This window comes from Orcinus orca, chromosome 10 (assembly GCF_937001465.1).
Source record: "Orcinus orca chromosome 10, mOrcOrc1.1, whole genome shotgun sequence".
NCBI classification, from domain to species: domain Eukaryota; kingdom Metazoa; phylum Chordata; class Mammalia; order Artiodactyla; family Delphinidae; genus Orcinus; species Orcinus orca.
Window position 1 is genome coordinate 73,016,210 of NC_064568.1, and position 1,036,307 is coordinate 74,052,516.

The 1,036,307-nt window shown below is 45.8% G+C and overlaps 28 protein-coding genes, 4 long non-coding RNA genes and 5 pseudogenes across 94 annotated transcripts; 19 read left to right on the top strand and 18 right to left on the bottom strand.

Moving 5' to 3' along the window:
* Positions 1-708: 708 nt before the first annotated feature.
* On the bottom strand, positions 709-43,612 carry MED20 (mediator complex subunit 20). Of its 3 annotated transcripts, none has more exons than XR_004482216.2 (5): positions 43,485-43,612; positions 40,269-40,423; positions 36,239-36,492; positions 34,179-34,449; positions 709-822 (listed from the first exon to the last, which is right to left on the bottom strand). XR_004482216.2 is itself a non-coding variant. In XM_033424042.2 (5 exons), exons 1-5 carry the CDS (start codon positions 43,496-43,498, stop codon positions 793-795), a joined length of 645 nt encoding a protein of 214 aa, XP_033279933.1. In that variant the 5' UTR covers positions 43,499-43,612; the 3' UTR covers positions 749-792. The 3 variants fall into 3 exon arrangements, 2 of the variants coding, with proteins under 2 accessions (XP_033279933.1, XP_004267660.1); XM_033424042.2 differs by having other exon boundaries at positions 749-822; positions 34,258-34,449; XM_004267612.3 differs by lacking the exon at positions 709-822 and having other exon boundaries at positions 32,491-34,449.
* A 120-nt stretch (positions 43,613-43,732) lies between these two features.
* On the top strand, positions 43,733-53,713 carry BYSL (bystin like). Its single transcript, XM_012532289.3, has 7 exons — positions 43,733-44,307; positions 47,508-47,658; positions 50,253-50,391; positions 50,717-50,850; positions 51,441-51,601; positions 51,707-51,809; positions 52,306-53,713. The coding sequence occupies exons 1-7, from the start codon at positions 44,040-44,042 to the stop codon at positions 52,649-52,651; spliced, it is 1,302 nt and encodes a 433-aa protein (XP_012387743.1). The 5' UTR covers positions 43,733-44,039; the 3' UTR covers positions 52,652-53,713.
* A 599-nt stretch (positions 53,714-54,312) lies between these two features.
* Positions 54,313-135,602, bottom strand: CCND3 (cyclin D3). Of its 3 annotated transcripts, none has more exons than XM_012532288.3 (5): positions 135,410-135,602; positions 60,196-60,411; positions 56,720-56,879; positions 55,985-56,121; positions 54,313-55,522 (listed from the first exon to the last, which is right to left on the bottom strand). In XM_012532288.3, the coding sequence occupies exons 2-5, from the start codon at positions 60,364-60,366 to the stop codon at positions 55,355-55,357; spliced, it is 636 nt and encodes a 211-aa protein (XP_012387742.1). In that variant the 5' UTR covers positions 60,367-60,411; positions 135,410-135,602; the 3' UTR covers positions 54,313-55,354. The 3 variants fall into 3 exon arrangements, with proteins under 3 accessions (XP_012387742.1, XP_004267656.1, XP_033279929.1); XM_004267608.3 differs by lacking the exon at positions 135,410-135,602 and adding an exon at positions 61,278-62,092; XM_033424038.2 differs by lacking the exon at positions 60,196-60,411 and having other exon boundaries at positions 135,410-135,601.
* Positions 135,603-136,715: 1,113 nt separating this feature from the next.
* On the top strand, positions 136,716-159,392 carry TAF8 (TATA-box binding protein associated factor 8). 4 transcript variants are annotated; one of them, XM_049716118.1, is made up of 9 exons: positions 136,716-136,841; positions 137,621-137,777; positions 140,105-140,203; positions 140,543-140,605; positions 141,981-142,105; positions 144,363-144,510; positions 145,963-146,105; positions 153,010-153,149; positions 159,148-159,392. In XM_049716118.1, the coding sequence occupies exons 1-9, from the start codon at positions 136,797-136,799 to the stop codon at positions 159,149-159,151; spliced, it is 924 nt and encodes a 307-aa protein (XP_049572075.1). In that variant the 5' UTR covers positions 136,716-136,796; the 3' UTR covers positions 159,152-159,392. The 4 variants fall into 4 exon arrangements, with proteins under 4 accessions (XP_049572075.1, XP_033279928.1, XP_004267654.1 ...); XM_033424037.2 differs by lacking the exon at positions 159,148-159,392 and adding an exon at positions 153,909-157,100; XM_004267606.4 differs by lacking the exon at positions 159,148-159,392 and adding an exon at positions 153,454-154,053 and having other exon boundaries at positions 136,717-136,841.
* An 11,082-nt stretch (positions 159,393-170,474) lies between these two features.
* Positions 170,475-196,100, bottom strand: C10H6orf132 (chromosome 10 C6orf132 homolog). 2 transcript variants are annotated; one of them, XM_049716104.1, is made up of 6 exons: positions 195,766-196,100; positions 185,778-185,884; positions 178,225-178,300; positions 174,606-176,164; positions 172,978-174,485; positions 170,475-172,346 (listed from the first exon to the last, which is right to left on the bottom strand). In XM_049716104.1, exons 1-6 carry the CDS (start codon positions 195,908-195,910, stop codon positions 172,229-172,231), a joined length of 3,513 nt encoding a protein of 1,170 aa, XP_049572061.1. In that variant the 5' UTR covers positions 195,911-196,100; the 3' UTR covers positions 170,475-172,228. The 2 variants fall into 2 exon arrangements, with proteins under 2 accessions (XP_049572061.1, XP_049572060.1); XM_049716103.1 differs by having other exon boundaries at positions 172,978-174,418; positions 174,509-176,164.
* On the top strand, positions 195,976-213,413 carry GUCA1ANB (GUCA1A neighbor). 4 transcript variants are annotated; one of them, XM_033424032.2, is made up of 2 exons: positions 195,976-196,102; positions 212,896-213,413. In XM_033424032.2, exons 1-2 carry the CDS (start codon positions 196,013-196,015, stop codon positions 213,223-213,225), a joined length of 420 nt encoding a protein of 139 aa, XP_033279923.1. In that variant the 5' UTR covers positions 195,976-196,012; the 3' UTR covers positions 213,226-213,413. The 4 variants fall into 4 exon arrangements, with proteins under 4 accessions (XP_033279923.1, XP_049572079.1, XP_049572077.1 ...); XM_049716122.1 differs by lacking the exon at positions 195,976-196,102 and adding an exon at positions 206,561-206,640; XM_049716120.1 differs by lacking the exon at positions 195,976-196,102 and adding an exon at positions 211,748-212,029.
* A 6,681-nt stretch (positions 213,414-220,094) lies between these two features.
* Positions 220,095-227,327, top strand: GUCA1A (guanylate cyclase activator 1A). Its single transcript, XM_004267604.3, has 4 exons — positions 220,095-220,919; positions 225,645-225,794; positions 226,155-226,248; positions 226,565-227,327. The coding sequence occupies exons 1-4, from the start codon at positions 220,719-220,721 to the stop codon at positions 226,735-226,737; spliced, it is 618 nt and encodes a 205-aa protein (XP_004267652.1). The 5' UTR covers positions 220,095-220,718; the 3' UTR covers positions 226,738-227,327.
* Positions 227,328-227,363: 36 nt separating this feature from the next.
* Positions 227,364-246,215, bottom strand: GUCA1B (guanylate cyclase activator 1B). Its single transcript, XM_004267603.3, has 5 exons — positions 246,111-246,215; positions 239,184-239,514; positions 232,440-232,589; positions 230,926-231,046; positions 227,364-230,220 (listed from the first exon to the last, which is right to left on the bottom strand). Exons 2-5 carry the CDS (start codon positions 239,388-239,390, stop codon positions 230,093-230,095), a joined length of 606 nt encoding a protein of 201 aa, XP_004267651.1. The 5' UTR covers positions 239,391-239,514; positions 246,111-246,215; the 3' UTR covers positions 227,364-230,092.
* A 29-nt stretch (positions 246,216-246,244) lies between these two features.
* On the bottom strand, positions 246,245-256,979 carry MRPS10 (mitochondrial ribosomal protein S10). 2 transcript variants are annotated; one of them, XM_004267602.3, is made up of 7 exons: positions 256,901-256,979; positions 254,154-254,218; positions 253,993-254,065; positions 251,909-252,045; positions 250,824-250,932; positions 249,618-249,707; positions 246,245-249,151 (listed from the first exon to the last, which is right to left on the bottom strand). In XM_004267602.3, the coding sequence occupies exons 1-7, from the start codon at positions 256,946-256,948 to the stop codon at positions 249,068-249,070; spliced, it is 606 nt and encodes a 201-aa protein (XP_004267650.1). In that variant the 5' UTR covers positions 256,949-256,979; the 3' UTR covers positions 246,245-249,067. The 2 variants fall into 2 exon arrangements, with proteins under 2 accessions (XP_004267650.1, XP_033279916.1); XM_033424025.2 differs by lacking the exon at positions 256,901-256,979 and having other exon boundaries at positions 254,154-256,887.
* A 4,313-nt stretch (positions 256,980-261,292) lies between these two features.
* Positions 261,293-541,929, bottom strand: TRERF1 (transcriptional regulating factor 1). Of its 16 annotated transcripts, none has more exons than XM_033424014.2 (19): positions 465,476-465,628; positions 464,763-464,848; positions 411,338-411,447; positions 382,648-382,730; positions 327,682-327,796; positions 300,760-302,421; positions 299,287-299,333; positions 298,247-298,397; positions 296,892-297,194; positions 293,098-293,482; positions 291,617-291,683; positions 290,432-290,571; positions 290,194-290,297; positions 288,609-288,684; positions 280,891-280,979; positions 278,756-278,869; positions 271,548-271,751; positions 268,610-268,857; positions 261,293-265,027 (listed from the first exon to the last, which is right to left on the bottom strand). In XM_033424014.2, the coding sequence occupies exons 6-19, from the start codon at positions 302,161-302,163 to the stop codon at positions 264,703-264,705; spliced, it is 3,657 nt and encodes a 1,218-aa protein (XP_033279905.1). In that variant the 5' UTR covers positions 302,164-302,421; positions 327,682-327,796; positions 382,648-382,730; positions 411,338-411,447; positions 464,763-464,848; positions 465,476-465,628; the 3' UTR covers positions 261,293-264,702. The 16 variants fall into 16 exon arrangements, with proteins under 16 accessions (XP_033279905.1, XP_033279903.1, XP_049572057.1 ...); XM_033424012.2 differs by lacking the exons at positions 411,338-411,447; positions 465,476-465,628 and adding exons at positions 337,236-337,317; positions 465,268-465,469; XM_049716100.1 differs by lacking the exons at positions 411,338-411,447; positions 464,763-464,848; positions 465,476-465,628 and adding exons at positions 490,742-490,811; positions 541,716-541,929.
* On the top strand, positions 363,745-370,544 carry LOC125965629 (uncharacterized). 3 transcript variants are annotated; one of them, XR_007479758.1, is made up of 4 exons: positions 363,745-364,232; positions 364,524-365,708; positions 367,943-368,009; positions 370,012-370,544. It is a non-coding gene; the product is annotated as an uncharacterized LOC125965629 (long non-coding RNA). The 3 variants fall into 3 exon arrangements; XR_007479759.1 differs by having other exon boundaries at positions 363,755-364,232; positions 365,571-365,708; XR_007479757.1 differs by having other exon boundaries at positions 363,760-365,708.
* Positions 480,509-482,669, top strand: LOC101280556 (40S ribosomal protein S3-like; annotated as a pseudogene).
* Positions 541,930-559,436: 17,507 nt separating the features above from the next.
* Positions 559,437-675,363, top strand: UBR2 (ubiquitin protein ligase E3 component n-recognin 2). Of its 10 annotated transcripts, none has more exons than XM_033424003.2 (47): positions 559,444-559,869; positions 569,196-569,455; positions 594,092-594,170; positions 596,212-596,325; positions 602,928-603,058; positions 605,008-605,146; positions 605,878-605,940; positions 610,161-610,281; positions 612,070-612,177; positions 612,523-612,611; positions 613,701-613,799; positions 618,966-619,129; positions 619,219-619,318; positions 621,361-621,489; positions 624,177-624,360; positions 625,560-625,621; positions 626,500-626,610; positions 627,672-627,737; positions 629,034-629,156; positions 629,295-629,358; positions 630,309-630,493; positions 632,708-632,760; positions 633,639-633,741; positions 634,973-635,021; positions 635,792-635,946; positions 637,668-637,770; positions 640,816-640,925; positions 641,032-641,112; positions 641,454-641,632; positions 642,366-642,565; positions 644,587-644,680; positions 645,487-645,648; positions 647,172-647,272; positions 647,978-648,056; positions 650,889-651,037; positions 651,448-651,503; positions 654,930-655,026; positions 655,284-655,351; positions 656,587-656,722; positions 657,136-657,226; positions 658,593-658,723; positions 665,650-665,758; positions 667,963-668,019; positions 668,341-668,418; positions 669,134-669,304; positions 671,578-671,679; positions 673,131-675,363. In XM_033424003.2, the coding sequence occupies exons 1-47, from the start codon at positions 559,792-559,794 to the stop codon at positions 673,270-673,272; spliced, it is 5,325 nt and encodes a 1,774-aa protein (XP_033279894.1). In that variant the 5' UTR covers positions 559,444-559,791; the 3' UTR covers positions 673,273-675,363. The 10 variants fall into 10 exon arrangements, 7 of the variants coding, with proteins under 7 accessions (XP_049572056.1, XP_033279894.1, XP_033279893.1 ...); XM_033424002.2 differs by lacking the exon at positions 613,701-613,799 and adding an exon at positions 613,532-613,630 and having other exon boundaries at positions 559,445-559,869; positions 647,169-647,272; XM_004267599.4 differs by lacking the exon at positions 613,701-613,799 and adding an exon at positions 613,532-613,630 and having other exon boundaries at positions 559,445-559,869; positions 630,309-630,433; positions 647,169-647,272.
* A 4,132-nt stretch (positions 675,364-679,495) lies between these two features.
* Positions 679,496-693,561, bottom strand: PRPH2 (peripherin 2). Its single transcript, XM_004267598.2, has 3 exons — positions 692,966-693,561; positions 682,834-683,080; positions 679,496-679,970 (listed from the first exon to the last, which is right to left on the bottom strand). The coding sequence occupies exons 1-3, from the start codon at positions 693,544-693,546 to the stop codon at positions 679,758-679,760; spliced, it is 1,041 nt and encodes a 346-aa protein (XP_004267646.2). The 5' UTR covers positions 693,547-693,561; the 3' UTR covers positions 679,496-679,757.
* Positions 693,562-710,951: 17,390 nt separating this feature from the next.
* Positions 710,952-713,902, bottom strand: TBCC (tubulin folding cofactor C). Its single transcript, XM_033424000.2, has one exon. The coding sequence runs from the start codon at positions 713,682-713,684 to the stop codon at positions 712,338-712,340; it is 1,347 nt and encodes a 448-aa protein (XP_033279891.1). The 5' UTR covers positions 713,685-713,902; the 3' UTR covers positions 710,952-712,337.
* Positions 713,592-821,813, top strand: BICRAL (BICRA like chromatin remodeling complex associated protein). Of its 10 annotated transcripts, none has more exons than XM_049716109.1 (14): positions 713,592-713,656; positions 736,469-736,733; positions 784,606-784,651; positions 785,066-785,114; positions 785,203-785,271; positions 788,776-790,455; positions 804,805-804,910; positions 805,754-805,854; positions 806,919-806,980; positions 808,480-808,625; positions 809,717-809,811; positions 812,535-812,637; positions 814,707-818,602; positions 818,888-821,813. In XM_049716109.1, exons 3-13 carry the CDS (start codon positions 784,611-784,613, stop codon positions 815,492-815,494), a joined length of 3,240 nt encoding a protein of 1,079 aa, XP_049572066.1. In that variant the 5' UTR covers positions 713,592-713,656; positions 736,469-736,733; positions 784,606-784,610; the 3' UTR covers positions 815,495-818,602; positions 818,888-821,813. The 10 variants fall into 10 exon arrangements, with proteins under 10 accessions (XP_049572066.1, XP_049572065.1, XP_049572070.1 ...); XM_049716108.1 differs by lacking the exon at positions 713,592-713,656 and adding an exon at positions 714,945-715,669; XM_049716113.1 differs by lacking the exon at positions 713,592-713,656 and adding an exon at positions 766,231-766,291 and having other exon boundaries at positions 735,419-736,733.
* On the bottom strand, positions 768,606-769,217 carry LOC101280292 (mitochondrial inner membrane protease subunit 1-like; annotated as a pseudogene).
* On the top strand, positions 806,991-808,473 carry LOC117200599 (histone-binding protein RBBP4-like; annotated as a pseudogene).
* Positions 821,814-824,219: 2,406 nt separating the features above from the next.
* Positions 824,220-830,287, top strand: RPL7L1 (ribosomal protein L7 like 1). The gene is made up of 7 exons (XM_004267595.4): positions 824,220-824,639; positions 825,249-825,357; positions 826,029-826,192; positions 827,318-827,455; positions 828,117-828,226; positions 828,360-828,574; positions 828,995-830,287. Exons 1-6 carry the CDS (start codon positions 824,599-824,601, stop codon positions 828,566-828,568), a joined length of 771 nt encoding a protein of 256 aa, XP_004267643.3. The 5' UTR covers positions 824,220-824,598; the 3' UTR covers positions 828,569-828,574; positions 828,995-830,287.
* On the bottom strand, positions 829,029-836,113 carry LOC105747894 (uncharacterized). Its single transcript, XR_004482213.2, has 2 exons — positions 832,933-836,113; positions 829,029-829,872 (listed from the first exon to the last, which is right to left on the bottom strand). It is a non-coding gene; the product is annotated as an uncharacterized LOC105747894 (long non-coding RNA).
* Positions 836,114-836,926: 813 nt separating this feature from the next.
* LOC101280045 (mitotic checkpoint serine/threonine-protein kinase BUB1 beta-like) lies at positions 836,927-842,405 on the top strand. Its single transcript, XM_033424348.2, has 2 exons — positions 836,927-836,960; positions 840,920-842,405. The coding sequence occupies exons 1-2, from the start codon at positions 836,927-836,929 to the stop codon at positions 842,095-842,097; spliced, it is 1,212 nt and encodes a 403-aa protein (XP_033280239.2). The 3' UTR covers positions 842,098-842,405.
* A 2,585-nt stretch (positions 842,406-844,990) lies between these two features.
* Positions 844,991-845,865, bottom strand: C10H6orf226 (chromosome 10 C6orf226 homolog). The gene has a single exon (XM_033423999.2). It carries the CDS (start codon positions 845,834-845,836, stop codon positions 845,504-845,506), a length of 333 nt encoding a protein of 110 aa, XP_033279890.1. The 5' UTR covers positions 845,837-845,865; the 3' UTR covers positions 844,991-845,503.
* A 15,562-nt stretch (positions 845,866-861,427) lies between these two features.
* On the top strand, positions 861,428-867,817 carry PTCRA (pre T cell antigen receptor alpha). The gene is made up of 5 exons (XM_033423835.1): positions 861,428-861,630; positions 864,463-864,492; positions 865,341-865,661; positions 866,513-866,557; positions 867,162-867,817. Exons 1-5 carry the CDS (start codon positions 861,471-861,473, stop codon positions 867,629-867,631), a joined length of 1,026 nt encoding a protein of 341 aa, XP_033279726.1. The 5' UTR covers positions 861,428-861,470; the 3' UTR covers positions 867,632-867,817.
* Positions 867,818-870,870: 3,053 nt separating this feature from the next.
* CNPY3 (canopy FGF signaling regulator 3) lies at positions 870,871-879,501 on the top strand. 3 transcript variants are annotated; one of them, XM_049716119.1, is made up of 7 exons: positions 870,890-871,188; positions 875,002-875,125; positions 875,784-875,839; positions 875,905-876,038; positions 878,015-878,137; positions 878,373-878,490; positions 878,815-879,141. In XM_049716119.1, exons 1-7 carry the CDS (start codon positions 871,014-871,016, stop codon positions 879,036-879,038), a joined length of 954 nt encoding a protein of 317 aa, XP_049572076.1. In that variant the 5' UTR covers positions 870,890-871,013; the 3' UTR covers positions 879,039-879,141. The 3 variants fall into 3 exon arrangements, 2 of the variants coding, with proteins under 2 accessions (XP_049572076.1, XP_004267641.1); XM_004267593.4 differs by lacking the exon at positions 875,784-875,839 and having other exon boundaries at positions 870,897-871,188; positions 875,942-876,038; positions 878,815-879,501; XR_004482209.2 differs by lacking the exons at positions 878,373-878,490; positions 878,815-879,141 and having other exon boundaries at positions 870,871-871,188; positions 875,784-875,838; positions 875,942-876,038; positions 878,015-878,125.
* Positions 879,502-879,656: 155 nt separating this feature from the next.
* GNMT (glycine N-methyltransferase) lies at positions 879,657-889,409 on the top strand. The gene is made up of 6 exons (XM_004267592.4): positions 879,657-886,666; positions 887,733-887,860; positions 888,310-888,426; positions 888,572-888,714; positions 888,819-888,940; positions 889,033-889,409. Exons 1-6 carry the CDS (start codon positions 886,422-886,424, stop codon positions 889,202-889,204), a joined length of 927 nt encoding a protein of 308 aa, XP_004267640.1. The 5' UTR covers positions 879,657-886,421; the 3' UTR covers positions 889,205-889,409.
* Positions 889,410-889,522: 113 nt separating this feature from the next.
* PEX6 (peroxisomal biogenesis factor 6) lies at positions 889,523-901,195 on the bottom strand. 2 transcript variants are annotated; one of them, XM_033423987.2, is made up of 18 exons: positions 900,219-901,195; positions 898,538-898,701; positions 897,980-898,063; positions 894,815-894,917; positions 894,314-894,447; positions 893,562-893,673; positions 892,988-893,196; positions 892,418-892,613; positions 892,144-892,220; positions 891,862-891,994; positions 891,575-891,780; positions 891,395-891,456; positions 891,063-891,171; positions 890,645-890,761; positions 890,444-890,521; positions 890,154-890,293; positions 889,782-889,959; positions 889,523-889,618 (listed from the first exon to the last, which is right to left on the bottom strand). In XM_033423987.2, the coding sequence occupies exons 1-17, from the start codon at positions 901,098-901,100 to the stop codon at positions 889,823-889,825; spliced, it is 2,943 nt and encodes a 980-aa protein (XP_033279878.1). In that variant the 5' UTR covers positions 901,101-901,195; the 3' UTR covers positions 889,523-889,618; positions 889,782-889,822. The 2 variants fall into 2 exon arrangements, with proteins under 2 accessions (XP_033279878.1, XP_049572062.1); XM_049716105.1 differs by having other exon boundaries at positions 889,523-889,959.
* Positions 901,196-902,473: 1,278 nt separating this feature from the next.
* LOC101279790 (zinc finger and SCAN domain-containing protein 5B-like) lies at positions 902,474-904,801 on the bottom strand (annotated as a pseudogene).
* Positions 904,802-906,049: 1,248 nt separating this feature from the next.
* Positions 906,050-925,683, top strand: PPP2R5D (protein phosphatase 2 regulatory subunit B'delta). Its single transcript, XM_004267580.4, has 16 exons — positions 906,050-906,206; positions 911,085-911,162; positions 920,121-920,331; positions 920,587-920,786; positions 920,885-920,995; positions 921,117-921,209; positions 921,638-921,768; positions 921,906-921,965; positions 922,072-922,180; positions 922,395-922,448; positions 922,756-922,926; positions 923,033-923,160; positions 923,807-923,908; positions 924,003-924,075; positions 924,218-924,334; positions 924,481-925,683. The coding sequence occupies exons 1-16, from the start codon at positions 906,180-906,182 to the stop codon at positions 924,616-924,618; spliced, it is 1,803 nt and encodes a 600-aa protein (XP_004267628.1). The 5' UTR covers positions 906,050-906,179; the 3' UTR covers positions 924,619-925,683.
* Positions 925,567-927,349, bottom strand: MEA1 (male-enhanced antigen 1). Of its 3 annotated transcripts, none has more exons than XM_004267588.3 (4): positions 927,217-927,349; positions 926,454-926,733; positions 926,268-926,370; positions 925,567-925,962 (listed from the first exon to the last, which is right to left on the bottom strand). In XM_004267588.3, exons 2-4 carry the CDS (start codon positions 926,721-926,723, stop codon positions 925,811-925,813), a joined length of 525 nt encoding a protein of 174 aa, XP_004267636.1. In that variant the 5' UTR covers positions 926,724-926,733; positions 927,217-927,349; the 3' UTR covers positions 925,567-925,810. The 3 variants fall into 3 exon arrangements, with proteins under 3 accessions (XP_004267636.1, XP_004267635.1, XP_033279888.1); XM_004267587.4 differs by having other exon boundaries at positions 927,108-927,273; XM_033423997.2 differs by lacking the exon at positions 927,217-927,349 and adding an exon at positions 927,068-927,189.
* A 395-nt stretch (positions 927,350-927,744) lies between these two features.
* Positions 927,745-938,667, top strand: LOC101269211 (kelch domain-containing protein 3). 2 transcript variants are annotated; one of them, XM_049693667.1, is made up of 15 exons: positions 927,746-927,917; positions 930,127-930,339; positions 930,518-930,694; positions 930,847-930,962; positions 931,151-931,222; positions 931,332-931,545; positions 931,624-931,710; positions 931,857-931,965; positions 932,093-932,166; positions 936,577-936,724; positions 936,856-936,922; positions 937,002-937,106; positions 937,396-937,470; positions 937,579-937,696; positions 938,135-938,667. In XM_049693667.1, exons 2-15 carry the CDS (start codon positions 930,186-930,188, stop codon positions 938,269-938,271), a joined length of 1,653 nt encoding a protein of 550 aa, XP_049549624.1. In that variant the 5' UTR covers positions 927,746-927,917; positions 930,127-930,185; the 3' UTR covers positions 938,272-938,667. The 2 variants fall into 2 exon arrangements, with proteins under 2 accessions (XP_012387744.1, XP_049549624.1); XM_012532290.3 differs by lacking the exons at positions 936,577-936,724; positions 936,856-936,922; positions 937,002-937,106; ... (1 more) ...; positions 937,579-937,696; positions 938,135-938,667 and adding exons at positions 932,290-932,368; positions 933,479-934,099 and having other exon boundaries at positions 927,745-927,917.
* A 4,128-nt stretch (positions 938,668-942,795) lies between these two features.
* CUL7 (cullin 7) lies at positions 942,796-957,355 on the bottom strand. Of its 2 annotated transcripts, XM_033423982.2 has the most exons (26): positions 956,935-957,350; positions 955,505-956,092; positions 954,920-955,071; positions 954,282-954,779; positions 953,608-953,746; positions 953,314-953,510; positions 952,814-953,042; positions 951,802-952,039; positions 951,610-951,715; positions 950,377-950,604; positions 950,019-950,109; positions 949,744-949,915; positions 949,464-949,569; positions 949,071-949,166; positions 948,761-948,936; positions 948,495-948,628; positions 947,974-948,156; positions 947,607-947,713; positions 947,324-947,506; positions 945,557-945,717; positions 945,177-945,393; positions 944,774-945,062; positions 943,952-944,097; positions 943,709-943,835; positions 943,413-943,618; positions 942,796-943,187 (listed from the first exon to the last, which is right to left on the bottom strand). In XM_033423982.2, the coding sequence occupies exons 2-26, from the start codon at positions 956,082-956,084 to the stop codon at positions 942,864-942,866; spliced, it is 5,085 nt and encodes a 1,694-aa protein (XP_033279873.2). In that variant the 5' UTR covers positions 956,085-956,092; positions 956,935-957,350; the 3' UTR covers positions 942,796-942,863. The 2 variants fall into 2 exon arrangements, with proteins under 2 accessions (XP_033279873.2, XP_033279874.2); XM_033423983.2 differs by lacking the exons at positions 942,796-943,187; positions 943,413-943,618; positions 943,709-943,835 and having other exon boundaries at positions 943,957-944,097; positions 944,774-944,917; positions 956,935-957,355.
* A 297-nt stretch (positions 957,356-957,652) lies between these two features.
* On the bottom strand, positions 957,653-961,213 carry MRPL2 (mitochondrial ribosomal protein L2). Its single transcript, XM_004267578.4, has 7 exons — positions 961,017-961,213; positions 959,725-959,893; positions 959,024-959,165; positions 958,799-958,914; positions 958,612-958,722; positions 958,260-958,333; positions 957,653-957,901 (listed from the first exon to the last, which is right to left on the bottom strand). Exons 1-7 carry the CDS (start codon positions 961,110-961,112, stop codon positions 957,689-957,691), a joined length of 921 nt encoding a protein of 306 aa, XP_004267626.1. The 5' UTR covers positions 961,113-961,213; the 3' UTR covers positions 957,653-957,688.
* Positions 961,214-961,359: 146 nt separating this feature from the next.
* On the top strand, positions 961,360-973,563 carry KLC4 (kinesin light chain 4). 6 transcript variants are annotated; one of them, XM_033423994.2, is made up of 17 exons: positions 961,372-961,441; positions 961,775-961,922; positions 963,048-963,329; positions 964,332-964,562; positions 966,207-966,288; positions 966,873-967,083; positions 967,534-967,621; positions 968,870-968,971; positions 969,217-969,390; positions 969,705-969,804; positions 970,004-970,056; positions 970,270-970,340; positions 970,522-970,630; positions 971,227-971,367; positions 971,669-971,784; positions 972,155-972,218; positions 973,090-973,563. In XM_033423994.2, the coding sequence occupies exons 3-17, from the start codon at positions 963,072-963,074 to the stop codon at positions 973,138-973,140; spliced, it is 1,851 nt and encodes a 616-aa protein (XP_033279885.1). In that variant the 5' UTR covers positions 961,372-961,441; positions 961,775-961,922; positions 963,048-963,071; the 3' UTR covers positions 973,141-973,563. The 6 variants fall into 6 exon arrangements, with proteins under 6 accessions (XP_033279884.1, XP_033279885.1, XP_033279882.1 ...); XM_033423991.2 differs by lacking the exon at positions 961,372-961,441 and adding an exon at positions 962,267-962,351 and having other exon boundaries at positions 961,450-961,922; XM_033423992.2 differs by lacking the exon at positions 961,372-961,441 and adding an exon at positions 962,272-962,351 and having other exon boundaries at positions 961,450-961,922.
* On the bottom strand, positions 972,804-974,540 carry LOC117200598 (uncharacterized). The gene is made up of 2 exons (XR_004482211.2): positions 973,959-974,540; positions 972,804-973,535 (listed from the first exon to the last, which is right to left on the bottom strand). It is a non-coding gene; the product is annotated as an uncharacterized LOC117200598 (long non-coding RNA).
* A 374-nt stretch (positions 974,541-974,914) lies between these two features.
* Positions 974,915-1,034,953, top strand: PTK7 (protein tyrosine kinase 7 (inactive)). Of its 2 annotated transcripts, none has more exons than XM_004267570.4 (20): positions 974,915-975,050; positions 1,010,905-1,011,192; positions 1,011,578-1,011,680; positions 1,012,048-1,012,238; positions 1,012,334-1,012,484; positions 1,013,464-1,013,612; positions 1,013,862-1,014,128; positions 1,017,683-1,017,816; positions 1,017,977-1,018,112; positions 1,018,224-1,018,343; positions 1,019,637-1,019,786; positions 1,019,904-1,020,054; positions 1,020,152-1,020,279; positions 1,021,613-1,021,816; positions 1,022,675-1,022,830; positions 1,023,456-1,023,688; positions 1,024,589-1,024,669; positions 1,032,316-1,032,467; positions 1,033,278-1,033,456; positions 1,033,950-1,034,953. In XM_004267570.4, the coding sequence occupies exons 1-20, from the start codon at positions 974,972-974,974 to the stop codon at positions 1,034,108-1,034,110; spliced, it is 3,213 nt and encodes a 1,070-aa protein (XP_004267618.1). In that variant the 5' UTR covers positions 974,915-974,971; the 3' UTR covers positions 1,034,111-1,034,953. The 2 variants fall into 2 exon arrangements, with proteins under 2 accessions (XP_004267618.1, XP_049549623.1); XM_049693666.1 differs by having other exon boundaries at positions 1,023,456-1,023,622.
* On the top strand, positions 997,150-998,229 carry LOC101288305 (60S acidic ribosomal protein P0-like; annotated as a pseudogene). The gene has a single exon (XR_001119685.3). The product of XR_001119685.3 is annotated as a 60S acidic ribosomal protein P0-like (transcript).
* LOC125960318 (uncharacterized) lies at positions 1,020,111-1,024,936 on the bottom strand. Of its 2 annotated transcripts, none has more exons than XR_007469888.1 (3): positions 1,024,785-1,024,936; positions 1,024,519-1,024,606; positions 1,020,111-1,020,238 (listed from the first exon to the last, which is right to left on the bottom strand). It is a non-coding gene; the product is annotated as an uncharacterized LOC125960318 (long non-coding RNA). The 2 variants fall into 2 exon arrangements; XR_007469887.1 differs by having other exon boundaries at positions 1,020,113-1,020,238; positions 1,024,508-1,024,606.
* Positions 1,034,954-1,036,307: the final 1,354 nt, after the last annotated feature.

Below are 1,036,307 nucleotides of genomic sequence, written 5' to 3' on the forward strand. Positions count from 1 at the left end.
AACGAAGACCCAACGCAGCCAAAAATAAATAAATATATTAAAAAAAGAAAAAAATAATGCCTAGTCAAAAACAGTCTGGCTCCTAAGCCCAAGTTTTTAACCAGCAGGCAAAGAAGAAGACATAACATACACTTATATTATCTGGGAGGGGGGGCTAAGTTTCAGATAGGCTTTGGTTATCTATAATGTTTGAATTATTGACAATAAGCATGTATGGACTTATGTAATTTAAAATTTTTATATCTCGTAAATTTAGTTACACCTTTTATTGGATTTTCTGTGGAATTCTATTTGATTATCACCTGACACACAATCTGCACTTGGTTAAATGAACAGGATCCCCAGGGTGAGCCTAACATCACAGCAGCTGGCAATATCTGGAGAGCGAGAAGGGGTTGCTAACACTCTTGAGAGGTCATGACAGACACAGTCTCTATCCAACCACCAGTAAGCTTCAAGACCTACCCTAGACTTGTTTCAGTATAGGTGCTGGTCTCCAGGTCCCATCTTTTTCTTCAAATATAGCTGTGTCCCCTCTTAGCTTAAGTAATTCACAGCCCTCAGAAATTCACAAGGGTAAGAAAGGTGGTGAAAGCTCAGAATGGCAGTAAAACAAAGATAGTGACTGATCACTGATCACTCACTCTAATAGTATACCAACCTTGGCCACCTATTACAGACTGGTCATACATAATACTATCGTGAATAGTTTTCATGAATAACTTTTTATTATAGTTTTATTTCTTACTCATTAAACAAGTTTTTTCCATCTTCTTCCATATTATTCCACAGTCATTGGTTAGGTTTCCTCTTCTCTATTACCTACAGTGGAAAAAAAATCTGTAAGGTCGGGCTGATATATAGTAAGAGAAAAGCAATTTCATGAATTTTATTTATAAATTCTAAAACAGGATCAGTGTATTACAATGCCATTTAGTGAAATCCCCACAAGTCCTCAAAATTGAGGTAAAAGAGTAAAAAAAAAAATAGCTGTGATCTTTTTTTCAGCTAAGAGCAACCAGACAGTCATTTATGAAGAGGCTGATGGAAGTACGAAAGGTTTACTTCCTGAGAAATGCACTTCTGCATTTGTTTTAGGTTTTAAAGATTATACACTGTCTTTGCATATAACTTGAAACTGTCAGAAAAACCAAAACAAATTCATGGCAACAAAAATAATTGTGTTTCAAAAGCCAAAATTCTTTTTGTATAAATGAAATATGTTAATAATGAAAGATGCCAGGAGGTGACATCTTTGTGTTAGACGGGTTCATGACTTTTAGGTAAGCAGCATGCATTCTATACGCAAGGACACTGCATTAGTCAAAGTTATCTAGAATGTAGAATTTGGACAAATTACATGTATAATCAATTTTTAGGTTTCTGACACTTTATTGAGGAGGCAGGACTCAATAAGCTTGAGATTAATACACCGTCTGCCACCATGTAACAAGATGAAAAACTCTCTATTTTGCTATCCTAATAACTAACACAAGAATTCCTCTTAGAAGAAGCCTTCTTTGTGAAAATATGTTCCCTCATAGGGTCCCCCACCACTCACGTTCCCTTGGGGTGGACGGTTCCCTGCAGAATGCCTGTCAAGATCCCAGAATGACTGTCAAGAAAGGGATATTGCTTTACACTAGACAAGGGGAAGAACTTGTTATTTTATTTCTGAAAGAGAGAAGGATGATGAGGAGAGGGAAAGGAAGAGGAGAAAAGAATAGTTAGTACAGTGGAGCAAAGCTGGGGTTACGTGGGGGTGAAGTTCTCCAGTCAAGGGAAGTCTGGAACATTTTCAGAACAGGGGTGCCTTAATAGAAGTTGTATTAATGCAATATAGGGCTCACCCACCTCTATTTTGCCTCCTTTCTTCAGTTAGGTGTACTAAAAACACAAATGCCCTCTATGAATAGGGCCTTTCTGAGAATCAGAGAAGGAGCCAAGTATCACATCTGAGGGCACCATGGTGCACATCAGAGGCACAAAGCAAGAAAAATAGGTGCCTAGGAGGCAGAAGCAATTGCAAGATGATAAAACCCAGGAAATGCACAAATATTTTCAGGAAGAGAAGAGCATATAACTTCCACATTCTAGGTTGGGGGTTTGAGGCAACCTCATCTAGGAAGCTAAGCTGACATTGTATGGATGGGTGTTTTACATCCATAAAATTTCCCTCTTTACCTTTTTTTCTGGGGGGGGGGGAGGGGGCGCGCCACGTGGCTTGTGGGATCTTAGTTCCCAACCAGGGATTGAACCCACATCCTCGGCAGTGAAAGCACAGAGTCCTAACCACTGGACCGCCAGGGAATACCCCTCTTTCCTATCCAAACAGCCTTACTTTCAATATGAGAACACCAAACCATTAAAATTAACTTAATTACTTTTAAATCCAAGTTATTTGAATTAATTCTGGATGTTCTCCAAAAGCTGACCAAAATAATCAGTTCTATACTGAGCACCTAGGATACATTAACTACACAGAAGTTAGGCTTAAAAGCCCTATGAAATAGCTATTAATTTGAAGAGTAATGACTTCAATAATTATGATGGTGATCTTGAAAACTGGGAAATTATAATAGGTCAGCTTAATTCTGCAAACTTAATAAGACTACACACATTCAAATATTTTCCATCTAGGTACCACTTATATTATTTATACTACTGTAATATACTTTTGAATGGGGGGGATGGAAATTCAGATATATAAAACAAATCACTGCAGCAGGAACTAAAAATGTGGATGACATCCCTTTAAACCATCATTAGAAATAAAGTCCCTAACAAGCACATTCCAAGTGTACCTATCATGAGTGAAACTTGCTGAACTCTCAGGCTTTGTGGCATGTGCAATGCAAGAGTATAGGATGTAGAGTAACAGAGACCAGTTATCATCACGGTGGCCATACCAGACCTTTTGCAAGTAATTTAACTTCTCTGAGCCTGTTTTCTCATCTACTTCAAAGCACTGGTGTAAGGATTAAATGAAAATGCAGGTAAAATGCTAGCATGCTGCCTGGCACGTAGCTGATGACTAAAAAATGTTTAGTTTCCTTCCTTTATCTTTCTACCTTTAGTTTAGAGTAATTTTCAGGGATTGAGGAGAAAATCCATTCCTGAAAACTTTACTCAACTTACTTTTATTCTGCCAAATAACGATGATGATGATGGCTGCTGATAACACTTATATAGCCTTTAATGTGAGCCAGACACTCATCTAAGCACTCTAACATATATTAACTCATTCAATTCTCACAATAACTGTGAGTAGGTATTATCTTTATTCCCATTTCACAGACACCGAAACGGAGGTACAAATAAGTTTGACAGCTAATAAGTGGCAGAGCTAGGATTCAAACCCAGGTTTCTGCTCTTAAGAAATACTAGCATCGGGACTTCCCTGGTGGCACAGTGGTTAAGAATCTGCCTGCCAATGCAAGGGACACGGGTTCGAGCCCTGGCCCGAGAAGATCCCACATGCCGCGGAGCAACTAAGCCGGTGCGCTGCAACTACTGAGCCCACGTGCCACAACTACTGAAGCCTGCACGCTCTAGGGCCCGCCTGCTGCAACTACTGAACCCACATGCCTAGAGCCTGTGGTCCACAACGAGAAGCCACCACAATGAGAAGCCTGAGCATTGCAACGAAGAGTAGCCCCCGCTCGCTGCAACTAGAGAAAGCCTGCGTGCAGCAACAAAGACCCATCTCAGCCCCTCCCCCCCCAAAAAGAAAATCTAGCATCAGCGACTAACATCAAGGGGACGGCAGCAATGCCCTTTCTTTAAGAGATCTCTAATATTAATGTAGTCAGGTAGGGAATGTTCAGATGACTTACCAAGTAGAAAAGATCCATATTTTACGTAATTAAGGTTATCTAAAATATATATATTTTATATATAGTTAAAATACAGATTTATATTATATATCTCAAAATATTTTAATATATTACATATTTCATAGTTTTAAAAGTTTAAAAAGTTGAACAAGAGAATATTAATAAATTTAAATCAGATAAAAATTTAACCAAGGGACATCCCTGGTGGTCCAGTGGTTAAGGCTCTGCACTTCTCTGCAGGGGGCACAGGTTCGATCCTTGGTCAGGGAACTAAGATCCCGCATGCCGCATGGCAAAAAAAAAAGAACTTAACCGAGACTGTAGCTTTTTCAGCAAGGTCAGCCATGTGGTACATTCCAAAATACAAACATTTATTATCCTTTGTTGTATCTTGTCTGTAACTGCCTTCCCCATAAGCTCCTGGAGGACAGCAGTAGCATCTTATCTAACTAACTGTGAACAACAGTGATGTCTAAAAAAGTGCCTAGTGCTCACTAGGCGCTCAATATTGATGAAAGAATGAAAAGACTGGATATTAAACAAAGAAAAAGTTTTCAAGTCCATCTGTTATTTCCATTTACATTCTAAGGCACTAACACTCTAGGCTTATTTCCCACCACCCATTCACTCCTTAATTTTCCTACCAGCAAGTCCTTGCTGGATTTAAGTGTTTCCCTTGACCCAGTCACATCTTTGCTCATATTCCAATTTATGAGCTCATGTAACAAAATGTCTTATGACAAAAGGTCTCAAGTATACAATTAACCAGAAGACTCATGCATGAATGCATGCATGCAACATATTGTTATGGCACTTTATGGTTTTCAAAGTGCTTCCCCACATATCTCTCAGATGCCTCAAGACAACCCTGAGAGTAGACAAAGCAGGTGTGATAATCCAGGAAGCTACAGCTAATGCTGATTGTTTTGGAGTGAAAACATATTCTCATTGTCTCTGCCAAACAGCCAGTGGCTCAGAACCTGAGTTAGATGCTTTCTCGGTAATTGGGCAGAAAGTCTATGAAATGACATATTTTTAAGTCATAATGTCATAAATAATTTTTTAAATCAAAAACGATCAGTCATATCTAATTAAAGGAAAAACAGGCCAAAAGGCTTGGAAAATACAAAGGCAGAGGAAACTCACACAACTAAATAAGGCAAAAGTTTACATGCATCCACAACTAAATAAAGAGACCTCATATCGAATTTTAAGAAGAACACAATTAAATCTCTCTTGGCCACGAAGTTAGGAAGCTCAGCATAGACTGGTGGGAAGAGAGAGAGAGTGAGATTAGGTAGCAGGAAGTCTGGGTCTCAGTCCACACTCTGCCACTGAAGAGCTATGTGATCTCCAGTCCCACTCAAATTTAAAATTCTAAAATTGTGTACATATCACCAGGGTAAGTAATAATGCAAAAAGAAACATAAAACATTGTGCAGTATGGACAGCCCGAACAAGGGCTTAAGATCTGCTGACTTTACTGTTCTGAGATTCTAAGTTATTAGTTTGCCATGGGTTTTACCCATTAATGGCTCTGAATAATGTTTTAAGTTCAAATTCAGGACCTCTGAACAGAAACTGCAAAACAGACAGATTTACGATTTTCTGTGAAACACAAAGGGTGCTAGGACTGCATTTATACACTTTGACCTTGGTTCAGAATAATCTAGGTGGTAAATTCTAAGTTCACTTGCCAAATGAATCTTATAAGCTATTTATTAAAATGCTTTTTCAAAAAAAATGCTTTTTCAGCATTAGACAGAAATGTGGTCCATGGATTTATTTTATTTTTTAAATATTTATTTATTTGGTTGCGCTGGGTCTTAACTGTGGCAGACAGGCTCCTTAGTTGCTGCTCACCAGCTCCTTAGTTGCAGCATGTAGGCTCCTTAGTTGCGGCTCCAGGGCTCCTTAGTTGCAGCTCACCGGCTCCTTAGTTGCGGCAGGTGGGTTCCTTAGTTGCTGCTCGCCAGCTCCCTAGTTGCAGCTCACCAGCTCCCTAGTTGCAGCAAATGAGCTCCTTAGTTGTGGCTCACCAACTCCTTAGTTGTAGCAGGCAGGCTCCTTAGCTGTGGCATGTGAACTCTTAATTGCGACATGCATGTGGGATCTAGTTCCCTGACCAGGGATCGAACCCGGGCCCCCTGCATTGGGAGCGCAGAGTCTTATCTACTGTGCCACCAGGTAAGTCTCGGTCCATGGGCTTATGAAGCTGTGTTTTACAAGTGTAAAAGTTCCCTATGTGATCCTCCCTCATGTCCCACCCCAGGTTAAACACTGTCCTGATTATTATCAAGAAAGTTAGAAATTTGCTTCTCTTTATTATGTTTCAAATAACATTCTGGTCTTAATTAACTACTTAATACGGAATAAAGAAAATACAACCTTAGCCAGATTGGGAATTCCTCCTCACCAAAAAATAAAATGACCTAAAAGCAATAGCATAATATGCTTACGCTCTCACTTATCCACGATAAATATATACAAACAAAAGCAAGACCGAATCTCATTTAGTTTGTAGAGCAGCAGTGTCAGCCACAAAAATGACCTTCCATATAGCATGTGCTGGAGTTGCTATTTCATCACTGTGCTTAAATATAATCCTGGTTTTTATAATCTCCACATACGATTAATATTACTAATTGGTAGAGTTCAGTCTGCCAGCATTCATTCAAGCCATTTTTAAAGCATTAATTTGGTCATTACCAAGCACATTTTATAAATACCATACAACAATTTTATCAGCACAGAGCAGCAAATTATAATGGGAAGAGAACATTTACAAACATTTATAATACTTTTAGTAGATACCATGCTGTGTGAGGGGTTTTCATATATATTTGCTCAGTTAATTCTCACAATGAGGTAGACATCAGCAGCATTTTACAGATGAAGAATGGATACTCAAATGGTGATTAGATGACTAGTCCAGTATCATACAGCAAGAAAACAGCAGTGCCTAGGCCCAAGATAATCACTTTAAGTTGCCAGTAACTCCACATCAGCGGCAAACAACATGAGGTTTATTTAAGTAAAGTTTTGTGCCATGGTAAAACTTAGTTGGCAGACAGCAATATTCTAAGGCACTTTATATGCCTTGTTCAGGAGCTACTGAGCTGTAAATCTGTACTCCTTCTACAGAAACAGTATCTAATTTTAAAATTGAACCATAAAGACTTGTCACTACAGCTAGCTGTTTTTAGAGAAAACACTGTAAAGGAAACATTAATTCACTAAATAGAGTCAGTAACTGTCGTATAAAGAAGCTATCTCTTGGTGACCATATCTAAACAAGCGCCAAAAATTACTTGTGTCTTACAAACATAAAAGTATATTTTAAAAGAATTTTGAAATATTATATTAGAAAATGCTTCCTATAATCAAAGCTCTTCTTTTAAAAATTTAACTCTAAGTGAAATATCACTATTCATTACACTACAGATATAAGTGATATTATTGGTTTTCCCTGAAAATTCCCATAAAAAATAACATTTATAAAATAAACATTTTAGGAGTGCTCTGAAATGGACAATACTAAACATATAATAAGATTTAGATAACTTGATGGACTGTATATCTGTGTCAAGCAATGAGAAGATATTTGGTCAAGATCTAACGCCTGCAGAGCTTTCCAACTCTGTATTGTTCTACCTTGTGATCTGGTTAGAGTATTCAAAGATACAAAATAGATGCAGATATTAAAAATATAAAATTGCATCAAATAATAAGACAACACCCTAATTAGGTGTAGTTAAGAGAGCAGGTTTAGGACTCAGATTGGCTGGATTAGAATCCCAGTGGGACCAAATTCCTAGCTCCATGACTCGGTTTCCTCACCTATCTCATACAATTATTAGGGAGTTACAATGTGTACAGAGTTCAGAAAACTCAGTGGCGTGAGGTAGGTGATCAGTAAATGTTACCTATTATTTTTCTAGTATTACGTTGTGTAAAACATAAAATATACGGGCTTCCCTGGTGGTACAGTGGTTAAGAATCCGCCTGCCAATGCAGGGGACATGGGTTCGAGCCCTGGTCTGGGAAGAACCCACATGCGGCGCAGCAACTAAGCCTGTGTGCCACAACTACTGAGCCTGCGCTCTAGAGCCCGTGAGCCACAAATACTGAGCCCGCGAGCCTAGAGCCTGTGTTCTGCAACAAGAGAAACCACCGCAATGAGAAGCCCACTCGCGGCAACTAGAGAAAGCCCGTGTGCAGCAATGAAGACCCAATGCAGCCAAAAAAATAAATTAATTAAAAAAAAATATATATATATATATACACACACACATGTAAAAAGACTAAAGACCTTTCATTACTGGGCTATTTTTCAAGTTTAGAAATTTAAAACATAATAAAGAGAAGCAAATTCCTAACTTTCTTGATAATAGTCAGGACAGTGGTTAACCTGCGGTGGGACATGAGGGAGGATGATGTAGGGAACTTTTCCCCTTGTAGGATGTTACTCCAGCTTTTGTTTTACTAGTCTTTAAAATGTACATATGTTTTAAAATGTATTTCACGTATGTCATATTTCACAATTTTAAAAAATTGGAAAAGTAAAAGTTAATACATTTCTAAAGAATAATAATGAGAAAGCATTATTTAACCTTAGGAGAGGATGAGAGGAAAAAAACAACAACAACAAGAAAACAATGCTTTATCATTCTAAGTGTTCCAGGTACTTCAGATTATGTATGCAACAGTTTAGCTCAGTCAAGGAAAGATTTCCATTGGATCCCACTCAATCCTAAGAGACATTTTTCTCTGTGGGTCAGTTGTTTTAAAGGGTGTCATTGATTCACTAGGAGCACCTCTTTATAATCATGAAATCTGGAGAGTGTAAGGAAGCTCAGAGGGCTTCTATTCCAACATGTTCACTTTCCAGTTAAGGAAACATTAGACTCCTTAGCTTCCAAACAGGCTTTCCCCACTCTGCTCCCAGCTGTTATTACTAGTCACCAACGTGACACAAAGCAAGGGGCAAAGCCCATTCTTTCAATCGTCTCCTAATAGTGACTGGAGAAAAGGTGAGTTTTCCCAATCATCAGCATCTGTCAGTGTCCTAATGTGTACCCCAAAGATGCTGGGACCTACAGAGGAACCCAATGCCTCAAAGAAGGCACTCCATAAATATGTGTAGAAGTGAATTTATTCAAAGTATAAAGCAGGGTTTCTGCCCCCAAGAATTTTACATATAAATAAAAATCACCAAAGAATCCTAGTCAACATACAACGAATTCGGTAGTGTTCTGGGGCAAACGGTGCAAAGTACAAAATATAGGAGGGAAAGAGAAATAAGACAAAAGATTTATGTCATGGGGTAAAATGCAGGAAGGGGTCCTGGAAGAGGAGAATTGAGAATTGAGTTTTGAAAAATTGATAGAGAAAGCATTCTAGGATTTCTCCAAAGAAACTTGACATTTTTACAAGAGTTTCCTTTTTCCACATTATTTAAACATTTTAACAGGGATATTAATTTGTTCTAAATAATTTTATCTGCTATAATTACATTCAGGAAAGAGTTTCTGCCCTCCCTGACAAAGAACTTTTGGAGGCCACTGAAAAGTGAATAGTAGGAAGAAAAAAGAAACCTTTTAAATGCTCAATATAAATTCTTCAAAACAGAAACATCTTTAAAAGGGTAAGACACAACTTTTCTTGAGTTTTAAAGTTCACCCCAATAAAACCAGACCCCAATCTTTAACAGGAAGAAGAACATTAAAAAAAAAAAAAATTCCATGACTGCAACCTAAAGCCCACACTAAACTAGCAGGACATTTGGGTGACATAAGCCATGATAAAGGGCTCCTATTTCCAGCTACTTTGATGAGAGAAGACAGAACCACATTGGCAAGGAAAAGAACACTGGGGAAGAGACTCAGTTCTAGTTCAGGACAGATAAGTGACCATAGGTAAGCCACCTCTGCTCTCTGGGTCTCAGTTTCCACATCTGAAAAAGGAATATTTAAGTTACTTAATGACCTTAATTTCTATTACACTATCTGCAAACTTCCCGAAGTCATTTAGATGTCATTCTCTTATAGCAAGCTATAGGCTAGGCATTAATCCAAAGGGGTAGCAAAGACCAAATGAATTTATATCTTGTACAATTCTGTTACTGTAGCAAAATTTTTCAACTGCTATAAACCATCTACCTATTAAGTAGTGTTGAAACAGGGCATCAAAGAAATAAATTTGGATCTTCAATGAAAATTGATGCATTGAACACCTTCATTTACCTCTGCTCTCTCCCTAACTCCACTAAAATGGCATTAAAAACATGAAATTCATAAGGACAAAGACTAGGAAAGGAAACAACTACAACAAAGTTTTTGGAAGCTGAAAAGCAGATTGATTAGCTATTTGATTTAGCACAGTAAAGAAAGCAAAAACTAAGAGCATGTTAAGGGGAAGCTCAGAGCAAACTGAATTGTGCTGGGAAACACCAGAAAAGCTCAGAATGATCTGAAAGTGGGAACAGCAGGCAGGGCTGAATAAAGGAGCACAGGGTGAAAGTTCTACTCCAAGGTTCCCACCCTGACTCCAAGCAGCCACTGGTCAGAGGAAGGGAATTTACTCTCTGGAAACTAAAGAGACTCTGGACTTGGGCACAACTAGGGGCAGGCTGACCAGTCTAAAAAGATGGGGATTCAAGGAAGGCTGAGATCCTGAAAGGTAGATATCCCCAGCTCCTTCCCCACTCAGCTCCCCAGATGTTGAAGGCAGGTGTGTAAGCCAATGGTTGGAGCATTCTCTCTGGGGAAAACCTGGCTAAGAGAAAAGAAAAACACCTACAAATACTGACTGGTGGAGGTGACATCCCCCCCCCACCCCCCCCCACACCAAAGTGGGTTCCTGGCTAATCAACTTATAATGAAGACCACCATTTAACTTTTAGAAGCCCCCACTCAGGCAAATTCAGCTTTCGGTTTTTCAGTAGCTCATTCTGGAAAACGAGTAAGATGGCCAAGGCCATACATTTAAGGAAATTCCCTAAAAGAAAGACCGAAACAAGTGATCAAGTAAAGGTACTTTAAGGAAAACAGAGATGATACTGGAGGCTGCAGAAAACTTTTAAAAATTGTAACTAATATAAACAGAGAAGAGTTATTCCATCCATGAAACAAAAATAGAAAACAATAAAAAGCAGCATTCAGAGAAAAACCTCTTGAAAATTAAAAATGATAGAGAAAATATAAAATTAGAAGAGTCTGAAGATGAAGTTCAAAACACATCCCAGAAAGTAGAACAGAGACCAAAAAAATGAGAAACAGAAAAGATGGTAAAATTAAAGGACTCATTAGTCCACAAGTTTCAAACACAAATAAGTGTTCCAGAGAGAAAGAATAGGAAAACGGGGGGCAAGGGGGAGGTTGGTTATAATTTAAGAATTCAAGGGACTTGCCTGGTGGTCAAGTGGTAAAGAATTCACCTTGCAATGCAGGGGACACGGGTTCGAGCCCTGGTCAGGGCAACTAAGCCTGCGTGCCACAACTACTGAGCCGGCGCGCCTCAACAAGAGAGCCCGCGTGCCGCAAACTACAGAGCCCATGTGCCCTGGAGCCCGTGTGCCACAACTAGAGAGAGAAAACCCGCATGCCACAACTAGAGAGAAGCCCACGCGCTGCAACGAAGAGCCCATGCCACAAGGAAAAGATCCCGCATGCTGCAACTAAGACCCGACGCAGCCAAAAGAAAAAGAAAAAGAAAAAAGAATTCAAGGAAATCTCCCAGAACTGAAAAAAAATCTGTTTCCAAACTGAAAAGCCTCTCAGTGTGCCCGGCACAACAGATAAAACAAGTGAGGCAGATTATCACAAAATTTTAGAACATCAGGGACAAAGATCAGATCCTAAAACCAACCAAGGAGGGGGAAAAAAAACAAGAATCAGAACACCACCAGCCTTCTCATAGCAATAATAGAAGCTAGAAATCAATACAGCAATGCCTCTTAAACTCAGAGAAAATATTCTCCAATCTAGAATTCTAGAGCCAGGTAAACTATAAATCAAGTATGAGAGAAAATGAAGACATTTTCATACATGCAGATTTACATCCCATGCACCCTTTTCTTAGAAAACTTCTGGAGGAATTGCTTAATTAAAATATAAACAATGAAGGGGGAAGATATGGGGTCCAGGAAACAGGGAGTTCCAACATAGGGAGGTGAAGAAAATACCTAGGCTATTCAGGAAGGCAGATCCCATGATGAGAGCTGTTCAGGTCTAGAGAAAACCCTATACAGATTTTTAAAAACAGCAGCTTAACCTACTGTTTAGAAAAAATGGCATTAAATACCAAAAGAACTGCTGGAGGAGTAGAAAATGGAGGTCTCTGGAGAGGCAGAATGTTGGGGAGGAGAAAAGCAGGTAGTACACTTTTTATGCTATATTCAGACTTAGCATTGATAAATATTAAATTTTAAAAGATTCTTGAAAAGGTTAAAAAGAACGTTTTAAAATCACATCTAAAAATATAATTTTCCAAGCAAGATTTCTGAGGAAAAAAATAATGAAAGAAAAACAGTAATTTTCAAGGCAGAGCAAAATCACAGTACTTGGGAAACTACATCTTAGCATACAGTGTGGCTTAGTTTGAAAAAAATTAAGAGCAGGAAAAAATGTTTTGCTGATAGAAACTTACTCAAAAGACATAACCACAAAACCAGCAAAGAGAGAAAAAGGAGTAATTTGTTTTAACATATTATGGTATTATTGGGAAAAGTTCATGGTTTATGGCTACGTCAATCATGTCACAAATTAAAATTCCTTTTCCACTCAGTCAGGCAGATGCTAAACCAAAGTCAACATAACGATTTGATTGTATCACATCTTGGTCAGAAATGAAAACACTTAAAAACTGCATTGCTTCCTCAGGAAAGGAAAGTACAAATACTGCGAACCTGTTTGAACAAGGAAAGGGCATTTTATATCAGTCACTCCTCCTTTCCTGAGACCTGAAATTAACAGGAGTGAGATTCACATGTAAATCTGAAACGGCTGCCCAACTTTCTAGAAGACCCTGAGAAGTGGCATCTCAATTAGGAAATATGCTGTTCTCTATCCACAAACACTTTAAAAACCAAAACATCCATATTTTCTATTGCCCTTTCATAGAAAAATGAGGAGTATAATATGGTATCTGTTCATCATTTTTGATATTATCTGCTTATATTCAATGAGTGCTAAGACGGTTCTCCTCGATCAAGTGCTGGGCTCTTCATGGAAAGGCAAGTTAGAGAAGGTGCTGTCTGCTATTTACCAGTTTCCTGACATCTAGGGAGACTATAAACAGGGAGAAGCAGCTGGATCTGATTTTTTCGATAATCGTGTACTAGTTTTTGACCAGGGGAGATTTTCTTTTTTTAACTAACACAATGAAGCACTTTCCCACCGAATCTACTCTGGCACAAACACTTGCTCTCAATGTTTAGCATACATGAAGGCACTGCGAATAGATCAGTAAGATGCTTTAACTGTAGCATACTTTATAGCTTTTAAGTTGAATACTTAGAAAAAAGTTTGTTTCATCATCTCTTGGGATCAGGAAGAAAAACAATACTTTAAGATTCTGCATAAGGATGATATTCTTCCCTTTTTGAAGCTTGAGAAAATATACTAATATCTTACAAAATACAATGCATAACCGAAAGTTCCTCCAGCTTGAAAAAAGTTAATAAAATACTACGTTCAATCTTTCATGCTTATTTCACAGAAGGGAAATTGCTAACTTGAATATGAAGAAATGCTCAAACTTACTAGTAATTAGAAAATACAAATTAAAATGAGACATTATTAAATGGCCAAAATTAGAAATGTGAACAATACCATGCATTGGGGAGGTGGGGAATGCAACGCCTGTGGGGTGTAAAGTGATACAACCATTCAGCAGCCCGACAATACTTATGCCACAATGCCACTCCTGAGTCTGCATCCCAAAGAAATTCGCAAACGTGTCCATAATGGACATGGACAAGACTGTCTATTGATAGCATTGTTTGCGGTAGCCTAGGCATCCATCACTATGGGAATGATACACACCACAGAATACCATGCTGAAGTTAGGAGCAATTAGCTAAAAGTACATCCCAACACGCACAAACAGATCTTAAAGCAGTGCTGACCAAAAAAGTAAAACCTAGAGTAAGATCTACAGCATTTTTACAGGGAGAATTCTATAGCCAAATTCTACGCCAGCGTGGTATAATGAGCAATTTCAGAATTAAAGATACACACACACACACACACACACACAAATCACTAAATATCTTATAAAGATGCATATAGAATCAAGGACATATGACAAACACATTTGAGAGGGTGCTTGTGGGGTGGGAGAGGAAAATGGGCATGAAAACGGGAGCTGAACAGAAGGCCTTTATACAGCAATGCTAGGCTGTGCCCAAATCACAGAGTATAAAGTCCAAATTCAGAATATTTTTCATTCATGCATACATTAATTTATTCAATAAAAACTTATTGAACACCTCTTAAGTGCCAAGTGCTGTGCTTAAATATAAACTTTTGTTATTTCAGCTGAAGATTTTTTTAAAAAACAACAAAAAGATATGTTTTAAGATACGTTTTAACTGAAAGTGGAAGGGGAAAATAATTTACATTAGAATATATACTATAAAATGAGAAATTCACCATTCTTAAAACAGTTTTATCAATATTTTTCATCAAATGTAAATATACCTTGAAGTTCTTTAAATAACAAACTTAAATGAAAAATCGAAATACGAAAAGAACTCACTTTAAAGCCGTAAAAAATTATGTCGTCACATCTTAGCCCACAGGTAAAACAACTTTTCTCGTGGTTCGCAGTAGTGAAACAATTTCTTTTTGGTAGAAAATTTTCTTCTACTTTATTTTCCCCCCAAAGATATTTCCACTGCTCAGGAATACTTCTCGCCAGATTTCTGTTTTCTAAAAGATTTCACAAGCAGACTGCTGGCTGCCAATGAAGGTGCTCTAGCTAATATGCTCATTACATTGCATTGCTAACAAAAACTGATTAACACATTCGGTGCAAAGTGACATATCTATTCCATATCCCATGGGCACAGAAAATGATGTTTCCCTCCCAAATTACCTGTTCCCCTCTTTTTACAAGCCCCAAATGTTAGCTAGTATACATGCTAATATTGGTAAACAAACCCAATAGCAACTGGTAGGACATCATATGTCTAAAGCTCTAAAATTGTATTCAGATTTCAGTTTTCAGATTTTGATACTAAGTGTTAGTAGGTGGGAGGATCAAAGGTGAAGACTAGGAATGGTTAGGCCAACCACCAATACTACTGGAAAAAAACCCAAACTACATGTCTGTCAGTGGGGTTAGCAGAATCATCACCACACACAATAAAAGACAACGCATTAATTTATTCTGGCTTACAAAAGATAATGTATTTTCACTCAATAATAATAGCTAACATTGAGCACTTACTATGTGTCACTGTTCTAAATATTTTATATGCATTATTTACTTCAGTCCTCACAATAACCCAGTGGACTAGGTATTATTATCATCTCCATTTTATAGATCATTTTTCAAATCAAATGCAAGCTCTTTATCACTGCCTTTAAAATCTCCACCAAATGTTCTCAACTTCCACTATATCCCTTCTTCTTGCCATTCCAGTCCTCATTTCTTACTTAAAAACTTGACTGATATATCTCATATATCCTTTCTCATATGAAATGAGCAGTTTTCTTCTCTAGCCAGCTTCTTTCTCCTCCCTTACTACCACGGAAGTTTCCTTCATGAAAATGTTCTCACTTAACCCCTTCCTCACATGCTTATTAAAAGTGACCACTATAGAAGTACATAGAGTAAAAAGTGAGTACCTACCCCCAAAAAAGGGAACACCTCAACAGCACTCCTTAACATTTTACAAAAATACGAATATTCTATATTTATTGTCCTATAACGTGACTTTAAAAAAAGTTAACAATGGACATCTTTCTACATCAGCAAATAAAGATTCATTGCATTCCTAATAGCTTAATGGTATTCCATTGTATGGACCCACCATACATTACTTAACCAGTCCCTAACTGACAGACATCATTTTTTTGCAGGAACAAACAATGCTATAAAGAAAAACTTTGTACTCATATTTTTCATGCACGTGTATAAATATATCTATAGGTCAAATTTCTAGAAGTGGAATCTCTGGGTCACTGGGTATGCACATTTAAAATTCCAACAGACATTGCAAATTTACCTTCAAGGGAACTTACGTTCCCATCAGTAGTGTGTGAGAATTCCAATTTCCCCACATCCTCATCACTACTAGCTATCATCAACTTGTTTAATCTCTTCACCTAATAGGTAAAAAAGTGGTACTTATGCTTTATGTTATGTTTATTTAAATGAGTAGAATTAGAATTTATAGCTTAAATAGGTTTGGAACTTATTATTAGCTGTAGGCTAAGCTGAATGGCCTATGGAGAAAAAATATAATTCAAGAAGCACATTAACAGTATAACTAGGGAGACTGGTAATGTTTAACCAATTTGGGATTTTAGCATGGAGTGGACAATGACGCCATCACAAATGAGTTTGATCTCTTCGCTAAAGCACGATCCTTACCTTTCACTTGAAATTCACTGCTATCAGTTCTTCACATTATGCCATATATTTTTGAAATGTTTCTTTTAAAAGAGTATATTCAACTTCCTAGTCATACATTCACTTTCTTATTTTTACTTTCTCACAACACCCCTGTGTGATCAGGCCACTTTGATATTTTACTTTTTCATATGTTGTTTATTAATCTGACCTTTGACCTCTTTTAGATGTTAAAGCACAAGAGTGTAATCAATATCTAACCATGAACATCCAATATAATTAAGACAATTGATACAGGTGGTTAGAACATAGAAAAAGGAGAGTAAAAAAAGTAAATGTTAGCAATGGCCAACCATAGAAACATTCTACATTCTAGATTATGAAAACAAAACACTAACAGAGCCCCACATACTCAGTGAACGCTAACATAAATGAGATGCCCTCTGTTCATGAACGCTGATTCACTGTCAAAGGCTACATGTCTATGATTACAATGCTACTAGCAACGATGGTTGAACTGAGCTATTCACACATTTTCTCACCTGATTTTCTTTGTGGCCACCTCCAGGTAACAATTTTTGTCAGGGAGACTCTAATTAGCTCTAACAGGGATTTTGACCTTATTATCCCGATAAATTAGTATCCATAACTGAAAAAATAAGTACCACAAATTATCTAGCATTCTAGAAAGGTTTTGGCTCAGAACTGATAAATCAGTAAACCCCTCTCTGCCCTTCAATTCTCAATTTAAATTTATATTCTTCACAGAACAAACTGATACTTAAGACTTTATTTCAAAGTCAAAAGCTCTTGCTACATTAACATGCCCACATGGCCTATCTGAGTGAACACATGACAGATACTACACATCATCTTTTCCATGTCAGAGACTGAAAGACAGAGACAGAGTGGGGGCAGGAAAGAGCAGAACACCAATGTGACAAAGTGCTAAAGGCAAGCTGTAAATTGTCTTTTGGTCACTCAGGCTGCATTTTGAAAAAGCTGACGGAAAAGTAGGGCCTATCTTTCCTTTGGAGAGAATCAACTGTCATATAAAAGCATCTTCCTAACTCACTAGCAACAGTGCTGCCCTCCCACCCCTCACATAACTTGCCCAGCTAGAGAAGCACTGCTGGTTTCTAAAGACAATGACAAAAAGCTCTGTATTCTGTCGATGGGAGGGAGCAGTGAAGACCAGCTTCCTGGGCTCTAAACTATGCCAGACTGCCCTGCTAATCCCCCCTAAATCCCACAGTGTTGGGGTGGGGGTGGGGGTGAGGGTGGGAGACAGAATAGAAAACAATCCAAAGTTGAATCAAGGGCAGTAGCTCTGGATTATAAGAGGTCATAACATTTCTGTTTGAATGAGGGAGGGAGCGGGGGACGGTGTGGCAGGGGAAGGGCAGATACAAAAGCCTGTATGTTTATAAAAATACAACACAAAAATAAATTTTATCCCTGATCCTTCTGATATGCTAACCAACATCTGTCCCTGATCATTTGCCAGCCCAGGCTGCATAGAAGGCACAGAGTAGCAGGCATTTTCACACAGCGAGGCTGAAAGAGATGTTACTAGAGTGTAAATTACTAATTAGCTCAATAGAAGAAGAGAGAGAAAATACCTGTCACAGAATGCTGTTTACAACTTGACACATAATAAAAACAACCCTGAAAATTTCAGAAGAGTGTCTTACTTTTCAGACTTCTATTAACATGTAAATGGCAAAGGAACAGTATTATAGTCTTTAAAAACTGCCCATGTCTCAGGAACAATAACACACGACTGGAAAGAATGCTTTCCAAATAATCTGTAATTTTCTCATCCTATGAGAGCAAAGTGTTTTTCATTATTACAATCAGCTTTAATACAGAGCGATATTTCATAGCTTTGATGATCACCTAACGGAGGAGGGGAGGTGGCTTCAACTGCTGTATTTTACATTTGTCGGAATCCAGTTAATAATCCTTTCACTGAAATCAGACAGGCCTCATTCTGCAGGTCATGCCTTTATCAAACAGACAGGCCACCATTTTAATAAAGACCGAGGATGAGCTGGAGGGGCAATGGGAATGGGGGTCAGTGAAATCTCCTTATATCACGACAACTGAAAAGACTCCACAAATTTCTGTTAATTTTGGGGGGAGGTAACAGAATGTTAAGATATTTATATTCGTCTCCTTACCATAAGGCAAACCTACTTGTATTAATTGCAAGCAATATTCCTCAGGCAGTCTACTTTACACTTAGATCTTTTCCAGTTCCTTGAAGCAACATAAGGATCTTTAGGTAAAATATGTATTTTACCTACATATGTCTCAGTCATGGTGTTGAACAGCGCTGTGGCTCCTGTTTTCACATAATAATCACCCATACATCATCAAGAACTAGCATATACTAAGGACCCACTGTGTGTGACCACATCATGCCAGGCGCTAAGGAGGTCCCCTACAAAAGGGCAGACCACGACAGTTTTTGCTAATGAGGGATGTTTTTCAAAATACAGTGAAGACAACAAGCCATAAAATGACAAAATCCACTCCAAATCCAACCTCGAGATTCCTTTGCTTCACATGCTTGACTAAAATCAAACATATACCAACTTGCTGATATACTCAAAACAGTCTTCCCTTTTCTTTTTAAAAGCAAGGCCTTGATATCCATTTTTTTTCAAATTTACTTGTTTAAATATATGCACATGAGAGAAAATGATAAAGTAAATGGGGCAAAATAAAAAGCAATTCGTGAATTTGAAGAAGGGTATATAGAAGTTCCTTGTATCATTTTTGCAACTTTTCTATAAGGTTTGAAACATTGTAAAAAAATCCAAAGTCAGAAAAAAATTGAGTAGTAACAAAAAAGCTTTCTGCTAGGGTTGTTTTGAGTTTCAAACAATTTACCTACTTAGCTCATGCTGGGCACTTAGAAACCCTAATTATTAGTTATTTTGAAAAATGAGTGGGTTGGGGCTTCTTTGGTGGCACAGTGGTTAAGAACCCACCTGCCAATGCAGGTGAGACGGGTTCAAGCCCTGGTACAGGAAGATCCCACATGTCGTGGAGCAACTAAGCCCGTGAGCCACAACTACTGAGCCTGCGTGCCACAACTACTGATGCCCGCGCACCTAGAGCCTGTGCTCCGCAACGAGAAGCCACCGCAATGAGAAGCCCGCGCACCGCAACGAAGAGTAGCCCCCACTCTCCGCAACTAGAGAAAGCTTGCGCGCAGCAAAGACGACCCAATGCAGCCAAAAATAAATACATTAAAAAAAAAAAAAAAAGAGTAGGTCAATTGTAACAAATGAACCACTTCGATGAGGGATGTTGATAACGGGGCGGGGGGAGGCTATGCATGTGTTGGGGCAGGGAAATCTCTGTACCTTCCCTTCAATTTTACTGTGAACCTAAAACTGCTCTAAAAAAATTAAAGTCTTAAAAAAAAAGTGAATCAATTATTTAAGCAAATTAAAGCATGAATAAATAGTATTTAGTATGTTGCTTGCATAGGCACACATAAAGAGAAGATAGAAAAAATCAGCAAGAGTCTGAACAGATTTTGCCTATGGATAGCCACACTGAAATCTGAGTTCCATTTTTTCCTCAATGGGCAATAATCTCTCATCTGCAAACCTGTATGGACTTGTTATATATCATACAGGTTTGCAGATGAGAGACTGTTGCCCACTGAGGAAAAGTCCAGGGCCTTTTTCTAGCTAAAAAGGTAATTCATTAAACTGTGATGCAATTAGGCATTTTATTGATTTGGGGTTGTTTTGTTTTATAAATACAATTTTGCAACAAAAAATTACAAGCATGTAAGAACCGTGATGTAATCTTTGCATGAAATATGGCCCTTATTGGTATCTGTCCCAGGTTCCAATCTAGGAAGGAACTGAGAAACAGTTAATAACAGAACCATAGGGCTAATTTAAGGACTGGCAAACAAAACTGGTTAGGGTTAAAATAATGTGGAGAAAAGCATGGTGGGGGATCATTTCACAACAGTCAAGCAGAGGTAATACAGAAGCAGACTGCCCACAAAATGCCAAGGTTCAAATCCCATCCCCACCTTATTCTACTTTATAAACTAAAAAGAAAGATTAAATGTATCATTTAGTTACTACTTGACAAAAAAAAACAGCATTATCTGTACTATAAGATTATCAACTATCAAACAAGTAGCTGTAGAAAGGTCTGAATATAACCCCGGGCAAGTCATTTAATCTCAAGGAGCCTGTATTTCAACACATGTAAAATGGGAACAGTAATAGTGCTGGCCTCATTGGATTGCTGTAAGAAGTAAGTGAGTTACAATCTGCAAAGAGCTTACAACAGCGTCTGGCACAAAAGCACTACACATGGGTAGCTACTATTACTGAGTTTACAAAGAAATAGGGTCTTCTTAATACTATAGTAAGCAGGTATTTTTACTCAAAAATCGAGAATGGGGCAAGAGAGAACAAACAAATATTGTACTGTGTTCTGCTTAGACAGAAGACACTGTCCTTATAGAGAAAATAATTAAATGCTGGAAAACAGTACCTACAAAGGTTGCCACATTACCTGTGAAGATTTACACAAATAGGATACATTTTTATCTACCTGGAATGATTTAAGTGGGATACTGACTGAAGTTGAAGGATAAACTAGAGGTCCTTTCAAGGTCTCTTCCCATCCAAAGAATCTACAATTAACCAGAAAAACATTTAATTATGTACAACCTACTTGTTGAATATATAAACTTAAAAGTTTTTGGCTTAGGGACTTCTCTGGTGGCACAGTGGTTGAGAATCTGCCTGCCAACGCAGGGGACACAGGTTCAATCCCTGGTCCCAGAAGATGCCACATGCCGCAGAGCAACTAAGCCCGTGCGCCACAACTACTGAGCCTGCATGTCACAACTAGTGAAGCCTACGAGCCTTAGGGCTCACATACCGCAACTACTGAGCCTGCATGCTGCAACTACTGAAGCCCATGCACCTAGAGCCCGTGCTCCGCAACAAGAGAAGCCACCGCAATGAGAAGCCCGCGCACCACAACAAAGAGTAGCCCCCGCTCGCCACAACTTGGGAAAGCCCACGGTCAGCAACGAGGACCCAATGCAGTCAAAGAAAAGTTTTCCGCTTAGCAAATAAGATTGTAGTCAAAATAAAGTAAATTGAGTAGAATTCTACTTGATGAACAAATGAAGATAAAGCTTAAATTTATCACTGGATTCCTTATTGATAAATAGTATTATTTGTACTAAAAGATTGTCCATTTTCAATTTTAGAAATATCAACTGAGGGACTTCCCTGGTGGTGCAGTGGTTAAGACTCCACGCTCCCGGGGCTTCCCTGGTGGCGCAGTGGTTAAGAATCCGCCTGCAAATGCAGGGGATACAGGTTTGAGCCCTGGTCCGGAAAGATCCCACATGCCGCGGAGCAAGTGAGCCCGCGCGCCACAGCTACTGAGCCTGCACTCTAGAGCCCGCGTGCCACAACTACTGAAGCCCACATGCCTAGAGCCCGTGCTCCGCAACAAGAGAAGCCACCGCAATGAGAAGCCCACACACCACAACGAAGAGTAGCCCCCACTCACTGCAACTAGAGAAAGCCCACGTGCAGCAACGAAGACCCAACGCAGCCAAAAGTAAATAAATAAAATAAATAAATTTATATATATATATAAAAAGACTCCACGCTCCCAATGCAGGGGACCCAGGTTCAATCCCTGGTCAGGGAACTAGATCCCACATGCACACTGCAACTAAGGAGCCCATGAGCCACAACTAAGGAGCCCACCTGCCGCAACTAAAGACCCAGCCCAACAAAATAAATAAATACATGAATAAATTAATTTTTTTTAAAAAAGAAATATCAACTTAGAAATAACCACTCACAACAAGAAGTGGTGATTTAACACACTATGGCAGCATACAGAAACAATAGATAAGACCCAAATGGACTTTCCCTTTGTTTAGCTTATAGTTTATATTTTCTTCTTCATCATTATCAAATAAGTCTAAAATAATTTATGTAAAGATATCAGGTACAAAACAATTACATTATAAAAATGGCGGGACTTCCCTGGTGGTCCAGTGGGTAAGACTCCACGCTCGCAGTGCAGAGGGTCCGGGTTCAATTCCTGGTTGGGGAACTAGATCCCACATGCATGCCACAACTAAGAAGCCTGCATGCCACAACTAAGAGTCTGCATGCTGCAACAAAGACCTGGTGCAGCCAAAATAAATAAATAAATATTTATAAATAAATAAATATGGCAATACCACACACAGAGCACAACCTACTAGCAATGCCAGACATACCTAGAAATGAAGGGAACATGCGCACACATCTCACAGAAACAGGTGCCTCATAGCAAAGTTACTCTTCAGCTTGAAAGTTAACATTTCAGACTAATCCTCTTGAAACTTAGAAGGAAAAATAGTAATTTTTTAAAATCCTGTTAAACTGCTAAATCAATCTAGTCACCCTGAACACCTCTCAACAGAATCTAGAATCCATGAACATAGCAGCTGCATCCAGAAAGATTTAAGATCCTAAATTATTAAAATACATTAATAACCAATGTCTCTGATATCCACTAATCAAAATCTAATCTTTGCTAACTATCACAGATGCTATCAACCATTTGATCTTTGCCGTTTATACAAATACCCACAAAACAGCAGCAATCCAAAATTTACACAACTTTGAAGAAAAAGCATCTTTGTGTAACTGAATGTACACTAACGAAATAACCTCAAATAAGTCTCGAGAATAGTTTGCATTTTTTTCTTAAGTACATTATATGCTATCTTTGCCACCATCAAATGCAAATAATCATTCATATTCTTAGCTAAATGTAAAAGCTTCAGGATAAAATCATCAAAACAAAATACTTGGTTAAGAATAACCTAAATTTTGTCCCAAATTTCTTATCTTCCTTTTAATTTCCAAAAGTGTCTTAAAAATCAAAAGCTTCTTCTAGAAAATATTAATCTTTTTCATTCACAACTACAAAACAGAAGAGGCAGTGGAGCTGTCCAAGGCTCCAGCTTGCATTATCTTAGAGGTTTTTTCATGATAAAAATTACCCATAAACCCATTATTTAACCTAAAAGGTAAGTCCCACTCTAAAATCCTCTACTATTCTAAACCTCCCTTTCTTTATTCTATTTTTGTTAAATGGGTGAGTTCCCTACTACAGTATAAAGAGTCCCACACAAAGCTAAAGGTAGCTTAGGAACTAGGTGTCCTCACTGCCCCGATTTAAATGTCATCCCCGGCAAACTTCCCTGGTTGGCTATTCGCCTTTCTCTGAAATGATTTCTCAATATCCTCCAGCCACCAAAAACAATTAGGCAGAAATCTGGTTGATCAAACAAAACAAAAAGATTTTCATCTTTCTCTATCTCAACAACAGTGTGTTCCCCATTGAAAATGAAAAGGCTATCGATAAAGCACTGCCCAGTGCTTGTCATTTATCACACTGCTACAACACAACACTGTCACACCAGACAGGCACAACCACACTGGAAATACAACCCATTTCCCCATTATCACAACACTGGTGAAATGCAGAGCTTCTCGGCACCCAGTTGATGCTTCATCATTCATACATGAACAAAATCAAATCAAAATGGGTCTCATCTTTTCAAAGTGGACATGAAAAGTCGATTTAAAAAGCCATGAAAGGTGGAAGCAGATTCAAGATTCCCTGAAGAGAGAAAGAGGTTTCTGGAATATCCTACTTTCATGGACAAAAGGACTCACAGTTTCAACACACTCACAGTTCTCTTCTCAACAAAGAATTCCTTTCCTTCACCCCCTACCTCCACTGTTACTTTTTGGTTTTTGCTCCTATCTCTAGGTCTCTTTGCACTCACCATGGTTCCTCCTCTTCTGCACCAAAGGCTCCCTACACTTGATCCTTCACTACAGCGTCTCTGCCCTGATCCACGAGGACCTTCTGGAGCATCTCCCCCAACTGCACACTTAATTCCCACCCCTGTGCAGTCTACCCCAGCTCTACATCCATCAGGCTTCCCCAAGCTGCCCTTAACCCTGTTCTCTTCCCTCACTCCCCATCTCATCCTTTAAATCCTGGGGCCCACCTCTTCCTTGCTCCTCTGCTGGTCCGCTTTACACCCTGTCTCTTAACCTCCCTGTTTGTACCTTGGATCTTGCTGAACCTCGTCAGTTAACACAATTCCCCAGTTATCCTGTCCCAGACCGTCATCACTTCTCACACCCTCACCCTCTTCTCCTTTCAGCTTTCTGGTCCCCGAATTGTCCTACAAACGCCCCATCTCTCATCTCTATTTCCTTTCACCCTTCCACTCCCACCGCACTTATTCCTAACTCCACCTGGTTCTAGCCCAGTGTCTCATTCCCCCTCCCTCACTTTCAAGAATTTACACCCACTGCCCACCCACTAACCCATACCTTTCTCAGAACCTCGCAGTTCCCACCCACCGCCGGTCCTAGACCTTCAGCTCATCTCGCTCTGCACTAGTTCACACCCTTGTCACGTCTGGCTCTTAATCACTCTCTCTCCTCTACTCCCAACTACTACCCCAGCTCTGCCCCTCCTTGCCTTCCACTTGCAACACTTACCCCAGTAACCCTCACCCCACTACCATCCCCTTCAGAGCTTTCCCCTCCAAACCCCTTCTCTCACACCTAAGCCGAGGAGCCGTCTTCCTAGGCTCTGTCTTCCTAACCTCACTCCCGGCCCGGCTTCCTTATCACCCACCCTGGGTTTTGCCTCCTTCCAACCTCCTTGGCTGGCTTTTTCTCACTCCTCTCCCTGCCTTCTAACCCTTTCTCCCCTTAATCCTCCTCGTCTCATTCACAGACCCGTTCCCCCCAACCGTTCCCAAGCCTTCCTTCCCTTCTCCCCTCAAAGCTTTTACCCCAAACCCAGCGGTCGCCCACCCCGCCAAAATAAAGGGCCGACCCTCCCGGACAGCCGGCTCTCGCCTCCCGCCGGCCCTCGCCCCAGGCGCCCCCAGCTCGCCGGCGCCGCGGTCCCGCCCCCTGCCGCCGCTCCTCCCGCCCGTGAGGCGCGCGCCGCCTTTGTCGCCCCTCACCCGGTGTGTGAGGTTTTGCTTCTTTAAAGGGGAGGGCCAGTGTGCCGGAGACTCCTGTCCCCGCCTCCGAGTCCCAGAATGGGCTCCCTGGCCGTCGCGCCCTCCCCGGTCCTCGTCCCCCCACCCCCTGGAGCTATCCCCTTTGCTGCCTCCCCACCTCCTCCGCCCCCTCCCCTGACCCCCCTCTATTTACCGCCATCATCAGCACGCGCGAGCTGTCACCAGGGCGCGAGACAACCGAACACGGCCCCGCCCCCTGCCCACCCATTGGCCCGCCCGCCGGAGCCCCGCCCCCGGGCCCCGCATTGCGCCAACGGCGCAGCGCTGGGCCCTGACCCGACACAGACATCCCCTCCGAGGGTTCGCGCCGCGGCTGCCAAGTTTAGGGTTAGCCACCGACGCGCGGCCGATTTGAGCCTGCCGTAAGGGGCGGCGGCGTAGAGGGGCGTTGTGAATCGCGGGTCGAAGTTTGGTTGAAGCACAGGAGGGTAAATAAGGAGGTTTCCAGACAAAGAGACTCTTAAAGGTACAGAGTCTTACGCCTGTCCCTCCTCCTTAAAGGGCCAGAGACTCACCCGAGCCCATCTCCGCCCCCTTCTCCCCAGCCCATTAGCCCGCGGGAACGGTAAAGGAATTTTACGATAGCTCCCCGCACTCCTTTTGGATGGAGCGTCTTTGACATCGCTTACCAGTGCCAAGGGGAAAAGCCTTTCTCATTATCCCGTCTAGGTTTTTGTTTTGTTCTGGTAAAAGACTATTATTTTTCAGTGTCCGAAAGATGCAGCTTCCGAACTGTGGGGTTTCCTGAGGCAGCTTTTGCAAAAGTTACTATTGGCTCCCAGGCGAGTGAGCACGTGCCTGACTTTTGCCACTGATGACCCAGTCGGAATTCAGCTGTTTTATGGAAATCCCCCTAAGAGTTTCGCTGCTGTAAACTGAAGTTCGGCAGATCGTGGGGATGGAGACCCCAGGTAAATAGAACAGCGGTTATTTCTACAAATCTTCTCAGTCTAAGAAAAGGCTTCCTTCCCGAGCAGCCTCTTGGGTGCATTGCCCTGACACAGCTTGGGATGGGGGGGCTTCCTCCAAATAAGACCAACAGTTACATCACCCAACGCAAGGCTAACAAAACAGGTAAAGGCTTACGTTTAATTACAAGGGCAAGGAAAAGAAATAAACATATGTGTTACCACCTACACTGGCTCAAAGCTACACACCTGTAAATATGAAATAGAGAAGCAACAAAAGCCAAAGAACAACAAATAAAATAAGAAGGGGGAAACAGCATGTGCACGTGTAAGCAAGAATCTACAATGCCCGGAGCCAAACCTGTGAAAACATTTCCAAACTTAGGCTTTTAAGACTTGATGAAAGGAGAAGACCTAGTGGTTGACTGACTGATTTGGTGAGGATTTGCCATGTGGTTCAAGAGCTCAGACCTAAAATTTAGCATTCCCTTTGCTGTCTAACACCTTTAACATAATTTTCTTTAAGGAATTCTTACCTTACATTATAACTCATCTATTTTCTCCTCTTACTCCCCAGCCCCTCGAGAAAATTCTTGGAGAATAAAGATTGGATCTTATTCAATGTTATTTCCCTAACAGAGTACGTGACACCATTATAGGTGCTTTTCTGAGTGAAGTATTTTGGAGCCACTTAAGACTTCTGAAGGAAGGGGTGCTCTCAAAATAGCAATGGGGGTGGTGATTCTCAGTGCTGTGAGTATGTATTAGACCAGTGGTTCTCAAAAGTGTGGCCTGCGGAGCCCTGGTAGCTACAGACTTTTTTCAGGAGGGTCCCTGAAATCAAAACTATTTTCATAGTAATAAGATATTACTTGCCTTTGTCACTGTGATGACATTTGCACTAATGATACAAAAGTCACAATGGGTAAAATTGCTGCTGCCTTAACACAAATCAAGCCAATGGCACTAAATTGTACTAGCAGTCAAGGTATTCTTCACTGCCACCCATTCACAGGAAAAAAATAATAACTGTGTCACTTTAAGGAAGTCCTTGATGAAGCACTAAAATAAAAACTATTTGTTTTATGTAAGAACAAATTTTTTCAATAATACTCCTCTATGTGATTAAGTGGATGTAGGCATAAAGCACTTTTGTTCCTTACAATGTTTTTCTTGAGGAAAAGAACTTGTGCAATTTCTCTGAATTTTGAGCTGAAGTAGCAATTCATGCAATACCATTTTTACTTGGAAGAACAGCTAACAGATAAATTACAGTCATTCAGCCTTGGGTATCCGAAAGATACTTTCTCAAAAATAAACAAATTGAGCCTGACAGCATTGATCAAACTCAAGCTCTCAGGCAAAACTTAGAATTTTCGAAAACATATCTGCCACTGTGGGCTTAACAGCTTCCCAAGACTTTTCTGATGAGATTGGTGGTGATATTAACAGATATGATTGTTTGATATTGCAAAATGAAATGTGTCAACATTTAAAAGATCTGCAGTATTTCCAAGATGACCAATGCATGATGCTACAAAATTGTGTATGGGTAAAAGATCCCTTCAAAGTGCAAAATAAACCAATGAATGTTAATATAATAGAGTACAAAAAGTTCACTGATAGAATTTGAGATTCCACATTGCAACTAACCTTCAGCGGAGCTGTGATGTAGTATCAAAAAACATCCACAATTATCGGAAGACGGTATCACTATACTTCTCCCTTTTTCCAACTACACATCTGTGTGAGGTTGGATTTTCTTCATATTCTTCAACCAAACAACAAATTTCAACACACTGACTGCAGAAGCAGATATTAGAAGCCACTGTCTTCTATTATGTCAGACATTCAAGAGATTTGCAAAAATATAAAACAATGCCACTCTTCTAAATTTTTTCTTTGAAAAAAAAGTTATTTTTCATTAAAATATTTTCCTTCTGTTAACATGTGATGTGTTTATTGTTACTTTTAAGTGAGTTAATACTTTCATTTTTCATTATAAATGAGTTTTAATAAGGTAAGTACCAATAGATATAACCTACATAAACAAAAGCTCTCCGGGGTACTCAGTAATTTTTAAGAGCATCAAGGAACCCTGATACCAAAAAGTTTGAGAATTGTGTATCAGATGGAAGCAGAAAGAATAAGAAGGCTATTTTAGATAATTCAAATATGAGAAGGCTGTGCAAGATAGCTAACAAAAAGGTTTTATTGTAGCTTCAGAGTTAAGAGCTTAGGTGGTTCATCAGTGAGGAATGGAAAATAGGATCAGGAACACTGAACTTTCTTTAGACACAACTTCCTTCAGTCGCCATATACACTGGCACCCAAAAAGCAGTTCAGAAGCAGGCACAACTAAGGCTTGGGGGTTGAGGGGAAACAGGGATGGATGTGTTACACAAAGAAAATATAGTCATTTCTACCCCACTCTTGTGTTTTTTTTTTTTAAAGCTCAGCTTCTTTTCTGTTAGGTTGTAGGAGAACAAGTAAAATCCCAACACTATGAGTAAATATTAAAAATATATTTCCATGCTCTAGAAATGGTCCCTACAACTGTGCTCACTGATCTCACTGATGACAAAAATACACCTGTATGATAGATACTTTCTCTGGACTCTCTCTCCACATTGCTTCTTCTCTATTACAACTATTTCCTTTGCACTGGAGGAGAATTTTAACCTGCTACCAAGCAGTAATAACCCTATAGCTTCCCATCTCAAACATCCTAACTATACACAATACCTTTAGTACCATTAAAAAGAAGCAAGAGCAGAGACAGCACCACCTTGCCTCCAAAGCACTCTTTACATCTATTCCCCCTTGAGCCTCTCAACAAGCTTATGAAGTACAGAAAGAGGGCATCATTACTCCCACTACACAGATGAGATCCAGAAAGGCCAACGTGATTGAAGTTACCTGGCAAGCTAGGGACAGTACTATGGCTAGCACCCAGACATCTGTCTCCTAAAGCAGTGTTCTCTTCCATTTAGTAGGCTGCCTCGAAACACCCGTCACCTCCACATTCCTAGCCTTGCCTTTCCCACACAACAGATGTCCAATATTGACTTCTGCCTTTGGGACAATCTAGGATATACAAATGTGGTCCCTAAATTCTTTTTTAAAGCCTCCAAAGAAAACTCAGTAGAATTCAGATTAACCTTAAAAACAGGTCTATGCCATCTGATGGGGCAGGGATATGTTAGGGAATAAAACAGAGACTACAAGAGAATTAGGAATCTTTCCCCGAGAGTTCCAAGAATCCTTTTTTTTAACTTGCTAATTTCATCACAGAGGCAAGGAACTATTTCTCTGCCTCATCAATCACACCATCCTGAAAAATGAAAACACGCTCATTAAGCAAAATGCCACTACCACAGGATAATTTTCAGATCCCATGGAGTGTGTCATAATGGAAGACATTTGACACACTATAGGAAAGAAAAGAGCAGGAACACAGTCCAGCTTCCCAGAAACTGACTGAAAGGCCTGAAGACCTATAAAATGAAGGAGGGAAATCCCGAGATGGGACCCGAGGTGAGGATTCAGAAGTCAGTGGAAGGTCTCGCTTGCAGTAAGTCAGCCGGATGTATGTCACACCTGATTTATCTTTGTCTTCCTGCTCTTTCCCTTCACAATGTACTCCCTTTAGAGATTCTTTTTTTGGGACCACGGATCTTTGAAATACTCTAATGAACCCTATAAATCCTATTCCCAGAAAACTGCACGTATACACAAAGCCGTGTCCACTTTCAAGGCATCTTAGGCCTCCTGAAGCTCCCCTAAGGGGCTGAGAACCCACAGTGCATTGAAGAGTCATGGCTTGCTCATACTATAGCCCTAACTAATGGTCTGCTCCCTCATTAAGTACCACACAGTCTCCACAACCTGCAAGGGAAAGGACAGGTATGCTTTGCTTTGCTTTTTGTCTCAGAGGTAATGACAAAAATGAAATACACGGAGAACAGACTTCCCTAGATGAGGCCAAGTTAATGCGGCATGATCTCTGGGAGGGAAGGTGTAAAGATGTGAATACTGAATGATGGTCAAACTGTGTGACCTCAAAGGTCCCTTCTAACCCAAGAGACAGATTTTGGAATGCTCTACACAATGGCAGAGTTCTCACCTTGGGGGAAAATCCCCTCCACAAGTGACTGTTTGAAGGCCAAAGACAGCAACTCCCCAGGAGAGGACCAAACTTGTAACCCAGCCGGTCGCCATTCCGCACAGCAACTGTGACCAGGGACTGCTGCCCAAGGCTCCCAGACAGCAGCAGATATGGAGAGGGAGGCTGTGGTGAGGGAACGGCCACACATCATCCTGCCTGGCTCTAAATCCACTGTGAATGTCCTCAAAATGTTCAGCCTAGAGCCCTTCCCATATTTTAAGTCTCAACTTTTGACAGCTGGAGGACACGCTTCTGCTCCCCGCACCCTCCCTCCAGGATTCAGAGAGAAAACTTTTCACTCATCCTGAAGCCTGAGGAATGAACACTGGACACAGTGGGCTGGGGCAGAACTGGTGGTGGGGAGGAGTGGCCAGTCCCTAGGTATTCCCTCAGTGGAGCAGTGACACCAATACACAGTGGGGGACATGTGACAACTTGGTATTCAAGACCTGAGGAAAGCAAGCGGGAGGCAGCGTGGAAACAGGTACAGAGAATCAGAACAGCACAGGAGGAAAGAGCAGGAACTATCAATGGATACACAAAGTGGACGAAACTTAGTGTCTCCCCAAATTCTAGCATCCTCCTTCCTCCTCCAGATTTTGCCTTTTGCAGGTATCACCTGCACTATAACTTAACAGTTCCCTTTAAGCGGACTCTTCTTAAAAAACTTATTTACCCTCATCCTAAGACATGAAGTGCCAGTTATACTTTGCTCTGATGTACATTAGAATACAGCATAAGTACGGAAACAAAAATGTATTCCACATTCCACCTAAGATCACCTGGCACCACACAGAGGTCCAGGCACCACCCTCTGTCACACGCTGGGAGCCACGAGTCCTGAGTCTGAAGTTTGGTCCTGACTCCAGCCTCACCTCTCAGCATGACCCCCCTGGGAGCCACCGCCTCCCCATCTTACAGTGAAGGAGAACCAGGTAAACTCCAAAGCTGCCCTGCATGGTTCTGACAGTCAAGGTTGGCAGGTTTCTATGTGACTCTGACAAAGGTACCCACCAAGGTGACATGTTAGCAGAATCCCAGAAGTGTCCTGGTTTCTGCTCTTTTGGGGTAGCTACAGACAGGGAGAGGGGTAAGGCATCCGGAAGCAAAGGAAGGAGTGACAGGAAGACAGTCTAGTGTAAAAGGAGGAATGTCAGATTTGAACCCAAAATACAGCATCTCCATTTATTAGCTGAGTTTAAGTTTTTTTCACTTTTAAAATGAGGAAAACCCTGCCTCTTTTCCCTTTATACAAATGCTCCTCAACTTTCATTCAACCTGAACTTTCAAAAACTATACACCGACAGCCCTAAACTACTCTTGAAAGCCCCATTCAGACTTACATACAAAAGCTGGATGACATTTGGGCCCTTCCCACTAGTTACCAGTTCAGTTTTGGCAACTTTGCTAGTGGAGTTGAATTTGCTAATTAAAAAATGTATTGCATTACCCGCCTTTTTTAGCAATAAGTTTTCTTTAACTGACACAAAGGACAAAGATGGACAAAAAGTGGCAATTCTTAAAGCCTGATCTGGTGTTTACTGGACTTAAATCTTGGTCAAATGTGTGCTCAAAATAAGGGAAAAGAACAAAAGTGAAGTATGCTGGAAATTTATGAGTCAAGATTATGTCTAAAAGGCACAGATAGTTAGGGAGTTTATACCACTTTTTTAGTTTTTAAGGAAACCCTCCTTATAATGCATAAGTCTGGGGTTATATTTACCACACTCAATTTCTATATATTTTCGGGAACACATTATGTTCAAAATGCTATCTCATCTCATAGAAAATTTGAGGCAGCCTACAGAAAAATACAAATAGATTAATCTAGACAAAAGCAAACATAAATCAGAAGGCCAAAAACATAAAAAAATCTCTGCATTTTATTATGTGTAAATAATATCTAAAACATACCTCCATTTAAAAAAGTAAAAACAAAGCAAAGAAACAAACAAGAAGCCAGGGGAAGGTGAGAACAAGAAACACAAATGACAGGTCCTACAGTTAGAAAGTTGAATTGAGCTTCCTGCCAGCCAAAGCTAAAAGGGAAACATGACCACTGCATGATTCTTGTTACAGAGGCTTTAGATCTGAGCATTTAGATCTGAAAACAATTTCTCTTTAGGTGCCTTCAATGAGGGACAGTATCCTTGAGGACAATACTGCAGTATGTACATTAATACATTTCCTAAGACCATCTCTGTGTATCTCAATGCTAGCTGGACTGAACATTTCTGCAGCAGGAGTGGGGTAGGGAGACAATGTAGGTCAAATGAGCAGCTTGGAGGCTCAAATGAGATGAGGAGAAAGAGCTCAGGAAAGCATGAAGCACAGTGTGAGTACGAGGTCAACTGTCTAACCCTAAGCTCTGGGCGCATGAGAACTGGAGATGTCTTGATGCTGAGACTTAGGCAGGGGGTGTGGAAGTGACTTCCCGTGTGACTAATCCAGCTAAAGTGGCTCTCGCATCAGCCCTATCACAGTCCAACTCATAAACGAATGGCTTGCTTACAGGGGTACTCTCTGCAAAGTAACAGCCAAGAACATTCCTGGGCACATCCATTGAGCTCCGTGTAACAGAGGCTACTAACTGGGTCCCCACATCCATTTTCTCCTTTGTCTTTTAGTCACAGAACCCCCAGTGTTTTAACTGGGCACAAGACCACCCAAGTAAGAGGCTCTATGTCCCAGAGTTCCTTTCAGCAAGATGTGGCCAGAGTGATTTAAGCAACTCCAGGTCATGTCCTTTAAAAAAGAAACTGCTTTCTCTCTCTCTTTCCCCAGTGGAATGTGGACATGGAGCCAATGTCTACTTTGACTCACCCAAGGACAACACCCTAGGGGTGGCTAAACAAGACAGAAGGAAACCAAGTTCCTGATGACCCTGTGGAGTTCAATCTGCCCTGGACCATTTGATTACCTCTGTACTATTAGAAAAGAGAAAAATAAACTTCTAAGAGCCACTGTACTTTAGGTTCTCCTTGTTACAGCACCTTAGCCTGTGCCTTAATATAATTCACAACAGAATGGAAAGATGTCCAGAGGAAGACTTCAAAGGACTCAGGCAACACCCTAGAAAAGTGAACTCACAATTCACTTCAGCAAACAGGTCAGAAAATGATAACCATCAAGTAAGCTGTGCCTCTTACTCCTTTTCCAGGAGGGGCCCAGCCACATCCTTTGAGCAGAGGGAGAAGCCTTTATTACAGCCCAACCCAAACACAACCTGCAGCCTGTCCACTGTGGGCCTGGACCAAATCCCCAGTAGTTAGCAATACAGACTGCCTTCCCCACCCTCACGAGGCAGGGACACCCCCATCCTATCTTTTCCCCTAAAGCAGGAAAGCTCCAAACTTCTCCACTCTTTGTAATTACTGTTCTTGAGGACAGGCCAAGTCCAGCTGAAACACCTGTCGGGGGGCTGTGTGTGAGGGTCAGGGGAGGGGAGTCCAGAGCTCCAGAACAGAAGCCACAGCTGGGAACTAGAGAGGGAGGAAAACCTTCCCGTTTGCCCTGGGTTTCTGGGGTCCAGAGGCCTGAGGGTGCAGCACCTGCTCCTCCTGTGGAGTCCCCCTGGCGACAGCTCAGCCGGGCAGCTGCCAGTCACTAACGGATCCCCGCCACCGGCACCTGCTGCTGCTTGCGGATCTTGTTGAAGAGTTCCATGTACTGGACCATGGTGTCTGCTGGGCTGTAGACAGCGTCGTGCCTGTTCCCAAACACAGTGGGAGCCCCTGGGGTGTGGCTGCCTAGAAAGCTCTGCAGGAACTCGAGCAGCAGGCTCCAGCAGTCGCTAGCTACCACACAGGGGCCATACTCCACCTGGGGACCAGAAGAACAGAGACGGAGGGTAAGCGAGGGCCAGGACAGGTCGTCTGCTTCTCGTGCGCCTCTTGCCCCCCGTGCCCCTCTTCCCCAACCCTGAGGCAAAGACACACACCTTCTAGCACAGGGCTGCCCCGCAGGAAATATCCAACCCAAACACCAGGGATTCGACACACCCAGCATAGTTCCCTTTAGGCTCAGATAGTCTCATCTTGGGGTTATCAACCCACAGTCCTACGCACAAGACCCAGAAGCAGATTTAGGACCCTTTGAATTATCTCAGAACTATATAGTCCCAGCTATGCTGGATGCAGATTCATGGAGAGCTCAGGAAAATTCTGAGAGAGAAAATGAAGAGCAGGAGACAGAGTGAGTGTGTATGAGAGAGAGAGAGAGTGTGTGTGTGTGTGTGTGTGTGTGTGTGTGTGTGTGTGTGTGTGTGTGTGTGTGTGTGTGTGTGTGTGCTGGGGGGATCAGTAGAGGGTAAAGTAGACACATGCGCTCATAAGTCACTTCAAGACCAAACAATACTCCCTAAGTAGATAAAACCTGGGCTCTGACCCTAAGAAATAATTTCCCAACCCATGTGACAGGGGCCAAAGGACACATATCTTAGGCTTTCTCATTTTCCTCTCCTAATTTTTCACTGGAGAGATGGCCGGGGAAATTACTGGTAACCATAAGGAGAAACAAGTAAAGAAACAGCCAGGCTGTGTTTGTACTCAAAAGTTGGAAACGTGAAGGATAAACAGCCTGGGTTTCCAGTGGGTCTCGGCAAATGCAAGGTGTATCACAAATGAAAAGGGTCAGGAAATCTTGGCTCTAGAGGTCCCTGGAGTGTCATAGCAGTAATGACCACTAACGCCCTTTTCTTCACTTGGGGTGCTCCTTAGGGCTGACCTATCCCCGGTTTCTATATTTTAAGTCCCTCCTTAAATGCTACTCCTGCAGGAGGCATCACAATCCCCAAAGTCAGCAGTGCTCTCTTTGGCCTGAACTCCCAGAGCAATCTGTGCCTCTTTTATGGCATTTCTTATAGACTAACTTCAAAAACAGTTTGTGTGTTTGGGCCTTGCTCTTTTACTAAATCGTCAATTTTCAGAAGGCAGGCCCTGTAGCTTACTTATTATTTTGGGGGGGACCATGGTAGATTGCAGACTCTTACTGGTCCCAAAGCCAGCTACTGACACACTCCGTCTTTGTCATTTTCAGTGTATACGTCAAAGATGAAGTCATCACACACACCATGAGAGTAGACAGCATGTCAAAGGGAAAGGCACATCTTTGCTTCACAACTTTTTTGGCCGGGGTGGCTTGTGGGATCTTAGTTCCCTGACCAGAGATTGAACCCCGGCCCCAGCAGCAAAAGCACCGAGTCCTAACCACTCGACCACCAGGGAATTCCCATGCTGCACAACTTTTCCACCTCCCAAAAGTTAACTGCACTGAAAGTTGCCCTGGTCTGCTCCAGTCCTTGTGATGGGTGACTGGTCCCTCCACATCAGAATTCACCTGCTCCCACCGCACTCTCCGACCAACCCTCCCCTTCTCCAGCAAGTCAGCCTTCCTAAGCTCTCTACCTGCTGAGAACCCAGCTTCCCATTCCTATCTTGGGTTAGAGAGTCCCTGAGTGATTAAAGAAAGGGTAAAAGACGCAGGGAGAGGAAGCGCAGTGGCTCTGTGGACAGGAATCAGGTAGGTAGAAACATCTGTTTGCTCAGGGGCCGTGGAAATCTGCAGAGCCAGCCCCTTCAGCACATATGCTCCTATCTCACCGAGGTCTTACCTCCACGGAGATGCCTCGGGCACTGGGCCCCATTGTAACCGTGCCCACCTTCACTAGGAAGTCACAGTACTGGTAGCGGGTGCCCCGGGTCTCAATCTTGCTGGCCTTGGCACTCTGGAAAAAGCCCTTGAGCTTCACCATGAGCACATCAAAGTTGGTGTCAGCAACAAGGCAAGGGCCGTTCTCAAAGAGGGCGAAGCAGCTCAAAGGGTACTCGGAATTGTGCATCACATACATCAGCTTCCCGGCCTGACCTGCGAGGGACGGAGATGCTGCTCAGTGTCCAGACCTTCGTCAGCAAACCGCGGAGCAGAGTCCAATGCGCTGAACAAAGCCAGGTGGCAATCGAGCATCACCTCAACGGTCCTGGCGGGCAGTGGAGGGAAGCCCCTCGCCAACAGCCATTTCCAGAGAGGAAGGGAGAGGAAAAGGTGGCATGTGGTATAACCCACCTGCTCTACAGAAAAAGGTGAGGGGCACACGGGGAACTTCGACAGTGGACAATGGTTTAATTCTTAAGTTGAGTCATGGGCTCACAGATGGATGATTAAGGATGATGACTAATAACTCAGAGGATTTACATATGGTCTTTTGTACAGACAGGTATCACGTATTAAGGAAAATAAAAGTAACAGCATTTGAGCACACCAAACGAAGCAGCTGCTCTCTTTTCTGTCCATCCCTACCTTCCTTGGCCTCCTCCCTCTTTGAAACATAGGAAGTGGCCCCACAGAAGAGTATCTGAGCACGAGGCTGGAAGGGGAGGCCAGAGCCTTCTCTTCCATGCCCAAGTTCATTTAAAAAAAATTTTTTTAAACATTTAAAAAAATATATTTATTTGGGGCTTCCCTGGTGGCACAGTGGTTGAGAGTCCGCCTGCCGATGCAGGGGACACGGGTTCGTGCCCCGGTCCGGGAGGATCCCGCATGCCGTGGAGCGGCTGGGCCCATGAGCCATGGCCGCTGAGGCTGCGCTCCGCAGCGGGAGAGGCCACAACAGTTAGAGGCCTGCGTACTGCAAAAAAAAAAAAATATATATATATATATATATTTGTTTTTATTTATTTATTTATTTATTTAGGCTGTGCTGGGTCTTAGTTGAGGCACACGGGATCCAGGATGCGGACTTCTTAGTTGCGGCATGTGGGATCTAGTTCCCCAACCAGGGATCCAACCCACAGCCCCTGCATTGGAAGGCAAAGTCTCAACCACTGGACTGCCAGGGAAGGCCCTGTGCCCAAGTTCAGACTTCACCCTGAAGGCAACGGGGAGCCTTTGGAGTATTTTAAGACATCTAGCCGGCTTGGGAAGCAAGCAGCACAACTACAGCACAAAGAACTCAGGATCTAGAATCACAAGATCCAGTTTCAAATCCCAGCTCACCCATTCCAGTTTCTGAGAAATGAGTTTTCTCACTGATTACTATAGGTTTCCTGCAAGAAGGAAGGGAAGCTGTATAGATTTTTAGTTAAGTGGAAAATGGAAGAAGGCAAAAAATGGGAAGCAAGGTTTGTTCACTACAAGAGTTAATGGACAGACTGCCACAACCCCAAATATTTATTAAGTACTTAAGCTATCCCCAACACTGTGCCAGGGTTTAAGAGGCACACAAGCAGAGGGCTTGGCCCCTGGCCTCAAGAAGCTGACAATCTCACTAAAGATAGGTGGAAAACTCTTTAGAAGACCATAAAACGAAAGTGCTTGCCTGGGAGAGACCAGAAGTCTTGAGAAGGAAGGAAAGACTTCAGGGAAGGAAGTGATCAAAGTGGGCAAGAGTCAGCAGGAAAAACTTTCATGGAAAAACCAGGTTATGAAGAGAGGGTGGGATTCAGGCAGGGATGAGAGCGCAGCGATGGGAAAGAGTGAGGAGACAGGTGGGGGGCGCTGTGACCTCTACACAGGCCTCCACTGTGCTGCTACTTCCTGAACACACCAGGCTCCACACCAGCCTCTCCCACGCCCTCCCCACTGCCTGCTGCAAATTCACACCTTTCATCTGAGAAATCCAGTTCAAAACATTTCAACCCTCCAGTAAAAAGACATCCAAAGCCAATCTGGCATTCTGTTCCTGTGCAGACTCACTGTGATTACATGCTTAGTTCATACTACGGGAGTCTGCAGGTGTTCTTACTGTCTCGAAAACAGTCGAAAGGCAACTAAAGATTTGGGTCCCAGATCAGCAGCACCCACCACCACTTGGGAACCTGTTAGAAATGCAAATTCTCCGCCCCACCCCCTACCTACTGGGTCAGAAACTCGTGAGGGGTGGGGGGGGTCGATCTGAGGGCCTTCCCACCCTCCAGGTGATGCTAACGCTAGTCAATGTGAGAACTTCTGACCTAAAGGCACGGAACCAGTAAAGCAGCAGAACCGGAACTCCAATCCAGGCCTTCTGAGCTCCTCCCATTCTACCCCACTGCCTGCTGAGAATGTGCTGTTTCTCCACCTAGACTGTAGTTCCTTGAAAGTAAAGGTCTGATGAGGAAAACAGAGCCCAGGCCAAAGAGCTTCTCAGAAGTAGCATGCTATCTTATGTCTATATACAAGTGTTTTGTTTTCCAAATGCTTTCATAACGGTTCTCTCTTTTGATTCCTTGTATTCTTCCTATTGCAGTCAAAACAAATGTTAACACTGCAATTTTACTGATGATGAAATTCAGTTCAGTTCTTAGCTACCATTTACTAGACATTTATTCCATGACAACCTTTGTTCTAAGTGCTTTGCATGTATTAACTTATTTAACTAGCACAACAACACTAGGAGGTAAATACTGTGATTATCTTCATTTTGCAGATAAGAGAACTGTATTGGGAAGGGTGCAAAAAACATAGCCCCCACCAGACAGTTTCATTAGAGGGGATTTAATACAGGGAATGAAGTACAGGGGTTGGAATAACTGAAAAATCGAATGGAATGGTGAAGCCACCCAAAGATTAGCAACACAGGGAGCCACTACCATCCCTAAGGCTGGAAGAAAAAAGAGAAGATGTGCTGTTACGAGAGCCAGGAACAAGGGCTGCTGAACAGGAGCTAGAACCAAGGAAGAAACAACAGCCAGAGACACAGCCCAAGGCAGAGGGAGAGGGAGAGAGAGACTGTGGACTCTCTTTCTTCCATCCTCGAATCTTCCCCCGTGCCTCTCACTGGCCAAAGATAACTTACAGGAGGCCTTGCAAATGTAGTTTGCAGGAGAAGTGCAGGGAATGGATCCCTGGGGAAACAGGCAAGTGACCAGCATAAGAACAGTCACAGGTTGCGGGAACAACCTAAAGTTGCACTTAGTTGTGGCAGAGCCAGGACTCAGTTGTCTGGTTCCATGACCCAGGCTCTTAGTCACTGTGCTATGGAACCGTCCAAAATCAAGTTACTACAGAGCCAAGACTAAGAGAACCCAGGTTCCCTAATTCCTATCCAAAAATCCTCTTTACCTCCCTAACATCACCAACCACAGCCCATCTCACCTTGAAATGCATTTAAAACAAAAGCTGTTTCACTGATCAAGGTTATGCTAAGGAGGTAGCCAAGGCCACTGGCTAGGTGTGGGAAACAGGAAGCCTTTCTACAAAAGTTCCCAAAACTCTAAAGCTCCAAGAGAATCATATGCAAAGCATTCTGAGCCTCAAAGGAGTCTTTCTCAATTTTAAGGGGGCATGAAGACCATCTGTGGGGCTTATTATAATGTAGATTATGACTGATTACCAGTCAGTCGGTAAGCGGGGGTGGGGTGGGGTGGGGTGGGGGTGTGCGCCAGGAACCTGCACCTTTAACAAGTAACCCAGAGGATTTTGAGGCAATTCGTCGGTGACCAACACTCTTGAGAAACACTGTTTTAAAAGTGCAAAGTGCAAAAAGACTACAACACAGGCCCAGTCTAAGAGATGAAGCCAAAAATTAATGAATTCAGAAACTCATCTGCCACATGTCCACGAATACCACCCTCAGCAGAAGAGCAGAAAGGTTTCAATGAACATGAATGTCTATTAACTCCACGCCAGGTTCCAGCCATCCCATAGACCCATCTCTCACTGACCTTGGCTGCCAAGGGTAGAGGCAGCCGTGTGGTAGGTCTCACAGTCCACACAAAATGTTCCTTGCTTCTCTGCTCCAAGCATCTCCAATTTCCGGGTGAGGAGCTCCACGGTCTGCTGGACACTCTTGCCCTCGGCCACGGGCATCTGGGACACACTGGAAGGGAGAGGACCAAAATCATCATGCACGTGTACTCACTGAGTCACTCACTCACCCGCAGAATCACAGCTCATCAGGGCCAGTAGTTACCTTAGACACCATCAACCCAGACCTCCTCATTTTAAAGACAGGGAAACAGAGGCCCACAGTCCCTGAGAGCTTTGCTAAGAACCAGAGCAGGTCTCAGGACTCAGGTCTATGGCAACAGCATTTCCCGAGTGTGGTATGTGTGTCAATGTTCAAGAGAAGATTTTAGGTGGCATACAGACTGAGCATGCAGTAACACTGAATTATACGATGAGAAAGGGATTTCCTCTGCGTTTCTTTCAGCTCTGACTACATCAAAGACAAAGCCTCAACTTGGGGTTATTATGTTTTTACCAACTCTCTAACACTTTGCACGTGGGCTGTCCAGCACAGTAGCCACAAGCCACATGCGGCTATTTACACTTAAGTGAATAAAACAAAGTAAAACTTCAACTCCTCAGCTGCACACTACCCACATTTCAAGGGTTCGACAGCCACACACGGCTGGGGGCTAGTGTACTGGGTAGTGCTGGCACAGAACATTTCCATTGATGCAGAAAGTTCTAAGGATCCTGGGATCAAAGAGAAAGCAAGCCTCAAGTTTCTAATCTTTGGGAGTGAGAGGCAACAGTACGTACAAGAATTTAACCAAAACAATGAAACAAAAAGTTATTTCCAAGATTTCCTTCTATGGTGAGTGAAACTAGCTTCCCCTTCAGAGTGGTAGGAAACGATCACCAAGCACCAACGATGTGCCAGGCAGTGTCCAAAGGCCTTTAGATAAATTAACTCTTTGAATCTCCACATCAACCTTATAAGATATAATATTATTATCTCTTCATTGTCAATGAGGAAACTGAGGTACAGAGGGGTTGAATAACTCACACAAGGTCACAAAGCTTGGTGTGGGGTGGCGTGACCAAATTTCAAAGCCAGGCGAGCTGGCTCCATATCTGTGCTCTTAACCAGTCTACCAGGATGCTTCCCCAGGAATATAGTTGTCTGTTAAAATACTTTTAAGGAAAAGAAACAGAATCCAAAGAAGACATTAATAAATAATAGTTCAGGGGATTTCCCTGGTGGCACAGTGGTTAAGAATCCGTCTGTCAATGCAGGGGACACGGGTTCGAGCCCTAGTCCGGGCAGATCCCACATGCCGTGGAGCAACTAAGCCCGTGCACCACAACTACTGAGCCTGCGCTCTAGAGCCTGCGAGCCACAATTACTGAGCCCGCGTGCCACAACTACTGAAGCCCGCGTGTCTACTGACGCCCACGTGCCTAGAGCCCGTGCTCTGCAACAAGAGAAGCCACCACAATGAGAAGCCCGCACAAGGCAATGAAGAGCAGCCCCCGCTCACGGCAACTAGCGAAAGCCCACGCGCAGCAACGAAGACCCAACGCAGCCAAAAAATAAATTAAATAAACAAATAAATAATAGTTCAAGTGCTACATGACTAAATAAAAATCATAAATACAGTCATACGTGGCTGAATTTGGGGAGACACTGCATTGCTTTATGATCAATCATAATCAACTAAATGAAGCTATAAAAATAGAGTCCTACTGTTGCTAAAAAATTGTCACTACTCTCCATCAGAAAAAGCACTAACAAGCAATGATGATGATGCTTATGTGCCTGATATTGAAATAAAAGAGAACCCCTGGGACTTCCCTGGCAGTCCAATGGTTAAGAATCTGCACTTCCAATGCAGGGGGCGAGGGTTCGATCTTAGTTCTTAGGGGAACTAAGATCCCACATGGCACAGCAGAGGCCAAAAAAAAAAAAAAAAAGAATCCCTAAGGTAATGCTACCGGGGTCAGAAGTCCTAGAAGGCTGAAAAACTTGAGAAGCATCCCAACCGACAAAGAGCCCTTTCCCTCTGTCTGCCTTCTGCACTGAAAGAACAGGGTTCCATGCCTCTGTGCAGCAAACTTTTTTTTTTTGGCTGCGCCCCGCGGCATACCAGATCTTAGTTCCGCGAACGTTCCGCAAACAGGGAGGCGCGGAACTCTTAGTTTCCTGCAGTGGAAGCGTGGAGTCTTAACCACTGGACCGCCAGGGAAGTCCTCAGCAAACTTTTCATTCACGTTCCTCACATCCTTCTTACACTAAAGGACTTCGAAGGAAACTCATGATGTCAACTGCAGGAAGCAAATGTGCAGTCCCTGACAAACCTGCAAGACCTGGGCTACCAGGAGGACGAGTTCCCACAGGCTCTTATATGAAAAGCCTAGAGCCACTGACTTCAGATACCCTGGCCTCTAGCCCTCTCTGACCAGAAGGATGCTCAAGATATATATTTTTTTAAAGCCCTGAAATCTAGCATTTTAGAACTAATGCCTCCAAGAAAATTAGCCCCATATCTTTCCCTGCCACACTGACTTATAACATGTTAGAGATAATAAGTCCATAGAAACTAAACCAACCATGTAATTAAACATAGTAAGAAACAGGTCCTGAAGAGGTGATATGCCTGGAATCCCAATCTCCTAATTCCCAATAGCTTCTTTTTTTCCTCTAGACCCAAGATCTTAAAATGGCCAAACTAGGACCATACACAGGCTGGTGTAACCGCATTTAGTGGCTGTAGGGAGGGGCAGGCGAAAACCTTAAAAAGATACTGTCTGCCTGTTGCCTATCCCCCACCATCCAGCCCTGCCTGCAAATGGGTCCTAGTCCCGATATCCTACTTCCGACCCTAAAGTTCCACCCCGGGCAGTACTATGGCCTCACGGGCAGCAAAACGTACCAAGAAAAAGGGAAGGAGGTACACGACAATCGATGGGTTCTTAAGATAAAACCTTTTACCTGCCGCCTTCCAGGAGGAAGGGGCGCATCTCCGAGGGAAAAGTCCCGCAGATTCCGCAGCCCTCACGGTGGCCCCCTCACCCACACAACACGAGGACATCTTGCTCAGCTCCCGGGGGGCGGCGGACCCCGGTCCCGATCCTCCTCCCGGGTACACTGGAGGTTCCGAGGGCCTTCAAGACCCCAAGCCCCGCCCCCACAAAATCCTTTGAAGTCCTACCAAGTCACTCCCATGGTGTCGGGCCAGGATGATGGGAGGATCAAACAACTGAAATGCAGTACTCTCCGGCAGCCCACACGAGGTGAAACAGCCCAACTAACGCAAGCTCCAGAGCAGGGAGACGCTCCGGAAATAACGTAAAAACAGAACGCCCAGTCGTCTAGCTCACGAGGAAAAGGGGCGTGTCTAGGCGCCCCAGTGACGTCACTGCCTGACACCACCACCACCACCCCCCCGGCTTCCCGTTCGGGGAATTTCCGTTCGACTGGGAACACTGGGCCTAGATCCATGAAGCTAGGAAAGCGTGGCTCGGACTGCCACACTTAGAGAAGCCAACATTAAATGCAATGAGTTTATTCGGGAGTCCAGCTCCAGGACCCGTGAGCTCTTTTAGGCGATAGGGCGGCGCTGGTGGCAGTCCCGGCCTCCCAACGCGAGGGGGCGCTGTGAGCTCCGTGTGGCATCTTGGGCGCTGGGAGGTTACTGCGCAAGCGCATTCAGGGCTTTTTCCTCCATCCACACGTGTGAAACTTCCCGGCAAGGCTCTCGAGAAAAATGCCCAAATTGAAAGCGGCTCGCGGGGCCGGGGGTCAGGAAAAGCATGCGCCCCTGGCCGAGCAAATCCTGGCTAGGGACGCGGTGCGGGCAGGGGCCCGGGAAAAGCGACGGGGTCGTGGAACCGGAGAAGAGGAGGAAGAGTACGTGGGGCCCCGGCTGACCCGACGGATTTTGCAGCAAGCGCGGCAACAGCAAGAGGAGCTCGAGGCCGAGCATGGGACTGGGGGCAGGCCCGCGGCGCCGCGGGAGCGCACCACGCGGCTGGGTGAGTGGCCGGGGTGGGTACGAGGAAGAGGGTGGGTAGCTGGGGTGGATGGCTGGAAGGTTCCGGAAGGGGAATAGCTTGGAATAGAAAAACAGGGGGCCGTATTACACTCTTGCAAAGGTAATGGAATGGGACACCCAGCCCTGAGGCGGAATGAGGGTGGCCAGTGCCCTCCATTCCCACTCCTAGTTTTAGGCACTCGCTTTTAGGCACCCCCAAGTTTAGGCCAACAGGATGTGGTTGCTCACGCCACTAAGTTCTGCTAGTATTTATCCATTTGTTCTGTAAATACTTATGGGATGTCTACTATGTACATTCCACTGTGCTAGGAGTTTAGATGGTTTAGGTAAAAAAGTAAACAAGATAGACGAATACCTGACTTCAGGATCTTACAATCTAGCCCACGAGAGAGACGATGAAATGGACAATTAGAATAATGCACTCCGTGATAAAGTGTAGTTTCTCTGATAACAGTTGCATTAGTCTTGGGGGTCAGGCTTCCCAGATTGCTTGGTCTTTGTGCTAAGACCTGAAAAGTGGGGAGTGCTCTGAGCACAAAGAACAATATTGATTAGGGGCTAAAGAGGGAGAGAGATTAATTAAAAGGTGGTCAGTTTTTTTCTTATTAGGCTGGGAGTGTTGACCTCCAAGTTGCTTAATCTGTTTCTCAGCTCTCATCTTTCATTTGTCCTGTGAGCAGTATTCGCAATGGAACACTAGCCTCCTGACTACAGTATCTTTACTTGACTTCTAAGACATCACATACCTGTTTTACAACTTCCTCACCTCTCAGTAGCCTTTGCTGGCTCCTCTTTTGCCACCAACCTCTTGCAGTGGCATAGGGTTCCATCCTTGGACCTCTTGTCTTCACTTCTGTTCACTGCTCTGGTGCTATCATCAGTTTCCAGGTTTAAATACCATGTATTTGGTAACTGCTTCCCAGTTCATATTCTAGCCCTGATCTTTTCCATGAAACCCAGATTGTTATATTTCAGCTACCTCTTCAGCCTCTCCAGTTTGAAGTCTGAGACATCTCAAATTTCACATGTCCAGAACAGAAATCCTGACCATCTTGCCAAACCTCCACCCACAGTCTACTTCGTCTCAGTTAATGGCATGATGTCCTTCCATTTGCTCCAGACAGAAACCTTGGACTGCTCTCTTCCTCACTCCACGTCTGATCTATTAGGAAGTCCTGTTGACTCTCCCTTAAAAATATATCCAGAATCAGATCACTTCTCACCATCTGGGAACAGCATCCTGTTCAAACCACCATGATCTCTCACCTGGATGGTTGCAGTAGCCTGCTAATTAGTATCCCATACCCGCTACAGTCCACTCAGCTCCACAGCTCGAGGATTACAGTGGTCTACAAAGACCTGTGTGATCTACACCTTTTGTCAGTCTGACCTTTTCTGCTTCCCCTAGGCCTGCTCTGAGCACTCCATTAAAAATTGCAACACCCCCACCCCTGTCTCCACACTCCAGCTTCTCTCTTCTGCTACGTTTCTTTTGTCGTGGCATTTGTCTTTTTTAAACGTAATATATGTCATATTAGTTCATCGTCTGTTTCCGCCATTAGAATGTAAGCTCTATAAGGGCAGAATGTTTTTGTTTCTCTTGTTCGCTTATATTCCAGCACCCAGAACAGTGCCTCACTTATAGCAGGCACTCGTTTGCTGAATGAATGATGGTGAGGTAGGTCAGAGCGAGAGCTACAAATGACTTGTAGGCTGCCCTGAAGACAATGGGGAGCTATTGGAGACTATGGGGACCAGTTAGGGGATTGTCGAATTAATCCAGGCAACAGGTGATAACTGACCTAGGCTTTGATGGGGGCGTGAAGGCTTTAAGAGGGATTCTGTGAGGTACAATGGAATAGGACTTGGTAATTGATTGGATGTTTTGAGTGAGGGCAGGGGACAAGGCAGGCCTGCTGCCCAGGCTCTGGCTTAGTATTGGCTGGATGGTGGTGCTATTTACTTAGATGTGGAACACAGTGAGTAGTGTAGACCTGGGAGGGAAAGGGAGTGAGTGTGGTTGATGACAGGTGAAGGTTGAAGTGCCTGTGGGTCATCCATGACCCAGCTCTACAGGAGGCAGCTGGAGTTAGGGTCTGGAGCAAAGGGAGGTCCACCTACAGGTACAGATTTGGGAGTTGTTAGCATGTGGAGACAAAAGAGCTAGTACGTGTTCCCCTCCCCCCTTATTTAGCTTTTATCACACAGTCTCTGTTCTTAATGACCTGTTCATGTGTGGCGTTTTATCTCCCCACTTAGATTATTACCTCCCTTTTCAGACGCCCAGCCAGCTGTAGTCTTGCAATAATCGATTATTCAGATGGGTTGGTCTGTTGAAATCTGAACTCACTGCCCGGCCTCACTTTACCCATCTAGCCTTATTTCTTGCAACTGTCTACACTCTTGGGTTTTTTTTTTTAAACCATTATTATACACTTTTAAAGTTTTATTTATTTATTTATTGGCCGCACCATGCAGCTTGCAAGATCTTAGTTCCCTGATCAGGGATTGAACCCTCGCCCTCGGCAGTGAGAGCGCAGAGTGCTAACCACTGGACCACCAGGGAATTCCCAACAGACACTCTTGTCAGGAAGCCCTCTTGCCAGTGTTGTTACCCAGGTCTGGAAAACACTCCTTCGTTTCCCATACTGCCTAACCAGAGCTTAACCATCCTCTGCATTCTTCATCTTCTGGGTGCCTGTGGTATATACCATTTCTGCCACTCATTTTGGCACATAATTAAGCCCCACCATGCATGTAAAAGAGGTGAAGAATGCACAGTCTAGACCTAGATTGCCTGCCTTAGGCAAGTCCCTTACCTTTCCTGCGCTTCAGCATCCCCATCTGAAACTGGGTATAATCATAGTACCTATTTCTTGGGTTTTATGATGGTTACGTACAGTGTTTAGAAGAGTTCGTGCTATATAACTGAGTATAGTGTGTTAACTATTATTTACTACTATCACTGTCTCATTGGTTCATATGTGTACATTTTGTTTCTCAGGCAAGATTGTGCGCCCCCCAGGGACTGGAAGGTAGCATTTGCATCACCTGTTTCACTTTGCACGTCTGTGTCTATTACAAGCCAGCCCTGGACCATATACGTGATGGTTAACCTCTGAATTCCTAAGCCATCGCTTACCTTGCTCACCCATTTCATCTCCCCTCTTCTGAGTCCAGGAGTGCCACAGGATGGATCAGATGACGAGGAGTGGCCCACTCTGGAGAAGGCTGCCACCATGACAGGGCCAGACTACCACGCGGAGGTGGTTGTGGACCCCGAGGATGAGCGGGCCATTGAGTTGTTCATGAACAAGAACCCTCCTGCCAGGTAGGGCTGGCATGGCCTGGGATTTGGGAGAGTGGGTCCTGGTAGCAACTTTATAGAGAAGAAACTTTATATGCAGAGAAGCGTGTGTCCTGGCAGTGTTTTGATTCCGCACCTTTGGGAAGGGCCTGAGCATTGCGAGTTGTGGGGAACCGCCTTGACAAAAGTGGCCCATCCTCAAAGGACTGTTCTTAATGAGAATGACCCAGACTCAAAATACCTCCTCCGCCCTCTGTCTGCCTGCCTTAGAACTGCCTGGATTACCTGGGCAAACAGTTGCAGGCCTTGTTCTCTCTCTGGGTGATCTGTCCCATTGCATTTGGTCTTGGTATGCTCAGTTTTCTTAGTGGTGAGCTCAGTTTCCTTGGCCACATCTTTTTCATACCCTAAGCTTCATTTTATCCAGGGTTATCCAGCCCCAGCACTTCTGCATTTTGGGCTGGATAATTCTCTTCTGTGGAGGCTGTCCTGTGCAATTTAGGATGTCTAGCAGCATCCCTGACTTGTATCCACTAGATACCAGTAGTGACCGTCCCCCAAGCTGTAATAACCAAAAATTGTCTCCAGACGTTGCCAGATGTCCCCCAGGGGGCAAAAGCACCCCACAGTTAGAACCACTAACTCATTCTCATCTGTAGTAAATGCTAGGTCCAAAACATGCAGGCTTTTAAGCTCCTGTGTTCAAACTCCGGAGCCCGTGGATTTTGGCCGAGGAGAGGGGAGTCTAGGATAAGGGCCCTCGACCAGTTCATTCTGACCATGTGATGTTAATGTGACATTGTTCTTGGTTCTTCAGGCTCTTGGGTTCATGCATGTCTCATTGCTAGTAATACTGTGGGAAGGCAGGGAGGCTGAATGACAAGTTCCATGGCCGTGTGTTTGAGAGGCAGAATGAAGCCGTGAGCCCCTTTCCCAGTGTGATGCGCAGCAGCTGAGGTGGATGTTACAAAGTACGTGCTGGTCCCACCAGAGAGCCTCTCAGGTTCCCACCCAGCGGCTGTAACTCCTCTTTCGCAGCCCATTCTGACAAGCTTCGCAAAATGGTTTTCCAGCTTGTTGTCAACAGAAAAGTAAAGCTACTAGGAACAGGGGCTCCTGACAGTCTTGAGGGGTGCCAGCTGGCATCTTCAAAGAGCAGGCTAGATCCACGTGAGCTCAGCAGTCAGAGGCCATGTAGTTTGGGGGCACATATGTACTGTAAGGTGCCTGACCTTCAGAACCTGAAAGACCAGGCTTTGACTCTTTGCCCTACTTGTGAGCTGTGAGACCTTGGGTGAGTTACTAACCCCTCTGCATATCGGTTCCCATGTCTGAGTAATGGGAATAACAATACCTCGCGTGGGTGTCACACGGACAGTGTGAGGGCACATCTGGAAAGTCCTGCCCTTGGAAGACAGGAGCCATGTTTGTTTTGTTTTAATTAATTTTTATTGGAGTATAGTTGCTTTACAAGGTTGTGTTAATTTCTACTGTACAGCAAAGTGAATCAGTTATATGTGTACATATATCCCCTCTTTTTTGCATTTCCTTCCCATTTAGGTCACCACAGAGCATTGAGTAGAGTTCCGTGTGCTATACAGTAGGTTCTCATTAGTTATCTTTTTTTTTTTTTTTTTTGCGGTACACGGGCCTCTCACTGCTGTGGCCTCTCCTGTTGCGGAGCACAAGCTCCGGATGCGCAGGCTCAGCGGCCATGGCTCACGGGCCCAGCCGCTCCGCGGCATGTGGGATCTTCCCGGACCGGGGCACAAACCCGTGTCCCCTGCATTGGCAGGCGGACTCTCAACCACTGCGCCACCAGGGAAGCCCTAGTTATCTATTTTAAGGAGCCATTTTAAATAGACTTCAGCAGACCCTGAAGACACCTTTATTGCACCAAAGCCCAATGTAATGGTAATTCTGAATCATCACGGTCTGATTGTGCTTAAGGAGGCTGGGAAAAAAAGATCTTTCATCTTGGACCTCTTTCCATAAACTGTAATAAATTAAAAGGGGGGTAAGTGTGTGCCATCGTCTCTCCCTAATGATCCCAGCTACCAGAAATCTTGGTATATAATTGAGGTGTGTCTGGTACTCTGGAGAGGTCAGACCAGGGTTTTATAACTGGAGAGTCCTCAGCACACTGGCAGCATGTGATGGATGTGTTTGAAATAGGAACACTTGTCACAGACTTATTACTACTATCACTGATAGTTCCAGATAGAGTACGTACGCTAACTTTTTTACTCCTCATGTTAACTTTATGAGAGTAGGTACTGTTATTATCCCTGTTTTACAGGGGAGGGAGCTGAGGCATAGAGAGGCAGAGTAGCATGCCCAGGGTCATGCAGGGAGCAGAGGAGCCAGGACCTGAACCCAGGCAGGTTGACTTCAGAGGCTAGGTTCCTCGCCTCCACACACGACTGTCAGCTCCATCCTGAGCTGAATGACTGACTGCCAGGTCTTCTGTGCTGGGTTGTTGGGCCCAGAGGGGACTGAGGTCACGTGTCCCAACAAGATTGCAAGTTTATTGGGGCTCTCAAGGGACTGCGTGGGGAGTCAAGAGCTTCCTGGACTGAGAGCACGGCACTCCCACCCATTCCCTCCCTTTCTCCCAGACGCACCCTAGCTGACATCATCATGGAGAAGTTAACTGAGAAGCAGACGGAAGTCGAGACGGTCATGTCCGAGGTGTCAGGCTTCCCTGTGCCCCTGCTGGACCCCCGGGTCCTGGAGGTCTACAGAGGGGTCCGGGAGGTAAGAGCTGAGAGGAGAGCTGTGATGGGACTCCCTCACAGGGGCTTTGGGTGCCCACATCTCGTAGAAATAAGGCCTGGTGGCTGAGAGCGGGCTCAGGGGTCAGAGTGCACGGCTTCAGGGTCCTGCTCTCCTGCTTACTTGACTCTCTGGTCTCAGTTTCCCCACTGGAAAATGAGGATGATAATAGCACCTCCTCACAGGGTGGTTGTGAGGATTAAGTAAGTTAATGTATGAAAAGCACCCAGACAAGTGCCTGGCACCCGGCACCTGGTAAACATCGTGTATGTTAATGACGATGATGATTTTGTTCTCTCATCATCAGGTGTTGTCTAAGTACCGCAGTGGGAAACTGCCCAAGGCATTTAAGATCATCCCTGCCCTCTCCAACTGGGAGCAAATCCTCTACGTCACAGAGCCTGAGGCCTGGACCGCTGCTGCCATGTACCAAGCCACGAGGTAGAGCAGATGGGGGTCAGGGCTGCTTTGGGTCTGTAGGGAAGGGCTGGGTGTGGGAAGGGCAGGCTTCCCTTCCCTTTGCCATTACATCCTAGCTTTGCCCCCACAGCGCTGTCTTATGCTTCTTTATGTCATCATTTTCCCAGCTCTTTCTGTTTCCTGTTTTGGAGCCGAGACCCTGTTAAGAATATCCTGTGATGAGTTTCCAGGGGAGAGGCTCAAAACGACAAGGATACAACCCTAGGGTGTCAGGGTGGCCTCAGAAGTCTGTGGCTCCCCAGGCATGCACAAGTCCCTGGTGACAGCAGGACAGAGGGGACCCATGATGGAGAGGGGATGGTGAACAGCTGGGTACCTGTCTGCCTGGGAGAGCTCTGGCTCACCCCAAACACAGACAGTGTTCACCCTGTTTGGGTACATCTCGTAGCCCCTCCTGTTCCCTCTCTCATCTGACCTGGGTGTTGCCTGCACCCAGCTCGCTTCACACACCCTCCGATCTCTTGCATGTACCATCCACATTGATATTTAAAAGGCGAGCTCCAGACTATCAGGTGACCTGGGATCTCCCCCCTTTCCTCCAAAAACACTAGGATTTTCGCCTCTAACCTAAAGGAACGTATGGCCCAGCGCTTCTATAACCTGGTCCTGCTCCCCCGGGTGCGAGATGACATTGCTGAGTACAAGCGACTCAACTTCCACCTCTACATGGCACTGAAGAAGGCTCTATTCAAGCCTGGAGCCTGGTTTAAAGGTGGGAACCCAGGAGGCACTTACGAAAGGGAGGGGCTGGAGCTCCTGCAGTACCTCCTTTCTCTCACTCTGGGCTTAGAGTGACTGCCCCTCTGCCCCTCCCCAGGCATCCTGATCCCGCTGTGCGAGTCGGGCACCTGTACCCTCCGGGAAGCCATCATCGTGGGCAGCATCATCACCAAGTGCTCCATCCCTGTGTTGCACTCCAGGTAGTGTTGGTGGGGGTGGAGGACCACTGGTTGGCGGATCTCCGCACGGCAGAGTCCCAGGACTGGGGATGGGGGGTGCAGGGTGGGGAAGGAGCTAAGCATAGCCCTGGGTTTGCAGCTCATTTAAGCCAGTGGGTGTATCGTTACTCCACAAGAATGTCAGTCCCACAGGAACAAGGTCCCAGGGCCTGGCACATGGTAGGTGCTCAGTAAATAGTTGAATGAATGAAAGAATGGGGAACATGGGAAGAAAGTAAGTTAGGGGTGGAGATCTCAGGACGTTTGGACCTATTCTAGTTGAATACTGAGACAAGCAGTCTGAGCCAGACGTGGGGATTTGGCGTGAGTCAGCGTAGTGCTGGTAACTGGAGTCCAGGGAGTGAGATAGGGGAGGTGAAAAGAATGCCGGAGATTCCCCCTTTAGGGATAGCACAGTGTAAGGGCCAGAAAAGGAGAAGCCTTCCTCCAGCGTTTCCCTACCTCCCTTCCCCGCTAGTGCAGCCATGCTGAAAATCGCAGAGATGGAGTACAGCGGTGCCACCAGCATCTTCCTGAGGCTGCTGCTGGATAAGAAGTACGCGTTGCCCTACCGGGTGCTGGACGCCTTGGTCTTCCACTTCCTGGGTTTCCGGACGGAGAAGCGTGAGCTGCCCGTGCTCTGGCACCAGTGCCTCCTGACTTTGGTCCAGCGCTACAAGGCTGACCTGGCCACAGAGCAGAAGGAGGCCCTCCTGGAACTGCTTCGGCTGCAGCCCCATCCCCTGCTGTCCCCCGAGATCAGGCGTGAGCTTCAGAGTGCCATCCCCCGAGATGTAGAAGATGTTCCCATCACCATGGAGTGACGGAGCAGTGCTCGTCCTGGTCTGCAGGGCATGGGAGGACACCAGGATCCCTGCTGCTGACTAAAGGTGACACTGAGCCTTTATAGCTGAAGACCCAGTTCAGGGCCACGAGAGGTCACGGGCCTCTGATTCCCCAGTTCCTGACAGGGAGAACTGAGTCTGGCCGGCTCTCTCTTCCATTCTAGGCCTGCATCCCTGCTCAGTTCTGGGACCTGACTTGAAACTCCACAGCCTAACAGTCCCACTTCCCAGCTGGGGGCTGGAGTGGGTACTTTCTCTCAGGCTGTTGTGTCAGTTCACTGGGAGATAGATAAAAACAAAAGGCAGGTATTTATTGAACTTCAGTGTTTTGATGTGGTGGATGGAGATCTTTCTGCTTTCCCTCTTTTGTGGAGGTGGGCACTGCATCCCTGCTCCTGTGTAGCAGTGGTTTCTTCCCCGGTTTACATGGGAGCCGTGCCCGCCTCAGACAAGTTTGTTTCTCGAGGCTGTACCCACCCTGCCAGCCCCTAGAGGGCACAGCCTTTGCCTTCCCCTGACACAGGCTACTTTGGGAGAATGCCAGCAACCAGGAGGTTGTTCACAAGATGGTCTCAGCTGTGGTTGGAAGAGCTAGGAGAAAGCACCTAGAGGAAAGTGGAGATACAGAGGCGAGAAAGGTCAAGCTCGGGGTCACCACCAGACCAGTGCCCTAACTTTCTTAGCTAATGAAAGCTTTAGACCAAGGGTTGGCAAACCAGGGTCACATGCCTGTTTCCTTATGGCCCGTGAGCTAAGAAGTTTTACATTTTTGAATGGCTAGGGAAAAAATTGAAAGAAGGGTATTTTGTGATAGTTGAAGATTATATGAAATTCAGATTTCAGGGTCCATAAATAAAGTTTTATTAAGATGCAGCCACACCCATCCATTTCCAGGTTCTCTCTGGCTGCTTTCATGCCACAGCAGCAGAGGCGAGTACAGTCTGGCTAGAACCCTTGTTACGTGCTTTGGAGAATGTGAATTCGTTCCAGCCTAATTACTTATTTGGGAGGAATTTGATCATAAAGCAAATTTCACATTTATATGCAGTTTTGTCTTTGAGAAACACTAGGTGAAAGCAGAAAACTGTACCCGGCTGAGCTGAGCCAGATGACACACAGAACGCACATACCTCAGACATGTGCGAGCGACACCAGTTCACCTTGCGGGTTGGTACCACACCCACATCTGGTGTTACAACCCGCCTTCCACATCCTTCCGACCTCCACTTCCACAGCAGACTTCAGGTGTTGTTTGTTTTTCAAGATAAAGGGCCATGTTTCTTGCAGTCTGTGTTTTTAACCATTTAATGTGTAAAAGCACTATCTTTCCTTTTTTTAAAAGACAAGTCTCCCTCATTAAGTATGAGTATAGTGCCTCAAGCCCCATTTTCCCCATAAGCCCTGTGGTTTTTATTGTGCAATTTCGCATGGTGCGGTGATTTTTAGGAATGCATAGATCACATTATGAAGCAAAACTGACTATATCTGGGGCAGAGACTATATGGCCCACAAAACCTAAAGTATTTACTCTGGTCCTTTACAGAAAAGGCTTGGCGACCCCTACTTGAGACCACTGATTTCCACCCTCTAGATACAGGCTTTTGCCCACACTGCCATCCAATCCAAGAAGCCAAAGAGAGTTTTATTTCAGAATCTTTATTAAGGTAGCATGATGGTCCTGGGCCACCAGCCTGGACCTTGTGGCCTTGGGAAAGACCTGTGTCAACAGGGCTTGCCTCCCTCTCCAGACAGGGGGCTTGGTCACCTCCAGGTCATCGCTACTTCATCCCCCAGCCTTGCAGGATGGAGCAGAGGGCCAGAGGGAGAGGAGGGCGTGGCCCCACCCCAGGCTGTAGCAGCTCCTCGGCCATGAAGATCCTCTAGCGGTAGGATAGGGGAGGAATGCAGCAACCACCAGGGTCACCACCACTCAGGGTAGATGGGCCCCACCACACCCTCTTACAGCTGTACTCAAAGCAATTAATAAATTAAAACAACCTCTTCCTTCAGCACTGCCCCTCCACCCCCCAATCACACAGGAGAAGCTGAGCAGAAAGCAAAGCGAGGAGGTTGGTTCCTGCCCCTCAGACAGAGGCCAGGGCCCCTCCCTCTAGGAGCAGCTGAGAGCATGGATTATGCAGGGGCCTCCAAGTGCATTGAGAGGAGATGTCCACTCTTTCTTCTCACATGTGTCTAGAACATGTGAGGATTCTTCAGAAAGACCCCAATCCAAATGCAGTAACTAGGGAATTCCCTGGCAGTCCAGTGGTTAGGACTCCGCGCTTTCACTGCCAAGGGCCCGGGTTCAACTTTGGCAGTTGAGAACACGAGAGCCCCAGAGATAAGGGGGCCCCCAAAAGGAATGCTGGCACATGTATTCTACAGACTTCAATTTCATCTCTGGCCAGCCTGGCCCGCCCCCAGCTAGGACCGGGATGGGGCTGAGCTGGTCAGATGCAGGGAGGAGGAGGAGCCTGACTGGCCACCCACCGCAGCTGGCCAGGCCCCTTAGTGCACACTGCAGGGACAGGTAGGACCCGACCCCTTCGGCTTGCGACAGGCAAGTAGGAAGGAGCCCCCTCGGGCTTCAGCTGTGGCATGGTTCGTTCCTGCAGGCAGGGAGGGGGGTGGCAGTGTCCCCTCCTCTGCTGTCGGTGGCCACTCGAGGGGGCCTCGCCAGGGCTACAGGTGGATGGCTGTGACATCTGTGGGAGTGCTGGTCTGGCTGGGCCCCTGGCTGCTGGAGCCCCTGGGGGCTTTGGGCGCTGGGCTGGGGGAGGTCTGGGCGGCTTCCCTGAGGCTCTCCCTGAGGGCAGCTTCAATCTGCTCCTGACAGGCCCGCAGGCAGTCCTGGGAACAAGGGGGAACGGTGAGGAAGGTCCACGTCCCTCCCCCCATAGCATGTGGCAGCAGGTGCTGGAGGACACCTCCCAGCACACAGGGAAGTCTGGGGAGGTTAGGCCACAGCCCAACCCCAGGAATCAGCTTTCAATTCTCAGAAACTGGCAAGAGGATGTGGCAAGAGGGTGTGAGAGCAGCCCAGCATCTGACACCAAATCCCCCACCCCCACTCCTGCACACCGTTTGGCAAGAAAAGGGTACCCAGGGACAGTGCCCTTCAGCCCGCCCAAGACACTTGCTCTTCTCCAGACCAAGGAAGGAGATAAAAGGCCACAGAAGCCCCAAAAGCAGGGCACTCAAAACCAGGAGTGGAGACTGGGCCGGGGGGCGACAGCTCCCTCTGCTGGAGGCTCAGGGAATATAGCGCTGCCTCGTGAACTGAGGCCACTTGCCCAGCTGCCCAGCACTCACCACTTCAGTGCCTGTGATCCCTGCCAGCAGCTCTGTGAGCTCATCCCCAGATGTGGAGCAGGCACCCAGGCCTTGCACTGCAGCTCCAATGCTTCCCGTGGCAATCATGGATGGCGGGTACATGGCAAAGGTGTAATCTTGGAAAGAGAGGGGACCATGAGGCAAGGGTGGTTTCAAGGATAATAAGCAGCACGCACCTTCTATTACCCAGAAGTGCCAGGCCGTGTGAACAGAGCAGGGGTCTTCTTGGAAACCCCAGCAGCGAGTGGTGTCAGATAGCAGCAGGGGAGAAAGGCAGGAAAGGGGCTCTTTCCTGGAGAGGGTCGGGTCCAGGGTGGTCTGTAAGTGATCCTGGCCAGGGACCAGGGAGTGAATGAGTCTCTTCCTGGTGTGGACACAAAATCAGGGTTAAGAGACCTGGTTTCTGCTCGCAACTTAGTCACTGTAAGACCCTGGGCAAGTCACTTCTCTCTAAGCTCTCAGTGACCCACCTACATACTTGGGGGGTGGAGGGGTGGTCTCTTGAGATCCCATACAGCTCTGCTGCTTTTCTGTATTGAGACTGAGGGCTCAGAGGGAACAGAATTTTCACAAATAAATTTTGAGAAGAAATTTAAGAAACCAGCAATCTGTTCAAAGATTTCAGTTCAAGAAACCAGAATCTCCTGGTTACCGCTCACCCTTCCGAGTCTTCTGATTTCCCTGGCTTGGTAAAAATGTGTTTAGGACCCTTACCTGTAGCACAGAGGGCCAAAAAAGTCTGGGCGTGCTTCTTGACCAAGGCCTGTCGGTCACGGGGCAGAGAGAGCCGGTGCAGAATCAGGGCCAGGAAATCATGGGCAATCACGGCAGCCAGGTCCCACTTGAGCTTCCCCAGGACCAGCACCTCCCAGTCCTGGAGGTTGAGGAAGAGGGTAGGGTCAGTGGCTAAAGAAAGGAAGAGGAGGGAGTAAAGCAGAGGTCTCACAGGGAGGGAAGCCCATCACACTTGAAGGTCAGGACCCCAGTTCTGCTTTTGAATGTAAGGACTGGCACTGTGGCAGGGAAGAGGTGGGGGCACTTGATTTGAGCCCTATTGATCATTTCCTAGATGCCAGAACTACATGCTTTACATGAATTATCTTTTAATCCTGCTGGGTTATCTTTTGGGATTCAGTAATCCAGGCCTTCTCCTGACTTCCTGCAAGGCTCTGAGCACTTCTCCAGCCAGGGTTGAAAGAAAAGACTGCAGCAGCAGATAACCACCACCATCACCATGAACTTGAGGCTCCTCTGGCATGAAGCAGAAAGATTTCCATAATCCCAAGGATCTGTGAAAGGGGAGATCACTAGCCTGCCCCCAACTCAGCATCTCATCCAAGTCCACACCTCTTGAAGCAACTGGGGTGAGCATGAGGCCACACCTCCTGTGACACAGCTGCTGAGCCAACCCTGAGGTTCCTCAAAGTGGAGGTTGCCCAACCCAACCCACATCCCCTTGGTGGGACATTGGGGTGTAGGGCTGAGATAGAGCACCCCACTCTACCTCTTTGGCTGGAACCCATAGTGCCTAGTGCCATTTGAGTCTTAGGAAGAGAAGTGGAGGCCAAACCAAACAGGATGGGTCCAGATGATCCCTGAGGGATCAAACCATCTCTCTGCCTGCCCTAGCCTCTATACCACTGCTAGGTCCTGGAGGGAGGCTGGGAGCCCCACCCCAATCCACTCATCTGGGGTTCCCAGCCCTGGCCCCATTTCTGAGTTGCACACATGAGGATTTCTTCATTGTTTTATCTCAGGAAGGAACTCATGGGTTTGACCCCTTACTGAGGTAGAAATGGCAACCCCATCCAACCTCTTTTAGGCCCCCAGTCACACTGTCCCTCTCCTGGCCCCCACCTAGGTGTCATCCTCTTGAACCTCTCACAGAGCCCCACAGAAAACAGCCCAGCCTGGAGCGGGAAGAAGTTGGGCAGAGAAGCTAGCATTCTACTCCCGGCGCTTGTCCCAGTGGTCAAACTCCTAACTCAGAAGTGAACAGAGGGACTTGCCTGCTGGCACAGTGATTAAGAATCTGCCTGCCAGTGCCGGGGACACAGGTTTGAGCCCTGGTCCGGGAAGATCCCACATGCCGCGGAGCAACTAAGCCCATGCACCACAACGACTGACCCTGCGCTCTAGAGCCTGTGAGCCACAACTACTGAGCCCGCGTGCCTAGAGCCTGTGCTTCGCACCAAGAGAAGCCACCGCAATGAGAAGCCTGTGCACCACAAGGAAGAGTATTACTCCTGCTCGCTGCAACCAGAGAAAGCCCACATGTGGCAACGAAGACCCAATGCAGCCTAATTAATTAATTTTTTTAAAAAAAAGAAACCTTTAGGGAAAAGAAAGAAGTGAACAGAAAGCACCTAGCATCCAAGGAAACATCTAGAAGGCAACTTGGAGTGGGGCTTTCCCTGTGGGGAGGCATAGGGTCCTGCGTGAGGGAGGGCAGCCACCTTACCCTGTATCAGGGCAGCCCCTGAGAATCTCAGCCCTCACTTGGCCAAGAACACACCCCTGGCAGCTTCCATCACGTCCCTAACCTCCAAGGCCACCTGAGTGCTAGAACATCCAAATTCTCCTCAGCCTCAGTGCAATGCTGAGGCAGGACCTTTCTTTCCTTCCTTCTCTGGGCCCCAACCTTCTCTGTGGCATGAGGATTTGGACTGACTGGAGCTCTCTGAGGTCCCTTCCAACTCTGACCTTCTAGGAAGTCATTGATCGGCACACTCCACCCCCCAGCTCAGGCATGGGGAGGACTTTTGGCCGGTTCTGAAAAACTCTCCTCACATAAAGGCACACACCCCATCCTAATCTTTTCACAAAAAGGAAGTCCCCTTCTACCTTCTAGCCTAAACCCCTCCAAACACATCTTGCTCATTAGCCCTGAAAACCAGCTCCACTGGTTTGCCAAAAACTACCAAAAACTAGACTTGCCAAAAACTACCAGATTCATCACAAAGAGCTGTGGGGCCTCCCGGATTCCCAACTCCGGCCTCCTACTCCCATCTCCGAGAGCTACTTGGCAGGAAGAGGAATCCCGTTCCTCGACAAGCAGCACTCGGGGGCCCCAGTACCCTGGCTTCTTGGCCAGCCAATCACAGCAGCCTGCACGCTGCCCTCCTCCCCGGGAGATGGGGCCCAGAGACTCCTCTCCGGGTCAAGAGAAGACTGGGCCGCTGTAGAGCAAGGTGGAGGAAGGTGCCAGCTCACCCGTCTCCCCCCACCCCCACCCCTCGGGAGACGATCTGCACGCCCTAAATAACCTCTTCCAGATCCAAGCAGCTCCCCCACCTCCTCTCCAGGCTCAGTGGGGAAAGAGAACCGGTGTCTCCCCTGTCCTGCCTCGGGAAGAGCCCAGCCCAAGTTCCCAGCAAGAGGCCCAGGGAGCCACTTCCCAAACCACAGGAGTGACAGCAGCTCCCCACAGTGTTATGAAAGACCTTGGTCAGAGTGGGTGGGCCAGGGGACAGGGCATCATTATCACATCGGAAGCAGCTGCAGCTCAGCCCCAGTCTGTGCCTCAGCTCTGGCCTTTGGCTAAAGAGGAAAAGAAGAGATGATTCCACAGGCCTGAAGCAGCTGCTCAAGTTTCCCAGAGTGAGGCTAGCGAACAGAGAATTAGGAAGGAGCTGTTTCTCCTGGGATATAAAAGGAAGGAAAGAAGGTGGGATGAAACGCCTTGGCCCTTCCTTACAGCAACCCTGGCTATAATCTGCTCTGGGAGGCTTTTCGATCACAAAGTCCACACACTGGGATAAAGACTCAACCAGGGCGGCCCCCCTCCCCCACATGAAGCACATTCCACTCCCCCACTCCAGGGGGGGTGCGTAGGCATGTCCTGCTGCTGCCAATAAATAACTCATGGTGGCTGTGTAAACCCAGAGGCAAAGTACTAGTGAGTGTAGACATGCAGTTTGACTTGTTGCTATCTGGGGGAAAGACCAGGAAGGAGTGGCACCCACTGGAGGTCAGGAGAAGGGGTTTGGTTCACGCTGGCAGTGCAAGCCTGGGCTTGGGGCTACCCTGACTATCACACCACACTGTCCCATCTCTTATCAAAAAAAAAAAAAAAAAAAGCCTCTGCTACCCTCCCCAGGGTCAGAAAGCCTCTTGAGGGTCTTAGCTTTCCTCTTCCTGGTAAGTGAGGAGGCAGTTGTGTTGGGGGGTGGGGAGGATTATGCACGCACCCGCAGCTGGCGGGGAGAGACAGAGTGGTCGGTGTAGATGCACAGTTTTTCGATGGTCAGGGGCGTAGTCTCGCGCAGCTTGGAGGCCAGCAGCATGCAGACCGCACCCAGGAGCTGCAACTGCGCCTTGCGGGTGGGGACGCAGGACAGGTAGCGATCCAGGTAGTTCATGGCCAGGGGGAAGACTTCCTCCTCACAGCGCTGCTCCTCACACACCTGGGGGAGGGCGCACAGTCACTTCTGGGGCAGAGGCAAAGGAAACGCAGCAGCACTAAAGTGGGGGGGGGGGCGGTGCGCTGAAGGGAAGTGGAATAGGGAGCAAGAATCGGGAGGGGGTAGGTGTACTTACAGTGACAAGGACTAATACGCAGGATGCGCCTTCCCCAAGGTGTCGTCCCCCCTCCACTTCCTCTGCGGTGCCTCCTTCCCCCCGGGGGTGGGGGGAAGCGGGGTACGCCAGAGGCTTCCTCCCTTAAGGATTCCAAACTGAGACTGCCCCCCCCCACCAATACCGAGGGTGAGAGGGGACGGAAGAGTCACCCACGGGAGCCAGAGAACTGGGACCTTAAACCCCATTACCGCCACCCAGTGCACACACCCAAAGGGAAGGGAGGAGACGCCAGCGGCTGCCTCCCGCACTTTTCATTTCCCTGACTGCCGGAACAGCGCGCCACCCCACCGCCTTCCCCGCCAGAACCCCGCGACACACAGGAACCGGCTCTGCGGCGGGGGCGGCCGAGCCCAGGGTTTTCCAGGCGCGCTCTCCCTAGAAGACCGGGCGGGGGAGCGAGGCGGGAGACGCTGAAAGAAGCCGGAGGGGAGAGGGTGGCCCTTGTCCCGCTTTTCCGGCCCGAAGAGAGGGTTACTTGGGGTGCCAAACAACTGGCAGTCAAAGTCAGGGTTGGAGAAGGGAAAGAAAGGGACACCAGGGAGGCAGCCGGGTAGGGTGCACGAGTGAAAGGAGTGAAAGGCCAGGCCCTGAGGATCTGCGCCACAGAAACATCTTGCTGATTGTTGGGACCAGGATGTCCCAAGCCGGGGACGCCGGGGTGGCGGGGGAGGGGAGACCCTCCGGGCGGTACCTCCAGCATCCAGTACGCCAGCATCTTCCGCATGTGCGGCTTGATCTCCCTCTGCACACACTGGAAGTAAGAGGCGCGGGGCACGTAGCGCTCTTCCAGGCGGAGCAAGCTCTGCAGGACACGCTGGTCCCCCAGCAGCCGCGGGTCCGGCCCGGCCCGGGGCGCATGCCGGGTGCCCTCGCAGCACAGCAGCTCCATACTCGGGCAGCGCACGGGCAGGGCGGGAGTGCGGGCTCGCGAGCCAGAACGCAGGCGGCGGGCCGGAGAGCGCGGGGCGCGGGTCTAGTGCTGGCGCTGGCACTGCGCGGCGGAGCCTCAGCCCGCCCCCGCCGCCGAGCGCGCCGCTTCCCTGACAGGCGCCCCGCCCCTCGCGACCGAGTAGCAACCGTGGAATGCTCGGACGTCGCGACGTTCCAGGGGGCGGGGCCTCCGGCGCCCAGACGGAAAGGGCTGGCGGGCGCTCCCCCTCCCCCCGGGCGGCCGCATTGGTCCCCGGGGCGCGGGCCGGCCGGCTTCCGGGCGCTCCGGGTCCTTCTGACCACCCGGTGGAGAGAAGTTCTTTCGAGGTGGGCCTCTTCCCCACCTCCGAGCCCTCCCATTTTGCTTCTCTGACTCCAGTCGCCTAGGAAGGACTCCAAAGTTTATTCATTCATTCGTCAAACCGTGCTTCGCCCTTGGCTGCTTGCTCTAGGGAATATAAATAATAATAAAACAGCTAGTTCTTAGTGAAGAGTGTTCTAAGCACTTATTAAATCTTCACGAAAAAGCTATGAGTTAAGTCATACTGATTCTGCGGTTGAGAAAACTGAAGTACAGTAACTATGATAATAGTTTGTCTGCAGCAGAGCTAGGATTGGGAAGCTGACGATCTGGCTCTAGAATCTGTGCTCTACACCACTGCTACTTAAACTGATCCCCAGACCAGCAACATCTTCATCGCCTGAGGGCTGGTTAGAAATGCAGACCCTCAGGCCCATCCCTGACCTGCTGGATCAAAATCTGCATTTCAACAAGATCCCTGGTGATTCCTGTGCATATTAAAGTGTGAGAAGAGATAGTCTAAATCAGTACATTTTAGAAATACAACAGGGCGGAAAGGCCATGGCTTCAAGGCCTCACCTTGTCATTAAATTGGCCGTGTGGCCTTGGACAAACCCTGAAGTCGGCCTTAGTTTCTGTTTGAGGAAAACATGGGCAGAGAAACTAGCTCCTTTTTTTTTCAATCAATCAATATATATTTATTTTTTTTACCAGTTTCTTTTTTAAAAAATAAATTTATCTATTTTTGGCTGCGTTGGATCTTCGTTGCTGTGCACGGGCTTTCTCTAGTAGCAGCGAGAGGGGGCTGGCTTCTCACTGTGGTGGCTTCTCTTGTTGCGGAGCACAGGCTCTAGGCATGTGGGCTCAGTAGTTGTGGCTCGCGGGCTTAGTTGCTCCCCAGCACGTGGGATCTTCCTGGACCAGGGCTCGAACCTGTGTCCCCTGCATGGGCAGGTGGATTCTTAATAACTGCGCCACCATGGAAGTCCAAAACTAGCTCCTTTTTGGAGGAGTTTCTTGCTCAGACTCTATATAAAATCTTCCAGTTGCCATTTCTTCTACCTCCCAAACTTTGGGACTTTGCAGTTTGTCCAAAGCTGGATTCCACATGATCAGGAGGCAAACCACAAGCCTCCAGTAATGCCCCAAATGGGAGGAGGCCTTGGGGATCCCTACCTCTCCTGGGGTCCTCCAAGGAGAGGAGACGCTAAGGAAGCGAGTTACTAGAGCAATGACAGCCTATATAAGAGGCAAGCTCTGCGTTAAGCATTTTCTCAATGAATTGTTCTTTTTTATATAATAATTTTTTGTTGTTTTCATATCATGGAAATATTCATCTGCATTGTAGAAAACAGAAAATACTGATAAGTCACACAAAAAAGGAAATGATAATTACTCACAATTGCACCATCCAGATAACCCTTTAAAATGTCAATGTTTATTTTTCTAAAATTATTCTCTGAATAAACACATATATTTTTAAAAATGAGATCATTCTGCAAAGTTTTGTAAGCTGTTTTTTTTTCACTAAAAAGTATACTGTCAACACATTTTCCATCTCATTAAATATTCTTCAACATATTTTTAATGACTTCCTAGTATGCCATTGAGTGAACAGATCATAATGTATTTCACCAAACCTGTATTGTTGGCAATTTAGTTTCTAGTTCTTCTCTATTAGAAATAATACTGTAAAATATTTTTGTGGTAATATCTTTGTGCACACTCATGATTATTTCTAGAAGTGAATTAATTTCTAGAAGTGGAATTTCTCAATCAGAGGTTATGAAACATTCTAAGGCTTTTGATACAGTTCTTATTACCAAATTTCCCTGCTGAAAGGCTGAACCAATCTAATGAACAAACATTAGATATCTACTTAAAAAAAAAAAAAAAGCACCTCTACCAACTGGCGAGATGAAAAGTGGTTTATTAGTAATCTGCATAAATTTTTAAATTCAACAGCTCTTGTTGTGTCAGCGTGAATGTGTGCTGTGTACCTTGTCTGATCTTGCAAGTCGTCTACTCTCTTCAAAAATACAAACAAGAAGTTCCTTTAGTTAACTAATCATTGCATTGCACTCTTTTGTTAAGGAGAACAATGAATCTAAAATTATAAAGATTAGATATGAAGTTATGGGGAGGCAAAGATGTTGAAGTGTAAAGGGCTTTTAGGGGGACGAAAAAATGTAGCTTTTGAAGTTAAATACATAACCAGAAACCAGATCTGTCCTGAAGGAAGATGTTTCTTTACTTTCAGAATTATTGAGTAGGACTGTTCAGTTAAGAAGATTGTGCATCTTTGATGAGACAGTAAATCACCAGTATTTTTTACTTTTTTCAGAAGTATATTATTATTTCCCCACATTTTACAGAAAGGGAAACCTGTACTCAGAGTGGCTAAATAATTTGCCCAAGGTCACAAAGCTAATAAGTGGTAGAGGCATGATTCAACCTAGGGAGTCGGCCTGCAGAATTCATGCTCTTAACTACTTTATCCTACTGCCTCTTGTGCTCCTTCATGAGTGCGAATTGACTTATTAGTTGTTGGTTTACTGAGGAAGGGGAACACCTGCACCCTGTGGAAGGTGGCTCCTGGTGAGCAGGGCCTTTTGAAGGATACCTCTGCCTCGCCCCTAGCTGGGACTGCCATGCCCAGAGCAGAGTCATCCTGGGCCTCCAGGCCAAGGTCAGCTACAAGCCGGCTGTCCTACAAGGAGGTAGGTGAGCTCAACACAGCGCCAAGGCAGAAGAGTTTCTGGAGGGCTGGCTGATCTGCTTGGGAACTTCACCAAGCACCTCCACCTCAAAGAAATAGGGGCTCCCCTTGTATTTTTCATAAAAGAAGAAATAAAAAGACAAAGCACTGACCAGGGCCAATATGGGGAGGAGTTTCTGCCCAGGTGCATTCAATTAGAAAAAGTTGCTCAATGAAATGGCAAATTAGAGGGGTGGGAATGGAATGTCACAGGCCAGATGAAAAGCCCCAAGGAGGAAGGATGCAATGCTTTCTTCCTCTTCTTCCTTCTCCCACTCCTCCTCCTCTTCAGCATTGAAATGTCCCCATTTGAGAACTGAGGGGGTGGACAAGGTGATGGGTGAGGCCCATCACCCCACAGGCTACATTCTATAGCTGTTACCTTCAGACCCATTGAGATGACAGGTAGAGGCAAGGCAGCCTGGGTGGGGGGCTGGGGCAATGCTGCGGGGTCAGGCTGCTTGTGTTCAAAGCCTGGCTCCACCGTTTGCTCTTTGGTCCAATGAAGATAATAATAGTTTTACCCCGCACAGGGGTTCTGAGGACTAACCAGGCAGAAAGCATCTTGCCCGTGCCTGGCCCATATGAGCATTCAAAGATGGTAGTTTTGCTGTTGTCGTTGTTCCCTCTTTCAAGGACTACCCTTTCTCCTATGAACATACACCCGGAACCCCTCAGAGAAAAGCGAAATTTGAGGACCAGAAGCCCTCCTTCTGGAATGGCAGCTCCAACAGACTTAGATGACCCAGATCACAGTGTGAAGAACATGGTCAGGGGGTTGGTGGTGAACACTGCAGGGCCCGGGGACACACTGCTCTGTCACTCCACCCTCCCTGGCTGTGTGACTTTGGGCAAATTATACCACCTCTCTGTGCCTCAGTTTCCTTTTCTGAAAATGAGAATGATAGTAATGAAACCGTGCTTATGTTGCAGGGTTTTGTTGCTAAGCAAGGCTGCTCGGTTTTGCAACCCTGCTTTCTTAAGTGATTATTAACTTACAGGGGTCTCCCATACTTTTTTCTTTACTTACAATCCCCTAGTGGACTTAACTATCAGTAATACCCCCCCTAAGTGTGGTTGGGAGGATGAAATGCACTCATTCGTGTCAAACACACAGAACAGTGCCTGGCATATGGTGAGCCATTGAAAAAGAAAGTTCATCGTGATTGTGGAATTTACAGGCACAAATTTCTTTATCTATAGGGACTATTTATGATAATAAATGTAATATGATGGATGTGGAGGCACCTGGAAAATATAAAATGCCAGGGATTACTGTAGTGGTGGGAAAGATTTGGCAAATTCTTTGCTTCAGAAGGGATGAAGACGACAAGTGTTCTGGTCAATGAAACAATCCAGTATATGAAAAGCGGTCTAACATGCCTTTATCAGATTCCTAGTTTTCCGAGAACTGGAGAAACTTATATGAATACTATTTCCCCCCAAATTTTTACTTGGAAATATTTCAAAACTACAGGAAAGCTACAAGAATAGCACAGTGACCACTAACACACCCTTCACCTAAATTCCTACGTGTATTTTGCTGAACTATTTGAGACCTAATTACAGACATCATGACTCCTTACCCCTACGTTTTTCAGCCTGTGTCTCCTAAGAATGCAACAGTCTCCCAGTAACCATGAAACAATGATCCCAATTAGAAATTGCATACTAATACAATACCACAGACAATCTACATACAAAGGTCCCCAGTTGTTCCAGTAATAGCCTTTCATAGCTTTTTGCTTTCTCAACCCAAGATCCATTCGAGGATTGTGTTTGCATTGTTACCTCTTTAATCTCCTTTACTCTAGAACAGTTCCTCACCCTTTTTTAAAGTCTTTGATGGACTTCCCTAGTGGTCCAATGGTTAAGACTGTGTGTTTCCACTGCAGGGGGCACGAGTTTGATCCCTGATGAGGGAACTAAGATCCCACATGCCATGAGCTGTGGCCAAAAAAAAAAAAAAGTCTCTGATAACACTGGTATTTTGGAAAGCCAATTGTTTTAATTAAGCCTTAAACCAAACTGAACAACATTTTTTTTTTTTTAGGATTCAGGAGACACTTCAGGGCTTACAGTAATCCAGGTCACTATTTTCAGCATCTGTTTTAAAATATTTCAGATCAGTAATCTCCAAAAGTTTTTGTTCATCCATTCCTCAGTAAAAACTAAGCATACTCTTCCAATGGATACAGAATACTTCATTTATAAACTATGTCCAAACCTGCTACTCTAACATATTATGTACATTACAGAACATACAAAGAAAATGTAAAGAGTAAGACAAAAATACATAGAATAGAATTTTTCACATTTTCTTCCCACTCTACAGTGGAATGTCTTACACCCAGTGTTCGCCATTATTTGTCTATCCAGCTCCCAAGACAGGTTTCACTATTGATCAAGAAACTCTTTCCCACTGAGCCTGAATGGGCCTTAAAAATTTTAACACCGGGGACTTCCCTGGTGGTGAAGTGGTTAAGAATCCGCCTGCCAATGCAGGGGACACAGGTTCAAGCCCTGGTTCGGGAAGATCCCACGTGCCACGGAGCAACTAAGCCCGTGCGCCACAACGACTGAGCCTGTGCTTTAGAGCCTGCGAGCCACAACTACTGAGCCTACGTGCTGCAACTACTGAAGCCCACGCGCCTAGAGCCCGTGTTCCGCAACAAGAGAAGCCACCACAATGAGAAGCCCGCGCACCGCAACGAAGAGTGGTCCCCGCTGGACGCAGCCAGAGAAAACCCGCGCGCAGCAACAAAGACCCAACGCAGCCAAAAATAAATAAACAAATAAATAAATTTATTTAAAAAAAAAAAAGTGTTAACACCGGGACTTCCCTGGTGGTGCAGTGGTTAAGACTCAGCGCTCCAATGCGTGGGGCTCAGGTTTGATCCCTGGCTGGGAACTGGATCCCACATGCATGCCGCAGCTAAGGAGCCCATATGTTGCAACTAAGGAGCCTGCCTGCCGCAACTAAGACCCAGTGCAACCAAATAAATAATTTTTAAAATAATTTTTTTTAAATGTCAACACAGCACTCTGGACAGGGCTACCAAATCAGACCAGGCACGTGAGTTGACCTGTTTTCTGTTTCTGTTTTACACAGGAGGCTGCCTTCTCGGCAACTCCACACAGATGTCCAATAGGCACCTTCAGACTCAACTTCTCCAAAACGGATATCCTAAGCTTTCCCTCAACAAACCTGCTCCTCGCACCAGCTTCCCCTTATCAGCACATGGCAACTCCATCCTTCCAACTGCTCAGGCCAAAACACTCGGTGTCATTCTTGACTCTGTTCTTTCAAATCCCACATCCATCCATCGGCAGGGCATGGATCATCTAATTTCAAAATATCTCCAGAATCCACCCTCTTTTCTTCTCTTCCTCTGCTACCTCCCTGGTCCAAATTCAATTCTTTGTCCTAACTGGTCTCCCACATCCAACACATCACCCATTTCTGATTGGTTCTATGTCCAAAACACATCTCCAATCTTTGCCTTTTCTCTATTTCTACGGCTACCACCCTGGCCTCAGCGGCATCATCTGTTGCTTGGATTGGGGTGGTGGCCTCCTGACGGGCATCACTGGTCCACCCTTGCCCCATCCAGTCTAGTCTCAACCCCCCAGGGCTCTCCATTCACTCGTGTGATTATCTCTCACTCACTCTGCTCTGGCCACACTGGTCTCCTTGTTACTCTGGGAACATACCAGGTGTACATGTCCCCTTTGTATTTGCTGTTCCACCTGCCTGCAGTGTTCTGCCCCTTGATGTCCCCAAAGCCCCTCCCTCACTGCCTTTGGGCTTTAACTCAGTCACATTTCTCATATAGCCTTTTCTGGCCATCCTACCCCAACCCTGATTCTCCCTGGGCCCTTTCACCGCTTTATTTTTCTGCTTACCACTAACCACTAACATACACTATACTCTACCTTCATGTTCTGTTTATAGTTTGCCCATTCCCTCACCACCCCACCGAAACCAAATGGTGCCTGGTACACAGTAAGTGTTCAAAACATCTTTTTTGCATGAATGAATGAATGCATGAATGAGACAAGCTGGACGTGAGAAAAACACCAGCACAAGTTGCATGATAAATGGCAACTCACTCATGGTCAGTGAGGAGCTCTAGAGCACAGGGTCAGTGGGGAGGGGTGGGGCTGGGCACAGTGGACAGCATGTGTTCCCCCCACAAAGCCAGGAGGCTCTGCTTAGCCCCAGCCTTTTGCTACACCGTGGTAAGGAGCCATCCAATTCCTTTAGTTTCCAAGGCACACACATGCTCTATGGGCTGGATCTGATGGGCAGGGAGCAGTTTGCAATCTCTAGTCCATACGTTGCTTGTGAAAAGAAACCTCAGGTACTGGCCTGAACCCGTCAAGTCTCTCCTTATCATAAAATGAGAAGACAACCTATATATTCACACATGTGCTTTTTCTCCCTTGTTCTGGCTGCCAGGGTTCTGAATAAATGAGACCTTCCTGTTTGATATTCCTGTTCCACAGCTAAGGGTGAGGTGAGATCTGGGCCTCAGGTTTGGATGGGTAACTTGCTACAGCAAAATACCTGGCAAAGAGAGACTGGTCTTTGGACTTTCAGCTGGGAAGCAAGGAAGCCAGTATTCTTCATTCTAGGCACGAGATAGCCCTGCACCAGCTTAGCATCACGAAAAGTAAGAGAGGCTCTGGAGTTAGGTTGCTGTTTGCCGGTCGTGTGATCTTGGCCAGGTTACTTGACTTCTCTGTCCTAGGCTTCTCATCTGCAAAATGGGGATAGTAATAGCACATACCTCATAGGGTGGGTGCAAGGATGAATACAGAGAAAGTACCTACAACAGCCCCAGGCTCATAGTAAGTGCTCAATAAAGGTAGCAGTGACGGTTAACAATCCACACTTACTGGAACATGCTGGACCCGAGTCAGAGATGAGAAGCCTCCGTTTTAAGAGCTTCCAGTCTGGACTGGATGACTATGGTGATCCTGCATCATGGAGAATCCCAAGATGTCATTAGGACAGAAGACTTATTTACCTGGGCATCTGCAACTCCCATCAGAGGCAGGCAACGTGATCTGTGTGTGATGGGCAGGGTGGGCTGCAGTGGGAGTGGTAGGGGTGGGGTGATCCTGGGCACCTGAATCCCATGAGGCAGCCTACGGCAGAAGAAGTGGGACTGAAGGAGCTCAGAGGGTAGGTGGGGGCATCAGAGGGGAGAGGCAAGAAGAAGGGGGCACCCAGAGAAAGTTTAGCTCCCAACTGTGGGGCACCTACCCACAGTTGGGAATTTTAGGTAGTAATAATAGTAGTACATCCCCCTTGCTAAGCACTTTCTCTTAGCCAGGCACTGAGAGCTTTACCAATTCACTCTAAGAGGCACAGGTGCTCTTATTACCCTCCTATAACAGATGGGAACAGAGAGACACAGGGAAGTTAGGTAACACCCAACACCAGACAGTGAGCAAGTGGTTGTCTTAGTTTGGGCTCCTCAGAAGCCGACTCTGAGACAAGGATTCAAGTGAAGTAATGTACCTGGGAGGTGATTCCAGGAAGCACCTGAAAGAGTGGGGAAATGAGACCCGAGAGGAAGGAAGCCGGTAAAGAATGCATCACTGGGTCAGTTACCACTGTGGGGTAGTGGCACTCAGTCCTTCTGGGAACTCTGGTAGATGATGAAAGGCCCCATGCCTTGGGGGACCTGCTCCTGAGGGGCAGGGCGAGGGAACAGGGACACCTGTCCATCAACTCCTAACAGCCATGGTTGAGGGCTGCTGGGGATGGAGGTGGGTCTGGAATTAAGCACCAGCACTTCCAGCTTTCCTGGGTGGTGGTGGGCATGGCAAGGGGGCCGACAGCCAGAACAGCCGTCAGGCAAAGTCGCAAGGCTGGGGCTTGGAAGGGGGCTGCTGCACCCTAAAATGTGAGGTCCACGGGCATCTGGGTAGAGAGTGTGTGCTACCTCGTCAGAGGTGGGATTCGAACGCAGGCGCCAGGGCAGGAGTTCTAATCCTGAATAACAGTTTTTAACAGTTTTGCGCTCATTCAAAAGTTGTATATGTACCAGAACATCAAACCTGGGGCTTTACCACGCTTCCTTTTTTATTTTTTTAAATTTATTTATGTTATTTATTTGTTTTTGGCTGTGTTCAGTCTTCGCTGCTGTGCGCGGGCTTTCTCTAGTTGCAGTGAGCGGGGGCTACTCTTCGTTGCGGTGCGCGGGCTTCTCATTGCAGTGGTTTCTCTTGTTGCCGAGCATGGGCGCCAGCGCGCGGGCTTCCGTAGTTGCAGCACGCGGGCTCAGTAGTTGTGGCACGTGGGCTCAGTAGTTGTGGCTCGCAGGCTTTAGAGCGCAGGCTCAGTAGTTGTGGCGCACAGGTTTAGTTGCTCCGTGCCATGTGGGATCTTCCCGTACCAGGGCTCGAACCCGTGTCCCCTGCATTGGCAGGTGGATTCTTAACCAGTGCTCCACCAGGGAAGTCCTATCAAGCTTCCTTTTAAGAGACATTATTTAATGAAAAACTGTTAATTTTGAAAATATGAAGTAGACAATAGCAGAGGAGGCACATGGATGTGGCAGCTGTGAGGACAGCATGTAAATGACAGACAGTTGGGAATTCGTGGAAGAGGAATAAAAGGGCAGAGTCTGGGGAATTTCCTGGCAGTCCCGTGGTTAGGACTCCATGCTTCCACTGCAGAGGGCATGCGTTTGATCCCTGGTCAGGGACTAAGATCATGCATGCCTCGTGATGTGGCCAAAAAAAACCCCAAAAGGCAGAGTTTTGAATCTGAAGACCTCAATTTAAGTCCCAGGACCCAGCTCTGTACCAGCTATAAACACAGAACCAAGCAAGCACCTCAACTCTGGGAGCCTGTTTCCCCATCTATAAAAGAGGATAACAAGAGGCCAAACTGCTTAGAGAATGGTTCCGAGACCAGATGTGATAATGCATGAGTTAAAAAGCATGAAGTAAACTGTGAAGTGCTAGGCAAATCTGAGGAGTGATTCCAAGGAATACTGTGGACAACAGTAGGGATGGGGAATCCTACTCTGCCCCTCTTTGTGCCACGCGCAAAGTCCCCACTGTCACCACCCCAACTTCGGCCTCGCAAACAGAACCCAGATTTTGTTGTGGTATCAGATGGTTGTTTCAGGGGAGGCCCGACACTCCCCTGTCTCAGAGGTTGAACCTAAATTCTTCCAAACCAAATCATGATAATTCCACAGCTGGTTTAGGAATGGGCAGTTGTCATATTCTGGCCATGAGGTGTGAAGTAAGTCTAATAAGGGGGCTTCAGTAAGTGGGGTGCAAGAGAAAAATAGATTCATTTCTGCCTCAGGTGAGAATGGAGTAAGATGTGCGAATATTTATTGGATGCTTACTATGTGCACTATTCTAAGAGTTTAAAAAACTAATTCATTTAATCCATATAACGTTAAACTTCTGAGGTAAAGCACTGCTATCATTCCATCTGACAGAGAGGTTAAGCGATTTACCCAATGTCAGATAGCTATGGGATCTGAAACCAGGTTTGGCTACAGAACCCACACTCTTAACCATGTTGCTGTGATGCCCAGAGTAGCTGCACCCATCTTGCAATAATGAGAGAAGGAGCTGACACCTGAGAATGACAGCGGAAAGATCAGAACAAATTTCCCTCCCTGATGTTGTTGAGCGGCTGAATTAACCAATCCTGGAACCACCTACCTCTGGGCTTTTTGTGATGTGTGAGATAGTATATTTTCCTTATTGCTTTAAGCTACTTTCACTCCCCAAATAAAAGTTCCTTTCTCTACTATCCCACGTGATAGGACAGCCTTTGATAGCAAACAGGCAAAGAACTCCACCAGACATTCAAGAAAACAGTAATTTCAATCTTATACAAACTCTTGCAGAGAATGTAAGAAGAGGGTTCACATCTCAACTCATTTTTAGTGTAACTTTGATTCCAAAACCCAACGAGTACAAAATGAGAAAAGAAAATTACACTTATGAACATGAATGTAAAATCCTAAGCAAGATATTAGCAAACTGACTCCAGCAATATATAAAAAGGGCAATATGTTATTGACTTTATACCAAAAATGCATGGTAGGGGCTTCCCTGGTGGTGCAGTGGTTGAGAATCCGCCTGCCAATGCAGGGGACACGGGTTCTATCCCTGGTCCGGGAAGATCCCACATGCCACGGAGCAATTAAGCCCGTGCGCCACAACTACTGAGCCTACGCTCTAGAGCCTGCAAGCCACAGCCACTGAGCCCATGAGCTGCAGCTACTGAAGGCTGCGCACCTACAGCCCGTGCTCCACAACTAGAGAAGCCACCACGATGAGAAGCCTGCGCACCTCGACGAAGAGTAGTACCCACTCGCCGCAACTAGAGAAAGCCCTTGTGCAGCAACGAAGACCCAACACAGCCAAACTAAATAAATAAGGTAAATAAACAAATAGAAAAAAATTTTTTTTAACGCATGGTAGTTTATTTTGAAAACATCGATATAATTCATCACACTAAAAGATTAAAGGGGAAAAAAATCATATGATCACATCAACAGAAGCCAAAAAAGTTTTTGATAAAATTCAACATCCATTTACAATATGAAAAAACTCTTGTCAAAGAAGGGATAGATGGAAACTTTCTTAGTCTGATATAGGGCATCTAATAAAATCCTACAGTAAACATCTTATTTAGTAGTGATACACTAAAAATAAACCAGGCAAAGTTCCAAGCATGCCAGGCCACTGGACAGAGCTTTAAGGGCCTTAGCAAAGGCAGGGAAAGACCAAGGGTTACTGCTTCCTCCTCCATGGCCATCCTAACCAGTCCTTTGTTCTCAAGGCCACCTGTGCCCAATGTTCTCAAGGCCACCTGTGCCCAATGTTCTCAAGGCAGACCATCATTTCCCACCCCTCTCTTAACTTGTACATTTTTTAATGAATAGCATCACCTTTCTTCAGAGTCCTCAGATTTTAAGCCATCTTGGATTTCTTCCTTTCTTGGGTTTCCTATATCCAATCAGTTACCTGGCCCAACAAAACCATTCTCTGAAGCTCACTTAGATCCCACTCTTCCTATTCCTCCAGTAGGCTTTTAACAAATTTCTCAAAATTTTCCACCAAAGTAAACCCCCTTGACAGCAGAGAGAATTCATCTCTCTGAGGAATCTGGTTGCATAATCTAAAATTGCCTTCTGCAAACCTGAAAGTCTAATATTCTGCCTTAAAAGTGTATATACATTTTGCATGTGGTCCATCATACAGTCATAACTGTTATAAAAATAATGGTTTAAATTACTTATGGTTAGGAAAATGAAACTCCATGGAACCCATGTGTATCATAAAACTAACCGAAGGAGTCTCAAACCCTCTTTTGAAAGGCTGGGCCTACATTACTATTGCAGAAGCCTCCCTGAGAGGCCCTAGGTCTTCACCCTGCTTCCACACAGATCCAGGATCCGTGGCCCAGAGCCATCAGATTAATCTCTCACAGACATGCCTTTCATCTCCAGTCCAAGGACCTGCTTATCAGGTCAAATTTAAAAGTCAACCAGCCTGGCTTTTAAAGTTCTCCTTCAAGAGGGCCAAGGCACCCCATCCCATTTTATCTTAGCTGGAGCACTCCAGCCCACCTCAGGACCTTATCACCCACCACTGGCATCCTTTCTCCAAATCTAGCTCCTTCCTTCAAGGCCTAGCTCCTGGCCCACCAATTCCAGGAAACTTGCAGGGTTGTAAGATTGAAAGACTCAGGGAAATTTTAAGACAAAAGGATTGTTGATGCCCAAAGAGGGGAACTGACTTGCCCAAGGGCACACAACCAGTGAAAGGTTGTTACAGACTGTTTTCATTGTTTCCCCAAAACCTGGAAACTCCTGGGGGTGGGTACCACATCTTTTTATTCCCCAAATTTGTTAACCTCCTGTAGGATAAAGACATGGCTGTGGTTCTGGACTCCCTGCTCAGGCAACTCCCCTGCTTGGAAGGCCTTTCCTCCACCTCTGTTCAGTCATTCACACTTGCAAAATCCAGTTTAAGATCCCTCTAATTGTAGGTTATTCACTTTTTCCTTTTTAAATTGTCATTAGTGTTGTTAAAACACTGAGCAAAAAAATACATTTTTAGAAAAGATCCATCTTTCCCCCAAACTCACAAATCCAAGCCAGGTGACTTTTTCTTTTCTTTTTTTTTTTAACATTCCCTCCAAGAGTGTTTGAATCATTAATTCTCTCATTCATTTATTCCACAGATCTTCATTGACATGCTATCAAATGCCAAGATCCTCCTGGGGCCATGAATACAACGACAAATAAGACAGCTCTTTTCTCTTAAAGAAAATACAGTCTCCTGGGGGAAACAAAATGTACTTTGCTTTCCTTTTTTTTTCTTTTTTTTTTGCTTTCCTTCTTAATAATTTACCTTTGTTTGATTCTTCGATTGACTCAAGTATGTGGGTTTTGGGGCTTTGACTCATCCTGTGGCCAGAAAGTTCCCTGAAATCAGGAATTGAATCTTCTAATCTTTTTGTATCTAAGTAGAATATGTTCCAGTTAGTACTGGTTGTCCTGATATAATTATTAATGGTGCACCCTTTCACTCTCAAAAGTGCCCAGTTTGGAATAACAAGTGTTGGTGAGGATGTGGAGAAATTGGAGCCCTCCTACACTGCTGATGGGAATGTAAAATGGTGCGGCCACTTTGGAAAACAATTCGGCAGTTCCTCCAAATGTTAAACAGAGGGACTTCCCCGATGGCGCAGTGGTTAAGAATCCACTTGCCAATGCAGGGGATACGGGTTCGATCCCTGGTCCGAGAAGATCCCACATGCTGCGGAGCAACGAAGCCTGTGCACCGCAACTACTGAGCCTGCGCTCTAGAGCCCGTGAATCACAACTACTGAGCCTGTGTGCCACAACTACTGAAGCCCACACGCCTAGAGCCCGTGCTCCCCAACAAGAGAAGCAACGCAGTGAGAAGCCCGCGCACCTCAAAGAAGAGTAGCCCCAGCTCGCCGCAACTGGACAAAGCCCACGCGCAGCAATGAAGACCCAATGCAGCCAAAAGTAAATAAATAAATTTTAAAAAGCACTCCAGATTGGATTAATAAATTATATGATCACCTTTTACCTAGGGTGGCCTTAGCATGAATGATTGACAGCATAAGGGCTTTTGAGTTAAACTTGGGCTGAATCCCACCTCTGCCACTGACTTCTTGTGTGACCTGGGAGAAATGATCTGATTCCTCGTCTGCAAAATAGGGTAGTAATATCTGCCTCAGAGGCCTGTTGTAATGTAAGTAAGCTTATGCGTGAAAAGTGCTGGGAGCCCCCCAATCCCATATTCAAAGTACTCAACTTTTAGTAGATATTTACACTGGAAAAGTCTGATCCAGAACGGATGGATGGACCAATGGATGGAGCAAGCCTGAAGCAACTCAAGATTCAGGGAGCAGGTTATACCCACTCCACAAAACGATATGTTCTCCTTAAAAAGGTACTCAAGGAGAAGCAGCAGACCAAGCTCCCCGGTGTCATCCATTCTGCTTGGTCATTCAGCACCCACATCCGGTGCCCTACAGGGTGCAAAGCCCTAGGCTGAGCTTCCTGGAGAATAATGGGGAGAGATCAGGATACCCACTTTCAGAAGTTTCCCCTCAACAGCGGGAGGCTGGGCGTGTGCAGAGGAAGAAGGCAGCCGGCACAAAGGCCACGTAAACAAGTCCAGGCTGACCGGAAGCACCCCTGGTCTGAGTGCCTCTGAGCAGATAACCCCGACTGGGTCAACCGTGTGCTCTCCCTGAGATGTGCCCTCCATCACCTACCATCGAATGCTGAGGTGTGTCAAATAGTCCCAGTGATGCCTTAATCAAAACCCTCATCCACAGCTCCCCTCGCTCCTCCATACTCCATCTGCCTCTAGAACTACAAAAACATCTTCCAGGGCTTAAGCCCAGGCCCTGGTTTTCTCCTCTCACGTACACCTCTGAGACCTCACCCTATTCCTTCAGCCTCAGTTTTCATGTTTCTCCAGCTCTAACCTTCATCCCGAACTCCCAGCCCACACCCCCACCTGGATGTCACACAGACACCTCGAACACAAGATGCTCGAAACCTATCTCTCCTTTTTTTTTTGCATTCTGTGTTGGTTAACCATGATCCACTGGGTCACCCAAGATGAAAACGTGGACATTAGTCTTTCTCAGCTCCTCTGGATCCGAGTTTCCACATCAATCTATAAGCAGATCCTGTCACCTCTACTTCCAAAATGTCTCTGGACTCTGGCCCCTCCATTCAAGGCTCCGGTACTCCCAGCTAAGCCTAGCACTGCTGCAATACTCTCTTCCCATGGTCTCTCTACCTCCATTCACCCTCTCCAGCCTGTGTTCCCCAGGATTGCCCAACCACTCTTTCAAAACTTCAGGAATGCACACGTGCTCCCTTTGCTTCTTTAAACCTTAAAATCTCTGTGTCTACAGGGCAAAATCCAGACCACTTATCTGAAATGGACGTGCAAAGTCGGCCATTAAAAAAAAAGGCTGCCATGATCTACCCTAAATTCTCCCTCCAGCTTTATCTCCCCTCCAATCCCCCCACCCCTTCCGACCTATACTCCAGGGCCACTGAGTGTCCAACACGGATGCTCCTACTCAGCCCACACACTGCTTTCTGCCTAAACCCCACATCCCCACCGCTCTTCAAATGCTCCATGTCCTTCAAGGCCAGCTCATATATCACTTCTGCAGAGACGCTCGCCTCAGTTTCTCTGCCGAAGTCTGAAGGGAGCTGTGGGGTGAGATACAGGGTCCACAGAGGCCACCCTGACTACTGACCAGGCGGGAGGAGTGTGCCTTTGCGAAGTCATCATAATTCAGGGTCGGGTCCTCAGCTTTGCAGGAGAAAGTGTGTTTCTTGAGGCTGCCTGTGGAGTAGACACAATCTAATTGTCTCCAATAAAGGCCGTGGAAAGAAACGGAGAGACAAAACAGAAAAACAGAGCCACAGGTGAACCTCAATCCCAGCTGATCCGCCCATGCTGTCATTGACACGGGAAGTCAAAGTCCAACCAGAGTGTGTCATGGTGAACAGAGCAGCCTGTCCTCAGCCAAGGCGCCCACTGTTCCCACAAAAGGCCGTGTAGGGACTTCCCTGGTGGCGCAGTGGTTAAGACTCCGCGCTCCCAATGCAGGGGGCCTGGGTTCGATCCCTGGTCAGGGAACTAGATCCCACATGCATGCTGCAACTAAGAATTTGCATGCCATAACTAAGACCTAGCACAAATAAATAAATAAAAAGACCGTGTAGAGCAACGGTCGACATTGTGAGTCAAGAGTTACAGAACTGGCTGGGGGCTTCCTGGTGGCGCAGTGGTTGAGAGTCCGCCTGCCGATGCAGGGGACACGGGTTCGTGCCCCAGTGCGGGAAGATCCCACATGCCGCGGAGCGGCTGGGCCCGTGAGCCATGGCCGCTGAGCCTGCGCGTCCAGAGCCTGTGCTCTGCAACGGGAGAGGCCACAGCAGTGAAAGGCCCGCGTACCGCAAAAAAAAAAAAAAAAAGAGTTACAGAACTGGGGTTTGAAACCCAGCGTGGCCACTTACTCTGTGACTTTGGATGACTTAACCTAGACTCTTGCCTTCCTCATCTGTCAAATGGGGCTAGTGATTCCCTTTGTCCTGGCTATTCCATCTGCCTGGACCACTCTTCCCCTAGATTCCCACACAGCACCCTTCCCCCTTCTCTCATGCCTCTGCTCACTGGTCACCTTCTCAGAGAGGCTTTCCCGGCCTTTTTAGATAAAATGGGAGCCACTTCCCCTACCTCTAGAATTCCCATCCTCCTAACCCTGCCACATCCCCAGTGCCTGGACCAGGGCTTGAGGGAAGTGTTCAACAAATGCAGCAGAATGGATGAGTGAAGCAAACGGATCCCACAGAGGTGTGAGGCTGTAAACTGTACAGAACTGTGCATGGCCCACCCCATGCAATGTTACACTTTATTAGGAGAGCCTCCTGCTCTCAGAGATGCCAGGCACCCAGAGATGCCCAAGGGGAGCTGGGGGCTCAGAGTCCTGTTGGAAAAACAGATAGAAACCTCGGGAGAAGGGCACCTGCTCCAGGCTGTGTGTGTGTGTGTGTGTGTGTGTGTGTGTGTGTGTGTGTGTGTGTGTGTGTGTGTGTGTGTGTGTGTGTGTGTGTGTGTGTTTATGTGGTTTTTCTCCTAGTGAAGACTTAGTGAGGCTTAGTGAGGTGCAAGGACCAGGAATATTTGGTGTGTGGTTCAGCACTGCCAGCAGGTAGGGCGCAAGACAGGATGGTGGCAAGAACGGAGGCCGGACAGAAGGCAGGGCAGATCATGAAGGCCTTTGTGGCTGCAGCAGAATCTGAGCTGTGCCCCAAAGGCAATGGAGAGCTATTAAAGGGTTTTCATCTGCACCAGAACCTGAGTACATAAGCATCTGGAGTTTCAGGAAGAGTAAACTAAGTGAGCAGTTACGAGGTTCTTGTAATAACTTAGAGAGAAATTCCAAAGGCAGCTTATGATAATAGAAGAAATGCAGGAGACAGAATCACTGGAACTCGGTGGCCGTCTGGATGGTGGTGGGGAGAATAGTCCAGGCTGACTCTTGGGAGTCTGGCTTCGGCAATTTGGAGGAAGGTGTTTCTGTTTCCTAGGATTAGGAATCTAAGTGGAAGAACAGATTTAGGGGAAAAGATTCTCTGTTTCACAAGTTGCCGTTGAAGTGTCCACATTCAAGTGAAGTCCCACACCGGCCAGACATAATAAATAGGTGTCATTTATAGAGTCCTTACCGTGTGCTTGGAATGCCGAGTCTATTTTCATTCTCACAACAATCATCTAAGGTAGGCATTACTATCCCATTTCACAGGTAAAGAGACTGAGACTAAAAAAATAACCTTTAAGGTCCACAGCCAACATGGGCCCTGCTGGAGTGTGAGCTCTGGCCCTGGCTGCAGACACCCTCCCCTCTCTCCGACCTTGACCTGGATGCCTTGAGCCTGGACGACAGGGGTATGCATGCACCTCTGAAGTCCTCAGCACAGGCAACCCAGCCCCGGACTGGATGCTGCCACCTAGGAAATGTGGGAGAGCAGAATACAGAGATCACCCACATCCAAGGGGTAAGTGGAGAAAGAGGGGCCTCGGACGGGAACAACAGCCCGAGAGGTGGGGAGAGAAGGGAGAAGCTGAAGCAAACAGCTGATCCCAGATCACGATGCCGCCAGAGGTCAGCAGCGCCAGGACCCCTCTCTCAGCCCAAGCACCCCCTAGCCCCACTGACGCATTCTTTCTTCAGATACGTTAACAGAGGCCAAGGGTGAAGGTCGAGCCCTCCCTGGCTCTAGAAGCCTCTGTGTCTCTTTAGATCAGTTTGCCTATTTTTACTCTGACCCATTATGTATCGATTTTATAGTTTACCTCAGAGCAGAGGATCTTAATTTCAATTTCTGGGAAGTTTCTTCCAGGCTGACCTCCTGCAGTGTGGAATGTAACAAAAATATTATCTATTAGGCCTGTAGACTCAGATCTAGATTAAAATACAGGCTCTGCTGTGTGACCTTGACCCTCAGCCTTCTCACCTATAAAATGGGGATCATATAAGCTGCTTGTAGGGGTGGTTCTGAGGGAGAGAAATGCACCTCCAACATCCAGTTTATGGTATGTGTTGTAATTATTATGTTGTCTCCATTTACTGCTTGGCTTCATTCCTGATCACTTGGTGAACTGGTGAAGAATCCTTTTTTTTTCAGCGGCGCCACGTGGCTTTCGGGATCTCAGTTCCCCAACCAGGGATTGAACCCGGGCCATGGCAGTGAAAGCCTGGAATCTTGACCACTAGGCCCACTAGGCTACCAGGGAACCGCCGAGCTTATGAAGAATTCTGATGCCCCTACTCCACTCCCAGACCGGGAGACCAGAATCTCCAGGCCTGGGGCCCAGGTTCTGTATGTTTATCCCCAGGTGGTTATGAAACACGTCCAGGGCTGAGCCACAAGTCCCACTCCAGCAAGGAATTACTCCCTCCTCCCTATATATCTTCATGCTGAATTTCTCAGTCTATCCGTAAACTACCTCTTAGAAGGAAGGTCTGTCTCTCCTAGGATCGTACATTCTCAGAGGGCCACCCCCTCCCAGGATGAATGTGGTTATTCCCAAACCAACAATCTATTGAGTCATGCCTCCTATCCATTTACAAGAATTTCATTGTCAAAGGGCAACCGGGAGCTTTCTAATTTATTCATATATTCCCTCATTTGCAGTTGCCCCTTGAAGCTCTCTGCAACATGGATAATTGAGAATTCACACACATTCTGGGGTGAGGTTGGAACAAATGGAAAGAGAAGAAGTTTAGCACAAGTTCATCCAAGTCTCCTCCAGGTATGAATATCTGCTTCATAATTAATGATAACAAGAACAACAGAAACAGTTATATATTCTGTGTGTCAGGCATGGTTCTAAATGTGTTACATAAATTAATTATTTTAATCCTCAAATTTATTGTTATCCCCGCTTTACAGAGGAGGAAACTGAGAGGTCCAGGATCTGGATTTAATGATTTAAGGACAAGCTAAGGAGACATGGACTGGGCAAGCCCCCAGCGGCCTCAAACCAGAGACCACTGAAGAAGAAAAACTGACCTTGTCCCCAGGCCTGGGGAGGATGCAGGAGGAGGAGGGCTGAGTCCCAGGAAACCAGACTTGGGGTCACAGCTGACCACAGGCCAAAGGCTTCCTGGATTCCCTAGCAGAGGAATGAGACACATGAAAGGGAAATTCCTCCAGGAAAAGACAGCATTTTTGAGGGTTTTTTGCCCTCATCTCTGATTTCAGACCCATGGTTTCTTCGCTGAGTCATGGAGGACATTTTGAAAGGGGTGGGGCGGTGGCGGAGTATCAAGTCCCGGCTCCCAAGGCCGGACTCGCTGGGGGCCTCCTGGGCAGCCCAGCTCCCTGCCCCTGGAAGGCTGACACCACCCAGCACCTGTTCTAAAAATAGTTCACCAGGAGGAAGTATATTCTACTCTCTTCTTCCTCATCTTCCCGAGTCTCTTCAGTGAATAAATTAAAACACGAATGAATGCTTGAATGAATAATCAAGTCAATAAGTGATGGGACAAACATTTACTGATCCCCTACTGAAGGCTTTGGAATCAGATACCCCTTGGATTCCAGCTCTGCCACTCATGACACTAGGCAGGCGACGGAGCCTCAGTTTCTTCACGTGCAAAATGGGGGTATTTGTTTCAGTCTACAAGCTTGAGGGGAGGGCCAAGGGAGGTAAGAGAGGCAAAACTCTTGGCACCCGGTAGCATTCCATAAATGGTACCTCCTGTGTGCCAGGCACCCAGAGGGGTTGGATATCAAAGAGGAATACACCTGGTTCTCTAGTTCACAGCCCAGTGGGAGGGGAAATAGAGATACAATGAATCAACACAATGGATGAGTGCTAGAAGACAGGCCAGGTCCCAAGGCAAAGGACACAGAAGGGAAAAAGACCAGCTTCCAAGTTGGGATGGGGCACATATGGCAGTTTCTGCTAAAGTCTCTGGTCCAGGGCTTCTCAGACAATCACCTGCACAGAACCACCCAGGACTTTGTGAAAATGCAGACTACGATTCAGCGGTTCTGGGTGGGGCCTGAGATTCTGCACTTCTAACTAGCTCCCCCAGCAATTCTGAACCAGGGATCACACTTTGAGTCCACAGCAAGGCAGCTGTCAGCTGTCCTCACACCCACAAATTTCTCTATTACTCTTTGTATCCATTTTAGGACAGCTGCTCAAAGTGACTTGCAGAACCTGGTAACTGGGCAGCTACCTGAGCCCCTCCCCAGATCCCAGAATCAAAGTCACAGATACACCCTGGTGACTCTGTTGCCCACTAAGGTTCATGTCCTTGAAGGTGGTTATTTATTTGCTTCCTCCAGCCTTCCCCTTTCTAGGCCAGATCATCCAAATGCTTCAAATATTTTCACATCCGGTATTTTGTAATGAATTCCCTTTAAAAGGTCATATATTTAGGAGAAAGGAGTTTAATTATGAGTCTTTTATTAATGTAAACCATCTTCATTCCATATCAAGGGGTAGGAGAGGGGAAACCATTGGAAAAGATTAGAATTTTTTGCTGATTTTGATAAAACAGTGGTTATCAACAAAGATAACATTTAGCTGACAGCAAACAGGGTAAGATGTGTCACCAATTCAAAGATTATTTTAGATAAATCACTGCACCAGAAAACATAACTTGCCCTAAAATCTTACGGTTCACATACGGCAGGAACTTTGACGGAGTTTTCCCCAAATTTGACAACTATCCTAATATTTATATGATATGACCAGTCACTTGTGAAGCTGGAATAAACTTTTCTAAACCATCGATAATTTAAAAAACTTCCAATCAACCATGCTAGATAACACTGGGTTATCTTTTTTATTTTCTCTGTGGAAACTGTCATAAGCAGATACAAAGAGGATGCAGCCAAAAGATGTAGGAAAAAAGTATTATAGAGGAGAATCAAGTAGATAACACAAATATTCTGTTACTTTTCTGGATTTGGTGACATTTGTGATATTTTTCATGTTTAACATTTTTCTAATATGTCGTGATTTCATTTCAAAATCTAAATAAATATTCACTTTTGTACCTTTTATATTTGGGATTTTGCAGTGTTTTTCTTAAAGAGGGCCCCCCAGAATTGCCTAAGCTTTAGACCCAACAAAATCCGAATCTATCCTGGGGCAGAGTGGAAAGCTCATGGGCTTTGGTGTCAGTCCTGGGCTGAAATCACAGATATATCCCTTGCTGGCTGTGTGCTGTGTGGCCTTAGACAAGTAACTTAACTTCCCCTGAACCACAGTTTTCTCCTTTATCTAAAATGGGATGTAATATCTAGCTCACAGGCTTGTCTCAAGGATTAAACAAGATGCTGCATGTAAAGTGGCTATTATGTGGCCATCTCAATGACCTTGTGGTAAAGAGAGAATTGAGACAGTGAGAGGTTCATCTGAGGTCACACAGCTGAGGACACGTACTTTAGAAAAAGAAGTCTGGATTTCAAGTTTATATTAACAATCCTCCTTCCTCTCTATCTCCCCCACCCCTTTCAAGACAGGAAGTAAAAAGCAATCCCATGTTATCCGTGAGCCCAACTAACTCTAACCCATTCCTCTTCACCAAAGAGAGGTCACAGAGCCATTTCCCACCGCCAGCACAACCCGCCTCCACGTGGGGAATATGAAACGAGCACCCCGACAGCGCCTGTGAGAAATCATGAATCAGATGAAATTAAGAAATACTTGGCCTTTTGTTGAAATCATATATTTGGTTACCAGTTTTATGTTCTCTTTTTCCCACCAACTCAGACAACCCCAAGTTTCTTCTCTTCTTTCCACAAACTTGTGCCAGTTTCTTTACAAGCATTATCTCATTTCTTTCTTACCGTGGCTCCACACGATAAGTAGTTATTACCCCCATTTTGTGGATAAAGAAACTGAGGCTCAGAGAGGTGAAGCACCTTGCCTGGATACGAATCCCAGTCTGTCTAATGGCAGAGGCCAGGCTCCTAATCATCAGACAACATTGTCTTCCTGCCAACTGCCCCCTCCTGTGTGTCTCAGGACAGTGGAACTGGAACTCAAGTGTGTGCTGGAGTCAAGAGTGGACAGTGAGAGGACCCTTGTGCCTCCATAGCTCCCCTGAACCCCAGCATTACCCAGCGGTGCCACACTACTCCTACCTCCCCTCAACTTGCCTACTGACGCATCCTTTGGCTCCCAATCCTCCCTGCAGAGTAGAGCTAAGAGCTGCCTGCCTCTGGAGGAGCTATGGGGTGGGCATCAGAAGACTCTGGTTCTAATCTGGTTGGGCCACCATCTCACCCTTAGGCAAGTTGGTGGATCTCTCTAGACCTCATTTGCCACAATTTAAAAATAAGTTAGGGGGGCTTCCCTGGTGGCGCAGTGGTTGAGAGTCCGCCTGCCGATGCAGGGGACACGGGTTCGTGCCCCGGTCCGGGAAGATCCCACATGCCGCGGAGCGGCTGGGCCCGTGAGCCGTGGCCGCTGAGCCTGCGTGTCCAGAGCCTGTGCTCTGCAACGGGAGAGGCCACAGCAGTGAGAGGCCCGTGTACCGCAAAAACAAACAAACAAAAATAAATAAAAATAAGTTAGGAAAACAGACTCCCAGGATCCTTGGCAGTTCTGACATTCTCCAAGTGAGCCCACCTGGAGTACATATATGCAGGTTATTGAACGTGTTCTTGCTGATTTTCTGAAGATTGCCCCCACCCAGAGCTAGAGTGTTCTCTGTTTATAGTGCATCATGAAGGCTGCAAGGTAGATATGGTGGTTAACACGAGGTGGCTGTGGAGTTTAGATTAGCCTTGGCTCTGAATCCTGGCTCGCCCAGACCCTGGCTACATGGTCTTGGGCAAGTCCTTAACCTCCTGAAGTTTCCTTTTCCTCCTCTACAAAATGGTGGTCTCATAGTGATCCCCATCCCATAAAGCTGTTGTGAGGATAAGAGAAAGCACTTAGTGCCAGGCTGAGGACTCAACCAAGAAGGCCATTTACGATCATTACCATGTGTGATGTCCTCAGGCTTCCTTGTCTATTTTTTTGCGGGGGGGCTGCATTGGGTCTTTGTTGCTGCGGGCGGGCTTTCTCTAGTTGCGGCGAGCGGGGGCTACTCTTCGTTGTGGTGCGCAGTGGCTTCTCTTGTTGAGCAGCACAGGCTCTAGGCACGCGGGCTTCAGTAGTTGTGGCACGCGGGCTCAGTAGTTGTAGCTCAAGGGCTCTAGAGCGCAGGCTCAGTAGTTGTGGCGCACGGGCTTAGTTGCTCCACGGCATGTGGTCTCTTCCTGAACCAGGGCTCGAACCCGTGTCCCCTGCATCGGCAGGCGGATTCTTAACCACTGTGCCACCAGGGAAGCCCTCCTTGTCTATTTTTGACCTGATATATAGACACTGAAAGGGGTACCCTGGAAGGAAGGCTGAGATGCAGAGGTGCAGAAGAAGAAAGAGACATGGGATGGACAGATGGTGCAACTCCGGATGGCTGCACCTGGCTGATCTGGGAAAGAGAAGGGCCTCACCCTCTGTCCAGCCCCACCCACGTGTGTCTGGGCAACGTCAATGAGATGTTGGGCTGGAAAATGCTGGAGAACATGAAAATATCCAAAGTGGGAATGACAGATATTTCTGAAATGCATTCCAAATTTTCTATCTCAGCAGGCAATGCCAAATCTCTGGGCTCAAGCATAGAATCTGTTCTTTCCTTCTCTCCACATTGGCACCATTCCTAATCAGAATTTCATTCTCCATTCAAGCAGTCAGCTCGAAGCCTCCAACTCTTCCAGCCTCAGAGAGCTCAGCCCATCTGCTCTAAATCCTTTAAAACAAACAAATAAACTGGTAAAACAAACAACATTCCTACCATTTCTCTCTCTTCAATAAAAAAAATCTTGGCATTTATTTAAAATACTAAAAAATGGAAACAACCTAAATGTCCAACAATAGAGGATTCATTAAATAAATTATAACCTTAAAAATTTTTTTTTAAATTAAAAAAAATAAATTATAACCTTACAATAAAATATTATACTATAATAGAATATTATACTATATTATATATTATGGTTGAATACCATAATATCAACCATGGATATAGAATAGAGTGGTAATCAGTGTGACCCCTGGAGATGGACTGACCCCACGTCTGCCACGTACCAGCTGTGTGGCCTTGACAAGTCTCTTTCTGCCGTAGGTGTGCATCCGAAACATGACAATAATAATAAAAAGAGCTCTAGACTCTGCAGTCAGACTTCCTGCCTGGTTTAAATCCCAATTCTGTCACGTTCTAATAGCTGTACAATCTTGGACAGGTGAATTAAGCCTTCTGTGCCTCAGTTTCTTCTACTGTAAATGAAATCTACCACGGGGATTTTGGGAGGTGCAAATTCAATGAGCTAACACATGTAAAACCCTTAGAACAGCTAATCTGATATTATCTTTCCCCACCGCCATCCTGCCTCTAACCCCCCTCCCCCGCAAGTGATCTCTAAACATAAATGCACATCCAAGTCACTTAGAACGCACCACCTTGAAAAGGAACACCTGAGCTACTCCAGCTGTGCCTGCATCCAGCTCAGGTGGGCGCCTTGGCAGGAGCGTCCGTCATCCGTAAGAGCTGGCTGAGCAGGCGCTAACCCTCGTCCCTTCCCCTCTAACGCGAGCAGCTGGGGGTGGCTGGGGCCCACTTTGGTCTGGAAAAACAACAGTCCGAGCTCAGGGTCTGGTGAGCCACGTGATGGGGCGCACTGCCCTTGAGCTGAACTGGAAGCTCGATGGCTGTCTGCAGCGGGCTCCTGATGGGGGGTCCCAAGCGCCCTTGTCACCCTCAACAACAGCCCAACTCGGCCGGCCGGGGTCACAGGGAGGCAGCCACCTGCTGAACCACAGCACGGTTCAGTTCCCACCTTGGCTCTTCCTCTGCGTAAACCCGGGCCCTGTCATCAATTTAACCCTGAAAAGGGGGCGGGGGGTGGGGGCCAATCTGCTATTTCTCTTGAGCTTAACTGTCTATTCCCCACGGTTCTGGGCTCCCAGCAGAATGACGGTAATTCATAAGGCATATTATACTTTTTCAGAGTTTACACACACATGATCCCATTTTAAAATGATCGTCGTTTACGTCTGTACAGTGCTTAACCATGTTAGAAAGTGCTTTCTCCTCCACTAACTGATTTCACCCTTTTTTTTTTTTTCCGGCCGTGCAGCTTGGCTTGGGGAATCTTAGTTCCTCCACCAGGGATCCAACCCGTACCCCCTGCAGTGGAAGCGCAGAGTCTTAGCCACTGGACCGCCAGGGAAGTCTTGATTTCATCTTCACAGGAACACTGGGAGCTGAACTGGAGAAACTAGAGCGGGGGAAGGGACAGGGCATCGCCTGGGGAGGTGGCTTCAGGGCCACCCGGGCAGCGTGACCTTAGCGAAGGCACCTCATGCCAGACCTACCTCCTCAGCCTCTAAAATCTGACCCGCCAACATGTTCAGAGGGGCCCCCACTCCTGGGGGGACTCCAGGTAACCAGCACCCTAAGACAGCTGCGCACCCCACACAGCCAAGTATTAACCGACAGTGCGAGACACAGCTGCTGAGTGGACAGGACAGAGGCACCCAGGGGCCTCCGGTCAGCACATTCTCTCCCAGTAGGCCCTTCCCCAGGAGGGACCAGAGGGGAATCAGAAGGGGGCTAGGTGGGTATGGGGTTGAACTAAGGGAGAGGCCACAGGGTTCCAGTGTTGGGGGCACAGCCCGAGTGGTGACTCTTTTCACAATAGGGAATAATCACTAGGTCAGGCCCCCTCTCCACTCAGTGACCTCTTTCCTCTTTTAAAAAGTATCCAGGGCTGGGAATTCCCTGGCAGTCCAGTGGTTAGGGCTCTGTGTTTTCAGTGCTGCCCCGGGTTCGATCCCCGGTCAAGGAACTAAGATCCCACAAGCTGCACAGCATGACCAAAAAAAAAAGTATCCAGGGCTAACGGACCTTTCTTAGAAAGTAGATGGATATGTTAGTTTCCTGGTCCAATGACAATTAGGCCTTGTTGGTGTGGAAGCCATTCTAGTAACTCTGCACCCCTGTGCTCCATCCATTCTCTTTTGACCCCACGTCTACCGCTCAGAGTCTGATTCTGCTTTCCAGCTCTGGATGGAGGTGAGGGAAGCAGGGAGAGATACATCACTGAAGCTGTTAGATTGTATTATTATTCTTCTTATTCTGATTTTATATATGAGGAAACTGAGGCTCTGAGAAGTTGTGAAAACAAAGCTGTCTTCTGCACGTGAAAGATATCAGACTATCAGTTCCTTGGGGTGGAGATCCTGCTGGACTGACCTGGACAACACCTCCTGGCACCGCAGCACAGCACAGCACAGAGCCTCCCCGCCAGAAGCCTTCCTCTTCCACTTGCCAGTTCAAATGCGAGGCTGTGTGCGGCTGTTCCCTGCTCAGGGGCCACAGGGCAGCTGTCCCTAAAATAGTCTGACTCTCTGCCAGGAGGGTATATTCGAGGAACTAGATGACAGTTGTAGTGGCAGAGCTGTGTGGCTCCAATCACATCTTTACCCAATCCCCCCATCTCAAAGCTCACATCTGCAGAATGACTCACTGACATGAGGGGTCCAGCCTGGGCCCTGAAATGAGAGAATCTTAGGGTCAGAAGGGGAGTCAGGGGCACCTCATTGAGCCTAACCAAATTATTCACTTTCCCCACAACTCTAGTTCCCAGAAATTTACATTTCAGAGACCAATAAAATTTCCCCCAAAATTTTGGAGACCAAAAAGTAAGACTGTTGTCAAGTAAGGTTATCAGGGAAAAAACCTAGTCTATATATACCGTATTTCATAAAATAAAGAATACCTGAACACCAAACCCTTTGAGAGGGCTCAGAATAAAGGACAACACCTTTAATGGAATGAATCTAGTTATGTAAAAAACCCAGTACACCCTCTGATGAAAACTAGTTTGCAGTCACAGTCCTGTACCCGCCCCCTTATGATCTATGCAGCACTTGTGGCAACTTCTTCAATGATGGGAACTCACAATTTCTGAGACAGCCCAATCTATTTTCAAAAAAACTTTAACGGACTTCCCTGGTGGCGCAGTGGTTGAGTCTGCCTGCCGATGCAGGGGACACGGGTTCGTGCCCCTGTCTGGGAAGATCCCACATGTCGCGGAGCGGCTGGGCGCGTGAGCCATGGCCGCTGAGCCTGCGCGTCCGAAAACTTTAACTACTAAGATTTCCTTAAACTGTATAATGTACAAATATATTCTTATAAAAATTATATTCTTGGGACTTCCCTGGTGGTGCAGTGGTTGACAATCCACCTGCCAATGCAAGGGACATGGGTTCGATCCCTGGTCCAGGAGGATCCCACATGCCGCGGAGCAACTAAGCCTGTGTGCCACAGCTACTGAAGCCCGTGCACCTACAGCCTGTGCTCTGCAACAAGAGAAGCCACCGCAATGAGAAGCCTGCACACTGCGATGAAGAGTAGCCCCCGCTCGCTGCAACTAGAGAAAGCCTACACACAGCAATGAAGACACAACGCGGCCAAAAAATAAATTTAAAAAGTTTTTAAAAAAGTGTAAAGAAGAATTAGATCTAAACTATTAGGAATAATGCCTCAATAACCTTTGTCTACCCACTCCACTCCAATACATATTCTGCACCCACCTTCAGCACCAATTCCACTGAGGCCAGGTCCCTGGGAGTAACAAGAATAATAGCTAATATACTGAGTGCCTACTATGAGCTGAACACTGCTCTCTCTAAGTGGCTAATACATATTCACTCAATTACTTCCTAGAACAACTTTATGTGGTAGGAGGTACAATTGTTATTCCTATTTACAGATTGTAAAAAAGCACAGAGAGTAATTTGCCCAAGTAAGTGGCCAAGTTCGGATTCAAACCCCAGCAGCCTGGCCCCAGGGCGCATCCTCTTGACCAGGACACTCGTTTGTGGTAAGGCTTCCTATGTATCCAATTCAAAGGCAAAAAAATACATTTTCCACTTCCCTCCTCTTCCCATGGCCCCTGCCCCAGCTCATCCTCTCCTATCCCTACCTCCATTATCTCCATCCAAAATACTCCTCCAATCCTGGACACGTTTAAGTTGTTAGTTTAAACTTATTCTCACTATAAAATTAGTTATGTTCAATTAAAGAAAATTGGAAAATATAAAGAAGTAGAAAGAAAAGGAAAGAAAACCAATCTATTTATAGTCTTACCAACCACTGAAACCATCTCTATTAAACATTTTGATAATGTTCCTTCCAGTTTCTTTTCTTTTTTATACATGAGCCTTTTGTTTTCAGACATGAGATTTAAAAAAAAAACTTGGCTCTAATCATCCTATACCTAAAATTTTAGTGAAAATTATCTCACGGGCATTTTTCATGTTGTTAAACATAGAATTGTCAGTGTAAAGTTAAGCTCTGATCCTATCAGTTATTGCTTAAAAATTTCCAATAGTTCCCCCATGCCTATCAAATAAGTTTCAAATTCCTTAGTTTGGCATTCAAGGCCCTCTATGATCTATTGCAGTGTGTTTTATCTCCTATTTCTTCCATACCCTGGACCCTGCCCCAACACATATTCTTGCCTTTGGGGATCTCCATTGCTTGAACACTTCCTGCACTTTTTCATACCCCCTGGGTCTTTGCTGACACATACGTTCTAGATTTTAGAGGACACCACCCAATGTTGATTGGTCTATGCTTAAATTCAACTCTTTGTTTTGTTTTCGGCTTATAACAATACACATTTATTATCTCATAGTTTCAAGTGAGTCAGGAGTTTAGCTGGGCTTTCTGCTCAGGGTTTCACAAAACTGCAGCCAAGGTTTTGGCTGGGCTGCATTCTCATGTGGAGACTCCACTGGGGAAGAATTTGCTTCCAGGCTCATTCAAGTTGGCAGGATTCATGTCTTTGGTGATGTATTAGGCCCTGGCTTCTTACTGGCTGTTGGTTAAACTCAAGTCTTATTTTCCTCCCAAACTTATTTCCACTCCCTACCCCAAACCCAGCTCCATATCATTTGCTCAGGACAAAACTCTTGGAGTCATCTTTGACTTTTCTCTTTCTCACGTATCCACATCTAGTCCATCAGCAACTCCAAAGGGCTTTGCCTTGGAATATCTGCTGGGAATCCTGACACTTTTCAGTACCTGCCCCATGACATCTCAAATCTAAGCTGCCTGTATCTGTCACCCATGCTAATGTAATAGCCTATATCTAGACCTTTCTGCTGTACTCTGGCCACCATGCAGACTGTTTCCAATGCAGCAGCCAAACTGTCTTTTAAAAAAGTAAATTAAAGCAAACCATTTCTGGCCTTAAAAGTCACCAATGGCTTTCCATCACATTTAGAATAAAATCCAAAATGCTAGGCCCTGACTATCTCTTGGACCTCATCTATTACCACTCCCCCCATCCTCTACTCCCCTCCAGCCACACCTGCCTCCTAGTTGCACCTCAGACTCAAGAGTTTTTCGGGTCTTTTGCTCATAAAGCTCTTCCTCTGTGCTGGCTGATACGGTGGCCACAAGTTTCTACTGAGCACTTGCAATGTGGTTGGTCTAAACTGAGATGCGCTTCTGAATGTAAAATACACACCGGATCTCAAAGACTTAGTACAAAAGATGTAAAATATCACACTAATAATGTTTCATATTGGTTACATGATGAAATAATATTTTCGATGTATTAGATAAATTAAAATTATTAAAATTAATGTCACCTGTGTCTTTTTATTTCTTAAATGAAGCTACTAGAATTTTTAAAATTATATATGTGGTTTGAAATGCATTTCTATTGGACAGAGCTTCCCTAAACCACTGGTTCTCTACCCTAGCTGAACGTTGGAATCACCCAAGGAACTTAAAAAATACTGGTGCCTGGGTTCTATCTCCAGAGATTCATGTTCAGATGGCCTGGAGTGTGGACTGGGATTCTTTTTTTAAACCTCTCCCAGGTGATTTTATGTCCAGCCAGGACTGAGACTCAGAACGGCTCTAGATTTTCCTATAGTTCCTCACTCAGGTCTCAACTTTAATGTTACTGCCCTCCCTGACCAGCCCAATTCAAATGGCACCAACATACCCAGGAAGGCACTCTCCATGTCCAGACCCTGTTTTCTTTTTCTTAATTCTTTCACTGTCAGACATATTACATATTCATTTGTTTAGATGCTTATGGTCTGACTGCCCCATCAGAATGTAAGCTCTCTAAGGGCCGGAAGTTTGCCTTCTCCATGCAGTATGTTCAGCGCCTAGAACAATGCAGAGCAAGAGAAGGCGCTCAATCATATTTGTTGAATGAATAAATGAATGTTCAAGCCACGGACTCATAAAGCTGAGGGCGCCAACCTGCTGGAAGGAGCTACCAGCCATCAAGCTGGCCACGTCTCAGCAAAGTCACCATGAATAATGGCCATGTGCTTTCTCCCTCCCTCCTTCCCTCTCACACTCCCTCCCCGCTAAAATATTACCTTTAGAGTGTAAACTTGATATGTTTCTGGAAGACGGTTGGACAATAAGTACCAAACTTTTTTTTTTTTTTTTGGTTGCACCATGTGGCTTGTGGGATCTTACTTCCCCGACCAGGGATCGAACCCAGGCCCTTGGCAATGAAAGTTCCGAGTCTTAACCACCAGACCGCCAGGGAATTCCCCAAGATATTTTTAAAACACTCATATTCTTCTAGGAATTTGGTCTAAGAAAGCCAGAGAAGGATATAAATATTTACATATACTTGGATAATCATCCCAAGATTATGCAGAATTTTTAAAGATATGGAAAAATATTCACTATATTAAGTCAGAAAAAAAATTGAGTAAAGAACGAATGTTAAGATGGTTAAAAACAAGAACGAATAAACAAACTTGGCTAGAGAAGATGATTCTGACTATACTAAAGTATCAATGCATGATTGGCGGGGGGAACTGACATGTTCTATCTCTTGATCTGGTGCACTGTGCTTGTCACATGACATCTGTGATTTGTGCTCCTGTTTTATGCCCAGAGAGGAACATTCTAAAACATTACTATTGGGACTTCCCAGGTGGCACAGTGGTTAAGAATCCACCTGCTGATGCAGGGGACTCGGGTTCAATCCCTGGTCCGGGAAGATCCCACATGCCGTGGAGCAGAGCAACTAAGCCCGTGAGCCACAACTACTGAAGCCCTTGCACCTAGAGCCCATGCTCTGCAACAAGACAAGCCACCGCAATGAGAAGCCTGCGCACCGAAAGGAAGAGTAGCCCCCGCTCACCGCAACTAGAGAAAGCCCGCGCGCAGCAACAAAGACCCAAAACGCAGCAAAAAAGAAATAAAATTAAAACATTACTATTGGTCATCTCTACATAGTGGAATTATGGGTGATCTAAATTTTTTCCTTTAAAAATGTTCTTTATTGTCTACAGTAACATGCTCTGTTTCTATACTTAAAAAAAAATGAAAAAAAAAATTAAACCTCACTCCAGTTAGAAATGATCACCCCTTATTACAGGTCTTTTAGAAAGCAGTTTATCAATAGGTATCAAGGCCTTTCAAAATATTCAAACAAGGCATAGAAAATGTTTGGAAAAATCCACAGCAAGAAATTAATAGTGATCACTTCTGTGGAGTCTTTCTGGTGAAGGGGGTTGTTGGGAAACTTTTACTTCTTTATTTGGTCTATTTCTATCCAGTTTATTTATTTAACAATGAGCATGTACTACTTTCAGAATCACACACACACACACACACACACACACACACACACACATCAAACCCATGACCAGGAATCCTACCTTTAGAAATATATCCTTAAAAAAATTACTAAAGGACAATCTAAATAGGCCTATGTATATTAAAGAAACCAAATCAATAACAAATAACCTTCCAAAACAGAACACATCAAGCCCAGATGGGTGTTAATTTCTTCTTTCTACCACTTAAAGAAGAAATTAAATTCTCTACTATCTCTTTCAGAAGACAGATACAGAAGGAGTATGTCCTAACTTATTCTGTGAGGCCAGTATTACCCTAATACCAAAACCAGACAAAAGCATTATAAGAAAAGAAAACCACAGCCCAACTCTCTCATGAAGATAGATGCAAAAATCCTCAACAAAATATTAGCAAATTGAATCCAATAATACAGAATTATACAAAAATTATACACCACGACCAAGTGAGATTTATCACAGGTATGCAAGGCTGGTTCAACATTCAAAAATCAATTAATATAATCCATCCCATCAACAGGCTAAAGAAGAAAAATCACATAATGATATCAATAGATGCAGAAAAAGCATTTGACAAAATCCAAAACCCATTCATGATTTTAAAAAATCTCTCAGTAAACTAGGGATAGAGGGGAACTTGATAAAGAACATCTACCAAAAACCTACAGCTAACATCATATTTCATGGTGAGAAGCTTGAAGTTTTCCCCCTAAGATCAGGAAGAAGGCAAGGATGTCCCCTCTCACCACTGTTTTCAACATTGTATTGGAAGTCCTAGCTAATGAAACAAAACAAGAAAATAAAATAAAAGCTATACAGATTGAGAAAGAAGAAATAAAACTGTATTTGTTCACAGATGACATAATTGTCTATATAGAAAATCTGAACGTGTCAACAACAACAACAAAAACCTCTGGAACTAATAAGTGATTATAGCAAGGCTTCAAGATACAAGGTTAACATACCAAAGCCAACTCCTTTCCTATAAACTAGCAATGAACAAATGGAATTTGAAATTACCATTTACATTAGCATCCCCCCAAAAAATATTTATTTATTTTGTTAGATGTATACCTAAATACAAATCTAAATGAGGAAAACTACAAAACTCTGATGAAAGATATCAAAGAAGAACTAAATAGCCAGAGAGATATTCCATGTTTATGGACAGGAATACTCAAGATTATCAAGATGTCTGTTCTTCCCAACTTGATCTAAAGATTGAACACAATTCCAATAAAGATCCCAGCAACTTATTTTGTGGATATTGACAAACTGCTTCTAAAGTTTATAGGAAGAGACAAAAGACCCCAAATTGTCAATTCAATATTAAGGAGAAGAACAAAGTCAGAGGACTGAAACTACCCAACTTCAAGACACTGTGGTATTCACAAAAGAATAGACAAATAGGTCAATGGAACAGAACAGAAAGCCCAGAAGTAGACTCAGCATAAATATAATCAACTGATTTGTGACAAAAAAGGAAAGGCAATGCAATGGAGCAAAGATACTCTTTTCAATAAATGGTGCTGGTACAAATGGACATCCATATGCAAATCAATCAATCAATCTAGACACAGACCTACACCCTTCACAAAAATTAACTCAGACCTAAATGTAAAACACAAAACTATAAAACTCCTAGAAGAGAATATAGGAGAGGGACTTCCCTGGTGGCGCGGTGGTTAAGAATCCGCCTGCCAATGCAGGTGACACGGGTTTGAGCCCTGGTCCGGTAAGATCCCACATGCCGCGGAGCAACTAAGCCGGTGCGCCACAACTACTGAGCCTGAGCCTGCACTCTAGAGCCCACAAGCCACAACTACTGAGCCCATGTGCTGCAACTACTGAAGCCCACGAGCCTAGAGCCCATGCTCCACAACAAAAGAAGCCCCCACTCGCCGCAACTAGAGAAAGCCTGCATGCAGCAACAAAGACCCAATGCAGCCAAAAATAAAATTAATTAATTAATTTAAAAAAAAATAAAAAGAGGGACTTCCTTGGTGGTTAAGAATCTGCCTGCCAATGCAGGGGACATGGGCTCGATACCTGGTCCAAGAAGGTCCCACATGCTGTGGAGCAACTAAGCCCATGTGCCACAACTACTGAGTCTCTGCTCTAGAGCCCACGTACCACAACTACTGAGCCCGCGTGCCTAGAGACTGTGCTCCGCAACAAGAGAGGCCACCACAATGAGAAGCCTGCACACCACAATGAAGAGTAGTCCCCGCTCGCCACAACTAGAGAATGCCCATGCACAGCAATGAAGACCCAATGCAGCCAAAAATAAATAAATAAATTTATTTTAAAAAAGTTTTTAAAAAAGAGAGAATATAGGAGAAAACCTAAATGATCTTGGGTATGGTGATGTCTTTGTAGATACAACACCAAAAGCATGATCCATGAAAGAAATGATTAATAAGCTAGACTTCTTTAAAATTAAAACTTCTGCTCTGTGAAAGACAATATGAAGAGAATGAGAAGACAATCTACAGACTGAGATAAAATATTTGCAAAAGATACATCTGATAAAGGACTGTTATCCAAAGTATACAAAGAACTCTTAAAACTCAACAATATGAAAGTTAACAATTTGATTAAAAAGTGGGCAAAAGTCCTGAACAGATACCTTACCATGAGAAGACATACAGACGGCATATAAATATATGAAAAGATGCCCAACATCGTATGTCCTTAGGGAATGCAAATTACAACAAAAATGAGATACCACTTGTATAAGAAAAACCTTACAGTCCTCCTCCTGTATGTCTTTCTCCTTTACTCTCACACTATTACCACACCACAACACTTCTGACATGAGATGTGTGTGGTTTTTTTCCCCTAACCCAAGCAATTCTCTGACACCAACTCGGTGTCCTACAATTCAACTCAATTCTGACACTATCTACCTGGAGGTAGCGTCAGATCCCACAGATTAAGGGCTCAGTCTCACAAGACTGCCCCACACTTAAATGCCAATTGCAAGTAGTAGGTCTCCAGGTTACCCACAACTTCTGTCCAACGTGGCTACAAATCAGAGGTTCCCATGACCTCCTCCCTCCTTGGATTCAATTCATTCACTAGAGCAGCTCACAGAACCCAGGGAAACATTTACTTAAGTTTACCAGTTTATTAAAGGATATGATAAAGGATAACAAATGAACAGCCAGATGAAGAGATACATAGGGTATGGTCTGGGAGCGTCCCAAGTGGAGGTGGTGTCCATCACCTTCCCGGTACGTGAACATGTTCACCCTCCTGGAAGCTCCCCACCCCATGCCATTGAGATTTTTAATGGGGGTTTTCTCATGTAGGCATGATCAATTATTAACTGATTTCCAGCCACTCTCTCCTCTCTAGAGAATGGGGGAACGGGGCTGAAAATTCCAAGCTTCTAATCATGGCGTGATCTTTCTGGTGGCCAACCCATATCCTGAGGCCATCCAGGAGCCCACCCAGAGTTGCCTTATTAGAACAAAAGACTCTCCTATCACCCAGGAAATTCCAAGGGATTTAGGAGCCCTGCATCAGGAACTAGAGTCAAAGACCAAATATTAGAACAAAAGATGCTCCTAGTGCTCTTATCACTTAGGAAATTACAAGGGTTTCCTCTGTGCCAGGAACCCAGGGCAGAAACCAATGTACATTTTTTCTGTTATTTCACAGTCTATATACCTATTGGACATCCAGAACACTAACACCACCAAATGCTGGTGAGGATGTGAAGCAACAGGAACTCTCATTCATTGCTGTTGGAAATGCAAAATGGTACAGCTACATTGAGGACAGTTTGGTGGTTTCTTACAAAACTAAACATACTCTTACCATATGATCTAGCAATTGTGCTCCTTGGTATTTACCTAAATGAACTGAAAACTTATGTCCACATAAAAGTCTGCACATGGATGTGTACAGGAGCTTTATTCATAATTGCCCAAACCTAAAACCAACCAAGATGCCTTTCAGTAGGTGGATAGATAAATAAACTGTGGTACATGCAGACAATGGAATATTATTCAGTGCAAAAAAAAAAAAAAAAAGGAATTATCAAGCCATGGAAAGACATTGAGGAATCTTAGATGCATATTACTAAGTGAAAGAAGCCAATCTGAAAAGGCTCCAAACTGTGTAATTCCAACTATATGACATCTTGGAAAATGCAAAACTATGGGGACAGTAAAAAGATCAGTGGTCGCCAGGGTTCAGCAGGGAGCAAGGGATGAACAGGCAGAGCACGGAGAACTCTCAGGGCAGTGAAACTACTCTGTATGACACTACAGAGGTGGACACATGTCAAAACCTACAGAATGTACAACACCAAGAGTGAACCCTAATGTAAACTGGACTTTGGGTGAAAATGATGGGACACTGTAGGTTCACTGATGATGACAAATGTACCCTCTGGGGGGTGATGTCAAGAGTGGGGTCGGTAGTGGAGGAGGTTGTATACGTGTGAGGACAGGGGTTATACGAGAACTCTGTGCACTTTCCGTTCAGCCTTGCCGTCAACCTAAAAAATAAAGTTTATTGGGCTTCCCTGGTGGCGCAGTGGTCGAGAGTCCTCCTGCCGATGCAGGGGACACGGGATCGTGCCCCGGTCCGGGAAGGTCCCACATGCCGCAGAGCGGCTGGGCCCGTGAGCCGTGGCCGCTGAGCCTGCGCATCCGGAGCCTGTGCTCCGCAACGGGAGAGGCCACAACAGTGAGTGGCCCACGTACCGCAAAAAAAAAAAATAATAATAAAGTTTATTGATTTAAAAAAAGGACGTATGCCTACGAATGTACAAGGGCTATTTAGAATAGCAAATTTTTGTAAACAAGCTTACAGTCCAATGGAAGGAAATGACCATATGAATTATATCCACAATCACTCAGTTATATTTACGAAGCATTTATAACAGCAGGGCAAATGCTGAGAAGTTGAAAAGAGCAGGTATGTATCATCGTATGAATGGAATGAAAAAATTGTATATGGCAAATAACTAAGAGGATAACACACTGAAAGGTTAGCCTGAGTTGTGTTTGGGTTTTAATTTTTTTAATTTTATGAATGTATATTTTTAAATTGTAAAACTCATGATAGAAAACTTAAAAATACAGAAATGTAGGGCAAACAAAAATCACCTATTACCCCATTATCTGGAGATAACAGAGGTCGCCTTGAATAGTGAGACCGGGGATGATTTTCTTTTCTTTCTGTGCTCTAGTATTTGTAGATTTTCTAGCACTGGTAAAAAATTAAATATACTTAAAAAAAATCCTCTTCATGACTCAGTTCTAAGGCTACCATCAGCCTTTTCATGGAATCATCAGGAACCTCCAGTTTGAATGGATCTCTCATCCTTGTCTATACTCTGATTTGTATCTGTGTTAGCATGTGACATAGTTTACTTTGTATGCTTATTAAATGGGTACTTGCATTTGCCTCACTCCTGGAAGGCAGGGACAAGTCTAACCCATTTTTATATCCTGCCCCACCCACTCCAGCACCTAGCTCTGTGTCTAGAAATCTTGATTAAAGGTCCCTACCATGTTCCCCTGCCAGGTCTCTGCCAGTATCTTCATCTATCCCCTCCCCAGCCAACAGGATGGAAGCTCGGAGAGGATGTCTTCTTTCAGGGAAGGTTGATGGCCTTAAATCTCTCCAACTTCCCAGCTGGAAAGCTGTCCCACCTCTCCCTCCCACCAACCAGGACACAAAGGGTGGGGCATTTTCTCGAGAAGGGCCCCAGTCATAATACACCTTTGTATGAAGCAGCAACCTTTGCACCATCCCCAGTGAGTACTTTCAGAGCAATCCTTTTATCAGATTAACTAGTTGGCACTGATGTGCACAATGCGATCCTGGGACAGAGATCCAGCAGAACTAAGATGGGGTGGTGAGGGGGTGGCTGAGGGAAGATCTGGGTGGTGGGGAATAGTGTGAGTGTTCTGGGGTAGAAAAGGCAGACTGGGGGCAAAACAGGCAAGGCGGGGCAGGGATTGGGCTGGGGCAGCCTGGACTTAGGAAGCCATTAAAATAAATGTCACCTACTTTACCAAATAGCTTAGAGCCATGGTGTGAGCTGAAAACCAGAGGCAGCACAAGAATCCAGCTGGACACCAAGAATCACCCATGGTGCTGGGGATTAGACACAGTCCCCGCTAAGGGCCCTTCCAGTCTATCATTTTAGGATTTCTTAGGACCACTTCTCTTCTGTCCCTAATGATGACAACATCCACAATTACACAGCGCTTACATGGGGCCAGTCACTGGTCTATGCTTTTTATTACATTAACCTGCTTAATCTAAAAACCAGGGAAGGTAGGTATTATTATCTTCATAGTACAGATGAGGAAACTGGCACAAAAAGATTAAGTAACTTGTCCAGGGTCCCACGGATAGAGGTGGCCAACTAGACTGTGAACCTATCAGAGTCTGTGCTCGGCCATGCTCTGCGGGCTCCTAAGTGCCAAGAGGGCACAGTGAAAGCTTCCCTTCCAGCTCCAGTCCCTTGGGGCCTCTGCTCAGCCTCGTCACTTTTCCTTTCTGATTCTACGGAAGGAAGCAGCCACGCTGGAAAGCCTCTAGCACTGAGTTGTTTTCATTTGCCTTCAGGAGCAGTTCAGCTGTGACCAGTAAACAACCTCTTAAAAAAAAAAAAAAAAAAAAGGAGGTCCTCCCAGCCCTGATTATGAAGCATTCAAAAGCTCCCTCCTCCTTCCCCTCCCCTGTCCCCCTCACCCCCTCACTCCCTCTCTCTCTCTCTCTCTCTCTCTCTCTCTCTCTTAGCCCACCCAAGTGCTCAATTTAATTTACACTTTTAAGTAACCTCCAAGCAATTCCTAGAGCTGAGAGAATTCACACATTTAAAAAATACTTCTTGTATACCTACTATGTGCCAAACACTGGTCCGGGTGCCAAAATAACTTTTTCTCAGCTGGAAGGATTACTAAAGTGTACAAGACGGCAGAAAAAAAGTTGTGGGTCTTATCAAGCTGGGACTGAACACCTGGGATTACTGAGGTGATGGCCCTCTGCTCTGTGGCCCAGGCTTTCACAAGAGCAGCAAATGGAGCAAGTCAGGAGAGGCTGCTGTCAAAGATGTCTCTGAGGCAGCTATGGCTAAGACCGGTTAGAAGCCCACCAATCCCTTTTCCTCTTCCTGGGTACACAGGGAAACTACAATTCCCAGCTTCCCATGCAGTTAGGCTGCGGCCAGCCACTGGGTCTGACCAATTAATGTGGGCAGCGATGATGATGCCTCTTCAGGCACATAGCACACCTAGCACAGCCCTCACACTCTCTCATCTATAGTAGGATGCAGAAGAAGCTAATAAAGGACTTCTAGAACATGAACCCTGTGTCATCAAAAGAAGTAAGAGCCTGGATGCCTGAGTCACTGATTGGAAGTTATGAAATGAAAAGAGCTGTTTAATTTTATGAAAACCAGTCTGTTATATGTTGGCAGAATGATAGACAATGGTTCTGGTATGTTTGGTGGAAATGGGGAAATGGGCTTCCCCTGGTCTGGGAAGCTTTCCCCGACTTGGCCACCCTTGTCCCCACAGGGCTCATCTCTTCTGTAGAGTCTCCTGAAGCACTTTGTATGGATTTCTACAATGGCATTTCTAGCAAATGTTTTAGGGTCAGTCTTCTATTAGGCGGTGAGCTCTTGAAGGATAGGGTTTGACATAAACCCATCACTTTGGTGCTCAAGAAGCTGAGATGATTTGGTGGGGATAAAGGATGGAGAATTTAGCTTTAGACAGAATGCTTCAAAAACACAGGTTTGAGTCCTGGTCCGGGAAGATCCCACATGCCATGGAGCAACTAAGCCCGTGTGCCGCAACTACTGAGCCTGCACTCTAGAGCCCTCGAGCCACAACTACTGAGCCCACATGCCACAACTACTGAAGCCCGTGTGCCTAGAGCCCGTGCTCCACAACAAGAGAAGCCACCGCAATGAGAAGCCTGCGTACCGCAACGAAGAGTAGCCCCTGCTCACTGCAACTAGAGAAAAGCCCGCATGCCCAGCAACGAAGACCCAACACAGCCAAAAATTAATTAATTAATTAATTAATTAAAAAAAAAAGAACTCTAATAGCAGAAGGGATCCTCAAGATCACGGTAACCAGGCACAGTGGAAGCTCTTTTCATCATCATTTTACATCATTCTCAGAACAACACTATGAAGTAGTTATTATTATTCTAGCTTCAAAGATGAGGAAGCTGAGGCTTAGAGAGGTTAAGGAATTTGCGTATGGTCATACACTGGTAAGTTGAGGAGCTAGAATTCAGGTAAAAGCAAAAGCAACATCATAATCAAAATCATAAAAACATTGAGTTACTATTTATTGAACACTCACTATGCCCCACATAATTTAGTACTTTTAATACATTTAATCTTTTTTTGAATTTTATTTTTTTTATGCAGTAGGTTCTTATTAGTTATCTATTTTATACATATTAGTGTATACATGTCAATCCCAATCTCCCAATTCATCCCACCACCACCACCACCACCCCAATACATTTAATCTTGCAACTGCCCTATGAAATAGTATTTGCAAATGCAAAAGCATGACTCTGTTAACCAACTAAGCTCTTAACCACTATGGCTTTAAGCAAGCTTTTGAGGACGCTCATTGTTAGGTGGCTAGGACAATAATTTGCAGAATACTTTAAAGTTTGCCAAGTGATTTCACATATCTTATCTCATTTGAATCTCACAACACTGGTGAAGGGGAGTGTGCAATGCAAGTATTCTTACACCCAACTGAACGATGAAACTAGAACAGAGGTCTTCTGATTTCTAATCTAGGCCTCATTAAAAGCATTGATAGAAAAGAAATAATATAGAGAGAGGCTGAAAGTTAAATGATGGAAAAAATATACTAAATAAATACTAACTGAAAGGAAGCTGACGCCAAGTAGTAACATGAGATAAAATAGGTGCTAAGGCAAAAAGCATTGTAAGAGATAGTCACTATAGGGTGACTTGAAAATTTGCTACGATAATATTGTTTACTAGAATGATATATAATAATTCTAAATCTGTACATCCCCAATAACAAAGGTTCAAAATATATAAAGCCAAATTTGACAAAGCTATAAGGAGAAATTGATAAATCCACCATTTATCAATTGGGGTAGGAGATTTTAATATCGATACATCTTTTTTAGTAATTGATAGATCAGACAGACAAAAATCAGAAAGGATTTGGAAGATTTGAACAATGCCATTAACAAGCTTGAGACCTATATCTGTATGTATGTATCTATATATTTGTATATCTATTTATATATGTGTATGTGTGTGTATATATTATCAAACTTGTTAAATAAATGTATATATGTGTGTATGTGTGAATTGAAAAATACATATTCTTTTCTTTTAATAGTTATTTATTTATTTGCACTGGGTCTTAGTTGTGGCACACGGGATCTTCATTGTGGCATGCAGGATGTTTAGTTGCAGTGTGCGGGCTCTTAGTTACAGCATGCAAACTCTTAGTTGTGGCATGTGGGCTCTTAGTTGCAGCATGCATGTGGGATCTAGTTCCCTGATCAGTGATCAAACCCAGGCCCCCTGCATTGGGGCCGTGGAGCCTTAACCAGTGGACCACCAGGGAAGTTCCCATATTCTTTTTAAGCACAGAAATTTACAACATAAGTCATAAAGCAAGTCTCAAAACACTTCATAAAATGAGTGTTATAAATGCAAAATGCAATTAAGTTAGAAATCATCATCAACAACAAAAAGTCCCACACGTGGAAACTTAAAAACACACTTCCAAATAACTTAAAAGTCAAAGAAAAAATCTTAGTGGAAACTTGTTAAGAACCAGAACTAAATGATAATGAAAATATCACACGGTAGAACTTATGGGATGCCTACACTAAGACTCAGCTTCTCTACTTGTAGGTACCTACCCAAGAGAAAGGAAAGCTTTCTCAGATGAGGGAAATATCCTAGATCTTGATCTGGATGATTGTAACGTGCGTGTTTACTGTGCCCAAACTCATAAAACTGTATACTTAAGATCTGTTCATTTTCTGACAAGTATGGTTAATAAAGAAAAAAACTTACAGGATACAACTTAACACTTATAGGGAAATATATAGCCTTAAGTGCATATATTAGAAAAGAAAAAAGAATTCAAAATTGATAAATCAAGGATAGAAGTTAGGAAGTTAAACAAAGAGCAGCAGAATAAATCCTAAGATTTACTAGCCCAGGCAAACCAGAATGCATATGGTTACTTTACATATATATAGCCATAAACAAAATTTGAATCAGTACTTTAAGATCTTCCTACAACCCAGAAGGTTTTATAGGAAAGCTCTACCAAACATTGAAAAAAAACGATTCCAATTTTATACCACCTTTTCTTAGAAATTTAAAAAGGAAGAGATATTTTCAACTTATTCAATGAGGTTAGTAAAACCTTAATTCCAAGCTAGACAAATACAATATGAGAAAGAAAAATTACAGCTTAATATCACGTATGAGCATAGATGCGGATATCTTGTTCAAAATATAAGCAAATCAAACCCAGCGGTATATAAAAAAGATAATATATCATGTTCTGATTGAATTTATCCTGGAAATGCAAAGAAAGTTTAACATAAAAATATTAATGTAATTTATAGCATTTATGATGAAAAAGAAAGCCCATAAGATCATTTCAATAGATGTACAAAAAGCATTTCATAAAAACTTTTTTTTTAATTAATTTATTTTTGGCTGCATTGGGTCTTCGTTGCTGCGCGCGAGCTTTCTCTCGTTGTGGCTAGTGGGGGCTCCTCTTCGTTACGGTGCGCAGGATTCCCATTGCGGTGGCTTCTCTTGTGGAGCATGGACTCTAGGCACACAGGCTTTAGTAGTTGCATTACGCAGGCTCAGTAGTTGTAGCTCGCGGGCTCTACAGGGCAAACTTAGTAGTTGTGGTGCACAGGCTTAGTTGCTCCACGGCCATGTGGGATCTTCCCGGACCAGGCCTCAAACCATGTCCCAGGCGTTGGCAGGCGGATTCTTAACCACTGCGCCACCAGGGAAGCCCTCATAAAATTTAACAATAAACTAGAGATAAAAAGAAACTTCCTTAATCTGTTTAAGAGCATCTGCCAAAAACCTACAGCAATCCTTATTATTAGTGGGAAAACATTAGAAGCATTTCCTTTAAATTCAGGAAGAAGTCAAGGATGTCTGCTATTCCTGCTTCTAGTTGACAGTGAATTGGATGTCCTAGCAAAAGCAGACACCAAAGGAAAATAAAGGTATAGAATTGGAAGGAAACAATGTTATTGTAGATAGATGATACGTTTGTCTAGCTATAACCCCTTCAAATTTACAACTTATTAAAATTAATTAGGAGAATGATAAAATAAACGAAATTTGGAGTATCTCAGTGGGGTCTGTTAGATGGATTATGCAAAAAGGGGGACACAGGAAGCATTCATGGAATTGGTGATGCTGTATTTCTGCTTTATAATTTATATATATACACACACATATATTCATATATATGCATTCATGTTCTTTCAAATCACATAATTCATAATTCAATTTAGAAATTTAAAATAAAATGTATTTTTACTTTCTATATTACTCATTTATTAGTGATATTATTATTTTTACAATGAAAATGTAAAAATGTCTGTATGTGAAAGAAAAAAAGATTAAAGAAAGAAAAAAAACAGGGCTTCCCTGGTGGCGCAGTCCGCCTGCCGATGCAGGGGACACGGGTTCGTGCCCCGGTCCGGGAAGATCCCACATGCCGCGGAGCGGCTGGGCCCGTGAGCCATGGCCGCTGAGCCTGCGCGTCCGGAGCCCGTGCTCCGCAACGGGAGAGGCCACAGCAGTGAGAGGCCCGCGTACCGCAAAAAAAAAAACAAAAGAAAAAAACAAAAGCCAATGAAGGGAGGCTGGAATTTCACGAAGGGTTTGATGCATGGGCTGGTGGGTGGCAGTGAGGATGGTTAACAAGGCCAAGTTCAATTAAAGTCAGGACAAGGACTTAGTCAAGGACTGAGAAGAGGCTGGTAGATCTGGAGGGAAGACTGACAGCAGTGACCTTTAAGAGGGCAGTTTTTATAGGCTGGCAGGAGGCGGGGCCCAAAAGAAGGGGGTTAAATCATGAATGAATAAATAGCAAAAAACTGGAAACCACCCAAAGGCCTAACAATCAGGGCCTGGTTAAACAACCATAGTACCATTCAGAGAAGATGATGCTGTGCCCATACACAGACAGGCTTACAAAATTAGGTGACGTAAAACAATTTCAGGACACAAAATAGCATTTGTGCAGATTACAATGATGAAAGGACATGCGGGTGCAGTGAGAAGCAGATAGGACTGGACCAGATCGAGTCCTGTTTGTGGACGCTGTTTTAAGGCTATGAGATTTTTTTTTTTTCTTCTTTGGAATGCTGGCCATCGGCAAACAAAAACATGTAATGTTTCTTTAAAATCAAAAGAATGGCTCTTGAAGAAATGGAGGCAGCAAGTGCAGGCCACTCAGTGGAGAAATCTGACGGTGACAGGAAGGAATGAGACGGCACAGCAGCTGGAGGAGTGTGGAGGGCTTGGGGCAGCAGCTGGCGCAGGCGAGCCAGGGGCTGCCAGAAAAAGGGTGGAGGAGAAGGGGAGGCCATCTATTTCCTTTAATGCCTATGTTTCCTTTTTTAATTAAAAAACTAATAATCCTCCTTTTAACAAATTCGAACAGTCCAGTGTGTGTTTGCGTGTGCAGTGAAAGACCCCTCAGCCCTACCTCCTACTTCCTACTGTTAATAGTTCATAGTACAGCTTTCCAGAGCTGTGCCATTGTCTATTATTTGCAGTTCACTGGCTTTTGAAAAAATATTTTAATGTGATTGGAGTATAGTTGATTTACAATGTTGTATTAGTTTCAGGTGTACAGCCAAGTGATTCAGTTATACATATACATATATCCATTCTTTTTTAGATTTTCTCATATAGGTTATCACAGCATATTGGGTAGAGTTCCCTGTGCTATACAGTAGGTCACTGGCTTTAAATTAGAGTGAGATAGGCTTGTTAAAATACAGGATTAGAGAACATAAACAGTGAGATCTCCCATGTTCCTGAGCTAATTTCTGTTGGCCGTCTGGAAAGGGTCCTTCCAGACTTTATTTTTGTCTGAATGCCTGTAAGTACTTATGTATATATTCATTTATAATTTTATGGTAGGTGGTTTTTTACAAAAGCCGGAATATTTTCTACCTAGAGTTGAGCAGTTTCACTCTACACTAACGATGTCATGGTAGATCACTCCTACGTCACCACATAGAGATTAAATTCATGATTTGAACAGCTGCCTGATATCCCATAGCAGATAGTTGAAGGGTAAGCTTCAGAGAACACAGGGGCATCTCTTTCCCTACAATTGGCAGGGAAGAGGATATGGGAACAAAAGATCCAAGATGGCAGGAGGCATCACTTAGAAGGGGACTGGCCATGGGAGTGAGGAGAAGGCAGACAGACAGGGTCTTCTTTCTGTCCTCTTCTCTTAAGCCACAGTCCCATCCAAATTGAGCTAAATCACACAGAACTGCAAGGGGGGAGGGTTGTGATTTGAGCTTCAGTGATAAGGCCACCGCTGGGGGCCCAACTTCCCTGAGTGACCTGTTCTCCCAGCGGTGGCTAGGCAGAGCTCATTTATCAGAAATCTTAAGGGGAGCCCTAGAACACTGGTTCTCTAAGTGCGGTCCCTGAGCCGGCAGGAGCAGCACCAACTGGGCAAATCAGAAATGCAGATTCTCCGGCCCCATCTCAGTCCTGCTGAATCAGAATCTCAGTTTAACTAGCCTTCCAGGGGATGTGGATGTACACTCAACTTCAAGTACCTTTGTTCTAGAATGTGGATATGAGTCTGATTCCCCATCACTACCAGTCTCATTCTTTTAGGAGACAGGGAAGAGTCTGCCCTGAAGGGAACAGGTTGGCCAACTTCAAAATCAGGCTTCTTCAACGCCTTAGAGGCCATAGGTAAAGTCAGCAACCCAGGCCCGGGAACAGCCCTCCCCTCCTTTCCTAAGACACCACTTCCCTCTCTCCACCTTGCCTTCTTAAAAAGACAAAACAAAACCCACCAGAACAGAAAGGGAGGTGGCAGTGCAAACCTACTGCTTTCCACTTTCCCTTAACCATGTCCCCTGCCAGTTAAAGCAACCGCTCCCCAGGGGTTGCTGCCCTTTGATGTATGGAGGGTGGGTGCGTAGGGGGAGAAAAGCTTTTGAATGTTGGGGAGGAAACTGGATGTGGCTTCAGGGTGGCTGCGTTGGAGGAGGGAGTTGGAGGGAGAGGAGAAAGGAAAGGAGAGGAAGGCTGTCCCCATTTCACCCAGCTGCTTCTGCCTGCACCTGTTCAGCTAAGGCCAGAGGAAAGACACCAGTAAATGAAACACAGCCCCACCCCGTCTAGAGGGGCCCCTTCCCACACTGCCCTGCGGCCGGGTTAACTGACAGGAAAACTGTGAATGGGTTCAGGTGGCTGAACAGAGGGGCGAGGAAACAGCTGGGCTCCTCTGGGGGTGTGGAGCAACTGTCTCCTGTTACCCCCAGGCTCTTACAGTTTTGGGCAAGGGGTCGGGTGGGGTGGGGTGGGGGGTGGTGGTGTTGGAACCAGGTCAGGGACCTGCCGATTTCCCTCTGATTCTGATGGGACACGCTGCAGAGAGGGAAGTTTGAGTAGAAATAGTCCCTGCCCACCATACACTCTGTTTTTCAGTCCTACAACATTCCACAACATTCTTTAGTTACTCTGTGGGCAATAACGTTCATTAAAAAAAAAAAAAGAATAGACTTTATTTTTAGAGTAGTTTTAGGTGACAAAAAAATAGATCTGTGAAAATTGGCAGGAAAATCTTAAACTTTCCTCTTGGTCTGTGCCCCATAGAAACACACCTCCGCTGTTCATCCAAGCAGTCAGTGGGTCAGTCAATCCATCATTTTATAATCATCCGATGAGGGCTTTCAACAGAAATTCTCAAACTTGTAAGAATCACTGGGAAGTTTATTAAAGAGGCAGGCTCTGGGTCTCCCCACCAAAGATTTTGATTCAGGAGATCTGGAGAGGGGTCCTGGCTTGTGTATTTTTCGCACACCCCACAGATGTTGATAAATTTCGTACAATTTCACACACTGGGCCCCACTCTGAGAAACTCAGGCTTGTTTAAGGTACAAGGGGCCAGAGGCTCCGGTGGGAAGGGAGGAAACAGTGAACATAAAAGACCCGAATCCCATCCCCCAGCCCCACCAGAGAACTGAGGACCCACAGTATGGATCAGTAATATACTGAGGCGGTGGGGGAAGATGGGCACTCTCAGGCCCTGACCATCTCAGAGAGGGAGGCCACTACCTACCTATCAAAAACATTGACGTCATGAAAGACAAAGAAAAAGTAAGGAACCATTTCAGGTTAAAGGAAACTTACAGAGACATGACAACTGAATACAACATGTGATCTGGGACTTTTTTCTTTTTCGGCTATAAGCTTATCATTGGGACCCTTGTGACATTTGAATAAGGTCTGTAGATTAGATACTAGTATTGTATCAGTGTTACTTTCCTGGATTTTATCATTCCATTCAGGTTATGTAAGAGAAGACCTTGTTTTAAGAATACACACTAAAGTGTTTAGGAGTAAAGGGACATTATGTCTTCAGTTTACAGTCAATGCATATGTGTGTGTGTGTGTGTATGAGTTAGAGAGAGAGAATGACAAAACAAATGTAATAAAATGTTAACATCTGGGGAATCTGAGTGGACTATATGAGGATCTTCTGTACAATTCTTGCAACTTTTCTTTATCTGAAATTATCAAAATAAAATGGTGAGGGGGGAAAAGTCCACCGACCAGCCCAAGGCCTGCCTGTTGAACTTTTTTTTTTTTAACCCTCCGAAGCTTCTGGAGCCCAGATCTGGACATCAAACTAAAGTGATGAGTGAAAGAGTTTTTGGAACTTCTGATTCCTGCATGTTGAGATTCTACTTATACCCTTGGTGGTTGTTGGCTATTGTGGAAATAATATGTGGCTGATGTGCAATTCTCTATGTTACAAGTTATATGCAGACAATCCTTTCTTCTTCTCATGGACAGTATGACCTGGAACTTGAAGGAGCCATATAGATTAAATCCAAGCTTCTACCAGATTCGTTATATCCTCATATATATCCTGAGACAGGTGGATCCAGGCTCTTTTTGAACACTTTTGGAAAATGGACTCTCATCCTCTCTCACAGCCCATTCCATTACTGGTCAGTTCTGATCACTAGAAAATTCCTCAACCTGCTGAGTTGAAACCTACCCTCTGGAACCTCTACCCACTGATTCTGGTCCTGTCTTCTGGATGGTGTTATAGCACCTCTACTCTCACCCCCCCATGATCTTAGCTATTCTACCCTGAATAAGTTCACGTTTGTCAGTGTCCTACTAGAATGTAAATGCAACACTCCAGTTCCGGCTTGACAATCAGAAGCAGGGGGAACACAACCTCTCCAGTGCTGGGCATTCTGTTCACACAGCCGCAGATGGAATTAGGCTTTCTGGCAACTGCATCACACAGTTGACTCAATGAATTTAGATTCAACTCAAACCACAGTTCTCTTGTGAACCATGGTTCACTGCTCTTGGTTTCAGCAGTTATCACCACCCAGTATCACATTACGTCTCTGAGTTTGCTCAGTGTCAGTCTCTACCCACTAGATTGTAAGCTTCATGAAGGCAGGGGCTTTGGCTTGTTCTGAATCCCCAACACCTAGGACAAGTCCAGGCCCACAGCGGACATTCAATAAATACATGCTGAATAAATGAGTATTTATAACATATAAGCCATATCTCACTTATCCTGTACTTGTGTAATTTATCGGTCACACCCAGTCTACTAACAAGAGGGATGTGAGATAACTTGCTTTGCAGAGGCCTTTTTAACCTCAGAGCCAACTTTGTTTTTGTTTATATTTTATTAAATTTGTATCATTAGTTACAGCCTGTTGAGATCTAATTCCTGGCTCTGGAAACCAACATATTGGTTATCCCTCCCAGTGTCCAGCCATTCATTCAAGAATGACTCGCCACTGTGGCCACACTGGTCTTACTATTCCTCAAACACTCTAAGAGGCTCTAGTGCCGGGGGTCTTTGCTTTGGCTGTTCCCTCTGCTGTTATACGCCCTCCCCCACCCCAGATAGCTACATTGCCAGTTCTTCACCTTCAAGTCACTGTCTGTTTTTTTGTTTTGTTTAGCTTTTGGCCATGCCACTCAGCATGCAGGATCTTAGTTCCCTGACCAGGGATTGAAACCTTGCCCCCTGCAGTGGAAGTGTGGAGTCTTAAGCACTGGACCGCCAGGGAAGTCCCTTCAATCACTTTGAATGCTTCCTTCTCAGCGAGACTGACGCTGTCATCCTATATAAAACTGCAAAATGTCCCCCTCTCCAATACTATCCTCCTTACCCAGCTCCATATTTTTGTTTTGTCCATAATGCTTATCACCTTTTAATGAGCTTTGTAATCTAGCTTATTTATTGCATGTACTGCTTGCTGTCTGCCCTACCAGTCCCACCCCTTGCTCTACAAGGGAAGGAATTCTGGCCCGTTTTATTCACTGATGTATCCCAAGTACACAGAACAATGCCTGGCACATAATGGACACGTAATAAATATGTGTGGAATGAATGAATGGACAACTGCTCTGGACCCAGGAATGTATGTGACACCAAGATGAATAAGACACAAAGAGGTCAGCTGATCACATGCCACCTGTGTTATCTCCCAAGTCACTGGTGAAAATATGCAATGGGACAGACCTCCCTCCCTCCAGAACAGTATCAATTTATTAATTAACCTCCTCAGTGCATCATCTTTCCATCAGTAAAACAAAATGAAACAAAATACCATTAATAACCCTATTTCAAAAAATATTTTAATGGCATTTAGAAATGCTCATCTTATATACAATCAGGTCAGTGGAGGATATAGTATAGCACGTGGTCAGTAATATAGCCCATGGTTCTAATTATAGGAGGATAGCCGTCTACATAGAAACAAGACTGAGGGACTTCCCTGGCGGTCCAGTGGTTAAGAATCTGCCTTCCAATGCAGGGGACGCAGGTTCCATTCCTGGTTGGGGAACTAAGCTCCCACATGCCGAGGGGCAGCTAAGCCGGCACGCTCTAGAGCCCTCGCGCCACAATTAGAGAGCCCACGCACCACAACTAGAGAGAAGCCCGTGCACCACGATGCAAGATCCTGCATGCCGCAACTAAGCCCCGATGCAGCCAAATAAATAAATAAATTGATTGATTAATTTTTAGAAAAAGAAACAAGACTGAGAAGAAATATACCAAAATGTTAACAGTGATTATTTGTGAGTAGTGGGATCATGGTTCATTTTCATTTTTTCCTTATATTTTTCAAAGTTTCTACAATAAACAAGTAGTACTTCTTTTTTTTTTTTTGCGGTACGCGGGCCTCTCACTGCTGTGGCCTCTCCCGTTGCGGAGCACGGGCTCCGGACGCGCAGGCTCAGCGGCCATGGCTCACGGGCCCAGCCGCTCCACGGCATGTGGGACCCTCCCGGACCGGGGCACGAACCCGTGTCCCCTGGATCGGCAGGTGGACTCTCAACCACTGCGCCACCAGGGAAGCCCAGCAAGTACTTCTTTTATAGGGAGAAGAATACTGACATACGGCTACCTGTTGTCCTTGTTGTCGTACCATTATCTGGACTACTCAGCCACTCGTATTCTCATCAAGGCAGTGAGAACTCAGGTGACACCTTCCTGAAATTGACCTAGCCCTCAGAAAGTTTCCAGTCTAGTTAATATCAGTACACACACACACACACACACACACACACACACACACACACACACACGGTACCATTATCATTTCCATATTATAGATGAAGAAACCGTGGATCAGAGAGATTAAAGTGACTTGCCCAATGTCACTTACTGGAGTCCGGTCATGGATCTGAGCCTAGATTTTGAACCCACGCAGTCCAGCTCCAGAATGGATGTTCTTAACCACTCTACCATGTTATATAAACTCAAACTAGCACAAACAAAGGAATGATGGTACAGAATGATAGTGCTGAAGGCTCTAATGGGGAGGGTGGGAGTCAACATTCATTGAATGTACCAGGTGTTTGATACGCATTACCTCATTTCGTTCTTGCAGCTACTCTGGGAAAAAGATATTATTTTCATCTCCGTGTTATAAAGGAGGACACTGAGACTCAGACAGGGTGTGAATTTCTGCTGTGACACTTCGAGCTTATTAACCCCTTTGGCCTTCAGTTTCTTCCTCTACTCCATGGGGATAATAATCCCCACCTCACTGACTGTTGGCAAGTATTAAATGAGAAAATAGATTCAAAACACTCATCACAGCGCTCATTACTGTTAAATGCTTCATACATGGCAGCTACTGCTGCTATGATTCTTGATTCCAAAGTTCACACTCTTTCCACTGCAACAGGCTGACTTGCTAAATGAGCAAAGGAGAGGAATCCATTCTGAGCGCTGTCATCAGGAAATGTGTGATGAATGAATGAAGACAGAGGAGATGCCATCTGAAGGGGCCTTGACGGAGCAGGGTCTCGCCAAGGGGAGGAGGGCAGGGGCACGCCCTGGAAACACAGAGGGGCACGGTTTGTTCATTCCTGTCCTTCGCCCTGGCTCTCCCCTGCCCTGCACCCTCTCCTCTCTGGCGTCCTTCCTTCCAGTTCTCCCTCCCCCTCTGCCCCGGGTCCCTTGCCTCAGCTGTTTCCATAATCAGGGCCCTGCAGCCTCTGCAGCAGGGAGTGGGAGCCCCTGGCCCTGGGATGGCCCCTGATAAACAGCTGAAGCCCTTGTTTGCAGAATCTGTCGTGTCCAAGGGAAAAGTAGGAAGAAACCACCGGGGCTGGGAGGATGGCTGATAATAAGTCACGTCACTGCTGGGGCCCCTCCACTCTGTCCTCCAGCCTCTGCATCTGGGACCTCCCACTTGTCCTTCAAGACCCAGCGTAGCCATGTCTCTTCTCCACAAAGCCTCCCTTGACTGCACCCCCAGCCCCGCACCTCTTGCAAGCTTCTATTGCAAGCAGCACAGAATCCAGTCCAGCCATGTATTCATCAAGTGGAAACTGCTCAGGTATTAGGGACCCAACCAGCCTGGGAGCTCCAGAGGGCAGACAGTTTGTCTCATGGGCCTAGCACAGAACTTAGGAAAGGTCTGCGAGAATTCTACGAAGACTGAGTAAAATATGGGTGAACGGTTATTCAAAAATTTACATATTGACATTCAAAAATTTACATATTGGTATTCAAAACTTTACATATTGACATAGAAAAAACTGTTTCTTAAAATGGTACGTAGGTAGAAGTCAAGGTCTGGGAATTTTTTATTTTTCCAAAATAATAATTAACGTTTTATATTTTAGCCATAAAATGTTCACTTGAGAGGCCATTTTCATTTCACTTGAGAGATTTTAGAGTAATAACTTTTTCCTTTAGTTTTATATACCCAAAACAAAATTTAAAAGGTATCTCCCCTTCCTTTTATTTATTTATTTTTTCCTGGCCACGCCGCCTGGCACGCAGCATCCTAGTTCCCTGACCAGGGATCGAACCCGCGCGCCCTACATTGGAAGTGCAGAGTCTTAACCACTGTACCACCAGGGAAATTCCTCCCCTTCCTTTTAAAAACTAGTTTAACTAGATATAAATGTTAAGTTTTAAAAATCATTTTGGGGGATTCCCTGGCAGTCCAGTGGTTAGGACTCCGCACTTTCACTACGCAGGGCCCGGGTTCAATCCCTAGTGGGTGAACTAACATCCCACAAGCCTCGTGGTGCGGCCAAAACAAAACAAAACAACAAAAAAATCATTTTGATTAATCAATGGGATATTTCAGCCATGTTCTAAAATGTACAAATGAGATATTCCTGTGTTTTCAGGCAAACTACTCCATATTTTCAGTTGTAAATTACAATCTATAACTGTATCATATGTAATGCATTAAATAGTATGGATTCATTTTGCATAATGTCAGATACTTACGTAAATTTAGATAGCATAAAAAATGCTGTTATAAAAAGGATATGCAACATTGGGCATGCAAAATTACCTTAACTTTGTAAAAAGAAAAATAATTACATATGAACAGTATTCTATGATCTTATTTGAAAAGAATAAAATTGAGTGTATATGCACAGAAAAAAAGGTTCAAAAGGACACATACCAGCTCTTAACACTGGTTTTCTCCGGGAGGATGGGGCAGAATTTGCACCTTTATTTTCTTCCTGTCTACAATACGTTTTTACAATGACAAAGTTTGTTTTACTTTCATAATTACATTTCTTACTATTCAATTGAATGAATTTCCCTTAAAAATTAAATATAAAAATTATTTAAATAGCTGTTTAAATAATTGCATGACCATTATTTAAATAATAAAGAGAGAAGGCTAGAAGGAGACACACAGAATGTAAACTAAGGCTGTCTTTGGGTGGTAAGAACTATGAACGATTTTTCTAGCTTTTTCCTGTTTTTCTATATTGTCCAAATTTCCTATATTAAGCAAGTATTCATTTTATAATTTTTTTAAACCTTAAAAATAAAGGTTGAATGAATGAATGCATGGCTTTCCCAAGCCCTGCTCTGTGCCTGTATCTGACCCAATGTGCAGGAGACGTGGCTGTCTCTCTGTCCTCCTTTGCTTCATTACATGGATCAGGTCCTCAGAAGGACCTTGTCCACAGATGTGCATGGTTCAAGCCTCTATCCTCACTGCCCTCCCCAGATCTGGACACCTGCATGATCGTGAGGGCCTCGAGCAAGAATCCCGGGCTCAGGTCAAGATGCTCCTGCCCTGCCCTTGCCTCCATCTCCCAACCCTCCAAACTCTACCTGTTCACTCCAGAGACTGCTCAGCTCTTCCGGAAGCCCTCCCCTCACCCCCAGCCTTCCCTGGTCTCCCTCACCTCCGAATGCCCACAGCATAGAGAACTTGTACCCCAAGACTTCATTTGTTGGACCAGCATTTATCGAGAAGGTATCGTATGCAGGGATGGGTACCATTAGAGAAACAAGGACAGGAGCCCAGAGTCATCAGGCACAGCACCCTTCATATGGGCTAAATGAATGAATGAAAGAAGATGGAAGCCAACTAAGATGCAGACCCTGCCCTCAAGGAGCTCACGGTCTAGTAAGGACAAGAAGCTGCACCCATCCACACCCAACATACACTAGGATGTGCTACCCAGGAGGTGGGATATGTGGCGGGAGCAGCTGAGTGGATTTAAACCGGGCCTTAAAGAATGGCCAAGTTTGGACAGGCAGAGGTGGATGAGAGGACAAAGTACATCCCAAGAAAGGGGGACAGTATGAGCCAAGTGATGGAAGCAGGGACACCCCAGGATGTATCAGCACTCCTGTTGGCAGGAATAGAGTGACAGAGGTTGATTGTGGTAAAAAGGCTGGAAGGGTGGGCTGAGCCCAGATGCTAGGAGAACCGGAGAACCATGACAAGTCGAATGTGATTTCACAGGGCCTGGGAAGGAAGCCTCTAATGGTCTTTGAGCAGTGATGTCATGGAAACACCCAGTAATCCAGGCAAGTCTCACGGAGGCCTGGGGTAGGCAGGCAGCCACAGGAGCAGAGAAGAGGCACACTGGGGAGATTGCAACCCTTGTTCCCAAGTGGAGAGCATGTCCTTAAAAGAAGAAAGTCACACCCACAAGCCAAAGGGCCCTTTCCCCACCTCACTTTCTTCTACACTGTCTTTTACGTTTGCTAGCCTCTGGCACTATGTTGCTTCAGTACACACCAGAATGAGTGAATGAAGAAACGGATGAACAAATGATTGGATCCCAGGCTGGCAAAGAATGCCTCTGGGCACACATTAAAAGGGTGGAGGTGGGGAAGGGATGGGAGTGTAAATGGAACATAAAACAAACAATCGTTTTGTTACCACTTCCTCTGGGGCCGGGCCATGGTTTTTAACGGTGTGCAGCAGGCACACACGGTCTGGCACGCGCACATCCACACAGACACACAAAGAGCTATTAATTTACTTCCTTTGTGAGGAGTAAATAAAGATCAGGCCAAAACAGGCTCCCCCAAACCGCCAGGGGGTCTCCCCAGGTGTTGGGGCAGCGCTTGGCTTAGAGGAGTCACAGGTGGCTGCCTGCTCGCGTCACCCCACCTCCCTTCATGCACGTGTGGGTCTGGTTCGCCAGGGAGGCCTCATGTGCAGTGAGGAAGTAGCGGAAGGGGGAGGGTGGCGAGGCAAGGCTTCCTCACCCCTCCTCCAGTGCAGGCCAGGGCAGCAAAATTCACCCACCCACCCAAGAGAGGCAGCAGTGGTACAGCACGGACGCTGGAGGGCCGTGCTGGGCCCAGCAGCCCAGCCTTAGATGCTGAATGCTGCGGGAGAGGGCTGGGCCCGGGGGCATCAGGTATATACCAACCTGTGTGGAGGTACACGCATCCTCATTATTCATGGATTCTCTATTTGTGAATTTGCCTACTCACTAACATTTTTCTGGAACTCCCAAATCAACGCTCCTGCCGCTTTTGCGGTCATTCGAGGACACGCACAGAGCTGTGAGAAATACAAGTCACCTGACGTGCATGTTCTCAGCTGAGGTCGAACAAGGCGACGCTCTGCCCTCTTGTTTCAGCTCTTGTGAAGTAAACAAGTGTCTTTTTCAGTCTATTCAGTGCCACCTTTTCAGCATGTCTGGCCTTTTTGTTGATTTCACTGTTTAAAATGGCCCCCAAACAGTGCTGATGTGCCAATGATCCTGAGTGCAAGAAGGCTGTGATGTGCATTAGCTAAGCTAACTTCAGGTGTGAGCTATCGTGCCCTGGGCTGTGAGTTCAAGTCAACAACAGATATTAAATAAGGTGTCTTTAAACAGAAACACACATAAAACAAGTACACTGGTTGGCTGATTTAAATGTTGGGACCACAGGCTGGAAGGAACCCAGCCCTGTGTTCCCCTAGGAGCAATGGCTCAGGATTCACTAATTCAGTATTCACGGCGACTTTATAGAACATGACTATATGAATAATGGAAATTGACTGTATTTCAATATTACGATAATCGGGCAGCCATATCTCTGGCTTCCTGTGAATGCCAGTCTGCATCTACTCATCCATTCACCACCCATCACCTACTGAACACCTGCTAAGTGCAAATCTTACATTAAAAGCCAAAAATATATTGGGGCTTCCCTGGTGGCGCAGTGGTTGAGAGTCCGCCTGCCGATGCAGGGGACACGAGTTCGTGCCCCGGTCCGGGAAGATCCCACATGCCGCGGAGCGGCTGGGCCCGTGAGCCATGGCCGCTGAGCCTGCGCGTCCAGAGCCTGTGCTCCGCAACGGGAGAGGCCACAACAGTGAGAGGCCCGCGTACGGCAAAAAAAAAAAAAGCCAAAAATATGGAATGTAGACAGGACCCCTGTCCTCCTACTGACCATCTTAACTGCAGAGATGGGGGCATGTGACTCTGAAGGTTTTATTTATTTATTTGGCCTAAATCCCTAGGTTTATATACCAGTGTTGGGGCCTCAAACTTTTGCCAAGTAGTAAGCGTGCATGAAGGGACACTGGGAGTCCACTCAGGGTCCAGGCAGGGCCTGAGCAAGGCCATGCCTTAGGGAATAAAATGAGAGAGGCCAACGTGAGCAGGCGGACGGCAGGTCTGGGATGCACTAGGAGAGGAAGCAGCGGGCCAGCCAGCCCTCTGCAGAGGCGAGGGCCTGCGGCCTCTCTTCCTGGACTAGCCGGAAGGACTGCAGGGCCAAGGGGGCCCAGAGAGGAGCTCAGAGACCAAAGACCCCAGACAGGAAGTGTCCCCACATAGATTTCCACTTCCCACACCACCCTCTTTCCTGGGATCATAGGTAATGGGAGGAAGGATCCCACCCAAACTGGAGCACTGGAGGAGGGGCTGAGAGGAGACATGTGCCCCAGGCACAAGAAGAGAAGTCACCAACCTCACCAACTGAGAAAAAGCAATCCCACACCTAGAATGTGAGAGGGAAGTGGAACCGCCACTCCAATGCCTGCTCTGCCCCCATCCAGCCCCCGCCCAGCTGCCCCAGGACGGCACCCAGGTGAGGCCTGTCATGTGCTTTCAGGGGCTCCCTTTGGGCCTTTCGAGCTCTGAGCCACAAGGGTGGCTCTCAGAGCTGCAATGGCCTGGCCTGGCCTCTATGGGGAGGCAGAAAGGGGACAGGGAACACGGAGGGCTTGTAAGCTCCATGAGGCCAGAGGCTTTGCCTGTCTTGTGCTTTTCTCTTTCACCTGCACTGAACACAGTGCCTGGGGCATTCGAGGCAGGTGCTCACTACAGAGACACTGAATGATGAACGAATGAATGAATGAGCAAGCAAACAATGGGCCCAGAAAACTGTCCGTCAGCATCTAGAGATTCACATCTCCAGAGAGGAGAACCATTTCCCTTGTTTTGGACAAAGCTCAACCTCCTGCCTCAACTCTGTGTACTTTCTGTCTCAGAGACTGAAACATGGCCCTGAGAGCCCTGTAACCCTCCATCTCCTGAGGCTTAAGACGGTCACATCTGATCACTGAGGTGAGGGGACATGATGCTTTTCTACCCCATCTGAGAACAGCAGGGCCACCCAAAGGGGCAAGAGTCGTGTCCTTCAATGAGCCTCACCCCATCCTACAGTGCACCTGGGACAAGGGCTCTGAGGACATCCAGGGGGCTTCTGGTCAGGGCGAAGGAGAGTCAAACCCTCTACCTTTGACTAGAGATAAGGCGGGGGTGCTGGCCCCTCTGCCCTAGGCCTCCCCCAGAGAGAAGTCCATCTTAGAACATTTCTCGCACAGGTTCCATGTAGAAAAGCCATCCTCACACGTGTGACACAGGCTCTCTTGGTCCCTGCCTATCTAGATCCTGGGGCAAAGGTTCCTAATTGTCCCACAGCACCCATTTCCCCTTCTTATACCTTTCATACCAGAAGCTCCACTATGTATGATCCCCAGACTCCCTTGCAGCTAAATGTGGTGGGGGACCAACTTTTGGCTAAAGGGATAAGGGATCTGGCAACTTGGGTGTCATGTCCTGAAAAGGAAGGGTCGTGCCCCCTCCTTCCCTTCTCTCCCTTCCCACTGGCTGGGTCATGGACCCAGGGGATGTGGTGGTGCGCTGTCTTCAACATCAAAGGGCCTGGACAAGCAACAGCCTGGGAGAAGTGTGGGTCCCCAACACACAAGGGGTCCGATCGCCTACCAAGGCTTGGAGTGAGAAATTTCCCTTTTGTTTAGGCGCCTGGTTTGGGGGGTCTCTATTACAGCAGTCTAACCTCTCCCAATGCCTATCACAGTCCCTTCGTTGGTGCCAGGTGTCAATGGGTAAAATGTGTAAGAGGGACTTTCCTCATCAGCATCTTCAGCTCTGCGTCACCTCACTCCATCAGGTCTGCTTTCCCAAGTGTCAGAGAGGACCTTCCAGGGAGACAGGACACCTCCTGGAATGCCACCCCAGCTAACACAAAGGAGGTGAATGTCTCCCTCACTCACAATACATAATTCATTCCTCCCGCGGACTGACCACTTCTCAAACTCTCTCCTTGGTGAGAAAAGACTCTTCTATGCTCAGGGACCACTGTACCTTATCAGGCCAACTCCGTCCTACGGGGAAGGCAATGAGGAAGGGCAGCAAATCTATGTAACCTTGGACAAATCTCTTAGCCCCTCTGAGCCTCGGTTTCTTCCTTTATAAAATGTGGATAATAATCATTGTTTACAGGTCTGTGGAGAGAATTCAAGTTTATATATCTATAAAGTGCCTAGCAGCGTGGCTGACACAGAGTGGGTGCTCACTAAACCACGGCTGTTACTGCTATGGCGCTAAATATTGAGGACACAGCTGGAGGAGAGCCCTGAGTGACCTCCCCAGTGGAGGGTGGCTGGAAAGGGAGTGAAAGAGAGAGTTGGGGAGAAGAGACCACGGCCGTAAAGAGGAAGAGAGAGGCAGAGGTGGAGGTGCTATCAGCGGAGAGGAGGGGAAAGGGCTCAGTGATGCCCACATTGGACGAGAGGGTGGAGGCCACAGCTGTGGTGTCTATCAGCTGCCTCTAGCTCACACAACCCCTGGGCCCATCTCACACGGTCTCTACCCAGCACTTCTGTCTGGGTTGGCCACCCTCACTGCCACTGCCATTGTTGCCGCACTGTCAGCTGCTGCGTCTTGCCTCATCTTCCTTCCTGTCCCTGATAGGACAGAAGAAGGGGACGGGAAGCAGCTGCCTTGCCCAGCAACCACTCAAGCCCTGTGGGCTGGAGCGGCCCAGGGTGGTTAAGAGCCAAGGCTCTGCAGACAGACAGGCTGGATTCTGTCCCCCACTCTAGCCCCTAAGAGCTGATGACCTCAGCAAGTTATGTGGCTTGTCTAATCCTTCAATTTCCTCGTCTGCACAAAAGGGATAATAGGGCTGCTGAGAGGAAGGAATGAGATCATGCGTGGTGAGCACCCAGCACAGGGTCTGGCACCATAGCAAGTGTTTAATGAATGGTAGCGACCCTCAGGCATGTAACCCACGCAGGCACACAGAGCCCTGCGCTCAGAAAGGTTCCACCCTTGGTTTAATGCTCTCTTGCCACCATCTTGAAATTCTTAATAATTTTTGAACAAGGGCTCTGAAAATTATGTAGTGGGTCCTGGCTAGTATATACACTGAGTTGGCTGGCTGTGGGTGACTATGCAAGGGGGGGATTGCCCATCAATCTGCTGGAGATGTGGGACATTAGAGGGCTTTGGTGACCTCAAGGGAGTCATTTAAGTGGAGTGATGTGGGACTCTGCCAGGTTGCCTGCAGTTAAGGACTGAGAGGGTGGTGCAACGCCCATGCACACCCTCCCTGGGCATTGTGGTGGGTAGGGGTGCCCTCCCCTCAGGCAGCCAGGCCAATGGGCAGCCTGGGGAGCCCCCCACTACCTTCCTCTTTCAATCATCCTCCCACCAAGTGCAAAGGTGCCCGATGAACGTCAGGGCCAACACCCACCCATCTGCCCCCCTTGGTTTTATCCTTTGTAGGGGAGGACAGAGGCCACGTACAAGCTCAGGAGGATAGGAGTTATGTCCAGAGTCCCTGCATCTTTGGGACATGGAAGTACTACGTGGTGGGAACCAGCGCTAGCCTGAAGCCCCTCAGCGCCCAGGTCCAGCTGAGTCTCACTGTGCAGGTTGGAACTGGAATGGGGGTGACATAGAAGAAGGGTGTTGATGACTCCTGGTGGCCCGAGGGGTTAGCCCAGCCCCAGGAGAGAGAAATATCTGCTCCTTCTAGCTCCTTGATTTTAAATCCCAGGTTAGCACATCTATCAAGTGGTCTGGGGTAGTAACTTGAAACCTCAGGAGACAGGGAGACTTGCAGGGGGTTCCGTGGAGCTGGGGGTCCCCCTGGCACTATGGTGAGGAATGACCCCCTCAGGCGGCACATCTTGTACTTGCTGTCTGTCTCCCCTACTGCACTGTGAGCTCCTGGAGGGTCGGGCTCACCCACAGTGAGAACCAGATGTTGCAGACCCGGCCATCAGGACCACTGCATGCCCTCCTCCCATCCACCCCACGCTGCCTCAGGCCCTGCCTCAGCTTCCCCAGACTCGCCACCACTACCATCACCACCCTCTTCTGTTCCTGGGCCTTCCTGGAGTAGCCCACGTGTGAGTCTGAGGGTGGCCCAGTCTGGCAGGTGGAGCCCGGCCCTGGATGAGGCCTCTCTTCATCCGCCTCCGGCCACCTGTCCGGGGCACTCACTCCCTTCCAGACAGCTGGAGAGCGGCCCTGGAGCCTCTGGTTAAGGGAGGGGAGTGAGTGTGGGAAGTTCTAAGGGACCTAAGCCAAGGCTGCGGGGAGGCCCTTCTAGCCGACGGGGATGCTGAGTGTGCATGTGTGGGGTGGGGTGGGCGAAGGCACTCGGGAGAAGTGAAAATTGGGGGTGGGGTCAGAGAATGGAATGTGGAGTTCATTCTCCTGGGGGCACAGCTGTGTATTTTGATCTTCTCCGTCAGCTGCAGCATATTCCTTATCTTGGGGCTCAATCCAGACTCCACCTCCTTCTCTGTTGCTGAGCTGCAGAAGGCAGATACTGTGGGATACAGCCGGCACCCTGCTCACTACCTTAGCTCCCCGCTGCTCCAAGCTGCTAAAAGGGACAAGGAGCGAGCAGCACCCCCGCCCCAAAGAAAGACCTGCTGCTTACTTCAGATCCATCCTGTGCCCGTCCATGGGTAAGTGGATCTTGAAAGTCAGTCATCTCACATTAAGACCCACCCCCAAATGCCATGACAACCCAAGTTGTCACCCCAGAGTTGCCTGGATATTTCAGCTTTATAGGTGCCATAGAACTTGAAGGGTCGGCAGATAGCGCCGCTCAGCTGGGAACTTGAAGCAGAGGCAGCTGTCACCTCCCAGGCCACACCAGGCCGTCCTCCGGGCCATCACACTGCATTCCTTGTGCCAACTTTTTACGTGGCACCTAATGTCTCCAATGAGATGCTGTGAAAATAATAAGACTGATTTTCTATATACTTATGGAAACACAACTCATGACTTTTTTTGCATTTCTCTTGTTATTGCAGAACTGGAACATTTAGAAAAGGGGAAAAAGTAGAAAAGAAATCACCCATAGTTCTACTGCCCTCAAAAAACAACTGCTGTTCACATTTTGGTATATTTTCTTCCAGTCTTTTCTCTATGTGTGTATATGTGTGTATGTGTGTAAAACATACAGTTGTAAATGTATTGTATGTACGCTTTTGCATCCTGATTTTTTTCCTTAACATTAACATATAGGTAATTTCTGTGATACCACATGTTTTTGCAATTGGACGTTTTTAATGGCTACCTAATATTCCATTTACTGGATATAGTATACCTTGCTTAACCATGCTCTATTGGGAGGCATTTCAGTTGTTCCAATTTTTCGTCACTGTACATAATAACACCCTGATGAAAATCATCATGGACAAAATTTTTTCCTACATTTAGAATTACTTAAATTAGGATAGAGCCTGGAAAGTAGGATTTCTAAAGCAGAGGGTCAGAATATTCTGGAAGCATTTGATTTGATACCTTTAGCCAAACTGCTTTCTGAAGGGAGAATTTACCACATGGCAAGGTCACCAACAGGCAAGAACACAGCCATTTAGATCTACCATCGTGTAGGGCCACCACTCACTGTTAGGTATCTTTTTATGTGCCTAAGTCGTGCTCCCTTTTGTAGACTATTCTTTTTTGGCTGCTAAATACACGGTCCCCTTTCCAACAGCACTGTCACTTCCTTTCAGGAGGTTACCTCTCCCCTAGTGCAAATCCAGGAGCCAGCCCGCCTGACCTGCAGCTCAGAAACTGGAGCGGCCGGCCCGTCCATTCCCACCATGCTGTCCGTCCTTCTGCCCAGCCCTCAGGCACTTTGTCATTTTCTGCTCATTTCCAGTTTTCCAGCCTTTCTGGTGAGTCTATGGGTTCCCAACCTTCTTCCAATAAATTCCCTTTGCCTTACATTGGACAATCTGTTTGTGTGGCTAACAGAACCTTGAAAATACTGATACTTGGCCAACTTAGCGTTTTTCAAATTGCAAGTCAGGATGCTTTACTGGGTCATGAAGTCATAAAGCTAATCTTGACCAGCATTTTAAAAAAATGAAACAACAGAATAAAAAAGAAAATATCAAAAAGTACATCCTCTGGAGTGAGGGGAAGTATTGCTTAGTGAATGAAACTTGTTTTACGCATGTGTGTTTGCGTGCAATCGTATGAAATAGGTTAAAATGAAGACATTTCTAATTTTGAAAAACACTGCCCTAATTGAACTTGAGTTACTTGCGAATAAAGAACAATCAAGACCAATCTGTCCTAGATGTTTTTTATATTTCTCCCCAAATCTTTAGTACCTAGGAAAATGGACTTCTTTGCCAAGAGAACAGTATATTTCAAGGTCCACCCACTATTTTCTCTCTATTAATAGCCTGACATCTCCTCCCACCCTTTACTTGATGATACTTAATGATAATGGACATCTTTTCCTCTTGGTCTTTAAATTTCTCTTAATAGCACCAATATTCTGCCAGCCCCGCAGGCTGAAATATCCTGGGGTAGTCCTTGAATTCGCCTCCATTCATTTACTCACCACCTACTGTAGCCCAGTAGGAGAGAAGGCGAGCTAGCAGTAAACTACGATACACGGCAACATACTTCATCTTAGAAGTACACACGGTCGCTAACAGGGGAAGGGCAGGGCCATTTCACAGGGCGGATGACTCTTCATACCTTCCTACCAAATAATTACTAAGTTCTGTTGCTTCTACTTTCAAAATATTTTGCCAAATCGCCCCCTTGTTTCCATTTCTACTGCGTCACCCTAGTTTCAATCTTTTTTATTTTATGTAGACTCTCTCTTGCCTACTGCCCTAGAAATCAGTTCTGATCATGTCGCTTCTTTGCTCAAAAGTCTTCAATGGCTCCCACTACCTCCTAAATAAATCCAAACTCCCCAACCCAACACTGTTGATTTGGCTCCTCCACCATCGCCCCAAAATTTCTTTCCAGCTCCATGTCCCACTATGCCCTTGGAACAGGTCCACAAGGTCCTCTCTTCCCAATCACCTATCTGTGTGAGGCCCGATTTTCTTCATATAAATTGACCAAAACAACATATTGCAACAGACTGAAGTAGAAGCAGATAGGAGAATCCAGCTGTCTTCTATTAAGCGAAGCCTTAAAGAGATTTGTGAAAAATGTAAAACAAGGCCACACTTCAATTTTCTTTTCTTTTTTGGAAAATATAGTTATTACCTTATAAAATATATGCTGCTGTGTTAACATGCAATGATTATTTTATTGTTACTTTAAAGGAATTAATAAATATGTTTAAAATTTCTCATTTAACATATTTTTATTAGAAATCAAATGTCAATAGCTACAACTTTGAAAAGTAAAAGCTCTTTGGGATCTTCAATAATTTTTAAGGATGTAAAGTGTTCCTGAGACTAGAAAGTTTGAGAACTACTGCCTGAGATCTAACATGTCAGTTAAAGCAGACACAGGGTCTCTGAAATGCCCCTGCCCGCTCCCCTTTCTCATGTTTTACTTCCCTGCCCCAGTGTGTTGCTGGCGATTTTAAACCATTAAAGAAACAAGAAGTGGTCATATGAAGAATAATTATTCTTTTTTTTTGCGGTACGTGAGCCTCTCACTGTTGTGGCCTCTCCCATTGCGGAGCACAGGCTCCGGACGCGCAGGCTCAGCGGCCATGGCTCACGGGCCCAGCCGCTCCGCGGCATGTGGGATCTTCCCGGACCGGGGCACGAACCCGTGTCCCCTGCAACGGCAGGCGGACCCTCAACCACTGCGCCACCAGGGAAGCCCAAGAATAATTATTCTTATAGAAATAATAGTGATTATAAACAGCCGCTAGTTATTTTAGAATAATAATAATATAAAGAAGAAATAAACCTAGGGAAATCCCTGGCGTTCCAGTGGTTAAGACTCCACGCTTCCACTGCAGGGGGCACGGGTTCAATCCCTGGTTGGGGAGCTAAGATCCCACAAGCCATGCAGCACGGCCAAAAAAAAAAAAAAAAAAAAAAAAAAACAGAATAAATAAGCCAAATAATTGCCATAGAATTAAGAATAGAAGAATGATTACATCTATACGATGGCTTTCAGTAAAAAACCAAACCCTCAGATATTCAGAAAAGTAAAAAGATGCAAAAGCAACCACCATTTAAAATTGCTCCTGAATATTCTCCCATCAAATCCACTCCTTTTTCATTTTCTCAAATGGCACCTCCAGGACTTTCCTGGTGGCGCAGTGGTTAAGAATCCGCTTGCCAGGGGCTTCCCTGGGGGTGCAGTGGTTGAGAGTCCGCCTGCCGATGCAGGGGACACGGGTTCGTGCCCCGGTCTGGGAAGATCCCACATGCCGCGGAGCGGCTGGGCCCGTGAGCCATGGCCGCTGAGCCTGCGCGTCCAGAGCCTGTGCTCCGCAACGGGAGAGGCCACAACGGTGAGAGGCCCGCGTACTGCAAAAAAAAAAGAATCCGCCTAACAATGCAGGGGACATAGGTTCGATCCCTGGTCTGGGAAGATCCCACATGCCGCGGAGCAACTGAGCCTGTGTGCCACAACTACTGAGCCTGCGCTCTAGAGTCCGCAAGCCACAACTACTGAGCCCACGCACCGCAACTCCTGAAGCCCACGTACCCTAGAGCCGGTGCTCCATAACAAGAGAAGCCACCGCACCGCAACGAAGAGTAGCCCCTGCTCGCCACAACTAGAGAAAGCCCACGTGCAGCAACGAAGACACAACTCGGCCATTAAATAAGTAAAAATGGCATCTCTGAGGAGAAATTCCTGGTTCCATCCACAAGCAACCGCTCCTTCCTCCAGATTCCCACAGTACTGTCACTCAAACCTTTCTTGCAACCCAGGGAGCCCATAAGAGCCCATAAGTGAATGCATACTGAATTCCTAAATGTGCACATTTAACTACCACAAATCCAGTATTATCTACTGGAGGAGATACCAACCAGCCTCAGAAACTCACGTATTGTTCATACAATGTGGGCCCTTCCCCAAGCTCAGCATAATCTTCCACCAAAGACTCTGCCACCTGTCCCAATGAAAACTGGCTGTGCTGGAGATCCTTAGAGATGGGAGAGAATGCCCAAGCCATGCATACTGTGTTTTAGGAGCAGTTTAAGGAGACTTAAATAGTAATGTTGACATGTATTTTGTTTTTACACTGACTGTGAACCCAACACAGCATAAAATGTGGCTCTACTGTAAATGAGGAATGGACAAGACCTCTGAGGCTTATAGATATTGTTGGAGGGATATGCCAGGTGGGTGAACTCACGAGTCCTACATCTACACAGTCCTGTCCTCTGGGCAGGGTATGTGGCCTCCACCCCGGGCTGGAGCTGCTCCCCGTTTTGGGATGGAGTATCTAGAAGGTAAAGGTTGCAGGCCCAGCACCAGGACCCAGCTTAACCACCAACTCCAGAGGTGTGCCCGCAGCCACTGTCCTGGTGGCACACCCCTGCCAAGGAAAGAAAGGAAAGGAAAATGAGCGTGGAGGGGGGAGGGGAGGGAGCTGGAGGAAAAGCTTGTTTGCACCATGTTGCAGTTAAGGCAGCTGTGGTCGGGCTGATTCATCCAGGGTGCCCCAGAAAGGTCAGGGCCCCAGCCCCACCTAGCAAAGCTCACATCGCCACCACCCACTCCTGCTTCCTGGGTAGTGTGCAACACCTGACCTGCCTGCTGGGGCAGGGCAGGGCCCTCCTTGCTCCTTCCCTGCCGTCTTGATTGGCTTAGGAGACAAGCCTGCAGCTCCAGCCAGGAGCACTGAGGGATAGAGGAGGCCCCGGGCTTGCCTGGGGGATGCGTATCCACACCATCACACCTCCACACAGATGTGCAGATCATACACAAACACACTGTCACACATAGGCAGCTCGGGGGCCTACCAGCCTGCTCTCCCCGGTCCTGATGCTGTGTTCAGGACATCTCAACAGGGAACTTGGGGTCCCCTCACACACCCCCTGGTGGGTGGGCACTCCTAAGTGCACGCGCACACACATACACACACACACATGCACACACACACAGAGTGCGCATGAAAAGTCTGACTCCAGTCAGGGTTCTTTCAGCACTGGGCTCTCAACACTGGCTGTATGACCTTGGGCAAGTTACTTAACCTCTTTGCCTCAGTTTCTCCATCTGCAAAGTGAGGAAACCTCGGAGGATTCTTGTGAGGAGTAAATGAGAAATGAGTTAATAAATATGCATATTTATTATAAACTTATTTACACATGGTATATATTATACGTAGGCACTTTCCACAGTCACCGGCACATGGAAGTACTGTGCAAACATATGCGCTTATTACCCCCAACGTCTTCACTGCCACCTGCCTGTGAAGAAATGAGGGTTCGGAGAAAATCCACACAATAGATTCCTACAAGGAATACCAAAAATGACTCCTAGAAGCTGCGATAGAGGAGAAGCAGGGGAGATGCAAGACTTTTGAGGACCACCCAGGAAGCACCAAGCTCATGTCCAATGGTTGGAAAGAGTTTTGAGTTAGAACCCAAGAGGCTGGGCCCCGGGCAGAAAAAGACTTGGAGACCAAGAGACCCAAGAGGAAAAACTCAGCCTGGTCCTAAAGGTAGAATTCTAAGAAAAGGTGGTGGCTGCCCCTAAGACCAGCAGGTACCAGCTGACTGGAAAGAAAAAGAGAGAGGGCCTGGGAAAACTGCTAAGATGTTCTACATCCTGGCCTACGCCCAGCCATCCAGCACATCTGAGAGCTTGTAACCCCAAGATCCTTACTCACTGGGATGAAAATAGATTCCACCTCTGAACAGTCTCCAAGTTTGTGGTTCTGTAGTAGATACTGCTTAGAGAAAAGGGAATAGGGCTGGAAGGAAAGGAAAAAGCAGCCCTGACTCTCAGAGGCCTGGTGTTGGGAGGAAACAGCACTCTTCCCCTCCATAATCCAAAGACAGCTTGTGATATCCACTTGCCAGAGAAGAGTAAATCCTCCCCGGCGTCTTATTCCAAGCTGATTCCTCAGCACCCAGCAGAGTGAGCTTAATAAACCAGAGCTCAGGAAGAAGAGTCTGTGAAGGACAGACAGGGGAAGGCAGCCTCGGGGCCTTCTGTGCCCCATCCTCCCGTCCCCTGGCCAGTCCTCTCCTCCTCCCACAGCCTCTAACACCTCCAGCTGGAGCCCAAGTTGGAGCCCAAGGTCTGCATCTGTCAGAGGCCCTGCTCCGGCTTCCTTTCCCAGAGCTCGGGGCCCCCAGAGGAGGGGCCAGGAGACGCAGCCTGAAGGGAAGAGAACAGAGAACAGAAGGCAGGACGAGCTGCAGCAGACGGCACTGGGGCCAGAACTGGGAGTTTCTGTCCCAATTTCAACTATTCTGTCCAGTTGTCTGACCACAGGCCAGAACTGGTGGGTTGATTTTTATTCTAGAAAAGAGGATGAGATGAAGTCATTGGTGGGATGGTGAGGAAAGAAACCAGGGCTGCCCCCTTGTTTTTGGATAGCCCTCCATGCCCAGCCCTGGGAGCTCAGTCTGCGAGATGATCGTGATGGTGATGTGATGGCGACAGAGGTATCACGTATAAGGGTCTATGATCTGTTTGGCACTTGGCAGGGCTTTGAGTGTATTAACTCCTAAGCCTGGTGCAGAGCGTGGGCCCTGAAGCCTCGGCTCCTTACCCTGTGTATCCACTCTGTGCCTCAGCTTCCTTGTCTGTAGAGACATAGTGATAGTACCTCTCTCACAGAGCTGCTGTGAGGACACAAAAATTTCACACCTGGCAAGGGAATCCCCTGGCAGAGTCCAATGGTTGGGACTCCACGCTTTCATTGCCGAGGGTACGGGTTCAATCCCTGGTCAGGGAACTAAGATCCCACAAGCCACACGGTGCAGCCAAAAAGAAAAAAGAAAAAAAAAATTCTACAGTGAAAAAAGATCACAGCTGGCATATTGGAAGCACTCGACGAATATCAGTACGATTAATCCTCACAACGAGCCAGTGAGGTAGGGACTACAGCTACACCCACTTGACAGGTAAGGAAACCGAGTTTCACACAGCCAGGAAGAAGCCAAGCTAGGACTCAAACCTGGGTGGTTTCTGCACAGAGCACAGGCCCTCTGAGCCACTCCATGAGAGAAAGCACGGATTAGTGGTCATGTGTACAAACTTTACAGCCAAATGGCCACGTCAGACTTCCAGTTCGGCCACTGTCCTTCTGTGTACATGGAAGCCACCTGCTTAACCCTCGGTGCCTTGGTTTGCTCTTCTATAAAACGGGCCTCTTGCCTGACAGGGTTGTTTTTGGCGGGTGGTGGGTAGTGAGTTCCTAAGTGCTTGAAACATGCTGGTTATGGCCTTGCTCTCTGGGCCTGGCCTCTATGGCGCCCTCTGGCCACAGGGCTTGGAACTGCACTCTCTGTCCTGGCACACGCAGGGCCCTGCCTGCTGTGCCCCTGGGGCCCCAATGGCCCTGGGCCTTTCTAAGGGGCGGCGAGGGTTGGAGGGAGGCAGAGAACAGCAAGCAGATCTGAGTCAACAAACGAGGCACCAGGCAAGCCCTCTGCTGCCCCTCCTTCCTAGGGACAACGTCTAGGCCCCTGCTGTCTCTCCTTAGGAGTGGCTGTCCTGGGGTTGTTTAAGCAGGGTGGGAGAACTGGTCAGGCCGCTGAGGGCAAATAGTTTCCGAGAGGTGCGGCTTTCGAGTATCTTAAAAGAGATGACATGACATGGGTGTCATGCCCTCGAATGCTAGGAAAGGCCATGCCCATGAGGGCTGCGGGTCTTACCCTCTGCTCCTGACACGGATCCTTCTATTTCAGAGCAAAGGAAGGTCACGGAGGGGGAAGCGAAGGAAGGGAGGGAGGGGAACCCTTGACCTGGGGAAGGGAGACTGCCCCAGGGGCGGAGGCCTGCTTGTTCTGGCCTGAGCCCAGAGGAAACCTGAGAGTGCATTTTACAGGGGCTGTGCTGGGTCAAAAGTGGCTCTCTGGCCCCTGGCGTGTAGATTGCTGAGGAAGGGGTGGGGGATAGGCCCCAGGAAACCAGCTGGTGGCTGAAGGACCAGGTGGCGCTCTTCACCCCATCCAGCAGCCCTGGAGCCACACACTGGGCAACAGCTCCACCTGGTGGACAGATGGGGAGGGAAGCCGGTCAATAATCACATGGGAGGCTTAGAGGTGGAAGGGGCTCCGAGGCCTTACTTGTTCACAGAAGCCCCTCCCAGGCATGTGCTCTAGACTCCCCTAGATGAGGAATTCACTTCTGCAGAAGGGGATTAGGCAATTATTTGTTAGAAAGTGCTTATGTTTTTTGGAAATCTGTCTCCACCAGTCCCCTAATTGGGGGCTACCAAAGGCAACCTTTCAAATGTTTGAACACAGCTACAGTATCCCTCCCAAATCTTCTCCCCATTTGCTTCAAAATTCCAGTTTGGCCTTAACCTTTCACCCACTACATCTTCCTTTCCCTTGGGTATCTTTTTTTAATATATTAACTTCCAGAGAATCTCTCTTCCAATTCTATACCCAAACCACTCCCCACACACACTAGTAGCACCATTTTAAAACATCTTTGGATCTCAACCTCCTATTGTTCAGGGTCTGATATGCTGGGGAAGTTGATGCTCTAATTTGAGAATTAAATAGATGTCAAGAGCACAGCCTCTGAAGTCAGATAGACCAGTGTTCAAATCTGGGCTCTGCCACTTACTAGCTGTGTGACCTCAGGCAAGCTTCTAAGCCTTTCTGAGCTTCAGTTTCCTCATCTATAAATTGGGAATAGAGGCATTTACTACCTGGAGTTACGGTGAATATCAAATGAGATAAGGCAGGTAGAACACTTAGGACAGCTCCTGGCAACATCATTCAGCTCCTACGTGGCCATTATAACCACATTTTTCTCGTGTTTGGGGCTGTAAGGGAGCGCTTTGGGGAAGAATAAGGTGAAAGGGCAGAGAGGAGAAAAGAAGACTTTGTGGAGTTAGCCTTTCCCATCTAGCACAAATCCCAGGTGAAATCCAACAAATGAGTACCTTGTTGCAATCCCATTTCCAGGGGTGTCTGACCACCTCCACACCCTCACCGACCCACACATAAACACACACACACACACACACACACACACACACACACAAAAACACCGGCGGGCCTTGACAGTTCTTTGACACTCAGAGGGTTTAAAATTTAAATGTCTTTGAAGGCAAGAGAAACACACCAAAATAAACACACCTCCCGCTAAGCAGAGAAAGGGAAACTTGGCAGGGGCCCCAGAACTTTCCCCACCCCCAGCCCTCCCTAAACTTCCTCTTGTGGTTTCTCAAGAGTACAACCTGTTCTCAACCTAGAGAACAGCGCCTGGGGCAGGGGGCTGGGGCTTGCTGAGGCTTCCATCGCACCCCACCCTATGATGAGAAGGAAGGAGGGTGTCTGTGTAGAGGAGTGGCCTAGAGGTCCACATAGTTCTGACCTTCACATCCTGCTTACCAGTGATATCGGTGTGGCCGCCCTCTACCCTCAACTCCCAACATCAACACCCATCCCCCCAACCCACACCCCTCCCTCAAAGGCAGAGGCTAGAGGTAGTTTGACTGCAGGCAGAGAAGGACAGCCTCTGGGGCTCCCCAGATCTGTTTAGAGGGCTAATGTGAGAAATCTAGAGTTTCAGAAAAGTAGTGGAAAAATGGCTGGAATCCATGGAACCTCTGCCCTGTGGCCCGGCTGGCATCATGGGCAAGTCCCAGTCTGCCTGGAGGGATGGGGTCAGATGCGTGGATGCAGCTTTGGGATGCAACAGCTGTGAGGAAGTAAGGTGTGCATCTTAAGACTGCTTCTACTCCCTGACCATCTTCCTTACTCAGCTACAAAGCTGGATTGTTCCCCTTGGAATCTAGAATATGAGGGTCTCTGCTCTTAAAGATTCCCAGCAAAAGAGGTATCTTGGTTTCCCATCTCCCCGGATTCTGGCACATCACCTCCATGCATCTTTCTTGCATGAAACCTTGGTTTGTTCCTCTTGGTGACTGAGGCTTACTCAGGAGAAAACACACACACACACACACACACACACACACACACACACACACACACGGCCATTAGGAAAGGATACCAGCTCTGTGTAGTCTCCACAACTCCAGGCCTGCTGGGGCTCCCTGTAAACAGCACCAGTGCCCACACTCAGCTAACAGATTGCTCTCCTCTGTATCTCCCGAGACACAGGACCATAGCCTCCCTTTTGGAAATTCCTAAGCCCCTGGCTCAAGGGCACATTCCATGTGGTCAGTCAAGGAGGCAGGCTAGCCAAATGGTTAAGAACAGGGTCTCCCAAGTCAAGTGACCCGGGTTTAAATCCCAACCCTGTCCTCTTTAGGAAAATTATCTCCTCCATGCCTGAGTTTCCTCATCTATAAGATGGAGATAAGCCTAGTGCTTACCTCAGAGAACTGTTAGGAGGATTAAATGAGACATTACACCTAAAACATTTAGAAGAGTACCTGACAGTGCTATATAAGCCTTAGCTAGTATTCTGAACCTTTGAAGGAAGGAAATGGGAAAGAAAAGACACTTGGGATCATGGAGATCATGGTCTAAAGGACGGATCCTGCTGGAATTCTCAGATATGCTTTTGCTCCTAAATTCCAGGGGGGTAGAAGCTCTGACTTGTTTACCATTATATCCCCAATATTTAGCCTGTGCAGGCAGTGCAGCCACAGCAAACAGGCGGTGAAAGAATTCACCGTGTCAGCCATCTCTCAAATGAGCCTGGGAATTGGAAGAGCAGAAGAATCTTCAGGAAAGCAATGGTAGATCCAGTTCTTTTCACTAATGTCTAGTTCCAAAGAGAATTGAGGTGGGGGGGGGCAGAGAGCAAGGATTTGTTAGAAGAAACAGTCCTAGCAACCAAGGATGGGGGGCGGTGCCCCAGGATTGTATGACTGTTCCATCGTCCTGGGGTAGACTCTCCCAGCTGCACCTAGCTGGGAATTTCTGGGGTCTTGGGGACCAGCCCAGAAACATGCCTTTCCCTGAATTCATCCAGTTCATTCCTACCTCTTCTTCAGGTCTAGACAGTGGGTTAAAGAGAGCAAGAGCTGTTTCTGGGTCCCTATTGTTTCCCAACTCCCAACACCACAGTCAGGGTTCAGTCCAGCTCTGCAGAATGAGTAAGTTCCCACAAAGACTTCCCCCCACTTCTCTGCCTGGTGACTATTCATCATTCAGAACCAACTCAAATGTCCTCTTCTCTCTGAAGCCTTCCCAGCCATCCCAACGTGACACTTCGTCTCTGTTGTTCTATGACTCAGGCGAGATCACTGTGGATGAATAACATCACTGCACGCTCAGCATCCCATCCAATCCCACACACAGTAGGTGCTCAATGTTTGCACATGAATACATTAAGGCTCCCTCAGTAACAGCAACCAATTTCTTCAGTTATTCCTCTTGTTGACACATTAAAAGACACAGAAGAGGGTAAGGCCGTCAATTGCGTACCCATCAGACACCAGAGGGACCGCCACTGAGAGGTCCCTCTTTCCAGTCCTGTCCTCTGGCCTCCTCCCTCGGCCCTGGCTGGCAGGATGACCCCAAGGCTCCCTGCCCACATGGCTTCTGCCCTCCTTCCGCCTCCCACCCCATCTCTGAGGTATGAAGAACGACAACAGACAGCCCAGTGAGGTCACTGGGCTTCCAGATCAGCTTGGAGGGTGGCTGCGCAGACACAGAGAAAGCTCAGGGCTTTGGGGGGCTTCTCCGCCCTTCAGCCACGTGCAACTCAGAAAGAAACTGACCCGAGCTTTGAGAGACAACCAGGAGGTGATGAGGACACCATGACCTCCTTAACCCCCCCACTTCAGACCGCCCGCCCAGGTGTCCAGCCTCAGCTTGGAGGCCCCAGCGAAGAGGGCAGACGCTGACACCCATCTGTCTTGGCTTCTCCAGCCCTCGAGCCTACCTCCTCGGCAGGTGAGCCCCCCGGAGCACCGACTGTGGCTGCACACACTCTCTCCCGCCGCCTCTCGCTTCTGTCTTTGGGGACATGGGGAGGGGGTCGCTACCTCCAGCCACGGCGAGGGGCGTGCACCCCTCCCCCAGGCGCCCAAACAGAACCAGTTTCCACCGCCGCAGGCGCGGCGTGTTTACAAAGTCGCCGCCGCGCCGCCAATCCCGAGTTTAAAGCTGGGCAGGAAGTGGGGAAGAGGGGGCGGGGGAGACAAAGGGGCTGGGTGCTCCGCTCAGCTAAGGTTTGGGCCCCGACTCCTCCCGGCGGCTCAGCCTGCGCAGCGACCCCAGCCCGCACATGCCGCTGCACGTTCCCCCGGTGAGGGGCGGGGGTGCCCCCCAGCCGCAGGTGCGCCCCGCGGGCAGGCGCGGTGCAGTTTTCCAGACATCTGCCTGTGAGCGTTTTCCACTCATCCACTCGCCTCTCAGGAAATAAATAACATTAGGCGCTGCTTCTTGACCTCTTACTCTCCGTCTGCACAGTGATAGACCCTTTGAGTGTATTAGCTCATTTTACCCCCTGCTATCCATCCCATCCCAGTTTCGCAAAAGACGAAACCGAGGCACAGTGAGATTAGGTAATGTGCCCGAAATCCCACAGCTGCCAAGTGCTGGGATTCAAACCCAGCTTCTGCGTCCTGCCAGACACCCGCAAACGGAGACGAATGAGGCGTGGTGCACGAAGGACTCCCATCCGGAGAGGCTGACCCGCGAGTGAACCGCAGAAAACCACATGCACCACGTTGACGCAACGGCCTGGGAATAAGGCGGGCAAGGGACAGCCTCTTGCCGCCGGCGCTTCCCGGCTCGCCCGGCAAATACCTACGGATTAATACACGGCGAGAAGGCAGCGGGATGCGTTGGAACACCTGGATTGGGTGGCTGCTGGGATCTAGTTCCAAGTGGGCTGAGGGGCCGCCAGCACAAAACAAGGTTTCCTCAAATTTCCCGCTCAGAAGAATCACCTGGAGGTTTTAAGAATACAGAATCTCAGACCCCTCCCCTAGAGAGTAAATGATGGGGACCCAGCGGGACCCAGGCAAAGGTTGCTATCAGGCACCTTTGGAGTGTTCCAGGGCTGTGCTTCTTACGAAAAGCGACTTCATTTCAAAATAGGTGTAAAACCGAGAGCTCATTTTCCTGGCCACTTCCAGGGCTTACTGAACGCACCGCTCACAGAAGGCCAAGTGAGCGGGGTCACCCAACACACCCTCCCGACCCCGCTGGGCCTAGGAAAGCCCAGAGGGGCGCGTGTCGCCCCGCCCCCTAGCCGCTCCTCCCCGCCCGGTGACTACAAGCCCCATCCTGCCCTGCGCTCATGCACATTACGCCAGAGCAAGATGGCCGACGCGGCGGCCACTGCCGGGGCTGGCAGCTCCGGAACGGTAAGGGCGGGAGGCGCGAGGCCGAAGCCGAGAGAGTCGGGGCATTCTGTAACTTTCTCCTAGCCTGGGCTACAATCTTATACCCAGAAATCCAGCCCCACCATGAGCTCTGAGTGGAGGAGGGTCTTTCAGGTCGTACGTGACCCCCTTCTCGAGACTCGGCGGTTGCCTCCTGAGTTGGTGGACTTGTATACTGATTGGCCCGTTCTCTGTTGGGGGGGGTTGGGAGCCCGGAACACCTCCTGATTGGTGCAACGAGGCCGCTTTCGCCTTCTTATTGGCTCGCCAAAGTTGGGAGGGATTCCCGTTTCAAAATACTTCCTACTTGTAGGTCCTCTACTTAGCATCATGTGTTGTTTGTTGTTTTAATTTTCCTCGTTAGCAAAGTGGTGTGGAGGTGGAAGGAACAAGAGAGAGGTCACTTTTTTTCTGGGAGATGGATATGAGTTCAATCCCATCGTGCGTGTTTCTTCAGCTATATATTCTGATAATCTGCTAAAATAGAAAGTAGAAAACAGCCGTTTTGTTATTGGAATTGTAAGTATTAGGTAGGCAGAAAGGCTGTCTCCGAATTTAGAGCCCCCGGGGTGCTCAGTTATTACTCATTTGGCCAAGAGCTGTAAGTCTAAACATCAGGGACTACCACATCTTATTAAGCACTAATAAATAAGTATTTAGCAAAAGAACCTTTGCTTGCCGTTGGCAGTATGTGAACTCTGTGATTGCATCCTTGTCCTCTGGATGAAAACGTTTTCTCTTTCTGGGCTGCTGATTCACAGAGATCAGGAAGTAAACAGTCCACTAACCCTGCTGATAACTACCATCTGGCCCGAAGGCGAACCCTGCAAGTGGTTGTGAGCTCCCTGCTGACAGAGGCAGGGTTTGAGAGTGCTGAGAAAGCATCTGTGGAAACATTGACAGAGATGCTGCAGAGCTGTAAGTACCAGGAAACAATAGGCCTTCCTCGAGTCAACCAAACATCTGTTCTGTGTCCTGCATTGTGATAGTGTTAGAGAGAATTTAAGAAAAAGAAGAACATTGTTAAGTGACCTACAGGCTTTAGAATCAGATAGACCTGGGTGTAGGTCATCACTCTGCCACCTAATAGCTTGGGTTAACCACTCAGCCTCCTGAACCTCAATTGCCTCCTTTGTGAAAAGGAATAATAATTTGTACCTCCTGGAGTTTTGAGTATAAGTGAGATGTATATGTAAAACAGTCAAAGCTGGGAACGTTGTAAGCTCTCGATGACTTGTAGGTGCTGTTATTATTGCTGCTTGTTCTCTATGCTCAAAGAACTTACAGTTTCATTGGAGAGTCAGGATTAATTCCCGTGAAATAGATGCTGCACATTATATAATCAAATGCTATATTATGTGATACAAAGAGTGAGGGTGAATAAGTTTTAGAAAACGGAAAAAAGAAAAAAACACCCTTTTAAAAGGAAGTATCTTGAGGTTTAGGAGCCTGGAACGGTCTCACATAGGCTTGTGCATGTACACTGTATTTCCCTCTTTGGGTCTTTGGAGGGGAGGGGAGGATGGAATGAGGGTTGTGGGTGTTTAAGGTGTTTGAGAGCAGAATCAACCCTATGAATGGAAGTGAGAGAAAGGTTTAGGCAGAGAGAGAAGTTGAGCTGCAGTACAGGCCAAACAAAGAATTGGCCAACTCAGTGGGGTGCTCTGGAGCAATTATTGCCCATCAGAGTATCTGACATCAGTCCCCCAAAGCCCTGCCTTTGTAGTCTGGTCTTGATCAGTCACTAGACGTGGGCTGCCCCAGGAAGGCTGTGATCTGGGTTGAGGTGACTCTCTGCAGCTGTTGTTTGGAACTTCACGATACCAAATGTTTTCCTAAAACAGCCATCTCAAACCCCATTAGACTCTTAAATATTGAGGACCCCAAGGAATTTTGTATACATGGGCTCTATATATAGAGATTTTTGTCACATTAGAAAATAAAACTGAGAACATTTTAAAACATAAGAATGCACAAGCACACATTCCATTATCCAGCAGAGCCACGATGTCATCATAGGTGACATAGCCTCCGGAAAACTGCATGAGAGAATGAGACTAAAAAAGTCAAAGGATGTCTCATTTTATTATGAAAATGGTTTTGACCTGTGGACCCATCCCAGAAAAAGTCTCTTTTGTATGTAAAATTCACAATTTCAGAATTTTCCTGGAGCTGCCCATCCACCTCTGAAACCCACTCATGGAGCCCAGCTTCATGCTTCCCCTTTCCCCTGAAGGAGTTTAGCATGGCTGAAAAGAGGTTCAGCTTCAGGTAGAAGAAACAAAAACTTGACAACCAGATAATAAGACCTTTTTTTTTTTGTGGTGGCACAATGTACATATCATAAAATTACCATTTTAATTATTTTTCAGTGTACAATTCAGTAGTGTTAAATATACTCACAATGTTGTACAACCATCAGCATTTCCAGAACTTTTTCATCATTCTAAACAGAAACTGTATCCATAAACAGTAACTCCCCATTCCTCGTTCCTCCCAACTCCTGGTAACTCCTAATCAATTTTTTTGTCTCTATGAATTTTTTTTAAAATAAATTTTATTTATTTAGCTGCGTTGGGTCTTTGTTTCTGTGCGAGGGCTTTCTCTAGTTGCAGCAAGCGGGGGCCACTCTTCATCGCGGTGTGCGGGGCTCTCACTGTCGTGGCCTCTCCTGTTGCGGAGCACAGGCTCCAGTTGCGCAGGCTCAGTAGTTGTGGCTCACGGGCCCAGTTGCTCCGCGGCATGTGGGATCTTCCCAGACCAGGGCTTGAACCCGTGTCCCCTGCATTGGCAGGCAGATTCTCAACCACTGCACCACCAGGGAAGCCCTGAATTTTTTTTTTCTAGATACCTCATATAAGTGGAATCTTAAAATATTTGACTGTCTGGCTTATTTCATTAGCATGATGTTTTCAACGTTTATTCATGTTGTAGCTTGTATCAGAATGTCATTCCTTTTGAAGGCTGAATAATATTCCATTATATGGATAGACCACATTTTATGTATCCATTCATCTGTGGATGGACACTGGGTTATTTCTACCTTTTGTCTACTGTGAATAGTGCTGCTATGAACATGGATGCACAAGTAGTGCTGCTATGAACATCATGCACTCTGTTTGAGTCCCTGTTTTCCCTTCACTTGGGTGGATATCTAGGAGTGGAATTGCTGGCTCATATGGCAATTCTGTGTTTAACTGTTTGGGAACTGAGAGTAAGACTTTCTGCCTTTGATCCTTTCCTAGACATTTCAGAAATTGGGAGGAGTGCCAAGTCTTACTGTGAGCACACAGCCAGGACGCAGCCCACACTGTCAGATATTGTGGTCACACTTGTCGAGATGGGTGAGTACACCTCCAGTTTCCATTTCTTCAGTGCAGCTGAGTTGGACGCATGAGAGAGACAGGAGTCCCCAGGAGGCAGCCCCCTCTGCTGAGTGTTCTTAAATCCCCTCATGAGTCTCCTGGTTTGCTTTTAGCTTGAGAGAGTTATCAAAAGAGGGTTCCTCTGAACCCCTTTAAGAGGCCTCCTAACTCCCCCTTCGGGGATTCTGCTGGAGCTTCTTTTGAGTGGCAGCAAAGCTCTTGTGTTGGGAGTTTAACTATTTCACCACAGTATTACTTCCCCTTCCATGTTCAGTATCCAGTGGTCTGGGCAGTGATTTTTGTTCTCCTGTTTCTTAGGTTTCAATGTGGACACTCTCCCTGCTTATGCAAAACGGTCTCAGAGGATGGTCATCACTGCCCGTAAGTGACTCTGAACTGAGGTACTCAGGAGTGCTCAGTTAATGCTGGTGGAATGAATTGGTTGACTAGGGCAGGGATTGGTGTGTAGCTACTGCCTCGTTGCAGGCTCCCTTCCATTATTTGCGGCTACCTACCATGTAATCGTTATTTGGGCTAGTCAGATTAGGATGTGAAGTTCAGTCACCAGAAAGGTAAACCATCTCGATGCTACTTGAAAAATGTGAGAATGCTTGTTCTTCCTTAGATCAAGGGTCAGTAAACTATGGCCTATAGGCCTAACGTGGTCCACCTCCTGTTTTGTAAATAAACTTTTGTTGGTACACAGCCATGTTTACTTATTATCTATGGTTGTTTTCATGCAATAATGGCAGAGTTAAGTAGTTGTGACAGGCTGCACAGCTTGCAAAACCTAAAATATTTACCTCCTGTCCCTTTATACAAAAAGTCTGATGATCTCTGCCTTAGATACACTGAGTGCCATAAACTGAGTTGATTGGAGTAACTAGTTTGGGTTTGCAGGACCTCGGGAGAATTCACTAGATTTTTTTTTCCATCACTCCTTTCAGGCTGGCATCTTTTCCTTTTTGGCTGTGTTGGGTCTTTGTTACCGTGCACGGGCTTTCTCTAGTTGCGGCGAGCGGGGGCTACTCTTCGTTGTGGTGCACGGGCTTCTCATTGCGGTGGCTTCTCTTGCTGCGGAGCACGGGTTCTACGCGCGCGCAGGCTTCAATAGTTGCAGCATGACACAGGCTCAGTCGTTGTGGCTCGCGGGCTCTAGAGCGCAGGCTCAGTAGTTGTGGTGCCCGGGCTTAGTTGCTCCGCGGCATGTGGGATCTTCCCGGACCAGGGATAGAACCTGCGTCCCCTGCATTGGCAGGTGGATTCTTAACCACTGCACCACCAGGGAAGCCCAGCTGACATCGTTTTAAGATGCTCCTCTCAAAGTGGCAGTGAAAGGTGCCATTTTCAACCCCTCTTGCTCTCGTTGGCCCTCGCTTAACTTACCCTGGCTCCGTGTCTGTCTTTGTTACCTGGGTTCTTGAAAGGAGTTAGCAGCCCACCTAACTTCCTTAGGTCCTCAGCCTGCTCTTTATGTAGTTAGCTTGTCTCAGCCCCGCACTCACCGCCCTAAGAGGCATGCAGTCAGGATTGTTGTAGATGGGAATGTCACCCCAGGTCATGCCGTGCCGGGCGTTGTTGGGGGGCGGACGTACCTTTTCAGGTCCTCAGACCATTAAAGGCCTTTTATTGGTAGAATTACAAAGTGCCTGTCGCATAGAACATTGAGGTCCAGGATTTACTTTGAGAAAAGGAGGGTGTGGGTAGAGACGCGAGGCCTTGGGTGGAAGAGTAACCGCCGGTGACTCTGTTGCAGCTCCAGTGACCAATCAGCCGGTGACCCCCAAGGCCCTCACTGCAGGACAGAACCGACCCCACCCGCCACACATCCCCAGCCATTTTCCCGAGTTCCCCGACCCCCACACCTACATCAAAACTCCGGTGAGTGACAAGGCCACCCTGAGGGCTGTGACTGACGCAAAAGCAGACTCCATTTTCCTGGCTGTCAGGCTGGAGTCCAGAAGTTTGTTGGTCACAGGGTAGTTCAGAACTCACAATGTCGTTCCTCACTGGAAAACAATTTGACAAAGGAGAATTATCTTCTCCAGTTTGCTGGCGAAAATATAGTTAATAAATGAACTGAAAGTGGCACCGTTTCGCCTGTCCCACAGAGGAACCTAGCCACGTAGAGAAGAGACACATTCCACAAAATGCTGGTAGTAATTCTTGGTGGGATTATAGGTAACTGTTGTTTTGTGTGTGCTTTTCTGGGTTTCCCAAATTTTCCATAATAGGTAAGAGTTATTTTTGAAATCAGGGAAAGAGTTACTTAAAACATACTTGGGGGAATTCCCGGGCAGTCCAGTGGTTAGGACTCCGTGCTTTCACTGCTGAGGGCCTGGGTTCAATCCCTGGTCTGGGAACTAAGATCCCACAAGCTGCATGGTGTGGCCCCCACAAAAAAGACAAAAAATAAAACTTGGTAATATGAAATGGAACTTATCATAACTGTGAGCTCTGGGTCTGTGTGGGACAAGTCTAGTTGTCCTCCTTAGTTCAGATGTCCTCCGAACATGTCCTCCGTGTTCCAATTTGCCTCCTAGCGATTTCACCTTCCTTTGGGAAGGTACAGTGTGCATAGGAGTCCCCAGAGGCTCTTCTACTCGCTTCCTGTGTCCCCGCCTCCACACTGCGTCCCGGTGCAAATATGGCCACGATGCAGGGTTGGGGCGAGTCCTCCAGGAGATTTTTCCACACCTCAGGGGCAAAGGAGCAGGTGGTCAGCCACCATTGCAACGCAGCCATTGCTCTTGACCAGGATTTTCTGTATTAGTGTCCTAGGGCTGCTGTAAAGTGCCACAAACTCGGTGCCTGAGAACAACAGAAGTGTATTATCTTGTAGTTCCAGAGGCTAGAAGTCCAAAATCAAGGTGTCGGCAGGCTCCCTGTGAAACCTTTGCCCAGCCTCAGGTGGCTTCTAGGCAGTTCGTGGCGCCCCTTGGCTTGTAGGTGCGTCACTCCAGTCTTCCTCTTCACACGGCCCTCTCTCTGTAGCTCCGTCTTCACGTGGCCATTTCTTATAAGGACACCAGTCATATCGGATTCTTACCACCCTACTCATATGACCTCATGTTAACTGATTACATCTTGCAATGACCCTATTTCCAAATGAGATCATATTCTGGGGTCCTGGGGGTTAGGCCTTCCACACGTCTTTTTTTTAGGGGGCTATAATTCAACCCACAGCAGTCTCTAACTCTTTTGTAGCATATGTCTGTCAGTACAGTATTAAGCACATGCTTCAGTATTTATTTGCTCATTTACGTGAATGTTATAATGTAACACAGTACTAAAACAATATACGTTGAAAGATCATCTGACCCTTATTAAAGGTTCAGGAAACTGGTGCTCCTTTTTAGTGGCAGCCACGTTATAGCCTCAGCTTTTGTATTTTTTGAAATCTTGGTTTAATACCTGGTGGAATACGATGTAGGAGGTCTGGTGCTAAGTTCAGTTTATTTTGATACTTTAACAGCTCTCATAGTTGAAAAAGGTACAGTACAAAGATAGGTGGGATCTTAGGCTGCCCGTAATAAATCATAAAACTAATTTTTTTCATTCTCATCTACCAATTATTTGAAGACTTATGTTAAAATTTTCCTATTAAATTTCCAACTTTTTAAATGTCAAACGGGTTATCTTAAAAATAATTGTAAGATGTTGCATTTTAATGTTTTTAACCAGCATGTTCAGAATCCTGTTAAATTCTTCATCTTGGGAAGACTTTAAACATGTCAGAAAGTTCTGTTGTCATGTTACACTGAGGGCCCCTGGGTGGTCCCCGGCAGGGCTTCCCTGGCAGGGCTTCCCCGGCAGGTGTGTGGGGCTGAGAATTGCCACTCTCCCTTCAGGATGTGTCTCTTATGCCTGAGTCCAGCTGTTGCTGGAGCTAAATGAAGGCCCGGGATCACGTAAATGTAAATGTTTGTATATTTCTTAACTTTTAAGATTCAAAGTAAATGTTAATCATAGTTATATTGTTTCTTTCTGCCCTTCCTCTGCCCTTGGGGATCTCTGCTCTCAGTGACGGTAGGGGTCATTTAAAGGGTGGGAGGACAGAGCAACAGCAAGGCAGGAACCCGAGGAGGGCAGTGTAGTCATTGGTATTTCTCTAGTGTCTTTGCTGTTCTCCATTTAGACGTACCGTGAGCCTGTGTCGGACTACCAGGTCCTGCGGGAGAAGGCCGCGTCCCAGAGACGAGACGTGGAGCGGGCACTCACTCGTTTTATGGCCAAGACCGGCGAGACCCAGAGTCTTTTCAAAGATGACGTCAGCACGTTTCCCTGTGAGTGTCTCCACTCTGTGGACCCTGGCTTGTCCTTTGAGATCATCGCCCCATCTTCCCTCTCTCTCAGTGTCATTGGAAAAAACGAATAAGCTTTGTCCTTGTCTTGTGGAACTTGTTCTTCATTTCTGGCTCCTTTTTCTAGGTCTTAAGGGCCTGTCCCTAACTGATGACTCCAAAACAGTAATGGCCTCTGTTGGGATTGGGCACTTGAAGTGCATTGAGTTGAGGTTACCTCGAGGGTGACTGAGCCCCAGGCATCAGAGAGGCTCATTTAGCAGAAGGGGCAGCCCTGGTGGTAGAAGGACCCTGGTGGCAGGGGGCAGGGCAGTTAAAGAACCTCTGCCAGACTTTGCCTTCACTACGTCCTCTCACAGGGCTCACCTTATAATTTCTCATCTCAGCACTGTTTCACTGTGTGACCAAGTGTCTTCCTCTCCACAGGCCTCAGTGTTTCCAAAGGGGAGTGAGGGAGATTGGTTTAGATGATTCATTCAGTCAGCCAGCTCCTGTTGGATTCTCGCTGTGTGCCTTGGCCCGGAACCACAGCGGCTAAGTTATTAAGTCCAGACACTGTGCTACTCACCTTCCCTACGCTATCTCATGAACTCCTTGAGTGAGCCTCTGAGTTAGGAACTGTTACTTCCACCATTCCAGGAGCCAAGGCTTAGAGAGAAGAGAAATGAAGTAATTTGCCCAAGGTCACACGGAGAGTAGATAGCATTCAAACCTAGCTCTTTCTGTCTGCAGGACTCCACATCTGAGCCATGTTAAAAATAACCTTAGAGTGTCTCCTGATAATGACATTCTACCATGGAAGTGTGCACAAGACTTTCTTTTTATTTTTTATTTATTTATTTACTTATTTATTTATTTACTTATTTATTTATTTACTTGCTTACTTTTATTTGTTTATTTATTTAATGATTTCGCCTACTCAGCCTCCGTGCTTTTTGGAGGAATTGGGTCACTTGTGTACCTGAAGCGCCCTCTAGCTCAGTGGATATACTTCCACGCAGAGAGTTCTCAAGTCCGCTGTCGGGACCTGAGTCCTTCAGGTTGAAGGGATCCACATCCCTGCTCTAAATGAGGCTGGGGGTTAACTGACCTGATGCTTTGCTAGGATTCAGCCCCAGTTCTCTCTGATTTTAGTGGTACTTGGTAAAAGTAGGCTGTGCAGTCATATTGCCCGAGTTCAAATCCCACTCCACCACTTCCGGTGTGCTTGAGGAGGTCACGTAACCTCTCCGGGCCTCAGGTTCCCCTTCTGTAAAATGGGGTTGGTAATTGTACTTACTTAATAGGGTGGAGGCGAGAATTAAAGATAACACGTAAAGCCTGTAGGACACTGCCTGGCCTGTGCTAAGCGCTCGAGCGTGTTAGCCATCACTGTCATTCGCTGCTGCTCGCTGATCTGTCATAAGGCTCTCGGCCTCTCTTCCAACCCCCCAGTGATTGCTGCCAGGCCTTTCACCATCCCCTACCTGACCGCTCTTCTTCCGTCTGAGCTGGAGATGCAACAAATGGAGGAGACGGATTCCTCGGAGCAGGACGAGCAGACAGACACAGAGAACCTCCCTCTTCACATCAACACGGTGGGTCCTGCCTTCTGCCCGCTTCAGCACGCCCCCCGCAGTAGCCCGTGCTGCTCTCTGCCTATCACCCTGGGGATTGGACAGGACCTACCTCAGGTCTCTGGCCCCACGTTAGGGACTTGCATGATGGGCCTGCAGTGATCCAATTGCAGCACGATCTCTAGCTCGAGGGATAAGTCTGTGTCCTGGGGATCCATTCATTCATTCAACAAATATTGAATGAGCACCTGCCAGAGTCAGGCAGGTGCCAGGTGCTAGGGAATTAGCAGGAGGCAAGATAGACAAAATGTCCTGCCCTAAAGGAGCTAAGGAAAAGTGAGAAATTAGGAGATGGGGGTAGGTATGGGCCTAGGGGATGTGGTATTAGATTGGGTGACTGAGAAGGTGACAGGTGAGTAAAGACCTGAAGGGAACAAGGCTCGCACGTATCTGGGAGTAGAGCGTTCCCCACAGAGGGAACAGCAGATTCGAAGGCCCTGAGGTGGGTGCTGTTGTGCTGAGGAATGGCAAGGCCATCAGGGTGGCCAGTGTGGCATGAGCAGAATGGGGGGAGGAGAGCAGGGGACGAGGTCAGAGAGCTCCTGGGGAAGTCAGGTCTTAACGGTACCTAAGCACTTGGGCTTCTTGTCAGTACGATGGGAGCCCCTGGACATACTGAGCAGAGGAGGGTCTCAGGATCGGTGAGGTTGCTGGGTCGAGGGTGGACTACAGAGGGTGAGGGCAGAAGCAGGCTGGTCGGGAGGCTGGTGCAAGAAGCTGAGAGGTGGTGGTAGAGGTGAAGACACAGGTAGATTATTTGGTCAGATTCTAGATTATTTTCGGAGCAGAAGCGACTGATGGAGTGGATGTGAGAGAAAGAGAGTCAAAGATAAATGCAAGGGTTTTTTTCCTGAACAACAGGCAAGATGGAAGTTCCCTCAGCCAAGACAGGCGAGACGGTTGGGTGGAACAGGTGTAGGGGGGAAGCCAGGAGCAGAGGTTTACACGAGGTAAGTTTGAGATGGTTATTAGACATACGGGTGGTGGGGTCAGGTAGGAAGGTGGATAGGCGCATTGGAGTTCAAGGAGCTTTTGGGCTCAGGAGATGCAAACCTGGGAGTCCTCGGCGTGTAGATAGTGTTTAAACCACGAGACCAAGTGAGTGCCTAGGGGGCGAGTGAGGATAAAATAGAGAAGAGGTGCCAGGGCTGAGCCCTGGGGCTCTGCGCTGTTCAGAGGGTGAGGAGATGAGGAACCGGCCAAGAAGATGGAGAAGGCACAGCGGGAAAGGTGGTGGAACCGGGGAGGGTGTGTGTGTGTGGGGGCTGCGGCGTCCCGGAGGCCAAGGGAAGAAAGCGTTTCAGGGAGAAGAGAGTGATCAGCTGTGTCTGAAGCTGCAGTTAGTTCCAGTCATCTGAGGACTGAGATGTTGCCCATTAGATTTGGCAACGGGCATGCAGTTTGTGACCTTGACAATGGCAATTTCAGGAAGAATGAGAGCAAGTGAATTCAAAGAGAAAGAGAAGAGAGAAACTGGAGTCAGTGAGTGTGGACTTGTGTTGTCCGTTACAGTGGCCAGTAGCCACATGTGGCTATTTAAGTCTAAATTGATGTAAATTAAATAAAACAAAAAAATTCAGTTCCTTGGTCACACCAGCCACATTTCAGTGGCCACCTGTGGCTCGTGGCTACCCTACTGGGCAGCACAGATATGAACAGTTAAATCATCACAGAAAGTTCCATTAATGTAGACCATGGTTTCAAGGAATTTTGCTGTGAAGGGAAGGAGAGAAAATGGAGCGGTAACTAAAGGGGAAGAATTGAGGAGGTCAGAGAGGTGTTTTGTTTTTTATCTTTATTTTTAAATTTTGTGTATTGATTTTTTTAGCCACACCTTGCAGCTTGGGGGATCTTAGTTCCCCAACCAGGCATCAAACGTGGACCCCCCACGGTGGAAACGTGGAGTCCTCACCACCGGACTGCCAGGGATGTCCCTTATCTGTTTTTTTAAAATAAAAGAAATAACAGGATGTTTGTATGCTGATGAAAGTGATCTGGTAAAGTTGATGCAGGAGAGAAAGAAACATTTTGGAATGATGACCTTTGGTAAGGGAGAGGGCATGGGATTTAGTGCCCAGAAGGAGGGGTTAGCCTTATTGTGGACATTTCAGAGCCAGGATAGGAGATAAAATGTGTGGGCACAGAGACAAAGGTCGGCGGGGAGGTGTGCTTGTTGAAACTGGTGGGTGTTCTTTTCTGGTTACGCTGTATTGTACTCGGCAAGTAAGAGGATAAGACCTACTCTTGTTCATGCATCAGGGGAGAAAGTGCCAAGTAGAGTCACAGACCTGCTGAAGCTCTAATGCCTTTAAAGCTTACAGGACCCTAAGAGTCAGGTTACCACATTCATCCATCCTTTAAGGTTGGCCCTGGCTTTTAAGCAAGGGATGGCCCAGTGATTGTAGCTGGACTGAGGGTTCCTCGTGTTCTCTGAGGTGTGAGGCCCCAGGATGCAGGTGCAGAGTGCCAGTGCTGACTCTAGTATTTGCTGAAGGTCTCCCGTGCCTGAACACACATTTCTTTAATGTTGAATTATTCCTTTCAGAATTAGGGCTGGGAGCCCATGGCTCTGCATAGAGCAGAGGAGCTCTGTTATTCTACACTTCTGTTTTGGACTCAGTTAATTTGGTCTGAGGTATGGTGATTGTGGCACGGACTAAGATGAGGTTCACCTTATGAGAAGGCGGAGTCTTCTAAACAAACATCACTGTCCCTTTATAAGTACAAAGCAGCTAAAGGGCTTGCAGATGTGTTATCTAAAACTCCGGGTAATGTAATGACATAGGTGAGGTCATGACGGTGAGTGAACTGAGGCTGAAAGGATGCCAGGAACTGCCTGAGGCCAAGCCAGACAGGAAGAGTAGAAAGATCTGAGCCTCAGAGTCAGACTGGCCTGGCCTCAGATCCAGACCAGGGTACTTTCCAGCTCATGACCCAGCATCTGAGTCTGTTTCCTCACAAATGCAAATAGGAGTAGGAACACCTACCTCAAGGGGAAGTGAGGAGCCTGAGATAAAATGAGCTCGTCCGTATCAGGTGCCTGGCACATGGCCGCTCATGGTACCCACTGCCCCCCTCCCCCTGCCCCTGCTGTATGACCACATGCTCTTCTGTACAAAATAAATAAATAAAAAGACTTCAAGAGAAGGATTCCAGCAACAATTTATGACAGTCAGTTGGGCTTGTTATTTCGTTGGACTGGCAAATATGTTTAAGACTCAGAATGTACGAAAAGATGTATGGTGACAGTCTTTCACCTGTCCTTGTTCCCTGTCATCCATTTTCCCTCCTACAAAGGAACCAGTGTCACCAGTCTCTTGTGAATCCTTCTAGAGATGTTTTTTAATTGTTATTTTAAGCACAAACAGTTCTTTCCCCTTGCTTGCTTTCTTTGTGGCGATATCTCGGTGGTCGTTGCACGCTGTATGTGAGGAGCTGCTTCATCCCTCCGCATAGCTTCCTCCTGTTGCATTGTGTGGACTTAGTGAGCCAGTCCCCTGCGGATGTTTACGTTGTTTTCTGTCATTAGCATTTACAGACATTGTTACGGGAAGTTCAATAACTGGTGTTTTAAATTGTTCTTTTATCTATCAAGGTCACAGCTGTCAAGGACTGTTGCTAGGTAGTTACTCTGTTTAACTTGGTTCTGGTTACTCCGTCTAGGAACGTGAAGGGGCTATTCATTTTGTTTATTTATTTATTTATCGGCCACACTGCGCAGCACGTGGGATCTTAGTTCCCTGACCAAGGATCAAACCTGCGCCCCTGGCAGTGGAAGCGTGGAGTCTTAACCACTGGACCGCCAGGGAAGTCCCAGGGCTATTCATTTTAAATTGGCGTATCAGAGGATTCTTTTCTCATACATTTCAACGAGCTGCCTTCTGCAGGCAATCCCAGTGTCTCAACTTTTACTCTTTTCTGAACAATGTACCATTCATGTCCTCAGCAAGTATTTGTTTAGTACCTGGTAAGTGCCAGATACTGTTCTGAGTGCTTGGGACACATCAGTGACCAGAACAAAGACAACAGCTGCATCTCGGGAGCCCGTGTGTTGGCAGTGGGGGAATGACCATAGACGTAATACATAAATGCATCACTATATAGTATGTAAAAGATGAAAGTGCTACGGGGGAAAACTGAGTAGGGGAGGATCCAGGGTAAAGGGTGGAGGTTTCAGTTTTAAATAGGGTGCTCAGGGTACACATCACAGAGAAGGTGACGTCTGAGCAGAGTCTTGAAGGAGGTGAGGGAGTGAGCCATGTGGATCTCTGGGGAAGAGTGCCCTGGAAAGGGAACAGCCAGTGCAAAGGCCCTGGGGAATAGCACAAAGGAGAGTAGAGGTGTGACTGAGGAAGGTGGGGCCGGGGGAGGGGAGGGAGAGGTTAGATCAGGCGAGGCCTTGTGAGCAGTTTTAAGAACTGTCTTTTCATTGGATGAAGTGGGAGTCCTGGGAGGGTGTGGAGCAGAGGAGAGGCAGGTCTGAACTTCTCCAAGGAGCACTGGCTGCGCTGGTGAGAATGGGACAGGCAGAGGAGGGACTGTGGCGGGAAACCAGTTAGGAGGCTGTTGTCCATCTGGGTAAGAGACACTGGTAGGTCCTACCAGGTGGGTCGCGGAAGAGATAGTGGAAGTGGTCAGATTCTGCCTGTATTTGGAAGATAAGGCCAAGAAGTTTTCCTAACAGATTGGCTGTGGGATGCCAGAGAAAGAAAGCAAGCAGGAGTGACTGCAGAGTTTTGGACTTGGACAGCTGGGAGGACAGGACGGGAAGACAGTGGGAGAAGCTGTTTGTGCTCGTGGTTTAGTTTTAGGCACGTTGAATTTGAGATGCCTGCTTGCCCGCCACGTGGAGATGGCGGGTGGTTGAGCGACAGTGGCCGTGCAGGCCTGGAGGTCAAGGGAGATGTGAGGGCTGGGGAGGTTCAAGTGGGGGATGCTGCTGTGGAAGTGGTGGTAGAAGCTGTGAGGCTGGATGCAGTCACCCAGGGCGCATGGGGTGCATGAGGGGCGTGCATGAGGAGCGTGCCCTGAGTCTGGCCTTTCCCGGCCCAGGTCGCTCCTGACAGACCTTTCTACTCCCACCTGTTTTTACAAATCTCAGTCGTTTTAGTACTTTACTTCTTTTGTCTACTCCTCCTGTCCCTCCCCATCTCAAGACTCCCTGTCCCCAAAGACAGCAAAGAAAGTGGCATTTCCAGAAGCTCTCCTTGGGCGTAGAGAAGCCTGTTGTCCCATGACTCGTGCCCCAAGTCCTGGCCTCATGAGGCATAGCGAGCTGAGTGGGAGGAGCCTCCAGCAGTGATCCCAGGGCACCCCTGACTGGGTCCCCTCCACCCTAATCATCTCAGGAAGCACTTAAGGCACAGTTGAACTTCCAGTAACTTTGAAGGTTGGGCGTTTCCTGTAGAGAGATGAGAGGAGGGAGGTAGGGGTGAGCTACTAAACCGAGCTGTTAAGAACTTCAGAAAGGTCAGAGCCTGGTATCCAAGGCAGGTCTGGGTGTGGTCAGACGTGTCCAGCACCTAGTCTGGCACGAGCCAGCCAGGCTGATCTTGGGGTACTTGCTTTCAAGAGAGCCTCCGGGAGGTCCACAGTGACTCTGGTGCCACCGGACTGGGTGTTGGAGAGGGAAGGCACAGGGGCCCTGGATGAACTGGGCCTCTGGGGAGAACAGGGCTGATGGGCAGTGAGAGGGCACACAGCCGAACCTCAAAGTCATTGCTTTCTTTAGTCTCGTTGAGCCCAGACTGGCGCCGCCGTCCTAGGCCAGTGGTCCCCATGGGAGAGCCTTCCATCTGTCCACTGTCCCGCTGTCTTCTGACAGCATAATCTCCTGGTTGAGGTCAAGTCCTCTTCTGCCTCAAGTTACAGAACGGGAATCCCAGTGACAGAACCACTGGTCTGTCACCAGGGGGCGCAGCCCAACCAGCTGCTTCTGGTCCCTTATAGCCCCCTGGGCCTGAGCTGCTTCGTGTGATTTTTATCCCCTTCGCCTGCAGCTTCTGCTCATTTTAAAGAACTTGGAAAATAGAAGAGAGTGTAAAAAAGGAAAGGAGAATCAATCACCCATATTTCCAGAAGCCGTTTGTAAAACTTCAACATATTACTGTTTTCTATGTCTACATCCCATTGTGATTTTTTTAAAAACTGTTTAACTGAGATCATATTGAATATATTCAAACTTACAAGCTTTTCTCCAAAATCACTTTCCTCAAAAAACGCACAGCAAAAGGCCTGATCCCGGGGCTGCAGGTGGAGGTTTGGGATGATGTTCCTGTGTGGGTGCCCGCACGTGCTGCTTTGCCCTCATGGGAGCTCGCAGGGCTTGAGCAGTTTCTGGCCTCTGCTGGGATATGATCATTTGTACCATGTTGCAAGTACCAGATATTTGAGAATTTGCGGGAAAACCGATTATGATTTACGTGAGTTTTGGTCCGGGGGTGCCCTGTGCACATGATTTGTTCAGTCCTGTACCTCTCAGTCCTGCCGGGCATCGGGAGCCACTTCTCTTTTTCTTTGACTCCGCACAGGCTGGGCTTCCTCCCTGAAGCGTGTAAATTGTAGCCCCTGACTCTGCCCCTCCCAGTTCTCTGTTCCTTGTAAGTCCTGTCCCTGCCTCTGAAGAGGTTCAGGGTCTGGTGTTCTGTGTTCCACTGTGTCAAAGCTGGTGCTCTCGCCTTCCTCTGATAGCAGCCGCTGCCTGGCCTCTTTTCGTCTGGGGCAGAGAGAGGCACATTAGCCAAAAGGTGGTGCTTGGGCTTCTAATTTCTCAACGAAAGGGATGCTAACAGTAGTTCTTACCGTGGGCATGATCTCTTTCCTTATGCCATTTGGTATTTTGCTTTATTTCGGCTTTTGCTCAAAGGATGATTCTGGAGCCGAGAAGGAGAACACCTCTGTCCTGCAGCAGAACCCTTCCTTGTCGGGGAGCCGGAACGGGGAGGAGAACATCATCGATAACCCCTATCTGCGGCCTGTGAAGAAACCCAAGATCCGCAGGAAGAAGTGAGTTGGAGGCCAGGGTGCAGAGAGGCCTCCCTGGCCAACCGCGGTGGCCTTCTCTGCTCCTTGGCAGAAAAGAGAGGCTCACCGGTGGTTCTGAACCTTGGGGAGAGCTACTCTGGTGAGAGGGGAATGTTTTCCCCTTTCCTCTCCGTCCTCATCTCCCGCATGTACCTTTTGTTGCATGGAGGTTGAGCATCCCGCAGCCCAGGGACCAACCCTCACAGCCCAGCAGTTGTTCCCCCGCAAGAAGGAGAGCAGCTGGGGCCCCCACCAGGCGGGCTGCATGGATTCCTCTTCTTTCTAGGTCCCTCTCATGAGCTGAGAAGGAAGCCTGCCTTGTAGAGAGACGCGGATGCCACCCTCCTTGGGGAGTTAAAGCCACTCGAGGGAAGAAGAGGGTGGCCGCCTCGGGGACAAGCCGAGGCTCTAGGGTGTGACCGGGCATGATTTTAATAGCAAACTCTCTATTAAGATTACCTGTTTTCACTGGATGTTTGGGTTGACGAAGATACGATGGTAACAATGAGGCTTTTTAAATCAGCCGGGCCATACCGTGGGGCACAGGAGCAGCCAGTGACTTCGTTTATAGTCATGGAACTTGATTCCTTGAAACCTGGGAGACCAGGGAAGGTGGTAGGAAAGAAAGGTCTCTTTGCCTGCTTTGCTCACTGCCGGAAAGACTTTGCTTAGTTTGTATTTCAGGATATCTTGACCCCTTTTATTGACTGACAGTTTGTGGCGCCTATTTTATCATCCTAGAACCTCCTTACTTCTCACCTCACCTGGGCTCCACGTGCCCCGTAGAGCTGATCGAAGGTTGACTTTCCCTCCTTTAACATGTTGGAAACAGGAGGCCCACCCGTCGCAGCCTCAGTCTGGGGCCGGCAGGAGTCAGGAGGCATAAGCAGATGCGTGTGGAGTAGAATGAAAGGCAGTACTGACTCTCATCGGCATCTGATGAAAGCTCCCTAAAGCAGGGCAGCACCCTCTCCTGAGGGGTTTATCATTTACTGTCCCTCTGTGGACCATGTGCTTGGAAACAACCAAGTTCTGCCCCATCCTGGGAAAAGAGATTTTCTTTGACAAGAGCCTACATCAGTGGATATATTATGCTGTGATTTGATGGAGGAATCACTGGTTTTATGCAGTAGGAAAAGGATTTGCTGGGGGGTGGGAGGTGGCGGGGATGAGATTTTGAAGGCCGGGCTTAGCCTCATGTTCTGAAAGCTGAGAAACCTGTTTGGTCTGCTGGAAGTTGGCATGGATGGAAGGCCACGTGCCCACCTATACCTTGCAGAAGTGGGCCAAGAAGAGCCTGCAGGTCTGAATCTGTCCAGCCTCTTTGCCTCTTTATCCTTTTTTGCCCTACAAACCAAAAAAGAAAGATGCTGGGCAAGCTGGTACCTTTTGACTGTTCTCCAGAGGAAGAGGTTGTAAAACCAATTTGGAGGAAGAGAAATGCCAGTGACACCTGGAGGTTAACACAGGGTAAAGGAGGAGAATCCTGGGTTAGTGTCCTAAGGTCCATACTGAGCTCTTCTGATACTCGGCTTCCACAGTCATCTCTTAACCTTCCGTCCTCTTGGTGAATTTGAAAACTCGAAAATCCTGGTGACTTGACAGCAGGCTCCACGCTCCTCTGGCCTCACTGTTCTCTCAGCATTTCATCCCACTGGCTGGAAGGAAAGTGCTGCTCGTCAGCACCTGAAGAGAGGATACTGAGTGAGAAAATCGGATTCCCCAGCTCTGCACCAAATAAGAGTTCTTCCGGTTTGTAGTGACCTGAGACTCCTCCAGTTGAAAGTAGTCAGATCGGGCCTCTGCTGACCCCCTCTGAGCTTGTCAGTTGGCTCTTGGTGATTCTTGGCCTGTTGAGTTTAAATATAGCTCCAGGTTTGAGCCAGGGCTGAAACTTTCCCGGCTTGCTGTTCTCACCCGCTCCCAGGAGCAGCAATTCCTCCTGCTAGTGTCCCAAACAAGCACCTGTTGAGTGCTGTAACACTAAGGCATGAGGTGGGATTTGGAAAAGAATTTCCCTTTCTGCTGTTGAGATTTCAGAGGCCTTGCTGCTGTAATTCAGTTCTGCGTGAGACACTGGGAGATGGTCGGACAACCTGAAACATTGACCTGACTATCGTGTAAAAACTGTGCATAATCCTCAATGGATATTTATAAGTTTTTATTTTTTATAACTTTGGGGGAATCGTGGAGGGAAAAAGTAGTCAACAGAACCAGATTAAGCATGTGATTTATGAGCTCTTAATAAAAGTTCATAATAAAAACTTTGTAAATGAAACAGAATTATAAGCTTTGAACTTAATTTGTATGCAAATGTTATAGCAGTGAGTAAAGCTGTATACCAATAAGTAAGGCTTAGCCCTTATGTTGGACAGAGTACCCTTTTCAACTGTCTAAAACTTTTTTTATTTTGGAAGTCTGCAAACACAAAACTAGGGAGGAAAGTATATATACTTTCCCTATGTATTCTTCACCCAACTTCAACACCTATCAACATCTTTTCTGTTTCATCTATTTCTTCTACTTTTTTCTTTTATTTTTTATTCCTAGAGTATATTTTAAAACAAATCTAAGAGCTATGTCATGTAATCTGTAAATATGTTGTTATGCATCTGATAGACTTTTTAAAGTTTTTTTTGAGGTAATTATAGATTGAGGATGTTGCCCAAAAAAAAAAATGTTCAGGAAGGTCCCATGTACCCTTCACCCAGTTCCTTCATTGGTAGCATCTTGAATAACTGTAGTATAATACCAAAGCCAGGAAAACGACATTGGTACAATCCACAGGGCTTATTCACATTCCACCATTTTGTGTGTGTGTGTGTGTGTGTGTGTGTGTGTGTAGCTCTATGCAATTTTGTCATGTGTACATTCACAATCAAGGTATAGAACATTGTGAGGGGGAGGGATAAATTGGGAGATTGAGACATATACACACTATACTATATATAAAATAGGTAACTAATTAAGGCCTACTGTATATAGCATAGGGAAGTCTACTCAATATGCTGTAATGACCTATATGGGAAAAGAATCTTAAAAAGAGTGGATATATGTATATGTATAACTGATTCATTTTACAGCAGAAACTAACACAACATTGTAGGGACTTCCCTGGTGATCCAGTGGTTAAGAATCCGCCTTCCAATGCAGGGGATGCGGGTTTGATCCCTGGTCGGGAAACTAGGATCACACACGCTGCAGGGCAACTAAGCGCGCGCGCCACAACTACTGAGCTCACATGCCTCAACAAGAGAGCCTGCGTGCCGCAAACTACAGAGCCCATGCACCCTGGAGCCTGCACGCCACAACTAGAGAGAAGCCTGCACACCACAATGAAGAGCCCGCACCGCAATGAAAGATCCCATGTGCAGCAACTAAGACCCGACGCAGTCAAAAAAATAAAGAAAATAAATATTTTTATAAAAGAACAATGTAGCAGATAAACTTATTTAAAAAAACTAACAACATTGTAACTATACTCCAATAAAAATTAAAATATATATAGAACATTTCCATAACCACAAGGTTCCTTCATGCTGTCTCCTTATAACCACATCCACCTCTCACCTCTTCTCCATCCCTACCCCCTGGCAGCCACTGCTCTGTTCTCCATCTCTATAATTTTATTTAAAAAATATTATATAAATGGAATCAAAGTTTGTGACCTTTTGAAGTTGGCTTTTTTCACTTAGCATAAGCGAGTGAGAGCCATCCAGGTGGTTGTGTGTGTCAGTAGTTCCTTTCTTTTTATTGCTGAGTAGTATCCCAAGTATGGATGTACCATGTCTGTTTAACCACTCACACAAGGAGGGACATCTAGGCTGTTTCCAGTTTGGGGCTATTACGAATAAAGCAGCTATAGACATCTGTGTATAGGTTTTTATGTAAACATAAGTTTTCATTTCTCTGGAATAAATGCCCAAGAATGCAGCTGCTGGGTCCTGTGGTAACTGTATGTTTCATTTTAAAAGAAACTGAAACTCTTTTCCAGAGTGGCTGTACCAGTTTGCGTTCCTGCTAGCAGTGTACGAGTGAGCCAGTTTCTCCACGTCTTCACCAACGTTTGGTGTTACCTTTTTTTTTATTTTTTTAATTTTAGCCATGCTGATAGGTGTGCGGCAATACTCATTGTGATCTTAATTTGCGTTTCCCTAATGGCTAGATGTTAAACATCTTTTTTTCTTGGCTGTGTTGGGTTTTTGTTGCCACACGCGGGCTTTCTCTAATTGCGGCGAGCGGGGGCTACTCTTCCTTGAGGTGCGTGGGCTTCTCATTGTAGTGGCTTCTCATTGCGGTGGCTTCTCGTTGCGGAGCATGGGCCCTAGAGCACACAGGCTTCAGTAGTTGCGGCACGCAGGCTCAGTAGTTGTGGCGCACAGGCTTAGTTGCTCTGCAGCATGTGGGATCTTCCTCAGCCAGGGATCTAACCCATGTCCCTTGCACTGGCAGGCAGATTCTTAACCACTGCACCACCAGTGAAGTCCCTAGATGTTGAACTTCTTTTCATGTGCTTTTTTGCTGTCTGTGTATCCTCTTTGGTTAATTATCCATTTAAATCTTTTGTCCATTTTCTAACTGGCTTGCTTCTTTGTTTTTAGATTTCTTTATATATTCTGGATACAAGAACTTTGTCAGACGTGTGGTTTGCAAATACTTTCTCTACAAGCTGGTCTTTTCATTATCTTCACAGGGATCTTTTGCAGAGCAATAGTTTCTAATTTTGATGAAATCCAATTTATTTTTTCTTTTATGGACTGTGTTTTTGGGTTGAGCCCTACGTCCTGCAGATCTTTCTCTGTATTTTTTCTAATATTTTTATAGATATATGTTTTATGTTTTAGGCCTTGATCTAGTTTGAGTAATTTTTTTTAAGGTTTTTGGGGTTTTTTTGTTTGTTTGGTTTGGTTTGGGTTTTTTTGGCCAAGCTGCTTGAGGGATCTTAGTTCCCTGACTAGGGATCAAACCCGGGCCCCTGCAGTGGAAGCATGGAGTCCAGGACCACCAGGGAATTCCCTTGAGTAAATTTTTTTATAAGGTTGGGGTTTAGGTTGAGTTCACTATTTTGCCTGAGGATGTCCAATTGATCCAGCACCCTTGATCAAAAGTTACCCTTCTTCCATTGAACGATGTTTGTACCTTTGTCAAAAATTAGGTTTTTGTATGGGGGGCATATTTATGTGGGTTGATTAAGACTTTCTTTTTTTAACATAATCACCATATCAATATCACACTTAACAAATGAACAGTGATTTTATAACATCCCCTCGTATCCAGTTCATATTTGGATTTTTCCAGTTGTCTCAAAGATGTTTTTATTTTATTTTTTAATAATTGCCTGGTTTGAATCAGGATCAAAATAAGATCCACACATTGCACTGGGTTTTCACATCTCCTAAGTGTACAGCAGTCCCTCCCAGCTCCGGCCTGGGGATGAGGATGCCCCTTTCCTTCGTTTCTAACCACGAGGCAGTTAAAAGGTGACGAGTGCAGTTAACTGAAACACCAGTAACGAAGTGGCCTGGCTTTGGGGGCCGGGGGCTGGGGTGGGGGACAAGTGTAAAAGGAACTGGTTTTCCTGGGCTTTGTTTTTGTGGAATCCTGAAGTCACTCAACTTAGAGGCATGTGGTTCAATAAAACAAGACTCGGTGACATTGGTACTTATGGCCCGACCACAACCTACCAGCTGTGAGATCTAGGGCAAATCCCTAAGCGTCCAAACCAGTTTCCATAAAATGGATACTGATGATACCTCATCAGGAGGATTTAATGAGAACGTCTGTACCTGTGCCTTATAAACGACAACGTTATTCCACTGCCAGACTTCTCTTTTTTCTTTTCTGTTGTCTTTAAAATTATACACAAGCTAATACTAATTGAGAACTTACCCCTTGCCAGTCGCTGTTCTAAGTGTCTTACACACATTGACTCATTTAATCCTCACGATTACCTCAATGTTCTTACTGTCCCCACTTGCAGTTGAGGACCTGGAGACCCAGGAGTTCAGAAACACCTCGGTCCGCTTAGCTGCTGAGGAGCAGAGCTGCGGTCCTGCCCCCAGCATCCTGCTCAAGTCCACGCCTTTCACCTTTCACACTCTTGCTTCGACCGCATGATTCTGTTCCTCGAAGGCATTGACACTACTGTGTGCAGAGTGGCTTCCACCGCACACCCACACGGTCTCTGGGAAGGGAGCTAGAAACGGAACCAGTTACGGAGAGAGTGATGGTGAGGCTGCTAATCACTGTTATTCATTCCTTGAAGAGTTTTGCGTGGTTTATGAATAATGACTCTGTAACAGTGGCTCATCTTCCTATAAGCTCCACCTTTGTCCCCCGACCCCCAGCCCCGCACTAGGACTTGTAGTTCATCCCTACTGCTCTCCATGCAACTTCCAAACTGCCCAACCCGGCTTTCCAGGTCCTCTACCAATTCACTGTTTCTTTTGGATAACTCATATCTTTCCTTCATCTGACAAGTATGGATCTAGTGCCTTCTATGTATGTCAGGAACAGTGCCAAGCTCTAAGGATACCATAGTGAACAAGACAGACATGGCCCTGCCCCCAGGGAATCCATTCTAGTCGGAAGACACACAAAGAAAACATAGACCAAAATCACCAGACCGTGAAGCGCTAAGGACAGAAACAGAGGTTTTTATGCCTTGAGGGTAGGCGGCATCCTCATCACCACTGCCTCCTGTGCCTTCATTTGTGCGCTTCCTCCCCATCGCCTCCTAAAATCTTGCCTGTCCTTCCAGCCTCTACATCCTCTCTCCAGATGACCTCAATCCCTCCCTTCTTCATTCACTCATTCGACAAATACTTATTGAGCTACTGTGCGCAGGCGCCGAGTCAGACGTTGGGCTGCAGCAGAGGGTAACTAAGCCACTACATTCTCTGACCTTCTGGTCTCTTTGGGGGCCAGACAGCTCACAAACCATAGGCATGTAATGGGTGGTGAATTGGGGGCCTGAAAGAAAAGCCACGGTATATCCAAGCTGGGTAATGTGAGGAAAATTTAATAAAAGGGTCACCTCCAAGGGTGTGGGCCAGGTATAGGGGAGCACAGCATAGGTAGCCAGACCTGGGTGAGTGAGAGGGAGGGGAGGGAGCAGTTACTAGAACCTGGAGAGAAGCCGAGGTGAGACCCTGCTGCTAAGAGCTGAGGCTGTGGCCATTGAGGGGCCAGTGGGCGGCAGCCACCCTGCAGGGAGAGAGCCAGTCTGGGGATTAATGCCCTGGCCTCCTGCCCCCTCCCACCTTCCGGGATCCTGCCTGTTCTCTGCTGAACGGAAGCCAGAGGGCTTGGGGCCTGTCCCTGCAGGCAGAGCGGCCAGCCTCCCAGGGCCCTGCGCAGGGTGGAGAAGTGGTGAGTGGGCGGATCTGGAGGGGCAGGTGAAAGGGGCTGGGTACTGAAAGGGTACCATTTTAGAAAGGGTGGGGAAGGAGAGCTGTTGGAGCAGGGCCCCGCGTGCATCGATGGGACCAGCTGCGTGGAAAAGCATTCCAGGGAGAGGGAAGGGCCGGCACAGGAGCTCTGAGGCAGGGTGTGGGCTCCTCAACCCTGGAGAGCGGTGGGAGAGGGGGCCGGGGAGGAGCAGGGCCCAGTCAGTGCAGAGCCTCCTGGGCCTGAGTCAGGGCTTTAGGTGCTCTTCAGAGAGAGATGGGTAGCCAGGGAGTGACAGCAGTTGACTTAGCTTATCAAAGGGTCATTCGGGCTCCTGGGTGGCATTCTGGCCGGAGGGACACCATTTCTCTTCAGTAATTTTCACATAGTCTGGCACTTAGCAAACATGATGGAACTGGGGGGAAGTGAGTCTCCTCAGTGAGTTGGAACTGGGGGGAAGTGCGTTTCCTCCTCTCCCCACAGGAGAGCCAACAAGGCCGAGAGTGACTACTCCCTGCAGACTGAGCCCTGTGTCAGTACCAAGGGGAGAGGAGGAAACACAAACACACGGATAACTCCCTCCCCTTGGGGTGTTCGTCAGGGAGACAGATAAACACTGGAACCTGTTTAACACCACTTACCAAGACGGAGGAACCACTGTCAATAGAGGGTCGAGTTGAGGACTTGAGGGATAAAGGCTGTGCTGAGGTCTGAATGGGGAGTGCTGAGCAATGAAGCTTCTGAAACAGGTGAGTAAGGACAGGGGAGGGCGGAGATGGCTTGAGGGAAGGCGGGAGGGCAGGTGACCCAGCGACTGCCCCAGCACAGCCCCTGAGGCCCCTGTGCCCTCCCGTTGCGGTCTGGTCTTCTCTTGTGAGGCTACTTTGGTGTCAGCGGTCACCAGCCTTCTCCTTTTAAGGATGGTGGAAGCCCCCTCCGTGGTATTGGCCCTCAGATTGAACCCCTACTGGGCAGGCTGGGTTTTGGAGCGCGTCTGCCGGCTCTGTACCAGGGTTGCCCCAGGAAAGGGGTCATTTGAACTGGTGGGGTCCAGGGCTGAAAGGGGCCCTGGCCCAGCTCCTTTACCCAGGTGAGTTGCTGATGATCTGAGAAGCTTTTAAATAGAAGGGCCGGGATCCTCAGAGGCTCTTAGAAGTGTTTGCATGGGGACAAGAGGAATGACCTGAGCCTTGTCAGTTATTTGTCATCACGAAAGAGCCCTGGGGCCCCAAATTTTAGTGGTATTTCTTTTGGATTTTGTTAGGCGTTCATTTATGTATTTTCTTCAGCCACTGATAGTGGGGTCTATCATTCTTTGGTTTTACCCAGGCTCGTACTGAAACAAGTTTCTAATTCTCTGAACATCACCTGACAGTGCCTGGGTACAAGTGGGGAGCAGCTGGCCTGAGGGTAAAAATTTCCCATGGGCACTCTCACTCCTGGAATCAAGTTCAAGGTAATTTTCTTCCTCTTGGAGCAGGGGGCTCACCGTCATCTCCATTTTATTACGGTTTTTTTTTTCCTACTTTACTAAAAAGTTATTTAATTTTGGGCTTCCCTGGTGGCGCAGTGGTTGAGATTCCGCCCACCAATGCAGGGGACACAGGTTCGTGCCCCGGTCCGGGAAGATCCCACATGCCGCGGAGCGGCTGGGCCCGTGAGCCACGGCCGCTGAGCCTGCGCATCCGGAGCCTGTGCTCTGCAACGGGAGAGGCCACAACAGTGAGAGGCCCGCGTACCGCAAAAAAAAAAAAAGTTATTTAATTTTGAATAGATAATATATGTACACAGTATAACATTTAAAAGACAGAAAAAGACATAAGTAATAACTAAGCATCCCCTCTCTCCCAGACTCTCAGTTCTCCTCCTTGGAGGCCTCCAGTATGTTGATATCAATATTATCTTATGTATTTTCCCAGAAATAGTCTATGCATTAAACACAAATGCCCGTATATACTTTCTTCCCTTTTTATATAATGGTAGATACTATCCATGTATAAACTATCCATGTTTTTTATTTCCCACTTCTCAGAGTATATTTGGTGATAGTTCCATGCTAATAATAAGAAGCTTCTTCTGTTTTATGGCTGCATCGTGTCCCATTGTATGGCTTTACTGTAGCTTATTTATTTAACCTGCTCCTGGTGGATGGACACTTAGGTAGTGTCCAGCCTTCTGTTCTTTCAAGTGTCGATGTGATGAGTGACTTTGTGCCTCTGTGATTTCACTGCACGTGCCTACTAACTGGACAGATGTGCAAGCAGGTGTGCCTTCCACAGCCTCTTTCCACCCCCATGCTCAGACATCTCTGACCACCTTCACCAAAGCCTGCTCCCTAGTAGTCATCACGCTGGGAGTCCTTCAAAGTAAAAGCAGCTGAGGGACCAGGCGCTAAAGCCAGATTACAGGGTTTCTCAGCCTCAGGACTACTGACATTTTGGGCTGGCTTTGCTTGTTGTAGGACATTTGGTAGTAATTGTGACCTCCACCTGCTAAATGCCCTTAGGAGCCTCCCAGGTCTGACAAAAAAATGTCTCCAGACATTGCCAAAGGTCCCCACCCCCATAAGAACCACTGAGTTAAAATTAGGCACCAGGGCTGTGTGTTCAGGCACCAGTGAGAGGCCTGTGGAAAAGAATTGGGAATAGTAGAGATTATTTTTCCCTCTCAAATCAGAATATATCTTCTTCAACTGTTTCCTTTGTTTAATTTCTTCACGGCTAGACCACAGGAATGTTCTAGAAGACAGTGTGTGTAACACTTCAGAGCTTGCATAGGAATCCTGGCTGTGCAGCTTGCTAGCTCTGTGACCTTGGGCAAGTTACTTAGCCTTTCCCTCTGTTTTCTCATCCATAAACTGGGGATAATAAAAATACCTACATCCTGGGCTGTTGGGAGGGTTCCTTGAAATTATACGCGTGAATGCTCGGAACAGTGCCTGGTGCAGAACAAGCTGTGGCAGGAGGGGTTCCCGGGAGACTGAGATTTGTGTGCAGGACGTGTCTGGGGAGAGCCTTCAGGACGCACACCTGCGGGGTAAGGAGGGGAGGCGGCGGGACAGAGTGAGAAGCTGGGCCGCACTGGGGAGCCCTGGAGCTATGAGGCATCTTCAGAGCTGTCCTGAGTTGGAAGGAGGGACCGTCGGCGAATGTGGGCCACCCCCAGGGAGCAGGTGTGACCTTGGGTGAGCTGGCTGTCTCATGGAAAGAGCAGCTGCATGGGGTCGGGGGGGTGGGATGAATTGGGAGATTGGGACTGACATGTATACACTAGTATGTATAAAATGGACAACTAATAAGAACCTGCTGTATAAAAAAATAAAATTCAAAAAAAAAGCAGTTGCATGGAAAGGACGGTCCAGGAAAGGACCCAGGTGAGCGCAGTCAGCCGCTGCGGGAGCCACACCTTCAGTCCTGAAAAGGGAGGGGTGTCAGGGCAGCAGCACGGCGTCCACGGTGTGAGCGCTCATTGGCCAGTATTTTGAGGCTAGATTCCAATAGAAGCAATAGTGCTTCTACACTGCGGACACCAGGAGTGACAGCCAGCCTAGCAGCACCCTGTGCCTCCTCTCAGTACCCTGCTTACCCTACCCTGCTCGCTCCTCTTACTGCCCTCGCAGGAGAGGGGCTCATAGCCACCCCAGCCACCGTGCCCTTGAGGCAGAGGGCAGAGCAGCCCGTGCTGGTTGGCTCTTCCCCATTCTCCAGCTCTGTGGCCTAGGCCAAGTCGCTTGGCCTGTCGGGAATGTAGCTTCTTCACTGGTACCTGGATGCTGCCTGCCCAGAGCGGGGTGGGGTGATTAAATGGGATACTGCACAGCAGCAGTTCTCAAAGTTCCATCCTTGAGTCATCAGGACTGGCAGCCGCATCTGGGGACTTGTTAGAAATGTGAATTCCGAGGACCCACTGCGAACTCACTGAATCAGGAGCTCTGGGAACGAGACCCAGGGATCTGTGTTTTCAAAAAAGTCCTCCAGTGTTTCTGATGCACGCTCTATTCTGAGAAATACTGGCAGACGGGGCAGCACTTAGCTCCGTGCCAGGATCCTAAGGGGACCCCTGTCAACCTCAGTAGAATCTGAACCTGAACTCCACCTCCTGGGCTTGAGGTCAGGCACCTGTGAGTAGAGTGCCACCTGCTGGTTACAACCTGCCTCGCGTGCACACATGAGATTCACACAAGGGATTCAGGCTAGACCCATGGGGCAAGGACAGCAGTGCTCGACACCAAGGCAACTGACACAGACGTCCTTTCCTCACTCTCCTCCACTCTCTCTGGAGAAATCAGGTTAAAGTGAATGTCAAGGGCAGATTTAAATGGCCAAGAGGTCACCAAAGATATCAGCAGTGTGTGTGTTTGTATCAGCAATAACAGGTACCCTTTCCCAAGGGTTTGAGTGTCAGACACTGTAGGAGAAACAGGCAAACAGACAGCAGCCCCCCTTCCTCCGCACGCTTGTGCATGCACTCCCTCCGGGGTCACAGGGCTCAGGGCAGCCTTGATGACCTGGTCACAGGCCAGCAAGGAGGGCCAACCACAGTGCTGAGCCAACAAATGGTGTGTCCCATGTGGTCACCTGCTCTGTTTGACCACCCAGCTCCCCTGGGTGGGAGAGCTTTGAATTCTCCTGCCTTATATTCCAGTTGTGTGTGTGTGTGTGTGTGTGTGTGTGTGTGTGTGTGTGTGTGTGTGTGTGTGTGTGTGTGTGTGTGTGTGTGTGTGTGTGTGTGTGTGTGTGTGTGTGTGTGTGTGTGTGTGTGTGTGTGTGTGTGTGTGTCTCCTGCACTTGACTGTGAGCCTCTTGCCTGGCTCCTGGCCTTGCACTGGGTGCCCCCCGCCTCACTGAACTGTGGGATTGAATTGATAGAGGTTTGTGCTACCTCAGATATTTGGAACAAATTCTGGAAAGTTTTGAGCCAAAGGGCAGGAAGATCACAGATAGGGTAGGAAAGAGAGAGACAGACAGACAGAGAGGAAGCAGGAGACTACCAAACCCTCTCTGAGTGGCTCAGGAAACAAATGACAGTGACAAGAAGTGGCAGGAGATCGACCGCTGCTGTGAGGAAATCTTAAAGGAGACCGGAGGCTCAGTCTGGAGAAGACAAGATTGAAGAAATACAGTTTTCAGGAATGAGAAGGGAGCATCCTGCAGTTCGGGTGCCAGTGGCATCCCACCCCTGAGAGCAGCACTGAACGCGTGCTCCCACACTAAAGTGGGAGAAATTAAAAACAGCAAGTCTGCTGGGTCCCCACTCCGTGCGTAGATCCCTCCTAGGCCCTGAGAACCCTGTGCAGGGAGCTCGCTGTTTAACACCAACAACAAAAACCCCAGGGACTTCCCTGGTGGCGCAGTGGTTAAGAATCCACCTGCCAATGCAGGGGACACGGGTTCGAGCCCTGGTCCGGGAAGATCCCACATGCCGCAGAGCAACTCAGCCCGTGCACCACAACTACTGAGCCTGAGCCTGTGCTGTAGAGCCCGTGAGCCACAACTACTGAGCCCGTGTGCCACAACTACTGAGGCCTGAGCGCCTAGAGCCCGTGCTGCGCAACAAGAGAAGCCACAGCAGTGAGAGGCCCGCGCACCGCAACGGAGCAGCCCCCGCTCGCCGCGACTAGAGAAAGCCCGGGCGCAGCAACGAAGACCCAACGCAGCCGAAAATAATTAATTAATTAATTTAAAAAACCCCTAGAACCATAAGGCTTTCTCGTGAGGGAGGGTTCTCCAGGTGGGCGGGACAGTGAACAGGCTGGTCCTAACTGGCTTCTGCCACCCTGGCCCCCAGCGGTGCTGTTCCTTCTCGTTGTGTGCTCCACATTTGACAGAAACACTTCCAGTGGCCCCAGTAGCACAGGAACAGGCTGGAGAGCCCAAGCAGGGTGCTGAGGATGGAAGGAGATCAGAAGAGGAGCAAATGTGGAGTGCAGGTCGCTGGGCTGTCTGGCACTGGCAGCTTCGGGAGGCACAGGGGGAAGTGGACCTGACCTGATGATACGAGGGCTGCCCGAGGCCCCCATGCCTAGTTCTGTAAGGACCAGATGGGCCGCACCTGGTACCATCACTGTGCAGCTCCTTGTGTCTCCCCTTATTATCTTTTTTTGGCCGCACTGAATGGCTTGCGGGATCTTAGTTCCCTGACCAGGGATTGAACCCGGGTCTACACCAGTGATAGCGCCGAGTCCAAACCACTGGACCTCCAGGGAAGTCCCTCGTGTCTCCCCTTAGAGGACATCGAGTCTTAGCCCATCAGGCAGGAGCCTCTTCAAGGCATCTTGACGCCTTTATGATGAAATGCAAGAGGCCCATCCCTAAAACCGTAACTCTGTGTCACACAGGAACCTCAGCATTAGATCAGGTCACACACCTCTAGAAACAAGAGGGTTATGTGGTCACGCGTCCAAGGGAGACATGGCCTTTGCCCTCAAGGAACTTAAATAGTGCGTGACAGCATTTGATTAAATACTAACAGGTGGTCATTCAGCAAACACATATTAGTACCTGCTGGTGCCAGAAGCAGCTCTAGAGGCTGGGGATACTGTGATGAATAAGACAGGCAGCCCATGAGTTGTGGCGCATACAAGCTGCTGAGGGAGGGAGATGTGGAGCAAGTAACACCACGCGAGGGGGACTGGGGGCCTTTAACAGGAGCTGATGTGGCAGAGGGGGTGAGGGATGTCCGGCTGCGCCTGAAGGCTGAGAAAGAGCCAGCCGCGGTAAGTGGCTGCAGCTGTGTGGAGGAGGGAGGGGTCTCCAAGCAGCTCAGGGCTGGGGTGGGCTTCCCGCAGGAGCTGATTTATGTTGGGCTTGAAGAGCGAGTCAGCCTTGAGGAAGCAGAGGGGGCAGAGGAGTGAGGCCATCAGTCTGGCTGCTCTGGCCTCAGGATCCTGTGAGAGGGAAGTAAGGGGAGAGGCGAGGCTGAACCTGAGTGGCTGGCAGGGATCCACGTGGAAATGGCCGGGAGGGCACTTTCAAGTTAGAAATGGGGAGCTCAGGTACAGGTGAGACGGGGGTGAAACTCAGTCTTCTGAAAAGGAAGCTATGGAGAAGGAAGACTGGGCGGAGAAAGGGAGCCAGGCTGGAGGACAGGAGACATCAGAGCACGTTCTGTAGAAGCCCAGAGAATGGTTCTCAAGGAGGGGGGGCGGGTGGCTCTTCTGTGCCAAGTGTTAGTGACGCTTCTAGAGCGCTGAGAATTGGGCAGGGAGCACAGGCTCATCCAGGTAAGAGGGAGCACTCGCAATGCGTTGCCCTGGTCACTGCCCCTCTCCCAGAAGCTTACCGTTTCTTACCTTCCTGGCCAAAAACATCCCCCGAGGCCCCAGCAGCGGGTCTGCAGCAGCCGGCCATCCCTGCGCCGTCAGAGGGAAGAAGCCCAGCTCCTCTGCCTGGAATCAGTGGCCGCCCATCCTGGGCAACTGACTCATGGTGCAAAGCCAGCATCGCCTTCGAGCTGCAGAGATGAAAGCGGCCACAGCCACTGAGGGTAGGCAGGTGGTGGGTGAGCAGGCAGGGGCAGGCCCGCCTGACATCTGAGCACTTAGGAAGCTCCTCCCTTACGCCTCCCACCTCTCCCATGCAGCTTCCTGCAGGAGTGGGAGGAAGCCTCTCTGTTTCAATGAAGCCCAGCCCTGGAGAAAGCTGTGCTCCTTTTGGGAGAAGAGGACGCTTCAAGTATTGCTGACTGCAGGCCGCAGGACCTGCCCCCGCTGCTGCTTTGGGCTGGGCCTCAGAGAGGGGTTCTAGCCCCTGGGGCTTGGGCCACGTCCAGGGAGCAGTGAGGACGCTCCAGAAACCAAGGTGCAACCAACTTGATCCAGGAATACCTGTGCCACCTACACCCATTAACTTTTTGTATTAGCTTTTCCCTCCTCAGGCCTTCCTGCAGCCCTGCCCTGATAGAAAGGTATAAAGTTCAGGGGCGGTGTGATTGGGAGAGGAATGAATGGGTGGGAATGGACACAGCTAGAAGGGAGGCAGCTGTGAGGAAGCAGACTGAGTTTGGAGTCAGGTGGGCTATTCTGAGCAATTCACCTTTCTTCTTAATTTTCTCATCAGCAACATGGAATTAAGAGCATTACAAGGCCAGCACATTTCAGAGGACTGTCGTGAGTAAACGAGGGAAGGAACGAACTTTCCAAACTGTCAAAATTAAGCGTTGGTCGTTACCATGACCACCGTTGCATCAGGAGTGCTCAGTGTGAAGTCCACGGAGCCCAGTTTGGGGGGGGGGGGGGCGGTCTGTGGAGTGCCTGAAATAATGTGTAAAAATGCATGTGGGGTATCTTTCTGGGGTGAGGATCCATAGCTCTCGTCAGCTTTTTTTTTTTTTTTTTGGTGGTACGCGGGCCTCTCACTGTTGTGGCCTCTCCCGTTGCGGAGCACAGGCTCCGGACGCGCAGGCTTAGCGGCCATGGCTCACGGGCCTAGCTGCTCCGCGGCACGTGGGATCTTCCTGGACCAGGGCACGAACCCATGTCCCCTGCATCGGCAGACAGACTCTCAACCACTGCGCCACCAGGGAAGCCCTCCCCATCACTTTTTTTTTTTTTTTTTTTTTTTCTGTACGCGGGCCTCTCACTGTCGTGGCCTCCCCCGTTCTGGAGCACAGGCTCCGGACGCTTAGGCTCAGCGGCCATGGCTCACGGGCCCAGCCGCTCCGCGACATGTGGGATCTTCCCGGACCGGGGCACGAACCCGTGTCTCCTGCATCGGCAGGCGGACTCTCAACCACTGCGCCACCAGGGAAGCCCTCCCCATCACTTTTGAGATGAGTTAGCCAACACCCAAGGTCACACAGCTTGTCAGAGGTAAGGCCAGATGTGGGACCCTGATGCCCCAATCCTCCGCTCCCGCTGCCCCTTCCTTGTCAGGCGAGGGGAAAGAAGAGTTAGGAGGGAACAGGGGTAGGGCTGGGGGCGGAGGAGCAGCCAGAGGCAGGGCCCCTGTCCTCACTGTTACCAGATGAGGGCCTCGCAGTACAGGGCAGGGGACGCTGAGAGACAGAACAGGGAGCCCCAGGATGGGAGAGGGAGGCCCCTCCTGGAAGCACAAGTTGCTGAATAAGTGAGTAGTCTTCCCAGCCTCCCTTTCCTAACAACCCCCCACAAAAGGCTCAGACACAGGAAACACAAGGAACACACTCTCTCCCGCACACTGTCTTGAGATGACCTCTGGTTCTCAGTTTCCTCTTCTGGGAAATTTAAAGATGCCACGTCAAAGCTTTACGGAAAACCGTGAAGGGCCACATGCAAACATAAGGTAGTCATCACCCAAAGATGCAGTTTCCTGAGCGACTCCTGAGTACCAGACACGTGCTGGCTGTTCGGCCTAAATCGGCATAAACATCACCCCTTCAAGAGGCCTCCCCTGACCAGCCAGCCAAAGTAAATCCACCTCTCCCACCCTCTAGTTATTCTCATAGTGTCTGTTCCTTCCTTTCCTACCACTTATTATAATAGAGGCTGTTTCTGTGCGTTCCTTCCATCCTCTCTCCTCCAAGAGACTACTGTCTTGCCATGGGCAGGAGGCGTGTCAGTGTGTTGATGGCTGTATATCCGTGCTAAGCACAGTGCCTGCCATCTAGTAGTCACTCAAATCCTTGTTAAATGAACGCATGACTGTCTCTAGTCTTCACAACAGCCTTATGAGGTAGGTTATCGCGCTCACTGTACAGAAGAAGAAACTGAGGTTCAGAGAGTCAGAGACTTGCTTAAGGGCACAGTTTGTTATCACCAGACTTCAGCTCTGCTCCTTCCCCTTGAAGGACTTGGAGAATGAGAAGACCTAAGGGTCAGAGAGAGAGTTGGGTCCAGCATAATGGCTCCAGTTCAGCCACCACCCTGTGCTCAGCCTTCCCCCGCTGAGCTCCCCCAACCTCTGATCATATCCCAGTAGCTCCCAGTCATCAATCCATAGCCACAGAGCTGGAGGCCATCCAAACTGGCCTGTTTATTTCCCAAGCCAAGAGCGAATCAGTCCTTCCCTGCCCACCCCAGAGCAAGATACAGTTGGGAATCCACACCCCACCCCTCAAGCCTTAACACAGCAGATAAATTAGTGAACTCTTTTATAAAACATTGTACAGGGAAAATACATACATATATATAGAGCCAGTGCTGGCACTGGGGTGGGGTTCGCTTCTTAGACACAGGTAACCAGACCCTGCCCCATCAGGGTGCCCACCCACCCCTGCACTCTCTTTCCCTGAAGTGGTCATCTGCTATCCCCACACCCCGGTACCCTGGCTGGTTAGCACAAATCATAGAGGTCCATCATCGTGCCCCCAAAGGGAACTGCTTCCTGGCTGCCCCTACCAGCCTGCTCCTCTGAGGTGGGCACCCCCTGCCCCTCCTCCTTACCCAGGTAGCCTTCCTTGGCCTGGCCCCAGGAATTCGGCCCACCAAGACCTGAAGACAGAAGATTGACCAAAGAATATTGTTTCCTGATATGTCTGGTGAGCATATATTATCTAAACCAGGACTTTTTTGAAAGTGGAAGGGGTTCTCACTCACTGGAAAACAGGCATAAACCCAGACTTCCCAGCAAAGTACAAATGGTCACCCTACCGATAGGGCTCCCCTGCTCTGAACTGGCCCAGTCCTGCCACTCTTGACTTTCCAAACCACGTTCCATACTTGCAGCAAACTCCTCTCAGACCTCTATTCCCATCTCTGTCACCTTCTACTCTACAAGGCCTTCTGGCATCTTGGTTACACATTCTAAGGCCTCAGTAATATTGGAGACCTGTAGTATTGGGGTTGGGAGGGGTGGTTGGGAATGATGCCCCTCCAAATCCCATACAGGACCTGGCCAGGTAAGGCCTTTGGTGTCAAGCCCCAGGCTTTCTGGCTCCTTGGGCCCGATCCCCCAAATCATGGCTGCCTGGGTCTGAATAGAAAAGCAAGCCTTAATCCTCTGTCTTCCATCCCAAACCTGCCACGTCTTCTCTCTCTAGGGCTTCCTGTAGCTCAGAGCCAGGGAGAAATGAACCACCAGTACCCCTATCCCCACCCTTGGTCAATGCAAAGCACTTTGTTCCAGTACCTTCTCTACATGTTAAGTATGCATATTCCTGCTCACACCTCAACGTGGCTTCTATGCTAGGAACCCCAGGTGTCGCCTCTGGGAGTGGCAAATGGTGGACTGGTGGACTGGTGGAGGCTGAGGAGGTCAACCTGTAGCACCCTGCACCCCCAACCCAGACAGGGCTGGGCCTCAGCCCCTCATGAGGGCCTGACCAGCAATCACAGCCATCCTGATGGGTTCCCTTCTGAGCAAGCGCTCCAGCCCTTGCTTTTAGAACCTGCTCAGTAGGCTTGCTTGGAAAACTGCTTTCAATAAGCCTTGCTAAAGCAAATAGTACCAGACAGTGAAAACTCAGGCTCCAGCTCCTTAAAGGTCCCTCCTCTCCTCCCTCCTTCCTCCTCTCCTCCCTCCTTCCCCCTCCCACCCCCATCTGCAGACAGTCCACAGCCACACCAGTGCTTTGGGAAACAGAAGTTCAATCTTACTGGGCCCACTGCTTCACTCATTGTCCCCCTGTCTGTCTTTGGGAAACAGACTCCTCTGTGTCTCAGTGAGGCTACTTAACACCTGCTGCGTCCCTCCCACCCCCACAAAAACAAGTGCCTGGATCCGACCCCTTGGAGAGGAACTGAGAAAACCCTGGGCTCAGGATGGGGCCTTCCGATGGGCCCCCGAGTAGGCATAGGAGATGGGATGGTGGGTCCCAGGCCTCACGGTGAATGTGTTGACGGAGCTTCCATAGTGGGGGTTGCTGTGGGGAGACCTGGTGGGGAGCAGGAGAGAGATGAGGTTAATATCTGGCTAACCAACACCCCTTCCATCTCCCCCAGGGCACAAGAGGAAGGACGTGGCTCAGTGCGATGGAGCTGCCCCACAAGCTCAGGGCTCACCATCCCCAGAGTGGGACCCCAGTATTGACTCACCAGACACAGGGCTTCCCTCCTGTCTAGGCCCTGATGCCAGAGTACATGCCTCATACCCTTCTGCTCAGAACCCGTCCCTCCTAGCCTGGCTCTGGACGCGTCTCTGTGATGGGAAATCCCAGCACCCAAGGACCACTCAGGTCTCCCCCCACCCCGCGCTGGGGCTCCAGGGAGTGGGAGAGAGGAGAGAGAAGAGGGAGCTGGTGGGGAAAGCCGGAGGAGGGGGAAGGAGAAAACAAAGGAGATAACGGGATATAAGGAAGCAGATAAAGGAAGCGCCAAAGGCGCCCTCTCCAGGCGCAGTGTGCCTCCCTCCCCCTTCTCTCTGCCCTGAGAGCCAGAGGGGAGAAAACCAAATGTCCCAGACTGATGGCCGTGGCCTGGCCAGCTCCCCTGTGGTCCAGGGGAGAGCCTCCCTCTCCCTTGGCTTCCCAGCCCAGGCTCCCACCATCACCCTGGCCCGCAACTCACCTGCGGGTAGCCGGGGCGCAGCCGCAGTCGCCGCCGCCGGGCGCTTTGTACTTGGCCTCTCCGCGGGGGCCGCCCTCCAGGGGCATATTCCGCGCGCGCAGGCCGGCGGGGGGCGCGCGGCCCGTCGAGTTGACGCGCCGCATCTCCGGGCCTCCGGGCGCTGCGAAGGGCCCTCTGGGATGCGGCCCGAAGCAGCCAGGGGAGGTCGGGCTGCGGCCACTGCCGCCCCGGGGCAGCCTGGGGCTGCGGTGTGTCTCCCCGACGACGTACAGGCGCTTCTTGATAAGCGAACGGCCCCCGCCCGAGAAACGGCCCAGGCCCATGGCGGCCCCGGCGGGGCCCGCACTGGCGGAAAAGCGCGAGGAGCCGCGAGCGGGGCCCGCGTCCGCGAGCTGCCCCAAGTCTGAGAAGTTGTTCCGGGGAGGGGAGCCCCGGCGCCCCAGATACTGCAGGGCGCGGGGCGGGGGCTCAGGGTAATTGCTGAATTCTGGTGGCGGTGGGATGACCTCAAAGTTGAACTCCTCCTCCCTCTTGTGGGAAGGAGAGGGAGGGGAAGAGGAGGACTTGGGCAGCAGGCAGCCCTGGGGGAGGCTGGAGGGCACTGGTCTTTCCCAAGCCACGGGGGCCTGCGGCTCCGTCTTTGTCCAGCTGTACCCGCGGCTGGGCTCCGTGCCCTCTGGGTCTCTGCGGGGCTGGGGCTTCCACTGACTGGGTACCTTGGGCTGTCCTGGCAAGTTTAGCTGGGGGTCCTTCTCAGTCTCCTTGGGTACCTTGGGGACCACTGTGAAGGAGTTGGGCTGGCCGTCGTTGTAGAAGATGGTGTCAGAGCCTGCCCCGGGCTGGCTGTGGCCACGGAGACTCCCTGGCAGGGAGGACTGGCCCAGGGCAGCCCCTCTGGACCTCCCCTTCTGTGCCCTCTGCCTGGCTGCAAGGAGCAGAGCCATCGGGGAGCCCTGCTCCACCACCTGCCCTGTCACTGGATGCCTGAGGAGTTCCTCAGCAGGCTGGGCTGAGGCAGGGGGGTTGGCTGGCAGCCTCCGGGGCTCCTTCACCTCCACAGGCTCCCATGACCCTACCGCCTCTCCTCTGGACAGGGTGGGCGTCACCACGGCCACATCTCTGCTAGGGATGTTCTGGCTGCGATGGGGCTTATAGAGAAATGGCACCTCTTCTCGGCCAGGGGATATCTTTGCGGGGAGGGCTGGAGATGAGAGGGCTCCCTGTGTAGGCTTACTGGTCTCTGAGGAGCGCCCTCCTGCCTCTGGCTTGGAGGGCACTGCAACTTCTTGATGTTCTGGCTTCTCCCACTGCCCAGCTGGGACTAGGTTCTTCTCTGCTATCAGTTGGGATGATGTGGTGGGCAGAGGTGTGGCCTTGGGTGGTGTGGCTGGTCCAGGTGTGGCTGGCTCCGGTGTGGCCTTGGGTGGTGTGGCTGGTCCAGGTGTGGCTGGCTCCGGTGTGGCCTTGGGTGGTGTGGCTGGTTCAGGTGTGGCTGGCTCCGGTGTGGCCTTGGGTGGTGTGGCTGGTTCAGGTGTGGCTGGCTCCGGTGTGGCCTTGGGTGGTGTGGCTGGTCCAGGTGTGGCTGGCTCCGGTGTGGCCTTGGGTGGTGTGGCTGGTCCAGGTGTGGCTGGCTCAGGTGTGGCCCTGGGTGGTATGGCTGGTCCAGGCGTGGCCTTGGACTGGAGTGGTGTGGTTGGCAGAGGGGCGGTGGATAGAGGTGGCAGATTCTTGGCCGCGGGCTTGGAGAATTTGCCATTATCAGCCCTGTTTTCAAAGATTCTTACCCCTTCTAGCTGAGGTTTGGGAGGCAGAGACCCTCTGCTGGGCTTGGCTTCCTTCTCTGCTGATGAGGAAAACTGGGCTTCCAGCTTATTCCGGATCTGCTGGATGCTAGGAGCTGGCGAGTCTTGGGGGATGTAGTCCAAAGGAGGGAGGGTCAGGCTGGCGGCAGCCTTCCTCTCTGGCTGGCTGCAAGGGCTCTCCTCAGGAACACTTGGGGGCGCCTCCTTCTCTGGCAGGCTGGGGCCCTTCTGGCTCTCCTTTCCCTGAGAGGATGCAGTTGGGCCTGGTCTATGACTGGCAAACCGGTCCTCTCTCTTGGAGCCACAGAGATAGGCTGACAGCTCGTTCCGCAGCTTTGCCATCTGGCTGGGATCCCACCAGTCCACGGACTCTGAAGAGGCTGTGTCCTCTGGGCTGGGGGGGTCAAGTTTGGGTTTGGGAGCAGGAGAGCTGGACTTGGGTCTTTTCATAACCCCAGCCGGGGGAGGGGCTGCCTTCTCAGCAGATGGCAAAGGAGGGGCAGCTGGGGGCAGGGGGGGGGCCGGGGGAGGGAGTGGGAGTGGAGGAGGGGGCGGGGGAGGGGCTGGAGGTGGAGTCTCGGCTTGTTCGCTTGTCCAGGCCTGGGACTGGCCCGGCCTCGGACGGGCTGGTGCCGTAGCCCTGGGCTCCTCGGGATGGTCTGGTTCAGTGGCCCTGTCAGGGTAGACCTGGGACGCGGGGCGGATGTGGAAGCTGGGAGGCAGTGGGAGTCGACTGGGGGCCTTCTTGGTGGCCTCTCTTTCCTCAGGAAGAGCCCCTTGTGCTTCCTGAGAGGAGATGGATGAAGTCCTGACTGGGGTTGGGGGAGGCACCTTGAGCGAGCTGGGGAAGGTGAGGTGGGTCTCCGGTCCCAGGAGGCTCCCCTTGGGCTCAGCAGGGCTCCCGGGGGGGCTGCCTCTGGGGACCTCTGGCTGCCTGTCACTCAGCGCTACCTCTGATTTCCACTTGGTGACACCCGCAGCGGGGAAGGGGTGAGTCCCCGGTGTACGAGGAGACACTGGAGCTGGGGGAGCTGGGGCTGGCGAAAAGGGTAGGGGGGGCGCAGGGGGAATGAAGTCCGGAGGGGTGGGTGTGGATGGGGAGGGAAGGCGGGGTGCGGTGGATAGGGCCCCCATCACTGGGGGCAGAGGTGGGGCCATGCTGGGCGGGGACGGGGGTTCCGGCAGCAGCGGGGGAGGCGGGGGAGCCGTGGAAGGTGGAGGTGGTGGTGAGGGCTCCTCCTGAGGCTGCGGAGCGTCTGGGGGTGGTGCCGGGGCTGGGCCCGGGGGTGGCGGGGGGATGAGCAAGTCCTGGCCATAGTGCCCAGGCCTCAGGTCCCCCACAGAGCTGTATAATCGGAGGTTGCCATTGATAAGCTTGCTGGTGCCTGCAAGGAGGGAGAAGCAGAGATGAGAAGGGCGAGAAGGCAGCCGGGCTTGCCCATCTCCGAGTGCCCAGGGCAGGGCGGGGTGGGCTCCTGAGGGAGTAGCTGGCCGGTGTCGTGCCTTTCCTTTTGAACAGCACGTGAGGAGCAGCCATGTCTCCCGGGAGTGACCCTCTTCTTTCTGGGGAGGGGCCCCTGCCTGTCCCTGGCACAGCCTCTGGAGCCTGTGCTAAATCTTCTCCACAGGCTCCGAGGCTCACCCTTCTCTGCCCCACTCACAGTCCTGTATATAATCCCTTTACTAAACTCCCTTCAGTTAGGCCCTTCAAGGGCACCAAGTGTTTCTTACAGGTGCCTTGGCTGGTACAAAGCCAGAGAGGCCAGGGTTCAAATCCCGGCTCTTCCACTTACTAAATGTGTAACCTGAGACACACTCATTAACCTTGCTGAGCCTCAGTTTCATCATCTGAAAAATGGGAACGATGTCAGCACTTACCTCATAAAGCTGTTGTGAGGATTAAGCAAGAGAATTCATGTAAATGCATGGCAAGAGCTTATCAGGGGCTAGGCCCACAGTAGGTGCTTAAGGAATGGTAATTGCTTTGACTACTACCACCTGTGCTTACCTCTTCATTCAGCCGTAAGACAGACAGGGAAGGTGGCAGAGATAGGAAGTCATGGATGGGGGTGGGGGCCTGGAGACCTCAGGAAGGAAGTCTGGGTGAAAGTTTGGGAGGGAGAAATTTGCATGAGCACCTCCTGCTTTCTAAAGATCCTGAATCTACCAAGAACCCAGCTTTCCACCTCACAGAGAACTTCTGGAACAGATTCTGGACTGCAGGATGGATGGGGGTCTGTGGAAATGAGGTGACCTGGACGACCGAGGCACCAGAGAGATGCTGAGTCCCCCTGGCCCCAGCGGCTCACGTCCCTCCCTTCTTGGCCCCAGCCCCTGCCCCCTCCCTATTGTCCGCAGGCCACCAGGATGCCCTGATTACTTCTCTCTGAGGGGTACCTGTCCTTCACCTCTCCTCCTCTCAATTTCTAGGGCGGAGAGAAACAAACCTGGGAATGTGCAGCTCTGAAGGGCTCCTCCCAGCTGTCTGACTTCAAAACAAACGCCAGACAGAGAGTAGAGAGGGGGAAAACCAACATCCATTGAGCACATGGAGTAAAAGACAAACCAAAAAATAGTCAAAATACTGGCTCTCGTGGAGCTTGTGTTTTAATGGGGCAATGAGACAGGCAATAAACATAATATATTAGTAAATTACTACCACATTAGGTGATGAGTAATATGGGGGAAACCCAGGAGGGGTGGTAGGGGTGCAATGTGACTAGGGTGGTCAGGGAAGACCTGGCTGAGAAGGTGACACTGGAGCAAAGAGGAAAAGAGGGAAAGAGGGAGGCGAGATCTATGCACACGTGCAGGCGAAGAACTGTCAGGGCAGTGGGAACTGCAGCGCAAAGACCTGAGGGTGGAAATGTGCCTGGATATTGAAGGAGCAGCAAGGAGACCGGGATGGCGGAGCAGCATGAGACAGGAAAGCCAGCAGGAGATGAGGCCAGGTAGGGCCAGATTCTGGCGGTCCTGGGAAGAACCCTTCCACTGGGTGACAAGGGAAGTCACTGGAGAGTTTTGAGCAGGGTATGACAAGAAGTGACTTGCATCCCATCCAGTACTTAGTTTACTCTTCCAGAACTGGAATTGTCTTGCCCGTGGCTCATTGGAAGATACGGAGTGCAAGGGGTTAAGTGATTTGCCCCAGGGAGCGAAGCTAGTATGCAGGGGAGCTGGGACTCGAAGCCAGGTCTGCCTGACTCCGGGGTTCTCTCTACCACTCACGCTGAACTTGTTCCTGCTCTGGCCTCAGCCCTCACCATCCTTCCCCCACTGGGCCTTAGCCACCCGTGGCTCTCCTCATCTCCCACCCACAACAGCCAGCAGCCAAGAGGCCCGGGGACTCCAGCTTTCTCACCAGCTGGGGAGGGGGGACCAGACGCTTGGGCTTAAGGAGAAAAAAAAGAAAGATGGACAAGCCCCAAGCCTAGGGTCCTCTTACCTGTCATTTGTTGGTCTGCAAAGCTGTCTGGGACAGAGGGGGTGGGCACAGCCAGTCCATGGTTCTCCTGGGCATCCTGAAAGAGAGCAGAACGGTTAGGGGACAGGGAAAGACATATGGTTCTTAAATTGCTACTCTGTGAGGCCATTTTATTGCTGGAAAATCCACAGTGATGGTTGCACAACCTTGTGAGTATACTAAAATATAAAAGGGCTCATTTAAAAGGGTGAATTTTATGATATAGTCGAGTCTTGTTATTCGCGGTAGTTAGGGTCTATAAAGTTGCTGCGAACACTCAATTAGCAAAAACTGGATCAAAATGCCCGAGGGAAATACAGGGTTAGGTTCCTGTAAACCTTGGTCAAGGCACCTTCATCAGCTGATCAATACATGACTTTGTTTTATGCGTGTTTCTGTTTAAAGAGACCTTATTTAATATCTATTGTTGACTCACTGACACTGAACTCATGGCCAACAGCACCATAACTCACACCTTCGGAGCTCACCTAACGCACGTATTTTCTCTGTTAAGGCGCCTCACCTAGCCTCCTCGCGTGTAGGGGTGTCAGACGGCACATCAGCCCTATGCTTGGGGACCATTTTAAATAGCAAAATCACCAACAAAAAGCAAAGAAATATGAAAAAACATGGCACTAAATAGAAAAGGATGCTTATTTACCACATGAGGGCTGAAACAAGAAAGCAAAGTGTCTTGTTCGACCTCAGCAGGGCCCGTGTGCATCCGGTGACTCAAATTTTTCACCTCACAGAGGGGTGCAAACCAGCTCCCCAGCTCAGTCAAGCAGCCCTTTAAAATCCCTCACAGCCTCATATATTGAAAAGTCACCCAGCAATGATTAGCTGGCAGGGAGGCTGGGGGCAGAAGTGCTGTTCCAAGAATATTTATATATATCTTCTTCCTTATACTTGTCTCTATTTTCAGTTCTTAACGATGAATTTCTGTTTCCTTCATAATTTAAAGAAGCACACAGTACATAGTTTTGGGGTTTTTTTTTAATTCTTGTAATCAAGAAGAAAGAGCATTGATTTTATAGGCAGGCAGACCAAATTGGCAATTTTTTTTTTTTTTTTTTTTTTAACCACACCGCGTGGCATGTGGGATCTTAGTTCCCACACCAGGGATCAAACCTGTGCCCCCTGCACTGGAAATGTACAGTTTTAACCACTGGACAGCCAGGGAAGTCCCCAGATTGGCAATCTTAATTTAACTCCATCATCTCAAAGACAGAATCGGACACAAGGTCAGTGGTCAGGAAGTGTGCCCCCCTCTCGCCTTTCGAGGCTCAGTTTTCTCATCTGTAAGATGGGGTTGATCCCACCTCCCTTAGGTTTGTTGTGATACCCCACACCTAAATAGATCCTGCAGAGAAGCACTCAAGGAAAGGCATTTCCCCGGGCTCCTGGCCCTCAGGCCCTAACAAGGCTCAGTAGGTGAGCAGTGGCCTGAGTCCATGGACACTCTGCCTGGGCACAGCTCCCGGGACATGTCTGCCCAGCTGGACCTGAAGAGATACATGGGTGCTTCCCCGTAGTCAGGGTCAGGTAGCCGGGAATCTCCTACTGCCCTTTCAACCACAGACATTTCAGAGTTGAAGAGGAGGGAGGAAAGAAGGAAAGAGGAAGGGAGGAAACCATTCACTATTCAGGATGAGGTTGTCTCCCCCTTAATGTTACAGGGGGTCAGAGCCCATTGCTAGCCCCCTGCTGCACCACCAAGGGCTCAGGGGACAGCCTTACCCCACCGATGGGCCCAGCCCTGCCCCCTTGGCCTCCCTGGGACTGGGACACACACATCCTCATGCCTGGGATTCTTCTGAACCCAGGCAACCCCCAAGGGTGGGTCACCAGGAGCTTGGCCAATGGGCCACACACGGTTGCCTTGGACACAGGCCAGCTTGGTGCCTTACTGACACATTGTGGAATGCAAACTTCCTCACCAGACTCCTCCAACAGCCTGGCTGGGGCACCTCAGGGTGAGGTGTGGAGCTGCAGGGGGTGAGGGAGATGACCCTGAGTCAGAGTCAGAGCCAGGCACGGCTGGGGACACTGCTGTAGGCTGGGGGAGCAGGGGGACAGGCCCCCAGAGTGAGAGCCACAGGAAACCCCTCCAGGCACCCAGCGTCCCCAGCGGGGTGAAGCCCAGCCGGTTAGTTGTTTCCTGGCTTTGCGGGGCAGCGTGAGGGTACAGAGTGTGATCCCCACACAGCAGCTTCTCTGAAGCTGGGAACCAGTGAGCGTTAAAAAAGAAGAGCCCCAGGGCTTCCCTGGTGGCGCAGTGGTTGAGAGTCCGCCTGCCGATGCAGGGGACACGGGTTCGCGCCCCGGTCCGGGAAGATCCCACATGCCGTGGAGTGGCTGGGCCCGTGAGCCATGGCCGCTGAGCCTGCGCGTCTGGAGCCTGTGCTCCGCAACGGGAGAGGCCACAACAGTAAGAGGCCTGCATACCGCAAAAAAAAAAAAAAAAAAAAAAAAAGCCCCATTACTTCCCCGCCCTGCCCTCCACCCTCTGCCACAGCTCATACCCCCTTCCTGGGGAACAGAGAATTCCACCAACAAGGCCGTCTTCCTCTGGACCAGCCTGCCATCCCAGAATTGCTCTTAGACCCTCGTTTCAGGGTCCTGCCCTGGACTCTGAGCTACAGAGGGCCCTGCTCTGGTTCCCTTTAGGGCAAGGAGTCCATGGGATCAAAGGGACATGCCCTAAGAGCCCACAACACCCCGTTCTTGACCCTGGTCCAGGCACCAAGGTCCCTAGAATCCCCCATTTAAATGGCCCTGAGCCCATTTCTAGAGCTTCTTTCCCAGTCAGTCCTGAGGGCAGCCCAAGCTGGGGGTGCACATCCCTGAGCCCAAGGGGTGGCCATGTGTGGATAAGGGTAAGGGTGTGGGTGGAGCTTTGGAGGTTCAGGCTGAGACCTCCACCATGGAGGAGGAGCCAGGTGGGCAGAGGCGGGGGTGGCTACGGTGGGGAGAGGGTGCTCCATCCGTACACTGGCTGCAAGCTTCTGACACCCACCCCCCAGGAACGCATGGAGCTTCCCCCACCTGACAGCCCTCCCAGCTAACGTCAGCCACGCGAATCACTCGGAAGCCAATAAGGACTGCCCTTCCCAGCTCACCCTAAGGAGCTCAAACCCCAACCCCAAAGGGAGCCTGGGCCTTGAGTTCAGAGACGAGCTCCCACGGCGGGGGATGGGGTGGAAAAGTGGGAAGGAGAAATCCGGCTGACTTGGGCTGCATCTTTGCGTTTCAAGGAGGGCAGGGTACAGTCAGGCTTCCTGCCCGGAACCCAGGCTGACACCTCCCCAGGCACTGCCAGGCCTGCCTGACTCAGAGGGTGGGGTGACCCAGGGAGCTCTCACCGCCTGCAGCAGCCCAGGGGACCTGTCCAGCCAGTTTCCCCATATTTGCCACGTTGGCATTTAATTTTTATTCCTCATATGCATCGCCCTGGAGATGGCTGGGCTCAGACTAGGGTAGGGCAAGAGGCAGCCCCAGAGAAAGTATGACCTTCTTTCCACCAGTTGTTCCACCAGTCAGCTCTCAAAAGCTAGGGACAGGCTCTGGCTTGAGCTCTGGGCCAGGCTCCCCCTTGGAGGTAGAAGGAAGTGGGGAGAAAGGATCCTTCCCCGACTCAGCCCAGGCCCACGTGGTGTAGACAGGACTGAATTGAGAGGAGACCTGGACTTGGGTCCTGTCTCCACCTCCTTTGATCTGTGTGGCCTGGGCAGGACCGTCCCCTCCCTGGGCCTCAGTTTTCTCATCCTGATGAGCACTAAGGTCCGCCCCTACCCCAGCTCTGAAGTTTGCGATTCTAATCCAGTTCCTCAGAGCTTGCAGAGCAGGAAGTGGGGTGGCCCTGGTGACTGAAGCATGTCCTTTTCAGAGGTCCTGGAGTCTCTGGGGGGCGCCAGGGAGCTGACCCCACCTCCTGCCCCTCTGTTAGCAAGTTATTTTAACACAGAAAGTCACAGCTGAGGAGACCCTTGTGGACCATCCAGTATAACCCCCGCTGGTGGGTGAGGAGCCAGCGGCCCTGGGAGAGGAAGGGCCTGGCCCTCAGCCACCCTGCAGCCCAGTGGTACAGCGGGCACTGGTGCCAGTTACCTGAGGATCAATGCAGATCCCATCCCAGTCACAGAGGGACCCCAAGGTCCTCTTCATAATTGGCCTCCGGCTGCTGGCTGCCTGGAAAAGTATTTCTTTGTTCTCTGCACTTTCACCTCAAACAGGGCAAGGAAGCTCCAGGAAGGGACCAGTAGCACCTGCTGTGGCCCTTCTCCGCCTCATCTTGCCCTCCCCTCTTGCACCAGTCCCTCTGCGGGCTCCTGAGAGGTACTGACAGCGACAGTGCTCCCAGAAGACGGTCCGGCCCGGACGGCGCTCAAGGAAGAGCATGGGCCTGTCATGGGCATCGCCGCCTTGAGCCTCCCCTGCCCCAGGGTGGCCTGGCCTGGGAGGTGCCCCCTGAGTGTGGGAAGGGAGGAGAGGGAGGGGCAAGGCCCAGCTGGTTAGGACAGTGTCAGGCAGGGCTTGGCCTCGACCCAGCTCCCCACCCCTGCCCCAACTCGGTGGGGCTGGGGGCCAGGGTGTGCGCACGTGTGTCTACGTGTGAACCCACAGTTCTGTCCTCCTGCCTCTCATTCTCCCGGCCTCCTGCCCCAGCTAGAAGAAAGCAAAGGATCCGGCCCAGAGCCTAAGGGAGAGGAGTCGGACTCCCCTCAACCCAGGAGCCGGTGATGAAGGCTATTGGGGCTGCTTTGTATCTTACAACCTGAGTCAGGAGTAAAACATGTCCCCGGGATACGGGCCACCATGCCCAGGGTTCCTCATCTTAAGATGCATCATAGGTGGGCTTCCAGGGGCCTGAGATCCCTCTGTTGGAATTGTAAGCAAAATTACGTGTACGTGGCTCATAGCCCCATCATGCTCTCAAAGGGGTCTATGACCCTACAGAGGCAGAAGCCCTGGTGCCCAGAAAGCCCTGGCTGCCAGGCAGGGGTTCAGAGAGGCAGACACGGGAGATGCAGGCGGTGCTGCGGGCTGGTGCTGGGAGGGAAGAAAAAAAGCTTCTAGGCCGTGGGTGGAGGGGAAGATAGGACGGCCTGAATAGAACTCGGAGCCTGGAGCCTGGCTACAAATCCCAGCTCTGCCACTTATGAGCTGCCTGTCCTTAAGCAAGTTACTGCCCCATCCTGTGCTTCAGTTTCTCTACCTGTAAAATGGGGATTCACAGCAGCATCTTCCCAAGAGGGTGGCTCCAATGACTCAGTTAACACATGCGAGGCACTTGGGATGGTGCCTGACGCACGGTAAGTGTCCCCCACGTGTCAGCCACGATCTCATGGCCCTGCCACTGGCTAGGACCACACAAGCCACCCAGCCGGCACCGACGGCATGGAATGACCTTCCCTTTCTGGGTTCAGTTCCTGCCAATGTAAAGTGAGGCTGGTGTGGACCCGACGAGGCCCCTTTCAGTTGTGGGTTCACAGTGTGTTCATTCCCTCGCCTTCACCAGTGAGGGGCCGTGAGTTTGGTGGCGAGAAGCCCCATCTCCTGGGACTGGGTCTGAGGCTTGCCCGGAAGGACTGCTCCCAAGCCAGTACCAGCCAGCAGTCCCTAACCCTGTGCAGCCCCCCCAGTCATGCTCGGCTTGGCCCAGACCAGATCCAAACCAGAGGACCCAAGCCAGAAAGGAGGAGAGCAGAAAGGCAGGGACCTGCACTGATCACTGAAGGGGCCCAAAGTGGGTGGGTGGGTGGGAGCAGGGATACAGGATGCCGGCCCATCAGAAGAAACTCAGCTGTGCTGCATTAACCCTTTACTTGCTGGTACAGATCTGAGGGAGGAGCCAGGACAGCAAGAGCCACTCAAGGGGAAACAGCCATTTATTTAAATATTTTAACAACCAGAACAGGCACTGGTGTGTCAGCCCTGGGCGCCCACCACTGTAATTCTGAGTATGTGTGCTGGGAGTAGGTGAAGGGAGAGAATCGAATTCACTTCCAGCAATGGAAAATCTCAAAATTATTTCATCTGCATGTATGGGTGCGATAACCCCGTAACAGTTTTATGCATCTCTGGAAACAAAGTTAGGGGTGGACTCATTTGCTTTATACCTTTTTGTTGTTGTTGGTGTACTCTCTCTATTTGTCTGTGATGTCCGTGAATTGCTTTTGTAAGCAGAAAATAAATTACTTAAAGTTGTATTCCCACATACAGGCCTTGGGGTCGCAGCAAGGAGACTGTAAGACTCAGTGCCTCTCACAAAGAATCTCAGGGTCTGGTTGGTGAGCTTGGACAACCCAGAAAAAATCGGTGATGGTGCAAGGGAGATGGTTGTGCTGGACAGAACTTGTGGGTGCCCCCGACTGAGGCATGGGGTGCCGTGAGGTCTAACAGGCCCCTGAGAACTCAGACCAGGATTAGGTGCCTTGTCCGTCGAGGTATGGGATGCTGTGACCCCCGTGACTGTATTGTCTCAACCGGGACCCAGGTCTCACAGACAGTAGTGAACCTGGAGTTTATGAGGCTGACAGTTTAGGCTCTAAATCTGGGCTGTCGCACACGGTAGCCACTGGCCACAAGTGGCTACTGAGCCCTTGAAATGTTGCTAGTCAGAAGTCAGATGTGTGCTCTAAATGTGGCACACCAGATTTTGAAGACTTAGTATGAAAGAAAGAATGTAAACTATCTCAGTAGTATTTTCTACATTGATTAAATGTTGAAATGATCATCTTTGGACTAATTTTACCTATTTCTTTTTCATGTAGCTACTAGAAATTATAAAATTACACATGAGGCTCACATTATACTTCTATTGGATGGCGCTGGTCTAGGCTGTCCCTGAAAACCCAGTCACAGAGCAGTTGTTTTGAGTGTCTTTCCCTTTAGAGAACAAAAGCCCAACCACAGGATCCAGAAGGGAGTTTTTGGTTTCTGGCAGTTTCAGATCCACAAACAAATCGGTCCCAAATGCCCTTCTCCCAAGGGTCACTGCTATTTGACCTTTGAGACAGTTCAGGTGCCACCTCTTCCAGGAAGCTTTCCTTGATCACCACCCTGTAGCTGGATTGGCCACTCCTGCTCTGGCCTATATTCTAATAGTCTGTTTACTGATTCATCCCCTGCACTGGGCAGGGAGTTCCTTGAGCAATGCTGGCTCAATCATCTCTGAATCCCAGAATCCAATGCAGGGCGTGGCACAGAGCAGTCAGCCATCGGTTATTGTGGAATATGAATCCTGCTGAGCTGGAGGTACCCACTGCTACATTGCCTCTGCATGCAACTTCCCCATAACCTCTCCTTAGGTTTCGACTCGGAGGAGCTGACACCCCTAATCCCAGCCTTTCTGCCATGAGCCATGCCTCCTCCCAGTAGCCACCCTGGGTTGGCATCAGGACGGAAGGGAATGGACAGAGGGTGAGGCTGATGACCACTCGGGCCAGGGCAGGTGGGGCTTCCTCCTCTATGGCAGCCAAGGTGGCCCATCCACAGCAGACCCACAGACCTCAGGGCAGAACAGTACTCACCAGTGGAAGAAAGGTCAGCAGGGGCCGGACTCTTGGCCGAGCTTTCAGTGTGGCGGTTCCCGACTCACTCACTGTGTCAGCTCGGTTGTCTCCAAAATAGATCCCATCTAGAGGAGACAAGTGAGGGGTGACCATGAGCTGGAGATCAAAGGCACAGGGGCCAATGGAGTTTAATCAGGAAAACGGAGTTTAATCAGGCCCCACAGTGGCCCCTGCTGGACCCAGCCCAGCACCTCTTACATAACAAGATCCTACGGGTGGGGCGTGTGCTTTTGGGACCAAGTGAAGCAGGATTGGGAGGGACTCCAGGGGCGGTTTCTTGGGGTCTCCTGAAGCTTTCAGCCACCAGCAGTCCTCTCTCTCCTCATCCACCCCGTACAGGTCCTAAGCCTTCACTCCCACAACAAGTCCCTCCTTTTGGGGCCCTGAGAGCTTGATCAAGGCCCCAGCTAAAGCTTATCTCTGAGAGAGGGAGGAAAACAAGCTGGCTTTTCGCTTGAGTGTTTGAATTTCTAATCTGGAACAAGCAGAGCAGATTAGGCCACCCAGTGGCCCAGCACCCACCTTCTGGACTCCTCTAACCCAAGATTTCTTTAGCTCCCAAACCATCAATGGTTGGGGGCATGGCTCCATCTGACACACCCTTGAGGACAGAGCAGAAATAGGACAGTAGGGTCCACCTGACTTAGTACAAATCCCAGCTCTGCCACTGACTCACCATGTGGCTTAACCTCTCTGGGCCTCAGTTTTCCCATCTGTACAACGGGAACAATGACAGTGCCAGCAAATGTGGTCCCGTCCTCTGTAGGAAGACAATACAGGACCTTTCTCTTCCTCTAGTTGCTGGACCTGTGCTCTGGGCTGTTTCTACAATAGTGGGAACTATTGTAGAACATTTTCTCAACCAATCTCCCTCATAACTCTTAAGACACATTGATGAGAATTTCACACACTGTCACCTCTGAGAGGCAGGGGTCACTGTGGACCTCCTACTACATGGGCCATGAGCAAGGAGGGCTTTCTCCGTTTACTGGGGCCAAGGGACCTTCTCTTCCTCTATAGCCAGAGGGGAAAGAGAAGAAAGGTCAAAATTCCAACTAACCAGAATCCTACTAACTGGAACATTGGATGAATGGTGGTTACTTTGCCCCTTGCACATGACTGTAGGAGAAAAGTGCAAGAGTTTTAAAGATTCCCACATAGAGGGCCTTGACTGTGACATGGCGGCTCCGGGGAGCACCCCAGAAATGGGACACAGAGTCCTTTATGTGCTGCCCTACCTGGCAGAGAGTCGGCTGGCACATTCCAGATTCTCTACCTCTCAAAGGGGCCCAAATGGCGAGTTTTCCCCATGTCTCCAGAAATTCTAGTTCCCAGCGCTGCTCCGTCCCGTCCCGTACACTCTGGGCAAACATGATTCCCCAGTGGTGGCTGCCAGGCTCCATGCCTAAGGCTGGAGACCAAGATGCCAGAGGGTGGGTGGGGAGGGAGAGGGGGGTTGTAAGAGTGCAGATTTGGCACAATCAGAAACAAGAAAAGTAGAAATAACAGGACACCCCCAACAGCTACCACTAAAACCCACCCAATTCTCACTGGCTTCTAAGCGTCTGTGTGTTGACAACAGGACTTCCTGGGACATTCTCTAGATAATGCTGTTCTGATCACCAAGACGTTATACTGGGGGTGGGGTGGGGACTAACACAGGCACGCTTCCAAGCAGACCTTCTCTCTCATTATTTTATTTAATCTTGCACCAGTGTTGGGGTCTAGGGAGTATCCTTTCTGCAGCTGAGTTACCACAATATGAATAGTTCCTCTTATCGTGTGCCTAGGAGTTTTAGAAGCAAGCAATCTGGCAGGTTGATCACTATAATAGCAGTAATAATATAAGACTAAGTAGAATTTATTGAACACTTGTAATGGGCCAGGCACCCTTCTAAGCATCTTATACCTTATTAATTCATCTAATTCTCAAAACAGCCCCTTGCAATTGGTATGATCACCATCCCCGTTTTACAGATGAGAAAACTGAGGCACAGAGAGAGATCTAATAACTTGCCCAAAGCCTCAGAGTAAGTGGTGAAGCTGGGGTCTCTGCTCCAGGGCTGACCTCTGAACCACTATACTGTACACACTGCTCCCAAAGTGGGGAATCCTGATCCCTCCATTTATAGGATGTGGATGGGAGGATGGGGGTGTGAGGGGCAGGGGTGCTATTGGAGGGTATGGGAGGCTTGGCGGTAGCCAAGAAGCAGTGCTGGGGAGGGGTGGGAGGTGAAGCAGCTTGCCCAAGGCCCACACGGGTTAGGGCAGAGTCAGATCTGAGCCGGGGCCATCTGACCCCCACATGCTCCCACTCTACACACCTCACAGATTCCACGACTCAGCCCTGATTCTGAGCCACTGTTGTCTCAGTTGGTTTGTGGTTGTTTTGAGCAGGGGAGCCCTTTCTAAGAATACGACTGTTCTCTGGAATACCTGTGGAAGGCGAGCAGCTGTGGTAGAGACAGACGTGGAAGGCCTGGGTGGCTCCCTCCCAAGAGGGCACCTCTTGGAAATGCAATTTGATTTCCCCATTCTAAGAGGTGTGGCTGGGAGTCAGGGAAGGAAATGTGTTGAGAGAAGCAGAGTCAAAGTGGTGTGATGTGAGAAAGACTCGGCTGGCCACTGCCGTGTTTGAAGATGGAAGGGGCCACGAGCCAGGGAGTACAGGCAGCCTCTCGAAGCTGGAAAAGGTGAGAAAACATTCTTCCCTAGAACCTCCAGAAAATAACACAGTGTTGCTGACACTTTCATTTTAGCCCAGAGAGATCAGTGTCAGACTTCTGACCTACAGAACTGTAATATAATAAATGTACGTTATTTCAAGAAAAAAAAAAAAGAGGTGTGTCTAGAACCTGACAGAATTTCCCTGGGCCCCTCATACCTGGGCTCAGTTCCCAGTTGGTCAAGGCACACCAGCAGGTGAGTCAAGTGTGGCCACTACCATAAGCGGGGTTCCCCAAGAGTTCAAGGTCAGGGCTGGGGCTTTCTGAGCCTCACGGTCAAGGTCCAAAACTAAACAGAAAGACAATAGAGTCCAACCTTGGGGATTTTCCTGTGGAAGTAAATGAATGCTGCTAGGATCAGTGTCAGGGATACTAGAATGGGCCTTCCTGGGAAGCAGCCCCCTCCTCAACTGAAGAGATTAAAGGAGGGCCTCTTGGGCTTCCACTGCTGCTGCTGGTGGCGCAGTGGTTGAGAGTCCACCTGCCGATGAAGGGGACACAGGTTCGTGCCCCGGTCCGGGAGGATCCCACATGCCGCATGCCACGGAGTGGCTGGGCCCGTGAGCCATGGCCGCTGAGCCTGCGCGTCCAGAGCCTGTGCTCCGCAACGGGAGAGGCCACAACAGTGAGGGGCCCGCATACCTCAAAAAAAAAAAAAAAAAAAAAAAGGAGGGCCTCTTGAAGAAGGAATGGACAGTGAGGAGATGAAGCCAGAGACAGACAGGAGGCTGGACAACCCTACCCATGATGGGGAAGCCACTGGGAGGTGGGTGGCCCTTTGCCCTCTTGTCAGGGAGAGCTCTGAGTCTGGACGCTTGGGGCTGCCCCCTTTGCTGATGCGGAGACTGAGGCCCAGAACAGATGGGGCTGGTCCAAGGTCTCAGAGCAGTGGTGGTGGTGCCAGGGCTCAAACGGGGTCCCCAACTTGCAGTTCTGGGCTCCAGGCACAAATAATGGGGTGCCTTACACATGGCGCGTGGCTTGCTGCCTCTCCCCGAACAGGCTGACCTGGTTCTCTCAGTCTGGGGCAGGGCGTGTGTGTGTGTGTGTGTGTGTGTGTGTGTGTGTGTGTGTGTGTGTGTGTGTGTGTGTGTGTGTGTGTGTGTGTGTGTGTGTGTGTGTGTGTGTGTGTGTGTGTGTGTGTGTGTGTGTGTGTGTAGCTGAGGGTTGGGCACAAGTGGCTGCCTCACTTCCAGCCCTTCCTTTCTCCTTCTCCCCAAAAGAAGGAAACTCTCATTGGGTCTTTGGCATTCGCTTACTTACAAAGGTCAGGGTTGAAAGCCTGATAAAATGCTCTTCTTCCCCCAGCCCAAAAGCTGCCCATGGATCTCCATGGAGGCTGAGCTCTGAGACAGTTATTGAGCTCTTTCCCCAGATCCTAGACAGGTCCAAACTAGAGAGGAAATGAATGATAAAAATGTAACTTTCTGACACCTGATACGCCATATTATGAGCTGGGCACCATTCTAAGTGCTCTTTACATCCCCCTTCACAAACCTGTGCGGGGCTTCCCTGGTGGCACAGTGTTTCAGAATCCACCTGCCAATGCAGGGGACACGGGTTCGAGCCGTGGTCTGGGAAGATCCCACATGCCGTGGAGCAACTAAGCCCATGAGCCACAACTACTGAGCCTGTGCTCTAGAGCCCACAAGCCACAACTACTGAGCCCACGCACCGCATCTACTGAAGCCCACGTGCTCTAGAGCCCGTGCTCCGCAACAAGCCACCACAATGAGAAGCCCGCGCACCACAACGAAGACCTAACACGGCCAATAAGTAAATAAATAAAATTGTTTTAAAAACAACCTGTGCGGGAGGTACTCTTATTATCCTCATTTGGCAGATGAGGAAACTGAGGCTCAGAGAGGTTAAGTCCCCTGCCCAAGGTCCCACAGCTGGTGAGTAAAAGGGGCCAGGATCCAAGCCCAGGCAACCTGACTCTAGAATCCAATTCCCTCTGGTCACAGCCAGGACAGCAAGGAAATCACACAGGGATTCAGCATCTCTTTCCTTGGTCTCCTGTTCTTCCAGAGTGAGACTGGAAAGTTGGTGAGGTCTAGAGGAGACAAATGCATCTTGGAATCAGATCTGGGGTCACAGCCCAGCTCCTCCATGTAGCACCTCAGGCTGGGTTTCCCCACCCGTCAAATGGGGATCATTTTGGGAGAAGCCTCCCAAAATCAAGGGAGACAAAAAAGCTAGCAGAGGTGAGAGGAAGGCTGGGGTAACGGTGTGGGGGTCCCAAATTGCCAGGACCCCCCCAAATGGCCCCCGAGCACTGGCCACAGGTCTCATCAAATTCCAGGTGCTTAAAAGCGGTGGTGTTCTAGCTTGGGAGAGTTTGCTACCTTGACCAGTGTAACCCAGAACCCAAAAACAGACCCTCACCTCTACCCCACTGAAGTGGGTTATCTGATCCTTGGCCACTAGGGGAAGCCCAGCCTTTCAGGGACGCAGCAGGGGGCCCCAGGTGAATGTAACCCACAAATGGCTGATGAGGCCCTTCCTTGCTAATTAAAAGGCCACATGACAGGAACCTGAAAAGGCTGGTCTGTCCCAGCAAGCCCCAGCAGGTCTGACCTGGTGCGCCGGAGAGAAGCCTTTGTCCAAGCACAGAGGGGACTCCAAAGGTGTTACTGGACTGGGCTGGGGCCACAGAGTGCAGGGGCAGGCACAACGGGAGGAGCCTTGGGGTTGGGGACTGGAGGGGGGAGGAGTGCAGCAAATAGGCCCTCCGCTACGACACGCTGCCCAAAGTATGGCCTGTAGACCTGCCGGACTTCACCTGGGAACTTCTCAAAGTGCATCTGAATCTGATCTTAACAAGGTCCCAGGTGATTGGATGCACTTTAATTTTTCAGCTGCCTTGAGCTGAAATGCCTTTGAGTCATTCAACCTATCTGAGCCACTGAGTATAATTGACAAAACATAGTTTTTAGTATAGTGCCTGTTTCAATAAATAACTGATAATAATAATGATGATGTTATTATTGTTATTAATTTATTGGCTGGGAGAGAAAGGGCACCCTGTAGCCAGTCTGGCCAGTCTGCAGTGGTCAAGGGAGGGCCTGGCTTTCTGAGCTGAACTACAGGAACAAGAGGAGCTTATATAATGGGACACTAGAGGTGTGTGTGTGTGTGTGTGTGTGTGTGTGTGTGTGTGTGTGTGTGTGTGTGTGTGTGTGTGTGTGTGTGTGTGTGTGTGTGTGTGTGTGTGTCAGGAACAAGAGGAGCTTATATAATGGGACAGTAGAGGGGTGTGTGTGTGTGTGTGTGTGTGTGTGTGTGAGTGTGTGTGAGTGAGTGTGTGTGTGTGTGTGTGTTTGCTGAGCTGAGCTGCAAGCAAACCACAGCACACCTCCAGGGGACGGGAGTAAACAAAAATCTCCACACCCCTGCCATGCACAGGTCAGCTTTCCTTTCGGTAGGCTGGTGCCAGCCTGTCCCTGGCCAGAAATATGTGCTCAGCCCCTGGGGTTCATGGCTTCCTACCTGTTAGCCTGGCCTGAGACACCAGGGCAGGGGACCCCAGAACGAGTAGCCACCTTAGGGAGCACTGGGGTTCTCCTGGATAAGGAGCTGGGACAGTCCCTATACATTTATTTAGAACTGCAAAAAGTCCTCAGGGGAAAGAGAATGGCCCAGCTCCATCTGGGGAAGGAAACCCCAGGATTCTCAAATATTCCCATATAAAAGAATCACCCAGGAGCTGGTGAAAAGTCCAGAATCTGGGTCCTAGTCCAGTGATTCTGACTTCATGTACCCCAGGTGGGCCCCCTGGATCTGCATTTTAAATAAGTGTTCTAGCCAGTGATTCTGACTTCATGTACCCCAGGTGGGCCCCCTGGATCTGCATTTTAAATAAGTGTTCTAGGTGGTTGGGAGGAAGGTGATTTACATTTTGGAGGAACAAGAAAGGCGGGCCCCCAGCGATCAGGGCGTCCTGTTGGTGGGGTGGGGTGGTGGTAGATAAAGAAGCTTGGCTCAACTAACCCAAGAGGCAAGGGAGGAGTCCTGAGCGACTAGCAGCCTTGTCTCAGGCTGCAGCAAGTCCCTTATCCTGAGCTTTGTAAAGATCCACATCTCTGCTTTCTCACGTACTTTAAAAGCAATTGTGCAGCCTTTTAAGACCCTTGGGTGGGCTCACAGGAGGCTTAATTAGGATTGCAATCGCATTAAGTGAAGCCCTTCTAATAGTTACTGGATAAATGTTAGGGAAATCCTGTAAAGAAAAATTTACCTGTCACCACCTTCACATGACTGTTTGCATTTTACCTGCTGCACCCAGCCTACCCTTGTGCAAACAGATTTTTACATGACTGTAGCCACAGAGCAAGTGGTTATTCCTTAATTCCCTTACACACTCCCACACTGATTCTTCCCCCTCCATCCTACCAGCTATTCTCCAAGGGCTGGATACCGCCAGCATCTCAGAGAATTTCACAGACTCAGGGACCCTGTGAAACTAATCCCAACCCCTTTGAGCTCTTATCATGGCCTCTACATGCCTCAGCTACAGGAACTGAAGCAGGAAGTGCTCAGAGTTGGAAATGCCCTGATAATAATAAATCATGCAGGAGTCGACAGATTTTTTTCTGTAAAGGGCCAGCTAGGAAATATTTTTGGCTTTGTGAGCCATACTGTCTCTGCTGCTGTGACTCAACTCTGCCCTTAGTAGCATGAAAGCAACCACAGATGATATGCAAATGATGGGCATGGCTGACTGTGTTCTAATAAAACTTTATTTACAAAAACAAGCCATGGGCCATAATCTGCCAATCCTTGTTTTAGTGTTTTTCCTTTTAATGCTCTTCAAAGCACTGTCATATACCAACCTCAAGCAGTCATTCTGTAAGCAGTCTGGACACCAGCCCCATTTAACAGAAGAAAAAAACTGGCCCAGAGAGTGGCTAGGCCCCCGCTTATTGATAGAGGTGGACTCCAAAACAGGTCTGGGATCTTCATCACATCCCAGAATCCCCAACACTGGTCCTTCCCCTCCCCAACTCCGAGCACATGTCCTGTTCAGCAGGAATACCTCTGCTACACCCACTGGCACCCTGAGGAACACCCCAGAAACACTGGAGAGCCATCCTGCTGGGTGCACAGTGCTTCCCACCCCTCCATGTGGTGCAACCAGGCTGAGTCAGATGGAGACTTAGCCCTGCCCTGGGGAACGGGAGGAGGTGCCTCCCTGGGCTCCAGCCCTGCTGGTGGAGGCAGCAGTTGGCTAGAGGCGACAGGGCACCATACCTGCATTTCTCTACTGGAGGGGCTGAACCCCACCTGCAGTCTGTTCAGTGCAGGCAAAAATGCAGAGAAGTATGTAAGGCAAAAATGTACAGAAGTGTGTAAGGCATTCCCCTTGGGGAAGGAGTGGGGGGGGTGAGGGGGGAGGTGTTCTCAAGCAGATGCCCCTCCAGTCAAATTCCCCCTTGATTACCTTCCACAAAGTCCACTCTGCAAGCCGGCTAAGAGTGTGGTCTCTGGAGCCCCACTGCCTGGGTTCAAATATTGGCTGTGCATCATGAGGGAAACTGTGGGGTAATGGAAATGTCCCAAAACTGAATTGCACTGACGGTTACGCAACTTGATAAGTCTACTAAAAAAAATCAGTGAACTGGACACTTGAGAAAACCCTGGCTCCGTCATTTAAAGCTGTGTGATCTTGGGCGTGTTACTTAACCTCGCTGTGCCTTGGTTGCCTCACCTGTCAAACAGGATCATAGGCTAGGATTCAACAAGTCAACAACACAAGGACTTTAGAACGGTACGTTGCGCCTAAGAAGGGGTCGACAAACGTTTGGGACCCAGGCGAGGAGAGGCGTTTAGGCCTCACAGAGTTGTACTTGGCAGGACATGTGTGTTTGTTAAGGTCCTAAACCCTGCCTCCAAGCCACCCTGGCCCTCGTAGGCTTTGCTCCTGCTGTTTGCTCTCGCAGTGCTGGGTGCCCTTCCCTCTCAGCTCACATGCTAGTTCCAATCAGAGGTCATCTCTCTCTGTTCCTTTTGCACTTACTCTTTTATAGCAAAGACTCAGAAAGGGCTAAACAGCATTCGGTCAGCTCTGTTCACCAGCTGGTCTGAGATCCTTGGGCCAGAGAGAGGCAACGTCTTGTTTGCCCTGCTCCTGTCAGGGTGCCTTGTGTCCCAACTGTGACAACTTGGGTGCTGAAGTGAATCCAATAGCAGGGGCTGAGGCTGTAACATCCTCTGTGGGTCCCCACACAGTGGCCATAAAGGTCAGTGAAGGTAATGGGGTGACAATGAAGGCAGGTGAGGTAAAGCAGTGATGGGTGACGCTCCTTGGGCCCAGAAGCTCAGATCATACACAAGAAGTGAATTCCTGTCCCCACCCCCTGGATTCCCCCTCAGTTATATAGGGTACAAACTGCCGAAAGATGCAGTGATAAGGTGACCCACAGGCAGAACCCCTTTAAAGGCAGGGTGGGCATGGTGTTTTCAGATGCCTGCAGACACACCCTGACACAGGGGCCAGGGACGGCTGGCAGTCAGGAGGGGCTTCCTCAGCCTCCCCTGTCGGGTCTGGGGCTTCTCCCTCTGACCTGACAAGAGCCTGTGACCCCAGTAAGTGACTTGGTGTCTGGCACAGGCTGGTATCCTGCTAGCAGTGACTCCTGTGGATTTTTCCTGGGCCTCCCCAGGGCAGAGCCAAGTGTGTGGGCACGCAGATAGCAGCTCCCTCTCTGCCTGTGACCCCGGGCCAGGCGAAGCGGGGCTGGGAAATGGGGGTGGGGGCACGGCGGAAGCGGAAAGAGTGGGGGGTTGAAAGGACCACCCTCAAGTCCTCAGATCCAGGGGAACCCTTTGTACTCAACAGTACTGCTGGGGGAAGGGTGAGGGAGGGCACTGCAAACCGCGGGAAGCCTTTCTGGCAACGATAACGCAAATATAACTTCCACAGAGGAGGGAAAATAAACACCTCGGAAGAGGGACTAAGATCAGATGCGGGGACCCCCGCAAAGGTCTCCGACCTCGCTGTGGAAAGGGGCCCCTCCTTCCCTTTACCAGAGACACCTCTCTCGCCGGAGGCTCCTGCCCGGCTAGCACACAGGTTCAAACGCGTTCCTTCCCCTCTGCGCTGCCGCGTCTCCCGCCCTGGAGGCCGCGGATCGCCCGGAGTCCCGGGAGGGAGGTCGCGCCCGGGGTGGGGGGACCGCCCGGCAGCCCTGCGCCCTCCGGCTCCCGGGCACACTCACCGAAGTCCCGGGTCCCCTCCGACGGGGCCTCCTGGGTGAAAATCCAGGGGGGGTTGGTGGCGTAGAGGGAGGTGGCGGGAGGGTTGGCGTGCTTCTTGCCGAAGAGTTTGCTGAAGGTGCCCTGCACCGTCGGGTTCTTTTTCATGCTGCCGCCGGCCGAGCAGGCGCCGGGGAGGAACGTCCCTCCGCCTCCTGCCCTGCTCCGGACTGGACTCCTCACCGTCTGCCCAGGGGCCTCTACCAGGCCATGCCCTCGCGCCGTCCTCCCCGCCCACGCACCGGGAGACAGGTGCTGCGGGCGCCGCCGCTCGCCGGGAAATGCGAGCTACCTGGACAGGTAAGAGGCTGCGGCTGCGACCCGGCCCCGCCCCGCGGCTGCCGCCGCCGCCGCCGCCGCCCCGCCGGCCCGCCGCCCGACTCCCCCGGCCGCATTCCTGCCGCCTCCTTCCACAACTGGCCATTGTTGGCGGGGGCCCGGTGGGCCCGGGACCTCGCCCAGCCCACGCCCAGCCGCGGAGACGACCCGCCCCCTCCCCCGGGTCGCCTCCCGGCCCCCCTCCTCCACCCCTCGTCCCCCGGGGAAGGGAGGGGGCAGGCCAGTTCCCAGCTTCTCAGGAGGTGCGTGACCACGTCGATCCGGAACTTCGGAAACGAGTCTTGCGCCCAGCACTGGGGAAGTGGCTGGACACAGCGCGCGCGCTGAAGGGTTCTAGGGGCCCTCAGAAATGTGGGCCAGGCATCTTCCATGCCTGTAAGGAAATGCCCATAAGAAAAAAAGGTAAAAGCAATAAATAAAAAAACTAAAAAAGCAAAAAACTAGTGTCCCGATCTGATGACTAGGGCGGAAAGTATCCTCATTGACAGAGCTCCAAAGAGCATGTAGGATGACTAAATCTTGGCATTTTTTTTTAAACACCAAATTCATTTTCTTTTCTCTGTGAAGCTAAGTGAATATATATTTTACTAGTCTTTCAGATGTTTCAGGATGAAAAGTTGAAGGGAAAATATCTGGTACAAAGAGCAGTGCCACCCCAACTGTCTGGGAGAAAGAGGAGGAGAAATGCAGCCGGGGTTCTGATTGGGTAGCTCAGGGGAAACACTCTATCTGTGACTTGATCGCCCCCCACCCAGCCTTTCACCCCTGCTGCCCAGAAAGCATCCAAATCTAACTAGAAATATAGTTGAATTACAACATTATATTAGTTTCAGGTGTACAACATAGTGATTTAATATTTTTATAGATTATATACCATTTAAAGTTATCATAAAATATTGGCTATATTCCCTGTGCTGCACAATATGTCCTTGTAGATTTTTTATTTTATACATAGTAGTTTGTGCCTCTTAATTCTCTACTCCTATTTTGTCCTTTCCTTCCTTCTCCCACCTCCACTAGTTTGTTCTCTATATCTATGAGTCTGTTTCTGTTGTGTTATATTCATTCAGTTTATTTTTTAGATTCCACAAATAAGTGTTAGCAGTCAGTATTTGCTTTCTCTGTCTGACTTATTTTAATAAGAATAATACCCTCTAGGCCCATCCATGTTGTTGCAGATGGTAGGATTTCATTATTTTTATGGCTGAGTAGGATTCCATTGTGTGTGTGTGTATATGTATATACACATTTATATGTATATATGTAAATGAAATATCTTCTGTATCCATTCATCTGTTGATAGACACTTAGCTTGCCTCCATATCTTGGCTATTGTAAATAATGCTGCTGTGAACATTGGGGTGCATGTATCTTTTGAATTAGTTTTTTCATTTTCTTCGGATATATACCCAGGAGTGGAATTGCTGGATCATATAGTAGTTCTTTTTTTTTTTTTTTGAGGACCCTCCATACTGTTTTCCATAGTGGCTGCACCAGTTTACATTCCCACCAACGGTGTACAAGGGGTCCCTTTCATCCTCTAAGTGGATGTAATTTCTAAAAACTCCAGGTGGGTCAAGCCCACAGAGGTTCAGTTCATTCTCCAGGGAGATGAGCTGTGAACCTTTAAGTTGTTTCAAGTTCTATACTAGGTAGGCTGGGGGTGGCTGTCCACCAGGGGAGGTCCCATCAGATGAGGACCCGGGAGACTGTGTGAAAGATGCAGAGAGTAGGGGAGAGTCAGTCCAAGGGGTTAGATTTGGATGCTTTCTGGGCAGCAGGGGTGGAAGGCTGGGTGGGGGGCGATCAAGTCACAGATAGAGTGTTTCCCCTGAGCTACCCAATCAGAACCCCCGCTGCATTTCTCCTCCTCTTTCTGACAGTTGGGGTGACACTGCTCTTTGTACCAGATATTTTCCCTTCAACTTTTCATCCTGAAACATCTGAAAGACGAGTAAAATGACCACCTGTACTCACACACACACACACCACACACACTTTTCATTTTCTTTTTACTGACAGTTGAAAGGTGTGGATATCATGGCATATCTCCCCACACCCACCACTACTTCAGTATCCACTGCCTAAGAATAAGGACATTCTCCTAAATGACCTCAATATGGTTATCACACTCGATAAATTTAACATCGATACACTAACGTCTGAAATATACTCCACATTAAAAATTTCCCAATTATCCCCCCAAGATGTCATTTTAGTTTTTGATTTTTTTCCAGTCCACAGTCCAATCAAGGTTCACAGATTGCATTTGCTCGTCATGTTCCTTTAATCTCTTAATTTAGGGAAGTCCCCTGCTTTTGTTCGTTTTTCATGACAGTAACATTTTTGAAAAGTCCCCCCGGTGTCAAGGGACAGGATGAGAAGGGCCCTCAAGTCTTGTGGCTGTGAAGTAATTGTTTTCCCACCAGGAAGGGAGGGACTGAGGAACAGATTGGGGGACAGAGCATCTTTAAAAACACTCGTGTTTCTCAAATGTTCTTGGTTGGTGACACGCCTGTGGTCAACCTTGTCCTACCCCACCCACTCCTGTGGCACTCCTGTTCATTCAAGGAGTATTTGTGGAGGCTGTCCCAGTTGCCTGGTGCCGTGCTCAGGGTTTGTGATAACTGGGGATAGAAGAGAATTATAGAAGTCTTATTTCTACCATGGAGGATCTTAGGGTCTCATCAGGAAGCTGGGTTTACATGATTCAAGGTGGCGGACCATGATGACCAAGTACAGAACAGTGACTGCTGTCACTAATACACACACAACAGGAATTCAGAGGAGGGGAGTGCTCAAGACACTCAGGCATGAGATAGGGGCTTCCTTCTAGGAGACCTCTGAGGTACGAGGTCCCTCGCACCTTGGGTTGCTCCTGGGCTCTTAACCCTGAACCACCCCAGCAGAGCCACCATCCAGTGGCTCCAGTCATGTACAACGTCCACCATATAATTAATATTCTTGAGAACCGCTGTGTGCCCAGCTCTGGGCTGTGAAAGATCCAGAGAAATCAAAGACATGGTTTCTGAGTTCAAGTTGCTTTAGTCTATTTGGGGAGACAAGGAGAGACACATGGAGAGATGAAGGGTGGGGAGGCCAATGATGAGGGGGAGACTAACAAAAGGAGGAGCAATCAGGGTGGCCTGGAGGATCAGGGCGGGGGGTGCATGTAGGAGGAGCAAAAACTTTTGCAGGGACTTAGGATAGTGGAGCTGGGAATTGGGGGATGGGAGAGAGGTCACAGCAAAGTTGGCCAGGGTATGATGGGCTTAGAAAGGCCAGCTGGTAAAATCGGAAACAACCCAGATTGTCCAGCTAACAATGACTGGTTAAATGAATTATGGCATATTCACACAGTGGAATAATAATGCAACTCTAAAAATGAATGAGTCAGCCGACTGTGTCCAGTTATCTACAAGATAAACTGATAAACTGTTAACAAAACCGTGTCTGTGTGTGTTTGTGTGTGTGTGTGTGTGTGTGTTACCATTTGGGGCAGGATAAGTGTGATCATATTTGCTTGTATTTGCACAGAGAAACTATGGAAAGATACATAAGAAACTAGTAAAAGTAGTTACTGGGGGGAAGTGGGGGGAACTGGGCAAATGGAGTGGGAGGGAGAATTTTCACTGAACATCTTTTTACAGTTTCTAATTTTCAAACCATGGTAAATATATTTGCTGTTTAAAAATTAAAGAAAAGGGGCTTCCCTGGTGGCGCAGTGGTTGGGAGTCCGCCTGCCGATGCAGGGGACGCGGGTTCATGCCCCGGTCCAGGGGGATCCCACATGCCGCGGAGCGGCTGGGCCCGTGAGCCATGGCCACTGAGCCTGCGCGTCCGGAGCCTGTGCTCCACAGCGGGAGGGGCCGCAGCAGTGAGAGGCCCGCGTACCGCAAAAATATATATATATATTATAAAAGTAAAAATTAAAGAAAAAAATAACTCAGCAGGAGAGTTTAGTCTAGAAGTGTGGACCACCACGAACCAGCAGCCTCTGCATCATCTGGGATCTTACTAGAAATGTAGGATCTCTGGCTCCATTCCAGACGTTGGGTAACCTCTCTGGGTCTCCTCCTGTTCTTCTGTAAAACAGGCTATTAATTTAAGGCCGTTATGAGATTCAGTGATCTGTTGCATTAAGGTACCCAGCAGAGGATCTGTACTTTAACAAGACCCCCAAGTGATTCAAGAGCATGTGAAGGTTTGAGAAGCTCAGGCCTAGAGTCAGTGGTTACCAGACAACGGAGCAGGCAAGGGTGACTGGTGGTAACAGCTGTGTATAAGGATCATCTAGCAGCTGGATGAAGGGCCAGGAGAAGGAGAAAGTGTAGGCTGAGGGGCTAAGAGAGGCTGCATAATTGATCGGTTAATTGGTTAATCAGTTGGTATTGATTCAAGCAGGAGGGGATGTGGACACCATGCCGGTGGTAGAAACAGAAAGTAAAGTTGTTAGTGTGTGGGACATTTCTTAGGAAGAAAGGAAGGGCTTGGTAAACAGCTTGCATATAGGGAAGTAGAAAAAACAACAACAAGAACTCTGACCCCGTTTCCTCATCTGTAACATGGGAGTAATAACAGTACCCCCGTCTGAGGGTTGTTAAGAAGATTAAGTAAGATAAAGGATGTGAAGTGCTGGCACAGGGCCTGGCACCCAGGGGCCACTCCCCAAGTGTTTGTTCATTTCTCCCCCTTCTGGTCCCCTTGCTTTTGGGGTTAGTTTTGGTTGGGGATGGAGGGAAGGGGGGAACGAGAGTGACCCACGAACACCAGAAGGGTTGGAGGCTGCTGAGTCTGGACAGCAGGGCTCTCCCTGCCCTTACACCACCCATTTCACCCAGATTCCACTCCCATGTTGGTGCGTGAGGGGTGGGCAGCTTTGGAGGCTGAGTTCTCTGGAGCAGGCTTGGGGCCTGATTCTCTGTCCAGCTCAGCCTCCCAGACCATTGTAGCCCCGCTCCATCTAATGACAACACCTCACACCTGCTCCCCCAGGAAAAGAAACAGCCAAAAGCCCAATCCTGTGATTAAATCTCGGCTCAGCAATGACTTCGTCACCTCCAAGAGCCAACTTCACTGGCCGGCTCTGGAATGTGGGGTGGGATGAGGGCCTGGCAGGTGCAGTCTCCCCAGAGACCCAGCCAGGCCTTTGTTAGAGCTGTGGTCTCTCCTCCAACAAAGCCAAACACTCCTGGCTGGGGGAGTGCACTCTTAGTGGGGGGAAGGCAGGCTGAGAGACCCTGAGAGTCACCTCATTCCCCGACCCAGGTCTCTGCGGCTAGCTCTGCAGGGGCAAAAGTCAAAACTCCCGTCATGCCAACTCCCACATGCCACCGAGCTGTAGCTCACCTCGTCCAGCCCCGTGTTCCAGGCTGGAGACACCTTCTACCAGACCAGCTCCTGAAACTGTCCCCTTCAGCCTGCAGGGCAGGGTGGGCTTCAATCCCCCCAACCTCGGCCTTCCTCTGGGCTGGGCAGGTGCCAGGAGATGTGATCAGGCTGAGAGAAAGTCTGGCTGGTGTGGAATCCTACATCCTGAGAAGGGGGTCAGGGTCATTACCTGGTGCCTAAGAGTGTGAGGATCCAAGGTCCAGCCCCGGGTAGGGAGTGGTGTGTTAGCGGGTGCTGGGGAGAGACTCATTTCCCTTTGTAACCGTGGGCTCTGTGGATGGGACCATGGCACAGTGGGAAAGACCCTTGCTGGGGAATAGGTTTGAATCCTGACTGTGCCGTTTAGCAAGGGTGTGACCTTGGCTGAGTTTCCACCTCCCTCTCTGAGCCTCAGTTTGTTCATCTGTAAAACAGGGGCTATTAATGCAGGTTTTTATGAGATTCAACGAGATAAAGGGTTAAGATACCCAACAGAGTCTTGACTCATGGTGATTCCTTAGGACCTACGTGCTCCTGCCCTGGTTCCCTACCCTGACTTTGGGCATGGAGATGCTAAACAGAGAAGAGCAAAGACAGAACAGAGGCCCTGAGAGTCTGCACAAGAGCAGTACCAATTCTACAAAGAACCTCAAGAAGGAACATTACACCGGGGCCCAGGAGACAGGATGGGGCAGGTGTCTACAAGGTTACCTCGAAGGCCAGACCAAAACATCCCACTGTAAAACACATCCCACCATCTGAAATCATGTGTCTATGTTTAAAAAAAAAGATTGTTAAGTACAAAAGCAAAAAACAAAATTTCATGTAGATTGTGACTACAGGTAGATAAAGTGTATTTGTGAATGGCCAGGGGTTAGCAGGAAACAAGACTGTGGAGATGGCTCAGGGGGAATGCCAGGATTACATGTGGGATTTTTACTTTTCAGTAATGTGCTCTGTTGGTAGATCATTTGTTTTAACTTAAAATTCTACAAATAATAAAGAACATAATTTAGCACAGAATACATTTTCTTTTTTAAAAGAACACTGGATGGGGGTGGGGGTGGTGTGTGGAGATGTGGAGTCTAGTGGCTCTTCTGCCCCAACCTCCCGTGAGACCATGGAGCCTTCCTGAGCCTCAGTCTCTCCATCTGTAAAATGGGATGGCGGGCTCCAATACTCAGGTGTAGTTTCTCATCTCCTTAAAGTGCTCATTGGCTTGCAGAGCAGAGGCAGAACAGCATATGAGGCTGTCTGGCCCTCCTGTATAGGGCATCTCTGAGGAAAGTGAGGTGAGCACTGGGATACAGGAAGCATTTCCTGGGCATGGCTGTCTCCTCTGCACCAGTCCTGTGCTCTGGTGTGGGAGGTCTAGCCTTCAAGATCAGTCCCTACCCTCTAGGAATCAGCACAGCCCTGCAACACTTTTCACTTGTTCTGGAGACCAACACTTGAACAGGGACTTTGAGCCCTGGGTGCGTTTCCATGCGACCTCTCCTGGGTCCAGCTTTTGTGTGTGTGTGTGTCTGTGTGTGTGTGTGTGTGTGTGTCCCTGAGACCTGGAAGGATCAGCAGCTGCAACTGCCATTCACTGAGCATCTTTTCTGTGTCAGACACGGGGGCCGAGTGTATTACGTGCATTAAGCCACTACCATCAAGTCAGCCCTGCAAGGAAGGGACAATACACCCATTTTATGGATGGAGAAAAGAAGATTTCAAATGACATCTACTCATACTCTATGACCAGTCAATTCTGTCTTAGGAGTAGGCCCCAAAGAAACCTTCACCCTGGTCCATAAAGGGACATGGATGTGATGTCATTGCAGTGCTGTTTGTGGGGATGGGGAACTGGAGACACCTGGGTGGAGAAGGGATACACAGCATTTGGAAGCAAGTAACTAGATAGCAACACAGATGGATCTTAAAAAACAGAATGTAGCGATCAAAGTAAACAACAGAATGAGATCTAAAACACACAAAACCACTTACGTAAACGAACACTACTTGCACACAAAACAACAATATATATTTTGCAAACACATATGAACAAGAAGATACTCATTAAGCACATTCGAATGGTTGCCTCTGGTGGGGGTGGGTGGAGAGCATGGCTGGAGACTGGGGATAAAGAGGGAAAATTAATACAACAAGAGAGGAGGACTTCATGGACCAGTGGTGCTAATGCACCATGAAGTGAGCTGTAGGAATAATTCAGCCACCTGTACTTGAAGTCCAGCAAGGGAAACTCAAGTAAGGATCAGAGAGGTTAAGTAATTTGTCCAAATCGCACAGCAGGTAAGGAGGAGTAGAGAGGATGCTTAAATAAGCAGGCTACCTCTAAGTAGCCTGCAAGGCAGTAGCAGGACCCTGAAAACCACATGCCTGCACCTCAACAGCAGAGGTGTGTGTGTGTGGCAAGGGGTGGGGGTGGTCTCTGGATCTTCCTGGGCTCCACAAGTCAGCCCTGAGTCTCACTAGCTCTCCCCATCCTTCCCAAACACCCACTGAGCGCTGTGGGGTACAGATCACCATCCTCACCTTCCAGGAATTTTTTTTTTTTTTTGCGGTACGCAGGCCCCTCACTGTTGTGGCCTCTCCCATTGTGGAACACAGGCTCCGGATGCTCAGGCTCAGCGGCCATGGCTCACAGGCCCAGCTGCTCCGCGGCATGTGGGATCTTCCCGGACCGGGGCACGAACCCGTGTTCCCTGCATCGGCAGGCGGACTCTCAACCACTGCGCCACCAGGGAAGCCCACCTTCCGGGAATTTTGATGAGGAATAAAATGATCTCACGCTGGGAGTGCGGCAGAGAAGTCAGAAAGGGTGGGCTTCCAGGAGACGGGACTGATTCTGTGCTGTCTGCGGCTTAGAAATGATGATAATAATATAACTCAGCACCTACCATGCAGCAGGCCCTGCTCCAAGCTCCCGTTCCCTTGTTCCCACCCTCTCCCAAGCAAGATATCATCTGCCCAGAGCCTTGGAGATCCCCGAACAGAGGCTCTGGCAGGGCTGCTCTTCCTCCCCTTCCTCCCTGCCTGCCTCCGCTCCTGGCCTCTCCCAGCGTCCTCAGAAATTAGGGGTCATTACCACCAGGGCTCACACCTGATGGTCATTACCTCAGATCTCACAATCTGAGCAGAGCGCACAAGTCATCCACACCTCAACCCCCAATCTGCCTGTGGGTCCCAAAGTCTACCCCATGCCCGACAGTCAGTGCTGACACAGTTCCAGGAAGGAAACAAGCCCTGGGCCCAGCCCAAGCCAGTGGGCTGAGGGCAGGAAGTCGCCAGCTTACTTGGCCTCTGCCACCCTGGGCCTCCACCTTTCCTCCCCCACTGACCCAGGGAGAAGCCCAGGGCACTCCTGCATTTCTGACACATTCCTGGAAGGCGCCCACCAAGTCTGGCGTTGGGGAGACGGGACCCTAAGGAGGTGTGTGTGGGGAGGGGTCAGGTTTTGAAGATGGGGAGAAGACAGCCCATTCAGCCACCTACCCCTCAAAGCAATTACCCACCCAAACATAATAAAAACTAATAGTTATTGAGTGTTCACTCTGTGCCAGGTACTGTCCTAAGTGTTCTGCCCAACTCTATTAGTTAGGGACCTTTAGCCCAACCATTTTACAGATGAGCAAACAGAAGTACAGAGAGGTCAATTACTTGCCCAATGTCACACAACTGGTGAAATGGTAGAGCCAGGATTCAAGCTCAGAAAGTCTGGCTCCTGGGCCTGCAATCCCATCCTCTATACCACAGCAACCCACCATCGATCCACTCATTGACCATCTGCCCATCCACTCAGCCATGGCCACCCCACCCAGCCACCTGTGTACTCACCTATCCATCCATCCCTTCATCTCCTAACCCCCTGTTTAAAGTGGTCCAGGAAAGGGAACAGCAAATATTGAATACAAAGGCTTAGAGGGGAGAGAGCAGGGCATTTAAAAAATATATTTATATATACATTTATTTAGGCTGCACCAGGTCTTAGTTGTGGCACGTGGAATCTTCGTTGCGGCATGCGGGATCTTCAGTTGCCATGCAGGATCTTCTGGTTGTGGCATGTGAACTCTTAGTTGCGGCATGCATGCGGGATCTAGTTCCTCCACTAGGGATTGAACCTGGGCCCCCTGCATTGGGAGCACAGACTCTTACCCACTGGACCACCAGGGAAGTCCCAGGGCATGTTTAAGAAAGTAGCTACTGCATAGAGTGAGGGAAAAGATAACAAGAGATGAGACTAAGAAGGTGACCAGGGCTCAAATCAGGAGGGTCTGCCCATCCACCATCTATCCACCTGCCCACATCCATCCACCTGCCCATCCACTCTCCCACTCCTTTGTCTGTCCATCCATGGGTTCATGTGTCCATCCATCATCCATCCATCCATTCATCCATTCATCCATCCATCCTTCATCTCTGTACTTTTTTTTTGTTTTTTTGGGGTACACAGGCCTCTCACTGTTGTGGCCTCTCCCGTTGTGGAGCACAGGCTCCGGACGCGCAGGTTCAGCGGCCATGGCTCACGGGCCCAGCCACTCCGCGGCATGTGGGATCTTCCCGGACCGGGGCACGAACCCGTGTCCCCTGCATTGGCAGGCGGACTCCCAACCACTGCGCCACCAGGGAAGCCCCATCTCTGTACTTTAGAAGGCAGATAGAAAGAGAGGAAGAAAGGGAACGGAGAGTTGGCTGGGTACATTTATTCCCCGTCAGTGATTTCTTGTGAAATCATGAGAAACATGAGGGTGCTGGAGGAATATTAGGACTGCTGGAGGCACCTGAATAACTAGGATGCTTTCCTCCTCTCTCCACTCACCCCACTACCCACAGCTCAAAGGTCCTGGGAACTGTGGGAAGAAGGAAGTGCAGAGTGAGTCAGTATCAAGGTTGTAAGACCCATCCAGACCTTGAAACTTCAGCCCTCAGCCCTGCCCCTGTATCTCCTTAGTAAGATAGAAGGAATTGTGTTGTCAAAGAGGGGTCACAATGCCCCCAGCCCCATATAATTCTCCCTAACTTGGCATCCCAGTACCCTCTCAAGAGTCCCTGAAAACCTCTGGAGCCCCTGGGCACCAGAAATTCCATCTGTTCACCAAGGAAGGCCCTGGTCAAGGATGTCCCAGGTAGGATGACATCACAGTGTTGGATTAGTGCAGCCCAAGGTCACAAGAAGTTTGATTGGCAGAAAGGAGCATGAAGGCCCCAGCCAGGCCCACCTGTGAGGCTGGGAGCTAAAGGCCTCTTACAAAAGGCTTAGGTGCCAGTGACACTGCCTGACTCTTGTTCCCCAACTGTGGAGCTGTCATTGTCTCCCGGGAGGAGGGGGAGGCAGGCAGGAGTGGGCTACCATCAATTCCTCTGGTTCCTGCCCCTTCACTTCCCCGAGAGGCTTCCTGGACTGTTAGTTTGCACGGCCCCACCTCCTAGGCAAACTTGTGACACGTAATAATGCTGGCAAACGTTTACTGAGTGCTGAAGAGGTCTAGGTACCTTGCCGAGAATATCTCATTAATTCACGGTAACCCTATGAGATAGATTCTCTTGTTATTCCCACTTCATAGATGGGAAAACAGGCACAGGGGGAATTCCCTGGTGGTCCAGTGGTTAAGACTCCATGCTTCCACTGCAGTGGGCATGGGTTCGATCCCTGGTTGGGGAACCAAGATCCTGCACTCTGTGCGGTGTGGCCAAAAAAAAAAAAAAACTTTGCGGAAGAGCTGGTACCCAGTGGGTGGTGGAGCTGGAATTTAAATTCCAGGCCGTCCTGCTACAGGGCCTCCTGAGGGAGCTGAGACCCCCGCTAGGCCTTCCCGTTGACTCCCTTCAAAGTCCCCCTTGTCCCCACCGCAGGCAAATATGTGCTCATAAAGGTTCAGGGGAGTGTGTCGACACCTCGGTGTAGGAGCCGGAGGAGGCTGATGATAATTACCATTTGCTTTTACAGCTCCCGAGACTCATCACCCCCGCCCCCCGCCGCACCACAAGCTGGTGCAGTAGATAGCCTTATTAGCCCCATTTTGCAGATGAGGCAAGTAAAACTCAAAGAGGTTCAGCGACTTGCCCAAGGATGCCTGACCTGTAAGGGCAGAGTCCGGTCCTGAGCTCAGCCTTCAAACTTCAAAGGCCAGGCACATTTCCAGTACCAGGCGCCCTGGGAGGCCTCACCAGCTGTTTGCACTTTCCCAGGGCACAGGCCTTCCCTGAAAAAGCGAGGTGCTAATGCTGGGGTGTCAGGCATGGGCTAGGCCAGCACATGGGCAGGGGCCTGAAGTATTTGGGCGGACAGACATATCACAATGAGGTCTTCTTGCCCTATTCAGAAAGTGGCACCCTTGAGTCTCTCTCTTCCCCATTCTACATCCTGGTACAAGGGGAAAACATATACACTGTATATCTAAAAGGCCTTGGTGGAAGTCATAGAGGGAGGGGGTCAGATTCCTTCTTTTGGCTCTAACTCAAAACCCAGTTGAAACCGGGTAGTGCGATTCAGAAGGGAGGGAAGGGGCTGGTGGGACCCCCTCCTTACCCTTTAAGCTTCATTGCCCCACCCCCCATCCCCCATAGAACAGGAGGAATGGGAGGCTTAAGGCTGCAGGAAGCAGATAGGGGAGATGGGGATCTTCCTTCAACCTCTAAACCCGTTTTCTCAACCTTGGCACTCACTACTGACCTTGTGAGCCGATCATTCTTTGTGGGGGCGGGGGTGGGGATGTGTGGCTGTGTGCTGACCTGTGCAGTGTGGGATGTTTAGCAGCGTCCTGGCCTCTAGACACCAGTAGCACCCCCCCGTAGTGACCACCAAAAATGTCTCCCGGCATTGCCAAATGTCCCCTGGGAGGGGGGAATACACCCAGTTTTGAACCACTTCTCTAAGTCTCACACACACACACACACACACACACACACACACACACACACACACACACACACACACACACACACGCTGTGCATTTGACAGGGAGGACCTCCTGAGAGGGGAGGAGATGGTTAAATGAAACCAGATGTTAACCTGGAAAATATGCAGTCGGGCCCCACCCTCCCTCCTGGGCTGGCCGGATGGGGTGTTCTCAGCCCTCTGAGCTTAGTCACCTGGAGCCTGGCTGGGCCCCCGGAAGGGGCAGGGCAAGGCTGGGACTGCCTGGGCCTCCTCCTCCCCCCCTCCCCTCCCTCTCCCCTCCCTCTCCCCCTCCCCCTCCCCTCCCTCTCCCCCTCCCCCTCCCCTCCCTCTCCCCCTCCCCCTCCCCTCCCTCCCTCCCTCCCTCCCTCCTCTCCCTCCCCCCTCCTCCCCCCCCATCCACCTCCTCTTCCACTCTCCCTCCTCCTCCTTTCTCTCTTCCTCCTCCCTCTCCCCTTCCCCGGGGCTGTCCCTCTGCCCTGGTTTCTGTGTGGGTCTAGTCCCTGGATGTCCTGGGGGTCCTGGGTCCCCCTAACCAGGGCCCCAAGTGTAAGGGAAGCAGCAGCAGCAGCTGGGGCATAACTGACGGGAGACCCAGGGCCTGGGCTGGGGTAGAGAGGGAGGGGAAGGTTCAAATCCCGGTTCCTGCACTAACTGGTCACTAGTCGTGCGACTTCTTCAAGGTTCTTACACGCCACTCACTAACTGTGTGAACTTAGGCAAAGTTTAGATTCCTCTGAGCCTCAGTTTCTGCATTTGAAATATGGGAGTAACATCTCAAAATGGCTCTTCTGGGTTTTTGCAGAGCTCAGTGGTTAGCACTTGGTAGATTCTCAATCCTGTTAGCAAAGAGCATTGCCCTTCCCCCTGTAGGAAGATCCCCCCCGACCAACTCTTCTGAAAGCACATGCCTCTGTCACCCCTCACACCAGGTCCCGAGCCTCAGGTGCAGGGTCCAGGTGGCCAAGACTGCTGGGGAGCAGGGGCTGGTAGGGGGTGGGGCCTCTGCAGTTCCTTCGCCTCTGTGGCCACAGGATGAGCCTTCCCGGGGTGTCAGGAGGGCCAGAACCTCACAATCATGCTTTTTTTTTGGGGGGGGGGTGCTGTGTTGGGTCCTTGTTGCTGCGTGCAGGCTTTCTCTAGTTGTGGCGAGTGGGAGCTACTCTTCGTTCCAGTGCATGGTGTTCTCATTGCAGTGGCTTCTCATGTTTTGGAGCATGGGCTCTAGGCGCGCGGGCTTCAGTAGTTGAAGCATGCAGGTTCAGTAGTTGTGGCGCAGGGGCTTAGTTGCTCCACGGCATGTGGGATCTTCCTGGATCAGGGCTCGAACCCGTGTCCCCTGCATTGGCAGGCAAATTCTTAACCACTGCGCCACCAGGGAAGTCCCCAGAATCATGTTTAACATGGAAAAAACCCAAGCCACTTCTGTGGCCCACGTAAGGAAAATTCTGCAGGGCCAGGCCGTCAGCCTCAACACTGAGGATAAAGAAATTGTCATGGACTCTATAGCAGTGATTCTCACTGCCCTCAGGAGGCATTGGCAATGGGAGAGACATTCTTCGCTGTCACAATTGGGAGGGGGGGCTACTGGCATCTAGTGGGAAGAGGCCAGAGCTGATGCTAAACATACTTCGTTGAAGGACAGCCCCACAGCAAAGATTTATCCAGCCCAAAGTGTCCGTGGTGCCGAGACCTAGGAACCCTGCTGCCCAGGGTTTCATATTTGTGTTCATGTGTGTAGTGTCTTTGTTACTTCCACACCCAGAGCCTGGTTCACAAGAGGAGCTCAGGAATCGTTTTGCATGAAAGGATGGAGCAACTGCTGTCACATCCTCAGCTGCACTAGGAGCTAATTCATAGAATAAACCTCACATTCGCGGTGTGTCATCCTGTCCGTGCAGGGTCCACAGTCCCAGAACCAAAATCCGGCATTCAAAACCCCGGAGTGTCCCTGCCAAACTGAGGCGCTGGGCTGCCCTCTCTCACCAGTGACCCTGAGGGCTGGGGAGGGGCCGCCTTGACTGCTCGCCTGCCGCCCAGCACCCCTGGCAAGGGCTCAGCAAGGTGACAGAATGAGGACAGAAATGCATCGGCAGGCCCTGCCCCACAGAGCTGTGGATACGGCAGTACACGCTGTGGAGTACAGGGTGTGGTCCCTGGGGTCAGCCAGGCCTGGGTTCCCGCTGCAGCCTGGCTCCTTACCAGCCATGTGACCCTAAACACGGGAATAACCTCCTTATTTCAGTTTTCTCAATTACAAATGGGGCTAATAATATACCTTCCTTAAAGGGTTAATGTGAGGAGTCACTTAAAGAGTTTGGCGCAGTGCTCATAAATGGCGGTGAAAAACGATCGTTGATTATCACTGTCATACATCATTTCCGGTGCTTGCCCCTCTGCTTGTAATCCTGCGTCCCAAGGCTGAGCCTGGACGAGTCTGGGAAGACTGCTGATGGCTCGTGCACTCATCCCTCTCTCCAGCTTATCTCTGTGCCAGCACTGGGTTAAGCCCCAGGGACGCAGGTGAATAGGATGTGGTCCTGACCACTGGGAGCAGTTTACGGGCTGTTGGGACATTAGCAAGAGCCCGGAAGGACCACAATTTGGGATTAAGATGAGGCAAGCACGGCACCTAGGGCGCAAAATATTGTAAGGAAACACCCACCGTGCCCTTGCATGAGTCCGAGTGTGAGTACCTCCTTAAAATGTACACCCTTGCCTCACCCTAGTCCCAGCCCAGCAAAGGACCACATCCCAAGAGGAGGGCCTGACGGCACAGAGGAGGGTGAGATGGGGGCAGAGACTGCAGCATCTGAGGCTTCCTGGAGGAGGTGTCATGAGGGCTGCTGGCTTGGAAGGATAGGGAGAATTTTGAAGTGCAAAGCTGAGGGCATGTATACTGCTGGGTAGGAAATTATGGGAGCAGAGACTGCCTTGGAGAAAAGCCCTGGGCAAGTTTGAGTTGGGCAAGTAGTTTGTAAATTAAATGCGAAAGAATGTACATTATGACTTGGGTATAGGGGGTTTCTTTTGTAAGAAGGCAGGGGTTCAGCTTCTAGTAGCTCTGCAGCTAGGGATTCCCTCCCAGTTCCCTGGGGCCTCAGCAGAGAGAAGATGCGTTCCCCTGAGATTTGTAGCCTGGGGGAGTGGGACAGAGCCGCCTGACACTCAGGCGTCTCATCCTTTGGGTTGGACCGTCACGGCTATGAAGATCCCTAGTGAAGGGTATCCAGTAGCTGGGAGATCGTGTGGGGAGTTCAAAGGTAAGTACGACGATTCGGTCACAGGATGGCCAAGGTGTGTGGTGGACAGAGGAGCCAATAAATGTCAGTACCATGTGATAAAGGTGGCCATGGGGCCCTCCTAGGAGGGTGGACCTCCATACCCAATCAACCGAGAGTGGTTAAGTAGAGCAGGCATTGTTGGGTAGGAGACACACTCTGTAACAATGAGAGGTGTTCTGGAATAGAATGGGCTGGCTGGCTGCTGGGAAGGCCAGCAACCTCTTACTGGAATCCAATTATGTTGAACCAATAGTTATCGAGTGCTCACTCAATGCCTTGGCCTGGAGTACGAGAAGGAATAGGATTTTAGAGGCTGCTATGTCAAGGGTAAGGGTAAGAGAGCACTGCTTTTTAAGGGGCTCAGGGCTGAACAGGAGAGAGTTTCCCTGATGGGTGGGAGTGAGGGCACACTAGTCTGGGGGGACAGCCTGAGCTAAGACGTGACCCCTGGAAGGACCAGATGTGACCAGGAAGTCACAGGCAGACCGTGACTGAATACAGGATTGGGGGAGCCCTGTCCTTACAGGTCTTGCCTTCCAGGGTGGGGGCCTTGGCTTTTACTTTCTGGGCAGCAGAGAGCAAAAGATGCTTTGAGGACAAGCCATACGTTCTGGCCATTAATATAGAAAGATTAATTCGGTGTGAGTGTGAAGTGCAGGCTGAAAAGGCAAGAGATGAGGAAGCAGAAGCCTTGGTAGAAAGCTGGAGTAACCCTGTGGGAGAGGGGATGGATGCCTGATGGAGCGGTGGCAGAGGACAGGGAGAGGAGGATGTGGGGGACATTGATGGACAGACTGGATGCATGGGAAAGGAGTTCCCTGGTGGCCTAGTGGTTGGTTCAATCCCTGGTTGGGGACCTAAGATCCTGCAAGCCTGGCAGTGTAGCCAAAAAAAGACTGGATGCAGGGGGAAGGGGCAGGGGCTGGGGGCAGTTTGAGGAATAACTCCCAGGTTCCCAGCCTCTGAGCTGGCCTATGTCTTTAAGAAGCAAACTGAGGTCTGTAGAAGCAGGGTCAGGTCAGTGGACCTTGAAGGCCTTTCCCTACCTGGAGGTGTCTGGCTCCAGGGTCAGCAGAGCTCGAGGGCGGCTCTGTGGGCTTCTGACCAGTGCCCCTGTCCCCTCCCTCCTGCCTCTGGCCCTCGCGGTCAAAGTCCCGGTGTCCGATGCTCCAGCTCTCCCCTTCTTTCCTTCCTCCCAGGACTCACAGAAACCCTCAGTACTCAGCCATGGGCCGAAGATGCCATCAGGCAAAAAGGGGAAGGCTCCACGCTGTCCCCTGTCCAGGTCGTGGAAGCAGGACCATGAACAGACTCTGGCGATGGCCTATGTGCCAGTGGTGGTGGACCCCAGGGGGCAGAACCTGGACAAGTTCAGGTTCAATTTCTACACCTCCCAGTACTCCAACACCCTGAACCCCTTCTACACCTTGCAGAAGCCTACCTGCGGCTCCCCGTACCGCCGGGACACCGACCACACCCGCAAGCGCTTCGACGTGCCTCCTGCCAACCCGGTCTTGTGGCGCTCGTAGACCTGTGCCAGTCAGAAGCCCCCTACCCTGCACCCTCACCCCCATGATCCCGGGTCCCAGAGGGGAAGGGCTGCTCCCTCCTGGAGGAGCAGAAAGTGTCTGGGCTAGGACGGCTGTGCCCTGCCCACTGTCAACAATGGCAAAGGAGGTCTCACTTCTCAGCAGCAATTAAAGTTTGTCCTGCCTTTCCCTGGCATCTGAATGGGTGGCCGTGGGTGGGTAGACTGAGGCCACAGGGGTATCGTAAGCAATGTTATGTCCAGAGGTGCCTGAAGACTTGGAAAGACTTGATTCTCATCACCTCACCCCAAGAGTAACCCCAACTCCCCTCCAGAGCCTGAGTCCCAAGCAAAGTCCATACTGGCCACGCCCTCCCCGTGGCCCAGGCTTGGCAAGCCATCCAACAACAAGAAAGAGATACATCAACTGACCATGACAGGGGGTTGGAGCAGCCCCTGGAGAATGGGGAAGTCCTGTAGGGAGCAAACCCGGTCTCCAGGGGGCCTCCTCTCCAGCCCTAGTTTTACATAAAACCGCCTCTTCTGACTTGTAGTTTGTTGGCGAGGGATGGATTTCCCATCTCAAGTCTCACCTCTGGTCCAGCAGAACTGACTCTGAGGTGAGGTAGGCTCATGGGCCATGGTTCATGGAGAAGGGGGATGAAGCCAGAGGGCACTTGACTCATGGCCTGACTGAGCTCTGGTCACTGCCACCCAGGCCTGGATCCGATGGCCTGCCGGCACCAGCTCAGACCAGCCTGTGACAGCTGACTGTGGACATCTCCCAACTCCTCAACCAGTGACTTCCTGCTGGTAGCTTGAAATCAGCCGTGGTGGAAGTGTTTACACCACGGAAACCAGCAAACACCTATAAACTGGGGTTTCTTTTTTTCCAGAGAGTCAGTGGTTAAATTCACCACTGGGTGAATCCAACTGGTTTCATTTCTAGGATTCACATCTCCTTCTAGGTAGCGTGGCGTATTCAGTGGAGCAACCTTCTAGAGCACGAGAGGCTGGGGCTGGTGTGGGGTGAAGGGACAGGATGCTGAGGACCCAGACCAGCAGCCAGTGCTTGGCCAGGCTTCCCTGGATACCCTTCTTAAAAAGAAGATGGTAAGTGGAGAGAAAGGGCGAGAGGGCCTCCTAAACATCACCTAACAGCGAAGAATCCAGTGTCTTCTGTGTGTTCGAGGTAGGCTGTCTTTCAAGGTAGAAGCTTTCCTCCAGTGTCTCGTGATCCTAGGCTAGAAGCAGGCCATTTGACATCTGTGCCAAGTCTCTCCTGCCTGGTTGTCATTCAAGGAACCAGTGTGAGAAGGAGCTTGCGGGGGGGCAGGCGGGTGTCACTTTTCATCAACAGACTTTCCCTTAACGTCCCGGTTTCCAGAGCGGCTCTTCTCTCTTCCTGAGCTGGACATAGAGGCTAGGGCCTCTCCAGTTCAAAACTCCAGAATAATCTTCCACCAGGGTCAGGAGATAGACGCCTGGAGATGTCAGTTCCGCTGCCTTGAGGAAGGCATCCGGGAAGCCAGTCGCTCCTGACACAAGCTTCCCACCGTCCTCCTATTTCCGCCACACCTGTCCTGCACCCCAGCCCCCAGGGCACCTTCTGCGCCCACCTCGCGGAGCCCGCGGAGCCCTGCGGCAGAAACAGGCTTTGTGTCTGTGCCAGCCTCCACGCCCTCCTGCCCTTGGACAGCACTCGGCTTTCACCTTTGCGCACTCTGGTAAGACACCACTTGTCTGTCTGCCTTCTCTTGTCCAAAATTTTATTAGACCCTCTCATCTACTGTCTTCTTTTTCTTGGTCTCTGTGGATTTCTTTTGATAGCTTTTAGAAATGTATTGCCATTTCAGGGCGCTTTTGAAAAGAGGCAGAGATAACATGCAAGTTTTCAGTCTACATACAACCAAAAGTTATACCTCCTATCAATCATCCAACAGACACTGGGTGAACACCTAGTGCGGGCTGGGTCCTTGGGCTACAAAGATGAACAAGAATCACCTCTGCCCTCCCAGACCCGACAGCCTCGCTGGGCGGGGGCGGGGCCAGCATCTTTCACTCCCCCAACTGACGCCTCCTCCTCTCTCCTGGAGAAGGTCGCCGCCTTGAGGTTCACCTTGGTAGAGCAGCCTCCATGGACGCCTCCTGGGAACCTTCAGAGAAGCTGGCCCAGGTCCCAGGTCGGTCTGGGCGGAATAGTCCCAGGGGGCCAAGAACCTGTGCTCAGGGCTCTGTTGTGTTTCTGTGGAGGTGGCTAGTGGGCAGACAGGCAGCCTTGGAGGGGTTTACCACCCCTCCCATCCCTTCTGGGCACGGCTTCTGCCTCTGCCCCTGCCCCACCTGCCTCCTCTCCTTGGCATCATTCAGCCCGGTGGATCCTCTGACTCTGGTATGGCATCTGTCCCGGGAAGGAGTCCTGCGGACAGAGCAGCCAGGGGAGGCCACAGACCTCTCTCACGGGGCCACCGCATGAGCTGTCCGCTCCGCCCCCCGTGTCCCTCTTGTGTATTCACCTCTTCCTGGATGCCTCGCTGTGGATCCCAATCCTGCATGCCTTTGGGGGAAGGATGGAGAGCAGGACTGCTAAAGCCACCGAGCTCTGGGGTTGGGAAGCCGTGGGATTCCATTCCCATCCTGGGCTGGAGTCCGGAATGTCGCCCCACAACCGACGGGAGTGAGCTCCCCGTTGATGGGATTGCTCTGGGATTGCTCAAGCAGAGGGGCCACAGGGGAAGGTGCTGGACTGAGGGGCTTACAGGGTCCTCTAGCTCCAGTCAGGCTTTCCCCAGAGATTTAAAAACTTAGGCTAAAAGCAAGATGAGGAGGAGGAAAAACGTTGGTACCACCACTTAAAATGTTTGTGAACCTCAGAATGTGATTTTTCTGCCTCTAATTTCTCTCGTCTCCCGTGGAAATAACAACACCCACCCCACAGGGCTGCCATGAGCTTATTCATCGAGCTTAGCATGGTGTCTTACACCTAATAGCTCCATCCTACGTTAGCTCTCTTTAATCCTTTCTTTAATCATGCATAATTCATTCATTCAGTAATGTTTTATTGAGCTCAAGCCCCTGTCAGTCAAATGTTATCTCAAAAAGGTAACTGGGGAGAGTTTAATGAGGGGACTATTCGCAGAGAAGCGGGCACAGTTAAGGGACTGGGGGTATGCCCAGGGGGTGGCACAGAGGAAGGCCCTTCTTACCCCTAAGCCTGAGGGGTAGAGGGAGGGGGTTTTGTCACAGGAGCTTGGAGAGGTTCTGGCAGGAGCTGTAGCTGAAGGTCAAAGAAGACAACTGGGGCCCAAACTGTGACCCAGCAGGGAGGGAGGAGAACAGACACCAGCTTCTGTCTCTTTCCATCCTCCAGTCTCCTTCCAGTACTTCTCAATGGGCAAATCCAGACTGAAGCCAGAGGGCTGGGGAGCCCAGGTGATCCAGTCCACGGGGGTCAGCCTCCTGGGGCTCAGTGCAGACCCAGAAAGGTGGAGAAGGAGTGGGGAGGGGCAAACCGAACAACCAGCACACAACCATGTGGAATCCGCGGTACTAGGTGCTGGGAGGTTTTGAGAAATGAGTAAGACAGTAGTCTCTACCCGGGGAACTTGCTGGATTCTTGAGGGCAGGCTGGCAATAAACAGCTGCTTATAATTCCAGAAAGAAATGAGTGTTGTGTCTATGTTATCGTAGAAGTGTGACTGTCATAGACTCTAAGGTGATGTCCCATGATCTCCACCTCCTGTTGGTCCTGCCTTTGTACAATCCCCTCCCTCTGTGACTTGCTTCTACTCTACAGAACATGGCAAAGCTGATGGGTGTCACTCCCTTGATTAGGTTCCATCATATAAAATTCCATTTTAGCAGATTAGAGGGAGATTCCCCTCGCTGGCTTGACAAAATAAGCATCTGTGTCGAGGAGCCCATGTAACAAGGAAATGTGGGCAGCTTCTAGAAACTTTAGGCAGCCTCTAGGACCCGAGAGTGCCCTCCAGACAATATCTAGCAGGAAGCCAGGACCCTCAGTCCTAGAGCTACAGGGAATGAATTCCACCAATGACCCGAATGAGGTGGGAGTGGATTCTTCCCCAGTCAAGCCTTCAGATGAAAACATAGCCCAGACAACACCTTGATTCCAGCATTGTGAGATCCTGGACAGAGGACCCCGTTGAGCCAGGCTTGGACTCCTTGTCCTCAGAAACTATGAGGTAATCAATGTACATATTTTGAAGCTGCTGATTTTGTGGTAGTTTGTTATGTGACACAGAAAACTAATATAACACGTAAGCAAGACGTTAGTGTGCTGAGGCAGGAAAGACGAATTCTGCAGAGATTCAGAAGGCTTCACAGAGGAGCTGGCTTTTGTGCTCACACATAAAGAATGAGGAGGATGTAAATAGGGAGAGATGGAAAGATGAGCTGCCATCTCCTCCTTGACCTCTTCGTTTCAAACCCTGGGCCTGAGAGGACTCTTCAATGACACAGATTCCAGCCTGGGCCCCAAGCAAGTTCAGTGGAGGAGCCCTCCCGCCCCCAAGCCAACACCCCCCCCCCCAACAAAAAAACATGTTCTGGAAAACTTGATCAAAGTAGGCAGATCCAAGCCCTCCCCTCCCCCCACAATGCACCAAAAATTGATCACTTTAGGTAGAAGAGAAGTAAAACAGTCCCATTTGATTCTTTTTTCAAAAATAACTATCCTCTGGTTATGTGAGCAACATATGTTCATAATAAACAATTTTTTAAAATACAGATTTTTTTTTTAAAGCAAAGATTAAAAAATCACTGGTGAGGGCTTCCTTGGTGGTGCAGTGGTTAAGAATCCGCCTGCCAATGCAGGGGACACGGGTTCGAGCCCTGGTCCGGGAAGATTCCACATGCCACGGAGCAACAAAGCCCGTGAGCCACAACTACTGAGCCCATGTGCTGCAACTACTGAGGCCTGTGCGCCTGGAGTCCGTGCTCTGCAACAGGAGAGGCCACCGCGGTGAGAAGCCCGTGAACCGCAACGAAGAGTAGCCCCTGCTCGCTGCAACTAGAGAAAAGCCCACAGGCAGCAAGGAAGAACCAACACAGCCAATAAATAATTAATTAATTAATTAAAAAAAAAATCACTCGTGAGACTTCCCTGGTGGTCCAGTGGGTAAGACTCCACACTCCCAATGCAGGGGGCCCAGGTTCAATCCCTTGTCAGGGGAACTAGATCCCACATGCGTGCTGCCGCAACTAAGAGTCCACATGCCGCAATGAAAATTCTGTGTGCTGCAACTAAGACCCAGAGCAGCCTAAATAAACAAACAAATAAATAAAAAGAAATCTTTATAAAAAATAAAAAATCACTGGTGATCCCATGACTCAGAGATGAGCCTGTTAACGTTTTGGTGGTTTCCTTCTCATCATAGGTATCAGGTACACAACAAGTGACAGGGACAACAGTATTAATGTCACTCTTGTCTCAGTCTTTCTCTCTCTCTGTCTGGTCTTCTAAGGAGCATTCTTAGCTCTGGGCCCTTTAGATGAACTTTCTCAGGATAATGGGCAAAAAGAGTTATAAAACTGGAAAGGAGGCCACCTAGTGGTTTCTATGATGGAAAGGAAGAGAACTGCTCCTGGGGGAAGACCAGGTCTGAGAAGGCAGACCCTGCCCAGAGCACATAGCCCCCACCCGCACCTCCAGTTATACCTGGCAGATGCCACATAAGACAGGGCCAGAGAAGCAGCCCTCCCAGGCTCCTCTAGTTCTCAGGGAACTTTGTCTCATTCCATCTGGAGCACCTTGGTCAAAGAGGGAAATTCCTCTCCAGGTGTCCAGGGTTCTGCTTCCAGTGGTTCCTCTGTGCCCTGAGCTGTTGGAAGGGGGTGTCCACTTGAGGAAGAGCTTCTGGGGCTGAGGAGTATCTAGGCACACTGACCCCATCACTCCGGGCTCCTCCCTCTGCCCAGCCAGTGGTCACAGCTATGGATACAGAGGACTGAGCCCTAATGGCTGGAAGGCTGTGACTGCCCTTCCTCTACAGAGCTGGGCCATCTGTCTGAGCTGAACTTCTCCAGGCCCTGGTCCTCCTTCTGTCCAGTTCTCAGGAAATGCTCCTAAGATCAAGAGCCTGACACTCTTCTCACAAAATTGCATAAAAACCACCATCTTCCTGTTGCCTCCATCCCCAAACTGCCTCTGAGGGTTCTAATTTGCTTTTTATTTAAATAAAGATGGGGTGGTCCACATAGCAGAGGAGGGAGGGAAACAGGGAAGGGTCAGGACAGAGCGAGTGCTGGCTCTGAGCTTTCCCAGTAGCATCCAGCTTAAGTGCACTTAAATGTTGGCTCCAGAAAAGAACAAGCTTCAAATTCTATGGCTGGAGAGCATCCCACTAGGGGTCAGAGAAAGATATTGCTGCATAGATGGAACCCTAGGCTTGGCCTGGGAGCTTTCTAGGACCAGCAGGTAGGAGCACACCCGTGCAAATGTGTGCCTGCACTCACACACACACACACACACACACACACACACCCAGGCCGTTAGGCACACACTCAATGTCCCCTATCCCCATGCCCCTGGGTGCTGATGGTATCAGGTTTAGGGTCAGATGGAGGGCTGAATTCAAGCGTCCCAGGATGGGAAAGATGCAACCTCCAGGAATATGAGAGTGTGGTCAGAACAGGATCTGTGTGTGTGTGTGTGTGTGTGTGTGTGTGTGTGTGTGTGTGGCTATGGATATTTGTGCAGTTTTATGTAGGAAGGGGTTCCCTTTGGCTACTTAGGACTCATCTTGGAAGCCCACAAACTCTGCATCACCCAGACACTCTCATATGTTAGCCATCCGTGGTGTGACTTGAACCCCTCGGTTGTGACAGCCAAGCAGTGCACAGCCTGGATAACTATACACAGCAGCCCTACCAAGGGCCCGAATTTGGCCCAGCTCTGGAAGAAAACCCAGCTCTTTCTCATAGGTACCTCAATGCCGTGTCTGAGGGCAGGAACCAGAAACATTGGGGACCCATTCAAAATAGGAGGAGAAGGCAGAGGAAGTGACAGGATCAGAACAGCTGCTGGCTGGCCACCCACTCTGTCCTGGTAAGAAGGGATAAGGAGATTGCATACTGGGTAAGAAAATCCTCTCACCTCCAGCTCAGGGCTGTAATCCTGGGCCTCTGCTCCTCTAAGCTTTGTTCTATTTTCACTCCTCTTCCCAGGGAGTAGGTCTCCATTGGCTGCCAGGATTTAGTGGGGACTTTTAACGTGAGTTCTCCAGCAGCCCCTGGATTTGGGTGTAGTTTTGCACAGCCCCCATTACCTTCTCCCTTCTGCTCGTTTCCTCCTATCATTTCCCTGCACTTTTTGATTCACCAGGCCCTCCCTCGCTCAGATCTGCGGGACTCAGGCCTGTGGGAGAGGAGGGCCCAGTGTTAGGAAGCCCAGGTGCGAGGCCCGGGTGCGAGGAGCAGCAGGGAAAAAAGAACCGGTCCGTCTGGGGCATCAGCCTCCCGTGGGCCTGAGCGATGGGGAACATTATAGACGGTAAGTCGGTGGAGGAGCTGAGCAGCACCGAGTGCCACCAGTGGTACAAGAAGTTCATGACCGAGTGCCCCTCCGGCCAGCTCACCTTCTACGAGTTCCGCCAGTTCTTCGGCCTCAAGAACCTGAGCCCGTGGGCCAGCCAGTACGTGGAGCAGATGTTTGAGACCTTTGACTTCAACAAAGTGAGCAGGGGTCTGGGTGGGGAGTGCTGGAGGGACGCCCCCCCGGCCAGCATGGGGGTGGGGAGAAGAAGGTGTGAGAATGGCTGGAGGAGTGACTTCATTTATCTGGGAGGTCGAGTGTCGCCATCAGGGATTCCAGTTTTCTAACGTTCATTGAGCGCCTACTGTGTGTCAGGCACTGGGGGTTCAGAAAGGAGTCAGCCATCGTCCCTGCCCTCACTCTCCAGGGGAAGACAGAGGCCCCCGATCAGTGCGCCCAGAGGCCAAACCTATTGGCTTCCTCTGCCTCTTCCACATGCACAGTTTATTCCAGAACAAATATGAACACTTACAAGACAGTCATTGAGCACCTACTAAGTGCTTGGCACTGTACGTGGTGCTTCTGCACAGGTCATTAGATGCTCACGGGATGCAAGAGGAGGAAGGGTGGAGGGCAGAGAGCAGAGTGATGAGCTTCAGCCCGGCTGGTCTGGGATAGGCAGGCCCATGTTACTTGGGTCACCCATCCCATGATGGCCTGTGGACACTAGAACTGGGGACAGTCAGGGTTGCCTGGTCACTGGGGAACCCAGGCTACTCCAACTCCCAAACACCTGGTGACCTCAGTTCATCCTAAGAGGGATTAAAGGTCTGCGCAGCTGTCAAATTATATGTCTCCCCAAGGAATCACCTGGGTGCATTGGGTAAGGACTTCCTGATGAGATAGAGGGGCACTGTGAGTTTGGGCCCCCAGTTTTCATCAGCTGGGTGGCCTGGAGCCCATCTCCCCCCCTCTCCGCCTCAGCTTATTCATCTGTATCTGTCATGGAGGTCGGGAGCATTAGTTAAGGTGTTCCTTGGTGTTTCATAGCAAATCTTCTATTTATCTGGAGCAATTCAGTCAAGATGTAGTGGTAGAAGAACGTAAATCTACACACCCATCTCCCCACCCCTGCTGGTCCCCACCCCGGCTGGTGTTCCCTTGAAGGTGAGGATGTGATGCTGCCATATGTCCAACTGCAAACCAGGGAGAGGTCGCCCAGAGCTTTCCCGGCTCCACTCACTGCCCATAGGGGCCCAACATCATTGTAGGCAGGGCTCCTAGGGAAAGCCGGGGTTCAGATGCTATTTAAAACTCACTAATGTTTAGGATCAAGGGGCCAAAGCAGATTATGGGCTTTGAGTCCCAGCCTCAAGGGCAGCACCATGGTGCCCAAGGGCTTTCCTGAAAGGGATGCAGGGTCAGAGTACTGGAGCCCAAGGTATGGAGACCCAGAGGGATGGCATCATCAGGCTGGTCCCCCAAGATGCTCCAGAAGAAGTGATCTTTCCCGAAAAGGAGGGGGCAGAGTCCACGGCTGAGCCTCAACACCCTGTAACCAAATGCTCTGAAATAGCTCAGCTTCTTGCCTGTTAAGGAAACCTTCAGAAGGACCCCCTAAGATTACATGTATGATACCAGGGAGGGGCAACCCATCAACCCTGTATTTGCCTAACCTGAGTCATTCATATGCCGTCTCTTGTCACATGTAAGCACCACCTATACTGTCCCAAACCTGACCTCCTCAATTCCACACACATCCCCACCTTCGGGCCTGGGTGCTGCCTGGGACTCTCTTCCTCCAGGATTCTGCTTGGCTCACACCTTCCCCTGCTGCAAGACTTGTTCAAATGTCTCCTTCCCACTGACACCTGCCCTGATCTCCTGATTTCAACCCCATTTAACTAGGACTAGCCCCCACCGTAGCATTTCCTACTCCTCCCCCTTTCCCCCAGAGCATGTCTCATCTTCTAATACATGATACTGAATAACATTTAGTTGCTATGTTTATTGTCAATTTCTCCTGCTGGAATGTGAACTCCATGAAGGCAGGGATTTCTGTCTTTCCTGTTCATTGCTATGGCCTTTGCACCTAGAACAGTGCCTGGAACACAGTAGGTGCTCAATCAATATTTTTATTTGAGTGAATGACTATATGAGAAATTATGAATTTTATGAAATAGTTATATATTATATAACATACACTAATTTAAATACATACCTGCTAATTGTTAAACTGAAGAGCATCTTTGTAACATCTAAAGTGCCTTGTACACACCAATGGGATAAATCACACTTCAGGCAACATTGCTTCCAACCACTGTCGCCAGCATAAAGCAGTAGGGCAGGTTAGTTACGAGACGGGGCACAGCACTGGGAAGTTTTGATACAGAGAGAAGTTAAACAGGGCAGTGCAAACAATAGCCCATGGGTCTATTTTTGTAAATGAATTTTTATTATAACACACCACACCCATTATTTTACTGATTGTCAAAACTGAAATATGTGCTATTTGGCCCTTTATAGAAAAAGTTTGCCAGCCCCTGAATTAGAAGAGAGCTGTATCCTAGGGTACTGCACTGGGTGTGCAGGGTTTGGGGGTATAGCTGTGAGTGGGGAGTGTGAGCTGGGTAACCGCCATATGCTTCGTTGACTTCAAAGTTTTGCCTGGGCTTGGCTGTACCCGGCAATCACACAGGTGCAGACAAATCAATGTAAATCTTCCACACCTGCATCTGAGCGCTGGGTGGCATTTAGGAGACTTCAGTTTCTAGGAAAGGCTTTGTCATTCACTAGTGTGTGGCCTAACCTCTTTCAACTTTAGCTTTTCATCTGAAAATGCGGACAAAAATACCCAGGGGTGGTTGCGAGATTAAATGAGTAAAGAGTAAAACATCATATGAAGCATGAAAAAAAAGTATCGCTGTAGTCTTATTACTGAATCTAACCCAGACCACAATCTTGAAAAGCGCATACTGTCATTCCCATCTCAGAGCTGAGGAAATGAGACTTGCAGAGGCTACGGGACTTGTCCAAGGTCACACCTCTCCTAAGACATGGTTTAGGTCTTTCTGGCACCAGTGCACATACCTTTCCATTGCCCCTTTTTAGCCATTTTTTTTTAAATTACAAAAAATTCCAAAATTAAAAACTATTTTAATTACCAAAAACTTACAGCTCATTGTAAAAGTTTCCAACAATATAGAAAGATAAAAAATGAAAAGCAAAAGTACCCTCACCCTGTGTCCCCTTGCCCAGAGGAAACTTCGATAGCAGTCTTCTTGCTTCTCTGAGCGTAGCTGCAGGGGTGCCTGGCTCCATCCTGACAACGATCCTGAAAGGAGGGTTGGGCAAGGACTGATTGAGCTAAGGCATAAGGGAAAGCCCTTAAACACGGGGAAGCACTACGCAAATGTTCACTACGAGTGTGATGCCTACCACGGGGCTCAGGTGGTTAAGGTCTCACCTAAGGCCAAAGGGCAGCACACAATCGGGAGATCTCAGAGGCCTTCATACCCAACCTCTGCCACATCCCTAATAACGTTACCCCAGCCTCTGCTTGCACACTTTCAGTGACAGGGAGGTCATTACTGCACGAGGCTCATTCCACCACGGGCAACCCTGCCTAAGAGTTCTTGATACCGATTCCAAATCTGCCTCTCAGTAACTTCCTGGTTCCAGAGTCATGGTTGTGAGTAAGTGGAGGAACAGGGACTGGACTCCAAGTCATGTGCTCTGAGTCCAGTGCTCCTTTCCTTACAGTACTCAGCCTCTCTGCATGACAAGGCTTCCCTCTCCCAGCTTCACTTGGCTTGGGGGAGGTGGGCAGAAGCAGGCCTGTGCTCCCTGCTTCTCTGACCCTATTGGTAGGGCTGGCAGGGCCAGGCAGAGGGTCAGCTGCTGAACATTTGGAGGGTCCTGGGGAAATATCCCGCAGGAATGTCTTACACCACCTTCTCCCTTGGCCAATCCCTCCAAGACTCAATGAGGGCAGCGCCTCCCCCAGGAAGCCTCCTTGCTGCCCTTGCCTGGGTGCTCCCCTATTCTGTGAGTCCATAATGTCCTGTCCAGATGCGCTGTCACTGAATATACATCATGATGGCACAATGATCTCTTGATAATAATAATAGTAATAATAATAACAGTAATAGTATAGTGGTAATAACAATAGCTAACATTTACTGAGTGATTACTATGTGCCAGGCAGTGTTGAGTGCCTTACACTCATGCACTCATTTAAGCCCACAACAATCCCATGCAGGTGGCAGCTGTTATAACTATTACAGATGAGGAAATCGAGGGCCAGAGACATACTAAATCCTTTGTCCCAGATCCCACATATTTGAGAGGGTGAGGCCAGATTCAAACCTGCGTCCTCAACATTGCGCTCCCATCAGGACAGGGTTCTATCTTACGGAGTTCTGAATCCTCAGCCTATCACAGCACGTAGTAGGTGCTCGGTAAGTTTCAAAGAATAAAGGGAAGAATGAGAAAGGCGCTCGGTGCCTCCCCATCTACCTGTACCCCTTATCTCGGTTAGTTAGAGCTCATCCAAACCACGCCCCCATCCCTGGGGAGTCCTTGTCTCTCCTCCCACCTACACACTCTTACACCCCACCCCCCAAACTGGAAGGCTGAAGTTTGAGGATCACAGGGAAGCAGCCAGTGACGTCTGGAACCAAAATACCTGTGAAGGGATAGCATAAGCCATTCATACTCTAGGGGGGACTGGTTTATCAAATTTGATAAACCATCCTGCGGCAGGTAGGGTGAGCTATAACGGGCGTCCAGGAGGGCGTAAGCCGGTGGGCGCCAAGGGGGCGGGGCGGGGGTCCGGGCCTGGGCTCAGCGTATCCTGGGGCCGCGGGGGCTCTGAGGGCGGGGCCCAGGCAGGGGGGGCTCAGGCGGCCGTGCCTCTCACACAGGACGGCTACATCGACTTCATGGAGTACGTGGCGGCGCTGAGTCTTGTCCTCAAGGGGAAGGTGGAACAGAAGCTGCGCTGGTACTTCAAGCTCTACGACGTGGACGGCAACGGATGCATCGACCGCGACGAGCTTCTCACCATCATCCGGGTAACTCCAGGTGCAAAGGGCCGGGCAGGGGCGGAGCCAGAGCTGAGAGTCTCGGGCTGGGTCTTAAGATGGCGGAACAGCGTGCTAGGAAGGGGACAGGATTGGGACTGACTTCCCCTGGGTGGCTCAGCCTTCACCAGCTGCGTGACCCGGGCCAGGTTTCCTCTGCTCTCTGGGCTTCAGTTTCCTAATCTGTACCAAGATATGTCGAAGCACAGTCCCAGCTCTGCCTGAGGCCTCAGGCACCTTGATCTGTACTCACCTTACACACACGCGCTGTTGGGAGCCTGATGTGCTCGCTCTGCCCCTCTCTTACCGCTGAGACTAATTAGGACGGGTCATCTCACTTCTTCCCTCCAGGCCATCCGAACCATTAACCCCTGCAGCGACTCGACCATGACCGCAGAGGAGTTCACCGATACAGTGTTCTCCAAGATTGACGTCAATGGGGATGGTGAGGCCGCGCTGGGGGTCCTCAAGGGAGGGGTCACTGGGGGTGTCACCAGGGTCCCCAGGGGAGAGGGCAGAAGGGGAGACGGAGGCACAAAAGGGCCGCTGCTGGCCACCTCCTCTGCCTGCCTCCGCCCCGGCCACAGAGCTGGCTTTTGGGGATGCCTGCACCAGACTTTGGTCTCTGGCTCCTTGGCCAGCCCCATTCACAGCCACTTCCTCCAGCCTTGGTTCTGTCCCCCTTACAAGACTGCAGCTCTGGGCCCCAGACAGCAGATGTGAACACCTCCTGCCCATGATGCCCTTTCTCTCTATCCCAGGGGAACTCTCCCTGGAGGAGTTCATGGAGGGCGTCCAGAAGGACAAGATGCTCTTGGACACGCTAACCCGAAGCCTGGACCTTACCCGCATTGTGCGCAGGCTCCAGAATGGAGAGCAGGATGAGGAGGGAGCTGGTGGCAGGGAAAGTGAGGCAGCGGAAGCAGCCGGCTGAGCCCACCGCCCTGCTGTTTCTGTATTGGGGACGGGTGTGTGGTGGTGCCTGGTGTCTGGTTGTTTTAATACTAGATGGAGTCTTCTGAACTCAGAGGCTCAGCTCACCTGCTTGGGGCACATGGTGGCAGCAGAGAGGCAGGGGTGGGGATTCAGAGCAGGGGACAGGGAAGGAGGGTTCCTGAACTCTCTGTGCGACTCAGCTGGTGGTGACCGCTCCCTGCTGGGGGAAGCCTTCAACCTTCCTCAGGCTCCTCCCCAGCCCCTTCTGGCCCCTCCCCCAGCTTTTACCAGCTCTTCCACTGAGCTTCTCCAGTTCCACGCTCTTCTGGACAGAGAAGCTTTGATGCAGAGGTGGGCTTTCCCGGGACTCTAATGGGATCACACAGATCTGGTGGCTGCAGCCTCCATCTGGGTGCTGTATCACACACCCATCCTGCCCCCAGCATCCCAGAGTGTACTTGTGTGGTCTGTGTTGATTCGTTCCTCCCTTCAACAAGCATTTATCGAACACCTACTTTGTATTAATGCTAGATGTTAGACGTGCAAAGAAGATGACAGTTCTCATCTTCAAAGAACTCACAGGCCAAGCATCATTATAATAAAATATGATACTATAGACAGTGCTCCTTTATCCAGAGGAAATCCATATTTATTCAGAAGTGACTGCACAACACCCTCGTTCTTCCCCTGCTGGCCCCTCGGTGGCACATGGGGCCACATGGTTCCCCACAGGATTATGACTCAATTGTTTATGGCAAGTGTCCTGACCATCCCTGATCTAGCCTAAATCCCTCTTGCTGCAGTGACACCTGACAGCCAGTTGGGAAGTGGAACAGTCTGTTATAGGTGGGCTCTATCCCCATTCTTTGCACACCCCAACTTTAGGAACACCTGTCCAAGAACCTGGGGAGAGACATAGGCTGGATCAGTTATGACCATTTTTTCAAAGATGCTCTTTCCTTCTGAACTTTGAGTCTTCGCTTCAGTGGGGTGTGGGGGAAGTTCAGGGAGTAAAAAAAAATCCAGGGGTGGGAAGGAGCAAACAAGCGGAAAGGGGGGTAAATCCCCAGCTTGCAGAGAGCCCCCTGGGCGGGGAGGAGAGGATGTGTTTCGCTCACACCGTCCTGTCCATCACGTGAACCACTTCAGACTGGGAAGTCAGCCGGGGGCCGCCAGCCTGAGCACAGACATGGAGGGAAGGTGGAGCTCAATGCCTGGGGCAACCTGGAAAAAAAGGGAGTTGACATTTCTGCTGCTTCTCTTGGTGGCTGCCTCTTGGGAAATCCTGGAGGTCAAAGCTGGGAGGGTATTTGGATAGAACTGGGACATATCCCCAACCTCATTCACATAACATCTTCATGATTTGGGGCATATCTGTGTCCCAGCTGGATTACTATTATTTTTTAATCAACTGTTTTTTTTACCTTACATTTGTTTCTAAAGGAAACTTTATGTGAATATAATGCCCATGAAATCACAGGCTCTACAAGTTAGTTTTATTCTTCATACAACACAGAAACATATCTAGTCACATGAGTTCCTTTTCTGAGTTCCTCGGCACCCCATGCAACCAGAGTGACTGCCTTTTATTTATTTATTTTTGGCTGCGTTGGGTCTTTGTTGCTGCGTGCGGGCTTTCTCTAGTTGTAGCGAGAGGAGGCTACTCTTCGCTGCTCAGTAGTTGTGGCGCACGGGCTTAGTTGCCCCGTGGCATGTGGGATCTTGCCGGACCAAGGCTTGAACCCATGTCCCCTGCATTGGCAGGCGGATTCTTTTTTAAATAAATAAATAAATAGATCTATTTATTTATTTACGGCTGCGTTGGATCTTTGTTGCTGCGTGCGGGTTTTCTCTCGTTGCTGCGCGCAGGCTTTCTCTCGTTACGGCAAGCGGGGACTACTCTTCGTTGCGGTGTGCTGGCTTCTCATTGCGGTGGCTTCTCTTGTTGCAGAGCACAGGCTCTAGGCGTGTGGGCTTCAGTAGTTGTGGCGTGTGGGCTCAGTAGTTGTGGCTCGTGAGCTCTAGAGTGCAGGCTCAGTAGTTGTGGTGCACGGGTTTAGTTGCTCCACGGCATGTGGGATCTTCCCGGACCAGGGCTTGAACCCGTGTCCCCCTCATTGGCAGGCGGATTCTTAACCACTGCGCCATCAGGGAAGCCCCAGAGTGACTGCCTTTTAATCTAGTTTATGTACTGGGGTTGCACATAGAGTTTGTAAAACAAAAGTAATTCCACGTCTAGAGAATTCCCTCACGGTCCAGTTGTTAGGACTCCACGCTCTCAGTGCCGAGGGCCTGGGTTCAATCCCCGGTCGGGGAACTAAGATCCTACAAGCTGTACAGTGCGGCCAAAAGAATTCCACATCTAAAAAAATAATAATCTGAAAACTGCTTGTCTAGCCCAACCTGCTCACCGTGCAGATGAGACACCAAGGTTAGGGAAAAGAAATGGCCGTCTTGGGTCACACAGCAGTTGGAGGCAAAGCCTGGCCTAGAACCCAGGTTGGCAGGCCCCAGTTCTCTCCAGAGACAGAGTAAAGTTTTCTCCATCTTTTAAGGAGACACATTTGGCTTGTGGGCCTGTGATGGGGAATTGTGGAGGGTCCATTCTGGGAGCAGGGGTTGGAGAGGTGAGTGTGAGGGATGAGGGGTAGGGAGGGGGAGAGGAGGGTTGGGAGGGGTTGGCAGCAGGGGCTGGGGGAGCAGCACCAGGGCAGTGCTGAAACAGCCCCTTTAAGCACAGCTGACCCCCTCCAAGGGCAGGAAGACCACGGCCTTACTTGTTGCAAGTTTCCCTCCTGACACCCTTGGCAAGGACAACTTGGAGAGGAAGAGGCAAGAGTCCTCCCATGAACATTCCTCAGGATCCTGGGGTGATGTAATTATTATCCATCCCTTCTCCCCGATTCCTACCTTTTCTTCAGAGTCAACAACACTTGCCAGCCCCAGCCTTCTACTAGTCAGTTTCACACTGTGGGCATTCTCATTGCTAATTTCATCTATGGAACCCCTACCCCTCAGTTTTCCCTGCTTCCAGCTATGAACCACGTAGGAGTTTGTGGAAACCCCACAACCACCTAGCCAAGGCCTAGCTTTCCCAGGAGCAGCTGAAGGGGGAGAGGAAGCCTGTTCCCTTCACCACCCTGTGAATCCTCCCAATGGACCGGGTCCTGTTGGCCACTTGAGACCAAAGGCCCCTCCCCTCCCCACTCCGCCCCACCCCCTGCACAGGGGATGCCGGGCAGTCCAAGCCAGGATGAGAGTGGGCATAAGCAGGCTGAGCCAGGGACCCTCCCACTGCTCTGGAAACCTGGTGAGCCTGGAGTCTTGGAGGGGCTCCCAGGACGCCGGAGCCCTCAGAACACGGCACTTTTCCGCCTCTGCTGAGAGATCCAGCTACCGGGATTCACGTCCATCTGCAGCATCTTCATCACCCACTTGTCACGACGGGCACCTTCAATGAACTCATTCAGGGACAGTTGGCCTGCACAAGGGGTAGGAGAGACGGTCACAGGGGGAATGGAAGAAGTGGGGTGGGGGTGAGAGGTGAGGCCTTCTCTCCTTGGGTGCACCTACACCTTGTCCACAGATGAGCCTGCGGCCTCAGGGCCTAAGCTTGGGCCTTGTCGATTCCCTGATTCTCCAGGAGTCACCTGGAACCTTCAAGGGTTTCTTTAAGGGACTTTATTTGCAAGTGAGTTTAAGTTTTACTTCTGCCCGCGGTACCCTCAGAATGCTCTCGAGGGCTCTTCTGGGTGTGTTCCCAGCCAGCTGCCTCCCTGTGCAGCCTGGGGCTGGGGCTCTGAGCTACGGCGAGGAGAGCCCAAGTAGCTGGCTCTTAAGTACATGACCCCATTTTTTCCTTTCAACCGTTCTTAGCCCCATTTTCCAGGTGAGGAAACTGAGACCAGGCTGAGAGGGTAAATGTAGCTCCCTGGTCCGCCCGACTCCAAAGCTTCTCTTCTTCCACTGCGCTTGCCTGGCCTCCATCAGCAACTCCACAGGAGTTTTAATCACTCTTACAAACCTCACATGCTAGTGACACCCTTGTTAGTTTAGGTATTCCCCTCTACACCCATCTCACTGTCAGGAGGTGAAGGGCCTCGCCTAAGGTCACATGGATAGAAAGTGGGGTGATCCAGGATGGGTGCCGTGCCCGCCACCCGCCCCACCATCCTCTGCCCATTACCATCTCCGTTCTCATCCACCAGAAGGAAGATCCTGTCCACAACCTCCTCAGGTGTGAGCAGCTTGCCTTGCCACTCAGCCTCCATCTCCACCCTGCAGGCTTTCTTCAGCTTGTAGATGGACTGTGGAAGAGAACCCGGCGGTATCCACAAGACCCTGCACACCCTGACCTCTCCCCAGGACCCACATCCCTTTGCAGCTTGTCCCCAGCGCTGCCCCCCAGTCTGTGCATCTGAGGACCACGGGACCAAATTAAAAGTGACCCGTGGGTCCCATTGTTCCCTCAGGGTCCCATTGGCCTAATTCCAACCGAGGAGTTCCCGGCTTCACACACCGCCTCTGCCCCACGCCTTTGGCATTTCCACTGTGAGTGTCAGAGCTGACACCCAAAACCTTTAAGGAGGGATGTGGACGGCACAGTGATGGTCTAAACTCCACACTACAGAGGAAGAAATGGAGATTCAGAGAGGAAAAGAGATTTTAGTATATTTATAGATGTGTGTGTATGTGTGTGAAATAGGATGACGGGAGAGGGAAAAGCACAGGTGTCTCCCTTGCCCTGTTTCTGGCAATGAGGCAACGTTTGGAAGTGAAACGGGGAAGAGACAGACAAATGTGAGGGTTATCCTTAGTCCTTGGTTAGGGCTCTGAGGACAGAGGTGTGCCTTCTGGGTCCCCCCTGCCCAGTGCAGCGCCTGGCACAAAGCACGCCCCACTAACGGTGCTGGGAGGCTCAGGGGTTACAGGCAGCCCAGCACCTCCTGGTGGATGAACTTGGGCAAACCACACAACCTCCACGGGCCGATTTCCTTATCTGTAAAATGGACCAACAATCCCCCCTCGGAGTGCAGTTCTGGGGAGTAATAGGCTAATGCAGGTTTCGTGCAGAGTCTGAGCTGTAGTACTTTTTTTTACCCCTTGCTTGTTCTTGCTAGTAGTCAATCAGCTTTGTTAGTCTTTTCAAAGAACCAACTTTTGCTTTTGTTGACTTTCCTTAGGCATTTGTGTTCCGTTTCATTAATTTCTGCTTTTTATTAGTTCTTTCCTTCTGCTTTCCTTGGCCTTAATTTACTCTTTTTTCTAATTTCTTGAGATGACTTCTTGGATCATTGAATTTTCAACCTCTCTTATTTTCTAGTATATACATTTTAAGGCCACCGATGTTTCTGCAAGTCCAGCTTTAGCTGCATTCCACAAGTTTTGTTATGTTTGCATTATTATTCAGTTCACAATACTTTGTGTGTATGTGTGATATTATTGTTTTGATTCACGGAAGTGAATCCACTAGGAAGTGGATTGCCTAATTTCCAAACACATGGGGATTTTCTCATTCTCTTTTTGTAATTGATTTCTAGCTTAATTTCACTGTGGTCGGAAAGCACACTCTGAAGGATTCCAATGCCCCTTCCCACCCCCAGCCCCAGGGGCCCCCACTTCAGCAGCCAGCACTCACAGCCCAGCAGGGCCACATGCCCAGGTGCCTGCCCTGCACCCCCGCCCTGAGTAGACACTGACCTCCACGATGTCCAGCAGCTCCAGGCGGTCAAGGAAGCCATTGCGGTCCTTGTCATAGATCTTGAAGGTCCACTTCAGCTTGTGCTCCAGGGTGCCCCTCAGCACAAGGTTCAGGGCTGCCACATACTCCAGGAAGTCGATGGTGTCGTCCTGCATTGGGAGTGGGAGCTGTGAGGCTCCCTCCCGCCCGCTGCCCTATCTCCCTGGAGCGCAGGTGTGAGCCCTAATCTAGGCCACCATCCCTGTAAACTCAGGGCTTTGCCTCCTCCTTGCATTCCGTGTGCCTCTGCATCTGTGCTTGTGCTATTCTCTGCCCTGGGATCTACTCCCAGTCTCCATGCTCACCCACTCCTATCTGTCCTTCAAGGCTCAACTCAAGGGTCCCCTCCTCCAGGAAGCCTTCCTTCTCACACCACTTCAGCCACAATGATCTCCCTCTCCCTCTTCCGACACTCCCACCACCCACCATCTATTCTACCCTTAAGTGTTTCGTGTGTCTCATTCTCTAGCTACAGTCTATGCTCCGGGAGAAAGGAGAGGGGTTTACATTGCTTTTATCCCTTCTCCATGCTTAGCACAATGCCACTTCCACCCAGAGTCTCATAAATATTTATGAATCAATGAAGAAATGATTAAGTCTGAATTTCAGACTAACATAGTTTTGACAGGAAATTAGAAGGCAGGACCTCACGTATTTCAGGGTCAGGATCTCAGCCCTCCAAATCAAAAGTTGGAATTGTCATCTCTCCCAGGAGTGTCTGTCATTCCCATGACTTTGTTTTTTTTTTAATATAAATTTTTTAAAATTTTTATTTATTTTATTTATTTATTTTTGGCTGTGTTGGGTCTTCATTGCTGCGCGCGGGCTTTCTCTCGTTGTGACGAGCAGGGGCTGCTCTTCGTTGAGGTGCGCAGGCTTCTCATTGTGGTGGCTTCTCTTGTTGCGGAGCATGGGCTTTAGGCATGCGGGCTTCAGTAATTGTGGCACGTGGATTCAGTAGTTGTGGCTTGTGAGCTCTAGAGCACAGGGTCAGTAGTTGTGGTGCACAGGCTTAGTTGCTCCATGGCACATGGGATCTTCCCGCACCAGGGCTCAAACCTGTGTTCCCTGCATTGGCAGGCGGATTCTTAACCACTGCGCCACCAGGGAAGCCCATTCCCATGACTTTGTAATCAGAAATGGCATTGCTGGCCCAGAGCCCCACTGTCCCACTGGGTCAGGTCACTCAGCCCCGGTTCAAGGGGTGCCTGGGTGGGCAAGGTTTGAGCAACAGAAGAACAAGGCCCCGAATGAGGGAAACAGAAAAAGCCTAATGAAAAACCAAGAAAACAAGATGAGCCTGCCTGACGAGTTTTATTCAACACCCTTTATAATTCCTTCCGGTCCTCCACATTCCTCACAATGTATTTACCTAATTGAGGTTAGACTGTAGCTATAATTTTAGTTCCTGGATTTTTATTTAAAAATTTCCCATGCCTTCAAAATTATTTAAAATCATACCTTTTCTTCTTCTTTTTCAGAGGAATACTGGGAAGTCCCTCTTGCTGAACATGGTTTTGATATTTTGTGTGACACAATGAACATCTTTGTGCATATGTATTTTTTCTTATGTCTCTGGTAATTTCTGTAGGGTAGATTCTTAGCAGTTGCTGGGTGTTCCTCGCCCCACACCAGTAGTCTTTTTTTTTTTTTTGGCTGCGTTGGGTCTTCGTTGCTGCGCGTGGGCTTTCTCTAGTTGTGGTGAGCAGGGGCTACTGCGGTGGCTTCTCTTGTTGCAGAGCACGGGCTATAAGCGTGCGGCTGCAATAGTTGCAGCACGCGGGCTCAGTAGTTGTGGCGCACAGGCTTCGTTGCTCCATGGTATGTAGGATCTTCCCGGACCAGGGCTCGAACCTGTGTCCCCTGCATTGGCAGGCGAATTCTTAACCACTGCACCACCAGGGAAGCCCCTCTATGAATTTTTTAATTGAAATATAGTTGATGTACAATATTATATAAATTCCAGGTGTGCAATACAGTGATTCATAATTTTTAAAGATTATGCTCCACTTATTGGAGCATACAGTATTGGCTATATTCCCTGTGTTGTACAGTATATCCTTGTAGCTTATTTCATATGTAATAGTTTGTTCCGCTTAATCCCCTACCCCTGAATTGCCCCTCCCCACTTGTTCTACAAAATTTTATCACGTGTAGATACAAATAACTCTCAACACAAAGAAACTCTCTTGTGTTACCTCTTAAGGGTCACATCTTTCCCCCAACCGTAACACTTGACAACCACTGATCTGTTCTCCATCACGATAATATTTTCACTTTGAGAATGGTATATAAATAGAATCATATAATGTGTAACTCTTTTTTTCACTCAGCACAATGCCCTGGAGATTCATCTCAGTCACTGCATGCATCAACAGTTCCTTCCTTTTTATTACTGCATGGTGCACCATTGTATGAATGGTCCCTAGTTTGCTTTCTGTTTGCTCACTGAAGGTTATTTGGCTTGTGTCCAGTTTTTCTTCCCCAGCTCTACTGAGGTAATAATTGCAAAATAGCCTTTTAAGGAACTCTGTGTAAGATTAAGGTGTACAATGTGAAAATTGGTTGTTCTTTAAAAGGCTATTTTCATTAGTAATTACTATTTATTAAGCTTACTAAAAATAGAGGTTAGGTTTCTTTTAAAATAAGAATTGGGTAGGAAAATGTGTGCAAAATGGCTGGTAGGGGGCTTCCCTGGTGGCGCAGTGGTTGAGAGTCCGCCTGCCGATGCAGGGGACGCGGGTTCGTGCCCTGGTCCGGGAGGATCCCACATGCCGCGGAGCGGCAGGGCCCGTAAGCCATGGCTGCTGAGCCTGCGTGTCCGGGGCCTGTGCTCTGCAACGGGAGAGGCCACCATAGTGAGAGGCCCGCGTACCGCAAAAAAAAAAAAAAAAAAAAAAAAGGCTGGTAGGGATCATCTGTTTTACATACATCATCTCCCTCAGGTCTGTCATCCCCATGTTATGAATGAGGAAACAGAGACTCAGAGGTTGAATAAGTTGCCCAAGAAATTCCAACCCAGCAAGTGGCAGAGCCTTTCAAGCTACATGCCTTCTCCAGTTCATCAGGTTGGGAGAAATGTCTTACTCCATGCAAGGTCTATTACTGTCTACAAAATGAACCTGGTGTCTAGTACCAAGGGGAGAACAACAAATAAAAAACCACGGACAAATCCCTACTCTCCAGATCTCTAGATTCCCCCACATTCTTTGTCTAGAACCTTCTGTTCTCGTAACATCCTGTCTGACCATGATACGGTTTCCACAAAGACCCCTCGCCTTACCTGAGGCCCACTGTAGAGCAGCCCCTTCCTGACAAGTGATCTCCCCTGCGAGTTTACTTCAAACCCCCCAACCCTAGGGACTTCCCTGGTGGCACAGTGGTTTAGAATCCGCCTGCCAAGGCAAGGGGCACGGGTTCGAGCCCTGGTCAGGGAAGATCCCACATGCCACGGAGCAACCAATCCCGTGCGCCAAACTACTGAGCCTGTGCTCTAGAGCCCACGAGCCACAACTACTGAGCCCATGTGCCACAACTACTGAAGCCCACGCGCCTAAAGCCTGTGCTCCGCAACAAGAGAAGCTGCCGCAATGAGAAGCCTGCACACCGCAACAAAGAGTAGCCCCTGCTCGCCGCAACTAGAGAAAGCCCGCACGCAACAATGAAGACCCATCACAGCCAAAAATAAATAAATAAAAATAAAAATTAAAAAAAAGAAATAGAAAAAAATTTAAAAAAAAACACCTACCCCCCCCGGACCAGCTCTGGAAAGCTTCCAGCTGGGGCTAATCTCATGAATTGCACACGAGCTCTCATCAGCTTCAATTACTCACAGGGGCCCAAGATGATGGAAATGCCTGTCTACTCAAGAGCTGGAGCAGAAGTGACAGGAACGTGATCTGCTCTGTGGGATTACCTGCGTCGTTTCTCCCTGAACGGGCTGCACTGGTGAACCAACCGTGACCCCCAACACTCCTTACATAAGGATCCCGAAGGACATTTGAGCTTCATCCTCCCTTTTCTTCCATCCAGTGCATCACAGGCAAGCACCAGAGACGAGTGTTACTACCACCACCAGGAGGGGGCGTAGCAGCAGCAGAGACCAGGTACTCCTACCTCCTTGCCTCCACCAAAACCCTGTTTCCACCACCTCAGATTTTGACGTGTGAGCAAGATCTATGAGCTCTTTTGATTTTATTTGCCCCAGAAATCTCAGACCAACTGCCTAGAAACAAGACTTGCTGATACAAAGACTGTGCCAAGGTGGAAAGTGGAGTCGGGTGGAGGTTTGGAGACACAAAGTGGGAAAAGAAAAGAAAGAAGGCTCAGTCCCTGACAGAGGAGCTGAAAACACCTGCCTGGAATGCTCTTCCTTACAGCAGGAGGCCAAGTAATAAATAGAGAAGGGACGGTGGAGTTACAAAATTATCAGCTGAGGCCAAACCCAGGGGATAAGCACTTGATGAGCAACAGGAAATTTACTTAGTCTCAAAGTATCTCCCTATAAGATGCTTATAAATTACAAAGGAAAAAGAGTCACTTTACAGTGGTGGAACCTGGCAGAACACCATGTATCCAAGTGATCGAAGTGAACCACTCCACTAATGGGACAAACCAACATCATGTGCCCCCTGACATGATGCACTCAGGAGGACACAGCATCTCTTCTGGGGCATTTCTGCCAGAAGTGTAACCTGAATCTCATCACGAGGCAATATGGGACAAACCCAAATCACTGGTCTGCAGTCTTTGAAAATGTCAGAGTCAAATAAGATAAAGAAAAGCTGAGATTAAAGTTTCCAAATTAAAGGCTAAGAAAGAGACAGGACAAGTAAATGCAATGTGTGATCAAACGGAAAAAAAAAAAAAAAGGTTATAATGGATGTCACCAGGACAATTGACCAAACTTGAATATGGATTGTCGATTAGATAACAGAATTTATTACTGTTGAATTTCCTGATTTGATCACTTATTAGGTTAAGAGAATGCCCTTGGTCTTAGAAAATACACACTAGAATACTTGGGTAAAAGGTTGTGATGCCTATAATTTTCTCTAAAAAATATGTATGTATATGCACAATATACACATATATGTATATATTATGTGTATGTATATATACATAAATACATAATACATTACACGGAGAGGATGGTAAAGCAAATGAGGCAAAATGTAAACAGTTGGAGAATTTGGATAAATTGTACATGGGAATTAATTGCACTATTATAATTTTTCTGTAAATTTAAAATCATACCAAAATTAAAAGGTTGTTTTAAAAACAATTGATGAATATTATATGCTGATTTATAGGAGGAGATTAGGTATAAGAGGTCAGCCATATTATTCCCAGGGGCTTCATAATCCCTTTGAGATCTTGAATTGTTATTATACTGAATTTTAAATGAATTTGAGGAAGATGGATAAATCTATGATAGTGACTCTTGCTATATATAATCTATTTATTTACTTTTCTTGTGACATTCAACACTTAGAAAAATCATTTTCTCTCTGAAAAAAACCCAACAAACTGCCTTCTGGGCAGGAGCACTTGCCTGGAACTCAGGACCCCTGAGTATATGATCTTGGTCAATCAATTCACTGAATTTGGAATAACAACCTCTGCCTGTTCCCTCCCAGGGCTGCTGCTGCCTCAGAGGCGCCTGTGGAGAGGAGCTTTGAGAAGCCTGAAGCTCACTCTGGGCCCCGAGATAGGGTTCATCTCCAAGGAGGTTTCTGTTGCAGGGAATGACGCTGACCCCGCCCTCCCGCCTCCTACAGGCGATGAGGAGATGTGCACTGCCCGGTACCAGGGTCAGTTTGGGACCCGAAGAAGCGTTCCCAGTGACTCTCTCTAGAAAGTGAAGCTAACCCCTACAAAGAAGTGGGATACCCACCGCTTTCTCTAGATTAATTATCTAGGTCCAACCCACCTCCCCCTCAATTTGGGGGACTGAAATAGGTATCTGAGGCAAACCTAATGGTTTAAAGTACTGCGGAGGCGCTGGACTGGATGGCCTTAAGTAATGAAGGGATTTCAATGTTTGAATTCAATTCCCAGGTGCGCATTTACAAAATATATTATCTTCTTAGCTCCTGGTGCCATCCAAGGGCTGGAAGAAACCCTGTGGATGGATGATTTCATGACATCTTTTATGGCTTGAAGAGTAGAAAGGGGCTTTTGCAATAATCCGTCCAACTTCCAAGTCCAGGAAGGAGCCTCCTCCGGCTTTCTGGGTGGGAAGAGCTGACCGGTCTCAATTCGAAGGACCCCAACAAGGGGGTGCTCACGACCTGTTCCAAGATAGCTCCGCCCATTTAGGGCAGCTCTGGAGCCCCTTATCTTTACAGCGAGGGGTGCTCTGGTGGGTGCGAAAAACCAGGTCCTCCGGCTACGGAGCCCCGTCCATAAATACACGCAGAGAGGGCTGGGCCGTGCGCCTTTCTGCAGAGTCTCCCCTCAGCTCTCAGGAAGGCCAGTCACATGAGAGCGGAGAGGTGGAGGGGAGGAAGAGAAGACGGAAAGAGGAATGATGGGGAGAAGAGTTTGGGGGAACAGTGAGACAGAAAAGGCGAGAGGGGATGGAGAGAAACGAAGAGCAGAGGAAAAGCAGGAGGACTGGGGAACTGAGCTCCCACTGAGGATGCTCCTTTAGCACCGGGATGAGACCTGAGCCATCGGTCCTCCCCCTCAGGGCGCCTTACCCCGTTCTTGTCGAAAGCTCGGAACATGCCCTCTACATACTGGGAGGCCTCCTCGTTGCCCGCGACCTTGAAGAAGCGCTTAAACTCGTGCAGGAAGAGCGTGCCGCTGGGGCACTCCTCCAGGAACTTCCTGTACCACTCCTGCAGCTCCGCCACGTCCAGCACGCCGTTCTCCTCTGCCTCCTCCCCGCTGAACTGCTGCCCCATCCTGGCTCCCGGGGACGTCAGGGAGCAAGGGTCTATGCTTCCTCCCGGGCTTCTGCCAATGGATTCCTTAGGCGAGGGCCCTCTTCCTCCCTTTCCTCCTCTTAGCCAGGCTCTTCATCATCTCCTAGCCAACAGAACAGGATGGGCAGTGCAGGGGGCTGGCAGCGAGGGGGCGGGACCAGGCCAGCTAAGCGCCCTAAGATCATTAGAAGATTCCCCTGGAAGGTCTGACCTCCAGTCAGCTAAGCTCCCCCAGCCTCACCCCTCCCTTTAGTCTCATCAACCACTCAACTAAGCTGCCGGGCAGATTCTGAAGAGGGAGAAGGGGAGGACACTGAGAGGTAGGCAGATGGAGTGGGAGTTGGGAAGACAGGCTGAGACCCTCCCATCTCACACGTGCTCCCTGTCCCTTTCCGTTGGGCACCGTGCTGCTCCAGGGAGGCCCATCGTGGAGATACAGGAGACTCTGAAGTCCAGAAAGGAAGCAAGGCCAACTCCTAGCCCATAAAACAATTACTGGTGAGCTGGGGCTTGCCCTTCACTTGGCCTAATGAGAAGCAGCAGGATATATGATGCGAAGGGCTCTGGGTGAGCACCTCTGTCTCCAGGCTAACTCAGTGCCCAGCACGATATCTGAAGCTCCTTTACAGATCACACCCTTGAGTCTTGGAAGTTCTCCATCTCCCAGTTTAAAGTACAAATACTTCCCTCCTACACCCTTCATCTAAGACCTATCAGCAGGGCTCTTCCCACTTTTTCTCCAAAGTATAAACACATGAGAAGGATCTGGGAGCGTGGCTTAACTTATCTCTGAAGGCTCTTACTTTTTTTTTTTTTTTTTTTTTTTTTTGCGCGTTATGCGGGCCTCTCACTGTTGTGGCCTCTCCCATTGCGGAGCACAGGCTCCGGACGCGCAGGCTCCGGACGCGCAGGCTCTGGACGTGCAGGCTCAGCGGCCCAGCCGCTCCACATGTGGGATCCTCCCGGACCGGGGCACGAACCCGTGTCCCCTGCATCGGCAGGCGGACTCTCAACCACTGCGCCACCAGGGAAGCCCCGGCTCTTACTTTTATATTAAAGGTTCATGCGAATTTGGTTTTGAAAATTATTTTTATTTATTTATTTTGGCCGCGCCGCTAGGCATGCAGGATCCTAGCTCCCCAACCACGGATTGAACCTGCATCCCCTGCGTTAGAAGTGTGGAGTCTTAACCACTGGACCACCAGGAAAGTCCTGCGAATTTATTTTTGAATCAGTTATATACTCATGCTTATTATGTTAATGGAATATAAAAATGACACCTCCAAGAAATCAGAAAACCTGGAGCACTAATTTTTTTGAGATTTTAGGGGCAGTCCTTCCAGTGTGTCTCATAATCTCAGGCGCAGCACCGCCTGCCTCCCACTGGATGTTCATTCATGAATTGCTTTGTACATTCCAGTCTCTCTCTCTCTCTCTCTCTCTTGCTCGTTCTCGCTCGCTCTCACTCTCAGCTCCCTGCCTCCAGACGTCCCTAATCTCTCAAAGTTCTTCTAATTTCCTTGCCATCCCTGAAGGTGGAACCCCGCTTCCTCTGTCATCCCTTCAAGTGCCGATGGGTTTTTCTCCCAAATCCCACGTGCCTCTGGGTCTGGAGGTTAAGGCTGGTCTCCTCCTTGTTCAGCAGTTGCCTCTACCTTTCCTCTTTCCTCCCTCAGAAATGCCAGCGCCTTCGATGCCACGTCTGACCCTCCCACCTTTTCCATACTTGTCCATATTGTCATCATTCACTGGTGACGTCACCATTCGTCCCAAAGCATCAGGTGGACAGCTGGTCCCTCCCACTCTGGCCTCAAAGGTTCTTATCTCCCCAGTTCCCAAGAGCTTTTCTTCCACCCCACCTTGGCCCCCATTCACTGTGGTCCCTGGGCCAGCAGCTGCAACATCTGGGAGTCTGTTAGAAATGCAGATTCTCAGGCCCTCCTCCCCTAGTGAATCTGGAACTTGGGGTTGCGGGGCCACAGTCTGTGTTTTAAAAAGCTCTCCAGGTGCTTCCACGGCACGTGAAGTCTGAGAATGTCTACCGGAGGCCTTGTTACCATGAATTTCTCTACCGATGGTCTGAAACATTCCAACACCGTCATCGCCTCTCCTTCCACTCACTAACAGCTTCACTCCAGCAACTCACCAGCCCTGTTGAGACTTCCAACCCGTCTATCACTATGCTTTTTAACATCTGTCACATTCTTACTTTCTTCCTTATCCTGACGCACGGCCCAGAACTCTTGTCATTTCCTTGCCATGACCTTGACCTTTGCGCCCCTCTCTCCCTCTAACTACTTGCTTGGCAAAACCTGACCCTGGCTACAGCTATCCCCTTAATTAGGCACTAACACCTCATCTGCACCCGAGGCTGAACACAGCTGGAAAAAGTCAGAAAATCACACTGGCCGCACACACTTCAAATAATGCCGGACAGCTGTACTGCACGTTCTCCTCTGCTGACTTGAGTCCCTTCTCCCCGAGATGATTCTTCCACCACGCTTCCTGCCCTCAAAACTTCCCCTTGCTCCCACGTTCAACTGATGACCTTGTCACATCCTTCACTTCACAGAGAAGCAGATGCATCTGACAACCACCTCATCCTCCCATAGCAGACACACCTCTCTGCACCTGTGCTCACATACCCGGCCTCTCTTCCCGGTTCGATGGATGCAGCGTCCCTTTCCACTTCTCCCCCTGTCAGCTCCTCCACTTGGTTTCTAGATGTCACCTCCCTTTGCCTACTCAAGCACTTCATGTCCACAGTAATCCCTTTCTCTTCTGCACCCTCCATTTATCCTTCTCTAATGGATCATTCCCGTTTGCAGATGTGCTTTAATATCACCTTTATGAAAACAAGATTAAACAAAACAAAAATTCTTCCTTGATCCCACATTCAGGATCCCACTGTGACTTTTTTGGGCCTACCCACGTTTGCCTTCATGGGTCACAAGATTAATATTGATAATTAAATATTAAATAAGAAAATATTACAAGTGCTATTTTATTCATTTGTAAAAAGATGAATATAATCCAGTCCAGTCTAGGTTGCATTATATTAATTCTTTCTTCTGGTTTTGAAAATTAAAACACTTGAAAGAAATTAAAAATATTGTGGGTCCAGGGACTTCCCTGGTGGCGCAGTGGTTAAGAATCCGCCTGCCGATGCAGGGGACATGGGTTCAAGCCCTGGTCCGGGAGGATCCCACATGCCACGGAGCAACTAAGCCCATGCGCCACAACTACTGAGCCTGCGCCGTAGAGCCTGCGAGCCACAACTACTGAGCCCAGTGCCACAACTACTGAAGCCCACGCACCTAGAGCCTGTGCTCCACAACAAGAGAAGCCACTGCAATGAGAAGCCCACGCACCGCAACGAAGAGTAGCCCCCACTCACTGCAACTAGATAAAGCCTGCGTGCAGCAATGAAGACCCAACGCAGCCAAAAAGAAAATAAAGAAAAATAAATATTGTGGGCCCTAGGTACTGTGCCTACTGGATCCACTGGCCCTGCCGACTCCTACTCCCCTCCAGCCACTGTCCTAACTTTGGCTCCTGTGACAACAAAACCCCTTGTGGAAGATGTTATTTTCCGAAACTGGCACAGCAGTAGGTCTGGTCTCCCATGTTCCTTCCATCAAGGGGAAGAGTCTATTTCTCCCTCTCTTCAAGCTGGATGGGACTTTATGGTACTCAACGAAGAGAATGGGCAGAAGCGACACTATGTGACTTCCGAGACTAGGTCATCAAAGGCGACAGGGTTTGTGGCTGGCTCTCCCTCGGGACTTGCCCGGGGACTGCAGCCACCATATTGTGGGGAAGCCCAGAGCACACGCAGGGCTTCCAGCTGACAGTCAGTCTCAACCACCAGGCTGAGGGAGTCAGTGAACCTGTAGATGCCTCCAGGCCTGGCCTTCCAGCACCCCAGCTGATACCAAATGGAGCAGACAGTGTTCCCAGACTGCAGATCTGCATGCAAAGTAGATGTTGTCATGAAGCCATGAAGTGCCGGGCATTTTTTAAGGTAGCAGTAGACAACTGAACCTGTTTTGCATCCTCTCCATTTCTTATTCTCTCCTCAACTTACTCCAATTGGATACTCATCCCCATCACTCCATGGAGAAGGCTTTACAGTGGTCACCAATGACCTACTTTTCTTACTTAACCTGCCAGCAGATTCAGCACAGCTCACCAAGTGAGTTCTTCCTTCAAACACCTTAGGTTTCAAGGACCCACATGTGTCTGATTTCACTCCAATCTCACTGACTGCACATCTCCTTTGCCAGCACCTCCTCCTTTTAAACAAATCTCTTCATGCTTGGGCTTCCCAGGCTTGTCCTCAGTACCATTCTCCCATCTACTCACATGCTCTCCCGAGAGAGCTCATTCACCCTCAACATTACATACCATTTGTAGATTCCAGATTCATGAGCCCAGCTGTCTACTGGACAGCTCAACTCAGATCACAAACTTAGCAAGGCCAAAGCCAAAGTACTGATTTCCTTCCCAAATCCCTCCTCAACCCTTCTCAACCTCAGTCACGGCATCACCATTTTATCTAGCTGCCTAGGCCAAAAATGAGGAGTCATTCCTGAGTCCTTTCTTTCTCTTAGATCTCATTTCAATCTATTAGTAGGTCATTCCATCAGCTCCACCTCCAAACTTATTCTGAATCCAGACACTTCCCATCCCCTCCATTTCTGCAGCTCTGGTCCAGGCCACGTCCTCTCACTGGTCCACTGCAGCAGTCCTAACTGGCCTTCCTGCCCCCACCTTCCCATCACCTCCCTCCTTCCAGTCCACACCAAGCAGCCAGAGGAGTGTGTTCTAAAGCGTAAATCAGATCCTATCACTGTCCTGCTCCAAATCCTCCCATGGCTTCCCAATGAAACTCAGGATAAAATCCACACTCCTTCCCATGGCCGTGATGCACTATAGGATCCTCCTACTTCATCTTCATGTTGCTCTGCCCTATCCACAGACACACCACACTCACTGGGCCTTAGCACTGATGGGTCCTGCTGCTTGGAATGCTCTTCCCCAGACCCTCACATGGCTGCCTCCTTCTTGACATTCTCCCCTCCTCAGAGAGAACTTTCCCAACCTCACCTCAAATAGCTACTGAAGTAATTCTGACATTATCCTACTTTATTTGCTTCATAGTGCTTAACTGCTTATGAAATGATCTTACTATTATTTTTTTCCCCTAGCATGTCTTCCTCACTAGAATCTAAGGTCCTTGAGGAGAGGGACTTCAATATACACACTGCAGAATTTCCAAAACCTAGAACAGTGCTTGGCACAAACAAGGAATTCTTGGCAGAAACAAGACTTGTTGAGTAACTGAGCAAAGTGCTTGACACACGGTCAGAGCTGAATTGATGTGTGCTACTCTTAATTTTAAAAGACAACAGCTCTTGATTCCTTTGAGAATGCCTGGGTTAGCAGATTTTTTTTTTCCTGTTTTTTTTTTGTTCCTTGGCGACGCTATGCGGCATGCGGGATCTTAGTTCCCCGACCAGGGATGGAACCTGTGCCCCCTGCAGTGGAAGCACGGAGTCCTAACCACTGGACCACCAGGGAATTCCCTAGCAGATATTTGTCAATGGGAAAAGATAATGGGATTTTAGCACCGGAAGAGGTCTCCAGTGATTTTTCGAACTTGTCCCCATCTCCTCACACCTGAAGACAGCATATGCAATCCACTGCTGTGGGCACCTGTGCTCAAGAGACCGTATGAATGAAACAGAACTTGATTTAGCCTCTGGCAGAGGAATCGAAAATTCAATTGGCTTTTCATGTGGGTCAGTTGCCCATGACCTGCCCTTAAATACCGCTGAGCTGTTGAGGTATAAATATATCAGTTTTAAAGAGGATTAGGACCCCACAGAGAACGGTAGCGTGAAGTGAGTAACAATAGTAAGGCTTTAAGGAGGACAGGGTTAGGAATTGAGCAGGGATTTGCAAAGAGGACCCTGGGAATCGCAGGCATTCAGCCATAAGCCTGGCTCCAGGGGTAACGAAATGCATGTGAGCAAACCAGTGTCTGCAGAGCCTCAGATGGGCCTGGCGCAAAGCCCCAGGGTTAACTGTCTCCATGCCAGGGTTCCTACAACCCAGTAGGCCCCTCCTTGCTGGAGCTTAAACTCTCCTGTTGCTGCCTCAGACAGTCAGGACCAATGTCAGCCTTGAGACCACAGGGATCGCGCTGTGGGTTATGCTTCTTGCCTTTATTCATACACATTTACATTTTTTCTTCTTTATTTTCCCCCAATCTCTTTACTTCTAAGCCTTAGGGGAAATGAGTAGCACACTTTGCTAATGTGCAAGGGGAAATAAATCTGGATTTTAGGTTTGAATAGTCTGCATTTAATGTGTGGGCATTTGAGTACATCCTAGCCTTTACAAATTAGGTTCTGAGGCTCTGTCTTCACTAACCTGAACTCAGACAAATCAGTTTCACCTTTTCGTCTCAGTTTCATCTGTCAACTGAAAGTGCAATTAAGTGGGCAAGTCAAACTTAGTTTTCTCTCCTATAAAATGGGGATAATAGTAACTACTTTATTGGGTTGTTATAAAGATTAAATAAAATAATATCTGTAAATGCTTGGCATAATGTATGGTGGTTATCATAATAAGCATGCTACATGTTTTCTCATCTAAATTAAATTTTGCAACACTGTAAGGTGTTATCCTCACCTTAGAGATACTCTGAAGTCCTTTCCAGCTGGTTTTTAAACAGTACAGCACACAAGCATCTGCTGTATCATCAAATTTGTTCTGCCATCTGGTAATAGCTGTCAACTGAAAAAAAAAAAAGCACAATCTAAAAGTCGAGAGTTATGTTTTATTTAGTGGACAAAACTGAGGACTTAAGCTCGGGACACAGCATCTCAGATAACTCTGAGAGACTGCTCCGAAGAGGCAAGGGGGAGAGCCAGGATATACAGAGGTTTTTGCAATAAGGACCAGGTATTCGGAACATCAAAAGATTACCATTAATTAAAGAAAACCAGGTGTCTCGAGTTAAGGAATTCTGCACTTTTTTAAGTATGGGGAGATGCAAGTTTGGGCTCACTGAAATCATTCCTTTGATATGCACTTCAGCTATCTGGGGGCAGTATCCTGTGCTTCTCATCCTGAGTCTCCTCAGGGTGCACTGTCAGGGTGGCTGTAACGTGATGGCTTGATGGCTGCAACATCCTTTGTTTACTGATATGGCAGGCACTGTTCTTCATTCACATAGCTAGTATTTATTGAATGTCTATTATCTGCCTGGTACTGTGTGAGGTGCTTTACAAGTTACCTAATTCAATACTCCAACCTTCATAAGTTTTTTTTGTTGTTGTTTTCTTTTTTTTCTTCATAAGTTTTATTTCCTACATTTTACTAATGAGTAAACTGAGGCTCTGAGAGAGTTAAACACCTTACCTTGCCTGTTTATAGCAGTTAGTGGGTTTGAACTCTTATCTGACTCAGGCCTGTTTTCTCTATTCATGAATGTTGCAGTAAAGCTAATTTAATAGTGTAAGAAAGGAGGAAGGGTAGCTGACAAACAGAAATGTTACAAAAATAGACTGATTTAAAATAATTGCTTTATGTATTTACTGTGGCATATCTAAGTGGCCAAAGGACATATAATTCTCTTTGAAAGCATCAAAACTAGGCACTGAACAAGTTTAATCTGTAGAGTCTACCAAAAATTTAAAACAGACCTTTACACTATTTTATTTAATATGAAAAGAAACTATACTTCAGATCAGAGAAAATAACAATGAACTCAGGGCTTCACCTCAATAAAAAACCGTCTCACTTCCTACCTGCCTTCTGCCATCCTGACATCAGGTCTACTTTTCTCACTACCTCCCGTCACCACCATGAACAGAAAGTTGAGACTTGGGCATTAATTCTAATATTCAGAACATACATTTTACTCAGGAGACCCAATTAAAAAACAAAAAGACCCTTCTCAGTCTATCAGAATAAAGAAATTACCTAGTTTATATCAAGTAGGCTTCAAATATGCCAAGTACTTATGTCAAGGTAATACCATTAATTTTTGTTGTGTGTGTAGTTTATCTCTGTATTTATCTTAAAACAAGATTTTAATATATAATTTGAAGTGCTAAGTAATCTGGTTTAGAGGCTACTTTAGTCTGAAAACAGCTGGAAGTGGATGTACACCTTTAAAACAGAGCCACTGGAGGCGAGTATGCAGAAGTCATCCTATTATAATAAAGTGATTGACACTGTAAAAAAAGCACAAAAAAAGGATCAGATGTGGGTCTACATTTTTAAAGAATTATTTCTTTCAAAATGAAAACGAGTCACAATGGCTGCTTTGCTAGATACAGTTAATTTTATACTGCTCTTGATTTATTGACTAGTTCTTAATCCTGAGGCTTATACCTGGGATAAACAGGCTTTAGGCATTTGTGAATGACACACTAGACAACTGAGCTGCAAACAGAATGAGGTCATGGGGCACAAGGCTGTAATTCTTTTCACGTTAATGACAGTAATGTAAGTCTGATACATGAGCAGTGTGCATTCAGAACACTCATACCTGATAGCAGGTCGGGAAAAGAGAACAGGGACTCTAGTTTAAGGGTGGAAAACTGAGAAGTCATAACTACCCCAAAGATATGAAGGAAACCACAAAAGACATGGGCGGATTCTGCTGTAAAAAGGAAACGTATCACTCCCTTGGGGTTGATACACCAACAACCTCAGCCCACTGTCATCTTGCCTCTTTCAGAGCTTTTTAACTACTATTTAATTTTATGGAAAAGTAGACATCCCCAAACAAAAAGAGTGCTATTCACCAAAAGAAAGAGGTCTTATCAGCATGGAACTTAATAAGGGAAAAGTATTTATTTGTGCCTTGCACAATTTTTGAAAGCTGTTATTGCTATTCAATTTTTGGTATTTACTATAGTGCTGGGTTCAAAGTCAACAAAAGAAAAGCTTATTGAATAAATGAATTACAGGATGAATGAAACGATACAGTAATTTCTTGAGAGCTGAAATTCCATTATAGTGACCCTTCTAGGTGGCCCTGAAAGGGTTCGGGCTACAGAAGAATTCGGCACATGCCACAAATGTGCTTGATCTGCTATAAAGTATATCAATTTTCAAGAATGTAATGCTTTACATGAGGTAAAACCTGGAGGTCACCACCCCCAAACTAGCATATGTCAGCCTGCACTGAGGTAAATATCAAAAACTTTATCTGCTCAGTGTTAAATTAACCAAAGTTTCCTTCTAGGTTCCTCAAAAGAAAGAAATGCGTGTGAGGAATATTTGAAACACTTTTAGATGAATGAAATGATACAAATCACGATCAGTGCAAACTAATACTTGAACAACAGTGGAATAACAAAACATGAATCTGACCGTTTTGGTACGAGTGGTCCAAACGGTTTGCTCACATTTGTTAAAATCCGAACTGAAACAATGACATGTATAAAAGAATACATAAAGTGGTTCCTGCACAATAGTCTGGTGTATCGTAAACTTCCAATCCCTGCTTTCTACTGATCAGGCCGTGCTGCCTCAAGAGAGCAGTCAGGGTGACTTGAAACTGTCTTCACTGGAGACTCCCTCCACTTGACATGCTCACTTCACATCCCAGCACAAGTGGTCACTTTGAGACTTTATGACTTGCTTTCTTCTTCCTCCTCTGGTATTGTTTCCCAGATTGGCTTCTTGATGTGTTCTGGTAACTGTTCTAATTTTGTCTAAAGAGAGAAAAACAAAATTATAATATAATGTGGACTTAACTCTTCAGCCACAAATGGAATTTATTCATTCTGTTCCCTCAAGTCCTCTTGACTTTTTTCTTTTACCCTCTCATCTTGTTGTAGGGCTTTGAAACAGAGAAGAAAACTCGATAGTAGATAAACACTCTCACATACATAATCTATTTGCTCCTCAGTGATCTCCAGGGACCACCAATCAACGTGGAACCCGTGTCTAGACAACTGCTAAGAGGGAGGGAGGCATCAGAGGTGGCTCCAGGAGGACATGGGCTGCGGGGGCAGCATTCTGTTGAGCTGCGCCCTGCACGGCAGGTGTAGACCCCCAACCACTGTGGCAACTCTGCCTCCAGGTCCTCCCCTCCACCCAGTGGGCTGGAATCAGGAAGCAATGTATCAACACAACAATACACATCTCCCTCCAAAGAGGCAGAAATTCAAGTCATACCTTTGTAACTTCCATGGCAACTCCTTCAGGTAAGTTTCGCTGAATATATTCCAAGTAGACATCTGCTGTACTCCCAGTGAGATGTTCTAACTAAAATTTCAAACGTGAAATTGATTCATGCTATGCTGGTTAAAGCAGAAATTTTGAGGGTTTTTTTCCTGGTAAAAGCAGTGGAGTCTTTTCTTCATCTGTAAAATCTTACAGAATCCCAATTTAAAAGGAAAAAAGTGCAGATCCTCTGGTTGAACTGAATGAGGGGAGCACAGCCGCAATGTCCCCTTTCCTCCTAAATGCCTTAAAGCCAGGGCTCCATGGAACCCAGCTGGCAAGCATGGTATCAAAACAGTGTAAGAGTTTCACAAAACAACTCAAAACAAAAGGAAACAAAAGACTAAATTATAAAATAGAGTTAGCATAAGATTTTGTGTGCTCCATGGCAAGGTGGATACAATTTTGGATTTTTCTTTTTCATTTAAGGGTAGGACTATGTCTTAATATTTGTAACTCTCAATGCCTAGTACAGAGCTTCTCATATAAAACATGCACAAGCACTTGTTTTAGTAACATTTACCAATCATTTACTATGAGATGAAATATTCTAAGCGCTTTAGATAAATATCTCATTTAATCCTCACACTAACTGTATGAAATTGGTACTGTTATTATTTCCAACTTAAGATGAAGGACTTGAGGCACAGGTCACACAGCTAGTAAACGCCAGTACTTGGACCTGGCTGTCCAACTCCAAAGCCCATGCTTTCCCTTAACCACAAGATTGTGCTGACCTGGGAGGCTGCACAAATGAATGATAATTGACGAATGAAAAACCTTAATTCTGCCCATTATGGACATGGAGAATTCAGTGAGCATGTGAGAAGATTTATTAGAGCTATGTGAAAACGTAGCTAGATTTTTGAAATATAAGCAAAATTATTCCAATGATAGCTTACTGTATAAAAATTAGTCAACATAATGTGCACTACTGAGTTAAAGTATGAACTACTCTGAAGGATGGCTTTACTTGAGTTTGATTTTCCTATCATGCTGCTTCTATAAACACAAAAAAACACTTACCTTCTCTACCACTATCCTGCATGGGCTGACTGAAAGGAAGTCTACTGGGCAAGGTTAAAGGAAAGTTATGATGTGCTAGTGTGAAATCTGGGGCATTTCAAAAAAATGCCTGAATGTCTGAAATAAACTCACCTCTAAACATCTGTAAAGTGTTCTCATTTCATACTGAACCCTGTGCTTCTTGAAAATATGCACTGATTTGAGAAGAGTAAATCGCTCTATTTTCCTTGGAGGTTCATGTCTGGAAAATTAATGGGCGAAGCAACATACTTAAGCTAAGTGATGTTAGAACCTGAGTCACTGATATCAAAGCATGATTCCACAATTTTGCAGGTCAGGCTCACGCCCAAGTATAGGCGTTAACTACCATTTTACAGACTTCCATTTGTCAAGACTGTCATCTCTAACAACTGCTGTCATGAAGCTCCGGCTAAAATAAACCTGCAGACAGCAACAGGAACATTTGCCAGCGACCCAAAAACAAGCCTTGGCATGCAAGTGCACACACACATGCCTCCGGCTTTCACACCCTTGAGGTCTCACACTGACTAAACACATGAACTGTGAGGCGCAGCACCGTGGGCTGGACATGGTTGTAATGTCTGCCATGTATTACAGATACAGTGAAAAGCACAAAACCATGGTCTGTTACGGGAAATGTGTGAGTTCCTTCAGTTTTGCTAGAAGGCAAGACTGGCAAAGCTCCATATGGGCCTCGTTCAACATCAGAGAGAGCAGGTGACAAAACATAGGAGGTGGTTATACTTGACCCTGCAGTGACTTCAAGGCCATACGAAGCTCGCCTTGCTCGTGCATGAAAGTATTGGGTGAACGGTGTTTCTTAAGGCAGATTTGAAACAGTGAATATAATAGCAAAGATACCAAATCCAAGAGGCCTGAAAGAATTGCTTGTTCACCTAATCCACCTCCCTGCCCCATGGAGATCCCAGACACGAGGGCTTCTTGGGCCTCCTAAGTCTATGCAGTTTCTAGAGAAAGGATTCCTTCATTTTCCTTGTTCACTCATTCTAGTATTTAAAAATTCTGGTAGACAGGAAGGGATGATCCTGCTTAGAATAATATAACAAACGTAATCTCTCCCCATCGTGAGTTTTTATCCCATTTTAAGAGCTCAGACCTAGCTGGGACTGGCAGCATTTTCCTGACTGATTGTGTTATAGCAGCTAACAGGTCAGATTAAGAAAGATCATACTCACACTTTAACAGAGATACCAAGTTCTTTAGCAGCAAGCGCCGCAAAATACTCATAACTGTCCAATACAGCCTTATCATGGCCTTTTACTAAAACTGATAGGCGCTTATATAACGTGTCTGGTTCATCAGAAACGGTTATCTGCAATTTTAAAATCAAAAAGAAAAGCTTCAGTCATGGTTCCTCTAATATTTACAACTGGAAAATTTAACGTATTACCCTCACCTGAACAACTTCAGAGTTTACTAATAAGTGGGGAGAAAAATGCTGAGTAACATCTTAACACAGCTTAAATATCTAGATACAACCACATTCAGACTCCACAATGACCCTTAAGAATCAGTTAAAATACAGTTTGAATCAAAAGGATTTTCAAGCAACCTATAAAATCACCAACGGAACCTTCAAGCTTAATAGTTATTAAACCCCAAATATACAACAGGAAAGGATTTGGGGTTCTGTTAATAAAAGTAGCCTGGTCAGAAGACCTGGATTGAGAATTAAACTCTGCCACTTAAAGCTGAATAACAACGGGCAAGTAATATAATCTCACTGAACTTTAGTTTTCTCACATATAAATAGGACAATACTTGTGCTACAGCTCATGGTATTTCTGTCGGGAACAAATAAGAGAGCATGGATTTAAGTGCTTATAAGTTATAAAACATTGTTAAACAAAGGCGAGCTATTTCTATTCATATTCTTTTTATTAGGTTTGTCCATGTTTATTTTGCCTGCTCTAATAGAAAAATTACTCATTTCTAACTAAAATGTCATGACACTGACTGTACAAATAACTTCTACCTCTTCCACCCTAATACTTAAAGATCTTAGAAATGATGGGTTTGACATTTCTGACTTTCTTCCAAGAGGTGAATTACCTTTACTTCATTCATCCATCAAACCAGTAATTTATATTACTAATCCAATGTTTCAGAGTTAAATTACTTTGCCCTTGACAGGAGATCTACTTACTAACCAGGAAGCTAGATATTCACTCTCAATTACCCCAAATAGGGTTGTTGGAAGAAGAGAGTACACTGATATCCTATCTCTTAAGTTGAGGGACAAGAGAAGGGGAATATAGCCCTAAAATGTATAATCACTGGTCTCTACAGGGTTTTAAAGATAATTCTGAATCTGTTACAAATATTAAAAATCAAAAGATTCTGCACAAATATTTGAATTTCATTTAGTTTGGAAAATTCAGACAATCTGACATCACTAGGTCTAATTTCCCACATGGCAACAACTGGCTACAGTAAGTAGCAGCTGTCTTGCTTATAAAGGGTACAGCCTGTCACTGTGCCCACCCTGTTACCGTTCCTTACAGGCCTGGCCTACGCAGGCATCTGAGCTGGAGACCTGGGGTTTATATATGCTATGAAGTGAAAACACTGAACCAGCAGGCCATTAGGTATAACACAATTCCACTTTGGTGCTCATGGTGTGCACAGATGATTATATACAGACAAAGGTCTAGAAGGATACGTACCAAACTGTTAAAGGGGATTATTTTTGAGGGGTGGGGCTGGAAGCATTTGGAATTTAAAAAACTACAAATTATAGTTTGTAGTTTTAGGATTTAAAAAAACTACAAATAATACAAAAACTGGGTTGATGAAATCATGGCTTTCACTTAAAGGAAACAAGGTTACACAGCTGCTCCTGGATTTTCTCTATTTGTGATAATGCTCTCTCTCACAATAAAGCACTGTTCACTGTTCAATAAAGACGTGAAGCCTACCACCACAACCAACAAATTCCATAATATAATACCAAGTGTTCAGCATCATTAATTATGACAACGCTGTACACTATGCTGAGCTAAAAGCAAAAGACTACTCATCCCCACAGTTATTTGGGGTAAATACTTTATTCGATTAGCTCTTACCTTAATAGCCTGAAAGCGACCATGAGCACTCAGGGACATCAGTGAATACTTTCCTCAGGTGCGCTGTGCACCTGCCAGTATTCCAGAACAAATTCTTTTATTCATAAAGTGTTTGGGAAACAGCCCCAAATGAAATAATGAGGAAAATTTATTGCTAATGTAGCTTCTTATGCCAAGAAATAGGGAGTGCATACCGTAGGCTTGGTCAAATCCTTGGGAACATCAACGTGTAGGTTTGAAAACTGTACCCACTTCATATTGGTGCTGCTATGTGCGGAAACAAAGAGAAACCTAAGTAAAACAGCACAAGTGCCCATTTTCTTATTCAATTTAGCACATCCAATTATATACTTACAGAAGGCGGCCACCATTTTTGGCTGTACTGCTCCTAGAACTGCATACAGAAAAATTCCTCGAACCCTTAAAAACAGGGGGATGTGTGTTAGAATTAAAATCAATTCCCAAACCATTCATAGTTTCCATTAAAACCCAAAAGATGCAGGATGCTTCAAATAACAGGCTATCTCATTATTTTAGATGAAGATATTGGGGTAACTAAATTGCCAAGTTAGATTTCATTTAAAAAAAAGTGGTAGAGTTGATAATCAGAAAGGACTCTCAAAATACTAGATACTATATTTTTTAAAGCTCAGGAGCAAGAACTTTTTTGTTTTTAATTAATTAATTTATTTTTGGCTGCGTTGGGTCTTTGTTGCTGCACACTGGCTTTCTCTAGTTGCGGCAAGCGAGGGCTACTCTTCGTTGTGGTGGCGGGCTTCTCATTGTGGTGGCTCCTCTTGTTGCGGAGCACGGGCTCTAGGCATGCGGACTCAGTAGTTGTGGCTCGCGGGCTCTAGAGCGCAGGCTCAGTAGTTGTGGCACATGGGCTTAGTTGCTCCGCGGCATGTGGGATCTTCCCAGACCAGGGCTCGAACTCGTGTCCCCTGCACTGGCAGGCAGATTCTTAACCACTGCACCACCATGGAAGCCCAGGAACAAGAACTTTTTTAAAAAAACAATTCTCACATTAACAGCTATGAATTAAATATGCAGACATCAAGGAAGAAAACATGTGACTTCATTTTCCCATTTTTTTTTTTTTACAGATTAAATATATTTCAACATAATACTTCTTTTACTTAAATATTTTCAAGCATTAAAAAAAAGCGTCTTTATAATTTAATTTATGATGCTGGAATAAGAATTCTAAAGTACCCTTCTTTGAAGCTTTCATACACCTTTTCCAGCATATTTATTTCTTGGCTTGGGTGAGACAACTAGCTTATAAACGTCTAATTTTATAAGTAAGTTGAAATACACATTGGAATTTACACCCATCTTATATACCACTACTGTGCCTCATACTGCAACAATACAGTGTTTCCAACTCCTTACTGTCAGCTCCCCCTGGTGGAACAAAATTTCTAGTTGTAGGAAACCTATGGTACTGTATGTAATACACATTTGCCACCCGTTTTTTTCTTAAGCTTTCCCAAGATTTAAAAGTGTAAACTGAGAAACTGGAAGCTCAACAGGATCCTGAAAAATACTTTAAAGATGAGAATAACAGTTTAGTACAAATGAAACTTAATTAGAACAACAGAGGGTCACCTATGTTTAAAAAAAAACAACTATTCTGAGCTAATTATCCTTCTTCTACTCTTCACCCAAGATGGAAGCAAATCAAAACTTTCACAGTCTCTCTTGGATCAAGGGAGAAAAGCAAAAAGAAGAAAGGAAATCAAGCACAATACAAGGTAGTAAGAGGTATGTGCCATTTTCCACACATAATCACAGAGGAAATTCCCTCCCCACATTTATACCCCTAAGCCCACAATCCAGTTGTGTAGAAGGCCCACAGGTCTAAGGAATATGACACTTCCCAGGCATCTTCTCCCAGTATAAACCCCCTGCTTTTAAAAAGTTGGAGCCTAAAGTGCTATTACACCCACAAACTAACCTTAAGAAGTTCTTAAGCTTTCCTTCTTTTGCTTTCTTTTTTTTGAGGGGGTGGAGCCTGTTCTGGGTAAGTGCGTCTTAAAATAGTTCAAAATTTCAACCACTAACAGCGCCTGATTTAATAACGGTGGTTCTCAAAGTGTGGTCTAAGGACTTCTGAGGGGCTCCTGAGACACCTTCAGAAGGGGCCCGGGAAACTAAACTTATTTTCATAATAACAGTAAGATGTAATTTGCAACTTTCCCATTCTATTCTCTCACCAGTGTACAGTAAAGTTTTCCAGAGGCTGCAGGACGTGTGATATAAAAACAGATTGCAGAAGCAGCTATGAGAGCCAAACTGTCTTCTATTAAGCCAGACATTAAAGAGATTTGCAAAAACGTAAAATATTGCTACACTTCTCTCTCAATTTGTTTGGGAAAATATGGTTGTTTCCCATAAAAACGTTAATTATGTTAACATGTAATGAGTTTATTAGTGTTATTTTTAAGTGAACAAGCACTTTTAAGATTCTCGGTTGTATTTTCTAATAAGCTAAAAATTGATAGCTAAACCCCACAAAAACCAAATCTCTTCGCAGTCCTCAACCATTTTTAGAGTGTAAAGAAAGGGGTGCTGAGGCCAAATAACTTAAGAACCGCCGCTTAAATTTTTGCTTTTTCTCCAAAGAACCCACTCCTCTGACTTCAGCGATTCTTATCTAAATCTCAGAAACCCGGGTATCCGTAAAGTATCTCAATCTGGTTCCGTGGGAAGCGTCTAAAATCTCGTGCCACCTAATTTTCGCGAGGTCAACCTTCTTCACTTCTCTGAGCCTCAGTTTATTTCGCAAACGTGAAAGGCAGGGTCTGGAACATTCGCTATTCAATATCCTTTCCAGCCCTGACAGTCTACGATTTTTCTAGTTCCTGTCTTTGCCCTGACTCATTAACTTACGTTTTATCCTATGAGAGAATTCGAGATAAAATCAGCCCTTTGCTCGCCACCTTCCTGCAAACAACGGGCCGCGCGGAATAAATATCGCGGAAAGCTCCAGATGTTAAGAATGACAGGTGGCAGCCAGACGTAATGGTAACTGTCCTTGGGCCAGTTACCCAAGGACCGCCTAGTCCCCCCAGCGCGTCCCCCCAGCGCACCTCATACCTGCCAGAGACGCCGTCCAAGGGGCCCAAACGCCGTCCGCGCCGCCATCTTGCCGATTCCGCTTCCCCGGATCGCTTCCGGGGTCACAGAGGAGTCCTCCGACCATAGAGTTCTGCAAAGGGAGAGAGTGTACCCTTGTGTTCCGGCACCGGAACAACCATAGAGACGCGATTCCACGCGCTCCGAGGGTGGGACTGTGAATGTAGCCGGCTTCCTTCCGGTCGCAACCCGACATGTACGCCGTCTTGTAATAGTTTCACCTCGTATGTAGTTACCAAGTTCTGTCAGCGCTTTCCTTTTAAAATCGTGTTTGTCCTTTGCGGTTCCTGTTTTGTTGGATGCAAACACAACAAACACATGCTTGGAAAAAATATGAGTAATATATTGACACTGGTTATCTCTGAGTAGTGGATGAATGGTTGATGTTTTTTCCTATTATAACGGAGCAAAGGGCTTGTGTGCCTGTGGCTCGCAGAAAGCCAAACTGACAGCGGGAGTTCGTATCCGAGTAAGGATTTATTACAGGGCGCCAAGCAAGGGAGTAGGAGACGAGCCTCAGATCCACTCCAACTTGGTATTTGAGTTAGGGGTTTTTTGTTTGTTTTTTAAAGGAGAAGATCAAAGAGACTGGGATTAATCACCTTGTGACATTTCTGAATTGTAGTTTTGGGAGTCACAGTGTCTCTGTTTTACGATTCCCTGGCCAGGTGGTCCATGACTCGGGATCTGTTACCTCATCTTGCCCTGGAGAAACAACCTGAGTTTGTACTTTAATGGTGATAGCTATAACAGCAATAGCCTCGGCAGGCTGCCCAGTATCCTTTTCAGAATCAGGCTCCCTCTGTCAATTGTGACATTCAGAGTTGGCTGGTCTCTCTTAGCCAGTGGAGTTTTCCTATAGCTCTCCAACTCTGTTGCTGCTTTTGAAGCATCAGTCTCTCCTCTGGGATGGCTCCTCAGCCTGCCTCTGCCCCCTTGAGCAGCCTTATCTGGGTGAGGGTTCTGCAGCTGCCAGTGATGGTGGCCTTAACAGCTTGCAAACAACTTTTCCCTATGTCACCTAATCTGATCCTCACAAGAAGACGTGTATGTTGTCCTAATTTAATAGGTGAGGATACTGAGGCTCAGAGATGAAATGACTCATTCAAAGTCATATGGGTGAGTTAGTTACAGCTGAACCAATAACCATCTTCAAAATCCTAGTTCAGTGACTTTTCCACCCCTGCAGCACCCCTGGTGCTGACTTTGTAATAAGGTCCAGTTCTACTAAGTAGAACTCTTAGTAGTCTCTTTTGGATGTGAGGCATAGAGGTCCCCATTTCCCCACGCTCCTGCAAGAAAAGGAGTTTGTTTTTTATTTTTAAAGACATGTATGGCCTGAACTGCTCCTGCAATTGGAAAAGTGGGCTCAAAGCAGCCTTAGGGACTGGATGCCCTCTCCACCCCTAAGGCCAAGCATGGTCTCTTTATTGATGGGCTTTCTCTGCTTACAAATAGTTGGTGCTCCCTCGGAATTCTGCGTGCTGCCTTTGGCTCACCAAGTTTCTTCATTCATACTCTCAAATGTGGGAATTGGATTTGGTCCCCTCATTTTCCGGGGCTAAATCATGTCATGTGTCATCAAATGGACTATGGGCCTAATAGCTTGGGGTCAGGTGCTGGCCCTGGTCCAATTAGCTGGGGGTAAGGTGGGAGTCATTGTGAGGGGCAAACTCGGGTTTTGCCAACAGTGGGGCTGTGGACAGAGCCCTTTGGTATGGTGTGTGGGCATGGACAGCGTGGAGGTTTTTTTTTGACATGTAAACGTTCTTAGTTTATTAGCCTGGACAGTGTTCTAAAGCTTGGCCAGTCCATTATGGGTCTTTTCCCTACGAACTAAGCCTTCAAACCTCTGAACTAGTGTAAATGAGCAGGAGATCAAGTTGATGCAAGTCCACCTTGCTTTATATCCAGGAAAAATAAAAGTGTGTGCATCAAACATTTCTAAGTTATATAATACTTTGATTGCACTGGTTGTTCTGGTTTTTGTTTGTTTGTTTGTTTGTTTTTTGCGGTACGCGGGCCTCTCACCGTTGTGGCCTCTCCCACTGCGGAGCACAGGCTCTGGGTGCGCAGGCTCAGTGGCCGTGGCTCACGGGCCCAGCCGCTCCGCGGCATGTGGGATCCTCCCGGACCGGCGCACAAATCCGTGTCCCCTGCATCGGCAGGCGGACTCTCAACCACTGCGCCACCAGGGAAGCCCCCAGTTGTTCTGTTTTAAAAGACAGATCTTCTCACTTGATTGTGATGATTTCATGGTTATACACTTATCTCCAAACTCATCAAGTTGTATACAACAAATATGTATAGCTTTTTATGTGTCAATCATACCTTAATAAAGTGGTTGGGGAAAAAAAAAAAAAGAAATAGCAAGACTGCCAAAAATAAAATTACATAAGCAGAGGAAGTAAGGAAGTAATGACCCCAAACAGCCCAAAGAGAGATCCATGTTGCATGTTAAGGATATGTGTGCTGGAATGCAAATTTGGAAGCATGTATTGCTGCTTGGCCTTTACGACTCAAACAGAAACATTGAACACTTCCCTTGCGGGGGGGTGTGGGAGGAGGACAGCTCTTTTCAAAAGATTCTCTCTCATATAAAGAAATAATCAGGGCTCTTTTATACAGGGATATCTGAGACCCAAAGATCACTATGGTTCACTTAGGAATATATTATTCAATTTCTTAACATGTCTTCCTAATTATGTTTTGTTTATACCAACATTAAAACTCAGCCTCAGTCCACAGCTGGCTGGCTGTGGCTGAGGAAGGTAGACTGGGAGTCTGTGGAATTCAGAATTGACTTTAGGTAAAGTCAAAAGAGGTTTTATTTACACACACACACACACACACACACACACACACACACGGATAAGCATACCTGGAAGATTAGAGAGATAATTAACAAATAGTTGCTGAGCACCTGTTATAAATTGCTGTGAATATGTGGGTGATGGTGAGATGGTTCAGTAATAATAATAAAGCATGACCTTTGCTCTTCCCAGTGATGGAACTGGATCTGTTCCCAGGCCCCTATATGTTTTTTCTAAGTATTAAATTCCTTGGCAGGCAGGCAGGAATGATGTCACAGTCATCTTTAGCTACTCAACTGCCCTGTGTATAATACAGCGTGGAATAGTGCCTGGTACGTGAGTAATGAATGAGACTAAGACAGTAGGAAAAAAGTCTTCAGATTGGACACCTGAGGCCCTGGAAGCAGAATTTAAATTTCCAACACTGGCTAAATGTAGTGTTTGTAAAGGAAGAGCTATTTTCTTTGGCACATGACTAACACTGCCCAAATTAAAAGTATAAAACCCCAAAAGAACGAAGAAGATCAAGGTCTTGAACAGGTATGCCCTACTTAAATCAAATTCTGTATGAAATCCAGAATTTCAGATTTCTCCTGAACTTTGCTGTTGACCATTAAAAAGTAAACACACTTTGTAGAATTTGGAAATCCAGATTAGCAATGCCTATAAACCAGGGTGGGGCTTCCCTGGTGGCGCAGTGGTTGAGAGTCCGCCTGCCGATGCAGGGGACACGGGTTCGTGCCCCGGTCCGGGAAGATCCCACATGCCACGGAGCGGCTGGGCCCGTGAGCCATGGCCACTGAGCCTGCGCTCCGCAACGGGAGAGGCCACAACAGTGAGAGGCTGCGTACCGCAAAACAAAAAAACAAACAAAAAAATCCAGCGTGGACTGGATTTTGTTGGTGGTTCCCTGTGAGATAACCTGTGTGTAATACTGAGCTCCCTCAAACTGCATTGTGAGTAGTACGGGTTAGAGGCCATCAACCCTTCAAGTGGCTCATCCACAGCTTGAGAAGCAGAAATATTCATCTTGGCCTCCAGGGTAGAGGTGAGGGCATTTATATGAGCATTAAATCTGATCAGCATGGGCTTCCCTGGTGGCGCACTGGTTAAGAATCTGCCTGCCAATTCAGGGAACACAGGTTCGAGCCCTGGACGGGGAAGATCCCACATGCCACAGGGCAACTAAGCCTGTGTGCCACAACTACTGAGCCTGAGCTCTAGAGCCTGTGTGCCACAACTACTGAAGCCCTCGTGCCACAACTACTGAAGCCCGTGCACCTAGAGCCTGTGCTCTGCAACAAGAGAAGCCGCCGCAATGAGAAGCCCGTGCAATGCAACGAAGAGTAGCCCCCTCCTCGCCACAACTAGAGAAAGCCCGTGCACAGCAATGAAGACCCAATGCAGCCAAAAATAAATAAATAAATATATAAAAAATCTAATCAGCAGCCCTCTAAACCGGTCTCCAGAAACAAACTAACGGTAAATTAGCATTGAGAAGTCATTTCAGCAGCTAGAAAGAAGGAATGTTTAAGCCAAATGAAACTCAAAAAGATAACATTTTATTTTCAGAGCAGCTGATGCAATATTGAATCAGGTTTTCACAAATAAATATAACAGTGTCTACTTGGTTACATCTCTGTTTGATGAATGCCTATCTGTAAGAACTGTAATAAATTTCTGAGGTTAATGACCGGAACCTTTTAAGTAAAATTCTCCTGGCTTGCTTCTGAAAAAAAGTATTGTGGCAATTAAAATAAAATGCTCATCGCTCGGGGAAAACCAATCTAGAATGCCCCAGTTGTTTTTGTTTTTAAGGAATGAACCTTTTGAGGACAAGTCTATAAAACATCTTTATTTATTTGTTACATATGATGTTTAAATATAACTTTGCTTTCAAGCTTCAAACTTTTTTTTTAAACCCCTGGGAAAATAAGACTTTTGGTTCACCTTAACAAAAACTGACCTAGGAAGAAACACTTTTAGCAAAATGTATTATAAAATTCACTAGAAAATACTGTCCTCTTTTTGCCAAAATGTTACATAAAATCCTTATTAAAAATACACACGTTACAAAAGAAAAAAGTATGAATATGCTATACATAGTGCTTTTGATATGGACCAAGGGACCTGCATTCTGGGGAAAATACAGTGAAGCACATTAGATATTATGATGTCAACTTAAAATAGTGCAAACCAGAATAAATTACATCCTAAAATGGGAAGGCATGCAAGTCATTTCCTACGAATAGAACACAATGAAGCCAGAACAGGAAGCAATCACAACCACTATTTAAAAATGTTTTCCTTTTTATTACATTAATTTTTTTCAAAAATACTTTTCTTTACAATAGAACTCCTAGAAAATATTTACAACCTTCCTCTAATAAAATAGAACAGCAGTTAAATATATTTGAAAATAAGATGGGTTTTTCCATAAAATATATCTTTTAACTTTTTATATACAAGCTTTCTCAAAGAGGTCTAAATTCACTAATGAAAAACTATCTGATAGTAAACAGTAACTGTGTTGAAGACAAACCATTGGGAAGAAAATTTCTTTAGGGTGGGGAGAGATGGGGCGCTGAGGAGCTAAAACACAACACATACATGCAGGCAGAATCACTTCAGGAAAAAAATAAGTGCAATATTTTACTATGAAGTCAATTCTTTAAGTTGATATTGTGAAGAAAAATACTAATTCAGGAAAGTGAACTGTCTCATCAAGGAGGAGTTCTTTGGTTATTTCAAGTCAAAAATCCAAATGCTATACTGCATGGAAAATCAAAATTAAATTGTGCATTATATTTTTGCCTTGGCAACTCAGTTTAATGTTTTAAACTGGAACAGCCGGGCAAGTCTCCAAACAGAATGAGTACATTTGCTTTATAAACATTTTTCCGGGTGTTTGCTCCTTTGCTAGATAAGCTTTCATAGACCCAATAGCAGAACCATTCCAGAATCCCTCTCAGACACCCACAAGTGGAGGGAAGTAGTCACTGGGACAGATGGGATCAGCCGATATTACAGTTGGAATGGTTCTGGAATAGCTCTGCCACAAAGCTGATGCCCTCCCCAGGCAGTTCTGAACTCAGAACATAGAATAATTTGTCAGAAATGGCAGCAAATGAAAGACTTTCTTTTCCCCCTAAAAAAAGATAAAGGAAATCTTCAAGACCTCTTTTTCTGAAAACCGAATGGTGGCAATGAAAAGAACCTTTGTATTATCTTCTGTCCATGGCTTTCCTGAGATTCAGAGGACACTGCCTGCGTGGGGCTGCTGGGGGTCTTCAGTGTGTGCTAGAAGCTTTTGCTGAGACAACTTAAAGATGCTCCAGTCCTATCCTCATGCTTCCGCTGACATCCTCTTTAACATCAAACTATTACTGTGCCAGCAAAGTGCCCTGGTAGGACTGCCACACCTGCAGGAGCTGGGGCGTCAGAAGCGTCAGCTCTGTGCTGGGGCCGCATCCCAGCCTGAAGGCGCGCGCACTCATTTGCCCTGATGGAGGCCATGGAGGAGTCTGACTCAGCTCAAAAGCCTGAGCTCGATGCCATTTTTGAAGGATTACAGGTTTATTACCTTCAAGTACAAACAGCAACCCTGCCGGCAGGGACAGGAGGAGACATAGCAGGGGTATGTAGCGTGGAGAATTCTAGAAGGGCTTTGGTAAATGACTTTAATGAATTCATTCATGTTTGAATGTAAACACTGTAGCTGAAGTGGTATCTGAAACCATTTTTGTTGGCCTTTAATGCCATTTCCCTTGTATTTGCCATCAGATTTGTTAGACAACCCTTTTCCTCAGTTAGCGTCAAGGTAAACTTCGGGCCAGCACAGGCGAATGACAGCAGAATCCTAGTGAATGAGGTTTCACAGTACTTCCAAGTGGCACAGCGTAATTTCAGAACTCCACTGACCATTAACAGTGTGGCAAAAAAGAATCAGCTCTTCTGATCTAGTTTTTGGGCCTCTTGGCATTCCAGGGACTTTAATCTGTGCTCTTCCACCATCCTCCCTGAAAACAGCCCTGGCAACTTAATAGTTGCGGTTATTTTCCTCCAGACGGATTTCTAGTCGGCTCAGGCCAACTCAAAAAGAAGCATGTGAAATTTAGAAGATCTGAGTTCTTGGAAATCCAAGGGATCCTGCTAACCCATGAATTGGAGTCAACCGGTCTTCACGGAACTGGGAAGAGGACGCACTTGCTCCAGGAATCACCTTCATAGTAAATCACGGCCAGGGAGGAAAAGCCTGAAATGACACAGCACTCAGTTTTCAGAAACAGGCCGAGTGACAGGCAGGGCAGGAAGAAAAATGACTTTCACGTTTGGTCAACTCTTCAAATGACGTGTGTGCTAGAAGAAAGCTGTGGAACACAGGGCGGCCTTTGCTCACTGGAAAGCTACTTCCTAGTATGGTCTCCCGGCAAAGACGCCAAGTTCACTGCAAACTGCGGAATGAGGTCAGCATAAAAATGACTCTTGGTGGGAAAGGATGGCCCAAGACCCCAGCACAAAGAAAGTAGCCTGCTTTACACACACACACACACACACACACACACACACACGCACACACAGACTCTCTCACTCGCTCACTCATGCAAGCTTTGGGATAAAAGGCTACCAGGATGGTTGGCATCTGAAAGCAAAAGAACATGAACGTCAGGTTCATTCCCAACCAGGAATGAGTTCATGGGAATGTAGCCCAGATGAAACACATCTTAAAGTAGGATTGTGCCAATTATTTATTCCCCCCCCAACCTCCCACAAAACAATTGTTTTTAAATAAAAGGAAAAAACCCCGATTTTTTTCTAAACCTGAAAAAAACGACCACTTTTTAAACAGGTAGTTTAAAATGGTTACAAAACAAGCAGGCAGTTCAGCTTTCCTGATGAATGAGGATGGAGACCGTGGGTTTTCGCCGTCTCCAAGCGACACACAGGGCTTTAGAGTTCTGTGTCACCCTGAAGCAAAACTGAATCTTGATCATCCAAGAGGAGACCGGTGTCCACGACCTCGGCCTCTTCCATGACGCCTCCTAACTGCTGGACGACGTCGTCGTCGAGGATGTCCACGTCCTTGATGGGTTTGATCAGACTCAGCTGGTCCAGGGGCAGCAGCCCCGGCGGCCCCACCGGCCCCGTAGTCCTCTCAATCGTGGCTGCCATTTCGGCCGCAAAAGCCGCCTTCTGGGCTTTCTGCCTCTGCTGTTCCTCCTGCTGCCTGTGAGTTTTCATGTGTGCATTTCGGCTTTTGATCTTGAAGAAGACTCTATAAAAATGAAGAAAAAGAAGCATGTGAAATTTAGAAGATCTGAGTTCTTGGAAATCCAAGGGATCCTATAGGCAACAGCAGGTGCATGGTCTGCTGTCTGGTGTGGGGTGGCTCTGACAGAGTTCCCATCTCCTTAGCTCCCAAGACCTCCTCCCCTGGTGACCTGTGACCTCTCTTCTCTCCAAGCGTTCCAAGGAAAGGGGATAGGGACAGGAACACATTTACGGTGTGTTGGGCTTTCTCTCTGTGACAACGGAGGATGAATCCTCAAAGCTTTCCTGTCCATCTATGGCCTGGGGCACAAGCGTTTCTTTCCTCCTTATCTTCCCCGTTTCTCTCTCCAACACTGACCAAGCCCTCTCGACCAACCTGAGAATCCCCAAACCATGCTGCCAAGCTCTGTTGGTTCCCACCATAAAACAACCCATCCTTTGCCTCTGGCCTCCTGTCCCTGTCATTCCCGTCAAAATTCTAGAGGGTCTGCCTGCACACACGTACAGTGCCTCTTTCCTCCACACTCTCCAACTGGACTGTCATCTCCTCCACTTCAGTCCAAGTGCTTGAGTTCGCTAGTGACCGTGTGGCCAAATCCAACAGCCCCTCTTCTGTCTTCATTGTACTGGACTTCTGAGCTGCACTGACCATTCCTCTTCGCCCAAGATCCCGTCTCATTTTGGCCATCATATATCATAGTTCCCTCCTGCTTGCTTTAGAATGAAATAGTGGTTCTCAGCTAGGGGGGATTCTGCCTCCACAGGGAATATCTGGCAACGTCTGGAGACATTTTTGATGGTCACAGCTGGGTGGTGGTAGTGGTACTTCTGGCAACGAGTGGGTAGATGCCAGGGATGTTGCTGAATACCCTACAATACAGAGGGCAGGCCCTCTTCCCCAAATAAGGAATCATCAGACCCAAAATATCAGTGCCAAGGCTGAGAAATCCTGGGAAAAGGGGTCTGCCAACTATGGTCAGTGGGCCAAATCCTGCCCACTGCCTGCTTTTGTAAATAAAGTTTTACCAGAACGCAGCCACGTTTATTTGTTTATGTATCGTCCATGGCTGCTTTTGCACTAACATGGCACATCTGAGTAGTTGTGACAGAGATAGAATGACCTGCAAAGCCTAAAGTATTTCTTTTTTTTTAAAGTTGAGAATTATGTTTTTTTTTTTGTTGTTGTTGTTTTGGCTGCGTTGGGCCTTCGTTGCTGCACGTGGGCTTTCTCTAGTTGTGGCGAGCAGGGGCTACTCTTCGATGCGGTGAGCAGGCTTCTCACTGCAATGGCTTCTCTTGTTGTGGCTGGCGGGCTCTAGAGTGCAGGCTCAGTAGTTGTGGCGCACGGGCTTAGTTGCTCTACGCATGTGGGATCTTCCCAGACCAGGGATCGAACCTGTGTCCCCTGCACTGGCAGGCAGATTCTTAACCACTGTGCCGCCAGGGAAACCCAGCCTAAAATATTTCTATCTGGACCTTTTTCAGAGCAAGTTTGTCCAGATGTGAGACGGCCTGTTTTTAGAGAGGGAGGGTGGCATAAATATTTATTCCTGAGCTCATAAAGGGAAAAAACCCCCCTGATTTCTAAGACCCCTGTCTTAGAACAGAGTTGCTGAATCACCACTGGACATACTGAAAACTGTCTAACGTAATGAACATAATTTCAGCAGCTAAAAAAAGGATTCTGCAAACATGTGCCTGATGTTATTCCTCATCTGGAAAACCATACAAAATATTTCTGCCATAAAAATCTTAACTGGAGTTATGGTAGAAAAAGGTCCCAAGCAACATAAAAACAAGACAAGAAAAACATTTTATGGACGTCACTGAAAGACAACCAGAGCTTGAAATACTTATTTCTGGTTGTTAAAATGTCCTTTGTCGCCACCTAGTGGAATAAGGAGTTGTCGCCTGTTGGAGGGGAGTGAGTGGAGGAAAGATGCTGGTTCCTCTGGGAAAAAACTGGTTGAGACCCTCCTTCCCTGCCTCTCCCACCCCAGGGCAAGTAGGGGGGAGTCTACTGAGGAGGTTTCCCTATTTCAAGTAAGTAAGCCCGATGATCAATCCAGGGGCTCATTTATTCCTTGCTGACATGAAGATGATATCATGTCCTGGCTCTGAAGGACATTAGAGCCCAGAGGAGGGGACCCACGCCTAAGTCTCTCTCCCCATCTCTGCAGGAAGAGAGCTGCTAGTTCCAACTCACTTTGGCAGGTGCCACTGACCTACGGCTAAGAGCACCTACCTCATTGGGCTTAAGATTAAATTAATCAATACACGTAAACATCCTTTAAAACAGTGCCAGGCAAATACTGAGTAACTGATAAATAACAGAATTATTAAGATGCCTGAAATACACCTGAAATATTCCATGAGGATGAATATTATAAACAGAGGTCCCAGTTGGCCTCATTCATACAACTAGGGATGTTCCCTTGGTAGAGTTTCAGCAGCTACCTCGTGGGCATCTCTCCAGGTAACACTGCACGTTTGAGACACTGGAGGTTACAGGAAGAGAAACTCGGCAAGGCTCCTAAAAGAAGTCACTTATGACAACCCTTCTTGGAGGCAGACTCACTGAGAAGTAAACTGGAATTCTATACTAGATGCTGTGGGAGGGAACTGTGTGCATCTCACCATCAGTGATAAATAAATAAGCAAACAAAGCAAACCACTAGGCTGGAACAGTGGTCAGAAGCCCAGGCTCTGTACTTGAACACATAGGGGTTCAAATCTCAGTTCTGCTTTTACTGGGGGTATGACCTGGGGCAAGTAAATTTACCTAATGTTCAGTCCTTATTTGTAAAAACAAGGATAAAACAGTATCTGCGCCACATGGAGTTTCTCTGTGGGGATTAAATGATCTCATCTACATGAAGTATGTAACAAAATTAAGTGCTTAGTAAACGTTATTTAATGCTGTTATTACCACCTACTCTCAGTTTCCCCTTTTCATTGTTTTAAATTACACTTAAAACTGCAGAGATGACAAATAGACTTTACCTCATGAGTCAACTCTGATCAATTGGTTGTGCCAGCTTGAAGCATTAGGATTTAAAGGATTTGAAAGGATTTGAGTCTTATCTTAATGTGGTAGCAAAAAGTATAGCAATTGATTAGTGATGTCTGCCCTGGGTGCAGGAATGAGCAGTATTGGTAGGAAAGCCATCTCTGCCACAGAGAGTTCCTGATTAGATGTTTTAGAGCCATTCTCAAATCACTCGGCAGGGACGCAAAGAGAGCAGTCAGTACTAGTGAATATGGTTTGGGTGTGAAGGGAAGAGGTGGGAATCAGAGTTCCATCCATCATTTCTGGAAAAGAGTGAAGTTTTGTCACTAGAGATTTGCTCTCTGATGATGTCCATCCTTATTAGGCTTTAGGACATCAGAATGACAGTATTCTGAGTCAGAGACAAGGTCCACTCACCATGAGGCACCATGTAGACCCCAAGGATGAAATGAGGAAAAACTGGAGAGTCTGGGTTCTTTTTCTACCTGGAGACACCTCAGACCACCTTGGCCCAGCCCCTACAGAGGCATTATTCATCACACACTTAGATTCAGTCCCTGGCCCAGTTCTACCTACTTGCCACACTCCTTGCAGGGGAAGATGGTGGTGGGGTCTGTCTCGCCGCTGGTGGTGCTGTGAGAGGGTGAGCTCTTCACTGAGCAGTACCCGCTCTGGGCACTGCCAGGCTTCTGCTTTCCAGAGGGAACAGCACCCCGAGCTTTGGTCACCTGGTTGGTGCCACCGTGGATGCGGGCATGGCCATTCAGTGCCTGTCGGGAGCTGAACACCTGGGGAAGAAAGGGAGTGACATGACATCTACAGTCCTGAAAAGGAAATTAGGGTTATTAGTTACTCATTGGTAGAACATGTGATACTCGAAACAGTGTCTAATGACAAGGCCTAGGGGTTTTACATAAGCAAACTCTGGGCAAATGCCACAGAAAGTAGAGATCGAATACCACAACCACAAGTGCTGTGCCAGTAAGAAACCCATCACTGTTATAACCAAAGACTAGGGCTCAATCCACTGCCTCCATCTCACAGGGAGGCCATTGGGCCATTTCCCCTCTGAACACCTTATTTTTTCCATCTGTAAAATGAGAGGGTTTGGACAAGCTTTCAAACTTTTTAACAGCCAGAAGCTACCTTCCACCTCTTTTTTCTTTTCTTTCTTTTTTCCTTTCCTTTCCTTTCTTTACTTAAAAAAAATCAGGTCTTATTCAAAAGCTCAAAGCAGAGGTACTCTGGCTGAAATAGACAGCCCCCCCAAATTGAATCTATTTGCTCAGCTCTATCTCCCCCCTAGGAAGCCCTCGAACCCCAAGAGACACAGCTTGGAAGACACTGACTAGCTGCTCTGATATATTCTATATGTTATTTCTAAGCCCCAGTCAGTAGCCCAGTGTTGAAGCAACGTTTCCGACCCCGACATTGTACTGCAGGATGAAAAAAAGGGGAAGGACCTGGTCTTTTGAAGGCTGCCATAAGGCACGGTTTCCCAACCTCAGTATTACTGACATTTGGGACTGGATGATTCCTTGCTGTGGGGCTGTCCTGGGCATCACAGGATCTTCAGCAGCAACCCTGGCCTCTCTACCCACCAGATGCCAGGAGCACCTCCCTAGATGTGATAAAAATGTCTCCGGACGTTGCCAAATGTTCATGGGGAACAAAATCATTCCCGGCAGAGATCCACTGCTGTAAAGGGATGTAATCCACACCCCTGAATTCCAAGAGCTCTGACTTCCAGATTGCTAAGTGCATCAGCTAGTGGGAGTACCCACTGAACTGTCCAGACACAGATGGTCACTCTGTGTTAAGTTCATGAGTTCTGTTTATAGTCTTGCAGGGAAAAAAAAAAATCTTTCGCTGATTTAGCAACCGAAACCTCCATGGTTAGGCACCGAATAAAACTAACATGGTTTTTCCCTGTTGTTTTTTAAAGTCACGAAAAAATATTCACCTTGCTGAGCATTTTTGATTGGGTAAAGTAAAAGATGATTTCCCGCTCAGGAAAGAATTTACTGTACACCCAAACTATGAATTGAGGAAGCATCCAATTTCTAAACAAATTCACCAAGGACACTGTCATTTAAAGTCACATCTCATAGCTAGTGGGAAGCAGCCACATAACACAGGGAGATCAGCTCGGTGCTTTGTGACCACCTAGAGGGGTGGGATAGGGAGGGTGGGAGGGAGATGCAAGAGGGAGGAGATATGGGGATATATGTATACGTATAGCTGATTCACTTTGTTATAAAGCAGAAACTAGCACATCATTGTAAAGCAATTCTACTCCAATAAAGATGTGTAAAACATAAATAAAAAGTCACATCTTAATCATCCCCTAAAGGGAGTGCTGTATACAATACGGCAATGATGGAGTGAAGCGTCCAGCTCATTAAACATCAAAGATAGAAACAAGCTAGCAATTTCTTAGGTTCTCTTCAGAGCTAATGCAAAATGTATGTATCATTTAAAAGGAGTTTTTCATTTTTTCTTAAATGTAAGTCAAGTGAATTTCTGCTTTAGGATCTAACTATTTTAAAGACTGTTGCTTCCTTCATCTAAGTGACAGACTCAATAAGCAGCGTTCAATGCACTCTGGAAAACAGTATTATCCTGTGTAACACACAAGCAAGGATAAGCACTAACTTGGGGAAAACAGGGCTTCATATGAAAGGAGCAACATTCTAAGTTTTTGCATAATACCTCTAGAGCTTGCCTGCACAGGTGTGCCCAGCTTTTAGAAACTTGATTTGGGAAAAGCTCAACAATTCAGATGAGTGGGGTACCCGGGGGACTGAGAGTCCAAAGTTAGCAATTAAAAAAACATATCCATTAAAATACACAGGGAGCCTTAGATCAGGCCAGTACAGATTCTGTAAGGCCATCCTTTAGTGATCAAATGGTGAACTGGTTTTATTTTAGCTAAATGATGCTTCTAATGTACTTGAAAAGTACTAGGTTAGGTAATTACACAGACACCTTTTTAGCCTGTTTACATGAATAATTTGCTTAGTAAATCTTGTTTGCTTCCCCCCAAAAGTACAAAGATAAACTTTAGCTAAATCTTTGTAATTATGCCATAAAAAGACACTCCTTCTCTGTGGGCTCTCCCACTGCATTTAAATGCATGTCTCCAGGACATGACCTGTGTGACACAGCCCAGGAGGAGTAGGGGGGCACCAAGTAACGAGGAGTGTAAGTTCTGGAGGTCAAGGTCCATTGTAGAGCCTGAATCACATTTTCCCTGAGGGCAGGGACGGACCTGTGTCCTCCAAGCACATGCACAGTGCTCAACAGAGAACACACACTCCAGAAATATCTACGGGCTGAATGAATAAGTAAATGGATGAAAGAAAGAAAAGCATGGCCACATGGACTTCCCTCTGCCAAACTTTCACTGCTGAAAGTACACCTTTTGCAAAGTGCATCATCTCTTAAAGCCGGGCACAGCTGTATGTACGGCTCTCAGGAGTCCCAGATCCCTGGAGGGCGCAGAGACACTTACAGCTCCACAGTTGGGCATTTCACAGATGAAGGAGCCTGAGGGCTGGCCCAGGGCTTGCAGGGGCGGCCCCTCTGCGGAAGCCAGGACCGGGCCTGGTGGTGGCTCTGGAGACTTGGGCAATTCACTCTCCTCTTCTCTCATGGATTTCCTGTCTTCTTCTGGGTCTTCCTCCTCCTCCTGTACCTCTTCATCTTCTTCACTCGTCTGGTGTTACGGCAATAAAAGCAAAAGGGGGAAAATCCCCAAATGGCATGTTTAGTGATGAACAGAACCCAGGAGCTAGGAGAGGAGAGAAGGGCTGGACGCTGGGGCTGCATCGGCTTCTTTGTGCATAAGGAAGGGCTGGCAGAGGCCTCTGGGGAGCGATACGGTTTCTACAAGGTTGGTCATTGGACACTTGGAATTCTGAGGGCAAGAAAGTCCCCCCAGCCCACTTTGGGTTCCCTTATCACTTATAAAAACATATCCTAAGGCAGAGGATATACAGATTTCTGTATGTAGAGTTTCTCCCCCTTTAGTCCCACTGACTAAAACACAGGCAGGATACCCCACTTGCAGCAGCTCTGCCTCCCCAGAGCAGTGAGGAGGGTTTTCAAGCAGTAATGACACTGTGGAGCCCCTCTGGACAGAGACTAAAGACCTATCAGGATTTGTTTTTAAAGGTCTTCTAACACACTTCCTTGCAAGATGCCCGAGATATTGATTTGACCTGTGGAAGGCACATGACCCATGGCATTCTGATGCACTTCTTCTCTGTTCTTGTCAGAAAACAGGATCAGAGACTGAACCACAGTGACTCTGAAAAGGAGCAGAAATGGAAGGGGATATTCCCTTTTATTTATCATGTGCTATATATATATATATATTTTGGTCTCTGATAATGGTCTCTGATCATGGGCCCTCTATAAAAAAGAATAAGAAAAATATTTCTATGAATAATTATCCTCTTTGTGACTGTGTCCCCTCCCTCTGCTTCAGAACAGCAACAAGGTGCAGAATTAAGCAGAAGGTCCTGACCTTCGTCAAGGTTAACAAGACAGTTAATGGAATAGCCTGGAGGAGGTACCTGGGCTGGGTGGGGATGGGGGCCAGGGATCTAGGAGGCCCTTTTAGTGAACTAACTACCTTACTCTGCAATCTCAGTCCTCACGGGGGTGGGGTGGGGGGAGGGTGTGTGTGTAAGGGATGCTTGCTCCTCCGGGCCTAGAAGGACTGAGTACCAGGGATGGGAATTCCGTGTTACGTCAACCTCATTTTAGCGTCTATTTTACAGCACTTCGCGGTGTACAAAGTGTGTTTGCTGTGTCACTGAATAGGCTGTAAACAGTCCTCCTAGTTTACAAATGAAGAAACAAAAGGGATGTCCCGCTGCCTTCCACCCTGATGGGTCATCTGTCTCTACTGGGCTCTCTGCATACCCACTGCTTAAAGCATGTGGGCCGGGGGACTTCCCTGGTGGCACAGTGGTTAAGAGTCTGCCTGCCAATGCAGGGGGCACGGGTTCGATCCCTGGTCTGGGAAGATTCCACATGCTGCGGAGTGGCAAAGCCTGTGCGTCACAACTACTGAGCCTGGGTTCTAGAGCCCACGAGCCACAACTAGAGTCTGTGTGCCACAACTACTGAAACCCGCACGCCTAGAGCCCATGGTCCGCAACGAGAGAGGCCACCGCCATAAGGGGCCCGTGCACCATGGCGAGGGGTGGCCCCTGCTCGCCGCAACTAGAGAAAGCCCGCGCAGCAACGAAGATCCTATGCAGCCAAAAAAAAAACAAAACAAAACAAAACATGCACATGGTCTGCAGTTTGGTTTACCCCAGACAGTAATGTAACTCTGGGTAAGCCTACAATTCTTAGAACCTGGAAGCCAGAATTTCCAAGAACAAAGATTTCTGAGAGTAGCAGTACCCTGGGATCCAGAAACCACCAGCTTTCTCTCTCCAGTTTGGATTGGGGATGGGAGAGAAAGATAATCCCAGTAAATACGGGCATTTAGCACACTGCTCACTGTTTCAGTATTATCCTTATTTAATATGGTATATATGCATATTTGAGACCATGTATTAACAGGGTATACTTAAGAAATGGTCCCAGTTTCCAGTGGGTAAATTAGGATTAATCAGTAATGATTACATTTGCTGAAAGACTTCAACGAATACAGATGTAGGCTTAATACATTTTACAGAGTGATTTATGATATAAGCTTACAGATCTCTTACTAGTATAGAATATACAGGTGGATATCACTTAAATGGCCTTATTCTCATATGAATCAACCACCTTCCAACCTCAGAGAATTTCAGGTAAAATCATGTTACGTCTAACTCCACGGGTTCGCTCCATTCCTTTACAGAACTGGAACTCTGGTCTCAGGTACCAGGATATTAAGCGGACGGAGGCCCACAGCTCACCATTTAAAGTAAATTACATGTAACTTTCAATGGCAATGGCACTTATTCCACAGCAGCTGTTATACAATTTTCAAGTTGTTATACAAATGTATACAATTTTCTCACCATGCTATTGTTTGACAGCTCTTAAAAGTTCCATAGAGCCATTAAATTACAGATCAAATTATACTGTCCTGTGATTATATATGTCTCATGAACGTAGACAGGTTTACTTCGAACAGCAATCTACGCATGTTCACAAAATGATTTATCATCAAGTGAAAGTGCTCACCGATGTGACGAGAGATGCAAAGACAGAGGACAAAACCCTAACGTGTAGAACTCTGTATCAACAAGTTGGCCATTTCGTGATGCATCATGAAAGGAAACATTTGGTATTATTCCAAAATTGGCAGAAAAGTGGGCAAGTACAGAGCAGGGAGATGGTTATGTATTACACAAAGTGCTCAAAACCCTGGGTCCAAGTAAGAGTTTCTTGAGGAGATTTTTATTTCTCAGGCCTGCAAATGGCATTTGTATTATGAGAAATTTATAAGTTAAAACACAAATGCTCAACAACCCAAATTTCTTCAACGACACAAATTTGAGTGTTACAGTCACTGATGAATGATGATGGTGATGACAACATACTGAAGGCCTGCTGTGAATCAGGGACTACACACACACACACACACTGCTAGTTTTCACAAAAATCCTGCACAATATTTTTTTTTCATTAAAAAAAATTTATTTATTTAGGCCACACCATGCAGCTTGCTGGCTCTTAGTTCCCTGGCCAGGGATTGAACCTGGGCCCTCAGAACCTCAGCAGTGAAAGCATGGAGTCCTAACCACTGGACCACCAGGGAATTCCCTACAAATTTTTATTTTTTAAACAAATGAGAAATTGGCCAGAGAACGAATTTTCCCCAGAGCACATAGCTGGTAAAGAAATTGAATCGAGATTTAAACCCTGCACCGTCTGCTTCTAAAGCCTCAGCCTTAGCTCCTTGCCTGCCTGCACAGGTCCACAGATGCACATCTGTCCATCTGGACACGGCTTAGGTTTTCAGCTCAAACACAGAGCTAAACCTCTCAAAACCATTGAGAACCAGCCGCCTTTCCGTGTCAGAGGGAAGGAGGATGTTCCCCAGGCCCCTTGTCAGTGGATCGCACTGCAGGCAATTCAGGCCTGGGACCATGGGGGAGCTGTGCCCTCGGAGCCTTGACCGCTGTCTTCCAAAGTCAGGTAACTGCCTCAGCTGGTTTCTTTTTCTTTCTTTCTTTTTTTTTTTTGCGGTACGCGGGCCTCTCACTGTTGTGGCCTCTCCTGTTGCGGAGCACAGGCTCCGGATGCGCAGGCTCAGCGGCCATGGCTCACGGGCCCAGCCACTCCGCGGCACATGGGATCTTCCCAGACCGGGGCACAGACCCGTGTTCCCCGCATTGGCAGGCGGACTCTCAACCACTGCACCACCAGGGAAGCCCTCCGCTGGTTTCTTGAACTGTGCTGAATTTTGCTCACAGCCAGACCCACAGGTTCGCCTTGAGTGGAAGCAGGAGCCTGGGCAGGGAACAGGAAGCTATGGCCAGCACTTCCCTCTCGCCTCCTCAGCAGAGCCCACCTTGGCCTCCTCTTCGGCCTGCAAGGGTGGAAGGGCCTGTGACGGTCTCAGGCCAGAAGTCAGGTCACCTGCTGGATGAGCTTGTGCTATGCTGACCTCCTGGCCCCTAAAGAGCAGTCACTCCTCACCCTCCTTTCTTCCCCCCCGTCTCCCTTGAAAAGTCCCTGAGCTACCCGACTGTGCTCCATATGGGGGGAATATACTCCCTTTAATAAAATATTGAGGAGAGCTACCAAGTGTCCCAGGCAGGCCCAGAGGACAAGAGCAGGACCCCCTCCTAGGACTGTGCCTCCTGCACCTTCCCCGTCCTTGCATGGTCCCAGTTTTTCATGTCCACTTGGCAAACTATCCTCAGAAGGTTGACTGTGTCTTCACAGTGCCCTAAAGGGAGTTGTGAGCTACCACAGTGGCCTTGAATCAAGATTTTCTTGTTTTTGGGGGGGCCTGAGTCATCTCTGCACATTCAGCTCACAGGTCACAAGGTGTGGTTGCACCTGACCCAGCCTAATACCGGCTCCTGGCAAATAAGCCCAAAGAGGTGTGGTGCCTGGGGTGACGTCTTAACCTTTCCTCCTCAGTCTGAGGCTACACGCTGGCTCGGGCCTTTCCACCCACCTGCAAGACACTGCTGGTCCAAGATGGCACCTGTGCCTAACGTGGTCACACCTTCCTTAGTAGCTCTCCTCCACTCAGAATCTCCTGGTTCACCCCCTCTCTTCCCAGGGAGTTCATAGAGGGATTGTTGCCATGACCCAGAGCGACTCCTACCTGGGAAAAACGTTCACTCATTCATTCAACAAACGTTTACTGAGTGCTGATATCGTGTCAGGCACTGTCCTAGGCACTTGGTAACACCCAAGTTGAAGAGACATCAACTTGATTTGGGAAACCATATCCTCTGATTTTGCTCCCTTCCAAACCATGACTCTGACAGATCCCAGAACATTCCAGAATTGGAAGGGACTTTCCAAATCATCTAAACCATCGGCCCCCTTTTAGTGGTCAGTAAGCGTAGGGGCCAGGTCCTAGGTCTCCCAGGCCAGTATTCTTTGCGCTTCCTCATTTACTGTCTATTCTGCTCATTCAGAAAGCAATGCCCTGTGTGACCTTGGGCAAGCCCCTTCCCCTCGCTGGGCCTCAACCTTCTGCCTGAGGACTGGTAGAGCTGGATGAGAGAGAGTCCCCAAAGGCCATATCTAAGACTTTCTGGACCTCATCTCATACTACTTTTAAAGACTCTTGGGGTTCACAGTAAACTTTCTCCTTGTGTATGCCACATCTTCCCACCTATAATATATGCTCCTGGGGCAGGGGGCAGAGGCCGGTTTACAGCCCCGGGTCACCCACAGCACTGCAGACATAGTGGGAACTCAATTGTTTTTAGTTGATTGAACCAGAAGAGGCCACGTTGCTTTTTTAAACGTTAGCCACAGGTGAGAAAAAGGCTATTCAGATATAAGATATCACTACTTAAGGCAGTCAAACAAAACTCATCATAGGAAACCCTGAATATAGAATACTGCCATCTCTGATCAAAAGAATGGCAATACCATTCTATTCTACAGATGTCTATTTTTTTTTTATATTTGGGTCCAAATATAAATTTATATATGTGTATATATTTCTTAGCTAGGATCAATTCTTAGTTAGGAACTTAGGCTTTGAAGCATTAATGAGTCCAAGTGTTTTTGCACTTCTCTAAGAGGATTTGCATTTGCTTGCTCTTAAGTGTTACACCAGGGAATCAGGCTCAGACAACACACTCACCAGCCTTTTGACCATGGCTAAGTTACCTAGGCTCTGTGCCTCAGTTTCCTACCTCACAGAATTGGTATAAGGAGTAAAAAAGTCAATATGTGTAAAGTGCCTCCTAGTACAATGCCTGGAATGTATGAAGCACTATGTAAACGTCTGTGAAAGAGATTAACCCACATATGTGCTAGTAACACTTACATGGGGGACACAATTGGGAATGAAAGTATAATTACAAATATTCACGATGTTTATGAATTCCAAACACATTCCCTGATGGTTGCAGACGAGAGTTTAGTAATCTGTTGTAAGACGTAATTTTTACACACACATACGTGTTTTCCACAACATGTGAGAAGATTTCCCTTTGGCTGTGGATGCAGAGAAGAGAGTTAACCACAAGGACAAAAGTGGTAGTAATTTCCAAAGCCACACAGAGGCATTCAGAGAAGATTTCGATCTAGTGATGTCTTTTTTTAAAACTTCTTTCTTTCCTTTTTTTTTTTTTTAAATTAATCAACATTTATTTTTGGCTGCGTTGGGCCTTTGTTGCTGCGCGGGCTTTCTCTAGTTGCGGCGAGCGGGGGCTACTCTTTGTTGCAGTGCGGGGGCTTCTCATTGCAGTGGCTTCTCTTGTTGCAGAGCATGGGCTCTAAGTGTGCGGGCTTCAGTAGCTGTGGCACGTGGGCTCAGTAGTTGTGGCTCGGGGGCTCTAGAGCGCAGGCTCAGTAGTTGTGGCGCATGGGCGTAGTTGCTCTGCAGCATATGGGGTCTTCCCAGACCAGGGCTCAAACCCATGTCCCCTGCACTGGCAGGCGGATTCTTAACCACTGTGCCACCAGGGAAGTCCCTAGTGATGTCTTTAGTAGGTTCTTCATCTTAATACGCAGACAACTTTGGATTGTCTGCTAATGAAGGAAATCAGTACCAAGGATAAATGGTGATGTGAGGATCAGAATAATCTACACACTGCTAACTAGTTCCCCAATAACTGAGAGTTCCTGGCGCCATCTAGAGGTCAACGTTGCTCCTTGGGCATGCTTCACAGAAGCTGTGTAAACTCCGAGTGCACTTAGGTCTTTCTAAGGCATGTTAGTTCTCTGGTAAGGAGCATCTGTGACTGTGGAAGGATCAGGAAGTGCTATCCCAGAATGTCGGGGTGCCTCTTATAAGTCACCCACATCAAGGCTGGAACCACCACGGTTTAACTCCCCCGGTGCCTACCTGCCCTGGAACGCGAGCCAGCCCTCATCTCCTTAACTGATCACTGGGCTGCGGGTCAAACCCAAAACTGCCTTCCCTCCGCCTAATTATCCCAGGAAATCAAGGCCTGAATCTCACCTGGGAACTGGCCTGTCACCCACCAGTGCCAGCCACTTAGGGACCTGGGCATGGGGCAGGAGCAGGGCCCGAAGAAACAGCACCCGGGCAGCTTCACTCACCACACAATCGTCGATGATTTCCGAGAGCCGTGTCCGGTGTTTCCTCCCCAGCCTCATGATTTTTTTCCACGTGTAGTAGTACTCCACACACTGAGCCACCGTCTTGGACTTCACCTGCCAGGAAAGGCACCTCAAGATCAGCTCCAGCAGTGGGCAGGGTGCAAAGCAGCAAGCTTTTGTGCAAGTTTAAGTTTGTAATAGGTATTAGGTTTATGCAGTTGAATAAAAACATATACATGGTGAAAAATCTCCTCCCCACACCCGTTCTCCATCCATCCATCCATCCATCTGTTCCCCCCATACCCCTGCAACACAGCTGGCCCCTCTTATTCATATCTTGGGTGTCATTCCAGAATTTCTTTACATATATACCAACAAACAGGAAAATATATTCCTCCCCACCATTCTGCCTCACAAAAGGTAGCATACTCTATGTACTGCTTTGCATCTTGACTTTTTTTCGCAAGAAAGCTTGGAGATTTTTTTCACATTCGTCCATAGAGAGCTCGTTCCCTTTTTTAACCCATAAAGCAGCAAATCCTTTTTCAAATGCTTGAATGTATTTGGCTCTCCAACTTGTTGACATTCAAAATCTATTTATGAAAAATGTTCCTTAGTAATCGAACAGGAATATAAGACAAGTTATGACGACAAGAGCTTAGTGTTTGCAGAAAACAAGCCTTGCCCTCTTCTCCCCCAAAGGGGCAAAGATAAATGTGTTTTAAAGAGAAAAACATTCCTTTGTTTAGTTCATAGTGCTCTAAGCTCAAAGTGGGGTTCAATAATGTGGGTTTTCTGGAGGTAGATAAAAAGGCTGGCTGTCCCCTTGGGGGCAGGAACATGGCCACCTGCATAGTGAGAATGAAAAGAGTACCTTCAGAAGTCTGGTCTCCTCAAAGGTGGCCCCTTCATGTCCACCTGATATCATGAATTTCTACATTAGAATCACCCAGGGAGGGAGGATAGAGTCCCAGAGAACCCTTGTTTTAAGTCCTGCATTGCCTGGTGAGCACGACACATAAATCCATCAGGTGCGGGGCCTTTAAGGAATGAGGCTGAGGACAGACCAGTCCCGGGGGAAGGTGACCCAGGAGAGATGGGAGCCTGGGAGCTGCTGGGATAGAGGGCAGCAAAGAGTCCAGTGGCCTCCAGGGCAGAGTAAGTCGGGTGCGAATTCAGATCTGAAGACGGAAGCAAGTTGGAGAAAAAGTCCACCTACTCTGATTCTCATCCAGTCAAGGCCCAGGATTAAGGACAGGAGATATGAACCCGGGACAACACTGAGGCCCAGCCCAGAGCCAATGGCAGCTGTCACCTGGGACCCTGTTCTCTGTGGACCTGAGCATCTTAATAACTCAGTATGGCTCCATCATTCATCATTTTGCTGAAATACTCTTGAATCATTGTAACTTTTGGCCTAAACCATCTCTCAGCCAATTAAGGCCTATTACGTTTATTATGTGCTGGATAAAGCGCTATTTCATCTTTGTTAAAGAGCTCTACTTTGCTGTGAAATGCTATATATGTAACATGTTATTGTTGTTGTTATTATTATTATGTGGCTGCACCGCACAGCTTTCGGGATCTTAGTTCCCTGACCAGGGATCGAACCTGTGCCCCCTGCAGTGGAAGCTCGGAGTCTTAACCACTGGACCGCCAGGGAAGTCCCTGTAACATATTATTTTTATTAACACTGTCCTTATGATCAGGGGCCCAACACCAGAAACTCTGCTAGGGGGACGGCTCATATTCTCCCTTCTCCAATCCCCCCTCCCCCAATTCTGTCAGAAACACTACAGATCTGTCAAATACACATGAAATAGTTTATATAAATTGTGAACCAGAAGCCTCAGGTCTATTTATTCTGACAGAATGCATGAATTACACATTTTAATTAAGATAAGAATACCCCTCCCCCCCCACTGCCACATCCAAATAATCTATGTTCTCCTCCCCCCACATCCCTAACACCAGGGCCAAGCCATCCATAACAAATACCATCCTTTACCAGCAAGAGATGGAAGACATTCTTTTGTTGAGAGTCTTAAGCCAGTAACCAAATAGTTCTATATATCTTTAGGTGTACAACTTCCCAAATTTGGTTTCACGTAAGCAATGGGAAAAAGAATACTTACCATCTTCTGTACAAAAATAAAGTCTTTGTTGTAAGTGGCTAGTGCTTTATTAAACAGTTTTCTTTCTAGGGAGGTCCACTTGTCCGAACCTACAACAAAACACACATTTCATAAAAAAACAGCTCAGTTCTCCTCACTTGTGGTTGCTGGTTCACTTAGTTAAGTTACAAACTACAACTGTTCAGCATGTGATAGAATACATATCACACTCCTTTCTGAACAGGAAGTGCAGTGTAATGGTTAGGAGCCCTGACACCTGGGTTCAGATCTCAGCCGTGGCCTTGACCTTGGCAAGTTATTGAGCCTAAGACTCAGTTTTATTACCTACAAATGGGAATAATTCTGATCGTCTCCACCTCTTAAGATTTCTGTGAAGGTTAAAGAAGGTAATGCCCAAAAAGTGTCTAGCTTAGTAACTGGAAAACCATGAATGCTTAACGGAGTTTAGCTACAGTTTTTTTAATGTAATTAGGATGAGGGCAAGCATTCACGGAGCAAGTGATCCTCACATGTGCTGGATTCAGCAGTCTTCACCCTCAAGATGTTCACAATCTAGTGGGGAGAAAACCAGGAGGACCTGCATTCAAGGTGATGATTGCGAGGATGAAGGGAGGGGTCGGGTGCCGATAGGGCACAAAGGAGGGACACCACACGCAGGTTAGGGCAGCCGGGAAGGCTTCCAGGTGGAGAGAACACCTGAGCGGGGTTTAAAAAGACACAGAAGCAAGTCAGGCAAGAAGGAGATGGAAGGGAATTCTGGGGAGAGAAAGTGGCATGTGCAAAGTCAGAGGCAAGCAGTGAGAGGACACATTCATTCATTCATCCATTGGGCAGATACTTCTTAGGAGTTTACTACATGCAAGACACAAGGGAGAAAAAAACTAATACTTATAAGTGCTTACTATGTGCCAGGCTCTAAAGTACTTCACAGAGAGTAGTCATTTGGTTCGACAGACAATCTGTAAGATTGGTATTACTGCTACCCATTTTACAGATGAGGAAATGGAGGTGTTCAAGAAAGAAGCAGTAATCCAGTACAGCTCGACTACAGGGTTCCAGCAGAGGGAAAGCAGATGAGGCTGGGAGGTGAGAGGGACCGGTTCCTGACGAATCTGCAGACCAGTGAAGAAGAGGCCTTGCAGTGCCGGGCTGGTGCATCTTGCCTTGCTGGCTGAACTTGACATTCTCGTCAAAGCAGGATATGCAGATGTTTACAGAGAATGGTACTGGCCTATTTCCAAGGCAAGTCCTACTTCTGGGGGCTCAGTCACTGTGGCTGGTTTGCAGAAACTCGGCCTCATTCGGATTTTTTGAATTCCCTGTATCTCTGATTCTTTGGATGGTACATGGCTGGGCCTTTGATAAGCCTCTACTTTTCAGAGCTGTAATCCCCCAAACTATAGTATTTTTCCTTCCAACCAGAACAAGCCCAAGTTTTCCATTTTGCTATGCTTGACGGAGGGGCTAAAGTAAGAAAACCTGAATTGCTTCTTCCCTCAAAAGGTTGAGCCCAAATCATTCAAACAAGTGAAACCACGCCTGGCAGGCAGGCAGGAGGCAGACAGCCTCGGGTCCTTCAGAAAATATGTGACTCAGTGATGTCAGCTCAGATTTCTGAAATAAACACCTTCTCTGTGCGACTCCCTGATGGGTCCTTAAGCCAAGAGCTCTCGCTCCAGATGCAGGATATGCTCTCCACAGCTGGGCTGCTTCAGGCCCCTATAAAAGTAGGGCCACCACCTGATTTCTTTGGTTTGTTTCTCTCTTTAATTCTAGAAGGAAAGCAGCTTTCTGATTAACCCTCGGAAGAAGGAAGCCTCTTCCACGGGTTCTGGAGACCAGGACATCTCTGGTTGCGCAAACCACCATAACAGGGAGAAGTGGGGCCAGAGGTTCGGAGGGGCTTTGCTAGAGTGGATGTGAGCAGAGCATGTCGGTGGGGTTTGGAGCTCTGGAGCACCGGCATCACCATTCCTCAACTTCTGTCTAACGCTCAAGGGCTTCGGGTCCCAGCTCCCGTTTGCTCCCATTGCCCAGAGGCAGAGACAGAAAGAGCAAAACAGAAAGGCTGAACCAACAACTGAAAGACCAAAGAAGAGTCATGGCTCCTTTTAGGTATCCATTAAAACAGCAAAGAGAGATCAGAGAGGCAATGGTGTAAGAGGACCATGATGGGGCCATGTCACACTAGCTGAGCCCCTGGACAAGCATATAGGGAGGTTGGTGTGCTGCCCTGATACAGGTCCAGTGTGTGTAGCTCTGGGTTGCACCTCACATAGGAAGTTAGGGAATATTTTGCTGATGAAAACCCCCAATTAGATGAATGAGAATCCTTTCCACCCTCAGCCAGATCCTATGTTTCCCAAGTCAGAGCGCAGCTCGAAGCCTCCGTGAGACACTCACAGGGCCACGCAGCCTTCTCAGGCCAGCACCCAGCCTCTGTGGTGGACACACTTTCTTCCACCCCACGCCAAGCTTGTCATCTGATTACTGTCCAAACCGCAGTGTTAAGTCCCCAGGTCTGTTTACTTGTGAGAGGTATGTCCCTACACATCCCCAGATGGCCTTCCAGCTGTAACCCCACAGAAGGTGAAGTGACCCCCTGGACCATCTGTTATGGGGGATCCTCAAGCCTCATGGGGGAAGGAGGCCTTCTCTCCATCAACTCTTTGGTGGTGTTTAGGGCTGCTGCTCTGTGATGGGGTCTTTAGTCTTCCCAATCCCAGAGTGTCCACTCGACACCACCAGTCCTGGATTGGAAGTGGGCTACACCCTCGCAATTTCCTCTCTGTGCTGCCCCCGACCTGAGGTGCTCAGACGGTGAGAGATGGCTCCTCTACGTAGTCCTAGGGTCTGCGCTTTAGCACACGTGACTGTGCTGTGCGTACGTGTCTGTCCAACAAGGGTGTCCACAAACTGAGAGGGAGAGGCGGGGCCAGACAAGTCCATCGGTTCTCACGCTCCATCTTCATGGCACCCTGATCATGGGATTGCCCACAGGACTGAGAATCCACTCCTGGGCTCTTGGGCTGAATTCCCAGGCTGAAGCCGGGTACATATAATATCTGGATGCGCTTGCCCCAAATAATAAAGTCACTGTGCTGTGATAAAAGGGGTGACTTTAAGCAGGAGACCACAGGCTGCGAACCTGGTTCTGCCACTCACTCCTTCTGGGGCCCGTGCAAGTTTACTTCTCTGAGTCTCAGTTTCCTCTTTTGTGACTCGGGGATCCTGACGGTCATGCTGTGACTGGCAGCGTTTAGTCCGAAGTATGTGCACAGAGAATGCTTCAGATCTGGCCACTCGGACGGCAGATCCCAAATCAGCCTGCAGCCATGGGACACACGCTGTCCCCTGCTGACATCTGTGGGCACTCATGAAGCCTGCCGGTCCCTGCAGCATTCCCTGTCGTGTGTGGGCTCACCCACAGCCTTACTCTGGGCTACCTGTAACTTGCAGCCTTCTCCTCCCTGCCCCGAAATCCTCCTGTAATCCCGACAAGGCTCAGCGTCTCTCCTCCTGGGGTCTGTCTGGCAGGAGCATTTTCCTCATTCTTGGACAAGGTTTTCTAAGCCAGCCCTTCTTGGATTCTATTTCTTGAACAAAGTCCAGGATAAAATGCAAAAGCGAGGCAGGCGGCTGCCCCAACTCCTCACCTGCCCTCCCCCTTTGAGATCCCTGCTGTCCACTCAACATGTCCCTGGGGTTGATGGGCTGATGACACACCCTCCCTCCCCACCCCCATCCATTCTCCCTGGGGATTCCTGGCTAGTGGGCTATTATGAGCAGGGGTCCCTAACAAGACGATTAAGGCTAATTACAAAGAGCCTAATTAACTGGAGGAAACTGGTGCTGGAACAGTATCCAGAGGAAAAATGTTCTGAGCTTCGGTTGCTGGGAAACAGGCTCCGGATGGTGGCGAAATTTGGGGCAATCTATAGCGAATGCAGGCAATTAAAAAGAGACGTGGAGGGGTGAGAGAAAGTTTGGGCACAGTATGTTTTAAAGAGGGGCCTTTCTGTCTTCCTTTCAAGCTTTTAAAAACTGTTCTCGATGCTGTTGTTATAGCAGTTACATAAGAAAGACACGTTCATTGTAGAAAAAGGAGGACCTGTTTCTACACCAGATCTTCATTTCCGTGAAAGGTTTTCCATGATGGGTGAAGACTGAGTAATTTTTTTAGGGGTGCAGGTGAACCGGGTAATACCAAAGTTCCCTCTGGAGGCCAAAGGCAGGGAGGCCTTGATCTGAATCCAGAACCTGAGCTTGTCCACTAGCCTCTTCTCCACAAGTGCCACGTCAGGCAAAGCAGCAGAGTGAGTATTAACTCCGTTCCTGCCCTTCAGGGGATCACTCTCCAGCTAGCAACATGGGCTAAGGATGCCTGTGAGATGACTTCACAGCTGCGCTTCTTACAAAGTATTCTCTGGAGAACGTAATTCTGTCTCTTCACCAAACTGGGGCAGCTTCCAAGACAGAGACCAGGCCTCCCCCCGACTGAACGGGTATATTCCCTCCAGGTCTCTCATCTCCGGAGTCAGGTCAGGGCTCAGGACCCAGTGAGTGCTTGGGCTATGGTGGGGGCCCACAGTAGCCTCTGCTGAACCCTTGCCAAGACTCCCAGGGCCAGGTCTGACACCCCTCCACTCCGTGCCCATCTGCAGGAACTACCGGCTCAACGGAAAAACCAAAGACGCCGGAAGCTCTCTAATCACAACCAGGCATCCTTGTCACCCTGACAGACCCACACTCAAGCCTTCCCCACCCAACCGCTGACTGGGAGCCACTGCAAACAACCGCTGCCACTTACGGGCGGAGGGTGTGGAGAGAGAGGTCTGGACCGGGTGTGAATTAGAGAGCCTGGGGGCCACTGCGACAGCCCCCTTCCTCTGAGGATCTTAACAGGACTCTTCCGGGCTTGCCAAGCTGCCCCCAGATCTGGGCAAGCTGCCCACCTACACTGATGTCTCTCCTGGGCCCCAGCACTGGTCGCTCTTTCCTTTTCTCACTGAACTGCTTGGGATGGGATGGGATGGGGTGGAAGGGCAGGTCAGGAGGGAAGTGATTTTTCACAGGCTCCTGTCACTGTCTCCCCCAATTCACAGTCTGCACCCCTGAAACCAGTCTTGCCACCTTCCCTCCAGGGCACAGGCTGGGGAGGTCTGACCTCTCTCTAGACAACTGGAAGCCTGGGGTGCAATTCCAGGGCCGGAGTCGGGTGGGAGTGACACTGGCCACAGCCGCAGAGCTGGAAGCAAAGGAGATTTCAGAAAACAGTGTCCGAGCAAGGCTGGACCTGAGCTGACAGTCCTGCTAGAGAGCAACCCAAACAGGGCTTGGCACGAAGGCCAAGGCAGGACGGGGCCACGGGGGTGGGATTCACCGACACCCGGAACCAGTCAGAGGGTGGGGTGGTTAAAAGGGCGGAAGGCGGTCGCAGCTGTTAGCTGGGGCACGTGACGGGGGTAGACTCTGTGGCCTCCTCTGTGTTCTGGAAGGGAACCGCCAAGGGGATGGAGTCAGGCCAGACTTCAGAGATCTGTGACCTTTGTCCTTTGTGCTCATAATTCTAGAAGATTCTCTGGGACCCAGTCTGTGATCAGTTCCTGGAGAAGAGAGATTACTGGCAGACCTAGGCGAGCACCCTTTTCTCGGGGACGCACAGCTAATGGGACACCAACCCTTCACACCGGACAGCTCCACCTCTCTTGTCTCCAAGGGTCAAAAGGATTCTGGAAGCAACAAGAGTGCTTCCTGGTCTGCTTATAGGGAAAGGGCGTAAGGGATGGGCAAAGGATTTCCCAGGAACCCCCAACCCCCGAAGATCACTGAATTTTAGCAGAGTTTAGGGCCTTCTAGTTTCAAAGCTTTTAGTACTATTTTAAGGTTGTTTGGTGTTGTTTGGGGTGGAGGTGGTCTCTAGCCCATAGCTTTCCCGTCTCTTTTATGTCATGACACACACTAAAAAGATCACAGTACCTGCTTGGCATGCTGGGAAGAACTGGAGGGGATTTGGGGCCCAGACAAGGCTGCTCACAGCTGGCGATGAGCAGCCCAGAGGCGCCGCCCACCCCAGTCACCCCAGGGGCCGAGGGCAGCCACAGCAGATGCTAGGGAAGTCTCCTCGCTAAGCAGAGAAGCCTGACCCAGGCTCCAGGAGGCTGGACGGCCCGTCAGGGTTTAATGGGCAGCAGATGACGCTGGGAATTAAGAGGATTGAATTGTTTCCATGGCAGATTAGAGAGAACTCCCACATCTTCTACCCACACTTGGGGCAGACACCAAGCAGGAAATGATGGAGACAGTATTAAGAAACTGGCTCCTTGAGGCCATGGGGTTACATGATGGATTTCTTATCCAATGTGTCCATTCTGTGCTTGCCTAGTGCCAGCAGCAGCCTGTGTGCCGGGAGCGATCCACAGGCAGGCATCGCGGGCTTGCTGTGCTCAGGTGAGTGGCTTCTGAGGCCTTTCCACCCTGTGATGACAGGCAAGAGGGCCAACTCGGGAGAGGAGCCCGTTCTGCAAGGCAGACGGTGGTGGGGTCACAGGGAGCCCCCTGAGAACACGCCGGAATCTGCAGAACAGCCCTCACCTGAGGCCACATCTGGCCGCCTGGACTGAGGACTGGAAAAGGTATTTACTGGGTCCCCAAGGCCACTGAAGTACTTAGCACCCATCTACGCATGGTCCCCCCAGGCACCAGAGACACCTTCAAATGATTAACAACCAAGGGGCATTGGAGGACCCAGCCCTCTCTGAAACAGAGAACCCAGGCAAGTGCGTGGAGACCCCCAGAATGGACAGGGCTACTGGTTAACGGAAATACAAATGTTGACTCCAACTTCATTGTCACCGCAGGTTCCCCAGCCTGTTTCACTCTCTCTGCACGACTCTAACTCCATTCAACTCTCCAAGGTGTGTCCTCTTTCCCTCATACTGGTGATGCCATCGTTAATCAACCCCCTCCTAAGAGAGACTCGTGTGTATATGTACATGTGTGTACGTGTACATGTATCTGTGCGTGCACACATATACATGTGCACGTACACGTCTTTCTCCCGCCATTAGTGATCCGTCATTTAATAACTGCCTACCCCTCAGACTCCAAACTACACAGGACAGGACTCTGTCTACATCTGTCACCGTCACTTCCCCCTCTTAGTGCTAGGCACAGTTTCCTGTACATAGGAAGTGCTCATTAACTGTTCAACCAATGAATAATAAAGCTACTAGACTGTGCCAGGCATTGCACTCCATATACTCTCTCAAATCTTCACAAAGTCCTGCAAGGGATGGAGTATGAGCCCCACTTTACAGGTGAGGAAACCAAGGCTGCAGAAGGCCACGGGGTGCAGGCAAGATGTGAACCCACATCTACCGATCCCAAAGCCCAGGGGCCGCTGCGTGCTGTTGCCTCTGTGGTCTACCCCCTGTGGCTCTTCCTCCGGGTGCACCGATCTCACTGCTGCACGTGCGGGCCTTGTCCCCTCGTCCAGCTCTTGGCACACCCATGAGGGGCAGGCCCAGACAGACAAATGCCTGACAGCGACCAGCCAGCCGACACAACTGCCCCACCACCTACGCCCCAGAGGCCTTGAGAGCACAAGCGGCGCTGAGGACAGAATGGGTGCTATCTGTTATTAAAAGGGGACACGACCAACACGCAGACAGCCCGCTCTCGGGAAGCAAGGGGGCACAGGGCTCCGGGCAACCTACCGGCATAGTGGTAATTTGCTAAAGGGTGACATTTTAACCTGACTGGCTTCCGCAGCAGCAGCATTTCCAGAGCAGCCTGCAGACCCGTGGGAGAGAAAAGGCGAGAGTCAGTCACGGGGCTTGTGTCCTCAGAAGACCATCTGCCTAATGGGGAAAACGAGCCAGCATTGCAGGGCCCGGGGTTGGGAGGCTGGAAGGAAAAACAGAGGAGACTCCCCGATTTGGGGTCTTCCTTCTGGTCAGCACCCAACAGGACTCATCATCCTAATACCTCCTCCGCCCATGCCTGCAGCCAGCTGGTCTTGTCCCAAAAACCCAGGTGGCAGCCAAAACCCACTCCTTCCTTGGTGAGGGCCCCAGCTTCAGAGATACGGTGGAGCCTCCTCTGTTTGGAGGCTGAGTCTCTAAGGAAATGAGTGGGTGACTTGGAACTGTTTTTGCAGAAAAATCACATGTTTCATTACAACTGAACATCAACAGCTATATTAGTAATAACTGTACTACATACTGTCCTTCCAGGGAGCCTTGCTAAATAACCCTTTCACATCTACGTCCCTCAGCCTCATTGAGGTTGTTAAAAAAGTGGTGCAGGTGGAGTTGAGCTGTGGATGGTTTGGGGATCTCAAATCTTGCTACTCCAAGTGTCGTCCATGGACCAGCAGCACGGGTATCCCCTGGGAGCAGGTTAGAAATGCAGCACCTTGGGCCCCACCTCCAGAATTGCTGAATAAGAGCCTGCATTTTAACAAGACTCCCTAGGTGATGTGCGTGCACGTTAACAGTTTGAGAAGCACGGCTCTGCGGCACTGATCTTAAAAGGTCAAGGAGAGCTCTCCAACATTCTAGAGAACCCTTGAAGGGTATCAGTAATCTCATGAAAAGGTAGTATTGGGACATTTGTTTACCTCCACATTTTCATAAAATCAAAAAAGCAGGAGGTTAGCTCTGGTATAAGAATCATGTATTTACTAAAGGGGAAGCTGAGGCTAGTGACGAAGTGCTCCAGCCAGGGGTCCAGGTTGAGCAGGCAAATGGTCAGCTCTGATTCTGGGAAAAGGGCACCAAAGTTCTGGTTTGGGGATGCCAGAGAACTGTGCCAAAAGTGGAAGAATGACACCAGATGGTGCACAGCGAACATTTCACTTTGGTTAGGGGAGCAAACGGTTCTATGAACGTCAAACTCTGGCTGATTTCCAGGTAGGGAGGAATGACAAGCAGAGTATGACAGGCTATTTTAGGCCAAGCCTTGCTTCAGGAAGGCCTTCTACTTCCATCACTGCAGACCTGTTCCCCGATGTGAATTACAAGACTGCTGAAAAGAAATTCTAGTTTCCCAAAACAGATGTTGCCATCATTATTACTTAGGAACAGATGTGTAAACAGAAATCCAACTGGAGGTTTTCTGCAGGCTTTCAAATCCTGGCCTACTCATTGAGATAAGGAACATGGGAGGCACACCAACTGGCCATCATCTTAAGAGTTGGTTGTGAGGGGCATGAAACAACACAGAAACTTGGTAAAATACTTTTCAGAATTCCGACATGAAGCATATGAACTGGGAAGCCTCCTTTTCACAGTTCCTTACCATCACATCACCTTTGGCCTCGAAGAGAGAGTGCAAAGCAAATTCAGAATTGGTCCCTCCACCTGGCAACGCACTCGAACAGCACAAATTCAGGAGATTCTCCACTGTTGGGAACAAAGAGAGGCCACTGCATCAGAAAGAGCTCAGGGTCACCGGAAAGACAAACCGATCCTGGAGCCAGAGGCCCCCGGGAGAGGATCCAGCCCTTCCTGCCCAGTTCTTCCCCTGCTGCCAATACCTCTTTGCTGGAAGTCGTGGTTTTCCAGCTCTGGCCAGGGCTTCCATACCAGTGTGGCCTTGTGTGTGTCCTGGGCCAGGGCAGAGACATCCTGGAGTTCCGGGATCTCCGCTTGGAATCTCAAGCCAATGTTGATGCGTCTTTAATCACAAGAAGAAAAGCAACAGTGTGGTCTTCAATTTGAGACCAAGGGCAGCTGTCAGGGACTTGAAAAAGAAGGAAGCCGGTTCCTTCTGCAAGAAGAATGCAGGGGCACTTCCTCACAGGGTGATCTGAAGATTCCAGGCGTGGCCTTTCCACTGGGATAAGGAATAGCTTTACGATTGGGGAGAGATGCTGTGGGGAGCAAGGGAGAAGCCTGCCTGGGGCTTCAAAGCTCCCTATAACTGGGAGAGGGAGGGTCCTAATTCCAAGGGAACGGCTGCCCAGAGCACGGCCGAGGGTACCACTTAACCCAATGGGACAAATACAAAGTGCTTATTCCATTTTTTAGCCCTTTCAGACCACGTTCACATAAATGATCCCATCTGAACCTCACCAAGACCTGTGATGTAAGCAAGGCAGTGATAATTATTCCTACTCAATAGATGAATTAACTAAAGCTTAGAAAGGTTAACTTGATCAAGATCAAATAACAAAACAGTGCTGGAACCAGGTTTCCTGATTCCTGACTCAATCTACTCACCACTCTACCATCTGGCCTCTTCTGTGCTTATCCATGAAAATAACCAGCTTTCTCTTCCATTATACCCCCCAACTCAATTACTCAACAAGGCCACTTGGAGGATCAGCTAAGAATCTTAGGGAGGGGCTGGGGGATCAAGGGCATTTGGATGGAGCCTCGTGGAGAGCTAGGCACCCTAAGACAGATGTCTCAATGTCACTGGGGATGTGAAGGCATGTGGCCCCAACCAAACTGGCTCACGGAGCCACAGATGGGGACGCCTGGTTCTCCAAACACAAGGCTCCTTGCTTTTAATGTGTTTAGTCTTTAGAAAAGGCCTTGAAATACTGGCAATTACAGGGAAACAACAGTACTTGAGAAATACCACGATCCTACATTTTTTACAACTTCTTGCCCAGTGGCCACTCTGATCCCAGAAGCACTAGCTACACTTCTCAAAGCTCCCCATCCCTTTTCTAGGCTGAGACTTCTGTTCTAAAGAATAATTGGCTTTTCCTTACGGTTCGACATCAACGGTCTGCTCTCCAGGCCCTGGGGTGACTGTCACGTTGCTGCCATCGATGCTGTCTGAAGCACAAAAACCAGGGGTCACTGGTCAACAGGGAAGGGTACTGAAGAAACTAAATGAGCAGTTCCCTAAACAGTCATGACAGGGCCCCTCTCCTACCCAACCCATGCCAGAGTTACCCCAGCAGTCTCCGAGGAGTTGGATGGAATGTGGAGCAACATGGCTTAGCGTTTCCCCACTTCTCACACAGGGTAAGGAGTGGCCAGCTGCCCCACTCTGGTCTGCTAAGCTTTTTATTTATTTATTTTTAAAATTATTTAAAAATAATTTTTGGCTGTGTGTGCGGGGCCTGTGGGAGCCTAGTTCCTCGACCGGGGATTGACCCCAGGCCCTCCGCAGTGAAAGTGTGGAGTCCTAAGCGCTGGGCCGCTAGGGAATTCCCCTGTTAATTTGTCTTATTTCTATGAAACTATTCTTGCTCCAGAAAGAGATCCTGGCTACAGGACTCTCCTGCTTGATCTTTTTTTTTTTTTAAATAAATTTATTTTTTATTTATTTTTATTTTTAGCTGCATTGGATCTTCCCTGTGGTGCATGGGCTTTCTCTAGTCGTTGTGAGCGGGGGCCATTCTTTGATGAAGTGCGCAGGCGGTGGCTTCTCTTGTTGCGGAGCACGGGCTCTAGGCCCGTGGGCTTCAGTAGTTGTGGCACACGGGCTCAGCAACTGTGGTTCGCAGGCTCAGTAGTTGTAGTGCATGGGCTTAGGCGCTCCGCGGCATGTGGGATCTTCCCGGACCTCGGCTCGAACCCGTGTCCCCTGCATTGGCAGGCGGATTCTTAAGCCCTGCCCCACCAGGGAAGCCCTCCTGCTTGATCTTTACACAGCATGCTAAAATGTGAAGGTGTGGTCTTGCATATAATCCCATTTGTACATCTACTTAGTACATTTATTTTTTTATTTTAATTTTTTTGCGGTACGGGGGCCTCTCACTGTTGTGGCCTCTCCCGTCGCGGAGCCCAGGCTCCGGACGCGCAGGCTCAGCGGCCATGACCATGGCTCACGGGCCCAGCCGCTCCGCGGCACGTGGCATCCTCCCAGTCCGGGGCACGAACCCGTGTCCCCTGCATCGGCAGGCGGACTCTCAACCACTGCGCCACCAGGGAAGCCCCTACTTAGTACATTTATTTTGGGTGTCTTACACGGTTATCCACAACACACTTCAACTGTTTTTCCTTATCCCAAAGAAACTCTGATTATCGCTCTACGTGTTAGTCTCCGCGGCTAGACTGTGTTTCCCCTGAGAAGAATCCTAATTATTTCTAGCCCCTAGCACATTGCCTGGTACACAGAATCGAGCCACCGCCAAGGTCTGTGGAAAACGAGACGACAGAACGCGAGGCCTCCTGGGGCAGCACCCAGCACAGTCGGGGCGCCGCCCCTGAGGTAGCGGAGGCGGGGACAGGGGCGACTCACTGGGGCGGCAGAGCAGCACGCGAGGCGTGGGCGTGAGGGGCGTGAGGGGCAGCTGCGGATGCGCGCCGGCGCCGTGGCCGGAGATGAGCACGTTGCTGAAGAGCCCCGAACCCTGGCGCACCGGGCTGAGCATGGGCGGGGGCGTGTAGGGGGGCAGCTCGTGGGCGGGGTCGAGGAGCAAGTGGTCGCCCAGGACGCGCGGGGAGCGCAGCTGGCTCTGGTACAGGGTGGCGCCAGAGTGCGAGGCGGCGAGGTTGGGCGTGTAGGAGGGCGGAGGCGGGATGAAGAGCGGCTCCGGCCGGTGCCGGAACTTTTTCTTCTCCGGCGCGGTCTTGAGGGCTTCCTCAGCTTTGGCCAAGCCTGGCTGATGCTTCTTGGGAATTTCCTACAACGGGAAGAATGATCCGATTCAAATACGTGGGCTTTTCCCACAGGCCCTTTCCACAGGCTGAGGGAAGGGGGACTGCTGTCCTAACGGGGACCCCTCCCCCCTTCCACTCGTCTGACCCCAGCATCCTCCGCCTTCAGAAACGGCCACATCCACTTCAGACAAGGCGAGATCTGGCGGCTTGATTAGGGAGAAAACTTTGGTTTTGGAGGAAATCCCTCATGTCTGGAGAGGGATGGGGGTGGTAGGGATAGTGGGTGGGCAAGAAAGAATACATTCACATTCTTTATTGCTTATCACTGCATTCCCATCTGGTGAGTGGAATCCAGCTGAGAGGGCCCTTTAATTCCCCACTGCTCCCCGGGGACTGACATCGGGGACAGATAACACATGTTCTGAGGCGGCGACAGAAGAATCTATTCAGGGAAGCTGGGCAGAGGCTGTGGGGCAGGAAGAGGGGGTCAGGCCTTGGCCAAGGCTCCCAGGGCCAGTGACCCGCACTGGGCTCTTCTTCAAGGTAACCTTAGGGTTGAGGAGAGCCATCCCGGATCTCTGAGGCCCGTCTCATGTGCTCTCCTAGACGTGGATCTGGTGAGCCTCCCCGCCTCACCACCCCTCATTACTGCTCCCAGCACTGGTGGCTTATCTGTGGCAAACCCTTCTCGTAGGTTGGTTTCCTGTCAGCAGGGTTAGTTTATTTTATTCCAGCAGAACCAAGCATCTTCTGGAAGGAAGATCTGCCACATGGATACAGATATACTAATAAGTAAACACACGCACGGAAAGAGATAAGCAGGGCATGCCAAAGCCAAACACAAACAGTCTTGGTTGTGTGCCAGCATCAGCCCAGAAAACCCGAGAGCTGGGTGCGGCTGGAGAGGCAGCCGTGCGGTTGGGAGGGGCTGTGAGGATACCTGCAGAAAAGTTCTGGGCAGTCTGTGGTCCCCTCCCAGGCCCTGCAGGCCAGTGCTCGTCACAGCTGTGGTCCCTGGCAATCTCTGTGCCCAGGGTGGCGCCTGAGTAGGAGGCAGCAGGGGGTGATGGGAAGGGTCGGCCATGGTCACGTGACCAGCCTCCTCCAGGCCATGTGACCTGCCCCAGTCACCCCTCAGCTCTGGGCTCCTCCCCCTCAGGGCCCCTTCTGCTGCCTTCAGCACGTCAGGCTGCCCCTCGTGTCTCTCCCTCAGCTTCATCATCTTCTGGGGTGCCGTCCCAGCCCCTAGGAGGGGAGTCTAGGGAAGCAGAAAGGTGAGGAAAGGGGGAGGGGCAGCGGGGACCCCCCAGGCCCCCGGGGGGCTCTCCTTAGGTCAGAGAGCCCCAACCTGCTTCCTTTCCCCACCAGGGGGCTCCTCACCACCTGAGGCTGAGGTGGAGAGAGGGGGCTGAGGAATGGGAAGAAGGTGCACGTGCCCCCAACTTGGGGAGCCATCCTGACACTTCACATCTGGTTCCTGGGTAACGGATGGGGTCACCTGAGGACCCCGAGTGACTTCAACCCTGCACTGGGATCCAGACCTCTGACCCCAGGGCCAAAGGTCCCTTTCGGGCTCTCTCTACTTGAGCCTCTGGGTTCTGTTACAACAGCTCTATTCTGGGACTTTCCAATACTCCAGGCAAGGCTCTGAGACCCGGGGCCAGGGAAGGCCCCCGGAATATCAGACCTGGATGTCAGGTGGGAGGAAGCATTTACAGAGTTCCAGCCAAGCTGGAGACAGGGCCAAGCGCTGAGGGGTTTTAAAAGCTCCCCAGAGAGGTGACAGTCACTGAGGAGGCCAACACCATCCCCGCCCCCCAAACCCAGATCAGGGAGAAACTGAAGTTCTGAGAGGGGAAGGGTCTCAGCTGGCTGCATCCCAGACGGCTAGGAGCAGAGTGGGGATTAAAACACAGGGCTCCTACTTGGACATTTTGATTTCTTTATATTAAGTGTCAGGACCTTGCTCACACTTACTCAAGCCCTACCTACACGCTTCCGTATCGGCTTATCTCCTCACAGTATGTCTCTCACCCTTCCCACAAAACCAAGTTCACCTCTGCCTTGGAACTCCCCTCGTGACGATCTTCTGAGCAAACTCACGTCAAACTTCCCTTGCCTCATCCCAGTCCCTAATGACCTTAGCTCCCCAGGTATGTCCCCCACCAGCCACACGCAGGGCATTGCTGCCTTGCTCTGTCTTGAACTGGGGCGGGGCTGCTGCCTGGGGCTCTGACCCCTGTGTGACTACGATCCTTACTTTCTCCAGCTTCAGGCTGAGAGTTTCCAAAGGGTAGAAACAGCATCCCTCCCACCAAATGAGGAACTTCCCTGGGCAAAGAGGGGGCTTGGCCATGTCGTTTCACCTCTCTGCCTGTTGCCGGCCCCCAAGACCTGCCAGCTGATGAGAATCCTCGCCTCCAGAGGTTCTCCACCTGTCTTTCCTCTTTTGAGCTCTGATACTACATAGAAAACCAAAAAGGCTCTTTCTGGATTTTTCTAGTTCTCTTAATTATCCTCCTTATCCCTATTCTGGCCCAACCCCACTCGTGTCTCCTGGAATCCCAGCAGCTGCCTATTCTGTGAGGACAAATGTGACTCAGCAGCTACTCTGTGGGGAGGGGACACATCTGATGTAGTGAATGGGTTACAGACTCCCCAGGGGAGGGGTGGAGGGAGGGAGAGGGGGGAGAGGGACAGAGAGAGAGAGGGACAGAGAGAGAGAGAGAGAGAGGGAGAGAGAGAGGGAAGGAGAGGGAGAGAGATCTCTGTCCCAGAGCCAAGCTAAGCTGCTTGGGTGATGTGCTCGGAACTTGAGAAAGAGAAGAACAGTGAATAAGAAACACAAATCTCTTTGCTTTCTTGAGATTGGGGGGTGGGTGTCTCAGGGGAATTACTTTGGGAGTCTTAATGAATCCGGTCCTCTGAGGGTATTCATTTACACAGGGGTGATACTGAAAATATTAAGCATGTGGTAAGGCTGACTGACCATCAGAATGGATGCCAGCGCTACTGCCTGGAGGACCTGCTGTGCCAGGGGTTGCCTCTTTGGTTGCTGGATCTGGGGAGGTCTGGAGATCCTGGGGGAGGGGCCAGGACCCTGGGCAGTAGCTATTTATTATCTGGGACAGTACTTCCATATTTTAATAACTGTGATCACCAGCTGAGTTATCACCTCTGTTTAATCTAGGAACATCTTCGGGTCTCTCAGAATCTAACCCAGACCATTAGCCTGGTAGAGTGCCAGGTGTTTACTGGATGGCACGCAGTGCGGACACGGATGGGATTCCCAAGGTGGCCGCGGGGGGCTCAGCCCGGAGAGGCCAAGCCACGTCTGAGCTCAGGCCAGTGGCCCTGGCAGAGCTGTCCCCATCTCCAAGAAAGCAAAGGGATGTCCCCACCCCAGGCAGGCAGGGCAGAGCAGCAACTCACAGCAGGCGGGTGGGGGGCAGCCCCTTGGGGTGAGTGTGGGGGAGAGAGGGTCATCCTCACGAGCACGGGCATCTCGTCGTCCGACATCGAGCTGGCTGGCTTGTCTCTGGCTGAGGGGGCGGCAGCGACGCTGTTGGCGAAGCCCTGAGAGCTGGGCTTGGGCGGGAGAAGCTTGACAGGGACAGACACGGGCATGACCATAGGCGTGAGGCTTTCCGCCTCGGGTGGGAGCTGCGGTGGCGGCGGAGGCGGAGGCGGCAGTGGCGGCTGAGGCGGAGGCGCCGGGGCCTTCTCTCCTTCCTCCTACACAGACAATAAAGGCTTTGATCCTGGGCTGAGAGCAGCTCTCATGGGGGGGATGCACTTTGCTCTTCCTGAAACGTTCCTGGACATCACGCGTGGGTGACAGAGAACCGCTGCAGGGTGGTTTCCTTCCTGCCAGCCTGAGTCCCTCGGCTCCAGTGATGCCCATCGGCAATGGACAAGGCACTTGATTCTCTACATTAAAAAATCTTGACCGTGTATCACTTGTATATTAAAACAAATAGTGAAGAAAAATTTTTGTGTGGCTGTCATTGCTTTTAAAGAAAAGGACATGGACTTAGAATCAGACAAAAAAAAAAAACAAAAACCACAAGCTCTTGTGCAGGACCTTTTAATTCTATGGGCCTCAGTTTACTCATCTGTCAAATGGAGGAAAAGCTCTTTTAACTGGCATGGTCGGGAGACGGAGTGACCTGGGTCACATCAAAGTTTTTGGTGAACAGAGTTAATCCCATAGACTTAAATTAAGATTAACAGCATTCAAAGAATTGAGAAAGTTCTTTGAATTTTAATCTAACTCTAAAACTGCATGGGTAGTTCACCACAAGGGTATCCTACTTGGATAATCCTAAGGGCATTTAAAGGTCTTCGGACGCTAGAGTCTACCACTAGTGCCCTGGTGAACAGAAAATGCTGGCTGGGAGCCCGATGGTCACACTAGCTTTCCCTGGCCATTGACTATGGATCTGGAAGGCCCAAGGGACCCTGGTCTTGAGTACTTGAAGAAGCGGAAGTTGAAAACAATAGCGCATCAACATGTTTTCTTTGCTGTCTTCTCCAGGAGCTGGAGAGGCTGGGATCCCCTAAAAGGATTTCTACCACCTCAGTTCTGGACTCTTGTTCATGAAGCCAGTGGAAGTGGAGACTGTGTGACCTGGCTGGCTCCCAGCGTCAAAGCTTGAGTACTTTCGTTAGGGAAGGGCTATGCCTCCTCAGGTTCCCCGAGTGGGGCTCACATCACCCTCTGATGGCAGCAAAGCAAAGCAAGCAGCACATGGCCTGGGAAGGACCGGGGGCTGACTCCTCCTCACCTGTTTGAGGCTGGGGGAGGCCCTCATCCCCCCGTGGGACCGCATGTGGCCGTTCAGGGCAGGCAGACTCTTGAACTCCTTCAGGCAGATGGAGCATGTCAGCTTGTTCTTGGCATCAAACTGCTCCCCAAACACTCCTTTTGGTTGGCCACTGCTCAAGGGTAGGACCAAGTGGAGAGGACACACACATTGATGACAGGAAACAGTGACTCATCACGACCTCACACCCTACAATGAACCCATTTCATTCATCCAGAGCTCCCATGGCCATGGCCCTACTTGTATTACCCCAATTCCCTTCAGAGAACTAAGCCCAATTTGCAGATGGAAAACTGAGGCTCAAGAGTAGGAAAGGGCGTGCTCAAGATCATGCAAGAGTTGAACCAAACGTCTTTCTTCATTCCAGGCCTTCAGGTGCTGGGTTTTTTCCCACCTCTGGCTTATGACCCTTCTAGAATCAGCTTCGGCTCCCCTCTTCCAGAAGTCTTCCCTTAGACACATGGGTCTCAGTCTTCTGGTTCAGCCTCCAGGTTGCATGTCTTAGTTTGTAAGGTTCTGGCTAAGTCTTTATTTACCAAACCCATGAGGGGAGGAAACAAGACTGTACTATTCACTGGGGCATCCTCATAGCTTAGTGCCATGCCTAGCACACAGTAGGTACTAAATAAATACTCACTGAATGGACAGAGGGCAGAACATGGGCTTTGGAGTCTATCCCAGCATCCCTACTTTCTTGATGTGCAACCTTAAGCTCTCTGAGCCTCAGTTTTCTCATTTGTAAAATAATAATGATAACAATAGTTAACAGTGGTTGAGTGCTTACTATGTGCTAGGCACATGGTAATCACACCAACCCTCTTGGAACTTTTATTACATATGATATAGAGTAATAATAAGCACTCAAAAACAATAGCTGCTATTATTACTCTTATAAATTTCTTTGAGGAATTGACTTTGAATTTGGAAATGAATCATGAGACAGTTCAGGGAAACCTTCCAGTCTCCCCAAATGCCAACAAGCCTCCATGCATCCATCCTACCTTGAGTCAGGGGACCCTGGCTGGGCTCTGCCATCAGGTAGGTGCATCTATTTTGAGCCATGCAGGACACCAGAAGAAAGAAGAAAAAAAACAAATGTGTTTCTGATGGGAGGAGTCCTTGAGCAGCGGGAACCCCAGGGCCTGCACACTTCTAGGATTCTTTCCGCTTTCTGCCTCACGCTGACCGGGCTCACAGATACACACGCCCTTGCCCTTCCACACCTGAGGCTTCCAGAGTAATTTCCCCTGATGCTCCCTGGCTTGGGGCCACGGCCCCTCACGGAGCCCCACCAGCCACAAGCCCACTGGGACTCAATCCCCTACCTCCTTCCTTCCTGTTCTCCCTGTCCACCTACTCTGTACACAGACAGGCTCCATTCCCGAATGGAGGGCTGGACGACACAGCCTCACGCTGGGAGACCTCAGCTTTGGCCACGTCATCTTATTCTTATATTCACTAAGTCTTTCAGTTACTACAGGCCTGAGTCTTAAACAAAACAGGGTCAAGGGGACTTTATGCCTGGTCTTCAACCTTCATCGGAGCCCTCTCTCCATCTACCCCAGTCCTATTCAAGGTGCCCTCCTCCCCCGACCTTGTTGTCACTTAAGTGTAGCACTTGGGACACGCCAAGGTCTGAACGGTGCCCAGGACACAGTAGGCAGTTTTGTGATCAAATACACTTTGGAAATAATCAAGGGTTAATAATCGTCACCCTCAGGCTGAATCTGGCCTGCAGACATGGTTTGCTTGGCTGGACTGTTTTAAAAAATCCTAAGAATGTCATTAGATGGGACGTCTGCTCTCTAGTCCACGCAGTCCTTATCATCTCATACCAGGCCGTTTTGCTTACTGACTTTACCTGCCTGGATCCTGTGGGCAGCTAAGGTTTTCACCTCTGCAACTACACAAGGTATCCCCTTGGGGAGATGTGCAGTACACTTGAGCTTATTAAAGGCTCTGAGAAGCCCAGCAGCACTGCAGCCTGTTTCACTTTAAGAAACCCCAAATTTGTTTATCCAGAGAACCCATTCCCCTCCTCCCAGCAATACCCATTCAACGTTCTACGGAACTCCTATTCTGGGCATTAGACTTTGAGATAGGCTATCATAATGTGGTCTCCCTCCCAAAAGGGGAACGATTTCATAGGAAATTCCCTAAGGATACAGACTTAAGGGGCACCAGACACGGTGGTGGTCCCTGGGCACCTGATCAGGCCTTGACCATTACATGCATCATTCAGGACCTGATACGGTGTATTGGCCATCTCCTTAGTGAGATTGTAAGCTCTATGGGCAAAGGACTGAGTCAAAATTGCTTTTGTATTCCACAGCGTCTGGCTAACGTTTGTGGAATAAATAAAGAACAGAAGTGTTGGAGGGGTTTGGAGAGCGGACTGGGCACTGCATAGACGCAGCTCTGGCTGGCCCATGGGCACACTGAGACACCAGGAGAAACAGTCACTGTGAGAATACCTGGGGCCACACGGCACTGGGAGACGGCTGCTGGTGCTGAGGCCCCATGTTGTTGAGGTGGATTCCGCTGGGGGACAGGAGCGGCCGGTGGGGGAGCACACTGCTGACCCGGTTCAGGTCCGAGCTTGCCGGGTCACCCAATCCTGTATCTGGAGGCCCCAGGTCCCCATGGGAGCTCAGCATGGCCTGGGCCTGCCTGTCGCTTGGGTAAGTCTTGGGCTGACCGTCCTCAGGCTGCTGGTGCTGGGGCAGGTGGCTCTGCTGGTACATGGGGTGGCCGTAGGGCTGCTGGGGCTCCTGGTAGTAGTACTGGGGCACGGAGCCCAGCTGAATCAGCTGGACAGCGTGCGCCTGCTCCGGGGTGTACTGGTGGGGGTCCCTGTGATAAGAAGGGGGCTGCAGGTGCATCTGTGGCTGCCGCGACTCTGGCAAATGCTGCATCATGGGTGAGGACTGGTAATACTGAGGTATCTGCATCGAACCCTGCCGCTGCTGCAGCTGCTGGGGCTGCGCTGGGCAAATCTGCTGCGGCGGCGGCTGCATTTCTTGCGCTGACATCCGCGGCTGCCCGGCTTGCTGCTGCTGCTGCTGCGGGTAATACTGGTGCTGCTGCAGCTGCTGCATGTGCTGGGACAGCATCTGGGGGGCCTGCAGTGACTGTCCTCCCTGCACTGGCATCTGGGCCAGTGGCTGCTGGTAGTCATAATACGGGTGCCCTTGGCCTGGGTGCGGCCCAACCTGAAGGGCTGGTTTGGACAGCCCGCCAGTGAAACCAGGGTGAGGCTGCTGGGGCACCTGCTGGTAGCGGGAAGAGAGAGCCGGTGCTGGGGGCTCCATGGGCTTCTGGGACAGCAACTGGCGGAGGGCGCTTTCAGGGGCTCCGTCCATCACCGCTGACTGGGTGTGCAGCACCTGGGCCATATTGTTGACCTGAATTCGCAGGTTCTGGTTGGCAAACACCTGGGTGAAAGAGTCTAGCTTGTGCAGGACACCGCTGGTGAGCTTCTGGGTCCGGATCTCGCTGGCCTGGGAGTAGGTGTACTGGTAGCCATCGGTGGGCTCCGCCTGGGCTGGAGATCCCCACATCATGTTCGAGTTGGTCAGGTTGCCACGTAGCTGGACATGGTTTCCAGGCCCTGCATGGCCTGCCCACCCTCCCTGCCTTGAGGTGTCCACTTGGCCAAGCGTTTTGGAGCCAACAGGCAAGCCCAGACCATCCCGAGTGTCTTGAGGGAAGTGGGGGGAGATGGGTGATGCCTGAGGGGCATCCATTCCAGCCCCGGGGACTGTATTCCCATAGTTGTGGTTCAGCCCACCGTGGACGCCAAGTGGTGGCTGTTGGTAGAAAAGGTTCTCACCACCGTGGGCCACGTGATTGGTCTTGTACAGTTGCTGATCCCCCATGGTGCCTGCCTTGATCGTGAACGTCCAGCCACAAAACCATAAAAAATGATCAATGACACAAACCCGAAAGGACTGAAACCCTGAGAAGCAGAGAGAAAGCGTCCACACTACTCCACGGCTGACATGTCCATGACTGTGGCTGGAGCCAGGTGTTCCTGTTGGCCTCTACCACGCATGTGCAGGGCCGGGGGGTTTACATCCTCACCCGGGCTGAGGTACGGACCAAACACCACGGTGGTGAAGAGATGCTGCTCACAACTGCAAGACAAGATGCAAAGGACAGGAAAGGATTTACTTGGATGTTTTGCAATGAGCTACTGTATCTACCACAACCCATTATGGAAATAAACACAAAACAGGAGCCTGGATTAGAAATAGCCAGTTTCATACATGTCACTCCTTTACACTGATTCTGCAGATCCTGACCCCCCATGTGAGATATGAACTCTCTTACTTTCAAGCCATTGCTCCATGGCTCATTAGTTCATTGATTCGTTAATTCATTGTTTTGCTCACTGATTAATTCATCCATTCTTCTGGAACCCTGCTATTGAAAGCCCAGCACTATTCTAGGTCCTGTAGGGGATATAAAGAAGCTTAAGACATTCATTAATCAATTCATCTGGTCAAAAAATACTTACTAGACATAGACATCTACTAAGTGCAAGACACAATGCTAGGAAGTCATTAAGACATGGGCCATCTCTCAAGGAGCTTACAGCCAGAAAAGGCAATTGGCCACATGAATAACTACAGTACAAGGAGGAAAGAGATGCATGTAATAAAAAGGTAAAAAATAACAGATAAGGAACTCATAGTCTGGAGAGCGTATTTCTAGCAGAAGAACAGAACCGGAGACAGTTTCAAGGAAAAGCAGTACATGTGTCAGTACACAGCTACCTGCCTCCTTGGGGTCCTTGCTCAGGGAAACATCTGTGCACAGTGCTGACCACCTGGTCAGAAGCCTATGATGTGGCCTGACTCAAAAAAATAGGCTGGGCCAATCAGATTCCCTCTCTTAGAAACATGAACTAGGAAATTTTGAGTGACTGGTCTAGTCTGATCTGAAGCCATACAGGTTCCTCTGTGAACTTCAAACTGGGGTATGTCAACCCCAGGGAGTACACGAAGACTTTCCAAGCACTATACACACACATTCAAAGCTTTAAGAGAATCAATTTCCAGATCCTCAACTTCCATAATAACCCTTTTCTAGAACTGATGGGTGACAGAATTGCAGGACATTTGGTCCCGTCCAAAACATCCAAGAGACATTGGGTCTGTAAGATATTTGGTCCACGTCAAAAGGTCCCTGAAATTTGGTCTTATCCAAAATGCCCATAAAGCATATTTGGTCCATGTCAAATGGTTTTGGACAGGACCAGATGTCTGCTAACCAGTGGCAGAGGTGCAAGTTGTCCTTTTACACCTGCTCTTTCACAACAGCCCTCCTCCTTTACAAAAGAAAGACAAACTTCTTACTCATTCCATCCCAAATCTTAACTGGGCTTATGCCCCAGGGATAACTCCCCCAGCCGCCACACGAGAGGGCACAGAACATTGAAAGTGAGCAACACTAATAAATAAGTAGTAAATCTTCTTTGCAAGCTGGGTGGTTTCCAATTCTTTTTTTCATTAGGAAGGCCTAATAGAAGTAATTAAAATATAATTGTTAGCGATAGATCACTATGTGATTTTTGGTACATAACTCAGAAGCAGATCAAGAACTGAGTTGACCCTGCTTTAATAAAACTTGTATTTTTATTTATTAGCTTATGTGAATGAGGGTTTTTCAGTGTTTACATCTATATAAATGAAAAATGGAAATACAATCGACACTGATCCTTGTCTCATATCTCATGCAACAGATAGTATTCTTCGATGGATAAATTAAAAAACAGAAGAGATAACCTGGCACAAGCAAGATTTTATCTCTGGACCTGGGTGCTAACTGCACGGTGTGCTAACTCTGTAATAACCTGGGCTGTACACTCAGACCTCGTCACATACATGCATGTATGTTATACGTCAATAAAAAAATTACTTAGCCAAAACATGGAAACAGCCTAAATGCCCATCAACAGATGAATGGATAAAGAAGATGTGGTACATATATACAATGGAATACTACTCAGCCATAAAAAAGCACACCATAATGCCATTTGCAGCAACATGGATACAACTAGAGATTATCATACTTAGTGAAGGAAGTCAGAAAGAGAAAGACAAACACCATATGTTATCCATTATATGTGGAATCTAAAATACGGCACAAATGAACCTATCTACAAAACAGAAACAGACTCACAGACATAGAGATCAGACTTGTGGTTGCCAAGGGGGGAGGCGGGGAGAGAGAGGGATGGACTGGGAATTTGGGGTTGGTAGATGCAAACTATTACATTGAGAGTGGATAAACAGCAAGGTCCTACTGTATAGCCCAGGGAACTATATCCAATCTCCTGGGATAAACCATAATGGAAAAGAATATTTTTAAAAGAATGTATATGTGTTTAAAACAGTCACTGCTGTACAGCAGAGATTGGCAAAACACTGTAATTGAATCAACTATACTTCAAACAAACAAACAAACAACCCAAAAAACTCCCAAAAGCAAACAAAAGAACAATGTATTTACATGAAAAAAAATTACTTTGAAAAGTCTCCAGCATCACCACCTAACGTACATTTTCAATGTAATTTTAGTTTTTATGTTTATTAATCCAAATTAGAATATATTTTATGTTGTTTTGATTGCCTGCATACTATTAATAATCATAATTATACCTCAAACACGAAGAAAATTTTAGTATTTAGAACTTCCTGATTTCAGGAAATTTAAAAAGTTTTAACTTCATATGAAATTGTTACAGCGAAATGTAACCGGGAAACAAACGACAGAGTTTTAAGCACAAAAACATATTACATATATTACATTAGGGTAAAATTCCACAGGGGAAGTGAAACAGAAGTAAAATTTCAAGGAGAAAAGGGAACACTGACTATTAACGAAGAGCGTGTTCATGCGTTTTTAAAATGGATGATGGTGGGTGTCAAATTCCTATGGTGTTTAGATTCCACTGGATACATTTAAAACAGTGATGCAATCGTTTTACTTAAAAATCTCAGTGTTTACAATATACTGGAAATTGCATCTTTGGCAGACGTATAATAAAAAATGTAGATGTAAACTTAAAAATGTGTGAGAGGGTAAATGGTTTTACAAAATCTTTTTATGGGGGATTTTAAGCAGAAAGTTTGAAGACCACTGCAGTAGGCCTCCTCCAACTGGGAGCAAGCCTGAGTTGGTCTCTGTCCCTTTCGGAATGACAAGAGAAGGAGATGGACATTCAAGATGGGGGGTTTGGTTTGGTGGAATGAATGCTGGAACAAGGGAAGCAGTGGTATGGGACAAAGGTTGGCCAAAGATGGCTGGAGCAGATCCTGAAGGTGAAGTGATGCGGTGAGCCTTGAGGACTCCCAGTGACCACTCCCAGCTCAGAGGGTCTGAGCTCCTACTCCACAGTTCCACTTTCAGGTTCAAAGCAAACTCATTATCACATCCCCCCAAATGGATGCTCCTCCAAAGTCTCGCCCTTGACTCTTCCTTCTCTCTTAACCAACCACCACAACCCAGCAATTTACTTCCTAACGTTTTCTTAACTGCACCCACTTTTCTCTGGTTCCACTACTATAACCCTAGTCCAAGACACCATATCTACCTTCTGCACTCTTCCAACAGCCTTCTGATTGGTCTCCCTGATTTCAGTCGTGTTCATTCTCGAGACAGCAGCAGCAGAATAAACTTTTCCAAACATAACTCTGCCTCCATCAACGCACTGTTTAAAACCCTTTCATGGCATCTTAGCAACCTTAGGTTAAAGACCAAAATCATTAACAAGGCCGACAGGGCTCCGCGGGGTTTGTTCCCAGCCTCACGATGTACCCCTCTTCTCCTTGTTCTCCAACACCTCCCCATCCCCACCCCCCAGCCACGGTGGTCTCTCAGTTCCTTGAACCTGCCAAGCTGCCTCCTACAACAGGACCTTTGCACATGCTGGTCCCCCAATTTGGAGAGCGTTCCCCTTCCCCACTCCAATTCCTCATCCAGCCAAGTCTTGGGCAACCTTCAGCTCTCGGCCCAAACTATACTTTCTTGGAAAGTCTATCCTGACACCCACCCCCAAGGCTACATCAGGGTCATTTCTTTTATGTTCTCATAAAACCATATTTCTTTCCTTCAGACCACTCTTCTCAGCCTGTAATTGTACTTCCACCAGTGCAATTATTTGATTAATGATCTTTCTCTCATTAGGGCAGGGACCAAGTCTGTTTTGACCTATGATTCTATTCTCCAAATCTACCGTAATTCCCAGTATATGGTAGGCCCTTTGATAAGAATTTGTTGGTGGAATGGTAATATTGTTGAATGAATGAATCAATAAATGAAAAAAAAAATAATGATCAAGCGTCCCAATGAATTGATATACAGAAAAAGATATTAAGTGTAGGCTGAGCAGATATTAAATTCTCATGAAGAATAGTTTGATTTTACCTGGATCCTGATGGACAAATAGGGTTTACAGAGGTGAGGGGACCAGGAAGGGTATTTCGGCTGAGGGAACAGCATGCACTAAGGCATGGAGTCAGGTGCAGGGGTCCATGCTGGGGACCATGTCCTTGTCAGGAACTCACTGATGATCAGGCTGAATTTGTATGGTCAGGGATAATTGTGAGGCCTTAAAATGATGTCCAGTAGTGTTATCCTGTGGGGATTAGGCCAGGCTGCCTGGCTTAAACCTCGCCACTTAACCTTCCTCAAAAGCTTTGCACCAAGTCACTTCCCCCAGGAAGAATTACTTGTTGAAACTCATCAAACCCTGATGATGATCTGATTCTGCGTTCCTCCATCATGCCCCTGTGGGGGAAATGGAAGCTAGATAACTTTACTTCTGTTGACCTGTCTGCTTTGTTGTGTTCCCAAACTGCAGGGTAAGAGAGATTCCTTTGTGTTCTGAGTTACAGGAATCTATTCTTTATTTGTTCATATTTTCTGAACTGGGAATGTAGTTTATTTATAAAGAACCCTAGAAAGTAGGGAACCCTAGGAAGTCAGAGGGGAGCTCCCAAAGTGTGGTTCCCAGGCCAGCAGCATATAACATCACCTGGGAACTTGCTGTAAATGCTGATTCTTGAGGCACGCCTAAACCCACTGAATCTTGGGGGTGGGGACCAGCAGTCTGTGTTTTAATGAGCCCTCCTGTTGAGTTTGATGCCCTCTCAAGTTGAAGGCTGCCTTAAAGGTCAACTCCCCACATTCAGAGGAACAAGCTGAGGCCCAGAGCTGTAACTGCTGGACCTAGAACAGCACCTGACGCACAGCAGTAGGCAGTCAAGAGTCATATACTCCTGCCCTGCCACAGAGAACGGACTTGAGGACACGGTGGGGGAGTGGGACGCCAGGACAAAGTGAGAGTGGCATCGATATATATCCACTACCGAATGTAAAACAGCTAGTGGGAAGCAGCAGCACAGCACAGGGAGATCAGCTCGGTGCTTTGTGACCACCTAGAGGGGTGGGAGGGAGGCTCAACAGGGAGGGGATATGGGGATATATGTATGCATATGGCTGATTCACTTTGTTGCACAACAGAAACTAACACAGTATTGTGAAGCAGTTATACTCTAATAAAGATCTATTAAAAAAAAAAAGCATCATATACTGAATGAGAGGAAAAACGACCTCCCTAGGAAGATGTACGAAGGTAATAGCAAGACCATGTGTTACTTATTTTACATTAAATTTATGTATTTTTTGAATAGGTACTGTATTCACATGGTTAAAAATTCAAAAGGTATAAAAGAGCATACAAAAGACTGGAAATCGGGCTTCCCTGGTGGCGCAGTGGTTGAGAGTCTGCCTGCCGATGCAGGGGACACAGGTTCGTGCCCCGGTCCGGGAGGATCCCACATGCCGCGGAGCGGCTGGGCCCGTGAGCCATGGCCGCTGAGCCTGCGCGTCCGGAGCCTGTGCTCCGCAACGGGAGAGGCCCCAACAGTGAGAGGCCCGCGTACCGCAAAATTTTAAAACAGGTATCTGCCCAAAGTCTTCCTCTCAGTCTTGTCCCCAGATGCCCAGCCCCCCTCCTGGGACAGTCACTCAGGTTCCTGTATATTCTAAAGATATTTTATGCTCATACAAGAATGCTTGTACACACCCCCACCCCTACCCCCTTTACACAGGCAGTAGCACACAGTTCAGCATCTTGTCAAAAGGCTGTTTTAAACAAATCATTTTAAACCTGGAAACTGTTCTTCTCGGTGGATTAGTCAATCCCACAGGACTGTTATAACACCAACTCAAGATTCAAGTCTTTGTTATTTTTCTAATAAGGTAACTGCTTTGCTCATTATGTACAACACTTCCCATTGGGTAATTGGCACCAGGAGCTTTTTCATTCATGAACAAATTAACAGAACTACTGCTTTCACATTTCTTGGGTCAAGTCCTCCCTTATTAGAGCAAGGCTCCAGGATTCTGGATTCAGTTCGACAAAAAAATTGTCTGCTCAGAATCTGAGATGCTCTCTCTGATCCCCCTGAAGCATTATAGTCAAACGACCTGCTTCGGAGCCCATCTCCCCACTGTCTGGTCCAGTCATTCCAAGGCAGGGACAGCATCCTACACATCTTGGGTCCCCAGTGATTGAGACACAGTAGCTGCTCAATAAACACTCATTGAGCTGAAATGCCAAGCCAGACAAATGAGACCCAAAGCACTTCACCCCTAGATTTCCATGCTTCTGACATGGACAAAGGGCCAGAATTTACTATTTTCACAGGGCCCTACAGTGCCAGGTTCATGGAATGCTGTACATAATAATAAGGCTCTACAAGGATGTTTTAGCAAGGGGCTTTTCTGTACAGGGCCAGCTAGTAAATATTTTCAGCTTTGCGGGCTAGCTAGTAAATATTTTCAGCTTTGCAGGCCATACGATGTCTGTCATAACTCTGCAGTTGCAGCGTGAAAGCAGCCATAAACAATATATAAATGAATGGGTGTGGTCGTGTCCTAATACAACTTTACTTATGGACACTGAAATTTGAATTTTATATAATTTTCACATGTCAAGAAATAGTGTTCTTTGTCTGATTTTTCTTTAACCATTTAAAGATGTAAAAAGCCCTTCTGGGCTCACAGGCTGTATAAGGACCGTCGGGGGCTGGATTTGGTCCCAGCCATAGTATGTTGACCCCTGTTCTAGTACATCAAAGTTCCCCTCCCCTCCCCCCACACCCCCAGGGGCACTAGGAGACGGGGCACAGTCTGCAAGGAAGATATCTGTCCAAAAGGACCATCCTTTGAACCAGAGAGAGAGAGAGAGACGGGTGGGGGGAAGAGAGGAAGTTGTCTTTGGCCAACGGCTCGGCAAGACTTGTTTGCTTATAATTCAGAAGGGTTAACACCCTGCTCCCGCCAGACCACCACTGCTTGTTTGAGGGAAAAAACCCAAAAAGATTTTCCTTTTTCTGACACTGGGCCGTCCTTCAGAGACTATATACACAATTCCCCAAGTGACTTGGCTTCGGTTTTCGTCAAGACTTCCTCTCAGGTCTGTCAAAGGAGCTTAACTTGGATTCTCCTGGGATTCTGCTCCCCAAAAGAGGCAGAAGCCAAGGGCAGTTCTCCAAGACATGGGTTCATGGTTCATGGTCTCCTTTATAGCAACGTTGTTGTTCTAAATGTTTCTGATTAGTCTTCTAAATAAAGCCAGTGGGTGTTTTATAATCCAGTAACCCAATTACCGTGGATCAGTTCTGCCAATGCCAGCGATTAGTGCCGAAATCTTCCTCCATGTAGAGTGACTGGCGCATCCTTGTTCCTTCCTGCCCCACTGCTCCCTGCCCCGGGTCTCACGCTGACTCTCAGCCCCGGGCGGATTCCCAAGGCTTCCTTTGGACACCAAGAGACATTTATTTCTCCATCTTTCAGTAGCACCCTGTAGCATCAATTGCTTCCTCCGAGCCCCAGGAACCAGGACATGGAGATGGGAGTTATTTCACTTTCTGGTGTGCGGACCCTCACTGTCAGTGCTCTCTCCTCTGGGCCAGCAGTTCTCTACCAGGGAAATAATAACATCGTCTTCCCCCCGTGACTGCCACACCCCGCTTCCCTCCCGCCCTAGCTGGCATGGAGCAGTGTGAATGATGCCGAGGACACAGGAAGAAAAGTAGGGGACTCAGGAGTCTAGGGTGGCTTCCTGGAGGAACGGTCTGAGTGGGCCCTATTGATATATTCCTGGATACAGTTTTTCAAACCACCCGCCTTGACAAATGGCTAGGCCTGGGTGGGGAGATTAAGAATATGGGAGTAGCCAGAGGTTGGCAAGAGGTCTGCAGAAAGAAGGGAGGACAACGGAGACACCTGAAGAAGTCACACGTGAGTCCCTGGGTGACCCGAACGCTGACTACTTCATAATCACAAGTTTCTCCTACGGAGTTGCTGCCAGGAGAATTTCAGGAGCAATGTGACCGTATTCTGAAGACCTACTTTGTGCCAGGAGATCTGACTAGGTCATGACGCCTGGCCTCAAAGCCCAGAGACTAGCATCTGTACCCGACCTTATCCTCTATATGCTTTCCTGCAAACTCACAAGGAGGACCTACTGTGCCAGGACTCTGCTAGGGGAGATGAAGACCCGCAAACCTGTGTCTCGAGGCCTATAGTCTTGGGGGGCAGGTGCCAGGCTTCCTAAAGATCCATGACATTTCACAAGGAGGAGGCGGAAGAAGGCCTGGCAGGGGGGCGAGGTCACACCAGCCAGGACTCCGGAGGCACCGTGGGCAAATCCTTGCCGCTGGGGCCTCAGGGAGGGTCTCAGCGGGGTGGCCAGCTGGAGTGGTTTGGGCCAGGGTTGCAGGGAGGATCCTCCAGTCCTGCCCCCAAGGACTTGAGGCTCAGGCCTTGTGAATCAGCACTTGGAACTACAACCGAGGAAAGGATCGCCCTCCCTACAGCTCTCCTGGGCAGGGTAGGGCAGGGCAGGGCTGGGAGGTTGGGAGGCTTCCCTCTGACACAGCCCCAGGGAGTGTGGGGTGAAGACGGAGGGGAAGGGGGTGGTTGGCGGGTAGATCTGGCGTGAGGCTCCAGCCCCAGCATCAGGGCAAATTATAAACCTAAGAAAACACAAGTCAAGCACCCGAGGGCTCTGCTCCTATCACTCAAGCCTCACACCCAGCGCCCTGGGCTGAGCTGAGCTGCCGGGAGGGCCTCCAGCAGGTCAGCAGCACAGACTGGCTTCCTCTGCAGGGGACGGGAGCGGGCTGGCCAGCACTGTGCCCTGGGACCGCATCCCCAGTGCTGCCCAGGATTCCAGCTAGGCTGTGCGGTTAGAGGATCAATTCCCAAATGCAGCAGCTGGCTCGGCTTTGGTCTGTGACCTTGAAGACATTAGACTGTACAAAAAACAAATGCCCCTTCTTTCTGGAAAGCGGCTCACAGTTCACTGGGTAACAAAGTCTGTGATGCTCCCTTGTGTGTGAAATAACTGCATGAAGGTTCTCGTGCTCGGCTGTCTGTTAGTCTCTCTCGGCCCTTCTGTCTGCGGTTCAGATGGGAGGTACCCCGGGTTATGACGTCAGAGCCACACTTGGGCATCCTGTCAACACAGGGCCCCATTCTGGGGCGATGCCAAGGCCCTTCTGGCTCAGGGTTCTAAGACTTTGGGGGGAATTCTGGGAGTCAAGAAACAAGCCAGAAAGGAGGACCTCTGATGCCTGGGGCTGGAGGCCTTCCCACCGGCACGTCTTGAGTCACTCCCTCCTCCAGGCCCCTGTGGACCAGGTTCTGGCGGATCATCCTCACCCTGCCCCCACCTTCCCAGCGGGGGTGAACTCTCCAAGGGCAGCTGGAGGTGCCTCCTGCTCATCTCTGGGACCCAGCCCGTGCCTCACATCTGGCACTACGCTAAGCAAGTGTTTGCTTGAGGGAGCCAGACAGAGGACCTCACAGCTCCCCTCACATCCCCCGTCGCCCTGGAGCCCCTGGACTGAGGTTTGACTCAGTTACTTGGCTGCCCCTGGCGATGTCTCCTTTGTCCTAGTGCCAAGTGAGGGAGGCCGGCCTTCTCAATCAGATGAGAGGGGCACCCTGAGCGAGCTCCCAGGGCCCGTGGGAAGTTGCTGAGGGAGGAGAAGCAAAGGGTGAACAGACCCAGGGATTGAATTGGGAAGACATCCTGCAGGAGACAAGCCAATGGGAGCTGCCGAGACCAGTTTTGTCAGGAAGGTCTTGTTCCAAACGATAGCAAGCGCCAAGATCGAGGAAGAAATGCCTGCTTTAATTTACAGATGCTTCTGGGAATTCAAGTATTATTACAGAAGAAAGTTGGAAGTGAACATGCACCTGAGATTCCCGCCGTTGAAGTTCTGTGTGCGATGGTGGGAGGGCCACAGAGCTTGGCTTCCATCTACCCAACAGCTACTGAGAAGCCTCAGGGAATCAAGAGGGTGTCTTGCCCTTTTCTGGGTTTGCTCCCTCCTCTGGTGATCCTTTATATCCCTCCTGGGAAGCCCCCAGGCCTGTCTGGACTCACTCAAGACAGATATCCCATTTGTCATTGGCCCTCATCATCTCACTGCCTCAATTTCTTGCCAAATAAGCCTCCCTCGGCTGCTATAAGACCAGAGGGCCGAAGTGATGCATCCACCAGGGGCCCCGGCAGCTGAAGTGAGCAGGCAGACATGGGGCCCCTGGAGCCTGGGGGCCTCGGGGAAAGTGAGGACCAAGCCCTGGATGAAGGATCTGCAGGCCCAGACACGCATCCTTCTGTTTGTGTGAAACGTCACTCCTCCAGGCCAGTCCTCAGACCAGAACCAGACCAGAAGCTTGGGTGTTCTGTTTTTCAACCAATGCTAGATTTTAAGTTCTTTAGGAGCAGGACTGTCTTCATACCTCTGCCTTTACATCTCTCTCTCCCTTCTCCACTGTGCCACGAGCAGTGTGTCACTCAAAGCAGACCCACTCGGTGTTTATGGAATGCAGCCAACAAGTTTGAAAAACTTCTCTTTCTCTTTTGCATTCACAGGTCACATCTAATGAACTGATGTATCTAACAGTAACAAGGACAACGGGCACAAGCAGGTTTGGGAATGTAGCTGATGCTCACTCAGCCCCCAACCTCATTTGGGGCAGGGGGTGCTATGTGTGTGGGTGTCTGGGAGAAGGTGGCGAGGTAGGAGTTGGTTAAAGACTCCTGTGTCTGCATGTGAATGTGCCTTGGGAGCTTCAATACACTACAAAAAAGCATGATGTCAAAAAATCTACAAACAATAAATGCTGGAGAGGGTGTGGAGAAAAGGGAACCCTCTTGCACTGTTGGTGGGAATGTAAATTGATACAGCCACTATGGAGAACAGTATGGAGGTTCCTTAAAAAACTAAAAATAGAATTACCATATGATCCAGCAATCCCACTACTGGGCATATACCCAGAGAAAACCATAATTCAAAAAGAGTCATGTACCACAATGTTCATTGCAGCACTGTTTACAACAGCCAGGACATGGAAGCAACCTAAGTGTCCCTTGACAGATGAATGGATAAAGAAGATGTGGGACATACATACAGTGGAATATTACTCAGCCCTAAAAAGGAATGAAATTGAGTCATTTGATGAGATGTGGATGGATCTAGAGACTGTCATACAGAGTGAAGCAAGTCAGAAAGAGAAAAACAAATATCGTATATTAACGCATGTATGTGGAACCTAGAATAATGGTATAGACGAACCGGTTTGCAGGGCAGAAGTTGAGACACAGATGTAGAGAACAAACGTATGGACACCAAGGGGGGGAAACCGTGGTGGGGTGGGGATGGTGGTGTGCTGAATTGGGCGATTGGGATTGACATGTATACACTGATGTGTATAAAATTGATGACTGATAAGAAACTGTAGTATAAAAAAACGAACAAACTAAAAAAACAACTAATACTGAACTTTCTTTGGGTTATCTGTATGGAAATATGTTAACATAAATGTTTCAGACATTACATGAAATTTCTAAAAATCTTATATGTTCTGGTATAATGTTATAAGTCATAATTCTAGTTATTACTTTAAAATGTGTATCTCAGAAATAAGTAAATTTCCTTGTCAATTGCATTATTATGAACTTTCCTCAAATCTTTAACTGTGGTCATTTTTAAGTCTTTTGTCATTTACAGACAGTTCTGGGTGTACTCTGATGCTTTTGCAAAAATGTTCCTATAGAAGGGTTTCATCTTCAAGGAATTCATGGAAAAGACTCTGACAAGTACAGGTTTCTGGTAACTGACTATACTCCTGAACTGAATGAATAAGCATTTTCAGAACTCTAATGGAAAACTGATGGATTCATAAAAGTGCTAACAAAAGATCAAGATGAAAAAAAAATTAATTACATGGGACTGAGTGAACTGATGAGAATGATTATAATTTTTGTGACTTTCTGTTTGAAGTAAAAAAAAGAAAAAATCCCACAAGGACTCAGAGGCAAAAAGTATACAAATCAATTTTCACTGCAAAGTAAAGGAGCTGTTACAGTGGAGGATTACTGGACTGAATGTCAATATTATGACATAGTATGCGTGTGTTTCGTGTTTGGTAACTGCAATCATTGTTGCTTTTGTTGTGGTCATCCATTTACAATGCTTGGTGTCAGTCTATTTATCCTTTGTAAAAATAAAATACAGTGTGTGTGTGTGTGTGTGTGTGTGTGTGTGTGTGTGAAAAAAAAGATGTGGCACATATATACAATGGAATATTACTCAGCCATAAAAAGAAATGAAATTGAGTTATTTGTAGTGAGGTGGATGGACCTAGAATCTGTCATACAGAGTGAAGTAAGTCAGAAAGAGAAAAACAAATATTGTATGCTAACACATATATATGGAATCTAAAAAAAAAATTGTTATGAAGAACCTAGGGGCAGGATGGGAATAAAGACACAGACCTACTAGAGAATGGACTTGAGGACATGGGGACAGGGAAGGGTAAGGTGGGACACAAAGTGAGAGAGTGGCATGGACATATATACACTACCAAATGTAAAATCGATAGCTAGTGGGAAGCAGCCGCATAGCACAGGGAGATCAGCTCGGTGCTTTGTGACAACCTAGAGAGGTGGGATAGGGAGGGTGGGAGGGAGGGAGATGCAAGAGGGAAGAGATATAGGGATATATGTATATGTATAGCTGATTCACTTTGTTATACAGCAGAAACTAACACATCATCGTAAAGCAATTATACTCCAATAAAGATGTTAAAAAAAAAAAGAAAACAAAAGTCATGATGTCGCTGAATGACACCTTCCTGCACTGTTCTCTGTGCATTTCTGCTTTTTTGTTGTTGTTGCGTTGCGTCACTTGCGAGATCTTACTTCCCCGAACAGGGATAGAACCCGGGCCCAAAGAAGTGAAAGCACTGAGTCCTAACCACTGGACCGCCAGGGAATTCCGTCTCTGTGCATTTCATGTGTTAGTTATGTGTCTTCAGGTCAGGCACAGACCCTCTGGGGGCCAAGAGCTGGATTCCCCATGGTGCTCAGAGCAGAGCTGGGTGGTGTAGGGCCTCGGTGAACATTTTCGGACATGAGTGGAACTCTTTTTTCCAAAGGCCTTCAAGGTAGGATTTCTGACAAAGCTGACATCTAGACATCACATTTTAGGAAAAGAATGAGGAAAGGCAGGTCTCTAAGATCTCCTTTAAGTGCCTGTTTAACCCCCAGAGGAGCTGTTTGGGATAGAAACCGCCAGCCCGAGCCCCCAGCTGCTCCTGGCCGAGCTGAATCCCCCAACAGCTTAGGGGGCATGTAGAACCCACTGCGTGCCAACGGGGGAAGAGGCCAAAGCCTATGACTTGAACCCAAAAAGTGTCTGTCTCAGCAGATAACTCTAATCTCCTTCATAGAGAACACCGGGGGACTACAGGTATTTACCACCTCCACTTCCTGACCCTCAAACAAATGTCCATCCCTCCACCTGTGCTCTAACTCCTCTCTCTTCACTCATCTTAAATACTGGAGAAACATGGGACCCCCAAGAGCTCACCTCCCCCACTTCCAGTAGGCTATCAATTCCTGTTGCCCCCTCCTCTATAGCATTCCCTGACCATCTCCTCTCATCCCCACTGCCTGATCCATGGAAGAGCCCTTTATAGCTGGTCCTGCCCCCTCCAGTCTACCGTCCACTCAGCAGCTCTGTCCACGCCACCCTTCTGCTTAAAACCACCCCCGTGTCCTCTGCCCACAAGAGAAGCATCCAAAGAGCTCAGGCTGGCACAGGGAGCCCCTCATGATTTGGCCTCACCTCCCTTTCCAATGATTTACCCAACCATTCACCCACATACACTCCGAGCGCCCCCCCCACCATGGAGCCACACAGAATCTCCAGAATACTGGTCCCTCTGCCTAAAACCCCCTTTTTCCCATTCTCCAGCTTCTCAACCTACTAGTTCCTGTTCAAACTTATCTTTTATGAAGGCTTCCTTGATTCTCAGCCATTCAATGTAACGAGGTATTTACTGAGTGCCCACTATGTACCAGGGGACACCACGAGGGGGTTGTATGACATGGTGTCAGCTCTTGTGGTGTCAGGGGCTTGCCGTCTGGGGTGGGGGGAGTGTCAGACAATGACAAATCTATGACTGCGATGAGTGGTTATAATAGAGGGTTCAGCAGAAAGGTCAGGGAAGGATCCTCTGTGGAAGTCACAGTGATACTGCAATCTGCAGGATGAGAAGCACTTAAATAAGGAAAATAGAGTGTGGAAAGCTGCCTCCCAGATAAAGTCAAGGATAGCACAGGCAAAGGCCCTGTGGCAGGTGGGAACGTGGTGGACACAGGAACTAAGAGAAGGCCAGAGTGGCCAGGATAGGAGCATGGCAATGAAAATGGAGAGGGGGCAGGGGCCAGACCACCCCAGGTTCTTGAAGGTAAGGAGTTTTATCTTTATACCAAGAGCAATGGGGAACGATTCAAGTGTTTGGATGTGTGTTTGTGATGTATGATGTATGTATGTGTGTGTGCATGTACAAACATGTGTGACTGATCAGATTTCCATGTTGAAAAGGCCACAGGATAGACCAGAGGTCAGCAAACGTTTTCTGTAAAGGGCCAGAAAGTACATATTGCAGGGTTCACAGCCAGGAAGCAAAATCGAGGCTATGATGTAGACGCTTACAGAGTAAGAGAAAAAACAAATTTCTGCAAACTTTTTGAGGCAACTCAAAATATAATAGTAATCGAGTACAATTTAATGTAAATAGATCTACTAATGAGAAGAATGGACTTATTTTTTAGAGGGATAACATTTTGCTTAATTGGGTTCAAAGTCAGTGCCGCGTATCATCAAATGTTTACATGCACAAGCCATGTTTAGCTCACGGGCTCTACAAAATCAGGCAGTGGCTGGGTTTGGCCCATGGACCATAGTTTGTGGACCCCTGGTCAGAACAGACTGGAGGACGGTGAGTGAGGATATGGGGAGCGGGACTCGACTTAGCGATGGTCCAGGCCAGGCAGCTTGGATGTGGGTGGTGATGGAGGGGCATGTGGGGGTGAAGCTGATAGGACTTAGTGATGAGATGGCCAGGGGGGTGTGGGAGGGAGGAGTGTCAAGATGATGCCTAGATTCGCATCTGTGAAGACGGAGCACCACGAAAGCTGTTTCACTGGAGCTGTCACAGAGGCAGCTGGACTGAGGGCTCCAAGGCTCAAGAGAGGTTGGTGAGTCCCCTGACACGGGCAGTAAGTGAAGGCAGGGATGGGAGGAAGAATGCCTGGAGGGCAAGTGAGACTGGCAGGACTCAGGTTGCGTGTCTTTATTACACCCCTTAGAGCACTGGTCCCAGCTGCTTTATCCGCATCCACCATCAAACTGAGACCTCTTCCAAGGAGTGCCTCATCAACTCTGTCTACTGCGGTCAGCATAATACAGGGCACCCACTGGGTGCTAAGGACACAAAAGAGGGAGAGAAAGAGAGAGGAAGGGGAGACCTTTTGCTTCCACAGGCTCACATGGAGAAGACCCCCCCCACTCAATTCACAATGGAAGCCCACTTCCCATTCCTACCCTAAGGGCTGACCATCTCCCTGGCTAACCTTCCACAGGAGCTGCTTTCCATAGGGGTCATGGGACCTTCCCCAAACACTTAAAATCATTCAAGCGTGTGCGCGCGCACACACGTACACACAAATCTCCTCCCCACCAACCCTTGCCACATGATTTGTGGTGATGATGTATTGACAACACGCCCATCAGCTGTCAGCTCAACATGTCTGAATATTACGTTCCCTCACCCAGAACATCTTTTTTTTTTTTAATTATAAAAAAGTTAAGTGGCAATCCCACTCATAACAAGGAGGGGAGAAAGGGAGAAAAAGCCACAGGTTAAAGAAAATCAATTTTTCTTTTTTTCCCCCTTTCTTTTTGTTCTCTTTCCTTTTCCTGAGCAGAAGAGGGAGAAGCTCATGGCTCCTCCTCTCCAACAGCCCTGGCACGAGGAGGTCAGTGCTGACATGGAGAGTGACCCGCCCTGGCGGCCGTGGGTGTGTCTGCCTGACGTCAGTGGAGCTCACAGCAGACCCGTCCCCCGGGGCCACAGCCACGAATCCTCTGGCCCACGTGGAGTCTCTGGTAGGGACATTGAGGAGTTCATGGGAGGGGGTGCTTGTTCTCATGGCCAACAGTAACATTCTGGAAAGCACTGGACAAAGCACCGACACCCACTATCTTACTCTGTCCCCACAACAAGCCGGTGAGGTCAGAATTGTTTTCTCCATTTGAAAGATGAGGAAATTCACATGCAGGGGACGATGCACTCAAGGCCACACAATTGTGACGAAGGGTTAAACCTCCAGCCCTCTGATGCCAGGATGAGGCTTCTCTGATACCGTGCGGTGTCCTTCATTCACCCATCGCAGATCTGAGTAGCATGAAGCTACTTCCCCCTAGTTGGACCCCTGCAGCGCTCTCCACGTTCTGAAGGGTCAAGGAGAGCTGGCTTATACCCTGGTATAGACACGTCCTGGCCGTCAGCTGCAGGCAGCCTCCAACCCTCTAGCATATAGCCGTGAACTTGGAAGTCTGAGAAAGAATCTGATGCACTTTATACCAAAACCCCTTTCTCTTTCCAGGTTTAAAGGGCTAGCTTCAGCTCTCTGGAAATTTTTTTTTCTTGAACTCATCAGGAACTTTTCTCACTGGAGAGAAACACATGGATTATGTGGCAAGCGTTTTCCTCACAGAAACACCCAAAGTACTGGGCTCTGGAGTCAGAAGACCAGAGTTCAAATCATAATGTTCCACAGGCAAAGTGAGAACCGGGCAGGCTGATCTCATCTTTTTTGGGTTTTTTGGAGCCTAAGTATTGACATCTGTCAAAGAGGAATAACACCACCTAATTATTCCAGGTTTTTGGTGAAGATTAAACAGGAGAATGTTCAGGACATGCGTGGTGTCCAGGGAGAACTCACAAAGTCTCACCGCCTGGGTGGGGTTTCTGTTGGTTTGTTTTGACTTGAGTACAGTTGACATCAAGGCTCAATGACTCAGTCATGATTGAATACATTTGGTTATTTGTTTCCTGGGCAACCTTCAGCCCTCCCTTTGTTTCAGTGAGCAGCACGGTGCTCAGGGGCAGAAATGGCTAGAAGTGGACACAGGAAGGAAGAGAGAAAACCCACAGTCGTGTGGGCCCTCCTTGACACCCTCCTGAAAGCACCACTGCATCAGAGGACATTCTCCTTTATCCCTAAAGATCCAGCGTCACCGTGGAAAGGCTGATGTGCGTTTAGCATACTGTTCATCAGGCAGAGGAAGAAGCAGGAGGATACAGATGCCCATGTGACATGCTCATGGGGCAGACTTGCTTTCTGGGGCAGGTGGGTCCCTGCGAGAGAGGCCTGTGGATCTCCATGGGTCAGTGAGACTTGGAGGTGCCTAAGAGGGACTCAGTGTGGCCATGAGTCAGGCCAAGCTCTCTAGTGTGGTTACTGGTAATGAAGGGGGTGTTCTGCTCTCTGGGGTCTGGCTCTCAAGCTGCTCAAGACCCCAGGAGAGGGAAAGAGATGTAATTCTTGAGTGGCCACCTAAAGGTTAGGAATATTTGTGGTTATGATTAAAGCGAGAAGTTGAAAGGTGCTGCCCCAGTTACCCGGAAAGAGACATTTCATTCCCTCCATGATACCAGATAAGGAAATAATCTACTTCCCTTCCTGTTGCAAGGGGGCCCCCAGCTCCCAGACTCCAGGAAATTGGCAGTAACTCTGTCTATATCTGCCGTTTCCTTACTTTCAGTTACAGCCTCCCGGCCTGCTTAAACAACGGCCCCCTTTAAGGAACGTGGGGCACACTGTCTGGCAAGGCTGTACCAAGGCAAGCCTGGGGCGGCCTTGGTGCCCACATCTGCCACCTGATCTGACGGGCAAACGAGACCCTTCCTGGTGGAAGCTCCGAATCACTCAGTGTCCGTGCCAGCCTCCCAGAAGTTAGGGAGAAGATGAAGCCAACCCTTAACATGTGGGGGGCACCCTCATACCCACTGTCTTTCTGTGAGGCAGCCCAGCAGGAGGCTGTACTCCCATTTTGAGCTAAGCTATGGACGCTCTGAGCGGGGAAGAGATTTCCAAAGGACCACACGTGCCAGGAAGAAGCCAACCTGAGGGAGACAAGAGCAGAGGTCGCCGGTCCTCGGCCAAAGGTACCCCCCAGAACCACAAAGAACCACCACTAAAACAAGAGCTTCCACGTGACTTGAGTGTTCTCCAAAAGCGCAAACAAGAAGGCAACAAGGAAATGCAAAGAAACAAGCCTCTATTTATTTCTATCTCACCTATAAAAACGTCACAAAAACGTCTCTGAATTGCTCCCATTTGCCCTCCTGCTTCTCCCCTCCACTCTCCATCTTCTGGACCTAAACCAAGCCTCCCCCTCTCCTCTGGATCATGTGCACATAGATTATCTCCCTCTTCATGGGACACTCACAGGAAATTTAAACATTCTCAGACGGGGCTCTTCTAAGCCCACTTCCCCTGCCCTCCACCCCCTACCCAGTTGCTGCGTATTCAGGAAATGCAAACCCAATATAAAGATAACCCGGGCCAAACAGAAAAGGAGACTGGCCCTGCGACCTTGTTGGGCAAACGACTTCCTCTCTCTGCATCTCAGACTCAGCATCTGCAGAATGAGGAGGCTGGACCTGACGGACTGCAAGGAGGTCCCTCTGGCTCTGACCAGCGAGGGCTTAGCTGGGTGAACCTCCCAGACCCTGCCTGTCTCTGGGACACCCAGCAACCTTGAGGCAGGATACTGAGGCAGTATGGTTTTCCACCACTGACAGCCGATCCCTAAGGACCCTGGCCCCCTGGGGGGAAAGAACACTGGGAATCAGGACACCTGGATGTCCATCTTGGTTCTGCGGTATTTTGGAAAAGGAACTGAGTGAGTGGGGGAGGTTATCAGGGCAGACTTAAGCTCAGTTAGAGTGTTTTAATTTTTTAAAAATAGAATAATCTATATGACGAGTGTAATAAAGATTATGAAAATGTTTTTAGAAACAGGACCACCTAACAGCAAGAAGGAACAGATAGTCAGTCTCCAGAGAAGCATCTAAAGACTCAGCTTAGAACCTATTTCTGTTGGATTTTATGAGGCCATGGCAGTATATGAGTCCCGTGCCTGGGGCACCTCCTTGCTTCTCTATTCACAGTAACCCCGGCTCCCCAAACTCCTCACATACTCCCGAACATGATGTGTCCTGACTCCCTAGTTCTGCAAACCATCTCCACATCTGCATCTGGGACAACCCCTTGTTTCACTGCACAGGACTCAGCTGACAAGGAGAACTCAACCTGGGGTGTCGCCCATGAAGAATATTTAATCTACCAGTTGAGCTCCCCATGGGCGAGGCCAGTTGGATGGTGTAAGTAATCAATCTTGGCTCACAGCTCTGAGTAACTAGAAAGGAGGAGGGACAGGAAGCATGAATCATTATCTGGAGAGAGGCCGTTAATAGACTTTGAGGTTTGCACGCAGGGTGGGGATGGGGTGGGGTTGGGCCTGGCCCCTCAGCTAGGTCGAGAATGTCGGTGGACATCGTCTTGGGAGTCAGCTCCCTCCCTAGTGCAGCAGCATCAATCTTCAGGCTCCTGCAAAACCCCACCCTTCTAAGTATTAGAGCCACACTTGGAAAAGGAAGACAAGTGGTTGACTTGTCTTTGAAAATCATTTGGAAATAATTTTTTGATCCCCACAGCCTGAATTTTTAAAGAAAGTTGTCAATCCCTGTTTTACAAAAGTGAGTTGGTAGCATTTGCAGGGAGATAAAAAGGCAAATGCAAATCCATTCAAGACCACCATGTTCATTGGCCATGCATGATCAGACACAGTTGGGAAACCTGGGGAAGCACAGTCAAACATGATTGCAGGACTTGTCAGGGCGCTTGATATGCTAGTGGAGGTGGCTCTTGAAGAGACGCCATAGAGGCCATCTGTGGGGCTAGAAGCACTGCACTGGGTCTCACTAGCTCAAGAGAATGCCCATCTCTAAACCTCAGTTCACACCACTTCGACACCCCCAATGTACAAGGTTCCTTTTCCAGCCACCTCACCCTACCTGCCCCACGGGGCCAGCCCCAATCTTCTTCCTAGCCTTCCCCTTCCTAGCCTTCCCCAGGAAGTCTTCCCTGAGCACTCGAAGGCACAGTGCTGTCCCCCCTGGAAACTTATTCTGAATACCTGGCACTTAATCTTGTGAAGGAGTTTTATCCTTTATGCATTTTTTGGTCATAAAGTCTTTTTAAATGAATAGACTATTTTTCAGAGTAGTTTTAGGGTCATAGCAACTCTATGCATTTTTCATAACACTTGCCCACTGTACAAAGCCCAGAGTCACTACAAATAGCAGGTGCTAAAAAAGTTGTTGCCTGATAGATATCAAATCAGGAAGTGACACAAATCTGAGTGTAATATAAAGTCACTTACTTATGAGCAGGGAGTGTGTGTTTATAAGCAGTCATGTCAGCTTTAAGAATGGAAGTCAAATGGACAGTGGAGACCACCCATCCTGCCCCTTCTGGACACGTGTCCAGCAGAGTCGGTGTGCCATCCACTGACCGGGCTGTGGGCACCACAGGGACAACTCCCCAGCGAGCGATGTCATGAGGTTCCAGAGCTCTCATGGTTCTAAGACAGAAGGAACAGCCTGGAGGGAGGGCTGAGATGCTGAGATGCCCCATCTCTAGGGATGAACATTTCTAGAACCCATGGTTTATAGCCTGTGCAAACACTGGCCAGACCAGTGTGTTCTGCTTTCCCTCCGATTATTTTTAAAAACACCCCAGCGGGGCTGGGAATCCCACATTGACCCTAGACTCCTGCCTCCATTTCCATCACATTTCATAAACCAGCTCTGCCAGCATGAGAGCATCACTGAACAAGGGTGCGAGTCTTGAAGGGGTCTGTTCTTAGTCATGATGGTGTTGAGTACCACGGACTGGGTGACTGTGATGCTCCAAGCTCCTGTTACAAGCTCTACATACATACATCATCTCATTTCAACCTTGAACAGCTTTGCCTGTGGTCCCCATGTTGCAGATGAAGAAATGGAAGCTCAGAGAGACGAAGCTAGTGAGAGGCAGAGCTAGGTTCAAACTCAGCTCTTTCTCCTGCCCCCAAGCCCAAAACGTCTAACCACTGTGCTCTGTGGCCTCCCCTCTGATGAAAGGCACACAGACAGGAGACAGGAAAACTAACAGCAGGAAGGATGGGGTTGGGGGGCGTAGAAAAGAGGCACAAGGGAAGGGAGAAGAAGGAGAGAGAGCACGAGGACAAGAGGAAGTTGGGGTCTTGTCCTCAACCTTGAGGTGCACATGGGATCTGGCTGCAGGTCCAGGAGGTCTTTGCCAAGTGGGAATGAAGCAGGAAGGTTGCTGGGGACCACAGGAGAAACAAACCACAAAATATGCAGAAGCCATTTCCTCTCTCGAGGAAGATAAACAATAGATTCATAAACAAATTTTACAAAGCTGCCCAACTATTTATTTATTCTGGTAGGAACTTATATCCTCTGTGAGCATAAAGCTAATCCCCCCAAAATTGGTTAAGTTATTCTGAGTAGAGCAAAGGTGGGAAAAGGGGATAGGGGAGGGATATACTCCTTGCCGGTCCATCACCGGCTAGCCCCGTGACTGCAGTCAGTTACGTGTCCTTTCTGAGCCTTGGTTCATTCTTCTGTGAACAAGGAATAGTAATTCCTGCCCCATGGGGCTATGGTAGAAAAGAAAGAAAACAGACCTTCTGGCAATATGGCAGATCAGATACCCTACTTGACCTTCCCAACTGAAACAACTTAACATGCTGTTTAAAATTTAAAATAAAATGACTGTATACACACTGCTGAACTGGTATAAATGGAAGGATTCTTCGAAGACCAAAAACAAAACCAAAAGCAGGAACATTGGGATGTAAGCTAGCAGCAAACCTGGCTTTTGCCCTGAGGGTTCCTGCCAAACCCTACAGATTCTAAGTTTCCCATGAGAGCTGCATAGCGTTCAGGAAACAGGAGAAAAAGCTTAGTTCCTTCATAAAATTGGGACTTCAAAAGGCTCCACCCTCAATGAATGAGAAATAGACCCCCAACACAAAAGGAGACCACAAGGAAACCTGACCTTGGGCTGCGTAGAAATCTGAACCCATAAGCTGGAGCTCACACAGATTTGCAGTTTGAATTCATGCTACTTATGTAGCCAGAAAAGCTTTGGGTAGAAAATGAATTTAAAGTGATTTTTGATTGGGAGTGCTCCCAGACAACTAGCAGAAGTTAATGCAAAACGTCTCTGGAAAAATTAACTTCAAGCCATACCTCAAATAGTTCACAAAGGTAAAGTTCTAAGGAAAATGAACAGCTCAAAGAAAATAACAACAACAAGGCATTATGAGTACTAGCCAGCAGAAGCAACAGATGGCAGAATCAGACCTGCAAAGATTTCAGATTCTCAATTACCAGACATGAAATTCTACTATTTCTAAATAGCAATTTCAATATGTTAAAGAAATCAAGAAGTTTGCAAATATAAGCAAGAAATGAGAAAATCACCAAGCAGATTTAAAAAATAATGGACCAGAACTTCTAGAAATGATAAAGAAGCTGAAAGGAAAAAATTTCAATGGATGGATTAAACAGCATTTGAAACACAGAATAAATTAAATGGAAGACAGGTTGGAAGAAATTATTCAGAGTTCAGCACAGAGGGACAAAGAGGTGAGAAATATGGAATAGAGGTTACGAGATACGGAGAACAGAATGAGAAGGTCCACCATATGTCTAACTGGAGTTCCAAAAGGAGCTATTAGAAAGAATGGGAAAGAGTCAATATTCAAAGAATGAAGGGTGAGAATCCTCCAGAACTGTTGAAAGACACTCATCTTTAGCTCTAGGAATCCCAATGAAACCCGAACAGAATAAAGACAGAGAAACTGACACCTAGCTACATGAGAGAGAAGTGGCAGAACACCAAAGAAAGCAGCAACATCTTTAATGTAACTAGAGTGAAATGCCAGGTCACTTATAAAGGAAGACCAACAGCCAACTTCTCAACAGCAACATTCAGAGCCAGAGGTAGTGGAATAATGGTTTCAGTGACCGAAGAGAAAATATCCAGTAAAGCTACCTTTCAAAATTGAGAGCAAAATATAGTGTCAAGCCAACAAAAACCAAACCAAACCAAAGCAAAAGCAACTTGAAAGTTTACCACCAACAGACTCTCACTAAAGGATAATGCTAAAGGGGTTTATTTTAGGCAGAAGGATAATGATCTCCAATTCATGAAAGAATGGTGAGAAAAGATATGGATAAGAATGTGGATACAAACACATCATATAAAACAATGATGTCTAAATTGTAGGGAAAAAAACAGGACAGGATGAAAACACAGGATAACAATTGTATATAAATTGGGAGAGGTAGTGGTTAGAATTAAACCAGTTTATGGTTCTTGTGTTTTGGGGGAGGCAGGTAAAGACACTGATTAATTTTAGACTTTGTTAAGTATGCCTGTTAAAATAGATGGGCTAAACATTTGAAAGAACAGATACAGAGCACATAACTTCCAAATAAGAAGACAGAAGATGGAATGAGGAGGGAAAAACATCTCAACCAAAAAGAAGGAGCAGAAAAAAAACAAATATAAACATGGTTGAAATGAATCCCAATTCATCAGTAAGATACACCTGTTCTAACCAAACAGCATTGCCTTAAAATATACAAAATTTTATACATGAGCAAAATTTTGGGCACTACAAGGAGAAATGGACAAATCCAATGGGAGATTTTTAACATGTCTCTCAATAATGTGTTATTGAGAAGATTAGTCAGACAAAAACAGACAAGGACATATTACAGATGATTTGAACAGCACAATGAACTAGCTTATTTTAATGATCATATATAAAAAACTACTATATATCTAATAATTAGAGAGTACGCGCTTTTTCCAGCACTCATAAAACATTTAAGAAAAAAGTTGAAAAGATAAAATATTTAAAAGGAGCACACAGAAATGGTTCAATGCTTATTTCAAACTCTCTCCAAGGATCCATACCTATTTTATCTTAAAAAAGAAAAAGACCCTGTCTTTCTTGTTCACTGAGGTATCTCCAGAGTCTAGTACAGTGACTGTCACAAAGGGGTCTCTTAATATGTCCTGAAGCATGAGTGGCAAACGAAGGATTCTCTGTTGAGGATGGTACCGGCTGAGTGAGCACTGAGGACCAACACTGGAGGTGATGAAGCCCTTTCTAACACGGACGGGACAAGAGGACAAGGTGAGTGGTGCCAGTCTCCAGGGAGAATTTATACAAAAAAGAAAATCAGAGTCACGACAGCCATCTCCAAATCCAAAGAGAGGGTCATGTGGAAGAGTCTTTGAAAGCCCAGTCTTTGTGGGTCCATGTGGCAGAGCAGAGGAGAGAAGATAGAAATTTCAGAGAGGAAGAATTTCTCAATATTAGGAAGAATTTTCTAACAATTCGTTGCTCAACATTGGCCGGGAATTGGCCTGGCTTATCCTCTAAGGCCCTTTATGACCCTGTGTGGGACAGGAGACTGTCCAGGGAGTCCCAGACCATGAGTGGACCATCCTTCCAATTCTATCCTATCCCAGAGATTCCTTCATCCAAAATTCCCTGGATACCCGATCCCCAAAAGATCTGCCCAAGGTCCCAGATTCAGGAGGTGGTGGAGGAATAATGAGAGCTTCAGTCCCCAGAAACTCAATCCAGTGTCCTTTCTGCTCCACCATCGGCCTCTCCATTAGCCGAAATGAGCACGTTTTGCCCCATTAGGCTGACATGTACTTTTTCAGTCTACCCATGTCCCAGTAAACCCCATTTTCCCAGCATATGGCAAGGGATTACAAAAGCATACAGAATTAGTTCAAATGAAAATGCCGAGACTTTCCAGGAAAAGGGAGGCAAGCTCACCTTGGCCTCCGCAGCAGATGGTCGGGTTGGGGGCCTGGCTCTGGGGGCTTCTCCTGCGGCCGGCCAGTCGTGCTGCTCTCATGCTGCTGGGCAGGTGGGAAGAGGAGGCCTAGTTCTGTGGGAAAAAGAGAAAGAAAGGTCACTTCTTCATCGTCTGCTCCCAGCTCTCCATCACCAGCCTGCCAAGGACACTATCCAGAAGCCGCGGGAGCTCGCGAGGCTGGCCTCAGCCACTCTCATGTCATTGGGGAGCAGACAGGCGCAGGACGAATGTTTCCCACGCCCTCCAATGTGCCAGGCAGGGCTCTAAGGAACGAGGCTACAAAGATGAATCAGATGCAGTCCCTGCTTTCAAGCAACAGCCTAGCGAGAGAGAGAGAGAGAGAGAGAGAGAGAGAGAGAGAGAAGAGAGAGAGAGAGAGAGAGAGAGAGAGAGAGAGGGAGAGAGAGAGAAGAGGGAGAGAGACATACACATGTTTCACTACAAGATAATTTGGTAAGTGCTGTGATTTCCCCAAGTTCATTCAACAGCCTACCTGTCCCACAGGGAGCAGAGGCAGCTTACAAGCGCTACAGCACAGGGCTTCTCAAGCTCTTTGTTATGAAGGACCAGTTCTTTGTTCTTAATTTCTGATCCATCACGGATGAACACTTTTTTTTTTTTTTTTTTTTGCGATACACGGGCCTCTCACTGTTGTGGCCTCTCCCGTTGCGGAGCACAGGCTCCAGGCGCGCAGGCTCAGCGGCCATGGCTCACGGGCCCAGCCGCTCCGCAGCATGTGGGATCTTCCCGGACCGGGGCACGCACCCGTGTCCCCTGCATCGGCAGGCGGACTCTCAACCACTGCGCCACCAGGGAAGCCCACGGATGAACACATTTATAAAATATAAGAAAAGGAACTGGTAGAAAAATGAAATGACAAAAATATTCATAGAGTACAAGCCTACTTCTTAATGATTCAACAGCTTACTCTGTCAAATCGGCATGAGAGTTTCTAAGCGCTTCCTCTCAATTTCTGTACTGATCTCGTGGACCGGTCAACAGCTTGCAGACCAGCACCATTCCACAAACCACAGCTGAGAAGCATTGCTATAGGAAACGTTTGTAAAGAGTTCAACCTTCCTGAGATGTCTGGCTGAGCTCTTGGTTCAGAGAGGGTGGTTGGAAATAAAAATGATGTCAAATTCACCCTCTGGACTATAGTTCAGACTGTTCAGAGAGTCTCTCTCCAAGAAGGAGAGTTACAGCAGGGACTTTGGGAAAGTGTGGCGGGGGGGGTGTCTGAGGTGGTGGCACCAACACACTGGGTTCACGGGAACCTCGTCAGAAGTTGTGCCTGGAGCCCTGTCCTGCTCTACCTTGAACTTCCAATTGTAACTATGGCAACCCCAGCCGAAGCTACTGCCCGGAATGGGAAGAACAAAAGTGTCATCTATTAAAATGGACTGGGACGTTTCAAAAAATAAAGCATTTCCAAAATGTCAAGAGGGCTGCTGGCGTTCATTCCTACCATTTAATGTTATAAAAATGATGTTTTTTAAATTGAGAAATCTTTTGTCTGTGACAGCCAGCTCCCAAAAAAGCCTTTAAATGCCTATTGCCTTAATACTTGAGGGAGAGATTACAAGTCATTTTCCCCCATTTGAACGCTTAAGAGAAAGTGTTCATTCCTCTAAACTCTCAGCTTTTATGTAGTTCTTATTTTAAACTCTAGAAGATATCTCTGTAGAAGAAAAAATTCCCTTTTCAAAGTCTTTTTTTTTTTTTTAAGTGCGTACACACATACACTCTCACTCGCTGCTTCAAATGCTAAGTCATTTGCAATTTGGGAGTTTGCTGCTCATGAAATTCTAGCGATAAGCACATCATAAACATTCCTATAGCAAGGGAATGCTTTGGAAGCGATGTCTGTGATGTTACCAAGATTGTCTATCATCTCTGAATGTTGGCTAAGTGAAGGTTACAGGAATAACTATTTATGTATAAATAAGTCAACAGAGTAACTGGCAACTTCAATAGCAGATCTTACCAAGAAGCTAAACCATGGCACGAGGTGGGAAGCAGGGATGGACTTCCCTCAGTTTCCATGAGTGTTTCATCCTTATTCTCAACATGGGAAAATAATTCTCCAGGCTCCCCGACAGGAGCAATAGTTCTTGGAATCACTCATGGGCAAGATTAAGCTTAGACCACACAGCCAACTTTTATAGATCAGGTGCTGGGCTAGATTCTAGTGTCCTCAATATGGGTTCTTCTTCAAAGAGACCCAAGGGAGACATATAAACAGGCGATTACAATCCCCCTTTCCTGCAAGAAGAGTATATTGGCTGGAGTTAAGGTAAAGGAAATGAAGTTAACTAGCTCAATCCATCTATCCAACCATCCATTGGTCCATCCATTGTTGACTGAGTGCCTAGTATATAGCAGGCAAGTGCAAACCACTAGGCATACAACAGTTGAGACCAATGTGGTCCCTGCCTTCATGGAGCTTATCCTCTAGTGGGGAAACCAACATTAATAAATTAGAAATAACTATAATAGCGGTGCTCTGAAGAAGTATGATTACTGCTATAATAGCATATGTCAGGGGTAGATCTAGCCACAGGAAAGGGTCAGTGGTGCTTTCCTAAAGAATTAGTCTTTAATCTGAGCCCTAAGAATAAATTAGTGAAACAAAATAGGGTGGGGGCGGGAGGGAAAAGACAGAAAGAAAAGGTGTTGCCAGCACAGTGAATAGGCTGTGCAAAATTCCTGTGACGGAAGGAACACGGCACATTCTAGCGATGAAAGGAGGCTCTCAATAAGGACCGAATCGGTTCTTGACTCACAGCATGCTTCCATTGTGATGGTATCCAGACCATGCATTATAGATGTGCAGGTTTTTCCAAAAGTGCCCAAGAAGTTACTTAAGGCAAACCAGGAAAGTAACGTGCATGTCAGCTAATTCTCCCTCTTCCTAAGCTGGCACGAGGCATCCAACACAGGGGCCACCTTATCCTCCCTCCCATTTTATAGCAAGTTTTGGGACTCATCTATTTTTCTCTTCAACAGCGGTAACTTGGCCAAATCCAATTTGACCCATGGTGAAAATTAGTTGGTCAGGGCTGACGTAGTCTGACAGTGGATGTGGGTTTTGGGATGTGAACAAGCGTTCTATTATTTTTAATTTTTTTTTTGCGGTACGCGGGCCTCTCACTGTTGTGGCCTCTCCCGTTGCGGAGCACAGGCTCCGGACGCGCAGGCCCAGGGGCCATGGCTCACGGGCCCAGCCGCTCCACGGCATGTGGGATCTTCCCGGACCGGGGCACGAACCCACGTCCCCTGCATTGGCAGGCGGACTCCCAACCACTGCGCCACCAGGGAAGCCCAGCGTTCTATTATTAAATGACTGCTGGAGAAGCCTCGTGGTGAATGTTACTCGACGGAAGGTCATACAATTTCATGCACAGAACATGAGCTTTGGGGCCAAGCAGACCTGGGTTCAAATCTGGCTCCGCCCCTCACTGGTCAATTGGCCTGGTTCTTTCATAAAATGGAGTTAGCAGTGCCTTCCTTGCTGTGAGATTAGCAAGAGCACAGGTCCTACACTGAGCACATTTCCTGGCTCCCAACTGGCCCTGGGTTAAGTGTCAGCATTACTATCACACAGCAGTGTGTGGGGACAGCCATACTCCTCCTCAACGTGAAAATCAACAGGAATCCAGGAAACAATTTCCCAGCTGGCACTGGGGCTGCAGGGCAGCTTTGCAGGGGTGCAGGGGTCCCGATGACTCACAGTTTCTTGGTGTGTGACCTCATGGGTCCCCTGCCACTGTGCTGAGAGTTCCCAGCGGGAAGTCCCCCTGCACCAGGGCTAACGGGCACCGAGTCTCACCTCGGTGGCCCCAGGCCCACCCTCTCTGGATGCCACCCCAGGACTTACAGGGAGCTCCACCCGGGGGCTCCGGGCCGGCAGCCAGCAGACTTGGGTTCTAGTTCCACCACTAACGGCTGGGGTTCCCTTGGACAAACAGCCGAGTTCCAGAAGGGAGAGGCGGCGGAACAGCTACCACACCCTGAAGGCCTGAACACAGGCCAGGCCTGGTGCTGGCCTTCCCAAGAAGCACCCGAATAGTCACAACAGTCCTGTGGGGTCACTGTTGGTATCACCATGTTACAAGTGAGGAAACTGAGGCCTGCTGGTTTGTCCCAGACCACAGAACTAAGTGACGGAACCAGAACGGGAAGCCGGAAAGCCCTTCCTCTCTACCACGGCACTGCCTTAAGGGCATGGAAATCTTACTTAGGTCTTTCCCACACGACCAGTGAGGACACAGCCCTGGGAGGCTCTGTGATTTTCCAGGGACTCACAGGCAGCAAGCCAGCAGGCAAGGCCAGACTCTGCCCCATGCCCCACATGGCTGTCTGGGTCTCAGTTTCCCTTCTGCACACAGTGGTGACTAACGACGCCTTACAGACCACACTGCTGTTAGAGTTAAGGGGAGAATGAAGATGTAAGAGTCTTGGGAGGGAAAAACTACTATAGAGACATGAACACTTTAAAAGGGTACTGAGAGGCTCAAACCCAAGAGGAAGGGTTCCTGTTGGCCACAGAGCAGTTGAAACAAAAACTGGACAGGAGCAGGGTGGCAGCCAGGGGAGGGGAGGGGACACAGGAGACAAACTGTGGAGCTTCTGAAATGGGAAGCAGGACCCAATGAAGTGTGAAGAATTCCCTCCATGCCACCCACAATAAATTAGAAATTGGCACAGATTTTTAAAAGGAAAAGCAGGAGGGGGAGGAGAAGAAATTGAGGAGGAAGAGGAATTAAATCTGTAGATTTAATCTAAGAACATCTAAGAAACAGGGTGGAGGGTCATCAATGCAATGAGAATCTTAGACTCCAGTCACGTGGGGGCCACTCATTCTGTCAAACAAGTTCTGTACAGAGATGATGGTGACACGGAAGAAGATCTAATTTTCAAGGGAGACACATTCTATCAACAGATGGGGAGGCCTGGAAGCTTTTCCAATGTGGTGGAAACTCCCATTCTCTCTCCAACCATCTCTCCTCTTCTGTAGATGCCCCACTCTTACCTCCATGGAGGTTGAGAAAAGAATAATTTATAGGCACTAGAAGAGGGCATTCCTGCTCAGACCATTATGAGAGATAGGTGGCCACTTCATCAGGTCTCCATGCACCTGGTTATTCCAGAACACAGAAGCTGGGGTATTCGACCAATATCACAGCAGCTCAAACACTGAGAGCTCACAGCTCCAGTCTGCTTGTCTTTCAGGTCTTCACAGACTCCAAGCTCTTTCTTACCCCAGGACTTTTGCACATGCTGGTCCCTCTGACTGGGATGCTCTTCTCCTAGCTCCCCCCTCATTAACATCTAGTTAGCCTTCAAATACAGCTTCAGTGAGACTTCTTGGACTCTCCAGAAACGCAAGTGTGCAACAGCACTTACCAAAGTTGCAATTAATTAATTGTGTGATTAACGAGGGGGCCTCCCCAGTCAGACTGTAAGCTCTCTGAGGGCATGAGCAAGTGTCTGCGTTTTGCACCATCGTGCCCCGTGGGTGAGCACAGCAGTTTGTTTGCACATCAAAATCACCTGGGGAGCTTTAAAAAACACAGATGCTTGGGGTTCACCAAAACCCATTAGACAATAGTGCTTAAGCTGGTCAGGTGTTGTGACATGTGGCCAAGGCTGAGAACCTAAGGAGGCCACGGGTGCTGGGCTTCTGTCCTAGAGCAATCTTGAAGTGGCCCAGGGAGTTACAGTAGGACCTTGCTCCCTTTGCTTGTGGATACAATGCATCGTTTAAATGTTGTTTTCCACCCCAGAGATTATATTCGAGGAAATTCCGGAAGAGGGAAACAAAATCCTCATTGTTAGAGAGGAATACTATTCCTTTCATGAAGCACTCCCACGATAACCCCCTCCCCGACACTCCTCTGCCCGCTAACCCTGGTTTATCACCTTTATCCTCAGAGCCACAGGATTAACCTGATGTGTTCCTGAAATACACTTTAATATTTGGGGGGATAACCCCTAATTTTAAAAATTAAATCAGGCCCAGCTATACTATCTGGTGGAGTGCAAAACTTCACATTAAATTTTATTAAAACAGAAGAATTCAAAGCCAGTTCGTGACGGGACAGGCCCTCCAGGCCAGCCCCAAGCCGCAGGTAGAGGCGCTTTGCAGTAACTTGCCCATGGGGGCACTGGGGTGGGGGAGCTCCCACGGGTCATCTGCACTGATCTGGCCTTTCCAGGGCAAGCTGAGAACAAGCTGTCCCTATCCTCTCAGTTCCCCTTACTAAAGGGGAGGGAGTAAGTGCTACGTGCTAAATGTTCTGTCCCTCCCCCACCAATTCATATGCTGAAATCCTAACCCCCAAAGGTGATGCTATTAGTAGGTGGGGGCTCTGGGAGGTGCTTAGGCCATGAGGGTGGAGGTCTCATGAATGGGATTAGTGCCCTTATCAAAGAGATCCCGATAGCGCCCTCACCCCTTCTGCCACGTGAGGACACAGTGAGAAAGTATTAGCAATGCACCAGGAAGAAAGGGCCCTCACAGAACGCGACCATGCTGGCATGTTGATCTTGGACATCCAGCCTCCAGAAAGGTGTGAAATAAATTTCTGTTGTTTATAAGCCATCCTCTGTGGTTTTTCGTTATGGGCTAAGACAGTAAGATGTGTGGAAAAAAACCCAACCTCTTAAACACACTCAAATTAACAACTCCAATCCTCTGATGGGTTTCACCAGCCCAACGAAAGCACTGTTTGACTGAGTCCCAAGTCCCATACCTCTGTGAGACGTAGACCATCACTTAACCCAGTGCACGGCAAGCTCTCCTGAATATAGCTCTAGCGCCCATAGGGACCACCTGGGGAAGTTAAGAATGAAGCTTCACCTTGCACCCACTACGTTGGTAATAATAAAATAATAACAAGTGCTGGTGAGGATGTGGAGAAATTGGAACCCTTCTGCACTGCCGGCAGGAATGGGAAATGGTGCAGCTGCTTTAGAAAATAGTGTGGCAGTTCCTTAAAGTTATCAGTGACCCAGTAACCCTACTCCTAGGTGTAAACCCCAAAGAACTAAAAACAGGCGCTCCAACAAAAACGTGTTCACACATGTTCAAAGAAGCTCTATTAACAATAGCCACAAAAGTGGAAACGACCCAAACGTCCATCAACTGGCTAACAGATAAATCTGGTATCTACACACAATGGAATATTATTCAGCCATAAAAAAGAACGAAGTTCTGATACATGCGGCAACATGGATGACCCTCGAAAACATTAAGTGAAAAGAGTCAGACACAAAAGGTCACATATTGAATGATTCCTTTTTTTTTTTTCGGTACACGGGCCTCTCACTGTTGCGGCCTCTCCCGTTATGGAGCACAGGCTCCAGACGCGCAGGCTCAGCGGCCATGGCTCACAGGTCCAGCCGCTCCGCGGCATGTGGGATCTTCCCGGACCGGGGCACGAACCCGTGTCCCCTGCATCGGCAGGCGGACTCTCAACCACTGCGCCACCAGGGAAGCCCTGAATGATTCCTTTTATCTGAAATACCCAGAAGGTAGGTAAGTCCATGGAGATATCAAGCAGACCAGTGGCTGCCAGGGGCTGGGGCTGGTAGGAGAATGAGGGGTGGCTGCTTAATGGGTATGGGGTTTCCTTTTGGGGTGATGAAAATGCCTTGGAACTAGACAGAGGTGATGGCTGCACAACACTGAGAACGCACTAAATGCCGCTGACCTCTATACTTTAAAATGGTCCGTGGTTAACTTTATGCTGTGCGAATTTTACCTCAATTAAAAACAACAATAAACAAAGCTTCCAGGGCCCCACGGTGAGAGGCTCTGACTCAGTAGGTGTGGGCTGGGCCCAGGGATCTGCTTTTCCAAAGAACATCTGAGTGATTCTGACATGGGGGTCTCAGGCATGGCCTAAACGTTAAGGGCTGATGTGTGTAAATGATGCCTTTACTTTAGATGAATCAGTAACACCTGCTGCTATTTCCTGAGTGCCCAGTATGGGCCAGGCAGGCACTGGCCTTGGTGCTTTCAAATACAGTGTCTCAGAATCACACTGCAAGCTGGGAATGATCACTGTTTTGTTTTATAGTTGAGGAGACTGAGGCTCAGAGAGGTTAAGTAAGTTGCCCAGGGCACACAGCTGAGTAACAGTGGATTCATACCAGTATCTGTCTGACTCCACAGACCACAGTTTCCCCATCACCCCATACTACACCACTGTGTCTTTTAACAAGCCCTTCCAGGCAGCAGAAATGTCATTTTTGTGTTTATATGCTCTTTAGGTTAGAGACTTAGGTCATCTTACTAAAATTGAGGTCCTTGGTATCTCCTGGGAATTCACTAGAAATGCAGACTCTCAGTCCTCACCCCCGGTTTGCCGAATCAGACTCTGCTCTCCCCAGATGACTTGTGTGACACTAAAGTGTGAGCTGCACAGGTTCCTCTAGAGCTGTGCTATCCAATATGGTAGCCACTAGCCTATTTAAGTGGCTATTTAAATTAAAACTAATGGGGACTTCCCTGGCAGTCCAGGGGTTAAGACTTCGCCTTCCAATGCAGGGGGTGTGGGTTTGACCCCTGGTCGGGGAGCTAAGATCCCACATGCCTCGGGGCCAAAAAACCAAAACATAAAACAGAGGCAATATTGTAACAAATTCAATAGAGACTAAAAAAATGGTCCACATAAAAACAATCTTTAAAAAAAAATAAAATTAATTAAAATGAAATAAACTTAAAAACTCAGTTCGTCAGTTGTACCAGCCACATCTGAAGTGTTCCACAGCCGCATGTGACAAGTGGCTACCACTGGGCAGCAGAAAATAGAACATTCCATCAGTGCTGTGCTACAGCAGGCTCTCTTGAACTTGGCACCACTGACATTTGGGGCTAGATAATTCTTCGTTGCGGGGGGTGGGTGTGGCGAGACTTCCAGCACATGGTAGAGTAGTAGTTTGCAACCTGGGATGATTTCGTCCCTCGAGGGAATGGCAATGTCTGTAGACATTTTTTGGTTGTCATAGCTGGGAGGTTCTATTGGCATCATATGGGTAGAGGCCAGGGATGCTGCTAAACATCTTACATCCTACAGTGCACAGGACAGCACAACAAAGAATTATCTGGTGCAAAGTGTCAGTGGTGCCGAGGTGAGAAGCACCCAGCTAGAGTAATCAAAAATACATGGCCATTCTCAGTAAAACTGGAGGCAGGAGACTCACGACACCAAAGTGCCCAACCCCCTCCTTTGCCAAATTCAGAACCGGAGAAGAGTATCTATTTTCGCCAAGAATGCAGAGTAAGAAGTCCTGGTTTCCAGAATAATCGACGAACTCGTTACTAAAATGAGGTCCCTACACTTCAAATCCCAAGGGCTGGGAAATGAAGAAGTTAATTTTTGATGTTTGGAATGTGTGATAAATTCCACAAGAAACCACAATCTGCCTATCGGTCAGGTGTGGACACATCGTTCGTTCGTTCATGTATCTATTTACTTAAAAGTATTTATTGAGCACCTACCATATGTCAGGTACTCTTCCAGCGTTGAAAGCAGAACGGCCAATAAAACAAACCAGGTCCCTGCCCTTGTGGAGCTGGCATCCTAGTGGAGGAGACCAACAGGACCCAAGTAAACAAATACACCAGCAGTGGAATGGGTATGATCAGTGCTACGAAGGGGAGGGGTGCAGAGGAGTGATGGGGGATGGGTATCTGAGGTCACCTATCTGAAGTGTCCTGGGGCAACTGAAAAGGTGTCATCTGGCAGAGACCTGAATGAACTGAGATTGTACCAGGTAATTCGAGGAGGGACAAGAGTTCCAAGCAGAGGGAACAGCGGCTGCTGACTCCTCTGGCGAAACAAGCTTTCTGGAGCTGGAAAAGGCCGGCATGTGAGGTTGGCAAGGCAGGAACGGGCCCGGTCACGGGGATAGGAACCCACTGGAGGGCTCGGAGCAGAGAAGAGATGGGGCTTGATCAGCTTTTCACATAGAGAACAAGCTATAGGAGGATAAGAGTGGAAAAGGCCAGACCTGTGACGAGGCTGCTACAGTCTTCCAGGCAAGAGATGGTGATGGCTTATTATTAGTTAATTAATGAATGAAATCATTAATATTAATACTAGCTCCCTACTTGGCCAATGTTATTAATACTCTATCTCAGATATATTACAGGTAGACTCAGCATCATGTTCAAGCTACTTCTATGGAGAAATGCGTTCTGAGTTCCAAATGATCAACTTGAAACCTTTTCCATCCACCTGGGTTGTAAGTCGGGGACCGTGTGACCTGGGAGAAGACAGCAAGAAAGGGAGTTGGGGGGTTAGGGAATTTTAGCAGGAGGAAAAAGGGTGTATGCCCCCAAATCCCCCTTTCTCTAGAACCATCAGAGGTGTCTGAGAGGGGCCTTCCAATTCTCCCAAGAATTGTCGGGTAGCAGATGGGTGAGAACCAGCAATTCTGCTACAGGCAGAACAGAAGGCAAAGGACCAGATCTTCCAGAAGGACAGCACTGCAGCTGTGAGTGAAGGAGGGTGTGGAGTCTTTTCCAAAAGCAAGGGAGTCTCTACTTCTGGGGTTTCTGAGGTTCTAGGGCATCACAGGGTCAGGGCACCAGTCACAGAATCGGCAGATTTAGGGCAGAAGAACCCAGCTGTGCCGGTTACTAACTGCACAGCACCGAGCGTGCTGCTGTTGACCTCCGTGACCCTCTGTAAAAGGAAACGACACCTCTGGCCCTCAGAGTGGTAGTGAGGGGTCAAGTCAGATGATGCCCGCGCCGAGGGTATGACAACTTCCAGGCCACGTGCCGAGGTCTGGGCACGCCCATCTTCTGGAGCAGGTGCAGAACCCACCATCCTCCACGGCATGAGGTTCTGTGCTATACACATGCCCAGGTAGTTCAGCTTTACACATAAAAAGGTGCTTCTCTTTCCTTAATTCCTTTATTCAACACACATTCACTGGGTCTTAGCGCCAGACATGGAAGAAACAGAGAGTAAGATGCAGCCTTCACACCCCAAGAACATGGGCAGCGGGGGCGGCTGGAGACATGAGAAGAGGTTTCTCTGATTCTCCTTTTCCCTCAGGGCCTGGTGACCACTGTCCAGGTAGTTTTCATACCTTTAGACTAGAGCCACCAGCCTGCTGGGGCCTTGTCTACCAGCAGCCTGCAGGGCCAACCTTGGGGGCAGTGCCAACCTTGGGGGCAGTGCCCTCTCTCTTCTCCAGACTGGCAGGCCATCCTGGTCATTTCTGCTGGAGCAGAAAAGGATGGTGAGGAAAAGGCAGGGCTGGCTAGGCAGAGGGAAGCCGGGAGAAGCGCTGGCCTTCAGCAAGGCCTTCCTTCCAGCCCCACTTCCTGCCCCCAGTGGACACGGCTCCAGATGGGTCAGGGGCCTCTCTGACCCCCAGCTCACCTAGGGCGCAGCATCTCTCTGGCGTTTCCCAAGAAACGTCTTCAAGAGAAGGCCCCAGCTCTGAGTCATCTGCAGCAGAGAGGAGACCTTATAAAAATAACTCCAAGTATGAGGCTCCTCCTGTATTCACATTATTCACGATACAAAGAACAAAAAAGCAGGGCAGGAAGCAGAGGAGGAAAAGTGTCGTTCCCATCAGTTTTCTTCACATGACAAGCAGCCAGGGACTCACTTGCTGAGCCCCACTGCACTCTCTCTCCGCGGAGCGAATTACATAAGCCGGCAAGAGGGGCTTCTTGGCAGCCTTCTGACTCTGCCACCCACCCGTCTTCATCTCTCAACTCCAAATCCGAGGCTGGGTGCCTCGGATAATAGTGCTCATGTAAACATGATGAAGCAACTAGGTTTGCTCCCACAGGGCAGTCAGGAAAGGCCTTGGGGAGGTGAAAGTTGAGCTGAGGCCCAGATGACCAAGTGAAAATCTGAGTGGAGAACACTGGACATTCAGCAGGGACAGCTGAAGCAATGGCCCCGAGGCAAGGATCAGTGTGCACACGGCAGGCACAGTGGGTGGGACAGAGCAGAGGAGTGGTGGGGGGGGGGCAGGGGGTCCCCGACATGTAGGGTAGTGGTTCTCAGCCTGCAGTGATTTCGTCCTCCAGAGGATATCTGACAATGTCCGGAGACATAGCTGGTTGTCACAGCTGGGGACATGATACTGGCATCCAGTGGGTAGAGGCCAGGGATGCTGCTAAACATTTTTGAATGCACAGGTCAGCCCCCCTCAACAGAGAATTATCGGGCTCAAACATCAATAGTGCTGAGGCTAAGAAGCCCTGGTATAGGGTCTCTCAAGTCACCGTAAGGAGTCCATGTGCACACACAGGACTAACCGGTGCCTGTGCCTGCCGGAGTGTGGTCCTTACACACGCGCGTACATCACGTGCACGTCCAGGGTATGTGTGTTGAGATGAAAGAGAGGATGCTAGGACCAGATCTCAGAACACAGGAGCCAGGGCGGAGGCAAAGAGCTGGGATAAGGTTCCTCCAACCTAATTGGGAGCTCAGAGGGAGGTCCTGGCACAAGGACAGAGGAGGTCGAATACAGGGAGGCATGGAGGCTATGGGCAAGCAGACGGCGGCCACGGGGAGCTGTTTTCAAGCAGATGATGTCCCTTGAGAGTCAAGACAGGGCCCTGGGTGAAGGGAGAGGGGCCACCCTGTCCTAGTGAAGGGGCTAAGAGCTGGAGAATGCAACAGGTCTGATGAGTGTGGAGGGCACAGGCTGAGGCAGTGTGTAGACAGCCCAGGAATGAAGAACAAAATCACCAGAAGAAACAGCCAAGGGCTGAAGAGAAGGGACTCAGGTGGGCAGGACATGGGTGGAGGGCCCCCAAACCCAATCACTCAATACCTGGAAGAGGCAAATGAGGAACCCAGAGGGTTCCTGGACAATTACGGGCATTTGGGTATGATCTTGAATTTGGTTACGACTACAGAATGGGTTGTTCTCTGCTCCGTTGGGGGGCAGGGGCACCTGGAGGTCAGGCCACCGGGCTGGTGGTCCAACACAGAGAGCACTTTAGGGTGCAAGTGATTTCATTTCTCCCCAAAGTCAAGTAAGCCCACCGGGGAGAGGCCGAGATGACCAATGCCTGTGACACGCAGTTAACCCCGGGCGCCTCTCCTCCTCACCCTATTGATAATCTAGATGATTCATTCGGAGAGGCTGGTCCCGCCTCAGCGGAAACAGAATCTAGATGAGGTTCTCATCACTTAGAAATGAGAAGAATTTCTCAGTGGAGAAGCAGGCTGGAACCCTTCCACAGTCGCTATGTAAAGAAGCCTTTCTAATTTGGGGGAGGGTGAGCAGGACAGGCTGCCTCAGAGGGACTTGTTCCGACAGAATTGCTGGTGGAATCCTTGGGTCCATGTCTATGCCCACAAGCGGGCAGACGCCCTCATTACCACTCGCACTCAGCGCTGACTCCCTTCCCCTATAGTTTTAAAATAACACTTATTCTCCTCCACCTAGAAAGCATGCTCACTGTAAAAGTTTTAAACATACACAAGAGAAAAAGAAAAGCCACTCATAATCCCATCGTTTTGTGAGAATATTTCCTTTTTTTTTTTTTGCTAAACTTTTAAAATACGATGGTTGAGATCATATTGTATATGTAGTTTTCTATTCCGTTTCTAATGTGAGCATATGGCCGTGTTATTAAACTATTAGCTTTAATCATTGAAATAATCCACTGAAAATATGGTATAGTTTCTAATGTTATGAGAGGCAGAGCGCAGATCCTCTGAGGACTTATTTCATCTAATGCAGGTATTTTAAGGGACCCCTGAGCATTGAATACAGGAGTTGTCCCCATATTCTGAGCACTTACTACATGTGCCAGGTACTCGGCCTCCTACCGTGTCAGGTGGCAGTGGAGATTAGAGGTGGGGATGGCTTAATACCATACTGTCACATGCAATATGCATTCCTTGTCTCCAGACTTGGGACCTGTACACTTCACTTGGTTGAGGGTCATACCCCATCCCACTCTTCTCACAGAAAAACTACGGACTCCTCACTCAGTTAAGGGGCAGCTGTAGGTCCCGTGTCGGCACAGGGAATGTAGAAGAACCTGGGTTAGGTCCTGAGAGGCAAGGAAAAGTAGGCAATGGAAAAGCCCTGGAATGGTCATCAGGTGTAGGGATCGGTAGTGGTTGGTCAACCACAGCCTGCAGGCCAGCCAGCCACCTGTTTATGTAAATAAAGCTTTATTGAAACACAGCCACACCTATTCATGTCAATAGTGTCTATGGCTGCTTTGGGCCACAATAAGCAGACTTGAGCAGTTGTGACAGAGACCACATGGCCTGCAAGCCTAAAACATTTACTACTTGGCTCTGTAAGACAAAGTCTGCTGACCCCTGTGTTTGGAGGCCAGCCGTCCTCCAAAATCTGTGTTCCCCCTCATTTAGTTGAGAGTTGTCACTGAGAGGCAGCTGCCTAGCCCAGAGCTACACCTCCCAGCTCCTCCCGTGACAAGGTGGGACCCGTGACTAGAGCTCACCAATGAAATGTGGGCGAAGAGGTCTCTGTCATTTGGGGGCCAAGATTGTTAAGAAGTGGGTGAGCCTTCACCACCTTGTTTTTTCCCTTCCACCTGAACACAGGGTACTCCTAGGCCCGGTAGCAGTGTTTCTCAACCTTCTTTCATCACTGTTGCCCTTGTAAGGAGCGTTTTCAGATACTTTTTTCCTAGGTGTCTTCTTCCGCCTAGGAAATTTTAATACACTGTTTATCTGTTTATGTACCAAATGTATATCTGTGATTTATGTATTAAAATGAGATTTTTTTGGCCCCAAGAGCTAATTTTGCCCCCCTAAGCGTGATACTGCCCCAGTTGAGAATGCATCCTCTAAGGTAGAGCACAGTCACAAGACGGACGGTGCCTGGGTCCCTGAATTACTTTGTGGAAGAACGCCAGTCATGCCAGGTGCATGCTGCATTTGACTGTTAGAGCTGCAAGAAATAACTTCAATTGTGGTAAGCCCCTGAGAACTGGGAGATGATTACGGCAGCTACCACTGCCTTAACAGCGTTAGTACAAGATCTAAATTTGATAGTTAAAAGAAAATTATGAATTGGATAAACATGTTGATAATACAAGGAACTTCTAAATCCTAAAAGAGGTAAATTTAGGATGAAAAACACCTACTTTAGATGGTGGACAACAAATTAACTGCATTCATTTATATTCTTTCCATCTAGACACATCATCACCAAGATGAGAGTGAAATAAGTTTTTTTAAGATATAATTTCAAACAACAAAGGGAACAGGTAAGGGCTACTGGAAAAGAGGTTGGGACAACTTTGTGGAAAAGAGACAGAGTATGAAAGATTAGAAACTGATGAGGCAGCCACAGGGAGCCTGACCCTGTAGTAGGCACAGATGTTATGAGAGTCCATCAGCCTGGCAGAATGGCCAAGAGGCTCACGACTCAGAGCCGCCAAGGCAGCGGAGGGCAGGAATCAAATGTGAGGATGAAAAGGTGGCGGGGTGGGGGAGGCAGGGATTATATAAAATCTGATGTCAGAACAGTCGAGCCATTGGTACTCATGGGGCAGCCAAGTATCTACTCTCCCAAGCATTAAAAAAAAAAAAGGAATTTCCTTCTCTGAAGAAACTGAATGGACCCAAAGAAAAGATGAGATCCAGGAAGCAGCAGAACTAACCTAGTATAACAGTACAGGAAAATCCCAAATGTCAATTGTGTAGCAGGCCTAGACAGCAACCAGGTCAAACTTGAGGAGGATAGAGAACTCTGGGGGGAAGGGAGAACATATAAAATACCCAATTGGCTAGAGAGTTTGGGAGGAAAAACAATGAGGATATGATAATAGCAATTGGTGGGGGGAAAAAACGAAGGCAATGACATACTCTTGGAAAAATATAAAGCCACATATATAAAGGAAATACATATTATGGACTCCAAAGAGGACAACAGATCAGGCATCAGGGTCACACACTTAAACGCCTTCAGGGTCAGGTAAATAAGTAAATGAACACAGCAGGCTAGGAGTCTGAGCACATGCATACACTGTATGAGTAGTAGGGACTGCAGCAAACTGGAGTAGGAAAGCCCATTCTAAAGCGGGCAGCCTCCAGCAGAGTGTTGCCACATGGAACGTCAGACCAGATCTTACAGCCTTTAAAACAATATCCCAAACTCTGAATCTGTTAGGAAAACTCTCCTTATTTTAAAATGTTGGCTGAAACTTTTTTAAAAAATCACTAGGCAAACCAAACAAGTATGTCGGAGGGTTAGACTGTCAATTCACGACTTGTTTCTACATTCACGATCACATAAGCCCTATCTGCTGATTTTTCAGTCTTTAGAGTCAAACTACAGACACAGCACAGTTTTTACTGGCAGTTACAAAATAAAAATGTAAGTGTTATCACCCTTAACAATGTAAAAGTAAAAATAGAGATGACAGAAATTGAAAAGTTGGAAGGCAGTTGGGGTAAGGGCACTGATACCTTCATCTTACTGATTAAGGGAGTCGAGATACTGTTGTTAACAAGCAAGAAATATGATAGTAAAAATATTACTTATAAAGCTAACCAAGTAGAGGAACTATAAATAACGATACAACTATACTGTGAGGATGTGGGGAGGGGAGGTAGGAGGGTGGTATAAGCGAGATAAATCGTCATCTATCATAACAGGAAGTAAGCAGGTAATTTCTAAAATAGGAGTAAAACAAAAGCACATTACTTTTAAATATGGAGGTAAATGTCAGAAAAAGATAATTGAAAGAGTTACAAGAGGTTGCCTCAAGGGAGAGAGACAAGTTAGGGAGGGAAGAAGCCAAGAGACTGTTATTTTTATCATAGGTTCTTCTGAATGTGTGCTCCCCGTTGAAAAAAAAAAAACCAAAACCCCAAAACCCTTTTGTAAGAAAATGAAACAGATCAATTCATGGGCTGATAACTAAGCCTGCAAGGTTGACTCTCGGTAATACTATAGATAGCACTCAAAAAGGTTTAAATGGAAATAATTTAATGAATGGACCAGTTAGAGAGGTGTAGGAAGGGTTAAGGGAACCAACAAGATATGGTGCGGCACCCAGAGGCTGAAACCAGCAAGAAGCCTTGATCATCCCTAAGTTAGAAGGGAAAGGGGAGGGAACAACTGTTCCCGGAGCCCAGTGATTCTCCAGTACTGGGAGAGGGGCTGCAGATGGAAAAGAAGCCATTGCCAGAAATCAGGGGGATTAATCCTCCAACCTCTCTCTCCTCCTTGTTCTTGTATCTCCTGCTGGTGTCTCCTACTGGCCAAACCCAGTGAAACCAGAAGGTAAAATAAAGGAGCCCAGCTGATGTAATCCATAGGGGCCAGCCTCCCCAGACACAGCGTGGCAGAAATAGATCGGGGCGGGGGGGCAGATGGAGAATAAATAGCACACATTCTCACACTCTCCATTACCTATCTGAGAGTTAAAAAATGGATTAGATAAACCACACATTTGTCCCAGAGTGGTAATTTCAACCTTGTCTAGTTCAGCAGCAGAACTAAGGGACTGCCAGGAAGAGGTGATAAATAATGTATAATTGGGGCTTCCCTGGTGGCGCAGTGGTTGAGAATCCGCCTGCCAATGCAGGGGACACGGGTTCGAGCCCTGGTCTGGGAAGATCCCACATTGCCACGGAGCAACTGGGCCTGTGAGCCACAACTACTAAGCCTGCGCGTCTGGAGCTTGTGCTCCGCAACAAGAGAGGTCTCAACAGTGAGAGGCCCGCGCACCGCGATGAAGAGTGGCCCCTGCTCGCCGCAACTAGAGAAAGCCCACGCACAGAAACAAAGACCCAACACAGCCAAAAATAAATAAATAAATAAATTAATTAATTAATTAATTAAAAAATAATGTATAATTTCCCCCAATTTTAATTAGCAAATAGAGATGGTGACTTCCATATGTAGGCCCTTTAGTCACTGAGGAGAACCAAGATATATGAAGCAAGAATCCCATCCACGTGACAAAAGGAAAGTGAGCCAGACACACACAGAAAGGTAACCATACAATGTGGTAGGACGGGCATCCAATGAAAATAGCCATGCTTGCCTCCAGGGCCCAAACCAGGAGGCAACACACCTTCCCAGGCTTTCCTTGCAGGGTGAGTGGAATTAGACGGGAGACGGCAGCATGCAAGACACGTCTGGGAGCAGTGAGTAGGTCTGCTGGTCACAGGACGAGTGAGACACAGGCTGGTCATCAGGCTGGGGCAGCGCAGTGGAGGGATCCAAAAACACCAAGCTCAGGAGCTGGAACTTTACCTTTAGAACAGGATGTTGCCCCAAATTTCAGATCAGGTGACATGCCTGAAGCAGTAAGGGAATTACATGGGTGGGAAATGAACCAATGTCAAAGCGAGGGAAGGTGGGGATACACACAAGGAAGGGACTTGCTCCTAGTAGGTGTTAATATCTGTGGAAGGATGAGAGGCCGGTAGAGACGGAAGGAGGGAGGATGTATATAGGTAAGCACCTAGCTTGTCTTTTTTCCATCGTGGAGCACAGGCTCCGGATGCGCAGGCTCAGTAGCCCAGCCGCTCCGCGGCATGTGGGATCTTCCCAGACTGGGGCACGAACCTGTGTCCCCTGCATCGGCAGGCGGACTCTCAACCACTGCGCCACCAGGGAAGCCCTGCCTTTTCTTGGTAGTGGGAATATAAAGCCCCAACTATGCTAGCGTGAAACACTTCACTGAACTCTCGTACGTCCTGCTATTACTGTATGAATCACTTGAATGCAAGGATGGTGACCTACTCATCTTTACATCCCCAGGCCCTAGCTCAGGGCCTGATCCATAATAAGTGCTCAAAAATAAGAGACCCACTGGATGGGACAGGTGGTTGGATGGATGGATGTCTGGATGGATGGGTGGTTGGATGGATGGATGTCTGGATGGATGGATCGATGGATGGGTGGGTGGGTGGGTGGGTGGATGGATGTATGGATGGATGGATGGATGGATGGATGGGTGGATGGATGGGTGGATGGATGGATGGATGGATGGACGGACAGGTGGGGGATGGATGGGGTGACAGGGGCCTACAGTTGGATGGCAACAGTACAAACGAATGAAAGAACAGAGTCAATAGGCTCTGGCACCTGGAAGCTTCCCAGAGTGTGCAGTCCTGATGCCTGTCTCTTTTAGAAAGTGGGAGATTATAACATAATTGCTTTATCACTCTGCAAATATTCCCCAGCTTGTGAGGGCATGTTTGGTTATTAACAGATCATGCAACAAATTAGACACAGGAAAAAAACCATGATGATAGAAAGGCGGGTGAGGCCCAGGGCAAGAACCAGCGACCAAAGCTCCCTCTCACATACTATTTAGGAGGATGGGGTCAGACACGTTGGCCTGCTTTACTTGAAAGGTCTGGTCACCCATTCTTTAAAGTCCATCTCAAGAGGATGACAAGGAGCAAGAATCCCTTTCCACAGGGCTGTTTCCCCATCACATACCAACATCCCATCCATTATCACGAGCTTGTTTTTAATTAATGGCCTTGGCAAAACCACAGAAACCAAAACAGTGCTCTTGCATTGGCTTCAGAATAACACCAGCTGTTGGAATTAAACAGCCAGGCTGGTAGCCTAATGATGAATAAGAACAACTTCCTTCAAAAAAGTACCATCAGGGCTTCCCTGGTGGCGCAGTGGTTGAGAGTCCGCCTGCCGATGCAGGGGACGCGGGTTCATGCCCTGGTCCGGGAAGATCCCACATGCCGTGGAGCGGCTGGGCTTCTGAGCCATGGCCGCTGAGCCTGTGCGTCAGGGGCCTGTGCTCCGCGGCGGGAGGGGCCAAAACAGTGAGAGGCCCGCGTACCGCAAAAAAACAACAACAACAACAACAAAAAGTACCATCGGTAGGCAAGGGATTTTGGGGTCCCTGGAAAATAAAACTCACCACTTTCAATCAGATGGGACAGCTGCCCTACATACCATAATCCTATTGACCAGTTATATAAGTACAACATCTCTTACATCAATGGACCAAAAATTGATTTTGAGATTCTAGCTAGACTCTTTTAGACATTTAAGAATTGCTTGATACCACAAAATGACTGCAAGTAAGGGAAGGGGGTGAAATCTGATAAGGACTTGGTACGACCAAGACAGAGATGAGTGGTGGCTAATTATCTACCTTTCCCTCATCCAGGTAGGAAGAGAGAATATGTTTGCTGTTTCCTAGTTCCAGAGTGAGGATGCCCAATGGCTCCCTGCATCTGCACCACCCTGTGCACATCTCAAAGTGATTTCACCAACAAATCTTCCAAGAATGCAGAGGACTAGCTGGGGCAGGTTCCTTTATTCCTATTTTACAGATGGGGAAATTAAAGCACATATATCTGTGTAAGCAACTTGCTCCAGGGTCTCAGAGAGGAGCCACTGGCCCAGCCTGGTCTGGAACACTGGTCTCCTGATGACTTGAATGCAAGGACAATGACTTACTCATTTTTGGATCCCCTAATCCTAGCAGAGAGCCTGGTCCTGGTCCATAATATGTGTTTAATAAATGTTTACTGATTAGAAGACTCCCAGGGCCAAACTATTACATTAACTTCTCTCTGGACTTGATTTCTTTATCTGTAAAATGGGAATAATAATATTCTTCTCATACGCTTAATGTGAGGATCAAATGTATTCATACAAGTAAAGCTCTTATAACTCTGTCTGGCACGTGGTTGGTACTCCCTAATATTAGCTATTACTATTATCATTGATATTGTAACTGCTATGAAGAAAAGAGAATAAGGAATAGGAGAGAGAATAGCATGATGGGGGCGGGGGTGTGCTACCTTAACTAGGGTTGTGGGGAAGGGCTTTCTGAGAATGCCACATTGGAGCAAGACCTAAATGAAGACAAGGAGTCAACTGTACCAGATCTGGGGGAGGGCAGGTCAGACGGAGGGCGTGGCAGGGGCAAAGGCTTGGAGATGGGAGCGAACTTGGTGTGTCTGAGGAGCAGAAGGAAGTAGCAGTTTTGTAATGTTCACAATCCAGCTTCTTACGGTTTTTACATCCCAATTCCTATCCCTAATTTTTAGGAGTCAATGTAGAATTATACGTCTGAATAGCCACCCCATAGTAGACAGCATCTTAAAGGCCTATCCCTAATTTTTAGGAGTCAATGTAGAATTATACATCCGAATAGTCACCCCATAGTAGACAGCATCTTAAAGGCCACTCTGAAGGTTTGGTCAAAGTATCTCAAATAGGTCTGAAGAACTCACTTTGCTGAAAGCTTAAGAAAATCCCTTCAGCACCGTTCACACATTTCTGAAACAGATCTTATTTCTAGCCCATGGGCTAATGGCTGGGGAAAATGAGGCTCCAAGTCCCCTCCATCCTGGAAGTCCCCAGCTTATGCTCTGAATGCAATTTACCAGCATCCGCCCCCCTCAGCCTCCTCCCCAAGCACGTCTCACCAGGGGTAAATCTGGAAAATGCAGAGGCAGGAGGCAAGTTGGTAAGGTAAGCACTGGGGAGAAACACAAATTGGAAGTAAAGCCATCGAAGCTACATTGTCCTGTGTCATCTGAGACTGTTCTATGCTTTTATCACAGAAAGCCTGAGTTGAACCAAATTAATGTGGGCCATTTAAAGCCCTGGTCCCACTTGTCTTGTCCTGACTTCCTCTTAGGCTCAATCAGATCAGATTTGGACAGGAAGAGCCCCTCCTCTTAATCACTGTTCCCAGTGATCAACACCTCTGCCCTGAGGCCAGCTGTTAGGCAGGAGGGGCCTACTGAGATTAGCAGCCATGCTTGTCCACATCACATCCATACCCCTCATGACATTCACCCTCTGCCTCTGGATCACCCCAATGTGAGGTGGGTCCTGGAACACTCCTGCCAGCCGCATCCCAGGTCAATAATGTTGGGTCTCAGGCGGGGCTGCCTCTTCCCCAGGACCAACCCCCCACGCCCACTGCGGCTAAGCAGCACCTGGAGAACTGTCCATGGTGACCTTGCCCTCCTTCTGCAGGACCTGAGGACCACGCTGGAACTCAGTCACATTCACATGTGCAGCCAGCCCATCCCTCAGGTGTGGTCAAATGAAGAAATAAAGAACACCCCAGAAGCCCAAGGTTCAGGTAATTCTGGAAGCACACCACAGAGGCAAAAGGTTGATAAACTTTACTGTTTAAAACTGATCAGTCGGAGGGACTTCCCTGGTGGCGCAGTGGTTAAGAATCTGCCTGCCAATGCAGGGGACACCGGTTCGAGACCTGGTCCAGGAAGATCCCACATGCCACAGAGCAACAAGCCCGCAACTACTGAAGTCCGTGCACCTAGAGCCCGTGCTCCACAACAAGAGAAACCACCACAATGAGAAGCCCGCGCACCACAACGAAGAGTAGCTCCCACTCTCTGCAACTAGAGAAGAGCCCGCACGCAGCAATGAAGACCCAGTGCATCCAAAAATAAATAAAAAATTTTTTAAATTTAGTAATAAAACTTATCAGACTGATAAGAACCTGCAGTACAAACAAACAAAAAAACTAATACTAAACTTTCTTTGGGTTATTTGTATGGAAATATGTTAATATAAATGTTTCATACATTACATGAAATTTCTAAAAATCTTATATGTCCTGGTATAATGTTATAAGTCATAATTCTAGTTATTACTTTAAAATGTATATCTCAGAAATAAAAAAAAAGAAAAAAACTTATCAGTTGGATGTGTAAACAAAAAAGGCAAACAAAATGAAATGTCAACAAAATTTTTTAAAAATTTGTCATATTCATAGCCTTAATATATAAAGAGAGCTTAAAATCAAGAAAATGACAAACACACAAAGAAAAAAATGGGTTACAAGCAGTCCATGAAAGAAGAAATACAAATGGCATAAATACATGAAAAATCCTCAACCTCGGGAGAAATCAATAAAATCAACCTATTAAACTGGAAAAGATTTTTATATCATAGTGCAGTGTTGGTAAAAATGTGGAAGAAGCAAGCATGCTCAAACACCGATGGTAAGTTGACTAATGTTTATCCAAACTTTGATGTGCAGGCATTTTGAGCCAGGGATCTATCTCACAGAGTGTTCACATTATATACCCAAACATACATGCTCAAAGACACCCAGTATCAAAAAGAGTGTGGAGAAACAAGCACATTCATCTATGGCTAGTGGGAATGCAAAGTAGTGTCGTATTTATGAAAAGAAATTTAGCAATATGCACCAGTAATACCTTAAAGTTTTACATATCCTTTGACCCAGAAATTCTACTTACAGAAATTCACCCTTAGGAGATCATAATATGCCTAAAGATTTAGCTACAAAGATGCTCATACGCTGTTTTTAATGGACAGGTAGAGGAGGGCGGGCAAAATATAAATTTGTAAAATGCCAAGACAGGGTAAATAGCAGCTATAGAAATAGAGTGGCATTCTAGGAAGTGATTCCAAATTATGCCACGGTCTTCTGGTTAAAAGAACGGTAGATTGAAAACATGTGTTGATCTCCTTTTCCTTCTAAGGCTCCACTAAAATGATAGTAAAGGAATTTTTTAAATTATGTAAACTTACAACATTGAAAAGAACAGAAAAGAGGCAATTAGCCCATTACAGGATGACAGCAAATGGACAAGAGGCATAACTGAGATAGCAAGACAAATGATCAGAGAAAGATGTGGACAAGAAGGGTGTGATCTGCTCTGTAAACTCCAGAGGGTGAGAGAAGCAAGGATGCCAGGCATGGGGAAGGGTGGGGAGTGAGGCTGAAAATGGGGACTAACTGGAAGTAAGAAAACAGAAGACTGACACTTACATACACCCTCTCTCATTCACTCCCTCTCTCCCATGCACAGGCACCTTGCAGGTAGGAGACTGCAGGTCCCCCCCTCAGATTAACTGAATGACAAACGGGCCACCCCGACTAGTAACCAGTTCCCCAAGGGTCACTCAGAAAAGCTCCCCAGCGGCTAACCACTAAGCCAGAAGGGGCAAAGGCACAGATGCAGAATGAAGGGCCACTGGGTGCTGTAGGTCCCTGAGCAGAGGAGAGGAAGGGATTCAGAGCCCAGCGTAGGGTCTGACCTCCAGGCCACTCTGAGTCCCAGGTAAAGCCAGACTAGCAGCGCTGCCGGAGGCATGTGCTCTCCCAACCCACACATCTGCGTGGACAGTCCTGCCCTCAGCCTCCCCGCTTCCCTTGAGCTCTGCCAGAGAGCTGGGAATGGAGAATTTGTTTCCAAAGAAGTCAAATGTGCATCACTAGCCATCCTTTTCCTGCAAAAGTCAAGAGATGGTCTAAACCAGGTGTGACATCTTTGAAAGAAGAGGCCCAGTGAGGTACGGGGTGAGGTGGAGTGTAGGGGCTGAGCCCAAGGAAGCTTTGCTCGCTCTGAATTTTCCTGGGATTTCTACACAGAGAACAACAGCTCAGAAAACAGGTGATCCGTGACTGGATTCTCTCAGACGGTCAAGGTGAAGCTCACAGCAGAGCCCCCTGACCTCCTTGGGCTGCAGGTGATACTGAAAAGGCAGCGAGACCTCATGTGTGGGGGGGGGGCAGGAGCATCCCTCCTCAGCCTGGTAGGCAGGTGACAGTGCCAACTCCCCGCCGGGTGGGACAGTCCCGTCTAAAGGCAAGGAGACAGCTCTCGCTCCTTTTCTAGGCCTCCCTCTCCATCACTGAGAACTTGACCTCTGTAAATGTGCTCAAAGGGCTCTCACTTTACTTAGGGCCTGAGGAAGCCCCTTCCACTGGTTTTTAAAGACAGTCAATATTTACCTTCCTGTCACAGTGTCTACTTTCTAAGAATTCCAGAAGGCTGTGTTCTGGCCTTTAAGATCCAGGTCATGCTGGAAAAATACTTCCAGTTGGGTAAGAAGAGGATCTTCCATGGAGCACCCGGCTCAGTGATGCCACGGAGCATTTGGCACATCTTTGTGCCAACCTGAGAGCAAAGGACAGGAAACTGGTCTGCTTTTATGGATCTGGACCTCTGTTGTGTTTCCAACAAAGATATACACATAGAAAGAGAGCGTCCCTGATGTTCCAGGGACTGTTGGAAGGCAAATGAACCAATCCTTGCCCCCAAGGAGATCCTAGTAAGAGATGGGCTTAGAGGTTCACGTAAAAGTCAGGTGTGCGAGCGGCAAAATGAACCGAGCTCTCACAGCCCAGCACAGAAGCGTGCGCTCATCGCTTAGGGGCTTGTTCCTTAATAGTAATCAATCGTTCGTTGGCTGGTGTTAACTCAGATGGGTCCTGACTCAAATCATCAGCAAAGGAAAATGTGTCAATTTTCACAAGCTTATTTCACGTCTTGCTTTTATCATCCTTGGTTGGGGTCCTTATAAACTGGGGAGCGAGGTTCAGGCAATATTTTGGGGTGTTCACGACTGCAGTCAAGGTTTAAGGTCTTACTTACATGAGTAAGTTATCATCCTCCTCCTGAGAAGTGAATGGGACGCCCGAGGGGATGTTTTCCGAAGGTCCTGTAACGTGGTTCTGTCAGGCACCCAACTCCTTCCCTGATGCTGCTCACGTGGCCTGACACAAACCTGCAGCAGCCACGTCAGAGCCAGCAGCTCCCTCCACCCTGTGGAGCTCGATAAAGGTTCTTCTCGCCCGAGAACGGACCTGAGTCCCTGGGCAAGGATGCAGGGTTCCCACCACTGTTAAGTAAAAGTACACCCCCATTCCAACTGGCACAAGGGATGGAAAAAAATCACAAGATCCAAAGGGGGCCCTGCTACTGACTTTAGCCTCCATGGGAGGAAAATATAAGAGCCTCCAAGGGCCACATGGGCCCCTCCAGTGCTTACTTAACGTGAGGAGGAAATTGCCCCACAGACACCCACCAACGGATGCAGAGACACGGAGGCCAAGGGCAGTGACGAATCCCAACGGCCACATCCGACCACCTCCGGGCCATAAGGAAATGGAGTATTTCAAGGATACAGTGAAGATATTTTTTCTTTGGGGTCGGTAGTCCTAGATGGGCTTTCAGCTGGGACCACTAAAAAGATAAACAAAACAAAACAACTATACAGACACATGTAGCTCAAAGAGATGTGTGTGTGCGTGTCTGTGTGTGTGCGTGCACTCAAAGGGGTGTATACACACACATACATATGAACGTGTGTGTGATACACAAGCCAAGAAGCCCCGAAGGCATAAATGTGGAAATCTGAAAATATAACGAAGAAAACTTCGGAAAAGCAAGTGGAACCCAACGATTTGAAGGTGGTTGAGTCATGGGGGGTTACAGCAAGCCTCAGACAGTGAGCCCAGGAGACCTGGTGGCAGCAATCACTTAACACACTCATTCCTTCCAGAACAGTGATCTCAGCAACTTCCACCATTACTACCCCCTTTCAACTTTTAAAGCAGCTCAAGTCCCAACTCTAATATTCTCAACAATTATATTATCTAACGATATTATACAGGCCCATCTCATGCATCACATCTCATTTCAAAAAAGAACTGCTTGGATGGGCCAAGTCATGGTGACGTCTTGACCTGGTTAGAAAAAACGTCTCTTTGGGAATGAATCCTGTGCAGCAAATCCTCTAGCTAGGCCCAAGCATTTAGAGTGGTCACTCTCTGTGCTAAAAATCGCTGGCTCTGCGCTGGCAGCAGGACAGACCTGAGACGGGCCAGTGAAGAAGGTCACGGCTCTGATAATGGCCTCAACTCCCTCACAGGAAAAGAGATTAAACCCTGAAACCCCACCCAGATAAGGGCCACCACATACCACAGGCCCAGCGGCACCGGAACCAAAAAGGTAAAATGGGAGGGCGGGAGCACTCCCTCTGATATCTCAAAGCTGTGAGTGATCGATCCGGCCGTGGTAGCTGCACGGCATCAAGACACCTCATGTGTGCCTGAGTGACACATTGTGGGGGACAGGAATGGGCAGGGGGGTTTCAGCCTGATAGAAGTCAGCGAGATGCTTCCACCTCTGGAGTCCTAACATCCGTAATGATGTGACTCTGACATGTCAGCGTCGGGACTGACCTTGCTGTATTGTTATTAGGCTACATGGCTCACAGGCCATGGAAATGACTACAACTGCTGTGCCTTCTGCACAGCCAAACCAAGCATTTATGGGATCAGTTGGGAGGATTAAAAGCAGAGAGGACAGGATTGGGCAGGGTGGAGAGGGGGGCGGCACCAGGATTCAGAACTCTTGGCTCACCTGGAAGTGGGAGCCCAGAGCCCAGAAGCCCTGCTCCCAAGCGCTGGGGCCAGCACCAAGTAGATACTCCTTGATTCTACCAGGAGCTCAAGGCAGGGCAGCCCCCTGCTCACAAGTCACAGGCATGGGGAACAGCAATGATAACAGCCAACAACTCAATAGCATTTACAGTATACCAGGCACTCCTAGGTGCTTTGCAGGTACTGACTCAATTCTCACCACAGCGCTACTGTGTCCATATTATTCTGCCCATTTTACAGATGAGGAAACTGAGGCACTAAGCGTTTAAGCAAGCAGAGTTGAACCCAGGAGATGTGGCTCCAGAGCCTGCGCTCACCAGGGATAGCCAGGGTCTGTGCTTCCACACAGCTCTGGATTAAACAGTCAACATGCGTGTGCATGGGGAATGACATTTATCGAATGCCGGTGAGCGTGAGTGCCATCCTGAGGCACTTTCACATGCTTGAACTCTGGGATTCTCTCTCCTCCACTCTCCTCCCCAACTTCCCTGCAAGCCTGGTTACCACCTGATCCAACTCCAACTCAACCATCACTTCCTCAAGGAAACTCTGGCTCCCTCTCCATTAGGTTATTCATTGACAAGACTCCCTCTACTAAATCTTTTATCGCTGTCCGCGGCTCCACATTATTTGGTTGTCTGTTTACTTAACGAAGGCTTCTCTCCCTGGCTAGACTCTAAGCCAACGCTGTCCAGTAGAACTTTCTGCAATAGTGGGAATATTTAGTATTTGTGCTGTCCAATGTGGTAGCCATAGCTATGTGTGGCTGTTGAGCATTTGAAATCTGCTTGAGGGCTGAGATCCCTGCTTCCTGGACCAGCATCTTCATCATCACCTGGCAGCTAAGAAGAAGTGCAGACACTTTGCTGCACAGCAGAAACTAACACAACATTGTAAGGCAACTATACTCCAATAAAACTTAATAAAATAAATTTTCCACTCCCCCCCCGCCCCCAAAAAAGAAGTACATGGGCTTCCCTGGTGGCGCAGTGGTTGAGAGTCCGCCTGCTGATACAGGGGACATGGGTTCGTGCCCCGGTCCGGGAAGATCCTACATGCCGCGGAGCGGCTGGGCCCGTGAGCCATGGCCGCTGAGCCTGCGCGTCCGGAGCCTGTGCTCCGCAACGGGAGAGGCCACAACAGTGAGAGGCCCGCGTACTGCAAAAAAAAAAAAAAAAGAAGTACAGTCTCAGGCCCCACCCCAGACCTCCTGAATCAGAATCTGCCCTTTAACAAGAACCCCAGGTGATTCACGTGCACGTGAAAGTTTGAGAGGCCCTGCTCTAGAGTACTAAAGGAGAGCGAGAAGTTGCATTTAAACCAGCCGACTTCCATTTTTTTGATCAAAGGCACCTGACTCACTGTTATGGGTGAGCGGCAGGCCCCTCAACAATAACCAAATGACCAAAAGCAGCAAGAGCCACAGATCAGAGAGCTGGCCTCTACTGAGCACCGTGGGGAAAGAAGCGTCACCACGTGGCACCCATACAGGAAAGAGGAAAGAAACTGGGCAGTGCGGGGCAGGGGAGCCAGTGCTCTGACAAGACTGGGATTCTGTGAGGCAATGAGAAAAACAGACCTGGGCCACAGGGATGTGAATAGAGGGTGCAGCCATGCACACACGTGTGCACACATGCACAGAGGTGTGGAATTCAAAATGGTGCTGAAGGGGTAGCAGTCTTTGAGCTACTAACAGAAGCTCAGTGTCCTAAGTTAAATGCATCTATTCATTAAAATGGAATTTACAAAGAAATTAGCAAGCTCCACCATTAACCTTTGAAAAGCAGCTCTCTTGCTTCTGAGAATCATGGGCTGGAAACTGGAGCAAAGGTAGATCTACAACGGTGCCACCTTGCCTCCTCCCTCCCTATGCTCCATTCCCGCGTAGCAGGACTTCAGACGGCTCTCCCTGAATCCAGCCTGCAGTGCTGCACACACACTTTGGTGGTGATCAGCCTCGTTGCTGGAATGGGACCTACAAGATGCCCTTCCACACCACAACACGCTTGTACTGTACTACCATTCACATGTAGGAAACTCCTAGGAGCATCTGTTTTTTCTGTGGTGATGATTCAACATATATTTGTTTTTATTTTTATTTGTTCACAGTTGGTCTATGCCCAACGGCTGGCTGGATAACCCTCCAGCCATTCCTAACCCCTCTTGCCCACCTCTACTACCAAGGCTGGAAAAGCTTACTAATCCCTTCAAGCCTCCCTTGCAGCTTTGGGGCAACCACATCTTACTCCCAGAACTGACAAGACAAGAAGCCAAAACACTAAGGAGGGCAAAGCAGAGAAACTGAAAACACTCCTGTCCTTGACGTCATTGTGGAACTGCCAGATCAACACCAGACAACCACTGTGTTCACCCCAACTTCTTGTTTTATGAGAGGATGTGTTACTCAGACCACGATTCATTTGCTTTTCTGTTACTCATAGCCAAAAGCATGCCTGTGGTCTTTTCCTATCCCCAACTCCTCTCCCCCCCATATGCTTCACCGCTTTGCCCACTTACTATTTCCATCTAGTTTTTGCACCAGCCTCCAGACTGCTCCATTTTCCCTTCCTCTTTTCCTGTTCACATCCTCCACTCCCAGCCCATAATATAACAGGCTCAGATGCCCAACCTCCATTTCTGAAAGGTCAAGTCTGAACGTCCAGTCGTTGGTCCTCATGCAGCAACCTCTTCTGATCTCTGGCAACTTTAGCCTAGCTACAAATTGTACCCAAACCTGAAAGAACAATGAGCAAATTCCATTATTATGTTCCTTTACTTCTTGGATTACTGTTATGAGCTAATAAAGGTATGTAAGGATATTTCTCAAGTGCATTTATATTGAACAAATCTTGAATTTCATAACAGGTATGCAGACTCAGCCAGCTCATCCAGGCTGACACACCAACTAAGACAGAAGGCCTTGAATAAGGAACATCTGAGAGCAGATGTGTAAACAGAAACACAATGTATGAACTAGCCCAGCGCTCTTCCTAACACACACTGATGTCATCTGGACGCTACTTGGCTGGGCCCTGCAGCCTCCCTCCAGCACTTATCTGGATATGTGATTAGGAAAAATATATTTTAATTTTGATTAAGCTTAAGATTTCCATCTTTCAGTTTACTACTTAATGCACATTCAAACCGACATGTTTTCTGCAGCTATGGACACGCCTCAGCCTCCTTCGGGTGGCGAAGCGCTGAAAGGCAGGAACCGGGTCCAAATGGCACTGCGTCCTTCCATGCTGCACCCCCCCGGGGCCAGGTCTGATCCCATCCCCCAAAACAACAGCAACCAAGTCAGAATTAGAAATGCTATGGCAGTTGCCAGTCACAACCAGACAGCCATTTCTTACCTGTACCTGCTACAGAAATGAGTCACATTTTCAGGGCTCCCTCATCTCAAGAATGATTCACAATTTTTTGTGACTCAGACACACCACCCCATTCCTGCTCTAGTTCATCAGGAGTGTGGAGTGAAAGCTTCAAGGGATGGGCAAGTACCCCAAGAGTAACCTGGGTGGGGGGCAGGCAGGCAGACCAGAGAGGGATGGGGGTTCACCAGGGTCATCACACAAGGTTGAGCGTATTCTCCAACTGCAATGCTTGATCTGCCCAAACAGGAATCTTGCTGCCACGTTCAGATGTATTCATCAGCACGCAGACTGATCTATTTGTTCTTTTACAGCGGGTATTTTCCCCCTTCCTTAGCTTTGTTTCTTCTTCACATATCACACAAAAAGCTTCATAAGGGTCACCTTTCCCCAGCCATAAATATGAGCAAGAAAGAAAACTCTCTTATCAGATCACATTAAATTAACATTTTGAAGATTCTTCTGAAATGATCAATTTCTTTCTGGAACTTTCTCTGACGAGTACATCACTCTGTCATAACAGAGCCAGCTGACTGGTGTTTAAAGCAGAATCTTTATGCACTGAGCACTTGCCTATGGGTGCTGGGAAATTGCTCAGAACCGATCACCCCAAGGCCCCTGCGGGTTCTAAGGTGCTGAGGGCCCATGGGCGGTGACTGGCTCCCAAGGAGTACCCCGCTTGTGTGCAGGAGTGAGCCCAGCCCGGTGGCTTCCCATCACATCCTTCCAGATTTGGCTACGGGACTTTCATGACCCCAAATCATTTACCAGCAGAGCAGGGGGTGGAAAGAACAAGAGGCTTTATAGATAGAAAGCTCTGGGCATGAACCCAGCTTTGTGTGACCCCAGGCATCTTACTTAACTTCTCCAAGCCTCATTTTCTCATCTGTAAGTTAACACCTGCCCTACAGGGCTGTTTTAAGAAACACAAAGAGTGCGGGAAGTTTCTGGCCCAGCGGGGATGCTCAACACTCCTCGATTACCAATAATTTTCCTCCTTATCACCATAGCGAGGATGCTCCAGAAACACACTCACTCACCTATGTGATGCAGAATCACTTAAGCGCAGGTACTGCCTGGTCTGTGTGTGTAGCCGGTCAGGGTTTTCATTCTCTGGCACGTCCGTGGGTCTGCCTTAGATTCTAAGGCCCCAGGGATGGGAGCGGAGTGAGGGCAGGGCAAGGTCTGGATAACGTAGCAGAAGAAGGCACGTTCCCTTCGGAGATGAGGTGCCTGTTACTCTTCTGGGAGATGTGGTTTACCATCACAATTCAGTGGGTTAGCCAGCTATCTGAATGATGCAGAGGCCCCAGATCTAACCCTGACTCAGCTACTTCTTCCAAAGCCATGGAGCCCACACCCCTTCCACAGCCAGCTGTTTGATGAATAAAATGATCACCAGTCACAAAAAGCAAGTTACCACAACCTCCTGGCACTACCAGAAGCAAATGAAACATCTGTTCCTCAATCCATCTTGGACGTAATGGGGATAGGAGTTTCAACTTTATTTGTAGGAAGGATGGCATTGAAGTGTTCAATATCAATTCATATGCCAACACCCCTCTTTCCTGCAACCCCAGGCTTTCGTAATTATTAGTGGAGCCATCTGCTCAGACAAATGAAATGTGCAATCTCCTGTACATATAATTAGTGAAGTCATTTTAATTAATTAAACAAATTAATTAATTGCAAGGAGAGTGCAACCATATCTTAGGAACTGCATCCAACTCATTTATTCTGCATGTGTCTAGTGGGCTCCTACTGAGGGCAGAGCCCCACACTCATGGTCTGAGAAGATGAAGATGCTCCTGGCATCTTCACCATCAGTAGAGATGGAATGCAATATGTAGTCGCTGATGACCATCCATTCTGCTTAGGGTGACCAATTCATCCTGGTTTTACTGGGATTGTCTCGGAGTCAAAGTTCAGGTCAGGAGAACCCTGCTGATCCCAAACAAACCAGGTCATCCTGCTTCTACTTGACCTGAGTCCAAGTTCATCACTGGACACTTACCACTGGAAAGACAATGGCTAATATTGGGCATCCTGCAACATGGCCCCCTGCCATAGCAGACACTGCTAATCGATTAACGAGCTCCTACTTGCTTCCAGACTGAGCCAGCTCCAAAGCCATCTCACCTTTGCTCCAGGCAGCCACTATTAATCACCCTGAATAGGAGGGTCAGAAAATTAATTTTCCATCTATGCCCTAGAATCATAGAAGCTCTAGGCTAGCAAAGACTTTTGAAGTCTAGTAATCACTCATCCAGAACTTAAATCCCCTCTAGAGTATCCTCCACAAGTAACCAGCCAGCCTCTCCTTATATACTTCTAATGACGGGGAACTCACTACCTCTTAAAGCAACTCTTCCTATCTTCAATAGTTTTGGCTGCCAAACTCCTTCCTTAAATTACTAAAGTGTCTCTCTTATCAGTCTCTTTTTGGGGACCACATTATGGTGCTTCAAATAATGAAACACAGTTACTAAATTCCTCCCAAGTCTTCCCTTTTCCAGGCCCAATTTCCTTATATGTTACTCACATGACTTGGTTTAAAGCTGGAGTGCTGTCCCAGTCTTACAACAACCCACCTAAGCCCCTCTTAGGGTGTGGTAGCCAAGGATGCCCCCCATGCCAGTTACCTTGCTCCTGGCAGATTCTCTACTCTGCTATAGCACCTGGCAGCTCCACCAGGCACTGGCTCATACCAACCCCCTGACGCCGTTTCTGAACATGCTACTGTTGAGCCACAGCTCCATCCATCTGCCACAGGACCTCCCGGGAGCTTAGCAGTCCCGCGACAGGAGAAACCCCATGAGATGGTAAGAAAATATCGTATAAATTACCGACTGCCAATTTCCCGGTTACAAACAACTTGCTCTAAAGGTCTGCTTAAAAGTAATTGTTCAGAATCTTGACAGCATGTAGCCACAGAAACCATATTTTAAATGATGGTTAGACTCCCAGGCCAGCCCACAAAAGCCTTCTGAACTCATAATGTACCTGCAGCATAAAACTAACAGTGCTATTTTAACTCCACGCAGCCACCATTTATATTATGGTTTCCACGGTAACACACTCTGCGCTCCATTTCAGAGAACCAGACACAAAGTAAACCTGGTGTTGCATTTACTCTAGGGTGTGCCTGTGGGTGGCGGGGTGGATGGGGGTATTGACCTCAGGGGAGAAATGACCCTAGTCACTGGCACCCCAGCTCCGTTCAGACCCACAGGTCCTTTAAAGTGTGTGGTCCTAAAGGTCCAACGGCCTACACACATGAAGGCCTGTCAGGACCAGGTGAGCTGTGAGGCTGCTGCCCGGAGGCCATCGGGAAGGAGGCCAGTGATCATGGTTACGGGGTTTGGTTGTGTTTGTGGTGCTGGTGCTTTTCAACCATCTCCCACAGACACAAGAACGGGAATGGTTCTCAAAATCAGAAATTTAAAACTAGCAAAGTCACTAATGATCGCGTCCCTCTCTAAGTCCTTAAGAGGGATAGTTACAAGCTGGTGTTTACGGAGATTGGAGGGGAGGGAGAAGAAGATGCATTGACACTGAATGGACAGCAGTGGGGATGCCGAGCAGAGCTCCTGAGTCTCAGTTCTTCCTTGTGGAAGTTCCACACCCTTCCTTCTTTCCGCCTTGACCAACCAGGCCACCCTCCCTCCCCGCCCCCGGCGACCCCGAGAGCTGCTTCTCTTCTGAGGAGACTATGCAGCAATCAGGAAGGTAGTGGCCATGTCTCTGGGGCATCCGCCTGAAACAGGAGCAGCTGCACCCACCTGGAGGAGGGCAGGTGTTTGCATGGACAGAGCTGGGCCTGGACCTGGAGACCCCACCACCCACTAGTGCCCTGGACTTGCTAACTATGGAGGCCAACCTCCTCCAGCCTCAGCTTCCTCATCTCTACACTGAGCACAGTGTCCTCCTCGCAGGACTGTCGCGACTAATAAATGAAAGGCAATAATAATAACAACTGAACTATTTGGTAATAGGTCTTCCCAGCACTGCTCTATATGCACTTGGATGAACTCATTTAAACTGTACGAGAACCCTATTATTTCACAAAGGAGGAAACTGAGGCCCAGAGAGGGTGGGTTATGTGCCCCAAGTTGGGCAGCTAATAAGCAGCAGGACCAGGATAATAGATAAAAAGCTGCTTTGAAACTCTGTCATGTTACCTAAACAGTGGTCATTCTTATCGTTAATGACCGGCATAGGCCCCTGCCTGAATGCCCAAGTCTGGATTTTCCACCACAGGGGACCTGAGTGCATCCTGCCCTGAGCTCCCAAGGCTCAGCTGGTGTCTCCTCCAGCCCCAACTATGGACCTCACCCTGGCAGCCTCTCAGTAGTGCACGCTGTTCGCTAAACATTACAGCCCCCGTGCTGGTTCAAAGGCCTCCCCCTCACCTGACCACCCTGTTTAAAACCACGAAATGCACCTTACCCCCCTCACTCCCTCTCACCTTCCTTATCTCATTTTTTCCCATAGCACTTATCACCTACTAACCTACTACATATCGTATTTATTTATTGCTGGTCTCCCCAACGAGACCATAGGTTCCAGGAGGGCAAGGAATTTGATCTCTTTTGTTCCACGCTTTACCCCCAGCACTGAGAACAGTGCTAGACACGCGGGCAGGCACTCGGTAAGTATCTGCTGAATGAATGACAAATTCATCTTTATTGACATAGCAAAAATGTCCATAACATCTTGTTAAGCAAAAGAGAGCAGGCCCCTAAATTTTATATAAAACGATCCCACCGGGGCTTCCCTGGCGGCAGAGTGGTTGAGGGTCCGCCTGCCGATGCAGGAGACACGGGTTCGTGCCCCGGTCTGGGAAGATCCCACATACCGCGAAGCGGCTGGGCCCGTGAGCCATGGCCGCTAAGCCTGCACGTCCGGAACCTGTGCTCCACAACGGGAGAGGCCAGGGCAGTGAGAGGCCCACGTACCGCAAAAACAAAACAAAACAAAACAAAACAAAAAAACCCGATCCCACCTCTGTAAATATATCATGTGTGTGTCTGAGCACATGTGTGAAGACACAGAAAAAAAATCTAGAAAGATACACATGAAAATGTTCATTGTGACTGTTTCTAAGGAGTAGGAGTAAAAACAGTTTTAACTTCTTTCCAAATGTTTTACAAAGACCATGCATTATTCCTATATGTTTCTAAACCTATTTATAGTTGAAAACGAACACACTTGTGTTGCAGCAGAAGCATGCAACTAGTTATTAGCAAATGAAGCAAGAGGTCAGGACTGGTGGCAGCACAGAGCACCCACCTCCCAGATGGTGGGCCACACAGCATCCCCACTCATCCATCAGCAACGCCGGAAGAAATCACAGGATTAGGTCGACAGGGGCTGGCACTCAGCAGCCCCTCCTTCAGAACTCCTCCCAGATCCAACCCCACTTTCCTGCCTCTCTGGAGCAGTCTCAGAATTGTTTGATCCTGTGATTATTTGTAAATTACACCTGAAGGTTCCAGAACATGTAAAGCAAATCTAAGACATCAAGTGAGGTATTTTGCAACAAAAAAATTCACTTCGCAGTTAAAAAAAAAAAAGCCTCATTCTCTCATGCCTGTGTTAAAGAGGAAGTCAGGAGGGCTGAATTCCACCCAAGACCCTGGGCCTGGCTCGGGCACAGCCTCCCACGTGTTCTGCATACAGGGGCTCACAGGGCACCCACCCACGGACTCACACGCTCCGTCACACACAAATCACCGAGGCCCTGACCACAACGACACGTGCAAAGTGAGGGCCAGCTGTGGGCCCGGCGCAAGGTCAGGTGCTGTGAGGTGGAAGGAAAGGCAACCTAAGGTGAGACATCTGCCTTCAAGGAAGGGCTAACACACGAGAAAGGCGGAAGAAAACAATCACCCTTAATGGAGCGGCACTTACTAGCCTTACTAGCACTTACTAGCCGAGTAGTAAGAGTTCTGAGAACAAAGCGGTAAGTGCGGGAAAGGAGGCTTCGGGGAAGAGTGCAGGCTGCACCCAGGCCTCGCTGAGAGCCGGGCCGTGGTGCGCCCACAAGAGAGGGGCTGAGGCTGGGCCGAGGCAGGTGGGCCTCAGTGCCCGCCACACGCCCTGCCGCCTCCCCTGCCCTGCCTTCCAGGCAGAGCCTGCTGCTCTGAGCGCCGCATGTGTGCGGAGAGCCGCCCCCAGAGAGGGCACACGCTCCCCGAGCTAGATGAGTTTTACCTTGAAGTGACAGAAGCTTTCACAGCTCGGTTGATTTCAGGAGGCAAGTGGAGCCAGAGAGGAAGAGAAGGCAACACTTGCAGCTGTGTCCTGAGCCAGGGACTCTGGTCAACCCACAGTGATTCAGAAAACGGTCTGAAAGGCCTCTGAGATGCAGGCAAGTCTCATGGCTTAGCTTGAAAGAGCTGGGGTAGAAATAGCAGAGGTGGAAAGACAGAAAGAAAGGAGGAAAAAGGCCAAAGCAAGGACCTCAAAAAGGGAAAAGAAATCAAGAGAGCTGGCCAGGGTAGGGAAGTGAGCAAGTGTTATCTAAAGAGACCATCTGTCCTGGTTTGCCAAGGATGGAGGGGTGGCCCAGGACTCAGGACTTCCGGGACGAACACCAGGACAACCCCAGGCAAACCGGGACGAGTTGGTCAGCCCAGTGGTAGCATGTCGATCGGGGATGCTAAGGGGTTGCTGACCCCTTGGTGCTCTCCCTCCCTCCTTCGTGGACCTGTCACTGCCCACTGGCACCCCCAGGGCAATGGGAAGGATAAGGAGGTCAACATACGGACGTGACCATGTGCCTCTCCTTCTAGCTTGAGTCCTCTCATCTCAACCATGCAAATGTCTGAAAGGGTTCAGGCAGCAGAGAAAATTCTTTACTGTTGTTGTTAAAATAACACCTAGAATCACAGCCACTATCCTTTTCAACTGTTTCTCAGGCATTGGGCTCACCAGCTGCCCAGCTGGGAGAGGACATGGCGCTCCGCCCTTAGGGAAATGCCACATCTGTACATGGAAATCAGAAGCAGCAGAGGGGCTGTCGCACCCAGCTCCTGAACGCACCCCTGTGCAGTCTCCGTCTCCCTCTGCCCTCTCAGAGCTTCATTTCCCATCTGCCTCCCCCCAAGGCAGGTCCTGAGGGGGTGAAATCCACTCACTCAACAAGGACTTACTGAGCATTTACTGTGTGACAGACACTGTTCGGGACCGTGGAGAACACAAAGAAGTTACGGTTCAGTGGTGGGGGGCAGGGTGGGGCTGGTGTAGAGAAGGGGAGAATCATTCAGTAGTCGACACTTAGTCACACTGCCCTTAACAGATGCCAAGAACTGTACTGGGGGAATAGAGACAAGTAACCAGACAACTGCAAAACCATTCTAAGTACAATGATGGGGATGTGGGGGCACCTACCCCAGTTACTGAACCAAATACCAACCCACCTCACTTTAGCCTGGAGGTAAGTGCTATGGAGAAGGAAGGGAGGGAGGGAGGAGGGGGAGGGAGGGAGGGAGTGGGAGGGAGGGGGGAGGGAGGGAAGGGGGAGGAAGAAGGAAAAGAAAGGAAAGAAAAGAAAGGAAGGGAGGGAGGGAGGGAGGGGGAGGAAGAAGGAAAAGAAAGGAAAGAAAGAAAAGAAAGGAAGGAAGGAAGTGGGGAAGGAGGGGGGAGGGGAGGGAGGAGGAGGGAGGAGGGAGGGGGAGCGAGGGGGGAGGGAGGGAAGGGGGAGGAAGAAGGAAAAGAATGGAAAGAAAGGAAGGAAGGGAGGGAGGGAGGGAGGGGGAGGGAGGGAGGGAAGGGGGGAGGAAGAAAGGAAAGAAAGAAAAGAAAGGAAGGAAGGAGGGGAGAAAAGAAGGAAGGAAAAGTAAGGAAAAAAAGAAGAAAGGAAGGAAGATAGGGCAGGAAGACGAAGCACTGACCTGAAAGAGTGAACCAAATGATTCAGGAGATAAAACCATACATAAGACACAATTAGTGTACCACAGGATACAGGGCAAAGTGCTAACCTGGAATACAGACTTTTAGCACAAAGAGACACAGAGCTGGAGAAAGTCCACAGCTTCCCAGAGGAAGTACAAGTAAAACCTGAGATGAAAAACTGATGAGGGAGAGTCTGCCAGGCAGGGAGAAGACAATAGGCACTTGTGATTTCTCCCAAAAAATGAAGAAGCAAGTGTATGGTCGTTACTCAAAATGTTTCAAAATGGCACACCTGCTCACAGGTCTCTGGTTTAAGTACCTGGGGACCTTGCCAATGGTGACTTCCACAAATGTAAGTTACATTTAAGTGGAAAGACAGGCATCAGATCTAATTTCAGCCGTCCGGGCTAAGGAGGCAGGGGATCGAAACATACTTAATTTTGTAATGCAGATCCATGTGCATGCTCCTACACACACACACACCCCTCAGCCCCTCTCTGTATGTCTATCCTCAAGTGATCCAAACTCCATCTTTCTGTTAGGAGAACTCCATAATTCAGGGAAAGGAAAACTGAATTATTAGGGACCATCTACAAATTAATAACTGGGAATCGACCACATTGTTGGTTTGCTGTGATGATATTCACACAGTATGAATAGAAAGGCCACGTGTGGTCTGATGGTGCAGTGGTTGGTCAATAAGAAGTTAACAACTATTGACTGACTGTCTATTTAATGAAGAGCCCTGAGTTGGTATGGGGGCGCGGGGGCGGTGAGGAGGAGACCGTGCACGGGATCAGTAGGACGAGGGCAGGATACAGTGAAAACAAATGGAAGACTCATAAGACACTGAGCCTGGTCCTAGCTCCACCACTGACAAGGCCCTGGGTGAGTTGATCCCATGGTGGACTTCACTTCCTCATCCACAAACATGTACTACCTACCTACTTCTCATTTACTGAAGTGAGAAAACGTAAGCCTGAATGCTGGGAAAAGCAGAAGTCTATGCCTCTATAGTGTCGTGGGATTTGGAGGTGCCTCCCCAGCTTCCCTACCCTACTTTCCCAACAGTCCCCTGAGTCCCCCAGGCAGTCATTCTATCCCATCCCCTCCACACGGTACTGGTTCAGGAAAGCACAGGATCTAAGTCGAGCCAACCGGGGGCAACTAGACTCAATTACAAGCCTTTGGCTGACCCATCAAGGAAGCTTTTTCTCCCACTGGATGAGAACGGGAGCCTGGGCTGACATCTTGGGGGCAGAAGGGGAGGTCATGCCTGAGAAAGGAACTAGCAATGAAGGAGAGAAACTGTGTCTGAGGCACCTCATTTGAGCCTTTGAGAAAGCCTCACCTGACGCCAGGATGGGCACTCCATCACATCAGCCAATGCATCTTCTGTTTTTGCTTAAACCAGTTTGGACTGGCTTTCAGTTACTCTGTCACCTAACTGACATAAAATGAGAGAAAATATGGCTAATCAATGTTATAAACCTCTCTAGTCCCTCAGCAAATCCATAAACTATCCGGGATTCGCTTCCTACCTAGTGTCCTCTGTCCTCCTGAGGGGGTGAACACATTAAGGGGGTCACTCAAGGAACAAAAAGAAGAAAGGCAATCATAAGCAGTTGAGTCTTCAGTGATTACTGGGCCTGCCTTTGTTTGCTTCCTGTCCTCTGAGACCAGTGAGGGTCCTAGTGATGGAAGAGATAGAAGGGGGAAAAAACCCCTCCATGATAAGCTGAAGAATCAGTTTCCATCTCAGCTCTACTTTTGCAGGCTTCTTCCCGATGTTTACTTATTCTCTTTCATGGTAACCACTGAAGAGCCCAGAGGAACAATACAGGTATCCCACTGATTTATTTTATATCTTAAAAAATTACACAGGGCCTGCAGTACCGAGCTCATGTTCAGATTAAGTTTGCTGGAAATCTAATTTGGGATGAGTAATTTAATTTAGCTACTACAATTAAAAGTGGCGCAGTATTTGTGTTTTAGAGGAAAACCGTATTAGATTCATGTAATCTTATTAGGTGAATATCACATTTAGATCACATTATATCTGGAACAGACATATACTGAATTGATTTCTTTCATAGATCACTCAAAAGACCAAAAGAGACTAACCTTCTCCCCGGTCCCCGCCCACCCACCTGACACAGGTCAGAGCAGGTGGTAAATGTAAAAGAGGCCTTGTGGAGAACCCCGCTGCAAAGTCCTGGAATTCATGCACCCAGAACACCACCTACAACAAACTCTTGCATTTTGCAGTGGAGTATACTGAGGCATTGATGGACAAGAGACTTGCACAGGGTCGCAGTCAGTGAGTGGCAGAGCTGGGACTACAGCTCAGCTCCCTGACCCCTAGTTTGGGTCCCTGCCACTCTACTACATGTGTTTTTAATAAGACCTAACATGAAAAACAGCCAGAGGGCCTCTGAGACTCCACTGCTACTCACTTAGCTAAAACCACGGAGTCGTCAGATACCATCTGACATCTTCCTGCCTCTCCTAAGTATCCTGGGAAGATACAGAAGTAGGTCTCAGTATCTCCATGGGTGACTTAGACCAGCACCCCAAAGCCTTCTTGTCAAGTCCATTTTCTTGATGACTACTTTCAACCCCCTGACTCCCAGATAACTAAAATTCACATTAAGAACATTCAAACCATATGATGGGTCAGAAGAAAAGAATCTGCATTGCTTTTTTTAAATGGTATTAATCTCAGCAGTACTGCTAACTGGGCATATTCAGCGGGTGTGATATCACACATCAGGGTTCCAAGTATAGAGTTTAATCCAAAAAAATTAGGTTATGAAGCAAAATCGAGGCAAGGAGAAGTTAGATAAAAATATTTGTAACGTATGACAAGTTAACACATACTGCATAAAAATCTCTTATCAGTGACTGAAAAAAGATGGAACACTGCAAAATAAAAATGGAAAAGGATGCAAAGAGGCAATTCACATACACACACACAAAGATTACCAATGGCCTCATGAAAAAATGTTCAAACCTATTACTAAGCAAAGCTTTCAAATTCAAACAATGCAATACTGTTCTCAATAAATTGGCAAAAACCAAAACCCAAGTATAATGCCTAGGACAGTCAAGGGCGCTCTGAAATAAGAATCCTCAAACACCACTGACGAGAGTGTAAATTAGTCCACATCTCTGAAGGCCCATCTGGTAAGATGTATCACCAGCCTTAACACTAAGCAAGCATCTTCCCTGAGGAAATGATCAGAGGAATATTCAAAGATATACGTACAAGGGCAGTTACAGCAGCACTATTCATAATAACAAAAATCTAGAAAAACCTAACTATTATATAGAAAAATGGCAAAATGAATTATGATATTATCAATACAAGGAATAATATGTAGACATTAAAACTCATGTTTTTGAAAACTTTAAAGACACAGGGGAATGCTCACAAAATGATGCTAAAATTCAACACCCTTAATTGGATAATTCCATTTTGTAAAGAAAATATATATCACATATTTTATATGCATTATAAATGCAATATATATTTATATGTGTATAATATATACTTATATGCATTATAAATGCAAATTTATTGCACTATAAGTGCGATAAATGGTGGCAGATTCAGCTAAATATCCAACAAATATTCACACTCCTTTTCAGAGTGTAGAGTTTTCACTGGAAAGTGGCTGCCCAGCCAAGGACTTCATTTCCCAGCATCCCTTGTATCCCCATGGCACCATGTTACTATTCCCACCAATGGAATACAGACAGAAGTGATGTGCAGCACCTCCAGGCTAAGGTGATTAGAAAGTGATGTGCCTTCTCCGTGCTTTCTTCCTCCATCTGCCAACTAGATGCAGAGGACCCCAAAGCCCTAGGGAATGAAAGAGCCATAAGATGGAATGAGCCTGGGCCTCTGAATCACTCATTGGAGGGCTGACCACCAATCAGGAGCACCTATGTTGGACTGAGTAAAAAATAAACCTCTACTGTGTTAAGTTATAATTTGGAGTTTTAATTGTTTCTTCAGCAAGTGTTACTCTAACTAATACACACATATAGAAAAATTACTGAAAGGTAAACTACCAAATTTAATCTGATGCACTGTACGACAAAGTATAAGGTAAATTATTTTCAAAAGTGTATTCTTTCCACCACAAACATGTCTTATTTTATAACCAATAAAAATATTAAAAAATAGGGGGCTTCCCTGGTGGTGCAGTGGTTGAGAGTCCGCCTGTCGATGCAGGGGACACGGGTTCGTGCCCCGGTCCGGGAGGATCCCACGTGCCACGGAGCGACTGGGCCCATGAGCCATGGCCGCTGAGCCGGCATGTCTGGAGCCTGTGCTCCACAATGGGAGAGGCCACAACAGTGAGAGGTCCACGTACCGTCATAAAAAAAAAAAAAAGGGACTTCCCTGAAGGTCCAGCAGTTAAGACTCCATGCTTCCACTGCAGGGGACAAGGGTTCTATCCCTGGCCGGGGAACTAAGATCCTGCATGCCGTGAGGTGTGGCCCCCCCCAAAAATATATTAAAATAAAAAAGCAGACTTTAGAGGGCAATGCTATATAATGAAAACTCTCAATAAAGTACTGAATAAGGTTACAAAAATTAAAATGTAGAAAATTATAAAGACTTAAAAGAAATCTAGATGTATAACATTTAAAAATCTACTAAAACAATTCCAGACAAATGATTGTTCAAAAATGATCCAAAGTTAAATGAAAACAAACTAGGAAATACTGCAATTTATACAATATATGAATTATTAGTAACCTTTAATATGTAAAGAGCACTTATGAAGCAAGTGAGGGATACATACAATAACTGGGGGAAAAGATATAAACACCTAGTCACAAAATAAAAAATACTAACATACACTTATAAAAAGACTTTCAAGCTCACTAATAACCAAATAAATGCAAATTAAGATCATCTTTATCCTTCTATCAGATTGGCAAATATTTAAAATATTGTGAATATAGCATTCAATGTGGCTGAAATTATGATGAAATGGAGGGAGTTCAAAATGGTATCATATTTTTAACAAATACTTTGGCATGACAGAAAAAAAAGCCTTTAAAAAAGACTTTGTCCACATATTTGTCAAAAGAAGTAAACAAGTATGCAGAATCGCTTTAATGGGGAAAAAAGATGAAACAACTTAGATACCATCTGTGAGGTACCTGTTAGATAAATAAATCATGGCATGTGTGTGTATATTCACATATTAGAATAACAGACATAATTTTAAATTATGATGAATATCTAAATGTACTAAAGTACAACAATGCCCACAATATAAAAAAGCAGTATACAAAACAATACAGATAGTATAATTTCTTAATTGCTTAAAAGTATATATGTATAAGAACTTATGTTGTAAGTGCATAAGGAAAAATATAGAAGGATTTTTATCAAAATGTTGTTCTCTCCAAGGGGTGGAACTATGGGTGACTTTCATTTCCTTTTTTATACTTTTCTATATTTTATATGTTTTCAATCATGAAAATATATAAATTTTATTTCTATGATTTATTATGAAAAAAAATAAACATATACAAAAGTAGCAAGAATATATTTACCCATTGCTCAGCTCCTATTATCACACATGGCTGACTTTATTTCATCCATACCACTCTATGCCTCCTACCCCTGGATTATTTTAATGTAAATCCTGGATATGTCATATATACATGAGACATAAGGACTTTTTATAGTTAACATACTCAGACTCTCCATTGTATTATTTTAGAGTAAATATCTGATATTTCATTTGCGAATAAATGCTTTAGCATGTATCTTTAAAACATACCCATAATAACAAATCACACGTAAGTATTAGTAATTTCTTAATATCAAATATCCAGTCAGTGTCCCAATTTCCCCAATTATCTCATAAATGCCTTTTTACAGTTGGTTTATTTAAATCAGGATCCAAACAAGATTTACATTTGCACCTGGTTGGTATGTCTTTTGTCTCTTTTAAAGTTTATTATATAGTGCCCCGCCATCCTTTTCCAGGCCATTTTATTTATTGAGAAACATATGGGTCATAGGCCCAAGAACTTCCTGATTGCATCCCCATGGTGTCTTTTACCAGGCTCCTCTGTTCCCTGTATTTCATTTCAACTGAGATTTAGTTTTAGTGTCTAATCAACTTCAGGTTCTATTATATTTTTTATAAGACTATTTCAAATCAACTGTATTATTTTTATAAGCAGACAAAACAATAAAGCTTAAAAAAATTTTAAAGGAACTCAAAGAAACACCAGTCTTTCTAATTCATCCATTTTAGCAGTTCATTAAAACGCAGTATCCAAAAGTTTTTTTGGAAGGCAAGCTAAACCAATGCTTTTCACAGGAAGGATGCTCAGTGACTATTGATGGTCTGATTTATTTTCCAAACACACTGCTTTTACAGTTTAAATCCATCTCCCCTTCTGCCTCAGTGCTGAAGTCCACCATCCTCTGAGCAATGGCACACCCTCCACTGGAAGCTTACATCATCCTATAATTGCAATTGTCTTCAATTTTCCTTTCTTTCTTTTAAAAATAATGTAATGTAAGCACATAATTGAAAATTTGGAAATGAGAGAAAATGAAAGAAGGAACCACTCTTAATTTCACCCCTCTAACAGAGTCATTGTTACCTATACACTCTGTACCGTCTTTATTAGGGATAATATTTTGGACCAAATTGTAATCCGTGAATACTGGTTTTAATATCCCTTTCATTAACATTAAATACATTAAAATATTTGTAGCTTATGGTAAGGGTATAAAAAAGAGCAATAATAAATATAGTGTGTCCATAGCGCAGCTTGAGGAAGAGAACTTTACTAATCCCCTACACAGCCTCTATGGCTGCTCCCTCTTCCTAGCCTCGCCTCCCGTCACTATCTTGAATCTTTGTCTATGTTCACGTAGTCTTATAGGTATTGCCACATGCACGTGGATGTCTAAAAACTGTATCATTGGTTTTGCATGCATCTGAACCTTATGTAATTGGAATCACACTGCAGCTATTCTACATCTTGCTTTTTTACTTAACGTTATGTTCCTGAGAGCCTTCTGTGTTGTCACAGCTGCTATGGTTCATTCATTTTAACAGCACAGCTAATATAGCTACATTCCACAGTAAGACTATGCCACAGTGTGTACTGCAATTTCTGCACATAAAATTATACTGTAAATATCTTGTCACAATGCTATGTATCTTCAAAATAATTATTCATTGTAGTAGAGTATTATGCTGAGAGAAGAACTATTTAATTTTATAGTTACCCAACTGTTGGACATTAATGGTGTGAGTGTGTGTGAGTTTGCTTTGTAAATAATGCATCAGGGAAGCATCATTGTCTAAACAGCATATTAAATATTTTGTATTATTTCCTTCATGGGGGGATGTGGGAAGATGGTCCACAGAAGTGGTATTACTGGATCAAATAGATGAATGAATAACATGATTCTTTATTACACTGTAAAACTGTTTCATAATATTGTAATGACATCAGAATTGGGGATTATCATTAAAAACGGGTTCTTGGGGCTTCCCTGGTGGCGCAATGGTTGAGAGTCCGCCTGCCGATGCAGGGGACACGGGTTCGTGCCCCGGTCTGGGAAGATCCCACATGCTGCGGAGCGGCTGGGCCCGTAAGCCATGGCCACTGAGCCTGCGCGTCCGGAGCCTGTGCTCCGCAACGGGAGAGGCCACAACAGTGAGAGGCCCACGTACCGCAAAAAAAAAAAAAAAAAAAAAACGGTTCTTTTGCTAATATGTTAAAATAGTACTTTACTGCTGTTTTAATCGACATATCTCTTATTACAAAATTGAACATTTTCCATATACTTGTTTAGTGTTATTAAATATAATAGTGTTATTAAATATAATGTTATTCAAGTGCTCTACCAAGGTTTTAGTACCTTTCTTTTTAATTTGTTGAGCATTTCACATAACAAAGATTAATTCCGTCATGTTACCGCAAATTTTTTCCCAGGCTATTGTTTCCCCACTGGTTTTTTACGTAAAGAAATCTTTGATTATCCTGTAACTTGATGGACTATTCTTTCCCTTTTTGAGTGTTTTTCTTTTGTTTCCAAGCAATATTCAATTCTACTGATTTCCTATGCATCTACATTTTGCACTTAATTGTTTGATTCATCTGCAATTCATTTTGATGAAGTCAAATGATTTTTTTCCAAATTGCTAGACATCAAAATTATTTATTGAACAATTTTCCTTTCCCCATTGATTTGCGATGCCTTCTTTATGATTTATTACATTATTTCTGCAAGAGTCTATTTCTGAACTGTCCTAGTTCACTTATCTACTTCCTCCTCTTCTGCCGGCCCCACAGTGTTTTAATTACAAAGGCTTCATAATGCATTTTAATATCTGGTAGGACTACATATTTTAATATCCAATAGATCTAATTCCCTTCCCCCCAAAACCATTTTCATAATTCCCCTTGAGGTTCTCATCTACTTATTTTTCCAAACAGACATAAAAGCATCTGGTGAAATTTTTAAAAATCTTGATGGGACTTTGAGAGGAATGGCATTAGACTCACGAACTAATTCCAGAAGTATCCAAATCCTGAATTTTAATCTCACCATTTAGAAATAAGGTCTTCAGTTAATCTCTTTAACTCTTCTTGGTTTACAACTAAGCAATCTGTAGTTAATGATTATTTTATTCTTTTCTTTACAGTATTTATTCTCTAAAGTTACTGTTTTTATAACTTTCTGCATTGGCTTTTTGCTTTGATCTCAGTCATATGCAATGATACCTTTATGAGGCTCCAATAAAGTATAATGCCAGTGGACCGTATGAACTCAATCTTCCTTATCAGGTTCAGGAATGGTCATTTTATACATTCCTTTTTAAGTGGTTTGTAGAAGTTAGAAGTTGAATTGATTGAATGCATTTTTTTGTTTGTTAGTTTTGTTTTGTTTTGTTTTTTGCAGTATGTGGGCCTCTCACTGTTGTGGCCTCTGCCGTTGCGGAGCACAGGCTCCGGACGCGCAGGCTCAGAGGCCATGGCTCACGGGCCTAGCCGCTCTGCAGCATGTGGGATCTTCCTGGACCGGGGCACGAACCTGTGTCCCCTGCATCGGCAGGCGGACTCCCAACCACTACGCCACCAGGGAAGCCCTGAATGCACTTTTGAAATTAATGAGATTATTACATATTTTCACTTAAACCATTTAAAATATTTCATTTGATTCATTATGTGAATCAAATGAAAATATATGTATGTGAAGCCATTCCTACATTCCAGGAATATAACCCACTTGGGGATGGTGGAACATTCACATACTCTAGTGTTGAAATCGACTCACTAGAATTTTATCTAATATTTTTACATTCCTAAGCAAGACTGGTACAGAGCCTCCCTTTGGGGACTTGCCAGACTTGTTATCAGGGTCATGTTTGCTTGAAAGTAGGATCTGGAAGTTTTCCATCTTTTTTCTAAATCCTGGAACACTTTACATAACACAGGAATCATTGGTTCTTCGAAAGGTTAAAAAAATTTTTCGAAGTCCTTTTTATATTTTTAAATATTCCACCTGGCACCTAATGTCCATGTGGACATGACCATGTTTGTATACATGACACTGTAAGATATTGATCTCTAATGGAATGGGGAGTAGTTTTATTGTAATTTACTGCCTTTTCTTCCCCAGCTGAAAAGGGAGTAAATGTCCAAGATGATGTAGACCTAGGAAATAACCCATTTTCCCAGGCTTTGGTTCCAAGAGCCTCCTTTTTAGAGGCCCATCAAGGAAGGTATACAAGGTGGTCAGAGAATATTGAATTTTACACCATCCAAATTTCATTGAGGCTGACCAAATTTGGCAACCACAAATTTACCACTGACATATGGAACTGAGAAACCTAAGATCTGCAAAGACAAGGGGATCACCAGTCTACCCCAGGTCACCTCTAGTTCTGTGGTAAAGGTATTCCAAATTTCTAGTCCACAGGACCATCTGTTCCAGCTATAGAACACTGCATCTCTTCCACAGCAGTGAAAGCTCCTAACTCTAAGGCTTTCTCTGCTTACTGCAAGGCTCCTAGACCAAAGACACTGCAAGCACTTCAAGGGGACCATAAATAAAAGATTTAGCATAGCTATGGGCTGAATGTTTGTCCTCACCCCCCAAATTCATATGTTAAAGCCCTAGCCCCCAATCTGATGGTATTGGGAGGTGGGGCCTTTGGAAGTCAATTAAGTTAAAATGAGTCACAAGGGTGGAGCCCCCATGATGGGATTAGTGTCCTTATAAGATGAGGAAGAGACACCAGAGCTTCCTCTCTCCACAAAGAAGAGGTCATGTGACCACACAAGATGGTGGACACCTACAAGACAAGAGAAGAGGTCTCAGCATAAAACTTACCCTGCCAGCACCTTGATCTTGGACTTCCTAGCCTCTAGAACCATGAGAAATAAACTTCTATTATTTAAGCCACCCAGTCTATGGTATTTTGTTATGGCAGCCCAAGCTAAGACGAGAGGGTTGTGGTAATGTCTGCCCAAAAGAACGCTGAGCTGTAGCTATGCAGACTGCATAGCCTGCTGTAGAATGAGATACACCTTAGGAGAAACAAGTGGTACGGAGTTTGAACCAACTACAATTGAGCGTCTACTAGAACATGCAAGGACGGTGCCGTATGAACATATGTGACAATATAAATAGCACTCAAAGAGTGACAATGCCCAGGAATGAGGCTGTGAATAGGGCAGTAACTGCAGATGTAAGCGTGCACAGAACAATCTGCTCTTTCTTGACGAAGACACATTTCAGTTCATGTCCACATTCACAGAGGATCCATGAAACGTTAGAGATCGATGAAATGTTAGGACTGTTGGTCAAGGTGATGAGTGTTAGGATAGTCTGGCAGGAAGACAGGGACCTCAAAACCCTCTTTGGCACTAGGATTCCATGATTCCATTCAGGATTTCACAAATGCAGGTAGTCTTTTTCTCCCCTCAACAAGGGCAGAGATGTTGTTTTCACACCAGTCATGGCCTCACACAGAAGCTTAATCCCTGGCTGGAAGGCAAAACATCTTTGTGGCAAAGCCAAGCAGGAATGTGAAGTGAAGCAGAACGAGAAACATTTTATTGCTGTTTGGGTCTTCGTTGCTGTGTGCAGGCTTTCTCTAGCTGTGGTGAGCAGGGGCTACTCTTTGTTGCGGTGTGTGGGCTTCTCATTGTGGTGGCTTCTCTTGTTGCGGAGCATGGGCTCTAGGTGCACAGGCTTCAGTAGCTGTGGCATGCGGTCTCAGTATTTGTGGCTCGCAGGCTCTAGAGCGCAGGTTCAGTAGTTGTGGCACACGGGCTTAGCTGCTCTGCGGCAGATGGGATCTTCCCAGACCAGGGCTCAAACCTGTGTCCCCTGCCTTGGCAGGCGGATTCTTAACCACTGCACCACCAGGGAAGTCCCTGGTTTGGAGGTTTTTTTAATGACTTCAAAAGGCATCTTAAAAAGTCATACTCTTTTGGCAGTTCCAAGATGCAACTGCTGCTACAAGTACTAACACTTACCAGCAACTGACTGATGGACACACTGCTTTTCTCAAAAGTACCCTTTCCCTCCTGTGGCTTTTCAGACCAAACTAAGTTTTTTGTGTGTGAGTGTGTGTGTGTGTGTGTGTGTGTGTGTGTGTGTGCCCATGCACACACAGAGACATAGCACACAACTGAAAGCCAAATGAAATTCAACAAATTTACCATTTTTAGGGTTAAATTGTGGAAAAAGAAAAAACTATTGACATGCCTTTTCATTTGAACTATTTAGATACTGCAAAATTTTCTTCCTACCGGTGGGAAATTAAACTAACAATTCTAAGTTAATGACTTGAGGGTAAACAGTTCCTTCTTTTATAAAATGAATTGGGTTTACCAAGACTTGCGTTTAAGTGAATTTCTCCTGTCCCTTTAAATCAAGTAAAGGCATGATTTCAGCGAATTCCTAGGCTTCATGAGAAGCTTCAAAAGAAATACGATTTTTTGCCCTACAGTTGCACATTAACTCCACATCTCCCCAACACCTGTTATGCACAGATGCAGGGAAGCAGCCACCCTTAATGTTGTTTTCACGGGTGATATCAGAAAAATAAGAAGAGTGCAATAAATTATTCCTAAAGCTGAATGTTTTCAATGTGAAGATTTTATTCCTTAGTCTGTCTCCTTCCTACTATTTTAGGATCAAGATGGTCCTTTTTTTCTTTTTTTTTTTTTGCGGTACGCGGGCCTCTCACTGTTGTGGCCTCTCCCGTTGCGGAGCACAGGCTCCGGACGCGCAGGCTCAGCGGCCATGGCTCACGGGCCCAGCTGCTCCGCTGCATGTGGGATCTTCCCGGATCAGGGCACAAACCCGTGTCCCCTGCATCGGCAGGCGGACTCTCAACCACTGCGCCACCAGGGAAGCCCCGGTCCTTTCTTTTATAAGAACTGTAGTGATAGATGTTAGGTTTTTAAAAACATCCTTCCTTGGCAAAATGAAAACTTGGTAGCCCTAAGCCAATCCCCCCAATTTTGTTTTGGTAGTTTCTTGGTCCAGACAAACTACATTTGAGAACCACTTGTCTACAGCACCCTCTGAACCAAGGAATTCAGGGTCAGTTGTCCAGTTATCACTAGTTCTCATCTACTTATCACAATTGTGACCAGACAGCCTTGGGGGCAACAAACAACCTACAGAAAATTTAAGTCTAATTTTAGTCAGTATTCAGGGGAGTGGGGAATGAAAAATTTTATGGTTTATAAATTTGTGGTCTGTAAGTTCCTGGTCACTCTGGAACTTTATCCTCCATCCACAGGCCCCTCGCTGCACCCTATCCACGCCTTATCCTCAAAGTTATCGCCTCCCAGTTCTGAAATCAGCTTCAGGGTGCTGCGCCCACCTTTGCTCTTCCCACCACTAATCTGGGAACCCCAAATCAAGACACTTCACCCTCCTGGGATTTTGAGAAGTCAGCCCTACAGCACCCAAGGCTTTTGAGAATGATTCACAGCGTTTTGTCAGCTAAAATCCCACTGAAATAAACGCCCAAGGCTAGCTTCTCACTACTGCAGCATCTCACCCAATCCAGGTGATTCTAAAATCCATCCGCCCAGAAAAGCCCCACTGAGGCTGGCTTGGGAAGCCAAAGCTGAGGAGGGTCACTTGCCCCTCCAGAGCCTCCAAACGGATAACAATGGCCAGAAAATCAGCTAGGATAAGTCATGACAGGCTTTCAACTATGTACAAGACTTTTTCAACCAAGAATACATTAATATGTTACCGTAAAGTTAAAATTCCTTATTTTCCAGGGATTATAACTCCTTTTAATTGAAAACTGTGTGCTACTTAAATTTTTCTTTATTTAGGTTTTCCCCAAAATGATTTTTTTTTTTTTTTTTTGGTACGCGGGCCTCTCACTGTTGTGGTTTCTCCCGTTGCGGAGCACACAGGCTCCGGACATGCAAGCTCAGCGGCCATGGCTCGCAGGCCCAGCCGCTCCACGGCATCTGGGATCTTCTCGGACCGGGGCACGAACCCGTGTCCCCTGCATCGGCAGGCGGACTCTCAACCACTGCGCCACCAGGGAAGCCCCCAAAATGAAGTTTTTAAAAAAAAACATTCCAGTAAAAAAAAAAAAAATCCATAAACACTAAATATTTTAATATCTTTATTTACCTTGTCTCTAGCTGAGCTAACCGGTGACCTATATTTGTTGTGAAGAGTTAATTTCCTAGAATAAACATGCACATAAACATACAAATGTGACAATATTTTGAGTTATATGAAGCTAATAAAGGTAACATTTATTGGGCCAGCCACTGGGCCACTGGGCACTTTACTTGGATTACCCCAGTTAGTCCTTACAACAGATCTATAAAGCAGGTATTATTCCTATTCCCATTTTATAGATGAGGTTATAAATGAGGAACTTCATTACTGTAATTTAATCTTCAATAACCCAGAATTTGAGTTCAGTGTTTACTCTGGCTATAGAAAGGTTGAATAAGCATATTAGAAATAAAACAGCATTGTAGAAGGCATAGTTAACCTCCCAGAAGGTCCTACATCTTAAGACATACTGAAAAGCAGATGCTAATTGCAAGTCTTCCAACAGGAACTGTTTGGGAAGGTTCTGTCTGAAACTATACTATGTTAAAGCACTTTAAAATTCAGACTTCACTAGTTAAGAGTGAGTTTTCTCTCACTGTTACCCCAACAATTAGTCCTAATTAGTAAGGTCTCTATATATGATACAGTACAGTGGATGTCCACTGTCACTCTCCCCATGTCCATTTCCCTCCTCCCTCAACAGTACTCACAGCTCTGCTTCCCCCACCCTGGTGCTTTGAGGAAAGCTACAGTCACCAGTGTAGGGATAGGCCAATCAGGAAAATCTCCCATCCCTGCCAATCAACAAGAAGGCATTCACCTAGCCAATGTGACTGGCTAAACAATGAGCACATGACTCAGTTCAAGCCAATGAAATGCAGGGTTGGTTTGCTGGGGAGGGGCTTCTGGGAAAGACACTTTCTCAGTCTTTTCAAGAGTTACGGCAAGGGATGTTTCTTTCTTTCCGGCCAGAGGGATGTGCAACAATAAGCCCAGGAACTTCTGTGGCCATTCTGCCTCCAGGAGAGAGGCCAGCCTGAGGATGGACTGATACCATGGAAGAGCGGCAGAGAGATGGGAAGAAACTGGACTCTTGATGACAAGTTGAGCTATTGTCTCACATGCACCCTGTAGTCCGTCCCATCCCTGCTTTTTGCTAGTACAAGCCACTTAATTAATTCCCTGTGCTGTGGGAACCCCTTTAAGTTCAGTTTTATGATATTCACAACCCCCAAGTAATCCAAACTGATAAATTGGAAATAAGCACTCATCCACAGCTTTTTCCTAGCACTTGCTCAGATTCTGCTTGGTCCTGTTTCAAGTGGTTTTGTGCTGTTTTTCTTGAGAAAATATAATGGGCTTTCAATAAACACTTTCATGAATTCATGAGCGGCCTTGGGCAAGTCACTTGATCTCCTTGGGTCTTTTCAACTATAAGAAGGATGAAGTTTGATTAGAGGGTTTCTGGTGCTCCTTCCAGCCCTCACAGCCAATGGTTCTATGGAGCTGACCCAATATTGCAAAGTTTCACACTCAAACAAACGAAAAGCCCTCTTTTGGTCCTAAAGTAGAAACAACCCTTTTAATATATTCCAAGCGATCTGCATCTCTTGGTCGGTCAGATATTTTCCATTTGTGCCCTGATACCCATCCCCGATGTGTCTCCACTCAGCTTGCACCCCCAGAGGTTCTGATCTCTGCACAGTTTCAATATGCTCCCTGCCTCCTGGCTTCCGGCTGAGTATGCCTAATGGGAGGCACCGTCAGGAGACGGGAGAACTGACAGGGAGTTCAATGAGGATATCCATTTTCTTGTCTCTTTCCCGGCCATGTTGCTGTAGGTTGACTGCCTCCTACCAGAGACTGCCTTTCTGTACAGCTTCTGATAAACAATCCCTCCCTCTTCTTTTCAGGCCCAGGTATGGGAACAGCTTCCTGACATTGCTAACCCTGGGATGCTTCAACATCCCGTGCTGGTTTCTCTTAACCCTGCTGATGCCACTATAAGCAGTTCCTTCAGTAGAGACTCTTGGACTACTCCATTTGAGTGAACCATCTGTTTCCTACTGGAACCCCAAGACACAGTGGCTTAAAAATTAAATCAAAATCAGGCACAATAAAAAAGAAACAGAAGCAATCAACTGTGAGTCTCACAGAAGAAACAGGAAAAGTGTGGAACTTGCCAAGAAACAAACCTGTACACACTGAAAGAATCAAATTAGACACCACCACCCTCCTTCCCCACCGTCACTAAGAATTTGCGGGAGTCATCTTTTGCGAGAACAGGGTTTAAAACTGAAAAAAAAAATTCTCTTTATACACAAACCTACTGACCCTCCAGACAGCTTCTGTGTGAGATCTGGTAGAGGAATCATAGCTATGTGACCATTTTCTAGAGGGACAAACTGAGCCTGGAAAGAGAACACAGGGCCAGAACTGACAAAAACATTAGAAATGCCCCAGGGCCAGTTCAAAGGCTCCTTGGTCCAGGAATCTGCCTCTGACAGGCTCTGTGAAGTTTCTCAGAGTGGCCTTCTATACCAATTCTCCAGAGATGTTTAATTCCCACTTATAGAAGCTACCATCCATGAACATCTTTTGGATCCTTCACTATCTGCAACAACTCTGCAAAGCCAAGAGAGACGAGACAGGATGCCCTCAGCCCCATGCCAAGTGATGCTGAATTCCAATACGTGAAACCACAAGCGCTGACCGTTTCCCAGACACCTATGGATGTCCAGGCCCAGAGCAGCCAACCTCCCCTCTGTGGGGCATTTTCCACACCACATGGATCAAAGAAACGATTTTATGACCCCTTCATCATAAAGCATTCAAACACCCAGAATGTCGGAGAAGCTACCTGTTTCACGATTAAGAGGCTTAATCTCTCAGGGTCGTCCTGCTTCCGTGTCTTCCTCTTTCAGCATCCTCCAGAGCCAGGGCCTGTAGGGGTGACCCAGAAAGCACATTCAGGATATCTGGCTTCAACATGGGGACAGATCATATATCAATCAGGGAGGGACTAGACAGGCAGCCAAGGATGGAGCCCTGAAGAACCCAGCAGTGGATGGACCTGCCTGGGAGGAGGGCCCTGAAAAGTCCCTGAGGGTGGAGAGGACTTAGGAGAGAAAGACACTCAATTCCAGTCTTCTAGTCACTCAGGCCCCCAACCAGGAGTCATTGTGACTCCCCTGTTTCCTTCACACCCCACGTCCAATCCATCAGCAAATGATGCCCGCTTTATCTGCAAAATGTATCCACCTCCACTGCTACCACTTTGGTCCAAGCAGCTTCTCTCATTAGAATACTGCAATAACCTCCTAGCTGGTCCCCCTACTTCCATCCTTGCCTGTCTATAACCCATGTATCATGCAGGTTGAACTGTGTTATGGGTCAAACTGTGTCTCCCCGCAGTTCCTATGTTGAAGTCCTAACCCCAGGACCTCAGAATATGAACTTATTTGGAAATAGGGTTGAAGCTGATGTAACTAACTATTAAGATGAGCTCACACATCATACATTGAGTAGGGTGGGTCCCTAATCCAATATGACTGGTGTTCTTATAAAAAGGGAAAATTTGGACACAGACATCTACACAGGGAGAGCACCATGTGAAGACTGGACTCACGCTGCCCCAAGCAAAGAAACTACCAGAGCTAAGAGAGAGCTCTGGAACAGATCCTTCCCTAGCACCTTCAGGGGGATCGTGGCCCTGCAGACACCTTGGTCTTGGACTTTTGGCCTCCAGAACTGTGAGATGGTAAATTTTTATTGTTTAAGCCACCATGCTCCCCACACCAGCCTAAAAATCACTCTTCTGCTCAAAACATTCCTATAGCATCTTACATCTCTCAGAGTAAAAGACAAAGTCCTTGAAATGTCCTACACAGCTCCATGACCTGCCCCAGCCTCTTCTCTGACCTCTTCTCCTACTCTGCCCTTCTTCAATTTCCTACAGCCACAATGGCTTCGTCAAGCATCCCAAGCAGGCTCCTGCCTCAGGACCTTTGCACGTGCTCTTCCCTCTGCCTGGAACACTGTTCCACTAGGCTTCCTTCACTTCCTTCAGGTTTCTGCGATAATATCACCTTCTCAGTGAGACCTTCCTGACAACCCCAGCAGCCTTCCCTGTTGTATTTTTCTTTGTAGTGCTCATCACCACCTGACATTTGTTTATATTTTTATCCCTCTTTCCTCACACTAGACTAGAAACTCCCTGAAAGCAGGGACATGGAATTATGGTATGCCCCAGAGCCCAGCACATAGTAGGTGCTTACGTAATAGCGGCTGAGAGATTTATTTGTGGACTGAAAGAAGCCAAGAGAAAAAGTTGCAAGAAGGAGGAAGTTGTCCACGGTGTCAAAAGTAGCAAAGGGTCCAGAAAGATAAGGACCGAAGTGTCCGTTGGGTGTGGTAATATGGAGGCCACAGGTGACCTGAGAGGGGACAGCTCACGTGGAAGCAGGAGCCCCTCACAGCAAACCCACCAGGTCCCTCCCCTGCGCCAGTCACACCTCTCACGGGCAGAAGCCAACCTGAGCGGGCTGCCTCAGCGAAGGAGCAAAACCCGAGGGCAGATTCTTTCCAGGTGTCTCGTGAGGGAAGGAGAAGAGGGAATGAGAAAAAGAGGGGGTGAAGGTTTGAGGAAAGACTACAGCAGAATGACTGGAGCGGGTGACGTCCCAGAAGCTGCACGGGCACCCGGGTGCAGGAGGAAGGTTCCATCTGGCCAGGAAGAGGAGGAGGGGTGTGTCCTCCTCTGAGTGGAAGGAAACCATGCTGGGATGAGCCCCGATGGGGATAACTGCACGAGGCGGGGAGGAGAGAACCTGAGTGAGCTCACTGCTGAGCGAGGGGACCTTGTCAGTAATCAGTGAAGGCAGGAGGTCTCCTGAGTGATGAAGGGAAGACAGGGAGGGGGGCTGGATGAAGTGGGGACCGTGGGAAACATCCTGCAGGGTCAGCCCTGAAACCGAGTACCTCCTCGAATTCTGTGCCCCACGTACCTCCTCGCCTTGTGAAGTGCGAACCCTGACGGGAGAGAGAGCCGGCCGCTGGCCAGCATCACTGAGGGCTCAGCTGACACAAGAGGCCGTGGGCTCAGACACACGTGGCTATGCGTTTCTGGGACAGGACCTTGGCAGCGTGGATTTAGGAGAAGGGTCTTCCTCCAACTGAAGAATTCCAAGACCCCAAACAGCTCCATCCCTTTTTGTCAGGGCTGCATCACTCACCCAGGCCCCCAGATTCAGCCCTTTGAGCCCCTCTGGGTCCTCACTCTCCACTCCCCTGATTCCTCCCAGTCAGTCGCAAATCCTGCCTATTACACTTGTGTGCTGGGTGCGACCCAAGCTAAAACCCTCACACACCAGTCCTGTGAGGTGTTCTGAGTGTCTATTTACAGTTGATAAAACTGAGTTTTGATGAAGTCACCTGCTCAAGATCACACAGGTAGCAAGTGGCAGAGCTGGGGTTTGAAATCTTCCATCTCTCTTTCCTCTTGTCCATATTCATGCCACCACCCTGGTCCAAGGCCTCAATGTTTCATTCCTAAAATTCAATGTGATAAATGTCTTCTAACTCACCTCCCAGCATCCCCCTGTTACAGGGCACACATCCGAATGAAGCTTCTTACAACACTGTTTTGTTTTCCTGTTCCAATAAAACTTTATTTACAAAAATAGGCACCAGGCCATAGTTGGCCTGTAAGTCACAGTTTTCCAACCACTGATTTATAGTCTTCATGGAATTACGAAAAATTTTGTCCATTATTTGTTCAAATATTTTTCCCTCTCCCCTTTCTCTCTCACTGGGATTTCAATCACACATACGTTAGACCACTTAATGTTGTCCCACAAGTTGTCAATGCTATGGTTTTGTTTTAAATATCTCTATGCTTCTTTTCGGATAGTTTCTGTTGCTATGTCTTCAAGTTGGCGTCTAATCTGCTTTAATCTCATGCAGTGTGTTTTTTATTTCGAATCTTTCAGCTCTAAAAGTTCCATTGGAATCTTCTACTTCTCTTTTACGATCTCCTCTCCTTGTTGAACATGTGGAGTGTATTTATAATAGTTCACAGCACTGTTTTTACCTATCCCCGTCCCATGCAATTGGAAGGGCTCCTTCTTCAATCTTGCTTCCCACACGCACACTCCACTGCACCCTATCCAGAATGCTCCTCCCCTTTCCATGCACCCCTCAAGGCCCAATGCCAGGACATTCCTCCCTACCCCATCCCCATAGCTCCACCCCTCTGAGCGCCCTGCTCACGCCCCCGCTTGCTGAGTTCACTGCACTTAGCTTCTCTTGGCAAGTGTTCCACTTGCTAAGTTTCCGTGTAGATGGCACACCCCCTGAAGGTAATTAATATATGCGTTGAATGCTTGGAATTGCCCACTGCTCAACACAGAGTCTACAATGGTAAATGTTACTTGATCTACAAAACAATTCTGATGAAACACAGACGATATACTTCTAGAAGTTTTTCAGAAAATACAAAAGAACTGGGATGGTAACTGGAAGGGACACAGGGCCTTCTTGAAGTTTTCGAAGTGTAACTATTCTTCCTTTGCAGGAGCACCCAGAGTCTGACACCCTATAACAGCCACTGTAATAAGAGGGAGGGTGGCTGGATGTAGCTCTCCCTTCCTTCCTGCTCCTACATACTCAAGGTCTTGGGATCCCTCCTTAGGTACAGGCTTTCACACACAGAGATATCCTATCTTCCTCCCTCTTCAAAGGAAGAGCTTAAAATGTGAGCAGTCCAAGTCTGGCTGAGTGGAACTCATGGTGACTAGCAGAACGGCAGAAGGAAGAGAAAGGATACTCCATTTCTGGGAAGCTGGGAGTTGGCTCTAACCAACTTTGACTGTCAGCCAGGGACCATACAATTCTGGGATTCTTGGGGTCACAGAAGGAGGATGGTTGAGAATGGTGAAAGTCAACAAGGCACTCAAGGGTCATCAAATCACACCCCATGCAGATAGAATGGGCAGCACCTGAATAACAAGGGTCTGGGAGGAATTTATGGAGGGGAAGGCGATGCTGCCCACCAGATGCCCAATAGGAAATCAAGATCTCCCCAAACCAGTGGAACCAAAGGCACAGTGTGGTCCTCGTGACACAGTGGAAATACCAAGACCTCTGGAGTCAAGCCTGGGATCATATCCTGACCTCATCACCCAGTGGCTGTCCAAACTTAGGCCGGTCACTTCCCCTCTCTGAGCCTGGCTCTGCATGAGCTAATGCGAGGCCTAAATAAAACAAGAAATGTAGGAAAACATCCAGCGCAGTGTCTGGCCTTATATAAGGGGCCCAGTAAGTGTGGCTCCCCTCCCTCCTTCAGATCTCACGACTCTCAACCCTCCTTAAGAGGAACAAGTGCAGAAGCTACACAGCATTTCCCAGGGGGAAGGTCTGCAAAGAAGGATGGCCAAAGTCAGCTAAAGGGAGGAGGACAAAAGGGCCACCCCATGGCCACAAAGAGAGAAGCACTGGACCTCTGTAAATGCCAGGGTTTCAAAACACACAAAGCTTCAAGCCTCAGACCAGACCCAAACAGGAAGTTTGTGACAAACTTAGAAAACATGCAGGCACAACTGCAGGAGGCTGACACCACTCCGAAAAGATGAAAATGAGCACTCCTGGGGGTGCGAGGCAGCGTGGAATAAAAGGAGTGTGCTTGGCCGACATTCCAAACACATACACCTCCTCCCGGTGTCGGGAGCACCTGCCCTGTGCTCCTCTCCTCACCCCACGCACGTGGGCCAATCCCATGTGGCTGCCCTGGTTTTCTGGTTTCCACATGGAGCCTGTCAACACCTCCCCACTCTCTGTCCCTCCCCTCCCTCCCCAGGCATCAAGGGCAGCAGACATTTTGAACAGCTCTCAGGGGCCTGGGGGACTCAGGTGTGTGAGATCATTTTTCAGCTGGGAGAACTTAGCACAGAAAGAGGCAGTGATGTGTGGAGATCCCACAGGGCTCTCGACCAATGTCTTGTTGATCCCAGTGTATGTTTCACGAGGCCCCCTGGTGCTCCACAATGGGGTCTCCAGGCTGCCATGTTTTCTCCTCTGAAATCCTGCCTGGGACTAACATTTTCATTTCTACTGTTCACACTGGTATGGGGCACCATAACCTCAGTTCACTTACTTGTGATGGCAGGGAAATACAGACATGCCTAACCTCCATGATTTGTGTCCCCAACTGGAGTGAAAACTAGAAGGTTCCTTCCCCTCTGTTCTTAATCTCCTAGCACGTGTGGACTGAGCCTTGATACCAGGCTGCAATGTTTGGTGGGTGTGCTCCAGAAAATACTTGGTAAATTAATAAACAATATCAATGCCATTTCTACTACCCTACCCCCCACCAGACTGTGTCCCACTGGTCCTGAACCACCCTCCGCAGGCGGGTCCCTGGTTCCACCCCTCCCAGGTGAACCGCCCAACTGTAAACTCAGTCCCCTGATTATCAGCCTCAGTGCCCGCCCCTCCTCGGCACCTCCGGCAGTGGTTTCCCCACCTCCCCAAGTTAGGTTCCTTTTTAAAAAAATGACTCATTTAGGAAGAGACAAAACCCAAAACTTCAATGGTGAAGATAAAACAGCACTGAGTCTCTTTAAACACCTCCTACTCCATGTAGAATTTAGATCCGATAAAGACTCCCTAAACTGGACCGCCTAATTTGGAACTTTACAGTATACCCAATTCTTCTAGCAAAAAACATTTCCAGTAACGTCTTGTCTCTGAACTTTTCAGGGTCTTCCTTAAGAATGCAGGTGGCCTCAGGCCGGCAGTCAGTACCTTTTTTAAAATGTGGGAATGAGAAATTAAAGTCCACACTTGCAAGTCCTGGGTCAAAAATTAATTATTTCATGTTTTACTACATTTATGATTCTGACTTACTGGACAAAGGACATTGACATTATACCACTGGCCTAATGAGAATTATGGGGAGTTTTTTTTGTTTTTGTTTTTTTGTAAAAGGTAAAATTTCTTCATATGTAAGAAGTTTACAACATTTTGTGCACGGTATTTGAAAGGAACAAAACTGTATGATATGATACACAGAATCATAACATTTTAGGGCTCAAACGTGCAATTAGGACGATCCTACTCCAGGGGTTCTCAACATTGGCTGCATTAAAAAATCCCCAGGCTCCACCCCCAGAGATCTGGATACATTTGGACTGTAGTGGGGTTCTGACATTGGTTTCTTTCTTTTTTTTTTAATAAGTTTCCTGGTGATTTTAATGTGCATCCAGGGTTGAGGACCACTGATCTACTGCAGATAAGAAAACGGGGAGGTCTAAACAAATTAAGGTGCAGCCCAAGACCACACAGCCAGACACAAAACCAGAACCAAATGTGACATTTACAACTGGCCGTCCAGATCAACAGTCTCGTTCAGATTTTCAATATTCACTGAATTGTTAAAACCTTTTTTTTTTTTTTTTTTTTTGCGGTACGCAGGCCTCACTGTTGTGGCCTCTCCAGTTGCGGTGCACGGGCTCCGGATGCGCAGGCTCAGCGGCCATAGCTCACGGGCCCAGCCGCTCCGCGGCATGTGGGATCTTCCCGGACCGGGGCACGAACCCACCTCCCCTGCATCGGCAGGCGGACTCTCAACCACTGCGCCACCAGGGAAGTCCTTTTTTTTTTTAACTTGGAGGACCAACACAGAGTTGCCGACTTTTTGTTGTGTCAAGCAAGGGTATTTTTATAAATATCTATCAAATACTGTCACTGCTTCCTGTCAAGTCTCATGTTAATGTGCACACCTGCCACCCTCTCCACCCCAACCCTGCCTAGGAGGTAAGATTGGACCATATCTGGCCCCTGCCCACAGTCTCACTCACCTCTACTCACCCTGCCCCTCACCAACACCCACAGGACAAATCCAAACTAAACCCAGGCCTCCAAAATTCTCCATCTCCCCGTTTCCTGAACGTCCACAATACGGATTTCTGAAAGTCCCTTCCCTGACCACAAACTACTTCCTAGTCCCTCCAAACCCACCCTTGGCCTTTCTCCTAACCAACACATGACACCTAATATTTGTACAAGTCACAGCATCCAATATTTACAATTTGTTCTTCCACACACATAATCCCTTCCAAATTTCTCCCTAATCAAAGATGTACAGGAAACTTGTTTTAAATTGGAGTATAGTTGCTGTACAATATTATATAAGTTACAGGTGTGAAATATAGCGATTCACAATCTTTAAAGGTTATACTCCATTTATAGTTATTATAAAATATTGGCTATATCCCCTGTGTTGTACAATATATCCTTGCAGCTTATTTTATACCTAGTAGAGTGTACCTCTTACTCCCCTACCCCTGTCTTGCCCATCCCACCTTCCTTCTCCTCACTGGTAACCACTAGTTTGTTGTTATCTGTACATCTGCTTCCTTTTTGTTATATTCACTAGCTTGTTATATGTTTTTAGATTCTACATATAAGTGATATCATACAGTATGTCTTTGTCTGACTTACTTCACTGAGCATAATGCCTTCCAAGATTTACTGGAAACTTTTAAAGAGGGCTACCTCTGAGGAGTAGAATTAGGGGATGGGGTGGGGAGGTGGGAAGGAGGGGTTCTCTTTATACCCTTCAGTTTGAGTTTGGGGCAAGCATATATTTTTTAAATGGGACAAAAATCACACATACAGGGACGTCCCTGGTGACACAGTGGTTAAGAATCCGCCTGCCAATGCAGGGGACACGGGTTTGATCCCTGGTCCGGGAAGATGCCACATGCCACAGAGCAACTAAGCCCGTGTGCTACAACTACTGAGCCCACACACCGCAACTACTGAAGCCCCTGTGCCTAGAGCCTGTGCTCCGCAACAAGAGAAGCCACCGCAATGAGAAGCCCGCGCACCGCAACGAAGAGCAGCCCCCGCTCGCCAGAACTAGACAGAAAGCCTACGCGCAGCGACGAAGACCCAATGCAGCCAAAAATAAATAAATCAAAAAAAAAATCACACACAATAAAACAAGGCAGGTTACAAAATACACCTACGGTTTGTTTCCACTTTGTAAAATACAGAAAATTGGTGGGGAAGTCTCCATACCCAAGTTTTCAATGTAAATGATATCTAGGTGGTGGGATTTCGGGTGAGGTTAATTTCACTTCCCTTTCCTCTTTGCTTATCTTTATTATGTTTTATTTATGTAATAAAGGAATAATGAAAGTTTTAAAACCTGAACCAAAGCATTATCTGCTCTCTGAAACGTACACAGTATCAGGAAGCCAAGGCATCAGAGCAGGACCCAGTCTGGTGTGCAGAAACATCTCCTTTTCTGTAAAATGCAAGATTTCTCCCCAGTCAGGCCCTGGCTTCTGCAGCCTGCCCAAGGGTCGAATCTACCACTACAACTGACCCTAGCCATACACCCAGGCCCTGGCAGTTCCCAAGAATAGATGTAGAAAAGATGCCCTAGCACAGCGGTCAAGTCCCTTATGGGACCCATCTGGCCTCGTCAGCTTCACCTCCTACTGCTCCCTGAGTCTGAGCCACATGGAGCAGTCGTCCTCTCCTGAGTGCCCCCTCTGGTCCCCCCTGCCTGTAAGTTTCTACCCAGGCTGTGTCACCCACCCCTACTTGTTTCCTTCCTGAGTCTCTGCCAAAGGCAAGCAGCCACGCCTACTCCAAGCAACATTCAAACCCACAACTTGAAGATCAGGAGCCCAGAAACTCTTGCAATGGAGCGTAAACTGTGGAATTCTCCACAGTGCCCACTGCTCCCCAAGCCTAACAAGGCAAAGCAGAGGGGTGAGGGCGTCTTCCAGGCAGCAAGAACCACAAGCTCAAAGGCCCGGAGCTCGTAGGGTGTGTGATGAGTTCGGGGGAGGAAAAGGCATTTGGGATGTCTGGAGCATCTCCTAGCACATCCAAGGCTCAGCAGAAAGAAAAGTCCAGAGACACTTAGCAAAATGTACAAGGGCCAGCACAGAGAGGCCCAAAAGCGAGGGGTTCTCAGCCTCTCATCTGCTACTCATCCTTCCAACTGCTTCCCCACAATTCACAATTGAAAGCCCTTCCAGTGTCTAGTTGGGTCGAGGCCAATAGGAGTGGGTGGAAAAATAGGAATAGAGAAAAAAGAAATGAGATTAAGCAACACCACACTGAGAGAGGCTGAGGTCCTCCCTGTGCAACACCACGTGGCCTTGGGTGATGCTTGAGGGGGGCGGGGACACAGTGCATAGCCCTGTCCTTGATGTCAGCCCCAAAGGTGAAGGACGTTTGCCAATTATCCAAACTTCCGGGACCCTCCAGAGACATTTCAAAAGAACTGTGAGACTTCAAAACTGCCGAGACACAGACTGGCCATGCTCCACTCCGATGCCTCTGTGGCCTGCGTGAGGCCTTTGGGGAAATCCTCCAGGAGGCCATTGGACTAGCATCACCTCCTGTCCTGTAAGAAGGTAGCCTGCGACAACTCTTTTTTCTTTTTTTTTAAATTTATTTATTTTATTTATTTATTTTTGGCTGTGTTGGGTCTTCGTTGCTGTGTGCGGGCTTTCTCTAGCTGAGGCGAGCAGGGGCTACTCTTCGTTGCAGTGCGTGGGCTTCTCCTTGTGGTGGCTTCTCTTGTTGTGGAGCACAGGCTCTAGGCGCGCGGGCTTCAGTAGCTGTGGCGCACGGGCTCGGTAGTTGTTGCTTGTGGGGCTTAGTTGCTCCACGGCATGTGGGATCTTCCCAGACCTGGGCTCGAACCCGTGTCCCCTGCATTGGCAGGCGGATTCTCTCTTTTTTTTTTAAACATCTTTATTGGAGGATAATTGCTTTACAACGGTGTGCTAGTTTCTGCTTTATAACAAAGTGAATTAGTTATACATATACATATATCCCCATATCTCTTCCCTCTTGCATCTCCCTCCCTCCCACCCTCCGGCAGGCGGATTCTTGACCACTGCGCCACCAGGGAAGCCCGCCTGCGACAATTCTGGCTCCTCACACGTCCACCTCCATTGGGCTCGACCACCCGGCTGATGACGCGTGCATCTGACTGGGAGAGATATATAGCTCTGTGAAAGCACCGTGCTGTTTCAGGCAGGGCTACATGCCCATCATCTCTCCTGCAGACACTCAAAGAGACCATATGCTCCTGTGACCTCATCTCTAGCTTATTCTCTTTCCTTTTAAAAAACCCTCCCTATTGGCTCTCAGTGGGCATTTACTAACCAAGTAGAGAAGCAATCCTCCAATCCATCATCTCCTATCACGTGGCCCTTCTCCCAGGGCTACAGCCCTCCCTGGGCTCCGCGGCAGTTCCCTCTGAAGAAGTTCCCTCAGGCTCTGGTGTGGTAATGGCATCTCCCCTATGTTGTTGGTCCATAGGCACCATCGCTGTTGGTTCCCTGAACCCTGGAATAATTACTGAAGTCTCTTCAATTAAAACTTTGGAGTGAGGGAAGAGTTCCAAGAAAACTCAGGACCTAAGATCTGTACAGAAGAAAGTTGGAGTCTTCGTGGAGACTGAGGAGATGTACATACTCAGAACAGCCGATAAGACACCCTGAGGGCACGGTGGGCAGTCCCCTGCCACTGCCTGTGACGGGGAGGCCTGGGGGCTGAAATGGCTGGAGAAGGGCTCATGGAGGAAGTGAGATCTGAGTTGGGTCTCGAAAATGGATTCAATTGGGTCAAGTGCAGAGGAAGTGGGAAGACCATCCCAGGCAGTGGGACCAGCACATGCGTGGCACTGACCACAGGGTGGGTAGGGCCCCCCTGCGGAGGAAGGAGAACCAGAGGCAGTGGGGGGTACACGTACGCATTCAGGAGTCAGACAGAATCACTCTGAGCCCACCTGTGCCTCTTGTTAGCTGTGCGACTCCGACGGGGCAACTTACTAACTCTCTCAGTACCGGGATGAAGATGAGGATAATACCGGTACCTACCTGCTGGGGCTATTGTGAAGACTAAACTAGAGGATGCACGGAAAATGCTTAGGATGCTGGGTGCCTGCCGTCGATGAATGTTATCTGTTACTCTTGCTACAGTCAAAACTACCCAGTGCCCATCCTGCTGATGCAGACAGCATACTTTCTTCTTTAACCTAAGAAATGCAAGAGCCAGCAGGGCACTGGAATGCCCAGGCAGCCAGGGGGTGGTGGGTATTCTCAACCACACACACACACACACACACACACACACACACACACACACACACACACACACACAGTGGCACACACAGTTCTCTGCCCTTATTGGACCACCTACTGCAGCAACTGGGCTCCCTAAGCTTCCAGCTGGAGTGGGCAAAGGGAAAGCATTTATTCCCCTCTTCCTTCTGTTTCACCACAATTCGGTGGCAGTTGTGTCCCTTCAGCATCATGGCTATCGTCAGGGGCCCCATCTCCCCAACTCTGGAGCTCCGCCCTCCTGACCAAGGGGAGGGCACAGCTTCCCACTGTTGCCAACCCCGGCGGTGCCTCCCTTTGGTTTCCCTAACCCTGACCACACTTCTCTAAATACCTCCCCCTCACTGAAGTGTCCCCAGTAAACCCTTCGCATGTGCCAGCCATCTCATGCTGGGACCCTAACGGAGAGAGCCAAGGCCGCATCCATCCACCAGATGCACGGGGTGGAAAGGGCAGCCCTGTCTTACTCTCACTCCCTTCCTCCTCTCAGAGGCAGGGTATGAATGGCAGTGTTTAAGACAGAAGCACCAGTGTGTTTTTCCTATGAGCGATCATTTGGGACTTTAACATCCCTAGGAATCTGGGGAAAACCCAAAAGGCTCAGGGAAAAGCAACTCTCCCAGCCCAGGCAGGGCATATTCAAAAGCCCTGTGCTCCTCCAAATCCACCAACCAAGTGGCAGAATCTAGATGAGTGCCTGGCACACAGTAGACACGATAAATATTTGTTCGTGCAGGTCCTTCCGGCTAAGGATGGAAGCCTGAAATCCAAGAGATCTTTCAGGAAAGGATACTCCACGGAAGCAGCTCCTCCACCAGTGGCTCCTGAGATGCCCTGAGCTCATGACGTGAGGCTCTGAGGTGCCCCCATCTCCAGCCCTTCGTATCACAAATGCTCTTTTCTTGTCTCTTATCAAGTCATTCCTGAGGCTTATAATTTCCTCAGCACCTCCCTCTCCGATTTCATTGTTCCCCATTTCCCCACAGGGCCAAACACAGTCTTGGTTTAGTGAAATCCAGAAGCATTTATTAAGTGCTTACTGTATACAAGTACCATATCAGGCACTGAAGATCCCAATATGATTAAGATAAAGGTCTCAGGAATCCAAGAGCCGCAGAAAATACGAAGGAAGAGGGCTTAACACTGACTAAAGGGGATTCTAAGAAAGATTGAACTTGGACCACATTAGGTCTTGGAGGACGGGGCTGTGACCGTAGGGAAGGTGGGGGAAGGCAGCAGGAGATGTAAAGAGGGAAGTGGGGGTGGAGGGGCACTGGGTAAGGACAAGTAGTGCTGAATTGTCAGGGACAAGAGCAGAAAAGAGCCAGGCAAAGGGTCTGTCTCAAATCGGACCCACCTGATTCAAGAACCAAGCACATCCACAGAGCAGAAATGAAACCTGACCGGAAGGGTGTTTCCTCCCAGCAGCCCCCCAAAGTCAAAATGCCCCCCTCTCTGGAAAAATGTTGGAGGAATTCTGGGTGGGTCTGGGCAAAGATGATCGTCCTGAAGGGATGCTTCTAAGCCTGCCACTCCCCACCAGCCTGGCCCTGCCCTGGGGTCAGCCGGATGCATGGGTGGAAAGGGGACCTGCCACCCCGGAGCTCCAGAACCACCGAGAGCACTCCACCCTGTGAAAAATAATAACCTTTCACACACACCTGCTCTTACTTGGAATTCTAAAATTAAACGTTTGTTCTTCTCACCTAAAAGCTTTCTCACTTTAGAAGCTAATATGCAAATGCCTCGGGAGAGCAGCCACGTATCTGCTCAGCATGAATACTTCCAAAAGATCTTTCCTGGAAAACGGGCTTTGCGGGAGGGATGCTGGAGAGATTATCTGTGACCAAGGGTGAGGCAGGAAGAAAAGGGATGGGGTTTGTGGAAGGAGAGAACGGCCGCTCCTGCACTGAATCAGCTACATCCACCAAGGGCAGAGGGGTAGAGAGTTAAATGCTGAGCCCCCGAAAGACCTTTTTTTTCCTTCTAGTTTTAAAAAATTGAGGTATAGTTCACAAACCATAACATTTACCCTTTAAGCGGACCAATTCGGTGTTTCTTAGCACATTCACCAAGTTGTATTCCCATCACTGCCACCTCATTTCGGAATATTTTCATCATCCTCCCAAAAAACCATATCCGTTAGCAGTCAGTCCTTCTCCTCTTCCCTTGGCAACCAGTTTCTATCTTATGGACTTGCCCACTCTGGATAACTCACATAAACGGAACCATACAGTATGTGGCCTTTTGTGTGTGGCTTCTTTCACTTAACATAGCGTTTTCAGAGTTCATCCATGTTGTAGCATGTGTCAGTACTTCATACCCTTTTATGGCTGAATAATATTCCAATGTAGAGATAAACCACATTTTGTTCATCCATCAGAAGACTTTTTAAAAGGCAAACAAATGGTGCTCCTACAAGAAAGGAGCCCCCGATATCCTCGGGGCTGCTTGGGCAATGCAACCACTTGTAAACCATCCTTCTCTGCGCCTCCCATCAGCACCCATGGACACTGTCCAAACCCTCCCCACTGGGCTGGCATGATTTTCCAAACACACAGTGGCTCAGGACAGCAGCCCTGAATCAGACAGGCCATGACAGAAACAACTCAAATTCCTTCTGAGGGAATTTATAATGACTCTTAAAATGTGTTTTATAAGTCTCCATGGCCCTGGTAATGGAAGATGGGAGAGCAGAGCCAGCTTCACAGGGAAACAGGGCCCCCCAGCTTGGTTTAATGCTCTGTTGTCCCCATCTTGAAATTCTTAGTAATTTTTAAACAAGGGGCCCCCCATTTCCATTTTGCACTGGGCCCAGCAAATGTAGCTGGTCCTGGGCAAGGGGCAAGGGTTTGGGACGGGGCTGGAACTCAGACAATCTCCCCAAGCAGATCGCTGCATAACAAACAGCTCACTGAGTCGGGCTGGGGGGGGGGGGGTCTGCAGATAAGTGGGGAGAGGGGCCAGGTCTATAGCGATGCTGAAAACCCAGCTTCCAAACTGCCCAAAACCACGTCTTCCTACCTTGAGGCCTGAACAGTTGGCTGATAAGGCCTCCCTGGAACAGCCAGACTAGTTGAAAGTAAATGTGATAAGTCAACGTGATACAGGCTCAGACTGTAAAGCCGGGGAGACTCAAACTGAAACTTGTTTGATCTTGTAATCGCTTACAGGTTAAGACCAAGAAGAAAAAAGGAAAAAAACCCCATACTTACTAAAGTAACCGGCACTGAGAAAATTTTTTAAACATTTACTTTTCTTAAAAAACTGTCACCTTCATTTCCAGCATATCAAGGAAGCCATGGTTTCACCAAGTATCTGGTATTTGATCCAAAGACAGCAGTGAACTTAAATGCAGCCATCTATGCTGATGTCAGTAACTAGAAGGGACCATGGGGACCACATACACATGGATCCCCAGGAGCCTTAAACACATCCCTCCCGCCCCCCACCCAGGGTTGTGGTCCAAGTCTCATTTTATAGATGAGGAAGCTAGGCTGTGAGAGGGGAAGTAAGCCACCAAGGCCACCCACAAAAAGGGGCAGGACCAGAACCCGGGAGCTTGCAGCTTCCCCTTCCTATGTCCCAATTTCATAAGTCCAACCAAAATTCATATACGGGGTGTATGCCCCCCACACCCAATTTTCTCCTGGATCCTCAACTCAAATCTTCCAGTGCTTGTCTTTGTCCCTCAGAAGAGGGAGTCTGGTCGTGCAGATAAACGTAAGATTTATACACCCTAAAGAAGAAGATACAGCTTCTTTCCACCAGTGCAATCTCTAGCCCATCACTTGGCGAAGGGCCAGAGAGCTCCGATGCAGCATTCAGAGCCTTTCCACATCCAGGACATTCATAAAACACTCTTTTTCTGGGAAGATGAAGTTTAACCTAGTTTTTTGCAGTTATAGGTACAAGGATCACGCAGGGTGGATGGAGCTTGGGGGCAGACAGGAAATGCCGCCAGCCTACCACACCACACAGAAAGGTCCAGATGGCCATTGGAAAGTGATGGATTGCTGCCACCCCAATACATATTACCCTTTTTCTAAATCGAAAACTAATCCAAGGACTTCCCTGGTGGTGCAGTGGTCAAGAATCTGCCTGCCAATGCAGGGGACACGGGTTTGAGCCCTGGTCTGGGAAGATCCCACATGCCACGGAGCAACTAAGCCCGCGAGCCACTACTACTGAGCCTGCGTGCCACAACTACTGAAGCCCGCACGCCTAGAGCCCGTGCTCCGCAACAAGAGAAGCCACCACAATGAGAAGCCCGCGCCCTGCAACGAAGAGCAGCCCCCGCTCACCGCAACTAGAGAAAGCCAGCGTGCAGCAACGAAGAACCAATGCAGCCAAAAAAAAATAATAATAATAATAAATTTTTAAAAAAAGAAAGGAAAAAAAAAAAAAAAGAAAGAAAGACAACTAACCCAATCTAACCATCCTTAACACAAAGTGCCTGGATTTCAATTTGTGTTTCATCCTCCACCCGCCCGCCACCCCCACCTTTACTCTTCTTTTCTTTCCTTGAACAAATAGATACCGAGCACTTACTACGTGCCAGGCACGTTCTGGTTGCTGGGGACACAGCAGCAAACAAAACAGACCATGTTTTGGTGTTTGTATTCTAAAGGGAGGAAACTAAGAGTTAATAAGTAAATGAATATATACCATGTAAGATGGTGACAAATGCTCTGGAGAAAAGATAAAGCAGGATAAGAGGGATAGAGAAGGGCAGAGAAGGAGAGCATTTTATCTAGGATGGCCAGGTAAGGACTCTCTGAAAAAGGTGAAGGAGTGAGCCACACAGATATCTAAGGGAAGATATTCCAGGCAAAAGGATCAGCAAGTGCAAAGGCCCTGAGGTAGGAATGTCCTAGTGTATTCAAGGAACAACCAGAAGTCTAGAGTGGCATGAATGAGGAAGAAAGTGGCAGGTTACAGAGGCAAGGGGTGGGGAGCCTGACCTGGCTGGCCCTGAAGCCACGATAAGGCCTTTGGTTTTTAACTCCAAGTGGGATGGGAGCATACAGGGCTCTGAGCAGAGGAATCACTGACCTGCCATAAGGTTTAGCAGGACTTGCCTGAAACTGTTGTTACTAGGCCTGTGTTGGGGACCAGATTCAGGAACCAGGCCATAAGCCCAGTGTAGCTACTAAGCAGCACTGAGAAAAACACTTCCCTTCTGGCCTCCACATTCTCCTCTGTGAAATGTGAAGGTAAGACTAGATGATGTCTTGGGAATTCCCTGGCGGTCCAGTGGTTAGGACTCAGCGCTTTCACTTCCGGGGCCCGGGTTCGATCCCTAGTCGGGGAACTAAGATCTCGCATGCCATGCGGTGAATACAAATTTAAAAAAAAAATTTTTTTTAATTAGAAAAAGAAGACTACATGATGCCTAATGATATTTCTTTCTACAATATTCTTATTTTCTGACCCTAAGATGGATTGCTCAAAGGGTCTAAAAGTCTCACCCTCTGACTCGGGAGAAGGCATAGAACAGCAGCCCAGTTTTAGAAGTCCCCAATCACTCCCCACTGCCTCCCCCGCCCCGAAACAAATTCTCGCCCTGCGAGAGGCACGGCTCACTAGGGAGAAAGGTCCAGCCCAGGAAGCAGCCACGTCAGCAACGTCCTCTAAAGATTACGAAGGGTGACCACTAAAGGTAGCACAGCCCCACAGTGTTTCAGGGGGGTGCTCCGCCAGCAGAGGCCGGGGAAGGTGGCTTCTGCAGCCAAGTCTAAGGCCGCTGCTGAACCTGCTTCCACCCCCGGCTGCCGAAGTCTCTCCTATCTCCCCCACTCCCATCATGCGTAAGAAAGAAAGTTATAGAGTTAAGAACTGCTCCATCCTATCCGTTTCCTTGAGAGTTCTGTCTGTCTCACATCATCAGACTGAAGGTCTTGAAAGCAAGACTCAGGTCTCCTCCATTGGGCTGAATTAGCAGACTTGGTCTCTCCCGCATCAGACTGAGAGCTCGCCTAGAATACCAACAACTTCACCCATCAATCGGACTGTGAATTCATCCTATGTCTCCTCCTGGGGGTCCCATGAGGGCTGAGGCTCTATCTCCCCCAACAGATTGGGAGCACCTGATGTGAGGGGCTGTACCACCCCCATTGGATGGAAGCTCCTTGGAGACAGGGCTTACCTGCTCCTTTCCCTCACTGCATCCCATGAGGCTTCTGTATATTTAGTGATGTCTTAAAACAAGGTGCTAATTGAAGCCCTCAAGTTAAACCACCCACCCAGGGATGAGACCCTTGTGATCCCCGGCCATTAAATGATCCATGAAAACTATCTGAATATGGACCTCCACATTGAATGAAAAGAAAACAAAATTAAAAGTTGGCTTCACCCAAACAACTTTTGGGTAGACTGTTTATAGGTTCCGGCCAAAGGCTGTCCCCGTTTTATAAATAACCCTTTCTGGTGACGGTGGTGGAGGCCAAGCTGAAATGCCCCTTGGGGACTGAGGGCAGGGAGCCCACCAGCCCAGGCCTGACCAAAGCCAAGTCCTATGTGGGAGGGCGGCCCATGGCCCAGATATGACCGTCCCCTCACCTTCCAACTTGGGCTTTTCCAAGGCAGTCACACCAAATGATGTGGTGGGAAATGGGAAACCAGAATCAGGAGAGTGGGATGAAGAGGAGACCCATCTCAGAGAGGCAGGCCCAGGGGAGATGGAGGAGGTCAGGGTGGGTGGGCGGAGCTGGGGACAGACAGTACAGGGCTGGTGCCTCCTGGGGGAAGCAGAGGCCACCCCAGACTCGGGGAAGGGCACTTCCGTACATGGGGACTCAGGGAAGCCCCCAGGCTCCCCCTGGAATCTAGAATGCTGGCTCATCTCAGCAAAGGGTTTCCACAGAACTGCAGAGGAGGGGCAAGAAAGCTGGAACTTCCTCGGGCTGAAACGATCGCTAGCACTTACAAGCACTGTGCTAAGTACTTTCCATATACTAACTCAGTTAATCTTCATAACTAGGCTAATACTACTCCCCTTTTACAGAGGTGGTGACTGAGGCCTGCCCAAAGTTATGCATAGGTGAGGAATAAAGATTTCAACTGGGTAGTCTGGCTCCCCACCCCACGATCTCAGCCACCTCCGTCTCTGAAAACAAAAAAAGGGGAAAATCCAAGGGTATTTCTGCTGCTTCCTCTGAACCTCTGGGGTTGAAGGCCACCCACAGCAGGCACCCTGCTTGGGAGACGGGGGTGCTGGAGACTCAAGCAGAGACCAGCGGGGTCCCAGCACCGTCTTCCCACTGTGCTCAGAGCCTGGATACCCAGAAAATGCCACCCTGCTGGGGCACTGTTGGCCCTCTCCTTTCGGGAGTCTCAGGTTAAGAAAATCCTACCCTTTCTGTATCTCGTGTGTGCACAGGGCAAAGAGCGAAAGCAGTAAGGAGGGGCAGGCGGCAGTGACAGGTCCCTGCTCCCACTGGAAGCCCACAGGGGACCCCCAGACTCAGCAAACATAGGATAGACTTCCTTTAAAACAGTAGGCTAGTTACGTTTCCAAATAAAATTCTCAGTATATTTTTCTTCAACCTCCATACCTTTTCAGGTGAAGTTCATCTAACTGTAATAAATCAGTGAGTTCAACTGTGACATTACAGAGTGTCCAAACTGTCTGAAAACTGAAGGAAATAGTGGATCTGTTGTGCTTCCCGCCCCCCCCCCCGCCCAGATTAACAACTGGACCCCATTGCTTTATATAAGGGTTTTTTATGTATTGACACTTGGCATTTGGGGCTGAAAATTCTTTATTGTGGGGCTGTCCTGCACGTTGTAGGACGTTTAGCAGCATCCCTGGCTTCTACTCACCAGACGCCAGTGACATTCTCCTTCCCCTCCCCTGTGAATGTGACAACCAAAGATGTCTCCGGGCTTTGCCAAATGCCCTGGAGCTGGGGGGGGGGGGGAGGGCTCACTCTAGGTTAAGAACCAACACTTTACATTTAGATAAACTTCAACTGAGGTTGAAATAAACATATTGAGCATCGTATGGAAAATGGAACTGACATACTACTTAAAAATAAGTGTATCCTATTTTTCCTGACTTCCCAGACACAATGTATTTGAAAGTTTTCAGTGTGGCTGCCATCCTTCTTTCCTGTGAACCTGCTAAATGCAAATACTCAGTGCCCCATCCCCATGCTCCGTTCCTCCTCCCAACCTCGGCTTCCCCAGTCTCGTTCACGTCCATCCCCCAAACCAATCCATCCTCACGTGTTCAACACACCAGCAGGCACTCACTGTCTGCCTGAGTCCGACTGCTGCCAGCTCTGAAGGAGCACAGCTGGGGTGAGACCAGAACCACTAGGCTCAGGGACTCCAGCTGCCTCAGAGGCAGCAATGGCCACACCCAAGAAAATGGACCCATTTCATCATCCATCTCACTCTCCAAAGCCTCATTTGAACGCACGGTCTGCCTCAGCCTGCAGGACTGAGCTCTGCCAGATAGAAAGGGGCCAAAGAGATACCGAAGCTAATAGACTTGGGAAAGACCAACAACCTGATAGGAAAATGGGTAAAGAATATGAATCGCAAGAAAAGGAAATACAGATGGATCTTACCCTTGTGAAAAAATGCTCAACCGCACTCATAAAAGAAATGCAAATTAAAACAAACTGCGCTACCAATTTTCAACTATCAGACTGGCAAAGATCAAAAAGTTTGATAACTCACTGTGTCGGCGAGGATGTCTCATTCATTGAGGGTGTAAATCGCTACAACCTCCTTGAAAGGATACTTGCAATGTCTACCAATACCAGTGATGTATATATGCTTCTACCAGCAATTCCGCTTCTAAGAATTTATTCTGCAGACATACTCCTACATGTGCAAAATGGTGTGTCTAAAAGGATACTCACTGCAGTGTGATTTGTAAGGACAAAAGCCTGGAAAGAGCCTCAATATCCACTGTCAGGGGATTCTTTAATAAATTATGGTTCATCCATGAAATGGAAGGCTATGTAGCTGTAAAAAACAGTAAGGGCACTCTGTATGTCATGACACGGGATAATTTTCCATGTATACTGTTAGGTAAGGTAAGTAAGGCACAGACGACATGAATAGTACGCCGGCAGTTGTTCAAAACTACTATGAGTTCATATATGCATTTATATGCACAGATTAACTTTGAAAAAGATAACCCAAAAGCTAATAACAGGTGTTACCTCTGGAGAGGGGAATTGGGAGACTGGGGCAAGAAGGAGAGGAAGAATTACTATACACCACTTTTGACTCTTTGTGACCTCCAACTTTTATACCCTGTGCACACATTATTCAATAAACAAATAGGAAGAGATCACGAGTAACTGATCTAGCTCTACCATCATGAGGCACCTATACATGCAACAGATATTACAGGTCAGTCTCAATGATAAATTCTCTTCTGTTCCTCTAAGCATCCGTATTTGTCAGTTCAAATGTCCCAGATTTTTTTGTTCAAAAGTAGGATGATCAGAAAGAGACTCACAGACGTAGAAAACAAACTTATGGTTACCAAAGGGGAAAGGTGGGAGGGGAGGGATAATTAGGAATTTGGGAGTAACATATACACACTACTATATATAAAACAGAAAAACAACAAGGACCTACTGTATAGCACAGGGAACTATACTCAATATTTTGTAATAACCTATATGGGAAAAGAATCTGAAAAAGAGTATATATATACACACATACATATCTGAATCACTTTGCTGTACACCTGAAAGTAACACAACATTGTAAATCAACTATACTTCAATTAAAAAAAAAAAAGTAAGGATTTGAGGGAAAAAAAAAAAAAGTAGGACAACCACCACATCCAAAACACGAAACTGGCTTCCCTCCTCAATTAGGTTTTGAAAGCATTCATCCTCAAAGCTGCCTTCCTTACCTGAAAAATGTACTGTCATTGACCACTGCTACCCTGAAATTCCATACGTAGGCAAGTGGAATCCTTCAGAAGGTGCACTGCAGCATCAACTGCTAGGGACCCGGGGGCACCCACATTTTTAATAGTGCTTCCAAGTGCTATCAGCTGGGACTGTGCATCACAAAGTGACTTGGACCCCGATTCCCACCAGCAGTGGCAGGTACCCGCAGAAGCCACCGAGAATCCTCCCAGCAGCTCTGCCTGCAGCAATATTTTAATGGCATATTACTCAAAGGTGCCACAGCCATCACTTTAACCCTGCCCCCCACCACTGCCACTTCATCATAAAACCCTTATATATTTTAAGCCATAAATCAGTATTCGTCAAGTTCTAAATTGGGTTACAGCAATATTTATTCATCGAAGGATAAATCTTCCCTGCACAGTCATAAAACTGCCTAATAATTTAATATGCTATCATTCTTACCTGAAACTTGTCAAAAAGTGGCCTGAAAGAGGCATGTGTTTTACAGTTGACTGCTGGTAAGTCTATAGTTTATTAAATAGTTCATATTTTTAATTCTCTGTGGGGGAGGGAGAAAATGGCACATGGGACACATCTTATGCAGAAAAGCAATTTGGAGACTCATTAACCTGTTTTAGGGTAGAGAAAAACAGATTCCCCGAAGAGGACCAAGGACTCATCCAATACAGCTTTAAGATGGGTGGTAGAGATAGAAAAGAAAGAAAAATTCCAATTATAGCATTTTGTATGGGGCAGGGGCAAAACGCACTAAGTTAGAGAATTAATGTTGGGGGACAGGTTCACGGAGCAGCAAGATAAGATGGAGAATTGTCAGAAGAAAAGTGTGGGAAAAAAATGACTCTAAGCTGCAAAATTATTACAGCTGGGTCAAGATGCCAATTCCTCGGGACTCTCTCAGATCTTGGGAGCAGTAAGCCTTCCAGAACTGGCGATTCCACTCCAGTAGAAGTGTGCACTTCCCACAGCCCAGGGCCAAGACACTGCTGTGTTGAAGGATGAATGGACAGCAACCAAGCCCCGAGATCAAGGTTTCTCAGCCTCGGCACTACTGACACTTTGGGCTGATGATTCTTTGTCCTGCGGGCTGTCCTGTGCAGCGTGGGATGTTTAGCAGCACCCCAGGCCTCTACCCTTTAGCCGCCAGTAAGACTCCCCTCTGCCCCCCAAACAGTTGTGACAACCAAAAACGTCTCCAGACATTTTCTTTTCTTTCTTTTTTTTCTTTTGGCCACCCTGTGGGGTCTTGCGGGATCTTAGGTCCCCCAACCAGGGATTGAACCCAGGCCACAGGGGACCACCAGGGAACTTCCGGACATTTTCAAATGTCCCCTGGGGGCAACACCACCCCTAACTGAGAACCAGTCTCCTAGATGCCTTAAGTCTAACCTGACGGAGGTGGGCTGGTGGAGCTAAAACCACTCCAACAAAAGTAAACCGTGTCCTTCGTGCTGCCTGTTCTATGAAGTTTGAAAATACAAATCTAAGGAAATGCAGAAGGTAGCACATCAGTGTTTAGTTCACACACTGTGAACCTTCTCTCTCTAGCAAAGTCCAAGCCTGCCTAAGGCCAAGGACCCCACAGACTGCGTTCCTTTCTCCTCCATCTGTTCTGCAGCCTCTCCCTCCCCCAGCCCACAACCAGCCTTCACCTTTTACTACTAACTTACCCCCCATTTCCTTTACGTTTTTCCACAACCTTGCGGTTTACTCTGGCACAAGAACACATTTCAGGCTGGCATTCACTGGTGGTTAATGGCAGAAAAGGTGGGTTTCTAAACCACAAGCACTCTTAATTCTAAACTGTTCAAATATATTCTCCCTGTTCACGGGCGAGCTGGGGAGGCAACCCCTCCCCAGTGCTGAACACTGAACTCCTTACAGAGCTTAAACAAATAATCAAAGATAGAGAACCACTTTTTAATTAAAAAAAAAAAAAAAAAAAACCCATTCCCATGTTCACATTCCAGGCCACACTTCCCGCAAGAATTTTACAATCAACAGACCAAGATACTACATTTAATTTGCAAGATTCCACCGGGGAGCTCTCTGGCTCGTAGGGTATTAAAACCAACTGGGAGATAACAGAACATGGGCTGAACTCCAATACATGTTGAAAGATTCCGCTTTGATTTCATCATGGATTTTCTTTTAAAAAGTTAACTTTATTAAGGTTAACTTTATTAAGGAACAGGATGGGAAACATTAAAATGAAGCTGGACCGGAAGTTGAGAATGACTTTTCATCTGTTTATACTCTTCTTTCAGTTGGATGGTGCCCAACCCCCAGCGGCAGAAGAATGAGAAAGACTTGAGCAGGGTCCACCTACACGACCCTCCACTGACCACAGCCAAGTGGTACAGCTCCCAATCACACAAACCAACCTCTCTGCCTGTTTGATTCATAAAACACTAAAAAACCAGACTGCCGGGACTTCCCTGGTGGCGCAGTGGTTAAGAATCCGCCTGCCAATGCAGGGCACTCGGGTTTGAGCCCCGGGCCGGGAAGATCCCACATGCCGCAGAGCAACTAAGCCCGTGTGCCACAGCTACTGAGTCTGCGCTCTAGAGCCCGCAAGCCACAACTACTGAGCCCGTGCGCCACAACTACTGAAGCCTGCGCGCCTAGAGCCCGTGCTCTGCAACAAGAGAAGGCACCGCAATGAGAAGCCCACGCACCGCAATGAAGAGTAGCCCCTGCTTGCCGCAACTAGAGAAAGCCCGCGTGCAGCAGTGAAGACCCAATGCAACCAAAAATAAATAAATAAAATAAATAAATTTATTTTAACAAATAAATAAATAAAATAAAAACCAGACTGCCACGGGAGCCCTACCTTCCTTCCTCAAGTCTCACCAACTTCAAAAATACCAGCTATTACCACCCCTCCTAGCACGCCTCTACACAGCTCGGTGGCATCACCAGAGTCAGAGACACCATAGGCTTGGGCTCTTCAGAAGGTGGCGACTCTGCTAGCAATTTGCTTAGGACTCCCCAAACAAGCCCATGAATGCCAAGTTTCCACTGGAGGCGATCCTGCTCGGGGTTTTAAAAAACTGTTTCAGCCCCATGTCCTATTCATTCCACTCACTGTGTACAAGTTCTCTGAATTAGCAGACCGTCCAGCTCACTATGCCTTCCATACCTCTACTCCAACAAGACTGAAAAACAGACCAACAAAGCAGAAACGAAGCCACAAGAAAGTAAGAAAGTGCCCAAAATCATGTGAAAAGAGCCTGTACCACACAGCCCTTCCCTCAAGACTTGAGCTCAGACACTGAGAGCAGGCCTTACTACAATTTGATCACGGCAAAGCCAAAATGCCATAGACACTGAATAGAACTGGGGATAAGGATACCTTAAAAAAGAAAAAAAAACTTCAGTTTTTCTTTGGAATAACCTTCACCCTGGCGCATTTCCAATGAAATACAGTTGACACATGAACCTACAAGGCTGCGGAGGGTAGCAAGGTGTACCTGTATCCATGGCAATGCAGCCTATCCATCAACAAAGCTAGTGGAGTCAGGGTCAGACGTCACCTGGATCAGCAAAATTCCCCCAAAGAGACACTCTATGGCCAGGCCACAGATCACACCCTAAACCCAGCCGTTTCAGAAACCAATTGCAGTGAACACAGAGGGCAACACGGGAGACACAAGCTCTGACCCAAGTGAACTTTGGGACAGGACACCTGCTTCATCATTTCGGGTCACTGAGCTTACTGTTCCCAGGCCTCCACTGCCCATCTGTACAGTAGAGTTCCCTCAGCATTAAATAAGATGACACCTATGACCTGGTATCCAAAACTGTGCCAAGAAAGTGGTGGCTTACCATTCCTGTTTCATTATTTCATTATTAATATTACCCAGCCATCACTGAGAGCCTATACTATCTTCCCTCCCAAACTTATAAGCTTAGGAGGAGGGTAATTTGTGGAAAGGCAGGTGCAGCGTCTACAAACACACAGCTCTTATCACACAGCACCGTTATTGCTGGCTGCACCCCACTCAAAGCCCCGACGTAGCTAATTCAACCTGAGCTAACTGGGCTCCAATATCCAAACAGGGAATGCCTACCCATAGCTTCCATCCTCAGGACTGTATTTGCTCTTCAGATGAAAAGCTATTTGTCTAAACTAACAATCGCTCTCTCCATCTGGCCAGCCAGCGATTTGCCCCTGTTCTGTCCCCGCCTGTGTGAAGTGTGCCCTCTCCAGCGGGAGGCACCCTAGGCAGTGACAGCTTGACACGGTCTTGTTAAAGTCAATAGACGGGGCCCTCCCGACACCAGAAACAAACTACTGAATTTGCTTTCTCTCCTTCTTCAATCATCGGTAGAAAATAAGAAACTGAGGGGGAGGCAGAAAAAGAAAAACCATGGGGGCAGAATTCCACTTTCCCCACCGCGTCTTCAATCAAGGTCAAGAAGAGTCCTACAGAGGGAGGTCTAAAAGAAGAGCAATTTAAATAACTTGCCCCAGCCCTTAGTAAAGAAAAGAGGAGTGAAAGGATCAAACAGTCTCGAGAACACCAACCTGACATGAACTTGCATACCTTTTGCCAAGCACGGTGGGGAAAGGGTGGTTTGCATCTTCCCTAAACTTGTTTTACCCCCGCCATGTGCTCTCTCCTTAGGCCTCTCGAGAGGCTGAACCGTTTAAAACAAGAACTTCTACCTCAACCATTGAAGTGAACTATATGATTTTTAAAAGGGGGGGAAAAAAGGTCAACAGCATTCTGAGCACACATCACAAGCTCTGCTCTGCTCACTTCCCCACTTCCTGTTGCTACCTCACCCCGTCACATTTTAGTTTTGAAGCGTATGTGTTTGCTCTGGTATCACTGTAAAGTTTCGGTGGGAGGCCACCGGCGGTACCAGGATGAGGACAGTACGGTTCTGAGACACGAAATCCCAACCGACCAACGGTGAGGAAAGTACACCCAACTTCTCACCCCTGCCCACCAGCAGTGCACCCACTGCTAGGAAAGCACTTGTGGGCGAGTTTTACTCTGTGGGGAACGTTCTATGTGGGCAATGGTCACCTAACCACCAGCCAATACCAGGTGGCTTAGAACTGGGAACCATGCGGGAAAATACTGGGCACCCACAGACCAAGAAATGCCCTGGAGGAGCACGAGCCAACCCTGAAATCCCTCCCCAAACCCTGTGCTCCAAGGAGTGGTCGCCACCTGGGAAAGGAACTGAAAGACTGAAACGCTTTGGAAGTGGGACGCTGTCTAATCTCCGGCTTAGAAAAAGGGTCAGAGGGCTTCCCTGGTGGCGCAGTGGTTGAGAGTCCGCCTGCCGATGCAGGGGACACGGGTTCGTGCCCCGGTCCGGGAGGATCCCACATGCTGTGGAGCGGCTGGGCCCGTGAGCCATGGCCGTTGAGCCTGCGCGTCCGGAGCCTGTGCTCCGCAACGGGAGAGGCCACAACAGTGAGAGGCCTGCGTACCACCAAAAAAAAAAAAAAAAAAAGGGGTCAGAGCAAAAAGAGACATTAAACCATTTGGCCAGGCACCCCCTGTTACAGAGGAAGAAACCAGACCAAGACCTGTCTCCCCCAGCTGACTTAATAACAGCAGAGCGGACCCTAGATCCCAGTTCTCCATCTCCCAGGGCAGGGATTTTCAATACCTTAGCAAATGAACGTGGAGCAGATGCTGAATAAGTGTTGGCTCAGCCACGGTGGACACTGGCTTGTCCGTAACGCATGGGGGTGGGGACGGGAGGGCAGCCTAAAATACTTTTTGTCTCTTACATACCAGGAGGGCCCATCTTCTAGCAGCATGTTTTGGGAGGTACTGCAGCCCATCCTCGTAACCCACTCTGGCTCCTGAATGCCTGGGATTAGGGGTTGCCCTTCAGCAGGTCCCTAAACTAGCTTACTGCACCCATTTGCCACTATTCCCCAACCAGGAACAAAAAAAAACAAAATCTGGGAGATGGTGGTGTTGCACAAGGCACAGGACTGGGAATGGAACACTGGGCTTCATCCCTTGGTGAACACAAGGGTGGCCTCAGGGGAGCCATCCTGCCCTCCATGCCTTCCTGGGTCTGTGTGTGCCATGAGAACATTGGCCTCCAAGAAGCCGCTAATCCCGTGGGTCTCTGATTCTAAACCCTTGTATCCTCTCCCACCCCCTGAGTCCCACAGAGCTCCTCCTCCCCCGCCTGCATTCACTGCTCTGCCCTCCTGCTGTCTCCACCAGCCCAGCACATCCTGGGAGCCCTCAGAACGGAGATCAGTACACTGAAGGGTGCAATGCATATGTGTGCCTGATTTGAGCTGACCGTGTGCTCCCCATGTGCCTTCCTGTATCATCCCCATGGAGGAAGGCTTTGCTCCCAATCACCCAACCAACAACAAGGTGACGAGGGGCTACAGCACACAGGGTGCTCGGCTGGCTACAGGGTAGGCTGTGTTTCAAGGGCAGAGAGTCAGACATCCCCCAGCCCTGCCCCATCAGCCTCTATCTCCTTCCCCTGACTGATTTTCTTCAGAACCTTTGGGGACAGCTGACATTGTAGTATTTGTCAATTTCCATGGTGTAAATACTCTCAGTATGGCCAATCTCAAGCTACCAACATGAGGGCCAGCGGTCATAGAGTCGGGAAGAGATGGGCAGAATCAACTCTCAAGAGCTGGTGCAAGCCAGCTGCGGCACCGCTGGACCAGGCCCTGTGATTATTCTTCAAGGTCAAGCGCCAAGTGATCTTCACTAACAACCAACATCTTTATGGAACTTCAGGTTACAAAGCGGATGTGAGGCCATGACTGTATTTCACCTTCATCCTCTGGTCAGAAAGGTCTTATCACCTTCATTTTGCAGATAAAGAAACAGAGGGTTTAAAAGCTCCCACATTTTTCAGGGGCACTCTGCTAGAGAATGAAGTGGTCAGAGCTTGAACTGGGATCTTCTGGGGCAGTCGTGATCTCTCGTTGTTCCCGCTCCCCTAATAACCAGAGGGGAAATTAGTTGAAGGGTGAGCAGTATGTGGAGGACGGGGTGGAAATGCAGAAGAGGTACAGTGCTTACCCAGATGGCGAATTCACTACAAAGCCCAAAGATCTAGGGGAGCGTGGAAGGCGTGAAAACAAACTTGAAACTAATGAAACCGTTTTGTTCAGTGTGCTTCGCCAGAAAATTGCTTTCCTAAAACAGTGATGCAGTTATTAAAATCTGCATTCCCCAATTCACTGCACCATGAGGTGAAGGAGCAAAAGGAACGGAAAGCAATTTAAATGATGAACAATAGGGAGGCTGGTTGAATAAGTTATGGAATATCCGCATAGCGGAATGCTGCGCCTCCACCCAAAGCCGTGTTTTAAAAGAACAGTTTACAACTAGGAAACGCTCACAGAAAATTGTTTAAAAAGCATGTTACATAACAATATGTGCAATATGATTCCAGTTTTGTAAAAATGAACTAGCAGGAAGCACACCCTATGTATACAGGCACAGAAAAAAAAACTGGACGCACAGACCTTAGAATCCTCATGCTGGTTTCTCCCAGAAGGGTGGGATTATGGACGATTTTTATTTTCTTCTCTATGATTTTCTGTCTGCTCCCACTTTTCTATAACATGTTGCTTTTCTAACCAGAGACACAATAAATAGACCATATTTATACATCTGGATTTTCAAAGGTTGAGAAAATTAATTACAAAAATCAGTGAGGTGAACCCCAGGAAGGCAATCCTCTGGGGCAAAGGTCCAGATGTTTAGATCTCTAATATCCCCCCGAGGAGACAAGCCAGCTTCCCCCCAAACGCCAAGTCCTCTACAGACACACACACACACTCCAGCACATGCCTCCACACCACCCCCTCGCCCCTCCTTCAGGAGGCCATCCTCTCAACCTCACCCCCGATCCAGTCCCACCTTGCTGGGGGCAAAGCATGGAAAGCACAGCAGAGGATGGACAACCAGTAATAATTCACGAGTATCCTCCATGTGGCACGCAGCTATGTTGTGGCACAGTTTCCAACATGTGAACTCAGATACACGGCAATTCTAAAACATAGGTATTGATACCAACAATTTACCAAGAGGAAAGTCAAGTTTAGAAATTATAACCAGGGTCACGCAGCCAGCAAGTGCCCAGAATTGGGAACGAAACCCAAGTCTAACCAGAGTTCATCTATAGATGTTTAAGAGGCCCAACCACTGTCCCTGATCATCACGAAATGCAAAATAATAATATTCCAGTTCAACCTACTTTAATTTATACTCAGTCTGAAAGCGAAATGCACCACCAGTCCCGATTCGAGAATATAAAGATTTAATAATTTAAAAAAGAAAGAAAGAAAAGGAAAGGGGAAAAAAGACCCACAGCTCTGTGCTCATCCCTCATTCAGTGAAGTAAAAATAAAAATCGAACCTTCCCCCAACACATTGTGCTTTAATGAAAGCACCAAGCCAATCTTCTTCACTACCACCCACCCCAGCCCACTTCGTTTAAATTTAGGCAACCACCAGGCAAACTGTACCCAACTGCATTATCTGAAATGAAGTCATAAAAAGTCCTCCTCTGAAACACCAGCCCTTGTTCCAAGGAAAGCGGGGCAGGGCACATAGGGCCAGCATCCTGGGGGAGCCTGGGGCTGTGCCTCGGAGGACCCCTTCGAAAAGAGAGTTTCTGTGACCTGGTTCTCTGCGTGGAGCTGTGGGGCCTTGTGGCAGCAGCTTCCCCTCTCTGGGTCTCAGCCACCCCTCTACAAAGTCAGGGGTGGAATGACAAAAGGGATCTTGAAGGCCTATCTCAACGTACAGCTCTATCGTTCCTGGGACCCTGATGTGCAGAGGGTAGCCAAGGGGCAAGGCCCAGACACCCCACTTCCACAGAATGAATGAACGGCAACCCAAGCTGTGGCTGATCAGGGCGAAATGAGTCGGCCCGTCCTGGAGCTGCTGTAGCTCTTAAGCTCCAGCTTTGGAGTATTCAGTTCTCAGTAAATAAATATTTGGCAACAGGAGGGAGAGCGAGGGCTGAGCCTCCTGGATGGCTCTGGGGCTCGTCACCCTCTGTCCTGTCCAGGGGAAGGATTCTGCCCACCAGGACTCAACAAACTCGGTGTCCCTGATCCCTTCTCCCCACACTTGACTTTTTAAACGTGATTGCACCAGAGAAAAGCTAGCTAATGAAAAACTCTCCCCAGTTTTCTGGATGAATCTGAGGCTTTGGGGGCCTACAAGCCAGCTGGATTTTTCTTCCAGCAACCTAGTCCTTGGATTTCTTTCCCAAGTTTCCTTCCAGTGTTTCGTGAGGGCATCTAAGCCCTTACAGTAGGTCTGTATCCACTCCCTCAAGTGGAGACATGGGGCACCCTGGAAAAGGGGAATAAAATTAATATTCACAACTTGAGGAGAAGCATGGCCTTAACAGCAGCATAACTCACAGCTCCATACGGGAGACACCATTAAACAACTTTGTGCCCGATGGGACCCACGGATTGGCTGCACTGTCTCACCAACCTGGGGCTCCAATCTCTACAGTCAGTGGACAGCAATCCAGAGCTGATCAATGGCCCCCCACACACTCCATTTCAGTCCTCCTCAAGCCCTGCCCCCATTCACACCTGGAACCTTCCAAGCAGGTTGTTCCCAGTTCCTCATGGCTGAGCCACGCTCTAACGACTCCATCAGAAATCCAGGGGAAGAACAGAAAGCATCAGAGAAAGATTTAGAGAAAGAGGAGAGCAACCAGCGGCCCAAGTGCTCTGAAGCTCTCAGATGTTGACGTTACTGTCCAGTTTCAGGAGCTGGGAGGTAAGCCTCCCAGACCTCTCCCCTGACCCTGACATTGACGGAACTGAGGACCCCGAGCCTGGGCCCCCAACTCTCCCACCTCAGCCAGACATCCAAAAGCAGTACTTTCAAGGTGAATAAAATTGGGATATACATATTATACTACTTTACACAGTGTTAAGTTTACCCAGCCCACCTCCCCAGGAGGGGGAAATGACAGAGAATAATAAATAGTTTTGATTGTAGGCAAAAGCACGGCTGATGCATACAGTAGTAAAAAATGATGAATTCTAGAATCAGACCTGGATTCAAATCTAAGCCATTTCACTTACAAACTGGGTAACCTCAAGCAAGTTACTCAACCCCTCTGAGCTTCCTAGTCTGTGAAATGAGTATGACAGGAGAGAGTATATATAACTTGGGACTTACTCATTGAACCCCAAGTTGTTTTCCTCAGCGGGCTGGGATGAAAGGAGGAGAATCATGAGTCCCCGAAGAACCAGAAGGACCCAGGCTCCAGAAGCAGACTAAGAGCAACACACAGGTGCATCGGTCCACGCACCTCCCAACCCCCGCAATACACACAGCAGGAGGTGTAGCCCTCACTCACAAACCCCTTGGGCCGCCCTTGCAGACCAGGAACACTGCAGAAATGCTCTAGACATCTGGTTTTCAAATTTTTTTTAGCAGCAGAATCCCAGACCCCAATATAGAGAACAGAGATAAAAAGCAAGATGCTCTTGGAGAAGCGGATTCTAAGATTAACTGCTCTGCAGCCCTGAAAGAATCTTGCAAACTAAAACTGCACTGTACTGGAGAAGCGGGGGGGTTGGGGGGGGAGCAGAAGGAGAGGAAGGAGGCAGAGGGAGTCATCGGTGGAGAGTGGCGACAAGAAATTAGCTGTGTTAACAGGACTGGGATCTCATGGGGACAGCACCTTCCTCTTGTGACAAAACTGACAGCCTCAGGCCCTTCCTCAGACAGTATTTACGGCACAAACCCCTAGTTAGAGGGATCAAGACAGAGGACCATTGAGATATATTCTAGAATGACAATATTTTTTCACAATTACTAAATATTTACTAAGATTCAAGCACCCACCCTGCCCCCAATGACTATCACCTACCTTACACTCCCCCCTCGCCATGTCTCGAGACATCCCTTGGAAAATTGGGTCCAACGCCCAGTCTACTGCCTCTGCCCCAGGAAGTCCACCTTGTACTGAGTTGCTGCACCTCAACCCCCTCACTCTCCTTGTTTCTCTCTTAGATTTCATGGGACAGCATTGTCTGTCCAATAAAAACACCATCCCACCTGGCCGATTCTGCCAGGTCAAATGCTTGTATCCATTAACAACCCATTCAAGCACAGAATGTGACTTGTCATCTTGGGCAGGTGAGAGGCCTGAAGATACCTGCTCATCAGAAAGTAATATAAATGGCGATTGTCTGAAACACCAGCCAAACTGCAGCATCACAAGAGAATGGCACCACAGAGGGTCCTCCAGAAAGCATGACTGACGCAGAAATACTCCTTCCACTAACCACAGGAAGTTTGAATGACGTGAGTTAAGACGACAAAATATTTTCGCAAGCATTCCCACCGGCCACTCTACTTTGCAACCTGAATCCCGCTGTTTGGGAATGACTGTTTAGCATTAGCGACTTCCCAGGAGAAGGTGATAAGGCAGTACTATGGGAAGAGTAGGGGCCCTGGAGTCAGAGAGTTCTGAGTTCAAATCTCAGCTCTAGCGCTTGCAAGCTACGTGCCCCTGATTAGATGATGTATGTCAATTGGATAAATGTAAGTAAAACACTCAATAAATACTAGCCCTCTCCTAATGCCAACTTTCCACCTCCAGTCCTAATCCCAAAGTGAAGGTGGCCCAAGCAATTGTGCGAAACCATTATTAGGCAAGTACCACTTAAACCCAGGACCGGATCACCTCTGTATTTGTGTAGTGTGGTATTAAGGAAACGAGAGTGTGGCCATAGCATCATCCCTTTGGTCCTTACTTCTCCAAGTCTGCCCAGCACCAAAATTCTATTCATCCTTCGAAACTCAGCTCCAGCGCCATCTTCGCATCTCTCGGCAAAACTTAACCCCTCTTCCACTACTCCATTTGGCTTGATACTTATCATAGTACTTACTCTGTTGTGCCTGGTATTACAGTTATGGTTCTGCGCCCCAACTCCAAAGAAAAGGCTCTTCAGAAGTGGAGGTTTGACTCTCTCATCCCTCCAACCTTCCAGGACTGGCACATTGCCTCATGCAGAGCAGGTCGAAAAATATTTTGATGGATAGATGGATGGATGGATGGATGGATGGGGAAGGAATCCATTGAAGATTGTCCGGATACCATATAAATGCATGATCCTAACAATTCTTTAGTGAGAGCTCACATTCAGTAAGCCAATGAAACCACAGGAGGGAGGGCTGAGGATACACACTGACAAGGAGAATATCTCGCATCTAATACCAGTGCTCTGGGCAGAAGCAGAAGCACCGGCCTGGAACCTAAGCAGTGCAGCCCCGATTCTAGCCCTACTCCAGTGTGGCCTTCAATCCACTCCCAGCCTCTCCGTGGGCCTCAGCTTCTCCATGTCAATTACTGCCTGCTCCCCCATCAGACACATAGAGAGGCTCAACCAGATGGTGGGAAGAAGGTGCCGTGGAGGCTAAGTGCTGTGTATTCCCCAGGGTCTGGTTTTATTTTCTAAATGGTTTTGGTTTGTATAGTATGTTGTTTGTGACTTTTCTAAAAGAAAAGTCCAGAGGAAGAGAAATGAAACAGCATGTACAGAATTTTTAAAAATAAAACAAAAATCAAGAGGAAGTGGGTCCCTCTCAGGTTTCTCATTAAACCAAGAGTCAAATTTTACTAATCAGCTTATGTTATGGTTTCCATTACAGCGGAGAGCGTATTAAACCTAAAACGATCAAAGAGAAGGTATAGGTCCCACTGCAACTAGATTCCACATCCAGACCTCCCCTGACAGTGAGGTCTTACCTTTCCCAATTACCAGCTGGGGCCTCTGGGTACCTCAGTACCTCAGGTACCTGCTTGCATGAAAAGAAGGGAAGAAGCACTGCTGAATGGAAGCCAATCCCCAAATGTCAATGCTCAACCAGAAAAGGACCCACACCTTCTGAGTGGCTGCAGTGCTGGGTGCCTGGGAAATCCAAACCTGAATTATACCAGAAACACCGGGACAAGAGAGCTCTTCCAGATGGAAGGCTTTAGAAAAGTAATGTGCATTGCTGTAGACAGTGCCAGGCCTAATGCTGACTGGAAGTAACCAGAAATTGACAATGGGGTCAGAGGGGGAGTGGGGGGAAGAAGAGAGCTCCAGCGGTTGCTGAGACCAGAGCCACAGAGTTCCAGACACATGCAATAGAACTCAGGGCAACGAGAACAGTAGCCAGCTTCTGTGTCCTGATTCCCATCCCTGGTGGTCAGATACTCTGCAGTGTGGCAGTGAGTGGAGAAAGCCGGTGTTGGTGACCACCGTCTATCACACTCTTTCAGTTCTCCAAGCAGGTAACACAGGACCCAGGGTGGATGGGAATTCCGGTGTTAAGAGCCTTCTAGCATTTTAGGAGTCAGGGTGATGCTGCAGAAGAAACACTGTCTTTGGACGCAGAATGGCATTAGAATCCTGATAATTACATACAAAAGGTCACTCAACCTCTCTGACCCACCCGGCATGAGTGGGCTTCCCTCCTCCCATTGGACCCAGTTATGATGAAACAGAGGTCACAGGACCCGCATCTTTAGTGCAGAGAAAAATACTCCTGGTCCCAGCCGTGGACTGTCCCCCTTGTCCCAGCCAGCCGCCTCAGAGATGCCACATCATCACTACACCAGGAACAACCAAGCAAAGGGATTTGTGAATCAACGTGATACAACCCAAGTGCCGGCTACACAACCCAGCACACAAACACACACAGAGAAGAAAGAATAACAAATTATAACCACTCTCTTCCTGCAGGGGTGGGAGCAGCACTTTCACCCTGTCTGAATTTTTTTCTCGTTGTGCGGGGCTTTCATCTGGCCCTTCATTCATTCACTCCCTCTCTCAACACTGGCTTATTGAGGGCACGTCCTAGGGATATGCCGCTGCAAACAAGACACAAAGCCTCCCTTACCGCAAGGACTGTACCATGGGAGAGGGCAGTAGACACTGGGCTAAAAGAGGCAACCCTATCACAGTGAGACTGGCAAATTCAGGAAGAAAGTGTGCTCTGCTCTAAGTGAAGAATCTTCCCCTCCAGAAGCTGGGGAGGGGAGAAGGGAGGGACTCAGGAGACACCACCAACGAGGAAGGAGGCAGAAGCCAAGGACAGCCCCTTTATCCTTCACCACAGATAATGTCCAGCTACAGCTACCACTATCCTGAATGTCCCCAAGTTCTCATTTCAAACAGTCCATCACCACTGTCCCCATAAACCTCAGCTCTTCCCAAAGCACCCCGAATTTCAGAATCCAAAACAGATGTCCTCGACAGCCTCTTGCTTCCAGGGGAGACACAAAAGTCTCTGCGAGACCCCGGGGTCTGACTGGGGCCTTGGGACCACCTCCTCTGACTGGCCAGAGTAAGGTGGGAGGGTGTGAACTACACGGCAGGGGCTCATGGCCATCCTCTAAATACAGCAGGGAAGCGTGGTCTGACCAATCACAGGAGAAGCCCAAGAGGAGGGGACGGGCCCTGGAGGATGGGAAAGGGGGTATTCCACACGGGCCAACAGCAAATCCAAGGTGGAGAGGCAGAAACATGTCAAATGAACACAGAGGCCAACCTAAGATACTAAATTAATTACCACCAAAAACCAGGGAGTTGACCACTGCTTACCTAGAAGGAACACCTTAACTCCCCTCTTCTCACCAAAAGGCTCCCTCCACCATCCATGCTCTCAAAATAAGAGATTCACAGCACTTCTCGTAATTACAACGATCATTTTTTGAGCCCTACAATGTACCAGGCCTGTACTAGGTGCCTTAAATATCTCATCGACTCCTTAAAACCACCTGATTGAGAAAAGGGTCAGTATGCCCATTTTACAGAGGACGAAATTGAGGCTGAGAGGTTACATAACTTGCGCAAGTCCCCATGGCACAGATCTCCACACAGACACGCAGAAAAAGGCTGTATCTGTTCAATCAGATTTGAAATTCCATGACAGCCCCAGGCCCTGGCCACACAGCTCGCTTGCAGGGAAGCTGGTTCCTAGCATGGAGCCAGGCACGTACAGGGCACTCTGCGGGTGCCTTTCCAGCCACTCACCGCTCCCCACACCCTGCCCCACCCAGCCCCACCTGCAAGAGGGAACACGCTGCGCCTGCCAGTCTTTTCGGTTCTTCACAACCAAGTTCATCCTCAAAGACTGAAATTCCCAAGCCCTGTCTACCACTGGAGACCAAATGGAATTTCACAGGTTCATCTCTTGAAAGGAAAAGAAAACCATCACCTGCAGGCAAAGAGGAGCCAAAGACAGTTCTACTTAAAAGGAAAAAAAAAAGTTCTTAGGCTTTGAACCACTGCTCTCAGTGGCCGATCATCAAGAAACGGGAGTAGGTCGCTTTAAAAATAAATTAATATTCCACGTAAAACCAAAACCAGACAGAAGCATAAACCTCTAGCTTAGAAGCAAGCAGACGCAAACTTGCACAGACTTATTTAAGTGACTGCAAAACTACGCCTACAGATCAAAATAAAAGTCCAGCAGGAAATCTGGGAAGCAGGAAGCTAAGAGGGCTACGGCTCCTCACCCAAGATCTCCCTACCACTTCTCCCTCTTTAGATGCTCGTGGCTGGGGTGCCTGATCGCAGAAGGCACTGTCACTCCAGACTGGCATATGTCTGCCGGGCATCTGAAAGCTTTACAGTAAATGGTGACTCATCTACTGCAGCCACCATAGGTACCGCTAATGTAAAAAGCCAGAGTTTGTTCCATCCACATGAAAGAGAAACGCCGGGTACAGGGCTGTGAGCCTGACTCAAACTGTGACCCCCGTTCACTGTCACTCGTCAGCATTTAGCTGAAACTCAAACTGTAATTACCCAGCTCTTGGAGACCGAGAGCAGAAGGAAGGGGGGCTTCTAAGGGGGTCACATCCATAAACACAGCAGAGTCCCTTCTCATCAAGCTACGTCTCCTCATGCAATCACTTATTCAACAAATATTTTATACAGCACCTACCAAGTCAGACACTGGACCAAGTGCCAGATACACAAGGTGAATTAAAAAAACACGGCAACCACCCTCAAGGAGACCCTAAGTTCCCCACTAGCTGCTTTACATACGTTTTCTCATTTAATTTATTAAATTCTCATTTAATAGCTCCATCTGACAGATGCGGAAACTGAGGCTGAGGTCACATGGTTGGTTAAGTGGAGCCAGGACTCAAATCCACTTCTAGGGCACTCTGGGGCTGGGCTCTCAAAGGCCAACTTACCTTGCAGTGAGGAGGGACACCTAAGGCCTGGTCCCTGTCCCAAGGAGCTCAAGCCTGGTGGAGGACATGCGCAATGAAGGGAGTGTTGGGGTGTTCGCAGAGGGGGGAGTTCATGAGACGGAGACAATGAACCTGAGCTAGGGTTGGCTCTGGACATCTTCCCGAAAGGAGGCCATGGTGGTGGGAGGTGGGAATAAGGCCAAAAAAGCAGGAAGAGGCGAGGCCTATACTGTGTTGAATGGTGCCCCCGCCCCCGAAATTCATGACCGCCGGCAACCTCAGAATATGATCTGATCAGGAAATAGGGTCTTTGCAGATGTAACTGTTAAGATGAGGTCACAGTCATCTTAAACCTACCCTAATCCAATGACCAGTGCCCTTATAAGGAGAGAAAACAAAGACCCAGACACACATAGGGCCATGTGATGACGGAGGCAGGGATTGGAGCGATGCAGCTTCAGGTCAAGGAACGCCAAGGGTTGATGGGAGCCACCAGAAGCTAGGAGAGAGGCGTGAAACAGATTCTCCCGCAGGGCCTCTGGAGGGAACCAATCCTGCCGACATCTTGATATTAAACTTCTGGCCTCCAGAACTCCAGAGAATACATTTCTGTTGTTTTAAGTCCCCCAGCTTTCAGTACGTTGTCACAGCAGCCCTGGGAGGTTAGTACAAGGTCTGCTCTGGACAGGACCTACACATTGGGTTAAAGAGTTTGGACTCCCTGCTGCAGGCCATGGGGCGGATTTTAAGCAGCAGAGAGGGGGTGCATGTAGGGGGGTGTTCTATAAAAACCAGTCTGGAGCTTATACCCTTCCAACCTGCGGCCTCCAGTCCTATCCCTTTAGTGTCCTCCAGGACTCCACCGCCCATCTGCCCACACTCTGCTTGCTGGGCTCATCCACACCCGGGGCTTCAAGAGTCTGTCTGCAAATGGCACCCACCTTCAGCCAGGACATTGTTCTGACCAGACACCTCCGCCTTCTGTTCTCACAGGTTCTCAAACTCAACATGTCCCACGTCAGCTCTGCATCTTTCCCTTCCGCCTTGCTTCTGCTGGGTTCCTCTCAGTCACTGCCCTAAAACTGGGGCTCCCCCTAGACTCCCCTGCTCTCCTCCACAACCAGGGAGTCACCAACTGGCTGTCCATCCCACACTCTCTTTTCCACCTCCTCTCCCTCCTGGATTTCTCTGTGGCTGCATCATGGGTTTCCATCCCCCTAAGGGGACTCCCCTTTCCTTTCCACCCTCCACCCCAATCCAGCTGTCCCGAATACCACAGCCAAGGCTAACCCCAAGCAGCTCAGCTCTCAGAACACCTGACCTCTGGCCCCCCGGCCCCGAGCCTGGAGGCCTCCGGCTAATCCACGGGCCTCTAGTCGGTCAGGGGCCCCACCCAGCCTCATTTCCCTGTCCTCCCAGCCCAGCAATCCACTCTCCTCCCTCCTCTTGATCCCACTCTCTAACTGCTCTCCCTGCCAACTCCTCCTTCCTGTCCTGGCTAAGCAACCACAGAACCCAAGGCCCCAAGAAGTCAAGACCTTAGGACTGCCTGCTTTCTCATACTAGGAAACACTCACACCAAGTCTGCTTTGGATTCATCCAAAGTGGAGGTAGGTTCACATTTGCAATGCTCAGCAAACTCCTCTTGCTACGGGCACAAACACAGAGATTTGGAGTTGTCCCTAAAGCATTTACATATTTAATCAAGGCTGTTATATACCCATCCCCCAGGCTAAAGCCGCAAACAGGTTCCCTTCCCAGGGGGCTGGAGAGAGTCTGAGGCTGCAGACGGGGTGACGGCAGCCACCACTTGCAGCTGTGCTCAGGAGCTTTGGGTATTATCTTATTTAATCTTTACAATCACCCTCCAATTAATTGCTGTTATCACTGTCATGTAACCACAGAAGAGTGAGCACTGAGGGGTTAAATACCTTGACTCAAAGTTAAATCTGGAGGGGGAAAAGGCAGCAATAATGGACACCCCCTGCCCCCACCCAGTATGTCCCAGTTCACTGACTAGGAAGGGGCAGGGCACTGGGTTCACTAGGGCCCTAAGATACCAGGTCCTGCACCCAGTGCCCATCGGATGTTTGCTCAGAGATTGAGACAGAGTTTGGATCCCCTCCTGTGGACTCTATAAGCCTCTGTTTCCTTATCTGAGAAACAAGAATAATTAACCACCCCCCAAAGAATTATTGGCAGGATTTAAATGCGATAATGTATGTAAAATTACAGAACAAAATGTCTGACACATAGAAGGTGTTTAATAAAGGTTAGTTGCTTTAAACTGAAAATAAATAGGGGCAGAGAGAGAGAAGCATCTACCTGCCCATGTGAAGTAAAAAGTTACTGACCCACTAGGCATCAAAGCCAACTATTTGTTTCCAAGAGGCACCAATCCTTCATAATTACAAAAAAATGAGATAAAATAATAATAACAATCATCATAACAGCAGCTATTGCGTATGGAAGACTTACTAAGTGCTAAACACTTTCTGCACATATAAATGAGTTAATCCTCCCACACCCAGGAGGTAAGCTGAATGGCCCCATTTTACAGAGGGAGGAACTGAGGCTCAGAAGGCTTAATTTACTCGGTCACAGTCATGGCAGTTGTAAAGCTGGGACTGACTCCAGGTCCCACATCCTATCACTGCCTCCCGAAAATCAGTCAGACCCCTTTCATGACCTTCACCTTCTCCACCTCAAAAACCCTCCTGCCCCTTCATCCCCTTCTCCTCAGCCCCTCTCCTCACTCAGAGGGAGAAGTGCCTGGGACTGCTTTTCTTGAGAGGGTGTGTGGTTCAGATGCAAGAGCAGGACAGCGGGCAAGAGGACTCTGTCCTGGGCCCAGTCAGCCCAGGAAGGAGCTCGGATCCCTCAGTCCCTGCAAACCTCAGCGCCCTCACCTCACAGGTGGCTGTAAGGCCCACACGAGGTAACAGCCACAGATGTGTTCAAGACGTCCTATAGGGCTGTTAAATCCATCTCAGGCCTTCGGGAACCTTCTCCCACCAAATACCACCTCTCTCTCGGGCATCCCCACACTCTGCCTCTTAACTAGTCCCTCATCCCTCACCCTGAAGGGTCCGATTTCCCTCATCCTAAAAACACCATCCCTGACCTTGCTGCCTTCTCATCACATACTTTTGTACGGGTTCATGTAACCTCCCCCCGACCCCCAGGCTATACAAGCTCCCCAAAGGCAGGGACGATAATTCAGACGGCTCTGTATTCCCTACGGGATCCAGCGTCGTGCCATTTTTGGCATGCATCCAGGAAAAACCTTGACAAACAGTCACTGAAAGCACAGAGAACATTTAGGCACAACATCCTAAGTCATTCTCACAACAAACTCGGGAGAGGTTATCTTCATTTTTCACAACGAAGAATCTGGGGCTCAGGTTACGAAGTTCAAGGTCACCCAACTCCCAAGGAGAGGAGCTCCACACTAGAATTTACTAGTTAGGCCCCAAAGTGTCCCAAACACACCAGATAAGTGGCTGGCCTCCTTCCCTTCTTGCCTTGTCCACAAGTGAGTCTTCTAAAAAAACGTTCGACAGCATGGTAAATCTGAATCTGCTTACCAGAATGTTCTCTTTTAAGGCTCTGTCTGTTCCCCTTGGGCCACATCACCAGTTCTGAAACAGAAAGGGCCCCTATTTCTTTGCTTAATTTTCCTGGGGGCTGCAGTACCTTCGCAGGGCTATCTGCAACGGTTCTGTTGCCTGCCTAGTTCTGGGGTGTGGTTGTCTGCCTCCCCCTCTCTACTGCCGCCCTAGAAGTGGAGACGGGCACAAAACGAAGGACAGCAGCCAGGGCCCCCAGCAGCTGCAAAGCTGTTTAATGAAAGAGTGTTTGCCTGGAAGGCAAGAACTCCCGGGATCTCATTGGTGGGTGTCACCATTACCTCCTTCTAGGGGGAAGACAAGGGAAGCTGGAGAAGATGTGTGACTTTCCCCAAACCACATGGCAATGCAGTGACTCAAATCCAGCCCACGTGGACGCCCTGCCCAGGGCTGTCTTCCACCATACGCTGCCCACGTTTCCCCTTTTTACTACCAGAATTATTTCCTCCCCTCCTTTCTTCTTTGAAAAACCTGCATTATATATTAACAATATTACCGGTGGGGGGCGGGGCGGGGAACCTGATCGAAAACACATCAAATAAACTCTGCCCTTTTCCAGATTCTTTTCAATGTGTGTGCATAGATTTTTACCAGCTTGCTGTGAGCACGGGTGAGCTACCCCATGCTGCTCTGGATACCCATAACTGTAATCCCCAGTCTCTATGTGGGTAAGTATTCCTCCAAACTGCTGTCCGAGTTTACTGAACCTTTCCCGGATTACCTACAATTGGATGATTCCCAATTTTTTCCCATCTTTGGACAAGTTGGTGTTCTGCCCCTTTGGGATTACTTCTGTGGGACTTATTCCCAGAAGTAAAAATACTGGTCAAAAGGTATAAACAGTGTCACTGCTACTACAGTCCAAAGTCGCCATGCTCTCCGTCTCAGTAATGACGGTGGTACCCTGTTTTCTTTCCCACGGACCTCAACAGTGGGTTTTATAAATTTGATCAATTTGTCACTAATATGATAGGCCAACTGGAGTACTACCTCAGAGTAGTACATATCTTTCGTGTTTAGGAAATTGAACTGTTCTCCACATCTCACTCAACTGGGCCTCATATGAAATTATCTGTTCCTATGTCTTGGTTATTTTACCAATACAGCCTGAATATTACCTTAAATATCCTGATCTTTAAGTTCTGGGCATACTTTTGACAACATGTTCTCATCCATCAGTTTATCACAGTTGTTTCCCTCTTCTATACGGTCCCCTTTATCACAATTACTATGGGGTTTTTTTGGAAAAACAAATCCACTTTACTGAGTCACCCCAGCTGTAAACATGTCACTGTGAGAGCACTACCCCAACCTCAGGTCACATAAGCCCACCATGAAATGACTGGGTATATGGTTATTATTTTTGCTTTATAGATTTTATGCCTTTATAGTTGAACACATCCCATTTCATCAATGATCATTTTTATGGAATTTTCACAAACACATTTGCTCTCCATAGCAAGGATAAATATTCCATCTACTTTCTCTGAGTTTTAAAGAGTTTTTATTTTTATTTTTGTGGCTGCGTTGGGTCTTCGCTGCTACGCATGTGGGCTTTCTCTAGTTGCGGCGAGCGGGGGCTACTCTTTGTTGCGGTGCGCGGGCTTCTCATTGCGGTGGCTTCTCTTGTTGCGGAGCACGGGCTCTAGGCGCGCGGGCTTCAGTAGTTGTGGCATGCGGGCTCAGTTGTTGTGGCTCACGGGCTCTAGAGCGCAGGCTCAGTAGTTGTGGTGCATGGGCTTAGCTGCTCCACGGCATGTGGGATCTTCCCGGACCAGGGCTTGAACCCATGTCCCCTGCATTGGCAGACGGATTCTTTTTCTTTGATGTTTTTTAGCTTTTTTTTTTTTAACATCTTTATTGGGAGTATAATTGCTTTACAATGTTGTGTTAGTTTCTGCTGTATAACAAGGTGAATCAGCTATACATATACATATATCCCCATATTCCCTCCCTCTTGCATCTGCCTCCCACCCTCCCTACCCCACCCCTCTAGGTGGTCACAAAGCACCCAGCTGATCTCCCTGTGCTATGCGGCTCCTTCCCACTAGGTATTTTACATTTGGTAGTGTATATATGTCAATGCCACACTCTCACTTTGTCCCAGCTTACCCTTCCCCCTCCCTCTCTCCTCAAGTCTATTCTCTACATCTGGCAGGCGGATTCTTAACCACTGCACCACCAGGAAAGCCCTTTAAAGAGTTTTTAAAACTAAGTTTTAAATACATTTAGAATTTATAAATATAAGACACATGTCTGAGTTCATTTTCTTCATATTGTGATCTAGTTCTTCCCAAGAGCCATTTACTTTAAATAATTTCTTTCACTATTTTCTGCCTTTCCAAATTTGCCATATAGAAGAGGCTGCTATTTATTTAGATCTATTTTATTGTACCCATCTCTCCTTTTTCTGTTTTATCCTAATGCTGTACAGTTTTAATAAGTACTGCTTACCTGCCTAGTGTGCTTAGAGGAGCCCACTGCTAAAAGATTTTCAAAACGTCCTTTAGTATGCTTGCCCACCAATTTTTCCTGATTATTATTATGATCATTTTTCATGCTTTATGAAGCATTTCATTGGAATTTTAACTGCCAGAGCATGAAATCGAGGCAAAAACCTGGGATACTGACCCTCCAGTACTGTAACTTCTGAACAGAAGCATCCATGTAGGATTTTGTAATTTTCTTTGAATAGAAATTGTGTCATTTGCAAACAGTGATATTTTTATCTCTTCCTTCCCTATACCAATCCCTCTAGTTTCTTTTTGTTCCTATATTGTTATGACAAGCATCTGTTAAACTATGTTAAATAAGAGTAGCGATAAGCGACATTTTGGTTTAGTTCCTGTTTTGCAGAGCACGCTTCTAGAATTTCTCCACTCCGTACCTGCAGCCCCCATGAAAGGCTTGGTATGTCATTATACACAGGCAGGCTCTTTATCATATTTAGGAGTAAATCCTCTAACACACCTATTTTTAGGTTTACGATGCTTTCTAATGCACATACAATTATTTCCAGCATATTTCTGCATCTACTGAGACTACATTCATTCATTCATCAGATATTTGTTGAGTATTGATTATATTCTAGGCACTATGTTAAATATTGGGTGTTGTGATTTTTGTGGTTTATTTCTGTTAATATTAGTCTCTTTGTATTGAACCAGGCATATATTCCTGTGATGAGCCACGCTTGGTAATTTTTCAAAACTCATTTTTCAAGGCCCTTTTAAGTGACTATAAAATTTATCTGAAAAAATTAAGAGACAAGGATATGGAGATATCAACCTCCAAGGACCAATTCAAACGTCACCTTCTCAGTGAAGCCTTCCCAACCCTTACCTTTTTGAAATAGAGTTCCCAGCTCCCCCGCTCTGGGCTCCCAGTCCTCCCGCCCCACTACCACATGTATCACAGGGACTGTAACGCAATCAAATGTCCACAGGTCTGCTCCACCCCTCCCCCTAACCCCCACGGGCCTCATGACTCCATCACGGCCCCAGGACAGAAGAATCACCAGTGCTAAGCACCGTGACTAGTGGATGGGAGTTACACAATAAATACTTCCCAAAGTAGTGAGGCCATTCGTCTGTTAATTTATTCCACTGATGATTTTTGCAGCTGTATTTTTAAGTGAAATTGATTGGTAATTTCCTTCTTAGGATCAGTAGGGCATGGACAAGCCAGCCCAACTCCATGCACACACAAAGGAGCTGTGGTCTGTTGGGCAGGCCTCCTGTCCAAGGAGATACTGGAAAACTCCAGCTAGAGTTTGACCTCACAGTGACTTTGAGGAAGGGAACAGCATAAGATGAGGTTTGAACTGTCCCAACAAGTGGGCAAAGCCCTGTGATGGCGGAGGGGGGGGGGACAGATGAGCCTCGGCAGCACAGGCATCGGGACATCTATGAAGATTACCAAGGCCCCAGCTAGCTGCAGCCAGCAGATCCAACCCCCGGGAGGAGGACTAGTCATGCCAGTTACTGGTTAGCAGCACACACGATGCACCAGACACGGCACACAGTTATCTTTCCAAGTCCTCTTTAAAGGTATATTCTATAGTTCCCGTCACCCACGTAAGGATACCGAGGCCAGTCGGGTTATGTAATATACCACAGCCACACAGCCAGCAAGTGGATGAGCTGGAATCCAGATGGATGCCTTCCCACCGCACCTTGCTGTCTCTAGCAAAGCCCACCACAGGATCTCGGCCCCAGCACAGGACCTGGATATCAGGCATGTCAGCAGAACAGGAACCAACACAGAAGCCTCTCAGAAGAACCGAGACTTAGAGAAGGAAACAGGACACGGGAACAAGGCAGGAGGCCCTGCCATGTCAAAGCCAGAACAGCGACTGAGCCCAGAATCCTGGCCGGAAGGGATCTGAGTCTCCGCTTCCTCAGGCCAGACGTGACTCTGCGAGCTGAGGGCAAGGTTGAGCCGCAGGAAGTAATGTGTGGGCTGCCCTCCCCCAAAGCGATACAGGCTGAGTCTGGGTGGGTCTGCCCCCGCTCAGCTCAACAGACCACAACAAGGGGAACCAGCATCCAGCCAAGCAGGCCCCCACCACTACAGGGAGCACGGGAGCTGTGCATCGTGTTCCTTATCTTGGGATTCTTCCCCTTAGCAGCACCATTTAAATAAGGGGTCCTTATCTAAATTTACAGACAGGCTTCTGGGTGCTTGAAGCCCATACAAGTGAAAGAAAAATTGGGGTTTCAGTGTCCATAAATGGGGGTGGCATATTTCTGGAGGGGAAGTATGTAGTTTCCATCATATTCCCGCAAAGGTCCATGGACCACCAAAAAGGTTCAGAACAACTGATCCAAATGCACCTAAAAAGTCAGCTAAGTCAGTAGAGTCTAGACAGCTGTGCTGAGCGAAGGCAGTCAGCTCAACCAACCAAATATGCCCTGAGAAATTCTGCAGCCACAAACTCTCTTCTGTCCTTTCAGATCACAGGGTAAGTGTGTGGCTGGTCACACATGAAGCCAGAGAAAGCAACTGGGTGAGTCAGGGCATCCCACCTTCACTGCTTTAAAGGAGAACACTATGAATTTTTTTTTGGACATTCTTAGAAGCATCATGTTTATACAGTTGGTGGGTTTGCTGGACACTGGACACTTGGATACTTGGTGCCCTAAGGTCAGAGGAGAAGCAGGTGCCACTGTTTCCACTTTCTCACTCCTCAGACATCAGCCCCACCTGGAGCTGGTTGAAAGTGTGGAATCTGGGGCCTCACTCCCAGCCTGCTGGATCAGGATCCACATTTAACAGGGGACTCTAGGCCCCAGGTGATTCGTGGGCACCTTAAAATTTGAGAAGCACTGCTATACCTGTCTTGAAGGAAATTCGTGGAAGGCAAAAAGGAAGGAGAAAAAGGAAAAGTGAAAATAGAATTAACAAACAAGAATATGAGCGAATGTCAGGGAAAAGAATAAAAGCCGAAGTTGGCTCTTAGAAAAAATATCTGAGATTACTGAACCATAGGCCCAATTAATTCCAAAAGAATAAGCTGGAAAAGTTAGGAAAGACAAACAAAGACCCAATAAATGAGCCACTGACACACTGTTTAAGGAATTTTATATGCAATCTTAAACTAATAGCTGAAAACCAAAGTTAACAAGCCGATACAAATTTATAAGATACTGAAATTAAAGCTAAAGGAAAGACACAAACTGATCAGTAAAAGAAGATGAGTTAGAAAAACGCAAATCAACAAAGGGAAAAGCACCTGAGTCCTTGCAAAGTCCTTCCATATAATGTGTAAACATTTTTTTGCTCACTTAAATATACAAGTAAAACACTCATGCTTTGCTTTTTACAAATTAAAGGATGTAATTTAAAGCTGAGGCCTCTCTCAATACCACTCCAGTCCCCAGACGGCTTCTCTGATATGAGCCTGGTGCACATATTTCAGGCCTGTTTCGTACAAATACATGATTCCACCAAAAATATACTTTTTCAAAAATGGCATCACATCGTACATATCATTCTGCAGCTTGCTTTTTTTACTCAACATTACATTTCTGAGATCTATTCTTATCATAAGGTATCAACCTAATATATTCCTTTCAACTACTCTGGCAGTGTTTTTCCAACTTTGTTGACTGAGTTCCACAGTAAGAAATATGTGATCCAGTTCGCACTTGTGAATATGCAAAACTGAAACAAAAATCTCACCCAGTATTTACCCACTCTGTGCAATGCACTCTGTTATTTTCTATTCTTTGTTTCACACTGTGTCAAAACCCACCAAGTTGATTTATTGACGCACTAATGGTCTGAACCGTCTGTTTTATTTTGCCCTTATTAATAAATGAATATTTATTTATCCATCCTACTGATGGACAGTTACATTGTTGTCTCTAATTTTCCACTATGAGAACAATGTTCCATGAACACTGTGCATGTACGTGAATATTTCTCTACAGCAGATACCTAGGAAGAGAACCACTGGGCCCTAAGATATGGGCATTAACAATTCAGATAAAAATCACAAATCGCCTTCCAAAGCAGTTGTATCCATTTATTTTTACCAGCAATGTACAAAAGTACCTTTTCTTTACACCCTCACCAACTCAGTTTACTATCAAAAGTTTTGATCTTTTCTAATCTAATAGGTTACAAGTGCCATCTTACTGTAGTTCGGATTTTATGTTTTATTATAAAAGAGTTTGTGCATCTTTTCTTTTTAAGATTCATTTACCCTTCTTTTCCTGTGAATTCCTGTTCCTGTCCTTTGCCCATTCTTCAATTAATTTAATGCTCCTTCTTTATTTCTAAGAGCTCTTTGCATATTAAGAGAATTAGCTCCTTTTATCATATATGCTGCAAATATTTTTTTCCTCAGAGTATCACATATCTTTTGACTTTGTTGATGCTGTTTTTCTCATACAGAAGTTCTCATTTCTATGTTGTCAAATTTATCAATAGTTTATTTTATGTCTTCTGGGATTTGTGTCTAACTTAGAAATGTCTCTCTCTTCCGAGACTGTAGAAAAATTCTTCTAGTACTTCTATACTTTCATTCTTCATTTGAATCTTTGATCTATCTTTGATAGACTTATTTGATCTAAGGCACAAAGTAGGGAGCCTGCCTAATGTGCTTCCCGCAAGGTGGGAATTGGTATGAAGTTACTATCTTTCCCCACAAATTTGAAATACTGCCTTTATCACAAATTATACACACACACACACAACACCACTATTTATTTCAGGGTTCTCTATTCTGTCTCATCATTTGTTCAATCTATTCAGTATCAAGTTATCCTAATCACTACAGCTTTTAAAATATTTTATATCTGTTAGAGCTACCCCCTCCTCTCTTTTTCTTTTTTATATTTTCAGGTATGTTAATTTTCCCATGTGAATTCAGAATCAGTTTTCTACTTCCAAAATAATCCTATTGGTAATTTTATTGTGATCACATCTTAAATGTATAGGATTTTTGTAACACTGACTCCTTCTAGCCAGGGTTATATTATCTTCCTGTTTAAGCTTTTTATGTCCCTTAGTAGCATTGAAGTAACAGATAAATATATTTTTTATTAAGCTTATAGCTAGTTTTTTCTCTCTTTTGTTGCTTACGTAAATGGAATTTTTTTTCTTCTGTCATATTTTCTAGTTGAATATTGTTTATGCGGGAGAGTTACTGATTTTTGTGCATTAATTATGCACTCAACTACCTTACTGAATTCTCTTATGGTTTTTTAGTTTGGGCCCCCTCCCTTCTAGTTTTTACACCTCTTATTTCTTTCTCTTATCCAATTATACCAGCTTATCCCTCCAAAACAAGGTTATATAATTATGGTACTCAATCAAGGTTTTAATTGGAATGCATCAACTATGCACTATTTCAGTACTAAGCAAAATTTGGCTACCAGCTTGATTAAGATACATTTTCTCACGATGAGGAGGTATCTAATTATTCCTATATAATGAGTTTTTATTAGAAACAGATGCTTAACTTTTCATAAACGTTTTCAGCATCTTATTTTCTCTTTGGATCCTTTAATATGGGGAGTTTATTAATAGGAATCCTAAAATTAACCTATCCTTGCATTCCTGTTCTGAAACCCACATGCCCATGGAGTTCTTCCAATGGGTTGCTGGATTCTACTTGCTAATTATGTTATTAGGATTTTGCATCGATATTCAAAACTAAGATCACTTTGTAGTTCTGTGTGTGCCCATACCGCTCTTTTGTCACGTTTTGTTACACTAGCTTCATAAAAAGAATTTACTCCTTCCTTATTTCTTTGCTCTAGAACGATTTAAATAGCATTAGAATCACCTGCACCTTCAATATTTGAAAAAATTTACCTGTGAAACCGTCTGGTCCTACAACTATTTTAAGGAACAGCTCTTTGATACGTTTCTCAATTTCTTCTATGGTAATTGGTCTGTTTAAATTTTATTCTATTCTAGTTTCAGGGTTTCTTTTTTTTTTTAAAGAACACATATTCTCATATTACATAAACTATTTCTAAACATAGAAAAAGATCTTACCAGCATCGCTGTAAGAAGTAAATATAGCCTCTACCACAAACCTTACCAGGACAACACCCAAACGGCCTGGTTCCTAATTTCTGCACCCCCTGTTCCTCACCCCTCCTCGCCCCTCTTCTCTCACCACCAGATTCACATAAAATGAGAACGGACAGGTTTGCAATAAACCAGAAACACGCTGGCACTCCTCCTTCACCTCCAGTACTATCAGGGAAGGACTGGAAGTGAATGGACCAATTCCCTTCACCTCCCCTCAGTGGAGTCTCTTTCACTCTCCCCTGGGCTTCTTTTTGGAGCCCTCACCAGCCCCTACCCCATCACTGAAGCCAGCAGCCTGCCTCACCCCACTCACACCAAATCCTCGGCCTCCTGATGGCTGGCACCAAGCAATCCACAGGTGTTCATTCATCAGGCACCTGCCAGATGCCCGGAGTTCCTGGCATACAAGGGTCTTCCTGCCATCTAAAAGCGTGGATCCTAAGAGTTCCCGTCACAAGGAATAAATTTTTTTTTCTTTTCTTTTCTTATCTATATGAGATGATGGAGGTTCACTAAACTTACTGCAGTAATCATTTCATGATGTATGTAAGTCAAATCATTATGCTGCCCGTATGTCAATTATATCTCAATACAACTAGAAGAAAAAAAAAGTGTGTTATCTGAATGAGGGGTTAAGACCTGCCCACAAGTAACCGCAAGGCCTCAGTAAGCAGCCCAGCACAGCAGAGCAAATCAGGAGGGCTGAGAACAGAGGAATCACTGATGGTCAGGAAGGCAGTGGGAAAGACACTTCAAGCAAGGGACTAAAAGCCAGGCTGGGGGAGGATCAACCCAGTGTGCTAGTGGTGTAGCAAAGGGGGCAGATAAGCCTGGGAGCCCCAGCAAGAGGTCTGGCCATGACACAGCAGGCAGTGGGAGCCACCGTGGGCTCCTGTGCAGGGGAGTAACAGGAAGAAAGTGGTGTTTTGGTCACATGGCCCACATTCTAGGATGCCAGACTTGCATTCAAAGGAATGACTAGCTGGGCCAAGAACTTGGCGAGCTGTGGGGGGCACTGTAAACCACAACCCTATGCTGATGCCACAAGTGACAATGGACACACACACACACACACACACACACAAGTCCAGGCTCTAATTAAAGATGCACACTGGGAATCATACCGCCGCACTAGAGTTTAAACAGTTTATTACACGACACGATAAAAACCACACTGCCACAAATCTCTAACCTCAGGGGGCATATGTGCTAGCCCAGCACTTCTCAAACTTAAAGGGCACCCAAATCACCTGAGGATTTTAATGCAGATCCTGATTCTGCAACCATGGGTTCTGCATTTATTTCTAAGAAGTTCCTGGGTGATGCCTGATACCCCTGGTCCTGGGGCTATGCTTTCTTTGAGTAGCAAAGGACTAGATGAGGGCTCCCAGAGGGCTCCCAGGCAGCAGATTAAGGGCATTAACCATAGACAAGAGAAAAAACTGAGGGTTGTCTGGGGTCAACAGCAGAGCACCCAAACTAACCAACTCATTTACTCGAAAAATTCACCACGGGGGTTGGGGGGGGGTTCAGTAACTGGCAGGGCTCCCGCAAGGCCATTGGTAAATAGAAACCACCCCTGCATTTCACAACTACCATTTAATTACTCTCCCATAACCTTTAACAGCAGCCCTAAGCCAGCTCTTTCAAGGGCGGATGCCACTAATCAAGTCATAAAGCCTTAAAGTGTCATATTATTAGCTTTGATAACAGAGCATAAAACAAACTCCAGCAACAATTGCATTTGCCTTCCCTCTCAGCTGAGGCCGTCTGGCAGGGTAACGTTTGCATTACATCCCGGGTCAAGGGAACAATGCCTTTGTGAGAATCTCGTACCCAAGATGGGCCACACAAGAGAAATTTATCAGCTCTCTTATGACCCATCTGAGACGAATCTGAAAACCGATCATGATCTGCCACAGTCCTAGTGACTTCCTTAATGTCCCCATCTCCTGGGGTCACTTGGAAGCCTAGAAGAAGCTTCTGCCTCTCCCTACCGCCTGCTCCTGAGCCCCCTCCCCCGGGTCGCCTACTTAGGCACAGAGTGACCCACTTCAAATCAACCCCATCACAAACCACAGAGCTCCTCGACATGGCTTGATTCTGAAATCAGACAGCCTGTGTTTAAGCTTCACGCGGGTGGTCCATCAGCAGAGTGACAATCAGACTGTTTGAATGTAGACCTAGACCCCACTCCCATGTGACCCACAAACCACTCACACAACACACATCATCAATTCAGTGAATCAGGCATCTAAAGTATGCAGCACCCTACCACACACTGTGGGACTGTGGGGATTCAGAAGACACAATCCCTGAATTTGAGGAGTTGGTCAAAGAGTTGAGACTGCACCTCATGCTCAGGCAACTACCATACTCTTAAGTTCCCCGATGGCTAGCACCCACCAATCTGAAGAACTCCCTATACCTGTGGCCTAAAGTTCTACAGAACATGGCTAAGGGCAACTCCTCTGTGAAGATTAGGCCATTGGCTCTAAAAGGAAATAAGCCCAAGGACATCCTCTGCTGCAGGTGAGTACTCCTGCTGTGTGCTGACTAAGCAATACGTGAGGAAAAAGAATTCATCTGTCCTCCAGCAGTGAGTAAATGATTCACCCAAGATTACACAGTGAGTTTTAAAGCTGGGAACAGAACTTGGGTCACTCAACTCCCAGGCTGAGGTTCTTCCAACTAAATCACATTCCCTTCACCTCCAATTTGGAACTCACCTATGAAATTAGAAGGTTTGCCACTTCTTTGCTCTTTATTCCCCCCACAAGCTCAACCAACTTTCAGGACTCCCCTTCTCTTGGGGGAAGCAACATAATATAACCCATCTGAGAGCTGGTCCAGTTCTGCTCCCCATGCAGTGGGTCAAGGGCAAAGCAAAGTCCCATCCCCTAAGAAAAGGACTTAGTTTTCTCTTCTCTAAAACAAAGAGGTTAGTGGAGATGACTTCTAAGATCCTTTCCAGCTTTAAAGAGAATCAATGGAAGCTTTACTTTATAGTTGAGAGGGAAAAGGGGCTCCCCCAAGCCATGGTCCCTGCCTCATCCTGCTCTGTGAAGGGAGGGTGGGCTGGTCCAGGCAATTGATGAGAAGCTGCAGTCCACAGAGAACCTAGCCACCAGTGGCCTCCTGTGGTCCACACACAGCTTCCCCAGCCCACACAAGAGGAGGAGCAGCAAGCTGCCAGCTGTCTTCACAAACTAGCCAGCAAGAATTCTTAATTAAAGTCTTTTGTTGCATTGTAATATTATTTTCTTTTCAATAACTTTTTTAAATTATAAAGTTGATTTGTGTTCACTCCAGAAAACATTTCATTTTTAATGACTTTTTACAATCATAAAATAAATGTACATTCATTACAGAAAAATTAGAAAACCTGTTAAAAGAAAAATCCCACCTAAACAAATCTAAATCTATTAATTAAATCACATTCCAATTGATAATCAAAGAAACCCCAGAGTTGGAATTGACCTTAGAGAGGGACAGGTGGCGTCCTGGGCTATGCCATAGAATGTCGGGGGGGATTATTATGATCCAGTACAATCCCCCTGTCTCCACTGTCCCTGACAGGTGGCCACCCAGCAGAGGCTCCAACAATTCTCACTTTTCCAGCCCTTTTCAAGGCAGCCTGGGCCATTTGAGGGAAGCTCCAATGGTTCTTCTTACAGTGGAGGATGGTCATAATTATATGCACAGGCTTTTTTTTTTTTAATCAGGTAGGGTTTTATTTCACAGACTTTTTTTTTAATTAACATATAGTTGATTTACAATATTGTGTTAGTTTCTGGTGTATGGCAAAGCAATTCAGTAATACATATATATATATTTTTCCCTTTCATATTCTTTTCCATGATTATTTATTATAGGATATTGAATATAGTTCCCTGTGCTACACAGTAGGACCCTGTTGTTCACATTCCATATACAACAGTTTGCATTTGCCACACTCAATCCATCCCTCCCCATCTCTCCTCCCCCTTGGCAACCACAAGTCTGTTCTCTATGTCTGTGAGTCTGTGTCTGTTTCGTAGATAAGTTTATTTGTGTCATATTTCAGTTTCCACATACAAGTGATATCATATGGTATTTGTCTTTCTCTTTCTGACATATGCACAGGCTTTTAAGAGACCCAGACTCTGGTTCAATTCCAAGCTCAGCCTCTTACGTGCTCCTTGACACTGGGAAAGTCACTTAGCCTCTGTGAACTTGAATTTCCTCATCTCTTAAGACTAGAACAATAATATCTGCTTAAAAGGGTCACTGTAAAATTGAAATGAGAAAATGTATATACAGCACTTAGCAAGGTGCCTGCACAGTGTATGTACTCAATAAATGTAAGTATTATTATTAATTGTAGCTCATAACAATGGCCTTCAAACTTTTCCACCTTACCCCTAGTAAGATATTATACCATAACTCAGAACATAAAATATCGATACATACATATAAATAATATTCATATGAACAAATATTTTCAAGAAACAATGCTGACCCATACACAGCTGATCCACTCAAGATTTTTTTCCTAGTCTATTCTTTCCTTTCTATTCTATTTCATTTGTTTTTTAATTGCTGGTTTAATCCCTAAATTGACTGCACAACCCACTAATGGAAATTGCAGTTTGAAAAACCCTGACCTATACGAAGAGCAAATACCTCCTCCTATAGCTTCCACCTTTCACTTCTAGCTTTACCTTCTGGAACCACACAGAACAACTCTGCTCCGTCTTCCACATGTTAAATGTTCAAGCACGTGCAGCATCCCCTGTTCTCTCGAGCAGTCACTGTGTGTGATCCGGCTTCCCAATCCCTCTTCGTCTGCATCCCCTCCTCTGGACTTCCTCCTCCCTCTGCAAGTTTTCCTCCTTCAATTACCGCTGCCCAGGATGCCATGCTCACTTAGCGGCCGTTCTGCTCCTCTGGTGGCTTCTATGTCTCCTCAGGTCAGGTCAAGCAGCCTGACAAGAGCATCTTTTTGAACCTTCCCAACAGATGCGCTCTTCATCCAGAGGAACTCAGCTTGGTCTCCTCCAGCCCATCCCCACCTCCTCTCTGAAAGCTGGTTCTTTCATACAAAGGTGTTCCCTCCTCTGTCCTTCCACAAATGAAGATTAGGATGCCTCAAGGCCCATTGACAAGAAGACGGAAAGTGAGGAAGAGTTTCAATATGCCTATTTGAGCCCAAATCTACAGGCAGAAAGTGCTCCCTTCTTACTTACCTCTGAACTAGCTCTACCTGCAAACCCTGGAACCAAACTGAGAAGGCCTCATCACCCAGCCACATTTGTCCCTTCACGGTGAAAGCGGCCCTGCTACAAGGAGTCTCACACCTGGCTGCAAACACAGCCCTTCAGAGCTGAGATCTCCCAGCACCACCTTGCACACGCAAGAAACGATAGATATTAGATACGGCCACGGTTTCCCATATCCTATCTGCGTTTGTGGTCATCAAAAAAATGCATTTGTGGTGATAAAAAAAGAAATTAAATGCCCACACACGCACCTAGTGTCACTACTTTGATGGGTAACATTTTGTAATCTGGGCTTAAAAAAGTTTACAAAGCAATATGTAAAAAAAGTCTACTGTGCCTTCAAAACGAGAGCTGGCTTCTCCTGGCTCCCACCTCTATCCCTGCACTTAGGGATCTCAACACAAACACGTTCAAGAGTCTCTCCCAATAGGACGAAGCTTCATGAACCCACCGCCCAACATTTATGGCTTTATTATATCTATCTGCACCCCTAAATAATGTGTTTTAAAATACTTGTTGACTTTAAAATTTATTCCAAAAGTATCATGCCGTATGGAATACTCAGGGTCTTGCTTTTATAAATCCAACCTTAGGAGACTAAGACTCACTCATTTCGTTGCATGGAGATGGTGTGCATTCGTGTTGCTGCCAGATAACAGCCCATCGTGTGACCACAGTGTTTTGACCCATTCTCCTGCTGATAAGCAACTGGGTTTCCAGTTTTTTTGCTAGTATCCACTGTGCCACAAGGAACATTCTTAGTACACCCCACCTGTGCCCACATGAATGAGTTTCTCATGACGATTTTACACGCAGAAGTAGAAATGCCAGGTCACGCAGTAGGTGCACTTACAACTTTACAAGATAATATCAAATTGTTTTCCAAAGGGGTTGCATCTGTTTACACACCTACCAGCAGCACATAAGAGGCCACAGTGATCTATATTCTCTCTAATGCTTGCTACTGCACAGCTTCTTAATGTTTGACAATCAAATGGGAATAAAATGGAATCTCACTGTGATTTGTATTCCCTGATTAGTAATGAAATTAAGTGTCTCATAAAAAGAGACAGAGATCCCAACCTAGAGGCCCTGTATTTTTCTTTCACAGCTCTTATCACAGTCTATAATTAAACATTTGTGGGATTACTTGATTAAAGCCCATCGCCATGCCTGTTTTCTTCACCACCGCACACTGTACCAAGGCACAAGGTAGGGCCCCTGTGTGTATGGCGAATGAATGAATGAACGCACGAATGAATGAATGCATAAAGAGCCGAGTAAATGAGACTGTCCAGTTCGTCTTCAGTCTCTGATCTGATTTTGTTAAAAGCCTGGGCTCACCAGTTGGGGTCTGACCTCCACAACTGAGTTATTCAGAGGGGTAGAGGTGATGAGGTGGTACCTCTGAACCTGGACTGAAGGGAGGGAAAGGTCCACCCAGGGCAGAGTCAAGAGGGCAGAGTCAAGTCCAGTCTCCACCCAGGGCCATTAGTGCCTCCTCAATAACAATAACAGTAAAATAACATCTATTGTTGTGAACTGCGGGCCTAACATGGGCCACACACTTCACACCAAATAACAACGATCACACACACAGCGTGCTTATTAGACTCCAGTCACTGTATTATGTGCCTACTAGACTATTCTGATCCTCCCAACATCTCCATGGAATGGATATGACAGCCCCATCTTACAACACAGAAAACTGAGGTTCAGAGAGGCTACGAAAGTGCCCAGTCATAGCATAGAAGGGACAAGAGTCACAGTCAAATCAAGGGCGGTCTGGCCCCAGAACCCATGCCCTTTCCACACACCTGCTGCCAACCTCCCCCCCGCCCCAGGCTTTCTACTTTCTCTGCATGGGCTGCTTTTCCTCCCCATCAGCCCCCACAAAGCTCCTCAGACTCCAAGTTTCGCTCTGCAGCCCACAAATGCTTTCCCTGCACCTGGGGAGCGGTGCTCAAGTAAAAGGTCACTGTGCTATCTGTCACTCAAATGTCTGCTGACGACACACTTACCTGGCAGGTCCCTGGCTCAAAGAGGCTGGGTGTCACCCAGCAGGCTGGTACGAGGAAATCACCCACACCCGGCTCTCCCAGAGTCTCCCAAATTCACAGTTCTCACCAGTGGAGCTTCTGCAGAAACCAGCTCCTTTGCAACTCTGAAAGGGTTTTTACTGCAACTGGAAACAAACATCTAACAAATGCCTACTACACGCTCGCCCCCAACCCCCCACCCCTCCCCCCCAACACATGACATGCCCTACTTAACTCAGCAAAAAATACTATGTAGCCACTAAATTATACAATCCAGGCCAAAGCATAGAAATATGCAGGCAAAATTAAGTGGGAAAAAGAGCAACTCAAAATAGGATCTACGCCAAATCAGGTACACACAGTACCCCCAGGCAAGGGGTGGATACTATAAATAGAACTGAGTGTTCACTAGAAACTTTCTTCAGTACCATTACTTCAGTTTCCAATGCCCCCCAAAAGCTACTTGTCAACTACTTGTCAACACTTGTCAATAACAGGTGTGGTTCCAAAGCAATGTTATTTACAGTAGCAAAGAATTATTCCCAAGTGGAATGAAAGCTCCATGAGGGTCATGATCAGGTCTGGTTTCTTCATAGCTATGCCTCTAACAAAGGGGTTGAAAGAGACAGACTAGGGGTCAGCAACTGTGGCCTGCTACTAAATCCCACCATCTGGTTTTGTAAACACGGTTTGATAGGAACACAGCCACTCACCCACTTATGCGTTGTCTGTGGCTGCTTTTATGCTACAGTGGCAGAGCTCAGTACTCAGGACAGAGACATGGTCCACGGAGCTGAAATATTAACTCTCTGGCTTTTTTTTTTTTTTTTAATACCCTCTGGCTTTTTATAGAAAGTTTGCCAATCCTTGATGTAATGCTTAGCCTGGTATTCTGCATACAGTGAGGATTCAATCATTTTTATTGAATTAATTATTTCAAATAAGCCTAAGTTAAGCTAATACATAAGAACGAAGACCTTACTGACCCAGGGCACACATTAACAAATGCCTAGCAAATGGGAGATATGTTCTTTTATATTACAAAAAAAAAAGGGGGGGGTGGTGCCTGACATCCTCAGTAGGAGGTATGCCTTGAAGATGGATCACACCAAGTTATGCACACTGTACAGCTACAGTGAGAGACAGCTGGCAAGGGCTTGGCAGGCCATCTGAGGGCAGAAGTAGGAGTCAAGTCCAGGTAACCATCAAGACGCTGTCATAATCTCCAAGTGGGGCTCAAAGAGGATTTTGGCCTCCTTAGCCTTACATTCTAAATAAGTAAGCTACAGGCCCAGAACCAACTAGGGTGAAATGATTTATTTCCTATGTAACTTCTGGTTGGGACAACGCATCAGTAGACAACTGTAGACTCAATAATTTCCTCCTTAATTTACCAGTACATCTGCATTATAATGCAACCGTGTATTTTTAGTTCTGTAGACTTGATTATTCGGAGGCTGATGGTCAGGCTGGTGGCTTTTTGATGGTTAGGCTGGTTCATAATGGCCCCAGAACCAGAAGACAGGAGAGAGGAAATGAAAGGAGGTGAAACTCAAATCAGTTGGTGTTGCTACTATATTAGCAGATAAGATGCTAAGATTGGGGTGGAGGGGTGGTAGAGGGTGAAAGCCCTGGCTGGAGAGCAAAGGCTTCCCGCAGGCATCCTTCACCAGATCTCCACATCTTACATCACTGCATGGTGACAGCCTATCAGTAACACTGGCCTATCCCTATCAGGATCCAAGAGTGAGTATTACTCCCTAAGCTCCCTTCCTTTGTTCATATGGAAAACGTAAAAGTCACAAGGAGATTCACAGCTGAATGAAACTCCAAGGCCTAGAACAAACCCTTGGCCCCCTGAAGTCAGAGGACAGGCCTGCCCTGACTCTGAAAAGCCCGAGGATGGATTCATGTAGGGAAATGTTTAGAAAAGAATGCTGGGAGGAGTCGAAGCCACTTCCTCATCAACCGCTGGGGCCTCTTCCCTCCCTTCCACACACATTAATTACTGCCAGCGGGCCTTCCCACTTCCCAGGGACCCACAGATCCAGGAGAAGTTCAACACACTGGCTCTGAGCCACTGGGTTCACCCAAGGTCCCCTGGTAGCACCTCTCCTGCAGCCGCTGAGTCGTGATGGCAGAGCTGACTCCAGCCCAGACCCACAGACCCTTCTAGCCTATCTGTATCCCAGCAGCCTCTCCATGACTACTGATGAACAAATGTATGACATCCATCTGTCACTTTAAGTGAAAACTAACAATCACTCCAGGAGGACCACACTCCTGATTTCTCCTTGTGATGTTATTCCTCCAACTGAACCGAACAAAACACGCCTCACTTCCCCCTTCTCTCTCCTCTCCTCTCCAGCCTGCCTCTTTCTTCCTTCCGCCCTGGGTACTGGTGACTGAAGAAAAACCTTCACTGCAGGAAGGCAGGCTTCTCCTCTGGCTGACCACAGACTCTCCCTCGGATGCACCCTGGGAGGTCTGGGACCCCTGCTCCCCTCGACCCCGTGGGCTTCAGGCTGTCCTAAGTGAACCAACCACACGAGAAAACCAAGGACAGAAGGGAATGGAGGAAGCTGCCACCGCCCCCTGTCACTTTCCCCAGGGCCCGAGCTCTGTCAGATTTTGAAGGATAATGAGTTTTGTTTCATAACAGTCTTAAATGAACTGGAAGGGGGAAGGGGATGACAATGATAAAAATCTTAATTAAAAAAAATTCCTACAGGCAGAGACTTACCAGATCCTAAGATGTGATGAAAGTCTCTTGAGCTGGGGGCCCTACAGAGCCCCCCAAGGACCCAGCATTCAACACACACCTATCGAGGGCCTACTGTGTGCCTGGCAGGATTCTGGGTACTTAGGATGCTTCAGGGAACACACAGAGATCCCTGGCTTTTTGGGGTTCCTATTCTAGGAGGAAGGAGACAGGCAATAAAGATAATTAGCAGGTAAGCTATAATGGAATGTTATAAAGTTAAAGGGTTTGGGAAAAAAGAAAAAGTTGAGCAGATAAAGGGGACGCGAAATTCAGGGCGTGGTGTTAAATACAGCGGTGAGGAAAGCCTCAATGAGAAAGACAGACATCTGTGTAAACACTTGCAGGAGGAGACAGTGAGCAATGCAGATGGGTATTTGGGTTACAGAAGAGCAATCCAAGCAGAGAGGACAACATGGGCAAAGGTCCTGAGGCAGAAACATGGCAGGTGTGTCCAAGGAAGAGCCAGGGGGTCAATGTGGCTGGAGCGAGTGAGCAGGCAGAGAACAGTAGAAGATAATGTCACAAAAGCGAGCTGGGGGAGAGGGCAGGGTGTCACCAGACCATTCTAAGGACTCGGGCTTTCACTGACTGAGGTGGGGGACCACGGAAGGATGATGAGCAAGGGAGGAACAGATCCCCTGCAATTCTCTGCCACTCTATCATTCTTCCCCAGTGACCTCCTTTGATACATCTAATAAATACGGCTCAAAACCATCTCTCGTGCAAAGCCCTCTTTGGGGACTTCCCTCGTGGCGCAGGGGTTAATACTCCACGCTCCCAATGCAGGGGGCCCGGGTTCAATCCCTGGTCAGGGAACTAGATCCCACATGCCTGCCGCAACTGAGAGTTTGCATGCCACAACTAAGGAGCCCACGTGCTACAAGTGGGGAGCCGGCGAGCCACAACTGAGGAGCCCGCCTGCCACAACTAAGACCCAGCACAAGCAAATAAAAATTTTTTTTTAAAGTTTAAACTAAAATAGCATTAAAAAAAAAAAGAGCCCTCTCTGATTAATCACTGTAAATTACAAACTCAAACAACTCTAAGAAAACCAGCAAGCCCCACACTTACCTCTCCCTCAAATCAATATTAGACCCAAAGGGAAGGAAGGTAGGAAGGTAAGAGAGGGGAATGGGTACCAGGAAAATACAACAACAAACAGAGAGAGACAGGGAAACACGTGGGAATGAACAGAAGGCTCCAAAGAGAGGCAGAAAGACAAAGAAACAGGAGCCCAACTGCTCCTAGGGTCCCTTATTCTTCATCCACTCCAACCAGTTTACTAAGTCCAAAGCACTTAAGCTTTCCAATCCCTGCTGCCCTGTGGCTGCCCTGACACTCCAATCAGTGGAGAGCCCTCTCTTTATACCTCCTTACTCTTTATCCTGATGTCAAGGGAGGAAAGAGACAGATTCCTTTACTCTTACTTTCTAAACTACAAAGGCCCAGCGAACACTAGCCTGTCAGGTGGAAGCAGAAACTCCCTTGTCATTAAAGCCACACCAGATCCCCAAGAGATTCACTATAAGCCACTGGGCAACCTCACCTGGCCAATCTATAAAGTAAGCTGCCACCACACTGCCCAGGCCCAACAGCAACTTCTGTCCATGGCACCTCCTCCTCCAAATTGTCCCCACATTCACACTCATCCCCCAGCAACCACACGGAGAAAAAAAATAAATGCCCAATTAAGAAAAAGCTCAGGGGCTTCCCTGGTGGCGCAGTGGTTTAGAGTCTGCCTGCCAATGCAGGGGACACGGGTTCGAGCCCTGGTCTGGGAGGATCCCACATGCCCCGGAGCAACTGGGCCCGTAAGCCACAACTACTGAGCCTGCGCATCTGGAGCCTGTGCTCCGCAACAAGAGAGGCCGCGATAGTCAGAGGCCCACGCACCGCAATGAAGAGCGGCCGCCGCTCGCCCCAACTAGAGAAAGCCCTCGCACAGAAACGAAGACCTAACACAGCCAAAAATAAATAAATAAATTTATAAAAAAAAAAAAAAAGAAAGAAAAAAAAAGCTCAGGGGGACTTCCCTGGCAGTCCACTGGTTAAGACTCTGTGCTTCCAATGCAGGGGGCGTGGTTCGATCCCTGGTCAGGAAACTAAGATCCCACATGCTGCGTGGCACAGCCAAAAAATTTAAAAATAAATAAATAAATAAAATTTTTAAAAAGAAAAGGCTGGGGAAGCCCTGGAATAAGCTAAAATTGGTAGAATTATAACAATTAGCTCAAGATGGTATAGTGTAATAGCTAAAAGCGCAAGATCTAGAGCCAGAATGCACGGTCCAGTCCTGCCACTGAAGAGTGCATGACCTTAGACAAGTTACCTGTGAGAACTTGGGTAAGTTACTTACCCTCCCTTGCCCCAGATTCCTCATCATTATCTAGTTCCTGTGTCCTAGGGCTTCAATTAGGAAAATTAAAGTTAGTATTATAAAGCATGTAAAAGAATGTCTGGCACATGGTAAACATTATATGAATCCTTTTGTGTGTTTTTTTTTGCGGTACGCGGGCCTCTCACTGTTGGGGCCTCTCCCATCGCGGAGCACAGGCTCCGGACGCACAGGGTCAGCGGCCATGGCTCACAGGCCTAGTAGCCACTCCGCGGCATGCGGGATCTTCCTGGACCAGGGCACGAACCCATGTCCCCTGCATCGGCAAGTGGACTCTCAACCACTGCGCCACCAGGGAAGCCCTATATGAATACTTTTAAAGAAAGAAAAACGGAATTCCCTGGCGGTCCAGTGGTTAGGACTCGGCACTTTCACTGCAGAGGGCCCAGGTTCAACCCCTGGTCGGGGAATTAAGATCCCACAAGCAACGCAGCAAGGCCAAAAAAAAAAAAAAAAGAAGGAAAAACACTCTTTAAAAAGGATAGCATCTTTCTAAAACACCTGAGAGAAAAAGTCTGTATTTTATTTTTGTACATGACATGTGCATGAAAACAATTACTACTGATAAATATTTTCAACTCTGATAATTCCTATTCCATACTTTTAAAATAGTAATAAAGTATTATGGCACAAAGATTGCAGCATTACTTACATAAGAATATTATGGTAAATGACCTAAGTATCTGACAGTAGAATGGTTGAGCAGATTACAAAAGCCATAAGAAGGGGGTTTGTACAGATATTAAAAATCACCTAATGGGGGCTTCCCTGGTGGCACAGTGGTTGAGAATCTGCCTGCCAATGCAGGGGACACGGGTTCGAGCCCTGGTCTGGGAGGATCCCACATGCCACGAAGTGGCTAGGCCCATGAGCCGCAACTGCTGAGCCTGCGCATCTGAAGCCTGTGCTCCACAACAATAGAGGCCGCGATAATGAGAGGCCCGTGCACCGCGATGAAGAGTGGCCCCCACTCGCCGCAACTAGAGAAAGCCCTCGCACAGGAACGAAGACCCAACACAGCCAAAAAAAAAAAAAAAAAATCACCTAATGAAGATTTTCTTAAAGACATGGAAAATACTTATAATGTCAAATAATAAAGGATACAAAAAACTAGACTTCACTTTCAGCTATTATGACATAACTGCTAATAAACTAACCCTCCTGTATAGAACCATAAAAAGTAAATAAAATACAAAATAATAACAATAATAATAACTGTTTGCAGGTATAGGAGTACAATAAGGCAACTAGGACTTGAGAGGCCAAGGTCTTATAGGAAAGGGAAGCTTGTGAGGTATATATTAGTCCTAATGTTTCCCCTCAGGACATTTGCCGATTTGGTAGAAAGAACATTAAGGTGAAACAAAAGGCAGCAAATTAAAGCTTGCAGCAGCTTCCTCCCTGGACTGAGAAGACAAAAACTGGAGCTCAGGGCTATGACAATATCTAGGATTTAAGAGGCCAAGATCCCAGAGAAAAGGAACCACACATAAGTGAGTTCAATATTCAGCAGCAATTTCCGCTGAAGGCATTTGCTGACACCTAACCCATGGGTGTACAAGGCTAGACTCTGGGAATCTAGCAGCAAGAAGCTATTAAAAGACTTAAAAGGTAGCTAGAGATTTTAGTAGTTTCACAGGGGCAGGGAGACAAAATTTGGATATCAGGGCCTATTAAGAAAGGGGGATCCTAATAAACACCCATCCTACAAGTAAGGGCAAACCAGAAAAACCAGCCTTGACTGAATCAAGGTGATACAACATACGAGCCTCTACATTTTCCATGTAAAATGCCCAACATTCAGACAAAAATGACCAAGCATGTCAGGAAAAGGACCAAACCAAGAGAAAAATACAATCATTAAAAACGGTCAAAGATATATTTTATTATAAATATTTACAAACAATAAAAACAAACAAACAAATTAAGAATTAAATAGATGAAACAGTAGAAGAGATGGTGGGTGAATTGGAAGACAGGACAGCAGGAAAAAATATTCATATTAAAGCACAGAAATTACAAAAACAAGCTTCAGCGACACACAGGCTACCATGAAAGGGTCTAACTCATGTGCAGAGGTCTAAAGAGAGAAATAGTAGACCAAAGCAACCTTTGAAGAAAACTGCCCAAGACTTTTCTAAAACTGACAAAAAACACCAGGCCATGAATTCTAGAAGCTCTCCAAACTCCAAGGGGTTTACATGCAAAGAGAACCATACTTATGCACCTCATAGTAACACTGCTAAAAACACAGAGCCAAAGGAAAAAATATGTTAATTTCAAAGCAATCATAATAAAACTGACAGATGACTTTTAACAGAAATGAAGGAAGGCAGAAGACAATGGAATGATATCTTTAAAGGATTATTAAAAAACAAAAAGCAAGCTAGAATTCTATACCCGGTGAAAATATCCTCCAAATATAAAGGTGAAAAAGACATTTTCAGACACAAGAACTGAGAGAATTGTGACACCAGCAGACACATTACACGCACACGCACGCACACACACACACACACACACACACACACACAAACAATAAGGAGAGACAAAAGAAAATTAATCTGAAAGCATGTACGTGGTTATATAGGGAGAAATGAAGAATACCAAAAAGAGTAAATATGTGGATTAATCTAAAATATTGTTAATTTTTAAAAACAATATCTTAGGGATTAAATTCTTATGATAATTTTATATTCTTATAGTCTCTTATATTTGGATATTTTATATTGTATTATGATAATTTTATGGGATAAAAGTTTTGTGAGAATTAAAATCACAACAAGACCGCAAAAGTCAATATGAAGGTATAGGAGGTATAGAAGTCTAAGCGTTCTAAGGAGCTTGCAATGCCCAGGAAATGGTTAAAATACTACTTTAGGGTAGACTCTACAAAAACAAAAATACAAAATCACAGACAAAGCATCCAACTATGCAAAGGTATATATATTGAAAAAAATACTAGAAAGAAACCCCATTTTTTAAAACTGAGGTTCTATCAAGATGACTGGTTTTCATTGTCTTTATACTTTTTGGCTTTTTCAGTAGAAAAACTTTTTTCTCAATATTTGGTTTCATGTAACACTAGACACTATTTTCTTATACTTGCAGGAGGTGAAAGTAGCCTTCATTTTCTTATAAAGGTTCAAAAAGAAAAAATTCCTAGAAAATTGAACCAAGACCCTGTATTTCTGCAGTCAATTATTAGCAACATTTATTCTAAAAATACTGTTTGTCTACCGATTACAGACCAGCTATCTGACATATCCTGTGCCCTGGGTGCGGAATGACTGGTCACTCACACTGGGTTTCGTGAGAGAGAGAGCACTCCTAAAGTCTTCCTTCTCAAAAAGTATGAGGAAATTCTAACTTGGCAGAGTCGCTTTTGAGAGTAATTCAAGTCATCTGTATGGTCTTTCCACAACAGAAATCCAAAGAGCTTGCTAAATTAATAACAGTCATCAAGGGGCTTCCCTGGTGGCACAGTGCTTAAGAACCCGCTTACCAATGCAGGAGACACGGGTTCGAGCCCGGGTCCAGGAAGATCCCACATGCCACGGAGCAACTAAGCCCATGCGCCACAACTACCGAGCCTGCATGCCACAACTACTGAAGCCTGTACGCCTAGAGCCCGTGCTCTGCAACAAGAGAAGCCACCACAATGAGAAGCCCATGCACCGCAACAAACAGTAGCCCCTGCTCGCCACAACTAGAGAGAAAGCCCGCGCACAGCACCGAAGACCCAATACGGCCAAAAATAAATAAATAAATTTTTAAAATAAATAAATAATAACATTCATCAAGCAAGAGACGTTTGTACTCCACCTTGCAGCAAGAAAAAAACTGCGCCCCAGAAAAGGAATGTATATTGCTTAGAGAGTAATCCATGCTCACTAGAATGACCATTTTTTGAAAATCAATAATATTAGGGCAGATGGTAGTGCAAATGAAAATTAATTTTGAAACTGTGTGAAGAACAATTAGGAAATCTTATCAAGAACCTTAAAAACGCCCACTCTCTTTAACACAGTAATTCTCCTTTCCAGGAATTTAGCCTAAGAAAATAATCTGAGACGTGATCAAAGATCTATGTACATCTATGTTCTATGATCTTTGTTCATCAAAGCACTATTTATAATAATCAAAAATGATAAACAAGCTAAATTTCTTTTTTTTTAATTAATTATTTGTTTTTGGCTGTGTTGGGTCTTCGTTGCTGTGCTTGGGCTTTCTCTAGTTGCGGCGTTATTATTTCCAATAAGTGAAGGATCCTGGATTCAAACCCAAGCAGTCTGATTCCAGAACTTATACTTTTAATCACTAGACTACACTGCCTCAAAAAAATACTGGATGGAAATTATTAAAATGTTAACAGGAAGGAATATAAGATTCTTTTTTTTTTATAAATTTATTTTTATTTTTGGCTGTGTTGGGTTTTCGTCGCTGCGCGCACACTTTCTCTAGATACAGCAAGCGGGGGCTACTCTTTGTTGCGGTGCGCGGGCTTCTCGTTGCAGTGGCTTCTCTTGTTGCAGAGCACGGGCTCTAGGCTCGCGGACTCAGTAGCTGTGGCTCGCGGGCTCTAGAGCACAGGCTCAGTAATTGTGGCGCATGGGCTTAGTTGCTCCACGGCGTGTGGGATCTTCCCAGACCAGGGCTCAAACCCGTGTCCCCTGGAATGGCAGGCGGATTCTTAACCACTGCGCCACCAGGGAAGCTCGGCAGGCGGATCCTTAATCAGTGCGCCACCAGGGAAGCCCACAGGAAGGAATTAAAGACAATTTTTATTTTCTTCCTTAGAACTGTCGATATTTTCTGGATTCCCTATGATTACCATGTACTATTTATAGTCTCTTTCTCCAAAAGAAAGTTCTATGTACTCTTTTCACTTACCATTTACACGATTTCAGTGAAAAAGTCTTAGCTCTAAAGAAGCTTTGAATCATGTCTTCTCCAGGCTTTACAAGCAGGAGAACATTTGTAAATCTGAGCATGACATTCTGACCAGGGAAAGGGGATGAGCCAAGACTATGGACTCTTCCATTCCACAAATACGGGTTACCCTCTGGCTGACAAGGTGCTAATTTTTATGTATATTCTGCCCTTAATCTTCCCAATGACCCATTCAAGTAGATGTGACTATCTCAGGAAACAGAAGTTTAGGAAGGTGAAGTGACTTTCCCGAGGTCACGAACGCCACTCCAGCTCTGGTCAAATGTCTGCCCACCAACCGTTGCCTCAAATCACGTAGAACAATTGGGGCAGAGCTGAGAGCATGTTCAGGCCCAAATACTACATCCCTCAGTGTCTCCATTTCCTCACTCGTATAATGGGGATAATAATGCCTTCCTCATGGAGTTGCTTTGAGGATTGAACGAGGTAACATATGTAAAATGATGGCATGCTTTTGCACTTACTAGGTAGCTGTTGCGCTTTGAAATGCATCCTATCTCCAAACATGCACAATGCGAGGTCACCACCACCAGAGCACAAAGCCTCACCTTCCGAAAGAAAAGAATCCTCTTATGCTTCTCTGAACTCCACCATCCTGGTTCCTTCTTAACTATCTCAGAGCCACTGGATTGATCTCAGTTACATCCTAGACTCCTTTTCAAAACTCTCTTCTTAAATTTAAGCCCCCAAAAGTGTCCTCAGAGAAGAACCTGGCATGGGTTGTCAAAGACAGAAGGCTGAAACCCCAGCCTCTGTGCTCTGCGCTTGTGCTCAGATCTGATCATAAATTGAGACATGGGACGACCCAGAGTGAGACATTCCCTGGAGGAAAAAGAACAGCTGGGCACAGGGCGGAAGGGGAGGTGGAAAGAGGGCAGCCACCAACAAAGTGGAGAGTGGACAGGGAGGGTTTCCGAGTATGTGGCCGGGGGCCCCAAAAGGGAAAGGGATTGGGGACCCAGAAGAAGTGAAAGGGAACTCTTTTAGCAGTTTCCCTCGGATATGGAAAAGAGCAGCTAATATGGAAAGAGAAATGGTAGGAGGCCCTGACTTGGCAAGATGGTGATGCTATTCTTTTTTTTTTAAAGGACAGCTTTATTTTTTTTAATTTATTTTATTTTATTTATTTATTTATTTTTGGCTGCGTTGGGTCTTCGCCGCTGTGCACGGGCTTTCTCCAGTTGCGGTGAGCAGGGGCTACTCTTCGTTGCAGTGCGCGGGCCTCTCACTGCAGTGGCCTCTCCCGTTGCAGAGCACGGGCTCTAGGCGCATGGGCTCCAGTAGTTGTGGCTCACGGGCTCCAGAGCACAGGCTCAGTAGTTGTAGTGCACAGGCCTAGTTGCTCCGCGGCATGTGGGATCCTCCCGGACCAGGGCTCGAACCTGCATCCCCTGCATCCGCAGGCAGATTCTTAACCACTGCGCCACCAGGGAAGCCCCGATGATGCTATTCTTTAACATCACTGCCACAGACTACGAAGTCCAGACCCTTAGCCCTCTTGCCCCTGTGCTTCTAACACTTTCCTAACTGATCTCTTGGCCTGCAGGCTCAGTCAAGCCAGCCTGTCCTCCACGCCTCTCAGGGTAATCTTTCTAATACGTAATACTGACGTGACCCCATTGTTCCCACACCCCAAACCCTTCAGTGACTCCCCCACGGCCTACAGGGTCAAGACCAAGCTCCATAACGGGGCACTGGCTCCCCCCTGCCCAATCCCTTGCTTACTCCTCCAGCCTCATCACCTGCAAATGCCACTGAGAACTTCCTAGGTGCCGGGCCCCAGCTGGGTGCTGGGGACACAGTGATAAACAAGACATGACACAGATGAACAAAACCTAGTTCATGCCTTTAAGAAGCTGAAGCTGTCACTGTTTGCAGATGACATGATACTATACATAGAGAATCCTAACGATGCTGCTACCAGAAAACTACTAGAGCTAATCAATGAATTTGGTAAAGTAGCAGGATACAAAATTAATGCACAAAAATCTCTGGCATTCTTATACACTAATGATGAAAAATCTGAAAGTGAAATTAAGAAAACACTCCCATTTACCACTGCAACAAAAAGAATAAAATATCTAGGAATAAACCTACCTAAGGAGACAAAAGACCTGTATGCAGAAAATTATAGGACACTGATGAAAGAAATTAAAGATGATACAAATAGATGGAGAGATATACCATGTTCTCAGATTGGAAGAATCAACATTCTGAAAATGACTCTACTACACAAAGCAATCTACAGATTCAATGCAATCCCTACCACTGGCATTTTTCTCAGAAATAGAACAAAAAATTTCACAATTTGTATGGAAACACAAAAGACCCCATATAGCCAAAGAAATCTTGAGAACGAAAAATGGAGCTGGAGGAGTCAGGCGCCCTGACTTCAGACTATACTACAAAGCTACAGAAATCAAGACAGTATGGTACTGGCAAAAAAAACACAGAAATATAGATCAATGGAACAGGGTAGAAAGCCCAGAGATAAACCCACGCACATGTGGTCACCTTATCTTTGATAAAGGAGGCAAGAATATACAGTGGAGAAAAGACAGCCTCTTCAGTAAGTGGTGCTGGGAAAACTGGACAGCTACATGTAAAAGTATGAGATTAGAACACTCCCTAACACCATACCCAAAAATAAGCTCAAAATGGATTAAAGACCTAAATATAAGGCCAGAAACTATCGAACTCTTAGAGGAAAACATAGGCAGAACACTCTATGACATAAATCACAGCAAGATCCTTTTTGACCCACCTCCTAGAGAAGTGGAAATAAAAACAAAAATAAACAAATGGGACCTAATGAAACTTCAAAGCTTTTGCACAGCAAAGGAAACCATAAACAAGACCAAAAGACAACCCTCAGAATGGGAGAAAATATTTGCAAATGAAGCAACTGACAAAGGATTAATCTCCAAAATTTACAAGCAGCTCATGCAGCTCAATAACAAAAAAACAAACCACCCAATCCAAAAATGGGCAGAAGACTTAAATAGACACTTCTCCAAAGAAGATATACAGATTGCCAACAAACACATGAAAGAATGCTCAACATCATTAATCATTAGAGAAATGCAAGTCAAAACTACAATGAGGGGCTTCCCTGGTGGCGCAGTGGTTGAGAGTCCACCTGCCGATGCAAGGGATGCGGGATTGTGCCCCAGTCCGGGAAGATCCCATATGCCGCGGAGCGGCTGGGCCCGTCAGTCATGGCCGTTGAGCCTGCGCGTCTGGAGCCTGTGCTCCGCAACAGGAGAGGCCACAACAGTGAGAGGCCCGTGTACCACAAAAAAAAAAAAAAAACAACTACAAGGAGATATCATCTCACACAGGTCAGAATGGCCATCATCAAAAAATCTAGAAACAAGAAATGCTGGAGAGGGTGTGGAGAAAAGAGAACACTCTTGCACTGTTGGTGGGAATGTAAATTGATACAGCCACTATGGAGAACAGTATGGAGATTCCTTAAGAAAACTACAAATAGAACTACCATATGACCCAGCAATCCCACTACTGGGCATATACCCTGAGCAAACCATAATTCAAAAAGAGTCATGTACCAATATGTTCATTGCAGCTCTATTTATAATACCCAGGACATGGAAGCAACCTAAGTGTCCATCAACAGATGAATGGATAAAGAAGATGTGGCATATATATACAATGGAATATTACTCAGCCATAAAAAGAAACGAAATTGAGTTATTTGTAGTGAGGTGGCTGGACCTAGAGTCTGTCACACAGAGTGAAGTAAGTCAGAAAGAGAAAAACAAATACCATATGCTAACACATATATATGGAATCTAAAAAAAAAAAAAAGGTCATGAAGAACCTAGGGGTAAGAGGAGAATAAAGACACAGACCTACTAGAGAATGGACTTGAGGATATGGGGAGGGGGAAGGGTAAGCTGTGACAAAGTGAGAGAGTGGCATGGACATATACACTACCAAACGTAAAATAGATAGCTAGTGGGAAGCAGCCGCATAGCACAGGGAGATCAGCTCGGTGCTTTGTGACCGCCTGGAGGGGTGGGTTAAGGAGGGTGGGAGGGAGGAAGACGCAAGAGGGAAGAGATATGGGAACATATGTATATGTATAGCTGATTCACTTTGTTATAAAGCAGAAACTAACACACCATTGTAAAGCAATGATACTCCAATAAAGATGTTAAAAAAAAAAAAAGAAGAAGAAGCTGAAAGTCATGCTGGGGAGACAGACACAGAAAGGGAGCATTGCAGTCGAGATGGACAGTGGGATGGAAGCCCAGCCGGGCTGTTTAGGGAAGGCCTCTGGAGGAAGTGGGAGTGAGCCAGGTGAGGGACAATGGAGGGAACATTCCATGCTGAAAAACACCTCAGAGCAAAGTTTGTGAGCAGTGCTATCTGACAGAACTTCTGCACTAATGGAAATGTTCTACATTTACGCGCTCCAATATGGCAGCCACTAGCGGTGTGTGGTTATTGAGCACTTGACACATGGCTAGTGAAACTGGGGAACTGAATTTTTAATTTTATTTATTTTTAAATTCATTTAAATTTAACTCGCCATGAATAACTAATGGCTACCATGCTGGACGGCACCGTTCTAGAGCATTCAACTGAGGGCGATGGAAAATGCAACTAGACAGGTAAGCCCTGAAGTTGAAGTGGTGCTGCAGTAAGGCCAGACTGTATGTGGTTTCCTATACTCACCAGGCCATCAGCTGTCTACCTGTAAGCCGCCCGCTGGACCCACACAATCCACCCAGGTACCACCTCTCTCTGAAGACTTTCCTCCTACTTACTATTTCTGAAGTTTTGTCTTTTTCTAGGCAGGCATCACTGTGTATCTTACTTATGTGTCCTCGTAACAGTCCTCCACTAAACTCTGAGCACCTTCTCTTATTTGTCTTAGTACTTCTAGCCACTGGTAAAATCCCAGCACATGGGAGGCAGTCAGTAAATGCCTAACGAACAAGTGAGTTGTCAGCACAGGGACCATAGCCTGGCAGGGATGGGGTGGGGGGGAGGGCATTCACCTCTTCTATCAAAGATGTGAGCCCCTAAACTTGACCTTCCTTAGAATGACGGCTCTGCCCAGGAGCTCGGGAAAGGTTCTCATGACTGTCCTGAGCACTCTACCCTCAACTGTCATTGGCAGGCCTTGGGGTGGCTCTATTTTCCCCAAGTTCCTAGAATCTAGAGACCTATACAAGGAAGGTGACTAGCCAATTTTTAAAGGCAGCATAGCCTAGTGATCAGGAGCCAGTCTCTGGAGTCAGTCTTAGGTCTGGAGACCAGCTGGGCAACGTAGCCCCTGAATGTCCTTAGCCGCGTTGCTGAAATGCTCGAAGCCTCGGTTTCCTCAAGTGTAAAGAAGACATCCCGTCTGCCTCTTACAATTGTTGTGCAGACGAAATGCCTGACACATCTGCACGAGGCCAGCCACACAGTAAGCTGTCTGTAAGCAGTAGCTACTGCTCCTAAAGCGATGTGGAACCCTCACTTCGGTACCCCAAGGTATATGCAAATTCCCGAGCCCCTAAATCGGCTCTTCGTGATGCTCCCTGGGATGCAAGGGGTATAATCCAATCTGTGACTCACAATGTGTTGCCAAAAATCTCCTCGAGTCCCCAAGGGAAAATTTATTTTAATTCCATCTAACTTTAAAAATTAAAGAGTTCTCACGGCATTTTGGGGTGGCAGGGGTGAGGAAGGAGACCATGAAATCCAACAAGCCGCTTTTAAAAGGTTACAAACTGACTGGAGAAAGAAAGGAGAAGGCAGCTGGAGGGGGTGAGCACTGGGGGATGGGGACAATCCCCTGAGTCTCTGCTATTATTGAATACCCCGACCCTCAAAGCAGCGAAGCAGCCCCCTCCTCCACGTGGGCTAAGCTCCGTTAATGAGAAAGCAGAGCTCTGCCTACATTACCACAATAATGATTTCCCGGTTGCATTTTTACATGCCTGCTGCTTTATCACAGCAGAAGTAGACATATATTTTCAATAAATCCCTTCTCTCCTTCCTCCTCCCCAACTTGAGCTCTCCCAGTAAATGTTGTTCCCTCTGCACCCTCCCCCAACGCAATCCCAACCCCGGAGCACAATGAGTTCCACTAATCAAAACAGAAAGAAAAAGAAAAATGGAAAAATCACAGCTGCTGAAAAACAGCATTCGCTACAAGTCAAAGCCCTCCACATTTTTTCTGCAGGCAGCTTTTACTACTTCAAGGACACATCACCCCTCCCCTATCAGGAATCTTACGTAGAGTTGCTTAAAGGGGAGGGAGGAGGGGATGGGCGAAGGAATCTAATATTCACTCTTTCCTATTTTGACTAAGCCAGCACAGACAGAAATATAGATAAGGCCTTGAATAAGTGATTCAACAAAATGTCACTTATTAAAAGAGATGGGGGATGGGGCCACATTTGCATCTGAGTTAAACCACCCCAGCTAAAGGCTGCCAGGCCAGAAAGGCAAGGGGGAAGGAAACATTTCTCCAGTCTGGTCTCCTTCAGCGGCTGCAAGAGCTGACCCTGGTGGCAGAGAGGCCCGGATTTCTCCCTCCTCCAACGAGAACCGATGGGGAGAGAACCAGAGAGGCAAAACCAAAGCAACAAAGGAGCTGTAAGCATTTATACTGTACTAACTAGCGCCAGGCTCTGTACTAGGTGACGGGGGAGCAAAATTGAGTGATGACCCAGTTCTGCCCTCCCAGGGCAGTCTAGAAAGAGTCAAGGACACGCCCAGTGGTCAGGATGACCACAGCCCTGTGAGCCAAGGGCTGCAGGAGCCCAAGGGCATCCCCCCTCTAGCCCACCCCCCAGTCTGGCCCCAGACCAGGCACACAGGGCCCTCAAGAAAGACTTAAGGAATGAGTATGTGCACAGTGAAATTGCTGGAATTCCATGCTGGTCTCTAAAGCTCAGACTCGTCAAAAGGAAAGAGGCCGATGAATGTCCTTACCTACCCCGGCTCCCCTTGAAAACCCCTCCTCAGCTCCCGTGTGTTCACCCAATTAAAACAGAGAAGTGAACAAGTCCCAGCACTTGAGAATCAGCTCATTACGGATAGCCCTCAGTTGAATTTTAAGACAGTTTGGTATCTTCCATTGTGATGACCACAGAGGGAACTCATATGACACTCCTATTAAAACTCCTTGGATATGGGGATATATGTATAGGTATAGCTGATCACTTTGTTATACAGCAGAAACTAACACACCCTCGTAAAGCAATTATACTCCAATAAAGATGTTTAAAAAAAAACATTAAAAAAAAAACGAACAACTCCTTGGGCATCGACTCCATTCTTTTTTCTTTTTCTGTTTTAAAAAGTCCTCCAAAGAAGCTGGGTTGGAGGCTGTTTCCCAAAGATGAGGAGAGGCTCTCAGAGCAGCCTCTGTTATACCCTCTGTAACGACAAAGAACCCTAGGGGGCCCTCAGAAAGCCTCACCCAGGTGGTAAACCTGCTCTAGGTCCCGTGTGTTCAAAGTCAGAGCCTGCAGACTAAAGGCCGCAATCTCTAGAAATGACCACGGAGGCGCTCCACAGAGGGGACAGGGCTGAGAATAGGAGGCTAATGAAGAATAGCCCCTAGATCTGTTAAAGTCAAGTTTGGGCTTTCATTATGAAGCAGCCTTAAAGCTGTGTGCTCCAGCACAAGCCAGACAATTCAATTTTCTGACAAATGTAATGCCCCAAACATGCTTAAATCATCTGAGTATTTCCAGCTAAGGTCGTTGAGTTCTAAGCCCCAAATTCCCAGATGATCTTCTTGGTCTCCATGATCCTTTGCATATATTCTGTACCACATCTCTTACTGAATACCATACAGCATTATCTGAGAGTGCACAAAATTGGAGACCGTTCAAATTCTGGCATTAAACTAGGGCTTTGAATGCTGGCTGGACATGTGACTCTGGGTTAATCACTTACTTATATTTTTTCAATTCTACTTCTTGAGCCTCACTTTCCTCAGCTGTAAAATGAAAATAATATCTACCTCCTATGGTTGTTGCAAGACAGTTAAAACAAGACATGCCAAAGAGGCTTTGGACCCATAACATGCTATGTAAACACTGGTTATTACAATGACGTCACCCATTTCCTCTCTCGCTCTCTGATTTTTTGTTGATTATTTTCCCTCTCTGTGAAACCAAATTGATATCGGTTCCACTGATCTCTCAAAACTGATAACTTGTGTTTATTTTACAAACACAGGAAGAAGTCCTCTTATCTACAGGTGTGCAAAATCTCACTAACTGCTGAATCTAGGTGATGGGCACAACTGGAGTTCATTATACTAGTCTGCTTTTGCGCGTGTTTAACGTTTTTTCATAGTAAAAATTAATTTTAATAAATAAATAAAGCATCACCCTCTTAGGCAGAGGCCAGAAGTCCAATTAGTAAAAAGCACTGGTTGCTTTTTAAAACTAGAAATGACTTTCCAGCATACACAGTAAGACTAAGGGCTAAGGACTGTAAGGTAGACTCAGCTGTATAGAACAGTTCTCATTTGCAAAACAAACTTGGAAGGCAAATGAATCACTGCTATGACCACTGGGCCACAGCTGGGACTCTTGGGTGGGTTCAAGGTTCCCCTGCACCAAGTTCACAAACCAAGTTTATGTGGACCTTTGAATAGGCAGGTCTCAAATTCTATATATGGAATCAGAGTGTGAACCTACACAGACTGGCATTTCACAGCCAGCTTTTCTGATGCCAGCCTTCCAGCAGTAAGACCAGTTTCGCTGAAAGAAATCACAGAGGACTTGAAAACCCCAAACAGAAAGGGGCTACAAGGAGGGAACAAGAGAGAGTAGACACGGTGAAAGGGGTTTTTAGCAGAAGCTTTAGGGAACTGACGGCAGTTTTTCATTGGTTGTCAGGTTTCACATCTAAAAGGCGATCTGGCTGAAGATCACTGGCTGAAGATCACTGCACCTCGCTGCCGCCTGTGTGCGATGCCTCTTACAGTTTACATCGCACTTTGCGTACATTATCTGATTCAGTCCTCACAACTCTCAGAGAAGAGGCGACAGATGGTATCACCCTCTTTTTACAGATGCGGAGACAGACTCAGAGGCTGACTTGTCCAGAGCCATACGACGGAGCTGCACCCCAACCCAGGTCTTCTGACTCTGCTCACCCACTCACCTGCCATACAGACCCCATCGTTGGGGCCACCGGGGCAAGCAGGGCACTCTATGGCCTATTTTTGTGAAAGGCCGCCTGAAGTAGAAGCAGCCCTTTCGCCTTGTTTTTTCCTTGCTCAAAACGTACAACACAGTGCCCACCAACAGGGTTGCAAATCACAGATGTCTTCTGCCAATCATAGTTTTCAAATAAATCTAATGTAAGGCCCAAATTACTTTAACTGCAGACTCTCTTCCCCAAGCGAAAGAATCCGGTCTTTCCTTTGTACTGCTCAGTAATGCAGTCACATGTTCAGAAAAATGCAGTACAATTTTCTGATGCAGTCTTAACCCTTGTCATCTCTGGCTGGTGTCAAAGCCCGAGCCCAAACCCCTGCCCAAGGCTAGCGCAGCCTCAGCCTGGAGAGACAGAGCACCTGTGCCCCAGCACCGCTCCCCACCCTTCCCTCACCTGCACCTTCACTCTTCCTGGATCTTCCCTCCAGTCATCATGAAGGAAGTGTTCCTCCCCCCGGCCAAGGCCAGATCTTCCCCACAGACTTTCTCAATGGCTTTTGCTCAGCTGACCCAACCCATTGCTCTTGAACAATCCCTCCCTCTTCACTAGTCTTTCCCATCATCACACACACAGACCAGCAGCACCGCCCCCAAAACCCTTCCCTCTACACACATGTGCTTCCAGCTCCCCCTCCATTTCTCTGCCCCCCTTTCACAGTCAAATTTTGCCCCAAAGTTGTCTCCACATGCTACTCCCAGTTCTTCACTTCCTATTCCCCTCCCAACCCTTCCGATCCTGCTCTCACCCAATCCATTGCTCCATTCAAACTGTTCTTTGCAAAGTTGATAATGGTCTCCATTTTGCCAAATCCAGTGGTGACTTTTCTGACCTTAAACTCATGAAACGTTTAACACTCACTCCGACCCAACACACACACACACACACACACACACACACACACAGCCTTTTCTTCTCTCAACAGACTCCGTAGAGCACCTCATCCAGTCTCCTGGATTTAAATACCAGCCCTTAGTTGATGGTTCCCACATTTTTATCTCCTGCCTGGCCATACCTCTGCCACTGGACATTATATCAGACTGCAAGCTTAACATCTCCACCTTGAGTCTAACAGGCATCTCAAACTTAGCGGTGTCCAAACTGAAATCGCTTGATTCTGCTCCCCGAGACTCTTCCTCGCCCCCATCTCAGCAAAGAGCACCACCCATATCTACCCAACTGCTCAGTCAGAAACCTCAGTTATTAGATTCCTCCTCCCCAACCTCCACCAAATCCATCAGCAAGCCCTGCCCATTCTACCTCTAATAAGCATCTCACACCCACCTGCTCCCCTGCATTCACCTCCTGTCACCTCCCCACCTGGCCTCCTCCAAATGTCTTTTTGTTGCGCTCCCCAATTCCACACCTGCCCTCTCCACCAATGCCACCCCCTTTAAACACGAGTTAGGGGGTGTCACTTCCCACTGCAAACTTCCAATGGCTTCCCACTACCCTTCAAATGAAACCCAAACCTTTCCAAGGCCCCAAGTCCTGCATGATCATCTCAGGCTGCCCTCTCCCCCTGCCCCCTTGTCCACCTGTGCCTCTTTTTAGTCGTCCCCCGCCCAAGGCCAAAGTCCTTCCACACAGGCCCTCCTCTCTCTGCCTGATGCTCTCTGTCTTCCCCTCACCCCCAATCCTCAGAGAGGCTAGGCTCCTTTAGCTAAGTAACTGTAAGTTACTGCTCCCTGTGGTTTCATCTGAGCATCTACCACATTTTGCAAGATATATTTCTTTACATGTCTGCCTCCCTCTGGACTATAGGCTAGGCGGTGGAGTGGGGGATGGGGAGAGGAAGATGGTTATGTCTTTTAATTATCAGTGTATACCCAGAGCGGTAACACAGTGCTTAGCAAATAGTAGGTGCTCAATAAGTAGCTGCCAGTACGTACGCATGAATAAACCAGATCCAGTCACAGCACGAAAGTAACTGTTAACCTCCCACAAGGCCTTGGTTACCATTTAGGTACACAAGTTCTTTTTCCCCTTCCTGTCTGTCAAAAAAGTAGGTTTTTAATGTTGCTAAACCAACAGCCCAATAGCTCAGTATACTCCACTCATCCCCAGCTTGTTGTCTTCCGTGAGGAAAAAGTAAAAATCATGTTTCTTCAGTAAACCCCAATTAACCAGAAGACCCTACAAGCAGCTGCCTTGAGAACTTAAACATCTTTAGAAAATACCACAGAAGCTTTTTGGTGTGTATTTTCTTTAACCCAGAAGAGAGACATGGGATCAAACTCATGTTACCAGGACTCTGTTATTCCTTATGATGCCACAGTATCCTAGCTGAAAAACATGCCAATATCTGGACTCCAGCTGCTCCTGTGTCCCTCTCCCCGCAAAGGAAATCAACTATGTTTTAGTTTCCCTTTTATTTCATTGGTTCCCCTCCAACAGGCAAATTCAGAAATATTAATCCACAAGATTCCAGCTGATTCTCCTCCCTAAATCACACAGTTTTATGAAGTCAGAAATAAAACCAGCTGAAGTCAACTGCTTTTAGAGCAGTCAGCACCCATCTCTACTGCCTGGGGTCTGAGCCACTTGTCTGGATCCTTACTTCTCATGTCAATGCTCAAAGTCAATAAAAACACCAAGAGCTTTTCCTCCAAAAGTGCCCGTGGTGAAATGTATGATATCCCAGAAGTGACAGTAATACAATATCATTATTTTGAACCTTATCACAAATATACGACCATATCCCAATTACCCACGTGTGAATTCTCCACAGAAAGTGGGTAAAGCCACACTAGGCTTTCTGGTCTCCCACTCCTCCCAAGACTACCTCCCCCTGCTGCCTGGGATTAACAGCTCAATTAACCTTAGACTTGACCAGGCATAATTAGGCAGGTGAACCAGCTGGCTGGAGGGGAAAACTTCCAAGATGAACTGAAATTATTTTTGGTGCATGGGATTATATGCCCCACTCTCTATTAGCATATATAATTGGGACTCAGCCATGCACTTTTTTTTTTCCAAGACGGTGGCAGACTTTCACAAGCATTTTCTTGCATTTGACGGTCAAGATTACCAGGCCACTCAAGAGTCCTTTTTGGAATCCAAGGTGTAAATCCACTCTCTCCATGAGAAGACAAAAAGAGAAGTTAATCAACTCACCCAAGTCCATGAGGCAACTTGGCCGTTGGCCCAGGAAGAGACAGACTGTGGAGATCTCTTGAGACTTTTCTTCACAAGACTGAGTCACAGAATTTCAGACATGAATGGAACTCACGGATCAAACCATGCGTTTTTAAGATAAAAACTCTGAAGTCCAGAAATGGCTAGACACTGATACCCTCCCCACTTTTTCTTCCAGTGCCGCTGTGCTCCTGCCTTGAGAATAAAACCACCTTAAAAATTCTTTGTCATTTTACAAATCCTGTAAACTGAGCCAACTGCTGAACACAATTTTAACATGTTCTGATTAATCAACTTTACGGAGAATCCTCAGACTTTCCCCCAAAAAAACCTCTGATGCTTTCAATTATTATGACCAATCCACCCATCAGAGCAGGAGAAAAAGAATTTTAAGTAAGCTTGTTTCTGTGACCACACATTTTATTATATAAGCAGCAAAGAACACTACAGTCTGTCCCCTCTCTTACAGTGAAAGCTCCCACCTTGACAAAAACCACAGGCCCAAGTGGGTTAATGGATGCAAAACTGAGTACTTTCCACACAGTTCATAGAACAAGTGTTTTCACAGCAAGCTCACATAAATGTTATGTGATATTACCACATGCCTGCTATGTGGAAGCCTGCTTACCAAGCTGTGAAAAGACCCATGCTTACTACGGAACCTGCAAAATTAATCTTCTCAGTGCCCATAAAGCAGAAGGGAAATGCTCTTTTTTGACAGGTTAAGCTGGCTTCTTAAACAATTCTTTGGCGAAAATGGACATGCCTAAAAGGGCGGAGCCCAAAGAGGTGTGTCACTCCTGGTATCAATTCCTATAAATCAAATCCTGACAATATTTTTAAAAGAATGAATTATGATTCATGGGCCTTCAAACCTTTATTACCACAGAACATTCTCAGAAGAGGGAAAAAAAGCTACTGTGACTTGATTAATGGCCAAAGAAAGACAATAAAATAAATCCCATAAATTAAAAAAAAAAAATACTGAATGACCATAACCACTCTTGGCTTGGAGGGTAGACATGTAAATAATTCCTCTACCTTGGGATAAACACACATAAAGTTTCTGTTTACCTTCCCAGCATATATATCAACCAGAAGCAGATTTTCAGCAGGGGAAAAATAATAGCTAATTTGTTTAACGAATGCCTAGTTAGGAACATTTGATAAGTGGCAATAATATTGAATTCCCAACCTAACTCAACTCTCAAGCTGCCAAAAATCAAATTCTCAATCTGGAAATCTGATGACAGAAAGGAAAGAAAAAAAAAAAAAAAGAAAAACCACTGTCCATGTAAAGAGATCATTTTTTTTAAAACCCATTTTTTCCCCTGCTAGTATTGAGCCTGTCTATAGCACTGCAGAAAGCTTAACTAACTTTAGTTAACCACACTGCCTAGTGTTCACTCCCTGACTCTACTAAACTTGTCTGGGTTTGAATTCCTGGTGCTAAAATTATCCTGGCCAAGTTAAAACTCCTAGCATACTTATGGTGGCGATCATTTCATAATGTATAAAAATATCAAATCACTATGTTATGCAACTGAAACTAACACAATGCTGTTAAGTCAATTATACTTCAATTAAAGAAAAAAAAAAGAAAAAGAAGGAAATAAATAAAGCTCCCAGCCTAATGAAGGTACCTGACAGCTAAGACCTACAACTCATCTGCAGAAACCAGTAGGCTGAGGACCAGGAAAAGAGGCACAGAGAAGCAAAGAGGGCTGGTTAACTAGTTAAGGGCTGAATACTCCTGGTTGTTATCCTTCCAGAGAGCACCAAAACCACATTTTCCATCACCAGACTGCTTTCTTGAGACAGTCTATGATGCAGAAGGTTGGTACCAATTGGGACAACTTAAAACTCCTTTCTTAAAGCTCTGCTCCATGGCCTGCAAAAAAGTGCAAACAGCCGGCATTTTTTTAAAAGAACTCTTCAGCCATCCCTGGATCCGTCATTCTTAAACATCACTTCCATGCACTTCACAAGACAGCCGGGGCCATGCTGTTAGCAACCCGCTTCAACACGTTCACTTGCCAAAGCCGCGTCTAGTGTGGGGAAGAGTTTCCACAAAGCTGGCTCTAACGGGCCAGTCGAAGGCACACAGAGGAACCAGAAGTCATTTTCTTTTAACCTAAGGATGGCAGGCGCACATGCTCCAGCCCAGTGCTGGCCAGAGGCTGCCCGCCAGGTGCTCTCGGCCTCTGCCAGTGAATGAGTGGTTTTATGCTGTTTTTTTAACATCTATTTCTTTAGACCACCGGCAGTAACTTCACAGTCTTCCGAACTGAAGTTGGGGAGTCAAGGGGCAGGTTTACTCCCTTACACATTTCTCCCATCTGGGTGGCCACTTTAACTTCTGGGGAGTACCCAGCCGCCGAAGGGCCCTCAGGAGCGTATACATACACATATGCATCATGTCAAAAACCCCAAAAGGCACATCCCTAGGGTCCTGCGGCTTCTTGGCTGGAATAATGAAGGCTTTATAACAACACAATCTTCAGTTGCAAGCCCCCCCCTCCTTTAAGCCGGGTCTGCCAATTATAGCGCCCACCTCACCCCTCCCCCCTTTGCTGGGATGCTCTGCAGCGCAGAGAGGGAAGAGGGAAGAAGGGAAGCAGAGAAGGCCCTGCTAACATACTGAAAGTAAAGAAGTGGGGGGAGACTTCTCCTAATCTGTCCCCCTACTTTTCTCTTCCCCTCCCCCGTCTTCTCACGGAGCATCCCCCAACTAATTTTTTAAAAATGAAACTTAATAAGCTTCTTGCCTACCTTGGCTGTTTCTGCAACAAGTGCATGGGCAATCCGACAAGAAGGCCAGTCTTCGCTTGGGGGGTGAGATGGGGGGGCGAGCAGAGCTGATGGAGTAATTTCAATATTAATTTCTGTCAGAGCCGCCTTCTCGAAGCGCTACTCACTTACAGTACTGCCCTCAGCCTGTAAACAAATATCGCTCCGCCAGGAAACATACTCCCCAGATGCAAGCCCCTCTCCCCAGCAGGGAACCTGGCCCTTCACGCCCTCCCCCCAAAACAGCGTGCTCCCCCACCCAGGGTAGGAAGCTCCGGGTTTCCAGAGCACCAACCCACCACCTCCGCCACCACCCCAGCAAGAAACTTACTCGGTCCGTCTACGTCTCCACCCTCCCTTCAGGAAATCTACTCTCCATATGCATTCAGCCTCCCCGCAGGAAATCTGCTCCCCCCTCCCCCCTTCTATATACATGCACCCCCTCCCTCTCCTCCTCCCCACGCGCCCTCCCCGGCCAGAAACTTACTAGCGAGAAAGCGTGCAGGCTCTCCCGATCCTGGAAACTTACTCCCAGATATAGCGCCCGCCAGCCCCCTTTCCCGGCCCTGCTCCCCTTCCTGCCCTCCGCCGCAAGCAACTCCAAACTCTCTGCATCCAGCCACTCTCCCTCCCCGGTGGAAATTTGCAGCGCGGGGCCGCGCGCGTGCATCCACCCTCCCCTTCAGGAAACTTACTCCCCATCTGCATGCACCGCCTCTCAGCCATCGCTTAGAGGGAAGGGGGTGTGCTAGGGAGACAGAAATACATATGTATCTCTCGCCCCTCCCCCGGCCGCAGCCCACTCGGGGCCGAGCCGCTGTAACCTGGCCTTACCTTTTGCATTGCTCCCCACCCTCGCCCCCTCCCTTAACCCTCCTTATCCGCTTCCCGGCGCCCCCTTTTTTCACCCATTACCCACCCCTAGCAACCGTTCCCAAGCTCCTCTCGGCCTTTTTTTTTTTTTAATCCAGGATGCAAATTCCTCCCCTGTCAGCAAATCGACTGTCAAATTATTTTCTTGCAAAAGGAGAAAGGCGGGGTGGGGGGGGAGCAGAAGCAAAAAGGAGGGGAGGCGGGGGAAGGGAGAGAGAGGGACAGAGGAGGGGAGAGATATCCCTCCGCAGAGCTGGGTCTGGCCGCGGGCGGGGAAGCAGGAAGTAAGGTGTCCAGCGCCGCGGCCGGCGGGTCCTCCGCCGCGGCCCCCGCCCGCGCCCCCTGTCCCCCGGGGCGCCGCGCTTTGGCCGGCGCGGGCCGCCCGGCGCATTGTTCGCAGCCTCCTTGGCGTGCGCTGCCGACCTTATCTGTGTGCTCCGCCTGTACGTGAGGTTGCACCTTTTGTAGGCTGGCAAGACTCTGGACATGGATGGGGCAGGGGGCGCGGACCAAGTTGCGGCCCCGCGCGGGACCTGTCAGCCCCGGGGTGTGGCAGACTCTCTGGCAAGGCCGGAAAATCGAGGCCCGGGAGAAGGTGGCGTGGTCGGGAAGCTGCCGCCTGAGACCCGGACCAGTGCAGGATTGTTTCCTGCGTAGCCGTCCCGGTTATTGTAACGCGCTTTGCAATCTAACGACTGGGGTTTGGGTTTTATGTTTATTTTTTAAGGGGTTGCAAAGATGCCAAGGTCTAGGTGGGCTTCGGGGAAACGGTCTGCGCCTACCCCCGCTGCATCCCGGCTTCTGTGGGGCTGGGAGAGAGGCTGAGGCTCCCGGGAAGGGGCTTGGAGGTTCGCGAAGCGCGCGGCTCCATCCCTCCGCCCCGATGGGGGCGGGGAGGGGGTGCTGCAAACGGCGCTGGAACTGCATCCCTCTGGGGAGGGGTCTCCATCTCCGCGGCGCTGAAGGCCGGGGAGGGAGGTTGCCTAGGAGAGGGGCCGGAACCGGGCGGCGGAGGGGAGGGGAAGGGGCGCGGGTGCCGCCGCGGCGCGCGCCCGCCCCTCCTCGTGCGCCATGACTGTGGAACGTGGTGCCGGGGAGGAGGGCCGGCCGCCGGGGGCCGCCTGGGGCCGCTCGGCATTGGTGCGGAAACCCGAGCAGGGAGTCGCTTCTCGCGCAGTCTCCTCCTCCTCCTCTGCGGGGGAAACCGCTGCACCTAAACCGAGAGCAGCTGCGAGCAGGGGGCAGGGCGCGGGCTGAAAGGCAAGCCAAGGGTTCAAACCTCGGCGGCGCCATAGGAGCGAGAGCCCAACAGCCCCCTGATCCCTCGAAGGCGCGGCCGCCCTTCGGTCCAGCCCGGGACGCCAGCACTTCCAGGCGGCTTCTCTGGTCCAAGGAAACGTAAACCAAAGATGGTTGGGCTTAAACAGACTACCTCGGGCCGGGTACGGAGCATCTATCTTAGGGAGGTCCCACAAGACAGCGAGTGTTTTTTGCTCAGGAGAAAGTTAAACCATGTTTTTTTCGGTATGGGAAAATCGTTGTGCCCCTTACCCCAAATCTTCGCGCAGTATAAATAAGGTGCTCCCTCTACCCAGACTTTCGCCACTGTCCCCTCACCCCACCCCCACTCGGGCACCGGGTGTGGACAGGGCGGGGGAAGGCTACATGGGAGCTTAAAGCATGAGGTCATGGACGGAGGAGGCTGCTGCCAAAAGCGGCCGAGGTTTTTGTGTATTTTGAGGGGTAACGGTTCTCCATCTTAAGCAGTGTTAAGTTCTCCCGCAATACCCTACGAATTCTGGGGCACCTGGACCAGAGAGCCCCCGAAAGAAGGGGGGGGCTCTGCGCTGTTTGGCTCTTTGAGCTTTTGGCCGGTGCCCTGCCCTTTATGGGGCCCTTCCACATAAGCAAAGAAAGTCGAGGGACAGCGCACTGTGTCGTGGGGTTTGAGAAAGACTCAGATGCTCGGCTCCGCCCCCCAGCGCCACTTTCCTCAGTCCTCGGTCATTTTCCAACCCGATTGCTTTCTACGATAGCCTCCTGCCCCTCTCCGACCCATTCTTCCCAAGTGGCTAGAAGAGTCTTTCTAAAACTCCGGACTACCCTCCTTCAAACCCCTCCCAATTGCTCTTAGAATAAAGCTTTGAAGCCCCCGCGCGATTTCGCCCCTACAGACCTCTCCACTCTCACAGCTCCTCCTCCCATACTGTAAGCCGGGTTGTGCTTTGTTCTGTTGTTTGGGCCTGGGGTAACCCTTCCCCCTCCACCTCTTCTTACTAACTCCTGCTAGACCTTCAGGACTTGACTCAACTGTCACTACCTCCAAGAAGCCTTCCTAAGTATACAATCTCAGCTTTAACTCCCTCAGGGAAAAAAGACCCACCCTCGACCTCCGGGCAGCCGGACTTTGCCCGGAGCTGGCCGCAGTGGCGGCCCTTTTCCAAGGGAGGAGGCATAGCCAAGCTTGCGCGCCATCACTGACTGGGGGCCCCACCTCCTGGGAGGGAGTTGACTAGGACAAAACCTCCAAACACCCTGCTTCCGCAAGAGACCTAGGAAAAGCAGCGCAGTACCGCCCAGAAACCTCAGCCCCTACACCTCCCACCCCCCAGCACACACCCACACTCGTAATGCAAGGAGAGGTCTTTTCATCTAAAACTCCTCCCTGGGGCAGATAAGAAACCTGAGGCTTGAAGGGAGTAAGTGACTTGACCAGGGTCAATGAGGAAATTGACACCCTGGTCTTTCTTGGTCCTGAACTAGAAGGAAGGATTTGGGACCTAAAGCCTTGCTGCTGCACAGCCAAGGACGCCTGCATCACCTTCAAAGGACCCCTACATGCTTGGCCCACTGCCAACAGAGAGGTAGTAAGCCTAGTGGTTAGTCGTGCAGCCTCTGACCTTAGGCAAGTTACTTCACCTCACTTGGTTCAGTTTCTTTGCCTGTAAAATCAGAATAATGGTACCTGCAGTGTACTGTTATTGTGAGGTTCTAATGAGTTCGTGTATGTAAAGGCCTTAGAACAGAGGCAAGTTCTTGATTATTTGTGAGTGGGGTTATGTGACCCCTCCCTTCCCAAGGACTCTAGAAAATCAGAGCCCCAGAGTCTTTACTTAGCATCAGAAACAACTTAGGGCCTAATAAACTGGGAAAGCACCCATAAATGTACAGACAGTACATACAAAGACCTTAGTTAGCCAATAGATTCAGCCCTTGACAATGCCTATGCTTGAAGACAACTCCAAATCTGGGAGCACTGGTTCTGGACTCTTAGAATGAGTGTCAGAGGGAGGATAGCTAAAGTTAAAATATTACCTTAGATCTCTGAAATCAGAGTCAAGCTGAAATAGTCTCCCTGGTGCAAAACCTGACTTATGACCGAAGCCCTCCTAGGGCTGCAAAAATTGTAAGGGGATTATTATTATTACTATTATTATTGTCATTAAATCCTAGTTTTCCCATTCTCAGCACTTACCCCATGGTAAAAGAGGGGTTTTCTTTTTAATGCAATTCATTTTATTGGAATTGGTTTAATGCATTTACATGGTTCCAAATTCAAATAAACATTGAGAAGTCTCCCTCCCACCATGTCTGCTCCCCACCGGTTTTCCCTCTATGGAAGGTCAGAAGACATATTCAACTGTTTTCCAGCTGAGGTCTCGGGAAGAATTCCTTGGATGCCTACTTAAATTTTTATGTCCAGGGCTTCCTTCTCCAATCCAGGCAGAATCAACACCCTACTCCCAGCCTCCCACCCCTTCAGCCTCAATCCTACACAAGTTGTAGTAACAATGATGAGCCACAATTCCTGAGCTACTGACAAAAGCAAACAACCATTTTGTGATTCTTTCTCCTCCTTTATGCTAGGAATAATAGCTAAGGTTTACTGAGTGCTTTCTATGTGCCAGTCACTGTGCTAAGTACTAGACATGCGTTCTCCTATTTAATCAGCCCCAAACCATCATCATTAACCTTATTTTATAGACGCAGACACAAGTGCAGGATCAGAGAGATTGTGTAACTTGCTCCAATTTGCACCCAGGCCAACCTGAGCCCAAACCCTCTCTCTTAACCACTAGGCCTCTTGCCTCTCTGCAACACAGGGAAAATTCTGGTAGCCTGAAGGGGAAGGAGTAGAATGGAGTCTTTGGACTTAGGCAGGCCTTAATGCAAGTCCTGGGTCTGGCCCCTACCAACAATGAGAACTTGGGGAGGTTTCTTAACCTCTCTGAGCCCTAGTTCACCCACCTGTGTACTGGGACCATACATTCTTCATTGGTCAAATGAAGTGAAAGTCAAATGTGTGTAAATAATGGTTTTTAAAAGGCATAGTAAACCAAATGCAATGTTTAGATCCTGTGTGGCTCTGATGTGAATAAACCAATTGTTTAAAAGACTTTGAGATAATCAGGGAAATAAAATGTGGACTTGATATAGACATTAAGAAATGGGACTTCCCTGGTGGCACAGTGGTTAAGAATCCGCCTGTCAATGCAGGGGACACAGGTTAGAACCCTGGTCTAGGAAGATCCCACATGCTGCGGAGCAACTAAGCCCGTGCGCCACAACTACTGAGCCTGCGCTCTACAGCCCACGAGGCACAATTACTGAAGCCCACACACCTAGAGCCTGTGCTCCACAACAAGAGAAGTCTTGTTGCGTAATGAGAGGCCTGCGCACCGCAACAAAAGAGTAGCCCCCGCTTGCCGCAACTAGAGAAAGCCCGTGTGCAGCAACGAAGACCCAATCCAGCCAAAAATAAAATTAATTAGTTATTTTTTTAATTAAAAAATAAAAGAAATTATTAATTTTGTTACATGTGATAATGGTATTGCGGTTAAATTTCTTCTTGAGTTCTTATCTATTAGAATGCATAATGGGGAGTCTGGGGTGAAAGTATGTTTAGGATTTATTTTCAAATAATCCAGCCCCCTCCCAAAAAAACAAAAGATAAATAAAACAAGATTAGCAAAGTATGGATAATTGGTGGAGCTATCTGTTATACTGTTCACTCTACTTCTGCTGAATGTTTAAAATGATTCAAATAAGTCTGAAAAAAATATAAAAGTAAAGTAATTCTATTTTAAAGCACTGAAATTTAAAATGATAAGGCTTATTCAATTACTATGAAATGTTATCAGTAACTATGAAATTTTTTAAGTAGTTTGTTTTTATTGTAATTAGTCTTCATTTTTTATTTCTTAGTTTACACTTTTTCAGTACTGTTAATTAATGAAAACAAACAATTTATTTTATACATTTAAGTGATAACAAACATATGTGCATAGATAAATGTATGTTTGTATACACATTTTTAGACAGATGCACATGGATATATGTATTTGTACGCACATAAAACTTGCCTGTGATCTAATTTGTGATAAATATTTACTATGAAATTTTTTAAATTGTTGAAATACAGTACTGGCTTATAGTAGAGATGCAAAAATGGCAATTTTGTTACTGTGAGACATTCAGAGCAACACTTATGTCTGGCAGGTAAATCAGGGAGGGGGCAGAAATGAACACTGCAGAGAGCAAGGTGGACATATCATTGTTAAGGACACCACTCAGAGGACAATGTACAGGAAGGAAAATGGCAGGACTGGGTGATGGAGGAAGAGGCAAATTAAAATTGGGAGCCAATTTTCCCTGAGAATGTGTCTCCACAGAGCTACTTCAAAATTGCATGGATTAAGAATCTGATGCACTGGGCAAAATTCTCAACTCTGTGCTTACCAGTTCTGTCACCCAGTCCAGAACTGTTCTGAGTTTCTTCATTTGTAGTTTGGCTATAAGACCTCTCAGGCCCCTTCCAGCCATGCGGACTAGAAGTCTAAGCAATGCTGTTGCTTTCACAAGAGAAGGATCATTTCTGAGACCACACTGGTTATTTGCCTAACTCAAGAACAGATCAAAACTGAATGGAGGGCTTCCCTGGTGGCGCAGTGGTTGAGAGTCCGCCTGCCAATGCAGGGGACACAGCTTCGTGCCCCAGTCCGGGAAGATACCACATGCCACGGAGCTGCTGGGCCCGTGAGCCATGGCCGCTGAGCCTGCGCGTCCGGAGCCTGTGCTCCGCAACGGGAGAAGCCATAGCAGGGAGAGGCCCGCGTCCGGCAAAAAAAAAAAAAAAAAAAAAAAACTGAATGGAAATGGAACTGTAGCCAATTCACAACCAAATGAAATGTTTCAGGCCCAATGAACATTCTGTGTACTGTTCTAGGAATAATTTTTCTGTACTCTGGATTTAAACAGCTGGAATTATTTTTTTCATATGACCCCCTTTTGAAATGCAAGTTTGTCCTCCTTGAGAGAAAATTTGCATTTCAGAGAAAAGATGAGACAGTATATTTGGTAACTCTTCAAAGAAGTGAACCCTTCCGTATAGTACTTTACATTAAAGGTGACTCTTCAGGAGCGCTTCTTAAAAACAGGGAAAACTGGAGGCATGGAGAAATGGGGGAGAAAAGGCATGGAAAGAAAATCCCAACTTTGCTTCCTGCTCTATCCAAGGCTCTGAGGCAACATGACCAAATCAAGGGACTGTGAGGGTAGAAAAAGTCAGTGGGTGCTTTAGAAATGAGTGATGGATGTCACTAATGCAGTTGTTGAAGAAAGCTCAGTGGTCAAGCACCAATAAGTCTGTGGCAAGTGCAAGCAGTGAAACACTATAGTTGTAGAGTATTTCTCAAACTCATGTTTCTTTGCCATCCCTGAATTTGTAACAACCAAAGCAATGAAAGCAAAAAGTCCTGGCACAGAAGAGCTTATGGGACTCCCATTTTGAAACCAATAAGATAGCATAATTTGTTGACTGTCACCTCAACCCCCAAGTCTGTTAAGGACGGTGTTGAGAGAGCAGGCCTTACTCAAGACAGGAGGCCTAACTGGTGTTTGTTTAGTAATACTAAGAGATCACTATCTCAGGCAAGTTTCTAGCCAGAGAGAGAAAGGCTATGAGAAAGCTCTCGGTTTAAGTCTTATTTGGAAGAGAGGGAAAACAAACAAGCAAACTAGGATAGTAGATTCTGTATCCAGTACAAAAATCAAAAAGCAACTCAGTGGTTGAAATCACTGCTAAAACTTCCTGCACCCGCCCAGAAGGCATGCTTGGGAGTCACACATTTCAACTACGGTACCAGCGCATGGTGGGTAGTGCTCAAGGGCTGTGGTGGCCCCCGCTGGTTCCCAAATGAGTGGCTTTGTTCCATGTAAGGGTGAGGAAGACAGAATAAGTGAATTTCCTACTGCAGATGCAAATCTATTAAAAAGTTTTAAATTGCAGAGTGTTTAAATCTAAGTATAGATAACAGCTACTTTTCCAGAACCCCTAATGGAGTCACTTTTTTTTTTTTAAATGGGAAGGAGAACCATTAAGACCTTGTATTAGAAAAGATCCTGGCAGGAAATGGGTGGCACACTCAACAGGTAACTGAGGAGCATTTATGGTAAGTACTGTTTACAATAGTGTGCAGTCAGGGCAGGCTTCGTGAATGTGCAGCTTGTGTGGTCACACAGGACCCTGCACTTAGAAGGTCCTGCACTGCTTAATGCCTTGCGGTCGCCATCTTGAAATCCATTGTGGTTTTTGAATAAAAAGTTCTGCATTTTCATTTTGCACTGGACCCCACAAACTATGTAGTTAGTCCTTTGTGCAGGGCTAAGGGAAACCAGCAAGGGATGGTATAGGACCAAAGAACTAAAAACAGTGTGGAACCTTTACCACCCATAAGTCAGAAAGGGCAAGAAAGAGAAATATCTGGAATGGAGGAAACGCTGTCTCTGAAGTTATGGCTGTGACTGTAGCTGTAGGAGAGGGTCACACAACACAAGTGACGGCCTTCTGTAAGAACACAACACAGAACACAGCCATAGTCAACCCACAGCCTGCAGAGAGCACAGGCAGGTGAATAGCTACCCCAGCTTCTCCCTGCCCCTGCCCTCTGACCTCCTATATGTGCCTCCCATTGGCTGAACCCTACAGGAAGCCAGGGGCTCTGGGAGCCTGTTGATGAAATCAGTGGAGGGCAGCCTGCCAGGGCATAGGGTACAGTGGAAAAAGGTAAAAGTGAATCTGGAAAGGGCAGAGAATAGCCAGCTCAGGACTTTTACCTGAAATTTTCAGGATCATGGTTAAGAGTAAATAACATGAAAATGGAAAATTCAAACAATGAATTTCAGTAAAGGACTCTGTATTGATTATTAAAGGGTAATCATTTGGTATGCATCATGTACAAGGTTTTACATACTTTCAAAGGAAAAACAAGATGATCCAAGAATTTTCAAGAAAATTAGATGTTTGAAAGAGCCATCATTAAGTGAAGAGAGAAGCCTGGGATTTCAAAATTTTTAGAAACATTCCAGGCCCCAAAGTCAAATTTTGTAGGCAACACCCCACTCCCCTTCACCCTTAGGCCAACATCACAACAAAAAAGTACCTTTGACAGGCACAGCATCCCAAGAATTGCAAGGACCACTAGGGCAACAGCAGCTAAATAGAATGTATTCCAACCAAGGATTTGGGTATAATTAAATATTTGTAGATACCTTTCACACATGAGGAGCATTGAAAAGCTTGTACAAAGGGAGTTCATTATGCTGCTTTGTAACTTTCTTCTCTGACTACTCAATTCCTCTGAATATTTTAATACTATTCAGATCACCTTCCAAAAAGTACGTATCACTTATTAATTCACATGCCACTCAGAGTTCTTAACTGTGTAGATACGGGCTAAACTATATTTATCCTTCATAATTTCCTTGAAAAATAAAGATTTTTGCTGCAAATGTGAATAAGATTGCAGGGACACATTTCATCTTTTTTAAAAAGTTGAGGTAAAAGTCACAGAACACAAAATTAATCATTTTAAAGTGCATAATTCAGTATGCACTGAATTGTGTAATTCACAATTCACAATGTTGTATAATCATCACGTCTATCTAGTTCCAAAACATTTTTATCACCCCAAAGGGAAGCACCATACCCATTAAGCAGTCATTCCCCATTCTTCCCTCCCCCTAGCACCTCACAACCACTTATCTGCCTTCTGTTTTTAGGTTTACCTATTCTGAATATTTCATATAAATAGAATCATAAAATACATGACCTTTTCTGTCTGGCTGCTTTCACTTAGCATAATGTTTTCAAGGTTCATTCATGCTGTAGCATGTGTCAGTACTTCATTCTTTTTTATGGCTGGATAATATCCCCTTGTGTGGATATACAACAGTTTTTAAATCAATTCATCAGTTGATGGGCATATGGGTTGCTTCCAGCTTTTGACAATTATAAATAATGCTGCTATGAACATGAGTGTACAGGTACTTATTTGAACACCTATTTTCAGTTCTTTTGGTATACACATAGGAGTGGAATTGCTGGGTCATATGGTAATTCTATGTTTAACTTTTTGAGGAGCTGCCAAACTGTTTACACAGCCTTTTTAAGGGAACTCTGAAATCCTTTTAGAAGCACCCATTTTACAACCACTAGATATCATACCTAGAGTAACTAAGCCCATTCTTGCCTATAAAATAAAACACATTCCAAAAATTTTTCTGTGTGGGCGATACTCTAGTTAGCAATTGACTTGAGTTCTTATAATTTATTTAGGTTATTGGTTTATAAAGTAATACATGCTCATTGGAGAAATTTTTAAAACAACACTAAGAGTCAAAAAGAAAATACAGATCACTTGTAACCCACTGTGAACTCTTACACACACACACTTTTTTTTTTTTACAAAAATAGCTTATCAGAGCACTTATCAATAAATCCAGCCTGAAATAGAAAATGAAATTAAGTCAAAGAAGAAAAACAACACAGTAAACCTGTGAATGGTAACAATTTCACATCAGAAAGCACACTTACCTAGTTTTTTCAGTTCAGCCTGTTGCTGTAATAACCTGAAGCATGATTGTATGGTTGTGTAGGATAATTACCTAGTAAATCAACTCTGACTTTGAGTTACTGAGCCTGCATATAGAAGGTGTGGTTTTGGTTTGTTTATTCTTGTTGTTTTTTTTAATCTATTTATTTGACTTAATAGTATTTGTTTTCTCCCTTGGAATTGAGTTGAGGAACACAGAATTTTGACAAACTGTCTCTTTCAGATGGATTCAGAGGTCCTACCTAGATATAGGCTCTCTTTTCTTTTCTTTACATAAATTTATTTCTTTTATTCATTCATTCTTGGCTGTGTTGGGTCCTTATTGCTGCACGCAGTAGGCTTTCTTTTCTTAAATCAACATATACTAAGTAAAATTGACATTTGTGTGTGTACAGTCCTATGTGTAAACATCATCACAATCAAGATGCAGATGGTTCTATCACCTTCACCCTAAAAAATCCCTTTAGAGTTCCGCTCTCCCCCCATTGTAACCCCTGGAAATCACTGGTCTGTTCTCCATTACTCCTTCACTTGGCCTTCTTCCTAAATGTCATAGAAATGGAATCATAAAATATACAGTCTTTTGAGACTGGCTTCTTTGCCTCCACATAATGTCTTTGAGACTCATTCATGTTGCTACATGTAATGATAGTATTTCATTCCTTTTTATTGCTCAATAATGTTCATACTCTACTAGCAGTAATATTTATTGCTAAATAGTATCTTTTTTTTTTTTTTTTTTTTTTTTTGCAGTATGCGGGACTCTCACTGCTGTGGCCTCTCCCAATGCGGAGCACAGGCTCCGGACGCGCAGGCTCAGCGGCCATGGCTCACGGGCCCAGCTGCTCCGCGGCATGTGGGATCTTCCCGGACCAGGGCACAAACCCGTGTCCCTTGCATCGGCAGGCAGACTCTCAACCACTGCGCCACCACTGAAGCCCCTCTAAATAGTATCTTAATGCTAAAGAGTATGAATGTACTCAGTTTATCTGTTCACCCATTGAAGGATCTTGGGGTGGTCTCCACTGTTAGGTGATGATTAGAATAAAGCAGATATAAACATTCATGTGCAGGTTTTAGAGCGAACATAAAATTCATTTCTCTAAGGTAAATACTTAGGAGGGGGATCATACCATATCATATGGTAAGTATGTGTTTAACTTTATAAGAAACAGGCAAATTGTTTACCTGAGTACCATTTTATATTCTAAGCAACAAATGAGAGTTCCAGTTGCTTCACAACCTTGCCATCAGTAGATGCTGTCAGGCTTTTGTTGCTATTGATTTTATTTTCATCCTAATAGCTATGTAGTAGTATCTCATCGTGATTTTAATTTGCATTTTCCTAATAGCTGATTGTATTGACCATCTTTTCACGTGCTATTTTCTCTTTGGTGAAAGTACATAGATGTTTAAGTCTTTTGCCCCTCACCTTTTTTTTTTTACATCTAGCAAACTACATATTTCACCTATTTATTTTACTTATTGTTTGTCTCTCCTATTAAAATGTAAATTCCATGAGGGCGGGGGTTTTAGTCTGTGTTGTTTTTGCTCTAAGGGCTATAACTGAAAATGCATGTAATTTACCTATCAACTATAACAGTGCTTCATACATTGTAGGAAAACTACAATACTATTTGTTGAATAAATGAGCATTTATTGCATACTTACTATGTGTCAGGGACCATTCTAAAAGCATCCTAATATTTTCAGATTTTGTTAGTGTTGTTGCTATTTTATTATTTCATCAATAATTTTTATTTATTCTTTACAAGTCTTTAATTGTTCAACAAACACACTGAGTCGTTGCTACCTTCCAGTTACTATGCTAGGGCTTAAGAATAAAGTGAAACCTTAGGAGGTTTAACCTTAGGAGACAGGTTAATATTGTAAAATAAGAAAGGTGCTGTGATAAAGATATGCACAGGAACCTGGCAAAGCACAGTGGGGGAATACGGAATTCATATTCTTAAGGGTCAAGGAAAGCTTTCTAAAAGAGCTGATCACTTAAATCAAACTGAAGTGAATAAAATGCTTAGTTTATACTTTTCCTATAATATTAAACAGAATTAATTTTAAACCTCGATTACTTTGTTCCCATCTACAGTAATGTAAATTATCCAGAAAGCACTATATTTTAAAATGGCATTGAAAACAAACAAACAAAAGGCATTGGTCTTTGTTTCGTATCAGGATAGGTACCTTTGTTTTAAGGATTATAACAATTAAACTATAACAAGATGTTCTCCTCATTTTTTATTGGGTTGTTTGTTTTCCTACTATTGAGTTTTAAGAGTTTTTCTAGATAAAAGTCCTTTGTTGATATGTGACTTGAAAATATTTTTCCCCAGTCTATAGCTTTTCTTTCTCTTAGTGTCTTTCACAAAGCAAAAGGTTTTCATTTTAATAAAGTCCGATTTGTCAATTTTTTTTCTTTTATGAGTTGTGCTTTTAATATCAAGTCTAAGAAAACTCCCTGATCCCAAGTCATAAACATTTCTACTTTTTCTTCTTCTAAAAGTTGTATAGTTTTACATTTTACATCTATGATCTATTTTTGAGTTAATTTTTGTATAAAATGTGAGACTGAGGTCAAGCTTTTTTTGTCTTTAGCTTTTCGTGGCATACTTTTGCATATGGATGTTCAGTTATTCCAACATCACATATTGAAAAGGCTATCCTTTTTCCATTTAATTGCTTTTTTACTTTTGTCAACAACTGACATTTTGTGACTCCATTGCTTGATATATTCTGATCCATTGGTCTATGTCTCTATCCCTCCACCAGTACCACAGTGTCTTAATTATTGTTCCTTTACAGTAAGTTTTAAAATCAGGTAGACTGATTTCTCCCACTTTATCCTTCTTTTTCAAAATTGTTACGGCTACTCTGGTTCCTTCAACTTTCCAAATAAATTTTAGAATCAGCTTGTCTATATCTGCAGAAATCTTATTGGACTTTTGATTGGAACTGTATTAAATCTATAGATTTCTTCAGAGAAAATTGACACGTTCAACTAAATTGGATCTTCCAACCCATGAATCTAGTATGTCTCTCCATTTATTTATGTCTGATTTCTCTCCTCGGTGTTTATAGTTGTCAGCATACAGATCCTGCACAAGTTTTGTTCAATTTACACCTAAGTATTTCTCTTTTAAAATTTTAAAATGAAATATATATTTTAATTTTGATTTCCAAATTGTTTAAGCATGTAGAAATATAATCTTCTTTGTGAGTTAGCCTTATCTCTCGCAGTTGTGCTAAACTCATTTATTAACTTAAGACTTTTTCGGTAAATTCCTTGGGATTTTCTATGTAGAAAATCATGTCACCTGCAGATAGGTACAGTATTCTTTCTTTCTAATCTGTATGCCTTTACTTTCTTTCTCTGCCTTACTGCACTGACTAGGACTTCCTGTACTATACTGAATAGGAGTGTTGATAGAGGACATCTTTGCTTTGTTCCTGACCTTAGGAGAAAGCATTCAGTGTTTCACCATTAAACATTACATTAACTGTAGGTATTTTGTAGATGGGCTTTATCAAATTAAGGACATTTCCTTCTATTTCTATATTGCTGAGAGTTTTTATCATGAATCGATGCTGGATGTTTTCAAATGCTTTTTCTGCATTGTTTGATATGCTCATGTCATTTTTCCTTTTCAGTTTTTTAATATGGTGAACTACATTGATTGATTTTTGAATTTGGAGCCAGTCATGCATTTCTAGGATAAACCCCACTTGGTCACGGAGTAGTATTCTATTTATATATTGCTGGATTTGATTTCCTAGTATTTTTTTTTTGAAGATTTTTGTGTATTGTTCATGAGGGACAGTGGTCTATAGTTTTCTCTCCTTGTACTGTCTTTGCCTAGTTTTTTGGTATCAAGGCAATTCTAGCCTCATAAAATGAGTTGGGAAGTGTTCTCTTCCCTTCTATTCTCTGGAAGAGATCGTGTAAAATTGGTGCTATTTGTTCTTTAAAAGTTTGGTAGGGCTTCCCTGGTGGCGCAGTGGTTGAGAGTCCGCTGCCGATGCAGGGGAGACAGGTTCGTGCCCCGGTCTGGGAAGATCCCACATGCCGCGGAGCAGCTGGGTCCGTGAGCCATGGCCACTGAGCCTGCGCGTCCGTAGCCTGTGCTCCGCAACGGGAGAGGCCACAGCAGTGAGAGGCCTGCATACCAGAAAAAAAAAAAAAAAGTTTGGTAGGATTTACCAGTGAAACCGTTTGGGCCTGGAGGGTTGTTTGTTTTTTTTTTAAGGTTTTCACCTATGGAGTCCATTTCTTTAATATATATGTTGCCTATTTCTTCTTTGTGTGAGTTTTGGAAGTTTGTGGCTTTTAAGGAATTGGTCCATTTCATCTAAGTTATTGAATTTATGTGCATAGAGCTGTTCAGAGCACTGCCTTTTAATATCTGTGGGGTCTTTAATGACATTGGTAATTTGTGTCTCTTCTATTTTTTAAAATTTTTAGTATGGCTAAAGTTTATCGATCTCATTGACGTTTTCAGAGAATCAGCTTTTGATTTTATTGATTTTCTTTATTGTTTTTCAGTTTTCAAGGTCATTTTTTCTGCTCTTTATTATTTCCTTCTTTCTGCTTGCATTTGGTTTGTTTTGCTTTCCTTGGTTTCTTAAGATGGACACTTAGTTGTTGATTTGAGACCTTTCTTCTTCTCTAAGGTAAGCTATTTTATAATGCTATAAATTTTGCTTTAAGAACTGCTTTAATTCACCCCACAAATTTTTATGTGTCCTGCTTCATTTTTGTCCAGGCAAAAATATTTTCTAAGATACATGTATCCCAATGTTCATTGCAGCACTATGTACAATAGCCAAGATGTGGAAGCAACCTAGATGTCTGTCAATAGATGAATGGATAAAGAAGATGTGGTACATATATACAATGGAATATTACTCAGCCATAAAAAAGAATGAAATAATGCCATTTGTAGCAACATGGATGACCTAGAGAGTATCGTACTAAGTAAGCCAGACAACGACATATATCATATGATATCACTTATATGTGGAATCTAAAAAATAAAAATGATAGAAATGAACTTATTTACAAAACAGAAAGAGATTCACAGACATAGAAAAAAAACTTATGGAAAGTGGGGGGAGGGATAAATTAGGAGGTTGGGAGTAACATATACACATTACTATGGATAAAATATATAACCAACAAGGACTTACTCTATAGCACAGGGAACTATACTCAATATCTTGTAGTAACCTATAAGGGAAGAGAATCTGAAAAAGAATATAGCCCCTAGTCCCCTGAGTCTCTTTCCACTAGACCCCCTTTACTTTAGCTTCTCCTCCAGGAAACCCCAAACCTTGCTTTAATTTAGCTACTAGAGAGTTAATGTCTGACACCACAAGGAGTTTACTGGACTTAGCTCCAGTGCTGTGATTGAAACTATTCTGATTGGTCAAGGCCAGTGCCTACCGGTCATTAAATATTTGGAATATCACCTCTGCCGGTACCTTATGTTTGTACAGCATTTTATAGTTTACAAAAGATATTTACATATATTATCTTAGTTAAGCTTCATGCCGGCTCCGTGACATCAGTACGAATTGTTATTGCCATCATAAAATATTTTAATTATAAAATTAACACATTAAAAAATAATAATAAATAAATAAATAAAATTAACACATATTAGTGTGGAAAATGAATGATTATTGGGGACTCTCTGCTCAGAAAAATTATCACTTACCCAAGATCATATGGTTATAGGAGTTTGGGTCTAAACTCCTAACAGCTTCAAGAATTGTCATATCTTAAGTGCTTGGTTTAGGGAAGGAAGATTTCACTCTGCACTGGATAGATCTGGGAAGGCAATTCCAGGAGGGAGGCACTGAGCTTGTATTGAGGAACCAGTGGGATCTGGTTGACAGAGAGGCAGAGCAAGGATATTCTACTCAGGAACAGTGTGAAATGTGGCCCACATGTAGTAAAAGATCCTATTTCCATGATCATTTCAAGACACCTTCTCTGGAGGTGTTGGAACTGAAATTCTCCAATGTTGAGTCTCAAAGAGCACCTGAGGCAAAGCTCTCCTCTCCTACCTTGCTTGTTCAATTCTGGAGCCGATGGAGGAGACAGGGAATGGGCATTCTGAAGCTGCTGAAGCTGAACTGTATTTATTGGGTCATTTTTCTCCTTCACACTTGGGTCCCTCCAGATAGAGCAATTGATGAAAAAGAAAGTGAGGAAGTCTGAAGTATTATTCACAGCCCCTCAGCTGCTGTTACCAAGTCCACACAAAGGCTTATCCAAGGAGAGAATGGTGCTCTAGGCCACCATAGTCCTAAAGTTCTTTGGGTGTTTGTGTTCTGTCTGCAATAGCAGTGGGAACCATTTGCTCACATCACACTCCTTAGGTCATTTAACAGCAGCACTGGGCCATTCCTTAAGGTGCTGCCAGGTGGCAAGATGGCAGTGTCAATTTCCAAGATGTCGCTGATGGCATCCTCAAGGTTGAACTGAACAAGTGTCTCACTCGGGCGCTGGCCAAAGATGACTACTCTGGAGTTGAAGTCCGATTTACACCAACCAGGACGGAAATCATTATCTTGGCCTCCAGGACGCACAACGTTCTTGGTGAGAAGGGCTGGCGGATCCAGGAATTGACCGCTGTGCTTCAGAAGAGATTTGGCTTCCCTGAGGGCAGTGTAGAGCTTTAGGAGGAAAAGGAATATACGAGAGCTCTGTGCACATCACCCAGGCGGGATCTGCAGTACACACTTCTAGGAGGGCTTGCTGTGGTGTGCTGAAGGTCATCATGGAGAGTGGGGACAAGGGCTGCTAGGTCGTAATGCCTGGGCAACTCCAAGGACAGAGGGTTAAATCCATGAAGTTGTGGATGGCCTGATGACCCACAGTGAGGACCTTGTTAGCTTCTACACAGACACCACCGGGTGCCATGTGCTGCTCAGACAGGGTGTGCTGGGCATCAAAGTGAAGATCATGCTGCCTTGGGACCCGAGTGGAAAGATGGGCCCTTAAGAAGCCCCTGCCTGACCACTGAGCATGGTGGAACCCATAGATGAGACACTGCCCCCTGTCACCTTCCCCATCCCTGAGCAGAAGGGAGGGAAGCCATAGACGCCTGCCATGCCAGCAAGTACCCACTGCATAACACAGTCTCCTTGGCAGCTGGATTTGGAGTCTGATGTTGCTCTATAAAGACCTTTAACAAAATCTTTTTTTAAAAAAGTAGGGTTGCATTCAGGTTTCATGGAGCCTGAATCTTATACAATCTGGGGCCTCTTTTTTTTTTTTAATTTATTTATATTTTTGGCTGCACTGTGTCTTCATTGCTGTTCGCAGGCTTTCTCTAGTTGCAGCGAGCGGGGGCTACTCTTCGTTGTGTTGCGCGGGCTTCTCATTGCAGTGGCTTCTCTTGTTGCAGAGCACAGGTTCTAGGTGCACGGGCTTCAATAGTTGTGGCACACCACACGGGCTTAGTTGCTCTGCAGCATGTGGGATCTTCCCTGACCAGAATCAAACCCGTGTCCCCTGCATTGGCAGGTGGATTCTTAACCACTGCACCACCAGGGAAGTCTGGGGCCTCTTTTTTTAAAAAAGAAAACACAATTACAAACAGAAAATCAGCTATAGAACTTTGGGAAGAACTTGTAAGTGAGGGTCCAGAAGCTTTAAGTTCATTAGCAACCCCGTTGCTTAACATGAATAACAGATCCGAGAAAAAGAAGGGAAATGATTCAATTAAATAGCATAGGATTATTGTTCTCTGTATATTCACCTCTGCTTAACCGTAATTTTAAAAATCTGCTAAAAGAAAGGGAAACTATCCAACTAATGGCACAGGAGTATTTTTTTTGATGGTACCTGTGCTCCCAGGCTTTTTTTTTTCTCTCTCTCTCCAGTACTTTTAAAAAGTTTTATCGAGATACAATTGACACACAAAAACTGCTCATATTTGAAGTATACAGTCTAAGTTTTGAAATATGTAGACCCCTGCGAAAGAATCACCATAATCAAGATAATGAATATATTCATCAGTCTCAAAAGTTTCCTCATGCACCTTTGTAATTCTTCTGTCCAGCCCCTGCTTATACCTCCGCCCCCATTTTTTCATATATTTTAATCTGCTTTTCTAGTTGTTTAAGGCAAAAGGATAAATTTGGACCCTGTTGTTTCATCTTGTCCAGAAGTAGATGCCTCCAGGCTTTTTTAACACAGAGAAACATATAATCAATCCAAACATACAGAGGTGAAGAGATGCTCCTTTAGGGTAAGTATGGTTTTGAACAGAGGAACTAGAAGACCAGTAAGGTTTTGCACAGAGGATCTACAAGACCAGTAAGAACTCCCCCATCTTAATTAAGGGCAAAAGGGGAGGAGAACACACCTAAGAGGTGTCCAGTCCAGATGGGTCTTTCTTTGCAAACCCACAGATGCACTTTTGAGACGTAATCATCAGTGAAGAAATCACATAAAAGAAGATGACATTTTCTCCCATTCTTGACTTGTCATAAACCCACAATGAAATTAATTTTGGTTTCAATTTATGTGTCTTGGGTATGAGCCACTGTTATGCTGAATGTACTTGTGCCTGAGTGAAGTTTCTATATGAGTTCAATAAGTGTTCAATTCTTCAGTGTTCACTGAGCACCTATACGTATACTGGGGATTTGCAGAGACCCTTGCATCCTGCCTCGCCCTCTGCTTAGTCTCTGGCAGGTTTATCATCCAAGGCTGGGCCCAAATGCTCCTTCTAGGGCCACTCAGCCTAGTCATCTTTTCCTTCCAAAGTACTTGCCAACTGTACATTTAGTTCTCGGTGAACACTTTCCTGAATAGCTTGTCTTATTGCTAAATGTTTTTCCAGTGTAGGTATGAATGAGGTCATACAGCTCTTAAAGGCAAGTCCATATCCGTACTACTTCTTAGCACCTGTGCCCGCATCACAGAGCCTAACACGATTTGACATACATTTATTTTACTTTAATATCCTTATTATATAATTAACTCTTGTTCATAATGAAAATGTTCATTATGGAAATGTTAGGTGATGCAGACAAGCAAAAAGATTTAAAAATTAACCATAATTCCAATATCAGAGAATAACTGCTGTTGACATTTTGTATAGGGTGTACAACAAATAGGATGTATAGAGGACCTAAAGTTTTAATGGAAGAAATTGAAAGATACACAACCACGAGTTAGAAGGGGTAAGAGGAGGCAGTGACATTTCTTGAGACGCCAGGAAGATGATGCGCTCTTTGTGGCCCAGGGCGGGCAGCATGAGTGTGCTTTAGAGACCTGGCAGAGCGTGCTGTCCAGAAAATATACTTCTCCCACCAGTTCTTGGAATCCTTATAGCAGGAATCAAGTCCTCCTACAATAGTGTTAAAACAACTTCAGGAGACATGTGGTCCCCGAACCAGCAACATCAGCATCACCCGGGAACTTGTCAGAAATGCAAATTCTCAAGCCTGATCCTAGACTTAACTGAATCAGAAACTCTGGTGGTGGGGCCCAGCAGTCTGTGTTTTAACAAGCCTTCCAGGTGATCCTGATGCACAATAAAGTTTAAGAACCACCATCTGAGACTGGGAGCTATCTTGTTCATTGTTGAGTTCTCTGTCTCAGCACCTGGTGCCTAGAAGGTCATGAAGAATCTGCTAAATCAAGGATACAAATACCCCTTAAAGATGCATCACTTTTAAAAATTATTTTTATTATGGTATTATTTCTCATCGAAATATGTAAAAGATATAATGAGTACCTAGTATATCCAGCACTATCTATAGCAAATTAAATCTTAACAGTTGGCCACGTTTCCTTTAGATATTTTTTTGGAGAACAAAATCATTGCAGATACAACTGAGAGCTTTCTGTGTGTCCTCTTCCCAATCTCATACTTTCTCCTTCTTCAGAAATAACCAAGATCATGAATAATTAATCATTCTTATACATGCTTTATGCTTTTACTGCATATTCATGTATCTATAAACAGTATATGGCATTGTTTTGCAGGTTTTTAAACTATTTAAACGGTGTCACACTCTACATACCCTGCAATTAGCTTTTCTTCAGTGTTTTTGAGATTTATCATTGTGCAGACACAAAGCTGTAAGTCATCATTGTAATTGCTGTATAATATTCCCTTGTATGAATACACAGTGATATATGAATCTGATCTTCCATTAATGGCATTTAAATATTTCCAGCTGATTCAGTTTTTCACTACTAAAAGTAATGCTGCCACAAACACATATATCTTCAGGTACAAACAAATAGTTTTCCTCTAAGGTATAGACTTGAGTCGATTTCCTGTGATGTAGGATTAAGAGCATTTCCAATCTTAATAGATAAAATCAAATTGCTCCCCAAAGTGGCTGTACCAATTTCCCCACTCTTTTCCAACATTTGGTATTGTTGGAGTTTTAGACTTCTGCCAACCTGATGAGTATGAAATATCAATAGTATCTCATTTGTATTATAAATTTCTCACTACCTTAATTTCTGGTGAGGCTGAGCACCTTTTTGTATGCTCATAAACCATTTGGATTTAAGAAATGTACAATTAACACATATTCACACGGAAGTATAAATCACTAACATATCTCTACTTCTGAAAGTGATTTTTGATAGGGAGAAAGCCTGAGAGGGAAGAATAAGTGGGAAAACCTCTGTAGGGATGGGAGGAGATGGAGTGGGGAGAAGGTAGAGGTATCATTTGCCTTCCTCAAGGTCCTTTCAGGGCTGGTCCTGGCCAATTGTCACATCAGCTGTGTTCTCTTCCCCTAAGAGCTGGAATCCCTGGGAGAGGCTGAAGGAAAGTAGAAGTTGTAGTAAAATCTTCACTGAGGAAGGCCTTTTCTGGTCCTGAGTTTTTCAGGCTTCTTGGATTCAAGACTAGTTAAGCCAGTGGTTGTCAATGAGAGAAATACATCCCTACTAATAAGGTATGTTGTGGAAATTTGGGGGGATTTTTGATTATCACAATGATCAGGCGTTACTGGCATTAGGAGATTGGGACCAGGGGTGCTATACCTCCTTCCATGTATGAGACAGTACTACCCACCAAACAATTTCCATGAATGTTCCACACAACTTTCAAAAGCCCATTTATATGGGTGGAAAGCCTGTTCTAATGATCAAGACTAGCACCTAACTCTTTTCCACATAATCACAAAGTGTATTGTGGGTTTACACTGATTTTTCCAGGAATGTAAACTACTATTTAAACTGAGAGAAGATTCTAACTTTCTTTTGCTCAGCATTGACAACTTCATTACGTTTTCTATTATAGTTAGGCCTCTGCATTTTATATAGTTTTATGATAAACAGCTCTTCTTTTCTTTCCCCTTTATATGTGGACATTATAATTATTTAAAAATTTTGTGTGTAGAATGATCATATTACCTATGAATTTCATTTTGGTATAGAAAAAGGACATTACAAAATGTTTATTGGGAACCAGTGAACTAATAGTTCCTTGTTAAGGAAAGCTAGGCTAAGAGAGTAAAAAAAAAAACCCTAACTTACCCCAAGATGCCACAGTTGGTAACTGAGAGACCTACAAGACCCTTATAGGATGAATCTAAAGTGCTTCCAAAACCAGGGGAAAAAAACATTGGTCCAAATCTTTAAATGGGAAATTCTATCATAGAGGACCTTATAACTAAAAAGGAGGCATAGATGAGGCCTGTCCTGGGGTAGTCTCAAGGAAAATAATTTCAGAGGATAACTTATAAATAGGTCTTAAAAGAACAATCTCATGCCACCAGGGCCTCTGCAGAAGGTTGTATAACTGTGCCCTGGCTGAGGGGACAAATGGAGTTGAATTCCACCCTGCATTCTGCTCACCAAGATGTGTGCCCAAATGAAGGGTCTACCTTTTAAAATTTTGCACAAAGGAGGTTATTCACACACGGCCCCATGTGCAACCACCACCATCTCTGCTGGTTCACACTAAAAAATCAGCTAGTTTTCATCTTCAGATCCAAACCATCATTGCTGGCAATATATTCTTTATAACAATATTCCACTGATCTAGAACAAAAGCAATTTAAAAGCCTCAGGCTGTTTGTTATAATAGAATTTTCCTCATGTGAAAAAGTAAGCAGTGCTGTTGTATTATTAATGGAGTTTTATTGTTTTTTCCACCAAGTTGACAGTTCTAGGATCATGTTGGTACGATTTATTCTACTAAATGATTAGAATACTTCTGTCACATTTCTATCTTCCTTTTCTAAATTGGAAATATTTGTGTTCTTGCTTCAAAGTCCAACATTTAATGAGATTTGAACTTGTTTGCTTTGTGTTGAATGGGATTAACCCCCCCTCCCCCGCCAGAGCCCACTCTCAAGTCTTTGTGTTGGGGAAGCCCTGGTTATGTGGGCAAATGGATGGTTATTCTCAGCAATAAAAATGAGCAAATAACATGAAAGCACCCATACCTCAAAAAGCAGAAGAGTGACCTCTGTTTGACCTTGAGGTCTGTGCGCTGAAAAGTTCCTTAACAGACATAACAAGCTTCAAGCCAGAGAGAAAGAGAAGAAGATTGCTTACTTTCTGATTACTTTGTTTAAACCAACCTCCTTTCTAGTTTATAATCCTTTAGGCGAGCATATTAAGAAGGGGTGGTTTAAGGTCTGTTTAAAGTGGAGGAGAATCATGAAATAAACAATTAATATTTAGGAAAGGGACCCAGAACCCTGTATTTGTAGGATTTTTTCTTCCCCCATTTAATGAATAATAGCCTTGGGCTGTGGTCTCGGGCGTCCCATGTATTTATTTTGATTACTGTTGTCATATATTCACTGGTTACACTCTTTGCATTATTTTGGACAATCCAAAAATTAGGAGAACTCATTAGAGTAAATAATGCGACCATTTCTGCTGGCATGAGTTGTGTATAGAACACAGGAGTGTCAATTCCAGTAACAGGGAAGCAAATTCAGTAGTCACATTTTATCCTGGCCAAGTGGTCTTGGAACTTTTGCCTGGGGTAATTTTTTAAAAATCAGTCCTATTCCTTGCCTTTCAGCCAAAGACTCCATTACATTGCAGCTTAACATTTGGTCTCTGTTGCTCCTACCCGGAGGCTGTTCTGCATTTTCCAGCTTCTAGGCTTCTGCTCAGGTCAGTGCCTCCTGCTGGGATGACCTCCCCAGGCTTTTGTGCCTATTGAATCCTTCTTATCCTCAAAGGGGAGTTCAAATCCCAGTTCTTCCAAGAATCAAACTGCCTTCACACCTGTTCTTCCTCCTCCAAATTTCGGCAACTCATTGCTTAGCCCTTCCCAATATATGTTCCTCGTGCTGCAGCTAAGACCCGACACAGCCAAAAATAAATAAATAAATAATAAATACATCTTAAAAAAAAAAAATCATTGTATCACCAGCAGTGCCTGACACAGTACATGATAAATTCTGAACAGCTATCTGTTAAAACTTGAAAATATTTTCCTTCTGACTCATAACAGTTTTCATTGTCATTAATGTTACAATTTCTCTCTTTAAAATCATGCCCATTTGTCTTATGCTCCAGTTTCAAAATCTGGTATTGTTAAAGTTGGTACTGCATAAAAAGTTTTTTATGCTTACAGATGAAGTCACTTAAGAAATAGAAGAGATAGCAGGAAAAAAAGGGAGGAGGCCATTATTAGATAACAGAGAGAAGGAGGAAAGTTTACCCTATGGCGCAGAGGAGCCCATGTAAAAGATGTCTTTCATGGGTTTAATTTCATCTGACTAATTTTGCTCCATTTCAGGCGAAGGAGAAACAAGGCATTTATATACCTGTACAGTTCCCTGTAGCCCTGCCTTCTTTCATTTACTTGACCTTCTGATAACGACCTACTTGAACCAGCATGTGATCTATGATAGGGACCCCAGTCACTTAGCAGGAAGTAGTGCTATAGAAGTTTTGAACCATGCTATCCAATGTATCGGTCAGAACCTGGTCAAGAAATCAAAGCCATTCCAGCTATTACAAGAAAGAAAAGATACTGTTTTTGAGAGTGTGGGATGATGATGACTTTTTCCCATCTTTCTACTGTCTTATGTCTTCCAAAGTTTCCACAATGATCATGTACTACTTTCATAATCCGAGAAAGTAAAACAAATTATATTTTAAAGACGACGCTTATTCCAAAGACTTAAGACGATCTTCCCATATTCTTGGAAGAGAAACACATTAAGCCACTGTCAGTGATTCAAATAATCGTCAAACTCTTCCTAGGGATCTGTGTGTTGACCTTTGACAAATCACTTAACTTTCCTTTGCAGCCCTTTGGCTGTCTGAAACATTGTCACACGTGTGCCTGTTCTTTCACATAAATGTGGCTGGGATTAATGAGGTCACCATTTCTAAATGTTCTTCAAGATCCTTCCATGGAAAAGCATTTTGCAGGAACAAATGATTATTGCCCTATTATTATTTCCTTGAACATCGATGTCTGCCAACCTTGAATAAAATTTTATTTAGAAACACTCTTCCCTATGTCTTTCTCCTGAATATAATAATTGTTAGGAGTAAATGGAGGAAGAATTCTCTTCCAAAGCTATATAGAATACGTGACAAATCATAGCTTTGTCATTTTAAGGAAAAACAAGTTTAAACCCAAGTTTATAATTTTTCTTTCCATTTACCATGTCCATGCTCTCATCAAACTTACGTACCTTGGGGGCAAAATGAAATGGGAAGCTTAAAATTTTTTTGTGCTCTTGAATTTTAAATATGTAAAAAGCCAGAACTAGAAAAGGACCTTGAAAGTGTATCTGATTTTGCATTCTTCCTTCAGATAGATGAACAGGTAAACTATCAAAAACAAGTTTCAGTCCATTCCATTCATAGTCTCTAGGAATCAGGAAATACATTGCTATCCCAGAGAGTCTTCTCCAGAATTTAAAAGTGAATATTATATTCATATTTGACCAGAATATCTACATCTCCAGCCTCACAACTGCCCTAGAAAGCTCCCCTAGAAGAACACCAGTACATGGAATCTTTTATTAGAAGCCCAATTACACATAGTGAAATGGTAGGCATTGTGGAAGGAGAATCTCACAGGTCCCATCTCTGTCTTGCTATAATTTTTGATTGAACATGAACAGGCACACCTGCACACAAACGGTAGAGGTTTTTAAAAAAATCAAATCAATAGCTAAGTGAACAAGGAGGTATCCATGTCTTACCTAAGGAGGCTTCCACTGGCCAGGTAATGGATTCTGTCCAGGAAATTCATTTACAGAGGAGAGCGACTTTCTGTAAAATAAGGGAATATTTTTTTCCAAATATTCTTCCAAAAGGGAGAAGGATTGATGAAAAATTGGGTTGAAATCCAATCTATTTGAAACCCATATATAAAATTTGGTCATTCATCCTCTTTATACCCCAATAATTATACCCATAATTATGATTCAAGCCCCTAGCAAACTCCTTGCTATAAATAACCACACGTATCCCCCAATGTGTTTGAGAAGCTTCTTCTTAGTCCACACGTCATGTGTCACCTTTCTCCTGGACCCAGCTCCTTCTGCTGATTGATATTGCTAACCATCTCCATCTAGGGGTTAGGGATTCCACTTTTAGTTGTAACTCTTTGCTCCAAGCCTGGGCACCAGCTCTTTCCTAACTTCTCCCAGCAACACTGAGACTGAGATGTAACATTAATAACACCTCCTGGAGGGAATTCCCTGGTGGTCCAGTGGCTAGGACCATTGCGCTTCCATTGCAGGGGGCACAGGTTCGATTCCTGGTTGGTGAACTAAGATCCTGCAAGCCACATGACACAGCCAATAAATAAATAAATAAATAAATGGTTTAAAAAAATAACACCTACTGGAGGTTGAGAATAATAGGCAGGTGTACTACTCAAGAACAACTTATAATTATTTGCTAAGTCTAAGCAAGCCCATGGCCATTCTCCTGGCCTGCTCCAAGCAGCTCACCCTCTACCATGGAAGTGGCCAAGTCTTTCCTTTCTATGAAGAATGGTTGTTCCCACCATCAGTCACCATGTAAATAGGTTCATTTTCAGTCGGAATATAAAAAATGGAAGAAGACCCTTAAATGAGAGAGAAAGAGGAAATTTCATTTTCCTTCTGGGGAACTAGAGACCAGTTTTTCCAGGACCTGGAAATGTGGAAAGACCTAGAATGCCAGCTATCTTAATACCAACCTGAGGAGAGGCCAAGTCACAAATAAGTTCAGGGTCAAGAGAAATGCAGGAAAACAGAGCTAGATATACTGGATTGGATCAATCTTAAACCTGCCCTACCTCTGGAAGTTCAGTGATGAGAGCCAATACATTTCCTGACAATCCAAGTCAAACTGAATTAGGGTTATTTTTGTTATTGGAAAGAAAAGCACTCTGCTATATTTCCATATTCCTAAATAAGCTTCTACTGCCATTTCTTGGTTTATCAATGTTTGACATTATCTATTTAACCTGTCCTATGATAGGTGAAAAACTCAGCTCATTTTCCAACACCTCCTCTACCTCCCCTTTTAGTTGCTCTATACCTTTATAACTAAATAACATCCTAACACCTTTAGTTTTTTTTGTTTTTTTTTTTTTTGCGGTATGCGGGCCTCTCACTGTTGAGGCCTCTCCCATTGCAGAGCACGGGCTCCGGACGCGCAGGCTCAGCGGCCATGGCTCACGGGCGCAGCCGCTCCACGGCATGTGGGATCCTCCCGGACCGGGGCACGAACCCGTGACCCCCGCATCGGCAGGCGGACCCTCAACCACTGCGCCACCAGGGAAGCCCCCACCTTTAGTTTTTGTTTCGTCAACTATCTGTTTATAGAATTAAGATATTAGCTCCCCAACAAATCCACTCAGTAATTCTACACTTCACTTTGTGTCTTCTGTCGTCCGTACTTGAGTTTTGCATTATCAAGTTTATAACTAGGTCTCCCAAGCTTTACCGATAGGTTGGTTATGAACAACTAAAAATCAATTAAAACTCTTTGCTCTTGGCAATAAATGGATTATAATTACAGAGTCAGATACTGTTCCATAGTAGCATTGTCTATCTCCTCTCATTTCAACTCCTGGAAGTCTCTAAAAACTTGACCTGCTGTATAGCTGAGAAATACATACATACATACATATATATATATATATATTTGGGGAGAGACAGAGAGACAGACAGACAGACATTCAGATAGGTAGAGATGATGTGACTCTAAAAGAGCAAGTATATGGTCTCCTTGGGAGTTATATTCTATACATAAATGAGAAAAATTTTACTATGGCATGACTATTTGGGGCATAAAATCCTTGTGAAAATTAAATACTCACGTATGTAACATATATATATATACATCATTCACACACACCTGTGTAGAGTGAGAGAAAGAGGGCCCAAAAAACCCACCTCTTTACATTATTGTGACTGTGAAAATATTATTCATTACAGAAGCAGTGACCATTAGATTTCCTTTCTTACTGCTTTTTGTTTTTCCTGGCATTTCTATCTGCATTTATTTTATCCTATACTATTTATAATTTTTTATGAATAATGTAAGAAAATTTTCCACATCACTATTTATAGTTTTCCAATAGTTACCTTTTTCAAAACTTTCTCTATGCATTTGTGTGTGTGTGTGTGTGTGTGTGTGTGTGTGTAAAGAGAGTTTTATTTTGTAGGTTTGTTTTATGTTTTATTACACTGTACACGTGGTTCTTTGACTTGTTTTTGGTTTTTTTTTTTGGCCTTGTGGCATGTGGGATCTTAGTTCCCCCACCAGGGATTGAACCCCGTGCCCCCTGTATTGGGAGAGTGGAGTCTTAAGCACTGGACCACCAGGGAAGTCCATTGATTTTGCTTTTTTAACTTCTTTTAATTCTCACCTAAGAACTGGTATGGTTGTATCAGAGTTTTTTTTATTTGTTTATTTGTTTTGTTTTTTGAAAATTGTTAGACCTCAGTTGTACAAATGGATTGACATGATTTGATTATTCATACACCTTAGTTACAGCCGATTAGGGTTTTTATTCCTTTACCCCCACTCTTCCCCCTTCACCATAGGCATCTACTCTCAGATATTTAATGTGTGTCTTTCTAATCCACCTGCCACATTTTTCTTTGATAACATACAGCATTATTTTGTGAGCTTAGAAAAGACAGTCTCTTCAATAAGTAGTGCTGGGAAAACTGGACAGCTACATGTAAAAGAATGAAATTAGAACACTCCCTAACACCGTATACAAAAATAAACTCAAAATGGATTAGAGACCTAAATGTTAAGACCGCACACTATAAAACTCTTAGAGGAAAACATAGGAAGAACACTCTTTGACATAAATCACAGGAAGATCTTTTTTGATCCACCTCTTAGAGTAATGGAAATAAAAACAAAAATAAACAAATGGGACCTAATAAAACTTAAAAGCTTTTGTACAGCAAAGGAAACTATAAACAAGACAAAAAGACAACCCTCAGAATGGGAGAAAATATTTGCAAATGAAGCAACGGATTAATCTCTAAATTATACAAGCAGTTCATGGAGCTTAATATCAAAAAACAAACAACCCAATCAAAAAATGGGTGGAAGACCTAAATAGACGTTTCTCCAAAGATGACATACAGATGGCCAAGCACATGAAAAGCTGTTCAACATCACTAATTATTAGAGAAATGCAAATCAAAACTACAATGAGGTATCATCTCACACCAGTTAGAATGGGCATCATCAGAAAATCTACAAACAATAAATGCTGGACAGAGTGTGGAGAAAAGGGAACCCTCTTGCACTGTTGGTGGGAATGTAAATTGATACAGCCACTATGGAGAACAGTATGGAGGTTCCTTAAAAAACTAAAAATAGAATTACCATATGATCCAGCAATCCCACTGCTGGGCATATACCCAAAGAAAACCATAATTCAAAAAGACACATGCACCCCAATGTTCATTGCAGCACTATTTACAATTGCCAGGTCACGGAAGCAACCTAAATGCCCATCGACAGATGAATGGATAAAGAAGATGTGGTACATATATACAATGGAATATTACTCAGCCATAAAAAGGAATGAAATTGAGTCATTTGTTGAGACGTGGATGGATCTAAAGACTGTCATACGGAGTGAAGTAAGTCAGAAAGAGAAAAACAAATGTATATTAATGCATGTATGTGGAACTTAGAAAAATGGTACAGATGAAACAGTTTGAAGGGCAGAAGTTGAGACACAGATGTAGAGAACAAACGTATGGATACCAAGGGGGGAAAACCGCGGTGGGGTGGGGATGGTGGTGTGCTGAATTGGGAGATTGGGATTGACATGTATACACTGAACTGTATAAAATTGATGACTAATAACCTGCAGTATAAAAAAACGAACAAACAAAAAAAGCAACTAATGCTAAACTTTCTTTGAGTTATTTGTATGGAAATATGTTAACATAAATGTTTCAGACACTACATGAAATTTCTAAAAATCTTATATGTTCTGGTATAATGTTATAAGTCATAATTCTAGTTATTACTTTAAAATGTATAACTCAGAAATAACTAAATTTCCTTGTCAATTGCATTATTATGGACTTTCATCTGATCTTTAACTGTGGTCATTTTTAAGTCTTTTGCCATTTACAGACAGTTCTGGGTGTACTCTGATGCTTTTGCAAAAATGTTCCTATAGAAGGGTTTCATCTTCAAGGAATTCATGGAAAAGACTCTGACAAGTACAGGTTTCTGGTAACTGACTATACTGCTGAACTGAACTAGTAAGCATTTTCAGAACTCTAATGGAAAACTGATGAATTCATAAAAGTGCTAACAAAAGATCAAGATGAAAAAATAATTAATTACATGGGACTAAGTGAACTGATGAGGATGATTATAATTTTTGTGACTTTGTTTGAATTTAAAAAAAAATCCCACAAGGACTCAGAGGCAAAAAATATACAAATCAATTTTCACTGCAAAGTAAAGGAGCTGTTACAGTGGAGAATTACTGGACTGAATATCAACATTATGACATAGAAAAAAATATATATATATATATGTCATCTTGGGCATGTTACTAAACTTCTTGTCTCATATGTAAAATGGGATAGTAGTAGTATTGTTGGGAAATTATGTGAGATAGTATATGTAATGTAGAGCACTTAGAATGGTATATGGTTCAACCAAAGACTATATATGTGTCTGCTTTCTTCATGGTATTTTATTATGTATATGCAATATAATTAATTTAGCTAGTTTCCCATTGGAAAAAAAACGGGTAATAATATGCATCTCCAACACTTGGGAGAAATAAGTAATACAGTAGCTGTAAAAGTACCTGGCACTTGGCCCAGTAGATATTATTTCTCATTACATCTGTTTTTCTTAGCTTCTTGAGGTCTGCAACAAAGTATTGTGTTTCCTATAATTCATCATAGAATATTTATTGAATACTCAAAATACTACTGAATGAGAGAATCTATTCTATGTTAATACTAAAGACAAAAAATGTAAAAAAAAAATTACAAAAATGGCTTCTTTCTGTATGACTCTACGACTTGCTTTTATCATGCAAATTACATTTGCTATCCATCCACATTGATAAACATGTCTGTTTATTCCTTTTAACTGCTACATAGTAATCTATCATATGATTAGACCACACTTTACCCATTCCTTCATCATTATCATTTAAGTTCTTTTTGACTATTTGCTATCACAAATAGTGATGCAATAAACATTATTGTACATGTCTCCTTGTGCACATGTACAATCCATAGATCATTTAACAAATTAAAACAAAATTTATTATTATAGAATAATAATGTCTTAAATTTTTATTATTATAGAATCTCTTTGTCATAAGTGCATATATTCTTACAGTGTATGCTGTGTAAGTAGCATGCTTACATAAAAGGGTATGCATTTTTAGAATTTTGATATCATTAAATTATCTCTAAAAAGATTATATCAATTTAGATCCCCAACTGAAATTAGGAAATCAATTTTCTGCCTATTTGCCTTCACTTGATATAACCAGTATGAAATTCTTGACTACATCATAGTTAACGAACAGTTTCTCATTGTTAAGATTTGCATATCCCTGATTAACTGTAAAAGGGACATATCTTTTAATATCTTTATTGGGTTTTTGTTTTACTTCTTTATAGCCATTGACAATTTTTCTACTGAATTGCTTTTTTTCTTGTTGACTGACTAACAGATTTGTGACAGTAATTTTTTGTTACTGTATATATGATGAAAATCTTTTCTTCCAGGCTCTTGCATATTCTTTCACTTTGGTTTTGATGTTGAAGTAATCAAATTTATCAACTTTTCCTGTAAAGCTCTTTGTGCAAGCATGAGTATGTCTTGCTTTAGAGAATTTCTCTACCCCATGGGTTACAAATATTTGTTACAAATATATTTTCTTATATGAGTGTATGTGTGTTTGACTTAGAGGATCTTTCCTTTTCAGTAGTTATATATATATTTGTCTGTATTTTTATCTAACACTTTTGTAGCTTTGGGTTTTTTTTAATCCATCTGGAATTTAATTCTAAAAGTTGTAGTGGCAAGGATATATACTAAGTTCTTATATAGAGACAGATCTATTTCTATAGTCTCCATTCTGCCTCATTAACCCATTTATCTCTATGCCAAAACCACACAATTTTAATTGCTTTAGTATTATAAAATATTTTGATATTTCATATGGCAAGTCCTAATATCTGTTTCTAGCAGTATGGTAGGCCAGATATCCTTAACAGCTTCTTTCTGCAAGACAAGTAAAACTTCTGGACAAAATAGATTTGTTTTCAGTTTTAAGAATAGGTTAGCAATAAAATTACAAAAAGTTACATAGGCCAAATGGGTGAAAGGAGAAATCCAAGTGCAATGCCAGGTGCCTTAAAGTCATCTTTTATGACCTCAAGTTTCTATTTTGACATCCCACCAATGTCTAGAGCATGGAAGTCCTCCCAAAGTGAGGGAGATGGGTAGGAGACCCATGCACAAAGCTAAAATACCAAAAGATGAGCTAGAAAAATCCAGCGTACAGAAAAGTACAGTAAGGAAACTTACGTGCTTCAATCTTGATGGTGGATGGGAGGGAAAATAAAAATATCCTCTGAAAATATAGAACCACAGTTAGGCTTCACGTAGGTGCATGGCTTAAATTCACATGGCCCAGGACTTCCCTGGTGGTGCAGTGGATAAGAATCCTCCTGCCAATGCAGGGGACACGGGTTCGATCCCTGGTCTGGGAAGATCCCACATGCCCCGGAGCAACTAAGCCTGTGTGCCACAACTACTGGGCCTGCGCTCTAGAGCCCGCGTGCCACAACTCCTGAAGCCCGTGCACCTAGAGCCCGTGCTCCGCAACAAGAGAAGCCACCACGAGGAGAAGCCCACACACTGCAACGAAGAGTAGCCCCCGTTCACCACAACTAGAGAAACCCTGTGCGCAGCAACGAAGACCCAACACAGCCAAAAATAAATGAAATTAAATTTTTTTAAAAAATTCACAAGGCCCATGTTTTCTGAGAAATCTCGATCTGATTGTTTATTTCTTAATGGTTCCAGAACAAATATAACATTGATATCAAAACCTGGCAAAGACTGCACAAAGAAAGAAAATTACAGACCAGTCTCACTTATAAATATCAACATAAAAACATTAAATAAAATATTAGCAAGCAGAATCAAGGGGTACATTTAAAATAATGATCAAGTGTTGTTTATTCTGTGAATGAAAAGATGGTTTAATATCAGTGATATTTCTATATTAATATATCCGAGGAGAAAAATTATCTCAACTGATGCTAATAAGGATTTGCAAAAAAATAAAAACCCATTCTTGATTTTTAAAAGCACCCCATGAAATATAAATGGATGATTTATTTAACATGATTTATTAAGCCAGAAACGAGAAACAATCTTAATGGAGAACAATGGAAGAACTCATGCTAAGGTAAGAAACAAGCTGAAAATGCTCCCTATCACTATTTAATATTGTCCTGAAGATATTAAGAAATACAATTAGACGAGAGAAAGTGTAATAATTGTAAGAGATGGTAAAACTGTCACTATTTTCAGAAGATATGACTATATATTTAAGAGAACCAACTGAAAATCTACTACTACTAATAAGAGAATGCAGTAAATTGCAGGTTATAAAATTAATATACAGCAATGAATAGTTTTCTCATATAAAACAATACTAGTTTTAAAAATACAATGGAAAAGAAAAGCACATCTGCAACAGCAAATACAACAACAAATAGATAAAACACAAGAATAAACTTAACAAGAAATATACATCTTTATGAGGAAAATTTCAAAACGCTACCATGGGACACAAAAGCAGAATAGAACAATGGAAATATATGCCTTATACTTTGGTAGAAAAATTCAACATGACAAAAAGTCTGTTCTCTCTGAGTCAATTTATAAATTTAACCTGATCTTAATAAAATTACCAACTGATTTTTTCCCAAGAAATAGATAAGTATTTTTCTAAATTCATTCCAAAAAATAAATAAGCAAAAGTAACCAAAAAAACTTGAAAAATGAAGAAAAATGTGCTGGAGCTATCCCAAATGGATATTAAAACATGCTAACAGGTCCCAATAATTGTGCATGACTAAACAGGCTAAAGGAGGAGAATTTAAGTTGCAGAAATAGAGCCAAATACATACAAAAATTTAGTATATGAAAAGATGGTAACTCAAATCAGAGTGGCAAGAAAAAAGTTTCAAATAAATGTTGAGACAACCGAGTAGCCACCTGGAAAAAATAAAGTTGAATCTATTCCTCTCATCATGTACCAGGAAAAAGGTAACTATCTTTAAAGTCTTGATGTTGAAAAATGAAACTATAAAACTAACAAGCTAACTATGACTCAAAATGCAGAAGACACACAAAAAAAATAGCAATTTTTACTACACAGAACTTTTTAAAGTACATGGAAACATATGCCAAAGCAATGTTGAAAGACAAATGATAAACTGGGAAAGATATATTTGCAACCTGCATCTTAGACAAAGTGCTAATTATCCAAATATATGAAGAATTACAATAAATCAATACAAAAAAGACCAATAATGATCAGTCTTTTTAAAGAAAAATGAGCAAAGTACGTGAACTGAAAGTTCATAGAAAAAGAGATACAAGTGGCCCTTACACATATAAAAAGAAAGTAAATTTTCTTCAAGTAATAATATGAAAATTGAAATTAAACTGAGATAACTATTAATTAGGAAAAACCCAAAAGTTAAGCAGCAGTTTCTGTTAGCAAGGCTGTGGGGAATCAGGTAATCTCAACCATTGCCAGCGGGAGTGAAAAGTGACACAACCATAATAGGAAGCAATTGGCAATATTTCCCAAATTTGCAATACATTTACCCTTTGACCTGACATTTCCATTTCTGGAGATTTTATATGTTTCCTTCCACACTGACAAAATGATGCATGTACAGGATAATTCATCATTGCTTCACTGTCTACAATAGAAAAAGATCAGAGACAACCAAATGCCCATCAATAAGGAACTGGTTAAATAAACTATGCTCTGTTCACACACAAGAACACAATACTACTAAGGTCATAACACTTCTTTTGCAACACCATTAAATTAAAGTTCGGCAGTCCAATGTCACATGGGTTAGACATATATTTAAATTTCCTCACACATTCTGATTTTGGAAATCTGACATCTTCTCTAAATAGTTGCACGTATATTTCAACTTTCACTTTCTCCAGTAAGGATACATGAATCGCCTTCACACATACTAAGGGTAGTCCCTCCTTGCCCCCTGGAAGAAGTTTAATAACTGTCTCACATATACAATAGAGCTCAGAGCCCAGGAATTCTGAATTCATGTGCTATGAAAATTAAATGAGAAAGCACATGTGAAAGCATTCCTTGGCACTTAGCAGGCTAACAAGAAGTAGATGCTGTGAGTTGGACATATCTCTCCATATGGATGGCATCTAAGGTTGATTTTTTAAAATGCAAATTAAATTACCAAATGCATTTGTTTTCAAAGGCATATATATATATATATTCACATATATATAATTATATATAGAGAGAGATATATCATTATCTATATATCTATATATATAATTGGCCTGCCAGACTGTGAGTCTGCGTTTCCATTTCTCAGGTGAGACAGTGTAAGCTCTAGGAAGCCAGCAGTGACTTACACTCTATACTCTGAGTCCTACCCTACCAGAGGGCTTTATGCTCCATGTGGCTTCTTTCTATACCCATGATGATGTTCATAGCTGGCCTTGGCGTATGGGAGTGAACCTCCAGGGCCCTTGGGGAAAATGAAGTTGTTCCCCCTCCCTCCTCCCATGTTACGTATCACAGTTAGGCTCACTCAGCTCCGTTCCAACTCCCTTGTAATATGCTTCACTAAGTACTTCAGATAAAAAAAGATAGACTATATATTTCCTAAACTCCTTGACAGCGAGAGTTCTGAGTCCATCAAGGAAACACATCTGGGGATTTGGAAGGCAGAAATAAGATACAGGCCACGCTTCTGCTGTTTTCTGTTATTTCTGTTGGCACACATGAAAATAGAGATGGGTTGGGTTCTTCTGTGGCAGCAGTGGCAGGAGTCCCAGTGTCTGTTTCTTAGCTCTGTGGGTGTCAGGAGCAATGTGGTCCTAGCACTTCCTGATCCCCCAACTTACTAGCATTGACAGAAGTAGCAGCTCCCTTTGTGGGCCACTTCTACCATCTTGTTCTAGGGGTCATTCTTGGAAGCTCAACCTAGGGCTCTTCCGATAACCCTTCAAACAATTTTGTAAGCATATAATTCCCTTATTAAAGGGTTGTTGAAATTAGCCAGAGTGGTTTCTGCTATTTGCAGATGGACCCTGATTGACAGACCCTATAAATATCCCTTCCTCTCACACCCCCACCTTCCCTCAAGGCTGTGGGTTTGTTTGAGCGTTTTAGTCCTATAAGCTTACCAAACATGGGAATATATAACCCTCTGTAGGATATTCTCAACCAATTATAGGTCAGAACAATAAATGTAGAAAATTTATCCCGCTAAAATATATTGAATGTGTGGAGAGAAAAGAAAGAGAGAGAGAGAGAGAAAGAGAGAAGGAAGGAAGGAAGGAAGGAAGGAAGGGGGGAAGAAAGAAAGGGAAAGAGGGAAAGGAAGGAAGGAAGGAGGAAAGAAAGAAAGAAAGGGAAAGAGGGAAAGGGAGGAAGGGAGGAAGGAAGGAAGGAAGGGAGGGAGGAAGGGAAGAAGGGAGGGAGGGAGGAAGGGAGGGAGGAAGAAAGGGGAAAGGGAAAGAAAGAAAGAAAGAAGAGAAAGAAAGAAGAAAAAGAAAGAAAGAAAGAAAGAAGAGAAAGAAAGAAAAAGAAAGAAAGGAAGGAAGGAAGGAAGGAAGAAAGGAAGGAAAGAGGGAGGAGGGAGGGTGGGAGGAAAGAGAGAGGAAAGAATACAGGTATATAAGGCAGCTTTGGGGAGTTGACACTGAGCAGGGAGAACCAGATGCTGAACCAGAAGATAAATCTTGCCACACTCACATTTTTACCCCACAGCTTCCCCTGATGATGATGAGTTTGGTTTTAGGCCAGAGTTGACCATCAGGAAAACCAAATAACTGAGAAAGTGGCTAGAGAAGTCACCCATCCCAACCGGCCTCCTTGCCTGGGTCTGCATTCATGATGCAAATTTTCCAAAATGCTCTGGTTAGCAAATAAAAAGCTGGTTGTGCGATCTAAAGAAAAATCCCTGATACTACGTTTGTACCCATCCCAAGTACTCTTTCAGGAGGAGATTTATTTTTTTATTTAAAAGTAAAATGTAGTTATTTTTATTTAAGGTAGTTCCCCATCTTGAACACATTTACATTTTTCTTCCCTCATTTACAGCCTATTTCCTGAAAAATGTTGAGAAGATTTAAGAGTCTAATATTTTCCAAGGTCATCTCATGATTCATCAGTTTATTGTTTGTTAAAATATCAGCCTCAAGAAACTGGCTTAAATGGGAATGTTCATCTGGATTTTCTCATCTGATTTACTTCATGGATGACATGAGAATTAATTAAAAGATTAAAAAGTCAACATTGCGCCGAGTCTCTTGAATAACAAAGAGGCCCTGCAAGAACCAAGTGAGGCGTTACAACAGGCACCCCTCGTTCTATAATATAGAATCATATATTAATAGATTTGTAACCAGGAGGGGCCTTAGACCTGTCACCTTATTTCACAGAGGAAGAAGCCAGGCCCTACAAAAAGGAAATGACTAACTCAGGATCACGCCCTCAGCCAGCGGCAGGCATAGCTAGGACTAGAGTTCAGGTCTCCTGAGAGTCACCCTCCAGTGCTCTCGGTCTTGCTTATTTTCAAGTGTATCCTTTTTGATCATTCTTCCCTTTCCTGTTCTGCAGCTGTTTCTACTAGGAGTCAGACACCTTTCTGATTGTCCCTACTTAGGAGAAGTCAAAGGTCATTCAAATAGCTGAGAATTTCCTTCTCATCTAGAGCTCCATAGAAGTCAGGACCCCCATCCCCATGGTGCAGAGGAGGAAGATAAAGTTCAGAGGTGAAGTTGACTTGGCCGAGGCCACACAGCTAAGGCTCAGACTCAGGCCTCCTAACACCCAAGCCAACGTCCTTCCCAGCACATTATAATAGATGGTCTGGTAGCTTCCATGTGCTTTTGTTTTCAGAAGCAGATAGTAAGCAGAATTTGGTCTAATTAAAGGCCATCCAAGGGGGATTAATGAAGTACAAAAAGGACCTTATTAAAAGGAGTTGTCCTCCACAAGGCAAGCCAATGGCAGTTATCTTTCCACAATGAACATTAGAAGAAGCTCTTGTGTAATTTTCCAATCATTTAACTTCAAGATTTCTATCTATATAGTACATGTGGGTCTGCATGTCCTTTTAAGATGGGCTGAATCAAGGATGACTTAGCAGAAAGCTGCTAAAGGTCAATGATCATGAGCTATTACCTTTCTTCATGTATAATTGTTTACCTAATGAAAGTAATATAAGCACATTACAGATCTTTGGAAAATTTAGGAAAGAAAAATATATACCCATAATTCTACCATCCACCATGTTATTGTTATTATTTTGCATATTTCCTTTCTGTCTTTTTCCTAGAAGTGTTTTACATAGTTTTAAGTGGTCTTGCTCTTATTTCCGTAGCATACTTACAACTCTGAATCCTGCTTTCCCCTCTGGTATTAGATCATAAATATTTTTCTTGTAATACATTGTCTTCATGAGCATCATGTTTAATGGCTGCAAAACATTCTACCTCATGAGAACCCCATAAAGTGTCTTTTACCTTTTGCAAGGTCCATTAACATTATTCCAGGGAATTCCGGGGAATGTGGAACATTATTCCACATTCAAAGTTGGCAACAGCATTTGTTTGAATTTCAAAAAGTAAAAAGTAGCTCAAGGGCCTCCCTGGTGGCGCAGTGGTTGAGAGTCCGCCTGCTGATGCAGGGGACACGGGTTCGTGCCCTGGTCCAGGAAGATCCCACATGCCGCGGAGCGGCTGGGCCTGTGAGCCATGGCCGCTGAGCCTGTGCGTCCAGAGCCTGTGCTCGGCAACAGGAGAGGCCACAACAGTGAGAGGCCCACGTACCACAAAAAAAAAAAAAAAAAAAAATTCAAGGAAGAGCGACTTCCCTGGTAGCACAGCGGTTAAGAATCTGCCTGCCAATGCAGGAGACATGGGTTCAATCCCTAATCCAGGAAGATCCCACATGCCGTGGAGCAACTAAGCCTGTGAGCCACAACTACTGAGCTTGTGCTCTAGAGCCCGTGAGCCACAACTACTGAAGCCCGCGCACCTACAGCCCACACTCCGCAACAAGAGAAGCAGAGAAGCCATGGCAATGAGAAGCCTGCACACCATAATGAAGCGTAGCCCCCACTCGCCACAATTAGAGAAAGCCTGTGCAAAGCAATGAAGACCCAACACGGCCAAAAATAAATAAAATAAATAAATTTTTAAAAAATTCAATGAAGAGCTGGAAAATGGATCCACCCAGTAGTAGTGAGCACCCCTGATACCCAAATAGTGGTCTCTAAACATCATTTACCACTAAAAGGAATTAGGGCTCACTTGAGAAAAGGCTGATTCCAGGTCTGGAGCAGGAAAGGTACAAGATGAGTCTGGAACAAATTGTTATATTAGGGATAAGAAAGCCAAAGGCCACAGAGAGTGTCAAAACCACTTAGGAGTCCTCATATAGCTCAATAACAAAAAACAAACAACCTAGTTGAAAAACGGGCAGAAGACCTAAATAGACTTTTCTCCGAAGAAGACATACAGATGGTCAACAGACACATGAAAAGATGCTCAGTATCACTTATTTAGAGAAATGCAAATCAAAACGACAATGAGGTACCACCTCATCCCAATCAGAATGGCCATCACTAAAGAGTCTGCAGGGCTTCCCTGGTGGCACAGTGGTTGAGAGTCCGCCTGCCGATGCAGGGGACATGGGTTCGTGCCCCGGTCCGGGAAGTTCCCACGTGCCGCGGAGCAGCTGGGCCCGTGAGCCATGGCTGCTGAGCCTGCACGTCCGGAGCCTGTGCTCCGCAACGGGAGAGGCCACAGCAGTGAGAGGCCCATGTACCGCAAAAAAAAAAAGAAAAAGAGTCTGCAAATAACGAATGCTGGGGAAGGTGTGTAGAAAAGGAACCCTCTTACACTGTTGGTGGGAATATAAATTGGTGCAGCCACTGTGGAAAACAGTATGGAGGGTCCTAAAAAAGCAAAAAGTAGAGTTGCCATATGATCCAGCAATCCCACTCCTGGGCATATATCCAGACAAAACTAGGATTCAAAAAGGTACATGCATCCCTATGCTCATAGCAGCACTATCCACAATAGCCAGGACATGGAAACAACCTAAATGTCCATTGACAGATGAATGGATAAAGAAGCTGTGGTACGTATATACAATGGAATACTACTCAGCCATAGAAAAGAATGAAATAATGCCATTTGCAGCAACATGGATGGACCTAGAGATTATCATACTAAGTGAAGGAAGTCAGAAAGAGAAAGACAAATACCATATGATAGCCCTTATATGTGGAATCTAAAATATGACACAAATGAACTTGTCTACGAAACAGACTCACAGACATAGAGAACAGACTTGTGGTTGCCAAGGGGGAAAGGGGATGGGGGAGGGATGGACCAACCCTGGTCCACCAGAGAATTCCCTTAGTGTCTTTTTCTAACTTTTAAAACATTTGTGAGGGAATTCCGTGGCGGTCCAGTAGTTAGGACTCTGTGCTTTCACTGCAGAGGGCCCAGGTTCAATCCCTGGTCAGGGAACTAAGATCTCGCGGACCGCACAGCACGGCCAGGAAAAAAGGACACTAAGCCTAAGAAGTTTAATAGACAACAAGTACTAGTGAACTTTCCAAAAAGAGATAATTTCTATGTTATATACATTATTCTAGTGTTGGAAAGGTATCTAACTTGTTTTGTGCATCCAGCAAAGCACTGACGCCCAAAACTCAGCAAGATTAACCTCACTTGGAACATAGATGCAAAAATTCTATTTAAATTTCAGCAAGGCAAATACAATAGTGTATCAAGGGAATATATTATGACAAAGGGAGGTTAATTACATAAGTCCAAGAATCTAATTTTAACTTAGAAAGTTTATATAATTCACTACATTTACAGATTAAGGCATCTGATGATACCAACAAATGCTGAAAAATAATTGGTAAAATTTAAATCTATTATTGATTTTAAAAAAAACCCACAAACCTCTAAGCAGCTAGCTCTAGAAGGGAAATTTCTTATCTTAATAAAACAACTTATGAAAACCTACAGTTATTATAATACTTAGGGGTAATTTTAGAGGTAATCCTATTAAATCAGGAATAAAACAAGGATGCCTGCTTTCATGCTACTACACAGCATTAAACTGGGAGATCTAGTCAGTAAAATGAAATAAGAAAAATGAATGAGAAACCTATAAATGAGGATGTTTTCATCTACAAATTAGAGAAAATCTAATTTGAAATAGCTTATACAATAAATAAATTCTATTATCTCACATAATAAGAAATCCTGAGGTAGGAAGTCTCCAGAGCTGGTTAATTCAGTGGTTTGCTGACCTCATTAAGGACCCAGGTTCTTTCTATTTTTTAACTCTACCATCCCCTGGAGGTCAGATTTGTAAATCTTCCAAGCTTGCCTCTCCCAAGGCAACAAGATGGCTCCCATATTACCAAGCATCCTATATAAATCTGGGATGCAGAAGGGATATCTATTCCTGTTTGTTTCTTTTCAAGAATGGGGAAATGTTTCCCTGAAGCACTGCAGGGTATTTTGTCACCTCGCATTGGACAGAACTAGGTTATATGCCCATCCCAGAACTATGTAATCGAACTCCCAGTCTGCCAGGATGGACATGTAGTCAGAGAAAGAAAGAAAATCTTGGGGGTGAAGACCACTGAGACTTTGGTGTGTTTGTAACTACAATATAACCAAGCCCATCCTGACTTGATCAACAAAACCTAAAGTTAACCAACATCTTTATCCTCCTCTTTGAACAGTAAATCCAGTCACTCTCTTTCTTGATATGCTACCCTTACTCCCCCCTTCTCTCTGTAATTCAGCACTTTCATTAATTTCTTTTAAATACTTCCGAAATGTGTCTATGCAGGTACAAATTCTTGCATAAAAGACAGAAAATTATATATTCTACAACTATTCTACAACTTCCTTTTGTTACTTAAAATAGATCCTGAAGTTCTCTCCATATCAGTACATAAAAAGCTTCCTGATTTTTTTACAGCTATATAGTAAATCCCTGTGAAGCAGCTACTATTATTTTCTTCATTTTACAGATGAGATGTTAGGACATCTGCCCATGCTCACACAGCTGTTAGAGTAGCAGAGCTGGGATTTGAACCCAAGCAGTCTAGCTCTAGAGCACTCGCTATTCATCACTATAAATCAAAAGCAAAAGGACACTATTTAATAAGAACATGCAGATTTTTAAAGTCAAATTTCTAGAAATGAAAAAGAGTCACTCTTTCATTCATTCACCAAATATTTATTGAGCCCATAGTATGTGCCAGACACAGTTCAAGGCTCTGGGGACATTGCAGTGAACAAAATAGACAAAAAAGCCTAGTCTAATAGAGTTTACATTTTACTAATGAAGATAGATAATAAATATAATATATAGCATATGAGGTAGGGGATAAGTGCTAAGGAGTAAAAATAAAGAAGGGAAAAAGGGTATGAAATGTTAAGATGGAGGGGTTGAAGTTTTAGATAAGGTACCTGGGGAAGCTTCACTGAGCAAGTGGTGTTTATTCAAGACCTGAAGAAGTAAGAGAGCAAACCATATGGATGTGTGGGGAAGAACTTTTCAGGCAGAGGAAACAGCCAGAGCAAAGGCCCTGATGGGGAACCATGCCTGGTATTTTTAAATAACAGCAAGGAACTCGGGTGTGCGGGGGTGTGGGGAGAGAGAGAGAGAGAGAGAGAGAGAGAGAGAGAAAGAGCGCGAGCAGTGGGAGATGAGTCCAGGAGGTAACAACAGGCTGGATCATGCAAGGACTTGCAATCACAGTAAGAACTTTGTTTTTGCTCTGAGTGACAAGGGAGTCACTGGTGGGTTCTGAGCAGAGGGAGGCAAGGATTTGACTAACATTTTAACAAGGTCACTCTGCCATGTTGAGAATCGGCTGAAAGCAGACCAGTCAGGAGGCTGTTGCAATAATCCAGGCAGGAAGTATTGGTGACTTGGACCCGGGTGGGGGGGCGGGGCAGCAGTGAGGATTATAAGAAGTGGTCTAATTCTGGATCCATTTTTAAGGAAAATCCATAGGATTTGCAGGATTTGCAGTGTGAGCCAAAGAGAGGAAATAAAGATGACTCCAAGATATTACCCTGAATGCCTGTAGTAACAGTTACCAATAACTGAGATAGGGAAACCTTTGGGGTTTGGGAATGAAGAACAGGAGCTCGGTTTTTAACTTTCCGAGTGGAGCTGTCTCATAGGCAGCTGGATATGTGGGTCAGGAGTTTAGGGGAGATGTGTGAGCTGGAGATAGAAATTTGGAAGTTATCAGCATATCTATGGTATTTGAAGTCACAAGACTGATGACTTCATCTGGAAAGTGATTTAAACTGTGAAAAAGAGAAGAGTCTCAAGAACTGAGCCCTAGGACTTCATCATTTAGAAGTAGGGACGATGGGGCTTCCCTGGTGGCGCAGTGGTTGGGAGTCCGCCTGCCTTTGCAGGGGACACGGGTTCGTGCCCCGGTCCGGGAAGATCCCACATGCTGCGGAGCAGCTGGGCCCGTGAGCCATGGCTGCTGAGCCTGTGTGTCTGGAGCCTGTGCTCCACAACGGGAGAGGTCACAACAGTGAGAGGCCCGCGTACCGCAAAAAAAAAAAAAAAAAAAAAAAAAAAAGAGAAATTGAGGATAGAATGAAGAGATTCAAGGTGCATTTAGTGGATGTCCCTGAAGAAAAGAATAGAGAATGTGAAAGGCACTATTTAAAGAGAAATTTTCTATAATTAAATTTGGAAAGACATGAATGTTGTAGGTTCGGTTCCCCGGGAAGTAGACTGAACCAGAGATTAGCGTGCAGGAGGCTTATTATGGAGAGCTCTTGAGATCAATATTAGTGGAAGGGATGGAAGCAGGACTGGGCAGAGTGAGAAGGTGAGGTGTGATGCAGCCTCAACAAAGACTTCGGCCAACTTCATGGGAAGGATGACCAATTGTCCCCGTTTGCCCAGGATCCAGGGGTTTCCCAGGATGCAAGACTGAGGGGTTTTAGAGACATGAGTCCTTGGCAAAGGACTGGTTGATTATCCTACCAAAGGGAGCTCTGATGCTAAGAAGGACCTTTAGAATTGTCCCACATTGAGACAAGAGGGCTGGCTCTTTGTACCCCTGTATTGACGAATCATTGGATGCTGGCTGCCCTTAGGAAGGGGTGTAACCTCTTGAGCAAAACAGCACTATTCAGCTGAGGGCAATTCCTGGAGAAGGCTGACATCTGAGTGTTGTCTTCTGGAAGTACCCCCAGCTCCTAGCATCTGGGGGATTAGGTCCTTCAGTCCTGAAGAGGGATCCAGGTGGTGTAGGACAGTGTTGAACATAATGAGTCTTTCTAATTAAAGTAGTAAATTGTCTTGAACGGAATAAATAATACAAATCCACACCTAAACACATCATCACACCTGCAGAACAATATAGACAAGAGATAAATCTAGCCAAACTGGAAAGACAGACTGTCTACAAAAGAACAATAATTACTGAGAACAGACTTCTTATCAGATAACAAATGCCAGAAGAAAATGAAACAATATCTTCAATGTATTAAGGAAAGTAATTGTCAACCTGGAATTCTATATTCAGCAAAATCATGTTTTAACACTGAGCACAGAATAAAATAAAGACATTTTCAGACAAACAAAAGACTCAGAGTTCATGTCTCACTAACTCTCAGGGAAAGAATTCAGTAAGATGGTATTATAGTTGAAGGAGTGTGATGCATGAAGCAGTGTGAGCAAATGGGTAATCTAAACCCTAATAAACATTGACTGTTAAAAATTACTAATTTGTTGGGGATGTTTAAAAACAAGATGGAAATACATTTTAGGCCACAGTAATGTGGAATGTGGGAGACAGAGAAAGGAATTAAATCTTTATAAGACCTTGTATTTTTTTAGGGGGGGATGGCAATACCAATTAGCTTTGTACTTTATTATGTCACGAATGCATATTAAAATTCAGAGTGTAAGCGGCTAGGCCGTGAGCCATGGCCGCGGGGCCTGTGCTCCGCAACGGGAGAGGCAACAGCAGTGAGAGGCCCATGTACCACAAAAAAAAAAAAAACAACAATTCAGAGTGTAACTCCTAAAAGAACAAAAATAGAATACATAACTTCCAAACCTGTAGAAATAAAAAGGGGAGCATAAGAAAAACTATATTAATACAATAGAAAGCAATAAAAGAAAAAATAAAAAGCATAATAAAGGGAAAGCACAAAAAAGGAAATAGAAATAAATCCAAATAGATTACTAACCCTTATAAATTTAAACGATTAAACCCAGTGTTTAAAGGACAAAAATTCTCAGACTAGGAGATAAAGTCCAACTGCTAAGTTCTTTTTAAAGAGACAAACCTGAGACTTAATGATATAAGAAGGCTCAAAGTAAAGAGATGGACATATAAACACCAGGCAAATACTTCTGGAAAGAAAGCTGGTGTGGCAATACCAGACAAAAATAGATATTAAGGCAAAAAGCGTTACTAGAAATTAAGTAGACCTCAGCTTCCAGCCAAGATGGAGTAACGAGAACTGGGTTTACCCTCTTTGCCTGGAACAACTAAAAAACTGGACAGAATATTTGAAACAAAGGTCTTTCAGACTTTGGACATCACACAGCACAGTGATCCCTGATAGGGAAAACACATTAGTGAGCCCTACGATTGCTCCAGTTTAGTGCTGGAGAGTTTCTAGCCATAGCCAGGCAGGGGGAACCCAGGCAGATGCAGGGTCTCCGAGTTGAAGGGATAAATCCCGGGAGTCTAAGGAAGCCAAAGCTGTGGGAGTTTGCAGGCACAGCAGTGGAGAGGAGAAATTGCACACAGAGAAAGTCAGTCCCAGAGATCTGCACAGGATCCCCCTTGAGTCCTCAACTGAATGCTCATCAGCCCATGAGTGTGAGAAACCTAGCCACAGCCAGAGAATGAATGACCCAAAAAGAGCAGAGGTAGCAATCCAGGAAGATGACACAGGGCTAGGAAGAACTGGGCTTCCATCAGACAGAGTGGAAGACCCTGTAATTCATAGGGCATTGAGTAACCAGAAGGGTACTGCCTCGGTAGCGAGGAAAAGTCAGCCCTAGACTAAAGTCTACTTGGATCCCGCCTAACAAAGCTTGAAAATAAAAAAGGCTTAAAAGGATCAAACTGTTTCCAAGTAATTTAACTGTGTCTCAGAACAAAGCTCAAGAATATTTACAGGCATACAAAGCATCCAGCATTTAACAAGGTAAAATACACAATGTCTGGCAACCAATCAAAACTTACCAGGGATGCAAAGAAGCAGGAAACTCTGACCCACAATGTGGAGAAAAATCTATCAATAGAAACACATCCAGAAACAGCGCAGATGACAGAATTAGTAGATAAGAACATTAAAAGTTATTGTAACTATATTCTATAAATTCAAGAAGGTAGAGGAAAGATTGAGCATGGTAAGATATAAAAAGACCCAAATTGAACCTCTAGAGATGAAAATGAAAGTTTTACTGGCTGGTGTGAAGATTAGACACTGCAGGAGATAAAAGAGAGAATTCATCAGGAAGTTATAAAAATCCTGAACTGGTGCATCTAACAAAGGAGACTCAAAGTATATTAAGCAAAAATTAACAGATCTAACGGAGAATTTGATGACTTCACGACCATAAATTTTAACATTACTTTATTAAAAAAAAAGATAAAAAGGCAAAACTTTAAATTAAATATACCTATAAATTAAAAATATACATTCAAAGAAAATACAAACTGGCATTGCAGGTCTTATATCCTCATTCGCTGAGACATTTGTCATCTACTGTGAGCTCTACGAGGACAGGAACTGTGTACTGATCAGGACTGAATCCTCAGAGCCTGGCATGGGACCCGACGCATTTTAGGGTATCAATGAGTAAATATTATATTTATAATATTTATAATTCTAAATGAAGTAGCTAAAATATTATAAGGCTATAGAGGACATAAGTGCACAATTAAGCTTAAATTAATGGATATGTATAAAATTGCACATCACAACAAATAGAGCATACATATTTTTTTCAAAAACACCTACAACTGGGCTTCCCTGGTGGCGCAGGGGTTAAGAATCCGTCTGCCAACGGGGGGGACTTGTGTTCGAGCCCTGGTCCCGGAAGATCCCTCATTCAGCAGAGCAGCTAATCCCGGGCCGCCACAACTACTGAGCCTGCGCTCTAGAGCCTGCGTGCCTAGAGTCTGCGCTCCGCACCAAAGAGAAGCCGCCTCAATGAGAAGCCCGCGCATGGCAACTAAGTGTAACCCCCCCACACCCCCACCCGCGCTCACTGCAACTAGAGAAAGCCCGTGCGCAGCAATGAAGACCCGACGCAGCCAAAAATAAATAAAATAAAAAACCACCTAAAACATCTACAAAAGTCAACCATTAAGTAGCCATTAGACAATGAAAAATGTGCTATTACACTGCTGCAGGATAGTCTAACTGGAACTTATGTTTTCTATGTAGGTAATGAACTCAGATACTTTTGACAGTTTCTGCAAATATAGTTATGAACATTGTTTTGTTTTCTGGGAAATTGAGGAGGGGGCAATACTGCCCTCATACTGACAAGCTAATATCACGTCATAATTAGAACACAGCAGGTCCCAAAGAGGTGACTTAACAAACCTCACAATCAGAGAATTTAAGGATTCAGACCAAATCTCTGTATTGATCTTCACCTTATTGATAAGAAGCAGCTAAGAATATTAACTGTAAGTTTACACTATATTAACTGTATAATAAATTGTCATTCAGCTCTCGCTTCATATGTTGTTTCTATAAACTCCCCCATCAAAAAGCCCATTCAACTGCTGTTAGCTATCTGGGTTGATTTAGCCTTATCTGATCATAGGCAAGAGTCTGGTGCCCAAAGCAGTCAAAACAAAATGAACATCAGTCTTATAGGAGATTGACTTTCTTTTTTTGGTAACACCTTTACTGAGATACAGTTCACATACCATACAAGTCACCCATTTAAAATGTGCAATTAAATGTTTTTAGTATATTCACGGAGGTTGAAATCATCAACACATTCAATTTTAGAATATTTTCATTATACCAAAAAGTAGTTCTGTACCCATTAACTGTCACTCTCCATTGCTTTCCAGCCCTAGGCAACCACTAAGCTACACTCTGTCTCTACAGATTTGCCTGGACATTTCATATAAACAGAATCATGCAGTATCTGGTCTTTGTGATTGGCTTCTTTCACTTAACATTTTCAAGGTTCATTCATGCTGTAGCATGTATCCATACTTCATCCCTTTTTATTCCTTTTTATCCATACAATTCCCTGGTATAGATAATACCACATGTTATTTATCCATTCATCAGTTGATGGACATTTGAGTTATTTCCACTTTTCAGCAATTATGAATAATGTTGCTATGCACATTCCTGTACAAGTTTTTATGGGAACATATGTTTTCATTTCTCTTGGGTATATACTTAGTAGTGGAGCTGCTGGGTCCCATGCCAGCTCTATAAGTAACATTTTGAGGAACTGCCAGGCTGCTTTCTGAGGCAGCTGCACAATTTTACATTCCCATCAGCAGTGTATGAGGGCTCCAACTTCTCCACATCCCTGTCAGCACTTGTTATTATCTGTCTTTTTGATTGTAGTCATCCTAGTGATTATAAAGCACTATGTCATTGTGGTTAGAATACTGCTTTAATGAGGCTTATTACTGATTGGGTGTTTTGCAAGATAAATGAGTGTTTTTAATCACTTTGCTATAATATGCATTTTTATCAACTTTGTTTACCCATAAAAATAATCAGTTTTGCTATATGAATATGAAGTGTTTGGTTAACTATTACTATGTAACAAACCATCCCACAACTTAGGGGCTTAAAATGACAACCAGTTTATTATCTCCCATGATTCTGTAGGTTGGCTAGGCTCAGCTGGGTGGTTCTTCTGTTCTGTGTGATATCGGCTGGGGCTGCAGTCACCTGGAAGTTCGACTACACAGAACATCCAAGATAGCTCAGATACACGTCTGGTGACTTCACAGGGATGGCTGGAAGGCTGAACTCAGATGGAATACTTGAGCAGTTGGGACTCTCCACATCATCCTGGGGCATCTCTCTCTCTCTCTCTACATGGCCCCTCCAGGATGAGAGTAGTTGGATTGATACATGGCAGCACAGAGCTCCCAAAAGTGCAAAAGTGGAAGCTTTGAGACCTTTCTAAGGCTGATGCGCAGAACTGGCACAGCATCACTCCCATCACACTCCATTGGGCCAGTCTAGATTCTGAGGCATGAGTCCTGGGAGGTGTGGACCCTTAGTGACCATCTATGGAGACTAAATGCCCCAAAAAGAATAGTTTACTCAGGTGATAATAGTAATTTTTCTAATTTACTAACATTACTGATAAATGCTTTCCATTTTTTAAGGCATTTAAGTCATCTATCACTGAGGACCTTTTGAGAGGCAGGAAAGAACTTGAGCTCACAAGAAACCACCAATACTCTCAGAAAGCATCCTCCACCACCTTCTAGATTTCTTATTCACTAAAGCATAAAGGAGATACAAAAAGGGTCATTTTTACCAAAGAAGCTAGAGAAGAAAAGACCTCCAATGTCAGCTAATAAAGATTTTGCTGTATATGGAAACTGTCGGGTCATTCTTATTTTCAAAGCACACCTTTTGATGTCTTTGAATGATTGCCTTGTCCATCATTCCACATGTTAGATTCTTTCTTGACGTGCATGCTTAGATTTTCCAACACAGGCCACCTTCCCCCATGTGCCCCACTTTGAAGAGGGAGAGAAGCAGAGGTCTTCATGCTTCAGAATTTCAGACTCCAGTCCTGAATAGCACACCTGAAGACATTCTGTATTTCACTACATTTGAAAGCACCTTGCCAGCATCCAATTGTAAGATAAATTGGGGTTTTATATTTGAAAAGCACTCATTAAGTTCAACAACAGAACTGATCCCTGGTGAGGTAGGTAGCTCCCATCCCCAGAAGGGTTCGAACAGAGCTGGGTCACCTGTCAGGGATGCTACCGTAAAGATTCGGGAAAGCTGGAAGAGCCCTAACAAATTCCAGATCTTATTCTTTTAAACCTGTTAAATGTAGACAAAGCATTGCCCACTAATGAGAGGCTCAGTTTCTGAAGTCAGACAGATCTGGGTTTATAACCTGGCTTTGCCATTTACCAGCTGTGGGAGGTTCGACGGGTTTTTTAAACTCTGTCAGCCTGTTTCCTCATCTGTAAAGTGAGTATAACAACATTACCTATATTTCAGGTGTGGAGCTACTGCTGAACCAGAAAGCATGCAGATGCTCCAGCCTTGGAAAAGCCTTGGAACCCTCTTCCATATGAGGTCATGGACTTTTCTGAGAATCTAATGAAAGCTTTGGATCCTCCACATTGCCCCCAACCAATACACATATCATGAAAATTGCTACAAGTTCATGGGGTTCAAAAACCCCTAGTTGTCCATCCGTGGTCCTCGTAGAGAGTTATATAAACCTTTGCTCTAGACTAAACACAGCGGCCACAAGCCCACAAACAGAAGGCAGTGAGTCCTCATGAAAATCACAGCAGCTCTGATGGCAAACACACATTTTGTCTTTTGAGAGTCTCAGTCTGCCTCTGAAGTCACGAAGTGTAATCTGAGACTGAGCGGACCCTACAGAAATTTCCCTTATTTTGTGGTTTAAGAAATATCTTCGGGGACTTCCCTGGTGATCCAGTGGTTAAGACTCTGCACTCCCAATGCAGGGGGCCCCGGGTCAATCCCTGGTCAGGGAACTAGATCCCACATGCCACAACTAATACCCCGCGCAGCCAAGTAAATACATACATACATACATACATACGTACATAAATAATAAAATTATTTTAAAAAGAAATGTCTTCAGAAGAATAAAGCTGAATGTGCAAACCATGACCATCTTATCTTAAAGGTTTTATACATCTTTCTATAATCTAAAATTTTCATTTTTTGAGAGGTTCTCTGAGAAAAACCTAATTTTAATTTTTTCAGAATTTTCCCTGGGTCTCCCACATAAAGACTTGAAGGCCTGAAGAGATTGAGAAGCTGACCTCAGAGGCTACGTCTGTGATTCAAAAGGATGAAGGGGAAGTTTGCTCATTTTCAGTATCTCACTCAAGCCCTGCCCTAGAGTACTACTTAGGGACTTATAAATCCTACAAGCGTTTGATGGCGTATCGGTTGGAAATGCTGAGTACCCACTGGGAAAGAAGACCTGGTCCTATAGCAGATGAAGAGAAATATCAGGTTAACCCATCTCAGGACTAGAGCTATTTTTCTCTAAGTCTTTACCCTCCCAGAGCTGGGTTGGTAGGGTCTCTTCGTGAATGAAGAGACATTATGATATCTTTTGAGTGTATTACTGTTAACCATTGATTTTTACCAAGAACAAATGGATACCATCTCTTGTGCTTGAATAAGGAGTTTTTGTGGAGTTTTTCTGTCCCTTACATTATTGTATGCGCCTCCTCTTAGGCTGTTTTAAGCCACAGCTTAATTTTTAATAATTCAGTAATGAATCTGGTTTAATCTCTCTTAATCCTCTTGCCTAATTCTCTTTTCCATTAAGGGATTAAACACAGAAAAGAAGACGTGGCCAAATGATGACTCACTCCTCTTTCAGTGTTGATCCCCAAAGGCAGATAGTCGAGAAGAAACGTCCCAGAAGTGAATGAAACACACAAGTCTAAACTGAGAAATAAATCATCTGAGTCTCAGGCTATTTACTCTAACTTCCCCTTTCTTCCGTGACACAAAAATTAGTCTTAAAAGGTTTGCAAAAAAAAAAAAAAAAGGTTTGCAAATGCTATTCACTGCTGCACCTTCCACGAGATATTCTCTAATGAAGGTGACATTACTAACTCACCGTCACAAACCATTTGCTTTGAGCTGTTTCTCTAATAACGGGGATGGGCCACACTGAGTCATCCACACTCTTGCCCAGTCCCCTAAGAACCCCGGAGACTCATTAACTTGACAATTGGCCAGGATTAGCAGCACAGGGACTGTGGCTGTGTCATGGAGCCTGGGGCTGGTGAACTGTGGACTTTTGGGGCCCAAGGCAGTATTAGGCTGAGGAGGCTGACAGCAGAGGCTGAGTCTCAGACTGGTTGGAGAGAGCCTGGTCCGGTCAACTTACTCTACAGAACCCAGAAATGGTGCCCTGGTCACATTCTCAGGGCTCTGTGTTGCTCTCACCTACTTGCTGTTTCTGCCCAAGCTGGTGAAGTGTATCATGATGGCGTGGGGCTGGAAGGGTCCCTGTTCTGGGGCCATCTGTGCTTTGCTCCTTCTGAATTAAACCTGGAAGATTCCCCCTTTTCCACTGCATTCTTACAATCTTACATGGCCTTGTGTGGGGGAGAATGAAGTAGGAGCTTCCTATATGCCATGATTTAGGGGTGCCAGATAAAGCCGCCTCCCTGAAGAGACCTGCCACATGGCTTACCATTCCTACGGGACACCCTCCTTTCAGGCAAGACATTGAACGTGACTGCTGAAAAGCAAATGAGGTTCCACATATAAGCGATACCATATGATATTTGTCTTTCTCTGACTTACTACTGGGGGGAATGCAGAGGGAGGGATAAATTGGGAGATTGGGATTGACATATACACACTACTATATATAAAATAGATAACTAATAAGGACCTACTGTATAGCACAGGGAACTCTACTCAGTACTCTGTAATGATCTATAAGGGAAAATAATCTAAAAAAGAGCAGATATATGCATGTGTATAACTGATTCACTTTGCTGTACAGTAGAAACTAACATAACATTGTAAATCAACTATACTCCAATAAAAATCAAATAAAAAAAGCAAATGAGGTTTGGGTGGTCTAACACATAAACCTATTCTTTCCCATTAACACTTTTCAAATTAGTTTAGCAGATTTGCCCATTAGGATATTTGAACTCTGAAAATAGCACCCTGGACTGGTTACTTTTACTGCAACCTGTGGCCCAAACTTTCAAATTCAGAATCCTGTGTATTTCTGCCAATGATCATTCCAGCCGTCACACTGAGACTTTGTGGAGAAAGTATCAAAATATGATGATATCAAACACGAAACAGTCCACACTCTGCCACCCACATTCCTCAGCTGGTTTGGAGGCTACTTTCTTCATATTGTAAGAAAGCAAAAGCCAAACCAAGGTTGGGGGAAATGTTTAAATACTGTGACCTCTCAATGATCCAACCCAGGAGAGGAAAGTGAAAAAGGTTACAAAGAATGTGCAGCACCAGTTCTCCAGTGTAGAAGTTCATGTCTTTGTATATACTCCCCTGGCAGGCCTGGCTTTCTGACTTCACTTTTGCTTGGGAACCTGCTCTGTGGAGTGCAGGTGTTTTCTGGTCTGTACCCCCAGCCATGTGGTAAGGCAAACAGGACAGCTTCTTTCCCAGCAGGGGTGGAGGATGGCATTTTGGAGTGTTAAGTTCGAAACAGGAGAGTATTAGCAAACCCATTTGACTTCACAACCAAGCCACACCCTCCAATCTAACTTTGCAATGAAACCGACATTTTAATCTCCAAAAATATTTTTATAAAAAAATTAAAATAATACCTAAAAGGGATCCTAAGAATCAAATGGGAAAAGAGACATACTCTTCTGAATTGCCCCACCCCGCATCTAGGATGGCTTTTGGTTCTGTCTCCCAGTTTTCAGGAGTGCGCTGTCGGGGGCTCAGGGCTGGAGGTTCTCTAGGGTATTTGTGACTCAGCCTTTCCCAACAGGCTCACCCAAGTATGTACATGGGCTGTCCACCGTTGTCCCACACTCTCAAGAGACAGTGCCCTCCGCACCTCCCAGAACAGTGAACATAGGAAGTCTTGACACCTACTCAACAAATGCTTCTGCATTGGGTACCAAGAAGGATACTGAGGTTACAAAAATGAAAGGAAAATCTATGAATTCTTTGGATGATCTCATAAACAAGTCATGTCAATGACTATTACACTATATGTTAAATTCTAGAATAGAGGTACATACACAGGGGTTGTGGACACACAGAGGAAGGTATGTTTAACTCTATCTTGGGAAAGGAGGGCTTTGAAGAGAATACATGTAATTTTTGGCTTCAAGTAATAGAATACAGTGGCCTAAGTAGTAAAGATACTTATCATCTCATATAACAAGAAATACAGAGACAGGAAGTACAGGGTTGGCCTGAATGCGTTTAAGAGCTAGGCTCATTTCATCCTGGGCATGGGGAGAGAAGCTTTCATTTTACTTTAAATCTTCTCCATTGTGGATTTAGTAGAAATATCCCATTCTTATATTCATCATTTCTGATCCAGCAGTTCTGAATTTCTCCGCTAAAGAAGATACATTACAGGATTTTAAAAATTGTAGTAACTCACGCAGGCCAAACATGTTTTCTCTACTTATACGACACACGTGAAGAAATACCTTTCAGTTCTGCAACAGTGACTGTATAACCTCGATTGCCGCAAGCATTGGTGAGTGTGCCTTATAACAATCATCTTAGAGCACAATCGGCCCTCCTTATCTGTGGATTCCACATCTGCAGATTCAACCAAACAACAGATCAAAAATATTCAGGGGAAAAAATTCCAGAAAGTTCCCCAAAGCAAAATTTGAACTTGCTGCACACTATTTACATAACATTTACATTGGATTAGGTAATATAAGTAATCTAGAGATGACTTAAAGTGTACAGGAGGACTGTGTAGGTTATATGCAACTACTACACCCTTGTATAAAAGAGACTTGCGCATCCATGAATTTTAGTATCCATGGGAGTCCTGGTACCATTCCCCCAGGATCCTGAAGGACAACTATACTGGAATAATTTCTTTGCCACTCTAGTGAAAATGCCAAACTAGGTCAATTTCTGTTGTCTTTGAAGAGTTTTAGGGAGAAAAAGCAAGGTTGCAATTTTTATTGCATTTCTTTGGTTACACAAGAGTAATACGTGTGTGTCTTAGAAGCTGTGGCCAGTGAAGGAGGTTGTGTAAGCTGAAGGTGTGCAGAGGGACAAATGGGGCTCCTGGAGTTGTGCAGTGCACAACGAACGAGATCGTATGTGGCAACCTATTTCTGAACACAGAGCACAGAAAGGAAAAAATTCCCCATGATTCTACCTCCCAGCAACAACATTATTATTTTGCTACGTTTCCTCCCAGTCTTTCTTCTAGGTATACTGTATTTTTAAATATTATAATGTACGCCTGCTCTATAACCTCTTTCATTTAACAGTTAATTATAAACATTTAGAATGTTTAATTATTCTTGAAAACATCATTTCCAATGGCACCCTATTTTATTACTTAACACTTAATATAGTATTTTTTTACATGCCAGTCACTATGCTAAACTCGTTAAAAATATTAACTCATGTAATCCTGCACAGATACTTTTGTTTGCCTCTCCAGACCCCTCTACCCTCTTCCACCTTGCTCTGTGTCCCCGGAGGCCGACCTGTACAGACTGCATCACCCGGCTTCTGTGCCCTCTCACTTCCTTGGATTTGGCCAATGACAAGTTGTCACTGGATTATCATTCCCAACTCCACTCTCTTCCTCTCTCCCTGTGTTAGGATTTGCCATGGGAGTTTGCCTTCTACTAGAGTATGTGGAATATAAATAGCTCTATTCTATTTACTTTAGTCTCAGTCATGGGACATGCTTTGGCCAATGGAATGTTTGCACACTTGTTGTGAGCAGAGGCCTGAAAGGGACTTGCCTGTTTGGTTTGGCCTCTTGGTGGCTGTTCCCAAAATAAGAGGCCCAGGAAGCTGACCTGAACCCAAACAACCCAAAGCCTGAAGCAGAGCTGCTTCAGTCAACCTGGGAGTGAGAAAAACAAATGTCTGCAGTTTGTAGCCAGTGAGATTTGGGGTTGTTTATATGCACCATTATTGCAGCAGTGGCAGACTTATCACAGATGTCTCAGAAGAAGCCTGGAGGGTGAGGTTAAGGTATGAAGGGTCACTGGGCTTTTCACAAAGAGCACAGCTCCTCCTAGGAACTCTCTCTCTCTCCAGGTTCCAATACCTGCCCAATTGCTCCCTATGACTTCCTACTACTACTTGCCCAGAGTACTGCACTATCCTTGGTGGTTTCACTACACCCTGTCCACACCTCTGTAAAGAGTCCTTTTATTAAACTCTACTCAAATTATCTAATTTGAGTGTGTCATCTGTTTCCTGCATGGGCTCTGACTTTAAAATCCTCATAACCATCCAATGATGTAGGTACTATTGTTATCCTCATTTTACTAGAGGAAATTGAAACAGAGAGGTTAAGTAACTTGTGCAAAGTCACACAGCAAGTAAGTGGTGGAGCTGAGATTTGAATCCAGGCAGGCTGGATTCATGCTGACTTCACTATGCTGCTGTAGGTTCATCTAATGGGCCTGTCATAATTTATCTAGCTCTGTATTGTTTAAATGGTGCTTATATGTTTTTTATCAGGTTTTTGTTTGTTTTTTCTGTTGTAAATACTGCTATGATGAGCAATCTCTGTATAAATATTTACTCATATTCAGGGTTAAGAACTAAAGTTTCTAAAAGTTAAATTGTTGGATTAAAGAGTATGAACTTCTTTGTTCCCCAGCCCTTTTTTTACTTTTTAAAATTGTTTCCTTTTGACTATGAAAATGATCAAATTCAGTAAACAAAATTCAAGCATTACAGAAATATATATCATAGCACACAAACAATTCCATACCCTCAAAAAAAAAAACACTAACCCAGGATCTAAGTTCTCTTTAACAATAATTAATAGTAATTATTAATTTTTCTTATTAAAAAGTCATTAATGTGTACAGTAGAAATGCAAAAATGTAAAAAGAGAACAAATCATTTGTAATGCACAAGTCATGTTCTGTGTATATGTTTACATATGTGGGTAAACAAACACAGGATCATGCTATGAATACAGCCTAGTAACATACTTTTTTTCACTTAGCAATATACATCATCATGAATATTTTTCATGTCCTTAAATATTCTTCTACAACATTAACTGCAAAGTATATTTGTATAATTGCCTCTTATTCTACTGGAGCAATATTCTGTCATTTATGCAACCAATTCCCTAGAACTAGACATTAAGTTGTTTCTTTCTCTTAACTACAATAAATAAAATTCCCACACACATAGTTATAAAGAGGTATCTGCACATATTTTTTATTATTACTTAAAAATATATATAGTTGTGGAATTGCTGGATCAAAATGAACACAGGTTAATAAGGCTCTAATTCCTATTACAACTGGCCTTACAGGAAGGCTGCTGATTTATTCTCCCATCAGCAAAGGATATTATGGTTTTAATTTTTTTTTCCCAATATCATTAGGTAAGATAAAAAATGGAGGGGGAGAACTTTTTGGTTTTTATTTACTTTCATTTGCTTACTAAGGAAATAGAACTTTTAATAATTTGTACTTCCGTGGCAAATTGTGTACTTTGCCATTTTTCTATTAGTATGTTTATCTTTTTCTTAATGATTTGTAAGAATTCTTTCAAATTGTCATATACACAGCAAAGGTTTTTCCCACATTGTCATTTCTATCAAACCTTTTAAAAATTTATTTTTCATGTAGTCAAATTTAATCTGTTTTCACCCTTATGATGTCTGCCTTTCATGTTTTATTTAGAAAGGTTTTCTTCTCCCAAAGATCACATAAACATTCACTGGTTCTTCTTCTGATTCTTTTGCAGCATTATTTTTTTTACATTAAAAGTTAATTTATTTGGGCACTTTGGGAGAGATAGAGCCCTAATTTTTTTTTTTTTTTTTTTTTGCAGTACGCGGGCCTCTCACTGTTGTGGCCTTTCCCGTTGCGGAGCAGAGGCTTCGGACGCACAGGCTCAGCGGCCATGGTTCACGGGCCCAGCCGCTCCGCGGCATGTGGGATCTTCCCGGACCAGGGCACGAACCCGTGTCCCCTGCATCGGCAGGCGGACTCTCAACCACTGCGCCACCAGGGAAGCCCCAGAGCCCTAAATTTTTTGCATTTATTTTTAAAAAATATTTATTTATTTGGTTGCACCAGGTCTTAGTTGCAGCAGGCGGGCTCCTTAGTTGCGGCTCCAGGGCTCCTTAGTTGTGGCATGCAAACTCTTAGCTGCAGCATGCATGTGGCATCTAGTTCCCTGACCAGGGATCGAACCAGGGCACCCCCCCGGGCACCCCCCCCCCCCCCCCCCCCCGCATTGGGAGCACAGAGTCCTATCCACTGCGCCACCAGGGAAGTCCCTATTTGCATTTAAATGATCGGTCTATTTGTCCAACATCATTTACAAAATAATCATTCCCCATTGACCTGAACCAGCTTTATCATATACCAAATTTCTAAGATGCTTTGGGTTCTCTTTCTGGACTTTTTATTTCATTCCATTGATCAACCAATTCTGTGCTAACACCTCACTGCTTAAAGCACTGTGGTTTAATAACTTTTAAAACCTAGAAGTACAATTACCCCCTTCACAACTGTTCCTTTTCAAAATTTTCTTGAACTCTTCGTCAGTGGGTCTTGTAAGCAGACGAACTTAAGAATAATTTTGTCACATTCTAAGAAAAATCTTGTTGGAATTTTTGTTAAAACTGCATTCAACTTATTAACTAATTTGGGGGAAATAATCTTTATAATATTGAATTGTTCCATTTAGAAAGATGATGATATTCCACGTTCCATTTATGCAAGGCTTTTGGATCTCAAACTACAATTTGTGTTTTTCTTCACAAAAGCCTTGCGCAGTTATTTAAAACAATGGAAGCTCCATGGTGGGTATTTTCAAATTCCAGGGAGCCCTGAATAGGAATCAAAAGACCCAATTCATAATTTTGACTACTCACTTAATACCTGGAAAAATTTACAAAACTCTTCTCTGCCTTACTTTTCTCAGCTGGACTAATAACCCCTGCCTTTTCCTGCTTTCAGAGTTTGCCTGAAGATTATACTAACACAGCAGTAGAGAGAGCCATGTTAATACAGGGGTTATTATTTTGTGAATATATAGCTAAAAATGGGTATGCGCCCAGTAGGCATTTTACCATATAAAATAATCCAACTAATCAAATAATAATTAGTGAGTACCCAGAAAGTACCCAGCTGTCTTGCCAGGATTAAGTAGGTTTTCCGGATATGGGACCTTCAGTGCTAAAACCAGGAAAGTCCCAGACAAACCAGGGTGCATTGGTCATCCCAGCTGTCAGGCATCCCCTTCAAACTCTAAAATGCTAGAATTCCAGAGTTCTATACATAAGAGAAAATAGGCCCATGTTCCCAGGTTGTTTCCGGTCTAATAGGGGAGACATAGTGAATGCTTATGAAAAGATGAGGGAATGTGTACGTACTGAATTGTCCCATGAGGACTGGTGGTACAATAGGCATCTCAAAAGGGGATGACTGGCTTGCCCTGGAGGCTCTAGTAGTGGTGCTTGAACTAGACTTTAGAACCAGAAGCATTTGCATGGGATGGGACTCCAGGTGGGGGATGAGCGGAAGGTATGAATCAGAGTTTTGTTGCAAGGAAGAGAAGATTTAACACTCGGCCCCCAGCCTGGTACATGGCAGGTACTCAGTGAACACAAGTTCAATCAAGTTCAGGGCACTTGGTAACAGAGAATTGGGATATGCGTTTAGCATCTATGCAGGGTCGCACACTCTGAAGTGCGCAAGAGTAAACAGTTAGAAATGTAGAAAACCACCTAAGAGACTCTCTCATAAAACATTAGATGAAATACTATGAAATTTATACAACCAACACGTTTCTCTTTTTCCTTTGGCTGCCAGAGTTCTAGTGCTAAATTTAGTGCCCAGGGCCACCTCAACGATGTTCCCACTAACTCCTTTCACTTCCTTTAAGCAGGCATTGTTCTTTCATATGCTGAAATATCTTCGTTTGCATTGCTCTAAAAAAATTACTGCCTGAAAAGACATTATGAAAAAATTAGAATATAAGGAAAAATGTAAAGAGGAAAGTTAAAATTCCTGATATTCCCTCTAAAAATAGCCACTGTTAATGTTTTAGTGTTCCCGCCTACACACATACCCGCTGGCTTTTTCTTTCTGGATATTGTCCTGTATATGTTTTCTAAATTGCTTTTTTAACTTAATAATACTTCATGAAGATTTTTTCCATTTCAGTACATCACTTCTATACCAGTACTCTTAGCTGTTACATATTTTTTCATTTTATGGCGATACACTAATCTGTTTAGTCTCCTACAAGAATAGGGACATTGAGATTTTTCTAGATCTAGTTGTGTTCTGAATTATGCTGTTGTCTGATCATTTCCTTGAGTAAAGTCCTAGGACTAAAATCACGGGGCAAAGTCTATGTATATTTTATATGATATCATTTAGAGGTTAAGAGGCAGGTTCTAGGGACAGACTGCTTGGGTTCAAATCTTTTATTTTCCAGCTCTGTGGCCATGGGGTTTGTTCTCTAATCCCTCCAGCCCTTGTGTTTTTTTAATCTGAAATTAAGATAATAATTGTACCTGCTGTATCTGATTGTTGTGAGGATTTCAGTGAGATAATGTGTGTGAAGGACTGAGCACAGTGTCTGACACAGAGTGAGCCCTCCATAAATATTTTCTATAATTATATTGCTAAAGTGATCTTCAGAAAGATTATATCACTTTTCATTGACACAAAGGTCAAGCCCTTTCAATTTGTAGAGATGTGGATGGACCTAGAGACTGTCACACAGAGTGAAGTAAGTCAGAAAGAGAAAAACAAATATTGCATATTAATGCATATATGTGGAATCTAGAAAAATGGTACAGATGAACCTGTTTGCAAGGCAGAAATAGAGACACAGATGTAGAGAACAAACGTATGGACACCAAGAGGAGAAAGGGGAGGTGGGAAGAATTGGGAGATTGGGATTGACATATATATACTAATATGTATAAAATAGATAACTAATGAGAACCTGTTGTATAGCACAGGGAACTCCACTTCGCTGTACAGTAGAAACTAACACAACATTGTAAAACAACTGTACCCCAATTTAAAAAAAACCAAAACAAAGGTCAAGCCCTTTCAGCTATAGGATTTAAGTCAAATAAAAGTTAAAAAGTAGCAATACAAGCTGCTCCTTTGCCGACCAGGTGACAGTGCCAATTTACCTCCACTCTAAGGAGTTTCTCCAAGGGACAAAGGCTTATCCTTCTGCAAGTGTTTTAATCCAATCCCCCTAGTGGCCAAGAGACTGAATTTTCAAGATAACTAAACCAACCCCGTTCTTTCAAGATTAATTCACAAAACAGAAATAAAGCAACCTCATTTTTTTTAATCTTAAAGAAAATATATAACGACCCAAAGAACACCCCTCAATATCATCTAAGGTCTCTGCTTTCTAAAAGTTGCTGGCTTACTTTCCTAGACAGCTGTAGTTTGTTCCCAGGCAGGATGGATTAAAAAATCTGGCTAAAGTCATTGTTCTCAATCTTGGCTGAAACTCGGTATCTTGGAAAATAGAAATTCTCTAGAGATTTTGATTTGATCCGACAGTAGTGTGGCTGAACATCAGGATTTTAAAAAGCTCTCCAGGAAATTTGAAAATTCAGCTGAGGCTGAGAACCAGTACACTAAAGAAAGTTGGCAGGGATGCCCTCAAACTGATTTTAACCTCTTTTCCATCCAATCCTCCATCAGACAGGGAGAGGTTGCTTCCTCTCTCACCTCTTCCTCTGCTCTTAGAAGGGTTCCAAAGAGAATAAACAACAAATAATCCCCCTAGGTCTAACTCCTAGTTGCCTCTGCCTGGCTAGAAATAAAGTATGAACCACAAAAGGCAAGCCACGTAAATAATTTTTAAATTTCTAGTAGCCACATTTAAAAAGGGGAAAAGAAATAGCTGAAATAAAGTTTAATAATATATCTTATTTATCCCCAATACATCCAAAACAATATCACTTCCATGTGTAATTAATATGAAACATTATTAATGAGCTATTTTACAGTTTTTTTCATACTAAGTCTTTGGAATCTGGTGCCTATTTTATGCTCACAGCACATATCAATTCGGGCCAGCCTTGTTTTAAGTGCTCAGTGTGTGGCCAGTGGCTGCCATATTGGCAAGGCTAGGGGTTACATGCAAATTAAGTAACCTCTGTAGGGCTCAGTCTCCCTTAAAATGGGGACATGGTAATGCTGCTCCTCAGCATTATTGCAATGATAATGAAATGCCTATTATGATGCTGGCAGTTAGCGAGCTCTCAGCAACGTTTAGTTTCTTTTATTAAGGGGAAGAGATGCACCAGGTCAGGTGGCAAATGGAATGACTCCTCTTTTTCCTCTAAAACAGGGTTTTTCAACATTTAACCCATGTTCCCTTTCGCTAAACATTAAAAGCTCATGCTTTCTTTGATCGTTTTTATTTCGAAACAGAATTTTAAAAGTTCAATATCATGACTAAAACTAAAAGAAATAGCACAACATATTGCTTTGTTATCACTCTCCCTCCCCCAACCTGGGAGCATGTGCCCTCTACTCCCCTTTCTATGGTGAATCCTGCTCTGAAACATCTTCCTCACTTCAAGGTTGCTGTCTAAACTTCAGATGAGCCTCGCATTCATTTAGGTTCTTTAATTTAAAATAACTTTTTTATCACTATAAAAATAATGCACGCTTCCTAAACAAAAATCAGAAAATATAGAAAAGCAGAAAGAACAAAATCAGAAGCATGAGGTTGACACCATCCACAGAATAAGCACTCTAACAGCTGGGGTGTAGTCTCACAGCAGGTGTTTCTGACCCAGGCTGCTCCTCGGCATCACCTGAGTTCCAAGATATACAATGCCCAGTCCCACCCACAGAGACTGCGGTTTAATTGGCCTGGGTGCTACCTGGGCATCAGGATTTCTTTTAATGCTCCCCAGGTGAATTCTGATGAGCACCCAATACAAGAGCCAGTGCCCTAGAGCAATGAGTCTCAGACTTGACTCTGCACACCAACCAGGTGTTGATCTTGTCAAAAATGCATACTTAGACTGAGTAGGTCTGGAGTGAGGTCCCGTATTCTACATTTCTATGAAGCTCCCAGGTAATGCTAATACAGCAGGTCAGCCAAACATACTTTTAATATTCCATATGCTTCATTATTCATAAATACCTATATGTACCTTTTCTCTAAAAATTCCTACCCCTGTTTTATAATCTGCCCTTTTTATTCAATGATCCATCATGACCTCCTTTGTATGTTAAAAAAAAATACACGCCTGCAAGATCGTTTTGACTGGCTACGTGAGATTCCATTTTAAGGATATATTACTGTAGGTCACTTAGTGCAGTGCTTTGGGGGCTGGGGGTTGCAGCTGGTATATAATCTGGGAAGTTCAATCCCTGCCTCCATTCTGGTGACATAGATCAGGGATGGGGCTCCCCAAGCATTTCTGATATACTGTTCCTTTCTCTCTTCCCAGACCTTGAAAACCACTGACTTATCAAGTTCCTATTTGGGGGGCATTAGATTTCCAACTGTTTTTCATAACAAACATAGCACACAAAAAATTCTGGAAGAAAAAAAAAGAATAGATCACATCAATCTAGTAAGTGTTATTACTGTCTCCATTTTACAGATGAGTGGCTCCTAGAAATTTGAATTTGTAAAAATTTGCCCATGAGAGTCTGCTATTCACTCGGTTTGGGAATCATTGAAATTCCAATTTAACCCTTCTGTGCTTGTGGGAAAGATAACAGCGTTTCCTTAATAAAGCCAAGTTCAGAGTGCTGGGCACAGTCATGGCCCTGCCACATCCGTGTGCAGAGGAGCAAAGCCCCAGACAGAACCACAGATCTTCCACGGCCACAGATGGATGGACCAGAGGTGGGAAACCAACACAGTGAGTGTGGCCCAGCCAGCATGGAGCTATGCTATGAAAACTCCTGCTCATCAGACAGGAGGCAGTATCACGAGGTAGTAGACACCATAGAGGCCCAGAACTCCCGATAAGCAGAAGCTTGGAGAGAACAGAAGCCATGAGGCAGAGAAAAGAAGAGTGAGAGGTAGGTTGGTAGTGACAGAAGTGTGAGAAGCAGAGGCAGAAGGGGGCTGTGTCACTGTCATGCTGGGGAGTGGGCAGTCTCCTGCCCAGGTGGGGACACATCACTGTCCTTAGAGCTCTGGGTCCTGAACCCCCTTCCGGTCTCTGAGCTGTGTTCTAATTCCAATGAAGCCCAGCTGGGAAACTACTGTAGGTGCCTGTAGAGCCCTGATTAATTACCATGTGGACTCCTTGCAATAATTGTGTACCCCACCCTCCCACTGGGGGTAAGGGAATTATTTGTGGTAAACCGAGGAAGACTCCTATTACCAGCAAAAGAGCCCAACACGCACTCCCAGTAATTTGATTCACTTATTAAATTTTGTGAATAGAAGATATAAAATCTGATTTTAATGGGAAGAAGAATGTAAACACAGGGTAACGGAAGGAGATGGGGACTGGGGGATCCCTCGGGGAGCAAGAGGGGACATTGCAGAGAAGGTAGAGTGGGGGGGAGAAGGGAACAAACTTCTTCATCTGTAGCCAGTCTAGGCTATTCCTGGGAACCTAGCTGACCAGTTAGAAAAAGGACTCAACAGGTGGCTGGAGTCAAAGGGAAGGGAAGCTGAGCTGCACAGTGTTATCCAGAAGGTGCGAGGGGACACTGTGATGACCAGAGAAAGCTCAGATGGCGCAGGGAGCAGCGACTCCCCTGAGGTGGCCTTTGTTCTTTTGATGACCAATCAGAAGTAGCAACCAGATTTGCAGACCTAGAGTCCAGTCTCTAGCCGGAAACAAAAGAGTCTGGTCTACATTCAGAGGACAGAACTTAGGCATCCAAAAAGTCTCTGCCATTTTCCCTAAGACAAAAGACTCAGGAGCAAGAAGTGGAGAGTCAGGGATCAGGGTCTTCTGATGGACCACAGGACTGACTGACAGGTCCTCAGCTCCCATCTACTCCCAGATAGGCCTAGATTTTACCAGTATCTCTCCAAAAGCTCCTATTTCGTGATATAAGTATCAGTCTCAGAAGGCTTATAGAATAATATTAACAGCATTAACAATAGCTTCTATATAATAAGTCCTGTAATAAGACACCATGTCAGAAGCCTTATACCCAATATTCATTCCATTTTCACATCAGCCTTATGAAGTAGGTACTAGGACGTCCCCTCTTTATAGATAAGCTGATGCTCTGAGAGGCTCATTAATTTGACCAAGGTCATATAGCTAATTAGAGCAGAAATGGGATTCACACTGTGTCTGTCTGAATCCAGAGTCTATGTTCTTGGTCACTTGAACTCTACTGACTCTCTCATCAATTATGACAGTTAAAGGTAGAGACGATCTAAGTGCAAAGCCCTAATTAAAATACGAAGACATCTTCAAAACATCCCCATGTCATAGAGTTGTGGACATTAGAGAATTACAAGAGTCACCCAGACACCCTGTTCAGCCTCTAGAGGCAGCAACTTCCATTTGCAAACATAGCCAGAAGTTTCTCACTTATAACATACTGAACTCTTTCGAGAACCTTCCACCTCAGCATTTTTCCTGGTGGTAGACAAACTTTGAAAAGCCATTAAGTCTTGAATTAGACAGCCAAGTCAATCTGGTAGAATGTATCAAACACCATCTTTCAGCAGAGAAAGGGATGATCGAGTCCCTAAATCAACACAGAGCTTTTCTGTTTGTCAGCACGTGGCAACCCCAGACCTTGTTCCAGTGGTACAAAGACAGCCTCACATGTTTCCTCTGGGAAAGTTTCTACAAAGGTGACTGGGGAGACCACAGAATAGTGGGCAAAGTCTGAGGACAGTGGAGAAAGGAGTAGTATTATTCCTTTTCCTTTGTCCTATGTTATCAGGCCTGCTGAAGAGAAGCATGGTTCTGCTGAACTAAATTCTTGTCCAAACAATACAATCAACTTCCTCCTCCTCCTTTTCCTTTTCCTTCTCCTCCTTTTCCGGCTCCCTGAAGCTTCCAGAAAGTAAATTTTACATATTTCATTCAATATTACCTCTGTTGTGCCTGCTGATACTACAGCTTATAATATGCATCTGCTTAGAGGTAGGCATCACCCTAAACTATAATTTGATTTGAAGGATGGTGTAGCACCAATCTGTTCAAGTACTGGACACTATTATTTCTAAAATTTACTCATCAGATAGTTCCAATGTTGTTCAACTGTTCAAAAGCATAAGAGAGAAAGCAAGCTTTCAGGCTGTTTTACAAAACCAGTATTACACTGATACCAAACCCTGAAAAACACAGCAGCCGAAAGAAAACTACAGACAAATTTCACTCATGAATCTGAAAGATTCAACAGTAATTTCTGATAAAAATATCTTAATAGAAATGAGGACTATTTCCTCAACATAATAAATGTATGCAGTCGTATCAAAACCAGCGTCAGGCTTAATGGTGAAATTCTAAAAGGACACCCAGTAAACCTAAAAGACAAAGATGCCCACATCGCCCCTGCTCTTTCACGTTGTACTGAAGGTATAAGGCAATGCAATTATAGAAGGGAAAGAAATAGAAAGTATAAAAACTGTTAAGGGAAAGAAAATTTTCATTATTTGCAGATGTTGAGATTGTATACTTTGAAGACCTAAGAGTAAGAAAATGCACTACAGTGTCTAACTGTAAAATAAATGTACAAAAATGAACAGCTGTTCTATAAGTAAAGGACTCAGACCTGAGAGAACAGGATTCTAAGGTGGCATTGGGAAAAATAATCAAACCAATTATAGCACAGAATCCCCCAAAGGCTCAGGAATTGGTGGAACTAGTTACATTTGGTGGTTGAAGGAGGGATAAAACAAAGAAAACTGATTGAAATACTGTTTAAGAGGCAGTTAGAGACGTAAATATTCTCCCAACTACCTGTCCCACCACAGCAAAAGACTACAGGTTTATTCTCTGTAAAGGGAAAACCTGGGGGGCAGGGGGCGGCTCTTCTGGTCTGGAGGACACTAGGCACACTTGAGGGCAGGGGTACCAGAAAACAGGGTTAGGTGTAAGTACTGGATGCTGAAACCTCTACCCTCCTCTGTCTCTGCTCCTAGAAGATGTCAGCCTGCCTTTCACCATTCCACGAGGAGATTGGAGAAGACTTACTTGGGGAATCTGACCAGCTCACAAGGAAAGACATGAAGATATATCAAGGACAGCACCCAACAAATCCTTCTCAGCACCATCAAAGCTTCCAATCAGCTTAAATGGGAGCAGATGACCAAAGATCACCAGGCATCTGAGGAAAACTTCTAACATGAAGCATAGAAACCAAAATGTGAAAAGAGAAAAAGGAACTTGGAGGAAATGGATTACGGCCATTATGCAAGGAGAGGAAAACAAAAACAAACAAAACAAAAACTATCATTAATATCCTTCAAAAAATGAAAAGCTATTGTGATATTGCATCCATAAAATAAGAATATGCTGCTATAAAGAAAATATATTCAGAGAAAAAGAGTGAGAGAGAGCTCTTGAAATGTAAAGACATGATATCAGAGATTTGTTTTTAATCTACAGAAGGTTTGGAAGATGATATTGAGAAAATCTCCCAGAGTGTACAGCACAGAAACAAAGAGATGGGAAATAAGAGAGAAAAGACAAGAAAAATTAGAAGCCTGGTCCAGGAGGCCCAATACAAAAACAATACGAGTTCCAGAAAGAATAAACAGTGAACATAAAAGGGAGGAGACCATTATAGAAGTAATTCAAGAAAATTTCCCAGAACTGGAGAGCATGAGTTTCCAAACTGAAAGCGTTCAGAACAAAGAATTAAAATAGACCTATACTAAGGCATATCATTGCGAAATCTCAGAGCAAAGGGGACAAAGAAAAAAAATCCTCCAAATTTCTAGAGAGGAAAACAAAAGGCCTATATAAAAGATGAAGGATAAAAATGGCTCTGACTTCTATAAGAGAAAGCTCGAAAGCAACAGAACAATGTCTTCAAAATTCTGGAGTAAAGTGGTTTTCAACCTAGAGTACCATGCCTAGCAATTCAAGTATGAGAGTAAGGTAAAGACATTTTTAGTTGTGAAAAAATTTACCTCCAAAGCATCCTTCCTTATGAAGCTATTGAAGGGTATGCTTTACTAAAACATGATAGTAAACCAAGAAAAAGGAAGGTCTAATGTCCAAAAATTGGAGCTCTATCACAGGAGAAAGGCCAAGGGAATCCCCAGGACAAATGACAAAGGCAGACAAATATGCACCAGGCATACAGACCAACAAGTCCAGATTTTTTTTCAGGAAGCTAAAACTGACAAAATAATCAATCTTGAGAAGAGCTTTATACACTGGCAAAGAATTTGAAGTGAATTAATGATAAAGACATTAAGAAAAACAACTAAACAAATGCGGGGGTGGTGGTGGCAATAATTAACTCCAGGGAAAACAAATATTGAATACTAAAACACATTACAAATCTTCCTTATTTGAAACAATTTGGTGCTGATTCAGGAATACACAATTATAACAGATTAAAGAATTCAGGACAAGTCCCATATACAAATGAGAATGTTAAACGTGATATGGGTGGCATTTCAAATCAGTGGGGGAAAAAATAGTTTCTCAATAAATCGTATTGGCTAGTCATTTAGGAGAAAAGAGGTAGATGTCTTTCTTACTTTATTCCCAAGTAAATCCTAGATGGATGTAAATAGATGAAATAAAGCCATAAAAGGTACTAGAAGAAAACCTAGGTAGACAGCATATAAACATTGTGAGAACTTTTAAATAAAATACAAAATCCAGTACAACAAAGAAAAATATTAATAACTTTGACTACATAAAAATGTAAAGCATTCCTTCAGGTGAAAAAAATCATTAAAAAGTCAAAAGACCAACAAAAAAAATCAGGGATAATAGTTGCAATATATATAACAGCCAGAGTCATTTTCCTTAATATATAAAGAGTATTAACAAATCAATAAGGAAAAGACCAATAATCTACTTGAAAAATGGGACCAGGGAACTTACTTACAGAAGAACATATTAATGTTTTATAAATTTTTTATAAATAAATATATTTATTTATAAAAAATATTTATTTTTTTGTAAATAAAAATATTTATTTATAAAAATATATATTTTTGTGAATAAAAAGACTTAAAGTGCTTGGTTTTGCTCATAAATAAGAACTATAAATTAAAACAAAAATGAAATATTATTTTATCTGTAAAATTAGCAAAGATTAAGAAGTGCCACAATCCTCAATGTTGTCAAGAATATGGGGAAACAAACAAACAAAAAATATGGGGATACAGTTATTCCCACATACTTTTAGTGGGAATGTCAATTAATACATTATCATAGGAGAGGAAATTGGTTGTATTTATCAAAACTTGTGGTGTACACACCATTTGGACTGGCAGTTCTTTATACTGTAGATATATTCTTATATGTTTATGAAACCATGTAAACAAGATTTGTTGTCTTAGATCCCTTCAGGAGTGACTCCTGTTGTGTAACAGGACTCAGGATAAAGAATAGACATTTAAAGAACGCATATTTTTGCATTCAACTTAGTACACCTAGCATTCCCTCTGAATCAATCTGTAATAAGCAACATTTTTAAAACTTGAGCTTATAAAAATACATTTCTACTAAAAAAAAAAAGAAAAGAAAAGAAAGAAAGAAAGAAAAAGAAAAGTCAAGGCCAGCAAGAGAAGGCCTGTGATCCTCATCAACCCATTTGCCCCTGGAGAGGTGTGCTAGGACCAAGCAGTCTACTGTATATGCAATGTGGGTTTGTGTTCCATAGGAGGGACCCCCTTGCCATGAGGGGCTCCCTTCTTTTAGGGCAAGCATGAGAACCACCTTATCAATGAAGCGCAAGCTTGGACATTGTGCCACCTGGATATGGTGCCAGCCAGAGGCTAGACATTAGAGTGAGGCGAGTAAGGCTCTCATCTCTGGTGCAAAATTTAAGAGGGCACCAAAAAACACAGTAATCAAGAGAAATTATACTTTAATAAAATATTTTAAAGTAAAAATTAACGTATAATCCAAAAGGACTTGGCATAGCACTATTACTGATCCCGTCTTCATTTAAAATTTTGATATTTTGCTCATCATGGATTTTTTTTTTTTTTTGCAATTAACATTAATTTTTAAAAGTATTATTGCATTAGGGGCTTCCCTGGTGGTGCAGTGGTTGGGAGTCTGCCTGCTAATGCAGGGGACACGGGTTAGAGCCCTGCTGGTCTGGGAGGATCCCACATGCCGCGGAGCGACTGGGCCCGTGAGCCACAACTACTGAGCCTGCGCGTCTGGAGCCCATGCTCTGCAACGGGAGAGGCCGCGATAGTGAGAGGCCCACGCACCGCGATGAAGAGTGGCCCCTGCTTGCCATAACTAGAGAAAGCCCTCGCACAGAAACTAAGATCCAACATAGCAAAGATAAATAAATTAATTAATAAACTCCTACCCCCAACATCTTCTTTAAAAAAAAAAAAAGTATTGCATCAAATGTTATTTTCCTTGATTACTGAGATTTGAGTACCCTCTTAATTTTGCATCCAAGCATCCTAGTCTCAGCCTTTTTGCCATTGTTTACTGTGTTCTCTGGGAAAGCCAACTGCCAGCACCTAGATGAGGGAGCCCGGTTTCCGGTTCCACCGGCAAGGAGTTCAGTTGTAGCCCCGCCCACTAGGAGAAGTAGAGTGGAGGTCAGCTCCAAGTGTGACTGGCTCACTGCCCAGACTACCCAGAAGAAGTGCCTTTGGACAATCCTTGCAGCACAAAGATGTTCACTGAAGCAGTAATCAAATAGAAAAGGGTTGAAAATAAATGACCATCAATAGCAACTAATTAATTTTTTAAAAGGAATTCTATGCATCTGTGAAAAAGAATAAGATATAAAAGGTGAACAAAAGCAAGGTATAGAACAATTCATATAACATGTCTCCATTTGAATTTTTAAGAATGATATATGATATTAATGATTAATAATTATCATAATTGATAACAGATAATTCAGTGCCTTCTATGTGCCAGACTCATTTAACCCCCATTAACACACTATAAGGCTGATAATATTATTACTCCCATTTTACAGTTAAGGAAACTAAGATCCAGAGAAACTTAATGCTGGTTACCTCTGCCCAGTGAGATTGAGAATCTAAGTTTTGTTTTGTGTTGCTTTGCTGTGTTTTGTTTTGGCTGTGCGGCGCTGCTTGCAGGATCTTAGTTTTCAGATCGTTTGAACTTTCTTTTTACAGTTAGGGTTGCCAGATAAAATACAGGACACCCACTTAGCACTTGAATTTTAGGGAAAAAAATTGCTTTTCAGTGTGAGTACATCCTATGCAACATTTGGGAGATACTTGCACACACACACAAAAAATCATTTTTGTTTCTCTGAAATTCAAATGTAACTGGGTGTACCATAGTTTTATTTGCTAAATCTGACAACCTACTTATAATGACCCTTCCTTTGGCAAGGGCAGCAATTCCCTTGGTCCTGCCACAGTGAAATATTAGTTCTCCAGGAGCCACATCTGATAAAGCAGGATTTCAACAGGTGGCCTAGTTAAGATATTGAAGTTACTTGATTAACTTACGACATATTAATTAGGGATGATTCAGAAACAACTGTGCCTGAAGCTCTGTCTTCCCTTGTTTTTTTTGACTGAAAAGGGATGCATTATCCACCAGGAGAAAATGCAGGGGCCCTTAAAGATACAGCTTGGCTCTATCTCTGGAGCGTAGAGGCATTCACCCGGGACCAGGCAGAGGCTTTTGTTCTTCAAGCACCTTGCCACTAAAAAGCAGCCATAGATTTTAATGGTCATGTTGGACCCTGGAGACAGACGCCCCACATTTCGGTGTTGTATCAGAATTTGTATAGGGTCTGAACCACACACTGCCTCGGAAGCCTTATAGACAGCTGTACCTGCTGCTCTTCCTCTGGGTCAGTATCATCCGTCAGTATAGGAGGTGTGCCTCCTTGGCTAATGGAGGCTAGAGCCTCTTTGGGATTCCTGAGGGAGAGGAAGGAATTGGCCTCAGGCTTCCGGTCCTGAGGATGCCGGACCCCTTTCTCCCTTTGAATGTCAGTTACCAGCTGCTTATTGAATCTAAAACAACAAATGGACATCAAGTATTTCTGCGTCCCAAGCTGTGCAGTGGGAATAGGTCATGTTCAAATAAATGCAAGCTCCATTGTTAAGGAAGAGGAACCCCAGGGATAGGAAAGCCCAGCCCCACCAACGTTCGTCGCTCTTCCCGGTGCTGCAGAGGCCAGCCCTGGGCAAGAGCGCCCCCTGCAGACACCGGCATCATTGCCGAGGAAGCGCTGTCTTCTTAGACCTGCTGCCGGATGTACGGGTGGCTCTGCCACCTCACTTTAAAATCTACACCTAGCCTGGGGGGGGGAGGGGGCTGTTTCGAGAGGAGAATGAGGGGGTCTCATCCCACTGCAAGATTAAAGGCAGTCCCATGACATGAAACTGGGCTCTAGAGACAAAAACAGGAAATTCTCTCAGGTATTCAAGTTCCTGGGCAGTGATTAATGTTTAGACCATTGGCTTGGCTGCTTGATTCAACTGACTGGCAATCCCGACAAAATTAAGCTCCTGGTTCTTCTTGTGGATGCCACCAAATCCTTGGTAAGGAATCCTGTTGGAACAAAGCCGGAGACATTCTGACAAGATGAGGGAGGCAGGCAAGTGGACACAAGAGTGATCACACAGTGATCACAGGGAAACGGATGCTGCCTTGGCAAGGGCAAGGGTCTGAAGTATTTAACAACCAATGTGCTACATTCAACAGCCCTGTGAGGTTGGCCTTCCCCTACCTACTTCTGAGCCTGGAGGTGACGTCCTGCGCATTGCTGAAAGGTAGATCATTTTCCCTGCTGCCCAGCCTATCAAGGCCAAAAGTATGTCCTCAGAAAAATTTATGCTTAACTAGGTAAAAACAGTCATTATGGAATCAACTCTTAGGGAGCTTACTTAGAAAGTTGTGCAGAAATATGACATTCCTGATACCTTATATCTGATGATGCCACCTGTGAAGGAGCCTGATAAATACAAATAAGGAGTTTTAAACTTAGCTTTGATAAAGCACAAGTGAAGGGTTGAGGCACAGTGGGAAAATAATTATGAATTGGGAAAAATAACAACATAGGAGTCTAAAATGAAAGTTTCCTCTCCCTTTTGGGTTTTACACAATATGGGCGACCAGTCTGATGATAATTCACTGAGTAATCTGGGACAGGAACTTATGATTTCACAATTCACCAGAAATATTAAAGTAAAATTAAAACTCCTTATAACCAAATGGTAGGTAAATTATAAACTTACTATCCAGGAATCAAATCAGGAAGGTGAGAAGTAGGGAGGCCCAGGAAACACTGAATATGATCATAATCACAAATTTAGTATCCCCCAAATCATCTGAAAAGTCTTTGAATTTTCCTTTTCTAGTATAGCTCCTCTGATCTTGTATCTTTTCATGATGGCTCCTGCTGGTCAAAGACCAATCCTTGGTATGTGGCATTATTCCCTCCATTGGGAAGCAGCATAACCTTACAGCATGAGGTCGCTTCTTATGCACCAGCTGTGGACAAACTGAACACATAAGAATCTCCCAAACCAGGGTGGGATGTATAATAGAGAAGAGCCACTTACTCTAATTAATAATATTCAATTTTATAGTCTTTGCAGACAGAAAGTTATATGGGTGTAAGCTCAGCTATGGAAGAATTCAACTATTGTAACCATTGGCAACAATAAGTAATGGACTGAAACAAATGCCTATAGTAACTGATGTTTACAGACCATAGATGACTGGATGTGATGTTTAAAAATATATATACACTAGTGCCCTTTTAGCAATAAAAAGTGAACACACCCATCCCTTCTAGTCTACGATGAGTTTAACTGACTCAACTTGGGAGGCTGGGAATTCTGTTCCTGCAAGTTCTGATATTGGATGCCATATTGAACTACTCCCTTGACAGTGGGAAAAGATAGTGCCACTTACCATCCAGGCAAAAGAATAAGTGTCTCCTATGAGAAATCTGGCAAGACTAAGAGGAAAGACCTAAAGATATTGACAGCAGAGGTTTCCCAGCAAAACGTCCCAGGCAGATCATCCTACAGCAAGTTTCACAATTGACACACCCTACTCATGCTTTCAGAGCATCTCATCAGATTTTTAGTCTCCCACTCTTAAAAATGAGCCAACAACCACAGATTACAGCCTCTACTATGAGAAATAGAGACCAAAAGTAACAGAAGAGAAGAAACCTGGATAAAACCGAAGCTATACAGGAGGGAAGAAACCTCCAACAACAAAACAAAACCAAGCCAAAACCATACCTATAATTGATACCCTCAGAGACACACTATTGAAACCATAAAATAAGAACAAGATGTTCTTGTAGAGATGTGGATGGACCTAGAGACTGTCATACAGACTGAAGTAAGTCAGAAAAACAAATATCGTATATTAATGCATACATGTGGAATCTACAAAAATAGTATAGACGAACTGGTTTGCAAGGCAGAAATAGAGACACAGATGTAGAGAACAAACATATGGACACCAAAGGAGGAAAGGGGTGGGGGGCGCAGGGGCGGAGGGCCAGTGGTGGGATGAAATGGGAGATTGGAATTGACATGTATACACTAATATGTATAAAATAGATAACTAATAAGAACCTGCTGTATAAAAAAATAAAATTAAATTTAAAAAAAAAACAAGATGTTCTTTAAAGGAGTCAATGAATAAAACTGAATTCCTGGAAGTGAAAAATGGGAAGAAGAAGTGAAAAATTCACTAGAAAGACTGAAGATGGGGCTTCCCTGGTGGCGCAGTGGTTGAGAGTCCGCCTGCCAATGCAGGGGACACGGGTTCGTGTCCCGGTCCGGGAAGATCCCACATGCCGCGGAGCGGCTGGGCCTGTGAGCCATGGTCGCTGAGCCTGCGCATCCGGAGCCTGCACATCTGGAGCCTGTGCTCCGCAACGGGAGAGCCCACAACAGTGAGAGGCCCGCGTACGGCAAAAAAAAAAAAAAAAAAAAGACTGAAGAGGAAATCTCCCAGAAGGAAAAGCAAAGACGCAAAGAGATGGAAATAAGAGACAAACGATAAGAGAAATAGAAGACTAGCCCAGGAATTACAGGAGGAAAGAAAAACAGGAGAGAACACTATTTTTAAAAATGAATTCTTTAAAATTTCCCAGATGGTAAGGACATGAGTTTTCATACTGAAAGGGCCCTCTTAGTGCTCAGCATTAATGAATGGAAATTGACCCACAGTGAGTCACATCGTTGTGAAATTTCAGAACCCTAGGAATAAAAAGAAGCTCCTTTGTACTTCCAGAGATAGAAAAACTGATCATAAATAAAGAATCAGAAATCAGAATGGGGACTTCCCCCGTGGCACAATGGTTAAGAATCCGCCTGCCAATGCAGGCGACACAGGTTCAATCCTGGCCCAGGAAGATCCCACATGCCACGGAGCAACTAAGCCCGTGCGCCACAACTACTGAGCCTGCACTCTAGAACCCGCGAGCCACAACTACTGAGCCCACGTGCCACAACTACTGAAGCCTGCTCACTGCAACGAAGAGTGCAGCCCCAGCTTGCTGCAACTAGAGAAAGCCCATGCACAGCAACGAAGACCCAATGCAGCCAAAAAAAAAAAGAAAAGAAATCAGAATACTTTAGATTGCTCAGTAAACATATTGAAAGATAGAAGACAACTGGGAACTGCCTTCAAAATTCTGGAGGAAAATTATTTCCAACCTAGAATTCAATACTCAGACAAACTATCAGTCAAGTTGGAGAATAAAATAAAGATAATTTCATAATTGCAAGGTCCCCAAAATGAATTTCTCATGCAATCTTTCTTTGGAAACTACTGGAATACATGGTCCAAAACGGGGGTGGAGTCAAGAATGAAGAAAATAAGAAGACATAGGATCCAGTAAACAGGAGCTTCAACACAGGAAGGATGAAGGGAACCTTAAGGATAATGGAGACGAGATTCCAAAGAGAATGTGAAAAGAGATTTCAGAATGTTGGCTGTGTACCAGACGGGGTGGATCCAGGCTTTGTGGAGCTTGAAGCTTAAACAATTTGGGGATCCTCTTCAAGAAAATAAAATACAAAATTACAAATACAAAGTTAGGTTTGAAAATGAATATGTAGAATGAGAAAATAAATCATAACAAACTATAAATTTTAAAGAGCTGACAAATACCACAAACATCACACAAATCCAGAAAAATAGAATATTATTTTCATGAGTTACCTACTTGATTCATGTCCCTAATACTTTTTACTCTATATTTTTCAGCTGCATAATTTTTCTCCCAATAATTTATTATGAAAAATTTTAAAACTTACAAGAGGGCTTCCCTGGTGGTGCAGTGGTTGAGAATCCGCCTGCCGATGCAGGGGACACGGGTTCGTGCCCCGGTCCGGGAAGATCCCACATGCCGCAGAGCGGCTAGGCCCGTGAGCCATGGCCGCTGAGCCTGCGCGTCCAGAGCCTGTGCTCCGCAATGGGAGAGGCCACAACGGTGAGAGGCCCACGTACTGCAAAAAAAAAAAAAAAATTTACAAGAACTTTAAAATACCATATACCTACCACCTAAGTTCTACATTTAACATTTTACTATACTTTATCACAAATCTGTCCATCTATCCAGTTCTCTGTCCATCAATTCATCTTATTTTTTTGATGCATATCAGACCGAACAATTTGCAGATGTCAGTACATTTCCCACCAGCTACCTCAGGATGCCTATCCTTAATAGGAGATCAATATTTTTTTTTTACAATCCTTGCCTTTTTTCCATTTGAGGTAAAATTTACATACCATGAAATGTAAAAATCTTAAGTGTACGCTGTATACTTTTTGGTCATCTCTACATATGACAATGATTTTGTGATATTTTTCTCTAGAGAGAATATGGAGATAATTCAGTCTTTTCTCCACTGTGGTTAATCAAAGTTTGTTTTTATTATCCATAGTAGAGATGTATGAAATAAGCAACTTTTACATATACATAGTACTGTTTGTAATAGTGCTACAGGCTTAAGCAGAATTCTGATAAATTCTATTTATGTGTTTCCCACCAAAGAAGAAAAACTGTACAGTGCAATTATAATTGTATGTGTTGCACTAATCAGTATCTTCCTGATAGGAGAAAACTAAATTGCTGGAAACTGAATCCGTCACTTATAATCTCCTACATCTGGTGAATGGAAAAAACTGTTCTACTGACTAGTTTCTGGCTCCTTACATTCAGATCTTGTTTTTCTGCCCCTACACACCTATTTCTGCTGTCCGGCACCATAGGACATGTTCATATCTTGCTATAACCTCTGACCCTGCACTTTCATGTTACAACCCAGGGTGAGTTAGCGCAGTAGAAGGTAGGAATATTCCTATAGCAATTCCTACTGGGATGACTGACAATAACTTAACTTTATACAGATGTGACTTCAAACTACATAAATAAATCCAACTCAATCCAAGTTAAATGGATTTCCAACTTACTTCCCCTTGGTTGGATTCCAAAACTGCAATGTGAGAGAAATTGTGACAGAGGGAAAGCTGGATAGGAAAGAGACAATGTATTTAACCAAAGTTAAAATATCTTGCTTTGCAAATTATACAGAACTCATCATGTGGACACATTGCTAAGGCAAATGAAAGATCTTGAAGCTTAAGCTTCATAGTGTCATGGGAAATCCACTGCTGGCTCTAGGCTGACAGGGCAGCCAGTCCATTTAGGAGGAGGTCAGAAAACTCCAGCAGAGATTTCTACAAGATAAAATTTATAGACAACTGGATGTGACTCAGTATAATGAGAGACTTAGACAATTGGTGGAGAATTAGGGCTTGAACATTCTGGTGTGCTCAGAGAAAATGATGAAAATGAAAAATAAGATAATTATTAACTCAATGGATAATAAAAAGTTGTTCAGGAAAAGAAAAGTCATCAAACTTTACTGGATGGCTCAGCTATAAATAATTTTTATCAGCCTAATAATGTAAGCTCTGAAAGTTTGCCTATCTAAATTACAATATAACTTCATTAGGAGGGTGGAGGAATATGAAGGGTATAGGTACATGGTGCAGGCAGGGGATGAAGGAGAGTGAAATCCTCATCTTTCCTAACAGGAAGTGCATAAATGATGCCTAAAATGGAAAAAAAAAAATCAAGAAGCAGTACAAGGGGGACTTCCCTGGCGGTCCAGTGGTTAAGACTTTGCCTTCCAATGCAGGGGGTGTGCGTTCGATACCTGGCCGGGGAGCTAAGATCCCACATGCCTCGTGGCCAAAAAACCAAAACATAAAATAGAAGCAATATTGCAACAAATAAAGACTTTAAAAATGGTTCACATTAAAAAAAAATCTTTAAAACAAACAAAACAACAAAAAAGAAGCAATACAAGGAAGCTATTTTGAGATGTGGAAGCAGTTAAAATAATTCAGTGTTTGCCTCTGAGAAGGCAGAAGTTGGGGGAAAGGGACTAGGGACTGCTCTGCTTTCTTTTCCTTTATCTTTTCTTTCTTTTTTTTTTTTTTTAATAAACTTTGTAGAACTATATAACTGTTGAAATTTGCACATAAATAATTTTGACAAAAATTAAAAATTAAAATACACTCATATCCTGTAATCTAGGGATTCTAGCTCTAAAATTTTATCTAACTCACAGACATACACATGTGCATAATTACATTTTTACCAGGTCGTTTATTGCCTATGGTCTATGAGAACAAAAGATTGGAAATGATTTAAACATCATCAATAAGGGATTGTTAAATAAATGAAACATCTCCATTGGAATAGTAGGTAGCTTATTTAAAAATGAGGGAACTCTATGTATCCTGATATGGAGGAATCTCCTAAACGAAAAGGCGAATGCAGAAAATTTGCATACATGCTACCACTGGTATAAAAACAAAAATAAACACACTTGTAATGTACAGAAACTCTCGAGAAGGACACACAAGGAATGGAAACAGTAGTTGTCTCCAGGAGAGGGAACTTAATGGCTAATGGAAGGGATAGGAAAGTGCCTTACTTTTCCTAACTATACCCTTCTGTACTTTTAAAACTGCAGACCATGTGACATTATCTATTAAAAAAGTAAAATTTAAATTAAAAAACTTTAATACAAAATGGAAAAACACAGAATTAATTAAATGAACCCAAAGACAAGGCAAATGGATATTTGCTAATTAGTAACTGTATCAGTCAGGGTTCTCCCGAGGAACAGAACCAATAGGTACATATCTCCACCACCAAGCTTGATGTCAGTAACAGCCACAGGAAGAGATAGCCTCCAATTCACTTCCAACTTCTAAAGCTCACCAGAGCACATATAATTGATGAAATTTAATTTGTTTCCTGGACTCTAGTTGCAAAGGAGGGTGGGCAGTATGTTTAGCTTACCACACTCTATAGTGAATGAAAACATATCAGGAGATGACATTGTCTGGGGAAGCCAATCCACAGCATTTGCCGCAGTAACTAAACTTGTGAAGGTGGTTTCTGAGACTCTGATATAATAGTACCATACTTGGCAGCCTTCAGCCCTGGTCCCTTTTGGGCTCAGTGTCATTAGTTTTCTAATGCCTTTGCAAAGCCAGAAAGGCACCAGATCTTTTCTTTCATTTTGCCTCCCATAATGACCAAGTACAATAATTTACATGCCTTAAAGAATATATTGCACCTGTCAACGAAAAAAATAATTATTCCTGACACTTGTTAAAGATGGTAAGGAAGACTTTATTCAAAAGGGGCTACTACAATGGGGTTTTGCAGTTGAGGATAGAAAACGAGCTCAACTCTGAAAACAACAAGGACAAACAGATATTTATAGCCAAGGAGCAGAGTGGGGTCAATGAGTGGAAAATTACTAAGAGGACATCAGGGCTAGGGAGATTCTTGCTAGACCAGCTCAACAGGATTCTTGCTGAAGGCAGGCCAGGGCGATAAGACAGCAAGGATAGGGGATGAGGAATTTGATCGAATATCAACGTGATCAGACCAAGGGTAGGAGTTTCTTGCTAAACTGACTCAGCAGGATTCTTGCTAAAACTGGAAGAAGCAGGCTAAGGACAGAGCCCAATTCGGAGCCAAAAAGAGGATTCAGAGGAACCTGACGAGACATTGGTCAGGGAGAGAGTCTTTGTCACACTGCTCAGTACCCAATGGACAGAAATAATTGGGGAGGGGATAGAATGTGCTAGTTGGACAACTCTGCCTCAGAACATGCCATGTGACAATCCTTCCCACATCTAGAAGAAAGATGGCCTTGACAAGCTGACTTTAAGAAGGAGAAAACCACACTTGGAGGAGATCATTTATATCAGTGACAACAGATACAGAAAATATGAAATATTCTTCAAAATCTTTGCCTATATAATGTATTCATTTGTTTACTTTTTTTCATTGCCTGAGGACTTTTTAGAGACCAGCTGCTTTATAACTTTCCTATTAAAGATTAGAGGAAATCTACTCTTAACCCCCAAAGAGAAAAAAAATGTTGCAATTTACTGTCATCACGGTCAATTATCTCAGTATGAAAGAGGGAGGTGGATAACCTTGTCTCCCAGAAAAGCAGAGCAGGTATCCACAGACTTAACCGTAGATGGACCTACCTTGGTGTGACTCTCCTGAGATGGGAAGATCTCAGCTCAGTGTTTTGAAACAATTCAAGAACAAAAGTTCTCAACCTTTTACCCATGGCCTTTAAGAAGGGTCAATTAATTATTTTAGGATCTGTCAAGGAAAAGGGAGACTGGATTTTGACATACTATACTTGAGCTTGGTTAAATATTAAAAATAATAATAAATTAATTTCCCTAGAAGTAGGTCCATGGGGGAGCAAAATGGCATGGAAAAAATATGAGCCTTGGAGACCTTGGAACTCAGGAGAGACGTGAGTTCAAACGCCAGCTCTGCTACTAATCGAACTATGTATCCTGAAATGATTAGATATTTCTGCGTATAAAACCACCTCAAAATTCAGTGGCTTAAAACCACAATCATTTAGTTCACAATTCTGCAGGTCAGTTAATTTAGGCCAGTTCTACTGGTCTCCCGGGAGTCCCTCAGGTGCCTGCAGGTACCCACAGGTCAGCTAGGTGGCTCTGCTTCCAGGAGTTGGCTGGCTGTTAACCTGTGTACTGCTGCTTTCCTTCCTGTGCTCTTATTCTCCAGCAGGTCAGTCCAAATATGTTCTCACAGAGAAAGCAGAGGTCCAAGAGAGAGGGTGGAAGTGTGCAAGACCACATCTAGGGACCTAGGCTTGGAATTGGTATACTGTCACTTTCACCACATTCTGTTCTCTAAAGCAAGTCACAAAGCCAGCCCAGGTTCAAAGGTTGGGAAAATACGCCACTCAAAGACTGGCAGAGTCACACAGCCAAGGCAGTGAGTACAGAAAGGCCATTAATTAGGGCTGTAAAACTGAATCAATACCACAGTGACTTTGGGCAAGTTATCTTATCTTCATGAGCCTCAGTTTCATCACATCTTAACTGAAAATAATAACATGTATCTGAAAGGTTGTTTTTTTAATTTTATGTTATTTTTGGCTGCATTGGGTCTTCGTTGCAGTGAGCAGGGGCTATTCGTCATTGCAGTGCATGGGCTTCTCATTTTGGTGGTTTCTCTTGTTGCAGAGCACAGGCTCTAGGAGCCTGGGTTTCAGTAGTTGCAGCACAGGGGCTCAGTAGTTGCGGTGCATGGGCCCAGTAGTTGCAGCACACGGGCTCTAGGGCATGTGGGCTTCAGTAGTTGTGGTGCGCGGGCTTGGTATTTGTGGCTCATGGGCTCTAGAGCGCAGGCTCAGTAGTTGTGGTACACGGGCTTAGTTGCTCAGTGGCATTGGGGACCTTCCCAGACCAGGGATCGAACCCATGTCCCCTGAATTGGCAGGCGGATCCTTAACCACCGCGCCACCAGGGAAGTCCCTGAAACGTTTTTAGTAAAGAATAGGAATAGGGCTTCCCTGGTGGCGCAGTGGTTGAGAATCCGCCTGCCAGTGCAGGGAACACAGGTTCGAGCCCTGGTCTGGGAAAATCCCACATGTCACGGAGCAACTAAGCCCGTGCACCACAACTGCTGAGCCTGCGCTCTAGAGCCCACGAGCCACAACTACTGAGGCCTGCGCACCTAGAGCCTGTGCTCTGCAACAAGAGAAGCCACCGTAATGAGAAGCCTGCGCACCGCAGCAAAGAGTAGCCCCTGCTCACTGCAACTAGAGAAAAGCCCACGCGCAGCAACTAAGACCCAACGCAGCCAAAAATAAATAAATTTATTTAAAAAAAAAGAATAGAAATAATATAACAGTTACTATTACTAGTGAGCATAGCATTTATCAGTTTATCCGAAAACTTTTTGCCATAAAGCCATAGCTTTCTTATTGTTCTTGATTTATTCCAAGTCTGTTTCAGCTTCAGGGCCTTTGCACTTGCTCTTTCCTTTGTTTTCAATGCTCTTGTCCCAGATTTTCACATGACTACCTCTTTCTTTTCACTCAGGGCTCAGCACAATTTTCCCTTCCTCAGATATGCCTCCCTGACCAACCTATCTAATAAAATAAATAAAAAATAAATAAAATTTTTTTAAAGTTCTATTTATTGATTGATTTTTGGCTGCATCGGGTCTTTGTTGCTGTGCGTGGGCTTTCTCTAGTTAAGGTGAGTGGGGGCTACTCCTCGTTGTGGTGTGAGGGCTTCTCATTGCAGTGGCTTCTCTTGTTGTGGAGCATGGGCTCTAGGCACCCGGGCTTCAGTAGCTGCAGCACGCGGGCCCAGTAGCTGTGGCTTGCGGGCTCTAGAGTGCAGGCTCAGTAGTTGTAGCACACCGGCTTAGTTGCTCTGCAGCATGTGGGATCGTCCCAGACCATGGATCAAAACCGTGTCCCCTGCATTGGCAGGCAGATCCTTAAACACTGAGCCACCAGGGAAGTCCCTAACTTCTTGTACACAGACTTTCAAACAATATTCTTCTTCTTAGCATCATCCTCACCCACTTTCGGAGTAACATGGTGCTTCATTTTTCTAAGTTTTTCAGAGTTCTGGATATGAATTAGCTTGAGTCTGTGTTGCTCTACTGCTGTCTTAGGTTTCAGCATTCACTGATTGCTAAGTCAGTTACTTCCCATCCATGGGCTTTCTATCTTCCAAAAGTTTGGTGCTATCATCTCCATACCTAGTCTACCTTTCTTTTTTTTCACCTTTTACTGTCATGAGGTATTCAATGTGCCATGTCTAACTGAAAGCTCGAGATTAGGGTTTAATGCCCACATGGGAACAGAAGATAAGACTTTGGACCCAAGAAACATGAATTGAAACTGAGATCCCCACATAAAGCCAGAGTTTTCAAAGGAATGGAATATCAGTGAAAGGATAGACTAGGAAAAAACTCATTGACTGACAGAGGAAAATGACAAAGAAGCTTTTAAACTGGACTCTGAGTAGGAAAAATAACTCTCCCTTAGGAATTTATAAACAGGAACAATACCACACGATTGAATTAATACTATTAGGGAATCACCAAGCCAAGAAACTGACGTAAAAATTGGTCCTGGGTATATGATACTCCTAGTGTGCCTGGTCCTGAGTATAGGATATTCCTAGAATACCTGGCCTTGTAGAAGCAAAGGGAAAACTTTTTTGAACATACATGCTCTTAACACAGGCCTCTTAAGATTCCCACAGCTAATGTTAAGTGAAAAGGATCTCAAATTTGATAATCACAAAGCACAAAGGAACAATCAATTAAATGAGGATCCACACAGACACAGAAAGTAAGATTCAATTCGCAAGGTCTTTATAAATACAACAATCTACTGAACACTACTGAATAAGCATTTTCTTAAGTATTAAAGATATAAAAGAAAGATTCAGGGCTTCCCTGGTGGCGCAGTGGTTGAGAGTCCGCCTGCCGATGCAGGGGACACGGGTTCGTGCCCCGGTCCGGGAAGATCCCACATGCCGCGGAGCGGCTGGGCCCGTGAGCCATGGCCGCTGAGCCTGCGCTCCGGAGCCTGTGCTCCGCAACAGGAGAGGCCACAACAGTGAGAGGCCCGCGTACAGCAAAAAAAAAAAAAAAAAAAAAAGAAAGATTCAGAACCATAAATAAATAATAAGATATTATGAAAGAACAGGAATCTTTGAAAATGAATTAAATATAATTTCTAGAAATGAGAAATGAAGTCACTGAAAATAAAAATTCAGTAGATAGTTAATATCAGATTAGACACAGTTGAAGAGAGAATTTGTATGCTAGAAGATAAAACTAGAATGCAAAACAGTTAAAAGTATGGGAAAATGAAAAAGAGATTGAAAGTCATGGAAAATATAAAAGGAAGTCAAACAGAATTCCACAAAGAGGGCTTCCCTGGTGGCTCAGTGGTTAAGAATCTGCCTGCCAATGCAAGGGACACAGGTTCAAGCCCTGGCCTGGGAAGACCCCACATGCCACAGAGCAACTAAGCCCGTGCGCCACAACTACTGAGACTGAGCTCTACAGCCCGCGAGCCACAACTACTGAGCCCACATGCCACAACTACTGAAGCCCGTGTGCTTAGAGCCTGTGCTCCGCAACAAGAGAAGCCACTGCAATGAGAAGCCCACGCACTGCAACAAAGAGTAGCCCTCGCTCACCACAAGTAGAGAAACCTGCGCACAGCAATGAAGGCCCAATAGAGCAAAAAATAAAAAAGAAAATAAAATAAATAAATTTAAAAAAAGAAAAGAATTCCACAAAGAGGAAATAGAGAGAATGCAAGGAAGGTAATATTTTAAGAAATAATGGCTTTGGAGAGTTACTTGACCATATACCTTAGTCCACAAAGTTAATGTCATCAAATACCAAAGATCTATATCATATAGACCGTGTTCTCTGCCCACAGTACAATACAATGAGAAATCAATAACAAAAGATAACAATGCCAGAGGTGGCCAAGATTGCAAAGAAGGAAAACCCTAAGCTTACCTCCTCCCACGGGCACACCGAAATTACAAATTCCAGAACTATGATAAAATTAAGCAAATATTGATGAAAAAGTTTGGAAGACTAACAGAAAAGATCTTCTTCAACTAAAGATATAAAGAAGGAACCACAGCAAGACAGGTAGGAGGGGTGGAGACGTGATATAGTCAACACCCATACCCCTGGGTGGGTGACCTACAAACAGGAAGATAACTACACTTGCAGAGGTTCTCCTCAAGGAGCAAGAGGTCGAAGCCCCACATCGCTCCCCAGCTCAGGGGTCCTGCATCAGCAAGACGAGCTCCTAGAATGTTTGGCTTTGAAGGCTAGCAGCACTTACTTTTGGGAGAACCAGAGGTCTGTGGGAAATAGAGACTCCAATCCTAAAGGGTGTGCACAAAATCTCACATGCTCTGGGACCCAAGGAAAAAGCAATAATTTGAAAGAAGCCTGGGTCAGACCCACCTGCTGATCTTGGAGCGTCTCCTGGAGAGGCAGGAGGCAACTGGAGCTCACCCTGGAGACACAGACACTGGTGGTAGCCATTTTGGGGAGCTCATTCTACGAGGACACTGGGGCTGGCAAGGGCCATTTTGGAATCCTCCCTCTAGCTTATTAGAGCTAGGACCTGGCCCCTCCCACCAGCCTGCTGGGACCAGTACTGGGACACCTCAGGGTGAGAAACTAGCTGGGGGATGGGGAACACAGCCCCACCAACTAGCAAGCTGATACTAGACCCAGAACCCTCTTCCCTGCAACCAACCAGCCTGGAACCCAGCTCCACACATCAGTGTGCCAGCACTAGCCCTGGGACCCACGGGGTTCCACAGTCAGCTGCCTCATGACCCAGCCCCACCCACCAGCAGCTGGCAGCCTCCACACAATGCAGGGCCTCGCAAACAACCAGACAGGGGGACAGCCACACCTATCAGACCACCCACAGTAATCAGCCTGCCACAACAGGAGGACCCATGCAGCCCACATAGGGGGTACTTCTAAGGCATATAGCTCTAGTGACCAAAGGGGAGTGCACTGCTGGGATACATAGGATGCCTCCTAAAAAAGGCCACCTGTCCAAGGTCAGGAAACACAAGCACTTACCAAATATACTGAAATCAAAACAGCAAATTAGGCAAAAATGAGACAACAGAGGAATATGTCTCAAACAAAGTACAAGATAAAACCCCAGAAGAAGAACAAAGTAAAGTGGAAATAGGCAATCTACTCAATAAAGAATTCAATGTAATCATAAAGATGTTCAAAGAACTCAGGAGAAAACTGGATGAAGAGAATGAGTAGTTGGAAGTTTTTCACAAAGAATTAGAAAATATAAAGAAGAACCAGAGATGAAGAATATCGTAACTGAAATGAAAAATACACTAGAAGGAATCAACAGTAGATTAGATGATACGGAGGAACAGATTAGTGAGCTGGATGGCAGAGTAGTGGAAATCACTGAAGATGAACAACAACAATAAAAAGAATAAAAAGAAATGAGGACAGTTTAAGAGGCCTCTGGGACAACATCAAACATACTAACATTTGCATTATAGTGGTCCCAGAATGAAAAGAAAGAGAGAAAGGGGCAGAGAACATATCTGAAGACATAGTAGCTGAAAACTTCCCTAACCTGGGAATGGAAACAGATATCCAGGTTCAGGATTCACAGACAGTCTCAAAGGCTATTATCAGCTGATGTTTCAGCAGAAACTCTGCAGGCCAAAAGGGAGTGACATGATATACTTTAAATGATTAAAGAGGAAAACCTAAAACCAATAACATTCTACCCAATAAGACTTTCATTCAGATTTGATGGAGAGATCAAAAGTTTTACAGATAAGCAAAAGCTACGAGTTCAGCACCACCAAACTGTTTTTCTGAGAAATGTTAAACGGACTTCTTAAAGTGGAAAAGAAAAGGCTACAACCAGAAATATGAAAATTAAAAAAGGAAAAATCTCATTAGTAAAGGCAAATATACAGTAAAGATATTAAATCAACTATGTATAAAGCTAGTAGGAACGTTAAAAGACAAAAGTAGTAAAATCAGCCATATCCATACTAAATAGTTAAGGGATACACAAAACAAAAAGATGTAGAATATGATGTCAAAAACAGTAAACGTGGGTGGGGGACAGTAAAAATGCAGGGTTCTTAAAATGCATTTGAACTTTAGAGATCAACAACTTAAAATAATCACATATATATAGATTTCTGTATGTAAAACTCATGGTAACTGCCAACCAAACATAACACTAAAGATAGTCATCAAATCACAAGGGAAGAGAGCAAAAGAAGAGGAAAGGAACAACAACAAAAAAGAACTACAAAACAACCCCAAAACAAGTACATACCTATAAGTAATTAAATGTAAATGGACTATGTTCCAACCAAAAGACACAAAGTGGCTGAATGGATACGAAAACAAGACCCATCTATATGCTGCTGACAAGACACTACTTCAGATCTAAAGATGCACAGATTGAAAGTGTGAAAATAGAAAAAGTTATTCCATGCAAATGGAAATCAAAAGAAAGCTGGGGTAGCAATGCTTATATCAGACAAAATAGACTTTAAAACAAAGATTGTTACAAGAGACCAAGAAGGACATTATTGGGGCTTCCCTGGTGGTGCAGTGGTTGAGAGTCCGCCTGCCAATGCAGGGGACACGGGTTCGTGCCCCAGTCAGGAGGATCCCACATGCCGCAGAGCGGCTGGGCCTGTGACCCATGGCCACTGAGCCTGTGCATCCGGAGCCTGTGCTCCACAATGGGAGAGGCCACAACAGTGAGAGGCCCGCATACCGCAAAAAAAAAAAAAAAAAAAAAGGACATTATTATACATACATAATGATCAAGGGATCAATCCAAGAAAAAGATATAACAATTATAAATATATATGCACCCAACATAGGAGCACATAAAGCAAATATTAATAGACATAAAGGAAATTGATAATAACACAATAATACTAGGGGACTTTAACACCGCACTTACATCAATGGACAGATCATCCAGAAAGAAAATCCATAAGGAAACACTGACCTTAAATGACACATTAAACCAAACAGACTTCACTGATATATATATAGAGCACTCCATCTGAAAGCAGCAGAATACACATTCTTTTCAAGAGCACATGGAATATTCTCCAGGATAGATCACGTGGTAGTCCACAAAACAAGCCTCTGTAGATTTAAGAAAACTGAAATCATATCAAGCATCTTTTCTCACCACAACGTTATGAGACTAGAAATCAACTGCCAGAAAAAAACTGCAAAAAACACAAACACATGGAGGCTAAAAATTATGTTACTAAACAACTAATGGATCACTGAAGAAATCAAAGAGGAAATTTAAAAATACTTAGAGACAAATAAAAATGAAAACATAACAATCAAAAACCTATGTGACACAGCACAAGCAGTTCTAAGAAGGAAGTGTATAGCGATACAAGCTTACCTCAGGAAACAAGACAAATCTCAAATAAGCAACCTAACCTTACACCTGAAGGAACGATAGAAAGAAGAACAAACAAAACCCAAAGTTAGCAGAAGGAAGGAAATCATAAAGATCAGAGCAGAAATAAATGAAATAGAGACTAAAAAAGCCCAATAGAAAAGATCAACGAAACTAAATACTGGTTCTTTGAAAAGGTAACCAAAATTGATAAATCTTTAGCCAGACTCATCAAAAGAAAAAGCAAGAGGGACCAAATCAATAAAATCTGAAATGAAAAAGGAGAAATTAAATGACCACCACAAAGAGATATGGGAACATATGTATATGTATAACTGATTCACTTTGTTATAAAGCAGAAACTAACACACCATTGTAAAGCAATTATACTCCAATAAGGATGTAAAATATATGAAAACAAATGAACACCACAGAAATATAAAGTATCATGAGAGACTACCATGAAAAGCTATATGCCAATAAGATGGACAACCTAGAAGAAACGGACAAATTCCTAGAAATGTACAATCTCCCAAGACTGAACCAGGAAGAAATAGAAAATATGAACAGTAATGAAACTGAATGTAATAAAAAAAAACTCCCAACAAAAAGAATTTGAAAAAGACTAGATACACATATATGTGTAAATGAATCACTCTGTTGTATACCTGAAACTAAAACAACATTGTTAATCAACTATACTCCAATATAAAATAAAAATTAAAAAAAAAAATCTCCCAACAAACAAAGGTCCAGGACTAGACGGCTTTACAGGTGAATTATGCCAAACATTCAGAGAAGAGTTAGCACCTATCTTTCTCAAACTATTCCACAAAACTGCAGAGGAAGGAGGGCTTCCAAACTCATTCTATGAAGCCAGCATCACCCTGATACCAAAACCAGACAAAGATAACACAACAAAAAGAAAATTACATGGGCTTCCCTGGTGGCATAGTGGTTAGGAACCCACCTGCCAATGCAGGGGACATGGGTTCAATCCTTGGTCCAGGAAGATCCCATATATCACGGAGCAACTAAGGCCATGCGCCACAGCTACTAAGCCTGCGCTCTGAAGCCCACGCACCTAGAGCCCATGCTCCACAACAAGGGAAGTCACTGCAATGAGAAGCCCACGCACTGCAGCGAGGAGTAGCCCCTACTCGCCGCAACTAGAGCAGCAACGAAGACCCAATGCAGCCAAAAATAAATAAATTTAAAAAAATACTCAACAAAATTTTAGCAAACCAAATTCAACAATACATTAAAAGGACCATGATCAAGTGGTATTTATCCCAGGGATGCAAGGGTGGTTCAATACCTGCAAATCAGTGTGATACATCACATTAACAAACTGAAGACTAAAAACCATATGATCATGTCAATAGATGCAGAGGAACCTTTGTCAAAATTCAACATCCATTTATGATTAAAATTATCCAGAAAATGGGTATATAGGGAACATACCTCAATGTAACAAAGGCCATATATGATAAGCCCATAACTAACATCATACTCAATGGTGAAAAGCTGAAGGAATTTCCTCTAAGATCAGGAACAAGACAAGGATGTCAACTATCGCCACTTTTATTCAACATAGTATTGGAAGTCCTAGCCACAGCAATCAGACAAGAAAAAGAAACAAAAGGAATCCAAACTGGAAAGGAAGAAGTAAAACTGTCACTGTTTGCAGATGACATGATACTATATGTAGAAAATCCCAAAGATACCACAAAAAACTACCAGAACTTATCAATGAATTCAGTAAAGTTGCAGGATACAAAATTAATATACAGAAATCTGTTGCATATCTATACACTAGCAGTGAACTATCAGAAAGAGAAATTAAGAAAACAATCCCAGCTATAATCCTGTCAAAAAGAATAAAATATCTAGGAATAAATCTAACTAAGGAGGTAAAAGACCTGTCCTTGGGAAACTATAAGACACTGACGAGAGAAATTGAAGATGACACAGACGGAAAGATACCCTGTGTTCATGGATTGAAAGAATTAATTTTGTTAAAATGACCATACTACCCAAGGCAATCAACAGATTCAATACAATCCCTATCAAAATACCAATGACATTGTTCACAGAACTAGAATACATAATTCTAAAATTTGTATGTAAACACAGAAGACTCCACATAGACAAAACAATCTTGAGAAAGAAGAACAAAGCTGGAGTTATCATGCTCCCTGATTTCAAACTAAACTATCAAACCATTGTGGTACTGACACAAAAACAGACACACAGATCAATGGAACAGAAAAGATAGCCCAGAAATGAACCCACATTATATGGGCAATTAATCTATGACAAGGAAGGCAAGAATATACAATAGGGAAAAGACAACCTCTTCAGTAAATGGTGTTGGGAAAACTGGACAGCTACATGCAAAAGAACCAAACTGGACTACCCTCTCACATCATGCACAAAAATAAACTGAGAATGGATTAAAGACTTAAATGTAAGACCTGAAACCATAAAACTTCTAGAAGAAAGCATAGGCAGTAAGTTCCTTGACATTGATCTTAGTAATATTTTTTTGGATATGTCTCCTCAGGCAAGAGAAACAAAAGCAAAAATAAACAAATCGGACTACCTCAAACTAAAAATCTTTTGCTCAGCAGAGGAAACTATCAACGAAGTGAAAAGGCCACTTACTGAATGGGAGAAGACATTTGCGAACAGTATATCTGATGAGGGGTTAAAATCTAAAATATAATATACAAAGAACTTATGCAGCTCAACATCTGAAAAACAAACAACCTGATTAAAAAATGGGCAGAGAATCTCAACAGACATTTTTCCAAAGAAGACAAATAGATGGCCAACAGGGACATGAAAAGATGTTCAGCATCACTAACCATCAGGGAAATGCAAATCAAAACCACAATGAGTGGGGCTTCCCTGGCGGCGCAGTGGTTGAGAATCCGCCTGCCAGTGCGGGGACATGGGTTTGAGCCCTGGTCCGGGAAGATTCCACATGTCGTGGAGCAACTAAGCTCGTGCACCACAACTACTGAGCCTCTAGAACCCGTGAGCCACAACTACTGAAGCCTGTGCACCTAGAGCCCATGCTCTGCAACAAGAGAAGCCACCACAATGAGAAGCCTGCTCACCATGACAAAGAAGAGCCCTTGCTTGCCGCAACTAGAGGAAGCCCGTGTGCAGCAAAGAAGACCCAGTGCAGTCAAAAATAAAATTAAAAACAAAAACACAATGAGATAACACCTCTCACCTGTCAGAATGTCTATTATCAAAAAGACAATAAATAACAGGAGGTGGAGAAAAGGGAACTCTCATGCACTGTTGGTGGGAAGGTAAATTGGTGCCGTCACTATGGAAAACAGTATGGAGATTCCTCAAAAAATTAAAAATAGAACTACCATATGATCCAGAAATTCCACTCCTCTGTATTTATCTGAAGAAAATGAAAACAATAATTAGAAAATATATATGCCCTCCTATGTTCATTGCAGCATTATTTACAATATCCAAGATATGGAAGCAACCTAAGCACCTATCGATAACGGATCAAGAAGATGTGGTACACATATACAATGGAATATTACTCAGCCACAAAAAAGAATGGAATCTTGCCATTTGTGAAAACATGGGTGGTCCTAGAGGGTTTTATGCTATGAAAAATATGTCAGACAGAATAAAATAAATACTGCATGATTTCACTTATATGTGCATCTAAAAAGCAAAACAAATGAACAAATATAACAAAACAGAAACAGTGCTATAGGTACAGAGAAAAAACAGGTGGTTGCCATAGGGGAGCAGGTGGGAGGAGGAAAGAAAAAAGTGAGGGAGATTAAGAGGTATAACCTTCCAGTTGCAAAATAAATGAGTCATGTATATGAAAAAGAAAAGAAAAGAAAAGATCACAATGCCATACACATATGAAAATTTAAGAACATACTAAAGAATGATAATGAAAACACTATATACCCAAATTTGTGTAATGTAATTAAAGCATTATATAATGGAAATGTACTGCGTTAATAAATCTGTGATTCTTGAAGTTGGTCCCCAGGCCCACAGAATGACCAGGAACTTGACAGAAATGCAATTTCCAGTCTCCACCCAAAATCTATTGAATCAGAAATTCTGAGAGTGGGGTCCAGAAACCTGTATTTTATCAAGACCTCGAGGTAATTCTGATACATGCTCAAGTTTGAAAACCACTGCCTTACATGTACATACTGAAAAAAAAGAGAATGGTTAATAGCAAACATCCAACTCAAGAATTTCGAAAAAAGGACACTAAAATCAATCCAAAAAGAATAAAAAATAATAAAAATTTCTTTACAATGTATTTTAATGGCTTTAATTCTATATTAGGACTCTTAAAGAGGCATTATCTTTGCTTCTGGGTTGTAACAACCCCAGTTTTCCTCCAGGTTGACTCTGACTAGGGAGTGCATCAGTGCAAGGAAGTTGGGCAAAGAAGAAAGTAACATATAGTAGAACATTTCAAGATCTCTCATTCTAGATATCTATGCAGATAGATGCATACTTTTTTTTCTGGATAGAATCATAAGAAAGTATTAAAAAGGCTTTTCTTTGGGGAGAGGGACTTGGGGTAAGAGGCATAGTTTTAATTTTTTTCCTTTAAAAATACTGAATATTTCCATTGAGCTTGAAGTTCTAATCTTATACATATATTAGTTTTTTTTTTTTTAAGTGATGACAAGGCTTATTTGGACTGTGGGATGATGGGTAATTTTTATTTCCTTAAAAAAAAAAAACTTGGTTAATATTATAATTTTGTTAACAGTAACAACAAAAACATGTCCCAAACCTGGATTGGTTCAGAATTTTTTTTGCCTAATGTAATTCACAATTTCTTTGTGGGAATAAATCAGCATGCCTAATAAAATGTTAAGCAATTTTCTGATAACTCTAAAGGAATTGGAGACTTGTTCTAAGAAATCCACTCACCCAACTATCAGTCAAGAGCCTAATTACCTCTACCCAAACGTAATTTTCTTTTGTATCTAATCTAACAATGATTATTTATTTCTATAAAATGTCCCTATCAAGAGTGAACCTTTGAATTGGCTTGGTAGACTCCTTCTCCTCTGCAGCAAGATTTGTTATAAATTTTAATAAACGGTCATATCTAAATCACTTGGAAACGTTTCCTTTAACACCATTTTAACATGTTTTAAAACCTTTAAAAACCTGAGAAATGTACACCTCGGTTACCAGTCTAAAGAATGAGGGGTTGATGGATGACAGGGCCTTAGAACAATAGGGATAGAACGTAATTCGTTCATTCGACAAGTATTTGAGTTCGTACATATGCCAGGCTTTGAAAAGTACTCGAGTTCTGCCACGTGCCAGGCACTGTTCTAAGCTCTGGGGGATACAAAAATGAACAAAGGGTGTTAAGGGAATAAAACTCAGTACCACACATGATCTCGCGCTTCTCGCCTCTTCCCTGGTGGGCGCCTCTCGCCGCTATGATTCTATGATTCTCGCTGGGCACAAAAGCCCCGCCCGCCCGCTTATCTGCCGTTTGCCCAAGGCTCTTAGGAGGAGATGGACTACAACTCCCACAATGCCATCCTGGGGCCTCCTTGTAAGGGCTCCACCTTTTCCCTGGCCGTGCGGAGGACGACTACAGTTCCCAGAGTGCTCTGCTTCGCCTTTTGGGTGTTGTTGCCCCTTTCCCGGAGCGGGACGCGGTAGAAGCGGGCAAGAGTGCCAGGCCCGGGTTCTCTGTGTCCTTCCACGGGGCAGGGACGAGGCAGTGACTTGACTCTGGGCGCAGAGCCCGCGAGGGAGCGCAGGACGCGCCGTCCCTTCTGCCCGGCTCACCTCACGCTACTCTCCGTCTTTTCCACCCGCGGCCGCCTGGGCGGCTCGGGACCGACCGTCCGGGGCAGCGGTGGCGGTCTCGGCCGCCGGGGCTGTGGCGAGGCCGCGGCCCTCGGGGCGGCGGTAGCGGCGCCAGCGCTGGGGAGGCGAAGGAGGGAAGATGGCGTCGGAGCTGGAGCCCGAGGTGCAGGGCCTAGACCGGAGTTTGCTGGAATGTTCGGCTGAGGAGACCGCGGGGGTGAGTGCCGGGACCCAGGCGGGGACGTCCGGCCGTCGCAGGCCGCGCCCCGGGGGAGGAACAGATTACTGGAAATCCCGGAGCGGCCGGGCCCTGACTTGGGGTGACGACCGCGCTGGCCCCGCCGGCCTCGCCTTGTGGGTAACGGCCTGGGGAGGCCCCAGATCTTGCCCCTCTCCTTCCTTCTTTATCCACGAGTAGCCCGCAGGGCTGCTGGGTGCACCAGCCACCCTCACGTACCCTTTCGCTCTTCCATTATTTCTGCTTTCCCCCACACTCCCAGTAAGTCCCCAGCACAGGGCCTTTGCCCTTTATGTCAGCTCTTAGAAGAGGGGAGGGAAAGACGCTTCCTGGTTTTTTGGGTACTTTGTCTTCCTGATTCATTTGCCTCCTCCTCTGAAACCTGCTACCTTATTTTGTTTCTGGGACCGCCCTAGGCACCAAAGGATGCCAGCGACACTGTTCACCCTCTTTACCTCTTCAGTGCGTTTTCGCACCGGTTTGGTCAGTCTACAACGTTGATGAATGTACGGAAAGTAGTGTCTTGACACGTTAACTGAGTGTGAGAAAGTGGTAGTGGAGACTGGGAGATTAAAACAATAATTTGTCTAGGAGTTGGGGATAGTTGGATGGAGAACAAACGTTATATAACTTTGAGAGAGCACCTCTCAGTAAATGGAAGCTAATAATGTGAGATTTGGTCACAGCATAGTGGGAGCAGTTACGCCCCAAACTTAAAGCATTCAGACCTAGTCTTGTACTTAAACTGTAATACGAATATGCTGTATAAGTAGCAGAGTTGTAAAATAATTAATAAAACTCGATGGTATCTTTCCTCACGGACAGGGAACACCCCCTAGAACAAATTGTCCATAATGATTCTGAATGGGCCAAAACAGCTGAGGCCCCACCTCTAGGGCCTCCAATTTAAAAAGCTGATAGGAAGGGAGTGACCTTTGAGCACAAGTCAACAATCTGAATGTTAGGAGCAAAATTGTAGTGGGGCGCTGTGGGGCTGTTGGTTAGTGAGGAGTTATTTTGGGTGAATTGATGAAGACACTAAACTCATAGTGGAAATAAATGTCAGGAGTAGAGTTGAAAAGTTTAAAGAAATACATTGTTGAATGATGCATCTTTGTTTGTTTGTTTGTTTTTAAACCAACTTGTTTAGTCTAGTTCTGTTTTCATTTACTTTCCGCTTAGTATTGCAACCCAAGGATTTTCCCCATCTGCCTTTTCATTTATCAAGAGGTTGAAAAAGAAAACGAAAGCAGTGTTCAAAGTAAATAGTAAAATGGTAATGACAGCTATTCCCTATCCATGTGATCTTATCAATATCTAGATTGATAGCTAATCTGTTATTTACCTCAAAAATTTTTTTTTACTCCCACCAAATTTTGTCTGTTGACCCAGTGATACAGGCTATGTACTCTGTTTTTCCAATTCTAAAAGTGCAAGCTGCCGTATACCTGAAACTAACACAACATTGTTAATGGACTATACTCCAATATAGAATAAAAATTAAAATAAACAAATAAAAGTGCAAGCTATCAAGTGATTAGAGCTTCTCCAGTTTGTTGAGGTTCCTGAGGAAACTAGTTATAAAACTGGTGCTAGAGAGCAATGCTCCTAGTCCTTGTGTAGTGAAATTCTCAGATGTAGTGGGGGAAATTAAGGAAAATGCAGTCAAAACTTATAAATTTGGACTTAATTCGAGTTTGTGAAGTTCACAGTCTGAGCTACATTTTAGTTTTGCTCTGTTTACTCTTCTTTTTAAAATTATTTATTTATTTATTAGGCTGCGCCAGGTCTTTAGTTGCGGCATGCTTGATCTAGTTCCCTGACCAAGGATCAAACCCAGGCCCCCTGCATTGGGAGCACGGAGTCTTAAAGCGCTGGACCACCAGGGAAGTCCCTTTGCTCTGTTTACTTTTAAATCACTTTCTGAAAAATAAGATTAAAAAAAAATTTAGTCTGAAGGCCAACAAAATTTCTTAAAGAAGCGTTCATCTAATATTAAAATACAAGATTCTTGCAGCAGTATAATTTGCCCTTACTTTGTGAGGAGTTTATTGTTTGTATTTGATTAAAACAGCATAACACTTTACTGTTCTTTCAGCTTAGGCCCCAGCCCAGCCATTCATCACAAATTAAAATTAATTGGGGGACTTCCCTGGTGGTCCAGTGATTAAGAGTCAGCGCTCCCAATGCAGGTGGCCCAGTTTCAATCCCTAGTCAGGGAAGTAGATCCCACATGCTGCAACTAAGAGTTCTCATGCTGCAACTAAATATCCTGTATGCTGCAACAAAGATCCCGTCTACCGCAACTAAGACCCAATACAGCCAAAAAATAAATAAATATATTTTTTTAATTAAAATGAATTAATAAAGTTTTCTCCGGTAAAAATAAATTTTAGAGAGGGTAAACAAGCAAAGCAGTTATTAACAGCCTTTAGACCTCTGTTGCTGATAATTTGTTGGGATCACATCCATCTAAAGTTACTTAATAATGACTAGTGGCATTTTTCGCACAATTTATTTACACACTTGCTTTTCTTATTTGTATTATGAGGAGGAAGGACTTTTTGTGATCCCATCTATTCTTAGTAGAATGCCTCACAAATAAAAGTATTTAAGTACTACTCACTTCAATAATTTTAAGTTTAGGATATTAAAGTGGCCCTCTGTTGTAGTTTTTTCTTTTCCTTGATAGAGTTGATTCTACAAGTATGACTTCCCCCCCAACACTTCTTGACTCTATCTACATTTCATGCTCCACAGATTTGATTATATGTTCCAGTGGATGATTATGATTTAAGAGGTACATATATTGTTTTTCCCCAAATCTGAAGGAAATACATATTCATTATAGAAGTCTTATGTAGAGTATTATACTTATATTGGTTACTTTTTGCCTTAAAATTTTCAACAGTTTTATATAAAATTCACGTATCTTACAATTCAAGTCAGTGGTTTTTAGTATATGCAGAGTTGTGCAGCCCTCACCACAATCAATTTTAGTACATTTTCATCACTGCAAAAAAGAAATCCTATATCCATTAGCTATACACTCCCCATTTTCTCCTAACCTCCCAAACTCTAGGCCCACTGCTGACCTATTTCTTTGTCTCCATAGATTTGTCTATTCTGGAAATTTCATGTAAACAGAATCATGTAATATGTTGTCTTTTGTGACTGGCTTCTTTCACTTAGCATAAGTTTTTAAGGTTCGTCCATGTTGCAGCATGTATCATCAATACTTCATTCCTTTTTACTGCCAAATGATAGTCCATTACATGGATATACCATATTTTATTTATCCATTCATCCGTTGATGGATGTTTGGATTATTTCTACTTTGTGGATATTATGAATTGTGCTATGGTGAACATTTCTGTACAATTTTTTATGGGGACATATGTTTTCATTTCTCTTGGGCATATACCCAGGAGTGGAATTGCTGGGTCAGGAATTGCTAGACTAAAATGGCTGCATCATTTTACCTTCCCACTAGCAGATGTGAAGTTTTCAGTGGGTTTTTTCACATCCTTGCCAGCACTAGTTAATTGTCTGTCTTTTTGATTATAGCCATTCTGTTAGGTGTAAAGTGGCATCTCCTTGTAGTTTTGATTTGTATCAGTATTTCCCTCGTGACTCATGATGTTGAACATCTTTTCATAAGCTTATTGGCTATTTGTATATCTTCTTTGGAAGTGTCAATTCAGATCTTTTGCCTATTTTTTCATTTTGTCTTCTGTTTTTTGCCTATTTTTAAATTAGATTCACTTGTTTTTTATTACTGAGTTTCTGTATTATTTTGATTTGTGAATGTTTTTACTTCATTTCTAGAACTCTTAATATGATTTGTTTTAAATTTTTCTTAGTTCTAATTTTTTCTTAGTATAGTCCCGAAAGCTCCATTTTGGCCCTAGCAATTGTTGTTTTAGATTGTTGTTTTGTAGTTAACTTACATGTTGGTTATCCTTGTTCGAAAGCAAAATCAAATGTGCTTAAATAGAGTACAATTTTAATTTGGCATAGAATAATTAGATACTGTGATAAAAGGCTAATCCCTAGGGATTCTTTGATTTTTGTGTTTATTGTACTTGCTCTCTATCCCAAGGCTGAAATTAGCTTTCCAAAAAAGGCGAGCTCCTGCAAACATTGTCATAACATGTTTACTTTAGTGGAATGAGTTGACAGTTTCTCTACTTCCGTTATTGAGGACTTCTAATAAGATAGTGCTTATTACTCTGGTGTGCACATTAGCGTGACAGCCACAAGTGTCTGAAATAAGGACAGATTAACATGCAACCAAATTAGAAATATCAATAATTCTTCATGTTGAAGAAACAGTTACAGTTAGCTTATATTACTGAGATCTGATATGAAAAGCTATAGGTTTTCTTTCTTTTGAGAAATATGTGAACCATTATTCTTAAAGGCAGCCAGAAATTTTCTGGCAGCCAGAAATTTTCTCTTCACAACTTTTTTTTTTTAATCTATAGTGTCGCTAACCACTAATTCTATATTTCTGGTATCGATTTTTTCATGTAAAGGTGTCTTGCTTTATATATTAAGTGTTTAAATTTAATAAAGTTAAAATCCCAAATCAGGTGGTTTTTTGTTTGATTTTGTTTGTTTTGTTTTGCGAGTGGGCTTTCTCTAGTTGGTGGTGAGCGGGGTCTACTCTTCGTTGTGGTGTGTGGGCTTCTCATTGCGGTGGCTTCTCTTTTTGCGGAGCATGGGCCCTAGACGTGTGGGCTTCAGTGGTTGTGGCACACGGGCTCAGTAGTTGTGGTTCACGGGCTCTAGAGCGCAGGCTCATTAGCTGTGGTGCACTCTATGTGCTCTGTGGCACGTGGGATCTTCCCAGACCAGGGCTTGAACCCGTGTCCCCTGCATTGGCAGGCGGATTCTTAACCACTGTGCCACCAGGGAAGTCCTGTGAGGTGGTTTTAAATGGAGCATATGCCTGCCTTTCTTGAAACAGACTTTTGTGTCTTGTTAATAATTTATAATAATATATAATAAAAGATATTTAGAGTAAAATGCTTGTTTTACTAATGATATATTTTGTATAAGGCAACTGATTTTTTTTTCTTAACCAGAAGCTGATATTAGTTTCTGAATTTTTTGTTTAAGAAATCTGTGAACAGATTTGACCCATCAGTGTTGTTAGAGCCACAAGACAACATAATTTCTTTTAGAAAGCATCACCCTTTATCCTCCCTGGATTAAAATTCTGCAAAAGTGAAATTTTAAGAGAAATGGGAACATAAAATATAAAACAAAAAATTGCTGTTAAAATAAAACCTTTAAATGTGTTGTAAATTAAAATTGAAGCATAGTTTTCTAGGATTGTGGAGGTGAATTCTTGAATCTGAATGCTTAATTTTTCATCCATAAACAATAAATTGCTTAGGATAATTTGACTGCATTCATATTTTGAATTAGAGTTTGCTGACAATGGGTGAAAACCCCTTTGATGTGGCCAAAAACATGTTTTTTAGCTCAAAGAATTAGATTTTTGTTTGCTTTTTGGTTGACTCTGTCTTTTACTATTGACTATCTTTTTTTTTTTTCTCGTTTGTTTTATAATTACTGAACTTAATGTGTGTGTGTGTATAATTTTGATTTGGAGCCACTTCTCCACTTCTCCTTGTAAGACCTTATACTCTTGTCTTACAGTGTTAGACATCTCTTGAACAATCTTTAAACCTATGGGATTGTCTCACCAGAAGTACTGTTTTAAGAGTAATTTAGTCTCTTTCCTACTTGCATAAAGCAAACACAGCAAAATTAGTAACATTTAGAAAGGATTGTTTCACTTTCAGGGTGAAAAGTTTTTCACTGTTATAAGTTTCCATCCAGCCCCTTAACTTATGAAGAGATTTTTACATTTTTAGGAAAAGTTCTCTAAAATGTGAAATTGACTAGAAAGGTAGTATATATCACCTCATGAATATGTAAAATCTCTCTATATATGTTATTTTTTCAGAGGAAGGAAGTGAGCTGAAGATTGTGCAAGTAATAGTTAAAAAGAAGACCTTATTCTCTTGTCTTAACAGTGTTAGACATCACATAAACGTAAACTTTTTTTTTTAATTAATTTTTTTTGGAGTATAGCTGCTTTACAATGTTGTGTTAGTTTCTCCTGTACAGCAAAATGAATCAGCTATATATATACATATATCCCCTCTTTTTTGGATTTCCTTCCCATTTAGGTCAACACAGTGCATTAAGTAGAGTTCCCTGTGCTATACAGTATGTTCTCATTAGTTGTCTGTTTTATACATACTATCAATAGTGTATATGTGTCAATCCCAATCTTCATAAACTCTTTTTTAACAAGGATGTAATTTGAAATTTAGGTTGTAATCTATAGGTAAACATTGGACTTATGAGTTAACAGTTAACTGCATTTTTGTAGAAGTGAGTTGTTTCATATTTTCTGATTTCAAATTTTCACTTGGTTTAGAGCCAAAATGAGCAGGTCTTAATGACATAATTTGTAACTAAATAAATTATGTTTATTTGGAGGACAAATAAACACAGATGGAATTGGCATGGGAAGCAGGAATAAATAAATGACAGAATATAGGGGAAAGCCTTAGGACTTAAGGAAATAGAAAGGGAAAAGAAAGGAGGTGGTTTGAAGGATGCCTATATAGGGCTTATTTGGTTTGGTTTTTAAGAACCTGCAGGCCTGGATCTGCTTTATTTCTGTGTCCATTGAAGCCACGTTCCATTAAAGCCAAACATCTTTCTGTAATGTCAATGTTAAGTGACAGTCAGTAGTATATACATATTTATAGTCATTCAGTTAACGGATTTTACTAACTGCCCACTGGGGCTTGGTTCTGTTTTAGACATGGGGGATAGGGGAAGGAGATGGGGGTGAGGAAGAGGCTAAGAAGACGTCTTAGAGAAAGTGAAACATAAACTGAGATCTGAAGAATGAGTAGATAACAGCCCTGTAAAGCAGAGAGAGAGGAGCAATACTGATCAGGAGGAGGAAACTGGAAAGTATGATACAAGGCAAAGGACCTTGTAAACCAGGGGTCCTCAACCCCCGGGCTGAGGACCGGTAGTGGTCCACAGCTTGTCAGGAGCTGGGCTGCACAGCAGGAGGTGAGCAGCAGGCGAGCCAGCGAAGCTTCATCTGCCGCTCCCCATCGCTAGCATTACCGTCTGAACCACCCCCCCACCCGCCGTCTGTGGAAAAATTGTCTTCCATTAAACCAGTCCATGGTGCCAAAACGTTTGGGGACCGCTGTTGTAAACCATGTCAGTGGACTTGATTTGATCCTAAATAGAAGGGGAAGCTGAATGACATGATCAGACTGGCATTTTGCAAGAAACACTCTGGTAGTGAGGTTGGAAAAATGGACTGTAGAGGGACCAGACTAGTGGGGATTACTAGTTAGGACACAGTTGCATTAATCCTTGCAAAAGACAGGAGTGAGGAGTTTGGACTAGGGTAGTGGAAGTAGTGCCACCGGAGATGGAGAGAAAGAAATGGATGGATTCAACAGATACTTAGGAGGCCTAATAGACAAGACATGATGACTAATTGGATGTTGGGGTGAGGAAAAAAGATTTCTGAGTTTTTCTGGTTTGGATACCTGGGTAGATGCTGGTGTCTGAAATAGAGAAACGGAGAAAATAGCAGGGTGTTTTTTGTGGTGTGGGAGATCATGAGTTCAATTTTGGACATATTGAGTTGGTGTCTGAAAGGAAAAACTGTTTCTTCCTTTTCTTTTTATTCTCACATCAATACTTCCGGCCGCCAAACGTGTGTGTGTGTGTGTGTGGGGGGGGGGGGGGGTGGTGGTGGTGGTTTCCTACACCAGGCAATTCTCTCGTTCTCAGCAGACACCAGTTGGGTGTCCTACAACTCAGTCAGTTCTGACACTGTACACCTGCAGTTAGCATCAGATCCCACAGATTAAGGGCTCAGTCCCACAAGGCTGCCCCGCTTCACTACTGCAGATGCCAATCACAAGCAGTGGGTCCTCAGGTTACCCACAACTTATGTTGCAAATTAGGGGGTTCCCATGACCCCCTCTTTGGGTTCGATAATTTTCTAGAATGGCTCACAAAACTCAGGGAAACAGTTTATTTACTAGATTACTTGTTTATTATAAAATGATACAACTCAGGAACAGCCAGATGGAATAGAGCAAGGTATGTGGGAAGGGGTGTGGAGCTTCCATGCCCTCTCTGGGCGTGCCAGCACCTCTGTTTGTTCATCAACCAAGGAGATCTCTGAACCCCGAAATTTTTGGATTTTTATGGAGGCTTTGTGCCTCCATAGGCATGATGATCAAATGATTGGTCATTAGTGCTTAACTCCACCTCCAGCACCTCTCCCTTCCCTGAAGTTGGTTGGGGTGGAGACTGTAAGTTCCACCCTACTAATCATGTGGCTAGTTCCCCTGGCAACTAGCTTCCCATCTTTAGGGGCTTTCCAAAACTCACCTTAGTAATATCAACTCAGGCCTGATTGAAGGGGGCTTGTTATGAATAGCAAAAGACATTCCTTTCACTTTTATCTCACTTATCACTTAGGAAATTGGAAGATTTTTAAGAGCTCTGTGCTAGGAATGAGAAGACCAAATATGTTTTTCTTATCATAATATCACAGTATCTATTAGATATCTAAGTATAATTATCACAGGTAGTAGGACATGAAAGTTTGGGGACAGGGGAAAGTGACTTTTTAAAATGTTTTTAACAGGGAGAGCAAAGCAGAAAGGGCTTATAGAGAGGTTGATCAGGGAATAAAGATATAATCGATAGAACAAACTCTCTTATGGACTGACATTCATAAGAGACTGGCGTGTCCTTTATAATCATTGAGAAATAGAATTAGTGTATTGGCTGTTCATGTTCACTGTATGCTCTTCCTGTCAGCAAACCGACAGGAGAATCCAGATCACAATCAGAATATCATTTGAGCAAAGCATTAGAAATTAGAAAGGAAGTCAGATGGGCTCAATGGCTAGTGTCTTATAAGATGATATGTTGTGGTCATTTTCCTGTATTGCCTACAGAAGGTTGCTTCAAGAGTCATTTTGAGGAGATGGGCTCGTTCCACTTTACTTTCACTTTAAGTTGAATTTTAAAATACTGGGCATTTTAGTAAAATTCTAAATTGAGTTTTATCCTTTTTTGGAAAGAAGACATGCAGTGATGAATGTCAATAAAATAATTTATAAGACTCATTATTTTTGCACCTAAAAGAAAATAGAGTATGTTTATTCAAATTAGCAGTTTATTGACCTTGTTTAAAACTATTTTTTCTTTTTTCTTTTTTAAAGAAATGGCTGCAAGCAACTGACCTCACTAGAGAAGTGAACCAGCATTTGGCTCACTATGTACCCAAAATCTACTGCAGGGGTCCCAACCCTTTTCCACAGAAAGAAGACATGTTGGCACACCAAGTTTTGTTGGGACCAATGGAATGGTACCTTTGTGGTGAAGATCCTGAGTTGGGATTTTCAAAACTTGAACAAACAAACAAACCTTCTCATCTTTGTGGTCGTGTTTTTAAAGTGGGAGAACCTACATACTCTTGCAGGTAAGATAATTGTCATTTTCTTTCTTTCCTTGTTTTTACTTGACTTTTTTATTCCTGAAACCTTACATTTTTGTTTTCAAATTATGAAATATCAGTATTATATATGTATATATGTGTGTTAGTTTCCACAACAAATAAATGTGTCTTAATAAATTATTATAAACAAACATTATATAATTATTTTCCAGGTCAAGATATAGAACATCACCAGCATTCCAGAAACCCATTGTGTACTTTATTCCTCCCCCATAATTAGCTCCTACCTTGACTCTTGTAATAATCACTTCCTTGCTTTTTTTTTTTAACACGGGCCTCTCACTGTTGTGGTCTCTCCCGTTGCGGAGCACAGGCTCCGGACGCACAGGCTCAGCGGCCATGGCTCACAGGCCCAGCCGCTCCGCGGCATGTGGGATCCTCCCGGACCGGGAAACGAACCCGCGTCCCCTGCATCGACAGGTGGACTCTCAACCACTGCACCACCAGGGAAGCCCACTTTCTTGCTTTTCTTGATGGTTACAGTGATTCTTTTTGATATTCGAATTATCCTACATTTGACCTTTGAGAGCCCCGTTACACTAGCTTCTTTGCCCTTTTCACATGCCTTTATTAGTTTTTGAGTGCCTCTGCTTTCTGGCATAAGATGTCCACACCTCACTTTGTACTTACTCTGACCCATATGTAGAATCAGCCATTTATGCAGGGAATTTCCTTTTAGTTGGGAATGTTAGTTAGAAATCATGATGTGGGTGCTATATGTACTTACTGCTACTAGGTTGAGTTTTTTTGTTTTTTTTTTTTTTGATTTCTTGTTGAGAATTAAGTATACAAGGGTAGAAGATGGAGAGGAAAGTGCTCTGTCTCCCTTTATGACTATCTACTCCTGTTTCTCAGAACTAATCATTGTTAACATACTTTTATATGTCCTTGCAGAAATTTTCTATGCATGTACATGCCCACATATGGGGCTATCTTAAACATACACATACACAGACATACATAGAAAAGGGAATACGTTAGCTATACTGGGCTAAATTTTCCTTTCTCTATTTAACAAAATCTTGACATTGACATCTGTCCATATCAGCTGATATAGCTAGGTAATATTCCATTGTTTGGATATACTATTGATAGAGTCATTTTTTTTCTTAAGACTTTTTCCCATACAACTTAAATTTAATAAGCTTAATTTTGGTTAAGACCTCCGGGTGTCTATGGTAATCTTTCTTTATCAGCATGGTTAGAATACCGATAGAGATCTTTTTATATATTGAAAGGCTGTTAGATCTAGTTTTTTGTCTATACAGAAACCTCTTTGAGTCCTTTATTGGTGTTTGGAGCAGTAGATCTAGTTCAGCCTCATGATTTACAGATGAGAAAACTGAGATCCAATTGTTGTAGTACCATCCTTTGTAGCAAAAAGATCCAGTTCCGAAGAAGGCATTTGTATGTCATGTCTTTTAATCATCAATCTGGAATGTTGCCTCGGTTTTTCTTTGACTTTCATGATCTTGACATTTTGAAGATTACAGGCCATTTATTTTGTAAATGTACATCAATTTGGGTTTGTCTGATACTCTTCATGATTAGAGTCAGGTTGCCTCTTTCACAGAAATATTGCAGAAATCACGTGTTCTCATTGTATCCTATCTAGTAGCATATGATTTTGATTTGGTTCAATAACTCTTTAAGTTTGATCACTTGATTAAGCGGATTTCTGCAAGGCTTCTCCACTGTAAAGTTACTCTTTTTCCCTCTTTAATCAGTAAGTATTTGGTGGGGAGATACTTTGAGACTATTAAATATCCTGTTTCTTATCAATGTTCAGTATTTTAATTTATTTATATCAGTATATGTTCATGGAGTTCCATTATTCTTGTGATCAAAATTGTTCTAGATTTGACCAGTGGGAGACCCTTCAAGATGTCTTTGTTGTTTTTCATGTCCCCATCATTCTTTGAGCACTTCCTTTTTCTTTCTGACACAAGATATTTTGGACACATCTTGGGCTTTTCCCTACCCCAGCCCTGAAATGAACCATTTCTCTAAGGAGCCTAGTTCTTTTTTAGTAGAGATTAATGTTCAGAAATAAGATACTAAGTGTGCCTGTTGCCATTGGTATGTCACTAATCCCAGGCCCTGTCAGTGGATCTATGTATCTGTAGGTCTCTCTAGTTCCAGTCCAACACCACAGGATTCTTTCTTGTTTTCTTCCTTTGCATATTTTAACTCCCTTCTCTGCTGATGTCATATGTGTCTATGTGTGGGGTCCATCCCAGGGGAGAACAGGTTGGTGCAGGTTTGAATGCTTTGTAGGAAGGCCTTGATTAAATTGACAGAGTTCTGAGAGCTTCCATTACTAGAAGAAGAAGTAGGAAGAATTGTGTTTTCAACAGTGTTCATGGAATAGGCTTTTGGGAGTTTGGAGGAGTGGAGGTGGGATGACGGGAGGAGGAGTATATCTATTCCCTCAATGAAAGTGGTGCACTGAAAAGCTGTTTGCCTGTACTTGAAGATTAAGTGTGCCTAAAGGATTTGTGGATGAAACCAAGTCAGGGATGATCTCAGCAGAGTTTTCCTGTATGTGCATGGTGGATTTTGGACTTGGATGTGTCAGTCTGGAGTTTCTTTGAGATATAAAATCATTTCACTAGAGCATGGAGGTATAGGTTAATCCATTCATACCTGTCCTGGGACTCTAACTGTATATTTAGAGGATGTATAGAATTAATGAAAAGGAAGGCACCTTGGGTAAGGGGATTGCCTCATGGTTTGAGGAGAGAGCTTTCATTTTCATGACATCATCTAAAGGGTCACAAGGATACATTTATTAAGGATAGACAACACCAAGAACAGCATTGGCCCCTGCTTTTTAAAAATTGACTTGAAAAACTAATATAATAGGCAAAACATGTATTTTGTTGTGTCTCTCAAGAGGTACAAAAGTATATGCCATGAAAGGTACCCTCTCCCACTCATCCCTTAATTTCCCTGTTCCCTTATCCAGAGGTGACCACTGTTACTAGTTTCTTGGGTATTCATCTAGATATCATATGAATATCTAGATCCAAACATTTATACTTTTTTCAATAAATGCTAGCATACCACATAAACTGTTTTCATCTTGCTTATTTCATTTAAAATTTGTCCGTCAGATTGTTAAATAACATATATAGAGAGAGCTGACTTTGTCTTGTTTTTTTAATGGCTGGTTATTATTGTCTTGTATGGATGTTCTGTTCTTTACCTACTTGTCTTCTATTAGTAGACATGTAGGTTGTTTCTGGGACTATAAATAATACTGCATTATTATACTTTGTGTCTTTGTGCACGTGTAGAAGTATATACACAGGATACATTCCTAGAAGCAGAATTTTGGGGTAGAAGGATGCATGCATTTATTTCCTTTTAACAGCCAGTAGCAAAAACTTACAAATGAAAAGGAGATATAATACGCTAGTTGGAGGAGGAAAGGCAAAGTGGAAAACAAACAACAGAAACTGCTATAGTTATGATGGAAGAGATTGGAAAATGTCTTTCAGCCAGCCTTATGAGGGAAAGAACCAGGGAGCAGAGGATAGGCTGTGGTAGCCAGAAAGAAGAGGCAGATTGGCCAATTCCCTGAACTACTGAAGAAAGAAAGCAGTATCTGGGGACCTGCACTTGGACAGACAAGTAGCCTGGAATGGGGGAGAGGGATATAATATATGATGGCCCCACTAGGACTCAAGTTTGAACCAGACTCTTAGAGGATATTTCTAAACTTTGTTGTGGCTTGAAGTTGGCCGACTCCAGGTTAAGGGCCCAGACTTCCACAAGACTGTCTAAAATACAGCTGCAAGTTTGGGGAACCCCAGAGCCATCCTCAGTTCTCATCAGCTGGCTACAAATTTCAGGCATCTCCATAGACTACTTGAGGTTGCATAATTCACTAGAACAACTCACAACTCAGGAAAATGCTGCACTTATGATTAAAGTTTTATCATAGCAAAAAGACACAAATCAGAACCAGCCAAAGGGCAAGATTTGCAAGTGCTAAGTTTTTGTTGTTCTCAGTGACATGTTATTATCCTCCTGGCACATTAATGCTTGACAACACACAGAGTATTGCCAACCAGGGAAGCTCACCCAAGCTTAGGTGTCCAGAGTTTTTATTGGGTTTCATTATATAGGCATGATTAATTGAATCATTGCCCACATGACTCAATATCCAGCTCCACTTCCCTTCCCAGAGGTGGGGCTAATATTATGTGCCTGAAAACCCCAGCCCTTTAATTACGTGGTTGATTTTTCTGATATGGCCAACCTCCACTCTAAGTTATCTCATTAGTATAAACTTTCAGATATGTGGGGGACGGGTGGGAGCATGACTAGCAAAGACACTGCTATCACGTGGGAAATTTCAAGGATTTACAGGTTACCTCCTAGGAACCCTAGACAAAGGTCAGCCAAATTCTTTATCACACAGTTGTTGAGAAGGTAAATGAGGTCCTTTGTGTAGTGCTTTCCACAGTACTTGGTACATAGTAAACTCTTAGTAAATGGCCATGCTGGGGTCCTGAGGATGAATGTCTTATGTTAAAAGTAGGTGTTCCCGTGAAACCCAGGACCCTGATAAAATGACAATGGAGTCTATTACTTGGAAAGATGAAATATGGTTGTTGGAATTCTGGGAGAGTTTGTAAACTAGACCCTTCAGGATAAAGGTGACTTATGTCTATAGGGTGGAGGTCTTCTTTAGCCAGAAAAAATGATATTCAGGAGTCTTTTATGTTTAGTACTTAGAAAAGGAGTCTGTGAAGGGAATTAGGTTAATTTTTCTGTTATTTGTTCATTGTTTCTAAAATTGTGTAGGTCCCAAATTATCTCTCTGAAGCCTCTGTGATGTCAGAAAAAGCTGTGTTTTCAGGCAGTGGGCTAATGTTTATATTTGTCTGTACTTAGTTCTCTATTAGGAAAAATGTAATCAAACCTGTCACTTGTTATTTCTTTCTAAATAGAGGTGGTTGTTTTTTTGTGGTTTTTTTAACATCTTTATTGGAGTATAATTGCTTTACAATGGTGTTAGTTTCTGCTTTATAAAAAAGTGAATCAGCTATACATATACCTATATCCCCATATCTCCTCCGTCTTGCCTCTCCCTCCCACCCTCCCTATCCCACCCCTCTAGGTGATCACAAAGCACTGAGCTGATCTCCCTGTGCTATGCAGCTGCTTCCCACTAGCTATCTGTTTTACATTTGTAGTGTATATATGTCCATGCCACTCTCTCACTTCGTCCCAGCTTACCCTTGCCTCTCCCCACGTCCTCAAGTCCATTCTCTACGTCTGCGTCTTTATCACCCTGTGAGGTGATTGTTATTAGGGGCAATCATCTTAGTGTTGATGTTGATCATAGCTATGTATATTTTGACATCTCATAACCATTAAGAAAAATAAAATACTAGTAAAATATGAAATCATACTTTGGTGTATGGTTTACATTTTAACTTAAACTAAGCTAGATTTAGTTCCATTGTTTTTGTTGTATAGTTAAATTAAAAACATTCTTTTTTAACATTTAAAAACTTACTGCATGAATGTTATAGATTACCAGAATTTGGGGTTGGGAGTTACGCTGCCACCAGTTAGGAATATTCTTAGCATATGTTTCCAGATAGTACTTTATGATGCTTTATTATAAACTTTATTAAACAGTTTTGCTTGTTTAACTTTTTCTAACTCCAATTCTGTCAATAATGATGGATAAGGTTATGCTAAAAATAACAAACAACCCTACAATCTCAGAGACTTTAAATATCCAAAATACATTTATTATTCAGACTGTGTGACCAATTCAGATCAGTGGGGGTGATGAGTGGAGGGTTCTACTCTAGGTAGTTACTTCATACCATGTAACATCTCCATAAACTTAATGTTTTTAGGGTTCACCACAGCAAGGGAAGAGGAGGGTCTTGCACAGCAGATAAATTGCTCTGGCTCAGAAATGATGACCATGCCTACATCCCTTTAGCTAGAACTAGTTAGAAGGCCTCTGTCCAACTGCAAAACAGGGCAGGGAAGTGTAATTCTCCTATGTCTGGAAGAGATGCAAACTTGGAAGTGGATGAACATTAGAAGTGTTTTCAGTGATCTTCAGGATTTGGGGGTTATTTTTCCTCCCTCACAGAGTTGTTAGGATAAAATGAGATAATGTGTATAAAAGCACTTGGGGAACTATAAGGAATTTTTTTTTTTTTTTTTCCCCAGTACGCGGGCCTCTCACTGTTGTGGCCTCTCCCGTTGCGGAGCACAGGCTCCGGACGCCCATGGCTCACGGGCCCAGCCGCTCCACGGCATGTGGGATCTTCCCAGACCGGGACACGAACCCGTGTCCCCTGCATCGGCAGGCAAACTCTCAACCACTGCACCACCAGGGAAGCCCTATAAGGAATTTTTGTATGTAAGATTTTTTAAGCACAATACTCAGTCTTAAAATACATTACTGAGCCATGAGTAATAAATATCTTAAGCAGAGGGATAGAGATGGTTTCATTCCTTTTCTGTTTGGAAATATAAAGCTCTAATATGGAAGAACCACTTATTTCTAGTAAGAAGAGTTGTTTGTTAGTTTCTTGCTTTTTAGAAAACTTGAACACTTGATCTCTTTTTAGGAGAGTTCTATTTTAAGACTGGTTTTTTTTTTTTTTGGCTGCATTGGGTCTTCATTGCTGCATGCGGGCTTTCTCTAGTTGCGGCGAGCAGGGGCTACTCTTCGTTGTGGTGCACGGGCTTCTCATTGAGGTGGCTTCTCGTTGCAGAGCACAGGCTCTAGGTGCGCGGGCTTCAGTAGTTGCAGCATGTGGGCTCAGTAGTTGTGGCTCGCGGGCTCTAGAGCGCAGGCTCAGTTGTGGCACACAGGCTTAGCTGCTCTGTGGCATGTGGGATCTTCCCGGACCAGGGCTCGAACCCATGTCCCCTGCATTGGCAGGTGGATTCTTAACCACTGCGCCACCAGGGAAGTTCCTAAGACTGTTTCTTTTTAACATGAATGGTCCAGAGATTGAAATGAATGCTGTGTTAGTTTAAAAAATATTGGTTACCTCTAATTATGGATGTGACACATGAATGAAATTATACTGTATGTATTGTAAATGTGTCTTTTTTTCATGAAGCAATTTGTCTTAGAGATCTTTCCCAGTCAGTATATATAAATCTACATCATTCTTTTAACTGCTGTGTTTCCATAGTAAGGACAGGCCATGATTTATTTGATTGCCCTGTTTATTAATGAAATTAGAAATCGGTATATTTTAGGATTTTTTTTTTCTGTAGCAAACTGCACCACAAAGAATATTGTGTACCTATTTGTATACTTCTCTTTTTATACCCATTTCAGTATTTTCCAAGGGAGATACCTAGAAGTAAAATTTCAATGCTGTATATTATCACTGTGGCCTTCGATATATTGGAATTTCCCTTGTCTACCTTGCTGTCTCCAACCTAGGAAAATAACAGGGAGTGGGAAGTTGATATCTCCTATATAGGTTGGATTCCTGTGGTTGTCTAAAATGAATCTTGTATTCTTGGTTTGGATATTTGTGATCATTTTTATTTATATATTTTTTATGCACCAGTTTGGTGCAAGATCGAACATAGGAGTATGTGGGGTATAATATCAACTTTACACGTATGCCTTTGTCCAGATTTTAGGAAATAATAGAGGTATGAATAGATTACTGGTAATCCTTTTGGGTAAGGAGACTTGGATTTATATCAACAAAATTTTCCTATTGATACCCTATTTGAGTTCTTTATTTTTTAGGGGAAAATTTATATATTTCAAAAGGCACAAATCTTAATTGTACATTTTTGACAATAGTTAACCTCATGTAACTCACATCCTCCCAAGATAGAGAACATTTTCATCTAACTAGAGATTTCCTTAACAGCTCCAGCCCTTAGGTAACCACTATTCTGATATTTTCACCTTAGATTAGTTTTGTCCATTCTAGAACTTCATCAAAATGAAATCATACTGTTTGGTGCCTGGCTTCTTTTACTCAGCATAATATATATCTGATTCATTCATGATCCTATGATTATTAGAGATTGTTTCCATTTTTATTGCTGAGTAGTTGTCCATTGTATGAGTGTATTGTAATTGCCCATAATCCATTGTACTACTGATGAACATTTGAGTTGTTTCAGTTTGAGGGTATCATAAATAAGGCTTCTATGACTTCTTTTTTATCAGCTCATTCTACTTTTTGGTAGATACTTTAAATATTTAGAGCTAAGGAAAATGGTTTATTTCATGAATCATATCAGCTTATGCCAACATTATATTAAATGCAACATATTAAAGTATTAGGCATTATTATTTTGTACTCGGCTATAAATCTGTGTGTTTAAAATACCAAATAAGGGAATTCCCTGGCGGTCCAGTGGTTGGGACTCCTCACTTCCACCTCAGGGGTCATAGGTTTGGTCCCTGGTTGGGGAACTAGATCCCACATGTTCCACGGCGCAGCCAAACAAAAATAAGATAAGATAAAATAAAATAAAATACCAGATAATAAATCTTGCACTATTAAAAATCTTCAGCTTTTTATGAAACATTTTAGGAATATTAAGACACCATTAAAATAGGCTTTCCTAAACTGTTATCTAAGAGAAGGCACCCTTAGCTGGCTACAACCATTTGCAAAACAAGTCTTTTTGTGGACATATATTTAAATATTCATGGATAAATCTCCAGGAGTAGAATTGCTGTGTCAAGGGTCAGGTATATTTGAACTTGACAAGAAACTGCCAAAGCTTTTTCTAAAATTTTTTTTTGTTCCCACCAGTAATGTTCCACTTGCTCCATATTCTCACCAACATTTGATGTTGTCAGTCTTTTAAATTTTAGCTGTTCTATATAGTGATATCTCAATTTAATTTATCTTATCTTAATTTAATTTAAAATATCTCAGTTTAATTTTCTCTAATGACTAATGATGTTGGTGCAATTTTGCATGTGTTCATTGCCCATTTACCTAATGAAGTTTTTGTTCAAGTCTTTTGTCTGTTTTTTATTGGCTTCTGTATATTTTTTATTACTGAGTTTTGGAGTTCTTTATATGTTCTGTTTCTTTGTGTTTGTGGTGTTTTTTTTCGGCTGTGCTGTGCAGCTTATGGGATTTAGTTCCCCAACCAGGGATTGAATCCGGGGCTTCGGCAGTGAGAGAGCAGAGCCCTCACCACTGGACTGCCGGGAATTCTCTGGAGTTCTTTATGTGTTCTGGATACGAGTCCTTTGTCAGACATGTTTTGTGAATATTTTCTCCCAGTCTGTGACTTGCCTATATGGTGTCTTTTTTTTGGCTGCACTGTGTCTTCGTTGCTGTTCGCAGGCTTTCTCTAGTTGCGGCAAGTGGGGGTACTCTTTGTTGTGGTGCGGTGGCTTCTCTTGTTGCAGAGCACGGGTTCTAGGCACGCGGGCTTCAGTAGTTGTGGCACGCGGGCTCAGTAGTTGTGGTGCACAGGCTTAGTTGTTCCATGATATGTGGGATCTTCCCGAACCAGGGATCGAACCCATGTTCCCTGCATTGGCAGGCGGATTCTTAACTACTGGGCCACCAGGGAAGTCCCTGTACGGTGTCTTCTGATGGCAGGGGTTTTAAATTTTGATGGAGTTTAACTTACCAACTTAAATTTTATGATTGTTTCCTGTGTTAAAGAAATGTCTGCCTTCTCCCAGGTGGCAAGGACATTCTCTCGGTTTTCTTCTATAAACTTTGAAATTTTAGATTTTATTTGTGGGTCTGTGATCTGTCTCAAAACTAATTTTTTTTTGTATGGCTTGAGGTGTAGGGGTTGAGTTTCATTTACTTACTACATGTGGGGATCCAGTTGTTCTAGCACTGTTTATTCTTTTGCCCATTGAATTGCTTTGGTACCTTATCAAAAACCATTTGCCCATATAAGTGTGGGTGTATTTCAGAACACTCTAATCAATTCCATTCATTGATATGGCTATTCGTATGCCAATAACCACATTAACTTGATTACTGTAACTTTGTAGTAAACTTTGAGTTGATTCCATTTTTGTTCCTTTAAAGTTTCATTTGTCTGTTTCAGATCCTTTGCATTTTATAAATTTTAGAATTAGCTTGTCAATGTTTATTTTTAAGAAAGACTGCTGAGATTATGATCAGGATTGCATTGAATCTATAGATCAATTTGGGAAGAATTGACGTTTTAACAATATTGAGTTTTCCAATCCATTAACATCTTATGTCTCTCCATTTATTGAGGTCTTCTTTAATCTCTTTTAACCGTGTTTTTTGTTTTTATGTAGAATTTATACATACCTGTAAGTATTTTATAATGGTATTCTTTTTTCTTAGTTTTAGTTTCTTAGTTTTTTTTTTTTTTTTTTTGGTGGTACGCGGGCCTCTCACTGCTGTGGCCTCTCCCATTGCGGAGCACAGGCTCCAGACGTGCAGGCCCAGCCGCTCCGCGGCATGTGGGATCTTCCCGGACCGGGGCACGAACCCGTGTCCCCTGCATCGGCAGGCAGACTCTCAACCACTGTGCCACCAGGGAAGCCCCTAGTTTCTTAGTTTTAATTTCAGTTTTCTTCTGTGAATATAAAGAAATACAGTTGGGTTCTAATATTGATCTTGTGTCCTGTGACGTTGCTAAATTCGCTTAGTAGTTCTAGTAGTTTTTGTTATCTTCTGGGTTTTGTTCCTTAGGATTTTTGCATAATTGTGTCCTCTCTGAATGGACAGTTTTATTTGTTCCTTTACAGTCTTTCTGCCTTTTATTTTTTTGTGCCTTATTGCACTGGTGAAAGTAGGACATCCTTGCCTTGGATGGGAGGTATTCAGTCTTTTACTGTTAAATATGATGTTAGGTATAGTTCTCTGATATACACCCTTTATCTCATTGAGGACTTTCCCTTCTATTCCTAGTTTGCTGAGTGGTGTTTTTGTTTGGTTGTTTTTTGTTTTTTTATAAATGACTGAATGTTGTCAGGTGCTTTTATTACATCTATTGAGATTGTCATAATTTTCCTTTTTTATTCCATTAATGATTGCCTTGACTGATATTTTTCCAAATGGTTTTCATTACTGAGATAAACTCTACTTGATTATCATGTATTGTAACTTTTATATATTGCTGGATTCAGTTTGCTAGTGTTATATTAAGGTGTTTTTGTGTCTGTACATTTCATGGATTACAGACATAAAAAAACCTTAATATAACACTGTCACTTATAGCATAAACCTGTCAGAACAGCAAGTGCAGAGATGGGGCAAGCTTTCAGGTTGCTTGATTCAGTGGCTCAATCATATCATTCAGGGCTCAGCTTCCTTCTCCCTGTCCTCTGCCATTCTTTTTTTAAAAAAAATATTTTAGGGGCTTCCCTGGTGGCGCAGTGGTTGAGAGTCTGCCTGCTGATGCAGGGGACACTGGTTCATGCCTCGGTCCGGGAGGATCCCACATGCCGCGGAGCGGCTGGGCCCGTGAGCCATGGCCGCTGAGCCTGCGCGTCCAGAGCTTGTGCTCCGCAACGGGAGAGGCCACAGCAGTGAGAGGCCCACGTACCACAAAAAAATATATATATTTTTTAATTTCATTGGAGTATAGTTGATTTACAATGATGTGTTAGTTTCAGGTGTACAGCAAAGTGATTCAGTTATACATACACATACATTTTGTAGATTCTTTTTTCATATAGGTTATCACAGAATATTGAGTAGAGTTCCCTGTGCTATATAGTAGGTCCTTGTTGGTTATCTGTGTTTTATATAGTAGTGTGTGTATGTTCATTCCAAGCTCCTGATTTATCACCACCACCCCCACACACGTTTCCCCTTTGGTAACCGTAAGTTTGTTTTGGATATCTGTAAGTCTGTTTCTGTATTGTAAGTAAGTTCATTTGTATGTTTTTTAAAAATTAAAAAAGAAAATAATAATATAAACCTGCACTTTCTTGTAATGTCTTCATCTGGTTTTGGTAGAGCAGAGTTATGCTGGCCTTATAAAATGAATTGAGAAGTATTCCTTTTTCCTATATTTTTGAAGAATTTGTATAAAATTGGTATGAGTTCTTCCTTCAGCATTTGAAGAATTTTCCAGTAAAACAAACCACTAAGGCCTGGTATTTTCTTCAGAGGAAGTTTTTGATAAATTTCTTTGATGCTTACTAGAGTTATTTAGAGCTTCATTTCATCTTGTGCAATTTTGGTACACTGTACTTTTCAGGAAATATGTTTCATTGTATAATGTCAAATTTATTGACATAGAGCTCTGCATATTTCCTTATGCTGTTGATATCTGTGGTAGCTGTAGTGAGGTCCCCTCTTCCATTCTGATATTAGTAATTTGTTTTTTCTGTCTTTGAAAAGATTAATAAAACTGATTAAAGAATCAGTTTTTGGCTTTGTTAGTTTTCTTTTTTATCTGTTTTGTTTTTTGATTTCTACTTTTATTCTTCTTTCTACTTAACTTTTGATTTAATGTGCTCATATTTTATTCTTTAATCTGTGGGTTATTTAGAAGCGCATTGTTTAATTTTCATATATTTGAGACTTTCCTAGATATATTGTAACTGGTTTCTAACACAATTAAAGTTTTGTAAGTTTGCAATCTTTAAATTTATTGAGACTTGTTTTATGACTTAGCAACATGGTCAGTCTTGTACATTCCATATGCACTTGAAAAGAAGGTGTATATTGCAGTTGCTGGATGAGTAATCTATAAATGTCAATTAGGACAAGGTGGTTGATTGTGCCATTCAGGTCTTCTATACTTACTGATTTTTATGACTAGTTCTTTCAGTTACTGAGAAAGGGGTATGAAAATCTCCAAATGTGATTGTGGATTTGTTTACTTCTTTTAGTTCTATCAGTTTATGTTTCATGTATCTAAAAGCTCTTTTATTAACCACATACATAGATATTTATAATTGCTGTATACTGATATATTTTATCATTATGAAATATCAGTGACCTTTATTAATTCTTGTACTTAGTCTTTGTCTTAAGGTCTATTTTATCAGATGTTGATATAGCCACTCCTTTCGTAACATATCAGTGTTATATATACTTTTTACCTTTTTCAGTGGTTGCCCTAGAATTTGTGATATATTACAACTAACCCAAGTCCACTTTGCCTGAGAAAGTTTTCCTTTCACCTTCACTTTTGAAGAATAATTTTGTAGGTACAGAATTCTAGGTTGGTAGGCATTTTTTCTTTCAACACTTGAAATATTTCACTCTGCTTTCCTGTTGCTTGCATGGTTTCTGAGGAAAAGTCAGATGTAATTCTTATCTTTGCTCTTCTGTAGGTAAGTTGTTTTTCTCTTCCGGCTTCTTTCAGGATTTTTTCTTTATCTTTGATTTTCTGTAGTTTGAAAATGATATGCCTAGGTACAAGGGTTTTTGGTGTTTATCCCACTTGATGTTCTTTGAACTTCCTGGATTTATGGTTTGGTGCCTGCTATTCATTTAGGGAAATTCTCAATAAATATTGTTTTCAATATTCTGTTCCTTTCTCTCGTTCCTCTCTTTTTTGTATTCCTATTACACATATGTTAAACCTTTTGTAGGTGTCCCACAGTTCGTGGCCATTCTGTTGTGTTTTCCTTCCAGTCTTTTTTCTCTTTGCTTTTCAGCCTTAGAGCTTTCTTTTTTTCCCCCAAGACGTATATTTAAAGGTTTGGTTTTTTTTAACTTTTTATTTTATACTTGAGTATAGCAGATTAACAATGTTGTGATTGTTTCAGGTGCACAGCAAAGGGAATCAGCCATACATGTACATGTATCCATTCTCCCCCAAACTCCCCTCCCATACATGAGCCTTAGAGCTTTCTGTTGAGACATCCTTAAGCTCAGAGATTCTTTCCTCGGCTATATCCAATCTACCAATAAGTCCATCAAAGTCTGTCTTCATTTCTGTTTCAGTGTTTTTTGATCTCTGGCATTTCTTTTTGGTTCTTTCTTAGGATTTCAATCTCTCTTTATATTGCCCATCTGTTCTTGCAGGCTGTCTACTGTATCCATTAGAGCCGTTAGCATATTAATCATAATTGTTTTTAATTCCAGGTCTGGTAATTCCAATATCTGAGTCTGATTTTGATGCTTGCTCTGTCTCTTCAAACTGTATTTTTTCGTCTTTTAGTGTGTCTTAGAATTTTTTCTTGATCGCTAGACATGTGATATACTGGGTAAAAGGGATCTTGTAAATAGTCCTTTAATAATGTGGTGGTACAAACATAGAGAACAGACTTGTGGTTGCCAAGGGAGAGGGGGGTGTGAGGGGGGAAGTGTTGGGAGTTTGGGCTTAGCAGATGCAATCCTATGTATATAGGATGGATAAACAACAGGGTACTACATTATAGCACAGGGAACTATATTCAATATCCTGTGATAAACCATAATGAAAAAGAATATATATATATGTATAACTGAGTCACTTCGCTGTACAGCAGAAATTAACACAACACTATAAATCAACTATACTTCAATAAAATTTAAAAAAAACAAAAAGCATCTGCTAGAAAATGTGTTACAGGAAAAAAAATAACGTGGTGGTAATGGGTCAGGGAGTAGAAGCATTCCGTAGTCGTGTGATTAAGTCTCAGTCTTTTAGTGTGCCTGTACCTCTGAGCTGTGAACTTCACATGTGTTTCTCAATGCCCCTGCATTCCCCCTTTAGTTGGGATAGGATGGCTAGAGTGGGCTGGAGTTGGGTATTTCCCTTCTTTCAGGTCAGTTTGACTGATAATACCCCAGCAGGTTAGGCTCTGATTAAATAGTTTCTTCTGCAGGCAGACTTTGTTAAGAATAGAATGCTCTGGAATATTTCAAAGTGGTTCCTTTTACCCATCTTCTGCTGGAAGCACGAGAGAATTTTTCTCTGATATTCACTGTGAGAACCTAGTAGAACTCCAGGAAATTAAAGTCACTAAAGTATGGGACCCCCAATGACCAGGTCGCTGGAAATTTTTTTTTTTTTATGGCTGTGTTGAGTCTTCATTGCGGTGCACAGGCTTCTCATTGCGGTGGCTTCTCTTGTTGCGGAGCGTGGGCTCTAAGCATGCGGGCTTCAGTAGTTGTGGCACGCGGACTTCAGTAGTTGTGGCTCACGGGCTTCAGTAGTTGTGGCTCACGGGCTCTAGAGCTCAGGCTCAGTAGTTGTGGTGCACGGGCTTAGTTGCTCCACGACATGTGGGATCTTCCCCAACCAGGATCGTACCCGTGTCCCCTGCATTGGCAGGCGGATTCTTAACCACTGAGCCACCAGGGAAGTCCCCCTGGAATTTTTAATTTTTCAAACTTGATCACACTGAGCCTTCAACAGTTGGTTAATTACAGTTCATGTTTCCCTACCTCAGCACTGGTTCCTGTGGAGGTTTGTGCTAGTGGCTTTCTGCTCTCATAAGTTGTTATTCTCTGTGTTCACCTGTTGGTCTCTCCAATTTTGGGGTTAGCAGTTTACCCTATGACTTCACTTGTCTTACTTGTCTAAGAAGAGTTGTTGATATTTCAGTTTGTTCAGCTTTTTACTGTTGTTAGGACAGAGTGGCGACCTCCAAACTTCTTACATGCTGGGCTGGAAACTGCAAGTCTGTGCTCATTTTTTTAAAGCATATTTTCCTGAATATAGAATTTTGGGTTGATACTTTCTTTTCCTTTTCAGTGTTTTAAAGATCCTGATCCACTCCTGACCTCTATGGTTTCTGATGATAAGTCAGCTTTTATTAGCATATCTATATTCCCTTATGTGAAATGTGTTGGCTTTCTCTAGCTGCCTTCAAGTGTTTTACTTTATCTTTGAATTTTAACAGTTTGATAATGATACGCCTAGCTATATGTTCTTTGTATTTATCTTCTTGGGGCTCCTTGAGTTTCTTGGATCTGTAAGTTGATGTCTTTAACCAAATTTGGGAAATTTAGGTTACTATATCTTCAGATATATTTTCTGCCTTGTTTTTGCCACTCTTGGGATTCCAGTTACAGTATAATTGAGGGACTGTAATTAGTACAGTGTATAACCTATCAATATAAATTTATTAATATATATATGTAATATGAGTATATTTACATATAGATAGATGGTGTGTGCTCTAAACATTCTAATAAAAGGGATCCATGATCAAGAGAGTTTGGAGATGGGTGCTTTCACCAACCCCCAACTTACCTTTAATATAATGGCATTTAACGACTGGTACAGTAACTATGCACATTTGTCTTTTCTGTTAAATGATGGGCTCCTAGAGGACAAGCCACTGGCTTTACTTTTCTTAATAATTATATAAAAATATAAAGACAATGGTTCTCAGATTTTTAAAAATCCAAAAATGTTATCTGTGAGAGGCAAAGTAAAACAGAAAGTCGCTAAAAATAGGAATAGAAACAGTGGAGAAAAATATACCAGGCAAAAAGTATGATACAAAAGAAAGCTAAAGGGCTTCCCTAGTGGCGCAGTGGTTGAGGGTCCGCCTGCCAATGCAGGGGGCGCGGGTTCGTGCCCCGGTCCGGGAGGATCCCACGTGCCACGCAGCGGCTGGGCCCGTGAGCCATGGCCGCTGGGCCTGCGCGTCCGGAGCCTGTGCTCCGCAACGGGAGAGGCCACAACAGTGAGAGGCCCGCGTACCACAAAAAAAAAAAAAAAAGAAAGCTAAAGTAGCAGTTTCCATATTTGACAAATTTAATATTTATGGTAGAAAACGTAAGGGACACAGAAAGACAGCCCAATTAAAAAATGGGCAAAGGATTTGAATAGACATTTCTCTAAATGCTCCGGTTGGTTATAGTTGCACAACCTTGTAAATATATTAAGAACCACTAAGTTGTATACTTTAAGAAGGCGAATTTTATAATACGTGAATTATATCTCAATTGTAAATAAGTGATCTGGGGCTTCCCTGGTGGCGCAGTGGTTGAGAGTCCGCCTGCCGATGCAGAGGACATGGGTTTGTGCCCCAGCCCGGGAAGATCCCACGTGCCGCGGAGCGGCTGGGCCCGTGAGCCATGGCCGCTGAGCCTGCGTGTCCGGAGCCTGTGCTCCACAACAGGAGAGGCCACAACAGTGAGAGGCCCGCGTACCGCAAAAATAAATAAAAAAATAAAATAAAATAAAATAAAAAAGTGACCTGTATATTTTGTCTTAAAGACCAAACCTCACTTAATTCTCAAGGCTTAGAGCCATGCAGATTGTTCTCCCACTATATTTATTGCAAAAAGAATTAGAAACAAATAACAAAAGAGTAGGTTAAACAAAGTTTGAGAACTAACATTGCTAACATTAAGTAAAAGAAAATCACTGAAATTACTGAGGAAATTTAGAAACAGAACTGAATATAAGATTGCATGTTGAAATTTGGGGGGCATAGCTAAAGTAGTATTTAGAAGGAAATGTATAACTTTAAAATGTTTGCCCAAAAAAAGAAAGGTTAAAAATAAACTATACAAACATACATTTCCTGGCTGTGTCTGCTGAAAGGGCCTAGAAACAATGAAACTACCATAGCAGTGAGCATACCTGGTACCCAAATACTGGTTTCTAAATACCATTGTCCAATAAAAAGAATCAGAGTTCCATGGAGGAATGATTGATTCCAGGGCTGGGACAAGTAAGATAAAAAATAAGCCTGGAACATGTTATGTTGCCAGAGGTAAGAAAGTCCTCAAAAAGGAACAGGGCCTGTTGAAAGGGCATGGGGACCAAACTGAAAGAGTTCCCAATGGCCATAGCTAAAACAATTTGGGTAATGAAATAAGTAATGATAGTATTAAATTATAACCCATAGAATAAAATAAATATCCATGAGTCCATACTCTTTGAGTAAATAAGCGGGAGAGAAGGGATGTTTTCAGTAGTTTTCCTGTATTGAAGAGTTACAGTTAATAAATAAAACAAAATCATCATTAGGCAAGTAACACAGTAATAATTGTAGTCTAGATCCATTGATAGATGCTAAAGCTAGTGGATGAAATTTTGAGGAGAAATAGGAGGATGTTTGCATAGTCACAGAGTATCTCCCCAAATATATTTAATTACAAAAGGAACAATAACAACTTTACAGTGAAGAAATCTGGCAGACACCATCTTAATGAAGTGAGCAAAGGTAACATCACCAGTAATAAAGCATATCAAATCAACACGTGCCCCATGTTATGATGCACTGAGAAAGACACAGCATCATTCCTCTGGTGTTTTTGCCAAAAATGCATAACTCAGTCTAATCATGAAAACATCACAAACGCAAATTGTGGAACATCTGCAAAATAACTAACCAGTACTCTTCAAAAGGGTTATGGTCTCAAAGTCAAGAAAAGACTGGGGAACTGTCAATCTTTTGGAGATTAGAGGAGATTAAGGAGAAATTACATTTAATGTAATGTGGGAGCCTATGTTGGATCCAGAAAAGAAAAAAAGGACCTTAGTGGGAAAACCAATGATATTTGAATAAGGTCTGTAGTTAATAATATTGTACCAATGTTTTTGGTACAATTTCCTTGTCCAATTTCCTTGTACTATGGTTAACATTAAGGAAAGCTTGGTAAGGGTGTAAAGCAACTCTACTATTTTTGCAATTTTTCTATAAATAAAATTATTTCAAAGATAAAAAAGAAAAATAAGGTAAACATTGAGTTCAGGAAGTTTGTAGAAATAGAACAATTGAGCACACTCAAAGGAAAAAGAAGAAAGGAAATAAAAAGATCAGAAAATGAAGCAAAAGTAAAAAGTTGAGATACTTACTCTCTGGAATTATTAAGGTAGTCTTCTGAGAAGACTGAGTAAGAAAAGAGAAGATACACATATATAAAATTCAGAATGAAGATTGAGACGTACACTCACTGCATTCCTTTTAGTGATGTCATTTCTTGCCGAAGCTGGGCCCTCTCCGTTGTTGTGATTAAAAAGCAAATAACCTGTGGAATAAGAAATGAGGGTGGCAGTATCCAGTCTGATTCTAAGATTTGAGAAATTGTGCAGTGCCTAACAGGTACTAAGTTCTTTGAGTCTAACTGTTTGATAAATAGAATGATTAGGTGTTTCATTTGGTCTAGTGATACCCTGAAAGAAACTGTTGAGACACTAAAGATGCCATGAACTAAGAAAGTTTGACAACCTCTGAAATATGAGAATTATGAATAAGTAAATGCTAAAAAGAAATTGAAAATGTAGATGAAATGGATAGATTTGTAGGAAAATGATAGGCAACTTGAATATAGTATGAAAACATTGGAATGGTAATCAAAGATCTTCCCTCCCAAAAATCGCATACCTGGATGTCTGTGTATGGGTAAGTTCTATCAAATTTTGAAGGAACAGTTAATTCCTTTCTTAAACAAGTTACTGCAGAAACGAGGGAAAGAGTGAAAACTGCCTAACTCTTTATGCAGCTACTTAATAAGCTTGATTTGAAACCCTGATAAATTCAAGAGGAGATATTATAAAGCCATTTCCCTTATTAATGTAGATGAAAGGGATCCTAAATAAAATATTAGCTATCTGAATCCAAGAATATACTAAAAGAGTCATGCATCATGATCAAATGGAATTTAGTTTAACAATCCAAAGGTAGTTCATCTTTAAAACAATTATTGATGTAATTCACCATTTTAATAGTTGAGAAAAGAAAAATGTTTTTCTGATTTGATTCAGAAAAGCATTTCATGTATTTCAATTATTGTTTGTGATTTAATTCTTAGCAAACAAAGAATATATAAGGGAACTTTATTGAGTATTTGTATATTAGATTTTTAAAGTTTTTTATTATAGACAGTTTCAAACATAATAAAGGTAGGGTGAGTGGTACAATAGACGTGACAGGTAATCATTGCTCAGCTTCAGCAATTATCAATATATGGCAACTCTTTTTAATCTATATACACACACATACACTCTCATACACTTTTTTCCTGCCCTGCTAGATTATTTTGAAGCATATTCCAGACAACATGCTCTTTTTAATCAATACTGAGTATGTACCTTTTTTCTCTATAACCATTAATATCCTAAAATAATTAACACTAATTCCTTAATATTATCTGCTGTCTAGCAGAGTTGAAATTGTCCTGATTGACTCATAACTGTGAATTTAGAGTTCACACATTGCATTTGGCTGTTATTCTTCGTTTTTTCTTTTAAACTATAATAGCTCTTTTACCTCTTTCCTTCCTTCTTTTTTCCATTATGTTACTAAGAAACCAGGTCATTTGTTCTATGGAATTTTCCACATTCTAGATTTGGCTGATTGTGGCCCCATGGTGTTGCTTAAATGTTTCTTTTTTCCCTGTCTTTCCTCGAAACAGGTAGTTAGGCTTGATTAACTTCTATTATTGGGGGGGGTGGATAATAATTTCATAATTATTGATGCATAACTTTTTTTTAACGAACTTTATTATTATTTTTATTTTTTTTTTGCGGTACGCGGGCCTCTCACTGTTGTGATCTCTCCCGTTGCGGAGCACAGGCTCCAGATGCGCAGGCTCAGCGGCCATGGCTCACGGGCCTAGCCACTCTGCGGCATGTGGGATCTTCCCGGACCGGGGCACGAACCCGTGTCCCCTGCATCAGCAGGCGGACTCTCAACCACTGCGCCACCAGGGAAGCCCAACTTTATTATTTTTATTTATTTTTGGCTGCATTGGGTCTTCGTTGCTGCGCGGGCTTTTTCTAGTTGCAGGGAACAGGGGCCACTCTTCGTTGTGGTGCACGGGCTTCTCATTACGGTGGCTTCTCTTGTTGTGGAGCACAGGCTCTAGGCACGCGGGCTTCAGTAGTTGTGGCATGTGGGCTCAGTAGTTGTGGCTCAAGGTCTCTAGAGCACAGGCTCAGTAGTTGTGGCACACGGGCTTAGTTGCTCCACGGCATGTGGGATCTTCCCGGACCAGGGCTCGAACCTGTGTCCCCTGCATTGGCAGGTAGATTCTTAACCACTACGCCACCAAGGAAGCCTGATGCATAACTTCTTAATATCAGGAAGTATATGATGCTTGGCTGCTTTTGTTAAAATTGATCAGTGGGTTTAGGCACCTGGCACAAGTAACCATCGTGAAGGTCTCCAGCAGCCTCTTATTTATTGATGTTTTTTGCCGCGCCCTGTGGCATGTGGGATCTTAGTTCCCCAACCAGGGATTTAACCTGTGCCCCCTGCATTCGAAGCACGGAGTCTTAACCACTGCCAGGGAAGTCCCTCCATCAGCCTTTTTGCCTAATGTTTTAGCAGTCACTGATGCTTGCTGCCTGGATCGTTATTCATTAGGGGGTAGCAAAATGTTGCTACTCTAATTTATCATCCCTTCTTTGTTTATGAGCTAGTCTTTTATGAAAGAAACAGTCCTCATCGATCCTTCGATAACCCTGAGGCACAGTTTATATAGGAAAGACAAGATAAATGCTTGATTCTTTCTAGAAGAGCACTTTCTTAGTAAACCTACAGTGAACATAATACTTAGATGTGTTTACTTTAATACCTAAAGTAAGAAAAGGATGCCTACTATTACTGCTTTTGTTTAACATATTACTAGAAGTCCTTGTCAACAGTATAAGGGAAGAAGAATAACTATTGTAAGGAAAAAGATAAAATTGTCATTATGTACAGACTATACACATTTACTTCAGGGGAATAAAACGGAATCAGCAAACTATTAAAACTGCCTTGAGTTCATCAAGGGTCTTAAAAATCAATACTATTTTCTTTTCATCATCCTTAACCAGCTAGAAAATGAAATTTTTAAAAAATGTGTATCATTAAAACAACAAAACCTAGAAAGTACCTAGATATTAGTCTAATCAAGAATACACAGGACTCATTAAGAAAAATTTTAAACTTCAATAAAAGATATAGGAAATAATCATGGACATGATAATTTACTCTTATCAATAAATTCCAAATAATCTCTGTCAAAATTTTAGCTAGGTATTTTCGAGGAACTCTGTCAACTTATTGTGTAGAAGAATAAATAATAATTCATGAATAGTTAAATCAACCTTTAAAAAAGGAGAATAATGGGGAATTTACCCTATCAGATATTAAGATATATCAATACTACAAAAAGCCATAGTAATACCATGTGGAATAGTATAAGAACAAACAAATAGATCACTCTTAGAGAGCTTAGATAATAGACCCAAGGATATATGGGAAACTTAATATGTTATATAGGTGACAGCACAATCAATAGGTAAAAGTTACGTTGTTTAGTAAATGGTTTTAGAAAAAGCAGCTCATTATATATGGAGAAGTAAAACAGTATCTCTATCCTGTGTCATATGCAAAGGTAGATTCCAGATGGATTAAACACCTAAATGGGGAAGATAAAACCAAAAGGTTTAATAGAAGAAAATTATTTTCTTTAAAAACATATATATTTTTGTGACCTAGGGTTGGGGAAGGAACTTCTAAAACCTCAAAGCACAAACGAATTTTTGTGTAAATTTAATTGCATCAAAATAGGGAGCTCTATTTAACAAAGGACCCCATGGGCAAAACTAATATACATGTGACAAATGGGAGACAATATTTGCAATGTTTAAATTGCCAAGTGATTAATGTCCTCTATACTAGATTATATAGGAAACTCCTGCAAATAAACAAGATAAAGAAAGCAATCCCAGCAGAAAAATGGGCAAAGGATATAAACAGGCAGTTTATAGAAAAGGAAATCCTCAAAGCAGTAAGCATATGAAGAGTTGCTCAAATGTATTAGCAGTCAGAGAAATACAAATTAAAACAGTAAGATAGGGGCTTCCCTGGTGGCTCAGTGGTTAAGAATCCTCCTGCCAATGCAGGGGACACGGGTTCGAGCCCTGGCCCAGGAAGATCCCACATGCTGCGGAGCAACTAAACCCATGTGCCACAACTGCTGAGCCTGTGCTCTGCAACAAGAGAAGCCACTGCAATGAGAAGCACATGCACTGCAATGAAGAGTAGCCCCCGCTCGCTGCAACTAGAGAAAGCCCACGTGCAGCAATGAGGACCCAATGCAGCCAAAAAAAAAAAACAAAAAAAGACAGTAAGATATTTCATATATGTTAAGCTGGCACTTATTAGCAAACGAGATAAAAACCAAATGCTGATGAAGATGCAGGTTATAAAAACTCTTACAAAAAAAAAAAAAAACTCTTACACACTGCTGGGGCACATGTAGCCACTCTGGACAGTAGCGTGGCACTCAGAATTAAAACTCTATATGTATATGACCCAGCAATTCTGCTCTTGCGTTTATATGCCGAAGAAAATCTCAGTCAGATCCATAAGAAAACATTTACAGGGATATTCATTGCAGCATTATTTGTGGTAGAAAGGCATTAGAGGTAATCCAGGTGTCCGGTGCAGGGATAGTAGGAGAAAAAATGTTTTGGATACATGCCATGGCATATTATATACCAATCAGAAACAGCAAATCAAATGTACACATACAAAATGAATGAATTATGTTACAGAATTGAAAAAGAACAGAATGAGATATAACACAGTAAGATTTGCACACATCAAAAATACATGCACGCGGGGCTTCCCTGGTGGCACAGTGGTTGATAGTCCACCTGCCGATGCAGGGGACACGGGTTCATGCCCCGGTCCGGGAAGATCCCACATGCCGCGGAGCGGCTGGGCCCGTGAGACATGGCCGCTGAGCCTGCGCGTCCAGAGCCTGTGCTCTGCAGTGGGAGAGGCCACAGCAGTGGGAGGCCCGCGTACCACAAAAAAAAAATACATGCACTCAGTAAACAATAAGGATTTACTGTATAGCCCAGGAAACTATATTCAGCATCTTGTAATAACCTATAATGGAAAAGAATCTGAAATATATATATATACACACACATATATATATCCAAATCACTCTGCTGTACACGTGAAACTAATAAAATATTGTAAATCAACTACAATTTTAAAAATAAATGTTTTTTAAATACATGCATTCAAAACGTTTTGCAAGAACACATACAAATTAAAGGGCACACAATAGGCATAGTAGGGTGGTTGCCTATGAGGATACAGAAACAAGGATAAGGGGAAATTTAAAGATTTTCATGACACCCCATCTCATTTCATAGAATCATAGAAATTATTTAAGATATGATCTGTAAATGTATCTAAATGGCAGTATGATAAAAGCAAATGAAATGATCGAAGGCACCACTGTCAACCCATTCACTTTGTGGAACTCCTACTCCCCCATCAGGATGTCTTATGAACCATAGGTTTGTGTGACCATCAGATATACAGACGGAGTGTGGAGACCCATGTCAGCTTGTATATTGAACACTTAATACGTTATTACCATTTAAATTAGTTAAAATATCTTAAGAATTTATAATATTTAAAATCTATTCCATATACATCTGTATGTTTTAATATAAAATAGGATTTCCCCAAATCTTTAGGGAAAATTGCCATTCTAGTAATATGTGCCTTCTAAGACCCCCTAGTGCACATCCAGTATGAGAAGCAGGTTCTTAAGCTGACTGCATTGATCAAAGATCTGATAGATCTTTGGGAAAAATAATTTCTTTTCTTCTAACACTAAGGCATTTCACTATTCTGGCTCTTCCAAGATGGATTCCAGTTTGAAATATTATGTGGTAAAATATACAGTTATTTTATGACACTCTGATTTTTTTTTTTCTTTAACTTTACAGAGACTGTGCAGTTGATCCAACTTGTGTTTTATGCATGGAGTGCTTTTTGGGAAGTATTCACAGAGACCATCGATATAGGGTTAGTAATATCCAGATAATAACCACACCTAGTATTGAATTTTATACTCAATACCTTTTCTTCTCAAAATTCCAAGATTTAACACTGAAACAGGGGAGAGTGGTTTAAGAAATGTGTTACTCAAATACCATTAAACATACGATGGCAGTGTAGAGATGAATTATGAATCCAGATTTCATGGAACACATGGTTTAAGATTAAAAGACTAGATAACAGCTCTTTCAGTATTGGTTTTCAACTAGTTTGTTTTGTTATTTTTTTAATGTTTATTATCTTTATAATTCTAGGTTTATAAAGCAAGTTGTCAAAAATTAGAGGATAAAGGTGAGAGTTAAAATGCAAGAGGGAGGTTCTGAAGGGAGATGAGTGAGCAATGAAGTAAAAGTGACAGGATTATACCATTAAGAAATGGTTCTATCTATTGGTCAGCTTCTACAGAATTGTCATTTCTTAATATTAAAGAGGCATCTACTACAATGTAGAAAAGGGCCAACTTCAGAACATAAGACTAATCAATTTTTTTTTAACTGCTGTAACACAATCAGTACTTTTCCAAAAATCAAGTATGTTTGCTTTTAAGTCAGGGATACAAAATACATAGGCAGATTATTGCTAAGCCTGTCCTGGTTCCTCTACTGGAAGCTGAAGACAGAGCTATGAACATTCAAAAATTTAGGGAACTGTTAGTAGCTGGAACTTTTCACCCTAATCTCAAATAAAAATAGAGAAGAAATACTACAGTCTTACTAATTCAAGACTTTTGATTCAGGACTTTTCCTCCTGTTTGTTTTTATTTACTCTACCCGAGTATTGTTAACAGTGAACTAAAACAGCTGCAAAATTGAATTCATATTTTTATATGTTCTTTTTTTTTTTGCGGTACACGGGCCTTGCACTGTTGTGGCCTCTCCCACTGCGGAGCACAGGCTCTGGACGCACAGGCTCAGCGGCCATGGCTCATGGGCCCAGCCGCTCCATGACATGTGGGATCTTCCTGGACCGGGGCACGAACCCGTGTCCCCTGTCGATCGGCAGGCGGGCTCTCAACCACTGCGCCACCAGGGAAGCCCTATATGTTCTTCTTATTTTCATAAATCAGTAAGAGAATCCTAGTTTCCTTTAAACTGTTCTACCTATCTTTGGTTACCAGAACACGCATAAAAGCTATAGGGTGATGTTATCATTTTCCATATGGCTGCCTGCCCATGTTTCTTGGCATATATCTTTGCAGCCCCTAAGAATAACTGTCATTTGTGAGTTTACATTAATTACCTTGTGATATGTAACACACAAATACTTTGGGCAAAATATGAAAGGCTCTTTCTAAAATTTCCTTCTCATACCCATCCATAAACTCTCACAGTATTTTTTAAAAAAGCAAAATTTCCAGTCTACTAATTATTAAATAATAGGTTTTATCTTGCTAGATTCCTTGAATCATTGCTACATCTTAAGGAAGCATGAATAATTTTGAAGCCCACAGGTGGTAAAAGGTTTTATGACTAGGCACTCCATGTTTCCTTTTCAAAGAGTGCTATTTAGAGAGTGTTAGAAAAGAAAAATAAACTGTTTCTGTAGTTTTTTTGGTCACTTTCTCTAATGCAGATGCACTCTTATTAGACTTTTGTAGAAGACAGCAGCTATAGGAATCTTTGTCACTCTTGAATCTGTTACGTTTATAACCTGGTAGCATAGATACCAACAGTATACCAATTTAGCCAAAACCTAGCAAGAAAGCCCTTGTTATTTTCCTAATTAGGAAGTCATGCAAGTGGACATATTTTACCTCTTTAAAATAGCTGTAGCTTGCTAGACACTACAGAATAGCTTATTTTATTTTGAAATCACTTAAATTAGCCTATAGGCTTATTTAAAATGAGCTTTAAAACATTGAGAGGTTTGGCATTTTATTTAATTTTATCCCTCCAAAGAAATTAACACTTCAGCAACGTTATTTCCTTAGCACTTGATATTCCTATTTATAATCCAGTAGACCTCAGTAAATACTTATTGACAAGATACTTTACAATTTTTTTTCAAGATGACAACATCAGGAGGTGGAGGTTTCTGTGACTGTGGTGATACTGAAGCTTGGAAAGAGGGTCCTTACTGTCAGAAACATGAACTTAACACCTCTGAAATTGAGGAAGAAGAGGTAAAAACATTTTCACAAAATTGTTCCTAAGGAAATACTGTCTTAACCATGTGTTTGAAATATTTTCAGACATAAGAATTAGGTTATAATATAGCAATGGATAAGTAAAATATCAATAGTCCTCTCACTATTAACAGTGACCAAGTATATACTTCGAAAGTTTTTTGCATTTTATGGATGGCATACCAGTACTAGTAGAACACACTTGAAATTCTAGAAATTTAATTTAATTTGGACTTTTGCATTTGTTTGTTTTATTTTAAGCATATATGAGTTTTTTTAAGTCCTCATTTATTATTAAAGGGATTATTTTTCCTATATATGTAGATCAGTTAACTTAGTTGGTTTTTGTTTGTGTTGTGACTAAGACTTTGTAGATCAGATACCTTTCTTTTCTGTAGTCCTATATGGCAGCCAATCCTACTCATCATCTCCTGGTAAATCAATGTCATTGGATATGTGATGAGACCAAACACTGGGGTGATAGCTCAGTACAAGTTACACTCATTCCAGCTGTAAATATGTGCTTTCTAAAATTGTTGTTGATCCTTTATTATTTTTCTCTAAATGATATTTGTAATGATATAATGGGCTCTCACTAAACAAATACTTGAAACTCTGCTGTTTGTGACAATCTGATGTTTGATTTAAGATCCTTATTTCAGATTTTAATTTTAAATGGCAGAGAGGTGGGTACATTAAAAGAACTTATGCATTGTTAGTAAGTAGGTCTGATACCGATTTGGGGCAAGTGGACATTAATAGTCCTTCCTAGTGCACATGTCTTCCTGGTCTCAGATATTTTAACAGAACGACCAGAGAACTTATGGTGTAGGACAGTATCTTTTAGACTGTGTTTCACTGTGTTTTAGACAGATGAAAATTTGTGCAGAATGATTCAGTGCTATAGAAAACATATATTTGTGTTTCATTTGCTTTGTGCATGTGCTCTAGGATTTGCTACAGAGAGATGCCAAGTGATCAGGGTTTCAGATTTCTCCACTGCAATTGGAGCAGCTCTGTTTTTATCTCTTACATACTGGGTTAGCATTCTGTATATAAAAATATAAGCAAGGCAAACAAAGACATATTTGGAAAAAATGGTTTTGCTTTTGAAAAAAAATTGAAAGCTAGTGTAAAACTTCAGGACTCTGGGAGAAAATATTTGCAAGTCATATCTGATAAGTGTCTGGTATCCAGAATATATATCTTACAACTCAACAACAAAAAACACAATTAAAAGTGGCCAGAGGACCTGAATAGACATTTCTCCAAAGAAGATATAATACAAGTGACCAACAAACACATGAAAACATGCTCAAGAGTATTAGTCATTAGGGAAATGTAAATCAAAACCACAGTTTTGATATCACAGAGATACCACTTCACACCCACTAGGATGGCTGTAATCAAAAAAGTGGCAAATAGGTGTTGGCGAGGCTATAGAGAAACTGGAACTCTGTACAGTGCTAGTGGGAATGCAAAATGATTTAGCACTGTGGAAAACAGTTTGGCTATTCCTCAAATGTTAAACATTGCCATGTAAGCCTGTAATTTCACTTCTAGGTATATACCCAAAAGAATTAAAAACAAGTATTCAAATAAGTACATGCACACACATTAGTAGCAGCATTATTCATAATAGCCAAAAGGTGGAAACAGTCAAAATGTCTATCAGTATGCGAATGGATAAACATACAGTGTAATATTACTTAGCTGTAAAAAGGAATGAAGTACTGATACATGTTGCAACGTGGATGAACTTTCAAAACATCAGGATAAGTGAAAGAAGCCAGACACAAAGGGTCACATACTGTATTATTCCATTTATGTGAAATATCCAGAATAAATAAATCTGTAGAGAACACAGACTGGTGGTTGCCAGGGAATAGGGAAGGGAAAAATGGAGAAAAACTGCCTAATGGGTAAGGGGTTTTACTTTGTTGAAGTGATAGAAATGTTTTAGAACTAGATAGAGGTGATTGTGGCTCAACATTATGAATGTACTAGATACCACCAGATTGTTCGCTTTAAATTTTCTAAGAAAACTTATGAATCTGCCTGCAGTTACTCTCTTGGCTTTATCCTCATATATTAGCGGGGTAGCTATCAAATAATGAAGACTTTGGTTAGTTTCCTGAATTTTTAGAAGATGCCAGCAAAATAACCTGCCTGGCTGAAATTGTATGGTTCTGCCTGGAGAATATATATTCCAGCAACTTGACAGAAAATCGAACCTCCAGACTTCGCCATTTAATTCCTATTTAAGAATTCAGTTAAGAGAAATGAAGTCTTCGAGAAGACTATAAGATATTAAAAAGATAACAGATAACATTATATTTAGCATACCTGGTCCCCACTCACTAAATCCATACATTATCTAGGGTTTTTCTATTTTATGCTTGAAATGGAAGAAAGCTATATAATATTTGAAATGAACCTCTTTAGCCTGTCATAGGATTGTTTTTATTGAATGTAATTTTTTTGTTATACATTCAGCCTACATCTTAAGAAAAAGTTGTAAAAAATTTTATTATATCCTTCTGTTGGGGTAGTGTTTAGAAGTTCCACAGGTCTTCTCAACTGGTGGCATTTGGGGTGGGACATTCTTCATTGTACAGGCCAGGGATCAGCAAACCCTGGCCCCACAGGCCGGATCTTGTCTGTAACCTGTTACTGGCACCACCATAATCCAAGAATGGTTTTTATATTTTTAAATAGTTGAAGAAAAATCAATAAGGGTAGTATTTTGTGGCATGTGAAGATTATGTGAAATTCAAATTTCATTATCCATAAATAAAATTTTATTGCAACATAGCCACGCTTAATTGTTCATGTATTGTCTATAGCTGCTTTTCCACTACAACAGCAAAACTGAGTAGCTATGACAGAGACCCTGTAGCCTGCAAAAACTGAAATACTTAGTGACTTTTTATAGAAAAACTTTACTGACTCCAGGTATACACTGTCAGAAGCACTGTGTTTATTATACCTAATTCCCACTCATTAAATGGTTATAGCATCTTCCATCACCGTGACAATAAATGCCCAACTAGTTTTCCAAATGGGCCCTTGAGCATGGGGGGTGAGTACAGAGGCTGGTGGGATGGTACCTTTCCTAGTGTCTCCTTTGTTGATCTTTATGAAAACCGTAAGAAATTTGTCTTAGGTCTCTGCATTAGGAAATGTTACGTTTCTCTTGGTGTGAGTCTCATAACTGACTGTGTTTCCTTTTGTTGGGGCATCTTGAAAACAGCTTGTCTGCAGTAGCTGTATGGAAATTTATATGATTGGCATTTATAAATAGATGTTATCTTGACTTCAGTTTATTTTACTTCCTTTATTTTCATTTTACCTGCTTTGTATATCTATTTTTTAATACTGTTTTATTACACTGGATGTATTCTAGTTGCTGAAGGGGAATTCCCTGGAGGTCCAGTGGTTAGGACTCCATGTTTTCACTGCCAATAGTGCAGGTTCAATCCCTGGTCGGGCAACTACGATCCCGCAAGCTGCACTTGGCCAAAAAAAGTTGCTGTAAATCCTTTTTGGAATGAAATTTAATTCAATAACATATATTAACTGAATGAACAACCTCAGTGAAAAATTTTTTATCTGAAATTTTCACTTATCAATGCTGCTTTCATCCCATTTGAATACAGATCAGTGGTAACTAGTAGCTGAATATCATACTAAATACGATTCTTGGTTTATATCATTTAATTCTCAGAACAACCCTGTAAGATAAATACTACTGTTACCCATATTTTATAGCTGCGGAAGCTTGAGTCTTAGATTAAGAAACTTGCCTACAGTGTCCCACACAGTAAGTGCTAGAGCTGGGCTTTAAACCTAGGTAGTATAGACAATTCTGACAGTACAGTATACTGGTTTTTGAAAACATTTTTTGGCAGTGGAATTTTTTTAAATAAAATTTTAATTAAGAAATCCCAATAATAAACAGATAAAAGCAGTATTACTAATGAATTTATTTTTTATAAGTTGGAATGTATATTATTTCTTGTTAGAAAGTCGATTCATAACTTTGGTTTCTAGTTTATTTCTAGTTTTAGTTGGGCAGTGTGGAGAAAACCCTCATTCATACCTTATTTGCATATGACAACAGTTAAACTCTATTATAATATGTGCTTACTTTTTTTTCTTTTTTTTTAAGATTGATAGATTTTTTTGGCTGCATTGGGTCTAGTTGCTGCACACGGGACCTTTCGTTGCAGCGCGCAGGCTCTTCATTGTAGTGCATGGGCTTCTCTCTAGTTGTGGTGGCAGGTTTTCTCTTCTCTAGTTGTGGCATGCAGGCTCCAGGGCGCGTGGGCTCTGTAATCATGGCGCACAGGTTCCAGAGCGCACGGGCTCCGTAGTTTGTGGCACGCGGGCACAGTATTGTGGCGCATGGGCTTAGTTGCCCTGGAGCATGTAGATCTTAGTTCCCTGACCAGGTATCAAACCCGCATCCCCTGCATCATAAGGCGGATTCTTTACCACTGGACCACCAGGGAAGTCCCAACCACAGGTAACCTTTTTAACAGCATGCTATTCTTCTAGTTTGGAAGAAGAATAAATCAAAGTTGACCCACGAAGGCTTGCATTCTCTAACATAAATGTCACGAAAAACAATTATTAGTCTTAGATAATACAACATAGTATAAGATGGTTATTTATTTTCTCATTCCAACTGACTTATGCTGTGATACGAGCACTTGGAACAGAAGTCTATTCAAATAACGTTTAATTTACCGTTGTACATGAGTAGGCTTGCACAGCCTAGCATCTCTTCACTTCAGAAATAATGTTTTTTAATCAGTAACCCATTTTCAAGAAGTTAACATGTGCATACAAAGATGGCAGAAGAATCTATATCCATAGGCCATTTAAAAATTTGGATAATCATGGGCTTCCCTGGTGGCGCCAGTGGTTGAGAGTCCGCCTGCCGATGCAGGGGACACGGGTTCGTGCCCCGGTCCGGGAAGATCCCACATGCCGCGGAGCTGCTGGGCCCGTGAGCCATGGCCGCTGAGCCTACGCGTCTGGAGCCTGTGCTTTGCAACCAGAGAGGCCACAACAGTGAGAGGCCCGCGTACCGCAAAAAAATAAAAAAATAATTAAAATATGGATAATCATATGTTTTTAAACTGATGTGTATTTCAAATAGGAAACATCTCTACCAGGCCCTGGGATTTTTAGAACAGAGTTTGGACACTGCTGGCTTGGATTCTCAAGAATTGGCGGTTGTTTCTGTCCCAACACCATTTAATTCTTATATATCCTGTTTATTATAATTCTTCAATCCTCTAAATGTCTTGTATTATGGGATGTAATCGTAAGAAATGGAATGACTGTATAGTGAGATAGTATCACGAAGAAAACTGAGTTTTGGTTCTACTTTCTATTTTAGTACAGTGTGAGGTTCGTATTATGATTAATAGCCACTCTTTTATGAATCGCCAGAAGGTACCAGTTCCAGTACCTTCTTTGTAGCAGGTGGTTTTGCCATGTTAACTTCTAAAGTCTCCATAAGAAATAGTAGCAAACCTTGGTAGCAGTATAAAAAAATTTTTTTTTTGATGGGACATATAAAGCAGTTTATTGAGAAGAGTTGTAGGTAAAAAGTGCTATAAGACTTTGGAAAATCTTTTTCTTACTTCTTACATTCTTTAAGCCCTAGACCCATCTCCTTTAGGAATCTTTGTCTTTTTTCCTTCATCCTTGACATTATTCTCCTTCTCCATTTGTTTTATATCAGTTCCACTAAGCTGATCCTTGGTGAAGATGCACAGAAATGTTCTGTATCCTTATGTATATTTTCAAGAATGTGCTGGTTCCCATTCAATGATGTTGGAATATATTGATTTTCTTATTGAGAGATGAATATAACACTATTTAGCCATTAAGCTAAATAACATGTTTAGATTTGATAAAGCATTAAGATTAGATTGTGTAAAACATTTTGCCAACCTTGACTGAAAGATAACCTTAGAGTATGTTTATAGTAATACTTTTTTACATTAACCTTGAAACTTAGTGACTTACTCACTGTTAAGTCTAATATACAAAGTTCTCTGTTAAATACATACACAGCTTGACTCGCTGAGAGAAAGTGAGTGATTCTTAACAACATCGAGGAGCAGTTTTCTGACCTTGTTGACTTCTCCCCTTTAGAATCCTCAAAATCACGTTCTCCTTTATACCTATAAAACTAAATATTACTTGTCCATCCTTAGATAACATTCCTTTGTTTATTCTGGAAATTGGGGATTAGAGGGATGTGAAGCTGTAACCATGGTTTGATGTTAGGTTTAAAGATCCTAGAATGCCATTCTAAAATTTTTAGATTTATTTATTAGGCATTGGAGTGCCGTGGAATATTGTGGTTCATATGATTCAGTAATGTGGATTATTATGAAGAGAATGTTTTAGGAAGTTTGATTTGCTGAGATGTAACGTATAGGATCAAATTGAAGAGAAGCTGAAGCTGGAAGATGTCAGCTTTTTACAGTAGTGTTTTGAGGAGGGAGGCAGAGTGGGAAAAAGGAGAATTAATGTACATTTAACATGGTTGCATTTTTTTTTTTCTGTTCTTTCAGGATCCTCTTGTGCATTTATCAGAAGATGTGATTGCAAGAACTTATAACATTTTTGCTATTATGTTTCGGTATGCAGTAGAGATATTAACCTGGGAAAAGGAAAGTGAATTGCCACCAGATTTAGAGATGGTGTAAGTACAGCCCGTTTATTCCTTGTATTTGTATTTGCTCACACTCAATTTTAAGCATTTTGATTCTAATTCCTCAAATTAACTTTAATACAGCTAGGATAGAACATAATCGTTTTTAATAATTAGTTTTCAGCATAATAATAACCTTGGTTTTATAGTTTTTAAATATGTGTGAGCCATTTAATTGGTAGAGGTTTTTCCCTGTTGTTGATTTCGCCGATTTATAGCCATATTTTAGCCACATCAAGGCTCTACCACGGTTTCAAGCACAGACATTTTTCTCTTCTTTGTGTGATAAAGCTGTTAAGTTAACTCTACAATTCTTTTTGTTTGTGTATGAGATTTGATTAGGGAATGAGCACTTTGATCTAAGTGAGTTTTCTGGTTTGACTAAATACACAAATTCAATTTTAACCATTTTTGATTCTAAATTTGTATAAAATTTATTCTACACTTTGTGCTTCTTTTAGAGTACATCTAACATTTTTACCATTTGTTCTTAGATTATTGAGGAGATTGCAAATTTGTGACCAGAGAGCTGGATTCTGCTATAGCTGTATTTAAGGTTAAGGGCTTACTTTTCTGCATGAATGTGCTTGCCTCAAGCAGCCTTCTCTTCTACTTTTAATTCTAGCCAAGCTTGTTGGAATTGTATTCACAGTTAAGGTTGAATACAAGTGAGAGTCTAAAGGACATTGGTGGTGTTTCTTTTTTGCTTTCTCAACAGTGTTCCAAATAATTAGGTTGTAGGTTGTTTTTTAGTAGAATGAGGAGTTAGTATTCCTTTTTTGGAAATGTTGAAAATGGCTTAGTTACCTCATGACTTTATCTTCATGTATTTTGAGTTGGGGACAACTAAGATCTAAATCTGAGATCCAAATTTAGACCGTAGAGAATAGAAGAGTTGTGTTTTTATTTTTCTGTTCCATTGTAAGTTTGGGACCACCAGCATAGAAGGGAAAAGAATCTAACTTGCGTCTCTTGTAATGTTTTCCCATCTTAGTAAATGGCATTTCATCTACCCAAAAACCTGAGTCACGCATATCCATTTAGATTTCAGGTCCAGCTGGTTCTCCCTCTCTCAAGTTGTTTACTTCTGTTCATCTCCATTACTACTATCCTAGTCCAAATTGCGTTAATTTCATCCTTGGACAACATGATGTCCCTAACTAGACTGCCATATCCACTCGTGTCTCTCATGATCCATTCTCCACATATAGCCAAAGTGAACTTTAAGACAAATCTGACCATAGCTTCTATTTCACTCTTTCAAATCTTTGATTGCCCTTAGGATGGCAAAATCGAAATCCATTACAAGGTCTTTAAGATTTCTGCCTATCTCCAGACTAATCTCCTCCTTCCTCCCTGTGCTCCAGCTCCCAGTATTTATTTTTGCCACCTCAGGTCCTTTGCTTTCACTTTCTTCTAGCCCATGGTTTCTCAACCTTCGTACTGTTGGCTTTGGGGGCCAGATATTATAGGCTCTAACTGGTGGACTGTAGAATTTTTAGCAGCATCCTTGGCCTTTACCCACTGGATGCCAGTGGCACTCCCACCCCAGTCATGACAACCAAAAGTTTCCAGACATTGTCCAGTGGTCATCTATGGAGAGTAGAGGAGAATTGCCCCCAGTTGAGCACCACTGATAGCCAATTCTGACTTCAGCTCTCAAATTACTTCTTTGGCAGCTCTCTGAACTCCCATACTGGTTTTATCCCACTCTAGCATCCTATTCTTCTTGATAAAAGCCAATTCACATAGATTATATGTATAGTATCTATCTTTCCCACCATCCGGTAGTGTCATAGAGTGTGGGGACCACAGATGGCTTCATTACAGGTATGTGCCTAGTACCTAGCACGTTCCCTAGAACAAACTGTGCTCTTAATAAATCATCCTGGAGCAAGGTGATAATGCAGATAATATATAATTAATGTTTTATCCCACAGAGAGAAGAGTGACACCTACTATTGCATGCTGTTTAATGATGAGGTTCATACCTATGAACAAGTTATTTATACTCTTCAGAAAGCTGTTAACTGTACACAAAAAGAAGCCATTGGCTTTGCAACTACAGTAGATAGAGATGTAAGTAATTTCATTATATTGATGTCACATAATAAACTTTTAATACAGATAAGTTATCCTAGAAAATTGAGTTAGAGGTATATATATCTAGGCTATTTTTCTTTAATTTCATATGAATATTGACCCAAATATATATTGGGTATAACTGTAAGCTGTTGTCAGAAAGTTTAGGAGGAAACATAGATACAGTTGCTCTCATCCTACACAGTGGTTAGAAATATTCAATTATGAAAATAGAAATGATAGCAGCCTAGAAGAATAAATGTTGTGTTGTTCAAGGATAACAACTTGAACTTATTAATGGCTTGAAAAACGTTAGGATAGCTTTGAAGGAAAATATTTTAATTTACTTTTTAATTAATGAATAGAATAAACATTGTAGATATTAAAAATTGACCAGGGCTTCCCTGGTGCTGCAGTGGTTGAGAGTCCGCCTGCCGATGCAGGGGACACGGGTCCGTGCCCCGGTCCGGGAAGATCCCACATGCCGCGGAGCAGCTAGGCCCGTGAGACATGGCCGCTGAGCCTACGTGTCCGGAGCCTGTGCTCTGCAACCAGAGAGGCCACAACAGTGAGAGGCCCGCGTACCGCAAAAAAAAAAAAAAAAAAAAAAAAAATTGACCAGAGTTGTTATGTGCTCAGATGACACTGTGTTTGTTTACTGTTTCAAAAGTTATTAATACTGAATATAAATATTTTTACAAGTTAATTTCAAATATCTTTATTTACAGGGACGTAGGTCTGTTCGATATGGAGACTTCCAGTATTGTGAACAAGCAAAATCAGTAATTGTGGTAAGTAATTTAAAAATATGTCTACACTCTTATTTTTTATTAGTATAAAACTAATCCCACATTTTGGTGTGTATGAACACATTTTTCTGCCTTCCTGAATGTAAAGCCACATCAATCAAAAATCATGTTTAGGGGCTTCCCTGGTGGCGCAGTGGTTGAGAGTCCGCCTGCCGATGTAGGGAACACGGGTTTGTGCCCCGGTCCGGGAAGATCCCACATGCCGCGGAGCGGCTAGGCCCGTGAGCCATGGCCACTGAGCCTGCGCGTCCGGAGCCTGTGCTCCGCAACGGGAGAGGCCACAACAGTGAGAGGCCCGCGTACCGCAAAAAAAAAAAATCATGTTTAAATATATGTTACCTGAGCATTGCTTATTGCTTTATCTAGTTTTTTTTTAAGCTATGTAAGATTGATACAGAAAATGAATGTTTAGATGAGATATATATGTATATATTTCTGTCGTCTTATTTTTTTATCAGAGATGTCTTAGAAAGTTTTTTGCTTTCTGTTTTGTTTTTGATAGGGTTTCACATTACTTTTTAGGAATTAAACTGGCCTTTAGCACCAAGATTAGAATTCAAGGGAAGTTGTTTCTTGGTACCTAATAGCAAGGTATGCTGCATATCCTGATAGCATTTAGTGTATAATTTATCTGAAAGAAAACTATTCCCCACATTTAGATTTATTTTTAAAAGTTATAATTTATTGTTTTTAACTATTCCATGTAACTGCATTTTATGTAAATGTCCTTTTAAAATATAATTTTATATATTGTGAAATATTTTAAATATACAGATGAAAATAGATATAACAGTAAATGCCTGTGTGCTACATTATACCTTATTTTCTTCATACGTATTTTAAATAAATAGTATAGAGGCCCTTGTATTATCCCTTCTAAATCCCATTCCCCTTCCTCCTTCCCTAGAGATAACTACTTTCATTAATTTATCTTTCATTTTCATACATGCCTTTATATTTCATCTGTTAAATATCTATCCATATTATATGTATTGATTTGGAAGTCTTTAAACATTATATAACAAGATTCATACTGAATATATTATATTGCAATTTGCCTTTGCATTTCAGTGTTGTTTATAGATTTATCTGTGTTGATACATGTATCTGTAAGTATTCCATTGATGACTGTACCATAATTTTTCCATTCCCCAGTTGATGGACAATTAGGATATTTCCAATTTTTTCCTATAACTATCAGTCCTGCTGTGGTCATTTTTTTGTCCTCTTGTTGCATAGAAGCAAAAGTTTCTCTAGGGTATATACCAAGAAATGGAATTTCTGAGTTGTTAGCTTTTGAGCATTTTCAGCTATACTAGATTTTGCCAAGTTAATCTCCAAAATGGTGGTACCAATATACATTCCAGCCAGCATCGAAGTAGAGTTCCCATATCTCTACCGCTTTGTCAAAACTATATATTGTCAGATTTTTAAAATTTTGCCAACCTGATGTGTATGAATGGCATCTCATCAGTTAAATTTGCACTGCCTTGATTACTGAGTATCTTATTTCATATTTATTGTATTGGTCATTTAAGTTTTCTGTGAATTTCTTGTTCATACCCTTTACCCATTTTTTTGTTGTTAGGTTACTTGTCTTTTTCTTACTCATTTGTAGGGGCTCTTTACATAATCTGAATCCTGATCTTTTGTTGCAGTATCTTTTCCTAATATGTGACTTATTTTAAGCTTATTTGTGATGCTTCTCCTTGAGCAAAAGCTTTAATTTTAATGTAGCAAAATATATTTTTCTCTTCATGAGTTTGTGTCTTATTCAAGAAATTCTTTATTGATAACTGGACATACCCAATTTAATAATACATCAGAAACTATACTGTGGTTGTATAAAAAGAACATTCCCATTCTTAGGAAATGTATACTGAAGTTTTTAGGGATAAAGGGACATTATGCATATAACTTAACCTTCAGTGGTTTTTTTTTTTTTTTTTTTTTTTTAAATGCTTGTGTGTGTGTGGAGAAAGAAAGATAATGTGCAAATGATAAAGCAGTTGGAATAGAATGTTTACAGTAGATGAATCCAGGTAAAGGAGGTGGTTTTTTTCCCTTTACATTTGTTGCTTCACAGTGTTATTACAGTTTTTCCCTAAAAAATCAGTACTTGTAGTCTCTGGTAGTGTCTGTATAGATATACTATATGCATAATATAGAATAGAAAGTCCAGAAATAGATACTAGTATGAGGAAAATCTAGGAAACAAGTACATTCTAAGGGAGGAGGAGAGCTTCTTAACCAAGACTAGAACCCCAGGAGTTAGAAAAGAACTTATTTTTGGCTACATAAAAAATTTGCATAGCAAAATATTATAAAAAATGTCAGTAGACAGTAGATTTAGAAAAATGATTTCTAACACAAAGGATAGACATTTAATGTTTATGATAAACAGAGCACTCATAGATTATCAAGTAAGGAGCAAACAACAAAATAGAAAAATGGACATAGGGTATGAAAAGACAATCACAACAGAGAAGATCTAGGTGGTAAATATATGTAAAAAGAGACTCAAACTACCTAGTTTAGTAAAGTGACAGAGATTTCATACCCAACAAGATGGAGAAATTAGAGTGATAAAGTACCTTGCTGGCAGAGATGCAGAGAACAGAAATACTTGTGTAAAAATAAATTGCTACCACATAATTGGAAAACAATCTAGTAGCATCTATAATCTCTCTTAGGAATTTATCCTGTAAAAATATAAACACCAGTTAGTGTGTGTACAGAGATGTTCAGTACTTCGTTTTTTTATAGTCATAGAAGACTGTAAACAAAGAGACTATGAATGCCCTTCTCTAAAGAATGTCTAAATAAATCCACACCACAGAATATTATTGAGTCATTAACAACAACAACAAAAAAACTGTTAACACAAAGATGCGACAGAATATGTGTAGTATCCCATTTTTTGTAAATCAAATAAAAACCTTTATAAATGAGTACATATATAATACATATAGATGGATAAAGTATGCAAAGGTGTACTGTGTTAATGTGGGTTATGGAGATGGGATGAACTGGTGGGTAGAAAGATGATCCAAGCAAAAAAGGAAAAGGGGGAAAACATGTTAAATTAAAAGCTTTGATAGACTTAAATAGACATTTATCCAAAGATGATATGCAGATTGCCAAAGCACAGGAAAACATGCTCAGTATTACTAATCACTAGGGGAATACCACCTCATATCCATTTGGATGTCTATTAAAAACAAACAACAACAAAACAATAACAGAAAATCACAGGTATCAGCAAGGATATGGAAAAATTGGAACCCTCGTTCACTATTGGTAGGAATATAAAATGGTGCGACCACTACGGAAAACAGTATGGTGGTTCCTCTAAAAATTAAAAATAGAATTGCCATATGATCCAGCAGTCTTGCTTCTGGGTATATACACAAAAGAATTGAAAGCAGGGGCTCATGTTCATAACAACATTATTCACAGTAGACAAAAGGTAGAGGAAACTTTAGTGTCTATCAATGGATGAATGGATAAACGAAGTCTATATACATACAATAGAATATTATTTAGCCTTAAAAAGGAAGAAAATTCTGATACATGCTACAGTGTGGATGAACCTTGAGGACATTATGCTAAGTGAAATAAGCTAGTCACAAAAAGACATTATAAATAATGTATGATTCTGCTTGTATGAGGTACCTGGAGTGTTTGATGGGTACAGAGTTTTAGTTTTGCAAGACAGAGAGTTCTGGAGACTGGTTATACAACAATGTGTGCTTTACAGAACTGCACACTTAAAAATGGTTAAGTTGGAAAGTTTTGTGTGTATTTACTACAATCTTTTTAAAGTATTGATAACATCACATTTGTGCAATGAAGTAACTTATTTAAATTAGTGTGTAATTACATTAAAAATTAGTTTAAAGACATAAAGCCAATTTAAGCATTTAAATAATTTATAATTGGTGGGGCAGATTTTCAAATATAAGACCAAAAATTCAGGTTACTTAAAGCTGTAACTTCTTACTTTTTTGTAAGAATCCTAAGATTCCTTCTAGAAAATTAGAATCTGAGTAAAGCAAGCCACATGGTATTTTTCTTACATACATACATGAAAAACTCCCCTATAATGATGAGAGTGTAGCTATATTAAATAAAAATATTAACTTCTTTCTCTAAAATAGCCTTTTTAAGTTTGTTTTTTCATCCTGCCATTTCTTTTTAAGAGAAATACCAGTAGACAGACAAAGCCACTCAAAGTTCAAGTTATGCATTCGTCTATTGTCGCACATCAGAATTTTGGTTTGAAACTTTTGTCTTGGCTGGGAAGTATTATTGGATATTCAGGTAGGTTCATACTTGTGCTAATTGACTTAAAAATGAGCTCATATGCCTTTGCAAAACTGTTTTGGAAAAAATAGCAAGTGGAATCATTTTTTTGCTTTAGTTTCATGTTTTAAAATACCATCTCATAATATCTTTATATATAGAAAAAAATCTGTTTTCCAATTTTGATCCACGGGATCTTTTTATATGCATACAGAGGAGTCTGTGTTCAAATAAATGCAGGAAACAGTGGCTTAAACAATTGTAAATGACTATAATACGCTAATGAAACCTAAATCTTACCAACTTGATAAAAGAACCTATTTCTTAATGGTGTATCCTGTGGAATTCTCTTCCACAAAGCAAGCTGCATAATGCTGCTGTATATAAAACCTAAATGATTAACTGTTTAAAGGCTGTCTTTGTTTTGACTTCTATGACTTGTGGTTACTAATAATTTGCAACTCTGAAAATTTGCAAATTTGAAGTTACTGTGTATTTGAGTTTTTGTTTTTCCAGTCTACAAATTAGATAATCTTTTAAAAGTAGTGATAAACAGAATTAAGAACCTTCACGTCCAATGCCAAAAATACAAGTTTGTTGTAACACTGAAGAGTAAACTAGGAATAGATTTAAGCTGTCATACTGTTCTTCAGGCAAGAGAGGTGGTTTGAATAATGACATTCCAATGTTTGCTATAAAGAAAATTTCTAAAACGTTTGTATTAAAAGGCTACTAGAAAGAGTATTGCCACACTGTGAATTGACAGGTGAAAATATGGGGGTGTGGAAATTTAGGAGAATGTGTTTGTTTAATCTAAATGTCTTTCCAATTATTTCACTCATCCTCTTTTTTTTTTTTTTTTTGGCTTTGGTGTTTTCCATTGGATATCTGTATGCCAAGTACTGTGCTACAGCATTAATGAATAGTACCATGGAATCAGTTTTCTGCTGAAAATTTTCTTTGAGAAAATTTATTTACCATCAACAATTTAAAGACCTTATCTATTATTTAATTATATATAAAGTTTTCTCTTTAGCCTTGTAAACAATTTCTAGTTGGTGACTCTTAAATTTTAAAGTTACTCTATTTTTGGGGGTTTTTTTCGATTATTTTGCATGCTTGTAGAAGACTTAAAAACAGTGATTTTAAATATAAAATATGAAACTAGAAGGTATTAAAGTTCTGGTTTTGTTAATGCTTATATATAGTTTTTAAGTTTAGCAAAGTTTTTAGCAAAGTTTTTAAGTTTAGCAAAACCCCTCATATAGTAGGTATACATAAGTACATAGTGTATTTTTGTTTAATGAAGAACATTTTGCATAACGTTAATAAAATGGACTGGTATATATTAAAGTACAGAGGTAATGTATTCTTTCTTTTAAATGGTAGTACAATTTTATATTATACGTATCTTCAGTTATCATGGGATATGTAACAATTTTACTGTAACCTGGTTTAATTAGCATAGATGCTTAAAGAACCATATTTATTTCAGTGGCTTTTGGGTTCTTTGTTGTTTATTTAAATTCTTTACAGCATAAGAGGTCATTGCCGTTCCGATACACATGTATTTTGGTATTCTGGAATAAGAGTTGGTGTATAATGCAAGATTTGGAATTTTTCTCCTTTTTGTGAACATGTTAATAAAATAGTTAATATGTTTACTTTTTCTGAATAAATTTGACCTTTAGTTAAAAAAAAAAGTAAGACTCTGTAGTAGATCCATTTGAAAATTTCTACTAATATGTCATTTTATTTTAATATTTGAAGTTACTGTTTCTTGACTACTTTTCTTCTTGTTTTAAGATGGTCTTCGCCGAATTTTATGTCAAGTTGGTTTACAAGAAGGGCCAAATGGTGAAAACTCTTCTCTAGTGGATAGGTTGATGCTTAGTGATTCCAAATTGTGGAAAGGTACGTATCTTAACTACTTTTAAGGTATAGGGGAACTTACACAAGTAATTGGGATGTTAGTTTCTTTTTCATTTGGGAGGTATTTAATAAATATATTTATGGTTTTTAGAATTAACACATGCAGTCTTATTCTTTGGGGAAAAAACAGATTTGGGGATCCATGATCCAAATTAAATCACCTTTATGTTTTGTTTGAAAAATATATTTAGAAAAACTGATTAAGGAACACATGTAGAGTGTTGCTCTTGACACTTAAAATACAGTTGATCATATGAAAACTTTGGAAATGTAATTTTTGGCTTGTTTGATATATCCTTATCTTAACGTCTGCTCTTTGTGTGAAAGGTGCTAGGAGTGTGTATCATCAGTTGTTCATGAGCAGTCTACTTATGGATTTGAAATACAAGAAACTGTTTGCTGTTCGATTTGCAAAGGTAAGTAGTTTCTCACTTTTAAAGATTAACAAAATAGGTTGTATACAGAGTAACTGTAGTCCATGATTACATCCAGTGTTTGTAAAATTAACAGCTGATAGTAATATGTCAATGCGTTGATTTTAAATTCTAAGAAACTTCATAAATGATCATTTTATCTTTCATCAATAGAATAAAATTCTAGCAGTGAGGTTTTTCTTGTTTATCATCTGCCATGATAATGTGAATATCCATCTCTGCAGTGTGTATGATGTGAAATGATAAATGAAGACTTTAAACCTATGTCATTGAATTATGTTATTCCTGTTAAATTTTGTGTAAGAAAAGATAATTTTAGTTGAAATTACCTGTATATTTGGATGTGATTTAAGAATCATAACTCTAGGTTGTTGATATTATTGAATTATGTTCTTCTCCCTTTCAGCAGCATGCGATTAAACTACCTGCTTGGTTTTTTATTCACCTGAATTAGGGGTTATTAACAAAGGAAACATACAAGAATCATTTGGGCAGCTCTTTCAAAATGCATGTGTTTGCGTTCCATTCTCAAACCTACTGAAGCAGATTCACCAAGAATGGTGTATACTTTGAAAGAGCCATCAGGTGACTCTGATAGGCATCCAGAAGTAATGAAAGTGTGGTTTCATCAGAGACAGTGTAAAGCTACTGTGATTTGGCTCCACCCATGTACAGTGACGTCCCAGGATTTTAGTAGCTGTTACTCCTATTTGAGCTCACAAACTGCCATTGTGCTAAAGAAGATTGTATAGTGAATTGATATTTACACAGAGTTTAGTTGGTACATTCCAGTTATCATTCTCATAGAATATCTTATTGACTCCTCCAGCACTGATATTTCATTATAATCCTTAAACATTGGTCATTGTGGATTAGAGGTGAATCTCCCCCTTGTTGTTTAGAATTACCAGCAGTTGCAGAGAGATTTTATGGAGGATGATCACGAGCGAGCAGTGTCCGTGACTGCTCTGTCTGTCCAGTTCTTCACCGCACCTACTCTGGTGAGTAGTGCTTGCCTTTTCTTTGTAACTGATAGTTGGCACTCCTTGCCTTTTTTTGCCTTCTTAATAGAACTATGAGCGTTTGCAGAGTGATTATGTGACAGATGACCACGACAGAGAGTTTTCAATCGCAGACCTCTCGGTTCAGATTTTCACAGTCCCTTCACTTGTAAGTACTAAAAGACTAAGAAGAATTTTCTTGTTTTCCATTAGAAGAAGTAAAGCCTTAAAATAATAGAGAACTGAGATCTGTATATTCCTGAATAGAAAAATATTTTATTAATGGGTGATCAGACTTCAGATGCCTTCAGTCATACTAGAACATGTATCTTTGAATGTGTAATCTGGAGGGGGAAAGTCATTTGAACTTAATCTGTACTTTCTCATAGTACTTCCCCGAGGTTTTGAACTGATGAGTTAAAATTAAATTCATTAGTTTAACAAATTTATCCATTAGAAACAGCATATTGTGGGAATTCCCTGGCCATCCAATGGTTAGGACTCAGTGCTTTCACTGCCTGTAAGTTCAGTCCCTGGTCGGGGAACTAAAATCCTGCAAGCTGCATGGCACGGCCAAAAAAAGAAGAAACAGCATATTGTGTATAATCTCACATTCTAAGAAGCCTCCTTTTCCCTGCTAAGGGAAGGGGTAACTAAGGCAGTTGAATCATGATGATTGGGTGATCTTGTACTAAGTTTCACTAGTTGTTCCAGGAGACATCACTATGTTTTAGTTCTATTGAATAATTTATTAATATTTAATTCATTAAAAAAATTACTGAGCACCTATTATTTATTGGGCACAATTCTAGGTTTTGGGAATGAACGGTGAACAGATATGGGCCTTGCCGTCATGGAACTTACAGTAGGGAGGGAAAGACTCACATAAATGGTAATTAAAATTATAATAAAAACTGAAGAATTCTGTTGTTTTGATAGAGTAGGAGAGATCTGACCTTTTCCCACAGTTCAGAAGAGGATTCTGTAGGGAAGGTAACTTTATGTAGGAGTGTGACGAGAAATCATGCATAGGAATCAACACTTGAGAAAATCCTGAAGTAGGGAAGGGAAGAGAAGGGAAGAAGTACGGTCGAAGATCCTTGAACACGGAGTTAAATGAGACCAGAAACATAGGCAAGGGCCTAATTGTATGGAGTTAAGAGTATTCTACAGTTATTTTATTAACAAGGTATTATGTTCCAGCTTCTTTTTTTTAATGACTGTTTTTTCCCCAGATTATTTTTATGTTCAAGGGTATATTCTAGGACAGTTGAAGCTGTCTGAAGTCTATTTAGCCACTAATGAGATATTTGGGGCCAAATTAAGGATTTTGGTTTTTCTCTTAAGAACATTGGAAGGCACTGAAGAGTTTTAGGTGACACTTATATCATCACATTTGTGATTTTTAAAAGATGATGCTGCTTGTAATTTGGAGAACAAATTTGCAGGAGCAGTAGTGGATGTGGGAAACCTGTGGGGATTGTGGCAGCGGGTATAGAAGTTGTGAGAGATATGTAAGTAGTGAAATCTACTGACGGGCCACACGTTGGGTTTGAGGAATATTAGGTTTGGTGAGTGATTGGTTGTTGGGTTTGAGGGGAAAATATAAAGGTGATTTCTGGGTTTCTGACTTTTGTAACCAAGTGGAGAATGAGAACTTATAAAAAAGGAAAGTGTTGCTTTCAGTTGAGTCAGGGATGAGTTTGAGAAGCCTCTGAGACAATCCCATGTGTATTCAAATCTGTTTCTCTCCTCCATTGATCCTTTTGTCCATTTCCATGCCAGTACCGAGTTTTAATAATATTAGCTTACTATTCCATTTTGATATTTTATAGAGCTAAATCTTCTTTCATTATTCTTTTCAAAAAAATTCTTAATTATTTTAGGCTTTTTTTTAAGAGAAGAACTAAAATCAGTTTGTCAATTTCAGAAACCACATTAGGGTTTTTGACTGAAAAGATGTTGTATTTATAGATAATATGGGAAGAACTGATATCTTTGCAATATTGAGTATCCCCATCCAGGAACATAACTTGTCCTAAAAGTGTTTATGTTTTATATTTTTGACACTATTGTAAATTATTCACATTTTTAATCTCACTATGGCTAATAAGCAAGAAAACTGATTTTTGGGCTTCTCTGGTGGCATGGTGGTTGAGAGTCCGCCTGCCGATGCAGGGGACACGGGTTTGTGCCCCAGTCCAGGAAGATCCCACATGCCGCGGAGTGGCTGGGCCCATGAGCCATGGCCGTTGAGCCTGCGCGTCCGGAGCCTGTGCTCCGCAACGGGAGAGGCCACAACAGTGAGAGGCCCGCGTACCGCAAAAAAAAGAGAAAACTACTGATTTTTATATATCCATCTTGTATGAGGCTGGTTTTCTTATTAACATTTTCTCCGATATTTTGTGTTGATTCCTTGGAATTTCTGGTAATCTACAAATAATAATTTTTGTTTTTTTCTGATATTTCAACCTTTTATGTTTCTTGTCTGACTCCTTTAGTTAGAAGCACTAGAAAAATAACATATGTATTCATTTATTCAGAGCATATTTATTTAGCACCTTTATTAACTAGGCACTGTTTGGGGCTCTGGAGATACATATAGCAGTAAACAAAAAAAACAAAAGACCCTGTTCCCATGGGATTTATAGTGCAACTGGGGAGAGACAGATGTATATAATATTTACATATTTATAATAAATCAAGTGTTGAGAAGTGCTGTAAAGTAGGAAAGCGGGTTAAGGGGTTAGAGAGTGACAATGGAAAGGTCATACTTTATACAAGGTTATCAAAAAAGGCCTCTCAGAGAAGTAGTGTTTGGACAGAGACGTGAGGGACTAAGTGATGTGACTAACCGGTGAAAGAGCTTCCTAGGCAGAGGGAACAGCAAGTGCAAAGTTCTGAGATGAATATGCACTTGGCATTTTGGAAGAAAGAACCCAGAACAGGCCCGTGTTGCTAGAGTGAGTGAGGAGGAGAATGATCCATGAGGTCATTGAGTCTGGGGATAAGGGGAACATGGGAGTGGATTAGTGCCAGACCTTGAAGGCCATTGTAATACAAGTACTTATATTTTTTGTCTAAAGAAAGTAGAAAAAGGGAAATAGTAAAGAACAGAAATTAATAAAACAATGTAAATGTACAAAAAACATTTTTCTTTGAAAAAAAAGGGATGGGGGGTAGATCTCTAGAAAGTTTAATAAGAAAAACAGAAAAAATTTTATTTAAAAAGGACTACAAAAAACTACAAATCTTACAGATTTTAAATAGAAAATAGGCAATATTAGGATCAAATTAATCAATATAATTGGAAATTTGGATGAAATGAACAAATCCCTAAGAAAAAAACACAGGTCGTTAGAAGAGAAACAAGAAATAGAAAATTTTAATTAATATAAAAGTCTTCTCACAAAGAAGTCCCCAGGCTCAAAGGCTATACTGGAGAATTCTTCCAAATATTTAAGAAAAAAATAATACCTGTCTTATATAACTTTTTCTAGAAAATAGAGAAAGAGAATATACTTGCCAATTAAGTCCTCTGTAACCTTGATACCAGAACCCAACAATTACAAGAAAAGAAAATTACCATTTAATTTCTCTCACAAACGAGGTTGCACAGATTGAATCAAGCAATATAGAAAAAGGATAATACATCACAACCAAGTTTGGTTTTATTTCCTTAACACGAGTAGTATACCATTTGAAAAAAAAAAATCAACTGGCGTAATTCAACTTACTAACAGACAAAAGGGAGAGAAAAGATCATATTAGATGCTTTTCCTGAATTCATGATTTAAAATGAACGAAAAATACCTCATAGTAAATGAAATAGGAATGAAAGAATTTATTTAATCTGATAAAATACCTGAAGACAAAGCAAAAAGTAAAAACCCAAAGCAAACATTATGCTTGATGGCGAAATAGTAAAAGCTTTTCCCCGAGACCAGAGTTTTTCCTTAGGTCAGTGAAATCACATATAGTCATTTAATTGTCTCAAAATTGACTAATATAGCAAACAAGAAGGAAAATCCTTTTACTTGTCAACACCTCCCCTCCTTCGAACTTGAACTTAGTCTTCACTGTCTAGGAAAATTAACAGAAATTAATCCTATTGACTTTTGAGCTTTTTGGGGCCTGAGTCCTGGCAATGGGATGATGATTTCAGAGTTTTTCAAAGGTATGTTTAACTATATCGATTTTCTCTTTATCTGATGACTTTACAACCTAACCTCTACATTAGAATACAGTTTTACTATATTCTTAGACATCTAACTTCTGCATTCTTTTGTCTTCTTTGAGGGGTTTGGTGATATCAGTCAAAATTTATAATGTATATACACCTTAACCCAGTAATTCCACTTCTAGGAAATTATCCTATAAATATCCTTGCAACTGTACATAGTAGATATTTGTTGCAGTATCTTTTGTGATAAATAGCATAAGACTGGGAAAAACCCAAATATCTCACCAGTAAGGGCCTGGCTAATAAAGTATGATAGAAAAGAGTACTGGGGATAATTAAAAAGAATGAGGGAATTTATGTGACCTGGTATGGGACAATCTCCAAAATATAGCAAGTGAAAAAACCAAGTGCAGAACCGTATTTATAATATGCTGTCCTTTGGGCAGGGGGGAGATCATTATACATACCCATACTTACATCTACTTAATAACAGTTATCCATGTACTATAAATGTATATATGTGTGTATATATGCATACATGTATAATATACACACCATCTCTGGAAGTATATGCAAGAAAACTGCTAACAGAAATTGCCTTTGCAAGGGGGACTTTGGGAGCTAGGAGACTTAACTTTTTACCTGTTTTTTGCATCATTTAAGTGTATTTGCTTATTCAAAAATATATTAATATGTATATCTATATATAGAAAGAAAAACAAAAAAAATAAATCTCAACTAAGATTAAGAGGAAATATAGTTTCATACTGAGTTCTACAGAATCTGTGATATAAACCTGTGGCTCCTAGAATAATTATACCATACCATTATAGGTGTCTAAATGTCTCAGTTAAGGAAAATTTGCAGCCTGGTTCAGATCCCCCACCCTGAATTGTCTTTGAATAATGAGCCTTGGATCTGTCTCCTTACATTCTGGCATCTTTCTCCGTGATATAATTGTTGCTTCATACACGTGGCAATTGGAGTAAGTAATTGTTATTTAGAAATACACAAAAATGCATTTATGATATTACATAGCTGTGTTGAAAAAGGTCTAAACTGAAAGAGCTAACCAACGTTGGTGACTTTTTTTTTTTAGCTTTATGGTAAATAGTTTTTTATTACCATGTACTCTGATATACTTTGTCCTAGGCTCGGATGCTCATCACAGAAGAAAACCTAATGACCATTATCATTAAGACTTTTATGGATCATTTGAGACATCGAGATGCGCAGGGCAGGTTTCAGTTTGAACGATATACTGCTTTACAAGCCTTCAAGTTTAGGAGAGTTCAGAGCCTTATTTTAGATCTTAAGTAAGTTTTCACTTAATTATTGAACGAGTTGCAACTTATAAAAGGTCATTGTTTGTCCATATATTCATTGCTGTTTTTGTGTTGTTCAGGTATGTGTTAATTAGCAAACCAACTGAATGGTCAGATGATCTGAGGCAGAAGTTCCTAGAAGGATTTGATGCCTTTTTGGAATTACTCAAATGTATGCAGGTATGTATAAGCTGACACATTTCAAAAGTGAAACATTTACTTTCTCCCTTTTTCAGTTCACTGAACTAAATACCTTTCTGTCTGTGCATTTTTTTCATACTGGGCACATTTTTTTTTTTTGCGGTACGCGGGCCTCTCACTGCCGTGGCTTCTCCCATTGCGGAGCACAGGCTCTGGACACGCAGGCTCAGCGGTCATGGCCCACAGGCCCAGCTGCTCCGCGGCATGTGGGATCCTCCCGGACCGGGGCACGAACCTGCGCCCCCTGCATCGGCAGGCGGACTCCCAACCACTGTGCCACCAGGGAAGCCCGATACTGGGCACATTTTTAAAAGAATAATTTGGATAGCTACAATTTGGATCAAGAAGCTCCTCTTAAAAAAAAAAAAAAAAGAAGAAGCTCCTCTTAATTGGAAACTCTTAGAAAGGTGTAGAATGCGTGAGATCCCAGCAGAGGTTCTGATATCTGCTGTACTTTTGTATTTGGTTATTTTTTTGGTTACCATTAATGTTCTTTCCTTGGGGGTTTCAGATGGTTTTGTTTTGAATATGCTTACATGGAAGTATTGTCAAATTAGTTATTTAGGAAACTGTGTCTTCTTAATGTTTCCATATTTTTCTTTCATTGATACCATATTTATATGATATAGTATAGAACTCCCCCCCCCCATTTAATTTTCTTTTGGGAAACACTTCTGTATACAAAATAGAATCTAGAAGCAGAAACTGGTATAGTTAACCAGTTTTTTGTTGTTTTGGTTTTGTTTGTTTGGTTGGTTGGGGCCATGCCTCGAGGCTTGTGGGATTTTAGTTCCCCAGCCAGGAATTAAATCTGGCAGTGAGAGCACAGAGTCCTAACCACTGGACTGCCAGGGAATTCTCCTAACTGTAAAAAGATAGATGACATTTCAGAAAATCTGAGGAATATCATTATGATTCCTTTAGTAGCTGTCTGGCTTTCTTAAGAAAGGAATAAGCAAAGTTAACCTATCATTTTTAGGATATATTCTAGTTCCCATGTTGGTGGTGGTTTCTGGGTGTTTTATTATAGTACTTCTATTTTTTTCCTTGTACCTATAGAAAGAGTATCTACCTTGGTCATTTTGAATACTTGAAGTGTCCTGTATTTTCTATTATTTTTAATCAGTTCCAGTGCACCAGGGTAGTTAGGCTAGTTTCAAAAAAAGTTATATTCTTTTGTGTTAAAAGCTGTTTATCTTTTTCTTGTTTTGCTTTCTTTCGGTCTCTATGAAAACTTTATTGATTGATTGATTGATTGATTGCTGCATTGGGTCTTCGTTGCTGCGCCCGGGCTTTCTCTAGTTGTGACGAGCGGGGGCTACTCTCTGTTGCGGTGCGCGGGCTTCTCATTGTGGTGGCTTCTCTTGTTGCAGAGCACGGACTCTAGTCACGCAGGCTTCAGTAGTTGTGGCTCGCGGGCTCTAGAGCTCGGGCTCTGGAAGACAGGCTCAGTAGTTGTGGCGCACGGGCTTTGTTGCTCCACAGCACGTGGGATCTTCCCAGGTCAGGGCTCAAACCCGTGTCCCCTGCCTTGGCAGGTGGATTCTTAACCACTGCACCACCAGGGAAGCCCTATGAAAACTTTTAGTTACAGATTACAAATAAATATAAAAATTTTATTTTAGTATATTATAAAACATATTTATAAATTCAGTAGCGTTTTAAAAGTCTGCCAAGTTTCTTCTGACAGTTTTTTCTATGGATGATAGAGCTAAAAAGGGATTTGAAGGATTGTTGCAGTGAAGTATATACATTTTATTGTCTAAAACATATAGAAGATTGCCTCTAAAATAAGTTGTTCTATATTTTACTGGGATTTTTAATTTATAAAATTTTAGAGAATGTTATATAAACGTGTTATTTAAGAAGTTGGACTTCTCATACTACTTGAAACTTCCTGTTAGAACTTTTACTTTATATGTTTTTGTAATCAGTATTTCTTCTGCATTATTTCTTAAGTTTTGATGTAAAAGAACGGATGTAATTTTAGTTTATTTAAAAATCTTTTCATTCCTTTTAAGGGAATGGATCCAGTTACACGTCAAGTAGGACAGCATATTGAAATGGAACCAGAGTGGGAAGCAGCCTTCACACTGCAAATGAAATTAACACATGTCATTTCAATGATGCAGGACTGGTGTGCTTTAGATGTGAGTCTCTTCTGGGGTCAGGGATAGGAGATAAATGGAGGAGAGACAGAGATAAACAATTTCCTAAGTAAAATCTGAGGCAGTTTGGAGAGGATAGTGGTGATATGTTCATAAAACAGCATATTTTCTGCTTTCACTTGTATATTCAGTAAAAGTTCAAATTCTGAAACCTTAGAAGATAGATAAAGGAGGATATAATCCACACTCTCTCTTCTTTTATGTTACTACCTTTTATATATATATATATATAAAATCCTGTCAAGATTTTGAGCATATAAATGGAGTTTATAAATTTATCCAAAAATGAAATTTTACTATTGGTACATTTGTCCTATGTCTTAAAATTATTTTGGCCTTCCTTTGGCTATAAAATCTAGATGAGAGCTTGTGTAAGTTGGGAGGTCAGAGAAGGCTTCTGTGAGATCTGAACTATGTGTCAGAGTTAACTGATCAAAGAGTAAAGAATATTCCTGACTGAGGGACAGCTGCATCATGCTCTCTGATGAGAACGAGTACGGATCCAGGAGCTGTGAGAAGGCTCTGGTCGGAACAGAGGTTGAAAATAGAGAAGTAAACAGGTGCCTCGCTTTGCAGGACCTTGGAAGCCATGGAAAGAAGTTTGAATTTTATTCTAATTAAAGTGGGATGCCATTTGAGACTCCCAAGCAGAAAAGTGACATGATCCAATTTACATGTTTTTAAAAGTTACTCTGTGTGGAGAATGGATGGAGGAGGGTAAGAGTAGAAGCAGGGAGTTCAGTGGAGACATGTTGGCTTTCCTTTGAGTTACTGGAAATAATCAGTGGTCAGGTTTGAGAGAAATTTAGATGAAATTGCCAGCTTGGTAATAGACTGGACAACCGGGAATGAGGAAAACAGAGAGCCCAGAAATAAACCCACACATTATGGTCAATTAATCCACGACAAAGGAGACAAGAATATGCAATGGAAAAAAGATGGTCTCTTCAGTAAGTGTTGCTGGGAATACTGGACAGCTACATGTAAAAGAATGAAATTAGAACATTTCCTCACACCGTATACAAAAATGAACTCAAATTAGATTAAAGACCTAAATGTAAGACTGAAGCCATAAAGTTTCTAGAAGAAAATATAGGCAGAACACTCTTTGACATAAATCATAGCAACATTTTTTTTTTTTGGATCTGTCCCCTAAGGCAAAGGAAGCAAAAGCAAAAAAGAAACAAATGGGACCTAATTAAACTTAAAATCTTTTGCACGACAAAGGAAAGAGACAGCCTACTGAGTGGGAGAAAATATTTGCAAATGATATGCCCAATAAGGGGTTATTATCCAAAATATATAAATAGCTCAATATCAAAAAAACAAACAGCCCAATTAAAAAATGGGCAGAAGACCTGAATGGACATTTTTCCAAAGGAGACATACAGATGGTCAATAGGCACATGAAAAGATGCTCAACACCACTAATCATTGGAGAAATGCAAGTCAAAACCACAGTGAGTTATCACTTCACACCTGTCACAATGGCTGTCGTCAAAAACACCACAAATAATAAATGTTGGCGAGGATGTGGAGAAAAGGAACCCTTGTACACTGTTAGTATGGATGTAAACTGGTGCACTGTGGAAAACAGTATGGAGTTTCTTCAAAAAACTAAAAATAGAACCACCATATAATCCAGTAATTCCACTTCTGGGTACTTCTCTGAAGAAACGGAAACACTAATTCAAAAAGATACATGTACCCCAATGTTCATAGCAGCATTATTTTCTTTCTGACTCACTTCACTGTGTATGATAGTCTCTAGGTCCATCCATGTCTCTACAAGTGACCCAATTTCCTTTTTATGGCTGAGTAATATTCCATTGTATATATGTACCACATCTTCTTTATCCATTCCTCTGTGTGAAGTAAGTCAGAAAGAGAAAAAAAAATTTCGTGTATTAAAGCATTATTTACAATTGCCGAGATATGGAAGCAACCTAAGTGTCCATCAGTAGGTGAGTGGATGAAGATGTGGGAGGGTGTGAGTGTGTAGGTGTGTGTGATGGAATATTACTCAGCCATAAAAAGGAATGAAATTTTGCCATTCACAACAACATGGTGGACCCTGGAGGGTATTATGCTTAGTGAAATAAGTCAGAGGAAGACAAATCCTGTATGTTATCACTCATATGTGGAATCTAAAAAAAAAAACAACTAGTGAATATAACAAAACAGAAACAGAATCATAGATATAGAGAACAAACTAGTGGTTACCGGTGGGGAGAGGCAAGATAGGGGGGATTAAGAGGTACAAACCACTGTGTATAAAATAAATAAGCTATAAGGATTATGCTATAGCACAAGGAATATAGCTGATATTTTAAAATAGCTGTAAATGGAATATAATCTATAAAAATTTTGAATCACTATCTGTACATCTCTAACTAATGTAATATTGTAAATCAGCTATCCCTCAATTAAAAAAAAAAATAGGGAATGAGGGAAAGGAGGACTTTGGAATGACTTCTAGATTTCTACAGCTCTATAAAGATGTCATTTACTGAGACAGGGCCCTGGAAGAGGGAGCAAGTTGGGAAGAAAAGACTAAGTTTAATTTTGCCCATATTGATATTTGAAGTACTTATACATCGTTGAATTTGAGGTGCTTGGTTAATGTTGTAGAAACCTTTGAGTAACTTACAGAAAACCATCTTTTTTAGGAAAAGGTATTAATTGAAGCTTACAAGAAATGCCTTGCTGTATTGACGCAGTGTCATGGTGGTTTTACTGATGGTGAACAGCCAGTCACATTAAGCATCTGTGGACATTCAGTGGAAACTATCAGATACTGTGTTTCCAAAGAAAAAGTTAGCATTCACCTCCCAGTTTCTCGCTTACTTGCAGGTAAAGCATTTCTCCCTAAAAGAGAACCCTGAAATTGTCTTTTAAATTGTTGTTTGTGGTTAACATTAATTGAATACCTACACTGCATTTTTCTGAGAGTTTCACATGCATTAACTTATTTAATCATCACAGCCTATGAGGTGGGTATTGTTGTTAGTACCTACACTGCATTTTTCTGAGAGTTTCACATGCATTAACTTATTTAATCATCACAGCCTATGAGGTGGGTATTGTTGTTAGGTTTGTCACAAATGGGAAGACTGAGACATGGAGGTGGCTCGCTTAGCGTCACACCGCAACAAGTCAGAGTAGGGATTTTGAGGTAGTTTGGCACCAGAAACCATGTTTGTAATGACCATACCATAATGCCTCTTCAGACTTCTTAACTACATATACCACATGTTTTATTGTTTATCTCAGCCCAGCTTCAAAGTCTGTGTTGTTAGGATTCAAATTGGTCTATCACTTAAGTGATCACTAATAAATTGAAACCACCCTATACTTCCTCTCTCTCTAAGCTGTTTCTTATTTATTGATAACCTTTTAATCAGCAGGTTGGAGTGAGTCCCAAATTGGGGTAATAAGATTGTAAAAAGCATTCTCTGTTTAGACAACAACATAAACAGGACAATTAATTCTTAGTTAACAATTAACTAAGGTTGAGCTATAAAAGAGCCCTTTGCAGTTAGGGACTAAAGAGGCTTTGATCCTAAACTGGAAGTTCTGGGGAACTGAATTCTGAGGTCAGGATCAGTGCAGACCATGAATTCCATGGCCAGTTTCTCTGTTCAGTTGCCAGGAGGATCTCTCACTACTATACTTTAAATGGAACAAACTCCATGATCCAGTGGAATACGACTCTTAAAATTGGTATACAGATTGCTTTGATAGTCACGTAGCTGCTTTTGCTATGTTTGTATGTCTAACATTTACTTCTGTAAAATGTCATCAGTGTATGTTGGTACCTGTAATTAAGACTCCAGTTCAAGTGTGCCTTTAATTCTGAGGTTCATGAGAATAACAATTGAAAAGCTTCATTTATGGGTGCAATTCATTTTATATCTTAATGTGTAACATGATAGGTTCACAAAGAGAAACAGAAAAGAAGTTAGCTATAAAGTTGAGTGAATATTTATGTTTTTTTTTAATCTGAATTATTTTCACTTATAGAAATACTTTTTTATTTGTTCTCCATGCAGGTTTGCATGTATTGGTAAGCAAAAGTGAAGTGGCATATAAATTTCCAGAGCTCCTACCTCTAGTAAGTAGTGCTGACATTTAAAAGTAGATATCTATTACAAACCTCCAGTTAGATAATAAGTCATGGGAATATAATATCCAGCATAAGGAATACAGTCAATAATATCATAACAACTTTGTATGGAGACGGATGGTTACTAGACTTATCACAGTGATCATTTCATAATGTATGCAAATATCAAATCATTATGTAGTACACCTGAAACTAACATAATACTATACATCAACTATATTTCAGCAATCAACAAACAAATAAATAAAAGTAAATATTTACTATGTTCTACATACTTGAAATCACTTTGAAACAAACTACTAGGGTTCTCCAGAGAAACAGAGCCAATAAAGAGTGAGTGAATGAGTGAGTGAGTGAGTGTGTGTGTGTTTGTGTGTGTGTAGAAGGAGAGAGAGATTGATTTATTGTAGGGAATTGACTCACATAGTCATGGGGCTTGGCAAGTTTGAAATAAGCCCGGCAACCTGGCAGGCTAAGAGTTTAAGAGTTGATGTCACAGTCTGAAGTCCAAAGGCAATCTGGAAGCAGAATTTCTTCATCCTTGGGGAAGCCTCAGTCTTTTCTCTTAAGGCCTTCAACTAATTGGATGAGGCCCACCCATATCATGGAGAGTAATCTGCTTTACTCAAAGTCTACTGATATAAATACTAATCACATCTACAAAATGCTTTCACAGCAACATCTACATTGGTGTTAATCAAAAATTGGGTACCATGGCATGGCCCAGCCAAGTTGACACATAAAATTAACTATCACACAAACATACCTTAAAATAATTTTGACTTGTGTTTTATATAAAGCTTCCATCCCTATAAACCAATCTTCTTTATAGAGTTGAGATTTTTGTGGTTTTTTTGTATACACAGAGTGAACTTAGCCCACCCATGTTGATAGAACACCCTCTTAGATGCCTTGTTTTATGTGCCCAAGTACATGCAGGAATGTGGAGAAGAAATGGTTTCTCTCTTGTAAATCAAGTAAGTGTTTTTTAATTCTACCAAGAGTTTTCAGTCCATTCTTTACCTTCTATGAAGGTTATAATTTTCAATGTACTTAGTCGCTGAAAGTCCTCTATATTAAAACTGTTTGTGGCCCCTGGAAACGAACCTTAAAAGAATTTTTTTTTAAAAAACTGTTTGACAAAAGAAATGTAACCTTAAATCAAAAGGTTTTTTAGAGCTTTTATTCATATTTTGTTAAGAAACAATATCAAAAGTAGAAATGAGCTTTATTTTCACTTGCAGTCATTTTTAGAACAATGTTGGATATCTTTAAAACATAAAAAGTCTGGATTTCACTTACTTAAATTAAACTGGGTTAAAAGATAAAAGTTCTGTTAGTATAGCTCTGAAATTGAGGTTTTAATTTTTAAACCTCACCAAGGCTTGGTATAGGACTTTTCTGTTTTTGATAGGTATAATAAATCTCACTGAAGGAACTTTATTAGGAGACCCAGAAAGTTGGCTGCAAAATGTGAACCGTAGAGTGACTACTATAATCTGGAGATTTCTAATTAAATAATCTCTACTAAGATAGCATTAACTGCTGGGGAAACCACATTACGTGTGCACATTTGCGTGTTCATGCTCACATGCACAAGAGTCATGTGCTCTTTTTTTTAAAAAAATAAATTTATTTATTTATTTATTTTTGGCGGTGTTGGGTCTTCGTTGCTGCACGTGACCTTTCTCTATTCATGGCGAGCAGAGACTACTTTTTGTTGCTGTGCGTGGGCTTCTCACTGCAGTGGCTTCTCTTGTTGCGGAGCACAGGCTCTAGGTGCTTGGGCTTCAGTAGTTGTGGCTCACGGGCTCCAGAGCACAGGCTCAGTAGTTGTGGCGCACGGGCTTAGTTGCTCTACGCCATGTGGGATCTTCCCGGACCAGGGCTCGAGCCCATGTCCCCTGCATTGGCAGGCGGATTCTTAACCACTGTGCCACCAGGGAAGCCCCCATGTGCTCTTTTGGTGAGTGGGGAGAGGAGGGAACTGCACAAATAAAAACCTGTTTACCCAATATAATTACTTTTTTTTTTTTAGATTTATTACTACCACAATGTGAAATGCAGACGTGAAATGTTTGACAAGGATATAGTAATGCTTCAGGTAAAAAGCATTAAATTTAAAGGTTGTGGGGAGTTTTTCTTCTTGTTATTTCCACAGGACCCAGTCATTTATGATCACTCTCAAATCTATAACTGCAGCCTAGCTCTTATCTACTAAGCTCCAAACTCATATGGCTAACAGCTGATAGAACATTTACATCTAGTTTCCTGGACACATCTCACAGTTAACACATTCAAAATAACTCCTCTTGTGTCCTCCATACCTTCTTCCTATCTTTGAGGTTTCCCTACCTTAGTGAATTATTCAACAATCTGTAGTTATTAGAGTCAGAAACCTGAAAGCCATCCTTTCTTCACTGTCGTCTGATTGAAGACCCAAATCCCTCAAACTGATTTTCAAGGGCTTCAGTACTTAGCTATGTTTAAAATTCCATGAATTTGTCATACTCTCCCTTAAGTCTTAAAATCTGCACATTTATTTCTTTTGCTCCCTAGATTGCCCACCCCACCCGCTTCCTTTTCTGTTTACCATGTATAATATTTTCCTGCGTGTCTTTGTGTTTAGAGTCACTTTCTCTAGGAAGCCTTCCCTGACACACTAAAATGTGGCTTTGTGTCCCTTTTGGGAGGGCCCATAGCATGATGCTTATCCCCACCATAGCATTCATAAGTCTGGATTGTAGTTGCCTATTTACTTTTCGTCCCCTACACTAAACTGTGGCAACTCTATCTTGTTCCTTTTTATGTCCATTTTACATAGCACAGTGCTTGTCACAAAGTAGTGTTTCCATATTATTGCTGAATGGATTTAGAAATTATAGAAAAAGTTACAAAATGTAAATTTCAAAAAAAATTATTGGTTCAAGATAAATTAAAATTCAAGTTGATTGAGAAACTATACAAGATAATATTTAAAAGCTGTCATTTCACTTAGTATAGCATTTATCACTAAAAATTAGTTTGAGTTCTTGATAAGAGTTTAATATGATACATATTTTTTTAAACGCTAGAAGTTTTATTACCATACCACATTTCTGTCCGTACACCTGGCAGTGGTAAGATAGCCCTGACACAAATCTTTGAACTGAATTTATAGGGATTATGACATGTGGGTTTAGCGAGTGTTTTGTTTTGATTTGTTTTACCAGCATAGATCCCTGTCCACACTTGTAGCTACCACAAGTAGAGATTGGGGCTAAATGGGTTTTCATCTTTTATTGGAATTGATGAACGAGTTAGCTGCTTCCTCTTGTGCAAGCCAAAATATCTCTCACTAGTTGTTTAGTAGCCCTTTTGACCTTCCTCTTTTCCTTTATCTCAAACATTTTAAAAAAAGACAGGTGTCTCCATGATGGATCCAAATCATTTCCTGATGATAATGCTTAGCCGCTTTGAACTTCATCAGATTTTCAGTACTCCAGACTATGGGAAAAAAATTAGTTCTGAGACTACTCATAAGGTAAGAGCATGCTTTATGAGACCACAACACACTGTTAGAGAAGCATCTTTCATTCTTTTTGGTTATTTTGATCATCTGAGGTAATACAGTATTCTTATTATCTGTGAACTTTTCTCCCACTGTCCCCGATTGTTACAGGATTTAGTTCAGCAGAACAACACTCTAATAGAAGAAATGCTATACCTCATTATAATGCTTGTTGGTAAGTTTGGATCTTTTGGAACATTTATGTATTATATTGACTTTTGTGGTATCAAATAGTTTAGAATCTGAACTGTTTCCTCTATTTGAGCAGTTACTCAGTTTTAGGGGAAGGAGATGAGGGTGTCTGTTTTTATCTCCCCTCTGGTTACTGTAATGATGAGAGAAACAGCACTGTGGTCCTTTGGAAGGAGAGAGGACAACTGCTAAAGCAGGATAAACTAGAAGACTGTGTTGGGAATAAAACGGGGGACAGGAGAATTCAGCAAACAAGAATAGGATATTTAGGAGCTATTTACAGTTACTTTATATCTTAGCTATGTTTTTCTCCATGGTTTTGTGGTACAAAAGTGTCCTCTTGACTTCAGATATGAAAATTCCAAGTTAATAGAGACCTATGGCTAATAGACACAGAGTTTTTTTTCTTATTACCTAAATTTTCAGTCCTGTTGCCTCCATCTTTCCTATTCTTTTATCCTTTACTTTCTCCCACCTCCCGTACTATTTCAGTCTCTCTACAGTCCATAGAGCAGAGAATCCTGGCTACTGTCAGGAGGTAATACCAATGAAGAAGGTCTCAGAAGGTGATATCTTATTTGCCACTAGATAAAAGGACAAAGGAAGGCTCTCCCTCCTACCTAGGCTGCTAGTACAGCTACTGCTGTACCAGTTCTTGACTACTTCAAATCCTTTCCCACCTTCTGATCCCATTTTTTCAAAACAGCAACCAGAGTTCTCTCTCTGTTGCTGAAGACTACACTCACCTATTGTGTCAGAGACTCACAAAGATGGTTAAGTGCTGCTCTCACCCTACCTTGTTGCCAGACCAGACATTGCTTTCCCATTGCACAGAAAGAAAAATACATTGTGTTGCATGAATTATAAATATATATCACTTATAAGTATTATGATTGTTAAGTGTGTGTATATGTACTTATTCACTGTTGACAGGAGAGAGATTTAGTCCTGGAGTTGGACAGGTAAATGCTACAGATGAGATTAAACGAGAGATTATCCATCAGTTGAGCATCAAACCTATGGCTCATAGTGAATTGGTAAAGTCTTTACCTGAAGATGTAAGTACCTGCATTTTAAGAAAAGAAAATTATGGAAATCCTTCCCTACCTACCAGTCTAGTATGTATAGATTTACTTCTCTGTACCTTTTCCATAATTGTAAAAACTACAGTTCTAGAATATGTATAACTCTAGTCACTCTCATTAGAAATAATTAGAAAAAGAGAATACTAGGGGCTGGGAGTGGAAAGCAGCCTAGGAATAGAATCATTTACAATGAAGCCTTGAAAGAGGTAAGGATGCTGAATAAAAGAAAACCTGTTCCAGGACTTCCCTGGTTTCATAGTGGTTAAGAATCCACCTGCCAATGCAGGGGACATGGGTTTGAGCCCTGGTCCAGCAAGATCCCACATGCCGTGGAGCAACTAAGCCCCTGCACCGCAACTACTGAGCCTGTGCTCTAGAGCCCGTGAGCTACACCTACTGAGCCCACGCACCGCAACTACTGAAGCCTGCGCGCCTAGAGCCTGTGCTCCGCAACAAGAGAAGCCACAGCAATGAGAAGCTTGCGCACCACAACGAAGAGTAACCCCCACTCGCCGCGACTAGAGAAAGCCCATGCACAGCAACGAAGACCCAACGCGGCCAAAAATAAAATTAATTAATTTTTTTTTAAAAAGAGAAAAAAACCTGTTCCTCAGAACAGAATTTATATATCCATTAAAGAGGGGTTTTTATAGGGTGTTTAAGTACAAAGTTGCCATGGGTAGAGATAACGCTTTATAACCTAGAAATATCTACTCACCTGTGTTGACTAAAGTCTGCTAGAGTTTTTTCCTTCTAAAGCATCCAAAGACTATGCTAAGCCATCTCTCTCATTTTAGTGAATGTAAGCTAATATTCATATGGGCATTCATAGATTCAGTTGTAACTATTTTTCCTGCCAGGACCTTAAGTTCCTCTGCCGCCTACTTTTCAGCCCTGGGGCTTTTCAGAAACCCAGATTACAATTGTGAAAGGACTTTATTTTCATCGAGGCTTTTCAAAATGTTTTCCCGAATTTGAAACATAGATCAAAACTCTTAACCTTAATGTTCATTCTTCTGGGATTTAAACCTTTACTTGTTGCATTGTAATACTTCTCTTAAACTTCGTATTATTTCAAACTTGAAAAACTTGAAACATCTATAGAAATAGAAAACATAGTATAGTGAACCATCTCCAGCTTCAACATATGACCAGTCTTATTTTATTTATACCCCAGCCACTGATCTCTTCACCCTCACTGGGTTATTTTGTAGAGAATACCAGGTTTACCATTTCATCTATAAATAGAATTGTATATATCTAAAACAGTGGTTCTCAACCAGGGATGATTCCCCCCACACCCCCTGGAGGGGGTGGCATTTGGCAATGTCACTACTCAGGGCAGGGTGTGTGATGCTACTGGCATCTATTCAGCAGAGGCCAGTATACTACTAAACATCCTACAATGCACAGGACAGATTCCCACAACAAAGAACTATCTTGTCCAAATGTCAGTAGTGCCAAGGTTGATCCAAAAGATACGAGCTTTTAGAGAAACCTATGCATATGCCAATTATCACACCTAAAAAAAAATAATGATTTTTTAATATCACTGAATATCTAGTCAGAATAAAAATTACATGTACTTTTTTTAATAGATCTTTGTTAATGGACTACTTTGCCATTTCTAGTTGTGTATACATGTACTTTTTAATGCAGGAAATGAGGAAACAATTAACAGTTTCATTTAGACCATTGGAATAAGGAAGAAATAAAATTTAAAACAGTATTTTAAAAGTGTAACTGCCTTGTACAAAGTGATGGCATCTATATTTACCAAACATTTTTGACCAGAGAATATTTCACGGAATTCCTGTGAACAGCTTGTCGTGAATGGGATATGATTTGGGAAATGATGTTTTAACAAAAATAGATAAGAAATTAGTGTAGCTATTTCACAAAATACTGCAAATATATAAATTTTAAATATAAAATTTAAACGTTATGTGTACTTTGTGTTTTTACTTTATTCCTTTTGAAAGCTGTCACCTTGATTCCATATGGTAGTAACTTGTTTTTAATTATGTCAATCTGAATGAATGTTAGCTTACCAACTGAATTTCCCCAACTGCCTTTTAATCATTATGTTTACTATGGAATCCTCATTTGTAAAAATCAGGAGAATAGTATATCTGCTTTATGCGATTGCTGTATGAAGCTTAATGAGATAAAAGCACAATGCTCAAGAGTGCTAGCAGATATTATTATTAACATGAAACACACTTAATTTGTTTCCTGTACCTTTAGGAGAACAAGGAAACTGGCATGGAGAGTGTAATTGAAGCAGTTGCCCATTTCAAGTGAGTTTATTTTCTGCTTTTTCACATTCAATTTTATTTTATACATTAATTTTTCTTAGAGTGTTTCCCTTGATGGAACTAAGAATAAAACTGTTGTTTTCAGAGAGTGACAACCACTTTCAAACATATAATTCTGAACTAGATTTCTCACTGACATTTCACTTTTATGATCTAGCCCTGCACTTAGCAACTTGAAGTAGCTTTATGAGAGTTTTCAGTTTTCAGGTGTTCCCTAGCTGATAGTTTCAGATAATTGAAACTAACCTGAGCAGGTGATCTGAGTAAATGCATTGTGCTTTCTTTGTTTCCATTTGAATGTGCCACCTAAGTTGTGGGATGGCCTCTGAATAATGCTTTCTTCGGTGTCCAGTGTGTTGCCCAGTCAGTAAACTATAAGTAGTCTATCCCCTTAAGGTTGTTGAGGCAGTTTCTTAATCCTGCTTTTTCTGTGCTCCTCATTCCAATGGCATTGTCTTTATTTTTGCTGATTTTAAAACAGTACATATTTTTAGGGAAAATATAGAAAAGATTCTCTAAACCCTAAAATTGCATCTGCTTTTTTTCACTTGGTAGAACTTATCACAGACATCTTTACATGTCAAAGTATACAAGTTAACATCAATTTTAATAGTGTTCAGTTGTTTGGAGATGTCATAATGTGTGTAACCTGTCCCCTGTTGTTAGACTTTAAATTGTTGTCACTGCAGTGACCGTCACATTCACTTGTCCAGTTAGAATAAATTCAAGGTGGACATGCTAGATAAAGTGAACGCACATAAAGCTTTGAATGTAGATGATTAAATGAACCCACAGAAAGTAGTTCCAGCTTACATTCACCAACAGTATATGAGATTGAAGAACTTTTTTTTCCCCCAAAGGAAACCTGGATTAACAGGACGAGGCATGTATGAACTGAAACCAGAATGTGCCAAAGAGTTCAATTTGTATTTCTATCACTTTTCGAGGGCAGAGCAGTCCAAGGTAATTGAGAAAATTAAAAGTGTACTGAGAAAGGGTTGCTTGGAGTTTTTTTGTTTTTATTTTGTTTTTTCCTAAACAACTTTTACTGCTTTTCACAGATTGAAAAAGGACACATTTTTATTGTAGGAAATTTGGAAAATATGAAAAGGTATAAAGAAGAAAGTACAGATTACCTATACCACCACGTAGCATTTGGGGTTTTCCCTTATTTTGTGCATACATAAAAAAGGTCTATATAATTATATACATACCCACACATATCTAATTGTATGTATTTTATTAGCTTTTGAAGACATCATCAACGTGTATTCTAATCAGTTAACCTATTTTACACTCATTTCAGAATTGCTAGTACTTAACATGCTTTTCCATGGTGACTTAAGGAATTTTCCTGATCATTCTTAGCGGGTTAAATTTTGCCTTTTAGCAGTCTACTCTTAAAAATAAGTTTTCAATAAATGACAGTAAATGAAACTTAAACATGAAGCTTTTGTTTATTAGTTTTCTGGGGTTTGTTTTTGTCTTTGCTTTTTTGAAGTATAGTTGATTTACAATGTTGTGTTAGTTTCTGGTGTACAGCACAGTGAAATCAGTCATATATATATATTCGTTTTCAGATCCTTTTCCCTTACAGGTTATTATAGAATATTGAGTATAGTTCCCTGTGCTATACCGTAGGTCCTTGTTGGTTATCTATTTTATATATAGCAGTGTGTATTAGTGTTTGATGCATGAAATAAAGTTCAAATCAAAAATAAGTTTTTGGTTTTGGTTGGTGCATGTTTCCCCTGCATTTTTTTTTTTTTTTTTTTTTTTTTGCGGTACGCAGGCCTCTCATTGCTGTGGCCTCTCCCGTTGCGGAGCACAGGCTCCGGACGCACAGGCTCAGCGGCCATGGCTCACGGGCCCAGCCGCTCCGCGGCATGTGGGATCTTCCCAGACCAGGGCACAAACCTGTGTGCCCTGCATCGGCAGGTGGACTCTCAACCACTGCACCACCAGGGAAGCCCTTCCCCTGCATTTTAAATCAAGAAAGAATCCACTTGGGATTCTCTTAGTGGCAGGGGGAAATTAACCTTGATACCAATTTCGGGAGAGTTGCAAAACTAAGGATAGAAATCTTCTAAAATCAGAAGTTAGTATGGCAAAGATTAACATATATCAGTAGTTTTGGATATTAAATTGTTTCATGTTACTAATTCCCTGTCCAAATTACATTCATTTTTATTAGGCAGAGGAAGCCCAACGGAAATTGAAAAGACAAAATAAGGAAGATACAGGTATTTTTAATCTTTCCCAAAATCTCGTTTCAGTCTCTTTTACGTGTTAAACATTGTTTTCTATTGACTATGATGATGATTCTTAATGAAGTGGTAGATTTAAATACAAGCTTTCTGAATGAGTTTTTTTTTTTTTTTTTGGCTGATTTGGGTCTTAGTTGCGTCACATGGGATCTTCCTTGCAGCACGCGGGATCTTTCATTGTGGCACACGGGCTTCTCTTAGTTGTGGTGCACGGGCTCCAGAGCGTGTGGGCTCAGTAGTTGTGGCACGCAGGCCCTCTAGTTGTGGTGCCTGGGCTCTAGAGCATGTGGGCTCAGTAGTTGTGGCGCACAGGCTTAGTTGCCCTGCAACATGTGGGATCTTAGTTCCCCACCCAGGGATCGAACCCACATCCTCTGCATTGGGAGGCGGATTCTTGACCACTGGACGCCAGGGAAGCCCCATGAGTGAACTTTCAAGGGCTAATAAATATGCTAATGTAGACATAGTCTGTACTGAGTCACCTTTGGGTTAATGGTTTTATCTCGGATCGTAAGACATTTCTAGGGAAAAGAAAGGCCTTCTTTTGTACTACTGCTACTTACACAGCTGTTTTTATGCATTTGACTGACCTGAGAAGGTAAAACATAGCTTTAAGATGTGTGTAAATGAATATTCTTTGACAAAAGTATGTAACAAAGGGATAGTTTTTTGCTGTTTTTTTTGTTTGTTCATTTGTTTTTTAAAGGATGTTCTACAAAAGAAGCCAATTATAACTTTATTTTCAGCACTTCCACCTCCAGTTTTGCCCCCATTCTGCCCTCTGTTTGCAAGTCTGGTTAACATTTTGCAGTCAGATGTCATGTTGTTAATCATGAGAACAGTATTGCAATGGACTGTAGAACATAACGGACATGTCTGGTCTGAGTCCATGCTGCAAAGGGTAAGTTTGAAGACATTTATTATTTATATTTTAGTGGTCTTGTAGTAAAAACCAAAATACAAAATACTCCTGTCAATATCTGTACACAGGAAACTTAGGATAAAATGTAGTGTTAACTTAATTCGAAATATAGTATTTTGTTACTGTTTGTGTCTGACCATAAAAATGAGAGCCTGGCAGATTTTTTTACACCACATGGTTGTGGTTACCTTGGTCTTGTTGGCAGATCTGCTCTCATTGATTGGTCCTGATATGTCTTTGTTTATACAGTACTCTGATATTTGTATTATGTGTTATCTTTGCATTTGTTTTTACTTAATTCTCTTTAAAAACCTCTGAGTTCATTAATACTTATGTTTTGCAGTTGAAGAAATTGAAAGTCAGAGACTTACGTTCCTATAACTAATTAGTGACAAGTCTAGAACCTTGTTTGTATTTTACTTTATAGATTTAATGTAAGTCATTCATAAATTATTATCATTAAATTCACGTAATACCCCTACGAGTATCAGTAGATAGTTTTTCCACTGTATAGATGAGAAAGGCAAGTTTCAGTGAGATAGACTTGTCCATGTTACCCAACTAGTAAGTAACATAATAATAATAATACTCAGTTATTAGCCTACTCTGTGCCTTATTCTATGCTAGGCACTTGTATGTACCATATTTGTAACCCTCAAAACTCTAGAGGAAAGCTTCTTTTTTTTATTTTGATTTTGAAGATGATGAAGTTAGGCTTAGTGGGACTTGAAAGCAGTGAAGCCAGAATTCAGATGAAGGTGAGCCTTCCTCCAGAGCCTTCCTTCAAAGTTACTGTTCTTTCCATTGTCTCAGCAGTCTCAAGTATCTCATTGGCTAAGATTTTTGTATATGTATACCCTCCTCCAGTTTACAAACATACACTTAAAATATAAAAGCATGGAGTTGCAGTATACTGGAGACCATCAGTATTAAATGAGCAAAAGATGTATGGGAAATGATGGAGAAAAGAGGAATGAACATCATTTATCTTATATATACATTTGCTTTATGTCATTCAGGCTAACTTAGTTCTTCCAAGTCTAACAACCACAGTAGCCCTATGTGTAGGGAATGATACAGAGACACCACACACATTATCTCCTTCAAAAATTGGGGAGCAGGATAAAGAACAATAAAAGTGCAAATAGATTAGTGTAGTTATATTCTTAGAAGTCTAGTAAGGAATTTTTCATGAGGTATGCTGAACATCTTTATAAATGATATGGCATTAGAGATAAAAGTGTGTCTCTTAGATGATTAAGATTTTTAGTCCTTAGAGAAATTGAACTAGGAGTATTATAGATTAGATCATTGCATGATAGATGATTTCAGGTCTAATTATTTGGCCACTGATTCTTAGAATCAGTGATTTTTAAGACTGTAGTGTAGGGATGGAATAAAACTGAAAATTATATGGATTGCTGGTCACAGCTGTTAGTAATTTTAACTTACCCTAAGAATTTGCAATTGAATTTTCTTCCTAGCTGAAATAGAAATTTTTGTTTCCTTGCTGAGAATTCTTTATTAGAAAATGAACTTTAGAGTTTGTATTTCATGAAAATTGGTACTTCGAATTATTTTTTACTGCACTTAGTGTTTAATAGTTTATCTTTTTTCAATAGTGAATTTTTTTTATTTCTTATAAAAATATGTACTTGATTTTTGTTTCACTAAAAGTTACAAAACATACTGCATTTTAGGTGTTACATTTAATTGGAATGGCACTACAAGAAGAAAAACAGCATTTAGAGAACGTCATGGAGGAGCATGTAGTAACGTTTACCTTCACTCAGAAGATATCGAGTATGTATACAGTTTTTACTAAACTAACTCAACATGTCCATGATTTTTAAATGTAGTATAACCTCTTTTATTTGATCATATAAGTTTTAAGTAGGTTATAATGAATCCAAATTTCTGAGACTGTCTGTATTCACCTGTGTATTATATCAGATCCTGTGTACTGTATCAGATCCTGATACATTTTTATAAAAATACTTAGGGCCTACCCATACTTTAAAAACATAAATTTTAATTCATAAACAGGAAAAAGTAATGAGGATTCCTTAGTTTGAAATCAGTATAGGACATAAATTTAAACTCTAGTATATACTTTTAAAAACACAGAGTTTGCTATTAGGATTTCACTTTTAAATTGTTGCTATTATCTTATAAAAAGTAATGAAAATAAGAAAATTAGCTATAGAGGATTACATTTTATATAAAGTAATGTGACTTTTTTTGAGAGGACCAAAGAAATATTTTTTCTTGCTTTTTAATATTAAAATTTCAAACATACAGACAAGTTGGAAGAGTTGTACAGTAAACATCTATATACCTGCCACCTAGATTCAGTAGTTAGTGTTTTGCTATATTTGCTTTATGTTTGAACACTTTTTTGAACCATTTGGTTTTTTGTTTATTTATCTTTTGGCTGTGCTGCACAGCATGCAGGATCTTAGTTCCTCAACCAGGGATTGAACCCGGGCCCCCTGCAGTGGAAGCACAGAGTCCTAATCACTGGACTGCCAGGGAATTCCCTGAACCATTTGTTTCAGATGTCATAATACTACATCTCTAAATAAAAACGTTTCCTTTATTAATTTGCAGAATAAGCAGTTCTAATAGGTACCTGAAGTAGTGGCAACTGTGAATCTTTTTGGTTTGCTTACGTTTTTTTGTGGTTCTTTTGTTTTTTAATGTTACTCATGGGTTTTTTTTCAGTGTTTTATAGTCAGTTATAATCAATACTCCTTTTGATGCTCAAACTGTGCCACTTCTGGGTAGTGGGAGTCTGTTCAATTGGCTCTGTGTCCTTTTGACCCAACCCCATTAGTATTTGAGCACCACCTTGCTTTCTGGCACAAAAGGTGTCTGAGGCTCATCTTGTACTTTACCTGCTCCAGACCTGCAATCAGTGATTTGCTGAGATGCTTAAATGAATTTGTGGTGGTATAATAGGAGTTTCTGAATTCCTGATTGCAAGGGAGCATTTCTGTAACTTTGTTTAGTATTGTGTTCTCTGCCATTTCTTCCTAAAAGATAATGACTGTGAGAATACTAGGTTCCACTGGGGGATGAGGAGGAATAGTCCTGGTTGCTGCTAAATCTCTATTTTTCCCATTTTGCCCACATCCAGGTAAGTGGGAGGAAGAAGGGGAGCTGTCTTTCCCCACTGAAGACTATGTTCTTGGGTGCCAGCCTTTCCCAGCTCTTTTCTCTGCCAGTGTTTCTTTCTATCGATTAACATTAACATTGTATCTGTTGTACATTCTTTATCTGCAGTTTTTTTACTTTGGGATAACCACACAGAAAACTCCCTTATTTCATTTGATCTCAGGTTCTCTTTTGCTTCTTTCTTTTTCTTTCAACAATCATCATTTTCTCTAGACAGTCCTCCTATTTCTCTTTAAACATTTTATATAATTAAAACAAACTATTGGAACTTCTGTGGTGGCACAGTGGTTAAGAATCCGCCTACCAGTGCAGGGGACACGGGTTCAAGCCCTGGGCCAGGAAGATCCCACGTGCCATGGAGCAGCTAAGCCCGCGAGCCACAACTACTGAGCCCACGTGCCACAACTACTGAAGCCTGAACGTCTAGAGCCTGTGCTCCGCAACAAGAGAAGCCACCGCAATGAGAAGCCAGCACAGTGCAACGAAAAGTAGCCCCCGCTCGCCGCAACTAGAGAAATCCTGCACACAGAAACAAAGACCCAGTGCAACCATAAATAAATACATGCATACATACATACAAACAAAAGACAAACCATTTAGAGACAGATCCCTAATCCACAGCGACCGAATTTCAGATCTGGAAGAATATTAAAGATCACATAGTTCAGGGAATTCCCTGGCGGTCCAGTTGTTAGGACTCGGAGCTTTCACTGCTGAGGAACTAAGTTCAGTCCCTGATCGGGGAACTAAGATCCCACAAGCCATGTGGCACAGCCAAAAAAATAACAATTAAATTAAATTACATTTTTTTAAAAATATCACATAGTTTGGTCTCTTACCCTCTTAGGAAAGAGTAATATTTTGCCACAAATGTTTCTTAAATCAATAAAATTAATAATTGGATATTTCCAACTATAAAACTAAATTAGCTAATATTGTATTAAATGTACTCCTGAGAGTAATAGACTTTCATGTCTTTTTCTCAAAATAAAGTAATCCATAGAGGAAGAAATTTGTTTTATTTTGAATCTAGGTTTTCATTAAAGAAAAGGTCAAAACAAATAGATACATGTTATATACACATGGACTCCTATAATCCTGATTCATTTTCTTAGACTTGTAAAATCTCAGGTAGACCTTTCAGCTGGGTGTTTTTTTGTTTTTTGTTTTTTGTTTTTTGTTTTTTTTTGCGGTACGCGGGCCTCTCACTGTTGTGGCCTCTCCCGTTGCGGAGCACAGGCTCCGGACGCGCAGGCTCAGCGGCCATGGCTCACGGACCCAGCCGCTCCGCGGCATGTGGGATCCTCCCATCCCGGGGCACGAACCCACATCCCCTGCATCGGCAGGCGGACTTTCAACCACTGAGCCACCAGGGAAGCCCTTCAGCTGGGTTTTTATTTAATTTTTCTAGAGGCTATGTTAAAATAATCATTTGGTGTAAGATGTCAGTTTTGAATGATTAAAGCATTCTAGTTGTTAACAACTTGTTTGTAAAATACAAATATGTCACATTTCGAGAGGTATTGAAAATTTCTAAGTTGAGCTGTAATCAAATGATGGGCAAATGATGGGCAAATGTTATAAGCAACTTCATGTATCTTCTTGTGCACAGTAATAAGCACTATGAAGTCTTAGCTGTTGTTCGTGTGCCCTTTTTTTCTTCTGCCTCAGAACCTGGTGAAGCACCAAACAACTCTCCTAGCATACTAGCTATGCTGGAAACACTACAAAATGCTCCCTACCTAGAAGTCCACAAAGATATGATTAAGTGGATATTAAAGGTAAAATTTCCTGCATCACTCTGCTTTTTGTGAGAAATATTAAATGTTTATCTTTAAATTTTTATAATGTTTCATAGCTTCAGAATAACGATATTTTTTTTCATAGACTTTTAATGCTATTAAGAAGATAAGGGAGAGTTCATCCACCAGTCCTGTGGCAGAGACAGAAGGAACCATAATGGAAGAGGTATAAGATGTAAAGTGTGGTAATGCTGAAAAATTGTGGCAAGCTCACTATAAACAATTAAATTTATCTGCATTAAGTTGGTAGTTGATGTTATTCACAAACATGTAAATCCCAAGAAGTGTGCCACCATTTGTTTATATTTTTGTAGCTGTCTTTTTGGACTGCCTTTTTTTTTTTCTTTTAACATGTTAGGTTGATTAAGAAATCTTTGCTCTTCGTTTATAAAAGTGAGATTATAGAATAGTTTTTAATTAGTATTTACAATAAAGATGTTTCTGCTTTGGGGGAAAAAAATATGCATTTAGCCTCTAATGGTCTAATTAAATGAAGCGTAATTTCAGAGTTCGAGAGACAAAGACAAAGCTGAGAGGAAGAGAAAAGCCGAGATTGCCAGACTGCGCAGAGAAAAGATCATGGCCCAGATGTCTGAGATGCAGCGGCACTTTATTGATGAGAACAAAGAACTCTTTCAGCAGACATTAGAACTGGATGCCTCTATCTCTGCTGTTCTTGATAATAGGTAAAAATTAATCACAATTTTTGAAACTCTTGACCATGGTTCTCAACTGAGGAAGATGTTTGGTTTTTTTTCTTTATAAGTACACTTAATCATAGAATAACTTAGAAGAGTTGATAAATTTTGTGGCCTTGTAGTTAGAGGACTTAATCTTAGAAATCTGAGTTTATTAGCATATGATTATGAGCATGTCTCTTGACTATAGATAAGAGAATTCATATGTATGCTTAAAATGTAAGTTATACAGAAGACCCTTGAGATTCATAAAAGAATGAATACACTGGGCTCAGTTAACTTCGTGTCTGGCTTATGTGTTGCATATTGGATTGCTATGAGGATTGAAGGAGATGGTTTTGATACATATGAAAGACTTGGGTCTCTCAAATCAAGTCATCAAACCTGTGTGTTTTAGGGACTTCCCTGGTGGTCCAGTGGCTAAGACTCTGCGCTCCCAATGCAGGGGGCTTGGGTTCGATCCCTGGTCAGGGAACTAGATCCCACATGCTGCAACCAAGACTTTACATGCCGCAACTAAAGATCTGCACGCCTCAACAAAGATCAAAGATCCCACGTGCTGCAACTAAGACCCGGCACAGCCGAATAAATAAATATTTTTTTAAAAAAACAAAAAACTGCGTGTTTTAAATACGTTTCTACTTACCTAGAATCTACTGTTTTATGATTCTATAGAAACTTCTTAGGCTCATTAATTATACTCCTAACCTTTTTATTCCAGCCCTATGGTTTCAGATATGACTCGTACGGCATTGGGCCCAGCACAGACTCCGGTCCCTGAACAAAGACAATTTGTTACCTGTATATTGTGTCAAGAAGAGCAAGAGGTCAAGGTGGAAAGCAGGGCAATGGTCCTGGCAGCATTTGTTCAGAGATCAACTGTATTATCTAAAAACAGAAGTAAATTCATTCAGGATCCAGGTAAGCCATAGCTATATCCTCATCCTCCCTCTTAATAATGACTGCCACATAGTATGGTAGGTGATATACAGAGATTTTATTAACCTAATAGTAACTGTAGGCTTGGTGGTATCTTGAGCAGGTAACTTAGACAGGAATTCCTCACTTGACAGATGTGGAAACACTCCAGAAGGTTAAGTATTATGCCTGAATTACGCAGCTGATAAATAGCAGGGATTCAAAAGAAAGCTGTTCTTTGTTTCATTAACTACTTTGGTACTTAACAGTCTTTCCCATTCTTCACATTTGTAAAGTCCAATAATTAGTTGACACTTAAATAACAATAACTATTTTATCTCCATAATTACTTTATCTCATGGATAGATCCAGGGTGGAATCCCTTGATCTATCAGTGGAATCCCTTGATCTAACAGTGGTGTGAGTCACCCCTGTGAGAAGCTGTCCTTGAGCCAGATTCTCATTTAGATTATTGAGATAGAGATTACCATGCAGTGCAGGATGTTATTCAAGAGAGTCTTGGGATCAACGTGGAATGGAGGGGAAGGAAGCAGGTTTGGGCAAAGGGAGAAGTTGAGCTATGATGCAGTCCCCAAAAGACCTTAACCAACCCCATGGTATCTCTGGAGCTGAATGGCCCTTCAGAGGTGTCCCAACTTGGGGCAAGGGGGCTAGGTCTTCATACCCTGACACTGATCAGTGACTGGTTGTGGCCTGCCTCTGGAAAGAGGTGTGACCTTGATCAAAGTAGTGTGACCCTGAGCAAAGTCCCTTAAAGAGGGATAACAGTTGAGTGCTCTCTTCTAACAGCTGAGGGAGTAAGTCATTCATTCCTGCAGGGGCTTCTGGGCTGCACCTTATTGTGTCCACCGCAGATACTTTTATGTTTCTACTCTTACATTTGTTTATGTGTGCATATGCCTCAATGATACCAGTAAACTTCTTGAGAGTAGGAACTGTGTTTTAATTTCCAAAGCACTTAATTTAGCCAGTGCTTTTCACATTGTATGATTGGAAGGAGGTGTGAGAGACCACTGGTAAGTTTGCCTTTTCTCTATAATGAAAGTCTTCACAGTGTGGCTCTCAAGCACCCTAGTTAAGATACATTGGTCAGCTTCACCTTAAGAAATGATCATTTGTACTAGACGATTTACAAATTTTATTCCAGGCTGAAGATAAAGATAAAATACCAATTGTATTTAGTACTTGGCTATAAGTGGATTTTTTTAATGCTTTCACAATTTATGTCATAAAAGATTTTCTTTATGCTGTGAAATTTGTACTGTTCTATTATATAAAGCAAATTGAAACTTGAGTAATTTAATGTTAGGGAATTTCTAAGATTATACTAATTTATGTAGAGAATTCAAGAATTCCCAAAGAAGCCAGCTACCCACTTTATGTTTGTCTTCATTTTTCATCTCCTTTAAATATAAAAAATTAGTACCAGAGCAGAAGACTGTCTGAATTGCCTGTTTTTCCCTACTCTGGTCTGGGCTGCTGTCCCAGATATTTTGCTGCAGCTTTGACTCTGGTATAGTAATTATTGCTAGTCTCTGCATGATTGTCTTTAGGCAGATTCTCCTCTACTGCCAGGACATCTTTTTTTGTTAGAGATCATTGTGACCCAGCTGCCCTGAAGGTATTAAAGACCTCTCCCTGAAGAATATCCCTTTTACCTCAGGCTCAGGGCATTTTCGGGGAATAGGAGTCTCTCAGTGCCCTGAAAATGTGAAATGTTCAAAAGATTAGATGTACTTAAATATGGGATCCCAGTTTCAGTTAACAATTCAGGGATGTTTCATTAACTTGCTCAGGGTAATGAAAATTAGAGAGTCCTGTATTCTGAATAATCCGGGGTCTTGCATAAATTATTGGTATCTCAAATCAAAGGAATAAACTAGCATATCATTTGAAGTTTACAGGCCCTTAGTAAGGATTTCACAGTTTAAAGTTGTACATTTGTTATAGGAATATTAAATGCTTGGTTTTTCGCTTTGTTTTTTGTTTGTTTTATAATGCAGAAAAATATGATCCATTATTCATGCACCCTGATCTGTCTTGTGGAACACACACTGGTAGCTGTGGGCACATTATGCATGCCCATTGTTGGCAAAGGTAATTTATATTCTTAATATTAGTCAAGAGAAGCTTATCCAAAGGCTCAAAATTAAATTTTTTAATAAAGGAAATTCCATTCTAGAAAAAGGGAGAAAGAACTAAAGATGTTTGAAGAAGAAAACTCCGTATTACTGCCTAATAAATAACAAAATTAATTTGCTTTGTCATTACATTTAAAGGAGTGACTTAGAAACTTCATAGTATATCAAATGTATTTTTTAATGTGGGGATCTAACAGACTAGATGAAGTAAAGGATTTTTACAGTGGTATAAACCCTAGAAATATGTCTTTCTTTGGGTCCAGGGTGAACAACTCTTGATTCTGAAGATGGTAGTGCTTGTCTGGTTAGTTCCTAAGATTGTCATGGCTCCCTGAGCTAAGATGGGATAACTTCAAACTTATTCTACTTTGGTGCTTTCTATGCTTCCGCAAAACCAACAAATCAGTGCTGTTATTCTAGTGCTCTGCTCATTGAATTGTTATGAACTGCCCCTAGTAAGTAGTCACCAGCACTGGGGGAGTAACCGCAGAGCACTGGGACCAAGAAATATGCTACATTGTGAATGATTGTTTGCAAGGCAGTCTTTTTTTGATTCTCCTGTTTTAGAACTCTTAACCCGTTTTGGTAATTACATCAACTCAAAATTAGAGTATCACTGTTAAAAATAATTCAGGTCATTTCAAGATTTTAATTTTTAGATTTTTTTTGTGGAAACAAATTATTTAAAATGTTGAAGCTTGTGGCTCTCATTTTTAAAAATTACCATTGTTTTTGATACCTCCTGTTTTCTAATTGTTAAAGGTATTTTGATTCCGTTCAAGCTAAAGAACAGCGAAGGCAACAGAGATTACGCTTACATACAAGCTATGATGTAGAAAATGGAGAATTCCTTTGTCCCCTTTGTGAATGCTTGAGTAATACTGTTATTCCTCTGCTGCTTCCTCCAAGAAATATTTTTAATAGGTAAGTTTTGGCTCATAAAACCTTTATATCAAAGAACTAGTTTCCTTTGAAGGTAATGAAATAATAAACAACAGCTGGGTGAGGAGATCACTCTAGGTAAATGCATAATGTTTTCCAGGTACTTTCCAAACTTTTTATTTAGTTATTTCTTCTAGCTGACCTATGAAATATGATTTTGGTTTTTAGAAAGGAACAGGCTAAAATTTAACAGTTTCTTGGTCACCTGTAAGCACTATAAAGGATATAAAGTTCCCATGTGTTCATGAAAACTGTCTCCTTTATTTCTAAGACCCCACTTTAAATATCTCCCTCATACGTTTTAAGAGATGCTCAGTAAATTGATAGGGGGAGAAGGGGCAGCTCAAACGGACATTTTTGAACATACTAACAATTAAATATAATTTTTTGCAATTTACTGGCCAATTCAAAAATTGGGCCAAAAAGTGAAAATCTGTTAGTGTATTTAAAATGCAAAGTTTTTGTCATTTCATAATTTTTAGTGCACTTTTAGTTAATAGCAGTATTAGACATACTCATTTCAGATATGAATTTGATAGTGTCTCCTCTTCAAACCTGACCTTTGTTACTCAGTTTATGGTGTCTGTCTTACATTCACAAATACTAATTTGAGTTTTGTGAATATGAATCATCTGTTTATTTCTGTGCTACTATTTGGGTTTAAATAAAGCAGGGTCAGTTTTTTTCTCTTCAATTTTAGGAGTTAAAACCATGGTGTCTTAGTCTATGCTACTACACAGTGTTCTTAAAATACCATTAGATGTGCATGTAAGCTCATGCATTTTAATCAGAAAAGCATATCATGGTGCTGACTTATACCTGCATTTGAACTGGTAAAGAAATTAGTCATTGTTAGATTAAGAATTCTCTGCATGTAAGGAGAAAACAATCACTTTTGTGGTTCAGATTTTGCTTTTTTTCCCAGGAGAGTCAGTTATGGCACATTTGTTAAAAGAACACAGGCTGTGGAGTCTGATATAGCTGGGTTTGAATGCCACATCTGTCCCATATATGGCCTTAGTCAAGTAACATAGCTCTAAACCTCAGTTTCCTCATCTGTAAAATGGGGACAATAATATAACCTATTTCATTAAAGATTCTGAGGATTAAATATAATACTGTAAAATGCTCACAACATAACTAAGGGCTTGCAATATAATAAGCACTCAATAAATAGTGTCCGTGGTGTGGTGATTATGATATTTAAGAAATACTAATAAATTCCAGTACCGAAAAAGTGAAATATTTGACAGATAATTCAATATGGTGCTAATAATTATCAGCATCATATTGACGAATAATGTATTTTCATTTCCATTGGTAAATACCTATTCTGACTTCTTAAAAAGCAACAAATTTTCCCCTAGGTTTTTTTTTTGTTTTTTTGTTTTTTTAATATTTGAAGTGTGTCTAAAATATACCTGTGATCATTTAAGGAGTCTTTTTTGTATCTTAAACTAAGCAGCAACAGAATACTAAACACTCTCTATAATCTTTTCTAGCAGGTTACATTTTTCAGACCAACCAAATCTGACTCAGTGGATTAGAACAATATCTCAGCAAATAAAAGCATTACAGGTTCTTAGGAAAGAAGAAAATACTCCTAGTAAGTTCTGATAACCTGCTTTCATTTTTCCCTAACGTCTGAAACCATTGGGAAATAGTTTCAGAATAAATTGTTTTAAAATATTTTAAAAATGAAGCCTCTCACTTTAAAATTTGACTTTCTCTAATTTTCTTTGTCTTAATGAACTAAATTTGAATCTGCTACATTACTCCTTATTCCTTGAAAACACACAAGCTCATGTGAAGTTTATGATAAATACTTCTCACTTACTCCCCCATTTTATTGAAGAGCTTCTGGGGGTCGGGGAGATGTAACTGAGTATGGAAGAGCTGGCTTTATTCTCTGTGGGCTGACTCACTATATTGTTGGCATTACCAAAGGCTTCCCAAGTTTGATAGACATGCACTGCACTTCCGACCTTGAGGGAAAACAGTCTGAGCAGAATTTATACCATTGGTTTATAAGGAAACAAAACGGCATACTCTTCCTTTTCTTACCTTCCCTAGCTACATTCCAGTGGCTTTACTTTGAGGAGAAGCACAGGTGACTGAAGAAGGTACCTAGGTCATCCAGAGCAATAGTGTTTCTCATGCTTTGAATGTATATTATACTGGTTTTCATTAATGGGAATTTTTCCCAGTTTTTAAAATTTCTTTGACCTAAATTTAGAATGAAATTTGTGACTGAAATTTATAGAAATATTGTGGACTAAAGAATAATAGTATAAAATGCTTGTTTCTGTAGATACTGCCTTATCAAAGAATTTAGAAAATGTGGATGAATTGCAGCTCCCTGAAGGATTTAGGCCTGATTTTCATCCTAAGTGAGTATATTATTCCTTTTAAATTTGGCCCACTTGAAATGAAAAATTAAGTCAGCAGTTAGTAAGAATATCGTTTGTCAAGTTAGGGAGCAAAATGTTACAGGACACTGATCTTGAATTCTGAGACTTAAGAATATTTACTGCAGGTGTATTGATAAAAACCTATGAACTACATGGCATGTTTAATTCTCACAAACCTCTCCTAGTCTATGTTCCTGACTCCCTCCTACACCCCTTGATCTGGCTCTCCTTGACAACACCTCATCAGTACATCTAAACCTAAGGTGCTCAGCTCCCCCACCAAAGCCCATGCTTCCTTCTGACTTCTGTTTTCTATTTATGGCCCCATCAACCTCTTAGTAACTCAGGACCAAAACCAGAGTGTTTGCAGCCTAATTTTACCCATAGCCAGTAAGTTACAAGGTATAACCCAGATTCTAGAGCTAGACTGCTTTTGTTCAGTTCCAGCACCACTGCTTATAAGCTGTGCAACTTTGTGCAAATTGCTTGACCTCTCTGTACCTCACTCAGTTTCCTCATTTGTAAAGGGAAGATAATAATATCTACCTCATAAGTGTTATAAAGATAAAGTGACAATACATTTAACGTTACCTGGAAGCAGTGCCTGGCAAATACTAAATTACTCAGTAAAAATACTACTGGAGGGCTTAAACAGAAAGAACATCAGTCCTGTGCCTCTCACATTCCTCCTCCCTATCCCCAGTCCTGTCATTTTGTTTCTTCTGCTACGTACTTCCATATTTCTAATTAAAATGCTTAATCAGCTGTGTCTTGATTTATCATTTTTTTAAACAGTATCTTTCTGTTGACTAGTAATTTAGGATTCAACTTTGACCTCTACCCTATTCACTATTCCTCGCCAGTCTACCTATAATTTCACAATTTTTGGTTAAATCATTTGTCAGTTTTTATATTATAATTGTTTCTACTGATAAGTTGTGTGGTAAATTTTCCTTTCTTATACATTTTGTTTTCCTGTGGTTAATAATTACCTTATTTTTTTCATATACTTGGTTTTCTTTGTATATAATACTTTTTTTTCCCCTAAACATTGCAGTAGACCTGTCAGATGGCTAGCAGTAGCTATCAGTGCTCAGATTCATCAGATGATCTTCCTTCCTGGAGCCCTCCTCCCACAGCCTTTGCCCTCCCATGCCAATCAGGACAGGGCACAGCTGTCACCCTAAGACTTCCCCTAGCCCTGCTCCTCTTGTTTGCTGGATCTTGTACTTCTCTCTCTCTTTTTTTTTTTGGCCGCACCTGTGGCATGTAGGATTTTAGTTCCCTGACCAGTGATTGAACCCACACCCCCTGCTTTGGGAGTGCGGAATCTTAACCACTGGGGAAGTCCTCTTCTTCCTTTCTTAATTTACTCCCTCATGTTGCATCTCTCAGCAGATTCCTAAGAAAAGGTGCCTGGGTGTTAAATTTTCCATGTCTGAAAATACATTTATTATATCCATATGCTTAATAGATGGTTTGGGTATAGAATTATAGGTTAGAAGTAACTTTACATCTAGATTTTGAAGGCAGTGTTTACTAACTTCTAGCACCCACTGAGAAATTAACACCATTCTGATTCCTGTTCCGTTGTAACTTTATTACTTCTGGAAACTGTTGTGATTGTCTCATTAATTCCCAATGTTCTGAAATTTCTCTGTGATATTCCTTGGTATGTGAGTCTTCATTCATTTCGCCACGTTTTCAACAGGCTCTTTGAAGATTCATATCGTTCAGTTTGGGGAATGTTTTATTTTGTTCCTTAGATAATTTTCTCTTGGTTTTTCCATTCTTTGAGGTAGTCCTACTGTTAGTTCATTCTTGGCCCTCTTGGACTGATCTCCTTATTTATTTATGTAGGTGTGTATGGCTGCATTGGGTCTTCACTGCTGCACACGGGCTTTCTCTAGTTGCGGCAAGCAGGGGCTATTCTTCGTTGCAGTGTGTGGGCCTCTCATTGTGGTGGTTTCTCTTGTTCCGGAGCACAGGCTTTAGGCCCATGGGCTTCAGTAGTTGTGGCACACAGGCTTAGTAGTTGTGGCTCGTGAGCTCTAGAGCACAGGCTCAGTATTTGTGGCACACGGGCTTAGTTGCTCCACGGCGTGTGGGATCTTCCTGGACCAGGGATCGAACCCGTGTCCCCTGCGTTGGCAGGCAGATTCTTAACCCCTGCACCACCAGGGAAGTCCCCGAATTTTTTTATAAATTGGTTGTTTTCTACCCTGTCTCCGTTTTCCCTGAGTTCCTTTTTCTGCTTGTTTGTTTTGGTGTTTATGTCTTTGATGTTTGATTCTTTTCTTAAATGTTTATTGGTCCTTGGGTGACTTCAAGAACAAGGCACTAAGAAGCTCACTGGATACCTGGTGGGCAGGTTGGAGCTTGCTGACCTATGAGCCTCACGAGGTGATCAGGCCCCGGCCAGTCTTTCACTTGGGACCCACAAATGTCAATGTGTAAAAACGGCTTTTCCTGAGAATTCTTCACTGGAGAAACTAAAATCTATGGCAGTAGGTACACATTGCTGATGTTCTTGAGATGGGGAAGAGGTCCAGGATCCAATAGTTCAGTGCGTAGACCTTCACCCTAATAGCCTGTTTTCAGGCCTGTGCGTCACTGCTGCCAACCCAAGTAGAGCATAACCCCTCTCAGGCAGGGACCGTTTGCATGTCTTTCATTCCCCCTTTTCATACAACTATCTTTAGGTAGTTTCAGTGGTTCAATTCCAACATAGAAAATAGCTGTTAAGAAACTGAGCCCTTTGATTGATGTGAGCACATTGTTTTGAGCTAATCCTGTACATGTTCACTTCAGGAATCCTTATTCTGAAAGCATAAAAGAAATGCTAACAACATTTGGAACTGCTACTTATAAGGTGGGACTAAAGGTTCATCCCAATGAAGAGGATCCCCGTGTCCCCATAATGTGCTGGGGTAGTTGTGCGTACACCATCCAAAGCATAGGTAAGAGATTCAGTTGTGTCTTTAAATCTCAAGCATACATTGACATGAGTTGTGTGTAGAATCCTGTATTTAAACAGAGATGTTTAATGTGGGCAACAATATCAAATAATATAAAGACTTTGAAGCAGGAAATGTAGTGTGCTGACAGAATATTAGATTGACGGTTTATAAATTAACCACAGCAGCAGAGAACTCATTTTAATGGTGGTTATAGCTTCTTGTCAGTTAAGGGAATATTTCCTCATTTTTACTTCTTATCCAAAGTTAATTCTTGTGAAATGACTTAAAGATTTCAAAACCTGACAATATTGTGCTTTCGGGAGAAAGAATTTTTTTTTACTTTTTTTTTAAACTTGTAATAAAATGTACAAAACATAAAATTTACCATCTTTACCATTTTTAATCCTCAGAAAGAATTTTAAATGATGAAGATAAACCGTTGTTCAGTCCTTTGCCTTGCAGACTGGTAAGTTATCAGTTTACTCAATTCATGGAATGGTGGAGTAGAAATTAGGTTGTTCTGCTTTTTTTAATCCAAAAAACCTGAAGTGGTTATTTAAGCATAGGTTCACTCCTTTTGCGGTAAAACCCATTTTCTGTAACAACACTGGAGACGTAATGTTTCTTATTTAATTTTTCATTATTTTTCTTTTAAATAGACTTCATCTCTTTTGGTTAAACATGTGAAAAAATGGGGGGATGGGGAACTAAAAACAAAGTGCTTGTTCTTGAATGTTTAGTGCCGTAGTTGGAAATAGAGATCAGAACATACCCTCTACCACATTTGACTACCCATTATAAGCAACATGTAAATAAGTACAAATTAATTTCAAAACAGTACATTTAATGCCTAGAAAAGTGAAGGAATATACAATTAAAGCTTGCTAATTTTTACAATGTAGCTAGTGTCAGCTGCTTCTACTACTTACCATTCAAACTTATAATCATAAAAGTGCATGTAATTTTATTCACGTAGAATCACCTGGGGAGCTTTTAAAAGTGCCTAGGCCCTACTATGGGTCAGTTAAATCAGAGTCTCTGGAGATAGGCCCCAGGCATTAATATTTTTTAAAAAGCTTCCCCCACCCCCGAGGCCAGGATTGAGAACCACTGATGTAAGAGCCCTAACTCTTTGGAGTTTTTAAAAAATACAGATAGCTGGTCACTTTGACTTATTAAATTGGAATATCTAGGAGTAGACCTGGTATTAAAACTGCCCTGAATTGTATCTTTGTGGTAAATCAGCAGAATAGCAGTACCCTGTATTCTTAACTGTGATATATGATGGATTGACTGTGACATTCTTTTGCTACAGTAAATAAGAGTTGATAAGTATGCTGATATTGAAAAGGCAATCACATGTATAGAATAGAGTTTACTTTGGCTTTTAAGGCAGTTCTTACACATTTTCTTGATTTTGTGTACTTCACTCTACCTCTTTGGCACACTGTCGGCTCTTCATCTGTTTTTCTGCTAATATGATTTTGTGTAATCTGTTTATATTGATTGTTAAAGCAACCTTGCATTCCTGAAATAATCCCAACTTGGTCATGTAGAGTATCCTTTTTATATATGATTATATTTGATTTACTAATATTTTATCTAAGTTTTTTTTCTACGTTCATAAGAGAAATTTAATTTTTTTAAGTATATAGCCATTAGGGACGAACTCATTCTATTTTTTTGACTTCTGCTTTTCAAATTTACATACCTCTCCACTGACCTTTCCCTCCTATATCAGAGGATAAGGGACCTCCGGGTAAAGTAGCTTATCTTTCCATCTATTGTTTGGAATCCATCCCCTCTCCATCAGTTATCCCTTCTTCTACCTCTTTCACTCCTGGCACTTGCCCTGTTCACAAGTGTGCTCCATTATTCCTCTTACTCTTGCCCTCAATATATCTTCTATCACCCTAGCTTTTTCATTCCTTTTTATGACCAAGCAAGCGATTTTAAAGCATATTTCACTTATTTCACCATGCAATGAAAAATGTTTAAATACAGATAAATAGCACCTACAGTTTTTAATTTCACTTCACATCCTAAGAGAAATTTTATACACAGCGAAACGTCTTTAAACAATAATGTATACTCTGGCTCCAATTTCTTCACTTTTCAACTCCCTGCAGTTTGGCTTCACCACCACCACCCCTCGCCAACACTTTCTCACTTTTCGGAAACACCTCTTGCCAAGTTCACCAAATGATCTCATTATCATTGTGAGTGGGCATTTTTCAGCCCTTATTTGACATTCTATTTACTTAATTCTGATAACTACTTCTTTGTGAAACTCATTTTCTCTCTTGATTTCTGTGACATTCATGGTTTTCTCCCTGCCTTTCTGGCGGCTCCTTCTCAGTCTGCTTTCCCTCCTTTGTGCTGTAAATGTTATTTTAAACCCCCAGAGTTTGGCCCATGACTCAATCATCTGATACTCTTCCCTGGTCAGCCCCACCTATGTCTCTGATTCCAGTTATATCCAAATGATTCCCACCTGTTTATCTCTAAACCAGATCTATTATCTCAGTGCCAGTTTTTCACCTGGATCTCCTAAAGATACCTCAAGCTGAACAATCCAAATTAATTTTTCTTCCTATATTTAGAGTCTTAGTTAATGTCACCACTGTCCATCCAGGTGACCAAGCCTGCCAGAAAGTTGCAAGTCCTTTTGGATGCATCTTTTGGTCTGGATGTTCATATCCAATTGATCAGCAGAGTTTGTGGAATTTCTCTCCTGCATATTTGTCCTAGTTCTTCCATTCCTACTTCTACTGATTTGGTTCAGCCCCTATATCTTTTCTTGCCTAGATTATTGTAACTGTCTCTACCCTGAATCTCACTCTCTCCTAATATATTATCAGAGAGGTTCTCTAAAAAGTAACCCTGATCATATCTCTTAAATGTTACTTCTCCATTGTCACTCACCTCCTGCCAATCCCCACATCCATGGGCCAGGATTGCAGAATCATTACTGGTCCCCAAATGCTAGTCCCAGACTTTTGCCTCTGCCCAAGTGCCCTAAGCAAATGACTCCTCTTTAAGAAGTTCTTCAAGCTTTGCCTTCCCTGGGAAATTTCTGAGCCATGAAGTGGGGTATACCTCATCTGTGATACTGCCTCCTTTAGCTGTCCCCTCCCCGCTTTTCTTTTCCTTCCCACCCTCAAGGCTGTGAGCTCCTTGAGAGCAGGGGATGGGGGGGTGAGTTTTCATTTTGAGATCTTCAAAACCAAGACTAATGTATGGTAGGTCCTCAATATCTATTGAACCAAACATTACAAAAAATTTAGAAAATAGAGAATTAAGCAGGAAGAAAAAACTTACATCAATCACCCATCTGTCTTTTTCATTAGCATGTTTATACTTTATTATAATAGATATTTACATGTAGTTTTGTTTCTACTCTATTCTTCACTTTACATTAAGAGTTTTCTCATTGTTCCTACATAGTCTCCATAAGAGTTTTTGATGTTTACAGACACCCTGATTTGTATAACCATCTTCTTTCACGTAGTTTCCCCAGTATTTGAAGTGTTTCCCACATTTTAGAATATTTATAGACTAAATATAAAGAAATACTGCATCACATTCCTGGGAGTCTCTTTTGTTTGCTGTCTGTCTTGACACATGTGTCCTTCTTAACTTTTCCATAGAGAACTAGCAGCATGGTAACAGGAGATAGCCTTGTTTTATTCATCATACAATTAGATGTTCTCCATTCCATGTTAGAGACATGCCATTAAAGATGTCATAGATTCAGTTCCATACCATCTAGAGATTTCATTGTGCATCCAGCTTTACTTCAACTAGCTGTGCTTTGAACTAACATTCCTGAAAGAGGAGAACTACTTCATATGCTGGCTTCTTTGTTAATTTTGTCGTCTCTTTATTTCAGGATGACTGTCTTAGGTCACTAACAAGATTTGCTGCAGCACATTGGACAGTGGCATCACTTTCAGTGGTACAAGGACACTTTTGTAAACTTTTTGCATGTGAGTATTAATACATGTACCATATATGTTATGATAATTTCTCATCTTCTGTAATTTTGTTTTTAGTGGTGAAACTTCCCTCCATTTTGAAAGAAATATTTTGGTAATACTGTTTGTCTTATATACAAGTTCTAGCTCATGAATTCATATATAGCTTGCAAAAAATAAATTTAAAGTAGATTATATGCATTTTAAAAATAATTTAATACTTACGTTGACATATAATATGTGCTCATGTATTTTTCTTTAAACATTAGCATTGGTGCCTGGTGACAACCACGGAGACCTTCCATGCATATTAGATATCGACATGTTTCATTTATTGGTGGGTATCTTGTAATTTGTGTTTGAAATTTTTATCATATTATATAGCTTTATCTTAGACTTGATGAGTAATGCAGAGGCAGACAAGAGGAATTATCACCTATTATTCTTACTACTTCTGAGTATAATTCTTTCCTGAAGATCCTCAAAAAGAAAATGTTAAGGAATCCAGTTGAGAGACTTGACCTGGGTGTCTAATCCGGTCTCTTATTTTTGCCTTGTGGCTGAGGTCAGTAATGTAACCTCTCTATGCTTTTCACTATAGAGAAGTAAAAAACACTAGTAATGTAAGGGCTGCTGCCAACCCATACGGTGCTTTGGGGCAGATACAGCCCTCTGGTAACACTACTTAGCAACAGTCTATTTGTGTGATTTAGGGAAAGTCATGTCTTCTGAACAGGTGCAGGTGGTACCAGGTCAGCACTGGCCAGGCAGTGGGTGGCTGAAGTTCAGCCCCACCTCAACCAGGTCCCCTCACTCAGGACACTGAGTGTACTGCCATGCACAGCAGCCCCAAGTGCTGCCCCCTTAATCTCTTTGGGCATCATATTCTGTGCCTGTAAGTTGGTTAATACCTACCTGATATAATTGTGTCAAAACTCAATGGGATAATCAATGTAAAGAGCTTAGAGCAATGTGTCCCTAGTAAATGTCAGCCATTGTTATTGTTCCCATTACCCCTCTGAAAACCACCACCACTGACACCACCATACAGGCAGCAGAGGTTAACAGAGGAGCTAGCATTTATTGTGTACCTGACTGCTTTCACATTCATCTTCATTTAGTCCTTACATCCTTATTACTGAGGTATTAACAACACGTATATTATCGCCAGCTTACCAGCAGGGAAACTGAGACTCAAAGGAATTGTCTAAAAGGTTCATAAGAGGATCTCGGATTCTTACCTAGATCTTTGTGGGTCCAAACCTCATGCTTTTTCCATTGCTCACTACCTAGAAAGAGTTCAAGTTTTATTTTTGTTATTATAACAATAAACTATATATAGGGGAATCAGTGGATAAATGAAATAATAATGCCCATCAAATGAAATAATAACGCTCTAAATAATTTTCTTTAGTCAATCCTAGTGGAATTTCTAACATGTGTACCCTTTAAGAACAAAGATTTCTTAAGGGGAGGGACTGAGCTCACAAAGAGATCACATTAAGAAAATGGAAACGTGTTCAGCTGTGAAAGGAAAGGTGCTCTGTCTGACCTTCTGTATTTGGTATCCAGGTGGGCTTGGTGCTCGCCTTCCCGGCATTGCAGTGTCAAGATTTTTCAGGGATCAGCCTCGGCACTGGGGACCTTCACATTTTCCATCTGGTTACTATGGCACACATCATACAGATCTTACTTACCTCATGTACAGGTAACTCCTTTTTGTCAGATTCTTGAAGTAAAATCCTGTTTATCCTCATGTGAAAATTTTTGAAACAATTTCCCTTCTGTTAAAAACCTTAGTGATGTGAATGTTTTTACTTATTTTTTTTATTTCATAAGTTTAGTAATATTTGAGTACCACAGGCTGTATATTTAGCAGATTTTACTCACCGCTTGCTGCCTGGCACCCTGAGGCACTTTGGCTTCCTCTCCCTAAGAGGCTCCTTGTTAGGATGGAGATCAATACTGTGTTCCGACCTGAGGGATTAAAGTTCTGTGTGTTTTGTGAGAGTATTTTCATATTACATGTGAGTGTATGAATATATTTGAGTGCTTAAATGGTGTGGTCATCAATCCACTTAGTAGGCAAATACAGAGTACTAATATTGCCTTATCTTTCAGAAGAGAATGGCATGGATCAAGAAAATGCTTCTGGGGAAGAAGAATTAGCAGTTCTTGCTTTGTATAAAACACTTCACCAGTATACAGGAAGGTGAGGTCGTAATCTTTACACGATAGGCAGTTCCCCAAATACTAGGAGGTGGTAGTATGAAAAACGAATTCATTTGTTAAATAAGGGAAGTTGCTCTCTGTTGACATGTTTAAAATAAGAGATGGGGGAGTGACCTGCAGGACTTCTCAACTTTTAATATACTAACATGATTGGAAATCTCTGAGAGAGGAGTAATATACAGCACTTCCCACACATTTTTAAGGTATATCCAGGGCCGGCAGGAGTGACATTCTTAGAACCTCATGTTATTGGAGTCATTGTGATTTGGTTACGACAGTTTCACTTGGCTTTCTTTTTTTTTTTTTTTTAAATATTTGGCTGTGCTGAGTCTTGGTTGCTGCGTGCGGACTTTCTTTAGTTGCAACGAGCAGGGGCTGGTCTTCCTTGTGGTGCGCGGGCTTCTCATTGCAGTGGCTTCTTTTGTTGTGGTGCACTGGTTCTCGTCACACGGGCTTCAGTAGTTGCAGCACATAGGCTTCAGTAGTTGCGGCACGTGGGCTCAGTAGTTGCAGTGCACGGGCTCTAGGGCATGTGGGCTTCAAAAGTGGTGGCGTGCCAGGTCAGTAGTTGTGGCTCACAGGCTCTAGAGCGCTGGCTCAGTAGCTGTGGCACATGGGCTTAGTTGCTCTGCGGCATGTGGGATCTTCCCAGACCAGGGCTTGAACCCGTGTCCCCTGCATTGGCAGGCAGATGCTTAACCACTGTGCCACCAGATAAGTCCCTTCACTTGGCTTTCCAACAGTATATGTCAAGAACCATACTGTTTGTTCTTTGACTAAGTTATCCCATTTCTGAGAATCCACACTAGCAAAATAATCCAACATATAGAAAAACCTACAGACATAAAGATGTACACTGATATTATTTATATTAGCAAAGAATTTGAAGCAATCTAAGAGTTTGCTTACAGGGAAGTAATTTAGTGTAGGTTATGATTTATGTTATCCAGAATCTTAAAATTCCAATAAAATTATGGTTTATGATCTGAAAATCATGTTAATTTTAAATTTTATATGTTACAAGTACAACTGTGTAAGACACATTAGTATGAAAATAGTTTTCCAAAGTAATACTTGCTGATATAAGGTTATAGAATAGTGGATAGTTTTTTTATTTTCCAAATTTTCTCTTTATATAGCTGTATAACTTTTACAAATTTTAATAACAGCATTAAAGGGTATATCACCAATTATACCTGATGTCCTGTAATAGTTAGGGCTACCCATACCTTTTAAGCCAATGTGCTATCAATTCCAAATAGTAGTTGTCTGTTTTCACACTGTGCTATAACTAGAATGACCATTTTTTAATTACATTTCCCAGTTATCATTTTTCTCTTTCACAGTGCCTTGAAAGAAATGCACTCTGGTTGGCATCTGTTGAGGAATGTCAGAGCTGGAATCATGCCTTTCCTGAGGTGTTCTGCTTTGTTTTTCCATTACTTAAATGGAGTTCCTTCCCCACCTGAAATTCAAGGTAATTTCTAATTTCTTTCAAAATGTAGGAAATGTATGTAGTCTTTCACTCTAGCAAGTTAAGAATTAAAGTGCATTGCAAAAATGAAAACTTATTAACAATTTAGGTCACAGCTAATTGACTATGGTGATGTACCGATTATATAATTAGGTGCATATTTATGTAAATATCTGATTTTATTTGGATGTCAGTAAATGTACTGATTTTGTACATGTACAAAAATGTACTTGTTTTGCTTTCAGATGTTAAAATTGTTCAATTGTATATTATTCATAGACTGGGTTCTTCAGATTTTTAAAAAGTAAAAAGTGACAAATTCAGGTGTGGTTTTTTGTTGCTTTTTTTTTTTTTAACTTTTGATTTTATATTGGAATATAGCCGATTAACAATGTTGTGATAGTTTCAGGTGCACAACAAAGCAACTCAGCCATACATATACATGTATCCAAACTCCCCTCCCATCTAGGCTGCCACATAACATAGAGCAGGGTTCCCTGTGCTATACAGTAGGTCCTTGTTGGTTGTCCATTTTAATTATGGCAGTGTGTACATGTCGATCCCAAACTCCCTGACTATCCCTTCCCTCCACCCTTCCCCCCAGTAACCGTAAGTTTGTTCTCTAAGTCTATGAGCCTGTTTCTGTTTTGTAAATAAGTTCCTTTGTGTCATTTCTTTTTAGATTCCACATATAAGAGATATCATATGATATTTCTCTTTCTCTGACTGACTTTGCTCAGTATGGCAATCTCTAGGTCCATCCATGTGGCTACAAATGTCATTATTTCATTCTTTTTAATGGCTGAGCAATATTCCATTGTATATATGTACCACATTCACTTTATCCATTCCTCTGTCGATGGACATTTAGGTTGCTTCCATGTCTTGGCTATCGTAAACAGTGCTGCAATGAACATTGGCATGCGTGTATCCTTTCGGACCATGTTTTTCTCTGGATATATGCCCAGGAGTGGGATTGCAGGATCAAATGGTAGCTCTATTTTTAGTTTTTTAAGGAGCCTCCATACTGTTCTCCATAGTGGCTGTACCAATTTACATTCCCACCAACAGTGTAGGAGGGTTCCATTTTCTCCACACTCTCTCCAGCATTTATTGTTTGTGGATTTTTTTGATGATAGCCATTTTGACTGGTGTGAGGTGATATCTCATTGTACTTTTGATTTGCATTTCTCTAATAATTAGCGATGTTGAACATCTTCTCATCTGTCTTCTTTGGAGAAATGTCTATATAGGTCTTCTGCCCATTTTTTGATTGGGTTGTTCGTTTTGATGATATTAAGCCTCATGAGGTGTTTGTAAATTTTGGAGACTAATCCCTTGTCGGTCACATCATTTGCAAATATTTCCTCCCAATCTGCGGGTTGTCTTTTCGTTTTGTTTATGGTTTCCTTTGCTGTGCAAAAGCTTTTGAGTTTAATTAGGTCCCATTTGTTTATTTTTGTTTTTATTTCCATTATTATGGAAGACAGATAGAAAAGGATGTTGCTGCAATTTATGTCAGAGAGTGTTCAGCCCATGTTTTCCTCTCAGGGTTTTATAGTATCTGTTCTCACATTTAGGTCTTTAATCCATTTTGAGTTTATTTTTGTGTATGGTGTTAAAGAACCATCTAATTTCATTTTTTTACATGTAGCTGACCAGTTTTTCCAGCACCATTTGTTGAAGAGACTAGACGGTCTTTCCACCGTTGTGTAGTCTTGCCTCCTTTGTTGTAGATTAATTGACCATAGGTGTGTGGGTTTATTTCTGGGCTTTCTATCCTGTTACATTGATCTATATATCTATTTTTGTGCCAGTACCGTACTGTTTTGATGACTATAGGTAGTATAGTCTGAAGTCAGGGAGCCTGATTCCTCCAGCTCCGTTTTTCTTTCTCAAGATTGCTTTGGCTATTCGGGGACTTTTGTGTCTCCATACAAATTTTAAGATTTTTTGTTCTAATTCTGTGAAAAATGCCATTGGTAATTTTATAGGGATTCCATTGAATCCGTAGATTGCCTTGGGTAGTATAGTCATTTTGACAAATATTGATTCTTCCAATCCACTAACATGGTATATCTTTCCATCTGTTTGTGTCGTCTTTGATTTCTTTCATCAGTGTCTTATAGTTTTTGAGTACAGATCTTTTGTCTCCTTAGGTAGGTTTATTCCTAGGTATTTCATTCTTTTTGATGCAGTGGTAAATGGGATTGTTTCTTGAATTTTCTTTCTGATCTTTCATAGTTTATAGAAATGCAACAGATTTCTGTGTATTAATTTTGTAACCTGCAACTTTACCAAATTCATTGATGAACTCTAGTAGTTTTCTGGTAGCATCTTTAGGATTTTCTATGTATATAGTATCATGTCATCTGCAAACAGTTACGGTTTTACTTCTTCTTTTCCAATTTGGATTCCTTTTATTTCTTTTTCTTCTCTAATTGCCATAGGTAGGACTTCCAAAATTATGTTGAATAAAAGTGGTGAGAGTGGACATCCTTGTCTTGTTCCTAATCTTAGAGGAAACGCTTTCAGCTTTTCACCATTGAGTATGATGTTAGCTATAGGTTTGTTGTATATGGCCTTTATTATGTTGAGGTATGTTTCCCCTGTGCCCACTTTCTGGGGAGCTTTTATCATAAATGGGTGCTGAATGTTGTCAAAAGCTTTTTCTGCATCTTTTGAGATGATCATATGGTTTTTATTCTTCAATTTGTTGATGTAGTATATCACACTGATTGATTTGCAGATACTGAAAAATCCTTGTATCCCTGGGATAAATCCCACTTGATTATGGTGTATGATCCTTTTAATGTATTGTTGGATTCGGATTGCTAGTATTTTGTTGAGGCTTTTTGTGTCTATGTTCATCAGTGATATTGGCCTCTTTCTTTTTTTTTTTTAATATTTATTTGGTTGTGCCAGGTCTTAGTTGCAGCAGGTGGGCTCCTTAGTTGCAGCTCATCAGCTCCTTAGTTGCAGCATACGGGCTTTTTAGTTGTGGCATGCAAACTCTCAGTTGCAACATGCATGTGGGATCTAGTTCCCTGACCAGGGATCAAACCCGGGCCCTCTGCGTTGGGAGCACGGAGTCTTAACCACTGCGCCACCAGGGAAGTTCCAGCATGTAATTTTCTTTTTTTTTGTGGTATCTTTGTCTGGTTTTGGTATCAGGGTGATGGTGGCCTCATAGAATGAGTTTGGGAGTTTTCCTTCCTCTGCAATTTTTTGGAACAGTTTCAGAAGGATAGGTGTTAGCTCTTCTCTAAATGTTTGATAAAATTCGCCTGTGAAGTCATCAGGTCCTGGACTTTTGTTTGTCAGAAGATTTTTAATCACAGCTTCAATTTCAGTGCTTATGATTGGTCTGCTCATATTTTCTATTTCTTCCTGGTTCAGTCTTGGGAGACTGTACCTTTCTAAGAATTTGTCCATTTCTTCCAGGTTGTCCATTTTATTGGCATATAGCCACGTGTAGTGTCTTATGATCCTTTGTATTTCTGTGGTGTCTGTTATAACCTCTGCTTTTTCATTTCGAATTTTATTGATTTGAGTCCTCTCCCTTTTTTTCTTGATGAGTCTGGCTAAAGGTTTATCAGTTTTGTTTATCTTTTCAGAGAACCAGCTTTTAGTTTCATTGATCTTTGCCCTTACTTCCTCTGTCTCTATTTCATTTATTTCTGCTCTGATATTTATGACTTCTTTCCTTCTACTAACTTTGGGTTTTGTTTGTTCTTCTTTCTCTAGTTGCTTTAGGTGTAAGATTGGGTTGTTTATGTGAGATTTTTCTTATTTCCTGAGATAAGATTGTATTGCTATAAACTTCCCTCTTACAACTGCTTTTGCTGCATCCCATAGATTTTGGATTGTTGTGCTTTCATTTGTCTCTAGGTATTTTTTGATTTCCCCTTTTATTTCTTCAGTGATCCATTGGTTCAGTAGCATATTGTTTAGCCTCCATGTGTGTGTTTTTTGTAGTTTTTTTCTTATAGTTTATTTTTAATCTCATAGCACTGTTATCGGAAGATGCTTGATATGATTTCAGTTTTCTTAAATTTACCGAGGCTCGCCTTGTGGCCTAGCATGTGGTCAATCCTGGAGAATGTTCTGTGTGCACTTGAGAAGAAAGTGTATTCTGCTGCTTTTGGATGAAATGCTCTATAAATATCAGTTAAGTCCATCTGGTCTAATGTGTCATTTAAGGCCTGTGCTTCTTTACTGATTTTCTGTCTGGATGTTCTGTCCATTGATGACAATGAGGTGTTAAAGTCTCCCAGTATTATTGTGTTACTATCGATCTCTACCTTTATGGCTGTTAGTATTTGCCTTATATATTGAGGTGCTCCTATGTTGGGTGCATATATATTTACAGTTGTTATATCTTCTTCTTTGATTGATCCCTTGATCATTGTGTAGTGTCCTTCTTTGTCTCTTATAACAGTCTTTATTTTAAAGTTTATTTTGTCTGATATGAGTATTGCTACTCCAGCTTTCTTGTGATTTCCATTTGCGTGGAATACCTTCTTCCATCTCACTTTCAGTCTGCATAGGTCCCTAGGTCTGAGGTGGGTCTCCTGTAGACAGCATGTATATGGGTCTTGTTTTTGTATCCACTCAGCCAGTCTATGTCTTTTGATTGGTGCATTTAATCCATTTACATGTAAGGTAATTATCAATATGTGTATTCCTGTTGCCATTTTCTTAATTGTTTTGGGTTTGTTTTTGTAGGTCTTTTTTCTTCCCTTCTTCTTTTGCTCTCTTCTCTTGTGTTTTGATGACCATCTTTAGTGTTGTGTTTGGGTTGCTTTTTCTTTTTTGTATGTGTATCTATCGTAGGTTTTGGTTTTGCTGTTCCCATGCAGTCTTTTTGTTGTTGTTGTTGTTGTTTTACTTATTTATTTTCAGTTGCATTGGGTCTTCGTTGGTGCATGCAGTCTTTCTCTAGTTGCAGCAAGTGGGGGCTACTCTTCATTGCAGTGTGCAGCCTTCTCATTGTGGTGGCTTCTCTTGTTGCAGAGCATGGGCTCTAGGCGTGCAGGCTTTGGTAGTTGTGGCACATGGGCTCAGTAGTTGTGGCTCACAGGCTCTAGAACACAGGCTCAGTAGTTGTGGCATACAGGCTTAGTTGCTCCACAGCATGTGGCATCTTCCTGGATCAGGGTTCGAACCCATGTCTTCTGCATTGGCAAGCAGATTCTTAACCACTGCACCACCAGGGAAGCCCTCCCATGCAGTTTTGATACAGCAGTCTATGTATGTACAAGGCTTTTTATTTTTTAAGTTGCTAGTCCCTTTCCCACTTAGAGGAGGAGTTCCTTTAGCATTTGTTGCAAAGCTGGACTGGTAGTGCTGAATTCTCTTAGCTTTTGCTTGTCTGTAAAGCTTTTGATTTCTTTGTCAAATCTGAATGACATCCTTGCTGGGTAAAGTATTCTTGGTTGTAGTTTCTTCCCTTACATCACTTTAAATATATTGTGCCACTCCCTCTGGCTTGCAGAATTTCTGCTGAGAAATCAGCTGATAACCTTATGGGAGTTCCCTTGTATGTTATTTGTCATATTTCCCTTGTTGATTTTTTTCTTTGTCTTTAAGTTTTGTCGATTTGATTACTGTGTGTCTCGGTGTGCTCCTCCTTGGGTTTATCCTGCCTGGGACTCTGTGCACTTCCTGGACTTCGTTGACTGTTTTCTTTCCTATGTTAGGGAAGTTTTCAGCTATTATCTCTTCAAATATTTTCTTGGGTCCTTTCTCTTCTCCTTCTGGGACCCCTATAATGCAAATGTTGGTGCATTTAATGTTGTCCCAGAGGTCTCTTAGGCTGTCTTCATTTCTTTTCATTCTTTTTTCTTTATTCTGTTCTGCGGTAGTGATTTCCACCATTCTGTCTTCCAGGTCACTTATCCGGTCTACTGCCTCAGTTATTCTGCTATTGATTCCTTCTAGTGTATTTTTAATTTTAATTATTGTATTGTTCATCTCTGTTTGTTTGTTCTTTAGTTCTTCTAGGTCTTTGTTAAACATTTCTTACATCTTCTCAATCTTTGCCTCCATTCTTTTTCCGAGATCTTGGGTCACTTCACTATCATTATTCTGAATTCTTTTTCTGGAAGGTTGCCTGTCTCCACTTCATTTAGTTGTTCTTCTGGGGTTTTTATCTTGTTCCTTCATCTGTGACATAATCCTCTGCCTTTTCATTTTGTCTAACTTTGTGATTGTGGTTTTCGTTCTGCAGGCTGTAGGATTGTAGTTCTTCTTGCTTCTCCTGTCTGCCCCCCTCAGGTATTTTTTAATCTGAAACATGAGGCCTTGAAGTTCAAAATAGCCATAATTACACATAAATCTGATTTTAATGTAGGAATTAAAGGTAGACTTAAAGTTTACTGTACCTCATAGTGCCTGGCACAAGTCATGGGGTGCCTGCATGTTATGCTGCTTTCTAGAAGTTTGTTGAATAGCATCTCCATTTAGCTAGTTGTCCAGGCACCATTGAGAAAATAATTTACCCTTCCTAATCATTTTCAGTGATGATTAAGTTAGTGTTTAAATCCATCTCTCGGTGATAAAATCATCTTACATCTCTGTACTGCCTTATACTTTTCCAGAGCTACCCATGTTATTTTTGTCATTTAATGTTCACAACCCCATGAAGTATATCACACAGGTACCCCATTTTGCAGATGGTAAAACTGAAACATCAAGAAATTGTGACCAGTTTGGTAAAGGAGTCGCCTGACTCCACTTTCAGTTATGTCATTTTCTGTGGATCCCTTCCATGTGCCATCTTATTTACTTCCTACAGGTTATGTACCTAGCAAAATTGAACTATTTCATCTCGTGCCTTTTTTGTTTTAAGCTCTGCTGTTGCTTACTCTCCTATAGGATCTACTCTTAGTTGTTATATGCAAAACTGTTTTCTTCTCTATTTGCAGCTTCTGGAACAAGCCATTTTGAACATTTATGTAACTATCTTTCCCTGCCAAACAACTTCATTTGCCTTTTTCAAGAAAATAAGGAGATAATGAAGTTACTGATTGAAAGGTAACAATTATACACTTTTCTTCTTTATATTGGAATATATATATATGGAAACAAACTTCAGTTTATCACATATTTTACAAAATTCTCAGATAGCCTGGCAGAATTCAATCCATGTGATTCAAAGTATAATTATTAGGCCTTCTTAGTTAAGGATTTACCTTTATGGTAAGATTTTTGCCAGGCCTACTGAATAGCGTAAGCATATTTGCCTGGAAGGAGAGTAGTGGTGGAAATGTTTATTTCCTCATATTAACTTACTTGTTAAATACTATGTTCTGTAGATTTTTGAAACTGAAAGAAACCTTAAGGGTTATCTAGTCTAATATCCTCACTTTATTTTTTTATTTTATTTTATTGCTTGATTGATTGCTGCTTTGGGTCTTCATTGCTGCCTGCGGGCTGTCTCTAGATGCAGTGAGCGGTGGCTACTCTTCATTGCAGTGCACGGGCTTCTCATTGTCATGGCTTCTCTCGTTGCAGAGCACAGGCTCTAGGCGTGCGGGCTTCAGTAGTTGTGGCTTCAGTAGTTGTGGCTCATGGGCTCTCGAGTGCAGGCTTAGTAGTTGTGGTACACGGGCTTAGTTGCTCCATGGCATGTGGGATCTTCCCGGACCAGGGCTCGAACCTGTGTCACCTGCATTGTCAGGCGGATTCTTAACCACTGCACCACCAGGGACACCCTATCCTCAGTTTATATTTGAGAAAACTGAAGTCTAGAGAAATTGACCCATTAATCATGTCAAGTTAGTGACTAAGTTAAGAATAAAATTTGGCTGATTTACCCACAGAATGGGAGAAAATGTTTGCAAATCATATATTTGATAAGGGAGTAATAGCCAGAATATATACATCTAGATTTCCTACATCTCAGCAACAAAAAAGCAAGCAACCCATTATAAAATGAGCAAAGGACTTCTCCAAAGAAGATATACAAATGGTCAATAAGCAAAGCACATGAAAAAATACTAAACATCACTAGTCATCAAGGAAATGCAAATAAAAATCACAATGAGATACCACTTCATACCCATTAGAACTGCTGTAATGAAAAAGGCAGACATTAATAACACATGTTGGTGAGGATGTCAAGAAACTGGAATCCATGTACACTGTCGGTAGGAATAGAAAATGGTACAGCTGCTCTGGAAAACAGTATGGTGATTCCTCAAAAAGTTAAACAGAATTACTCTATGATCCAGTAGTTTCACTTCTAGGTGTGTATTGCAAAAGAATTGAAAGGAGGAACTCATAGAATTTTGTACACACATGTTCATAGCAGCGTTATTCACAATAGCCAAGAGGTGGAAACAACCCAAATGTCCATAAACTAATGAATGGATAAACAAAATGTGTTATATACATTCAGCGGAGTATTATTCAGCCTTAAAAAGGTAGGAAATTCTGACACATGCTACAGTGTGGATGAAACTTGAAGGCAGCCTAAGTGAAATAAGCCAGTCACAAAAGAACAAACATTACGTTTCTATTTATATGAGGTACCTAGAATAGTGAAATTCATAGAGACAGAAAATAGAATGGTGGTTGCCAGGGGCTGGGGGTAGGGGGAGGAATGGGTTAGTGTTTAACAAGCACAGAATTTCATTTGAGAAAGCTGAAAAAGTTCTGGAGACAGAGGTGGTGATGATTGCCCAACAACGTCAATATACTTAATGCCACAGAACTGTACACTTAAAAATGGTTAAAATAGTAAATTTTATGTGCTGTGTATTTTACCACAATTAAAAAATTTTTATTTTATATGAGTGTTCTAGCTCTAGATTATAAGAGCTTCTCATTGATTCAGACTGTTTTGGTTTGGTTTTTTGGGCCACACTGCGTGGCTTGCGGGATCTTAGTTCCCTGACCAGGGATTGAACCTGTGCCCTTGGCAATGAGAGCGCAGAGTCCTAACCATTGGACCACCAGGGAATTCCCCAGACTGGTTTTTCAGAGTGTCCAATTAGTGGGGGTAATAGCAAATTTTAATATGTTAAGCATTGTTGCTTTCAGAAAATCAAAGGTCATATTCTTCTGATTTTAAAATATGGTAGGCAAAGTATGTGGTATTCCTCTAAGCTTCTTATGAAGAGATAAATATAATAAGCCAAGAAAACTGTTTCTCTCTTACTGGATTTAGAGAAGAAAATTTTTTAGTTCTAGCCCTTCAAAAGTAAAAAATTTTTTTTTCTCCATTTACATTAAAGTTGGTGTCATAACATTGAAGTTAAGAGATACCTGGAAGGTGAAAGAGACGCTATAAGGTAAGCTGAAGATTGTCAAAGACTTGGTTGGAGGCAAGAAGTAGGAAGGAAGCAGGATATAAGTGTACAGGACAGCCCATTGTCCTGATAATTCATCCTGAGTTCTTCAAGTAAAAATGTGAGCCCTAAGGCCCTACGTTATTTAAGCATGCATTTTAAAGTTCTTACTGTGGCTTTTTGCTGCTGTGGGTAGTGCCCAGTCACTCAGATTCAGGCTTCCTTTATTTATTTTGACTAAGTTAAGAGTTTCCCTGTCATTGTTACAATATGTCCTCATATTAACTGGGTTTTTTGTGTGGTTTTTGTTTTGTTTTGTTTTAGCTATCCAAGAGAATCTAACAAATTAATAGACCTTCCAGAGGATTACAGCAGCCTCATTAATCAAGCATCTAATTTCTCGTAAGTTTTTATATTAGCTTATTGAGCACTTCCTACCACTGGAAACACTCACTTCTCTACACAGAACTTGAAGGACTTTGTCATTGTTTTCTTTTGTTTGGGTAGGGAAATCATAACATCAGTAGTACCACCTAACTTGTACTACCAAACTTGTAAAAAGCATGATTCCATGTTTCAGAATAAGGTATGAGAAAGCGGGTGATGAGGGACAAGTTTGATTCATTAGATGTTATCTAAACAATTTGCACTTTAAATAACACATTAACTACAAATGGTTATATTCCTAAGCAGTTATTATTATTTTGCATATATTATTGTTTTAAGCTTTAGAATAGCATTGTACATTATCCTATAGCTTTTTTCACTCAGCATTGTTTGTAAGATTTATTTATACATTTGACACATATAATTTTTCATCAGTTTTCACTATTGTGTAGTACTTCATTATATGACAGTAGCAGTAATTTTTTTTTAATTTACATATTTTTTTCCTCCTATTGATAATTTTATTTCTCTTTTCTCCACTTGTTGATTGTTTCAGTACATGGTATGTGAGATGTTACCTATTCTAGAAATAAATTTGCCTGGTCCATAGTCTGTATGCATCTGCAGCTCTACTTGATATTGCAGAATTTTTTTCCAGGGCAGTTTTACCACCCTCAGCTCTTTAGCCAGTCTTATAGAGCCTTGACTTGTGCTTTTTTATTTCATGGAGGTGCCCCAAATCAGGTGGTGACAAGAGCAGAGCCCCAACTCTGTGCCTTGTATGTGGAACTCTGCTGTGCTCCCAGAGCTACTGCTGTCAGACGGAGTTGGAAGGGGAGGACGTGGGAGCTTGCACCGCCCACACCTACTCCTGTGGTTCTGGGGTGGGCATCTTCCTGAGGTAAGGCCCTGGAAGGAGCTTTCTAGCTTTGGACCTGCCACAGTAGACATCTGTTGAGGGGTGGAACAAGAAACTACTACATTGCAAAGATTTGAGGCCACTCTTTTATTCATTTGAGGAAAATGGGGAGCCTTGTCTCCACACATCTCATATTTGGCTCATGCTAACTCTGTGCTGTTTTTTCATTATCATTTCCATCCCCGTGACAATTCTGTTGTTTCTTTGTGCCTCATTGTAATGTGAAACTTCTAGCTGTGTTTGGTTTTCTACCCAGGCACAGTCAGAGTTACTTCTTTTGTTGTATCCTCATGGTTGGAGTCATACATATCACAGGCTGATGTATGTAGTTGTGTACATTCGACAACGTGCAGCAAATACTTATCAGTGACTGTGTAATGGATATTGAGAATGCAGTAGTCAACAAAGCATACGAAAATCTCTGCCTTCATGGAGCTCAGTTTCTAGTGAGGGAGATAGAAAATAAAATAAGAATTTAGAAAGCAATCCATGCAGAAGAGAAAAAATAAACTAGGGAGGGGAATATGAAATGGCAGCTGGAGAGTTGAATTTTAGATAGGGAACCAGGGAAGGTTCCCTGGGAAGGTGACTTGAATAAAGACCTAAAGAAGTGGGGAGAACATTCTAGGCAGGGAGCAGCAAGTGCAGAATTGCTGGAGAGTGTGCCTGCCGTGTTCAAGAAAGAGCAAGGACAAAATTCATCTAACTGTCCTGTAAAAATGGATAGGTTTTTTAAAAAAAAGTATCCCTCCATAAAATTTATTTTAAAAAAAAAAAGGAATTCCCTGGCCGTCCAGTGGTTAGGACTCCGTGCTTTCACTGCTGAGGGTGCAGGTTAAATCCCTGGTCGGGGAACTAAGATCCCACAAGCCGCATGGCATGGCCAAAAAATAAAGAAAGAAAAATAAAGAAAAGAAACAACAAGGAGGCTGCTGCTACTGCAGTAGTGAGCACAAGGGGGAGAGTCATGGGCCTGGTGTGTCCTAGCGAGGTCTCTGAGTGAGATGGAAGCCATCACAGGGTCTGAAGGCGAGAAGTGACATGAGTTTGAGCTCCTCTGGGGCATAGATTATATCCACATCTTAGTCACCTTAGTACCCCCCAGTGCCTGACAATTTCTTGTATATGATAGGTTCTCAATAGATATTGAGATGAGCTGAATTGTTAACACCAGAAAGAGTTAAGCAAACCTCTCAAAGGGATCAGGAGACACATTTTTTTAAAACCCTTAGGAGAAATGTAAAAGTAGCCTTTTACCTTGTGTGGCACATTTCAGAATTCTTTTAGTCGTGTGGAGTGTTGCCTTGTGTTTCAGGTCAACCTAGTTCGTAATATTTGTGTGCCTTTTTTTTTTTTTTAATTTTTGGCTGCATTGGGTCTTCATTGCTGCACAGTCTTTCTCTAGTTGCGGCATGTGAGCTTTCTCTATTTGCAGCAAGTGGAGGCTACTCTTCATTGCAGTGCACGGGCTTCGCATTGCAGTGGCTTCTCTTGTTGTGGAGCACAGGCTCAGTAGTTGTGGCTTGCGGGCTCTAGAGCGCAGGCTCAGTAGTTGTGGTGCATGGCCTTAGTTGCTCCACAGCACGTGGGACCTTCCTAGACCAGGGATCGAACCGTGTCCCCTGCATTGGCAGGCAGATTCTTAACCACTGTGCCACCAGGAAAGCCCTGTGTACAATTTTTTAAATGAATAATTTCCTCATAATAGTGGTTGATACATAAATAACTACCTTATGTTTAGAAGTAGTTAACTTTCTCACACTTAATTTTTTAAATGCCAGTATTATATGAGCTGTCGAATCCTAATCCTAAATGTCCCTCTCCCTCCTTATGTTGGTTACAATACAATCCTTTTAGTTATTTTTAAACTTAGGCAGGGGTGTTGATAGTTTTTCAAGTGTCTCTGCTATAAACGCCATTTCTTCTCTTCCAACAGTGGTTTTGTTTGTTTATATTTATTTATTGATATATAGTTGATTTATAATATTGCACTAGTTTCAGGTGTACATCATAATGATCCAGTGTTTTTTTGTTTTGTTTTTTGCAGGTTATATTCCATTTTAGGTTATTACAAGTTATTAGGTATAATTCCCTGTGCTATACAGTAAATCCTTGTTGCTTATCTGTTTTATGTATAATAGTTTGTGTCTGTTAACCCCATATTCCCAATGGTTTTGTTTACTTTTATAAGACTTCAGTCCATTTGGAACTGAGTCCAAACCTTGGTTACTAATGTATAAATGGTCTCTCTACAGAGTACGGGAATGTCAAGTGCTATTTTTAGCTGGCAAAACCAAAGGCTGTTTTTATTCTCCTCCTTACCTTGATGACTATGGGGAGACTGACCAGGGGCTCAGGTAAGGCCCATCCTGGGGAACTAGGTTGACTGGCTCTGGGCCACCAGAGCCTTCAGCATGGGGTGAACACAATGAACCTTGTGGTCCTGAAGCCTGCCTGCTAACTGCCTGTAGGGTTAGCACAAGTGGCTGTTGTCTGTGGACACTTCCAAGGAGGCTACCCTGGCTGGCTGGTTTGACATTCCCATTCCCAGCCCTCAGAGTGTCACGAAGGCCATCAAGATACATAAGGGGAAAAAATGGGACAGAGTGCAACTTTTTTCCATTTCTTACTCCAGAGAGCTGTTTGAATTGTCCTGTGGCATCCACAGCATCAGAGCACTGCAGGGATAGCTCTTTGTAACTTGTGCAGCTTTGTGGAAAAAATGGGACAGAGTGCAACCTTTTTCCATTTCTTACTCCAGAGAGCTGTTTGAATTGTCCTGCGGCATCCACAGCATCAGAGCACTGCAGGGATAGCTCTTTGTAAATTGTGCGGCTTTGTATGGGAGACCCGGTCCTCTTCGAGTGATATAAAAGAGCAAATCTTGATTGATAAGAGTTGTGCTTATCTTACTACATAAGAATCTGAGAGAACAAAGATTTAGAACATATAGAGCAATACAACAGTATTTGAGGCTTAATCACTTCTACTTTGGTAGCTTCTGTTACATCACAAGCAAAATGCTAACAGCAGTTCCTTCAAGCACTGTTAAAGAACTTTCAGACCATTTCTTTTTGCCCAAATGGGGTAAAAGTCTTAACCTAGATGTAACTTCCCAGCCTTGGGGAGCAGAAGTTGAAGGCCTGGAAACCAAGGCAAGATAAGTAGATGGGTTCCTCAGGCACTTGACTGCAAGGATACGGGCTTGTGCCACCTGTTGATGGTTCTTACCATTGCTCTGAGAAATGTGGGCTCTTAGGAGGAAGAGCTCTGGACGGAGAGTGAGAGGACTGGCACTCTGAGTCAGGAGCCAAGGCCCCAGGCGTGAGCTCACCAGTGCCTGTGCTTTGGTTAAATTAGACCCCGAAGTTATTCACATTTGACTGCTTTGCTTAGACTTTGTAGCTGAAAGACAGTACTTAGAAGAACATTTTCACGCCTGCAATTTTTCCATCCTCTTCCCTGCCCCTCCCTGTTATACGTTTTACCAACAAAATGGATAATAAATGCATAGTTTTAGCCTCTCAGCGTAAACCCTCCTGCTCAACCCCACCCCCAATTCCTCACCCCAGTCTGAGTAGGTGTAGCTTGTGTTCATTTTCCTCTTCTTTTCAGCACTTACTCCCCTTCAGCTGCTCCTAGCAAACCGTCAGAGCTAACACATTAATAGCCACAGGCGCCTGCCAAAGGGAAATTCTGCAGAGGATCTAAAACCAATAACTTGTAACTTTTCCTAAATCAGGAAAGATTGGAGTATAATAGATGAATAAACCGAATGCATCCTGAGTGACATGTGTCTTCTTTCTAGACGGGGAAATCCTTTACATTTGTGCAGAGAGCGATTTAAGAAGATTCAGAAGCTCTGGCACCAGCACAGTATCACAGAGGAAATTGGACATGCACAGGAAGCAAATCAGACACTGGTTGGCATTGACTGGCAACATTTATAATTACTTCACTACCAAATACATAAATTTGGATTTTTGTAACCCAGTTCGCTTTTCAAGAAAGAGAATAGGAAATAGGTTCTACTGAATTTGGAAATAAATTCTTTATTTAAGCTTTTCTTCCCAGTTTTATTTTTATAGTTTCTGGCTCCAGAGACTGATGAAAATCATCTTCGGTCAGCAGATTTTCTTGCATCGTTTGCTGTGTACTTCAAACGTAACTTCTTGAATTTTAGAATCCAGGAAGGAGCTTCTCTTCCTGGGCTGGACTCAACCCCTTTGTGGGCATCTGACTGCATTTGACTGTTCCCAGTAGTCTGAGCCGTGTCACATTACTGAACACAGGGAACTCCAGGCCTGAAGCTGATGCAACAGCAGCAGGAAACAAAGTCTCTGGTCTTTTGGGGTCACACTTCCTGATCCCTCTCAGTGACTCTCAACGTTGGGCCTGGGTCAGTGTCCCCACAGCTGATGGGACCCTACCTCTAAGCAAAACAGTGGATTTCAAAAGTGGCATTCCCTTGTCTCTACCGGCTGTGAGGGGGTTGGGGGACTCTCATGCTGGAGGAACCTGTGGGAAGAAGGAGAGAAGGTGGTGTCTTTGTGTGCTGGGTGATTTTCAGGGCTATACAAGGTGGGATTCCCCCGCCCCCCCCCTTTTTTTTGCAAGACTTTTGGCTTTGAGGAATAAACTCATGTTCAAGGGCTTATTGAAAACTTAAGAGTATCCTAATTTTTCAGATGATATAGTCTCTTATTTCTAAGACTAAGTTGAAAGAGTGTATACATCTAGAATCAAACACTAGCAAAATAATGAGAATTCAGTGTTTTAAAATTCCTTCACCCCCACCCCTTCCAGCATTTCCTGGAATAGATCAATTGCTGTTTACCTGCTGGCTCACTTAGTACATTTCTGGGACACCTGTGCGCCCAGGCTTTTTATTATTTTTAAACATCATTGTTCTGACTAAGAGGTGCCTTCCTAGAATGATAGCCGCTTAGTAAAATAGTTTATAACCATGACATGCCATGTACCACTCTTGTGTGATGCACATGTGCTGAGAGCTTGGGTACATGGAGAGTGATGGCAGATTTGGTGGAAGAATAAATACAGAGCCTCTCTGAGGTGAGGCTAAGGGATAAATGAATAATTAGAGGCTCTTGGATTTTTTTTAGCCAATGAAAATAACCCTTTCACTCAGTTTTCTTTGAACTCTGCATCTAAAAGTTCCATCCTGCTCAGCCTTGCACACTCCACGGTACACCCAGGAGGAAGGTTAGAAATCCAGACTTTCAGCTAAAGTAAGTGGAGATGTAGAAGCCACACTCAGTGCTTCTCCAGGGTGGTGTGTGAAGAACCCCTTCCTCTGAAAGGATGACCTTGACCCTTCTTGCCTGGGACTGAGTCACCCATCTGAGAGACGGCACTTCTCACCCAGGAGGAAGAAAATCTGCTTTAGAACACAGCGCTCACCCCCCTTTTCTGGCCTTCCTTCCATTCATAAGATCTGGTGGTATGGGCTGTGGATGGCATCGTGATTTTAATGTTTGTTTTGGCCTTTGTCACATCCTCATTCCTTTAGCTTTTAAGTTCAGCTTCTTTTGGCTTTTCTCCAGTTGTTAACCAAGCTTAAATTTAGAATGATAAGACCAGGTTTCTCCCCCTGTAGTTGAATTTATAAACATGTTCACCAAATCGTAACAATACTTCAGCTTTCAGAGCTGATTTCATGTAAGCCTGTTGTTAGCAGAGGGTGTCCCTGGGTTCCATTCTCTGAGAATGTCAGGGAGTCTGAGAGAAGATGAGTTTACATGAGATAGCAACACATGTGCCCCTTTATCTTCTGGTGTGTGTATCATTAATCTAATTGTCTTCCCTAACTAACAAATCATCTTAGTCTTATGATTTGTTCCGCATGTATTATGTTTATTGTAGAAATGTTTATATAACATGCTTTCCATATCAGGGAAAATCATATCTGTTTAAAAAATTGGCTATAACTTTATTATCTGTGGACAACTTGTAAAATTTGGAATGTAGCATATGTAAAAAGTTTAAAGATATCCAAATAAATGCTTTAGGTGTTGACATTACTTTGCATCTGCCTACATTTTCTTCCTGTTTTGTTTCACACAGTTAAATGCAGTGGAGGTGTTCCACATGTCACCTTGCTATAGATAAAGTGGGACACCTGTATTAGCTTGAAATTTAAGATGCTTATATTATTAGTGTCAGTTATGGCTGTTGGCCAAACGATCTTGACCTTCTGAAGAAAGCTTGATCATCATTTCAGCTGATTAAGTTTCATATTCACTGACTGTGACAGCTTGTGACCTTTCTGAACCACTGTGGACCTCAAATCACTGGGAAAACAGGGCACTCAAAGTCTCTCCCAGCTCCAAGTCATTTCCTCCAAGAAGGGTTAAACTCTTCTTGCTTATTCTTACGTAGTGATCTCCAGGTCCCTGTTCTAACACACTCCCCAGACACTTCCTGCTTAGAAAAGACACATGTACGAAGGAAGCTACATCCTATATTTGCAAGGGAGTCATTGCCTATGAAAGTTCTGCTGTGCTCTTGAAAATCCTCTTAAAAGGAAAGCATCAAACTAAAAACACTAGGTTTCTCTGTCTCCTGGTCATTAATGCTGCTCCTAGCTAGCTTACTACCTTCCCTGGTCCTAATGTCATCAGCTCCAGGACTCATTAATTCCCTCTGACATGCTCCTTCCTTGCTTTCTCCCTGCTTTTGTTTTTTGAGTCAGGTTTATTGACGTTTATTTTCCAAATAGTAAAATTCACCCTTTCTAGTGGATGGTTTTATGCATTTTGACAAGTGCATACAGTTGTTTTAACAAGCCACACTCAAGAATAGAATAATTCCATCACCCAGGAAGTTCTTTCATGCCCTTTTGTGGGCACCTTCTCCCCGCATCCTGACCCTTGACAACCACTAATTTTTTTCTGTCCCTTTGTCTTGCCTCTTCCAGAATGTTATATAAATATGTCATATATGTAGAGTTTTGAGTCTGGCTTCTCTCTAAGAAGACTGATGCATTTGAGAGCCGTCCACGTTCCTTTTGGTTGCTGAATCAGTTGCTGAATCGTGTTCCATTGTGCAGATGTATACCCACTCACCAGGTAAAAGACATTTGGGCAGTTTTGGGTGGTTATGAATAGAACCATGACAAACAATCCTGTTATAGGTTTTTGTATGGACCTGAGTTTTCATTCCCGTCAGGCAAATAGCTAGGAGTTGACTCATATCTTAATCCACTCTACACCATCCTCACACTTTGACTTTGCTGCTTACTTATACGCATCCTCTGATTTGAAGGACAAGATATAATGCCATCAGGAGTTAAGGGCTGATATTTCCTCCCTTCCAGCCAGTCTCATGTCCTCTGAACACCAAGAGGGCATCTGCTCTCCCCCTGAACCTCCGTGTTATTCCCCCACATTCCTAGTCCTTAACAACGGTGCTGCTGGCTTGCCACACTGACATCAGGAGCCTTTTTTTTTAATGTAGTAGCAGGTCAGAGACCATAATTGTCATAGTGCCCCCCTCCCCACCCCACCCCCCGGCCTCTGGCTAAGCTGCAAACCTGCTGACCTAGCATTATAGGTGCCCAGACGAGGGGAGGCGAGGGAGTGTGCGGAGCAAGCCCCTAATCTTATTAACCTGAATTGAGGTTACTAAGGGTTTATTGGCTGGTGGCTCAGTCCTGGGCTTGAAAATATTGCAAGAGGCTGTGGGCTCTTGAGCTGAGGCTGCAGACACTAGGACACTTATCTTCCTAAATGTTGGGAATAAGTAGCTATTACTACTTCACTATGGAGTAATTGTTTCAGAAATAAAAGTTCTAAGGCACTGACTGTCTTTACCTCTCACCCTTCCCCAGGGCTAGGCTGACAGGACTTGAAAAGCTGTCTGAGTCCCTTGGGAGAAATGAACCTACATTGGCCCAAAGAAAGACTGAGGTTAGACATAAGGAAAAACCTGGTCCCAGTCTTGCTAGGCACTGGTAGATGACCAAATGAGATGGGCAGCTTCCTCTAGCAACTACCTGGCTACCTGAGAAGACTGTGAGAATGCAGCCCACCGTAAGTCTGTGTAATGAGAAAAGAGCTATTGTGAGTTGCTGCCTGAGCATTTACAGTTTGACAGCCCTGCTCAGGTCATTTAGATAAGGAGCTTAGGTTTCCCGTCCCTGGAATTCCTGCTTTGCTTTTCCCGTCCCTGGAATTCCTGCTTTGCTTTTCCCGAAGCACGTTTCAAAATAACCACTTAGAGTGGAGCCCGTCCCAACCACTTCTTAAGTAATAGGTGCTTGCTACCCTGCTGTCTGTCTCCTGCTCTCGAGACCTGGAATGGAGGACCCCCCTTCCACTGGCTCATTGCACACACACCCCTCGCTTCTGTTCTGGGACCTGCGAGTAATAGACCTTGTGAATTTACTCCCTTTGTATGAGTGCCTTGAAACTGCCTTCGATCGAAACAACCCTGGGGTTTTCACTTCCCCAAAGTGGGAGCTGGGATGCTGAGGGAGCTACCTGCCAACCCTGTGTGGGTGGCTTAGTGCCCCCTCATTCAGCGGGTCATAATCTGCATGTTCTTAATTCAGTACGCAAGCTCCAGGCCCCCTGCACAGTCTGCTCTGAACCAACTGGTGGTGTTTATTGTGGGATCATTTTCCCCTTGATCCTCCCAACAGCTCTCAGATTCTGACCAGAGCAGGGGGGATAGAAAATGGAAGTTTTGCTTAAATCACTAAATTAAGATTCCACATACTAAAATATTGAACTCAGCTCTGGTCCAAATTCTAGCAAATGTTGAGATTATTTGGATAACCTAATAGTCCCTGTTCTTGCAGATAAGAGATAGCAAGAGGGAGAGAGGTGACACCCACGCTGTTGAAACAGCTGCCGTGATCATTAGCAGTGCTACCTTTCAGTGTCAGGTTTGGTTTGGTTTTGTTAACAAATGTTAGCAAGAATCAGGGATCCTGTGCTACATACATGTAGCACATACATTTAAGACAGGCACTTAACAAAAGTGATTTTCATACAATATAATTTTTAATGTCTATTGTACAGCTGTCAACAGCATCGTTATACGTGTGGACCTAGAGCAGCATTTTCTTGATGGTTCTCAGCACTCCTGGGAGGGGAGAGCTCTGGGACCCTCATCAGAGGGGCTGACTCCCTCAGTGTTGTCCATGTGGGTCATTCCTTGGTCTCCACACTCAGAAGTCAAATTGAATTAAACCTGGGACCAAAATCTGACAGAATGTCCAAACATCTTTGATCTGGTCTTAAGCCTGAGAGAATTAGAGCCCCAGAACATACCCCAGGCAGCACCAGAAGTCTTATTTTTTCCACACTGAAAACTCCTAGGACAGCAGTGAAATCATTCCCTCCTTCCCCTGAAAGCTTCCTTTCTCTCTTTTTCCAGAAGGAAGTAAAAACTTCTTTTGCAGTTGCTAGCATGGGAAGATGAGCTGTCTCAAAGAATCTTCTTTAATGTGGAGGCATTCGGGAAATATCGTTTTGCAGGATGGGTATCTGGGGCAAGAAGCAGGACGAAGCTCGCAGAGGACTCTGTCCTCCACTGTAGACAGTGTTGTCCGTGGGGCCTGTCACGGCACCTGTGTGGGCGTCCCAGGAGGTGAGGCCTGGTCTCCAAAGGGTGGACTCTTGTCTGATTGTTGCTCCTCTTCCACAGAAGGGCAGCCGTCTAACCCAGTGCTTCCATAGATGAGCCAAAGGAGGTCACCTGGCAGTTTAGCCAGAACATGCCTACAACCCAACTCCCTCAGCCCGTGGCTCACTCCTGGCCAAGTGACTGAGGGCTTGTGAAGGTGACACAAAAGCTGTATTTTTGCTGAGGGACATAATCCCCTCTCTCTAAGTTCTCTTGCCTCATGATTGAGAATTCCTCTTTTGAGCCCTCAGTCCTCTGGAGAGACCATTACTCTTAGAAAAGTGTAACTGTCCCTCACCTTCTGTAATTACATAAAATGGCTGATGTGTCAATCTTCGCATTTGAAAAACATGACAGCGTAGCCAGTACATCTTTCAGACTCTTAAGCTTATGCATCAGGTGACACTTTGGATATAGAATGAAGCGACCCGGAGCTCAACGTGACAGCCAGCTCATAAAGAGGGAGCAGCCCTCAGGTGTAGCCAGTAGCCTCAGGGTGGAACTGAATTCCTGTGCCATGAGGAGTCATCCACTGAGAGGCCCCCCTGAGTCCACCGTGAGGGTGCGTCCTAGGGCAGTGAGCCTGAGTGGGACTCATTCACTCACACTTTGGACAGTCATTCAACGGAAGTTTTTAGAGACCCTGAATTTTAAATACACCATCCAGAAGAGTCTCTGTGAGACGGCCACCCTCCTTGGGAGATTCATATTGGATCAGGGGGTATCCGCGTTTCCTGGAGTCCACTACTTTTCAGTGTTCAGAGGGGAGGGGGTCCCATGACCGTCAGCCAGCCTCTGGGGCCTGGCCTGCATCCACACCCTCGGCTTCCACCTGGTTACCCTTGCCCAGCTTCTTCAGGCTCTCCAGAAAGGCCTTCCAGGTCTCCGGAATGCTCTTCTCCAGAAGCCAGCCCTCACTCTCGCACTCGGGGTCTTCGGGGTTGGCCATGCCTTCCAGCGCCGTGTGCAAGTAGCGCAGCCCGATGGTGATGGTCACCTGTGTGGGGAGAGGAGACTTAGAGGAGATCTGGGAGAAGTAGCTGGGGCAGGGGTTACCAGGAAACCATGGCAGCCACCAGCCTGCTCATCCTGGGAGCCCTTCAAACAAGGTACTGTTGGGGCTGGGTTGGCGAGGCTCTGCCCGCCCCAGCCAGGCCTGGGTGCTCGCGATCTGCCTGTGCTCCAGCCTCATCTCAGACCCCATTCTCCTCCCTTTCCAGTCACCCTGGGTTTCTTTGGATCCTGCCCACACCCAGCCTTTCTCCTCTCCAGTTTTACCATTTGCTGTTTTCTCTACTTAGAACATTATGGGTGCCCCTGCACCTGAATTCTCCCCTCTTTGCCCTCAGGTCTCCCCCTTCCTGGGGGCATTAATCCTGGGCTCCTTCTCTCTGTGTCCACCCCCACCCCCACCCCATTCCTGGCACGTTGCTAGGCACATAGCAGGTGCTCAGCATCGATTTGCTGGACAGAATTAGAAAGTCATCTCCTTTTCTGCAAACAATAGTGATATACGGTTCCCCTCTACTTGTGTTATTGTGATACTAGAGCATGAGTGGGTGATCTGTTTGGATTTGCTCACTGGAAGTCACTGCAGCAGACTCTGGTGCCAGAATGCCTGGGTTCAAACCTCAGCCCTGGCACTTAGCCAGCCGTGTGACCAGGAAACCTGAGTTTACTCATCTGGTTTGCAGATTTTCAGATGAAGTACCGCCTGCTCCATGGGCATGCTGTGATGCTTCCATATGTGTAGAGCATGGTACCTGGTGCACAGCAGGGATGAATAGGAATATCAGCTGTAGTTGGTTATTAGTGAGCATGGTAAGTACTGTTTCCACTTTTCTAACCCTGTATTGTGTTAGCCACTTGTTTCTACACAAATTCCTGGTTTGCTGTCTTACACTCTTCCTTTGATGGTATAGCAAACTCTGTGAGAGGCCTAGGCCCACTAATGGAGAACATCCGCCCCCTGAGGGCAGGGGTGGCCCTGATGCATCTTGTTCACCTGCTGTCCCAGCCCCTACAACAGCACCCAGTGGTGGTAGGGCCTCAGTAAACGTCTGTTGAATGAATGCTCTGGGAGCATTTTATAATTATAGCAGTAGATGATAATAGTAACGAATAGTTTTAGGTTATTGTTGACTGAAAGTTTAATAAGATATTTTTACAGTGGAAAGACTCACCTCCAGGAAGTCCTCCTGGTGTGCATGTACCCACTCTGATTCCTTCCTGCTTTCCTCAAGAAGGCCCCCTGTTGCACTATGAATTTTGTGCTAGGTAATGGTCCCTTTGGTTCATGAGTCTGATGTGGACTCATGGATTGTGAGACCCAGGAGGGCAAGGCTGAGGGCAGGATCTTATCAGCCCCCCTTGTGCCCATCACAGAGCTCTGCCCACTAAAAGACTCAGGGGAAAAGTGAAAGGGGATTAAAACTCCCTGTTCCCAGTGAACAGTTCCTCTCCTTAAGCGGTCACTAGGTTCCTGGAAAGGTGGGTAAACTGAGAGGCAGCCAATGGAACTCCATTTCCCCACTGACTTCATTTATCCTTTCAGTCTTCTTTTCATGTGTTTTCAAGGGATGCAAACTTCTAACCTTCTAGCAGTAAGCTTCTCTCCTTATTCTACCCACATATTCCCAAGACTCTGCCTCAAGGAGCTGGTGACTAATAAATCATCATGAATATGCTTGCGTTTGCCTTAATGTGAAAAGAAGGCCTTCCTCCCCATCTCACCCCCTCAACAGGCAGTACAGTTCTTCTGGTGTGATGTGGTAAGTTAGAAGTGGTGCGTCTCAGCTGAGAGCCCAGCTATGTGTGAATTTCCATAGCACTAAAGATTGACTTATTTAAGGGAACCTTTCAGTGAATCTTCTCTGATGGGCAAAGTTTCCCCACCTAATGTTTCTGGTTTTGTACATTTAGGTTTTGGAGTTTGGGTTTCTGCTGTCAGCTCAAAGCATGAGCCCATGAGTCACTCTCTGTGCCACCTTGGTTTACCCCTCGCTGACAGTGGGCTCTCGTTCAGCACCCAGGACAGCACCCAGCACTCGTAGGTTTTTGAGAAACTATTTCTTCAGTAAATGAATGAATGAGGGCTTGCTATATCCCAAGACCTGCAGCTACAGAGAGGAATTAAACCTAATAGATGAGATAAGATGAACCTACAAATAATTAGAATACCAGGTAAATTGCTACCAGAATCTCAAGAGAAGCACAAATCATTGACTGAACACTTTGATGTGCCTGTATCTCCTGTTGCCTCCCAATAGTTCCAAAGCTAAATGCTGGCAGCCCCCTATAACAGAGATGTTAAATAACTTTCCGAGTCCTTAGACTCAAAAAGTGGAGACACAGGATAAACCTCTGAAACATGCAAACTGAAAGAAGCCAGACCTAAAAGGTCACATACTATATGATTCCCTTTATATGAAATGTCCAGAATAGAGAAATCCACAAGGACAGAACACAGACTGGTGGTTGCCAGGGGCTTAGGGGGAGGGGAGGAGGGGGACTGACTGCTTAATGGGTATGAGGTTTTTTTTTAGGGGGCGATGGAAGTATTTTGGAACACGGTAGAGGTGGTAGTCACACAACATTGTGATTGTACCAAATGCCACCAAATTGTTCACTTTAAAATGGTTAATTTTATGTGCTGTGAATTTCAACTCAACGAATTCTTTTTTTTAAGTGATGGGACAGAAACAAAAAATAGAGGTGCTGGTATTCAAGCCTGGGCCTGCCTGCACGGCGGGCAGAGGGCTGGTTCCCAGGAGGGAGACCCAGGCCCAGCTCCACCCCATCAAATCCCAATGGGGCAGGTGGCTCCCTCTTGCCCTGCCCCCCACCAGCCCAGGGCCTACCTCAAAAAGCCAGACGAGGAGCGTCACAGCGCCCACGGAATTCATGAGGTTGCTGTAGTAGCTCAGCAGGGCGGCCCTGCAGCCGCGCACCCACAGGTTGAGTTCCTCCGTCTGGTGGTCATAGCTGTAGTGTGCAGAGTTGTTGGTGAGCTGGTACTGGATACAGGGCCGTGGCGAGCTGGGGTTGCAGCAGCTGAAGGGGACTCCATCCACCAGGTACCGCCCATCCACGTTGCTCTTGATGCGACTGGAGGAGAAACAGACGGCTTAAGACCAGCTTCTTGAACTTCTCACCAGGGGCCAGCTCCTCCCATCCCCTTCTGAAAATCTGGAATATTCATTCATTCATTTGCTGTCTTGAGAAATATTTACTGTACACCGACTATGCGCCAGCCACTGTTCTAGGTGCTGAAGATGGAGCAGTGACCCTAGAGAGCCAATGCCCCAGCCTTCCTGGAGCTTATGTTTAGAGGGTTAAGATAGATGATAAACCAAGAGGCAAGTAAATAAGGAACATACGTATTCTAGCCCTTGTGGAGCAATGGAGATTCAACAAAACCTAACAATGACATTTCAAGAATTCTGTGGACCTGCTGATCCTGAAACTGCCTGGCGTTTACATCCTGGAAGCCTCTGAGCAATCTTTGGTAAAACTAAGATCCAGAATGCTGTTCACCGTACTGATTTGCCAGAGGATGGCCTGTTAGAGATTCAGGATTTCTTCAAGGTCCTGGATAACTAGCGGTATAGATAGTAAAGAAGTCACAAGTTGGGGCATTTAGACAAGAGTGAGTCACACACATGAGAAACGTGTTCATTCTTTCATTGCCCATTGTTTTAACCTGACAGAATACAAGATCGACAAGAGCACTGTACTCCTGGCAATTATTAGGTGTGTTGGAACATGGATGTTGCACTGTAGACAACATTTAACACCAGTCTGTGGAGTACTGCATTGTAAACTGCAAAATAAAGATTTATTTTTTAAAAAAATCAACCACTCTGTGCTGCCAGGCCCTGGCATGCAATGATTTCTTGGGTCCGTGCCAAGCTGGTAGGAAGAGTAGCAGGACAGGTGGTGACTGTTGAGACAAGACTGCCTAGCATTCATGACCATCAGCTTCAGCACCCAGCCCCCTCCCCAACCTCATCTCCTCCTTACAGATCACTGGGGACCAAGGTCCCCTCTGGCCAGATCACTTCTGCTCAACAGATGTTTCCAGAAGGCCTGCTCTGTCCCTGGGCCTTTGCAGGAGCAGAGAATGGGTCTTTGCCCATGGCTTGCTCTCCATACACACTGACCTCTGCCCCCAGCTGGGTGGGAGCTCCGTACTCACCTGAAGGATGCAACTTGCACAACTTTTGCATCTCTCTACTTATACATATATTTGGTTAGAGCACACCATACATTCATGCAGGTTCAAAATTCAAAAGGGGCAGCCATCGTTATAATGAAAATTCACTCCCTCCCCATCAGGCAGGCTGGGTATGTTCCATCTGACCTGTTCGTGGTTACCCAGGCAACTTTACGTGTCAAAATTAATGGAGGGAATTCCCCGGCGGTCCAGTTGTTAGGACTCCGCACTTTCACTGCCAAGGACACAGGTTCAATCCCTGGTCAGGAAACTAAGATCCCACAAGGCACATGGCGCGGCCAAAAATTAAAAAAAAAAAAAAAATTCATGGAGCTGCACACTTAAGATTTGCACCCTTGACTGTGTACATGTTATCTTGAGTAAAAAAGGTTTTTTTTAAGTTGCACATGAACAGTGCATTACATAATAGCAGCAGACTTTTACAGCACAAGGATAGGGAACGTGTAATTGTTCATAATAGAAATTGTTTCCAACAATGTTCATTGAAATGGTAATTAATTATACTCTTTAAAAAAAAGATGTTCGTGTTCAACTTCTAAATAAAATACCCTCAATACAAAAAAGTCTCCCACTCATTCTTGTCCCTTGGCCCGCAAGTTCCCTCACTGTGGCCAGCTCTGTCTGTCCTTTCACAGAAGCTTCAAGCATGGATAAGCAAGCTCAGATTTTGCAGAGTTCTTATTCTTCCTGTATGTTTGTTTGTTTATCCGAATGGTAGCATTATATACACACTGTCTTGAATCATTTTTTTTCCCTTAGCCATACCTTAGAGATTTTTTTTTTTTTTTTTTTTTTTTTTTTGCAGTATGCGGGCCTCTCACTGCTGTGGCCTCTCCCGTTGTGGAGCACAGGCTCTGGACGCGCAGGCTCAGCGGCCATGGCTCACGGGCCTAGCCGCTCCATGGCATGTGGGATCTTCCCAGACCGGGGCACGAACCCGCGTCCCCTGCATCAGCAGGTGGACTCTCAACCACTGCGCCACCAGGGAAGCCCCCGCGAGATCTTTTTATATCTGTCAAATGGAGAGTGTTCTCCAGGTTTTAATGAGGTGCATGGTGTCCCCCTTGTGCAGATGGCCCATAGGGTACTATCCATTTCCTATTGATGGACATTTGGGATTTTCCCAGTGTCTTGTTATTTATTTTTTTCTTTTCTCTTTTTTAACTTATTTATTTATTTATTTAATTTTTGGCTGCATTGGGTCTTCGTTGCTGCGTGTGGGCTTTCTCGAGTTGTGGCGAGGGGGGGCTACTCTTCGTTGCGGTGCGTGGGCTTCTCATTGCGGTGGCTTCTCTTGCTGCGGAGCACGGGCTCTAGGCGCGCGGGCTTCAGTAGTTGCAACGTGTGGGCTCAGTAGATGTGGCGCACGGGCTTAGTTGCTCCGTGGCATGTGGGATCTTCCCGGGCCAGGGCTCAAACCCGTGTCCCCTGCATTGGCAGGGGGATTCTTAACCACTGTGCCACCAGGGAAGTCCCCCCAGTGACTTGTTAATACAAACATGGACATGGGTCATTTTGCATATTGGGAATATATCTAGAGGATCAATTCCTAGAAGAGGCATCTCTGAATCAAAGGGTCCACCTGTGATTGCACCCGAGCTCTGCCATATTTCTCCTCTCGGGGGTTGTACAGTCACACCCACACCAGCCACACCCACGTAAGTCCTGTTTTTGATCTTTGCCAACCTGACAGATGAAAAATAATATCTCAGAGTCGATCTGATTTCTGTTTTTCTCATTATAAGTGAAGTTAAGTATCTTTTGATGTGTTTAAGATCCATTTGTGGTTTCTTTTCAGTGAACTGTCTGCTGATCGGTATGATTAAGACCTGAGGAAGGCTCTGAAAAACGTGGCCTCCTTGGTTCCAGAACAGTCCTCGCCTGGGTTATGGCGACCATATTTCCACACACCCCGTAGTCCCTGCCCTCTGTTTCATGGTCAGAGCCCACTGCCCAGAGAACAGCTGGCCCTGGATGCACAGGTGGTCCAGGACCAGGACCACGATAAGAGCAGGACAGCCTGAGTTTACTCCTGGTTCATCCCTCTGGAAAAATTCCTTAACCTCGCCAGGCCTCAGGTTACTAATCTGTAAAATGGAGTTGACATTAAGAGTTGTATGAAGGGATCCACGTAAAGAGGCTAAGAAGGGTGCTTGGTACGTACTAAGTGTGTAAGACATGTGGACGCCTGGGCTAGGGCTGGGAAGGGTGACAGAGCAAGAGACTTCACGTGAGCTCTGTGTGTCGTCGGGGAGCAGCTGTGACAGTGGAACAGACCACATGACACCGCTGGGGAATAGTCTCTTGTGCGTGGGTGGTGTGGCCTCTGCCAGCTGTGGAGAAGAGTGCCTTCTGTGACCAAGACTGCAAGGGCAGGGACTTCCCTGGTGGCGCAGTGGTTAAGAATCCACCTGCCAATGCAGGGGACATGGGTTCGAGCCCTGGTCCAGGAAGATCCCACATGCCACGGAGCAACTAAGTCCATGCGCCACAACTACTGAGCCTGTGCTCTAGAGCCCATGAGCCACAACTACTGAGCCCGCGTGCCACAACTACTGAAGCCTGTGCGCCTAGAGCCCATGATCCTCAACAAAAGAAGCCACCGCAATGAGAAGCCCGCTCGCCACAACTAGAGAAAACCCACGCACAACAACGAAGACTCAATGCAGCCAAAAATGAATAAATATTTTTTTAAAATTAAAAAAAAAAAAAGACTGCAAGGGCAGAGCTCAATGCCAGCCTGAGGCAGGGGCTGTGAGACATTTGTCCAATGATGGGAGTGGCTGCTGCTGAAGCTCAACTGCACCGAGCGCCATGGGAGCAGCTCTCCCTGCACAGCCCCGCACAGCACCTGGTTCCGCTGGCTGGGGTGGTCCTGGGTGGTCCCAGTGGGAGGACTGGAGCAGAGGCCCTTCAGCTTGGGGCTCCCACCCCCTTCTGAGGGGCGAGCCAGCCCCACCCAGGACTGAGCAGACGTAGTCTCCTACCCCTAGGACCAACCCCAGCAGGCCTGGTCCCCAAATGCAAACACTGTTCGTCCCTCTTCCTGACCTGCAGGCTGTCCCTGGAGCCCGCTTCCATTTGCACAATGTCCCACCTGGGCCATTCCCAGTGTCCCTATGGAACGGAGTGGGTAGAGCACAGAGAGCTGGCCTTTGAGTCTCAAATATGCATTTGTGAGCTGTGGACCTGTGTGAGGTGCGAGAATCACACCCCCTCTCAGGGGCTGTGGGAGGTTTAAATGAGGCAGTAGGAGGATGCACTTGACACAGGCCCTATGAGAATGCTGGCTCTTCCCCACTCATGGCCATCTGGGGGGGACCCTACAACCCACCAGGCTGTTCTACAGAGGAGGAAGTGGGGCCCAGAGCAGGGCAGGGCCTCACACAAAGTTACACAGTAAGTGGAAGTCCAGCCCACAGCAGTTGCCCACCCCTCCCCTCAGAGTTTACTCAGAGCCTCTCAGGTCCTTCCTGCCTGTTGGCTTTTCTAGCTAAACTTCCTGGGAAAGTGTGAGTTCTCTCCCCTGTTCCCTGTCCCAGGAGCCCTTCCTTGTCCAGCATCATCTCTCCTATGCACTCTCCAGGTGTCCCTAAGGTGGGGTGAAGCCTACAGATCTGCCTCATACTCCCTGAGGCAGGGCTGTGTCTTCCCTCAGACTGGGGACCCTGAGGGTATGCCTGGCTTGGTGGACATTGGGGTTCCCCCAGACCCCCAGCCTAGGACCTCTTGGGGTCCCACATCTCTGAAACTAGCCCTCCCTCTCCATCAGAAGCATTGTCTTGTTGACTTAGCACTTGCCCTGGTTCCAACCACAGATTAAGGCTCCACTCACCCTCTTAAGACAAAGGCAGAGGAGAGCTGCTTAGGTGGTGAGCTGACTATTTATATCAGAGTATTTCCCAGGCTACAAATCTCTGCTCAGGGCTCACCAAGGCTTGTCAGGGTCTTAAGATAAGGCTTTCTTTTAGCCCACTCTCCCATAGCCAAGCTACATATGACTTGGGAGAATCGTCATGTTGGAGTTTTCCTGGAAAAAGCAACATAATTTAGTAGGTGAATCAATAAGGAAAGCCATATGGCAATGAGCAGAGGAGGGAGCCAGGAGTATAACTGATGATGTGTCAATCCCCAACCCGAATGCCAGCTGAGTGACACCTGTGGAATCTTGGCAACTCACTTGACTTCTTTCTGTGAGCCTCAGTTTTCTCACCTGAGAAATGACAATATAAGTCTCTGACGGGTGTGGTGGTGATTAATTGAGATAATACACGTAGAGCACCTGGTATACAACAAGTGCAGTATTAGTATTTCTTTGAAATACTAATAGTATTTCTTTTCTTTTTTGAGTAGTCACTGGATATAAAGAACTGCAGGTGGTGATGGAGGACACAAGAAGGAGGGGACCCAGCGCTGCCCTAAAGAAGCCCCAGTCTGAAGGGAGACACAGCACTGCTTTCAGGGAGAACCAATCCGACGGGAGATCTAGACAGCAACAGAGAGTCCTATCTTATCGGGAGAAATAGACCTGACCTGAGGGAGCCCCAGTCTGAGGAGAGACACAGCCCCGCCCTCAGGGAGCCCCAGTCTGAGGAGAGACACAGCCCTGCCCTCGGGGAGCCCCGATCTGAGGGGAGACGCGGCCCCGTCCTTGGGGAACCCAGGTCTGAGGGGAGACGCAGCCCTGCCCTCGGGGAGCCCCAGTCTGAAGGGAGACACAGCCCTGCCCTCAGGAATCTCCTAGGCCAAGGTCCAGAATTCTCTAGGTATCTATTAATTGTTTAGGAAGAGGGAACAGGTGTCATGGCCTGTGGGTTCCGTGGGAAGGACAGTAAAGTGAGAGCTTAGTGCCAGCTTCTTTCTCAGACTGAGGGCCCCAGGCCAGGCTTTCCTGGCTGACAGTTCCTTCAGGCTGACAGTGCCAAGACCCCTGAGCTGCTTCATGCTCTGCCTTTCACCCCAAGACACTGAAGCTCAGCTCATCCTGAAAACAGGAGGAAACTTTAAAGGAATTGTTATAAACTGGCTGAAGACCTCAGGTGCCTCCTGGTGTGATGCAGTAAGGTACCCATAGCAGCACCCTAGGGGGTGCTTTTGCCAAAACTGAACCTGAATCCAGCCACACCTCAGCCCTGACTACTGGTTTACAGGGAAATACAGAAGAACACGTTAGAAGACAGCAATGGGCTACAATGGCCCAACCCCAGAATGTGGGAAATTCTGCAGGACAAATGGCCGACTTCCTCCAAGACGCACATGGCATGGAAAGGTAACTATTTAGCGTAAGAGACTTAGGAGACCAAACAACCAAATGCAAAGTCTGGTTTAGATCCTGATTTGAATAAACCATCTGTAAAAGGCATCTTGAGACAATCAGAGAATATTGAACACAGGCTGGGTATTAGACGACGATAGTAATGTCAGTAGGCATTATTAATATTGTGCTTCTGTTAAAACAAAAAGGCAATAAAGCAAACCCTCTTTATCTGTTAGAAATTCCTCCTAAAGTGTTTACAGGTAAGAGGAAACAATGCCCTGGATTTGCTTCTTAATACTCAGAAGGGGGAAAATGTCATGGGGGAGCGAGGGTACATGGGGATTTGTTATAACCTCTCTACTTTTGTGAATGCATGAAATCTTCCATAATAAAAGTTGAAAATGAAAAAAAAAAAAAAGCAGCTCTGGTGGTTAAGAATCACAAATCTATATCCCGATGTCGTGCTCTGAAGGCTGAGTCACTGAGGGAGGCGGCATTCCTGGACTCCTCCCTCTGAGGGCCTCCCCCAGTTATAACAGAGTGTCCCCACCCACCCCCACCCCAGGACCACCAGGCTGGGGAGGGAGTGAGAAGAGAAACCCAGATGCAGGAGGATGGAGCACAGCATGGCTCCACGTGCCACAGACAACGGAAAGGCTGGGCGGGGGGGGGAGGGGGGCCTCATGATGATCTGAGACCCTGGCGCAGAAGGACCAGAATCCCATCACGATCCACAGGTGTTTGTCGAGGTTGTATCTTATCTGCCCACACCTTCCACTGTCCCTCTGGAGGAGGAAGAAGAGAGCAAGACAGAGAGAGGAAGAGGGAAGACCTGAGGCCCCTCCCCACTCCAACACCCCCCCCACCCCCGCTGTCGGAGAACAAGCACTCATCTAACGCCGAATCTGTATGAGGCAGAGTGGAAAGAGCAGAATCAAAACCTGGCGCTCCCTACAGTGGGATACCATCCCAAAAGAAGAAGGAATGGGTGCTGATGCCTGCTGCAACATGGATGATATTGGAAAACGGTATGCTAAACCAAAGAAGCCAGACCCCAAAGGACAGATATTATATGATTCCATTCAAATGAAATGTCCAGAACAGGGAAGCCTATAGAGACAGAAAGTAGAGTAGTGATGACTTGGGCCTGGGGGCAGGGGAGGCCGGAGTGAACACTGAAGGGTGCAGGGTTTCTCTGTGAGGTGGTGAACACATTCTAAAATCAACCTCAGTATTGGTTGCACAACTCTGTGAATGTACTAAAAACCGTTGAATTGCACACTTGAAATGGGTGAGTTGTATGGTGTGTGGAATATATCTCCATAAGGCTGGTTGGTTGGTTTTTCCAAAAATTTGCCCCACACCCCCAACCCCAGCTTGCCACTTCCTGCTAAGAGATTTTAGGAACATCCCTTAAGCTCTCTGAGGTTCAGATTTCTCATCCACAAAATAGAGATTAACAGTAAAAACAACAAAAATACAAACCCCCCAGGAGAGGTTTTGTGCACACCAAATAAGGGCCTTTTTCCTCCCCAAAGACCCAGCAACTTAGCAACAGGGCAGGCTGGGGTGGGGGTGGGGTGCGGTCAAAGGCTTGTAAATTCTTGTAAAAAAAAATCTTGAATTGTTCCCACCTGATCTCCATGTTTAGATCAGGAGCCTTCAGGAACCAGCTGTTGACCTTAAATATTCCCCTGAGAAATCTCCAGAAACCAGCCATCCCTCCATGCTTGTCCAAGCTCACAAGTGCCAGGCTCAGTTAGGATGCTCAGTTCCTCTTAATGTTGTGACCATATTTGTGTGTGTGTGTGTGTGTGTGTGTGTAGCAGAGAAAATTTTTTCCAAATCAATGGAGTTAAGATTGTTTCACACCAATAAGTTGGTATGGGGCATTGAGGTAATTTTGATCAAGTTTAATGTTTGCCTGAAAATTTGGATATGCCGACCATTGGGAGTGGAGCAGCCTGGAGCATTTCTCCACCCTGGGACAGAAGGGGATTTGGGGATCACAGAGAGATCTTGTAAGTCTCATCAAGGACTGACTCTGTGCGGAAGACGATCAAGGAAAATGACAGAGGAGAAGATGAGAAGCCCCTTCCCGTCCATCACAAAGGCTAGTTCTACCCTCAGCTTCTGCTTCCCCCACTCTCCCCATCCCCAGGAATCCTGCTTGTCCCTCTGGCTTCACACCCTCCTAGGGCAACTCATATAAATCATGCCACCTTGTGCTGTCCCTGCGGATCTGTCCCCTAGGAAGGGCAGAGTGGTTTACAAACCTCCTTGACAAGGGATTTGTAGCAGTAATCCCCACCCACAGAGAAAATACCATCCCAAGCAGTGACCTTCAGTCTGACTTCGCTTCCATCTGAGGAGCAGCTAAGCTAGCCATCTGGGGTTCACCGGTGGTGTCTGGGCTTCAACCATGTCCCGATGCCAGTGTGCCCAGCGCCCAGGGTGCATGTCCCCTTGGACTCACCAGCCTCACTCAGAGGATAAACCAGCTGGATGAACAATTGAAGCCCTAGCCTCAGGCAGGGAATGGGTAGAGTTGGACAGAAGGAAGAGGTGAGGGAGAGCCACTGGCTCTGGACAGGCTGACCTTTCCCTGGAAAACGACTCAAGACCCGCAATGGTGGGTCTCTGGGAAGGGGTATGCTGGGATCAGCACAAAGGGTGAGATTCTCTTTCTCACCAACACCTCCCTACATCCGCCGCTCAGGATTTTATTTTTACACATGCCAAGAACACTTTAGAAACACTTTATCGAGTTGCACTATCATGATTTAAGTAGTAAACACCAGCAGGCATTTATTGAGCGCCTGTTGTACGCCAGGCTCTAGACAGAGCTAGGAGGTGACCTCCAAAGTTGTGTATTCTGGTGCCTTCCTTTAAAAGATGGGCAAGCAAAGGCCCAGGGCATCAAATGACTTACCCAAGATCACCATCTAATTAACAACAGAGACAAAACTACAGCCTAGACCCCCTGACTGCCCCATCCTCTGCTCTTTCCACCGTATCCAAGGACAAACACCTTGAGAATGGTTGCTCAGGGTGGAAAGGTTGGAAAACAAGGGAACCAACCCGGAAATTTATGCTTTTAGGACCGAATGCACTCACTTTGAGTGAATGAGACAAGCAGCCAGATGAAGTCTCGGTATATGTGATCCATGAATTCCCTCCTCCCGAATGAAGCAGACACACGGTCCTGGCTGGGTCTCCCCCTGGTGACCCCCATTCAAATAGTTTCTATAACTTGACACTTTCCTCCCATCTTAGCCAAACATTAGGTTGAACCATATGAAGTTGCTATTTTTATCGCTCAAAAATGATAGAATATTAACAATTCCATATGGTCCAACCCAATACACCCTCACACGCAGTAATAAGTTGTGCACACAGAGCACCCAATGGGGAGGAAAAGGCACTGGACAGGGGGAGTCACAGGCTCGTGTCTCCGTGTCCCCATATCATTCTGACCCCAGGACTGGAGGCTACTCACTCTTTGACTTCTTTGGAGGAAAAGTCCAGATAGCGGTTGCTGATCCACTGAATCTCAAACCAGTCCCGAAAGCCGTTGTTGCCACAGCACTTGAACTCAATTTGCAGCGTGTCGATGGTCTTCTTCATGAAACACCTGCCTGGGGTGTCCGTGTCCCGGTAGAACTTCATGCCATTCTTGAGCCCGTGAGCCAGCGTGCTCTCCAGGGAGCCCCGCAGGAGGAAGCAGCAGAGGGCCACCAGGAAAAGGACAATGTTGAAGAGGACACACACGGCCAGGTATGGCTTCAGCCAGGGCTTCCACTTGGCGTACTTGACAGGGTCCAAGGCGTCATAGCAGATTTTACCCGCCAGAGAATTGAAGACACAGGACAGCACCCCCATCCCTATCAAGGAATTGGGCACAAAATGGCTCTCGGAATTGTCCATCATATCGCTCCGCTTCCTGAGTTCAATCTTTAGGAACAGCCCTAAGCTGAAGATGATGATACCAGCCAACACGGAGAGCCAGTTCATGAGCCAGAGCCCTTGGGCCAACTTGACCCGCTTCTTCTGGTCAAATTTGACTTTCAGCAAAGCCATACTTGCAGAGTGCAGTCCAGGCAGCCTCTCACTCCTGACCTCAGTAAGCCCGGAGCCTGAAGACTCAGGGCCTTGGGAAGGGTGCAGATGGCCCAAGCTGCAGGGAGCTGCTCTGGGGGCTGCCCATGCTGCGTCCCCTAGCCTGGGACCCCTGTAAACTCACTAGTGGGAGCAGGGGCCTCAGAGTCACAGCTCATGAAGGGGCCAGTCCTCCGCGTGTCGTTTCTGCAGCTCCCTTCCCGGCAGAGGAGGGACAGACTGAAGGCTGCAGATTAAAAGTGGGATCCACAAGACATCTTGCTAATCTCTTTAGCCAGGTTCATCCCATTAGATAAAGCCGTGCGAGTTTCAGAACATGGTCAAGAGGAGCCTCCCTGGACACCCTGGAGCAGAGAGCTCTGGGTTCAGCTTGAAGAATCAGGAGTAAAAAAGACAAGACTAAAAAAAAAAAAAAAAAAAAGACAAGACTGGGCTTCCCTGGTGGCGCAGTGGTTGGGAGTCCGCCTGCCGGTGCGGGGGATGCAGGTTTGTGCCCCGGTCCGGGAGGATCCCACATGCCATGGAGCGGCTGGGCCCGTGAGCCATGGCTGCTGGTCCGGAGCCTGTGCTCCGCAGCGGGGGAGGCCGCAGGGGTGAGAGGCCCGCGTACCGCGAAAACAAAACAAAACAAAAAGACAAGACTGGCCAGAGAAATGGGCTTTATCTGGAGGTCTGGCTCAGATCACATCATGTGTCTCCCCAGAGCATGTTTCTGGGCCAAACTCCTTCAAAATTTAAAACTTTCTAATGGGACAAAAGACATCATTATCCAAGTTGAAAAACAAATGACAGATTGTGAGAAAACATTTGCAACATGTAAAAAAAAGAATGAATAAGCAAAAAAAGAAAAAAAAAATTAACTGCCACAGTTCCACATCAAAAAAAAAAAAAAATCATCAACTGGAAAAGCAGGCAAAGGAAAGGAACAGGTGATTTATAACAAGCGAACCTGGAAAGTCCAAGGATCTGGAAAACTTGTCAATCTGAGTAGGACAAAAGGCAATGCAATTAAAACAATAATAAAAGACCAAACTTGCACATCTGTCAAAATTCTGTCACCAATATAAACAAAGGTAGTAGAAATGAGATATACATTCTTGATGAGTCTGTAAATTTATTACTATTTTTAATTTATTTCTTGGAGTAGTTTCAGGTTTACAAAAAAAATTGAACAGAAAGTACAGAGCGTTCCTAAATACTGCTTTCCCCCAACCAGTTTCCCTATAATTAACATCTTGCCCTTATGTGATACATTTATTACAATTGATGAATCAATTTTGATACATTATTAACTAAAGCTCATAGTTTACATTAGGGTTAACTCTTTGTGTTGCACGGTTCTATGGGTTTTGCCAAATGCATAATGTCACGTTTCCACCATTATATCATATAGTATCATACAGAATATTCTCACTGCTCTAGTAACCCCTGTGTTCCACCTGTTCATTCCTCCTCCCCTCCCTGCCCAATCCCAGGCAGCCACTGTCTCTCCCCTCCCTGCCCAATCCCAGGCAGCCATTGTCTTTTCCGTGTCATATTGTTGGAATCGTACAGCATATAACCTTTTCAGGCTGGTTTCTTTCCCTTTGCAATATGCACTTAATGTTTCTCCGTGTCTTTTTGTGGCTTGATAGCTCATTTCTATTTATCGCTGAATAACATTCCATTAATGTGAATGTACCATTGTGTGTTTATCAATTCACCTATTAAAGGTCATCCTGATTGCTTCCAATTTGGGGCAATTATAAATGAAGCTGCTACCAGAACTCTACTATGGAGGTTTTTGTGTGAACATAAGTTTTCAACTCATTTGGGTAAATACCTAGGAGTGCAATTGCTGGATCATATGGTGAGATTATGTTTAGCTTTGTAAAAACCTGCCAAACTATCTTCCAAAGTGGCTGTATTATTTTGCATTCCCACTAGCAATGAATGAGAGTTCCTGTTGCTCTACGCCCTAGCCAGCATTTGGTATTGTTAGTGCTCTGGATTTTAGCCATTTTAGTAAGTGTGTAGTGGCATCTCACTTGTTTTAATTTGCATTTCCCTAATGGCATACGTTGCAGAGCATCTTTTCATATGCTTATGTGCCATCTGTGTATCTTCTTTGGTGAGATGTCTGTCCAGCACTTTTGCCCACTTTTTAATTGGATTATTTTCTTTCGATTATAAGTTTTTACAGCCTTTTGGGAGAGTGATTTATCTATCTCTATTAAAATTTAAAATGCACATTGCCAGTGATCCAGCAATTCCACTTCTCAGAACAGCCTGTGTATAACCAGAAGCCGTTTTAAGAAGAAACCGATCCTGTCCTCAAATTCATGTCCACCAAATACCAAGGAAGTCTTCATGATTAGAATAAGAGGCCCATGAGCTCAAGGCAGTAAGAGGGTCAAATCTCCAACCTGGAATCTCCTTTCTTCCCTATGTGTTTGTTGGGTTCCACTAGATTCACCACCTACACACTCCTCTTTAAGATCTCCAAATCACTAAGTAAAATCGAAGGAGTATTTCTCCACATATAGAGGAGGTGTGAGAACAAAGCAACGGGACCTGATTTTTTTGTCCTCCAGCATAGTCACCTCGGAAAACAAAACACGTATTCCATTGCTGGACCCAAGTCTAAACTCCAATTTGAGAGTGATTTCCAAGGCCAGGTTCTGAGCCATTTGGGGAAATCAGTCTTGTTATTTTATTGTCAGACCACATTTGAGTCAAAAACAATATTACCCAGAATGATCACTCTTCTAACAGCCAAGATTCAGCTTCTAAGTAGCTTTGGACCTTCAAAGGATTTCAACTCTTCATCATCAGAGACATCGAATAGAATGTGCTGCAGTTTCTGAAGTTCCCCCTCCCCCCAAGAGAGGACGTTCAGACAACCAGAAGTACGACCAGATTTGTACCTCATATACACAGAATCTGAGGACAACTGTCCCAAGAGAAAAGAGACATGAATGAGTGTGAAGCTGTCTCAGAGAATCTCTTAGGAGCACACATGCATGTGAGACAATCAGAGGGAAGGAGAAGACAGATTTGCTGTAGAAAACAGAAACAAAAGTTAAAAATAGTTCTACAGGGATAAACCAATTAGTCAACGACCTCTTTCTCCTCAAATGACCCAGAGGCAGGGTTGAGTCTATGGCAAGTCTGTGGATGCTCCCTGGTGGCCAAAAATATAATGACTTCAGTGGATGGGAAAGGGAGATTTCACCTCTCAGGCTAGCATCTCTGAGGATGTTAAATTATGTAGAAAGGCAAAAGAGAAAGACCAGACACATCAGAAATGTCCCTGGCCAAACTTTTCAAGTAGGAAGCAAGGCAGGATACGCTGAGGAACGAGCCAAGAAAAACAGACTGCAGAGGAAGGAATAATACATCCCTGCTGGAGGATGGGGAAAGCTGGCTACCTCCCCTGCTGGACCAATGGATGTAAGTCTTGACGCTATAAATCTATTACAAAGATAATAGAATAGGTTAATTGAATTAGGGGTGATTAGTTTTTCTTCCTTAGAATTTCCTTTCATGTTATTATAATAATGGAATGAAAATAATGAAATTGTACATTTAAAACAAAAAAATAAAGGAACCCAAGAGATCATCTCTCTGGACTTCCCACCCAAGGAAGAATGAGGCACAGGTTGGCTCTTTGAATAATTAACCGACTCTTGCTTTCTTAACCTCTCTCCCTTGTCATCCTGACTTCTCTTTACTCTTTTTCCTTCTTCCTTCCTTCCTTCCTCCCTCCCTCCCTCCTTCCCTCCCTCCCTCTTTCTTTCCTTCTTTCTTTCTTTCTTTCTTTTTCTTTCTTTCTTTCTTCCTTTCTTTTTCTTTCTTTCTTTCTTTCTTCTTTCTTTCCTTCATTCTTTCTTCCTTTCCTCTTGTTAAATATATTATACATAAAGAGCATAAAGAATAATGCTCATTAAATAAATAAAGGAAGGAACTGCAAAGCAACAAAAACCTTTTCTCATGAATTTTTGCCCTCCCTCTTTCAGGTATAGTCCTGGTTACTCCTCAGAATGAAGATCAAACAGAGCCATTAGAACCAGTTTAAAATGGAAAATTCCATAATGAACACAAACAAGGTCAAGATCAACACATAAGAACAAACAAATCAAGATCATAAGGACTGTTTATGAAAGAATATTTCAGAAAGAGTTAAAGAGCAAGAAAATATTCCTCTGAGTGTCCCTCTGCAACAGCCAGCTAACCCAAAAGCTTGACCTGGAGCTGGCTTGCAGATATAATATCCCCGAGCTTTACAGCCAAAATGTAAACATCTCCAAGATAGCAGAGGAGTGCAGTGTTCCTCCCACAGGAGCCAATCTGAGTGGAAGAGTGAGATTACACCACTTGATATCACTTGACACATATTTAATTGTTTGCTGAATTTAGACTAAAGCAGGAAGAAGACAGAAGTGACAATAGTAACTAAACAGGTTCGTTTTTATGTATCTCAAAGGAGAGTATAAGCATTTGGAAAATAGTCATCTTAAGGAACCAATTATATACAATCTTTGACTAATTAAAATTAATATGAGTAAAAAAAAGTATAATGCTCAAATGAACATTCCCCCTCCCCCATATTCCCTCCCCCAGCATAAAAAATAGAATATCACCAGCCCCATGGAGCAACCTGGGTGCCCCTCCTTCCGTACTCCCAGAGGTAACCTAACTTTGGTAATTATTCTTCTCTTGATTTTCTTTAGTACCTATGCATGTGTGCTTCAACAATATATTGTTTAGTTTTGCATGATTTTGAACTTGCCATAAATAAAATCATATGGTAAGTATTCTTTTTGCTTTGTATTTTTCACCCAAACATTACTTTTAAATCTTTTGTACATACAGGAAAGCCCACATATCATAAATGTACAATCAGCAGTAAAATTTTATTTTGAATTTCACTGATATTAATACACACAGCTATAGTTCATTAATTTTTAATCTTTAAATATAATTTTTATGTAAGTTTCAAGTGTACAGCATTATAATTCAACATCTGTATATACTACAAAGAGGTCGCTACAAAGTAGTCTATATAAACTACAAGTCTAGTTACCATCTGTCACCATACAGTTGACCCCCTTTTCCCATTTCACCTACACCCAACCCAGTTCTTTTCTGTTAACCACTAATCTGATCTCTATATCTGTGTTTGTTGGTTTGCTCTTTTTTTAATATATATTCCACATATGAGTCAAATAACACAGTATTTGTCTTTCTCTGATTTATTTCACTTGGCATAATACTGTCAAGGTTCATCCTATTGTCACAAATGGCAGGATTTCATTCTTTTTTATGGCTGAGTAGTGTTCCATTGTGTATATATACCACATCTTCTTTATCCGTTCCTCCACTGATGGACACTTAGGTTGTTTCCATATCTCGGCTATTGTAAATAAAGCTGCAATGAACATTGGGGTGCAATATATCTTTTCAAATTAGTGTTTTTGTGTTCTTGGATAAATACCCAGAAGTGGAATAGCTGGGTCATATGGTGGTTCTATTCTTAATTTTTTTTGAGGAATCTCCATACTGTTTTCCAGAGTGGCTGCACCAATTTATAGTCCCACTAACAGTGTATGAGTGTTCCCTTTTCTCCACATCTTCTCCAACATTTGTTATTTCTTATCTTTTCAATAACAGCCATTCTAACAGGTATGGGGTGCTATCTCACTGTGGTTTTGATTTGCACTTCCCTAATAATTAGTAATGTTGAACATCTTTTCATGTGCCTGTTGGCCATCTGTATGTCTTCTTTGGAAAAATGTCTGTTCAGATCCTCTGCCCACTTTTAACTGGCATGTTTGGGGGTTTTGTTGTTGAGATGTATGAGTTCTTTATATATTTTAGATATTAACCCTTTATCAGATATATGGTTTGCAAATATTTTCTCCCACTCAGTAGGTTGCCTTTTTGTTTTGATGATGGGTTCCTTTGCTGTGCAGGAGCTTTTTAGTTTGATGTAGTCCTATGTGTTTACTTTTGCTTTGGTTTCCCTTGCCTTTGGAGTCAGATCCACAAAAACTTCACTAAGACAGATGTTGGTGAGGTTACTGCCTATTTTTTCTTCTGAGAATTTTATGGTTTCAGGTCTTACATTTAATCCATTTTGAGTTAATTTTTGTGTATGGTGGAAGATAGGGGTCCAGTTTCATTCTTTTGCATGTGGCTGTACATTTTTCCCAACACCATTTATTAAAGAGACCATTCTTTCTCCATTGTGTTATTTGCTCCTTTGTCATAAATTAATTGTCCATATAAATGTGAGTTTCTTTCTGGTCTCTCAATTCTGTTCCATTGATTTGTGTGTTTGTTTTAGTGCTAGTACCATACTGTTTTTATTACTGTAGCTTTGTAGTATAGTTTAAAATCAGGGAGTGTGATAACTCCAGCTTCGTACTTCTTTCTCAATATTGCTTGGCTACTCAGGATCTTTTGTGGTTCCATACAAATTTTAGAATTATTTGTTCTATTTCTGTGAAATATGCCATTGGAATTTTGATAGGATGCATTGAATCTTAAATATAATTTTTGATATAAAGAATATATGTAACATAAGTTATAAATCATCATAATAAATTAAATATTCACTCATCACACAACTCGAATATCACACGTAACTTGTATCAATATATATGATTCTTCTCATCACATTCTCCTCTGTTCTAGACTCATTGAGTCCCTTCCAAATTCATATGTGGAAGCCCAATGTGACTGTATTTAGAGATAGGACCTATAAGGAGGTAATTAAAGTCAAATGAAGTCATAAGGATGGGGCTGTAATCCGAGAGGACTGGTGTCCTTATAAGAAGAGGAGGAGAGGTAATTCCCTGGCAGTCCAGTGGTTAGGACTCTACGCTTTCACTTCTGTGGGCGTGGGTGCTAAGATCCCACAAGCCTCTCAGCCAAAAACAAGGGTGGGGCGGGGGAGAGACCAGGGCTCTCTCTCGGCTCACAGGCACTGAGGAAAGGACATAGCAAGAGGACATGTGAGGGCATAGCAAGAAAGCAGGAAGAGAGTTCTCGCCAGAAAACCAAATCAGCCACTACCTTGATTTTGGACTTGCTGCCTCTAGAACTGTGAGAAAATAAATGTCTGTTGTTTAAGCCACAGTCTGTGTCATTTTGTTATGGCGCCTGAGCTGACTAATACACCTTCCCTCCCACTCAAGATGTAGCCATTATTCTAAATACCTTAGCTTTTCCTTTTCATATAAAAAGCATGTAGTGTTTCCCTACATATATATATTTTTTTGCTTGTTTTTGAGATTTACAAAATTGTATCATAGTCTCCGGTATCTTTTTTTATCCAACATTATGTGTTAAGATTCATGCATGTTGCTGCATGCAGCTTCAGTTTATTATCATATGTTGATCATAACACGTATGATCTATTCTCCTGTAGGTGGATACAGAGATGATTTCTAATGTTGTTTTTTTTGTGGTACACGGGCCTCTCAGTGTTGTGGCCTCTCCCGTTGCGGAGCACAGGCCCCGGACGCACAGGCCCAGCGGCCACGGCTCACGGGCCCAGCCGCTCTGCAGCACGTGGGATCCTCCCAGACCGGGGCATGAACCCATGTCCCCTGCATCGGCAGGCGGACTCTCAACCACTGCGCCACCAGGGAAGCCCTAATGTTTATTTTTTAATGATTTCTAGTGTTGCTTTTATGAACAGAACTGCTCTCAACATTCTGTACCTGTCTCCCACTGAGCAGAAGTTTCTCTGGGGTGTAGCCAAAAGAGGGGAACTGCTGAGAAGTAGGGTATATGAATCTTCACCTTTATGGAGTGATGCCACATATTATCTAAAGTGATCAAGCCAACTTCTACTCCCACTTGCAGTGAATATTTATCATCCACAATTTCTCCAACTATTACTATTGAGTCAAGACTTCTTAATTTTTTGTTTTCCCTGTTTCGACTGTGGTCTTAATTTGCATTTCCCTGGTTACTAATGAGTTTGTGTACATTGTCATAAATTTACTTGCCATTTGTGTTTCCTCTGCAAAACGTATGTTCTTGTCTTTTGCCCGTTTTTCATATCAGTAGTTAACATTTTTCTGATTGACTTCCTTATATTTTCCATATAATATTTCTTTGGTGTTTATATGTGTTGCAATGATTTTCTCCCAATTTGTGACTTGACTTTTCACTTTCTTTATGGCATCTTTTGAAGATCAGAAGTACTTACTGATATAGTAGAATTTTTCAATCTTTTCCTAGTGCTTGTTTAAGAAATTATTCCTTACCCCATACATAGAAACAAAGGTACTATCCTCCATTGCCTCCTAAAATTTTATACTTTTTCTCTCTTTAAGATTTGAGTGGGCTTCCCTGGTGGCGCAGTGGTTGGGGGTCCGCCTGCCGATGCAGGGGACGCGGGTTCGTGCCCCGGTCCGGGAGGATCCCACATGCCGCGGGGCGGCTGGGCCCGTGAGCCGTGGCCGCTGAGCCTGCGCGTCCGGAGCCTGTGCTCCGCAACAGGAGAGGCCACAACAGTGAGAGGCCCGCATACCGCAAAAAAAAAAAAAAAAAAAAAAGATTTGAGTGTATCCGGAGTAGATTTGTGTGTATGGTGTGATGAAGGAATATGATTTAATTTTCTTCCATATGCATAACCAGTTGTCCCAGCATACAGTTCATTGAATAATCTCTCCTTTTCCCAATAGTCTTAACTGCCCAGTCGTGAACTAGTTTTCCATACGTGCATGGATCTATTTTTCAGTTCCCTATTCTGTCCCATTAGTCACTTTGTATATTCCTGTGCCATCATCATTTTGCTCTAATTAAATAAGTCTTGCGAGTTCCCTGGTGGCCTAGTGGTTAGGATGCTGGGCTTTCGCTGTCATAGGCCTGGGTTCGATCCATAGTCAGGGAACTAAGATCTCGCAAGCCTCACGGAGTGGCCAAAAAAAAAAAAAAAAAGGTCTTCATATTTGATTAGGCAACACACTCACACATACACACACACCTTTTCCTTTTTCATCAAGAATATCTTGGATGTTTATTGCTAATATATAAAAATGTGATGCTCTTATTAGCACTAATAATTGCTCTATAGATTATTTTGGAATTTTTATGCTTATGATCATATAATACACACGGAGTAAGTTTTGTTACATTCTTTTAAGTCCTTATAACTTTCAAATTTTCTCTCTCTTTTTAAAAAATTGATTTCTAACTCAGTTGCATTGTAGTAAAATGATGTAACAATACCAAACCTAGAAAAAAATTTTGAGGTTTGCTTTATGGCCTTGTTTGTAGCCAATTGTCATGTGGTCAATATTCCATGTGTGTTTGAAAAGAATGTGTGTCTTATATAATAGTTGGATGCAATGCTCTTGTTAAAAACTGTTAATGTTGTTTAAATCTTTCATGTTATATTTGAATTTTGTCTACTTATCTGTTAATTACTGAGAGAAGGTTAAAATCCTCCCAGTTGACAATGAATTTGTTGTTTGCTCTTTGCTATTTTGCCAAATTTTGTTTTATACATTTTGAAGCTCTGTAATGGGGCATACAAGCTTAGACCTATTATATCTTCCTGTGAATTGAGCCTTTTTCATCTTATAGGGACCTTTTTTATCCCTAGTAAAGTTATTCTTTACAGTCTGTGTTTTCTGATATTAATAGATCTGTACCAGCTTTCTTTAAAAGTATTTGCCTGATAATTTTTAGCCTTTCACTTTCAACACTTCTCAGTCCATATGTTTAAATCTATCTCTTGAAAACAGTATATAGTTGATTTTTAAAATGCAGACTGACAATCTGTGTTTTAAGTGGAAGCCTTATTCTATTTGCATTTCCTGTGATTACTGATGTATTTGGATTTATTTCTACCAAACTTATTTAGTGTTTTTTCATTGTCCAACTTTTTCTATGCTTCTCTTTTTTCTTCTTCCCTTTATTTTGACTTCTTTAGGATTGGTTAAGGTGTTCTTCCTCATTTAACTTTTCCCTTTTTACCGGTTACAAGTTATACACTTTATTACTATGTTTTAAATAATTATCCTGGAAATTTTTTCATGTGTATTTAATAAAGTCTAAACTTAGTAAGTATATTTTCCTTCCTTTAGGATAATACAAGGGTCTTAGAACATGTTTTTAAAGATTAGTGACGCATTGGCAGAATTTTTTTTTAATACAGTAGTTGTTTTTATTTATTTACTTATTTTTGGCTGCGTCGGGTCTTGGTTGCGGCAGGTGGGAACTTTCGTTGGGGTGCGGTCGGGGTCCTCGTGTGGCGCACAGGCTTAATTGCCCCACGTTCCCGGACCAGGGATCCAACCTGCCTCCCCCGCATTGGAAGTCGGATTCTTCTTTTTTTTTTTGCAGTACGCGGACCTCTCACTGTTGTGGCCTCTCCCGTTGCGGAGCACAGGCTCCGGACGCGCAGGCTCAGCGGCCATGGCTCACGGGCCCAGCCGCTCCGCGGCATGTGGGATCTTCCCGGACCAGGGCATGAACCCATGTCGCCTGCATCGGCAGGCGGACTCTCAACCGCTGCGCCACCAGGGAAGCCCGGAAGTCGGATTCTTAACCGCTGGACCACCAGGGAAGTCCTTTGTTATACTTCTTAATCCCCTCCCCACCTTCCCTTTCCCCACTGGTAACCACTAGTTTGTTCTCTGTATCTATGAGTCACAAGCAGCACTTTTTATTAAGCCCCCTGGGGACATATCCCAGTCAGTAGGAGCTACTGTACTGAACAAGTTAATTTGTTCCTTATCGTCAGTTACAAGTCAAGCCACTTCAGGTCTCACCCATATTTCCAGCGCTGGAAACACATTTCCTATCATAAAAATGCCAAAATTGAAGATGAAAAGAAATAAAAGTAAAATATGAATATACAGCAAACATAAACTAAGTATGTATAAGGTCAAAAAGCTGTTGTTGATATTTTTTTTTGTTTTTTTTGGTTTTTTTGCTGTACGCGGGCCTCTCACTGTTGTGGCCTCTCCCGTTGCGGAGCAACAGGCTCCGGACGCGCAGGCTCAGCGGCCATGGCTCACGGGCACAGCCGCTCCGCGGCATGTGGGATCTTCCCGGACCGGGGCATGAACCCATGTCCCCTGCATCGGCAGGCGGACTCTCAACCACTGCGCCACCAGGGAAGCCCTTGATATTCTTTTTGAGGAAAATTTGTGCACAAGTTGGGTTTGCTAATGTTTCGTAAACTGCAGCTTCAATGAAATGTTCTTGGTGAATGTCCATAAGCCTTCTCATTACTCAGGGACCTTAAAACTCTTTCAACGTTCCAGGCATCTTTCTTGGAAATTTCCATAACCAATGAGATGTGTGTGAATGCCTCTCCCCCTCTCCTCCCTCCTCCATTTCCTTGTCTTCAAAGATTACAGCTAACTTTTGTGTAAGTCTCGGTACGTTTGTATTGGCACTGGAAGCTTCCCTTTTTCCTTTCCTGTAGAGGTCATTCTTTGGTCTTTCTGAGAAGTTATTCCTTTTTCTTTTTTAATTTTATTTTTTATTTTTGGCTGCGTTGGGTCTTCATTGCTGCGCGTGGGCTTTCTCTAGTTGTGGGGCTACCCTTCATTGCAGTGTGCGGGCTTCTCATTGCCGTGGCCTCTCTTGTTGTGGAGTACGGGCCCTGGGGGCTCAGGCTTCAGTAGTTGTGCCACGCAGGCTCAGTAGTTGTGACTTGCAGGCTCTCGAGCTCAGGCTCAGTAGTTGTGGCGCACGGGCTTAGTTGCTCTGCAGCATGTGGAATCTTCCCAGACCAGGGATCAAACCCATGTCCCCTGCATTGGCAGGCAGATTCTTAACCACTGCACCACCAGGGAAGTCCCAAGAAGTTTTTCCTTTGATGTCTTATCTTTTCTTAAACTTCTTAAAAGACAATGACTGCTGAAATTATTGCTTAACTCAGAGGCATACCGGATTCTCTGTATCTAATCATGCTGCCAGGCCTTCTAAAGTTCTGCCATCACATGAATGTCGTCTGAATTGGCCTACACGTCTCACTTTCTTCAAATTTTTTTCTTTCCCTCAATAATTGTCTCTACTGGAGAATGCAACAACTTGGCCTCAGAGACTGGCTCATTCACTTTTCTTTCTTGCTCTTATTGTCTCAAAATATCAGGCTTCGTTCTCAAAGAGACTGAGGGAAATCCCAGAAGACTTCCCAGATTGGCTTTTGCAAAATTTTGGCAAGTGCACATGGACTCAAGCTGTGTGGGAACTGCTTGAGAAAAGACCAGAAAGTATGGCAGAAGGTGTTTGTAGGAAATATCTTCCATTTGTTCCTCCAAATCTATTCTTTACTTTTCTCCACCCTGGAGCTGTCCTGGGAGCTGGCCCATATGGACTGCATCAACAGACTTCCTTGCCCTAAAACCGGGAAACAGACGTCCTTGCCCTAAAATTCTAATTGGGTTCAGCCAACGGAAGGCACAATTGAAGAGAGTTTTGAAATTCCTGTTGCTCTTCGGCCCACAGGTCACAACGGATTGGCTACATCCCTCTACTGAAGGCCACAGCTCCTGCCACGTAGCGTGCTCTCTTTCTGGTTTCAGGTAACAGTTTTGTCCCTTCAGCCCTAGGAGTGATAAGAGGTATTGCACTATCTGTTATTGCTTTCCCTAAACTCTGCCCACAGCTTTGTAAATAGCTCCTGTGTTAGGCTTTTCTTAAATTATCCATTTTAAGTGTGCCATCTGTTTCCTGCCAGGTCCCTCACTGATACAGTGTGTTTGATTAATGGGACTTATTTCAGACTAGTTGGAGCATGAAGTGTGTGTGCTGAAACAGCAAAACATCATGTAGGAACAGTAGGCTGAAAGCAGGTGGTGGAGGGACTTGTCTTCCAAGCCAGGGAGTCCAGCGGGCTATGGGAATCTCAGAAGGTTTTAGACCAGGAGTGACATGTTTTAAGAAAACTAATTTGGTAGCTGCATGCAGAACGCTTTAGAAATTGGAGCTGAGGAGACAAGTTAGGAGACAATTACTATTACAGAAAGTTAACATTTTGTAACTCTCAGATTGGCAAAGATCCAAAAATTGGATAGCACAGTATGTCAATAAGGATGTGAAGAAATAGCACTCTCAGTCATTGCTAGTGAGTGTGTAAATTGATAAACCTCCTCAGAAGGCAATTTGATAATATCTATCAACATAATAAATGTTCATAACCTATTGATCCTGCAATTCCACTTCTAGGTACCTAGCCTACCCCTAAGAACCCACTGCACATATGCTAAATAATTCATGTATCAGGATATTCATTGTAGCATTTTTCTACTGGCTAAAGATTGGAAACAACCTAAATGTTCATCAGTTAGAGACTGGTTAAATAAGTATGGCACATTGCATATAACAGAACACTAGGCAGCAGTTAAAGAGAATGAGATGACTACATACTTATATGGGAAGATCTCCAATATAATGTGAAGGACAAAGGCAAAGTGCCCAAGCGTATACATAGTGTGCTTCTACTGGGGTGGGAGGATAGAAGGATATATTGCACATAAGTTTGTAAATGCATAGACCAGAAGAATACAAAGGAAACAGGTAAAGGGTGGTTGCTCTCCAGAGAAAACTGAATCACTGGGATCAAAGGAAGGAGGGAGATTTTATTTTAATCTTTTTGTACCTGTACATGAATTATCTGTTTTGAAAATCCATTGCGCTATCATCTCAGAATCAAACGTCTACCTTGTTATCAGTTCTAAAAATTAGTTTATGTATAGCTTTCTTGGTGAAATAAACACAACTAAAAGGTACTCAACTAAAAAATATTTTTCAAAATATAATAAATTACTTAAATGCCTGCACAGAATGCTGAGCTTGGTTACCAGGTGAGTAAATGGCCTTGAATTTTTTGCTTGGTCTTCTCAGTTCTTAAAGTTCCGAGTGCAACAGTATCTGAAAATTTGGAAAGCAGGCCTTTGAATAGTAACTACTTCCTTCTGTGAGTGCCGCTGATCTGAGTTCAGCCAGGGAATTCAAACCCTGGGTTGGTGGTTAAAATAGAAGCCTTACTTAAGGTCCCTTCTAACCAGGAGAGGTTATATTGATAATAATAGGGCACTACCCTATCGGAGCTCTCAGGGTTTCTCTCTCATGATTGTTGTTTCATTCATCTGATCTTCAACTAGGCCGTAACCTCCATCAAGGAAGAGCACACGCTTACCTTGTTTACCACTGTGCTCTTAGCACCCAACGTGGAAAAGTTGCATAGTGGATGCTCCGATATTTATTTAGTTGAATTGAACATGGCTTTTGTGTCATATTGTCCCTGCCCTTCTTGAAACTTAAAGCTAGTAAATAACTGACCGTCTAATTGTAATGGCCAACTCATTTATAAGAGAAGAAAATTGTCAAATAGTGCAATTAAGTTTTTGAGTTGGTGGTGAAACATTTGAATTAAATGTAATTTAGCTGTCCAATTTCTGTGGTACTACAGTAATTGCCATGATGTTTATAAAACGTATTGCCATGTAACATTACCCATAGAAAGTTGAATCTTTACATCTTGCTGTTTTTATTTCTGCCTGATTAACACAAATAAAACTAAATTTTTTTTGTTAAATAATGACTCTTGCATTGCAATCAGAAGTTCAGCATTAAAACTTATAATTGACCATTTCTTCTATTCTTATGCAGTTGAGACTAGAGTAACAATTTTTTTTTAAATTTTGCATTATATTGTACATAATGGGTTTTTTATTTTTTTGGCTGCATTGGGTCTTCATTGCTGTGCACAGGTTTTCTCTAGTTGCGGTGAGCGGGGGCTACTCTTTGTTGTGGTGCGCAGGCTTCTCATTGCGGTGGCTTCTCTTGTTGCGGAGCATGGGCTCTAGGTGTGTGGCCTTCAGTAGTTGTGGCATGCGGGCTCAGTAGTTGTGGCTTGCGGGCTCTAGAGTGCAGACCCAGTAGTTGTGGCACACGGGCTTAGTTGCTCCGTGGCAATGTGGGATCTTCCCAGACCAGGGCTCGAACCCGTGTCCCCTGCATTGGCAGGCAGATTCTTAACCACTGCGCCACCAGGGAAGCCCTGAAATGACACTTTTATAATACTCATATAATACTGTACTAAGTTGTATTTAACATACCTGATCATAAATGAAGTTTAATAAACTGATTGCTTGACTAATATGCAATTTTATTGCTTTTCCAGAGTTGATCTTAATGAAAATATATGGTCATTACACTTATTGGTGAATATGCCCTCACTGCAATGAACATTGTCATTAGATTTGCTTGATAAAAACTTACTAAAGTGACTTTAAGTCAATGCTTTTAATTCAGGGGTGTGACTTTAATATAGATTTGTTTTGTCTTGTTGTTGTCTTTGTAAAAAACAAAAAAAAATCCATCCCAGTTTAAGCGTCGGGAAACATATAGGGTCTATCTTCCTGAAACGGCAGAGAGACTTGAGAGGACAGGATGAATAGGCAAGACCTTCCAGGGAAGGAGCTGACATGATATGGGCATCACTCATCACTTGGGGCATCACTTATTTTAGTTACAAGTTGGCCAGCTCCAGGACCAGACGCAGACTGCAGAAAAAGTTTTGCTTGTCTTATCCAATGTTTTTTAAATGCCTGAATTTGTCTACCACGTTATCTGGTCCCCCACTCCCTAGCGACTTACTCTCAGCAGCCTTACTCATGGACTTCACCTGCCTGGCCCTGGTAAGCATTGGGTGCCTGGAGAAGAGTGACATCCTTAAAATAAACATGGAACTTGGGAGGGAAAGAAGTGAAAATGGAGATTTTAAGAATATATGGAGGGACTTCCCTGGTGGCAAAGTGGTTAAGAATCCGCCTGCCAATGCAGGGGATACGGGTTTGAGCCCTGGTCCGAGAAGATCCCACATGCCGCGGAGCAACTAAACCCGTGTGCCACAACTACTGAGCCCACGCACCTAGAGCCCATGCTCCACAAGAGAAGCCACCGCAACGAGAAGTCCGCACACCGCGACGAAGAGTAGCCCCCGCTCGCGGCAACTAGAGAAAGCCCGCGCACGGCAACAAAGACCCAACGCAGCCAAAAATAAACAAATAAATTTAAAAAAAAAAAAAAAGGATATATGGAATTTGAGGGAATTCCCTGGCAGTCCAGTGGTTAGGACGTGGTGCTTTCACTGCTGTTTGCCCAGGTTCCATCCCTGCTTAGGAAACTAAGAAGATCCTGCAAGCCGCGAGGCGTGGCCACAAAAAAAAAAAAAAAAAAAAAAAGAATATATGGAATTTGAAAGGCAGGTGAGCCCAATAAGGGTGGAGGCTAGGGACAGACACAAGACTATGCATATAGGTTGAGAGCTGAGGCTCTGAGAGAATGAATACAAAGAAGCTAATGGCAAAACTTTGGGCATCACTCATATTTAAGGGCTACAAATCATCAGAATCCCAATGAAAGGAAGGAAGCTGACATAAGAGAAACAGGTTAAAGATTATGGCCAAGGAAAGAGAGAACTTCAAGGATGAGTAAACTGTACCTAACACAAAGAAACAAACAAAAAAGGGTAAACTGTACCAAGAGTAAAAGTGCTGAGGAGGGCGAGGGGAGGGAGCCAGTAGATTTGGCGATTAGGCCACTAATACCATCAAAGAGCAGTTTCAGCAGAGAAGAGTTAAAATTACAAAGACTGAAAGAGTGAAAAATGTAGGTGTATGTGGACACAGCTATTCTTTTAAGATGTCTGACACACAGGGAAGGAGCTGGAAAATCATTCAGTGACATGTAGGGTGGAGGACCTCAGGATCTGGTGTCTTAAAAGAACAAAGGCCAGTGGAAAGGGAGGCCACAGGAGGTTGGAGGGGATGGGCACGAGCGTAAGAGGAATCTCTGGGCAAAAAGAGATATGCCTCTAGTAAGGAAGAAGACCAGCAAAGATGGAAATGTTTTCAAATATTGAGGGACGTCAGTCAGGGGGAGCTAGTTGGATGGCCTACAACTGGTCAGGTGGTCAGCAGAGTTACAGGTGTAAAATTATGAGCTTTAGTAGAAAAAGGTTGGGAATTCCCTGGCGGTCCAGTGGTTAGGACTCTGCGCTTCCAATTCAAGGGTCCCAGGTTCGATCCCTGGTCGGGAACTAAGATCCTGCAAGCCAGGTGGGGCAACCAAAAAAAAACCAAGCATGGTTTATTCTTAAGTGCACTTGTGTTAAACTATCAGTCTCTAGGGGCACAGCTTTAGGATACCGGTCAGTTTCTAATGTAAAGATATGGTTGAAAATTTCATTATATGTTGTTTCTTTTTATCATAAGGATTAACTCTCCCAAGTAAACGATTTTCCCTCTTGTTTGTGGATGCTGCGAACTGTGAAATTGATTAGGATCCCTTTTCAAGTTAGCTAATAGTTGAGGGGAAAAAAATCAGGATTCACGTCCAGCTAAGGAATAGGGCTTCGCAGCTTACATTTTTTTTACTGGCTTCATTTCTGCTTCCAATCCGTCATTCTACCCTTGTTCCTCCTTGTCATTTGTTTTTATTATCTTGTTACATTTCACATATCCTAGAAGCCACTTTAAATCCTTTTTCAGAACAAAAGAGAACATACAATATTAAATACATAAATACTTGAGATATTTAAGCACCTTAATACTTGTGGTAATTATTAAATAAAAAGCACATCCATAGTTACAAGGCCACTAGGCCCAGAAAAGCTTTTTGAAAATCTTACAACTTTCCATTTAAGAATAATGAGTGGTAGTATATAGAGCAGAAAGCCAAATTTGTAACAGTAGCGAATAACAAAATGTAGCAAAATGGGTGGAAAAATCAACACTCAGCCAGATGTTTGCCTCAATTCTTTTTGTATGAGGATAGATACGTAGCGCCATTATGCCTGAGAATTTAAGAAAAGCCATTTTCCCTCTTTACTTTTGGAAGCTTTCTTTCCAACTCAATTAACGCTACTCAAAAATCAGTATCTAGTAGAGGTTAAGAACGTGGGCTCTGGAGCCAGACTACACGATTTCAAATCCCAGTCCGCCACTTGGGCTGTGTGCCCTTTGGGCAACTTATCTGTTTCCTCACTTGAAAAATGGAGTTAACAGAAACTACCCTCATAATATTTTGAGGACTTATAATAAGTTTACATGAGTAAGGTGCTTACAATGGTGTCGATTACATTTTAAGTGCACAAAAAATTGGCAGCTATAACTATTTTGGCTTTACAGGTGATTAAGACTCATGAGGCTCTTGGGGTCCGTGCCAAAAGTTTGGATCCAAATAAGTCGAAGACTAGCTGGATGCCAAAAACCCAAGCTAACATGTAACTGAAGACCAGAGAGGAATATTTCCATTGCCCCACTGAAAAATACGTATGGAAGTCAAACCTGCAATTCAAAAAAGCTCTTGGTTAATGGCAGTTTGAACACGTTTTGATACCTTACTTCAACATTAACTGGCTCCTACTAGCCCTACTGAATTCGTTTATTAAACAAATATTTATTGAAGGCTTACTTTATTCTGCAGTAAGTTTTAAACACCACAAAGCATTAAAAACCACACTCTCTTCCCCTTATGGCTTCAAATGATCACCGTCAAACAAAAGCTCCGAAACATCACCAAAATAGCAAAAATTCTTTAAAGTGCCAGACCTGCCACAAATTTAATGGAAATCGAAAGTAGGAGCCTATCACAATCTAAAGCCTTAAAATAATGAAAACAGACAGCGTGACAAGAAGTAAATTTTGGGGTCCCATTAGCTGGAGTCAGTCCCACAAGGGAGTGTATTTGGTAGGAGTGAAGAAAAGAGTGACAATTGCTTAGTCTCACTGGATCCTTCGCTCTTCTTCAGGAAGAATACTCCAGTTTGGGGAGGCTACATCACGGGCCAGCCAGTTGAAATCGTCAACGTCGCTCCAGTTATTTTTGCTCCTGTCTAAACCAGAGCCCTCGAAGTCCTTGTCGATCCCCGGGTAGCTCCAGGTGTACGGGGCGAACTGTATCCCGGTGCAGTCCTCCACGATGGCCCTGCTGGTCACCTGCAGGAAGATGCGGGTGTCTTTCGTGGTGTGTACGCGGAGCTGCTGGCAGGCCACGGCCAGCACGCAGTCATTGCAGTTCTCCAGGAACACGGAGGTGGACACCGGGCCGCAGAGCAGCGTGCAGCCTCGAGCCTTGGTCAGCCGCAGGGTGTTGGGATTGCCATACAGTTTGATCGTGCAGTTAATCAGTTGGGTCAAAAGGACGTCCCGCTGGTGCAGCTCCTCGGCTCTCTTCTCCAAGACTTGGGACTGCAGATTGGAGAAGCCGCAGATCCAGCTGGAGTCGAAGCCTTCCTCCTCCTTCAAGGGCGGCGGGGAGGCCAGGATGCCTTCCGCTGCCGGGGCGCCGGGAGCCAAATCTACTTTGGTGGCTGAAGCAGCATCCTTCCTGCGGGTCTTGAAAGCGAAACGCTTCTTAGGCTGCAGCTCCTGGCGACGTTTGGCCAGGGCCTCCTGCAGCCGCGCCAACACCTCTTGCCCCTGCCGCAAGTCGTAGGCGGCCAGGAACAAAACCGAGTCGTTGACTAGTTTCTGCAGCCCCTGCAGCCGAGCGGCCGCCTCCTCCAGCTGCTCGACGGACTCCCCGCCTTCCAGAAGCTCTTCCACGGCCAATCGCTCCCGAGAGAAGGCGGCGGCGAAAAAGTCGCTCTTCTCCTCCTCCACCTCCTGGTTCTGCCGCTTTTGCTTCCGCCTTTCCACCTCCAGTTGCCGCTCATGTTCTCGACTCTGAAGCCGCTCAGGCACCAGGCTCCGGCCCCTCTGGGATCCCAAGTCCCTGCTCGCCACAGCAGTAGCAGAGCCACTAGCATTCTCCATCTTGCCTTCAAGCTTCCTTTCTCCTGCCTTCCTTCCTCCCGGCGCGCCCAACGCGAGGCCTCCCACCAACGCGCCCTGTGATTGGCCGGACATGCTGACGTCAGACCCCGGCCTTATTTTCTTCACCCATTGGTTCCTCTGCGTTGGAGGGGGCGGGAATATGGGGCGGGGCCGACTGACAGAGTGGGTGGGGAGACAAAGGTCCTTGTGGATGGGTAGGGTGGAAGGCAGGCGGGGGAAGCTTTTTTTCCTCTTAAAGGGGCAGGACTTATATCCGGGATTGTGGGGTGAGTTGCAGCAGCGGCAGCTGCACATGTGGGTTTGTTTATAAGAACAAGGTTAGAAACTCGCAGGCCTCCCCCTCCCCCCAGCTCCTTCCTACTACCCCCTTACAGGCTGCAGATCCGCTACTGGTGGGGGGAATGTGTGCCTGTGGTGGGTGGGTGGGACAGGTAGTGGTGAGAAAGATGGAGGGGGGGGAATATTACACCGCCCGGCCCGCGCCGGAGGAAGCGGCAGCTGGAACAGCTACGGAGCCTTTTGCATGCCTCTGTTTTTCTCCTTCTCCCTTCCACCACCCCTTCCTCCCACACATTCCTGCCGCCCCTAAACCCTCATCCTACCACCCCACCCCACCCCCGCCGCTGCAGTTCCGCGTGGCCTGGGGCTCCAGGATTCCCGCAGTCACTTACGGGGCCGGGAGAAGGCGAGGGGCACCGGAATGGGAGAGACTGGGTTCCTCACTGCAACCAGGTTCAGGGGGCCCTGGGGAAGTCTAAAAACGGCTTATTTTTTTTGCCAATTACTGCAGTCGGAGGGGTGGGGGCGGGGGAGGTAAGATTCCACACCTCCTTCCTCTTCCTCCCACGCCCTCCCCCTACCCCCGACCTTGGCCGTCACTCCCTCCGCAGCTGGGCGCTGCTGGTCTCGCCGGGGTGAGACCCCGGACCCGGACTCGGCTGCTGTCTGAGGGGCAGTCGGTTGTTAGGAAAGTGATGGGGGAAATGTTACATTATTTCTAGAAGTGGTGGGAGGGATTTGTCACCGGAAGTGAATGAACCTAGCCTAAAGTCAGGACCAGCCAGAGGTGTGAGTGGGCACCCCGGACGGCGCAGTCGCTGGCAAAACCCAGGACAGCTGGCCAGGCCAGAACCAGGGCGCGGCCGGCAGCAGGCGCGGGGCGACCTCGCATGCTCGGTGCAACCCGGCAGAGCGCCGGGGCCTCTGACCCGGCCCACCCTTCCAATCTTCGGTTTCACCTTTATCTCCACCCCCTGTTCCCAGACTCCGTCGGGGTATTTAACTGCCCGAGAAACACATTTGAAATTTCAATGATATACCTGCATTTTGATGCAGAGAAGGATGGGAGGAAACAAGAGAATTAAGACTCATTTCCAGTTTTTCACGCCCCACACTCTTCCTTTCCTTCCCATTGAAAGCCAAAACCACAACTAAACATAAATTCCTGTCTTTCTCCGCTGAAAGTCAGCACAAGTCACACTGGCAAATTCCACGGGGGGGTGGGGTGAGGGTTATTGTGTGTTTGTGTGGGTAGACGTGCACCTGATGGAAACGGGGTTGCTAAAAAAAATCCTGTGCTTGCGCTTGTAGTATATATTCTAAGTTTTTGTTCTCTTTGTTTCATGGGCGAGATAGATGGAGGCTTTTGGTTTTTTATGAGGTATGGTTCCAAGGCTGGTGAATGAAATATAACTGGTTATCTTGTCTTTGGGTAGTCCGGGGGAATGCAGTAGATGCTTTATTTTATAAAGTGTTGATTTACCCAAGGAAGGTTTAGAGAAGATTTATTTTTGCTAGGGAAAAAAATCTGACCTGCCTCCCTTAAATTTTTCAGCAGTTCAATCTGTCCTACTCAAGTTAAGAAAGTCTGTAGCCAAACAAAGTTTATTGTACTTGAGAGTTGCAGCTGGAGTTAGGCAACATTTTTGAATTAGCTATAGTGAACCTATGGGTAGGGGGTAGTGTTGTCTGTATCAGAAGTGGAATGGAAGATCGTTAAACCCTCTCAAGAACTTCATTTCTGCCCAAGAGGTTTTGGCATAGAGTCCAGTAGACTTTGGAAGTTTCCGAATATTTTAAGTTGGCCAGTTCAAACTTTTATGGGAAGGGAGCAGTAAAGGACAAGAATGGACAGGCTACCCTGCAGGCCCAGTGTGTGGGAGGCACCTTCAAAGACTGATGTGAGACCCCATTGGGAATGGACAGGGCTCAGGCCTATGGTCATCATGAAGCATTGGTTTGACAGTTCTTGACAGACCCCAGCACAACTGCAGGCCAAGGTAGGTGGTCAAGACATGGGTTTAAAGTTGCATTTCAAAAGCAGTAGGAAGGCATTGCCAGACTGTATTTGCCTGTTCTGATGGAAGGAAAGAGGGTGATGCATTACAGTAGAAATGTGGCAAAAGGCAAGCAGCCGGTGAGTGCTGAATCCCACTTTCAAAGATACTTTACAGAGCTTGTGAATCAAAGCACTGCTCTATTGTAGACATCTTGGAAAGTGAAAGAATTCTAAGGTGTTCCAGACTTTAAAAATTATTTAACAAAAATTTAGATACTTTAATGGTTCAGTTTGTTCGTTAGATTTCTTTTTTAACTTTTTGAAAATTTAAAAGTGGAGAGCAGAGTGTTATGTGTACCAACTTCAACAATTCCCCACTGGCAGGCTTGTTCCTTCTACAACCCTAGACCTTCCCCACCCCACCTCACTCTGATTATTTTACAGCAAATCCCAAACCTTATATTATTTCATATTTTACAAACCATAAATATTTCAATATGTATCTCAAAAAGATCAAGACTATCTTTTAAAAACATAGCTGCAATACCATTACCACACTCCAAAAAAGTGCTGATTATTTCCTCATTATAATCAGAGTTTCAGGCTATATTCACATTTCTCTGATTATCCTATTATTTCCTTTTTTATTTATTTATTTTGCGGTACGCGGGCCTCTCACTGTTGTGGCCTCTCCCGTTGCGGAGCACAGGCTCCGGACGCGCAGGCTCAGCGGCCGTGGCTCACGGGACTAGCCGCTCCGCGGCATGTGGGATCTTCCCGGACCGGGGCACGAACCCGCGTCCCCTGCATCGGCAAGCGGACTCTCAACTACTGCGCCACCAGGGAAGCCCTATAATTTCCTTTTTTAAAAGTTACTATGTTTAATTAAGGAGCCAAACAAGTTCTATACAACGTGCCTAGTTAATGTGTCTCTTTAATCACTTTTAAATCCTTCCCCCATCTCCCAAGTGTTTTGCTGGAAAAAAAAAAACAACGGTCATTTGTTTAATAGAGTTTCCCACAGTCTGGATTTTGCTGGTTGCATCTCCGTACTATGTTTCTAATTTTAAATACTTGTCATATTTATTTGGTCTTTTAAAGTCTTTAAGTGAGTGTTTGTATAGTGATATGCCACAGGAAATCAATAACCAAGTAGTGAAAGCGTGTAACACAATAAAATAGTCTTTGGGTGTGGTTAGACAGCAAAGAATGAGGCCTTTTGTGTTCTCTGGAGTTTACAGGAACCCTGTGCAGGTGGAACATGCCAGCCACACCTGGGCAAATGAAAAGATCCAGGTCCTGTTTTTTAGTAGCTCGATGCCAGAAGGAGGTGTCCCCTATTCATCTTTCGGCAAATATTGAACATGTAGTGGTTTAAAAGGATTCATTAAGAGTTCTGCGTGTCAAGTATGAACTATTAAGCAAATTTTCCTACCTGAGTTGCTGACTTTTCTGACACAAAGACAGTGAAACGTGTCAGCCGTGAAGGCATGTGCTGTTCTGCAAAAGGCCCCAGATTGGTCCGGGAAGCAGGACAGGAGCTGCCCCTTATTTCCACCTCTGCCCCTGGCTTTCTCCTCCCCCTCAACACCTTTCACTTTCTGGGACGTTTTTCATCATTTTACACGTAATGCCTGGCACAGGGGCTGGTGCCGATTATTTATCTAACATCAGTTTATTAAGCACTGTGCCCGGCGCTGAGCCCAGGAGGCTGTTGGGCTGCCAAGGGGCATCAAGATAGGCAGAGTCCCCTTCCTCCTTGAGGAGGCCTAATCTGGGCAGATAATTACAAAAACATGTAAAATTGTAACAGCAACAATTGACAACTGTTAGGAAGGACAGAGGAACAGTGAGTGCCCCTAGTGGGAGGTTTGACCTTGTTGGGAGGTCAGTGAAGCCTTCCGGAGGGAGGGGGAGGGGTTGAGCCCAGGCTGGAAGAAAGAGCAGGAATGAACAAGGAATCATGAACACTGGAAAGTGTCTTCTAGATGTGTGGGCTCAGGGGTCACTGGTGACTTTGCGGAGAGCCGTGTCCCAGGAGTGCTGTGGGCAGGAGGCACACCGAAGGGGTGAGACGAAGGGGTGGGAGCAGGGTATGGAGTTGATGCTGAACCCAGATAACTCTTTGGAGAAGTTTGACTGTGAGGGAGGAACAAGGAATAAATGGGGGGTATGAGGAGGCCAGTGAGGTGTTTTTGTTTTTTACAGAGAAAGAAGACATAAGGTCCATAATATAAGGGTCCTGGAGGGGATGGGGCCCAAAACACAGGTGTGAGGATTAGCCGTAGATGGAGGGAAGGACAGCTTTCTCCATGGCAGTGTTGTTTTAACTTTTTATTGTGAAAGTTTTCAAACATACACAAACTTTTTGACCTCAACTCATAGTAACAGATGCATCATAATTGAAACAGAAGCTTTAAGAAACAGTATATACTCTTAGGATGTACAATAGATGCTGTTTTCTGTTCTTTTTATTGTATTTTTAAATGTTGGTCAAGACCCCCTAAGTTCAACGGCAGTTTTAAAATGGTGTATCAGCAGCAGAGGGTGCAGCTGTAGGTAAATTTGCATGTTTGGTAGTTGGCAGATGAGTCTGATGGTGTCTGTGTGCTCTGTAAAGTAGACAGTGGGTGGGGGCGAAAGGGGTGGGGGTGTCTGCAAAGGTGGGGGGAAGGTTTGGAAACCCTGTGGGAAGAGGGAGAGCGTGTTGCCCGGAGAAAATGGGTCTCGTGGTGTGTATGTTCAGAAAATACTTGGAGAGTGAAGAACCTTCCAGGCGGCAGTCTAGACTGACTCAGGGGAAGGAGCTGGGTTTGGGTCAGGCCAGAGGAGAGAAGCTGGTGTGGAGAGCCTGACCCTCAGGCCAGAGGAGAGAAGCTGGTGTGGAGAGCCTGACCCTCAGGCCAGAGGAGAGAAGCTGGTGTGGAGAGCCTGGCCCTCAGAAGGCAGGAATCCCCATAGAGCAGCTTCTGTCGAAGAGTCTGGAGGCTTGACTTCTGTTGCCCCTCATGCATTCCCTACAAAATCTTCAGAAATTTACATCACTCTTCCAAGACCCGCACTGCCTGTCAGCAGATGACCTTACCTACTCTTCTCTGAGAAAAAAAGGCCATAGATGTGAACCTCACCTTGCCTCCATCTCACTAATGACTTCTCCGTGAAGATCCACCCCTTTGCCTCTTGTCCTTCTTCTTCGAAGCCAAGCCCTCCACCTGAACATTTCCTAGGACCTCGAGCCACTTCCATCCTCTCATTCTTTGTGATCTTTAATGCCTCTTCTTTGGCATCACCTCTGAGCAAGCAAGTTCCCTCAGCTTAAAACAATTTTCCTTTTGTCCTTTCATCTACCCAAGCGAATGCTCTTTTCTCCTTCTCTTGTCAATAGACTTTTTTTTTTAATATTGACATATGTCGTGAATTTTTAAATTTATTTATTTATGGCTGTGTTGGGTCTTCGTTTCTGTGCGAGGGCTTTCTCTAGTTGTGGCAAGCGGGGGCCACTCTTCATCGCGGTGCGCGGGCCTCTCACTATCGCGGCCTCTCTTGTTGCGGAGTACAGGCTGCAGACGCGCAGGCTCAGTAATTGTGGCTCACGGGCCCAGTTGCTCCGCGGCATGTGGGATCGTCCCATACCAGGGCTCGAACCCGTGTCCCCTGCATTGGCAGGCAGATTCTCAACCACTGCGCCACCAGGGAAGCCCCTTGTCAATAGACTTTTTTTTTTTTGCGGTACGTGGGCCTCTCACTGCTGTGGCCTCTCCCGTTGCGGAGCACAGGCTCCGGACGCGCAGGCCCAGCGGCCATGGCTCACGGGCCCAGCTGCTCCGTGGTATGTGGGATCCTCCCGGACTGGGGCACAAACCTGCGTCCCCTGCATCGGCAGGCGGACCCTCAACCACTGTGCCACCAGGGAAGCCCTAGACGTTTAATTTTATTTATTTTTTGAAAAATTTTTGGGGGGAGGTAATTAGGTTTATTTTTTATAGCTTTGTTGAGCTATAAGTGACATATACCACTGTGTGAGTTTAGGGTACCCATTGTGATGATTTGACATATTTATATATTGTGAAATGATCACCATATAGTTAACACATGCATAATTTCATATAGTTACCTTTGTGTGTGTGTGTGTGTGTGTGTGGTAAGAACTTTTAAGATTTTCTCTCTCAGCGACTTTCAGATATACATTACAGTATTGTTTCCAATAGTCACCATGATGTATGTTATATCCCCAGAACTTACTCATCTTATAACTGGAAGTTTGTACCCTTTGACTGCCTTCACTCATTTGCATCCAACTCCTCACCTCCCACCCCACCCTTGGCAGCCACCAATCTACTCTCTGTTTCTATGGGTTCAGCAGCACAGCACGGCTGGCGGGATCTTAGTTCCCTGACCAGGGATCAAACCATGCCCCCTGCAGTGGAAGCGTGGAATCCTGACCACTGGACCACCAGGGAAGCCCCCAGATTCAATAGACTTTTAAAAATAGTCATCTAGGGCTTCCCTGGTGGCGCAGTGGTTGAGAGTCCGCCTGCCAATGCAGGGCACGTGGGTTCGTGCCCCGGTCCGGGAAGATCCCACATGCCGCGGAGCGGCTGGGCCCGTGAGCCATGGCCGCTGAGCCTGCGCGTCCGGAGCCTGTGCTCCGCAACGGGAGAGGCCACAACAGTGAGAGGCCCGCGTACCGCAAGAAAACAAACAAAAAAATAAATTGAGGTACAGTTATGTATAATACTATATAAATTTCAGGTGTACAACATAGCGATTCACAATTTTTAAATATTATACTCCATTTATAGTTATTATAAAAGGTTGGCTATATTCCTTGTGCTGTATAATATATCCTTGTAGCTTATTTATTTTATACATAGTATCAATAGTTTGTACCTCTTACTCCCCTACCCCTATCTTGCCCCTCCCCCCCTTCCCTCTCCCCACGGGTAACCACTAGTTTGTTCTCTATACCTGTGAGTCTGTTTTGTTATATTCACTAGTTTTATTTTATTTTAATTAATTAATTTATTTTATATTCATTTTTGGCTGTGTTGGGTCTTCGATTCTGTGCGAGGGCTTTCACCCGTTGTGGCGAGCGGGGGCCACTCTTCATCGTGGTGCACGGGCCTCTCACTGTCGCGGCCTCTCCCGTTGCGGAGCACAGGCTCCAGACGCGCAGGGTCAGTGGTTGTGGCTCACGGGTCTAGCCGCTCCGCAACATGTGGGATCTTCCCGGACCGGGACACGAACCCGTGTCCCCTGCATTGGCAGGCAGATTCTTAACCACTACGCCACCAGGGAAGCCCCTAAATAACAACTAGTTTTTGTTTTTTTGTTTTTTTGGGTTTTTTTTGCGGTACATAGGCCTCTCACTGTTGTGGCCTCTTCCATTGCGGAGCACAGGCTCCTGACGTGCAGGCTCAGCGGCCATGGCTCACGGGTGCAGCCGCTTCGCGGCATGTGGGATCTTCCCGGACCGGTGCATGAACCGTGTCCCCTGCATCGGCAGGCGGACTCTCAACCACTGTGCCACCAGGGAAGCCCACTAGTTTTAATTTTTAGATTCCACATTTAAGTGATATCATACAGTATTTGTCTTTCTCTGTCTATTTCACTAAGCATAATACCCTCCAAGTCCATTCATGTTGTTGCGAAAGGCAAAATTTTATTCTTTTTTATGGCTGAGCAGTATTCCATTGTGCATGTGCGCACACACACACACGTGTGTGTGTGTACCACATCTTCTTTATCCATTCATCTGTTGATGGACACTTAGGTTGCTTCCACATCTTGGTTATTATAAATAATGCTTCTATGAACATCATTTGGGTGCATGTATCTTTTCAAATTAATATTTTCTTTTTTTCAGATATATCCCCAGGAGTAGAATTGCTGGGTCATATAGTAGTTGCATTTTTAGTTTTCTGTGGCACCTCCATACTGTTTTCCATGGTGACTGCACCAATTTACATTCCCACCAAAAGTGTGAATTGTCTTTTTTTTGCGGTACGCGGGCCTCTCACTGCTGTGGCCTCTCCCATTGCAGAGCACAGGCTCTGGACGCGCAGGCTCAGCGGCCATGGCTCACGGGCCCAGCCGCTCTGCGGCATGTGGGATCTTCCCGGACCGGGGCACGAACCTGTGTCCCCTGCATCGGCAGGCGGACTCTCAACCACTGCGCCACCAGGGAAGCCCTGAATTGTCCTTTGAACATAGTTTCAAATTTCTCTCATGTCAAAAGGCACATAAATCTCTTAAAGCTTTTCTGTATCTGTTCTTTCTCTGATGTCTCTTCCTTCCAGTGAGGTGTGATGTCTTTCTCTGATGTCTCTTCCTTCCAGTGAGATCTGAGTTTAAATTCTGATTACTAGCTGTGTGACATTGGGCATGATATAACCTCTCTGAGCTCAGTCACCTCCAACTAAAAAGTGGAGATAAAGAAAAAAATATATTTCTCATGGGATAGTTGTGATGTTAAAGTGACGTGTGGGAAAGTACCAAGTTTTGGGCCAGACCTGTAGTAGATCCTCAACAAGTATTCCTTTCTGCCTTCCAATCACCAGGACCTTTGTCCCTTTGTACTTCCCAGAGCTCAGGGTCAAGAATGGAGCCAGAATTTGCTGTATATATTATGACTTTCTCAGAAAGTACCCTGTAATGATTCTCCTAGGAACAGGTCTCTGGCCTTGCTGCAATTCTGGGGGATATTTGGTCAGAATTTACATGTAAGTAGTACTGCAAAAGAAAACCAAAGAATCCTACAAAGTCAGAGCTGGGCAAGCCCTGAGGGCTTCTTAAATTCCAGGACAAAAACTGGCTTATATAGTAAAAGGGAAAAATAAGGCTATGTAATGATTTTTTTTTTTTTTTTTTTTTTTACTGACAAGTCATTCAGTTTAAAGAATTGTGTTGTGAGATCATATTATTTCTTTTTCTTTTTTTCTCCCCCCCCCTTTTTTTTCAGTTTCTTTTATGAAATCCTTTTTATCTGTGATAGCTTCAGTTTTGAGAACCATTGATCTAATCTTACCTCCCTTTACAGGTAAGGGAGTGTGAAACATTCGCATGCTATGTAACATTAATGGACTGTGAAGTATTTTCACACACTCTAAGCTGTTACTTGACTGTAGGCTCCGTGAGGGCTGTGGTGTGTCTATTTTTTATACCCCATAATCCCTGCACACAGGCGGATCATGCCTGGCATGGAAGGCTCACAGTAATTATCTTTTGGAGGAATAAGTGAAATACTCAACCCAGGCACTCTAGAATCCTAGTTTGTGATGATATTTATTCTTATTGATGAAGCCAGTAAACTCCTTGTGGGATCCTCTGTCCTCCGTTGCCCAGCAGGGTAGGTGTTCAGTGAATGAGCCCCCAGGTCACACAGAGTTCAGGCATGTCCAGGAAAAGATAATCCAAGAACCTGAAAGATAGCAGGAGCCACGTGGCCCTTCTCTCACATTATCTCATTTAATCTTCATGGTAACCTTGCCAGGAGAGTAATAATTTGAAGCAACACAATTTTAAGATTCTTTAAAAGATACAGCCAAATTTTAATTCCCAAACAGATGTGCATTTTTAATACACGTGGTTGGGGGAATACCTTTTCAACCTCAGTTTTTTTCTTCAGTGTAAGGGGAATAGTGACCCACAAAGTTTTGAGATAGGTTTCTGTAGAAATGGCTCATTTATTGAAATCAAGTGCTTTTAAAATGTCCTGGCAGTTGCAAGTTAGAGAAGAAGCAAAAAAGTATTCCTCTTCAACTTTTCTGCCTAAAAGTTGAAAGCTTCTCTTCTTTAGATAGGATTTCATTATTTTCTACAAAACACCACTTATGTGTGATATACTATATGTTTTCAAACCACAGGTTCCAACCCAATAAGGACATGAAATCCATTTAGTGGGTGGAAGTCTGCATTTTTTTAAAAAATGACGAAATAGAATAGATTTGTCAGAGTGCATTGTACTGCATAAGCAGGTTTATAGTGTACATATACATTTTACATATACATGACTTGAAGGATAAAAATGTATTTCTTTTTATAGGTTATGGTCAAAAAAGTTTGGAAAAAATGGTTTGGTGATTGCTGCCTTGCACATTATGGTGTTCAAACATGCTCATTGACATGGATAATGCGATGTCTTTGTGTCATTATGATGTGATAAGGATAAAGAAATGTGGATGCACAGTGGGAACCCATTTGTGCTGCAGATACTTTCTCCTCCTTCATTTGTCAGGATAATGAACCTTTGCTTGCAAAAAGTGAAAGATGCCAATTTGTTATTTATTTATTTATTTGTAAAAGATGCCAATTTGGTTGTGGGAACAATGGCACATAAAGTTCAGGGATGTGGCTGTGTACGGGAGCTACAGCATAAGGCACGTGTGGCTCTGACAAGTGTGAGTGCCACTCTCTGAGAGGGATCCAGTGGTCCGTGACCTGTCGTAAGTTGAAATTTGCTGGGGCACAAATCTGAGCACATCCTAGAAAGCCTGTGGCTGGGGAGAGACAGTGATTCAGCTCATGAGTGAGCCACGTCCCCTGCCCTCCATCTGCATTTCAACAGAGCATGAGAGTTTTTCTATTCTTTGTCTTAAGAGCACAATTCTCTTACAGTAATAAAAAGTTTGTTTCTGTGTGAATGACCACGAAGTGAAAGGTGAAGTTTGAGTGAAACTTGGGATCTGAAGATAAGCTGAGAAAGATAGCCTCTTGACAGAAGTGTGATTCCCCGGAGAGTCAAAGCTGCTGCGGGTATTCCGGTGTTCTACAAGTTGGTGATTCCTGGTGCTTTGTGTAGGTAGCTCTAGAGGCTGTCAGGGGTCTATGCAATATGCTTTGCTGCGTTTTTAGAACCTGTGGGGTAAGCACTGATTTGAGGCAATATTCATTTAATATATAGCCTCTGGAAGATAGAAATTTAGAATGTAGAAATCTTCACTTTTGTTTAGAAAGAGGAGAAAACATGTGTATGGGTTTTGGAGGGGTTGTTTTTTTGCTTATTAATTCCGATACTTCTTGATCCATTGCTTTGGGAATGACTATGTGACTTTCTCTGCTATTTTCTTTAGGATTCTGTGTTGTCTGTCTCATGTCTTCCCAGAGCTAGTCCTTCCCACAACTCTGGGAGGGAGAGGAAGAATTGGGGACAGGAGAAGGATTATCAGTGGACAAATCAGGACCAGATTCTGCTTCTTCCTTCACATGTCGATGCTGACTCTTTTGAAAGAGGGGCAATGAAGTCACTTGTGGGTTGACCCACGTGCCCTTCTTCTAGAACATGTAAATTATATAAGTGTGGAGGTCACCCCCATTCCCATTCTCCAGTAGTTGTTGACCTAAAGCTTCCATTCTGTAATGTGCCTGTGAGTCATAATTGCAACTGTAGAAAGAGGGGGAAAGAGAAGAAAAGGGGAGCAGCATGTTAGTTTATCAGGATATGAGAAATAGCGCCTCGCTTTTTATTCAAAAAAAAAAAAGTGAGGCTGAGATTCATTCATTCATTGCTGCACCGTGGGTGTCACGAGGAGTCTGACTCTGCTCTCTCACCTCTGCACATGCAGAGGCTAGGTGGGCACCTCACCTGAACATCATCAGGCCCAGGGGAGACTTGTTCTTGCCACCTAACTGACTGTCATCGATTCAGTGGCCATTTGTTGAGTGCCTGCTACCTCCATCACCTGGATACAGAAAACACTCAATGAATGTTAAAGTGTTGATGCAAGATGCTTTATTTGGCCCTTGGATGAGAAAAAGATAAACATGAAAAAAGCTTAGTCCTCGTCTCCTTGAGGCTCACCATACAGGGATAGACAAGACGACAACTAATTATAAGTCAGGTCGACTGCAGTGTGTGTTATAAAGGAGAGAGGAAATTCTGTGGAAGTACAAAGGGAAGAGGGAGGAGGGGCACAGAGAGGAGTGAGGGAAAGTGAGCAGGCAGGGGAGGTACCCAGAGGAAAGGGATGCTAGCGATGGGAAGAACAGGAGCAGAGCAGCATGGGTACCAGTTGTATTTGAGGAACTTGGAATAATGCCACGTGGCAAGAAGGAGTCAGGAGGAGTGTCGAGGGGTGTGGTGGAAGATAGGGCTGTTGCCTGCAGTCATTCCCAAGGCACTGGGGACCATCAGAGGTTTTGAGCAGAGAGCAAGGTATTGGATTCTTTGTGTTTTAGGAAGAGAAGTTGAAGAGGATGGACTGGAGCAGGGCTAGTGCCATGGGAGGCTACTGTAGTGGGTCATTGGATAAATGACAGGGCTTGACCAAGGGCAGTGGAAATGAAATGGAGGTTACTCCAGAATGATTTGTACTTGAAAACCAATCTGTGAATTTATAATGGGCATGAACCTACCCAACCACTCGAATGATTAATTCAGCTGGCCAGAACACAGCTTTCTAAATTGAAGTACATTAATAATCACAGGATAATTTGGTGAAAATGGAGTTAAGGCAAAAGGAGTTGGATGGTCTGAAAGGACCTTTTACTCCATCTATAGCCATTTTTGCATAGCGGTAATAACACAGCTTAGTCTCTGGCCAGTTGTTGCTCTTCTCTGGAGAGATCCTTGGCCTGCCACAGCAGGAGGAGCCACTCCCCTTGCCAGCACTGGGGAGAAGCTGGCCCGAGGCGTATTCGAGGATCTTTTGGTTTCAAGAAAGGGAACTCAGTCATCAATGAGCAAGTAAAATGGGAAATAATTATAAGGAAGGAGAATCTTCCAACCCTAATACCAGAAAGGCAGCCAGACCTCCTGGGACTTAGAATATCTCAGACAGTTTCCCCTCCCCACTTCCCTCTCTCCACGTCCACTGAGAATCTGCTTTCTTCTTCTTCCAGACACATTGGCCTTTCTGTTCCCATCCGTTTGCATGGACCCCATTATAACTTCTCCAAAATGGTGGCCTTGACCCCTAGTCTTTCCAGACTTACAGTCTGCTTCTCACAGCTGACCCAGTTTCTGTGTCTCAAGTACTAATACTAGAAGAGAGGATCTCATTTGTCCAAGTTGGGTCAGAGGCCTTTTCCTAATCTAGTCAGGCTGAAAACGTGACATGATAGATTCTTAGAGGAAAAAAAAAAAAAGGTAGTCAACCCTGGATAAGTCTAGTATACTGGTATTATTGTTCAGCTTTTCTAGACTTCATGAATAATTCACTGTATTTGTTATCTTTTGCTGTATAACAAAGTACTCCAAAACCTAGCAGCTTAAATAATAAGCATTTATTATATTATATACCCAGTTCTGTGAGTCCAGAACCCAGGAACAGCTTAGCTGGGTGTTTCTGCCTCAGAGTCTCTCGTGAGGTTGTAGTCAAGCTGTCCCTTGGGACTGTAATCATTTGAAGGGTGGGCTGGGGGATGATTTGCTTCCATGACAGGGAGAAAGCCTCCTTTCCTCGTTGGCTCTTGGCTATTGGAGACCTCAGTTCCTCACCATATGGGTGTCTCCATAGGCTGGGTATCCTTAGGACATGGCAGCTGGCTTCCCCCAGGGCGAGTGTTCCAGAAAGAGCACCTAAAATGGAAGTTGCAGCCTTTTATAACCTACCCTCAGAAGTGACAGTCACTTCTGCCCTATTCTGTTGGTCACACAGACCAACCCCGGTACGCTGTGGGAGGGGGATACACAAAGGTGGAGATACCAGGAGATGAGGTTCTTTGGGAATTTCTTGAACATTAGTTACCATACTCAATCAACATTTATTTAGTGCCTTCTTGTGTGCCAGGTGCTAGGAATTGAGAGCTATGTGACACAGAGTTTCTGTCCTTGAGGAGCTCACTGTCTGGTGGGGGATACCTTTTATTTATTTATTTATTTATTTATTTTTTGGCGGTACGCGGGCCTCTCACTGTTGTGGCCTCTCGCGTTGCAGAGCACAGTCTCCGGACGCGCAGGCTCAGCGGCCATGGTTCACGGGCCCAGCCGCTCCGCGGCCTGTGGGATCTTCCTGGACTGGGGCACGAACCAGTGTCTCCTGCATCGGCAGGCGGACTCTCAACCACTGCGCCACCAGGGAAGCCCGGGGGATACCTTTTAAAAACACCACCATGTGTCTCCTGAGCTATCACACTTATCCTCATGAAATTCACATCTGTTCATAGCAGTCTCTTATTTAATCATCCTCCAGTGGATCCCTTTCTTGCCCAGATGTTTTGTTTTTTTAAGTTTAAATCACCACCACAGTAAGAAATAACATTTTATATCACAAGCCAGTATATACATAGACACATTTATATTGGGAACAAATTTCACAAAAGAGTTTATACCCTCAGTGCCTGCAATATATTCAAATATTTTCTATTCTAGGCAATTTCATTTTTGTGAAAGCTGGTCACAATCTCATGAATTTCACAACCTATTGCATTGTGACCTGCAGAGTGGAAAGTGGCAGCCTAAAGGGTCATACAGACTCTCTGCCATGAGCAGCAAAGCCCCTCACCATCTACCTGTCTGCAGCTCCCCCCCTCATTCATATTTAATAATGACTCCCCCACATAAAGTTCCTCTACCTGGAGCTCTCTCCTCTCTTTCCGCACATGGTTTGGAGAACTCTTATTCATCCTTTAAAACCCAGCTTTAAAGTGACCCTTCTTCCCCTCTCTCCTTGGAAAGACTTGCCTGCTCCATCCTCTGGCCCCCAGAACATTTCACTGACACTTGGTCCCTCCTCCACTTCCAGCCTGTCCTAGGGCCAGCTCCTCCAAGCCCACAATATATTTTCACTGAATCTCAGTACGTTTAGGAGGACATTGAGCAAATTAGCATCACACAAATGACGATGCTGCAAATGAGCTGTGTGCAGAGTTGGGGGGTGTTGCAGGCAGGTTTCCTGTCGATGGAGCCACGTGCTGCAGAAAAAGAATCCCTCCCCCTGCGAGTCCGCTGTCTCCCCCACGCATCCCTCACAGGTACAGTTCACACTGGAACTTGCCGCTTAGGTTCATTGCTGTGGTTCATTTTAGCTGGTCTGGTTTCTTTTTGTTTTTTTGGGTTTTTTTCCCTACTTTTTGCATGTGCTTGGGTCGATGGGGACAGCCTAGTGAGACATGGAGCTTTAGGCAGCACAGGTAGAAAGGCCTCTATATCTGCACCCGCCCTGAGGGAGGGGGGTTTCCTTTCTGAAGTGGTACGGAAGGAGGGTTTTGAGGTTTTTGAATATTTGCTTCTAAGTGTCTTAAGTAAGAGATTTGTTTGCCCACATTTGTACTATCTTAGCAAGCTAGCAACCCGACAGAATATTTTCTGGTTGGTTTTGCCTATACGTGGTTTTTATTTTTGAGGGGAAGAAAAATTTACACCTTGGTTAAATTGTACTGAAGTACAAATGCCTGTTTTTTTAAAATTGCTGTTAACTTAAAGGGTTGAAGCTAATATGATTTCCAGGCTCATGGGAATCACTGATAGACTATGCTGTGAACCATAACCAGAAATGGAAAAAAAAAAATTAGACATGAGCAAAAGCAATTAAATTATTCCTTCTTCAATATTCTCATTTCCGCATTTGTCAACGGCTGGGTAACTGCCCAAGGATATGCTGACTTCCCTGTGGTGTGTGCGTGTTGGGGGGAGGGAAGTGGAGGGGGAGACAGACTGTAAACAGATCATTACTGTAGAGTGTGATAAACAGTATAATAGAGTACATATCACATGCATAGGGAAGGGGGTCATTTGTTCACTTTCAGCAGTATTTTTCAAATGAATGTTGCCTCCCTTAGTGGATCATGAAATCCATGATGTATAAGGCGGCCAACAGCATTTTTTAAAATGGGATGATAGGATGAAATAGATCAAGTTACATCCTCCATAGTAAGTTTAGATATTGTTTTCTGAAACCTTCATTTCAGTTATATATCTATTGCATTGGAATGTGAAATCTATTTCTTGAAGTTGAATCTCAGACGATGTTTTGAAGCCACTGATGTAGGGGTGGAGGAAGTCTTCCCAGAGGAGGTAGCATTTGAACTGGACCTTGCAGAATGGTGGGCTTGCCCCAGAAGAAGAAGGACATTCCAGGCAGAGGGAAAAGGATATGCCCAAATGGAGAAGAGTTTGTTCTTGTTCAGGGATAGGTGTTCTCTGTGATTGGACTGCAGGGTACCAGGAGAGGAGCGGCTAGAGATGCTCCTGGGAAGACAGGTGGAGCTAATGAACCACTTGTAAGTACAAATATCAGGGCCTCAGCTCTCCCCAGAAACTCCATTTTTCTGGTGATGGGTTTGGCCTTGAGAATCTATATTTCTAATAAGCTTCCCCAGGCAGTGAGGTGCTAATGGAGGTGTGACATGAACAACTCTGGGTTTTCAAAAGGTGATTTGGGGTAGTAATTTAGATAGAAGATTAATTGGAGGGACATAAAATCGGGAGGAAGCAAGAGGTAAGGGCCTGAATTTAGGTGAGGCAGTTAGTGGCGAAAAGGGGCTGGATTTGAGGGAGATTTTGGAGGTGGGTTGCATGGGTTAAGGTAGATGAGAGAATAAGAAGAAATCATGCATGATCCTAAAATATGTTGAGAGTACATGTCCTTTGCTCTGATTGCCCATCTCTGAACAACCTCCTTGCTGTCTTAGACCTGACTCAAGTTAATCTAACTCACAAGGGACTGATCAGTATACCCAAACTGCTGGTTGATTAGTATGATTTACAGTGAGGGAGGTGTCTAAACCTTTTTGGGTACAAAAGTACTTGTACCTTTGTTCAGTATCAGAGTACCTGGAAAATGGCCCTAGTAATTAGAAGATTTAGGAAAGAGAGAATTGTATGGTCTGAGGGGTATTTCATGGGAGCTCTACAATTGCCTTATTAACTTTACTATGCTCACGTAATGTGATCGAAATACTTGTGGAGGTGATACAGTGTCTCTACTCCTTCACTGTTTTTCTTCAGCGTTGAGGATATATCTTGGTGCCTGCTTTGTACCTACTTATTTATTGTATTCGACTTGTTTTTACAAGTCATCTTTTAGGGGTGGTTCTTTCTTCAGATGTCTTACCTCTTACTTTCATTTTCAGAAAGGACACTGACATTTATTTATTGAGCAAGCCCCTTTGCATGGGTATCCTATCTTGAAGGCTGACTTTCTCACCAAATTCTGAGCTTATGAGACCTCTCTTCCACTGCCTCTACAACCCACCATCCTCCTGGGCGTGGTGGAGTGGAAGGGACGCTCTGTTAAGGAGATGTTGGGAGTTCTGGCATCACAGGGGCCTGGGAGCTGGTGAGTGGCACCTCCAAGGCATGTGTGTGGCATCCTCCTAACCTGATGACTATCCTCCCCCTCACATACTCTGTGGGGAAACAGGCTGGATGTGTAAGACAGCAAGGCCAGTGGGAGTGCCGATGCCTCTATTTTTTTAAACAGTTCTGCTATATTCCTTATCCTTGTACTAGAAGCTTGTAGGAGTTCAGATTTTTTTTTTTAAAGTCTGTCAAGGAAAATAACCAGCTTGAAATGTGTCAGGACTAGAATAGCCTTAGTCTCTACAAAGATGATTTAAAGTGTTTATACTCATGTATCGAATAAAATAATAATGTAGGCAAGTTATTGAAAACATTTGTAATTACTCCAGTAATTTGCTTGTTTACCATTGCTTTGAAAACAGTTCCACGTTACTTCTTTTATTTTTTTAATTTAATTTATTTTTGGCTGTGTTGGGTCTTCGTTGCTGTGCGTGGGCTTTCTCTGTTTGCGGCAAGTGGGGGCTACTCTTCGTTGCGGTGCACGGGCTTCTCATCGCGGTGGCTTGTTTTGTTGCAGAGCACGGGCTCTAGGCATGCGGGCTTCAGTAGTTGTGGCACACGGACTCAGTAGTTGTGGCTTGTGGGCTCTAGAGTGCAGGTTCAGTATGTGTGGCACACGGGCTTAGTTGCTCCACGGCATGTTGGATCTTCCCAGACCAGGGCTCGAACCTGTGTCCCCTGCACTGGCAGGCAGATTCTTAACCACTGAGCCACCAGGGAAGTCCCCACTTACTTCTAATAATACTATTAACAACCACAACAGTAATGGCAACTAATATTGAATGTTTACTGTATACCAGGCACTAAAACAAGGGTTTTGCATCCTAATATCATTGAACTCTCCCTGCTACTGACCCGAGATATACATATTGTCACCTTCACTATACATATGAGTAAACTGAGGTGAGAGAAGTTAAAAAAAAAAATAGGCCAAGTTTACATGGCTAAAAAGTGGCAATGATAAAGGTCTACTTGATGAGAGAGGAAGAGAGAGAGAGGGAGAGGAAAAACTTCTAAACCGTTAGGCGATACTGCCTGTGATCAACTGGGCAATGGTTTTATGTGGTTCAGGGAGACTTACTGTATTACCCTCTTAATATATAGGTATCTAGGTAGAAATACACTGATTTCTTGTATTCTTTTTTTAAAATAAATTTATTTATTTATTTATTTGGCTGTGTTGGGTCCTCGTTGCTGCACAAAGGCTTTCTCTAGTTGCGGCGAGCAGGGGCTACTCTTTGTTGCGGTGCACAGGCTTCTCATTGCAGTGACTTCTCCTGTTGTAGAGCATGGGCTCTAGGCACACGGACTTCAGTAGTTGTGGTATATGGGCTCAGTAGTTGTGGCTCGCAGGCTCTAGAGCGCAGGCTCAGTAGTTGTGGCACACGGGCTTAGTTGCTCTGCAGCATATGGGATCTTCCAGGACCAGGGCTCGAACCCGTGTCCCCTGCATTGGCAGGCAGATTTTTTTTTTTTAATAAATTTATTTATTTGTTTTATTTTTGGCTGTGTTGGGTCTTCGTTGCTGCGCGCGGACTTTCTCCAGTTGCAGCTACTCTTCGTTGTGGTGCACAGGGCTGCTCTTCGTTGTGGTGCACAGGCTTCTCATTGTCGTGGCTTCTCTTGTTGCAGAGCACAGGCTCTAGGCGCATGGGCTTCAGTAGTTGTGGTGTGTGGGCTCAGTAGTTGTGGCTTAGCTGCTCCGAGGCATGTGGGATCTTCCCGGGCCAGGGATCGAACCTGTGTCCCCTGAATTGGCAGGCGGATTCTTAACCACTGAGCCATCAGGGAAGTCCCTGATTTCTTATATTTTTATACATCTTGTGGATTGGGCCTGTTTTTCTTTTATCCCACAAGTACTGATTGAGAGCTAACTGTATACAAAGTACTCTGCTAGGCCCTTAGAAAATAAAAAGCCTTTGCGGAGCTCCCTATCCTGGACAGAACATGAGAGAGATATATTAGGTGGAATCATGTGAGATTGCCATTGGAAATTTACATGGGAAGACTTCACATGGTTCAACTCAACACATAACTAAAATGAGGCGATTGAAGATTAGCTGAATATACTGACCTCTCGTTATGTTTCAGGCACCATGCGAAACATTTTATGTGCGCTACTTCCCAAATCCTTAAAATAACTCTCAGATGTGAGTACTATAATTATCCCGGTTTTATAGATGAGGAAGTTGAAGCTCTGTGGAGTGAAGTGACTTGCCCAGACCCACACACCTGGTGTGTGACAAAGGTGGAATTTGAACTGTAGTCAGTCTCAGTACACAGCCAGTGCCCTTAAGTCTCAGAATATAAGTACCTCAAGAGGTACAAATAAAAGTAACTACCTTATTTATGCACGTTGAGAACTTTTAATTTTTTATGTCACAAACACTGTATAGAGCACTTACTAACTTATCAGGTATATTTCAGATTTCTGTGATCTGGTCACATCTGGACACATCTGGTCATGCATATCACCACTTAATCTCCTGCATTTGCATTCTCCCCCTCTGAGAACAGCCAACCAACCAAGGGGAACATTTGGAGGAAGAACACAGAAAAAGAGGAACATTTCCACTTTTACTTGTTATGTGGACATTGGACCTTTTTATTTAGAGGCCCAAACACATGCTAGAATGTATCAATTATGATTACAACTTTTTTTTTTCTCCTGTGTCCAGTTGCCCTTCTTTCTAGGTCACATACACAGACGAGCATCATAGGAGTGAACATTTAATTGTACATAATTAAATTGTAGGCAATACAATTAAAGTCTTTTGCATATAGTCAAGCCATTTTAAGAACTTTCCTCTTTAGAAGTTTCCTAATCTTACATTCAGATACCAAAATCCTGTCTATATAAATCATAACTTAAAATTTTATGTACAAAGGGATATCCCGTTTTTAAAATGTTACATTTTTTTTATTTGCATGCAAAAAAATTTAAGAAGTTGTTTTTTATTATTAAATGATATCGATTTTCATGTTACCTGGTGAATCTGAGATTCTCCCCACTGCTGTCCCAATATTTTTTGACCCCCCCCTGAAATATTTTAAATTACCTTTGACAACTGGCATTCTCCAAGTAGGTCTTCCCCAATTAGAGGGTGGTCCCCTCTGCCTATACCACACCACTGAACTTGGTTTATATTGAAACATCAAGGACTGCTTGTTCCTAGGATCCTTTTTGGGCCTTGAAGAGAGGGTGAGTTGAGGAGTCAACCATGCCTGGGTTCCCCCAGCCCTTATTTAGACTGATGACCTCAGGCAAATTACAGAAACCACTGGGAGACTCATCTGCAAAAATCTGGATAATTAAACATTATTCTATCGGTTTGTGTTAAGGTTCATGCAATAATGTATAAGATAAGAATAAAGTATATAGAATAATGCCTGGCAGCACTTAGTAGGCCCTCAATAAGTGTTAGTGCTCTTATATTTGGGCATTCATGAAAAAGCCTGCCATGCCCTCTCCTCTTCCTGAATTCACCTCTTTGTTAGGTGATCTCTTAAAAGTCAGATTTGTGTTTCTTAGGGGTCTTGGCCTACTTGGGAGAACAGCTTTCTGAAATCCATTAATATTTCATTGGAGCTGTGGAGCAACAGCTGTAAAACTTGCTTGGTGGGCCCTAATTGCAATGAATAATCTATGGACTCTTTTGAAATGTAATTCTTCAAAATGTGTATTATAATTAAAATCCAGCCAATCCAAAGGCACTTTAAAACAGGTTTTAAAATTTCCCAAGCCAATTAGAAAACTGGTTGGTCCAACTGTCAAGTGTAGAGAAATATGCAAATTTATGCAAAGACTACTGTTCCAGGAAGACCTTGGCTGAATGTGAACACAACACACATCTGAGAAAACACCTCCATGATACTATGTGATACTAAATCACTGACTGTATTTATTGAGGTAGGTCTAAATACAAAGCACACATTGTGAGTGACAGTTACTAGAACAAGATATGTTTTGTTTTTTAAAAAGATCTTCTATCTTAAATATGACAACATTGTATGCCAACCTTGACATACTTACCTTGTGCAATAAAATAGCATAGTTACAGTATCCTTCTAAAAGCAAACAAGGTGTGCTACCATTATGTTTTTTAATGCTAAGGGGATATTATTATATTAGAAACTAACGAATTCCACTTAAGTAATTTAAATCTAGGGATAATTGTATTTAGAACTCAACAAATATCTGGGGGATATGGGTTTGAGATTTCCTGTTTATCAGCAGGACCCCATTGCTATATGCATTACAAACTAATTTAAAATAATTTTAGAGGGCTTCCCTGGTGGCGCAGTGGTTGAGGGTCCGCCTGCTCGATGCAGGGGACACGGGTTCGTGCCCCGGTCCGGGAAGATCCCACATGCCGCGGAGCGGCTGGGCCCGTGAGCCATGGCCGCTGAGCCTGCGTGTCCGGAGCCTGTGCTCCGCAACAGGAGAGGCCACAACAGTGAGAGGCCCGCGTACCGCAAAATTAATAAATAAATAAAAATAATTTTAGAGTTTTTCTGGGGCTTACATATGTATTTTTTAAAATCTGAATCACATTTTTGTTCACTTTATCTTTTACCTTGATGTTTATTTAAAATAAAAGGCAACAAAACCCCCACTATATTTTTGTGGGCATTTACAGGAAAAGTAAATGTAATTAACCTAAACCACAAAGGCACCCACTCCCAATCCACAGTCATAATTAACATTTATTTAAATGCTCTGGATGCTGGATGGTTTATGGAAACGTCTCAGTTTGAGATTTGATATTAAAAATGGGTGGTAATTATACTTGGACTACAGAATGTTAAAAGGTTGGGTAGCTCTCTCTTTCTCTTTTTTAACCTATTCTATTTCACTGGATGTTTGGGAAGCTCTCTTTTTAAGACTGGGGATCACGTCATGAAAATTCTACAAATGTGGCCGTACAATTATCTGCAATAAAGAGAAAGCAGTGGGAACTGGATGTTTTGAGAGTGACTTACTTAGCTCCTCACCTTCATCTTGGCTGCTAAAGTTTTTTTGTTGTTGTTTTTGTTTTAATGTTAATATACAGGTTTACAGATAAGGTTTCACTGCATTTTGGAATGGAAAGAGGGTGTTGCAAAGGAAAGCTTAGACTTAAAAGTTGGAATGAATCAGTTATTTGCCAAATAACTAAGTTAAAAGTTATGTTTTCGTTTTTGTGTTTTTTTTTTTTAAAGCATATGCAAAAAGTATGTACTGGGACATGTTCCAGTTAGAGTTCTAAACAAATATTGTTTTTTGTTTTTAACCCCCCCCATCGGCGTCCCCCTCCCCAGCTAAAACTGGTGTGTGTGTGTGTGTGTGTGTGTGTGCGCGCGCGTAGGGCGCCTGCGGAGAATAGCACGCATCTTGTAGATCTTCAAAAAAAAAAAAAAAAAAGCCAATAACCCTGTTTCTTGACTAAACCACGGCATTTCTTGAAGTTAAAAAGAATCCCAAAGGAAACAGGAATTATCAGCTTTGGAGCTTGATTTTTCTAAAAAAAAAAAAAAAAAAAATTTAATTGAAAAAATCCTAATCACATTTTTTGCTAGGCGAGAACCGAAGTTTGGAGGTAGACGAGCAGGCGAGCGGTTTGCCCGGGCGCAGAGCATGAAGGCCGGGCGGGCGCGGGGAGCGGGCGCCCGCCGCCCGGCGCGGGGGTGAGCAAGAGAGAGAGCGGAGCGCGTGTGGCCGGCGCCGCTCGGCCGGGAGCTCCCGCGCCCGCGCCCCGCGCCCCGCGCCCGCCGCCGCCGCCGCCGCCGCCCCTGGTGCGATGGCGCAGAAACCCCGTTGACAAGGCACTGCTTTTTCATGACGGTGAGTTTCCCTTTGAGTGTATTATAATTTTGTGATAAAAATTTCAAGGAGAAAAAAAAAAACACACACAACCTCCTTCCTCTGCCTCTTTCCTTCGGGGAGGGGAAAAGCGAGGGGGGGAGCTGGAGATATATCTCCAGACAGAAAAGAAAGAGGAGCAAATTAAACACCGAGTTGCCAAAACCAGGATATTAGGTTTCAGCCCAGAGAGCTATTGGCTAAGGCTGTGTTTTTTTTTTGGGGGGGGGGTGGGTTTGTGGGTGGGTGATGGTGGTGGTGGGTGGATGTTTAATGGACACGGAGAAAAGGGGAATCGAGTGTTTATGCCTTTCCCAGCGATGCCCGGGCCCCGGGAAGACCAAGTTCAGTGTCTCGGGCGAGGGCGCGGGCGGGCAGGGGGCGGCGGGGCCGGGATGGGGGCGCCTAGGCGGGGTGGGGGCCCCGGCGCCTTTTTTTTTTTTTTTTCTTTTCCGCGGATGCAAATTTCTGGAGCGGGGAGAGGGAGAGCCTGGGAAGGGGGATGGCGTGGCTGTTGGTGGTGGGGAGGAGAGGGGAGGGAAGCCGTTTAATGACTCATTGATTGAGCCGGTTTAAAATTAGTTGTGTGCGCGAGTGCGAGTGTGTTTTCCGCCCCCCCCACCCCCACCCCCACCCCCACCCCCCGGAGCCGCCGGGAGCCGGGAAGGAGGGAGCGGGGCTCGGCGAGGGGAGGACGGCGCGGCGGGGCCGTGAGCAGGGGCAGGGAGGGCCAGGAGTGACGGCGAGCGAGGAAGAAAATAAGCTTTTCCAATCTCCTCCCCTCGGTTTTCCCCCCCTCGTTTCTTCTCTCTCTCGGAAGCTCTTGGGTGTGAATCGCATTTTCTTTCTTCTCGGCAAAATGGACCCCGCGTCTCGAGAGGGGGAGGGGAGCGGGTGGGAGGGAGGCGGCGGCTGCACGGGGTTTATTTTTCATCCTGGCTTCCTCCTTCCCGCTGCTTGTGCGGGCGGCCGCGGCTGGGAGAGCTCGGGGCTGGTCAGCCTCCCCGGCCCGGTTCTCGGAGCGCGCCTGCCGGCAGGACTGGCCCTTCCCCGTCGCTTCGCTGCCTGGGTCCAAAGCACCGCAGACGACCCGCGGCCTGGCCCGGACGAGCCCTTGTGCCGCGCGGAGGACCCTCGGCCCAGCCAGGCGCCTCCTGCGGGGCCTGTGCGGCCGGTCCGAAGACACGAGAGGCTCGGTGGCACTCTTTTGGCCGAGAGTGCGCGGGCCCGACGCGGCTCGCGCCCCGGATCGTCCCGGACGCAGGATCTTGCGGGGGTTGTGCGGGTCGGGGTGGGGGGGTGGTAGCTGGAAGGCGCTAAGATGGCGCTGGGCCTGGCCTGTCGCCAGGGCTGGTGGCGCAGTTGCTCCGCGGGCGCCATCTTACCTGGCGGCGCGGGCGGCGCCCTTCGGGGACGCTTTGCCGACCCCAGCGCTGGGCGGTCCGGGGCGTGGGGGCTACGCTCCGGGGGCCGAAATCTGTACTTGGGCCCGGGGCCGAGTAGCCTGGTCCTTCCCAGTGCCCCCAGACCCGAAAGGCGAGGCAGCCGGCTCGGAGCGGGAAGGGGCTGGGGCCGGCGGCATCTTGTTCCTTTTACCACTTGCGTTGAGGAAGGAAGTGGGCTGAGGGTCGGGCCTTGCAGCCGAGGGGTTCCCTCCCTGAACCCGCAGCCCCCTCCGCCCCCGCCCCAGTCAAAATTGGAGGTGAGGGCTTCCCGTCGTCTTCCTACGGCTTGAACCTGGACGGCTTTGCTTTCCCTGGCCCGGCTTCGGGCAGGGCATGGAGGCTTTTCGTTCATCCTCTTCCACTTCATTTTGAGAGTAAAGTCGAACCAGGTTACGAAATTGCAGGAAAAAGAGTTGAGGACAGTGTCTGCCTGCCTTCTAGTAGCGTGGTTCTGTATAGGTACCCTATGTTAGTTTTTCTAGTTGGTTGTCTTATCACAACCCTGGAGAGACTTTCCTCTAGTTGTCAAATTGTGGTAAGCTGATGGGTTCCAGTGACTTGAAACTTCTTTTTGGCTTTCATATCCCCTATTCCAAATGGTAGTAAATTACGATAGTTTCTTAGAACTCTGATCTGAAAAATTAAACTCGCCTTGAAACACCCCGGAGACTTTTTTCCTTTTCCTTTCTAAAAACAAAAACAAAACAAACAAAAAAGCACTGTGTTTTGGTTCATCTCTTTCTGATCATACAAGACTTCTCAGTTCCCCCACTCATTAAAGTGTTTCCTTAGAAGCATTCATATAAGTATTTATCTGTCCTGTAGTAGCTGTTTATCAAGGTGTGTGTGGGTTTTAACTTTGTTTTCAATTGTTACTGAAAAGATTATTGGGAGGAGGAAAAACATCGGTAAAGCTCTGATCTCTCTAGGAGCCCACCGAGATGGAAAGTAAATAGTTAATTTCTGGTGGATAAAAGTAACATAGTGGCACCATTAGGTGTGTGCTTGTGTTTACAAATACTATAGTGGATGTTTTAGGCCCTATAAGACCTACCATGTGTTGAACACTGTTGTATGCCAGGAATTGTATATATTTACCAGGGGAGGAACTAAAAATGTTTGCCAAGATATTCGAATTGTTCAAGGTCTCGGAAGTTTTAAGTGGTAGAATTGACAGTGGATCCCAAAAGCCATGTTCCTGGCTCTGTATCTGTGGTTTCCAAATCTGAGCATCAGAATCCACTGGGGAGATGTTTTAAAATACAGATTTGTAACATTCATTTGTCAGGGACAGTTGAGGTTTTTTCAAAAGGTCTAATGTGTTAGGTAGTCTCAGTTTTAAGATTCCTGCTTTCAACTTCTCAATGCCCCTAACTCCCTCCAGTTTTGAAATTCTGGCTCATCCAGGATCCCCTGAATATGTAGGATTCTGTGTTATTCCAAAGCTCTCCAGGTGATTCCATTGTGACACAGATACACATTCAAAACATCGCTGTACTGCACTATGGACTGTGCTGCTGGCTCTCTTGAATTGGAACATGAGACGAGGTCTATATCATTTTGAGTTTCAGCACAGTTTTTTTCTGTTTTTTTGTTTTTGCGGTACGCGGGCCTCTCGCTGTTGTGGCCTCTCCCGTTGCGGAGCACAGGCTCCGGACGCGCAGGCTCAGCGGCCATGGCTCACGGGCCCAGCCGCTCCGCGGCATGTGGGATGTGGGATCTTCCTGGACCGGGGCACGAACCTGTGTCCCCTGCATCGGCAGGCGGACTCTCAACCACTGCGCCACCAGGGAAGCCCTCAGCACAGTTTTATTGCTCACATTATTTTTATTTTTCTCCTCTGCCATTTATCAAATCGTTGAAATGATTTTCTTACAAAAAGAAAACTTAAGTATTGCAAGCCTTTAAAATCTTAGCATATATTTTAAAGTAGATAATTTCATTCTATTACAAGTTACATAACATACTGGCTTCTAGGTCTAGCCGGGCCATCTAGTTTAGTCAAGACAGCTATGCAACAAAAATATTGATAGAATTGAATCTAGGGTTGATACAGAATTTAGGAATAGGGTAGGAAATATCCTGAAATAAAAACCTAGAGATAAATCCTTGAAAGGAAGGGTTCTTTCTGATTTTGAATTGGGAAGGTATTTTTTTTGGGTTTTGGGAAGTAGGATGGGAAAGTTATTCTAAACATGAGACTTGATAAGAACAGAGTATGCATTAAAGAAACAGAAGGTCAGGAAGAAACATCCAGAGCAGGTAATGAATAGCCAACCAGACCAAAATGAGAACCGAGTCAGTGAGGAAATCATTAACTTCTCTGGAGCAAGGACTACGTATTTTAGTTACTTTGTGCTTTTCTTTCCTTATTCTAAAATTCTAAGATTTTCTTTATTCTAAAGTGTTTAGTGATTGCTAGGGGGAATGGTTGGAAACTTTGATTTTTGATGCAGATGTCAAAATTATATTATCTTTGTGTATATCCACGTTCCTCTGTCCTTCTACATTTTGAAAAGTTTTATAAGGGGCAAACTGTTGGATACCTGTGTGCAGTCTGTGTCCAGTCTAGACTAGTGAGTGGGTGGAGTCCTAGTATTTGTGTCATGTGGTTTTTCTCCCCTTGTTTTTCATGGTAAATGCCAGAGTAATTATTTTCTTTGACTAAAATCCAATAAAGCTTGAAAGGAGGGGAAATCTAAAATAAACCTGCTCAGAGGGAAAGAGTAGCTTCTTTATTTTAAAGTAGCCTTTAGTGAAATTCAAGACAGACAAGATCTCTGCCCTCATGGACTTTATAGTATAGTGGGAAAAACAGGAAATAAGTAAACACAAACAAGATAATTACAGGTTAAGAAAATTTATAAGAAGTTAATAAGCTGTTGGGTCTAAAAGAGTGTGTTGTAGGGAACGGCTGTTTTGGCTAGTAAGAGTCAAGGAGTGTCCCTTTTGAAAAGGTGACATTTGAGCTGAGACTTGACACATGAGCATGTGCTAGCCATGTGAAAAGCTGGGGAGACATTCTTGGCCTGGGAACAAGTGCAAAGACCTTTAGGCCCAGAGGGTGCGGGTGTTGGAAAAGAGAAAAGCAGGAGGAGAATGCAGTGACCTAGAGAGAGAGAGTGCAGGGCCTCTTATATTAGGGCTTCTGGGAGTTTTGAGATTTTAATGAAAATGAGAAGCTATTGTAGGACTTTAATTAGGACAGTGATATGTTTTTGTTTTTAAATATCACTGGCTGCTCTGTGGTGCAAGAGAGGAAGCAGAGAGGGCAGTTAGGGGACTATTGCAATGGTCAGCTCAAGGCTGATAGTATCTTAGACAAGTACAGTGGCAGTGGAGTTGGAGCAGAGTAGATGGTGGGTTTCAGATATGTTTTGGAGGTTGAATCAGGAGTATTTTCTTCATGGGTTGGCTGTGGAGAGAGAAGGAGGAATCAAGGATGCCTTCAGATTCCTGGCCTAAGCTTTGGTGGCTGGTGGTGCCAACTGCTTGTAGAGAAGACTAGGAGAGGGAGAGGTGTGAGGGGTGGGTTCTATGTGGAACCTTTTAGGTTTTTGAAAAACTTGTGAGACATCCAAGTGGAAAGTCGAGTAGGCAGTGAATATTCAAGTTGAGCTGAGTGGAGTGGACATAAATTTTGGGAGTCACTATCATAGAGATAGTATGTCGTGGAACTGGTTGAGATCATTTGTGATCATGAAAGACTTAAGATCAAGCCCTTAAAGTTCCAGTGTGTAAAGGTTGGGTAAGGTAGACCGAGAAGGTTAAGCATTAAAGCGGGAGAGCGAATTATCCCTTTCAAGAAAAGAAGGACTGGTCTGCTCTGCCAAATACTGTTGAGAAGTTAAACAGTGAGGATAGAGAAATTCCACTTGGATTTGGCTCTCTTGACAAGTAGTTTCAGTGGCACATGAGGATGGAAGCCAGGTTGGAATGCATTGAGAGAATGGGAGTGAAGTGAATGTAAACTGCTTGTTGGGGAAGTTTTCCCGTAAGGCGAGGACAAACTGCGCAGCAGTGGTTGGAGAGGTGTGATCAAGGAAGCGCATTTTAAGAAATGATGGGAAATAGAAGAGCATTTTCAAGTAGGCTAGCGAGAATATCTAATAGGGAGAGACTAATGCAGAAGAGAAATAAGACTACCAAAGGAGCAAAATTCTTTCTTTCTTTATTTATTTGTTGGCCTCGCTGCGCGGCTTGTGGGATCTTAGTTCCCCAACCAGGGGTTGAACCCAGGCCCCAGCAGTGAAAACGCCGAGTCCTAACCACTGGACCACCAGGGAATTCCTGCCAAAGGAGCAAAATTCTTCAGAAGGAGAAAAGGAATTCAAAACACAAGAAGAGGGTTTGCCTTTGGTGGGGGCAAGATGACTTGCAGTCATCTTGCAGTGTAGCAGGAGAGAAGGCAAAAAATTGGCACAAGTGCAAGGAGGTTTAGGAATTGGAGATAGAATATAGGGCTTTCTGTTCTGGTGGCTTCTGTTTTCTCAGTGAAGTCTGAGGCAGGGCCAGCAACCTAAAGTAAAGGAGGAAAGGGTGTGGATGGTTTGAGATGAGGAGGACACCTCACCTTGGACAGCAGGAAGTGAACTCACTGAGACACCAGATAGGGTGGCTGGGCATTATTGAGTGGCTGGAGGTAGGGGGTAGGTCTGAATTTAAGGTGAAACCAATCGACCCAGTTAGTTGTGTGGTTTTCTGCCACCAACGTTCAGCTATAACAAGGGAAGCAAAAGCAGCCAGGTGATCAGTTCAACCAAGATTGGCGTTTGGCCCCCCAGGTGTGATAGGAAGAGAGGAGCTAGGGAATTGAGGGTGGTTGCAAGGGTGTGATTAGTGATGAACCTTGAGATGTTATTTGGGTAGGAAAGCAAGAGAGGATAATGAGGGTGGGGGGCGAAGAATTTAACCATGAAAATCAGTTTTGGTTAATAAAAAGTGACTTAATGGGTAGAAAATTTCAGCCAGGGATGATGAAAAAGTTCTGGAGCTGGATAGTGACAACAGTTGTACAACAATGTGAATGTACTTAAAGCTAATGAACTGTACACTTAAATGGTGAATCTTATGTATGTTTTACCACAATTTAAAAAAATGCATTCGGGAGTTGCCTGGCAGAGCAGTGGTTAGGACTCTGTGCTCTCGCTGAGGAGGGCCCGGGTTCAATCCCTGGTCGGTGAACTAACATCCCACAAGCCACATGGCACGGCCAGAAAAAAGAAAGAAAAAGAATTAACATTTAAAGGTTTGTGGCAGGTACAGATGTTACTTGCACACTGCCTTGGACTATTTGCAAAGTACTATGTTTTCTATGGAAGAAAGGCTTAGAAAGCATATCTCAAATTATTGAGGCTAAAGAGACAGTATCCCCTCTTATCATGGTCCCAAACTTGAGTAGGCATAACAGTCACCTGTAGACACAGAGGTTCTGGCGTAGGACCATGAAATCTTATGTTTCCCTGTTCCCGCACTTATTCTAAGCCTTTAGCATAGCATTTAAAACAAGCTGGGCACTTAGTAACCATTTTCTGGCTAAATACTTAGACAACCCAGGTTAGAGTAGAATGGTGGGAACCAAAGAAAAAAACATTTTTGAGATAGGTAGAAATCAGCAAGGCCTTATAGTACATTGTGATCTCTGTGGGTAAGAGGAAAATCAGATTAAAGGGAGCGAAACAGGGAAAGTCATTTTTTTTTAAATTCAGATAATACCAAGTGGAACTTTGTAGCACTCTCCCTAACCTCCCTTTCTCTATTCTTTCCTCAGACTGCTGTCATTCTTTTCATAAGGTTCCTCTGTTCCCCAAATGGCCTACAGAATAAGTAACAGTAAAGTAAAATTAGAGAAGAGGAGAGCAGGGTAGATGATAGGATTCAAAATAGAGATTTGGGGCTTCCCTGGTGGCGCAGTGGTTGAGAGTCCGCCTGCCGATGCAGGGGACTCGGGTTCGTGCCCCGGTCCGAGAGGATCCCACGTGCCGCGGAGCGGCTGGGCCCGTGGGCCATGGCCACTGAGCCTGCGCGTCCAGAGCCTGTGCTCCGCGGCGGGAGAGGCCACAGCGGAGAGAGACCCGCGTACTGCAAAAAAACATCTTTCCTGGGAAGATATCTTTCCTGGGAAGATAGCAAGGTCATTTGTCAGGGGCAGAGGCAAAAGGTTTTGAGTTTGAGGGGAGTAAATTTGTGGAATGTGTCAGATGTGGGGAAGGTGGATGAAAGGAATGGTACTTAGCTGCAGTGAGGCAACATGAATTAAGCAACATACCAGTTCCATCTGCATGGCATGGTTCTCTCGTGATCAATAATGTTCTAGGGTAGAAGTGGTAAATACAGTGGGTGAGGGGGCTGGCAGAAAGCGGGGGGGTGGGGGGGTGGATGTTAAATGAATGTGAAGTGGGAGAGCTGACAGAGAAGGAAGGAGGTGTGGACTTGAAAGCCCTAAAAGGGAAACCTTGTAAGTGGTACCTCGCTGAATGGAGATGGGCCCAGGAGGCGGCTCTGCTGGGGTGGCTTGCCCACGTGTAGTGCAGTTCACAAGTGCTCAGGGCTGGCAACATACCCAGTTTGGGAACGTGGAAGAAAGAGGTCTTGGGGAGAGGCAGCTTGATCTTTTTTTCCCCCTTACCTCATATGTGCTTCCGCTCAGGAAAAGATCCTGAGACCTCACTGTACCAGATCTGAAACCCAGGTTCCCCTTCCCTGTAATCCTAATCAACTTTATATAGTTGTTATTTAATTATAAATTTCTTTTTAATAAAGTTGGAAAATTGAACATTTTCTGTTTTTGTGGGTTCTTTGGCTTATCTTGCAAACACATTGAACATTCATATTACCTGAAATAAAAATCCTAAATGTGAGGGAATGAGGTATGAACGGTATTGCCTTTCTAGGAAAGACTTATTTCAGTTCATCTGAAATCCAGGGTGCTTCCTTGTAGCATCAGAAATTAAACATGTGTCACAGGTGTCCCAACCTGTGACTGTAACATTTTCACAAGAAAGAAAATGGGGGAAAGGAGAAAGAATATTGTTAAACCTTAACATTATTTCGAGCCCTGACGGGTGTTTAGTAGTATTAAATTCTGACAACACCCTGTAGGTAGGTTTGTTCCATTTTCTAGATAATGAAACTGAGGTTTAGAAATGATAAATAACTTGCCCAAGGTTACATTACTAAGCGGTAGAGCTGGGATTTGAATATATACTGCATGTCCATGCACGATACATTTTGCCCTTAGTATTAAGCCCATGTGTAAGATTTTATCTACAAATGACTGCCTACTAGTTAAACATTTTGAGGTTTTAAAATTAAAATTGGATGACCTTTGTTTCAATAGGACGAATAGGGAAAAGTAGTGTTTTATTGATAAATAAAAGTGGTGATCAAAAAACCCAGAATCTTAACCCAGAATCTTATGTCGATAGTCAAATTTTAGGTCAGAGCAGTTATTCTGCTCCTTCTGCAGATAATTCAGTTTTTTATTTGCATAGTATGGTGAGTCAGACATGCATAGTATTGCTCCCAAGCTCTATACTTGGGAGCAATCAGGGATTATGAATCATATCTTTCACTTAGCAAAAATCCTAATTGGAAAAAAGAACACTTAGAACCTTAATTAAACATGATATGGTACAGCTCAAGTTGTTCCCTTGCTTGGAATGTTGTCAGTGTAATCAAAGTACAGATTTGGATTTAAAACGTACAAAGTGTGATTCGCTTTAAGGAAACATTCTTTTAAAGAGGCCATACTGTAGGTTGAATATAAGGCCAGTAAAATAACGTGTCAGAAGGATTTTTTCCTTTTCTTTTTGACCCTATGAGAAAGCTGAGCCCTGATGGACAACAGTAATAAAAGATGATGAAACATTCTTACTGTGGATTTTTTAGTTCACTGGGGCTGACCTACAGCTCTTGATCGTTAAGTTGGTCCCTGAACAGTCTGAGGTAGTGCATGAGTTCATGCAAGGCTGCCAGAGCTAACCTGAATTTTCCTTCTTTCCCAGTGAGAACCAGCCCTCTCACTATTACTAGTGGTAAGCCTAATTTGGGGAGATGAAAAATTTCAGAATCTTGTGGTAAATGTCATATGGGAGAGACTTTCAAAATTTGTTATGTAGACTAAATATTTTGAACATAACTAAGGAATGTTAAGACTGCTGTTGTATGTATTAAAATCACCCATCTCTAACAGTTGCTTGCAGTGATTTCAGATTTTTATTGTAATTTTTTAAAAAAGATAATCAGTTTATTTATCCGATTTCTTGGTTTTTATTGTAGAGTTGGTATTCAGCTCTCCTTCGAATAATATTTTACAGTGTTAGGGCCACAACCATCAGTTGATTTCTTTTTTTTTTTTTTTTTTTTTTGAGGTACGCGGGCCCCTCACTGTTGTGGCCTCTCCCGTTGTGGAGCACAGGCTCCGGACGCGCAGGCTCAGCAGCCATGGCTCACAGGCCCAGCCGCTCCGTGTCATGTGGGATCTTCCCAGACCGGGGCACGAAACTGTGTCCCCTGCATCGGCAGGCGGACTCTCAACCACTGTGCCACCAGGAAAGCCCCATCATTTGATTTTTAGCAATAATTTTTAAAGCCCTAAGCATTTCCCCTGAATTAAAAAAAAAAAAAATGCCATAGTTGTTGAATGTTTAGCTTTGGTGTAATATACACGAAAGTTTTATGAATATAAAATAACTTAGGATAGTTTATAATTATTTTCAGTAGTCATTTCTCAATAAGTAGTAGAGCTGGAGAAACCTGGATGCCATATTGAGAGATTAAATTTAAAATCTTTATATCTGTGTTTGCCAAACAAAGGTATTACATACAAAATTTAAATTACTGTCAAAGAAAGTTTTCTAGAGCAAAGTTTAGTTTTTTAAACTGGACCTAACCTGGGAAGTAGAATAATAGATTTTTTTTTAATGTGGAGAAATGTCTTCAGATTTAGAAATAACTCATTCCATGTGTAGAGACTGTTATCCACACACACAAAAAAAATCAGATTATTTTCTCCTGATTACCGAGAGTAAAAGTTTTCGATTGTGTGGTTTTAACTTGGAAGTATTTCTCCTAGGATTTAAAATAAAAATGAATGCTGCTACATTTAGATTTTTTAACTCTGATACTTCCTAGAAGTGCAAAGAAATATATTTAGGAATAGGAAGTAAGAATAAACTGACCTATTTGTATTCTGATTCTCCAGATCTGTGAGAATCAGGATTGGAAAGATCATGAGAGTCCAGCCCCTTTTCTCTAGGTGTGATCATACTTAAAAGATGTAGATTTACACCTAGAGATGTTTGGAGCTACCTCTATCCATAAACCTCAAGATCGCTTGCTTGCTTATTTATTTATTTTAGTTTTTTTTTTTTCACTTTACTGGTCTAATTTACAAGGTAAAGAATAACTGATTTCTTTTTTTTTGAGCTCACTTCTCCCTCCAGCTACTGCCCTAATTCTTTGCTCCTCTAGCTTTGTTGGGGTTTTTTTTCCCCAAAGTTTTAAAACTATTTTACTTGTTTCTCTTGATTAGTCTGATTTTTATGTCACATGTATACTTAGAATTATTTTCTGTTACAGCATATATTACGTAGGTAAAACAATCTGAAAGTAAATGTCCAAAGAGAATAATCAAAGAAAAATGAAATTTGGGGAACTGTGTTTGAAAAAGAGGAGTGGAGAGGGCCTTAACTTACCTAGAAATGTAAAATGGACATTGTGCCATGTGAAAACCTGTGCATACCAGAGAAGATTTCCTTATCTTTTTAATATATTTTATGAGTACCATATTATTACTGTACATTCTTTTTTCATTTGCACTGGCATGTTAAGGTTCTAAGGTTAAATGAGATAAATAATCAATTAAGAAATCACCATAAGTCTTGCAGGGGTCTGTTTACATGTCTTCCCCACCAATACTCATAAAGAGAATAGTGCATGTGCTATAGTCAAGATGACTGAAAAGATCTGCATCTAATGTTAAAAAGTTGTCTAAACTGTTTTTCAGAAATGTGCACATTGGATATGCAGCACAAAATGAACAATATAGAGAGATGTGTTAAAGTCTTCATGTAAACGAATACTTTAGTTCTATACATACATGTAAACTTAAATTGTTTATAGAACACATTTTCATTACAATTAGCTCCCCAACTAAAACTGATATTGTGTCAAAAAATGTGACATAAAACCTATTTGACATTAACCTTTTATTTTTGTCACACATTACATAAATTCTCAACTCATTATTTAAAATATGTTCTATGTTCCAAATTACCTTACTATCCAAATGTTACCTTGAGCTTGACTCTCAAGTATGTCTTCAGGATATAATATACATGAAAGGCACAAAGCAAATAATTTATTTTCAGAACATGACATGGATTTGGTATATGTATATGCGTTGTATGTATGTATCTTTAAAATATTTTCCACCCTTTTAAGATTTTTTTTTTTTTTTTTTTTTTTTTTTTTTGCGGTACGCTGGCCTCTCACTGTTGTGGCCTCTCCCATTGCGGAGCACAGGCTCCGGACGCGCAGGCTCAGCGGCCATGGCTCAGGGGCCCAGCCGCTCCGCGGCATGTGGGATCTTCCTGGACCGGGGCACGAACCCGTGTCCCCTGCATCGGCAAGCGGACTCTTAACCACTGCGCCACCAGGGAAGCCTTAAGATTAATTTAAAGTTAAAAATATTCTGGAAATTTTCTGGCAGTCCAGAGGTTAGGACTGGGTGCTCTCACTGCCGAGGGCCTGGGTTCAATTCCTGTTTGGGGAACTAAAATCCCATAAGCCACGTGGTACAGCCAAAAATAAATAAATAAATTAAAATATTCTGGTGTTTTTCTTCCTTTCCAGAATGTTTCTTTTCTAAATGGAAAGTCATGTTTTGAAAAGTTATTACTGTAACTATTTGGAAAGAAAAAGGCACTGCACTGATAATTGATCATCAAATATTTATTAATTGCTAATTTTGTACAGGGCACTTGGAGGGTACAGGAACATGTGATCTAGGTGGGTGGATAATAAGTACATGCAGAAAAGTACACAGCAGCATGTGATAAGTGCCAAATGAGAGAGCAAAGGAGAGAGAGCCTTGGACCGAAGTGTGTGAGCGCGTCCATCCATTCACTCATTCAGCAAATATTATTGAGTACCTAATATGTGCCAGGTGCCATTCTAGGCTCCAAGATGCCTCAATGAGCACGACTCTCATGAGAAGACAGACAGCATACCTAGGTAAACTTGTAAGTTATAGGGAGAAAAATAAAGCAAGACAAGGAAGATGTGGAATGCTGCGGGGATGGGAAGGTGGTCACTGGTAGGTCATGATTCTCGGGGCAGAGAGTTGAAAGAAGTAAGGAGTGAGCCTTATCTTAAAGAATGGCATTCCAGGCAGAGAGCAGCCAGTGCAAAGGGCCTGAGGCATGAGCATGCCTGGTGAGTTCTAGGCCTGGGAAGTCAGCAAGGGCTAGAATCTGAAAGAAGTCAGAGAGGTTTGGGGGTGGGGGTGGGGGCCATTGTTTACTCAATGGTTATTCACAATTGAACATAGAAAAGGAGTTTGGTTTTTACCATGAGAAAAATGGGGATTCATTGGAGGGTTTTGATTTATGTTTTAAAGGTATTGCTCAGGAGGTTGGGGTGAGAATAGATGCAGGGGGTAAAAGAGGGAGAGCAGAGAGGCCAGGTGAGAGGTGATGATGGCTTGGACTAGGGAGGTAGCAGTGGAGGTGGTGTGTGGTTGGATTCTGGATCTGTTTTGAAGGTATAGCCGATGGGATTTCTTGATGGATGGGATGTGGGGCGTGAGAGAATGAGCAATGAAGGGTTACATATAAAAAATTAAATTTGAACTGGAACCTAAGGAATTTGTTGACCAGGAGAAGACGGCAAAGCAGAGGAATTTAGGTGGGAAAGAAAGAAATTAAGTGAGAAGTATATAAGAGGGGCAAGACAGTGGGGAATCTTCGTTGGATGAAGTGAGAAGTTTCTCAAAGACGAGAGAGAAAAGAAGGAAGGCTGGGATGGGACATTGGGATAACAGTTTGTGAAATGCACTCAATGCAAGGCCAAAGTATTTGAATTTTTCTTTACGTACAAAAAAATCATAAAGTTTTTCAAGCAAGGCAGTTATTTGACTAAGAGAGAAAGAAGCATTGTAGTTAATAATAGCCTTGGAACGAGACAGATCTGTGTTCCAATCCTGGCTCTTTTCCTTCCTGTGCTGTCTCCAGTAAATTATGTAACCTCTCTGGGGGCATGTGCCTTAGTTTCTCTGGCTTGAGGATTTGCAGAGGAAGTTTGCCAGGATTAAGTGAGACCATGCATACAAAGAGTTAACAGTGCCTCACTAATTTGGAGCTTAACCATCACTACTTTTTAAAATTATTGTTATAAAAAAATGTTAAAGCAGTGTTTAATTAGACTAGTTTGCTAATAGTGAATGAATGAGTGAATGGCTCCTTTAGAAAATGAAATTGACTTTTTGTCTTAAGTGAATTATTTCTGTCAGTCAGTATTGCTTTCCAAGACTAGGCAATGCCCCTTGAAATTCCTGTTAGTTGTCCAGTGGTATACTTTTATCAGAACAGCAGGGGATGTAATACAGAGCTCTCCCCTCAAACACTTAGAGATCAAATATAACAAATTCCCATCTTGACATTCTCAGCTTAGTATAGAAAAGACTGAGAAATTTAGCAGTAGAAGCCTGATGTCACTCTAAAACCCACTTTCCAAAAATCAGTGTCCTGCTGATCACTGGTCTGCAGAATGGAGGTTTAGAAAATGCTGGGAAAGTGAAAAAAGGCATATGGGCTTTGATTTCGTTTAAATATAAAACATACTTTAAAAATAAAAATATACTAAAGAAAAAGATTGAAAAAGTATGTTCCAAAGTATTAGCTCAGGCTGGCATAACAGAATACAGATGACCCTTGAACAACATGGGTTTGAACTGCATGGGTCCACTTATGCACGGATTTTTTTTTTTCACGGAATACCTACTACAGTACTCATGATCCACAGTTGACTGAGTCTGCAGATGCAGAGTAACTGCCTATGTAGAGAACTGACTATAAAGTTATATGTGGATTTTCGACTGCACAGATGGTCAGAGCTCCAACCCTTGAGCTGTTCAAGGGTCAACTGTACCATAGACTGGGTGGTTTAAACAGCAGAAACTTATTTTCTCACAGTTCTGGAGGCTGGGCAGTCCAAGATTGGGGTGCCAGGTAGTTCGCTGGCTGGGGAAGGCCCTTTTCCTGGTTTGCAGATTGCCACCTTCTTGCTGTCCTCACAGGAGCTCTGGACACTCTTCCTCTTCTTATAAGATCGCCAGCCCTATTGGATTAGGGCTCTACCCTTGTGAACTCATCTAACCTTAATTATTTCCTAGAGACCCTGTCTCTAAATCCAGTCACATTAGCGCTTAGGGTTTCAACATGAGTTTTGTGGGGGACACAATTCAGTCCACAGCAGTTACTGCTATAGGCAGTGGAATCATAAGTGATCTCCATTTTCTTCTTTATGCATTTCTCTACTTTCCAAACTTTCTGCCGTTGAGGCTGTTGGGTGAAACTGGGTTCCACTTATATGAGTTACCTACAGTAGTCAAACTCATAGGGACAGAAAGTAGAATGGTGGTTGCCAAGCGCTGGGGGGAGGGGAAAGGGAGAGTTAGCATATAATGGGTACAGAGTTTCAGTTTTGCAAGATGAAAAGACTTCTGGAGATGGATGGTGGCGATGGTTGCACAACAGTGTGAGGGTACTTAATACCACTGAACTGTACAGTTAAAAATGGTTAAGATGATGAATTTTATGTTATGTGTATTTTACCACACATACACACAAAAATTCTCAGCCCCCTCTCCATGAAAGGCCCCAAAAAACTTCTAAAAATTATATAGCTTTTGGAGTTAGACAGATTGGGTTTAAATACTAGTTCTGTGTTGATGTAGTGGTTCTCAAACATGAGTGTGCATCAGGATTACCTGGATGGCTTGTTTAACACCCCCTGAGTTCCTGGTCCAGTAGGTCTGGGGCGGGCCTGAGAATTTGGATTTTTAACAAGCTCCCAGGTGATTGAGAGCCTACAGCAAGTTCCCTGTTTGTAAAAGTGGGTCTGTTTGTCAGCTGTGAGGCTTATGTGGGAGTACCTGGTTCAGGAGCTCTCAGCATCAGTTTTAGTTTCTTTTTAGCAGATTGTTTGCTTTTTCCTCAAATAATTTACTATTGGATCTTTTTCTCGTGTATTTAAGATCATTTTACACAAACATGAAGAAATAACTTATTTTAAAAATTTATTTTATTCAAGTATAGTTGATTTACAATATTGTTAATTTCTGCTGTACAGCAAAGTGATTCGGTTATACATATATATATTCTTTTTCATATTCTTTATCACAGAATATTGAATAGAGTTCCCTGTGCTATAGAAGAAACTTATTTTTAAAAATATATATTAAAGTCTTTAAATATGTAAGAAGCATGTGAAATTAACTTTGCTTCTTAGACGATTAGGATTATTTCAGTCCAATGGCTAGACTAGGGTTATCTTTGGAACTGATACTTAATATTCAACTTTTTTCCTTTTCCAAATTATATCTGTGTGTGTGTGTGTGTGTGTGTGTGTGTGTGTGTGTGTGTGTGTGTGTAGGGGGTTGTAATCTGGTGAAAACAAGGGTTATGGCAACTCCCTTCCCTTCATCCCCCCCTTCCATAAAAAAATCCCACAAACAAAACCTCTTGGAAACCATATGTAAATAATTAGGGTAAATATTATTCATACCTCTTTAACTGTTCTTAAATAAAGATTTCCACCTTGTGGCTGTCCATACAGGCTAACAAGGGGAAATGAGCCTCTAGGCCAGTGTTTTTCCTAAACTAAGTTCTATAAAAGTCTCTAGATGGGAGCTGTCCAGTATGGGGGGCACTAACCACAGACGACTATTAGTGCCTGAAATGCGCCAGTTGTGATGTGCTCTAAGTATAAAGTCCACACCAGATTTTGAAGACTTTGTATGAGAAAAAGGATGTAAAATATCTCATTAATTTTATATCAATTACATGTTGAAATGATTAAATAAATACTAAATAAATTTTTTTTAAAATTTTGTCCAAAATAGCTTTTGGGTATTCTGGACAAAATAAAACGCAGTTGACCCTTGAACAATGTGACGGTTAGGAGCACATGCAGTCAAAAATCCATATATAACTTTTTATCCCCCCAAAACTTAAATAATAGCCTACTGTTGAACAGAGCCTCACTGATAACATACAGTCAATTAACGTATATTTGGTGTGTTATACTTATTATATACTGAATTCTTACCAAAAAAAGTAAGCAAGAAAAAAGAAAAGGTTTTTAGGAAAATCATACACGGGGGAATTCTCTGGTGGTCCAGTGGTTAGGACTCTGTACTTCCACTGCGGAGGGCTCGGGTTCAATCCCTGATCAGGTAACGCAGCGAGGCCAAAAAAAAAAAAAAAGAAAAGAAAAGAAAATCATACAGAAGAGAAAATACATTATTTAGAGTACTATACTGCATATATCCATACCATTAAGTTTATGACGTCTGTTTACAAGATGAATCGTCTTGTCAGTACCTACATCAATATTGTCTTACATAATACAAAACACTATAGATGTTACATGTATCTCTAACACTAGACATCAAAAATGAAAAGATAATGTGAAAAAGAAATTTATATTTATGTATGGATATAGTGATTCATGCACTGGTAAAGAAAAAGCAGCAATATGATTGCTTTATGGTGGCCTGTACGATTGCTTCACAGTAGCCCAGCCTCTGTGGGCTGAATGAATCATTATATGAATGAATCATTATAAAATGAATAAATGAATGAATCATTCATTATAAAATGTTTATGGCATATAGTATTACAGTCATATTCATAATACAGTATTGGAAACATTGTTATATTTTTCTAAAAATCCACTTACCTATTATGATAGGCTGATATGCAGGTCTCCGATTATGAGAGAAAGAGGCATACTTTACAGTAATGTAATTCCTTTTTTTTTTTAATTTTTTGGCCTTGCCAAAAAATGGCATGTGGGATCTTAGTTCCCTAACCAGGGATCACACCTGCGCCCTCCGCATTGGCAGCACGGAGACTTAACCACTGGACCACCAGGGAAGTCCCACAGTAATGTAATTCTTTGAAAGCAAAGTTATAAAACAGTAAGAAAACAAGCACTGTTAATTTTGTATTAAATATCACTCACCTTATGCCTATGTAAGGAGAGGCTATCCACTTCCATACAAGTCTTGCTCATGATGTTCTACATGTATATATTTGTAAATGTATTGGGAAAAAAAAATCTGTGTATAAGTGGACCCTCGCAGTTCAAACCTACATTGTTCAAGGATCAACTGTATATTACAACAAATTACACTTTAAAAAGTTTAGGGCTTCCCTGGTGGCACAGTGGTTGAGAGTCCGCCTGCCGATGCAGGGGACACGGGTTCGTGCCCCAGTCCAGGAAGATCCCACATGCCGCGGAGCGGCTGGGCCCGTGAGCCATGGCTGCTGAGCCTGTGCGTCCGGAGCCTGTGCTCTGCAACGGGAGAGGCCACAGCAGTAAGAGGCCTGCGTACCGCCAAAAAAAAATTTAACTACTAGAACATTTTGAATCTCATGTGTGGCTCTCACTTGTGACTCATGGTGTTTCTATTGGACAGCTGTGCTGCTCTAGACCCACGGGAGTTAATAGGTGTTGGGAGTGGAGTTGGGAGAGAATGGAGGGTTCTGTGGCAAAGTCAGTGTGGGAAACAGTGACTTTTAAAAAGCAGGAGGTCTGGGGACTTCCCTGGTGGTCCAGTGGTAAAGAATCCGCCTTCCAATGCAGGGGACGCGGGTTAAATCCCTGGTCGGGGAACTAAGATCCCACGTGACACGGGGCAGCTAAGCCTGCACGCACCACAACTACTGAGCTGGCATGCCTCAACGAGAGAGCCTGCCTGCTACAAACTACAGAACCCACGCGCCCTGGAGCCTGCACGCCACAACTACAGAGAGAAACCCCACATGCCACAACTAGAGAGAGGCCTGCACACCACAACGAAGAGGGAGGGAAGGGAGGGAGGGAGGGAGGAAGGAAGGAAGGAAGGAAGGAAGGAAGGAAGGAAGGAAGGACTTTAAAAATAAATAAATAAAAAGCAGGAGGTCTGATGTATATCATGAATTACTGAGACGGGTATGTGATATGTTACGCTTCCCAAAGTTATTTCATTATGGAACCTCTGCCAGCCTTTTTTGTTTAAAGGACTCCTTTCCCTGAAGTCTTACATGGAAAAGACTAAAGTGCTGCTCTCAGCTACGATGCTCCCACAGCTCCTTTTCTCGAAACCGGTGCCAGTGTATTTCTCCTTACTTATATTTCTCCCTACTTTTTTAATATAATTATTTACTTATTTTATTTATTTATTTTGGCCGCACTGGGTCTTAACTGTGGCACCAGGATCTTCGTTGCATTATGTGGACTTCTTAGTTGTGGCATGAGGACTCTTAGTTGCGGCATGCATGCATTCACCAACCAGGGATTGAACCCCGGGCCCCCTGCATTGGGAGTTGGAGTCTTATCCACTGGACCACCAGGGAAATCCCTCCCTACTTTTTATAGTGATAGATTTAAAATAATGTGCTTCACTTTTCTCAGCAAAAATACCTTATAATAAGTTGATTTAAAATTTTAGAATTGTAATTGATGGAATAATGAGGTTTTTTGCTGTGGGAGAAAATGTTTTAAGATTCTCAACTGCTGTTTTTTGGCATGGGAAACATTTACAGAAATCAGACCTTCCAAAAATCCTGTTTCCACCCACAGAGATGAGAAGCATGGGCTTGGGAATTAGAGATTTGAATTCAAACTTCTGTCTCGCTGCTTACAAACTGCAATGTTGGGCAACTGTCTTACATTCTCTCTAAAAATAGGGATAATAATACATACCTGGCAGTATTGTATTAGAAGGATTAGGACTGTGTAAAGTGTGTGGCAGAGGGAAGGCGCTTAATGAACGTTAGCTGCTACTACAGTTTTTATCATATCATATGCCTTGGTATATTAATAATATTAACTTAATTTATATTTTTTAATAGGTAATAGTAATAATAATAGCAAGAATCATTAATTGTAAAAAGGGCTTAATGTTACTGTAAATATCCATGCTAGTATATGTTTATTTTCATGCACATTGATAATGCTTACTACAGTTTGGAAGATTATTTCAGATGTAGCTGTCTTGCCTTTCCAATAAGATTATCAGTTACTTGAGAGCTGGGACATATTATACACTTGTGTGGGGCTTTTTTTGTGTTTTCTTTAACCCTCTACCCTGCCCTTCCATCACAGGCTTATTTTAATAAATAAATGATCATTGAATCAAGCCCTCATTATCATTAGTATGATAAATTACAGTTCTGCTTAATATATCATGCTTTTTTTTTTTTTTTTTTTTTTTTTGCGGTTCGCGGGCCTCTCACTGTTGTGGCCTCTCCCGTTGCGGAGCACAGGCTCCAGACGCTCAGGCTCAGCGGCCATGGCTCACGGGCCCAGCCGCTCCGCGGCATGTGGGATCTTCCCAGACTGGGGCACGAACCCGTGTCCCCTGCATCGGCAGGCGGACTCTCAACCACTGCGCCACCAGGGAAGCCCCATGCTATTTTAATGTAAATTGTTAAAGAAAAATTATGATATTAATGATATGAGAATCATTAACAATATTTGCAAGCTTTCATTAGAAGTTTAAGAAAAAGTTAAATAATGACAAACCTTCATAGAAAAATAATTTTACTAGGTGAAGCAAAACTGAAGAACTTAAATATTTAGAGAGGTAAATAAGGTGTTCTAAAGGCAAGACTATGAAGACATAATGAAGCAAAAAAAATTTATTCTAATTTGTTCAAAAGAACGATACTGAATAATGGCAGTAATAGAGCTATGGATTTATCCTATTTTAAATGACCCAGAAGTGATAGAAGAGGGTCAAACTAAATGAAAAGTCTTCACCTCTTTCCTAAGGAAAAGGGTTGTGTTGTGGCACAAATCTCTCAGAAGTTGGGACTGTGTTTGAAACCAGTTACGCAGTTTCCCGACATCATTTGCTTCTAGCACATGTGACTGCCACTTCAGAATGATGTGGTTTTAAGTCAAAAAAAAATTTTTTTTAATTACACTGAGCTGGCCTTAAAAACGAAACATAGTGTTTTATTCTTAGATCACCAGAGGCTGTTTCTAAGTTACTTGACTCTTATATGAAGGTTCAATAATCTATAGCAGGATAGCCCAGAAGTGAGTGTAGAAAAAGGTGTTAATTTACATGTCTGTTCAATTCCAAGCATTCATGTAAAAACTAGAAAAGTAAATGATTATGTGGCTATTTTCTACAGTGGACATTTGGGAGAATAAAGGTGTGAATTTTGACTAAGCTTGCCAGAAAGGACTGTTGCATGTTTATCAGATGAAACTTACCTTTGTATCTCACTCTGGTCCAAGGTGGAGAATGTTGATGGGCTTTTCCACTGCAGTGTCAGGTTTTTTAAATTGTAAAATGCATTTCTGTTGCCCTCTACTAAGCTTGCAGAAAACTAGGTTATACTTCACCTTCCTCTCTCAGGGCATTCTTTGGTATCTTTGGTGATAGTGAAGAGTATCCTTTCTGCACTGTTGAAATTGACAGCTTGCTGCTACCATCCTGTGCATCTGGCAGCACCTTCAGCATCTTTGCATTGCAAAAATGTACATCCAAACAGTGTGTAGAAATGGCCATTGTGTGCTTAGCAAGTTTAAAAATATATTGTGAATTATATTCAGATGTTCAGAATTCCTTTGTTATTTGTTACTGGATTGAGTTTATTTGTTTCACATGTTGAACAACTGTCCTGGGCCCCAACGGTACAAGGGCTCCATGGACTGACCCCTAAACGATCTGTGGTTAGAATTAGGGAGAACTGGGGAGAGGGAGGCCCGTGAACTTGGATACGAAAAAAATTGCATGTTATTTTCACTGGACTCCAATTGAAATTTATTATTTCCTAAATCTATGAGTGGAGGCCACCAGCCACTGTAGTATTAACAGTGCCTGGGGAATGTTACCAGTAGAAATATTGTTTATCACATTACATTTGCAGATATCTTGAAAGATTACTATCTCCTAAATGATAGTAGTTACTAGACTCACCACTACATCTAGTATATTAATGCATTGATGAAGAACCACATATATAACTATATTACAATTTTTAAATATTTTTATAACTTTTTAAAAATCTTCCATATACTTTGCATCTTGAAATATTACTCTGAGAAGGGATCCATAAGCCTCACCAGACAGACAGAAGGCACAACAGGGTTAAGAACCCTCCTCCTTCCTTTGTGGGATGATTTCTTCCTACATCTGTGCCTCGTGGTAGTTGTGGGGTGATCTGCCTCAGCTTCTTTCACCCCACTGTTTGCTGAGGTTAATTTTAACTGATGTGCCATAGGTCCCTCATTTTCCCTCAGTGAGCGTGTGTCCTGAAGCTGCCAGCTTGAGGGAGAGAATACTTTTCCAGAAATAGAAAGATTTTTTGGGGGGGGGGATTGTTTTTTTTTTATTCAAACAAAGTCACAAAAATTATAATCATCCTCATCAGTTCACTCAGTCCCATGTAATTAATTTTTTTTTATCTTGATCTTTTGTTAGCACTTTTATGAATTCATCAGTTTTCCATTAGAGTTCTGAAAATGCTTATTCATTCAGTTGAGCAGTTTAGTCAGTTACCAGAAACCTGTACTTGTCAGAGTATTTTCCATGAATTCCTTGAAGATGAAACCCTTTTATAGGAACATTTTTGCGAAAGCATCAGAGTCCAGAACTGTCTGTAAATGACAAAAGATTTAAAAATGACCACGGTTAAAGATTTGATGAAAGTTCATAATAATGCATTTGACAAGGAAATTTAGTTATTTCTGAGATACACATTTTAAAGTAATAACTAGAATTATGACTTATAACATTATACCAGAACATATAAGATTTTCAGAAATTTCATGTAATGTCTGAAACATTTATATTAACATATTTCCATACAAATAACCCAAAGAAAGTTTACTATTAGTTTTTGTGTTTGTTTGTTTGTTTATACTGCAGGTTCTTATTAGTCATCAATTTTATATACATCAATGTATACATGTCAATCCCAATCGCCCAATTCAGCACACCACCATCCCCACCCCACCACGGTTTTTTCCCCCCTTGGTGTCCATACGTTTGTTCTCTACATCTGTGTCTCAACTTCTGCCCTGCAAACCAGTTCATCTGTACCATTTTTCTAGGTTCCACATACATGCGTTAATATATGATATTTGTTTTTCTCTTTCTGACTTACTTCACTCTGTATGACAGTCTCTAGATCCATCCACGTCTCAAGAAATGACTCAATTTCATTCCTATCTATGGCTGAGTAATATTCCATTATATATATGTACCACATCTTCTTTATCCATTCGTCTGTCGATGGGCATTTAGATTGCTTCCATGACCTGCCTATTGTAAATAGTGCTGCAATGAACATTAGGGTACATATGTCTTTTTGAATTATGGTTTTCTCTGGGTATATGCCCAGTAGTGGTATTGCTGGATCATATGGTAATTCTATTTTTAGTTTTTTAAGGAACCTCCATACTGTTCTCCACAGTGGCTGTATCAATTTACATTCCCACCAACAGTGTAAGAGGGTTCCCTTTTCTCCACACCCTCTGCAGCATTTGTTTGTAGATTTTCTGATGATGCCCATTCTAACTGGTGTGAGGTGATACTTCATTGTAGTTTTGATTTGCATTTCTCTAATAATTAGTGATGTTGAGCAGCTTTTCATGTGCTTCTTGGCCATCTGTATGTCTTCTTTGGAGAAATGTCTGTTTAGGTCTTCTGCCCATTTTTGGATTGGGTTGTTTGTTTCTTTAATACTGAGCTGCATGAGCTGTTTATATATTTTGGAGATTAATCCTTTGTCCATTGATTCGGTTGTGAATATTTTCTCTCATTCTGAGGGTTGTCTTTTTGTCTTGTTTATGTTTTCCTTTGCTGTGCAAAAGCTTTTAAGTTTCATTAGGTCTCATTTGTTTATTTTTGTTTTTATTTCCATTACTCTAGGAGGTGGATCAAAAAAGGTCTTGCTGTGATTTATGTCAAAGAGTGTTCCTCCTATGTTTTCCTCTAAGAGTTTTATAATGTCCAGTCCTACATTTAGGTCTTGAATCCATTCTGAGTTTATTTTTGTGTATGGTGTTAGGGAGTGTTCTAATTTCATTCTTTTACATGTAGCTGTCCAGTTTTCCCAGCACCACTTATTAAATAGACTGTCTCTTCTCCATTGTATATCCTTGCCTTCTTTGTCATAGATTAGTTGACCACAGGTGTGTGGGTTTATCTCTGGGCTTTCTATCTTGTTCCATTGATCTATGTTTCTGTTTTTGTGCCAGTACCATACTGTCTTGATTACTGTAGCTTTGTAGTATAGTCTGAAGTCAGGGAGTCTGATTCCTCCAGCTCCATTTTTTTCCCTCAAGACTGCTTTGGCTATTTGGGGCCTTTTGTGTCTTCATACAAATTTTAAGATGATTTGTTCTAGCTCTGTAATAAATGCCACTGGTAATTTAATAGGAATGCATTGAATCTGTAGATTGCTTTGGGTAGTATAGTCATTTTCACAATTGATTCTTCCAATCCAAGAACATGGTATAACTCTCCATCTGTTGGTATCATCTTTAATTTCTTTCATCAGTGTCTTATAGTCTTCTGCATACAGGTCTTTTGTCTCTCTAGGTAGGTTTAGTCCTAGGTATTTTATTCTTTTTATTGCAATGGTAAATGGGAGTGTTTCCATAATTTCGCTTTCAGATTTTTCATCATTAGTGTAGAGGAATGCAAGAGATTTCTGTGCATTAATTTTGTATCCTGCAACTTTATCAAATTCATTGATTAGCTCTAGTAGTTTTCTGGTGGCATTTTTAGGATTCTCTATGTATAGTATCATGTCATCTGCAAACAGTGACAGTTTTACTTGTTCTTTTCCAGTTTGTATTCCTTTTATTTCTTTTTCTTCTCTGATTGCTGTGGCTAGGACTTCCAAAACTATGCTGAATAATAGTGGTGAGAGTGGACATCCTTGTCTTTTTCCTGATCTTAGAGGAAATGCTTTCAGTTTTTCACCATTGAGAATGATGTTTGCTGTGGGTTTGTCATATATGGCCTTTATTATGTTGAGGTAGGTTCCCTCTATGCCCACTTTCTGGAGAGTTTTTATCATAAATGGGTGTTGAATTTTGTCAAAAGCTTTTTCTGCATCTATTGAGATGATCATATGGTTTTTATTCTTCAATTTGTTAATATGGAGTATCACATTGATTGATTTGCATATATTGAAGAATCCTTGCATCCCTGGGATAAATCCCACTTGATCATGGTGTATGATCCTTTTAATGTGTTGTTGGATTCTGTTTGCTGGTATTTTGTTGAGGATTTTTGCATCTATATTCATCAGTGATATTGGTCTGTAATTTTCTTTTTTTGTGAAATCTTTGTCTGGTTTTGGTATCAGGGTGATGGTGGCCTCATAGAATGAGTTTGGGTATGTTCCTTCCTCTGCAATTTTTTAAGATTTTTAATCATAGATGTACAGCTAGTTATTTTCAAATAAACCCTTTTGGGTATTTTTTTAAGTTGGAATATTCAGAGATGCTTTCTTCTTTTTTTGTGGTAAAATATACATAACATAAAATTTACCATTTTAGCCATTTTATTTATTTGTTTGTTTATTTATTTAAAAATTTTAGCTGTGTTGGGTCGTCGTTGCTGTGCGAGGGCTTTCTCTAGTTGTGGCGAGCAGGGGCTACTCTTCATTGCGGTGCGTGGGCTTCTCATTGTGGTGGCTTCTCTTGTTGCGGAGCATGGGCTGTAGATGTGTGGGCTTCAGTAGTTGTGGTGCACAGGCTCAGTAGTTGTGGTGTGCGGGCTCAGTAATTGTGGCTCACGGGCTCTAGAGCACAGATTCAGTAGTTGTGGCACACGGGTTTAGTTGTTCTGCGGTCTGTGGGATCTTCTTGGACCAGGACTTGAGCCCATGTCCCCTGCATTGGTGGGCGGATTCTCAACCATTGCACCACCGGGGAAGCCCTTTAGCCATTTTAAGTACAGTTCTGTGGCATTGAGCACATTCACTTTGTTGTATAACCATCACCACCGTTTTTCCCCAGAACTTTTTCATCTTCCTCAACTGAAACTCTGTATCTTATGGTCTTTTGATAGAAAAAACTATCAATTTAAATTCCAGTCCACATGGCATTTCTTAAAGTTTGTAAAAGATTTCACACTAGATAGAAGTTTATATTTCTTAAACGGAGTTTAGAAGAGTGAGATTAATTCAGCTTCTTTAAAATTTTTGTGGAAACTGGGAGATCTTTCTTGGAGTAATATGCTACATATATATTTGCCCATATTCTTTCTTAAATCGTTTTTAAGCTTTAAAAGTTTCCTTTTATTTTCTTCTCCTTAAAAAATTGACTCATGCACACATCTTCCTTTTGAGCCTGCTTTTATAAAAGAGAATCCTCAGCATCTCTTCCTTGGTAACATCATTGACTTTGTAAAATGGAATTTTTTTTAATATTGTTAGTTGTTTTTATAGGGCTTGTTTTTCTTGGAACATACCGTAAAACCAAAATATTTTGAATGTTACTCATTGACAGAGAGCAGTGAGAGTCAAGAGTTTGCATGATAACTTTAACCAGATTGCTAATACTAAAGCTCAATAAAAGAAAAAGATTTTTTATTTATAATTACTGCCATTTCAAAGTATTTTTTAAAGCAGTTCCATACATAGAAACAATAACATGTACAAACTGCACTAACACAGACCAATGGTGTCCTATTGCATTTGAGGAAATATAGAGAAAGATCAGGCAGTTTTTATTTTTTAATAGCTTAATTATTACCATACTGTACTCTAGTAAATTTTGTGATTGTAAGATGGAAATGCAAACAGCAGTCCTTTTTCTGTTTATGACCGGTATTGTGCAATAATATCCCTTGTTTTTAAAAGCAGGAAAAAAACGCATTGGGAGGATTTTTCGTTTGCTTCATTTAAAATGCTCTCTAAAAGAAATCCCTTTCAATTAGGAAAAAAACACAAATGACTCATTAAATCTCCATTTAATAAAAGATATCTTTTTTCTGAATGAAACTAAAAATTTAAAAAGTGTCAAGAGCCGTTTGTGTTTAATATTTAGGTAGTTTGTTTTTATGGAGAGGATGCAAGTAAGACTTACTTTTGGCTTTCTAGTTTTTAATTCCTATTCCTAAAATTTTGGCTTAATGTGTTTTTGGTTGATGCATGACCAGGTTCATCTTCATGAGTGTTTATTTCAATGTTGGCATTGCTTCCTTTTGCTAAGTCAGCTTGTCATTGGAGCCAATTCTCTGAATGATTGTTTATTTTTAGTGGAAGAAAGTAATAAATATGGCAATCACTGATTAAAACAGAAACTCACCTTTTATTTGGAAGTATAATACAAGAGTTCTTTGAAATTTGGTAGTGTAACTGAAAAGAACTGACTCATCTTTTTAGTACTTATTATTCTATGTAGTGCAGTATTGTGAATTATCACAAAGATAGTTTTAACTTAATTTTATTTAACATTTAATAGCAATCAGGACAGCAGTATTTCTCAGTCATTTCTCAGTCATTTCCTGTTTACTGTTTTCCATAGTCATTAAAATCTTGTCTCTTATAAAACACAGTAAAGAAATTATGAAAACATTTTTGGCAGAGCATCTGTTTTTCCTGTACTGCAGAGTTTTTTTCTTTTCTTTAAAGGTCTAGTGTTGATGCCCTCACAAAGCCATACATGGCTGTGCCAGAGACTTCATCTTAGACTTTTACTTCTGAGTCTTTTGATGAACACAACTTTTTTTTTTTTTTTGGCTGTGTCGGGTCTTAGTTGGAGCACGTGGGATCTTTTCATTAGGGCGTGCAGGCTCTTCCTTGCCGCGCACAGGCTTCTGTCTAGTTGTGACGGGTGGGCTCAGTAGTTGCAGCGCGCAGGCTTAGTTGCCCTGCAGCATGTGGGATCTTAGTTCCCCAACCAGGGATCGAACCCGCGTCCCCCTGCATTGGAAGGCGCATTCTTAACCACTGGAGCACCAGGGAAGTCCCTGAACACAACTATTATTAATATAAATTACTGCTCAAGTTTTTGGGACTCCAGGAGTTATTTTATGTTTATGTTCAGTGCATAAATCCCTGTTTTAAGGAGGTTTGTTAAATATTAATTAGGTTATTATGGAAGGATACACAATTTTTTTGTCATATGGATCTTAAAAAATGTCATTTTCATATGCCTCAGAGAGCTGAACTGTCTGATCAGATGGGGAATCAGTTGACCTTGAAAGCCTTTTTCTCCCTGGCAGGAATGCCTGGCTAAATACATAAGGGCCCAGCATAAGCTGGTGGATCCTGGACAATGGATGACCAGCCTGCATCCGAATCCTGTGTTTTATGATTGTGCTAAAGTGCTCCTGTGTAGCCTAGCTGAATATTCTTGGAAACCAAATGATAAGGAACTGACATCACTCCTGAAAAAGTTAGTTTTAAGACCAAAATTTTACTTAAGTACGGAGTAAAACATGTTTATTGGGCACATTTGTATCAGGCATTGCACTAAACTCTGGTAACATGAAGATGGAACAAAATTGACCCAGCTTTCATGGAACTTGTAAGCTAATGAGGGAGTCAGAAAAGCAAAGTTTTGTCACACACATGTCAGATCTAGTAACATGTCAGACGTGCTCTAGGGATACAAATAAATGAGCAATTAATTTTGCTTCAGGATTTTCTTTAAATTAATTAGTTAATTTTATTTTTGGCTGCATTGGGTCTTCATTGCTGCACGTGGGCTTTCTCTAGTTGTGGCGACTGGGGGCTACTCTTTGTTGCGGTGCGCGGGCTTCTCATTGCAGTGGCTTCTCTTGTTGTGGAGCACAGGCTGTAGGCACGCAGGCTCAGTAGTTGTGGCTCGTGGGCTCTAGAGCACAGGCTCAGTAGTTGTGGGCTCTAGAGTGCAGGTTCAGTAGTTGTGATGCACGGACTTAGTTGCTCCGCCACATGTGGGATCTTCCTGGACTAGGGCTCGAACCTGTGTCCCCTGCATTGGCAGGTGGATTATTAACCACCGTGCCACCAGGGAAGTCCCAGGATTTTTTTTAAAAATGAAAGGCAAAATCATTTTACTACCTTAAAAGATAAGGAGGTATTCTCAGTTGACCACTTGGAGATGGGCGGGAAGATCTTTTGTCTTCTAAGTAAAGGGACAAGTGCAAAGCCAAAGAATTGAAAAAGTGGCATGATAAGTTTGGGGGACATCAAATGGTCAAGACGGCGAAGAAACAAGCGTTCCATATAGGGGAGGGTGAGGTGGGTTAAGGTACAAAATGAGGCCAGAGCCTATTGTAATGGGCCAGAATTTTAAGTTCGCTAATGCCGAAAAGCCATGCAGTCTAAAAGTTGCTTGGCCTTAGGATGGGAGAATTCATTGTACTCTTGTAGCACTTTATACTGTTTTTGTTTAAATTTGGGCTCTGCTTTAGTTGGGTTCAGAAGATAGGTATAATGAAGCTAATCACACAGAACAGTGGCTGATCAATGTCAAAAGACATGGTTGGTGCTTTTAGAATTCTCGGTAGAAAATCCAAAAGACAGCCCAAGGTTGTCAGAGAAAGACTCAGAGAGGTAGATTCAAACTAAGTTTTGAATAACGGATGGAATTTCAGTAGATGTAGGAGAGAAAGAAGAGCATTTCAGGTAAAATTGTCACCTGAACCAGGGCAGATGCTGGGAAAGTGTGCATTGTGTTTGGGGGCTAGGAGAGTGGCAGTTTGGCTAGAATAGTGTACAGGGGAATAGTGGGAAGTAACTTTAGCACCACTGTATGTTCTAGGTTTAAATATAATTCTTTGTTTTCCACTTTAGATTGCTCTCCCATAGGAATAACCTGGTGTCCAAAGTAAGCATGCTTTCTTGGAAAACTGAAGTAAGTTTCAAGAAAAAGGGAATAAGCACACTTTCCCTGGTATGCCTGATCCTGTTGCAGGTCTTGCCATCATGTGACCAACATATTGCAAAGGGTGATAAGTTCATTTCAAAAAATGTTCATTGACCACAGTGCGATACCGCCTCGCACCTGTTAGAATGGCTGTCATCAAAAAGACAAGAGATGACAAGTGTTGGCAAGGATATGGACAAAAGGGAGCCCTTGTGCACTGTTGGTGGGAATGTAAATTGATGCAGCCACTATGGAAAACAGTATGGAGGGTCCTCAAAAAATTAGAAATAGAGCTACCATATGATCCAGTAACCCCACTTCTATATGTATATTTGAAGGAAATTAAATCACTATCTTGAAGAGATATCTGCACCCTCAGATTCATTGCAGCATTATTCACAATAGCCAAGATATGGAAACCACCTAAATGTCTGTTGTTGGATGAATGGATAAAGAAATTGTTATATATAAATACAAATATATAGATAGTTGGATATACACATACGTACAGTGGAATAGTATTCAACCATAAAAAAGAAGGAAATCCTGCTGTTTGTGACTAAATGGATGAAACAGAAGCTAAGTGAAATAAGTTGGACAAAGATAGACAAATACTGTATGATCTCATTTATATGTGGAATCTAAAAAAGTTGAACTTGTAGAAGCAGAGTAGATTGGTAGTTGCCAGGGACTGGGGGGTGGGGGAAATGGGGAGATGTTGGTCAAAGGGTACAAACTTTCAGTTATAAGATGAATAATTTCTGGGAATCTAATGTATAACATGGTGACTATAGTTACCAATACTATATTGTATACCTGGAATTTCTTGAGAGAGTAGATTTTAAATGTACTCACTACACCAAAAAAAAAAAAAATTAACTATATGAGGGGATGGATGTGTTTGTGGTAATCATTTCACAATATAGATATATATCAGATCATCAAATTGTACACCTTAAACTTACACAATCTTATTTGTCAATTATATCTCAGTAAAACTGGTGGGCATGTTCATTGAGCTCCTGTCACGTGCCAGACACTATTCTGAGGTTCGTCGGTGAACAGACAAACCTCTGCCCTGGTGGAGCTGACATCGTAATGTAAATATGAGTAAATACAGTACAGAGAGGAAGGGAGAAATAAATTATTTGAGGGGAAGTAGTGGAAAGGGACTGGTACTGAAGGTGGTTGAGAGTGATGAATCCTCAAATAAAGTTTCACCTACAGCATTTCCTTTAGTCAGATTACCAAGAAGCTACCCTTCCCCTGAGATTGGAAAGTTGGCAGCCTAGATTTGGGTCTCTGAGCTGACCAGAGGCCATTGTTTGCAGGTCCCATCTGCCTGCAGTTGGGGACAATTTCCCCAGTTTGCCTGAAATGTGCCCAAGTGTGTGCTGTAACATGGGGGGGGAAAGAGTGACCAACCTCAGGGGGTCAGGGAGAAAACCCCATAGTAACCCCAGATTGCTGGTGAATCAGAATCTCTGGAGGGGGCAGGGGAGACGGATTTCCATGTTTTTAATAACTAACTCCAGTCCATATTATTATTATTATTATATTTCATTTTATTTATTTATTTGCCGTGTCACGCAGCTTGCAGAATCTTATTTCCCCAATCAGGATTCGAACCCATGCCCTTGGCAGTGAAAGCGTGGAGTCCTAACACTGGACCACCAGGGAATTCCCCAGTCCATATTATTTTGAAGCAAATCCCAGACATCGTATTACTTCATTCATACCTATTTCAGTATGGGATCTCTAAAAGATATGAGTTATTTTTAAAAATGTAACCCAAGTTTCATCGTTACACCTTAAAATTTTTTTTTTTTTTTTTTGCGGTACGCGGGCCTCTCACTGCTGTGGCCTCTCCCGTTGCGGAGCACAGGCTCCGGATGCGCAGGCTCAGCGGCCATGGCTCACGGGCCCAGCCGCTTAGCGGCATGTGGGATCCTCCCGGACCAGGGCACGAACCGGCGTCCCCTGCATAGGCAGGTGGACTCTCAACCACTGTGCCACCAGGGAAACCCTTAAAAAAATTTTTAACAGAATGTAATAGCGAATTTTCAATGCTGATGGACTTTGGGAAATTATAAATTTCTTTTTCAGGATTAAACTAGAATTATGTGAGTTTTTAAGGCAAGGCCTTTGGGAACACAATATTTGCATAAAATGCAGCTGCCCTACATTTATTTATTTATTTATTTATTTATTATTTATTTATTTATTTTGAATAGCAAATAGTTTATTAGCAAGTACGTGGTTTTAGTGACAATAATAAATTCACTTGAACAGAAGACAGTAATCAAATCAAAAGAATAAATGCTTGCCAATCAGAAAATCTGTGGCCATTAGGGCTGTCATGTAGAAATCCAAAATCATTGAGTCCAAATCTTAACGAAGATACATCCTCTTATTAGTTCATATGGAACAGGTCCACAGTACCTGGAATCTGTAGAATTCTATAGATTATCACCTTCTAACCAAACATGAGCCGTTGGCACATAACTGTGCTTTTAAATAAACCTGATGGACTATTGATAAGAATTTTGTCTCCTTCCAAACCAATTACTCTTTTACAAATATTTGATTTTGGATCACTCGGGCTTTTTGCAATCACAGTGTCACCTCTTTGGATACCATAAAAATGTCAACTAAAATTTTCTGCAAAGACAATATCTGAATTTTGAATTTTAAGCTCTATTGATGGTTCAGAACACATGACAACACCACCAAAGTATTCAAAAACACAATGAGTTATACAGCCAGACTGAATAATATAACCAACAAGCCGAAAGGTTTTTCCTGGAACACCACGAAGCATGGTTCTATGCAGACTCTGCCACCATTGGCCATATGTCTTTTCAACAATACATTCAATTTTTACGGTAGTTGCAGGGCTTCCAGAAAAAAACATCTAAAGCATGTCTCAAAACATATATAGGTGATCCATGGTTTCAAGATTCCTCTAGCCCCAAAGAACCCTGGAAGGCTCTCGCCCAGCACTCAGGTGGCTCTTTCTCCACAGCTGCCCTACATCTAAACCCGGGATATTTATTAAGTATTTATTATACCTGTTTATGTGCTATTTGCTGGGGATATGAAGATGAATATGACAAGATTCCTACTTTTGATGGTAGCACTGTAATATGTTTTTTACTGTAAGCTTCTAGAAGGTAGTCTGTTAGTAACATTTAGATTTGAAGTCAGTCTTTTAGTCCACTATACTTGAGCCATAACTTAATACCCAGAGTTCTTTACCACCACTAGCTGTGCAGTGGGAGAGAGTAGGCAGTTAAGTGCATCCTCCCACGCTGCAGGGCTTTGTTACTTCCAGAGTTTGGTATCTCTTGAACCACCTCAAAGACTTGAGACCCAACCCACAGTCTCTTTTGATGCCATCCTTTGTTTAGACCTCCTCTACCCAGCCTGGCACAGCATTGGCAGTTGAGATTAAAGGAGGATAAAGAGAGACCTGGAAATGTTTTCCCCAGGACCATCTTTGCATCAGTCAGACAATGCATACACAGGTCTTCTGTCAGTAGATTCCCATTAGATCTCAAGATTTTGAGAGGCTTTTAGTAAACATGTTAAGCAGAAATTTTATCAGCCCTGAAAATTTTCAGCATGTGTGTTTCTGGCTGGTTTTAAAATCTGTTGATGTTCCTCCAACTTGAGAACTCAGACCACCCAAGATTACTTCTGCAGATCCCAGTTTGAGAAACACCAATCTGTGTATGATTAATGGTTCTATAGTCAGTAAACTTAGGATCATTATCACTATGTTGGAATTTATCTTAAAGAAGTTTGATATATTTATCACTGTTCTCTTGCTAAAATAACCATGAATGTCTTGCTTTCTGTGGATCCTTGTGTTTCCATTTTCAGTTTGGCCACCATTAAAGGTCATTCCTTTACAGCACACAACAAATCACTGAGTTCTGGAGTTGGATACGTTAAATGATTTTCAAACTTTTTTCTCCCAGTTAAGAGTTCTATCACTGAGTTAAAGGGGAGAAGTGGAGCATTACAGTGCCTCTACCACCAACCTTTAGGCCTCCAAGACAGCTCCTGGACCCCTCGGAGAATCCTAGGTCCCCGGGGATCAAAGTTTTTAAATCAGTGATGTGGCTATTAATTTCATTTAAAGATGAGAAAACAGGCCCTGAGAGATTGGAATTTGTCAGTAATCACAAGCCTAGTCAATGTCAGTATCCAGAACAAGCCCTTTCCAAATTCCGTGTCCCACCCGCCCCGACCTGTACATGTCCCCAGCCCCTGTAAAGCCTGGCCAGACTTCCCCCTGACCCCCCAAGGTTGGTCACTCTTTCCCCCCATGTTATAGTGCATTGTTTAGCCAGCTGGATTGCTTAATATATTTAGGTTTGTTTCTATTCCACCTCATTCCAAGTTGGAATTAAAGCAGCTTTAAGGCCTGGAATTTTTTTTTTTTGATTCCTAAGTTTTTCTCCTAATAATGTTCTTAGTTTTTTCCACCTTTCTTCCTTGCTGTTAGTAGGCTCTAGCTAGTTACAAAAAGAATGAAGGTCTTGGTTGAATAACAAAGGAAAAACTCAGAGCCCATCTTGTTGAGTTTGACAGCTTCTTTTTCTTACAAATGGGCATAATTGTGAAAATATACTAGTGTTTTCTCCTAGTAAAATGTCATATTATTTCACAAAAAAAATGACCAGTGACTTCACCTGAAAAAGCTTGGGAACCCCCGCCAAAAGCTCTAGCACTTCTTACCTTGCGTTGTGATGAATTGTTGCATCTCTCTCCCCAAAGAAAGAGAGTTCCTTACAATCAGGAACTGTGCCAGGAAGTTTGACACAGCCTTGCAATTACAAAATTTAACAGTCCGGGGACTTTCCTGGTGGTCCAGTGGTTAAGACTCTATGCTTGCACTGCAGGGGGCACAAGTTTGATCCCTGGTTGGTGAACTAAGATTCCGTGTGCTGCACGGTGCAGCCAAAAAATAATAAAAATAAAATTTAACAGTCCATAACAGTGACAATATAGTAAAAGGAATAAGATGAAAATACTTTATATCTTAGATGACGTAAACAGTTACTTGCCCTGGGTAAGTGACTGTTTTATGGTGTAACTTTTTCATCATGACACTTACCAGAATATTGTTTGCTTAAACATAATAATTTACTTCTTGGCCTTGCTTTTACAGTCCTACAAAAATGTTAAGGGTATTTACATTTATTATTGCATTTTATGTCATACTCATTTGATATTCCCAGTCCTTAACAGAGGACCTGGCACATAGTGGGTGCTAAATGTTGTTTAAATGCTTATTCTTTTCAACCACTGAACAAGTTCATTAAAGGTAGTAATTAGTGAAGCGGCTTTCCCCATTCCCTAAGCTATTCTTCAGGGTAGAAAGCAGAAGGAGGCAGGGGATAAAACTACAATTTACTGTCCTCCCTTTCTCCTTTCCTCCTTTGAGGATGCTCTGATTCTATAATTCATGCTAATGAACTCATATAAGCTGTTCTTACCTCCTAAAGTGATTTCTTCCAAAACCTTAAAAATCGCTATAGGACCAAGATGCAATGACAGGGATTGGATTGACCTTCCTGCATAAAACAGTTAAAAATTAGATTAAATATATTAAACAATGGTTTTTAGACATTGAATATCAGGCAGCACAGGACAGGGATTCATGAGAAATAGAAAACAGATAAGGTAAACCCTGTAACTGCCCCACCTTCTGTCTGGGGAGTTTTCAGGCCATAGCGCAGGGAAGGGGAATCCAGATGGAGTCTAGTAATCTTCCTGAGTTGAGCTGATGCAGCTGGGGGGTAAAAGTGGCTAAAACTCATTGGGCAGAGCACCAGAGGAGAGAGCTACATGAAGATAAAACCCTGGAGAACTGCAGAGAGTCTCTCTTGAGTCTTCAGCTGGTAACCTGATCGGTACATGTGTGTGGGGAAACTACCCAAGTCATGGGAAAGAATCAACCAAAAACATTATAGGAGATGACACTTGGAGCTCACACAGGGCAGAGAAGAGTTTGTGTTCCCACCTGCAAGACTGCAAAAATCCTTGTAATTCATGGGACATCAAGTGAAGTACTCGGAAGGGTATTGCCTCACTATAGGGCAAAATTAGCCCTAGACTAAAGACTGACAAAGCTTAAAAGCAGACCTCAAGAGAATCAAACCATTTACACGTAACTTAATTGTGTCCTAGACAAAGTTCAAAAGTATCTATAGGGGGCTTCCCTGGTGGCGCAGTGGTTGAGAGTCCGCCTGCCGATGCAGGGAACACGGGTTCGTGCCCTGGTCCGGGAAGGTCCCACATGCCGCGGAGCGGCTAGGCCCGTGAGCCATGGCCGCTGAGCCTGCGCGTCCGGAGCCTGTGCTCCGCAACGGGAGAGGCCACAAGAGTGAGAGGCCCACGTACCACAAAAAAAAAAAAAAAAAAGTATCTATAGGAATACAAAAATATCCAGTACTCAATAATGTAAAATTAGCAATGTCTGGAATCCAATAAAAAAGTACCAGGCATACAAAGAAGGAGAAAAATACCACCCACTATGAGGAGGACAAAAATCAATCAGTAGAAAAAGACCCAGAAATGATATAAATGATAGAATTAGTAGAGAAGGACATTAAAAAGCTGTCACTATTCTGCATAATTTCAAGAAGGTAGAGGAAAGATTGAACATATTAAATAAAGAAATGGAAGATATTAAAAAAAAACCAACTTCTAGAGATGAAAACTACAATGTTTGAAAATAAAAAATACATTGGATGCAATTAACAAGCAGATTAGACACTGCAGAAGAAAAAATTAGTGTGCTTGAAGACATAGCAATAGAAACTATCCTAAATGAAAGCCAGAGAGATAAAAGGACACTTAAAAAATTTTTTTTAAAGAGCACCAGTGAACTGTGGAACCACTTCAAGCAGCATAATCGTAGGTAATTGGAGTCCCTGAAGGAGGGGTAGGGACACAAAATATATGAAGGAATGGCTGAAATTGTTCTAAATTGGAGGAAAACTATAAACCTACAGATCCTAGAAGTTTAATGAACCCCAAGCACAAGAAGCATGAAGAAAATGATGCCAAGGCATATCAGAATCAGATTGCTTAAAACCAGTGATAAAGAGAAAAAGTTTAAAGCATTGGAGTGGGGGTGGGGTGGGGAGGGGAGACCTATCATGTACAAAAAGACAAAAGTAAGAATGACAGCAGAATTCTATTTGGAAACAATGCAAGCAAGAAACAGTGTAGCAATATCTTTAAAGATCCAAAAGAGAAGAAAAAACTCAGTCTAGAACTATATGTCCCATGAAATACATTTCAAAAATGAAGGCAGAATAAACACTTTTTTTAAAGACATACGAAAACTGAAAGAATTCATCACCAGATCTGTACTACAAAAATATTAAAAGAAATCCTCCAGGGGCTTCCCTCGTGGTACAGTGGTTAAGAATCCCCCTGCCAATGCAGGGGACAAGGGTTCGAGCCCTGGTCCGGGAAGATCCCACATGCTGCGGAGCAGCTAAACCCATGCACCACAACTACTGAGCCTGTGTTCTAGAGCCCACAAGCCACAACTACTGAGCCCGCGTGCTACAACTACTGAAGCCCTCATGCCTAGAGCCCGTGCTCTGCAGCAAAGAGAAGCTACCACAGTGAGAAGCCCACGCACCACAACGAAGGGTAACTCCCGCTTGCCACAACTAGAGAAAGCCCGCACACAGCAACGAAGACCCAACCCAGCCAAAAATAAATAAATTAATTAATTTTTTTTAAAAAAGAAATCCTTCAGAAGGGAGAAAATGATACCAGATGAAAATTGGATTTACTCAAAGGAACGAACAGCACTGGAACTGGTAAATATGTGGGTAAAAATAAAAGTGACTACAGCTCGTTATACCTTGAATAGCTCAGGCACAGATCACATGAGAACACTGCAACCATTCCACAGCTCATGATTGCTTAAATAAAGTTTCCCAATGATCCCTCTGCTAGCCTCAGCACCTTTTAAAGGTAAATTTGTTTGTAAATGATTGGGAAATTATGGCATATACTGATGCTATACCAAATTAGTGCAAATAAAGCAAATGTCAGTAATTTTTTGTATGTTGGTAAGATAGCCTATTATATTGACTCTTGGTGATCTTTTAAAGTTTTAGCTTCCTAGTCATTTTCACTATGTAATGTTTTTGGAAGAAGAAAAAGAACAGAGAGGCATATAAGGAAGAGAAGAGAATCATTCGTTATAGCAGTCACATACCAAATTTCATTTTGTGAAGTATTTGAAATCCTGTGTATGACTTTAAAAATTTTCTTCTATTGCTGCTAGGTTATAATATCTTAAATCAGTAGAATTGATTTGCTTAGCTAGCTTTCCTGAAATAGCTGTTCTTGAAACCAATACATTTCTTGATATGAGAGCTCAGACTGTTCTCACTGTATGAAAAAAATTTTAAATAGCCTGTCATCTTCCTTTTTATCCCTGTCTTAGAGGTCTTTAAAATCTTTCTGTGATCTTAATGAAAATCAGACTGTCTGGAAGATATTTCTTACAGATAGCTGATGTAGATTATTCTTGAGGCCACTAGGCTGCTTGAAAATTTTCCAGGTATTTGATCTCTGGTATGCTTACCTAGAGTGAGACTGATTTGAGATTCTTGTGTTTCATGGGTCTCCCCCATCCTCTTTGTTTTATTAATTGTATTTGGTGTGGGGGGCACCGTGTGGCTTGCAGGACCGTAGTTCTCCAACCAGGAATCAAACCCCGGGCCCCAGGCAGTGAAAACCCAGAATCCTAACCACTGGACTGCCAGGAAATTCCCATATTAATTGTATTTATTTCTTAAAATAGGCCTTTCACGCATGTGGCATAACATTCAAGAGGTACAAAAGGACATATAAGTGAAGTGTATACCTTCCTCTGTGTTTCCAGCCACCCATATTCCCTCACAGAAGCAGCTGGTGTTGCTGGTTATTTGTGCCTCATTTCAGGGTTTGAATATTTACAAACACATGTATATATTCTGCCTCCACCCAGCACTTGGGAGCATAAATCATGATTCATGCACACTGGAATATTACACAGCCGTTAAAAATAATGAGACAGACAGTTCTGCAGCCTGTGGAACGAAAAGCACATTCACAGAAAGATAGACAAAATGAAAAGGCAGAGGACTATGTACCAGATGAAGGAAAAAGATAAAACCCCAGAAAAACAACTAACTGAAGTGGAGATAGGCAACCTTCCAGGAAAAGAATTCAGAATAATGACAGTGAAGATGATGCAGGACCTCAAAAGAATAGAGGCAAAGATCAAGAAGATGCAATAAATGCTTAACAAAGACCTAGAAGAATTAAAGAACAAACACCTAGAAGAATTAAAGAACAAACAAACAGAGATGAACAATACAATAACTGAAATGAAAAATACACTAGAAGGAATCAATAGCAGAATAACTGAGGCAGAAGAACGGATAGGTGACATGGAAGACAGAGTGGTGGAATTCACTGCCACAGAACAGAATAAAGAAAAAAAGAATTAAAAGAAATGAAGGCAGCCTAAGAGACCTCTGGGGCAACATTAAACACAACAACATTCGCATTATAGGGGTCCCAGAAGGAGAAGAGAGAGAGAAAGGACCCAAGAAAATATTTGAAGAGATTATAGTCGAAGACTTCCCTAACATGGGAAAGCAAATAGCCACCCAAGTCCAGGAAGCACAGAGAGTCCCAGGCAGAATAAACCCAAGGAGAAACACGCCGAGACACATAGTAATCAAACTGACAAAAATTAAAGACAAAGAAAAATTATTCAAAGCAACAAGGGAAAAATGACAAATAATGTACAAGGGAACTCCCATAAGGTTAACAGCTGATTTCTCAGCAGAAACTCTACAAGCCAGAAGGGAGTGGCACGATATATTTAAAGTGATGAAAGGGAAGAACTTACAACCAAGATTACTCTACCTGGCAAGGATCTCATTCAGATTTGATGGAGAAACTAAAAGCTTTACAGACAAGCAAAAGCCGAGAGAATTCAGCACCACCAAACCAGCTGTACAGCAAATGCTAAAGTAACTTCTCTAAGTGGGAAACACAAGAGGAGAAAAGGACCTACAAAAACAAACCCATAACAATTAAGAAAATGGTCATAGGAACATACATATCAATAATTACCTTAAACGTGAATAGATTAAATGCTCCAACCAAAAGACACAGGCTCTCTGAATGGATACAAAAACAAGACCCGTATATATGCTGTCTACAAGAGACCCACTTCAGACCTAGGGACACATACAGACTGAAAGTGAGGGGATGGAAAAAGATATTCCATGCAAATGGAAATCAAAAGAAAGCTGGGGGCTTCCCTGGTGGCGCAGTGGTTGGGAGTCCGCCTGCCGATGCGGGGGACATGGGTTCGTGCCCCGGTCCGGGAGGATCCCACATGCTGCGGAGCGGCTGGGCCCGTGAGCCGTGGCCGCTGAGCCTGCGCGTCCGGAGCCTGTGCTTCGCAGCAGGAGAGGCCACAACAGTGAGAGGCCCACATACCGCAAAAAAAAAAAAAGAAAGCTGGAGTAGCAATACTCATATCAGAGAAAATAGACTTTAAAATAAAGAATGTCACAAGAGACAAGGAAGGACACTACATAATGATCAAGGGATCAATCCAAGAAGAAGATACAGCAATTATAAATATATACGCACCCAACATAGGAGCACCTCAATACATAAGACAACTGCTAACAACTAAAAAGAGGAAATTGACAGTAACACAATAATGGCGGGGGAATTTAACACCTCACTCACACCAATGGACAGATCATCCAGACAGAAAATTAATAAGGAAACACAAGCTTTAAATGACACAATAGACCAGTTAGATTTTATTGATATTTATAGGACATTCCATCCAAAAACAACAGATTATACTTTCCTCTCAAGTGCGCACGGAACATTCTCCAGGATAGATTACATCTTGGGTCCCAAATCAAGCCTCAGTAAATTTAAGAAATATGAAATCATATCAAGCATCTTTTCTGACCACAACACTATGAGATTAGAAATAAATTACAGGGGAAAAAACGTAAAAAACACAAACACATGGAGGCTAAACAATACGTTACTAAATAACCAAGAGATCACTGAAGAAATCAAAGAGGAAATCAAAAAATACTTAGAGACAAATGACAATGAAAACACTACGATCCAAAACCTATGGGATGCAGCAAAAGCAGTTCTAAGAGGGAAGTTTATAGCTATACAAGCCTACCTCAAGAAACACGAAAAATCTCAAATAAACAATCTAACCTTACACCTAAACAAACTAGAGAAAGAAGAACAAACAAAACCCAAAGTTAGTAGAAGGAAAGAAATCATAAAGATCAGAGCAGAAATAAATGAAATAGAAACAAAGAAAACAATAGCAAAGATCAATAAAACTAAAAGCTGGTTCTTTGAGAAGATAAACAAAATTGATAAACCATTAGGCAGACTCATCAAGAAAAAGAGGGAGAGGACTCAAATCAATACAATTAGAAATGAAAAAGGAGAAGTTACAACAGACACCGTAGAAATACAAAGCATCCTAAGAGACTACTACAAGCAACTCTATGCCAATAAAACAGACAACCTGGAAGAAATGGACAAATTCTTAGAAAGGTATAACCTTCCAGGACTGAACCAGGAAGAAATAGAAAATATGAACAGACCAATCACAAGTAATGAAATTGAAACTGTGATAAAAAATCTTCCAACAAACAAAGTCCAGGACCAGAAGACTTCACAGGTGAATTCTAGCAAACATTTATAGAAGAGCTAACACCCATCCTTCTCAAACTCTTCCCAAAAATTGCAGAGGAAGGAACACTCCCAAACTCATTCTATGAGGCCACCATCACCCTGATACCAAAACCAGACAAAGATACTACAAAAAAAGAAAATTACAGACCAATATCACTGATGAATATAGATGCAAAAATCCTCAACAAAATACCAGCAAACAGAATCCAACAACACATTAAAAGGATCATACACCATGATCAAGTGGGATTTATCCCAGGGATGCAAGGATTCTTCAATATACGGAAATCAATCAATGTGATATTCCATATTAACAAATTGAAGGATAAAAACCATATGATCATCTCAATAGATGCAGAAAAAGCTTTTGACAAAATTCAACACCCATTTATGATAAAAACTCTCCAGAAAGTGGGCATAGAGGGAACCTACCTCAACATAATAAAGGCCATATATGACAAACCCACAGCAAACATCATTCTCAATGGTGAAAAACTGAAAGCATTTCCTCTAAGATCAGGAACGAGACAAGGATGTCCACTCTCACCACTATTATTCAGCATAGTTTTGGACGTCCTAGCCACAGCAATCAGAGAAGAAAAAGAAATAAAAGGAATACAAATTGGAAAAGAACAAGTAAAACTGTTACTGTTTGCAGATGACATGATACTATACATAGAGAATCCTAAAAATGCCACCAGAAAACTACTAGAGCTAATCAATGAATTTGGTAAAGTTGCAGGATACAAAATTAATGCACAGAAATCTCTTGTATCCCTCTACACTAATGATGAAAAATCTGAAAGAGAAATTAAGGAAACATTCCCATTTACCACTGCAATAAAAAGAATAAAATACCTAGGAATAAACCTACCTAGGGAAACAAAAGACCTGTATGCAGAAAACTGTAAGACACTGATGAAAGAAATTAAAGATGATACCAACAGATGGAGAGCTATACCATGTTCTTGGATTGGAAGAATCAATATTGTGAAAATGACTATACTACCCAAAGCAATCTACAGATTCAATGCAATCCCTATCAAACTACCAATGGCATTTTTTACAGAGCTAGAACAAAAAATCTTAAAATTTGTATGGAGACACAAAAGACCCCGAATAGCCAAAGCAGTCTTGAGGGTAAAAAACAGAGCTGGAGGAATCAGACTCCCTGACTTCAGACTATACTACAAAGCTACAGTAATCAAGACAGTATGGTACTGGCACAAAAACAGAAACATAGATCAATAGAACAAGATAGAAAGCCCAGAGATAAACCCACACACCTGTGGTCAACTAAGCTATGACAAAGAAGGCAAGGATGTACAATGGAGAAAAGACAGTCTCTTTAATAAGTGATGCTGGGAAAACTGGACGGCTACATGTAAAAGAATGAAATTAGAACACTCCCTAACACCATACACAAAAATAAACTCAGAATGGATTCAAGACCTAAATGTAAGACTGGACACTATAAAACTCTTAAAGGAAAACATAGGAGGAACACCCTTTGACATAAATCACAGCAAGATCTTTTTTGATCCACCTGCTAGAGTAATGGAAATAAAAACAAAAATAAACAAATGGGACCTAATGAAACTTAAAAGCTTTTGCACAGCAAAGGAAAACATAAACAAGACAAAAAGACAACCCTCAGAATGAGAGAAAATATTCACAACCGAATCAATGGACAAAGAATTAATCTCCAAAATATATAAACAGCTCATGCAGCTCAGTATTAAAGAAACAAACAACCCAATCCTAAAATGGGCAGAAGACCTAAACAGACATTTCTCCAAAGAAGACATACAGATGGCCAAGAAGCACATGAAAAGCTGCTCAACATCACTAATTATTAGAGAAATGCAAATCAAAACTACAATGAGGTATCACCTCACACCAGTTAGAATGGGCATCATCAGAAAATCTAAAAACAATAAATGCTGCAGAGGGTGTGGAGAAAAGGGAACCCTCTTGCACTGTTGTTGGGAATGTAAATTGATATAGCCACTGTGGAGAACAGTATGGAGGTTCCTTTAAAAAACTAAAAATAGAATTACCATATGATCCAGCAATCCCACTACTGGGCATATACCCAGAGAAAACCATAATTCAAAAAGGCACATGCACCCTAGTGTTCATTGCAGCACTATTTACAATAGCCAGGTCATGGAAGCAACCGAAATGCCTCTCGACAGATGAATGGATAAAGAAGTTGTGGTACATATATACAGTGGAATATTACTCAGCCATAAAAAGGAATGAAATTGGGTCATTTGTAGAGATGTGGATGGATCTAGAGACTGTCATACAGAGTGAAGTAAGTCAGAAAGAGAAAAACAAATATCGTATATTAATGCATATATGTGGAACCTAGAAAAGTGGTACAGATGAACTGGTTTGCAGGGCAGAAATAGAGACACAGATGTAGAAAACAAACATATGGACACCAAGGGGGGAAAGTGGCGGGGGTGGAGGGTGGTGGTGGGATGAATTGGGAGATTGGGATTGACATGTATACACTAATATGTATAAAACAGATAACTACTAAGAACCTGCAGTGTAAAAAATAAAATACAAAGAAAAATGAGGCATATTTATACAGACTGACTTAGAAAGATATATGATCAAAGGAACAAGAAAGGTACACACCTCTTTCATTATGGACATAGAGTTTTTAAAAATGCTTTAAATAGAATTTAAATACCATAAAATGTACCCTGTAAAGTGTACAATTCAGTGGTTTAATTACACAACATTTCCATCACCTTAAGAAGAAACCCCCTACCCCTGACATTGAGGTTTTTAGTCTTTTGCTAAAACCAATCATGCTGCACTGGATATTCTTATACACATATCATTTCACACATGTAGAAGAATATCTGCGGGACGAGTACCTGGAAATATTTGCTAGGTGAAGTGATTTGTGCCCTTAAAACTTTGAAAGCGACTGCTAAATTGCCCTCTCCAGAGGTCACGTGAGTTTACACTCTCACTACCAGGGTATAAAAGTCCCTATTTCCCGTTTCCTGACTAGCATAGTCCTTAACCAAACTTTTTTATCTTTGCCAGTCTGACAAATAATAGTATCTCATTGTAACTTTAATTTCATTTCTTTTATTCTAAGTGAGGGTGATTACTTTTACATGTTTAGGAGCTACTTGTCTTTCCTTTTTTTATGAACTGATTTTTCATACCCTTTGATTTTCTGCAGGGTAGCTGACTTTTTAAAAATAGGAATTATGTATTAAGGAGAAAAGCTGTTTGTGATATGAATTGAAAGTATTTTCCCGTCGTATGTTTTTTGGGGGTTTTTTAGTCTTTGACTTTATTCATGTTTTTTTTTTCTTTTATCATGCAGAATTTAAAAATGTTTTGTCATCACATTTGGCAATCTTCTTTTATGACTTCTGCGTCTTGTGACATACTTAGCCTTTCCCTACTCCAAGATTATAAAAACAAAATTCTCCCATATGTTATTCTAGTACTTGAAGCTCTCCTCCTCCCTCCCATTTAACTCTTAGATCCACCTGGAATTTATTTTTGTGTAAGATGTGAGGTACGGCTCCACCTTCTTTTCTCTAGAAGGCTAACATCTTTCCCCCACTGATTGGAAATGTCACTTTCATAGTGCCTCTTGACTAAGAATAGTAAGAGCAATTTTAAATATTAGATTTAACTTTTTGAGAGTGGTAGTCAGGTGTCTGGGGCAGTGATTTCTGATCTCTTGGGGTGCCTATGAGGATTCTGTAAGAACTGCAATCCCCTTCTCTCCCTGACAAATTCTACTGCTGTAAACTGCTATTACTTAGGGGATGTGTCTTGCTCAAGTGTGCTGAACCAAGAAGTAGTTTTTAACCCCTTAGAGGGGGGACTTAACTTTCACACAGCCTTATAGGTTTCACCTGTGGCCAGAGGCCCATCTAGTGAATCCAGGGTTGTTACTTTAATGAGAAAAGAGCCTCAACAAGAGTCCAGAAGTAATGGGCGAATCTTTTCCAAAAAACTAAGCTCTTCACTTTTGAGTCCGTTTCTGATCCTCAGGTTGTCTTCCCACTTTAGAATCGTAGTCAATTTCTACAGTTTTACTTTGGTAGATTTGCTTTGGTGGGCCGTGTGTCCTCCTGGGAAAGGACTACTGGCTCGGGCTGTAATATGACTGTGTTTTGGCACCCTGTAGAGCTGGGCATGTAGGGATAAGAGTCATCTCTTCTAATTTGAAACTGTTTATAGTCAGAAAAGAGTGCGGCCCTTTTAAAAGCAGAATTCTCGGGGTACCCCTGAGGATAAAGGCTCGTAGAGTTCTACCCAAGGAGGCCTGGAGGAGGAGGTCTGTCTGTTAGGACTGATGCCCCCGAGTAGGGCGGATGTCCCCCAGGAGCGTTTCATCAAGCATTTGAGCGGTCTGCTTGGTTTGCTGTGGGGGATGTGCAATGGCTTTTAATTTCATTCAGTATTGTAAAATTGTTCTTTTATTTGGGCTACTCAAGGAGTAGCTTGTCACTTTGAGCTTTGGGGTAACAAATGTTCTCTGTGCTTGAAAGTCCCAGTGGCAGTGACACCTCCTCGGAGGAGTGACTGACGCTGCCTCCCTCCCTCAGTGTGTGTTAACCCTTGGGCATCTCATCCACTGGAGGAGCTGGGTACAGGTGTAAAGCAGTGAGGGAAGTGGGAGAGGCATGAAAGTGTTCTGCTTTGGTGTAAGCTATTTTTCACGTACGTTTTTATTAATTAGTTTGTTCCAGAGACTGTTAGACACTTAAAAAAAATAAATTTACAAAGGATACAGTGGAACTCCATTTAAATGGTCACGTTGAAGTAAAGAAATAATATCCACTTTATAGGCTTAATTATACGTCATATTTGGCTAATTTAGTCCATGCGAGTGTGCTGTCTGGGAGATAAGCCCAGGATACGGTAATGAGCAACAGCTAGTGCAGTTCTACGTATTAACTATCATGGTTTAAGGGAAGCTCTTCACACTGATGTCTACATATCTACTTAATGATAGTTTTCCTCTTTCTCTTTCCTGTCCCTTTTCACTCCTCAAAGTCATATTAGTAGAGTCGTCCTCGCATGCCCCTGGGCACCTGGACATCTGAGGGCTAGATGCAGACTTCACTTAGCCTGCTGTGCCTTTCAGTTTTGGCCATGGATGTTACCTTTTGACAGGCTTTCCCCACTCTGACCTCCTCCTGTCTCACCCATCACCTCTCCTCTCCACTGATGATCCACTCAAATGGATTGTAATCGTCCGGATCATTCAGCAGCTGAACCAATTCTCCCATCAACGGGAAGGTCCCACATGGGGGGATACTTACCCCTTCCAGACCCTTCCTGAAGAGAGCAAGTTTCCTTCCATGTGGCAGGAGTACATTTTATATTTGTTTGGCCTTGTGACTGATAGGATGGGAAGCTGAGGGGAAGTGGAGAGGAGATGGCAGTTTTAACAGAGAAAAAAAACTTAGTAGAAACTCTGCCTCTGCCTTCTTCGGGCGTGTCCCTCTTCTGGGCATCTCTTCAGGATTTCATTCCTCCGTCCAACTGCCGTTCACAACTGCCCTTTCCAACGGCTCCAGAACTCTTGGCCTTGGCATTCCGTGATGTAAATTATTCCACTGCATGGCTCGAAATGGGTGCAAAGCAGTGTTGCCAGGTGTCGGATCACTAGTGTAAGTTTGCTGGATCTCGGGGGGAGGGAGGAGAAAGAAAGGGGGAGAGCTGCTCTTGGAATTTATACAGTTGTTATTGTTTCAGCCAGAGCACAGTGATTGCGCTGGTTAGGCTGGATGCTGTCGATGGCTGGGGAGAGAGAGAGATTTGGGCTTGGAGCTGGGGTGAATTTGGGGTTGAGGGTTTCTACTTTAAAGATTCCAGTGTTGGGATGCAGACTGTTTGGAATTGAACAGTTGGCGTTACTGCTGCAGAGGGAGGAACTTGGGACCTTCAGGGCAGAGCCTGTTGCAGTACTGCCTGGGGCGATGGTGCCTCTTCTGTCTCAAAAAGTAGGGACAACTGACTTTTCTGTTTTCCTAAAGGTAGCCAGAATATGGCTAGAAATCCAGATTGCTCACCAGGTTTGGAAATATCCAGTCGCAAAATTCAAAGACCTCTGTATGCATGAGATTTTTTTCTAAAACAAAAATACGATTTCTCCTCTTGTTCACTGTGTACATTTTGAGGAAGTTACTGTTCATGGTTTACCGCCCCTTTGAGGAATCTGTGTGTGAGTGGTTGCTGCCAACTCTCCTTGATTTGTCTAGATTGCTTTTTGACTTGTAAGTTAAGGATTTGTGTTCAATAAAAACAATGTAAATTGAATACTTCATCTCTTGAATGACCACAAAAATTTAAAAGTCACATTCATAATAAGCAATTAGAGGGAAAACTCACATGAATTAGTTATTTATCTAGGAAAGTATAAGGTGTATTTTTGTGTTGCATTGATGCTACTGGCTTTAATCTGCTTTGCTGAAACAGTGCTTTCTTATTCCTTTTCTTTATAGTTGTCATGGATGATGATGATGACTCGTGTCTCCTTGATCTTATTGGGTAAGATGCTCATTCCAAAATAAGGGTAAATCAAATGTGTGAGGTTTGCTGTACTAAAACAACCTAATAAGCATATTAAAACCAAGTGGGTTTTTAAAATAAAGATTAAATAATCATCATAGATATAGAAGGGAGACAAAGTGACATGGATTAACATAGGGGTCATAATTAGGTAATCCTTCATTAAATTTATTTTATAAAAAATCCTAGGAGGCAGAAATGAGTGATGATAGGAAATGGAACATCAAAATGAAACAAAACAAAACCAACAAAAAAAACTACTAATAGTTTTAAAACAGGGAGAGGATTTTACTCAAACTAATACATCATTTTCTTTTTCCCCTGTAAAAATGAACCCTAAATATAAGTAATGTATTTATTTGCTGTTTTCTCTTTTTGGCTGTTGTTTTCTAGAGACCCACAGGCATTGAACTATTTTCTACATGGACCTAGTAATAAATCGGTAAGTAATACTCAGACCATCGTAGGCATACATTTTGTTTCTTCCTGAGAGTCAAAGTGATCACTTTTTTGAATTTGTACTTTTGCAGAGCAATGAGGACTTGACTAATGCAGGATATTCTGCAGCCAATTCAAATTCAATTTTCGCCAACTCTAGTGTGAGTATTGGAAACTGAATGCAATGATCAAATGTTTGTCTCATTGATGCCTAGTGAATTGAAGCTTTAATTGCCTTTGTATCATAATGGGAATCCCTACTTTGTCTTTTGTAATTGACACAAGAGGAAAATCTATTGAATTTTGTTGACATTTTCTACTTTTAACTTAGTCTATTAAGATTTTCACTTTGCCATTTTCCTAAGGTTTCAACTTTCTTTCTAAAATGCCTCAGAAACGTTATAGCCTGAGAAACTTATATTAGAGTCTTTTGAATGTTGTTACATAAGCTTTAAAAAAATCATTCTGTATTGTGGTTACTTTCTAATCATTTTCATCTTAAACAAGGAGAAAGATCATAGTAGCTGACACCTACTGAGCGCTCGGTATGTTCTTGGCACTCAGAGCTTAACACATATTAACCTCGTTAACCTTACAATAATTCCGTGAAGTAGGTTCTATCATTATCCATATTTAAAGATGAGAGAACTAAAGGTTGGTATTTACCCAGTATTACACAGCCAGGAGTCGCAAGCTAGGAATCGAACCCAGGCCACCAGGTTCCAGGGCGCAGGTTCTTAAGCTCTAGGAACATCTAGACAAGAAATCTGACCTGAGGGCAGGGAAGTCCTGCCTGGAAACTATATCCGGATTGTTGTGTTTAAGCCTATGTTACTTTAATCTTTTCAACTGCTTTGTTCTGCCATGGATGGGAGTCCAGAGTCCGACCACCCAAGTTTGAATCCTTGCTCTGCCACTTACTAGCTTTATAACCTTGCATCTATCACTAAATCTCTAAGACTCAGTTTCCTTATTTGTGAATCCAGGAGAATGATAAATCTACCTCATAGGGTGGTTAAGATGAATGGACTAGTCCATGGAAATCAGTTGACACAGTGCTCAGTTAATGTCAACTTATCGTCATCGTCAGGGTCTTTATTTTCTTCATCCATAAAATGGAATAGTATTCAGAAAGTCCTTGGGAATGCACAATTCTTTAAAGTATTTGAGTATGTGTAAAGTATGTCAGATCATAACATGCAAGACTCCTCCACATGCTAGGGGTGGCTTTAAAGTCACAGCACTGATTTCCTGTAAGGCTTATGAATTAGTAGCAATGCTGAAATTCATTCTGCGTGGGCAATAACTGCATGTGATGCCATTAAACCCATAAAGTAGATACTGAGCCTGTTTGCCAACACTAATGATTTTTACTTACCAGCTCTCCCACTTCCACGTAAGTATTAATTCTAACTCTTCAGGCTGCTTCATTCAGGGTGTATTTATTGTAAACTTGAGTTGCATCATGTCAGTAAAACATTTTAAAAGCTTTTAAAAATATGGAATTTTAAACCTGTGGTCTGTTAATTTGTGCATTGTAAAAACATTAAACTGTGTACCACCACTCAGGAGATAATCCACTGTTGCCTTGATATTTCTCTGCAAAAACAAACAAACCTCCTTGCTTTCAGTTGCTTTTTCCCACTTCCTTTCAAATGACTGTTCAAGTCCTAAGGTGGTGTCCACCTAACTGAGGCCACATTAGTCCCGTTTCAACTGTTGATTGGGTGTCAAGTGAACTAGTCTTGGCTTTTCTACCTGGGTCTTCCCATCATCTAGCCCCCAACACACCTTATTAACCTAGGGCTGAGAATCTGTATAGTTTTGAAAGTTGGACTCTTCATTCTTTTTTTTTTTTTTTTTTTTTTTTGGCTGCGCCATGCAGCTTGTGGGATCTTAGTTCCCCAACCAGGGATTGAACCCAGGCCCTGGCAGCTAAAGCGCCAAGTTCTAACCACTGGACCCCCAAGAATTCCCTGGACTGTTTTCTTTTTTTTTTTTTTTTAATTTTTATTTATTTATTACTTTTGGCTGCGTTGGGTCTTTGTTGCTGCTCATGGGCTTTCTCTAGTTGCGGCAAGTGGGGGCTACTCTTCGTTGCGGTGCACGGGCTTCTCGTTGCGGCGGCTTCTCTTTTCGCGGAGCACGAGCTCTAGGTGCGTGGGCTTCAGTAGTTGCGGCGCGTGGGCTCAGTGGTTGTGGCGCACGGGCTTAGTTGCTCTGCGGCATGTGGGATCTTCCCAGACCAGGGATCAAACCTGTGTCCCCTGCATTGGCAGGCAGATTCTTAACCACTGCACCACCAGGGAAGTCCTGGACTGTTTATACTTGATTGATCTATTTTTGATTTTTTTCTTCATCTTTTTAAAATTTTTAATTGTGTTAAAAATATATATAACAACAAATGTACCATCTTAACCATTTTAAGTGTACAGTTCAGTAGTGTTAAGGATATTCACATTGTCTTCACCTTATGTTAAATAACGACTGATTCCATTTTTTTTTTCTTTTATAATTTTGACGTATCCCATGATAAACTGCTGGCCAGCATCGTGTCTCTTATTTGTCAGTGACTGTGTTCAGTTCCCTTCATTTGCCTGTGTTGTTGTCTCTAGTTGGAATGCGCAGTCCTTAAGGACTCGTTACGGACAGACACAAACGCAGAAGTGAGCGCTTGACAAATGTTGACCAACTTTTACTCTTGAATAGGACATTGAAATGGTTTTTAAAGCATCATAATAAGCTGATAACTTCTAAGAAATCAAATAACTATTCACTCATTTCATATGGGAAGCTTGTTTTTATCCAGGCCGATTTTGCCTGGAGTGGGGCAGGTTAGAACTAGGGGAGTTCCGAGAAACCTTTAAAGTCAAGCCTGGATCTGGGATACCTTCTGGACCTCTAGTAGAACCACACTCGGAACTCTCAAAACTCACATCTACTCCTGTGGTACAAAAAACTAGACACCGCTGTGTCCTGGATACGCACATACCCTAGGCTGAGTCCCACTCAAGCTTTGGACTTGGGAGCAATCCTGAAAAAAATTAAGCCATGCCACTATCTAAAAAATAAAGCTAAACTCCAGGTAGCCATGAGTATGTTGGCATTATTGATCTGTTTCCTATAATAATTTTATCAGAGCAGTGAATGCATATACTTACAAAAACAACATTAAACATCATTCCTAAGGAAATCAAGTATCAGAATAAGGTGAGCAGGGCTTCCCTGGTGGCGCAGTGGTTGAGAATCCGCCTGCCAATGCAGGGGACACAGGTTCGGGCCCTGGTCCGGGAGGATCCCACATGCCGCGGGGCAGCTGGGCCCACGAGCCGCAGCTGCGGAGCCTGTGCGTCTGGAGCCTGTGCTCCGCGACGAGAGAGGCCGGGGCAGTGAGAGGCCCGCGCACAGCGATGAGGAGTGGCCCCCGCTCGCCGCAACTAGAGAAAGCCCGTGCGCAGCAACAAAGACCCAACGCAGCCAAAAGTAATAAATAAATAAAAATAAATTTATTTTAAAAAAAGAGAATGAGGTGAGCAGTTTGGAGAGTTGTGCCTGAAAAGCAGACTGTTATGCTTTATTCATATTCAAAAGTGAGATGAGATTTTTGTTTAAGAATCTCTTTCCAAGGTTAGATATGCCATGTAACATCCTGCTTATTTTTTTAGAATGCTGATCCTAAGTCATCCCTCAAAGCTGTAAGCAGCCAGCTTGGAGAAGGGCCCAGTGATGGACTGCCACTTTCAAGTAGCCTTCAGTTTCTTGAAGATGAACTTGAGTCTTCTCCTCTTCCTGATCTCAGTGAGGACCAACCTTTCGACATTCTTCAGAAATCCTTGCAGGAGGCCAATATCACTGAACAGACATTGGCAGAAGAGGCATATCTGGACGCCAGTATAGGTTCAAGCCAACAGTTTGCACAAGCTCAGCTTCATCCCTCTTCATCAGCATCCTTTACTCAGGCTTCTAATATTTCTAATTACTCAGGTCAGACGCTACAGCCTATAGGGGTGACTCATGTGCCTGTTGGCACATCGTTTGCAAGCAATACAGTGGGTGTGCACCATGGCTTTATGCACCACGTGGGGATCAGTGTGCCCAGCCAGCATTTGTCTAATAACAGTCAGATTAGTGGTTCTGGTCAAATACAGTTAATTGGGTCATTTGGTAGTCAACCTTCCATGATGACTATTAATAACCTAGATGGATCTCAAATCATATTAAAGGGTAGTGGGCAACAAGCCCCATCAGATGTGAGTGGAGGGCTTCTGGTCCACAGACAGACTCCTAATGGCAGCTCCTTGTTTGGGAGCTCCAGTTCCAGCCCAGCAGCACAGCCTGTTACCGTTCCATTTAATAGCACAAATTTCCAAACATCTTTACCTGTGCATAACATCATCATACAAAGGGGTCTTGCACCAAATTCAAATAAAGTCCCAATTAATATCCAGCCAAAGCCTATCCAAATGGGTCAGCAAAACACATACAATGTGAACAATTTGGGAATACAGCAGCACCATGTTCAGCCAGGGATCTCGTTCGCCTCTGCGAGCTCACCCCAGGGCTCAGTGGTTGGTCCGCACATGTCGGTGAACATTGTAAACCAACAGAACACAAGGAAGCCAGTCACCTCGCAGGCCGTGAGCAGCGCTGGGGGCAGTATCGTTATTCATTCTCCCATGGGCCAGCCTCACACACCCCAGAGTCAGTTCCTCATACCTACAAGCCTTTCCGTCAGTTCCAACTCGGTACACCACGTCCAGACCATAAATGGGCAACTTCTTCAGACTCAACCCTCTCAGCTCATTTCTGGCCAAGTGACCTCAGAGCATGTCATGTTGAACAGAAACTCTTCCAGCATGCTCAGGACCAACCAACCATATTCTGGACAGATGCTGAACAACCAGAATACTGCCGTCCAGTTAGTGTCTGGGCAGACGTTCGCCGCCTCTGGAAGTCCAGTGATAGTCAATCATGCCTCTCCTCAGATCGTTGGTGGGCAGATGCCCTTGCAGCAGGCATCGCCAACCGTCTTGCACCTGTCCCCTGGGCAGAGCAGCGTCTCCCAAGGAAGACCTGGCTTCGCCGCCATGCCCTCGGTGACAAGCATGTCAGGACCTAGTCGGTTCCCTGTTGTCAGCTCATCCAGCACTGCCCATCCTAGTCTTGGGGCTGCAGTTCAGTCTGGTGCATCAGGATCAAACTTTACGGGAGATCAGCTGACCCAGCCAAACAGGACTCCAGTACCGGTCAGTGTGTCTCATCGTCTTCCAGTTCCTTCTTCCAAATCTACTAGCACCTTCAATAACACACCTGGAGCAGGAAGCCAGCAACAGTTCTTCTGTCAGGTAATATTATCAAACAAATGATAATATCAAACAAATGTTTGGTTGATTACGGAATGGAAGAGTGGAATGAGTATCTGATAGAATATAATTTTCATCCTAGGCTCCCAATTTATTATCTTAAGATGTTCAACGTACTATTGATTGCCTTTTTTCTTCTTAACTAAAATGTTTTATCCAGGATAGTGTTGTGGTCTAGAGTGGAGACGCATGGATTTGAATCTAAGCTTAATGACGTGGAGCAAGTCTTACCTTAACTAACCTCTCTAGAGGTTAAGTTTTTTCATCAGTAAAGTGGACATAGTAATACTACTATCCCATGGAATTATTGGGAGAATTAAATGAGATAATCTATATAAAGCACTTAGCAAAGTCCCTGGCAAATGACAAATACTTAATAAGAGCCAATATTAAGACATATACTTGATGGAATGTATTATAGGCATTTAAAAGGAAAGCTTGTTTTGGATGGACTGGGTAGGAAGTTGCAGCTGTTTCTTGGGTGCCAACTGGAAAGGCTCCGGGACTCAGTGAGACTCAGCAGTGGGTAACTGGCCTGCACAGAGGGATGCATATGGAGGGAGGGATCCAGGGCAATGGATTTGACCAAGTACCTGAGCCTACTCTTACCAGAGCATTGTGCCGGTAAATGACTGCGGGCAATCTGTTAAGGATTATGTTTCTGAAAAGCATTTCAAAGGGTCATCAGCTTTGGTCCTTCACCCCATCTGCCGATCTTTGAACTCCTCTGGCTTTTGGTTCTCACTCATTCTTAGCATGTTCTGTAGTTCCAGCTCCATACCCAATTCCCCACCAACCCCCTGCCGGTGGTCTACCCTCCTTACTCCTCCATTTTCCCTGCCTTTCTTCTCCACATTTAGAAGAATTCAGAAACTTCTCTCTACCATGTATATCAATATTTTTAAAACTGTATACCTTTGACTTAGTAATTCCACTAAGAATCCTAAGGAAACAAAGATTATTTATGATCAAGGCTGTTCATTGTATTACTTTTGGTGTTAAAGGTGTGTGTGTGTCTTTGTGTTTTGAAATAACATCAGGCTTATAGAAAAGTTAAAGTTTCAAGACTAGTGTAAAGAATTCTCATATATCCTTCACCAAGATTCCCCAGATGTTAACTTTTTACCCCATTTGTTTTATCCTTCTCTCTCTCTTTCACACACACACACATACACACACAAACACACACACACACATAGTTTTGAGAGTAAATTGCAGGCATGATGCCTCTTGACCCCTACATACTTCAGACTTCAGTGTGTATCTCTTAAGAACAGGGACATTCCCCTACATAACCACAGTACAGTCATCAAAACCAAGAAAAACAGCATTATTACAGTATTATCATCTAATCTACAGACCTTATTCTGATTTAGTCCATTTTCCCAATAATGTCCCTTATAGCAAGAGAGAATAAATTATATTTTGTTTTGTTTTTATGGTCTAGGATCCAACCCAGGATCACTGCCTAATTCTGTTGTCATGTCTTTAAATTGGAAACAGGTTTTTTTTTCTTTCTTTTTTTTAATTTTTGGCCACACCGCGCAGCATGCAGGATCTTATTTCCCCAACTAGGGATCGAACCCACGCCCCCTGCAGTGGAAGCGTGGAGTCTTAACCACTGGACCACCAGGGAAGTCCTGGAAACAGTTTCTTCATCTTGCTGTCTTTCATGACCTTGATTATTTATTTATTTATTTATTTATTTATTTATTTATTTTTGGCTGTGTTGGGTCTTCGTTGCTGCGCGCAGGCTTTCTCTAGTTGCAGCAAGTGGGGGCTACTCTTCATTGCGGTGCACAGGCTTCTCACTACAGTGGCTTCTCTTGCTGCGGAGCACAGGCTCTAGGCACGTGAGCTTCAGTAGTTGTGGCATGTGGGCTCAGTAGTTGTGGCTCTCGGGCTCTAGAGCACAGGCTCAGTAGTTGTGGCACACGGGTTTAGTTGCTCCATGGCATGTGGGATCTTCCCGGACCAGGGCTCAAACCCGTGACCCCTGCCTTGGCAGGCAGATTCTTAAGCACTGTACCACCAGGGAAGCCCGACCTTGATTTTTTTTGAAGAGTCAAACCAACTTTTTTGTGGAGTGTCCCTCAATTTGGGTTTCTCTGTTGTTTCCTCATGATTAGATTCAGGTTATACATTTTTGGTAGGATTGCCACAGAGGTGATGGATGTGTCCTCACGATGTGAACTTGTCGCATTCCTGGTGATGTTAACTTTGAACACTTGCTTAAGATGGTGTCTGCTTCATGTGGTGTCTGATGCATAGTTAATAAGTTTCTTCGGGGAGTTACATTGAGATTATGTAGATATCCAATTTCTTGTCAAACTTGAACACACTAGTTTAAGCTTTCATTGATAATTCCTGACTGAATCAGTTATTACTAAATCGGCTGTTACTGTGACAGTCACCAAATAGAGACTTTCTAATTCCATTGTTTATTCTACATTAATTGTTGGCATTCTACTCTAAGGAAGAGTTTTTCTGTCTCCCCCTTTTACTTATGCCAGTATGGACACATAGATTCTTATTTTATTTAATGTGTTAAAAATTGTTACAATCATTTATTTTGATGCTCAAATTGCTTTGATGCCATTGGGCACCCCTCCATATTGGCTGCTGGTCCTTCTGACATGTTTCCATCGTGCTTTGAGCACTTCCTTTAATTTCTGGCAAAACATGATGTTCCACGTTCGTCTTTCACTTTCCCTGCCCCTGCCCTGGAATCAACCACTTGAGGGACCTTGTTCCTTCTAGTGGAGAACAATATTTAGAAGTAAGATCTGAGCACTACATATTCATTGCTACTGAGGTTGTCTCAGCTGGGACTTATATGTATTTACACATACTCAACATCTATAGCTGTCCATCTATCTATATTAAAAACCATGGGTTCATACTGATACTTTCAATTCTAATCCAGTACCACCAGGTTCATTATTCAAGTCTCCTTTTCCATATTTGTAGCTCTCTTTTCTAACAGTGAGAAAGCCTGCCCCACAATATATTTGCTTATTTGCCCAATCCTAGAAAACAAAGAAAATAGTTTTAGAATTGCTAATTCATAGCACTGTGAAAAACAAACCTACTTCAGACTCCAGTATTGGTTTACATTCTGTCTTTAACCTAAAGGTGTGTAGTCAAAATACTGTGTTCAACACCTGAAAATACCACAACATTATAAATCAACTATACTCCAATAAAAATTTTTTTAAAAATACTGTATTCAAAAGTTACTAGAGTTAGTACTTTTTTTTTCCTCCCTTGGTATGGTTATGCTATTCTTTTGAACTATACTTTTGCTTGTTTCTGTTTGTGTTTCATTTTAGAATTCTTTTCCCACTACCCTTGTTGATTTTATCTATTTAATTTCTTTTGAATGAGTGAACCATTAGCATGGTCCCAAAAGTCAGGGCTATGCAGAAAGTGTGCCGGGCAGTCTCCCTCCTCCCTGGCCTTTCTCCCTGCTCCCACCCCTCCCTCTATCCTTTCCTGCCAGTTCTCATCCATCCCCTATTTTCAGCAATATCATTAGTTTCTCCTTTTTTTTTTTTTTTTTTGCGGTACGCGGGCCTTTCACTGTCGTGGCCTCTCCCATTGCGGAGCATAGGCTCCGGACGCGCAGGCTCAGCGGCCATGGCTCACAGGCCCAGCTGCTCCGCGGCATGTGGGATCCTCCCGGACCGGGGCACGAACCCGTGTCCCCTGCATCGGCAGGCGGACTCTCAACCACTGAGCCACCAGGGAAGCGCGAGTTTCTCCTTTATTTATCCTCTGTTTTTTTTCACACAGATAAGCAGATACATGTATATTTTCTTATTTCCTTACATATATATTTTCTTATTTCCCCTCCTTTCTTACTCAAATATAGCATACTATAGATAGATATTCTTCTATACTTTGGGTGCAAAAAAGTGTTCTAAACCCAATATAATAATTCTCCAATAGTAGGAGGATTATTGGATATAATGAAGTATTATGGAGCCATTTTAAATGTTTCTGAAAAATAATTAAAGATTTGGGGGAAGGCTTACAAAGTCATTTTAAGTGACATTTTAAATGTGAAATATTTAAAATGCACATTTAACTGTAAAATATTTAATAAGCAATTTGTTTTCTCTTTTAGAAAAATGTTAAAAGACAATATGGTGAACTAGAAAATAGAAAACCCTCTTGCTTACAAAACAACCAGAAACTTGATTAGGAGGAAATGTACTGCTCCCTTAACAGCAGTTCTCTGGGTGGTGGAATTACAGATACTCTTGTTTTCTTCTAGTTTTAAAAACTTACCCCAGGTAGAGGAGGTGATACCTGGACAGCATTTATCAACATAGTGATGCATTTTTCAAAAATAAGTAAAACATGCCATTGGTAATCACTAGAAACAGTTCCAAAATAGTTCAGAATGAAAAGTAAGCCTTCCTCTTCCAGAGGCCACCACTGTTTCTAGGTTCTTTCTCTTGCCCCAGATATGTCCTCTGCATATACAGCACAAACGTCACATATATACTTATCTCTGCAACACACCATACCTGTTTTTACTTAATTATAGAACTTGAGGATTACTTTATATCTATATATATTGATCTGCTTTATGTTTATTTTAATCAATTATACATAATCAGCCACAGCATGGTCATTTCCTTTCTTTTTCCTTTTTTTTTTTTTCAATGAGGGGGAAAAAAAAAAATCTGTCTTTCTGACTCCCCAAAGTTTCAACTATCCAAGGTAACAAGAAGCCTACACTGGCAGCTCCAAAGTAGTTTTTGTGACTTTTAATGCCAAAGAGTATTGGGAACTAGATCAGTTGCATTATGTCCTGTGTGTTCTGCTGCAGGTTTTCCAGAACAATTAAAGCATCAGGTGTTTTGGAGTAAGGAAGACACAGCCTTGGAGGCAACACAAGTTGGAAAAATAGTGCTGAGGTGTCATCTAACATTTAAACTCCTAGGACATCCAGAGACATTTGCAGTGACTCTTTTTATAATTTCTGTATAAGTTACTTTATAGAACATCGTAATGAACAAAAATACCATTATCAGGGGCCTACAGTGTTTATCTATTTGGAGAAATTTAATATGTCAAGTTTTGATACTATAAAGCATTAATATTAGAGAACAATGAGTTTTTAAATATAAACTTTATTTTTGGTATAGATAATACACTTATTTGGTTCAGAATTCAAAAGGTGCAGAAAGGTGTATACTACAGTGAAAAATTTCCTTCCTCCTACTCCCCAGGCACGCAGTTGCCTGCAGGCAACCAGTGTAACCAGCTTCTTGAAGAGCGAACTTAAGTCCCCACCCCACATTTTCCATTATGAAAACTTTCAGAACCACAGAAAAGTTGGAAGAGTACCGTGAACCTATTCACCTAGATTCACCAGTTGTTTATGTTTTGCAACATTTGCTCTGTGTGTGTCTCTGTGTGTCTCTCTCTACACACACACACACACACATACACACACACTCTTTTCTCTGAACCTTTTGAAAGTAACTTGCAAATGGTATGACCCTTGACCCCTAAATTCTTCAGCAGGTATCTCCCAAGAACAAAGACCTTCTTCAACACAATCTCAGTATTACTATCACCCCCAAGAAATTTAACATTAACATAATAACATTATATCACATTTCTTCCAGCTGACCCAGTAATGTCCTTTATGACAATGCCTCCCTCTAGAAAGCAGAGAACACTGATTTCATTTATTGTCACATCTCTTCAGGCTACAGCAGCCTGGACCAGTTGTCTGGTAGGGTGGCCCTCAGTGTGTCGTCTGATTGTTTCCTCGTGATTAGATTCTGGCTGAATGGTTGGCACATAATGTCGATTTTTCCCATTATGGGTGATTCCGATGTGAGCACTTGGTTATGGTGGCCCCCTGCCAGGTTTCTCCTTAAGGTATTCAAAGGTATCTTGTTCCCACATAAGGAAGAAATGATCTCTAGGATGGTGCTTTGGGACCACGTGACTCTCCTGTTTCCCGGCCTCTCACCCAGTGATTTGACTCCATTGGTATATATTGCATTAGTGGTTGCAAAATGACTTTCTAGTTATATTATCCTATCTACTGTTATTGACTGGGATTTTTCCATAAAAAAAGAGGTTTTTCTTCTCACATTGTGTGTGTGTTTAACACTATGAAATCATAGTTGTTTTTTTGCATTAATTTAAAAACTTTATTACAGGGAATTTTAAACACGAACAAAGACAAGTTAGTATAATGAGCCCCCATGCTCAATCAGCTCCAGTGCTTACCAGCTCATGGCTATTCCTGTTTCATCCATACCCCACTCAGTCTCCCCTCCCCAGTATTACTCTGAAGCTAAACCAGACATATAAGTTCATCTGTAATTTTTTAGTGTATATCTCCAAAAGGCCATGTATTCTCTTTAAAGTTAACATTGCAATTTATTGCTTTCATTATTCTTTTTGATGCTTATATTGTCCCAAGTTTGGTCAGTGGAGGCCTACTTAAGCTGACTTCTACACTTCTGACACATCCCCACCTCCTTTGAGCACTTTGAAGCACAGGATATTGTAGGCATGTCTTGTGATTACCTCGCCACAGACCTAGAATCAGCCGTGTCTCTGAGGAGCCCTGTGAATTTAAACCTCTTAATGCAGGGAGTCATTTCCAGGATTTAAACTCTCTTTTAAATGGATTAATATTTCAAAAGTTAGTGACAAAGAAGGCAGTTTGCAAGAGTTTAGCCTATCAAACAAAAGTAAACAAATTATTTTAAGTCCAAATCTCTTTAGATCACTAAAAGTTTTAGATTTTAAATTCCTTGAGAGCAGCACCTACTGGTGCTTTGCGGCGCTTTGCCGTGTGAGATTTCCAAAGCAATTACCACTGAAGTCTCCAGCCTGCCCTGCCCCTCCCTAATTTTCCCCATCCAGCTCAGCCTGCCTACCTTACTGTGGAGGCACTGTATTTTCAGACGCCCAGACTTCATAATCTAGATGTTCTTGTTTTTTCCTCTTCCTCTGTACCTTTAATAAGTTACAAATCCTACAAATTCTTCTTTGAATGTCTTATATCCATTCTTCCCAATAATAATGAAAATAATGATCATATTATTAACAACTGGTACATGCAGGGGCTATCTGTATTATTTCTAATCCTTTCTTTGGGGCTACAAGTAGCATTACTGTTCCCATTTCACAGTCAAGGAGATGGAGGTTCAGAGCATGGGCAAATTGCTGTAAAGGCAGACTCCACCAGCTAGCTGTCTCTACCACACTGCTTCCCATTTCTCTCTTTTCTACATCTATACCCTGAGCTAGACTTTAAGAGGGACAGCAGTATAATGGGGAAAACAAGAGTTGGAATAGGAGTCAGAGCTCACTTGCAGGTCCTCCTCTGCCAGTGACTGGTTTTGTGATCTAAGTTCCTATCTTACATTCTGAGCCCTAGTTTTCTCTTGAAAGTGAGGAACCCTAGCAATGCAATAGAACCATCTGGGGAGCTTTGGAAAAACATGGATGCTTGGGCCTCACCTTCATAAATTCTGATTTACATGGTCTAGACTAAAGGCTCTAGGCAGCAGCATTTTTCAAAAGCTCCCCAAGTGATTCTGAAGTGTAAACGAGGAAGAATGGACCGCTGGGTAGATGTTTTCCAAGGCCCATTTGTACTGTAATTAGACAGCTGTAACAGTTGTCGGGGTGATTAATCTGCCTTCAGACTCTCCCTAAAGTCTGGCTTCCACCACATTTATCTTCCTAAAACATTTGCTTGGTGACCTGAACCAAATCATCTGGGAGCTTCCCATTGCACGGGAGAAAGTACCAACCCCCAGCCTGGCCGCTAAGGTTCTCAAGCTGAACTGCTGCTCCAGGTTAGCCAGGCAGGACCCCTCATGGCTCCCTGAACAGGCCAGACTCATCGTGAGCCTCAAGCCTTTGCTGATGGGCATTCACTGAATGTCCTTTCCTATCTGGCCTAGATGCTTCTCCTCCCTCAGGGCACCCAAAGCCCCTAAAAGAATGAAGCCTTTTTCGGACCCTCCACTGATCTCCCCTCCGCACTTTTTATTTATACTGCCCACCAGGTACAATATTTCCTTCACTGATTCATTCATTCAACAGTGTATCAGTAGCTGCCGGGGCCAGCCCTGGGCCAAGTCCCAGGGATGCAACAGTCTTTTGCAGAGCAGGAGGCAGCAGATAAGCCGACAGCCACAAGACAGTATTCTAAGTGCTCTGGTGGAAGCAGCCCAGGGCACCAGGCTCCGAAAAGGAGCCTCTCACCAAGATGGGATGGTTTGAGCAGGTTTCCACGAAATAGTGGTTTCTGACTGAGCCCTACTGTAGGAGAAGGAGGTTATCCAGCAAGAGAGGGTCTGAGTAAAGAATGTTCAGGCAGTGGAATCAGCAAGTGCAGAGCCTTGCAGAGAGAAGAGAACGTGGTTCTGCAGGAGAAGGAAAACAAGTTCAAGTGAGATGTGAAGATTTAGGTGGGAAAGGTAAGCGAGCCCTAAACGCTACAGGACGCTGATGCCGGGCGCAGGAGCCAGTGTCGTAACGTAAGCATGAAATAGTGCAGACCCACTTGAGCCTAGTGGCAGAAGAAATGGAGAGAAGTGAATGGATTTGAGGCAGGTTAGATAGAACTTCTGATTGATTGGCTATAGTGGAGGAATAAGGGTGACACAGAAGTTTCTGGCAGTGACACCCAGGTTCACCGAAATAGAGAACATGGGAAGAAATCATGATTTGAAGGGAAGTTCTGAGTTCAATTTAGGTTGTTTGTCAAGGGTGAGGTACCTTTGGGACAACCAAGTTGTATGGGCAACAGCTACATGTGCTGAAGCAGAGAGTGAATTGTGAGCTGAAGTGGGATTGACCAGCATATATATCGTGATGGAAGCGGTGGGAGTGGATGAAACGGATCAGGAAGAGTGTGTCAGTAGAGGAGGAGCAGCCGGGAGAGAACCCCAAAGCACCAACACACTTAGGGGGTGGACACAGAAAGAGGGGTCCACAGGTAAGACTCAGAATATTCCAGAGAGGAGGTGTAAAACCCTTAGCTTTGGAAGCTAAGAAAGGAAAATGAGGCAGACGGGAGGGATGGTGTCCACAGAGTGGAGTGTTGCTGGGAAGTGGGTGGAAGTCAGGATGGGAATGTTTCTGACACATGTAGCAACAATGAGGCAGTTGTTGACCTTGGTAAGATTTGTCTCCATGGAGTGATATGTGCAGAAGCCAGTTGCAATAGATTAAGGGGAGTAGGGGAGTGTGGTGATAAGCACAGACAACTTCCAGAAAAATGACAGTAACTGACACTGCAGTAGCTCCACGGATGTGTGGAGTCAGGGTGTGGTTTTTATAAGATACGGGAAAGGCTTGAGCTCTTTTCCAAGCTCATGAGAAGGAGAAGGATATGAATTCCAGAACGTTGGTGGGATTCTTTTTATAAAAGCATTGGGGGATGCTTCTTCCACTGTAACAGAGAAGCGGGAAGGGATGAATGGGGTTGCAGGTGATGTCGTAGCTTTGGTGGTAGAAAGTTGAATGAATTCTCACCTGGCTTACAGGTTTGAAGATAATGAAATAGGCTTCAGTGGAAAATAAGCAAGGAGCTCGCCAGGGGAAAAAGAGGATTGCTGGTCATGCATGAGGGCCCGAGGTCGGACACCATAATATGGTACACTGTGTTTGGGTGGGCCTGGTTGTTTTTTGGATGGTAAACTTTCAGAGGGCAAAGACTGTGTGTGGTATCCTTCAGCTGCCTTCTCTGTGATTACCATGGTGCTGTGCATACAGTGAACACCCGAATGTCTTAGTCAAGGTACTTCGGGCTGCAGCTCTCTAGAAGCTCACCCTAACACGTTTAGCAAAAAGGAGAACGTCTCGTGTAGTGGAGCTTCTTTATAAGAGTCAGAACCAGGCTCTCTGCTCCTCCCTTGGCCTCTTCAAGATAGCATGGCCTCACCTCTCTCCTTCATGGTCCTCTCTCACTCTTCCAAGCGTTTAACAGAAACTGGCAAAAACAAAACAAACAAAAAAACAAAAACAGACTGGCAAGTGCAGTGGTTTCCAAAACTTAGCAATGTATCAGAATTAACTGGAGAGCTTCTGAAATGTATAGATTCCTAAGCCCCACATTGGATTTCTGAATCGATCTTTGTGGAATGAACCCAGAAACTTTGTCTTTCAGATGCTCCCCCAGGTGATCTTGATGCAATTAGGCTATAAACCTGCATTTGAGAACCGCGGCCCTTAGGTATCCCTCCCCCTCCCCCAATTCTCAGTTCCAAGGAGAGAGAGTCTGATTGGCCCACCCGTGGTTCAGTCACCCTTGACCAGAGGAGCCAGTCGTGGGGAACATGAGGAAGTGGCCACGCAGGGCCTCTATACGGAGCTCTATACATATAGAGCTGATGCTCTATATGGAGCCTTTGTTCAAATTAGGAAAAAGTGCCCCTCTGAGCCAAAATAGAAAAAAGCACCCCTCTGGGTAGAGAAGCTGCTCACTGACAGGCTTGGCACTTTCCATGGGAAGAAAAGGTGCTCGTTCCCTGGATTCTAGCTCTTAATGCCCTCTAGCAGGTAACAGACCTTTGTGTGTCGAACTGTGCTGGCTCCAACCCATTGCTATGGCAGTGGGGCAATTCCCAGAGGAGACTATGGGCTGGGAAGATCCCAGGTGGCCTCCTTCACCCAGCAAATGCCTGTCAGTTGACGAATATCATCTTCCTAGTTTGTCGTTGGCTTCTTACAAAGTGTACCACAGAGGGGGATAGGGATATATTGAGTATTCTGATCCATTGGTGGATTTCTGTATATTCACGTGGTATCAAGATAATACAGGGTCTAAAGAGTTAAAATTGTACATTGATATGAGCAGAGTTCTTGGAGCCAAGTTCTCAACAAAATATCCTTAAATAGCTTCTCTATTTGTGAAGAAAATATATTTCAAGAGCAAGTCTTCTCTAAGAGGGACTTCCCTGGTGGCACAGTGGATAGGACTCCATGCTCCCAAAGCAGGGGGCCCAGGTTCGATCCCTGTTCAGGGAACTAGATCCCACATGCATGCCGCAACCAAGAGTTCAAATGCAGCAACTAAGGAGCCTGCCTGCCTCAACTAAGACCCGGCGCAATAAATAAATAAAATTTTTTAAAAGTCTTCTCTAAGAGTTCAGAAAAAAAAAAACCTGAATGATATATTTTCTTTCTGGAAAAGATTGTCAGTTCGGGGGCAACCTAAATTTGGGGGGAATGAGAGAAAGTTGCTGGCTCCTGGGCAGGGGCATTGGACTAGGAGGAAGTACAGACCCCTATGACTTAATGCCGCAGTGGAATTCACTCACTTATTTTCATTTAACAATGATTTACTGTGCGCTCACTATGGTGTCAGGCCCTCTTCTGGTGCTGGGGATACAGCAGTGAACCAGACACACAAAAGTCCTGCTCTGAAATCAGGGGACTGGGAGTGACCAGTGACCAGCGAACATCTGGGCACAGAGCAGATCCCTCGGGCAGCAGCGCTTTCCAAACATACAGACCTAGTGAATGGAGGAGATTCCAGTGGGGACACCAAACCAAGTTCCCAGTGGATTACAATTCTACCACCATCCTGGCCCTACCCGCCCCGCCCAACCTGTGTTACCCTCATAGCATAAGAGGTGGGGAGATCATTCCAGTCCCAAGGGGAGGGACACAGTGAGGGGTACTGGCAGTAGCTGAAAGATGAAAATGCACTGATGCCAGTGTTCAACCCCCACATGGGTGTGGGCAAGGGGACTGTAAAACACTTACACCAAAACCTGCTCAGGACTTCCCCTGGTGGCGCAGTGGTTAAGAATCCTCCTGCCAATGCAGGGGACACGGGTTCAAGCCCTGGTCCGGGAAGATCCCACGTGCCTCAGAGCAACTAAGCGTGTGCACCACAACTACTGAGCCTGCACTCTAGAGCCCACGAGCCACAACTACTGAGCCCGCGTGCCGCAGCTACTGAAGCCCACACGCCTAGAGCCCATGCTTCGCCATAAGAGAAGCCACCACAATGAGAAGCCCGCGCACCGCAACAGAGTAGCTCCCCGCTCGCTGCAACTAGAGAAAGACCACCTTGCAGCCAAAAAAAACAAAAAACAAAAAACCTGCTCAAACAAGAGGTGTCCCTACAGTTAGTAACCTTGTTTTCAGACACAACAATACTTTATACCCTTAAATGATGGCAATTTTACAAGCTTTGACATTAGATTACATTGTTCAGAGTATTTTTTTTTCTCTTTACTCTTCTGTATTATGAAGAAACACATAGAAAAATACAGAAAACATAAATGTACAGTTAACAAGTAATTATAAAGCAAATACCCATGCAGGTAACCACTCAAGAAATAGATTATCGGTACCCCAGAACGTACCCCCTTCCATGTACCTTCCTAACCTAGCCCCTCTCCTGACTTTTATGGTGATTTCTTCCTTGCTGTTCTTACAGTTTTACTACTTCTGTATGCATGGATTTTGTTTTATCTGTCTGTTCAATAGCTAGGAATCATTCAAGGTGATATCTGATAAATAAGGTGGGAGATCAGGCTGGGTAATGACATTTATTTATTTTAAAAAAAACAAACTTGTGTGCTCTTAAGCAATTAGGATGATACTCTTCTGTTTCATGTGAACTAGGCATATTGAAAGAAATTCCAAAAATGTTGTGTCCCGGCAACACTGCTATGAGGATTTTGGTCATTTGAACATATTCATTCTGGTTCATCTATTCATCTGTTGATCTCGTTATTTCAGAGTCCCATCTAGAATATAGCCTTGCCCTGTTAGACCACGTTCTTCCAACTTTTACCTGTTTGTTTTTTTATTCAAGGTGGCCCTTAGTTTTGTTTTTATTTATTTACTTTTTGGCTGCACCGAGCGGCTTGCGGGATCTCAGTTCCCCGACCAAGGATTGAACCCGGGCCATGGCAGTGAAAGCCCAGAATGCTAACCACTAGGTCAAGGTGGCCCTTAGTGTTCGTCCCTTGGAAATATTTGTGAGGAAGGCCTGTGCTCACTGTTCACCCCAGGCCTCCTCACAACACGGGTGTCCTTCTTGTGAAGAGCTTCCCTACAGTAGGAAAGTGTGGAGTTATCTTCTAGGGCAAATGCTGTGAAGACCGGGAGATTTTCCCCCGTGGTGTTCTCACTAAGAGATGCAGGTCCGACCTTCCCTGCTAATGGAAGGATGAGCAAAGTGACTGTTTCCAACTTTGTAAAGACCTCCTCCAGTCTTTCTTGGTTGATGTCAAATCCATCTCCATTTCTGTATTAGAAAAAAGGACCAAATAGATAATTAATTGTTTAGAATAATTCATTGTTTAGAACAGAAATATTAACATGAGTTTAGTTGGCCAATGGCCAGGTATTGCCAAGGTCTGTGTGAGCGGCGACATGTGAATGGTTGGTGGGAACATTTTGCTTAGGCCAAGGTCACAGGAGATGGTTAAACTAGACTCTAAATCACCTGCTGGTATACAAAATATAAAACTGCAGGAAAAACTGAAAACTTACTGCACTGTGAAGTAGTAATGACATAAAGGATTAAAATTTGGGAGTAGTTTAGAAACCCTTTATCATCTTACTCTAAATGCATTATAGAGATAACAGATTTTTTTAGAGCTAAAAGGAATTTGTTAGTCCTTAAACATCATCCAGTTCATCTTCCTTATTTATAGAAAGGAAGCACACAACAGTTTAAACATTAGATTAATTTTTCTAATAATATTTTGCTCAGACTAATATTCAGTTGAATTTACATTTCCCAATTACATGGCACCTGAGGTTATCATGACATGAACTAGAGACATCCCAGACGGCAGGGGTGAGACTTCCTTTAGATCATCCACACAGTGGACAGCGAATGTTGACAGTAGATTTGGGGTTGGTGCTTGGGCCCTGACCGGGTGCTCAGCATCCCTGCAGACCCCACATGGGAACTGATACTCAGGGTCATAATCCTTGCAGGCGTGACATTGCATTACTGAGGATAGAAACTGTTGGGGGTAGAGACTGGTTTCAGGCTCAGCTTTGCATCTGAGCACCATGAACACAGGAGTTCCAGGAGTGAGAAAGCAGAGGCTATCAATCAGCTCAGCTGGGATCAGTCATCCCTCCTGAATGGCGTCAAGAAAATTCAGCAGGCTTGTAGACTTTAAAGGGTACTCTTTGCAGTTCTCCCGATGCGATAGGAGAATAATGTTTTTAAACTTTTGTAAGCTAAACCGAAGGTGATGCGGGAGACTCGTTAACAGACTTGGTTGGCACTTTAAGTGATTAAAGCTTTTATCATGATATTAATTTTTCCATCTTGGCAATGTTTTTTCACAGGCTCAAAAAAAAAGTTTGAATCAGACTTCCCCCATTTCTGCTTCCAAGACTGCAGATGGCCTGAGACAAGCGCCCATCCCAGGCCTCTTGAGCACAGCACTGCCAGGTCAGGAGCCCCTGTTGTGAGCTCTCCTTGGTCTGTCCCAGTCCTCCCAGCACCAGGGCACACTCTTCACGCATCCCTCATCCTGCATCTCTTCCACTCAGCCTCACCTCCGCTCTGATCCTTCCTTCTTTCCGTATCCTTTCCACCCAAATAATGTACCATGTTGCATCTGTAGTATCTTATATACTAATGAGGAAAAGAAAAGCACTTCTGTTTAAATTACAACACATTAAATTATGTGAAAAAAATGTGCTGCTTAGAAACAATGAAACCTAGTATCATACGGCACATGCGACTCTGTGACTATCCTGTATTTGTATATTTAGAATCTCCCCCCCACACTCCCCCACCCCAGCCAAAAACAAAAAATACGGTGGGCCGTGTCTTCCATTTCTTCTAAAGCTTTGAACACCCGCACTGCTCAATAAGTACTAGAAAAGATGACGGCATGAACACTCCTAGCCAGTCCTCTATTTGGGCCTCCCTTTCTTAAGTTGTGAGTATTCGGGGGTTCTGTAATACTGACAGATCACTGCTTTGAGGCCTATTCCTTAGACCTTAGATAATTTGAAACTGTAGCATTGACAGCTTTTATTTATTACCATTTATTTATGTGTTTATTTCTATTTATTACCTAAATAAGCTTTAATAATCCTTACCTCTGTCTTTAGAGCTTTGGTAGATAAGTGCACTTCCTGCTCTCCTTCCTCACAGCCAGCACCCATGATAAACAAATCCCTTTCAGAATGTTCAGTAATCTGTGTACATTGGACTCTAGGGGTTACACAATGGGCCTGATTTACTGTTTCTGTTGAACGTCGTCTCATGTGTTCATTCTAATAGGACAGGATTCTGGAAGCAAAGCTATACCGGTGTCCTTAGGAACCACACAACCACAGCAGGAAAAAGTCGTTGGATCATCTCCTGGCCAGCCAGTTGTGCAGGTAGAAAACAGTTTGCACAGCTTCTTCTCAATGTTCAGCACGACTGACAGAAAATGTGGTCGCGTCGCCTTCTGTTTGCTAGTGGCTGTCTGGCATCACCTGCACAGTCAGCCTTGTCACCCTGTGTGCCCACAAAAGTGCTCACTGAAGACCTTCCCCGAGAGCCATGCCTTGTAATGTTCATGTTTATAGGATGAATGTGTCTGTTCTATTTCTCACATGTTTACAGTTCTTTCATTTCCTCATGAATTAATAGTATACCAGCAGCCAACACATCATAGGCACTCAAAAAATGTCGTTTACTGTTGAATGATAATGATTATTATCCTATCAAAAGTGAATCTGTTCCTCTTAGTTATACTAGAGATTTTTTTTTTTCCTGCAGGAGTGTATGAAGTAGTCAGTCCCTATGGTCTTTTAACCCATACTTGTCTGAAAAAGAAGAAAAAAAATTTTTGTTTTCAGTTTTCTAAGGCCTTAGTCTCTTCTCCATCAAACTTATAATAGCTTAATGAAATCTGTGGTAGTCTGGGCCTGCCTGGAATACTCAGTGAAGGATCTGGTTCAGTTCTCAGGTTCTGATGTAAGGCGTATTTGTTCCTTACCGTGATCCAAGAAATGCCCTCTGCTAGGTCATACACCTGGACTGTATGTGACAGGAGCTCAGACGTGTTTGCTCCCTTATTTACCACTGAGAGGATGAATTAAGGACCGTCTACTGAATTTTCAGATGTTTATGGAGTTGTTACTTAAAATATATTTCTTCAAAAATATAATGAAGCTTTGTAGAGGGAGTTGGGAAATCAGGCTTTAGGGTACAGCTAAGTCCTTCCAAGGAGCTGATAGTACAGCTTTCTATAATCTTGACACAGTGCAACTTCGCTACATGGGTCTGTGGATTTCTTTGTTTCATTTTTCAACACTGGCAAATTATAGCAAATGCTACATTTAGAGTCTGCTCTTGATAAGGATTTGAAAATATTGGAAACATAGTGACCCTTATGTATAACTGTATTTTGCTTATTCTACAAAAGGGAATAATAAGAGGTGTGTTTTGTCTTTAGGTGGACAGTCATTCGGGAGGACAAAAGAGGCCTGCTGCAAAACAGCTAACTAAAGGAGCTTTGTGAGTTACCTTCGGAAATGACCCATTTTGAACATTTTTCTAGGTTCCTAACCTTCAACAAATATACAACAACAGTCAGGTTATGATACTACATATTTTTTAAAGTATACTTTGGAAATCTTTCCCTATAGTTTATTTGTTAGGAGATATCTATATCTATATCTATCTCAAATGTAGTTTGAGCCTACCGTTCACCCTTTTGTTCTTAAGGAGAATAGTTCTTTGTCTTTTTAGCAACCACATACCCTTTGATTGGCCTGAGGGTCTCTGAGGAGAAGCAAGGTTTAATGAAGTCCTATGTCCAACCAAGCCGCGCAGTTGGTACTCACACTGCTGAAGTGAACTGCCTTTCTTTCAGTCCTTCTAGTGAGTTCCTTCTTGCCACAGGATCAGCTGACAAGACTGTTGCCTTGTGGGATCTGAGAAATCCGAAACTTAAGTTGCATTCCTTTGAATCACATAAGGATGAAATATTCCAGGTTCAGTGGTCGCCTCACAATGAGACCATTTTGGCTTGCAGTTATACTGATCACAGGCTGAATGTCTGGGATTTAAGTAAAATTGGAGAGGAACAATCCCAGGACGATGCAGAAGATGGGCCAGCAGAGCTGTTGTTTATTCATGGTGGTCACACTGCCAAGCTATCTGATTTCTCCTGAAATCCCAGTGAACCTTGGATGATTTGTTCTGTATCAGAAGACGATATCATGCAAGCTTGTCCAGTGGCAGAGAACATGGATGATGGTGAAGACCCTGAAGGGAGCGTGGATCCAGAAGGACAGGGATCCTAGGAGATGTCTGCACTTCTTGTGATTTTAGGCTCCCCTTTTCTTCCTCTCAGCCCTGAGATTGATTTAACACTGGTTTTGAGACACAGACTTTGTTTGGTTATTCGTCTATAATAAGTTCTATCAATGATGTTTATTAGTCCAAAAAATAAAAAAAAATAAACTTCTATGTTCAGAACAGAAATATTACCATAAGCTTAGCTGGCCAGTGGTCAGGCATTGCCAAGGTCTGTGTGAGCGCCCACACTTGAATGGCTGGGGGGAACACCATGCTTTTGAGGCCAGGGTCATAGTTTGAGTCCCCTGTGTTGATGGTTAGACTAAACTCTAAACCCACCATGATGTATGAAGTATAAAACTGAGGGGAGGGCTTCCCTGGTGGCGCAGCGGTTGAGAGTCCTCCTGCCGATGCAGGGGACACGGGTTCGTGCCCCGGTCTGGGAAGATCCCACATGCCGCGGAGCAGCTGGGCTCATGAGCCATGGCCACTGAGCCTGCGCGTCCGGAGCCTGTGCTCTGCAACGGGAGAGGCCACAACAGTGAGAGGCCCGCGTACCGCAAAAAAACCAAAAAAACTGAGGGGAAAAAAGACCTGCTATACTCTGGATAATAACATTCCTGTGTCTCTCATTGTCTTTGCATGCAAATAACCATCGTGATTAGATTTCTTCACATGACTCAACACTGCCATTGGTGATTTCTCTTTAACAGCATTCTCCAGCAGTTACAGAGGGACCAAACCCACACGGTGACACCTGATAAAAGTCAGTTCCGATCACTCAGTGACGCAGTGCAAAGGCTGCTCTCCTACCATGTGTGCCAGGGCTCCATGCCCACGGAGGAAGACCTGAAGAAAGGTAAGCAGGCTGGACCCCCAGAGTGCCACCTTGACACCAGACACCCTCCTAGGGATGCCCTCCTGGGGACTCACCCCACAGGAGAACCAGAGCCTCATCACCCCCAGATGGTAGCCAGGTTACTGTTTTTCATTGCAGACCTACCTTCTTCCCAATTTACTTGATTTCCCAGTCCACGTTGAGGGTTGTGACTTATTTTTCTCAGCATTCTTTGGAGGGATACCCAGATGTCCGAATATTTTATGGACGCATTTGAGGGCAGTGAATCCAGAGCACTGTGTGGACGCTGGCTGCAGACAGGACGGCCCTGGACGAGGTGCTGTGCACGGTGATTCAAGCACAGTCCTTGCGTTTAGATAGAATGCATACGTACCCTGAGCTGCTGCTATCACTTTTATGAATTAGATAGATCCTGTAGCTCCCAAAAGGCATTCTTTGAGGTTCCAAAGTGAGTCCAGAGCAGGGTCTCTGAGGGGAGTGCAGCAGTCAATCCACTGTGAGCTTCCCTGGGAGGACCAGGGAAGAGTGTCCACATCCAGCATTAAACAGGGATGTGGAGGTTCTGAGAAGAGTGAAGTGGAAAACGTGAGACCTTTGGAGACAGAGAGACAAAGGACAGAGCCACAGGACCATGACCTGCGAGATGCCACGGACGAGTTGGTGTCGTTACGTGAAACTGGTCTGCCCAGCCCGGACAGTAGGACTTCATTGTCTCAGCGGTTTCAGTTTTTCATGCTGTTGGAAGGAAGTGGAGGCTTAGGTCACCTACTAGTAGATCATTCTCTGTTCATTGACATTTGCTGCTGGTCTGTGTTAACGTGGTTTTCTTTTATAAATGATCTTAATTAAAGGCATTATGTTTTTAGTTTCCTGATTAGAGTGAAAATAAGCTAGTATTAAAATGAGTTTCTGTGATCACATTCCAGTGAATAGTGAGGGACAGGAGTGCAGAAGGATGGTGTTTAACCAAGGGAGAACTAAACTAAGAAGAGAAAATGGAGGAATAATTCATTTCAGTCCTAAGGAAAAAAGGACCTAGTGAGTGATTTGCACTCTTACTTTTTTTTTTCTCTCTCTCTCTCTTTTTAAAGTTGACAATGAATTTGAAACAGTTGCCACTCAGCTCCTAAAAAGGACCCAAGCTATGCTTAACAAGTACAGATGCCTGCTCCTGGAAGATGCCATGGTAAAGTTCCACTACCAAGCATGTTTGTTTCTTAAACTCCACAGGTCACAGCTACTAATTCAGAGAGAAAAACTTCAAGAAATTACATTTTGCCAACATAGTTTAAAAGGCACAGATACTTAAAGTTGTAGAAAAACTTACCTTTGACTGAATCTTCTACTAACAGCAGCTATATCTGCTATGCTTTCCATGGTTGATCGCACTGAGTCAGTGCTATCGTTTTCCTGGTTCCAAATGAGGAACTAGGGCTTTGGTTACGTAATTTGCCCAACATCATACAGCCAGTAAGTTTGCAGTGTAATTAGCAGAGCTAGAATACAGACCAGGACCACCTGACCCCCATCTGCACTCCGATGCTGTCCACTGCCTCTCACCAACCAGAAGACGTGGGAGAGGACCAGCAACACTTCTGCTGAATATTGTTCAGAATAATATCTGAAAAGATGAGGTGGTGACAGGTGTTAAAATTAGTTTTGTCTTGGGAATTCCCTGGCTGTCCAGTGGTTAGGACTCTGTGCTCTCACTGCCGAGGACTCGGGTTTTCACCCCGGTCTGGGAACTAAGATCCTGCAAGCCACGTGGTGCAGCCAAAAAAAAAAAAAAAAGTTAGTTTTGTCTTGTTTTCAATTGAGAGATCACTAGCATGTCATAAAAATCATGCTTAACAGGGAGATCAGCTTGATGCTTTGTGACCACCTAGAGGGGTGGGACAGGGAGGGTGGGAGGGAGGCTCAAGAGGGAGGGGTTATGGGGATGTATGTATACATATAGCTGATTCGCTTCGTAGTACAGCAGAAACTAACACAACAAGCAATTATACTCCAATAACTGTAAAATAAAAAAATAAATAAATATGACTCTTTTGTCATATATTACAATAATAATTTCCCCCCAAAAAAATCACGCTTAATTTTAAAACGTACAACCTGATGGATTTTAGTATATTCACAAGGCTGTGCAAGCAGCACCACTCGTTAATTCCAGAGCATTTTCAGCACCCCAAATAGAAACGAAAATTAGTTGTTGTTTTTCCCTTTGGCCGCACCGCATGGCTTGCAGGATCTTAGTTCCCCAACCAGGGATTGAACCCCAGCCCACAGCAGTGAAAGCGCTGAGTCCTAACCACTGGACCGCTGAGGAACTCCCCTAAAATTAATTTTAAAACACCAGATAATTAGAGAAAAGAGTAAGGTATCTCAGAAAATGATGGAAAGACCAAACCTAGCTGAGATTTTAGAAGCAGTTCTAAAATCATACAGACTTTAATAAATTGGTCTCTTACCAGTGGCTTTTAATTTGAGATCAGCTTTGAAAATGTACCTTGAGAGATTAGCTGAACTACATTATACACGTACGCAATATAGTATAAATATGTATGTGTGTGTGTTTGTGTTTAACTAACGTGTATATATTTAGAGGCATACCTCAGAAACAGTGGGGGTTCAGTTCTAGACCACTCAATAAAGTGAATATCGCAATAAATCAATTCACATGAACTTTTTCGTTTTCTGGTGCAAATAAAAGTTATGTTTACACTATACTGCAGTCTATTAAGTGTGCAGTAGCGTTGTGTCTAAAACAACAATGTGCATAGCTTAATTTTAAAATACTTTATTGCTAAAAAATGCTAACCATCATCTGAGCCTCCAGTGAGTTGTAGTCTTTTTGCTGGTGGAGGGTTTGAAATATTGGGAGAATTACCAAAACGTGACACAGAGACATGAAGTGAGCAAATGTTGTTGGAAAAGTGGTGCCAATAGACTTTCTCGATGCAGGGTTGCTTACAGCCTTCAATGTGTAAAAAAAAAATGCAATACCTGCAAAGCGCAGTGAAATGAGATATGCCTATACTTATGTATATTAAAACTGTGCCACCAAAGTCTGAAATAGTTGTTCTTATATTGACAGTCATTTCTGAAACTAAACTCTGTGATATCAAAAAAACTAACTCTATCATTTGTGAGAAAAGGACCATTTGGACAGACTTGGACAAATGGACTAATTACTTGGACAAATTATATCTGCCATGAATTTTTATGTTAAATAAGACCCAGAAATATAATTTAAGATTTGATTCTGTACAGCAAAAAATAATTCTAAGGAAAGCCTTAATACAAAACATAATTATAGGGAATTCCCTGGAGGTCCAATGGTTAGGACTCTTGTGCTTTCACTGCTGAGGACACGGGTTCAGTCCCTGGTTGGGGAACTAAGATCCCACAAGCCATGCAGCATGGTCAAAACACAACACAATTATAGCATAGCAGAATATAAAGTAAAAGGTTATCCTAATGAAAAGATTTCCCACATATTAAGCAGAGGAGGAAATAAGAAAAGTACAGAACAGTGTGTATAGTTGCTGCCATTTGTGTGCAGAAATAAAGAACGAAGAACGTAAATTTGTGTGTGTGCATAAACTATCTCTGGAAGAGTTTATTAAACTGCTTGGCACGAGGGTTCCTGCAGGGAGGGCCCTGGGTGGGTGAGGAAGGCAGTGCACAGGGGAGGCGAAGAAGGAAGGCTGACTTTCCACATCCCCTCTAGTACCTTCTGAAGTTTGTACCAATGTGGTAAATTACCTTTCCCCAAAAAACACGATTCAAAAAAGTATGTCAAGGATAAACATATTCTCCTTTCTGATTGCTTCCTTTGTCCCCAAAACACAGCGAGCTGTTTGCACTTGTTAAAGGGCATTTGAAATGACTAGGCTTTCTCATTTTCAGCGGATCAATCCCTCCGCTGAGATGGTGATGATCGACAGAATGTTCAACCAAGAGGAAAGAGCTTCTCTGTCCCGGGACAAGCGTCTGGCACTTGTAGACCCCGGTAAGAAACGCCAGAGTAAAAGCAGAGGAGAGCTACCGCCAGGGTTCAGGGACTATGGCTTTGCGGAGACTGTCTGAAGTGACCTTGGAGTTTGAAACCTGAAGGTAGATCCTGAATTCTGGGGAGAAAAAAATCCAGAGTTGAGAGCAGGATATGAATACTCTGAAAAGGTTGTTCTGCAAAATCCAAACTGGAATTTTACATTCAGTTAAGTGATTCTTCTTCCCCATTGTAAACTCAGACTTATCAATCTTTCCCTAGTTTTTGAGAACTAAAGTAAGTCAGAAGCCTTCCCAGAAGCAACTAAACCTCAGCAAATGATTGAGTTTTCTCACTATGTGCAATGCATTGTTGGGGGGGAATCAGTGAAACATGGTCCCTGCCCACAGGCTCTAGTAGATTGTAGTGCTCCTTGTTGGTACTCTTCCCGCACCCCATCAGCTTCCTGCCATTTGCATCTGTGCTAGATTCAACCCACATTCTGCCGTTTAAAAATGAATTCTCTGTACTTCTTTCTAGCGTCTAAAATTTCTTAAATCGAATAACATAACAATTTGTGGAATATCAATTTTTACCCAGACTTTTACCATCCTAGAAAAGGAATGTTTTTATTTCTCCAAGTTTTCTTCCAGTTATGGTTCCCATTTGCATACATCACTTATAATATAATTATAATCATATGTCATGTGCTAGATGTGATTTTGTTATTCTAATTTTCTTCCATTTAACACATCTGAAGTTTTTATCCTGTTGCTATAGTCTTCAAAATAATATTTAATAAATTTTTAATATACTAATTCGATAATTTGGCTAATCCATTCCCCTCCTATTGGAATATTATTTTCCTCTGGCTTTACTTCTATTTTTCTAACATCTTTTCTGATACTTAAATATTAAGGTTCAGCCTTGTGTTTGATGTGGCTTAAGAAATTTTCAAAGAGAATACATGATCCTTATACTCAGTGTAAAGGGAGAGTCCTAAAGAATTGCTGTATACCTAGGAGAATCCTCAAATCTTTCCAAAAAACAAGAGAATAATGTGAGATATATTTCTGCCCCTCTTTCTTGGAACCTGAAATCCCCTATTGCCACTGGGTGAATTGGGCTTTGGGGATAAACCCTCCTCTTTCGTCACAGCCCCTCAGGCCTGGTGTCGCGCGGGCAGGGGCATGCTCCGTCCTCCTCTGTATTGTACCTGCACAGTGTTTGTTGGGTGGAATCGCCTTTTTTGATTTCAAGGCTGTATCCCCTAGATCTCATATTTGGGGATTTAGTGAACAAATCCACGTTTGTGGCTTTATAGGTACCACCAAAGCTCTATTTCACTTTCATTACTTCCAGAGTGAACACTTCCTTTGCCCTTGCATAACAGCAACCTGCTTCCCTCCCTCCGTACCCCCCACCCCCTAAATCCTCACTAACACTTCTCTCGCCATCCTTGGCTCTTCAAGCCTGGCACAGGTCAGCACTCACCCTCAGACCCGGTTCCTCCATACCCCACCGTCCTTCCAAGCAGATGCCATTTAAGGTGCATGTTGATCGTTCGTTTTGTGTTCCTGGCAAAGTGCCACCAGTTATGCCAGGTCCCCTGCCACGCGTTTAGAGGGACTGAAGTGCCATCACCCACAGACAAGTAGTTGTGTCCTCCCCGGCCCCCCGCCAGAGCCTCTGTTCAGGGCCTTCTGCTCCAAGGAAGAAACGAGGCTGATACTAACATCTGATTGCTGTTTTCAGACTGTTTCAAAGCAGTCGTTAATAAAAAACTGATCCAAAACTACAGTGAGAGACCAAGACAAAGTGGAGCTTTTTGCCCATTGGGTTTTCCCATTTGTCATCCAGCAGCTCCTTTTTCAAAGAGGTTTAAGCTCCTCTGGAAGCTGCAGCCCCGCAGCCTCAGTTCCTTTTTAAGGACGCCCCTCAAGTACTGTGCTTCTGCACATTCCTGGCCATGAACAGCTGACTCGGTGTGGTGGGGTAGTGTGGGGTGGGTTTGCACCTGACCCACTGAGGGGCCACTGTCTAGTCCTGTCTCGTTCTTTCATTAATGTTCTTTTTGTTCCCATTTCCAGAGGGCTTTCAGGCTGATTTCTGTTGTTCCTTCAAACTTGATAAAGCTGCTCATGAGACGCAGTTTGGCAGGAGTGACCAGCACGGCAGTAAAACAGCCAGTTCCGTGCATCTGACGGCCAAGGCCCAGAGCAGAGACAGAGCCAAAGCAGGCGCGGCAGAACCCACGAATCATGACCAGTTTCATCTAGTGCCTAATCACATCGTGGTCTCTGCAGAAGGAAACATTGCTAAAAAAACCGAATGCCTCGGCAGAGCACTGAAATTTGACAAAATGGGCTCAGTTCAGTACCGGAGTGCGTCTGAAGAGAAAACCAGCCGGAAGGACTCCGTGAAAGGCAGTGAGTGCTCTCCCGGCCCTGAAGGGCACCGGAAGAACTCGTCCAGACCAGATCACGGTCCTGAGAGCAAACTCTCAAGCCTCCTAGTAGATTCGCACCTGGAGATGACGTGTAATAGCTCCTTCCAGGACAAGACTCTGCGGAATTCTCCAAAGAATGAAGTTTTACACACAGACATCATGAAAGGGTCAGCCGAGCCCCAGCCTGATCTCCAGCTCACTAAGAGTTTAGAAACAACGTTTAAGAACATCTTGGAACTCAAAAAGGCGGGGCGGCAGCCCCAGAGTGACCCCACGGTTAGCGGCTCTGTTGAGTTAGATTTCCCCAACTTTTCTCCAATGGCTTCGCAGGAAAACTGCCTGGAAAAGTTCATCCCGGACCACAGTGAAGGCATTGTAGAAACTGACTCCATTTTAGAAGCAGCTGTAAATAGTATCCTAGAGTGTTAATAGCCGCAGTCCTCCCCCACCTGCCCCTGAGACCCTGCCCCGGACAAGTTACATTCTTTCCTGGCAAAAGCAATGGAAATGGTCTCCTGTCTCCAGCCTGCTTGATCTTTCATCACAGCTTATTCTTTCTAATCTCAATCCCATTCTTTGTTTAAGAGCAATACTCGTCGTGGTTACAGGGAGATCCTTCAGTAAAACTGATCCTTGTTAGAAAGCAGTCTGATGGGCCCTACACATTTCAAGTGTTTTGAAAGTGCTTATAGTCATTTTTTCGTTTGTTTTTGTTTATCTGTTTTATTTTTTTTAAACACTGTAACTCAATGAGATCACAGTACACTAGGCCCTGGGTAAAATTCTGACAATCATAAGTCATTTGAAAAGAACAGACTTATTAAAGAAAATCAAACAGGACTGATAGAAGATACCTTTTAAAGAAATCCCACTGCATCTCCAAATTTTGGCTTTGGGGGGGGGTCTTGGGGTGTCATGGGCCGGGAGACCACATGGCTCTCCCCTTGGCCGCCTCCGAGCAGTTAGTCCTGGCTGCTCTGCCAGGACCCACGGCCCTGGCGTGAGCACCTGTAGCGCACAAGCAGGGCTTCCTGTTCATCGTTCAAGTGCTTTTCTGATGCTCCCGGAGCAAAACCTCACCTCTTCAGCATATCCGCGTTGAGTTTCATCTAGGGAATACTTTGTTTTGAGTTGCGACAGCACGACTTGAGATAATCTCACCAGGCGAAATAAAAGAAAATGGAAACCAGTTAAGTGGCACAGTGTACAGGGGAGGCCGGGATAGAGCCATGAGGATTATAATATGTATATATGTAAAAGCATATATATGTTAACTATTGAGAAAAAACAAGGGTTTTGCGTTCTATAATTGGATCTAGGCAGCATACAATGTATGTTTTTGTTGGTTGCTGGGTTTTGTTGCATTTAACCTCTCTTTGCACCCCTCCCACAACAAATAGGCAAGCGTCAAAAGTATTTTCGTTTGAAAACTATGTTGTAATTTTTCAGTTTAAACGTTAAGGGGACTTTGGCCTTGTTTCTGCTTCTTGTTGTCTGAGAACAGTAGTCACCCCTGGCAGCAATCATTACCAAAACACAGACAAACCAAAGGTAACCAGCCAGCCCACCACTGAGAGGAAAGATCTGAGACCCGGGATTCCCACTTGAGAGCCAAAGGACATTCCCTGCCATAGTTTGTGTTTGGCCCACGTTCATGTTCGTGAACGTGATTTATTGCTTTATTTATTTATATTTCTTTTCAGGGAGCTTTCCCCAGTTTCCTTTCTTGTATACCTGCCCCAGGTCATCCCGTTTCTGTTGACACTTTCATTCTCAATGTCATTGTAACCATCAGTATCTCCTAGCATTGGGAAAGCTACATATGGTATTTTGTATGTACCCTCTTACATACCTGTGTGCGCGCGTGTGTCTGGGCTGTTCAGATCCAGGGGTCATTTTGGCGACAGTGTGTACACGCTCACCCTCCCTGTTATGTGCACGGGCTCTCATTTATTCTGTCCATCTCTCTGGCTTTAGAGGCGCAACCCACGCTGCGCCACTCTAACATGTTGCCAAGATCCGCTTCTGGCCATCCCCAGAATGGGGATGGCCCCCCTGTCGTCATGTTGGGCATTTCTCTTCCAGGTTGGCCTGCAATGGAAAGGAAGGCTTCTGATTACTAGAAAACACAGTAACAGAAGACCTAGACTCTCCCTGCTCCTTAGTCCCCCAAACAAAGAAACCCTGTGAGACAGCCAGTCTTCACAAAAGCAAAATACCTTCTCCCCACTCCCACCCCTGAGCCAATAGAAATTGGAAAATCTGGGCCATTTTACGGTGACCATGTTTTCCTTATTTGTGCCAATGTCCAAGTTGCAGATTTCCCCTTCTTCCTGTATTGTAACATATTAGAAAGATAAGTTGGTATTGCCAGTTGGAACTTTCTGTTTGGGTAGCCCTGGGGTAACACCCTGCCCTGAACCCCATGATTTCATAGGCTCTTCTCTTAGGGCTCATGCTCCCCTAATTCCTAGCAAGACTTAAAGATGGTCCCTCCTGATCAAATTCTTCTCATTGTGGAAATTTATACGTAGAAGCCTTCACGGAGGCTACTAATGAGTTACAGTAATTACTGAATCAGTGGAATGCTTAAGAGACAAGATAAGCTCCATGTACGTTTGTCACCTCTCTTTCTTCCCTACCCTGCCCTGCTACCCCAGTCCCAACTTTTCGATATACCATCCTAAAGGGTTTTTTAAGCCTTGACACTTGTCTAGAAAACGGAGAGCCTAATTTACCAAAATGAAACTTGTAAATTTTTGTGTCCTTGTATGTAAGTTTACTTTTTATGGAGGAAAGATTCTAGATAATGACAAATGACGATTATGAAATGTATTTTACTCCTGTGATTAGGTCATAACTCGCATGTCGAGGCCCCTCTGGTGGAGGGTGAGAGCTCAGCCTCGGATGGCCAACATTCAGTTGTTCAGATTCATTAGTCAAAGTTAAGTTTTAGAGCTACTCATACTCAGTAACAAAAATCATTTTCTTTTCTTTTTTTTTTTTTTTTCCTGTTGTGGAAAAGTGTGAATTTGTTATTAAGCATTTGATTTTCTGTGTCCTTAAGTACTGCCTAAAGACAAAGCAAATTTTAAACTGGCAATTACGAAAAAGAACTATTTTAGCGCTGAAGAATTTAGCAGACTTTGTTAGATTAGGGAGGCCTTACAGACTGACTTGACTTAAAGAGGACGCGTCACTCACTGTCAGTGTGGTGTGGGCTTTATTTGCTTAAATACCTTCATTTGTATAGTATGTCTCACTTGAAATTGCTTTGTATACATTTTGTAAAAATATTTATAAAATGTTTTGTAAAAAAAAAGTATAACAAATTGCAGTTTATTTTGTTATGTTGGATAAATACTGTTAAAAGAAACCAGTCAGTAACTATATTGTTAATCCATGGTTAGGAAATGTTTAGTTGGAGATTACAAAATGAAACAACCATTGCAATACAGCCAAAGATTTGGGAAAATGTGCAACTGTGATTGTCTTGATTTTGCAAAGAGGAATGGCTGCTTTTCCCAGAAGAAAAGGGTAAGTAAATGTCCAGTGGGAGTTCTGTTATCAAATACCATTACCAAAGAATACCCCTGCCAGTGAGGGGGTAGGATTTTAACTGATCAGCCTTTCTGAATTACAAGTTAAACAAAATTGGTCAAGGAGAAAGTTTAGTCATGAACATCTCCGCCCTCCCTCCCTGCTCCCCTCACATGGGCCCTTAACTGAGGAAGGAAAAATGAGGTCATTTAAAAGTTAGATAAATGTGCCTCAATCTGCAGGAATTTTTCTTTAATCGTTACATTTCTTTTGTTTCTGCAGGAACGAGAAGGCTAAGGGATAGGTAAGAAATGAAAAAAGTAAAAAACTATTTTACATAAAACTTATTCCAGAATTAACATGTTTCTCTTTGGATTCACACGTTTGACCAAATTGTAACCTTATCTGTAAAATCAGCCCCACTGAGCCCGTTTGAGTTCCTGCCCTCACCAGTGTGACTCTACCCAAATTGTTAGGGAAACTAACAGAGGGGTAACTTCCTGGGGTAAGGGTATAAGACTCCTTAAGTGTTCCTTCGGGGCCTAGAATTTATACTTAGACTCCCTACTTTATTTTATTTTTATTTTTTATTTTTTATTTTTTTAGACTCCCTACTTTATGGTTTAATTGCTCTCCACTACCACCAATAAGGTAGTAGCAGTCAGGATATCAAGATTCTTCAGTAATCGATACATAAAGTGGAAGTTGTCCTCATATAACTAACAGAAGTTAGAATAATTATGGCTAGAATAATTACATCAGTGGATGGATCCCTTAATGTCTTTTACAGTGGTGTCCTGCTGTCAAGCTTCTCTCCTTGCTAAGGACAAATGTGTGTCCAACATGACACACATTTGTCTTGCCCCTCTTCAGGCCATTTGCAATGGGTGTGCCCCATGAATAAAGAGTTAGAAGGATCATCTGACTGCTCGATCAGGATCAGAGTCTGTGTGTTCCGCAGAGGCACGCCCAGAGGAAAGACCAGGCACCTTCTCCTAGGATGGTTAAAGCCCTCAGGCCTGTGTACAGGAGGCCATGTCCCAGGAGAGGGGCCCTAGCACTGCCTGGTGTGGAGAGAGTAGCCAGGGTTTTACTGGGGGGAAAGGAATGGGAAAAGAAAGAAACTCCAGTGTCTGGGGGCACTGAAACAGCATTGCTCAGGCAGGACTCGAGCTCTGCTGTCCTCAGGAGGGCTGAGCCCTGGATCTGGGCTCTGGCTCTGCTTCAGCCTTTGTGCTCTGAGACGGAGGATTCCTGGGTGTCTGGCATTAAGCACTGAACTATTGAGCACTTTACAGGCGCTGTGCTAGACACTAGGAGTCTACAGATCATTCAGGTATGATTTCTACTCTCAGCTCAGTCTAGAGAGGAAACAAGCACATAACTAACTACATTTCAAGAGAGAAGAAACGGGGGCTAAAATTCTTCCAGATTGCCAGTTGGTAGAGAGCTGTGGCCTCTATTCCCGTGCCCCGCTTAGTTCCATGGTTCTTAGTGAAATTTCCTGAGGTATGTTTGAGAAAAAAAGTATGACACTTTTCACAGGAATGAAGATAGAGGAATTTTATAGTGTTAACTACGTGGAGAAAACTGGTTCAGCAGACACACAAATTGTAGAAGCACATTTGCAGTATAAAGTGGATTCTGTAATGTAAACAGCCTGTATGTACACCGCTGCAGGTGTGTATGAGTCCCTCATCTATATTCCTTTTAGGCATGTGCTGGAGCCTGGCCTTTGAAAGCACTTTCAAAGGTGAGATCCTTAGGGAAAAATCGTGTCTGTGAAGGTCAAGGAAAGCAGTACAATGGGGGGTGGGAGGCGGGCAGGTGCAGAAGGTGCCCTTGGCAGCAGAATCTGGAAACAGGTCCCAGGACTTCACCTAACCCATCATCAGACACCTTTGTGCAAGTTACTCTCAGCCTCAGCTTCCTTGCAGATAAACTAGGAAGACTTGTCCTGACCCTCTACTTCTTAGGGTGTAAAATGAAGTCTTACTGAAGAAGTGTGGAAGGTAGGAAAAGCTAATGTTCCATTATCCCCGAAATAATTGAGAAGAGGTTTGGGTTTTTTCCGTTTTGCATTTATTCTTACCTACTGCACACTGTCTCCTTCCTACCCTAGCTCTCCTGTGTCTACCCTCGACCCTCAGAAGGCTGCTGCCCTCCAGCTGTTCTCTCCTTTTCCTTCTCACTTTTGCTCCCTCTGCTCGTTTTGCATCAGGATCAAAAGCTGTTGTCCATGTTGTCTTCCCTGACTCCAGGCTCATCTGGCTGCTCTTCCCACTTGCCTCCTGGTAACCCACATCACTCTCTGAGGAAGCAACAAGGAAAACTTAAAGCAAAACGAAGTCAACTGCAAGAAGGGTCATAATCCAAGAAAGAGGTTTGGGGCAGATGGGAAATTGCAAATTGAGCCCCCTTTTCGGTGTGTGGGGTGTAGTGGTTTTGCCTTACCGAGAAGGCATGGATTCCAAATAATCCCCAAAGGCAGACAATACTGAAATAACTTATTGTGGGATATGTTAGGAAAGGGATCCTGGAGTCAATTCAAAGAACCACAAAATGTTGGTCCTGAAAGGAGTCTTTAAAAAAAAAGTATAGTCAAGTGGTTTCTAAAACAGGCAAATCACAAGAACCTAATTACCCAGAGAGCGCTTTCTTAAACTAATACATAAGTGATAAACAAAGGCAAAGCACAACTGTAAGTCTTCCTCCCATTCCAGGCCCCACTCCCATTTCCCAAAAATAACCCCCATCAACTCTTTCTTGTACATCCTTCCAAAACTGTTATATACAAGTACATCTATAGCCAAGAAACAAAAACAACAAAACAACTGGGAACCACTCTCTTAACACCCTATTCTCTTCTGTATCTTGCGTTTTCAAATGTAACCAAATATCTGCAGTTTTATAGTCAGGATTCTTTGGTTTTAAGCATCAGAAACCAGTCTGCTTGGTTAACCAGCATAAAGGAGTTTTATAGGAAGGATAAAAATTAAAGGGAAGATTGAAGAACGTAAAGGCTTGAGAGGGACTTCCCTGGTGGTCCAGTGGGTAAGAGTCCAAGCTCCCAATGCAGGGTACCCGGGTTTGATCCCTGGTTGGGGAACTAGATCCTGCATGCATGCTGCAACTAAAGATCCCACATGCCACAACAAAGATCCTGCGTGCCACATCTAAGACCCAGCACAGCCTAAATAAATAAATATTTTTTTAAAAAAAAAAGGGCTTGAGAAAGATAGGAATAAGAAAACTCCAAGAGGTCTTAGTAGGTGGAAATCCTTAAAAGTCTCCTCCTTTGGGCTTCCCTGGTGGCGCAGTAGTTGAGGGTCCGCCTGCCGATGCAGGGGACACGGGTTCGTGCCCCAGTCCGGGAAGATCCCACGTGCCACGGAGCTGCTGGGCCCGTGAGACATGGCCGCTGGGCCTGCGCGTCCGGAGCCTGTGCTCTGCAACGGGAGAGGCCACAACAGTGAGAGGCCCGCGTACCGCAAAAAAAAAAAAAAAAAACCGAAGTCTCCACCTCTTCTTCCAGCATCACTCTGCTGAAGATTCAAAACCTGGAAGAGAGGGTCTTATGGAGAAGTGGGAGGAGTTGAAAAGATCTTCCAAAGACCCCTTCAGTTTATGTACTGGGAGGGCAAGTGTGTTTGGATTAGATACCCCACCCTCCAAAGACTATTCAATGAGGGAGCGATCAGTCCAAAAGAGAAATGGATGGATGTCGGTGGGCAAAAAAAATAAAAAATACTCCCCATCGAGATTTCGGGACACAAAGACCTACCTCACTCCGTATAATTGCATGGTCTTCCATACATTTTTTAACTATTCCCTAATGATGGACAACTGAAATGGTCAAGAAAAAAGAGAACAGAGGCCTATGAGGACAGGCTAAAAAGAATAAGATTCTTGAGGCTGTAAATGGCCCTGCCCCATTCTCATTCAGGAATGTCAGTTAAAAAATCTCATGTCTTGCCCAGGGCCCAGGGCATATGCTCAATGGTCAGTAAGCATGTTTTCAGTTAGTGAACATGTTTGGGTTCAGGAGGACTCCGTCTCTTTTTTTCTTTGGATCAGTCTGGTGGAACGATGGCTTTCACACTGAGAATAAGTGCTCTTCTAGCACCATCTGCTGGCATTGGAAAGCCTTTCCTGAATCCCCGCCTCCGAGTCTTTCAGCCAGGAGTATTGTATTGTTAATACCTCTGAAATACCTTCAGTAGCACAGAACCTACCTTTTATCTGTAGACAGGGAAGTTACAAAATGTTTACTTTTTTTGTTTCTTGTTTACTATTTAATGGACACTTTACAGTTTGCCAACCTTTCTGTTTTTGCCTTTCCACAAAGTAAGACACATGGTGAGGTGCTGAAAGAGCGAGTAAAAATGAGGCTCACGCCATAGCCTGTGACTCTGAAGACTATGTAGACCTTTGACATTTATTCGTCAGTTACTGAGCTCTGCGCAAGGTACTGTCTTTCTGGTTGAACTAATTACATAGCACATACCAATACGATGCCTTGAGCTTAAGATGGTTAACAAGCCCCTGCAGGTGCCCATTGTTGTCAGAGGTGCTGTAGAAGATTCAGAGAAGTATGTGACAACTTCTCAGCCTCCAGAGAAGCCAGTCTAATCAGGAAAAACAAGCCAAACAATACAGGATAAAGTCTGTGGATATGCCTGTAAGCACTGTCAAAATATGACATTGCCTTAGACCTTAAGAGAAATATACATACTGTGCTAGACATTTGGCAATGCCTGGAAACAGTTTTGTTGTCACCACTGGGGTGGGGATGCTACTGGCATGCAGTGGGTAGAAGCCTGGGATGCTGCTAAACATCCTACAATGCACAGGACAGCCTCCGTTACAAAGAATTGTCTCGCCCCAAATGCCAATAGTGCCGAGACTGAAAAACCTGTGCTAGACTCTTAGGATCAGTGATGAGCAAGGCAGGCATGATCTCTGCTCTCCTAGTATCATGGCGAAGAAATGTTAAAAATATAACAACTTGTTGAAGGAATTCAGAAGGATAGAGCCTACTCAAGAACTCTGCAGGTCACAGACGTGAAGTATCCCCATCACTTTGAAGCATGTTTAAAGTGCAGAATAGCGACCCCCGCCCCCTCCTGAATAAAAAATGTGCGTTTTAACAAGATCCTCAGGTTACTCCTATGCACATTAATGCTTGAGACGCGCCTGCTCTAGAGGTTTCAGAAAATCACGGGACGGGACTTTTCATTGTTTTATGAAGACCGGGAAAGAAGGAAGCATATGGCAGGTGGTTAAGAACTGTATGAGGGAAGGTCCTGACTTGGTAAGTTGGAATTTCTAGTTTTCGGTTCAGCACCAATAATAATTAACAAAGTGTTAACTGCTTACTGCCAGACTTTGTGCTAAACGCTTTATATGGAGTAGCTCATATAACTCGCCTAAGGCTATAGCAAGATCCATCATTATGTCAATTTAATGGGTAAAGGAAACTAAGGGACAGAGGGATTAAAGAACTTGCTCAGGGACCCACTGACGGAGCCAGGCCGACAGAATCAGAGTTGCCTTTTTTCACCGTCCTAAGTAGTCCATACACAGCTCCACCCACACGTGAGAACCAAAACCATAGCCCCAGCTCTCCCCACCCAGAAAAGGAAACGTGCAGCCCAGCGAGCGGAAATTGGAGGAGCAGCTCCCACCCCCCACCGGAAGTCGGTGCATTGTGGGAAGCGTTTCGTTGTTTGTTTACACTGTGGCCTCCAGCATTATGAGAGTACAGCTGGAATAAAAAAAGGCTGTCTTTTGAAGATAACACGGCTCTAAAAAGCTTCGAAGCGGTGCGAAGGAAGCTTTGTGCAACTTTTGGCGGGAATCGGGATTAGCAAAACCTCAGCTGTTCACTGCCGCTAAAACGGCCCGGACCGCCCCTCCATGGGCTAGAGTAGACGTCTCTATGGTCGAGTAAACAGAGAAGGTTCTCTCTTCCCCACGCGGTGGGGCTGCGCATGAGCAGGAGCCGCAGAGTTGGAAAGATGGCGGAGGAAGAGTAAGTTTTGGGGGCTGTGAGCCGCTGGCTTGGCGTCTCGAGCATCTGGTGCCATCCACAGTGTTTATTTCTCGGTGGCGGAAAATAAGGATACTTGTGGACTGAAGGGAGAGAATAGGAAAGGTTCCAGATTACAGAGGGAGGAGTAAGGAGCCGTAGGGGTTGGGTGGGTGGGCGGGCGGAGGGGGCTGCAGTCGAGTTCGGGTTACCTCAAGGGGAGAGGATTGACTTTTAGGCAGCGGGGCTGGAGAGTGGGTTACTCCAGCCTGGCTTAAGTGTTACCCCCACAGATGGGTCTGCACCCGTCCCAGCCCCACGGGGCCGAATCTCATCGCTGATGGTGTCTGTAAAGCTGTGGCACTAAAAGCTCTGTTGACGTATATGAGGACCAGTGGTTAAGGGGTTCATGACTTTTTAAAAGGTTTTGGAGACGAGGGAATGTGAGAGGTCCATTTTGAAGACTGGAGCCAGAAACCACAGATTTCAGAGGCGCCTCAGTCCTTAGTAATTTGAAGACAGTAATGTTTCCCGAAGCCCAGGATATCTTTCGGAAATCCATTGAAGATTTGTTTACTTAATACTATCGTTTGTCTCCATTTTCTGTGTCAGGCCAAGAAAAAAGATCCCTTTGGTTCCAGAAAATCTCCTGAAAAAGAGGAAGGCTTATCAGGCCCTGAAAGCCACCCAGGCAAAGCAGGCGCTTTTGCAAAGGAAGGAGGTAATGGTGGAGAACCAGGTGGAGGGAATTAGAATTTGTATTTGATGAGTTTTATCCAGCATGTGTTGAACTAGATTTGGTACTGACAGTCTCTTCTCCCATCGGTTGGATTATGCAAGGTATAGGGTTCTTGTCTTTGCTTAGCAAATATGTATCACTTTCAGCGAACAAAATACTGGCATAAAGTTGTTAAGGAAAAAGTGAACGGAGAGTTCCAGGTTCATACCAAGTGACTTGAGAGACCAAACATGCTTGTGTACCTGAAAGAAAACTTTTTTAATATACCAAACGATTTTTGCTATTTGCTAAATATTTTTGGAGAAATACGTATTTTGGAGGCAGGTAACAAAAGAAGTGTGAGCTTTATGATGCCTAACATAGTGTTAGGTTCCATAAACACTTGCTGGTAAACATTGGCTGACAGCACGTAAATTAATTGGGTGTTTGTTTATTTAGCAGGGACTTTTCCCAATAAGTTCCCAAGTTTTCTCAACAGCACCTTCACTCGGGTATTTTGGTTTTCCCACTATATAGGAATAGAGAATGTTTGTCTGCGCCCCTTTCCAGAACATAGGGGGAAATAAGCTTTATCAGTAGTGACTAATGAATTACTGTTGTGGAAGTAAAGATGACTAGAGGCATAAAACGGTGATGGTTTGCCTTCTCTGTAGCAGAGGAAAGGAAAAGAGATCAAGTTTAAGCGACTAGAATGGTTCCTACATGATTCCTGGCGGCAACTACGTGACAAGGTGCGACTCAGACGACTAGAAGTGAAACCTCATGGCTTGGAAGTGCCAGATAAACATTCCTTGGCCTTTGTTTTACGCATCGAAAGGTAGGGAACTTGCTGGATTTCATGAGGCTGGGGCAAACTATTGGTTCAGCTTTAGGCCCTTTTTAGGGACATGAGATAGTAGGCCTTAAGCCATTAATGCAAGTTATGCTAGGAATTCAGGGTTGAGCAAAACATAGATTTTGTCTTCAAGATTAGGGAGACTGAGCTTAAGCAAACAGACATGAGAATACACTGACTGCTTTGAGGGTAAAGTGCTGGATGTGGGGACAAGGGGCCCTCGGTGTGGTGTGTCATGGTTTGGGACACTGGGAAGCAGGAACTTGAAGGTGAGACCTTCAAACATGAAAGGGTTGGGAGAAGGCTTTCCAGGCACAGATGGAAAAAAGTCCTGAAGTGGGGGATCAAGGCATCTTCTAGGAACTGAACCAGGGTCGAGTGGATGGAGCATGTTCAGTGCTGGGGAGAGTACAGAAAGCTTTTTCCACGTTTAGTGATACCTTACCTATTCCTATCAGCACATACAGCTCTGCCTCTGTTTCCCTACCCAGTCACCTGTGGGTTTTAAATATGTACGAGTCTCCTACCACTGCCATAATCTCTTTCCTGGACTATCACATCAGCTTTCTAGCTGGGTTTCCCGGACTCTGGTGTCATGCACTATTTTGTTTTATATGCTCCCTCAGTGATGGCCAAACAAATCTGATCATGTCTCCTTTATTTAAAATCTTCCATAGTTTGGTTTTTTCTGGGGTTTTTTTTGTTTTTTGTTTTTTGGCCCTGCTGTGTGGTTTGTAGGATCTTAGTTCCCTGACCAGGACTGAACCCAGACCCTCGGCAGTGAGAGCTTGGAGTCCTAACCAGTGGACCACCAGGGAAGTCCTTAAAATCTTCCATAGCCTTTAATGCTCACAGAAGCAAGCCTGGCTTCCTTAGCTTGATGTGTTCAACCCCACACACACACAAATTCAGGGATCATTTCTGTTCCCTTAGCACCTCAGGTATTGCTCCACATAGCATGGAAATGACCTGCTTACATAGCTGCTTCCCATTCAGTTGCACTTTGTAAGTCACGGTCTGTGTCCTACCCTCTGGGTGCCCAGTAGTGGCAGACATTTCATGGGTGCTTGCTGGACAGAGCCTGACTTGCTCTGGTGTTCATTTCAGGATTAATGGGGTGAGTTTACTGGTGCAGAGGACCATCGCAAGACTTCGCCTGAGTAAGATTTTCAGTGGTGTCTTTATGCAAGTAACTCCTCGGACCATAAAAACGCTTCGTATAGTGGAACCTTATGTGACCTGGGGGTGAGTATGGATTTTTGTGTGAATTCACATGTTTGAGAAGGTTGAGAACATTGGGAGGCACAGGGTACTGTCCTCCAGTGCTCATGTTGCCGTGTCCAGGGGACGTTTTGCTGCGACCACAGTCACCAGGAATCAGCTGCCAGCCTTGAGAGTCTCAGAACACGGGGCGGGTAGAGTGGGGGTTCCCAGAGCGGCTGACAATGGTCTGAACAGGGCTGTGGCAGGGCTTGGTCAGCTGTAGGCTAAGGCTGAGTAAGACGAGTAGAGGACAGATTAATTCTTGGAATCTTGAAGCAGAGCTAGGTAGTATTCCTTCAAACAGTAAAACCCAAAAAAGCCTTGGATTTCATTTCAAACTCTTGAATAGGGTCACTTAAGGCCAAAGTCCTAGACGATAAGCCAGGACGTATTTTTGCCATCTTTATTTGGTGAGCGTTTGTATGCATAAATTTTAATTTCTAATTACATAGGTCCGCTTGGGTTTTTCACCTCCTTCAGGTGAATTTCCAAGCATCCCAGCTGCAGCATGTTGCAGGACACGTTGGGGAGGGGGGTTGGTAGAATCCTTAGCCAGGCTGCTGGACTGTGTGGCCAGTTAATACAGTGTGCCTGGTGGCCGTGGGGAGGTGGCTGAGGTTGTATTTTACTCTGCCACACATAGATTTCCAAATTTGAAGTCAGTTCGGGAACTCATCTTGAAACGTGGACAAGCCAAGGTCAAGAATAAAATCATCCCTTTGACAGACAACACGGTGATTGAGGAGCACCTGGGTAAGTGAACACCTTAGGAGTCGGACCAGAAAGAGTCCCAAGAACCTGCCAGAGTGCCGAGCTCTGGCATATAAGAGCCTCACTGTGTGTGCTGGGAAAATGAATAAAGGAATCTGAACCTTATGTTTCTTAGGGAAGTTTGGTGTCATTTGCCTGGAAGACCTCATTCACGAAATTGCCTTTCCGGGGAAGAATTTTCAGGTGATCTCAGGATTCTTGCGCCCTTTCCAACTCTCAGTAGCCCGTCACGCTACCAAGAATAGAGTGGGCTTCCTCAAGGAAGTGGGCTCACCTGGCTATCGAGGTGAACGCATCAATCAGCTCATCCGGCAGCTGAACTAAACCCAGGTAAGGCAGGGCTGAAAACTGCCCTTGGGCTGACTTTGGATGGGCTCTGCCTTGCCTCTTAAAAGATCTTTTTGCATTTACGAATGTATGAGAATAACTCGGGGTAGGGGAGCTGGTATTCCCAAGTCTAATGGATGGGGATACTTGGAACAGTGAATGCCTGGCTAGGGCATGGGGTTTTGTGTACCCCAAGAGTTACAGGATAGAAAACACTGACTAACCAGAAAACCTGCTGTGTTGCTGTGGTCATTTAGCTGGAGGTGGAGAGAGAATAATATTGAAAACTAATTTCAAAAAGGACCTGAAGATCTAAATCATCACTTGTTGAAGGAATGTTAATTCTTTGAAATTGCTCTTTATTGTGATTACTCTTAGGTGCCAAGTTGCATTTGAATTAATGAAATTGTTTTTCTTCCTCAGCATATCTGAAAGCACAGTGCACTGGAAGCATGTGTTTTTGTTTTATGGAATTGTTACCCAGTATCTTCAAGCAAGATTATTTTCTGCTGTATCTTCAGAAACTGGAGGGGAAGGGTCAGAGAAAAGATGGTGATGTTCAGGGCAGGCACTTTTCATCCCACTTCAGTTCCAAGAAAAAGTTCCTGTGTGTTTTCTGCAAAGACCGCCGTCCACCTCATACCAGCAAAGGACTTGTGCCATGGAGGAGGGAGTCCTGTTTTATCACACCTATCCTGGGATTTAATGTTGGTGAACGAACAGATACCCACATATGAATACAAGACAGCAGTGGACCAGGCCCAGGGGCATATCGAACCTGGGGTATCCAAGGGCCTTGTTTTAGAAAGAACTTGAAATACAATTAGAAAGAAGCGCACAAAAACAATGCCCTGTTGTCTGCTGTGAGTCTGTGTTCTAACTTCCGTGACGGCTTAGTGAGCTCTCCGACTGGCTGGCTCTGGGTGTATCTGGTAGCTTCCTTATTATCATCTTTGCAGCTGGCTTAGTGCTTTTCTCTAGCTCAGGATTTTAACCGACTCTTGGATCTATGCGAAGGGAAGGACCCTTTCCCCAAGAAAACATGCATACACTCCAGTTTTTTTCTTGGAAGTTTAGGGTGTTGGTAGATCTTTCTCAGGGACTCAGTCATCTTATGTGAAGAAGTCCTGCACTACCAGGATTGGTCACATGGGCTCTGACCTTGCTAGTATCCTCTGGTTCTGTGCCCTGTGGAAGACCAAGGCTTACCAAGGTGGCTTTTTTCCCTTCAAGCCAGTGGGTGTTTCCTATTAAGAACATGGTGGTAGATTGCTGAGCCCCTGTGCCTTTAATCAGTTGATCTAAAAAAGAAACAGAAAATTTTATTCGAGCCAAATTTGAGGATTATAACCCAGGAGAAGCATCTCACAAAGCCCTGAGAACTGTTCTGCCCATTAGAAGTCAAGACACAGTTGTATAAGCTTTTTGAGACAGAGGAGGGTTGTACATCAAATGACATATAATTGACAATTTACATAATCCAGACTTGAGCACCATGTGACCCCTTATCAAGAAGGAATTTTACCCTTAAGGAATTGTTGTCTTAGGAGAACGTTTCTCTTTATGGTTGAGTGGAAATTTCTGCTGATGGGGAAGGTTTGGTCAATGCGTAACGCAGATAACACAGCACACAGTGGTGGGAGACAGGAGGCCAAAGGGCACAGATTTTTTGTTTAAATTTTTCTTGTCTTGCCATAAAATGTGTATCTTACAGTTTGCCCCTGTTGATCATTAATCTTTTGACAGAAAGCATTAGGTGACCAAATGTTTGGTCCCTCAAAGCTAGGGGGCTGCTTGCCCGCCTCAGTGTCTATCATGTCCCTTGATACCGGGTCCTAGTAGCCCGGTTCTCTTTTAGAGGGTTATACTGGCAGAATATTTGTCAAGGATTGACAGCCAATTCCAAGTTGTCCAAAAAGGTACTTAAGCCAGTTTTCCTTGCATGTACATTGTGTATGTCCATAATTTTATAGAAAACTATAGATGTGACCTATAGTTCCAAGTCATTCAAACATCATTATCTTAGTAGGAGCAAATGACACAGTGTGAAAGGCAAGAAACTATCACCTTTTAAGTTCCACAAACTCATTTAAATTGGTAGGAGGAGGAACAATGTTATTAGCAAAAGTTCAAGCCAAAATTCTGGACCAAACCATTTTCGTAGTATCAATACTTCCTCTAAACTGGGAGAGAGGGTTGTTCAGAGCGAAAGTTTGACTCCTCATGGGTCATGAGGTGAATTAAATATCATGGCCAAATGGTAGTACCATTGGAAAACTGATAGAAACCAGTGTGCCTGCACTAAAGGCAGACTGACAGCTTGGCAGGAACTATTTCCAAGGCTGCCTGTAAGTAACTGACCAAGGGAAACCAATTGTGAATCTCCCTACTGGGGAGAGCCAAGGTCATAAACTTGTTCCATAAATCCACTGGTTCCCGTTAGGAGCTACCTGATACTCAACATCTAATATAAAGGATTATTTATGGCCAGAACAGGCAGCATTAATTACCTGGTTAAAGGGGGTCTCACTGGGCTTCCTGGTGATGCAATGGTTAAGAATCTACCTGCCAGGGCTTCTCTGGTGGTGCAGTGGTTAAGAATCTGCCTGCCAATGCAGGGAACTCGGGCTCGAGCCCTGGTCCAGGAAGATCCCACATGCCATGGAGCAACTAAGCCCATGCATCACAACTACTGAGCCTGTGCTCTAGAGCCCGTGCTCTGCAACGAGAAGCCATCGCAATGAGAAGGCGGCGCGCCGCAACAAAGAGTAGCCCCTGCTCGCCACAGCTAGAGAACGCCCGCGCGTAGCAACGAAGACCCAACGCAGCCAAAAATAAATAAAATAAGTAAATGTATTAAAAAGAACAAAAGCGAGTTTCAGTTCATTCAGGAGAGGCCTGATATGGTCCCTTCCAACACGGCTGCAAGGAGTCTTTTTTTTTTTTTTTTTGTGGTACGTGGGCCTCTCACTTTTGTGGCCTCTCCCGTTGCGGAGCACAGGCTCCCGACAAGCAGGCTCAGTGGCCACGGTTCACGGGCCCAGCCGCTCCGCGGCATGTGGGATCCTCCCGGACCAGGGCACGAACCCGTGTCCCCTGCATTGGCAGGCGGACTCTCAACCACTGCACCACCAGGGAAGCCCAAGGAGTCCTTTATCTGATGTCTTTTCCAATATGAATAATGTCCTGGTTGCAGCTCACGGTGGATCTGATCTTCATCCAAAGTTAGAGTACTGTGATAGCCTTCAGAAACAGTGTCCTTTTAATTAAACTTTGCAAGGAGCTATCTGAGAAGTGAGTCTTAGCCAGTAAATGCCTGAATTAACAAAACTAGAATATTCACTGAAACATAATCTTCTTCTTTCTAAAGTTAACCTAATTTCTACCAAATATCTGGTTAACTGACCATATAGCTAGCTATAAATGACAAAGGACTTTAAGAGTCAAGGTTAAAGAACTTGATTACAATGCAATTGAAAAGAAACTTGGTTACTGCTGTGACATACACTAAAATTATGACTGATATCACTTACCAGGACATACCAGAATTTTGGGAGTTCCACTTAATTTCTAGAATGTATATATTAATGTTTACACATATGACATAAACTAAAGTTTTATCACCATCTATTTAACTGCTCCCCATTTAACATACCAAATATTCCTCTCTCTGAGATGGAGAGAAAACAAATATTTTGAGGTGCTCCAGGGACCCTTTGGAAAACCTCAAAGTTAGAGGTCAAATGACCTTCATTTAGTATTTGATCTTTGGAAAGTTTGTCAAAAATATCAAAAAGTTATGGGCTTCCCTGGTGGCGCAGTGGTTGAGAGTCCGCCTGCTGATGCTGGGGACACGGGTTCGTGCCCCGGTCTGGGAGGATCCCACATGCCGCGGAGCCGCTGGGCCCGTGAGCCATGGCCGCTGAGCCTGTGCGTCCGGAGCCTGTGCTCCGCAACGGGAGAGGCCACAACAGTGAGAGGCCCGCATACCGAAAAAAAAAAAAACAAAGTTTTAAAACACTTGGTCAAATAGAATCACAGGTCACTGTGAAACAATACCAATTCACTTAACCAGCGTGACGATAAAAGTTCTCAATAGCAGGGAATTTCCTGGTGGTTCAGTGGTTAAGACTCGGTGCGCACACTGCCAGGGCCCCAGGTTCGATCCCTGGTCGGGGAACTAAAATCCCATGAGCCAAAAGCATGGCCAAAAAAATAAAAAACTTAAAAAAAATATCTCAATGGCAAATACAGATCACTTAAACACAAAGAAACTCACAATCTATTACCAAAAGCAGTTCAATATTTTAAGAAAACTTTGTCCTCTTAGAGGACCAAATTCAGGTTTTATACTACTTTACCTTTAAAACATTTCCTTGGGCTTCCCTGGTGGCGCAGTGGTTGAGAGTCCGCCTGCCGATGCAGGGGACACAGGTTCATGCCCCGGTCCGGGAAGATCCCACGTGCCGCGGAGTGGCTGGGCCCGTGAGCCATGGCTGCTGAGCCTGTGCGTCCGGAGCCTGTGCTCCGCAATGGCAGAGGCCACAACAGTGAGAGGCCCGCGTACCGCAAAAAAAAAAAAAAAATTTCCTTAATTAAGTTCAATCTTATCTCAGCCAATTTTGACCATGCACAAAACTCAGTGTTCCTTTTCCACAAACTTTCCACAACTTTCTGTATCTATTCAGAAACAACCAGCTCTAGGACAAAACCTTTTTTCCTTTAACAAAATGCATTTTCAATCCTCATACCTTCTTTGCTGAAAACACACATCCTACTTCCTTGCATACTGAAATGTTTCCCTTATAATTCTTAACCTTAAAACCTTAATTTTTCTCTGGAATTCCCTGGTGGTCCAGTGGTTAGGACTCCGAGCTTCCACGGGGGCACGAGTTCGATCCCTGGTCAGGGAACTAGATCCTGCATGCCGCACATGGCGCAGCCAAAATAAATAAATAAAAATGGTGTTTGTCATATCAGCATTTCCTGATTGGCAAACTTACGCTTATGCTTTAGTTTTCCTCTTCTAAGAACGTAGACCTCCCCGGCAATTAATGTTCCAGAATTTTATCCTGTTTGTAATGACCCAGATAGTGAATGAATTCTCATAATTTACCTTGGTTTAGTTTCAAGTTACCAAAAATCTGCAGATACTAACCTTTTTTTTCTGGCTGCACCATGTGGCTTGCTGGATCTTAGTTCCCTGACCAGGGTTTGAACCTGGGCCTCTGGCAGTGAAAGCACAGAATCCTAACCACTGGAACACCAGGGAATTCCCTGGTTCGACTTCTTTTAGGTGGCTCAGTTTCTCCCAGTGACAGCCTAAAACCATCTTGGGTGCTCGGAACACTAGGTGATCAGCCTCTGTCACGCCGCCTGGATGAGCAGTACTTACTTAATGACTGTAATGGGGTTTCCCTATGGGACCGCTACATATCATGAAAATTGATCCTCAGACACTTCCCAAAGATCCTCAGTCATCTGAGGATGGCTTGTGGCTGGAAGGAGCAAAATGTCCCTTTATTCTTTGGCGCTGAATAATTCAGTCTCTGATTTCACTAGCAGAAGTTTTGTTCAGACCATATATCAACTCTTTTTTTTTTTAAAGCCAAATTTAACAAAACCCCAGCCACATGTTTCCCTGGGCCTCTTGCCCAGACACCCTAGGTGCCTAGGAAATGCACCGGTGCCCCTTAAGACTCTAAGTCTTAAGTGAAACCCAGCTCAAATAAAATTTTTAGGATCAACACCCAAACAATGAGATCCAAATATCAGGAGAACCCACCAAAAACACCTGGGGAGTGCTGAGAAGCAGGTGGGGCTCAATGGGCCCATGCTGCCACCAAGCACTTGTTCTGCATAGACTCCCGGTGGCCTCTGGCAGGAGTCTCTGATATACTGCTGACTACACCAAGCATATGTCGATGAAAAATTTTAATCAGTCGATCTAAAAAAGAAATGGAAAATTTTATTCGAGCCAAATTTGAGGATTATAACGCAGGAAGAGCATCTCACAAAGCCCTGAGAATTGTTCCGCCCATTAGAAGTCAAGATACAGTTATATATGCTTTTTGAGACAGAGGAGGGCTGTACATCAAATGACATATTATTGACAATTTACATAATCCACATCTGAGCACCATGTGACCCCTTATCAAGAAGGAATGTTACCTTTAAGGAACTGTCTTAGGAGAATGTTGCTCTTTATGGTTGAGTAGAAATTTCCGCCAATGGTAAAGGTTTGGTCAATGCATAATGCAAGATACACAATGCACAGTGGTGGGAGAGAGGAGGCCAAAAGGCAGAGAAGATTTTTTGTTTAAATTTTTCTTCTCTTTCCATAAAATATGAATTTTATTTCACAGTTAACTGGCTCAAGAGTGAACCTGCCAGGATGAGATGTTATAGATGTTACTCTTATACTGTAAAGCATTATGAAGTCAGATTACTTTAAAATGATGTATCAAAAAGTCACGGGAAAAGAGCAGTTGAGTGTGGAAGCCCCAGGGTTTATATCCCAGATCTGTCGTATACTAAATATGGAAATGTTTCCACTCTTGCCTATAAAATGGGGCTAATATAGTCTAGCCTGTCTGCCTCCCATGGTTAAGAGTATTAAGCAAAACAACAGTTTTTAACTTAGAAATCTATGTAAAGGAAGTTTTAAAAAGTATGCTCTTCTGTATTGTGTACCATGTTATATACCATTCCCTGAACAAGTTATGGGACTATCCTTTTTTCTGGGGAAAATTAGTCCTATTAGTGTGTGCTAATGTGGGATCACGACAGTCAACGTAAATACCTGATATGTTCTAGGTGTAGGGAGAAAAGACCTAGTTTCAGGAAACAATAGTAGGTGCAGTGAGTCATGCGGCTGATTTAAAGAGACTGACTTTACAAGGTAGTTAAAGCTTTTCCTTGGCTCTAGAGCCTCTAGCCCCTTGCCTGACCCAGCTGGTTCTTAGAGCCTAAGGTTCTAGGGGTTGTTGTTGACTGGCTCTTTTTTATGCTTTGAGATTTCATTCGTTGCCATTCTGGGGCCAAGTTTTTTCATCAAGCCTTGTTTTTCACTGCCTATCTGGAGAATGGCTGTCTGAAATGAAAATGCCACTTGGATCCCAAATTCACTTCCACAACCACCAGAATAAGCTGAATCGGGAGATAAACACTAACTTCTACACTCCTAAGAAATCGTTCCCAGTTGGTCAGAACCGTTTAGTGTGTCCTAAGTAGCATTTTAAAAATAAAAGCACATCTATGCACTGCAAGTAGTAAAATACGAGATTTGTTTCAATTACATATAAGGACTGAAACAGGATTACATTTTTTTTTCTTTTTTTTAATTGAGGCTCACTGTCTAGAGATACAAATACAAAACCACCACAGTGGGGCTTCCCTGATGGCGCAGTGGTTAAGAATCCACCTGCCAATGCAGGGGAAACAGGTTCGAGCCCTTGCCTGGGAAGATCCCACATACCGCGGAGCAACTAAGCCCGTGCGCCACGACTACTGAGCCTGTGCTCTAGAGCCCGCGAGCCACACCTACTGAGCCCACGTGCCACACCAACTGAAGCCCTCGTGCCTAGAGCCCGTGCTCTACAACAAGAGAAGCCACTGCAATGAGAGGCCCGCGCACGGCAACAAAGAGTAGCCCCCGCTCACCGCAACTAGAGAAAGCCCACGCGCAGCAATGAAGACCCAATGCAGCCAAAAATAATAAATAAATAAATTAAAAAACAACCACCACCACAGTGATGCTCCAAGGAGGCTTAAGTCCAGCTGACAGGTGGTGGTGAATGCACAAAAGAGAAACAGCAGTGGCCAGTATCCAGGGTCCTAGTCTATGCAGGACACAGTCACACCCTCCAGATCTCAGAGTTATATCGGCTGAAAGATGCACAACCTAAAAGTTGAGAATTATGTTTTATTTGGTGGACTTTCTGAGCACTCAAGCCTGGGAGGCAGCTTCTCAAGATAGTTCTGAGAGGCCTTACTTCCAAAGAAGTAAGGGAGCAGCCTTTACAGGATACACAGGAGTTCTGCAGCAAAAACCAGGTAGTCAGAACATCAAAAGATGACTGTTAACTGAAGAAAACCAAACATCTCAAGTTAACGAATTTAACACTTTTCTATGTATGAGAAGATGCAAGAGTCTGAGCTTATTGAAATCATTTCTTTGCTACGTACCTTAGCGGTCCAGGGCCAGTATCCTGTTCTTTCCCTTCCTGAGTCCCCTGAGGGTGCGCCCTTCGGGTGGCTGCAGTGGCTGAGGGATTGGCAGTGGCAGCCCGCTTGTCTCTCCTCGAGTTCCCTCAGGGCTCACCGTCAGGGGCGTTTGTAGTGGCTGATGGCGTGATGGCTGTTGCAGCATCCTTTGCTGATATGGCAGGCAACATTTTTCACCCACAGTGCTTCCCCTTAGTAATAAAATTCGACCAACATTTGGGAGACATTTCATGACCAATTTTGTCCCATGGTGCTAGGAAGGCTCATTCCTAGATCAGGCAAAGATTCTGTTGGTAGCCTACTCGATGTGTTAACTTTTTTGGGATTAGGCCCTGTTGATAATGTAAGATCCTCTGGATCACCTGGCTTACTAGTCTATTATGATCCAGGAAATGTTTTCCCTTGTTGCTTCTTCTCATATCTAGAATCACACTGTTACAATTATTGATCTATTTCCTCAAGATGTTTAGCCATCATTAATTTTGTTGGAGACCTGGTTACACATTGGGTAATGCAAGAGACAATCTTATAAACTACATGGGATACGTAATAAAGCTAGTAACATTAATAAGGTCATAGTACAGCAGAGAGAAACACAAAGCATAAACAATCTGGAAACAAAGAGAACAAATTAAAACAATGATTAGTATAACTAGTTGTAATTTGGTTGTAATAAACCATCAAGTCCACAGGAGACCCAGCTGGAGAAGCCAAATTCTTTAAGGACTAGGCAGAGTGAAGAAGATAAATGATTCATCTTTGTTTATAAAGGTATATACTTTATCAACTTTTTGTAGGTCATAGCATAAGAGGAAAGGTTTTTCTAGAAAACAAAGATTAAAAGCCAGGATATTACAGAAAAAGTCATAAAATTATAAATCATGTTTATCAGTTCATTCAGTCCCATGTAATTAATTTCTGATGATCTGGATGAAGTGTTCAGGTTTTCCATTAGAGTTTTGCAATTTGTTACCTAGTTCAGTGGTATGATCCAAAAGTTATCAGAAACTTATATCTGTCAGAAATCCTTTTTATGAATTTTCTTGAAGATTTCCATTTTATAAAAGCTTCAGAGTAAAACAATGATTGTCTATAAATGACAAGACTTAAATGGCATGGTTAAAGATCTGATTACAAGGCAACTGGCAAGAAACTTGGGTATTTCTATGACATGTAACATTTTAAGATAATAACTAGAATTATGACTGATAACACTATACCAGAGCATATCAGAATTTTAGGAATTTCACATGAATTTTGGAATATCTATAACATTTATCCATGCCATATAACTAAGGCTCATCTCCAATCATTTGACAATGTTTCTCAAGTAATTTAACATACCAAATAGGCCTAATTAGTTTAATAATCCTCTCTGAGATGTCTTAGGGTTCCTTTGAAGCATCCCAGAGGTAACCAGAGGTCAAAAGAACTTTTGTTAGAATTTGATATTTGTCAGAAATATTAACACTTGGTCAAACAGGATCACAGGTCACTGTGAAACAACACTCACTTAACCAAAGTGACAAAAAATTTCAAAAAAAAAAAAAGATCACTTAAAGGCAAAAAAGCTCACAAAATCTGTTACCAAAAGCAGTATTTCAAGAAAACTTTATTCTCTTAAAAGAGAGAACCAAATCCAGTCTTGCACCAGTCTACTTTTTTTTTTTTTTTGCAGTACGCGGGCCTCTCACTGTTGTGACGTCTCCCGTTGCGGAGCACAGGCTCCGGACGCACAGGCTCAGCGGCCATGGCTCACGGGTCCAGCCGCTCCACGGCATGTGGGATCCTCCCGGACCGGGGCACGAACCCGTGTCCCCTGCATCGGCAGGCGGACTCTCAACCGCTGCGCCACCAGGGAAGCCCCAGTCTACTTTTAATAACAAAATCCATTTACGAAATTAAATTGAATCTAATATGAGCCTGACCATGTATAAAACTCCTTTTTCAGGGCTCCCTTTTTACAAATCTTCTACAAGTTTCTGTATTCATATTAATTTGTCCCTTATTTTTTTAATACAGAAATAACCAGCTCTAGGACAAAATCATTCTTTCCCCTTAACAAAATGTACTTCCATTCCTCATACCTTCTTTTGCTGAAAACACACATCCTACTTTCCTTGCATACTGAAATATTTCCCTTATTATCTTTAGTAGTTCTAATTACATACTACAATTTTAAGTGTTAAAAACCTTAATCTGGGGCTTCCCTGGTGGCGCAGTGGTTGAGAGTCCGCCTGCCGAAGCAGGGGACACGGGTTCGTGCCCCGGTTCGGGAGGATCCCACATGCCGCGGAGCGGCTAGTCCCGTGAGCCATGGCTGCTGAGCCTGAGCGTCCGGAGCCTGTGCTCTGCAACAGGAGAGGCCACAACAGTGAGAGGCCTGCGTACCGCAAAAAAAAAAAAAAAAAAAAAAAAAAAACCTTAATCTCTGGGCTTCCCTGGTGGCGCAGTGGTTGAGAGTCCGCCTGCTGATGCAGGGGACACGGGTTCGTGCCCCAGTCCAGGAAGATCCCACATGCCACAGAGCGGCTGGGCCTGTAAGCCATGGCCGCTGAGCCTGAGCGTCCGGAGCCTGTGCTCCGCAACGGGAGAGGCCACGACAGTGAGAGGCCCGCGTACCGCAAAAAAAAGAAACATAAAAAAACTTAATCTCTAGCACAAACCAACAAGCAGCAAGTAATTATAAGCTGTTTGTCATACCAGCATTCCCTGATTGGAGTATCCCATAACCTCTAGAAACATATAAAATAATTTCTTTCCTCAATGTGGTACAAGGTATGTTTGTAATAAACCCAGACATCTTTAGTTTTTCCTTTCCTAAGAAGAATAAAGTGATTAACTTTAGACCTGTTTAGCAATTAATGTTTCAGCATTTTATCTCATTTGAAATGACCTGGACATTCAATAAATTCCCATCATTTAACTTAACTTAGCAAAACTCAAGTTACCAAAAATCTAGAGAAACTATTTTAGACAGACATACCCAAGATATAATTATTTCTAAAAGAGTTCACCTGAAAACTCCTATCTCATTTACCTTCATTTTATAACTTATGAAAATATTATTCTACCACATTAATTTGTTGCTGTTGTTGCTGTTGACAAAGTCTGTAACAGAAATAACATGAATGCTGGGCTTCCCTGGTGGCACAGTGGTTAAGAATCCACCTGCCAATGCAGAGGACACGGGTTCAAGTCCTGGTCCGGGAAGATCCCACATGCCGTGGAGCAACTAAGCCCGTGCGCCACAACTACTGAGCCTGCACTCTAGAGCCCATGAGCCACAACTACTAAGCCTGTGCTCTAGAGCCCACGAGCCACAACTACCAAACACCGTGCGCCTAGAGCCCGTGCTCCACAACAAGAGAAGCCACCACAATGAGAAGCCCGCACACCACCAAGAAGAGTAGCCCCCACTCACCGCAACTAGAGAAGGCCCGCACACAGCAACGAAGACCCAACACAGCCAAAAAAAAAAAAAAAAAAAAAAGACATGAATGTATTAACCTTTAGTAAACCTAGGTACAATACAGTAAGACATGTCTATATTAAATTAAGTCAGTGAGCTTAAGCTAGCTTTAATACCAGATGTTATACTATATATAAAACAGTTAACCAACAAGGACCTACGTATGGCACAGAGAACTATACTCAATACTTTCTTTTCCTTTATAGGAAAAAAATCTGAAAAAGAAAAAAAGTATATATATAAAACTGAACCACTTTGCTATACACCTGACACTAATACATTGTAAATCAACTATACATCAATAAAAACATATTTTTAAAAATGAAATGTTAATTTAATATTGAATATTTCTTAGATCACATAAACCTGAAATTCATTCTGACCACTTTCTTCTATGTTTAGAAATATTTAGTTTGTAACACCTTACTTTTAAGTTAATTATATAGAGCTTTTTAAATTTCAATTTTGATATTTCTAGAAGTACATACTTCTCATAATAATATCTCATAATAATGTACACACAGACACATAAACAGACAAAACTAGAGATCTCATAGCTTCACTTTAAAACTTAGTTATTGGGAGGAACTGCGCAGAAGGGGAGAGGCAGCATGTGGAAAGGAGGGCCTCTGGAGTGTGGAGTTCAGCAGTTTGGGGCCCAATTATTGATGACAGCTGTGAAGCCACACACTCCTCTGGGTTCTCCGGATCTTCTGCCTCAGTTGCAAGCACCTCCTCCATCAAATGTCTTCAAATTCCTGAGAAACTGGAGCTCACTAGCGAGACTACAGACAGCCCTACTCAGTCACCCTGGTGTTCACAGTACCACAGACAACTGCTAAAATCCCAACCAGAGCTGAGTACCTCTGCAGAGTTTTTCGTAGAAGATAGACCAATGCCTAATTTGGAAATAGAGAAGGAAATTGAATTAGACAATGAGGATTACTGCATTAAACAAGAATACCTGTTATGCGAAGACCATAAATTATTCTGGGTGACGCCACGAAACTCTGCAGAGTTAACCATAATAAAGGTATCTTCTCAACCTGTCCCATGGGACTTTTATATCAACTTCAAGTTAAAGGAACGTTTAAATAAGGAGTGTGATAATTTGTGTCGCTGGTATCAATACCAAGATGGCTGTATCGTTTGGCACCAATATATAAACTGCTTCACCCTTCAGGATCTTCTTCAATACAGTGACTTTATGACCCATGAAATGACAGTGTTGATTATTTATAACCTCTTGACAATGGTGGAGAAACTACACAAAGCAGAAATAGTCCATGGTGACTTGAGTCCAAGGAGTCTGATTCTTAGAAACAGAATCCACGATCCCTATGATTGTAATAAGAACAATCAAGCTCTGAAGATAGTGGACTTTTCCTACAGTGTTGACCTTAGGGCACAGCTAGACGTTTTTAACCTCAGCGGCTTTCAGACTGTACAGATCCTGGAAGGACAAAAGATCCTGGCTAACTGTTCTTCTCCCTATCTGTTTGGTATAGCAGATTTAGCACATTTACTATTGTTCAAGGAACACCTGCAGGTCTTCTGGGATGGGTCCCTCTGGAAAGTTAGCCAAAATATTTCTGAGCTAAAAGGTGGTGAACTGTGGAATAAATTCTTTGTGCGGATTCTGAATGCCAGGGATGAGTCCACAGTGTCTGTTCTGCGGGAACTTGCGGCAGAAATGAATAGGGTGTTTGACACCACATTCCAAAGTCACCTGAACAAAGCTTTATGGAAGGTAGGGAAGTTAATCAGTCCTGGGGCTTTCCTCTTCCAGCAAGATATGCAGTCAAGTTTCTCACAGATTCCTGCCTAAAACCAATGGTTGTACTGTGGAACACTGGACCTGTATATGCTATGATTTAATATAGGTACACTACTAACACTTTTCTACTTTTTGATAGAAGTATATTTCTAGGTAACTGGCATTTTCTACTCAGCAAGGTACCTCCTCTTGGCCTTGTCTAACAAAGAACTGTTTTATTCTAAATGGATTCCGTATTAATGGGTACCTTGTCATTTTTTAAACATCTTTATTGGAGTATATTTGCTTTACAATGGTGTGTTAGTTTCTGCTGTATAACAAAGTGAATCAGCTATACATACACATACATCCCCATATCTCCTCCCTCTTGCATCTCCCTCCCACTCTCCCTATCCCACCCCTCTAGGTGAACACAACCTTGTTGTCATTTAACGCATTTTTCTCAACTTTTCCCTGTGCTTTTCCCGTTGTAATTTGTGACCTGTACCCTTAAGACCACTATGTATTTTGTAAAGAATAAAATAGTATTTGTTAAAAAAAAAATTTAGTTATTGGGAGTTCCCTGTTGGTCCAGTGGTTTAAGACTCCAAGCTTCCACTGCAAGGGACGCGGGTTTGATCCCTGGTTGCGGAATTAAGATCCCACATGCTGTGTGCGACAGCCAAAAAAAAAAAACCTTAGTTATGAATCAGTTATTACAATATAAACTTACTAGTTTATAAATAACACTTGGAATGAATTAAATTTGCTTGCTCAGATTACTAAGCCTTTACTATTTATGGAAAAGACTTAAGATTTGTATTTGTCCTTGATAAACCTTTAAGGAGGCTATGAATTAGATTTTGGCTGAGGGAGACTTTCCACCTGTTTGAGTTTAAAAAGGCCACTTTTTCCTTTTTTTCTTCCTTAGTTTCAGGTTCTTTCTGATTGAGTTAATTAGGCTCAGTCTCAGGTTTCTGTGGGCTGTATTTAAATTTCTGTTGTCAAGATTTGCAAGACAGGGACTCCCCTGGTGGTCCAGTGGGCTCCAAGGAATTCAGGCGTTTTTGTCAATCTTTTAAGCTGATTAATTGGCCTGTTGCCCCAAGTAATTGTTGGTCAAGTATCTCAGTGTAATTCTTTCCAGCCCTTTAAATATATATTTTTAAACTGGGGTAAGTAGAGCAGACTTGTTTGTGGCCCTTTAATGTTGGGAACAAATAGTGCGTCCCTTTGGCCCATCCAACCTTAGGTAGTTTTGTATCAAACCTTTAATTTAATTCCATTAACATCTGTTTTATTTATTCCATTTTTAAGTAACCACCTGAAAATTTCCAACTTGTTGGGAAAAAGTCCCTAGACTTTCCCTTCACCTTTTTCTTGTTTTCCTGTTAATCAACCTAATTTAAATTAATTATTCTGTTTTTATTGTTATCCGTAAGACCCATTGAGGGGAAGGAGAGACCACAATAAGGCTTCCCAAACCACTTTTTTGGGGGTGGGGGGTTGTTTTAAACTAAGGGAGTTCTTAGGTTAACCATTACATATATTTTTCCCACCTTTTTTTTTTCCCTCATAGGTACTAATAAAACAGCTAGTTATAATGAGAGCTCCCTAAAACTTTACCAATTCAGAGTTTTCCCAATTTAAAGGCTCCATCATCTGGCCATTAATAAGATGTATCTTAATAGTGACTCAAACCAATAAGATGCAAGAGGCATTCCCCACAAGAGTGTGTGAAGGCTGCTGCCTAAACAAGATCCAGAAAGTTTATTCCCAAAAATAGTCTAAGAAAGTAAAGGCCTTTGTTGTACAGGCTGACGCAATGAAGGTTAAGATGGCAAAAAATCCCCGAGAGTTGGTACAGCTAGACAAAAGACTGCTCAGAATCCCAGTCTATTTGATTGGCTGCCAAATGTACACCATATGTGCACCTTTTGGATGGCAGAGACCAAGTTCTCAAAAGCCACACACGCAAAAGGCTGGAAGAAGATCAAGTAGAACATTTACATCTCAAAGACACAGGAAGAGAAATGAAACTTCCCCCGGAAGGGCTTTTATTTGTTTTTGTTTTTTTAAGGTCAGAATTTTGAAAAGATGTTTTTATCAAGCCGGCTTTTTCTAACTTAACTGCGTATTCAATAAATGAGCCCAATCTGAGTCATTTTCAGGGTGAGATTTCCTCTGACTCCCAATTAAGTAGGTACTTGCAAGTATGAGCTCAGTACATTCATGAATCTGGCTGCAGTGTTAATCGGAGGTTGGTTTTCTGATGCCCTTCGTTTTTGTTTGAGAGAATCTATTTCCCGTTTTAAAGCTGAATTCGTCGGGGATAAAATTTACTATTGCACTTTTATCCTGACAAAGTCTTATTAAGGTAGCCAATTTGATGAAAACATCGGGTCACCCTCTTATCTAAACATTCAGCCCAGACTGCTCAGTACTTTTTTTTTTTATTTGTCCGCGCGGTGTGGCATCTTAGTTCCCTGACCAGGGATGGAACCCGTGCCCCCTGCAGCGGAAACGCAGAGGCTTAACCACCAGACCACCAGGGAAGTCCCCAAATATCTTTTCAACTGAGCAAATCCAAGTGTCTTTCAACCAGGTTCCCCCCAGTATCTTTCAGCTGGGGGGCATTTTCTTCCAGTGTCTTTCACAACTGGGCTCCCCTAGTATCTTTCAACTAGGGAGGTCACTCCCCAATGTCTTTCAACTGGGGAGCCAGGCATCTGCTAGACACTGCCAAATAAAACTCAGGATAATCAACCAATAATCAGGAGATCCAAGAACCAGGAGAGACTCACCCAAGTTCGTATGAACTCTCCAAGGAGGCGGATGGGCACAAGAGCCTCTGCCAGTACCAAGGGTCCGGTTCCTCGTAGAGTTCAGGCGAAGAGAAGTCTGCTCTGGTTCCCTCCATGGTCACAAAAACTGTAGACTGAAAAAGAAAAAAAAAAGCAAAACCTCAAAGTTGAGAATTATTTTATTTGGCAGACTTTCTGAGGACGCAAGCCCAGGAGGCAGCCTCTCAGATAGCTCTGAGGGACTGCTCTGAAGGATAGATAGGAGTTCTGCGACAAAATCAGGTAGTCAGAACATCAAAAGATTACTGTTAATTAAAGAAAACCCAACATCTCACGTTAGTGAATTGAGCTTTTTTCTGTGAACAGGTAGATGCAAGAGTCTGGGCTCACTGACACCTTGCCTTTGATATGCGCCTTAGCTATCCAAGGCCAGTATCCTGTTCTTTCCCATCTTGAGCCCCCTCAGGGTGCGCCGTTGGTAGTGTCTGCAGTGGCTGAGGGCTTGGCAGCCGGCGGCCCATCTGTCTCCATCCTCGGTTCCCTAGGGCTCGCCGACGGGGCCGCAGCACTGGCTGACGGCTAGATGGCTGCAGCGTCCTTTGCGGATAGGGCAGCAACATTTTTCATTCACAGCCGCAAAGGACCTCGAGCCTCAGGAACCCACTATGTGCCATCTAGGAAGGCGCTGTCGCAGTCTCCCCGGAGCCAGGCTCTTCCAGGAGGGTCCTCTGCCCATAGGGAGGGTCGTCGGGCCTGTGGCCCCGGGTCTGGAAGGGCGGCGCGAGGGCGTCGGCGGAGCCCGAGGCCTCCCAGGGCTTGGGCCTCCGCGGGAGCCGGGACGCCGTGGGTTCGCCGAGGGTCGCCACGACGTGGCGTCTCTCCAGGCCGGGGAGTCCCCGGCCCTGCTGGACCAGCTGCAGGAGCTGCGCCAGGGTCACCGAAGCTGAGGCTGAGTCCGCGGGTTCAGGAGCCGCGCCACTCCCGCTCTGACTGCCGGACGGCTCCATGGCTGACGTGGAGCCTGAGCGCTTCCGGGAGGGATGGGTGCAACCACCGTCGGAGGAAGTGAAGGGGGGCGTAGACCGTACCAAGCGGCCCAGAGAGCGGGGAGCACTGGAAAATATGCTCTGCGCGTAAACGCTTCACCTACACATACACCACTTAACCCGCCCCAGAGCCTCCAACATGGAATGCTTTAGAACACGGGAAGGTTTGCACAGAATGGAACGTGCCTGCCGACACGCCGATGCAGGCAAAAAGACCTGAGTTTGCACACTCGCCCGGGCACCGCGCACACACCTGCGTTCATGCATGCGCTGAGACTACTGCATAGCCACGTGGTGGGGGGAGGGGGGGGAGATAACCTCCATCCCAGGCTCCAGAGCACCAGACAGAAAATAATGGAGGAAATGTCTCCAGTGGTCTCAGGAAAACTGGAACAAAGGACACCACTGCAGAGCCTCGCCGCTCTCTCCCCATTTCCTGCCGTCAGGACTATTCCAGACTTTCCCAGAGGGGAGAAGAGAAGATGAAGGCGGGCCAGGAGTGCTACATTCCCTCCAGCTGCTTGGGAAGCCAATGCCAATAAAACCCAGGTTTCTAAGTTTATCGAAAGCTAGCCTGATCTGGCACAGGCCGCCTTAATCAAGTAAGCAAAGCTTAATTACGACTAATCGGACAAACTGGCAGCATCTGCCTCCTGAAGTGATGCACTGCAGGGACACTACAGGTGCAGGGACACTGCATCTCCTCTGTAGTGTTCCTGCCAAAAGTGTTCACTCGGAATCTAAACTGGAGGAAATGAGCAGACAAACCAAAGTTAGAGACATTCTGCAAAATGACTGGCCTGGATGCTTTATAGATGTTGATACCATAAAAGACAAAGACAGAAAGAAAAAGACAAGATTGAGGAACTATGTCAGACTAAAGGAGATGTGAAAAATCCAAACTGTGATCCTGTATTGGAGCAAAATGAGGGGAAAATCAGTTACAAAGGACATTTTACCCTTGGGAAATTTTGCATATACTCTGTATATTAGATGACAGTGTTACATCAATGTTAAATTAGGTGCAGTAACTGTGCTTTGGTTATGTGGGAGAATGACCTTGTTCATAGGAGAGACATGCTGAAGTATTTATGGGTGAAATGTCATGAGAGAGAGAGGAAGAGAGAGCGAGCAAGCAAATGTGGCAAAATTGCTAAGAGCTGGTGAATCTAAATGGTTTGAAATTTCTCAAGATACTTCAAAAACAAACGTATGGTTACCAAAGGGTGGGGGGGGGAGATAAATTAGGAGTTTGGGATTAACATATACACACTACTATATATAAAATAATCAACAGGACCTACTGTATAGCGCAGGGAACTATAGTCAATATTCTGTAATAACCTATATGGGAAAAGAACCTGAAAAAGAATGGATATATGTATAACTGAATCACTTAGCTGTACACCTGAAACTAACACAACATTGTAAATCAACTATACTCCAATATAAAAGAAAAATAAAAAATAACTTAAAATAATTTGTCAAGATGAAAAGTTGGAAGGGGTGAGCTTGAGAAGCCAGTCTGGAGGAAACTGACCAAACTAAGTGTTGTACATAACAAATAATTTGACTGGCCTTTGTCCCTGGTTCCTTATGGGGAGACTAAATCCTTGGAATTTCCCAAGTATTAGAAGTGATATTCATGGTGGGCCTTGATAATTTATGCCAAGGAGGTGACTCATGGTGGCCCCTAAATGGTTTCAGGACTGGGGCTGGCCAGTTATGGGAAGAGGGTTGGGGCTTTGAGCCATGGAGAGGGAGGTCCAGGAAGGGGGCCTGGAGATTGAGTTCAGCCTCCAGCCAATGATTTAATCACCCATGCCGACATAATGAAACCCCTATAACAACTCTGGACACAAAGCTCAATGGAGCTTCCCGGTTGGTGAACTCATCAATGTGTCAGTAGGGTGATGTACCATGGTTCCACGAGGAGGTAACACAGAAGCCCTGCATGCCGGACCTTCTCAGACCTTGCCCTATGTGCCTCTTCATTTGTCTGGTCCTGCAGATTTGTATCTTCTCTATAAAACTGTAATCCTAAGAATAGCACTTTCCTGAGCTGTGTGTTCTGTGAGTAGTTCTAGTGAATTCTTGAAACTGAAGGGGGTTGTGGGATCCCCCAAACTGTACCCAGTGAATCAGAAGTGCCTGTGGCCTGGGACCCCTCTGAACTTGCAGCTGGTACCTGAACTAAGAGCAGTCTTGTTGGGGATTGTGCTCTTGAACTTGTGGGATCTGTGCTAACTACGGGTGCTTAGCACTAGAGCTGAATGGCAGCACTCCATTTGGGGTTTTTAACCGAACGCTGAATGAAGGAAGAACTCACCTTTCTCTCTGTAGCCTGCATCAGTTTCTGGACTCCCTCCTTAATCACCAGGTTCCCATTCTCAGATGTCCTTGGCCCCAGTTCCACTCCCAACATCCTACCTGGGGGACTCTGGCTTTCTGCTCCACCATTCCGACCAGCCAAGGGCAAGATGAAGACATCTTTATGAGATTAAGACCAACCTTGGTGTCCTCCCAGGCTCAGTAAGGACCAAATTTCCTCAGAATTAGGGACAGTAATATGTATGTGTTTGGGAGGGCTTCCCTGGTGATGCAGTGGTTGAGAGTCCGCCTGCCGATGCAGGGGACACGGGTTCGTGCCCCGGTCCGGGAAGATCCCACATGCCACGGAGCGGCTGGGCCCGTGAGCCATGGCCGCTGAGCCTGCGCGTCCAGAGCCTGTGCTCCGCAACGGGAGAGGCCACAACAGTGAGAGGCCCACGTACCGCAAAAAAAAAAACAAACAACAACAAAAAAATATGTATGTGTTTGGGAAGTGGGGAGTTGTCTCAGTGTCATCTTTTTTCTTCCCTCGCATTCTTTCATCTCCTGAGCACAAGTCTGTAGTATGGACAGGACAAGTCTAGGAAGCAGGGGCTGTCAGGAGGAACCTCACACATCACTGAGCATAACCCTCTTATATACAGAGAGGTAAACCGAGCCTGTGAAAAGGAGTAACAGGGCTGGGGTGGGAACCTGAGCCCGCTGACTCGTAACCCAGGCTGCCTCCCCTTGATGGGGCACAGAGGCTCCTGCCCCTGTGGGCAGCCATTCTGAGTCTGTGCCCTGCCACAGATGTGCATGCAGAAGGCAGGGAGGCAAAAGAAGGAAAATCGAGTAAGCCCACAGGCCGGGGAAGACACTTCCCATCCAGGCCCGTCCACAGCCTTCATCAGCGAGGACCTCAGAAGACAAGAGGTCACGTCGGCAGGGGGTGGCAAGGCCAGATGTCAACCTCTAGGTGTAGAGACAGGCCCCAAACACCCCTGAGCTCACTTATAACCCATTAGACATCTTTCACCCATGATTTTCAACATTGCATCTCAATAGGAAACACACCCCCCTCATTTATTGGAGCCCAATTCATCCTTCAAAGGCTTCTCAGTGGGCCCACCCCTCCCATCGTTGCCATCAGAATGAACCGATCCTTATTCTATGCTCCCACAGTCCCTTGCTCATCCACATACTCTTAGGCCATGAGTCCTACACATCTAGTATCCCTATGTGCCCAGACCAGCACCTGCAGAGACCTAGTGCTCAGAAAATGTTAACTAGGGACTTCCCTGGTGGCGCAGTGGTTAAGAGTCTGCCTGCCAACTCAGGGGACACGGGTCCGGGAAGATCCCACGTGCCGTGGAGCAACTAGGCCCGTGTGCCACAACTACTGAGCCTGCACTCTGGAGCCCACGAGCCACAACTACCGAAGCCCACGTGCCTAGAGCCCGTGCTCTGCAACAAGAGAAGCCTGCGCACTGCAACGAAGAGTAGCCCCCTCTTGCTGCAACTAGAGAAAGCCCAAGCGTAGCAACGAAGACCCAACACCTCCAAAAATAAATAAACAAATAAATAAATTTATTTTTTAAAAAATTTGACTACCCTCAAGGAATGTACACTGTTACAATTATAAATTAATGTACAATAGTATGTTAAAGTTTTGTATTAGTATTACTGGGATGGGGCTAGAAAAAAAAAAAGAAAGAAAATGTTAACTAAATGCCTGCCTGACTGAATCTATTATTATAAACTCAAGGAGAAAAGACTGAATTCAACTCAATGCAAGCATTGGCTGAGAGCCTGCCATGTGCTGTGCACAGTGCCAAGTGCTTAGTATACAGACCCCTGTCATCAAGGGGCTCACAGCCTACTGAAAAGTCACAGAAGTAAATTATTATGATAATTATGATATACATGTATCACAGAATTTATTATATAAGTAATGCAGTATGGTGCCTGGTGTGGTAACAATGTCATGTGCCAACTGAAATAAGCAGTCCAGGACTTCCCTGGTGGCGCAGTGGTTAAGAATCCGCCTACCATTGCAGGGGACACGGGTTCGAGCCCTGGTCTGGGAAGATCCCACATGCTGCGGAGCAACTAAGCCCGTGCGCCACAACTACTGAGCCTGCGCTCTGGAGTCCACGAGCCAGAACTACTGAAGCCCGCACGCCTAGAGCCTGTGCTCCGCAACAAGAGAAGCTACCGCAATGAGAAGCCTGCGCACTGCAACGAAGAGTAGCCCCCACTCGCCACAACTACAGAAAGCCTGTACACAGCAACGAAGACCCAATGCAGCCAAAAATAATAAATAAGTAAATTTGTTTAAAAAATTCAGGGAGTAAAGGAAACCTCCTTACAGTGGGGGAAATGCACCCAGGTAATGCACTGCGTGCAGAGGTATCACTATTACTTAAATTTTCATTGGAAAAAAAAAGAAAAACAAAAATTATCATTGGGGGTGGCATGGGATGAAGTGTAGGGTACTGCATTGCTGGGGTGGGGAGATGGGAGATGGAATGGCTGTGGCCCTTCTTCACTATGGTGGGGAGTCATTTGGCTTCTGAGGCCTCCGGGAACATGTGCAGGGGAATGGAGGACTGGGAGTTACCAGTGCCTGATGAGGAATGTGAGTGAGCAATTAGGACTCCTTGATGGGACCCTGAAGGAGTCCCTCACCTCCTACAGAGAGGGTTCATATGGCTGACTCAATACTCAGCCCTCTAGGGAATTCCTGGTGGTCCAGTGGTTGGGACTCCGAGCCTTCTCTGTCCATCAGGGAACTAAGACCCCACAAGCCACAGAGCCTGGCCAAACAGAACAAAGCAAAACAAAAAAACCTCAGCCCTCTAGGTCTCCTATGTTAAGGCGAAGGCATTGATGGGGAAGGGGTGGGACCCTGAGATGGGGACATTCGTACAGACATGGAAAAGGCTAATTCTGAACTCCTAAATTCTTTTGAAGTGTCTTGTCTGTAGAGACAATCTCCTCTTGTCGTGATCCTGTCTCCTGGGACATCAGCCTCAGAACCCTTCCTGCCTCCATCCCTCCTGGCCCCAGGCCCTTCATGAGTTAGATCCCAGTACAGCCTGGGTGGAGAAGCACAAGACCCACGCTAAGAGGAGAATGCCCCCAGACGGAAAGAGTCACAGGCCCTAGCAAACTGCCTTGGCAGGAGCCCCAGGAGCATGTGTGGAAGAGGGTTCGAAGGGAAACACACTCAGGAGCGTGGAATGGAAGATCCAGTTTGGCCAAACTCATGGCCACGGATGCTCATCCAGGATTTGGGACTTCACGTATTGGCTTGAGCACCTGGGAGAGGAATTCATAGCCTGCTAGCTTGCTTAACTAAAGCCTGGACTTAATGGTAACCTAGAGTTCATAAACTTGAAATGCCAGAATTTCCCTGGCATACTATAGAGGAAGGAATCCAAAATCTCAGAGAGATGGGAATGCTGGATTGGATTTATTATGTGCAATCTGCTTAGCCACCCCAGCCATGTATTTTAAGGGAGTCTGGAAAACACTCCCTTCACCAACGCATTAAGAAATGCATTGGTGGACTTCCCTGGTGGCGCAGTGGTTGAGAATCTGCCTGCCAATGCAGAGGACACGGGTTCGAGCCCTGGTTCGGGAAGATCCCACATGCCATGGAGCAGCTAGGCCCGTGAGCCACAACTACTGAGCCTGCGCGTCTGGAGCCTGTGCTCCGCAACAAGAGAGGCCGCGATAGTGAGAGGCCCGTGCACTGCGATGAAGAGTGGCCCCCACTCGCCGCAACTAGAGAAAGCCCTCGCACAGAAGCGAAGACCCAACACAGCCATAAATAAATAAATTAAAAAAAAAAAAAAAAGAAATGCATTGGTAAGGGCCACCAGAATCCTTGGCTAGCTCTGACGGCTGTCCTCTGTAGGCTGGAGATGCTAATGGGGGACTGGATACTGAAACTTAATTCCTTGATCTTGATGAGAATAAGGGTATCCTGGTGCGGTAAAGAGCAGATGGTAGTACTTAACAGCCAAAGGCAAGGTAACTACGATGACCCAGAATAAAGCGTGGGAAAGAATGCTCATCAGGTGGACAAAGTGACAGGCGCTGGACCGCAGTCAGCCGTTTCCCCCAGGCACTCCAGGGCTTGTTCAGTGGACCCATGATGGCAGGGATGGAAGCTATGCTTTGGCTTAATAACATAGTCTTCCCCTCTCTGAGGCTAATCTGGCTGTAGCCAGTGCTGATTGACCATCCTACTTACAGCCTGATTGGGTACCATTCTCACCTGGTGTAGACTGATTTGACTGCCCCCCCCCCCAGTGTGGATGGACTGTGCTTTATCCTCAAGAGAACAGACACAGGGGACTTCCCTGGTGGTCCAGTGGTTAAGACTCCACGCTTCCAATGCACAGGGCATGGGACTGGTTCCTGGTCAAGGAACTAAGATCCCACATGCCGCTAGGTGCAGCCAATAAATAAATAAATAAATACATACATACATATATAAAATAACGTATATAAAAAAAGAGAGAACAGACACATATTCTAGGTATGAATTCACTGCTGCCTACAGTACTTGTCAGTGCCACCATTTATGGACGTACAGAATACCTTATCCGTCACCATGGCATGCCACATAACATGGCCTCCAATGTGGGCACATACTTTATAGCCAAGGAAATGGACAAATGAGCTCACACCCAAGGCATCCACTGGTCTTACCATGTGCCCCATGACCCAGGAGCAGCTGGCTTGACAGAATGGAGGATTGGCCAGCTAAAGGCACAGTTAGAGCAGAGCTAAGAAACTACACCCTACAAGGTGGAAGCGCTATCCTACAAGATGCGGTGTATTCTTTAAACCAAAACCAGAATCGTATTATATGTAACTGAGAGGTGGGGGTAGCAGCAGCCTTTTCGCTATTATAGCTAAAGTCTGTAAACTACTGGAAGAACTTTTGCTACCCATCCCCAGAACCTTGTCCTCAGGGAGTCTGGCGATCCTTAGCATTCGAGGGAGAAACATTTGCACTGTGGAATGATCACAGTATTGATGACTTGGAAGCTGAGATGGCCCTGGCCATTTTGGTTTCTCATGCTACTGAACCAACAGGCAGAGAAAGGGGTTACTGTAATGCCTGGGTTGACTAATCCCAATTACCAGAGAAAATAAGCTTGCTACCACGTAACAGAGGTAGGCACTAGAACTGGAACCCAGGGGATTCACAAAGTGCCTCTTAATAATCCTCTGCTCGGTTGTCCTGGTTAGCAGAAAACTTCAGCAACCCACAGTGTCAAGACTACCAAGGACTCAGACCCCACAGGAATAAAGGTTTGAGTCACCACCAGGTAAAGAACCCAGTCCCTGGTGGTGCAATGGTTGAGAATCCACTCACCAATGCAGGGGACACAGGTTTGAGCCCTCTTCTGGGAAGATCCCACGTGCTGCGGAGCAACTAAGCCCGTGGGCCACAACTACTGAGCCTGTGCTCTAGAGTGTGCGAGCCACAACTACTGAAGCCCGCACGCCTAGAGCCCGTGCTCTGCAACAAGAGAAGCCACCACAATGAGAAGCCCTCGCACCCACTCACTGCAACTAGAGAAAGCTCGCATGCAGCAACAAAGACCCAACGCAGCCAAAAATTTAATTAATTAATTAATTGATCGATTAAAAAAAAAAAAAATGCCCAGCCAAGGTGCTGGTAAAGGATAAGAAGAATACATCATTGGAGGAAAAAGTGGGCAGCTCTGAATATGAACTTAGGCCTCATAACCCCCACTGTCCCCTGCTAACTTATGGGAGCTAATATTTTAGGTCTCAGTGGACATATGACATCACCTCCCGATGATATAGTAGCCAATGTGACCCAGTGTGTCCTCTGTGCTGGGGACATGGGTTTTTCTTCTGGAAAAGGCTAAGAGGAGCTTCCTGCGGATGCTCCAGATTCCCCCTCCCCACCTCCCCCCACAGCCCTGTGCCCCGGAAAGCTGAGCGGCATCAGAGGACTCCCACACCCCGCCACTTGGATTCAGCCAGTGAGGGACCAGTCGGGGGTCTGAAGATGGGAGGATAGTGAAGACAGGGAATTTATTCGCGGCTTCCTTCCCTGCAGAATCAACACTACCTACGATGATTGAAGGTCACAGCTATTGTCAGGCACCCTCTCCACACAGCTCTCTCTGGCTCGGGGTTCCTGTCATCTGCTCCCTCCCCACTTCAGACCTCAGGTGCTGACACCCCACTATTACTAACCATGAGATACTGCAGCAGCCCCAGCGATTTCTCCATACCCCACCCACACCTTTATAAACAATCACTTTATTAAACTCTCTTCAAAATTACCCATCAGTGTTCCTGCTAGGACCCTGGCACATAGAGCATGTATTTTAATTAGGATTAGTTTTGGCAATGAGCAACAGAAAACCTAAAATAACAATAGTGTACGCAAGATAAGTTTGTCTTTCTTATATAAATTAAACTTGGTGTTAAGCAACCCAAAGCTGGTATGGTAGCTCCATGAAGATCAGATCATACTATTTTTTGTATCCTTTAAAAATTAACATCATAACAAAAGCTTTCCAATAGCATTACAAACTCTTTAGAAAGAATCAAGACTTGGCTCAAGTACCATCTTCTAAAGCACTTGTCCTGATGCTCATTCCAGCTCTAGAAGAATAATCTCCCTCTCTCAGAACCCCAGTTTCTACCCCTAAACACACACACACACACACACACACACACGCACGCACGCACGCACGCACGCACGCACGCGCTTCAGTCACGGCATCTGTCACACTAGAGTCCCTTATCTGTTTATGAGTCTGTCTCCTTCTTTGACTGAAGGGAGCTTCTCTTTTTGTCTTATTATCTCCAACCCCAATCTGTGGCATAAAACAGAGACCAATAAATGGGTCTGAATGAAAGGACATTTTAAGGCCTACAAAATATTTCATCATGTAGACTCACCCTAGATTGTTCCTTTATTACTTTAACATTGAACATTTAGGTGATTTTAGTTTTTCATTTTAAATATTATTGTAGGATTTTCATTTGATCAATGGAATAGGTGCCTCTGGAAGAGACTTATACTTGCTATTTCATCAGACACAGGCATGCTGACCCCGTTTGCCCCTCTGGCTACAGTCTAATCAGATAGGTCAGCTTTACACTCAGTAATTATCTGGTAATATCAGCAATCTTCTCTAAGAAGCCCTGCTACTTTTCCTTAATTTTCTCTTTCACATTCTATGTGGCTCATCTCAGTTTAACCACAGCCCTGGTTTTCTACCTGTGCATATGAAAAAAGAGAGAAGAGGGGTACTCTGCTGTGCGCCAGGTACTCAGGTGTGCCCTCATATTTAATTGAATTCTCCCCAAAAGCTTGTGAAAAGAGTTTTGGAGAGACAGACCTGTAAACACAACCCTGTAATGAACGCACAGTTCCACCACTTGCCTGCTAGAGAATCTTCCTCGAAGTAACTTCGTTTTGCAGAGCCTCCGTTTCCTCGACTGCAAAACCGGGATGAAAATACCTGATGTGTGGTTGTGAGGATTAAATGAGATGTCTGTGAACATGGCCTGGCTCTAGGTAGCGGGTCTGCAAATGACAGGTTCCGTCCCGAGTGAGGAGCTCAGAGCAGGGTTTCAGCTCGGTGGATCTAAAGCCAGCATGTCGGGGCATCCTCACCGCCCTGGGGGAGGGCATCTTTAGGACCAGCAAGACTGTGGGGTAGGGGGAGATTCCTGGGGCTCCTGGAAGGAGGGAATCGTTGTAAGAGAGGGCAAAGAAAGCTTCCAGGCCGACCTGTGTCTAGGGAGCTGGGAGTGGGCCAGGGGAAGGGTAGCTGTCTCAGCGCGAGGGGGCCCAAGCGGGCAGCCGGCGAGGCAGGCGGCTGGCTGCGCGGGGTGGGGGTCTTCGGCTTTCTCGTCCTGGGAAGATCTTGAAACTCAAAAAAACGAAGCAAGCCGGAGGGCTCTTCCCCATCTGTATTGTGGTAACTGAGCCCGAGCTAGCACCTCCCCAGGCTGGAAGGCGGGAGAGTCGTTAGGGACACCTGCCTCTCTCCCTCCCCCGCCCGGCGGGAACCCACCGAGACTGCGCGCACCTGGGCACCCGCTGCGCCTGGGAACACTTGGCGCCGGAGGCCGCCAGGCTACCCCGCGGGAAAAGGGGCGGGAGCGCAGCCCTGGCTGCAGGGAGTCCCTTAGGACACCGGAGAGTGCTATTGACATGATTATTAAAATAACCATCCAGAAGGAAACGGAGTGAGGCTGGCACCAAAATAAAGAAATCCGGGAGCCAGGAAGAAGTAAATCCGCCAATGTAAAAGACATTAACACGTAATAGAGAATGTTTTGCAAATAGTGGGGACAGAAAGGATTATTTATGAATAATCCTGGGATAACTGATTAGCTCTTTGGGGAAAAAAAAGAAATTTAGATGCACATCTTCTATAATACACGAAAATTAATTCAATTCCTGATGGAGTTAAATTGGGGGCGGGAGATTAAACTACAAGTGCACAAAAAGACAATAGAAGTAGGAATGTATCCATCCTTTGGAGGAGAGAGGACTTTCTAGGCTTGAAGGAATGAGATAAATCCCGATAGGGAAGATGGACATGTTGGTTCATACAAAACAAAACAAAAACAAAAAAACTGTAGGCTTAAAAAAAAAGTGAAATTAGAAGTAGTCAGTGAGGAGCTTCCCTGGTGGCGCAGTGGTTAAGAATCCGCCTGCCAAAGCAGGGGACGGGTTCAAGCCCTGGTCCAGGAAGACCTTAACATGCTGCGGAGCAACTAAGCCCATGCACCACAACTACTGAGCCCTGTCGCCTAGAGCCGGTGCTCCACAACAAGAGAAGCCACCGCAATGAGAAGCCTGGCACCACAGCGAATACCCAGCACAGCCAAAAATCAAATTAAATTTGTAAAAATACATTAAAAAAAAAAAAAGGCTGGGGCTTCCCTGGTGGCGCAGTGGTTAAGAATCTGCCTGCCAATGCAGGGGACACGGGTTCGAGCCCTGGTCCGGGAAGATCCCACATGCTGTGGAGCAACTAAGCCCGTGCACCACAACTACTGAGCCTGTGCTCTAGAGCCCGCGAGCCACAACTACTGAGGCCACGTGTCACAACTACTGAAGCCCGTGCACCTAGAGGCCGTGCTCCACAACAAGAGAAGCCACCGCAATGAGAAGCCCGCGCACCGCAAGGAAGAGTAGCCCCCTCCTCCCCACCTTGCTGCAACTAGAGAAAGCCAATGCGCAGCAACGAAGACCCAACACAGCCAAAAATAAGTAAATAAATAAATTTAAAAAAAAAAGCTAGTAAGACACTAAGACTACAAGCAGACAACAGACAATACAGTGAAGGAAACAAGTAAGATGGGAAAATAATGTTATCAGAGAAATGAATACCATCTTAACTGAAGAAATTAAGATTTTTAATTTTTAATTTTATGTTTTAAAGAAATGTTAAATGCTGATGGGGATGAAGTGGACCTTTCATACACTGTGGTGGTTTTATACTAACATAAATTAGTACAACAGGTGTATCAGGGAGACTTAAAACACAGAGGCCTCTGATGCTCAATCATTAGGGAAATGCAAATTGAAACCACCATGAGATAACACTTCACACTATCAATTATGATGGCCACTATCAAAATTAAAATTAAATTACCATATGATCCAGCAATTCCACTTTTGGGTATACACACAAAAGAACTGAAAGTACGATCTTTTTGTTTATTTCTTTGTTTTTGTCCATGCCACGTGGCTTGCTGGGATCGTAGTTTCCTGACCAGGGATTGAACCTGGGTCCAGTGAGTGAAAGCACGGAGTCCTAACCACTGCACTGCCAGTGAATTCCCTGAAAGTAGGATCTGTTTTGCGGTAGGCGGGTCTCTCACTGTTGTGGCCTCTCCCGTTGCGGAGCACAGGCTCCGGACGCGCAGGCTCAGCAGCCATGGCTCACGGACCTAGCCGCTCCGCGGCATGAGGGATCTTCCCCGACCAGGGCACGAACCCGTGTCCCCTGCATCGGCAGGCGGACTCTCAACCACTGCGCCTCCAGGGAAGCCCTGAAAGTAGGATCTTGAAGAGAGTTTTGTATGCCCATGTTCACAACAGTTAAAACGGAAACAAACGTTGAGGGATGTCCACTGAGAGATGAATGGATAAGAAGCAAAATGTAGAATGTACATACAGTGGACTATTATTCAGCCTTTAAAAAAACAATTTTTTTTTAATTTTTAATTTATTTTATTTATTTATTTTTGGCTGCATTAGGTCTTCGTTGATGTGCGCGGACTTTAGTTGCCGTGAGCTGGGGCTACTCTTCGTTGCAGTGCGCGGGCTTCTCATTGCGGTGGCTTCTCTTGTGGAGCACGGGCTCTAGAGCACAGGCTCAGTAGTTGTGGTGCACGGCCTTTGTTGCTCCGCGGCACGTGCGATCTTCTCGGACCAGGGCTCAAACCCGTGTCCCCTGCATTGGCAGGCGGATTCTTAACCACTGTGCCACCAGGCAAACCCCAGCCTTTTTATTTTAATGTATTTTTATTTTATTTTATTTTTGGCTGCGTTGGGTCTTCGCTGCGGTGCGCAGGCTTCTCATTGTGGTGGCTTTTCTTGTTGTAGAGCACCGGCTCTAGGTGACAGGGCGCAGTAGTTGTGGTGCATGGGCTTAATTGCTCCGCAGCATGTGAGATCTTCCCGGACCAGAGCTCAAACCCGTGTGCCGTGCATTGGCAGAGGAATTCTTAACCACTTTGCCATCAGGGAGGTCCCTATTCAGCCTTTAAAAAGGAGGGAGGTTCTCACAAGTTACAACATGGATGATGAACTTTGAGGATATAGTGCTAAATGAAATAAACCAAGCGCAAAAGACAAATACTGTATGATTCCACTTTAATGATGTAATCAAAATTACGGAAACAGAAAGTAGAATTGTGGTTGCCTGGGGCTGAAGGGAGGAGAAATGGAGTGTTTAGTTTTGCAAGAATTCTGGAGATGGATGGTGGTGGTGGTTGCACAAGAATGTGGATGTACTTAATGCCACTGAACTTGAAATGGTTAAGATGGTAAATTTTGTTATATGTGCTTTACTACAATTTAAAAATTTTTAAGTTAAACAAATCCCCCCCGCAAATCACAGAGGCCTTTAAGCCAATTTTAAGGAAATAAGTATGAATTTGGAAAATACTTTATGACCAAAGATATTTATTGCCCCAAACTGGAAAACCCAAATGTCTGAAAGTAAAGGAATAGCTAAATAAACTATAGTACATCTGTAGTTCTATGTTTTAATAATGTTTAGTTTCCTGATTTTAAAAATAATACAGATTCATCATAGAAAATTCATCATAGAAAATTTAATAAATGAACAATTATAAAGATGAAAATAAAAACTATCCAAAAGCCTAACATGCAGAGATAACCATTGTTAACATCTGGTCTGCATCCTTCTAGGAACAGTTATATATTTCTTATACAAAATTGGGTATATATTGTCCATTTAAATTTGCATCCTGTTTGTTTAGACTTTCTGTGTATGTAATTATGTATACACATATATAAAGAAAGGGAGAACATTTATTGACTTCTTACTATGTATAGAGAATAATGCTAGAGCTGCTTCAGGATGATCTTGTTAAATATCACAGAACCCCTTTGAGGTATTATCATTCCCATTGTACAGATGAGGAAATGGAGGATTAGGGAAGTAAGTAATTTGGTGAAAGTCACACAACTGCTGAATGATATAGTCAGGATTGAAAGCCAGGTATTCTGGCTTCACAGCCCACACTCTGAACCAAACTCTATTCTATATCCCAAGTCATTAAACATTCTTTTGAAAACATGTCTTTAAAAGCTGCTGCATAGGGACTTCCCTGGTGATCCAGTGGTTAAGACTGTGCTCCCAATACAGGGGGCCCAGGTTTGATCCCTGGGCAAGGAGCTAGATCCCGCATGCCGCAACTAAGAGCCCACGCAGCCAAATAAATATTTTTTTAAAAAGCTGCTGCATGGGGACTTCCCTGGTGGCGCAGGGGTTAAGAATCCGCCTGCCAATGCAGGGGACACAGGTTCGAGCCCTGGTCCGAAAAGATCGCACATGCCGTGGAGCAACTAAGCCTGTGTGCCACAACTACTGAAGCCCACGCACCTAGAGCCAGTGCTCTGCAACAAGAGAAGCCACTGCAATGAGAAGCATTCGCACCGCAACAAAGAGTAGGCCCCACTCACCGCAACAAAAGAAAGCCAGCGTACCGCAAGGTAGACCAACACAGCCCAAAATAAATAAATTAATTAATTTTAAAAAAAGCTGCTGCATAATGTTCACTAATATAAATACACCAAACATCATTGAACCGTCTCCTAGCATTGAACAATTAGGTTGTTTCCAATTTCTCTTGGTTTTTAATATAATACTTCAAAGAATATTTTTGTGCATAAATCTTTGTCTTATAATGACTGAATCTCTTATTATTCCCTTAGGGTATATACTTAGATGTAAAGTTTCAGGGTCAAAATAACAGCTACAGATAAAGTTTAGTGGAGTCACTGAAAATAGAATTTATAAAGTTTTTTGCGGGGAGGGGGCCATACCCTGCGGGAACTTAGTTCCCCAACCAGGGACTAAACCCAGGCCCATGGCAGTGAAAGCGCCAAGTCCTAACCACTGGAACACCAGGGAATTCCCTAAAACGTTTACTTTTAAGAAGAGGTTTGATATGACAGGGCAGGGAGTATGTGGGAAATCTCTGAAATTTCTGGTCACTTTTGCTATAAACCTGAAATGGCGCTAAAAAATAAATTCTATTTAAAAGGGTTGTAACTACATGGAAGTAAGTTTATTGGGCTTTTTGGCTATAGTAAGGCCAGCCATCAGAAAACAGTTCAAGCCCTGGCTCTGCCACCTGCCAGCTGTGTGGCCTTGGGAAGGTCACTCAATCTCTCTGAGCCTCAGTTGCCTCACCTGTGAAATGGAACTCACAGTTGTTGGCTGGATGGAATGAAGTGCTGTATGTTAAGCCCCTGACCTACCGTCAAGTGCTCTGGATCCTGTAGATGGCAGGGGCAGTGACTGGGAAAAGGCTTTGCACACTGTGAAGTGCTCTTCAGATGGGAGGGGGTGTGGCATCTGACTCCTGGTGTGGTAGTGGCACTCTGAGTTCCCTGGACCCGTGAGAGAGTGAGAGAATGCTGGGTTTGGGGGCCAGGGTGAAGGTGGGAGGGGCCCTTCACCTGGGGAAACGGCTCCGTGGTGGAGCAGCTGAGATGCAGCTGGGCCTGTGGCCTGCGAGGCAGTCCTGTGGCCGCCTCCTCCCCCAGCCCACAGCCCAGGTCTGCAGCTGGGTCCTGCCTCCTCTCAGGTGGGCCATGCCTGGGACTTGGCTGTTGCTTCTCCTGGCCCTCGGGTGTCCAGCCCTGCCCACAGGTGAGCGCCCTCCCTGCATCCCTCTCTGTGCCCCGTTAGTCTGCCCAAGCCTACTCCCTCACTCTGGGCGTCCCTAGGTGTGGGAGGGATGCAGGCAGGCAGGACAGAGGTACCTGGGTCCTCTGGGGAGGGTCTCACCAGAAGCCCATCATCCCCTTCCCCATTGTATTATACCTCCCAGCTATCTTGCTCTGGGGCCCCCAAGTCCTGCTCCCCTGGAGCCCACAGTGTTGGGAAGAAGGGTACTCACCTCTCGGAGCAAGCTGGACAGGTGTGTATGATGGGGGGGGTAGCCTGGCTGTGTTGTGTTATATGGGGTGATGGGGCACGGGCAACATGGTGAGGTCCCACCCTCCTTACTGTCCAGTCTCCTACCCTCAGGGCTCAGGGTGTCTCACGTTCACTCCCAGCTCCCCCTAAAAATGGGCTCTCAGAAGTCTCAAGGCCTCAGTGACTTCCCAGTGTATTGACCCCCGACCCCGATCCCGGTCCTCCAAAGATCAAGGCTGGAGACAAAGGAGTCAAATTCTGAGAATTCCAGCTTCATCTAGAAGCTTGTGCATGTTTGCATGTGTGTGGTGGGGATAGGTCCTTGACTTTGAGTTGGGGCATCTCCTTGTTCTAAAGCTGGCCCCCAGTATGTCACCACCTCGCCCTCGCTAGGGAGATAAACCACACCCATGTGGATCGGGGAGAGCCCGTGTCGGGAGGCCTGAGCTCTGGGAAAGAAGCAGCTAGGGTGAGGAGGAGCAATCCTGGGAGGTTTCAAGGAGGAGGGAGATGCTGAACTCAGCTAGGGGAGTGTGTCTCTCTGTACAGCTGAGAAGGCTCAGGAGGTTGAGGGTCCTGGAGCTCATTGCCAGCCTTCTCTCCTCCCTTTGTTTGTGATGCCTTATCAATATTAGTATTGATACTTATCTGCTAAGGTGTTTTATATTCATGATTTTTATTCTTCACAGCAATTTTACTGGGCTGGTGTTATTAACCCCATTATATCAATGGGACAATTAAGACTCTAAATTAAGTGGACAAGTCAAGAGTCAAATCAACTCTGTCTGAGGACATGTCCCAGGCTTGGTCCACTGTGTCATGTAGCAAATCTTAGTCATCCTTCCAAGTGGGGTAGTCTGTGGGATTTGGAGTCACCGAGGTCTGAATTCAAATCCTGAGCGGGCTACTTACCATACTCCTGCTTCTAGGTCAGTTATTTGACCTTCAAGAAATCTTTTGTGAGGGAATTCCCTGGCAGTCCAGTGGTTAGGATTCCTCTACAGGGGGCACAGTTTTGATCCCTGGTCGGCGAACTAAGATCCCACATGCCACGTGATGCAGCCAAAAAAAAGAAATATTTTGAGAACACCCCCCCCCCACCTCTAAGTCCCCACGAGATTCTATGGCCTCCCTTCCCGGCACCCTGGGGCATTTCTTTAGCCTGGCTGCACCTAACTCATGGTGTGAATTTGTTTGTAGCTTTTTTTGTTTGTTTGTTTGTTTGATTTATTTTATTTATTTTTGGCTGTGTTGGGTCTTCGTTGTGGCACGCGGGTTTTTCATTAGGGTGGCTTCTCTTGTTGCAGAGCAAGGGCTCTAGGCACGCGGGCTTCAGTAGTTGTGGCACGCGGGCTCAGTAGTTGTGGCTCGAGGGCTCTAGAGCACAGGCTCAGTAGTTGTGGTGCACGGGCTTAGTTGCTCCGCGGCATGTGGGATCTTCCCAGACCAGGGCTCGAACCTGTGTCCCCTGCATTGGCAGGTGGATTCTTAACCACTGTGCCACCAGGGAAGTCCCTTGTTTGTAGGTTTTAACCTTTGAGATTTTATTTATATGAAAAGGTATCCAACTGTTCTTTTTTTTTCAGCTGCACCAAGTGGCTTGTGGTATCTTAGTTCCCCTACCAGGAAGTGAACCCAAGCCATGTCAGTGAAAGCACTGAGTCCTAACCACTAGCCCGCCAGGGAATTCCTGATGTCCAACTATTCAAAACTAAGATTTTGTCGTATATTAAATGAGTCATCTTTACCAAAAAGAATAAGTTTTTGGAAAATCAGGACTATTCTGAAAGATATAAGACAAATGTTTGCAGTACCCACATGACTTATTTTTGTTTTTTTAATTATAAAATAATACAGACGTACACTTTATTTAATTAATTTATTTATTTGGCTGTGTCGGGTCTTAGTTGCGGCACTCGGGATCTCCATTGTGGCATGCGGGATCTTTAGTTGCTGCATGTGAACTCTTAGTTGCAGCATGTGGGATCTAGTTCCCTGACCAGGGATCAAATCCAGGCCCCCTGCATTGGGAGCACAGACTCTTAGCCACTGGACCACCAGGGAAGTCCCCAGACATACACTTTATTTTTTTATTTTATTTTATTTTATTTTATTTTTTTTGCGGTACGCGGGCCTCTCACTGTTGTGGCCTCTCCCGTTGTGGAGCACAGGCTCGGCGGGCCCACATGGCTCACGGGCCCAGCCGCTCCGCAGCATGTGGAATCCTCCCGGACCGGGGCACGAACCCGTGTCCCCTGCATCGGCAGGCAGACTCTCAACCACTGCGCCACCAGGGAAGCCCCGGACATACACTTTAAATGGGTGAATTGTATGGTACTTGAATTGTATCTAAACAACGCTGTTAAAAAATACTACAAACTTACAGAAAAGAACGGGGAATAATACAAGAAACAACCATGCATACTCCACTCAGATTAGCAAATAGTTAAAATGTTGCCATATTTGAATCAAATATTATTTAAAAGAAACAAAAAGTTACAGATACATTTGAGGCCCCTTTTGATCTCATTCCAGATTCTATGTCCTTCCCTTCCTCCTCAGAGGTAACCACTCTTTTGAGGCTGGCACAAGGTACTATAAGTATTTGTTTGCATCTGCTGTCTTTCTCATGGGACTGAGATCATTGAGAGCAGGGACAATATTTTAATTAATGTGTATCCCCAGTGCCTGGCACAGAGAGATTCACGTATGATAGATAGGTGACAGAAGGATGGAAGGATGGATGGATGAATGGAAGGAAGGAAAGATGGATAAATGGATGGATGGATGGATGGATGGAAAAACATATAGATGGAAAGTAGAAAGAAGAGATGTAGAGGAGATGGATGATGGAAGAAAGGATGGATGAGGGACTTCCCTGGTGGCACAGTGGCTAAGAATCCACCTGCCAATGCAGGGGACACAGGTTCGAGCCCTGGTCCGGGAAGATCCCACATGCCGCGGAACTACTAAGTCCGTGTGCCACAGCTACTGATCATGTGCTCTAGAGCCCGCGAGCCACAGCTACTGAGCCCACGTGCCACAACTACTGCAGCCCACATGCCTAGAGCCTGTGCTCCACAACAAAGAGAAGCCACTGCAATGAGAAGCCCGCACACCGCAACAAAGGGCAGCCCCTGCTCGCCGCAACTAGAGAAAGCCCGCGCACAGCAACGAAGACCCAACGCAGACAAAAATAAATAAATTTTTTAAAAAAGAAAGGATGGATGAATAGATGGGAGAATGAAAGGATAGAGGGAAGGAAGGTGGTTAGATAGGTAAATGCAAGAAGAGAGGGATGGATGAGTGGGTAGAAGGATAGATTGATGGTTGGTGGAAGGATAGATGGAAGGAGAGAAATCCAGAGGGAAGGATGTGAGATCCTGACCTGGGAGGGCAAGGATAGACCTAGCCCCCTACAAGTGCGTGCTCTCTTGCAGGTGTGGGCAGCACACCCTTCCCCTCTCTGGCCCCACCAATCACACTGCTGGTGGATGGGAAGCAGCAGACTCTGGTGGTTTGCCTGGTCTTCGACGTTGCACCCCCTGGCCTTGAGAGTCCCATCTGGTTCTCAGCTGGGAATGGCAGCTCACTAGATGCCTTCACCTACGGCCCTTCCCCAGCAGCTGATGGCACCTGGACTAGCTTGGCTCAGCTTTCCCTGCCCTCTGAGGACCTGGCAGCCTGGGAGACCTTGGTCTGCCACACTGGACCTGGGACTGGGGACCACAGCCAGAGCACACAGCCTCTACAGCTGTCAGGTGGGGACAGAGCCTGGGCCCCTGTGGTTGCTCCCTGCCCCTTTCACACACCCTGAAACCAGGATATGGTGGCAGGGAGGGCAGAATCCAGGCCATGGGGGCATGAAGGGCATCTAAGTGCCAACCATCTAGGTGATGTGATGTCTGGGGTCAAAGGAGGGTGGCTTCAGGGCCCTGAGTTCTGGGATTTGAAACAGTGATATCTCATTCAAATCCAGGCTCTGATGCATGACTTCCAAGAGGTAATAATGTCTCCTCCCTCCTAGGTTAATATCTTTCTATGTATACCCAGGGTTAATATCTATATCTATATCACCCTAAATATGACACCCTATTAGAATCAAACAATAATTAAATATTAAGTTGCTGTCACTTACTTATTGTTTATTCTGTGCCAGGCACTGTTGTAAACACTTTACACTTATGAAGTAGGTCATATTATTCTCATTTTATAGGCAAAGAAAGGTTAAGTAACATGTCCAAAGCCAGCTATTATTATTATTGACCAGATGACTTACTTTCTCTTTTTGAATTATGTTTGTTTTCTCAACCTCCAAATAGGAATGTTTGTTGAATAAATGTACTGCCTTCCAAAGAAGGCTGCTAAGAAAATTGATTCCTTGTCTAAAAGTGCTGAGGCATCTCTAGGGGCAGGAGGACAGCCAGGAGAGAGGGAGATCTGGGCCCCTCAGAGGACTTGCTGCAGATGGGCTCAGGATTCCCACTACGGGTTCATTTGTCCATTTATCCAGTGCTCCAAGAAGAGCTGCCCTGAGCAGGGCCAGGGCATAGCACTGGGGTGGAGGGCACAGCCCATCCCAATGACTTACTCCTTTCTCCTTGACTCGCAGGAGAGGCTTCCTCAGCCAGGACCTGCCTCTGGGAGCCTCTCAGGGGTGAGTACCAGGAACCAGGACCTCAGGCCCTGTTGGGCTCTGGGCCTGATGGGTCCCCTCAAGAGGCTGCCTTGCCGGGTTGGGGCACTGGCTAGCCTGGGCCTCTGTCTACCCCTGGGTCAGGTGGGGATAGATCCTCTGACCCCAGCATAATTCCTGGACGCCAGTTGAGAAGCACAGGTGAGAGCTAGCAGAAGGGTCCTTGAAGCTCTCCTTGGGCAGCTCAGAGGGATGGCCTCAGCATCCGAGCCTTGGGAGACTCTTAGGAGTCTAGGGAGCCTCGGAAGACAGAGCGGAGGAAAGTCCCACCCCCCGCTGGATGCAGTCATGAGCCAGGTTCTACTTCCCTACCAAATAGAAATCTGAGCTGGTGTCTCTCCTCTGCAACCCAATGCTAATTCCTGCCTGGCTTGCATCGCCTTGGTTGCTGGGGAATCAAATTAAATGAAGGCTAGGAAGGTGTGTGTTATTATCACCAGTCAGAGCTGAGGTTAGACACCAGGAAGGACGTCCCCTGGGTTCCCTCTCCTCTGGTGAACCTTCTCGCGTGCGTGGGGCTGAGCGCCAGCCTCTAGGCCGCTCACCGGCTCCTCTTCTCCCGCAGGGACCCGGGGCCGGGCGCTGCGGCTCGAGGCGCTGCGGCTGCTGCTCTTCAAGCTGCTGCTGTTGGATGTGCTTCTGACCTGCAGCCGCTTCCGCGCCCCGCCCGCCGCGCGGGGGTACCCGGCCCGGGCGCCTCGCCCTGGGGACCCCGGGCTCCCCGCGGCCCCGTGGGCGGACCACCTTCTCCTCCCGCAGCCTCCGCCACCGGGAGGATCGTCCGCAGACCCCACCGACTGGATTCGCCGCAATGATGGGTGGACCACAGGCCGAGGGCTCAGCCTGTCCACCCCGCCGGCGCTGCAGCCCCGGGACGGCCGCTGGGTTCACACCCGCCCACCGGGTCGGGATCCCAGGAGCCCTGTCTGGGAGGAGGGGGCCGCTGGTGCTCAGGGCGTGGCGATCGGGACCCGCCCTCAGTATTCCTGCCTCCAGCCTTGGAGCATTTCTCTGCGATCTGCCTCCTCCAGCTGACCCGAGCTTCCCCGGGGGCTAGGCTCCGTCTCCCCCCCTCAGACTGACGGCTTTCTGAGGGAAAAGCCTTTGTCTCTCCCATCAGATTGGAAGTCCCTTGAGGGTGGTGATTGACCCAGACACTGGGACATTTGAGGTGCTGATAACTGAGAACAATTAAAGGAGAACTTATCTGACACAAGCAAATGAAAAATATTTTAACTCCTGTCTGCTCTGGGAGGAGGGAATTTGGCAGATTTACAGGAGGCAGAAATCTGGGAAGGCTTCCTGAGGGTGAGAGCCTGGAAACTGCAGAGTGGGGCTGAGGGTTGGGGTGGATGTGGTCCCAACTCTGTCTCCTTTCCTCATCACCAGGCATGGGGCAAGGCCCCCTCCCCCTCTCTGTCTCCTCACCCTCGCCCTGACCTCTCTGAGAGGTCAGGGTGAGGAGCCCATGAACCCAGGAAGATGGGGCACTGGGCCTGATGTGAAGTCTTGTACAGACTTGACAGAAAAGAATAGGGCCAGGGGCTTCCCTGGTGGCGCAGTGGTTGAGAGTCCGCCTGCCGATGCAGGGGACACGGGTTCGTGCCCCGGTCCGTGAAGATCCCACATGCCGTGGAGCGGCTGGGCCCGTGGGCCATGGCTGCTGAGCCTGCGCGTCCGGAGCCGCAACGGGAGAGGCCACAACAGTGAGAGGCCCGCGTACCGCAAAAAAAAAAAAAAAAAAAAAAAAGAATAGGGCCAGGATTCCAGAGTAATAGGATCATAACCACTGCCAAGAGCACAGATAGTAATTCCAAACTTATACATTATTAATCAATTAAGGGTCATTATTCATTTGACAAATATTCACTGAGCTTCGACTCTGAGCCAGGCACTAAAGAGGTTTTAGTTTCGTTTTGTTTTGTTTCCTAAAGAGGGTTCTTGCACTGATAGAATATGAGGCTCCCACAATGGGGTGTAACCTGTGTGTCCTCCGTTAGTCCAGCTCTTGCAGGAAACCCTGCCTTTTCCAGAGTTTCCTCTCCAGTAATCACCCCAAGAATCTCTGGGTGCATTCATGTGAATCCAGATGTCCCCTGGGGCAGTGCAGGACAGTTCCCTGGATCAATGGCCCTACTTCAGTCTTCCTTCCCCCAACGTGGCGGTGAGGAACTGTACTCTTAACACTCCCCACACACATGGCGTCAGTGACTCCCAGCTTGCCAGAGCCCCTTTGCCCTTTTAGCTACTCTTCCACGAAAACCCTCACCTCTCCTCCACTGTTCATCTCTCACCAGCCTGTAAGGAGACTCTCCCAGCTCTTTTCTGGATCCTTCAAGGAGGGACAGGGCACAACTTCTGGGGAATCAACCTGTCCACCATCCCCACAGAGCCGGCTCCTTCCCTAACACACAGAATGAGGGAGGGGTAGGCTGGGTGGGGGTGGGGGCGTATCCAGCCATAATCTCAGAATTTCTCCAGCCACTGTCCCTTCCCAGCTCTCAGCCCAGATGTTGAGCCCAGGGCTCCTGCCAAACTAATCTGTGTCTCCGAAAATGTCCTCTCAGAGGCCCTTTTGTTTATCCTGGAAGCAGGCTTCCCTTAGCTTCAGCGCTCCTACCCATCTTGCCCCCCTTCCCCCAATCCTGCCCTGCCCCAGACTCTGAATCCCCACTGTGGCTGCATTAATGTTATTTCCCAAGAGGGTTCCTGGCCAGACTCTTGAGCCTCCTCAAGTCGTTTAAAGCCTAGAGAGCATGGAGGACCTCAGGACAATGTCCTGACCCTCTACACTGTGGAATTCTACATACCACAGCTCCTGCCTATCCAAAGTGCCTTGTCACCCACACAACTCTTTTAAGCTAAGAAACTAAGATCAGGGGCTTCCCTGGTGGCACAGTGGTTAAGAATCCGCCTGCCAATGCAGGGCACAGGGGTTCGAGCCCTGGTCCGGGAAGATCCCACATGCCTGGAAGCAACTAAGCCCGTGTGCCACAACTACTGAGCCTGTGCTCTAGAGCCCGCGAGCCACAACTACTGAAGCCCGCTCGCCGAGAGCCTGTGCTCTGCAACAAGAGAAGCCACCGCAATGAGAAGCCCGTGCACCACAAAAAAGAGTAGCCCCCACTCGCCGCAACTAGAGAAAGCCCACACGCAACCAAAAATAAATAAATAAATTAATTAATTAAAAAAAAAGAAACTAAGATCAGGAAATGACAAGTCAATGGACTAAGCATCAGTCCTTGAAAGTCTTTATAAAATAGCATAAATATCCAACCTCTAGAAAGGAAACAAGAGGCACTGGAAAACACGGATTTATGGACAAAAATGGAATTTGCAGACAACCTCCCAGAGAAGCAGCCTTGGTCTGTGCGTGTCCATAGAACACTGAGCTCAGGGCCAGCCTGAAGCAGCCCCAAAGACCCAGAGAGTCCTCTTGATGACACAGCACAAGGGGGTTTCACTGAGCAACTCCTTGTGCTAGGCACCCTGTTGCTGGGGAAGCGGAAGGGAAATCAATCATTCATTAGCCAAGTCCCTGCCTTGTGGGAGCTCAGAATCCAAAGAAAAAAACAATAGGCCAGAAAAGGGAGCCAGATTACACACTAAAAAGAAAATTATTGCATGAACTTTTTACAATCTGCTCAGTAAGCCTTAATTCTATTAACCCGTTTGAGCGTCGCAGGAACAGGCAAGTCTTGAACAGCAGCTAGGAGGATCACTTTGTCATCATACAGATTAAAACTGAGGCTCAGAGAGGAAATGATTTGTTCTAGTTCTCACTGGGACAAATCTAGGGTTACTGGGCCCTAAGAAAGCTGCTTGAAGGCTGGGGACTCTTGGAATCGTCCAGGTCTCATCCACAGCGCCTACTAGAGTGACCGGCAATTAGAACAATAACAACAGCAGCAATAATAATAATACAATTTAAAAACTGGTGCTCAGTTAGTACTAGCTTCAATAATGACCCCAGGGGAGAAGCGACGTGCAAGGAGGCGGAGAAGGCAGTGAAGACTCTCCTTCCCATACCTTTCAGGACCAGGGCGCTGCTTCCTCTTCCCTAGCCCTGGTCCTCCAGCCCCTCCCAGAGCCTCCGTTATGGGATGGGCAAAGATGTTGCCATAGGTCACTGAGGGCACCATCCGCTCTCTCATTGGCCGAGGCCGAAAAAAGATCGTTCTCCGTTTCGCTAGAAGGTAAACCCCGAAAAGCCCATTGGCTGCCTAGTCCGCGGGCCTTCGTCGGCTCTGGGGGCCGGACGAGGCGGCCTAAAGCGGGAGTAGGCAGGAGGGGCTCCTCGTTGCCCTGGTTACGCTGAGGCACGTGTGCAGTCCCGGAAGCGGCTCCGGGAAGCTGCCTAGCTCGCGCAGCCGGAGGAAGCGCAGCCGGGTCCGCTCGGGTCGGGTCCGGCTGGGCCATGGAGCCGTTACCTGAGCCCGCGTCCCGGCCCCGGCCCGGGCCCAGGGCCCGCTGTCTTCTGCTTCTCCCCTTGCTATTGCTGCTGCTGCTACTTCTGGCGGCCCCGGAACTGGGCCCGAGGCAGGCCCGAGCAGAGGAGACCGACTGGGTTCGACTGCCCAGCAAATGCGAAGGTGAGGGGGCGGGGCTTGAGGAGAAGCGTCGGGGGATCGAAGGCCCTGGGCTCTCCAGCGGGTCTCCACTCCCTGAACCTGCTATGTGCCTGGCCCTGTGCTGGATGTTGGGGACACAGGGGCGGGCGAGAGTTCAGGTCTCAGTGCACTTGGAGCTCAGAAATCGGTGAAAACAAGCACTTATAATCGGGGTAGTAGATGCCGTGGTAGGGGAGGCACAGAACTTTGAGGGCTGGGTGAGGAGCATCTAAATCTAGCCCAGAGATGGGGGGAAAGGCTTCGTCCAGGAAGCCCTGAACGATTAGGAGTTAGCCGGGTGAAGAGAAGTGAAGCCACAGATGGAGAGGCCTACAAGCAAAGGACAAGTTTGAGGAACTGAAAAGATCCACATGACTGGTCTTGGGGGAAGAAGAGCTTGAGACGCTCCCTTTGTGCCCTCACGGCAACCTACTTTGTGTCATTGGAAGTCTCCCCCACTAGCTGTGAGCTGCGGGCAGCGACCTTGACTCAGATAGCGATTCACACAGTGCCTAGTAAGCAGCCAGTAGTTGTATTTGGAATAAGTATGAGTGAAGCGGGTGGGGGGCGCTGTGGGTGTGTGTGGAGGGGGGAGGAGGGTCTGAGGCCGAAGGGGTCACTTTAGGAGAAGAAGAGAGCCTGGGGGAACTTCCTGAGGGAGGAAGATTTTAGGAATATGGGAAAAGAGTGAATCCCAAAGGCCTCCCAAGGTGTGGCACTGGAGAGAGAGAGAAGGAGAGGGAGTGGGAAAGAGAGAAAAGAGCGCCAGCACGCAAACCAGCGATTCAGGACTGGGAAGGGCCTACGGACTGGGAAGGGCCTACCTTTTATTTCCTCCCCCCCATTTCTCAGTTTCCTCCTCAGGCCTTTACACCCACTCCTTCCTTCTCCCCTCCCTAACCCCAGCCCCCCACGGAAGTTGGCTATAAATCTGTTGCATCCTAACACAAAGCATACAGTCGGCCAGAGGTTCCCCAAGCACTGGGAAGTGGGGGTAGTTTGGAAAGCATAATCTTTTTGTTTGAGAGATTAAAGGTGAGATGCTTCAGAGCTGAGCTGACCTCACTGGTCGGCCTCCCAATGTGGATTCTAGCCTCTACTTTCTCCCTCACTGTCTTGAATAGACAGTCAGAGGGTTATGATGCCTTCCTTTCTTTCACTCTTCTTTTAGTCATAGGCAACATCTTTTGGGGGTTTCAGTTCCCCTTCTCATTTCCTATCTTATTCTAATACCAAAGAGCCCTTACTGTTTCTCTTATTATTCTCAGAGCCTAAGAAGTTCACATTTCTTTTCCTTAGACTCATAATAGCACAGAGCTGGCAAAGATCTTTAGATCATTCTAGTCCAACCTGATTTTGTAGGTAATTAATAAAAATAATTTTAAAGGGATTTTCAGTCATAGGAAGGCTTGGCAAACTCCAACCCTTAGGCTCCTCTTAATCATGTATATTTACTTTTACTTATCACTGTGACATCTTTGGTATTAAATGCTGACTATCTGGCCAACAAATCCTGCCTCCTGGCTCAGTAGCCTGAGTGGAAGCGGCCTTGGCACAGAGGAAGGAGAACCTGCCCAGAAAAAAGTGGGTGGATGTGCATGAGGATCTGGGGTCTGTGCCATGAGTCTCCTCCAAGTCTGGCTCTGGGTGGGACCCCCAGAGGGGGTCTTGAAGAGGTAAGGTTTGGAAGAGTTGGGCAGCAAGGTTGTGGTTGATGGGTATAAGAGAGATGAGTTGATGGGTTCCAACCTCCGGGGCCTGGCATACTGCATGTTGAGGGTGTGGAAGGGGGGGGGGGGCCACAGGAGCCAGAAAAATGATGAGCTTGTACACAGTACAGGACAGAAGAGGGGAGGGAGCCCAGATGGTCCTGGATGGAGAGCCAGGGAGGTGAGACACCCACAATTCATTGCAGACTCTGAGGTCACTGACTTACATTTTGGAATTTTCATGTGTTCCAAGTTCTCCATGCCATCTATTAATGCATATGTTATAAAATTTCACCAAACAAGCCTGCAGGGGATTTATTTGTTTCAGTAGTGGGTTGGTTTTCTACCCAACTCTGCTGTTGGTGTTATAACAACGCTGATGGCATTTAGCCTGCAGACCACGTTCCACTCGGAGACGTCAGAAGCTGCTCGAGCACCAGCACAGTCTCTCTGAGCAATATTTATCAAGTATCCAACTGATAAAGTCCAAGACTAGAGGAGTAAAGAAAAAGATCCAGTACATGATCCTCATTTTGAGTGCCCTTGTAGTCGAATCAGAGAGACACATGAGATGACGGAGGCCCTTAGTGAGAGCATGGATCCTGCAGAGTCTCAGAATGAAATCAAGAGCAGGTGGGATTCATCCAGAAGGGCTTCCTGGGGGAGGGGGTTTTTAAGGTGAGGTTAGGAGAATGGACAGACAACCCCTGAAGGGGGACATCATGCACTTTCCTGAAGCCCCAGGCACTGCCCACTTTCAGTGGTAGCACTCCTTATGCAATGGTAATTATTTGTTTACACTTGTCTCTGCTCCATTAGACTGAGTATCTAGAAGGGAGGGACCTTCTTTCTGTCTGTGTATCCCCAGGCAGTGCCTGACACAGGAGTTGCTTAATAACTGTTCAAGGAAGCGTAAGAGGAAATGAGAAAATAAATGAACAAAAACAGTAGAAACAGGCCTGTGGGGGGAATGCAGCAAATTAATTTGGTAGGAACAGAGAGCTGGTGTTGGAACAACATATGAAATCAAGAAATAAAACAGCCATGAAAGACATTTTGGGGGGCTTCCCTGGTGGCGCAGTGGTTAAGAGTCCGCCTGCCAATGCAGGGGACACGGGTTCGAGCCCTGGCCCAGGAAGATCCCACATGCCATGGAGCACCTAAACCTGTGCACCGCAACTACTGAGCCTGTGCTCTAGAGCCTGCAAGCCACAACTGCTGAAGCCTGTGAGCCTAAAGCCTGTGAGCCTAGAGCCCGTGCTCTGCAACAAGAGAAGCCGCGGCAATGAGAAGCCCGCGCACCGCAACGAAGAGTAGCCCCCACTCACCGCAACTAGAGAAAGCCGGCGCAAAGCAAAGAAGACCCAACACAGCCAAAAATAAATTAATTAATTTAAAATTTTTTTAAATAAATAAAAAATTTTAAAAAGACATTTGGGGAACAACTGGGGAAATTTGAATATGGACTGAGTATTAGATGATATTGGAATTGTTGTTAATCTTCCGAGTATGGTGATTTTTATGGTTAGGTAGGAGAAGGTCCTTGTTCTCAAGAGATGCGTGATGACTTGTTTAGGAGTGATGTAAGTCTACTTACTTTCAAAATGGTTTAGCAAAAACAATGTGTATATTGTTGACATCTATTATTATCACATTGCTTTATATTATATATTGGGGAGAGAGTGTGATAAATCACTAACGACTGTTTGTTTTTACTAACAACTGTTGACTGAGTGGAAGGTATGTAGTTATTCGTTGTACCCTTTCAGCATTTCAGCTTTTCTATATGTTTGGAAAATTTTTAAGTAAAATAAATGATTGTGGGGGTGGGGAGCAGGAAGGAGCTGGGAGGAATGAAGCCAGTAGGAATAAGGGCCAGGAGTGGACAGGGGGCAGTGGGATCTTGGAGCCCGCTTTCACCTACTGAGCTCCATTTGGTGGTCTGGTGCTAACTCCTTTCTCTGCCCCAAGCATTGACTCAACCCAGTCCCGGAGAGGCGTCCACTCGGGTCTGTTTTGCTGGGAGCCAGCTCCCGTCAAAGGCTCAGATGCACTCAGTAGGCTGTGCTGTGTCTCCTTCCCCCAGTGTGTAAATACGTCGCAGTGGAGCTGAAGTCAGCCTTTGAGGAAACTGGCAAGACCAAGGAAGTGATTGACATGGGCTATGGCATCCTGGACCGGAAGACCTCAGGAGTCAAATACACCAAGTCGTAAGTGAAGTGGTAGGGAGGGGGGCACTGGCCTGGTCTGCTTTGTCCCTCGAGGCATCAGCAGCTCGAAGTTCCCTTCTCCCTTCTGGCTAGGCAGACCCACCAAAGGGAGGCAGCTCTAACTGAGACCTAAGTTTGCCCACTGGTTCTATCCCCAACTAATTGTGTGGCCTTCATAAATCCCTGAATGCCTCTGGGCTTCACATTCCTCATCTGTAAAAGCAAGACTGTTGGACCTTATCAGTGATTCCCAGGCTCTTGGATTTTATGGATTAATTTTTTTAAATATAGGATTACTGGGGAATTCCCTGGTGGTCCAGTAGTTAGGACTGGGCGCATTCACTGCCGTGGCCCGGGTTCAATCCCTGGTCAGGGAACTAAGATCCCGCAAGCCTCGCAGCGTGGCCTAAGAAAAAAAGAAAAGATTACCAACTTCTAACTTTGCCAGGTACAAATATTAAAAACAAACCAAAAAACACTTCCATCAACTACGATCATCCTTTCAAAATGAAGTGATATCTTAACATCAAACTTTAATACATTTTACTTTATTTTTTAAAAATCTACTGAATCATTTAGCTTTATTAAAAAAAAAAACAAAACAAAACTTCCTTCCCGTAGAGCTGTTAAAATTGTGTCTCTCTGGTCTGTGTTCCAGCATTTCAGAGCCCCCCCAGATGACCTATCTTCCTTCCAGCTCTGCCTTCCCGTTGGTGAGATGTGCAGGTGTTGGGGTAGCAGGGCTGGAGGGACGGACCACTAATCCACGGGGGTGAGGAGGGGAACTCAGGCCCTCTCGTGCTGCTGTCTCGGCAGGGACTTACGGTTAATCGAAGTCACTGAGACCATTTGCAAGCGGCTCCTGGACTACAGCCTACACAAGGAGAGGACCGGCAGCAACCGATTTGCCAAGGTTGGGTTTGTGCTGGCCCTTCATCCCCACCGGGGCCAGGCTGCATGTTTAAGTGTGTCTGCTGGTCTGGGTGCCACTGGAAGATCGTGCCCTGGGAGCATCCCTCCTCGGTCTCTCCCCATTCTTCATCCATTGCTGTTGGCACCCCTCCCCTCCTGAGCGGCCTGACTTTTCAGTGGCAGTGGGCACATCCCTGATGGTCTGGGCCTGCCCATTGGGGTCCTGCCTCAGCCCCAGATAGAAATGCTCCCGGGTGGCAGCCCCCTCGGAGGCCTAAGCACTCGTGCAGGGAGAACTCAGGCTGTGCCGAATTGTGAGGGTTTAGAGGAGATGTCAGAAGACTCTTGGGGGGCGGTGACTGCCACGTCCCTCCTCTGGGCCCACAGGGCCCCTACCTGGACCTCCATCATGGTGCCTTTGTGACATTTATTGTGCTTACTGTGTACACGAATGCTTCTCTCCCTGGAGAATGAGCTTTCTTGCAACAAGGCCCATGTTTCTTTGTCTCTGCATCTTCCATGTTTGGTAGGAGAGTTGTCTCCCACATTTCTCCACCTAAGTACCCTTATAGCAAAGGAGATCCATCAGAAACCCCTGGGAAACCTAGATGAATAGTATCAAACCCCAGAAGTCTTAGGTTTTATCTTTATAATGGGTGTTAATGTTGTACTTGGTAATAAATCCATGTTTAATTTAAAAATGTTTAACATTATTTTCCATAGCAAAAAAATTAGAACCAACCTAACCATTCACCAGTAGGGGAGTGGTTAAATAAATCAGTGTGGCCATTCAGTAGACCATTTTGCAAAGTGTAAAACGAAGAATGAGATAGCTTTTTATGAACTGAACTAAGATCATCTCCAAAGTATATTATTGCGGTACGCGGGCCTCTCACTGTTGTGGCCTCTCCCGCTGCGGAGCACAGGCTCCGGACGCGCAGGCTCAGTGGCCATGGCTCACGGGCCCAGCCGCTCCGCGGCATGTGGGATCTTCCCGGACCGGGGCACGAACCCGTGTCCCCTGCATCGGCAGGCGGACTCTCAACCACTGCGCCACCAGGGAAGCCCCAAAGTATATTATCAAGTGAAAAAGGCAAGGTGCCGAATGGTGTGTATGATACATACTGCTGCTTGTGTAAAATGTGGGGGTGGAAGAGAGGATATATTTGTGTGTATATTTGCTTCTAGTCGCGTGCATGATCTCTGGAAAGATAGAGGAGAAATAGTGTGTTGTCTCCGTGGAGAAGAATATTTTTTATGCAACCAAGAGTCCTCCCTGCTTCGCCTGTGCCTCTTCCCCTCAAGGAAGGACACAAGCCATAGGAAGAACCCGAAGCAGGGAGTGGGCCTGGATATGGGGGAGGTCACAGTGAGGGGGAAGAGCCAAGACCAACTTATTTCCTGGAAAAGGAGTATTTGTCCAAAGGGCCTGAGGGCAACAGCAGGCTTTTTTGGTTTTTGGGTTTTTGAATACATTTATTTATTTTTGTCTGTGTTGGGTCTTCATTGATGCGCACAGCCTTTCGCTAGTTGCAGCGAGCAGGGGCTCCTCTTCATTGCAGTGCGCCGGCTTCTCATTGCAGTGGCTTCTCTTGTTGGGGAGCACGGGCTCTAGAGCGCAGGCTCAGTAGTTGCGGCACATGGGCTTAGTTGCTCCGCGGCATGTGGGATCTTCCCAGACCAGGGCTCGAACCCGTGTCCCCTGCATTGGCAGGCAGATTCCCAACCACTGCGCCACCAGGGAAGCCCCAGCAGACCTTTTGGAAAGAAGGAGTGAGGGGAGGCAGGACAGGGCGTGTGTGTGGAGGGGTTGTGGGATGCAGGTCTCAAAGAGGGGAGGGGAAGGTCAGGACAAGTGTGAGAAGCTATAGGGGGTCTTGACTTCCAGCTGGGTCCTTGGGCCTCCAGCTCCACTGGGAGAGGAGGAGGCAGGGAGAGGAAGGGTCTCTGCCTCTCATGTCTGGTCGCCTCTTCCAGGGCATGTCGGAGACCTTTGAGACGCTACACAACCTGGTGCACAAAGGGGTCAAGGTAGTGATGGACATCCCCTACGAGCTGTGGAACGAGACCTCTGCAGAGGTGGCTGACCTCAAGAAGCAGGTACGGACCCCTCGGCCCTCAGAGGCCAGCTGTGCCCCACAGAGCTGGGTGGTGGGGGGTCCTCAGCTGAGGAAGGCCACCAGGAGCCGGGGGACCGTGGTCAAGTCGTTTCACCCCTCTGGCTGCAGCCTCCTCGGGAATCAGCCACCAGCCTGGTGGGCGGCGGGGCTCAGCTGGGCTCCTCTGGGAGAAGTCGGTGCCGGGCTTTGCCAACGCGAGGCGTTGTGGTTAACAGTGCGACGTGCTGGTGGAGGAGTTTGAGGAGGTGATCGAGGACTGGTACAGGAACCACCAGGAAGAGGACCTGACTCAGTTCCTCTGTGCCAATCACGTGCTGAAGGGCAAGGATACCAGTGAGTCTGAGGGCACGTCAGCCCTCGATTGTGTTGTTTGCCTCCCCCTCAGGGGAGGTGGGTAGGGGGAGGACAGAAAAGAAATAAGAAATGGGGGCATCGTAGCATCTGTCCTCAGGGAGCTGGATGGGACAGGGTGGGGTCAAGGCCTGACGCGCCCGGTGCAGAGTAACGTGTGGATGCCTCAGATGCCCCAAAACGGGCCTGGGGCCACAACGAGGCAGAGCTGGGACGCGTTCCAGTCGCCGCCCCCAGTGGCTCCGCAGCCAGTGCTCCTCACCCAGCAAAGCAGTCTGTTGACGGTGTCTCTCCTCCTTGCCCCAGGCTGCCTGGCAGAGCGGTGGTCTGGCAAGAAGGGGGACACAGCCGCCCTGGGGGGGAAGAAATCCAAGAAGAAGAGTGGCAGGACCAAGGCCTCGGGTGGCAGCAGCGGTGGCAGCAAACAGAGGAAGGAGCTGGGTGGCCTCGAGGGAGACCCCAGCCCCGAGGAGGACGAGGGCATCCAGAAGGCTTCCCCCCTCACCCGCGGCGCCCCCGAGGAGCTCTGAGCCTAACTCCGCTCTCCTGCTGACCCAGAGCCCTGACCTGGGAGCTGGAGGATCTGGGCCCCGGCTCTGGCAGACAGCGGCACCGGGCTTCAGCTGTGCCTGCCTGGGCTGCGCCTCTTCTGCCGCAGACAGACTCCAGCCCTGGAAGAACTCAGATCAGCTGCGGGCAGCCCAGGCCGGCCTTTTCCCTCTGCCCAGCGTTCCTCTCCTGACCCAGACTTCAGGCGGGCTCTGCGCTCTGAGGACTGCCCAGGACTCCAGTGTGAACTCGGACAGGCAGGTGTCGAGCTGGGCCCCAGGACTGGGGCTCCAGAGCCCCGCACCCCCTCGCTTCTCCGGCACTGACACCGGGAAGCAAGACTGAGGCCCCAGCTCCTCCTCTCTGCACCCACCCCTCCTGTGGACACCTTGCACTCTGCCCAGCCCTCCCCAGGGCTCACAGAGTAAAAACCTTTCGGCCTTTTTCGTTTGGATTTCTGAGTCCTTTTCAGCCCCTCAGAGGGGCCTGGAGCCCCCTGTGGCTCTTTCCTGTCCCTCACCTTCCAGCCTTGGGGGCTGAGAATGGGAGGCTGTTCCCATCCTCCCATCCCTGAGGCCGAACCTGCTGACTGTGGGGAAAGCAAGTGCAGGGAGGGCCCGGGGGCGCTGGGGCGAGGGGTGGGCCTTGGGTATGCGGTGGGGCCCCTCAGCTGCTCTTGGTCTCCCCGAGCCCCCCAGGCTGGGAGGGGCCTCACTTGTGCCCTGGTACCTGGCTGCCCTCATTCCTTCCCTCCCTCCCGCCTCTCCTCTCCCCGCCACCAAGGCCTTCCCGTTGGTTGTGTAAAGTGTACGCCAGTGACCCCACCAGCTCCCGCCCCTCGTCTCCACCTCCGCCTGGCCCTGCCTGTTGGTCTTGAACCTTGTTCCCTGATGACCACACCTGACCACTCCATGCCTCTTAGCTGTTGTGCCCGGAGCCCGCAGGGGAGGGAGGACACCCCAGTCCCCCCAAAACAGCTGGTTGCACCATGTTCTCTGGGAGTAAGGGAGAAACAGGAAGGCTGGCCTCTGGGGAGAAGGGATGGGAGGCTCCGGCACCTCCTTGTCTGTCCTGAAGGCAGAGATCTGTGGTGGGTCAGAAGCAATAGTGGTGACAGCTGCGAGTAGTCAGTGCTATAACCCTGCAGTGCACTCGGGTGGGCGCTGTTAGCTCCATTTTGTAGAAGAGGGAACTGAGGCTCAAGTCACAGGACGCGCCCAAAGTCCTGTTGGCAGTGGCACAGCTGCACGCGGACCCTGGCTTTGAGACCCCAGCCCACTGTATTCCCGCAGCCCCAGGGCCCCGCTCCCAACACCTGGCACTGGCCATGTGATTCGCATTGAACTGGTTTGGTTTCTTGCCCGTAACCCATGCCCACCAACAAGTCTCTTTTAGAAGGAAAATAGGACGCAGCCCCTGCTTCTAGAAAGGAGAGAAGAGTGGAAGGTCCCGCCAGCACTATGCCCACACCACATCCCCTGAGCACCCGCACCCAGGCTCCCTCACGCTCCAGGCTGGGCCCAGCAGGTAGGAGGGGTCACTGCTGAGGTGCCCCAGGAGGATTTTCCCAGCTTCTGGCAAAAAGGCTCTGGGGTCCCCCCAACTCGGGCTCAGCCCCTCCCCGCTCCCCAGGGCTGGGAACACCAAGGCCATAGAGAGTGGAGCAAATTGGAAGCTGCTTCTCTGGCCCATGAGGCTTAGAACAGGCCCTTGGAGGATGATACTTTTTGGTCTAGCACCCCCCTCCCCATCTCCAGCGCTGATACTGGTGCCTGTTGAAGGGGCTGTGGGCAGAGATTCCAGCCTAGACTGTGGTCCCATCCTGGACTCTGGTCTGAGCATAGGAGGTGACTGCGGGGGTCTGGGATTGGAACCCAGGGCTGGGGAACCATTTGCAGGCCCCTGGACTGTCTAGGATTTGGTGGACAGTCTCTGACCACCCCCATCCTGTCATTAACCCACAGCACTTCAGTACTTGGCTTAGGTCTGTCCCCAGAGCTTCATTGTCCTTAGAATAGGATGAGACAAAGACCTATCCCCTTACTGGGGTGTTGGCCCAGGGGCCCAATCCCAGGCCTAGGCCCAGACCAGAGGGAGGGCAGCGCTGCGACTGCTTTGCTCTTTGACCTGTGGCTGCTGCAGGGTGAGTGCCCTCACTTGCCCCCCATTCCCCACAAGGCCAGGCGTGTTGCACACTCACTGGCTCTCCACGCACCCACCCCAGCAGGCAGCTTCTCCCTGGCCCAGCCTAGAAAAGAAAGAAGGCAGGATCTGGCTTCCCAGGTTTTTCTTTTCCTCTCCCCACCACACACACAAGCCTTTCTGAACTGGATACTGCCTCCCACTTTCCCATAAGGTGAGGGGTCTGGCTGAGCTCGAGTAAACCTGATTTCAGTCCCTTTGTTAGAAACCCAATTAGAACGGGGTCTCCTACCCTCACCTGGACATGAGAGTCACTTGGATGCTTGTTAAACATACAGATGGGCCCCCCCTCATACTTGCTGGGTTGGGGAGTCTGTGTGGGTCCTAAGATGAGGCCAGCTGCAACCCACTCCACCAGGAGAAATTCGGGTGTTGTGCTAAGAGGGGCCAAGACCTCAATGAAGCCACACTGGAAGGAAGTCTTGTCCTCAGAAACAGGAATTATCAGAACCCCAGAGAGGATCTGTCTCTCTGTTGGAGACTTTTGTCATCCAGAACCACAAAGGCTGATGGACAAAGCACAAGGCCAGTTTGTTCCAGTTCAATGACAGTCAAGTCTCAGGGGTTGGGGTTCTGTAGTCTCAGAAGTGGCTGCATCGGGGCCTCTGTGTATTCGTTTTAAGGAACAGCTCCTAGGAGGCAGGCTCCTCTCTTTATTTCCAAGTTCCTGGGTGGTATTTTCATGCAACATCTTTTCGCAAGTTAGAAAGTGGTGCTTTTCACACCTTTGACTCCCCATCTGTCAGAAAGTTGTTTTAATAAAAGTTTTGTTAGAATAAGACACTTGACTGCCAGAATTCCTGCCAGAAAATGATAATAAATATACAAGCCCATGAGGTTTGCAGTTTGAATGGAAGCCCTTTAAATAAGGACACCTTGTGCAGTTCACAACTTGTCCACATGTGCACAGCAGCCCTAAATCACTTTAGTTCACAAGTATGAACAAAATTCTTCATATCTTTGATCTTGAAAGAAAAACACATTTTTTTCGTGACAGATGCATGGTCCATGCCTAACTGGTTTGTGGAAGGACTCTGTGTACTAATCCTAGCAGCAGAGCCAGCTGAATCCCTCTTGAACATCCACTGATGGCCTGGTTTGCACTATTAAGAAATTTCACTGGAATAATAATAGTAGCCACTGTTTTTTGAGTGCATGTTACTATGTGGCAAGCACAGCTCTACATGCTTTAATTAACTCATTTAATACAGCTGTGATCCACACAAGGCCATGGATTTTTAAACACGTTATCGAAATAAAATACACCTACAGAAAAGTACACATAAGTGTAAGCTCAATGAATTTTTACAAACTGAACACCAAAGTCACCAGCATGCAGATTGTGAAACATTATTACCATCACTCCAGAAACATCCCACACACACCCTACAAAAAGAACAGGGATTTTTGTCTACTTTGTTCACTGCTATATTCCCAGTGCTTAGTAGAGCGGTGCCCGGCACAGAGTAGCTGCTTTCCCCCCCACCGCCGGCCGTACCACAGGGCTTGTGGGATCTTAGTTCCCAGACCAGGGATTGAACCCGGGCCCTCGGCAGTGAAAGCTCAGAGTCCTAACCCCTGGGCTGCCAGGGAATTCCAAGAGTAGCTGCTTAATAAATATCTGTTGAATGAACGGAGCACAGAAAGTTTACATAACTTGTTCAGGCCACACATTTAGGAAGTGGCCCAGCCAGGTTTTGAACCCAGATGGAATGGCTTCAGTGCCCCGGGGCATAGCCTCCATGCCATAGAATCTTGCAGCCATAGCTGGTTGGCTCGTCCACCATCCTCCCCTTAGACATGGCTCTCTCTTCTAGAAAGCAGACCAGCTGCTGTCCACTAGTCTATTTATGTCTTCAGAGTTTAAGGTTGGACATGCAGTTAGGAGTGAATTAACCAAGTTTTTCTCCCTTTTCAAAGTTTACAGTTTTGTATAGCTTAAAGGAAGCTTGACCTTTAACGCTGCCCTCAAGACCTGGCTTCTCTACAGTGTCTTTAAGAGGAATCCAATTTTACTCATTCTTTCTTTAAAAGTGTACTCTCCATCTATCAAGTTTATCCAGGCCAACAGAGCTTAAACTTCCGCTAAAATGGGTGTGATTCTCTACAGGAGATGTAGCTGCACATTGAGACGGGAGAAGTGGGCCAACCAGCTCCAGGGGTGGCAACGTCTCCTACCATCATTACTTTTCTAAAATAGAAAAGGTTCTCTGTCCAAAAAACAAACAGGACACTCAAAAAGCCAGGTGTGGGAATTCCCTGGCGGTCCAGTGGTTAAGACTCTGCGCTTCCACCACAGGGGGCACGGGTTCCATCCCTGGTCCAGGAACTAAGATCCCACATGCCACGTGGCCAAAAATGTAAAAAAAAAAAAAAAAAAAGAAAGTAATGTAGCCACCATTAATTAGTGTTATAACCCACCAATGTAGGGACCAATTTTATACTCATTTGACGGGGCTTTATTAAAGCAGAGTGAGTCATATCATATATTGAAAAAGCTAAAAAAGGATCCATTGTAATAAATCTGCTAGCAGAGTTCATGTGGGTGGGTGGCATCCCAATGGTCAATCTGGACAGATAGTCAGCAGAGAAGAGTTTTTTCCAGCGGCTTGGACTAGAGTTTGGAAATTGGCATCCCTCCTCTGAGCAATGTATTTCTACCTGTTCTGAATCAAAACAAAACCAGCCAGAATGTCTTCCATTTGTAGTTACTCTTATATACATAATTCACAATTCTAAGATTTTCATGTGTCCTCAAATAGGTATAGCCTTGGAGTTTGTCCAGTTGCAGCCATGTTCCCAACCTAAAATCTCTTTGCAAACATACATTTGGGGATGAAGAATTTAGTCTTTTCAGCCAGTTGCAAATAATAAGCATTGCATATTAAAAATAGCACCTTATTTTCAGCTAAGTCAAACTGTAAATTGATTTATATTCTGTGACCTTCTGTTCCATGGCCCAGGGTTATCTAAATTTGGGTTTGGGTTATCTAAAATTCACATAGAGTAACCAAGTAAAACAAAAGGCGGTTTTGATATATTTCAGTGGGTAGAAGACATGGACAAACAATTTAGCAATGAAGGACTGCCATTACTTGGTACATTTTGGTGGTAATTAAAGACGATTACAACAATTAAATACAATTTTCTACCCAATGAAATACCAATGAATAATATCTTCATGTAGAGAAGGTTGAAACAAACATGTGTTTTGGGTGACAGCATCAATTAATAGAAAAATTTCATTTGGAAAATAATTTCATCATAACCATCCACATGTTCACTCTTTTGAAAAACTGTGGGAGCATTTTAAATGTTCAGAGCTTGGGGAGTGAGTAAACAAGTTGCGGCACATCCTCTCAGTGTAGCCAAAAAATGCTTAAGGCCAAGTAATTTATGGTCAAGAGAAGAAAATATGCTTTTGATAGTTAAAAGCAAAAACAAAAAAGGAAAAAAGGCCCATGCAATTCCATGTGAACTGTGATCTCGACTTTTTATTTAAATGCCTCTGGATGAGAAAGAAATCAGATAATTACTAACTTCAGGACAAAAATCTTGTCTTTGAAATGAAAAGCACGTTTAGAAGCTATTCACAACCTATATATATTTTTAAAAGCCAAGTTTACCATCAGCATTCATATTATTTAAAAAAATCGTATTATAGACTCCCTAGTACAGTGTCTTTCTAAGCCTGTAGCCAAAGACCTGTCTGTAGGGTCAGTGTGAGCACAGACTCCACTGCTTGGGCATGGGCAGGCCCATTTGAGGTCATCTGTGTGCTAAAAATAGAAAGGTAAGAATGATTACATATCTTTGGGGTTCTTCCAGCTCCCGGATTCTATAGATGGTAAAAGGGGGAGGGGATGGGGAGGCTCCTTTGTTCTAAATTCCATACCTCCGCTTTTTCTGAAGCCAGAAGAACAAAGACAGGTGGGGAAGGCTGTTCTTGCTGTCTTGGGCTTCCCTGGGTGGCATCATTTTCCTGAATCCACCTCAGTCCAGGGTCTTGTCCCAGGAAGAGACCTTCTGCTTTGGGGAGGAAGGATGGATGTACAGTAACCAAACAAAACGACCAATTTATGAAGTGACAGTGAGCAGTATGATAGCAAGAGCACCAAGCACTCCCAGCCCTGACCCTGGACTTCACACTCTGTGGGCACCTCCATGAAAAGCAGTTGGTCTTTAGAAGGGTGCTTGGTTGGAGAGGAATTGGAACCAGACTTCACCTTAGGCAGCTCAAAAAAAAGCTTGATGCCTCACCTACAGGACAGAGGAACACCTGCCCCCAGGTGGGTGGAATGATTCCTTGGGCCAGAACTGCTCCTGGACTTGAATGGCCAAGCCAGCATTTACCCAGATACTCCCCATTCCTTCCTTCCCTGGCTGACCAGGCCCTCCTTCAGCTGGACAGGTTTTTTTTTTAAGATTTATTTATTTTATTTATTTTTTTGTCTGCTTCTGGTCTTAGTTGCAGCACGCAGGATCTTTGTTGAGGCATGCGGGGTCTTTCATTGTGGCGTGCAGGCTTCTCTCTGGTTGTGGCGTGCGGGTTTTCTCTTCTCTAGTTGTGGCGTGCGGGTTCCAGAACGTGTGGGCTCTGTAGTTTGCAGCAAGCGGTCTCTAGTAGGCCCGCGAGCTCAGTAGTGGTGGGCTTAGTTGCCCTGCAGCATGTGGGATCTTATTTCCCTGACCAGGGATCGAACCCGCGTCCCCTGAATTGTAAGGGGGATTCTGTACCACTGGGCCACCAGGGAAGTCCCTGGACAGTCCTTCTTTAGATACTCGAATACCTTTTTTTCCCTGCTAGGGAGGGTCCAGCCCTGGGCGCCCATCTCTGTGGACTTAAAGTTTCTTTCCAGCTTGGGGCGGGGGTGGAGCGGGCACTCTCACTTCTCCCCTTTCTCCTGGCCCTTCCTGGGCCCTCCTGAGACCTGGGTTAAGTGGGCAGGGGTCTGGGAGGGTCCCTTCCCGCCGAGGGATCGGCCAGAGGGCCGGATCTTCAGGCGGGCGAGAAGGGCTTGTCCAGGATTGCCAGGCAGCGCCCTCCCCGCGGCCCGAGCAGCCGCGGCCCCGGGCCCGGAGCCCAGCAGGGGCGTGTCCCCGTGCTCACCTGCCATTGGGCAGGTGGGGCAGCCGGAGCTTTGGCAGGGGCCGTATTATAAATGCGGAGCCGGTGGCAGCGGAGCAAGGGACGTCGCAGAATGGTGGACAGCGTGTACCGGACCCGCTCCCTAGGGGTGGCGGCTGAAGGGCTCCCGGACCAGTACGCGGACGGAGAGGCGGCGCGCGTGTGGCAGCTCTACATCGGGGACACCCGCAGCCGCACCGACGAGTACAAGGCCTGGCTGCTCGGGCTGCTGCGCCAGCACGGCTGCCAGCGGGTGCTCGACGTGGCCTGTGGCACTGGGTGAGCCCAGGCAGGGGCCAGGGGACCGGAGTGAGCGGGAGCAGGGAGCGGGTAGGGTGGTGGGGGACCGGGGTGAGTGGGGACCCGGGGCATTGGGGCGACGGAGTTGGCTCGGCCCGGGCAGCTTGATCGCAGGACCATGGCCGGGCACGTCAGGGCAGCCTCCTCTGCCGACCCTGAGCCGGGCGGGGGCGCGACGCCAGGGCCAGGAATGAGTGTTTGCCCAGGCAGAACAGACAGGGCGAGGCCGACGATGGCAGGACGGGGCCCAGGAGACCCAGGGTGAGAGCGAGGGTGTGGGCACATCGGGTGGGGAAGGCGGGTTCGGGAGGGCGGCGCAAAGGCCAGGCTTTGGGGCCACACCGACGGAAGCTCTGTTCGGGCTCCAGCGCTGCAGCGTTCACACTTGTTCGACATGTGCCTCAGCCAAAGGACTGTGCCAGGTGCTTTTGATACATCAGTTTTTAAAATCCTCACAAAACCCCATGAGGTAAGAAGTGATATCCATTTACAGCTGTAGAAATTTGGCCTCAGAGAGGTAAAGGTGGAAAGAAGATGCGGACCCAGGTTGTTTAGGGTCTGACCTGTGCTCTGAACCACCATGCTGGGAGTTCCCTGGTGGCCTAGTGGTTAGGATTTCGCACTTTCACTGCCGAGGGCCCGGGGTTCAACCCCTGTTGGGGGAACTGAGATCTCACGAGCCTTGTGGCGCAGCCAAAAGCAAAAACAAAAAAAATCATGCTATACTACCTCCTGTGCTCAAGTTACCTAACTTCCAGGAGCCTCAGTTTGCCCCATCTCTCAAATGGGGATAACACCATCTACCTTACTGGATTGCCATAAGGATTAATGCACATTTGTAGAATACCTGACTCGGTGCTAAAACAAAAAAGAAAAGTTGCTACCGGGTTCTCAGTAACAGATTTGCCAGGTCAATTGAGGTCAGTGGAGAGAGGCTGGGGACAGGATATAGAGGAGACGGAGGTGTCCAGCACAGGGTCTCCTCCTTGCGTTCCCAGGCCCCCCTGACTGCCCCTCTCTGCCTGTCATCCCTGGTCCTGCCCAGGGTGGACTCCATCATGCTGGTGGAAGAGGGCTTCAGTGTGACAAGCGTGGATGCCAGTGACAAGATGCTGAAGTATGCGCTTAAAGAGCGCTGGAACCGGCGGCACGAGCCTGCCTTTGACAAGTGGGGTACGTGGGTCCAGCCAGGCGTCCTCAGCCCAGCCACCAAGGACACGGTTCTCTCTGCCCTGGGCTCCTTTAGCTCCTGTGGTGGGTGTTTTGTTTTCCTCAAGGGAGACAGTAAAACCACTGTCATTTCCCTGAAAAGGGAGGCTTAGGCACCAGAATGAGGTATTGAGTACGAGGGGCTAGTTTTAATTATGTTTATAGTGTCTTGTCTTTCCCCCAAATAAAAACCCGTAAGCACAGAGCCTTCCTTCCCAACCATGGCTTCCTCCTCCCTGGGCCCCTCTTCCCCTTCATCCTCCATGTCCATAATGATCCCCTCCCCCTGACTGGATGGGGAGTCCCTGTGTGTGCCTTAAAGGGGAAACTGAGGCAGGACTCCACTTGGTGGAGGTGGGTACTGCTGGTACCATGGTGCCACCCTGATCCCTCTTCCCCTTCCCGGCCCTCAGTCATTGAAGAAGCCAACTGGATGACTCTGGACAAAGATGTGCCCCACCCACCACGGGGTGGCTTTGATGCTGTCATCTGCCTTGGAAACAGTTTTGCCCACTTGCCAGACTGCAAAGGTGAGAGAGGATGTGGCCTTGGGCATGGACACTGCTTTGAACTATATCCTTTCCATGCCCCTGGGGAGGAGAAAGATGGGAGGGAGACTGGTGCTGGGGGCCCTGAGCAGACGCAGCCTCTCTGTCCCTGGCCGGCGGACTTCAGGGGACCAGAGTGAGCACCGGCTGGCCCTGAAGAACATCGCGAGCATGGTGAGGTCAGGGGGTGTGCTGGTCATCGATCATCGCAACTACGACCACATCCTCAGCACAGGCTGTGCACCGCCAGGAAAGAACATCTACTATAAGGTGGGGCCCCTGGGGGAGGAGCCGCCCAGAGAGGGAGGTGTGGTACTGGGGTCCAGGTCCCATTGGTAGTTGCAGAGGCTAACGCAGCTAACCACCACCTGCAGAGTGACCTGACCAAGGACATCACAACATCAGTACTGACGGTGAACAACAAGGCCCACATGGTGACCCTGGATTACACGGTGCAGGTGCCAGGGACTGGCCAGAGCGGTTCTCCTGACCTGAGGTACCCACCTGGCAAGGCAGGGGGGTGGGGGGGGGCGGGGTGAGGGTGCTGAGACCACCAGTCCTCATGGTTGGTCGGGGGCTCTGTTGCAGTAAGTTCCGGCTCTCCTACTACCCTCACTGTTTGGCATCCTTTATGGAGCTGCTTCAAACAGCCTTCGGGGGCAAGTGCCAGCACAGCGTCCTGGGTGACTTCAAGCCTTACAAGACGGGCCAGGCCTACATCCCCTGCTACTTCATCCACGTGCTCAAGAAGACAGACTGAACAAGCCCTCAGCTCCCACAGCCCTCTGCCCAGGCGCTGCCAGGCTCTGGGGAGGAGGGACCAGTAGTCCCACACCAAGCCCAGCCCCCTCCAGTGCAGATCTTGGGGGTGTGGGGAGGGGCAGACTGCAGCTGGGGGACAGGGATTTGGGTTCAGGCAGATGGAAGGCTGAACAATATAGTTTATGCCTTTTTCAGGTCCTGTATACCTTGTGTTTGTATCAGAAGGATCAGGCTCCTGCGGTGCCCACCCTGCCCTCCCCTGAGTTTACTCCGCCACCGGCTTCTCCACGCCAACCTTTTAGACCACGACACCAGCAGGGGGCGGCATATGCTTTATTTTCAGCCACAGATGGGGCTCCCTCAGGACCTGATCCTTCCTCCTGAGCAGAGGGGCCTTAGTCTTGGAGCTGGCCTGGAGGGCGGACAGGTGGGAAGAGGATGCCTCCTGAGCTCTCTCGGGGCTCCTGATGCCACTCGGCACTCAAGGGAGTGCCTGGAGGTAGGCAGCGTTCGGGTGGGCCGGTGGCACTGGCCTGAGAAAGAGCCTTTGCTCTCTCAGGTCTCTGTGGAGATACCTTTAGCCCCTGCGGGCAAGGTCCCGGGCTGCAGGAGGCTCCTAGCAGGCAGCAAACTTGCGCTGGATGCTCTTGTACCGGAGCAGCTCGTGCTCGCTGACCGAGGGCTGTAGCCGGGCTGCAGCCTGCAGCAGGTCCTCCATGGTGAGCAGCAGTGCCGAGCTCCCGGGCTCCAGGCCTGGGGGTGACAAGGGGAGGTGAGGCCAGCTGGGGCACGGAGGCTGTGGTCTCTGCCCAAGCAGGAGAGCACCCTGGTAGGCACCTTCTTGCCCAGAGTCCCCCAGGGGTCAACAGTCCCTCCTCTGAAATCCAGAACCAGGCCTGGTGCCCACTAGGTCCTTGGCTGACCTCTGGGGCTGGTGAGTGGCTCACCTTCCTCCAGGTCCCGAACCCTGCGTTTGAGGGCAGCTGTCATGGCATCGGAGCACAGGGAGTAGAGGTCTGCGCCCGTCAGCTGGGGTGGGCAGTGGTCCAGCACGTCCACCAGGCTCACAGAGGGCTCGAGCCTGAATCTGTTGTGGGGATACAGGAAACAAAGACTTACCTGGCACCCCCTACTCTGTCAGAAGGCATCCCTGACCAGCTTACTGCGCACTCTGCACTTATCCCCTAACCATCCCAAGGCCCAAGCCCTGTGGGGGTCTCCCTCTAACAGGGCATACTTGCGCGTGATGGCGCTCAGAACACGCAGCTGGGAGGCGCGGTCCTCGCTCACTCCCACAAACACCAACTTGTCAAACCTTTAGGGAGACAGCTGGGCGTGAGTGCCAGGGTGCCTGGCATGAGGGTGGAGAGCCACCGGATGGGGGTCAAGGGACAGGCCCAAATGGGCCTGGCGGAGGTGAAAGGTACGGGGTGCACACCTGCCGGGCCTCAGAAGGGCAGGGTCCAGGAGGTCTGGTCTGTTGGTGGCTCCAATCACAAACACATCCTGAGTGCTGTGAAGCCCGTCCAGCTCGGCCAGGAGCTGAGACACCACCCTGTGAAGGAGGAAGTGAAGGTGAGAGAGTGCCTGGTGCATCCCCAGCCTCTGCCCTGCTTGCGGTGTTCCTTGCAGGCTGTCTCCACAAGGCCCCCTGCCCGGTTGTGCTTTGTGTACCCCTCCACACAGGCCCCCATCTCCTCAATGCCCCACACCCAATTCCACGGCCCCTTTTAGCTTCTGTTATACTTATCGCAGAACCAGTAGGGCAGGAACTCTTTGGGCTCCAAAGACTAGTGCAGCCTGTCTCACATCCCTCTGTCCTGGACCCCAGATTCCATTCTGGCTCAGACCCCCACCTGTCCATCACACCTCCAGAGTCTCCACTTCGCCCCCGGCTTGGGGCCAAGGAGTCCAGTTCATCAAAGAAGATGATGCATGGAGCTGCGGCCCTGGCCCTGGCAAACACTTAGGAGAGAGAAGGGCCCACAGGACAGGGAAGCCCAGGGGGGTTTGAAGTCAGGAGATGGGGAGGGAAACCCATGTTGACAACTCAGCACTAGCACTTCAGGTAAGAGGCCCCACCCAGCAGGAACCTGACCTGGGGAGAGGAAGACTAGCAGTGACCGAGAGCAGCCTGAGGGTAGGGGCGGCTCGGGGGCTAGAAGCCCTGCCCCCACCCCCCACTCACCATGCCGTACATTCTCCTCGCTTTGGCCCACGTACATGTTGATCAGCTCGGGCCCCTTCACGCTGAGGGAGGGGATGGGAGAGGGTGAGACTCCTCAGACGCAGAAAACACACAACACACCTCCTGCCCCCTGCCGCTGCCCCCAATCCACCCACCCTCCCTGCCAGGCCCCCTCGCCACCTGAGGAAGGTAAGGCTGCACTCAGTGGCTACTGCCTTGGCCAGGAGGGTCTTGCCCGTGCCAGGGGGCCCGTGGAGCAGAAGGCCGGAGCGCCTCAGGCCCAGGCTCAGCAGCTCAGGGTGCTCTAGAGGGAGCTGAATAGTCTCCAGAATCTCCTTCTTCACCTCCTGCAGCCCACCCACATCGTGCCAGGACACCAGGGGGATCTAGGAGATGGAAAGGGCACAGTTGGACACCTGCTGGTGGAGGGAGCTCCGGTCCCACCTCCAAGGACCTGGAGTGTCTACCTTGGGGGCTCCGACGGCCTGGGAGTGAGCTGACTGCAGCTGCTCCAGCGCCTGCCCAAAGTCCTCAGCCAGGAGAGGAAAGCCAGCAGCACACAGCTCCCCCTCATCCTCCGCACTCAAGCCACCTGCCCAGCTGCAAAGGAAAATCCAGGGAGGCCTCTGGAGGACCTAACCTGAGGTCTCCTCCCCATAAGGGCCCTCACCCTCCTCCCTTCCTCACCAGCCCCTACCCACCCATACCGCCTCTTGCCGCCTTGCCCCTCCTGTGCCCAATTTCTTTACCCCGAGTTCTTGATCCTGGTGCAGGCTGCCCGGCTGCTGTGGGTCAAAAGGGCATAGAGATCCCCTACCACAAAGCCCTGGGGAACCACAGGAGAGGACACGTGAGCAGGTCACAGTAGGCAGGAACCCATGCGGGGCTGGACCCCTGGCTGCAGCAGAGGCCCATCACTGATGCCTCGGGTTTTCTACCCTCACTTGTACACTTGCATGGCAGCAGGACTGAGTACCCCCGGCAAAGAGTGCAGGGCGGCCCGTATCCTGCCTGGGTACTCACTGCACACCGCCGTGCCAGCTGCGCCAGGTTCACCTCTTGGCCCAGTGGGAGGTGGGCAGTGAGGGCCCGCAGGATGCTGAGCCGCTGCCCCTCTGACAGCACAGGCACCTCCAGCTCGTGAGGAAACGCTGTCTGCACATCCACAGGCAGGTCCTGGGCCCGGCTTGTGGTGGCCACGACCATCAGGGGAGGGCAGCTGCAGACAGGGAGTGGGCAGCACTCAGGGCAAGAAGGTGGCCGGCAGCCCCTGAGCACTGCCTCGTCCTGAGGCTGGTGGAGGGCAGGGAGGAGGGTAGGGCTGGGATGGGACAGGGAGATGGGCGCCCCAAAGCTTCCTGGATGGTGCATCCCCCCTACACAGGGCGCTCAGTGAGGGCAGAGGCTGTGCTTTAGTGTCCCCCAAGAAATACCAGGGACTGCGTCCTCCTCCCTCTGGGTATCCCCATGCCCCTCAGCTCAGGGCTGCCTGGAGAGCAGCCAGATGGGCAGCAGACGTCTAAGAAGCCACTGAGGGGGTGGTGAAGAGAGGGCTGGACCCTACCCCCTTCCAGACCCAGCGCTGGATGATACCTGGTGAGGGGGTCTTCATCCAGGAGGAGGCGACGCAGTGTGGCCACCACACGGGCATCCTCGCCTAGCCCATCACGGTCCCGGCCCAGCAGGTCCACAGCTGTCAGCAACAGAACCACAGGCCGGCAGCGCCCAGCCCGGGAGAAAGTGGCCTGCAGTTTTGTCTCCACAGCCCCGCTACTGTCTGCACAGAGGCTGGAGCAGGGCACCTGGGGAGGGGGTCCCGATGGGCCTGTGAGCAAGGGGGCAGGGGTGACTGGGGCAGGAGAATGGAGGGAGGAGTCACTAGAAGGTACAGGCCATCTCTTTTTGGAGGGCAGGGATGGGGGAGGAAGGTAACACTGGCCGAGCCCTAACTCTTCTTTACCCTAACCTCACTTCCTGGACTGTCCACCAAAACCTTGGAGCATCCTCCCTCTTGAAAGCATCTCTCAGTAGCTCAGCATCATGGGACTATGCCTGACCCACTGCCCACTAGGCTGAGGTGGCAGGGTCAGGCTTGTAGCCAGGGGGAGAGGGAGAATCTGGGCTGGGGAGGAGACATGGTTGGGATCTACTCTCCAGGGACCCTCACCTTCAGTAAGTGGAGCCCGAGGCAGCTGCAGGCGGCAGCGACTGCAGTGGTCTTCCCACTGCCCGGGGGGCCCCGTAGAAGGACACTGCCTGTTCCTGTCAGCAGGGCACCCCTGCAACCAGAGAAGAGACGTTTGTTTCCTCCATTCTGCCCAAATGTGAGAGTCCCCAGTGACACAGGGCCCCTTGGATCCAGAAAGCAGACACCATCCTTGAAGCAAACCCCCTCCCCAACCCTCGGGGCTGTCGCCACACGGTGAGGCCATATTTCCCACACCACCTTGGTACTCTGGCAGGGGCATGGAGCATATCCAGCAGCTGAGACTAATTCTCTTTTGTCATCAAGAAAGTCTTGGCTATTCTGTCTGGTTTGGATTGTACTGGGCGGAATTAGGGAGGCGTGTGTGGCTACACTTAGGCCAGTGGTATGAGGACCTGTGTCTTTCAGGTACAGGATGGTGAAGGTCAGGATGGCTAGTGGGCTCCCCAAGGGGAATGGCAGTCTCAGAGACAGTTGTCCCCAGTGGAGATTCTTCCTCCATAGCTGACCCTGGAGGACTGTGGTTATCCCAGGAAAGGAGCCTGGGAATTTGCTTACAGAAAGGACACGGGCTAGTGGCGTAGGCCTAACAGTTGGAGGGAGGTCCACCTAATTCTTCCACTCTGAACAGGGCATTAGGAACTACTTGTCTGGCCTGCCGCTCCTCCAGGGACGTTCTCAGCAGGTTTTTCTCACACAGGGGCCTCACTCACCCTGGCTGGAGGCGAGGCTTCAGGGCAGCACAGAGCTCAGTCACCAAGCCCTCCAGGCCTGGAGGAGACAAGCTGCTCCAGGGAGTGGATTCACCTGAAGGGAGCCTTGGGACAAGGCTCAGGGTAGAACCCACCTGTGAAAGGTGGGAGGAAGCTTTAGTTTCTAGAAGTTTTTTTTTTTTTAATTTATTTTATGGTTAATTTACAATGTTGTGTTAATTTCTACTGTACAGCAAAGTGATTCAGTTATATAAACATACACATTATTTTTCATATTCTTTTCCATTATGGTTTATCCCAGGACACTGAATATAGTTCCCTATGCTATACAGTAGGACTTTGTTGTTTATTCATTCTATATATAATAGTTTGCATCTGCTAATCCCAAACTCCCAGTCCATCCCTCCCCCACCCTCCTTCCCCCTTGGCAACCACAAGTCTGTTCTCTAGAAGTTCTTTCTGCTCCTTTCCCCAAGTCTACCCCCACCGCTAGGGCCTCACCAAGTACAAGGAGGTGTGGGTGGTGTCAGCTACGTAGGCCCTGGTTGGCCCATCCGGAGCTTCCCCAACTGTTTTCTTCACTTTAAAAAACATCTCCCGCCACCTGCAGGAAAGAGGCCCAATGAACCCCAGATCCAGAGCACACACACCCCTCCCCAAGGGCAAGGTGGCTGTCTCAGTCAGAGGTCCACTGCAGGGACAAACTCAAGAGCAGCATAAATACATGTCCCTAGACATGGCGGAGGTGGGGAGGAAGTGGGGGACGTGGAGGAAAAGGAAAGCAGATGGTCTTTCTTATCTCCCTGACTGGATCACATGCATTTTGAACGCAGGAACTGTGCCTGTCCTCCGCATCCCTCATGACAACATCACCTGAGGGTGTGTTTCTTCAGGTAAATGGCCTGCCCACCCACTCCAATGGGAGAAGCCACCCCTGCACCAAGCAGTGACCATCTGACTGTTTTCACTGGCTTCAGAACAGTCTCTCCCTCAAATACGTACCCACCAAGGCCACCCAAAACCTCAGAGGAAAGAGTGAGTCCCTTGGCTCTTATTCAAGCATCCACAAAATCTAATTGCAGGCAGATTCCTTCATAATGACATTTAATGATTAATGATTCTCTATTTTGGCTGCACATTAGAATTATCTGTGAAACTTAAAAAAAAAATCAACATCTCTCAAATACTGTATGATTCCATGCAGTAGATTAGTGGCTGCCAGGAGCTGAGGGGAGGAGGGAACAGGGAGTGACTGCTAACGGGGAGGGGTCTCCTTCTGGGGTGATGAACATGTTCTGGAATTAGTGACGTTGATGGCACAACCTTGAGAATATACTAAAAGCCACCGAAGTGTACACTTTAAAAGCATGAATTTTATGGTATGTGAATTATATCTCAATTTAAAAATTAACATTTTCCTTCCTTTGGAAAAAAAATAAAGACTGCACAGGTCCCAGCCTCACCCTGCTGCTCTAATAGGTCTGGGGTGGGACTCACACATTTGTATTTTTCGAAAGCTCCCGGCCGTAACCAGGGCTGTGCAGTCACTGGCTAGTGTCAGAGTGAGTTAGGGTTACTCAGCCTACTAAGGGGGTGGGTAGCAGATAGCAGTCGCTAGTCCAATTTTCCAGATAAAGAAATGAACTACTCCCATCTTTAATCCTCAGGCAGAACAGCAATGACAAAACCTGGGCCTCTTTAAGGTCCAATCAGGGTGCAAATTCCTTTGCTCAGTGTCTCACAGTCACAGAACTGCTCCCTCTGGCAGCACAGGAGGGTGGGGGTGGGAATGCTTTCAGGTGGAGGGGGAAGCACGCCAGGTTAGTATTATGAAACTCACGTAACCATAGGCAGTGATTGTGGTAAAAACTAGAACATAAGGAAAACTGTCCTACTGTTATTCATTATAAATAAATGATGGAAATAAATAAATAAATAAATGATGGGTGGGTCCATAACCTAGACAGTCAGTCAGGCTGAACATCCTGAGTCAGAGTGCATATGGCAGGCAGTGGAATCCAAGGAGGAACAGCACTGGGGCGGGGAGGGGGAGGGAGACATGCCCACCCCCTTCCACGGAGAGTGGAGGGACCACCTCAGTGAGCACACGGGCCAGACCTCTGGAACATATCTGGACACTGCTGAGGAACACCGGGTTGCGTTCCCGAGAGCCAGACGGGAAACAGTGGAGCTGGAACCCATAGGCCTGGCGTGGGAAAGCGGAAGGCTGGGGAGTCTGAAGGGGCTTTAGTGGACTTCCTTGCCAGGGATCACAGAAGCCTCCCTGCAGGGCTTCCCTTACCAAGTCCAAGAAGTGGGGCTAAAGCACTCATCTCTGTCCTTGGACCCACCTGTCCACCCCAACCCTGCTTTCCAGGACCTGCTCAGGGGGGAAGAACCATGTGCTCAGCACCCAGAGGAGGGAGACAGGTCTCCAGGGGGCTGGAATGGCAGAGGTCCAGGAAAAGGATGGGCTTCCCAGTCTGCCTCAGGAGGGCCTAGTGCCTGTCTTCCTTTCAAAGTACAAAGGGTGGGCATTCTGCAGTTTTCCTACAGAAAGCTAGCTCATAGACATTTGCTATATTTAAGATGGGATACAGAGTAGGAAGTGACGGATAGCAGCCTGGCATTCTCCACCAGGCCCCAGTTGTAGATTTGAACTGGGAAAGCTCAAATCCCCAGTTGTAGATTTGAACCTGCAGCGCCAAATGGGATTACATGGGGCACTACCAGCCCCTTCCTCTGGGTACCATAGCCCTGAGACTGGGGAGACAGAGTGCTGGCCAGAACCCAGCTCTGAATACCGACCAAGGATGAATCAGGCGCTCCAGACAAGGCGTCCCTCTCTTGGCAGAGGGCCCAGGCTGGCTCGGCCCGGAACCTTGGGCACTATGGCTCTTATGCCCAAGTTCCTGCAGGCGGGTCCCACCACCTCAATGAGATTTCCTGGAAGGTTGGGTTAGTGTACCTACCAGCTGTCCTCTCCTTCTAGTAAATCCCTACAGGAAATCAGTCCTGGGGTGTGGAGCTACACATTCTTCCCCCTTCACATAAGGCCAAGTGGTCTCTGAATTCTTCGCCTCACCATTTTACATGCAACTTCTGTAGTCAGAGTCAACAGGAGGAGGAGAAAGGGTGGACTCCTTGTTTTGGGTCCCTAGCTCAGTTATGCTCTATTTCTCATTCTGTTGAGGATAAGGAAAGAGGGGAGGCATCCCAAGGACAGCAGAAATCCCTCCCTCCCCTACCTTGGGAGACAGGATTGAAAGCAGCATGTGCACATTCCATCCATTAGGGTAGAAATCAGGGCCTGGGTCTCCTCCTGCTGAGTGTATGGGAGGTGTGGCCTAAACAACACTGGTTAAGAATGGAAAGCAAGGAATCTCACCTTGGTCTAGGCCATTAAACTGTTCTAAATGCTTTACTTTGTCTGGGACCACCAATCGATTTGAGGATAAACACCCCCAAAAGCTAGCAGGCTGTGGTTCTTAATTCTTTTTTCAGTCACACGCCTATTTGAGAACCTGAAGAAGGTATGTGCCTTCTGTCCAGAAATATGTGTGACAACAACAAAATGTTCTTATACACAAAATTATTCCATTCAACTTGAGGACTCCTGCACCCAGGTTAAGAATCCCAGCTGTGGGAAAGGAGGCAGCTGCGTACCTGGGCAATTTCTCTGGGCTTCCTTCCAGGATCTCTACTTGTCCAACTGTTGGCACACACAGAACATCCCCTTCCTGGACTGCCCTGTAACACAGCAGTGGCCCTGGTCAGCTCACGATGGGAGTCAAGAGCATGGGCCTGACACGTGCCCGCACAGCCAACCCCAACATGCAGACTATTTCTTAGGGGCCTCCTGCCCACCCAGAGATCCCAAGCAGTTGTACAGAGAACAAGTCTGACCTAGAAAGAGCTGCAGGAAATGGCAGAGAGGCTAGAGAGGGGATCAGAGACCACAGGGAGGCAAAGCAGGATCCCGGCTGCTTTGGGGTCTTCCCAAATCAAAGTGGTTTCTCAGTTTAGGATGGCTGGATTCACCTCCTGGTCCAGATTACTCTTCTATTGTCCGCCTGACACAGCAAGAGGCTTCTAGCCACAATATTGCCTTAAACTGTGGCTTTTTAAAATCAGATGCTCTGTGGTACCTGAATCTAAGGCATGGGATGGGAGGAGAGCAATGAGGGTAAGATGCTATCCTCCTGAAAGGGGGACGCAGCTAACCTGGGTGTCTGAAAGTGCCGGTAAAGAACATGGTCATAAGTTCCATTAGTGCTGTAGTGAGGAGAGGACACAATTGCGATGTGTAACTCTTTGGCAAACGGAGGCCCAGGCAGCACTGAGCAGCTTCCTTTGTCTTCAGGGGTGCTGGAGCCCTCCAAGTATCTCTATTAGAGAAATAACCACCACCTTATAACCTTCTCCCAAGGAGTCAGGCTCTACCCAATCCCTTAGCAATCAATATTTCTGCTTCCATCCTTTATCCTTTCCATAACCATAAGGCTTGTGGGAGAGGAGACCTAAGGTAGCAGAGCTGAATACCTATATCTTCCTGAGAAAACAGAAACCTCTCCTTCTAATGGGCACCAGGAAGAGATTTCTGACTCTGACTCTCCCTCCAAAAAGTTCACCAGGAAAGATAACCATTCCGTAATACCTTTATACTGGCCCAGAGCCAGTGAAACAGTAAAGACATTTAATGCCCACAAGTCATTTGAGTGACACCAGGCAGCCACTGGGAATATTAATTGGACATTAGTGGGGACACTCTGAATTCAGGCTGTAGTTAAAGGATATGATCACAATGAAGCTGAAAGGGCTGCCTTAGCTGAAAGAGCTCCAGTCTGAGTAATCCAGTATTTTCCCTCCATTCAGAAGGAAATCCACACCTAACTCCCATTCGTGCGTATCTTATATCTCTTTTTGACATCCCATAGCACTAACTGGCTATGCCAGCATTACCTAATATAACTTTCTACAGTGATAGAAATGTGCTATATTAACATGCGGATGTTGAACACTCAACATATGCCTAAAGCAATTAACGAACTGAATTTTTTACTGCATTACTTTCAGTTGATTTAAAGCGCCACCAAGGGGCTAGTGGCTTCCACACTGGACAGCGCAGGCCCAAACCACACATCCAGGTGCTTAATTAAACAGTAGACTATATTTGTACCCCCAAAATAATTACCTTCTTGAAGTAAGCTTCTTAAAGGCAGAAAACAAAAACTCCTCCTGGATATATTTAATAAAATATTAAACTTAAACACCAAGCACTAAAGATAATCAAGAGCCCTTCCCTTCAAGGAATTTACAATGTACAGTTGAGCATTAGACAGATGACAAGAGCATAACAACACAATAAAATAAATGCTCTCGGAAAGGTACAATACAAAATGCTACAGTAAGAAGTAATGTTAAATTTGTGGTGGTGAGATTATATAAGGCTTTGAGAAGACAGTGCCACCTTTAGATGGGCCTTCAAGGAAAGCATGGTAGGATTTTAACCGAGGAGGCTAAAAGAATAGGAAGGAACTTGAAGTCAAGGATAGCATGAGCAAAAGCTGGACGTATCATCCTCCATACTACCCAGTACAATACTGGATACACTGCAGCGATTCAACAAACAACTGATTAGATTTAGTAGATTAATATATACAAGTGGTAATTTGACCGTAATTTTCACCTTTCACCCAAATCGTGAAAGCCCTTCCCATGCACCACCAACATGTTTTTAATTGTAGAGAATGGGTAAACAAGGCTAAGAGGCATTAAGTGAAAAGTCCAAGATCTAAAGGAGTAAGGGACCTAAATTCTACAGCTCTGATCTTCTAATTCGGTTAAGACAAAGAAGAGGGGATAAAGACGAGGAAGCATTCCTGACCTCAGTCTGGTATCCTACCTGAATTTTAAGCTCTCCCACCTCCAGGGGATCACAGCCGAGATTAAAAGCCAGAGTAGCAGGCACGAGGGCCAGTCCGTCAGCGAGGGGCTCTCCCAGCTGCCCAGAGCCGGGTCCCAGCCTTTCACAGAGGTCCCAGCGAGGCTCTAGGACCTGCACCGTGGCCAAGTGTGGCTGGGAAGTGTTCGATGACTCTCCAGCCCGGGTCACCCACACCCATTCGCCCTGGAAGAGGCTGAGGCTACGGAGACAGCTCCGGCTCACCCCCAATGCATCTCCAGTCCCTCCCAGAACTCCCCGGAGTCGCCGGACTGTGCCAAAGGCCGCGAAGGAGGACACCACCGGCGGGGGTGGGGGCCGGCTGCTGTCCTCAGTCTCCGGACCCAGTTTGGCCCGCCCACGGAGCTCAGTCACAGCTAGTCGCGTCCCTGGGCCCAGTAGCCCTTGTAACGCCGGCCGCGTCTCCAGCACCCGCGGTCCGGGTACTGGCAGGGTCTCTCCGCGCCTCACCAGCAACGGCCCGACTCTCGGTCCGAGCCCGGGCCCAGACGAGGTGCCGAGCAGCGCCCAGCCCAGCGCCGGGGGCCGCCGCACCGGCCGCGCCCGCACCCATGCCCCGGAGCCCAGGGCCAGGAGCCGCAACAGCGCGCGGCTCACCAGCAGCTGCGGAGGCCCCGGCCCCTGCTCTTCGGTGCCCGCGCCCGGTCCCTCCAGGGCGGCCACTAGCAGCGCCGGCCCTGCCGGGCTCTCCCCGGCAGGCCGCAGCGCCAGCACCAGGCCCAGCCCCGCCGCAGGCCACGGGCCCCCAGGTGGCAGCAGCACCGCCAACGGGGGTGTCTCCGTCGGGAAGGGCTCCAGGACCCGCAAGACTGCCAGCGCCATGGTGACAGAAAACCAACAAGCACAGAGCACAGCGAAGGAAGGCGCCTTCGGGAGCCGCGGAGCCAGACGTCCAAGCGGCTCACACGCCGCTTCCGCTTCCGTCAGGGGAGGTGCGAGGGAAGTGGGCGGGGCGTCGGGTGCAAGAGCTTGCTCCAGGAAGGTGAGCTGAGCCTTGGATGGATCCGGGTGGTGCCGTGGTGGCAGTAACGCAGTCATTGTGGTCGGGTAGTCTACGCAAGCACCCTTCGAGAAGTGTTTACAGGGATTTACCTTCCGCGCCTGCTTGGGGAGTAACGTCCTGTCAACTACCCTCCCCATAACATGTACTTAACAGTTTACTGAATGATCAATGAACGGTGATTATGTTCTGCACTAAACTCGGCCCACTGCTGGGAGCTGTGGGTGGAGTGTTTAGGAAGGAGTCCACTCTGTGGAACTGTAGGCACCGAGGTTTGAGGGTTGTGGGGAAGGTTGCAGGAGGGAGTGATAGGATTATAAAAACTGGCTCAGACGGGCTTATGGGGATATGTAGTGGCTGCTGGCTGAATTACTACATGTGATTCATGTAGCCCTGGAGTGTTTGGTGCTGCCACACCTGTTCCAACACATCCTACACAAAACCCACGTTCCAGTGTTTTTTGTCCTGTTTGTTCTACTCCCACCAAGCTTGAAGCAACGACAAAGTAGCCTCACTTTTTCATCTCTCCAAAACCAGATGCTCTCCCCCCACCAATTCTTGCAGAGTGGAGATCCATTCCTAACTTTCACCCTACAGAGGAGTGGGCAGCAGAGCAGACAGAAGAGAGAGGTTCACGGTTTCAGTCACGAGTACCAAACCAACAGCTTGCTTGCTTCCCATCTGTGCTGTTACTTAGAGTTCATCCTTGTCTCCACCTCCACTGCTCTGTATAAAACACTTGGACACTGGCTTGCCGCACTTTCAGTTATTAACAATATTCTTGCATTTAGAATCAATGGATTGGGGAATTCCCTGGTGGTCCAGTGGTTAGGACTCCGTGCTTCCACTGCAGGGGGCACAGGTTTGATCCCTGGTTGGGGAACTAAGATCCCACATGCCGTGTGGTGTGGCCAAAAAGAAAAAAAGAAAAAAGAAAAGAATCAGTGAATTGGTTGGTGGTAATCTCCTCTTTCCGGACCTTGCATTCTCTTCCTTGCATTCCCTGCCTAACTTTCTCCTTTCCTTCATCTTGAGGCAGTCTTCTACTTTGTACATTCTACTTTCCTGAAAATCTGAGAGGTGAATATTAGATTTATATGTTATAAGGTATTTTTTTGATGTGGACCATTGTTTTTAAATTAATTAATTAATTTATTTATGTTTGACTGCGTTGGGTCTTCGTTGCCGTGCACAGGCTTTCTTTAGCTGTGGCGAGCGGAGGCTACTCTTCGTTGCGGTGTGCGGGCTTCTCATTGTGGTGGCTTCTCTTGTTTCAGAGAACGGGCTCTAGGCATGCGGGTTTCAGTAGTTGTGGCACGTGGGCTCACTTGTTGTGGCTCACAGGCTCTAGAGCGCGGGCTCAGTAGTGCACCATAACTCCTGAGACTGCGTTCTAGAACCCCTGCTCTGCAGCAAGAGAAGCCACCGCAATGAGAAGTCCGAGCACCGCAATGAAGGTAGTCCCCCACTCGCTGCAACTAGAGAACGCCTGCGTGCAGCAGTGAAGACCCAACACAGCCAAAAAAAAAAAAAAAAAAAAGAATGTACTAGGTACCTGAATTCACAAGGATGGAAGTTCCCATTTGATAGTTCTAAATTATTATGTGGCTCTGTCCCCCGCCTCTCAGAGGAACCAAGGACTGGGAGGATGGTGGGGTGAGTCCAAACAGGATATGCCTCCTTTACACAGTAGCAGGCAAGCTCCAGGCCTCATGGCTATCGTGCTCCTTGAGGTCTTGGGAATGGGTAAATACATCTGGTATCCTGCCTGGGTCAGCATCCATACAGACACAAATATCCATCCACAAATAAACGTGCTTTCCTTCTAGGCTTTTCCCCCAGCAAATAATGGTTGGCATGCCTTCCATTCTGCATTACCTTGAAATCGTCATTTGTCATTGAATGCCAAATATTACTTCTGTAAGACAGCCAGGAGCCTAGATTTTGTTGCCTTTACTTCCATACCTCTTGGTCTTCAACCTGCTATAACGTTCCTTCCATTCTTCTGAAACTTTCCTGCAAAGATCATCTGTAACCTCTTAACTGCAGAATATAGGTGAGTTTGTTTGATCTTTTGTTTTTTTTGACAAAAAATGCATTTGTTTATTTGAAATTTAAATTTCACTGGTTTTCTTATATTTTATCTGGCTGCCATGCCAGGAGCATCCTATTTTACAATGAAATCATGCCTAAAAGGAAGACAATCAGCAGCAGCCTAAGTTTCATGATGAAGTATTTAAAACCACTACGACATGCATTGTTGAAAGAAGAACACAAACAAAAACTTATTTTAAAAAACATAGGCTATACTAAAGTAGAAAACAAAATCCAAAGGGAAAGATAAGTCATCACTCAAAGATCCTTTTTTTTTTTTTTCTTGTGGTACGCGGGCCTCTCACTGTTGTGGCCTCTCCCGTTGCGGAGCACAGGCTCCAGACGCACAGGCTCAGCGGCCATGGCTCACGGGCCTAGCCGCTCCGCGGCACGTGGGATCTTCCCAGACCGGGGCACGAACCCGTGTCCCCTGCAACGGCAGGTGGACTCTCAACCACTGCGCCACCAGGGAAGCCCTCAAAGATCCTTTTAATACACGTGGATGGAACCCCATTGGGTTCCAGTATCCTCCTAAGTTCTTCACATGTCATCCATCCTTTGTATCACGGAGGTGACAAATCATCCTGAATTCCCTTCTTGGAGCAGAAGGGACTTGGACCTGCGTGCGGGGTCCTGGGAAAGTCATTTGGAATGTGTTTTCTGGTGGCATTTGAAAGTCCCCAGCTGACGGAAGGCACTGTGACACTCGGGACACAGAGTGAGTGTGTCAGTGAATGTTGAGGTTCTCGCTGTGGCTAAAGACTTTGTCACAGTGCTCACATCGGAAAGGCTTCTCCTTGGTGTGGATCCTCTTGTGAGCGTGCAGCGGGGAGTCGTGGGTGAACTTCTTGGGGCAGAGATCACAGAAGTATGGCTTCTCTCCTGTGTGGATTCGCTGGTGAACCTGCAGGTCCGAAGACTGCATAAACCCTTTGGAACAGATATTTCATTTAAAGGGTGTCTCTCCCATGTGTGTCCTCTGGTGAAGGGTAAGCTGAGATGGATAAGGAAATCTCTTCTTGCATACCATATTCATAGGGTGCCCATCCCCAGGCTTCTTTTCCCTCAGGAAGACTGGTTGGTCCCACTGTGCTAGGTGTACCAACAGAATGGGACCCAAGTTGTCCTGAGAATTCTCCTTTGTCCAAAGACGTGGCTTCTTCCTGACGCACTTCTTGGGAAGTGGGACTGTTGGCCTGTTTCCATTTGAAACATCTTAGACTCCTCGGAGAACCTCTTCTGTATCCACTCTTAGTGGAAACTTCTCCCTCAGGGCCCTTGAGAATTTCAGGCTCTTGAGATGCTGTTTGATCTTGATCTTACTCAACCTTTCTCTGGGATCTGACACTATTGACCAATCCTCTTATACTTCCTTTGCCATTATGACACCAGTTTACCTCCTACATCTCTGATGGCTTCCAGAATTCATCCTCAACTCCTCCCTTTCCCTTACCATCCTCCCCACAATCCTGTGAATCAACAAATCCTGAGCAACCACAGGCTTATTCTTAAGCCTTCTCCAGTAGTCAACCTGCTACTGGAGTTGACTTTCTGAAACATATTCCTCCAGCCACCTCTAGGTTTGTGTAATTTAGTACATTGTATCTTTTTAAAAATAAATTTATTTTATTTATTTTTGTTTGCGTTGGGTCTTTGCTGCTGCTGGCGGGCTTTCGGAGAAGGGGGGCTACTCTTCGTTGCAGTGCGCGGGCTTCTCATTGCCGTGGCTTCTCTTGCTGCAGAGCATGGGCTCTAGAGCGCAGCCTCAGTAGTTGTGGCCCATGGGCTTAGCTGCTCCACAGCACGTGAAATCTTCCTGGACCAGAGCTCTAACCCGTGTCCCCTGCATTGGCAGGTGGATTCTTAACCACTGCGCCACCAGGGAAGCCCTACTACATTGTTTCTTAATCATCTATTTATACACAGCTGTTAACTTCACCAGACTCTTAACTCCTTGAGGGCAGGAACTGATCTTATGCATTAGGACACTGGCTTTGGCAGGGTGGGGAGTAAGGGATGTATTTCCGAGACACTCAACAATGAGGTAGCATTTCCACTGCGTTCCCAAGTGCTCAGGTCTAGCCGGTTCCCCAACCCTAGAGCATATGCAGTAGGAACGGGGATCCTTTCCCCAAAGTTGCAACAAACCCTAGATTCTCATCTCATTTCACCCCGGTCCCGGCCTGCCAGGCTTCCCCTTTGATCCTCCTCAAGCCTTGTCTTGGAAAGGATGCCCTCGAGGGCTCCTGGTAGCTCTCTCCACCGATTTTGCGTAGGCAATTAGTGTTACGTTACCCTGACGAAGAAAGGCACCCTTCATTTTAGGGCTTCTTTCCTTCAATTCGGACTGGGCGGAATCGCAGTGGGGAAAGAGTGAGAACCACTTTAGAATTGAACGGGCCGCGAAGGACGGCCGAAGCTGAGGCACACGAGATGCCGAAGTGCAGCACTGGGTGCAAAGCCCGGGCATCCCCTGACCCGCGCCTCTCACGCTAAGCTCGACCCCCTTTAGGGCGGGACCTCCCACTTCAGCCAATTCTGGGAGCCGAACCCTGGCGGTTTGTACTCTTCCTTTCCAATGAGAAAAAAAGGAAGCCGCTTGGTTCCAATGACCAATCGGAGAAGGCGGCGCCTGGTTGTCAGGCAGGTTTGTAAGAGTTCGGGCCAATTGGAGACACAGACACCGCTCGACCCGGGGCGCAGCGCGCAGGCGGTGGCGAAGAGAAGCCGAGCGGGCCGAGCGCGGCCGAGCAAAGCCGGAGCCGGAGCGGGGCCGCAAGAGCCGGACCGGGTCCGGACGGGCCGAGATGCCCTATAAACTGAAGAAGGAGAAGGTAAGCGTGGCCCTTTTCCCCGCGCCTCCGCCTCGGGGCCTGTGCGGAGCTCTGGGAGGGGCCCGAGCCAGGCCCGGGACAGCCCCGGACTGACCCTCCCGTCCGGCCCCCGCAGGACTCCCGGGGCCGGCCCTCCGCCCCGGCTGCTGGTCGCACCTCCAGCCTGTGCCGCAGCTGAGAAAGCTGCCTCCCTTGTCCGGGGTAGAGTCCCCCGACATGCACCTCCCTCCACCGACCCCCGGCCCAGGGTAACCTCCTCCCTCCAGATCCTGCCCCACTCCCAGGTTACTCCCTTGCCTTTTCTGCCCCCATCCCCTCCCCATCACCTCCCCATCCCCCACCCGTTTGCCGTTTGGGACAGCCGCTTATCTGAGATTGCACCTCCCTCCAGAACTAAGCCCCCTCTCCAACCTCGCGCAGCCCCTTCTCTTCCCTCCTCTTCCCACCCGCCTGGGCCTGGGCCTGGGCCTGGGCCTGCCTTCTCCACCGTCCCCTACAGCCCCTTCTCCCTCCTTGCCAGGCTCCTTGACCTAGAACGGCTCTGCTTTCTCTCTCCTCCACCGAATCTGGCCTAGGCCCCTCCCTCTAGTTCTTCCTTCACACACAAACTTGTAAACCAGGACTGAGCCCTTCCTTCTGCCGATGGAACCTCGGAACGTCAGGGTGTCTGAGCGCATTCAGTGCAATCCCTAGTGATACAGATGAGGAGACTGAAGCCCCGACAGGGGGACAGGGGAAGGGACTTGGCCAAGGTCACACAGCCTCCTGGAGGCCCAGCTGTAATATCAGGTCTCCTGACTTAAAGGCCTCCTCTGTTCCAAAGCCCCTCTAACAGGCATCAACCCACTCCCAGGTTCATCCTCAACCAGTCACCTTTCCTATTCTGGACAGGCTACTCCCCTTATTCCTAATTGAAGATAACCTTTGCATTTTTCCTTTTTTGTACCAGTGCTGGGTTTCTGCCTTTCCTGGGCCACACTGTCCTCAAATTGGGAATCTGCCCTCACTATCAGATTAGCTATCCTTCTTACTCCATAGGGCAGCCACCCCTGGACACCCTTGCCTTTGTCTTGTTGTCTTGACACAGACTGTTTCTTCATGCTGCCTTCTTTCGCCTTCCTCTTCTACCTCCGAACTGCCTTCTCCTCTTCTTCATCCCTGTCTTTCCCTACCCTCTGTTTCCTGCTGTTGCTGATGTCTGACTCAGAGGTGTGGTTCCTTTGAGGTACAGACTCACACAGAGGATGCTAGGATACCAGTTCCAGCCTCCCCCAGCTTCTTCTTTCCCGGGGCTGGTCCTTCACGGTGGGCGCTAGCTCTGGCCTGGTGTTCTGCTCACCCACTTTATGACCCCAGAGGTGTCTTGCTTTCATTTGCCCTCTGATTGGCTGGGTTGCTGGGCTGCCATCTCTGACCTTATCAGTTAAACTCCCTATCCTGGGGCTGTTGGAGATTTGCCAGGCAGCTCTGATTCTGGATTGTCCCCATAACCTCTCAGGGCCTGAGATTCTGAGTGTTGAGTTGGTGGTGGTATAGCAGGCACTGAACCTCCTTGGGTGCTGAGCTGGGCAGGTTTGGGTGCCCCACCCAGGCCCTGTGTCTTTGGGGAGCAGGCATGCTGAGGTGGTTTGGGCAGCTTAGCGGTAGGTGATGCGCACAAAAGTCAGCCACACCAGGGGCTGAAGGGCTCCTACAAAGAGTGTGGAGAGCAAGGCAGTTCAGGGGAAGCTGGTGAGGTCCTCACTGACCTGTAGTTGTTAGTCTGATGGAAGAGATACTGTCCCATCCACAGAAAGCCTTAATCTACTAGAGGACTGAGAAGAAGAAGAAAAATTCTTAAGACTTGCTAGGACCACAGGTGTTAAGTGTTTGGTTGGGAAAGAGTATGGGAAGGATTGGTTTGCATGGGGCCGGGCATCTCTGATCCCCTTTAAGGTTTAATTTTCCACTTTTGATTTCTAGTTGCATTTGGCCTCCTTCAGTGGTTGACAAGTCCTGACGATGTCACTGGGGTTTGCCTAAAAGGGGTGGGGGCAGAGAGGAGGTGGGGATGGAGGGTCTGTATTGCTCATCCGTCACCTCTCCCCTTTCTCCTTCATCTCTGCTGGTCCCATGCCTGGCCTAACCTCATGGCCTCCTCTCTGAAGCCCATCCTGAACCCTTAGTTGGGGGTGAGCTCTCCCTCCTCCCCTGGATTTGCAGAGTACTCGGTAGGTCACTTATGGCCCTTTTGTGTTCCCTTGGACTGGAATTAATTGTAGACAAGGCTTTTCTTCCCCCATGAGATAATAACTAAGTTCCATTTTGGTTTGGCATCTCCTTGTACACAGTAGGTGCTCAATGGATGAGTGCTGAGTCAATCCTTGGGGAGATTTTCATCCTTCCTCTTCCCTCATGTTCTGATCTAAGACTTCTCTCTTTTAGGTTCCTGGGTGGTGGCGTGCCTCTGCTCCCTCCCACACTCTTCTTGTTCATAATAATAGTAATAACATTGACTAACATTTCATTTTTCATGTGCCAGACACTGTGCTAAAGGGAATTAGGGGTACTTCCCTGGCGGTCCAATCGTCCCGTGCTTCTACTGCAGGGGGCACAGGTTCGATCCCTGGTCGGGGAACTAAGATCCTGCATGCTGTGCGGCACAGACAAAAAAGAAAAAAATTTAAAAATTAAAAAATAAAGGGAATTAGGTACTTTGATTGTCAGCACTTAATAGGTGAGGAAACAGGCTCAGCGAGGCTAGTTAACTTGCCCATGATTGTATAGCCAGTAAGAGCTGGGCCAGGAACACAGGGCTGGCTCTAAACCACATTGCCATGCAACACTGGACAGCTGGGCTGGGCTGAAGTGTGTGCATTTCACCTGCTCTGCGGGAGCCAGGGAGCAAGGGTGGTGGCCTGGTTCCCATGCCCACCCCCCAACACCACCCCCCAGGCAGCCGGGATCTTTCTTCTGCACATTGCCTGAGAGATATGTCTGAGTGCTGCAGGGTGGGTGGAGGGGTACAAAAAGGAACAAGGAGCTCACGATCAAGGAGAGAGGTGAGACGTGGGTGCAGATGGGCCAGCTTTGTCCGAGAGGCCCACGTCTGGGGTGTGTGCAGACGGTCACCTCAGTGTTGCGTCCTGCCTGCACCCCCCCTCATCCTTTTCCTCTCCACCCCACACTCTGCACCACTCGCTGGCCCCTCGGCAAGGGGTGAGTGTGCCCCGCCTGGGCAGTGGGCCCTGGGAGAGTGCCTCGCCACCCAGAGCACAGGGCTCCTTCCCACTGCTATGACTGCCTGGAGCTGCTCCACACCTGGGAACGGCTTCCTGCCTCCCCACCCCCACGAAGCCTTCCCCCTGCTCCAGCCTACGCAGAGCTCTCTTCTCCCTGAAATCCTTTTGCCCCCATGGGTATAATCACTGGATTTAACACTTCTCACTGAAGGGGCTCAGGTGCTATCAAGTGGCAGAATCTCAGAGCTAGAAGTGATTTCCAAGGTCCTCCGATCCGATCTGCATTTAAGGCTCGGGACCCTTTTGCATCATGCCTTGGAGGAGGCATGACTGCACCTCTGCTTGAATGCTCTTGGGTTGGGGAGCTTACAGCCTCACTAGGCAGCTGGTTTCTGTGCAGCTGCTCCAGGAGAAAAGTCTTCCTTTGGAGCCTCAGCCTGTCTTCCTGCCACTTCTGCCCATGGCTCTTGGGCCTCTGGATCCACATAGAACAAGTTGCGTCTTTAGTCCACATGGCAGCCCTTCATTTATTCGTAAAGATCCCTCTTGCTCCCCCACCCGCCATGACTCCTCCCTTCCATTGTTAACTATCCCAGTTCCTGCAGCTGTGGCTCTCAGGACCTGCTTTTGAATCTACTCCCTCTATGGGTTGTATATTCCCCGAAGAAAACCTAGCATTTGTCTTTGTCCCTCCCAAAGTGTGATGCTCTCGACTGAACCAGATCCTCCAGAATGGCCCCATCAGTGCCAAGGATGGGGCGCTTCCACGTCCCCTGGTGCCAGGCACTCTGCACAGGTCTGTTAACTAGATGGCAGGTCACATGAGCTGCCGTGGCAGCCACAGCACATGGATGATTTGTGTTGAGCTTGCAGTCAGACCTAAATCCCCAAGTCTTTTTCACATTTTCCTCATCCTGTCCCTGGGCAGTTGCTTTTTTTTGGCCCAAAGCATAGGAAGAGATGCTGGGCAGGCCAGGGCTCTGAGCCAGCAGCTAGGTTCCCAAGGGAGACTTTGGACTAGTGCTCATTCTTTATAGCAATTCTGGGCCTTATTGCCATCCCTGTCCTTGTGCTTGTCAACCGAGGCGTTCTTGGGACGATTCCTATACCTGTTAGCATCCCTGGGCCCCACTGATTATGCCAGTAGCAGTTTCTAGTCTGGGTGCTGTTTGTGATATCCTAAAAAGGCTTCCAGGTCTTTCCAGATGGCCTCGAGGGTAGAGTGGTGACTCCCTTCCCTCCAGCATGAGAGCCTCAGGCCCCCTCTGCCCGCTTTAGCCAGAAGCCAGTCTGAGCAGCTTCTTCCATGCTGCTTCTCCCTTGAGCCTCGTCACCCTGGTTCTTACTTGACTGAGGCCCTAACGCATACAACAGCCTTGTGAGGTGAAGGAGCATGGTCATGCTGGATTATTGTGTGTTAGAGTTGTCTTCCTAACCAGATTCTGAACTCGTTGGTGCCTTTGAGGGACTGAATCTCCCTTTGTGTACCCCAACCTGCCACCCCACCGCCCCAGGTTTAAGGTAGGTGCTCAGTGGTGCTGATTGACTGATTGATTCAATTGGATGGAGGAGAATTACAACAGAGACCTGAGGGATGAGGATGAGGCCTCTCCCTTCCTTGGCATCTGTTAACTCTACCTCCATCTTCTCCCTTCAGGAGCCCCCCAAGCTTGCCAAAGGCGCGGCCAAGCCCAGCAGCTCGAGCAAGGATGGTGGCGGCGAGAGCGCTGAGGAGGTAATGAACGTGGGCATAGCCCTAGTTACGGTGCAGGCACCAGTTCCACCTGCTTGATGGCCAGTGGGGTGGGGGATCTCAGGGGGCCGGAGACTATTGGGGCAGAAGGGAAGGATACTTTCATAGCCAGGGAGGGGCCTGGACAGCCCATCCAGGCTGCCCTCAGGCAGGCTTTCCCTTTGGCGGCTATGAACCAAATAAGCCCTCCAGTTTTTCCGATTCCGCAGGGATTCCTGTGAAAGTCAATTCTCTGTCTACCAAAGTGTTGAGAATTCCTTTTCTCTTAGGGCAAAAAGCTAGGGGCACTGAGTCCTGGGGAGGAGGGAAAAGTACACGGGTGCACATGGGTGCTCAGTGGGGTGACTTCAGGGTAGCTCTGGGTGGGGCAGGGGTGGGGAGTGGCTGATGCCCTTGAGTCGGGCAGGGCTGGGCGCACCTCTCTTGGTCCCGATCAGACGGCAGCTGCTGAAGGACAGGCATGAGCAGAGGTCAGCGCAGCTTGGCAATCTAGGGCTGTAAAGCAATAAATGGCAAGCAGAGAGCACACGGGGGGGTGGAGGGACTTAAGGAAGTCCAGAGTGTGTCCGTGGAAGCTTGGGCGTGTGCTCAGTGGGATGCTTGGATGCTGAAGGGTCCTGGGAGCACACTGAGCGAGCGCCTGTGTTACCCGGAAGCTGGTGATCCTTGCTTTCTGTGCTTCCTCCCTCCTGTGCTAAACTGTTCAGAGGCATGGAGGTGAACAGGAAATGGAGCTAATTCTGAGCAGCTCTTGTGGATTGGGGGCAGGTCATGGAGAGGAGATCGATTGAAAAGTGTTTGGTTGGGGTTAACTCTGGATTTGGATTTTTCTGGATACTTCTGGTCCCTGTCACCTCCAAAGAGAGCCACGCACTTTTCACACCTGCGACCATCATTTTACCCTCACTTGAGTGATGGGAGGAAGCAGGGTAGGTTTTCTCCATCTTATAGACATGAGAGTTGAGGACCACAGAAGAGAAATTCCTCCTTCCTCTGCACATACACTGGCATCTGAACATGTCTCTAGGCCAGTCCTGGTCACTCAGTGCTGGCACTGTTGGTTCCCGGATGTGTTTCTCTCCCCCAGACTGTGAACTCTGAGGGAAGGCGCTTGCTTCTTCCCCACACCTGTGTGCTGACGCCCTTGGTTCACAGGAGATCACCGGGAGATGCTTCTGGAGGGCACACCCTCTGGGCTCAGTCTCCCCTTCAGGAGCCGTGACATGTGTGGGACCCACAGGGAAGGTGGCGGGAGCTGGCAACTGATACTCAAAGCAGCAAGAGACCTGGAAACAGGATTTAAAGGCACAGAAAGGAATAGCTTGGGGGGCCACTCCTGCCTTCTGCCTGACTCCCTCCTGCTCATTCAGTTACTAGACAGATTGGCTGTCATTTCCTGGAAGTAGCCCTCCTTGACCACCTGCCCCCATCCCCATGCCCAGGACGCGGTCAGGGCCCCTGGTACCCAGCATCACTCCACGGCAGTGCTTAACCACAGCTGTAATGAAACAATTCCGTGGGAATTCATTGTGTGTCAGTTGTCTCCTGTGTTAACACTTAGCTCCTGAGAGGCTCTCGCTCACACCGAAGGGCCTGGCCCACCGGAAGCACCAGCATTTGAATGCATTAGTGAATGGATGAGCAAACAAACCAACTTCAAATTAGACCTGGAAGGAACCTCTCCTTTCATAGGTAGGAAAACGAAGGCTCAAGCAGCTTAAGAAATAAGCTGAGACCAGCTGCTGTGATTTCTCCACCGCCCTCTGGAAGAGGAGAGTGTCGTGTTCACCTTGGGCTCTGTTTTATGAAATGCCGCTCAGGGCTCACCTGTCTGAGGCAGCTGCAGGAATTCTCCATGATTTTGCAGAAATGCACCCAGGTGGCCCCAGGCAGTGGGACATGGAATAGTTGGGGGCCAGGCTGTGAGGCCCAGGTCATCAAAAGCTGTTTGTCACAGTCCTTCTCTTGCCCTTTTTCTTTCTTTTTCTTTTTTTTTTTGATGTGGACCATTTTTAAAGTCTTTATTGAATTTGTTACAATATTGCTTCTGTTTTGTTTTTTTTTTTGGCTGCGAAGCATGTGGGATCTTAGCTCCCGACCAGGGATCGAACTTGCACCCCCTGCATTGGAAGGCAAAGTCTTAACCACTGGACCGCCAAGGAAATCCCTCCCTTGCCCTTTTTCTAGTCCAGAATTTTGGGTTCTTACAGCCAAACTTACCCCGTGTCAAGCATTTGCCAGTCTTTCCAACTGATCTTAATAATTTATAGCAGCCAACATTTATTTTATTGAGCAGTTACTTGTGTATTAGTTTCCTAGGACAGCCATAAGCAATTACCATGAATTGTGTGGCTTAAAATAACAGAAATTTATTCTCTCATAGCTGTGGAGGTCAGAAGTCTGAAATCAAGGTGTCAGCAGGCCATGTTCCTCTGAGGTTCTAGGGAAGAATCTCTTCCACGCCTCTCTCCCAGCTTCGGTGGCTTTCTGCGATCTGCTCCTTGGCTTGTAGAACCATCGTTCCAATCTCTGCCTCCGTCTTCGCTCAGCGTTCTCCCCTGTGCCTCTGTCTCTGTGTCCAAATTTCCCTCTTCTTATAAGAACACCAGTCATGTTGGATTTAGGGCCCACCCTAATCCAGTATGACCTCATTTTAACTTGATTACATCTGCAAAGACCCTGGTTCCAAATACGATCACATTCATAGATGTTGGGTTGATGTGAATTTTGGGGGGACACTGTTCAACCCAGTACAGTCTGTCCCAGGCACTGTGCTAAGTACGCATGCATTTAATCTTATAATCTTCTCACTTAATCTCTACAGCAGTCCCTGAGGTCATCTGTTATCATCATCAGCCCCATTTTACAGAGGAAACTGAGGCTTAGTGATGTTAAGTAGCTTTCACTCAGCAGTAAAACAGCAGAGCTGGAATTCAGCCCAGGTCTGTGGCCAGTCCTCCCGTGTTCTTAATGACCTAATAGACTGGTTCTAAGATTCTAGAAGAGTCTTAGAATGGAAAGGAGCCTTGAGAGATTAGGTCAGACTCTGCTACAAGGCAGGGGTCTTTCCTGGCCTGTCTTTGGAAAAAGCATTTCAGTGCTGTGGACTTTTCTGTGTGTGCTGTGCCCTGTCCTGAGTTCTGGGAACAGGGACAGAGGGAGGAAGAAACGATCCTGGTCTCCCCCACTTCAGCCTGACATCACTGTAGCCAGAGTTGTTACCCTAAAAACATTTTTGGTCCTATCAGTACTTTACTTAAAAGCCCCTCTTGGCATCTCATTGCTCACAAATTCAAATACGCAGCCTCAGGCCTCCTGGGCTGGCCCTGCCCTGTTCTTCCAGCCCCTCTGGACTTTCCATCTTCCAACCCGATAAGCCTTTTGTGGCTCAGGGCTCTTACTGGTGTCATCCCATTGGCCTGGACTGCTTTATCTCTCTCTTTTCATTCTTTGCCTAAACCCGTGTTTATCCTTTAAGAGACAAATCAAAAGTCACCTCTTCAGGGAGGGCTTCCCTGATTCTTCAGGCAGAGTTTGTCACTCAGCCCTCTGAGTTCCTGAATCTTTTGCGGCGCTCTGGTTTTGCATTGCCCTGTACTAATGGCCGCTTTCGTGTCTTGCCCACTGGACTTTGAGCTCTTCGAGGGCAAGGGCCATGTCTTATTCCCTTTTTAATCTCTAATGCATAGCATAATGTTTATTGAATAAATGAATTAAGAATGGGTATGGGGGGCTTCCCTGGTGGCGCAGTGGTTGAGAGTCCGCCTGCTGATGCAGGGGACATGGGTTCGTGCCCCGGTCCGGGAAGATCCCACATGCCGCAGAGCGGCTGGGCCCGTGAGCCATGGCCGCTGAGCCAGCGCGTCCGGAGCCTGTGCTCCGCAATGGGAGAGGCCACAACAGTGAGAGGCCCGTGTACTGAAAAAAAACAAAACAAACAAACAAACAACAACAAAAAAAGAATGGGTATGGGGTTGGCCAAAAAGTTCATTTGGTTTTTTTGTAAGCTGTTACGAAAAACCCAAACGAACTCTTTGGCCAACCCAACAGTGCTCTAGGTGTCGATATAGGAGAGAATGCCTCTCTGATTTTCAGGGTTTGAAACTAAAATGATCTTCACTCAGCTAGTTAATTCATTATGCAAAAGCTATAACATTAATCTTTGCGTTTTTCACTTATAATTTTATTTTTCGTCTTTCTACTACAGTACCTTCTATAGTGTTTAACTTATATTTCTACGTCCTACTTTGTGTTTAACTATATGGGTTTAATGATTACCGGTGTCTGTGTTAGGGTCAGGTTGGAATGGAATTGGTTCAGAGTGGGCAAGTATAGTTGCAGTCTCCTGAGTGTGAGGGTGGTGTATAAATTCAAAGCCCCACTGGAGGGGCTTCCCTGGTGGCGCAGTGGTTGAGAATCCGCCCGCCAGTGCAGGGGACACGGGTTCGAGCCCTGGTCCGGGAAGATCCCACATGTGGCGGAGCAACTAAGCCCGTGCGCCACAATTACAGAGCTTGCGCTCTAGAGCCCACGAGCCACAACGAAGAGCAGACCCCACTCACCGCAACTAGAGAAAAGCCTGCGTGCAGCAGCTAAGACCCAATGCAGCCAAAAATAAATAAATAAATTTATATTAAAAAAAAAAAAGCCCCACTGGATTGCAGGAGGCCTGAATCTAGGAAGGCTTCTTGGAGTTTGGATCCTGTTGCAAGTTTAGAAATGGGAGGAGACGGTTGTTCAGGCAGAGGAGACAGCCACTGTGGAGTCTCAGAAGTGGGAGCAGGCAGGTCACCAGCTTGCCTTTGGGCCGTGTCCACCCACGCTCTGATGGCTGCAGAAGGTTCTCCTGGGGATGCAGCTGCCTCTCATCTCCAGCCCAGGTCAATAAAGGAGAAGTTGGAAGCTAGAGCTTTTAGGAGAAAGGGTTGAACGTGAAGTGAGTTGCTGGCACACACCTATACTCCCTTCTGACAAGTATGTTTCCAGGGCTTTGCTGGCCGGCCCAGCTGTCTCTCAGCTGCTCCTTGTATCTGGGGCCTGGGAGCCAATGGTCCTTATAAAACCAGGGTGGCCCGGTGGGCTGGGGGCGGGGCAGACTAAGCCGGCTCAGCTGCTCTCCGGCCACCCCAGCCTTCAATAATGCCATCCTGAAGGGGAAGGGACCTTAGGCATCAACTCATTGGGTGGCTTTTTAAACTATGATTTTCAGCCATGCAATCTCTGTTTTCTTAAAACCTTACTTGGGGGCTTCCCTGGTGGCGCAGTGGTTGAGAGTCCGCCTGCCGGTGCAGGGGACACGGGTTCGTGCCTTGGTCCGGGAAGATCCCACATGCCACAGAGCAGCTGGGCCCGTGAGCCATGGCCGCTGCGCGTCCGGAGCCTGTGCTCCGCAACGGGAGAGGCCACAACAGTGAGAATCCCGCGTACTGCAAAAAACAAAAACAAAAACACCTTACTTGGAGAGTGTTTGGACTACTGATCTAATCCAACCCTCTGCTCGTTAGCAGAGAAAATTGAGGTCTTGCTTTTCCCTTTTTGGGAAGAAGGCCTCCTTTCTCTGGATGTCCCCTAAGTGCGAGATTCATGGAGATGCAGGGTTTCTGCATCTTATCTGGGAGGATGGAGAGAGACATATTTTTCCCAAGTCTTGTTCCTCAGTTGCCACTGAGCCCCTCAGCCTAGTATCTCTGATGTTTCTCCTTCCCACTCTGCTCCCACCACTGTGCAGGGCTTTGTTCTGAAGGTCCCCGGTCAGGACAGAAGGGACCTATGGAGATGGGCCTGGGCTTGGTGTCCCCCGCCCGCCCTGTCCCCCCATCAATCAAATAACCAGTCATTCACTGAATGCCTGTTAGGTGTCAGTGCCAGTGCTGAGGAGACCCAGAGGGGCACAAACCAGGGTCCTGGCTTTAAAGGGACTTGCTTTCTAGTGGGGAGATGACACATGAGCAAAGTGATCAAGAGGTGTCACTGGGGATGATCCCAGAGCCAATGGAACAGATAAGCAGTGTCAGAAGGTTGAGGGTGGAGGGTGGACATGCAAGTCCTGGAGTGATTGGAGAAGGCTTTTTGGAAGAAGGTGGGTCTTGAAAGATGCAATGCCTTCTTGGGTTCTCCCATTTTATTTTATTATGTTTTTGGCCACGCTATGTGGCTTGTGAGATCTTAGTTCCCCACCCAGGGATTGAACCCAGGCCCACAGCAGTGAAAGCACGGAGTCCTAACCACTGGACTGCCAGGGAATTCCCTGGGTTCCCCCATTTTAAAACAAGAAGGATAATGAACTCTAAGGAACATTTGAGGTGTGCTACTTTCAGGAATTTCCAGGCTGTATTTCTAAAATCCAGGGATGGGAAATAATAATAATAACAACAACAATAGTAGAAGATACTGCTTATAAGACACTTCTGTGTGCCATATACTGTTCATTTAAATCCTTATTACAACCCTGTGAGGTAGTACTATTGCCATCCCCACTTTACAGGTGAGGCACAGAGAGGCTATATGACCTCCTGGAGGTTACTCAGCTAATAAATGGCAGAGCCGGTAGTCAAACCCAGGCAGTCAGGCTCAAGTCTGTGCCCTTGACTGTTGAGCTCCACTGATAAGGATTGGGTTGTTCCTGCGACAGGGAAATGAGGAGAGTCTGATGCACACCAGGCTCTGGCCCCCTGGCCTTTTGCCCCTCTCCTTCATCCTCTACCAAGGTGTGATCCATCCTCCGTATACAGGAAGAGAGACCCCAGACTTCAGGGTGCCTTGCACTGTCTAACCAGAAAAATCACACTGGTTGAGTGTAGTCATGGCAAGGGAGGTGTGTGATGACTGCTCTTGTCCCACTTCTTTGCATTCCCCTAGTCAAATTGGTGTCTGGGGCTCATTTCAGGAGGAGGAGAGGGCCAGATGGCCAAAGCGGTAATGAGCTACACTGAACCCAAGGCCTGCCCTGGGCTGGATCCAGCGCTCCTCTCCTGCCTCTGACCCCCAGATAGGTCACAAGCTTGACGTAATTGTTTCTATAAAAAATTCAAGAGCGTACAAAGCATAACATTTGTCTTCCTCCTTGCCCCTTATCCCAGAGAGTTTCATATTCTCCCATTCTTATTTTATGAAGTAAGAGTTTACGGAGCGGGCTGGAGAGGAGGCGGGGATGGCAGGTGTGAGCACAGGAGGGCAGTTTTCCTGTGGTGTGGGGACCCGGCTGGACGTGACCTCACTCCTCTGGTCCTGTTGCAGTCTCTTCTCTGGTTGGGGGGAGGGGCTGTCCTGTGGCTCAGCCTCTCCCCTCTCCCAGCAGGGGGTTACCTGGACAGTACCTATGAGTGGACAGCCCTGCAAACACCTGTTTGTATGCTTCTGAAAATGGGCTTCGTGGGGCTCTGACACCCGTGTCTGGGAGGAAGTAAAGAAGTAACTTTTGGAAATTAGCTGTATTTCTCCCATTATATTGTCTTTTTTTTTTTTTTTTTTTTTTTTTGGCCGTGCTGTGTGGCTTGCAGGATCTTAGTTCCCTGACCAGGGATTGAACCCAGGCCCCGTGCAGTGGAAGCATAGAGTCCTAACCACTGGACTGCCAGGGCATTCCCTATTTCTCCATTATAAAAGCAGTGTCAGCTTGTAAAAAATTTAGGAAAATAGGAAAAAGTCATGTCTCATTCTGTCATTACAGGAGATAGTCATGAACACAATGCACTTGTTCTTTCTTTTTCTTAACTGGATTTTGGGTTCTGTGCATGTTTTAATATGGGTGAGCTCATTTTGATATACAGGTTTGTATTATCCTTATTTAACTTAGCATATAGGAAGCAATTTTCTCTCATTCCATAGTTTTACTCTTTTTGTTTTGTTTTTAATTTTTATCAGCGTGGTGATAGGTGCATTGTTCAGAAGGTCAGATAATACTCTCAGGCTTGTAATGAGCAGGGCAGCCCCTGTCGCCGGCCCCTCTTCTCCTGTTGTTTCGTGGCAACCACATTCACCTCCTAACTCTTTCCTTGCAGATTGACTTTTATACCTCCAAACAAGATCCTTTTACTGATTTTTTTTTCCCTTTAATTTGTGAGCTTTAGATATCTCTTGACTTCCTAACGTGGAAAATTAAGGCCCGAGTGTCTTATACCTCCATGCAGACTTTTCCCCTCCTCTCAGAATACTTATCACCCGTTTTGGGTAAATTACTCTGACTGTGTAAACATTTTTCACAGCTGAATCACGTATCATTACATTTAGTACATAGTTTTCATAAACATAATTTTAACTCCATGATTTCCATGTATTTATATACTGGCCATTATAAATAAGACCATAAAAAGTGTTTTTGCACAAAGCCTTTTTTATATTTAGGATTTTGCTTAATCTATATTTCTAGTAGTTAAACTGCTGAGATATGGGGAGGAGTTTCTTTAACTGAAGACTATCACACGTTCAGTAAATGATAAAATAGAGTAATCTTCGCTGTACTGCTCGATGCATTTTTACATATGTTTATGCTATGAACCACCTCCCAGACTCAGTCAAGATACGGAATGTTTCCATTAGTCAGAAAGGTCCTCGTGCCCCTTCTCGGTCACCACCCGCATCTCCCCAACCCACACCGCTGCCACCCCCTCCCCGGCAGGAGAGCCACTTGTCTGACTTCTGTCACTGTCAGTCCATCCATCAGCTTTGCCTGTTCAGGAACGGGAGTGAGCGTTTTGAAGGCTCTTGATGCACAGGCAGCGGGCGTCACTTTGGGAGACACGCCTTCTAGACCGCCCCCTTCCAGGGCCACGTCCCGCAGTTATGTCTGACCCTGGTCTTGGCTCCTTCGGGGCGGGAGGCAGCTGCTTGCTGCCCAGGCCCATAGAGGCATAAACGGACCCGGGGCTGGGCGGTGGGCCAGGCCTGGGCTGGGAAGCGTAGCTTGGCGAGTGCACTCCAGTGACTCGCTCGTTTGACCAGGCCCAGCCCCAGCCGCAGCCGCCACCGCAGCCACCACCGCAGCCGCCATCATCCAACAAGCGTCCTAGCAACAGCACGCCGCCCCCCACACAGCTCAGCAAAATCAAGTACTCAGGGGGGCCCCAGATTGTCAAGAAGGAGCGACGGCAAAGCTCCTCCCGCTTCAACCTCAGCAAGAACCGGGAGCTGCAGAAGCTTCCTGCCCTGAAAGGTACTTGGGAAAGGCCAAGAGGGCTGCGGCATCAGACCTAGGGGACAGTGGGTGTTGGCAGAATGGAGGTTTGGGGGTGTTTGGGGGAGGGTGGAAGCTCTAGAGAATGTGAGGGGGAGTTGCGCTGGGGCTGGGGGTGGGCGTCAGGGGAGCAGGATGGTGGCAGGAAGGGATCGGGGAACGCCCTGCGAGGTGAGCAGGGCATAGCAGTGAAGGACCACAGAGGAGACCTGACCATGGCGCATCTGCCCCTAGACTCACCAACCCAGGAGCGGGAGGAGCTGTTTATCCAGAAGCTACGCCAGTGCTGCGTCCTCTTTGACTTTGTGTCAGACCCACTCAGTGACCTCAAATTCAAGGAGGTGAAGCGGGCGGGGCTCAACGAAATGGTGGAGTACATCACCCACAGCCGCGATGTTGTCACCGAGGCCATTTACCCTGAGGCCGTCACTATGGTAGGCACAGGGAAAGGGGAAAGCGGGCAGGGACGGGGGCCCCGGAAAAGCCCAGACCTGCCCAGAGAGCTCTCACCTGGGCCCTCCCTACCCCTCAGTTTTCAGTGAACCTCTTCCGGACGCTGCCACCTTCCTCAAATCCCACCGGGGCCGAGTTTGACCCTGAGGAAGATGAGCCCACCCTGGAGGCCGCCTGGCCGCATCTCCAGGTACCAGAGCAAAGAGGGCAGGGGCCTGGCTGTGGGCAGTGGGGCACTCTGAGCCCTGCAGCAAGGGGGCTCTCCCAGTCCTTGGGGAATGCCCCTAAGTGATGCTCCTTTCCCCCCGCAGCTCGTGTACGAGTTTTTCTTACGTTTCCTTGAGTCTCCCGATTTCCAGCCAAACATAGCCAAGAAGTACATTGACCAGAAGTTTGTCCTTGCTGTGAGTCCCTGAAGTTCCTGCCTTCCCCTCCTTCCAGTCCATGAACTCTAGCCCCACGTCCCCTGACTCCAGTCCAAGCTGCTCTTTTTGCTTCTGCTGAATATAGGTACTCTATTGGGTTTCAGCTGTGTCTGGTGCAAATTGACCATGGGGGTTAAACAAACCTACTCTGTCCATAAGAAGCTTCCAGCATAATGGAAGGAAACAAAAAAGCAACACTGTTACCCCCCGCCCCACCCAATGGGGAATGCAGCACGTATTCCCAGACATCACCTGGGGTAGAGCAGTGCAATAGAATCGCTCTTCCCAGAGACTTGTCTCCACGCACCCTCTTCAGAGGGCTTCCTCTGGCCAGGACCCAAGTCACCCCAGCCCTGGCTTTCCCCGGCTCCTGCCTCACTGCCGCCTCTCCTCCCGCTTGCTCCCAGCTCCTGGACCTGTTTGACAGTGAGGACCCTCGAGAGCGGGACTTCCTCAAGACCATCTTGCATCGCATCTATGGCAAGTTTTTGGGGCTCCGGGCTTATATCCGTAGGCAGATCAACCACATCTTCTACAGGTGAGGCCAGGAGCCTGGGCTCAGGAGCAAAGCAAGCCCCTCACTAAGATGGGGTGGGAGAAGGGTGGTAGGCGGGACTCCACAGAATGCTGGAGGGGCACCAGGGGTTATCAAGAGAGTCTTTGTTCTTCCCTCAGGTTCATCTATGAGACGGAGCATCACAATGGGATTGCCGAGCTCCTGGAGATCCTGGGCAGGTGAGAGGTGGGGCGGGGGCACACATGCCTAGAAGAGGTCGGGAGGATTGATGCATTGAGCTTGGACCTGGCCCTTTGGTCCTGACAACCCTCCCTTAACTCCCAGCATCATCAATGGCTTTGCCTTGCCCCTGAAAGAAGAGCACAAGATGTTCCTCATCCGTGTCCTGCTTCCCCTTCACAAGGTCAAGTCTCTGAGTGTCTACCACCCTCAGGTGAGCGGCCTTCCTCCTGCTGATCCCCGGCCCTGGCTGCAGAGAAAAGAGGGAAGGGGAAGCATTCCAGCCGTGATGGGGCGGCAGAGGGAGCAGGGGGCAGAATTCCTCTCCACGCCTCCCCTTCTGTTCCGGGGTCTGGTTTCTGTCACCGACCTCTCTGTGACCTTCTGAGCCCTGCACCTCACCTCCTTTCTGTCTCAACCTTCTGCAGCTGGCGTACTGCGTGGTACAGTTCCTGGAGAAGGAAAGCAGTCTCACTGAGCCGGTAACTCCCCTGCTGGGCCCCAGGGTCCACCTCTCCCTGTCAGCAGCACTTGCCAGCAGCAGCTATCGAGCGGTGCCGCAAGCACTCACGGGCGATGTAACCCGACAGGTGGCATGGTTTCCTCTCTAAAGGAGAAGTAAAACCTTTGTGCACCTAGGAAGCATCCAAGCCGGAGAAACACGAGCACTTAGCTGAGGCCACCCAAGCTGTGCCCACCGGGGTTGGGGGGAGAGGGCAGGGTGGCTTCCTGGAGACCCAGACAGGTGTTGAGTGAGAATTTTATTCCCGTGTCCTCCTCTTCTCGCAGGTGATCGTGGGCCTTCTCAAGTTCTGGCCCAAGACCCACAGCCCCAAGGAGGTGATGTTCCTGAATGAGCTAGAGGAGATTCTGGATGTCATTGAACCTTCAGAGTTCAGCAAAGTGATGGAACCACTCTTCCGCCAGCTTGCCAAGTGTGTCTCCAGCCCCCATTTCCAGGTGAGACCCAGACCCAGAACATCCCAGCCCCTGCCTCCCAGAAAACTGAGGAGGGTCTTCAGCATAGCGAGCCATGTCCCCACTGAGTCTCGCCTGTCCCCACCAGGTGGCAGAGCGTGCCCTCTATTACTGGAACAATGAGTACATCATGAGCCTGATAAGTGACAATGCTGCCCGAGTCCTTCCCATCATGTTCCCTGCACTCTACAGGAACTCCAAGAGCCACTGGAACAAGTAGGGAACTGGGGTGGCACCGGGCACTGAGGATCTGGTTTTGGAATGTGGGAGGGTGTGGATGGACCCAAGAGCCAGTGGTCTCATCTGGTCCCTCAGCAAGCGGGGCTGGTGCCCACTGCATATTAATAGGGCCTTGAGGGACTGACCGGGGAGAAAAGATACCCACGTGAGAGATCTGTGCTACCCAGCAGCAGAGCAGTGGCCTCTGTCGCATCTCTTCTTGAGGTCAGATATTCTGCAGCTTTGGAGATGTAATTCCATGTTGTGGGAAGCTGATGTGATCCTCTTAGTATGTATTAAATCCCAGCATTGTTAAAAGGCTTTCCTGTTTAAAGCTGTGCGCTGGGAGGCCATTCGTGTGGGCTAGAAGAGTAGGAGGTAGTGGGGAAAAGGGAGCTCTTGGAGCACGGGGTGCAGGAAGGATGGGCAGGCAGACTCATATTTGTAAAGGGCCTGAACTGCCAATCTCAAGTCACATGATTTGGCCAGAGCGATGAGCTTACACTGTACAGAGGCTGGTGGGATGGGAGTAGTACATGAGAAAGCTCTTAGCACAGACGCCTTGTGGGAGAGAGCAAACTGAGGTCCCGGCACTGAGGGCAGGCTCTGGCCTCTTATACGTCGTCTTTCTTCCTGGCGGCAGGACAATCCATGGCCTGATCTACAATGCCCTGAAGCTGTTTATGGAGATGAATCAGAAGCTGTTTGATGACTGTACACAACAGTACAAGGCAGAGAAGCAGAAGTGAGTCTCTCTCTCCTTGGGGGTGTTCCTCTTCCACACCAGCCCCCTGTGCTTCTCTCTCAAGCCCACCCCAATCCTGTCTTTGTTCCCTCAGGGGCCGGTTCCGAATGAAGGAGAGAGAAGAGATGTGGCAAAGGATTGAGGAGCTGGCTCGCCTTAACCCCCAGGTGAGGTGCTTCTGCCCTTGCCCTGAACTGAGGGGTCCAGCCTGGGTTGGGGGAGGGTTTGTCTGAGGAGGGGCAGGAAGCAAACAGGGTCCCCATACTTCCCAAGTGGCTCTCGCCACTTGTCTGCCTCCTTTCCTCTCAGTATCCCATGTTCCGAGCGCCTCCACCACTGCCTCCTGTGTACTCGATGGAGACGGAGACCCCCACGGCAGAGGACATCCAGCTTCTGAAGAGAACAGTGGAGACAGAGGCTGTGCAGGTGGGAGGGCACGGGGAGCAGAAAGACAAGACAGCCCGGGGAGGGAGAGGAGACAAGAGCCGCAGAGCCAAGGAATCAGGGCAGGAAACAGTGGGATTTCTCGGGACTTGGTCACCATTCCTCACCTCCTGCACATCCCCACACAGATGCTAAAGGACATCAAGAAGGAGAAAGTGCTGCTTCGGCGGAAGTCAGAGCTGCCTCAGGACGTGTACACCATCAAGGCACTGGAGGCGCACAAGCGGGCGGAAGAGTTTCTAACTGCCAGCCAGGAGGCGCTCTGACCTCCTCACCCTCCCACCACAGGGCCACAGCCCACTCAGCCCTGGGACACTGCCCCAGCCCTCCACCTTCTGCTCCCCACTGGCTGACTTGGGGCAAGGCAGGGCCTCTCTGCTCTAGGGAGGGGGATGAGGCACTTGAAGCGGGGACACCCGCAGAGTGGTCCCTCTTCTCCCCTGAAATGTGTTCATGCCTCCCCGCGGCTAGTACAGACAGGCTGAGCGCAGCAATGCTCAGCGCTCAGACAACTTGGGGATGCCTGGCCCCCTCCTGCTCCTTATCCCACAGCTGCCTGCGGCTGCTCTGAGAAATACACACGGGAATAACGTGCTCCTCTCCTCTCCCCTGCAGCCCCAGTTGAACTCCAGGTGTCTCCTCCTTGTCTCCCTCCCCTGCAGGCATATAGGGAGCAGCAGGAGATGATTCTCACCAAAGTTATATCAAACCCCATTGGCCCCTGGAGTGAATTAGCTGGAGGGGAGCCAACCCCCAACAGCACAAATAGGCCCCCAGCCCCAGCAGTGTGCAGGCTGATGGGGCTGCATTATTTCCTCTTACCCCTGCCTGATCAAGACAACATAGGAGAGCAAAAGGAGAAAAGCATAGGCTTTGGACAGTAGGTGATGAATATAGGGCCCAGATGGACCAAGAGAAGGGGATGAACAAACACCCTACCCTGTACCCCCTCTTTGGTGAGCAGCAGCCCTGGGATCACTGACACGGAAGGGACCATCCTGGGGCTGACTGCTTTCCTGTGCTGTTGGTCCCCAAAGCTAGGAAGAAGGAAGCAGGGGGCAGTGCCCTAAGCATGGCTCCCCCCAACACCTATTTATTTCCCTGTTTGTGCTGATGCTGGGCAGGCTCTCACTTGTCCCTTTCAGGAACCTTGGAGGGGCGAGGGGCTGGGGGGGGGGACCGGACCCGGCTTCCAGGGGCACAGGCAGTGCAGCTTTTGGCTGTGTACATAGGGTGCTTTATTCCCCACAGAGTGATACATGCTAAGGTGGGTTGGGCTTGGACCGTTGTCCCCATATGTACAGAACTGAATAAAGTGGGTCTCTGAGAAGAAGTCTGATTTGCCTTGACGTGGAAGGGAGATGGGGAGGATGGAGATGGACATTACAACCAGGATGTGTTCAGTCCTGTGCTGGTTCTGGCCTGGAATGCAGGGACATAAGGCACCTCTCAGGGTGATCACTTCCAGGAAGGGGCAGCCTGCCGGGCTTGGAGGGCCTTCTGTACCACATCTTCCCACTGGGCATCTGATATCTCCCGAGCCCAGGCAGGAACCCCTGGCGCAGGTAGGCTTACACCAGCCATCGTCCTTTTCACCAGCTCCACATGTTCTGAAATCACAGGCAGACCAGTTAGGGGGTAGAAACAGTAAGACCAGCTCCTCTCCCCGTTCGTTGAATTAACCCAGAGCTTTTGGGCTAGTGAGGTCACTGAATCTGTCCTGTTATTCCTAGGCAAGCTTGCCCATCCTCCCCCAGCCTAGAAGAATAGCATTTCACCTGGATTCTGAAGTCTGCAAAACCTTAGATTACAAACTTGTTTTAGGAAAAGGGTGTTCCTGTGACTTCCCTCTACTGGCACTAACCAGTTCCCTTCCTCCATTATTATTCCAGAGTAAAAGAATGAGCTCTTTTACCTGGGTCCATAGGAATAGAGCTGTGGTTGCTCGATGCTATAGCTCCCTCCTCATCTTCATCCTCGCTTTCTAATGGTGGGTCTGGCAAATGAAGCCCCAGGGCCTGCAGAGCCAGAGACGACAGTTCAGGGCCAGTCCAAGGACTCCAGCTTCACCTGCTCAGGAACAATGCCTCCTCCACCATACCTGGATCCGATCCTGGATATCAGCAACTACATCTTCTCCATCCCCCACTGGTGCCAGCTCCACCTCCTCTTGTTCAGGATCTTGGTTCAGGGGCTGGTAGGAGTAGCCAGCTGGTCCTGCCCCCGTTTCCTCTTGCTCTTCCTCTGGTTCCTCACTGCTCCAATCCCCAGTGCCTTCTGTAGGGCCCTGGTGTGGCCCGAGTTCCTCAGTCTGATTGGGGAAGATACGTTCAGGACCCATGGTGTCTCCCCCTAGAACTACTGCTGCCATCGGGCAGGGGCTGCAAGAACAGGGCGGCAGGAGAATAGTGATCAGATGAAATTAAGTCCACCTTCAGCCTCTCATCCAGCTCCTTGTGGTCTCCTACGTCACGAAACATTTAAACGCCCCAAGTTTCCTGCCCCCCTCCCCACCACGCAAGCCTCTCCTGGGCCCTTCACCTCTTAAGCCGACTTATCTTCAACGGAGGCCCACCCGCCTTACTCCGCCAATTCTTAACAGCCCAGCCAGAGGCCATGCCACCTCCCAAAAGACATCCCTTCGAGGACGCCCCTCCCCCCCAGTCCACTTAGGAACTCCGGGTCGCCAAATAAGCTCCCCTAGACAAGGCGTACCCGCCCCCTTCTCTCCTCTCCAAGGGGTTCCCCTCTGTACCGCCTGACGAACGCCCTTCGGGTCCCAGAGGCTTCCTTCAAACGGCCGCAGCTGCGGCGGCCCCAGCCGCCCCACCGATTCTCGGCGCTGGCGTTTCCGCGCGCCTTACCCGCTCAGAGCCCGCTGCCAAACTCGCACCTTCACTTCCGGCGCGGCAGGACGTGCCGGGGTGCCTAGTCCTCCAACCCTGCCGCGCGCTCATGATTGACGCGACGAGGACGAAGAGTCCGCCCCTTGCCCCGCCTCCACCGTCTTCTTCCCGGACAACCAAGGACTACATTACCCAGTAAACCCCGCGATTTTTTAATTTTAATTTTAATTTTTTTTATTTTTTTTGCGGTACGCGGGCCTCTCACTGTTGTGGCCTCTCCCGTTGCGGAGCACAGGTTCCGGACGCGCAGGCCCAGCAGCCATGGCTCACGGGCCCAGCCGCTCCGCGGCATGTGGGATCTTCCCAGACCGGGGCACGAACCCGTGTGCCCCGCATCGGCAGGCGGACTCTCAACCACTGCGCCACCAGGGAAGCCCAACCCCGCGATTTTTGACACGTATCTGCACATGCCCAGAATCTCCTCAGGCTCCTGCCCACTCTTCAGCCCCTGACGTCCCTCCGGAACCCCATGAACTACAAGTCCCGGTAGGCTTCGGGCACTTAGCTCTGACTGCATGTTCGCAGACAGCTGCCCGCCGGAAGGATAGAGCCTGGTTGTGTTTATCTCGTTGGGGATCGAGTCGTCGGTTGGCGTGCAACGGGTTCTAGGCTGCAGGCAGCGCGAGGACCCGCGGCCCCGCCCCGGCCCGGCCTGGCAGGTAGTCCGGGGTGGGTTGAGGGACAAGGAGAACTATAGGGGCTGGGGATGCCCATGGTTAGCGCTGGAGTCGTGGGGGACGGGCCTGAGAGTGAAGAGGTGGGGGTGGGGAGGGAGCTAGGGGGATGATGGGAAAGGAAAGTGTTAATGGGGAAAGAAGGGCTCCGGGAGGATGGTGAGGAAACCAGTGGGAGAGGCCTGGTAGCCGGAGGAGGCACTAAAGGAAACTGGAAAGAAGATCGGGTTATGAGGAGAACAGAGAAGCTGAGGATAATGGAAGAAAAGGGCGGGGGTGTCTGGAGTTGTGCGGGAGGGGAGGTTGGGATGACTGAGAGACGAAAGGGATAGCGTCATATACAGGGAGGAATATCTCTGGCGGAAAGGGGTCAATGGATATTAGCTTTTTTCCCCTTAGTGGAAGAGGGAAAATGGAGGGCTGTCGGGGTGGAGCTTGGAGTTGTGGGAGAAGGAAGAAGGAGAAAACGGCAAAGCTCTCAGGAGATCAAGAAGGGCCAGAAACGGGGAATGAAAATTGCAAGAGAATAGCAAGGGGGATAGGTACATGAAGGGAATTGAAGAAGCTTGAGGATGCGGCAGTGATGGAGGATGGGAGAGACCCAGGGATAAGAGGAGCCCCTGAGACCCTGGGGGCTTGTTCTTCACAAGCTTGAGTAGTTTTTTTTTTTTTTTTTTGGAGGAGAAGCTAAGGTTTTTTTCTCCACCTTTGGATGGAATTGCTTCTCTCTTGTCCTCTGAATTCTTTGCTTTACCTTGATATAGCTGAAGTGGGGAGTGGAAGCTATGAGGGAAGATGGACTCCGGTTCTTAAGCTCTTCAACCTCCTTCCTAACTGTCCTTACAAGCCCAGATCCAAGAGCTTTTGGATTGAGGACAGGAGTAATGAAGTGAGAGTGGTTTCCTGAGGGGCTATTTCAGGTTTGGCAGAGTGGCTATTTAAAGCATGGGGTTGGGGGTTGAGGGAGGCTGGGCAGGGGCAGGAGGGCTGGCAAAAGCCAGCTGAAACCAGTGTGTCTTTCTTGCGAGGGGCCTCCCTTACTTGAGCTTTTTCTTTGCCTGAGATTCTGCCTGGCTCTTCCTTCTGCCAGGGCTTCTTTTTTTTTTTTTTTTTTTCCCTTCTGCCAGGGCTTCTTGAACAGGGAGCAGATGATCTACCCAAACCCAGCAGGTGCCTGCCAGAGCAGGCAGTGCCAGCTGCAGGATTTGCCTGACAGAGCCTTCAGATGTACCCATTATCACTAGGTTAGCGGGTTGTCTTTAAGAGACCATGATCTCTCATCCCTGGGTCTTTTTCTTGTCCTGCCCAAGGGCATTTTGCTTTCCTTTCCCTTTCCAGTGCACACCCCCACCCCTGTCCCCTTTCAGAGACCCAAGTGGGAGAAGAGCTGCTGGAAATAGCTCGTTCTCTACCACAATGGCTAGGTTGGGCAAGTGGCAAGAGGAGAAAACCCTACCCCCTCAATCCCCAGCACACACATACCTTTCTGGCTTAAGTTCTTGGCAGCATGCCAGGCACAGCTGTCAAAGGAACTCCTCCTGCCTGTGAGGGGCCCTGGGTGACCCCGATGACAACAGCTCTGCTTGACAAGAGCCCCCTATGAGGGGCTAATCATCCATGAAGGTCCCTGTCAGGGATCAATCCCACCCCATCCTGGATAGAGGAACTGTTCCACTCTAAAAGCCTAAAAGCTTTTCTGCTTGGAGGCACTCATGCCAGCTTTCAGTGGACTGTCTGGGGTTGGCTGGGCTATTAATAGCTCTGAGTATTTTGAGATCCCTCTCCCCACCTCAAAGAGCACAGAGATTCTTAGAGAGGTGGCAGTAAGCAGAGCAGAGTCAGAACGACAAGAGAACTCACTGACCTTTGAAGGGGGCTTGGAGCTTGGGCCAAGCCAGTGACAGGGTGCAGCCGCCATGAGTAGGGGACGACCACGTTGAGCCCTTGATCAGCAGTCTGAGCTGGCAGTCAGGTCAGAGTGGCCCCACCCTTTGCTGTTGGAGAACACAGGGCCAGGGCTAGCTTCCTGACCTCAGCAGCTCCCCTGGAGCAGAGCCAGCCACCTGAGCTGTGGAGGGGTGGTGTGGGAGGGCCACCAGGGTGACACTTAGAGGCAAGGCTAGTCCTGGTCAGAGTCTCGGTGAACCAGGCAAAGGCTTTGCCTGAGGAGCCCCTGGCCCTAACTTGTGTGCAGGTAGCAGAGGCAGCAGGCCGTGCCGGGGGGGCATGTTGCTGTAACCAGTGGCCCAGGGGATGTTACGGTGGACGGTGCACCTGGAGGGCGGGCCCCGCAGGGTGAACCATGCTGCAGTGGCTGTCGGACACCGGGTGTACTCCTTCGGGGGTTACTGCTCTGGTGAAGACTATGAGACGCTGCGTCAGATTGATGTGCACATTTTCAATGCAGGTAAGCTAACTCAGGGATCATCCCTGGGTGCTCACATCGGGGAGGACAGTGGGTGGCTGAGTGAGGTTTGATGGTGGCCCCTACGGCCAGAGGGGGTGGGGGAAACTAACATGTGGTTTGGGAAAATGTGGACGACCTGAAGAGAGGTTCCCAGGGCTGAGCAGAGCTGTGCCCACAGTGTCCTTGCGTTGGACAAAGCTGCCCCCAGTGAGGCCCGCCACCCGCGGGCAGGCTCCCGTGGTACCCTACATGCGGTATGGACACTCCACCGTCCTCATCGACGACACAGTCTTCCTTTGGGGTGGGCGGAATGACACCGAAGGGGCCTGCAATGTGCTCTATGCCTTTGACGTCAGTGAGTATGAGTCTCTGGAGGCTGTGTTCTGCCAAATGGTGCCTCGCGGGGCTGGGGGAGGTGTGGGCTGAGGGGGGCTGGGAATAAGGCGCCCCAGAGTCGAGGAGGGAGCACCAGCTTGCTTACTGGGCCCACCCTCTCCCCTCCTTCAGATACTCACAAATGGTCCACACCCCGAGTGGCAGGAACAGTTCCTGGGGCCCGGGATGGACATTCGGCTTGTGTCCTGGGCAAGACCATGTACATTTTCGGGGGCTACGAGCAGCTGGTAGGTCTGGGAAGAAACTAGAGGTTTCCCTAGGGTGGGAATGAGAAGGAGGAAGGGGAATTGAAAGTAGTGGAATGGGAGGCTTTGGTTTGCTTGCAGGTTCTGAGGTGGGAGGGACGGAGGGTCGGAGAGTGACCCCTGCTCCTCTCTTTTATTCCTTCCTTCACTTCCTTTCTCTTCCTTGTCAGGCGGACTGCTTTTCCAATGACATTCACAAGCTGGATACCAGCACCATGACATGGACCCTGATCTGTACAAAGGTTGGCCCTTCTTGCTCTCTCCCAGATCCCCACCCTCAATTTAAGGAACCATAGGGAGCTCAAACAGTGAAAGCTGACCCCTCCCCCTCCCATCTCTGCTCCTGCCCAGGGCAACCCTGCACGCTGGAGGGACTTCCACTCGGCCACAATGCTGGGCAGTCACATGTATGTCTTTGGGGGCCGTGCAGACCGTTTTGGGCCATTCCATTCCAACAATGAGATTTACTGCAACCGCATCCGTGTCTTTGACACGAGGACTGAGGCCTGGCTGGACTGTCCACCCACCCCAGTGCTGCCTGAGGGGCGCCGGAGCCACTCAGCCTGTGAGTGTCTGTTAGGTCCCTGCCGAGTCTCCGTCCCCCCATTGCCCCTACATTCTTGACTTTCCTCTCTCCTTCCAGTTGGCTACAATGGGGAGCTGTACATTTTTGGTGGCTATAATGCAAGGCTGAACCGGCACTTCCATGACCTCTGGAAGTTTAACCCTGGTAAAGAGCACTGCCTTTAAGGGAGGAACAGGGAGCAATTGAGGGGGCGTGGAAAAGAAAAGAATAATCCTGAGTGGGTGAGGGGCGGGAGTGGAGAGGATATCTGGGCTAGCAGGTGTTGAACCTCCATTTAAACTTCTCTTTAGTGTCGTTTACCTGGAAAAAGATTGAACCGAAGGGGAAGGGGCCATGTCCCCGCCGGCGCCAGTGCTGCTGTATTGTTGGTGACAAGATTGTCCTCTTTGGGGGTACCAGGTTAGGAGGAGAGAGGGGAGGGCTCCAGGAAGGGCCTAAGCCTGTGACTAACATGGGAGACATTTGAGCAAGAGGGTCTCGTGGGTAGTCTTCGCTCCTTCCTTCATCTCTCTTTTGATCCCTATAGTCCGTCTCCTGAGGAAGGCCTGGGAGATGAATTTGACCTCATAGATCATTCTGACTTACACATTTTGGACTTTAGTAAGTACACTTATTCCCTAAATGCATTTGCCCTCAGGGTCCCTGTCTTTGGGTGGTGATATCCAGGACTGGACCCTTTCCTCGGCTTTGACCATCTCCCTCTCCCCCACTCCTCCTTTAAAGGCCCTAGTCTGAAGACTCTGTGCAAACTGGCTGTGATTCAGTATAACCTGGACCAGTCCTGTTTGCCCCATGACATCAGGTACAGTGAATGGTTGGAAAGGAGGGACTGGTTGAGGGTGAGTGGGCAGCACAGGCACATGACCTGATTGGCTTGGTCTCAGTGTGCAGGAGAGAGAAGATTTTGTTCTGTAGTGTACTTGTGGAGAGGGAGCTAGAAGGAAATATAAAACTGTCAGCTGGGTAAGTTTTATGGAAAAAATGTCCAGTTTTCAAACCAAGCTCTCAGGCATCACTTCCTAATTCCTGAGTTTATACAGTTATTTTTGTTAATATTAAATCTTAGAACCTAGCTGTGGAGAAAAAAACAAGTTTAGGAGCCTCTGGATCACATTAATTCCAGAATTAAGGGAGGTCCTTCCTAGCTCCTTCCCTTATGAATTCCATTCTTAGGTCTAAATCAAGCACTGAAAGTTATCTTGTGTATAATTGTGCCCTTCTGGGTCATTCTGCGACACTTTCCTCTCCTTGATTCAGTTCAGCTTAATTCTTACTTGCTGAGGGTCTGTGTGTTCAGTATTTGGTGATAGAGTATACAAGGCTGAACACATGGATCCCAGGCTGGCCCCAGATGAACACATGTGCAAGTGCCTAGTACCAAGTAGAGTAGAGCCTTGGCATAAGGAGGTACTTCGTAGAATGACAGTTGTCAAAAAGAGAGGAATTTAATTTTAATATGGTGGGATGGCTGGGGAAGGCCTCAGGGAGGATAGGAGAGCTGAATCAGGGCCTTAAAAGGATGGGAGTTGAGAGCAAAAACCGACATTCTGGTGGGGGGGAGGGGCATCCTGGTTGGATCTGAGCAGAGGAGGAAAGGTAGGTTGGGAAGTTTATTGAGATGTATACACAAACGTTTTTCTCCAGGTGTTGGGCACAAGAATATCAATATGTAAACATAAACAGGAAGTCCACATGAGCTTGCAGGTGGACTACTGGGTGGTAGTGGATTTGGCGGTGGGTGGAGACCTGATTGTTAACCCTCATGGGGCTGTAAGGAAGAGGTGGCCGTGGGTGGTTGAGCTTTAGGAAGTTGAAGGCACTGGTGTGTTCATTGCTTTGTTTGAGCAATTCTGGACTTGGGGGCGGAGGCTCCCCCTTCTGTCCTTTCTGCCTGTCATTTTTGGCCTTCCAGGTGGGAGCTGAATGCCATGACCACCAACAGCAATATCAGTCGCCCCATTGTCTCCTCCCATGGGTAGGAGGAAGTTTCTGCCGCCTCCCTTCCTGAGCCTGCTGGTGTCTTCACTGCCCTTGCCCATCTCTCCCCCGCCTGCCCCTTTGGACCCTGGACTTGGTATACCTCCACATGGAGTTGTTGGACTAGAGGTGTTTTCTGTGCTGTGAACTTAGTGGGGAGCTGCAGGGGGGAGGGCTAGGTCCCTTCCTCCTTGGGCCGAGGGCCCCTTCCCCTTGGTGCTCTGTCCCATTCACCTCCCTCCAACTGCTCCTGGGCCTCTGCTCTGCCCCAGGTCAGCCATGCTCTGCTGGGAAGCAAAGGGAATGGGGAGGAGGGAGAAGCAAGCAGTGTCAGCCTCAGGAGCTTCCCCTCCCCACCCCTCTTTCCACCTCTTCCCGCTGCTTGAGCCCTGAGCATTGATTGGGAGCTGAGAGGAGTTGCAGCTGTTGGCATGAAATCTCCTTCTCCCTGACCTGGGGAGGGGAGGACCAGCAGATAATCCTACCGTTCCTTGAGCTGTTGCTGTACCCTGACGCTCTCAGCCAGCTCACATTTTATAAAAATGAATTGAAAGTCTCCAAACGTGTGCTCTCTTTTGTGTGGAATAGGCAAGGGACGGCAGGAGTTTGCAGTGGGGCCAGGGTGCTGAGGTTCTGGCTTCTCAGCCAAGAGCATTAGGAAACCAAATACCGCCACGGACTGGCCGGAGTTTCTCTTCGGCGCGGAGTGCAGCGCCAAGCGACAAAAGGGAGGGGGCAACGTTATTTACGGTGGGCGCCCTTTTCCGCCCAGAGAGGGCTCCCCGGCCGCCCACCAGCGGCCCGCCCGGCGCTGGACGGGATCTGCTCTATTGTCACCAAGCCTCGCGGACTCGGCCTGCCGGAGATGCCGGAAGGAGTGGGGCGGGGCGGCCGCCGCCGGAGCGGAAGTAGCGCCATTAGTCTTCGGCGCGCTGCGCGAGCAGATGCTGACTACAAACTCCCGGGAATGGGCGGCCTCCGGTTCTCCTCGCGGGTCTCGGGACGGCGGGGGCCTGGGGCCCGGGGACCTGCAGCAGGGTGAGGGGACGGCGCCGGGCCGAGGGGCAGCCGCGGAGGCGGGGTGAGGGGCCAGTGGCACCGCGTGTGGTGCGGGCTCGGAGCCTGGAGACGCCGTGACCGTGAGACTAAGTTCTCTGAAAGATGCGAACACCGGGAGCGCCCCCCCAACGCACTGGAAAGTGGGGAGTGAGAGAGGATGCTTCCTGGATTAGGACATCCTGAGCAGTTTTTTAAAGGGCGAAGAGGGTTTTTCGCAGGGGAGGAAACGTTATGTTCAAAAGCAGAGTCAGGAAGGGAGATGGATTGTTGGAGAAGGCTTAGTAGGTGAGGATTCAACAAATTTTGCCAACACTGTTGAGCATCTGTGGTGTGCAGGCACAGTTCTAGATGCTGGAGATACAGTAATAAATAAAGCAGCACAACACTGTCCTCATGAAGGTTACCTTTTAGGGGTTAAAAAAACCAAGCAAATTAAAAGACAATAAAACACGGAATTGCAGATTTTTAAAGGGTAAATTTTTTGAAAAAGGTGATAAGAGCTTTGAAGAGAACGCAGGGGAGGAGTTAGTTTTAAGTGATCACAGAAGGCCTCACTGGGTAGGTAACATTTGAGAAACCGTTTGAAGGAGGTGAGGGAGCAAGCAGTACAGCTGGAGGAAGTGTTCCAAGCAAAGTCCGGTGCAAAGGAACTGAGGTGGGAGCATACCTTCCTGCTTAGGAACTGCTTGGAGGCCAGTTGACTGGAGAGGAGTAGGAAGGAGGAGATGGTAGGAGATGAGATTAGAGCCAAAACCCGGGCTAGGTCACATGGGGTCTTCAGGCTATTACAAAGCCTAGAGCTTTTCCTCTGAGCAAGATGGAAGCCATTGGGGAGTTTTGAGTTCTGGAGTGACATGATGTGTAGGATATGTATGTGGAAATGAGGTGGGAGTGATAAGATCAGATTTGCCTTTTTCTTTTTTTTTTTTGGAAAGAGAAAGCTATTTTATTAAAGAACTTAAAGTGAAAACTTCAGGTCTGAAGTAGTTTCCTTTTTTAAAAAAATTTTTATTGGAGTATGGTTGATTTACAATGTTAGTTTCAGGTGTACAGCAAAGTGAATCAGTTATACATATATCCACTCTTATTTTTTTATTTTATATTATTTTTGGCTGTGTTGGGTCTTCGTTGCTGTACGTGGGCTTTTCTCTAGTTGAGGTGAGTGGGGGCTACTCTTCGTTGTGGTGCGCGGGCTTCTCATTGTGGTGGCTTCTGTTGTCGCGGATCACGGGCTCCAGGCGCGGGCTTCAGTAGTTATGGCACACGGACTCCACAGCATGTGGGATCTTCCCAGACCAGGATCAAACCCGTGTTCCCTGCATTGGCAGGCGGATTCTTAACCACTGTGCCACCAGGGAAGTCCTATCCACTTTTTTAGATTCTTTTCCCATATAGGTCATTATGGAGTATTGAGTAGAGTTCCCTGTGCTACAGTAGGTCCTTATTAGTTGTCTGTTTTATATATATCAATAGTAGTGTGTATATGTCAATCCCAATCTCCCAATTTACCCCCTCCCCAGGTTTTGCTTTTCAGATGCCTCTCCCAGGCTGAAGCGGGGAGCATAGCTTTGAGAGGAGTGAGACTGGAGGTTGGGAGAGCAGTGAGGAGGCTAGAGTACTGATTGAGGTGAGAGGTGCTGAGTGTATCCTGAACCAGAATAATGGCGATGGTAGCTGAGCAAGGGAGACAGAGGTCGTTATGGGGAAACCTGTGAAGGAGTGATTTAAAAGAGCCTTACATATACACCTTCTTTAGCAAGGTGAGGCCCCAGGTACCTGGAACCGATGGGGAGTTAGGTGTCAGTGTAGCGCCGTTACAAGCTGTGCTGCCCAGGACCTGCAGTGGTTGGTCTGAAGGGGATGTTGGAAAGGATCAGTTACCTATGAAGAATGAAGATGGGGTGGCACCTTTGCAGCAGTGGCAGATGCTGAGCTGAGTTGCGGTTCCCTCCCACCCCCACCTACCTTTCACAGGCACATCTCACATGTCATTTGAGGAGCTGTTAGAATTGCAGAGCCAAGTGGGCACTAAGACGTACAAACAATTGGTAACTGGAAACAGCACTAAGAAGCAAAGTTCCAGACCACCTGTCCAAAAAGCATGTGTTGCAGATAAACACAGGTGAGGAGCAAGGCCTGCCCCAGGAGTTGGAGGATAGCTGGGACCTTGAGTAGGTGTCTGCTTTCTTGGGTGGCAGGTGGGAGGCCTTTGACAAGACTGGAGTTCCCTTGACCTGTTTAATTTCTCCATAGGCCTCTGGAAATGTCAGCCAAGGTCCGGGTGCCATTTTTGCGTCAAGTTGTTCCCGTCAGTAAGAAGGTGAGGAGGAGCCAGTAAGCTCTTTCTCAGTGAAAGGAGACTGAACAGTTCTTTTATATTCTCTCTGTTCGCTCCAAAGGTAGCCCGGGACCCCCGCTTTGACGATCTGTCAGGGGAATATAATCCTGAGGTGTTTGATAAAACGTATCAATTCCTAAATGACATCCGAGCCAGAGAGAAAGATGTGAGTAACGTGAGATGGGTCTGTGGGGATTCCGAGTGGTGAGACTAGAGCACAGGTCAGAGAGTCGGGCAGAGGGGAGCAGGGCGCGTCAGTTTACTAGCTGTGTGATCATTGATAAGTTAGTTAACCTCTTTTTGCTTCAGTTTCCTTATCACAGAAAGATAATTCCTATCTCGTAGTGTTTATGTGAGTTAACAACATATGCGAACCTCTTAGAATAATGCTTGGCACAGAGTTTCACCTAACATTTACAGAATGCTAACTGTCATACTCATTTTCCAACGTGGAGCTTGTGAAAAAGCAGCTGAAGAAGCGCCGTTCAGGGGAGGAGCGTGAGAAACTGCAGCAGCTGCTTCAGCAAATGGTGAGTAAGTCAGAATACGGGGGAGGAAGGTGAGAGCAGGTCGAGGCAGGAGGTGATTCACAGTCCCCGCTATTCACCTGTCTCACCGATCTCATCTTTGCTCCTCAGGAGCAGCAAGAAATGGCACAGCAGGAACGGAAGCGGCAGCAGGAGCTGCACCTGGCCCTGAAGCAGGAGCGGCGGGCTCAGGCCCAGCAGGGCCATCGGCCATACTTCCTGAAGAAATGTGAGTGGGACACAGCTATGACAGGCTAGTTACAGGAACAGGGGTTGGGTGGCCATAGAGGCAGGATACTGTGTTGGGGGTCCATGAGCTCCCTAAGGGAGGCATGAAGGCTGGATCCCATGGTAAGTTGGAGGAAAGTAGAAATAGTAGGGAGTTGTTGTTTGTAACCATTCTTGTATCCCTAATGACCATGGGCAGGGAGTATTGTTTTTATCTCTGTCCCACCCCCACATATGTGGGTAGGGCGCAGAGAAGGAGCTCGTAGTTGGTTGAATTGAGAAGGAGCAGATTCATAGAAGTCAGCTTGCTTACACACACCGGTGAACTCCAGATGAGTCACATATCACTGCGTAGTGGTTGAGAATTACTGACCTGGGGAAAGGGAAAGAAGCGAGCCTCCTCCTTTGCTCACCGGCTTTCTTTCTCCTTGGCCTCTAGCTGAGCAGCGCCAGTTGGTCCTAGCTGAGAAGTTCAAGGAGCTGAAACGAAGCAAGAAGCTAGAGAGCTTCTTGAGTCGAAAGAGGCGCCGAAATGCAGGCAAGGACAGAAGACATCTCCCTTTGAGCAAAGAGTAGTAAGGAGCTGTCCTCAGCTCTGCCACTGTCCCAGTGAGAAATGCATCTGTGGGGACACATTTGGGCTTGGCCCGTTCTACTCTTTCCCATTCAAGGGCAAGGGTGACAGCTGCCTGGGAGCCCAACTGGCTCAGAGATGACTAGAAGGCTCTTGGACTGCCTGAGGGCTGGACAAGAAGAGCAGCTCAGCCTTCTGCCATTCCACACTTCTGCTTGGATCTGGGTCATCATGTCCTCAAGTCCTCCCATTCTTGCCTTAAAATAATGATTCTGGTATAGAAGGAAAAGGACTGGTGAGTGACATTGAGGCCAGTTGAAGGCCATAGAGTCTGTGAGTGGCTCCCGGGACTGGGACTTTATATGTAGGAGCCAGTTCATAAACACTCGTGTCACTCATCTTTTTATTCTGCTTCTTTTGTGGGTGGCCTAGAATTACCATTTCAGGGGCCACGTGTTGGGTGGGCAATAAATCTAATGCTCCTACAAAGTGGGAAGTCAGATCAGAGACCCTTCCTATTTAAAGTGAACAGATGACACGATCATTCAAAGACGGAACCAATCCCACAACTCATCTACTTAGCTTTGGTCTTGGATGCAGGGGAGGTAGAAGGTGGGGACAAAAATATGACAATATGTAAGCACAGCTGGCTCTCAGTACTGTTTGGGTGGAGAATTCATATTGCCTGTGTGGACTGGAAAATCCTCGAGCTGACAATTCAGTTTAAAGTGATCTCAGGTTGATAGTGCCTTCAGGCACCTGGCAGAAGCAAATGCATTCCTCTCTTGAGGATTGTACTTTAAACCCAGGCCTCAAGGAATTCCTTCAGATAAAATTTCAAGGAATCTAAGCTTACAGTGAAAACAAAGCAAACAAGGGGAAAAAAAACCCATAAGCAAGAGTCATTAGGAACAACAGGCAAGAGAATCAGACCAGCAAAGACTGAGATGTTAGAAGTATAAAATACAAAATATAAAATGTCTTACTTACGTTTAAAGAAAAGCTATGACTGATGAAAAAAATATCAAAAAGGACCAGATTGATTAAAAAAATTTTTTTAATGAAAAATATACTATTTGAAGTTAGAAACTTTATGGTTAAGCTGCAGATTAGACACACCTAGAAGGAGAATGAACTGGAAGTAGATGTGAAGTTACACAGATGGAGCCCAGGGATAGAGAGAAATGGAAACTGAGGAAAAGAGGTTAAACAACACGGAGGATAGAGTGAGGAGATGTGAGACAAATCAGAGTTCCAGAAGCAGAGAGTATGTTAAAGGGGATGAGAATTATAATTGATAATTTATAAACCCTAAGAATCAGGAACACCAGTTAATCACAGACGGTGGGGTTGGGGACCTAGATAAATCACAAAAACTACAGAACATTAGAAAGATTAACATCTAAAAAGCAGCTATAGGGAATTCCCTGCCAGTCCAATGTTTAGGACCCAGCTTCCACTGCAGGGGGCCCCCTGGTCGGGGAACTAAAATTCTGTGTGCTGTGTGGCACAACCAAAAAAATAATAATTTAAAAAATAAAAAGCAGCTGTAAGGGAAAGGAAGAGGTAGAATTAGAAGCTAAGACATCTGTTATTGCTTGATGCTTCTGGGATGGGGGAAAAGATGTAGTTCAGATGACAGAAATGCATAAAGTGCGCTTCTCCCAATGATTGTTAGATGAGGGCTCTAGCTACCAGGATAGTTCGCCTGTCCCAGGGGGAGTGAGGGAGCCAGTGCTACAGGGTCCCCAGTGTCATGTGTGTCAATCCTAGTTTAAAGCCAAAAGACCGATTCTGGCTGATAAAAGCAGAAATAGACTATTGAACTACTGGGCTCACAGAAACACTAAGAAGGCTGGAGAGAAGCTCCAAAAAAGGAGTGGGGGATAAAGTCAGAGCAGTTAAAAGCACTGTAAGCCCTACCTGGGAACCAGTGCGACGTGAAGATGTCAGTGCCGACACTAGAGGTGTCCCACTTCCCCCTGCTCTGCGCTAGACTGAGGCATTCCTGGCAGGGGCATCGAGTCACCTGGCTGCAAAGGCGATGCTGGGAAAGCCAAGTGTCTGGTCTTTCATATGGTGGGAGGTGGGCTCTACCTTCTCCCTAGGTTTGCGGTAGGGAGTTTCTAAGCACAAGAAGGGGGTTCAGGTGAAGGGCAGTCAAGAAACCGTAATGTATGTCCACCACACGGCTGTATTCGTCCCCAAGCCTCCAAACTGCTACTTTTCCCCTTCAGCGAGGAGCCAGAGGAGATGGAGAGCCCTGAGCTGCAGCTGTGGGTTGGTCTGGTTGCTTTTGGTTTTTATTGTTAACAGCTTTGTTGAGATATCATTCACATACCATACAGTGTATCCATTTAAAGTGTACAATTCAGTGGTTTTTAGTATATTCACAGAATTGTGTGACCATCACCACAATTTTGTAACATTTGTGACACCCCAAAAAGAAACCCCGTACCTTCTAGCAGTCACTCCTCAGTTCTTCCCAATCCCCCCAACTCTAGGCAACCACTAAACCACATTCCGTCTCTAGATTTGCCGATTTGGGGACATTTCACATAAATGGGATCATCATGTGGTCCTTGGTGTGCAAACCAGCTAAAGGGATATAAGGAATTGAGGCTGTGAGGATGGTCTCACAAGGGGATCAGGGAAGCAAACTTTCATCCCGAGTCAGCCAGGAAGTGTTTGCCCTGCAGAGATGGAAAGTCCTGAGGGCAGGGAAGGAGGCTCAGATCTTTACTGGTGCGGGTGAGAGAAGGGCAATCAGGACTGCTCACCTGGGTGGCTGGATTTGGGTACCAGATCAGGCAGATCAGAGTCAAAGTGGGGTTAGACTGTGTGGAGGACAGTGGGCAATGTAGGAGCAGGACTGCGGACAGGAATGTGCAGGGGTTTGGCGTCATGGCTGGTGGGCTCTTCCTTTAAGGACTGTTGGAGGTTTGTCCATTGCAGATGAGCAGGTGGGTACCCTGTGGGAGACTTTGTGACTGAGTGGGACGAATAAGGGGTTGAGCAAACGCCGTGGATGAGACTAGTGGCCTGGAGCTCAGCCCACACCAGAGCCTGTGGGGCAGCAGCAGTACAGGAGGTGGCAGTGGGAGAAAGTCCCACCTGGTCCCCGCATGTGGTGCATGCTGGCCTGGCTACTAGAGCCTGGGGGCTCTCTGGGTTTCTGTGGGAAAGGATAGGCTCATAAAGAGCATGAGAACCCAGAGAAGCAAAAGGCGCTGGCCCCACAGAGCTGGCTTAAAAAGGAGGACACGGCCTGGGCCAGTGAAAGAGAGGCCATGATCTCTGGCACAAAGGTGGAGGAGCAACCAAGTGACAAAGTGCAGCAACTCCAGTGTGCCCACTGCTGCTCCAGGCTGCTGCTGCCTGTCTGCTGCCTCAGAATAGCACGGACCAACAGGGCGGCTCTGCTGTGAGAACCACCACCGATGTGAGAACCACCAGTGGCACCACAGGGCCACCACACTGCAAAGTAAGCAGGGGCCCTCTGTGTCCACACTTTGCTTTGTTGCCTCATCCTGGGCATCCTGACTCCCAAGCCCTGGCTGTTTTTTCCCTTACAGATTTTATTCCAAATGTCAGTCCTGGGTGGCACCCAGTTCCCTCCGGCCGATGTGCCCTCTCCCACCACCTGACTTCTGTAGCTTTCTCCTAGTCACCTAGTCATGGATTCAGGACGCCTGGGTCACTCCTTCCCTCCTGCGCTAAGGGCCCTGCCCAGACACAGAGCTCCACCCCTGGCACCGGGTCCCCTAGCCCGACCTACCCTGCCTCAGTGTGGGTGGGGCCAGGGGGGCCAATCAGCAGCACAGAACAACAGGCCTGCCTCTGGAGCTAGCTGGGGTGCAGCTCTGCACAGCCAGAGGGGGGCAGAGGCAGGGGAGTAGAGAGGGGCAAAGAGGAGGAGCCCGTAGGAGCTGCAGATCCTTCTAGGTCAGCTTCTAACCCAGACCCTAGAGCGTCCGTGGGGAACACGTTAGGGTCCTGGGTGCTTGTAGTGGCCGCAAGGGTCCTTTACCTCACCGTCCCCTTGTCAGCCTTACCTCGGGACGGCGCTGTGCACCACACTGCTGAGCGTGGTGGCCAGAAGAGGGACTTGGTGGCAAAGCCTTCACCATGTCAAAGGCTCCCACACGTGAGTCCCACAGTGACTGTCCAATTCCACAAACAAGTGAAACGGAGCCCTGCTGGATGATCTGCCGAAGTTGCAAGCCATCCAGCGCGTGGCAAGGTGGGCTTGAATCTCCACCCTGCCAAGGTGAAAGCACTTCTGACCACATACCCTCCGAGAAGACCCATCCCCGGAGTCCACTTTATCCCCCGGCCAGGAGGGGGATGCTCAGTCACACCCGACTCCCTCTACCCTCCTCCCCAGCCTGCCATCCTCACCCGAAGAGAGACTCCTCATGAGTCTCTCCTCATGAGACTGCCTCAGAGCGGAGGGCTCTTCCCCCCTTCCAGCCAGGAAAGCCCCTGTCCCTGTCAGCTCCCTCGCAGTCACCACACAGGCCAAGTAATCAAACTGCTGCATTTTATTCTGTAGAAAGTGCCGCCCTACATAACCCTGAGCCCGTCTCCAGGGCTACCGGAAGGTAGAGAAGCTCTGGGTGCTTGTGCAGGAGGCATAGGGCACGCCCCGGGAGCGAATCTGCAGGGTGTGGAAGGTGAGGGGTGGGTTTGGGCCCGAGGAGCCGGGGTTCAGGGACTCGGTGTGCGGCTCCATCACAGTCACGGGGACTGCGTAGGACAGCATCTGGGGCCGGTCATCCTGGCGTCTCACTGTGCCCTTGCCCAGGAGGTGCAAGACACAGGAGAGGACATCAGCACTGCTGCAGGTGGACCCCCTGCCAAGGCTGCTAACCAAGCCCCTGGGAGGACACGGGCCCTTCTGCCAAGCTTCCAGCACCTGGTATGGAGCGGGGAGGAGAAGCGATACGTCAGACGCCCAGCTTACCGTACCTCTAGCTCCCAGCCCCGGGACAGCGAGGCCGTGAGGGGCACCCCAGCCCCACTCCTCACCCACTAGAGGCTCTACAGTGAGCCAGGGACTTCAAATGTGGATCCATCTCCTCCTGTGGACTGCCCCCTGCCCCCGGCAAAGCCTCCTCACCCAACGCCCACCCCCGCCTACCCGGCAGACAAGCTGGTCGACGTGCAGGCCCTCGTCCCCGTGGGCCTTGAGGATTCGGACAATGAGGCAGTTGAGAAGGTTCCGTCTCTTCTCCAAGTTCCGGCCCTCTTCGTCCTCAGCTTTCAGGTATGTCTGGGCTGGGATGAGCCACACGTTGCCCCTCCGAGGCCTGGGTTCCTCGCTACCATCTCGAATCTTGAGCACCCCTGAAATAAGCGCTGGTCACTTGGTGGGGGGGGGCCTCGAGGAGGCTGGCCCCAGCTCAGGGCAGAGGCCCCGGGGCCCTAAGTACAGACCTCCTGGGGCATCTTTTGTCTCGTGAAGGTCCAGGGGGCCCCTTGAAGAGGTAAGAGGCCCAACTGCCTGATTCAGCATGTCTGGAGACAGCCCCGAGAGCGCCAGCAGACTCTCCACGGAGACGGCCTTAGGAAGAGAAGGGAAGCGTCAGGGCCTCCCCAGGAGGTGGAGCAGAGAGGGTGGAGGGAAAGAAAAGGAAGGACAGGTGGGAGAGAGCAGGGAGGCGTGAGGGGCTGGGCCACCTTCAGCTCATTGAGATGCAGCAGCAGCCACATCTGCACGGTGGACACATGCAGCGTCTGGTCCCCAAACTGCAGTTCAGCCCGGCCCAGCCATGTCCACTGCAGTCGCCTCTGCGGGGCCTGCTCTAGGGCAGGGTAGCTCTGACCTGAGTGTCAGGGAGGAGGAGGGAGTCAGGGGGGCTGGTGAGGACGCACCATCGGTGGAGCTTTGTCCCCGTTAATCTCTGCAGAGTCTGGGGCCCAGTGTTTCTGGACACTGTGGTTCCTGGTCTGAGCTTCCAGAGCTCAGCCCTCTCTGTGTCTGCCTCCTGAGTAAGGGGAGCCCACCCTGTGCCAGGCAGGCTGTGATCAGTGCCTTCGAGGAGTTCCCCAATTTTTAAGGGAGACAAAACCATGAAGTGAGGAAGGACTGGGGCTCTCATCAAACTGGAAACGTCTCCCCCAGGAGTGTAGGAGCTCCCTGAGGGCAGGGTCTAAGTCTCACCCCCTTTCCTTTGTCGCTGCCCAGCCCAGGATCAGCCCCCACTGGGGAGCTTAGGTTACGATGACTGACCAGGAACGAGACACCCACCACTCTCTGGTGGTCTCAGGTGCCTCCTGCCTCCATCCTCCCCACCACCCACAAAGGGAGTCCTGGCTCTTATTTTAAAGAGAGAAAAGACAACAGGCTGGGGATCTGGTGCCTGTAGCCCCACCCCGAACCTAAGCTCCTGCCCTTTTCCTCAAATCTACTCCGTGAAGGCTTCCAGCCCCAGGGGTCACCCCCAAGCCCAGGTTCTTTCCCGGTGTCCCAGCCCCCAGTTCTCTCAGCCCACTGCTCACTCTTGTTGTAGAAGTTGGAGTATCGGTTCAAGGTGCCCCTCAGGTAGGCAGGCAGGCAGGTTCTGGGGTTGAGCGTGTGGCAGATGGAGGCAGTGGGCCAGCAGCGTGGTGACAGGACGAGCACAGACACTTCTGGCATCGCCCCTTCATAGTAAAGGTCCTCGTTCTCATCCTCCTCCTCCGCCGCCTCCTCTCCCGCCCCGCCGGCCGCCGATGCTGCCCCAGCTTCCAGCTCAGCTTCCTCTCCAGTCCCTCTCTCGTGCCCCCTGCCGCTGGCCTCGTGGCTCACCTGAAGACGACGGAACACAGGGCGCCCCAAAGCCAGCGGCTCCTCTGGTCTGCCCCGTGCCTCTCTCTGTGCCTCCCACCCTCCCACTTGCTAATTCCCTTCCCCAGCGCCCACCTGTATTTTCTTCTCTGTGTCCTCCAGCTTCAGGAGCTCCTGATCGAGCCGCTGGAGCTGGTACACGTGGAACTGGCGCTGCAGCTCCTCCGAGGTGCTCAGGCTCCGCAACATCTGCTGGGGGAGGCGGTTGGGGAAGCAGGGGCCGATCTGCTCCAGCACGGCCCCCTCCAGCCAGCTCGAGCCCACGCTCAGGAGACGGTCCGCCATGTAGTGCCTGCAGCGCGCACAGCCCAGGCCGAGCCTCAGTGTGGGGGCTCGGCATGGCCCCCCGGCTCCGGGACTCCAGCCTGCTGGGAACCCGGCCTCCCAGCCCCAAGGGCTGGCCCTGCCCGTCATCCTGTGTCCCCCCACCTCCCACTCCCTTGGTCCACACTCACTGGTAGTAATGCTCGAAAGTGGTGGCTATCTCCAGGCCAGAGAAGATCAGGACGGTTTCCAGGCATCGCTGCAGTTGGGCCAGCATCTCCATCCCCCGGGCCCCACCGATCCGGCTGCCCTGGATCCGCTGGTCGATGTGCCGTGCAAACTGCTCGCTTACCTGGGCAGTGGGGAGAGCACAGGAAAACTATGAAGGAGAGAACGGAGGAGGTGAGTGGGAACAGGGGGAGGGTCTGAGGAAGGAGATATGAATGGCCAGCAGGTTCATCAACTGGTCAGCGATTTTATAAAACTCTTATAAAATCATTAACAACTGTATACATTAACAATACTAAAATGATGAAAACTGTTTTTTGTTTGTTTTTTAAAGAAGATGTTGGGGGTAGGAGTTTATTAATTAATTTATTTTTGCTGTGTTGGGTCTTCGTTTCTGTGCGAGGGCTTTCTCTAGTTGTGGCAAGTGGGGGCCACTCTTCATCGCGGTGCGCGGGCCTCTCACTATCGTGGCCTCTCTTGTTGCGGAGCACAGGCTCCAGACACGCAGGCTCAATAGTTGTGGCTCACGGGCCTAGTTGCTCTGCGGCATGTGGGATCCTCCCAGACCAGGGCTCGAACCCGTGTCCCCTGCATTAGCAGGCAGATTCTCAACCACTGTGCCACCAGGGAAGCCCTGAAAACTGTTTTTTTCACATTTAGCATGTCTAAAATCAAACCAACAATAGTAACTCAATGCAAGGAGACACAAGTACACCTCAGAGATATGGCGGGTTTGCCACCGCAATAAAGCAAGTCACGCAAATTTTCTGGTTTCCCAGCGCATACAAAAGGATGTTTACATTATACCATAGTGTATTAAGTGTGCAATAGCATTACGCCTAAAAAACAGCGTACATACCTTAATTAAACAATACTTTATTGCCAAGAAATGCTGACCATCACCTGACAACACAGGGTTGCCACAAACCTTCAATTTGCCAAAAAATGCATTATTTGCAAAGCACAATAAAGCGAAGAGCAATAAAAGGAGGTATTCCTGTAAGTTATGTGCACAAAGATGGTCACACCACGTTGTTACAGCCATGCTTCTGGCTCCCACTTCGCTGTTCTCTGCTTACCAGGGCACTCTGCTTAACTGTGCATCTTCTCTAGGAGACTGTAAACTTTGAGGGAAGGGATTTCGTCTATCTTCAGCTCTTATCTCAGTGCCTGACACATTGTAAGTGCCTATTAAATATTTGTGGAATGACAGGAATGGTGGAGTAAATTATAGTATTGATACATCTATTGGATGGAATTTATACCAAAATTTGAAGACAAACAGCAACACTGAAAATGGCTTTTCATGTAAGGGTCAAAAGAAAACAGGATAAAGCATTTTAGCTACTTGTGAATAAACTATGTGAAATCAAGCACACAAGTAGAAGAAAGTATGCCGAGATGTATTAGGATGGTACAAAGCGGGTCATTTCTTTCTTTTACCTTCCTTTTTTTTTTTGCGGGGGGTGGGGGGGGGCTGTGGGCATGGCTTATAGGAACTTAGTTACCCGACCAGGGATGGAACCTGGGCCCACAGCAGTGAAAGCGCAGAGTCCTAACCACTGGACCACCAGGGTATTCCTGTTTTTTTGAATTTTTGATAACATGGTTCTATATTAGTATTGTACATGCTCCTTGTTGCGTGGGAATGGAAGGGTGGGCCATTCTGAGAAGGGGAAGGGAGAGTTTCGGGGGAGAGGCCCCAGGGGAGGGGCGGATGGGAGGCTTACGTGGGCAGCTCTGAGGAAAGGGAGCTTCAGCAGGGCACCAGCACAGCCGTTCTGCAGCGCCAGCAAGAAGGCTGCCCGTGGCCCAAACAGCTCGGAGCTTGACTTCTGCAGATTACTGAAGTGTTCGCAGTAGCGGGGCACAAAGTCATCATCCCGCCAGTGTGAGGTCAGAAAACTGCTGACCTGGAGAGTGGGAAGGGGCGGCAGTGTGAAAGGCAACCCAACAAACCAACGGCACGGTTCCGCCCTCCCGCCCCTCCCCCCCTCCGCCGCTCCTGCCCACCTGCTCCTCCACCACTGCCCGCCAGCAGCGGGTCAGGTTTCTCATGATGCTGCCAGGAAGCCCCCGGGTGGCCAGGGAGCTCCAGTCATGGCTTCTGTTTCTGCCCTCTGTGGAGACAGGGGAAGGGGCAGAGGCAAGGCGGTGGCAGCCCTCAGCTCCTGGGTCCCCATTCGAGGGTGAGCCTGGGGTTCTTTCCTGACATTCTGCCACCCAAAATGATGCTCCCAGCTGGGGGTGACACAAACCAGAAGATGAACAGCTTGAGCATGCAGGGAGCGGGGGGTGAGGAGGGACAGACACCTGTAGTATGTGAGTTGGGGGAGGGAAGGCCCCCAACCGAGCTCTCGCCTGAGCCCCCAGCACTCACTGGGCCGAGGAGCGGCCACCACCGGAGGGGCTGCCTCGCAGGGCTCCACATGCACCAGCAGGTGGGTGAGGCGGCGCACTCGTGAGGAGAAAGCTGCTGCGCGGCTCTGCGGGTTGTGGGCAGCCTCCCGACACTCCAGGTACTGGTCTAGCAACCAGCCCAGGGGGCTGACACCATCCTCATCTGGAGGTGGGGGAAAAACAAGCCAAGGCAGGGCATGTCTCCAGGGCAGTGGGGAAGCTGGGCTGGACAGCAGTGCCAAGAAAGAGCAGCAGGACAGAGCGATATGGCAAGGGAGGTAGCAAGGTCCCTCCTGACCATGTGGTGTCAGCTGGCAGCCAGGAGACACGGGAAAGGAGCGGCTCCTGGGCTGTGAAGAGGGGGCTTGGGGGTACTGAATGAACGCAGGTATCCATAGGGCCAAGAGCATAACCCAGGTGGCTCTAGGCCAGAGCAAGAAGGGGCTGATGAGCAGGGCCGAGCAACGGGATAGTAAAGGGGCCAGGGGCAGGGACAGTTACCGGGGGAGGTGATGTTCTGCACCAGGGGGCTGACCAGGGCCTCCCAGCAGGTCTTGCCCAGTGCTCGGGCAGCTTCACTGTCTGGGAGGAAGCGATCGGCAAAATTCTGCTCCTGACGTAGAGCCCCGTTGAGTCTGGGGAGAAGAGTGGGGAGGAAGGTGTTGGGGGCTGGAGGCCTAAGTGACTCCTTAGGCCTAAGAGTCCACCAGCCTAAGATCGCCAGCTACCCCTCTCACGCACACAGGTACTCACGCACTCACACACACCTAGAGCTCAGGTGCAGGAGGCTCCTGCGGTCCTCCGCAATGTCCTGGCTCCAAGCCTGCGCCCTGACCATGTAGAAGAGGCGTGTGTGGCGACACAGCTGCTCCCGGAACACCGGCCAGAACGTGGGCTTGGGGCCCAGGACCTCTAATCCCCGAATGCGCGTGTCGATGCCGCCCTGCAATGTGCAAAGGCCCATTTCCGCCGGCCCCATACTCTCCTCAGGAGGGGCTGGAGAGGTGGCCCAAGATCTGCAACGGTTACAGGCCGCAGAGCCTCCTGCCCACGGCTGCCCCCCTCCCCCGGCCCCACCTGCTGGCAGCGCTTTATGCGGATCTGGATGACTGGCCAGAAGCGGTTCAGGTTCTCCAGGAGGACCACCCGGCTGGCGGACGGCATCACGTTCACCTGGTGGCAAGGGGGTGGCAGGCAGAGAGCGCCGTCATGCGTGTGGATGGGAGTGCTAAAAGAACCCTAGTCTGCTCCTGTTGCCTGCTGTGTCCCTCCCTCCCCCAGCCCTGGGGGGGTCCTGACCGAGGGGTCCTAATGCCACCCTCACTGCTCAGGGCCTGATGCTGCCACACGGGCACAGGGATGGATTTTATCTACTATGGGGCTCAAAGCAGGGAGGAATATAGGCATTTTGGGGTCTGGGCAGGAGGGTGGATCCCTTGAGGGGTGGCCTAATGGCACAGGGGTCCCTACCGAGTTGAGTTCCGTGTTAAGGGAGGTGGCGCTGTCGCCCCCGAACACCACCACCCTGGCCGGCATGTAGCTTGAGTCTTCGCCAGCCACCAGCAGAGCCAGCTGCCTGGGAGCAGGGCAGAGGGACCAGTCGGAACCGGATCCAGTCGTGTTCTCACAGACACAGCCGAGGGGACTCCGGTCACCTTCAGGGGGGTGTGGGTGCTTCCCCAAGACAAACGGCAGGGAAGTCACAGGACAGCGTGGGTGTGTTTCTAGGCACAGGCGTGGAGCACGTTACCTGACGAGGACGCCCTGTTGCATGTGTAGGGTGATGTAGTGGGAGCCGGTGCTGCCGCTGGACTCCCAGTAGGTCTTGGGGTTGCGGTCCGTCAGCTTGCTGGCCCGGTGCGGGTTGGAGGACACCTCCACCTTCTCCCAGCACTTGTCCTCCTTCACCTCCACGCTGGAGCCTGTGGGCAGGTGGGAAGGGGTGGCGGTCACAGCCCTGGCAGGTGTGGAGGGAAAACACACGGAGGTGTGGGGACGCGGGGTGACGGGGGGACAGGCACGAACCCTGGCACAGGTATCTGAGGAACACGTCAAAGAAGGGGATGTTGATGGGGCGGTGCGTTCGTCTGTGGTCTTCGATCTGGCCCAGCACCATCTGCAGCCCGGACATCGGAGAGAAGGGGTGCGGGGAGGGGGCAGGAACATGGAAACGCACGTGGAGGAAAAACCCCAGCAGCAGCGGGACTAACTCCGTAACACTGGCAGAGCAGGAGCAGCTGGGAAAGCGGGGCCAGGAACAAACGCCCCCAGATTCACCTGCCTTCCAACTTCAGGAACACAGCCCCTTCCCCTGCCACTGCTTGGGTGTCATACTCTTACCCAGCTGTGAACCCAAAGGCTTCCCCCTGCCCTCCCTCCTGACCTGGATACAGCCTCCCAGGATGTTGGTGGTGAGTTTCCGGTACAGGTGCGCATGCTTCTCACACTTGAACACCATGTCTCGCAGCTCCTGAGCCAGCTCCAGCTTTCCCAGGTGCTTTTCCAGGGCTTTGGAGATGGCATCTCGGGCTCCCAGCTGATTCAGCACCACGGCATAGTCCCTGCTCACCGAGGCCAGGTGGTGCAGGAAGAGGATCAGCTCCTGGAGCACCTGAGAAGGAGGCACGGGGAGGTGAATAAAGGGGACAGACCACAAGCGTCTTCAGTAGTACTGACTACACACCTACTGTGTGCTGGGTGCCAGGGCTACTGCAGTTCACAGAGTGAGGAAGTAAAAAGACAAGGATGAAGAGACATGAGGGCTCGGTGGAATTAGAGAACCAAACAAACTGCAATGGAAAAGCCAAGAGGTGCCCTGGACCCTGGGGGTCTTGACTACTGATTACGCTGGCAATAGGTGCAGGGGGCATCCCCGGTTGTTTCTTTTCAGGCCCAGCTGTCCCAAGAACCAGCTGTGGGGCTGTGTTATGAGATGCTCAGCCCCCAAGCACAGACACGTGACAGCAAAGAGGGGGCCGAGAGGGACCAGATGTATGTGTGGACACTCAGTAAGCCCACCACAGAGCTAAAATCTGGGTAGCCGCCAAAGGTGTGTGCTGCAGACACCCGCTGCCTCCATGACCCTAGTTCTCTGACCGCTTCCCAAGCCTTCTGTGCTCAGGAGCGCTCTGTGGCAGGGGACTCTGGGATGTGGTGGTCCCCTCTGCCTCCTTCACCCCCCTTTCCTTCACAGGCCCAGCCAAACAGGAGCCACTGAGGCTCTTAATGTAATATAGATATCATCCTTTATGTAACAAAGGATATGGCAAATAAGATCGCCCATTTGGGTTATATCTGTAAAATAAAATACAGGAAAGATACATAAATTAATACAAATGGTTACCGTTTGTAAGGGGCATGTGGGTGGCATTGGGAGGACAGGGACTCAGGTGGGAGTGAGAATTTTGTTTCTATCTTGTTATATTGTTTTGATTTGTGAACTGTGTGAACGTACGACCTATTTTTAAAACTACAATTCAATTTTAAAAATGAAACCCAAACCAAGAGCACAAAGTCTCCATGGTGCCCTCTCGAGCCCTGCCCGGGGGTCTGCCTTGCCAGAAGCTGCCTGGTATCCTCCCCCTCTCAGCATCTCCTCAGGGCAGGGCAGGGGTACCTCTCGGTCAGTGTCTGGGGACCGCAGGCAGGCCATGCAGGCGTCCATGGCCTCATGCCAGGGGAGCAGCAATGCCTCGGGAAAGTCCACCAGCCGCATCAGGATTCTGGGGAGCAGGGGGCAGTAGGAGAGAAATGTGCAGCCTGCCTCAGAGACCCCTCTGCCCAGCAGCGCCCCTCACCACCCCCTCACCTCAGAACGGCCAGGTGCAGGGCCTTGTTGGCCACGGGAGTGTCAAGGCTCCGCATCAGCGCGAGGAAGGGCTGGGGCTGCCGCTGCAGTTGCAGCAGGAGTGGCTTGACCTCGCTCTCCCAGGGCCCCTCTGAGCTGAGAGCTTGCTCCAGATCCAGGAAGATTTTCCCAGCCAGACCGTAACCCTCCACCAGATGCTGCAGGGGAGTGTTGGGGCACTGAGTCGGGGCTTCTTTTGCTACAGGAAAGGGGAAGTCACAAGAGTTGGCCATTGTTAGTGACGTGAAAGATCATAAAAGGAGAGACATTCATAACTCTCAACTCTTGTTTCCTCATTTCTCCCAAAAATATTTTACATTTCTTCCCCCTAAACGCCAGGTTTTGGGGATCTCATAGCATCTCTTAATGTACTTTTTTTTTTTTTTTTTGCGGTACGCAGGCCTCTCACTGTTGTGGCCTCTCCCGTCGCGGAGCACAGGCTCCGGACGCGCAGGCTCAGTGGCCATGGCTCACGGGCCTAGCCGCTTCACGGCATGTGGGATCTTCCCGGACCGGGGCACGAACCCGTGTCCCCTGCATCAGCAGGCGGACTCTCAGCCAGTGCGCCACCAGGGAAGCCCTCTTAATGTACTTTTAAGACAGCTTCATGACAAACTTTTGATTTTGTATTCTCAAAATAGCAAAGGAGCTTCCTATCTGCAAATAGCAGAGCATTTCCCTATATCTAGAAGCATGCAATAATGTGTTTTTCTCTACAATAGAAAAAATTCAATGTGAGGGCTTTCAAGGCTTCAAATTTCTTGCAATGTTCTAACTTGACACTCTCCTTCATACTTTGGAGGGAGGACAATGTCTGCTTCTCCATTCACTGCTTATCTCGAAATTTCAGACTCTTCCTAAAGTGCCATCTCTTCCAGACAGGATTTGCACAAAAACCAGCACACACGTCTCTCCCGGGCTAATGCCCTCCCAGAGGTCAGTGTGCAGAGCTGCTGTCTGTTTGGCACCCCACCTTCCACTCTGGCTGCATCTGCTGATTCCTGAGGCTGGGCCTGGGCTTCCAGCAGGGATGGGTAGGCCAGCTGCCCTGCCAGGGCCTCGAGCCCGTATTTCCTGTAGACATGGCAGTTGAGCAGATCCCTGAGAGCGCTGTCATCGAGTCGCTGTGGCAGAGCCAGCAGCAGGTCCTGGGCCAACTCCATGGGCACGGCCAGCTCGGCCAGGATCTCGTCATCCAGAATCTGTCATCGGGGAGAAGCTCTCACTGCAGGCGGCTCTGCCGGCACAGAGGCTCCAGAGGCACTTGCCAGGGGAAAGGAGTTCTGCATACACCTTCTCCATCCCCAGTCTCTCATGGGGGCTCCTCCCAAACAGCTCGCCAACATCTCCAAACATCCTAGACCCCTCCCCTGCAGCCCTTATGCTATCACCCTCCACTTCCCATCCCGAGTCTTCCAAATGCTCTGTCACAGTCCAGCCCTCCAACATCTGTGTGTCTCTGGGCAGCTCTACCTCCCCATCAAGGTTCTCCTGGAGGATCTGGAGAACCTCCTGATGGTCGGGTCCATCCAGCTTCTTGATGAAGAAGAGGAGCTCCCACCACTCGGCCTGGCTCAGGTGTTCACTCTCCTCAGCGTCCTCATCCTCAGGCAGCACGCAGGGCACGGCGTAGAGCTCTGCCATGGGCTTCCACCGCCAGGAGGGCAAGGCTGTGGAAATGAGAGGGGCACAGGGACGTCACTGCCCGCCCAGCCAGACCGCCGCTCCTCTGCACAGAGCTGATCCCTGCTTCCCCTCTGGGCTCACCTACACCCACAGGTCCACTGACCGCTGCCCCCTGGTACTCATCAGCCTCAACCACGTCTTCGATGTCTTCTTCAAAGCCCAGAATCTCCACCATGTGCCAGTGTACCCAATAGGTGCGGCCTGTTGACTCCCACAACACCTGGGGGACATGGGAAAAAAGAGAGCGAAGGGGAAGAGAGCTCACCTAATGACCGGCTGTGGCCCGATGATGGGGACACACAGCCCTCACAGCACTCAGGGTGACCACCTGGCCAGGTGTGGAAAAACCTCTAAAGAGCAAAACCTGTGGTATATGGAGAACACGTACACGCACACAAAGAATGCCTTCCCCAAACGGGAACAGGCTCTCTCCCCTCACCTATCCTTGGTGGCTTATGCCCCACACTTCCTCCTGGCCTTAACCACACTGTCTTCCTGAACTTGACCTTTGGGATGGTCTTGCTGTATCAGTCTTCTTCCTGGGAGTGAGTCCTCCTGACCTCAGAGTCTCCTAAAGGCAGATTTTCTCAGCCCTCCAAACGGCTCCCCTCTCAATGGCTGACCCCCTTTTACCATACCCAGCTTACTGAGGGTTTTCGCTTTGAGTGGCCCGCCAGAGGCCCCAGCTTGAAGCCCCAGCTATGCCCCACCCAAGACAGACCCCCAACGGTGGCCCGCCACCGCGCTCTGCTCACCTGCACAGGGGGCACGCCACTGTTGCTCTGCCGGAACTCGCCCTCGTCCCCAGCACTGATCTCCTCGTAATCGTCCAGCATCCGCACTCGCATGCCCGGCTGCAGCGCGTCCCGCACGTACAAGGCATAGGTATTGCCACTTGCGAACTCAGAGCGAGGGCGAAACCGCCTTGACCTCCTAAGGGAGGGCAGGGCCTGGGCGGGTGGGTGCCCCGGGCCTGCATCTGCCAGCTGGGGCTGGAAGATGGAACAGGAGGGCCGTGCCGAGGGCCCCTGTCTGCTCGAGGCCCAGTCCCAGCGCATGGCCTGTACCAGCTCCGAGATCAGGGTGCCCATGGCCATGCTGAACTCCAGCTCCAGCCGACCCCTCTCCCCACTCAACTCCTCGGGAGTGGAGCTCTGGGCTCCTGGTTCCACAGCACTGTCATTCAACTGATCCAGGAGGGAGGTGACGTGCAAATAGCGCTTCACCAGGGAGAAGAGCAGCCTTCCTGGGACCTGTAGGACACAATCTTTGGCCTATGTCCCCCTTGCTCCAGCTTTAGTGCCTCTTTCCACACTGTCCTCTGTGGACAGGTGCAAAGGCCTGATCCCTAGATTTTGTCCACAGCCACCTCCCAACACTCCGCACAGAATACCTGTGGCAGCTGAATGCCCTCGAAAGACATGGGATGTTCAGAGAGCGTGGCCTGTGCAAACAGTGCCAGCAGAGCACAGCGGCTGTCAAAATCCAGGTGTTTCTCAATGGCCTCCTGCTGGCTCAGTGACAGAAGGATCTGGGTCCGGGTCCCTGTAACCCACAACCCAATCAGTAACAGCTCCCTAACCTTGCCCTTCCCAGGCATCTCTCTTAGACGCTCTACTCTCTCACTCCTTCTGCTGCCACACACTAAGAATGACATGATTTGCTGATTTGCTTCAAAAGCCAAAACTTACTATCTTATCCTATCCTATTACTGTCTCATATGCAATAGTCTAATAGTCTAAAGTCTTCCTCTGCATAGAAAGACAATTAATAGGAAGTTCTTGAGGATTCAGTCTCCCCTTTCTGCCGAGATGCCCACACTCACCATCCCACCTCCTTTTCTTCCAATCCTAAGACAAGGGCAACAGAATCATTTACGTACTGATGAGATCAGAGGCTTCTGTCACAGGGACCTGTGAGACGCTAAGCTGACCCAGTCCCTGTCCTGCTCCCCTTTCCTCCCCACACTGCCCCTCACCAGCATCATGGGAAGCCAGGGCTTGTATCATCCGGCCTGCGCTCCAGCGAATTTGATAATCGGGACTACTGAGCATGTGCATGAGCAAGTCCAGGACCCTTGGGTCTTTGAAGACGCCCGTGAGGGGCTCAATGCTGGCGTAGGCGCTGAGCACATGGACAGTGTGAAGCAGAGGGGCGGGAGGAATGGTGCCCTCACATTCCTCCAGCTGCCGAAGTGCCCTCTGAATCAGAGACTTCACATCGGTTTCCATCTCCCCCAGCACAGATTTGTCCAGGGCTCCAGCCTCCCCTGCTGTCTCCTGGGAGGGCCCGATGACCTGGCCATCTTCGCCCAGCATCTTGTGGCAGTTGGCATAGATCTCGTCATTGGACATCCACAGCAGGATGTGCTCAGCCTTGCAGTCCACTTGGTTAGAACCCCCTTCCCCGTCATCCCCACGCCGGAGGATGAGCCAGCGGATCTGGTACTCAGGATGCCCATCATGGCCCACTCGCTGGCGTATCAGCTCATCAGGATAGGCATGCAAGCCGGGCCCCAAGGGCACCCTGAATTCCCTGTAGCGGAGTTCCCCCACCATCCTGGCACCTGGCAACACAAGGAAAAGAGAATAGGCAAGCTAGAGTGAGAGGGGAGGTCAGAAAATCAAGGACACCCAGAAGTTGGGACAGCAAATGTGGCAACAGCTGTCGGGCTGGGTGGGGTAAAGCAGGGCCCAGGAGTTGCCTGCTGCATGCTGGGTGGGGCCAGGCCTACGCAGAGGAACACTGGGGTGTTTGTTCTGAAAGAACTCAAAATTTGGGGGCTAAAAGGAGGCTCCAAGGCCCTGCATGCAGCATGGAGCGAGTTGGTTTGGAGCAGAGGAAAGGGGACAGTGGAGGCAGGGCAGCCTTAGAATTAAAGTGAATCCCAGGGCCCTGGGACAGGCGCCAGCAGACCTGAGAAGGGGGTATGCGAAGCCCAGAGGGGTGGGTGTGTTTTGGGGAGTTGGGGATCGAGACCCCGAGTGAGTATGGGAAGGGGTGCTAGCTCCAATGACTGAAGCATCGGAGAGTGAGTCTGCAGGGGCAAAAGACCCAGAGACCTGGTGGTGGAGTGAGGGTGCAGGGCGCGACGGGCTGGGAGAAGGGGCTGCTGGTAGGCTGGAGGCGCCCAAGATTGGAGGCGCTTAAGCAGCAAGGCCAGTGGGGGCGACGTGAGGCCCCGAACAGGGTGCACAGGAGACCCGATGGGTGAGGGGCGCGAGGCTTGTAGGACCCGGTCGAAGACAGGAGAAGCCAGGGGCGCGCGGCAAGGTGCGGGGGAGGGGGCTAGGCCAGATAAACAAGAATCCCGAGGCGCGGCGGAATCGGGGGCGCGAGGCCCGGTGGGCGAGTGGGCGGAGGAAAACCCGGACTCGGGGCGGGGGGCCGCGGCGGGGCTGTGGCCACCTCAGAAGTCGATGGGGGTCCCGGCGTGAGGCCTGTCCTTCGCCGAGCTAAGGACGCGGCGCAGACTATGGCGGCAGCGCTGGTGGAGATTTGGGCCCCGCCTGGGCCCCCCGAAGGGGTCGAGGCGTAGAGGCGGGAGGGGGCGTGTTTCCGCAGGCCAGGCGGCCGCAGGGGGCGTGGCGCGCGGGATCGAACGCCCTGGGGGCGTGGCGCTGTCAGCTCCCGGCCTCCGCGCAGGTCTGCGGCCTCCGAAGCCTGGCAGGGCGGGGCCTGTCCCCAACCAGCGGCGCCGCCCGCCTAGCTCTGGGGGCCCGTCGCCCGCCCGCCCGGAGCCGCCGCTCATTTCCGCCAGGCTCAGCGGAAAGCTAGGGGCCCTGGGAGAGCGCCGGGGCGGAGCCGCCGGTGCCACCTCGGCGACGCGCGGCACCTCCGCCTCCGCCCTTTCCGTCTCCCTCCTCCTGGCACCGGAAGCGCCTTCCCCGCTTCCCAAAGTCAGAATTGGAAAAGACTTTGGAGGTCACTTATTCCCCCCTCCTCCATTACATATAAAGGCACGGAGCAAGGTGGGGCGGGGGCACTGGAAATGAGAGGGGAACGGCCCGGTTTTGCCCCATACTTTCCTTTCCTTTCTCCTTCCGCCAACGGTTGTTTGCTTCTGTCCCCGCGGCCCACCCCCCCCATCATGTACCTCCTCCCTCCCACAAAAACCAGAAACAGATAAAAATGGGGGCCATTTTATTAGAGTCCAGGGATATCAGCTTTGGGCAGCAGCTGAGGGCAGCTTCACGTAACTCTTCATGGGGGGCAGTGGCCGGATCTTTCGGCCAGCCCAGCCCCCCTTGCGGTGCCATCGCCCACTGTTGGGCCTCTTTCCCAGCCAGCGGTTCCGCCCAGCTTTGCCGATGACCCGTTTGTTATGATCAACGTTGGATACTCGGCCCACTGTTGCTATGCACGTTTCCAGCACCTGACAGAGAAAGCAGATGGAGGGGAATGCACCGTGGGGGGAAAGAGCCTGACATTGTTGAGGGCATGGACTCTTGGGAGACTTCTTACACTCAAGGAGAGAAAGGAGAGGAGAGGGGGAAAGCACAACATAATTGAACCTGAGTGCAAGTCCTACAGTAGTTGAAAACAGAAGGCACTGTCCCCTACTCCATCATGGTGCCAGCCTGACAAGGCACGCCTAGTCACATGGCAGAAAAGGAAAGACCCAGCTCGAGGCAGTTCTCAACATAAAACACCTGGGAGCTATCCTGGACAGGTTAGGTACATTCCAAAAATTCCTCCCTCGCTGATCCCTCCCACCTGCACCCCACACACACCTGCATCTGCCTCTTAGAGGGCAGCTGGATGATGGCTGTCCCATTCACCTTCCGTAGCAGCACACCACAGCTCCCTGGGAAAGGGAGAAACAGCTTTGCAACCCTCCACAGAGCAGGAGGTGGGGGGCAGATTTCCAAGGGGCCACACCCCACACACTCTGAGGAGGAGAAACACTGAAGCAGGATGCATGTAAGGTTTTAGGTCAAAACACAAGCACCTCTTCAGCCTTGTTTTTCCTTCTTTTTCTCTGCCATTGGACCAGATGTGGGCCCATGGGTTCAGAGAGTTGCAACCTCAGGTACCCCTTGGCCTTCCAAACTGTAAGATCCCAAGCAGCTCCTTTCTTCATACCTGCGGCTCGGATATACTGGGCCCCCCGGCCTGGCTCACTCTCCACATTGTTGATGAGGGTCCCCACTGGCAAGGCCCCAAGAGGGTATGCATCCCCTTCCCGAGCAGCAACTAAAAGACAGAATTTCATCAGCACCAGAACCCTTGCAGCCTCCCAGGCCACACACATCTGGCAGCCATCTCTCACCTGCCATTCGGCCTATGTGGTCAGAGTTCAGGATTGTATCTCCAGCTTGCATGTTTTCTGTGGCAATGATCCAGCGTTTCCGGTTGCCCCCAGCAACCAGAGCTATGTCTGCTGACCTGTTCAGAGTGAGGCACAGGTAAGCAGACCATCTAGGCAGCCTCACATCTCCTGAAAAGCCACAGAGCAGTCATTCAGCCATATCACCACCTCACATCCCAAACTTGCCTACAGGGATCATAGCGGACAGTGATGACCTTCTCCTCAAAGGGTCCTGGCTTGGATTGCTGCTCAGGCCGGAACCGCAGAAAGTCAATCATTCGATAACGTTGCTTGTGGCCCCCACCAATACCGTGCACTTGGATTCGGCCTGTGGTCAGGACAGTGCAGGGACATGACCCCAGTCAGACGAGTCAGTTCCCAGCATTGGGAACAGACCCATCCTAGGCAGAGAGCAGCGCTCCCCAACATTATGACACAAGCAGAAAATGATAAAAATTTGCACAGCACAATGGGGTCAGGGTGAACACCTACATGGAGCTTGGTAAAAACATAATTATGATATTGAAATTGTATAAAACATCCAGATAAAATCTCTACAAATTACTGAATTCAGTAAGTTTACTGAGAGCCATGTAACTCGTGTTCAATTTCAACTATTGTCAATTTTTGAAGGGTGTGAAGAGAAATGTCATATAACTTCCTGAGTATGTCCAGTTTTCTTCAACTACCTACATTATCTTTAGAAGCACAGACCACTTGTTTATTGCTTTGTATTCTACTCTCTCACTCTTACACACATACTACATGCAGAAGGAGTCCAATAAATGCTTTTTAATTACATTCCTCTGCCTGTATCAAAATACAGGCCTAGGATCCTACCATGTTTTTGCCCTTTACTGCTGAAATCTTCTTGTCCTTGCTCCCACCTGTGTGGTTTCGGCCCCCAGACTTCCTCATCTTCACTGGCATAACGGTATACTTGGTACGACTCTTCCAGGACACAAACTTAGCACTAAGGGCCACAGAGGTAAGGACTGGGCGGCAGGGAAGCAACATCGAGGGAGAGGGCAGCGGAAGGAGGACATTGTTTGTCACCTAGAGATAAACAGAAATCTCTTTCACTTGAAAGCTAATTGAAGGAAAAGCTTCAGAGAACCAAGGGAGAGGGCACAAAGTTTAGCTTGTAGCCTCCTTCCTCCTGGAAGTCCCAGACCAGCTATCCAAAAACTCCACCCATCACAGCTTGCACAAATACCAGTTCGGAATGTTCATCTAGGTGTATGTGTGTTGTTTACCTCTCCTCATCTGATCCTCTCACCTCTCAAGTATTTCTTCAATGGAATGTTCTCCCCTTGGTGCATCTTCTTCCAAATTTGGCTCAAAACTCTTCTCTAAGAAACTTTTCCTTCCCTAAACAACTCCCTTCTCCAGGGCTGGTAACTTCCATACACCCATGTACCACCATTGGCATCAATACCTTCTGCCCATTTTGCTGCATGTTTCTGAGAGTTTTTCAGATATGAATGGAGGGGAGAGATCATTTATGTCTTGTTCCCTGCTGAATTCCCAGGCTGGTTTGGTTTTGAATTTTAAGTATGCATCTGCCAAACTCTACCATAAGTCTGAAAGGTCCGGGGAGGTAAGACTTAACTTCTCTTTTCTGTAACTCACCAGTCGCCCGCTAGGAACCTTGAGATATCTTCATGTTAGGCTCCTATTCTTGGTATCTTGCCCTGAATTCTCTAATCTCAGTAGTAACTCATCCTTAATGGTTATAATAATGGTTAAGGAGCCTAGGCTTTGAAGCCAGATTACCTAGCTCCAATGGTTGGTGTATGACCTTCGACTACTGATGTTTTCTCATATGTAAAATGGGAATATAATAACTAATTTGTAAAGTGATTGAAAGGAATTCATTTATTTAAAACGTCTATTACTTATGCTTGGCTTATGAGAGACAATAAATGTTAATTATTATTGAAACCTGTACATTTGTCTGTAAAGCACTTTCACCTCCAGTATCTTGTCTGAGGAATCCAGGGACCCTGTGAGATAGCAACACTTACAGAGGAGAAAGCTGAGGTTGAGAGTGACTTATCCAAGGTCACAGGCCGGCGTGACTCCTAACCAGACTCACATCCCCCACCTCGCTTCTCCTGGAGCCCCCTCTCCGGCTGCCCGAACGGAAACAGCCACATTCCCGGGTAAGGTGGATTACCTGGGTGGCCAGGAGCAGGCTTGGGCCGGGGACGGCTGCAATCCGGGGCGTCAGGCTCAGAGAGCCAAGAGCGCGGGTCAGTGCCCGCAGGGCCATGAGTTGGGCCAGGCTCGGCTGGGCTCAGCACGCCACCATTACCTGTAGCCAGGCCGTCTGGTGCTACTGGATGACTCTAACAGGTCCCCGTTCTGTCGCTCCTTAATGACGTAAAAAGAGGCAGTCAGAGAACCCGAGACAAAGCTGGACACACACCTCTTAGGCTCCCTGCTCGCGGTAGAGCCAATCCCCTGCTGGCTCTTAGGTCGCGTGACTGTGGAACAGGCCCCGCCCCTTGGAGCCGTCAAAACAATTGCCTCGAGCGGCAGCCATGATGGATTTAAAGGCGCAGTACCGGCAAGAGCGGCAGCCAGACCGACGGACTGCGGGTGAGTCTTTGAGGGTACCTCTGGGGCTGAGAGTTGAAGTCCCGCTACCTCTTTCCTGCACTCCCAGACAAATGAACAAATAAGCCCCTCCGACCGAACTTACACAACTCCAGTCAGCCTTAAAAACTCCGCCCCCCCCCGCGATTCTTCCCGCCCCTCGGCGTCTAGACAGAGGGACAGACGGCCTGCCCCGCCCCCTGCGCTACGGACTGACTCAGTGACCTCGGGATTGACAGTCCCGTGTCCTCGTCCGTGACGCGGACCTCGGCCGTCCATCCGCACCACCTCCCGTCACCTCTGCCCATCTCACTCTATCCCCACCCTGGGCCTCAGGGCAGGTCGACAGCCTGGGACACTTCTCCACCGCATTCCCAGGCCCGGGAGACCAGCTCCCAGCGCCGCGTTTCCCTGTGATCCCGCAGCCGCTCAGCAGACTTGCCGTTCTTCCCTGCATCATCGGGCGTCTGGGAGGTACCCTAAGGTGACTCCTTTCAGAGCCTGTTAGTATGTGATCATGATAGACACAAAACCATAGAAATGACTGGGTTAGGAGTGACCAGGTCTTCCTCCTCACCCTTTCCCAGACACGCCCCTTGCCGCAGGTCTCAGATCAAATCTCACTCCCTTCTTGGGAGAAAATAGCTCCCCAGGCTTGGGGTGGGAGGTTGGCTTGGGGAAGGAGGAGGGACATTGGTAGTCCTTGAAGACCTGTAGGCAGGGGAGGGAGGGCGTTTGTCCTGGGTGGGGCTCCATGCCAGGTCCTGTGGGTGGCTGTGAAGTGGTGAGAGAAGGGGTGGGAACTCTGGGCTTCTGGACTTTGGGCAGGGCAGATCCTTCTGAGTTCCTGGCTGTTTGAACAGAGTTTCCTCTGAGCTCCTGCCTGAACACCACAACCAAGGGCTATATACAGGTAAGAAAACTTCAAAGATGAGAAACAAGGCCCTTTTGAGGAAGTAGGAAGACTGCCTGAGACCTGGGGTTTCAGGCTAGTGGGGAAAGAGGCAGAGCTGACCAGGTTTGGAGATGCTGGGCTTAGCCCCGTGGGTGATGCAACCTGAAGACTTTGAGCCTCTAGGCCCCTCTCATCTGGGTCTTGTGATGAAGGCTCCTCTCCTTTTCTTCTCCCTCTCTTTCTTGGTTTAACTTTGAAAACTATTCCTTCTCCTTTTTTGAAAACTCTGCACTATTTTCTGCATACCTCTGGTCTGCTTTAACTCCATTCCCTTTGCAGCTCTCTCAGACACCCTCTGTGTTCCCTGTAGTGCTGTCTCTCCTCTCTTGATTCCTTTTCCTAACCCAAGCTCTCTCTCCAGCTCCTCTTCTATTGTGTTCCTTAGTTCTAAATCCCTCTGCTACTTCTCAGCACCTTTGTTCTTTCTACAGTTTTTCGTTCAAGTCAATTTGTCTCCCTCTCTCTTTCCCACGACCTTAGTTTGTGTCTAGTGTCATCACAGGCTGCCTCCCCACTGGTCACTCTCTCTCTCCAATTAAACCACAGGGTCCCCCCCTACTGGTTCTCGTCCCTTCATCTGGATCCCTCCCGCCCAAGGCACTCAGCCACTCTTTCCAATCTTTACCCCGCCTGAGCTCTGTTGTTTCTCTGTAGCCCGGGCAAGGTCCCCCAGCCAGGATGTCGGGGCTGGTATTGGGACAGCGGGATGAGCCTGCAGGGCACCGGCTCAGCCAGGAGGAGATCCTGGGGAGCACTCGTCTGGTGAGCCAAGGGCTGGAGGCCCTCCACAGTGAACACCAGGCTGTGCTGCAAAGCCTCTCCCAAACCATCGAGTGTCTGCAGCAGGGAGGCCATGAAGAAGGGCTGGTGCATGAGAAGGCCCGGCAGCTGCGCCGTTCCATGGAAAACATCGAGCTGGGGCTGAGTGAGGCCCAGGTGAGGGGGAGGAGGTGGTGCCACGTGGCCCAGGGTAGATGGAGGAGCAGTTGTCTGATTAGGGCTTTGAGGTCACTCGGGATCCCCTTGTCCTAGTAATTGCTTGCATTCATTCACCCCGTAAATATGTATTAAGCTTCTACCATGTGCTAGGCACTACTCTCCTGGACACTAGAGACACATCACTGAACAAGAACAGCCATAAACCTTTGCCATCTTGGAGCTTACATTCTAGCTGGGGGAGGCAGACAATACATGAATAACTAAGTGATTGAGTATGCCACAATGATAACTATTAAGAGTAAAAGGATAAAAATAAAGCAAGGAAGGGGACTGGGGCGTATGGGGAGAGGATACAGTTTGAGATAGGGTGGTCAATAAAAGCCTCATTGAAAAGGCACCATTTGAGCAAAGATTTGAAGATGAGGGAATGAGTCATACAGTAAATGGGGGAAGAGCATCCTAAACAGAGTGGACAGCAAGTGCAAAGGCCCCGACCTGGAGCCTTCCCGATGAGTTCACTGAGAGGCCAGTGTGGCTGCAGGACAGTGAACGAGGGCAAGCAAAATAGAAAATGAAGTTGGAGAGGTGGTGGAGGCAGGGGACAGATCCTGTGGAACTGTAGACCATTGTAAGGACTTGGCTTCCACTTTGAGTGAGACGGAAGCTATTGGAATGTTTTGAGTGGAGAAGTGATGTGGTTTAACATTTTAAAAGGATCATTTGGCTGCAGGGTTGAGACCAGACTCTAGGGGAACAAGGGCAGAAACAGGGAGGCCAGTGAGGAGGCAATTCTCATAATCCAGGTGGGACTTGATGGTGGCTTGGCCCAGGGCGGTAGCTCTGGAGGTGGTGAGAAATTGGATTCAGGGTATGTTTTGAAGGTAGAGTCATCACTACCCACCCCTTCTTCCTGGCCCCTGCCAGTCTTGCCGGCTTCTCTCCCGCCTATCCCTCAACACTCCTATCCAGAGCCCGGCGCTCACAGGATTGCCCACCTAGGTGATGCTGGCTTTGGCCAACCACCTGAGCACAGTGGAGTCGGAGAAACAGAAGCTGCGGGCTCAGGTCCGGCGGCTGTGCCAGGAGAACCAGTGGCTCCGGGACGAGCTGGCGGGCACCCAGCAGCGGCTGCAGCGCAGCGAACAGGCCGTGGCTCAGCTGGAGGAGGAAAAGAAGCACCTAGAGTTCCTGGGACAGCTGCGTCAGTATGACGAGGATGGGCACACCGCGGTGAGCATGTGCAGGCGAGGCTGGCTGGGGGGCGGACAGCTGGGAGTCACCACAGACATGTGGGCAATTGCTCCATCACCCATAAGGGCCAGCAGCCCTGCCCAGCCTGCCCCCACCTGGCAGAATTCAGGTCCTGACACCAACTCCAGATGACAGCAAGGGAGAAACAAGAGTCACTCATTCAGTCAACATTTGATCAAATGACTACTCTATGTCAGGCGCAGTGCACTCTGTTGGGGATGCAAAGTAAACAAGGCAGGGTTCCTGCTCTGACAATAATAGGTTTTTTTGAGGGGGACAGATAGGCATTTGGACAATTCCAGTTCAGAATCCTGAGCTCTGCAATTAGGGAAAGCACAGCCCAGTTGAGCAAGTCCTAAAATTTGCTCTCAAAATGTGTGGAATTTAACCCTCACTCAACAGGCATTTGTATATCTCTGTGCCTTAGGCAATGCAAGAAGATGTGTGGCAGGTAGATGTAAGGAACTACAAAAGAGAGTTTCTGCCTTCTTGAGCTTATAGTGTAGCTGTAGGAACAAGGCTTACATGTGAGAACACGTATGTGACAACACAAACGGGAAGTGCCCAGTGCTGGAGGAGTGGTTCAGTCAGTGTGGGAGGGTCCCAAGGAGGTAGGTTCCTGGGGGCTGGAATGGTCTGAAAGATTCACAGAAGAGGCGGGGAACAGGGATGGGCAAGATTTAGGTTGGATTTTTAAAATTTTATTTTATTTATTTATTTATTTGGTTTAGGAATTGGGATGGATGTTGGTCATCTATGAGGGAGAGGGAGGAACTTTCTAGACCTGTGTGTGTGTGTGTGTCTGTGTGTGTGTGTCTGTGTGTGTGTGTGTGTGTGTGTGTGTGTGTGAGATAGATTCATACATAAGGCGCCAGGGCTGGAAAGGTGGTCTGACTCAGGGAAAGTGGGATGATTTGTATGGGACACACTGGTGAATCTGGGCAGGAGAGTTGAAAGTGTTTGTACAAGGCTGCAGTGCCTGGTGGGGTGAAGCATTTTTGCCTGGTGTGAAAGGTTATTCAGTGAGGATTGGGCACTACATACAGAGTTAGTGGTGGCAGATAAGGGTGTCAGGCTGAGCTAGACACTTTGGGTACGTGTCAATAAGTAGGACACACTCCTGCCCTCAGGAGAGACAGGACAGACATGTAATCAGTGTAAACGCACAGGGATCAACACGGGACTATAATTACAAGAGTTGAGGGGGAGAGAGGTGGAGGGTGAGGGTGGTTAGGAAGGAAGGAAGCTCTCTGGATGTGAAGGAAGGGAAAGTCATGACATTTTGGCCGAAGCATCTCTTGTTTTTGTTTCGTTGTTATTTTTTGTTTTTTGGGCTGTGCCGTGCGGCATGCGGCATCTTAGTTCCTGGACCAGGGATCGTACCCGTGCCCCCTGCAGTGGAAGCACGGCGTCTTAAACACTGGACCGCCAGGGAAGTCCCCATCTCTCATTTTTTATGAACAAGAGAGGCCTAAGCTTGGTGGGACAGATGCTGGCCTTCCCAGCGGCAGGGACATGAACAAGGGACTAGGCCCCACCTGTCAATGATTTCATGGTTTAGAGGGGGCTTGAAGAGGCTGCTGAGGCTATCTTGGCCCAGACATGCTGCTTCTTCCCTTCCAGGAGGAGAAGGAAGGTGATGCCTCCAAGGATTCCCTGGATGACCTCTTCCCCAATGAGGAGGAAGAGGACCCCAGCAATGGCTGTGAGTTGGAGGGTGAAGGAGGGGCGTCAGGAGGCTGGTCGCAGCTGTGGCCTACCCTGAACACAGGATGCTCACCATCCAGGAATAGGTTTTCCACTTCCTCTGGAGATGGGCCAGGGACCAGTACTTTGATTTCCTCAGCTTCCCCCTTATTCATCAACATGTATTAAGCACTTAGCCTGTGTCAGGCACTGTGCTGGGCACCAGGGAGACGAAGATGAGCATGACACAGGTCTTGCCAGTAAGGAGCTCACAGTCGAGTGGAAGAGTGACCCTGGAGGGGAAGAGTATGAGCTCCTCAAGGGAAAGGACCAGGTCTTTCTTAACTTTGTATCCCTGGCAGCCCATCCCTCATGCTTATTGAGTAGTTTGTTGAATGAATGGGTGAACAAATGGGATTGTGATGGGCACGGGGCAAGGGAATGGTCAAAAGAGTAGCAGCTGAGGCAGGTCTATGCAGGGAGCCTGGTGGGGGGTAGGCACAGGCACGGAACAAGTCTTGGAGTGGGGTGGGGAGGGCAGACAGCAAAGGGAGAGGCAGCGTCATCTGAGGAAGTCTCCTGTCTTTTTCTGCGACGGTGTAGTGGCCCGTGGCCCGGGTGCCCAGCACAGTGGCTATGAGATCCCGGCAAGGTTGCGGACACTGCACAACTTGGTGATCCAGTATGCAGCCCAGGGTCGCTATGAGGTAGCTGTGCCACTCTGCAAGCAGGCACTGGAGGACCTGGAGCGCACGTCCGGCCGCGGCCACCCCGACGTGGCCACTATGCTCAACATCCTGGCTCTGGTGTATCGGTGAGTACGGCGTCCTCCTCGCACGAACCTGCCTCCACGTTCCCGCCTTGATCCGCCTTTGGCTCTCATTCCTCCTCTCCACAGGGAACCTCTTCTCCCTCCCACCTGGGGGCTTTCTTCTATACCAGACTCTTATTCTTTCATACCTGAGCCCTTGACCTCAGAGAATACTCATCCCTCAGGTTTTTTGCTTCTCTCATCTCTCCTCTGGGGAGGGTCTCCTTCTCTGTTTCTGTCTCTTGCATCTTATGCCTTATGGCCTTCTCTGGGCATGGCAACTCTCAGCGTGTGTCAGTGAACCCCTCTCACTGCTCCCACCAGGCTTCCTGTCTCCTCATGGGGGGGCCCCAATCCCTAAATGTACCTCAATTGTCCCAAAGGGAAGGAAGTAAGGAGATGGCTTAGGGCCAGAGTTCGGGCTAACCCCTTGCCACTTTTGTCCTCTTACAGGGACCAGAATAAGTATAAGGAAGCTGCCCTCCTGCTGAATGATGCCCTCAGCATCCGGGAGAGCACCTTGGGCCGGGACCACCCTGCTGTCAGTATTCCTTGCCCTCCTTCCCCTGTGCTCTCTCAGCTTGTTCATCTGCTTCCCTCAGCCCACTCCCTGGGGCTTCTCAAGAGGGAGGCATGAAGACTCATTTCTCCCAGGCACTGTCTGCTGATCCCAGTGGTCTCAACTCTCTGAGACCCAATGACTCCTTCTTATAATGAATATTTTCCTAAAACTTAACTCGTAGATAATGTAACCAACCTACCCGTATAATTTCCTCAAAAGTTGAATGATACCCTATTAATATAAAAGAGAAACAAGGAAGGTAATTTATAATAAAATGTATAATACATTACAGTAAGATGAAAATGCAAAACAATAACAGTTGTGTTGAGTACAACAATGCTAGAAGACATAATGTAGTAGTCTGATATATAATGACTGAATAACTTTAGATTTAGAAGAAGTAAAACCAGTAAGTCATTCTACGTAAAAGTACATATTAGAAAAATGACAGAGCAGAAGAATTGGCGCATGCAAGATTAAAATCCAGTGTTAGAATAAGTAATAATGGACCAGATTTATTTGTCTGTGATAAGAGAGAGAGAGAGAAATAACCTTAAGTAGGGATAGCATGCCAAGACAAATGCTAGATTTGTCAAAGTGGAGACAATGAGAAATAAGATATTTTTGAAAATGAGCTGACTGTGGAAAAAGAATTCCCTGTGTTATGACGCATGATAGGCAGGGATGATGTATCTCAGAAAACATAACTCCTGTCTTGATATCCCACCGAGCATCAAAGCTTACATTCAGCGTTTGAAAGTCTGGCAGGACATTCAAAAGATGCCTGAGCTGACTTTGGGAAAAGAATTCCCTGTGTTATGACGTGTGATAGTCAGGGATGATGTATCTCAGAAAACATAACTCCTGTCTTGATATCCCACCAAGCATCAAAGCTTATATTCAGTGTTTGAAAGTCTGGCAGGACATTCAAAAGTTGCCTGAGCTGTCCCACATAGGCAGTACATCTGTAGCATCCTTGCCTCCCCAAAGGCCCCCAATATTTATGGCAACCAAAAATACCCTGCCTCCAGAAATGTCTAAAAGTCTATTTAGAGGGTGATACCACCCCCATGGAGAACCTCAGAGCCACGGGGGTCAGTACTTTCCCTTCCGCCGCTTCTGGTTCAGGTGGCAGAGTCCACTTGTCTGGGCGTTGTGCAGTGTGTGGCCCTGCTGTTCAAGGTCCTTTGCATCCAGTTTCTGATGGGGGCAGGCCTGTCTTCCTAGGTGGCTGCCACACTCAACAATCTGGCTGTGCTCTATGGCAAGAGGGGCAAATACAAGGAGGCGGAGCCGCTGTGCCAGCGGGCCCTGGAGATTCGAGAAAAGGTGCCTGTGCCCTCTGCCTGTTCTTCCCTGTTGCGGTGACCCCTCGTCCACCATCTCTCTTCTGATCTACCCTTGCCCCTCACTTCTTTTCGTCTCACCCCCCATCTCTGCCTTATTCCCTGTTCCATCATTCCCTTCCCCCTGCTCCCTGCATGGGCACGTGCACACACACACACATGCACACGCACACACACACAAGCACACACATAGTCACAGCCATCTGTCTGTCCTTTGTACTCCTCCAGGTCCTGGGCACCAACCACCCAGATGTGGCAAAGCAGCTGAACAACCTGGCCCTGTTGTGCCAAAACCAGGGCAAGTATGAGGCTGTGGAGCGCTATTACCGGCGGGCACTGGCCATCTACGAGGGGCAGCTGGGGCCGGACAACCCTAACGTAGCCCGGACCAAGAACAACCTGGTGAGGGCAAAGGCGGTGGGAGGAGGGAAGGGGAAGCATCATAGTCTGGTACACTGACCTCATCGCCTTTGTGCCCAGCTCTGGGGCTGCCTTTGGGGCTGAGGGGTCTGCTTCCTTCCCATGGGAAGGCAGAAGTTCCATAGCCTCTTGGGAGTGGAGTGGAGTGGGAACACCCTGGACCCTGCAGCTAGACAAAGAGGTGTGAGGTGGATCTCTGGGGAAAGTCATAAAGAGACCAAGAAGTGGAAATCCCAGGCCTGGCCAAGACCTTATCTCTACCTCTTGCTCCTGTGTTTTTGCCTTCCTGCCCCCAGGCTTCCTGTTACCTGAAACAAGGGAAGTATGCTGAGGCTGAGACACTCTACAAAGAGATCCTGACCCGTGCCCATGTGCAGGAGTTTGGGTCTGTGGATGGTGAGTGGTGAGGGCTTGGGCAGGGAGCTGCAGGGAGGAAAGGAAATGCAGACCAAAGGTTGGGGGGTTGACCACAGTGGTTCCCAAGGGGGAGCCAGACCCCTTTAGTCCAGCCCTGTCGGCCTCTGGGTCCTGGCTCCCCCGTACTGTCCAGCTCCGTTCTCTAACCGCGCCACCCCATCCCATGTATCACCCCCAGACGACCACAAGCCCATCTGGATGCATGCAGAGGAGCGGGAGGAAATGAGCAAAGTGAGTGGGGGGCCCAGCCTGGGGAGCCCGAGGCTACCAGGGCCTCTGACTTACTCCTGACCCAGCCCAGCTCCTCATTTCCCATCCAAGCACCAGCCCCAGGTGCATGGTGCCTTCCCCAGCCCAGCTTGCACCCCGGCCCTGTGCCAGCTTGTACCCAAGCGTCTCGGTACTCTCATCTCTGGCTTCACCTCCCCCTCTGTCCTCCTGCAGAGCCGGCACCGTGAGGGCAGTACGCCCTACGCCGAGTATGGAGGCTGGTACAAGGCCTGCAAAGTGAGCAGGTGAGCTGTGGGTGAGCAGCCGGCTTGGCCTCCGATGCCCTCCATCCAAGCCCGGCTTCCGGCTTCCTGGACCTTCCCCTTCTTCCCTTGGACCTTCCCTCTGCCTTAGCTCTGCTCCCTCTCTCTCCTGCTTGTTTTCTGAGTCCATCTTCTTTTCCTTCCCTGGTCTCCCCTGTCACAGCCCCACAGTAAACACGACCCTGAGAAACCTCGGAGCTCTGTACAGGCGCCAGGGAAAGCTGGAGGCAGCTGAGACCCTGGAGGAATGTGCCCTGCGTTCCCGGAAACAGGTCAGAGACCAAGAGGGGAAGGAGGTCTGCAAGGTAGGGCCCTGGGGACAGGATGGAGGACCACTTAGGCTGCTTGTGACTTTCTGAAGGGTAAGAGGAGAGGCTGAGGAGGAAGACAGGACAGGCAGGTGAGACTCTTTTGTGACCGTGGTTGTTTTTTAAGTGTGTTCTTACCCCCTACCTGCCCTTTGTGGTCAGGACTCCAAGTTCAAGGTTCACGTCACTAAATGGGACTATTATGGGAAGCCCTGCCTTTTGATAATGTGAAGAATCTTCTGAGGCGGGGCACAGGCAGTGTGGGTGAGAGGGTTGTGGTTGAGGGGAGCCCTGAATCGGAGTTTCTCAAGTTGAGGGTCTTGACTCAGTGGGTCCTGAAATCAGTTCAGTGTGGGCCTCGGCTAAAGATGGATGTGTATCTTTATGTAGGAACGCATTGCAAATAGAAAAGGTGAGTGTCTCCTTTCCAGTATGTGTGTACTGGGAAGTCTCAAAGAAAAATGTTTTCTTTGTTGCGGCTGATGGTGAGAAAAAGTTTGGAAGCCCCATCCTGAGGAGTTCAGAAGTGGGAAGTCCCAGCTCCTTCCTTTTCCTTCCAGGGCACTGACCCTATCAGCCAGACCAAGGTGGCTGAGCTGCTTGGGGAGGGTGACAGTGGAAGGACCTCCCAGGAGGGCCTTGGTGGCAGTGTGAAATTCGAGGGAGGTGAAGATGCCTCAGTGGCTGTGGAGTGGTCAGGGGTAAGTCTGATCGTCGCCCCTTGATCTCTCCTGCCTCTCCTGCTGGTGGTGGTGAGAGGCTCTGAGCCTGTAGGATGCGTGTAGGATGTGCGTGTCGGAGGGGATGTTGTCGCCATCCCAGTTCAGTTAGCCCATCCCTCTCAGGGGTCTCTCTGCAAGCCAGCTGTTGACCAGGCTCTTGTTTTCAGTCGCTGGGCTTTTGGGGGGAGGGGGAGGTGTGCAGAATAAATGGCAGGAGTAGACTCAGAGGCCAGTCTGCCTGGGACCCCTTTAGCTTCTGTTCCCCATCCCTCTCTGCCAGGATGGCAGTGGGGCCCTGCAGAGGAGCGGCTCTCTGGGCAAGATCCGAGATGTGCTTCGTAGAAGCAGCGAACTCCTGGTGAGGAAGCTCCAGGGGACCGAGCCCCGGCCCTCCAGGTACACACTGGGACTGAGATACGGCAGAGTGGGCAGGTGAGCCCTGGCCTCCAACTCCGCTTGGCCCCTCACCTCTGGAGGAGAAGAATCTTGGAGAGAAACATGGAGGAGGTCACTGGGGTGGCTGTGGAGAGAGAGTGTGGGAAAAATGGGTGCCCCAGTGTGGGGACAACAGTACCTGAGAAGATGCTGGTGACTGATGAAGACAAGAGAGTGCGTGTATGTGTGCGGGGGAGGGGGGGGGGGCGGGGGCGGGGTCAGATGGTGGGGAGGCAATGATCTGAGTGTGTGTGGTGGTGCCCAAGAGTCCCAAGCGTTAGGGCCACCCATGGGAAGCGAAGAGGCCTCGATTCTTTCTTTTCCATTGTAGCAGCAACATGAAGCGGGCAGCCTCCTTGAACTATCTGAACCAACCAAGTGCAGCACCCCTCCAGGTGAGAGCAGTGCTCGTGAGCGTATTGGTGGGTGAGAAAGAAAGGATAAGCCCAGTGGGGAGAGGGGAGAGTCGAGAGTCATCTGGGATGAAGGCTTTGCCAGGGAATTGGAGGTGGGCAGACAGGAATCAAGCAGCTTGTTGGGGTGGTGACTGCCAAGGGACAGTTTCGGGCCAGAGATAGTAGCAGATAAATTAATCAGGAGGGGAACAGGAATGAATGTTCTCTAAATGGGTACTTTGGAATTATGAATAATTCAGGAATGATTTGGGGATACTAATTGCTCTCCTCCTATAGCCACCGTACTCCTCACCTTGGGGACTCAGCAGTAGATGAGAAGGGAAAAAGAAAAAAAAAGCATTAACTCATCTCCATTTGAGAAAACAGCAATGACTTTTTTTTTTTTTTTTTTTTTGGAGAAGAGTTCTCTGCTTTATTTCATTAGCGATGTCAGTGAGAAATTATGCAAAGGATGTATTGATGAGAATTAGTCTCTATAAGGTTACCCCGAAGCACTTTTACATCATGATATTGTGGAGATCGTATAAAGACTGTACAAGTTATATAACAAGAAATGAGTCTCTGTTAAAGAAGTAGCAATGACATTTTAATGGGAAACGACCACCTGTATCAACACATTCAAAGTATATGCCAATATTCATGTGGTTCTTCCAGGTATTTTCTCCACCAGATTGTGGCCTTCTGGGAAATCGTAGCAAAGACTAAACAAAGCCCAGAGCTTGGGGTTGAGGTTACAGGCGCCATCCTAGGTCCAGAGAGAGACTGCAGCCGTGAGATGGATAAGACTCCAGGGGACAGTCTTTGGGAGGCTGAGGTCCCTGGGCTGATGGCATGCTATTGTCTATTTCAGGTCTCCCGAGGCCTCAGTGCCAGCAGTATGGACCTCTCTTCAAGCAGCTGACATTCATCCCACCCCCCCCAGGTCTGCTGGGTCCCCCACACAGTCCTCACAGCATTCCCTATTGCTCCTGGCTCTTCCAGCCCCAAGGTGGGACAGTGAAGGGGGAGCAGTTAACCAGAAGATTGCTGCTGCCCTTAGGGTCTCAGCTCCCTCCTCAGGAATCCCCCTCAGGAAGGACCCTCAGGACATCCTCTCCCCACCCTGTGATCCTCTAGAGTAGCTAGCTCTACTACTAGGGGCCCCAGAGTGGGTAAGGAGCGGGTCTGCACCTCAGAGATGCAGCCTGCAGCTGGCTTTTCTGTCAGAGGGTTTGGGGCTGGCCAGCCAACCTGCCTTGCCCTGGCCTCTCTTGTTCCCTCTGCTGCCTCACTTCAGGTCCGTGTATTTCACTTTACCTAAATAAAAGAATCAGGTAACCATTCAGCCACTTGAGTCCTAACTGAAGAGGGTAGGAAGCAAGGGTGGTGTTGGGGCCCCTCACAGAAGGGTGAGGGGCAGTGATGGATGGGGCAATAGGAGGAATGTTGCTTCTTGGATCTCTCCTCTCTTCCTTCCCCTGTTTGTATCCTCTCCAGCAGGGCCTGCAGGCAGGCGTCTGGGGGATGGGGGGAGGCCCACAACCCAAGGAGAAGGTGCTGTGGACTGCGTTGTCAGGGACATGTGGCGGCCATGTGGCAGGACCCTGGAGTCCTGGCGCCACTGCTCCTGGCCTGTGAGGCCCTCTGTGGTGGCCCCTCCTCCTCCCAGCTGCTTGGGGGAAGGGAGGTCTAAGCAGGCCTGGGGGGCCCTCTGGAGCCAGAGGGGGATGAGGCACTTACTATCCATACCCTCTCGGCATATCCTGGAGGCCCAGCAGCAGCTGGGGCCCATCTTCCAAAGCTTGACTCCTCCTGACCCGCCTCCTACACCCCTTGCTGCTTTCACAACAAAGAAAGAATGTGGGGGTGGTGGCGCTGGGGGTGGGGGGCGCCTGGAACAAGGGCTGTACTGGGCCTCCCCACAGCTGGAGACTTGGCCATGCCCTGACACAGCCCAGACTGCCTGGAGATGGACTTGGGATGAATCTGTCAGTTTAACAGCCTTCAGCCTGGTGTTCAGAGAGCCCAGTCTCTCTCTACCTTTGGGTTCAGATTGGTCCAGAGCCAAACCAGACCCCAGCCATGCACTGGTCCTCCACTTCTCCAGGCTACTTCTCTCCTGGGGCGCCACAGTATCTCCAGTTTACCTTGCTTGGGGACACCAAGGACACCCTTCTATTCTGGATCTCCCTCCGGATTTCAGGTTGCTGAGAAGTGAGCCAGAACCCACCCTTTCCCCTCCCACGCGGAGAATTTGGGGGAACTGTTGGTCACAGCCCTCAGGAAAGCCCAGAAACCACGATCTTCCCCAGGAGCCACGGAATCACAAAAGTCACTTTAGGTCCCCTGAGTCCCTGCACACTAGGTGGTAGGCACAGCATCCGCTCCCCTATCTCTCTCAGGTCCCCACACTCCCCCGGGGCCTCCTTCTCTCTGTCCCCCATCCGTCTCCAGACCCCTCCCCCAAGTAGGAGCTCCTCCCCACAACGGCGGGGAGGGGGGCGTCGAGGGGGCGTCGCGGGGCGGGGCTTGGCGGCGGCGGCGGCGGCGACGGCGGCGGCGCGCGACGGCTCGCACGGAGGTACCGGGCGCGCGCGGCTCCAGCTCGGGACGCCTCGGGCTCTGACTCTGGTTGCGGCTGCTGCAGCGGTACCCGCGCTCCGGTGCGCTCGGCCTCCTGGGCCCGCCGGGGAGCGCTGACCGCTAGCCCGCCGTGCGCCCGCCCGCCCGCCCCCTTTCCCGGGCCCGCCGGGATGGGAGCCGCGCGCGGAACCCCGAGCAGCCCTCGCCGGCTGCCTCTGCTCAGTGTCCTGCTGCTGCCGCTGCTGGGCGGTGAGTCCCGGCGAGCTGGGGGAGCGCGGGAGCCCCTAGGGCCAAAGGGGGCGCCGTGGAGGTGGGCTTGGACAACTGGAGCAGGGGAGACACACGGGCGTAGGGCAGGGGCTCGCTGGGCGGGGGACGAGGTCCCGGCGGCCGGGAGATGGCGAAGCCCCCGCTTACTCGGCCGGGCCCCTCTCGTCCCCGCGCCCGCGAGGACGCGTTTCCAGCCTCCCCGGAGTTTTCCCTGCCCGAACCGAGAGTTTGCTCGGGAACTGCCGGGAGTTGCCGGCTCCCGGGCTCCAGTGGGGCGTTTCTTTGCGGGGGAGAAACGGCGCCGCCCCCCCACTTAGGGGGTGCAGCGCGGTGGCTGAGGGTGGGGGAGATGGAGTCCCCCCGGCAGGCTCAGCCTAGGTGAGGGAGGCCGGCCTGTGGCCGGATGCGGGACCGACCGGCGCGCGGAGCGCGGAGCTTTGTTACCTATGCCGGCCCGACGCTCCCGGCTTCCCTCCTCCAAGTTCCTGGGCCAGGCTGGGACCCAGACGGCCCTGCTGGTGAGGGCGGAAGAAGGGAAAGAAGAGTGAGGGTCCGTCCCATCTCCTCCAGCTCCCGGCCCCAGCCCTGAGCCCACTCCCTCCCAGGGTCGGATCTGGGAGCTGAGAGTCCCAGGCTGTCTCGGTGACTCATGTGTGAAGGCCGCTGCCAAAATCGGGCATGGCCGGCCTGCAAAGGTGCGGACGGGGTTGGTTCTGCTCCTTCCTGGATTTCCATCCTCTCTCTTCCCAGCAAGGAAAGAAAATCTCTCTTTCTACGGGCAGAAAGGCAAAAAGAGTTCATTCCGTCTTCTTGGAGGGCCTCAGCATTTTGATGAGGGTGTGGCCCCTATCTCTAGGGCAGACTGGACCCGAACCCTCCCCTCGCTTTATTTCCTGGCTTGGTCACACCTGAGAGTCACCACCGAGGTGCTGAAGTGCTTTAGAGGAAAGCCCCAAGCTACCCGCACACCCCAAACACTCTGGACTGGAAGTATGCCCCTCGCACCCCGTGCCCCCTTCCAAAACCCACGATCTTTGGTGATGATCCTGGCAGCAGCCCTCTCTGGGGCAACTCTGCCCAAGAGACCTGGTCCAAGCTTATCACTTTCCTCCTCTTTTGAAGAGTGGCCATGGGGAGGGTGGGGGTAGAGAATTGCCTTTTCTGACATCTCCCTGGCCTGCCAGCTGTTGAGGGGTTTGGTGCTGATGGAATGGAACATCTCCCACACCCCTAGTTGTAAAAGGAGAGGTAATTGTAACCCAGGACCGAGAAGTAAGAACAAGTTCCTGGGATTCGGAGGAGGTGTTTCTGGTGTGCCCCGTGTTCCTTCTGATGTGTGGGGTGGTAATGCTCACGGCAGAACCCACATCTGCTCCGGGAGGAAGTATGGAAGTTTTTTGCACAGCCAGCATAGGGGGCCCAGCCATATGGGCCGGTAGCCCAAGCTCACAGGCTTCCTAGGTCTGCAGGCTGTTTGGGTTTTGGTGTGTGGGGTGCCAGCTATGGCTGCCCTCGCTGCTGATGTTTAGAGTTCTGGGGAAGATTCTGGTGGAGACGGGGCTCTTGTTCAACAAATGCTAAATTCCTAAATTCCTTCCGTGAGAAGACGACTCTGATGTTCAGCGATGTTAATCCGGTGACTGGCGTTTAGCGAAGGGGTGGGTTCTGGTGGGGGGAGTTAGGGCAGGCTGAGGGCTGGGGACTGGAGGTCTGGAATCTCCTCTGGGGGTGGGGAGATGTCTTGTGCTCAACAAAGGAACATTTTAATGAGAGCCTTAAATCAGTCCCATCAGATGTGTCTTAGTGTGGAACCTGCCCATGCGCTGTAAACAGTTTCAATCGAGGCTGAGGCGCTTGCTGTCTGTCTTCTGGTGAAATCCGGGGGCTCAACCCACCCCTGGATGGCATGACTTCAGCGGGCGATGATTTTTCAATAGAAAACGGTAGATTTTTCCATCTCATTGTGTAATTAGCTGGATTTGTAGTGAGACCCCGCTGCTAATAAGGCAGGAGTAGGGGACCTAGGCCGGCTAGGTTTGTGGATTAGGCCATTTTGAAGTTTGGGTAATTATGCTGTAAATGGCTGAGGAACTTTCCGAACTTTGAGGTCCCCGTTGTGATAAACATGGTGGAGGAGGCGGAGAGGGCTTGACGTTTGGAACCTGGGATTCTTCGCCTCACCGCTGGAGTCGTTGGTTGGGGTCACCACCCATCCCTCTTCCCACCCCCGACTCTGGGTTCTTTCCTCCAGGATCTTGTTTCTTTGGGGAAATGGAATTGTCACGTCCTGAGATGGCTTCCGCAGCCTGTAATTCAGCCCTTTTATCAGTGATGGGCTTTCTCAGATGTTGGGAAGTATGGCGGGAGGGCTACAGTAATTTCTGCTCATCCCTTGCCAGACGATCTAGTCAGACTCCTGGTGTTCAGAGCAGGGCTGAGTGGTGGAGAGAGCCCAGGCCATCGGGACGAAGCGTTTGCCAAAACAGCAACTCGAGGTTCTTTGACAGGCCCTGGCAGATTTCTTCACCTCACAGTTTGCCTCCTCTGTAAAGGGACTTACTTCCTGGAGTTGTGCTCAGGATCAAATGTAATGAAGTATATAAAGGGCCCCTTTCTTGTTCTTCCCTCTCTGGTGGTGTGCTGCCAGCATACCTTTCCAGCTTGACAGTCACCCCCAACAATAAACGTGTTCCACTCACTGGAACCCTCCATTCCAGCCCAGCTAGTCTCTTTCCCATCCCCTAAAACATAGGGGGTTTCGCAGACCTTTCTTTTCTCTCTGGCCGGTCTCCTGGTATATGCCGCCTTCCCCATCTCTTTTGCCCAGCCCCACCTCCACTTCCTTCCTGAAGCTGTCCCATCTCTCCTACCAGAAGGTGGATGCCTGGAGAACCTCTGGACTCTTAGGCCATCTTCCATATTTTTGCCCCACTTGGATTTTAACTTACTGAAGGGATTTAACTTACTGTAGAATTTATTATGGTGGTATCTTATTTATAGTAGATCCTTATCTAGGTTTATTAAAAAGTGAAAAGCATTTGGGTACAGGGCAGAGTGACCAATGGCAAAGGTAAACAGCCCCTTTGCCTGCTAGGCAGTGGGGGGGTCTTTTGTGCCCTTTCCCACTTCTCTGGGTTGGGGTTGCCTGTCCCCTCTCCTTGTGCCTGTTCTACTGTGACCCAGTCAAGGGACCAGATCTTCCTTCCCTGTCTCTGGGCTGTCTGTCCTCTGCGGCGGTTTTCTGAGTTTTGATGTGGCAGGGCTTCTGGCTTTCTCAAAGAGTGCTAGGCATGGGCATCCACCTCTGCATATGGAGCTGACCTGCCTGGAAAGGCCACAGCTTAACCACCATGAGCTATATAGGGGCCTAGATTATCTACAACTTTGCCACTCAGAACGAGGGCCAGGGACTTCCCTGGTGGCGCAGTGGTTAAGAATCCGCCTGCCAATGCAGGAGACACAAGTTTGAGCCCTGCTCCGGGAAGATCCCACATGCCGCGGAGCGACTAAGCCCGTGCGCCACAACTACTGAGCCTGTGCTCTAGAGCCCGCAGCCACAACTACTGAACCCGCGTGCTTAGAGCCCGTGCTCGGCAACAAGAGAAGCCACTGCAATGAGAAGCCCGTGCACCGCAACGAAGAGTAGCCCCCGCTCACCGCAACGAGAGAAAAGCCCGCGCAGCAACGAAGACCCAACGCAGCCAAAAATAAATATAAAATAAATAAATAAAATTATTAAAAAAAAAAACATAAAAAAACCAAGGGCCAAAGACCAGCATCATCAGCATTCCCTGAGAGCATGAATTGGAGTTCCAGACTGCATTTTAACAAGCTCCCCAGGTGACTGCACCCAAGGTTTCAGAAGTCCTGCTCTAAGCATCCTTCCTTATATAGAAACTCGAGGTACAGAGCTTTCCCGTTGCAACAGTACGAATCAGGAGCCCTAGCTCTTGCACAGTATTTGAAGACTTAGCTTAAATAACTTTTAGTTCATGTGAACTCTCCGGTGTGATATTATACACTTAAAAATGACCTCACTTTGGGTTGAATTTGAATTAGATTTTGTCAGGAAACTTGTCCATTAAAGGTGTGACTCCAGAGGATTTGCAACACTAAGGGTGGAGCTCTGTTCCTCTGGGAGCTTTTCCTAGAGGAGCGTGTGTCTCAAATTATAAAGAGAGCCAGTGGAGAAATTGGATTTGTTAGGAAGAAGTTTGGTCTGTGGACGACTTTTCAGGAATACGTTTGGTTCATAAAGGGAGGCAATGTCTCCACTGGGCTGCAACAGTTGTAGTTGTTAAAGTTTTGGAGGATTTCATATTTTGGAGTGGGGCGGGTTTGGGTGAGTTGTGTGTTTTTAAGCCAGTACAGCTTCTGTGAGACTCATCTGGGAGGGAGGGTGGCCAGTTCAGACTCTAATATTTGAGCCAAGAGCAGTGTGGGACCAGGGATTCAGTCTTTGGTGTGTTCCTAATGGAGGAAAGGGTCATTAAACCAGGCTGGGTATCCTTGGCCTGCGTCCCTTAGCCTCCCTCGGCTCTCCCTAACCTCAGTACATGCCTCTCTGCTCTGTTGCCCGGCAGAGCCACGTGGTGGGACCACGGTTGCTGGCGCGGGATCTGGGCTGCCAGCCTGCCTCTCTCCTTGAGTCCTGCGCTGCCCCCCACCCCCCAGCTGTCTGGTCCTTTGTCCCGAGGGTATGGGGGTTCTGCCGTGTGGCTGAGGTAGAGTCCCGCCTTGGGGTTCTTGGCGTTCACTGCTCAGTGCACGTTCAGCCCCGCCGAGCCCCCTGGCGCTTTGGTGGAGCTGGCGCAGGAGCTGCTACAGCTAATCAGTGGTTTGAGGAAGCCCTCTGTAGTCTGTCACTTTTTCCATCCTCTTTTCTTCTCTGAGTTCAGGCCACTTCCCTCCCAGTAATGCTACACAGCGGCAGTGGGGCAGGGAGGAAGCTGTGCTGGAAGGGCTGACCTATGCGGGCGCCTTCCCCCTCTCGCAGCTTGGTTTGGGGTCCCGGAGCTCTTGTGTCCCTGGGTGCATTAACTGAGTGAACGCACAGGTGAGTGGAATGCAATCTACCGGCTGTCCTGCAGATCCTACGTTCCCTGCCAGAAACTTAGACCCTGATGTGCAGGACATGAACTGGCTGGCTCTGGTGTGTATGTAACTTCTGATAACTGGGTCCTGAGTCTTTGGGGTAGGGTTTGTGAGTCGCACATTAAGAAGACGCGGGTTTGTGTTTCTCAGATACGTGGTCCAGAGACCATTGGGGAATATAGTGGGAGGGCAGGTAGCCAGAGGTACTGGTTAAAATTTGAGTCGCCTGAACCTTAACTGCAGGTCTGCCCATCAGAGTCGTTGGGGGAGGAGCCAGAACGTGTAGTTTATTTTCCCATTTGTTAGATTACATTGTATTGTTTGAATAGCCAGTCCTCTCACATAGTTCAAGTCTCAAAAGGAAACTGCATTTTAAAAGAGCTTCCCAGCAGATTCCTATCTACTCTCAAGTTTGAGAACCACTGTGTAGCCATAAGGAGAATTTGTCTAAAGTGGCGGTGTGGTGATGAGAAAGAGGTATTGATGCTGAGAGGGGTGAGGATGGGCTCAATTCAAAGCTTTTGGGTGTCTTCTTTGGGTGAAGCTGTTTCAGGTGGCGCAGGAGGCAGGAAGGAGACAAAATGATGAGAATCAGATGAAATATAATGGGAGGCAACACTTGGTAAGGTGCTAAATAGATGGAATAACATTCCAGAATGTGTAGGAAGGTGAGTCCACGATGCAGGAGCAACTGGGGGCAGTGGGAGGGCTTCAGAGAGGAGAAAGGATTCACTTTGCTAGTAGCTGTAGTCTGTGGTGACTCATCAGAATGACGGAAAGGCATTGGATCAAGACTCTGAAAACTTGGGTGGCTCTCTGCTGATACCACACACGATAAAGGAAGAGAAGTGACACCTATTGGCTCACTGCTGCTGGTCACACGACCCTGAACTGTTTAGTTAACCTTTCCGAGCCTCAGTTTTCTCCTCTGCAAAATGCAAATGATGCTGACCCCTGCCTTGCCCGCCTCCGGGAAGTTAGGTTGTAGCAGTCACAGCTGTGAAGGTGGTTGACCCGGGGAAGCAGCCCCTCTGGCCAGCCCTGCTGTCTCTTCCCAGAGACGGTCCTGACCTTCCGTCTCCCTTTAAGGTGTCAGCCTTTCGTTCCACTCCCGTCTGTCTAGAATGGTTTGCGAGGGCTCAACCTGGTCACTCTTGACCGATAGCTTTAGAAAAGGTTTTCTCATTCTAAAGCACAGATTTTCTAAACGGGTCTCAGTATTCCAACAGCAGCTCGGAAATGTGGGCACAGCCACTTCGCGTTTCCTGGTAGGAACTCTTCCTCCCTCTATCCCGGTGGCAGATTCTCCCCAGGGTGATGAATGCTGGTTCAGGGCCACCTCCCTCGGCCTGCTGAGGTTCTTCCAGGGAGTGAGTAGGAAAGTGTGCTTCTTGCAGCCGAGGCGGACTTTTATAATACCCAAGGGAGGGTGTTTATCATCACAGGATGGCTGTGGGGTCTCCCCCGTCAGTTACTCTGTATAACTTGAAGGAACTCCTCCTATGAGAACCATGGGGAGGTTCCCAAGGTGCGGTGTGGTCTCCCTATGAGGGGGTTAAGGTGGCCAGAGTGGGCGCTGGCATACACCGCTTCTCCTCCAGGAGACACTGACTCTTTTGTCCCCTTCTTGGATTGGTGGTGGTGGTGGTGGTGGTGGTGGGGCAACGAGGAGAATGCTTGTCTGCTCTTGGGACTTCTGGGATGTCCTAGCAGCTAGCTCATAAGGTGCCTTTGTGCAAATTAGAAATAGGCACCCTTCCTCCAAGTGACTGCAGCCCTGCACCAGGACACAGGCTTTGGCTAGTGGAGCACAGGCAGTATTTCAGTATTACTCCCTTGGCCGGGCATTTGAGCAGTGCACAACCTGTACGGTCGTACGTGGCTGTGCCATTGGAATGAGAGCCTTGCAACTAGTTGCTCTTTGCTTCTCAGTTGGTAGGCCAAGATGATTTTGGCGACCTCTATTCTAATAATATGTTTCATAGGAGCCCTTTTCACTACTGTTCTCCTGTCTCCTGTGGTGGGGGCGTGGGGCACTACTGCTCATAACATACACTAGGAGAAGCCTGGGAGGCTGGGCCCCCAGTGCTGTACCCATTCCATAGTATATGTCTGTGGCTGCTGAGGTCTTGGCCTGTTTCTGGGCTCCTTTCCCCGCCAGAGGATTTTGCTGCCTTGCAGATTCAGGCATCTAGCCTGATGTGATCACTGATGTAGAAGTCTGGCTGTCTTCAGGGAAGAAATGCTGCTCAGTTTATTTCCCATTTCATTAAGGAGCTTCATGCTTACCTCTCTCCTGTGTCCTCTCTCTCTTGGGACCCCGGGGCCTCCCACAGCCCCAGGTAAAGTGTGTGGGCATTCCTGATTCAGAGGAATTCCTGCAGTAGAAGTGGTGTCACTTCAGTGGAAAGGATGGGTCCTAGGCCTTGCTGGACTTTAGTTCTGGGTATCCTACGGGTGTTCCTCCCTCTTAGCCTGAAGAGACATTGTGAGGAGCACCGGGTTGGGACTTGGGAGATGCGGACCCTGCTTCCACATTTGCCCCAGATTGCTCGTGTGACCTTGGGCAAATCCCACCTACCTCTCGGGCCTCAACTTGAGAAGCCCTTGGAGGACCTTGCCTGTGGTGACCGTTGAGGCCAGCGCAGCCTTACCATCCACAACCCCCAGCTGTGCTTCTGCCACACCTTGTAAGGTTGTCCTCCTCGCCCTCAGTGCTGGGAGAGCATTTGCGTCTGAGGACTGCGTTTTATCCTGGAGTGTCTAGTGCATGGGCACAGATGCGTCTGGACTCGATCAGCTGGAATTAGGGTGTCATTCCCTGGGTGCCAAAGGGAATGAAAGGTTTGGAGAGTTTGGGGAGGGAGTTCTTACGAGAAAAAAAAAACACGAGAGTTTTTATCTGAGTATGGGAAAGCAGCAATCTTTACCTGGTTCGTTTCAGTCTCAGTATTTGAGGAACCAGTGTCCGGGTGGGGAACCCCTTTTCTTCTTTTGCACAGAAGGGAGGACAACTGGAGGGAGGCTTGGAGTTGGGAAGAGGGGTTGGGTGTGCTTTGGGAGAGCCTCGTCCGTGATAACCGACAGCTGTACTCAGCTTTGCAGTTTACAGAATGCTTTCACTCGCACTGACTTTCCATCCTATCAAGCCCCAGAGGCAGGATGAGGGTGGTTGGGTTTTGTTTGTTTGTTTGTTTCCGGAGGAGTGGGGGTGGGAGGCATTTGAGAGGTAAAGAAGCTGAGGCACAAAATACGATCCGCTCAGGACTGCAGAGATGGTAAGTAATAGAGCTGTTTCCGTGCTCTCATATGTCCTTGTACGTATGTCATCACTAGAGGCTATGAAATGTTGCACATACGCCTTGGAACCAGGTAAATATTGGGGAGTGGATTTTGCAGCCGGGATAACTCTCTGGGTGGGCTTAGAGGCAACCCTGCTAGAGTCAGAGGGAGTGTGTCCATAACTTAAACCTGGAGAGATCTTTTGGGACACAGCATTCAGGATTGCTCATTTTTCTCCCCCCCCCCCCCGACTTCTTGGTTACAACAGTCAGGTTAAAGTTTTCGATGGCCCATTCAGAGGTGTGTATACGTCTTAAAGTTTTTAGTGTTATGATCAGACTATATGTAATCTAGAAGTCCAGAACTCTATGCCTGCATCCCCAAGATTTGAGCTTTTCTCATGAACCCACGAGTCCTGAGTCTCTTCCGCCTGGTGCTTCTGGAAGGTCATGGGCAGTTACAGGCCCGGGCTTGCAGGTGTGCTGCCACATTCCAGACTGGTGTGCCTGCTGAGAGTTGCATACTGGGTTATGCTGCGGTGGAGACTACGTAGGTGGTAACAGAATCATCTCTGCTCTCAGTTTACTGCCTCTAACGTCTTTTGTATAGAGAGATGTGCCCGTGCCCTGGCACATAGTAGGGGCTTGATGGATGTAGGTTTCCTTCCATTTCTGACTTTGGAGGCGAGTCTTAATTCTCAAGAGGTTTCGGAAGAGGTTGAACAATGACCTCGACATCCTGAGAGACGTAGGTTCTTTGGTGCCAGGTGTATCTCCCTTTGGCTCAGCCGTTGACCGTGCTTGGCAATCCCGCTGTTTGTTCTTCCGCTTCTGAAGTTCTCAGGTTGCAACACGGGAACTTACGCTCTATCATGGAGGGTGCAAAGCGACACTTCAGTGTTCTGATTCTTTTGTAGCTCATCTATTAAAAAAACCCACAAAGATGAGCTGTTTCCCAGCTGGGAGAAGAAAGAGTAGGCTCCTTCAGGCTGGCAGTTCCATTGAGAGGTGGTGTGCTAGGATGGCATTTGTGATCCCAAGTTCACTTCCAGCCACCTGAATAACAAAACAAATCACAGACAAAGAAAACGGTTGTCTTACAGTCTTGCGGCGGGGGGCGGGGGGGGGGGCGGGGAAAGGAAATGCTGTTGGTCTTGGAGCTGCAGCTACAAAGAGCAAATCATTCTGTTTGGTTAATTTAGCAGATTAAACCAATTGTTAAACTGACCAATTTAAAAAATGCCCAACTTGCCAGCAGTTTTGTAGCCTGTGATCTGGGCTCCTCCTCTACGGTAGGGGTTCGGGCCTCCTGCAGGAGGAGCTTGGAGGGGAGGGGGGAATGCTGTGCCTTGGAACAGCCCTGGGGGCCTGGAGGAGGATCTCTGTCTTTTCTTTACCCCCCCCCCACCAAAAAAAAACCCTCCTTAAAACAAAAGGCTTTTATTTAGTAAACACCCGCTTGGCACCCAGCCCAATGCAGTGTCCTGAGTTGCTTGGTGCCGCAAGGGGGATGGGTGGGGAGTTTGCCTCTTTATTTCTGTGTAAGAGGTTGGGGTGGCGTCAGCTGCTTCTCAGCCTCCGTGCCTTCCCTTACTCTCTTTGCCTTTGTTTCGAGGGCCTTTTGAAGATGGTCCGAGAGATGCGCTGAGCTGGCCTGCTCTGTCTCCGGTGAGTCTCCACTTGAGCCTCCCCATGAGACTCACTTTCCCAGGCCCCCCAAATTTGCCACTGGAGACCCAGAAAGGGGGCAGGAGAGCCTGGGCCCAGCCGGGCCTGGGCTTGGGTGGCACCTCCCTCGGTCCCCTTCCCACCCGGCCGGGATCAAAGCAGCCTCCTCAGGGAGCAGGGAAATGCCTCTCCCAATAGCCCCACCAGTGAGTAAACAGCCAGGGCCTCTTGCAGCTTTTGAAGCGCGGAGCTTCGGCCCAGAGGAATGCAGAACATTTCATTTTAGGAGTGGACTTAGGTTTCCAGCGCTCTTGGTATTTGCAAATTTGAAACAAATGCCCTCATTTAGCAGCAGGCAGGCTGGGCAGTAAACGGGGGCTGTTTAAGGGCGTTTATGATGGTCACAGGTATTTGTGGGAAGAGGAACCCCAGCAAGTTTGGGAGAGGACAGAGGGTTTATGGTTAGGTGGGTTGTACAAAGGCCCCAGCCAGGTCTCCGGTGGAGGGTTGTTGTTAGGTGGGCTTTGCCATAAAAAGCATTGCTGCCTCCTGCCCCCCAGGAAGTATCTCCTTCTGGCAGACAAAGGGGTTTGGGATGGTGTTTAATCCCCAGGGTTGATGCTCAGGGCCTTGCCCCTCTCACTTGGCTGCCAAAGTATCAGATTTCCAATGAACCCTTCCTTCTCCCACTCCCAGAGCTTGAAAGGCTCATTAAATGTGCTTTATGTATAACAAGTTGGCTGAGAGCTTCCCCCCTTCATTTCCAGCCAGTTTTGTGAGGAAGGAGCTAGGAAAACCTGTTTTCCTTTTGTTGTTTTTGGAGGTAGGATCTGTGAAGGTGCAATTGCAAAAAGACCCTAATTTCAGGAATCAGCAAGCAAGTGTTGTTTGCCCTTGAAGGGGCGGGGCAGCTTAACCAAGGCTGGGCTGTCTGAGGCCTGGCTGCCCCGCGCCAGCCCCCATGCCCCCCGCCCCGACCCCGGAAATTCAGAAATCTGTTCAGGAACTGAGTTCTGGCTTTGCAGCTTGCTCCCCGAGAGACCTTAGTTCACTTCGCCTCTCTGAGCCTCAGTTTCTTCTTTTGTAAGATGGTGGTGGTAATACCCATCCCTTTAGGTCTCGTGAGAATTAAATGAGCTAGTACTATATTTCATGAACTCTAAGATGCTCTCTCTCCCCCTCCCCAGTTTCACTTCTTTGGTTGTGAGATAATTATGTAATATTGTGTCTTAGTTTAACTGGTACCATTTCCTTTTGCTGGAACATAAATAATGGTGCATCTTAAAATCAGTGACATCTTTGAAATTCAGTGTATGCAAAGGACTTGTCTGTCCTATTGTGAATACTTGATAAAAGGTAGTTAGAATGTGATTTAGTTACAGACCTGTTTTTGCTTCCTGTCTATTAGTAACTTCCAATTGAAGCTGTCTTCCTTTTAGTCTGGCACATAAATAACAAAGGATGTTTAAGACAGAAGGCCTCATGCTAGGTAATGTGGGAGGGGAGGTCGGGGAACTTCTAAATCCTTAAAAAGCAAGCTATACCCAGAAGATGAGGTAGCTGTCCCTAAGAGGGCAAACAGTCTCTTGTGGAAAGAAAATACCTCTCTTATGGTAGAGTCTCTAGTTATTTATTTATTTATTTAGCCACACCACCTGGCATACGAGATCCCGTTTCCCCAACCAGGGATTGAACCTGGGCCTGGGCGGGGAATTCCCCTAGAGTCTCCATTTAAAAAGGCTAAGTTGAGGGACTTCCCTGGTGGTCCAGTGGGTAAGACTCCATGCTCCCAGTGCAGGGGGCCCGGGTTCCATCCCTGGTCGAGGAATAGATCCCGCATGCATGCTGCAACTAAAAAAAAAAAAAAAAAAAAAAAATCCCGCATGCTGCAGCTAAGACCCAGCACAGCCAAATAAATAAAATATTAAAAAAAATTAAAAAGGCTGAGCGGGGAATTCCCTGGCGGTCCAGTGGTTAGGACTTGCCGCTTTTACTGCTGGCGCCAGGGTTTGATCCCTGGTCAGGGAACTAAGATCCCACAAGCCATGCGGCCAAAAAAAAAAAAAAAAAAAGACATAAAAAGGCTGAGCTATTCCGTGGGGGAGACTGGAGACTCACTCCAGGAATGGATTGTCTGGTAGGCAAACTGAGACAGAACCAGAAGAGGGTAATGAACAAGGCAAGGACACAGAGAAGCACCAAAGGGGGGGGGACACAGTAAATGCCAGGTGCTCAGAGGATGAAGACCTGAGGGGGGCATGCGGGAGACGCACAGGGGGTGGTAGCATGGGCTTCCGCTCACAGCCGCACAGTTGCATGGGGTTGATAGAAGCTTTGTGGAGACAGCTGGTGCTAATCATTCTGCTTGGTGCTACCCGAGCATTGGCTGGGTGGTGCCGTTCCCCCTCAGGACACAAGTGGCCCAAAGGCTGGGGAGTTCTTCCTTTGCTTGAGTTTTGGTTCATCTGATGGTGGGATGGATTGGCTGTCAGGTTGGGGTTTGGATGGCACATGAAAAGACAAAAATATGTCCCTTTTGTATGTGTTAGTGGATATCGAGAGCAAGCTGCTTTTCTTTTTTAGTAGATTGCTGTGTAGATATGTGTTTTAGGCACCTCACCTTACAGGAGTTTCAGAATGCATTCTTTCTGTGTGGTTGCCCAAAACTTTAACCCTTGGTAGGTGTGCCCAGCTAGGAAAGGGGCTGATTAAGGGCTCGCCTGGAGGGCAAGAACGCAGAAGTCCCAGGGTCTAGAGACTCAGCCCCTCCATGGAGTCAGTGCTCTTCTTTACTTCCTTTGGGAATGTTTTGAAGGAGAATAAAGTGTTGCAGATGATGTGCCTTGAACAATCAGGAAGAAGGGCATTGAGGTTAAGAAAATTCCAGTGCTCTTTTCAGGGCATTTTTGATGATATAAAAATGTATTTTGACAAAACTCTGAAACTTCTGGGGAAGCTGATCTTCCCAGCGTCTGTCCTGGGAGGCAGGGGTTCTTTTTAAACCAGGTCAACAAATTCTTTGAAGCCCTTTTTGTATCTCAAGCACCCAGAGCACTACCCGGGGGGCCCTCCATTGTCCTAAGTGTAACTAGTTGTCCAGTTTGAGAAGCCTTGAGAGGACTTGTCTGGACCTCTCTGGGGCTCCTGCCAGCTGCTGGCCTTGAGGGTGACGGCTGTGGCAGCTGCGTTAACAGCCGTCTGTTCTGGGCCAGGCCGCTGCCTCAGCCTTGGGAAGAGGTGTTGATGAGGCTGATGGGGCAACAAATCCCCCTGAGCCCCAGGTTGGAAGTACATTAGTTAAACGTTGCTCTCAGACTCCTGACAAATTGTTTTCAGTTTTTGCTGCCAAAAGAGAACTCTGAAAACGCGGTGTATGGGTTATTGACACTGTCTCTGTTTTTGTTGCTTCCATGAGGTTGGTGGAGGAGGGCGCCAGTCCAAGGGAGCTTTTCAGGTTCCTCTGGTACCTGACATCAGGTGAAGAGGAGGAGGGGGTGGGCATGTGGGGTGAAGTGCCCTTGAATGCAGGAAGTGTGGTGACTGGACAGGCCTTTGAGGTGCCTGGGACCAGCCTCTTTCATTAGATCAAAGAAATACCTTTTGTTTTTCTGCTCACACTTTCCTCTGCCCTGGAGCCAGAGTCGTAAAGAGGTGGAGTTGTGAGGGTCTGCATCTGGTAGTTGGGGTGGTAGGTGGAGGCGGGGCGGTGGGGGGGGTGTCTTCCCTCCCGCTGTGCGCTTCCTGCATCCTGCTCCCACTGTCCTGGTGTGCAGGGGTCTGCCTGGGCTAGCCTGGGCACCCCGGGCTGTGCTGGGCTGCCCTCCCGGTAGGGCCCCACCTGAGCTGGGCTATAAGCTGGAGAAACCAGGCGCACAGAGATGGATTTCACTGCAGGCTAAGTGTTTTGTTGCTGAATCATTTGCATTCATTAAAAGTAGCAAAGGGTGGGCTTTCCTGGTGGCGCAGTGGTTGAGAGTCTGCCTGCCGATGCAGGGGACGCAGGTTCGTGCCCCGGTCCGGGAAGATCCCACATGCTGCGGAGCGGCTGGGCCCGTGAGCCATGGCCGCTGAGCCTGCGCGTCCGGAGCCTGTGCTCCACAACGGGAGAGGCCACAACAGTGAGAGGCCCGCGTACCACAAAAAAAAAAAAAAAAAAAAAAAAAGTAGCGAAGGGTGAGTGATAGTGGAGGCTGCTGCCTTAGAGCCTCATTAAGAATTCTTGGGGCCGGGGAGTGGATGGGCGTAGCTCATTCAGAGCTTACTTAACTTCTGACTGCCTTGGGCATAGGCCAGCTGCTAAAATATGAAAAATGTCTGCCCAGAAGCCCCCAGAGCTTGGCCAGACTGCCCTGGCCAAAGAAAACATACACTTACAATTCATTATTTAGCCTCCTCCTGCGAGTTTGCTCGTGTCTCTTCCTCCCCTGGGACCTTGCTGAGTTGGGGGCACAAGCGGGGGCAGGAAGGCTCCTACGTATTTTAAGGGGAAGCTTAGCCGAAAGCAAGTGCTGTCTCCATTCACCCCACCCACCCCCTGTTCCCTACTGATGGACTTCAGGCTGTCTCTGAGGGTTTGCTCTTGTAAACAGTGCCACCACAAATATCCTTGGATCTATCTGTACCCTTGTGCTTGTGTACCTGAAGGGTAAATTCCCAGAAGTGGAGCTGCTCTGTCAAAGAATAGGAATATATCACAACTGGGTACAGCATTCTGTATTTATGTTATTTTTCTGGGGAGGGTGTTTATAGCTTTCATCAAATTTCTGAATCCCTGCTGTACAGTGGGCCTGTGAAAATTGCACGGGTTAAAGTGTGAAAACTAGTAAGCATGGTTCAGATGTGAGACATTGCTGAGGTGACTGGAGAATTTATCATCCAACCTGGGGCATTGTTAATAATTATGCGAAGACAACCTGCATAAGCCAGGGTTGTTCCAGGTAACTTGGGAGGATGGTAGCCCAGTGCCCACCAAGATCTCTTCCCCTGATCTCTGGGACCATGTATGTTCTCTCTTCTACACCATGGAGCTCTGAATTACCTGCTCCATTTTCTTTTCCATTCTAGCAGCTGTGGTCTTTTTGTTGCTCCCAACTTGATGATGAGCTTAGTAGGGTGGGTCCAGTTCCTGACCTTTGTTTTCCCAGATGCTCAGTGGTTGTTCAAGTTGTTCTTGGATTCCCAAGGCCAGAATTTGAGTCCTGGAAGCACTGTAACTTCTGAATTCCATTTCTCTTCTTTTCTTTTTTAAAAAAATATTTATTTATTTATTTGGTTGCACCGGGTCTTAGTTGCAGCAGGCAGGCTCCTTAGTTGTGGCATGCATGTGGGATCTAGTTCCCTGACCAGGGATCGAACCCAGGGCACCTGCATTGGGAGCGTGGAGTCTTAGCCACTGTGCCACCAGGGAAGTCCCTGAATTCCATTTCTTAATCTGCAGGATGACAATGATAATATCCACCTCATAGAGCTGTGGTGAGGGTCTAATGAAGGAACGTTTGTGCAGGGGTGTTGCAGCGTGGCCTTTGTTTGTGGGAGGCAGGCTTCAGGGACACACATATTGACATGTGTTGTCACTCCTTATTGACATAGACTTGGGAGCCCTTGAGCATTGCTGGCTGTAGATTTGTGTTTTCCACTTCTCCAGTTATTACCATCCCTTTAATTGCTCTCGTATCTATTCCCTCCCCTTTTATCCTATTGTCTGTGGCTTTGCCATTTCTCCCTTGGAATACTGCTGGAAAAAAGAAGTGAGTTTTTGAAGGCAGCATCTTTTTTTCCCTCTCAAAAATGTCAAGAAGTCATGCACTTCATGAAACCTAAGATAAAAACATCCGGTGAGTCTCAACAGACTGAGATAAAAAGGAAGCTGACCGAGAAGGATGAAGAAGTAATAAGAGGACTGGCCGAGATAATGAAGGAGTATGAGGAGACAAAAAATGCAATAGCAGAATTCAGTTTCCAGTATTCACTTTAAGGAGCTGAATCAGCACTGCAGTTAATCTAATCAATGTCATGCAGTTGAGGAGCTCTCAGATTCCAGAGGAAAATGTACAGTGAGATGAAAACGATGAAAAAATGTGATAATTAGAGAAATAGATTCAAGATTTTAAAAAGGAATAAACAAAGGATATACAAGTAGAATTAAAAAGCAAATCCTAAGAGGCAAATAAAACACAATACATATAACAAAGGAAGAATTGTAGTATTAAAACATAAACCAGATAAAAGCAGAGGTAAATATAGCAGTTAGTATGATAAACTTCAGTGGAATATGTCTCCCACAGAGGTAAGACAAAATTAAGGTTGAGTTAGAAAAGTTTCGTGTTCTTTACATGAGACAAACCTAAAATACAGACAGAGTTCATTTTATTCTTTTTTTTAACTTTAGACCAATAGCTTAATTTATTTCACTTATTATTTAGGAAAGAATTTTAAGGTTGTTAATTTTCTTCTGAGTACAGCTTGGAAATTAATAAATTTGAAATGAAAAAATATAGAATTGGTAAGTTCCATTGCTTCAGAAAAAACAAAAGAAACAAAACTTTGGCCAATGCAGTCAAGAAAAGGAGAGACATGGTCAATAAGCAAAGCAAGAAAGGAAAAAGAAGCTTTAACCTCATCCTGGCCTCACAACAATTTCTTGAGGCCAATTTCAACATACTAGGTACCTGGTAGATTCTGGGGACTTAGAGCAGGGAATGAGATAGAACTTACCATTTAGTGGGGAGGGCTTATGAAAATGTGTACTAATAATTACAGTTGTGGTAATTGCCATGGAAAAGATTTTTTAAGTTACAAAGGGTTACCATGTTCAATGCTGTGCTGAGAAGTCGATGCTAGGAGAGTATAAATTATTGAAATGTAATGAGCCATTAGGATGACTAACTAGACCAGTAACTATTAAAAGCAATTGAAAGATAGTGAGAAAATAAACAAAACACCCCCCACCAAACTGTTGTATCAGAGGGCCTTGAGGGGAAATTTTGAAAAATGTAGAAAATCGAGCCTTGTAGTGCTCTATAGGCCATCACAGAGCCAAGGAACAGATGGATGGCCACCCCGTGCATGTCACAAAGTTGATATGACCTTGATCCCAAATGCTGACTGACAGTGTGGAAGAGGAAAATACACTACTTAGAAATATTGGTATGAAAGTCTAAAGAAAATATTGGCAAATACTACGTTAAAGATAATGTACCATAAATAATTAGGGTTTACTCCAAAAATGGCATGGATGGTTTATTTTAATGTAATTCATCAAAATAAGAAGTCAGAGGAGTCACACAGTTACCTCAGTAGATGTGAAAATGACATTAGATACAAATTAACATCCATTCCTGTTTTTTTTTAATCTTAAACAACAGCTAACGTATTTTAAAATGAAATTATAGGGACTTCCCTGATGGCACAGTGGTTAAGAATCCGCCTGCCAATGCAGGGGACACGGGTTCGAGCCCTGGTCCGGGAAGATCCCACATGCGGCGGAGCGACTAAGCCCGTGTGCCACAGCTGTTGAGCCTGCGCTCAAGAGCCCGCAAGCCACAACTACTGAGCCCGCGTGCCGCAACTACTGAAGCCCATGCGCCTAGAGCCTGTACTCCGAAACAAGAGAAGTCACGGCGATGAGAAGCCCGCGCACCGAAACGAAGAGTAGCCCCCGCTCTCCCCAACTAGGGAAAGCCCACGTGCAGCAACAAAGACCCAACGCAGCCAAAAAATAATAAATAAATTTTAAAAAATGAAATTTTAATGCTATTCTCTTTAAAGAAGTCACTACATTAAAATAATAAAGTCTCTACTATTTAACATTATTCTGGAAATTGTAGCTGAGATAATTCTGTAAGAAAACGAAAGTCAAAGTTAATGCTCTTTGCAGGTGGTGCCATTATTTTTACATGTGAAACCCAAGTATCCACTGAAAACCATTAGAATCAGTAAGAGAGTTGAGTCACTTGGCCAAATACAAAACTACACAAAACCCAGAAGTTTCACTAGTTATCAGCAAGTAACCTTTTCGAAAATACAATGGAAACGTTTATCCCATTCACAAAATCAACAACAATAAGAAAACCCATAAAATACGCAGGCGTACAGCAATAGAATGGAAACTGTATGTTGAAGGAGTCAGTAAATAACACACTTCTTTCCTCTGAATTTTAAACCAGTGGATATAGGGAGGAAAGAAAGACAGACAGGAATTAGACAGATGGAAATTAATGTATCACCTTTATTACAGATAAAGGCTAGGTTGAGGAACAAGGCTGTAATCTGAACAGGATAAGCTTGTCTGATTCATCCCTGAATTAGGGTGTGTGTGTGTGTGTGTCTGCAGGGGGTATATTCCCCCTCCCCCAAGTGGGCAGGAGAGGAAGGATCAGAGCCAAACATACTCGGGGAGACATCACGCCTCCCTGGAACTTCTGGGAGGAGGTGGAGTGAGACTCCAGTGGTACCTCCTCCACTGAAATGGGGAAGAGTTATTCCTCCTTAAAACTTCCTTTGCTCTCTGAGCTCACCAGGGCTTAATTGTTGAAGGCCCTGGACTTCTAGGAGGTGTGGGTGCCTGGGGTGTGGCTCTTCCTTTCAAGGAAAGGGCACAGCTGTCAGCTGTTCCTGCTTCCACCTTCACTAACCGCACTGCTCCTTTGTGGGTGCTTCCAGAACACCTGGAGAACAGACTAGATTTCCCCCTAAAAGGCTCTCGAAGCAAAACAGGACAGTATTTAAATGAATTCCAAGACAGCTTTGCACCCAAGGGTGAAAATTCACTTCCTATCTATTTCCAAGCCCAAATTATGTGCAAACCCATTTTCTTCTGAGTAGTTAAGTAACATTTGAGAACAGGAAGCCTCACTGCCCTGTTCACTGCCGTATTCCCAACACTTAGAACAATGCCTGGCACTTAGTAGGCATTCAGTAACTTAATGACCATTCTCGGGGGGAAAAGTGTAACATGAAATGCAGAAAAGGCCTTACATTAGTGATCTTATTGATTACAAATTAATAAGAAAAAGATAACAGTAAAAATAAACAAGGAAAAAAGTAGACAAGGAAGTTGAATAGAAAATTCAGCTAACCAGTGAACATACAAAAGATGGCTTTATGTTGTCAAGAACAGACTAAATGTCTTAAATGAGTTGCAGAATAAAACAAAGTATTATTTTACGTCTCTCAAATTGGCAAAGATTAATAAGTATCAGTGTTGGTAAGGAAGCATAAATTGGTACAGCCTTTTTAAAGAGCAATTTGTCATTTATCAAAGCCCTGAAATTGTATTCTCTTTGGTCCAGGGGGAGTCCTGTTTCTAGGAAGTCATACTACAAGAAACATTCCCATTACCAACGTGCATAGGTGCCTGTACAGAGAGATTCAGTTGGGGCATTGTTTGTAATGGCAAAAAATTGAAAACCATCTGAATGTCCATGATTAGGGTGTTAGACAAATAGATTTTGGGTCACCGATACAGTGAAATAACATACGGTGGTTGAAATGAATGGGCCAGAACCATGTGAACAGACACGGAAAAATACCTGTGGCTAGCTGTAGGGCAAAAAAAGCAGTTTGCAGAATAGCAGGTGTTCATAGGTTGAATGGTGTCTCCTAAAAGGGTATGTTCAAGTCCTAAGCCCTGTGACCTGTGACCATGACTTTATTTGGAAATAGGGCCTTTGTAGATGTAACCAAGTAAAGAGATGTCATTAAGGTGGGCTCTAATCCTATGTGACTGGTGATGTCCTTACAAGAAGAGAAGAGACAGATGCGCACAGAGGGAGGAAGGTCACATGATGACGGAGGCAGAGCTTGGAGTGATGTAGCCACAAGCCAAGGAGTGCCAGGGATTGCCTGCAACCACCAGAAGCTGGGAGAGAGGCATGGAACAGACTCTTCCTAGAGCCTCCAGAAGGAACCAGCCCTGCCGACACCTTGATTTGGCACCTCTGGCCTCCAGAACTGTGAGAGAATAAGCTTCTGTTGTTTTAAGCCACCCAGCTGTGGTCATTTGTTACAGCAGCCCTAGGAAACTAATAGACCAGGTATGACGTTATCCCATGATCATGCCTTCTGTGAATGTACCGTGACAAAGAGCTTCTTCAGTCCATCTTCTAACCTAACAGCCACCTCCTTGGAAACGGGGACTCACTGTATTGGTGATTTTTTTTTGGTCCGGGGACAGCCTAAGCAGGGTAAACTTGGATTTCACCTCCTTTGCCTTCTCCACCCCTCACAAACCAGTGTCCTAGTGGCCTTTTGCTGTGTTCCCCCTCATCATCCCTTAAACTCTGAGCATCCGGAATTACCCTGAGTTCGTGTTTTGTTTCTGTGCTTCTTTTTCTATTTGCCAAGCCCTGTTCCTTCTTTTTTTGTGTTTTTAATTTTTTTATTTTTTGGCCACTCTGTGCGGCATGTGGGATATTAGTTCCTTGACCAGGGATTGAACCCATGCCCCCTGCATTGTAATTGCAGAATCTTAACCACTGGACCGCCAGGGAAGTCCCCAAGCCCCGTTCCTTCTTAAAATCTTGTTTTGAAGAGCCTTCTTCCAGGATGCTTCTCTGCCCCCTTATACCCTCACTCTGAGTTAAAAGCCTGCCTTGTGCACCCACCCGTCGTGCACCCACCCATCATGCTGTGTGATAATGTGGTAAAGCCTAGTGATTATGATAGGTTTTCCTTTGGAGCCAGATGACCGGAGATTTGAATCCTGCATTTGTCACTTACCAGCTATGTTACCTTGAGCAAGTGGCTTCACCTTTCTGTGCTTCAGTTTCCTCATCTGCATAACGGGGGTCGTAGTACCTACCTCACTGGGTGGTTTTAAGCATTAACAATGGGGTTAAAGCTCTCGCAATAGTGGCTGGCACGTAATAAGCGGTCAGTAAGCCTTCGCTGTTGTAATTATATGTTTACTTGTCTGACTCCCCCACTAAACAGAGATACTTAAAGGCAGTAATTGTATTTTTCTCTCTCCATCCCCAGTGTCTTGCAGAGTACTTGGCACATGGTAGGCATTAAATAAATGTTTGTTGAATTAATAATGATAATTAATGTAATTGCCGACCAGGATCCCATACTGGGCTCAACTCTGTTTGGATTCACATCATGCAGGGGCCAGTGAACCCACCACAGATCAGCTGGTATTTCCCAAACTCCTCCAATGGGCAAGGCGTCCACAGTGGAGGGGATGGAAGAGTGGACGTCCAGCCCCTGACCTCAGGGAGCTGAGAATCTGGTGGAGAAGATGGTGGAAGCGCACGAAACATTAACAACAACAATATTAGGTCTTAACCGTTTGTGGGAGCAACAGAAGAATGTGCATTCACAGTTAACTATTTCAGCCCTTGTTTTCCAAATTCTTTCTAGAGAGCTTCTTTTTTTAAAATGAATTTATTTATTTATTTTTGGCTACTTTGGGTCTTCGTTGCTGTGTGTGGGCTTTCTCCAGTTGGGGCGAGCGGGGGCTACTCTTCGTCGTGGTGCGTGGGCTTCTCATTGCGGTGGCGTCCCTTGTTGCGGAGCGTGGGCTCTAGCCGCGCGGGCTTCAGTAGTTGTGACACACGGGCTCAGTAGTTGTGGCTCACGGACTCTAGAGCGCAGGCTTGGTAGTTGTGGTGCACGGGCTTAGTTGCTCCGTGACATGTGGGATCTTCCCGGAGCAGGGCTTGAACCCTTGTCCCCTGCATTAGCAGGCAGATTCTTAACCACTGCGCCACCAGGGAAGTCCCATAGAGAGCTTCTTTTTAATAATGAAACATAGATCTGGAGGCTTCGTCAGGGTCAGATTTGATTTTTTTTTTTCCAGGTATACTTTCTCAGTAGGCACATAACATCTGGTTGTCCTCTGGAATTAGCAGCCGTCAATAATCATTGCTAGATCCAGTATTTTATTAGGGACTATAAAATGGTGATATTCTGTGTATCAGCTGGAGACTTCTATAAAGATAAACCGCCCCTTATTAACTGTTTGGTTACCCTGAGGTATAGCTGTTCACGAAAGGGAGAGTAAATGCTTCTTGACCAGTTTTTAAAATAATGAGCCTCTTGCCAGGTGTCCTCGAGTGAGTGACATCGTCTTTAAACCCTGCGTGGCAATCCCTGACGCACCGCCGTGATGCCCAGGGAAGACAGGGCAACCTGGAAGTCCAACTACTTCCTTAAGATCATCCAACTTCTGAATGATTATCCGAAATGCTTCACTGTGGGAGCAGACAATGTGGGCTCCGGGCAGATGCAGCAGATCCGCGTGTCCCTCCACAGGAAGGCTGTGGTGCTGATGGGCAAGAACACGATGATGGACAAGGTGATCCGAGGGCATCTGGGAAACAACCCAGCTTTGGAGAAACCGTTGCCTCACATCCAGGGGAACGTGGGCTTTGTGTTCACCAAGGAGGACCTCACTGAGATCAGGGACATGCTGCTGGCCAATGACATGCTGCCTGCCGCCCTGCAAAGTCACTGTGCTGGTCCAGAACACTGGTCTGGGCCCTGAGAAGACCTCCTTCTTCCAGGCTTTAGGCAATACACTAAAATCTCCAGGGGCACCATCGAAATCCTGAGTGATGTGCAGCTGATTAAGATTGGAGACAACTTGGGAGCCAGTGAAGCCCCGTTGCTGAACATCTCCCCCTTCTCCTTTGGGCCGGTCATCCAGCAGGTGTTTGACAATGGCAGCATCTGTAACCTTGAAGGGCTCGACATCACAGAGGAAACTCTGCATTCTCGCTTCCTGGAGGGTGTCCGCAATGTTGCCAGCGTATGTCTGCAGATTGGTTACCCAGCTGTTGCATCTGTACCCGCTTCTATCATCAGTGGGTACAGGTGGGTCCTGGCTTTGTCTGTGGAGACTGATTATACCTTCCCACTTGCTGAAAAGGTCAAGGCCTTCTTTGCTGATCCATCTGCGTTTGTGGCTGCTGCCACCACTGTTGCTCCTGCTGCTGCTGCTGCAGCCCCAGCCAAGGCTGAAGCAAAGGAAGAGTCGGAGGAGTCGGACGAGTGTATGGGATTTGGTCTCTTTGACTAATCGCCAAAAAGCGGCCGACTCAGCCGGCTTTATTTGTGAAACAAGGAAAGAAACGCTTACGTCTCTTACCAAAAAATAAAATAAAATAAAATAATGAGTTGGTTTTCTAGCATCCTTCAAAGGTGACCAATGGAGGACTTTGGGCTCTTTTTTTTTTTAATTTTAAAAACATTTTTTTATTTTTTTAAATCTTATGATTTGGCATTACTGGTGTCTTTTAAAAAAATTTTATTGGAGTATAGTTGATTTACAATGTTGTGTTAGTTTTAGGAGTACAGCAAAGTGAATCAGTTATACATATACATATATCCACTCTTTTTTTAGATTCTTTGCCCATGTAGGCTGTTACACAGTACTGAGTAGACTTCTCTGTGCTATACAGTAGGTTCTCATTAGTTATCTATTTTATATATAGTAGTGTGTATATGTCAATACCAATCTCCCAATTTATCCCTACCCTCTGGGCTCTTTTTTTTTGGCGGTACGCGGGCCTCTCACTGTTGTGGCCTCTCCCGTTGGGGAGCACAGGCTCCGGACGCGCAGGCTCAGCGGCCATGGCTCATGGGCCCAGCCGCTCCGTGGCATGTGGGATCTTCCCGGACCGGGGCGCGAACCCGTGTCCCCTGCATCGGCAGGCGGACTCTCAACCACTGCGCCACCAGGGAAGCCCTGGGCTCTTTTTTTTTAAACATCATTATGAACTCACAGATTTTAAACTTACCAGTGTGTTAAGGCCATGTAGTTCTTACCCTTATGAAGCTTAAAAGGTCCCTTCTTGGCCTCGCGGGAGCCTCTTCAAGCTGGCCCTGACCCTTTTGATGTGGCCCTGCTTGTCTTTGCTCATTTCCTCGTATGATAAGATGTTCCAGGTTCATTTGGCACATTTCCTGCCCAGACCTGGAATCAGGTACTTCTCCAAGGAAGAAGGGCATGAATTTTTTGGGATACTGGTACAATATTACCAAACCACTTTCCAGAAGGACATTATTATCATTTACACTCCCATCTTCAAGGCATGAGGACCATTTTCTCCATATACTCAACCAGTGTTGAGTGTTATTTTAAAAACTTGGCATTCATTTGATAGGGCAGAATGATTTGCATTTCTTATTTGCATTTATGTTCCAATTTGCATTCATTAGGTTACTGGTGCATTGGAATGTTTTCTTATCTTTATTAATCATTTATATTTGTTTTGAGAAGACATGCTGTTTTGACCATGTTACTGTTAGAATTTTAGTAGTTATTATGATTGATTTGTAACTGTGTATCAAGGCCAGCAGCCCCTTTTCTGTCGATTGCTAGAAACCATTTTCCTAGTCGGTCGTTTGCCATTGAGAGTTGATGACAACTTCTATTTTATGTAGTCAGATATTATCCTTTATAAAGCATTTTCCAGTCCTCTCTCATTGGGGACTTCCGGGATCAGAAAGCTGAACCCTAAGAGTTATCTCCAGGCATTAGTTGGCACCCAAACATTCACTGTGCTGTCCTCACCTAACTACCGTTGGGTCCCTTGAGGCCAGAGTCCTGCCTCCTTCCAACATGGTCTGGATCCATATTTTCACCCAGACAGACTCGCTGACTCTTCTTCATAGTGAAGGTGGGGGAGTGACTGAAACGATGAGCAACTGCTAATCCGGGCACTGCCTGGAGGTTCCCGGGGCAGTGGGCCAGAGAGCGCAGAGGTCCCAGCAGTCAGCTGTTTCCCTGTGGAGACCCGCTTACGTGACCCGCCAGCTCCAAGGCTCCATGGGGCAGCTGCGGGACAAAGTTTTGGACCCCAGGGTCTGTTCAGAACCTATACACCCACATGGCAGAGATTGAGTGGGTGGCGAATCAAACAGGGCAGCCGGCAGCTGCAGACGGTCTGCGTGAGAGGGGTGCCGACCAAGGCCTACACTGGGTGAGAGGTGGTTGTCATGGGACGGAGGCCCTTAAAAGATTAAAAAAAAAAAATCTTGAACATAATAATGACGAGCAAGAATGGCTAAGAGCCCAAACTCATAGGATACTTAATACGTGCCAGGCACTGTTCCAAACACGCTACATTGGTTAACATGTGAATTTACTTTTCGCAAGCCTAGGAGGTAGATACTGTTATTAGCACCATTTTATAGCTACAGAAACGGAGACACCGAGAGGATAAACAGCTTGCCCAAGGTCATATGCTTGGTAAGTGGGAGAGGAGAATTGAAGTGCAGACAGTCTGACTCCAGACTCTGAGCTCTTGTCGCACCTCGGTCCTGCCTGTACACTGTGAGCCAGGGCCTTAAAGTGGTGCAGCTCTTCAGACTTCCCAGGGGGCATTTTGTCCCTGCAAGATAAGGAGCAGCTGGCTTTACAGATGGGGAAACTGAGGCCTGAAGGACAGAGTGATTTGCTCAGAGCCGTCTGTGCAAGTCAGATGCAGGTCTTTCTGTAGGTGACACTCGTTTGGCATCAAAGTCAAACTCTTTGAACCTCCTAGGAACAGAATTGCTCTTAGACAGGTACAGGCAGTGGTTACCTTTTCCCTTTGAGAGGGCTGACCCCTCCGGGGTCTGGTGAACAGGGGGCGTCTTACTTAGGACTTTGCTGGGCTCCTGAGGGCTGTGGAGGCGGGCCTGCTCTCAGGATCTCATGGTCTGAGCCCAGGCTGTGGCCGTTTCTGGAAGTTGACGTCTTTGCCCTTGTGTGAGGAGCAACGGAGTGTGTTCCAAGAGCGCCAGGACTGCTGGGTCAGGGGTTCTGGAAGAGTTGGGTGGAAAGTGCCCTGCTGTCTTCTTGCTCCTGGCCTAATGGCTCAGACCATTTTTAGATGTCAGGAAGTGTAACAATATGGTACATTTATCTTGGTGAATAATGGATGAGCGCAGGGAAGGTACTGTATTTTTCCTGGTGAATTATTTACCAGGAGCCTCTAATTTGAGGCTCTCCACTATGAGTGGTCTGAATCGGGTGTATCTAGAGTACCTCCTGACTCCTCTCACTCCCCCGGTCTCCCAGCTACAGGTTTGCTGTAACCTTCCGTGTCTAGTGTTACACTGGGCAGCCCCGTGGCTGCCAAACTCTCTTGAGTTTGGAGTCCCTGTGGCCACTGGGTTGGGTGGCAGGAGGGAGTGGGGAGGACCCTCCCTACTAGAGATGCAGGGAAAGCCCTGTGGGGGGTTTACTTGGCCGGGGGTGGGGGGGAAGCTGGGGTCAATGTGGGGCTGGGGGCTGCTCTACAGGCATGGGGAGCCTTTTGTGTGCTTACGTGTGTGTGTGCACATGTGTGTGCTCTGGGTCTTTGTTTTTTTGTCCCTTTCTCTGGGTCTCTCTAGGACTGTATGTTACTCTCTGTCTCTCAGTTTGTCCGTGTCTCTCTGTTGATCTGGGTCTCTCTGTGTCTCTCTGTCCCCGTCCCTCCCCCCTCCCTCCCTTCCTCTGCTCCTCCCTCCCTTCCCCCGCCCACACCATCAATCTCCCTCCAGCCCCCTTTTTCTCATCTTCCTGTCTCCCTCTGTCTTTCTCCATCAGTGTCTGCTTCTCTCTCTCTCTCTCTCTCTCTCTCTCTCTCTCTGCGTGACTTTAGAGGCCTGTAAGAGGCACCTCCTGGGATGGAGGGGCAGCCGGTTCCAGACTTAAGTGAAGCCAGATCTTGGTACCTTCCAGACCCTGACTTCAAGATCGACAGAGTAGGCATAAAATAAACTTTAGGTCTTTGTCATTTTTTTGGCTGTTCAGTTATTGCATCAGCCACTCCTAGGGGCTGTTTTTTTCTTTAGCTATTTGTGTGTGCTTTATGTTTTATAACATCACCCCGCCCCCCGGCCCCCAAAAGTCAGTTATCCCTAGGCTTTAAGCATCTGGTAATGTGTTGCAAGTTTTTGGTGCTTTTAAAAATAACTTACAAGGAATTGTTTCTGTCTGTTATTCATCAGATTGTATTTTTTTCATCTGTTGTTACTGATTTGGAGATTGAAATACATATTTTGCCATCTTTAGCCAGAATGCTTTTTCAGAACAGCTGATTTTTCAAAAACGACTCTTTTTTGGTTATGTTCTTTTAAACAATAAAGGAGCAAATCATCAGTGATGCAGTTAAGAAATAAAAGAATAAAATTGGTTTTGTCTTACTAGAGAGTTTATATTTTAAGCTGTAAAGTGAAGTTTATAAGGAGTCTGATGCTTTGACTCTAATTAAGCAGCTGGCCTGCCTTCCCCTCCCCCTCTCTGTCCCCTGACCACGCCCTCCCCCAACTGGGCAAGCATCAGTTACATCTGAGTGATGTCGGAGCAGTGACCATGGCCACAGTAGTCGATCCCCACCTCCAGATAGCTTCCCCCTCCGACATTTTTCCAGCCACACGTGGTAGCAGAGGTGGCTGAGGGGAGGGCCTTTGATGGCAGCAGCAGGTCTACCTTCAGAAGAAGGCAGTGGACACTGTGCAAAATCCTGCCCCCCCCCCCCTCCCAGCAGCCTAGAGGCGAGGAGGGCACCCTTGCCTCTTGAAGACACTGGCTCTTCCATACTGCCTCCTTCAGTCGGGATTCTTCTCTTTGTGTTTCAGATTGAGGCTTAAAGCCTGGAGCAACCCTTTCCCTAGAGAGAAGGGTTGGTTTCCAGAAGCAGCTGTTGGTCAGACAGGTGGAGAAGGAAAGAAAGGAAGGCTGGGAGAGGGGCACTTGGAGGACTGTGTCCGGCTCCGACTCCTGGGCCCTGCCTTGTGCCCTGGCCCCAAGGGGATGGCCAGGCTGCCGAGGGCCACGTTCATCTCCTGCACATGTGTTCGGCATCGCCACATGTCATCGGGTGTGTGGTACACGCAGCCCATTGCTGCAGGCCCTGGGTGGCTCGTGCTTTCCACATCACACATAGCAAAGCGATGTCCTCACATTCCCCACTCTTGTCTGCTCCAGGAAGTGGTTTGCAGAGCACTTCTAAATATAAAAGTATGAGACTGCCTCTTTCTCTTATCCCTTTGGAACCAGCTGAGGACCAACCTCTTTAGTCACTTTTGGGGTTTGGTGGGAGGAGGAAGGGGCACGGGAGAAGCTGGGGGGGGGTGCGCCTGCATGCGTGTTTCCCCAGGCTCTGCTGATACCCATATGCGTGCCGGGGCACAGCATGAGGCTAGGTGCAGTGCTGGAGGCCGGGGCAGAGAGGAGGGTGTAGGCTCAAAGACTGATTTTCAAACTTTGGGCAGCTATGTTCAGCCACTTAACTTGTTTTCAAAAATTTCATTTGCTTCTTGCTTCCCCAGACCCAACAGTATGTTCTTCTACTGGGAAAAGCAGCAGGATGTAGGTGATGGCCCCAGGGAAGGCGCTTCAAAACATAGTGCCGAATGGAATAAAGTGAGAGACAGAATGAGAGATCATGCAAGATCATTTATATGGGTTAAGAATAGCTGCGCACGAAACAACATCACATTTGACCAGAGCACATACAAAGAGAGGACCTACCTGAAACAGGACAGAATGGTTGTTGGGGGGACTTGGATAAAAGGGAGTAAAGTGAAAGAAATGAAGAGCAGCTAGCGTGGCAGCGTGGAAAGAACACAGACGTGGGAGCCAAACAGATCCAGGGGCAGTTCCCGACCCTGCCATTACTGGGATGGCCTTGACCCCAGTTTCCTCCTCTGTGAAATGAGGCTGGTCCGTGTGGAGGGTTCTTTGGATGAGAAGTAATGCGTCCATGTAATAAGGGCCGGCAAGAAGCAGACGGTCAGAGTAGCTAAGGCAGCGCTGACTGATGGGACTTTTTGTGGGGACAGAACTGTTCTGCATCGGCGCTGTTCAGTACGGTGGCCGCTAGCCACGTGCGGCTCCCGAGCACTAAAAATATGGCTAGTGGAACAGAGGCAATGAGTTTTCAGTTTTGTTTCATTTTGATTAAGTTACATTTGAATAGCTCCGTGTGGCTAGTGGCTGCCATATTGGACAGAACAGGCCGAAGGGATGTTTTACTGTCTTTAGGAGCCAGGGAGGATTTTCCCTCATTGAGTGCAGTTGAGGCCACTCCACCTAAAGGGCAGGGAATCACGTTCTCCCTGCATAGGGAGTTTAGGGCGTGTGCCTCAGAGATGAGTAAAAAGAGCGCAGAAAACAGAGTCTCCCAGAGCTTTCTGAGCCTGTCTTGAAAATTAATAGATGAAGTCAGGTCCAACCAGTCCCCAGACTGTCATTTAGTTTGCCCTCTGCTTGCACAAGAAGGACCGTGGGAAGCTCACCCCCGGGCTCACCCTGGCACTGTTCTTGCTGTGGTGTCCCTGGGCCCCTCCCCACTGCACCTGGGAGGAAGACCTGGTTGGGGCCTGGGTCTGGGCCCACCTAATGAATGGCTGTGGAACCTGCAGCGAGTCCCTTTCCATCTTTGGATGATGAGGGCGGACTCTTTGAGCACACCATCTGAGCATCCCAAAAGTCTTCCTGGGCCTGAGCTCCTGGATCATTTCCCAGTCTCGTGGTCCAGCAGCCCCATTGCCTTCCCGCAATGTAGATTATTTCTGCAGGCCGCTCACTGGCGTCTTCAGGAGACAGCTGGCTGCTGTCTCTCTCTCTCTCCTTGGAGCTGAGAATGGGCATAGAAGGTGCCCATTCAAGCTCACCTTGAGCTTGCAGTCTAGCTTGGAAGATATGGCTCTCGGTCACAGCACAGGCGGGCGTATCAGGGGTGTCACGGGCAGTGAGCTGGCAGTGTAAGTGTGTGCCTGAGGCAGAGGCGGGATCTCCTGGGGAGACGGGATGCAAGCTGAGCCGCAGGAATGGGAGTAGCTCATCAGCAGTGATGCTGGGTCCCGGTTTGCGACTCCCAGCTGCCTCTAACTGCACACCTGCCATTTATAGCATCACTTTTAATCCCTCCCGGGGCTGGCCCTACATGTGGTGTGTGGGCTTTAGGGGCCGGCTGTGCAGCTGGAGGCTGGGGGGCAGGAAGGGGACTCTGGGGAGTGAGCCCTTTGTTTCTGTAACTGCCTCTCAGGCTCAGTGCCAGCGAATCCAGGACTAGGTCTTGGTGACTGTCCAGTCACATCCTTTCAGTTCTCTAATGTTACATATAATAAAACTACCTGGTGGCGGGTGGTGGTTGTCAGGGTCACCCTACTTGTGAGGGATTGTATCGAGACTAGAACCCAGGTCTCTCTACCCCATGTTCCTTCTGCCTGATCACACCACGTCACTCTGGCTGAGCTTTTAATTTATTGCCGCTTCCTTGGAGACGTCGCAGCCATCTGAGGGTTACTAAGGGCGAGAGATGTGTCCTAGGTGTGGCCCTCTGAGCCCCAGCAGAAGACAGGCTGGTTCGAGGATCAGGTGGTGTGGCTGCTGGCTGAGGAGCTTCTTAAAGCACATCTCCCAGCCGGTGTATCTGCCCCTCTGGGCTTGGATGCCGCCTGATACTGGACACGAGGACCCGCTTCTGCCGTCAGAGGTTGATCTTCCCCCTCCAGGGCCTCCCAGGAGTGGGCAGGGCAAGGCTGAGTTGTGGTTTTCATCTAAGGTAGAAGAGCTGGCCCGCTAGGTTGTTTCTGTGCTAATCCCTGGTGATTTTGTTCTGTTTCTCTAATCCGGACGTGGGAGCCTCTCCAGATATTTACAGTTAAATCCCAGGACAGGAAAACTCAGCCGGGCCCCTGGCTCTGCTCCCTCCCGCATGGCTCCAGGCGAGGGCTGGATGGCTTGTGGAGGGCTGCGGGGCTGCTGTCGGCGAACCTGGGGCCTTCTGTAGACACTCGGGAGATGGGGCCGAGGTGGGGGGGCAGCTAGAACTTTGTGCTCTGCCTCTGGGTCTCTGAGTCAGCTGTGGTGGATTTTCAGCGACCCTCTGAACCCTGATTTTCTGGGGCTTATCATCATACAGGGTTGTTGGTGCTAAACCCACATGTGGTATATTGGTGGTGGACTGGTGGTGGTGGAGGGGGACATTCCAGATCCCCAGGTTCACAAACCCCACTGCAGCATTTTGTGTTCCCGCCGGCCCAGGTGAACTGGGGAGGGCTTGCTGTTCATGCAAACGACTTGTTCTTACAGAGACTGAGATTTGTTCCTCAAAAAAATGACGCACGCCTATGAGCCGTGGACCCTTGGAGTGTCCCAGAGCAGCTGAAAGTGCACCAGTTAGACCCTGAAGGCCAAAGTCCAGTGGTGCATTGGCCCCTTGGGGAGGAGAAGTGGGGCAGGGACCCTGGTACCCCTGGGGCCTCTCATTTGGTGTCCTTAGAGTTTCCACATGGAGGGGACCTGTGAGCAGGGCCATCCTCGTGTGGGTGAGGAGGCCTGGGGCTGCTCTCTTTCCTGGAACAGAGCATTTGTGCCTCTTGGGTTGAGGGCTGTCTCTCTCCTGGCCTGTGTCCTGATGCTGTCACCCCACATGGGACACAGGAAGTTGGCAAACCTCTCCCTCAGGGGACCATATGCCCAATAGGAGCTGTCTTGGCCTGTGCTCTCGAGGTCATCCGGGAGGCAGGATGTCCCCACAGGGACGTGGGCCCTGGAACCAAGGACTGAGTCTCGGGGATGGAGGAGTCAGCTTCCTGCCTGTGGCTCGTTGGCCTCGTGCGTGAGAAAGGTCACAGTCACTCGTGATTACACACATCCGTGCAGAATGCCCATGCCCGGGCCACCCAGGGTCATCTTGGTACCTCTGCCTCGTGCCAAGGCAGCTGTCCGAAGGATGGAATTTCTTTAGTAGGAGGGAGAGAAGGTAGATGGAATCAACTGGTCAGGTTTGGCAGGTTCTGGGACTTGTACAGATTCAGGGGTTGTCTTTCCAAGACCAAGAGGACTGGTCTCTGGGAGACAGGTAGTTGAGTGGCCCAGAAGGTTACTTGGACCGAAGTAGCTGAAATTATCAGAGCAGAAAAACTTCCTGCTGCTCTCTGCTCTCCACAAAATCATGTTTACACATGTGTGTGCGCAGATGCACACGTATATACACGTGGGTCGACTGGGCCTGGAGCCCAGAGAGCTTCAAGGAAGGTGGGCACCAGACCAGCCGCTTGCTGGTAAGTGGGGGGCGGGAGTTGGGCTGCTGCCCACACAGGCCTTTCTCAGGGGGCTGGGGCCAGGGCGCAGGCAGAGTGAGTGTCTGCATGTAGATGGCTGTCGAGGAGCCAAGGAAATGGCTTGGAAAATGTCCTTATTGGGTATTTGCAGCGCCAGCTCTGCTGGGGTCGTGCCTGATGTGGGCAGATGACTCTGCCTGCCGGTCACGGTGCCAGTATTTCCTGAGCCCACCATGCCCTCTCTGTGCTTCGGGCTTTGTGTTTATGAACCCACTTAGCCTCACACAGCCCCTGAGTGGTAGGCTTGGGGTCCTCATTTCATGTCAAGGGAGAGGCCAGCGGAGGTGGCATTGCTAGGGAGCGGCAGGGCCACTGGCTGCTGCTATGCTGAGCGGCTTCCTTGAGGAGCACGTGGGCCAGGTGTTCCGTGAGGGTGCAGAAAGTGTCATGCATGGAGGACCGGACTCTGAAAGGGGGGAGGCTTTGGGAAGCCCAGGACCGGTGTGCTTCCAGAGCGGGCCTTCCCTGGACCACAGCCCTGGGGGCATCCTCAAGTCAGGTGGTGCAGGGACAGGGATGTGCTGGGGACTGTGCCACCTCGAGGCAGGTACCACCTCGATCCCCAGAGCCTTCCTCCTTCTCTGTCATTCAGCCGAAGCTTCTGAAGAGTCCCTCGCTTCCCAGCCCCTCCGTGTCTGGAGTCTGGCATATCTGCCAGGGGCTCCTCGGCCTGCCCGTTTCCCCTCAAACAAAACAACAGACCAGCCTCTCCTGCAGACCATGCAGATGGCCAGACTGGGCGCAGTAAACGTGGGTGCCACAGCACTGGGCCAGGCTCCTGCGTGAGAAGCCTGGTGGCCAGGGGTGTGCGCTCAGAGCAGGGGCCGGGGTCTTAGAGGAGGCCTGGTGGCTGCCCTCCCTGCCTTTTGTTACATCTAAAGTCTGCCCCAGCCAAGCACTAACCAGGACCTGCTGTGAGCTGACGTCAGGACAGAGGGCCCCGCGGGGTCGGCTTTGATGTTTCCCAGGCCCTGTCTTGGGGGTGCGGCGGGGGCTCTGAGTGGCAGTCTGGGAATGCAGCGTCTCACCACAGCTCCTGCAGCTCCAGCCCCGGGACAGGACGGGATGCTGGAGGCTGAGCTGGGGTCCCTCTGAGTCATGCCATCTCTTCTCCCAGCTCAGGTTTCTGTGGCAAGTGGTCTGTGGTTCCTGCAACCCCACAGCCCCTTTCCCTCCATCCTACCCCCCACCTGATTATCCCTTTCCCATCTGGGGTCTGAGATGGTGCTGGGCCTTGCCTGGGGGGAGCTTCCTAATATCCCTAAAACTCGAGTCCTTGGGCAGGATGGGTGACAGTGGTAAGGATCACGGTAGCCGCCCGCCGAGCGAGCTCATCCAAGACACTTCACACGTGTTACTGCGTTTTTGAGTCACGACGGCCTCATGGGAGAGGCAGAGGAAGCTGGGGCACGGTCTGTGTTCCTTACCCAAGGTCAGGCAGACCGAGTGTGATGGTCAGGATCGAGTCGGACCTGACTGCAAACGCTTAACTAACGCTCCTGTGTATGGACGAGACTCCTGGCCCCCACTGTGTCTGGAGAAGCTGAGCTGGGAAGTGGGGAGTCACCTACACTTTGAGGCAGATGATCTCTCTCTGGTCTTTGATGAGCATCTTTAGTTCTGGGTCGAGGGCCCCAAGATTTGGGTGAGTCACGTTTGCAGAGGCCTGCTGAGGCCTCGGTGCGAGGCTGCCCATCTGTGTCAGGAGTGGGGGTCGGGAAGTGTTTCGGATGCCCCTGTGTCCGCCAGCTCTTGCCCCACGCTTCCTCTGAGGTCACCCCAGTTCAGCTAGTGTTCGCTGAGTGCCTCTGTGAGCCTGGCGTTGTCTGCAGGAGGTGTGTCTAGCTTTCTACCTGGCTGCGGGGAGTGAGACCCATTCTGAGATCAGATACTTCCAGGATTGGTTTTGAGTTCCTGGACGGGGCTGGGAAGAGCGTGGGGTATGGAGTTGGCCTCCTTGGATCATGGTCCTGGCTCTGCCACCAATTAGCTGTTTGATCTCTCTGGACCTCAGTTGACCCACCCATCCATACTACACAGGGTTGTACCATGTTGCTCAGCGGGGGCAGGACCGCACTCCTGTGCAGATATTGGAACTGAGCGGGGTTGTTTGGGCTGTTAGGGTGACTGGGTGCAGATTTGCTAACTTGCACAGTGGGTGGGGTAGCCCAGCGTGGTGGAGAATTGTCCCATCCAGAGAGCCAGCAGGAACCCAATGAGAAGTAATGCGGGAGCTCTCAGCCCCTTTCAGCTCTGTGTGTCTTGCGGGCCGGCCCCTCTGGAACGCTGGGAAGCAGACCAACATCGGGTCAGCCCCTCCTCTGGCCCCAGCCCTGGGGGATCCTGAACTTGTCTTGAAACTGACTTTATGAGGAGACAGGTTCTTGTGCCGTAAAGAACCAACCCCCCCCCCCCGGCTCCGCCCAGGGACTGGGAAGGGTGCTCTTTGGGCCAAGATCAGTCTCCAGTGGTTTGGGATGGGATGGGCAGAACCCCATTAACCTCTTCCTTCCTGCCCTTACTGGGCCCAGTTTGGCCAGAGGCAGAGCCTGCTTCTTCACGTAGCAGCCCCAGGTGGCCTGTTCCTTCTTCCTGGAGGGGTAACACATCCTCCTCTGTGCCATCACCGCCCCCCCCCCACCACCTGCCAAACTCCCCAGGCGGCTGGTGTCCCGGGCTCTGCAGCTCTGGGCCTCTGCAGGGCGCCCACACGGACCAGGAACAAAGCCCGGTGTATTATTCCTGGCTTGGTAACTATGCCACCTGCGTGGCCCTGCCCTCCGCCTCCCCAGCCCATCTGCCACTCTGCACAGGCTCTTCACTCTCCCCTTTGTTTGGCTACAGTTCCACCTTTGATTGCAGGGCCCCTTCCTCCGAGGGTGCCCCCCTGACCCCTGCCAGAGCTGAACTGTAGCCATGCAGGAGGAGGAGTGGATTCAGGTGAAAACCTGGGACCACTTAGCTCACCTCTCACCTAGCACAGAAGAGCCAGCCTTGGCCACAGACGGATCCTTAAGGATGGAGAAAAGGACGTGGGGGTGGCCCTGGCATGTCTTTGGGAATAATGCCAGTTCAAGAGAATATTGGCTTCTCCTGTGATGGGATGGGTTCTCCCAAAGACGCCCCTGGGGAATGCTGGGCTGCAGAGTGGTCTGTGGATGGGATTCAGAGCCGCCTCCCTGACCTGTGGCCAGCTCTGATGCTGGAGCCTCAGCGGGTATGTGAGTGCCAGTAATCCTTCCAAGAAGCTCTTTGGATCATGATTTAACTTTGCTCAGTGTCCTGCATTCTGAAGATGGTGGGAGGGTTGCTTGCTGATGTTCCCCGCTCCTTGGTCTGGCATTTCCTATGATCTGGTCCCATAGCTCCAAGGCCCTCTTCCTCTAGGGAGTGTCCCATGTGGCATTAATCCCCTCCTTCCCCTAGCCCTTGGGGCTCCCTCCCTCTTCGGTGTTCTAGAGGCACCGACTGCCCACATCATTCATTTGGCACGAGCTTTGCCTTATCCTGGGTCCGCCTCCAGACTAGCGTCCTGGAGGGTACCGCATCTTTGTATCCTGCGGAGCGCCCAGCACAGTGTAAACGTTCCTCAGTGGACACTTGGCAATTGTGGTCTAATGATCCTTCTCACTTGCACTTACTGGACGTCTCCTGTGCACAGGACAGTGGGTGACCTGTGTTAGAACAGTGGCTGCAGCTCCCCCTGACCCTGCCTCTCCCGTGTTCCCCATCTGCAGGTGCCCAGGCAACCATTGTCTTCATCAAGGAGCCATCCTCCCAGGATGCGCTGCAGGGGCGCCGGGCGCTGCTCCGCTGTGAGGTCGAGGCCCCAGGCCCAGTGCACGTGTACTGGCTGCTGGATGGGGCCCCAGTCCAGGACACCGAACGGCGCTTCGCCCAGGGCAGCAGCCTGAGCTTCGCAGCTGTGGACCGGCTGCAGGACTCGGGAGCCTTCCAGTGCGTGGCGCGGGATGATGCCACCGGAGAGGAGGCCCGCAGTGCCAACGCCTCCTTCAACATCAAATGTGAGAGCCGGGAGCTGTGCCCGCCCCCTCCCTCTAGACCCTCAACTCCCGAGCCCTGCGGGACTCCTCCTTTGCCTCAGCTTCTCCCATTTCCAGTTGAATGGGGCAGGGAGAATGCAGTTGGGGTCAGCTCTCTGCTTGTGTGGATAAGAGGAAGTTAAAAAGTTTTAATTTTTCCAGAACTTATTTTTTTTCCCCTTCAAGTCTTGAACCCATTGATCTGCCAGATACTTTTGCAAATGGCAGGAGCAGTGAGGCAGTGTGCCCCAGTGTCCCTTGGCTCCAGAGCCTCCAGGTTCCATCGTTTCCTGCTTGTCCTCCTCCTCTGCTCTCTCACCCTTGCTCTGCCCCGCCCCTCACTCTGCAACCATGGCCTCTGCTCCAGGGATTGAGTCCGGTCCCGTGGTCCTGAAGCATCCAGCCTCGGAAGCCGAGATCCAGCCACAGACCCAGGTCATGTTGCGTTGTCACATTGACGGGCACCCTCGGTAAGGAGACACTGAGGGTGGGGAGGGAAAGGATTATTCTGGACTGATGTCAAGAGCTGTCTCCCCAAACTGTGGACTCTGCCACCGCCCCTGCCCCATGCTGCTCCACACTGGGCCCTGGTCACCAGAGAAGGGGCAGCATTGTGCTGTGGAGTGATCCTGGATTCTGGGAGCTGAGAAATCTAGAATCTCAGCCAGATTCTGCCCCTGAATTGTGTGCCTCTGTGCAAGTCACGGTCCCTCTCCAGGCCTCAGTTTCCCTATTTGTAAACTGAGGGGTCTAGCCCTGACCCTCTGATTCTGGCCCTCCCTGCCGGTCACCTGAGACCCCCCTGCGCCCCTGCTACTGACCCCCTCGGCCCCTCAGGCCCACCTACCAGTGGTTCCAAGATGGGAGCGCCCTGTCTGATGGTCAGAGCAACCACACGGTCAGCAGTAAGGAGAAGAACCTGACCCTCCGGCCAGCCGGCCCTGAGCACAGTGGCATCTACTCCTGCTGTGCCCACAATGCCTTTGGCCAGGCCTGCAGCAGTCAGAACTTCACCTTGAGCATTGCTGGTGAGCCTGGGGCAGGGATGGAGAAGGTGAGTTGGGGATGGGGGAGGGGCCTCCCCACCTTGCCTGCTCATGTGTCTGTGCCTCCCTCACCCCAGATGAGAGCTTTGCCAGGGTGGTACTGGCCCCCCAGGACGTGGTAGTGGCAAGGAATGAGGAGGCCATGTTCCACTGTCAGTTCTCAGCCCACCCGCCCCCGAGCCTGCAGTGGGTCTTTGAGGATGAGACTCCCATCACTAACCGCAGCCGGTAAGGCATCTGGCAGCAGCTTTCCAGTATGGTGATAGAAGTTGTGTATGGTTCTCTAAAAGGGAATGAAGTTCTTATCACAGACATCATAGATCTATACGTGTATTACTTCGACTTTCCAGCAGATGGCAGTAGAATGTCTTCCTGTTACAAAATGATTCCAACAAAGGGAAGGGTCTCCAGGAAGGGCATCTTTTTCCAGTTCCCGCAGACACACTGTGTGAGCCAGCGATGGCTCTGCTACTTTCTCTCCTCCCCTTCTGCCCACATGGGTCCTCTGGGATGGGAGGTAGAGACCCAAGGGTGGAGGGACACAGGGGACCTGGGGGATCACAGTCTGCACAGGAAGGTCCTGGAGGGCAAGGATACCTTACTCACACACATGCACGCACACGCACATTTTTTGGAAGAAGCAGACATTACTAGAAGGTGCCGGGAGGTGTCAGGCCCTCTATAGGGACTTCTGTCCTCATCCAGGCCCTATGAGAGCAGAGACCACACCACCTGTGTGGTGTCAGGTGTGGCCATGGTCCTTTGGAGGTGTGGCTCCCTAGGCTGTGGGCTGGGATCCCGCCTGGCTGCAGCCCTGAGGACATCATCAGTAGTCCGTCTGGTGCGTCTGAGGGACTTCTGGTGCTGGAGTTGCTGCTTTACCAGCAGGCGTATCTTGACACTGTCTCCACATTGATTGCTTGCCGCCTCCCACTTGCACTGCTGCTCGCCTGGCTGCCCCAAAGCTGCGTCTCTTGTAATTAGAATACACACCTCTACATACACGCGAACAAGCGCACGCACACACGTGCACACACAGGCACACACACACACACCAGAGTGGCGTGTTGGCTTCCTTCTCTCTGCCCTGTTCCTGGTTGATTCCTTCCTGCATATCTGACCTGTGCAGGATGGGGTTCCCCTGGCTGCCCTCCAGAAGGAGGCCTGTGGGCCACTCCTTTCAAAGAGCACTCTCTCCCCTCCGCAGCCCCCCGCACGTCCGCAGAGCCACGGTGTTTGCCAACGGGTCCCTGCTGCTGACCCAGGTCCGGCCGCGCAATGCAGGGGTCTACCGCTGCGTAGGCCAGGGCCAGAGGGGCCCTCCTGTCATCCTGGAGGCCACTCTCCACCTGGCAGGTGGGTCCCTGGGTCTGGGGTGCCGAGGTGGGAGCCGCCTTCAACGTTGTGGGCACGTAGAGATTTAGGCTCCTGTTTCCACTCAGAGCAGCTTGGAGGGCAGAGGGAGGAAGAGGATGCTGGGCTTGGAAGAGGAAATGCTGAAGGTCACGGGGAGGGCTTGTGCTGGAAAGGGCAAGGCTTGCTGCGGGAGAACGTCAGGTACCCTGGGCCCCACAGTAACCAGGCTGTCTGCTCCCATCCCTGCAGAGATTGAAGATATGCCACCATTTGAGCCACGGGTGTTCACGGCTGGCAGCGAGGAGCGTGTGGCCTGCCCGCCCCCCCAGGGTCTGCCGGAGCCCAGTGTGTGGTGGGAGCACGCAGGAGCCCGTCTACCTGCCCACGGCAGAGTCTACCAGCAGGGCCATGAGCTGGTATTTGCCAGCACTGCCGAGAGCGATGCTGGTGTCTATACCTGCCATGCAGCCAACCTGGCTGGTTGGCGGAGACAGGATGTCAACATCACCGTGGCCAGTGAGCACCTTTGCCCTGAAGGGCTAGGCGAGGAGGGGAGCCCAGGTCCCAGGAGGTCTTGGGCTCTGGGTGTGATGGATAGAGGCTTCCCTGGTGCTCACCTGAGGCCCTGCCGGCTTGGGAACCAGTCACCCGTTGGGAGGTGATATTGGAGTGGACAGTGGCGAGTCAGGCACAGAGGTTGCGGTGCCAGAAAAGTGGTCCTCTGGCTGCAGAGGACAAAGCAACAGAGTGGGAGTCTTGAGACCCAGGTCCCACTCCGTCCCCAGTGCATGGAATGACCATGGGTAGAAAGTCACCTGCCTTGCCAGGCGTCAGTTTCCTCATCCATAAAATAGGGCTTAATAACTCACTACCTTCCCTACTAGATGGCCAGAAAGATCAGTGAAGTAGATAAAAAAGATCTTTCCTTTTATTTTTGGGGAAGGTGATGTGTCAGAGTTATAGGCAGTAATTATTTTATTTGTTGTTATACTTTCCAAATTTCTACAGTGAACATATGACTTGTGAAATAAATGATAAAGACCTATATACCCTTGCTACAGGCATAGAGATTTACTTATTTACACCATGCCTGTGTCAAACGTTTATGATAATTTAAAAGGATATCCGAGACAAATTCATACACACACACATACCATTTTGCAACCTGCTTCTTCCATTTACCTCTACATCTTTCCAAGTAGGTAAATTGCAAAAATTCAAAAAGATTTCAAACATGAAAAGAGCTTTGTACACTTGGAAGTTGTGATGGTATTATTCCCATTAAGATACTAAAACCTAGGAGACATGCACTTTCGTGCTCAGGTACCTGGTTCGGGTGGGAAGCTGCAGCATCCAGGTAACATGCGCTCAGGACACTCCCACAGCGACGTGCAGACAAATGCAAGCAGCCATGATCAGCCTTTCTCCAGTCGGGGTCTGTTGTTCACCTTTTTCATTGGGGATGCTTTTATGTTTTATTTTTTTATTATTATTTTTTAATTTTGCATTTTATTTATTTATTTTTAATTATTTTTGGCTGCGTTGGATCTTTGTTACTTCGTTACTGTTTGCGGGCTTTCTCTAGTTGCAGAGAGCAGGGGCTACTCTTCATTGTGGTGTGCAGGCTTCTCATTGTGGTGACTTCTCTTGTTGCAGAGCACGGGCTCTAGGCATGCGGGCTTCAGTAGTGTGGCACGTGGGCTCAGTAGTTGTGGCTCATGGGCTTAGTTGTTCCGCGGCATGTGGCATCTTCCTGGACCAGGATCGAACCCATGTCCCCTGCATTGGCAGGCGGATTCTTAAGCACTGCGCCACCAGGGAAGTCCCGGGGATGCTTTTAAAAATACAGAATCTGGGACCACACTCCACATCTCCTGCCCCCGGCCTCTCTGGGGGTGGGCCCAGACAAAGAGTGTTCAGCACATGCTCCAAGTGAGGCATATGCGTGCTGGGGGTGGGAGTGCTGGCTTTGATCAGTCTTTTGACAGGCACCAACAGTGCCCTGTGCCTGCACTGCTCCCTGAGAAGAAGACCTGTGGAATTAGAGAGAGTGCGTGACGCATGCAGGGCTGGACTGGTGCGAAGGGGTAGTGGGTACAGTTCGGAGGAGGAAGGACTCCATCCCTGCATTCCATCAACAGCTTTATCGAGTGCCTTCTTTGTGCTGGGCACTGCTCCCAGTACTGGGAATGCAGCAATGAACAAAGCAGACAAAAATCCTTCCCTTTGTGGAGCTCGTAGTCTAATAGCAACAAAGCAAGCAAGGAAAACAATTGAATGAACAAATATATGATTTTAGGTGGCAGCAGAGCCATGAAGAAAAATAAAATAGGGTAAGTGACAGAGAGATGGCATGAGGGCCAGGGGGAGTTTAGAGAAGACTTCTTTAGAAGGTGGTATTTGAGCTGATGCTTAAATTAAAGAGGGAACCACGTGGACGGGCCCTGAGCAAGAAATGGGCTTGTAAATTGAAGGGACAGCAGTAGCCTGTGTGGCTTGTGTTGAATAAGTGATGGTGAGTGTCGTTGAGGTTGTCTGAGAGGCAGAGATTAGATCATATGAAGCTTTGTAAGAACATGGTAAGGACTTTGGTTTGTAATACAAGTGTACCAGTTAGCTACTGCTGTGTAACAAACCAGTCCAAAACTTGAAACAATAGCCACCGATTTGCTCATGATTGATTCTGTGGGTATGGTTCAGCTCCATGTGCTGTTGGCGGCAGCTGGTACGTCAGCTGGTGGCTGGCTGTTCCCTGATGTCCTCCCTCAGGTGCCTCGCTCAGTCTGGCAGTTGAGGGAGGATATCGACCAGGGTGCCTTGGTTCCCTTCCACACAGCCACTCCAACAGACTAGCTCAGGCTTCTCACGTGGAGGCTGGGTTCCAAGAGTGCAAAACTGGATGCTGCAAGCCTTCTCAAGGCATTAGCTTAGACATTGTCCACTATATTCTATTGGACCGGGCAAGTCTCAGGCCACCCAGATTCCAGGCAGTAGAGAAATAGACCCTGCCTCTTGATGGGAAAGTGGCAACGCCACATTACAAAGAGAAGCAAGAGATGGGAGGACTGTTTAAAGCCACCTTTGCAAAGTCTGCCCCACCAAGTCAGAGGATGAGAAGTCCTTGCAGGGACTGAGTGTGAGAGTGACATTTTCAAAAGGTGACTCTGGCTATTCTGAGAAGACTAGACTGTTAGGGGCAAGAGTCTAAACAGGAAACCAGTTAATAGATGACTGTAATCATCTAGGGGAGGTGTTTAAGGGGCTTGAACAGAGGTGGTAGCGGTGGAGGTGGGAGGTGGTGAAAGTTAGGATACATTTTAGAGCTGAGGTAGATGAGGTTTGTATAGAATGAATGTGATGGCGGGGGGAGCCGTAGAGAGAGAAGTCAACGAAGTTTTTGGCTTATACAGTTGGCTGGATAGTGGTGCTATTTACTGAGATAGAGAAAACTGTGATGAGCAGGTTTGGGGAGAAATTGAGCATTCTCTTTTGCACGTATAAAGCCTGAAGTGCCTATTAGATATCCAGTTGGAAATGCCGGTAGGATTTGCAGGTCTGAAGTTCATTGGGGGGAGGCCAGGAGCCAGGCTGTGTATTTGGGACTCATCCACTTGGATGGTACTGAAGGCCGTGGACTGGATGAGATCATTCAGGGGATGAGCATGGCTAAAACGGAACAGAGATTCAGGGACCGAGCCTCGGAACGTTATGGTGTAATAAAGAAAGCAAGGATTTTGGAGTCATGCAGACCAGAGTTTTCAATCCTCTCTCTATCATGGATTAATAAATCACCATTACTTCTTTGAACCTCTGTTGTCTTATCTATAAAATGGGTATAAAAATAAATACCTGGGGGGTATATTGTGATCATTAGCTAGGATAATGTTCAAAAGGTACCGGCACATGGGCCTTCACTAAGGGGTCATGGCTGCAGTTATTGCCGGAGCAGACAAGGGTTTCTAAACTCAGGGCCGGGGTTGGGGGGGAGGGTATTAGAATTTCTTGGGATTGGATCTGTTGGTTTTGTAGATGTGTTGGTCAACCTTCTGTTTCCTCCCTGTCCCTCTAAGCTGTGCCCACGTGGCTGGAGAAGCCCCAAGACAGCCAGCTGGAGGAGGGCAAGCCAGGCTACTTGCATTGCCTGACCCAGGCCACACCCAAACCCACAGTCTCCTGGTACAGAAACCAGATGCTCATCTCGGAGGTGAGAACGGGGATTACTGCTGGGGGGGTGGGGCGGGGACACGGAGTCCTCTGTGCTCACCTCCAAGGCTCGCTTCCCCCCACCCCGAGGCTGTCCCCCAGGGAGATGATGGTGGGGGGTAGGCCGAGACCTGCTCTCAGGCGCATCTTCTGTGCTGCAGGACTCGCGGTTCGAGGTCTTCAAGAACGGGACCTTGCGCATCAACAGCGTGGAGGTGTACGACGGGACGTGGTACCGCTGCGTGAGCAGCACCCCTGCTGGCAGCATCGAGGCCCAGGCCCGCGTCCAAGTGCTGGGTGAGCTGGCGCCTGGCCTCCTGGGCAGGAGAGGACCAGGGAGGGAGCAGCAGCGTCCAGAATCTTCAGGCCTGCCGCCTCAATTCCTCCCCTTTTCTGCTACTGAAACAGAAAAGCTCAAGTTCACACCACCGCCCCGGCCACAGCAGTGCATGGAGTTTGACAAGGAGGCCACGGTTCCCTGCTCAGCCACAGGCCGAGAGAAGCCCACTATTAAGTGGGTCCGGGCAGGTGGGTACTGTGTGAGCATGGGGTGGGGGGCAGCAGGCAGTCCACTGGTCAGATGTATGCCTGTCTGAGGACGAGCTGAGTGCCCCAAACTTTGGGATAGACAAGAAATGTAGGGGCCGATTTATGGTCCAGTTAGAAAAAAAAAAGCCAGACACAAAAGAGGTCAGGTTACAGCATTAGACAACATATAAGACGACTCAAGGCAACAAATGATTGGATTGGTCCAGACAGGGCCGTAAAGTCCTTTCCCTCTTTTCAAAATAGTCATCCTTTCCAATGTAAAAGTAATCCTTTAGAAAATTTTGGCAGAAAATAATGCATAATCCCACCATCAGTCATCTCTGGGTGTGTACCTTTTTGTGTGTACATCTTTTTGTTTTTACATAGCAGTTTTACTGTACATATAATTTTCACTTATTATACTTCCATGAGTTGAGTCATGCTTACTATAGAAATGGAAGATGCAGATAACTGTATGTAATTTTATCTTTTTTTACTTAACATTATCAAGCATTTCCCCGTGGTTTTGTACATAAACATTGGTTTTGATGATTGCAATAATATTCCAATGATTGGATTCACTGTAATTTACTTAAATATCCCCTAAATGTTGGACATTTGGGTTGTTAACCACCCTCCCTTCCTCCCTCCCTTTCTCTGCCTCTTTCTGTCTCTCTCTCTCTCTCTGTCTTTTTATTGCTGCAATAAACATCTTGAGGCAGAGTTTTTTCTGGACTTGGGTTTATTTCGTTTGGGAAAGATTCCCAGAAATGGAATAATTATGTATAAAAGGGTATGCACATTTTTACAACCCTTGATGCAAATGGCCAAATTGTTTTTTAAAAGGTTTTTACATTCCCATTAACAGTGAGAGAGAGGGGGGTTGTAGATTCTGAGCAGCAAGTGGGCTGTCTCTGCTCAGGTGTCTGGGGGAGCTGTCTGTGGGGGGTGGGACTCAGAATGGGTGGGACGATGGCAAAGAGCAGGAATGGGTTCTAGGAGTGGAGAGTGACAGGCAGTGAGGGTGAGAGCAAGGCAAATTCCAAGCCCAACCAGAAGTCCAGTTTGGTGGAAGTGGAACGTTATACAGGGCAATAGAAGGATGTGAGACTGAAAAATTAGAAAAGGAGTAAGTAATAGGGACTCCCAATGCCTGGCTCAGGCGTTTGGATATTGTCTGTGAATAGCCAGGAGCGATGCCGTGTTTTTCAGTAGAGGTGAGTGACTGAGGGCTTTGCTGGCCACTCATGGGACTCTGGTCCATCCCATCATTCCCCAATGTTGCCCCTGTAGATGGGAGCAGCCTTCCAGAGTGGGTGACGGACAACGCTGGGACCTTGCACTTCTCCAGGGTGACCCGCAATGATGCCGGCAACTATACTTGCATTGCCTCCAATGGGCTGCAGGGTCAGATCCGTGCCCACGTCCAGCTCACCGTGGCAGGTGCGACCGTGCAGGGGGCTGGGGCTGGGGCTGGCGGGCCCTGTGGGGCAGCTGCCTGCACCCCGCCAGCCCCTTTGCTCAGTGCTCCCTGCCCCTCACCGGGCTCTTCCCATCCAGTGTTCATCACCTTCAAGGTGGAGCCGGAGCGCACGACCGTGTACCAGGGCCACACGGCCCTGCTGCGGTGCGAGGCCCAGGGGGACCCCAAGCCACTCATTCAGTGGAAGGGCAAAGACCGTATCCTGGACCCCACCAAGCTGGGACCCAGGTAGGCTGTCTCCTTCCCACACCCACCCTGCCTCTCCTGCAGCCCAGTCTCCCTGGAGCTGGCCTGGTGGGCAACGCTGTGACTTCTCTCCTGGCAGGATGCACATCTTCCAGAACGGCTCCCTGGTGATCCACGATGTTGCCCCCGAGGACTCGGGCCGCTACACCTGCATCGCGGGCAACAGCTGCAACATCAAGCACACGGAGGCCCCCCTCTATGTCGTGGGTATGGGACCCGGAGGGTGTCCTGCACAGGAAGTGGGGGCACCTCACTTCTTTCTCATCCTTGTGCTCATCGGCCCCTGTACACAGAAGGCACGAAACCATTTTTGCGGTGGGCGCAGGCATTCAGCTGTGTCCCCTCCACCGGGCCACCTCACCGTCAGTCTCAGGTTCCTTGCCTGGACCTGGGCTCTCCCTTAAACATTCCACGGCTAGTGGATGTGTGCCTGTTCCGGGGAAGTCAGGGGATGGTGCCCTTGTCCTAAAATGCTTCCTCCCAGGTCTCCCTACAGGTCCCTGGGTGGGCAGGGAGGGGATCAGGCCAGGAAGCAGCAGCACAAGTTTCCTTTACCCTGGAGGCCCAGAGAGGATGGTGTGTCAGGTGAAACACCCTGACTAGGGTCAGGGACTTGGAGTTTGGGTCTGGCCTCTCTTGTTAACCACCTCTGTGCCCTTGCAGGTGTTATTTCCTCCCCAGGGGCTTTTTTCTCTGTCTGTAAGGTGGGCGTGGTTTAAATGAGAGGTTTCAAACTTTTTTTGGTTTAGCAGCAGAACTGGTTTTCTAGACAAAGTTTTATGTGGAACTTTAAATGAGTAAGGTGAAGTGACAGCCTCCTTGGTTGAAGCCACTGGGTGTGTGTGAGAGTTGGGGAATCCTGCATGGCCTCCCTCTTGGGCCTCTCTCCCTCCAGGCATCTCTTTCTCCATGGGACCCGAGGCCACTGAAAGCCCCTGGACTAGAAGATCCCTTCTGCAAATACGTTTCTCTTTTTTTATTTTATTTTTTTTTGGCCATGCCACACATGAAAGATCTTAGTTCCCTGACCAGGGATTGAACCCATGCCCCCTGCAGTGGAAGTGCAGAGCCCTAACCACTGGACCGCCAGGGAAGTCCCTACCAATACTTTTCTTGAAGAACCACTCTGTGCTGGGCGATGGCTGGTATTCTAAACCAAAAGTTCCCAGATGCAGCTCTTCAGAGCCTGACTCATGATGTTAAGTCATTAAGGAAGCTTGTTAGCAAACAGTGTGGGTTTGTGGTGGGGCCGACAGATGTGCCTCTTAGGTGTGTCCCCGGCCTCGTGTCCAGATGCAGAGCCAGCTTGGGAATCACTGGCCTCAACTCCTGCAGAGCTCCCTCTGGCCTTGGTGGGGCCCTGAGGACCTGGCCCTTGTTGATGCCATTGCTGGTGGTGACCCTCCCTGGGTCGCTCTGGCTTGGTCAGGCCAAGTGTCTGGGAGGTTGTCTTATGTGTGCAGTAGGGAGCAGCCAGTAGAGAAGTAGGGCTGGGCTTGCTTCAGCGGCCCCTGCTCACACCTATCTGTATGTCTCTCAGACAAGCCGGTGCTGGAGGAGTCGGAGGGCCTGGGCAGCCCTCCACCTTACAAGATGATCCAGACTATTGGGCTGTCGGTGGGCGCCGCCGTGGCCTACATCATTGCCGTGCTGGGCCTCATGTTCTACTGCAAGAAGCGCTGCAAGGCCAAGCGGCTTCAGAAGCAGCCGGAGGGCGAGGAGCCAGAGATGGAGTGCCTCAACGGTGAGGGGCCCTGGAGGAGGGAGGCCCAGGAAGAGGGAGGCGGTGCTGTGCGCAGGTGCTGAGCGCCCTCCCGTGGCCACGGAGGACAGCGCTGTGGCGCTGGAGGGAACTGCTGGAGCCAGAGCAGAGCCGCTCCGCACCGCCCCCCTCCCCTTCCCCCACCGCCCCCCTGTCCCAATCCCAGCTGGAAGCCTGGAGTTGGCCGATTCCCTGGGCCTTGGCTTCTGCGCAACCTGGCTTACATCTTGCTCATTGGAGCCTCTTGGGCCAGCCTCCTACGTTTCCCTGCCTTCTCCCTGCAGTTCGAAACCACAGACATAATTTAAGTACATGTGTTCATGTTTCTTTGCACACCTTGTCTCCCCCCATTAGTCTTTGAGTTTCCCCAGGGGCGATCTGTCTGCCTGTTTCCCTCCTCCTGCCATTCTCTCCTCTGACTGGGAGCCCCCTGGGGACATTGCTGGGTCTCCCCTCTCAGTTTAGGAGTTCAGGAGCAGGGCCTGGGTTTCCCTTGTTGTGATTTTCCCTTTGTGCCTGTAGGAGACCCTATGAAAGCAAAAACCCTTATGTCACCATGCTGTCCAGGGACCATTGACTCAGATAAGACTTGTGCAGTTTTTTCCATTTCAAAAGTTGTAATCGGCTGTGTCAATAAGTGGTCATACCCTAAGGGATGCCTGTCTCCCTCGCCCCAGCCCCATCAGTTCATCGGTTGGATTGTGTGTGGATTTTGTGCGGGACCCCAGGATTGGACCCCTTTGGTGGAAGTGGGAGATTGTGGAAAAGAACTGCAGTCCCCGCCATGGTGGCCAGAGTGTCAGGTCTTATCCTGACACCCTCCCTGCCCCTTCTTCCCAGGTGGCCCTCTGCAGAACGGACAGCCCTCAGCAGAGATCCAAGAGGAAGTGGCCTTGACCAGCTTGGGCTCCAGCTCCGCGGCCACCAACAAACGCCACAGCACAAGTGACAAGATGCACTTCCCTCGGGCCAGCCTGCAGCCCATCACCACACTGGGTGTGTTGCCTTGGCCATCATCACCCCTGCTTAACTACAGGCTCTGGTCTGTCTTGGGGCTGTGCCAGGGCTGGTGGCTCTGGAGTCCCTGAGGCCCAGAACATCAGAAATGGAGGGAGCTTTGGAGAGGCCCGGTCCAGTGTGTCCCCCACCTGTTGTCCACACCCCACCTCCACAGATTTTGTCATTCCTGTGTATTATTCACTTGATGTTTTATTTAGATTGACTCTCCCTCACCTTTAAAAAGAAATCAACTAAAGTTAGCTTTGTTTTAGGAATAACTCTGAAAGTTACGGATCTGTGCTAGTTAAATGTTTTCTGAGCGTAGGTTAGAATGTAGAACTAAGATCTATTTATGGTGAGTGACCTAAAATTCTCATACAGACCACTCTCTAGAAAGTACTATTAATCTGACCCCTTTATTTCACTGTTAGCAACTGCCAGGCCCAGGGCAGAAGGGGAAGTGGTTTGCTCAGGGTCATCCACACAGCTGGGGCCACCGCCCGGTCCAGGTGGGTGGAGCAGAGAGACTCCCTGCTGTGTGACACAGGCCAGGTGCCTCCCAAGTCAGGGGCTTTCTCTGCTCGGGGGAAGGCTGCTGGCCGACTCAGACGTGTGCCCGCAGGGAAGAGCGAGTTTGGGGAGGTGTTCCTGGCAAAGGCGCAGGGCTTGGAGGAGGGGGTGCCAGAGACCCTGGTGCTTGTGAAGAGCCTGCAGAGCCGGGACGAGCAGCAGCAGCTGGACTTCCGGAGGGAGTTCGAGATGTTTGGGAAGCTGAACCACGCCAACGTAGTGAGGCTGCTGGGACTGTGCCGGGAGGCCGAGCCCCACTACATGGTGCTGGAGTATGTGGACCTGGTATGCTGCTGGCCGGGGCCCTGCTTGTCTCGGGCTGGGCAGTGCTCTGACCTGGGGGGCGGGGGGCACCGTGGGAACCTGCTGTCACCACCTTGAGATGCTCAGCCTCCTGTCCCCCCAGCTCTCCGACACCCACCTTTCGTTGACCCGCACCCCGTCTGCCAGCCCCAGGTCTGGGGGTGGGGCCCAGGTTCTTCCGGCTTCTCCCTCTGCCCGCTGCTCAGAAACTGGCTTTCCTTCTTTCCCTGCAGCCCGCACCACTTGAGGGACAGTGTTAACCCAGCCACTAGCCTTCTCTTTCCACCCTGCTTGGCACACCCAGCTCCACCCCTCACCCTTCATTCCCTCGCCCATCTAGGCCTAATCCCCTTGGTCTTGGAGCTGCTGCTTGTCAAACTCCCCAGCTCGGGGCAGGAAGGGGGCGGAGTGACCCTCGTCTTTCCGTTAGCGAGTGCTCGTGAGCACTTTGTGCATGTTTTTGCTGCTGGTGTCCCCTCTTTGTTATGTCTGGAGGACACAGCCTTCCTGTCTGGGGTCCGTGAAGACCCCGTGAAGACGGAGGGTTGGGGGCTGTGGGGTTTTCCTCTCCTGGCTCCCTCAGGGCAGGGGCTTCCTCACCTGCCCATCTGGGGCCTCCCCTGAGGGTCACAATGACCGTCCTCCTCCCTTTCCGACGTGAGAGCTTCTAGGAGGCACTTCCTATAGTTTTTAATTCCCACTGGACACTCCCCATGGGAGGGGGTCTGGGCTGGGGATTGGGCGTTCAGGTCAGAGCTCCTCAACCCCCCCACCCACCCACCATCCCCCCGGGGCGGGTACCTTGTGAGCACCTGCTGGGTTGGATGCTTTGGAGATACCGGCTGGACTCTGACTTGACAGAGACGCTTGGCTTTTCCTCAGGGAGACCTCAAACAGTTCCTGAGGATTTCCAAGAGCAAGGATGAAAAGTTGAAGTCGCAGCCCCTCAGCACGAAGCAGAAGGTGAGGACGGGGGCTGGTCAAGGCCCCCAAGGTGGGCCAGGACCCAGGGCAGTTACCTAACAGCAGTGCACTGGTTGAAGGCATCCTGTGGGCCAGGCCCCGTGTAAGTACTTACCTCAGCGATCACGGTGATCCTCTGCGATACATGTCGCTGTCCGAGTTGTGGGTGAAGACGCCAAAGTTTAGAGAGATTAGGTGACTTGTCCCAGTCATGGAGCCTGTGAGTGCCTTTGTGTGGCCATGTTGCTTTCGGAGAGAAGAGCTGCCCTTCACTTTGGCCGCTGGAGCAGGCCTTCTGTCGCCTGCCTTGGACGCTGAGCTGGAGGAGCAGCAGGCAGCCTGGGCGTCTAGGGGCCTTCGGGGCTGGGCGTGGCCCTGAGCGCGTTTCTTCATCCTCCGCGTGTGAACTGACCTCCTGACATGGTTCCCCTGCCTCCATCTCCGAGAATCCACAGGATTGTCTGCTATGGCTGTATATGGAAAGCCACAGGACAGGACGTGCTTCTCCAGCTTTGTGGGATGTCAGGACCCCAGAGCTCGCAAATCAGGGCACGCGTGGAGCCAGTGAATCTGGCATGATGGGCCCTTGGGGATGCAAAATTGAGACTGTGCCTGTCCTTGGGGCACTTAGGATCTAGTGGGAGAGCTTGGGTAAGTGAGTATGGCGTGTGCCTTACAGACTTCAGGTAAGACACAGAAAGCAAGTGAGAGACATAAAATAAGAGACGTTGAAGACGTCCACGTCCTTTAGGTGGACAGACAGTGTGGTTAACAAAGAAGGTCTCCTGGTAGAGAAAGGCATTCGAGTTCAAGTCTCAAGGACAAGAAGTAGGTGAATGGTGGGAAGAAGAGGAGTTTAGGTATGTTGCTTTGGCTGGGACAGGGGCGTAGGCAGGTGACGGGAAGTTATTTCCATCACGTGATCCGAGGGACTCTCTTTGGTTGAGAGTCGTCACCACTGTTGCTGAAGATCTCTCCACACTTTTTTGCCCAAGTGTCTTGAACTTGATGGGGAAAATTCAGTAAGTTGGGTTTCATACTCTCCAAGGACAATATTCTGCATTGGATGGTGGGGGAAGGGCATTGCTTTAAAAAAAAAAATTGGAGATTTATGGACCGTACCTCAGACTTGCGGAATCTGTGAGAGTGGGGTCTGAGGATCTGCAATTTTTTTTTTTTTTTTTTTTTTTTTTTTGCGGTATGCGGGCCTCTCACTGTTGTGGCCTCTCCCGTTGGGGAGCACAGGCTCCGGATGCGCAGGCTCAGCGGCCATGGCTCACGGGCCCAGCCGCTCTGCGGCATGTGGGCTCTTCCCGTACCGGGGCACGAATCCGTATCCCCTGCATCGGCAGGCAGACTCTCAACCACTGCGCCACCAGGGAAGCCCGGATCCGCCTTTTTTAAACAAGCTCTCCAGCTGATTCTTAAGCTCATTAAGGTTCAAGGAGCCCAGGAGTAGGATAGTGGCTTTGTAATGGTTTTGGTTAAAGTCTCCTATAAGAAATGCATTTTAGGGCTTCCCTGGTGTCGCAGTGGTTAAGAATCCTCCTGCCAATGCAGGGGACATGGGTTTGTGCCCTGGTCCAGGAAGATCCCACATGCCACAGAGCAACTAAGCCCGTATACCACAACTACCGAGCCTGCGCTCTAGAGCCCGCGAGCCACAACTACTGAAGCCCTTGTGCCTAGAGCCTGTGCTCCGCAACCAGAGAAGCCACCACAATGAGAAGCCCGCACACCGCAACAAAGAGTGGCCCCTGCTCGCCGCAACTAGAGAAAGCCCGCACGCAGCAACGAAGACTCCAACGCAGCCAAAAATAATAAATAAATTTATTTAAAAAAATGCATTTTACATCATGGCCCAGCAAACACACACATACACACACACACAACTAAAATTAATCTTTCACAACCCTGTATTTGATGCACTTAATATTTCCTATCCTATCCTTTTTTTTTTTTTAACCCACTAAATTGGTTTTGAGACCCATATGGGTCTCGATCAGTAGTTTGAAAAACACTTCTTTTGGGGGATTCCATGAAAATGAAAATTCTTAGGAAAGCTATATTAAAATTTGTAGATGCTTTCTGGCGCTAATAATTTAGTGAGCTGCTGTGCCACTTTATATTCCTAGGGTTCTGGGGGAATAGAAGGAGAAAACGTTCAGGTTTTTTTTTTTTTTTTTTTTTTTTTTGCGGTACGCGGGCCTCTCACTGGCGTGGCCTCTCCCGTTGCGGAGCACAGGCTCCGGACGCGTAGGCTCAGCGGCCATGGCTCATGGGCCCAGCCACTCCGCGGCATGTGGGATCTTCCCAGACTGGGGCACGAACCCTTGTCCCCTGTATTGGCAGGCGGTCTCTCAACCACTGCGCCACCAGGGAAGCCCAACGTTCAGTTTTTAAAGGGAGGTGGAGTGGTAAGCAGGGTGCTCCCTGGCCAGCTAGAGCCGGAATGAGTGTGCTGTGCCTGGACGGGGAGGAGCCTCAGGAGGATTCCAGGATAGCTGTGGGATCGTGATAGCAATCAAAGACACAGGCCCTGGGTGGTGGCATAATTGTAGGTGATGCTTGTTAGAGTAGCTGATAAGATAATGGAGATATTGAAGTTGGAGCACTGTAACCTGTGATTTCTCCATGGATCACCTGCAAGCTAATGATGGGACCAGGAGCGGGGGCCGCTTAGCACACCTGGTGGACAACGCTTTGCTTTAAGCAGTCAGATGCCGGATAGGAAGCAGCAGCCTGTTTGGGAAGAGCAGGGAAGCATCACGGTGGCTTAGCCAGAACTTGGGCGAGCCCCCAGGGTGTTAAAGGTGGAAAGGAGAGGTGGATGTGGTCTTTACCAAAGTGCAGGTGTTTATAACAGCATTTGAAAATTAATCCCGTGGCCATCTGATGGCGGCTTGCCCAGCAGTAAGGAAACACTTAACTGGCTTGGGTTAACAGAATTCCCTTTTACTGTCCTCGCTTAGCCAGTATTTCCAGAAGCACTGCTTCTCTGGAAAGATAGCAAGTTAGTCACTGGGCCAAGACCTCTGTCTTCTGTTCCCATGACTAGCAGCAGATTGTTTAGCTTGTGAGCCAGAGCAGAGAGGGCAGGCTGAGGGGAAAGCCAAGTCTGATGAGGGCTTGTTACAAAAGCCTTTGTCTGCCCCTTACGGACAACGGGGCAAGGCTGGACAATGCCCTGGCATTTCGTTTTTTTTTTTTTTTTTGCGGTAGGCGGGCCTCTCACTGTTGTGGCCTCTCCCGTTGCGGAGCACAGGCTCCAGACGCGCAGGCTCAGCGGCCATGGCTCACGGGCCCAGCCGCTCCGCGGCATGTGGGATCTTCCCAGACTGGGGCACGAACCCACGTCCCCTGCATCGGCAGGCGGACTCCCAACCACTGCGCCACCAGGGAAGCCCGTGGCTTCACTTTTGATAAAGAAAATGCACCAAAAAGATGAGATTTCCCCTAACTCTTGGTAGTGGCCCGCATTCAGCCCGTCTGCATATGCAGTGTCAGTCGATATGTTGGATATGTAATGGGTCCAGACTGGTTGTGGTTGGGATCAGTGCTGCCTAATAGAACTGAATAGAATAGGTGGTGGAAACATTCCATACCTGTGCTGTCCAGTGCAGTGGTCACCAGCCCCACGTGGCTACTGAGGACTTAGCATGTGGCTAGAGAGACGGAGGAGCTGAGTTTTTTATTTTATTAAGTTTTAATTAACTGAAATAGCCACACGGGTCTAGGGGGCTACTGTTTTGGACAGCGCAGGTGTAGACCATTGTTTTTAAACTTTTTTTGACTGAGACCCACAGTAGCAAAAAAAAAAAAAAAAGAAAAGAGAGCACATTTTACATCACAATGCAACACAGACGTGCATATTTATTTATTTATTTTAAATATTCTAAAGTATCACTTTTTTTTTTTTTTGAAAAGTATCACTTTTTTAAAATTAATTAATTTATTTTTGGTTGCGTTGGGTCTTTGTTGCTGCGTGCGGGCTTTCTCTAGTTGTGACGAGTGGTGGCTGCTCTTCATTGCGGTGCATGGGCTTCTCATTGCGGTGGCTTCTCTAGTTGCAGAGCACAGGCTCTAGGCGCACGGGCTCCAGTAGTTGTGGCACGTGGGTTCAGTAGTTGTGGCTCGCGGGCTCTAGAGCGCAGGCTCAGTAGTTGTGGCACACGGACTTAGTTGCTCCTCGGCATGTGGGGTCTTCCCGGATCAGGGCTTGAACCGTTGTCCCCTGCATTAGCAGGTGGATTCTCAACCACTGCGCCACCAGGGAAGTCCCAGACGTGTATATTTAAAAAATGAAAAAAGTTCCATGAATGATAGTTATCCTTACCATGTGTGATACTCTGATATTTTCTATTCCTTTAAAAAAAAAAATGCTGGTTAAGATTCACTAAATGGGTTTTATGCCATACTAGTAGGTTGTGACCACAATTAGCAACTCTCCAGTGGAGGCAGTGGGGCCTGCAGGGATCTCACTGGTCAGAGCACACAGATTGAGAAGATCTGTTTTTGGAGTGACCCCTCTCCCAGTGTTTGGACTCAGCTCCTCTCCTGGCCTTTCCGTGACCCTGGGAGCCAGGCCGGTGAAGCTGCTCGGAGCCAGCCAGGGATGCCGAAGGGCCAGTCCACAGCCAGCACCCCACCCCTGGGGTCACTGATGGCAGACAGCCCTTCCTGTGCCCCCATCCACAGTGAGGTGACCCAGGAAAGGCAGCTGCAGTGTTGAGGAAAGAGCCAGGCTTTGGCATTCGGCTGGGACTGTGGGCAAAGCTGAGGAGGAGCCCACCTCACAGAGAGCAAGAAGGGGAGCAGCTATCTTGGCTCAGGGCCCGGGCACACAGTAGGTGCACAACAAGTGTTCCCACCCCCTTCTCTCTGACTGCTTGGTCTCCTCCTTGCCCTGGGTAATGTGGGAGCAGCCCTTCTACCGCTCACATTCACCTTTGTTCCTTTTTGAACTTCAGGGACATAGAATCAGATAAACCATAATCTTGGTTAATCGGTGACATACTGTCATTGGTCCACACACAGGCTGCTTTTACTTACTTATTGTTATTTTTTTAATCTTTTTATTGACGTGTGTATGTATGTGTGTATGTTTGTTTCACTTTGATATTTCAAACTTAAAAGACCGTAAGAATGGTTCAAGGAGCTCCTACAAACCCTTTAGCCAGATTCATGCCCCATTTGCTTTATTATTCTCTGTGTCTGTATATTATTATTATTATGCATTTTTCTGAACCATTGGAGGTAGGTTAGAGGCCGACTTCTGACCTTTTGCAATCAGATGTGTGGCAAATGATACCTTGTCAGGTCTTGATTGGTATTTTCTTGGTCACCCATGATACTGGTCCTTAGCCACGTTTGTCTCTCCGTGATTTAGTATGTGGTGGGTGGCTTCTCCCTTATGGATCCTGAAAGTGAGTCTGTGTGCTGGAAGAAATACACAGCTGGCCAGTAACTTGTTAAATAACCTTCCACGCGGACCTCTTTGCATTTCTGTTTGCCTTGTTTTTACACACAAGGAAATGCTACATGTCCTGTGTCCCTTGGTGTTGCTCCCAAGGATTGGATAAGGTGACAGAGGCATAGGGACCATTGGTCTTCACAGGCACTCTCCTGGTGCTCCGATTTTACCTCTGTTTGGCATGGCTCACCTTCCCCCAATTGGTGACACCCTTCTGCAGGTACAATTCTTACCTCCCTTCTAGACTGCCCTCTCACCAGGAGCCCAGTCTTGCCATCCCTGTCATATTCCATCAGCACCCAATTGTATGTGGTGTATAGTAGATGCTCAGTTGATATTCGTTCAGCGCATTGGTGTATATTTTTTAAATGTTAATATTTCTTAATTATAATTACACTTAATATGTTATATAATGTATTATATGTAATACGTTCACATGGCTCAAAAACTTTTAAAAGGTATCAGTGAAAAATCTCCCCAACTCTCTTACACTTTGGAAAATAGTATTGCATTATTTTGTAATGCTAGAGCTACTCACAGTCCATGACCCCCCACGAGGTATCTTAGAGAAACTCATGCATATATACACTCATAAGAACATTCATAACAGCACTGTTTTTTTTTTTTAAAGAGGGAGGGAGGGAGGAAGGGAGGGAGGAAGAGAGAGGTCATGCTCTTATTTATTTATTTATTTATTTAGTTGTGCCGGGTCTTAGTTGTGGCCGGTGGGCTCCTTAATTGTGGCTTGTGGGCTCCTTAGTTGAGGCTTGCCAGCTTCTTAGTTGTGGCACGTGGGCTCCTTAGTTGTGGCATGCATGTAGGATCTAGTTCCCTGACCAGGGATCGAACCCGGGCCCCCTGCATTGGGAGCTCGGAGTCTAACCACTGTGCCACCAGGGAAGTACCCAGCACTGTTCTTTTTTTTTTTTTTTTTAATTTTAATTTTGGCTGCGTTGGGTCTTCGTTGCCGCACGCGGGCTTTTCTCTGGTTGTGGCGAGCGGGGGCTACTCTTCGTTGCGGTGCGTGGGCTTCTCATTGTGGTGGGTTCTCTTGTTGTGGAGCACGGGCTCTAGGCGCTTCAGTAGTTGTGGCACGTGGGCTCAGTAGTTGCCCAGCACTGTTCTTAAAAGTGAAAATCTGGCGTGGGGCGGGGGAAACAAATTTCCACTGACATTAGAAGGAATAAATTATGATGTGTTTATGATGAGAAAGAACTCAGTACAATGATATCCCAAAAAAAGGATGAACCTTGCAATGTTAAGTGACAGAATCAAGGCACAAAGGAATATACGTATTTGTATGATTGCAGCCTTATCTGGCTCTAAAACAGGCAAAATGGAATCGTATTGTTTGTTTAGGAACATACGCATCAGCGGTAAAACTGTAAAGAACAGACAAGACATTATTTTCATACAAGTCAGGATAGTGATTACCTCTTGAGGAGAGAGGAGAATTTGTGATGGGGAAGAAGCCAGTGAGGAGCTTCTGGGGGCCTATCATTGGTTTCTTTTTTTAACTTGGTGACTGTTACCTGGGTGTGGGCGTTATAGTTATTCGTGAAAGTAGACATATTTTATGAACTTTTCTATATGTAGTTCACACCAAAATATAAACCAAAAGTTTCCCTACCTTTTCTCTCTGGCCTCCAGCTACCCTTAGAGGCAACCTGTGTGTGTGTGTGTGTGTGTGTGTGTGTGTCTCTTTCTACCTTCGCTCACACATATATTTTATATATAGATATATATGATTGTTTATTTTGTTTTTTATGAAATGCAACTAGTAGAAAATATGTAACTTTGAAGTAAAAAAAAAAAAAAGAGGAGCAGCCCATAAAGATGTGAGCTATACTTACTGCCCAGTTGTTTTTCACTCAGCAGGTGGTCACTGTGTGGTCTCCCCACCCCACCTGCCACTCACTTAATCTAGCACCTGCTGTGCATGGGAGTGGGGCCGAAAACTTTATTTCATTCAATTCAGTTTTCCAACAACCCAGGAGGCGCAGGTCCTGTTATTCCCATTTTACAGAGAAGGGAACAGGCTGTTGTGCCTTTGTTTTGGGGCTTCCTTCAGCATCACATTAATGGTGCTGAGACCCCACCAAGAGCTGTGTCAAGGGCGGTCCGCCAGTACCCCAGTCCTGATGTGCTCTGACAGCCCCCTTTCTCGTTCCAGGTGGCTCTGTGTACCCAAGTGGCCCTGGGAATGGAGCACCTGTCCAACAACCGCTTTGTGCACAAGGACCTGGCCGCTCGAAACTGCCTGGTCAGCGCTCAGAGACAGGTGAAGGTGTCGGCCCTGGGGCTCAGCAAGGACGTGTACAACAGGTAGGGGGCACAGGTGGAGTGGGCGAGGGGCAGAGGGCAGACACAGCTGGGGGGGTGGGAAAGGGCTTAGTCCAAAGCTGGAGGCCCCTGGAGGGGCAGAACCTTCCCACCCTCTCCCAAGGGTGCAGTAGGCGTCCCAGCCAGTGGACCACAGCTCCCTCATCTTACACATTTTCTCTAGTGATAAAAAAATTATAAACCTTTTTCAAAAGAAACTAGTCACACTTTATGTAGTTTTCTATAGAATTTAACTCTTCATATGGTTCTCTCTGTAACTTCCTGAATTCAGTAGTTATTTTTAAGGCTAAGACTTAAAGCTCAGCCCCCGTAGCCAGAGATCGTGCTGGAATGTACATTACCTGGTGCCTCCGGGAGCTTCCCCTCGAGTCATCCCAGTTTTGACTCACCCTGGTTTGTCTGACCGTTGCTTTAGTCATGATTGGGTTATCACTAGTAAAGCTCTTTAAGATTTCTTTCCATTTAACGTGTTCATTTTTCACACTTTTAAACTAATATAGAAAGTATGTACGATTATTAGCTTTTAAATATTGACATTAGGCGAAGTCTGATTCTTAAGGGAACTTTTTAACCGTCAGACCCCATGTGGATGCCTCCAGGTTTCATCCAGTATACAACCCCCCCACCCCACCCCTTGCTAAGCAAAAATGTTTCCAATTTCCCTGAATGCCTTGATACAGAAAATCTGGGCTGTAGCTTGGGTATGAGACCCAGACCTGGGATGAGGTGGGGATCCCAGGCTGTGCCCCTCACCCCCCCATCCCCATGCCTGTGTGTCCTCTTGTCCCACAGTGAGTACTACCACTTCCGCCAGGCCTGGGTGCCGCTGCGCTGGATGTCCCCTGAGGCCATCCTGGAGGGCGACTTCTCCACCAAGTCTGATGTCTGGGCCTTCGGCGTGCTGATGTGGGAAGTGTTCACTCACGGGGAAATGCCCCACGGAGGGCAGGCAGACGACGAAGTGCTGGCAGGTAGGCAGCTCTGTTTCCGAGAGACGGTTCCAGATGTTCTCTAGGCGGAGAGCTTGCTCAGGGTCCCGGGGCCAGTTCAGCCCCCGCCCTCCTCTCTCAGGGCTGGTATCAGCACGTACGTGGATGTGGCCACTCCACTTGTTAGATTACCGAAATACCTTCATACTGGTTGGTAAATAGCCCTTGTCCCCAGCATTCACTCCAGCTACTCTGGTGCCTGCCTATTGACCCCACTTCAGCCCCTGTGTATTGGCTGCTTCTTGTGCTGCTTGGACCCTGCCCCCGCCAGCCAGAGAGAGCTGGGATCAGGGGAGTCCTCCCCTTTGCTTGCAAGATGCTTTCTATAAACTCCCTGAATCCTTGCTCATCCGCACTGGCCAGCGTCCCTCAGAGTCTCCCTCACGTGGCTGCCTGTGGGAACTGCAGGCTCCACAGAGTATTGGACAGGTGGTTAAATATTTTGACTAACCCTCTTCCCACCGTCTTTCTGCAGACTTGCAGGCTGGGAAGGCCAGACTCCCGCAGCCTGAGGGCTGCCCTTCCAAACTCTACCGGCTGATGCAGCGCTGCTGGGCCCTCAGCCCCAAGGACCGGCCCTCCTTCAGCGAGATCGCCAACACCCTGGGAGACAACCCCGCGGATAACAAGCCGTGAGGAGGGAGCCCAGGCAGGCTGTGCCTCAGGATGGCGTGGGCAGGGGAGGACCTCCTGAGGGGTGCCCACAGCATGATGGGCAAGATCCTGGTCCTCTCGGGCCCTAAGGGCCCCGCCCGGGCACCACAGGCACTGCTGAGGTCAGGCAGGGCCTGGGCTTTCTTCCTCTTCCTCACTCTCAGCCCTTGGGGAGGCTGATTTGGACCCAGACTGGGTGACTGGGGCTTTGGGCTGGGCAGCTTTCTCTACCACCCCTTCCCCCATCAGGGGCAGTGTGGGTGCCTCAGGTAAACCCAATTTCTGGCCTGGGTCCCCTCCCCTCCACCAGGTCCAGTTCTGCCACTCACCTGCCAACTTCATCGGGGGAGGGCTAGGCTGGAGGTGAGCTGGCTTCAAGGGGATTTCCTTAATATACTCAAGTCCTGGATTGTTCTGGCCTCTGGGGACCACTGTGGGGTCTGCACTAGGATCATGGAGGACCCAGCCAGCGAGTCCCCCCCCACCCCCACCCCCACCATGGACATGTGCACGCTGACCCAGACCTGCGCCTCCTACCCACCCTTCTCTCCTTTTCTCATCCTAAGTGCCTGGCAGATGAAGGAGTTTTCAGGAGCTTTTGACACTATATAACCCGCCCTTTTTGTATGCACCGTGGGCGGCTTTTGTATGTAATTGCAGTGTGGGGTGGGAGGGCATGGGACGTAGGGGTGGGTCCTGGAGGAGATGGGACAGTGGGCCACCCCTGCCTCACACCTTTATTGTTGTTGTTGTTGTTTGTTTGTTTGTTTTGGTTTTTTTTTTTACACTCGCTGCTCTCAATAAAGAAGCCTTTTTTACAACCTGCTTCTGATGCTCATTCCCTACTTTTTGCCCATAAATGATGTGCCTTCTTCCCTCGCTTATCGGAAGGAGCCATGTGCCTTCCCGGAGTCTTGGGGGGTGCTTGGGCAGGGATAACTGGCAGACACTGGTCCTTCTCTCTGGTTTGTGGAGCAGTTGAATACTTTTTTTTTTTTTTTGGCCACACTGCGTGGCTTGCGGGGTCTTAGTTCCCCAACCAGGGATTGAATCCGGGCCACAGCAGTGAAAACATGGAGTCCTAACCACTGGACTGCCAGGGAGTTTCCTCCTGGGGAAGTTGAGAATGTGGGCTCAGAGGAGGTGAGGCCACCTCTTGTTCATGTGACCCTGTGTTGCTCTTTGATGCCAACTAATTATTCTCTGCTGGCTGGCCTGGTACTCACACTCAGGTATTGAGCGTAGAAGTGTGAGGAGGGAACTAGTTAGAGTGGGATTGGAGAAGGAGTTAGTGACAGATTCAGGTCTCTGAATCCCTTTTAAGACTCTAGGAAGGTGATGGAGGAGATAAGGCTGAGCAGAGATGCGCTTAATGCCTCACTGCTCCAGGGCTTTCAGCCCTCAGCTGGTTTGATTCCTGCCTCTTCATTACCTAGACCTTGTGTCATCAGTTACACTCCACCATATCGTAACTTCAGCATGGTTCCCCATCCTAAAGAGATAAGTCCTGACCTCTGGAATTGCCCTAGTTCCTTCTTTTCCTCACCAAATTTCTCAGTAATGAAAAGAACAGCTTTTATTAAATACTTGCTCTGTACCAGTCACTTTGCTAAGCACTTAGCATGCATTATCTTATTGAACTTCTGTGACCACTCTGTTAGCCAGATATTATTGTTCCCATTTCACAGATTAGGAAACCAAGGCTCAGGGAGGTCAGGTAGTTTCCCTAAGGTTAAATGGTAAGTGAGCCACTGTTGTAGATATACAGTGTGGTACATCCCTCAGGTGTGTTGGAGTGTAAAAAAACAAAAACAAAAACAAGAAAAACCCATAAGAACAATATCTCTAGAGCAGTGCTTTTCAAATTGTGGGTTGTAACCATCATTTTAAAAATATGAAACAATAAAATACTATCTGAGTACATTGTATACCTCATGGGTAAGTATTGTTTTACAAAATTTTGTTTATTATATTTGATATGTGTTTGGGTATGTTAGCTTATGTCAACTATGGGGGTGGTGCTGCGGCATAAAAACCCCAAATCTCACAACAACAATTTATTTTTCTCACAGATCTGCAAGTTGGTGAGGTTTGGCTGATCTTGGCTGGACTTAGCTGAGTTCAGGCGGGCTTGGCACCAGGTGGTAGGTCTGGTTTGGGTCTACTCTGCTGGCCCCCA

Excerpts from the sequence above, each read along its gene's own strand:
- GNMT (XM_004267592.4), top strand. The coding sequence starts at position 886,422 with ATGCGGAGCCGGTGGCAGCGGAGCAAGGGACGTCGCAGAATGGTGGAC. Across the intron at positions 888,427-888,571 it reads CCACTTGCCAGACTGCAAAG|GGGACCAGAGTGAGCACCGG; the intron begins GTGAGAGAGGAT and ends GGCGGACTTCAG. Across the intron at positions 888,941-889,032 it reads AGCGGTTCTCCTGACCTGAG|TAAGTTCCGGCTCTCCTACT; the intron begins GTACCCACCTGG and ends GCTCTGTTGCAG.
- GUCA1ANB (XM_049716120.1), top strand. The coding sequence starts at position 211,883 with ATGGGCTGGCTGGCTGCTGGGAAGGCCAGCAACCTCTTACTGGAATCC. Across the intron at positions 212,030-212,895 it reads CTGCTATGTCAAGGGTAAGG|GACTCACAGAAACCCTCAGT; the intron begins GTAAGAGAGCAC and ends CCTTCCTCCCAG.
- MRPS10 (XM_033424025.2), bottom strand. The coding sequence starts at position 254,281 with ATGGAAACTATGAATGGTTTGGGAATTGATTTTAATTCTAACACACAT. Across the intron at positions 254,066-254,153 it reads AAAAATGGTGGCCGCCTTCT|CAGCACCAATATGAAGTGGG; the intron begins GTAAGTATATAA and ends TTCCGCACATAG. Across the intron at positions 252,046-253,992 it reads AGGATTTGACCAAGCCTACG|ATAACCGTTTCTGATGAACC; the intron begins GTATGCACTCCC and ends TTAAAATTGCAG.
- PTCRA (XM_033423835.1), top strand. The coding sequence starts at position 861,471 with ATGCAGCTGGGCCTGTGGCCTGCGAGGCAGTCCTGTGGCCGCCTCCTC. Across the intron at positions 861,631-864,462 it reads GTGTCCAGCCCTGCCCACAG|AGGTAACCACTCTTTTGAGG; the intron begins GTGAGCGCCCTC and ends CTTCCTCCTCAG. Across the intron at positions 866,558-867,161 it reads CCTCTGGGAGCCTCTCAGGG|GGACCCGGGGCCGGGCGCTG; the intron begins GTGAGTACCAGG and ends CTTCTCCCGCAG.
- TAF8 (XM_033424037.2), top strand. The coding sequence starts at position 136,797 with ATGGCCGACGCGGCGGCCACTGCCGGGGCTGGCAGCTCCGGAACG. Across the intron at positions 142,106-144,362 it reads ACACCTACATCAAAACTCCG|ACGTACCGTGAGCCTGTGTC; the intron begins GTGAGTGACAAG and ends TTCTCCATTTAG. Across the intron at positions 153,150-153,908 it reads CCCAAGATCCGCAGGAAGAA|AACCTCCTTACTTCTCACCT; the intron begins GTGAGTTGGAGG and ends TTATCATCCTAG.
- BICRAL (XM_049716109.1), top strand. The coding sequence starts at position 784,611 with ATGGATGATGATGATGACTCGTGTCTCCTTGATCTTATTGG. Across the intron at positions 785,115-785,202 it reads ATGGACCTAGTAATAAATCG|AGCAATGAGGACTTGACTAA; the intron begins GTAAGTAATACT and ends GTACTTTTGCAG. Across the intron at positions 808,626-809,716 it reads GGAGGAAGACCTGAAGAAAG|TTGACAATGAATTTGAAACA; the intron begins GTAAGCAGGCTG and ends CTCTTTTTAAAG.
- KLC4 (XM_033423993.2), top strand. The coding sequence starts at position 963,072 with ATGTCGGGGCTGGTATTGGGACAGCGGGATGAGCCTGCAGGGCACCGG. Across the intron at positions 963,330-964,331 it reads TGGGGCTGAGTGAGGCCCAG|GTGATGCTGGCTTTGGCCAA; the intron begins GTGAGGGGGAGG and ends TTGCCCACCTAG. Across the intron at positions 970,631-971,226 it reads CCCTGCGTTCCCGGAAACAG|GGCACTGACCCTATCAGCCA; the intron begins GTCAGAGACCAA and ends TTTTCCTTCCAG.
- MEA1 (XM_004267588.3), bottom strand. The coding sequence starts at position 926,723 with ATGGCAGCAGTAGTTCTAGGGGGAGACACCATGGGTCCTGAACGTATC. Across the intron at positions 926,371-926,453 it reads ATATCCAGGATCGGATCCAG|GCCCTGGGGCTTCATTTGCC; the intron begins GTATGGTGGAGG and ends CTGGCTCTGCAG. Across the intron at positions 925,963-926,267 it reads CTCTATTCCTATGGACCCAG|AACATGTGGAGCTGGTGAAA; the intron begins GTAAAAGAGCTC and ends CTGTGATTTCAG.
- GUCA1B (XM_004267603.3), bottom strand. The coding sequence starts at position 239,390 with ATGGGGCAGCAGTTCAGCGGGGAGGAGGCAGAGGAGAACGGCGTGCTG. Across the intron at positions 232,590-239,183 it reads GAGCTTTCGACAAGAACGGG|GACGACACCATCGACTTCCT; the intron begins GTAAGGCGCCCT and ends CTCCCAATGCAG. Across the intron at positions 231,047-232,439 it reads AGCTGCTGGACATCGTGGAG|TCCATCTACAAGCTGAAGAA; the intron begins GTCAGTGTCTAC and ends TCTCTTCCACAG.
- BYSL (XM_012532289.3), top strand. The coding sequence starts at position 44,040 with ATGCCCAAATTGAAAGCGGCTCGCGGGGCCGGGGGTCAGGAAAAGCAT. Across the intron at positions 44,308-47,507 it reads GGAGCGCACCACGCGGCTGG|GAGTGCCACAGGATGGATCA; the intron begins GTGAGTGGCCGG and ends TTCTGAGTCCAG. Across the intron at positions 51,602-51,706 it reads GCCTGGAGCCTGGTTTAAAG|GCATCCTGATCCCGCTGTGC; the intron begins GTGGGAACCCAG and ends GCCCCTCCCCAG.
- TRERF1 (XM_049716100.1), bottom strand. The coding sequence starts at position 302,163 with ATGGGGGATCAGCAACTGTACAAGACCAATCACGTGGCCCACGGTGGT. Across the intron at positions 291,684-293,097 it reads CGTGCTGCTCTGCCGCCCCA|ACAGCATCGATGGCAGCAAC; the intron begins GTGAGTCGCCCC and ends TTTGTGCTTCAG. Across the intron at positions 271,752-278,755 it reads AAATCATCGACGATTGTGTG|ACGAGTGAAGAAGATGAAGA; the intron begins GTGAGTGAAGCT and ends CCGTAACACCAG.
- MRPL2 (XM_004267578.4), bottom strand. The coding sequence starts at position 961,112 with ATGGCCCTGCGGGCACTGACCCGCGCTCTTGGCTCTCTGAGCCTGACG. Across the intron at positions 959,166-959,724 it reads TGGGGGCCGAAACCACACAG|GCCGAATCCAAGTGCACGGT; the intron begins GTGGGAGCAAGG and ends TCCTGACCACAG. Across the intron at positions 957,902-958,259 it reads CCTCTAAGAGGCAGATGCAG|GTGCTGGAAACGTGCATAGC; the intron begins GTGTGTGTGGGG and ends TTTCTCTGTCAG.
- PTK7 (XM_004267570.4), top strand. The coding sequence starts at position 974,972 with ATGGGAGCCGCGCGCGGAACCCCGAGCAGCCCTCGCCGGCTGCCTCTG. Across the intron at positions 1,013,613-1,013,861 it reads GGCCACTCTCCACCTGGCAG|AGATTGAAGATATGCCACCA; the intron begins GTGGGTCCCTGG and ends CCATCCCTGCAG. Across the intron at positions 1,014,129-1,017,682 it reads TGTCAACATCACCGTGGCCA|CTGTGCCCACGTGGCTGGAG; the intron begins GTGAGCACCTTT and ends TGTCCCTCTAAG.
- PRPH2 (XM_004267598.2), bottom strand. The coding sequence starts at position 693,546 with ATGGCTTTGCTGAAAGTCAAATTTGACCAGAAGAAGCGGGTCAAGTTG. Across the intron at positions 683,081-692,965 it reads TCCTCCAAAGAAGTCAAAGA|TCGCATCAAGAGCAACGTGG; the intron begins GTGAGTAGCCTC and ends TTTCTCCTCCAG. Across the intron at positions 679,971-682,833 it reads TCCTCGTCTGGCTTTTTGAG|GTGACCATCACCATCGGGCT; the intron begins GTAGGCCCTGGG and ends CTCCCCACACAG.
- LOC101280045 (XM_033424348.2), top strand. The coding sequence starts at position 836,927 with ATGGCTGTTGCAGCATCCTTTGCTGATATGGCAG. Across the intron at positions 836,961-840,919 it reads ATCCTTTGCTGATATGGCAG|TTTGGGGCCCAATTATTGAT; the intron begins GCAACATTTTTC and ends GGAGTTCAGCAG.
- PPP2R5D (XM_004267580.4), top strand. The coding sequence starts at position 906,180 with ATGCCCTATAAACTGAAGAAGGAGAAG. Across the intron at positions 906,207-911,084 it reads ATAAACTGAAGAAGGAGAAG|GAGCCCCCCAAGCTTGCCAA; the intron begins GTAAGCGTGGCC and ends TTCTCCCTTCAG. Across the intron at positions 924,076-924,217 it reads TGGCTCGCCTTAACCCCCAG|TATCCCATGTTCCGAGCGCC; the intron begins GTGAGGTGCTTC and ends CTTTCCTCTCAG.
- PEX6 (XM_033423987.2), bottom strand. The coding sequence starts at position 901,100 with ATGGCGCTGGCAGTCTTGCGGGTCCTGGAGCCCTTCCCGACGGAGACA. Across the intron at positions 891,781-891,861 it reads AGGCCGTCGGAGCCCCCAAG|ATCCCCCTGGTGTCCTGGCA; the intron begins GTAGACACTCCA and ends TCCATCTCCTAG. Across the intron at positions 890,522-890,644 it reads GCCCTTCTGAGGCCCGGCAG|GTTTGACAAGTTGGTGTTTG; the intron begins GTGTGCACCCCG and ends GTCTCCCTAAAG.
- TBCC (XM_033424000.2), bottom strand. The coding sequence starts at position 713,684 with ATGTGCAGCTGCCGCTGCTGCAACTCACCCCACAATCCCGGATATAAG.
- LOC101269211 (XM_049693667.1), top strand. The coding sequence starts at position 930,186 with ATGTTACGGTGGACGGTGCACCTGGAGGGCGGGCCCCGCAGGGTGAAC. Across the intron at positions 931,223-931,331 it reads GGACCCTGATCTGTACAAAG|GGCAACCCTGCACGCTGGAG; the intron begins GTTGGCCCTTCT and ends GCTCCTGCCCAG. Across the intron at positions 931,546-931,623 it reads GCGCCGGAGCCACTCAGCCT|TTGGCTACAATGGGGAGCTG; the intron begins GTGAGTGTCTGT and ends CTCTCCTTCCAG.
- CNPY3 (XM_049716119.1), top strand. The coding sequence starts at position 871,014 with ATGGAGCCGTTACCTGAGCCCGCGTCCCGGCCCCGGCCCGGGCCCAGG. Across the intron at positions 875,840-875,904 it reads CAGCTCTGCCTTCCCGTTGG|GGGGAACTCAGGCCCTCTCG; the intron begins TGAGATGTGCAG and ends CGGGGGTGAGGA. Across the intron at positions 876,039-878,014 it reads GCAGCAACCGATTTGCCAAG|GGCATGTCGGAGACCTTTGA; the intron begins GTTGGGTTTGTG and ends CGCCTCTTCCAG.
- CCND3 (XM_004267608.3), bottom strand. The coding sequence starts at position 61,475 with ATGGAGCTGCTGTGCTGCGAGGGCACCCGGCATGCGCCCCGGGCCGGG. Across the intron at positions 56,880-60,195 it reads TCTCTCCCCGCCAGCTGCGG|GACTGGGAGGTGCTGGTCCT; the intron begins GTGCGTGCATAA and ends CTCAACCTCCAG. Across the intron at positions 55,523-55,984 it reads GGATCACAGGCACTGAAGTG|GACTGCCTGCGGGCCTGTCA; the intron begins GTGAGTGCTGGG and ends CCTTGTTCCCAG.
- C10H6orf132 (XM_049716103.1), bottom strand. The coding sequence starts at position 195,910 with ATGAAAAAGAACCCGACGGTGCAGGGCACCTTCAGCAAACTCTTCGGC. Across the intron at positions 178,301-185,777 it reads TGCTGACCTTTCTTCCACTG|GATGCCCAGGAGAACCATGG; the intron begins GTGAGTACTGTT and ends GCTCTCTTTCAG. Across the intron at positions 176,165-178,224 it reads TGCAGACCAACAAATGACAG|GCACCAGCAAGCTTATCAAT; the intron begins GTAAGAGGACCC and ends CCCTCCTTGCAG.
- CUL7 (XM_033423982.2), bottom strand. The coding sequence starts at position 956,084 with ATGGTGGGGGAACTCCGCTACAGGGAATTCAGGGTGCCCTTGGGGCCC. Across the intron at positions 945,394-945,556 it reads ACTTTCGAGCATTACTACCA|GCACTACATGGCGGACCGTC; the intron begins GTGAGTGTGGAC and ends TGCGCGCTGCAG. Across the intron at positions 943,836-943,951 it reads TGCATCTCAATGAGCTGAAG|GCCGTCTCCGTGGAGAGTCT; the intron begins GTGGCCCAGCCC and ends TCTCTTCCTAAG.
- C10H6orf226 (XM_033423999.2), bottom strand. The coding sequence starts at position 845,836 with ATGGAGCCGTCCGGCAGTCAGAGCGGGAGTGGCGCGGCTCCTGAACCC.
- UBR2 (XM_033424002.2), top strand. The coding sequence starts at position 559,792 with ATGGCGTCGGAGCTGGAGCCCGAGGTGCAGGGCCTAGACCGGAGTTTG. Across the intron at positions 627,738-629,033 it reads AGGATATAGTAATGCTTCAG|ACAGGTGTCTCCATGATGGA; the intron begins GTAAAAAGCATT and ends TTTTAAAAAAAG. Across the intron at positions 668,020-668,340 it reads GGTGAAAGAGACGCTATAAG|CTATCCAAGAGAATCTAACA; the intron begins GTAAGCTGAAGA and ends GTTTTGTTTTAG.
- RPL7L1 (XM_004267595.4), top strand. The coding sequence starts at position 824,599 with ATGAGCAGGAGCCGCAGAGTTGGAAAGATGGCGGAGGAAGA. Across the intron at positions 824,640-825,248 it reads GGAAAGATGGCGGAGGAAGA|GCCAAGAAAAAAGATCCCTT; the intron begins GTAAGTTTTGGG and ends TTTCTGTGTCAG. Across the intron at positions 827,456-828,116 it reads GAACCTTATGTGACCTGGGG|ATTTCCAAATTTGAAGTCAG; the intron begins GTGAGTATGGAT and ends TGCCACACATAG.
- GUCA1A (XM_004267604.3), top strand. The coding sequence starts at position 220,719 with ATGGGGAACATTATAGACGGTAAGTCGGTGGAGGAGCTGAGCAGCACC. Across the intron at positions 220,920-225,644 it reads AGACCTTTGACTTCAACAAA|GACGGCTACATCGACTTCAT; the intron begins GTGAGCAGGGGT and ends CCTCTCACACAG. Across the intron at positions 225,795-226,154 it reads AGCTTCTCACCATCATCCGG|GCCATCCGAACCATTAACCC; the intron begins GTAACTCCAGGT and ends TCTTCCCTCCAG.
- MED20 (XM_033424042.2), bottom strand. Across the intron at positions 36,493-40,268 it reads CTCTACCCTTGGCAGCCAAG|GTCAGGCCGGGAAGCTGATG; the intron begins GTCAGTGAGAGA and ends CGTCCCTCGCAG. Across the intron at positions 34,450-36,238 it reads CCCGAGGCATCTCCGTGGAG|GTGGAGTATGGCCCCTGTGT; the intron begins GTAAGACCTCGG and ends TCTGGTCCCCAG.